General features: G+C 41.4%; 3 protein-coding genes, 1 long non-coding RNA gene and 2 other non-coding genes across 6 annotated transcripts; 4 read left to right on the top strand and 2 right to left on the bottom strand.

The window, feature by feature from the left end:
• Positions 1 to 41,675: 41,675 nt before the first annotated feature.
• Positions 41,676 to 46,137, top strand: Foxf2 (forkhead box F2). The gene is made up of 2 exons (XM_021181032.2): positions 41,676 to 42,852; positions 45,974 to 46,137. The coding sequence occupies exons 1-2, from the start codon at positions 41,676 to 41,678 to the stop codon at positions 46,135 to 46,137; spliced, it is 1,341 nt and encodes a 446-aa protein (XP_021036691.1).
• Positions 46,138 to 159,821: 113,684 nt separating this feature from the next.
• On the bottom strand, positions 159,822 to 159,929 carry LOC115029187 (U6 spliceosomal RNA). Its single transcript, XR_003834741.1, has one exon. It is a non-coding gene; the product is annotated as a U6 spliceosomal RNA (small nuclear RNA).
• Positions 159,930 to 198,186: 38,257 nt separating this feature from the next.
• On the top strand, positions 198,187 to 198,333 carry LOC115029128 (small nucleolar RNA SNORA48). The gene has a single exon (XR_003834699.1). It is a non-coding gene; the product is annotated as a small nucleolar RNA SNORA48 (small nucleolar RNA).
• Positions 198,334 to 226,891: 28,558 nt separating this feature from the next.
• On the top strand, positions 226,892 to 230,354 carry Foxc1 (forkhead box C1). The gene has a single exon (XM_021181014.3). It carries the CDS (start codon positions 227,506 to 227,508, stop codon positions 229,165 to 229,167), a length of 1,662 nt encoding a protein of 553 aa, XP_021036673.1. The 5' UTR covers positions 226,892 to 227,505; the 3' UTR covers positions 229,168 to 230,354.
• Positions 230,355 to 239,863: 9,509 nt separating this feature from the next.
• Positions 239,864 to 771,111, bottom strand: Gmds (GDP-mannose 4,6-dehydratase). The gene is made up of 11 exons (XM_021180416.3): positions 770,790 to 771,111; positions 660,009 to 660,053; positions 652,877 to 652,964; positions 650,880 to 650,989; positions 551,548 to 551,740; positions 550,656 to 550,760; positions 523,661 to 523,788; positions 362,737 to 362,855; positions 338,731 to 338,827; positions 240,415 to 240,483; positions 239,864 to 240,251 (listed from the first exon to the last, which is right to left on the bottom strand). Exons 1-11 carry the CDS (start codon positions 770,889 to 770,891, stop codon positions 240,189 to 240,191), a joined length of 1,119 nt encoding a protein of 372 aa, XP_021036075.1. The 5' UTR covers positions 770,892 to 771,111; the 3' UTR covers positions 239,864 to 240,188.
• A 102-nt stretch (positions 771,112 to 771,213) lies between these two features.
• LOC147001030 (uncharacterized) lies at positions 771,214 to 775,084 on the top strand. Its single transcript, XR_015045452.1, has 3 exons — positions 771,214 to 771,647; positions 772,519 to 772,742; positions 773,774 to 775,084. It is a non-coding gene; the product is annotated as an uncharacterized LOC147001030 (long non-coding RNA).
• Positions 775,085 to 1,153,433: the final 378,349 nt, after the last annotated feature.

Here is a 1,153,433-nt window from a genome sequence, read left to right as displayed (position 1 = left end):
TCTTCCTTTGCACCAAGAAACCATCACTTGCCAGTGTGCCACTTGGTGAAAAGGGAGCGACTCCACGTTAAGGAGCAGCAAGCGCCTTAGCACATGAAACTCACTTCTGCGTGTTTTACTAGATAACATCAGGGAGGCGCCACAAAGGCAGAGTCAACGTTTCAATATACCTTCAAGTAGACCTAAGAATCTCCACAGAAAGGGAGACAAGAGTACTTAAATGGCAGGGGAATCCAGTGGATGAATCAGCTACGTCTCTAAGGTGCCAGTGAATGACCAGTGTCAACCTTTAGGGAGAGGTCCAGTAACTGATCAAAGAATTATTTTCCACTGTAGTTCCCAGTGAATTATTATACAGAGGCATCTCTACTCATACAGCACTTCTTACCAGGTGATGGTGAAGATGATGATGACGGTGGCGGTGATTTGTTCTTTAGGGGGTGGTTTTGGGAGGTGGGGACTTTTGCCATCTACTCTAAAATTGTCAAAGTCTCTTCACTTTCTGCCCTACTCCACTGGTTTACTTTTCTCCTTGGCACTTGGAAACTTTGATGCCACACACATTACTGCTATCTCTGCCTGGCATCTGTGTATGCACTTATGAAGATTCTAGGAAGACAAGGTTTTTATTATTATTATTATTCATTGCTATATTCGCAGCACCAAGGCCCCTACCTGGCACATCCAAGGGCACCCAGTGAATCTTAGTCACTGAAAGGGCAGGTGGATAGAAACAAGGCACTCACCAACATAAAGACAAAGGAAACCTGAGAGGCCGGGGTATACACTAGGTGACAAAGTCAACAACTGAAGTTATCGTGATAGCTAGTAGCAATAGTCTAAAGCTTACAGGATAGGATTTAACAGGCTCTGTAAATCAATCCTACAGTTAAGAGTTCAGAAAAACAATTGCATAAGAACAAGATAAGAAAGATTATACGGCTAAATAACGGCATGTGCAGAAATGACAGGGTCTTGGGTGACTGCCAGCTCAATCTGAATCCAGAGAAATCAGCCTCTCATGAGTGTGTAACTCTGGGTGTCATCACTAATGAAAGCAATCACAGCTTCAGTGTGCAAGTGTGCTCGGATGCAAGCCCTCTCTGGAACGCGTATCTTTGCATGCAGCAAGGTCGTCCTCTGTGGCCTGCACAGTGGAGGAGCAGAGATGAGAAATCCTATAAATGTCCATTAACAAGAAACAGATTGGATCCATGACAAAATCTCAGGGTGGGATCCACTCTCCCTGGAGAACTGGGGACTCTTACTGATTTATTGATTTAGAGTGACTGGGGTCGGAGGGACCTAACAAAAAAGGACAGACATGCCAAGCTTCCTTCTCACATTCAGTTTTGCTCTTAAGGGGACCTTTGTCCACTAGTGTGGACATTCCTGGAAACTTGTGAGAAACTCAAAGAAGGATTCTCCATCAGGACCCACAAGCCCACTCCCGAAGAATTGACTGCAGGATGAGGCTCTCAAGTGACTCCCACATACATTAAGATCTGAAAAGTACTGTTTTATTTTCCTGTTCATAAGTATTCCTATTATAATAACTGCCCCTAGAATACGATTTATCACTTTAACACAAAGTCCCACTACTAACCAAAAAAGGGAAAAAAATCTATTTTCTTCAATAGAGTGTTATGGGGTATTTTAACCACACTCCAGGGCAGGCCCCTTGCCCGGGAGTAAATTCCAACACAAAACAGACCTCATAATTTTTTGTGTGGGCTTTCTGGCTTTTTCTGGAGGGCAGTAATTTTTGTCTTCTTGTGGTTTTTGTTCTTTGTTTTTACTTTTGTTTTTATGATATTTTTGAGAGAGAATATTATGTTGGCTGGGTAGGTAGGTGGAAAGGGTTGGGGAAGGAAAAAGAATATGATCAAAATATATCGTATGAAAATAAATTTTAAAAATGAAAATGTACTACTTTAACCTTTGTTAGGGGCACAGCTTAGCAGCACTTATTACATTCCCTATGCTATATAGCATCGCTACTATTCATTTCTATTTTTACTTATCGGGGTAACTTATTTTTACTATCGGGGTAACAATACCTGCTAATGCTTTAAAACAGCTAACTTACGGTTGTATCTCTCTCATCTACAACACAACTCTGATCTGTTTGCTCACACATTTACCTGGTACAAAGCTGTTGCACGTTTACGATCCTGAAGGTTGTCTCAGGCATAGAGGTCTATGCTGGTCACTAGGACAACGGGAAGTTTATAGCCAATGAGATGGCAGGCATTGCTCACTCATCAACTTTTTCCTGATTTACTTAAGTATATTTAAAGGAAGATGTAAAGTCATTATAAAAAACAATATGGAGATTTTAAAAAAATCACGTGACCAAAATATCCTACTCGTGAGTATATATGTTAGAAATAAATCAATATGGCAAAAAGAGATCGTCATGCCTGTGTTTCCTGAACCACTGTTAACAATATTTAAGATATGGAAAGAATCTGAGGGCGCATTAACTGATGAATGGATTAAGAAAACTTAGAATATATGTTCAGTAGAGTAATATGTATTCTTTAAAGGGAAGGAGACCTTGCCATTAGCAACAGTATGGGTGAGCCTGGAAGATACCGTATTAAGTGAGATAGGTCAGGCATAAAAAGACACAGTAAGGAGCAATGTCAATGAGCTGGTCCAGAGACAAAGTGGGGTGGACAGGCCTAAAGCGAGGAGCAGGGAGGGTGTCTGAGAGTAAGATGGCAGATCTGAGAGCACGTGGCTACACGTAGGGCCGCACCAGCAGCCACAGGAGCAGAAGCAAGGCCACACCATGTCCAAAAAAAAAAGATGTCAGCTAAATTGAAACTATCACTTAAATGCATTTCCTTGGCATAGCAGAAGAATTCATTTTAAAGACAGAAATTTCTCAACAACTTATAAAAGAAAATCCCCCAAAGATAAAGAACAGATTAACCTTTAACAGAATGGAAGAAAAAGAGTCCTGTGGGGGGCGAAGTTGCTGAACATATTTAACACTACAAGTAAAATGTTCAATATGGTAAATTTTATGCTTATGTGTGTTTTACCACAATTAAACAAATTAAAAAATCAAATTTGTTTATATCCAAGTTATTCTCAGAAGAAACCCCAGTTGATGATACGGTACTTCAAGGTAGAGCATTTAGGAGCTATGATGGCCAACTGTGATAGTCAACTGAACTGAATCTGGAACCACCAAAGAGGTGGAACTAAATGGGAACATCTTACCCTGAATGTGGGCACACAATCTCATGTACTGGCTGAATTCAAAAGGGAAGAAATGACCTTGTAAACTGAGTACTGGTGACCCGCCCCCATCTCTCCCTGACTGTAGATAGCATTATCACCAGCCTCCTCACTCTCTGGCTGCCATGATTTCTCCACCATGATCAGGGGCATCCTCCCAGACTGTGAACCATAAAGAAATCCTTCCTTCCCTTTGACTTTCTTTCACCAGGTGATTGTCACAGAAAAAAGAAAAGTAACTGGTACAGAGATTTCGCTATGGGGAGTAGTGTGGTTGCTGTGATAAACCTGGCCATGTGCTTCATGGGTCTTCGGAATTTGTTTGTAGGAGGAATGTAGACGAGTTTGTAATTTTAGGCTACAGAAGATCTAAACTGCTATAAACCAAGCTTGATGGATGGTATTGGTGAAAGTTTGAAATAACAATACCAAAAGAAATGTGGGTAGTGCAGTCCCAGATCATGAAGGTTTGGAAGAGAATGATTCACATGCAGCAACTAATTAGAGTAGTTTATGCAGTGCTCCCAACAACAGTCCCAGATCCCACCTCAGAGGGTGTCTTCGCTAGCCATACCTCTGGTGATCAACTACATTCTCCAGTCGTCAGCTACAATATGCCCACAACCACCAGGTGACTATGGGCTGAGCCATTTCCAAATAGACATGTGACATTTGCCATCTGCTAGTTCTGCACACATGGGTTCTACCAAGTGTGGATTGAAAAGTATTAGGGAAATTTTTGGTCTGTGCTCAGTGTCTACAGATCTTGTCACTGTTCTCTAAGCAGTATGCATAACAACCACTTTTACTACATTTGCATTATATTAGATACTCTTAAGTATCCAGAGAGGAGATACAGTACACAAGAAAATTATACAGATTCTATGTAATATTATGCCATTTGCATAAGGTATTTGAACATCCATGTGTTTTAACTCTCCACTTGGTCCTTAAACCAATACACCTAGATAATGAGGGTGACTTGCACTTGCACGCTCTCTCTCTCTCTCTCTCTCTATATATATATATATATATATATATATATATATATATATACATATATTATATGGGTGATGTTTCCAGAGCAGTCTGGACTTGGATGTGGTCTCCTGCTATACCAATACATTCACTGTACCCACAGCCCATATCTGTTCCTCCTCTTCCCACATATCACAAAGGTTGGCAACAGGGAACATGTCCTAGGCAACACAAGAGTGGCTGCATTATCTCAGTAAGGTGTCCTTTAAATTGCACATTTGCTATAACTAAAAGAGAAAGAAAGGTGAGCCCGAAGAGAAAGGAGACCATGAAAGGTGGCAAGAGAAGTGACACGGGAGAGCGATAGCATACTCATGACCCCAGACACTAGTGTCATGCCATTGTTTGCCATACAACTGTTGTTGGAGAGCCCTGCTTTCCCAGGACACTGGTGACACCCCCAGTGCACATCCATGAAATAGTGATGCTTTAGAAACAAAGAAGAGGGAAAATATTTTTGATCTTACTTCTCAGGGAACCATAGAAAAGAGAAACTGGTCAAGGGGCAGCCCAGAAACTCTGGCAGACTTTCTAGGAAGCCCATCCCTTCTGTACCAGGCTGCCAGCACTGTTCCCTCAGGCACACACTGTGCCTTCCAAGCTAGAATCAGGTGGAAAATAACTTGGAATCTCTCTTGCAACAACTTTTTCTCTCTCAGAACTAAACAACATCTCTTCATTTTTTCTTAATAAAGAGTTTTTTTCATATAATATATTCTGACTATAGTTCCCTTGCCACAACTCATCCCAGACCTTACCCACCCACACCAACTGCATTCTCCTCTCTCTCTCTATCTCTCTCTCTTTTGAAAAGAAATAGGCAGACAAACAAACAAACAAAAGCAGACTTTTTAAAGAAAGAAAAAAACAAGAAACACACCTGTAAAACAAGAGGCACAAAAAATAGAAACCATACCTTACAAGCAAAAGACCAGTAAGACAAAAAAGGAAAGAAAAAAGTGCCCAAGCAAAGCATTATGAGACAAAAGGTCTACAAAGGCGCTATTGAGTTTATTTTGTGTTGGACACCTACTGATGGAGATGAGGTACCCTTAAGTGTGGTTAAAATACTCAGTGAGACTCCACTGGAGAAAATGCGTTTTTCCTAAATGAGCAGAGGCCCACTGCAGATAGCTTCTTGGCTAGGGTAGGAACCCCATCCACTTCCCCTCTCAACACCCGTGACACAACTGGTTTAAACTTGTGCAAGTGTAAAGGGAATCTCTCCAGTTTGGGGTGTTGAGAAGCTTTAAAGAGATCACTTAAAGTCTAAGTGCACAAGACAAAAGGTCTCATGAGACCAAGTCAAGCTTGCCTGAAATGCTGCTTTTCTCTCATCACCTTCTAAGATCCTCGAGTGGTTGGCAGGAAGCAATGGCTGCAGAAGTCCTAGCCAGGAACTTCTGCCATCATTGATTGATCGGAAGAACAGCTACACATTCTGGTATCTGTAAAACACCCATCTCTCCTGAGTCTGAATTTAATCCCACCAAGTAGTATGCAGTATTTAACTTTAAATGGTAACGCATTTAGATGTCCATGCAAAATAATTCAAATGTATGTTGTGAATATGAAAAGGCATAGACTATGGCTATGGAAGGCAGAGAAAACAAAAACATCTTTAAATCTGAAATCCTTTTGATTTTAGAAGGATGGATAGTTTTTTTTTCCATAAATACCTCTTAAGGTGATATCATCTTCAGAAATGATCAATATGGGGTTGGGGATTGACTCAGTGGTAGAGCGCTTGCCTAGCAAAGGCAAGGCTCTGGGTTTGGTCCTTGGCTGAAAAAAAAAAAAAAAAGAAAAGAAAAAAAGAAAAAGACAAAATTACAAAAAATATTTCCCCCAACAAAAATCCAAAGAAACAGAAATAACAAGTGTAACATAGCCTTCCTGTTTCAGAAATAATACAAAAGAAAGACAAAGCTAAGAGGCTATCAGGCCCTATATCTACTTCTTCCACAAATCCTTGTGTGCCTGCCTCAAAGTAGATACAGGGGCAAGGATCATCCTCAGAGCATAAGGGAGCTTGCTTTAAATCCATGAACCTGAGTTTGATCTCTGAATCCCATATGGTGGAGGAGAGAACTGAGTCCCACAGTTTCTCCTTTGACCTCCATGGGCAAACCGTGGCATGGGGTTTAGGCTCACTCACACATATAAGAACATAAAGCTCTCTCTCTCTATCTCTCTCTCTCTCTCTCTCTCTCTCTCTCTCTCAACTTTTCTCACTCAAAGATTATGGTCACTAGGCATGGTGGTGGACAGTTGAAATCTCAGCACTTGGGAGGCAGAAGAACTGGATCACTTGTTCCAGGCCATGCTGGGTACAGCAAGACCTTGTCTCAAAGAAGTCATATTACAGATACCCCTCCACATCAAGAGACATAGCAGAGAGTGATTCCTCTAGGAAGCTGCACGATATTCTATGGATGTTCCATGGCATGTTCAATTCTTGTTGATGGACCATCAAGTTATCAAGCTGTTTTCAGGCTTTTGCTGAGAAGCATCATTGTGAATGACAGATACATGAGCTCTGCTTTCTCTAATAGCAACAAACACTGCTGCAGTCAACACTCTTGACCTCTGGAAGTTAGCCAAGACTTGCAACACCCCAGAGACCCTTGATGCAAGTACAGCAGCTGAATCCCTACAAGAACAGAAAGTCGTGGCATTGAACTCTCTCGGTTCCCACCTCCTTCTCAGCCCCTGGAGCTCTGAAAAGCAGCAGCTGTCTCAGCCAGCAGAGCGGGGAAAAGAGTGGAAGCCCTTCAAAGCCCCATTCCCAGAGAATGATCACTATGGGAGTTCTCAGAAGACCAACCCTAAGGTTTATCTTCATCTGACCTGTCTCAAATAAAGGGCATCGGTGTAAAGGCCTTCTAGGGGGATGGGGCCTGGTTGCAAAATGACAGCTTAGAATACGTGACACCATAAATTCAATCTCCAGTACCAGAAAAAAAAAAGTATGAATGCTACTTCCCAAAGAAGTTCAATCCAATGGTATTACAAGGAATCCATTTTCGGAAGAGCTATCATTTAAAAGTGAATGAGAAAAAAAATTTAAAAGTCTTTATAACATGCCTACCCTGAAACAAATAGGAAGGGCAAAAATTAAATACACTGGACAATAAAAACCTATGTAAACCATGAGCACAGGTAAAACCCTGAAGAGGGAAATGTGAAAGAGTGTTTTCCTCTATAACTGTTTTCTGACTATCTAATTTAAAAGACCCTCCATAAAGCAGTGGCTACAGATCTGAGCTAACAGGTGTGAACAATACCCACTCGTGCAGATACAGTTTGCATGGTAACAACAGGGAAGAGAAGACAGAGAGATGTAAGCAACATTTTCTATATGCTATTGCTATTATTTGATATTAACCTGAAGTGGATTGTCATTTGGGATACTGTTATCCCCAGGACAGCCACTAAAAAAATGAAATCCACCAAAAACGCAACCTAAAGGCTGGGGTGATGTTGAGGGCACCAGTGGCTTCTCCAGAGAATCTCAATTCAATTCCTAACACCCACATGTCAGCTCAAAGCCACCCATAACTCCAGAACAAGGGTATCCGACACCCTCTGTAGGTTTGCAAATGGTGTGCAGAGATACATAAAGGCAAAACACTTACATTTTTTAATGCAGCTTTAACATGACAGAAATTTAAGTGGTACAGTAGAAAAATCTATGTAATACAGCATGTCTTACATAATAGATGAATAAAGAGGCACAGGACATATAGAAAATACCAAAATGGTGAATAGGAATGCTAGCTCACTGCTAATTTAGTGCAAATAAATAATCCAACAAAATATCCAACGAAAGGGTGGACAGGCTTTCAAAATATAATACAAGTAAATATATGTTGTCTAAAGTTGACATATTTCATACTCAAAACCACATATCCTAAATAAACATAGAAGAAGATACAAGGTTAAGAGCATGGTCTGGCTGCTCTACCAAAGGTCCTGAGTTCAATTCCCATCAACCACATGGTGGCTCATAACCATCTATAATGGGATTCTGGCGCCCTCTTTAGGTATGTTGGTGTACATAAAGATAAAGCATTCAAATACATTAAATAAGTAATGGGGATAACCAAGAAAAGAATGCTCAATCTCCCTAGCCATCAGAAAAACATTTCTCAAAACGACACCTCGTATTAGATCAGAAAGAAATATATATCCAAGATTAATGGAGGAGTGAAGGAGTTGGGCCCTGCATATGCTGCCTGCGAGGATGGAGAATGATGCAGCCGCTATGCAAAACTGCTTGCACAATTCCTTACAACTCTCAAGGCAGAGTTACTTTGCTGCTGCACAGCTTCCTGTGATTGAGCAGTTCTGCTCCTTGGTGTGTACCCACGAGGACTGAAAGAACGTGTCCACACGCAAACCTGTGCACAAGTGTCCGTGCGAGCATTGTTGGTAAGTGGAAACAATCCAAACAGCTATCAACTGAAAAACAGACTTTAAAAATGGGCTGGTGAGATGGCTCAGTAGGTAAGAGCACCTGACTGCTCTTCCGAAGGTCCGAAGTTCAAATCCCAGCAACCACATGGTGGCTCACAACCACCCGTAATGAGATCTGATGCCCTCTTCTGGTACATCTGAAGACAGCTACAGTGTACTTAGATATAATAAATAAAATAAATCTTTAAAAAAAAATTAAAAATGTAATAACTCCATAAAAATGTAATTTTATTTGGCCATAAAAGGCAGAATAGTGACATGTCGCACAGTACAGATGAGCCATGTGCATGGTGCTAACTGAAAGAAGCCAGACATGAAGTCACATAGTGTTTGCTTCTGTTTATAGGAAGAGTTTAGTGTAAGCCAATTCACAGAGACAGATTAGTGGTCTCTGGAGACTGGAGGGGGAAGGAGGAAGAAATAGCCGCTAATGCTAAGGCTAACGCTAATACTAACGGGCTTTGTTGTCTCTGCTTCTCTTGCTAGCATGCCTGGAAATTTTAGAGTCAAGATGGTTGCACAACTTTGAGAATAAAATAAAGCCCGCTGAAATGAACTTTAAATGTCTGGATTTTATGAATGTGCATCTCTATAAAAATTAGAGTCCCATAGTAAACACTTTTATACATGTATTCTTACACACTGGGGTTCTGTCTCCCATATATCAGATGGCTGAATCAAAGGAACATCGTTGCTCCCCCCCCCCCCGCCCCCAATTTTACACATGGCCAGGTTATGTTCCAAAAGTAGTAGATGAGCCGGGCGTGGTGGCGCACGCCTTTAATCCCAGCACTCGGGAGGCAGAGGCAGGCGGATTTCTGAGTTCGAGGCCAGCCTGGTCTACAAAGTGAGTTCCAGGACAGCCAGAGCTATACAGAGAAACCCTGTCTTGAAAAACCAAAAAAAAAAGTAGTAGATGAAGCTGGGTGTGGTGGCGCATGCCTTTAATCCCAGCACATGGGAGGCAGAGGCAATCAGATTTCTTTGAGTTCAAGGTTAGCCTGGCCTACATAGTTTGTTCCAGGACAGCCAGAGATACATAGGAAGACCCTGTCTCAAAAAGCAAGCAAACAAAGAAGTAGTGCACGGATTTAGACCACAACGAAACTGTTAAAAAGGGTTTCCATTCTGAGCTGTGCGTGTCTTAATCCTGTTAATTTTTGCCAGGTTGAAGGGTTTAAAAAAAAAAAAGTACTGAAATTCTAACTGCCTTCCTTTCCTATCAACCTTGCTTTCATTTATGTGGTATTTGGAATTCTCGGACAAGGAATTGCCAAACTGCATTCACTGCCTGGCATTCTACTATTTTATTCATGGTTTCCTAAGAGTTTGTGAAACTTCTTCACATATTAAATATGCTCACCTTCTATCCTGTGTATTACATACAGACCCGGCTCCCTTTTGTAAATGGTGCCTGTATCTCCAAATACTCACTGAAATGGACACAGCTGGAATGACTGAATGTCGAGGGATAACAAGGATTACTTTATACGGTCTCTTTCTTTAAACCTCTACCCCGGTTCCCAACCCAGCTTGTTAGTCAGCTGATAAATAGGAGCCCTTCCCTTCAATAAAGAAGTTCTCCGGCCAGCATACACACTGGCTAGCCTGCATCTGTAACCCCACCAGCTGCCTGCAAAATTCCCCAAGCGTTCACTTAGGAGAGTTAGCCCCTGGGCATCACTGCATCCCACTAAACTCAAACCTCTTGCTTTGTGTCATTAGCCCAGTCGCTAAGGTTAGAAGTAAGAGGTGTCAAAAACGCTGGCTGTATTGATTTGACAAATTTAAATAGAGATTGGAATCTGTGACTATTAAATGAAAGGGGCCAAACGGTACTTGCTATGGTCACACTTGAGAGCACAACTTCCTCACCTTAAAACAAAAACAAAAAGCCTCAAACTAAGGACAGCAGAGAGGTTTTAAGTGGCTAGTTTATATGTTGCCATTTTTACTGTATTAGAAATCAAACAAACTTTTGAGTTATTCACTTACTTTAAAAGATTAACAATAAGTGTGCTTAATATTAATATGAATAAAATATTATATAGAAAATAACTATTATCTAAAGTGAAATGTTAGTGAGGCAGGTGCCATTGTCCTACATTTTCACAAATTCCTTCACTTCTGATTTGATAAAAGACAGTTGGAATTTCATAATAGTCAATTAATTTATTTAATTTATTGCAAGATGGTTTTTTTTTCCTTGAAATTCATGAAAATTATCCAGTCTCACACAGCCTGCTGGTACAGGGCAGCACTCAGGTGAGTGCTTTTATATAATTGGGAGTATTTATCTTTGGTATATATCAAAACTTGAAAAATAACAGTTTCTTGAAGATCTGTTACAATATGGAATCTGCAGCCACGCCAACAAACTAGTTAACACTGACACATAAGAATCCATGGGTCTGAGCTGGAGAGATGGATTCATTAATCAAAGCACTGGCTGTTCCAGAGGATCTGACACTCTCACACAAAACACCAGCACTCATGAAATAAAAATAAATCATTAAGAAGAAGATGACAATGAAGGAGGAAGAGGGGGAGGAGGAGTTATGGGTCAGCATCTTCTAGTTTTACAAGATGCAAACACCAGTTGTTTAAAACTGTGGGTTCACCAAAGCATACAGATTTTTTTATATTTACTACATTTCATGATACAATTTTAACAATAAAACTTGTTAATATCATTTATTCAGCTGAGAATTAGTTAACTTTTACAATTGTAAAAGCAAGCTGACACCGGTAAACACACATTTTCCAAAATTCTAGTTCATATTAGAAAGTCAAAATTTAGCCATTGGAAACAAAATGTAAAAGAAAGCCAAATTTTAGCCATTATTGTTTCCCTTGGACCGATGAGCTCACTGCTGAGATTTAAGGAAAATTCTGCCAAATCATAAGTTAGAATAACCAGAATATTTTGCCCACTGTGCCAGGTAAAAGTGTGCCCTGTGAAAACAGCCGGTGCTTCAGCCACCAACTGAAGCCACGTCACTCCAGCTTCCATTGGGATGAGCAAATAGCTCAACTCACAGGAAGGAAGGACAGAGAGAGACTTTCCACTCTATCAGCGAGCATGCAAAAATGCATAGATCCAAGAGCTGGATTTCAAAACTAAAGCAACTTTCATTGCATTTCCAAGACAAAAAAAAAAAAAAAAAAAAAGCTGGCTTAAATGTCTTGTCTTACTCTTCTTTTTGTTGTGAACATACGTGTAGTTGCAAAGAATCCAGTGTGGACTTGCTGGTAGGGTGTGTGGGAAGGTGCCTCCGGCAGCTTGACCCTGCCTTTCTTCTGCACCCTCAGCACAGATGTCAGCACAGCCCATCCGGAATAAACTGAGACTGAGAAAAGCTGTGCATGTATTTGAATATTGCAGTACTATATGTTCCTCAAAAGTTCCAGAAAAGAAACTTCCTCTACTGCGTCATCAGTTTGGTACTAGGTACATGCAAACAAAACAGTCACTCCCGACTCCACTTATAAGCTAACACTGCATTTTTTTTTCAGACTGACTGTTAACTCAGACATTCCATTTTTGGCTGGAGCACTCGTCACATGGGTCCTGGCACTGATGAAAAAGAGCAGTGCCCCATCCTGAATGACTTTCCCACCCATAGACACGTGCCAGCTTCACTCTTTTCTAGGCTGCTGTATCCCCTTACCCAGCCCAAGCGACCCAGGGACTTGCCTGTACAGTGCTCCTCGTGGTCTTCCAGTGTGGTCTGTAAACAGATCAACAGGGAGGAGAGAATAAAAGGATTCATCCTGTCTATATTCCAAGTACTATATTCCTTTTTGCTTTAAACTAACTATTTGGTCCAAAACTAAAATCATGGTTCAACTATAATCCTCTACAATTTAATTTTATTTTCTGTTGACATAAGACACAAAAAGGTAAAAATTTAAGATCTGTAAACCTGAATGGAGAGCAGTTTTGAGAATATTTTTTCATTCCTTATTGGTGGTTTGACCAGGCCTCTTCGGACAGAGTATGTGCCCTCATGGGTGACAGAATTCTCTGGTACATGAACTTCATCCTTTTCAGTATCATTTTAAAAATATTTATTTACCTTTATTTCATGCCTAAGAGTGTTTGTCCACTTGTATGTATACACACTGCATACATGCCCAAGTCCCATGAAGACGACAAGGGTCAGATCTTCTAAAGAATCGTATGAGCCTCCTCATGGGTGCTTGGTACCAAACACTGGTCCTCTACCAGAGCAACAAGTGTCCTACCTACTGGGCCATCTCTACAGACCCTGTTTTCAACATCCTTGCATACAATCTAAGAAAGAAAATCTTGTATACCCCTTTTAAAAGCCAATCACACATCAATAAATATTTCAGAAATATGTTGTGAACCTCATTTTATTTTAGAAAAAATGCTAGATTTTAAAATGCTAAGTTTCAGAAGTAATTGTCAAACTTACAAAAGTTCTTTAGTAAAAACAGAATATCAAAGCAAAAGTGTATTTATATTTTGTATTCTGTATCAGTGTAAGAAAACTATTGGGATTTATAAAAGCTTTGGTGGGCAAAGGTAAGATGCTAGGAAGAACAGGTAAATGTTGAGAACAGACTGAGTTCATCTCACAGAGCGTATGCATGTGCATCTCGACTCCTACTAACCTGGAAAGTTCTGGAGAATGTAAGAGTGCTCATGTCGAAAAGCTCTTCACTAACCCTACATCCAACAGAGGGCTAATATCCAAAATATATAAAGAACTCAAGAAGTTAGACACCAACAAACCAAATAACCCAATTAAAAATGGGGTACAGAGCTAAACAGAAAATTCTCAACAGAGGAACCTCTAATGACCAACCAACATACAAACATATGTTCAACATCCTTAGTCATAAGAGAAATGCAAATCAAAATGACTCTGAGCTTCCACTTTACAGCCATCAGACTGGCTAAACTAAAAAACTCAACCAACATCACATCATGGCAAGGATGTGAAGAAAGAGGAACACTTTTCCATTGTTGGTGGGAGTGCAAAATTGTATAACCACTTTGGAAATCAATTTGCTGACTACTCAGAAAATTGGGAGTAGTTCTATCTCAACACCCAGCTATACTACTCTTAGGCAAATACCCAAAAGATGCTCAACCATACCACATGTGCTCCATTATGTTTATAGCAGCTTTATTTGTAATAGCCAGAAACTTGAAACAACCCAGATGTCCCTCAACTGAAGAAAGAAAATGTGGTTTGTTTACACAATGGAATACTACTCAGCTATTAAAAACAAGGACATCATGAAAATCGCAAGCAAATTGATAGAACTAGAAAATATTCATCCTGAGCGAGGTAACATAGGCCCAAAAGAACATGCATGGTATATACTCACTTATGAGTGGATATTAGCCATAAAGTACAATCCACAGACCCAAAGAAGCTAAAGAACAAGGAGGGCCCAAGGGAGGATGCCGGAATCTCACTGAGAAAGGGAAATGAAACAGTCATCAGAGGTGGGTGGGGGGAGGGAACTAGGAGGGAGAAGGGATGGGGAAGGGAATCAGGTGCAGAGAGAGCCAGAGGCAAGAGAGTGGATGGAAATCAGTGGGGTGGGGGCTGCATCTCCAGGTGTCAAAGACCTGGGATGGGGGAAACTTCAAGGAGTCTGAGGGTGACTCTAGCTGAGACTCATAGCAATGGGGAACATGGAATTTGAAGTAGCCAGGGAAAACTCCCAGTAGAGTTTTCCCACAAAACCTTCAATCCCAAATTTGTCCTGTCTACAAGGAAGTGTAGGGACAAAGATAGAGCAGAGACTGAGGGAATGGCCCACCAATGACTGGCCTAACTTGAGACCCATCCCGTGGGTAAGAACCAATCTCTGACACTATTGATGATACTCTGTTATACTTGCAGATAGGAGCCTAGTGTAACTGTCCTATGAGAAGCTCCACCCAGCAGATAATGGAAAATGATGCAGAGACTCACGCTCAAACTTTTGTGGATCTGGGGTTTTGGGGTGGTCATGTGGAAGACTTGGAGAAAGGACTGAGGGACCCGGAGGGTACAAGGACTCCACAAGAAGACCAACAGAGTCAACTAACCTGTACCCTTGGGGGCTCCTGGAGACTGAACTACCAATGAAAAAGCATACATGGGCTGGACCTAGCTCTCCCCTGCACATATGTAGAATATTGCAGCTTAGTCTTCATGTGGGTTCCCCAACAACTGGAGCAGGAGCTATCCCCTGACTCTGTTGCCTGTCTGTGGATCCTGTTTCTCTAACTGAACTGCCTTGTCTGCCCTCCATGATAGTGGATATGCTTAGGCCTGCAGTGACTTGATATGCTGGGGTGCCCCCTCTTCTCAGAAGAGAAGGGGAGAGGGTAATTGTGGCGGGGGCACTGGGAGGAGGGGTCTGTGATCAGGATGTAAAGTGATTTTGTTTAGAAAAGGGTCTATAATGATCTATTAGCCATCAGAGGAATGATACTGCCATGTGCCACATAGCTTCTGGAAACCTCTACTACGCTGTCGTCTCTATATTTCTATGAAAATAGTACCAATCTCAGGCTCTCTGAAAGCGCCAGAGAAGACCCAGACATCCTCAGGCTATATGGTGAGAATCACTTGCTCACTCGCTTGGGTAATTTTCCTTCAGTCTAGCAGCCCTGAATTAAAATAGCCTTGAAGGCAAGATCCAGAAAAAGAAGAAAGAAAATGTTGGGAGGGATGTGGGTTTTCCTGCAGCCTTTGAGGCTTCTAAGCAGCCTTCAGGAGCTTTGATTCTTTGAACAGGAAAAGTCTGTAAACACGCATGTGCTGTTGGGCCTTCTCCAGTGGCCCCGGGGCTTAAAAGACAGTCAACAACAGCCCTCCCTTCCTTCTTGCTTCTCTTCGGCTTGTCCCTCCACTCCTAGGGATGTGTGCAAACTGCACCATCAACCTCTCACATGTGCACACCATTCTGGAGATGGGTCATAAACACTTGAACTGTCTTGGCTCAATAATGGGGACATTTTGGCTCCAGACTCTGCTGAACTTTGCCCATTCCAGAAATAACCCGTAAGACATTCCCAAGGCACCGAGTGATGCAAACCACATTTATCCACTTACCATGGACAGAACAGTGAGTGCAAAGCAGCTCACCCCAGATAGAGGGGATATGATCAGTGCTCATGACACCAAACCCTCTCCTTGCTCTTAAGGAATTGCTCTGCAGTTCATGGCAGAGCCTTTCCATTTCAGAAAAACTCTTGTTTAGCATGGGCATCAAGTGCTCCTCTTTGTTTCTCCCTAAAATGTGGAGCTATGGGTAAGGTCTAGCAGATGGCTATTTGCATCCTTCAGGAGTTCTGCTAATAACAACTGAAAGTAGTAACCATGGGTCCACCTCATTTGCTGTAGGTGTAGCTGTCAAACATTTGCATTTGTTTTGTATGTACTTTTTAAATTGCTTTTAAATTGCTGTCTTATTCAAGCCTAAAACAAGGTGACAGTGTCTGTGACTGACCTGGCAGCCCTGAGTGCTGCCCCTCTCCCTTTCCTGCTCACAGGAGTTTCCAATCCTGATCAGTTAGCTCTCCATGCTGTAAAAATAGAGCACAGACTGAAGTTGCAACATTTATTTTTATTTAGTCCAAGATCAAGGCACAGGCAGAGTTCTCTCCTTAGCTTTTGGATGAAGTCTTCCTCTGTGTTCTCAAATTGTGTCCCTCTGTCTGGATCTCATCTCTTCTTCCAAGAACATCAGTCGCACACAGGTAGGAAACACTCCATTTTGTCCTAATAGCCTCTTACAAACACAATGACCAGATTTAGATTCTGAAGTGCTGGCTGTTACAGCTTCAGATTTGGGGGGCTCAATTCAGGCCCCAGAACTAGCTAGTCTGCCATTGTTTGGAGTTCTCATAAATAATTCTAGTGTGTACCAGGCAGCAGAGCAGTTCAGCAAGTTAACCTTACCATTGATTGTATGTGGCAAAGGTGCTGGCATACCACAGTGGTCCTGGAAATACTTTTTAAAAATATGAAAATTACATAAGCTGTACACCAATCTGTACGGCAAAGTTGAAAAACATTTTAAGTTAAAGACCTCATTCTGTCGTGATCAACTCTAAAATTAATTTCTTAATAACAAATAATCAAAGAGTAAACTCAAAATGTTATGCTTAAGCCTTCAATCGATCGCTTCCTGCATGGTAACTGAAAACAACTGTAAGAATCATCCACTTAATGTCTTCACCCTTATTTAAAGTGAATAGAGCTGAATGAACTTTCGAAATATCCTTTTCAGGGGGAGTCTTTAGAATCACTCACCATGTCTCAGAGAAGAGTTTATCTTGGACTATGTTGTGCGTGGACTAACTTCTTCCATGTTGATAAGTTAGTCTGCATGTGAACACAAACTCTCACAAGCCACAGCATGTGCAGATTAAAGAAGAATGTTGCTTTGGTCAAATTTTCCCAACATATGCTATCACTGTCCAATTTCATATGCAAACGAGCTCCTTTAAAGTACGAATGTTTAAGGCAGGAAATTGAGCAAATCTGAGTCCATGAGGGTTTCTCTCTCTCTCTCTCTCCTCTCTAAATAAAAGAATGGATGTTTCCCAAGGCACACAGGAAAGTGGGGACATTTATATCCTCGATTCTGTGAACTCATACACATCTGTGTTTGCATCTGGCATTATATGGCCTGAATATCTACACCAAGAGTCACACCCCCATCCTCTATCTAAAACTGTTCACCAGAAGGAAGAGTGTTTTCAAAACGTAGCCTGGTAAAGGTCACAGAAAAATTCAGGGCGGGTTGGGGGTGGATTTGATTCTCTCTGAGATCCGCCAAACAGACTGGAAAATTCCCAAGTCCAGGATTTGTTTCTTCCAGTTTTCATTCTTAAACAGCAGAGCCCTGAAACGCCTTCCCTGGGGGCAACAGAAAGAGACAGAAATCGGGGTAGTGTGTGTTCGCCTCAGTAGGCCATCCTTTCTATACAGTGCAAGCAATCTCTCCAGACACATCTAGGGAAAAAGCACAATTTTAGGAAATCCAAACAACCTGTGAGCCCACTGACCTCCAGATAACCTTGTCAGCAACAATAAGGCTTGAAAGAGATTTCAGCTGGAGGGGAACAAAAGAAAAAAACATAGAAAAGGGAAGAAGGGAGAGCTTCCCCATTTTAGGAGGTCTGGGTTTTCATATTCCCACCATGATGGGTCTGGGCTGGCTCTGAAGCCTGTGTGTGACCCCAAAATGCAGGACTTAGTATTTACTACATGATAGACACACAATGGTAATCTACAGCATGATAGCACTGGATCAAATCCCATCTCCAAGGCTCAAGGGAGTACCTTTAAGATGTCCCATGGGCCTTTCTGAGCTAAGATGTCTTCTCTGGGATACAAGGCACAATAACTCTTGTGTATGGGATCTCAAGGGTGAAGATCCAGGTAGAAGTTCACACTGTAGGAAATGTTAATGAACAGCCCTCCTTCCAACTCTGTGAAGAAGACCCCATGATGGTTCACCTCCATTCCACTCATAACAAAAAGCACTGGAAACACTTGTATGTTCCATTTCCATATTCAAATTGTAGATGAAGTCTTTGCCAATTTTTTGGTGTGGCAGCTGGGTTCTACTTTTGTTTTGGTCCCTGAGACAGAAAAAAAAAACAAAAAACAAAAACAAAAACAAAAAAACCACCAATCAACAAAAGGAAACAACAACCACCATCAAATGTGGGGAATTTAGCAAACTTTCACCAGAATATCAAAAATCCAGTGAAGAAGGTTGCAATCACCACCCTGAACTGCTTGGTTCCAATCAAAATGGGAAAGCAGCGGTTTTGTAATTCAGTCTTTTTACGTAGAAGCCATTGGTGGCAAAAGAACACAGAAGACCCTGGGAAACCAATCGTTGATGGTGTCAACTAAAACCAACCAGCAGAGTAAGAGAATGTGGGTCCCTGCAGGTTGCCCCTCCGTGCCCGCTCCACCCTCTCTTCTTGGTTCTATCTTTTATGGGACCAGGTGAAAGAGTGACTTAGTCCAGGACAACCACGGAATAGCCCCATCCACAGGGGCCAGTGCTGACCAAGGACCTCAGAACTAAAAGGGTATACCCTTCCTCTTACATGGAGCTAGAAGAGAGCCCTGGGCTGGCCAGCCATCTCTCCACATCTCAAGATACTTCCAGATTTCAGTTCCTAAAAGATGGTCTGTTAGGCAGACATTTTATATTTTATGACAAAAAGACCATTTGTAATCTTAGAATTGCAAAACACAGACCTGGATAACATTTTAAATAAGGAACACTGTTGAGCTGGGCTGAAGAAAGGAGGAGATCCTGGGTCCACTCATTCCACAGTTAACCAGTGTTTATATGCTGACTAGTTTGTCTGCGGTCCTTGGACATTTTGTGACCGACAGCCCACCCTGTGAAGTAAGATCATAAAACAATTCCCTCAATCCCCCCCTTAAATTATACAAATTAAACCAGATGGCTCTTAATGCCAACATGACTCGTTTCCATGAACTCTGATCCATTGTTCCCGTTGTCTTCTTCTGTGTGCCAGAGACATTCAGCATAGAAAGGAAACCCAAAGTAAAAGGTAGAGAGACTCAGCAACATGCCTGCTCTCCACCTTCAACACCACTGCACTAAGAGTGGTGTTGCTTCCCTCCACTCGTGGGACATGGAACGCTCTCTCCTCTCTCCCTCCTCCTCTCTCAGCTTTTTCCCCTTTCTCTTTCTCTCTCCCTCTCACCTTGTGGACACTAAGCATGTGTGCTACCACAGAGTGGCAGCCGCAGCTTCCTCTGTCCCATTCTCTTTGAAACCTTTTCAACTTTGCCCCTGAAAAAGACACACAAAGACCAAGACCTGACACTTGACTGCATCCTAAGCCATCTCCCTCCATTCTTGTTGAAAATTACATTCTTTCAGTCATCCACCAATAACTTCCAAATGTATTAGGATTTCCAAAAATTTCAAATTAGGACTAAATCCCAAGAGAGAAGGTGGACACTACCACTGTCAAAGAGAAGCAAGAAATAACTCTGGTTCAGTCACCCTCTTGGATTAGGACTACATGGTTGTCCCTCAAAAACTCCATTCTACAGCCAGAATTGAAGACATGTGTGTGACTCAGGGCTTGTGCAATGGGACTACACTGCATTCTTGCAGTCTGCAAGGAAGCATGGCAGAGGAAATTGCTTGACCATGAAAAGTGACCTCACTGAAAACAGAGAGAAAATGGGGATGGATTTATAATAAGGTTTATAATAGGACGTCCAAGTAGGGCTAAGCCCCGTTGCTCAGCTTTGGGGTATGTGGCTAATAAAAGCAAGTACTGGCTGGCCTGCTGTTTCTAAGTGCCACGGCCCTATGATGTCAGAATTCATTATGCTCACAGGGGCTATTTGCTGCCTTATAAACTTGTAGACAAGGAAATTGTTAGCGTAGAGAAGGCAGGGAGGGTTCCAAATCTGAAACGCAATCACTCATTCAGCAGTTTTCCCCCAAGGACCACCAATCCATTGTTGAGGACTTCTCTGGCCAAAAGCAAAGGCCGATGTCCAGAGTAATGAACCTTGATGCCCTTGCTCTATTTTGAAAACTTACATGGTGTTGTAGACAGGCTTGGATTAGGGTAAAGAATTTTCCATGTGTATCTCTGTTTCTCTATCTGGCTAAGGTGGGAAAGGGGAAGGAAGGAAGGAAGGAAGGAAGGAAGGAAGGAAGGAAGGAAGGAAGGAAGGAAGGAAGGAAGGAAGGAAGGGAGGAATCAAGAGACAGAAATCTCAATATGATTGGTGGTGGTTTGGGTGGGAGGATGCAGGCAGCCTTGTCTTAAGACTATTCTTTTCTTTGTAATAATTTTTATTACATTTTATTTGTTTTGTTTTGAGAGGACAGAGCACATGTGTCATGACACACATGACAAGGTCAGAAAACAACTTTCAGGAGTCAGTTCTCCCCTTCTGCCATGTGGTTCTCTGAGACTGAACCCAGGTCAGGGTTCCCAGCAAGTGCCTTTATCCAGAGTCATCTCACTGGCCTGAGGCTAACTCTTTAAAACTTGAGTTAGACTGGTAATTATTAGGTACCATCATGTACTAAATGCTATTCAAGACATGAAACCCAAAATAGAGAAGACAAGTCAAGTACAACCAACCTGTCTGGAAGAAAACACATGGCTGTCCCACCCACTTCAGGAGCAGTCATCTTTCAAGAACCTTAGAACGTGCCCCTAAGCATCAGAGACACTGTCCAGGGGCTGAGCACAACTCAGTGGTAGAACATTCACCTAATATGCAAAGGCTTGTATTCAAAAGTGTGTGTTCCACAAATGTATGGGGTGTGTGTGTGTGTGTGTGTGTGTGCATGTGGGGTGTGTGTGTGTGTGTGCATGTGGGGTGTGTGTGTGTGTGCATGTGGGGTGTGTGTGTGTGTGTGTGTGTGTGACATGCCTATCTAATGTCCATTTATGTGGTTCACAGCATACAGTTACATCTTCACCTCTCCCTTGCTTGAGAAGCGGGTGCCTTATACCCAACACTCAATACTGGTTCTTTAAGTCAAAAAGTAAGAAACAAAGGATTTTTATTTAAGATAATAAATGGTATCTGAATCTGTCTTAAACTCACGCTCAACATAATAGTTAATGATGAAATGCTAGGAACCGTCTCATTAAACCAGGGGAATGATAAAATATCCACTATCACCAATATCATTTACTGCTGTCTAGACATTCTATCCAATGCAATAAAACATGAAACAAAAAAACCAGAGGCGCAGCACTTGGCAGTGCTTCCCAAGGCTTATCCTTTGGAACAGCTTTTCTGGAATGCTAAAGAGAACCAAACAGTTTCTTTCCCTTAAGACATCCCAAAGACACGAATATACGATATTTGTTGTGATTCTCAAAGAAAGGAAATATTACCAGACATTTTTAAATATTGAATTGATGGAAGTTTTTGAAATTCTCATGTTCTGCTGAACCTGGAGATGCAGGTCTGTAATTCTAGCTACTTGGAAAACTGAGGCAGGAGGATTGTAAGTTGAAGTTCTGCCTGGGCTAAAGTTAATTCAGGGAATTACACAATTTTTGGCATTTTAATTTATTGTCTCAATAAGTTCCTCTGTCTTCCATACTCTGGATCAGTTGCTATAGGAATTTGGAATCAGAAAGTCTGGGGGCAAATTCCCCATTCCTGCTAAGGGAATTAGAGGTGGTTATTTTGTCTTCCTAAAACTCCAGTCTTCTCATGGGTGAAATGGAGGTTTACTTTTGCAATGTATTATAAATATTCATTAGCTAATGCACGGAAATTGCTTAATGTCTGGCGTTTACCTCTTTAGAGGAGGCAGGACCTGGGAGAATAGAACCAATGAATGAGGCAGACTTAAGGCCCATGCAAGAGGAAGCTTTGTTCTGAGTGTTACACTCTGAGGGTTAAGAAGAATCAAATGAGTGAAGTTCTCACAAGGTCAACTGTATACAATCACAAGGACAAGCCCACATGTGGCAAAACCATGTTTTTCCATAGAGGCATATATGTAAATTAATTTACACCTGGGAGAAACACACACACACACACACACACACACACACATTCAAAGAACAATTTTATGTTTTGAAAAAACTGAGGTCACCAGACTCTAGTCTTGCCTTCTTGAAGTTTGCTCACAAGCCCTCAGAATCCTCTCCATTCTTAGACCATGTTCTTACAATTGGTCACTTTAAAAAATTCAAATTTGAGTAATCATGAAATACCGATTTTGCTGTGAAATAAAGAGGGGAAAGATGTCGTAAAATAGGTTCCTCATTAACCATGGCTGGTGAAGTTGTAGACTCTTAGAACCAAGTTTGTTGGTTGTGGAAAGAAGTGGTTAGATCATTTAATAAAAATAAAATAATTCCTATCTCATAGTGCAACAGTTTTATGTCTAGGAAACAAAGGCATGATAAAGATGCTTATTAGAACTGACTTATAGTCACTAAATACTGGACCAAATATAACTCCCATCAAATAAGAGTCCAGTGATAACTCAAATTCCCGGGTGTTGGATGTGTCTATTTGGGATTCCCTTTGGGGCCACTTCCCACTGTGTAAGGTCTTGGGAGTTAGTGCTTGCAAAGCACCGATTGAGATGGGTGTAGGGCTACCTTTGGCAAATTCACCCTGTCACTGTTTGTTTCCATCGTAGCATGTTTTGACTTGAGCAAATTAAAGAATCAGTGGTTTATAAGCTAAATCATTGGAGGGCTGGAGAGTTAGCTCTGCAGTTAAGAGTACTTGCTGCTCTTGCAGAGAACCTGAGTTCTCTTCTCGGCACCCACATGGTTCATAACTGCCTAGAAGTGCAGCTCCAAGGTACTGGTGAGGCGAGGAAATTCTCACTAAACCAGGGGGACAATAAAATATCCACTATCACCAGCATCATTTACTGCCATCTGGATATCCCGGTCAGTGCAAAAAAAACATTACCTGCATGGGTACTGCACTAAGGTGTGCACCCTGTGCCCTGGACTATTCGCCACAGCAAGCTCTCTGAACACTTGCTGCAAGCTCCTTTAATACCCTCCACCCATACCCTGTTGGTTCCAAGAAAGCATTTCTTCTAAATAGCAGTTTCCAATTTCCTGCATTGTCAGTATTTCAACCCTTGGCCTCTCAAGTAGTCCTCCATTAGGTCCTCCTGCAGGAGATGCTTTTGTGACTGCTCAGCTCCCAGCGGTTCAGCATTTACATGGAAGCGGCTCCACTGTTCCTGCTACAAAGGTGTATATAGCTACACAAAGACGTGTATGTAGGCATACACATAATTGAAAATAAGTATTTTTAAAGTTAAATTTAAGGGACTGAGGACAACGTGGTAGTAGATTATATGCTTAGCATGCATTAAGTCCCAAAATATCGTGATGTGTCTATCTGTGTGTATAACATCAATGGTTTTCTCAATCTCAAGTCTATCTTTTTACACTTTTCAAAGAAAGCCTGTTTCTGTAAGTGACCTGATGCTGCAGAACAGGGTCTGCCATTGTCTCCCTCATCTCCTTCCCTTCTCACTGTGAATGGCATTTCTCATGCAGCCCTGCTCACCCCTATGTCCAGGGGGTACACAGTGAGCTCTGCCTCCCGAGGTAGAACTCACTTTTCCAGCCTCCTGCTGATTGAGGTTTCACAAGCAACCAGACTCCGCCCACCAGACCAAGTCCCAAGAGAATCTATTTGGTGAGCGCAGCAAGGGGGAACCACATTTCCTTTTTGTCTGGGGTGATCCCAGGACATTAGCACAGCCTGTCAAGTAGTGCCCAGCAGTGGTAGCAGGGTGGAAGGCTCTCTCTGTCTGAGGCATAGATGAGATATCTGTTGTTCCTGATGTTGCCGACTCTTCAAAATCTGACTGCTGGGCCCTCTCAAGGATTCAGAAAAAAAATCTAAAAACGTCTTATTAGAGAGTGTCATTTCTCCACAGTCTAGACTCGTGGTTCTCAACCTTCTTAAACCCATGATGCTTTAATACAATTCTCATGTTGTGGTGACTCTTAACCATTAAAAATTATTTTCAATGCTACTTCTTAACTATAATTTCTCTACTGTTATGAATCATAATATAAATATCTGATAAACAGGATATCTGATATGTGATCCCTATGAAAGGGTCCTCCCACCCCAAAGGGGACACAATCCACATGTTGAGAACCACGGGATTAGATTAATTGTAAACTAACTTCCCTTGAATACTAACACTAGTCCAGAGAGAAGAGCAGATCAAAACCCTTCCCACCCACTAAAATGAAGATGATCGCCTTTCCACTGTTAGGAAACAGAATCTCCCCCTCCTATTCTTATCTTCTTAGTACAAGCAGGGTGACACAGCTCTCTCTGGTGCTGTCCTCTTGCAGAGGAGACAGGTTTATTCCCAGCCCCCAATTGAGTTCCAGGGAATTCCACATCCTCTTCTAGTCTCCACATGCATCAGGCATGCAGATAAAGCATGCATATATAATAAAATAAATATAAGAAATGTAAAATATTGCAGGAGGCCTAGGTCCAGCCCATCTAGGCTCTTTTCTTGGTGGTTCAGTCTCTAGGAGCCCCCAAGGGTCCAGGTTAGTTGACTCTGTTGGCCTTAGTGTGGAGTTCCTGTGCCCTCTGGGTTCCTCAGTCCTTCCCCCGAAGACTCTCGAAGCTCAGTCTAATGTTTGGCTGTGGATCTCTGCATCTGTTTCAGTCAGCTGCTGAGTGGAGCCTCTCAGAGGACAGTTATGCTAGGTTCCTGTCCATAAGCATAATAAAGTATCATTAATAGTGTCAGGATTGGTTCTTGCCCATGGATGGGTCTCAGTTTTGGCCAGTCATTGGTTGGCCATTCCTTCAGTCTTTGTTCTACCTTTGTCCCTGCACTTTCTTGTAGGCAGGACACATTCTGGTGTCCTTAACCCTCCATGGGAAGTCTTGCCTAGGGGAGATGGGGGAGGGGCTAAGGGAGATGGGACTCTGTGGAGTGCAATCTAGATGTAAGGTGAATGAATAAATTAATTACAAAAGTAATGAAAATATAAAATAATATATTAGATTTTTGGAACACAGTTTCTAGACTGGAGTGGGTTCTGTGTCCAACAAGGAAAAGCAGAAAGAATATGGATCCTTGCTGTCATCACTGAGCTGTTAGCTCAGCATTCTCAGTGATGTAAGCTGCATTCCCATTGTTTATAGCATGAATCACATCCATGAAGACATCCTTGGACTTTGTTTCATTTGGGAGTTGAAATTTGACATACCATTTTGATTTGGGAAGGTATGACTTTATAATCTACTTAAGGCCACAATAAAATCCCACATTTTTGTGTGGCATGGTCTCACTGGGTACCTCTGGGTAGCCTGGAACTCACTGTCTAGACCAGGTTAGCACCAAACTTGCAGCGACTTGGCTACCTCTACCTCCCAAGTCCTGGGTTTGAAAGCATGTACCACCATGCCTAACCTACAATCTCTCTTTAGTCTTCAATACCCTTGCTCTTCTTTCTCTTTAATCGGAGTTGTGAGCCTACTCCAGGCCTTCCGCAGTATCCTGAGCTCCGAGGCTGGGTATACAGATCAGCATAGTTTAAATAGTGCTGACCTCAAGGTCTTCATTGTACTAATCCTGAGGGTTGGCCTCAGTGCCTCCATAGTGTAGGAATGAAGTGAGTGCGACTGAATTAGAGAAAAGCAATTCTCACACAACACATGCCTAAAAATGGGCTACCTCACACAAAAGGCAATGGGAGAGTCACGTGATCATCCAAGGACTTTAACCTGCTCTGCCTGTGTTGACGAAGTCAGTATCACATGCTTTTCATAAGAAGGCTGGCTAAATAGAAAGAGAAAAAAAAAAAAAAACCCAGTCAGCCCCTCTCCTTGTTTATCAACACTTTCCAAAGGGCATCTAGAAAGGAGAAAGACAGCCCAGGCTCCCTCTCTCTTGTGACATTATTTGAACAATCAACCCAAGGTCATTTGTTGGGACCTCTGGATATCTTGGCTCCATTTGCACCATGTCTTCCCATAGCTGGGCCTCTTAGTCCTCCACCCTCTCCTCATATCAACATGACCTGAGAGCCAAGATGACTGCCAGCCTCTGTCTAGCATACAGCCCTCCTGTACCACCGCCATCGTATGTAGCCTCTGTTCTGGAGCCATTTTGTCTCTAAAAGGTTGTATAGATTTCCTTGTGGACCCTCATCTTTCAAATTTAAGCTTTGAAGACAGAGTCCTTGACAACTCCCATGAGTATTTCCCCCACACCTAAAACTCTGCCTATCTCAGGACAGGCACTTAGAATGCATTTGTGGAACCAAAGAGCTGGTGATTAACGAGGATACACAATACACATACACACACACAATTTGTGCGCATGCACTGGCCTCATTCTTTTCTGTTACGCAAGGCTTCCTACCTCTGAAAAGCCAGAAAAGTCACATGATGACCATCAAAAATACTCTTAATGCCTGTGTTTCAGAAAAGAAAGGCCGAGGATGACCCTCCCCTACTGGCTTTGCTAACAAGCCCAGAAAATTCCTCTGGATGGTGAATGCTAATCTGTGTCTTTACTCGACCAGCCACTAAGGTAGTAGAGCAGTCAGGGGTTACATGACCACCTCCCATCTCACAGCTGGGTGATTACATGCAAAGCAGGATGGAATTCTCCTTATGGGTATGGAAATGGTGTTGCCTGCAGAAGAAAGAAATACCATGCAAACCCAAGGAGCATGGCTTCTGTCTCTGAGGGTTTCAGATCCTCAGACTTAACCAAATTTGACTGCTAAACACTCAGAAAATGTAACTACCTCTACACTGAACATGTTCACACATCTTTCTCACCTTTATTCCTAAATAATATGTGGTAGCAATGATTTACACTGTGTTGTGTATTAGGTTCTATGAAGTATCTAGAGGTGTGCATAGGCTAAGTGCAAATACTGCGTTTTCTTATGCATCCTTCACAATTATACATACTTACAGTGCCATGTTACACTGCAGTATGTGAATGCACTATGTGATGATCAAGCTAAGATAAGATTTCCATCCCCTCCTATTTTTATCATTTCTTTGTAGAGAAACCATATAAAAGTTTGTCTTCTTCAGTCATGATAGTTGGCCCATACCTTTAACCCCCAGCACTCAGGAGAAAGAAAGAGCCTGGTGGATCTGACTTTGAGGCCAGGCTGCTTTACAGATCCAGGATAGCCAGGGCTTCACGGAGAAACCCTGTCTCAATCCAAGAAAGAAAGAAAGAAAGAAAGAAAGAAAGAAAGAAAGAAAGAAAGAAAGAAAGAAAGAAAGAAAGAAAGAGAGAAAGAAAGAGAGAAAGAAAGAGAGAAAAAGAAAGAAAGAAAGAAAAAAGAAAGAAAGAAAAAAGAAAGAAAGAAAGAAAGAAGAAAGAAAGAAAGAAAGAAAGAAAGAAAGAAAGAAAGAAAGAAAGAGAGAAAGAAGAAAAAAGGAGAAAAGAAAGAAGGGGGAGAAAAGGAAGGAGGAAAGGAGGGAGGAGAGAGGGAGGAAAGAAGAAAGGGGAGAGGGAGAGAGAACCAAAACCCTTCTAGCTGTTTTAAAGTATAGGCTACATTACTGTTCTCTGCAGTCACTTTACCAAGGATAGGTCACCAGAACGTATTTCTTTTATCCAACCAGGACTTGGCATCTATTCCCTCTTCCTCTCTCCACCCACGGTCTCCATAGCAATCGCTGTCTCACTCTTCACTCCTGTGAGGAGTAATAGTACCCCAGGGCACATTTGCATTTATCCTTTTGTCCAATGTTATGCACTTCCATTTATGTCAGTTCTACATCTTAGCCTGTATGAATACTCCTGCAGGGAATGTGGGGATACAGATGACCTCGTCCACATACCAGGTTTACTTCCTTTGGGAAATACCTACTAGTGCGATTATGTGTGTTTTATGGAAGCAACGATTTTCAGAGGTTTTGTTTTGTTTTTTTTTGTTTTTGTTTTGTTTTATTTTGTTTTGTTTTGTTTCTGAAACAAGTTTTTCCTGTCTCAGCCCTGGCTTTCCTGGAACTCACTCAGTAGACCAGGCTGGCCTCGAACTCAGAAATCTGCCTGCCTCTGCCTCCCGAGTGCTGGGATTAAAGGAACACACCACTACTTCCCCACTGCCCTTTTAACAGAACTATTTATCTTGGTTTTGTTACTCCTGTCAGTGTTGCTTTCCTGTTGAGTCTCTTGTGTTCCTTAACAGATAGTATAGTTTGCAAATGTTGTCTCCCATTCTGCAAGCTGCCTCTTTGCCCCTGTGGTTATTTACTTTTTATTACCAAAATTTTTACCTTGATATGATCCTAGCAGTCCAGCTCTGCTCTTGCTGCCTGTTTCTTGAGGTATGTTTTATATTAGACTTGAGCAGCTAAGGATCTATGATTCTTTAGGAAGTCCTGGGATCCTGCTGGATACCAGCCTGTTTATAAGATTCTCCAGGTGGGAAAGACTGGTGACATTTTATCCTATCTTCCTGCTCTCTGCAAATTAATAATAGCAGTGTCAAGCTCTAGTAGCCTCAAGGTTTACTTTGAATCCTCTTATGATCCCATTTTTTCCCTAGTTTCAGAGGCAACAAAGATATGGCCCTCTCCCCCTTTAAGAGATTAGTGTGGAAGCTAACAGATCTCACAAGTCCTTCCAGTTCCCCAGACAAGAGAGACTGAGTCCCATCCTGAGAGAAGACACGCAGGTTCCCACCGAAAATCAACAATGAACTTCAGAGTATCTTAAGCTCATCTGCATTTTCAGAGTAAAATCTGTCAGGTAATGTTTAAGGACAATGTGAGTTAGCTTACCTGGAAGGTAGAGTCACTGGCGCACATGAGCTTCGTGTACTGTGTGAACAACACAGTTTCCTCCACTCCCATCAAATGTAATTCCACATCAACCCAAGGCATGAAAGCCTTTTCACAACACTACAACCCCACAAATAGCGAGCTGTAAAACTGAGTCTGACAATACACAGAATAACTGCTTCTTCTCTACCCATTTACTTTACGTTCCTTCTGCTTGTGAAATCTACACCTTACATTGTACCTGGGAAATAGGCTGCTCCCGGGATCTTTAAGAGCACCCCACTTACAGAAAGGTTTCCCACAGGGGAGGGTCCAGGCAGAAACCACAGAAGTTCACTGTCCCAGCTGACCCATCGAGGCAGACTCCCCCAGCCTGCTGCCAGAGCTCTACCACAGACAAAGAGCCTTTGGCTGGAAGTAGGTAAGGTGTTGGATCTTCAACCTGTGCCATGTAGAAAGCTCTCCAGAACACTATCTAGCCTTTCTGCCGCTGCCTTTACTTCTCTTTCTGACTCTAGGAAGAACCCCAATTCATTCTCTCTCCCCCCACACTCTCTTCTGTCCATGCCTCTGCCCAACTGCACCGCTTACAGTGGCTACACTCCTGCCCAGTGCAGGTTGAATGCACAGGTAGGTTGTTTTCAGGTTGTCAGACAGGATTTCTTTTCTGGAAGGAGGAGGTACCCCTCTCCTTCCTGAATGAAAAGATGGCATATGGAAAGGGTTGGTTTTGTTTGTTTGTTTGTTTGTTGGGGGGGGGGGTGTCGAGAACTAACTCTGTAGACCAGGCTGGCCTCGAACTCAGAAATCTGCCTGCCTCTGCCTCCCAAGTGCGGGGGATCAAAGGCGTGTGCTACCACTGCCCAGCGTTTCCGATTCTTAACGTACTTTGAATCCAAAGACTGAGCAGTGAAGACTTTAGCCTCCATCCTCAAGAGGAAACCCAAGCTTGCACAGCCAGCTAAAAAATGGAGGAAAGGAGCGTAGATAAAGAAAGGCGATCCCAAGCAAGGGTTTATGTGGATGGTTTATGTAAGTGGCTATTAAAGGGAAAGGTGTTTATATATGTAAAATATGCATATGAGAGGAAGTCCCTGTGATAGGTTAAGCCTCCCGGGGAGAATCCAGCGGTTGGCCTACCGCAGAGAAGGCTGCAAACCTGGGGGGAAAGGGGGTGGGGGCGGGGCTGGACGGCTTAAAAGGCCATTCAAACCTCAGCTCCCCAGTCCTAGGCTCTTTAGCCTTTCTTTCAAAACAAAAACTAAAAACCAAAAAAATAAAAAATAAAAATAAACAAATGAAAAATTTTAAAAAAAACTAAAAACAAACAAACAAAAACCTTCTGGTAGGCTCTGCCTGTTCGGAATCAAGAGGTATCGACCCCTTCCCCTCCTCCACTGTCCCTGGACTGGGCAGCGCCGGCTGAGGTTCCCTTCTGGCACCTAGTGAGTCCTGTGACCGCCCCAGAAGCTTGTCTCACTGGGGGCCACTACCCTTCTCAGCGCCGACGTGCAGCCGCTCCATCTCCAGCAAGGCCAAGGAGCAGCGGTTTACTGTCGGTCTCGTCCCCGCTGTGCTGGGCAGCCACAGATCCAAGCCTGGGAGGAAAGGCTGGCAGAGAGGGAACTACCGTCCATTTCTACCTTTTAGGTTGTAGCCTTCGATGACCCTTGAAATTTCGATCCCGCTGTGTCCAACAAGGTCACTCTCCTATGAAGAGTGTCTCTTATCCATCGCTGTCTGTAGCCACAAGTATGTGGGCATTGAGCAGGAAGCTCTCAAAAGGCACAGGACCGCTGCAGGCCACCAGGTCCCTTGTCCAAGAACTGGCCCAGCTGCGCACCTGCTTCAGCTCAGCGCCTGCCGGCCTTAGCTTCCTGCTCAAGTCTACTTCTTACATCCTAAAACAAAGTGAGGCACCAGCGGCAGAACCCAGTTCTTCCCCAAGCACTGCGGGCTTCGAGGCTTCGGGACTTCGGGGAATCCGCGCGTGGAAAGCCGCGTCGACGGAAATCTGCCCGGATTGGGAGGAATCTGCTCCCTGGGTTTCAGGGCCGACCTTCACCCCTTCGCCGAGCACTGCCCACCGGCCGCGGGTGAAAGGAAGCGCTCAGCTTACACGAATTCGTTGAAAGATTTTACAATAACCCTATCAGTACATATAGAAAAAAATAACTATATATATATATATATATATATATATATATATATATATATATATATATATACACACACACCCAAGGGCAAGCAACTAGCGAAATGTCGGGGTGCCCGGAAGGGGGAAAGGGAGTCACAAAAACAAAACCTGTTTACCTGTACCGTTAAGTCTACAATGCTGCAGATCCTAGAGACTATTAGCCTAGGGGTAAGGTGGGTTCGGTAGGGGTGCTAACAGAAGTCCTTTTATATCCAGGCTGGGGCTGGAAACCCATTCGCCAGATTGCTTATAGCGGGGAAACTTCCGCCTTGAACAAATTCAAGAGACTGTTTTGCAAGTGCCTGAAGCCAGCCAGCAACCCCGCAGGGTTCCTGGAGGGTCTCCCACTCCTGAAGCATTCGTTGTAGGCTTTTTCTTTCCGCCTTGCTTTCGTGCTTTCCGGAATGGAGCACTCAAGCAAAGGACTCCTATAATGCAGGCCGGCTGTTCGTGGCTCCTCCCGCGTGAGCCATCCCAGGACCCTCGGACCAGACCAAGATAGGGCAAGAGCCAGCACAACCCAAATTGGAGCGCACTTCTCTGGCCCAGGAATTTTTGCTTTGGAGCTTGCAACCTTCTGTTGTCTTATTTCAACCCGCACAGTTGACACACCCACCATCAATCCCGCACCACCATATTCTCCCCTATCCCACGTGAGTGCACACGCACACGCACACTCCAGGGCACCGTCTTGTTGAACAATGCTAGGACACACCACCTGTGTGAGGGCGGGAATCTCTCCCCAGGTGCAATGAAGGTGTAAATCCTTCCGAGGGCTTCCTGATCCTACACAGAATAATACCCATCTTTCCTCTCCATTTTTGATCTGGGCAATTGGAGTCCCAGCTATAGCCTAGAAACTTCATTCTAGAAGGAGCGGACCCCCACCCACCCCACCCTCGCCTGCAGCGCCACCAGGCCAGGCTAGAAGTGGGCTTAAGCACACCGATTTGCATGAGAGAAGTTACTTAGAGTGCTGAAGGGGAAACAATCCCATGTGGAATGAAACAGGGTGACTTAAAATAAACAGAACTTTTACTTGCTTGGGCCAAAAGTAACAAGATGGCTGTGTGTATCTTTTTACACCATTGATTCTTGTTTTACAGTCACCATGGGAGAGCGTATGGTCATTGTCTCTTAATTTTTAGTATTTATATTTTACGGAAAAATATGTAAACACAGAAGTTTGAGCATACTTAGCAATGGATCTGAAATCACTCCGACCAAGTGTAACTCGGCAAGCTGTAAATTTAGGGCTACCGTCACCCTTCAGGAGTGATCTATCCTAGCCACTAAGGTTTCATTGAACAGGAAAGAACAGAACATGTGCCCTCAAGGACACAGAAAAAAATGAGTAAATCAACAAATATTTAATAAATGTACATAGAGTCTTGACATTAGTCAAGGGTTCAAGGGCCAAGGCTAATAAATGTCTTTGCCAGCACTCTGCAGCTCTCCTTAGCCCCCCTGGCCAATCTAACATTTTCCTGCAGGCACTTTCAAACTATGAGAAAAGCTCTTCCCACAAATAGCCTCTGCCTAGAAATGTATTTGAAAATGCTGTACAGCCACAAGGATAATCTCATACATACATACATACATACATACATACATAGATCATACAAACACACACACACACACACACACACACCTACCCACAGATGTGTTCTCTAGAACTGATATGGGCTGTGCTAAAGAAAGCAATGTAGAATTGACTCTGGTGACAAGGGAGGATCATGATGATAAGCACACACTGGACTTTCAGTGAAGAAAGCAGCCAGGGCAAAGCCAAAACTTGGGCTTAAAGTCCCTCTGGGGGAGAGGGAGCATCACATTGGAAAATTCTGTTTGTGAAAAATGTGCAGAGCAGTGTCCTGCCCTGATTCTGAGTGTCCTGGTGGTGGTGGTGGTGGTGGTGTGTGTGTGTGGGGGGGCTGCTTCTTTATCCAAAAAATGAAAGACTTGGGGGGGGTGTTAAAGGGAGCAAAAATGTGCATTTTCAAAAACATGACTTCTAGAGGTGCTTAAAATATTTCAGCCAGAAATGAAAATTGAGAAAATAATTAAGGCAATCGAGATAATAAACTTGATACTTAGTTGTCAGGAGAGTGGGGGAGAGGGGGACTCTGCATATTCCCTATCCGTCACTGTACTGTGAATCTCTTCTTAATATCAAATACAAAACACCAAACTAAAACTTCACAAAAGGATTTACTGTTTGCACCAATAACTTATTTGCACTCGGTTTAAGGGATTTTCTCTTTTCTTTTCTTTTTTTTTTTTTTTTCATTGATGATGGAGAGCAGCCAGTTCAACTCCAGCCTGCTGCCAGAGCCTACTCCCACCTGCCTGGAGCGTCCACTTTCAGTCCAGCCTGTCCCTCACGGACCCTTCAGGTTCCGTTTCACTTTGCAGGATTTCACCAGGACAATTTTAAGGAGCCACATGGGCTTTCCTCTGTAACTAAAAGAATGAGAACAAAAGCAACCCCTAGTATTGCCGCCACTGAAGACAACCGGAGACCAAATGGCTGAGGTCCAGAAAGAAAAAAAAGGCTGAAAATCGCTGCGGAACCCCGACACAACAACAAGCCTGGGGGTTGGTTGGCGCATTCTTGGTTGGTTGGTTCCCTTATTTGTTTTCGGTTCACTCATTTGTTTACAAGACCAGCGTAAAGTTCCAGGAGCTCCCTATGTAATTGAAAACTAAGACATAATGCCCTTAACTCCTACCCGCTCCACCACTACCACCACCACCGCTCACACCGCCTCTGAGAACCAAAAACTAAAGGAACTGACTGAACTCTTCACCTGAACCTAGCTCTTTTTCCTTTGAAAACGGAACTGGAGAATGTGCCTCTAAGAGGGACCAACCTAGGACGAGGACGTGATAAGCCAGTATTTGAAGGCATCTGTCCATCAAGCGCAACACTGATAGGCCTCAACCAGTTGCGGGGGTGAGGAGTGGGTGTGTGCTGCCCACCCCCATCCCCACCCCCACCCCCACCTGGCTCCAGCGCCCGCAGGTGAAACCGAGCCTTTGAGGGTGGACCGCTGCAGGCTGGCCCAGGGGCTGCTATTTCCAAGAGCCTGGCGCCACCCAGCGGACTCGAGAGGAACACTGGGCGCGTCTCAGCTCCCCCAAGTCGCCAGAGCAGACACAAAAGCAAACCCAAAAGTCCACACCCAGGCTTTGCAGCTCGCTCCCTCTCAAGCAGCAAAGACTTTTCGAGCAAACCCCACAACTATGTCATCCTAGACATACTATCTTCTTTGAACCTCAGGAAGCAAAGTGTGTCCTCCCAAAAACACAAACCAAGAAGTATTGCGAGTTGGCATTACTCAGAGCGAGGATGTAGGTTGGCCGAGTCCTGGAAAAGGTGGGAAAGAGGACGAGGGGGTCCGTAAATCATTTGGAGGGATTTTTGGCCCTGGTCCTTGTTTCTGAAAGCGTTCGGAGCTTCTCTGACGCTGGTTACATAGTTACTCTCTTTTCAAGCGCACGCCCACTGCAGACTTTCTGGTGTCCAAGGATTGTGTTTGAAAGGGAGGAAGCATTCTTGAAGTGGTGGGTGACGGATTGTCTAAACCCTTCTAAGATATTCTGCACGGGAGATTTTTGAGGCAGCTCAGCCATGAAGATCCCTGGAGGAAAGGGGTAAGCGAATAGCGCCCACACGCAGCCCAATCTCGAGCCAGACCCACACAAGAATATTGGAGTTAGACTGAGACTGTCAGGAGGGGGAATGCCCAGGACAGATGGAAACCTCTGTCCTGCATCCATGAACCCCACTCTTTCAGGCTCACCTCATAGGTGCACGTGGAGGGGGGAGGACTTGGTGGGGAGAGGAGACACCCAACACCCCAGCTTCGGGAGAGAGAAGAGAAGGGGTGTGGAGTTGTGGAACACACCCTCAACCCACCTTCTTTCGGGTCTTGCTGGTTTCTCTGCCACTTTTGCTGCCTGCGGTTTGCCTTACTGTTGAGCTGTTTTCTAATCCCAGTGGAAACCCTAACTGACCTAGAAGGTGTTCCTATGAGGCGAACAAGCTTAAGGTTGACTAAACCCATGCCAACACGTGAGTTTGGCAGGCTGCTGCACAGGCTCCTCGCTGACTCTGGGTGAGCAGTAGCAGCCTTAGGAATACCCAAGGGGTATTCTCGGCCTGATGTGGAGCCTTCCAGGGTCCTCCTGGAACTACTGAAACCGGAGGCCATGAGGCACCAGAAGCCCCCTCCTGGAAGGGTTAGGTGCACACCCTCTGTGGACTGGAAAATTGGGAGCTTGCTGGGCGGTGAAAGGGGCTGCTCAGGCCCTGCTCTCTGGGACTTCTTCTTTTCCCAGCACCCCCTGGGCCAGCCCCATAAGCCATTCGCCCTCTAAGACACCAGGGACCAAGGGGCAAGCTGAAGGGGTCCAAGGCCCCCTAAGAGTGGCAAACGAGGAGGGAGACTCCCCAAGAAGCAGCACTTCAGAGGCGGCGTCTGGGCGCCCCGAGGTCCCTAGTCGGCCTCTGGGCGCCGAGCACGTTTTATTTATCCCTACAGAGGATGCTGGAGGACAAAAGAAATATTTGGACGTCAGAACTGATTTATATTTTTGGAAGAGCTACGTTTCCTTTTCTGAAGAGAGGCGAGCGCGCCCCATATCCTGAGCTCGGCGGGAGGACTGCAGCGAGTCTTGATGCGCCAGGAAGTTCATCTGCGCGGAGGCGCGGGGCCCAGCGCCCCGCCGAGATCGCTGCCCTCCTAGATATTTATTTATTTATTTGGGGGGGAAGGGAAGGCAGAGGGTGAGGAGACCCTGCCAAACTAGAGAAGAAAACCCGGCCACTGGGTTGGGACCTCCAGGGCGCTTCCGTGAAAGCCTGCCCGCAGCCAGCCGGCTTTCCCGCTCCATCGGGGAGGTCTGGGGCCAGCCTTGCAACCTCCCGGTGTTGGTGGGTGTTTTCTGTAGCATCCCTGTGTGCATGCCCAGTGCCCTCCTGGAGTGACCTCTTCGGGCTCTGCAGTGCTTCCCGGTGAGCCCGAGTGGCGACCCATCATAGCCACCTCCAAGGCGGAAGAAAGGAGGGGGCTGAGAAAACTCAAAGAGGGAGAGAGGGGGTAGGGCGAGAGGTAGGTGGGAAGGAAGGGGTGTGCATGCGAATTCCCAAGAGAAGAGACAACCAGGGACAGGCAGGGTGGCCATTCCTGATTGTACTGTGCTGTCTGCTATACTGTCAGGGCCATGCAGCCACCAGACTCCCACCGGTTTCTAGATAATCTCAAAGCTAGAACCAGTGCCCTAAAGCCAGAAGATATTTTCCCCTAGCTGTACAAAAGGCCTCAGAATCAACGTGCCTAGGAGGCATCTGCACTCACACTCTCTTCCCAGATGCGAAGTGCAGGTCTCCCAACTTCTTCATCTTCCTTTGAGGGGGACCCTGGCCTGTGCCCCTGGCACTGCCACCCCTAAACATAGCAGGCTGTAGAAACCTAAATGGCACTTATTCCTGCCCGCAGGGGTGGGGTGAGAGTGGGTACTATGGAGACAGGTTCCTCGTGGAACTCTCATTATGGCCATCTAGAAATGGATAGAAAGAGGCCTAGGGGTTTTTTTTTGTTGTTGTTGTTTTGTTGTGTTGTTTTGTTTTGTTTTGTTTTGAAAGGAGGGGGGGTCTGGTAGATTAGCCCTTTGTCCTCCCATTCCAAGCACCGCTATGACCTGGCTAACTGGGTCACACAGTCTTGCCTATAGCCAGACCTCCTGAGCTGTGGCACTGATCTTTGAGGAAAGTGGCTTTAAGAGTCCTGCCCTGAACACATGCACTTGGAGTGCTGATGGATGGATGCAAATAAAAACTGGCTCTTGCCTTTCTCAATAAGGAGTATAGAAGTTCTTGGCCAAGGAAAGAGAGCAGACTGTAAAAAGAGGTTTAAAATTATTAACTATGCCTTCCAGATTAAGTTCCTCTCTCCAATTCCTGCTGGTGGAGCAATCACCTACCACCACAACGCTCAACGTTGCCGCTGGCCAATTCTGAAAGGTCTGGCCTGTGGCAGCAACAGGCAAAGACTACCCAAGGAAACCCAGACCCTGTGCCACAAGCAATTATTGAAAGGCATCGTGGGCGCTCAAAAACCTAAGCAAGGATCTAAACACGGGGTAAAAATGATGAGTTCTTCCGACCCAGGCTCAGCCTAAAGGAAGAGAAAGGTACAGAGCATGCCAGCTCACCCAAGACCCGTCCTGAATACCCTTAAATATGCCTAGTGTAGATGGGCCTCTGCCATCCTTACTGGTTTAGTCTAAGCCAATTCATGTAAAACCCACGAAACAAAGGAAACATGCTAAGAAAAGATTTAAACCACAACAATGAAGCGATTTCCTAGAATAAAGTATGGACTGCAGAACAAAATCAGGGCAATCCAATTTTTGCTAGTTTACATTCCCTTGCTCAGGGGTAGGGGTGGTACTCTATGGGTTTGGAGGAGGAAGGGTGCCCACAGCCCAGATGGAGACAGTTGACCAACCCAATATCAACGGAATGAGAACAGTTCTGAGCTGTGTGGTTTTTCTCTTCTTTTTCTTTTTTCTTTTTTTCTTTTTCTTTCTTTACTTTTTCTTTATCTTTTTTTGTTATTGTTAAACAAGCCTGTAAGCTGATCTAGAATCATTTAATGAACCATACATGTACTTCTTCATTTAAAAAAAAAATCAAGTTCTTTTGTTGTTGTTGTTTGTAGGGACTAAAATCAGTAGGAGAGGGCTCACACCAGAAGAAGGGACCTCCTAGAAAGTGGGACCAATCTAAACAAATCAGCAAGGAGACTTCCATTTTAACCATGGCTGGGAGGGGGCTGGGACTCAGGTAGAGAGTCTCCCTTGTTTGTCTCAATCTGCATCACAACACAAGTATACAAATAAGCAAAAGCCTGCCCACCAGAAATGGATACTCTTGCCGGGAGTAAGAATTTGACCTAATTCGCAATCAGCTGTGTCCTTTCCGGACATATTTGGACACATCTATGACTAAATGTTATGCTGCAATAAAGAGAAAAGAACATTGGATTTGGAGTCCTAGCCCCATTCCCATTCCTAAGCTAGCTAGATCACTGGCCCCTGAACATGGGATCCCCAAGAACAAGAACAAGTGTTGGAGATCTCTTCCTGCCCAAGAGCTCACCACCAAGCTCCCTGTCTTTCTGGAGTTGGGACAGGTGTGGGGATTGGGGGTGGAGGTGGTGGGGACTGGTATACTAGACCAAAATAGGCTTCAAGTTTGCATACTTTGCTTTGTCTACTGCAGACTACAAGAGTCATTTCTTACAAATTTAGAGAATCTTAGTAACATGTGATCAGTACCTGGATGATAAAAGGACTCGTTTAAAACCTTTTATAACAGAGACTAAAAATACATAAAGAATTTAAAAAAAAAGATAACACTTGTAAAAATCTCAGGTACCCCTAAAAAAGAACTCAGTGGCTCCCAAACTGAGAGCTAATGATGTGGAAGGTTAGCAAACCTTGCCTTGGTTTTAAAAGGCTTAGTGCCTTCATTCTCTTCAGACCTAAAACTTTTAAGGCCAGTTTTTAAAAGCAAGTACCATGCGGGAGTGAGAGTCATAGAGTCCCCGGGTGCAGGAAACAGAACAGGTGGAAAGCTGACTGACCACAATACTGACTTCATACAAGTTTCTCAAACATGTAGCCTGCCTACAAAACACCATCCCTCCCCTCCTCCCCGCTCTTCTTCCTGAACCAATGTTTTCCCCACTTCCATACACACTCACTTGAAAACACTTTTATCAACACTGAAGTCTGCCCACAAAGCTCCTTTGGGCCATTTCCATCCTCACCCAAGTTCCACCTCATCTAAGCAATTCTTTTCAGACACGTAGAACTTTGGTTTATTAAGCACATATTTGCTTCCATATTAAGTCTCATCAAAAAAAAAATTAGACCAGGCAAAATGACAAAGGGAAAGCGGGCGATCAGCATAAAATAAATGGGGACTTGTCCCCCAAATGTTCACTAGTCAGTCAAAAAGAAATTCTTAGAAAGTGAAACATCAACCCCCCCACCCCAACCCAAGCAAAACATCCCTTCCGGAAAAGAGCGACTTGTTCCTTTTTTTCTTTTTTCTTTTCCTCTCTTGCAAATGAGCGGTCCACTCAGTTCTGCTCAGCCGTGTTTTCTTAGCTGACTCTGGGCTACAATCGGGCCATTTTCGGACACATTCCCATGTAGGTACCAGGGGTGCTCTGGAGGAAGCTGTCGACGCCTGTTCAGCTAATTTAGGTTTTCTTTGTCTAATTACTGTGGAGCTTAGGGAAAAGGAGCCGGGCTCAGGGCAGTAAACTGACACTCGGGCTCTGTGTGTGGTATCCAGGCAGGGTTTGATGGAAAAAGCCTGCTTCCACTCAACTCCAGGTCACTGTCTGGGGCCAGCCCCCTCCCCCCCCCCCCGCCCCCGCCCCCGCCCTTTCCTCTGTTCCTCAGATCCACCAACAGTCTCCATCAGGGGCAGTCCCCATGCACTAGGGCACAGAGCTGGTGCAGGCTCCCCCACCCCAAAGAGGCCAGACCCCGCTTGCTCAACCAGGCTCTTTGTAGCATCTTTACTGGGCCCTGCACTCTCCTGCCTTGTCTCCCATCTTCCCAGGCTTTCTGCGAACACAACACAAATCCAGTCCTCTCAGGGCTGGCGCAGTGCTGTGCCTATCATTTGCTACTCTGGTGGGCATCTCCTTCCCTCTGGGCCAGGCCACCAGCCCTGGTGTGGTCAGGCCTCCTTCAGCTTGCAGCTCTCTTTGCAGCCCCTGTCCGGGGTCAGACTACATTTCCCCGCACGTGTAATCCAATAACTAACTGTCGGGTCTCATTGGACTGATTTCTCCCGAGGGCCATCTCTCTCTGAGCCGACTCTTACTAAGAGGAATAAGCCACAACTGGAGGAGTGTTCTCGAATGAAGGGAGCTGGGCCATGGTGCATGGGGAGTGCGGGGGGGGTGCACCGGAAGACAGACGCTGTAAACCCACCGGCAGCTGTGCAGACCTTCCTTGTTGATAAATGCAACTATCTCCTCACTCAGGGTCTCTCTTGCTCTCTCTCAGCGTGAAGTGGAAATGACAAGTCAGTGGAAAATGGAAGCAAATAAAAAAACCGAATCCATTCGACTCAAAAGAGTCCCGAGTGTCTAAGAGGTGGCCCCAGGTTTCTCCACTCAAACCCCTTGCTCAGCTGACAATCTGTTCATAACTGCCCTGGGCACAGCTCAAGGACGCTCAGGGTTTGCCCTCTGCCGTGACCGACCTCTCAGAAGCCTGCATGTCCAGCCAGAGAGAGAGAGAGAGAGAGAGAGAGAGAGAGAGAGAGAGAGAGAGAGAGAGAGAGAGAGAGAGAGAGAGACCCGGAGTTGGCACGTTACCTTGGGACGTCTGGCACCCTGGCGTGTGGCTGAGGGCGGCACTGTCTAAATGAAGTTGACAGATGGTGTCAGTTCGGGCACTGGGGACCGTGGCTAAGGAAGCTCTTCCAGGGCACAGTCTCCCTAAGACTCAGCCCCCACAGGGGCCGGCCAGGGTGGAGGAGGGGCAGGGTGTGTCCAGGCACGGATCGCTAGGTTGGGGGCACTTCTGGGATGGGATAAGGGCTGCTGGAAGGGACCAGAGAATGAATTGCTGAAGTTAGGAGTAGTCGAGTCTGGCCATGATTGGGAGTTCTCCCAGCTGAATGCGGGTGTATCTGCGGCTTTGAAGAGGGCAGACTGGGAAAGGGAAAGAGCCCCAAGAGGAATTAGTAGTGCCAGCAGGACCCCGGAGAGTCCGGGAGGCGATAAGAGCAGGAGCCCGCCGCCAGGTCCAGAGGGGGAGGAGTGACAGTGAGCCCTGTGCGCCCTCCCCGTGGCTGGCGGCGCGGAGCAAGGAGGGGGCAGGGCGGGGTGGGGTGGAGGGAGGGAGGGAGCGAGGGAGGGAGGGAGCGAAGCTGCCGCGGGGAGGGCGCGCCAGGGAGGAAGTCCAAGAGACAGAGAGAGGAGCACTCCTGAAAGAAGACGACGGGCTAGTCCCCGGGGTCCGCGCTGAGGTCTTGGCTCTAGAGCGCAGCTGTCCGGCTCTGGGCAGCGTCGCCTCGGTGGCTTAGGAGACGGTTGCGCAAGGAGCGGGCCGGAGGCTCGGAAGAGGGATGCGCGGGGCGTTGCCTCCGACCGGTCGCCGCCGCCGCCGCCCGAAGCCCCAAAGGAGCTGAGGGAGGCGACGCCGAAGCGCTGGCCCGCAGTGGCCCGGGCTGCAGCGCGGCCGGCGCAGTAGGGCATTCGCCCGGTTTGTGGACCGACCCGGCTCCGGCGCCGCCGATCCCGGTCCGGGGTCCGCCCCCCAGGCCCGGCCTCGTTCCTGGTTCCCAGATGAGCACCGAGGGCGGGCCTCCGCCACCCCCGCCGCGCCCGCCGCCTGCCCCACTCCGCCGCGCGTGCAGCCCGGCGCCCGGCGCGCTCCAGGCCGCCTTGATGAGCCCGCCACCCGCCGCCACCCTGGAGTCCACTTCGTCGTCGTCATCATCATCCTCTGCCTCCTGTGCCTCGTCCTCTTCTAACTCCGTCAGCGCCTCGGCCGGTGCTTGCAAGAGTGCAGCTAGCAGCGGCGGCGCGGGCGCCGGGAGTGGGGGCACCAAGAAGGCGACCTCGGGGCTGCGGCGGCCGGAGAAGCCTCCTTACTCGTACATCGCTCTCATTGTCATGGCCATCCAGAGCTCGCCCAGCAAGCGCCTGACGCTCAGTGAGATCTACCAGTTCCTTCAGGCGCGCTTCCCCTTTTTCCGTGGCGCCTACCAGGGCTGGAAGAACTCCGTGCGCCACAACCTCTCGCTCAACGAGTGCTTCATCAAGCTGCCCAAGGGCCTTGGGCGACCTGGCAAGGGCCACTACTGGACCATCGACCCGGCCAGCGAATTCATGTTTGAGGAGGGTTCGTTCCGCCGCCGGCCGCGCGGCTTCAGGCGGAAGTGCCAGGCTCTCAAACCCATGTACCATCGCGTGGTGAGCGGCTTGGGCTTCGGGGCCTCGCTGCTGCCCCAGGGCTTCGACTTCCAAGCACCCCCGTCGGCGCCTCTGGGTTGCCACGGTCAGGGCGGCTATGGTGGCCTTGACATGATGCCCACGGGCTATGATACAGGGGCAGGTGCTCCGGGCCACGCGCATCCACACCACCTCCACCACCACCACGTCCCCCACATGTCGCCCAACCCGGGCTCCACCTATATGGCCAGCTGCCCGGTGCCCGCAGGTCCTGCGGGCGTCGGTGCGGCAGCGGGTGGCGGTGGTGGCGGCGGGGACTATGGGCCGGACAGCAGCAGCAGCCCTGTGCCCTCATCCCCGGCTATGGCAAGCGCCATCGAGTGTCACTCGCCCTACACTAGCCCTGCGGCACATTGGAGCTCGCCTGGCGCTTCACCTTACCTCAAGCAGCCGCCTGCCCTGACGCCAAGCAGTAATCCCGCGGCCTCTGCTGGTCTGCACCCCAGCATGTCTTCCTACTCGTTGGAGCAGACCTACTTGCACCAGAACGCCCGCGAGGATCTCTCAGGTAATTAAGAGCGCCAAGGCTGGCTGCAAGCGGAGCCTCTGAGAGCCTCTGAGGGCCAGGGCTACTGCACCCTCGGTCCTCAATGCTGGGTGGATGGGCGGGGAATTCGGTTCCCTATTTCTGAGTGAGAGAAGGGGATTTGATCTTGTACCCTTCTCTGACGCTCTGGGCCTGTTGGTGGACCCCAGAATTCCCAAATTGAAGAAGGGTGGTGCCAAGTCCTAACTCTCTTGGCCTTCATTAGGACACTGTGGACTTGCTCCCACTTAGGTCAGACTCAGCTCTGAAAGAAGGCCTGTGACCTTTGGAGACCTTGGTCGAGGAATTGGGTCTGGATCATTTCGTTTCCCCCTACTCTTTTCAAAGTCCATTTTGCTTGGCGTTAGTTCCTATAGGAGATGACAGAAAGGGAGTTCTGTATGAAGCAGAGCAAGGGAGAAAGAGTTCTTACCTGAGCAGGTAATGACAGGAGATGGTAGGGAAGAGGAGAGAGAAAAGCAGAGCAGAATTCCAAGGGCGTTGCTAGCGATAGGAGGAACCAAGGTGTTGAGGAATCTTGGACACACACAGACACACACACACACACACACACACACACGCGCGCGCGCGCGCGCGCGCGCGAATGTACTGTAGATCTAAGAAATTGACTCAAGTTTGTCCTGGGCATCAGGGCATAGGTACCCTGGTGTGATCCCCCCTCCCCCAGGAAATGTGTCCAGAGGCCACTTGCAGTGTGGTTGGTTTATATTGTGTGGGTTGCAGATTATGAAAATTTATTGACTTGTGAAAAGTGGTTGGCTGGTGTAGGGAGAGGAGGGGAGTGCAGGAGAGAATTTTGTGTTTGTATGGCTTTATCTACAGGATAAAGATAAATCCTGATTAATCGCCCCCCACCCCCGCCCCAGGCTCCCATAGGGATGCAGATTGAAATTTGGGAGCCTGTCTGTCAAGGGCAAAGCCCAAAGGTGCCCTCTCCCACGTCCATTTGCCTCCCCATCAGAAAATGCACAGGCTGATGCATGCCTTCGTGTGTGTGTGTGTGTGTGTGTGTGTGTGTGTGTGTGTGTGTGCGCGCGCGCGCGCGCGCGCGCGCCACAGGAGCTGGGGGGGGATAGAGAAGCCAAGAAACAGCACAAGATCTTGGAGAAATTTCCCAAATAAGCCTTTTAACTGGGGGTCTCAGAGGTTAACCAAACAAAGACAGTCTAGGCAGGACCACACGGGAGAGGATTTTAGGCTGACTTAACCCACAGAGAACAGAGTCTCCTTCAATTTTATGGGAATTTCAACAAGTAACCAATACAGATGACCCTCTCTCTTATTCCCCACCCCACCCCCACCTCCTGCCCTACGGGCTAGCTGTCAGTCTCCCTCCTACACACTGAACTGCATCCTATGCCTTCCCCCTCCTTCTCTAGGCCTACCGCTCTGGCCCTGTCCTCTGTCTTTCCCTTTGGATACCTTGAGCCCAGGCTTTCCAACTGCCAGGAAACTATATTCTAGGAGAAACAAACAAGCAAACAACAAGCAGCAAAGACGTTTCTGACCTTTTTATTAGGTTCATGTCCCATCCCACACACTCTAAGCCATACGTGAAAACCCCCAAACTCCGTGGCTATGATAGCCAAGGCAGGCCTCCGATCTCATGTTCTCCTGCCCATCAGGATGAGCCTTCCTCACAAGCAATAGCTTAGTCCAACTTGGTCACGGTGCCATGTAATCCTCCCTTCCTAGAATATTATTCCGGTTTTGTCACCTCCAGTAAAGACCTTGTCAAGGGGCTTACAAAGAGCACTGCGTTGTACACGGGGACCCTGCAGGGCCTGGTTCCGAGTGCTGCCCACACGACTGAGGCCCACTGAAACTGGAAGGTCCTTGGAGCCCTGGCATGGCTGAAGCCACGGCCCAAGGACAACTGAACAAAGCTCCCAGAACACACATCGCCATGCACACAGCACGACCCCTCCTCCCGCCACACACTCGCACGCGCCGGGCCCCCCACTTTCTAACAGGATAACGGAGGTGGCACCGCAGGGCGGCAGCGGCTATGCGCTCATCTCAAAGCCCTGTGGGCTTCTCTAGCCAGCTGTCTGTGCTCCCTCGCGCCTCAATAGGGAGCAGGCAACTGCCTGGGACCAGGGAGGCGCGAGTTCTGATATTCTCTGGTGGCTTCGTTGGCAGTGAAGGATCTGATCGATTGTCCCACGCGTTCACCTGGGTCGCTTCTCCAGAGCCGAAACGCCCCGAATGGTCCCACTTTGCCACAGAGGCGGAGTCACACCCGCTGCTGAGCGGCCTAGTAGCTCGATGGGTGTCCGCCGAAGGGCTTACACGTCGCCGGTCGCACATAAGCTTTTCTTCAGGTTACAGTAGTCTCACTGAGGGCGACACAGGCGTGCGTCTGGTGCGGGTCACGCCAACCGGGTGCGTAGAGGAAGTCTTGGTAAAGCCTGCCCCTGTGGCAGAGATGCGCACTGATCGCACGAGCCGACTGCTCCTCCTCGGAGCGGAGAAAGCAAAAGCAAAAGTGGTTCGCAGGTTGACACTGAGAAGGACCGGCTCAGGTCGTGGACAACCGCTAGACACAAGCTTTCCCCGGGAGCCACCAATTCCCTCGGGTACTCCTTGTACGGCTAGATACCGCGGCTAAAGAGCACCTCTTGTCCCATCCAAGGCAAAGGGTTTGAAATCTAGAAGATGCCTGCTGCCTGTGGTTGGGAGGGGGCTGCCCTCTTCTCTCCCCCTTCTCAGGCCCTTTCTTCTCTAAGGTATTTTCTTTGTCATCCTCTGTGGACGAAGGGGGTAGCACCCCCCCCTTCCCGGCTTCTTGAGACAGAAAAATTAGGTACAAAAACCAGAGGCAATGGCGCCAAGTGTCAGCGTGCGGGTGCCGAGTGCAGCCTGGATCCAGGCCTGGCAGAGAGGTCTCCCAGCACAAGAGAGGGATGTGGGAATTCACGAACAGATTACCTCTCAAGGCCATACACCCTAAGGCCACCAGCTGCCTTTACACCCTCAGTCAAAAATAACACAAATTAATGGAAAATTTCAAAGTAATACTAATACTCCCCACCATCAGCTGGGTGACTTTCACTGAAAAGATTTTTTTTTCTTCTTTCAGTCGGGCTGCCTCGTTACCAGCATCACTCCACTCCAGTGTGCGACAGAAAAGATTTCGTCCTCAATTTCAATGGCATTTCTTCTTTCCACCCTTCCGCTAGTGGCTCTTATTATCACCATCATCACCAGAGCGTGTGCCAAGATATTAAGCCCTGTGTTATGTGAATGGACAGAGGCCTTGAAGGCCACTCTGCTCTCCCTCTTCAGCCTTCTCCTCCTCTCCCCTCCGAGAGGGGCAGCCAGGAACTGCAAGGGACTCACACTGTGCACGCTGGATAGCGAATAGCAGTAAGTAGCACACCCATCACTTAGACAAATACCCAAGGGAGTCCTGCTCACCGATATTTGCCCCGGCCCCTGGAAGAGGAAACCTTTCGAAAGGCAATATACCAGAAGAGCGACAGACAGAGGAGGTTACTACATGGAAGACATATGTTACTGTGTGGAGGACATAAAACTTTTCAGTTCTGGGGTGGCCATTGCATTCACTAATCAGGGTCTGAAAAGGGAGGGGTGTGTGTGTGTGTGTGTGTGTGCGCGCGCGCGCGCGCTTGTGCTTTTCAAAATTGCAGTGCTAAAAGCACACAATTTCAAGAAAGCCTTCTCTAGTTCCCTGGCTCAGTAGGACATTTCTCCCACCCACCCCCCAGTCCCCCAACACTCCCTTCTTCGGATACAGGTGCCAAAGAACATTGTGAAGAAATGAAGAACCGATAGTCTAGTTTAAGAGAGTGGCTCTCAGTATTGCGACAGTACATTTTTACAAGGTTGTTTTTCTACCACCGTATTTTTAAACTATTTTTATGATCTTCGTATACTCACACTTCGCTTGTATTGTAAAAGGAGGGTATATTTGCACTTATGTATACTTTTACAGTTTGCCAAGATATTTTGATGTAAGTTTTTTTTTTTCAATAAAATGTGTATAACAAGTAGTTGTTCTAGGGACCCTTTCCTCTGCAGGCACCCTGTCGTGGCCACACCCCACAGCGACAGTTGCATCTCTAGGCTGCCCATCCCCAGGTTGTATAATTGATATGATGTGATGTCTCTGTTTTGAATGAGCCAGTCCAGTCCTGATGGTGGGTCTTCTCAGTAGAGAGGGCACTTTTTTTTTATTTATTTATTTCTCTAGTTCACTCTCACTTTTTCTAGCCAAACAAAAACCAGAAGGTGAAAGGAACTTAAAAAACACAACACCAAAGAAATAAAAATAAATAAATAAAAACAACAAAAGCAGGCAAGATACAGAAAGCCAAGGGGTTTGATCTGAGGAAGCTTAAGTTCTGCCCCCTCTTTGTTTCCTTTCCTGTGCCCAAGAGCTCTGCCCTTTTGCTCCTTCCTCTCTCCCACCAGTACCAGGTGCTAGGGCAGAGTAAAGAACCACCTCCCAGAGCCTCCACATCCCATCTAGGCTGCAGGCTGCTTTGGGTGATGGTCAGATCAAAGGGGATTTAAATTGCCCCCAACACACACACACACACACACACACACACACACACACACACACACCTCCCATGGGATTGCACAACTTCTTGCCAGGTTTTCTAACCCTGAATGCTACCCACAGAACTTGTAGGACATGGGATTGAAATGGGAAAATAGTCCAACCAGGCGGCGGAATTATTTCCCACTCAGAACACCCATGCGTTGGGGGCAGAGCAATAGTCACTTTTAATCATGTTGCAGTAATTTTCGTCTCTGCTCAGGGATGGATTTTTGTTTTTGTTTTTGTTAAACTCTCTTCCCTTCCAATCCACCACCAGGCACTTACTGTTAACTCGGGAGATGGATATTTTCCCCCCTATCTCAATGAATCTTGATTCTGAGGTGTTCTCCTGAATAAAACATCTAGTTTCAAAACTCTTAGCTATATTCCTAACCCTTATGCTCTCTTCTGTATTTTTTTAAGTACGGAATTAAACACTTTTGTTTCTGCATTATCATATTTGCATTTACATAGTTTTTTTTCTACCACCCCCCCCCCATCCTTTTTGTCTTTTATTCTGAGTTACTCAGGGGGGCCTGCTATAAATTATGAAGTCAGTCGCAGAGTTTGCTCCGACCACAGTGCTGTGTTTACATTCCTTCCAAGGCAGCCGGCATGGTCGTAATTTATATCCTAAACACTTGAACGTAACTTGTTTATACAGAGAATGACGGGACCTCAAACTCCAGGCCGATCTGGCCAACCGCATCCGGAGGACCAGCGCGCCCCCTGGTGGAGCAGGAGACATGTGCATGAGGACCTGGGCTTAAAAAGCACTAAGAATACAAAATGTTGGTGCTAATCAGTACAGACATTTAGAACAACTCTGTCGGGAATTAATGCTTTCTGCTTTTAGAAAGCACTTCGAATTTTCTCCATCTTATTATTTCCATCTACAATTTCATCCTCAGGCTGATGAAGACTGGTCACCCCTCCTCCCGATCTTATTTACTAAGATCTTGATACCTTTAAGCTTCTAGAGTTCTCAACTAAAGTCACTGTTTCCTTCTGGGTCACAAATGCTTCTCTCTTAACTGCCCCTCCATCCAAGACAGGCACTCAGACATGTTAATAGTCATTTTTTTCTTTTATTTTTTATCGTCATCGGTATTTTGACTGCAAATTGACAAAGTATAATTCTTAGTTTTAACTTTCTGAAATATTGATAAGACATTCTAAAACAAGTGCTACCGTGCTTTTAGAAATGAAGATGATTAAGTAATTCAGTGTGTGTGGGGGGGTGTTTCCGAATCACTTAACTATTTCTATATCTTGGGGACTGAACCCACAAGCGAATCACTTACTCTGCCACCGAGTTTTGAATTTACCAACCCACGTATTTCAAGTCCCCGGTCTTCAGAACTTCTGCTCATTGGTAGAATAAAATGATATGCAAAAGGATAGCTAAATATTTTGCAAAAGAGTGACTGGCCTTTTTGTGTCTGCTTTTAGTTAGAACTATGTAAACCAAGAAGGAAGGCAACAGGTGACCAGGCCCGTGGCTCATGCCCGGCCTGGGCAGTGGTTGTCTTAGTAAGCCCTACACAGTTACCTAGTTAATCCTTTCTGTTTCCCCATGCTGGGGGGGGGGGGGGACGAGAACAGTGTGTTTCCACTAGCACAGCAAATACCAGAGATGAGCAGCTCACAGAGAGCAGAGGGTGGATGGGTGGGGACACAGATTTTTAGGCCTGGATGGTAGAGCACACTGTGGTGGAAATGTATCATAGAGCAAACGATTCCCCTTAGATCTGGGGGATTAGAAAGAGAAGAGATGCAGCCCTACGCCTACCTAGTCAAGCGCCACCCCCCCCCCCGCCCCCAGTGATATGAAAACCTCTCACCTAGGCCCCTCCACCTTAAAGGCTCTACACCTCTACTAACATCACAGAAGACAGTACATGGGCCTAGAGGGGCCATTCCAGATGCTAATAGAGCGTGAAGACCTTGATCCTATTTACATATCACCCTTAGGTCATGTGTTTCAGGGGTCTGGCTCACCCCCATGTATTTCCAGACAGGTCTAGGAAAGCTCTTTCATCTGCCACTGCAGACACAGGCAAGGTGCTGGGCTTCTTCCGGAGCAGTGGCTTTCAGACACTATGGTACCCCAGAATGACCAGTAGTGTTTGTTAAGAAGGGGCTACTGGGGTTCAGTGAGTCTAGGGAGAATTCAAGAATTGATACTTCTAATAAGCTCTCAAAGATGCTGAAGATGTTGTCCAGGGACCACACTCTGAAGACCATGGCTCTAGAAAGACACTGAGTAAGATTTTTTTTTTTTTTAATATTAAGACTAACCTGTTAATGAGTGATCTAAAAAGCTGTTGGGTTTTGGTTTATTATTAATATTAATATTATTATTATTTGTCCTTAATCACTTTACATCCTTCTCACTGCCCACTTCCTGGTCATCCCTCCCACCCGAGTGGATGGGGGCCCCTGGGTATCTCCCCACCCTGGCACATCAAGTTTCTGTGAGGCTAGGCGCTTCCTCTCCCACTGAGGCCAGACAAGGCAACCCAGCTAGAAGAACTTATCCCACGGACAGGCAACAGCTTTGGGATGGCCCCTTCCCCTCCAGTTGTTTGGGACCCACATGAAGATTAAGTTGCACATCTGCTACATATGTGCCGGGAGGTCTAGGTCTAGTTCATGTATGTCCTTTGGTTGGTGCTTCAGTCTCCGAGAGCCCCAATGGTCCAGGTTAATTGATTCTGTTGGGATTCCTTTCCTGCTAGGAGCTGTTGGACACTTGAAAAATAGTTTTTCTACCTCAGATGTCTCACTGATTACTAGAAAACACAAGGTCAAATTTTGAAATCTGTACCAAAAATAAATAGGATCTTATTTTATTCAAATATATAAGAGTAGTAATTTTTTAGTCTAGCAAATGTTGCAAAAGCAGTCATGTGACATCACTCAATCCCCCTACCTTGGGACAGCAAATCTTAGTACTTAACACACAGCACCATATTGGAACAGCAAATCTTAGTGCTTAACACACAGCACCATGTTGGAACAGTAAATCTTAGTACTTAACACAAGCACCATGTTGGACAGACTTCTCCAAACAAAACTAAGAACGTGGCTCAGAAAAGAAATCCCTCTGTTTTCTGTACAAGGATCTTCTAGGCATGGAACAGAGCAAGGCAAGGCAAGCCATACTCTCCGAGGAGAGGCAGTGATGACCCATGAATACAAAGGGATCAGGCAAGAACATGGGTGGGTGAGACGAGAAGGAAGTAGGAAGAGAGAAGAGAAGAGAGAGAGGAGGGAAGGAGGGGAGAAAAAGAAAGGGGAAGGAGAGGGGTAGAAAAAGAAGGAGAAAGGGAGAACTAAGTAAGGAAGGAGGGAAGGCAAGTTAGAACAACAGGAAGAAGGAAAGAGAAAGGAAGGGAGAGAGAATAGAGACAGGGGGAGAGGGGGACAGAGATAGAGCAAAGGAGAGAGGAGAAAGGAGGGAAGGGAAGAGGAGGAGAGGGGAGGGGAAGGGATGGGAGGAGAGAGGGAGGGGAGGGGATCAGAGGAGAGGGGTGGGAAGGGGAGGGGAGGGGATCAGAGGAGAGGGGTGGGGAGGAAAAAGCAAGTTCGGGAGGAACTGGGAATATATTTCCAGCTCCTATCCATAGGAACAGCAGCCTGGAGTCCTGACTCTTGTCCCATGAGGCCACTGCTATGTCTGATCTCCAGCACCAACCCTTTGGCTGAATGGCCAGCACACTTGTTCCTGTGGCCTTGTGCCTGGATTCCCGGGAGGGAGTTTTCTATCTGGGCATGCTCAGATTCTCTGAACAGCTGCAGCAAGTTCTAGAAATGTAAGAACACTCCCTTTAGGAAGTAGGGGTCTGGTTTCCGGGGAGACTGGGCTAACAGGGACACAAGACTGTGTGGCATAAGACAAAGTAGTAAGCTTTCTCGAAAGAAGATCAGTGGATTCAGGGATCCTTGATTACTGTGCATCATGGGGATTGATTCAGAAAGGCACCAGTTTATTTAGGGTGGAAATATATATATATATATATATATATATATATATATATATGTATATATGTATATATATATGTATATGTGTGTATATGTATATGTGTATATGCATATATGTATATGTGTATATATGTATATATATACACACACATAATCAGAAAAGAAATGCAGTTTACCCAACCTTGTGAAATACAATCTTAGCAAAGGAAAATACCACAGATGTAGACACAGAGCTAAGAAGGGCCTCAGCATGCAGACTGCAAGATCACTTGGGGGGAGGGGGTTGGGGAAGGCCTAAAAGACCTGGAAGTCCCTTTGGAGTTCAGAGTGCTCCAAGGCCACAGCAAGCCAACTAACAAATATTCTCTAGAGGCCTTGTGTGGTCGATGCATGTTATAGACCCTGTCCACCCAGGGCTAGATAACCGTGTCCCTTGCCATAAATATTCGTGAGACAACAGTTGAGTTCTGAGGGGCATTTGAGAGCTAATGCCCTGGACTTCTTCCATAAAGGCCTACCACAAGTTTAAAACTGCTTCTAAATGGACCAAGTCTGGCCAGAATGTAGGTAGGGTGAAGAACAGTAGCCTCCTCTCCCTCTCCCCACTTTCTCTCTCCCCAAGCATGCTGGGCTCATCAGGAGGCAGTGCGGATGGACCATCTGAGCCAGGGAACCCAGTGGTGGTCAATCCACACAGCCGCTCTTCCCAACAAAGGCAAGCAGAGTATGGCTCCAAGAACAGAACTGCTCCATAGGGTTGAAGCACGAGCTATCCAAGTTACTCAGATTCCAAAGACGCCAGCAGACACTCACTCTTGGGGATAGCAGCATCCTGATGATACATCTGTGTTCACAGATAGCTGGCAGGCTGTGTAAGCTGCAAGAAACTGGAAGCAGGAAAATGGTACCCACAGCTGCGGCCCATTTGGTCATCTTATCTGGTGGGGACTGGCCTCCATTTTTTTAAACTCCTTGGGATGATCAAGATCTTGTTGATATTTTTCTAAGTCCTTCAAGGACAGATGAGTCTCAGGAAGTCTCCTGGTCATGAGATAGCTGTGCATGCATGTGTATCTTATCCTGCCCACCAAGATCTTTGACAGTCAGAGACTCAAGGACACCCAACCCATAGCCGTCAGTGATGCCAAGGCTGAGATTGGCTTCTTCACAGCAGCACCCAGCAACCCATGAAGTTTTTGTCATTGTTGTGAATGCTTTAGAGTAAATTCTGCAGAGAAGGAAGGACCATCTCAGCAGTCCACTAGCCGAGATAGTCCTTAATACATTACTAAGACTTTGGAATGGCCTTGTTGGACCAAGAAGCTACACCGATTTGTATCAGGCCATAGGATAGTTGGTTAATAGGCTCAATGACCTGGCCTCACCTTCTCCTGGACCTGCCAGGTGTCAATATGCCAACTGCTATGAAGACTGTAGAGACATGGGTACTTAGAACTGAATGCTGGCTCTCTGTAAAAGCAGCAAGCACTTTCCGCCACTCAGCTATCTCTAGCCTCCACTGGTCACTGTGGCTCCAAGACTTTCAGCTTTTACGGATCAGTATTGACTGTTTTCCCCAGTTGTGGAATGCCTGACTCGCCAGCAAGAAAGACACCACAATAGGATCCTTCTGCACACGTTTATTGGGCTGCACATTGATGTGTAGGCGAAAGACCCTGAGCCCTGGGCCTCTCACTCTTATATACTATCAATTCCCATCCACTCACAGCAGGCCACATCGCCTCACCAGGTATGCAGCTTCATCTAATCAGGGCAGCAGGGGCATATCTCCACCAAAATGGCTTCGCCAGTAACCTGGTACACCTGCGCAGCTCTCACGATGTTTGTGGTTTATATGAGGAAGTCAGGTGCAAGTCATACGACTTAGCTGCAGTCCCTGGCGCCTTTGGGACTGCCGCCATACCCGCTCCCCACACCCAGTTCTTTAGTGTCCATTCATAAAGTATACAACATATAAAGTCTACAACCTCAGTTTGCTAAGATATACCATGTCTGCCCTGGGGACCAAGGACAACAAAGCCAACCAGGAAGGCATGTCAGACCAAGGCATGCCAAAGCTACCACTAAGAGAATATGCACCCATGCAGGCACACATGCACATACTCACACACAAATATAGACACACCTGGATTCTCACACGCATACAAACACACCCATACATACACTCATATGCAGACATATACACACAGAGAGACACACAGACACTTGTATATACACAAAGATACACGCACTCTTATAGACATACCTGGACATGTGTATATAGAGAGATACAAACTCACACACATACCTGGACACTTACAGGCATACACACAGAGACATGCCCATATATATACTCACACAGAGACATACAACATACATACCTGGGCATTTGTAGATATGGTTATGTATAAACAACCATGCATATTTGCACAAAGAGGCACAGGCATAGCTAGGCACTTGTGTCCATTCAGAATCATAACCATATATACACCCACGCCTGGACAGTTGTGCACACACAGACACACTCACACTTACACAGACACATTAGAACATTTATGTACATACAGAGTCACATACACAAATATACACTCACAGGAAAACATACAGATATGCCTTTTCTCTGGTTCTTGCCCCGCCCCCACACACAATTGACCGAATCCTTTGAAACTGTGTGCCAATAAGTAAATAAGTAAATGAATGAAGCCCCTTCTCCCATTCAAAATAAAATAGCCAAGAATTTGCTGGAGACAAGTCCTAAACCAGGTTCAGCGGGGACATTCCATCTCGGGGCTGAAGGGAAGGGAGAGGTCATCCGCTCCCTAGGCCTTCTCATGACCTTGTGATCTGCATGCTTCTTCTATGTCTAAATGTTCCCATTTTGCAAGAGACCAATCGTATTAAATTGGGGCCTGCCTGAAGGACCTCATTTTACATTGGTTGCTTCAGTAGAGATGTAGTCTCCACATGAGCTCACTGGTGGTTTGGACTCTGTTAGAGTTCTTTAGAAGAACAGAACCATGGGAAATGGACTTACCCAAAGACTGGATAGTGCTACAATGGGTGGACACTGAATAACTGGGGAAGACAGTCAATACTGAGCCCTAAAAGCTGAAAGTCTTGGAGCCAGAGTGACCAGTGGGGGCTAGAGATAGCTGAGTGGCTGAAAGTGCTTGCTGCTCGTACAGAAAACCAGCGTTCAGTTCTAAGTACCCATGTCAGTTTACAACTGCTGGTAACTCCAACTCCAGTGATCTGCTGACTTCTTCTGGCTCCCAAGGGTACCCACACCCACCTGTATGTGCACACACACAAATAATCACACACACACATACATAAAATTTTACAAATTTCTTAAAAATAAATCTTTGGGAAAAAAAAGATAGACCTATAATATGGGCCCAGTTGGAGGCTGAAGACCTGAAACCCAATGGGAAAGTTGCTGTGGGAGCCCATTCTTAAAGGCTATGGAGCCTAGAGCTTGCTACCCACCATTGATGAGAGTAGGGTTGAAGGAGCTCTCACCTGGAGTTCAGAGCATGCATCTGCAAGCTTCCCTTCTAAACTTTTGTCCACTGGCCCACTGAGTATGGGAAGGCGCTGCCCACCCTGTGAGGGGATGTTCAGTCCCCTGGCTCACATGCCAGCCATCTCCAGAAGTGTTCTCACAGATGCATCCAATAGTACTTCATAGGTGTCTCTCAATCCAGTCAAGTTGACAGTTAAATTAATCATCAAAGACTGCAGCTTACTATTACTATTTTTGGAAGTATGTGGGGGAGATGAACTCAGTTCGACCCATAACCACTAGAAATCAGGTCTGCCACACATCAGAGATATGTCTAATCTCCATGTGGCTTTACTGCTATACACTTGTTTCTGGTGAAGCAAGCCTGAAGAAAAACAGGGAGGGAATGCGTGAGGGAATGATCCTCCTTTCATCTCTTTCCCCTGAACCTTTAGTGTTGCATGGTAGATTCTACTTTCTTTGAGGCAAAAAGCTCTCTAATACAAGCAGTGGCTTCAGGACCCTCTAAGGTGCACTCTTTCGGGGAGAAGGCTGTAGTTCCTTTCTACACAGTGCTGGAAGGGGCCAGGCTGTCTGCAGCATTGAGGACCTTAGCTCCAAAGGAGAAGGACATGGGGTAACGATGTTCTGTTTTCTGAACCTGAGAAACTCCATGGACGTCGTGGGGAGTGAGGCTGCTCCCACTAGCTCTCCCCAATACTCCTGTAGTGTAAGGAGCCGCCTTCACATTCGCCATTACAAGATGGCACTGATGGCACTGTCACCCGTGTTCTAAGTAGTAAACAAGCAAGCTGCGCATGTGCCGGGGTAGCTTTCCACGCCATGTGCTCTGCCTTCCCCGTGACGACAACTCCGGCCGATGGGCTGCAGCCAATCAGGGAGCTACACGTCCGAGGTGGAGGACAGTCCTCCATAAAAGGGACGGGTTTCCGCCATTCTATGAATCTCTCTATCTCTCTCTCTGGCTCTCTTCTCCACTGGTTCCTGAAGGGATAAGCAATAAAGCTTGTGCCGCAGAAGATTCCGGTTGCCCTGAGCGTGTTCTTACCAGGGGGAACAAAAGCGCGGGCAATACTGTAGCATTGTGGAGATCATAAAAGAGAGGCCCTGAGAACCAGGCTCTCAAACTAGCCCTGTGCTACACCCTGGGTCAGTCCTTATGTCTGATAAGGTAGATCTCACCAGGCCATTTTCTACATAAGCCAACTTGATGATGAGCACAATTCAGGTGGGGCTTCTGAAACGCCAACCTGAATCCCCACACACCTGAGGCAAGCAACTTGTGGAAGTGAACAGCATGGTAGTCACCACGTGCAGAGTGTGGAGGCTTTTAGTGGCTTTTTAACGACAGTTTGTCGTTTTCCTCTTACCCAGCTAACTCCCAATAATTGAGATTGGACCATTGTATTTATTTATCATGCTTTAAAGGCACAACAACTGAACGGTATCACTCTATTTTACTCTAAACTAACCTGGTACCTCCCAGCCAAAATAGTTGCATGTTATGGCTTTCTCTGCTCCAAACGTTTTTCTAATGGTGTCTTCTGGACTCTCTCCCCATGGCTAACCCCCTTACTTCTACCCTTTCTCATTCCACTGGCAGGAAGTCCCACCCTCTTCTCTCCCCCGATCAGCTCTCTTTATTGACACTTCAGGGGACAAATAGGATGCTGGTGTTTATACAAGATTGAGACAGGAGATTTTCTGAATAAGGCTAACAACCAGATCCAGGAGATAGAAATCAGTATTTGAATCTTCACACAGCACACAATAACAGGATGCCTACAGGAAGCTACTTTAGAAAGACACGTATTCACCCTGGCAGTTCTAGGATGCACTGAGTTTGTGTCAGGGTGTTAGTGGCATAGGCCCATTATAGTCTGTATCACAGTGAACGATGCTACCCTAACCCATAGGAATAGAAGGGACCCCAGCAAAGAGTGTGCTTGCTTCCAGGATTTCTATGCTTTCTCCTGAGAGAGTTAGCTTCTCCAAGCTCCGTCAAGTTGTGCTATCAGCTCCCCACCTGCATGGTAGCAAAACATATCCAGGCCTGGGATGGCTAGTTTTATTATCAACTTGACATAAACTATAGTCATCTGAGAGAAAGGAACCACAATGGGGAAACGTCTCCCATGAGAGTGTCTATAGACAAGCCTGTAGAAGGTTTTCTTAATTAGTGGTTGATGTGGAAGGGCCCAGTCCATCGTGTGCAGTGCCACCCTGGGCAGGTGGTCCTGGGCTCTATAAGAAAGCAGGCTGAGCAAGCGGTGGGGAACAAACCAGTAAGCAGCCCCTCTCCATGGCTCTGCCATCAGCTCCGGCCTCCAGTTTGCATTCTTGTCTTGGCTTCCTTCAGTGGATTATGACTCTGGCTATGTAAGCCAAACACCCACCCCTCCAAGTTGCTTTTGATCATAGCATTCCATCACAGCCATAGGAACCATACCTAAGACAAGGCTCTAGACTTTGCTCCTACAGTAGAGGGAGAAGCTAGTAGGCTGGAAGCTCTTAGTGAGCAGAGGCCGACTTTACAAAGTCATGGCACAGGCCAGGACAACCTGGGGCAAGCAGAAGATCTGACTTGGCCTGGAGGGCTCCCCATGGAAATAGATTCCTCGGTGTGGGGGACAGGGGCAGAAGCTGAGCATAGACCTGCGACCTGCATCCAGCCTGAGAGCATGCCACACTCCTGCATCCCTGAGACTCCTTCCTGGATCTGATGATTAAGTCCCACAGACCTCTTGCTCTCCAACATCTTTGTTTCTTAAATCAGAGCAGAGGCTGAGTCACTGAGGGGTTTTAATTTGGAAAACAAGGTCACATAAGAAAGAAAGAAACCACAATTCTATTAACAATTATGCAAACAGCTAGGGCACAGTTACAACTTTCCTTTTTTTTTTTTCCTTCCCCCAAATTCTGAGCTGGCATTAGAGGGGCCTTCTTCAAAATTTCTGTGCAGGCTCAAGTCTCCTGGAATAAACACAGGGTCACTTTGGAGATGGGGAGCGGGGAGGAGAAAAGGGGAGAGCACAGATAGTTTGAATCTAGTTTTCTATCTGTGGCCGTCAGACCCCTGAAGAAAACATTAAACCTGACTGAACTTAGCAAGTTTTTTAGGATGAGCCAGGGTACAAAGACACTGGGAAACCGCCGATAAGAACCAGAATCAAGCACCTCACAGGAAACAACAGATAGGATGAAGTCCTCACAGCCAACCAGGGCTGTTACTTTGTATCCTAAGAAAACAGGAACCAGAGGTCAGGGCCCTCATAGAAGGGTGACTTGAAGACCACCCTGCATCCTTGACTTTGCAGTTTTGAAAATTATCCCCTGAAGCGCCGAGGAGCTGGGCAGTTCTCTTTGCTTTCCTGGACCCTCTGACTTCATGGCAGGTCTGCACTGTTGCTGCTGTCCGATTTGATGCTGGCAGGCAGCAGCCCACAGGGCAGAGGTGGGAGGTCCTGCTTCATTTGTAGCCTTGTGAATGTCTGCCATGTTTCATTGTCTCTAGAAGTGTGGGCCTGTGGGAGACAGACTAACAGTGCAGCCACAGCCCCATAGGGTCCCTTGCTCTACTGCAACCACTTCCCTGGGATCCAGTCCTGCTCCCCATCCTATTCCCACCCTCAGCATTGAGAAAAGCTCTCAAGGAGCCCAGACATCCCTTCATGCACCTCACCTACAAGCCTGTGACTCTACTCAGCCTTGGTTTGTCAGCAATCGTCTGAGATTACCAGAAGCCTCCCCTGTCCCTGGAAAAATCACCAGCACGTTATTAACTTCCGAGGCCAGACACATGTTTTCCATAGATTTCTTTAAGTGCTAGTGGCCACCGCAGAGGAACACGGCCTTTGAGGGTGAAGAGCGTATAATTAAAACATAATCTCTTCTGCTTTGTAATATATGAAGCGGTAAATGGCTTCTTCTGCTTCCCCCGTACTGAAATACCCACAAGCTGCACACCTTCGCCTCAGGCTTGCTTCGAAGGTTGTTGCAACCTTGCAACAAGGAGCAGCTGCAGACACACACACACACACACACACACACACACACACACACACACACCTTCTGGGTCTTCGCATTTGGTGTTGGTTGAGGGAGATTTACAGCGAGGCCCACCCGGGAGCACAGCTGCACTGACAGCAGGCGCAGGGCAAAGCAGCCCACAATGCTCCTTGGCTGATAACAAGGGGGGTTTGCTTTGACTGGGGTAAGGGCTGGTGGTCAGAGAGTTTCGATTGTGTAACTGTACTGCTCTCCATCAGAGCTTCCCGCATCAGGTGTAAGCGTGACGAAGACCACCATGTGACATCTTCATCTTTTCAGAGCTCTGCCTTTGACAGGTCAAAAACCCTAACCTTCTCGGATCTTTCCGGGGGAGAGAAGCCCCCAAAATTTACATTTGTCTGTGCTGAGTTGACAAGGGCTGTGGCTAACCATCCAACACTATGGGCTGTGATCAATGTCTAAGAATACGCATTTGCATATCTTTGGCAATTTAGAGTCTCTGTGTCGAGATTCTTGCTAGATAACGCAACCTTAAACTCTACTGCAAAACCACTTTTAAAAAACGTTTAAATTGCCCTGTTTTTACGATGAGTCTTACTATGTTAGTCAGGCTGGCCTTAAACTCTGGGCCCAAGCAATCCTCATGCTTCAGGCTCCCTACTGGGTGAGGCTGAGTCTAGGAAATGTCTGAGGCTAATGTCTCGGAGAGAAAGAGTGTCACACCCCCAAGACATGCAATCTATCCACTCTATCCAAAATGCTTCGTTCATTCAACGGATGGGGAACAGATACCTGAGAGGGATAGCTTGGCACAGAGCTGCCATTCTGAGCGGGACATGGACAGGAATCGGAGGCCACCATGAGGGGACATTATACAGGACAGTAATTGGATGCTCACTGTTCTGTGTAAGTGAAGCTCAAATGGAAGAGGCTTCATCCAGTCATACTCTGGTTCACTGATAGCATAACTCAGGTACCAGCTGCCTTCTGACTGATGGGAGTTCAAGTCAGGTAAGTCATCATGGCATGTCACTCATAGCAGTGATCGAAGGCATTCTGAACTGAGTTCCCTCCAGTCCAGCTCCAGGAACTAGAAACACAATGTGTTTTTACATCTCGTGTCCTACTTTCCTTTGTCTCCCCTGGCACCCACTTCCATTTGGCTGTGAAATGCTTCTCTGTAGTCACCTCAACCTCCCTTCCTTTCCCTTTATCTTCAGTGTTGATCTTTAGATTTTTAAATTTGTCATTTTGTTGGTGGTGGGGTATCAGGGTGGGGTAACATGTATGTACCCATGTGAACTTAAGTGTGGAGGCCAGATGTCAACATCAATGTCCCCCTGGACTGCTGTCCACTTTATTTTTTGAGACTGGGCATCTTATTGAACCTGGATTCAATAATTGCAATTCTGCTAGGCTGGCAGGCTGGCACGTGCCAGGACTTGTGCCTCCCCAGCACTGGGGTTACAGGGGTTACTACAAGAGCAAAAATGACTCAAAGGCAGCTGCCTAGCCTTTTTATGTAGGTGTTAAGGATCTGAACACAGGTTTTCATGCTTGCAAAGCCAAGTACCTTATCAATGGGCCCCTTTGAACTTTCAATGGACACATGCACACTGTAGGTATATAATGTCTCTGACACACAAATACATGTGAAATTAAGTAAGCTTATCATCTCCCACCATCCTTTCCCTTACAAAATGATCCTCTCTCTCTCTCTCTCTCTCTCTCTCTCTCTCTCTCTCTCTCTCTCTCTCTCTCTCTCTGTGTGTGTGTGTGTGTGTGTGTGTGTGTGTGTGTGTGCATGTATTGCATTTCTTTTGGAGATAGTCTGTGTGTTGACCAACATTTACATGTGCTCCTAGGCTCACAGCTGGGTTGCAGCCTTGCAGAATCATCACAAGTTACAAAAGTTGAAAACACATTTTTAGCCCACCCAATCACTGCAGATCTTAGCTAAACAGCACAGCTGCAGTGGAGAGTTGGTTTTCTCTCCAGATCCTGGGTCCAACCGGAAGCTGTCGCTCACTGCCATGGCCTGGCATTAAGAGAGAGACAAATTCAAACCTACACCTATGGTGTCTACTGAATGCGTAGCATTTATTCCATGGTGAAGTCAGAGAACAGAAGGCCCAAGCACTGTTAAGTGTGAATCATCTACAAATAAATAAACTTACCTTTTTGATGTGTTATAATTTCAACATGAGCTAAAATAAAGTCTACCTCCCTCCAGCTTTCCAGTTGACTTTCTTGATTCTCTTGCAGCTGCTGGTAAGACCTTGAGGACCTTGTTGAATAAAGGTGTGATGTTGCACTTGTGACCTATACATGTGTTGTGACACTATTCCTAGAGAGGTGTACACAATATCTACTTGCCACAGAAGAGGAAGCCACAACTGACCAAAGCAAGGATTCATAAAAATTCAACTCACTTGGTAAACCAATGAATTTTATCAGAATTACTTACAGAAGCATGGCAAGGAGTTGCTTACAGGAGCAAAAACCACTCCAAGACAGCTGTGACAACAAAGCCTACTCAGGCATGGGTCACAGCTCATGAAAACTGGAAACCCAGAACACAGTGCACAGCCTACAGCAGAGCCGGGGGTTGGAGGGTGTCTCCTCTTCCAGAAAGCTCCTCCTGGGTTTGAGCCTCCTCTAGGTAGCTCAGGTAGTCTAGGTGTGTCTCTTTGGTGTTCTTATAGCTTATATATGCTTGAGCAGGGAGGGGCCTAGCAGCTCTGGTCAGTTTCAGGGACTTCCTGCAGCTATAGAGTTGTGTACTTCCTGAGCTCAATGAGCATCCTAGCAGGAATGAACCTTTCACCTTCCCAAGAACATCCTGTGCCATAAGGAGCTAAACTCCAAGGTGGAAGTTTTTAGACAAGATTGCATCATAATAACACTAAGGGACAAAGGAACAGGAATAAAAGAAAGTTGGGTGCCAGGGATCTTACTCCCTCTAAAAGCTTGGCTGGCTTTTCAGAGTGGAGGAAGTCAGTACATAGACCCTCACAGCCTGTCTTGTTCCTCCCCTGAAAGCCTTTGGACTCCCTAGACCAAGCAGAGCAGAACAGTGTGTTGTGAAGCCTCTGTGACCTGTGGTGGAAGGGGAGTGTACACTGAAGGGAAACCTCAAGCCATGGGTTAGAGCTTCAAACACAGTTCTGTGGCTTTGGGTTTTCTTACAAGAATCAGGGAAAAAATACACTTCATTTATGTGTACATGCAGAAACCATTGCATTTCTGTATAAAACGGGAATCCTGGGAAGGTCAGACAACAAACTCCGTGTATGACCAGCAGTTGAGCCCTGAATCATGGTGGCACCATTCAGGTACCATTCAGATAGACAAGGGTACATCTCTGGCTTTGCCCTTCTGAAGGTTGAAAGAACAAGGAATTCAGGCCTCCTTGTCTGAGTGCCCAGCATCCAAGGCCCTGGGCCAGTTGGCTGCCTGGAAGTGGAGACAGAAATGTGCTAACACAATCTGACCCGTGTTTACCTTACCACAGACCCTTCATGGGCAGGAGCTGACTGGGCTGTGAGAAGGGAACAGCAAGAAGAACCCAGGGCCACTAGCGCAACAGCCTATCCATGGGTGTGATTTCACACCGGTTTCCCTTAACTTCAGCAGAGAGGCATTTTTGTAGAAAGAAAGGAGAGAGTAGAGGCTGAGAAAAATGAAGAGGCTTACCTAGCCATAGACAATCAAAGAGACACAAAAAGTCAGAGCTTACATATCCGTGGTTTAGATTTCCAAAGTGAATCTATTCCCTTCAGGGATCCAGTGAGGAGCAACGTTTTCCTAGTTTCTAAGTTCCGTTTGAAATCTAATGAGCCATCATTCTAAGCAAAGTCAAAAGATCTCAGAAAGGGCTTAGGAGATGGCTTAGTACATAAAGTATTCTTTTCTTATAACCACAATGACAAAGTTCTATCCCCAGACCTTGTGTTCAAAAAACAAATCAAACAGGCATGGCAGTGTGTGCTTGAAATCCCAGCCTCGGGGGAGACAGAGATGGATCCCTGGGATGTGCTGGGTACCCAGGCCCAAGTATAGCCTACTTGTGAAGTTCCAGTGTAGTGAGAGACCCTTTAAAAAACACATGATGGTCTACAAACACACACACACACACACACACACACACACACACACACACACACACATACCACCCCCTCAGAAAACCAAGTGGTCCCCAGTCAGGAACAATGTTGTATGCACAGAGTATTTGTCAGGGTTGAGAAGGTTTTGGTTGTAACAAAGGATATTAAAGTCCAGGGAGGTCCCCAGTACATCAGGCGGCTTTCCACAAGAAAGGCTCACTTGTCCCCAAGTACCTTTTGATAAAAGCTGACCTTTTTAGTCTATTCAGATAAAACAAGCAAACCTTATAACTGCTTTTAAGAGGTGTAATAAGGTGGCGCACACCTTTAATCCCAGCACTTGGGAGGCAGAGGCAGGTGGATTTCTGAGTTCGAGGCCAGCCTGGTCTACAGAGTGAGTTCCAGACTAGCTAAGACTGTAAATATTATAGCTTTAAGGGGAAAGTTTTCCCCAATGCAAGTGTTGTAGCTCTCAAGGGAAAAGGGTCCTGGCAGTCAGGAGACAAGGAATACCACAAAGTCACACTGTACAGTAAACCTCACACAAGAGCCTTGCTGGAAAAGACACAAAAGGGTGGCAGCAAAGAAGAGGCAGGCTTTACATAAGGTTTCTTGGGGTGGAGTTTGCCAGGGTGGAGACTTCAAGGCTGGGGACTGGTGGTATTTCAGGTCCTAAATTTGGGGCAAGTCCAGAGATTGGAGGGATTTAGAGCTCAGGGATTGGTGAGTTTTCAAAACCTGGACATGAGCTAGGACTTTCTTTACAAAGACATAGTAAAAACCCTGCCTCAAAACAAACAAAAAAATGTCAAATATCTTTAAGGGAACCCTGGCTTCTGGAGCCACATCATGTCCTTCGGATGAAGCCACCTGTTCCTCTTGGGAAAAGGTGTACTGTAGTTGGTGACCATATTGCCTAAATACGTGTGCTCTGGCTCCTCAGTCCAGGCCTTTGCTTTCCATGGTTTCAGTTATCCACAGTCAACCACAATCTGAAAATACTAGATGGAAAATTCCAGAAATAAATAATTCATGTTTTCAATGGTACAGCATTTCTGAATAGCAGGAGAAAAATCTCCCAGAGCCCTCTTCCCCACTGTCTGGAATTTGAATGACCCCTTTGTTCATCATGCTGTGGACAGTAACCACCTGGTAGTCACTTAACATCTCAGCTACCAGATGGGCTGTGGTGGCTCAACAGGGACTCTATGCAAGCAACTTCAACTTATGTAACGGCAAAAGTGAAGGCGTCGTGGCACTGGCAACATTATCACAACACATTTTCCCAATGGTTCCATTTTATTAGTGATCATTGTTTTTAACCTTTTAGTGTACCTAGTTGATACACTTACTTTTGTGTACCTTATCTTAAATGTGCACATAGGAAAAATTATATTTAATATTCAGTACCATCTGTACCACTGGATACTCTTCCCCTGAGAATGGAGGATAGATACTCAATAACCGGTCCTTAAAACATCCCTTGTGTCACTACAAGTTGGTTCACTACAACCTGAACTATCTTATAAATGCAAAGCAAGACTCCTCACGGTTCAACAAGAGAAAAGATGGGACACACGTACAGGGCACTTCCTGTGCCCTGAGCACAAGGATGTTGAAAACAACCTGCAGTGGCAGCATTTGTTTGTGGCCCCTGATGAAGTGATGTTCCCAGAGTTCCCTAGGTTTATGATGGGATGTTAACATCCTTTCTCAGTGGCAGCTAGTTCATCATCATTCCATACCATCCTGGATGGAGGCAGCTCTAGCTGCAAGCCCGTGGGGAACTCAAGAGTAGTCCCAGCCCAGGGACAGCTCATCCTCCTCCAGATGAAAAAGGAGATGTTTTTGACGTGGCTGTTTCGAGTTCCACTGCTCTGGGGCATTCCTGCATCTGGCAATACTAGAAACCACAAGCCAAACACAGAATAATTCAAGTCCTAACAAAGGAATAGTCCAGAAGGCCTCCAGCCCGTGAACCTACTATCATTATATTTCTCTTCCAGGGACTATCCCCTTCTAAAATCTTCAATTATGGAAGTACAATTTAACTATCAAACATATAGGCACATTAATCCCTTATACCAACAGGTTAAGTTTCTCCATAGCTATTTTTCGCTGTTAAGCAAAATTTTGAAACCTCAATGACAATTTGAAAAGAACAAAAACAAAAACCAAGCAGAAAACAGATTAACCACAATGCCACACTTCCAGGAGTCTGAACAACAGACACAGAGGTACGCTGAGCCCACAAGTCTACCAGGCTCAGCTGATAAAAGCCGCAGTCACAGCAGCTGGGCATATGCAAGTAGACATCTGCCCATGAACCCAGACTTCATGTAGAATCTCCTGATTTCTATAAATATTGGTTCAGAAGCTTTGCACTGGCTACATAAAACACATCTGCCAGTTAAGTGCAAACAGCAGGCTACCGCTTTGAGAATTGGGCTATGGAGTTTAGCCTCAGACCAAAATGCATGGGAGAAACTGCCACAGGTCTAAATGTTTTATACTTTGAATAATCTGAACACATTGAACGGAGTGTCCTTAACACTACTGATTACTGGTCCCGTCTCTGAACTTACTAAGAGAACAACAAAAGGTGAATGTCACTGAAGAAATGATGTCAGCGAATCAAAACTTCTCATTGTACACTTCACCGAGAAGCGATGCATGCATATAATTTAAACCTTTAATGAGAGAATCTGAAGATTAGAAGATTCTCAGGCAAGCAATGATGTCACTAATCTGCCATGGGGCCAGGACTTCTGATGTCAACACAAGTGGAAGGAACATCTTGGAAAGATTAGTGAATATTAAGAATAGAAAATGCGGGCTGGTGAGATGGCTCAATGGGTAAGAGCACCCGACTGCTCTTTCGAAGGTCCAGAGTTCAAATCCCAGCAACCACATGGTGGCTCACAACCATCCGTAACGAGATCTGGCGCCCTCTTCTGGAGTGTCTGAAGACAGCTACAGTGTACTTACATATAATAAATAAATAAATCTTAAAAAAAAAAAAGAATAGAAAATGCTCTTCTCAATGCGCATACTATAGGACTTGGAATTTCCCTTTTCGGAGATGTCTGTTGGGTAGCTACCTCTGCACACCGCCATTCTGCAAAGAACCTCGTGGCTTCACTAGAGTACACCTCCTGTAACATGGGGTTCCACACTTCAGTGCTCATAAACCAAGCTCACTCATGGGCTAAAGTTTATCTGTTCCTTTTTCTTTCTCCATAGAGTCTCTCTGTGAAGACCAGGCTGGCTTTGAACTCATAACCCTACTGTGATAGCCTACTAAGTGCTGAGATCATACCCTTGGTCACATGCCCAGTTAGTGTATCTGCTTTCTACTTTTGGCATGTATGTCACAGACCCCTGGAATATAGGGATGAGCCTAGCATTCACTGGCTGTATGGATTCCTGGGGGAAACGGTGGCACTAATGCGGGTATCTAAAGATCCATGGGACTGAGAAGCAGAAAGGAGTGTAGTGAAGGTCCCAAGTAGCCTGTGCCTTGGCATGCAGGGGGGGCGGGGCGGGGCGGGGCGGGGGCGGGGTGAGGGAGGAGTCAAGATACTCAACTGTTGGAACTGTGAGAGTGGGAGAGCATTGATTCCTCAAGTAGACTTCTCACAGGCCAAGGTGCAGCAGCAGCAGCATGAGCTACCAAAAGTTGTACCCCTGAAAATAGTCACCTGTTTCCACACTGAGGGAGGTTTAGGAGACCCAACCCGGAGGATATCAGGGACAGACACTTTTCCCATTAAGGACAGACTGAGGATGAGTTGGGAGAATGACTGCCACTTGTGGTGCTGGCCTGGTGAGCCCTATGGAAGACTGGTAATTTATAACCAATCGCTAGTCCTGAAGGGGACCTGGGAGATCTCATCCCCTACCTCCAGTTTTTAGGATGGCCCCCTTATCAAGCTGATGTCTCCCCAGTACTTCTCCCAAAGCTTTCCGTAACTTCCCTGTGTTCTCTTTACGAACTAGGGAAAGAGCTGTGCAGGTGAGTGAGACCTTTCAGAAACAGGTAGCTGCTGTTTGTGTCCAGGGTTTATTTGCCAGTCACAACCCAACCTGGCAGGACTGCCAGGAGACACACAGATGACAAATCTAGAGCCTGGTTCATACCCCCACAACTGTCACCAGCAGCCCAGACCATGGATGGGAACGTTCAGTTACCTGCTGGGGGAGGGGGTTGGGGGGAGGGGGTTGGGGGAGGGGGCTGGGTCCTCACCACTTTCTGAAGTTTCTGTGTACTTGTACCTCCGTGAGGTTGGCTAGAAGCAGCATCAAGATGGGGACCAGCAAGCCCATGGGGACACTTCAGTGAGAAGTATCACTCAAGCCAAGTGCTCTCTTCCTACCACAGGGCAAGTGTTCAATGCGTTTTCACAGTCAAAACTGTGATTGGCTGCTGAGCACGGGTGCCTAGTCACGTTCCCATTCTGATTCGTCATCAAAAGCGAAGAGTGGTCATGTCACTTTGCTATGTCCTCCTGGCTGCCAAACTCTGCAGAGCAGAGATCACTTCTTTCAGAGAAGTCTCTTTGGTTAAGGATAGGGATGGGACTAGAGGTTAGCTCAGGCTCGGGGTGTTTGCCTTTCTCAGGTAAAGGCCTGGATTCCATACAGTTCCCAACACTGTAGAAAGAAAGACAGCAAGTGGGGAGGGAGAGAAGCAAGGGAGAAGGTGGGGATGGAAGAGTGGCAATGGTAGGGAAGATAGGAGGGGAGGAAAGGAGAGGGGAAGGGAGAGGAGAAAGGAAATGATAACGTCTCGTCTCAACTCTCTGTTAGACTCTCAGGCCCAGGATAAAGTGCTGTGTGATTAAAAGTCTCATTTGATGGGGAGATTTGAGGCTGCTCCAGATTCACCGGGATCCTTGGCAAACGTGCACTGCAGAAAGCACCATCCACCCATCCCACATTCACTTTGGCTCCTGCCACAGATATGTCAATAACCTAACCTGTTAGACAGTAACAGTCAGCAAATGTTTGTACTGCTAGACAATTTAGTGGAGACCCCCCCCCCGACTTAACCTCTCTCCAGTTATTACCAGGTAGGTTTTCATAGAAAAAGGAAGCAAGGTTTAGAAAATCAAGTAAGAATGTAAGCCCAGGGTCATAGACGTATTTCCACACCAAGTGGCTGATCAGACTACACCAAGGAGTCCAGGTCTGTGAAGCTCAGTCCACCTGTGCCTCGCCTTGCTGTTCGTCGAATGCTCGTGGAATAGGGACTTTTCATCGTAGTGCATACAACAAGCTGCATAGCCACTTTGCTGGCTCAGAGTTGGTGAGGGTCGGGAGCCATACCCCACAGGGTGCGTGGGCGCGCCTCTGGATTCCTGCCTCCCTCCCAGAGAGGTAGCCAGGTCAGTGGACCGCAGCCTCCAGGGGTAACCAAAGAGGCCCTAGATGTTGAGTGTACCGTGAAGAAAAGCCACTCTCCAATTTCTGCTCAGTGTGGCTTTTCCTGCTTGGAAAAACCAAGGCTGCTGGTGTCACCCGCTGCCAAAGAGCAGAGAAGGAGCCCTGGGGGGTGGGACCACCCGCAGGAGGCCTAATCAGCGGCAGGCTTCCCAGCAATGAGGACAAGGGGGCACCATGATGAGACAGTCACCACCGTGAAATGCCTCCTGCCCTCCTCAAGGAGACCACAAGAGCAGCGGAGGGGCCGAGGCAGATTCCGCGGCTGCAGAGGTAACTCCAAGAGGCCTGGTTCTCCATTAGGAGGCCTGGGTCTGGAATCCTCTTAGAGAGCCCAGCTGGTGCCTCTGCTAGCCACACATACAGACTCCAGGTTTCCCCATAAAGCTGAAGGTCACTCTTCTAGAATCACATCAAGGGCCAAGCCTTTCCAAGCACCTACCCTTTAGGAGTAGCCTCTGGCTACTTTTTACATGGAAAATACCAAAGGCTCCAAGAAGGGGCGAATGTGTCTATGCCACAGAGCAGAACTCTGATAGAATTCTGGTCCCGTCCCACACAGGGACAGATAGCAACAGGTAGAGAACTACATTGTAAAGGAAAAGGACCGCTGGGGTATCGCTCAGTGGTATATGCCTGTTTGGGGAATGTGCCTCAGGTCATCACAGACAAAATCAGGCCAACTCAACTGCGGGGACATGCTGCGGGCTTGGTTGGCGCTCAGCACAACCCTGGGCATTCAGCATTGGAGGGGATGGGAGTCTGGGCATCTGAAGGGACTTGTGTTTTAGAATCTTTGTCTTGGTCCTTGCCTCCTGATACCAACTCCGGTCCTATAGAAAAACCCACTCTCCATGATGAGAAATTCACATGTGAGTCCTTTCTTGGGTATGCTGAACCTGGACTGGTCTTTCCAGGGGGTGTCCCTGCACCAGAGCTCTGCAGCCTGGATACTGTCCTGTGTCGTCAGAGGTGTGAAGAGCTCTCAGTGACTTGTGTACATGTGGCCTCTGCTGGGCCAGAAAATCTTTACAGTCCAGACTGCAGGAAGGCATAGGACACTTGAAAGTTCCCACCCAGTGCTGAAGGGCCAATAGTACGATAGGTGCTGGAGTCGAACTACCAAAGTTAGTCCCCCACATAAACATTTTTAAACGAAATCTTTCTTCATTTGCTTCAGTGTGATGAGCTCCCCCCCCCCCGCCCCCTGTAGGCTGAGAGGCTGAGGAGGGGCCAGGTGGAGGCATGTCAGCTCTGGGAAGAGGCACAGGAAGCAGAAGCCTCTATAAGGATGCAGAGCCATCTAGAAAACCCAGAGGCTATCTGGCCCACAGTGATCTCAAAGGCCTTTCCTGCTCTTGAAAGACCCTACACTCTGACACATACCTTGGGCATCCTTCATGTAAACCAGGGACACTATTTTCTTTTCTTTTTTCATTAATTAATTTATTCACTTTACATCCCAATATCAGCTTCTCTCTCTTCCCAGTCCCTTCCTCAAAATTCTTCCCCATTCCCCTTCTCCTCTGAGAAGTAGGAGCCCCCCCCACACACACTGGGTATAACCCCCTCAACACACACACACACACACACACACACACACACCAAGTCACTGCAGGACTAGGCACATTCTCTCTCATTGAGGCCTGACAAGGTGGCCCAATTAGGGGAACATCATCCACAGGTAGGTAGCAGATTCAGGCATAGCCACCATTCCAGTTGTTGAGGGACCTGCATAAAGACCAAGCTGCACATCTGCTTACATGTGTACAGGGGAGGGGCTGCGGTGTCTAGGTCCAGCCATGCCTGCTCTTTGGTTGGTGGTTCAGTCTCTGGGAGCCCGCAAGGGTCTAGGTAGTTGACTCTGTTGGTCTTCCTGTGGAGAGGTACTCTGTTTTCAACATTCTCTACTGCTAAATAATAATCCCTCGCACGCAGTTTTAGATGAGGGTGTCTGGAGGCCTTGTCCTGCAAGGATTGGCCAACCTTTCCTTTGTAGCAGTGGATGGTAAATAGTTTGACATCGCCAAAAGTAGTCTTAGACAATGTATAAATAAATGGCCTGGTTGTGTTCCAGGGAAATTATGTTTACAACTGTGGGCTGGCCAACCCCTGCTCTAGGGTGTTGATTTTTTGATTGGATCCTTCGAGTCAACCAGAGAAAATTGCTGGCTAGAGGGCTTTTGATGCCCCGAGGGTGTCGTTTTTGGGTACACACATCTGCATATTAAAGTGTAAATGCTGCGGTATCTGATGCAAACAACAGGTAACATAACAGTGACGCTATGCTTTCAGCTGGTAGCATTTATTGAGCACTTACTGAATGCTGGGTGCTATAGTTTGAACGTCCCTTCCTCCTTCCTCCTCCCCAACCGAGCGAGTTCTTAGACAATCTCATCAGTACTGAGTTGAGAGGTGGGGGCCTTTAAGAAATGGTTAGGCTATGAGGGGTCTGAGCTCATAAATTAACTAGTGACCCCCACCCAACCCAACTTCTGCCTCGCATCCTGACTCTCCTTCTTTCCCTCTCTGCTTGCCATGATGTCTTCTGCCGTCTTCTGAGCCAGATGCAGCCCCTGGACTTCTGCAGCTTCTGTAACTGTGAACCCAGTGAAGTTCTACCCTCCCCACATCAAGTACAGTGCTATAGCATCTCAAAAACGAACACACTCTAGAAAAGGACTCAGGAGGAAGGTTGCCCTTTAACCTGCACACGCCCCCCCCGCCCCCTTGAAATGTCCCAAAGTAGCCATCATTGCAGTCACAGACAAAACTGGAATTCAAGAGAGGACAGCTTGGGGAGGGGGATGCGACTCAGTTGGTAGAAGGCCTTCTCAGCCCGCTGGAGGCCCTGGCTTCAATCCTTGGCACCCAATAAACCAGGTATGGCAGTTCAGGCCCATTACCCCAGCACTCACGAGGTAGAGGTGGAGAGATCATTTCTTATTCTAAGGTTTAAGGTCATTTTAGGCTATGGAGTTTGAAGCCAACCTAAACTAGAGATCCTGTCCTAAACAACAACAACAACAACAACAGAAAGAAGGTGTGGGGAGAGACACATAAAACAAAAGAAAAAGATGAAGCTGTCTTGTCCAGAGTAAGGAGTGGTGCCTGCAGGCAGATTGACAGCAGTGCTCACCTTTAGGCTGTCTCGAGTGTCGGGGACCTTAGAGCATCTCTAGGTGCCTTACAGTACCTACTGCCAAGGAAATTCTTTCACCATCGGCTTTAGAGATAACAAGATAAACATCTCTGCATGTTTAGTTTTGGAATATTTTTGATAAGATGCTGGCTAACTTTGGGAGTTTGAGGTTCACTGACGCTGGCTGACCTGGGATGTGGGAGACATCCTTGTTCACAGTTCTGGAGGTTTCCAGGAATGTGCCAGGGAGTATAGGTCAGTTGGCAGAAGGCTGAGACAGCCTGTGGAGGGGGGTCGTCGTCTTTCTTCCAATCCTAGAGTCACTTGGCATGAGATCTTACAAAGACAGAGGGAGAGATGGAAGTTCAAGGCACTCAGGACCCAGACTTTGAAACTGGCCTGATTCTACTCATACTACAACTTACAAATGAAGCGAGGCTGCAGGGCACCATGGCCAGGGTCAGTCTACAGCATGAGGCTGACACTTGGAAGGAGTGGAATGACTGCTAAGAAATCTTCACTCATTGCAAATATGTTCTGCCTATGTGACCCCCCAGCCCAGTCTGCTACTCTCTCTGCTTAGCATCTACTGGTTGCCCCATGCCTTCTCACAGTGAATGCTGCCCCGGCCATTGCTCAGGCTTTATCCAATCAAAGATGTTCTCTTTGGCCAGACATCCAGAGGGCTGTTGTTTTTAAAATGATTACTTGAGAGGTTTTGGCAGCTTGCGTTTAGCTGTTTTTGTTTGTTTGTTTGTTTGTTTGTTTTTGGTGGGGGTGTTGTTGTGACTTGCAGTGTACCACGGAGGTCTGTGGACAGTTGTATTATCTGGTGAGTTCCCACTGTGTAGGTAAACTTAGGTGCGGATTTCTGAAGCCTCTTCAGATTCACAGAAAACTTTGGCTCCTCTCTCAGCCAGCAGAAGAAAAACAGGCCAGGTATCTTCGCTGCCCTCTAGTGACGACGTTGTTGTTTAGCAAGAGTCAACTTAAATGAGGATGGTCAAATTAGAATAGGGAAATTCATTTAGAATTTTAAATTAATTTTCATTTGGAAGCACTACAGAATAGAGGTTAATATCCCACATTTTTTTTCTTTTTGGGGGTAGTGGTGGGATGGTTTGAGACAGGGTCTCATGTAGATGGACTGAACTCATATTCACAAAAACCCTCTTGCTCTACCTCCCAAGAGGTAGGATCACAGGTGTACAGCACTCCAACAGTGCCTGACCTATATCACTAGCTGCTCTTCCAGAGGATCTGGGTTTAATTTGCAGCACCCACATTGTGTCTTACAACTGTCTACAGCACCAGTTCCATGGAGTCTGATGCCCTCTTCTGCCCTCCATGGGCACCAGGCACCGAGTAGTGCACAGACATATATGCACTCATACAAATACTAATGAAATACAATATAAATAAGTTAGTCCTTTATTTCACTTAGAGTCCAACTACTAATTTTGGACCCTAGTGCTGTCACCTAAGAGCTGTGTAATCTTGGGAGTGCTGCCTACCCTCACTGAACTGGGTCAGGAATACTTGCTTTGTAAGTCATCTGTACATATTAATGAACATATTAATGTCCTGACTGTACTGTATGGAAGCATCCAAGACATTGTGCAGAGTTTTAATATCAATGCCATCCTTAGGACAAGTTTTCCTTCGAAAGATTATACCTCTCTTCTCTTGGGCCAGAGCATTGGTTCTGCTCCACAGTGGAAGACAGATTGAACTCTTTGACATGGCCCCCCAACAGCTGTCCCAGCTCTGAGTCACTCTCTGTACTTGGGATGCTTTCTGGAAGAGCCTGTCTGATATGGTCACTTAACAGGTCTTCATGTCTGTTTCATTTTTGTTTTTTCTTAACCTGTGTACATTGGTGTGAAGTTCACCAGAACATTTTGTGTATGTTTTGCACGAATAAGACTTTCTTTAAAATGACAGACCTTAAGCTGGGGTGTTTAAAACCCAGGGCTTAGCACTGTTACAGACGAAACAAACAGAGCTTATGCCAGCACAGATTTTTCCTTTAAACCAGTGCTTCTCACCTTTCCTAATGCTACAACCCTTTAGTACAGTCCTCATGTGGTGACCCCCTCAACCATAAAATTATTTGGTTGCTGCTTAACTGTAGTTTTGCTACTGTTATGAATTGTATTATAAGTATCTGATATGTAGGATATCTGGTATATGACCCCCCAAAGGAGTCATGACCCAGAGGTTGAGAACCAGTGCTATAAAGTGAGTCTTATCACCTCATACTGACTCTAAGTGTGCACACATAGAGAACTGGGTTCCAGAAGACAGAATCCTCTGAGAATGGGTGACAGTGCCTTGGGCAGGTGTGTGGAACAGTAGCTCAAATCACACCCTGACAAGCCAATATCGATGCAGTGCTGTTGGTCACCCAAATGAACCTTATGATGAACAGCTGAACAGCTTGTCTGCTGACCATAGTACAAAAATTTTATTTCACTGATAAAATGCCTAAACGTGATAAAACTCTTACAACAGAAAAAAAGAACCCTCTGTGGACCTCAGAAAGATGTAAAGGACTTAGTGACTTCCTCTGACTCAAGTCGGCTCCTAAGAAAAGACATGGATGCTTGGGGTAAAGTTCTGCATGTTAGCTTTGGCCCAGGAAACCATACATGGGTTGCAGTTGCTTGGCCCCACTTTTAAGCCCTGTCCAAGATCTGGCTGTGGGGACTCATGTGTGAGCCCCCCTGACATCCTTCTCTATACCCAATGACCCGAAACTGGCATGCTCACACCCCCACTTTGCCCAGAAAAGCCATCAAAAAAGTGCCTTCAGTTACCCCCTTCAGACTTCCTCAGCCACTGTGCACCCTAGGGACTGCTGGAACTGTAAACTCCTGCAGTTACTGTGGCAAGCATGATGGCCCCTCAAAAGGTTAAACACAGAATCACCACGTGATCCAGCAGTTCAGCTTTGGGTACTCACAGAAGATGATTGAAAGCAGAAATGCAAAGATGTGCCTACACATCCAGCTAAGGGGTAGAAACAATGCAAAGGCTCGTTTCCGGATGGTTGTTAACACACAGGTGTGGGTATATTGCAACAGAATGGTGAAACAGAACTTGGTGCTAAAAATGGAAGGGAGATTTAAAAAGGTGCCACATGGTAAACCTTGAGGTTTGGTAAACTGGAGAGATACAAAGGACAATACTCTATGTTCCACTTAATAGAGGTAAAACTCATATAGACAGAAGTAGGGGGATAGGCCGTGGCTGGATGAGGAGGGGCAGGGGAGTCAGCGTTCAGTGAGTAGACTTGGCTTGGGAAAATGAAACAATGCCAGAGGTGGGTGGTAGGAATGGCAGCATTATTACAGAGCTGTGCACTCGATGGGCTAAGATGGCAGACATCATACCTACTGGAGGTCTGCGCTGAAGGACAGTCCTTTCTCACTCAGTTGGGGTACGGTGAGCCCAGTAGTTCAGGGGAGTCTGCTATTCCTTGTTTCCTTGCAGTAACTGAGTTGTTTTCTAGGAGGCTAATAGACTGGGTTGACCAGAGGAACCATAGTCACAGATATGACACTGAAAAGAAAATGGTGGTAACACACAGGGCAAACTAGATCCAAGAGCTCATACACAGCGAAAGGAATCCCAGAGCTGCTAAAAGTTTGAGCTTAGGAATCTGTGAACATACCTCCCAGTTTTGTGGGAAGTTGGTGGTGAGCTGGGATGGGCAGAACAATCTTTTTTAGAAAGTTGTTCCCAAGTTTTGCAGAGCAAGAGTAGTTGGAAATGATTTTCCTTTTGTGGCACAACATCGCCACCTGATGGGAAAAGTTCATATGACACAAAGTTCTTCTGGACTGCAGGGAGCCCTTAACTCCCTGCCTCAAATGGCATTTCTTTTCAGAAAATCCATACAGGCAGTCTTATATTTGCAGAATAAATATTTGGGGCAAAACCAGAGTCTCATGTTGTCTTGATTTCCCTCAAGACTGGAACATCTTTTCTAGCACTTGAATATCCGGATAGGGTTTGGGTATCATTTTGTGCGATTGTTTTTTTTTTTTTAACTGTGTGGTTTTTCTTCATAATCTTTCATTCTCAGCATATAATTTCTTTTTTTTGATTTTTAATATTTTTATTACATATTTTCCTCAATTACATTTCCAATGCTATCCCAAAAGTCCCCCATAGCGCCCCCCACTTCCCTACCCACCCATTCCCATTCTTTTGGCCCTGGCATTCCCCTATATTGAGGCATATAAAGTTTGCAAGTCCAATGGGCCTCTCTTTCCATTGATGGCCGACTAGGCCATCTTTCCATACATATGCAGCTAGAGACAAGAAGTCCGGGGTTCTGATTAGTACATTATGTTGTTCCAACAATAGGGTTGCAGATCCCTTTAGCTCCTTGGGTACTTTCTCTAGCTTCTCCATTGGGAGCCCTGTGATACATCCAATAGCTGACTGTGAACATCCACTCCTGTGTTTGCTAGGCCCCGGCATCGTCTCACAAGAGACAGCTATATTTGGGTCCTTTCAGCAAAATCTTGCTAGTGTATGCAATGGTGTCAGCGTTTAGAAGCTGATTATGGGATGGATCCCTGGATACGGCAGTCTCTAGATGGTCCATCCTTTCATCACAGCTACGAACTTTGTCTCTGTAACTCCTTCCCTGGGTGTTTTGTTCCCAATTCTAAGAAGGTGCACAGTGTCCACACTTTGGTCTTCATTCTTCTTGAGTTTCATGCGTTTATCAAATTGTATCTTATATCTTGGGTATCCTAAGTTTTGGGCTAATATCCACTTATCAGTGAATACATATTGTGTGAGTTCTTTTGTGATTGTGTTACTTCACTCAAGATGATGCCCTCCAGGTCCATCCATTTGGCTAGGAATTTCATAAATTCATTCTTTTTAATAGCTGAGTAGTACTCCATTGTGTAAATGTACCATAATTTCTGTATCCATTCCTCTGTTGAGGGACATCTGGGTTCTTTCCAGCTTCTGGCTATTATAAATAGGGCTGCTATGAACATAGTGGAGCATGTGTCCTTTTTACCGGTTGGGACATCTTCTGGATATATGCCCAGGAGAGGTATTGCTGGATCCTCCGGTAGTACTATGTCCAATTTTCTGAGGAACCGCCAGACTGATTTCCAGAGTGGTTGTACAAGCTTGCAATCCCACCAACAATGGAGGAGTGTTCCTCTTTCTCCACATCCTCGCCAGCATCTGCTGTCACCTGAATTTTTGATCTTAGCCATTCTGACTGGTGTGAGGTGGAATCTCAGGGTTGTTTTGATTTGCATTTCCCTGATGATTAAGGATGTTGAACATTTTTTCAGGTGTTTCTCTGCCATTCGGTATTCCTCAGGTGAGAATTCTTTGTTCAGTTCTGAGCCCCATTTTTTAATGGGGTTATCTGACTTTCTGGAGTCCACCTTCTTGAGTTCTTTATATATATTGGATATTAGTCCCTTATCTGATTTAGGATAGGTGAAGATCCTTTCCCAATCTGTTGGTGGTTTTTTTGTCTTATTGATGGTGTCTTTAGCCTTGAAGAAGCTTTGTAGTTTCATGAGGTCCCACTTGTCAATTCTCGATCTTACAGCACAAGCCATTACTGTTCTGTTCAGGAATTTTTCCCCTGTGCCCATATCTTCAAGGCTTTTCCCCACTTTCTCCTCTATAAGTTTCAGTGTCTCTGGTTTTATGTGAAGTTCCTTAATCCACTTAGACTTGACCTTAGTACAAGGAGATAGGAATGGATCGATTCGCATTCTTCTACATGTTAACAACCAGTTGTGCCAGCACCATTTGTTGAAAATGCTGTCTTTCTTCCACTGGATGTTTTTAGCTCCCTTGTCGAAGATCAAGTGACCATAGGTGTGTGGGTTCATTTCTGGGTCTTCAATTCTATTCCATTGGTCTATTTGTCTGTCACTATACCAGTACCATGCAGTTTTTATCACAATTGCTCTGTAGTAGAGTTTTAGGTCCGGCATGGTGATTCCACCAGAGGTTCTTTTATCCTTGAGAAGAGTTTTTGCTATCCTAGGTTTTTTGTTATTCCAGATGAATTTGCAGATTGCACTTTCTAATTCGTTGAAGAATTGATTTGGAATTTTGATGGGGATTGCATTGAATCTGTAGATTGCTTTTGGCAAGATAGCCATTTTTACAATGTTGATCCTGCCAATCCATGAGCATGGGAGATCTTTCCATCTTCTGAGATCTTCTATAATTTCTTTCTTCAGAGACTTGAAGTTTTTATTATACAGATCTTTCACTGCCTTAGTTAGAGTCACGCCAAGATATTTAATATTATTTGTGACTATTGAGAAGGGTGTTGTTTCCCTAATTTCTTTCTCAGCCTGTTTATTCTTTGTGTAGAGAAAGGCCATTGATTTGTTTGAGTTAATTTTATATCCAGCTACTTCACCGAAGCTGTTTATCAGGCTTAGGAGTTCTCTGGTGGAATTTTTAGGGTCACTTATATATACTATCATATCATCTGCAAAAAGTGATATTTTGACTTCATCTTTTCCAATTTGTATCCCTTTGATCTCCTTTTGTTGTCGAATTGCTCTGGCTAGGACTTCAAGTACAATGTTGAATAGGTATGGAGAAAGTGGACAGCCTTGTCTAGTCCCTGATTTTAGAGGGATTGCTTCAAGCTTCTCACCATTTACTTTGATGTTGGCTACTGGTTTGCTGTAGATTGCTTTTATCATGTTTAGGTATGGGCCTTGAATTCCTGATCTTTCCAAGACTTTTATCATGAATGGGTGTTGGATCTTGTCAAATGCTTTTTCCGCATCTAAGGAAATGACCATGTGGTTTTTGTCTTTGAGTTTGTTTATATACTGGATTACGTTGATGGATTTCCGTATATTGAACCATCCCTGCATCCCTGGGATGAAACCTACTTGGTCAGGATGGATGATTGTTTTGATGTGTTCTTGGATTCGGTTAGCAAGAACTTTATTGAGGATTTTTGCATCAATATTCATAAGGGATATTGGTCTGAAGTTTTCTATCTTTGTTGGGTCTTTTTGTGGTTTAGGTATCAGAGTAATTGTGGCTTCATAGAATGAGTTGGGTAGAGTACCTTCTGTTTCTATTTTGTGGAATAGTTTGTGAAGAACTGGGATTAGATCTTCTTTGAAGGTCTGATGGAACTCTGCACTAAACCCATCTGGTCCTGGGCTTTTTTTAGTTGGGAGACTATTAATGACTGCTTCTATATCTTTGGGGGATATAGGGCTGTTTAGATCATTAACCTGATCTTGATTCAACTTTGGTACCTGGTATCTGTCTAGGAAATTCTCCATTCCATCCAGGTTCTCCAGTTTTGTTGAGTATAGCCTTTGGTAGAAGGATCTGATGGTGTTTTGGATGTCTTCAGGATCTGTTGTTATGTCTCCTTTTTCATTTCTGATTTTGATAATTAGAATGCTTTCCCTGTGCCCTCTAGTGAGTCTGGCTAAGGGTTTATCTATCTTGTTGATTTTCTCAAAGAACCAGCTCCTTGATTGGTTGATTCTTTGAATAGTTCTTCTTGTTTCCACTTGGTTGATTTCGCCCCTGAGTTTGATTATTTCCTGCCATCTACTCCTCTTGGGTGAATTTGCTTCCTTTTGTTCTAGTGCTTTTAGGTGTGTTGTCAAGCTGCTAATGTGTGCTCTCTCTAGTTTCCTTTTGGAGGCACTCAGAGCTATGAGTTTTCCTCTTAGAAATGCTTTCATTGCGTCCCATAAGTTTGGGTATGTTGTGGCTTCATTTTCATTGAACTCTAAAAAGTCCTTAATTTCTTTCTTTATTCCTTCCTTGACCAAGGTATCATTGAGAAGAGTGTTGTTCAGTTTCCACGTGAAGGTTGGCTTTCTATTATTTATTTTGTTATTGAAGATCAGCTTTAGTCCATGGTGATCTGATAGGATGCATGGGACAATTTCAATATTTTTGTATCTGTTGAGGCCTGTTTTGTGACCAATTATGTGGTCAATTTTGGAGAAGGTGCCATGAGGTGCTGAGAAGAAGGTATATCCTTTTGTTTTAGGATAGAATGTTCTGTAGATATCTGCCAGATCCATTTGATTCATAATTTCTCTTAGTTTCTCTGTGTCCCTGTTTAGTTTCTGTTTCCATGATCTGTCCATTGGTGTGTTGAAAGTGGTGTGTTGAAGTCTCCCACTATTATTGTATGAGGAGCAATGTGTGCTTTGAGATTTACTAAAGTTTCTTTAATGAATGTGGCTGCCTTTGTATTTGGAGCATAGATATTCAGGATTGATAGTTCCTCTTGGAGGATTTTACCTTTGATGAGTATGAAGTGTCCCTCCCTGTCTTTTTTAATGACTTTGGGTTGGAAGTCAATCTTATCAGATATTAGAATGGCTACTCCAGCTTGTTTCTTCCTACCATTTGCTTGGAAAATTGTTTTCCAGCCTTTCATTCTGAGGTAGTGTCTATCTTTTTCTCTGAGATGAGTTTCCTGTAAGCAGCAAAATGTTGGGTCTTGTTTGTGTAGCCAGTTTGTTAGTCTATGTCTTTTTATCGGGGAGTTGAGTCCATTGATATTAAGAGATATTAAGGAAAAGTAATTGTTGTTTCCTGTTATTTTTGTTGTTAAAGTTGGCATTCTGTTCTTGTGGCTGTCTTCTTTTAGGTTTGTTGAGGGATTACCTTCTTGTTGTTTCTAGGGCGTGGTTCCTGTCCTTGTATTGGTTTTTTTCTGTTATTATCCTTTGAAGGGCTGGATTCGTGGTGAGATAATGTGTGAATTTGGTTTTGTCGTGGAATACTTTGGTTTCTCCATCTATGTTAATTGAGAGTTTGGCTGGGTATAGTAGCCTGGGCTGGAATTTGTGTTCTTTTAGTGTCTGTATAACATCCGTCCAGGATCTTCTGGCTTTCATAGTCTCTGGTGAAAAATCTGGTGTAATTCTGATAGGCTTGCCTTTATATGTTACTTGGCCTTTTTCTCTTACTGCTTTTAGTATTCTATCTTTATTTAGAGCATTTGTTGTTCTGATTATTATGTGTCGGGAGGTATTTCTTTTCTGGTCCAGTCTATTTGGAGTTCTGTAGGCTTCTTGTATGTTCATGGGCATCTCTTTCTTTAGATTTGGGAAGTTTTCTTCTATAATTTTCTTGAAGATGTTTGCTGGTCCTTTGAGTTGAAAATCTTCATTCTCATCCACTCCTATTATCCGTAGGTTTGGTCTTCTCATTGTGTCCTGTATTTCTTGGATGTTTTGAGTTAGGATCTTTTTGCATTTTACATTTTCCTTGATTGTTGTGCCGATGTTCTCTATGGAATCTTCTGCACCTGAGATTCTCTCTTCCATCTCTTGTATTCTGTTGCTGATGCTCGTATCTATGGTTCCAGATTTCTTTCCTAGGGTTTCTATCTCCAGTGTTGCCTCATTTTGGGTTTTCTTTATTGTGTCTACTTCCCTTTTTAGGTCTAGTATGGTTTTGTTCATTTCCATCATCTGTTTGGATGTGTTTTCCTGTTTTTCTTTAAGGACTTCTACCTGTTTGATTGTGTTATCCTGTTTTTCTTTAAGGACTTGTAACTCTTTAGCCATGTTCTCCTGTAATTCTTTAAGTGAGTTATTAAAGTCCTTCTTGATGTCCTCTACCATCATCATGAGATATGCTTTTAGATCCGTGTCTAGCTTTTCCGGTGTGTTGGGGTGCCCTGGACTGGGCGAAGTGGGGGTGCTGGGTTCTGATGATGGTGAGTGGTCTTGGTTTCTGTTAGTAAGATTATTACGTTTACCTTACGCCATCTGGTAATCTCTGGGGTTAGTTGTTATCGTTGTCACTGTTTAAAGGTTGGAGCAGAAGCTGTGTTCCACTCACCAGCAGTCTCAAAATCCTGTGGCGGGGGTCGTGGGTAGCTGGCGGTACCCCGGTGCTGGTCCAGCTGGAAGAGGCCTGTGGCCCTACTCAGGCCGGTTTTCTGCTTCCCTAACTAATGCAGTCTCAGGTCCCGCGCGCAATTGGATTGGAGCAGAAGCTGTGTTCCACTCACCAGAAGTGTTAAGATCCTGTGGCGGGAGGCAGAGGCAGGCGGATTTCTGAGTTCGAGGCCAGCCTGGTCTACAAAGTGAGTTCCAGGACAGCCAGGGCTACACAGAGAAACCCTGTCTCGAAAAACCAAAAAAAAAAAAAAAAAAAAAAGATCCTGTGGCGGGGGTCGTGGGTAGCTGGCGGGTGTCAGTCGACCCTGCGCTCAAGCTACCCCGGCGCTGATCCAGCTGGATGAGGCCTGTGGCCCTACTCAGGCAGGTTTCTGCTTCCCTAACTAATGCAGTCTCAGGTCCCGCGCGCACAATTGGATTGGAGCAGAAGCTGTGTTCCACTCACCAGAAGTCTTAAGGTCCTGTGGCGGGTGTTGTGGGTAGCTGGCGAGTGTCAGCCGACCCTGCGCCCTAGCTGCCCCGGTGCTTTTCTGACCGGAAGAGGCTTGTGGCCCTATGTAGGCCGGCTTTCTCTCTCCCCAACCAGAGCAGTCTCAGGTCCCGCATGATTGGACTGGAGCAGAAGCTGTGTTCCACTCACCAGCAGTCCCAAAATCCTGTGGCGGGGGTAGTGGGTAGGTGGCGGGTGTCAGGCCACCCTGCGCTCAAGCTACCCCTGTGCTGATTGGCCGGATGAGGCCTGTGGCCCTTGTGCGATTGTTTTATCTAAAACAAAAGTGGGGGTAAAAAGGATAGGAAGACAGGGAGAAAGATGGGGAGGGGAGAAGGAACAAGGGGCCACAGCTGTCTTCCTACCCCAGCTTCCGTGTCAGTTCCTGCCTATGTCACCTCTACAGCAGATGTTCAGGAGGGCTATTAGGGTCTCAGTGACCACATCTCTCTAGGATTCACTCTTTCTACCCAAGCATCATGGTGCTGGCTTCATCCTTGGAAGGGGGGGGGCATCTTGCTTCTTGTCTTGCCTGAAGCAGCTCACCAGCCACTACTTTCTGCAACCCTAGCCTCCCTGTCTTCAGCTGCCCTCCTTTCCTGCTCCCTTACACCCCTTTTGGTCCTCATACCTCTAGGCTCCTCTGTTGTTTTGACTTTCCAGTTACCCAGGCTTGGGCAGCACCCAGGGTCAGGTTCCATCCCAGCATGGAGCTGAGGTCTTCTCGGGCTCTTGCCTTAAAATGCAGGGGGACATTAATGATTCCCTGACTTGTAGCTCTCAAAGCTGCCATGTGGATGTCTCTGCTTTAATAGACAGCCCCCACACACACACACAAGCAAACACCCCAAACCTAACTCCCACAGTCCCAAGAAGCTTGATATCCCACAAGCAGCTTTCCTGCTAGCACGGTCAAGCTGCTTCTTGCCTTGATATTTTCTCTTCTCTCACTCCTTCTTTGCCCCCACCCCATCTATCCCACCAGAAAATTCTCTCAGGTGTATTTTTAAAATTGATCTGGGTCCCACTTTGTTTTGCCGTTCTGTGGTGATGACCGTCCAAGCTGCTGCTTCACCTGAGTGGCTCACAGAGCTCCCTTTGGGTGTCCAGTCTCTTCTCAGCCTGGCCCCTGAAACGTATCACATCCCCGCACAGTGCCTCCGGGGACTTCCCTCCCACTGGGCAGATCCAGGTCTTTATTTTACCTGTGGGAGCCAATGCAGCTTTTTCCCTAGCAATGGGTCCCAGACCCTATCCCCTCAAGCTGCTATGGACTCCCTTGTCTCTCTTACCTCGGTCACAGAACCACTGTCCCTGCACACCCCACTTGCCATACCCCTTTCTACCTTTGCTTTTATTATAGCACCTCATTGATCATATTTCTGGGGTGATACAGGCTCCTTCCCTCAGTCCAGAGCCACTCTGTTTCTAGGATGGTGACACATTGGCTTGGTTTTGCTTTCTGCTGCAGCTTTAGAGACTGGCACATGGCGGGGGCGGTGGGGGGGGGGGCTCCATCAGCAGCTGGCAAGTCTGTGGGCACAGTTGGTTGAAGGAAAACATGTGGTATGTAGAGCTAAGGTGTAGGTTTGAGTCCCTAGTCTATTTTTACTAGCTAAAGGTCTTGGGGACACAGCACCCAAAGCAGAAGAGATCTGGATCCATCATTCAGAGTTTATCAAAATTAAAAGTATCTGCTTTTTCAAAGAGCACTGGTTAAGGATTTGTATCTGGTCCATATAAGGGATTCTCGGGACTGGCTCTGGTTTTATACATCTTAGAAAATAAAAATAAAAACATTCAGGGAAAATTGCCTGATGTTAAGAAGAGTGTTACCAAAAGTTACCAAAAGCGTGAGGAAGTTTTGGGGGTGAACTTACTTATCTCAGCAACTTTGGGTTCAAGATCCTTATCTGTGGCCAAGACCTTTAAGCTGCTCCCTCTCCAGCTCTTCCCCCTAGAATGGCCGTTCCTGCAATCCCACATCAGCCTATGGGTTCACCCTGGTGGTGGCATTCTCTCTGGTCACTGTGGATGTATGGTCATCTGCAGTTTGCTAGTGACCCAAGCCGTTGAACAGCTTCTCATTATTTAAGCTTTTATTCTTTCTTTGGGGGGGGGGAGCTTACAATTTTCATGATGCTTTAGGCACGAACAAGCCAGCCCGTCTTCTAGTTTGGGCAGGTTTGGACTTAGCCATGTTCTACAGATCACACACATTCTGAGCACAGCTGGTTTCATAGGCGCCCCTCCCCCACTGTGGCACAGGGGCCTGAGCACCCTTTGATGGCCTACTGCCCTCCTCTGAGAATCCTTAAGTTATTTGTGAGGACCCCATGCTTTCACGTGACACTAATTATGTCACCATGCCTGCCTCAGACTTTGCATCACAGACTTCACTTATTAATGCACGTTCATGTATGTTAATTAGAAGAAGGAAGCCATGGGCAACTTTGGAGTTAAAGCAAGTTGAATAATTTCCGACTTGTCAGGAGATCTACGGTCCTGGTTCAGGTGAGGAGCTGATGCTCCTTCCTGCTGGTAGCAAGTCCTTGCCACCCCCACAGGGGCCTCTGTGTGCTGGAGCTCAACCTGTGTCTATAAAATATGCCTCTCACACTTGGACGTCCCTACCCCACAGGGTTTGCTTTAGGACAGGCCTCAGGTCTTTCCAAGGCTGTTGGTAGCAACAGGTCTGAGAGTAGCAACATTCTGAGATACAGCTGTTTACATATTTACAGATGTGTGTGAGCTTCAGCAGAGGGCAGGTTCTAGCTCTGCCGTTCACATGTGCCTGCCTTCTCTCACTCTCTGAGCCTTGCATTCTTCAGGGTGGCAGGGTAACTTTTCCTAGGGCAGTGTATTAGTCATACTTCTCCAGAGGAACAGAACTGAGTATATAAAATCAATATCTAGCTATCTATTATACATATATACACACATATATATGTATATATATACATACATACACACACATATATATATATATATATATATATATATATATATGATCAGTTCTGCTCCTCTAGATAACCCTGACTAATATATACATAAATATACATGTGTATATCTTTATGCATACATTCACACATACATACAGACATCCACACACACATAAAAAGGGTATTTATTAGAATGGCTTACAGACTGTGGTCCAACTAGTCCAGCAATGGCTCTCTACTAACAGAAGGTCTAAATATCTAGTAGTTGTTCAGTCCACAAGGCTGGATATCTCAGCTGCTCTTCAGTATACATTGGAATTCCAAACAAGCAGGCTCTAATGGCAGTGAAGGAATGGATTTGACAGCAAGAGGGAGGGCAAGCAGGCCAAGAAAGCAAGCCTCTGTCTGCCAAATCCTTTATATAGGCTGCCAGCAGAAGGCGTGCCTCAGATTAAAGGTAGATCTTCCCACTTTAAATCATTTTATTAAGAGAAAAAATTCCTCACAGACGTACCTATTGCTTGGGTTTTAGTTAATTCCATATGTAGTCAAGTTGGCAACCAAGAATAGCTATCCAAACTCGATTCCTTGTCAGCTTAGCATACAATTGTATTTCCTTATGCCATGCTTAATTTCCAAATGAAAACAATAGCCAGGCTATCATTATGCCTATATAACTACCCTTCATATAAATTTTAGAATAGGTGGCAACATCCCTTGAGAGACATTCTTTTGGTATCTCAAAATTTAAATATGATAACCACTGATATTCTCTTAATTGCTGTTTCATTACATGATTAAGAAATCGGGGGAAACCACAAGTATCTATACACACACATTCTTAAGAAAATATGACAGAAATGGTCATGTCAACTATAATCCTCGTTTCTGCAGCTGGCCATATAGCTACTTTTCTCTAGCACCCGTTCTGCCTGTGACTGCACACCTGATGCTTGTCTGCCACCAGACTGGTTTATGAGCAGTTTTGCTTTTCAATGAAGTGTGGACTTACAGCATCTGATCCTTTCCCTCTGCTCAGAGGTGGGCTATCCTCCATCAGCAGGGTTATGCTCATTGTGTGCAGAATCTATACATAGCAGAAACAGCACAAAAAAGTGCCAGGAATCTACACCTCATAGAGATTGAGCCACTATTCCAGACACCTCTGTACGACTGAAGGTGACCCGTTTTAGAGGAACATAATCTGGATGCATGCTCCTGGAGAGATAATTCTCCATTTATCCACCCGGATGTTTCAGACAACATTGTCATTTCATAGGCCCCAAAAGAAGTTCTGATAGTACAAACATCTCGCAAGCATCCTCTGGGGAGTGTGCGGCTTTGCTTGTACTGGTGTTTCCTTAGGGGACATGGGGTACCACAGTGCAGTACACAGGCGCTATGCAACTTTTCACCCCACTGATTTCTCACCAGCTCCCATTTCCTAGGCTGAGGAGCCAGTGGATTTGATGTCCTGTTGTCTTTTGTCAGTCTGATGCGCCAACAAAACAGACTGTGATTTCCTTCTCTGTTCTTAATGAGCCGTCTGCTGGGCAATTTGTTATTTGCCTGTTCAACACATTTTCTACATTTTCATTTCCATTTCCTTTTTCCCCATTTCTTTAGTGATTTGTTTTCTTCACAGTAAAGTTACTCCACTGCCATGTGAGTTACAGATATTTTTCATCCATTTAGTTTTCAGCATGCTTACTTATAAAGTCGTGTTTCTTTTGTACATCCTCAAATCGAGGGAATCAGGGGGTTTTGACCTCCTTCAGCCAAGATTATGAACTTATTCACTCACATCTCCTTACAATATTTTAGTTTGTGTAGTTATGATGTTCAGTAAAAGTGATGGGCAGCCAATGAGCTGAACCAGGCTCTTGCGTTGGGCTCAACTGACCAGATAAGACCGAACCAAAATGGAGTCTACCATGTCACTGATCACAGAATAAAACTAAACAGCGAGCAGGTAGGCAGATCCCCACACAAACCATCCCCAGCATGAGAGTCTAGTTTCTTAAGCTAGGACAGGCAAACCCTCTCTACATGCACCTCTGTGAGTGGCCTGAGCTGGGGGTGGGGGCAGGGCTCCAATGCCACCACATCCGTGTTCACACTGTCCTTCCAGTGATCAGAAGAACGTCCCATTGGGCTACATAGAAACACAGATAAAAGCCATTTAGATCTACAACTCAGGGTGTTATAATATTGACTTAAGCCATAATTCAATTCAGCCCTCGACTCAACTGGATTTTACTTTTACATGAGGTCTAAAGTAGCCTTCTACCACACTGAAAGTTGGATAATTGTTTTCTTAACTCAAACGGGATATAATATATTTAAATTTTTTGTTATATTTAAATATTAAATTAAATAAAACTGACTTTAAGTGTATTCAGGCTTGCTTTGTTTTTGTGGTGCTGGGGATGGAACCCAGGGTTCTAGTCATGCCATGAAAGTGCTCCACCAGTGGCCTGCATCTCCAGATCCATCAGCTAGCTAGGTTCTTAAGTGACTATCATCACAAAGCTGAAATAAACTGAAATCGTTTAAGCTAAAACAAACCCTTTCCTTCCCAAGTTGCTTTTGGTCATGGTGTTTAATCAAAACAATAGGAACCCTAACTAAGACAACAATTTTGGTGGTTCTACCCCAAATTGGGTGACCCAGCACTTCTCTAGCGGGGATATAGGATGGAAATGTTGGGACAAGAGTATAGCAGAACAAAACACATTGTGGCCAGAAGATAGAAAAAGAGAATAGACACAGGGTCCCATAGTTCCCTCAAGAGCACAATCTTTGGAGGTTCTCACAACCACTGCATGGGCAAGAAAGAAAGAGAGGGAGAAGGAGAAGGGTGAGGGAGGTGGAGGGATGGGGAGAGAGTTTAACTATCCTCGATGGGTGGTACCACTTCCCAAAGTGACTCTCTGGGGACCAAGTCATTAGTATATGGGCCTCTGGAGACATTCTCTGTCTAACCTACAGCAGCTTCCATCACTGGGCATTAGTAGGAGATACAGCTATGCTGCCGTTGGGCTTCTCCAGCCTGTCATGGTTCAGTAAGATTGTAATGTAGCATGTTTTCTCCCTTCATACACCAGTTGAAGGGCATGTGAGACATTTTTTCTCATTACAAGCAGAGTTGCTGTGGACTTCTGCCTACAGATTATTATTATTATTATTATTATTATTATTACTATTACTACTACTATTATCAGAGCATGTGTTTTCCTCTTTTTTGGACGTGCGCCTGGAGAGGGGGACATCACTGGTTTATATCACAGAGGAGGCTGCCTCTGGAAGAGGCAAAGTGCTCCAGTCACTAGAGTTGGCGGTTGGTTTTCTGTTGCTGCACGGTTCTGAGTTTTTCTTAATTTATTCAAGCAGCCACAGTGTTTCACTTTGGCCATCATTTGCATTTCCCTAGTGGCTTACAGTATTGATGATCCTTTCATGTGTTTATCCGCAGCTTGTTAGATCTTTGGTATCCCCCTTCCAATCTACGCCAAAACTCATTAGTTTTTTTTCCCCCTTTCCTTTTTTTTTTTTTTTTTTTTTTTTTTTTTTTTTTTTGAGTAGAGAGAGTGTTTTTCTATGCACAGTGAGATCTGGGAGACTCTATTTCTGGATTTTCTGTTCCTGCCCATGAATCCAGTTGTCTGTCCCTGGGCCAGGACCACACTGTTTTTTATTGCTATGGCTGTTTTAGTATCATAAGAGCATATTTCATTTGTGTAAGACAAGTCTCCCCTTCTTTTTCAAGATGGTGCTCAGTTATTTTCAAATATTTATTTTTCTAGCTCAACATTAACACAATTTTTATTAAGTTCTCCCAGAATACCAGTGGGACATTGACCTGAAGTGCTACTAAATTCATTTAGGGTTAACGATCTTTATGGTCCTAGAACCCTTCTAGCATAAGAACAGACATAGCATACCTCTTATTAATTATTAGTCTGCATTTGTGTTGGATGGCTTGCATCCTCTCCTTGTTCATACACTCACGGGAGTCCTCAGAAGTGAGAGCACGGCACACTGGCAGGACTTGGTGAAGCCAGGAGCTAAGAGGGCTAGAGACTGCGTTGTTGGTGATGGTTTGTGTATCTGCTTGTTTCAGCTATTGGCTCTTACAGCGTTAAATTTGAGGATTAGAACAGCAGAAGGCTCCCATACAGTTATGGCGCCACCTCTGGATGCAGCCCATAACTCTTGGAAATGAATGGAGTTCCTTTCAGCTCATTTTTCACCAAGGGAGAGCTGACCGCTAGCAGAAGGCTCCCCCTCCCTTACAGCTTTGCCGTCCTTCAGGAGTCTCACTTGTTCATGTGGTCTCACTGTGAGCCCATGTGACATGACAGCCATTGGGGATGAACAGACATGCATTATTTCATACCTTCTAAAGCTCAGGAATCTAGACCTGGCAGAACTGAGTCCCACCGGCTCCAGGTCCCTTAGGAACTTTCAGAGACCCTGTCAGGGCGAATCATTCTCATCTGAAGCTTTCCCTGGGGAAGGACAGGATGAGGTTAATGCAGGGCCCACAACAGAGAGCCCTAGCCCCTCCTGACTGTGGGACAGAGGCTGTCTTCAGTCTACATAAGCATAGACAGGCTTGCAGACTAGCAATAGACTTTCCAGAAAAGAAGCAAGCAAACAAGATGGAAGACACAGCCTTTGATAATCTAACCCTGGAAGGGACACTTTTCCCCCATCTGAGGCAGGATACAGTGAAGACATGTCCAGTTTCTTTGGGCCAACTTGTTTTTCCTCATATTAAGAAAAAGAAAACGGGAAAGGAACCATACTGATGTGTGGCACAGAAGGCTGCCACAATAAACCCAGTTACACAGCCATTTCCAAACTGCAAGGGATACTAAGGAAACATCCCTTGCCCTGTACATACCTATTCACCCAGCTAAAGATGCTCTGAGATTCTGAGGAAGAGAGAGATGCGAAGGGGGGAGTGGCAGTTCTATTTACCCAGAGACATTTATAGGCTGGGCTACACGGTAAAAAGGCAACAGAAGAACCTCCAGCTCTCAATGGCAGACTGAATGAAAGTGAGCACTTACAGAGGTACTGCCACATTAGACGCCCCTCATTCTACTCCCTCCTCAGATAGCTTGGGATATTTCAGGTGCTTCATGTAGATTAACAGCACACTGTTTTGGGTGCTTTATCCCCACCAATAGGGAAGATGTACCAGCACTGGCTCCTGAATGCTCCTACCCAGAAATGGTCTCCAGTGTTTCTGTTCCTATTTCACTGGCCAGAATGAATGGCATGCCACACCTAACTACATTCAATGGATACTGCATACTCCCACCCTTAAACTTAGAAGAAAAAGAGGGCACAAGAATGGCATATAACAGAGTATGACACTATGTTGAGCTTAAGCAAACCCCTGTTGCAAAACGACATTCTTGAGGTGTTGGAGAAACACTTGGCACTCACAGTGGCCCCAGACCTGGGCTCTCATCCCAGCTTGAATGCTGGCTGATGCTACACCACTGGGGGGGGGGGTGTCCCAGATTTGGATTCAAGAAGAGTTTTCATTCATTTATAGCCAAGCTCAGTTTTCAGTCTGAATGAGTTTGTGAATTTGGAACTCATCCCAAAGCAGGAACTAAAAGGACCACAGATAAATTATGTTGTTTACCCATCAAGATAGACCACCCACTTCTTAATTACTCGGGGGCTTTGGTGACTTATTAAGTAACTTACTCAGAAAACCTTACACACAGTGCACTTCGCATAAAAAGTCCTGGCCGGGGAGGGCGGGGGGGGGGCAATATAAACACCAACTTTTTTTTTTTTTTTTTTGTATTTTCTGCCACAGCTGTTGTTTATCAGCATGGGACCCAATCATTTTTTTTTTCCTAAACCAGAATCATTCACTCAAAGTTTCAGTCCCAGAGCGTGATATCTTTCTTGTAGCATCAGGAGGTTTAAACACTCCCTCCTCCCCCCCACCCATTTCCAAAAGGACACCCCACAATCAATGCACTATCTCCTTTCACCTGCCTTATCATCCTGCAGTGATCTGATGGACTTGCTCCTCCCCCAGGTGTGGCCACCTGTCAAGTCTATCTTGAGGGTGTCTCTATTTGGGGGGGGGGAATCAATTTTAGCTGATTGACCCATCTTAAAGTCTGGACTGCTTCACATTTTATGGGTTTATGACATTTTCTCAAAACCCCAAATGGATTTTTCTGATTGCTATCAGTAGCAGGCTCCCACCCAAAGGGTGATTTTGAGATTCGGGCTAATAGAAGATTGATCATCTTTTCTATGCTTCCAAGTTTCTCTTAAGCACCTACCTTACACCCAGCAAAGAGAGAAAGAGAACAGAGGGAGTGTGTCCAGTACACGTGTCTGTGCTGGCTGCTCTAACAAACAATGCAAATTTAAGTAACAGATGGTTCCTTGTAAGCCAGAGGCTTGAAGCTCACATCAAGATACAGCCATTGCTAATTTCTTCAGCATCTTCCCATCATAGCGTCTAGACAGTCATCTTCTGTCTCTTTATATATTCTCTCTCTCTCTCTCTCTCTCTCTCTCTCTCTCTCTCTCTCTCTCTCTCTCTCTCCTCTATTCCTCCCTTCCTCCCTCCTTCACCCCCCTACTCACTCTGTATTGGTGTCCTAACATAATCTTCATATGCGGAACCTTGTTGAATTATATTAGGTCAGTCTGCAATGACCTCATTTAACCTCACTGAACCTTAACCTCCAAAGGCTGTAGCTTCACACACAGTAGCTGCTAAGATATTGGGGGGCTAACTGCAACATATGAATTGAGGGGTACACAACCACACAACACAACGTTATATCAAGAAGTAGTAGCCACTGTGGCCAGCACTGGCCATGTAGCCCCACTTAGATGCAAGGGGAGCTGGAAGACACTCATGGCCGACAGAGACTTCAGCCAGCCACTCTCCCTCCTCTGTGACTGCTGGCCATCAGCCAGAGCAGAAGATCTTTCTCCCAAGCCCACCTCTTGCAAGCAGATTGTCCAGTGGAGAGAATTTAAGACTGCACAAGACTTCCATACATTACGGCCTCAAGTCAGTTCTCAAGAACTTTCCTATTGGTATTACATGATAGACTATGCTAGCAAGTTTTTGTCAGCTTGTCACAACCTAGGCTCACCTGGGAAGAGGAGACTCTCAACTGAAGAATTGCCAACTGAAGATTGGCCTAAGGGCATGACTATGGGGCATTGTCTTAATTGAGAACTGATATAGGAGGGCCCAGCCCAGTGCAAATGGTGCAGTCCTTAGGCAGGTGGGCCAGAGCTGTGTAAGAAAGTCACCTGAGCAAGCCAGAAGCAGCATCCCTTCATGGTCTCTGCTTCTATTCCTGCCTCCAGGTTCCTGCCTTGAGTTCCTGCCCTAGTTTCCCTTGATGATAGTCTATATTCTGTAATCCAAATAAATCCTTTTCTCCCTAAGGTAACTTGAGGTCACGATGTTTTTATCACACCAGTAGAAAGCAAACCAGGAGGAAGCCCATATACAAATGTCTTGACTTTTTCATTCTGTGCTTAATGCAAACTGGACTTGCTTTTAGCTATGTCCTGGGTTATCAACCTATGTTCTCAGTGTCTTCACAAACAAACAAACAAAAATGTAAATGCTGGAGATACTGGGATGGGGAGAACAACATCTATTTAATCCTACATAACAGCTAGGAAAGAATGTTTCAGATACCTGCCACAATCCTCATACTTACATTACAACCTCACAAAAGCTCCAGCCCAACAGGCAGTGGGCGTTGGGGACTGGTTTTAATGCTTTGATTTAATCGGAAATCTGTGTCTCTAAACTCTGAAGGTCCTTGTCCCCAATTGGTTTTTGAATGATCAATAAAGATGCCAGCAGCCAATGGCTAGGAAAAGGGAGACAGGACAGGACCCTTAGATTTGCACTGGCTAGGACAAGGGAGAAAGGAGGAGAGATGGGGAATCACCATGTTTTGGAGGGAGATGGATCAGATTCAAGCTGCAGAAGAAAAATCATTCGAAATGTAGGTGAGAAGGAATGTGGCCTCCAAAAGGAACAGGACAACAAAGATGGATCATAGATTTAGAGGGTGTTTAGTCAGGTGTACCAGAGGGAAATCTACGATAGCTGGGTAGAGGATTAAAACTGCACAGCCTTTGAGCTAGTCAAGGTATTTCAAAAATAAACTTATGTATGTCTGCCTTTCATTCTCAAATCTAGAGTTCCTGGTTGGGTGGCTGGAAGCGTGCCACCTGCCAGGAGCACAGAGCGGTGTAGTCAAACTCAGTGCTACAAGTGGGACCTTTCAGATGCCTATAGTATCCTAGCTATCTATCCCATTATGAACCTCAGCTTGAACGCCAGCAAGAGCTTGAGCAAGGTGCACAAGCTCCTATTTTAACAGCCAAGAAACAGGGAACAACTCCTACCAAAGTCACCAGGGTGAGTGAAAATCGCAAATCCTAACAATTTGTTTGCAAATCACATTGAAACTGTAACAAAATGGTCCCAGCAAGAACGCGGTATCAGTCAAAAAGGATGGCATCAGCAAATGATTCGCTGATCTGTAGGTTTCTTCTCAAGTTATACACAGGGTTTTGTTGTTGTTGTTGTTGTTGTTTGTTTGTTTTAAGGAACTAGATTTAGATTCATTTTGAATGTATTTTTCTATAGTAAGCCTTTTTGACTATAACTGGTTTATTGAATATCTTGCCACCTTTCAGAGCCTAAGGCCTCTTTAATTTGTATGGCAGATACATGGATGGATGGAAATTGATGGTCTTTTTACATAACTGGAGTTGTCTTATAAATATTAAGTTTCAGTCTGCTTCCTTTCTGTTTATCCCACTGCCTGATTGTTCTCTGTGACACCTCCTCTTTTCCCCTACTGCAGGTGAGGACCTGGCACATGTGCGTAGAACTCCATCCATGTCTGTCTAATGAGCTGGGTCTACACACTGTCTCACATAGACATATGCAGAGGCATCTTGCTGCTTGTCTCTTAAGTGTAAAGTCCCAGTACTCACTTCCCTGTGCCTCACCCCTCCCACTCATACACACAGAAACCCAGCAGGTCGGTTGCCAGGGCAACTGTCATTCATCCCTACTAGCTGTGTAAAACTCCACAGTGTGGATGGATCACAATTTATCTGCCAAAAGGCATTTACTTCACAATGCTCTACAATTTTCTGGAAGAAGTTAATTATTGGAAATTTCAAAATGCATGCAAATGTATACAAGTAAGGCACCAACTTCATTAGCTAGGCAAACATTTTTCTTATTGTGGGCATTCCAGGCACTGCTTACTTATACTGGTTCATAATAAACTACCTGATGTTGTCTTTGAGGAAAGAGCTGCCCTTCTACTATCACTTGGATGTTATCAATGTTACCCTGTTTGGGACTACACACTTCCAGCAAGTGGAACTGTGTGTCACCAGACAAAAACTGAGACGGTTGAGCGGATTCGGAAACCCAATCTGAGAATTTGAGAACGGTAGGAGTTTCATTTACTCCCGACCCGATTCCTGTCCCGGAATATGTGACCACAAACCCCACGTGAGGGTAGTGATCACAACTCAGGTAGCACAGAGTTCTCCACACCAGTAAGGCATCTAGATGGGCCTGCCTCTGGCCACATCCCCTAACTGGGTCTGAGATAGCAGGGGAAGAATTAGGAGTGGCCAGTCATTGAGTTAGCAAAGATCTTTTAAGAATAATTGGTGTGTGTGTGTGTGTGTGTTTTCTATTCGTGGATCCGAGATATCACCTGGGGGACAAATGTAACTGCTAATTATCTGAAAGCTCCCCTTGCTAGATTCTATCTTTCCAATTATTAGCACTTCTTTGGGTAAGGCTGTGCTTCAGAGGGTTTTCCTCTTCAGGTGTTTCCTGCTCCTTGAGTTTGCAGTGCCTCCTTTGTGTGCTTCCCTTCCTCTTTCCAGGCCCAGGGGGATTTTATCTGCATTTCAGTCGGGTCTGAGGCAATGGTTCTGGAGACAAAAACAAAACAAACTAGACAGAAGAGGAAAGGGAAAAAGGAAAACAGAGTGGGGAAGAGGGGGAGGGGGAAAGAAAGGGAAGGAGGGATTAAGAGAGAGAGAGAGAGAACCTCTGTTTATTAACTCTGTCATTGCACCTTAGGAATTGTGTCATTAAGTAGAAAAGGGAAAAAATGCCTTCCAACATCTTTTTAAGGAGTCAGTATTGCCCTGATACCAAAAACAGACAAAGAGAGAACAACAATAAAAAAAGAAAATTGCAGAATGATCTTCCACTGAATATAGATGCGAAACTTCTCAATAAAAACCTAACAAACCGTCCAGAATCATACGATAAAGCTCAATCCTCAGGACCAAGTTGGCTTCACTCCAGAGAGTCAAGGATGACTCAACATCTACAAATCAATACATGTTACCCATCACAGAGACGTAAGGAAGACATCGCATGATCATCTCATTCGATACAGAAAAGGCTTTGACTAAATCTGATATTCCTTCATGATAGAAGTTGTAGAGAAGCGAGGAATGGAGGGAACATACCTGAACATACAAAAGGCTACATACAACAAGCCTATAGCCAGCATCGTGGTGAATGGAGAAAAACTCCAAGGGCTCCCATTAAGACAAGAAATGAAATCAGTGTCCACTATGTCCTCATATTTAGTACAGTACTTGAAATCTTCGCTAGAGCAATACGACAAGAAATGGAAATCAAAAGGACACACATAGGGAAAGAAGTCAAAGTAACCCTACTTGAAAATGACATGATTCTATATATGAACAATCCAAACGATACACACACACACACACACACACACACACACACACACTCTTAGAGCAGATGAATACTTTAAACACAGTGTCAGGATACAAAAACAAAACAACAAAAAAATTAAGTAGCTTTCTTATATAACAATGATCAACATACTGAAAGAGAAGTCGCAAAAACAAACTAAAAAATATTTGAGAATAAATATAGCCAAGGAAACAGAAGACCTTTGCAATGAAAGAAGAAAAATTTGAAAAAAAATTGAAGACAGAAAGATGGAAATATCTCCTATGCTCATGGTTTAGCAAGATTAATATTATACAATGGCTATCCTACCTAAAACAATCCACAGATTTAATGCAATCTCAATCAAAATACCAAAATCTTTCCTCCCAGACACAGAAAAACCTATCTTAAATTTTATATGGAGGAACAAAAATACCCCACAGATAGTCAAAATAATCCTGAACAAAAATAACACTGCTGTAGATATCACCATCCTTAATTTCAAATTATTCCCAGGATCTATAGTAATGAAAACATCACGGTACCAGCCCCAAACAGAGATCAGTGGAGTAGGCTTAAGGACCCAATGTAATTCTCCTTAACTACAGCCACCTCATCTTTGACAGGTTATGGTTTAGCAGTGATATGTTTATGTATCAGATTGATAATGAATAGACTTGTGGTACTATCTATGGTTGCCATGGTAACACACCTGGGAAGAGCAAACTTTATGGAAGAGTTGCCTTTGTCAGATTGGCCTCTGAGCACATATGTGGGGCATTTTATTGATTGCTAATTGATGTAGGAGGACCCAGCTCATCAGACATTGATACATCTCTAGTGAAGTGGGACTATTTTGTAGACATGAAAGATAGCTGAATGCAAGTCAGAGCAAGCCAATAAGCAGTATCCCTCCATGGGCTCTGTATCCATTCCTGCCTCTGGGTTCCCCCTTAAGCTCCTGCCTGAAGTGTTCTTGATAATAAGACTTTAACCTATAGGAAAAACTAAACCCTTTTCTCTCCTAAGTTCTGTTTGTTAGTGGTGTTTTATCACAGCAACAGCGATGCAGAATAATGTGGTAATTCTTATAATTAATTTTTATAAAGATTTATTTTTATGCGTATCCATGTCTGTGCCTATTTGATTTTTTTTTATGTTGACCTAATGTATACAGATCCCTGAAGAGTCCAGAAGAGGTTGTGAGATTCCCTGGAATTGTATTTACAACCAGTTGCAAGCTACCCAGTGTGGGTCCTTGTAAAGTGAACCCAGGTCTTCTATAAGAGCAATACATATTTGTTGTGGGTTAAAATAGTGACACGCATCCGGCCCGCCACAGGTCGCTCATGGAGGCAGACACGGGAAGTTTGACTCCATAAGGCGGGCTGTGAGAAGCTTCAGGACTCCACTCCGTGGGTGGGGAAGCGCAGTCTGAGGCCCCCCGCACACCTACCAGAATTGGCTTGGGTAGATTCTCACTCTTGGACACCGCAGACTCCACTGAGTGCTGTGGAAGAGCTGAGAATGGAGTGGGGACTGGCAGGGCTGGCTCTGGCCCCTGCCGAAGGGAAGAGGGCAAGGAGTGGGAGACCTTGGTGACTTTGGCTGAGAACACAGAGAGGCCTCCCTCAGGAGATTAGACATGGCTCTGTAGAGGAAGTGTCCCTCCTAGAAGTAAGTGGTGTTCAGCCTCCACACCAACAGAAATAAGAAGGACTCAGGGGGTGAGAAGAGAAAGCAGGCACCATGGAAAAGAAATGTGGAAATGGGGGTATAGGGCTGCATGTATGCGTGGGTGTATCATGTGCCTGTGCGTGTGCATGTGTGTAGTGGTAATGAGGGAGGATATTGCTGCTCTTGGAATTTCCAGTTATTTATTTTCTCCAGAGATGGCTCCTGTAGAGCCTAGTGCTATCTTGCACTAGTTCAAGATTCCAGGTACAGTGTCTTGAATTTAATTCAGTTTTGTTTCAATCTGTGGAACGTTCTCATCCCCCCTCCCTTCTCTCAAAGGAGACTAGGAATGGGACAGTAGAATATATGTGGCGTGCCACCACAGAGAACATTGCTGAACTCAGAGCTTCAGAGTCATGCAGAAATGACTGGGAACTCTGTCTATAATACTAGCCATAGAACCAGGACCGTGTAAAGCCAGCTATCTGAGCTAGGGTGTTAGAAAAGTTACCGCCATAGTTCTTCAGCACCTTGTATGTGTCAGCCAGCTGCTGGACAAGCTTTTACTCAGCTCGGGGTTTTTAAAGAACATTAAATAAGTTTACAAATCTTAATAATTGCCTGCCATGGTGGGACTCGGTGGAGCACACCTATAATCCTAGAATTTTTGGAAACGCAGAGGCAGGTGGATCTCTGTGAGTTTGTAGCCAGCCTGGTCTGCATATCAAGTTTCAAGATGGTCAAGTTTCAGGTCTATATAAACAGACTCTGTCTCAAAAAAATAATCTGGCAAAAACCATGCCTACCAGAACACCTATACCAGGAAAGAGGTTAGAGCTAGGAGTGTATTTCACTGTTAGCTCATTTACACACCATTCATGAGGACCTGGGTCCTATATCCTGGTTATCAGAATAGCAAAGCGAGAAAAAGAAACATATCTGAGAAGGTACGGGGATCTCTGAGAGCAGCACCAGGTGCCCATTTTCACAACCTGAAATAAAGTTAAGTTGGATGTGAAATTTCCTTGTCATTAAATGTGTTCTTTACTGGGAATCAATCATGCTTGCTAAAAATTTAACCAAAATTCCCATGTCTTTGACTTCTGAAAGTATTCAAAAGTGAAAGAAGAAAGCCTTGGGTCAGCAGAGAAAGCACAGAGCCATTTCCATCCATCACTGAGAATGGCACATCAGGCAACCTGAAGACCAAGGGCACAGCTCCATAGAAGTGCAGAGAGCCTCAGCAGAAAGTAACTGGAAACATAACGTTCATCAGGGGAGGGTTTGGCTGAACCGCAACTGGGACCTGACTCAGATGTATAATCCACAACAGGAGAAAGTCTTGTTTGGAAGGATTTCATTACTAATGCTGCTAAATTGGGGGTTTAAATCTTCTTCTGAAGATTGTTCAATATAAACCCAAGGTGGCTAAGAGCAGCTAACATTTTGTTCAAACATTTAGATTCAGATATATTCCTTTAACTCTTGATGGTGGTCTTGGTGATGGTGGTGGTGGTGTTGGTGATGGAAGTAGTGATGGTGCTGGTGGTGACAATGGTGGTGGCAGGTGATAGTGGTGATGGTGATGATGACTGTAGTTGTGGTGGTGGTGATAGTGGTGGTAATGACCGAGGAAATGTGCTGGTGATGACTGAGATATTGATAATACAAACTTATGTGGTAGCATTGTTAGTAGTAGCTGACATTAGAATGAGACACAATGACATACTCACCTCTCTTTTCAAAGGTTCCCAGTAGGGCTGTATGTCATGACACACACCTTTAATCTGAGCATAGATTTCTGTGAGTTTAAAGCCAGCTTGGCCCACAACAGGAGTTCCATCATAAGACCCTGTCTCAGGAAAAGGGGAGCTCCCAAGAGACCATTGCAGAGTTAAATATCAGATTGTACAGACAGAGCCTGGAGATTTCCCATCAGACTCTTCCCTCCCCTTTCCAACCCCTCCCTCTCTTCCCTGGAGTTCGATAACCTCTTTGGATCACCACATTTAATTTTTCATTTTCAGCCAGCATACATTCTCAGGACATCGGTGGCCAACTTGGTTTGGCTTTGGTTGCTGCCCAACCTAGAGTGAAGTTAGATAAATGGCACTGTCACAGAGGGTTTTGTGTTCTGGGTGATATGTCCCTTTGCCCTACAGAAGAGCCTATGTGGTCTTTTGGGAGAACATTTGAAATCAGACACATCTGTTTGAAGTTATTCTGAACATAGAGATTCCAAGCCTAAGGAAAATGGAAAAACGATTTTGTGTGGTTTTCAAAGCAAGTTAAGGAGCCAAAATCACTTATGGTTCTTAATCCTCTGAACAGCCACTAGGGCCTCCAATCTTCCATCTGAGTCTTTTCCAAATCACTTACTTCCATCATTTGATCTCTTTAATCTTTTCTCTCAGCTTTTCCCTCCACATAGCTGTAACGTGTGTGGATACAACGCAGATCTCTGATCCCAACCAAACTTACTGGCAAGAGCTTTCCAATTTGTTTTAAAATTTACATTTCAGGCTCTTGGATTCAAAGAGAAAATACCTGGAGATGGGCACAGCTTAGAAATTCAACGACCAGCTTGAAACAATTTAAATGAACTTCATTCTGTGCTGAAGTTTGTGTTCATTCTCAAAAAGAAAAAAAAAAAGGCAGTTCAGAATGCAACACATTAAGGTCTCCATAGGGAATACTTAAAATAAACTATGGCTACAATTACCTTCCCCTCTCCACTTTGAGAAAATTTGGGGAGAGAAAAAGAGGAGAAGGAGGAGGGAGAAGAGGAAGAGGAGGGGAAAGAGGAGGAGGAGAAAAATTAATGTTGGAAATTTTGTCAAGGGAAATTTCTGGGATCTGTGCATGGTAAGTCCAATCTCCTGGACCACCTGCTCCTTCGTCCTCAGGCCTTTAGACAATGACTGCTGTCTTAGAGCTGTAACTGTCAAAATAAAATGAAAAGCCCTTCCACTAGGGGTAGAGACAGTGGTGCACACGTATGGTCTCCACACTTGGGAGGCTACGGCAGGCAGGGGGATAGCAAGTTTGAAGCCATCATAGGCTTCAAGACCCTGTCTCAAAAAAAAAATGCTCTCCCTTTAGGAGAATACAGTCTGTGGCTCTGCAGGAAGCCCATCTCATTCATTCACACATAATGATTGCATGCAGATAATGTAGGCCCACAGTAAAGGTTTGGGGCAAAGTGCTTTTCTTTGGGGAGGAGACTCCTAAAGATGTTTTCTAGGTTTTCTTCCACCTTGAAGCACAGTGCAATTCTTTACTGGGCAATTCTTTTTTAAAATTTTTAATATTTTTATTACGTATTTTCCTCAATTACATTTCCAATGCTATCCCAAAAGTCCCCCCCCTCCCCCCCCCCACTTCCCTACCCACCCATTCCCATTTTTTTGGCCCTGGCGTTCCCCTGTACTGGGGCATATAAAGTTTGCAAGTCCAATGGGCCTCTCTTTCCAGTGATGGCCGACTAGGCCATCTTTCGATACATATGCAGCTAGAGTCAAGAGCTCCGGGGTATTGGTTAGTTCATAATGTTGTTCCACCTATAGGGTTGCAGATCCCTTTAGCTCCTTGGGTACTTTCTCTAGCTCCTCCATTGGGAGCCCTGTGATCCATCCACTAGCTGACTGTGAGCATCCACTTCTGTGTTTGCTAGGCCCCGGCATTGTCTCACAAGAGACAGCTATATCTGGGTCCTTTCAGCAAAATCTTGCTAGTGTATGCAATGGTGTCAGCGTTTGGAAGCTGATTATGGGGTGGATCCCTGGATATGGCAGTCTCTAGATGGTCCATCCTTTCGTCACAGCTCCAAACTGTGTCTCTGTAACTCCTTCCATGGGTGTTTTGTTCCCAATTCTAAGAAGGGGCACAGTGTCTACACTTTGGTCTTCGTTCTTCTTGAGTTTCATGCGTTTAGCAAATTGTATCTTATATCTTGGGTCTCCTAAGTTTTAGGCTAATATCCACTTATCAGTGAGTACATATTGTGTGAGTTCCTTTGTGATTGTGTTACCTCACTCAGGATGATGCCCTCCAGGTCCATCCATTTGCCTAGGAATTTCATAAATTCATTATTTTAATAGCTGAGTAGTACTCCATTGTGTAAATGTACCACATTTTGGACGCAGTGAAACTAACAGAAGTTATGAAACAAATGGACTTAACAGATATCTACTGGGCAATTCTATCTAGATGCCAACTCCACACAGAAATCACTCCCTCTAGCTGCAGTCTGAATAAAGTCCCACCCACCCCACCCCATCCCCCAGTGGCACATGTGCTGGAGGCTTGGTCCCCAGGGTGGCACTGTGAGGTAGTGGGGCCCAGTGAGGTGGGATTTAGTCATGGGCTCTGATCTCCTGCGTGGATTCCAAGTTTTGTAACTAATTTGGTTCCCGTGAAAACCTGTTGCTCTAATTAAGTTCATCTTTCAACCTCAGCCTCTTTCCGTTTCTGCTTCTCCATCATGCTATGACACACCAGGAAGGCTGTGACACCAATGTCATATTGTTAGGGCTTTCCAGCCAGTAGATTTATAAGCCAAAGATATAATTCTTCTTCATGAAATATAATACCCAGCCTCACGTCCAGGTCACAGTTCGCTAGCATGGATAATATCTATAAAGATCATTTGCAATTAAGGCCAATATCATTTATTCTGAATTGTTTAGGTTTCTAAGAGTATTAATCCGAAATTCAAGAAATTAATTTATCTATTATTTTGGAATTTCCCTAACTTTCCTAAAATACTTTGCCTTTTCACCCATTTATGTATTTTCCAGCAAATCTCTTACAATTTAATTTGCTGTTTTCTGATAATCTTCAGGTATCATTGATAGCCTTGGCTATGGGTTTTATTTTCCTGCTTTGATTGTATAGTAGATGCTGCAAATGATTAAGAGTATCTACAGTAGATTATATGCTTGTGAAAAGTGCTGATCCTTATTTAAATAGACAATTAATTCCTGTGTAATTTCCTCAAGAGAGACCCTCCTCACCTTGACCTTCAGACTCTGTGGCACTCCAAACTATGATCCCTGACACTCTATCTCAGTGAGCGTTCTCCCTTAGTTATTGAGCACGCTCAGCCCTGTAGACGGAGGAGTATCCTGAGGGGAAATCTGCATAAATTATATGACTAGTTTTTTTCTCCAGCTGTGTTCTGCCTTTGATTCAAAATTAGCTAATTTTCAGAAACTCCGAGAGTGGAAGAATTATATAAAAAAGACAGTACCTAGATGGTTAGTAGCAGTTAGAGATGGCCTTATTTTGGGTGTTTCACATCGGCAGTTTGTTCTGGATACTAGCATCTCACTAAAAGGCAACTGGCAGTGATTTCCCCACTCTCTAGGCTGTGTATGTCATTGCTGATAGCTTCCTTTGCTGTATTGTTGGTTTTTAATCTCATGTCATCCAACCTGTCAGTCCTTGAGGTTATTTCTGAGTTCTTAAAGTCCTCTTCAGAAACTTTTTGAGTATGCCTACATCTTGAAGTGCTTCTCTGAAACAAAAACCATGAAATTCTATAATTTCAAGAAAATCTTTCTTTCCATGAGCTAGGCAACTCTTCTTTCAATATGACATCAAACATTCAAGCAAAGCTAGCATGCTAATTTAGGCCTGTGATCCTAGCAATAAGAGGCAAGAGGATTATCATAAGTTTGGTGCCAACGTGTGTGGGCTACATAGTGAGTTCCAGGCCAATTTGAACTCTGTCAAAAAAGTTCAATTAAAAAAATGTTGGACTATATCAAAATTGATGACTTTTTGCTCTTTATAAGACACATAAAGAAAATAGGATAATAAGCCATAGGTTATGGGAAATAAGGGAAAAATATTTCTAATAAAACATTTCTGCCAACATATGGCTGATCAGCCAGTGACTGAGCAGGGGAGAGAATAGGGCTGGACTTCCTCACAGCCTGGGGAGTAGAGGGACAGAAAGGAGAGAGGGTCCAGGAGAAACCATAAGAAAACAGCTGGAGCAGAGAAAACCATAAAATGCAAATATCGTAGAGCTTTTGTCTGGGAGGCAGACAGAGTTAGTTTAGAGGATTAAAATAGATGAATACTGTGCTCAGTTGTTGTGCCTTAAAGTTGTTAAGTAAATACAATAGGCCTGCCTCAATTATTCGGGAGCTAGGGGGGTTAAGAGAAAACCGCAACACTTACAAGATAACATTAACAATAGTTCTTCTGGGAGCTGGTGGTGCATTTATGAGGTTGGACCTACTGGAAGGTCTTCAGTCACTGTGGAAATGACACTATGGACTTCCTCTTCCCATCCATGGTGTGATGAGCAAAATCATTCCTACCATAATGTGCTACCTCAGCCAAGGCAATGGAGCCCACTGATCATGGGCTGGAACATCTAGAGCTGTGACCCAAAATAAAACTTTCCTTGGTCAGTTATCCCAAGACAGAAAGATCACTAGCACACATTGTACATGTGAAGTGCCCAGAGTGCAAGTCTATGGAGCCAGGAAGATAACCAACCGCATAGGGATGGCATAGGAGTGAGAAGCAAGGTGCAAATTAGGCGCTGGCAACTTCTCAAAGATGGGTGGCAGGGAGAGTTACATAACTGTGAATTTATTTAAGATATCATTGAATTATACCCTTATAATTGGGGCATTATATTTTATAAATCTCTCTGTTAAATATAAAGAAGTGTTCATGTGTGCATGTTATAATCTAAGTTGGACAGCTCATATTAAATGTGCATACTGGGGTTGGAGAGATGCCTCGGCATTTAAGAGCACACAGGACACAAGTTCAGTTCTCAGTATCCACGTTAGGTGGCTCAGAATTGTCTAACTCAAGCACTAGGGAGGTCCAAGACCTCTAGCCACCACAGGATCTTGTATTCATATGTACATACTCCAACACACACATATATCACATATACTTTAAAGAAAGTATACAAAAAGAGTTTTCACCCAATATAGATGTCAGCAATGATGATAATGGTAGGTGGCAGTGATGATGATGGTGGTGGTGATGATGATGATGATGGTGATAGTAGTGATTATAGTCACAGGGAGATATTGTGTTTGTAGAAATATAAACAGAGCATGTATTATTTAAGTAAGGTGCACTTGGAGGAAACTGGGTTAAATATAAAATAAGACGTAAATCTTTTCTCTATAAAATCATTGTTAAACTCCACAGAGTTAAGAATCATCTCAGTTGCTGTATATCCTATTCTTGAAGTTGATTGACATTTTATCCTGAATTCTTAGCTTACAGGGAGGTGAAAAAAAATTGTTTTTTTTTTCCTTTTACTGTTCTCTTAATTTGTGGCCTGAGGATCCTCAACCATCCTCAGAAACATTTCGCTATTAGATGGCATTGGATATTTATCAGTTTTATCATCCATGATTCATTTCACTCATCTTTGTGTTTAATTTCTATTTTTTAAGAACAGCTGTGCCTCAAGTGGTATTCGGTATATTTTACACATATCTACCCTTTGCACTTACTGCAAGCTCATCTGGTGTCCAACCAAAAGAAAGAATCAATCCCTCAGGAGGGTGATGGATATTCAGGAATGCACAAGGACATCATTCTGGGAAAGGAGAGTCTTGAGATTTCCAGGCCCAAGTCCCAGATAAAGACCTTGGACCTCACCACCCCCCTTCCCAGCAGGTTACCTCCCATTCTCTTGTTTGCATCCTTGTTTTTCCAGAACCAACCCCTTATTCTTAAGGCCTGACTCTTCCTTCCCTAGAGGACTGGTTTATTTAATCAAGACTTTCCCCCTTGTTCATAGTGTTTGGACCAACTCAATGATGAATGACAAGGAGCTCTTCCAAAAATGAAACAAGCATCAAAGGACAAGAAAGGAGAATGATGGTGGAATAAACCACTTAAAAATGAAAATAGAAGAGTTTATGGTTCCAACACTATGATGTTCTGCAACAGATGAAACTATGCTGGTGTTAAAGGCTCAGTGGTTGACAGGGATTCAAGGGGAAGGACAGAGGAGTAGGCAGGTCATGGGGGAAATGCTTTGGTGTGACACTATAAATGTAGACATATGTCATTATACATTTTGCCCAGACCTATAGAATTTCTTTCCAACAAGAATATGCCCTAATGTAATAATCTCTGGATTGAGAGACCTGTAGAAGAGTATTAATGAGGCCATATCCAGAAATGAGTAGATCACGAGGGTTCAGACTTAACATGAATGAATTAATCCCTTGGTGGAGAATTCAGAATACAATGGCATTCTTGAAAAGCAAGAGGATGTGCTGGTAGCTGAGGAAGGTCTGACTAAATGTGTAAGGAGTGGGCAGAATCCTGAATAGATGTGTATTCTTGGCATGGGCATAGCTGTGTCAAAGACCCAGATGTCTCAGACCCATGGAAGCAACAAAGCCTTCCCTAGAGATGAGGCACAGAGGGAGGACAAAGCCCGCCTCTGAGCCAAACATAAATGTTTAGGAACGATTGGGCAGTGTATGCAAAAGTTAGCACCTGCAGCTTCTTCCTCCCAGATGACTGTAACCTGAGACTGCTTTCCTACAGAGACCTCCTTAAGGGATTAGTGCACCCTCTCTTCTGTTCTGTACTTAAGAAATGTCCTGAGGTTTCTGCTTATGGTGCAGTTGGTGCTGCACCCTTGGAGTGAGCATGGCCCACCTGATGCCAGCTTTTCTGTCTGTGTGTCTGTCCTTTCTTCATTCCCTCATTGCTCCAGTCTGATTTCCAGGACCAAGCTGGGAGCTTGAGGTGAGTGGGGTTTTGCTGAAGTGACAGTGCTATACAGTCCTCAAAGTAGTGAACACCCGGACTATTCATTGATCAGATGAGGGAACACTACAGAGAGAAGTAAAAAAAAAAAAAATTAGTCCCCTATCTGATTTAGGATAGGTAAAGATCCTTTCCCAATCTGTTGGTGGTCTTTTTGTCTTATTGACGGTGTCTTTTGCCTTGCAGAAGCTTTGCAACCAGTCAGAATGGCTAAGATCAAAAATTCAGGTGACAGCAGATGCTGGCGAGGATGTGGAGAAAGAGGAACACTCCTCCATTGTTGGTGGGATTGCAAGCTTGTACAACCACTCTGGAAGTCAGTCTGGCGATTCCTCAGAAAATTGGAGATAGTACTACCAGAGGATCCAGCAATACCTCTCCTGGGCATATATCCAGAAGATTTCCCAACTGGTAAGAAAGACACATGCTCCACTATGTTCATAGCAGCCTTATTTATAATAGCCAGAAGCTGGAAAGAACCCAGATGCCCCTCAACAGAGGAATGGATACCGAAAATGTGGTACATTTACACAATGGAGTACTACTCAGCTATTAAAAAGAATGAATTTATGAAATTCCTAGGCAAATGGATGGACCTGGAGGGCATCATCCTGAGTGAGGTAACACAATCACAAAGGAACTCACACAATATGTACTCACTGATAAGTGGATATTAGCCCAAAACTTAGGATACCCAAGATATAAGATACAATTTGCTAAACGCATGAAACTCAAGAAGAATGAAGACCAAAGTGTGGACACTGTGCTCCTTCTTAGAACTGGGAACAAAACACCCATGGAAGGAGCTACAGAGACAAAGTTTGGAGCTGTGACGAAAGGATGGACCATCTAGAGACTGCCATATCCAGGGATCCATCCCATAATCAGCTTCCAAACGCTGACACCATTGCATACACTAGCAAGATTTTGCTGAAAGGACCCAGATATAGCTGTCTCTTGTGAGACAATGCCGGGGCCTAGCAAACACAGAAGTGGATGCTCACAGTCAGCTATTGGATGGATCACAGGGCCCCCAATGGAGGAGCTAGAGAAAGTACCCAAGGAGCTAAAGGGAGCTGCAACCCTATAGGTGGAACAACATTATAAACTAACCAGTACCCCAGAGCTCTTGACTCTAGCTGCATATGTATCAAAAGATGGCCTAGTCAGCCATCACTGGAAAGAGAGGCCCATTGGACTTGCAAACTTTATATGCCCCAGTACAGGGGAACGCCAGGGCCAAAAAGTGGAAGTGGGTGGGTGGGAGGATATGGGGGACTTTTGGGATAGCATTGGAAATGTAAATGAGGAAAATACCTAATAAAAAATATAAAAATAATTAGTGTAACAAGAAAGATAAAAATAGGGGCTGGAGAGATGGCTCAGCCGTTAAGAGCACTAACTGCTCTTCCCAAGGTCCTGAGTTCAAATCCCAGCAACCACATGGTGGCTCACAGCCATCCGTAATGATATCTGACACATTTTCTGGTGTATCTGAAGACAGCTACAGTGTACCTAGATATAATAATAAATAAATCTTTTTTTAAAAAAAGAAATAAAAATAAGGGAAAGAGAGGGAGCACAATTGTAAGTGTGAGGTACTTAACTGTCAACAGGGAAATGCTGTTTTGCTTGCTTGTTTATGAAATTGCTGCATTTGACATTAGAATTCCTACTTGGCTCACCAGCAGTTTTAAAATCAGATATGCACTGTAAGCAAACCACGAAACCCACGGGGAGCCCATATCTCAGAGATGCAAGACGTTACCTCAAGATAACCCCTCTTGGTCTTACCCACTTGATTCATTCAAAGACCACATTATCACAGTGATGTACTGTACCCAGAGAGTACCCAGAGAGGGGACAGGATCCTGAGCACTGAGAAGGTATCAAAGACTGTGAGGTACCCCCTGGTGCCATGCTTTTTGATGGGGGACACAGACTCATGTTTTGTATGATACTCCTGATGACACCAGGCCTCAGAGCTCATGGTCTGCACCCTTAGAGAGATGTCCTTAGTTGTGACCAACATGGTTTTGTAACCCAAAATTGATGTTGATTTAGAAGGACTTTGGGTACCAGACAGAAGAGTCTCCTTAATGCAGCTGCACTCTGAACAACCTTGATTTTGCACCTTGATTTTTGACTTTTGCACGTTGATTAAGATGCAATGGGCCTATTACAAAAACAAATGCAGGATGTAATAAATTTTGACAAAATATAGAGAAATAGTGGAGCCTGCGTGTATTGCTGGTAGGGAAATACAATGTTCCAGTCATTATGGAAAAGTACACGGAGATTCCTTAAAAAGTTAAATATACAGTACAATATATGGCAGCAGTTAAATTTCTGGGCTTGTTATACACAAGGAGTAAAAGCAGGTGGTCAAATAGATGTTTGTACTTAGCGGAAATGTTTGTAACAGACAAATGGAAGATGCAACTTGTGCCTATCTATGGATTAATGGACAAAACAAAATGAGGCATATAAAAAAAGAATATTATTTATCCTGAAAAAGAAGATTTTTATGTATTCTACAGCATTGTGAGGATGTGAATATGAAGTGCCCACCTCCAAAGGCTTATGTGTTGAAGGATTGGTCAGTAGTGATAGATCCAGTCATTGAGAAGTAACTGCATTCTGTAAGTTCTGACCTAATCAGTAGATTTATGCCATGATGACGATAATGATGATGATGATGATGATAAAATGATGGATGTCATTGCTTGAAGAAAGGTCACTGGAGATATGTTGTGGGAAGATGCACCTTGTCTGGGCCCTCCCTGTCTCTCTCTGTCTGCATCCTGGCCACCATGAGATGGGTGACTTTGTTCCTCCAGCTCCATCTGCCACAAAGCTCTGCCTCTCCACAGCCTAGGAGAAACAAAGCCAGCCATAGCCTTAAACCTTTGAAACTTTAAGCCAACAAAACATCCCTCCCTGAAGTCATCTCTTTCAGGTATTTATTACACAAACAAAAAGTTAACGATCACAAACATGAATGACCATCGAGACATTACACTAAGCGAAATGAGCGAGTCATCAAAGGACACATGTGAGATGCATGAAGTACCCACAATGCATAGAGACAAGCGTTCCCACGGGTAAGAAGGACTTGGGAGTTAGTGTCTGGTACAAATTCTCAGTTTTACAAGATATGAAGAATGAGGAGGATGGAGGCGGACCGTGTTTGTACACCATTGTGCATATATTTAATACAACTGAACTGAAGACTTACAGTGATTCTACACAATTTGAGAGAGAGAGAGAGAGAGAGAGAGAGAGAGAGAGAGAGAGAGAGAGAGAGAGAGAAAGAGAGACCTGGTTGTAGTTCCCCTGCTGAGTGAGATGAATTTCCTTCCCATTCTAAGCATGAGGCCTGAGAAATAGATTTGATTCGATTTTTAAAAAGCAAAACAAAACAACATTTCTTTCCTATTTGAGTTTGTGTGATCAGGTTGAGACTTGCTGAGGCCTGGTTCCCAGTGGCCAGTGCTGTGTACTTTCTGCCCAGGCCACTACCTCATGCCCCTTCTCATCCGCAGCCCTGGAGGAGGCTAATTGGGTGACAGGCAAGCAAGAAGAAGGAATACTTCTTACATTCATGCATTTTAATTAATTAACTAACTAACTAATTAATTAATTAATGTATTTGTTTATTTTTAGTGGTTGGGGTCAAAATTGGAGACTCATATGCTAAGTGTAGGTTGTACAACCCAAGATAATTTCTTACACTTTATGCATTTATGTGTACATAGTAGTGTGTATGACTATTGGGGTGTGCGCGCATGTGTGCCCATGTATGAGGAGGCCAGAGTTCTGTGTGAAGTGTCTTCTTCTATCACTCTCTACATTATATTTTTTAAGTAGGATCTCTCACTGAACTGGGAGCTCATGATTAATTAACTAGAATTGCTGGCTGTTGGGCCCTGGAGATCTGTCCATCTCTGCCCCATGTCCCAGTGCTAGTTTACAGATGCATGTTGCTGCTCCACCTGACTCTTGCATGGATCCTGGGGAATCCACACTCAGATCTTCATGCTTGCCTGTCAGGCACTTTACTGATGGAGCCATCTGGTTTCCAAGATAAGCTCAGAACACCCCCCGTTCATTACTTTAACTGATCGGTGGGATCAGGGTTTCATCTTAGAGTGCATTAGTTGTTAGGGCTACCAAACATATTATCAAAATCCAGTGACTCACACAGCTGACATTTAGGCACCTAAAGTGCCCAAAATTACTAGAAACAGGATGTAAAATGTCGAGTTGCCAGGTACCTGGGGAAAAAGGAATAGGGAGTTGCTGTTGAATGAGTATGGTTCTGAAGGCTGGGGTCCAGGATCAAGGCTTGGGCAGGACTGGCATCCCCTAATCCTGAGATAGCATATTCTCTTTATGGCCTTACATGATCTCTGTGTGTGTGTGTGTGTGTGTGTGTGTAGGGTTTGTGTGTATGTCTGGTGGAGGAATATTGTGTGTTTGTGTACATGTGTGTGTATCTGGTGTGTGGGGTGGTATGTGTGTGTGTGCATGTGTGTGTATATGTGGTGTATGTGTGGTATGGTATCTCTGGTTTGTGTGTGTGGTACGTGTGTGTGATGTATGTGTGGTGTGATGTCTGTGATTTGTGTGTGGGGGTATACAGTGTCTGTGGTGTATGTGGTATGTGTGCGGTAAGTGGTATATTTGGTGTGTGTGTGAGTGTGATGTGTATGTGGGGTGTGTGTGTGTGTTTTCCATGTCTCTTTTCAAAGGCCATCAGTCAGATTGGATCAGGATCCACCCATCAGTCACAGATAACCTTAATTACCTCTTTTAGGGTAGTGGCCTCCCCAGTCCAGTCACATTCTGAGCTATTAAGGTTGGCATATCCACAGTATCTGGCTTCAGGAGACACAACTGAGCCCATAACATGGAACTGAGCCCATAACATGGATCAAGGACCCTGAAAGTCTGTCTGTTCATGTAAATCTAGATCTACCCAGATCCACACCAACATCTCGCACAGTATTAGACTCCTAAAGTTATGCATCCCTTTGAGTATTGAGGACTTTCTAAGTCTGTCTATCTGAGAATCCTCATGGACAGACAATGGCAGAGCCTCTTCAAGCCTTATCAAGTCGAAACCCTCTTTTGCTTTTGCAGTCAGATCTAAGGTTGATCTTATCTCCCGGCTTTGTGGGCACAGAGCCTTCAGATTACCCAGGGCTCTTGAGAAAGCTGTGTGGTGTCCAGAAGAGGCTGGGCTCCAGCCTCCTTTTAGTAACCAGATTGACACTCGATACTCTTCATCATCTTGCTTTTCAGCTTCAGTCCTATATTCCCCAAGTCCCTGGCTGAATAAATGCATTGCATTAAGGATGGGGGGGTTCCATTTGCATACCATTGGCCCTCCCCTGGGAAACGAGAGAGACCTTTGTCTAAGACCTAAACCAGTGGTTCTTGCTGGGCATATTGGGTTTGAATTCTCAAATTAATCTTCTTAGTTTGATAAAGGGCCAAGAAGTGCGGACTCGAATCTGCAATGACCATTTCTTAGCAAAATGTTGGCAAAGCCAACTATCTGTGGACATGGGAAAGGGCCCTTGCTTCTATTTCTGTGCTCTCCCCAAGGATAAAGAGTTCCTTTCATGTACACTTTGATGTAGAAATAAAGGGGCGCTTATACATCACGGAGCTTTAGAATGTACATTGTATAGGGGACTCTGTCCACGTGGTCCCAAGTTTTAGTGGCACGGCAAGGTAAGGGAAGAGTGACAAGCTTGAGTCAGGTATGGAGCACAGTTGAGAATCAAGCCCAACTCTTCCCCACCCCATGTCTCTAGACCACCCCACCAGCCCAGAGGCTCAGCAGTCTCACCACAGATAAAACGAACTCCCTGGCTACCCCAGGCCCCTTCCCCAGGAGGCTGGTATAAAAACTATCTGAGGCAAAATTTTCAGGAAAACAGGAAGTCCTTCCTGTGAACTACAGGGCTGAGGGTCCTCTCCAGTGTATTTTTGTGAAAGCCAGGCCTTGAGGGAAAGAAAAGAAAAACTGCTTGGGCCAAGGGCCAAGATGGAGTGAGAAGGAACTGGTTTGTGCAAGCAAGTAGAGCCTGTGTGCAGACTGGCATGGACAGATCTAAGATTGCCTACTCAGGCTGTCCCAAATGGGCTTCATTATTGCCAACTCCAAACTGGAAGCAAAGGCCAGGGACAGCAGAGTCAGGTCATGGGCATAAAGACCTAGAAAGCCCCACCCTTCCTGGGGTCTCCGAACCAAGCAATCACCTTCCTCAGGTGCTTCTCATTTCTTGGGATCAGCCTCGGCTCCTACACACTAGCGGGGCCCATGTCCTGAGATCTCAGCTCAGATCTTACCCCTGCCATTGGCTAGCTATGGGATTCTGAGCAATGTAGTTGCCTTGTGGTTTCCTCATGGGTCCTCAAGTCTACAACCTACACGTGTCCCTTCTTATAGACTTTCAGTCATCTAGATACCACATGACACAGTACAATGCAAAATCCAAGTAAATAGTTGTTATATAGGGTTGTTTAGAAACCAGAGAAGTCTGTTCATGTTCATTACAGATATACCATTTAAAAAAAAAATATTTTCTACCCATCACTGGTTGAATTCAAAGCAGAATCCATGAATGTGAATGCCTGACTGCAGTCACTAATTTAATTAAATTTGGGCTCATTACCCCTTCCTTAGGATGTTGTATGCATTGGATATAGAGTGCTGACCAAGCCCAATGTTATGGTCATTTATGCTTCCTGAGGATATAGGTTCCTAGAAGAACCAGAACCTTCTAGCACAGCTGTTCTTGGATGGTCTCCACAGCAAACAATGTGCTGCTGCCCCCAGTGGTCATGTTTTACATTACATCATGCTCAGAGGCCTCTGGCTCCTTCCCAGTCATAGAAGGAACTACCAAGTAGGCATTGACCTCTGAGATAGTGTTCTAGTAAACAAAGAGTGGTCATCTCTTCTTGACCATGCTATGCCTTAAAGCGTAGAGAAGGACACTGGGGTCTTGAGTGAGATAGCTCCATATGAATATTGTTTTAGTCTAATGGGAATTACTATAACAGAATTCCTGAGACTGTTTAAGTTATAGAGCAGAGGTTTACTTTTTACAGTCCTGAAGACTATCAAATCAAAGACCAAGGGCCAAGTCTAGCAAAGGGCTCCTTACTATATCACACAATGGAGGAAGGTGTCACGTAACTCATACCTCCCAATATGGTCACATGGGAGCTAAGACTTCCAGAACATGGACCCTGGGGGACACATTCAAGACATAGAAGATTTGCTTCATTTTATGAAAATGCAGGCACATCTAACAGGATGATAGTTTGCTAAAATTTCTCCTCCATATTCTATGAATGAAGTTCAAGTTTCCAAAATTCAGTGCCCAGGGAATGCTGAGTAAAAAACATGAACTTGAATTGGTTCCCATCTCTCAGACTGGGAGATCCATGAGAAGAGGCTTGGTCTGTCATAAACTTCTGTATCCATAGGATAGCAGCATCGGGCACACAGTAATGGCATGATAATAACTGAATGAATGAATGCATATGAGCATATGTATGTATATATGAATGTAAATGTCTCAGCTTCTTGAATCTCGTTTCTCTAAGTAATGATGAGCAACTTGACAATTTTTCAAAGTCTTGATTTTCCCATCTATACAATGGTGCTAAACCATGCCTAAATTTTAGAGTTGATTTCAGAATTTCAAACTGAAGATCGTATTGCACTTGTGTACCACAAAATTAATTTAGTTGGTGTGGTGGTTTGAATGAGAATGGCTCCCATACATAGACTAACATATTTGAATTTTTTGGTCTGTAGTTGGTGCAACTGCTTTGGGAAGGATTAGAAGATATGACATTGTTGAACGTATGTCACTAGGGACAGGTTCTGAGGTTTCAAAACTCCACACCAGGCCCCCCACCTCTCTTTGCCTCCAGCTTGTGGACCAGATGTAAACATTTTTACTGCTCCAGGGCCATGCCTGCCTGTGACCATACTCCCTACTATGAAGGTCATGAACTCACCCACTGAAACTGTAAGCAAGCCCCTAATTAAATGCTTTCTCTTATATATTACCTTTGTCATGGTGTCTCTTCATAGCAATAGAAACATAGCTAAGGCTGTATGCTTGGGTTAGCTTTTTCTAATGAGATAAAAAAAAATAGGGTGGAAAATGTGATTAGATCCACAGGACATTAGAGCTGAAGTAAAATGCTATTCAGTGAGATGCTTGCTCTGGTAACAGATAGGATTTGTACTAAATTCTAATAAAGTCTTCCAAGGCTGAGGGAACCTATAACCTCAAGAACAGTAGACCGTGATCCACCACTGAGCCATACCCCAACTCCTAAACAGTATTTCTTGACATCCATTGTGGGAAAGGGACTGAAAATCAGGATCCCAGAGAAGCTCTGACTGGATGGAGCACAGTGAGGCCTGCGGAGCCCATTCGTACCTTGTAATTAAGGAATTTTTCTAAGCCCTGTGGATGGCAGATGCTGTGTGGCTACCCCCTACCCTGGTGTATTTGCTTTATCACATGGTAAAGATTTAGCCTAAAAAAAAAAGAAAGAAAGAAAACAATTTTCCAGGTGAAAAGCCAAGGTGCATGGGAGTCTGACACTTACTACCAGAAGGTAGAAAACCATAATTAGAGGTAATTTGCCCTCTTCCCAGGAGATGCATAAACACATACCCCAGAATGTTCTGGAAGGAATTACAGGCATGCTCTGTTGCTCCCCTGAGAAGATCTTTAATCTCAAAGTTTATCTGAAGAAAAGCTAAAGTTTGGAACGGCCTCACGGTGGATGCTCGAAGATAGAAAGGGCCTAGAAGTCAAATTGCAGCCATCTTCCAGCATGCTGGAGCAGTAGTCTTCCACCTCTCCTGAAACCCATCTAAGGAAGCCATGGTTTGATTTTTTTAATTTTTAAAGATTTATTTATTTTAAGTGGGAGAGTTCTTTGCCTGCATGTATGTCTGTGCACCACATGTATGTTTGTTATCCAGGAGATGATGTCAGGTCCCTGAGAAATGGAGTTATGAATCGTTGTGAGGCTCCATTTGGGGGCTGGAAACTGAGCCCAGGTCCTTTATAAGAGCAACAAGTGCTCTTAACTGCAGAGCCAATATATCATTCAAATGTTTCAACAACTGCTCTGATATTCTCTCTCTCTCCTCTCTCTCTCTCTCTCTCTCTCTTTCTCTCTCTCTCTCTCTCTCTCTCTCCCTCTCCCTCTCTCTGCCATGAATGGAGGGAACTGATGGAGGCAACCCATTTAAGACTGAGTGTTCCAAGGCCTCTCACTCTCTGCACATTGTCTAGTTGTGGATCTCTGTGTTTGATCCCATCTACTGCAAGAGGAAGCTCCTCTGATGATGGCTGAGCAAGACACTGATCTATGAGCATAGCACAATGTCATTAGGAGACATTTGTTGCTACATTCATTTAGTAGAACAGTAGTATTTGGTTTTTGTCTAGGCTTCTCTAGTCTCAGGTTCTTGGCCACTTGAGCAGTGTTACAGATGGGTTCCATCTCATAGGTCTTACATTCAATCAGATGTTGGTTGGTTACTCCCACAAGCCTTGTTTTACGATTGCACTGGCACATCTTGCATGCAGATCTCCGTTGTAAATGGTGGCCTGGTGTGGCTGTTGACAGATTGGGAAATATGAAATAAATGGACAGATTTCTAGGCTCATAATATTTGTACACCAGGATGACCTTGGAACTCAGAGATCTGTCTTCCTCTGCTGTCCAAGTGCTGGGATGAAAGATATGCACCACCACTTCCTGGCCTATTTTCATATTTTTTAAAAATGTGGGTTTTTTGTCATTTATTTGTTTCCTTTTTTAATTTAATGTTATCACACAAAGTAATGACTTTCCTTATGGCATTCTCAAGCTATGTCACAGTCTTTCTTCTAGTTGAACTACCTTCCCCAGTTGTCCTCTTTCATCCCTTCCCCCAATCTTGTTAGTCCTTATTTTCCTCACAAACAGACCTTGCTTTTTACTTCCCATCATAAGTATTATTCCACAATCCTCCTATTTCCTAAGAGCTCTTTCTCCTCTATCATTGTTGCCTTTCTAGTTTCATCATACATGTGCACACAGACAAACACACATGCATACATGCATTTATATACACACACATGAAAGCACACATACACAAACACTCATAAGCAAACATAGAAACACACATGAACATGGATGCACATACATGCAAATACAAGTGCACATACAACACACATGTATGCACAAACACTGGTGGAGACATATATGCATAGAAACATACACAAATATATACACATACATCCACAACACACAAATGCACAAAAACATACACACATAAATGCACACATACACAAATGCATACAAGCACATATACAGAGACACACAAATGCACAAATGTACATATACAAACACATACACACAAATGTACATATAACATACATGTACACACATAGGCACACACATAAACATACACACAAATATCCAAGCACATGAACACACACACTCAAGCATGCATGCATAAACACAAACACACATGCAAACAATATGCACAACAAACATACAATGCACTCACAAACATTTACACAATCATTCACTTTCTCGTGACTGTGCTGGTTTCCATTCCCTCAATAATTATAAAAGTGTCTTTTCCAGGGAAAACCATTGCTACAAGTGCCTGTGTTAAAAAAAAAAATCAGAAAAACCTTGGCTTTGAAAGAATAAGAATGAGACAAACCCAAAAGCAGTATACAGATAGATCAGACCAGAAGTTAATGAAATGAAAATGAAAAAATAATCAATCTTTGGGAAGACAAACAGGATTGATGAATCCTTAGCTACCTGACCAAAAGGAAGTGAAAGCAGACGCCGATTAACAGAAAGTAGAGATGAAAGAGGAGGTGCTCTAACAGACACAGTGATTCAGAAAGTAATTAAGAAAATTACTTATCAGTGAGTGCATATCAAGTGACTTCTTTTGTGATTGGGTTACCTCACTCAGGATGATATCCTCCAGATACATCCATTTGCCCAAGAATTTCATAAATTCGTTGTTTTTAATAGCTGAGTAGTACTCCATTGTGTAAATGTACCACATTTTCTGTATCCATTCCTCTGTTGAGGGACATCTGGGTTCTTTCCAGATTCTGGCTATTATAAATAAGGCTGCTATGAACATAGTGGAGCATGTGTCCTTATTACCAGTTGGAACATCTTCTGTGTATATGCTCAGGAGAGGTATTGCTGGATCTTCCAGTAGTACTATGTCCAATTTTCTGAGGAACTGCCAGACTGATTTCCAGAGTGGTTGTACAAGCTTGCAATCCCACCAGCAATGGAGGAGTGTTCCTCTTTCTCCACATCCTCGCTAGCATCTGCTGTCACCTGAATTTTTGATCTTAGCCATTCTGACTGGTGTGAGGTGGAATCTCAGGGTTGTTTTGATTTGCATTTCCCTGGTGATTAAGGATGTTGAACATCCTTTCAAGTGCTTCTCAGCCCTTCGGTATTCCTCAGTTGAAAATTCTTTGTTTAGCTCTGTACCCCATTTTTAATGGGATTATTTGAATTTCTGGAGTCCAGCTTCTTGAGCTCTTTGTATATATTGGATATTAGTCCCCTTGCAGATTTAAGATTGGTAAAAATCCTTTCCCAATCTGTTGGTGGCCTTTTTGTCTTATTGACAGTATCTTTTGCCCCACAGAAGCTTTGCAATTTTATGAAGTCCCATTTGTCAATTCTTGATCTTACAGCACAAGCCATTGTGGTTCTGTTCAGGAATTTTTCCCCTGTACCCATATCTTTGAGGATTTTCCCCACTTTCTCCTCTTCACTTGATATGCACTCACTGATAAGTGGATATTAGCCCAGAAACTTAGAATACACAAGATACAATTTGCAAAACACAAGAAAATCAAGAAGAAGGAAGACCAACATGTGGATACTTCAGTCCTCCTTAGAATAGGGAACAAAATACCCATGAAAGGAGTTACAGAGACAAAGTTTGGAGCTAAGACCAAAGGATGGATCATCCAGAGACTGCCCCACCTGGGGATCCATCCCATAATCAGCCACCAAACCCAGACACTATTGCATATGCCAGCAAGATTTTGCTGAAAGGACCCTGATATAGCTGTCTCTTGTGAGGCGATGCCAGTGCCTGGCAAATACAGAAGTGGATGCTCACATTCATCTATTGGATGGACCACAGGGCCCCCAATGGAGGAGCTAGAGAAAGTACCCAAGGAGCTAAAGGGGTCTGCAACCCTATAGTTGGAACAACAATATGAACTAACCAGTACCCCCAGAGCTCATGTCTCTAGCTGCATATGTAGCAGAAGATGGCCTAGTCAGCCATTATTGGGAAGAGAGGCCCCTTGGTCTTGCAAACTTTATATGCCCCAATACAGGGGAAAGCCAGGGCCAAGAAGTGAGAGTGGGTGGGTAGGGGAGCAGGGCAGGGGGAGGGTATAGGGACTTTCGGGATAGAATTTGAAATGTAAATGAAGAAAATATCTAATAATAAAATGAAAAAAAAAAGAAAATTACTAAAATAAACATTCCAGCAAGATTGGAAAATATAAAATTTGTGGACAAATTTCTAGACTCATATTCATCCAAAATAAAGTCAAGATGAGATAAGCAATTTATACAGATCAATAGCAAGCAAGGAGACTGATACAGCAATTATAAATCAAAACAAAATCTTCCAGCTAAAAATTGGGCAGCAAAATGAACTCACTGCTGAATATTCCAGAACTTTCAAACATAATAAGTACCAGTATTCACCAAACTATTTCATAAAATAAGGAGGATGCTACCAAACTCTTTTTATAGAGCCAGTATTATACTTATATCCAACACACACACACACACACACACACACAAGTATAGGCCAAGCTTCCCAATGAACATAGACTCAAAACATCACAATAAAATACTGGCAAGCCAAATTCAAGAGCATATAAAAAAACATTCATTTATTATGATCAGGGTGACTTCATTCTAGAGATTCAGGGATCATTTGCCAAATGAAAATAAGTAAATATAACGTATAGCATAAATTGATTCAAGAACAGAATCATGTGATCATATCTATAGTGGCAGAAAACTCCTTGGATAAAAGCCAACCTTGCTGAAGAGATAGAAATGTGTGGACCAAATCATAAGTCAGCCAAAGCAATCCTGAGCAAAAGCACAGGGCTAGAGGAACATTACCCTTGACTGGAGTTACACTACAGAGCAAGTTCAATAGAAACACTGGTCAGTGGGATTGAATAGAACCCTCAGATAAGAGCCTATGCAGCTACAGCATGATACAAAGATGCCAAGCGTGCACTTTGTAAGAAAGACAAAGCATCAAAGGCTTTGATGGAAGATCTGAAACTGACCCCAGGAAAAAGCAGGGTGATCACATCAAGATACAGGCATAAGCGAGAACCTTCGCAACAGGATTTCAGTTCCGCAGGAAACTAGGCCAACAGTTGACAAATTGGACCTGATGCAATTAAAAAGCTTCTTTACAGCTAAGGAAACAATTAATCAGTGATGAGACAGCTTACAGAATGGGAGGAAATCATTGCTAGTGTTAACCAAAATTCCTGGGAAGAAGCAGCAACAAGGCTGAGTGACCGGAACATCAATAATTGTGGAGAAGCCAGAACAATGAGGCGCAAAGCCAAACTATTTTGGGCCATCTTTCTCAGCCTACACATGTATTGCCCACCTCTGTGTATGGCATAACATCCTTTGTGAAAAGCAAAGACTTATGTTAGATAGCACCCAAAGCCTGTGGTGTTTCCCGGGCTTGCTCTAGCCTACCTACCTGATGGACCCACAGCTGTGTTTGACAAGTATGTTATTTATGGCTTTCTTTTTGTTGTTGTCTTTCATTGTAAAGCCTCATTGGAACATGGTATTTGAGGCAACATGACTCAACCTGATTGAGCTATGTGGGATAGGTAAGAGCTTGGCTGTTTGTCTTTGCTCTTCCTGAGGTATGTGTCACCACCAGCAACTCATAGTATGTTGAGTCAGCACGCTTTAGGGGTCATGGGAGCAATTTGGGTCCTGATGCTTCTCTATGAAGATAGTAAGGCTGAAACATAGGCAATGGACAGATCTGACTTTCAAAATTACTTCAGTTAATACATGCTTTATAAAATAATAAAAAAAAATCTTCTGTCTCCCCTAATCTTTTCTCAGAAACAAGAAGCAAGAAAATCTTCATCAGCAAAGACCACCCTCAACAGTACATTTACTGCACAGGCAGCTTGCTGGAGCCTCAGATTCAGTGAACCATACATCAAAGAAGCGACCATAAACGCTGAAAATAGAACTACCACATGACACAGCTATCCCACTCTCGGGTGTATACCCGAAGGACTCTTAAGTCAACATGCTACAGACACCCTTGTACCCCCAAGTTTCTCTCTGTTCACAGGAGCCAGGAAATGGGACCAGCTTAAATGTCCATCAACAGGTAAATGGGTAAAGAAAATGTGGAGCATAAACACGTTGGAATTTTATGTGACCATAAAGAAAAACAAAGTCATGGTATTTATGAGAAAATGGCTGCTACTGGAACCCATTTGCGAAGAGAAGTAAGCTTTGCCAGAAGGACAGATTCTTGTGTTTTCTCACATGTGGAACCTAGCTTTAGAGCTATGCATTTTTCTCAAAAAGACATACACTGCATGTTTTCTCTTATCTATAGATCCTAGTTCCTAATCTTTTGATTTGAGCCTATAATCTGGAGTAACCTCAGAAACAAGAAAAGTAATGGGTGAACCCGTGTGGGGAGTGAGAGGAAGCTCTAGGGAAGGGGATAGTATGACACAGGTGCTATGAAGGGAGAAGTGGGGAAGGGGGTGTAACTAGGAAAGGGGGAAGGCCATACAGAAGAATAGGAGAATATTTGAAAAAGTCATAGAAAAACATGTTTCTTAATGTATGCTTGAAACATGCATTGTGTGTGTGGTGTGTTTGTGTGTTTGTGTTTGTGTGTGAGTGTGTGAGTTGTATGTTTGTGTGGTGTGTGTGTGTGTGTGTGTGTGTGTGTGTGTGTGTGTGTGTGAACGTGTGTGTGTTTATCCCACTTGAAGTAAAAATGCTCCCTGCAAGAGCAGTAGATGATTTCTCAAAACCTCCAGTAGCAGGCATGAGAAACCTCTCTTTGAGTTGTTAGTCAGGAGCGTCAAATGGGCTCCCTACATCACAGCAACTGTTGCTGCCCATGCCCTTGGTTGCCCCCCAGAGCTTAAGTGTAAGACCCTACTTCTGAAGACACCATGAACCTTGGACACAGGATTAGGAGGAATAAAACTGGAACTGACCCGAAAGCCTCCTCCCTCCCTGAGGACTGGCTCTCAGAGTATCCAAAGGTGCTTCACAAACCACCAAGGGAGAAAAACAGTCAATAATCCTACCAGTTACAACAGCCATAAACCACAATAACAGAGAGTATGCCAAGATAGCCCCAAGGAGGTAACAGTGGCATTGATTTCTTGGGGGTAGCAAACAGCTGTCTAATGGATTGAAGACCTACTCGATAGGAGGGAATTCACTCCTGGAACTGTAAATCCAGTTATCCAGGGAGGGGGAGGTTGTGACCCTAAAGGTGTGTCCACGATACTGCCATGTTCCTACATCAGGATTTAACTGCATTCACACTCATCCTTGTACCCATGGATACATGTAGCTCCCACCCCCATCAAAGAAGATTCTCTGTGTGTGTGTGTGTCCAGTTAACACATTCTTGAAAAACTACATGCATATGTGAGTTTTTAACATATACAATTGTCCTTCACATTTCAATATTTACTCTGTATTTTTGTAACTTCATTTATCCTGAGACATACTTCTTGTTAATGAAATTTTTCACTATCAAAATACACTTATTGGCTTCCCCTAAACTTCAGAATGATGGCCATCTGCCCAACATTTATACTCTAGTAGGTGAAGCTGGGCACCTGGAGATGGTCTACAGTAGGGTCTATGCAAACACTTGGCCATTGGATAGAATCGACTTGAACATCTCTGGATTTGGTGTCCGTGGGGGAAGGGTGGTATTAGAATAACTCTCTGTGGATACAAAGTGTCACTGTGTTGCTAGTGCTAAAATAATCAAGTCAGCAGCTCACATCTGCATGTTGCTCTCAAGGGCTCTCTCTTATTGAGTTCTACATTTTCCTGGATTTAGCAGCACAAGGCCTTGGCAGTTACACAAGAGGGAAGGAAGCCTGTGGGATAGGCAGATGCTCCTGTTGAAAGAAAATGAGCTAACTCAAGCACAAGAAAAATAATACTCAAGTTTTAAAAATGGGTGCTGCTAGAATTTACACTTTTCAATGTTCCACAACTTAATTTTTCAATTCGATCCTAAACTTATTGTCACTGTTGTTTTTAAACACAGAAACACCGGAGATATTTAATGTATTTAACTATTTATGATGTACTAGCATCACCATGAGACTTTTTAAACAGCTAGTATGTAGAAGATGTGGATTTATGGTTCTATAAATGTCTTCTGGGAAGAGGTGGAAGACTTAGCACTACTGGAAACCTAGCTGACAACTTCAAGCCACGTTTACACAGCCAGCCAGTTTTTTGTTTGGTTGGTTTTGATTTTTTTTGTTGTTGTTGTTGTTGGTTTTTTTGTTTTATACCAAAAAGCAATGTTTTTTGTCTTCACTGACTTAAGACAGTACATTTGACCATTACACAAAAAAAGCTTGATAGCTTTACAAATACACAGTGCTTTTTTTTGGGGGGGGGGGGTCATGTTCTCTAAATGGAAGAAAACAGTTTCCTTCATACGTGTTTGTATGGTCCAAAGAATGACCTAAATTGCCATACATTCCTGGATTTTAATGAGTGAGCTTATTCATAGTATAGCAGACAAAAGCAAACAATAAATAGCAAGTAGCAGTTAGAAGCAGCAGATAGACAGCAAAGGTCATGTCAATTTTATAATATCTAGCCAACACTATTGCTAACAAAGGTGATGTCATCCAGTGTAGGGTTTACAAAACCCAACATAAATTGGCTGGGGAAGCTGAGGCAGTTAGCTGGATTTCCCAACCAAGCTTCTCTCTATAGATGAGCTTCCAGCTGCCCTTTCCCATCATGTTTATACCATGGTGTCAGCCACATGGTACTGGGTCTGCAGGCATGAACAGTGCACAGTTGGAGGAGTCATGTAAGAGCTGCAAGGACAAGCACTTGGAGGGTCGGAGTCCCTGCAAAGAGGCCCCACGCGACCATTGTTTGAAGCTGTGAAAGGGGAGCCTTGGCTCCAATGGAGATCCTAAGATCTTGAGATGCCAGACTCATAAGATATCCACCAAAGAGAGCCATGAGCATGGAGTAGAGCTGACCTAGAAGAGACTCTGTGTGGGCTGAAGAGCGCATAGCTGTCACAGGGACATTTGGGGACAGAACTGTTTGCTCTGTGCCATTATTTCTTAGAGGTGTATAATGTGCTTTTGTTTGTTTGTTTGCTTGCTTGCTTGCTTTTCTGTCTTTTGTGGGTTTTTGTTTGTTTGTTTTGTTTTTTACAAAATGAATCTCATAGTTAAGAGACTTGGGACTATTTAAAGTGCTGGAATTGTTAAAGACTGTAGGGACTTCTAAAGTAGGACTGAATCCATGTACATTATAACATGGTCAGGTGTCTACAGGGACAAGACATGGAAGACTATGGCTTAAAAGTGATGTGGTTTGGTGTTAGACTGACAAGGAGTAGGTCATGATGGTTAGTGTCAGCTTGACCTCTGGGCGCGCCTTTGGGGAAATTTGTTGATAATGTTAGATGGTGTGAGAAAACCCTTCTTCCTTGTGGGAGGCACCATTCCCAAGGCAGGGAACCCTGAACAATAAAATGAAGAGAACAAGCTGAGCATAGGCATGCACAACTTTGTCACTCTCTACTTCTTACCTGCGAAGGCAATGTGACCAGTTCCCCCAAGCTTCCGTCACTGCAGCTTCTCCAGATGACGAGTTGGAACCTCAAACCTGGAGCTCTGAATTGAAATGAACCCTCTCCTCTTACACTGCTCTTGCCAAGTTATTTTTATCATAGCAACGGAAAAGAAAACGGGAACAACATAAGCCATTTCTATTGATAGTAATTCCCTCCTTTTAATTCTCATGATAAGATTGTCACGTGTCAGCATTAGGACAAGCTGGGTAACAGGTGGGCCAGTGTTTTTGTTTTGCTTTTGAAACTGTTCTACAGGTCTAAAATTACTTTTAAAATGGAAATCATAGGCTGGAGGAATAGCTCAATGGTTGGGAGCATTTGCTGTCCTTGCAGAGAACCAGGGTTTGGTATTCAGATCCCACATGGTGGATCACATCTGTAACTCTATCTAGTTCCAGGGGGTTCAATACTCTCATATATTGCACATCTGTGGTACACAGGCATGCATGCAGGCAAGACACTTATACACATCTAATTTAAAACATCACTTCATGCTCCCAATTCAAAGAAATGGGTAAAACCCTTTTAGAAGGTAATTAACCAAGACTTGAAACTCTCATAGCCCGCCTCAGAATCTGTATTTTTCAAAAACATTTCCGAAGGGTTCCCTTTTGTGGGAGAATGTGTGTAGCCCTGTAGCTAACATAGGCGAGGATAACTTCATGGTGGTGGCATCACTGCAAATCTTCGCAGTGCTTCAACAGTTCTGTTTCGTTTGCCATTCTCCTCTGGTTTTTCTGCACTTTTGCACAGCTAGGAACCTCAATTGAGCCCAAGGTGATGAGAATATTGCAGCCACTGATCTCCCACTACTAAGTGAACTAGCTTCACTGGCTCCTAAAAATAAAATTGTGTCTTCTTAAATTTTTGTTTAAAATTTACTCTCTATCATGTGTGCATTTGTTGTGGTCATGGTGGTGGTGGTGGTGGTGGTGGTGGTGGTGTGTGTGTGTGTGTGTTTGCGCAGTGTGAATGTGTTGCATGTTATTTTAAATGCTACTGCCTTTTCCCAGGATTGGTCCTCACTCTGGCCCCCTCCCATCTTTCTTTTGCTTTACTAGCTATAGGAGGTTTCTGCACCACCAGTTCCCACCTAAGACCCTTGAATCTGAGGATAAAAGACACACACACACACACACACACACACACACACACATACACACACACACACACACACACACAGGTTGTTACTTTACAACATACCTCCTAGGCACAATTGCTGGGCACAGATATCTCTCACCTGGAAAATTGTGCCCTTACCAATTTATTATCTCCGTCTCTCCATGTGCCCTAAGCTTAGGACCTAGTCCCACCAAGGCCCTGCCAAACATCCTTGGCCACCTGCCTGTGGCCTCCAACACAGGCCCAAGCTCTCCCTGAGACGTCACATGATTTCTGCATTCTTCCTCCAAAGCATGGCAGAAAGTGTTCTCTCCTTCTCTGCATCAACCTTTTCCTCCTGGGACCCTGAAGTCCTACCTGTCCCTTCTGCCCAACAATTGGCCCCTGACCTTCTTTACTGACAAATCAAGAACCTACTGGGGAATAGGACGTTAGTATCAGAGCTTCCCCTACATAGGGTGTGTGTGTGTGTGTGTGTGTGTGTGTGTGTGTGTGTGTGTGATTGCTTTTTGAGTATCAGTCTCTTTGCTCCACTTCTCCATTTCCTTTCTCCAGTCACAAGTTCTCTGACTGATCATTTACATAGGCCATCTCAGCTCCCAAAGATGATGTGAGTGTACTCACTGCTACCACGTAACACCCATCTCTGCACCACTGATTGATGCAGGGAAAACATGCTATTAAAACAACACATGGTGAGCCAAACACAGGGTTGCCTCTTGTCATAGCAAAAACAATGAAGTCTTACTGTATCACCAGGAAACACTTGCTCTCCTGTCCCAGCTCATTCTATTATTTGTACATGTACTAAGTGTTAGGAGGGAAAGAGTTTGCCAAAATCAGCAAACACTATTTTAAAAAAAGAAAAGTTTTTCTATTTGGCTCTGCAAAGCTTCTCTGGCCAGATTCTGAAAGTATTTTTCTCAGCTCAAGATCTGCCTGGTAATCACAGGGCACCTAGACTACAGCTAGGGGTCTAGTAATCCCAGAAAGAGCTATGGCAGATAGACTCATGGATGCCCAAAGCAACATGGAGAGCCCTTTTCCAATTTCCCAATGTAAGCGCATCTCAACAGTAGAGATGTCTCTCAACTCTCAGATACAACAACATGAATTCCACAGGAAAACGTATTATCCAGAATAGCCTTGATCAAACAAAAATGATGTCATTAAGCAAGCACAGGCTCATCCACCTAACGGACAATTTGCCCAAAGAAACCACCAGAGAAGTACGGTTCCAACCATAATACAGCAGAGAAAGAGACCAGATGGTTGAGGATTGTGAATGTGTGGAGGCCCTGCTGCCTGGGAGCCTGCCTTTCGAGTCGACCTTTTCCAGTCCTTCAGCTGAAGGACATAGTATGCATGGACCGGCATGTCCCAGGCAGAGCTGAGGATGGTATCTGAGGAGGATCTCAACCGACCTGTTAATGAGGATGAGTAGTTTTCTTCACTCCCCTTCCACCACCAAACTCTCCATTTTCTTTTTAGCAGAACGTGTTGGTGCCTCAAGTTTCACAGGGCAGCCAGGGTGGTCCAATCCTGTCCAGGCCCCCAGAAACATCCAATTATTTTTTTCTCTGAGGCTTATGAGAGAAACCCCTCATCAGGACCACTGCAACACCCCTCCACCAACAGGCAAGTATTGAAGGAAGAGTTGTTAAATGCAATGGGAGCATTCTTAAGCATGGAGACATTGGGAGCGTTAATAATCCATGTGTGCTTGCCTGAAAGAATTTTAGTTCTGCTGCCTGTCCACCTGAGTGAAACTGCACCACGTGTCAAAAGCATCAGCTCAACCCAGACAGCCAGAAAATTTAAAATAGGATGCTAACTACTGTGCCTTCCTGAGCATCCAGCCTCGCTGAATCGGAAAGCACTAAGGTTCTGTGGCTTCTAGGGATTAGACTTGAAACCCTAAGAACTACAAGGCCCAGGCAGAGCTAGGACAGCAGGGGGCAACATTAGCCCATGCTGGTGGACTGCCCCACACCTGCAGTGCATGAGGGAGCTCTATGTCTGGTGACAGCCTTGAGCAGAAAGAACAGAGCAGTCACAGAAAGTCCTTTTGTCCTTATAGAAACATGGTGAAATGTCTCCTGAGCTTCCTAGTGAAGATCAAGTACAGGAACAAGGCTGGGCACACACTAGAACATACCCAGTTTCCCTGATCAGTCTGCTGTCACTCAGATTGAACAAAGAGATGCAAGGAACTGTTGTCCAGGACTTACTTGCCCAGGCCTCTGCAAGCCACAGTCGATCAGCAGTATCAGAATGGCCAGGAACATGAGACACCTCCCTCTCCAGATATGTCCCTGGCTTTGTTTTTAAGTACAGTCTTGTTCCTCAGGTGTCTTCTATTTTAGTGGTTTCTCTCGGGTCTGCTCTGTGGGATGAGACTTCAGAGGACACACTTCAGTGTCTGAGAAGAGTGTCCGGTGTCTCTGCTGTTGGACTCAGCCAATCCATTTAAATCCCATCTGGTCTACCTTCAAAGTGGTCCACATGCTGCTACCACCTTGGGGCAGCTTTTGTCTCCTCTGTCCTAAACCATTGCAGAAGTCTTCCAGATGGTCTGCCTGGCTCTGTCTGAATTCCCTTCAATCTAAGCTCCACACAGCCACCGTCTGATAAGATGGCTAATGAGATCATGTCATTGCACAACCCAGGCTTACAATGGCTTCTCACCATCCACACTACAAAAGCTAAACACCACCTTATGATAGCCTACAAATCCTTATGGTTTGCTCCTGGGACCTCTCCAACATCCTCTCTTACTGGGGTTCTCCCTCTGTCTTCCCAGGTATTCTTCTCTCTTCTTGTCTCTTCTCATACTTTCCAGGCATGGTCCCTCTTCAGAGCCTTTACAGATCCTGTTCCCACTGCCTTTGAGGCTCTTCTCTCAGGTACTACTTTGCTCATTCCCCACCTCCCAGAGCTATGCTCAAAGACACCCTCATCTCCTTTATTTTGCCTGCTACCATGCATCAGTATATAACAGACATGGATTTCACTTATTTCTCTTCTTTAATATCTGGTTCTCTTGACCAGAACGTGAGGTCAGAGAGTGAGGATACTGTTTGTTTGTTTGTTTGTTTGTTTGTTTGTTTTGTTCACTGATATACCCTAAGAGCCTAGAAAGGTGCGTGTGTGTGTGTGTGTGTGTGTGTGTGTGTGTGTGTGTGTGATATGTCCAGACAGTGCTTAGAAACTCATTGATTCCTTTGTTAGTAGAGTAAATGAATCTAGAATGGATCGTGCCTATCAGGATATGCATAGCAAGATAAAAGTGGGTCAAAGGAGGAGGCCAAGAGTGTTAGCCAAGCCAAGACATGCTTGATCTTTCCTGCTCACTCCTCTCTCCTCCCTTCTTCCTCCCTCATTCCTCTGTCCCTCCCTTCCTTTCTTCTCAGCACTGGGAATTGAACCTAGAACCTCACAGATACTAAGCTATATTGCCAGCTCCATTTTTGCTTTGTATCAGTCTCATTAAATTGTCCAATAAGTTGTCTAGAGAAAAGTTAGGATTGCAGGCCTACACTGCCAGACCCAGGCAGCTTAAGCTCTCAGCCATTTTCATTTTCTCTGGTTGACATGGGGTTTGTGGTCATGCCCTGTCTTCCACAATAATAAGCACCTTCCCCGGTTGTCCTGCACAAAAAGGTGTATCCTGGCTGTTGTGTTGCCAGGCAACTAAGAGTGACTTTCTACACCTGACCTTCTTGAGTTGTCCTTGGTTTCCTCTGGGTCAGAGTAATTTTATTTAGCTTGCATTCAGTCAGAGTCTGTGCATAACCCCCTTGAACATTCCTGGGTCCTCTTGTGGGCTGATCCCACATCCTGGGGTGATGCCCCATAGGTACAGAAGGGATGATGTCTGACCTGCTAGCTTGTCCTTTCTATTTGGAATTCTGCCCTACCAACAAATAAGAACAGGACAATTGGTCTCAGTATTCTTGTTCTGTTGTCCTGTGGCCTGTTCAATGACAGGCTCATGAGAGGCTTTTTGGGGAAAAGAGACTCAAACTTCTAGATCAGAATTTGAGGTTATTTGTTTTTCCAGCTTGGAGCTAGAGGCAGAGGCTCAGAACCTGCCGTAGCCACAATACCAAGTCCTGCCCTTGTTCCCGCATCTTCATAGATCTTCTTGAATAATAGCTCTTCCTTTGCTGTGTGCTCTTGCGAACATTCGTGAAGAGTTCCTAAAGCAATTCATAGTCACTTTACTCATGGATAGAGGGCAGAGTGTGAGCGTGGGGTCCAGGCCCCCGTCACACATCCATTGCAAGCCCTCATCACACCTCTCAGTTGGCAGGCTTAATAGTCACACTGCTTAATCCCTATAAATATGAATCAAATTGACGTGGTCTGTCTATGCTTGCCCTGCCATGCCATAGAAAGTAGACTTCTCTCCTTCAATCCACATGTTAGGTTTTCCAGCCTTCACTCTTCTTCTCTCCCACCTACTCTGCCTCTAATGAGCTCTACCCTCTTCTTTCAATAGAACCTTTAGAGGCTGTAGAGGACAAATGTGGACATTCCAGAAGACAGGAAGACTTCAAGTTCAAGGCTAGCTTGGGTGTTTCAGTAAGACAGTACCTTAAAGAAATGTGGTCATCATGTTGCATTTTTTCTTTAAAACTAATTTCTGCTACCTACGTGGCTCTTTTGCTGATAACTGGATCTTCTTGGTTCCTCATTCTGTCTTTGACCCAGGGTCTTCTGTGTCATTCACACCGAGTCTTTTCTGAGAGTAAATCTCTGAGTGGAATTCTAGAAAGCGATATTCTACCTTTCCGTAGGTACCTGTGCTGTGGGACTCTACTGCCTAAAATGTCTTGGCTTGATGCAGTGAGGGCCTAGAGGGGTGAGACAGAATAGACGTGCAGATACCCTCCCCTGTCCCAGACAGCAAACATGCTATGGGAAGGTCTCTTCTCATCCATCTCCCATAGATGTGAGGACTGAGGGGAGTTTGTTTGTGATGTCCAGTGGATCTTTGTTTATTTTGTTCAATGCTGGGTCAGAGCAGTGCCTGATACACAGCCAGGTATGAACTAATCGTGGGGCTGACAGCTACTTCTGCAGCCCTTAGTGATCTGGAGGCACCAGGGCCATACTACCAGGACTCTTCAAGGAGAGCTTCCTCACGCAGATGCCTGTTCCAGGATGCCATGCATTGCCACATCTCACCTATGGCTGCAACCCCGAGGCTTGAGGGTGTTCTTGTGTCTCAACAAAACTGATAGCAGAGCCACTGCTTGGGGGCAATGCTTCCTCTCTCCTAAACATATATAGATACCTTGAAGAAAGGTTCTGTCTCCACCCAGGAGATGAGGAGAAAGAAAGGAACCACTGTGCCGTTTAAAATAGTCATTGACAGGACTAGGGACAAGGTCCAGCAGAGGACCCCATTTTAGTTACCAACACCAAAATTACCTGTAACTTCAGCTACAGGGGACATACTTCCATCATCTGGCCTCTGAGGGCACATGCACAACACACACACACACATACACACACACACAGAGAGAGAGAGAGAGAGAGAGAGAGGGAGACGGAGAGGGAGAGAGAGAGAGAATGGATGAATGGATGAATGGATGAATGGATGGATAGATAGATAAATAAATAAATAAATAAATAAATAAATAAATAAATAAATAGTTCTTCCAGAGGACCTGGGTTCAGTTCCCAACACTCACATGGTGACTCACAACCATCTGTGACTCCCGTTCCAGAGGATCTAGTGCCTTCTTCTGGCCTCCACAGGCCCCAGGCATGTGAATGGTGCACAGATTTATATGTAGGGAAAACATCTATACATACAAAGAAAAGTTAAAATAAAACTTATGTTAAATTAAAATATAAACATGTTAAATCATTGGCAGATACATTTTGTTCCTCGGGTGTTGAGTGACTTGAGGGAAGGTTCTGTGTGTTAGCTCATCGAAGCCCTGCCAAGCAAGGAAGAGCAGTGACTTTTGTAGCTGAGGGAATGAGGATTGCAGAGGAAATTATCCTAACATCTCTTAACCAGCAGGTTTAGCAGGTACAGGACTCCTATCTGGTATATTTGCCTTCAAACCGTCTGTTCTTACTACTGTACATCCTTCAACTTCCAGTAAGAAGAACACTCACTTAGAGGGTCCTAAGAAATCCTTGTGGGTGTGAAGAACAGTCTATGGAATACAAGCAGAAGTGTCTCCATGTTGACATTCAACTATGTAGCCTTCCTTTTAAACAAGCTTGAGAATCAATTGTCGAAAAGTAATTATCTAGTGCATGATCTAAGGTGGTCATGATGGGTTGTGATTTGCTATTATCGATCCTCTGACTCAGCTCCAGCCCCCCCTGGAATCACCACATAGTCTGTAACTATCTAGTTTTTTTTTTTTTTGGTTGGTTGGTTTGTTTGCTTGTTTTAACAAGCATATAACACCTTCCCCTGGTCGTGCTTTAAAAGAGGTCATCTGAAGCCACCAGCCTTCATCGTTGTCATTTATTGATACCTCTCGAGAAGTCAGAAGCTGTGGTTGGTAATTGAACAGACTGGGATCTGAATAGCATGGTTTGCTCTGCTCAAAACTTCATGGGAACTAAGAGCATGCAAGTCAAGTGAGCATTTTAAGTTTCCAAACTCCAACTTTGAAATGCTTCAAAATCCCCAAGTCTGAATGCTGAAATGACAGTCCAAGTGGAAAATTCCACATCATAAGACTTCGTTTCATGCACAGAATTATTTAAAACATTGTATAAACTTACCTGCAGGCTATGTCTACAAGATATATATAAAACATAAATGAATTTTGGGTTTAAACTTGGTTCTTGTTGCCAACATATTACACTGTGTGCCTGCAAATTATCCCAAAATCTGAAGACAAAAAAAAAAAAGTCCAAATCAAAAGCACTCTGGTCCCCAGCATGTGGGATAAGGATTATTCAATCTATTTTATATAGTATTTCTAACCGACTACTGAACTGTCATTTTCCTTATGAAAGGCAGCTTTTCTTTGTTTCTTAATTTTAATTCTATTATATGTCTAAACCACAACTGGTTGAAAACAAGCTCTCCAGTAGCCCCTGAGCTCCAGGTTTTGACTGCACAGCAGAATCTCTCCAATGACATCGCAGCTTTTCCATGACCCTAGAGAAGACTTCTTTAGCTTGGCCAAGAAACTCTCCTGTGCCTTTGTACAAGGGGCTCACCATCCAGAGCACGTGGTCACACTCAGGTCTGGAGCTCTGGCCAGAAGCAAAGGCTGCCAATTGTACTGTGTCGAACTTAATTAAGTAATAGTTTTATGAGGTGGGCAGCAATACCGTAGGGAACAACTTAAGGCCACAGGATTTATTGAGCTCTAGCTGCAAGCTGACAGTCTCCAGCACGCACACAAGAGAGCCTGTGTTACCAGAAAGTTACTGTTGTGAGAGAATTCTCTCGAAGTAAAGTGAGGTGCCACTCTCTAACTGAGGCCTCTGCTCCACAAAGCAGGAGAACATCCAACAGATTCTTAAGTGGGGACACACACACACACACACACACACACACACACACGGACAATGAGGAGACAGGATTCAAGTCCTTCCTTGAGAATACCAAGAGCACGCACAGTGAAAACATGGTGTTATTCTTATAGAGAACCCAGGTTCAGTTCCCAGTCCCCATGTCAGGCAGCTTAGAAAAGTCTGTAACTCCAGCTCCAGGGAATTGATGCCCTCTTCTGGCCTCATAGGCATCTATACTTATGTAGTATGCAGATATACAGACAGATATGCACACAGACACACACACACACACAGAGATATACACACATAGACACACACTGACACAGACACACACATACACAAACACACACCTTTTTAAATAAAAATATAAAATAAACCTTTTTTAAAATAAAAGAATACTAGGAGCAGTAGCATTTTAGGTGCAGGGGTTGCAGGGAGACCAGGGACAAGATCAGCTAGGCAGGGGTGAGCAAATAAAGTCTGGCTTCATCAACAGAAGGACCAGAATAAAAGCTACCCACTGCTGAGCATCAGTGCAGCACAAATCCCCCACCAGCTAGATAAAAGGGAGGAGGCAGAAAGGGCTCATTTTTGATTCTTGATTTTTAAGACAACACAAGATGCTCTGCCACAATTCCAAGGAGGATGTTTTCAGACCAAAACCCTAAAAGTCACAGCCCCTGCATAGGACAAATCTATTAGGATTCAGGATCAGCCTCTGCTACCTTGTGCTTCCTTTCCAGTGCCATTCCACTAGGTGGGTGGATCCTTCTTCAAGAATCCAGGAGGAAGGTAAATGGTTAAAGTTTGGCAGATGGTTCTGTTCCAGGCAGTGCTTCAAGGCCCCAGGCTGAAAGCATCTCTATCGTTTATGACCCATGACTTATAAAGTTGCATTTGTTTCCATGCAACTTGTGTGAAAAATTAAGGCTTTGTGTATTCTTTTTATTAAGCAATAGCATCAGTAGAGACATATGAAAACACATGGGCCATATGTGGAGGGAAAGATGCTTGTTGCAGAGAATCCTTAGAGACACTAAGTGTCAGCCAGTGTTAGCTGAGGATGCTTTGGGCCTTTGTAGGAGTGGATGAGTGTGAAGCAGAATCCACTCCTCTCAGTTTTCCCAGGACTGCATTGCTCTTTCCTGCTGTTCCAGGATTCATTGATAATCTCATTTCATTTTGAAAGGTGTCCCAGTTTGGACATTAAATTACTTGGTGACCTAGAACTGGAAACTAGTCCTCTAATGAAAGCTTGGACATCTACCAAGGCCTTTCAAATTGGAGAATGATTAGAAGTCCCAGGGACACCTGAGGGCCAGAGTCACCACAACCACAATGCTCACCTAGAACAGTGTGTCTGTCTGGTACTGATGGCCAGGGTCACCATGTGGTTTTTCTGCCATCCACCTCCTAGCTCATCTCTGGTCGGAGGGGTTAACCTGAACACAGGAGGCATTTTCCAAGGCTATGACTTGACATTTAAGACTTTGTTCTCCAAAGCCAGCTCAAGAAGCCTTTTTAAATCTGCCCACTTGGTGACTGTGGAGAACAGCATTCTGGATTCCTATCTGGACCCCATAAGAGATACCGTAAGGATAGATCTGGAGAGCTGTTTCCCAGATAGCCTCAAGAACTGGGCAGGACTCTCATGGAAGATGAATGAGCTCGGTATATGAGACAGTTGAAGGACACACACTTGGGGTTCGAGCATGGAACAGAACCCTATTTTGTGGCTTCTAGGAAGACCTCACCTTCCCTGAAGTTGCTGGTGCTACCTTGGAGTATGACTCACACAAACTTAACTCAGCTTTGTTGTAGGCCTGTAATTCCAGCTGCTCAGTGGGCAGAGAAGGCAAAATCACAAGTTTAAGGCCTGCCTCAGCTACAGAGCAAGTTCAAAGCCAGCCTAATCTACTTAGCAAGATCATCTCTTTAAAGCAAAACAAACAAAAGTAAAGGGCCAGGATACAGATAAATGGTAGAGAATAACCCTCAGTCCCTTACACACACATTTCTCTCTCTCTCAGTAAATAAATAACATAAAATAAAGTATTTAATGATGGCTTATGAAAAACCCAGGAATGCCACTCTGACATTCTAAATCTGAAGTTGGCTGTAACTCAGCCCCAAAGCAAAGAGTGAAGGGCAGAGCCCCAGAAACCTAGTGCTGAGCATTATCCAGCTAAAGATCTTTGCAGCTGCACTAGAACAACAGCACCTAGCCATTCCTTGCTGCCAGCCAGCTAGCCACCAGATGGTCTGCACAGTAATGGTGGGGGTGGGGTGGGGATGGCAGTGGAGGGGCTAGCAGTTTAAAACCAAGGTGGCCAGGGTACAGCATAGAGGAATCCTCACGAATATTAGTGGATGAAACAGTTACAAAGGGATCCATTGGTAAGGCTTGTATATGGTTAACTGTGGTCAGGGCAGCATTAACATAATAAAACAGGCCAGGTGGCTTGTAAATAGTAAAAGGTTGTCTCATAAAGGTGCAGCTTGTGGCTTCTGGAGGCTGGAAGTCCAAGGCAAAGTCACTGACAGTGGTGAGAGTCCTATTCCTGGTTTGAAGATGGCTGCCTTTTCATTGTAGCCTCACATAGCAGAAGGGACAGTGGGTGTGTCTCTTCTATAAGGGCACTAATCAGTGCTACGGTTCTGTATTGCCTACTGTTGTGTTTTATAAAAGGATAAGGAGAGAAGGAATATGTTCGGAGGAGGTGCAGTCCAGTGTACAGAAAAGGGTGGCTCTATGGGCCCATGCTGAGGCATCCCTTCCCCTTGAGGGACCAGACACACAAAGGTATAGCATAGGATAGAGTTTATTCAGGGAGGGGAGTTAAGAGGATAGTAGAGGAAGAGAAAGCAGAGAGGGGGTGGGGTGGGGAGAGTGTGTAGAGGAGTAGAAGCCAGCCATGAGCAGAGAGAGGGGGGAAGGGAATGGGGAGCGAGGGGGAGCAGGAGCAAGAGGACAGAGCAAGAGAGCAAGAGAGCAGAGGGGGCAGGCAGTCCCTCTTATAGTGAGTCAGGCACACCTAATTGTTGCCAGGTAACTGTGGGGCGGAGCCTAGACTAAATGCCAACAGTTACTGTTCTGTTGCTGAACCAAAGCATGACCACCATGACCAAAGCAACTTATAGAAGGGAGGATATACTTGGTATAGAGTAGCTCGGAGCAGGGAATCATGGCAGCAGGCAGCAGCCAGCAGGCCTCAGGAGCAGGAAGCTGAGAGCTCCCATAGAGAACAGAGCAGAGAGCGCGAACTGGAAAAGACAGGTCTTTAAGCTCTCCAAGCTTGCTTCCAGGGGCATGCTTCTCCCAACAGTGTCAGCAGCTGGGGGTATCGAGTGCTTAAACACACGAGCCTAGGGGGAAACGTCATCATTCAAACCACCACAGCCCCTAATAACCTTCCCAAATTCAGAGTCCCACCTCTGAGGATCCATCACCTTGGCTGTTAGGACCTCAAAGCAGGGGCCTTCAGGCCATTTCATGGCTGTCACCCAACTCAGAGAAAGCAGAATGGTGGGCACCAGGGACTGGGTGGAGGGCACTGGGAGTCTCTTCCGTTCTGAAGATGGAATTGCTTTGGAGATGGGTGGACGTGATGGAGACACTACATTGTGAAATTTCTAATGTCGTTTTTCTGAAAACACTTAAGATGGAAAATGTTTATATTATGCATTATATCATTTTAGCATGAAAGAGTCAAAGATAGCTAATTCTTACCTGTCCCAGTTTTGGAGAAATATATTGGCAAAGGTAGAGTAAAATCTATACCCTCAGCCCTTCTATAGTGCATGCTACCCAAGTTCTAGGGTGTATGCTGCTCCTCCTGTCTCAGGGCTCTTCCCCCAGAGAGCATTGGCCCCTTGACCTGCACAGCACTTCTGGTCCTGCCAGGACTGTGATCTCAGGGGCTGATGGGTAGGGAGTCTGCCCTGGGTAGGCAGAAGGCTGCATGGGCTTTACCCTTTGCCTTCTCGTCATCACTCAGCATTGCCAAGGTAAAGAGAGTGTCCCAAGCTTCAGAAGTCACATACTTCGGAGGTGTCAGAGAATTCCTTAAACTTCAGAACTGCCCTGACCTTAAGACCTGTGTGAGAAGCAGAAGAAAGTTCTACAGTTTGAAGACACTTGGCTCCTGGGCCTGCTCTCTGGTCCCTGGGAGTTCTGCAAATGATCACAGCCTTGTGTCCCTGGTTGGAACAATGAATGGACTGAAATCACAGCACTGGGAAGGCTTAGTCAAGAGGGTTGCTGTATGCAGACAGCCTGGGCTACATAGTGCATTCTGGGTCAGCCTGGGCTACACAGTAAAAAAAAAAAAATCCCTTTTCTCATTTAAAAAAAATGGTGCTAGTATTGATCAGGGGCACCCCTGAGCTTCCCACAGGAAGGGCTCTGTCTGCCCAGTTCCTGCAGATTCCCTGGGTGTGTATTTAAGTAAGCCATGCCTGTACCAGTTGGCTTGCTCCCAGGCTCCTGTCACTGCAAAGTGGAAGAGAGACTCAAGCCTGCGCTGCCTGAAGATCACTCAGAGTGAGCCTCTGGCTCCCAGATCTACCGTCTTCTTTTCAGATAGACAGAATGGCCCAGCAGGCCCCCTCTCCAGCCTGCCTGGATCAGCACTGCTGTTAATTAGGCAGTGGTTTTATGAGGTGGATGAAGTCCTCCAGGCTGAGGTTCGAATGGTAGATTTATGGAGATTTCTCCTTGGCCCAGGGTCTCCTAGGGGCAGCGTCATAGGAGGCAGACACCTCATGGCCTTTCCTCTCAGAGGTGTCATGTCGAATGTACATTGAGATAAGCTCAGAGTGGGAAGAGTGAACCATAAGGATGGCATCAGCCTGTGTTTGGCCTCTGAAATCCAGCCTTCTCAGATGGGATGCTGAGAAATGCAAGCTGGAAGGGTCGCACAATGGTCAGCACTTTCCTGGCAAGCCTGAAAACCCAGGTGTGGTCAGAAGTGGAAAAAAAGGAGGAAGGAAGGAAGGAAGGAAGGAAGGAAGGAAGGAAGGAAGGAAGGAAGGAAGGAAGGGAGGGAGGGAGGGAGGGAGGGAGGGAGGGAGGGGGGGAGGGAGGGAGGGGGGGAGGGAGGGAGGGGGGGAGGGAGGGAGGGAGGAAGGAAGGAAGGAAGGAAGGAAGGAAGGAAGGAAGGAAGGAAGGAAGGAAGGAAGGAAGGAAGGAAGGAAGGAAGGAAGGAAGGGGAAGGGATGGGAAGGGAAGGGATGGAAGGAAAGGAAAGAGGGAGGGCAAGAGAGTCAGAGGAAGGGAGGAAGGGTTGGAGGGAGGGAGGGAGGGAGGGAGGGAGGGAGGGAGGGAGGGAGGGAGGGAGGGAGGATCGGTAGGTTGGACAAGAGTAGTTCTGCCTCAGGCTAGGCTCACCCAGTCTTCATTTACCAACAAGATAAAAGGAAAAGAGAGCTTGTCACCCTACCTTGGCGCAGCCTGCTCTGTGGCTGTCAAGGCAGCCTCTGCCCACAGCACCACAGATCAATTACAACCATGGGACGCTCTAAACAGAGGAAAGCTCAGGTATACATTTATGCTATTGTCAATGTGTGTGTGTGTGTGTGTTTACTTGTGCACACATGTGAAAAGCTTCTAGAGGTAGTAGACACTCCCATGTGGGGGATGTAAATGCCATTGCATTGGTCGCCTGTTTTGTGTGATAGTGAAGTGTATCTTTGAATGTGTGCACAGTTTTAAATGTTATTGGGCCACTTGGGCTTTTTGGAAGCAGTCTGACTCAGGGCCAGTCTGCAAGTGTCTGCCCTGAAGAGGATCATTCATTCCTCCTCCCCATTCCTGCCCTGCCCCCTCCATGCACCCACCCTCCTCCAGTGAAACCTGAGTGCTTCCTTTCCCCTGAAGGTTTCCCAGTTCACCTCCCAGCCAAGCCCTGGCTCAAGCAGGCCCACATGACTCCTGAATGGCAGACCCAGGTCCCAAGGTGGGAAACCATTTCAACAGCTCCTACCTCTATTTATGACCCCAGCTGGTCTCTGGCTATAGCCCTATTGTTTAAACCAGGGGTCATACAGAAAACGTCCAGGACTTTGAGGTTTCACCCTTGCAAAGGTCTCTGAAGTTTTTCATCTGCCCAAAGGTCATTGTGATTTATGGATTCTGTTTAGGCAGCACCCACATTCTCTCCACATACAAAACCTCTCTCCTTAAACACAAGGGTCACAACATTTTCTTTTCTTTGACACATTTTGCTCTTAGCTAGAGAGACCCCTTTAGGGCTAGACACTCTCTCGACTTTTCCCACTAGGCATCATGGTTGTGTTTCCTACAATACAAAGTAGACCCTCCAGATCTGCAAGGGCTTTGCCCCAGGATGCCAGAATCATCAAGCAGTTCACGTGCTTTATAGAATTGCACAGTGCTTACATAGAGCATGCACACATCCACCCGTTGACTTTAAATCATCTTCAGATGGCTTGTAAGACTTAGCACAGTGTAAATGTTAAATATGTGGCTGTTGATATTGTACCATTTAGAAATGATGATAAGATATGTCCTGGTTAGGTTTTGTTGTTGCTGTTGCTGCAGCAGCAGCAGTAGTTATCAACTTGACACAAGTTAGTGTTATCTGAGGAGAGAGAATCTCAATTTGAGAAAATGTCTCTAGTAGATTGCCTTGCAGGCAAGATGGTGGAGCATTCTCTTGATTAATGATTGGTGTAGGAGGGCCTGGGATATTGGGGGTGTATGCCCACCGCTGGGCATACAAAAGCAGACTGACCAGGCTGTGAGGAGCAAGTCAATGGGCAGTCAACATTCTTCTGGAGCCTCTGCTTCAGTTCCTGCCTCCAGGTTCCTGCCCTGGGTTCCTGCTTTAGCTTCTTCTCTCCATGATGGATTATAAATTGTAGGCTGAGATAAACCCTTTCCTTCCTGAGTTGCTTTTGCTGGTTTATCCTAGCAGTAAAATCCCAAGTAAGACAGAAGTTGGTAGAGATTTGTAGAGTACTTTTGTAACTGACCTGACAGTGCTCTTTTTGAAGAAGATTATGGAAGGGGTCTGCAGCCTTAGGGTTGGAAAGGCCATTGAGTTCTTAGAGCTTCATGAGCTGTTCTGGGAACCTGGGGATAATACTGAAAAAAGGAAAGATAATGATTGCATGGCTTATGCAATTTCAAAGGGAAGAAGAGATTCCTAAAGACTCTCTTTGGGCACGTTTTGTGGTGTGTTTGAAATAAGATTCTATAGTGTCTGTTCACCTGGAGATAAAGAATCAGCTGTGAGCAACAAGAGACAGAGCCACAAAGTAGAACATATGCTTTCCTGGATCAATTGATGCTGGAGGTGAGAATTTAGCTGTGTTTAAGAAGAAATCAAAATCACTGAGGTGAAATTTTCTAGAAGCATTTTCTTCAGGATCGGGGCAAAGAAGCTGTCTGTGGACCTGAGGAAGGTGCAGTTGCAGCACGTGCTAGCAGCTGAACTTGATAATGTGTAAGAATTACCCACGTGGTTCTGGTTTTGAAGGCATGCAGGGTTGTGGGGAGCAGCTAAGTCTTGGCACTGTGTGACAGGGCTGGAACCCCTGAAGAAAGACTAAGAGAAACCATTGATGAGGTAATAGTATGACAGGAAGACCACCAAGGACATCAATAGCTGTAGAGCAGAGCTGATCTGAGTCCTTGAGATGAGCTACAGGACTGTGGATAGCACAGCTGGAGAAGTGGAGGTGCCCAAGCCCTTTTGAGCCCTGAAGTTCATGAGTCTCAGGCATTAGACATTGAGTTATTTACACTTTGACAATGACTTGGGTTTTATTTTGATTGTAACTATGTCCTGATTCTTCCAATTGGAATATACACTATGAAACTTATTTTGATTTTACAGGAGCCTACAGTTAAGAGACTTTGAATCTTAAAGAGACTGAACTTTTAAAGTGTTTGAGTTTTTGAAGACTGTGGAACTCTTAAAGTTGGAAGGTTTTTTATAATGTGATATTAATATTAATATGAGCTCTTGGGGATAAGCAAGAAAGGAAAGATGATGGTTTAATAGTAATTGTGTGACAAGTTGATGTGTTCAGTTGTCCTGAGTAGTGTTTTTGTCAACTTGATACAAACTGGAGTTATATGAAGAGGAACTTCAACTGAGAAAAAAAAAATTCCCATTATTTTGGTCTGTAGGCAAGCCTCTCTGGTCATTTTCTTTTTCTTTTCCTTTTTTTTAATTTTTAATATTTTTTATTACATATTTTCCTCAATGACATTTCCAATGCAATCCCAAAAGTCCCCCATACCCCCCCCCTCACTTCCCTACCCACCCATTCCCATTCTTTTGGCCCTGGCATTCCCCTATATTGAGGCATATAAAGTTTGCAAGTCCAATGGGCCTCTCTTTCCAGTGATGGCCAACTAGGCCATCTTTCGATACATATGCAGCTAGAGACAAGAGCTCCGGGGTACTGGTTAGTTCATCATGTTGTTCCAACTATAGGGTTGCAGATCCCTTTAGCTCCTTGGGTACTTTCTCTAGCTTCTCCATTGGGAGCCCTGTGATACATTCAATAGCTGACTGTGAGCATCCACTCCTGTGTTTGCTAGGCCCTGGCATAGATTGGTCATTTTCTTAATGACTGATGTTGGGGTTAGATAGCCCACTGTTGGCGGTGCCACCATGGCACAAGTATAAGCATGAGTGGTATAAGAAAGCAGACTGGGCCAGCCATGAGAAGAAGTATTTCCCCATGGCCTCTGCTTTGGTTCCTACCTCCGATTTCTTGCCTTTGCTTCCCCTCTGATGACACGGACTCAACCCTTAACGTGTGAGCCAAATATTAATAATTTCTAAATAATAGTATTGCGTACAGACTAAAAGGTCTGAGTGGGAAGAGTAAGAGTAAAAACAGACAATTTGGGGTGGGGTAGAATTTGTTAGCAGAATTATTAGTGCTGTAGACATTTGGACAGCCAAATAATAATGGTTGAGGACGTGAGAAGAACTCAGGTCCTAGCACAAGAGACAGAAAGCAGGGCAGGAGCACTGAAGAAAAGAACCAGAGTACACGAGGCAGAAGTGAGTCTCTTCTTATACCTTTCTGAGTATGAAGGTGGTTTTATAATATTAGTCTATAGCCAGGCTTTCTGGTTTGCAGAAAGGACCCAGGGAAGTGGGGGCAAAGGACAGGAAGTACAGTCATCAATACCCACTTTGATGTCAACTCACTTTCCCAGGTGAGAGATGCTTCACCCAGGAAGCCGGCCAGCTAGGGACTCAAAGACAATATATCAGTTGGGTACCTGTCTGGGAGGGGAAAGGCTGGGGTGTGTAGCATGGCCTAAGCAGTGGCTGGATTCTAACATTACACTCTTACACTTATGTTACATATTACACACATTATTACATATTACATACATGCCTTATTTAAAGCCATCTCCAATTGCATTCTGCTCACTTTCAGGTCTCACTCTCCCAGCCGCATTCAGAAAACAGGACGAACAGTGAGGGCTTTGTTTTGTGCCGGGCCTTGGGAGGTTTTGTTTTGCTTTATTTTTGTTTCCTCCTAAACTCCATGCATTTTTAATGTAGTCTCTGGCTGGGCCTTCATCTTACCTCCCCAGTTCTGGCTTCAAAGCCAAGAATGCCTGAGGGTGAGAGAGTCTACAGACTGGCTTTCATGGATAAGCTGTGTGCTTATCTCACTCCAGCTTTCTGAGGCAATGAAAGATTGTGTGCAGCAAGGGAGGTGAGGTACAGGCAGTTTTCAACTTAGAATACATGAGGCTCTGAGTTCAAAAGCTAGTGCCACACACACAAAGAAGAGGTAAAGAAGTGCAGGGCAGAGGTCACAGGAGGAGCATGTGCCACACACCCCGGGCTTGGGCATCTGTGGAGATTCCTTCTTGTAAGTTCTTGATCCAGATATGCTAATTCAGACACGAAATGGCTCTTTCTGAAAAAGATACTGCATTCCTCCGAGTATGCATTTCTACCTGTGGATCGTCAGCATGGCCCTAGGACAGTCTCATTTCTGAGCTCCTAGAAGTTCCTTCCTGTTCAGGGCCAGGCATGTCTCTCTGCACAACCATCACCCACATTGCTTATTTCTGCCCACCCATGTTTCTCTCATTAAACCAATTCCTGAAGAAAGGAGCCATTCTCACCTATTATCTCCAGAGCAGGGCACCGGTGGCTGGAGTGTTGGGTGAATGGCTGGCTTTGGATTTACAGAGGCAAACACTGGCTCTTCTTGGGGCAGTAGCAGATAGAGACAGCAGTTGGAACACAAATAATAAAGCTCTGGGTTTTTTTTTTTTCTCACTATCGACTGGAAACAGCCTCTGGGCCAGCAGGACATTCACACCATCCCAGATGGCCCTCCCGGGGTCAACCATTTGTGACAACCTGCTAATAAAGCTACTGGACCCAAGCAGTAGCCAACTTCTGTGGATATCTTGGCCCCGTCCTTCAATCTGAGTGTCATAAAGAGCAATCTTTTCTACTTAGTTTGAACTTATAGAAATATGAATTTGCTGGTGTTTTGCTGTAGTTTCCGGATTACATACTCCCACTGCATGTTCCCCATACTTTGTAAAAGTAATCTTTATTAGCCTGATGCAATTGTCATCTCGGAGGCTTAATGCCAGTGTCTGCTAATATAGGCCTTGCGTGTTTTTAACCTATGAGACTTGCTGCTGAATAAACTCACCCCTCTTTTGCTCTTTCGGAACTCTGGCTAGCTGATTCAACTCTGGAGTGTTCTGTCTCAAATTCCTCTCCAAGCTGACTGACTGAATCTAGGTTCTCTCTGTCTCTGACTTTGTACCATGTTTGGCCTCAAACTAACTCTGGCAATCTGTTCTAATCTTCTGGCTCCTTCTCATTCTCTGGCTCATTCTGTCTTCACCTGTGTCTAGATTCTTCTCTCTTCAACCTGTCTCAGTATCTCTGCCAATAAAACTTGCCTCCTTCTTCCCTCTCTTTGCGTGGCTCTCTCTTAAGCAGCTTCTCTTTTCTCTCTGTTCTAGGTGAGAGTTGAGCATATCCTATTCTGTCAAATCTTTCTCTGATTTGTCACTTTGTCTACCACTCAATTAGATATCACTTTCAAACATGGCTGCTTCCTTTTTACAAACTCACTTTATCTTCATCATTTAGAATTAAAGGTGTGTACTAAGGGCATGTCTGTATTCCTTCCAGAGGTATTAAATGTGTGTGTTAAGGCTGAGCCACCCAACTAAAACCAGCTTTTTCCAGTTAACAGTATAATCTGAGGGCTCACAATGTGACCAAATATCCTGCAACAATATTCTTCATAGTTTTTAAAGGGCATACGTGGGGAAAGAGAGAAGGAAAGAGAGAAGTAAGGAGAGAGGAAGGAAGGGAAAGAGAAGAATGAGAGGTTGTGGTATAAATGTCCCCATTTGCTCATGCGTTTGAATAGCCCCAGTGCTGTTCTGAAAGGTTGTGGACAGGAGGCATGGCTGATAGAGGTAACTCCCTGGCCACGAATCACTTGGTTATAATTTGGTCTTCTTTCCAGCCCAAGCACTCTGCTTGTCAGGCTGCCACAGGGTGCACCCCTCACAGTCAGAAGCTAGTCTTGATGCCATAGCTGTATTCTCTACACTATGAGCCAATATCAAGCTTTTCTTCCTTAAGTTGTTTCTCCTCTGAGGAAAGGAGCCAATACAGAAAGGTGGCATCAAGAAGTGAGGCTGTTGCTGAGATGAACTGGACCATGTGACTCATAGGCCTTTAGAAATGGTTTGTAAGAAGAAGGTGGAAGAATTTGGACACGTAGGCCACAGAAACCTTAGCATACTGTAAGGAGAGACTAATGGGTTATTTAAGTGAGAGTTTAGAAGACTGGAATGCCAATAGAAATATGGACAGCTCGTGAGGTTTCAGAGAGGACTAAGTAACCTAGTAAGGATTGGAATAGAAGTCATCCATGCAATATTCTGGCAAAGACTCTAGCTACATTCCACTCAGGCCTCAAATTTTGAGTAAGGATGAAATAAAAAGTGATGAACAAACTTGATGATAATGGACTGAACCTCTGAATCTGTAAGCCAGCTCTTTACCTATCGAAACTAGCAGATCTCTGTGTGGTGTGAGTTCAAGGGCCTTCTCCACTTGTCTTTTGCTTGTGGTTTGTAGGTATTTGAGAGCCTTTCTTGTTTGCAGAAAGGTTTTGTTTTTCTTTTATACAGTTGCTTCATTTTCAATATTTTTTTTCTGATTTTTTTGGGGGGGAAGGTTTTTACTCCAGTGTTTTTTTTTAATAACACTTACTCAATTTTAACACTGAAAATAGCTTTTATAAGTATTTAATTTTAATATTTAATCAATTAAAATTTTATTTTCATGTAAATGTATACCTTAGAACCTAACTCATTTTCTCTAGGCACCACATTTTCTGCTAATTAGAAATTCCACTTTCATCTGATTTACCTAATCCTGCTATGTAACTGGATGACTCAAAACTTTCTAGATTGTCTATTAAATCGCACAACAGTCCATATTCACACAGTCCCACATGCACTTGACATTGACACAGAAAACTCCACTCGCCTCTGTTATTTCTTTTATTCTAAAACTTTCTATACATATTTATTTCCTTTTTCTTTCCATGTGAACTTTAGCATTAATCCTCAACAATAGCAAAGTATTTGGCCTTTTTGTTTTGGAATTTTTTTGTTTGGTTGGTTGGTTTTATTTCTCATTATCTGGTTTTAGTTAAATCCTCTTTGACTCCTTCAATAAAATTTTAGTGTATTTTTATACAGTTCTTGTCCATTTCGTTTCTTTTAAAGCAAAACTACTTTATTGAAATTTCAATCAAATATATAAAATCTTAAGCTAGCATCAGGAAACATTCTCTGTAAAAGAATAAATGTTTCATATTTTAAGGTTAACTGGCAAGGAGCCTCTACTGTATTCTTTTGATGATAGCAGGCATAAAACATTTGCAAATCTACATATTTGTAAAAAAAAATCTATGTAAATTTGCAAAAAAACATTTGCATATCTACATAGATATGTCCCAATAAAATTTGCTTTCCACCACTGACATTTGAACTTCACATCATTTTCATGTCTTGTGAAATACTAATACTGACACTTTACTCAAACATTAAAAAATATAAGATCTATTTTATTTATTTTTCCATTAATTAATTTATTTACTTTACATGTTTATTGCAGTTTCCCCTCCCTCCTCTCCTTCTAATCCTTCCCCTTCCTTCCTCTCTTCACCTCTATCCACTCCTCTACTCCTCTCTTTTTCTTCAGAGAAAGGCAGGCCTCCCATGGATGTCAATCCACCTTGGCATATCAAGTAAGCCTGGGCGCATCTTCTATTGAACCAAGGCAGCCCAGTTAGTGGTGAAAGCCTCCAAAGGTAGGCAACAGAGAAAACCCTGGTCCAGTTGTTAGGGGACCCACATGAAGACTATGCTACACATCAGTTACATATGTGTAGGGGGCTTAAGTCTGTCACATACATGCTCTTTTGTAGGTGGTTCTGTCTCTGTGAACCCCTGTGGGCCCAGGTTAGTTGATTCTGTAGGTTTTCTTGTGGTATCCTTGACCTCTCTGGCTCCTTTAATCTTTTCTTCCTTTCTTCTACAAGATTCCCCAAGCTCCACCCAATGTTTGGCTATGGCTCTCTGCATTTGTTTCATTGGCTGCTAGATGAAGCCTGTCAGAGGACAGTTATGATAGGCTTCTGTCTGCAATCATAGCAGAGGATCATTAACAGTGTCAGAGGTTGAGTCTCTCCCATGATCCAGATGGGTCTCAAGTTGGGCCAGTCATTGGTTGGCCACTCCCTCCATTTCTGCTCCATCTTTATCCCTGCATACCTTGTTGGTAGGAAAAATTGGGGGTAGAAGGTTTTGTGGGTGGTATGGTATCCCCCGTCTTCCATTGGAAGTCTTACCTGGTTACAGGAGGTGACCATTCAGGTTCTATATCTCCTGTTGCTAGGAGTCTTAGCTAGTGTTAGTCTCATAGCTTCCTGGGAGTTCCCTTTTGTCCTAGCTTTCTGGCTCATCCAGAGCTGCTCTCACACCCCCTGTTTTTAATCCATCTCTGATTTTATTTCTAACAAGTTTTCTTCTGCAGAAATTTTGAGTCCAGCTACCTTACCAAAGTAGTCTATTGTCTACAGTTCCCTAGACAACCCCAGAAAATCTTCTAGGAAGAGAAGAGGTAGCAGAAGGTGCAAATGACTACTTTGCCCTGTTAATATTCTCTACTGCATTTCTTTCTCATTGTTGTAGTGACTTTTGTCTAGACCAGTTGTGCCAAGCAGCTTTTTGTTACTGTGACAGAATGCTTAAGGTAAGCAAATTAAAGGAATAAAGGTCTATTTTGGTTCACAGTCTTGGAGATTTCAGTCTGTGGTCCCTTGAACCTGTACTTTTGGACCTATGTCAACACAGTTTAGACAGGAGGGAGTACCTGCCCAAGAAGACCTGTTTATGCCATGCTGTGATAGGCAAAGAGAGAAGGAACCAGGGCTCAAAAAGTCCTTAAAGGACACACCAGAAATGACCTAACTTCCTGCTACTAGACGCAAGTCATTAGCATGTAAGGAACACTTCAGTTAAAAACCTAAATAGCAGCATCACATGTTATTTATGAAAGCATATCTGTTTTGCTCCCTTCTTTGAAAGAAATACCTTATGTATTTCTTTGTTTGTGTCCATTAGCCAGCTGTTGGGACTGAAACATGCTTTCACGTCACTTTTAGGGAGTATCTATAGTTTAAGAGAACTTCTGAAAGATTTATTTTGTTTTTTCATTAGGTGTATATGGTGTGTGTGTGTGTGTGTGTGTGTGTGTGTGTGTATTTACATGTGTCTGTCTATGGAGTCCAAAAGATAAAGAATAGTTTCCTTTCCTAATTGTTGAGCTGCCTTTCTGGTTAAAAAGGATTCTTTTAACCAAAGTAAATGCTACTAATAAATTAACAGAGCTAAGGTTTATTTATTTATTTATTTATTTATTTATTTATTATTCTTTTTTAATGCCTGCAAATTCTCAAACATGGACTCAATCTGGTGAAGAAAAACACACACCTGGAAAGTCGTTTGCCTAGAAACACAGAGGTGAGCTGGTCACTAGTAGTACACACCTTTAATCTCAGTACTTGGGAGGCAGAGGCAAGCTGATCTTTATGAGTTCAAGGCCATCCTAGTCGACAGAGTAAACTCCAGGCCAGCTAGGGCTACAAAGAGAAACCCTGGCTTGAAAAAAAAAACAAAAGAAGAAGGAAAAGGAAGAGGAGGGAGAGGAAGAGGAGGAAGAATGAAAGGAAGGAGAGAGAGACACACACACAGAGGAAGAGAGAGAGGGAGGGAGGGAGGGAGGGAGGGAGGGAGGAAGGGAGGGAGGGAGGGAGGGAGGGAGAAAGAGAGAGAGAGAGAGAGAGAGAATCTGATCTCACGTCTTGGCCTCATGAGAAACGGAGCATCCTTAATATGAAAACCATGCATTTGAATTCCTCACAAATCCAAAACATTTTGAATGACATGATACCACCAAGGGAACATCTAGCCCGGACTTTTTGTAACAGGTCACTATCAAAGCACAGTATTCTATAAATTACCTCCAGGTGGTATGGCTAAGGTGCTTTTGAAACCTACTAGATTTTCCCAATTATACCAGATCCTAACCCCAAGACATCTCACAGTGCATATGTAAATAAAATACAAATTCAGAGACACTTTTGTCCCCAAGCATTTTGAATAAGGAATCCTCAACCTACACTGACATACAGAAATACAGGACAGAGAGATCGTTTACCAACATAACCAACTGAGGTTCCAGGATAGCTATGTATGAAAACCAACACATTTGGAGATGACAGCACATATTACAGTGTCAAGGGGCTGGATACTCCTTGCACCTTTTCTCAGGGAAACACTTAGCAAGACCCAAGGTTTGGGATGGTGCAGAGCGTACAACCAGGTTCCATAATAAGTAAATTCCAATGTAGTAAAGAGAAAGAACTTGGGAAGACACCTCAGCTCATTGCAAGGTTTGGGATTATTTAGATGCTGATTCTTTACTTGATTTCAGTGACTACCCGTGATATTCGATGTATAGTGGATATTTGATGACTAGAAGGACGTACAGACAGCTCCTACTTACTGATACACAGATAAGATGCATTCAGTAGAAAGTCACCTTTAACTGTGAATTGTACCTTTTCTGGGGCTAGTGATGTGGTTCAATCCTGTCTTACCATGTTAGGCTGGCATTGCTCCCAGTGATCCTATGATGGTGTGGGGATAAGATTACTACTCCATAATGTTCTGTGGCTAAGGCGTGAGCTACACAAGATGGGTGTGATGAATGCATTTCTAACTTAGCACAGGTTTGCCCAGAGCTAGCCTCACTATAAAAACAGGAGTATCTGGAAATTGGTGTGATAACAGCATTATGCTTATTCCACAAAATCCTCATCGTCAAGAGATGTGTATGAAAGTATTTATGGATGAAATGGTTTGATGTCTGAGATTTGATAGAAGTCTCAGGCAGGAAGAAAGGCATGGGCGGGTATACGAGCATGAACATGGCCACCATGAAGCTATAGAGTAGAAATAGCATTCCATTATACCATCTGTTGGTTCTTGTGCTTGTTTGAAATCTCTTGTCTAGAATTATGAGGTACAATGTGATAGTTTAACACATAAATATAATGCATGATGATCCCCTCAGACTAGTCAGCATTTCTGCTTCCTTGAATATTTTCTGATTTGATTCACACATAAGTATACATATCTGTGTATGTGGTATGTCAGTGCACGTATACAATGTGTGCTGATTGAAGCATACTAATGAATGCTTCTGTCTTACCATTACTTCTGTTCAAAGTCCTGTTGTTCTTCATATGTTGCACATAATGGGTTATTGCACAGCATTGTAGACACTGGAGCTGATTCCTTCTGGGTGATTCTTTTGGGATTTGTCATGCATCCCCCCTCTGTCCTTTCTTACCCTCTCCAACTGCTGGTACATACTGCTGTGCATTCAGATGGACTTTATCCATGGATGAAACGGAACATGCAGTGTTTGTCTTCCTGTGCCTGATTTCTTTCACTTATGTGAACAGTTCCAGGCTGAAGAACACATTTCACAACCTTACTTTTAGAAACTGTTCAACAACCAAACTATTTTTTTCTTATGTTTTACTAATATGTAGATGACCTATTAGTGACCTCTCCTTGCTTTCCTGGAAAATATCTATTTCATCCCAGTCCATGTTAGTCATAACGAGTTACCAAGTTCTCTTGACCGATATTTTAATGAGGACTTTGGGGCAAAGTCTCACGATGTGTCCTAGGCTGACCTCAAACTTTCAATCCTCCTGCCTCAACTTTTCAAATGCTAGAATTTTGGGTGTGCACCTGTTTTCACTTGTAAAGGTCTTGCTTTTAGAGGAGATCCAAGTGTTTAAGGTAACTGGGGTCCTTGTAGTTATAATGGCACCAATAAATACCAGTTATCTTGTACTTGACCACTTAACTGGTCCCACTCTATCTTATTTGTCCCCAAGAACAACGTTCACCTGTGATCCCATCTTAGGATTACTGGGGTCAATCTACTAGAATATCTTGAGACTTTTGTTTCCAGGTACCTCTGTGGCCTCTCATGGAAATGTAACTTCATGAATGTAACTAACAATATAATTCATGCATTTAATTAACATAAATATAATACATTGACTATGGTAGTTAAGCAGAGAGGACATTGAATGATATGAAAACAAGTCTTGAGAGATGGATGGCTCAGTGGGTAAAGAGGCTTGCTGCCAAGCCTGACCATCTGAGTTTGATCCTCAGAACCTACATGGTTGAAGGTAAGCCCTGGCTCTACAGCTTGTCCTCTGACCTCCAAGTGCTTGTCATGGCATATGTATGTATACACACACACACACCACAAATATGAATTCAGATCTGTACAGTATCATTTCTACCTCCTTAAACATTTTCTGATAGCCACAGCTATTAGCTTGGCTACTGGGGTGGTTCTCCAGTGATGGGAAACATCTTGGATGTTTCTTCCATAACAATCTATGTCTGGAGGCCCTGTGGTCCTTCTGCAGATTTGACTTCTCTGGTCATTTTGGTTTGAAATAGGTAGCGCATAGGTAATGTAGCTGATGTTTTGAGGTGACAGGCTCTATGGTCCTTCACAGTCCGTGTGTGTACTGGTTAATGACCAGTGCACATTCTTTTCCTTGGTCATTATGTCAGATTGAGGGAGAAGACACACACAGGCTGTAGGGCTGTAACCACTCCATTTATAGATTTACAGGACCACAGCCACATGGGCAGCATTAATAGTGGAAAAAATGGAAAAGAAAAATACTAAACCACAAACAATGACTCTGTTGTGTAATCTGGGGGCTGGAAAGAAGAGACATGGGTTGTGTTTGTTTGCTTTTTTGTTTTTGGTGGTTTTGTTTACAAATACAGTGAATGTATCTGAAATTTTAAAAGTCACCGTTTCAAATAACATATTAGACAGACAAAGGCCAACAGCTATTCCTGCTTGTCAGACAATTATCCTATTTACTTAGATTCCTAGAAATCTTGGCCCTGCATTATTTACTGCCACGCACTCTGGTTGAGTCAGCTTGACAGGCCGAGAGGCCTAAAAGCCACTTATGAGACAGAGAGTTTCACAGAAACTCACTCCTGGAGTCTGGCGTTCTCTTTAACCTATATACTCATATTCTATTCCCGAATTAGTCTGGTGTATGGATCCACGTGCTCTCTTTTAGTATTATCCTATTATAAATGCCTTTTAAGATTGAATTCTGACATGGCTAAGCCTTCACCAGTGTTCCAATGTCCTAGAAAATCCTTGAGCTGACCATGGGCTTGGAATTCAGGAAGAATGTTGCCTATTCAATGACATTCAGAATTGCCTCTGGTATTACACTATCACTTTGAATAAAAGCTAAGTCACTGCCCTACACAGGAATTTACCATCATCTAGGAAGAAGGAAGTTTGAGACCTAAGGAGAAACCAGGATAGATACTTAGAACTATAGATAGCTGAGTTACACCCATACACACGTATTTATGACCTAGGGGAAAGGTGGACTATACAATAGACTAAAATAGGAACTATGGCAAGGGCACGAAGTCCTTGACCCTGGCTTCTAAGATTAAGTGGACCTTAGGTGGAGCTCTTTTTGATCCCAGTTGTTAACAATGAATTCTATCCCAGGTGGTTCCTGTTAGACCTTCTGTGTTTGCATTCCTCTGTTTTGTGTAAGAATCCAGTAACCTCTTTGTACCTTGCTAGTGTGTCACCCAACTTGCCTATTTTCTTCTGTATAAAACGTTTGATGCTCAATTTGACAAATTACATTCAGATTCTACACAACCTCTCCTGTGCATCTGTCTGTCATTCCATCCTACACTTTGCCCACCCGCGACTAGAGACCCGTTCCATGCAGACAAAGGGGCCCAGAGGGTCTGTGGCAATTTACATTTTTTTTCTTCGATATTTCTGCTCTTTCTACTGCTCATTGCGAGACACTATCAAAACCTCCTTTTAAATTAAAACAAAACAAAATGATGTAAGGAAGCTAAGAGCAGCCAGGAACTAACCATCAGGATGGCTGTTAACCCTCAAGGTCAGTTTCCACCTGACATCCCGGCAGCCCCTGCAGCCCCTGCAGCCCCTGCAGCCCCTGCAGCCCCTGCAGCCCCTGCAGCCCCTGCAGCCCCTGCAGCCCCGGCAGCATGTGTTCTCTGTGCTGACTTTTCCTGGCTCTGCTCCTTTCCCCCTCCGTATTGAGGGCTGAACTGGGCCTTCCACATATGAGGCAAACACTCTACTACAAAGCAGTATCCTCAACCCTTATTTTAAACCTTTCATTTTAAACAAGGTCTCACTGAGTTGCTCACTCTGTAGTACAGGCTGGCTTGGAACTTCTCTAGCTTCAGTTTTGAGAGTAGCTGGAATTTCAGGTCTGTGTCACTAGGCTGGCAAAGGCCCTATTCGTGTAATCCCATGGACCCATCATTCTAGCCTTCTACTGGGCCAGTGCCTACATATACATAGAAACCACACAAAGACTGGCTGCTTTTTGGAAACTGCAAAATTCTCCAGCATTGGGCTCTTGAAATTCCTTTGCCTCCCTCAACAACATAAATCATAAACACAGTAGTACCCTGAGTTTTCAGGTGCCTCATTTGAAGGGAAACCAACTCTCTCCACCCTTCAGGGAGCCCAATATGCAAGCCACAGGAAGAGCCCAGAGGCTGATTTCCTGTTAGCTTTTATGAAAGTTGGGGTTTCTGCTTGTCAAAGACACCTCAAGTCAACTGGCATGCTGTAATGTCAGAAATAGTGAGGTCAGAGGTGAAGCCCAAAACCAAAGGAGTCCATACCTTCAAGATTGGGGGCATAGCAGGGCGGTCTGGAAAACTAACTCACACATCACTTAAAACCAGACATACTCAGGTACAGCTGACTACCAAATAAAGGACTGTCTTTTAAAGAACAGTTTCTGAGGGGGCTGGCAATAAAACTCAGTGATATAAAGAACCTTCTGGGTACTTGGGAGGCTCTGCGTTCAGTCTCCAGTATTACCCTTTCCTCCAAGAGATAGGTAGGTAGATAGAGATAGATAGATAGATAGATAGATAGATAGATAGATAGAGAAATGAGAGACGCCATCTAGTCTGGAAGAAATGAAGGTTCACCTATAAAAGGAAGAAATAAAGTAATTTGGCTCTCCTCTTAGTACCAACAGTGCCATTTACAAAAATAACAGAGACCTCAAAATTCTCCCAAGCCATCCCTTTGGGTTGCCAAGGCAGGGTTCCAGGCGCTTGGGTGGTCAGTGAGTTGAGGCAGAGGCAAGCAGCCCAGGAAATTGTGGAAAGAAGTATTTCTTCAGACAGAACACTGCTGGGTAATGTTACTGAGAGTTGTGACACAATGGCTGCATTTAACCTGGGGCCAAGGTGGAGGAACCCCGGAGACACTGGTAAGTTCTCAGAATGGAGCCAGTGTGGAGACTTACTAGACAGTAGGCGTAGTGGGTCTCCATGCAAATACCTGCTTTTATTTGCTCAGTTCACAATTACCTGTACATCTGGACAAACTCAATTTTGAGGTCTAATACACCCAAAATGGCAGTGGGTTAGGATTAAGGTCTTAGTCACCACCAAGTTTTATTTTGTGTGTTTGTTTTTTAAATTATACTCTATGGTCCCAGCTTTAGAGAACTGACTTTTTTCCCTCTATGATAGAGCAAGAAATCTGCAACCAAATAAATAAATACCTCAGTGGTTATCTTAATTTATGAATGCAATAAGCAGGCACAGGTAAAAGAAAACCCTAGGCGTTTGACTTTCCTGTATACAAACTGGCCTCTGGGCCCAACTAGCCCTGACAGCAGGATGTATCCTCTGGCCTGTGGCTCTGGGATATGAAGAAGTCTGAAACCAGAGAAAGCAGGAGGGAGGCCTATTAAAAGCCCACGACTATAGTTCTGGGGATCATTTCCTTTTGTTTGTGAAACACCTCACCATCTCCATCAGCCACATCCACAGCAATAGACAAACTAGTCTGAACAAGCTGTCAGGCTTACAGCATCATCCACAAGCCTCCCGCTCACAGGCACTGCCCCCTCCTAAGACAGGAAGGCTAAACTTTCCAGAGTTGGTGTTGCCAGGTTCAGCTGAGTTCACCATCCAGGAATCTGGGGTCTCTCACTGAGATGTGCAAATGCTCCCTTCGGGAAGTGAGCAGACGTAGAGACTCTGGGGGGAGAAAGCAGGGAAAGATGACTGCACTGCAGCCGTAATAGTACATTTCCTGGACATCAAGGCGAGCCTTCAGATCCTTTGAGCAGACTCACTTACCTGTCTTCATTACTTAGGAGTTCCTGAGTGAAATTCTTGTAAGCCACAATCTCTGGTGCATGATTTAAGGGAGTTTGGCCAACAGTTACTTTGCCTGTTGCTTTGGGTCTACAACAATGCAGTGTATCATGGCAGAAATGTGTGGCACAGTGAGCTGAGCTCCTGTGCCCCCATCAAAGCACACTCTCAATGCACTAACATCATCCCAGTAGGCTCCACTTCCCAATAGCACAGGAAAATGGAGACCATGCTTTCAACACAGAGAATTTGGGGGGACATTCAAGATATAGACTATAGCTGCTTTTACCATAGAACACACAAGAGTTCAAAGCTCTCTTCTGCTTTGCCATAAAAAGTAGTATGTTAATTTATATTCTTACTGTGGCAATATATGTGTATGCATATGTATATGTGTGTGTATGTACGTGTGTGTATGTGTATGCATATATGTATGTGTGTGTGTGTGTGTGTGTGTGTGTGTGTGTGTGTGTGTAAATTTTTGCTATGTAGCACTCACCGTTTCCCCTTTTCTTAAACCCTGGTTAGCACTCCTCTGTTTTCTATCCAAGAGTTGCCTTCCTTACCTTTTCATGTAGGAAAGCCTGAGTTACTGCTAAACAGGCACAGGTCCCACCTTCCTCTGTACAAGACTCAGTCTGGAGAGTGAGGCTGCTTTGCGAAGCTGTTCTTGATGGGTGGTGCTGGAGTGTTCAGATGGAAGGTAGAGTCTAGTGGCGACTTTTAATATCTTTACTCATACTCTTCATCTCTCTGATGGATTGTGACCTGCAAAGTCAGAGCCTGAAGATGCTGGAAGCCGGAAAGGAGAAGGCAGCAGGCGTGGGCACTCCTACAAGGTCGGAAGACAGCATCTGACCGCAGCAGGGAACATTCTGTTTCCGAGTTCTCCATCTTATGATCACAACTTCCCAGATGGATCAGGTTGCTTAGAAAGTTCAGCAGTAGTCTAAAGAAATGGAAAACCTGGTCCAGTCCCCAAAACCTCACAGTATTTTATTTCCGATTCTGTCCTTGGGGCGGGGACACACTGAGAACCCCTCTGTAGGGCACTGCAGCCCACAAGAACATGAAGAAGTTAATTCCACAGAGTTCCAGGCACTTGGGGGCTATCATTCCCAGAGAAGCAAAGAACATATTAATAAAACAAATTACTGGGGAAAATAAGTTTAAAATCATTGCATCCTCTTTCTTAATTCCATCACTGACCGGCACTGATAGGTCATGATTTTAGAAGTTGAGAGAACACCCTTCTGAAATGCTGGGTTATAACAATCAACTGCTTGACAACAGTTCCTCTCTTAAAATCTGGGGTGTTTTTTTGAACTGATGATGTATCAGTGTATGTAGTGGTAACTTAGGGTGAGTCATAGCTCATTCGTGAATTGCTGTGATAAGTGGCTGTCTCCTAAACCATGGGTATTAAAAGTAGTGTGGTAAATGCACTTGGTTGCCTTCTACTGTCTCTTTTTCTATCTCTTGAAAGGTCCCTGCTTTTATTTGAAGAGAGCAACATCCCCAACCAATAAGTGCCTTTCCTAACTGTTTACTGCCTAGCTACTTACTGCCAAGAACTGCATTCTAAGCACTGAGAGGGTCCAGGTAGGACTTCCTGGAAATGTTCTCAATGAAGTGTAACAAATCCATTTGGCCTTTGCTTGGCTTCTATTTTTCTTTTCTGGAAACCATACTCACTGACAGGAGCTCAATGCAGCTGCCCTGAGAGTGGAAGCAATGCGCTGAGGTGTGAGATCAGTGAAGCAGAAGGTTTGGGTTCTCTACAACTGACAGAAGAAGTTGGCCACACCAGTCTGCAATGCCTATAATGGCCAAAGGAACACGAATGCGTCAAGCTGATTTTACTGAGGATTTTCTTTCAATTCGCCAGAGCTCACTGTTAACCAAAGAAATTAGAGAAGCCACTTGAGAGAGTTTATTGACACTTCTCATGTCAGGGATCTGGCTAGCTTTCCAATAACCTTCCATGGTCCCAGCGGCCACCTCAAGTGAGACATGCTCAATTACCCGATAAGAACAGCAAAACTCTCTTCTGCCTAGGGATTCCTCTTCACCCCAGATGTAGCCTGTGGCCCTTTGTCCTTTCTGCAGGATGGACCTATGCCTTCCTGGACAGAGTCCTTACAGAGCTACAGCCCTGAGTTCCCACAAGTCTTTGCTTTCACGATGAGTGTTCCTCCCGTAAATCTTAATCTCGTTTACTTGTGTGTCCCCCCTTTTGGATGGAGCCTCTCGCCACAAGGTTGCCATGTCACTTGGCGGTGATGTTTTCTGCAGGTTTCTGCCACTTTCTCTCCATTTGTCAGGAATAGAGTTTCCAGTAAGAGGAAGTTTCTTTTTGATGCAGTAAATTGATGTAAAATGGGGAACAAACAACTTTGGTTGAGACAGACCTGCCTAGATTCCTTTTCCAGCTGTCTGACCCAAATCCAAGAGCTTGTTATTTCTCTCTGTGCATAAAATACAGATGAAGGAAAGCCTGACATAGAAAGAATGGGTTTTTCAGAGTAGAAATGTTTAGTTCTTTGTCTCGGCAATAATGGCAGCTGAGGAAAAAGTCTCTGGCAAAATGTGACATGTACGCCAATGTGTGTGTGTGTGTGTGTGTGTGCTTGTGTGGACGTATGTGTGCAGGTGTGCATGTGTGTGTGTGTATAAAGGGTCAGTTTGGGGTACTTCCTTTATATCTCTCCACATTTTTTAACTATGCTGGCTGGCCAGTGAGCTACAGGAATATCCTGTGCTGTTATGCCCTCACTCAGTGTTGGGTTTATAATCATGTGTCACTACACTCAGCACTTACATTGGTGCCGTGGATCCAAACTCAGGTCTTGGCACTTCCATGGCAAGCATTTTCCTGACTGTCATCTCCACAGCCTCTACTGTCTACTCTTGGACATTTATATACAGTAGGGAGTGAAACATTAGAGTTAGATTTTATAGACATTACAATATGGTTCCTAGAGGTGGATAGATGACTAGAGACTGATAGATAATTAGAGAGAGAGAGAGAGAGAGAGAGAGAGAGAGAGAGAGAGAGAGAGAGAGAGAGGAGGGTAGATGGGTGGATGAGCGGACAGACAGGTGGGAGGAAATGGTGAAATATTAAATCAGAAGCTGAAAGAAAATCTAGTTCAATTTCCTGCCCCCATTATGAGAAAGTGGAAGCTAAGAGGCCATGTGTGCCCTTCCCTCAGCAACACCTGAAGTCTAGTTCAGAGGTCTACAGTTGGTCCTATACCCTACCTTCAATAAACTTAGCTAACATATTCTACAATAGGAAGCAATCCCCAAATCTTCATAATTCAAAATAACAGTTAATATTCATGTGTATATCAATAAAATGGGAGGGGGGCTTGTTTATCTTAGCTGTCAGCCTCAGGAGTATGACATCTTCCATTTAAGGTTGCAACCATCCTTACCCCTGTTTCCACATAAGTCTTCAATTTTATACGGCCAAGAAAAAATCATCCTGTCTTTCAACAGCTCCTTGGTGTCCTCTGAGAAGTGAACTGCCACAGCTATTAGCCTCTAAAAGAAGATAGTCTTCTTGTGTGTTCTAGAAGAGGAGAGAGAAATATTGGGGGCTCCAGCTGTGTCTTCTTCCTTAGAGCATTAAGCAGACTCTACCTAGTAACCTACAGAACTGTCCACACAAACCATGTCACAGAAAGCTGGGGTGGGATGAGGAACAAAAAGCTAGGTTCACCTAGTGAAGCCTTGACCTTTTCTTCAGCTGGCGTAGGATTGATCATTCCCAAGGCTAAGAAAATCCCAGCCTAAAGCCATAGAGACCCTTGACACTTCTGATTCTGATTCTTTGTGACCAATTCTGAAATAGTGGTATTAAGAGTTCATAAATGATACAGTGGCTATGCAGGGAGCAGGCTTCAGAGCCTGCTGCATTTCTAAGCTCAGTGGTCTTCAGAAAGTGCTCAACCCATGATGGGTTGTTCCCCTCCATTTCCTGTCACCAACCCCATTCACCTGACAAGAAGAGTTGACTGCCATAATTTATGGGCGGTGAATCCAAGATATAGAAGACTAAGAAGAGTTGGCCAAGTTCATCACCAAGATAACCTGGGCAACCCAGGGCACCAAAAATAAAAATTGCACTCCCACTGTCTGGGCAAGCTTGGGTACACTCCTGCCCACACTGTATCTACCCTCGGTTAGATTTCTTCTCTATGAAAGATTTCTTTTCTATGCCATCACTTGGATTCTGAGATGATGATCGTGTTCTTATGGCCACAGCATCAGGAGCACGCATTCTTTTTGGCCATCACAACAGGGAGAGAAACAGATACCAGTACCAACATGCCCTCGTCTGAACAAGACACTAGTCATTTCTTTTTTTTTTATTAGATATATTCTTCATTTACATTTCAAATGCTATCCCTAAAGCCTCCTATACCCTCCTCCCACCCTGCTCCCCAACCCACCCACTCCCACTTCCTGGCTCTGGCATTCCCCTGTACTGGGGCATATGATCTTCAAAAGACCAAGGGCCTCTCCTCCCATTGATGGCCCACTAGGCCATTTTCTGCTACATATGTAACTAGAGACACTGCTCTGCGGGGTACTGGTTAGTTCATATTGTTGTTCCTCCTATAGGGTTGCAGACCCCTTTAGCTCCTTGGGTACTTTCTCTAGCTCCTTCATTAGGGACCCTGTGTTCCATCCAATAGATGACTGTGAGCATCCACTTCTGTATTTGCCAGGCACTGACATAGCCTCACAAGAGAAAGCTATATCAGGGCCCTGTCAGCAAAATCTTGCTGGCATATGCAATAGTGTCTGGGTTTGATGGTTGTATATGAGATGGATTCCTGGGTGGGGCAGTCTCTGGATGGTCCTTCCTTCTTTCTCAGCTCCAAACTTTGTCTCTGTAACTTCTTCCATGGGTATTTTGTTCCCCATTCTAAGAAGGAGCAAAGTATCCACACTTTGGCCTTCCTTCTTCTTGAGTTTCATGTGTTATGCAAATAAAAATATGGAACACTTCACGAATTTGCATGTCATTCTTGTGCAGGGGGCCATGATAATCTGCTCTGTGTTGTTCCAATTTTAGTATATGTGCTGCTGAAACTAGCATGACACTAGTCATTTCTACTCCCAGAACTTATACCAAATCAATCACATAGATTCAGCCCCCAGCAGTGCTAGAAAGTAGAGGATCCTGTGTGCATGCGATAGGTAAGTACTGTCATCTGTACCAAGCCAGCCTACTCCAGATGGGGTGTGGTTCAATACCCAAGAACCCTGTGTTTCTTAGGGTCAACGTGGTACTGAGTAAGCTGTAGTCTAATTCAGTGGCCTTGGGTGAGCTGTTTCATGTTGAGGCAGGGTGTAAATATCTTTGTAGATAACAGTAGCTTTCAAGGGTCGTTTCATTTTACCTGAGACCACTGACATTAAACCCTTACTGCAGTATCTCACACAAAGTGATCCTCACAGAACAGCAATGGAAGTTGCCATTTTAAAGTCAAATGGCACCTCAAGGCTATCACATTTGTGTCTGAAGTAGATGGTGGAGTATTTTTAAGGTGATGTACACACTGATCTCTTCAATCTTGGATTTGTCCAAAAAAAAAAACAAAACCCCACCCATCAGAGCCAGACATGGTGGGTCGCATTCCCAGTGATCTCAGGACTCAGGAGGCCAATGAAGGAGTGCTTTGAGTTATGAGGTATCATGAGAAATTCTCTTAATTTTTTTCTTGCCATTGTGATAAAAGTGACATAAGGGGACAAGGTTTATTCTGCATCACAGTTCAGGTTACAGTACACCATGGCAGGCAAATCACAGCAGCAAGATCCTGAAGGAGTTGGTCACATTGTATCTGAAATTAGAAGCAGGGTGATGAATGTCTGAGTGTTTGTGTTCACTTTATACACTTCTTCTACTATATACATCCAGTATCCTCTGACTAGGGAGTGGTGACACCCACAATGGATAGGCCTTCTTAAATCAATTAGTATGACCCCTTATAGGCATACCCAGAAGATTCTAGACCCTGTTGAATTGATGGTTAATACTAGCCATTAAAACTCCACCCCCTGTTAACTTGACACCAAAATACATCACTTTTGAGCCACAACCTTCCACCTCTTGTCCACATTGACTCATAACTATGTTACAATGTAAATACATTCTGATCAACTTTAAAAGTCTCTGTAGTCTTTAACAATTCCAACACTTTAAATATTCCCAAGCCTATTACTATGAGCTCCTATAAAATAAAATAAAAAAAATTTTAAAAAAGTTGCATACTTGTGGCACAGGGTAAGCATTCTTCTTCCAAAAGGGAAGAGTTGGGGCACTAAACAATCACACAAAGCTTACCCAAAATCCAGCTGGGCAAACACACATCCTGCAGCTCCACATCAGTTATCCTGGGCTCCTGATGAACTCTGGCCATGCTCCAAAGGGCTTGGGTAGCCCCACATCCCTCTAGATCTACAGCCTTCAACACACATAACTTATTTCCTGGACTGCTTCTATTCCATGCTTATGGTTCTCCTTAGCATACATGGTCCAGGAATCTGGGTATCCTGTTCTTTGCACTGACAGCATGCTAGGTTGGCAACCTATCACTCAGCTGTTAAACACCATAGATAGACCATTAAGTCTTCTGTTACAAGCTCATAATTTTTATCACCGAATTCTTCCTTCCATATATGCAAGCCTGACTGCCCATAGTAACTGTGTCAGTTGCTTTCCCTAAAGATAGCATGGCTGAGTAGTAGCTGCTGCCCACTGGCTGTTTGGCATCACCATAAGGAATCAGACCACATATAGCTAGTCCAAGAAGAGCCAATTTTTAGTATGAGTGCTTCTGGGTGTGCCTTGATTTCATACCACCACCAAGCTGAAATGTCCTAGGTTGAGCCACTGTAAAGTGAAAACAGTGTTTATTAAGCACTTCCTGTGTCTTGAGTACAATTCTCTACACTTGTGTGATAGAAAACTTGCTAAAACCCTGCCCAGTGGTGCTGACAGCCTTTGAGGAGGTGTGAGGTTACCCAGAAGATCCTTTTGAATTGTGAAGGGATGAGAACACACATTTGAAGTGACCTGGAAGCTGTCTAGCAAACATTGAGGTTCTGTTCTGTGTCTCTCCAGAGCCCAGCTCTGTCCACAGAGACACAAAGTCTTTTCAGTAAGTGAAGGTGCTCACCCTGAACCCGAGTGGCTAGCTTACTGCTGAGTCCCTGAAGAATTGCCTTCCTTCCTCTATCAGAATGAGCTTTCCCAAAAAGCCACAGCAAGACAGGCGACATTCACCCTCCTAGGTTCTTTTTTCTACCTTACTATGCTCCGCTAGCTCAGGTAAGCCTTAGGACCCTCTCAGAAGCCTTGAGAAAATATGGTCTCATACCTGCTGGGTGACCCTCCATCTGGGTGTTAGACAGGATATGGGGCATTCCATATCTGTCAATCTGTTTATAGTGTGCCTATTTTGCACAAGGGCCAGCAATAGAAATACCATCTGGCTGGTAGTGACAGCACCATGGGCTGAAGTCACATTATAAAACAACTTTCCAAATGGCCAGGTGGCTCTCTAACCAGAGGAGAGCCTCATGCTCCACCTACGTGGGACTCTTAGCATATCTTAGAGGAAGTAGGAAGCAATCACTTGCTCACTTTCTGCAGCATGTCCCCGGAACCTCATAACACCCTATAGCAAATTCCTTCCTGCTCCAGCTACCAAGAGTGGACTCTGTCCAGTAGGTGAACCCTGAAAAATACCAGACTGACATTGGGAAGACCAGCAGGCAGACCTAAGGGACAGAAAGCTAAGATCTACTAACTCAGGGACTCCCAAACTCCTGCATCCAAGTGTTGCATAGATAATTGCAAAGAAGTCTGTCCTCTCACCTGTGCATGCTTGCCTCAAGGATGTGCTTTAATGTGCACTCTACAAAATAAAGGAACAGTTCAGGCTTCCCAGACTTTCTCAGTGGCTCAGGAATATTCAAAGGCCCACAATAGCTACCACCAGAGCCATACACCCTGGCACTGTCCATCTGCTTAGCCTTGTACCTCTCTGTTAAGGAAAACTTGCTTGCTTTAGGAAGCACTATGTTTGGGTTGACAAATTCTAAATTCAAGGAAAGGAGAGACGATAAGGAGCAGTCAGTGTTAATAGCGTCATCCTTGGTGTCCTATTACTGCAGCCTTGGGAGGGAAGTCCAAGGCAAGTTTGGATATGGAATGCTATGTATTACACATACAAATTTTCTTCTGTGTCAGGAGCACATCAATATCTTATTGATGTTGATAGCTTTGATGTGGCTTGCATTAAGTTGTACTTGACAGTAATCAATGCAATCATGATTCAAGCTAGAAAATATGTTATTCTTCTAAAGCCTTTAGTCACAGGAAATAAAAAACTGAAATAAACATGTTAATTTATATTCATGTTTGAGTTACAAGAAGGGAAGAATGATAAATTTTTGAAGCATCAATAAAAGCTGGACCTTGGAAATGCTGCACTAATGGAAGTCCAACTGGCATAGGTGACCGTGTATTGCAAGCCTCCAGGAGAGCAACTCCACAGAACAAGAAATAGATACATGAATGCCTGACCCAGGGACCTGATAAGCATTGGCTGTCCCAGTAAAACAAAGGTTCATTTTCATGATGCTGATCTCTTGTTAATCATAGCTATTTCTTTAATCCCAGATCACCAGAAACCACGGATCATTGATTCAGTTATCACACAAACAGTCCCAAGAGTCATTGCCTGCCTGTAAAACTTAACAAATCAAGCCTCCATCCCTGTACCTCTCAACATTATTGTCCAAGTTCACACATTATTGTCCAATTCAATAAGCTCCAAGCACTCAAAAGCTTTTCTAGCCCCAAGTTCCAAACAGTTCTATGATTCTCCCCAAACAATGTGGCCAGGTCACACTCACATCAATACCCTACTCCTGGTACCAGATTCTGTCTTAATTTGCTTTCTATTGATGTGATAACCACCATGGCTAAACCAACTTGAAGAGGAAGAGATTATTTTATCTTACTAACTACAGTCCATCACTGAAAGAAACCAAAGGCAAAGCTCAAGGCAGGAACTGGGAGGCAGGAACTGAAGCAAAGACTCAGAGGAACTCTGCTTCCTGACTTGTTCTCCATGGATCACTTACTTTGCCTTTTATACAATCAAGGACCTCCTGGCCAAGCGTAGAACCACTTATGGTGGGGCTGGACCCTCCCACATCAATCATTAATGAATAAAATGCCTCCACAGACTTGTCTACAACCCAATCAGATAGTAGCACTTTCTCAATTATGGTATCCACTTTTCGAATGCATCTAGGTTGTTTCAAGTTGACAAAAACCTAAGCAGCACAAAGAGGATTAAGCTTTCTTTCTGATAAGCTTAAAGTATGCTTGTCTCCTTGTCATCCAAAGATGGGACACTGATGTTCCACACTCTAAAGTGACACAACAGTTATTTGAACTCTGCCTTCTAGAATTGGAGTCATGGGAGCCAAGTGATAAACAGAGTTTTGAACTCAAGTCCTCCTGATGAAGTCTGTAAGTTTACAAATGTGCTCCACAATTCTAAGTGCAGAGTGCTTTCTATCTACTTAGCTTTCTGATCTTAAAGAAATATCTCAAGTACAGAATACTCATACTCATCACTTGCCTGAGAAGTGAGACCTACTAAGGCAAGTGGGAAGACTTCACTCTGTAGACTTATTCTAAAGCAATGTCACAAAGACCAGTGCTCTTAACTGCTGAGCCATCTCTCCACCTCAAATACTACAGTTTTTATTGAATTCAGTTCATGTGTAGTCTTAATTTCTAAGTTCCTGAAGAGCTCTTTAGAGATAGATGTTGCAGAAAGTTTACACAGAGGGAGTGAATTCTGTATCATCTTTTATTTCAGCATGTTGACAGTTTATTTCATGACAGTTTTATTCCTATTTTTTAGAGGTTGATTCAAATCAGAAGGATAGTGCTAATTCATCAGCCTTTGACATTCCCTTTTTTTCTTTTTTTATTAGATATTTACTTTATTTACATCTCAAATGTTATCCCCTTTTTGGTTTCTCCTCCACTAACCCTATACCCCCTGCCCCCTGCTCACCAACTCACCCACTCCCACTTCCTGGGCCTGGCATTCCCCTACACTGGGGCACAGAACCTTCACAGGACCAAAGGCCTCTACTCCCACTGATGGCTGACAAGGCCATCCTCTGCTACATATGCAGCTGGAGTGATGAGTCCCACCATGTGTACTCTTTGGTTGGTGGTTTAGTCCCTGGGAGCTCTGGGGGGGGAGGGGGTACTGGTTGGTTCATAATGTTGTTCCTCCTATAAGGCTGAACATCCCTTCAGTTCCTTGGGCCCTTTCTCTAACTCCTCCATTGGGGACCCTGTGCTCAGTCCAATGGTTGGCTGAGAGCATCTGCCTCTATATTTGTCAGGCACTGATAGAGCCTCTCAGGAGACAGCTGTATCAAGCTTCTGTCAGCAAGCACTTGTTGGCATCCACAATAGTGTCTGGGTTTGGTGATGTATATGGGGTGGATCCCCAGGTGGGACAGCCTCTGGATGGGCTTTCGTTCAGACTCTGCTCCACACTTTGTCTCTGTAACTCCTTCCATGGGTATTTTGTTCCCCCTTCAAAGAGGGTCTGAAGTATCCACACTTTGGTCTTCCTTCTTTTTGAGCTTCATGTGGTCTGTGAATATAGCAGCCTTATTTATAACAGCCAGAAGCTGAAAAGAACCCAGATGTCCATCAACAGAGGAATGGATACAGAAAATGTGGTACATTTACACAATGGAATACTACTCAGCTATTAAAAACAATGAATTCATAAAATTCTTAGGCAAATGGATAGATCTGGAGGACGTCATCCTGAGTGAGGTAACCCAATCACAAAAGAACACACATGGTAAGCTATTGATATTCTTAAAAGGCAACCACATGATAGTGAATCACCAGGGTTCGAGCACCAGACAGATCTGGACTGGATCCTTTTATGGCTTTGCTTTCTTTGGTGCCTTTTCTGTTGTCTTTAATCCCAAGAAGGGATTTCAAAATCCCTTCCTGTATGTACATATGCTCTTTAGGTACCGCCCATGCATGTTATGCTTGTCACGTCATTTAATTTTCAGTTGAGGACTGTAGCTTACTTGCATGTATGTGCGTGTGTATGGTCCCATGCTTTTCAATGGGGGAAGGAACCCAGGGCTTTACACACATTGAGCATGAACTCTGCTGGAGCTGGGCCCCCAGCCTCTTTTTTTCCCCTTTTCAAAACAGGATGTTAGAAATGTATCTTAACCTTTCCTTTAAGTCAGCACAAAGGAGGACCGCCTGGGTGGCATGTGAATTTTGCATATTCATGCCTTCCAAACACTGGGTTTTCAGGGTTTGTCTTTGCTAACTGAAGATGAAATAGTAGCCGGAGTGGGAAACTGCTGGCTTTCTGACACCCACCATTTGTTTTTACAATGTCATTTAGGAGACTACACTTCAGGATGCTTGGTTCCTTTGATGTACCAAGTTTATGGGCTTTGCCAGATTTTGTGTCTAGTAGGGGGCTTTTCTTGAGAATTCTCAAATGAAGATGCTCTGGGGCCCTACAGTGCCTCCGTGTTGACAATATGACAGAGAGCCAGTAACAAAATGCTTGGCATGCTACAAAATGAAGCCTCTGCAATGAATGGCCCAAATGTTTAGCTGATTCCGTGTGTGTGTGTGTGTGTGTGTGTGTGTTTAGTAAAAGCAGAAATCGTTGTTTGGGTTAAGTGTTTCCAGCCTGGTTCCCAGCAGATGCTGCTAATGGGAGGTGGAGCCTGCTTAAAGAAGTGATGTCATTGGGTATGGGATGTCTTGAATGGGATGCTGGGTCCCACCCCTTCCCCACATTCTCTGTTTGCCCACCATGAGGGGAACACTTTTTATTATCACCATGATAAGACATTCTACCACAGGCTCCAAAAAATGATGTGTTCGTTTCAAATCTTAAAGATTTACTTAGGGACATTGTGGTGGTTTGAATAAATGTAGCCCCCATAGACTCATGTGTTTGAATGCTTGGTTCATAAGGAGTGGCACTATTAGGAGGTGTGGCCTTGTTGGAGGAAGTATGTCACTGTGGAGGTAGGTTTTGAGGTCTCCTATGCTCAAGCTACACCCAGTGTGACACATAGTCTCCTTCTGCTGCCCTCAGACCAAGATGTAGAACTCTCAGTATTCCTTCAGCACTGTGCCTGCCTGGATGCTGCCATGCTTCCCACTGTGATGATAATGGACTAGACCTCTGAAACTGTGCACCAGCTCCAATGACTTCCTTTATAAGAGTTCCCATGGTTGTGATGTATCTTCACAGCAATAAAAGTTAACTAAGACAGACATCTTACATAAATTGCTAGAAAAGTTGACTTTATCATTTAACGAATATTGAGTTTTGGAACTGACATATGACCACCTAGTCTGGCTTTTTTTTTTTTTTTTATTTTTTAGTTTTACAAAATCTGAATGTAGATTGTGTTTTTAATTGCCAATTATTATCTTCTTAAAATTTTATGAATTGTTGGTGCTGCTAAGAAAAATGATATCAATCACTAAAGAGTAGAAGCCCCACTTCTGGGCAAGGTGGCAATTGATTTATTTAAATGAGAATCTTGAAAAGAAACAGCAGATAGAAGGAAACACAGTTACACCATTCAGAAACTTCTATGACTCGTCTATTTAAGGAATTCCATATGATTCTTGTTTGAATGAGCGTTGTACATTTGATTGTCCCTTACAAAAACTACACACACAGAGAGAGAGACAGAGACAGAGAGAGAGACAGAGAGAGAGACAGAGAGAGAGACAGAGAGAGACAGAGACAGAGACAGAGAGACAGAGAGAGACAGAGAGAGACAGAGAGAGACAGAGAGAGACAGAGAGAGACAGAGAGAGACAGAGAGAAACCTTGCAAAGTGATCGTGAGTTTGTTTCTTTGTTTTTATATCCAGAAGCACAGTCTATGCCTGAGAAATGTTTCAAAGATACCAATAGCATCCCAAGAACAGTGCCAGCACTCAGCCACAGGAGTGCTATGTGCCACCTGCAGGGCCTCTGGCACCTCTGGACTCTTGGAAACCTGTACACTGGAGAGGATTCAGCACCCTGTAGGCGGAGGCCTCCTAAAGGGAGGAGATGTTTTGCCCACGGATTTGGATATCTGAGTGATTCTTCTCATTGATGTGATAGACTACTATCTCATTCTGCTGCCAAGGGCTTAGGCACAGTGCAAAAGAGGAAAAAAAAGATGAAAGAAGTTGTCTTAAAGACTAGGAAAATTCATATTCATGTCTGTCACCATCCTGGCCTTAAACTTGTATTTTTATGTCTTTGTCTGCCTGGCAGAGGTCAAAACTTAGCTTCCTGGGGGGAGATGTCTGCATCCAGTTCTGAAGCTAATTAATGTTCTCAGAGCCCAGAACTGCTGCTAAAGGTCTAGGCTGCAGCTTCAGAGGAAATGTGATGCTTTTTTTTTTTTTTTTTGAGCCATCTAAATGGCTTCGTGGAGGGTGAGTCTCACATTGGTTTTCGAAGAAGGCAAAGTCTGTGGCTTGGCAATGAGGAATGGATAATCTATTCTACATCCATGAGTAGTATCTTTGGTTTGTGGGCAGAGAAATATATGTGAGGACTGAGACAATGAGAAGGATTGTGTGGTCTGTTGCTCGGGTTTGTCTGCAAAGAACAGAAGTCAGGAGGGTTAGTTTTAGCAGACAGGGATTTGTGGCAGGATGCAAAATGGTTTTCAGACACTGGGAAACACTGAAGGGTCAGATTCCATACTGATCCTTTAAAAACACCACCCAACACTGACCTGAAGAATTCACCATGCCGTTGTCTCTTCTCTAACTCAGCAGGCATCAACCAAGTGGGCCACAATGCTGGCCACCACATCTAGACCCAGAACCATAACATTTGCCAGAATGAAGCACCTGGTAGAACGTGACGTCATGCTGAAACCTCCATGCGCAGAAAGCGACTGCTGGTGTGTTGATGCTCCAAATCCTGCCCTGCCTGATGGTTGTTGCATCACCAAGCAAATGACCTCTCAGGCTGTGCTTTCAATGCCCCATGAAGCCAGCTAACAGATACAGTCACCACAGCATGCCTCAAGCTCTCCTGAAAGAGCCAGATGCCAAGCTGGTGGTGCTCATCAGCTGACATTCACTTCCCTGCTCTTGCCATAGTGGGACCACAGCTTGCCTTTCAATGGCCGAGTCAAAGGCTCACGTGGGTTTTTGTTTGCTTGCTTGCTTTTTAAAAGCCTTTGCCTAAATCTTGATGCTATTGGGAGGATGTGGAAATTTAAGTAGAAGGGGTTTATGGGGTGGTCATTAGAGGAATGCCCATGAAGCAGGATCCTATCCCATCCTCTCTTTCTCATGTTCCAGTCAAGAGGAGCTCTTTTCCCACACATCCCTCTGTGATACACTACCATACTACAGGCCAATCCACCATCTCCTGAAAACTCCCATTGAATATATTCATTATCTCTGGTGTGTATTATAGTGCAAGAGACTGACTAATGCAATTGAGAAATGGGACCAAATCACCAGGGGACCCTAGGAACAAGGAACATGGGGAAGTGTTGCAAGAACACTCTGGTGTTCTAACCCCTCAGTGAATGAAGGCACACTAGAAGGGTGTTGTCATGGACGCTGATTTATTCAAACTGGTCACATCAGCGTTTTCCCTTGGTATCTGTGACAGCTAATCTTGGTTGTCAACGGGACTGGATCTGGAATCAACAAACTCCTGGGTACTCCTCTGAGGGATATCCTTGATCAGGTTATGAAGCAAGAAAACCCATCTTAAATAGGCAGCACTGTCTAGTGAGAGTCCAGATAAAAAACACTGAAGAGGGAAATTGGTTTTTGCCACTTTGCCCTCTCCTCCGCTGGCAAGTCCGTCTGTCCTGTTGCTGAGGCCTTCGTTTATCGATATTAGAATAAGCTCCTTCAGGATTCCAGCACAGACTGAAAACCAGCAGCTCTCCAGGAATTCTCTAGGCTTCCAGCAGCAGACAGGGATTGCTGAGATATCCAACCTCATGGACTGAACAACTACTGGATTCTTGTCCTCTCCAGTGTGAGACAGCCACTGTTGGACTCACAGACTGAATCCTATAAAGTGCTCTAATAAAATCCCTCTTAATGTTTAATAAGTACACATTTTAATGAATGTATTCATCCTATCAGGTTTGTTCCTTTAGAGAACCCTTACATAGTATTTTTAAACATGCGAACATTAATTATTACTTACTTAATAAAAATTGGTGTCAGGCAGTGATGATGCACACCTTTAGTCCCAGCACTTGGTAGGCAGAGGTAGGAGGATCTCTGAATTTGAGGCCAGCCCGGTCTACAGAGTGAGTTCTAGACAGCCAGAGCTACAAAGAGAAACCCTGTCTCAACCTCAAACCCCAAGAGTGGTGCTTGTGGTGGTTTGACTAAAAATGGCCCCCACAGGTCCATAGGGAGTGGCATTACTAGGAGGTGTGGCCTTGTTGCAGGAAGTATGTCACTGGGTATGGGCTTTAAGATTTGAGATGCTCAAGCCAGGCCAGTATCTCACTGTCCCTTCTTGCTGCTTGTGGATCCAGACATAGAGCAATCAGCTACCTTTCCAGTACCATGTCTGCCTACATGCTGCCATGCTTCCCACCATGATGACAATGGACTAAACCTCTGAACTGTAAGGCAGCCACAGTGAAATGTTTTCCTTTATAAGAGTTGCTGTGGTCATGGTGTCTCTTCACAGCAATGAAACCCTGACTAAGACAATGCTTATTTCTTACTTGGAGACCAAAGTTCCACAGTCCATTGTGTCATTTTTCTTGGAAGTTGTCCATTGTAGTCTATGTTCTGTGTTCCTAGTTCATCTATAATCCTACCTCCATATGTTATAGATGAACCCAGATCTCTGCTCTTCTTTCTGCAAAGCACAAATCCTATCTTGAGCACTTCCCACATGACTCCATCTAACCCTGCACAGATGTCTTGTGTTCACATAAACTTGAGGGTTACATTTCTAGCATTTGAACTTGGGGTAGGACACATTCAAATCACATCAGTTCTAGTCTAGAACTTGTTTCCTTCTCTTATGTATCTTTATCAGTAGGTGGAAATTATGAGAACACTATGCAATGCTAGAAGATCCAGGACCACTTGCCACCATTCTGGGAGTCTCCAGCCCAGTATTAGGTCAGTTAGAGCACTTACCCATGTGACCTCAGGCTTTGCCTGATTGACAGTTCTAATATCTATAGCTACCAAAAGAAGGCCCGATGAGGTAGAGGGCTGAGGCATCTCACAAAGTATCATTTACCTGGTTGTGTTATCATAGTCAGATGTGGTACCCAGCCTCAAAGCTCATAAACCTTCCTGGATCAACAGTTACAGAATCAGCGAAGGAATGAGCAACATGAATGGTGTACCATGTGTACCATGAAGTCATGTGTCCACTGACAACAGAATCACCACACCACACATGTCCTCTCTCACATGTCAGGATGGAACGGTATTGAAGATAAGTTATAGCTGAGTTTTATAAACAAAGGGTTAAAACGAAGGATATTGTTTTTAACACACAGGGCTGGCGTAAAGCTCAGTAGTAAAGTGCTTACTTAGTAGATCTGAGTCTCTGGGTTCCCCATCCAACATTGCAGCGACAGCAACAACAACAACAACAAATATCGTACCGAGGGCTAGATTCAAACAAGTGCATAGACTCAGCTCACAGAGGTAAAGGTGGGCAGGGCAGGCATTGTACCTGCTGGTGCTCATGCCCACTTCCTGTCTGATGGTATCTGCAAATGTATAGATCCCTCTCCCAGGCTAGACGGGGCTTCCCACAGTGCCTGTCACAGGGCATGCAGGTGCAGTGTTGTCTGATATTCTGAGTTTTGGAACAGAAGCTAGAAACTCGAGTCCTGGGTTTTTAAAGTAATGACTCAGAATGTTTGGAAATACTAAGCGGATCCAACTAAACATGTCTGCAAAAAGAATCTGACCCGCAAGGCTGCCAGGATGTAACCTCTGGGTGAAAAGCCAGTCTCCTCACAGGGCAAGGCAGGACCATGCCTGCTCATGGAAAGCCCCTAGCTGGCTTCATAGGGAAACTCCCACTCCATATAGGGTGGGAGCTTTACACCAGCTCTATCCTCAAAACCTCAGCCTTAGGACTCACGACAAGCAGGCATATTTCTTTGTAAGGTTGTATCTGCTATTTCTGGTGTAGATGTGGCCGGAAATATATGAGGCAGGGAGCAAGCACACAGCTCAGTGTTCCTCCACACTGACAGATGCCCCACTCCATACAGACTGCCAATAGCAAGGAGCTGCAGAACTCTGAGACCCACAGGGGCAGATGGGAGCCATTGCCAATATCTGCAGCCTGTCTCTATTACGTTCCTCTCAATGCTTCAAGACAAGGCAAAAGAAAGTGTTAACATTATCCCAACTGTACATGGGTACTTTCCCAAATGCCCAGTGAATCCTGGAAACTACAGATACAGCTGAGCTCTGTGGGAAGTGTTTTCCATCTGTGTATACATCTATGATGAAGCTTAATAGCAATAACATACTAAATAAGAGTTACAACAATGGCCTATGATTTAAAGGAACTATTTGAATATAAGTGATCTCTCAATATCTCTTTGCACTTTGAACTTTTATAGTTAAGGAAAAGCCCTGGCTTCTCTTTGGCAGCTGTGACTTGCCCAGATCAGTACCCTTGTGCCTTGGGATCTCCATCATAGAAATAAGTTATTGGTTTGATGAAGACATGCTATTTAGCAACATGTGCTCCAAAGTTCCTCAAGGCTTGGAGAACTCAGGAGAAGAGGAGATAGAAAGACTATAAGAGCCAAAGGTGACTGATGACTTCCAGGAAACGGTGTTTTTCATATACAACAGGACTGGTGTACATATGAACTCACGGAGGGGCATGGCTACGTGTGTATTCCCTGAACAGGTTCAAGCCAGATGGGCTCCTAGTACTGAGATAGGGAACTAAACACAGGGTAATCCAGAAACTATTTATAACTGATACCCATTGCCAAAGGGAAAATCAGTTTTCTCCAATAGAGTGTCAATGGGTGTTTCAACCATACGCCCATTCCCAAGAGTAGTTTTTGTTGGCTTTTGAATTTTGTTTTGTTGACTTTTATTTTCTGATAGGAAGCTGAGAGAGAGAGAGAGAGAGAGAGAGAGAGAGAGAGAGTGCAATTTGAATAAGGAGAAAGACATGATCAATATATATTGTATGGGGCTGGAGAGATGGACCAACAGTAAAGAGCACTGACTGCTTTTCCAGAGGTCCTGAGTTCAAATCCCAGCAACCACATGGTGGCTCACAACCATTTGTAATGGGATCTGATGCCCTCTTCTGGTGTGTCTGAAAAGAGTGACAGTGTACTCATATACATAAGATAAATATTAAAAAATAAAGTAAAAATGTGTTGTATGAAAAATTAAATGAATATATATAAAGAAAAATAAATTATTGGAACATGATCAATATGACACCTCAACAATATGGCTAACAGCCAAAATAGGTAATTGTATAGACTGAGGACAAGACTGTTCCAAGAAATGGCTGAAGGGAAGATTGTTATTGGAGATCTAAGGGAAAGAACAGCCAGGGGCACCTGTATGAGTCCAGAACAGAAATCCAAAGTAGTAAACTGAACATGGCTAGAAGACTGGACCAGTCCAGGAGAGGAGGGATGTGGGAGGAGCAAGAGAGTAAGAGAGAGAAAGTGAGGACAAAAGGAGACTCAGAGAGAAGGACAAGGGAGAAGGGGCCAAGAAAGGAAGACAAGAGAAAGGTCACATAGCTGAATGACAGTGTTATGGGGGACTGAGAAACTGGAGTAGGGAAGCTGAGATGAAGGAATTTAGGATAGGGGGCGGGGTGAGAAGGCCTCAGGTAGCTACTGAGAGAGCCAAGGCCAGCACGTGCTTTGCTATTGGTCCCTCTGAGAGTGATGAGGAAATATTTTTTTTTTTGGTAGAGGGGAGCAGACACCAGAATTTAGGGGAATGGTGATGTCTTTTGGGTCTGACATGCCAGCCTTTTGGTGCGAAGGGGCAACGTCATCTCTTCTATAACTGCTTCCTTGCTGAAATTCGCTGTTACTGTCAGGGCCTAGACAGCTGGAATGCCAGCCAAAGGCCAGGAGCGTGGAGAAGAGTACAGGCTGGGGACATCAGTTTTGGTCACTACCTATGGACCACTTTGGGGCAGGCTGGAATGCTGGTCCAAAGCAGAGCCTAGGGGAGGCTGGAAGTTCATCAAAAGCACCTGGTCTAGACTGGCTCTCAGCAAGCTCATGGCTTTCTGGGTCTGAAGGGCCACAGGAGGCTGGCGGGTTGCAGGCTGTTTCTAGAGTTTTTGTAGTCTAGAACGATTGGAAATCTGCTGGACCAGATATAGACTAGGGAGAGAGGGTAAATTTAAGGAGCTTATGGGGAAATCTTTATCTTGGGTGTATACTTGAAACTTCCAGGCCTGGGGTCCCAGTAGCTGCAAGGAGGGGAGGAATCCCAAAAACTAGAGGAAACAGAGAGATAGCTCACTTGCAGGCTGGGAAGCTTAAGGTGTCTACTGACTGGAGTATTTGTCTGGAGTCTACTTGACCTGGGACTGATAGCTTCTAGTCGTGAGTCCTTAAAACTTGCATTTCTTTTAAGTTTATAAGAAGAGATAAAAGTTCTGGATATATTAACATTACCACTGTTTGTAATACACACTGAAATCCTTGTTATAGAAAAAGCAATTAACAAATGTCTGTAAGCTGGAGTAGACTCATGTGGACACAAACATAATGAATCTGGGTTAAAAGCGTGGACACTCTTTCTTCTGTCAGTGTTCTGCTGGTGCTAGATTAACAACGTATCATAATTTCCATTGATTAATGTTAAAACTCTGAATATTTGAAGTCTTAATACAACAATAGCATGACAGTACAAACCCAAAACATTTCTCGTTTTCACATGTTGCCTCAGTTAGGGTTTCTATTGCTGTGATGAGACAACATGGCCAAAAAGCAAGTTGGAGAGGAAAGAGTTTATTTGGCTCTCATTTCCATATTACTGTTCATCTTCGAAGGAAGTCAGGACAGGAACTCAAGCAGGGCGGGAACCTGGAGACAGGCACTGATGCAGAAGCTGTGGAGGGGTGTGGTTCACTGGCTTGCTCAGCCTGCTTTCTTATAGAAGCCAGAGCTACCAGCCCAGGGATGGACCCACGCACAATGGGCTGGCCTCTCCTCCATAGGTCTCTAACTAAGAAAAAGCCCTACAGGCTTGCCTCCAGCTGGATATCATGGAGGTGTTTTCTCAATTGAGGTTCCTTCTTCTAGGATGACTCTAGCTTGTGTAAACTGACACAACTAGGCAGTACACAAACCTTAGATCACCTTCTCCGACCTTTACAACTTGCATTTATGTATATTCAATTACTTTCTTATATAAACCTGCACAATTTATATAAATGTTAAAACTTTTTCTTCCTACCCAGTCATTTACTGTGAAACACGGGTGGTTGATTACTGTGAGCAGTCATTGAAAAGCAATTTCTTTTAAATGAAGAAACAGGGCCCGGTGAGGTGGCTCAGCAGTTAAGGACACTGCAGTTCTCTTCCAGAGTTTCTGGAAGCACCTACATGGTGGCTCACAGCCATCTGTAATGGGATCTGATTCCCTCTTCTGGTGTGTGTGAAGATAGAACACTCATATATAGTAAATAAATAAACAAACATTTTAGAAATGAATAAATAAAGGAATAGTAAAGAGTTACATTGAAACCTGTTTTGTGAGTTTATCGGTGTGAAGCCCTCCGGCAAGGAAAACTGAGTCTGCATAAAAATTAACAAGCAAACAAGCAGGAGACCTCTATGGACTGACCAGGTAGTGGCAGCCATGGGGCGAGGAGCTGTGTGCTCCTTGCTGTTAACCTGATAAAGCTACATTGAGGCATAAACACCATCAGAGATCTGAGAAGGATAAATATGTGCAGGAAGTATAATCCAAATGGCCTCTGTAGCAGTGGAAATGACAGAGACTCAGCTGCAACCTGAACAGTTAGCCTAGGCTACTCCACCATGGTGATCTTGATGGTTTGGGGGCAGAGGTTATTGGTCCTCCGCTGTCACACAGGACAGTACTAAATCTTGAGTTTCTGCAGCAGAACAGCACTGGCCTTTGGCTGCCGGACCCATAACGTCTGGGAGATTTTTCCTGTGAAAGAGGAACTTGGGAAAACTGACAGTGTAGGGTAGCCAACCCAAAACTGTCCACAGTTTGGGAAGGCAGCAGACAAGGTATAGGGCAATTCGTTGGCCAGTGGCCAGCTTTGCCACATTTGAAACAAGCTCTTCATGTGTGCCCCCTCGTGCAGAGACCCTACAGTCACTGCTAGGATCTGACATTTCTGTTTGGTATTTTCTTTTTTTCATATATATTTTGTTGGATATTTTATTTATTTACATTTTAAATATTATCCCCTTTCCTGGTTTCCCCTCCGGAAAGCCCTTATCCTATCCTTCCTCCCCCTGCTTCTATGAGGGTGATCCCAAACCCATCCATCCCCTCCTCCCTCCCCACCTTGGCATTCCCCTACACTGTGGCATTGAGCCTTTACAGGACCAAGGCCCTCTCCTCCCACTGGTGTCCAACAAGGCCATCCTCTGCTACATATGAGGCTGGAGCCATAGGTTCCTCTATGTGTACTCTTTGATTGGTGGTTTAGTCCTAGGGAGCTCTGGGGGGGGTCTGGTTCATTGATATTGTTGTTCTTCAGTAGCCAGAAGCTTGAAATAACCCAGATGTCCTTCAACAGAGGAATGGATACAGAAAATGTCTTACATTTACACAATAGAGTTCTACTCAGCTATTAAAACAATGAATTCATGAAATTCTTAGGCAAATGGATGGAATTAGAAAATATCATCCTGAGTGAGGTAACCAAGTCACAAAAGAACACACATGGTATGCACTCACTGATAAGTGGATATTAGCCCAAAAGCTCTGAATACCCAAGATACAATTCACAGACCACATGAAGCTCAAGAAAGAAGACCAAAGTGTAGATACTTCAGTCATTCTTAGAAGAGGGAACAAAATACTCAAGGGAGGAAATATGGAGACAAAGTGTGGAGCAGAGACTGAAGGAAAGACCATCCAGAGACTGCCCCACCTGGGGATCCATCCCATATACATTCACCAAACCCAGACACTATTGTGGATGCCAACAAGTGCTTGCTGACAGGAGCCTGATATAGCTGTCTCCTGAGAGGCTCTACCAGTGCCTGACAAATAGAGGTGGATGCTCTCAGCCAACCATTGGACTGAGCATGGGGTCCCCAATGGAGGAGTTAGAGAAAGTACCCAAGGAGCTGAAGGAACTGGGATTTTTGTCTATCATGGGAAGCTTTTTCATTAGACATTTAACTGCCATATTGAGCATCTCTCCCAGGAGTTTTAAAGGGTATCTATGAAGTACACCTGACTGTAAACAACTTTATTGTTTTTAGTTACTTCAGGCTTAAGCTTGAGGACACATATGGGAAGCTAAATCATGTTTTCCTCTGTAAATGAATTACATTTGTACTTAAAATGCCATGGGCGTAGTTCTGAGCACATTAATGATTTTGATCATTTATAAGGTGACTGACCATTAATTTGCATGTCTTATTTTTAACAGTTTACAGTAAGTTAGTAGCTTTTATACAATTAGGATTTTGCAGTTGTATGTGTTAAGTTTGAATGTTACAAATTTGAGTTGAAGATTAAATTAAAATACCTTTTTGCACCAAAATAAAAGTTTAAACCATAAGTACAACCCATGAATCCTTTTCTGACCCTTTCTTTCACAGAGCACCATTGCAGAATATCTGTTTCCTGTATGACTCAGTTTAGTCAAACATCTAAAGCCTAACAAAGCTAACAAAGACAAAGAGGCTAGACGTATACTGTCAAGTCAGTTACCGTTAGCCTGAGTACATCTTAGAAACTTACAAACCTTATTCATCTAGCATATGTTGTTTCTTATCTGACGTGTTTAGAAGCCTGGTGTTGGACACAGCTAGCAAAGGCACAAGTGGTCAATGCACCTCTGGGTCACTTTCTGTTCACCTCAAGGTACTCTGATAACCTCGGGAAATTATAAATCTTATTTATCAGATATGCCTTATTAATCAAACATATACTGTTCCTTATCTAAAATGTTTACTCCCAGGACAAATATCACCATAAAAAAAAATCCCAATCCAAAATACCTTGGAGAACTGCTGTTGTCTCCTGAGTCTAAAAAGAGGCACACGGATGAACAGAGAGCCCAGCAGGGTTAAGAAAGTTCATGGGCGCTGCCTTAGATGGTTTATACCTCGTGGTCATTTTAATCAAGATGGCGCTGAAGATACTTGGTGTGTGCTCTCTTTAACCTTAGTAAAGATGCTTCTAGCCACATGCTGCCTCCATTAGCCAAGATGGAGGCAACCTGCATGATTGCTATTTACTCCTAGGTAAGCCACAGGCACACAAAACTTCTTTTTTTCTTAAACAAGAGTTGAATCCAAGTTACATACACAGTATGCTGTAGCAGATCTATTTTTCTAAACAAGAGTTGAATTACATATACAGTATACTATAACAAATTAAGATGACCTATGTATAGATTTTTAAACTATCAACATTTTGTGACAAGTTTTAAGCTAAGTTTTTTTGTTACAGATTTTAACCATACCCAGTGAACTCACACATTCTTAAGTAAAGAGAGTTTACACAATAGCGCTTAAGAGATTGTTTTTGAGAGCAAATAAATCATAGAGGTAAAAGATTAGTAAGAGTGGAATGTAGAAAAAACATGGCGAAAAGGAGTTGGGAATCCTGTGCTTGCACTGTGGCAAAAGTTGTTAGAATCTTCAAGAATTTGAAAATCATGAGCTCCACTTTTGTGGCTATTGAGCTGTAGTAAGGCCAAGACTTTATTGAAATCTCTGAGAATGAAAAGGAAAAGAGAAAGGGCTACAAACAAGAACTCCTCCAGAGGAAAGGTTCCAGTAAGCTCCAGAAGGGAGCTGAGAGGCAGGGAGATGAGGGTCACAAACAGAGATTCTGTCAGCAGGAGGACTCCAGCATATAAGAGGCTCGAAAGGGCATTAGGAAGCTTTGGAACTTAAACAGCAGGCTCTAGGGAGCCAAAGGGACAGAGTAGGCCAACTCCTGAGGGAGCTGAGGATGTGGGGAGAGAGAGAAGCAGGCAGAGAGAACGGGTAAGCGTTGGGGAGAGTAGGTAGAAGAAGAGACAGTGACAGGCTCCCAGGAGGTCATAGCAACTTTCAGGAGCCACAGAAACCAAGAGTTGCCCTGAATCGCAGTGGAGAAGCATAGCAGGTGGAGGGAAAAAGCAGCCAAAATTTAGAATTTGGAGTCAAATATGGTAGGTGCAGAAACAAACAATCCACACTTACCATAGAATCCGCAGCCTGAGTGTATTAGGAGAGGCCAGGCCCCTTGGAAAGGAGGCCATTTATGCTCGCTCTGGGACGTTTCTGTGCCAGATGTATGAACTGAGGACATAGCCATTCTAAGGTATGGTCGGGAAGGGGGGGAGAGATTTTTATGTAGATATGAGGGAAAGAACAGACAGAGGCGTCTGGAAAAGTCCAGAGCAGGGAGGGAAAGTAGCACACTGACTATGGCCAGCTGACTGTATGTGGCCATGGGGCAGTATTGGGGGGGGGAGTGAGGGCAAAGGAAAACAAGCGAGGGGGGCAAGAGAGGAAGACAAGAGGGAGAGCACATAACCGAAATAACGGTGTTACAAGGAACTGAGAAGCTGGAGGAGGGAAGCCCAGGAGATGACGGAGTTTAGAATGGGGGCAGGGTGAGAAGAGCCTCAGGTAGCCACTGAGTGAGCCAAGGCCAGCGTGTGACTTGCTCTGCTCATAAGCACCACAGATAGCCACTTGTCCCTCTGTCTGTAGTGAGGAAATGGCTTCTTTGGTAGAGGGGAACAGACACCAGAATATGTGTGGGAGGTGGGGGTCGGGGGAGGGGTAGAATTTCTCTGGACCTGACAGTAAGCTATACTAGTGCCATAGTATAGGTTAGACATAGTCTAGTATCGACATGCTGGACAAAAGCTGGACTGAGGGGTTAGGTAAACGGTAAATGAGGTTAGGCTATTAACTCTTTTTTCAGAGGAGGCAGGTTCCTGGCACTCCCTCCTGTAACCCCAGCTCCGGGGAATCCTTCTGCCTCTCCTGGCCTCCGTGGGCACTGGCACACATGCAGTCCACATGTCTATGTGCAGGAAGCACGTTATACATAAACTAAAATTTAATTTGTCAAAAAAAAAGATCGATGAGGTCCTAGGAGGGAGGAAGCCAATGGACAAGACTTTATCACAACATTTAGAACAACATGCCATTTATGACTTGTTTATTTCTGGAAGTTTCCATGCGATATTCTTGGACCTCTGTGGAATACAGTCAACCCAGTCCCCTTTCCATAGCCAAGGGGTTCCTCGGCTGTCCCAGTTCTAGCCCATCCTCAGTCTTGAGTAAGTCTTAGTGAACAAACCTTACTCAGATGTTTCTTTGTCATTGCAGAGGGTGGGCCTCTCATCGCTGACCCCCACCCCCCTGCACCCACCTCCCTCCCTGGGCGTCCAGGTTAAACTGGATGATCTCTCTGCCTTAAACCTGGGGGCTCTGCATCTGGCCAGCAGCCCCAGTAGATGAACTAAGCCTATTTTTTCCATTGTGGCCAAATGGCCAGTGTCAACAGTCTGTGAAAGTTTTCACTTGGAACAAATGGGTTCTTCTATCGGATCAAGATTGAATTTGGGGATTCAGAAAAGCAATTTCATGGAGAAAAAAAAAAAGCAAGAACTTGGAGCCCAGACCCAGCCTCACCAGTTTCCTAAGCAAAGCATGAACCCTCCTGCTGCCCCTGGTTTCTTAGAGATAGTTCTTGCCTAGCAAAAGCCCCAGGTTCCATCACAGCAACCCCACCCCCACCCCACCCCCCCCCAAAAGATATAAGCTGCCTTCCCCACAGCACTGGCTGCTGCTTGGGGTCTTTTGAGTATCTGGAAACTGCAAGAGTCTGTCTCCCATTTGCACTCAGTGGGTCCCTCTCTCCTGCACACTGAAGTGTTAATCGTGGTCCCAGGTCAGCAGCTCAATAAACCAATAAACGCCCCCTTCCTCCTAGTTCTCCCTCCTAGATTGCTTCTCCACATGACACCCCCCCCTCCTCCTCCCTCCAGCTTCTCAGGGCAGATCTGTGTTACTGCCCTGTGCTTGCCCTGAGGTTGGCCGACCACACAGGAGCCTGGAGCCAGGAATGGCCTCTGGGGCTGCGACCCCTTCTGGGCCTTCCCTCCCACCCGCTCTGTAGGTGTGTGTGGGTAGGTGTGGGAACCCAGGCCCTTAATAGCCCTAGAGGGCTTTGCTGAGGGAGTAGAGTTGGGACAATAAAACTTACAGCCTCCCAGTTCCCAGGCTCTTTGTCAACCACCCAGCCATGTCACCTGACAGCTAATGTAGACTGTGGCTCTTTGCTCCCCTGAGAAGGGTTTAAAAGCACAAGTCTGGTTTGTAGAAAATCCAGAGGTTGACAGCTCTTGGCAGTTCCAAGCTGTGAGCTGCAAACAGGAAGAAAGGAGGAGGAGTCGCTAGTGGGATTCACAAGAGACACCATTTCTACCTGGGAAAGAAGAGTCAGGCAATATCTTCCTCCACCCAAAGAAAGCCAAAACCCGAAGCATGCATCCTCCCACCAGGAACCAGCCACACTGGGCCAGTGCTCGGTCCTAACACACCCACTGCCCACCAAGCCACAGTGTGAGGGTTTCGGTCTCCACTGGCTGCATTGCACAAAACAAGGATTCCAGAAAGTTCTCCTTCCCAAGACAGTAAACCTAGATGCTCTCTATTTCGGTTTCCTAACACACAGACCTCAGCCAGTGTGTGGGGCAGAGCCTGTACTGTCTGTAGTCAGCCCCACTGGGAAAAGAAAGACTGCTCTTGTTTAGCTGGGAAAGTGGCTGTGTGGCTCCCCACAGGAGAGGCCCTGTGATGATGAAATGCATTTCAACAGGCTTTGTGACAAGCCTTCCGGGTGGGAGGTGGGCGAGGTCCCCCAGTGGGCGCCTGCCAGCCCTGCTTTCTCTGAACTTCTGGCTCCAGTGGGAAAGGAAATTCAAACTTTGCTTTTGATTTTTTGGTATGACCCATTGTGCTCGAGGGGTCAAGACCTGGGGTTTCAGGAACTTAAGGGTGCTGCGAAAAGGATCCTGAAATGTGTGTTGCAGGTTAGTTCTGGAGCCAAGTTTCCCCTCTATCACAGAAGAATCAAAGGCACAACCAAAAGTAGTGACATCATCACTGTGCCAGACAGAGATCTCTGCACTTAGAAAGTAAGATGAATATTCCTTAAGTAATGAATGTCAATAGATTCTTACACTGGGAACTTCTGTAATGATCTCTGCAGCCCTGGCCTGTACTGGATGGAGAGGAGTTGGAGAAGATCAGAACACATACATACACAATTAGTATCATGATACAGTTGCTCACGGAGCTCAGTACAGTAACGTGTATTTAGGTTCATAGCCAGCAAGTGATGGCCTGGCTGTGCTCAGATGCCCCTGAGAGTTTGTGTAAGTGCACTCTGGTGCTGGCACAAGGAAAACTCATGACCACAGCATTCTTGGAACACAACCTACCACTAAGCAACCTCATGATTGTACGTGATTGCTAGGGATTTACCTAATGAGAACTACAATGTGATTGCACTTGGAATTTCCTTCTCTCTTGATGGACTCCCAGTTCTTAGATTCTAACATGCTGTCATTGTAAAAGCGAGCAGGGGGCTTTTAATGCCTATTTCATCAAGATCGCACTGTGCAGCAGCTTCCAGAACAACCTGTCCTGGAAATAAAAAGAAGTTGGCGAGAAAGACTGCCACTTCTCAGACTCAGTCACGGCTCAGTGGGCTGCTGAGTGCCGTGGATGACTCAATTCTCAGTTACTTGGGACAGAGGTATAGTGCAGCATTTTCCTAGCATGTTTGAGTCCTGTGTTCCATCCCCATCACCACATCCAAACAACAACAACAAAAGTACTCTCCTTGTAACATAGGAAGAACGGCTGATGTAGTGTCTGTTGTTGGCACCAGGGAGGCATTCAAGAGAAAACTATGGGGAAGCAAGCAGACCCCAGACCTCAGATGGTTTCATTGGCTTTTGTTATTGTTGTTCCTGGTTCTTGTAGGACCTTACCATACCAGGGGAGTGGTTTGCTCCTGGGTAATGTCACCCACCTGGTTTATAGTGTGTTTGTTTGTTTGTTTGTTTGTTTATTTTTATCTTGTTTTGTTTCTGAAAGGTCTTGAATAGGCAGTTCAAGAGGAACACTGGGACAAGCTGTCATTGGAATAAAGTTTATTTTAAAGTTTATTAGTGTTATAGACAGACAACAATGTGGCAGGGGCTCAGGAGAGTTCAGGTCCCACACCAGAGATGGACAGCATGGCAGCAAACACCCTGAGAGGACAGAAAATCCTGGCCCATGTGGTCACAAAGGTATAAGAAGTTGGAAGGCTCCATAGCACAAGCACATAGCCAGGTTCTCTGATTCCCAGGCAGGACTCAGAAAGGAAGGTGGGGATCAGGACAGGTGGCCACCAATATCTGCTCCGATGTAGTCATTTCTCCAGGTGATGCGTCCTGGTACCTGGGATTGGCAGCAATGTCCCCATAGAGCACCTGTGTGTGTCTGTGAATGTGGGAATGCTGGGGCAGGTGTTGCAGCTTACTCAGCAGCTACAGTCCGTCATTATATTTTATCTTTTTTTTTTTTTTTCTGGAGAAAGAGAATTAGTAGCCACTATCCAGTGTCTTTACTCAGTTTCGTTTTCTGTTCCTACCCAGCCATCTGCAGCTAAGGCTGAACTGGACTGACATCCCATATGGCAACCATCTCCTGAGTCTGTGGGGCCTGCCATCTAGTTGAGGGTCCCCACCACTCACTTCATAGACAAAAGCAAGCCTCTAGTAGCTTCTGGGCTTCAAGCCCTGTCCTGGACAAGTGGAACACATTTACACTTGATTCAAAGCAACTGAAATGCAAAATTTTAAAAGGGTGTCACAATCCTCAGAGAATGCCATTTAAAACAAATTCTTAGCATGCACCAAAAGAAAAAAGGAAAAAAGAAGAAGAAAAGAAAAGAGAAGAAGAGAAAGGAAAAGAAAAGAAGAGAAGAGAAGAGAAGAGAAGAGAAGAGAAGAGAAGAGAAGAGAAGAGAAGAGAAGAGAAAAATAGACTAAGAGTGAGTGGAAGACCACAGAGCCTGCACAGGGCTCTCCAATAGCATCCACATCCTATAACCCTCACCAACCTGGATCCCCCTCTGGCTTCTTCAGCAAACTCAATCTAGTGAACAGAGGGTACTCATTCTTCTTCCAAGATACTCACTGTTCAGACCTATAGGCTCACAGCCAGAGCTCTGAGGGGAAGCAGTGCATGGATGGTGTCCGTGGTTCTCCCAGTTGGTGAAGCCCCACCTCTTGCTGGCCAGTAAGAGCCTGGATGGCTGTTTATATCCATTACAGGTAACAATGCAGCCTTGGCCAGTGTAGCAAAGCTGCCTGCCCTGCCTGTGTCAGCGGCACAAAGCAATTCCCTCACCCAGGACCAAGTCCTAGCAAGCCTGGGCCTTGCAAGGATCTAGTGATGGGTCACAAGTCCCAAATAAGGGAGAATATCTGAAAATGGTTACCAAAAAGAGAGGAACATTTGGTCATAAAATTGAGTTTCCCTGAGAGACATTTGGAAATATTAACAAGACCCGATGTTATGTTTTCACGCCATGGTCTTTAAAGTGTAAGAAATAACTATGTGAAGGACGAAGAGAACCTTGGGTTCTGCTCATGTCCCTAGAAAAAAGGAACAAGGAGTCTTGAAGAAAGAGGAATAAACACAAAGAACATCTTGCCCAGAGCTGGCATCAACAGCACTGCTCACTGACTGGGTGCAGAACATCCTGTCTTTAAAGTCTCTTGGTGGCATTTGACACTCAGGTTTTATTGTGTACATAGAAAAACTCAAACAAAGGAACCTCATGGTAAAACTAATGAAACAAGGGGAAAGTTTGGGGATGGGACACTATAGGACAAGTGAAAGAAGATTCTACCATTCAGCTTTCTTTATTTTTTGCTAGAATTTATAACCCATCCAAGAATAACAGACCATGGAGTAGGGTATCCCACCATCTCTCCAAAAACAATAATGCTACATGTCCAACATTTCACAGTTGCAAAAGCTCTGAATCCAGAAACTTGTGGAGGTCCTCCTCACCCCATCCCATGGTAACCATCTCATACCAAATAAATCCTGCTGTTGTCGCAAGCTGGTCGTAATTCTTTCCATTTCTTACATGGACTCTGCACAGACCATAAATTCATTGATGAGTGAGTCAGATTTTGACCACAATCCTTTCCACAAAGGCTGGGCTAGGTATGATGAATTTAAGCTTCGTGGCCATCTACAGGAAAAACCATATGAATTCGCTCTCCATAAAGTCCATAAATTGAGGGTGAGACATTGAAAGAGGATGTCTGGTGGGCTCACTAATATCCAGATTCACTCAAGCTTTAATAGCTGTTTGGACAAACAACCATGAATGCTTGTCCTGGTCTAGTGCAGGAGCCACTAACCATGACCGTGGCCAGCTCATACCTCTTCTGACCTTAGAGGCTAAGGTTGGTCTCACATGTACACACACTAGGCTTCTAGCTCTAAGACAGTTTGATTTTTTTTTTTTATCTTAAAACTTTCAAGAGGGAGGAAAATGGCCAGATAATATCTTGGAGAAATGAACAGAAAAGATTGAAGAGAAATTGAAAATGGCTAGAGCAGGCAGCCCAGACCCAAGAAAGAGGTGGCGGGAGCAGAGGGGGGAGTGGGGAAGGTGGCAAGGATGGGGAAAGTCCTGAGGTGGGGAAGAGAGAGAGAGAGTCCTGAAAGTATTATTCAGGCTGATATTGGGTAGTGCCAGAAGATGAAGAAATCTTGGCCTGAAGTATATCAGCCCCAGTTGAAAACTGACCAGCTTAAGACATGGTGATGCAGAAAGAACTTGAGCCTAACACATCAAAGCTCCACAAGAGGAGAGAGTCCAGAGAGTTACTGGTTAATTTGTATAGCAGGGAAACAATGGGAAAGTGATGAAGGGCCATCATGTCTAGGGGAAAGGTCTAGGTGTATCAGTGAGCAGCCAGTCCCTCTAAATACATGATATCATACAGCAACTAACAGGACTTGAGGGGAAAATGACACACAGCTCATTCAAAGAAGCAAAACACTGTGGCCTGAGAGGGAACAAGGCTTTCTTTATTCTGCTGATCATAACCTTGGTTCAGCCCCATAAGAAGACCGCAGACAGTGTGGAGCACCCCAAGTTCAGAGGAACATTGACACCCTGGAAACAGTCCAGAAGGGAACCACAAAACTGAGTTACAGGCTGTGAAGACTGGAGCTGTGGAGAGGTCACTGACATTAAGTCCTGAGTGAGGGCAGCAGCTGTAAGTCACTGGGGCCAGAGGACCTAAAATGAATGACAAGATCCCCCACCCCAGGAAGAAGGAGTGGGACTTCAGCAGCTACCAAAGCTCTTGGCCAAAAAGTAACAAATACATTTAGCCTGAAGTTGCCAGGGCCCATGGTTGGTAGCCTCCCTGTACCAGAATTAGCTAAGTCATCTGTCAGAGCCGTGGTGCTATTATGTAGAGGACAGCACACACAGACAGACCAATGCAGTCTCTAGGACAGGGAAGAGAGGCCAGGAAGGACTATCAGATGGCCTTAGCCCTCCCTTGATCCCATCTCTCCTTTTCTCTCTCATGTCCTCTTCCCCTCCTTTCTCGTGTGCTGTAATTCCCCATGACCTCTTACATCAGCCTCTATAGTCCAAGGGGAAGCCGGGATGAAGAATGTTGGACCTGAGGTATGGATGGCTCCTCAGAAGAGACATAAAACCCGGAGAATCCACAGAAGCTGTGGACGTCACTCCAGACCTAGTTTACCTTGACCTACCCCACCCAAAGCTTCCTCATAGCCTGTTGGAACAAGGACAACACAGATCTAAAATTGAAAATCAAACAAAAAGAGGTACAGAAAGATAGTGATGATGTCTTGCCATTTTCTTGAGCCTATCTCCATGGGGAGGAGGGAGTGGCTTTTAGGTACAGTTGGAACAGTTTAAATATTCATAATTCATCTTCGGATGAGGCAATCTCTAGGTAATCTTTGTTTGTTGTCTGATAATATTGGACTGTAGTCACAGTTTCCTCATCTGAAGATTCTACCAAGTGACAATGAAATCAACCACAGAATGAAAATATAAGGGAAACATATTACAACCTTCATGCATTTTTTTCATTAGCCCTAAACAATATGGCTTTCCACATGATGGTTACATTGTGGTAGGTATTATAAGTCAACTAGACATGAAGCAGACAGGAGGATATATGTGGCTTATTTACAAATACTATAACATTCCCAATCCAATCCCCAGCAGACCCCAAGGATTAACTGGACCATTATCTTGGTTAGGGTTTTCATTGCTATAAAGAGGCACCATGACCAAGGCTACTCTTATAAAGGATGGCATTTAATTGGTGTTGGCTTACAGGTTCAGAGGTTGAGTCCATTATCATCATGGTGGGAAACATGGCAATGTCCAGGCAGGCATGATACTGGAGGAGTTGAGGTTCTACATCTTGTTCCAAAAGCAAACAGGAGAAGACTGACTTCCAGGCAGCTAGGAGAGGGGTCTCAAAGCCCACACCACAGTGACATACTTCTGCCAACAAGGCTACATCTACTCCAACAAGGCCACACCTCCTAATAGTACCACTCTGTGGGCTGAACATATTCAAACCACTACAATCATACAGACAAAAGCAAGCTCTGCTTCTGTGTTGAGATAAAACCAGTGTGAAGAAAATCTTCCAGTCACAGAGCTAGAGGAAGAAATGCTTAGTGATGTCATAGAAATGGGGACATACCCTGTTGTGATCCTTCCCAAGTTCACTAGTAAAACTGAGGATCACTAAAGGGACATCACACTGTAGGCAGCCATGATTCTTAAAATCTTCTAAACCTGTGCTCACATCCCAGCTTTAGATGTTCGTCTTTATAAACTTCACAATTGCCTGTTGTACTGGCTAGTTTTGTGCCAACTTGACACAGCTGGAGTTATCACAGAGAAAGGAGCTTCAGTTGAGGAAATGCCTCCATGAGATACAACTGTAAGGCATTTTCTCAATTAGTGATCAAGGGGAAAGGCCCCTTGTGGGTGGGACCATCTCTGGGCTGGTAGTCTTGGGTTCTATAAGAGAGCAGGCTGAGCAAGCCAGTAAAGAACATCCCTTCATGGCCTCTGCATCAGCTCCTGCTCCCTGACCTGCTTGAGTTCCAGTCCTGACTTCTTTCAGTGATGAACAGCAATGTGGAAATGTAAGCTGAATAAACCCTTTCTTCCCCAACTGCTTCTTGGTCATGATGTTTGTGCAGGAATAGAAACCCTGACTAAGACACCTGTCAATCAATTGCCTGAGATGTTATCATGACACACTCTCAGTCATAATATTGAGACTCAGAATAGAACCTCTGATGACCAGCTCTCAATGGAGACAGGTAGAGGGGCCAGCAAGGTGCCAGGGAACAGTACAGTACACACACACACACACACACACACATAATATCTCAGAGGGAAATAAGACCCTATCACAAACCAATATGATACACTCTGGCGAATAGCTGAGCTCTATCTTTTCTATGTACTGAGATTTTGGGTGAAGCTGAATTTAAAACCACTGGACTCAGTTGTTTGGCAAAGAAGTTTCAACACGGCACAATAGCCAAGATGTAGCATGGTTACAAGTCACTGCTCTGAGCCAAGTCTACAATGGAAGAGAGCAGAAATTAGCGAAAAAATGTGCCATTTGTCAAGTAAAAGAAGCCAAGCACAAGCTTAAAAATTCAGATAATGCTGGTGTGTGCAGAGAAAGCTCTTGAAATTGTTAAGAAATTCGTGCCATCACGGAGAATCCTAGCACTTGTGTGTGTTGGCTCTCTCCTTTAATCCCAGTACTCAGGAAACAGAACCAAGCTGATTGCCGTGAGTTCCAGGACTGCACAGAGAAACTCTGTCTCAAAGAAAGAAAAAAACAAAACAAAACAAAACAAAACAAAAAAACCTCTGCACTGGAATAGTAGGAACAGCCCTGAGGGCAAGACCTCCTCCATCAAACGTTCCAACTTGTGAGGATACAAATGTATTTAAAGAAGAAAGCTGGAGTTAAGAAGGCCACTGTAAGGGTTCCTTCCAAAAAAAAAAAAAAAAAGCCACACCTTAGGAAATGTTTCTCAGACTCAACAATGAAGGTACCAGAGACAATTACAGGTCTTGTAGAAAAAGATCAGATTCCAACATCCTGTCCTGCCTGCAAAGTGTGATGCAGAAATGAGGGCTCAGAACTTGTGGGAGTGGCCAACCAATGACTAGTCTTACTTGCAACCCATGCCAGAAGGAGGAGATCACGCCTGACACTGCTTGGATGGCCAAGAACCAGACGCTGGATTGCCTAGAGACCTAGGATAGAACCAAACATGACTGACAAACAACAACAACAACACGTCAATAATGATCTTCTGCTACATTGGTAGAACAGTGCCTAGACCAAAGGTCTAGAGAGGTTTCCTCTAGCAGCTGATGGGAGCAGATGCAGAAACCCACAAACATTAGGCAGAGCGTGGGGAACCCCTTATAGGAGGTGAGCGAAGGATTATGTGAACCAGTGGGATCAAGGACACCTCAAGACCACACAATCAGCTAAGCATGGATAGTAAAGCTCACAGAGACTGAAATGGCAATCACCAAGCCTGCATGAGTCTGTGCTAGGTCCTCTGCGTATGTTATGGTTGCTTAGCTTGCAGTTTTTTTGAGGAGTGGGAGTGAGTTTGTTCCTGACTCTTTTGCCTGCTCTTGGGCTCTTTTTCCTCCTCGTGGGCTGCCTCCTCCAGCTTTGCTTAGGAAGGTTTGTGCCTAGTCTTATTGTAATCTGTTATGCTGTGTTGAGTTGGTGTCACTGGGAAGCCTGTTCTTTTCTAAAGGGAAACAGAGGAGCAGTGGATCTGGGCAAGAGGAGAAGTGAAGGAGACTGGGGGTAGGGTAGAGGCAGGGAAAGCTGCAGTCAGGGTGTACTGTGCGAGAGAAGAATAAATAGAAAGAAAAGAAAAGAAGTCAGATTAAATCTCAAGCTGGCAGGAAATCCTGGCAGCATTTACCCCCTGATGCAAAAGGCAAAAGTTGAGGAATTGTGGAGGCTTCCATTAAGACATCCAGACTGCCATGAGACCAGACAATGTGTGTCGGACCATTGAGAGAAGCTGTGAAGGTAAAACATGAGATGCATGGAGACACTAGGATACTGAAACTACCAAAACCATGGAGTTTCCAACAAGAAAAAGCAGGGACTAAATGGAGCCAGCCTGAGAGAGAAGCTCTACATGTGCTGGAGCTGTGAGGCTGCCAAAGCCCTTTCAGATTCCAGGTGATGACCTTTAAAAGAAATAAAGAAAAATTTTAAGAAGGACATTCTGGCACATGAATGACATGGACTAATCCACAATGAAAACAAGGATCTATATACCACCTTCACCATTGCCTAACGCAGTAGTGAATGTGCCAGCCCACTGGTTTGACCTTGGATGGGTAAAAATCAAAGGGGAGACGAAGCTCTAAAGAGACAGATGTAGAAATCAGCGCCTGCCTGCCTTTACCATGCCTTTGCTCAATGTCACCAGTGTCCCAACTAAAGACATTCCCTCATGTTGATGTCCACAGATCTGTGGACATGGCTGTGGAGATGCAGGCTGAACTCTAGCTCCACCCCCTTCAGCCAGAGGTCCTGTGCAGTGATGATGTAGACACATCATCATCTCAGCATCTCAGTTAGGAGATACAAATTAAATATAGAAATCCATAGCTTCGTATACACTGTGAGGACAGAGGAAACGTGGTAAGAATCAAAGCAGAGAGGTGCCGTGCTGCTAAGACAGCAACCAAAGAGCAAACAGAGGGCGATAAAGAATGCTCATGAATTACTGCCTGTTAAGTAGCTGTCACATGAGGCTGCCAGATTTTTACCTGGCACAGAGGCCACCACAGCCTCATTATTAATCCTTGTGACCAAAGATTATTGTTTCAAAGCACCTGGTGTGATCTTCCTCTTCTTGCCTCCTTAAAATGCAGACTTTAATCTGCTGTAAGTGTCTCTACTGCATAGCTCTTTCGTTTCCAAATAAATGCAACAATTTGTAGAAGCTCCCTCTGTTTCTAGGGTTTTTTGGTTTGTCTGTTTGTTTGTTTTACGTTGACTGCATAAACAACACTCTTTCAAAGGGCCTTGTGAAAAACTGTGGCAAGGTGAGGTGTGAGTCTGTGGGTTCCAAATGATTTGCCTGGGAGGACAACTTTGTATTGTTTTTGTCTGGAAGACACAAAGTCAAAAGATGCCAAGTAAGTTCGCTGAATTAAGCAGTTTCTCCACTTAAGATTTTAAAAGCTTTTCTAGAGTGCGACAATTCTAAAATGTATATGAAAAAAATGGAGGGCCAGCCCATAGACTACTGAAAAACAAATGACCAGCCCAAAGATGTTTCAGGTATCCTGGAAATATTCAGCTAAAGCTGAAAGTCAGAACCCCTGAAAACAGGGCGAGAAAAGCCCAAAAATAGTCAAATAGGTACCTGGGCTGAGCAAGCTGGATATAGCCGTCCATGCCTTTAATACCGGCACTTATGAAGCAGATGCTGTCAGATCTCTGTAAATTCCAGGCACACTTGATCTACATAGAGTTTCAGGGCAGCCAGGAGGACAGAGTGAGACTGTCTCAAAACAACAATAAAACAAAACAAAACAAAGGCGAAAACAAGCAAACAAAACACAAAAAATGAACAGGGGATATGTCTCAGGGTAAGAGCACTGCCAGTTTTCCAGGGGACATGGATACAATTCCCAGCACCACTTAGTAGCTCACAACCATCTCTAACTCCAGTTCCAAGGGATCCGACTGCCTCCTCTGACATCTGTAGGCACCTAGCATACAGATACACATGCAGGCAAAATACCCATTACATATAGAATAAAATAAAATAATTTCAGGAAAAGAGAAAAGCGGGGGAGAGAGAGATGAGAATAGTAACCCATAGTAACCCATACATCCTAAATCCGTGCAGTCATGATGCCCCACTGAAGCCCTCTGACTTCTCACTGACACAATAATTGTGCATATTTGGGAACCCAATAATAATTTGATCATTGTACATGCCAAAATGAACTCCAAAGGTAGCACACAGATTTAAGTGTAAGAAAATGAAGGCATAGAAAACTCCAAAAAATTTCAAGAGATTATTTTTCTATAACCCGGAATCTTAATCAATATTCTATTGCTGTGAAGAGGCCACAGCAGCTTACATTTCGAGGTTGAGTCCATTGTCCTCATGGTGGGAAACATGGCGACAGGCAAGCAGACAAGGTGCTTAGGAAGGAAACTGAGAGTTCTGCTTCCAGATTGGCAGGCAGAAGAAAGAGAATAAGACACTGGTCTTGGTTTGAGCTTCTGAAAGTTCAAAGCCCACTCTCCAGGGACACATTTCTGCTAAGAAGGCCACACCTACTTCACCAAGGTCACCACCTCCTCAGACTGTCACTCCCTGGTGACCAAGCATTCAAATATAAGAGCCGATGAGAGCCATTCTCATTCAAACCACCACACTCAGATTGGGAGGACAGTAAACTCTGGCACAAAAAGATTGGTAGCCGATAACAACCGCTGCCACCACCACCGCGACACACCCCAGAACAACAACACAAATACACAGAACAATAACCAACACCCCCCAAGAACAACCACAATCACAATAACAACGACACACATACCCCAGAACAACAACAACACATACACACATCCCAGAACAATAGAAACACACCACAGGACAATGCATGTGATTGTGCTTGTGTGTGTGTGTGTGAGCGTGCACGTACATGTGAACACAGCTCTTTATAATGGCTTACTTTTTCATATAGAAAATTGAAAAATACACCATCAACAAAAGTAAACAACAACAAATGATAGACTGATTATTTTTTAAAGAGGAACTCAGCCAGGCAGTGGTGGTGCACGCCTTTAATCCCAGCACAGAGGCGGGAGGCAGAGGCAAGCTGTTCTCTGAGTTTGTGGCTAGCCTGGTCTACAGAATGAGTTCCAGGGCAACCAGAGAAACACAAAGAAACCCTGTCTCAAAAAAACAAAACAAACAAAACAAAACAAATATAAAAGAATTGGAACTCAGAACACAGACTTCCTAATACATCAATACAAGATGAACTTTTACTGATCCCAAAGCAAACATCCAATGTGTTGGTGGGAGAGTGAGCAAAGGAAGGGATAGCACACAGAAAGTGTGCAGTGTCATTCAGAAGAAATGCTTGTTATGCTGCCACACCACAGGAGCTACAATTCTCACTTATCAGATTGAAAAAAATATATCCCAAACCGTGTCAGCACAAAGCTGACAAGGCTGTGGAGTCTCAGACAGCCTTACATTGTTATTAATCCTGATAGAATGCCAAAGTGGTAACTCTGATCATCGCCATGCAGAGGGATCTTACAACTGTCACAATCAGTGCATTTACCCTTTGACCCAATCGTCTTGTTTCTGGGAATTTCTCCTGGGTTTAATGGCATATGTGCAGCATGGTCTGCTCTGGTAGTCTGAATGAGAATGGCCCCCACGGGCTCAGATGTTTGAGTACTTGGTCCCAGTTGCTGGAACTGTGGAGGAAGGGTTAGGGGGCAGAACCTTATTGGAGAAGAAATGTCACTGGGAGTGGAATTTGAGGTTTCAAAAGCCTGTGATCTTCCCAGTTATCTCTTTCTCTGCTTCATGCTGTGGACCAAATACTTCCCAGGTGCCCTTCCTACCTGCTTGCTCCAGGCTCCACACACCATGGCGTTCCTGTCCTCTAACCCCTGAAAGCGTAAGCCTCAATTAAGCCATTTCTTCCATGTGTTGCCTCACCTTGACCATGGTGTCATATCACAGCAAGAGAAAGTAACTAAGATATCTATTGAGTCATTGTTTACAGAAAAACAGGCCACGATGAAAGAATCGGTCTATTGCAGCAGTTCGCAGCAACCTTAAGGTCTCCATCTCCTGGGGTCACATTTCAGGTATTTACATTATGATTAGCTACAGTAACAAAATTAGAGTTACTAAGTAGCAACGAAATAATTTTATGGTTAGGGGTCACCACAACACAAGGAACTGTATCACAGGGTTGTAGCATTACAAAGGGCGAGCACCATTGGTTTAAAGGGAACTCTGTAAATCAGCCTTGGTGTTTCCACCCGGTGGAATCCTGGCAGCTTTAAAAGTGCGGTTCCTATGTACAAAGAGGACATCAAGAGGTTTCAATTTTAAATGAAAAACCAAGGCTGGTTGAATCAATTGTGAAAAGAAGCAATTTCAGAATTTTTATTATTTACTTTTAATGATTTCATTCATTCTCTGAAGCATTCATATCTGTATACAAAAAAATGAAAGATCTTTAGTGTTTATTTCTGTAATGGAAGCATGGGCTTCACTACTGATCAAAATCTTTTACTAAGGGTGAGGTTGGACTTTGATAAAGTCATCTTATTGTCTACCTTATTTTCTCTTTTTCCTATTTAAATCATGTGGTTTACCTCTTTAGATAAGAAAATATAATTTTAAAAAGTCCTTAAGAGTGTTTTCTGACTTTTAAATAAAGGGGGAATTGCTACCACCACCACCACTACTACAGTTTGGAATATTTTTGAGACAGGGTTTCTCTGTGTAGCCCTAGATATCCTGGAACTCTGTAGATAAGACTGGCCCTGAGCTCACAGAGATCCACCTATCCCTGCCTCCCAGGCTTTGGGAACAAAGGTGTGTGCTACCACTCCCTGGTAGGATTTATTAAATGCTAATGATGCTTACCTTGGAGGTTATTTTATTGGTTGTGTGAGCAAAAAGTTGATTTTTCACCATCCTATAAGCCATCCTTTCAATTTTGCATGACAATGAGCCACCTGGTCCAGGGGAAGAGCTGTGCTCAGAAATTCAGGGCTGGAAACGCAGGCTTTTCTTCAAGGTATCCCACTGGCTTTGTCGTTTGAGTTTGCTTGTGGGAAACAGCACCGCTCTCCTTCCTGAAGCCTCTGAGCAATCCTCATCTCAGACAAACGGAATCACCTTCCCAGATCATTCATAAACAAAAACAGAGGGGAGAGAACCCACAACGCAGGAGGGCTGGCTTTGGTCCAGTAAGGGGGGAGGGGAGCATTGCTCCATTCGAGACACACCCGAAACACATCCACGCCCTCCGAGCCACCCACATGCAGACAGCCACACGAGTTCTGTTGTTGAGAAAGCAGTTTCTGTGTCTCTCCAGTGCCTACAAGGTATGTGGTGGAGCTCCAGCATCAGCTGGAAACCCACTGCCATCTCCCAGGTTCTACAGAACCCAATTGACCATCCAGACAGTATCTCTGCACTGCTCTCCTTCCATACAGGTGACATTTTAGTGAGGGAAGCTGGGATAAGCTGTTAGTGACTCCTCACATGGGGACCTCTTGCTGTGTGCTTACATGCTTATAGTAAGATACAAGCATGGGACTTTAGAGAGAATAAAAAAATGCAATGCATTCTCCACACAAGGGGCAGTTCATAGACAGAAGGTGCATTTTTCAGGGGGTCACAACCTGGCTATAGGAGAAGGCACCATTGTAGATATGTGGTGGAGTTAGCCTCATACACTTGACCATTCACACCGGGCTGTGGCTGGCTGGATGCCTAGCAGAGCCCTATAAGAATGTGGTTGTGAGAAATCCCCAGGACTGGCTCTTCCTTGTTCTGCCCTAGGTTAAGTCATTCTGTACATTCTCCATTCCCAGTGAGAGTTCAAATCAATCAGCCTGACTCCCCAGAACCAGAGCCCTTGATAACTTAGTTCATCCACGCAGCACCCTGTTTTCCAGGAGACTGGAGACTGGCAGCTATTCTCAGACACACACTGCTCAGAGACAACTCCTGTGGCCTTAAAGGTATGGGGTGGTGGAGGTGACAGAGGGCAGTTGCTGCTTGCATGAGCATTTGCTCCAATGTTGTATGCCTTCTTCCTTCATTTTGCCTTCAAGGCTCACTGGTCCCCACCAGAATGAAACACAGGTCCCTGGTAATGAGACACGGGCACCCTCACTCTGGGTCCACCTCTTCCAGTAACAACAGAGTTGTGGAATGGAGCCCACACCACCACTGTGTCCTTCCAGCTCCTTCTCCCGCTCTGACTTGGCATCCCTCCCTGTCAGAACCTGGAAGAATGGTGTCTTTGTTGGTGTGAAAAAATTACTACCGGCTGTGAAGCTCTGCCCCTCAGACTTCCTCCCTCCTGCTATATAGAACCACACAGCCATCATCTGTTGCGCATGGAAGAATGAACCTTCACCACAGTTTGCGTGGCCAAACTGAGAAGTGTGTCCATATGTGAGAGTGTGTGGAGGTGAGGCGGGTTAGGAATGGGCGTGTGTGTGTGTGTGTGTGTGTGTGTGTGTTAGGTGAGTTTGTATGAGCATGTAAGTGAGCCTGTGGAAACTGTATGATTGTGTATGAGAGAGTGTGTATATGAGGGGGGGGAGAAAGAGAGAGACTGTGAGGGAGGAAATCTTCATTAATTAGTCAGACTTTGAATTCATGATCATCTGAAGCCACCAATTTAAATGAATACTATTTTTCCTCAGTTCAAGAAAGACTTTATAACTCTGGTCGAAAGTCTACAGGAACATTTACCGTTAGGCAGACATGACTTAGCACCAGACAAGAAAGGTTTCAACAGCAACATCAACAACAACAACAAAACCAGGGAATTATGAGCAAGTGAAGAAATTATCTGGGGATCGAAGCTCCCCAGTTTCTTGCTCAGGACCTGGTTGCTCCGTTCATGGTGGCCACGAAGATTCCTGTGTTCACTCAGGCTTAGTCCCCTGCAGTCAGTGAACTTGGCCCATCTGGCTTGGTGGCTGTAACATTATGTCCCATTGACGATGTATGTGAGCTCATGTGAAGTGACCTTTGTGCAAATGCAATGTAAACCAAGCTGTACAGGAAACGCTGTAGACACCAGTCCTTTCCACACAGGTTCCCCTGAAGTCGTTCTTCCTACAAAATGCAAACATAGTTAGGAGTGTGGTTCATGTGAAGTCCCAGAGCATTTCCAAGACTGAAGTGGGGGAACTGCAGACTTTCTAGGTATTCCATGATGCCACACTGTGTGTGAGTGTGTAAACAAAGCCAGAAGGCGCTGGCCACAGACTGGATCGTTTCTCTTCACTTTTCATGCGTCACCACTTCCCCAGTGACAGAAGTGACTCCAAGCGCACTCTGTTTCACCAAGGAGGTGACTGCCCTTTACTCGTTTAGCTCTTCATCATTTGCTTAATAAACATCTACCATCTGTTCTGAGCTCAGAAGGACAGTGATGAGTCAGAAAGAGATGCAGGGCTGGAGAGATGGCTCAGGGTTTGAGAACCCTTGCTTCTCTTGCACAGGACCAGGTTCAGTTTCCAGCACCCACATGGAGATTCCCAAATGCCTGTAAGTCCAGGGATGCCTTTCTTGACCGACCCCCAAGGTCACCAAGCACTCACATGGTGCACATGAATACACGGAAGGCAAAATACTCAAATACATTAAAGTGTGATACTAAGACTCAGATGTCTGACTTATGAATATGTGAGCTGGATTTCCCAGACCACTGCTGTGGGCTGACACTGCAATGGGGCTACAGTTTCATTTAATCCCCAGCAATTATAGCCAATTCTTTAAAATTAAATAAATAAAAAAACTCTCTGTTCCAAAGACTTCTTGAAAATCAGTTATTGTGCTCAGAGTCTGGCACAGGGTGGGAATGGAGAAACAGCAGCCATCATTGACACTACTAAGTGCGAACCCTTTGTTTCAATGTGGGCAGAAAGGAAATCTCGTTCATCTCGTTCACAAGGCCCCCGAGTCCTCAGCAGAGTGCCTGGCATGCACTGGACATTTGATAACAACACTATCATAGGTTTTCATGCACAGAGATGACTGATACCAAGTGTCAAACCTAACAAACTATAAGAGGGACATTAAGAATCTGTAACTCCTTGCCCTCAGCAATGGGCAAAGAGACACCTTGGTGGTGGTGGTAGTGTTCTTATATCAGTCGGGGGCAGAGCAGATGGCAGACCTTTGCTCATTCTAACTTGACACCTGCCTTGGTGGCCAAAGCTGTTTTATGCCTAGGATACTTAGAACACAAGAGAAGAGGAGCAGCCTGAGTGTTATGAAGAGAGATGGAACTGGGCCCTTGAGGTGGAAAGGAGCAGCCTATAATGAGTGGCTATCCCCACAACTTGGGGCTATGGTGAGGTCCCAACCTGAGTTGCCACTGAGAGCCAAGTCTGGGGCTATGCAGTGTCAGGGCTCAGTGCCGATGTCTGTGGTCACTGGACACTGGAGAACATGGTGATGTCCCTGGTCAGGGCAGTCAGAGAAACCCTGTCTCAAAGAAGAAAGGAAGGAAGGAAGGAAGGAAGGAAGGAAGGAAGGAAGGAAGGAAGGAAGGAAGGAAGGGAGGGAGGGAGGGAGGGAGGGAGGGAGGGAGGGAGGGAGGGAGGGAGGGAGGGAGGGAGGGAGGGACCCTCTCCCACTTTCCTTTAAGTGTGTGGGAGGGAGGGAGGGAGGGAGGGGGGAGGGGGGAAGGAGGCAGGGGGGAGGGAGGGAGAGGGAAGGGAGGGGGAGGGAGGAAGGAAGGAAGGAAGGAAGGAAGGAAGGAAGGAAGGAAGGAAGGAAGGAAGGAAGGAAGGAAGGAAAAAGAAAAGAGAAGGGAAAAGAAAAGAAAAAAACAAAACAAGCCAGGACCAGTCAAGCATGGAGGGGAACGTTCAAAACCATGAGGCAAAATAATCTTTCATTGCATGTGAGGGTGTGTCTCTCTGTCTGTGAGGTATGTATGTAAGATTTCCATGCATGTGAGCATGTGTCTCTCTGTCCATGTGGTATGTATGTAAGATTTCCGTGCATGTCAGGGGATATGCATGCACATAGTTGCATATAGATGCCAGGGGAGGGCTTTGGATATCTGATTTGATCACTCTCTACCTTGTTCTTTGGATCTGGAACAAAGCTGGCAGCAGTCCTCCTGTCTCAAACCCCCATAGTTCTAGGGTTACATGCACATGTACACACATGACCATGCCTAACTTTTCATGTGGGTTCTAAAGATTTAAACCCATGGAGACATCTCCCTATGTATATATGCAAGTGTGCATGTGCACATGTGTATGTGTACATGTGTGTATGCGTGTGCATGCATGTGTGTATGTGTATATGTATGTGTGTGCATGTTTGTGTGTGTGAAGAAAGGCTCTCACTGTGTAGATCAGACTCATCTTCAGCTTGTGCTCATCCTGCCTCAGCTTCCTGGGTACTGTGAGTGCCAGCTTGTGCCACTGTGTAGACTCAGCTTCTTCTTTCGATGATGATTCTCTTGAGTGTTAATTATAGAAAGGCAAGTTTATTAATGCACCTTATGTATACTGTACCAGACAATCCCTAACAGGGGGTTCCTAAAAAGGGACCCTCTCCCACTTTCCTTTAAGTGTGTGACTCTCTAGTAGGTCTATCATGCTTCAGGGTAGACCCTACATCCAAGGGTATTTGGGCAGCACAAACAGGAATTGATGGGTTCAAAACAAAAAGGACAGGGATGCTGGTGGGTAAGGGTGTGGGGATCGATCTGGGAGGAGCAGGAGTGATTATACTGAAGCACATCGTAGGAAGTTCACAAGTAATTAATTAAAATATTTGTCTTTTAAAAGGGAATTCCCCCTCGTGAAAGGCCGCTTTTGAGCAGTTCTTAAGGATGTCATCATATGTTCTTTCTGCATGCTATGCTGTCTATTCAAGGAAAGTAAAAGAAGGGAGAGTGAGGTGGGCAGCTACTAACCTCGTATCTATGCCCCTTTGGCTCAACGGGGTTCAAAGACAGGTGAATTTCAGCCAAGGTACCTCTCCAAATATTTGCTTTTGGTAACTGAAGTTTAGATGATTATCGATGCCATGAAAAACAAAATCAAAGGGAAGTTACCGTGAGTCCCGAATGTGGCAGCTCAGCAGCTCTGCTCTTGGCATGACCCCGACCGACCGATCACAGCTCTGCTCAGTGGCGGTTCTGCATGAGCCTCTTGTGAAATCGCCTGTGAGAGAGCAACAGCGGCCATTTCAGAACCTCAGAACCAGGAAGCCATTCCCTGGAAGAACAGAGGGAGTCTCAGTGCAGTTGCCCCAGATGAGGGGAGAGAAGTTTCCAGTTTCCAAAGAACTGTTGCCCTGCCCCGCCCTCTGCATCTCTCTGTGGGAGCCACGACCCAGTCCACACCCCACAGGCAGTGCCTCAGCACAGACAGTTCTTGTGTTCGGTCTCAAATGACCTCAAAGGCTCACGTGGTCTTCAGATGGCACGCTCTCAAAGAGGATATCGGGAACCTAGGTCTCCTCCTCCTCCGGCTCCCCCTCCCCCTTCCTCTTCCTCTGTTTATTCTCTTTGTTCCACCACCACAGTTCCAGAGGTAGCAGGGGCGACCAGCAGTGGACTGGAATTTCCAATAACTTAAACTAAAATAAACTCCATCCCCTTAGGTTGCCCATCATCTTAGGTAGCAGCTACGGACACATAAAGCTCACTAAAACCCACTGTGCACACTGTACCTTGCCACTCCTCGTCACAAGGATTCCCTAAAGGAGTCCGGAGAACACTGACACCCGATGTCATCCCATGGCTCCGTCTGTGTGGGACTAAGTGAGCTTTAATACGTGTTTCTGCTCAGGGCTATGTCATAGCAGAGGGTTCACTTTACTCTGCAGAGCTCCACATTTAAGCTCCCAGAGAACTCTTCTTTCCGGGATTTTACGGAAATCTTTCTAGGTGATGGTGCCATAGACTGGGAGCTTTACAGCCTCGAGGCTAAAATTCTCAATAAAATTTCCTTAATACAAAAATATGAAAAAGATGCCTGAAAGTTCTTTTACTTAAAATCTCTGAGCAGTATATCTCAAGGGACAGAAATACTTGCAGCTACTTATTCCTAGTACATTGGATATACTCACCTTCATAATTCATTGATGATGAAATTCTCTTCCTGAGGACATCCCTAAACCCTGTCATTGTGACTGGTTAAAGACCAGTCATGCCTAGACTCGCAGAAGGTTTTAACTGTGTGGGAAGCTAAAGCCAGGGAGAAACACCACTGTTCAAGGATGAGATGGGACAAGAGCTGTTTCAAAACCACTTGTTTATTGGAAATAAAACTATGGAAATGCAGTTAATTTTAAAAAATGTTTCATGCTGGATAGGATATAACATTAAATGGCAGGCAGATTCCCTACTGTCCGTAGCCAACCAGCCTTCAAAATGCAGGCTGGCATTAGCGATATGTTGTGAGTTAATTTATGCTGGCATTACCAATGTGAGTTTTCATCACTCATTGGGTTTTGTTGTTTTGTTGGGGTTTTTTTGTTTGTTTTTTACAGGTACCTTATTCACTCAGATTTATTTCTTACTCCGAAATAGAAGTTTATTCTGTATTCACAGTTGGTTATGGACTCATGGCAGGACAGTGAAAATCTGCAGAGTGTGGCCCCAACGGAACCCACCCACACCCTGCCGTCTTTCAGCTCTCAGACAGTCTCTAGCTCGGGTCCTTTTCACTCAATAAACCACTGGTTCAGCTTTCACTGTTTCAGCAGCCCCCACGTGTCCCCCCTGAAGCCCCTCTAATGTTTGTGAGCGTGTGGGAGGAGCCTATGGAAAGACTAGTTTGTTATAGAAGCTATATCAAGAGGGCCAGAGCAGCCCAGCAGTTAAAACAAAACAACAACAACAACAACAACGACGAACCCCTTTGCTTACCATCAGCAGTGCCTTGTGTTCTATCCCAAGCTTGACAAAAGAGAATGACCGTCATCCTGTCATGGCTTACAGACTTGCAGCTATGAGCTCATGTCTGTGGGCAAACAGCACATGGCAAAGAAGAAGTCTTCAAATGACACCGCACAGGACAAGGTCACACTCTGATTGGTTGATGACAGTGTGAGCATGTGCTTGAAGGAGCCTAACACTGTACCTCTCCTCAGAACAACCATTCTGTGAGGAGGTCTCTTTCATCCCCAGAGGTGAACCCCAAATTCCCCCAGATCCCAGAAAGTTCAGCTAGCACCAAACTGTGTATGTGGCAATGGCCTGACACTTAAGAGAAAGCTTAACTTGCAAATTATATCTGGTAAGAAAGAAGGCCAATAATACAACAGACTGATTATAAGAACATAGCATAACAAATGTCATTAAAACCTTATGAAGTGCTACTTTCTGGAAATTTCTATGTGATTTTTTTTCCCCAGAGCATCATTTTCCTAGGGATACTGAGGCAGTGGAAATCGAGGCCCTGGATCAGGGAGGGGCGTGGCCTATCTTTGATACTTCAGGTTCAGTTTGTAACTGATGATTAAGGTCTAAACTGAGAGTTTCCAGGTTCTTGGCATCTTATTCAAGTGAAATAAGTCTACAAATAGTGCAAAATAGAAAAGAAAAAAAGAAAGAAAAACTTTATTTTAAAAGTAACAGTAGCACAGATCAGAGAGAAGCCATTGTGAGTGGTAGCAGACCTCGGGGATGAGAGTACTCAAAGGCCCTGATTTGTGCTTCTTCATGTGGTTTCGTTAAAAGAGAGAGAAGTTTGGTTGCTACAGGCGTAGTGTGGGTGGTTCTCTTACTGTGATTGATAGGTTTGGATCATGTAAGTAAGCCTTGTCTCTCTGCACATGTCCCTTCCAATCATGTATCTGACTTTAATCATATTAATCCCAATTATGCATAGGCATAAGGTGGTAAGATAGGGAACTCTCCCTAAAAGTTCACTCTGAGGACAGTGTGTCTTATTGCATATGCACCCAAAACCAGTCTAAGTCTAATGGCCCTCCTGCCTCCCATACCCAGCTGTGTTCTGAAATACATTTGAATAGAAACTATTATGAAAAGAGAGTTTTTAAACAGTGATTAGGAAGAAAGATTTGTCCCACTTTTCTGAGGGGGATGTGTGTGCAGCCCAGTGAAGATGGGATGCTGGGTTGCTAAGTGTGCTGTCAGGGGGATGTATGTGCAGACTGTTGCTAAGTGTGCTGTCAGGGGGATGTATGTGCAGACTGTTGCTAAGTGTGCTGTCAGGGGGATGTATGTGCAGACTGTTGCTAAGTGTGCTGTCAGGGGGATGTATGTGCAGACTGTTGCTAAGTGTGCTGTCAGGGGGATGTATGTGCAGACTGTTGCTGTCAGAAGTTGTGTCCTGCTTAGTGGTTTGTCAACTTGGGACAAAGTAGCTGACTGAGAAGAGGAACCTTAGTTAAGACAATGACTCCATTGCTAGTAGGTAAGTCTGTAGTGCACTTTCTTGATTAATGATTGATATGGGAGGGCCCAGGCCATCGTGGGCAGTGCCATCTCTGGGCAGGTGGTCTTGGGATATATTAGAAAGCAAACAATGCCCAGCACTTGTGAGGCAGGGGCAGGTGGATCTCTGTGAGTCCCAGGCCAGTCTGGTCTATATAATGAGTTCCAGGACAGCCAGGACCACATAGTGAGACACTGTCTGAAAAGAACACAAAAACAAAGAAGGAAGCAAAGAAAAGAAAGAAAGAGAGAGAGAGAAGAAGAAGAAGAAGAAGAAGAAGAAGAAGGAGGAGGAGGAGGAGGAGGAGGAGGAGGAGGAGGAGGAGGAGGAGGAGGAGGAGGAGGAGGAGGAAGGAAAGAAGGAAGGAAGGAAGGAAGGAAGGAAGGAAGGAAGGAAGGAAGGAAGGAAGGAAGGAAGGAAGGAAGGACTGGAGATGGAGAGATGACTCAATGGTTAAGAGCACTGGCTGCTCTTCCAGACGTCCTGAGTTCAATTCTCATCACCCACACAGTGGATCCGATGCCCTTTTCTGACATGCAGGTGTGCATGCAGCTAGAAGCACTCATATACATAAAAATAAATAAATAAATTTTAAGAAAATAAAACAATCCCCGAATGCCAGCCAGGGAGCAACACTCCTCTGTGGCCTTTACTTCAGTTCCTGCTGCCAAGTTTCTGCCTTGAGTTCCTGCCCTGACTTCCTTCATATGGGTTTTTATGAGTTTGTGTTTTCCCTCCATATATGTCTGTGTACAACATGCATGTGCGATGTCTGCAGAGGCCAGAAGAGGGTATCAGCTCCCTGCAGCTGGAGTCACAGGTAGTTGGTTGTGAGCCAAAGCCATCTGGAGACTTCTAGAGACTCAAACCCGAGTCCTCTAGAAAAGAAGTCAGTGGTCTTAACCACAGAGCTGCCTCTCCAGCACCTAGTTCATAAATTTTAAATAAAAATTTTATAAACTTCTGGTTGGTTGGTTGGTTGGTTGGTTTTGTTTTTTAAAGAGAAGGTTTCTCTGTGTAGCCTTGGATGTCCTAGAACTTGTTCTGTAGACCAGGCTGGTCTCCACCTCAAAAGTCTGGCTGTCTCTACTTCCTAAGTCCTGGGATTAAAACCATGAGCCTTTACGTTGTATACATTATGTATTATATTAATGTTATATGTTCTATTAGAGATGCATGTGGTTGTAATTGTTCTATTGATGATCCAGTGCTGTTGTTCAGTTATAATTTGTGGTACTTATCATTAGAATGCACACACAGGAGGAAACTGCAGAGGTGGGTTTAGTTTACCTTAATTTCCAGTATTCTTGGCTTGGAGTATGTCCCTTCTAGAGAGAAGAGAGGAGGGCTATACAGGTGGAATTTCAAACAACTGCACCAAATGTTTTCACCTTGTAACTTCGCTCATTGTTCTAGTGACTATGGTGGCTTATATGTATAGTCTCAAAACTTAGGTGGTAGGGGCAGGAGGATCAGGCGTTCAAAGTTCTCCTCAGCTACATAGAAAGTTCAAGACTAGCCTGAGCTACATGTATCTCTCTCTAGTACTATCTAAGTAACCAACTAGATAAAATTACTCTAGCTCAGTGGTTTTCAGTCTATGGGTTGCAACCACATCAGGGTCACATATCAGATATCCTGCATATCAGATATTTACATTATGAATCATAACAGTAGGAGAATTACAATTATGAAGTAGCAACAAAGTAATTTTATGATTGGGGCTCATCATAATATAAGGGACTGTATTAAAGGATAACAGCGTTAGGAAAGTTGAGAACCACTGATCTAGCTGGTCATGAGATTCACATCCATATGCCATGGATTGTCTCAGCTGTGTCCCCCACAGATATTGGTTGAGCATGGCTTTGGTGGACTTCAAAGAGATCTCTCTAAGACAAGGGTGTTGCCTAATCACAATGATGCCTCCTCCTACTGCCATTTGGCCATCTTAGAATTCCACAGGTACCAAAGTGGCCCATGGTTAAGGAAAAAAAAAATTACTCCCATGGTGCCAGCATGATTCCCTGTCCCTGCACGCAGGGAGTCAAAAATAAAACACCCCAGCGACATTGATCTGATGCCATCTTTTAAAGAAGAAAGAAAAGAAGCCTGCGTCTAGACTTAGCCTGAAAACACAAGGGTACGGCCAAGTCAGCATGATTATTAAGTATACACACTGGAAAATCCATAACACACACAGAGAGAGAGAGAGAGAGAGAGAGAGAGAGAGCACCTAAAGTTCCCACCCCCAGCCCCCAGGTGCAGCATGCATATTACATGACGTGATAACTCTGCAGCTCTAGAGAGATACATTTGTAGATTGAAATAACACATTTTTCCTTTGAACTGATGAAAAGAACCCTGGGCGATTTTGAAGGCTGGGCTGGGTGTTTGGAAGAGTGAAGTAATTCACAAGAGGTTTCGCTAGGCTTGTGCAAATACACCATGGCTGGCCAGAGACGAAAACAGATGCAAAACCAGGCTCCTTGGCTTCGTGGGCTTAAGGAGGAGCTTTTGGTCCTTGGGTGAGTTGTCTGGAAGCCCTGCAGAGGCTGTGTCCACCCACAGATGCTCCATGGTCACCGGGCAGCTGGGCTCACCAGGCCTGTTTGTGAAGTACATATGCCAAACCAAAGAAACTCCGGAGCCTGCTGCCTGTGGAACAGAGTCACAGGTAAGTGCTTGGAGCCTGTCCTCACCACTCCTGACAGCTGCAGGGCAGAGCTGGGAGCAACTTCTGCTCAGCAGAGAAAGGAGAGGCGCAAGGACTGTGGCGGGGTGTCCTTTGGAGTTTTAACAATAGCAGATCTCTAGGACTAGATTGTCAGAAAAGTAAGACTCCCCTGATTTCATTGGTCTTTTTCCCCTATCCTTGTCCTTTACCTCTGCAGCAGAGGGTTGTATACAATGTTTGAAGGACTCTTGGAAGTGGATGCAGATTGTACCTCGTGTGTGTGTGTGTGTGTGTGTGTGTGCGTTCACGCTTTTTAAAGTTCTTTTTTATTTTATTGTCTTTGAAAAATAGCTGGGGGTGGAGAGAGGTTAACTCGGGGCGGGGGGGCAGGTTAAGAGCACTTGATGCTCTCACAGAGGGACCCAGGTTAGAGTCCCAGCACCCACGAGGTGGTTCATAACCAACCACCTGTGACTCCAGATCCATGGGATCTGACACCTTATGGTCTCCCCAGGCACCTGCATGTATGCTGTGCACTTACAGACATATAAACTCAAACTCGAGAAAGGAACATTTCACTCAGGATGTGCACGTTGCATTATGAATTAAATAGCAGGGCTCAAGGGTGAGGGAAGGGGCTGTGCTGTGGCTAAGACACAGCACTCACCCAGTTGTACCAGGCCCTGGGTTCCAGCTCCTCCAGGAAAAGGTAGTCTTCGATAATTTCCCTTCCTAAAAATGACAGGAAGGAAAGCTTCCCGCTTCCTCTTTCAGAAAGGCACCTCCCTCATGAAAGCTGGAGGAATGCCCTTTGTGGCTGGGGCCCCTAGCGTTCCTGACAGACTGTGCTGTGAGGAGCCACAACCCCAGGGAGAGAGTGTGTTCTCCGTGCTCACACAGTTCGAAGCCCACCACGGCCTTTAGGAAACCCCTGGCACCTTGTTGTGACACCTGCCTCCCAGGTGAAGAGCGATTTCAGCCCTGGCCACATTTTATCAGGCCGGGTCTCATGTTCTGCAGGCTCACCTAGCTGCATCCTACCTACCTATCTCCATCTGCAATTCAGAGTTTTCCAATACCCTGACCAACTACCAAGACAACCAAGGTAAAACCTTGTATCCAGAACCCGGAAATCAACTAAATTCTGGTCCTCTAGGCTGGGTGTAACTCAGTGATAGCATCTTTGTGTCCATGGGGCCCTGGATCCTGGAATGAATAGGAGGAGGGACAGAAACTAGGGAGGGAGGAAGTCAGCCTTCTCACAGGAGGGACTAAATTAGGTATGTTTGTCTAGCCCCCCCAACCAATGCAACAGTTTCCAAAGCCACAGCCAACCCAAGGTCTCACTGCCCAATACCTGTCCACTTAGGCAGCAGTGGCCTTCCTGTCCAGTGTTGTGTGTCTTATGGCAATGTTGGGGACAAAAGGGACGACCTCTGGTTGAATACTCCCTAACACCCAACAGTAGGGATGCTCAGGAAGTGTTCTTGGGGACTTGGGGTGAAGAGGCCTGTGATGGTTTGTACATGCTTGGCTCAGGGATTGGCACTTTTAAGAGGTGTGGCCTTGTTGGAGTAGGCATGGCACTATGGGAGTGGGCTTTAAGACCCTCATCCTATCTGCTTGGAAGCCAGTCTTCTCCTAGCAGCCTTCAGATGGAGATGTAGAACTCTCAGCTTCTCCTACACCATGCCTACCTGGATGCTGTCTTGATGATAATGGACTGAACCTCTGAACCTATAAGCCAGCCCCAAGTAAATGGTGTCCTTTATAAGAGTTGCCTTGGTCATGGTGTCTGTTCACAGCAGTAAAACCCTAACTAAGGCAGTATCAGGGACTGGGGTGTTGCTGTGATAGGCCTAACCATATTTTTGTTTGGAAGAATGTGGATTTGGGGACTTTGAATTTGCAAACTCATGGAATGCTGTAAGTGGGGGTTAATGAGCCATCCTAGAGGGAATATGGAAGACAGTGGTGCTGAGGGTGATTTGACCTGTGTAGGCCTGTTGGCCCAAGCTGTTTCAATGGAGAAGAATGCTAGTGTGTGGCCTAGAGACTGTTTTGTGATATTTTGGTGGAAAAAAAAAAAAGGCGCCTTTCCCCACTGCTCCAAGAGTCTGCCTGAGGCTAAGGCGAAGAGATTTAGATTAACTGATTTGAAAGACAGTCTGGTATGAATTCTGTTGTGTCGTTACTAAAGTTCACTCTTCTCCTTTTTATTTTTTTAAGATTTATTTATTTTATGTATGTGAGTATACTATAGCCGTCTTCAGACACACCAGAAGAGAGCATCAGATCCCATGACAGATGGTGTGAGCCACCATGTGATTGATGGTTGTGAGCCACAATGGTTGCTGGGAGATGAACTCAGGACCTCTGGAAGAACAGTCAGTGCTCTTAATTACTGAGCCATCTCTCCAGCCCCTAAAGTTCACTCTTATGAAGAGTGTTTTAATGAAAAGGAAGAAGCTAAGAAAAGGAAAATATGAAATATATAGCTCAAGTATTAAGGGAGCACCAGGAAGTAGAATCCTACTTTTTAGGAGTAAACAGATTACAGGAGAAGGCATGGTGGTACACACCTTTAATCCCAATAGACAGAATTATGCAGATCTCTGAGTTCAAGGTCAATCTGCAGAGCAAATTCTAGGAGAGCCAAGCTTAGGCAATGAGGGAGTTGGAAAACAGAATGCTGGTAATAGAAAAAGGGGATCCATGCTCCAGCTCCAGAAAGCAGCAGAGCAACTTTGGCCACATGGCTCTGGCTTTGGAGTCCAGAAAAGAAGGGACTACTGAGATAATTGATGCTGGTTAGCTGGAGCTAAGAAATTAGTGGTAATTAAGAAGAGACCAGGGCTGGTGAGATGGCTCAGTGGGTAAGAGCACCTGACTGCTCTTCCAAAGGTCCAGAGTTCCAGAGTTCAAATCCCAGCAACCACATGGTGGCTCACAACCATCCGTATCGAGATCTGGCGCCCTCTTCTGGAGTGTCTGAAGACAGCTACAGTGTACTTACATATAATAAATAAATCTTTAAAAAAAAAAAAAAGAAGAGACCAGCATCACTAAGGTGAAATCTGGGAATTGTTTTCTGAGAGCACAAAGAAGCTGTGTTCCAGAGATAGCCAAGGTTGTACCTTGTACTGCAGCTGGACTTGGTAATCTGTAAGAATCACCCAGATGGTACTGGTTTTGAAGTCATGAAGGGGTTATGGAGAGCAGCTGAGACTTGGCACTGTGAGAGGCCATGGAAGACCATTGGTGAAGGTGCAGCCTCAGTTGCAGTTGACAGATAGCCCAGGACTGAAGGGGTCGTGCAAAGAAATTGAGGCTTGGCACCATGAAGAGAGCCTATGAGAGGCTATTGGTGAAGCCTAGTTGCAGCAGAAGACCCCAGTGTATTGGAGATGCCAGTACCATGGGATGATCACCAAGAAGAGAAACAGCAGCAGCAGCTGAGTAGAGTCAACCAGAGACTAGAGTGCTACAGAGGGCAGAGCTGGAAAAGTGAGGCCAGCCCAGAATATCAGGTGTGGATCCCAGACATTGGAACAAGAAGCTGTGAAGTTGAAGTTGACTAAAAAACTCCAAGATGTTAAAGATGCCAAAGCTGTGGGATCCCTGTCAAGGAAAGCTGCTAACGGGGAGTGGAACCAAGCTCAAGAGAAAGAAGTTTGCAGTCAACAAAGATGAAAAAGGAGTTGGAGATTTGAAGACTGCTCTGATACCAGACAAAGAGAGGCAGAGTTTGGAGTTTGCCCTGCTGGTGGTCTGTCTTATTTTGGGGATCACAGTTAAGTGATTGGATGAATCTCAGAAGAGACTTTGAACTTTTAACAGTGTTGAGACTGCTATATACTATGGGGATTTTGGAAGTTGGAATAAATTTAATTTTCTATTATGCTATGTCTAGGTGTGACTCCCATAGACTCATGTATTTAAATAAGCCTATTGAGGGGACAGGGAGTGGAATGTGATGGTTTGTATATGCTTGGGACAGGTGTGGCCTTGTAGGTGTGCCACTATGGGCATGGGTTTTAAGACCCTAGTCCTAGCTGCCTGGAAGCCAGTCTTCTCCTAGCTGCCTTCGGAACAAGAGGTGGAACTCTCATTTCTTCCAGCCCCCTGCCTGCCTGGACCTTGCAATGCTCCCACCTTGATGATAGTGGACTAAAACCCTGAAACTGTAAACCAGCCCCAATTAAACGTTATTCATAAGAGTTGCCTTGGTCATGGTGTCTGTTCACAGCAGTAAAACCCTGACTAAGGCTCCAGGGAGATGAGCTCACAGGCCTTCCCATAGTTCTGGGCACCGGTTTTTTTCTGGGTGTTCATATGCCCTATTTCAGTCTTCTGTTGCTGTGATAAGATGCTGACCAAAAACAACTTAGGAGAGGAAAAGCTGTATTTCATCTTAGAATTCCCAGGTCATCATCCACCACTGACCTGATGTCAGGGCTGGAACCTAGAGGCAGGAACTCAAGCAGAGACCATGGAAGAATGCTGCTTGCTGAGTTGGTCTCCATAGCTTGCTCAGCTTGCTTTCTTAGATAACCCTGGGGCCACCAGCCCGGGGGTGGCACTTCTAGGCTGAGCTGGGCCCTCCAACATAAATTATTAATTAAGAAAAAAACCCTACAGGCCAGTTTGATGGAGGTATTGATTTCAATTGAGATTCCTTCTTCCCCAATAACCTTAGCTGGGTCAAGTTGGTGAAAAACTAGCCAGCCGGGTGGCCACTCATGGTCCTCGGGGGAATAACAGTAGTCGCTCTACTGGTCTGTGTAAATCTACAGCTGCCAGGAAGCTCAGAAAACATCGGCCAGCTAAAGTGAAATTGGCAGAAGGGTGCCTAGCTACGTTATAGCCTGGTCAGGGTGAACTACCCTCTGCGCCCACTTCCTCTGTCCAGGCACCTGGGTCAAATGAAAACGGCTCCATCCTCTCACAGACTCCTCCCTGAGAATGCATGCATGCACACATGTGGAGTTCATGCGATCCACACAGCAGGTGCCTGGGTAAGGGTAGTTTTGGAGAACACTAGTAGAGACTCCCCTGAGATTCATGTACCTGAAGTCGCTCTTTGGACTTCCTCTCCACTCCGGGGCTTGAGCCAGCCCGTGGTGTTTTGTTTTGTTTTGTTTTGTTTTGTTTTGTTTTGTTTTGTTTTGTTTTGTTTGTGTTTTGTTTGTGTTTTGTTTTGTTTTGTTTGTGTTTTGTTTTGTTTTGTTTTGTTTTTCTGAACACAGGGACAGCTCTGCCCACCCACATTCCATCTCGTTCCACATACTGACACCAAAGGGACAGCCTGCTGTGGTGATGGGCTATATATTAATGTAGGAAATGTGATGTCCTGATGGGACGTACGGCGGCAGACTGGTCCAAGGGCCCTGATATAGCAAGCGTAACTTTGCACCCGTCCAAGCCGCTGATGATTCTCGTGGAAACAGAAGTTCAGAACCAAGGGATGGGATTTCTTTTTTTTTTTCTTTTTTATTAGATATTTTCTTTATACACATTTCAAATGCTATCCTGAAAGTTCCCTATACCCTCCCTTCGCCCTGCTCCCCTACCCACCCACTCCCGCTTCTTGGCCCTGGCATTCCCCTGTACTGGGGCATATAAAGTTTGCAATACCAAGGAGCCTCTCTTCCTAGTGATAGCTGACTAGGCCATCTTCTGCTACATATGCAGCTAGAGTCACGGTTAGTTCATGGGGGTACTGGTTAGTTCATATTGTTGTTCCACCTATAGGGTTGCAGATTTCTTCAGCTCCTTGGGTGCTTTGTCTAGCTTCTCCATTGGGGGCCCTGTGTTCCATCTTATAGATGACTGTGAGCATCCACTTTTGTATTTGCCAGGCTCTGGCATAGCCTTATACGAGACAGCTATAACAGGGTCCCTTCAGCAAAATCTTTCTGACATATGCAATAGTGTCTGGGTTTGGTGGCTGATTATGGGATGGGTCCCTGGGTGGGGTATTCTCTGGATAGTCCATCCTTAGCTCCAAACTTTGTCTCTGTAACTCCTTTCATGGGTATTTTGTTCCCTATTCTAAGGAGGAATGAAGTATCCACCCATTGATCTTCCCTCTTCTTGATTTTCTTGTGCTTTGCAAATTGTATCTTGGGTGTTCTATGTTTCTGGGCTAATATCCACTTATCAGTGAGTGCATATCTAATGACTTCTTTTGTGATTGGGTTACCTCACTAAGGATGATATCCTCCAGATACATCTATTTGTCCAAGAATTTCATAAATCCATTTTTAATAGCTGAGTAGTACTCCATTGTGTAAATGTACCACATTTTCTGTATCCATTCTTCTGTTGAGGAACATCTGGGTTCTTTCCAACTTCTCAGAGAAAATTAATAGAGGAGAAAGTGGGGGAAAGCCTCGAAGATATGGGCACAGTGGGAAAATTCCTAAACAGAAGAGCAATGGCTTGTGCTGTAAGATCAAGAATTAACAAATGGGACCTCATAAAATTGCAAAGCTTCTGTAAGGCAAAAAACACTGTCAATAAGACAAAAGGCCACCAACAAATTGGGAAAGGATTTTTACCAATCCTAAATCTGATAGGGGACTAATATCCAATATATACAAAGAGCTCAAGAAGCTGGACTCCAGAAATTCAAATAACCCCGTTAAAAAATGGGGTTCAGGGGCTGGTGAGATGGCTCAGTGGGTAAGAGCACCAGACTGCTCTTCCGAAGGTCCAGAGTTCAAATCCCAGCAACCACATGGTGGCTCACAACCATCCGCAACGAGATCTGGCGCCCTCTTCTGGAATGTCTGAAGACAGCTACAGTGTACTTACATATAATAAATAAATCTAAAAAAAAAAAAAAATGGGGTTCAGAGCTAAAAAAATAGAATTCTCAACTGAGGAATACCGAATGGCTGAGAAGCACCTGAAAAAAATGTTCAACATCCTTAATCATCAGGGAAATGCAAATCAAAACAACCCTGAGATTCCACCTCACACCAGTCGGAATGGCTAAGATCAAAAAATTCATGTGACAGCAGATGCTGGCGAGGATGTGGAGAAAGAGGAACACTCCTCCATTGTTGGTGGGATTGCAAGCTTGTACAACCACTCTGGAAATCAGTCTGGCGGTTCCTCAGAAAATTGGACATAGTACTACCGGAGGATCCAGCAATACCTCTCCTGGGCATGTACCCAGAAGATGTCCCAACCGGTAAGAAGGACACATGCTCCACTATGTTCATAGCAGCCTTATTTATAATACCCAGAAGCTGGGATGGGATTTCTATTGTATGATACTGTTTTTGCCCACTTTGGAGAAACAAGCCACTAATGTAGACCTCAATTAGAGACTATGGTGTTCAGTTACCTTGATGGCTAGACTCTCTCCGAGGGTTCAAGCTTAAGCCCAAGACGCGTGTTGCCACTCTAGACTTAGCAGGAAAACTTGGCTTGCTAATGCCATGCAGCACCGCCAGGGATTTGCCCAGCCAGCCCCTAGTGTGAAAGAAACTGGACTTTTTCCGAGTCTCCCATGTGCACAGCTCCTTCGTTGCCACTAGATGACGCCAGAGCTCCACCCCATTTCCCGTAGTTGGTCCGTGAAAAGGGGCCTGCCGCTTGGATTCCTGGAGGCCGGGTCGGGGGTAGGGGGCAAAAAGGAAGATGGAAAGGTGGGAAATAATAACTTCCGTGGAGGTATATATAAGAGCACAGGCTCCTGTCTTTTCATACTGAGCTCCGATTATAGTTTACTTTCAAGTATAAGCAGACACATGGGTAGAAAACCTGACAATACAATTTACAGCAACTGCGCATGCGACATGAAATCCTAACTAAACAGCACTCTTCACATACTGTGCGCCGAAAATTGGGTGCAACGGATTTTTTTTTTTTTTTTTTGGAACGACTTTTTCCCTGTAAATGATAAAGGGTTAAAGAAATCGTGTTGGCTGCACTGAACAGAGCAAATTTGTCGATTCTTCATTCTTTCCCTGGTCTTAGAACAATTCTTCTATTTAAGGTTGACATATATAAGAAGCGTGGCTCTTCCTTCTCATGTAACGTCACTGCAAAGCTCCAACAGTCAGCTTGCCAAAGGATAAGACCTCATGAAAATTCTCCTACGGAGGAAGCCAGAGTCACCTCTGCTACAGACTCATGGACACACACTCACACCTACCCAGAAAAACCAGAAGAACAGCCTAGACAACCAGTCTCCCTAGGCCGGGCCCCCTCTTCCACCACAGCACCAACCCCCCTTCCTGCTGCCATGCTTCCCAACAGATAATATTCCTGCAAATGACAGGAGAAGCCTATATTCCCTGCAGCTTGGCCTGAGCCCCTCTCACATTAGGTTAATTCACCGCACCTTCATTGTGTGAATCAGCAAATGTTATATAAACGATTTACCCGTTTTCAAGCTGTGATAACATCAGACCCCAGGGAGATAAAAGGCTTTATGTGAAACCCAATGCCCGGTGTTGGGAGTAAGCAAGGCTTCCCTTTTCGCTCTGGGAGCTTTAGGCTTGGTTATCTCTTCCCCCTCACCACATTACTTCAGGCCGTTCACACCTCTCCTTCCCCCACCAACACTGGCTTCTTTCTCTTTCCAGCCTTGTCTATGGGGACTTTCTGGAAGGATCTAGATGGGATCTTGTGTCTCAGGTTGCAGTCAGTCTCCAAATTCCATCTGCCTACACTGCAATCAACAGCTAACACCAACTCTCAGCTAAGCAGTGATTCCAGAGGCAAAAGCCTCATGCCTCTACCGGGAGGATTGCTGAAATTTGCATTTTGACTTTTTTTTTTCCTAAATGAACCTTGCAGTAGCCCAGAATCCACACTGGAGAAAGTGTTCATCCTCTGTTCTGCCAACCCCAGAAAGCTAATGTTTTTGTTAATGCACATGCAGTTGACTTCAAACTTTGTTTTGTTAATGAGGGGGGAAAATGTCTCAAATGTATGACTGCGAGATAGTTCTGGAACCCAGTACTTGTCCAGTGTGCTTGGGTTCCACTCCACAACATTGCAAGAAAGGTGGGAAAAAAATCTCTCTGTTGCGAGCCATCCAGCTCACACTAAGGCAGATGAGGATAACATGTGTATTCTTGGTAACTTATGTGCACTTGTGGATCTAAGTAGCCCCCGAACTATGTAAAGGACTGTGTTCCCAGCCTTCCACAGACACTCTGCTTCCGGTAAACCTCAGTGTCTAGTTGGAAAGCCATAGAACCATTTCTCGTTCATCATAATCTTCGTTTTAAAGTTTCCTATCTTGGAAATTTCTCTTTTCGGGGATATTTTTGAAGGTTCCCCGCCAAGACTGTATTGTGCATTCCCTTCTTTATTATTTCAATAAGACACACCTATCAATGTAAATGGGGGCACAGCTAAGCACGTCATGCCGGGCCTTGTGGAAGAAAGAATAATGTTTTGCTCACCCATTGTAGCCTGAGCTCCTGGGACACCTCCCTGCCACTGTCACTGCCACTTTAATTGGGGAAGGGTGCATTTCCTGTCAGATTGGACTCACCCGCCTACCACTCAGTTCCACTGAGATTACTGGGGCAAGCTGGTGTCCCCACAGGTGTCCTGCCTGTGGTCTGTTGTGTGTGCTGCTCTGGATCGGCTTCAAGAAAGAAAATGGCCTCACATAGTATGTGCTGTCTGTAGGCAGAATTTTGGATCAGGATCTTAGAGCTTCATGCCCAGATGGAAACTATTCATAAAGAACACCCACACTTTCCCCAAGAGGGGGTGAGGGCCCTCAGAATGGAGCTTCTAAGTTGTGGCAACAAATTGTTACCCCTACACTTGCTGGATGAGTGGACCATGGGCTCCTACATCATGCAGAATGTTGCTGTTACGGTTTCTCCTTCCCAGCAGCAAAAAAAACCGTTCCAGATGTTTCTCGAATTCTGCCAGGTGTGGGCCTGAGTTCCAAAGGCAACTAGGGACCACACTGCCCAGTGTACCCCAGGTTCCTGATGGCAAGGGTTACACTAAACCCCGCGCTCAGGTTACAGCTGCAGAGACAGTTTTTCTGCAAGCAGGATCCGCTGGCCACAGAAAGGATGGGAAGGGTGGCTACTCCCCTCCCCTCTCCTTCCTTCCTAGAGCCCGGAGTCTCTGATGAAGAAAGAAAGTCAAAACAACAAGCACTGATAGTCCAGAGACAATGTGTAGCTTTTGAAAACGGAACAAAAGCAGCCGGGGGTGTGTTCCAGGGACAGAGCCTGGGGCCCTGGATTCGATTCTCAACCCCTCAAAAGCAGAGGCTGATGAGGGCCATGCTTGAACGGTCACCACCACCCTCCATTACCCCAGGAAAGTAATTCAGAAAACCAGGAGCACCCTGTATTCTTCTGTGCCCAATCCTAAGGAGACCCTAAACCAGGTCTTCCAGAGTTTACTAACAAACCATGCAGAATGTGAGAGAATTCCCAGTCTTCCCATTCTGTTTGAGACAAACACCGGGCCAGCAAGATGGTGCGTCTCCTAAAGGTGCCTGTGGCCAAGCCTGATGACCTGAGGGCATCCTCGGGGCCCACATGAGAGGACAAAACCAACTCCACAGTGTTGGTGTCTGACCTCCACAGAATCACCAGTTGATGAAAAAAATGAAAATGTACCCCTCGTGTTTCCTTCAGAAATGTGGATCTCACGTTGTTCTGTTTTATTCAATGGGACGCATGAAACCCCTAGCACTCCCTGTATTGGTGAATTTCAAAAGGCATTTTGATGCCTGTACACAGCGTTAGAACCACCCTTGACCCTTCTAGCCCCATCTTCCTTCTTACCTTCTGCAGCTCCACATCTGCTTAGCAGAATGTTTAATGGCAGCAAATAGTCAGAGATGGGGCCCATGGGGGATGGCTACTAAGACCTATCAAGATGTGTATTCGGGTGAATGACTCAAAACTCCATAAAGTTTCCTGGGAGAACATTACTCACCCAACATTCTTCTCCCCAAATATAGACACGATATTTGTTTGATGGGTAGATGGGAAAGCACCGCCAAGCACTTCTGAAGCCAGCGCTTGACTTGTGTCTCACACCGCTTGGATCTGCTGCAGGATGCTTGCTGGGTTCTAACTACTTTGTCGGAATATGTCTGGCAGAGCCGCAAAATGAGCTCCAACTCTTCTTTTATGAGATTTACAACAGACTGTCGACACCGTCTGATAACTGATCCTCCTGGAAATCGGCAGGGCTACATAGATATCGTATGTGCGCGCGCGCACACACACACACATACACACACACACCTCCACCACTGAAGTGCATTCAGCCCAAATCTTGTATAAAAAATTAAAAATAAAAATAACAACAACAAAAACAAACAAACAAACAACAACAAACTGAAAATGAGTGAACATGGCAATGGGGAACCTGACTGAGTCTATGAGGACATTAGAAAGAAAGAAAGAAAAAAAAGGCAGCTGGCATGAATGGCAGTCGTGTTTACTAGAAAACTAGCTCGCTCCCAGCACACAGTAGACAATGTACTGATACTAAACAAAATGTGTGCGAATGCTGGCCTCGCTGTCAGGAGGGCTGGCTCCACAGGCCTTCCCTGCCCACTGCCAAAACATTTCCCAGCGCCGCGTCAGCCTGCCTTTGGACACGTTCCTTACTAAAACAAATAGGTCTAACAAATCATCTTTGATAGCAAATACTCATAAAGACAAACAATGAAAACTACTATGTTGTGTGTCTTAGGGCAGCCGGCACTGTGTAGAATTGCCACACACAGAAGCAAAACAATCGGGCTTGCCAGGCCAGCTCCCAGAAGTCAGCGGCTCATGGCAACGTGCTTCTTTTGGGTGAGTAATTTTTCGGGCTTTGGGCAACGGTGGGCTTCTCCCTCCGCAGTCACAGACTGCCTCTGTGCTGTCTATTTGTGAAAGGGGATAATCTCCTGAAAACAAATTGAGTTGTAGTGTGCACTCGGGCAAATTGAAGGAGCCCGTCCCGTGGGCCATCCTGGCACCTTATGAAAGCACGTTTAGCGTTATCTAATCTGGTGCCTGTTTCATCACAGGGGGAGGCAATAATGTAAACCTTTGTGTTGAAGGAAGGAGGGAGAGAGCACCCAGCAGGCCTGGCCGCTCCCTGGCGACCCAGCCCCCAACTTGCCCAATAGTTAGGCAGGAGTTTGCCATCCTGTGACTTTAAGTGAGAAAATGATGGATGAGCAGGGGTGTACTGCGAGGCAGAAATGGCTAAGAGACTCGTTTCCTTTTCCCAGCTGTTCAGGAAGGACGTCAGTGAGGTAGACTAAACATAGGGTCCTGCTCAGGGTTCTGAGTGCGTGCCTGTGGCCTGTGTGAACACAGCAGCCGTCTGCTAAGGGACCTTCCTCCAAGCCGTGGCAGACAAAGGCAGTCAGATACCAGCCTGCTGGGCTTGAAGAGAAGCAGGGCAGTCCTAGACTGTCACAGCAGTCAGCAAGGACCTGGGGCTGTGCTCGGGAGTCTGGCATTGTAGTGGCCACACTTTGTATTGGCCAACAGTGAAGAAATACACTGGATCCGAACTGGGGCTCACAGGCCCTTTTATATCTGGGCACCACTATAGTGGTCCCTACACCCCCTGACACATACATTCGCCCACAGGAAAGCAGAGCCGCTGCTGTTCTTTTGGATATGATGGGCAAGCACCTGCACTTCAGCATTGCACTGGGGCATGGACCTAGGTGAGGTCTAGGAGACCATCTTTCCCTGATGCCTTCACCCCACTGTTGGCCTCTGGCACAGTCTTCCAGACCCAGACTCAGACGCAGACCAAACCCTAGTTGAGCGGTAGAGGATTTCCGAGGAAGAGCCCCTCGGCTCCCCCTTTCTCCGTCCTATCCTTCTCCATTTTTGTACTCTGCTTCTACTCTCTTCCCTAGGTAACCTAAGGTCTTCACCTGCACCAGACCCTAGAGCCTTGGTGGGACTTAGGACTGAGGAGCTGATATGCTGTGGCAAGGCTAAACTAGGCTTTGCCAGTACTCAGTAGGCTCCCACGTTGTTATGGGCCAGCTTACTCTTCCAAGCCTCAGTTTCCCTCCTGGTGATGTTAACGGTCTTACTTTGATGATTTTGGCGGCAGGGGCGGCGGTGCACGGGGGGGTTGGGGAGCAGTCTTGGCTCGAGGTCCTGAGGTCCTAGAAATAGCTACAGCTTTTGCAGGACAAGCTTTGCCAAGCCTCTTGGCCTGAATTTTATAGTAAGGACTGAGAAGAATGCTCCCAACCTTGCCTTTAGGGTCTGCAGCTTCCTAGTTGCAAGGTCCTGTCTGATTGGTCCCTGAGAACAGTGGCTAAGAGACAGCATAGAGCTGGAAGCAGGGCACAGGGGTGCTTCCCTATTCTTCATTTGCTGTGCTCGTTGGAAACAACCTTGAAGCAACTAAATAAAGAGAGTCACCAAATAGCTTCCAAAGAGTGAGAAAATACAACTGCTCATTTACCTATCCAGGCTCAGGAGGCTGAGGCAGGAGCATCTTGAACTCAAAGATCGCCTGGACAACTTCGTGATAGGACACTTGCCTAATGTGTGTGGTCCTGAGTAAACAAGTCCTGCCCAAGTCCCGTACACTTCACAGACACGACACGTTAAGTATGGATCTGTGTGTAGGAATTCTTCCCATAGTTATTCAGATACAGCCTCACAGAAAGGTCTCATAAAGGGCAGCTGTTATGTGCCCAGCTGCTAGAACCGTGCTACAGGAAAAAAAAAAAAATCATGATTCACATCCATGTTGTTTAGTAAAGGGATCAGTGACCTGAAATGTCCTTAAAAGTTGGCATGTGAGATAAAGGTAGAAATTTGTCATTTGTGACGGTCACTAATTTAAATTTCCCCCTCTTGTTTGCACATAAACTATGTATTTACAAGCGGCACGTTAAGGTCCTCCAGACTCAATGAGTCAGTCTGGGAGGCTATATATCCTGTTGGCAGGTTATTTATTCTCCTTAAGCTTCCCTTCTCTCACGTGCAAGATGCAGATAATAGCATCCATGTCAGGGTCCTTGTGAGGGTTATTTGTAGCATTTGGCAGGATGACAACGTAAGTGCCCCAGGCATCTTAAGTATTCTTATTAGTGTGTTTATTAGTGTCTGTGCTTCAAGAGAGACACAGCCTATCAAACGGATTCACCTTTCATTGGCATTAGAGTGCTACCCTTAACCAAGCTTAGGGGAGGAAAAAATAGCTGCTTCCCTGGTTGGATGGAGAGAGATTTTAAAATTCCAGCTGCGGTCTTTGTGACCTCAAACAAAAGGAAACCTTTCCTAAAAGTAATTGGGGGTGTGAGCCATGATTACATCTAGGGCTCAGCAAGCCGGAAGCCCAGAATTCAATGCCACACACCACACACACACACACACACACACACACACACACACACACACACACACACGAGAGAGAGAGAGAGAGAGAGAGAGAGAGAGAGAGAGAGAGAGAGAGAGAGAGATATTCTGGATACATTGCCGTATTTTGTAGCTTAAACCTAGTCAATTGTTGGTGTTAAAGAAAAGGGATTGTGAAAGACATAGCTAAATACTATGGTTCAAGCGTCTCCTTTCTTTACACACGTTTATTTCTATCTACTATTCTGTGGCCACTTGCTTCTGTATTTGTCTTTTCTTACAGCTTCACTTCCAAACTAAACAGCACTCAGTAATCCCAATGCATACCTCCTCAGGTGCCAGCGCTGAGCCTGTGTCTATGTCTGCAGCGTATGTAAATACTGGCGCACCTCCGCATTGGTAAAGCCGTAGGTGTGCATGGTCTGTTCTCACGCGGTGAGTTGGGGTGTGTAAATGCATGCGGGGGTGTGGGACTTCACCAGCAGCCACCATCACTGCCGCTCACTAGTCCTGTTCTTTAAACCGGTTCTTTGGAGGTTCAGTTTTTGGTAATTAAGACTAAGGAGTGTTTTAAAAACAGAAGTACATTTTCCTGGAAACCAGCAGTCTTCATTTGCAACTTTTATTGGCAGACCTGGCGGCCAGTAAATGCATTCCTTGGCATCTCTCAGAAAGTAATTCACTCGGTGAAGTGGCTTTGCTTTTTCTGTAATGTGTACATCAATTTAAAGGGGCCTTCTGGAAGGAATGTGTCGCCGGTGGCTGAGAGAGCCCCAATCTCGGGTCACTTCCGGCTCTAGGAAGAACATCCCAGATCTATGCCTGCGGGGATGCTCACCGGGATAGGACTAGTCTCTCCCGGTCTCTGGGGAAGTGAAAGTTGCCGCCCGAGAAAATAAGGAGCTTCTTTCCAGCCGCAGGGTCCTCGGCTAACCTGTCCCCCACCCCCCACCCCCCACTCCCGAGAGGCTCCAGAAGGGAAGGGACCGTCCTTCGCCGGCCTCTGGAACCAGAGCTACCGCCGAGGCAATGCGGAGGTGAAGCAGCGGGCGGCAGGGGGCGCTCGGAGCACGCGCAGTGTTGGGGTCCCGCTCTTGCAGTTCCGGAGGAGCAAGACTGGCTCAGAGCACCTAACCGCGGGGAGCTGGGCTCGAAGCTGCCCAGTGGTCCGAGGTTTCTATGTATCCCCTCCTTTCTTGCCTTTGTCTCCTGGGTAGTAGAAAGCTGCAGAGTCGGAAAGAGGCTACAGGTCCCCTTGCCACCCCCTGCATCTCCAATCGCCTGGGAGCCTCAGACTTCGAGCAAGGCTCGCTGCGCAGAATCAAGTGCTAACGTTTTGTATCGTACCTTAAGACCTGCAAACGCCCAGCTTTAGCCCAGGGCACCGCGGGTGCCCCCACACACACACACACGTCCCCGAAAATGAGAACTGTGATACCGACTGCTTCTTGTGCACTCTAGGTCTCCACATTTGCTGACCCAGAGTACAGTGAGGTGCACTATGGGGTGCGTCCCAGAGTTGGGGCCAGCTGGGATTGCAGGCTGCAGACTAGGGGTCTCTAGGAAGGACGCCCTGGAAGTCAGGAAGAACGACCCACTGTAGCACTGTGGTGCCTGAGTTCTTGGCAGGAGACACCGGACCAGCCCTCGGTCTGCAAGGTGCAGCCATCTCCACTGGCCCGGGCATCCCGAATCGTTTTGAGGGTCTGTCCCTCCGAGCACAGCGTTTCTCCCAACACCTATGGCCCAGGGGTGTGGGTGCTAAAGGTCAAAGTTTTCTCTGCAGCCGGGGTGGGGGGGGGGGGCGGGGGGGGGGGGAAGGAGCTGCCCGACGGTCTGCGCCAGCCCGCACCTGGTAGTTTCTGGCAGTGCAAGTCTCCCCGGTCTGGGGACCTGCTTGTATTTTACAGGTCACCCGCGATGTGAGGAGGCTGGGAAATGAAGGTGCCTCTGCCTTCCCAGGCCCTAAAATTGGCTGCCACCATGAGTCTGTTGGGAATCTGGATCCTGAGGATCCAAGGCGCGGGCTTAAGCCGGCATACAGGACCCATTCTTTCCCATCGTCTGCCCCTTTTCAAATTTTCTTCCTCTTCCTCTTCCTCTTCCTCTTCCTCTTCCTCTTCCTCTTCCTCTTCCTCTTCCTCTTCCTCCTCCTCCTCCTCCTCCTCCTCCTCCTCCTCCTCCTCCTCCTCTTCTTCTTCTTCTTCTTCTTCTTCTTCTTCTTCTTCTTCGAAGGGGCAGTTTGGCTCTTCACCTACCTCTTCCTAGACAAAGAAAGGCTCAAGTCTTTGGTGAGCAGGCTCCAAAGTTAAAGATTCATTTCTCCTATGCTTTGTGGCCTCTTTATGGCTCAACTCCACTCTGAACCGGGACTGGCTGTGGAAGCCTGGAGCTTTCTTGTAAAGGGCTGACAAATGGATCCACCCCAGGGGTTAAAGAGCAGGTGTTGTCTCTCTGTCCCTGTAAGCAATTAGAGAGGCCAAGAAGACTAACTTTGAGTACTTGGGAGATAACTTTAAATTATCTCATGCAAACTTCCCGCGGAGGGCCATGTCTAAATGGGCGACTATCTGATTAATTCAATCATACAAATAAGCAGTGTAATCATTTTGTGTTCGAAGTAATCAAAAGACAAACACCTTTTTTCGTTTTTTGTTTTTGTTTTCTTTTTGGTTTTTTGGGTTTTTTTGTTTTGTTTTGTTTTGGTAGAAGTCGTTCAAAGGAAGGGGTTGAATTAGAGGAATCCGGTTATGAACGTTCTGCTGTCAAGCCTCCGAAGGAGGAAGTCGATTCACAGGAACTCGCAGCCACCCAGGTGTTTGCCCACCCACCCCCATCCCCACCGCGCGCCTCCTCCCTCTGGTGAAAAGTCACACGGATGACAAAACCTATGTGCCACCTGATGGTTTGATAACAAATAACGGGCTTTGACCTTAGGACATCCTCCCCTCCCACGGACTTCGGGAGAGGAAAAAGGCCAAATGGAGAACTAAGGGAATTCTCTAAATAATTGAAAGACACCTCCAAACGGACTTTGCCCTACTTGTCTGTCGTGGTAGCCTCGTGGGAAGTTTCCCATACACACTGCTGGGACAGTTGTCAACGGCCCAGGCCCACTTCATCTTCCAGCAGGGAAAGCCACCTCTACTGACTCCCCAGCCCCTGGGGAGCCGTGGAGGGTTGTACCATCTCGGGTACAACTAGTCCTGACCCTCAATGCACACACAGGGGCTTCCAAAGGCTAAACATCGAATCAAGAGAATAAAACTACCGCAAATGGGCAGAGGAATCTTAGGCCTGGACTGAGTGGGGTCTGGGGGTGGGTACCGCATAGGGAAGACAAGTCGATCTGCTTCACACCCTGCGGGAGTGAATTTCTGAAAGCGTCTCTCCATCCAATCTTTACTTCTTTAACTAGAAGTCGGAAAATAGCTTTTCCAGGTTCTGGTGACCAGCCTCGGTGTTGCTGGCCCTTGGCCCCACTCCCCATTCCTGTGGTGTCACCACGTCCCCAATCCGGGCATTCCAGAAGCTCTCGGCCACATCCCGCTTCCCGGTGCTTTTGTGCAGGAGGGGCCCACAGAGGCCTTTTTTTTTTTTTTTTTTTTTTTAACCGTTACCGTGATGTCATACCTCTTTCTCAAAGCTAAGATCCCTTCCTTGGGCCTGGGGAATTGTAACCTCTCCAGGAGGGTCAAAGAGGGGAACGAAGGTCGGCTGCGCCTCAGCCACCATTTCACCAAACATTCATTACCGCTGTCGCCTGCGGGGACTTTCAAGCTGCAAGTACCCAAGGTGTCAAAAAAGATGCCCAAGGGGTCCTGCGGTATTTCTCCCAATCAAGTCACGGGTTGTAGGGGAGGCGGCAAAGTGATTGCCCGAGGGGCAACAGAAAGAGGGCATCCAAAACTTCAACACAAAAATTAAAACTTTAGCTGTACCCCCCAAAGACTGCATCTTCACGTTCAAACAACAGCCAGTAACAACAATAATAAAACACCAAGCGCTTGAAATACAATCAAACCGTTCACTGGAGGCTTGCTTCCGAGTAAGCATATAAAAACCAAATGCAAATATCTTTTCCTGGCGATTATCCAGAGCCAAACCATGGAAAGTTGATCTTTGTAAAACTGAACACCGCCCCCCCCCTCCAGTGCCAAATACGAATTTCACAATGGCAAATTTTATATCCAAAGCTGGGAGGGCAACAGAAAACACCACTGCTGTTTGATTTGTTGTTTACAGAACAAACTGTTTACACTTCTAAGGAATGGGGGTTGGGGAGCAATTGGGGACTGGAGGAGGGCAGAGCAACACATTGTCTCTTGCAGAACCCAGCCCGCTGGAATGTGGAAACCCCACAATCAGAAAACAAACAAGTTGCTAAAAGCTGCGAAGTTGCTAAAAGCTGCGATCATCCTACCACACAGCTGGTTGTGCACACACAGCTTAAGAACCAAATGCCAAGGTGTAGGGGACGATCACTTTCCAATTGTACTCCAGCTAGGGCCAGACCCAGGACTTAAAGCCACAGCGTCAGGAGCTGGTGAGGCCATTGGTGTGCTGGGCTAGAAGGAGACATGAATTTATATTTTAAGACGTGTAGCTTATACTCTCACCACATTCAAGAATCTTTAGGAACAACTGCTGACTCTGGTACTTCTCCCAGTCCAACAGTGTCCTTAGTCTTGCAAACATCTGGGAATAGAGGATCAAGTGAGCCCACATTGTGCTAGACCAGGATGCAAACTGCTTGCTTCCCTTTGAGTGTGTGTGTGTGTGCATGTGTGTTGTGTTTGTGTGTGAATTCTAGAAACATGGGTCTTCTTTCCTTGATATAAATGCCCATTTTGAAATTACACATATGTATGTATGTACTATAAGCATATGTTCAAGCAAAACAGAGCTGTGCCTACTGCATAAATCAGCATCCTCGTCTACTAAGGGAGAGGTGGTGGTGGTGGGGGTGGTGGTGGTGGTGTGTGTGTGTGTTAGTGAGGGAAAGAAGGTTCAAGTCTGTAAACCAAAAGGGACTCCCAGCAAGTCCTAGCGTTAAAGATTACCAGAAATCGGAGGAACCAAGGAGAAAAATATTCACAAACACTTTTTCACAGTGTTTCTCTCAAACCTATCTTCTAGTAAACGACCTGGTGCCCACTCTGTCAGAATTTTTTTTTCTGGACCAGTTGCTGAAATGCAGGGTTGTTTTGCAGTCAGAGGGAGGCCTATCCTCTCAGATCCTCCAATACACCCCCCCGCCCCCCATCTCTACCCATCCTGTTCTAGTCACCCAGAGGCTGCAGCCTTGAGGTTTAATCACCGAATATCTAGGATCATTCGGGGCTTATCTCTTCAAAATCTTTAGGCCGCCTTGTAGGTGCAATTCTGAACGCTTCCTCCAACTCAGACTCTGAGGCAGCTGCCCTGGAATGGGTAGAGGCGGAGAGTGGCTGGGGGAAGCCTTAAGCTCTTGGGGATATTTACTTGACTCTTTGCTTCATCACAATGTCACCGAGTCCTTTTTGAACTTAACTGCCCCTACGAGCCAAAATGTACTGGTCAGGACAGAGGGGCAACGCGTGGTTTGTCGAGGAAACTTCTGGAGTCCTCTTAGTCCGAACTCTCTAGCTCTTTTAAGCCCTGGAACGCCTGTGAACCCCGTGCTCCTCAATGTGGCCTACACATTCTATCAGCTTAACAAAGTTAAGTTCCAGGTTTCTATCCCCTCCGCTTGCTGCTAGCAGGGAGTGGGGCGAGGCACCGAAACACCATCTTCTTCCTCACTGGAACCCGGGCCGCTGTAACAGCTTTGGTAACCTAAAGTCGGACTGGAGAACCTGCCTGTGGAGAGCAAATGTGATGTTGGTGTGACCGGTGATAGCAGGGAGAGGGATATTCGGAAAGGAGAGGACAAGGGATAGGCGGAGGGCTGGAAAGGTCGGAGAAACTCCCGGCGTTGGAGACAGCACGGTAGAGTAAGGATCAAGGCAGATCCTGTGTGACTCGAGGGCTCTGTAGAGGCCTGGGAACAGTGGACCAGGAAGGGTCTCCGGGCCGGTGAGGACTTCGAAAGTCCGCAGTCCGGGAGAACCGCAGTGTCTGGGAGTGAGTGGATGGGTGCGGTGGGAGGACCGAGCGCGGGCTGCGGGCAGGGGCGCGGGCGCCGGGCCCGGGCAGCCGGCGCGCGTGTGGTCAGCCCCGCGGTCCTCCAGCCGCCAGGAGCGGGCCGGCAGAGCTCGGCCGCTGGCTCATTCACAGGCGTCTCTCGCCTCCCATTGGCTGCCGCCTCCGTAGTGGGGCGGGGCTCCACTGCCCGGAAAAAAATGTAACTGCGTAAAAAAGTCCTCGCCTGGGTGACGGATGCTCAAAAGTTCAGAAGTTTTCCCAATGCTTCCTTAAGCGGCCGGCGCAAGAGACTGAGAAAAGGTGACGCGGGGGCCCGGGAAGGCGGCCGGCGCGCTGCCCCCGCCCCTGGTTATTTGGCCGCCTTAGCCAGCAGCCCCGAGCAGTGTCTCCTGGAAGGCGCAGGCAGTGGCGAGCAGGGCGCCTTCTTATTTTTTTTGTTTTGTTTTGTTTTGTTTTTGGGTTTTTTTTTTTAATTTTTTTTTTTTAACTTTTGTCTCTTTTTTTGCCCCGACTGCGCCTGGAAGTTGTTCCGAACGTTCCTCCGAGGAGGCTTGCAGCGTCCTGGTCTGGCCCTCTCGGGGTGCAGCGACCCTCCCTCGCCGCCCGCGCGGGAACTGAGTGGGCTGAGACGCGCCAGGCGAGCGCAGGGAGAGGCCGAGCGGCCCAGGGCGCAAGGAGGCGGCCGCGGCCGGGACAGACGCAGCGCGGAGGGGCCCGCAGCAGCTCGGCGCGGCCCGGACTCGGACTCGGCGGCCGGTGCGGCGCGGCCCGGCCCGAGCGAGGGTGGGGGGCGGAGGGCTGCGCCTGGCGGCGGCGAGCCGGGGCCATGCAGGCGCGCTACTCGGTGTCCAGCCCCAACTCCCTGGGAGTGGTGCCCTACCTCGGCGGCGAGCAGAGCTACTATCGCGCTGCCGCGGCGGCGGCCGGGGGCGGCTACACCGCCATGCCGGCCCCTATGAGCGTGTACTCGCACCCTGCTCACGCCGAGCAGTACCCGGGCAGCATGGCGCGCGCCTACGGGCCTTACACGCCGCAGCCGCAGCCCAAGGACATGGTAAAGCCGCCCTACAGCTACATCGCTCTTATCACCATGGCCATCCAGAATGCCCCGGACAAGAAGATCACCCTGAATGGCATCTACCAGTTCATCATGGACCGCTTCCCCTTCTATCGGGACAATAAGCAGGGCTGGCAGAACAGCATACGGCACAACCTCTCGCTCAACGAGTGCTTCGTCAAGGTGCCCCGCGACGACAAGAAGCCAGGCAAGGGCAGCTACTGGACGCTCGACCCGGACTCCTACAACATGTTCGAGAACGGCAGCTTCCTGCGGCGGCGGCGGCGCTTCAAGAAGAAGGACGCGGTGAAGGACAAGGAGGAGAAGGGCCGGCTGCACCTCCAAGAACCGCCGCCGCCGCAGGCCGGCCGCCAGCCCGCGCCCGCGCCCCCGGAGCAGGGCGAGGGCTCCGCTCCCGGGCCACAGCCGCCGCCCGTGCGCATCCAGGACATCAAGACGGAGAACGGTACGTGTCCCTCGCCTCCCCAGCCCCTGTCCCCGGCTGCCGCCCTAGGCAGCGGCAGCGCCGCCACAGTGCCCAAAATCGAGAGCCCCGACAGCAGCAGCAGCAGCTTGTCGAGCGGGAGCAGCCCCCCGGGCAGCCTGCCGTCGGCGCGGCCGCTCAGCCTGGACGCTGCAGAACCCGCGCCGCCGCCACAGCCTGCGCCGCCGCCGCATCACAGCCAGGGCTTCAGCGTGGACAACATCATGACGTCGCTGCGGGGGTCGCCGCAGGGTTCGGCCGCCGAGCTCGGCTCCGGCCTCCTGGCCTCGGCGGCTGCGTCCTCGCGCGCGGGCATCGCGCCCCCGCTGGCGCTGGGCGCCTACTCGCCGGGTCAGAGCTCCCTCTACAGCTCCCCCTGCAGCCAGAGCTCCAGTGCGGGCAGTTCGGGCGGCGGGGGTGGCGGCGGCGGCGGAGGCGGCGGCAGCAGCAGCGCTGCGGGTACGGGGGGCGCCGCCACCTACCACTGCAACCTGCAGGCTATGAGCCTGTACGCGGCGGGCGAGCGTGGCGGCCACTTGCAGGGTCCGGCGGGAGGCGCGGGCAGCGCGGCGGTAGACGACCCCCTGCCCGACTACTCGCTGCCTCCAGCGACCAGCAGCAGCTCTTCGTCCCTGAGTCACGGCGGGGGCGGCCAGGAGGCCAGCCACCACCCTGCATCCCACCAAGGCCGACTCACCTCGTGGTACCTGAACCAGGCAGGTGGAGACCTGGGCCACTTGGCGAGCGCGGCGGCGGCGGCGGCGGCCGCAGGCTACCCTGGCCAGCAGCAGAACTTCCACTCGGTGCGGGAAATGTTCGAGTCTCAGCGGATCGGCTTGAACAACTCCCCGGTGAATGGGAATAGTAGCTGTCAGATGGCTTTCCCGGCCAGCCAGTCTCTGTACCGCACGTCGGGGGCTTTCGTCTATGACTGTAGCAAATTCTGACCCTATTCCCGGCACTCTTAGAGCCAAATGGAATGGAACCCCAGAGCAGGAACAGTAAAAGAACCCAGCAATGCAAAATCGAAACTAAAAACATACAAATTTTAAAACTTGAGAAGATTTACCACACCAGCGAACAGAATCTCTCCCGAAATTCAGCTCACCAGCATCAGTTCAAAGAAAACCTATTTTTCTTAAAAGATTAATGCAGAAGCTCCTCCATTTTTGCCTTATCTAAGTAAGCAAAACCGTAAACTATTTTGTACAGACAACAAAATCATGGTTTATTAAAGGACAGTTTACTCCAGATACCACGTAAGTTTCTTGCGTTCAGAGACTCGCTTTCCTGCTCATTCGTCTTGCCCCTCTGCCTCTGCCTTGCCTCTCACCTGTAAGATATTTTATCCTATGTCGAAAGAACGGGGAAAGTCCCTGTTTATGAAAATCGCTTTCTTTTTATTCATGGACTTGTTTTTAAATGTAAATTGCAACATAGTAATTTATTTTTAATTTGTAGTTGGATGTTACGGACCAAACACCAGAAAGTGTTCCAAAAGCTTTTCAAGTTAAATTGCCTGAAACTTTTAAAATGTGCCTTTTCTCTCATTATAAAAAGGGAAACTGTATTAATCTCCTTCTATCATCATTTTCTTTTTGTTGATCATATCCATTGTTTGTTTATTAATAAATTGCCATTCAGTTTGAATAAGACCTATATGTCTGAATACTTTAATACAGCTTTAATAGAAAGAAAAGATTTCAGAGCGGAAATTGTAGGAGTTCCCTAGTCTCTGTCAGATTTTTTTTAAATGTGGAGAAAACTTCTAGGTGATGTCAAATTTCGCTAAACTCCGTTTTTTAAATTGTTAAGTAGATTTTTTTTCCCCTACAGCGTTTTCTGCAAAACATACTATCTAGTCAACTTGCTTTGTGGCTATTAAAAAGATAATTTCCTAAGTAGATCTGAGTTGGCACATGAACAAATACTTTTCTTCAGTAACTACAGAACATGATTTGGCAATTTTTAAGTCCATGAATCAGCATCAGTGTTACCACAGTGGTGCCTGTATGCAGAGAAGCAAATGTACCTGGAGATCCTAACAGATGGAGCTCAGCCTTCGTGTCCCACATAGATTGCAATGAGTATTATACGTACCTGTGAGCCAGATGCCAAATAGTTTTTTTTTCTATTAATTTCATTCCTTTCTTAGAGGAGAAGTAAACTAGTTTTAAAATGTATGTATATAACTCACTCACAGTTACAATTCTTTATGCATTACACAGAAGGATTAAATTTTTTAAAATATAAATATACTGTGGGTTGGAAATAGATATTTAATCTTGGGGAAACTTTTAGAAGATATATTTGTAGAACAATTTGTTTTTGAAGATTTACAGCAATAACCAGAAGGAAGAGTAAGAAGGAAGAAAAAACATTAGTCTGGGGTGGTTTCTTTTCAAACCAATTTTTCTTGTTAATTTACAGTTAAACCTAGGGGGCAATCCGGATTGGCCCTCCCCCTTTTGTAAATAACCCAGGAAATGTAATAAATTCATTATCTTAGGGTGATCTGCCCTGTCAATCAGACTTGGGGAGATGGCGGTTTGATTACAGATATTCAGGCCTTCAGTTTGTTTTCGAGATAAAGCAGGTTCCTATCTGCCGCTCCTATCTAGAGGCAACACTTAAGCAGTAATTGCTGTTGCTTGTTGTCAAAATTTGATCATTGTTAAAGGATTGCTGCAAATAAATACACTCTAATTTCAGTCAAAAACTGCCTTACGTGGCCTCTGATTCGCTCGGTTCCCGCCGCTCAGAGCGGTAACATAATAGCCAGGGAAGCTCGCGGTGGCGCTGGCAGGGCGTCTCCTCCGGGCAAGCCGGCTGGGGCTGGCCTCACTGTGGCTTTAAGGGTTTTCTGGGTTGCCCTAGCCAAGAGTGCCTCCTCAGGTTACCCCTTGCAAGGGATGGGGTGGGAAGGGGGAGAAGGTAATGTCTATTTACAAATCTCTAGGAGTTGTAGCCCAACTCTACTTTGGGGAGTCATAGTGTGGCGCTGGGATTTGTGCACCCAGTGTGGTGTCCCAAGCTGGGTTATCTAGGCCTGCGAGAGATCTGAGCAGGTGACCGATGGCCCTGTCCCCTCCGACGGAATTGACCGACCCAAGGCCGGAACGGAGGAGGCTGGACGGTTCTCAGGTTTTCAACTGTTTGGACAGGGGGTGGCGAGTGGAGACCCGCGGCTGGCCTCGGGCTTTCCAGGGGGGGCCCTTCAGGCGGCCATGCATTTCGGAGTGGCGTCCAGCTCGGACGCCGGCTTCCAGGACGCCGCTCCGGGCTGGGAAGGCTCCTGAGCTAATGAGCTGTAATTACCCGCTGCGGCGGGCGGCCGCCGGCCGGCTTCTGTTTGCGTTCGCAGCGGCTTCCTCCTCCCCCGCGCGCCCCCGCCCCGCGGCCGCCCTCCGGGTTCCCGCTCGCGGCTCCGCAGCGGCCTCTTTCCCGAAAGGAGTTGTCTGTGGAGCAAATGAAATGGCGTCCAAAGGAGACGACCCTCCTCCCATCCCGCTTGAGTTGGATGGGTTCCTCCGAGTAGGGTCGGGGTGCCCAAAAGACTGCGCCGAGGCAAGAAGGGCAGGGACCGAGGCGCGAGCGCGGGGTTCCCGGGGTCGCGGCGTCCGCAGCAGCGCCTCGAGGGCCTCGGGCGCCCGGGCCCCAGCACCGCTCCCATCCTGGCCCCGCGGCGGTGGCTGGCGCGCGCGGCCTCGCCGCTCGCTCCTCTTTCCTCCTCGCTCGCCGCCTTTGTTTTGGAGACACACGTGTGCTTAGGAGCCCAGCCCGGGTGGAAAGGTCACAGGCACTTCATTGCTCACGGGTGACAGCGGGTCCCGCAGCCTCGGTGGGCGAACGGAGCCCAGGCGTGCTGGCCAGCCTCAGTCGGGCCGCACCGGCCGGCCTGCTCCAGGCGGCCTGGTCCGCAATCTGCGACCTGGAGATTTGTGTGACAGGGACACGAGTTACTTGGGCCATGAACGCCAGCTTTGAGGCTGGAGGGTGTACGGAGTTCGGCAGGTTCTCTTCTAAGTGCCTGCGACCCACCGGGTCTACTCCTCCTAGGCCTTGCGGCCCTGAGAACGCCTAGGCCGCAGCCAGCCCTGGGTCCAGTTCCAGGCGACCCAGGGGAACCTAGCTGTCCTCGAGTCCTGTTGCCTTGTGGTGCTGGGTGCAGCTAAGGAAAGAATGTCCTGGCTCCTAGAGGTGGTGTTCTGTGGGTGTCCCTTGCTTTTCCTTTTCTGGGCCAGGCAGCTAGCGAAGCAGGTTTCTAGTGTGAGCTTGTGGCTCCCGAGAAGCCCCTCGTAGCTCTGTCCTGTCTGTCGGGAGGAAAGCTTCTTTTTATGTTTGCGGGTTTGAAAAATTAAGAATGGAACATGTGTGTGTCTAGGAAGGTGTTGGTATTAAACACACCTTGTTATTTCTGCAAGAGTTGCCTCTGTAGTAGTTCTGAGTCATGTGGGAGTTGATAGATTTAAAAAACAAAACACGCATGTGTAATGTTTTCTATTGTCTATACATTTGCTTTTGAACACCCATATCTAATTTAAGAGAAAGAAACTATTTCTGCCATTCTTTTTTGACTTGGAATGACTTATTCCTTAGTGGCGTTGTATGGTTGATCTGCAGTTTTTCTGTAGCATTTTGTAAGAAAAACTGCTTGATAGTTAATTGATGGACATCACATTTGGAAATTAGCCTCCTGGTGAATATGCAGGATTCAGGTGAGGAGGCCACTCATTTTGTAAATTGTCTCTGTAGAAATCGTTAGGATAGTATTTTGTCCCAAAAGGAGAAGCAGAGCACATTTATTTTCTTAGTAATTCATAGGCAAATGCCAGTGTGGTATGTGCCATGTAAAATCTTGCATTTGGCATGTTCCACATGTGGTAGGAACACGTGCTGTTTTCTGGGGTAGTGTAGTTAGCAAGCCCTCTTCAACAGGCTGCCTGCAAACAACCATGTATTTTGCAATTTATCATTCCATGCAGTTTGTGTCATTAATAATAGATACTTGCAGAGTGGTAATAAGGCTCAGTTGTTCTGGTTCTCTGGAAGCTGCTGGCTGCTTTCTGCCGCCAGAGTGTCTTACAGCCCTTTTGGGCTTCCCTTAACTTTGAAAGGTGAAGAACATGGCACCTTTTTCCTCCCACCCTGGTTACTAGGGTGCTGGGAGATTCTGTCTTTAAGGCAGAGGGCCATTTGTTTTGTTCAAAGTGGTATAAAACCCTTGAGACCCCTAACTCTTCTGGTTCAGGCCACCTGGCCAAGAGACAACCTTACTCACCAGGCTGTAGGTACCCACACCATGTCCTCCGAGCTGCCAGTGGCACCGAAGATAGAATAGTTGGATAGACTAGGTTCCCTTCCCTACACTGAGAAGAGCCTTTTGGATATTGAGTGGTGTTATAGGGCCTTCATATTTGACTCCTGTCCCTCCTTTTATGACTGGTTCATGAAGCCATTAGCTTTTCCCACCAGCGCATAAACAAATATCCTGTTAGAGGTAAGATTGATGATAGCTAAGTAACAACGCTGGCTAGGCAGAGCAGACTTATGATGTGGTGGGGGCTGTCGGGGAGGAAGAAACCAAGGAACATGCTAGAGGCTTTATCCCACTTCTTTGAGGACCAGGGGCAGAGAAAGGGGTTCCAAAAGCTGGGGAGTTCTAAGTAAGTGAAATCTGATGTGTTCAGAGATTCGGCAGGAAGAGAAACCCACAGAAATTTGACAAACGGATCCATTGCCAGTTTCAGAAATTCTACTGCCCTGGATTCGCCTTTCTGAATTGACAATATGGACCATAGCTCCCCCTGCCACCCTCCCCTCTATCTTTCTTGCTATTTGGGCTCTGCAATCACAGCTGGAACTTCTCTTGGCTGAATCCCTCACCCTTTTATTCCAGCACCATCTTTTCTATGCATCATTTGACTCCATGTATTTATATGTCAGTATCCTCTAGTCTTCCTGGCCAGGTTCCCCCATCCTTCCTCTTTCCCCAAAGAACATTTTGGGATCCCCAGAGAGTCTCTGGATGGATGCCCCTACTCCCAGCCGGCACCATCTCTGGTGGCTCCTTTGCTCACCTCCACTATGACTTGGGGTGGGGGTGTGGAGATATGATCCTAGTTAGTGCACAGGTATGGGAAAGAGCAGGATAGGCAGGTGCTGCATCCAAGTCAGGTCAGAAAGAAACAATACCCAATTAAATGAGTTCCAGCTCTGAAACCCATTCAAGGCTCTCAACGTGATTAGGGGTGGAAAATTGAGCAAAATGTACCATGTCCGTCTTATTGGAAACCAAAATAAGGCACAGAGAGCTCAACTTCAGACCTTTGTTGCCTCCTCTTCTATCTTACCTTGCCTCTGAAGAAACTCTGTTTTATATTAGTTTTGTGTTATTTACTTGATTTTTTCCTTCACTGGTTTTAAATTTGTAGCATATTGAGCATATTATAGGCAGTGCAGTAGGACCTGGAATTTCCTTCCACATACATACATGAGGGCTGGAGCTGTCCCTGAGAGGAGAGGTTTGCCTCCATGACTTAGGTCTGGCCTTGTTTCCAGCTCAGAATCTCTGGGCCTGCATGTGAGTGAGAGTGCCTCAAAAAGTCACTGGGGCCCTTGTGTAGATTCTGTGCTCTCAGGACAGCCTCTTCCTGTCTTCCTGAAAGGAGTATCTTTTTGTTGTACACTGCCCAAGGGCCTTTGTGCCTGCAGATCGTCTCCTAGTGCTGCCTTTGGACTAGTCTTTCCAACTTCTTCTTCCAGTTGCCCTCCTGAGAAAGGGGATTGTCCTTTGCCCTTAATTGAACACAGCTTTGCCTATATGAGTGAGTGTGGAAGAGAAATTCATGAGCTCAAGGCCGGCTTCACTGTGGAGACCTGGTGTTTCACCCTAAAGGGGCATAAAAGACTGAAGGGAAGGTCTTGGTTCGAGAATTCTTTGGGAATGATTTAAAGGAGAGAAGAGAGACCCCTCCTGTTTTCTACCCTAGGGTAAATGCAGGAAAACCAACACATTTAGCACCTTTAAATCTCAAGGCCTCTGAATTTCCGTCATTATCAAAAACCAGGTCATTGTTCCCCTGCTGTGCAGGGATCCTTAATGGCTACAGGCCTCCAAGCCATACCATACGGGTTTAAGTGTGGTGATCACATTCTTTTTTTTTTTTTTTTAAATCTGCTGGTAGAGGAGCTATGAAAACTGACCTCTGAGTTAGGCAAACTCAGCACAGGCTCCAAAGGAGTCGCTCAGAGGAGCCTTGGCAGGCCTGCCCAGGGACGCCAGTGTGCGCAGCAGTTCCCAAAGTTAGTTCTCAGGGTCCGGGAGATTTTTCTGGAGTCTCAGAAGCCACAGGGCAGCAGCGTCCCAGGAACCAGAGGTTCCTTCCAGGCTCACTTTGTTAAGATGACTTTCTCATACTACCTTGGAAAGTCGCACTAGTCATGGCAAGAGAAGAGCATGGAAAAAAAAGTTCCCTTGTAAGTGTTCTGCAGAGAGCCTTGGGGAGAAGCCATTCTTGCAACAGGCAGGCTGGTTGCTAGATTGTTCTGAGAAAACTAGGTCCGACATTGAAAGCCCCTGAACCTCAAGGGGCTTTCTGTGCCTTCTCTTTGACCCACACTCACGATCAGCATTCAGACTATCTGGGAGGTGCAGGAAAATAATTTACAGCAAATGTACGTGGTGACAGTGGGAGAATGTGGCATTTCCTGTATTTGTCCGCTGGTTCCAGGGTAGGCCCTACCCGCCCACCAAACACGGTCACTACTACCCTGAGCGGTCCAGGTCTTCGATGCAGGGAAAAGGCCTCCCCCAACCCCCACCCCGGGGCAAGCATGCTCCCCAAGCTACGCTGCCAGGAGGGATGGGGGCAGGGGGATAAAGTGGCACAACAGGAAAGCCAGAAGGCCCTTCCCAGTCAGCTTCCTCGCCATAAAAAGCCAGACTCCAGCCGAGGTCCTGACCCCTTCCAAATATACATTCCCTTGCCCGTGGCCCGCCACTGCAGTCGGACCTCGGACTGCTCTGCTTCCTCTCTGGCCAGTCTGAGTCCAGTGCCTCCTTTGGAGCAGTCTGGTTGGTGGAGCCTGGGTTTACAGTTGACTTCCCCAGCCTCCCAGCTTTTGTGATTCTCTCAGATGCCTGGGACAGGGTACATTTTAGCAGTCAGGACTCCTTCTTTTGAAGGACAGCTCTTTCGCGCTGCATTTTCCTCTGCTGGGCTTTAGGGCTGTAGAGCTGGAGGCTGGGTGGTGGGTGAGGCTGGACAGGTGCATCCACAGGAGCTGAGGCGATTGGTAGTGATGGATAGGAGTTGGGGAATCTTTTGGCATCAGCTGGTCGCAGTTCCTCACCAGCAAATAAACGGGTGTATATCAGCAGTGCACACTCTAGCAAGTACCTTGGCTCAGGAATTCAGAGAGGCAGCTGAGAATGCATCGGCTGGCAGTGTATGATCCCTTGACATGGAAGATGGACAGGGACTGGGGCTTAGGCCACAGGGCAAGGGGTCAGCCCCAGAGATCGGTTGTCTGCTCAGAGCAGACCTCTTGGTGATGGGAAGTTAAGGACTTGAATGAGGGTGGGGTGGGACCTTGGAAAGTTCCTATGTCTTTAGGAGAGTCCCCCCCTGAATACATTTGGAGGGATGAAACTGTAGGGGTGGGGTGGGGAAAGAAGGGCACAGCATCACCCTGTAAGAACAGCAGAAGGCCTCAGGTCCAGTGGCTATAGCCAGGCCCACTCCCTGAATGCTTGTTCCATGTAGCCCAGAGGAGCATATGGGAGGCTTAGGGGAGCACAGACCTCAAGGAAGAAGGCAGCCTGGCTACCTCCTACTCCCAGAATAGGCTCAGTGTCTAGTGCTCTCAGAAAACACTGTGGAGCATGGGAAGGCAGGGCTGTGGAGGTGGCCTAGCTTCCAGAACTGTAATGTGTCTCAGGAGTTATTGTTACTTGTGAAAGTTTTCAGTACTCTCTATGGGGAAAACCTCCAATTTTGGGAGAGGTAAGGATGTCATGTTGGGACATGTTGATCTTGTAAGACACGAGTACAGGAACACACAACCTTTGTGTGGAACCTGGGTGGAAGCTGTCCCTACCCATGCTGTCTGCTGAGCAGTTAAGGCTACAGAAAGACCCTGGATGAAATGAAAGAAGTAATGCTGAACTCACTGGGACACAACTAAATAGATTGCTGAGTTTTAATTCCCAAGTACGAGGAAGGTGCCTGTGTGCTTCCCTTCCCACCTATGGTGGGACCTAAAGGTCGTTTTTAAATGGTGTGTTTGCGGTCCTTTATTTATTTAGTGGAGTTTTGTATGAATTCACAGTCTATCTATTAGGCAAGTCTTCTACCTTGAGATATATTCCCAGCACCCGGGGAATTATTCTAAAATGAAAATGTAAAGTGCTACTTCCTGCTTCTAGCATGGACGATACTGGAAAGAGGGCGTTTGTGTCTGAGACGCCCATCTGACAGGCTTCTGTGGGGTTCTGAGACTGGCTTTGGTGATTATAGAAAATAAAAAGAAGCCTAAAGCAATTCTGCTTCTGGATCATTCTATGGAAACGGTTCTCCCAACCTTCCCTTTGGATTGGCATTCCCGTCTCAGAGCCTATTCCTTATACAGCTGCAGGGGTAGACAGTCCTACCTCACTGTTCCAGAACTAAAGACAAAGGGCAGCAGATGTGGACAGACAAGTTTGAAGGGTACCAAGCCAGTGGTGCCCCTAGTACCCAAGCATTTGAACTTTCTCTGACAAACTAATGCTGGCTTACCTCTGACATAACTGAGAATACTAATGGCTTAACTCTCTCAGTCTTTACAATACCAGGCCAGGAGAGGTGTTAACAATCTCTTAAGTATATACCCAATGTTTTCAGGACAGAAAAAGAAGTGTGAGGGACACATAAAAATCACTGAAATTAAGATGAGATTTATGAAGAAACCCTTCAATTGGGTCTTGAGGGGGGGCGCATAAAATTCAGCACAGCTAGGTTAAATTCTGGGGTGCATCTGCTGTTTTTCTCCTTTTAATACATGCCATCAAGAACCCAGAAGAGCCCAGACTGCGATGGGAGAGCATGCATAGTGACAAGGTTGTGATTAGAAAGTTCTCCCATCAGAAACGCACACAGAACCCCTGCCCAGGATTTCTCCTGCTCCTCCTTAAGGAGCTCATCATGGCTTTGGGCTAGAAAGTCACAAAACATTGAGTTAAACAGCCTGTGCACACCTGCAGGTCTTTGGCATGGCTTTTCCTGGGTGTTGAATGAAGGACTTAGGTGGTCAGAGGAGAAGGAGGGCTTGTTCAGTGGGGTCAAGGCCAAGGAGCATGTGGTTAGCTACAAGATTTGAGAGTATGTGTGAAGGGACAGTAGACTTTTGAGTGTTGCCTGTAGGAATGCGTGTGATAGCGTGTAAGAGGGAATGTTGGGGGAGTGAATTTGTATATGATGTGTGTTTGAGGTCATGGGTGACAGTGTATGCCCGAGTGACAGAGCATCTGTGTATGCCCCCAGCCCGCCAAGTCCTACAAGCCCCACCTCCCAGAGACCATCTGCTTCCAATTAGCAGCATCCCATTTGGGAACAGAAACAGCAGGCTCCTCTTGGGGTGGCTTCTGAGAACCGGGTGGGCCAGCCTGGCTACCCTAGTTCTGTTCCATGGGGGCCGAGGCTGCCCTGGCCAGCATGCTCTCACGGGATAGAAAGCACCAGCCCTAGTCCTCCCCCAGATCATAAACCTGCCTGTGAAGACATTCAGAAACAGTTCACTCCCAGTCTCATGCATGTGCAAAGACTGGAATGCCATTCGCTTAAGCTTTATTTTATTTTGCTTGGAAGGGGAGTGGAGGGGAGAAGAGTCCTGACCTAATTTGCTCTAGGCCAGAACACTATTTCATGCAAGATTGTATACCTGCAGGCAGATCCTTGCTTGCTCCGGGGAGGGGTTCTGTCCACTTATGTATCACCTGTAGCTACACAGCCCACAGCTCAGGAACACAGGTCCATGGCTATAATTCTAGCACATAAATGAGAAACTCAGTGGTACTGGAGCCTCTGTTCTAAGTCTCGTTATCATAATTTCTAATTAGTATTGATGAGTCTGAAGGATCAGCATGATGTCTGGTATACATTAGGTACTGGATGTAAGCAGATTGAACTGAGGAGTCAAAATTCAGTTTAAAAAGTGACCTAGTACTGAAGGTTAGATGTTGGAAGTAAATATTGTGTGAAAGACTCTAGCACATAGAAGAGGCATTGGGGGCTTTTGGGCAGCCCAGGGCTTTCACATACAATGTTCTAGCAATATTTACTTACCATCAAAGTTTCTTCTTTTAGCCCATGTTTCATGAGCTTTTTTTGAGAGGGTAAAAGCTAGGTGGTTCTAATTAAACTCAGCAGAGACAAGACCGGATAGGAATGTTTCAGTTCAGCAGGGGATAGGTGTGTCCTAAGGCAGAGACTTAGCTGGGTGCTCTGCCAGCTCAGGTTAGGGTCTTTTCAACAGGGGCTCTCCCAAAGGAACTAAGGACTGTTCCATCCCCAGCTGTGGGTGTGGGTGTGGTCTGGGGCCATAAACTGCCTACATTATAACCTGGAGAAAACATACACAGGAAACTCTGTTAGTGCTGGTTTATAGAAAGATTATTTAATAAGAAAAGAGAAAAACAATCTCAAGACTCCAAAATATAAGTTGTCTAGTGACATAATTTCAAGTAAAATGAATATGTGAATCAAACTTTTTGATTTCTGAAACCAATCAGAGGAGGAGAGTTTGACAAAAGCAATGTGGCCTTAGCTCTGGTGTGTCCTGTCCCAGGGTCTACAAACCTCTGTGGCCCAGCTTTGGATGCAGGGACAGCACAGGAGGTCGAGGGTCCATGGTTGGCAGGAGTTACTGGACTCTGGTTCCCTGGCTCTGCACTGTCGCCATGCCCCTTGAGTCTCTGCAGAGGGGCTCAAGCATTGGGGTTGGTCCTCATGAGCTCCACGTCGGCCTGCACCATCTCCCTCACCAGCTCCTGCAACCCAAGATTCAGAGTGGACTGTAAGGGTGGAGTTTCTGCCACCTTCTCCTATAACACCTCCTCACAGGGCCCTGAAAGGTCTCCTGTTTGACAACAGCCCTGCAGCAAGAGCTCACAGCTAGCAGCTCTGAGAATATGCACTGGAGACAAAACTTACGTCAAAGGCAACTCGGGGCTTCCAGTTTAGCTTCTGCTGAGCCTTGGAGCAATCTCCCTGCAGAAAGTCCTGTGGAGAGATGGTAGATGAGCTGTGCACGCATGGGCTTGTCATACCCCTTTCCCAATCTGTCTCATCATGAGGTACTTACCATCAGGTCAGCTAGGACCTTGCAAGTAAGCTATCTCCAACTGCCCACATTTCCTGCCCCACCTCATTCTCGTGACTCCGATGGCTTTTTTTCTTTCTTTCTTTCTTTCTTTCTTTCTTTCTTTCTTTCTTTCTTTCTTTCTCTCTCTCTCTCTCTCTCTCTCTCTCTCTCTCTCTCTCTCTCTCTCTCTAATAGATATTAAGTTGTCAGGAGAACTACTGTAAGAACTGTTTCGAGTTACTGCACTTCTCGGCAAGGCCAGGGGTAAATCATGCCGGCACGGAGTTCCACTGCAGAACAGTAATTCCAGATCCTTGACCGGCAGAACCCTGACTCATCTGCTAGGTCCCTAGAAACTATACTTCTTCAAGTCCCGCTACCTATCATCAGTTCTATAGCCCTTGCCCTGTCCCTGGCGCCTGGCCGCCTGGATTCGTAGTAGCGGATCTGATCCCTACCTCCGGTCTCCAGCTTTTGGGACAGCCCAGGCGGGCAGGCAATTGCAGGCGATCGGCACCACCACAGTGTGGTCAGCCGAGAGAGCAGAGCTTGCAGTAGCAGGGGCTGAGCCCTGGCTCTGCTAGGGTGGAGATAGTTCTCTCTGCCAGTCAGCAAGGAACCCACAAGCTCCTAAACCAAAACCTCCTTTGTGCAGCCACAGTAAAGGGTCTGTCCTACTCTTATCTTTCTTCCTTAGAATATGGGGATTTTTTTTTCTCCACTCATGGGACAAATTTGCAAATCTCAGTTTGAAACTCTACATCGGAGGCCATGTACCTCTGTCCGTCTAGACCTTTTCTCTAGCTTTTCACCTCTCTTTGCCTGCTCCTTACAGGTCGACTTTCAGAGAAGACTGCTGACGACCACTGACAGGGCCCAGGAGTGGGCCTTAACAACATAAAGCACAGAGCCAAGCCTAATCGGCTTGCTCAGCTCTGACTTTACCGGGGGAAACACATGTGGATTCTGGAGAATTCTAGCAAGAGAAGTTCACAATTATCCATTTAAGAGGTTTCCTTGGAAGGAAGACTGGCAACAAACAAGAAACAGAAGAGAAGAAAATCCTCTATCTTAGCCCTCACTCATAGTTCTTTATTTCAGGTCTCAAGACTAGTAGGAATTTCAAGATGAGATGAAAGGGAAGAGAGGAAAGGAAGGAAAAAGCAGGGAACTCCAGTTAGGTCTATTCATATGAGGGTATCCATGTGAATATGCCAAGACTCAAAATAACCAGGGACTAGGCAGGAAGGAGGGGGAGGTGATCTTTATAGTGATAAGTATTACATTAAGACACTTTATTTTAGCAGTACACTATTGGACAAGTGAACCATCGCTCTGAGTGACAGCCACTGATGATCATAACCATGCTGCAGTAAAAGGCTTCTCCTGATCTCAGTCTCCTGAACTTGGCAGGCAAAGGCATTTTATTCTGGATTTCAGATGAGTAGGCCGGGGTTAGGTATAAGCTATCTGTGTTTGCACACAGTGTGCTCACCTGGGCCTTCCAAGAAGAGGCGGTTTGGATTCCCTTTCCCAGCCTGAATCTTACTCAAGCAGAGGACATTCAGGGACTCTTGTTCTCAATCATCCAGCATTGCTTTTTAGGCTTGAATAAATCAAATTCCCAAAGGCTTTGCATTTCACAATATGCTGAAGTACCCACTTCCTCCCCAGAGTGTTCACCAGAGTGAAGCAAGTTATTTCTGCTGGCCTAAAAGCCCATTTCCAGACTCCCCAGGAAAGGTAGGATACAAGAATTAGTAATTAGCGTTTACAGCACAGTGCTACCTGGAACTGCCAGTGTAGGTGAAAAAAACAAACCAAGTAATTTATTTCTCTTTACTCTCCCTAAATAAACTTGTATATCCTTTTACAATGCTGCTTTTTTAGTGTAAAAGTCACACAAAGCTATTCCTTCTTTTTCCCCAGAGGAAGGAAGCTGTGTAGCTTGGAGTCGTGAAGCACTGTCCTCCTGCCCCGCCCTCGCCCCTCCTACAGAGCTTCAGGGGAGCATGGTTACTGTAGAATCACACAGCAGGGGCTGTAAATTAACCAACTCAGCATGGATGCAATTCATGGCTGTGAACATACAGCTAAAAGAGCCTTAAAACCCTGTCTGGTTTCAAATGATCTCAGTAGGCTTGGGAAAGGGAAGGTTGTATTGTAATTATGTTTCCTGTATTTTTCTACAAGTAGCTCATAATATAAAAACAACCAGGCAACTACAATTAAGGAAAAAGAAAAATGGTTTTCAAAAGCTTAGCAACAGACACTACTAACATGTACTGTAAAAGTATTTCATTGAAACCAGAGACAGGCCCAGCTAAACTGCACAATTCAGTTTTGAGCTCAGCTCTTAAGACTGAAGCTTCCTAGCTTCCTTAGCCTTTTGCCAAAGCACTGTCTCCCTGAAATTTAAGTAGAGCAAGAAGCCTTGGGAAGGAAGAGCATGAGGTGCTGGCTGTCAGAACCAAACAGTGGCTCTTGTTGCCAGTTGCCACTGAGTTGATACATGGGTCAGTGGAGAGACTTCTGTCCCACTAACTGTCTTTCACCTGCCCCTGCCTAGGAGCGGAGCTCTCCTTTGTCTCCATCAATTCAGCCTGCTGTGTGCTTTACTGTCCTAAGGAAATGGCTTCCTAAGCCTGGGGTGGGGGGAGGGTGAGCAGGTGGGGGTGCACACCTTCAATCCCAGCAATCAGGAGGCAGTGGCAGGCAGAAGATCTCTGAGATCAAGGCCAGTCTGATTTACACAGTTATTAGCCAGCCCAGGCTACACAGAAAAACCCTGTCAAAACAACAAACAAACGAAACCAAGAAAGAAGGAAAGAAGGAAAGAGGGAAAGAGGGAAAGAGGGAAAGAGGGAAAGGGGGAAAGAGGGAAAGAAAGAAAGAAAGAAAGAAAGAAAGAAAGAAAGAAAGAAAGAAAGAAAGAAAGAGAAAGCAAGAAAGCAAATGAACAAAAAAAGAAAGAGAAAAGGAAAGACCTATCTACTGTTGGATCTAGTCAATGGTTCATTTCATTTGCAAGTCTGCTCAGGCAGACTTCAGGGGTGGCATGACAAGGCCAGTGTGTGAAGGCATATAGTGCTGGACAGGAGGGCAGACAGGAAATGCTCCCTTAAAGATCATTTCCTCTGACTTGCAGAGAAGTCGGGGTTGGGAGCTGGACTCCTCCAGGGAAGCCAGGCTGTGCTGTGCTCTCACACGATATGGATAGGGACAAAGGCCATATGCACTTCTTTCATATTTAAGACTTTTGAACTTGCACAAATGACTCCAGCAGGGCCAAGCACCTCCTAATGACTAATGAGAAGAATGAGTTTATCTATACTGCTCTACAGTTGAATTACTCAGTTCTTCATAGGCTTATAGTCACCATATGACAACAGAGGCAAAACTGGAATTAAAGTGATGATTTATGTAGTGTTTCTAGAGAGAGCTTCATGAACTGGGTGGTCTGGAGTTTTTTTTGGGAGAACAACAAAACCCAAAAAACCAGGCAACAAAACAAGGAGGAAAATTTAAAGCATTTAAATGTGAATATGACATTTCCTAAAGCTGGCTCCTGGTGTCTTTACCATTTGCACTACTATCCCTTAGGTGAACTATACAGTTTCAATGTGTAATTTATTATTGTCAAATTCAATTAGGCCTAACTAAGCATTTTACAACAGCTAAACAGCACGAGGAACAGGGAAAGTCTACAGACCCACCCACTCTCTCCAGCAGACCTGGCTTGTTTGCCCCTAAGGAGCTGTGCTGCATCTGGAGCATTCAGGCACGATGGCTTTCATGGCAATGGGGCTGCAAACATTAGCTTCAGAGAAGGGCATATTTAGTTGCAAAGAAATCACAGGCTTTTCTGGCCCTCAGCCTTGTTACAGTGGATAGATAGATAAAGTACCAGACCAAGTCCTGGGGAAGTCATTAGGCCAGTTCCTGAGCCCGCAGCAAAGGAGGGCTCACCCTGCCATTATTGTCTCCTTTAATTAGAGGCCCCTTTTTTGAAGATCTCTGCCTGTACATTGCTGCCAAGATAACAAGACACCTTTCGGCCACATAGGTGACTTTTCTTCCCCTAATGTGATTTTGATTGTTCTTATACAAATTAAGTCCCTTCAGTAAGCCCTCACCTACTTTCCTTAAACATTCCAGTAGGGAAGGAAGCTAGGGGCTAACCTGGATCACGTGGGGGAACTCCAACTCACACTCTCATTTCTTTTTCTTCCTTTCCTCTAAGTTTGATTTGCAAAAATTATAACATTTAGATTGAATTACAAGTGGGGTTGGGGTTCCTCAGCAGGTTTGTGGTATGGTTTGCAGGAACATCTGGTAGGGCAGAGAGACTTTAGGAGTGTACGAGCTCTTGGCAGGATGTTGTTAAATTTCTAATGTACATATTGGAAGAAATTGACTTTTGAGTGCCATAAGCAAGAAGGTGCACAGACAGGGATGTGACTGAGGAAATCCTAGCCCTATGGAAACCTTGGCCAAACATCTTCTGGAATGTAAGACATGGAGCTGTGAGTGGCACAAAAATACTGACTTTCCCCTCATGCCTTCCTTAGAAAAGTGAAATTGAAGACCAGCTCAGGTTCCAAGGGAATAGAAGAATGCCAATGAGTTAGGTCTTGATCTGACTTTATGCTAATGAGTGAGGAGACAGGCTTCCCTCCTAGGGTAAAGCTTCTCTTGGGAAATGCAGAACTGCTTAAAACAAAACAAAACAAAACAACAGAACTTCAGGGAAGCCTTTGAAGTTGCACTGCATATCCCAGTCAAGATTCTAGACAGACAGGGAGGGCAGCATGGAGGAAAAGTGAGAAAGAAGCCTAAAGAGCTCCCCACTCTCCACTCTGTAGCCTGCAATGCTTTTTGAGGACCTGTGTAGTTTTTTGCCCTCATATGCAGGAACTTAATTGTGGCTTAATCCTCCTCCAGGAGAGAGCTAACCTCAGAGCACTGCAAAGAGGAAGAGGTTGGGCGATTCCCTCTCCTACCCTAGATGGCTTTAGAATGGCAAAAACTGAAGTCCACATCAGGGCTCTTCTTGAATGGCAAGAGGTGATAAGGGAGTAGGAGAAAGCTGCAGGTTGTCTCATCTGTTCAGGAAGCAGGCTCAGGGGACTGCTCATCCAGCAGGGCCGGCAGAATGCTTCAGAACTAAACTGATACCATGCTTGGGCAGCTTCACCAAGCACCATTCCAGAGTGTAGCCCGGCATAAGACATGAAGCAGAGAAGTGGCCTATAAAAGCCGATCCTAGCCTATGGCCAAAGCCCACTCTAAGCCCATTGGCTCTGGGCAGTCTAGACTGTCTACCCACCATATCATGACATACACACACCCTTTTCATTATAATTTAAAAAAAAAAGTATAGTTAGCATAAGTAGAGAAATACAGTTAGGCAGCAAAGGCTCTACAAGTTATACAGTCAACATATTTCCTGGGGGGTGGGGGGTGTCCTACAAATCGGTGGACTTTGCATACATAGTCTCAAGCAGCCATTGATCAAAGATAACCAAAAAAAAAAAAAAAAGAAAGAAAGAAAAAAGAAAAAAGTAAAAAGAAAAAGACACCTGTACTGCAGTTGTGTAGATCATGCTTGTCACTGCAGCACTGTAATCATAGCACCTGCTAACAGCAGCTGTACTGTGTTAGACACTAAGTTTCCTAGGAAGATTTACTGAGTGCAGGAAGACATGCATAGGCCTGCAAATCATCTTATACAGGGTCTCTGAGGAGTTCAGTGTCAGAGGGGGATCTGGGAACTAGATGCTGAGGGATGGCAGTATTGTGAGGAGATATGGGTTCTCAGACAATTATTAATTTCCCTTTAGAGTGTTAATGAGTCTTAAAGTTCTCTCAGGCCAACATACATGAGACATGGGCAGAGGTCCATTCTCCTCTGGGGACTGGATAACACACACCATATGCAACATTCCAACCAACCAACCAAACTGTAGCTTCTCCCTTAGCAGCTTGAGAACACCTTAGTAGTAGCATTACTGCCTATCTGCCCTTTACCCATCACCCACCCACTGCAGGGCTTTGACTGGGGCACTGAAATGGCAACCAACCTAGGAACACTCTTTCCGGCTTGTATAGCCTTGTGGGACCCAGGCTAGGTCCATTCCATCAGGCCCACTCTGAATAAGTAAGCAAAGGAAAGCATATCTTAGGAGCAGTGTCTAGTAGCCTGCTCACAGGTAGTTGTCTAACAGGTTGCCAATGAGACTTTGAGGAGGTCACCTTGCAACATACAGATTTATGACACCTCTGTACCAATCCTGGGTCTATAGTTGTAATTATGGAATTAACTTTTTTCTGGTAGCACGGAGTTTTGAAGCCTTGTGCCCACAGTAGTATCAACACAAGGAAAGTGAATTGAATGACTTACTATAACTGGAGCCTGCTGCTCCTAATTCCTTCACTAACCATTCTAACCAGCTGATGTGGGGTGGTGGTGGTGGTGACTCACACTTATAATGTAAGGGCCACTTAATGACAGGGAGATAAGATTGTTAGTGACCTCAGCATTCCAGGCTTCAAAGTCAGCACCATCTTCTTTGAAAATTACTGGCTACTGTTAATAACTGGATCTGGGGTGTAAAGATTTGCCCATGCTAGAAGGAGGTGGCATAAACCCCGAGGAAAGGAGATAAAGCACCTTTAAGTGGACCGATTAGGGACTGTTGTGACATAATTGGCAAGTGGCGTTCTGGACATAAGATGCAGGCTGCATTTCTTTTGCCACTTAGCACTTTCTGCCCTGAAAGCACTTTGCAGAGTTCAGCTAATTAAGCATAAAGACAGCCACACTCAAGATGCAACTCAGGAGATTCTGTATCGGCTTCAGAGGCCTCTTTCCTAGAGATGAAAGTTCTTTACAAAGTGTCTCAGAGCTAAAAGCCAAACTGTTATCCTGCTTATCTTGAGTCTGTGCCCTCTTATCCAGGAAGGCGACTTAGGCCATGGGGCATCCCGGATTGCACAAGACAAAGGCAATTTTCCTTAAGCTTGCTTCCTTCTTGTTTGTTAGGCAATCTACCATTATTGTGGGCAAGGAATCTACTGTTATTTTGAACACTGACACAAAAGAACATTGTAACTAATACAGATCTCCTTACAGTATAAACGTTGTAGTTTTCCTTTGGGTGTTTCCCAACGCATATTCAGGTCTTCTAATTCAAGACCTCTCTCTTTAATAATGTACCTGTCCACCCGTGCTTTGCCTCCTTCCCTCTCTTTTCCTATGGCTTAACAGAGCCACATCCTCTTCCCTAGAGACTCCTGTGACAGGTCTGGCTGCGTAGATGAGGGCACAGCGTATGCCACATAACACTGCAACACCAGACCCTGCATTGTGTGTGCTTCTTACAGGAACTGCTTGAGAAAAAACCTAAGACAACACCTGGCTTTTGTGAGTTTCTTGAGGGGCACAGAAGAAAGATGAACATTAATATGGACCCTTATGTTTTTCATAGTTTGATGATTTCCTCTTTGGTTCTTTCCCTACCATCATGGCTAAGAAAAATTTAGCTGGCTGGGGGGATCTGTACATGGTTACCTGTTCTTTTATTTTTCCACGAGAAGAACAGAATCCCTATGTCTATCTGTAAAGACATTTCAGCCAGATGTCATGAAGCCATCTAGTGGCAGGGGCTTGGACTAGAAGGCAGCATTTCTGATTCTTAGTCTAGTAGTCATACCAAGCCCTCCAAGGGAAACTTATGCCACATTAACCTGACAGGCAGTGGCTTCTCAATAATGTGTCAGCATATGAGGATATCAATACAGGCCAATGCTGGATAGAGGTTGACACAGAAATGCAGCCACTCCATAACTCAATATATTGCTCTAAAACAAATTCAGCCATTGTGATAGAAACATGAATATTAGCCAAAGGGAGGATACTGAGCAGCAAGGTGCACAAGGAGACAGTGGGGAAGATTGTGAACAGAGCATGGTACAGGAGCCCATGCACTTGTCAGAACCAATACAACTGCAGTTAGCATCTGTACATCACTATAAATTTAACTTCAACAGAACACTTTTAGACATTACTAAGAACCCAGAGATATCACTGGAGGGAACTGGACTCCTATCTAGGGCCCAGTTAACTCAGCTATTTCTGAATATTAGTTTTCTAAATCTATAAAACAGATAAACACTGTCTATCATACTGTATGGTTGTAAGAGTTCAAGGCTGTATACAAATAGCTGCTGGTGCCAGATTTCTTCCTGTGAAGCACTAGAGAGCAAACCCAGGGCCTCATTCAGGCCAGGGAAGCAGGCATTCTATCTTCGAGACACTCAGTCCTGTTTCATTTTTAGGCTTGTGTTTGCTGAACAGTTCTACCCAGGATTTTACATTCTGCTTTTCTCCAAGTATTGCACACATGTTGCAACCTTGTGAACTGTTGCCAGACACTGATTCTATCAGGCATTAAGGAAGTGACTTTGAATAAGGCAAGGTTTTGGCTATCATGGCAGCTGTGCTGGGTTGGAGAAATGATGGCAAAAAGTGCACAGACATATGAAGAAGCTATCAGCTAATGGGGAACATGGGGACAAGGCTGTAGAGGTTGGGATGTGACAAGAGTGGGACCATCCTCATGGCTAAGGGACAGTCTAAAGAGTGCTATTTGATTACAGACCTGAATGGTAAGAAGAAACTTATCACATAAAGATCTGGGCAAGAAGATCTCTTTGGGGATATGACTGATAGAAAGTACTTTAAGGAGTACTTTAAGAAAAGGCACCCCATGGTAAGGCCAGAGAAGGTTAAACAGGCGTCTCATGGACCCCAGGCCTTGTTCTACAGAAGCCATGTTATATCAAGGCTTTATTCCCTGAATTGTACATCCGTGTCCCTTAGGCCACAGTTAGAAAGTAGGCTGACTTAAATGATTTACGCAGAAGCCTGAATTGGGGAGGGGGGAGGATGGGGAGCAACATGATTTTAAAAGTATGACACTGATTTCTAGTTGTTCACCCTGATTTATGGAAGCATTTATTTTTCTCTTTGTACTACACTTTTATGCATTACCTGCTGCCTCTTGTAGTCAGCTACTCTTTGATGTCTGGGATATATGACCTGAGTACTCTGTAGTGGTCAGGTCTGGGCTACTGCATTGAAGATTCAGCATGACACACATATGGCTCTGGGAGGCTAGGCACCTACCTCTCTGTGTGCTCAGATACTCACCAGAGTGTACATTACCAAGGCTGCCCTGCCCCTCTTCTGGCCAAATGAGGACATCAAGAGCTTCTGAAGGCTGAGATGCCTCCACCCTTCCTTTCTGGCTAGTGCAAAGCTGGAGCCCTGAACACCCTAGCTGGCTGGGGAGCCATCTTCCTGACAAGCTCTTAGGGTGGGTTCCATCACTGGAACCCACTTTCCTTTAGTGGGTTCTCACCATGCTGTGTATGTGTTTGTGTGAGTGTGTGTGTATCTGAAAGGCCAGAGAAGCTGTCCTTTGCCATCCCAGCACTCAGAGCAGTGATTCTAGGCTTTGTTCTGGGTCCTGGAGAGTTTAAGCACTAGAAATTTTCAGAGACATCTGTGTATGTTGTCCCAGATCAGAGAGGTCAAAAACAGAAGAGAAGACCAGGTAAGATGTCCAGGACACATTGAGGGAAAGATGGGGATTCCTAGACAACAGTGGCAGTAGACTTGTGGTCATGGAATGATAATTGGGGAAGTAGAACACAGAAAGATTTATAGATTGATGGGATGTGGATGTGGGGAACAAGGTTCCTGGGTCTTGGCTTAAATGAGAAATTTCCCATTCTCTCAAAGGCATTTAAGAATTTATAATGCAGTTCCTCAGAAAATTGGACATAGTACTACCGGAGGATCCTGAAATGCCTCTCCTGGGCATATATCCAGATGTTCCAACCGGTAAGAAGGACACATGCTCCACTATGTTCATAGCAGCCTTATTTGTAATAGCCAGAAGCTGGAAAGAACCCAGATGCCCCTCAACAGAGGAATGGATACAGAAAATGTGGTACATTTACACAATGGAGTACTACTCAGCTATTAAAAAGAATGAATTTATGAAATTCCTAGGCAAATGGATGGACCTGGAGGGCATCATCCTGAGTGAGGTAACCCAATCACAAAAGAACTCACATGATATGTACTCACCGATAAGTGGATATTAGCCCAGAAACTTAGAATACCCAAGGTACAAGATACAATTTGCAAAACACATGAAACTCAAGAAGAACAAAGACCAAAGTGTGGACACTTGGCTCCTTCTTAGAATTGGGAACAAAACACCCATGGAAGGAGTTACAGAGACAAAGATTGGAGCTGAGATGAAAGGATGGACCATCTAGAGACTGCCATACCCGGGGATCCATGCCATAATAAGCCTCCAACCGCTGACACCATTGCACACACTAGCAAGATTTTGCTGAAAGGACCCTGATATAGCTGTCTCTTGCGAGGCTATGCCGGGGCCTAGCAAACACAGGAGTGGGTGCTCAGAGTCAGCTTTTGGATGGATCACAGGGCCCCCAATGGAGGAGCTAGAGAAAGTACCCAAGGAGCTAAAGGGGTCTGCAACCCTATAGGAGGAACAACAATATGAACTAACCAGTACCCCCCGGAGCTCGTGTCTCTAGCTGAATATGTATCAGAAGATGACCTAGTCAGCCATCAGTGGAAAGAGAGGCCCATTGGTTTTGTAAACTTTATATGCCTCAGTACAGGGGAACGCCAGGGCCAAGAAGTGGGAGTGGGGGGAGGGGAGTCAGGGGAGGGTTTGGGGGACTTTTGGGGTAGCATTGGAAATGTAAATGAAGAAAATACCTAATTAAAAACATAATAAAAAATAATTTATAATGCTATGAGAAATTTCATTATAGCCTCACTAGCTTTGTAAGTTTCTCTGCTTCAAGGCACCTTCTTATTGCCAACATCATAAACCAAGGCTCTTTAGAGTAGCCTTTAGAGGCTACTTTTGTTAAATTACTGATAACCCTTTCTGTCACACTCCATGGGAGGCACCTGATGTGACACCAATGCTGTTGACTCTACTTATCACCTGGAGAGCAACTCTGCCTCCATGAATCCTGGCTAGGCATGTGAAAAGAAGACTCCCCTTCTTCTGTGACCCGAGCTGGTGGACAAGTGAGGAAAGGGTTAAGCTAAGCTGTGTCTACTGTGCTCTACCAACACGTCCTACTTTTATTCTCCACTTGCGGCCAGAGGAAGTCCGAGAGGTGGCCTTTCACATGACATCATAAAAGCCTGATTTATCGCCAGCCACCAAACATCTAGAAAATCATAACATCCTTTCAGGAAAATGCAGTGGAAAATAATCAGGCTGGCTTTGATGAAAGCTTTGGTGGGGACTCCAAGTGTGACACCCTGCACAGTCGCCCTTGGCAGGTGCTTTGTTTGCCCTCAGTGCTGGCCTTGCTGACAAGGCTGAGGGTCTGATCTAAGAGACGGCCTGTGATGGAGTGCAGCTTCCTGTCCACAGACCAAATAAGTTGGGATCATAGTCTGCCAGCTTGACAAAAACAGCACTTCAGTGTATGTGAATTTGCTTTGGAAATGACAGCTTGGTCCAGATGTGAAAAATTATTGACTATGAGAGTATAAAAAAAATCATGCCTTGTTACATAATCCATTGCCAACTCTGAGGAGCATGGCTGCCACATATCCTGTATTGTACCAATAATCTGTCCTCTGCCTCTGTCTTTACTGATTGATTTAATTAATTATGATTATTATTTCCCACTGTGCTAGGGATGATGCATTCCATGCAAACGTTCTACTGTAGAGACTCTAAGCTCTGAGCCTGTCTTTAGGAAGCAACTCCTCAGCTCTACCTTTTCATCTCAAGACACTCTATTACCTATAGAGTATTTCTAGAACAGTGTGCCACTGCATCACTATCCCAGTGACAAAGGGGCTAAGAGGTGATAAAGCAGAGATCTCTCCTTGCTAAATGTTTAGAGGACATAAAGAGACAAATGAGCTCCTCAAGGTACAAGCTCTATATCTAAGGAAGGGCTACCTCCATAGTGATTCTCTTGCTTAGTTAGCTGGCAAAACTACCAAGCAAGAGTCTTTTGTCTCATACACAGGGTGTGCTCTGCAAATAAACCCAGAAAAAAAGGTCAGGGTAGCTGAGAACCTAGCATGGTTCTTGAATTCTGGCCATATCCATTTTTCAGAGGCCTGCTGGAAAAAGTTGGCCTATCTACACAGAGCAAAGTAAGCTATGGAAGTCTTGGGATCTTGAATTTTGGGAAGGAAAGCTGTTGATTTGGAATTTTATAGCTGTTGCTTTCAGTGCTAAGTCAGTAAGTGCTGTGACATAAAGACCATGCCCAGATTTAAGGACTCAGAGGAACATCTCTCTGGCCACCCTGAACATCCCTGAAAGGCTGGTATTGTGGGTCCTTGAAAGGGATGAGGTCCCTGTGGGTGGGGTGCTGAGACCAGCCACACAAGTAATGGAAACACAGGGGGCCTCAGTGCCCATTACGACACCTTTGCTAGTTAAGTTTTCTTAACTGCTCCATCAAGCCTACAAGTGGGCTTTCCCAGACTATCCACACCTACTCAAGGCCACATACGGCATAGTAATGACCCTCAACTGCATACTCTTAGCTGCTTTCCACACACAACCTGCTCCCAGAGGCTGCTCCCATACATGGGGCTGGTGCTGATCCTCATTCTCTGTTGTCTGTCGTGATCCCATAGTGGCTGTGGCAGTCATGCACAAGGCCTTGTTTTCTTCCATCTGGGATGGACTAGTCAATTTCCAGCACTGAGTCTGAATCCAGCAGGGTGATCAGGGAAGCTGTCCATAAGAAGATGGTGGTGGTGGCTCAAGATGGGCTCTCACCTGCTTTAGTTAGGAAAGCAGGGACCATTCAGAGTCAGCACTGATTTACTGGGCTTCTTCTTGGTCCAACCCATTGTACACTCTATGTTGTTTATCCCTGCTAATAGTCCTATATGGTAGGCAAGGATACATAGGCCCAGCAATTACATAACTTGTTCTTTGCCAGTTGGAATGGGACCTAGGCTCAAATCCAGGCCCGAATAACTGCAAGGGTTGTGTCTGCTAGCCTGTATCACATCTTTGAGCAATCTTCTCTTAGTTGGATAGCTAAGAACATTATACAAAGTCATGTATTCACCCCCACATAGAGGCTGTGAGGACAAGTTGGGTACCCAGGAAAAGAACTTACTAAAGACCCAGACAGGGCTGCTGTAGGGATATATACCTATAATCCCAGCACTTGGAAGGTAAAGGTAGCAATACCATAAGAGTTTGGTGTTAAAATGGGTTATATAGAGATTTCTAGGTAAGCTTGGGCCATACACTAAGACTTTGTCTCAGAAAATTAAGGTCTGAGGATATAGCCCAGGGGATAGAGAGCTTGCTTAGGAAGTAGATGTGTAAATTCTCATCACTAAAAACAAAAAGACAAAAAAGTCAAACGAATATGTTTTTAGTCCACAGAGGTCCAGAAAAAGCATGGCTGCTAGTAGCCCACTTGTATCAGTTAGGATAGGCTCCATACGGATGTGGGATCTAAGGGCAAGAAAGCAAGGCTTGCTATTAAGACATACAGGGCTGAAATCAATGCCCTGCAGAAAGAAGAACGTGAGGTAAGTTTGGAACCTCAAAGCAGAAATAATCTTTCTTTCTTTCTTTCTTTCTTTCTTTCTTTCTTTCTTTCTTTCTTTCTTTCTTTCTTTCTTTCTCTCTCTCTCTCTCTCTCTCTCTCTCTCTCTCTCTCTCTCTCTCTTTCTTTCTTTCTTTCAATAGGCAGAGATGAATGGCTTTGTAGAGGTAGAAGAGAAAACATCTGGATTATTATAGATTCCTTAGACACCCCCAGGAATGGTTCTGGTCTTGAACTTTGTATTTAAAGTAAACAAAGACTAAGACATTTTCCCATGGAAGGGTATTTCTCTCCCTAGCAGCCTCCAGTGCTCTAAGATGCTCTCAGTAGACTTTTTCTCTCCCTAGCAGCCTCCAGTGCTCTCAGTAGACTTTTTTCAGTAGTATTCTGGAGACAGATTCTTCAAGGACATGCTTGCTTTCTAGGACTACAAAGCGTCCTAAAATCTGCTTGTTATGAGAACTTGAAGGGCTTAGAAAATGCCTGGAATCTGACTCCACCATGAATGGTTACGATCCTGACTCATGACAATCTCAGCAGAAGTGTATTGCTCATGAGGATGCAGGCTTCTACAGAATGAAGGACTGCATTGTCAGGGTCTGTGTACCTGTGGCAGCAGAGCAAGTCTGCAGAATGCAAGATAGGTGAAGGTGTCAGCCAAAGAAACTTGGTTTTCGAGCCTGGCTGCTTAGAGTTCAGATTCAGCAAGAAAGGGTTGCCTCAAATTATCACTACCCTATAGTAGTAGCAACAGTTACCACAAAGGACCTCCCAATCTATTGTCTCATTCAATCCTGGTGACGTTCATGACATGCGGTCGATGGCCAAGATGTGAACCCAAGGAACTCAAAATCAATGATGGAGACCAACAAGCACGTGTTAATAAGCTACATGCATCTTGCTTGAGGCAGGGGGAAGAGCTGGGTGACAAGGCCACCAGACGAACTCTAGCATGCAGACCAAGGCTGCAACTTGAAGTGGGTATATGAGGTATAAGGAAAATGGCCGTGGTAGCTAACAATAATGAGATTAAGAAGCACATGTAAAATTAAAAAAGGGGTTAACATGTCGAGAACTCCCCCTGGGAAACAGAGAGTTCTCTGGGTACACAGACTAAGGGTGCACAGTGAGGGGACACAGAAAACATTTCCTGGGTCTCAAGAGGGTAGTGAGCACTGTGCATGAATTAGGAGAACAAGGAGCAAAGATGAGTTATGTAAGTACAGAAAGGGGATTTGAGGCCTGAGGAGGGTCTGAGAACCTTTTAAGTGCTATAAGGACTAGGGGTGGCATGGGATAGAATGGAGCTCTCCACTCTTGTTGGGGGTGAGTCTCAGATGCACAAAAATAAGCAGTAGCTCAGCAGGAGATCTGCTGCCAGATCTTTCTATGCAGAATTCCAGTTCTTTCTAGTATTTTCTGGATGACATGATCCTCAATGGGCCTATAATACAATAGCTGCTGCTGATAAAGGGGCAAGATAACACAAATGGCTGATGTGAACAGATCCTCAAACAGCAGCTACTGTATACATATATCTTTATGACTTTACTAGAGCCAAGAGAATCAAACTAACTCCCTTGGAAAGACAGCAGGCTTTCCACGCTGGTTCTGTGATGTTGGCTTCAAATGTCTCTCTATGTAAGCACTGCAATTCTAGCAAGCTGCAGTCCCCTCTTTCTCTTCACATACAGAGGATTCCCTATAAGCTGGTACCTTCCTCTTCCTACTCATATCTTAACACCATTAAAGCCTGCTGAATTTGGGGTCAAAGAGACTTTAGCTGAAATTCTAGATTCACACTTCACTGTAGATTTAACTATCTGATTCATGGCATAGATATGTCTTGTTGTGTACTTTCCAGTGTGAGGCCACAGTGACATCCCCATCCCCATGTTTCTATTACAGCCTCAGCCATCCCCCATGCCTACACCCACTCCCACCTCCTTCCCTGGTACATACCCCAAGTAGGAAGCCAAGTCAGACAGGGCAAAGCCTGTGGGCAACTATGTAGTCAGCATAATTGTTAAGAGCTGTAGGGTGGGCTGCCTCAGGGTTTGGTGTAGTCTACTAGTGTAGTCTATTACTACAACAGCAAACCATGGCACTAAGCCACTTAGCCAGCAGATGGCTCATGCCCCTTAGAGCAGTAGTGTTACTCTACAAGCAAAAAGAAATTAGGCAGGACTAAGTGCTGGAAGGAAAACTAAATGGTGGTCAGGAATGCTGCCAACGTGATGAGGAGCAAAGTCTTGCCTGACAGGACTGCAGAACTGCAGTGGAAGAACTGCAGACATGCACCTAGGGAGGGGCCCCTTAGGTGAGGCCCAAGGGTAAGGACTGGTGATCAGAAGCCTTGAGTTTCAGTGCTGAGACTCTGATGAAGAAGCTGTAGTGGGTGATGTTGACTCCAGGGTAAGGTATGATTTATGGCTTTGCCAAGAAAGCTCTGTGAGCTGCTGTGGTACTACAAGCTTGCCACCCCAACACTCAGGAGGCAGAGGCAGGAAGATGGTGAGCTCGATGTCAACCTAGTCTACAGAGCAGGGGCAGCCTGAGCCACACAGGGAGACTGTCTCAGAAACAACAACAACAACAAACTGAATGAAAACACAGGCGGAGGAGATGGTTCAATTGGAAAAGTTCTTGGTACACGAGATTGAGGACCTGAGTTCAGATCACCTGATAGTTGGAAAAGCCATGACAGCAGGTGAGTTCCAGGTTCAGTGAGAGACTGTCTCAAAAAGAAAGTGGAGAGCAATAGAGGAAGATACCTGATAACAACTTCTGGCCTACACATACATATAAATGGGTAAGCAAACACACACACACACACACAAATAAACTTTTCTCCCAAAAGACCTTGGAATAAATCTTTCTCCAGACACTGGTCATATTCTGCCTGCAGTTGTCTTGGAGGAGAGGGAAGGGTTGGCAATCAGAGGAATGCTTGTAGTTGGTATCATTTTAGGAGGCCCTGGGCCCCAAGACAGTATTCTTTGTGTTAGGAGTTCCAAATCTGGAAGAACTGAGGAGTCATAGCCCTCAACCAACTCACTCATTTCTGTGTATTCCACAGTTCCTTAGGGGCACAAGTCAGGACAACCCATTCCACGTCGCTAGCAAAGGAAAATGAAGGGAATATGCTCAGCTAAACTGATGGCATGCATAAAGTGCCATGGGAGACCACACCCAGGTCACTGATGGAGCAGTTCTTTCAGAAAAAAGATTTATCTTTTGTTATAGGAAGGAAATACCTCTTAGAAGGTCAGAGGTGTCTGGCACAGAAAGGACCTGCTGGACCCTGGCACTGGCAGAACCTGAAGATCCACTTTGATCCTTAACAGATGACTCGACTTCCAATGGGTCAAGATGGAGCTTTGAAGTAGGTACAGAAGGTGAGCATGAGAACTGTCACTAAGCCTTCCAGGTGGGTGAGCAGCCCTGAGCAGCCAATAGCGCATGGTTTGCCTCTCTCAGACACTTTTCCTCTGTCTCCTATATCCCCTTTGCTATTTAAGTTTTCATTAAAAAAATTATTAAAAATTCTTAAGTTTTTTTAAACTTCATTATAAAAAACCTTGCAGATAAATAAAAACACTTATTCTAAATGTATAAATGTTTACTAAGTTATGTAGGTTTTATGTCTGGTTAATTTTGGTATGATTTTTTGAAAAAAAATATAATATGGATTATTTACAATTTATTTAAATCCGCACTCAAAGTATTAGGTTTCATTATGTTTTTTTTTTCTTTTTTTCTGAGAGAAGGTGTGATTGTTTGTTTATGCTTGGCTCAGGGAATGGCACTATTAGGAAGTGTAGCCTTATTGGAGTAGGTGTATTATTTTGGATGTGGGCTTTAATACCCTTGTCCTAGCTGCCTGGAAGTCAGTCTTCTTCTAGTAGCCTCCAGATGAAGATGTAGAACTCTCAGCTCCTCCTGCATCATGTCTGCCTGGACACTGCCATGCTCCCACCTTGATGATAATGAACTGAACCTGTAAGCCAGCCCCAATTAAATGTTATCTTTATAAGAGTTGCCTTGGCCATGGTGTCTATTTACAGCAGTAAAATCCTAACTAAGACAGAAAGTCTCACTATGTAGCTCTCACTGGTCTGAAACTTGCTATATATACCAGGCTGGTCTCCAACTCACAGAGATCTACAAACCTCTACCTCCCAAGTGCTGAGATTAAAGGCAGGTATCACTACACTTAGCTCTTTCTGTTATGGTTTTTTAAAAAAAAAATTGTCTTTGTTGACTCCCCTCTTTTCCACTCCCCCCCGATTTCCCTGTATTCCCTTATATCTTCTACCCCATACTTTTTTTGCTCTCATGTCTCATGAAACCCTTCCTCAACATCTTTTCTCCTCTCATGGTTTCCTTTCTAGCTTCATAGCCTATACAGAACATATACTGGAAAAAAGGCAGTATAGTCGAGAAAAAAATTGCTAGCAAAACTAGGTATACACCTGCAGAAGAATGAAATTAAACTCATCTCTCTCACACTGCACAATAATCAACTCAAAGAAGAGATCTTAATTTCAAACCTGAAATACTAGTCAGATATGGTGGCATACACCTTTAACTCCAACACTCTGAGGAGGAGGCAGGAATGTCTCTGTGAATTCAAGGCTAGCCTGATCTGTATAGTGAGTTCCATGCCAGCCAGGGATGCATAGTCAGACTCTTTCTCAAAGAACAAAACAAAATAACAATATCCAGAAATACTGTTACTTCTAGAGGGAAACAGGAAATATAATACAGGCAAGAACATTCCAAATGGAACCCGAGTAGCAAAGGATATAGCCCCAAAACTTAACAGGCTCTGCGCAGCAGAAAAAAATGACCACTAGAGTTAACAGGCAGACTACAGAAAATCTTTGCAAGTTATACTCTAGTTAGGGAGTTAATATCTACAATAGGTAAAGATGTGCAAAAACTAGATACCAAAAACCCCCAAACTGCTAACCATCAAAAAGGCTAATGAAATGGAACAGCTATCCAAAGAAGAAAAGGAAATGGCCAATAAATATTTTAAAAGGTGTTCACGATCCAATCCTTAACTATCATGAGAATATAAATTAAAGAACTCTAAATTTTCATTTCATCCAGCCATAATGGCTAGCACTAAGAAATAAGCAACTGCTGGTGAGCAGGTGGGAAAAAATAATCCTTACTGACTGCTAGTGGAGGTGCAAGCTAGCAGAGCCCTTATGGAAGCCAGCAGGCTCTCAGAAATTAAAGACAGCACTACCATTTGACCCAGCTCTTCCATTTGCTTTTGCAGGACTCAGTTTACAGGGAAAGCGATTACTCACTGGCCAGACTGCTGACTGCCAACTGTTCTGTGTACTCCTGGAGGCTCTACCTTATATGGCGGGCCCACTCTCACGCAAGGGGAGTGGGAATGCAGCAACTGCTTTCCCCCTCACAGTGGGAGGCTTCAGGTGCCTCTTCCTATATCTCTTCTATGGGGGTGTCCCTGGCCTTTCCTGTTCCCCACATTTTGTACATTTCCTTTCTGTTTAAGAATTATACCTCAGACATTGGTGGATAGGACAAACTTTATTTCAGGTGAAGCCTGGCTTATCTCTGAGGTCTCATGGTAACCATGATCCACATATAATATCACATGATATGATATATGATATGATATGATCTATACCAAGGAAGCCTGGTAGCTGCTAGCAGTGGGGGTGGAGCCAGTCTGAATGAATCAGGGTCTCTGAGGGCCTTAGGAGGAGCATTCTTAGGCTAGCTGCTTTATGAGGGCAAGATAGTACCTTACTCAGCTTTGAGCCTAATTTGGGATACACGTATGTGTTATAGGGAAAACAGGCCCCTCTTTAAAATGAAATCCCGTGCTCAGCGTTGAGAGCACTGGCTGTTCTTTCATAGTACTTGAGGTTCAATTCTTAGCACATATACAGTGGCTCATGGACATTTAATTTCAGTTCCAGAGGATCTGGCTCTCTCTCTGGCCTACTTGGACACCAGGTATGCTCATTATACACAGATATAAAACACATAAAATAAAATAAAAATTAAAATGAAATCCATGTGTCCCAATGTAAATGGAGACCTTACCACAGCTAAGTTCCTCCCTCACATCAAAGCCTCTTGTTCAGTAGTCCCTACTTCCAGGGACTTCTACATTGCTCACTCCTCTGTTGGTCTCCTTGACATAAATGAAGAAAATTGGGCTTTCAAACTTCTTTTAAAATATTAACTGGAGGTAAGAACAGAAACACTGGCAGAAAGTACTCTTGGGAGATGGAGCTCCAAGGACCAGCTCTCCCCAGGCTCTTACCCAAGGAGCCTCTGAGGCTCATCCCTGGGGTACGATCAGGTTTCCTGTTCCTCCAGCCCAGCTCCTGTGTCTGGATGCAGTCTCTAGTCAGTTATTATTTCTAAGGAGCTGCCAGGAAGGTCCCTATCACACCTGAAAGAATAGGTAGACTGGCTATATGGCCTGTGGCCATTTGGTTCTGGTAGCCACCACTGTGCTTTGCCTGCATGCCTGTGAGCAGCTGCTCCCTTGGTGCCTCCGCCTGCATCCAGACCTGCTCCTTCATGGCCCCAGCCTTGCAAACAGGACTGATACACACCACAGGGCAGCTAAGCTAGGTGGGCTTGGGGACACTGCCACTACTTGCCCTTTGCACTTGCCTTTCTCACCATCTTGCATTTTACCCTGTTTTCCAGGTTCCTGTTTACACTCTCCCCCTCCTAGGAGGCAAGGTTCGTGCTGGAATCAATCCTGAGAATCTCCTGTGTGGTCACAGGCACTGGATCCTTCTGTCCATTACTACTTTACCCCATTGTCCCAGTTAGGAGTTCTGAGGCTCCATGTCCCCTGACGGGGAGCAATCCTGGGAGCTACAGCATTTGCTGACATCCACAGATTGAAGGCTGAAGGCCACCAAAGCTGTCTTTCTGTGAAACTCTCCCAGGCCCCTCTACATAGTTCCACTACTGTATTTCCATGCCTGTATCCTATGCTCTGTGTCTTGGCTGCAGCTGATTCTTTCAACTGTCGGAGACACTGGCTGTTAGCTCATTGCTGCAGATGAGGGAGGTGATGCCTTGTTCTGTTACAGCTTGAGTGGGGACAAACAGTGACATAATATTCCACTACCCTCTCCTGTCTTGGCCCTGTTTCCTCAAAGTGGCAGGGAGCTCAGGAGGGCAGAATGTACAGTTGAGTTTCTAGGTGGTGTCTGTCTCCACATCCTGTAAACAGCAGTTCTAGAAGTCACTGAGCAAGCTTCAGGCACTCTACAAATGGGCACCTTCTTGCTCCTTGTTCAAGCTTCTGTGCCTGGTGTCCAGGATCCCAGGTGGCCTGTGATCCCTACCTAAGCGTTCTGACTTCCCAGGATGTCTTGAGCTGCTCTGACTGGTGCCCCCAGCTTTCTCACAGCTCCCCTGTTCACTTATTCTCCAAGCCCACCGCTTTGTTACTGGCTGTTGGTCAGTCTCCTGGGGCTTCAGCTGTTCCATCTCTGGGAACATCACCATCTCTACCTGCAGCCTTATTTCTCCCAGTGCCAGGTCTGCATTCTTCTCTTGCTTCCAAGTTGCATCCAAAGACATGGTATGGAATGTCCCAGTGTCTGCAGTGGCCTTCCACCAGTCTCCCAGTGGCCCCTCATCTCCCTCATGCTGGAATCATTTTGCTTACTTACGTGCTGCTTTGTCATTGGCCAGCCCAGATTGTAAATTCTGTGAAGCCACAGTTGTCATGTTTTGTGCCCCTCTATTCTTAGGCAGGGCCTTATGCACAGCAGGCACTTAACTGAGATTTGCTAACTACATACAGGAATGACAGTATTAAAACTGATGACAGTGTTTCCTCTAACCAAACACACCGGCTCTTCTCCCTAATGCTTTGTTACCACTTATGCCCACACCCAACACCTAGTTTTAAAACCAGCTTTAGCTCCTCTTGTGTCTTATTATCATCCTTTCTCAGCATCTTTTGCACTCAGACATGTCCTTGTTGTCATGGTGGCCCAAGCCTTCAGGTGCTCACCCCGCAATACTATGTCCTCTTTCATACCCACACCCCTGCTTGAGGTCCTGACTGTCTGAGATCTTGTCTATCTCTTAGTCTTTCTGATTCCCTACTCAGGAACTTTGACTTCCCAGAAAATACAACCCAGACTCTTAACCCTGACTTTAATATTTCTGACGACTTGATCCCAAACTTTCCCAGATTTATTTTCAGCTCCTTTCACACCATATCCTGCATTTCTGAGGAGGTGGGTTAATCAGGAGCTAGCATCTGCTGTGGCCTCCAACCTCTGCATGCTTAGACACCCACTGGAGCAGCATTAATACCCACTGCAATCCGGGTTATAGGAGCTCAACACACCTAGCCAACTGTAGTGGGGGCAGTGTGGAGAGATTTGTTAAAACAGGATCTGAGAAGCCTTTTGGTCTCAGTTGTAGGAGGCACAGAGCAAGGGCAGGACATGAGGGGAGTCAGGCAATTCTCAGGTTCTGGAAAGACATGCATTTATAGAAGCATGTGAAGACAGGAATTCAAGCAGCATTTCATCCAAACTTCAGGAACAACAATCTAAAAATAAACTTCAGAAAACAGTGTTCTAAGCAGGCTGAAGGCTGAGAAGCATCAAGAACAATATTTCCAGATGTGCAGAGCAGGAAACAGACACATGTCAACCACAACAGTGCAGTGCAATGAGATGCTGATGAGAGGTGACTGAAGAGACTGAGGGGGCAGCACAGAGCAGAGGGAGTGTGCTGCCGGGGACAGGTATCCTTACAGAGGGGTTATTTTGGCCAAGTGCAAATAAGATCTGGAAACTTTCTAAGGCCATGATCGATAGGGATGTACTCCTAGACCCTCTCCATCTACACCTACCCCAACGGCTCTGTCTCTCCAGGGGCAGCCTGATGCTACCATCTTCTAGGGTATCGCAGCCTATGTGACTTGGGTTCCCATGCCTGGCTTTCCTTGTTACCTTCATAGAGTAGGTGGTCTAAACTGCAGGAGTTCCAGTGATAGAAGCCCTCTGCTGTATCTATTACACATTCAGAGACAGGCCTGTGCTTCCTAGGGGGGGCCTATTCATATTCTTTTCTCGTGGCTATGTGGCCTATGGTTCTATGATTTGGGCAATGGTTTATTGCACCTTCTTTTCAAGATCTCCCACTGTTCTTGGAAAGAACAACTTAAGTATTGTGATGCTCTGTGTGACATTCAACACTGACCTCAAGAGGAAGGAACCTTTTCTAGTGTTCTGCAATCTTAGTTGTCCACTTATTTGGACTGGAGTATTTCTACATGGCTTCTAGTGCAATCCCATGAGGCATGGCTTAATTCCACAACTAGCATCAGTGTCATACAACCTGTGTGTGAAGGACCAACATAGCAGAGTTCTGCCAATAAGAGTGTGTGCTTTGCTTTCACTGTAAGGCATAGCCTTGAACACATGGTAGAAATTAACATCCGTAAACAAGGAAAAGCATAGTTTATTCCACCCAAATAAAACACAAAGTAGTTTTGCCCAGAGAACTGTCAGATGGGTTAAGCTTCATAATATTTCAACTCATAGGTCAGTTACCTAATTGCAACTCCCAAATAATAAAATGTAACTATGAACAATTTTAAATCAAATCCTTTTTATAAAATAGCTGTATTTTACTGGTCTCAGTGTAAAGCCAACATGGTCCCGAGCCTGCACAGTGCTTACTGGCTTTTCTGTTGGATATTGTAGAGTGCTTATTGACAACGAGTCTAAAAAGCAGCAAGTCTCTAACTCCTATCATAATTTTTACTGCCCTTTATTTCATGATATGGTAGCTGTGAATGTGATACTACACAGAACCGGAAGGAACAGCATCAAATTATTATTAAGAAAAAATTAAAACTATGAACTTACACATTTAAAATTTTTACTTTAAAGAGGGTGGCTATGATAGTTTCCACAAAATACTCTTCACATGTGAGGTTTCAGGTTCAGACTATGACAGCAAACAGCTGTCATAGTCTGGGTTCATGGGTGTGTGCCACATTAACTCTTTCCAACCCTTTTGAGCAGTTTTGCTGTGTACTCTCAGAAGTAAACAAGAAACATTTCTTCTTAGGGAACAAGAAGAAATGAGATGACTCTTGTTAGAGGGTTCTAGATAGCTTTGCTACAACTCATCAAAGCACATTTCATGTCACCTTAGAAACTTTCAAACATATGGGACAAGCCCATAGATACCTGTGTTTTGAATCCAGGAGGTCAGAATATATAGCAACTACTCTAAATTTATTATATTTTATGCATGCTAAGAGAATTAAAAGTGTGGGTCTAGCCTTCTCAGAGGACATTCAGTCACAAGCTGTAGATTTTCTAGTTACATACACATGAAACTTGGTTTCTGCAGAATCTAATGCATTCACTGTACCTTCTACTAGAAAGCATGTCACAGGAGATGTAAGTGCCTGGGTCCAAATGTCCCTGCCCTAATGACTGTGTCTTTCTTCCAGGCCCCTCTGTCCTCGTGCCACATTCCCACTCATTCTCACTCCCAAAGCCAGTTCCCTAGGTTGTTTCAAAATGGTATCAAAACAGTTTTATTGTACTTCAAAGATGTCTCCCAGATTTCATGTTCCCAAAAGCCCTTTAACAAAGTTTAACATGTTTTGTTTCTTTGTATGGGTGTTTGGTACTGAAGGACACAGAATCTTCTAAATCTCCTTGACAGACCACCCTGAATGCAGCAGAATAGAACTTTACAGCAAGTCTCCTGGATGATGAATCTATTCTTCCCTTTCTGAAAGTAATGTCTTGAGTGACCACATATCTGGCCAACTGTGGACGAGTCACAGACTCTCTGGGTCTCATTTGCTTCATCTGGAAAGTTTAATACCTGAGGCCTCTCCTAACAATGCTGCTCTGAGATGAGATCCCTTTCCTCCTCCTCTGCCTCTGTAGCCTGTTCTCAAAAATGGCAGCAACTATTGATAGCCATAAGCCTGGCAAATGTAGGAGGCACCTACTCTTCACAGAGTTCCATCAGACCTTCCTTGACCTGGATATGTGCCAAGAGAGCCAGCCAGGACTTCTATGCCAACTCATTTCTTTAAATTTCTTTATCAGGTGGCCTGTTAGAGTGGTAACATTTAAAACGAGGCATGAGGCATGCCATAGCCCATTAGTAACCAGGCAGCACTAGCAGTGCCCCAAGATTTTCTCATCAGTTCCTTTTCCAATGTGACCAGCAAGCACACAGAAAACAAACAAACAACCCAAAAAAACTTGTTTTACTGTGTCTTGATAAAAAGCATTGAATAACAATGGCAGTTCTTATTAGATAAAACCACAGAGGAATGGATGGACGAATTGGAGTAATATCTGTAATACTTCTGTGGCCTGAGGGAATCCTGGTCAGTTATAAGATGAAGACTTCTGGTGGTTTTCTTGGACCCTTCATGAGATGAAAACTAGACTTGGCACTTAGCAGGTACACCATCCCCCTTTAAGAGCAATTCCGGTCTTGTTGTTTGTTTTGCAGTGTTCTGGATCCAACCCAGGAATCTGGACATACTTAGTGATTTTACTATTGAACTTGACTGCTAGCCTTCGAGCAATATATGTGAATGGTGACAATTATCTGGATCTCTTGGCCATTATAAGTAGTGTCATACAGAGGCCCATGCAGACTGAATGTGCAAGACAGGGTAAATACTACATTTTTTATTTTACATGACGAATGATGGCGCTAAACCATATGAAAGAGAAAAACATAAGTGCTAAGACATCATGTGTTTATGGATAAAAAGGCTTACTACTGTTGGAAGTAGGATGATCACACCCTAGGTGATCTATGGATTTAGCACATCCCTATCAAAAACCCTGGAAATAAATAAAATCCATCTAAGTTTTATGTCTAATCCCAAATCCAAACAGAGAATGAAGAGGGGAATGTGCATGTGTGTGTGGGTGTTCAGGATCAGGTGTGAAAAGAGACAGGAAAGATGGCCAGATGACCTTGAGAATGAATGGAAATCTGTAACTGGTGGGGTGGGTACATCTCAAGGATGTGCCAGAGACCTGGGATAGGGGAGGCTCCTAAGAATAAATGGGGGTGACTTTAATTGAGACTCACAGCAGTAGGGATATAGAACCTGAAGGGGCCACTTCCAGTAGCCAGGCAGGAAGCCCAGTAGAGTGATAAGGATACCAACATACCCACAAATCTTTCGACCCCAAATATATCCTGTTCACAAGAAATGCAGATATGGGTGGATGGAGCAGAGACTGAGGGAATGGCCAAAAAATAACCAGTCCAACTACAGACCCATCCTATGGGCAAGCATTAATCCATGACACTATTATGATACTCTGTTATGCTTACAGACAGGAGTCTAGCATGGCTGTCCTTTAAAAAGCTCCACCCAGCAGCTGACTCAGATGGATGCAGAGACCCACAGCCAAACATTGGGTGGAGCTTGGGGACTCTTATAGAAGGTTTGGGGAAAGGGTTTCGGGCCCCTGAAGGGGATAGAAACTTCACAGGAAGAAGTCAACTAACCTGGACTTTTGGGGCTCTCAGAGACTGAACCACAAATAAAAGAGTATATATGGGCTGGACCTAGGCCCCCTTGCACATATGTAGCAGATGTGCAGCTTAGTCTTCAAGTGGATCCCTCAACAACTGGAGCAGGGGCTATTCCTAAAGCTGTTGCCTGTCTTTGGAATATATTCTTTTAGCTGAGATCTCTTGTCTGGCCTCAGTGGGAAAGGATGCACCTAGTCCTGAAGAGACTTGATGAGCCAGGGTGAGGGGATACCCCAGGGTTGGGGGTGGGAGGGAATATCCACCCTCTCAGAGGAGAAGCGGGGAGGGAAGAGGGCAGCAATCAGGATGGAAAGTGAATGAATGAATGAATGAATGAATGAATGAATAAAGGAAAAAAGAACAAAGTTGAAGGCCTCAAACATCCTGATTTCAAAGACAATGCAATAGAAAGAGAGCTGCACTGGCCAAAAGACAGACAGACATAGAATAGGGAGTTGGATGAAACCTCACAAATGGAGCCACTGGCTTAGATAAAGGCACAGGACCATTCAGTGGGGGGAAAGGACAGCATTTCTAACAAATGATGCTGGAATATCTATCTGCATAAGGATGAAGTTGGACACTTCCTTACACCAGCTGTAAAGTCAAAGAGGATCAACGATCTAAATATAAGACTTCAAATTATATAGACTTTAAAAGTAATCATGACAAGGAAGCTTCATAAAACTGATCTTAGCAATGATTTCTTAGATATACCTTCAAGAGTCTGTGGACAACAAAAGTTAAATACATATTTTGGACTATGTCAGAATAGTTGGTAGAATGAAAGAGAAACCTAGAGGATGAAAGAAAACCTTCAAAAAGGATGTCTTCAATTATTAAGAATCCCTACAATTGATAGTAATAAAGAGCAAGCCAAGGAAAAAAAGACAAAGGCTTTGAACAGGCATTTCTCTAGAGATACACAGCTGACAAAAAAAGACAAGAAGACATAATAATGTTGCTACTTGTTAGGGAAACCCAAACACCACAGTGAGATGGCATTTTATAGGCATCTCACATTAGGACAGCTACCATCTAAACAGCAACAACAACAACTACAGCAGCAGCAGCAGCAGCAGCAACAACAACAAGAAGCAGAGCTGGCAATGATATGGGGAAATAGAAATCTTTGTGCTGCTGTTGGGGATGAAAGTTGCAATAGTCACTATACCCAATAATATGGCAGTTCTTCAAGAAATGGAAGAGAAAAACAAAACAAAATCCTCCACTCTTGCATTTATAACTCAAAGAATTAAAAGCAGAGTCCAAAGCAGATATTTGTGAGCCACCATGTAGTCATTGGGAATTGAACTCAGGGCCTCTGGAAGAGCACTCACTGCTCTTAACCACTGAGTCATCTTTCCAGACCCAAAGCCGATGTTTGTAACCATTATTTATAGTCATATAAATATTTGTACTTAAAAGTTTTATTCAAATAGACTGAATATGAAGACAACCCATACGTCCATCAATGACTTAATGGGTAAAGAGAACATATTACAAATATTCAACTGAACAAAAGCCAGATTAAAAACTGACAGAGAATTCTGGCACAGGTCATATGGATGAACCTTGGGAAGGTTATAATAAATGAGATAAGCCAGTCATAAATGGACTCAACTCCTATGACATCCCTAGAAAACCCAGGTTCATAGAGACAAGAATAGGATGACAGGGTGGGGGGGGGTTCAGAGTGTGAGAAAAGGGGACAGGGAGTTAATGTTTTTATAGGCATATTGTTCCACTTCTGTAAGACAGTGATGGTTATATCGAGGGAACTTGATAAGCTGAATTTTAAAAGAGCATGCCCATAGAAATGAATACTCAGATTCTGGCAATTTAAAAAAATTATTTTATTTTTAAAGTGTGTGCGCACATGTGTGTAGGAAGGGGGTGCATGTGCCTATGAGTGTAGGCATTTGCAAAGGCCAGAAGAGAGCAGCAGTAGTTGTATGAGGTTGTGAGCTGCCCAATGTGGATGTTAGACACCAAACTTGGGTTCTGTGTAAGAGCAGTGCATGCTTTCAACTGCTGCGATACTTCTCCAGCCTATTCTGACTATTTTTTTCTTAAAGTTATAAGGCTACTCAAATGCATATCCTCCCTTTTTATTGCTTATTTAATATATTTACATTCTGGCATAGGTTGAAATCCTTTAATTTTAATTAAGATTTTCTATTTTATCTTTTAATTATATCTGTTACCACTTGTTATCCTGGTGCCCAGGGAGATGAGAAGATGGCATTAGATCTCCTGGGACTGGAATACAGAGATCTGTGTGCTGCCATGCGATTACTGGGAACTGAACGCAGAGTCTTCGGAAGAGTAGTCAGTACTCTTCAGTACTGAGTCATCTCTTTAGCTCTGAAATCATACACACACACACACACACACACATATATATGTATGTATATTTATTTTGTATAAAACAAGAAGGAGCATTATTATCTCTGCATACATTCTCAGATGTAAGCAGCCAGTTTTTGTTTTTTGTTTTTTTTTTTAATGTCCGTAGTGTCACAGGTATGTCAATGTCAGTGCTCTTAGAGGCAGGGTCACATTGTAATGGTATGTCCATTGTTCTCCCATGGTGTTGATCCAAGTTACAGAGACGGTAGATAGAGGGGCTGGCTAGACCCTCTGAGTTCTATGACAATGTCACTGACTTTGGATATTGAATCTCTTCCTTTTCACTTATTTATGCAGTTAGTTTCTGTCCTTAGTAAAATTATTCTTCCAGACTACTGAGCTGTTTCTAGTTGAGGTAGAAATACATATTTGGAGGTTTGTGGTCCTCGGCACTCTGGAAGAGTAGTTATATTATCTCTAGGAATTTAGTTTTGCTCTTGTGCCTTGGCTTTGGAGGTAAGCACCAAGACAAGCATGGGTCACTAGCAAAGGAACTAGATAACTGTACAACTCAGAGGAGAGTTGTGAGGGCTAGAATCATTTACTATATCACCTGCTAAATTATGCCTTAACTCTCTCTCCTCCCTAATTTATTCATTATGAAAAATGTTTAAAGTACTACCATTTTCTTTTTCTTTACTCGTCAGTTTGATTTACCTTCACAAATCACAAACTCAGACTCAAAAGGGGTGTCATTTGCAAATAGCTTTGCAGATAGTGAGCAATTACAGGTTGTAAGAAGGAATGATTTAATGATTGGAAGTACAGGTTTACTCTTCCAGATCTAGATTGGGTTTCCATATACACACTGAATAAATGAGATATTCTATGAGGATAAGGACTGAATGCACACCCTATACATTGTGTTGGAGTAGGGCTGAAAAGGCCTCTAAGGAAGCAATATTTACAGTGATCTACAGAAGTCACAAGGAGAGACTGAAGTGTGGTTTCCCACTGGCCCATGCTGGACCTTCCCCCCACCCCGTGTGTGTGTGTGTGTGTGTGTAACAGGAGGAACAGATGCAGCGCCCCCAAAGCCCCAGCCCCCTTCTGCTGCAGAGGGGCCCTCAGTGGGATACCTAAGAAGGTTTGCTTTCAATAGGATGGATGTCAGTTAGCTGGGAGTCTGGGTCTCTTGAGTGATTTATGGCTTCTGACCAGGAACAGAGATCTTAGAAGCCACCAGATTTCTGATGAGCATGAAGCCCATCATACTGGGTCTCAAGGGTAGAGCTGAATATCTGCTTCATGGATGTTTCCTAAAGGTGAGAGTGAGAAGGCTATAGTGCAGGTGTATGTGTGTGTGTGTGTGTACACTGAGTGTGGTGCTTATACACTTAGGCAGGTGCTGAAATGAGAAGCTGAGCTTGTGGATGGAATGGCTGGTGGAATCTGCACGACAGCTACCTCAGGGATCATAAAAACCAGACGAGCTAGTAGATAACTGCTGTACAGTGACTTACACAACAATAAAGATGTCAGTTTTCTCCATTATTTTATAACATTGACTAGCTTAGGAATGCTTTCAAGCAGGACACTGATATCCTCCACTGTTAAAAACAGACTTAGGCATTTATTAACTGGTATTCACACGGCTTTTCACTGCCCAGGTTTGTGAAGCGAGACCAGATTTCCTGTCCTCAGAATTCCTTCAGCACATGGTGAGGGAGGTAAGGCATTTCCATCCCAAATGACAGCCGGGCAGGCTGCACTCACACATTCCTATCCCTCCCTCTGTCTTTCTCCTGGGAGAGCTAAGAAAATTCTTGTCCATTAATTTTATTCATTATGTCTAAAGAAAGAAATCCCTGTAACAAAAGGAGTTCTAGATCCTTTCTCAAATCCCCAACACAGCTTTTTTAGTTAGTGGTGAGTCCTGGGGACAGCAGAGTTAAAAAGGTTGGGCTTCTGCTCTGTCAGGCCTCACTCACCCTTTCAGGGGGCAGCAGTTTTGGAGCATTCTCACAGAGTGACTCAGGGTGAGGACTTTGAGGGCTGTGTGTGTGGATAAATTTCAGAATGATTATCTAGGAAACGTGCCCCTGAATCCTAAACGAAAAGACTCTGAGAGTTATTTGCTTCTCTTCTGTTTGTTCAGTCCATCTCGAACTAACTTTATACACACTATGATCCTTCCTGATGAAAATGCATACGGTGCTATTTCCTTGTAGGGGTTTGAGTGAAATACCAATTTTTATCTGGCAGTTGCTTCTTTAATGACAGCCCTTTAATGACATTGTTTCCAAGATGAAACTAACATATGTCAAGTCGCATTTCACCCACTGTTCACTAAAGCTCAAAGTCTCATCAAATGCTGGCCACTGAACCTCATCTCTGCCCAGCAGAGCCCAGACACACAGATGCCTGCAAAAAGGGAAGACATGGCATCATGGGACAGGTGGGTGGTGAGCACCGTGTTTTGATCCAATACCTGTTCATGTTATACTCATCCAGACGACAGCTACTGAGTGTGAAGAACAATAGCAACTTCTCTTTAAGAATTTTTTTTTAAGGCCTGGGGATAAATTTTAGTGGCAGAATATGTGTTTAGCATGCACGAGGCTAGGTTCACCTTCTAGCACCATATACGAACACAAATGCGAAACCAAACTGCTCAGCTTTCCTCAAAGACATGAGGTACCCAAGGCGCCAGGCTTGGAGTGTCTTGAGGCATGGAAACTCTGTTTGCATAAATTGTCACTAACTAAGCTACTGGTTAAAAGCACCCAAGGAAGCTGAGCAGTGGTGGCACATGACTTTAATCCCAGCACTGGGGAGGTAGAGGCAGGTGGATCTCTGAGTTTGAGGCCAGCCTGGGTTACAGAGTGAGTTCCAGGACAGCCAGGGTTACAAAGAGAAATCCTATCTTGAAAACAAACAAACAAACAATAACAAAACCCCAAACAAAACCAGAACAGAATAAAACAACCAAGGAACAGGGAGGTATAGGTTTGTTTAGAGACTCGGTCCCCAGGTAGGTTAGGTAAGGGAGAGGCAATGGGCTAGCTAAATGCAGAGAGTACGAGACATTTTAGTTTAATAGAAAGCCCAAGTAGACTCTAAAAACAGCTGTTTGAGGGTGTAAAGGGTCACCTGGTGAGCTAATAAGGAATTCCTCACTCCTGGGAGCAAATCAGACCCTAGTTGTAGAGATGTGTGAGCATCTTTTGTCAGTGGAGGGGTCTGGGAATAGTCCCTGCTGCATTGGAAGGACTGGAAATGATTCTACCCCAACTTCATTGTTGAATGTTTTATATATTATATAGTCAGTTTTATATATTATATAGCTCATATAGTCAGCCATGCAATTTAATAGTCTTTGGTAATTTTTGTGCAGTCATTGTAAGTTAATTTTAAAACACCCTTCTAAAATATTTAGTAAGTTAATTTTAGAACATCCACAACAATAAGATCCTTGAACAAATAACTCTTGGGCCATGGCTTCCTTGTGAGGGGTCAACTCCTGAGGATCAAGTTGACAATCCTTTCCATTGCAGACTGGTACCTGGCTCTAAATGTGATTAGGTCTTGTACCCATGAACATTCAGTGTGTCTGCTGAGACAGAGAAGGGGAACATAGGGGTAGATTCAGAGAACAAGAAAATGGGAACAAGATGGCTGAAGCCAAGGGGTGGTCAAATGGGAGGTGCTCCTAGTGACAAGAGTGGGTTTCTCTCCCCTGACTCCCTTCAATCCCACGAAAGTTCATCTACTCCCAACAAACAGATATAAGGTGTAGACATATTTTACTCCCCACAGTTATTACAATAAAACTCCAGGTTATCTTAAAACAAACAAACAGAAAACTTGCAAAAAACCTTCAGCTTCTAGCAAAAAGATCATAATAATTTTTATACAACCTGTATTTTCATTAAAATATATAACACACACTTAAAACCAGCTTATTTTCCTAACAAGTTACCATGTTGCCCAGAAAAGGAAGTCTTTAAACTGGGTGCTCTGTGGTATTCTATGAGAGGGAGTCTGTCTGGCTCGGGCCAATTCCGAGTGATTAGCTTAGTTGCAAGCTCTGTATGTACATCAATTACTCCCCATCTCAAAGGACTTGCCGTGCTCAAAGCAGGTACCAAGGCACCTTGAAGAAAATGATGTGTCTGCCCTGACTGATTCATGCACATCTTCCTTGCTGGAGAGTGCTGGGAAAACAAGGCTCTGCTAATCACTTCTGGAGGAGAAGCTGGAACAGGCCTCCACCAGCCACCCAGGCATGTGCTGATTACACCCCAAAAGCTCCTACTGGGACCAGAGAAGCCTTTTAAGGCAAAACCAGGACTAGAGCAGCTGCTATAGGAGTCTATTTTAGGACTAAGTTTTTTCATTTTAATTATTTATTTCAAAATCTTGTGTGTTTGTGTGTAGTCCAGAGGACAACTTTATGAAGTTGGTTGCCTTTTTCTGGGTTCTGAGACAAGCAACTTTGCCCACTGAACCATCCGGTAGTCCCTACTGATAAGATAATTCTTGGTATAAAACCTTCGTGAATAGAGTTCATAACATCATTAGGTTTAAAACATCAGATGTCCAAGAGCTTCTAAAGTACCAAGAACTGGAGAAACCATTTTAGCTTTATGAAACGGGAAAACATTTTCAATACACATTTCTCCAGAGAGGCAAGAGGAAAAGAAAGGAGGGGATCTCCTTCAGTTAAGTAAATACTTAAATTCTGATGGCTCTGCATCTCTAAACCCCTTTACAAACATTAACTAATACACACACCACCCATAGCCCTGCAGAATAGAAATGAAAACTTTGCCACTGAGAAGAATGTCTGAGGACCATGCCTTTGGTTAGGTTCAGAGGACAAAGTATGATCAAATGTGCCAATGTGGGGGAGGCTTTTGATTTTGATCCCTTCCTAGACCATGAGTAATATCCCAAACTCTAAGAACATTTGGGAATGGGTACTTTTTTTACAAAAAGATTTATTTATTTATTATATGTAAGTACACTGCAGCTATCTTCAGACACCCTGGAAGCTGGCATCAGATCTCATTACAGATGGTTGTGAGACACCATGTGGTTGCTGGGATTTGAACTCAGGACCTTCAGAAGAGCAGTCAGTGCTCTTAGCCACTGAGCCATCTCTCCAACCTCGGGAATGGATACTTTTTATTCTGGTCATTAGCTATCTAGTACCTGAATCCAAACCATTTACTTTCATTGTGAAATACAGGCAGAATGACATTATAGAGGATGTTGCTGTACATCTAAAATCCAAACCAAACGCTGCTGCTCTCAAGGCTTCTGAAGACAGATGTGGCCACACAGGAGGAGTGGTCAAGAATATTCACACTCAGCACCTGGAATCTTTCAGAGAGCTGCCTAGAAGACAAGCACATTAAGGACTTTCATTCTTTCTAGCAGATTTCATGTATTTGTATATAAATCAGTGCTGGTCACACCATATGGCCTCCATTTTCCTCCACTGTGACCTTGAGATATGGCCTGAGGAGACCACAAGTCCCAGCAAGCAGTTTTCAATCTCTATCTTAGTAGCACCACATAAAAGATGAAAGCAATTACAGCGAGCACCATTTACAGCCAATGCCTCTATGCAGTCCTCCTGGCTTCTGGAAAATTGCTAGCAAGCCCCATAACTGGCTCAGAGTTTGGGCACAGGCTGAACAACATCTTTTTCAAATTATAAATCCATTTAGGTTCAACTCTCAGGGGTAATGCTGTAGAGCCCTGCGTGGATTGCACAGCAGGTGCTATTAGATCCTGGTTGTAATCAGTGAGTGATGGTCCAGGAACCTGGGAAGGCTCTAATCATAAGCAAGGACTATCATCAGAATACTTAAACACTTAGGCAGCTCCGCGTCTTCAAAGCCCTTTACAAACATTAATTAATTAATAAACACTACACCCCTGTGATGTCGTTAAGTATTATTATCTCTATTTGACATATAAGGAAGCAGACAGGTTAAGTGGCTTGCTTGAGGCCACACAACAAACCCAGAGTGGGTCTGGGAATGTAAATTAGAAGCACCTGATCCACTGCATGCAGGGTTGTGTGATGGTCAGGTCAGCAGGCTCACTTGCTCAGCTACCCAGAACAGGTGAGCCTGTGGCTGCAGGCAGGACACTCACTGGCATGCTGTGGGAGGGGTAAGTCCCCGGGTGCTGGCAGGCCTTGTCCCACTGCACCTTAGTCTTATTTCAACCTGGAAAAACTGGCATGAGGATCATGAGAGACAGCACCCGTGTCAGCAAAGTACCCTCTACATCCAAGCTATGAAGTGAGTGTTTGTACCCCAGCATTTCTTCTGGAAACCCAAAGTCACATGTTAATGGTATTTAGAGATAGGACCTTTCGGAGGCGACTGAGTAATGCAGAATACTTATAAGTAGATAGCTCCAGTCATAGATTAATGTACTGATCAGCAGTCCAGGGACTGGCTGTTACAGCACGAGCTTGCTAAGAACACTTGCTATCTTTAGATTGTGCAGAGCTTCCCCACAAGAAGACACTCACAGGGGCCTCCTCAAAAACTTGGACTTCCCACCTCTGGCCATGTAAGGAGTAAAACCCTATTCTTTATATAAGGTCAAGGCTCAGGCAGTCTGTTACAGAGGTGAAAGCATACTAAGATGACTTGCCTCTCATGGCAGAGAGACTCAGACTGATTGTTGGCATTGCTTGAGCCTGGAGTCATTATGGCTGGCTAGAAGAAAAGACCCAAACAGGTCCAGCAGCTGGTTTACCAGATATTAGGGCTAAAGCGAGTGAGGAAAGAGAAAATGGAGGAAAGGAGGAAACATGGGCCAGGGAAGTTCATTATCTGAGAGTCATCAAAGCCAAAGCAAACCACATCAAAACCACCAGAAACCCACACTGAGGAACTGAAGACAATACCGAGAGGGGGTCTCAACGGAGTATAAATATTTTCCCTGGAAACTTGGGTACTGGGTGTGGAGGTGGTGACCCAGGGAAGCTGGAAGGGACCTGGGAGAGCAGGAGAAGGAAAGGAGAGAAGTAATAGCTTGGGGGCTTTCTGTGTAGCAGGCACTCGACAAGTGCTCCACTGGAGAATGTCACTATAGATTTGTCTTAGACTTGAGAAGCAGTGGTGGCCAGTGCTAACATAGCATTAGAATCAAGTCTGGGTGTCATGGCTCATTCTCCTAGAGACAGGGAGGGAGAATAGGGAAGTGTGGTGGACTTAGGAGCAGCTGAAAGAATGGCTGTGGGTGACTGGCAAGCTGGCATTCAGGGTTTAAAACTCCCTTTAAAATCACCACGGTTGGTCTGAGAACAGAGTTGGGGTGGGGTGGGGCGGGGCTGTGGGAGGGATAAGAGTATCTGTATCTGGCGGGTTTATTCTTGGTTAAACGCTCTCAGCATAACTCAATGAAACATTCAAGGAGTAGTGACATGGACAGTGACGTCACAACAACTAGTTTACACTAATGTATCCAGACTGTCCCAATCAGGGAAAATGCCTAGACTTTTTATCCCAGTGTTCCACCACTGGTCACACTGGGAACAGGGACAGGGAGCCACAGGGTTTGTTCGTATCAACACATACTCTGACCAGGTTTGAGGGTCACAGGCTGCTCATGAGAGAGTTTCTTTTCTTTTCTTTTCTTTTCTTTTCTTTCTCTTCTTTCTTTCTTTCTTTCATTCATTCATTCATTCATTCATTTCTTTCTTTCTTTTGTGGAATTCAGGTTTGAAGCTTGTATAAATTCCTCTGAAGAAACTGTCAAAAAGAGGATACTGGTTTCCATTTTTTTTTTTAACTAAAATCTTCCTTTTGACCCTTTTTCCTGGATAATGTAAGAAAGCTTTAATGTCTTCTTTTAAAAAATTGGCCTTTCTCTGATGTCCTTTAGGAAGATGTCACACTAAAGAATTTGTATTCATAGAGTTTATTGCTCAGGGCTGGGCATGGGGGCATAAGCCTTTGATCCCAGCACAGGCTGGTACATTTCTGAATTCGAGGCCAGAGGTCTACAGAGAGTTATGGCTATGAAGAAACCTTGTCGTGACAAACAACAACAACAACAACAACAACAAAGAAATTACTGCTTACATAGGGAATCTGAGATCAGAGTGCAGTTTGACTTAACATCTCACAGAAAGGAAGGGAGAGAATTTCAACTTCAACAATTTTGAAATATTTGCTGGGGTTTCTGGGAATTCTACAGCTGGAGCACTAGGAAGTGGGCTGAGGGTGCTGGCTCCAGAGGCGGTTGCTGCTTCCCTTGATGGGTCTGCTTGAGCCTAAACTGTGGGGCCTCTTCATGTTAACATCTCCCCCACCCTGCTGCCTGCTGTTTAACTGACTCAAGGGAAGTTTCCCAAAGTACCCTCGGGAGAAGCTGAACTATCATCTCCTCACTGCCAAGCCAGCTCCTCTCCTTCCTGTACTTCCTAAGGAGGCACTCCCATGACAGCAACATTACTCCGAATCTACACACATTCTGGGTTTTAGGGCCATAGCCACTGTTTAAAAACGGCAAATATGTATCCTTCTCTATCACATTGCCTGTCACATCAACAATATGTGACCACCAGTGAGAGGAAGGGAAGTCCTGCACACTGCAAAGTGTCCTTAAACACTTTGTCAAACTCTGTCCTATACTCATTATTACCAATAAGGAATCTTGGCGAATACTTAATAATGTCACTTAAGCCTGTGTTGGCTGGTACACTAACAAAGAAGGACTGTCTCTACTCTTAAATGAATGTTTTACTCTTATTTTCAGTGTTACCTAAAGTCATAGTGGTTATTCATTTTGTGCCATTTAACACACACAGAACCTCATGCAAAAGTCAAAGATAAACTGCCAGCTGCCTGTTTCATGAATCAGGCCCGTCCAAGGGTGTTAGAAACGTGCAAAGCCAACTGTGTGTACAGAGGGATATATAGATATTTACATAGCACATGGGTCATGGGCACAGGATTGTGATGCATTTTACTTCAGTAAAATGTGCTAATTCCATATTCAGGATAATTCTAACTTCAGTTTAAAAATGTTTTTACTGTCTTATGCCCTTGCTATCAAAGAGGTCATGAAAATCTCTTCCTCCCTGTGAAGTCTTTATTGCTATAAAATAACTAGGATCTTCCAAATTAAATATTATGCTTAAACATTAGATATTAGCATCCCCCAACCCAATAGTGAGCCTGAAACCACAGTAGCAAAGGGAGTAATTTACACAAGGCTCAAATGCTCCAATATGGCAGAGCCTGGAAGTAGATCACTATTTTTATTATTTATTATTTTATATGTGTGGAGGAGGTGGGGGTGGGCACAGATGTGTAAGTCAGAAGACAACTTGCAGGAGTCTGCTCTCTCATTTTTCCCACGTGAGCCCTAGCGATCATCAAGCTTGGCAGCAAGCACCTAACCTGCCGAGCCATCTCGCCTGCCTGCTGATTCCTTCTTATTGAGCAGGCTGAAGCTGTAGTGGGTGTCTCACTTACAGACATAGTCACTCCTATCATTCATCTCAGTTTTCATGGAAGTGAATGTCATGTAAGACCCCCAGTCCCATGTTTGGCCACACAGGACAGTAAGATCAAAGGGGAGCAAGTGGTTGAAATAGGAGGGTCAAGGAAACCCATGATGATCAAAAATCTCATGGCCAAGCCAATGCAGTCTTTATTGGTTTTCCCTGAGTAGATTCTTATCCTGTCAAAATTTCTGAAGATCCTTTAAGCTGTTTTTGGGGAAAAAGAATAGGTAACATTTCATAATTGATTTTATAAGTCACCTATGTAAAATTAACTGAGTTACTTTCTTTTCTTTTTTTGGTATATAAAACACTGGGTTCCATTATGACACTTCCATACATGTAACTGTGCTTTGTTCAGGCTTGCCCCGACTACTTTCCCCTTTCCTTTCTCATCCCTCCCCACAAATCTCTATTTTTATGATGGATAGATAGATAGATGGATAGACAGACAGATAGGATAAATGGTGATATTTTATCATTCTTGCCTCTGTGAAAAAGTTCCTACTTTCTAAATAGCATCTTAGACAATGGCTATACAGCCCCAAATATGCCTCATCTAAATAGCTTGGTATACTTGGGTTTAGTATGTCCAGTTAATTTGAGGCCCACAATAGGGGAAATGTTTCTGTGTGGAGACGTTTACAACTCTGCTTGCTTGGAGGCGTTAATGATCAATGATATGCTAACAGTCACACGGACAATCAATGGAGCAGCGTACTGACACTATGCAGGCAGGGCATCAAACCTATGGAAGGCTTTCACATATACCATGATCACTATTGTCTCTCCTACCCACAGGGATGAGTATATAGTTGGCATACAGACTGAGCATCTGCCTGCTGTAATAGGTATAAGAACAAATGCCCTCTGACTCCTCAAGGGACAGAAAGTTGTTAGGTACTAGAAAGGACAAACAATGTCTATCTCAAGGTTCCCACAACCTCAGTACAATACCCTCTGTCCCTCTCCTCTGCATCATTTTTATTTCACATGAAGCTCAGGCAGGTTGGCCTCCTCTTCTGTCTGGAGAAGATATGATACACACTCAGAATTAGTGAATGGTTTCAATTTTGCATGCTGTTATGGTTTGAATCTGAAGTCTCTCACAGGCTCACGTTTTAAATGCATGTTCCCTAGTTAGTGGTGCTTTTTTGAGATGCATGGAGGAGCCTTTAGGAGGTGAGGACTAGCTGGCAGTGATAAACACTAAAAGCAGGGCTTTGACATGAACAGTTTCCATCACATGCCCGACTTCATGAACTGAACTGCTCTGTTCTATTTTACCAGCCTTGAACTGAAACTCTGAAACTGTGAACCCAAATAAATCTTTCTTCCTTCAAGTTACTTCTGTTGGGTATTGTGGTCACAGTGACAAAAACATTAACTAATATGTTTGTCTATTTCCTTATTTTACAAGAATGTTCTTGCAGACTTAAAAAGTTATGCAGACACTCAATGACTCAAAGGTAAAGTAAAGAAGTCTTTAAACATCTAGAGAAGATTTATGGCATACTTATTCATGGCATTAGTTCTTGAGACCACAGTATCCTTGTATTCCTGGCTGTAAGCAAACTAATGAGAAAGGCAGTTGAGTTTGGGAGCTAACATCTAAGCTTCTTTTCCTTGACAACATGAACATATAGATACTACCTATTCATCTTCTGTCCGGCATTCTAGGTAATCAACTCTTCCTGTTGGTCAGGGATATTTATAGAGCATCCTAAGGAGCCAGGCTGTGACTTCTACTGAGCGTGCATAACCTTAGAGTCCCTAAAGAGCCATGAGGCAAAGCTCAGCAACACACTGTCATGAAGAAGGAGTTTGAGTAGGATAGTAAGAGTGGAATGGCAGTTATACCCACACCAGCCCTGCCCCTGTCCTGGCAGGGATGCTGGCTGTCTTCAAGGAAGAAGGTAGAGCTGGAAGAAACAAATCTCATCAACAAACTGCTCTATGGCCAGACTTGGGTGGATCAAAGTCTTCTGTTTTGCCTTTTCTACCTGGAACCATAACTCAAGAATAAAATTGCCTTGGCTTTCCCCCTCCTCACCATTAAATTCCCTTCAATCATGGCAGGCAAAACACCGTCAAACTCAAGCAGCCAGATGTTATCATTACAGACCTCTCCCTATAAACCCATGCCGAAACTTGAGTGGTTGATGAGACCAGCTAAGCAGTTGTACCTTTGACCCAATTGCATTAAACTTGCCCTATCAATTTGAGCTTAGTATAAACACCATTTCCCAGAGCCCCTCATGTAGTCAGCAGCAAGAAGAAGCTGACTAAGCCTAAACATTTTTTAACAGCAATCTTGTCTTACAACACCAAGGGGATTTGCTGGGCATCTGGGGCTTTATAAAACCATATGAACATGCTGAAAGAATTAGAATCCTTTAAAAATGAAAAATTGATGGTGACAGTTCTTTCTGGGGACTAGTTGGTGTAATGGCAACCTACAAGTGGGTAGAAGGTGGTCTGAAATACTTTTTCATTTTTAAAAATACATTTTAAATTATTTTCTTTTTTCTCTAATGTGTACTCTAAGGTAGCTATTAAAAATGTAATTGGGACACGTAGAGGAATGAAAACTATTTATTCCTTGTTAAGCTTCTTTGTAATGAAGACTGAACTCTTCTCTTATTTATGTGGTTTAGGTAAAGCCACCATACTTTTTCCCACAGCATAGGACTAACTATAGTATCTGGTCTATACATATACTCTGGGATAGATGAAGGCAGTGAGTGATTGGTTATTTATTTGCTAATATTTATCTTTTTTTTCTCTTTGGTAATGGGCACCAAATTCAGAGCCTGATGCATGCTAGGTTGGCATTTTACCACAGAGCTGTACTCCTAGCCCACAGAACTGTTTAAGTAAAAAGAAACTTAGATGTTCTGCTATTTTTTAAGAATATATTAATGATGTAAAAATTAATATACCTCAATGGGGAGCTGGGTCAGTACTTTATCAAGTACTTGATGCAAAAGCATTATGACCTAAATTTAAATCCCAAGCACCCATAAAAAGCTGGGCATGGCCTTGAATGCTTATAATTCCAGAATTGGAAGGCAAAGACAGGATCCCAGAGGCACACAGCCCAGAGAGTCAAACAAATCCATAAACTCACGGTTCAGTAAGAGACCCCATTGCACATAACAAGGTAGAAACAACTATTCATAATGCAGAGAACGAGTTAATTGTAGGGTGCCCAGCCCCAAAATGGACAATCATAACACAATACCTATACCTAAGACTTAGGGAATACTAGAAGATGGACTCTCAGAAGTATGACTGCCAGCAAAGACTACAAGGCTCCACATTTAGATGAGGAGCTACAGACAGCCAATGGTGGTTGAGGGAGGGGAGCCAGTTTTCCTTCCTTCCTTTCTTTTTTTTCCTTCAGGGATGAAATCCCAATTCTAAGAGGTCAGTTATAAATTCATCTAAATAAAAACAATACATTTCGTATGTTTGTTTATTATGAAAATAAATATAGGTGGTGACACATGTCTTTTATCCCAGCACTCAGGACGCAGAGCCTTGAATCTCTTAGAGTTCAAGGCCAGCCTGATTTACAAAGTGAATGCCAGGACTATACTGTGAGATCCTGTCTCAAAATCTCCCAGGTGGGGGTGGGAGGAAGGAATCCAGAAAAACAAAGCCAGTGAGTTGCCAAGAGGGATACTGTCAAACCTTAGTCACACTGGAATCAGTAAGAATCACAGACTTGAGAGAGAGATAATTCTAATTCAAGTCCATCTTGTTCTAATTTGTGAATAACTTTCTACACCTTAACATGGTACACTGAGGTCTAAGGAGCTGTCAGTGTCTTGCTGCCCTGCTAGAAATATTGTAAATTAGGTATAGTTGCACTAGCAGCACTTGTGGGGCTGAGGTAGGCTCAAGGACCACCTGGGCTACCTAAGTGATATCTTGTTTCAAAAAACAAACCAGTTATTCTCATCTCTGAGGAGGGAGGAGATATCTATTTCAGCCTGGTCAAATGAGAGTTGGGCTCTAGGCATGGCTACCAGGGTTTGTGGAGATCTTGGCACCTCTCTGGAGTGAGGCCTCCTTACCTCTGTGAATTTAGAGGAGAAAATATCCTAGGCTCTTTCAGGCTTGCAGTTCTGATTCCATGACACCATTATACAAATCTCTCTTGATGGACTTTACAACTGATAATTTTATGGCTCTGACTCTGATAGACTCTAATAAGCATCTGAACCATTTGTTTAGAGGAAAGTGTATTTTGTGAATAATACAAAGAAACACACACACACACACACACGTTCATGAGTACTGAGAATGAGTCCTGGCATTTTACAGCACATTTTAGGCTCTCTAACGCCTTCATGTGGATCTGAAGATATGCCCTCAAGAACTGCTGACTGCTCCACAGTGGCTGTGTGGTGTAAATGCACAGGGAGGCCTCCCAGGGATTGAAGATGGTAGGCTAGGAGCTGGTGGGCTTCAGAAATACGGCTTTGGTGTCAAAAAGAGGTGATCTTGAGTGATATCCCTGTCTCCCGGAAGAATCAAGTAAGAGCTGTGCTAAATGTTTCATCTCAGGATCAGACTGGGCAGTCTAATGTGGCCCAGGGAAGGATGGGATCTCTTTGCTGGCATAATTGGGTGTTGTTGACATGAGGAAAGAAAGGATTCCCTGACCATAGGCACTTCACACACCTTTCAAGAATAATAAATGAACAGTATTTTTCTTGTCTTGATTTGAAAGGGCTATTTTAAAATTAAGTATTTTTATTTGACACATGATCTTGCTGTGTAGCCTAGGCTGGCCTGGTACCTGAGATCCCCCTGAATGTTTATATTCTAGGCATATACAGTACCTATCTGAAAAATAGTGTTTCAATTTGTTTTATGTAGTCTAACATTGAGAAGGCTGCAATACAGACTTCTGCTAAGAAGATAAAGCTTTTCTAAGAAGAGTAATTCAACCTGGAATATGGGTTTGTATTTTCAAGGCATAGCAATAAAGGCCTTTGTTTCCTTTTGGGTAGTGTTGGGAACGGAACCCAGGGCTTTGCACATGATAGGCAAATGATCTACCCTAAACAATACCCTCAAGCTTAGTCTCCTTTCCTTTTCTCTTCTCTTCCGTCCTCTCCCCCCCCCCCTCTTTCTTCCTTTTTTTGTGTATTTATGTTTGTGCATATGTATGCATGAGCACATATAAGCATAACAAGTTTGCACTTACAAATATGTAAGCTTGTGCATTGTAGAGGCCAGAGGTCGTCATTCCTCAGGTGTCTTCCTCTTTGTTTTTTGAAACAAGGTCTTTCACTTGGCTTGGAATTTATCCATCAGACTAGGCTCCCTGGACAGTGACCCTCAGGGACCTGCCTGTCTCTGCCTTACCAGTGCTGTGCCTACAAAGGTGTCCCACCATGCCTGGATTTTTTTACATGGGTTTTGAGGTTGGAATCCAGTTCCTCATCATCCCAGTCCAAGGATGTTTTCAATGAACACTTTTAAATGAAGTCAGTTTCTTTATACTGGAATAAGGGAGGGAAATTATATTAACATAAAAATTTAGACTATCTTCTAGGTGGTATGATAAGGAAGACAGGCATAATAAGGAAGAGCTAATAAAGCTATCCTGCAAGCATAGTTTTCTCTGGGGAATAACAGTTCACTAGTACTGGAGATAACCATCTCTCGTGTCTTTTGTCTACAGCTATATTTTTAGTTTTCATTCTACATTCCACAATTCCAAAAGCTGAAGTCATCTGCAGGTCACGCCAATGCCTGGGGTAAGTACCTAGTACATCTTAAAACAATGCATCTTCACTCTGAAAACATGAAGACTCTTGCTCTGAGGCAGGATACAATAAGCCACGCCTCTTACAAGTTGTTCATCTTTCCCTCTTGCTGCCTGCCGGGGCGGGCTCTTGCTCAGAGCTCTGCTGTCACCACATAGCTCCAGGGCTTTTTGAAATTCTAGTCGATGCAGCTCATTTCCGTGTTGCTCACCTCTTAGCAGTGGTGGAACATGAGAGAGAGAGAGAGAGAGAGAGAGAGAGAGAGAGAGAGAGAGAGAGAGAGAGAGAGAGAGAGGCTTCATAAGGCAAAGATCTGCTCTCCTACGAACCAGAGGAACCCCTGAAGATACCCGAAGCATCAAAACTGCTCCAAGGTGTCAATCAGCCACCCTGAGCTTGCCTTTCTTAGCAACCTGTGACCAACAGACCTGCCAGCCGGCCCGAGCCTGATGGCAGGTAGGCTTGTCACTCTATATGGAGGTTACAGATATATGCATGTTGGCACATGTGTTTAAAAGGCTGATTTTACTCATGCACTGTTTGGAGTAAGCAAGCAAGTGCAGACAGCTTTCCTCTGGGGCCAGCCATCTATTTGAAGTACCACAATGACCAGAAAGTGAATGCCTTCCCTGTGGAATCAGGCCTGGAACAGTAGCACCACCCACCAACCTACTACCAGAGGGTACTGATGAAGGCCACATTATCACAAATATATGTAAGTGTAACCCACCAGAAAATATATGAAAGCACTGATTTACTGTTGTCAAGCATCAGGGCAACTCGTAAATATGAATATGAGAAATGAACACAATTGACAAGGTCACAGCTCTAACATCATAGACTCCTCTTTGTTTTTCTACAGAAACAAAAGTTTTTTTTTCCTACATCAGAGCCCTCCATATAACCATGCTGTGTCTTGACAATTATGTGTATGGGCTAATTTGCATAGCTAACTCAACGCCACTGTTATACTAGGTTTTCCTAGATAATAAATGGGACCAGTGGCCAAATTGTGATGCATGAACAACAAGTAGATAGGACAACAAAAGATAGGGGAGAGCTGGGAGGCAAAGGAGGGGGAACTGAGGGAAGAAAATGGAGTGGAAATGAAGGGAAAGTGGCAAAGGTGGGTGACTGCAACAGATGGCAGTTTGTGAGTAGCTTATAAAGGTGTGGGCAGGCATGTGGAAATATAAGCAGTGTTCTGTGTAGTTTCTGCAGCAGTGGTAATTTTAATTCCACGGCAGACATTTTCGGCCACAATATCCATCCTACAGGTAAAGTGTAAAAGGAGTCATTTCATAATGGCTGGCGAGGAGAGGAGAGGAGAATACATTGACCCTGATTTGGGTGTATATAATAGCTTTGACCCCAGTTACTCCACTTTAAGAGTAAGTGCCAAGAAAGAATGCTGCATCTAGTTTACTCAAGTAAACAACCACCATCTGTCAGCACAACAGGAGGCACACACTGATTTCTTGTGTAAAGTCACACCTATGACTATATCAAGTCATATTAAAAGCATGATTGTATCGATCATACCAGCTGTAACACTCTCACCTGGGATTATAAACAAACATACATCAAGACAGATGTGGCAAGCACACTGACCTGCCACCTGGTCACGTATCATGAGTCTTCATCAGCAAAATTGCCACACTGAAGGACCTGTGCCTTTGTCTCTAGTCTCTAGCTTGTGAACAGTTTCTCACACCTATGATACTCATCTTACTTCAGATCAACACTTAAAACTGCTTGCCATACAATCAACTGCACATGACAACTCTGTCTTGAATAGCTTTGTGCCTATGGTTTGTAAACCCTATAACCCTAGCAAGTGTACTTCTGACTTCAAGACAGCCCAACTAAACTTTGAAGCCTCTCTAATTCTTCCTTCGCTATTCTGTAAAAAAAGACACACACACACACACACACACACACTCAGAGACACATACACTGTGCAAATGTAATGTATGACCTGAGAATATTAGTAATTAAGACTGAAATGAAAGAAAACTTGGTGATTTACAGTCAATGAATTTGATGATGTATGTTTATTGTTATTGTTATAAAGTCTGACATTGTATAAAATTGTCTGCCTACCATTTCTGACATAGTACATTCATGCTCTCCTTAGTCAGTGAAATCTGAGGCTGGGAGATAAGGACCCCTAAAATGAGATCAGTGAGGGAACTTAAGGTTAGAGAGGAAGGAATTCACTGACAGCCTGTGTGGCAGCATAGGCCTAGAAGACAGGGCCCCTTCTACTAAAATGGCACCTCTAGAGCACCTAAACACTGGTGCCACACATCTTGGGCCTGCATTTTTAGTTTATGTGGCTTGTTTCATATTGCCCTCTTATTGATCCCTTTTAGGGAAACTGTCCCATGATGCTTTCTGAGCCATGTTGTATAGAAGGTGGAGTTGCCACTAGGTTGCAGAGGATTCCTTCTATCCATTCTGCATGCATAAGGAAAGATAACCTTGCCTGCTCTGCTTACCTAGTAACCCCATTTCAGTGGAGATCCTTAAGTACCACCCAGTTCTTCAGTCCATGTTTTTACATGCAGCACAGAATAAGCCATTCATCAGCCAACTGCAGCTGGCAGAAGATCAAGCAGACCTACCACCGGCTTGAACTTCGGAGAAAACAAATGAAATTGAGGATTCAGCAAGGAGGGGACTCTCCTGTTTCACTAACACTGATTCTAGTCTGCTAACCCTTGGCATAATGAGGCCTCTACAGACTTATGCCTACTGAATCCCCAGAAAGGATGATGCCAGGTGGTCTCATAAGACCCACTTTCCCCTTTCCACTACTTCATCAACAGGACGATTCTTTCTCCTTGTAATCTCTCTTCATCTATCTTATCACAGTGATTAATCATTTTTAAAATCATACCTAAATCTTGAGCTTTACCATAGAGACTAGAGGGCTAGCAAGACGATTCAGTGAAGGTGCTTGCCATGTAAGCCTATCAACCTGAGTTTGATACCCAGATTCTCTTCAAGGTGGTGGAAGAGGACTGACTCTACAAAGCTGTCCCTCATCTCCACATAGGTGCTGTGACACCCCCCCACACACCCAAGGCACACCTCCACACGCTAGAGATACAATTTTAAAACAACTACACCAAAAGCACACTTCTTGTAATTCCTTCCTCCTTGCCCCTGCACAATTCCTAGCATAATGAACATCTTGAATGGTAGCATGTTTGTTACAATTGCTGAGCTAAGGTTGATGCATCCTTTTAACTAAGTTCACGGTTTATATGGGTTCACTCTTTATTGCACGATTCTGAGAGTTTTGATATATGATGTCATATCTCGCACAGAAAAGTGCCCCTGCCTCAAATAGCCCTGTGCTGCTTGTTCATCTTGCCCTTCCTCCCCTGGATCTGGGCAACCACTAGTTTTTAATTTTCTCTTGTTTGCCTTGTCATACAGTCAGCGTCATACAGCATATAACCTTCTTAGACCCGTTTCTCTCAGTAATAGTAATTCTCTTAGTAATGTTCTAAAACATCTAACAACTCAATCAATTAATGTAGGTTATCACATTAGTAGCGTAAAGAATTATGTGAACAAACAATGTACACAAAGCATTTGACAAAAACTCACTTGTAATCTTTAAAATATTCTTATGAATATGTTGATGGTTGAAAACCATCAACAAAACAGTTTCAGCTAATATTATACTTAATAATACTAAGGAACTAGATTTTGTTTGTTTGTTTGTTTGTTTGTTTGAGACAGGGTATTACCATGTAGCCCACGCTGGCTTCAAACTTGTGATGCTTCTGTCTCTGTCTCCAGTGTGCTGGGATCACATGCTGGGAAGTGCTGCCATGCCTTGCCTTGATCTTACTTGCTTATCAATGAATTGCATTCCCTTTTAGGAACATAGTTTATCCACTTAGTCATAGAAGGTGACCCTCAAGTGCATTTACCAGTACTTGTCAATTTTAAATAAAGTTGCTATAAAGGTCATGTATAGGTTTTTACATGGAGATTAGTTTTAATATAATTGGGCATCTATCTGCCTATCAGCACAATTGTGTTTTGGAAGATAAAGCTTTTAGCTTTTTAACAAAGTGGCTGCATCATTTTGCATTGGTCAGCAGTAGTGGATGAGGGTTCTATTGTCCCACAGCTCACCCCAAAATTTGGTGGTATTAAGTATTGTGGCCTTTTAAACTCACTGACTTTCCATTTCTCACCCTTTCTTCCAGGAACAGTGCTGTTTTTGTGTTGTAAATTTCACCACCAAAACCCAGGCCCCAAGATTTTGCTCCTGTATTACCTACCTCCTAGAAGCTTCTTAGCTGCTGTATTTAGTCCTATGATACACTTTCAGTTTGTTTCATAAACAACATAAGGACTGTGTTTGTATTCATCATTTGCATGTGAATGTCCAACTGGTCTAGTACAACTCATTCAAATGATCACCCACTCTTTTCCTATTCAGTGACCTTTTCTCCTATGTCCAAGTTCAGCTGAGTGGATGTGTATGAATCTTTGTTTTTTTTTTTACTCTTTATTTGTGCTTTTACCAGTACCAACTTGTCCTGATCATCTTAGTTTTATAAGTCTTAAAGTCTCTTAGCTCAAGTTTCTGATTTTGCTACCTAGTACTGTGCTAATTATTTTGGGACTTAAGATTTTCTATGTAAACTGTTATCAGTTATTAAAATCCATAAATTATTCTCATGATTTTGGTTGGTATTTAATTAAATCTATAGCTCAAGTTTGGAAAAGTCTCAATAATATGTTATACTGAGTTTTTCTATCATTATTATGGAATTTCCCTCCTTTTATTTAGACCATTTTAAACTCTATTAGAGCACTGTATATTTCCTTATATATTCCTTATACATATGTCAACTTAAGATATAACTATTTCTCCACTTATAGTGTTAATGTAAATTATGTTTTAAATTTTAAGTTGCACTTGTTTGTTACTGGAATACAGGAAAATAAATGATGTTTATATATTAACCCTGCATCCTGAAACTTTGTTAAAATTCCCTATGAATTCCAAGAATTCTTTAAGATTTTCTATAGAGACCATTGTGCCATAGGTGAACAAAGACAGTGTTATTTCTTTCTGTATGATGTTTATTCCTTTTTCTTTTGCTACTGTATTGCCAATGGTGTCTGCTGCAATGTTGAATACTAGTGGTGAAAATGGATACCCTTGCCTGTTCTTCATCTTTTCACATTTATGTTTAATTTTTCTATATTACTGTGTATGCACATGGGCATGCAAGGGGAGGTCAGAGGACAACTTGTGGGAGTCTGTTCTCTTCTCCCACCAAATGCATTCTGGAAACTGAACTCAGGCTGTGAGGCTTGGCTGCAAGTGTTAGTTGTATTTTTGTAGATACATTGATAGAATGTTAAGGGAAGTATCCTATATTCCTAACTCATTGAGACTTAAAAGATTATCATTAGATATTTCACTTAGTCAAATGTTTTACATATTCTCTTTGCATATGATTTTTCTTCTTTAACCTACTGACCTATTTTCCAATGAGGGCCTATATAACTAGAAACCCTGCTATGTTATGGTATATAATATTTTAGTTATATATAGTTGTATTAATTTGCTAAATTTGACTTGAAAATTTTATACCTACGTTTTTGCTAGATATTGCTAAAATTTCCTTTCTTTCTTTGGTTTAGTACTAGGTTACAATGACTTAGAAAGTTTCCAACCATTTCTATTTTCTGACAGAGATGGTGGAAAGTGTGTACAACTTCTTCAAAGACCTGGCAGAATTCAGCAGTGAAGTCATTTAGCCTACTGCCTTCTGTGTTAGAAGGTTATTCATTCTCAGTTCAGTGTTTTTTATAAATACAGGCTCATTCAAATGATCTATTTCATATATGACTTTTGACAGAGCATGGTCTGTTGCTTTCGTGGTATCCCATACATTTTGATTAGTTTAAAATATTGTAGAAATCAATCTCTCTTGATACTCCTCTGATCATGTTAATCAACAATCTTTTTAAAGTGTTCAGCTATATTTCTTTTATTGATTTGTAGTTTTATTCCATTGTTGTCTGATAGCATAGATCAGCTGATTTCTAGTCTTTTACATTTCTTAGGGTCATCTATCCTGGTGGAAATGTCATGTGAGCTTGAAGAGAATCTACTTTTCACTTTGTTGATGGAACTATTCTACAAATGTCACATAGCATGCATGTGTCACACCTCTTGTAAGTCCTCTACTCTCTTGGATTTTTGTTGTTGCTGTTCTCTCCCTTATTCTGTTTGCTTTGAAATACTAGAAGTTTCTTCTCACAAGCCTTCAGTTTCCACCTTTTTGGCAGTGCGTGGTGTCCTCATGAGCCCACCTAGGGCATTTTTCACTTTTTTTGCAATGTTCATTATTTGTAATACTACCTTCTGAGTTCCCACTTTTCTGCTTACTTACCCACCTGTTCTTACACACTGTCCCCACCTCCTTCACAGAGCTTATTATATAATCATAGTAACAATTCTAAAGTCCAGGTTTGGTAGTTCTTTTACAGGTTGCGTCTGTTTGCCTCTTCACATTGTGTTTACTGCCTTTTAGCATGTCCCATAGTCAGAAGTCAGAGGGATGGATTTGGATTGAGACACTGAGGCAAAGAGGTGGGTTCCTGTGAGGTCCAGGAGTTAGGCTGTGTTTACTGCTGGATGCAGCCCTGACAGAGGTTACACTTTCCTACAGTGTCTTTGTGTTTGTTTCCCCCCTTTTATTTGATTTCCCTTTTTTCAACAGTCAGGAATAAGGCTGAAGCTGACGTTTGCCTTTCTTCAGGTCAGCTGGGCTGTGGTAGATCTCTCCTTTAGGGAATGCTGTTGTTAAGGAGTTCTGCTGTCTATGTAGAAATGATTACTTTCCTTCTCTTCTTGCCACAAGCATGAGAAGTTTTTTTTTTCCCTACTGATCTTTACCTTGAGAAAGTGGTAGGAAGTAAAGCAGGTGCAGTGAAGGCCAACCTGGAGAGAGCTCTACTTTGTTAGTCCACAGCCACTGGCCTTCCAGGGCTCCTGCTGCCTTCAGGAGCTGCTTCTGCCTTGGGTAAGATCTAACTCTGGGCCATGCACATCTCCAGCTGGGGCAGTGGTTTGCTGTGCAACCTTGATTTTCTAGTGTTTCTTGGAAGGGCTGTGACTTTCAGTTGTTTCTCTTTCTTCTTTTGCTGAGGAGGAAAGTGTTGCTTCCATGTATGTTGGACTGAAGCCTGATCTGAAGCATACTGAGGACTTTTGGTATCATTTTGTCCTTATCATAATGCAACTTGGACAAATACATGTACATACAGAGCATGTCCTCTCTAACACACTGTGCTGATAAAGGAAGGCACCAGTTTGCTGCGAATCAACAGTAACACACAAGACAGGGATGGGACAGAAAACAGGCAAAGTTTATACATTTTAACTTCAGTTTCAGTTAAAGATGAAGAACTAAAATGAGTTTTCTAGTTATTTTTCCATATGATTCTATCATAATTTCTATAAAAAGAAATTTTCCTGTGTCAAAATATTTTTCCAGGTATTTCTTCTGATTCTGTAGAGCCTATCATTAACAATCCTAGACAGGGGCTGGATAGATGGCTGAGCAGGTGAAGGTGCTTGCTGCTAACCATGACATCTTGAGCTCTATCACTAGACCCTGTGCATTGGAAGGACAGAACTGACACCCACAATTGTCCTCCAAACTAGAGAGATACACGCACACCACAAACAAGCCCCTAAGTCCTTTTATTTATACACAAATGGAACATAGCACAGCTGTGCAGGTAACACTGAACTCAGGCGTTATCTTTTAAGGAAAGTATGCACCATGACACATTCAGATACCTGGATATGATATCAATGAAAAACACTGATGAAATACATGCCATTTGCTAAAATGACCCTCACTGAAAACTGCTTCTCAGAAGATTTGTGTGACATAATGCACACATCCACACGTACATATACAAATTATTCTCTTTCTAACACACTGTGCTGATAAAGAAAGGCACCATTTTGCTGAGACTCTAATGTGAAAAGCTTGAGATGGTAGTTCCCAAACACTCTGTCCTGAGAGCACTATACCACAGAGCTTGTGTGAGCCCCACTATAGCTCTGGCTCTAAACTGGTGAGTACAGGCTTCTGACACCTGTTCTACTGTGGTACCTGAACTGTTCCAGGCTGTGGGGGTGGATGGGAAAGAGTTTTAAAATATAAATAGAGAGGACAATGACTATATTTATTTAGAGGTGACAACATCATTAAATAATTTAGGTCAGCTGATGCAAGAGAAGCCAAACCTTTAGAACAACTGGCATGGAACTCTCTCATAATTATCAGGCTAGGTAAGTGTGCCCTGGCTAAGGCCACTTTTCAGATTTGTTCTCTGCTCCCATACTGGCTGGTACTGACCTTGGGCAGATCCATGAAAGGCTCCCAGTGAGGATTATACTCTAAATGAGCAGGGAGAAATGCTTCTCTCTCTGTGGTAGACACCTCCAAAGAGAATTCAGTCACTGTGAGTGGCTGCAGTTCAATGTGCACCACATTTTGATAATACAGAGAGTGTTTTATTGCAGTCAAATAATATTTTGAGCTCTCACAACAGCAAACTGCAGGGACTTCAAAGGGATTCCAGTCCAACTGGAACCGTCATTACAAAACAAATTTTAGCTTTATTGTCAGCCAGACCACAAAGGGGCACAAACTGTGCCAAAGTAAATGCTCTTGAAATCTCTGTATATTACCTTTGAACAATTAATTGGTCTCCTGGAGACAAGAGAGGAAAAAAAAAGAAAGAAAACAAAATAAAAGATTGACAATAGAATATATTGTTCTTAGATGACACAGCATGGACAACCCATAGCCATATTGCACAAAATCCTGCTACACTGATCATTAATTTCAACTGGTCTATAATTTCACACATTAGGCTCAGTATGCTGAAATTATGCCTACCCTCGTAGATTATGTTTTTGGTTAATCACAAAGAAAAGATTCTGCTGCCTTGGACAATATGCTATATTTAACATCAAGGGCCCACCATCACCAGGCCTCAGAGGCAACTTCCACTGATTCTCAGAAGCTATCAACCATCTTTGCATCTTTTATCAATCTGCCTTTTGGTATCTTCCATAAAAAAGTTAAGACTCGGTTCTGATAGTACAGTTAGTGGGCAGAATAGGTGGGCAGGTTTCAGTGAGTATGGTCAGAAGTGTACCAGGAGCTAAATGTCCTAAAGCCCCAACCACAGCTAGCAGCACCCCTGTGCCTGGATGACTATGTTCCCTCACAGATCTGCCACCTTTTCAGTACTGTAGGACCTAAGCTGCGGGTTGGAGATCATTTCTGACCCTGTCCTGTGCCAGATGCGTTTTGCTCTACCTCTCTTGGAAGGTGGCTCAGCTGTTGCACTGATCAGGTGTGACTCTTATATTAAATAAAGGGGCTCTAGGGGCAAGGTGTCAATGATGTCACACATTCATATGGCAGAGCCACACAATGGCTTCTCTAGCAACTATTTATTTCTTAGGATATCAGGCAAATTTCAGAAAGCCTCTTGCTTTTAGCACTGATGGAATGACCCCCTGAACAGCATTCATGCTATGAACAATTACCCTGGATAATGTTCCCTAAAGAAAAGTCACATGTGGAATTCATAGATAATCTAATTCTTGGTTTGTTCTGGAATTCAATACATCTTCATGTCCTTAGAATGAGAAGAAATACACATACTCATATACATATAGACTTACCCACATGTACACAGTTTTCACACATATGTATACAATGGGCATGAGTGTGTCTGTGCAGGAGGGAATGTGTCTGAGCATCTGCCTCTTGGCAGTTTCCTGCCACCCAGACATGCTGGTACCTGTTAGACTGGCAAAAGCTTCTGCCTGACTGGATTGTGTGACATCACACTGCAAATCCTGTCACATGGCTGGGTAACTTTTCAATCTGCTGTTTTTGCACACATAGATCCAAAAGTGCCACAGGAATAAAGCAGCCTTCAGGGTTTAGAACTGAAGTTATTATAAATGATGGAACATTCAGGACAAAGCGGGAAAACAGTGTGTGTCAGGCGAGAGGCCCAGGTGGCAGCAGGGGCACACACAGGAAGGTCTGTCATTACCAGAGAGGCAGTGAGCAGACAATGGGTGGTATCAAGTCCTCTAGCAAACCAGAGTATAGAAGGAACATCAAATCCTACCAAGCTTTCTGATCTGAACCATCACAATAAAGCTCTTAAAGGTAACTATAGAAGATGTGGTGAATTTTTAAAAACAAACATACTAACCTACAACCACTCAACCAACCGGTCATTCAGTTAACATGTCTGTGTGGAAACATTATGGAGCTGTCTGTCACTGGTCATTCAGTTAGAACGTCTGTGTGGAAACATTATGGGGCTGTTTGTCACCAAGCCATGGCTCTTTCACCTACACGCTTCTCAGCTTTTGGATTTTGTTCATTCATGTTTAAGTTCTTTCTTCCAAATCTTTCACATTTGCTAAAAATGTATGTCTTAACTTAGACGCAACTGTAATTTGGTGAGACTCATTAATTTTAGTTTATAATTTATTCCTTTTCTTAATTGCTACTTTATATGGGTTTTAAAAATTTGTATTTATTGTGTGTGTGTGTGTGTGTGTGTGCGCGCGCGCGCGCATGTGTGTGAGCATACAGGCAGATAACAGCTTGCTGGAGTCAGTCAGTTTTTTTTCCTTTCACTGTGTACTATGTGGGTCCCAGGGATTAAACTCAGTTCGTCAGGCCAAGTGCCTTTACTGGCTAAGTCATCTCCCTGGCCCTAGTCTACAATTTTATTCTAAGACAAACATGAAGCAAAGAGGACAAGGAGCTTGTCCCAACAGACCTTCTCACTCTCTGCACCATGGCACACCTTTATAGAATGATGGCAGTACTTAGAGCCAAGCGATTACCTTTCCCCTTCCCCATCCTCCACCCCACTTAGCTTCGGCTCACTGCTGGCACTACTGGTCAGGCATACAAACACTGACGAGATTCTGCTGCGTGGCCTTTAGCTGTTCTAGTCACTTTGCCAGCTGTCAATCTACTCTGACCTAGGCCAGTCAGCAGACAACTCAACCAGGAAATATGGGCCCAGTGTTGAAAGGCTTGTTTCACAGAAACAAAATCTGAATAATGGAGTGTGTGTCAAATTTGTAGGCACTTAAATTTAATTAAAGGAAGCTCTTCTATTGTCCAAGTTGGTCCTGGAACTCCTCAAGAGGGGGCTCTGCATGGACCCCCAAAAGGAGGAAACACCCACATGACCCCATTGAAGTGACCATGCCTGGAGCTGCCTGTATCAGTTTCCTGGGCTTCTAAACTGGCTCCCATAGCACACATCTGTCACACTGAAGTCAAGGCTTAAGGATCTGGGCCTTAAGCCCCCTTCATACTAGAGCTCAATTCAGTAACTTTGTTGATTTCAGAAGCTCAGGTCAGGGCTCTGGTGCTGGATTTTCTCCTAAATTTAGCAATGGAAATGTGGTTGTTTGCTTTAATTGCTTTTAAGGAGGACGGCTGTGATCATTTGGAAATGGCATGATGCACTGATTCACGGAATAAAGCCTGAAGATAGGAGAGGCTATTTTCTCTCCCCTGTCTTTTTTTTTTTTTTTTTGGTTTTTCGAGACAGGGTTTCTCTGTATCGCCCTGGCTGTCCTGGACCTCACTTTGTAGACCAGCTGGGATTAAAGGTGCGCACCACCACGCCTGGTTTCTCTCCCCTGTCTTACCTCTAAACTTACTTTTTGGTTCCTTTGTGCACGTGCAGATTTATGAGATGAGGTTAGTAGTTTCTTGGTTTTTTACATGTAACCAATCAAGTTATGTCTAAAATCTTCTGGATTATTGATAAAACTGTTCTATACTGAAGTGTAGTAATTTTGGTCCTCAAAATAGTGGGGTTTTGCCGTTAGAAAAACTGACTTTACCATCTTTTAGGTCGGTATTTCACATTAGTCACTGATTCTTTAATTTCCTCTTCTGCAAAATGGGAACCCTAACAACAGGACTAAACTTAGTGCTGCTATGAGGACACCTGAATGACATGTAAATACTAGGTTGTGGGCAGCTGAGAACCCCATGTTGCTGGTGGCAGTGGGAAAGGGCAGAGGCAATTTGGGAAATGTCTTGGCAGACTCTTCCTACCAAGTTACAAATATCCATCCTCAACAAGCAATCCCATACCCAAGTATCCACAGCAGAGGAATGAAAACACATTTAGCACAAGCTTTGCATGTAAATATCCACAGCACCAATGCTCAGATCCCAAAAGGAAACAACCTCCCCCCAAACCTTCAGGTTGTGATTGTGCAAACAGCATTTAACTACACCATGAAAATGCAAGGTGACTCTCAAAGACAGGAGACATAGACAAAAGATATTCTCAGGTGGTTGAACTGGGGAGACACTTCTGTAGGGGGAAAAAGGACTTTCTGTTAGAAACGCTCTGCTTCATGGTGGTGAGGACAGGAAGGGGTGTGCAGTGAGGTTAGGCAAATATAACATTGCCAAAATCCAGAACTATGCCCAGAAACTGGGTAATTTTAAGTTAGTTACATTGTAAGAGCTGGGGGCTTAAATCATCTTTGTACCTGGTACCAAGTGAATATACTTGGTAACCTGCCAATCATCCTCTAGCTGGTGGTCATGACATCACAGCCCTGTTAAAACCACCTGTTACTGAAGCCACACTGCTCTTATGTCTGTATGTTGCTTATGTTCTGTAAGCACTTGACACAAAACTGCCCTAAAAGTTATTTACCTTAAAACAAAAATAACCTCCACCCAAATCAGGATGATGTAGCCCTGGACGTTCCACCTCAGACACTTAGATAAAGGGAGATAATAGGAATGCTAAGTTTTGCTATTACTCTTTGGTTTCAGTTATATAAACAATGTGGTTCTTGGTTTGCTAAGTAATTTTAATAAAGCAAAGCAATGTTCTCATTATTAAGATATATTAAAATACTACTTGATAGTATATTCTTTATCTCCTTTGTATTGACATTACAAGGCTGTTGACATTTCTAGACTTAAATGGAGTCTGTAGACTGAGATATTATCCGCTCATATTTGTGTGTGTTTGTATGTTCATGCCATGGTACACAGATAACCACACTTTGGCCTGCAGAGGCAGTGGGACTGAGGTGTGACATTTACCTTGGTGAACTGTATAAAGTACGTGGAAAGCAACTGGAAAGGCCAGGTGGCAATTTCAGACACTAAATCTCAAGAGGAAAGAATATAGCCATTCCACTCAACACTTCTTGGCTCTGGTAATTTCTATAATGCTAAGAAACAATGATAGTCTGCTTAAGTCTTCAGCACATTGCTGAATACCACATACTGAAGTCATTCTTTTGGCACAGGGATAGAAATGAACCTAGATTTCTCATGCCCAGTGACAATGCCTTAAGGCAGAGGACATAGTCATTTTTAATCCACAAAGCCAATCTATACTGGAAACTCTCTGGAGGGTTCTGGCCTGCTTTGGTGTTGTGTGGAGGTGGTGGGGGAAGAGGCATCAGTCACTCTTATTACCAAGCCTTTCCTGTCTGTAGCCAGGAGCTGCAGGCTGAGGGCTGAGTTGAGTTTCTCAAGCTCTGCACTCTGAAACCTGAGATGACAAGGCCTCCTTCCTGCACAACAGTGTAGAGTGCTCATGGCGTTATGACTTGTCTAGTTCCCACAGAGGGAGGAATCATGCCAAATATTTGTAATCTGCGCTTAAGTATGCAATCAGGGAAGCCACACCCAGAAGCAAGTGTGTGGCTGCATAATTACAATGCTCTTGTTGGAAGGTCAGCTGGGAAGGCTCTTAGAGTAGAGGCTGATGAATGAGTGTCAACAGGCTCCGTGACACTCTGCCTCTTTTTCTCTGCAAAATGTTTTTCTCTAGACTCTGGTAGACACAAAACTTCCTCCTGCCCCACTGATGAGACACTACCTCTATGTGTACATGCAGCTACTTACTAAGGTTTTTGTACATAAAGGCTGTAGATAAACAGACCCTCCACAGTGCTTTGTATTTGTGTTATAAATCGAATGGATGGACTAGTGCCAATGACACCCTCTCCCTGTAAGGAAAGCACCTTGGCATGTTTGCTATGGCAGTACCAGGAAAGACCACACAACATGCTGACAAAGGTTGCTCAAATATCAATTTGACCAATGTTTCCAGATTGGCACTGCTAGGGTCATCCTGAGGTGCTTGAAAAGTAAAGGAATGAATAAATGAGTGTTATCATCCCAGAATGCATTAAACACTTTTAAAAAATGATATGATAAGCTGAGCATGGCGGCCTGTAATCTCACCTTTAATCTTAGCACTTGGGAGGCAGAAGTAGGAGGTCTCTGTGAGCTTGAGGCCAGCCTGGTCTATGTAGTAAGTTCCAGGACAGTCAAGGCTATGTAGAGAGACATATAAGACATTTTTGTCTTAAAACAAAACAAAAAATTAACTATTATGTTGTATGCATAAGTGAATTTTTTAAAGAGTTAATAAAATTATATTTTATATAACAGAAAAACATTGTATTTTCAGATTACTGAAATTTGCAGTATTTAAACTTTGTTTTAGAGCTATGGGCACTGCAAACTGTTGAATATTAAGACATTTCATTTTCGCAAATATTTAAGTAAAGGGAGATTAAAAGTTGGAATCACAGGTAGGACAGGAACTATGTCTCCAGTTTTAGCAGCTTAACTACAGCACTCTATAGAAAGGAGGCTGCCCCACTTGCAGGCTCCAGAGGCACCTGTGTGCCCTTAATTTTCTTACAGGCAGGAAATTCCTCCAGTAACAGAAAACTAAACAGCTCATGCTATCATGTCCTACCTCATCCCCAAGTTAACAACTAGTTAGCATATGGCACAGACTCTCCTGCCTTTTATAGATCAATGCATTTCTGTGCTATCTTTAGAGAAGGAGAACAAGTCTACTGACTAGGTCTTGGTGTTGTCTAAGATCAGGCAGGTGTTAAGTATCAAGGTCAGGGCTTGGATTCAACCACAGGTGTTGTGAATTTCAGCCCTGAACCTTCCCACTGAATCCCAGGCCTATTTCCCAGTAGTGTGTAGTGTCAATGTTAACCCTGACAGGGTGAAGCACCACTGTATCCTGGAAACCAACCCAGTCCTTAGGAGCACAGTAGGCAGGATGCTGACTGTAGCAGATACCCTCCTAGAAAGGAGATGCCCATGGGAGATGCAGGTGAGACACAGGGAGGCTGTCCCACTGAGGCTCTGACAGACTGAGGTGTGAGAGCAGCAGCTTGTTTTCTGGAGGAAAACTATGTCAGTACCCTGAGGCAAGTGGATGGATGGGTCAGAGTAGGTGGAGAGAGGCCAATTGTGTGAGAAAATAGGAGCTAGGCTCAGTCCTGGGGGCTAGGTAGCCTTAGCAACACTCTATGCAATTCTTTTCTGGGAGAGATAGGAAGCCACAAGAAGGTGTGCAGCGAGAGGCTCTAAAGCTGTAGCCTTAAGAATGAGCTGTTACAAGGCAGGATGAAAGTGAGGATGCTTCGAGGTCAGGCAGATGGGATGGCAGCTCCATCTGGCAAGGCTGGAGGAGGAATGAGAAGCCTGGGTTCTGGATTTGTTTCTACAGGAGAGAGGGGAGAGTTTGCTGATGGATAACTTAAGAGTGTTAAAGAGAGAATGTGGATTTAAATGGACTCTGGTTCAATAGAAGACAATCAAACGGTCTGGGAACTTGCTCCTACTCAGCTCTATCACCTCTAATAGTCTCAGGAACTCTGGAAGGTTTGTCTTACCACATAGCACAGATATGATCTTACACAGGCCTGTTTACAAAGCTCTCGAACTCTGTCACACTTGGACACGTCTGTAGCAATTCCATACATGAGTTTCCTGTACCATCTAGGTTTATGTTTCTCATGGCACCATGTGAACCCTTACTGAAACCTACCTTACTCAAAGCACCCATGGGGCTGCTGGGCTACAAGTCCATAGAGCCTGATGACCATCTCCTAAACATAGGCTGCCATGGGACTTTACACTTCATTACAGCTTAGTGACCTCCCTGGCACACTATTAGGAATAAAGATATGAAAAAGTGAAACTTGTATAAACATAGCCACTAATACTTTTAGGATATGTGTAGATTTCTGAAGTGGCACCGTTGGCAGCATATGGCTTTTTTCCCCCCAAGTAGTAGAGTTTTTCAGAAAAATAAATCATCTATCCTCATATTCAGACATGTTTTGGAAGGAAGGGAATGAATGACAAGAAGCTAAAATACTGTCATTTACCTGAGAGACAGCATGAATCCTATGAGAGAATGTGCATTCATGTGTGTATGCACTGTATCTTGCTAGAAGGGTTGCACTTATAACTTTCATATCCATTGGCTCCAACAGCGTACTGTGTGGACAGGAAGATTTTTTGTCTTTGTCAGCACTCATCATATGAACTGTGATAAGGAGGAGGACTCTTCAAAGCAGTGGCTCTCAATCTTCCTAATGCCTCGACTCTTTAATACAGCTCATCATGTTGTCAGGATTCTCAACCATAAAATCACTTTTGTTGTTACTTCATAATTTTAATTTTGTTGCTGTTATGTGTATGTATATCTGTGTTTTCTGATAGTGTTAGGTGACCTCCAAAGGGGTTGTAAGCCAGAGACTGAGAACACTGCTTTAAAGCATGTAACAGTATCTCCTTGTACTGCTGATGAGCAGAACAAATGTAAAAGTACTGTGACTATGCCATCTAAACTCATGTGTGTGTGTGTTTTGTGGGAAGTTGGTAGGATGCATCCAGTGCCTTGCATGAACCAAGCAAGTGCTACTGAGCTATTATTGTGGCAGACACATTTTTAGCCTGTGGAGAGAGAGGAGGCATGGCTGGTGAAGCAGCCCGTATTTCATTCCTCATTGGACATGATCAAGGAAAGACTCATGACCACTTGATCTTCATCAGCTCACTTTGTCCACACCCAGTACTACAAACTAAGCCAAGAGTGCTCATAAAATTCCTTAAGTGCAGGCCTTTAAAACTACCTCCCAATGCACACCTAAAGCTTTCACTAGCTATTATAAAGTAACTTTATTTTCTGAATGATGTACCTTATGACTAATACCATCTAGCAATGGAGCAATTGAAGGATACTCCCCCTGAATTACAACCCAGGCAGAATTGAAATGCAACTGGGTAGTCAAGGTGCATATGTTCTGGGCATCCCTGAACAGTGAACCCTAAGCTCCCTGGGTGCAGTCATCACTTGACACAAGTCTTTCCCATCTGCTTTTGCATCCTCTATGGTTTCCCTTCCCAGGGTTTTGGCCTGAGTTACCATTCTGTCATTCATAAATCTGACCCAATTATCTAACAGCTGCATCTTCCAGAGGACAGTTCAACTATATAGTAAATTAAAGAAGTAGGCTCTTCATAAATGTTACTAACAAATTCTAATCAGGAAGAAGCATGATTTTCTTGAGTCAAATGAACTATATACTTGGTTTAATCTTAAATGAATATCCAAATGAGCTTTCATTAGAATAGACACCAAGTTGAAATACTTGTAGGTATAATCAAAGTCTGACCACAAATAATAAGACTGTTCTTGTTACAGAAAATAAAACTGGGCACATATTTACACATACAAATGAACTGTGAAATCATCTTGGAAGTCTAAGATTATACCAGTCTTGGTTCCAGATATTTCTGGACTGTGTCCATGGCAACTGCTTTAACCGTGAGTCTATAAGTCACACTGAAAATCAGGTTTAGAAACTGGGGTGTATCTTAGTGTAGTTTACTTGGCTCATGCAAGGCCCTAGGTTTATCCTAGTTTACCCTAAACACAAAAACAGTTTACATAGTTACATAGAGTGATTTTAAGTTTGTTCTGCTTATCAACTTTACTCTGGTGTATTGTTACATGCATTAAGGAATCCTCTTTCTTACTGTAGTTTGAATGTTGAATACTGGATCTTTTTAATCTAGTTGCCTTTAGTATTTCTCTCTTTATTTTTGTTTAATCACAACGCAGTTTTCCTCATGTTGCTTGGGCTTAAGTTTGTTTGGTTTTCTCTCCTTTTTCTTCTTGGATCTTCCTGTCTATACGTTCCATAAAATTTGAAAAACCTTAGTCATTATTTCTTAAAATATCTTACATTGTCTCTCATCATGTTTAGGTACTGTAATTATCTGTGCATTAAAGGTACCAGAAGCTATTCCCCAGAACTCATTCTGCCACCAATTCATTACTGTCTTCTTTGCACTGTTTAATATGCCCTGACTACCACCTTACAGAGTTTTTGTCAGTTCATTCTCCATTGTATTGACTTTAACATATACACTAGGGCTCCAGAAAACTGGTTCAAAACCACTGCAGGTCATTCTAACATCTGTGTCAGTTCTAGGTTAATGTTGATTGGTCCCTTTCCCATTATTAAAGAATATATTTCCTACATTTTGTTTTGTTTTCTCAGACAGGGTGTCACTGTATAGCCCTGGCTATCCTGGAACTCATTATGTATGCCAGGCTGGCCTGGAACATATAGTAAGCCTTTGCCTCTGCCCCTAATGTGCTGGGATTACAACCACCTTCTACCATATCTGACTACACAGAGTGGTTTTGGTCAGATATTATAAATTATAAACTTTGTCATAAAGTGTGTTACACATTTTTACATTCCTATATTCTTGAACTTTGTTGTGGGAAATAGTGATGTTATTAGAAGGTAGGTCCTTTTGATGCTTCTTTTCATGATTTGTTAAGAAAATATAGAGCTGTGCCCAGCCTTAGTTATAAATCTTCACTATGGAGTAGAGATCCTATCTATCCTTCTCTCCATCTGCAAGACCCTAGCTTTCCCAGTCTGGTTGGTAGGATCAGATTGCATTCCCAGCCCCACGTGAACACTCAGTGCCCTGTGGGTGTTTCTCCTCAGCCCCAGACTGGATCAGCAAACGCTGTAGAAGTGAGGTGTCTGCAGAGTTTAGCAGTGGTTCACAGCAAAGCCCTTTTATTCCTATTTGTCCTATGTCTCTCCTCCTTGTTCTCCTTCCTGAACTTTTCTGCTGCCCTTTCAATTTAAGATATCTGCTGACACTGTCTGATGATGATACATCTGAGAACTCTCCCACAGTGGGGCTAGGGTAAAAGAAGCACTCACCTAATTTGTTCCACATTTCTTTAGAGAACCTATGCTCTGAAGTGTAACATATAATATAAAGAAGCCAACTATTTCATATATTTTGTATGGTTTGCTCTTTTTCTTCAAGCAGTAGATAAACCCAGTTCCCATTACCCATCTTAGTGTAACCATGGCTAACACTCAATAGGATCATCAATTTGGCAAGTGTTGACTTTGGATTACGTCTGTTTCTTTCAGGAAAATTAAATTAAAATAAATGGCAAAGGATACTTCTCTGCTCCTCTCAAGCATGTTTACTAGATGTGCTCCTCTGACTTACTGAGCATGAGCTACCTACCGCCTTTCAATGGTGCTGTTTTACATATGCTATGTCAGTTTGTCAGAACAATTTTTTAAAGCAAATACTTATAAGGACATGTAACTTGATCAAAATTATAAACCTAGTATCAGGATTGAGAGGAAAAACTTGGTTTGTCATATTCCAAAGCCTGTGTTCCTATTTCCTATACCTTTTACTGCATGAAAGAAAGCATCTTGGGTGCACATGTACAAATTTACACGCGCATGTGCACACACATGCGTGCACGCACACACACACACACACACACACACACACACACACACACACACACAGTTATTAGACAAACAGCACATCATCATCAGCATCACTTGATTGTTTGCTACCTTCTTAAATGACAAGACAGAATAGTGATCTCTACTTATTCAACTCTTGGTCGCCACTGACTTTCACAGGTACTATTATTTTATTAATTACCCTGAATGTGGGGGAAACCTGTTCATTAAACTATGATACAACACTGTCAACCTTTATAAGGATCTCAATTTTAGGGTTGTTAAAAAGAAGAGATTTCCACATTAATAAACATCTGTACCAAGAGTTTGATGTAGCATATTAACCTCTGTGTGGACACAAGTAAGTATGAGTGCACACATGTGCTTCAGAGAGTGTCCTAAGAGTTGGGAATGCGCCTCTTCCTGTAAGCAGCCAGAGGTGACCTGTGAAGATGGTTCGCTACTCTCTTGACCCAGAAAACCCCACAAAATCATGCAAGTCAAGAGGTTCAAACCTTCATGTTCACTTTAAGAACACCTGGGAAACTGCCTAGGCCATCAAGGGTATGCATATCCACAAAGCCACCAAGTATCTGAAGGATGTCACTTTAAAGAAGCAATGTGTTGCATTCCGGTGGGATAATGGTGGAGTCAGTAGGTGCGCCCAGGCCAAACAGTGGGGCTGGACACAGGGACGGTAGCCAAAGAAGAGTGCTGAATTTTTGCTGCCCATGTTTAAAAATGCAGAGAGCAATGCTGAACTGAGGGTTTAGACGTAGATTCTCTAGTCATTGAATACATCCTGGTGAACAAGGCACCTAAGGTGCGCCGACGAACCTACAGAGCTCATGGCCGGATTAACCCATACATGAGTCCCCCTGCCACATTGAGATGATCCTCCCTGAGAAGCAACAGATTGTTCCAGAGCCAGAAGAGGAAGCTGCACAGAAGAAAAATATATCCCAGGAGAAACTGAAGAAACAAAAACTCATGACACAGGAATAAATTCAGCATAAAATAAATGCAGATAAAGTAAAAAAAAAAGTTAGGAATGCTGGATATTGCTGAACATAATTTCTCTTTTGCCTCTGATCTAGTGAATGAACATCATGCCATGAGTATTATCTGAACTTGCACAAATGTTATAATATCTTTTAAAAACTGGGTCTATTTTATTTTTAAAAGATGTATTTAGTTTTATGTGTATGAGTGTTTTTGTTTTCATGTATGTTTGTGTATTATGTGCATGCTTGGAGCCATCAAAAGTCAGAAGCGGGCATCAGATTAGCTGGAACTGGAGTTGAGTGCTTGTGAGCTTCTAGGTGGGTGCTGGGAACTAAACCTGGGTCTTCTGCAAGAGTTGTATACGCTTTTAACTTTTTAATTTTTAACTACTGCTCTTCTAGATGCCTACTTAGGTTAAGTATGTAGGACAGGTCTGCTTCATAGGTACAATTAATGCTTCTGCAATATAGAATGTCTCCATAGCACTATGGAAGAAGATGCTGCTTCAAGTAGAATTTCTTTTTATCTTTTGTGGTTCATAAATATTCTGTCCCTTACATATAAAGTATGAATGGATTCATAGTTTTTCAGTGAGCCAATTTTTAAAACTCAAACTTTCCTTGGAGATCATTCCCAGGGATTAAAGACAATGAAGCTTCGGGATCAGCTCGTCACCCAGTGTCCTAAGGGAGGCGATGTGGAAGACTGACTACTATTTGTGGCCTTGACTTCTGAGAAAGATTGTAAATTTCCAAGAGTTCATATATACATATCTGACCCTTCTGTAAAATTTCTGAGCAAACAAACAGCTCTGAAATAGTAGATGAAATGTTAGTCCATTGGTAATTTTGCTCTGTAGAGTGACAGATGTCTTAATGCAAAGTGTGCTGTGACCAGGTCTAGCAAGGCACTATAATGAACACGAATGCTTTGCTTATGTAGTTTGTTTCAGAAGAGTAAGTGGTTACAGGGATGGCTGTGACATACAGAGAACATGTTCAGAAGGCTAGCTGTTGTTAATTATAGAAGGCCCTCTTACACACTGGTAGATAATGCCCAACAGATCTTTCTTGCCATGAGCATCCACTTATGTGCCCATGACAAACGGAGGGGAGTAGCTCTTAGGAGAATCATCTGAGGACTTTTTCTGTTGCACCTCACACCCTGGGACCCACATTTGCTCTGGTTCATCTTTAGAGCCTTATTGTGGCAACACACAATGCTGAGGCAGCCTATGGCCTGGAAGCAGGCTGAATGTGACTGTGAGATAAAACATACTTTCCAAGCTGAAGCTTTTTTGAGAAAAGCAGTGCTAAGTGGGAGCAGGGGTGTGTTTAATGTGGGTGCAGGCTGCTAAGACAATACCCACAGAGAAAAGAGAAGACAGAAAAGCTGGAGAGGCAGAAAGAAAATAAATCATGCAGGAAGGCAGCTTTGTCCTGTGGTCTTAGTCTGGTGTTCTAGGGTTCCCAATGTTTTTTATCATAAAAGGAAATGAGTGTTAACAAATGTGTAAAGACTTTTGTTTCCAAGGAAGCACATGCTTTGCTGTTCCTACATATCTCTAACCTACAAGCTATAAGAGAACACTGCAAAGCTAGCCACTCTCACTGTAAAGTTGAGCCTGACCTAACGTGTATTTGAGGATATATAAAGTAACTTTTATTTGCCTGATCTAATTGTCTCTGAGACTTACTGCCTGCCCTCAGTCTGCTAACCTGGGCATAGTCCTGGAAGCTTCTAGCTTTCTGTACAATCTTATCCAGGCCTAGAAGGTTTTCAGACTCTGAGACTTACAGCAGAATAAGCTTACCTTTTCTTGTTCTTTCTGAGCTCAGGAGAGCTGGCTCAAACTCATCTCCAAGCTGATTGATTGAATCTTGCTTCTTTCTTTCTCAGCCTCTGGCTAAATTGCTCTACTTGTCTTTAAACTAACTCTTGACAATCTAATCTCATGGCTCCTTCTCATTCTCTGGCTTGTTCTGTCTTCATCTGTGTCTAGTTTGTTCTCTCTTTCACCTGTCTTTGTAAACTGCCTCCTTCTTCCCTCCCTCTGCTATGCTCCCTCTTATGTTGTTGCTCTTTCCTCTCCTAGTGAAAGGTGGGCATAGCCTATTCTGTCAAATCTTTCTCTGATTTGTCACTTTGTCTGCTACTCAATTAGAAATCATGTTCAGGCATGAGTGCTTCCTTCTACAAACTAACCTTACCTTCATCATTTGGGATTAAAGGTGTGTACTAAGGGTGTATCTGTATTCCTTCTAGAGAATTAAAAGTATGTACTAAGGGCTGAATCACACAACTAGAAACATGTTTTTCCAGTAAACAACACGATCTCAAGGTTCACGTGTGGTCAAATATCTTGCAACAGGGATGGGTCACATGAGTTCTGGATTTTTTTTAAACTAGAAATCCAGTACCACTTAAAAAAATATTTATTTATTTATTTTATGTATATGAGTACACTGTAGCTGTACAGATGGTTGTGAGCCTTCATATGGTTGTTGGGAATTGAATTTAGGACCTCTGCTCACTCAGGTCCATTCTGCTCATGCTGGTCAACTCCACTCGGTCAGGTGAACTCTGTTCATTCAGTCCCTGCTTGCTCTGGCCCAAAGATTTATTTATTTATTATAAATAAGCACACTGTAGCTGTCTTCAAATGCACCAGAAGAGGGCATCAGATATCATTATGGGTGGTTGTGAGCCACCATGTGGTTGCTGGGATTTGAACTCAAGACCTTTGGAAGAGTAGTCAGTGCTTTTACTCACTGAGCCGTCTCACTGGCCCAAGTGCTGGATTCTTTTTTTTTTTTTTTTTTTATTAGATATTTTCTTAAAGGGCCATCTCTCTCCTTTAGAAGTTTCTTCTGTTCTTTCATAATTTTGGGTACTTTAGGTATGTTTTGCCTGAGAACTTTACATGCCTCACTTCCATTCTCCCATAAGATGAGTGAAGGCAAAAGGAGTTTCTGTGCTCAATTCACAGATAAGGAAAGTAAGCACGGAAGTAAAAGGTGGTTCAGGTAGAGCGCAGTGGCACAATACATAATTAGCATCTCCAAGCTGTTGTTCAAATTCCAGTTCATATGGAAAGGTGGCTCATGTACATTAGACAGTTAGCAGCTGGAAGTAGCAGGACCAAAGCCCAGGCATGCTGATGCTAAGTCGGCTACATTCTGCCCCAGAATGCCTTTCTGTCCATTAAAGAATGGGAGTGGGTTGAAGAACAAGCATTTAAAAATATAAATATATAAAGATTTAGATTAGGACCAAGTTTTTCTTAATATAGAAAAAGTGCAAAACCCTTGTATTTTTGTACCCCACATTTTTAAACTTGTGGTTTTAAATGTGGTCACCAGCCCTGTCAACTGCAGAAGCATCACCTAAAATCATAAGGAAAATGAGAGTTGGGGAGCTTCATGAAGCAAAGGCTGTGGGTATGTGGGCTGTTCAAGTTCAGAAGTGCTGATGTGGAGTAGAAGTAGAAATCAGAATAGCTGCCAAGTAGAATGGAATCCATAGTCACTGATAAGGACAGTTCTTTCTCTACCCATGTTCATGGTTTCTAGTTATGATAGCTCAGACCCACGTGTAGCAAACAACCAGCATATTCTGGCCCCCTTCTTCCCTAGAAATCCAGTACGACTTAGGAAGTATCAAATGTAAAATATCTACAGGAAGTAACATACCAATAATAAAGGCATTTTAAGGAGGGCAATTCATGACTGTTATATTGTCTGTGGCCACATGTGAACATTATTTATGTATGTAATCTAAGAGGGGAGACAGAAAGGGAAGAGAGGCTTCTCCTAGCCTGACACAGAATTGGGGTTCCTCTCTTCAGCTGGTGCTTAGCTTGCTCCCTGCTGGGGAGATTAAAGCTTTGGCAAGTGGTTTATCTTGGCTAATGTATACTTTAGTTCTGTGTATATAGAGACACATATATACACACTGCAGTGTTTATATAGGCTATGCATGTGAAATATTCCTGAAGATGAGGCCTAGAATGGTCAGTGACACTAGGAAGTTAAAACCCAAATCTTGTAACTGCAAGCTGGTTTCTCTGAAGGGCCCTGCCTCTGTGCATTAAAAACACACAGGCAGGGACATGAGCAATGGCTTCTCCTTCACTGCATGTAAGTTTAGCAGGGTCTGTCTTCTGTTTCCAGGAGGAATGGAACATTTTGTGGTGGCATCCTTTCATCTCTGGGGACTTTAAGAACATGAATATAGATATGAGGAATTCTGGGCATAGTTTACTCAGGCTTCTGATCTAAATCAAGTCCAGAGAATTGAGATGGAAGAGAAAAGCACGTGGTGCCAGGAGTCTTGAAACAAGACAGGTGGGAGTGGAGCCATGCTTTGTGTATGCATGACCCCATAATTCAGACATAGGTCAGCAGTGGCTGGACATGCCTGCTAGGATACCCTGGGTCTGGTTTCTTCCTCCCTGCTTTCCTCCCTTTTCTTTCTCTTTGTTGGTAGAGACAAGTATTTCCTTGGGAAGGAACAGATAATTGTTTTTTAGGATCATAAATATCAAAGGAGATTCTTTTTGTTTTTCAATTGTTCTAACATTTAGTTTTTATCTAAGTGCCCCATTCACATGTATATTTCTAGACTTTTTATTATTATTATTTTATTTTTTTCTTTAAAAATTTTTATTGGATATTTTCTTTATTTACATTTCAAATGTTATTCCCTTTCCTGGTCCACCCCAACCCTCCTACTCCATCTCCCCTCTCCTGCTTCTATGAGGGTGTTCCACCACCCACCCACCCACCCACTCACCCACCCCGCCTCCCCACCCTCAAATTGCCCTACACTGGGGCATTGAGTCTTCATAGGACCAAGGGTCTCTCCTCCCATTGATGCCCGACAAGGCAATCCTCTACTACATATGTGGCTGGAGCCAAGGGTCATTCCATGTGTACTCCTTGGTTGGTGGTTTAGATCCTGGGAGCTCTAGAGGGTTTAGTTGATTGATATTATTGTTCTTCCTATGGGGTTGCAAAACCCTTTAGCTCCTTCAGTCCTTTCTCTAACTCCTCCATTGGGGACCCTGTGCTCTGTCCAATGGTTGTCTGCGAGCATCTGTCTCTGTATTTGTCAGGCACTGGCAGAGCCTCTCAGGAGACAGCTATATCAGGCTTCTGTCAGCAAGCACTTGTTGGCATCCACAATAGTGTCTGGGTTTGGTGATGTATATGGGGTGGATCCCCAGGTGGTGCAGTTGCCAAAGGAGATTCTAAAAGTATTCTGGACATGTAGCCATAAAGGTTCTCTCTCTATATATGTTCATAACAACACATAACAACAGTATCCTGAAGATAACTTACATGGAAATAAAAAAAGTGGCTCAGCTATTATAAATGTTACAAAATGTTACAGCTCAGTTAGTGAAATGCTTGGCACACCAGCATGAAGAACTGAGTTTGGATCTCCAGCATCCATGTTTAAAACAACCAAAACTTTGCATAGTGGCACATCCTTGTAATCCCAGCACTAGAGAATCAGGGAAGGATGGATCCCTAGAACTTACCAGCTGGTGAGTCCAGCCTAAGCAGCAAGATGCAAGTCTCAGTGTGTCTGTGTCTGTTTCTCTGTCTGTCTTACTCTCTCCCTCTCCCTCTCCCCCGCCTCTCTCTCTCTGTTACAAAGGTAGAAATATGGGATAGGGTTTGGCTGTATGTTTGACATGATCTACTAGTCTGTGTACAGATTAAACAGTATGTGGTTAGACTGGTTAAATAGTTAAATGGTTAAGTGTGGTATTCCAAACAGCTCTTATACCTAGTAACTTGTCAGAGAAGGAAAAGGTGAGAGGAAGAAGACAGTGTCTCGGCCTGTAAAATGAGCTGAGAGAAGATAAGAACATCAAAGAGGAGCTGGAGAGATGGTTCAGTGGGTACCAGCACTGGGTGCTTGTGTAGAAGACAGGATCTTGGTTCTTAGCACCCACATCAGGTGATTGTAGGCTTATATTTTTCAATGCTTATTTTTAATAAGGGTTTTTAAATGTTTTAACCTCTCTTTTAGCTCACCACATATCAGAGGGAGTAGAAAAGAAAGGTTAATAGGGCAAAGGAGGATGTTGATCTATTTAGAAATAGTTTTTTGGAGCAAATTCAATCTGCATTGTTAGGCTATCAGCAGTTCAGTTTACACAAATCAGCAACAAAAGTTTGATCAGAAGCAACCACAAATCTATCTGAGTCTGTGGATATGGCAAGACGCTGCAGGAACACCACTAGAAGTTCTTTGATGGTGTTTCTCTCTAGAAAGTCCTGACCAATAGTGACCAGTGTTAGCAAAGCCCTATGATGACCAGCAAAGAATGGCAAGGCGAACCAATACCATACAGCCTTGTTCACTGTCTGTTGGGTTATATTTATATTCTTTCCAAACATCACATGTTCTCCCAGGCAAACACTCTGGCCAAACATAACATGCCCCTTTTCTAGGCTACTTCCCGAAAAACACCATGTGTCTGCTTCAGCAAAAACATCCTCCCATAAGACAAAGTAGAGAGAGAAAAAAGCATCAAGAGTCTTAGCAGAGGCTAGGCTGGGGCAGCCAGAGGCATGTACTGGACTGAGCTAGCAGCAATGCTGGCAGGGAATGGACAGGGAATATCTTACCAGGCTGCCAGCCCTAACAGATTACTGAGACTGTGGGCTCCTATGACTAGCCATGGGTGTGGGCAGGCCTGGCTTGAAGAGAGCTCTAGGAGACTGTTTTCTCATATCTTTCATGAGGCTGCCTGTTTCATAGCCCCTCTTCATGTCACAGGGACACCTGCTTCTGACCTCCTGCCTTCTCTGACTTGACTCTCTTGGCTGTTTCATAAAAGGTTCCCATAGTTGCTGATGTACCCTTCCCCACAAGTTTAAAGGCCTCCATGGGTGGTAGAAATGGTGGATGGAATTGAGCCCTATGCTTTCTAAGCTTTTCCTACTCATGTGTCTCTGTGACAAAGCTTGTTTTCATTTTCATTTTATTTTTTGAGGCATGGTATCAGCTTATGCCATCCTCAAGCTTGTGATCTTCCTGCCTCTAACTCTGGGATGCTGGAATTACACCTGCCAAGGAGAACAACAACCTAATGTAGCTAACAACCTACTATACCTGATATGTGGGTTATTCCTCTAACTTTCCATTGAATAATTTTGGATTATGGGTAACCAAAAGCAGGGGAAGTGTAAGTAGAGAAAAGGTTGGGGCTGCATTATAGCTAGGGCCACCTGACTATCCAGAACCATTTCCTGTCCTGAGAGCCTTCATAAGATCCCATGCAGAAGCCGTCTACTGTCTGCCATGCAAGGCAGCATCATAGCTCTCAGATTAGGGTGGAGATGACTGTAGGGTGGGGATACTGGACTGTTCACCACAGAGACCTGGTGTGGCACCTAATAGGTACACAGTTCCCTCTCTAGTGTGGCTCTAGAGCATATTCATGTCTTTATGCACAGAGGTAGCAGGTCTGAGGCCACCAGGTACATATGCTTTTGTAAGAAATCTATGAAAGTCAGTCCTATGGGGACCCTCTCCCTAAAGACATGAGCTCCCAGAAACTTGAAGCAGCCCCAACTTGCTCATTTTTTCCTTTATCATACTCTCAGAGATAAGCTCTTGTTTCTTTGAATACTGCATAATTATTTATGACAGAACCACCAAGAAAAGAAGCAGTTCTTAAATGTAAACTCTGAAAACTCTAACTTACTTGTATAAGAAAAAATTTTAAAAATATTGTTTTAAAATTTTCTCATTTGTATATTAAACTACTTTTTCAGGAGGTTCTATTTTTGTTCCAAATTATATTATTCTCTTTGGTGGAAAAAAAATCCTGCAGTGCCTTAATTCCATTTTTATAGTCACAAAATGCATCACAAGAAACTGATTTTAGGCTTAACTCAAATGACCTCCTTATACCCTTTTAAGGAAGAGGGAAATGGAGAGCCTGTAGTAAGCTTCATGGACTCCAAATCATGAATTTACCCTTGGTGAGCAGCAAAGCTACAATTTTTGAATCCTGGTGACTCTGAGCAGAGTCAGAAGCCACGGTGGTGGTGGCGGAGTTTATTCTGCACTTTAAATACTTGTGGTTGGCTAACAGAGGATGGGACTAGAGATGACCTGTGTGGGTATGGGGGACCAGACTGAGGGGAAGATGAGTGCCTAGGACAATAGTGCATGCTTCTGATTTGCTGCAGATTTGAGTTGGGTTACAGTGTGATGCAGGCATCACACATAGGGTGGACACAGATGGCTGGGATTGGGAGGGAGGCAAAGGAGCCACACATTGTGAGTTTCCTTATCTCTCCTGGGGATACAATGCCAACCTGCGTAATACTTGGTCAGGCACAGAAATGGAAGATTCAAAGATCCATCTCAGATTACTTTCTGGAAACCTGAGACCCTGACTATACTTGGAACGATAATTGATGGAAGGTAGAAGGAGTCAAGAGGGGTCAGTGGTAATTTACCCCATTCATAAATCAGAATAGCAAAGTGTATAAAACCTTAGCTCAAGCTGAGGCCAGTGCTATATAGCCAAGACCTGGTACTCATCAGAAGTCTGCTGAAGAAGCATCAGTAATCCCCTGCCAAAGGCTGGAGGTCTGTCTGTACCACGAACACCATCCTATCCCTGCTAGATCTTCTCCCTCCTCTTCTCTGTTTCTGCCATCCCTTATCTCTAAAGGAAGACACCCTATTCTCAAAGGTGCAAACTGGGCTTGTGGTGGGCTTGGTTTATAATTAATCAATTGGTTTTTATCTGTCATATAATGTATATTTATAATTAAAAATACAGCTGCATTTCTTGACTGTTTCACTGTATATACACAATATTCTCTTCTCAAAGCAAATGGAATGGAAACCACATAATCTCTGTCCTTTCCTGGTGTTTATCTCTCTCATCTTCCTTTATGGCCTGGTTACACACTTCCAGGATAGAAGATCCACCTGTTTTAACAGCCTCTCTCATCTATCCAAAGACTTAAATGCAAATTCAAATACAAGTCTGCACAATTTTACAGGAGATATATCCTTATTGCTGATAAATAACTATTTTTGTTGAACATAGAATTAAAAATGAATTAATTAGTTGTATTTTACTTTGTCATATTAAGGCATCAAACCTAAGGCTCCTAGAGTTGTTATTTTCATATTACGTATAAATAAAGAGGAACAGATTTTCCAATGTGACTACAAGCTGACTCATGACAGGCAGACTGAATTTAGATATATTACACATTCACGTTCTCTGAGCAGAGTCATGGGAAGACCTGAATCCCCAACGACACTTCAGAGCAGATTCTGAAGCAAGCAGCCACAGCAGCACATGGTCAAACTGGCCAACGTCTAAGCAAAACCCCATACAACCTGACTTTGATAAGAGTAGCATAAGACTGACTTTCTGTAAATCAGGTGCTACTCACTCCGTACTCATTGGAGAATAAAAAGAAGTCTTGTGAGCAACAGGGACTCTTCAGCATGGCATAGTTTTAGAGTCAGAGTAAGGCTTAAAGAAACACAGCAACATTGGCAGAGCCAATACTGTTATTAGAGTATCTGCTCTTCTATATCATACTTGATTAAAAACTCTCTGCCTACTTAAGAGCCTAATATATTATACTTGCACCTGGGTATGCTGGTGAATACTAAGGAACCTTAAACTTTTCTGGAGTAAAGTTTTTACAGTCATTTAAGTGCTTAAGGGGCTTTGGGCATCAACACTGAGGTCCAGAGAACTAGTTTCTCTCCTGCCTGGGGAATTGGCTTTATCTCGGAGAACAACTCTGCCCTAGTCCACACTAAGAAAAGAGACAATTCATTGTATTGATTTATGACTGCAGGTTTTTGTGCTCCAGATTACTATCCAAGGGAGATTTCATAATGTGGTTGGATCTAAGCCCATACATGCAAGGAGGAGTACAAGGGCCAACTGACACCCTCATGGAGATGCAGCCACAAACCTTAGGTGAGGATGCTGAACTCTCTCTTAAGCTCAAGGTGGTTGGTGTAATGTAGTGGGTTCCCTAGTTGGGGAAATGCCCTATGAAATGACAGAGCTGGGGTGAGCACACAGGCATAGGAAGGTTCACTTTACACCCTTTCTCTACTTGGCTGCCTCTGTTTCACTTGCTTCTGGGAAAGCAATGCTTTAGTTGTTACTTTGTAAATATTCTTACTGAGTTAATCTTTTAAATCTTTACCAGCTCTCCTGAATATAACACAGTATATCCAGACATTCCCCAATCACTCCAAAGAAACTGGCAGCTAGTATAGAGATTTTCATTGAAGAAAAGAAAGAAAGAAAAAAAGAAAGAAAGGAAAGAGGGAGAGAGGGAGGGAGGGAGGGAGGGAGGGAGGGAGGGAGGGAGGGAGGGAGGGAAGGAGGGAAGGAAGGAAGGAAGGAAGGAAGGAAGGAAGGAAGGAAGGGAGGGAGGGAGGAAGGAAAGAAGGAAGGAAGCAAGGAAGGAAGGAATGAGGGAAGGGAGGAAGGAAGGAAAGAAGGAAGGAAGGAAGGAAGGAAGGAAGGAAGGAAGGAAGGAAGGAAGGAAGACTAATTAAAAGTTATTTCTGGGAACTGCCTTTTCTGTTTTGAGTGTAATTTGATTAAAAACTATTTTTTTAATAGGTATTTTCTTCATTTACATTTCCAATGTTATCCCAAAAGTCCCCTATACCGCCCCCCCACTCCCCTACCTACCCACTCCCACTTCTTGGCCCTGGCATTCCCCTGTACTGAGGTATATAAAGTTTGCAAGACCGACGGGCCTCTCTTTCCAATGATGGCTGACTAGGCCATCTTCTGATACATATGCAGCTAAAAACACGAGCTCCAGAGGGGTACTGGTTAGTTCATATTGTTGTTCCACCTATAGGGTTGCAGACCCCTTTAGCTCCTTGGGTACTTTCTCTAACTCCTCCATTGGGGGCCCTGTGATCCATCCAATAGCTGACTATGGGCATCCACTTCTGTGTTTGCTAGGCCCTGGCATAGCCTCACAAGAGACAGCTATATCTGGGTCCTTTTAGCAAAATCTTGCTAGTGTATGCAATGGTGTCAGTGTTTGGAGGCTGATTATGGGATGGATCCCCGGGTATGGCAGTCTCTAGATGGTCCATCCTTTCATCTCAGCTCCAAACTTTGTCTCTGTAACTACTTCCATGGGTGTTTTGTTCCCAATTCTAAGAAGGGACAAAGTGTCCACATTTTGGTCTTCATTCTTCTTGAGTTTCATGTGTTTTGCAGATTGTATCTTGTATCTTGGGTATTCTAAGTTTCTGGGCTAATATCCACTTATCAGTGAGTACATATCATGTGAGTTCTTTTGTGATTGAGTTACCTCACTCAGGATGATGCCCTCCAGGTCCATCCATTTGCCTAGGAATTTCATAATTCATACTTTTTAATAGCTGAGTAGTACTCCATTGTGTAAATGTACCACATTTTCTGTATCCATTCCTCTGTTGAGGGACATCTGGGTTCTTTCCAGCTTCTGGCTATTATAAATAAGGCTGCTATGAACATAGTGGAGCATGTATCCTTCTTACCAGTTGGAACATCTTCTGGATATATGGCCCTTGTAGCACACATCTATAACTCCAGGCCAGGAGGTGGAGATAAGCAGAGCCTAGGAACCCACTGGCAGCTAGTCTACCAGAAATGGTGAACTCTACCTTCTTGAGTGAAAACATTAAGATGGAAATCAACAGAAAACCCAAAGTTGACCTCTACACACAGGTGAGTGCATCTACACACACACACACACACACAGAGAGAGAGAGAGAGAGAGAGAGAGAGAGAGAGAGAGAGAGAGAGAGAGAGAGTTAGCTAGCTATGAAGTGAGCTAACAGTGCCTAGGATGCAATATATGCTCAGTAAAAGCAGTATATGGACTTGCAATAGTTATTTCCAATGTCTGAAAAGAAAAGTGAACAAGCAGGAAGTAATTAACTTTAGCATAGTCCCTGCCTGTTGGGGCTTGCTTTGGGATTAACATTCTGGATGCCTGATTATGACAGCTCTTGTTCTACTGATTATGGAGATGGGCAATTGTACCTTTGTCTGACCTAAAGGGTCCTTTTAGAACTAGATCATGAAGTAGCTTTAGGATCTATAAAAGTTAGGTGGTTCTTCCTCACAGTTCCATGCTTCCAGAAATAAGAGTCAGACTCACATTTTATTTACAAATACCTTGGCCATACAGTAGGCTTTTCTCTGACTAGATCATAACTAAAAATGATTTCTGGAACATTAGAAACTGTAGTGCTGTGGCTGCACAAAGCTCTGATGGTCAGGGAAGTCAGTGCAGGAGAATGTGCCCACGTGCACAGACATTCTTGGCCTACACTTGCCTATATTTGACTTGGTCCCCTTTTCACTCTCAGTATCTAGGTGGTTAATTTGGTTTTATGTGAATCCTAAGCCACCAGTACCTTAGTGAAATGGAAAATCAATATATTATCTATTTATTATAAGTCTTTCAGCAAGATATATGCATACTTAACATGAAAAGGTAAAAGGATAGCTGCTAGGAGTGATGGCATGCACCTTTAATTCCAGCACTTGGGGAGCAGCGTGACATCGAGGCAGAGGGGCAGAGGGGCAGAGGCATATATATCTCTTATGAGTTTGAGACCAGCCTGGTCTATATATTGGGTTTAAACTACAAAGGGATACTCTGTCTCAATGAAACACAATCACAAAACCAGGCAACAAATAGTCCAGTGTTAGATGTTTTATAGTCAAATGAGCTATGAGAGAATATTTGTTACTTTTAAGTACCTTGGAATTATGGTCAAGGGATACAGAAGGCATGAAACTGTATACATACGTCTCATGAGACCAAACTGTTTATTTCACTCCTGGAAGTTGCAAGGAAATTCTATAGAGGGGCTAGAATAAGGAAGATAGAAATGGTGATGAAATTGAGGTCTCTGGATGTAGTGGGCATTACCAGATCATCCATGGCTGGATGCAACAGTGATAGAACGCAGGGCACAACTGTGGGTGTTGGGCAATGGAAAACAGGGTCAGATTCAGGGTGATGAGTCTGAGAAGCAAATGGGGCAGAGGCCAAGTCAGAGTTGGAGGCTGGTAGAAAAATGAGAGTCAAGGGCAATGAGTCTGATTGACAAGTAGGCAAAAGATCCAGGTTCAGGTTAGAGGAAGGAATGCTGAAGGGAAGGCAAGGCAAGTGATGCACTCAGGATTTCCAGCCTGATTGTTCTAACCTGGACCTTGTTAAAGGTAGAATAACAAACTGATAAGAACAGCAGCATAAGATTTCACTGTTTTGAAAGTCATTTGCATCCACCAGCAACATATGGAGAACACAGAAGGACAGGAGGCCTGTCTTCTTTTTTTTGTTTTTTGTTTTTGTTCAAGACAGGGTTTCTCTGTATAGCCCTGACTGTCCTGGAACTCACTTTGTAGACCAGGCTGGCCTCGAACTCAGAAATCTGCCTGCCTCTGCCTCCCAAGTGCTGGGATTAAAGGTGTGCACCAGCACTGCCCGGTGAGGTCTGCCTTCTAAACACCACAGACACTTGATGGTTGTGCAGGAACAGAGCTCCTCCTGTAGGGATACTGAGGGGTGGGCATGACCATGATGCCCCACCTGTACACAGGATTTCTCACACAGTTTTGGCCATATTACTGCATATCTGTTATACTTCCTTTTTCACCCAGCACATTAGCACAAAAAGGGAAGCATTATGCTTAATGATCTCTGTGGCTGGACATCATGTCGTCCAACAGATCTCAAAAATCAAAGGAAATCACTCTAAAGGCAAAACCACATGCCAATACTTTAGGGGAAGGCGAGGAAACATTTGGCATCTCTTACTGGTTCCTAGCTTGTAACTTTCCACATTCGCTTGCTGTCAACAGAACTGGGCATGGAACCACTTACAACTAGTGGTTTGTGGATAACAGAGTAGTATTTTAGCATTTAAGTGGATCTTGGGTTTCAGTACCTCTCAAATGTTGTTTACTCAAAATTTCAATATTATTATTGGTTGGGAATAGAAGGAATTAAAATTATATCTCACGGTACCCACCAGAACCATGTCTCTGCTAACCATACTTGTGTGACTTTAAAGAAACAAAATCAAGTTGTAAGGTTTTAAGGTGAAAAGATTCTGATTTTTTAAAAAATTATCTGTTTATGCACCTATTTACACATAACATAAACATACTTCTTGGTAGGGAAAGACTTAATAGCAGACTGAAGAGACACAAAACGAGAGGAGGACAGTTGTGTCAAAGGCCCTGCTCTAGAGCTTTGTCTCATTCTGCTGTGTCTGGGGAAGGCTCTGGAAAGATGTACCTTTGTCTCCCAGGACAGGTCTTATATTATACACCATCTTCTGGACTCCTGTCCTCTCTGTCTCTACTCTTCCTGAGAGACACATGCCATCAGTATTCAGATATGGAATTCAGAACAAATATGAAAAATAATATCACATACAGTAACTAAATGTAGCTAAAATATCCTTGATCTTATTTTAGATATGTTATGAGACAAACAGATTTTCATTGAGAGTGCTGTGGTACTAATATCATTAAAACAATGTTTTCAAGTTCAAAATTTGTTCTTGAACTAGACTTCCCTCACTGGCCATATGGAAAATTAAATGCTCTTAAACATCTAAAAATAAACAATATAAGTGATATGCAAATAAAAAGGGTATAAACAAATGCACTACTTGTTCAACTTTAATGGCATAGAGACAAGGCACCTTGAGGAATCAGGAGACCATCCATACTCCACTAGCAACAGAAGGACAAGGACAGAGCCATTTATTAACCATTTTTAGAAATGATGTGGAACACAACATGGCATCTTTATGTATCTCAAAGCTAGAGAGAGAAACATCAAGAAGTTTTTAACTTTCCTGACACTTGAGGTATCACCCCACTTCAAGGCAGCATTCCCTTTAAGCAGCGAGGCGTGCTCAGAGAAACTAAAGGGCAATGGAGGGTGAAGGGAGGAGCAGTGTAGTGGGCTTGCGGTCAGAACCCTCCTGAGGTCCTGTCAGGACTCCCAGATGAACATACCACGGGAGTGGGCCTCATTCTCCTCTGCACACAGATGAGCAAGTCACTGTGCCACAGAAGAGGCTATTAACAACAAACAGTTTAGCTGAAGGCAGCACTTGAGACAAGACCATAACCTAGGATCACAGTGGGCTGACGATTCAGAACATGGGAAAGTGTGCTTGGGTTTTCTTCAGTGTCTTCTGTGACCTCACTACATGAGTGCTCCTTTTACTCCATTTTGGTTTTTTGGCACTGGCAGTGATTAGCCCAGAGCTGCAAGAATGCTGGGTAAGTGCTCTTTCATTGAACCTTAGAATATCCCCAGCCCTAGAATAGACTTTTAAATCGAAAGCTCAGATCTATGTTAGAAATCCCAAGGACACCTTAAAGAAAGATAGTGACAATAGGTGGGCCTTGATTACACCTTTTGGGCACTGGAATCTCAAAGGACTAATATGTGTAGTGGTCACATAGTCACAGTCTATGTCCTGCAGAGCTGTTGGGTTTTGCTTTTTTCTATTGTCTGGTCTTTTTTTCACATTTATTTATTTATTTATTTATTTATTTATTTATTTATTTATTTATGTGTGTGTGCACCTGTGCACGCACGCATATGCGTACATATAACACACACACACACACACATACACACATACACACACCATGGCCACATATGGAGGTCAGAAGTTGGTGGACTTGGTGGCAATCACCTTTATCTACTGAGCCATCTCACTGGCCCTGGGCTTTCCTTTAATGCAGCTCAGAAGTAGCTCTGCTCTGAAAGAGAATGTGTCAATTACACACAGAAAGGACAAAGAGCCATTGTTGGGCCTTGACACTTCCCACTCTCAGAACATTCTTCAGAGGCTCCATCCAGGCTCGGTGCCTGCACTGTTGGCAGAAAACACATAGCCAGCTGGGATCTCCAGCTCCACAGGTAGTCTTGACAAGTTAGGTTTGAATATGGTTTGTAGTTTCAGCCTACTAAGGAGGTGCCCAGAGGCTGAGCAAGACAGGACAGTCCTTAGCGAAGTGGGAAGGCAGCACCCATCTCCATAGTGCTGTGAGGTCCTAGGCAGAAGAACTGAGAGAGGGAGTGGTGGCAGGGACAGGGTATCTCTGAAGGCCTAAAGGGTAGAGGAACTAAGATTATTAGGCAGCCAGAATAACATAGTCCTGGAAAAAGGAAAGGATGGGGAAGGATAGCCTGGCAAATGCCAGTGTCACACAGTGCATCCTCGGGGAAGTCCTTTGGTCCTTTGTTGGGCTAGTTTCCTCCTCTGCAATGAGGACAGTAAAGGCAGTGCTCCTAGGTCAGAGTAGGACATCATACGGAGGATCCATGCTTCTGAAGATGGGGAAGAGAAGCCACACCCTCAAACCATGGCACACGTCCCAGCTCCACAAGGGTCGTCACTGTCTGTTCTCAGGAACCAGGGAGAAGTTTCAATTCACTTATATTTTTAGCTGATCATCATGAAGAGAAATGACAACTGACATGGCCAAGGCACTTCTCTATTTTCTAACACAAGAACTTGATTAGCTGGACACGCTCACACAGTTAGTAAGTCACTGCTTGTTCACCTTAGAGAACAAAAGGAAATGACCATGGAAAAATGCTCTAAATGGGATTTAGAGTTGGAACTGAGAGATATGTTTCAAAACAGGAGCTTGAGGGGCTGGAGAGATGGCTTAGTGACTAAGAGGACTTTCAGAGGACCCAAATTCTACTCCCAGCACCCACATGGTGGCTCACAACCGATTGCAACTCTAGTTCTAGGGGATCCGACCTCCACGGGCACTAGGTATACATTCATATGGTGCACAAACATAAGCCCAGGCCAAACACTCATATACACAGATTAACAAATCTTTAAAAATACATCCAAATAGGCACTTGAGATCTGAGGGAGGGAGGGGTGGATGGAGGGAGGGAGGGAGGGAGAGAGGGAGAGAGGGAGAGGGAGAGGGAGAGGGAGAGGGAGAGAGAGAGAGAGAGAGAGAGAGAGAGAGAGAGAGAGAGAGAGAGAGAGAGAGAGAGAGAGTGCTTTGTTTGGCTGTGACTCTGCCTGGCTCAGCTGAGGTGAAGCCTAAGAATCTAGTCAACATAGCTTGTGCAAGCCAGCACCTTGTGAGCAGCTCTGGCTTAACTGCATATTCATTTCTGGAAATGGTCAATAAAAATTACACCTATATTTAAAAAGATTGCATGAAACCCCAAAGTATATTGCATGTAAATTATTTCTGATCTAAAAATTCCCCTTACTCTGCCCGAGTCTCTGAAGCTAGGGCTCCTGTTAAAGCTGGATGTATCCCAAGAATCACAGTTCATCAGCCCTCTTGCAGGAGGGCTGCTCACCTGCACGCTGTGTGTCACTTTGCCTATGTTCCAGAATGCCCAGCTTCTATTCTACTATCTACTGAATGGGAGGAGCCTGAGCACAGATTCAAGACACTTTACCACAGGCTGCCCAAAGGACTTACTGGCTGGCTAAAGAGTTCATCTGTCTCATAGATAAGTAGCCTGCTGATTCTTGATTTTCTTTTCTATGCGTATCTATGGCATTCATTTAGATTCATGTAGAGTATTTAACTACAAATTTAAGAAGGGCTGGCCACAGACCAGAAGCGATACAGGTATAAGTTAGATCAGTAAAAATATATTTACAAAGATGTAAATCTACATAAGGGTATTCTTAGACAAAGATAAAAACCTCTGGCAGGGAGAAGAGAAGGGGTGTACATGGCCCTGTAATCTAACTAAGCATGGGGACTGGAAGGAATGAAGCCCCCTACCATTAGACACACAAGGCTAAACTGAGCATTTTCCCAGACACAATCAGATTTCATCATGTTTAAACAAAGTTAATGAAACTGAAAAGTTCAAGGACAACCAAGCTATCTCCATTGCTCTTAATGCAGATTGCTCAAGAGCCAATGCTTGGATAGCCTTGAAGCTGGCTGTTCAGATTCTTGTTAATTTGAATTGCCAAAGTTACTGCCTTAGTGGTAGGAGGACAAATCTCTTAACAGCTTTCAGCCTAAGTCTGAAAGACCACCCTAAGAACTATGGACTAAGGTGGTGACCTTTTACAAAATATGGCAGTAATTCTACTTAAATTGGTAATATTGCCCAAGGAGAAAGGGGTTCTGGGTAATTTTCTAAGAACTCATGGGAAACACTATATTCACAGTTGTTCTAAGTTTAACTCACAATGAAATACTCTGGTGGGAAATAAAAGAGAAACCCATCTTGGTCCTGTTTATACTGAACCTGTGTGTATTTGGCCTGTGGTGTTGAGGTGTCCCTTTGCATTCTTCACACTCTCTTTGCTTATCTCTACACTATCAGTTTATCTGCCTCTGAGGCACTAAACTGCTTGCTACTCCCTTTCTTGCATTGGAAGTGACTTGGGAGGGCCATCTTTTCAGCCAGTTTCGGGAAGTGTAGATCAAAGTCTCTGTTGGCTACATGGGATGAGCTAGGTAAAAGGTCAAATTTTTCTGGCATGGAAAATATGACTGTGAGCATTTGGGGCTAACATAACATGCTGGCTATCTGATACCTGCTTTGCTGCATAGTCAATTGAACACACCCTACAAACCTTGTCTAAGTCCTAACCTGAGCTTTAACTAATGCCTGACACATTTCTATTTATGATTCCATAAAAGTGGCCTCCTCTTTAGCCCTCCCGAACACTTGGAAACAGACTCGAGGCTCAAGAGAGAAAAAGAGATTAGAAGTCTGAAGCTTCCTGATAGATAGAGAAGATGATGGATAATTTAGGTAGATGAATTCAGACTCCTTTGAGGTGTTCTTTTCTTTGAGAGCAATCATATCACTTCTCGATAGTATCCTTGATCATATAATTTCAACACATTTCACAAACACTAGTTTAATCTCCTACTGTTTTTCTGAAGTTTAGAATCATCATTCTTAACTTAAATGCTGGCAAAACTGAGATAATGTACAAAGGTGAAGATACAGGTAACCAAATAAAGAACTTTGCAATGCTGCCTTCCACCTCAACCCCTAATTATTTTGACCGAAATATTTTTCATTGTTTCCTTTACAGGAATAAACCAACATTATTGTCAATGGTTCACATAAATAAGTAAATACATAAAATATAATCTTAGTATACTTTCCTAGGTGAGTTGTGGTGCAAACTGTCACTCAAACATACAACAGGCAGAATAAATAAATGGTGACTTATCGTCAATGTATGGTGACCTCAAAGGGTCCAAAAATAAAGTTACCCTGGCTGATAAAATATAAAGATTAAGAAAGAGCTGTTTTAGAAAAATAGTCCGTCCCCCCCCCCCCCCCACACACACACACAGAGGCAGTAAAGGAGAGGAGACTATTTCTAGTAAGCAAATGTTTCTGTTGAATTTAGATTTTGACAGAGTTTGGTAGCTGAACAATATAAATATTATTTAGTTGGGGGAGGGGCAAAAGAAGGTAAGATGAAACAGAATGTCTGACAAATGTTCAGCAGTGAATGGGGACAAAGAACAGATATGTAAGGCTGTTTGAAAACTGCAGCATTGAATCTGTGCTTCTAAAAAGCATAATTCTGTAAAGATAGACTACACAGAGCCATCGATTGACAGGAGGCTGAGGAGTTGGAAGAACCATGGTAAACTCATTGGGAGAACTCGGAACAGATTAGCAACTAACTCTATGTTATGTTTTACAGATAAACCTGAACAATGGGGTAGGCATTAGTCTTTTCCTAGATGAGTTACATGAGACCACGATTAAAAACACTCCCTTAGCCACTGCTCTCTGCATGGGATGAAATGCCCTTATTCTCCAGTGAATTCCTATGTTATCTTTTCACCTCCTTTCTGGAATCACTTAGTGATTGCTCAGCATCACATGTGACAACTGGGCACAAACTCTGGTTGCTCCCAGCACCCACTACCCACCCACACTGGGATCCAGGGCTTGGGTTGTTTGTTCAGAGTCTCCTCCCTGTGGCTGCCTCCCACTCCCCTCCTCACCAGCTGAATGAGAAGACAATGCATTGGCATAAGCAACCATCCTACCTTTAAGACAAGTGGGAGGTGCTGATTCACCAAGACAGTATTTCATCTCACCAACAGTAAAACAGGATTGGATCAACGGACTTCCCTATGCCCCATACTCACTCCCTAACCCATGTTATGTAAAACAAACAGGCATGCCTGACAGCATGAAGCATAAGGAACCAAAAGAAAAATTAACTGTTTTGACCCATATCCCCTCCATTCATCTGACTAGTAGATCCAGCAGGGTTATTTCTTAATGCTTTTACTATAAATGAACATTTTTAGCAAAAAACTTTCTTTAGATAGAAATCACATAAGGTACCTTTTGTACCTATTGGTACAGTACCCTTAATCTTCAAAGATGTGGCCAGACTGTTCACAGAGTGTCCCCATACAGTGGGTACAGTGGTACCCTGCTTTGATGAAATTATAGAATAGGGTGGAAGAACTGAGAATCAATCCGGCTTTGTTGAGCTTGTGTGAGATGAATAGAATAAATTAAAGAGAAAATTGCAAGGCTGAGTATAGGAAAGCTAATGAAGCCATAATTTTAGAATATATGAAGAAAAATCAAGGGAACTTCTTCTGTAAAAATGCTAAAAGGTGAGGGTCACAAAGTAAAAGAACTACCAGGGAAAAATATAAGGAAAAGATAAAGATAGATAGAATCAGGATATTTTAAAGGCTGGAAAGAATTTCGGCAGTCATTTTAATAAAGAATTTAAAGAAGAAAACCAGGAGAAATTTCTCCTTACTTCTACTATTTGAAGTTTTATTATAATTTAATATACTATTCGGAGTAACTTTCGTGGTGCTGGAGCTGACTGGAAAGCATGAGGGTGGCTCTGCTGCTGAGTACACATCCTTTCATCAAGGCCACCACTATCACTCTCCTCCCAGGCAAAACTTACACACTCTACTACAGTGGAGCAAGTGCTTCAGCAGGAGGTCAGCTGACTCAGCCTGAGGAAGGGATAGCTTCACCTAGGGGCTGATGATAGTGCAATACTTCAAAACTAAGAATCCACCCATTTCTACAAGGTGTCCATTGAGATGGCTGGAGTATTCCCATTGTTATGTCATAGGAGGAAGATAGGATTAAATGGAGATCAGGAGCTTTTAGGAGATTGACTAAAGTATGGATATTGAGAAAAAGGTGCTGAGACATGCATTAGAGATTTATAATGTAAGTAATAAGGTATATCCAAATTATCACTATATTTTCTTTCCAATATAATTCCAGTAAGGGATTATTGCACTTCCTCATAATCTAAAATGAAGACTCATTCAGAAACAAGTAACTTTCCAGGCATGGTGGTGCACGCCTTTAATCCCAGCACTCAGGAGGCAGAGGCAGGTGGATTTCTGAGTTCGAGGCCAGCCTGGTCTGCAGAGTGAGTTCCAGGACAGTCAGGGCTACACAGAGAAACCCTGTCTTGAAAAAAAAGAAAAGGAAAAAAGAAAAAAAGAAACAAGAAACTCTTATTAAATTGTCTCAGAGAAAACTTACATATACCCCACATTCCAACAGACAACGATGCTATGAACACCTTTTTCTCGCCTATTTTTAAAATGCAGTGGAAACAACCTGACTTTAAATGTAAGAAGCACACCTGGAGTCAGACTTATTCTCAACAAAATCTCTGGAAGAGAGGGAAACTTTTATTATGACATTGAGAAATATAGAAAAGAGAAAATTTAGAGTCTTTAGCATGATTTTATCGAAAAGACTATTAAGGACTCATGCTTTTGATATAAACAGTTCTCCCATGCAAAGAGGGTTCTCTCCACTCTGCCTTTGAATTTCTAGAACAGCTGGGAACTGTTTAAGAATCTGTCTTAAACACAAAAGTGTTTAACTGACTTAATGGGACAAGTTAGGGGCCATTCTCTGGGATTTGCGTGTACCAGGGTCTGATGCCAGTTATCTAGACAGGCTGCTGGTCTCAGAAGCAGCTCTGCCATGTGCCGTACAAGATGGCTGCTTAAGATTCAGCATGAACCCAAGAGAAGGGCAGAACAAAAGGAGGCTAAGACTGAAAGAAGCCATAGGAAGTAGGAAGGTACGAATGAAAGGGAGGGACATTTAGAAGGCCATACAGGCCAGAGATCCAGACAGAAGGACTTGCTTCAGGCCATGTAGGAGGTTAGGCAAGGGTGGGTGGGGAGACGTGGTGATCAGCCTCCTTTGTTAGGGTTCCTGGCAGTCTGCATCTAACTGCTGATGTATAATAGTGGTACCTCCGATCCAATTGGAAGCAATCTTCCTTTCCCTTACTGACTTCCAACTCTCTTTAGATAGAAAACTCACCAAACCTACTTTCAAATTCTCTTTCCTTAGAAAATTAGTCCGGGGGCTTTGAGGAAATCTTTCTCTGACTTTATGAAGGTTTGTTACCATTTGTATGGTGTGAAAGTGGATATTATGAATCAATCAACGGACAATGAGCCAGGTTCAATGTCCTTCTTTCCTCCTCAAAGTGATTTCTGACAGGCTTTCTGAACGACAAATGAGTGTCCTAGTAATGAACTTGTTCATTTTTGAAACTGAAACCTTCCAGTGAGCTTCTAGAAGGAATGTGTCCCTGCTAAGTTTGACCTTAGACAAGTTATGGATTTCTGACCCCACTTCTGTAAAAATGATAGGAATTCTTGGTAATTAGAAATAGTAGCAATAGGAAACTAAACATAGATTTTATATTATTGAAAGGACATCATTAAGGTACAAGCAACAAGCACAGACATGTTTTTAGAACATTGATGAGCTGTAGGTGAAAGGGGTATTGTAAGTTAAACACTGGAAGTGGATGCTGGTTAACTGTCCTGGGTGAATGCTTTCCCTGATGGCGATGTTAAGGCTATTCTAGCAGTGTCAGAATGTAATCTTATCACCATTCACTCACAGAGTCCAGGAAGATACAGCTTAGGTAGAATCTGAGGAGGGTTAACAGCCCAACATGTTCCTACCTTTTACCATGATCTTCTTACCCCAGATTCAAGAAGCAGAGATCTGTCAGTACTGAGTAGCCATTTTTTTTTCTGTATTATGCTATCTACGTACAAAACAAATATTTAGAGGAAAATCTCAGGAGTTGAATCTCAAGTTCTAGAGGGTGTCTTTTGATAACTACTGACCTCACAAGAGTAAATGCTGATAAGGAGGATAATTATTAACAAGTATACTAATGAAAAAGATAACACAGAGCACAAGAAAATAATATTTATATAGCTCTTTTATTTTCAGAACTTTAAAACGTTCTCAACCCAACTTCTAGGTCAGGTATAATAATAGTAGGGCACCTGCTTACCTCTGGAAGTTCATTTGCTTGAGATGGGTTGTCCCTATCTACTAATAGAAACCCTTTGCTTTGTCCTTGAGCCAGAAGACAGAAGGGGAGGTAGGAGATAGTTTTGTTTGGGCCAGTGGACCTAGGGTACAAATGCCTCTCTCTCTCTCTCTCTCTCTCTCTCTCTCTCTCTCTGTGTGTGTGTGTGTGTGTGTGAATGTCTTTCTACATGGCCCTTGCCATCCTGGAACTCACTAAATAGACCAGGCTGGCCTCAAACTCAGAGAGATCCACCTGCCTCCACTTCTTGAGTGCTTGGATTAAAAGTGTGCACCACCAAGCCTGGCCTAAATCTAAGAATTCTTAAGCCATGTTTTCTCAGACTCACCTCCTGGACTTCAGGTCTGCCTGGATTTGAGACTAACTCTCTGTACTCTTTTTCCCCCATCTTCCAGAAATGTGCTTCTGGGGAGTTCATCTTAATGGCTTCCACTTCTGCCTCTTGTATGTCTATCCCTAGTTTTGACCTCCTTCCCTTGCTGAAGGCTTCCAGCCCAGTCTGCCTCCTTGTTCTTGCCACATGGATATCTCCAAGGCACTGAGGCGAATGTGACAAAGCCACTCCTCCTGTACATCAGTCTTCTCTTTGACCTTTTATCTGGGCTGGCCCCCACTCCCCCATTCTCTGGTACTGGTGACTCTCTCTGCTCAGGCTGCTTTCCCACATGCTGCTGTTCTGTGTAATCTCTAATCTCATAGCCTTATCTTTCCAATGGCCTGCTTTTCTCACCTCTACTGCTTTATGTTAGTGATTTATCTTCCCTTGCAGTTCTGTAGACTCTGCTGTTTGGCTTCAGGATGTTACTAATTGGAAATAGTTTCCATGAAAGGTATTCAACAAACACTCTTTCCACCGGATCTCTAAGACCTCAATTATATACAGCATATTGTATTTTTAAATATTGAGAAAGTGAAGATGAATTGGAATGGTGTTTAAAATATCAACAGGGACTTTAGAGAGATGCTCAATGATTGCTGAGTGCTGATTATTCCTCCAGCATACCAAGTTTTGATTCCTGGCACCCAAATGGCAACTCCTAGCCACTTATAACTCTAGCTCCATGGGACCCAATGCCCTCTGCTGGCCTCTGAGGGCACTGAGCACATATAGAGGCAAACATCCATATACTACAGGATTCCTTTGTGGCCACTAAAGCCTAGATTTTAACGTGTACTTCAATCATGTTTAGTCTAGGCTAGGCTTTTAGTCCAACATTTTCAAACCAGTTTTCATGAAGCAGGGAACACCTGACTCAGCCAGGAAACCAGCCCTTTATCTCTGCATGACAAAACACACACACTCAATTTGCTATCAAGGACAATGCTTTTCCCTGAATAAAGGTCAAAGGAACCACATGTTGAACACTTTTGTCTAGGAAGTAGACCAGAGCTATATCAAAGAATAATCATTTGTGGATGCTTCATATTGGAGCTTTATGACAAATTAGTCAGATGGCATCTCAACTCTGCTAGTAGAGGTAACAGCAAATGAAGAAACCAGACTGTCCTGAGACAACAGTGCAAGAAGATGAGAGAAAGCATCAGAATAACAGCAGGGTAGAGCCCAAAGGAGATACACAGGCTATAGTTAGTAGACTCAGGGTAGTTGGTACCTAGACAGTAAAACTATTTACAAAGTGGGCCTGGATAGATGGCTCAGGAGATAAGAGCATTGGCTGATCTTCCAGAGGCACTGAGTTCAATTCTCAGCACCCACTTGGCAGCTAACAATCATCTGTAACTGTAGTCCACGGGATCTCATGCATTCTTTTGGTGTGCAGACACACATGCAAACAAAACATACATATACATAAACAAATGAATTATTAAATAAAACTGTTTCTAGAGGAATATGCTGTGCAGAAACTACATCTGGTAAAGAATAACCTTAGCCAGGGTGGGTTTAATCCCAGCACTTGGGAGGCAGAGACAGATGTTTCTCTGAGTTCAAGGCCAGCATGGTGTACAGAGTGAGTTCCAGGACAGCCAGGGCTACACAGAGAAATTCTGTCCCTCAAAACAACAAACAAACAAGCAAGAAAAAGAAGAAAAGAAAATTTACCTTATTGGAACCATAAGGCAGATAGAAAAGGAGAAGGCTATTGCAGTACTGCAGACAATAATTCTTTTTTATTTTTTAATTAGATAGTTTCTTTATTTACATTTCAAATGTTATCCCCTTTCCTAATTTTCCCTCCCAAAATCCCCTATCCCCTCCCCACTCCCCCTGTTTCCCAACCCACCCACTCCCATTCCTGGCCCTGTCATTCCCCTATACTGGGGCACAGGGCCTTCACAGGACCTAGGGCCTCTCCTCCCATTGATGACCGACTAGGCCATCTGCTATGTATGCAGCTGGAGCCATGAGTCCCACCATGTGTTTTCTTTGATTGGTGGTTTAGTCCTAAGGAGCTCTGGGGGTACTGCTTAAGCCTCTATCGACAGAGGTTTTTCTTTTTTCTTTTATTATTAGTTATTTTAGATGGTATTATTAGTTATTTCATATGGCTTGGTAGAACAGAAAGAACGTATTTGATTTTAAAGACCAGCCAATGGTGTTTTAGATTTCAGAATAATTGCTGGGATGAGAAAGATGGCCACACCTGGCCACAGACGGATCTCCCATAGGAAACTGCAGCGCTCTAGGTGATGCATATGCTTTGGTCGGTGTGTGACGTGTCCTTCAAAAGGCTTTTGCTGCAAGACATGGTACGTCATTGGGAGCTGATTGGATCTGGAGGCCTCCCATGTAATCAACTGATTATTTCACGGATAGATTCGTGGCATTATTGGGAGGTGGGGCTAGTTAGGGGAAGCTGGTCACATGTGATACAGCTTGCCCCCTCTGTTTCTGCCCTCTCTTATTCCTTTCCTTTTCCCTCTCTGCCTGGCTGTCATTCAGAGGTCTACTCTAGGTCACCCTTTACCATGGTGCTTTGCTTCACCACAAACCCAGAAACAGCAGGGTGAGCCAGTCATGGACTGAAACCATGAGACAGAATAAATTCCTCCGACTTTAAACCGTTTCTCACAGGAGTTTGCCCCAGTAACAGAGAGGCTAATAGTACATTAGAGCTAGCTGAAGCTTGAGTCAAGCTTAGGCTAACTATTCTCCCCGCAGTTAATAGGCACATGCTAAAGCACATTTTGGAAATTACTTTTTAGGTGTGAAGCAGTTAGTATTAGGATTATAAATGAAGATTTTTTTGTTTGTTTTTGTTCTACTGGAAAAAGGGACAGCAATTCTCTACTGATGTAAGTTATGAAAGTACTGGCAATAAGGATACCAGCTAAGCTTAAGAATAAATCAAAAACAAAAGTTTAGGTAATGGAATGTATATATCTGTATAGACAGATTTTTGAGTCCTTACTGACATTATAAGAAAAATATACAAGAGGCAGGAGAAAAGCTGAGGACACTATACTCTGTACACAATTATAATTGCTATTTCATTAGATATGAACTGCTCTCAAGGGGGCCAGCTGCCAGGGAATGATCACAAGCTTTAGCAGGAAAGGTATATGCCCAGAGGGGTTTCAATGCGAGTTTATGAAGTATAGAAAACACACAGTGGAATATTTGAGAATCAACTGAAGAGATTGAAATTTAAAGCTCCTTCTAAGTCCAAGGAAGGAAAGGGGCAGGAAAGGGCAATGTGATTAAGGAAGGATATAAAGATTAGGATGAGGAGCCTAAGAGGGAGGCTTAAAAAAAATAAACAGTGATTTAGAGATATAAACTATTTATAAAATCAAGTAGTGGGAAGGCCAGAGAATAATTCAGAAGAGGAAGCATTATAATCGGGCACTACTGAGTATTTCAACCACCATGGTCATGTAGTTGTGAAAACATTATGTGGCAGGATGTTAAAATTGCAAAGGACCTTCCAGAACCAGCAGCCTAACTTCTTTTACAGGGTCAGCAGTGCCGGAAGAGATGAGCTAGCCCATAATCAGGTCTCTATGCCTTCCCTGACCCCAGTTCTACCAGTCAAAGGAAGGAACAAAAGCAAGCAGGAGTGGAGGGGGCCTGAGAACTTTAAGGTCACAGGATCAGGACCTCAGCCATGGGCTGACCACCACCAGGGCTGGGGTGAGGCATAGCACAGAGGGATCTCATTTCCTGCCCTAAGAGGCAAGTGTGAGAAGGTGGTGAGAACAGCAGTATAGGGAAGGGGAGTTTCAGGACAAAAGGCCAGCACACAAGAGCTTTACCCAGGTACTTAGAGACAGAGTGGAGGGACGCTCTGACTGCTACTTACACAAGTCCTCCGATGACAGATCAGATTCCTGAGGTCTGGAAAGTGTTACATACCATTATTCTAAACAAGCCTACGAGATAGAGCAAGCAATTATAGGCCATTTAGCTTAACATCATTTACAGAAAAATATTAGGAAAAGTTTATGGGGGGCAGAGGGGACAACTCGACAAGCATATGGTAATTTGATTAGGAACAGGCCACATGCTGTCACTGGAGAAAAGTTTTAGCTGGCTTGCTGGGCTTCTTTGAAGTTATTGCCTTCTCAGTTCTATATATTAATCCATGTATTTTCCCCTCTCAATATATATAGTCATTAGAGATGAATTTAAGATGTCTAAATAAAACAAAACCAATCATACTCAAGGACATGAAAACACAATGGGAGGAAAAATGAGTGTTAAAGAGTAATGATATCGTGAGAGAAAAATGCTAATAAATGGCAGAGAGCAAAGTTTAAACCATTTTGTTTTTTAAAGAAAAATACTTTAATTTTGGTCCTTCTCTTCATTTCCTAAATTTCTCTGAAGGAAAAAAAAAGGAAAAAGAAAAACATACTTTAGTTTGTGTGAAACTGAAAACAAAGCAAAATACATTTTGTGTGTGTGCGCACGCGCACAAGCGCACACCGATACAGTTAAAAAGTGGCACAAGAGGAGGGATGCTAGATTAATCTCTCCTTTTGGAATTTTTCAGCTTAAAAGTTTTCAAAAAAGACATCTTTATGGTTCTATAAGTATTAGGCTAATATCAATACTCATATTTCTCTGATATGTCTCCACCACTGAACAGCTACTGAACGTTAAGAAAAAATGAAAACCAAAAAAGAACAAAATATATACACTTTATATAACTTAACAGATCCACATGTGCACATGAGCACACACACACACACACACACAGACACACACACACACACACACACACACACACACAGTTTTGGGGTTGTGACAGGCTACTTTCTTCAAGTCTGGATTCTAGAGATTGACCGAGGCTGCACATCTACTACATTTATTGGGGGCAGGTCAGTCTCATTTACCATCGCATTATCAGGGTCTAAAAGCACGGCATAAATTTTAGGGAATGAATTAATAAGAAATGAATGTAGGCATGGTATTAGATATTTATTGTTTGTCAGATTCTATAAATGACTCCTTTCATCCTCAAATAATTCTTTGAAAGGAATTCTCTAATCAATCCTATTTTCAACAGTGAGGAAACAGAAGCATTGAGAAATTAAGTAAGGAACTTGCCTAAGGTTATATATACATCTTATAACTGACAGGTACTAAATGGAGACACTCTAACTTAAAGCCCACATTTAAATACAATAATACTTTTTCCCAGAAATAAACACACTGGGACTACAGAGATGGTTCTGTGGTTAGCAATACTTATTATTCTTCCAAAAGAATCTGGGTTTGACTCCTAGGACCCACACTGTAGCTCCTAAGTGAGTGTAATTCCTATTCCAGGGGACTCTTCTTTGCCTTCTGACTCTCATGGACATCTTGGGGTATATGTACATTCAAACAAAACACCCAGATATAAAAAGTAAAAATAGTAAAGACAGAAATGAGAGTATTATGAAATAAATCTGTATATTACTAAGTACATGTAAAGAAATTATACATAAGGCAGTAATGTTTTATTTTATTTTACATGTCTATGGATGGAAAATGACGCATTGCACATATAGACAAAGGCTTTACCACTGAGCTATGATCCAGCTTAAAGCAGGAGTCTCAAGTGTCACACAAGTCAGGTTTCAATATTGTCATCACCAAATTCTCTGGAGCTCAGGGGCAATGGGAAGTGGACAGCTTAATTTCTCAGGAAGCAAAACTCCTCAGCACCCAAAGGAGTCATAAAGAGTCATAGGCAGAGCATAAAAGATATGGTGCCATTCAGCTCTAATCACAAATTGGAGTCCTTGATACAGAAGAAAAACCTTCTATACCCTTCATGCTAATACAAAAGCAAGGTTTAAGGTTTCGTGGTATTGCAGTCTATGAGGAGAATAACCATTGGCACACGTGGATCTATCTGTGTCCTATAGGTTCATCAGAGGCCTCTTAGGTTAATATCTACCTTTGCTGAGGAAAAGGCCTTGTCAGATAAGACCACAGCTAATTTAGAAAAACAACAACAGAAAACTCTATTTTCTGTTTGTCTTGCTCTAAGATATCATTGTTTTAAAATATATGATGTGTATGTATGTCTTTATTACTTCTTGTTTTAAATTTTTTCTTTATGTTATTTTTTGTTGTTGTGTGTTTTTTTTTTTTTTTTTTTTTTTCCGAGACGGGGTTTCTCTGTGTAGCCCTGGTTGTCCTGGAACTCACTTTGTAGACCAGGCTGGCCTTGAACTCAGAAATTCGCCTGCCTCTGCCTCCCAAGTGCTGGGATTAAAGGTGTGCGCCACCACGCCCGGCTCTTTATGTTATTTTTTTCTCTTTGATCATTCTAGAACCAATTCCATAGACGATATAGTTTATGCTTTTAAAAATAGAATGAAGGGCTGGTGAGATGGCTCAGTGGGTAAGAGCACCCGACTGCTCTTCTGAAGGACTGGAGTTCAAATTCCAGCAACCACATGGTGGCTCACAACCATCCATAACGAGATCTGACTCCCTCTTCTGGAGTGTCTGAAGACAGCTACAGTGTACTTACATATAATAAATAAATAAATAAATCTTTAAAAAAATAGAATGAATACATTAGAACATTAGTTAATTATTTGGGAGTGTAGTGATTGAACCTAGGGCCTTATGACAAGATTTATAGTGACAATGCTAGACAAGATTTATAGTGAGGCTGCACTATACCCTCAGCCCTGGGTTATGCTTTGGCTTTGAGTACCTGTATATGATGGAGATCTTGAAGGACAGATGATCAAATCTGATAAAAACAAACTTTTACAAGTTTGCTAACTTGTGAAAAGAATCCCAAGAAACCTAACAAGAAGCCTTTGGGACATGGATAGATGGAACTCTGAGAAGAAAGGACTATGTTTGGATAGAAGAAGCAATATTCTTCCTTTTTTTCTCAGAGTATGCTCATTTCATATGTGTCCACTGGGTCTAGCTGCCAGCCTTTGAGGGACCTAGTGTTTCTCAAGGTTCAGAGGAAATGACTTCTATGGCTGACAGGGCTCCCATTTGGAAAAAGCTTGTTTATAATGTAGTCACCTTTCAACTGGAAGAACACTGTCACCCTCGAGGCAACTCCACAGAAAGCCTGTCACTTCAGGTTGATCCAAGTTTCAGAGAACTTGCTTTGAGGAATGGGGTTAAAAGTTTAGTTTCACTACGCAAGGAAAGCATGCCCAACTGAAGGTGAAGTGTGGGGAATGAAGCAAATGCAGCCTAGAGGCTTGAAAAGACGAAACACAGAGCAGGATCTATAATCTGGTAGTGATGGGAATCTGTGGGGAGAGCCAGCCAAGGGAAAGGGGGCAGCAAGCGTGCATATGAAACCTGACACCACTCTACATTCACACTATGCTGGTGTCAACAGAGTTGCAGAACAGGTATGATGATAGCATTTGAATGAACAAAGGATGGGATGGGAGGGATGCAGTGGGGCACGGAAGGAATTGGTGGGGATTCAAGAACAGTCTTGTTAGAGGGTCCTCTTCCTTTTCTCTGCCTTCTTTTGTTCTGGTCCTGATTTATCAATGCCACATCTTGCCTAAATTAGAATGACAGACACGCCATTCTTAATGACTTGCTCTTAAAATTATTCTGGTATCAGAGACAGAGGCATGCTTAAGCTGTTGTAAGAATACAAGCTTTAGCTGGCATGGTAAAGTTTTTTACTTTGAAACCATCTTTAATAGTAAGAACAGAAATTTTTACTTTGAAACCATCTTTAATAGTAAGAACAGAAATTTGTCCGTGTATATGACTTGTAAAGAAATTGAGAGAAATGAGGCCCTTGCAGCCCTTGGTCATGCCAGGGGAGTGAGTGCAGAGGGCTGGGAGTCTAGAGGAGGTCCTTGCTGTGTCAGCAGCAGCATGGCTAGTCTCTTCCTTCCCCAGGGACAGGCACATCCTCTCATAGGCACACCCACTCACCATTAGCTAAGAACAATCACTCTCTGTGTCACAGCCTGGCCACGCCCGTGGGGGGTTGCAATGCAGGACTGAACGGCCTACCTCTCCCAAGCCACAGTTCACTTCCTTTGTGTGGACTCTTTCTCTGTGTTAGAGGCAAACTTGAGTATGGCCTTCGTGGGTGGGGCGGGGGGGGGGGGAGAGGGTAGCAGGGAGGGGCACAGAACATCACATTTCGAAGGATGGCTAATGAGCGTACATTTTACTTTCAATCTGTCTTCACTGCCTTTTCCCAGAGAAAACAGGTTCTAAAGGTGCCATTCCACAGCCACTCACTGGACACACCTTGACCCTTTCTCTCTGAAGACACCTTGTGCCATTATCTTTAATACTCCATTTTAAACACCTTTAGTTTTGTCATCATGAATATGGATCATGTCAAAGCAGTGCTATCAAATTAGAAAAGGAAAATGTTTCCTACTAACAGTATACAGCACTGACATTAACAATCTACTTCTCTTGTAAAGAATGATTGCATATGCGTGTATGCACGTTGCCTGGCACGTGCCTGCGGAAGGCCGAGGGCGGCTTCTAGAAGTGGGTTCTCTCTTCTTCCCTTTGGATCGTGGGGGTAAAATTCAGGTCATCAGCATTGGCAGCAAGTACCTTTACCCACTGGGCCACTTTCCTGGCTTCTAAATTAGTTCTTAGTATTGAAACTTATGTATTTAGAAATTTCTCTGTCTACTGATCAGTCAATCACGATTAAACAACCATCTTGTTCTTCCTTTGTCTTTTTCCTCCTCCCCAAAGTTCCTATCCTCAAAGAAGTTAGAATCTGGTAAAGGAAGGAAAACACAAAAACAAATGATTCTAACAGGTCTTACAGCAGTGGTTCTCAAACTGTGGGTCATGACCCCTTTTGGGGTCAAATGACCCTTTCATAGGGGTCACCTAGGACCATAGTCAAACACACATTTTTATATTACAATTCATCACAGTAGCAAAATTATGGTTATGAAGTAGCAACAAAAATAATTCCAGGATTGGCGGTCACTACAATGTGAGGAGATGCACCAAAGAGTCCCAGCTTTAGGGAGACTGAGAGCCGATGTCCTAGAGTGTTCAGGGTAATGACAAAGACAGGAGAAATGTTAGTGGCAGTAGAACATTGGTTAGAAAAGGATCCATGAAGAGGATGCTGTCTGAGCTGAGCCTTACAGGGTAGGGGAGCACTTTCATGAGTCGTGTGACTCATGTGACTGTATATGAGCAGGCTAGTCGGCATATGTGGGAGAGTATGCACACACAGTGAACAAGAGACAGGAGGCTGGGAAAAATGGCCTCTGGCTCTAGAATACATACAGGTCTAGGGATTGGGAAAGCAGACATCTTATGGGTATCAAGGATTATTCTGCAAGCCAGACCAATGAGATAGATTTATCCAAGCTATGATCTCCATTTCTAGAATCAGTATTTTCCTGGGTGTATTTTATTCTTGTTTTTCTTTATATAGCAATAGATTTTTGTGGTGAGAATGGTATCTCAAACTTAATTCTCTGTATTCTCACTTGGGAAGTGCCCTGTGGAGTATGCCAGAGAGGTGTATTAGAGAGCTTTGAAGGTTGGCAGCAGGCATTCCAGGAGGGAATTTTCCCAGCCAGCTGGCCAAGGGTGGCCACACTTTGGGTGGTGAGGAGTCCTTACCACTTCAGTCGGTCGGTAGTATTTCAGATCCACAGTCACGTGAACTTTGCCGGTCTCTTTACATCTGCCCACTTCATTTTCATTCTTTCCTTCCCACCTGCAACGAAGACAAACAATCAATTCTTAATTGCTTAGTAGCATGTGGCCATACTGTGATGCTCAGGATGGCTTGCCAGTCTTCTCCCAGCAGGAGGGCATAAGCACATTAACAGAAGGGGCAGGCCCGCCCTCAACCTTGTTATTAGAGCAATTGTGGCTTTCAAAACTTTCTGTATTTGTTTGAAAGGAAGTTTAACCCCCCACCCTGCTTCCATTTAAAGAATATCAAGATGAATTCAAAACTGAGACTTTAGACATAAATAGATTGTGGGGGGAACTGAATAACTTTTAGGGATCTCAAAGAATTTTTATACTTTAAAAGATTCTTTTTAGACATTTATTATGAATTAATTATTGTCATTTATCCACCCCTTTCTTTCATATGTTAGTTAGTATGAGTCCATGGCACCCCATTCCGTGATAAGTTCTGTACCTTGCTGGCTCTATAGTTCATCCCTGCATTATGTCCTTGTGAAGGAGGCCTTACCACCTCGCCACAGATGATGAAGCCTCCCCAAAGCATACAACTAATTGTTCATTTCCTGTCCTCTAGCAAGATTTCCCCTGACTCAGCTGGGATGTTCCTAGACTGGAGCTTGCCTCAGTAAATATCTGCAGTTGACCACAATCAGGAGCCACTATGACCCTCCAGGGGTACACTGAGTGGGCTGCATAAGAGGCTCCTAGGCTTCCAGAGCTTCTCGTGGGAAACTCTACTAATCTGCTTTATGTTTTCATTTTTCACTAAATGGAACAACTAGATTGGGGCCTGGTGGTGCACATCTGTAATTTTAGTTATTTTGGAGGCTGGGGCCTGAATCAGGAGGGTCTTAAATTCAAGGGCAATATAGTGACCTCTCCATCTCTGAAGAAAGAAGACAAGAGAAAGTTCCTGATTTACTGTTGACCTTGGGATTTCTATAATCTAATATCCCAATAAAAGAATATATTATGTGGTTTAAGCTATTTTCATAAAAAATATTTCTTTGGCAAGGAAAGAAAAGAAATGAAAACTCTGGCTAATGTTTGGCTTCGGTGCTGATCCTTAGAATGAGTTTGCTATCAGCTGGGACTCAACGCAGGGCAATTTTGTGTGCTCCTCACATCACTGACCGAAAGGATCAAAGGGAAGAAAAGAACAGTCAATGGTTACTTGACTATGTCACAAATTACTCTGAAAAATGAACATTAAATACTGAAGAATGTTATATATCAAGACAGGTTGAATACAGTCTAGGCTCAAAAACTTTATTTTTGATGAAGTATATGAATATTTTGTCAAGTCACCTCTGCCAAAAGATAAACTTGGCAGCAGAGGGGAACTATTTGTCTCTTGAGGAAACACTCAGTCTGCTGGTTTGTTATTTTCCTAGTGGACTCAAGGCAGATATGAAAATAGTAATAGGACACTATGTTGAACTATATAAATTATATAAGCAGTCATGTCCCATGAATTTTATCTTGATCAACTAAAACAGAAGCATTTGGTAATCTACTAATTAGGCCTAACGTTTTAATGCTGAGTAGATAGTCAGACAAGTAACACAAAGCAGACAATTTCAAAGCATCTTTTTGTCTACATTTCATACTGTTCTAACTGTCCTAGATACCTCTACGACAGGATCTCCAGCTGAGCCAAAGGGTTAACAGAAACGTTTTCTTTTCCCTTTGTAGCTAAGCATTTAATATATGACAAGCAAACTGACTTACTATATACACACAGATTTCACACACTGTACACACACACACTGTACACACACACACACACACACACAGATACATATAAACACCCTCATACTCAATACCCCCTGCTCCATACCACACACACAAAATACAAATACACACAACACACTAACTACATAAATACATGCACACTTAAAAAGATCCCCCCACTGCCCTCTCCCTACCTTTAAACTCATAAATCCTTGGTAAGGCCTCCAGACAGATTGCCATTTGGTCACAGAAAGAAATGAGGGCAGACAAAAAGCTTCAGCCCGATGGACTGCAAACTTGTTTGTAAGAACCCAGAGTGTAAACACTCTGAGCCCTGTACTTTACATACACTATGCTCCATATCCTTCCTTTCTACTCTTCCTTCTTCTACATATCTTCCCCTGTTTCTTCCACATCACCATCTTTTCTTCCAAACCACCCTTTCATTCTGTAAAACCTTTTCTCAAGGGCAGAAAAAGCAGCCAAGGTCAGAGTTGTTCCTGTGATTCAGTGGATCTGGCCATGACCATCTTTTACAGTCACGAAAGAAAACATTTTTATTCCTCTTACATTTATTTACTTACCGTGTGTGTATCTATATCTGTGTGTGGCACTCTTGCGAAATTTTGAGTTTATTCTCTGTTTCCACCATGTGGATTCTAGGGATCAAACTCAGGCCATTAGGTTTGGAGGCAAGCACCTTTCCTGGATGATCCACCTTGTTGGCCAGCATTTCATTCTTATTTATACTTGATTGTTGTAAACAAGAATTTAGAATTGACTACTGTTTCTCATGGTTGGTTTGCTATCACAGCAAATAGTTGAGATGTGTAACACTAGCTAAAAGGGGAAGGCCCCTCCCCACGGCAGGGGCTTCTTATTAAATGCAAAGGCAGATTTAGGGTTACAATGTGTTTGGCACATGTGGTCCAAGGACCTAAGAAGCCTATTTTTTTTTTTTTTGTGGCTATCTGAGCACTATCTTCTGGTCTTCCATCTTGTAAACTGTTTATTACAGTCAAATAGAGTATTTTGCCCTCTATAATTGATTCAGCCATACTGAAGAAGCAAATAGAGCCATGAAATGGATCACAGCAGAACAAGTTCAAAGAAACCACCTTCTCACCTGCACTAGATCTTCATGAGGGCAGTAAGCAAAAGTTTCAGCCAAGGGCCAAAATCATTCAGTTACAATACAAGAAACACTTGTGTTAATATGTGAACCGTCATTGCTACCTTGTCGTACCAAGTGAAGTTGTAACTCAAAGCAGACTTCAGTGTCAATAAAATGACCATGTCTTAACAGGGACTACAGGATTCAGCTAGTTAACAGGAATTACTACTTACTAATTTAGATTGGCAGTTCTTTAGGCACAGATCCTGTATAATTCAATTCTAAAACTTACTTTTTGTAGGAACAACACAATCACTCCAACGAATGAAGTCCTATTAATCTATTAAATGAATATTTTCTTCAGTGGTAAAGCCACTGGCAAGGTACTCATTCTCCTGTAAGCAAATCGTTACCCATGTTCCAGTAAGTGGCCCTAGTGAAAACTAGTGAGCCTCCTCCCCTCTCTGATACACAGCCACACAGCCACACACACACAGCAACACACACACACACACACACACACACACACACACACACACACACACACACGACAAATAGGAGAGACTAGATAGGAAAAGGAAGGGGGTCAGTAGGAGTGTCAGAGGAACAAGAAAAAGTAATGAGGCTGAATATAATAAAAAATTACACAGTCCAAGTATATAAAAATGCCACAATGAAGCCTATAATTATACATATAATTATGTATAATAGGTGCTAAAACCAAACATTAAAAAACTACTAACTTATGAGGCTAGGAATTTCGTGTGGCTCAGGGTACAGCACTTGCATTTCATGTTCAAGGTTCTGGCTTTCATCCCCAGCACAATAAGAGAAGAAATCTAGTCATCCAAAAGTCCTGTTGAGGTAACAAGAGCAAGGCCAACCAAGAAATTCAATTTCAGGACAATTGCACCTGATGACTTGAGAGGCAACACTTTTCTTAGTAACTGAAATGTCCCAGAAACTCAATATTTATTCCTCAGACATGAAGGAGGAGTCAGTGCCTAGTTTAGGAAATGATACAAGAGGGGGTCCTGGAAGACTGGCCAGCATCTGAAGAGGAACAATAACATGTATACTTCACTTGGTCCTCAGCTTCCTTTCAAAATTAACAAATTCACAAGTACTGAAAGAACAGGGAAGAGACTAGAAGACTCAAATTTCAGAAGCTAGAAGACATGAGGATGAGTGTTGAAGACTCAGTAGAAGCCACAGGTGGCTACCTGAGAATGGACCTGTTTGCATTTCAGAAACCCCAGCATGCTCAGGGAGAGCAGCTAGCCCCTCATCTCCTCATGTTTTCCCACTGGGCAACCGCTTCACCCAGCTGGATAAAGGAGGTCACTGGCCTGAAGGTCACAGGTCCAGGAAAGGGAAGGGTCTAGACACTGAAAATGGAAAAAATTTAGTGAATGCTGAGGACTGAGATTCTTGTCCATATTCCAGCAGATGGCAGTCAGGTCTACTTCCTTCCATGGAGTAGACTAAGAGGGCATCAAACTTTATACCTCAATGGCCATGTCAGGCCACCTCATAGTGACATACACAACTATAGGTAAGTTCTAACTATGTCTTCAAAATTCCCATTTAGCTTCTTAATCCTCATTTTCAAATGTAACAGAAAGTCAAGGATTACTAGACCAGGTATGTGAGAAAAGCCACATATTTTGAGGAAGGCTGAACAACAAAACAAAAGAAAAAACTACGACAAAGCCAGCAAGAAAATAAACAAAAAACACTTGGAGGAAATAGAATGAGCAGAAAAGAATTAAGAAAAAACTAAACTAGCCGGGCGTGATGGCGCACGCCTTTAATCCCAGCACTCGGGAGGCAGAGGCAGGTGGATTTCTGAGTTCGAGGCCAGCCTGGTCTACAAAGTGAGTTCCAGGACAGCCAGGGCTATCCAGAGAAACCCTGTCTCGAAAAACCAAAAAAAAAAAAAAAAAAAAAAAAAAAAAAAAAAAAAAGAAAAAAAAAAAAAGAAAAAACTAAACTAAACCTTCACACATACTACCATTCATATACTCAGGGACATAGTAAAGCTAGCAAACACAGTAAAAACTACTATATTTAAAAAAATATATAGGGCTGAAGAGATGGCTCAGCGGTTAAGAGCACTGACTGCTCTTCCTGAGGTCATGAGTTCAATTCCCAGAAACCACATGGTGGCTCATAACCACCTGTGATGGGATCTAATGCCCTCTTTGGTGTGTCTGAAGATAGCAATGGTATACTCATATACATAAAATAGTTAAATCTTTAAAAGAAAAAGTACAAAATTTCTTGAAACACAAGAAATTTTAAAACTTGAATAAGAAAACAAGGAACTCAAAATTGAAGATCTCTCCTAAAAAATAGTACAAAAATGTATAGACATAAGAAAAGAAATTCAACAGAAGCCAGTATAATAAATTTCCAGTTCGATAGTGCATAAGAAATGGAACATGCTAAATTATCATAGGGAAGAAGGAAGTTAAGAGAATTTCAAAACTGTATAGGGGAGTAGTATAATAGGATTTCTGGGAAGAAAATATAGAAAATCAGAACAAAGTGAATTATCTTAAAATAAATTGATCAGAGCAGAAGCACATGCATTTGTAGACAGAGAGTGACCACATCATAGGCGGGTCTAGACCCCGCCTGACATGAACTTTCACATTTCTGAATGAAGAAACAAAGCCAGGAGTCAGACTGCTCCTGGAGGCTCAGCTTAACACTGCAAATACAAGGGTAATAGAGGAGTGCTTCCAAAGTTCTGAACTAAAATTATTCCGACTCTGGAAGCAGTGAGTGTATGATGCTAATTCTGAGACACACTAGAGGATATTTTGATATATTCCTGGAGTTTTGTCAGCAAATAGGGGTTCCAACTTAAGAGAAAAGCTGTGAGCTTATTAGATGTGTGTGGAGAAGTCTATGAATGTTGATCTTCTTGCCAGTCCAGACTGAGTCAGACCAAGTTTCTGTTTGACAAAAACATGGCAAACAGGCTAACATGTGTGATCTGAAAACCTTAATAGGTAATTTAGAAAGTGAGTACAATGTTTAGGGTGAAGTTAGTGATAAATACATAGAAAATGAACCAAAAGGATAAAATACATCTAAGATGGGTATGATAAACAAATGATAATTGGTCATAAAAGCAAAACTGGTCATATTTTTCTGAAGGTTTAGTCATGAAAAGAGAGTATTGAGTTAACAAAAAATTAAACAATAATAATAGAGTAGTAAGAAAATGAAGGTTTGGGGCATATGTAGGAAGAGAGAACAATGCTGTCATGTTGGACAAGAAAAGTCAACAGATAAATGCCTAAAAGGGGAAAACCAAGACCCTGAACCACATCATTTAGAAGCACAAGTGTAAATGGCAAGATATTTCATATGAGAAAGAAAGAAAAGTAGAATGGAGTAAATAATTAAATCAAGACTATTTACCAGAGTAGAACAAGACACATTTCCAACACAAAATGCTAAGAGTTCCTAATAACACAAGAGGCTGGCTAAGAAGATGGAGGGGGGGGTATGAATTGTGACAATTTTTGGAGAAAGAATGGAGATTAAATTATGTGCTTAAAACAACAACAACAAAAACAACTAACAGTTTGTAAGTTGAAGTAAGAAATGGAGTAAGAAAATCATAAATAATGAGCTTGACAAGGCTTGGGCCATGATAGGCCAGCTCTTCCTGGCAGTCCTTTTCCATGGCATATGAAGACATTCTGAAATGATCTATGAGGGACTTCATCCTGCCTAGTCAGAAATTTTCTCCAGGTATAGGCTTTCTGACTCCTCCTAGGTCTTCTGAAATTTTGCCTTTGACAAGGGGTAGGCTAATGCCTTTGGAGGCATCAACATGCTGGCAGCTATAGCACCTGAGGAAACATCTTGTAGGCAGGAGGCTGAGTTTGTAAGAAGCCTGGGGAGGAGCTGCCTGTAAGAGGCAGGCCAATGGTACAGTGTGACCTTAGAGATCTAGTAGCAATATCCCATGTCAATGGCCAGAAATGAAGGAGAATGAGGGACTAATAGAAAAGTTGTTGGCACAGGATGCTGAAGCTTTGAAATGAAGTAGAAAAGGGACTCTGGGCTGCCTATTGTCAAAGTAGAGGGCAAGGGGAGGAAGAACAGTGTGGGTTAGAGGGGTTCAGGCCCAGTATCCTGGGGATGGCAGGGGGAGGGCAGAAGGAGAGCTTGATTCCAGAGAGAAGAGAGGGGAGTAACCAGACCTAGCTGTAGCCTGCCCTGATGTTAGAAGACAGTACTTGTCTACTTGGCCCTTTGTAGATACTGGTTTATCAGCCACATACACTCTTTCTCATTGATGCTGAAATAGAGAACAGCCTTCCTTATCCCTCCTCAGAATTCTCCTATGACATTAAAGACAATAATCTCTCATAAGGGGTTCTGGCAGCAAGAAGTCCAGCTGTTTATGTTGTGATTAGTGAACAATAACGACAAAATGTAAAATTTAAATCAGCCTGAATATACAAGGTGCTCCCTAACTGTTAACAGTTATCCTGCTATTGTATTAGGCCCTTAAGAATGTTAACTGTTAAGTTCTGCCACCTATCAGACACCTGAACTTAAACTTTGTGTTAAACAGCACAAAGAAGTTCTGAGGGCTGAATGATGTATGGGAGCCACAAGGACAAGGGGCACTGAAACCAAGACAGCAAGGCCAGGGCTTGGGGTGGGGCATCAGCTTGGACTCAGGTGCCTTTCCTCCTGTGGCTAGCATGAGATGGTGGGGCTAGTGCCCTATGAGAAGGGCACTACATTTGTGTGTGTGTGTGAGAATAGGTCATGTCTAACATTTTTAATAAAGATGTTCCATTCTTTCCTCATCCTCTATCAGTATGACTGAGACACTGCTGAAGAGGGAAACTGCACTTTCAAATCACCTTTTCTTATGCTTTATCTCCAGGAAATACATCAGACTGATTTGTATAAAAAGATGTGGGTGCCTATAGAGCGAATGGCAAGAGATGAAAAGAACAAGAGGGCAGGGATGATTCTCCTCAGCTGAAACTTGCAGGCAGAGACTTCTAAGTGCTTCTGCCCTGAGATGACAGGACTGCTGACCATACTCTGTGGTTTGCTTTACTTATTTTCTTTTATTTGGTTGGGGTGTCACTACACACACCAAAGGGTACAGGTGGAATTGTTATGCTTCACAAGAAGCAGAATGTTAATCTTCCTACAGGTCTGGGGGAGGAATGCCTCTCACCCCAGCACTGGCCTGTAGTGACCTCTATACACATTTGCCTTCCTCTCATCTCTACAAATCTGTGCTCCAGTCACTCTGTTAAGCCAGGTACTAGATCTGAGATCTGTCTTTCAGGAGCTTAGAGCTTACTGCCACACAATCCCCTGAGTGAATGATGGCTGGAGACAGACAGGATACTGTTAAGGCCCAGAAGAGGCAGAGCTGCTGAGGTGAGGGTGTTGGCAAAGGAAAATGTCTGAGCTAAGAGCTGAGAGCTGAGTGGGCAGTAGTTGGGGAAAAGAGGGGATTGTAGGAGTCATAGCTCTTTGTGTGCCCACGTGGTCAAGCTGGTCCACCCAGCTCACCAGCTTACTTGGCAAACACAGTTTATTGGCATATGTTGTGGTGCATTTCTCATGGGACCCACCCACCTAGGCTGCTTTCCCTCCTCTCAACTCCTCTCATCCACATCTCCCATTTGGGTATGAGTTGGATTCAGTCTGTCCTTCTGCACACATCTATCTCATCTTGATCATGCTGCTATGACTTCAGGATTGATGTCATTTGCAAAAGGCCACATCAGTATGTTCATATTTATAAATTATGTGTTCGTATTAACTGTTACCCAATCATAAGGACAAAAAATATCTTCTGATTCTCTATGCTGAGCTTGTCTTTGAAAAAAAAATGAGGAGAGCAAAGACATAGTCACTGAGCATCTACATGTGGTAAGTATGTGCTGGGAGTCAGGTGCATAACAGCTACTTCAGGACCTACTAGATTCTAGGTTAAAAGCCAGAAGCAATCTGCTACCTACTGATCTGAAGCAACTGTAAAGGGACTAGAATTAGGGTTGCCTATGCAGAGCACCTATCACATACAGCTCAAACCAGACCTTAGATACAACAGTGGTCCAAAGACTGTATCACATTTTAATGGATTAAAACTCCAAGAATCTTAGAAGTTCTTAGAACTAAGTAACAACAGCACTTAGACTCTTTGGGGAGGAGATAGGACACGGGGAGTAGGGAAGTGGCACGGGGGAAGCAAAAGAGGAGAGAGAAAGGTGAAAGGAAGGGGATGGGATGGGAACTGTCTTAAATGAGAGCTTGGAGGTTAAGTGAACGTTAAATAGAGTAGACACATTTGGAGGCACGCATCTCTGTAGACTCTAGAATGTTCAGAACTGGCAGTTCTACCTAGGGATAATTCCTAGTTCTAACAGCAGCTTCTGAGTCACCGGGATGAGTGAGAGGGACTAGATTTTTGCATTGGAGGCCCACACTCAACTCGATTAGATAGTACACAGCAAAGGTTTGGCAAGCTGCTGAAGTGGGATCCAAGCTCCCAGAGAGCTCCGAGCCGGATGGTCTAAAAGGCACCTTTGAAGGCACCCAGGGAAATGCAGAGCCACAGGGATTCTCCCATATTCCCTAAGCAGAGAGCCCTTGAAAGCCACTGTTCATCAATAACTAATGGCTGAAAGGGTTGTTCTTTAAAATGCAAATGAACAGTCACAGGCCTAGTAAACTTAAGGAATAGTTCATAGTAGCAACCTGGACATGGGGCACTAGACTTGCAACTCGGAACTTTCATGCATTGGCCTGCTTCCTTTATACATCCTTACACAACCCCAGGGCCATTCTCTATAGGATAGTGTCTAGAACTTCTGTCTACAAGGAACACTGTCTCACATGTGTAAGCACACAATAGAACTTCTTAACTTAGGAGGGTATGAGAAATGGATTATTTTTTAATTATACAATGATTTTTTTCCCTGTTGCTCTCTACTGGCAATCTAAATTGAACACATCTTTATTCCCAACAGCAGATGTAGATTTTCGCACACTACCGTTATCCTTACGATTTTTTCCAGAACAAAAACAAACAAACAACCCCCTCCACACACACACACACACACACACACACACACAAATTAACGAGAAAACTAGGCAGGTATTTGCTTTTTATCCTATCATTTCAGCTGCAGGAGAGAAGTGTCTCCTTTCCCTGTTACTTAGTAATAGATAGACATGAAAGTAAACAAAACAAAACAAAAACAAAAAACCATAGTAAACAGAGCCCCTATTATGCAACCATCCTCCTGTAATACTCCTAGAAGAAGATAGGTCCTTCCATAAGGTTCCCAATACAAATGTCTACATAAAAATATAAGCATCATAAATTTTATCAGGATATGCTATAGTAACTTAAGCTCGAATTACTGTCATGTTTTCTAATAGGTTCAAAGCAAAAATTACTCATATGGTAATATGCATGTAATTCTAGTATATGGACAGTGGTATGGCTTGAATCATACCTCCTCCTCAAGTTTACTTTTTCAATGCTTGCTTACCAGCTGTAAGCATTATCTTGGGAGGTTCAAGAAATTTAGGGAGGTTGGGTCTACATGGAGGATGTAGGTTACTGATGGTAGGATCTGTGGTACGTTATTTATCCCTGGTCACATCCTGTTTTGTTTTCTGCTTTCAGGCTCACCATTAAATTAACGGCTATCTTCTGTCACATTCTCCTGCTATTATAATGTTCTGATCAAATACATGGCCCAAGAGGGCATGGCTGGAACCCTTTGAAACTATGAACCCAAATAAATCCTTCCTTCTTTATTTCCATCAGGTAATTTATCACAGCAATGAAATAAGTAATTAATACAGAGCACTTATTTGCAAATCCTTTTCAGTGAACATTAGCATGTATGCTTTCTATTTTTTTTTTTTTTCGAGACAGGGTTTCTCTGTATAGCCCTGTCTGTCCTGGAACTCATCTGTAGATCAGGTTGGCCTCGAACTCAGAAATCTGCCTGCCTCTGCCTCCCAAGTGCTGGGATCAAAGGTGTGCGCCACCACCGCCCAGCTTGTATGCTTTCATAAACAGTAGAACAACTGGGAAGAGACAACAGATCTCAAAACAGTTAAATAAGAATGTTCCAGATACTGATTGCTGTACCTGATAAGGAATAGTCATGTACGATCAGATTGCAGAAAGATTCAAGACTCTAAGGAAACTAAGCATGGGAGGCACAGAAGGCAAATACTCTTGACACAGGCTTTTCAGCTGAGGGTAGCACTGCAGAAGCTAGAACCTTTGGCTATTATCCTATGTCTGATCGAACCCTGCTGATTCTGTCTTTTGAGTCAATCCCATTCCTCTTTCTCCATGCCTGAAGCTGAATCCAAATTCTTATCTCCCCTTTTTTTCAGTAGAGCAGCTTGCACGCCTCTAGGGAGGTAGCATTATGGCTGCCTGCAAGCTCAACACTATGCCTGGGTGAATCATGCTAATCATGAGCATAGAGAAATCAGAGTAATGCTGAGCAAGGCTGGAAGGACCTCTGGCCCAGGCTGGCTTTGGGGAACACCCATTTGTACTCAACTGAATATTTATAGAATGCCTACCGTGGCAGCTGTTGTGAGCACTGAGGTTATGAGACAGATGCTGGTACTGTGCAGTTCCTCCCACCTGCAGACCCAAGAGGGCAAGGAGGAGCTGAGCCACTTTGGAGAGGTGTTGAGGTTTAGGAGACTTGCCTCTAGTAAGTCTAGAAGCACTTAGAGCACTTCTCAAGCACTTAAGATTAAACTACTCAAGGAAAACTGCCCTCCCAAAGCCTTTTAGGTCTTACTTTACCAGAATTCCAGTTCTTGAAAGCCCTCAAAGCAAGTGTAGCTTCTTTGTTCTCTCATATTCAGCTGGTGCTGTCTTAGATGTGTGTAAGCCCAGCACTGCTGCCTTGTCTGTCAGTAACATGGCTAAGTCTTTCACAAACTCTGATGCACTCTACAAAATTATAAAAGAATATGTCAGGAAGAATGGGAAATGCAAGTAACTCGGAGTGTCTCTGTGGTGGCTGTATGTGTGCATGCATGTGTGTGAGTGAATGTGTATATATGTGTGGATATGTGGTATATTATGTTTGTGTATGTGTGCATATGTATGTGTGCATATGTGTATATATGTGTATGTGCAAGCATGTGTTTATATATTTGTGTATGAATGTGTGATGTACATGTGTATATGTGCATGAGTGTGGTATATGTGTGTGTGTGTATATATATATATATATATATATATATATATATGTGTGTGTGTGTGTGTGTGTGTTTGTAAGCATAGCATGTGCATATGTATGTAATGTGTATATGTCTATGTGTGTGTGTGTTTGTAAGCATAGCATGTGCATATGTATGTAATGTGTATATGTCTATGTGTGTGTGTGTTTGTAAGCATAGCATGTGCATATGTATGTAATGTGTATATGTCTATGTGTGTGTGTGTGTGTTTGTGTAAGTAGTGCTAAGTATCTAACTTAGGGCTTTAAAGCCTAGAAAAGCACTTTACCTACCAGTGCTTAGCAATAGCCCATTAAGGGTGCCACTTGAACCAGAAATTGTACAGTTGGGTCCCAGCTCTTCCACTTTTAGTGAGAAGGACACTGAACCTCTTGCCTAGTTTTTCTCCTCATTTAAACAGTTAGTTCTGGAACTAACCTGTATACACATGCAGCTTTTGTCTACCTAACACCTTTCTTTAGAAACAGCACCCTGCTACTGGCAACGATTCTGTTCCCCTCCCATCTAACTATTTACTCTCCATGGTGCTGTCCATCACAGACTTCCTTCCCTGACCACAGGATGAAGCCTGGGATCCAGCCTCACAGTTCGGCTATGGAGAGCAGTGTGCTGATGATCACAAGACACAACTATCCTTTTCAGTCATCATTCCAGTCATTAACAGCAGATTCTGTAATAGAGCTTAAGCTTGGTTGGGCACTGATAGATACTATTAGCCTTTACCTCTCTTTACCTCACCTCTGTGGTAGACCCTTAGTAACACCCTGTTGTAGCTGGGAAAACAGACAGGGAGGAAAAAATAGCTGCCCTAGAAAGTCATCAATCTGGGATTCCATCCCAGGAAAGTGACACTGAGCCTGGCCTGCAACCATAGTGTTTCAGCACATGTGTGCAGATAGGGATGAGTGCTTTTAAATGGAACTGCTTAGGCCATGAGATAAACTAAGTATCCTTGGGAGAAAGAAATGCATATAGCAGTCTCCCTAACCCTTCACACCCTAAGTCTACTGAAAAGCCTGCAGTCAGAGTGCACTGAACTCAGAATACTCTTTTGTCCTACACACACGCACACACACACACACACACCCCTATGATAAGGTTTGAAAGCTGCAACAAGAGATTGACAAGTATTGAATGAAACAGAACACGTATAATATATAACAACATTACCTGCATTACCACTCGAGTTTAAGAGCCATTATTAAGTAAAAAAAGGATAACTTGAGCCTGACAGTTAATCAGAAAATCAGTTGTGGCTACTACTCAACTACATGGTAGGGAGCAGAGACAGTTCAGGTACACTGGACAAAGTGATGATCTTTATCTTGGCAAGATACACATTGAGTGAATTTCATATTGCTACTTACACTTCTGAATTGTCTATCTGTGGAAAGTTTCACTCAATACTAATAAAATTCAGAAATTGACACTGCAGATATGGGGGAATGACTACATGCCTGAAGTCCTTAAAAGCATGTTTCTCACATCATGAAAAACAGCCATCTAAGATTTCTCTAGGCCTAGTGTGCCTTCTTTATCTAGTTTTGTCGATCTTTTTTACTATATGGATATTATTTCCAAGAAAGGCTCACTGCCCCTTTAAAAGCTCACAGCTATGGCTCACAGCAGGCTGGATTCAAACAGATGGCATTGCCTCTGTTTTCCCTGAGATTGGTATGCTGATGTATGGGGCTGAAAAAACAAACAGTGAAAAATAAGTTGTAGATAGTATGGTTTTATTAGGTGGGTGGGAGGAATAAGTTTATATAATTTGGGCAAACTATAGGTTGACTATCACTTTATCTGAAATGTCTCAGACTAGAATTTTGAGCACTTCTTTGGAGGGATTCTAGAGTATTTACACTTACATAAAGTAAGATATGTACCTGAATAAATTAAGTAAATTAAAAGTTCATTTATCTTTCACACACATCATATGTGCATAGCCTGGCAGAAAATTTATTATGTATATTTGCAAAGTCAGATGACACTTTTCAGATGTTTTTCCTTCTATCACAGAAGTCCTCAGGAACTGAAATCAGGTAGTCAAGCTTGGCCATGTGCCTTACCTGTTAAGTCATCTCAGCAGTGATGGTAATTTTAAACAGTGTTTTTAGGATAGCCGTGTTTAATATGACTACTCATGTGAGGTCAAATGTGAGATTTTCCTCCTGCCTGAAGAACATCCGTTGGGAGAATGTGGTTCTAGGCTCTCAACTCCAAGGATAAAACAGAAAACTTGAAACAGACACAAGATAATTAGGCAAATATCAAGAGTCACCAGTGTAAATGGCTGCAACTCTGAGGGCCCATCTTACAGAGACACCTCATATGCATCCCCCCTTCCAAAAAAGGGTGATAAAGCTTTGAATTCTACCAGAGTTATAGACAATTAAAGTCAATGTTTAGCATACCATTAAAAGTTGTTATATTTTATTCTATCATCTCAAGCACCAGAAAATGGTGGTTGGCAACACTTTCAGAAGAGCTCAGTGCCAAGAATTTCTATCAGAGTCTAGGGACACTGACTATGCTACCTTACTAGGCTTTCTCTGCAGAGGAGAAGCCAGGATTGGCAAGGCGGTTGGTAAGGAGTCATATGAACTACAGGAGGGAGGCCAGGTCCCAGTGGATACTTTCTCTTGTGTAGGATTTTAATATAAATCTGAAGATTATGCTTGGGAGGAGAGTGTGTATATTGCATATGAAAGACGCTTGGTCAGTCCTCTATCCAAGACTAAAAACTAAAACTAAAAAAAATATACATAAAAATCAAGCTTACAAGATTTTGGGTAAAACAAAGTTAAACAGTTTTTTGACTTTTGATTATGTTTTGGTAGCTCTCTCTGAGTGGATTGCCACACAGTATTTTCTAAATGAACTAGACCTTAGAATAGCATCCTATTTTGGGAAAGACAACAAGATGTCAAGAAATAAGAACTGAGCCTCATGTCTGCAGGACAGAAGACCAGTGATGACTGTGTCAGGTGTCATTTCCAGGGAAGAAAGGAAGCTGTCCTGCATTTTCCAGGAAAGTGACTTCATTGGAGATACATTCATAAGCCTGTCCTCAATTTTTAAAAAATGTGCTTGAAATGATTTTTTTTTTACTATAAAAGCATTCATGCTAATTTGGGAAATAGATGGTGGTAGAGAGTGGGGGAGGTTTGGAGAGATAGCATTTGATGCTCTTATAGAAGATTGGGGTTTGATACCCAGCATCCATATGGTGGTTTCAACCACCTATAACTCCAGTTCCAGGGGATCCAACAATCTCTTCTGACCTCTTCAGGTACTGTGCAAATAAGTGTACATATACACAAGCAGGCAAAACACCATACACATAAAATAAAATAAATCTAAGAAAAAATTTCAAAGAAGAAAAGTATAGGGCAGAAAGCTAAAGTCAACAGAGACTTCCATAAAACCTGGCATGTTTTCTTGTGGTCTGTCACATGCACGTTTGCAGAGCAGTCAAACCATGTCTACACCTGTGTTCTGCTTACTTTTTCATTCAATGTCACTATAACCATGGTTTATTGTATTTGTGTTCCCATGGCACTATTTTCCATAGTTACATAATAAATTAACTTACACACTTCCATGATGATGTCTTAGACATTCCTCACTTTCTATTTGTACAAAATCCATTAGATTGAGGTACAATCCACAAGCTGAAAATGTGTAACAGATACGTAGTGTGGTGAGTTCTGAAACACTCGGGTACTCCTGTAACCACCACCACAATCAAGCTCAAAATTCCTGCCATCCAGAACATCCCCAGCCACTCATGTCAGATTTAGGTATGTGTTTCTTATGTTGTGATTTGGTGTGGGAGATGGCTATTTACCCAGAAGTCATTTTTGGACAAACATTGATTGGTTTTATGGCTTACCAGTTCATCTTTGTTTAAACAGTATTTAAATCACACAGTCCTAATTAAATCATACAGCTTGTACTTCCTTGTGTCTTATTATTTCATTTAGGCATAATTAAGATTTTAATGATTCATTGATATTGTTACACATATCAATAATTTATGCTTTTTCTTCACTGAGTAATGTTACATTTGATTAAATATTGGGGGAGATGATGTGTAATTAGAAATAACTTAGTTATGCATATTCACAAGCTGCAAAGTATATGTTTTCAATATTCCCCAGTAAAAGTCAAGGATTGTTGGTGGCATAGTAAATATTGGTTAGATTTTAAAAGAAAGCAAAACTATTTTTCAAATTGCACACTATCATTGATTTCACTATTCTCATATCTTAATTAATATTTAGCATAGTTATAGATGGTTTTTGTATTCTGGCCATTCTAACAGGAGAATGTTGGTATTGATTTATAGTTTCCATGTACTTTACTCAAATATCCAATTATACTGACCCTATTTTTCTTGCACAGATATTTATACAAAACTTTGCTCATTTTTTTTTAAGTACACTCTTTTTTTCTTTTGAGACAAAGTCTTGACCTTGTTCTTTTGCCTTGACCTTCTTAATTCTGGAGCTACAGCTATGTACAACAATGTTGGACTTGAGTTATCTTCTTATTGTTGAATTATTGGAGTTAAAAATTTCAATTTAATTATTTCATTACACACACACACACACACACACACACACACACACACACATCCATCCCTTTTCTTTCAGACCATGGCCTCAAGTTTTTATTTTGTTACAGGTCACATTCAAAGAACAGAGATTTTTAAAGTCATATTCCTAATTTTATAAAACTACCATTTTCTCTTTCAGTCCTGGTCTCACACAAGGCTGGCAGGCACTAACTCTGACCTAACACCACAAATCACCATTTAAAAATGTCTCTTGCCTTTCCTGGCATAGGAAATCTTTACCTTTATTCCATATTGACCTATATGTTCAACAAGAACATGTACACAACATAAATGCTAAAAAAAGTGATAAATTAAACCATAAAATATAAAGTATTTGCTATTTGGAAAAGTACCATAACAAAATTGGAGAGGTAATGCAACAGATTAGGATACTATATATATCAAACATGAGAACTCATTAACCAGAACTGGAGAGAAGGCTCAGTGGTTAAGACCATGTTCAATTCTTGCAGAGGACCTGAGTCTGGTTCCCAGCACCCACAACTGCTTATAATTCCAGCTCCAGGAGATCCAATGGTCTTTTCTAGACTCTGAGTTCATCTGCAGTCACAGGCATAACTCGTACACAAACACATAATTAAAAAAGTAAAATTAAAAACGTCAAAAATTCAAATTACTAACAAAACCATTAAAAAAGCTACCAAAATAATGAACCTTTTTTTAAAACTATATTTTCACCTAGATGGCTTTTAGTTTTGTGTCTTAACACTCAGATCTGTGATCCATTTTCTATGATATGAAATGTCTGCTAAGTCCCACCTCCTCCCACCATTTCTGCAGTGTTGAGCACCATCTGCTGAAAAGACAATCTACTTCCAACTAAATCACGTTGACATCTTTGCAAGAATCCAGTTGACCACATAAACATGGATCTCCTTATGCAATTTTTATTGCATTCTGTTGGTCTGTGAGTGCGGCTACATGACAACACCATACAGCTCAAGTTTTAAAGGAATCTTAAAATGTAGCAGTAAGTATTCCCCAGTTGTGTTCTTTTCTAAAACAACTCTGCATTTCCATGTGAAATTTATGTGCCTCCCATTCCCTTCTCTTTCATCTGAAGATCTTGCTTGCTGTGTAGCTCAGGCTGGCCTCACTTTTACAACCCTCTTGCTTCAGCTTCCCTGGTGGCAGGAATACAGATGTGATCTACCAGGCCAGAATCAGCTTGTTAATTTCTACTTTTAAAAACACCACATGGCTTTGACTGGATTGCATGAAATCTATTGATTCATTTGAAAACAGCAATCAACAATGAGTTCTTCAAGCCAAAACCATGATGCTTCTGTAGCCTTGTCTTTTGGCTGCATTGTGGGTTCTTTTTTTTCCCACCCTTTCAACCTCCTAACACAAGATAGGAGAGAAAAAGTGGATAGAAAGTAAAGTGACATTATCGTTAGACTGCTTCCTGCTGATTAGGGTCATTGAGTTCCTTGGGGCAAGTTTGATCTTCCCTGTCATGATACCTGCATTTTTCTTTTTCTTTGACAATGACTACTTAGCAAACTAGCACCAACCAACAACCCACCCTGGCTCTTGGGGCCCTAACATTTATATACGCTCTGAAAGTTCCCAGAATTCTGAAAGTCATACAACCACAGAAACTATCTGCAGCTGGCAAAATCATGCCCATGCTAGAGCACAAGGCAAATCATAGTCAGCTGTTGTGGACAATCTGAAGCAGTCTCATATTCCATACTTGGGATTAAAATGATAACATATTCTTATAATACTTCTGTGTTAAAAGAAGCTAAAATGCCAAAATTGTCACTATATATTTCTCATTATTCAGGGTTTTGACAAAGTCTTCTAAAATTTGATGACACAAATGTTTCACGTGTTGTTAAATTCACCACTGAAAGTGTCATGTTTTCTAATGTCCTGTGAGTGGCATTTTTATTTCAGTTATAATTGTCTGCTGTTTTTATACTTAAATATAATTGAGTTTTTATATATGGACCTCCATCTTATGAGTGTGTTAAACAACATACACAGGACCCTTGGCTTGATCTCTAGCACAGCACACCTCTGTAACCCTAGGACTCTGGAGGGAGAGGTGACAGAATTTAAGTTCTAGGTTATCCTCCATTTCTTAGAGAGCTGGAGACTTGCCTGGGCTACATACCTGTCTCAGGAAAACAAAGCAATACAGCAAACAAAAAAAGCAAGCCTTTCTTTTTAGCATGTCTTTCCCTGGTTTTGACATAGTGCACTGATACTTCCTCGTATATACTCTGCTTGGGATTTACTATGAGTCCCAGACTAACACTTTCATTCAGTCGGGGAAAATGATTCTTAATTCTTTTTGTGCAAACCCCAAGAGCCCGTGACTTCAGTGACACCCCACCCCACCCCATTTCTTGGTAATTGCCCCACATGAAACTTCTTTTCCCTCCTAACTATTCTTTCCCTTGTATGCTTCTTTTGGATCATTTCTACCACTGTGTCTACACATTCTCTGTGTTGTTTCCAGTATGTAATTTGCTCAATGTCAATAGTAAAATTGTTATTACAGATGCTTAGTGCTTTATCTCTATAAGTTTCACCTATTTTTAAATATATGTTCTCTCTGAGATGCGTATGTCTTTCTGAAAATAAACAAACACAGTTTTAACAGGTTTCTTAATGTCTTTGTGTGTTTACATCCTTCTCATTAGTCCTTAGTCTGATTTTATTGTTTGCTATTCTGGCTGTGAATTATGTGGTTATGTTTTCTTGCTTTCTGACATACTACTAAAACCTGAATATAATGAATTCATTGTAGTCCAGTGTCAAGATTTTACCATTTCCTTTGATGATTGCTAGGTTTCACAATGCCCAAATGCTGTTATTTGTATTCTATTAGATCCTCTGCAAACCTCTATTGAAACTCTGTTTGTCTGTTCTAGCATTTCCTGTTAAGGTTATCTTATCTTTAAGACATAGTCTTCTGAAATCTTGATTGTACCCAGTTCTCCTCAGAATGGTTCATACAGATGCCTGAATCTAGTGTTGGGTGAATCTGAGGAAGCAGACAGACCTCTGTGCAGATCTCTCTCTCTCTCTCTCTCTCTCTCTCTCTCTCTCTCTCTGCGTGTGTATTCCATCTTTCTAAAGCTCTGCACCACAAAGTCTAGGTCCTTCAGACTTTTAGGGAACTTTTTATCTTGGGGGGACCCTTTCTAAACTCACAATTCACTACAACCACAGGAAGGGGCTCAGAGAAATTCAGAATTCAACCCTGATATTCTACTAGGGACCATAGTCCTGTATTGTCTCTGTCCAATACTAAAATAACTGTTTCATGTATTTTATCTAGTTTACCAGTTAAAAGGTTAAGTGTAGCAGGCATTGGGATGCATGCTTTTACTTTCAACACACTGGGAGGTGGAGGCAGGGGCGGAGGCAGAGGCAGAGGCAGAGGCAAGAGAATCTCTGTGGATTCAAGGATAATCTAGTCCACACAGAGTTCCAGGACTGCCAAGGTTCTGTAGAGAGACCACATCTCAAAAAGACTGCCAGGGTTCTGTAGAGAGACCACGTCTCAAAAAACCAACCATAAGTAAATAAAAATAAAAGCTGTAGTCTAGTTTCCTATATTTCAACATGGATAGATACCATAATTCTTTTATATGTTTTAAAAAAAATCTTGGAAAAATAGTTTGTCTGCACTTTAAAAAATTAAATGTATTACCACATCACACACAAACTCTACACCCAAATATAACACATAAAAGAACTGAAGGCAGGACCAACACAGACATTTGTGAATTAATATTTACATTAATATTGTTGGCCATACAACCTCAGGAGATAGGAGGTTGGAGGGACCCTCCAGAATGTACCAGCGACCTGGTAGGTGAGAGACTCTCAGGACTCAAAAGAAGGGATCTTAGATGAAATGCCAGACAGTAGGGAGAGGGTACTTATAGAGTCCACCTCCAGCAGGAAGACAGGGCATCAAATGAGAGAGAGGGGGCCCATCCCATAGTCACAACTCATAATTGCTCATGTATGGAAGAATTACAGGGATGGAAATGGAGAGGAGCCTGAGGAAAAGAAGGTCCAGGGACAGGCCCAAAGTGGGATCCAGCTCAAGGGGAGGTCCCAAGGCATAACACTATTACTGAGGCTATGGAGCACTCACAAAAAGGGACCTAGCATGACTGCACTCAGGAAGACCCAACAAGCAGCTGAAAAAGTCAGATGCAGATATTTGCACACAACCAATGGACAGAAGCAGCTGACCCCTGTTGTTGAATTAGGGAAGGCTGAAAGAAGATTAAGAGAAGGGTGATCCTGTAGGAGGACCAGCAGTCTCAACTAATCTGGACTCCTGAGATCTCTCAAACACTGGACCACCAAACAGGCAGCATACAAAAGCTGATATGAGGCTCCCAACACACATACAATAGAGGACTGCTGGGTCTGTGTTCATTCAGAGATGGTGCACCTAACCCTCAAGGGACTGATGGCCTCAGGAAGTTTAGGTGTCAGGAGGGTGGTAAGTGGGGACATCCACGTGGAGACAGAGGGTGGGGAGGAGGTATGGGATGTGGAATAGTTGTAGGGTGGATGGGGGGATAAAATATGGAGTGTAAAAAATAAATTAATTAATTTAAAAATATTGTTGATAATATGAACTAACCAGTACCCCCAGAGCTCCCAGAGACTAAAGAGTACCAACCAAAGAGTACACAAAGAGCTCATGGCTCCAGCTACATATGCAGCAATGGATGGCCTAGTCAGTTATCCGTGGGAGGAGAGGCCCTTGGTCATGTGAAGGCTCTATGCCCGAGTGTAGGGGAATGCCAGAGCCAAGAGGTGGGAGTGGGTGGGTTGGTGAGCATGGGGAGAGGGAGGGAATAAGGGGAGAGGGTTTTTGGAGGGAGACCAGGAAAGGGGATAACATTGGAAATGTAAATAAAGAAAATATCCAATAAAATAAAATATTGTTGGCCATAGCTTGCAAGGTAAAAGAAATCAGGGGTCCATCAACAGAGGAATGGATAACAAAATATTACCTATAACCACAATAGAATAGTATTCAGTCATTTTGTCTTTAAGAAAAAAGATCTTGCTAGATATGTAGTTCAGACTGGCTTGTACCCCTAGTATTCCTGGTATCTCCTGCAGTTGAGGGGTTACAGGCTTATACTACACCTAGCTATTTGTCAGTCTTTAAAAAAGAAAGAAACAGAAAGAAAATGAAACACTACCACATAGATGAATTTTTAAAGCATTATGATAAGAGCAAAAGGACAAATTGAAGGATTACACTGCCAGGAGCTGTTTATAACAAGCAAATTCACAGAGATGGACAGTAGAATAGAAATTACTAGGTAGCAGGAGAAAGGAGAATAAAAAGGAAATATTGTTTTTATTGTTTAATGTAAATGAAAAGTTTGGAAAATGGATAGTGGTGATGGTCATAAAATATTGTAAATGTAATAAATGTCACTAAACTGTAAAGTAATTCTCTGTAGGGATTTATCACATTGCTTGCTTATTCTAAAAAACATTGTGCAATGCTTCAAGCATGAGTGGTCCATCGTGCTTCTCTAGGTGAGACTGTATGAAGGACAGCATAGCAACCCCTAGGACACAGATGGAATTGGGAGGCTAGATGGAAGCAGTATATTAGTCTGGGGTTCCAGGAATTGATAGATTATCACGTTTGTGTTTATGTGTCATTACTTGTAGCAAATACACACAAATACAGGATGACGGAGTATTAAGTCATAGCTATTCCTAATGGTCCAGGGAAAAGAAAAGTATGACGCATATGAAACTTTCCTGTGGAATTTTAATGGTTAGAGATTATTAAAATATAAAATAAAAGCTGGTAGTGGTGGCGCACACCTTTAATCTCAGCACACAGGAGGCAAAGGCAGATAGGAGGATCTCTTGAGTTTGAGGACAGCATATTCTACCAGAAAAGTTCCAAGACAACCAGTGCTACACAGAGAAATGCTGTGTGGAAATGCCAACTATAGAGCTATCCTGCCTCTTGTATGCTGTGGGGTGACCTGGGTGAGGGAGGGGTACACTCCTTCCTCTCCTCTCCAGTTGTGGCAGGCAGCTGAGATGACTCCAGGTCATGAAAACTGGAGAGTAGACCTTGTCCCTCACTGGCTGTAGCACTCAGAATAACAGACTCTGCACCTTTCCTGGGCATCACAGTAGAGCTGGCTCTGGTGGCAGAGGTGTAGACAAGCCATCCCCAAGGACATGATAGCAGAAGAGATGAACGTGCCCTTTGCCAACTTCAGCATTCGGTGAGCTAGACAGGGCAGTGCTGAAGGGCTCACCTTGATGGTGCAGGTGCAGGAAAGCTAGCGGGTTATCTAACTCATCTACTTCCTGAGGCCAGATCCAGGGCTTTGGGTTGGCCCACCCCAACATCTACCCCATCTATGACCTGCTGGAGCCCATGAAAGAGCGGGTCCTGCATATCCAAAGTTGCTGGATCTCTATGACACAGGGCAACAGCAGGATATCTGAGAGGAGTCCTCCCGAGGATCCAGTATAGATTATGTAGCAGAAGACAGAAGGTTAGAAATAGATTGATGACTCTTTCCAATAAACATAATGCAAGTAAAAATGTGTAGAAAAAAGGGTGTTAGCCACTGTCACATATTACAGCTTCCATGACAAGAATTTTTTGATTTTATTCTATTTTCTTTTCTTATCTTTTGTGGAGGAGGTTGCAAGGGCAGAGGATGATATGAAAGGACAAGAAGGTGAATGCCATTGGGTGCTTGATGTGAAGCTCACAAAGAATTAAAGAAAAGTTAAAAAAATCTTTGAAGAAACAAACAAACAAAAAAACCAATACACATACACATATGAAAGTACTGCAAAATACTGTGTACATCTTCACATTAGTCTCCTAAAAGGATACAACTAGCTGTAGTAAAGTCATATGACACAGAATTTACCTTATCATAAAGTTTGAATTGAAGTAAATCTTGAGAAGACTAGGTTTAGAAAGTGATAAAGATTTGACACACTAACTGGAGTTGGATATGAGACTCATAAGGGCTTCTTGCATCACCTTATAAGAGGCTGAGAGAAGGTGATGGGAAGCAGAATCAAGTAGAAGAGCATGAACAATAAATACCTGGAGAGCAAGCAGTAAGCAACCAGCGGGCGTACTTACACAATGGTTTTTCCGATGTGCATGAATGATTTTTCAACAAATTCACGGACACTGTGAACTTCCCCAGTAGCTATGACAAAGTCCTCTGGCTCATCATTCTGCAACATGAGCCACATTGCCTAGAGAGAAAGAAGTAAAGTCATGTGAGAGTTGCACTTAGTGATCTCTGTGGAAATGTAACATTATCAAAGCACATAACTGAATAGGGAAGTATATAGTTTGACAATGAGTGTTAACTTAATGTTAACTACTTGAGTAGTATTCTAACTACTCAAGATGGTTCTTATAATTTAATTACACTAGAAAAACCTGAGAAACATCTTGGTGTGAATACTTGGCCCCAATCACAGAATCTAGGGAATTTTCTTTTCAGTAGATCAGGAGATTGCTATACAACAGGCTAAGAGGAAATGTTGATCAATAGCCAGTGAATAACCTTTGTCTAGAATATTATGCAAGAATAATCCCAGAATGTTTAATTGTTCTTCATGGCAGGCAAGAAAAAGTTTTTCAAATTTTAGAAGTAAAATTCCACTTTTTAACACTGAGGTTGAAAACTCAGCAGTAAAAACAAACAAACAAACAAGAAACAAAAATCACTAACAGAGAAACAGTCACATAATAGGAACGACTAGCATTTTAACAGGTTGTCAGTGTCAGAGTCCAACCTTCATACTGTGACAGAAATGGACATCTTGAGAATTAGAGAAGATGGTTGGCACAAATGAAGCAACATTTTGAACCACAGACTAAGAGAAACCACTACATTGTGACTCTATTTGCTTAGAAAAACATTGATCAGTAGCATGTAGGTGTATAGCTTCCATAGGTTTATATATCAATTATATAGGATGTATGTATGTATGTCTGTATGTGTCTGTCTGTCTGTCTACGATACAGACTATGGGGCTAGAGATGGGGCTTAGTGCTGCCGACTACTTGCTGCTCTCCCAGAATACTGGGATTTGGCTCGCAGAACTCACATCAGGCAGTGCTAATTCCCTGCTCCAGTGCTTCAGGGATCTGAGCTCTCTATCATCCATGGGCAGCTATACTCATGTACACACACACACAAACACACCTAAAAATAGTCCTTAAAAAATAGGTGTTGAAGAACTCTGCTATTAAGCTCACAGTCCAGCCTGTCTAGAAACCTCTCTCATCTCGGTGCAAATTGGAGAATTCCATTTTTCAGTGGGGCGTCCCTTTCTTTTCCTGGCCTTGGTTGAGAGTATCTCTGAGCATATATGCTTGACCTTATTTGGAGGATGACCCTGTGCAGAACTCTCAATAAGCACTGTGTAACTCAGCACATGAGTTCCATTCTACCTTCTTATCATATGATAATTAGTTACTGAGTTATGGCAAATCAGCCCTCTCTACCTGTACCCCTAAGAGTCCTTATATTATATACCCTTATATATCCTACCCATGAAACAATAAAGTAGATCTGTCTCTCTGAAGCTGCCTCCAGAAGTAATTTAGTCATCACAGCCACCCAAACCTTGCTTGCCATTTGTCCACCCACCATCATGGACCAGTGGCCAACAACCTCCAAGAATAAGGGAGACCCACATAGCTGGACTCTGAAAAGAACATGTTCATATTTCTTTAGGAAAGATCCCAGCAATGCTGGAGATATAGTTCCTGAAGCAGTTCATGCTCTGGGTTTCATCTCTAGTAAATGTGCTCCCACCCCAAATCTCAAGAAAAAAAAAAAAAGAAAAGTTTTGTTTTCGTTATTATTACCTATTTCTCAGAGTAAAAATAAGCAAAAAAGCATCTGCATTTCAGTATGACACAACCACAGAGATCTGCTTACATAGCACTTGTGCTAATTCAGAGAGAACAACTTCAGGGAGCTTCTCCTGTCAACTGCTGTAAGAGTAGAAACCAGTTTCTCAAACCAGTGAGCTAGCCCAGTTTCTCTTATAAAATGTCACTACAAGTTTAATTCCTATTCATTCATTCATTCATTCATGCACAACCTTTTAACAAAAAAATTTATATATTCTTTCCTTTGAAGTTTTTTATATGGGTAATGCCTTTGGTTCACTACTGTTTTACATCATATTTGTGATCTGAGGAGAACAAAAATTCAGATAAATTTCCATGCCTTGCAGCACATTTGGGTAGAACAATGGAAATGTCCTTGATTTTGAGTCAGTAAAATACTATAAAGACACTGGCAGAACAAACTGTCTTGTGAGGAAATACAACACATAGCAGACTATGTTATCCTCAAATTTGTGATCCTCCTGCCTCAGCCCAGTCCTAAGCTCTGGGACATATCACTATGCCTAGCTGAACAGTCAGTTTTATTCGTGTGTATGAAATAGCTATAGTTTCATTTTATATTAAATGATCACGGTAAATAAAGTCAGTCAGAATACTTTTTGTTATACTACAGTTACCATGACTACACACTGTCATTTAGTGCCTATCCCAATTAAGGCAACCCTTTACTTCTCTTGACTGGGTGAAACCCCTCAGTATGCCAAGGCACAGACATGTATGCATAGAAATGTGAGCACATACATAGACTCATAAAAAGACAGACATACACACACAGACACATAAAGAGACAGAAACACACACTAAAAACCAAATTTCTTGATAGACATTTCAGGACATTTCAGGACCACTCAGTTGATTTTTTTCTTCAAATATCCTGTGGGTTGTTTTTTGTTTTTTTGTTTTTTTTTTCATGTGGAAGGAAACGAAAACTTAGTAGAAATGAAAGGACAAGTGTGGCCTCTGGTCACTGTAGGTCTGTCTACATGAGGCCAGGCTAGGTGGGACTTGTATATTCCTGGCAGGAATGGAGATCAGTAGGAGCCTCCTGCTTGCATGAGAACCAGAGCCAAGAGTCTGCTGCTTTCTTTCCATCAGACTATCTGGGGCCTTTGACCTATCAATTTCTAGGCATTTCCTCTACAGCTCATACTGTGCCAGACTCCAGTCTGGGAATGGGAGGGAAAGGATATACAATTCCAGATCTATTTGTTATTGCTAAAGAGTTTACTGGTTTTAACGGAGGGAAAGGGCTTTGTTTAAATTTCCACAGAGCATAATTAATGATTATTGACTAGTAAATGAAGAACAGGTGACATTCTGGATTAGAAGATAAACGATTCTGTGTTCTGGTGTGATAATGGGTTAGTAATTTGCCACCAAGCCGAGGCCCAGTGCATCCCCTCCTAATGCCAGATCATGTCCAGAAAACAAAGGCCCCAGTGTGAGGAGGACACAGCCCTCACCTCCGTGTTCAGCTGCACACATTGATCTGCTCCATTTGTTTTCTGATGAATGGCACAACCAAGGCAAGAGTTCACCCATTCTCACCTTCCTGTTCACATGTGGGACCATACGACCCATGACAGGATGGGCCACAGGCTGTGAGCAAATTGCCACATAGCTTTGGCTTCTGAAGGCAGAAGCAGTCTTAAGGTTATATGTTTTGGAGGCTAGTGTTCTCTTCTGTCTTTCAAAGGTCAAAGAGCAAAAGAAGGAATCATTCTGAGTTCTGTGATGCTCTTCAAGGATGTGGCTGACTTAGCCACCCGTCTCGACCTGAATATAAGCCCAAACACAGACAGACAGTCTCTTTCTGTCTCTCTGTCTGTCTGTCTGTCTGTACCTCCCTCCTGGTTTTTCATCTATCCCACAGGGAGGAAAGCAACTCACTTAAGGGATGTACCTTCTTCTCCAAGAAAATGTCCTTCAGTGGAAGAAAACAGATCAGTTTTCAACTCACACCTCAAATTTATTTTTCATTAAAGGCCTATGAGGTCAAGGGAAATCTAACGTGTGGCCTACAAGTTAAGATGGGTGTAGATATTATATTTGTAATATGCTTATAACTATATAGTTAACTTGTATGCTTTAAAAATCTAATTTAGAGTAATATAAAACTTTACATTTGAAAGTAAACATGAATATAAGATGCTCTGGAGGCCTTGGTGAGAGGCCAGTCTTCCTTGCTCAGTAAGTTACCAACTCTAGCGGCTGATCACGGTGGCCCAGTGAAGGAGAACACCCTAAGTACATCACCACAGACGACTGACTACACTGATTCCATGCATGCCTTTGGGGGTATGATGTGTGTTTGTCTTAAAAATCTGGATTCTACAATTGCTTCCACTTTGCCATTAATCTCCAGCTCAGTATCCAGGCCACAAACACTTATTAACTGGGTTGGCACCCATGAATAACAGGATTGGTTAATCAGGGTGATGTTTAACTATGTGTATTTATTTGACTACAGCTTTTTTTTTTTTTTAAAGCTTGGCATTTTCATGCTTATGTGCTACTTTTATTTACTATGTGTGCATATATATATATATGTATGTGCCAAATATCATACAATGTGTACATGTATACATTCACATAATACAGAGGAAAAAATTTAGGTAACAATTCTAATAGAGATCATCAAAGCTGATGATATGGCTCCGTCTAAAGCATTCACACACCACATACAAAACCATGGATTTAATCTTTAGTAAGGAAAAAAGAAATCAATCCAAACCAATGGACTAACTTACCAAACAACTGAACAAAAATCTGTAATAGAACAATGATTTTTAAAATGTGAATTGTTTTGAATAGTGGTGATTTACACCTTTAATCCCAGCCCTTGGGAGGCAGAGGCAGGTGAATCTCTTGCTAGCCAGCCTGGTCTACAGAAGGAGTTCTAGGACAACTAGGTCTATACAAAGAAACTCTGTCTTGAACAACAAACAAACAAACAAACAAACAACACCCCCCCCCAAAAAAGAAAAAGGATAAATTTGAACAAAAAATAAAGTTTGAAGCACAAGGTGCTACATGGAACTCCTCTTGTGTACACTTTATAGTTAGACTTTACTTCATGCAAGTTTTTGTTGTTTGTTTGTTTGTTTTCTTTAATGAGAGCCTGGTAGTCAGTTTGGGTTGGCATCTCAATGGATGTAAAGATAGGCCAAGCCTTATGTTAGATGTTAGGTGAGCTTCAGAATTAGCCTAGGAGGATCCCTCTACTACAACTTACTATTTGTTTTTGTATCACGATAGGCACTCATGAAGTTCAGGCTACCATCAACCATACTAAGTAGCTGAAGATGACCATGAACTCTTGATTCTCCTTGCCTCTACTCCCAAGTGCTGGAATTGCAGGTATGTGCAATTATGCCTAGCACTTCGACATTTCTGGGAAATATAAATCCAATAACCCAATTAAGACAAATAAAAACCATATTAACAAAAGGAAGTAGCATAAAACATGCCTAGTATGATGACCCTCTCCATTTATTCATGGGCAAAACTAGTGGCATAAGACAAACTCCATTGAGAAAGGGTCCTTTAGATATTTTAAAGATACAGTTACTGAACAAGAAGAAGTAATAGATAAGAAATTAAGATCAACAATTAATAAGTGGGACCTTATGAAATTGAAAAACTTCTGTAAGGCAAAGAACAATGACATTTGGACAAAGCAGCAGTGTACAGAACAGGAAAAGATTTTGACCAACTCCACATGTAGTAGAAGACTGACATCCAAAATACATAAAGAACTCAAAAAGCTAGATACAAAAAAAAGAAAGAAATATCAACCCAAATAATTGAATTGAAAAATGGAGTATAGATCTAAACAGAGAACTCTCAATGCAGGAAACTCAAATGGCTGAGAATCCTTTAAGAAATGTTCAACATTCTTCTTCATCGGGAATTGCAAATCAAAATGACTGAGATTTCCACTTACATCTGTCAGAATGGCGAAGATCAATAACACAAGTAACAGCTCAAGCTGGTGAGGGTATGGAATAAGAATACTCATCCATTGTTGGGGAAATTATAAACTTACACACCACTATGGAAATCAGTGTGGTGTTCTTCAGAAAGATCTTTGATCTACTTAAAGTCCAACTATACCACTGTGGTAGTTTGAATGAAAATGATCCCATAGACTTATAGGAACTGGCACTACTAGAAGGCGTTGCCTTGGTGGAGTAGGTGTGGCGTTTTTGGAGAAAGTGTGTGACTGGGAGGGAGGTGCTTTGAGGTCTCAGATGCTCAAGCCTCTCCAATGTGTCACAATTTCTTCTTACTCCCCTGATCCAAATATAAAACTCTCAGCTCCTTCTCCAGCCAGCCATAATGCTATTGGACTAAACCTCTAAAACTGTGAGCCATCTCTATTTAACCATGCTGTGGTCATGGTGTCTTTTCACAGCAACAGAAACCTTAAATCAGACAACCACACTTGGGCATATACCTGAAAGATGCTTCACCATACCACAAAGGACACTCGCTCAGCCATCTTCATTGCTATCTAGTCACAATAGCAGTTTTAAAAAATCACCAATCAAAGAAAGCACATGGTGGGACTTGTGGCTCTAGCTGTATATGTAGTAGAGGATGGCCTAGTCCGTCATTAATAGGAGGAGAGGCCCTAGGTCCTGTGAAGGTTCTTTGTCAAAGTATAGGGGAATGCCAGGACTGGGAATGGGAGTGGGTGGGTTGTGGAATAGGGGGAGTGGGGTGGGGGAAGGGGATTTTTGGAAGGGAAACTAGGAAAGGGGATAACATTGAAATGTAGAAAAAGAAAATATCTAATAAAAAATATATCATCATGAAATTTTCAGGTAAATGAATGGAACTAGAAAAAATCATGCCAAGTGAGGTAACACAGACCCAGAAAGATATACATGACCTTTATTGTAATAAATTATAAATAAATATTAGTCATTAAGTAAATGATAACCAAGCTCTGTAGACCAGAGAGGTTAGGTATAAAGGAAGGGCCTGGGGGGGTGTGGCACATGGATCTCCATGGAAGGGGAAAACAGAATAGATTTTATTGGTGGATTGAGAGTAGGGATAACTGGAAAATGAGGATCAGGTGGTTTAGGAAATGCAGGGAATGACAGCTAGAACTGAGAGTCATTTCAGGAATGTATGAAAACCTAGTGTAATGATAATTTCCTAAAATATATGAAGGTGACCCTAATGAAGTCTCCTAAATAGCAAGCAGGCTATTTCTTGTCAACAAATGAAGCTCTCAGTATAGGGACTGGGTTACATTCAATTGAGAATAACTGGGGCCCATTCCCCCAAAACTCACTTGCTGCCAAGAGAGTGGGCTTGTCTCTACAAACTGACAGCAAGGCCCCATTGCTGAAGACAACACCCACATAACTTATTGAATGTGGAGAGGTTGAGCTGGTTCCTACATAGAGCCTTCATCCGTGCATTCTAGTGTCTTTGGTATGAGAAGGTATTCTGCAAGCAACCGAAAGAGAAACGTATACACCAACCCAACTACTACTTTTGACCTAAAATGTTATCTTGCCTGCAAAATATTCTAGGGCAATTTTGGCACAGAGCTTGTGGGCATAACCAGACAATGATGAGATGCAATCCATACCCAACATTTCTTGGTGACCAAGAACCAAAGACTAGATAACTCAGACACCTAAGATAAAACCAATTAGGACTGGCTAAGAAAGGAGTGATGGAATGACTCTTAGTGACATTCTGCTGTACTCACAGATCAGAACCCTTTCCAGCCACCACCATAGAAGCTTCTTCCTTCAACAGATAGGAACAAATACAGAGAGAGACCATAGTCAAACATCACACACACACACACACACACACCTCTTAGAACACTCAGTTCTAAATGGGGTGTCTTCATCAATTCCCTCCCCCCAGAGCTCAGAGGACCCCAAGGAAGAAGAGGCAGAAAGAGTGGAGGAGCCAGAGGGGATGGAGGATACCAGGAGAACAAGGCCCTCTGAGTCAACTGAGCAAAGTTCATGTGAACTCATAGAGACTGAAGCAGCGAGCTCATGGCCTACAGGCATCTGCACTAGGCTGTCTACATATATATTATGGCTTCCGGTTGTGTGGTTTTATGGGATTTCTGAATGTGTGAACAAGTGGGTCTCTGACTCAGATGCCTTCTCTTGGTTCTTTTTATTCTGAAAGTTTGCCTTATGCGACTTTGGTGTTACCGTTTTGTTTTATAATACTATATTTTAATTTTTGTTATCTCCTAGAAGCCTGTTGTGGTCTAAAGAGACTCAGAAAAGGAGATCTGGAAGGGTCAAGGTAGGGAGGGACTGGGAAGGGAGAACTATAACAGGATATAGTGTATGAGAAAAGACTCTATTTTCAAGAAAGAAGGAAAATTAATACATACTAATTAACAAAAACAAAACAAGCGACAACTAAAAAGATATTCTGAAACATCCCCAAGCAATAGAGCACAATTTAGCCTTGTACACTTCCCCCTTCCCACCCCCCCCATTTTTGTGTACCTTTCATTAACAATATATATTCTGAAAGAAAGTGGCTACCATCCTGCCTTATTCTAGCAAATTCCAAGATTTTAATGAATCTTTATTTCTCCCACCTATAACATAAAACCGGTAAGAGCCTCATGTGTGTTGATCATTCTGAGTAAGTTTCCCTAGGATATATGCACTTCCATCAGGTAAGCAGATACCAGTTATTCTAGCAAATAGAACAGTGCATACTTAACTAAAAGCATACGCCCACTCAACTCTGAATATATTTGGCCTCTTCTGCTTGTTCCATTTCTTTTCTAGACATACCTACTCTGCACACGTTGTATACTCTTTTTGTTCTCCCTCCCATATGTAGCTTCTCCTATCTAATCAGCCTTTGCTTGCTTCCTCTTTTCATTTCATCTGAGTTCCTCAACCTGTTCACTTGATTGTTTCAGTGATATTTCAATTTTCTTGTGAATGTGACTTCAATTTCGTTCTTGATTTTTCTTTTTTATCTTCCATAGCATCCCTGATTAATACCAGCTTGTTTTTTTAAATATTGTTTTGTTTATTAAAAATATTTTCTATTGAAACACAGAACTTAGTGGACAGACTACCTCTGTCTGTCTCTGTCTCTTTGTGTGAGTGTGTGTGTTTCCCACTAAATTTAATGACATCTGCCCCACATTCAGTTGTATCTTGTAATTCAAGTTATGGCCAATTTCACTGTTATAATACTGCTAGTTTACCTTTTCTTAACATAGCTTATGTTGTTTGTTTTAGAATGTTTCAAGGAAAGAATACTGAATTCAAATAATGCTTCAAATTTGGTTCAAAAATTGTGGCAGTGGTTTTATTCTCGCTCAGTGTAATTAACAATTTTTAAAAAAACACTTTTGGTTTACCGTCAATAGACAGGCTTTCAATATAAAGATAATTGAGATAATACTTAACACATGTATGGTTGAATCTGTGAATAATTTCCATGGTGTTTCTAAGTAAAACTTCCAGGTTTAAAAAAGTGATATGTAAATCCCAGCACTCGGGAGGCAGAGGCAGGCGGATTTCTGAGTTCGAGGCCAGCCTGGTCTACAAAGTGAGTTCCAGGACAGCCGAGGCTACACAGAGAAACCCTGCCTCGAAAAACCAAAAAAAAAAAAAAAAAAAAAAAAAAAAAGTGATATGTAAAAGAACCTGAGTGAAAAATAAACATGAAAATAAATGTTAAACTGATCAATTATGGCTGCATAAAAGCATTCCAAAACATAGTGACCTGTGGCTTTTGTTTGTTTTGTTTTGTTTCCCAGAACTTCTGGAGGGCTCAGAGTACATAGCTCACCTTGATTCCTGGTGATATTGAGTAGGTGGATTAGGATCTGTGTGCTTAGTATTACTTTCATCAGGACTCCTCATGGCCATTCTTCACTGACATGGTCTCCCATCATTTATCAGCATAGCCCAAGTTTCTTTTACATGGTTACTGTTCCCAGGAAGGTAAACAGAGCTGACAGCCTTCCTTTAAAGGGCTTGTCCTGGAAGCTGCTATCACTTTCTATGTAAGCTTTTGGCTATAGTCAGTCAGTTCACTATCAAATATAATATAGGGTTTCTCTTTTTAATGGATATAAAGTCATTCTGCAAAAAGATGTGCAGGATGGATGGAGTTATTACATCTATTTCTAGAAAAATCTACCACGAAAGAGTACTGTGTGAGGGTTGTAATGCTGGAGCAATGTTTAGGTATTGCAGCAAAATCCTATAGCTATGTGTATTTGTTTGAGATAGAGTCTTAGGATGGCCCAGAACTCTTCATGTAGCCCAGGATGTCCTGGTACTGGAATGAGTCCTGCCGTGCCTCCTTGTGACATTACAGGAATGAATTGTCAATCTTGCCTCTGCACTTTCAGTTTCTATGCAAAGTTTCACATATATCCTTAAACTGCCCAATCTTTGGTTTAGATGATGGAAAAATAATTCAAAGACTGGAACCTGGGATGTACAAGCAAACTTTCAGGTCACTATAATTTGACAAATGTTCTACCTTGGCCCTAACATCACCACTGTCACAATTATCTTCCCAGAAGTAGTTGTTTCCTGGAGCACACCCAACCACCTACCTCAACCAGGTGCTTCCAATTACCTGCTCCCACTCAGATACTCAGATAAAACATTCTAGAATTAGTATCTGGCTCAGGACTGATGATATAGAAGCCCTAAGAACTTTCTTTACACTTATGAGGACCTGATCAACGGCCTCCCCACTCTTAGCTCCTAGCTGTGCTATGTAAATATCTTCTAACCCCTTTGCCTTTCAATGACCATTCTCATCACGTTTGTCCAAACCCCCCGAATCTGACCTAGATACTAAAACTTCTGGGTTGATTCTACATTTCTTTTAATAAGTTCTGGTGCTGCCATAGGCCTCTCCTTTCCAGTAAACAAACAAACAAACAAACAGCAACAACAAAACACAAAAAACTATTCCATGTGCTAATACACAGAGAGAGATCAGCTTAACCATAAAGGGAATAAATTTTTCTATCTGTAACAATACAAAGTTAAGAGAAGAAGCTAGCTTTAATTGTTTTATTTAACTCAAAATAATACTTTATTCTGATATAAACATTATCCAGGTATTTCACATACCTTTATTATTTTCTAAATCTTTGCATTTATAGCATAGCTCAAATCAGAAGATCTCAGTGGTCACATGTCATGCTGAGCAGTGCAAAGCAAAGAACAGGATTCAGATGAAAGAAAGATGTTAGCCTACTATATGACACACTACCCTCATCCTGCCTGCTTATCCTGCTGAGAGACTACAGGGCTTTGTGGAGGAAGAGCACATCTGGAGAGATAATCCTGCCTTTCCTCTATGTTCACTGACTGTGTCCACTCTCTGATGAATCCATTTCATCAGTCATGTCAACCTAGGAAAGCAAATGAGCTTGAAAAACAGTATATCTAGGTTCTCCTTTGTTGGCAGTGGTATCTGAGTGCCTGCTTCAATTACCCTAAAAGAGGCAAGGATAGCATATAACCTATTTCCTACCAGAATACCTGTGATAATCACCTAAAGAACATTTATGGTTTGGGTGAAATGTGATAAAGATGGCAGGAATTCTAAAATTTTGGCATGCTTCAAAATCATCTGGAAGACCAAAACAAATTGTTGGCTCTCTTTAGCCCAGGAGAGTCTAACTGAAAGGCCTGGATGGCTCCAGAGAGCATGCCTTTGAAACAAGGTCACAGGGATGCTGAAGTGCTGCTCTGAATATACCCAGAACTCTACTGGGGCAGGTTTGGTACCAGACCACACAGGATTCAATTCCAGTCTGTTGCTTACAGGTAACTGATGGCAAGCTAATCTGACACTCAGTTAAACAATATTTTTTATGAGGTTGTTGTAAGAATTAAATAAGCTAACATCAGAAGTGCACTTGTGCCCAGGACATAGGAAGTGTTCAAAACCGATTATTTATTATCAGGAGAAGGGTGATGACAGTGATTATGCAGCTTGGGAGAATGACTATTCCACCCCCCATGACAAAACTCTTGTACCCATAAATGGCAAAGGGAAGGTCAGACTATTGGGTGGGGTGAGTTAAAACCCCAGTCAGTTAGTCAGAGCCACAGAATTGTATAGCTGGAAGGGGCCTCAGAGATGCTCTCATTCAATTCAACTCATTCTAAAGATGAAGCAACTGAAACCAGGGAGATTAAGTGTCTCGCCTACTGTCACACACCTACTTCAGAGCAGAGCTGGGGCTGGCGCTTTCTGTTGCTCTATGCTAAAGCATTTCCTCGGGAAAATGTCAGAAGGGCAGGTGAGGAACTGTAGCAGGCAGACTATGTAGTTAAGACATTTATGGACTTCCTATTAGATGGTAGGCTCTGGAGATGTCCCAGAAAGGAAGAGAGTAGATGCTGTGCCTGGGTTAGAGACTTTCAACACAGAGAAGACATAAACTCTTGATGGTGTCTAAGCCAGCAGTTCTAGCTCCTTTCTATAGCATCCTCCCAATAAGGAAGACTGGCCCCACCCACCACTCCAGCTGAAGGTGAATCAAAGGCAGCTGTCACTGAACTAGGTGACCTGTCACTGTGCTTCCTGACCAACCAACCTACTTATAATGGATGCTAACCTCACAAATCTAGATCAATCAGTTTCAAAGATGCCTGCATCAGACACAGTCACTGAGCCAAGTCAACAGGAAGTGTTCACTGAGGCTGCTGAAACCTGGCACCTACTGATACAGAGGGAATGCTTGCCAGGGGAAGAAAGCCCAGCACAAGGAGAAAACTTGTAAAAAGTAGAGGAGTCAACGGAGAGCGACATAAGAAGATATGGCTATTGAGCAAAGTAGTTCTTACTTTCTGTGCCTGAGAAGTATCTCAAGGCTTCTATGTCAATCTCTTTCTACTTTATTGAGTTGGTTTCTGTTCTGTGTGCCAACAAACTCAGATGAAGACAGCTAGAGGCTGTCTTTATGAGTTATAGACTTGTGAGTCAAGGGACAAGGCACATATCTTCTCTGAGGAGTGAATGGAGGATTCAGTGGGTAAGCACCATGTACCTAGTGGGAACCCAATTATATCCTGCCATGGAGGAGGTACTAGCATGAGAGCAGGGATGTCGTTCTTCAGTGTGTTACTGTCTGTGACCATCCTTCAGATCCTGAGTAACAGTAACAGCAATAGTGAGCAAGGTTGGCCACCATTTTATAATTGAAAATCTAGTGTCCCATTTGCCTTACTCACTGAAACGCTTCAAATATGTATCTAGAGAGAATTCAAGTACAAAAGTCACAAAATCCAGTTGAAAGTTATTCTTCTGCTCTCAAAAATACTCTTGTATGGAATAGCTGTGATCATTCTTCCTTTAATTTTATTTGCTAAATTTGGAAATACCCACTATAATCAGTAGGTAAGCTCTGTAAATATGGGTGGTCAAACTGCTCTATCTACTTTGGAATAGCTTGTGCTCCTCATCAGAACAATTCTGTGTGAGGACATTGACCCTGGAGAAATTACCCATCATTCAACACCCACCCCCCCAACACACATGGCTCCTTCCTCATTTATGGGCAAATTCATACAAAACAAATCAAAACTAAAAAACAAAAGAGTCCATTTTGTTCTTTGATATTTAAAATACAAATGAAAGGTATGTTCTATAAATACAATTTTTAAAAGATACACAGAGTCAGAGGAGACTTTAAAGAATTTTAAGCATATATAACTACATAAAATCTAGAACACCAAGCCTATGATAAATTAGCATTATAAAAATATGCTCTTGAGTATTTGAAAACCTTGAGATAGCAAAAATATTTTTAAGTAATCTTTAGAGAAATCTACAATTTATTAGGTCCTAGGAGATTACTATATAGTTTTGGCAACTAAAATTTCAATAGTTTGGCCAGTATCAATGATTGTTCAATGCTATTAAATATATAAAATTTATATAACACATAACCTAGGGAAATGTTAAAGATTATGATCTTAGAGGACTCTCTTTTTGTTAATATAACAAACTTTTAACATTTATTTCATGTGAATGAACAAACAGTATTTTCATTGTTTTTGAATACTATCTGAGTGTTGTACTTTTTCTGTTTCTGTGAATGAGTGTTTAAAATATTGTTCCTTTTAATGTATAAAAGTATCCTCATAGAGCTTTATTACTGATTATCAGATGTTGGCTGGAGGCAAATGCCACAGAGAAGCTCCAGGCAGGAAGTCTCACAGTAATGAAAAGCAAGAGTCTTTAACACATTCAGTTTTCCTGACAGTTTTTTTCCCTTTAAGTACACAATGATTTATTTACCCCACAAATGCTGGGGTGAGGGGTGTACAGAAAACTAAAAAGGATAAAACTAAAATCGTTTTTTTTTTTTAAATGAAACAGGAAGTCAGGAAAAGGAATGCAAAAACTCCTAAGATGAAGCTCGAAGATCCTGACAGAAAACAAGAGCAACACAGTGGAAATCAATTCCAGAAAAGTCACACAAAAATGTAAATCTGTCTTTTAGCAGCAACAGAGACACACTGGTAGTCTCTCTAAAGTTAGTGTGTCTGCACTGTCACGCACTTACTGCTTGCTGTTCTATTTATCTCAGTTGCCAAAGGGGAAATGTCCGCAAGCAGGTACTGGGAGTAGTTTCTAGTCACTTTTTTCTCTTCCCTAATACTAATTATCTTGTCATTTGGTACTAACTGAAAAGACAAAATGCCCATTCTTTCACCAAGGAAGGCTCTGGCTGATGGGTTACTCACGATGAAACTGAGGGCTGTACCCAGGCTGCGGTTGGGACAGCACAGCTCAGAGCTGGCTGCCAGGCAGGCTAGTGAAGGCCACGCTCAAATAGCGAGCAGCCAGACCAGCCTTTCAAGTCAAGTGTTGGCTTGTAGACACATCAGTTAATCAGCTATGAAATCACCACCACAATGTACTTATTGATCACACAGGGCTAATGACGCAACTCTTGGCCTGGAGAGGATGTGTGCTTCATTCTCTCAGCCTCCAACCTTCAGAGAAAGAGCACTTTGAGTAGTGTTTACGAAAGGCAGATACTAACTGTGATCTGAACCTTCCTGTGGAGCTGGGCAGTAGACAGCCTTCCCGTGGCAGTGCATTCACACTCACTGCACTCAAAGAACTAGATGGTATTAGCACTACATTGCACTTTGGAGGAATGTTTTCAGAATGTCTCAAACTGTCAGGATTCAAACTAAGTTTTAGTTCAATTTCTCTAGATTTGAGTATATCTTTGAGATCCTAGGGAATGCTATGATTCATTTTATGAATGAATGTCATCATAGAGAATCTACTTGCTATTCTAGAAAACTAAAAATTAAGTATTTTTAAGAGCAGGCAATTTTGTAGTAGTCTACATGCCTCCCCAGACCATTGGCACACTTTTACTGCTCCTTCGAGTGAGGTGGCCGATACGCGTGGTAATCACACCACACACCCTGCCGTTTCTATAGACTTCCTTCTAAGGCTGGGAAGGAATAGAAAGGTAGGTGAGTGTGATGAAAGGTTACCAGCCCTGCTCTGGGATGCTCCAAGGTAGGCCATGGGACATGAGAGCATAAACCAGGTTGTCCCTTCCCGACTGACCAGCTCCAAATTCTGTACCCTAGAATGTATCTGCTAAGCTACAAAAACAAAGAACAAACTTGGTTCTGAGTGGAGGAGGTGGGTGGTGTGTAAGCTGAAGAGTAGGTGAATTAAGTCTTACATATAAACGTCCAGTAAATCAGTTCTTCAAAGATACAGACAGAACGCTCCAGAGTCTCCTGAGAGTAAGTACTCCGCCTGCCTAGTGAGAAACACTCCCTTCAGGGTACTCTCCTTGCTATCAGGCTGAGCTGCAGACTGTGTGCACAGATCTTAGAGAGTGGGGTCAGTGTGAGAGCACGCAAACTTGATTAAGTGACAGCACATGATTGTTCCTTCCTTTTTATTTTCTTTCACATAGATTGTCCTGTGTGTAACAGATTCCAGGAAAAACAGAAATTAAAAAAAAAAAAGAAGTAAAAGAAAGCCTAAGTATTGTATTCCTATCAGTACAATAGACTGCGTGTTTGTTTAGGGGTACATAGTGGGGACAACAGGACATCCCAGTTGGCATCATGGTGGCTCCAAGATCTGTAAGGCAGTGGGAACCCGTTTTTGTTTGCAGGACACATTACTTTTCCCACTCAGTGTTATACTAGAACTTTGCTAGAACTATTATGGAAAGGGCTTGGGGTTGACCATTTGCTTCAAACTATGTACATTGCCCATTACTACAGGGCTTAGAGAGATGCACACCAGGAGGAGACGGCGCCACCTGCTGGTGGTGCCCCTGCAACCCTCTGCCAATCAGAGGATCTCTCAGAGGCAACAAGAAAGGACAACATTCTAGTCCTAACTATTCCCTCACTCTACTTCTTGGAGCATAACCGCTAGGACCAGAGTTTAAGAGTTAAGAAATGCTGTGTTTATTTGTTTTAAATAATCTGATTCTCAACAATGAAAGCAGTGTAGGCCACTTAGGAAGCTTTTCTGCAATCACACATGTACTTTTGTACATGATAGGTGGTAGTCTTTATACCTGTAAACTGTCTTGGGAGAGGAAATGTGAGAACATGAACTCAAAACAAAACCGTGAGTCTTGGAAGATGGCTTATTTGGTAAAGTAGTAACCGTGCAGGCACGAGCACCTGAGTCCTTTTTCTGGTACCAACAAGAAAAGTCAGAAATAGTGGCATGTGCTTGTAATGGAAATGCTAGGGGTGGGAGCAGAGACTGCAGGATCCCCAAGGTTCACTGGTAGGTAACCTAGCAGAACAGTGAGCTCTAGGTTCAGGGAGAGACTGCCTCAGAAAGACAGTCCCCAAACAAAGCCACCCAATGTTGACCTTGGTCTCTACATACATGCACTTGTATGTACATGTGTACTTAACAACCCCCGGGGAAAAAAGAACCCAAAACTTGTAGAAGAGGTGTGAGCTGAGATGTTCATTTATCCAAACACAGTGAAAGGACAGTCTCCTCATTGTTGTAGGAAGGACTTGGCTACGATTGTCATTGGGCAGGCTGGTTATTTTCACTTCAAGTCTGATTTTCTTACACAGGTTAGAGGGTTTTAGATACCCAATCCAATAATATATGGAGAGTACTTTGTGATCTACCACATGTTATTGCTACTATAAATGATAATATTATTGGAGAGAATTCCTGGGTTATTATCTAAGAGATCAGTATTCCATAATGATCCTCAAGATACGATGTGATAATTTCCTGGGATGTTATCAAACCAAACATAGAAACACAGTATTTTTCAGAGCGCTAATTCTTTTAAAATACATTGTAGAACAGAATCTGGACCTTCAACATCTCATCCTTAGGAATTTCTGACTCTTTGCCCAAACTTGGTAAGGTAGCAACAGGCCTTGAAAAAAAATTCACAAACTCCTGGCGCTCTCTCTCTCTCTCTCTCTCTCTCTCTCTCTCTCTCTCTCTCTCTCTCTGTATGTGTGTATGTATGTATATGTTATGTCTCTTATATGTAGGTTTCTTCTGTTCAAAAAAATAAATTTATATTATACAGGGAAACAATCCTAAGGGGATGGCCATGTTTTCTTTTTTTTTTTTTTTTTTTGGTTTTTTCGAGACAGGGTTTCTCTGTGTAGCCCTGGCTGTCCTGGCACTCACTTTGTAGACCAGGCTGGCCTCGAACTCAGAAATCCGCCTGCCTCTGCCTCCCGAGTGCTGGGATTAAAGGCGTGCGCCACCACGCCCGGCTGGCCATGTTTTCTTAATGGTGAGCTGTGTTACTCATTGATAAACGACTTTCCTTTGCTAAAAACCATGTCTAAATAGTAATCTAGATTTTAACGAAAATATTTTTGCACCTTGACTTCTCAGCGAGGAAGAAAGACGTATAAGTAGCATCTAAACATAAGGTTGGGCAAAAGATTTAAACAAATCAAATCCTTTAAAAGGTAGACAACCAATTAAACCAAACCAAAATAAGCCAAACAAACAAACAAACAAACAAACCAACAGCAAAACCTTTTAAAACTGATCCCAAGGTGCAGACTGTGCTGTGTGGAAGCAGACTGCAACGTAATCATACCAGAACCCAATGCCAGCCTTTATTCAACATCATTTTCCTAATCATCTGGGCCTAAGTGCTTCCAAGCTTTACTGTTTACTTTGGCAAAAGGCCTCTTAGCTCCTCTTCTCTCTTCCTAGAGCTGGGATGGTGTTAACAAGGTTAGGTAGGAATACAACCCATTAATAGGCCTTGAGAGCTGTGGCTGAAATCCTTTCAAACAGATAAGAGGGCAAGTGGGCAGCATGAACCTAGGGGAGAGCAGGGCTAAGCTTCCTAAGTGTTCATTTGGCTGTAGCTTGGCTGAGAATCATCAGGAGGTTTTCCCCAACACTTTTTGTAAGAAAATCAAGTAAGGTTCATTCCATTGTTTAAGTTTACAGATGGAGAAACTGAGCCATGCTTAGAAGTCTGACCTGCAACAGGGTCACAGAGAGACTGAGTAGGAACACAAGGCAAATTTCCTGCTCCCTCGCCAGTTTTCCACCCTTTCTACCCGTTGAAACGAAACAGCAGAAGCTTAGTTTTTGATAAGCAGTTGCATGAAAACACATTCTGTGCCAGATTCTCTCTGGTGCCCAAAGACACTCCCTGATGAGGGTGAGGGCTCACTGAGCCCGTTAACTCCTTCACACCCTGGATGCAGGGTCTGGAGATAGCAGGAGATCTAGAAGTATTGGGAAGCCTTCTCTAAGATTCCATACAGAGCCCTTCTTTCTTCCTGACCCATACTGGCTCCTTTGAAAAAAGCCCAGTCCCCTGCTGAGCTTTGTGACTCCTGCCCCAAGCTGCACACTTCCTCTCTCACTGTGGTTAGATGGCTATCCTTTTTGAAAGTTATGTGGAATGGGAGGTAAGTGTCTGCAGCAAAGAACGATTTTTGTCTTTTCCAAAAAATAAAGGTGCTTGATTTTGTGATGGCGATGATTACTGTGATGGTTCGCTCTCTTCCTTTTCCCTTCCCTTCCTCCAGCCCCTTCTTTGGACAGAGAAAGTAGATAGTAGGAGCTTAGGCTAATGGCTCAGTATTGCAGAAGAACTTGTAAGAACTGGAGGGTTTGTTTGGACTCTAGCAGTTAGGAAAGTGGGCCTCCAAGAGGAGTTCTTTCCAGCTGGGGCCATGCTCAGCGTCAGAACCCACACCTGTCTTGGGAGCCAAGTCTCCTAGGTCACATGGTGAAAAAGAATACCTTCAGAGTTACAATGGAAAGCAGCGAAGAAATGGGGCGGTATAGTTAAGTCTCAAACTCTCCTGAACAAACTGCCTTGCTTTGGAAAGTGACTTCTCACTTTTGCACAGAACCAGACAAAGGATATGAGATGGGTCCAGCTACCCCTGAGGTGGATCCCTTCCTGAGATGTAATCAGCTAGACTTTCCAGAAGATTGTTCCCATAAAGGGAGTTGAATCAGCCTCACCAGAACTTTTGGTTAATGTGGCATGTGCTGCCTTCTATCTTGCTTTAAAAAGAAAAACAACAACAACAACAACCCCCCAAAAAACCAACAAGGTTATATTAGAAATAAATTTAAAACCGTAACAATTGGTTGATGCCCTGACGACCCTGAAAGGTGAGATCTGGGGCATTTCAGCAATCTGGCCTTGTAGGAGGAATTCCCTGAGAAGTTATTTCCTCTAAGGAATCTGACTGAGATGTAAAGTTGAGCAGGGACCACACCAACTTCTTATACCGTCAATTCAGTGAGCACAGAACTTCATCCAGCTTAGTAGAGAATTAAATGAACAGTGATAAAGTATTGATTTTTAGTTGTACTTATAGTAGGACTATATATTTAATAATAGCTATTTTCCTACTTTTCTAAAAGGATGTAAATACCATAAATGGGAATATGATTTTAGAACTGGAAACATTTCCCAGACCCCTTTCCCATTTTGTTAGATGCATAAGAGAAAACATTCTTTGCAGCGTACATAATTATGAAGCAATTGGTCATAGATGTCTTATGAAATACAAACAACAAGTACTGTTAAGTTCTAGCTTTGAAGAATAAAGGAGCTTCCTATCTGAGAAGCTTAAACTCTAGTTCTTCTAAAGTCAGTTCAGAGTGTTTTAAAGAACAAAAGACCTAACTCTACTTGGCCCATCTTTTTAAACACTTCAGATAACAGCAAAAGACAGAGACAGCATGTGCCTCAGCTGGACCTCCCTTGAATTCTTCTCTGAGCTGCCACTTCTTCCTAGTCCCCGGGCTGACCCCGGAGTCAAGCCAGATGGGACTGAGAGAGACGTCAAGTAAGTGCTGAAAAGGTGACTTGAGGCTCTGGCAGCCGAGTCTGGAGCTAGTTTCTTTGCAAACTCTCTGGGGGTTGCTGCTTTCCAATTTCTGAGGAATGTTTAATTCTCCTCATCCCTTCACTGCATCTCCTCTGGAGAGGTCAGGGAAGCCTGTGACATCCCCGGAGGGCACTGCCTAACTAAATTAGCATGAGATAACTTTGGACTTTTTCCCAAACATGAAAATACAAGGGAGGGAATTTCATTAAAAGCAGAAGACTAGGTGATCCAAGCTAATCCCAGCTTTAAGCTGCTGTAGCAATGCTGGGTGTTTATATTTTGACTTTCCTGTGACAGTTCATTGATTGCAATGCCATCCATGTGATGTATGTATTGACCATTGGTGGCAAAACCATCAGTGCAATAGAGGTATAAAGTGAATATATTAGTGCTAAAATAGGCATATGGGCTATTTGTTCATTACTTTATCGTGTTACTTTATGATGCAGAAGATCCAAAGGTCAAAAAATAAATATTTCAATACTTTGGTTTAAATATCTTTAAAATTACAAAACACGAAAGAAACATAGGTTATAGTCATTAATCATATGTATGTGTGCAAACATAAAGTATCTATTGTCAACTTAGTAAGGCATAAAATAACATGGGGTAATCCTTCCTGTTAAATCCAGGAATATTTGAAAGAATACATTGTAAATACTTAAAATGACAATACAATGAGATATGTATAAACCTAGTGATTTTATCACTTGCTTCTAAAATTTAAAAAATTATATTAAACAATTTGAGATAATTATATCATTTTCTCCTTCTTTTCCTCTAAACCTTCCCATATACCCTTTCTTGTTTTCTTTCAAAGTCATGACCTCCTTTTCTTAAATTGCTGTTTTATATGTGTATGTGTGTACATTCCAAAATACACAAATACAACCTGTTCAGTCCATATGATGTTAGTTGTGTGTGTGTGCTCTTAGGGCCGATCACTTGGTATTGGATAACCAGCTGGTATGCTCTTCTGCCAGAGAAGATTGTTTCTCCTGCTCTCAGCATTTTTAGTTGTCTGTAGTTCTTTGTCTAGGGTTGAGGCCTCAAGTGTTTTGCCTTTCTGCATTTGTTATGTCTATTGGTATCAATCTTGTTCAACGCATGCTTAGACAGTCAGTTTGGTTTGGCTTCATAGGTGTAGCTACTGACATTTCTAGGAGACACAATCTCACAGTCAACTTACTATTCCTCCACTTCTTCTAATCTTTCCATGCCTCTTCTGAAATGATCCCTGAGCATTAGGTGCAGGAGTTGTGCTGTAGGCGGATCTGCTGGGACTGGCTTTCGTAATTCTGCATTCTAATAATTTTACTTTCAGAAGTAGCAGTTGTCCACAAGAGCTGAGATTCCACATTTGTATGTGTTTCTTGGATTTTTATCTACTAAGGAAATACATTGCATACTAATTTTTTAGTGAAGGGATGTTCTTTATTAGCTACTGTCTCACTGTATGTTTTGCTTAGCTTTCCAGTAAGCTAACCACAGTCTGAAGAGCCACCCCACAGCTGTGAGTATATGGGCAGCACAGACTGGAAGCAAGGGCCTATGGAAAAGGAAGAGGACAGCAAGGTGGGAGGGGTGGAGCTGAGAGGGGTGGAGTGAAATTGATCAGAGTATGTTATATGCAATATGAAATTCTCAAAAATTAATAAAAGTATTACATTAAAAACTGTGAAGACTATAAATTATTGAATTGGATGAAAAACTTTTCCATGCTATTCAAAAACATCTTTTGTTCCTTTTGAATATTTGTAATTTGTGAAAACTGAATTATAACTATTATTTACCTACTGACAATTTATAGACTAAAAGAAATGTGCTTGGGTTTTTCAATTTTGTAAAGTTTTAGATATTTTCCACTTAATCCATATGTGTGTGTGTGTGTGTTTGTAAGTGGGCATGTGCATATGAGTGTGGGTATCCATGGAGGCCAGAAAAGTACATGGATCCTCTGGAATTGGTGTTATAAATGGCTGTGACCCATCTGACATGGGAGCAGACATCTGAGGCCAGCATCAGACACTCTTCATTGCTAAGTCACCCCTCTAGCTCCAACAGTTCCATTTTGGATTCATTTCATTAGTGCTTGATGACTGTAGGAGATAAAATGCAGTATGTGTAGGTGGAGGGAAGTGGCATATTCTGGTTGTTTTATATTCTGTAGGCAGCAAATGTATAGTGATAAAAAATTTGCTACTTTAAGTTATGTTAACTTCTAGTTAGCTACTACTGGTATAATCAGTTCCTAGTTAACTACTACTGGTACAATCAGTTCCTAGTTAGCTACTACTGGTATAATTAGTTCCTAGTTAGCTACTACTGTTAGCACAGATAACAGTCAAGTTAAATCTAAATTCCTGATGATGTCATTTTTATTAAGAACACTAAGTAAAATCTTTAAGAATTTCATAGTTACCTCTATAGTTTTTAAAAGTGCTTATGAACTTGACTTCTGTCCTGGATCCTCTGATTCAAGGAGAAAGCGAAAATCCCCTCTTTCATGAAAAGATGGGTGTGTCCCTATGTCAGGTTTCATGGGAATGACTGACTTTTTAGGCCCTGGGTTATACGTTTTTGAATTTTAGAAATAAAACCATGATTTCTACTAGACTTGCTGAAGACCAACTTTAAGTTACTAAAAGCTATAAGGATTCAATGGATTATAAGAGATATCTTGTCAGCGGAGGAGACTTGACTACAAGACTTGACTAAAACTGGCAACATCATCCACAGGACTGCCCAGTGTGGTTGTGGAATGGCAGCTTCCTCCTCACAGATCTGGAGGCTGTGACATGACCTCCAGCACAGGGAAGAGACAGTGTGTGGAACAGTGCTTGCTTTGTCAGGGGAAGCCACTGTATAAATGTTAGTTGTTGATTTTATGAACTCAAACTTGGCTTCCTGTTTTGAGAGCCAACTATTGAATAGTACAACAAAAATGTCTATTAGAAAAGTGAAAGCAAGCCATCAGACTCGTAACTGGAATCATTAAATGTGTCTTCTTGATGAGCACAGAAGATCATTTAGTCAGCCTAAGCAAGAGCCACCAATCAACTGTTCGGATAATGCTTCTTTACAACTGGGATCTAGTGAGAAACAGCACTGCCTGCTAGCTGCGTGGGTCTTCCTGAGAACTTGGCCTGCTGTTCAACTTGTTATTTGATATAAAATTTGACATGGTCTTTCCTCCTCATTTTCAGACAATATAAGGCATGTTCGATCTGTGAAAAATGTTACTCAAGTATCCTTTATTAGTTTCATGTACTATACAAATTAAAATGATGTAAAAGTGACTTTTATAAAACAAAGACATTTTAAAAATGCAATTATATTTTATATGCTAAAAACTTCCTGCATCTTCCCCAAACATTATCATCTTTTGGAACTGAGACCTCTGAGCCCAAAGTACAATTCCTCTGTAGCACAGCAGCTGCCAGATCTGTCCTGACCTGTCTGGTTCCGTCCTAACCTTCCTAATGCTGCAGGTCCTTTAGTACAGTTCCTCCTGTTGTAGAATAAATTTAAAATTGTGGAATAAAAGAAGAATATTTTTGTTGCTACTTCATAACTGTAATTTTGCTACTGTTATTAATCGTAATGTAAATATCTGGTATGTAACCCAGAGGGTCTATGACCCACAGGTTGAGAACCACTGTACTAGACAGTCAAAGATACCATGTTCACTTTCAATTATACCCATTGAGGATGGCTGTGCTGGGATCTGGTGTCTGCTCTTCCTAAAAGGACTGGAGAGACTCAGGAAGGTCAAAGATGTGGCCAAACCCAAATTTGGATCCCAGCTTTGTTACTTCATGATGAGGATGCTGGCCAAGTCATCCTACTTGTAAAGGAGGGGTAGTAATGCCTCCCTTGTGATTTTCTTTTTGAAAAATAAAATGAAAACCGAATGTAAAGTTTCTATAATGATGGATGGCATGTAGTAGCAAATCAAGGAAACTAGTTACTACAGCTTGCAGTTGATGCTGTTCTCCTACCAAACTTCATCAAATATCCAACAGTCACAGTACACTGCTCTCTTAGACTCTACAGAACCACATGCTACTTTTAATTAGACCCACGAGGAAAATGAAGCAAAAGAAGACAATAAAGAGAATAAAGACTCTTTATGATTAGGAAGATACTCTGATGTACATAACTTCCTGGGGTGTTCTTCCAAGCTCCAGTAAAAAAATGAGACAGATCATGGTTTGACTCTATATGCAAAAAAGACACGTGTAAGTATAACAGGAGCCCTCAGAGAATTCCAGCCTGTAAGGTCAGAAGTGCCCCCAAGAAACAGAGAGACACTTTATAAATCACACTTAGTTGTAGACTGAAAGGAGAAGAGCCTGTGTGGACAAGAACATCATTCTGAGTGCTGAGCCTCTAATGTCATGCACTGTGCTGTCTAGTCTGCAGCAGGGCACTTTATAAACATGGCCACAGTCAGAGTTTGTGGAGAAGACAAGATAGGAGGGCAGTTTAGCAAATCTATGACATCACTGAAGGCCTGAGCAGTCTTGGTTTTGTCGGTGCTCTTGTGCAGGTTCTAACAGCTGCTTTCTGGAAAAGGGAGGGGGTGTCTTATTGAGCACATTATCTGTACACTCCAATCTGATATTTCTCATCAAGCAGGGATACAATTTCACAGAGAAATAGAAGGTGAAAAACCACACAGGGAGTTTTTAACAGTCTCAAGCTGGGACACACTGAAAAGTAGCATTCCTCTTCCTTTGTAAATGGTGATGCCTGAAAGCTCTGAACCACAGAGGAAACAGTGTGGATATGCAGAAGACACTCTATGTGTGTTCAGGGAAGTCAGAGAACTCAGGTCATGTGATAAATAAAGGAAAGGTTAACCAGGTGAGGGAGATAGCTCATCAATCTGGATTAACCTTGGGCTTCTCAACAGTTATGATATTCTTGGAAAGCATTAACATTGCTGCAAGTAAAGCTCCGGGCTGTGGACAACTTTATTAACCAAAGCGAAGGATACACAGATTCAGTGCTATCAAAGGGCTAGGCACCAAGGATGTATTTGCATTAAAATACTGCATGAAAGAGTTTCAGTATCTGGAGACAATAAGATACAAATAGAGAAGGGGACCACCTCTTGGGCAGGTGTATGTGTGTACAGGGAAATCTTAACACATAGATTATGCCAGTTTTACCATGTGGCAACAAGGGTATCTCACAGCCAGATAACAAATGGACATGTATTAGGCAGTCTGGCAGCTCCTGTAGGGACAGCTCAGTCCTCCTCAAGCAGCATTTGTCCTGAGTTCTAACTACTGCATTCCTGTTAAAAGAATGTAGGGATAGCCAAAAATCCAGTCTCCTTATGAAGCAGTCTCCTTATGAAGCATCACAGGATGCAGGCACATCCTTTAGGCTCACAAGATCCCTTCATTTATGAGCACAGACTTTAAATATTTACCACTAGCTCAAAAACTCAACTAATTCAATATTATACATTTTTGGGAACACAGGAAAAAAAACTGAATAGTAGCTCCAATTTAGAGCACAGAAATTACAAAACTATGAAATCAGTATTAGAACAACATGGGAAAAAAGGAAGTAAAGGAAATCTTGATAGGGAAAATGCCATAGCCACTGTTGTTTTCTTCAAAATTCTTAACGAACACCGTCTACACAGGAAAGATCTTTTAACAGATGAGTCAAAACCTGAAGATTTCCACATCCTTTAGCTCTTCTCTTAGCTGTCTCACTAATACAAATACAGTTGCAGAATGAAGGACAGTATATTATCTGGTGAGGAGAGATATACTGTCTTTCCAACTCACTTGTGCCTCATCACTCAGATGTCACAGGGTTTAACCTCCCCCGCTGTGGAAATGACATGCTTGTTTTACAGCATCTATCATGTGATCTCCCTGCATCAGTGAGTTGATATGAGATATGGAATATATCCCACAAGTAAGAGAGGCAGTCTCTTGGACGAATTATGTGGGTTATCCCTTCACAGCTGTGGATAGTTTTCATATTTTGTAAAACAAAGCATGATGCAATCTCTCACTACATTATTAAAGTGGATTAGGGCCTATCAGCATGCTCAGATGATGACTTTGTGTAAATGTGCAGACACAGACAAGTGTGTGCACCACTGCATCCACTCTGCCCTTCTCTCTAACCATTAGCTAGGAAAGATGTTTCAGGCCATGGCCACATTGAAAACATATGTGCAGCAAGTTCCTGTTCACAGACTCACATCAGGGTAAACATGACTTGACCCAAAGAGAAAAAGGATCAGATTCTCTCCTCAGATTCTCCTTTGTGCTTGTTAAGCAGCAAAATTGGAGTGGGTGGGAGGTTAGCTCAGTGATACACCACCACTTGCTAAGCTACTGTGTACGATTCTGAGTGCTTGAAAAACGCGGCCAAGAAAGAAGTCCCTTCTGTTCTGCAGTTACCTTTGTCTACCCAGGGATGCAGAGCCTTCAACTATAAGGAACACAGGGCTTTCCAGGAAGGGATAAGTCACTTGCCTTCTTCACATTTCACAGCTCCACAGAGAGGGTGTAACAAGGGCCTATCTCTTTTCTGTCCCTTGGTTGCTAGACTGAGGCATCAGATCATCTGTGAATGGCTCCATGTGCATAGGCTTCAAAGGGATGTGCCTGGATCCCCACTAAGTGGTCCAGAAGATTTTATTGCTTTTGATATATTGTCTCACAAGCATTTTTTTTTTTTAACTGAGGTTGTCTTCTCAGTTGGCCCCAGCTTGGATTCAGGAAAAAAAAAACAATAAAACAAAACAAAAACAAAAACAAAAAAACAACCAAACACAAAAAACAAAACAAACACACATAAACAAACATACAATAACAAAAATCTAACCAGCACAGGCTTTCCCCAAACATCAAGTGTATTAGAGATAACAATTTAGTTAAAACACATAATAATTTATCAAGGACATTGAGAAAAGTAGTAATAAGTTCCAGGAGCCTAGGGGATTCCTCACATTTATTCATAGAATAGTTTGAGCGTATTCTGCTTGTGTGTGTATGTGTGTGTAAGTTTTAAAAATATAGTTTTAAGATTATTTATTTTACGTAGTGAATATTTGCCTCCATGTTTGTATGTGCACCATGTGCACACCGGGTCCCTGAGAAGGCCAAGAGAATGCTAGGTCCTCTGATGCTTGAGTTAAAAAGGATTGTGAGTTGCTGGGCAGCTGTAGGTGCTGGGAACCAAACCCTGGTTATCTTTAAGAACAGCAAGTAAGTGCTCTTAGCCACTAAATTATCTCTTCGGCTTCCTTGTGGGGAGTTTTATGAGTAACTCCAGTGAGATCTCCTGAGTTTTCTTTATTCTCAACTCAATCTCATGTTTATCAGCATAGTCTTTGGAGGCAGAGGAAAGGCCAGGACTAGGGCAGTGTCCATGCTAACCCTCTTACAAGCATCACCTTTACAGTGGATGGTGACTATCAAAAAAGAGATGCTTGCTTGCATCAGAGAAAAGGGAATTTTCCTTTTACTCTGTTGAAACTTATGAGTATGGTGACTTATAATACGACAATTCTGCTACTTGCTAGAAAAGTATCTCAAGTATACAAACTGATTTGTCTGTAAGACTAACATCTATACTAGACATGTTCAGCTTCCCTGGTCTTATACCTAGCAGAGTCTAAACAGTATTGAAGCCTGTGTGTATATACAGGTACTTACAAACATACACACTAAACAAATAAGTGAATGCATAACACTGGCCCTAGGGAAGAGCCAAGGGGTTGGTTATCTAGTGCTTGCATGGTATACAAGGTCCTGGGGTAGATCTCCAGGATGAAGAAATCATCCTCTGATTTTAAAAAAAGTAATGAGCAATAGAGGGTTTTAAGGTATGTCTTCTGGGTGTTACACTGCCTATCTTTTCACCTGCCTTTCTGTGCTTGCTGAGCATCTCCATAGTTACCACCCTGGACTAATGTGGACAGGCTGGGCTATGGTCCTTTATTCCTTGCTACACTGAAAACTATGACCACTGAAAGCCTGGAACTGACCATTTTCTAGGGACACAGGACACAGACCTGTCTTAACACATTCTGGGAGAGCAATAAACAATTTCCTGATCTTTATTTCTTGTCAGGTTGGAAAGTATGATGCAGCTGCTGTTTTTCTTTAAATAAATTACAGTAAAATACAAAGAATTGCAATTTAACCCAAAGCACTTCTGCTATTATGCCACTGCTCACAAAATCTATAGAATCTTAGAATGTTGGTTTGGAGTGCAGTACTGTTGCCACCCAAATGTCAAACACTAGCATCTCAAGCTCAGGGCCTTGTACATGCTCACCTTCACTGAGCTAGGCAACAAAGGAGTGCTTTATGCCTATCTCCCTGGATCTTAACAAGTCCTCCAGAAAAAAAAAGACTGTGAACCCAGGAAGCCCTGAGATAGGTAGGTGGCTGAAGAATAACATGCTTCCCTCCAAGTCCTGGAAGACATGGTTCCAAGCTCAGCAACAGCAGAAATTATTCGTACATAAGAGGACGGTACATTATTGATGGGTCATGGGTCATATTATTGGTACACAAGAGAATGGCACTCTAGTGATGGGTCATAGGTGATATTACTGATCCATAAGAGGTCACTACTCTAGTGATGGGTCACAGGTGACAAGGTTTCACACAGCCACCAGTATGAAAAGGAATGGCTTAAGAAATGAGGTATGAGTCTACTGCTGGATGGATGCCAATCAGGTGTCAGGTATCATACATCTTGCCCAAACATCCAAGTGCCCACACTACTACTGAAGACATAGCACTGTTCCTCTGTGATGCAGGAGAATCAGAGGCCAGATGCATTGCTGTGCTAATATCACAGGGCAGCTTCTATCCAACCTAGGGGTTTGACTCCTACCCATGGCACTCCATTAGCACATGTTACTTCCTTAGAGCACATGCTGTCATGGGGAAGGTGTGGATTTTTTGTTTTTTAATGAGGAAAATTCTACAAGGAGAGCTGGTCATGCTTTTATCTTATAACATTTCTGCATTCCTTCCTGGTGCACTTCCATTTCATTTTTGAAAGCCAAGGGCTTTATTTTGAGAAATTCAAGTATGTGCACACCACTCTGTCTGAGTACTTCTACTTCAGTGGTGATCCCACCACCAAGCTCAGAGGTTTCTCGACTCAGATATCAAATCAGGGACACCGAAAGTTGTAGGAAATGGGGGCATTGATATTTCTAGGAAATGAGGAATGATGTAGAGCATGCCGTTCCTCCTGAAGGGCAACCAGGTACACTCAGCAGCAGCCACAGGAAGCGGACAGAACTTAAGTTTAATTCAGTGTTCTCTGGGCCAAGCTCACATTTGTGGGACATTCTTCTTTGAAGGATGTTGGAGGGATAACAAGAGGGCCTAACATGCCTTCCCTGTTACAAGCTGCAATCTGTTCTCTTCAGCCTGCACACTGGGAATAACGAACCTGGGAATTAAAAGTGCTAACCCTGTTAAAGAAGCAATATTAAGCTTGGCATAAATATAGCTGAAATAATCCAGACAGTTTTATGACCTTACACCCCAAATAAAGGTGAAATGTTGAATTCTTTCCCTAGAAATAGAGGTAAACACAGCTAACAGATGGAAGAGCTGAATGGAAATTTCAATAAAGAGGACCACAAAGAAGCATTTGTAAGCACAGAGGTGCATGCATTAAAAAAAGAAGCTGAAAAATGGAACTTTGTTTTATTTTGATAGAGTGCCAAAACAGCGCTGCATTCCTTAAAGAGTGGGATAAAGGATCGAGTTAGACTGGCCTTCTCAACACCTCCTGAAAAGCCCCCTTGGGTCTCATTTTGCTGGGATGACTATTTATATGACAGGTAAGGGAATAATTTTGCGGGATTCTGTTACACTAGGGCCCCTGTGACCCCTGGGTCAAAAGAGCAAATGCAAAAGTGACAATGTGGGTAATTGCCTGTTTAGGATAATGGAATACTGATTGAAGTCAATGATTATAACACCTGAAAGATAAATGAGCTGATGTGAAAGGTTCAGGGGAGATGGCTGTGGAGTGAACCGGCAGGCAGCACACACAGGGTGGCTGAGCAACTGTGGAATGCAAGAGGGGGCAGGCTTCCTGACCTAGAGCTCACTCCAGCCTGGAGTAGGCCAAGATCTAAAGCAGGTTAGTTTGTAAAACATGCAGTAAAACAGAAATTCAGCCCAATGCCCCAAACTGCAGGATTAGAGTAACATTAGTTAATGTGGCCCTCCATTAATTTTCACTATAACCTCTGAAGGCCTAGACTTGCCCCAAATCCATTAGTTTTGTCTGTCACTGAAGGGAACTTTTCCTTCTTGACAGCCAGGAAAAAGCCTGCTGACATAGGCAGCCCAGACCATTGTGGGCCTAGGCTCTACCATTTCCACACTAGAACTCTGCTATTTGAGTTTTCTTTTCTGTCTTTCTTTCTTTTTCTTTTTTTCCTTCTCACAGCAGAAAGAAAATCACAAATGTTTTTCCAACCTCAGTACCCCTGTTGCCATCCCAGTTCTGGTTACTTATTGTCAGCCTGGCCCTTCAAAAGCCTGCCAGTCACCTCAGAGAACTGGCACTGTCCCCCTGGTCTGGTGAGGTGAGAGAGTGAGGAGAGGTGCTCATTAGATCTTAGAATCTGTTTCCAAATGAGAGCAGAGGTGGTCACTGCTCTCTACCCTACAACCTGGTTGCAGGGCAACCTTTCTAACAGGTTTTCTATTTCCACAGGTTTTCTATTTAGAACCCAAGATGCTCTTTGCTGGGAAAACGTCAGATGCAAGTGTCTAAGCCCTAGAAGTTTTCTCTGAGGCCTGGAGACCTAAGCCTTTTAACCAATCCTGAATGCTGATTAAGGACAATCAGCCTGCTTATGGAGTTGCAATTGTCCTCATGGCTTCCAGATGACCTCCTTCAGACTAGAGTTCCCTCTTGGGGAGTTAAAAAGCCTTGGATTCAGCTGAGCCTCTTTTTCCAGCTCTTCTTCTAAACTGACCACAGATAAAGGTAACTTTTTGGTTAACTGGGACTGTGAGTGACTTGAGAAGTTTCTAGAAATTAAGACTTAGGTCTTGACCTAGTGTACAGTTTCCCAGGGAGAGATGATATACCTGACTTTCGCTGACACTCTCATCTCATACACACATCTGTGTAAAAAGAAATGTCTCTGACAGGATATTCCCAGAAAATGCTCGTTTGCTGTCTGCCCCCAGATGAACAGTATCTATGGAGGGACTGAGCAAATTCACAAATCTTCCTCTAAGAGACATATAATGAAAACACTAGTCAAATTAAATTTCTTCTTTAATTTGTAAAGGGCCACAGATTTAATTAAATTTACTCTCTTATTTTCATTGCTTGAAACTACAGAGGAGTCAGACCTGGAACATCAACAGACACATCAGCTGGGTATCAGAGTTGCTGAAAAAATTACCCTTTCTCAGAGTTCTCATGGCTTCTTCAAGTCCATCCTGTGTGGAGTAACTCCAATTTTCACTTTAGTATAGAAGCCTCAACAATTTCTGTAGGCCAGGGGCCATAGAGAAAGAAGTGCATGCATGTGCACATACACAGAGATAATCATTTATTTATTTTTATTCTATATGTATGGGTGTTTTGCTTGAATGTATATCTGCATATTTGTGTTTCTGGTGCTCTTGGAGGCTGGAGGTCAGAAGGTGTTAGGTTCCCAAGAACTGCAGTTATGGATGGCTGTTAGCCACTATGTGGGTGCTGTGAATTGAACTCAGGTGTGTTGGAAGAACAGCCGGTGCTCTTTTACAGCAAGCCATCTCTCCATCCCAAGAAAGAAGCATATCTTTGGGAGAGGTAGGGATAGGGGACAAATGTTAAAAAAAAAAAGTATGTTTAATATACTCCCCCGTTGTTGGCCTATTGCTGGAATGGAAGAAAGATTATTATTTTTTGAAACTTCATCTGTGAATACAAACATATAAAGCTCTGTTTTCTACATAATGATTTCTAATCCTTTGGACACATTTAAATTTTGGCAAATTGCTTACTTCTTTGTATGCTGGTCTCCTCACCAGTAAAAACGGGGAAGCAGTGCCTCAGATTATTATTACAATTAAGTTACACTGTTAAACATGGTAGGAAATACAGAATGCACTCAATAAATAGCAACAACTCCTGAGACCATGAACACGCCTGAGAGGCAGAGGTAGTGCTAAGGTTTCTGGGAAATATCCCTACTGGCTTGTGAGTGGGAGAGCCAGAGAAGTCCTCTTCTGCCTGGGGATTGCCAGTAATATTTGGTTTATTCACCACACCCAGGAGCTTTGACTGTCAGTGGGAAACTATTTCCTCCCTGCTCCTAAGAACTGGAGAGTCTTAGTATGGAGCCTCCCTGTTATCAGCCTGACAAGGCCAGAAGTCTGCTCCTTGCCTCCCCCTCCCCCGCATATATGTTGGACCAGTTCATCATTTCCACCACCTGCTTGTTGTATGTATGCCTGACAGTGGTTCAGGTATTGATAGGATGATAGACCAGAGAAGGGCTTGTCATGTCACAATGCATTAGCATTTGCTCAGGTGAAATATTTAATTTTAGACCCTAAATAAACCTGAGACATCTTTTACATGTACAGTCAGAAAGAGGTTAAAGGGGCTCTGCACATTTAGATGTCTGATTTACCCCTGTGTTTTGTTTGTCATATATGAGTTTCACAAGAAATCCAAGGTCAAATCAAATCAAATCAAAACAAACAAGCAAAAAGCAAAGCAAAGCAAAACAAAACAAAACAAAACAAAAAAATCAACAAACCATGTAGAAGCAGGTCCATTTTCCTCTTTACATTGTAACTGGAACATTTTGTGGAAAGTGAATTGCAGGTAGAAGAACACTGCTCAGCATTGTAAAATCCTCCTGTTGACAAACACTGTCACAGTGGTAAATCACAGGCTGGCAAGAGGCAGGAATCTGAGAGGGAACACAAAAATCTACTGCTGGGAAAAGCTTTCTGCCTAGGTATTGTGGTGCAGGCCTTTAATTCCAGTACTCTGGAGGCAGAGGCAGGTAGATTTTTGTGTTTGAGGCCAGCCTGGTCTATAGAGTGAGTTCTAGGACAGCTAAGTGTACATAGACAGACCCTGTCTCAAAACAAAACAAAGCCAAAACCCAAACCGAAACAAACAAGCAAAAGAGCTAACCAATGATAAGCAAGTGGGTTCCTGCTTGGGTTTGGGATTATGGTTGGGTCTCCCACAGTGGATTCTCTGGCCCTGCCTGGCACTCTAGTTTCAAGTCCTTCCTTCGGTGGCTTGTGCTGATTCAGATTCTGGGTCAAGTGACAAAGCTCAGTGTGGGCTCGGTTGCTGCAGATAGCCCTTCCTACTTGTTTGTTCTCTCTAGACTGAGGCCCTGGAAGAGCTACCCTGTTCTGTACTATGGGCTGCTTTTGTCCGTCCTTCCTCCCACCTATTCCCTAGAGGTCCTGCCCAGTGGGTCTGGTGCTGGGGCTAGAGGCCAACTCTAGGACAGGCTTCCTCTACTGTTTCAGGCCAACTTTCATCCTAGGATAATGTCCCCTGGTCCCCTCATGTAAATCACTTGGTGGCTCTTCCACAAGGATTTCAGCCTACTGAATTGTCAGGGAATAACATCCTGCTGTGACCCTCCTCAGGAATGAACCCTGCTGGGTAGAACTTCCTTTCCTTTCAACTTAGTACTGGAAGATGAGTCACCAGATTCAAATATTCTTAATGGTCCTGGGGCCTTTTTTATAATTTTAGGTTGTAGGAATAATAATTTAAGAGGGGCACAATCCTTTCAAGCTAACTTACCCCCTCCAAAGTTGATTCTCAGAGAATCCCAGCTGTCCTGAAATACTGATGACCACGGTGTAATAGGCTAACTTCAAACAGGAATCCCAGGCCCTGAGCTTAGCTGCCAAGTTCAACAGACTGCACAGCAACAGGCTGTTGTGCTTGGATCAAGAGGATCTGAGTCTTGAGGCAGCCTTGAAACACCATGGATTTTATTATGAGTAAAATTAATTCAATGGAATTCTATTGAAACTTCAAGGGTCAGGAGAGAACTCAGTCTCTTTAGCCCACGCACAGGATTTGACCTGATTCTCTCATTAACTTCCCCAACTCCAGTTTAGCCCCAAAGACTTATTTAATTTTAAAGCAAGATGAGAAAATAAAGCACCGAAGGCTCCACACCTAACCTAGGTGAATATTGAGAAACATTTTCCCTAGCTCTTAGTAAAACTCAAACTTTGAGAACATTAATTTTTTCCTTTACAGCAAACTTATTTACTATTTCATCAGAGGCCACCAAAAGCCCCAGAACCTTAATCTCCTAATAGTTTCTTTTAAGTTCCTGACTTTTATTGGTCCTAACAATTATTCTAAATTTAGGTTTTTATTGGCTAGGACCAATAAAAATCCACATTTAGAGTAAATGGGACCACATCAAACACAATTTTTGCATCACCCACAGGGGGATGAAAGGTCTTCACCAGGAGACTCTGGACAGAAACGCTTCAAGGTTCCACGTCTGAGTCTTAGACCTTGCTCAGTCTAAATCCTGGCAAAAGCAAATATTAGAAATTATTAGGAAGGGATAAAAAAGGGTGAGACGACAACTTAGGTCATAATAAAATGAATACTTATGGAACACTTTTTACTAAATTCCCACAGTGTGGCTGGTGGATCCCCACACACAAGGTATTTTACTGTCTTTAGTGCAAGCCTGTGATAGGGAGTATTATGTCTGTCAGAAAGAACAAAACGGAAATGACTGGGAAGCTGAATTCTAAACAGCTTACAAGAGGACTTTTCTGTGTGAGGTCTTTCTCCTGAGTGTGCATGGGGCTGGAAATGCTGATGTTTTGGTTGTCTACACACCTAGGTCTACCTCAGAGACTGAACATTCCCCGAGGATGATTAAATGCTCTGTCTCCCTGATGCTCAACTCAATGAATACCAGATGAACACTAAATCTGGAAGTCAAAGATGCCAAAGGAGGGGATGGTGCTCTTATTTTCTATACTATAAAATCTGAATAAAATAACAAAATGCATATTGCATTTACTCACTATCCCTATTCCTTGGAAAGAGCTGTTTTACATAAAAAAATGACCATGATTCTCAGTAGGCATGTGGCAGCCCATAAACATCTGTAACTCCAGCTCCAGGGTATTCCAGGCCCTTTTCTGGCTTCCATGGGCAACAGGCTTGCAAACGGTACACAAACACACATGCAGGCAAAAATTCATATACATAAGATAAAAACAAGTCTTTTTTTTTTTTTTTGGTTTTTCGAGACAGGGTTTCTCTGTGTAGCCCTGGCTGTCCTGGCACTCACTTTGTAGACCAGGCTGGCCTCGAACTCAGAAATCCACCTGCCTCTGCCTCCCGAGTGCTGAGATTAAAGGCGTGTGCCACCACGCCTGGCCTTTTTTTTTTTTTTTTTTTTTTTTTTTTTTTTAAAAAGCAGGCAACTTATAGAGAGCAAACTAGAGAGAATTTGAAAATATTGGGTATTGGCTATCTGACAATGCAATTTACTTCAACCTACCAATGAGCTCAGATTCATATCTTAAAAGGCCACAGGCTCTTTGGTGATTTGAGAGATAGGTTAAGGATTTAGAAACCTTTAATCCCAGCACTTGGGAGGCATTAGTAGGTGGATCTCTTGAGTTTGAGGCTAGTTTATTCCATAGAGTTCCAGGATAGCTGGAGCTACGTAGACCCACCCCTGCCCCTCCTTCTCAAAAAACGAACAGACAAAAAACAAAATCAAAAAAACAAACCCAAAATAAAAACAAAAAACAAAGAAAAACCCCCAAAAAATCAACAAAAACAAAAACCAAAACAACATACAAAAACCCCAAACAAACAAACAACAACAAGAAACAAGATCAAAATCCAAACAACTACAAGATAAATCTATTGTACTAAAAGGCAGATTTTTCTTCTTTTTTCTTTCCTTTTTTGGTTTTGGTGGTGCTAGGGATCAAATACAGGACACTGACTCCAAAGAGAAAGCTTAAAAAATTAAAATATGAGAGGCTTCTCAGGAGGTAGAGTGCTGAAGAGAAACTCTTGGATATAAGGCTCTATCCTGTGACTGGTACCCTCTGTCACTTATTCTAGAGAACACAGAATAAAATGACTCAATGCTCCCACAGAATTAGGCTCAGGCCTCTTTTAGATGAGATCTTGACTAAGACAGACATGGGGCAGCTGAGCGCTCTTGCACTACATATAACACTGACTGATTTTATGCTTTGACTTGCTACAAATACATCTTTGCAGATGTAGGCGATGAACCAACACTACTTTAAACTGAAACCCTCTTTGGACATTGCTATGCAGAAGAGATTGGGCGCGTTCAGGGCGGTGAGGCAGCAGAACATCACTACTCAAAAAGCAGTAAGAGAGGAAAGGCTTCCACAGTATGCTGGGTATGAAAATACTCTGTATTTTACCAATAATTTCTCTCTTCAAAAGAAAAAGAAAGGCACAAAGGATGACTTTGCAGTTTCACAGTGCAAGGATAGGAATGAAAATACGCTAGATAAAAGTTGCAGTGGCATCTCTTAAGTCCTAAAACATCGCCCTTTGTTTCCTAGCAGGGAGCTATATTAGACAAGAAGGATTAAGGATATAATTCATGAAGCTCCTTGCTTGGCTATAACAAATCCAGATGGTTTATAATTGAAAAATAAGATTGAATGATGTTTTTATTTGTACTCTTAATAAATCTTGAGCATGAAATTAAAAAGAAAGAAACCCAGAACTATACTTAGTGAGCTAAGAAAAATGCTGACAAGTAGTAAGAAAAAATACTTTTATCAGATGAGTCATAAGTTACATACGAGTGGATACCATTATGTTATCCACTATGTACAGTTTTCTTCCTGAACAACAGCACAAGAAAGCTATGCTAAGATACACTATAGACAACAATTTATCCTGGAAAAGTGGATTTTTAAGACAATGTCTTGGTATTGTTATAGAGCAGCTTTTAAAATTGTAGACCGTGACTCCATGAGCAGTTGTGTGATGAATGTGGAGGTCAGAAAATTTTAAGCAATATCAGAAAATTTCTGAACAACCAACAAGAAATACCAAATTAACCCAAGAATCAAATGTGCAGTGAATCCCAGGTGTCTCTGGCGATGCTCACCAGGGATGTGTTATGCAGCTTCTCCGGAGCAGTTGGCACTCTGCACGCCATCATGCCACTTAGTGCCAATGAGCACTTCCTGGGATGGCTCAGCTCAGATTTGTACACTTTATAGAAAGGCTTCATGAAAATCAAAGGTCTGTATTATTTTCTTACTCTCATTCTTCAGATTAAAGTCTGAAGTCAGCACACCTTTAGACTGCACTGTTAGAATGTTTAACTTATTGATTTGACTTTTATAAAAAGTTATTACATAAATTTGGCTTGGGATTATGACAAAATTTCAAGTAATGCTAAAATGCTCTCAAATATATTTCTGACCTTTAATAATATGGCTTTATAGGAAGCAGTACTTTCAGTCCTGATCATTATAAAATCAGAATACTAATCAACTCTGAAGAGCATGGACTATACTGTGTCCTACAGTGTCAAATATTCAGCCAAAATTTACTTCTTGTTGTTGTTGTTTTGTTTTGTTTTTCAAGATAGGGTTTCTCTGTGTAATTTTGAAATTGTAGATTATGGTTGTCCTGTATACACTTTGTAGACCAGGCTGGCCTTGAACTCACAGATCCCCATCTCTGCTGAGCACTAGGATTAAACTCATGTGCCACCAAGGCCAGATTCAAGATTTAATTCTTTATGTAAAATATATCTCACATCTGTGTCAGTATTACGCAAATTTGAACTTTAATATGTAGTAAAAGTATATGTATACCAAGAAACCATTTTAAAATTAATTTCTATATGAATTAATATCAATATCTGATTTGTGTACTTATTTCATATTCCTATATAACAGGACCATAAGTATGTTCCTTGGGCAAGAAGAGATCACATTTAGAAAAGCATAAGAAACCATGATCTAGAAGAACTGGTCAGTGAGATCATACAACAATGAACCAATTCATTTGCTCAGATTATATTTTGCTAGAACAGAGAAACCCTAAAATCTCTTCTTTAACATTGCACTGTCTAATAGAGATCCTATATATGTGACATTAGTGTTAATTAGTGACATTTCTGTAAAAAAGAAAAGAAAGAAAGAAGTGGGTGAGATGAGTTCAATGTTATTTAAACTAATATGTCTAAAATATTTTCATTTCAATTTGTAATTCATGTAATTGTAAGATATTTTTGGTTGTCTTTGCAGTCCAATCCAATGTGTATTTTACATGTCATCAGACTGTGTCAGACTGGCCTTATTTCAAGTGCTCAACAGTCATAGGGGGCTATAGTTACAGAGCTGGAGCTGGAAGGCAATCTCACAATGGATTCTCCATTTTTGATCTTGGTTCAGGTTGGAGTTACAGATGACTGTAAGCAACCATGTGGGTGCCAGGAACCAAACCCAAGTTCTCTGCAAGAGCAGCAAGTACCTTTAGATATTTAAAGAGTATTCCTTGTGCAGAGTCAGAGGCCAGGCTCCTTTCAACCTGTGACTTTTCATATTCCTAGGGTCTCAGAGACTTCCATTTCCAGTCAATGAACAGGAAATAAGAGAGAGAATAAAGACTAAAAGTGACCAATACCATTTTGTTCTAAATATGCACCAGAAAATACTTCTGAGGAAACACAACAAAGGAACATAGGTCTTAGAAAGTAGAGCCCACAATAGCTACTCTTGTTATCACTTGACACATCTGGGAAGACTGACCCTCAACTGAAGCTCTGCTTCCAACAAGACTGTCCTGTGAGCATATCAAACTGTTCTGAGAGCACGTTTTGGGGGTTTTTTCTTGATTGTTAATTGATATTGGAGGGCCCAGCCCACTCTGAGCCATCCCATCCCTAGGCAGGTAAACCTATGCTATAATTATGAAAGGTAGCAGAATGTAGTTCAGGGGTAAGCCTGGAAGTACCTTTCCTCCATAGTTCCTGCTGATGTTCCTACTTGAGTTCCTACCCTGACTCTTTCAGTGATGGATTGTGAGCTGGAAGTGTGATGAAACAAACCATTTCCATCCCAAGACAGGAGGGCTGAAGGCCATACATCCTTCACAGAATGATGGTATTTTAGTAGAAAACCAAAATGTTCAACAATGTAGTAAAACTAAAGTTCACCTTAGTTTACCAATGTTAAAGTCACAGTCATTATAAAGTCAGATACTGCTATCTGGAAGAATGGAAGTGGCAATGTTCACCACATCAGGTCAACATGCATAGTCTAGACAGATTGCAGGAGGGCAAGTCCACTGTGGGCCAATACCTGTGAGAAATCTGTGCCAAAAGGCTAGGGTAAGAACAGGGCTCCATCTCTGGGAATGGCTTGCCCAATTACATGCCCATGCTAGGGGGTCACACTGGCAAAGTTTCCTGGGCAGTAAGACCTCAGCATCCCAGGCTCATGAGCCATCTACTGGGATGATCAACCTGAATTCTGACCTTTACCTCTGGACAAGTGTTCTATACCCAGGTATTGCCTAGGTTTGAGCTTCCTATGGACTGAGATCAGCAGGAGATCAAAATGGCACTCACAAACCCTGTTTTCTGTTTCTATTGTGACAGCAGGACTGACATTCCAAATGAGACATTACACTGTGGAATTATTACAATCAGGACACTATGTCAATAATTTGTGCATCTATTATTTTTAATAATTTAAAAATAATTTTACTGTAAAATAATAAGGAAAGAATGACTATTGATTCTCCAGAAAAAGAGATCTAATCAAGGAGTAGGCCAACTGCAGTCCCCTCTTCACTCCACTACTCACTCACAGTGATGGATCCACTCGTAAATACAATCCTGCAGTTACTCACGACTCCACACTCACTTGGGCAAAACAAAATGGAAGTTTCCCACTTAATAAAAACAAAAGGCTAATAGACTTGAACATTTACTGCATTTTTGGGGGCATGCCTTAGTCTCCCCTGGCCAAGTTGCCATCATATAAATCAGACCCTTAAGTTATCATTGTTATAGTAGCAATAAAAATAATAATAAAAGTACTGTGAGGTCAGGAAATGTCAAGAACAGACAGAAAAATGGGAAAGGCATAAAACAAAGTAGCAAAGAGCAGTGAGGCTTGTGAGAGCTCAGGTACTGTACTTCCACGGGACTCAGCAGGAGGGAGCCACCACTGCTGTTTTATTTAATGAGCCTCCATGTAAATCCCAGCTGCTAACCATGCGATAAGTCCATCCTGGAGCATGAGAGGCCCCTTCTCATTGCTACTCTGACCTGGCGGCATAAATGGGAAGTCCTCTTAAAATAAGGGGGAAAACAGGCTTTAGAATAGTCATCTGGCTTTAAGTTGCCTGCTTTTATATCTGTATTAGTTGATTTGACTTTTTTTTTTTTTTTTGCACAACAATTAACATGTAAAGTCTCTAGCTACAGATGTATGAAAATGGAAGAACAAACCCTAGACACCTGAACATTCTTAATTGGGGGATGGGAGTCCAAAGATACTTTCCCAGATACCAAAGAGAGAATTTAGACCTATAAGAGAAATAAAACCCAAAACTGTTCAAACTGATTGAGTAGAGGAAAGAGAATGTTACTAGAAATGTCTTTCTTGTGGTAACCAAGCTTATAAACCCCTTTACTTAAGGTCTTGGTGGCTGCCATGGTTTTCAAAGCAGAACATTATGGAGGATTGAAATGCAGATACTTATTGGTCAGTGACAGTACAGAGGAGGAGGAAAAGGTGACCTTGGGGCAGAGGCTCAGTTCTGACCCACACTCTCCATCTACCCTTGTCAGAATGCTTACTTCCTCTCCCTCCTAGAAACGAGGAAAGAGGCCAAATGATGATGATGATGTCAACAAGAACAGCAACAGTAATTCTTCCTTTTTTGAGACAGAATTTTGTCATTTTCAAGGAAGCTTCCAGCATGTGAGTATTTTGGGCATGGGCTGAAAAAACTCAGCATTATAGAAACTCTTAAATTATGTTTTACAAATTAGCAGAGAGGGATTTATAGAGGTGGAGGAACCCATGCAAACCAATGCAGACCAATGGTAGAGCTTGTGCTCACACTTAGTTGTTTGATGTAGCACCTAAATTTTTTATCACCATTTGACTGTCTACTTGTTTGAAAAGAGACAATTTTATCAGTCATATTTTCTATGAAGTTCCCAAAACAAAGTACATAAAATTTCAATACTAGTTATAGCTAAGATTAAATCTGAGTTTTGGGCACATTCACAGATAGCATGGAATTTATAGCATAGTGTGGAATTGTCATCTATGCACAACAGTCCTAGCAGAGGTCCTACTGCTGCTCCCCCCACCTCTTGAGGCAGGATGAATACCACCCCCTTCAACTGCTCTGCACTTTAGTCTCAAACTAAAGAGAATGCTACTTCACATGGCTAAAGACCATTGTCCAAGTGAGGAAAGGTTTTGAGTAGGAGAGATGAACCTAGAGATGAACCTTTTCTCAGAAGGCCTACTATCTCCCAGAGCTGTAAGAAAGTTGGGAGGATCACTGGGGCAGAAAAGGCGAAGTGATTACTGAAGCAGAGGGTGAAGGATGTACCATGAAGGATGCTGGAAAAGACAAGGAAACAGAGTCGTCCTTAGAACCTACAGAGTTCATTCAGAACTGCTTCAGAGCTTGGTGTAAGCTTTCACACCAATCTCAATTGCAAGCTGATGAGTTTGTCTGTGTGTAAGGATGGGTACTGAATCTGGTGCTGCTAGGGATCAAACCCTGGACATAATGTGGTAGGCATGTATTCTACTACTGGGCCATATTTCTAGCTCAGTGTTTCTCTTAGTCTGCCTGTGTTGCCCAAACAAGATAGGTTATATTGCTTGGCTCCGTAGAAGGTATGCAAAAAGTAGTTTTTCACTGCTTCACAAGCTAACATTCCAAGATCACATTGCTAGCTAGCACAGTTGATTTCCAGTAAAATCCCTCTTTTTTGGTAGTGACCCTTCTTTATGTCCTCCTATGGTATGTCTTTGAGTATCTCTAAAGGCTTTTGGCAAAGCCATTAATTTCATGATGAAGGCTTCATCTTCATGAACTTATTTAAATATACTGATCTTCTACAGGCCCCATTTCCAAAAAAAAAAGGTTTGTCTGGGAGTTAGGTCTTTACTACAGGAGTCTGGGAGAGAAATACAACCTAATTCACAACAACGTTATTTCAAATCACTAAGTTTATGGTAATTAATTACAGCAGTAATGAGCAGTTAATGTACTTCTTCCTTTTTATAAAATAATTATTCCTAGAATAAAATGTACATCTTAGTGTTTTAGTGAAGGTGAAGGTTGACCTTTTTTTTTTTTTTACTGCTGCCTATGTCATTGCATTATATTAATTTAGAATTGCAGTGCACTTAATAATAATATAGTATATGCTATCATAGTCTAGTTATATTTGTTTTAAAATAAAATTTTAACCTAACTAAAACATTCCATGTACATACCACAAAGCCAACAGTACTAAGCCTTAATAAAAACCAGAAATCCCCCTCTTTTTGTTTTTCCTATCTTTACTGTTTATGTGGGGTTTGCAGATTAAACACAAGACTTGCCTAGCAGATATCTTTACCCAGGGTGTCCCTTTTATTTATTATTGTTGTCATGCTCTCATATAGCCCAGGCTGGCCTTGAACTCCTTTATGTAGCAAAGAAGACCCTCAATTCCTTACTCTCCGGCCTCTACCTAAGTTCAGGGTCTTCAGGTATGCATCAACATGCTCAGATCTCTCAAGAAATTCTTGTTAGATGCTTTTGTCCTCAACATTTTCTGTAGCTCTCATATCTTTAGTCTTCAGGCCTTTTATTATGCCTTTCATGGGTACAGCCTCATGACTTCCTGAGGTCTCTTGAAAGCACTGTGGGAAATTTTCTAGAAATTATCAGGTATCTCATGATTTATATTAGTCTAAACAATCTCTATTAAATGATGTATTTATCTACTTCAAGATGGTTTTAGGAAACATGAGACAATTCAAGGGACACAGACATGGGTAAGCCTGAATCTAAGAGTTCTGGCTAAATTCAGGTAAAGTTGTAAGTTCCCATTTAAGTAAATGTGAACCAGAATAGGAAAGTATAAATACTTCCTTGACATTAATTCATGAGATAAAAATCCAACTTAAGACCTTAAGATATCTATGAACTTGAGAAACCTAATCTGTGTAAAGTGAATAGCATCTACTTCAGGATACCCTTATGCCCTTGAGTCATCCCAGAAAATATTTGGGTTGCCTTTTGTGCAGAGAGATGCTTCTCACTTTAAAACTGTATAGTTACCAAAAATTTCCTCCATATTCTACAATTTTATGGCCACTTGGAATTTTAGGTATATTTTCTGTAGTGTTCCTGAATCCATACATACTCTCAGCACAGCTCATCTTTCAGAGCTTCTCTCAAATGTTCATGCCTTAAAATGTTTAAAAAAAAAAAAAGACAGTTGGGTAACCCAAATGAACTGGTATTGTTATTTAGCTAAAGGCAAGATACCTGGGTCTAGAAAAATGAGGAGCTTCCAAAAGATGGAAGGTGAATGGATGGAAAGGGCTTTGTGGGCTCATGTGTGAATAATTTAGTTCTTAATGGAAAAAAAGAATGGTACTACATTCTTCTAAAGAAAGGACGGGGCTCCAGCAGGACACAGGTGCCCATACTTTTCATTCTACTACTTAGGAGGCAGAGGCAGGTAGATCTCTCTGAGTTCTGAGACTTCAGGCCTGCCATGACTATGTCTCACATTAAAAAACAACACAAAGAAAGCAAACAAAAAACATCAACAACAAAAAACTCCAAGTAAGCAGACAGGCGGAAAAGTATATGCTTTTCACACAAGTGCAAATTCTATCAGAAGAAAAGCACCAACCACTCTCTTTTCCAAGCTGTACCCACAGAGTGTGTTCTGTTCTGTTTCTTGATAATATCACACAAACTTTCACAGTTAAAACAACATATTCCCAATATTGTGCTTGGTCACACTTAAAGCTATGCCATTGAGGAGTTCTCAGGCTAAAATGTTCTCTAAAACCACTTCATTGAGACAAACCCTGGAACAGCAATACCATACAAACTGAAGTGACACAGAGTATTTAAATAAAAAGGGACACTTGCATCTGGGATTTTATGAATGCCCCCTTTCTTTCTTTCATTTTGGGGTGGAATGGAGACCAGACCAGGCATGCCTGTTGAGCAAGTAGTCAATCACTGAGATGCACCCCACCTCTTCTATAAATACTCTTAGCAATCAAGCTATTTTAGGGTTTCACCTTTGATGCATTCTTGGAAAGTTGCCCCTCAAATCACAACCCTCAAATTTATTTCAATTGTGGAATATTAAATTCCTGCATATATTTGCTCCATGGTGACATAATAATTAATTGATTGCCATCTTACTTCAATTAAAATAGCTAATGTATAATATTAATTTAGTGCATTTTTCCATCCAAAAGCCGTCTTTGTTTTAGAACCAGAAAACTTGGAAGCGGAGAGCCCGGTTTCCCTTTCCCCTTCCCCATTTCCTCAGATCTGTTCCCTCCAACTGTAGTTTATTTGATATGTTCATTGGGATTTTTCAAACTTTCTCTAATAACAAGTCAGAAAAAAGTTTCTTGCCTCTGGTGAGAAGTGTTTATTCAAATTGTGCAAGAATTTACGAAGGATAAATGCTAGTCTATATACAACAGAGGATATGATTAATGTTTACAGCTACACAAGAAAAATCCAGGTAATTCACAATGAAGAAAAGACTTCAAGAATGCTCTCCTGAGTTTTGGCTACAGACACGATCATAGGCTTGACTCTGCTTACACAGGGATATCCTGATCTGTCTGGTACAAACATGGTGGCAGGTTAAGTTAGTGCAGTCACCATGTCTTCATCTGGCCACTAACATTATCAGCACTATTATATCCAGTAGTTCATATTGTGCATTAGTGTGTTACTCCGTACTGTGGTCCTGTGGTGAGGGGAAAAGAACTACTATCTCACTTTACAAATGGAGAAACAGAGGCACAAACAACTTAGACCTACCTGGCATATCACAGCTAGGAAATGCAGAGCCAGTACTTGGGAAGTCTGGTTCCCAGGTTTATGCTCTAAAGGACACTAACTCCAAAGAATACCAGGGAAGGCTACAGTGGGGACTTCTCCATGATTAGAAGATCATGCCTCAGCACGTAACTGGACAGATTTGCTAACAGACCAGGGATCTTATGTTTTGGTGACTGGCACGACATTGGTGTTTTCTGTTTCAATTTTGTCTCTAACTTATTTTTCTGGTTCTAATGCTAGGAATGTCACAGTTATTCCCTGGTTTTACACATTCATAAGTCCTTCTGGAATCAGGTAGCTTTTGAACAAAGTAGCTAAAGAAGGCCATATTGCCACATTTCAGCTCTGGTTCCTCTCTGTCTCTACTACCTTCAGACAAATATTCATTCTGTAGTTCCAGAAACTTCAAAAAGTGTGATTGCATAGTGATGGAGCTTAGCCTTGCCTAAATTTTGATTTCCTGTTTTATTTCTAATTGCATAACACTCTCTCTCTCTCTCTCTTTCTTTCTTTCTTTCTCTCTCTCTCTCTTTCTTTCTCTCTCTCTCTCTCTCTCTCTCTCTCTCTCTCTCTCACACACACACACACACATATCTTCAGGGAAAGGCTTTAGCATTGTAGACATTTCATGGAAGAATTTCACTTCTACATGGTAAGTGACTATCATGGGCAGTTATAAAAGCATCCATATTTTATAAGAAATACAAAGAGAATCTTCTTGCTCTTTGTTCATATGCAAGACCCAAGTCTGCAAAAACAGAAGTCTTGTGTGGGCCTCTGGATACTGTGAGGCCTGGCCATACTGGAGTTGGAATGTGGTGAGGAGTGTAGAGACCTCTTATTAGCAGCAGCAGCAGCAGCAGAACATGCCTCCTTCTAGCCTCCATATCTCATACTCCCTTTCTTTGAGTGTGTTGTGCATTTGGGATCCTCCAAATGAATGCTCTGTAAATGTCAGACAGAAGAGGGCATTAAAACGTTCTGTTTGTTAGCACAGTCTTTGCAATAGGGGCCCCTTTAAAATTTTTTTTTCTTTTTTGACAACTGATGCCCCTAGGGAGTAAGCAACAGTTCTGTTGACACCCATACATTGAGTGTGAACTATAGGCTATGACACATCAATAGCAACAAAACCTGCATTTTGCTTGCTTCAAAGCATGCTTCTTAAGGAAGCAGTCACATGAATTTTGTCAGACAGAAAGCAGAACCAGGTTAGAACACCCTTATTTACTTCTGTCATACATATAGTATTCTGGCTGGTAATACTCCATGAGCCATCAGAGATTCTTTAGTGGCCACTACTTCTAAATTGAAATCTCTACACCTTCCCTCCTGCCAACCCCTGAAATAGCTTTGGGGAGCTGTGGTGGTGAGCAGGGAGGAGAGTGGGCAGACAGGCCCAGTATTTGGCAGATAGGACTATGTCACCCTTTCCATGTACAGATGGCTAAAAACAGGCTTCCTTTAAAATGTTGGACTTAGTATGTACTTAATCCCTGATGATAAATGTGAGTGCTTAGATACAGAGCTGGCTGTGGGCAGCTATGAAGCCCATGCTTTAGTGTGAAGTTCTTTAAAAGAAAGTGAGGCACATTAAGGTCTCAGCCCTAAAGCACTTATGCCAGCTAACTAAGATCTGCTTTTGCCCTGAAACTGTGATAACTTTGATTAGAAATCTCAAAAAACTTAGTTATTTATATATTTATTTTATTTATTATAGGTAGGTATGTATGTACATACGTATGTATTTGTACATATGCCACAGCATGTTTGTAGAAATTATAGGACAACTTGCAGGACTCAGTTCTCTAATTCCATTATGCGGGTCCCAAGGATTAATCTCGGGTCATCAGGCTTGATAGCAGTGCCTTTATTTGCTGAGCCAAATTGTTTTTGTTTTGTTTTGTTTTGTTTTTTTTTAAAGTAGGCAACATATTAGTCACTTTCCTATGGCTCTGATAAAACACCATAACCAAGGCAACTTATAAAAGAGTTTAATTGGACTTAGAGTTCCAGCGGACTAGTCTGTGATGTCACGCTGAAGGCATGGCAGCAGGTGGCCTGAAGACTAGCTGAGAGCTCACATCTTGATCTTCAAGGAGGAGGCAGAGACAGAGCATACTGGGGATGGTTTGAGTATTTTTGTACTCTCATTATTTTCCTGATTACATTTTAGGCATGCAGTATATTTTGATTATGTTTCTCTCCCTCCCCAACTCTTTCCAGAGCCTTTTCAGCTCCCTATGTACCCAACTTTGTTCTTTCCCCACCTCTCTCAAAAACAAACATACAAAACCCCAATAAATAAAAAAATAAAAACAAACAAGCAAAAGACATTATGACAAAAAAAATACCAAAACAAAATGAATGAAAGAGAAGAATACACAAAACACCATGGAGGTTGTTTTGTGTTGGCCACTGTTCCTCAGCATGACACTTGCTCTGGAGTACTGCTGATAGAACCAGTGATGCTCCATTGGAGAAAAGACACATTTTCTTTGCCAATGGGTATCAATTTCAAAAAGCTTCTTGTTTAGAGGTGGGAACCCATGTCCACTTCCCTGTCTTAGTGCATGCAGCGAGCTAACTGGCTTGACCCTGTACAGGTTTTGTGCATGCTACATAGTCTCTGTGAGTTCATATGTACATCAGTCCCGTTGTTTCAGGATGACACTGTCTTTGGAGTTGTCTACCAACTTCTGCCTTTAAAATCCTGCCACCTCTTCTTTCACATAGATCCCTAGCCTTGAGGAGAGGGATTGGAGGAAGACATCCCAAGGCTGCGGGCTCCAAAGGCTCTCACCCACTGCCTGTTGTCCAGTTGTAAGTCTCTGTTAATTTTCATCTATTGTAAGCAGCAGCTTCTCTGATGTGAACTGGGCAAGGCATTGATCTATGGGTACAGCAATATGTCATTAGATGTCATTTTGTTGTTGTTTCTTTAGCAGGATAATATCATAAGGTTTTCCCATTGGCCCAATGACAAATCTAGTCTCAGGTTCTTAATCACTTTAGCAATAACAGGTGTGGGTTCTATCTAACAGAAAGGACCTTAAATCCAATTTTTAAAAGTTGATGGTTACTCCTATAACATTTGTGCCATTATTGTATCAGTATCTTGCAGAGTTTGTAGCTGGGTGATATGAAAGATGGGAGAGTATGTTTTGTTTTTTTTTTTCCAGCAGCCTGCAGAATACTTTCCAGCACCATGAATACTAGCCAGTAGTGGTGAAATTTCTAGATAAGAACCACTTAAGCTTCTCTGTATTTTGTACATTGTTTGAAACCTCAAAGCCTGTCCCCTATGGCACACCTCCTCCAATAAGGTCTCACCTTCAGATCCTAAAACATTTTCAACAATTGTGGACCAACTTTCAAACACAAGAGTCTATAGGGTATATTCTCATTTGAATCAACACAGTAGGAAAATTATTATCCAGCCACACTTTCATTTTTCTTTCTTTCTTTTGTGGATGTGTGTGTGTGTGTGTTTATGTGCATTCACCTGGCACACAGAGCACATGCGTATTTAGTAGTCAGAGGACAACAGATGGATTTACTTATCGCTTTCCACCATGTGCCTTCTGGGGAGAGAACTTGGCTCTTCAGGCCTGGTGGCAGATACTTTTAACTGCTTTGGTATTTCACTGACCCCACGACCCAAGATCATAAAAAGCAGATGAAGATAACTGACAAGGTGTAAGGGAGAAGAGGATTAAGCCCAGAGGAAGACTCTAGAAAGAAGGTTTTCTAGAACTCACTTGTTTTTAAAAATAGGACTTAACACCTTGATGAGATTCCCAGGTTAGCTCTGAAAGAAAAAAAGACCAGGAGAATTACCATGGAGTCAGCTTCTTGGAGGTGCCTTCACCTTCTCCTTTCCTCTCATTTAGTGGCTGTTCTTGTAATCCATTCCATCTGAACATCAAGGCCTTCATCATCAAAGTAAAATGGGTCTAGTTTAAGTAATGTGATACCCAGAAATAATGAATCTTTTGGTTCTGGGTACTCTATCTGTTAATTCCAACAACCCCAGGTTTGTATTCATAATGTAGATTATGACAATACTGGCCCTTTCCCAAAGCTTCTAAGTCTGAGTTTACTTATCTGCAAAAGTGATAACAACAGCAATTTTTCTCAGGAGTGCTACTATGAGGTCCAAAAGAGGTACCACTCACAAGCAAATGGCACAACACTCTACAGCTCTTACTATCATTATTTTCTTCAGGGTGCTGCATTAAAACCAGCTCTTCTGGAGGGGTAAACACACAGCCACTTCACAGCAATGAAATAAATGGATGTAATTCTGAATCTGAATGCAGTCACAGGCTTGGGCATCTAAGGGCAAAGCCCCACCAAAGGACATCCTGTTATTGAGGCAACTCTTGGAAAGAATAGAAGAAGAGAGCTCTGGCTCTGTAAATTCTCAAGTGGATGTCTGGGCTTACTTCTACAGAGGTGACAGATCTCAGCAGCCAGCAGCTGTTGTTGTTCCACCCTTGCTCCTGAAAGTGACACTCTGATGACACAATCTGCTTCCTTGTGCTCCTGGAATGGTTCAATATTGCCCAGTGGTAAGAGCAATGTTCACTACATCAGAAACAAGTGTTTGCTGTAACACAATCTCATTCTTTGAGATTTATGTTGAAATTACTTTCCAAGAATGGAGACATATTCTCTGTGAGGTAGCAATGCAAGACAGGCTTTGGGCTGAATCCAATAGCTTTTTAAAAAGTTTATAAAGGTAACCTTTTCTCTGAGAATAAGGATGCTGTCTTATTGGATAGTGCTCAGTACATACATTTGGTTGTTGCTCTTGTCCAACTTGCTGATCTTGGTAGCTGTTCAGTAGATAATTGGTAGCAGTTTTGTTGGACCATGAGTATCAGAGATTCATACCCTTCGAACAGAACTTAATGCAGCAATAAAGGTTTATAGCTGTATAAAGCTGTCCAGCTGGAGTGGAGGCAACCCACAATATTTTCCATACAAAACCTACTCAAATGATGCTCTTCTGGTCCCACTCCACTCTCACCAGCAGACAAGGCAAACGAAGCAGATGTCTGCATGGGAATTTTCTCAGGGCTCAATTCAAGAAGCTAAACAACCACCACACCTGAGTAGAGGGAGCAGACTCCATGTCAACCTCCTGCAGAAGGACCATGCTCCGCTGATATGTGGTAGGTGCTCAAAGAAAGTCACAGAAAGTCGGAAAGAAGACTCTTCTACCTTCACTGGCAAAACTCCATCTACTTTCTAGAGCATCGCTATTAGCTTAGAGAAGACCATGGAGAAAGTCAAGATTTCTGAGCATAAAATTCTACATCCAGTGTGTTCATACTCATCACAGAGCGAGGTCCTAGTCTATTATTAAGGGCACTGGGTCCTATAATGCTGAGATGTGTACTGACCTTTAAAGGCAGTGTCTAAGCCACTTCCAGCAACAAACTTTGGAACTGGGTATTTACAGAAAATTTTGTTAAATAGAGGCTGTATTTGCTTAAATAATAATAAAAAAACTGATACAGAACCACAAAAGGAAAGAGAAACAAGAAAATGTTGAACAAGTTTCCGTAGCTTAGTCTAATGCAAAATAAAATCTTCTTAGAAAAAAATTTGAAACACAAGTCTTCACTCAGGAATGTGAATGAACTGCACATAAATTAACACTGTTGTATTTAGTGTACAAAAATGCAGTTGCCACTTAGTCTTAGTATACAGTTGGTACTCAATAAATGTTATCTGAAGTGAAGGACAAGACAGAATTCCATGAGATCAAAAGGACAGAAGAAAGTTCCTACAAAGCAGGCATTATCTGTAATAGGCATATCTCAAACTAATAGGCAGGAAGTATATTTAAAAAATGTTTTTGCTTTAGGTCTAAAAGATTTTCTTTTCCAACTATAAAACAGCTGAAATCATGTATCCTCAGCCCAACATAATTTCACGCCTAATTTATGGAAATAGAATACCAAAGGCCTCTAAGAGGGAGAGGGCAGACAGGAGGGAGAGGATAGTGTGACATTAAGGCAGGGACCTGCTCACTGTTGTTTGGCAGTGTCAGGCAGTGCAGAGGCTGCCCTACAGGGCGGCATAGTGAGAGTCCAGCACAAACATGTGTAGTGTGAGGAGGAGGGGCCATCTGAATGAACTCACTGTTACCTTTCCCCTCTCACATAAGTCTTCTTTTTCCTGATACTGTCTGAATCTGAAACATCTAATTTAATCCGTTGGAGGGCCAGTCTTCCTTTTATTTCCTGTCTGTACTGTGCAGTCGCCTGTTTCAATTATGACTTTCTCCAGCTCCTCCATTTCTCGTGCTCCAGCTGGCTCAGAGTGCACTTCCTTGGAAGGTAAAATGCACTAACTGTGCTGATCGGAGACTGATAGCGGGAGAGCCACAATATTTAATAGCTGTACTGATAAGGAGGTTTAAAAAAATCCATTTTTAAGCCTAAACAAAAGGATATTATGTAGCTGTACGTTCAATTAAGAACTAGTTAACTTCTCTTTTCCCGTTATGTGGAACCTCACGCAGGCAGCCGACATAACTCATAGTGTTATGGCAAATTTCATCAGCACTGTGCATTTGAGCAATGTTTCTCTCCTGCCTTGCAGTCAGTTACTGCTGATTTGGGACCAGCTTGGTGCAATTATTTCAAAGCACAGAACTGTGGGACTGATACGGCATTCTTGAAAAACCTTGGCTGGTTAAAAATAAGACTGTTTTGTAGTCAAGAAGGGGGGAAAAGTTTCTCGGCTGTAAACACCAGTCAATGTACTTCTTTTCTGCTTTATGAAACCCCCCAATTTTTTTCCTTCTTTTTTCCAACTCTCCTTTATTCATAGTGTAGTTTAATTATAGTTTAATCTCTTTCAGTGAGTAGCCCTGGAGACCTTATTGTTCAGCAAAAGTGTTATCAAGGCTACAGCTACAATTTATGGGAAGAAGTAGAGGTTCCTTTTAGAAAAACCAAAATGCTTCCTCCCCCACAAATAAATAAATATAATAGTCACTTTATTACTAACCCTCACTGCAAATTTTTATTAGGCCCCAGAGATGCCAGTCCAATAATTAAAGAAATACCTGTGAGGTGTTGATCAACACTTACTCTGTTTAACTCTACTGGGTCAATAAATCTGCAGGAAAACTTTTAAGTTAACAAGATTGTTTGGGCCTCCAGTTGCTGGGTGGATTTGGTTACATAGAAGGGAAATGATGTGGGAGAGAGTGGAGGGGCATTCATAAGCAAAACCCAACCCTGCACACACGAGCCACAGGGTACAGAGGCTGTGCTGCTAGTGACAGAGTGAATTCAACAGTATATTATTTTTGCTGTTTTCAGCTCACAAGTATCACTTAGTGTCTCTGAGTGTGAGTGAACACTTTTAAAAACTTGTCAAAATCCTAGGGGTTTTAGTGAAAGGGCAGGTAAAATGTGGCTGTTCATCAGAATTTAGATTCCCAAGTACAGACCACTATTAGGCTGGAAAGAACTTGTTACGTTTTTGTTCTTGTTGTTGTTGTTTCTTTTATAGTCTTCATTATGTAACTGCTTTATGGTCAATTTGATTCAGAATGCATTTGCTCTCAAGAAGCAGGAACAATAAAACTCTTTTTGTAGCTTGCTAGTGCTTATAGCTCCTTGGAGGGCTTAACCCGATCACACCCTGACATGATTCTAACGGAAGCTTTCGTGATGCCCTGCACTGACCTTCACAGCCAACCAGTGGCCTCAGGCCCTGGCACACCAGGACTACTGTGGCCTACTCTGAAGTTTGGCATCACCATGGAAATTGGTCTCAACACTCCTACTTCCCTTGCTACTCTCTGCTCTTCTATTAGATACTTCTAGGATTGTATGTGGAAACCATAGCCATTTTTTGCCTTTTGCTAGTGAATCATATCTTCAGAGCACACTATTCTTCTAAGCTCTTCCCAGCAGGCTGCCAGGCACTCCTTCTACCACACCACCAAACCTTTTTTATTTCCATATATGCTTTCAAAGTATGGAATTTCATTTTTACATGCCAAGGGCATGCTTATCTGTCTTCTGTTTTGAAATTTTAACAATGCTTACTGTCATCTGCTTATTTCCAATGATAGCTGAAATATCAGAATATTTTTATTTAAAATTTTTATGTTTTAAATGTGTAAGAGAAAGAGAGGTGGGGGGAGACACACACACACACACACACATGCCACAGCACAGAGGATAACTTGCAGGAGTAGGCCCTCACTTTCTCTGTGTGTAACCTTGAGATCTAACGCAGGTTGTCAGGTTTTCTTCATGAACCATCTTCCTATCCCTCCTTAACATTGTCTAGGCTGAGACATTCTTTGCCAAACTTTAAGTCACAGAACTTTAGTAAGTCAGTAGAATAGTTTTCCAAGTGCTTCAACAATATCAAGGCCTTTGTTTGAGAGAAAACACTAGGCTAGATTTCAGTTACGCTGTAGTCAACCTTCTAAATAGGTTAAATGGCTTTGTATTTCCAATAAAATGAAAATAGGTATCTTAGTGGCTATCAGCAAGGAACAGTTAGCCCCCATTTCATCTTATTTGTGAAGTGATAGGTCTGTCTTCAATTGAATAAAACTTATAACTCTATCTTTATATTGTCTTTTTAATGTAATCTTTCCTTGAGTTTTTCATATCTGAGTACTCTATTTACAGCAAGTCTATGCTCTTCTTCCCCTACAACTCTCACTATCCCCCCTCTTAAATACATGTCATCTCTTCTTTAATTATTGCTACAGAGAAAGAGATGTGCATGCGTGCGCACGAGAGCGCGCGTGCACACACACACACACACACACACACACACACACACACACACCTGCTGAGTGAATTTCATTCTGCTCATTTATGGACTTGCTTAGACTGGATAATCTGTCAGCGGTCTTGTCCCTGGAGAAGACTGACGAACTGTTCTTCATCTAGGGGTAAGGCCTTGTGAGATTTCCCTCACCCACACTAGCATGTCTACTGACATTGCTACTGTGTCAGCCTTGTTTAGGTGACTATTTTTGGAATGTAATGTGTGTAATTTCCCTGGCATATGTAGACGACAGTGTCTAACAGCAGATGTCCTGGTCCTCTGGCCCACATGCTCATCCCACCCACTCTTCTGTAATGTCCCTGAGCCTTAGGTGTAGGTGTGTGTTGCAAGTGTATCAGTTTTCCCTGCACCTTGACCAGTTGTCTTGATAACAAGTTCTATAAGAAACTTATTTGTTGAGCTCTTTCAGATGTTCAATGTTCTATAAATTAGTTTTATTATATATTGACGTCTGTGAATTAGTATTTGTGTACTATTTTTCCCACTGTGTATTTTCTATGCATTTAAATGTTTTAAGATATGCTGACTGCTTTCTGAGTAGGATAAGCATATATTAAAAATCAAAAATATTAAAAATTTTGGTGTGTTGTCAGTCTCTACATATGTGGTGTTTTTACAAGGTCATAGGTATCATGTCCAAATGCTATATGTACTTCCCATAGGCATTCTGAAAGCACCAGGTAGCGCTCCTCATAGTGTGACCCTGGGGCTTCTGGAGTCAGGACTGCTTTTTATCTACTCTATAATGAAAAATGTTTTGCAAAATGGGTCTAGGACTGCATTTCTAATGCACAGGCAGTCTCTTGATCACACTTGTGAAGCTCAGACTCAGTATTGTGTCAGAAAAGGAATCCAAAGCCTTCTATCAATCGTGCCTGTAAGAAGACTTTCATTAGAAAGTCCCGAAACAATGCTACTCTTCTTCTTGTGATATGTACATGTTCCGAAATTAAGATTTTAAATGTTATGCATAGGAATGTACTATGCACTAACACAATAATATCTTTTAAGGTTGTTTATTTATTTACTAGTATGGCTGAAAGAATAATATACAGAAACCAAAGTGCCTCGTGCTCCATTCTATTTTAGAGTAGGAAGGGATTCTGAGACAACTAGTTAAGTTAGTTTGACTTAACTTTGTACAGAGCCTGAAGGCTGGGTCTAATTTTGGGCTATTCTACAATATAGTTTTAATTTACATAAAAATGCAGATGATATGACTGCAAAATGTATGTTAAATGCATCTGGGTAAAAAATTTTACTTTAAGTAAAAGTATATCATACACTGGGGGAAGTATGTAGTATGTTAAAAAGTAGTTGTACAGATTTGAAAGAAAGGTATTCCTACTGTTTTTTTGTTGTCTGTTTAAATACTGAACATTACTAATAGTTCTTAGAAACTCAACTTTGGGCTACCATAGATAGGAATTATGTTCACAATGTAAATCAAAGACCAGATTTTGGTCCAGGTGTTCTATCCATTGTCAAGAAAGACCTTCTCCACATGGTACAAACATGTTCATGCAGATACACACAAATATACACACAAATACATGTATACAGCTCCTCGGCCCCCAGTTCTTAACTGACGCTTGAGTTGGGTAGGTTCATTTGTAATTTGACAAATTATATTCAATACTACCTATTTTGCGTTGGAACTAAAGCTTTCTGTTAGTGTAGCCACTAATATTTGTTAGTAACAGAATGAATTGACAATCATTTTTCAATGATTACAAATAGGAAAAGGGCTTTTCTGTTGTTATACTGACACCTACTATCATGACATAGTGTTTGATTTAATCAGCTGATTGTTCAGAAATGGAAGCATATTTTCCTGCCACCTGAGGAACCAGCAAACAGTTCTTTCACCTGGCTGGTGCCCTCTGTTCAGCCTGTATACATGCTTTCAGTCCCTGTGAATTGCTGATATATACTATCTCAATGATACAAAGATAACCTAAATGTTCATATGATTATTTGGCTCATGATATCTCATTATGCAGAGCTATGGAGGTATAAGTACTTGGTAAGTAAGTGCTTTTTCAGTATTATTATTGCTTTGCTTTAGACACAATATTTATTTCTTCAAATAGCAAGAACAGATCAAAAGCAGTGAAATTTACTGACTGGAGTTTTATACCTACAATGTCAGATTCTTATTCTCCTATACAATTCCCTCCCTGCTTCAGCCTTAAACATAGTTTCAAGTATTGTATAATTCACAAAGGATGGTATCTTTTTTGTACTTCTTTTTGAAAATTTATTATAGTACACTGTAAGATATCATTCATTAATAAAGAGCCTTAAAAGTAACTATTCTAGTTTTTCTTTTTTAGATATGGGGTCTCACGTAGCTCAAGTCTATAACTCACATCCCTCCAGCTTCAGCCTGCAAGTGTTATGTTGACAGGTGTATAACAGCATGGTTGGCATGTCTGTATTTATTCTCATTTTTAACTGAGCAAAGGGGTCCAAGTCATTCACTGGTGAAAGAGAAAACATTTCTAGTCAGGTTCTAGAGCAGCAAGATAGAAAGAATGCTGACCCACTTACCATGCATAAAATTAACTTGGGGTAGATCAAGACATACATGGCAATGGTAGAACTATAGCTTCTCAAGGAAACAGAGTAGCTTCTCATGATTGTAAGCCAAGCCAGAATTTCTTAAGAAGGACCATAAAGAAAAGAATGAAAAACTAGCTTTCTGACACTAAAAACTGTTCATTAGAAGAAAACACAAAGAAATTCAGTAGACAGATATTGCCACAACTAGTAGAGAACATTGTTTTCTAGAGTAGGTGTCAAGTAAATAAATAAATTAATGAAAAAACAAACAAACAAACAAACCCCTAGGTGTCATTAAGGAAAAGCTAAATGACGACTACTATTTGTCCTAAAAAGTGTTAGTAGCACAGTAACTTGTGCATTTGCTCAGGAATGTTCCTGGAACCTGCCTCTGCTAAAGAAACACACACACACACACACACACAGACACACACACACACACACACACACACAGACAGAGCTGTTATACATGAGGTCGTCACTGAGGAGAGAAGGGAAAACCCTGGCCTAACTTCTTGAGAGTTTTTCTAACTGGTAAGTTTTAAATAACTGATCATCTCCAATGCTCAGTGCTCGCAGATGTTCTGAAGGATAATTGTTCCAAAGCAGATGAATTTCTAGCTTTAAAATTATGAAAACTAGTAAGTGCTGCCCAACATTACTATTTAGAAAAAGATTAACTTTCTTTGTTAAGAATTTTAACATTTCCTTTTCTCCATACAAACTAAAAGTAAGGATAGCTCCAGTGTCATCAATTATTAAGCTGAAGTGGAGCTTACAACATTGTGATTGAGATGAAAGTTTCAAGTAAAATTCTAGGTCTTCTTATTCATAATTGTACGGGTGCCTGCAACCTCTTGTCTAAGTAACCACACACAAACTACATATCCCTGCCTCTCTGTGTTCACTGCGTCTCTCTGTGGCGTGAGCTAACAGCTTTAGACCCTTGTCCTTTTCTTTCTCTGACAAGCCTTTTTGCTAGTGTTTTCCACAAACACACCTGGTATTTCTTTATAGCTACATGTCATATCTAAGAAAGAGGGATTGATGGTTTTTTAAAATATGTATTAATTTCATTTTCTTCAGGCTCCTCCCTTACTACTCAAAGTTGATGACATCTTAAATGAAAATGGTTGGTTAGAATCCAATCAAGAATATAAAGGCAACTGAACAAATAAAACCATGAAGTAAGTGTAAAATATTAGTGTCCAGACATCTGAGCTGTATGTGACTACTATGAAACTTCTACAGCTGTTCCGGCCTCGAGCTCACATGCTCCCCAAGACTTAACAGAACCCATTACCAGTACAACTTTTATTTGCTTAATAAATTACATTCTAAAGCACAATAGCCTAGGTTCATAGCTGTAAAATTGCCAAATATTGTCAATGACCACTCTCTCGTCATAAATAACAAAATAATCTATGACTCACTGGATTCTGATTCCCAGGGCAGTTTTTTCTTGCCATTACTCAAAAAGTAAAAAACTGCCTCTTTGTGAATTTTATAGAGGTTATAAATTACTCAAAGGAGATGACATAGGACAGATTTGTAGGCCAAGTAACAGGAACCAGCCAAGCACATGTGTAAATGACAGACATAGCTAGGAAGGAGACTAGTGAAGAATACCAAGCCTTAAGAAGAGTGATATTTTTGAAGGAAGGAAAGTGATGGGACAACCATGCAGAGAAGACATATGTCAGTTGGTGAGATTGTATTACAATGACTGAACTCACCTGGTAGCCTGAAAGTGGGGAATTTGGGCCCACACTTGAAATAAGCCCAGCAGCTAGAATATTCACAGAAAATGTCATAGAGGAAACACCAGGTATCTCACTGTCCCAAAAAATATGGCATTGTAATGCTTTTTAAATGCAATCAGGAATTTTTCCTCTTATGGGCATATGGAGCAATTGGTATATGCCAGCAATAGGTCAGGGCAGTGTGGAAAATTAAGAGGGCATAACCAGTGGAGGGTGTTGCATTCTGAAGAGAGAACTGGTTGTAACAGCTTATGAAGATGTGTCCCATGTACTCTTAAAGGATAGGTCCTGGAACCATGCAAGCAGCATCTAAGATATCAGCAGAAAACAGGTGGGCAAGACAATGTGGGAGAAATGGGCCAATGCAGGTAGAATGTGTTGGGTGAAAGTGGGGTAAAGAGCCTGAGCAGACTAGACAGGAAGGGGAAGCAGGAAGAAGTTTGATCAATGCTACAAACATTTGCATGCATGCTATGGCAGCACAGTGAAGGGGAGGGTCAGTTTTGAATGGTATAAAAGGTAACATTTTAACTGAGGAACTACAGAATGAAGAGTGATTCCCAAGCAGAGAGAGGTTGTAGAACACAGGCAAGAGAATGATGGAAAGATCTCAGAAGAGGATTAGAGTTGACATATCAGAAAAAAATGATGAGACAGGGGGTTCTGGACCTTCTGTAGCTGAAGGAATCCTTAGAAAAAGAGAAAAGTTGAGGTTTGCAACGTTGGTGGCTGTGAAATTGTTATGGAAGTCCAGGAATAAAATATGAGGGCAATATGAAAAGGCAGCTGAAAGAAGTAGAAGATGAGCAGAGGAAGCCTGGGGCAGGTTGAGGTACAGTAACCCAGAGGATGGGAATGGAGGACAGATGAGTGCAACCCCACCCCACCCTCCGGCCCAGGAGCTTACATGAAGTCTACATGCCAGCACAAGGAAAGGAAAGGAAAGGAAAGGAAAGGAAAGGAAAGGAAAGGAAAGGAAAGGAAAGGAAAGGAAAGGAAAGGAAAGGAAAGGAAAGAAGAAGCACACTGGGAACACAACTCTATTTTGCTAGAGTGTTCCTGCATTTATCTTTTATATTAAGTCTTTGCAACTATGCTTCAGCAATGAGATTAAAAATAAGTTTAAGAATCTTGAAAAAAGTAATGGCTAGCTCTTCTAAAGGCTAATCATTGTGCAGGTTCTTAGACAAGGGTCAGAATTGAAATGGGAACTCAATAGCCAGAAGCAGCTACTGAGGAAACTGTTACCCCTCTGCCATCTCTAACTTCATTTGAGAAGCAGTATAGGCTGGCTTCTGCTTCCCTTTTGCTTTGAAAACTTTACACGGTGTTCCAGGAGACAGTGAGAATCATAGAATGCCTAAAGCCGAGCCTTGGGAGTTATTAGCTCTTGATAGCTAATAATGTTATGGCCGAGAATGCAGAGAATACTCCAGAGATTTTAAAAAGAGCATCTTTCCAAAGATTACAACATCCCCAGGACTCACTGCCAATCCTCCAGAGAGAGAAGAAACAATCTGCCTTTCCGGTAGCGATCAAGGCTCTACTCATTTGTGCTCTGCATGTATGCTTTAACAAACCTTCCTCACCCCTAGAGTTTTCTTATCACAAGTCAACCAGATACAGAGTCTTTCATTCTGCTGTTCCTCCCAATGAGTTATTGGAAATCACAGAATGGTACACACTGCTTAACACTAACAGCAATGTTTGTTTTCACAGAAGGAAATAAATGCAAATTATAAAATTGAGTATGATGGAAGCAGCATTGTAATCCCAGAATGAAGCAGAGCTCCAAGGCAACGTGAAGCCTACTTAGCCTTTCTGTTTCCATTTCCATCTTAGCAGATTCTGACATGTTAACTAGAGAAACCAAGATTGATGGTGTGATTTGAAGCCATATCAGTGTCGATTCTAGCCTAAGAGCTCGAGTACAGTTGGAGTGTCTAAAGAAGACTTCCAGTGAGCAGAGCTGGGAAACACTCTTCCTCCTGCAGCGAGGCAGGGACCTCTGCAACAGGAAGAAACATCCCACAGCCCAGGGGCCATGGCTACAAGATCTGCCTCCTACTTCCTGAAGGACATGCACATTTTGGGACCTGAAAGTCTTTTGGGACCTTATGTGAAGTCTAACAATGTTTTCAACATTTAATGCCCAAGATAAGAGTACCCCAGAAGGGAAAAAAGAGTACAGCTGGTTTTGGAGCACTTGGGACCACCCAAGCTGTCTCCTCTGTGTTTGTGGATGTGCCATGAGGTGAAAGAGCAATTTAAACATGTGTGGGATATTATAAAGACTTAAATAACGAAGACAATATGAGGAAGCTATGTATGTGGTTCAAAAGGACTATGGGGTAGAAAAACAAATTTCATGTGAAGGTACTTTATGCTTTTATTGAGTTACAGAACATGAGTGTGATATGCATATTAGGTTTATGATAATTTAAAGTTACACATTCACATTTAATTAAATTCTACTAGATTTGAGGGTCACCAAAACTATTTTCCACAAAATTTACTTGCACAAACCAACTGTTTTAACATTTGTTATAGAAAACCAAATAAACTACTGTTATTTCTTTCATGATTTTTAAAAAATATTCTAATATCTTTCCCAATTACAAATAGAATGAAAGATTCTGAATTCAACTTATTTGTACTAAGAAAAGAAAATGTTTACATTAAATTGAATGTAGGAAAACCAAAATAAAAACACCAGGTAATATTTGGAGACAATATAGGTATGCAATAGAAACCACAAGTTAAAAGACAAAATACATCTTTATAAAGTACCCCTTTCTACATATGTGCTACAATTGCAAAAATAACCCCTTTTAATGTGAAATAAAAATCTGTTTTATTAAATTCCTCATGAAGATACTTTATCACTTTTACACAGAAACCAGGCCACTCCTTTGTATGTGGAAATACTAGACCATGTGCCATAAAACAAAACAAAACAAATTCAAATAAAACAAAACAAAAACCAATTCATCTGCTGGCAAAGTGCACCAATTTACTACCTACATGAGACTATATGTCACCTTTTGCTTCAATGGGGCATTAAGCACAAATGAAACAGCACAGGTGATGTGTCCACAAAGCAAAACATAAAGTAGCTCGTTTACTTCTGCAGAAGAAGAGCTGTGGTAGATAATATCAGGGCTTCACTTTTTCTCCCACTTCTAACAAAAAGCAGTTCATGGTTCTATTCTCTGACCACATGTGACTGATACCTGCACAAAGACAATGGCTCTATGTACATGGTGATCGAGAGTATGGAATAATCCATCTCTTTGGAAAACCAAAAGGAAAATAATTTGGACTGTATTTGTTTTTCTTTGTGACAAATCACATACTTTCAAACATGTTATTAAAAAGTATGGGTGCTCAATTAAAAATTTTAAAGTAAACTGATTCCTAGTCACATAGAATGAGCCTTCCAACTCCCTGTTTTTTCCTCTTCCTTTTTAACTCTAAATAGAAAAGAACTGCAGTAGTAGGTGAAGGAAGCTATGTCCTACAATGGCTGGCTGTGCTGAGGCCAGCCCCCTTGATGGCCATGGCCTATCATAGACAGTCTCTTGGTTTCTAGCTTTGTTTTCATTTTTCCCATTTGTTCTACAAGAAAACTTGGGCTAATGAAAGATCACAGAGCAAAGAGGAAACACAAGAAGTTTGGTTGAAAAAATAATCTCCCATGTGATACCAAATATATTTCTCACTTCTGATAAGCCATGTTTGCTAATAGTCATTACTGTTAACAATAAGAAATATGTGAGTCTCAGAAGCTAGGATGAGAGTCTATGTTAGGCTACATCCTTAACGTGTATGTAAACTCTGGGTTAAAGTACCAAAGGGAAGGAGGCTGGCAAGAAGAGGAGGAGGGAGGAAGGGAGGTTAAGATTTTTCATCATGATATATCCAAGGGAGCTGAGGGCTGTGGTTGGGGTTTGTGTTCTTGGCTCTGCTCTGGTAGGATGACTGGGAAGGAAAGGGAGTGAGAGGAACAGCAATCATCCATCTATCCATCTATTCAACCTTCCATCCATCTATCCATCTATTCAACCATCCATCCATCCATCTATCCATCTATTCAACCATCCATCCATCTATCCATCTATTCAACCATCCATCCATCTATCCATCTATTCAACCATCCATCCATCCATCCATCCATCCATCCATCCATCCATCCATCCATCTATCCACTCACCTATCCATCCATGCATCTGCCCACCCACCCATCTGCTCATTATTCAGAAGAACCTTGTTCTTAGGAAAGTTCTGGGTGACATTGAGTGACGTCGGCCATGCACCAGGAGCAGTGGCTGTCTCTTTTCATCACTGTAACATCTCAGGCAATAGTTTTATGTCTTACTTATCTTAGATCATGTCAAACAAGAAATAGACTCCAATTCTGTCTCATTCCAAATCTCAGCACTCAATGATCACTGCAACATGATGGCCCCACAAAGCAGCACAGTTAATATATATCTGCACTAAATTATAGCATTTGTTTCTTTTTAACAAATTTCTTTTAAATAATTTTTTTTATTATCTGAGAATTTTATCTCTAAATACCATGTTTTATAATCCCATCAACTTCCCTCCCGAAAACTCCTCCTGGACTCTTATCTCAACAACTCCTTCTAACTTTAAGTACTTTAAATTTGTTCTTTAAACCCAGAAAGCCTAGTTAGAGCTACATATATGGGCATTGAAATGGGTGTGGGACTATCTATCAGAGTATGGGCAATTTGGCAGAGGCCACAGTCCTAAAGCAAAAATACTCAAATCTTTTTCTTAGTAGCCATCAACTGAAAATAGCTCCTCGTTCACTGGTGGGGTCTGGAACAAAACTCTCTTCTAAAACACAAGAGATGTAAAATGGTAAGCTGTTAGTGATAATTCAGAATATACTGTAAACCATTTTGGTATGTATTATATTTTTATAATTTTACTATGATTAACTCTTTAATATTCTTATTGTAATCAACCAAAGGTTAAAGAATTATATTAAGAGTTAAGGGCCTACTCTACCTGTTTTAACTGATGTTGAGTTCACCTAAATCATGTCTGAACTCTACACATTTCTTTTATCCCTTTCTATCTGCTACAAACAGATAAACAGATTTTTTTAGTTGTTGTTTATTTGTTTTATGTTTAAGTGGTGGAAGTGTGTGTGTGTGTGTGTGTGTGTGTGTGTGTGTGTGTGTACTGACCATAAGGCATTCTTTGATGGTTTCAAAGGAGAGATAGCGATAGAGGTTTGGAAAACTGGAGAACCTGCCAGAGGGAAACAAGCCTGGAGACAGGGGTTATAAGAGTTTAACAGTTCATTAAAAAACAAAACAAAACAAAACAAAAAAACCAAAAACAAAAACCCAAAAATACTTTTTCTTTCTTCTGAAGCAGGTTCTAGAAAATTAGTAATTAGTGAATTAGTAGTGACCACATCTAAGAAAATCAGCATGGCTCTGTATAAGCTGGCATGTATGTGTGTGGACACTTAGTCCATTACACACTTTCCTATGCCTCCCACCCCCAACACATGATGTTACTGACAGATTGCAATCTAGAACATGCTTTCCTGTTCTAATACAAATGGGTCTACATTTTCTTTTAACTTGGCAAGGTTAAAAAACAGACTCGTCATAAGTGTGTAATGTCTTGAACCAAAATAGACTTCCTTAATGATTTGTTTTCTCCAATTTCACCACAAAATGTAATACAGCCAACAAAGAGCTATTCTTCCCTCTCATATAATAACATGTTATTCAACAATCATGTAAGAAAACCTATACATAAGACTGCCAAGAGTATGAAATTGAGTTTCTAACTGAAATGTTTGGGAAGAAATCTTTCTTCTTTCCCCTAAAGTTTTACTCTGAGAGCTTGAGTGAAATGATATAAATATCTAGGAATATACAGTTTTGCTTTCCTACTGTAATATGCTTATAGAAGTAGTTACAGTTTACTTTATAACACGGGTCACTGAAAACATTAACCATAAAAACATATGAAAATACAAACAAGTGCTCTGCGTGCTCTTTCTTCTGCAGCAAATCAAAAAGGAAAAAAGACTTAGTTGCTTCAGTCCTTGTGAGGTCAAACAGCTCCTAATGTGGCTAGGGTAAGGGCACCTTGTGTCTGTGGGGAGCTTTTTCTCTCTGCTTCTCCCTAAGTACCAAGTTAAAATCGTACCTCAGGAAGAAGGACAAGTATTGTTGGCAGGACAAACAGAAAGGCTACCTTCTACAGGAAGTTAAAATAGATGGATGAACTCAGTCTGTTTCTTTTGTTTTTAAAACAAAAACTGCAAATAAGACACTGCAATGCTATGAGTCCAAAAGCAAACAAACAAACAACCCCCCCCAAACAAAACCATAACTGAATGCACCAGTGTTTGCAGTGCAGTGTTAGCCTTAAGAAGACAGCTCACCATTATAGAACAACAGAGATCTACAGAGTAAAGAGTGTAACTGTCACCTGAATGCACGTTGATACATGTCTACTTGTGGGATAAATATGGCAATAAGTGTTCACAATACCAAACATACAACTACCTTCTAGACGTGCTACATTTCTTCAGAACCTAAGTTTCAAAGATGTAAAAAGTTAGAATATCAATGACAGATTGCTTGAATGACTCAAAGTCAGTTTTTCTTAAAGTTAAGAATTTTTTTTTCCTGCAGAAAGACAAGGGAAGAAATGCTGGCTATTTGTAGTAAAAACCACTGATGCACATACCTATATAAATGTATTATAAACATATACATATACACAAATGGTATTAAGTAAGTGGAGTGTTTTTTGTTTGTTTTTGTTTTGTTTTCCATTTTGGAGTTAGGTGGAAAACCTGGGCTTAAATCTTGTATCAATGATTTATTACTTACATGACCTTACATGAGTCACTTTATCCCTCTATGCCTCAAATTAGGGCTCAGACCACCTATCTTACAGAGCTACTAAGAAACAGTCAGCATAGGAAAGACTCAGTATTCTACAGTGCAACTGTTAGTACCTATTCTATGCATAAAGTAAGCTGAAACTATTCAGTGCATTTCCCATGATTTGTGAAAAGTCTCTGGCTGTAACTTGCCATATCAAGATGGTAAAGCTGAAGAGATTTCTTGTTAAAAGAACATTTCTTCATGTCTATTCACACATCTTTACTTGGGACTAGGCTTCTTATCAAGTCACACAGTGAGAAAGGAATGCAGTAGGGATAATACTATCATCACTGGAGAAAATTAGGGAGGGCAAATATAGATCCGGATGCTTCATGCTAAGCAGAAATTAGTACTATAAACTTGAATATTTATTTTAGTAATCTGTGAAACAATAAATATATGCATTACATAAAAACTTCTGTCTGGAACAGATTATGAAAGCTCTCTTTGATCACAAAACCATTATTTTATTAGTACATATTTCTAATGATTAAAGTACATAAGCTCTGTATCTTTGACTAAGCATTAACAAAATAAAACTCAAAGTCTTAAAATATATTTAGCAGAAATTATAAATGGAGAAAGTATTTAGAGTAGCTATCTGTCATGTTTTATTAAAAGAAAAGACATAACTTTTATTAGGAAAAAGAAAAATATGAATAAAAAAGTCTTTTGGTAATAAAATCATGCACACAAAAAGCATTGAATTTCACAATCAAAATCCAGTGAGAATTTTACATTTTGGCAGTCAAATAAAAATTCCAGGAAAATAGTTTAAATTCTGCTTACAAAATTCAAGGGTAGCTAGTAGACATTATTTGCAACTATAAGAAATAAAATTGTGTGGATATCATCAATGGCTGTTTATATAACCCCACAAAGCTTAAACATATTTTTATTTAATATATTCAATATGTAATTATTGATTGTTGCAGGATCCCAAGATTCATCTACTTCATGCAATTTCACATATAAGAAATTTCATACAGCTGTAGTGTATTTCTAAGGCTCCTACATTTATTTAAAATTTAAAGTTAAAAAAAATTATCTGCAGGGATACACAATGTTCCTGGTGTTTCCAGGAGAAAGGAATGTTTACAGGTAGGCAACTAATCTGTGCCTACTGGAGAATAAAAACTTCATTTAGTTTCTAAAACTCTAATAAGTAACAGTTTACACAATGTTCTGCAACTATGATGAAGAAATGTACCCTCCTAAAATTCACCAATATAAATTACCAGTTAAAGACATCTCTGCTTACACACCATCCTTCCTCAGTGGCTCTGTACACTTGGTTGTAAATGGACTTAAGCTCAGACCCATCTGCCTTTAACTTGTTGGGCAACACAGGAAAGTTGCAGAGCCCATATATTTCATATAAGAAATTAAAACAAAACAATATTTGTGAAAAGTGTTTATAAAAAGTTACCCAGTATGGCTTACATTTGTAGGACACACACACACACACACACTTCCCAATTATTGCTATCTCAGAAAGCAAGGCTATCTTGAGGGAAAATAATTACTTCAGCAAACAGCATAGAAACATTCCTTTTCATTGCTGGGTGAACAGAGGGAACATTTGTTTCTTGTCCCCTGGCAAAACTGAAAGAAAAAAATGAACTAGCATGTCAAAAAACAGTAGGCCTTCCCGGCGGCTCAGGAAGAAAAATAATTCTAAACTCTATTTCCCCCAGCATCCCCACCCCAGCGCTCCTTCAGAGTGAGGAAGACAGTTGTAGCACAAGCAAGTCCGGGGCTCTGGCAGAGCGGCTGCTGCTGCTGGCTTCAGGCATCAGGCCCTAGCCGGCCAAGATGGACAGAAGTGAGGAGGAAACTGGCGTTTCTTTGGTAATGAAAACTTGGTATATATAAACTATCGGAAACTCAATGAAAAAGTAAAAGAATTGATTGTCCACATTCTAAATGTCTTAATGTATAAACTGTGTTACTATCATTTACAGACCGGCTGTGAACAATTTTGTTCTTTCTTTCCTTTTAAAAATCATGCTGAAGATAGAGGTGTTTCTCTAGTAAATGGCACTCAAAACTGTCGGAACATAACTATGACATAATACAATTTTCCTTAAGAAAGCTTGAAAGCTTGTAGTCTGAAATTTTAAGGAAGCATTGGTTCATTCCTCAATTAGGAAGGACAGCTTTTCAGACTTTACTACAACAGCAAGCTCAGTCTTGGAGGGGAAAAAGAGGCCAGTTCTGTATGCACATCTGTTTCCAGTGTGATGCTGGTATGCAAACTATTGTCTATTGGAAGTGTGTTGTGGTAACGTTTGCCAGGGTTAAAGGCTGGGTCAATTTGATCAAGAAGCTAAAATTAGCTTCTGTGTGTTTTCCTGAAAAGAAAAAAAAAATACTGTAAAGCTCTTTGTTTTCCTTCAAGTGCCGTTCTCAGATTTCAGCTTCTGGTGTGTAAACTACCAGGAAACAGACGGCCATGACAACTGACTGCTTGTTCACCGAGTCCTGTGTAATAAAATGGTGCCACTCTCAACAGAGCAGGATGGATTCAGAAAAGACAAGCTTTTGACCTAACTCACACTTTTCCATTCAAAATATCCATATTATATAATTATTTAACACAGATGTATTCTAGATACATTCTAAAATGTGTGATGGCTTGGCAAAGCCCAAAGACAGTAAGAAACTCATTCTGAGAAGCCCCCAGAGTAAGGGTTAGGTCACATATCCCTAGTAGTTTTGACAGTGTCTGATTATTTTCACAGGAAGTAAGTTGCTTAAGATGAAAATGAGGGGGAAATAAACTTTAAAATACCCCAAAATAACTAGTAATTTTACAAATTTATGAAGAAAGGAATTGTGGAAAGATAAGTTTTATTTGACAATTTATTTTGTGTCATTAAGATATATCAAAATATTTCTAGCATGCAAGATTACTTAAAAAAAAACCTCTTAGTATTTAAAGTTCCAACAGGCAGAAGACAGGAAAGAGAGAGAGTATCTGATAAAATGTCATGATGGATACATAAATTGAAAATAGAAGCATGTTTGAATGTATATATTTTTATATATAATCTAGGATGACTTCTGGTTCAGACACTCTGAACCTCAGGCTGGCCTTAGACTTGCAATGCTTTGTGCCCCAGTTTCCCATGTGCTGGAGTCACCAGCTTGTGCAACTACCTGGCTCATTGTGAAGTATATTTACGTCCTCACAGACTTGCTTTTTTCGTGCATAAAGTCAGATTACTCTATCTATTCAGACTTTAGTAAAAGGAATTTTAAATATTTCAACCTCTTAAGTATTACTATTTAAAAAATAGTCTACAGTATAAAATTATCTTAAATACAAAAAATATTACATGTATTTTATGCCAAAAATATTGTCCCTACAAAGAGAATCCTGGGAGGAGATGTTCGGGCTTCTTTTTTTTGCTGTTGTTTTAATTATAAAATGTCGGTGAATGTAATTCAACCTAGTTCTCTCACAGTGAAAATACTACAGTGTGCTCATTTATAATTTAGGATTTCCACTTTTCTCAATATCGTCTTATCCTCTCAATTTCAGCAACCTTTTGTGCCTTTTAAATTTAAAACTCATTAAAAAGTTTTAGGACAGATATAGAAATGTGTAAAATACTTTGAGAAGCTTATTTACAAACAAAATCTATCTACTTGATAAAGCTGCATTACACTACCTAACTCTAGAATCTCATCAGGATGGTAGAAAACCATTAATAGTTGATCTTTCCCTTGGGTGAGAGATTATTATAAAGAACTAGACACTATATTAGATTTTGATAAAAATCTAATAACATCCCTTATTTCTCTTGTTTTTTTTTTTTTAACCAATTCTTCAATTTAAAACGTGGCAACATTTTGTATAGCTTTGTGTAGAAATGGAAAATGGAAAAATATGAACAGACTCATCAGGTCTACAGCTCTTCACAAGCCATCTTCTTGAAGTCATAGCTGATCGCAGTCTTGTTGGCTAAGAGCCTGGTCTCTAAGGCCCTGCCCCACTGAGGAGACACCATCTCTTTCCTGGCACCTAGCATTTCAACTCTCTAAACCTGTGGCCCCATTGCTCTTCCTTTCCTTTCACATGCTGTTCTCTGGTAAATTTACCAACTATTATGTCTATATTTGTGTTTCTACATGGTTTTTTCTTGCTCATTTGAAACAGAGTTTCACTCTGTAGGTCAGGCTAGTCTAGAGCAGGTGAGCCTCCTGCCTCAGGTTTCTAAGAACTTAGATTACAAGTGTGTGCCACCACTCCCAGTTTGTCTCAACAGTGTTTAACTCAGACACAGGCACTACACAGAAACACTTCAAGAAGCCCATTTTAATTCTTGCAATCGTTCAAAAATTTATTGGTAGATGTACATTTTTAATTCTGAACCTAAAAATTCCATTGAAAGTTGCTTGCCTCATAAAACAAAACACCACTACCATTCTTTCTCCCTTCCCATTCTTTCTCCCCTCCCACACCAAAATGGCATTTCTTTAAAAAAAAAAAAAAGGATTTATTCTTATTTTTAGTGATGTGCGTGTGTGTCTGTGTCATGTGCATTTGAGTGCATGTGCACTTGGAAGCCAGAAAAGGGCATCAGATCTCCTAGAGCAAGAATTATAGACAGCTGTGAGCTGCCATATTGGTGCTGGGAATCAAAGTTGGGTCCTCTTCAAGGGCAGCATGTGGTGGTTAACTGAGCCATCCTTCTTGCCCCAGAATGGCAGCTCTAATAGCCAAATCAAAACATATTCACTTGAGTGTTCTGAGCACCAACAGTACTTCAAGTGCATGCTTAGATTCTATTGTCTGTCTGTCTGTCTGTCTGTGTTTCTGAGAAAACCACCTCTGCAGTGTCTCACGTTGGAAGTTACCATGTGATTCTCCTGTCTTTCCTTCATCTAATACTCCCATGATACACTACTCTCATCTGCTTTCATTTCTACTTCTTTAGTTTGGACCCTTGGACTTTTCTATGTGGAGTTTCCCCTCCAAACTCACTATCCAGGGAAGTCACTAATGCCCTACTCTGCAAATGTAATACATCTCTATGTTACTAGACTGACGTGCTGGGGCTGTGTGCACAGCTGAGGCATTCATGTATAGTCCTCTGCTCTGTACAACAGCATTCTCACTTCTATCTGTGGCCTGATTGTCAGCCTGCAGCAATCAACTATTATTTATGCCTGCATATACCCACACCTTTAAAAGTGCTGTCATTCCACAATTCCTGCTGTGTATCAGAAAAGTAACCATACTCTCACATTTCATATCCCTATATTCTTGTTTGTCTCTCCTGTGAGGCTCTCAGGATGGCAAAGTGCTTGAAGTAAGAATGGGTATAAAAGTAAGATCAGACTCCTGATCTGGTTTGAAATACCTAAAGAACCATTTGTAAATTACTTAAATTGCCAACAACCAAGGCTTCCCTTCCAATTTAGATCAGCTTAAGAGTAAGGATGGGGTGATTAACTGGGATAAAGCATGTGAAGCTTTAAATACACTGTTGTGGAAAATACTAAAAAAAGAACTGGCAAGTTCCTGTGCTTGTGCCAGCAACTCTCTGCCCTGGTTACCTGGCTGGACATGCACTGGTGGGCAATGGCTGACCTGTTATAATCCTGTGGAGACTCTCTGGCCTGGAGCTCCCTGAAACATCTCTACTTGCTAGGTTCCCACTGGTGGGTTACTACTATGCCAGCCCCATGCTTCAAACTGCCATGACCTTTGTGGTGCACAACAGGCAAACCCATGCTTTGTGTACCTTTCTCTTTTGAACCCAGAGGAGCCACTGTGTGAAGGAAAATGCAACACAAACTTAGTTCAGAAACAATGGCAACTCAATCGCTGGGCGCAACAACTAAAATCCTAATTTGTAAGCCTTATTAAGTCTAAATCCGCTGGTGGCAAATCTTGAAGGATCCGCCATTGAAAACGGATCTTGTAATTACATCTTGTCCTCACACTTTCCCTGTCCAAAAGGACCTAACTCTCTCCAGCTTCCTCTCTTCCCCTCTCCAACCAGGAACTCCTGCCTACTAGCTCAGTGACTGGTTCCTATATTCATTAGGGGATTGGTTTACATTAAGTCACCTGAGTATGACTCACTCCTTGTCTGCAGCCCGTCAGGAGAGCAGAATTAGCATCAACACACAAACAGCACCAGGCCTATCCTCAACAATACTCAATACAGTTTAACATACTCATTCTCACTAATGATTTGACTCTATCCTCTGAATTGAATGGAGTACTGGACTTTTCCTGCTTTTCATCTCTCAGATATGATTTCAGATGTCAGTGTATATGTCATGACATAAAAAACTTCCTTTAGCATTATATACATAGTTGGTACTTAGGAAATATGTGGTTGCCTCTTCTAAAATTACACATTTTTGGGTTACAATTCATTAAAGGATAATGGGGTAAAGAGTGAGAAAGATGCCACATAAGAGCTTTTAAAGCTTCTTTTTCCCCATCTAAATCCTTTACTTGCAAATAAGGAAATCTGTTCTCGAGAGCAGTCACCATTTCAGAGTTGCAAATTGAACATGCCTGGGGTCTTCTTTCCATATACTAAAGCAAAGCATTAGCTGAAAATATTCCTGATGAAGTTTAGCTTGTATGCTATCTTTCAAAATGTACTCTGAATTTTTCAAGCACACATTCAGAGGGTATTCAGCATTTTTCAATTTTATTAAAAAATACATTCTCTTAACTTTGTGAGCGGGTAGCAAACCAAATGTAGTATAAAACTTCATTTTTAAATAAGCAGACATATACATTAAAAATTGGCCTTATTAAGCTATTCTGCATAAGGATTCAGTTTAACTGGCAAGCTCCTTAGAATATCTGTTAAAAGAGGGGCAAGAGCTTCTGTTGTGGGGCTGTGGGATGCATATTCATGCATAAGTAGAGCATTTACATTAGCAAACAGTTTCTATGCAAATGGGAGCTTCTAAGATTACCAGAGTGCCTAACTGTGTTGTGGGAAGGTATCCCTGTGCATTACTAAATTGTGAACATCATCAGCAAATTGCTAGAAGCTTCCTTAAAGATAGGTATTTTTCAACTCCAATTAGGCAGTTAAACCAGCCTAACTTTATATTAAACATAATACTTGATGGCATTTTCAATTCCGAAGTCCTATTGTGGATGATCAGAGCCTTACAGAAGCTTCAAATTGCTCTGTGAGTTTTCTAGCCTATGATGATAAAGCTCTAACCTTCACTCACAGCTATAAGGCTTGGGTTTCTCTTCCTGGACCCTATGTTGTACCATTCCTGCATCTTACATCTTTGTTACACTTTCAGAGGCATATCTTAACACCAATGTTGACATTCTTACTATACCAACAGTATGGCTAGATTATATATTAATCACATATAATTTTTATATGTGGATAAAGTTTTAGTTTTTCTTTCAGAATTCTAAAGGTCTTGTTCAACTCATTAACTTCTGTTGTTGGTGACAGGAAGCATCCATATTAGTCTGTTTGTTTGGGTGGGGATGGCCTGTGTTTATCTTCCTGGCCATTCTGTTATACTTGGTGGCTGAGTGTATGGAAGGACTGGCTTCATTGATCTTCATCAGATTTCACAGGCCCTTCCACAGGTTTGTGGGGTTTTGTCCTCCTACGACTCTTAGTGAGAGATTTGAGCCACCTTAATTTATCTGCATGTACTTATCTTTACCCTCAATTTCTTATGTATCTTTGTTTGTTTATTTTATGTCTTTGTATAGTTTTAGCTCTCATGTTTTTATGGAAGTGTTTATTTTAGCAATTATATGTTTTACTACTCAAGTATTCTTACTTGTCCCTTGATTATTGCTTTTATAGCATCTAATTCTGTGTAATAAAGATTATGTTCTGTTGAATCTCTCTATGGAGGGGGCAAGCCAAGCTGCAGACCTCTGTATGAGTTGTACTCTGACAATGTGAGTAGGGCTCAGCTGTTAAATTGAGGATCTCCAAAGGCAAGACCAACCATTTAGTGTTAGGAGTACACCATGCATGTTTTACCCTCTGTGTTCTGGAATCTTCTATCCTCCTGTCTTTGTCCTTTATGATACTCAAGATATGGCCTACAAACAGCACCATATGTATCAACCATTAACTTCCTCAGCACAGAAAATCCCAGTGCTGCCTGAACTGCTACTATGATGTGTGAAAGCTTGAAAAATACTGTTTTAAATCTCAGCTTACATTTTCTTTACTCCACTAAGATGACTGAATTGCACCGGATGGTGGTGGTGCACGCCTTTAATCCCAGCACTTGGGAGGCAGAGGCAGGCGAATTTCTGAGTTCGAGGCCAGCCTGGTCTACAAAGTGAGTTCCAGGACAGCCAGGGCTATACAGAGAAACCCTGTCTTGAAAAACCAAAAAAAAAAAAAAAAAAAAAAAAAGACTGAATTGCTCTTTTTTGAACAAATGGACAAAATCCCTGGCCCATTCTTCTCTTTAAAGGTGTAAGTATAGACATCTTTTATTCTTTTACTGTGTTTTGAATGGACCCTATGGAGTTAGAAACCAATGCATGTGTTCATCCAACTTTTTGAACTGGAATCCTAATCTCATTACAAAAGACCTTTTATATTTTCTTAATTATTTCATTTGGAACACCCAGGTGTTTTTGTTTGTTTGTTTGTTTGTTTGTTTTGTTCTTTGTTTTTTTTAATGGAACATTTAGGCAACTGAAAAGAAAACTTTTTGAATGTTAATTTTAAATGCCAGTGTATAAGTGAGTCATACAACTTGTAACAAAGGAGGCTAAGAAATTTATCAAAAGATGTAGTACAAACTTCAAAGATCTTATAGTGCTGATACTAAATGGTGTAACGTCTCTTAAAGATAAGGTTAAAATGCAATGAATATGGAGAACAAAAAAAAGTACCTACATCAATGTTATATAAGATGGTTTACACTGTAGAACAAAGACTCCAAGATTCCATTCTATACAAGGGCAAGTTTAAAACTTGTGCTTTTCAAGTAACTTAAATGGGTTTAGAAGATACAGTCCTGCAAAGCCTGCAGGTAACATCAGGGGACAAATGGTGGCAACAGGCGACAACAGAGAACTAGGGAGAAACTGCTTCAGAAACTAAAAAATGAAAAAGTATAATATACCTATTTCTCTAGGACTATATATACAACCATGCATATGTGTGTCTACTTGTGTGATTTTAAATGTCTATATAACAATGTTGAAAATACATCATGAGTAGACACTTCTCCAAATGGTTACTTACCAATGTTGCCTTTTCACTCTATTTTCCAATTGTACTTTTGTGTACACTTGTATGTGGTCGCATATACATGTTGAAATCAGAGGACAAACGTGGATATCATTTTTCAAGAACTATTAATCTATCCTGGTGGATTTTTGGTTTTGTTTTGAGACAGGGTCTCTCACTAGACGGAACTGACTGAACTGGCTATGTTAGCTGGCCAGTGAGACTCAAGGATCCACTGGTCCTCAGCATCCTAATGCTAGGAAGACAGCATGTACCACTCACTGTGCCTGGACTTTTAAGTAGGTTCTGGGGATCAAACTCAGGTTTTCATACTAGTGTGGCAAGCGATTGACTAACTGAAATATTTCCCCAATGCCATATAATTTTATAATTTAATGAATGGATATTCTCTCCAGAAAAGTGAGGGGACTGTGTCACATCATATTCGAAGTCACTTTAGATAGAGGTGTAAATGATGCTTAATGCTTCATTAGTACCCCCCCAAGGGAAAATCATGTAATTATATTATAATCTTAAAATATAAAACTTTTATAAAAGAACCATAACCTGTATATTGTTTCTGAAATACTTTTCTCAGCCCTAACTCAGGTTGCTTGGTTTGATTCTGTGTCTCTGCCTCTTCTCTCTGTGCATGTGCACACACATGCATAGTACTGTATCTTCCTCCTCGCCTTTGGATTTAAGAATTATTTCCCAGGGAACAGTGTTCTTGATCCATTACTCTTTCCTATGAATTAGTACTGTCCAACATGGTATCTATTTAGTATTTTTTAAAATTTCTATCTCGTTTAAAATTTAAAACTACATTAATTAAAATAAAGTTAAGGAACCAATTATTTAGTTACAATAACCCTATATGAAGTGATTAAATTCTTCAAGTGACACATTATGCACCATCTGAAAACAGTATAAATTCAGAAGAATATGCATTGTCTAGTTAAATTCCATTAAGTGCATTTGTTGTAGATCAGGGGTTGCAACCTTAATTCTACTAGAATTGTCTATCAAATCACTGTTACCCCTAATCTTCAGCTTATGAATTTCAGATGTTTTAGTAGCCTCTACCCTTTACAGGTAAAGTGGCTCTCCCCATTAATAACAACAAAGATATCTGCATACATTGCACCCCATTCAAAGCCACTGCACCAAACATGTAGAAATGTGTGCGCTTAGGTATGTGTCCACATATTCCATCACTCTGATTATAATCAGTTGCAATTCCTGGCATACCACAGAGAATCAATATATAATTAGGACTGAGAAACAAGTGATGGGTAGGGAAAAAAAGAAATTGGTATTTTCCAAAAAAAAGAAAACTAAAAAAAAATTTCTTGTTAAGAAAAGAACAACCAGATAACAGAGATTCTTTGATATAGTCATTTTTGCCTAAGACAGAGAGCATTATAAAATACACTTGGCATCTTTTCAGAAATCCATACTTGACAATTATTAGCCATATGCTAATATTGTCTGACATTGATATAGAATTAAGTACCAGGATATCTCTGAGATAAGGAACGCAAAAGTGCTGTGGCAACTGATAATAGATGTAGCTTGCCCTGATATAAGGGAATTTTCACAAATACTTCAGAAAAAAGTACCTCCTCTTCATTCAGATCTAGAAAATGACAGGGTACTACGGTTTGTTTTAAGTTGTTCCTTGAAAGCAACTCCACAAACACAAACATAATCCCATTGTGGAACAGGTTTAATATTTCCAAAGTAACCTAGCAGTTACTCTGAGGCCATTTGTAAACTGTATCCTGATAGGCTACCAAGGCCATATCATCATTATAGGATTAGAAGAAGTTAATGGCTTTCTTCCCTCCAAATCATATCACTGGCCACACTGGCCTCCTGACAACGAGCTTGATGCTCCAGCATGAACACATTTCTTCATGTTGTACCTCTGGAGCCAAAGGACAAATCATTGGCTGAGTGCTCTTTTTACTTGATTGGGTGATACTATCATGAAAGTCTTGGCCTTAGACAATTACTGTGATGCATAGCAATAGGTCATTTCTTAAGTCTCTCTGGAAAAATGAGGACTCAAATAGTAATTCCTCCTTGTACAGTTGGCATTAAGAGCTGTGGAATCCCAAACAGAGGCTAGTTTTAATGTCAGTGTGCTTGGTATGATTATGAAGTACTCAGCTGAAGGATTATGGGAGATGGAAAAGTCCCAGAGGCAGCATTTAGGGCAAACACCACTTAATAAACTAAAAACCACCTTTATAGAATGTCATGCCAGTCAAGGTAGTAAACAGTCCTTTATTCTAGCCTGCTGAGGACTCCTTGGTGTAAAAATGACCAGGGCCTGGCAGCACACTCCAAAGCCACGTGTCCTGTCTGTGGCAGACTAGTTCTCGTATACACTAGGATCTATGTGGTCAGTGCAAAAGGCTTTGGGGTAGTTATAGCAACTTTCTGCTTCATTTCTATCTCTTCATGAATTTTAAAAATGATCCTAGGGCATGGTTTCTTCTTGGTCACAGCTCATATGTCCCACAACAAATTAACAGAAACAGGGAAGCTGGGAATTTTGATAAATGAATGGTGACTAGTACTTACACAACTGAGCTAGAACTACATGAGAGTCAGAGATTCCACTGAGTTTCATCTTGTCTTTTTCTGTCTTAGGGAGAAGCAGACATGCAGCAGCCACTTGTGGAATAGCTTCTGAATAGGCATTACTACACAGCAACACTAGCCTGCTAACTGCATACTCAGGATGAAAAAGCAAAAAGGAAAAGGTGAAGATAGAGAGAGCCAAAGACTAGCAGGGCTTAAAAATCATCTGGTGTCTGATGGTTGGCTTGGATGTTGGGGTGTGTGGTAAGCATGGGAGCATACTACATTTACAGAAAACACATTTACAGAGAACCTTTTACTTAAAAGTGAACTTTTCACTCTCTCCCTTTGAGCAAAGCTTGGCCTGCTACAGACCAGGAGGTGTGAAGCATACAATGAACTTTATCAGACTGTCTCTGTGGCAACTTTCCAAATCACACATTTCCCTAGCAGAACATTCAGGCTTCAGGAGGAAGGAAGTCTTCTGCTACTGAAGATCATTAGCAGTGCTGAGTGCAACCACTGTCAGTTGCTTTGGGGTTGGCCTCTGATCACTCATACAAAGGACGGAAAATTGCTGGCGCCGCTGGCCCTGTGCCCAGCCTGTTGGACAGCAGAGCCTATGAAAGCCACTTTTTTTTTTTAAATAGCCAACACACTGGAAGGGGGCAAAGGGTGGCTGGCGTACACCCTTAGGCACATTAATCAGCAAGGAATTGATCAAATGTCACTACCAAAACTCCATGCAAAGGAGACTCCTAGAAAAGGGGAGGCCCCAGAATAACACTGCATGCATAAAATGTCCTCCCTTCCTTCATATGGAAAGCTCATCTCTGAGGTGTCAGGATAAAACATGAGAACAGCATCTGTCCTTGGAGACCAGCAGGAGTGATTCACTATTTCATGGCACAGAGAAGGGAGGAGGACACTGTAATAAAAGTTTATAAGGTGAAATCTAAATCCTGAATGTCCTGCACCTTAAAAAAACTTTCTTCTTTGTTTTGTTTTGTTTTTTTCTTTCTTTCTCTTCCCCTCCCCTTCCTGAGAGAACATAACACAATGTAATTAAATGGCAAATTACTCAAGAAAGAAATGTCTAGACTCATGAAAAAAAATCTTTGTGCAGAAACAAAACTTTATACACCTCACGTATTTTTGATAGCCTAGTTCTTCCAGCAAAGTTTAACGCTATAACCATGATTGCTTAAAGAATAATTTTCATCAGATGAAAGGGTAGTGAAGTGAAAAAATTCACAATTCTAGGGTAAGATAATCTGTGGATGAAGGAATTAATTGCTCCTGAAGTAAACAAAGTAAAATTTGAGGCCATGAGTGAGTTTTTCTCTATTTCTAGTCAGTCTCTAACAGGAAATGTGTTGCCCTGAGAGTCACAATGCATACATTCTCCCAAATCCTGAGAACAGCCCCACTATTCCTCCTATTCATTCGTAAAGGAAGATGTCTGCATACCAACAACTGAATCCATAAGTGAAGTTTAGATCTTGGCTAAAATTTACAATATATAAATAGATTTTATTTAACTAAATTTAGAAAACTTATGAAGGATTAGTATTTTAAAATACAGTGGCTGAAGCTGGGCCTATGGTACATACCTTTGACCCCAACACTGAGACATAGGCAGCACAATCTCTAAATTCAAGGCTAACCTGGTATACATAGTAAGTTCCAGGCCATACAGCAGAATAGTTTGTCCTCGTGTGTGTGTGTGTGTGTGTGTGTGTGCGTGCGTGTGCGTGTGCGTGTGCGTGTGTGTGTGTGTGTGTGTGTAGCTAAAATGGAAATTAGGAAAGTTACAGATTTAAAGGTCAAAATGTTTGACATAGTTAGAAATTGAACTACTTTGTAGGAATTTCATCAATTAACACAAAATTTCAAGATATTGTACAAGGTTTCATTAAGGGACTACTGAAGGTATAATGCAATTAGATGTAAAAGAGACTCTATTTAAAATGCTCCATGTAGACAGGCTGTGCTATTTTAAGGTGCTAATTTCCATCTGGCAGAGCAGAACCAGACCTACAATGCTGTGCTTCAGAGCAATTGCTCTTAGGTCCCAGGGTGCCGTGGGGTTACTGAGTGTCACAGGCACCATGATACATCTTCTGTACAGTGGCTCCAGTTGGGATCCATCTCTTTTTAGTGCATGACATCTATGTGAGAGGCAGCAGCTTCCTCTCTCATTATGGAACAAAACACAACAAAACCCTTCATTTGCTGTGCTTTTGTAAGATTTAGTTTAGGTTGAAGCAACAGTATACTTTTGATATGAACATAGAACACTATTCTTAAAGCACACTAATTGAAGAGCAATTAATTAAATTATATCACACGCAATAACTCCTAAGAACTACTTTTTAAAAGCCAGATGTTGCATTCATATAGTTAAAACTTCAAAAGCTAACAAGGCATGTCCTTGCAATCTCCCCTAATTAACATCTCTTCCTTCTGCAATCAAGCAGCCACAGTTTAATTCCCATTTTACTCCCCATTTGCATCACAATCTGCATACTATCCCAACCATGCCACTTCAGTTTATCATCTCTGAAAGGAGTTTGTTTCATGGATATCCTTTTACGTTTTGACAGATGTAAGAAACCACATCATAAATATGTCATCATTTAAATTGTTGAATTTAGTCATTAGCTTTCTATTGATGGGGATGGGCTTTCCTCTTGGCTAAAAAAAGGGGGGGGGCGGGGGACAAAAAAATCTAAGGGAAAGGCCTTGAATTTTTAAATCTTCCTATGATTCTGTTCTGCAGCTGTAGAACTATGCACTATTTGGGACTTTAAGTTTGCCATCTATCTCTATCACAAACATTGCTTCACCCTATTTTGAACTTTTATACCTTCTAACAAGTAGCTTTTAGTAGTCCTCTTGGTTCTAAGTAGAGATGATAAGACAGTAACCACCACTATCCCCTAAGAGGTTTCAATGCTTTATAAGCAGTAATATCTTGAGGGTCAAATAAAAGCTGCTCGAGCTCAGATGCCCTACAGTAAACTATAAAAACATTTCTTTTCTTTTCTTTTCTTTTTTTTTTTTTTTAGGTATTCTCTTCATTTACATTTCCAGTGCTATCCCAAAAGTCCCCCCCCCCACCCCCACTCCCACTTCTTGGCCCTTGCGTTCCCCTGTACTGAGGCATATGAAGGGCAATGGGCCTCTCTTTCCACTGATGGCCAACTAGGCCATCTTCTGATACATATGCAGCTAGAGACACAAGCTCCAGAGGGTACTGGTTAGTTCATATTGTTGTTCCTCCTATAGGGTTGCAGACCCCTTTAGCTCCTTGGGTACTTTCTCTAGCTCCTCCATTGGGGGCCCTGTGATCCATCCAATAGCTGACTGTGAGCATCCACTTCTGTGTTCTATAAAAACATTTCTAAGCTGTTTAAGATATCAGCTGTTTAAGATATTAGTTAGAAGTACTGAATTCAAATACAGAACTTGCTAATTGCTGGCTGTATTTTTTTTTTTTTGGCAACTCCTTTTAATCTCTTCAGCCCTCAGTTTCATACATATGAAGAAGACCCCTACATAGGTCTGCTCTGAGAGGATAAGACAACACACAACTTTGCAAGAGGTAATGGCTTCCAAAACTCTTGAGAGTATGTATGTATGTATGTATGCATGCATGCATGCATGCATGCATGCATGTATGTATTATCTATCTTTCTATCTGTCTATTCATTATTTTATTTTGAGACAGGGTCTTACCATGTGACTCTGGCTGACCTAGAACTCTATCTATAGACCATATAGATCAGGCTGGTCTGGAACTTGTAGCGATCTGCCTGCCTCTATATACCTCCTGAGTCCCAAAGACATCCTCTAAAACATCATCACCACACCGACTAAAAGCATGTATCTTTTACTTAACAGAGGACTGGGAAAGTGAGGGAAGGGGTGGGGATATCAGACCAGGGCTAAGTGTTCTCATGGGCTAACATCTTGAGGACATGAGTTTACACTGTCTCCAGAACATGAAGAGTCAGCTAGATCAAGAACACAAAGGGACATAGATGGCCTAGGACGGGGCAGAGATGGTTATGGCTAAGGACAAATCCAGGGCAATAATCTCCATTTTCCATTTTTGGAGCAGTAGAAGGAAACCCATAACTTTTGGGGAGTGGGTATGTAAAATTTTGCTTTGTTTTTATAGGAAATAATGTGAAACAAAGTTGAAATATGGAGATACATCAGGAAAACATGATAGTTCATGCCTGTAATCACAGTACTTAGAAGGCTGAGACAAGAAAGACTGCCATGAATTCTATGCTAATCTGGTTACACGTAATGAGTTCCAGGCCAGTCTGAGCTACAGGTAAGATCCTCTCTTAATATGCAAATGAACAAACAAACAAATAAAGAGCAGCAGCAACCATCAGAAATAGCCAAAGATATGATAGTGCGAGCTAGTAAAAAAGCCTACTAATAATCACATTTGCATTGCTAAATAGGCTTGTTTCTGTTTAGTCTAGATAACCTATTTTTATAAATTTTTAGATGTAAAAAGTATTTCTTATTTAAATAATAACTACAGGTTAGTGGCAGAAATATATAAATAGTTAATGACGAAGCCTCATGAATAAAATTTTAATAAATCTGTCTTTGAATGTTGCAATACTTTAAAGCAGCAGTTGGGGGTAAAAATGTATTGTATCCAGGAAGATATGTTCAAGAAGGCCAGGGTTTTTCAACTTTTTTAACATGTATTTTAAAAAACAATTTCAATGCCTTATCAGGCTGAACACATTCAAATCTTTTTCCCCAGTGGTTTTGTTATGTTGTTGAAAACAACATAACATAATGTTTAAGCCTGGACTCTGATTTGACATATAAAGGGCAGGAGAGGCCTCAGAAGTGCTTGCCTGAGGTCCACGTGTGCTATATCACCATCAGCTTTACCACTGCTGCGTGTGTCACTAAACTGGGAGGCCTCCACGTTGCTCCTTCTAATTCTTATCTGCAGTTCTTGCTAGGCATCTGGTGCAGTATTTCTATTGTGTTACTAGGTAAAGGATTTTAGAGTTTCACTGAATCTGCAAAATACTCGGGAAGTGCTGCTGTGTCAGCTTATGAATAAGAGCTCCATCTTTAATCAGAAATGCAGTAGAAATGCAATCAACGAGTTATTTCAGTTTGCAGAGGAACAGTCTCAGTTTGAAAGTTGCCTGGAAGGGAGGCTGGATGAAAGTAGTTGATGGAATGGTCCCATTGATTTTTGCTTTTCCCCTGAAGTCTTTATAGAATTCCCCTTTGCTTTTTTACAAAATTTTCTGGTCTCTTGCAAATCCCTCGTTCTTTTGAGCCAAGCTCTCTTTCAGAATTGAGGACACCTGAATTACATAAATCTCTATCACAAAGTTACATTTTCTGTGCAGACCAAGAGCTGTCAGGAGGAAGGTAATGAAGAAGAATAGCTTGACAGGGGGATTTAATGGAATCCAGCTGCAACTCTATGCTACTTACTGATAAGGCTTTGTCTTAAGTTTACAATAGAGAAAGTTTTGAGAAAAAGCCTAAAAATTCATATAGAGGAAGTGAAGGTCTTCATATTTTATTTGTTCAATTTCCTCTAACCCTTGCAATTATGTTCATAACAGGTTCAACTTTTAGAATGTTCTACTGTGATATTTTAAGTCTTTTAAAAATAATTTTTAAATAACATTAAAATGTGTAGAAATAGTGCATCTTAGGGAAAAGACATTTTGTTTATTTAGGCTCACCACGTGTTCAGATTAAGCTAAACCTGGAAAACGGAAGATCATCAAATGTTTATTATATTTGTCTATTCAATGTAGGGGTAGAAAAAGACCTTTTATAATGGAAGGGCAGTACCGAGTTCTCCACAGCATACTGTTACCATAAAATTAGATAAATACCAAATGGAAAACTCCAAATATTGCATTTTATTCAAGATTCAGATCCCAGAACAGTGCAATGCTTCAGCTTCTTAGTCTGTTATTTGTTTAATACTATTACTCAAAATGGAAACCCGTGTGGGACTCCTTGGACACAAACCTGGCTTTTCTAAACACAAGAATGCATCAGGATTAACCTCTGTCTGGTAGAGAAAGATAGGAGGAAATTCTCAGTAGGAGTCAAGCAGTAAAGACTAAGGGAAGGACTTCAACTTTTAACAGCAAATACTCAGACCCCATCAGTGGATTACTCCAGAGGAGCCAAAGAGTTAAAGCTAAGGCTGAACTCCATGTTTTCAGGCTAATGAGGCCTTCATGGCCAGAGCTCCTTCCCCAGTGATGGGGAGAGGCCCAGAATACTTGCACACAGGAGCTTTGCATTTTCTCACAACCCTTCACAGGGCCTGCAAGTCTGGGTGCACTGCTCAGAGGACATTCAGGCCTCACAAAGAGCAGGTAGGAGGCCTGAGAGCCCCAGGCTCAGTTGCCCAGGTTCTCTTCAGGGACTGATACACACAAACCCTGCAGAGTGAGTAAGGCTTAGGGGCAGGTGTCAGTCTGCAGGTATTATGTGCAAACCTCCCACCGCTGAACTTAACAGGAATGTTTAGTCCTTGTAAGAAGCCTCTACACTCAGGAAAAGGTAATAAAATGAAAAGGGAGGAGGCTCTGCTCTCCTTTCCAGCAAGGCTCCTCCAACATCTCATGTTACAAATTTGCAAACTAATTACTTAGAGCCAGACATATTAAAAAAAAAATTTCCCCTTTGCAGCTAAGTGAACACAGATAGACAGACTTGAAACAGAGTAGTCGGCTCCAGGCTTAGATAAAGTTCTGAATTTAAAAGTTTAATTAAGGGGAATCCTATTTGCCATGTCGTTCTTTCAAACACTAGTATTATTGGAATTATTTCTAACAACTTAATTGATTTAGTGAATACCTCAAATAATGATTATGCAGCAATTAGTTCAACCACCCCCTTTCCCATAAATTTACCTCTGTGAATTCAGAGCTTGACAGGTTTTCTTTAAAGAAATAAAGTATCAAAAGCAGCCGAGATGCTCATTTACCTAGGATCATTTCTGCATTGAAGCTGGGAGAGGAAGTAAGGAATTCTTTCCTTTTCTTTCTGTCCTCAGGAAAGAGGAAGGGGGCAAGGACAGCCTTCAGTGACTCATGCTTTGGAACAGCATTCCAAGTGTGATTTATTTAATATAGCCCCATAAATCACCTAATGCAGCAATAATCTCAAGATCTGCATGTAAACACAGCTATTAAAATATTACAATTACTCTGTTTACTTAGTGCTCATAAGGTATATCTCATCATAGCTTCTTCCCTGAGGTGGGGCATCCAAAGTAGCGTCCAAATTACATATGCCTCTAGGAATGCTGAGCCTACATAAATGCTGTAGTCCCTACACATAATGACACAGTGTGACTAGGAAAGAGATGCCTAGATTGTTTTAAAGCTATTTTTCTGCTACATCAAGCTGCTGCACTGGTTTGTAAGTCTAATTCATTTAAAATCAAACTTGGCTATGGCTCCATATTATTAATTACTGCATTTTCAGTTTTTTTTTTTAAGTGGATATATCCTTTGATTACATTTCTTTCTGAGATTTGGTCTGTAACAGCCACAAGGCATTTATTTTTAAACAAAAAGTGAGCCAGGGAACTGGCTATATATGCCTTTTGGTAACACTTTTGGCTTACAAGACTTAACTTTGTATAGCCTGGTAATCTGTAACTGTAAGCAATCATCCTTTCGATTAGTAGCGGGTTAAACACCGAGACCCACCTACAATTACTAGCATGATCCCTAACCTCTATAAGGTGGTAATCCAGTATTGGTTGTTAGCTGTCAAATTTATTTCCCTTTGGTGAAATATACCCTGTATTTAATTAGCAGTCATTCTTGATACTTTATGGAGCTGAGCCCAAGTGCAGTGGCTTTAACATTTAACCCCTGACCCTTAAATATTTACCAGCTTTTAAAATGGTTGTGTACAATTATCCCTTCAAGTATATCCCAGATCCATCATTCTGCCCACTCTGGCCAACTCAAAGTCATATGCACTACACTGACTAATGCTGGAACTGGACAGTGAGGCAAAGCTGAAAGCACTGGCTGGCTGTGTACATGCCACCCATGGAAGAAAGGGCTAGCTGTAAGGGACAGTTGAAGAGCCTACAGCACAGGAGGGGTGGAACAGATTTGCAGATTTGGGGGCTCTGGGAAGCCCACTGAGCCTGGTGGGGAACCTCTGATTCCTCACACCTCAACTTAGGCATGAAAGGATGCTTTTGGAAAACTGAAATTATTTTTTTCTTGTTTAAGAGGCATAGTTTTTAAATTGTCTAGCATTTTCCCGTGCATCAGGATGCCCCCATTAAAAACATTTTCAGGAAGGAACTGTTTATTTCTACCCTCCTGTCAAACTCCTGCAATATCTATACATAAAGTAGTCTGCTTTACCTGCTAGAATTTTAGAATGATTTTTAATTAAAACAGAGGGAGGTAGGAATGGAAAGGCCCTAGTTAAAAATATATAGTTCAAAGGTAAATGGATGCTGGCTGTTGTTTTGATGATGTGTAGCTAGGCATCACACTTGGAAACCACCCTAGATCATTACTTGTATTATAAATGCTATTGCTCTAGATAATTTCAAAATTAACATTTTAAATAGGTCTGAAATAAGCACAGGAGCTATAAAACAGCTTTAAAATGACAAAAACACCAACAAGAAAGGCCAATTAGGTTTTTGTAAGTAGAAAGAAGTGAGAGAATTAGAGTAAGAAAAATAGAAGCTATATCCTGAAAACCCTCTACAACCCCAACCTGGTGCAAGGATGGGAAAAGGAGGAGATGTGTGCACTCCTAAATGAGGGGCCACAGCTGAATCGAAATTGAAGCCAGATGGTAGTCTTCTGCTACTTTAAAACTCAGCTGGGTCAGAGGCACTTCTACCAAGAACACACAAAAGGAGGCTCTAGGTGCTGATGGTCAGTTGACCCAGAAGCCCACCTCCTGAAGGGAGCCTAAACCTGTATGCGAGTCAACTAGACTTTTAAAAGGAAACAGAAACCTGTAAACTAGTGGCACCATGTGTGTGGTCCTGACTGGAACCTCAGTGAGTTATTTGGGTTGGTAAAATAATTCTCTAGCTGTCTGGTGCCTCCTAAATGTGTTGATTGCTTTTTGTCAATGTGACATAAACCTAGACATATTTGGGAAGAGGGAAACTTAAATGAGAAAATGCTACCACAAGACAGGTCTGTAGGCAAGCCCCTGTGTTTTCTAAATTAGTGATTGACAAGGGACAGCCCAGCCCATTTTGGTTTGTGCCACCCCTGCAGGTGGTTCAGGATGCATGTGAGAGCAGCCTGAGCAAGCCATAAGCACAAGCCAGTAATCATCATTCCTCTATGGCTTTTGCTTTAGTTCCTGCCTTCAGATTCCTGCTATGAATTCCTGCCTTGACTTCTCTCCGTGATAGAGTGTCCTCTGAGAGTTGCAATAAACTCCTCTCCAAGTTGCTTTTGGTCGTGGTGTTTCATCATAGCAATAAAAACACTGTGACTTGATGTGGCTGCCAGTTATTCTTTGGTGTGGTGGACTACTGTATCATCATAACACACATTTGAATGGATAGTTCAACAAACTAGCATGGATAAAATTTATGAATCAAATTTCTTTCATGTTTCCCCAAGAAATACTGGAAAACAGAGCACAAGATTTAGATATCAGAAACTCAACAATGATACATTTAAAACTCTCTGGGATCCTTTGTCACGTGTTAATGAGTAAGTAAGGTCTTAGTGATGGGAAAAAACCCTATGTAGTAAAAAGACAAGGCTGCTAAGTCACAGCATTTGTCTCTGGGAAGTGCTAATGTGTTCAAAATGCTAAAAAGAAATGGGATTCGTTCTCCTATAATCCCCTGCTTTCAGAACATCCTTAAATATTTCAAGGCATTCCTTGCCTGGGCTTAGTTCAAAGGTGAACTTCATGCTGGCAGGAGGCTAAGTATATTTCAGTCATTTTAAGAAGCACAATACTGGAAAAGAGTATGCTTTCTTTAAAATTCAAATTGAAAACAAAACTTAGCGGGGGGCCCAAAAACTAAGAGTAGTTGATAACCAAATGCTGATGTTTCTGAAAAGACAGATTTTTACGTAAAAATCAGTTACAGTGATTACAAGTAATATTAGTGTTAATTAAAAATCACCAGATTGTGTTTTTTTAATGAGCTGCCTTTTACATCTCCAAACGAGTTCTATTGGTCATTAAACACATTTCCATGAACATGGAAGGGTAAAGCTATAAGAAAATAAATTAAAGTTTAATATTTTGCACATGTCTCTGCTTTCTCTGAAATGCCATTACCATAGGATTTTCTCCATGACCATGCAGGTACAGAAATATGTACCTGCATAAGGTACAGAGAAAAAGGGAGGGAAACCTGAGATAAAACCTGACTCAGGTGCTTTCATTGGCCTGAGGACTAGGGAATGATTGTAAGCTATCATTTGCCTCTTCTCCACCCTAGCTCTTATCCCACTGCCCAGGAAGTCCTGCAGCTACCTAACAGGATTGCTGGAAATGCCACTTCCTCCATTTTCCATTGTGCTAATTCAGGAACTTCCTCCTATCTGGTCTGAATACTCCCAAGAGTGGTGTTCACACTTGGGTGTGACACACACAGGCCCTTTTCTCAGGCTTATCTGCCATTCTAACATTCTCTATAGCACATACTTACTTTTCTAAAGATCTATTTCAAACTTTGGAACTTTCTGTACAATAGGTTTAAGGTTGCTTCCTTTCCTGCTCCAATTTTTGAAAAGGTGACATGCAAACTTCTCAGAAGTCTTTTGTAGTCAATGTTAAGGTGGCCTGAGTATATTCTTAGAGAAAACACAGGCTGAGTGTTCATTCTTATCCTAAGGCCTCTCAGGGACTGCTCACAGCTCCAGTCTAGGAACATGGGAACAATCCCATTCCTCTAAGTAGTAAGTGACCCATCTCTAGCCAGAGAGATCGAAGAACAGGTTTGTAGGGACTGCGGGGGAAAGCTAGGCCAGACCTTCCTGCTCTTTAGAGGAAGAGTATGACTCTCACTGTTCCTGCCAGCTGGCCTGTGGTCACAACAAGGACAACAATGCAAATAGTAGAGTACACCATGGGTACTACATAGCTCTAGATCAGCCAGTAGGAAGACAAGTCCAACCCCAGGTGTCATATGAGGATATATATGTATTTGTATATATTCATAGGTATGTATATATACATATACATATGTATATGTCACACACACACACACACACACACACACACACACACACACACAATTAAGGTTAAAGTTCTGGCCTTAATATGTCCTTATACTTGAAGGAAGCTAAATATACCCTAACTTCTAAGGGGAACCTAAGCTTTGCTGTTCTAAGGCTGCAATGAGCTACAGAGGCTCACACTGCATGGGTTTAACAAAAGAGCTAATCATCTTGTATGGCTGAGGTCTGCCTCACTAGTGGAAGAGATGTCATAAGGATCCCATGCTCAAGGGGATCCTCAAAGTTGCAGGAGATGCTAGCTTCCAGTAGGTCAACAGAGACAGTTGTCAACCCAGCCATGAGTATGTGGACTTCTAGGATAGAATGAATGAATCCTAGAGGGAAAGCTATAGTACCACAGACTAGGCTGTACAGGGACTCTCTCTAATGCAAATGGTTTGCTGGCTAAAGTCAACCTGTCTAAGAATCTGTTGTTTCATACCAACATTTCTGATTCTTTCAGAAAAGGGAGAGGAGAGAGAATGTCATGTGTACATAATCTGCAGGGAGCTGTGGTGTCAGCTTGTTAGACACAGTCTTCAATTATCTTAAGTAGCCTTGTTTCTTACTCTGTTAATAAGCTTTATCTTCAGTATGAGTGTATAGATATTCATGGCAGCAAGAACTATAAATCCAGTGGGAAAGCCATTGCCCATGTTTTCTTTGATAACAGAAGATGGACAATCAGAGTATATTCCAAACACTATGATTTATGTCACATCCAAGCCAAAGAAAGAAAACTATACCAACAGACATAACTTACTGTAAAATTTTGAACATTTCTCTTTGTAGAGAAAAGAGGGGCAAACTAAGTTAAAAGTAACAGGGGAATGGTTTAGGAAGCAGAGGTTCTCTACACACTCTAAAATGCACCACTGCAAACTTTCATCTCCCTGGTGAATAAAAAATGAAACGTGTGCTGGGCATGGCAGCACACAACTTTAATCCCTTCACTCAGGAGGCAGAGGTCAGTGGATCTCTGAGTTTCAGGACAGTCTGATATCCAAAGTGAGTTCCAAGACAGCCAGGATTACACATGAAAACCTGTCTTGAGACAAAAATAAATGCAAAAAGAAAAAAAAAAAGACTTATAGTTAAAAAACATGCAACTTGTAATAAGGATGGAGGACTTGGCTAGGCCACGCAGGAGAAGATGTTCTGGATGGAGAGCGAAGCTGGAGGTGTGTGTGGAACCAAGAGCACCCCATCATACAGTATGACTGTATACAGTTTCAAACACTTGGGACTTTCACAACTATCTTCCAAGGTGTATCAAAGTTCATCAGACTGGACTCTATCAAAGCAAAAGGGCAGACAGCGGCAAAACAATGCAAGTGAAAAGGACTCTCGCTAACAACAGATACAGAAGAAAAGCAGATACATTCTTTCTGATACATTGGGAATACATATTAGAGCATCATCATGCATTCATTGGAGAGAGGGTAAAATGGTTTTTGAGGCATTTAGAAAATGGCAAAAAATGGGACAGGGCTGTGGTGAAATCTCAACTGTTTGAAACATTCAATAGATTAAGACAGCAGAAGCCCATAGAGCTGTGTGTGTGTGTGTAGGTTTTAAAAGTTTAAATTTCTTATTATTTTAATTTTGTATATGTGTACATGAGTACAGGTGTCCCTGGAGGTCAGGGGTATTGAATCCTTCTGGAGCTAGAGTTACAGGCTGTTGTTAGCCACCTGGTGCAGATACCGTGACCTTCTGTAAGAGCACATGTCCTTAACCACTGAGGCATTTCTCCAGCACCACTGTGGTTTTAAACATTACTTTAGGTAACTCTCACATTCTAAATCCTTCCCCACATTTTCCACCCTTATTATCTCTCTCCACATAATCCCAATCAACATGTCAACTTCAGCATACCCAGTATAGAATATGACCTCTTTTATTTTGAATATATGTTAACCCATGTATTTCTTGGACAAGAATATTCCAAATGTACCACCTGCCTCTTGTAAGTATAGCTTCCAATCCTAGAGCCACTGTCAATGCATCCCTTTTGCCCTGCACTAATTATTACTTGATATATTTTATGCAATATCTCTATCAACTCAGGCTGAGTTTCTAGTTTGTGCTGCTTGCTGTTTAGACAGATATGGACCCTGTTTCAAAAGTATACAGTTGTATGAGAAGGTCATTCCCTTAGAAGAAGGAAACTGAGACAAGACTTATGGATGAGACATAAACAAATAACAATAGGCAGAGAAGGCACCACCACACCTTGTGCTGGGAAAGCTTCTCTAAGGAAGTGCCACTGAAATGAGTCCCTAGGCTGAGAGTTGGAAGGACGTGGGAGGTGAGGGAGCAGGCCTGGCACTGCTGTTGGTTTAATATTCTTAAGTATACTGCAAGTCATGTCAATGTTGAATCTTCATGGCCCCTTGATCAATGTCGAATCTTCATGGCCCCTTGATCAATGTCGAATCTTCATGGCCCCTTGATGCCTGCGGAGTGACATGTGGACTTCTTACCACTGCTTCAGTTCTCTGAATCGAGCACCAGTATCTCTTCTCATTTCATCATTCATGCTGACTGTTCCCAGGAAGGGCATAAGGCTTGAAGGTAAGTTCCATCTTGCACTGTTTACAGCCCTCCTGCTCTCTCTGCCTCTTTCCATCAGTTCTAAATTGGGAATCATGTTATTCTGACTTTGATAACTTATATGCTGCTCCTGACACTGACTACTCTCCACTTTTGGTCATTTATTTATGCAGGTTAAGAAAGTGCTCTAGCGCCGGGCGGTGGTGGTACATGCCTTTGATCCCAGCACTGGGGAGGCAGAGGCAGGTGGATTTCTGAGTTCGAGGCCAGCCTGGTCTACAAAGTGAGTTCCAGGACAGCCAGGACTACACAGAGAAACCCTGTCTCGAAAAACAAAACAAAACAAAACAAAACAAAACAAAACAAAACAAACAAAAGAAAGTGCTCTAGTTCTCTTGCTATCCTGTGCATCCATCCATGTGCTTGGCCTGGATTTTTATGTTAGGGTAAAGCATAGCTCTTTATTTATATGATCTGCTTACCTTTTTATCGAATTGTTAACAAATACTCAGTGAACATTTGCTATCAGGTACACTGAAGGTCTTCTGTTTGATTCTTAATACTTAGTAAACAAATGAAAAAATGGTGAATTTCAGAAAATAAATCCTCTACTCCAAACCCTGCTGCTCATAAAGGAATATGACCCATGTAAGTATATAGGCTATATGGTTTTATAGTCACAAGCTCTGTGTGTCTCCAAGCTATGTGTGTCACTGTGCAGACAACATATGAAAGAGCAACTTAAAGATTTCATGTCTATATCAACCTTTCATTTAGGATGTAACACAGGATAAAGAATGAAACAATATTATTATTTCTTCTATTCTCTAGACTCAGAAATTTGTACAGAATTACATGAAGTCTCCTTATTTGCAACCAGTTTCTGAATCTTCAATAAATGTCTCAAGTTAAATAGAAAAGACAGCCATTGAAAGCATAAACCCTAGAAATATTGTTGCTATTTTCCATTGAATTTCATTTTCCTAACCTTTCCTGCTCATTCTATGGACTATGCTACAAGAATTACCCCTATGATATGAAGAGAGACAATAGAGGAGATGGAAGTTGTTTGCTGTATTATATAACCACACCTTGAGATTATTATAGCAAGGTTTTGCAATCTCTTCTCTTTGGCTAACAAAGATCTTTTCAAAACCTTTTCATAGAGCTAGAATTGCTCAGAAAAGTAGGTGTTCTTTGCAAAATGTGAGTTCATTTTTCATAAGAAGGAAGTTAAGCATTAAAGAGCTTTTGTGCCCAAAGATTTTTTGCCTGCATATAAGACACCGTTTGTTTCCCCATATGTGACCCTCTGTGTTCCTGTTTGGAATGTCAGACCCATCCTCTTCCTCTCTGTGCTGTTCCTCTTCTTGTAGGTCCTGGGCCTCCTGGGGACTAATTCCAAATAGAGGTATGGGCTGGAAGCAAGCAGATGGCAGCTTTCTGAATAGTTCTTCCTGTGCCAAGCAGCTATTGGATATAAGTATGTTCCCAGACAGTGTCTATTACCCTAGTTATGTTCATTACAAACTCATTACCATGGACATAAGTGTCAAAATACCTGTGGCAGTGAAGCTCTGTGGGTGCATGGTAAAACTTCATCTCAGCCACCAAATACTGCCTTTTATCTTTCCAAGTTTTCAATTAATTTACAATGCTGGCCTGTTTATCAGAACTGGAAATGGGCCAGGCCCTGGAGGCATTTGATGAGTTTTACAATAACCCTGAATGCACCTGTTAATTTTGCCTCTGGGTAAACAGTTGAAAACTCCTCAGCTATTTCCTCAAATTGGGTGGAAACAAAGAAACATGAGATTTTTTTTTTTAAGGCTAGATTAGGGAATTGGAGATGCATTAATTCAAAAAGTGAACAAGGTCAAACGAGGGCTAGGAGGCTAATAAGCACAGAGCACACAGCAGAAAGCTCCCAGCAGGGTAAGAGTTCACTCAATTTATCCAGCGATCTATTCCAGACACAGTCAATGATACATTATTGGATCCAGACCTGCAACTGCTTCCTAAGACAAACCCTTCTGGTGTCACTGCCCTCCCTTTGAGAAATATTGCTGTTCCCCAAACCTGTGCACAGGCAGGGCGGGCTGGCTAGGCTGGCAACCCGCTGACTTTTGTGCTCCGTGATGCGATGCTCCCTCGCACTCCCCTCTCTGCTGTGGGAATTAGGCAGAACCACCACCATGCAAACCACAGAACACCCAAGTTGATCCTACTTGACGAGATTTTTAGTACTTTATTACATGGAAAGCCAATCCCAGGGATAACAGACTATAAACAACAGCAAATGCTCTATCCAGCAGGCTGCACAAGGTTAAGGACTTTGTGAGATTAACTGGAAGAGTCGTGGACAGGGATGTCCCATCAATCACCCTTTCTTACACGTCAGAAAAACATAAAAAAAAAAAAAGGAAAGAAACGGAACATAAGAAAGACATTTTGTTAAGATATTTTGAAAACTTGCATGTCCATTCTAAACAGTAAGAAGAAGGCTGAGTGAGTAACTGTAGTTAAGGCTGTCTCCCGACCTCTCACTCACAATGTGGATGGCTGTGAACACAAGAAAACAGGTCTTCTATTGCAACAAAAAGAAAGTTTTAGATTTTGCTGATATCATTTCAACATGAAATAGTATTTCTGGTTTTGCTTTTTTTTTTTTCTTCTTGTTTGAAAAAACTGAAAAGGTGAGTAATGTTGGCCCAGGGGAGTAACTCAAGGGCAGAGTGTTTGCTTACTGTGCATGGAGGCCTCAGCCGACCTGTAGGATTGCTGAACCAGCTCCCTACCGCTCACTGCCCCCAAAAGAACAGAAAACAACAAGAAGAAACCTCATAACTAGGAAGCAGGTCATAGAACATGACATGCTTTTATGTCCATAATACCTTCTTATTTGGGAAGAGTCATGCTTTCGAATGAGCAAACAACAGGCTACTAAACAGACCCCACACCTCCAGCCATACAAGTCCTCCAGCCTGGGCAGTTTCTAAGCCAAGGCAGCACTGCAAGTAACAAATCCTAAATCAACAGTTCATCTCAAGGGCACCAGAGACGGGTGTGAGGGATATGCCTTATTGGCTAGCACCTTTTTACTTTGCTCTGGGCTATATGCATCTTTCCCTTATAATTATTGATACCACAGCTCTAGAGGAGGTTGAACTCAGAGTCACATATCTATATTTCTTATGCAGTATTTCTCTGGAAGCTAAAGCTTCAAGAGCTTACAAAATGTCATTTGAATAAAGTCGATGCGAGTATATAGTATGCATCAGAGAACTTAGGAACAAATACAAACTTCCCAGTGTTTCCTTTCAGTCAAGATTCTTAGAATGCTTTTTTCACAACAATAAGAGGCTCTCTTGATAAGGAGCAAACTCAAGAATGGGGGGGGGGTGTTTGTTTTGTTTATTTACTTTGTTTTGTTTTAAAAGCAGCATCTCAAGAAGATCACACTAGCCTCAGTAGAACAGGACTTGAGCTTCTGATTTGGGGATTACAGGTCAGTATAGTCAGTTAATATGAAGAGGCATGGGATTAGACCCTTGTACATGCTGGGCAAGTTCTCCACCAACTGAGCTATATCCCTCAGGGTCAAGATGCACAGGAAACTTTGACCTTCTTTTCATCCTACACAGTGAAACACTTTCTGGCCTATGCCAGAGAGCAAACCAATTTAAAAGAACGATTTCACTAATTTTCTACAGCCTTTTCCTTTTACTAAAAGGTATAGTTTTCAGGATTGGAGAGATGGCTTAGGCATTATGAGCGCCAGTTGCTCTTCTAGAGGACCCAGATTGGATTGCCAGCACCCACAGCAGCTTATAACTACCCATAAGTCCAGTTCCAAGAAATCCAACACCCTCTCACAGCCACTGTTGGCACTGCACACGTGTCCTGCATAGACTTAAAGCAGATGAAACAGCCACACACATAAAATTATTGAAGAATACATTTTTAAAAGAGATATAGTCAGGCAGCCTCCCTCTGTCCTGCTCTCCTTCCCACTGCTACCTCCTCCTTCTTCCCTTCCAGGGACCAACCACTGGGCTCTACACCATTCTACCATATTACTACTTAGATTCCTAAAGCTCCTTCCACATTGGTCTGGCTTTGATAATTTAGTACTTTATTTTCTTCATTACTTTCACTCAAATTTGTAACTAGCTACCCTGTTAGTTGTTGTTTCCTTGTTGCTAGGAATGGTAGAAAGGCAGTGAGCAATTGAAACAGTAGGAAAGTCTGGTTATCACTTAGAGAATTTTGGTTTCATTGAAAGTTAGGAGAAATGTAGGTGCCTTGTGAAAATCCCTTTCACTTTCATTCCTCCTATGAAGTGTGACTAGGAAACTTGAAGTGCCTGAGATGCCAAGCACAAAGAACTGGGCCTTTTTGTAAAAGTTTGGCCCAAGATTATGTGGTGTGTGTGTGTGTGTGTGTATGTGCACGCGTTTCATGCACTTTCATTTGGAACAGACAGAAAACATGATTTCAACCTTTCCAGATTACCCATTTAGAGATATGGAACCTACCCAAATTTCAAAGATTGGACAAAGTAGTGATTAGTGTACTAAACAGAGTATTCATAACTGCCAATAGGGTGAAAGCAGTTCAAATTTGGTTAATTGAAGCATGTACCTAAATGGCATTATTATCAGCTTGATTTACGCATAGGTGGTAAAACAAGTCCCATGTGGATCAAACCTACTTATTCCTTTTAGAAAAATCCCTTGAGTTGAATGAATGAGTCATGCATGTAAGGTGTATTTTTTTTTTTAAAGTTATTTCCCCTACTCTGATATCAGTGCCAAAATTTTTCACCACCTCAGTCCTTTAGCACTATTCAGAGGCAGACAATGCCACCTCTGTTCTTCGAGCATGGACACGGTCAAGAGAGGAATAATATAATGATGCCATTTGGAGTAGGGCCGCTAAAGTTCTGTCAGCATTTCCATTATAACAAACCTCCTTTCAAGGATTAATATCTCAGTTGTAAAACTTCACACCCAGGAAAATTTGGTGGCAGAAATTATTTCAGTGTGTAAAACTAGAAAATGTGTTCTTCTTAAAAGTCTTATTTATGATGTAAGTCATTTCAAAGTTAAAAGAATGATGATTTTGTGTGTGTGTGTGTGTGCGTACGCGTGTAGTATGTGTGTGTGTGTATGCACCCACCAAATTGAGACTATCTTAGTGGCATTATTTTACATGAATCAAGGGCAAACTACCATTCACCAAATCAGAATTTCAGACTTAAATTTCCTGATTTTGTGGCTATGAACACCCAAATACAACAGACTAGTGACAAAAATGTATTCTCTTTCAGCTTTAATCTCTCCATGTTCATCCGTTCTCAGCTGTAGTTCTCAACTAGGAGAGTCTTTCTCCAGAGGGACACCTTATCTAGAGACATTTGTAGTGCAGATGGGCTCTGTGGTGCTGAAGTAGGTGCTATAATCCACACTCAAATTGCCCCCACCTGCAGTCTGTTTCCCTTTCTGTTTATGTTATGTAGAGGAGACTTGGAAGCCTCATGTTAGGTTATTTCTGAATATTTCTATTGCTATAATTTCTTACCAAGGGCGATTTCTTTTAAAGCACAGAGATGGCTAGAAAAAGGAAAGAAAAGATGAGCAATAATGGCTGTATGTGGTGGTTATTTTTTGATTTTCTTAGAGAAAAGGAGGGAAGGGTTGAGAGGCCAGAATGTTGAGGTGTTAGGAAAGGTTGAAGGCTCATTCACAGAGGATACCCATTTGCCTTTTAAACACCTTCAGTTCCTTTGGTTCATGTATGCCAGGCTCTCGGGGAATTCCATGTTTTACGTTATGTTCAAGCAATCAGGTGCTGCTCTACTTTGTGCCAGGCAAGATCTTGGGTGGTTCTATGCACCTTAATAATCTACCGTAGAAAAGGCACAGGACATGCACAGGTGAAAATGTTAAAGCAAAGTCCCCATTTTGTTCCTGGATGTAAGAGCCAATATTGTTCAAACCATGAATCAAGGAGCAAGTCTCAGTCACAAGGACAGTTACAGGAAAGAAAGACCTCCATAGTAAAGAAAAGGTGTAGAGTAAGAAGCTGGAGGCTAGCAAGGTTTGCTCATCTGAGGTAAACAGGATGCACTCTATTCTAGTGACTTTGAAGCACAGGGTTCACAGAAAGCTGACTTCCTATACCAGGAAGGGTTAACAGATTTGTCATCTACAAAGTCAAAGATTTAAATGGAATAAAAACATTACTTTTGTTGAACAAAATATAGTCTGACTAAGAAGGGAATGACTAGAAAATGGATATGTAAACAAGAACACATTAAATTTAGTCTTCCAGAAATAGGAATATTTGAAAATTGATTTAAAATTCAGACTTTAAATAGATTTTAGGTACAGTATTCCTTTTTTTTTTTTCATCCTTGTAGACTACTATAACACATCCAAGTAAACACATGTGTGCATGGATTTGAGATATGGGGTACTGCATTAATAAACACCTACTAATACCTACATTGTATGTCTGTATATCTAGTTTCCCAATTGCAAAGTATTCCCAGAATCATGTCAATACCCTCTGGATTTCTACATGGCTGAACAATGATTATCTTAACATTTTTGGACATCTCAATTTCTCTGTAATTGGAAGACTGTCTCAGGGAGTTAGTTTTATATTTCACAGCTAGTATTATCATGAACCAAATGTAGTGGGTGACATGATGATGCTGAACATGTGTTTAAAGTGTCTTAAGTGTTTTACCCACTGATGCTGGTGAATCCAGCTGTTGAATGAAAACCTTTATACTTCACTTAGGCCAGTGCTGCAGCCCATGCATATTCAACCTGCATGTAGACAGACTAGATACTTGGCCCTTGGCTGATATGCCCTGGGATTTCCTAGAAATTCTGACTCCATTACTCCCTTAGAAAGTCTGATGGGAACAGGTTGTTAGATACAGCACAAAGGGAACATTTGCCTAATCTTACCTGAGTGCAACCTCAACCTACTAGGTCTTCTATTTTTGCATTTTGAAAATGAGATGGTCTCTAAGCTGAGTTTAGGTCAGGTCATCAAAAGAGAAGCACAGAATTGTTCAGGCAGTATTTTCCAGTACAGGGGTATAAGAGAATAGACTCTGTTTTGCTTACAGAGGCCTGGGCTGATAGTAGATGCCTATTCCAGCAACCTCAGCTCTTTGGATCTTGGAAATTATAACTCTGCCTAATGGCTGGCTGATTTTAAGGTCACAGTTTGAGCTAATTTTCAAAGGTCTCCTAAGTTTTTTTTCTATGAGGATGCATCTTGAGGTTAAAAATGTATTCCGTTGAATGGATTTGAGAGCTTGAATAAGAACTGAAATTATCCAGACACCTCAAGAATGGATATCTCTGCCTTTTTTCATTTTTATTGTGTTACAATGGATAAGACATATTTCTGTTATTAATTACATTTTATAGCAAGACTCAGCCATGTCCCACGTTCTAACTCCTTGTCTTTATTAATTAAAGCCATAAATACAGTTGCAACCATTTTGACAGTTTAGTAGCTACCACTGCTGTTAGAACTATATTTCTGTGACTTCAACCAAATACACTTAGGTCTTAATGCTCATCCTGAGGGGTTCTCAAACCAAGCCTGAGGAGAAACACTTCCATACCAACCATCCACTCCTGCTTACAGCCTGGGAGCACACCATGTAAAAACCTAGGGTACAGTTTATAAAGATCATTGTCATCCTTTAGAAGAACAAAAGACCTACTATATTTATGATGATCTATGTCATGCTGTATAGTAGAAAAGTTATGGAGCTGAGCACTGGTAGTTTTATATCCAATTACCATATAACTTCCAAAATTCTGAATATAAAAATAGGACAAAAAAAAAAAGAAAAGAAAAAAAATAACATCTCTAAAAAAAAAATAATAAAATCTAGAAAAAAGAACTGAAATGTTACCCCTCATTTCTTACAAAGTAAGCTCACATATAAGTTCAGATGGACTGGGTTAACAATCACTATTTTTAATGTTAAAATGCCCCAGGGAAGTTATAAACGCACCAAATATGTTGTTAACCTGACTTTATATTGTGTGCAGCTGTATGGCTTTCTCCCAGAGGCCACGCTTCCTAACTGGGCCAGCAAAGTGAAAGAGGCTTTTTCCCCAAACCCTTTCAGTAACAATGCTTTGCTTGTCATTACATTTCCATTTTTTTCTACAACTTCACACTAGTATTTGGTTAAGGTTTTACTTATTTCCAGTCATTTAGTTTAGTTTCTTTTTTGCTAAGAAGAGCAGTGTATGGTACTAAAAAGTGATAAAGGAGCGAAGAGTTTTATAGTTCAAAATGTTTATTTCAGAATTCTGACACCTGGGGACAATGGATATGGAGTTCCCACCACCATCATCTGGGCAAATGAAGGAGAGCCAGGGCTATACCACAGATTTTTGGGACCATGGACACTAAGAATCACCGGAATCATCAGCTGATTTCAGGAGAACTCAACAAAGGTGGCCTTTTGTTTTTTCTTACTGGCTATATGAGAAGTTAAAACTTATCTATGATTCTTTAATGATGTGTTTGATTTTGACAGTGTGTGTGTGTGTGTTTTCTTTATGAACAAAGGGTCTGTTCTGTAGCCCAGGCTGGCCTTGAGCTTTTTTTTTTTTTTTTTTTTTTTTTTGAAAGCTTTTGCTTTAGCCTCTTAATGCTGAGATTATAGATATCATCCACAAGAAATGGCTCCTATTTTTGATTCTTTAAGTTGAAGAGAAATTTCCTTAAAGCCATTCTTTCTAAATGGCCCATCAAAATGCAAAAGCTTTATGAAGGAGCCGGCAAGCATCTGAAGTCAGTGAGACAGACTCGGGTATAAGCCACTAAGCCGTTGGCTTGCTCAAGTGATTTCTGCAGAGTCATGACTGTCATAGTTGATAACACTAGAGTATTTACAAAAATAAACATACTGAGTTTTAATTTATTTTTAGTATGATTTAACTACTAAATGTCTTCAAATATATTTCATCTTTTAAATTTTACTTTATCTTATTTGTAGTACTTGAGAGGGAACCCAGGACCTTATAGACACTAAACACATTCTTTACCACTGAGCTATAACCCTAGATCCCTAATTCAGGACTTACCAATATATATAAAGAACTCAAGAAGGTGGACTCCAGAAAGTCAAATAACCCCATTAAAAAATGGGGCTCAGAACTGAACAAAGAATTCTCACCTGAGGAATACCGAATGGCAGAGAAACACCTGAAAAAATGTTCAACATCCTTAATCATCAGGGAAATGCAAATCAAAACAACCCTGAGATTCCACCTCACACCAGTCAGAATGGATAAGATCAAAAATTCAGGTGACAGCAGATGCTGGCGAGGATGTGGAGAAAGAGGAACACTCCTCCATTGTTGGTGGGATTGCAAGCTTGTACAACCACTCTGGAAATCAGTCTGGCGGTTCCTCAGAAAATTGGACATAGTACTACCGGAGGATCCAGCAATACCTCTCCTGGGCATATATCCAGAAGATGTCCCAACCGGTAAAAAGGACACATGCTCCACTATGTTCATAGCAGCCCTATTTATAATAGCCAGAAGCTGGAAAGAACCCAGATGTCCCTCAACAGAGGAATGGATACAGAAATTATGGTACATTTACACAATGGAGTACTACTCAGCTATTAAAAAGAATGAATTTATGAAATTCCTAGCCAAATGGATGGACCTGGAGGGCATCATCTTGAGTGAAGTAACACAATCACAAAAGAACTCACACAATATGTATTCACTGATAAGTGGATATTAGCCCAAAACTTAGGATACCCAAGATATAAGATACAATTTACTAAACGCATGAAACTCAAGAAGAATGAAGACCAAAGTGTGGACACTGTGCACCTTCTTAGAATTGGGAACAAAACACCCAGGGAAGGAGTTACAGAGACAAAGTTCGTAGCTGTGATGAAAGGATGGACCATTTAGAGACTGCCGTATCCAGGGATCCATCCCATAATCAGCTTCTAAACGCTGACACCATTGCATACACTAGCAAGATTTTGCTGAAAGGACCCAAATATAACTGTCTCTTGTGAGACGATGCCAGGGCCTAGCAAACACAGGAGTGGATGTTCACAGTCAGCTATTGGATGTATCACAGGGCTCCCAATGGAGAAGCTAGAGAAAGTACCCAAGGAGCTAAAGGGATCTGCAACCCTATTGTTGGAACAACATGATGTACTAACCAGAACCCCGGAGCTCTTGTCTCTAGCTGCATATGTATCGAAAGATGGCCTAGTCGGCCATCAATGGAAAGAGAGGCCCATTGGACTTGCAAACTTTATATGCCCCAATATAGGGGAATGCCAGGGCCAAAAGAATGAGAATGGGTGGGTAGGGAAGTGGGGGGCGCTATGGGGGACTTTTGGGATAGCATTGGAAATGTAATTGAGGAAAATATGTAATAAAAATATTAAAAAAAAAAGAAATGGTGGGTAAGTGTGCATAAAAAAAAAGATAATAATGCTTATGTAAAGTTTTTAATTTTTATTAGATATTTTCCTCATTTACATTTCAAATGCTATCCCAAAAGTCCTCTATACCCTCCCTCTGCCCTGCTCCCCTACCCACTTACTCCCATTTCTTGGCTCTGGTATTCCCCTGTACTGGGGCATATAAAGTTTGTAAGACCAAGGGACCTCTCTTCCCAGTGATGGCCCACTAGGCCATCTTCTGCTACATATGCACCTAGAGACACGAGCTCTAGGGGTACTGGTTAGTTCATATTGTTGTTCCACCTATAGGGTTGCAGACCCCTTCAGCTCCTTGGGCACTTTTTCTAGCTCCTCCATTGGCGGCCCTGTGTTCCATCCTATAGATGACTGTGAGCATCCATTTCTGTATTTGCCAGGCACTGGCATAGCCTCACAAGAAACAGCTATATCTGGGTCCTTTCAGCAAACTCTTGCTGATATATGCAATAGTGTCTAGGTTTGGTGGTTGATTATGGGATGGACCCCCAGGTGGGGCAGTCTCTGGATAGTCCATCCTTTTGTCTTAGCACCGAACTTTGTCTCTGTAACTCCTTCCGTGGGTATTTTATTCCCTATTCTAGGGAGGAATGAAGTATCCACATGTTGGTCTTCCTTCTTGTTGATTGTCTTGTTTTGCAAATTGTAAAGTTGTTAAAGGAGAAGCAGATCCTATTTTAATCAGACTGGATGAGAAGCTTACAATCCAGAAAGATCCTCTACTTTGGCCTGAAGACTGTTCTAGGCTTCTATTTGCAGTGAAAAAAAAAAAAAAACTTTGAAAACAGAAGATAAAACAACAAGCCTAAATAACAATAGTGGTAAGAGAAGGGACACAAGGCCAAAATCAACCAATGCAACATAGATTTTGACTATTTATATTTGAAATTGTTGGGATAACATTTAAATGTGAAATATGGTACAGTATCACATGTAGAAAAGTGAACAAGAAGGACTAGGGGATGAGGAAGGGCTAAATGCAGGTTGGAATACAAGTGATGAAAAAGGACACAATGCTAATTGTTTTCTAGTTCTGACTCTGTCACAGACTTTTCATTCTTCGTGGTGGATAAGTGCATATAATTATGAATGAGAGTAGAAATATGAAATCTTTCGTGAAGCTACACAACTCCATTCTGAATGCCTACCCAATCTGTATAGAAGCTCACTGAGTTGTGTAGTCTTTGGGTCTGCTTAATTTCTTTCTATGGGTTTTTTGTTTGGCAAGTTATTTATTTTAATTTGCAACTTAAAAAATAATGAACTTAAAACAAATTAAAATAAAATGGAAACAAAACATATAAAACTACTGGCTCAAAAGGGTGAATTTAACTGCATATGGGTCACATCTCAATAAATGTGACCTTACACAGAAAAGAGCTGAGAGTTTTCACTAATATATGTGTGATGCCAACATAGCGATGGAAAGAAAGTCTCATCCTGTTAACTATGAAGAAGAAGAGGTATTGATCCTTAGGGTTTGGATTTTGTAACTTGATGGGGAAGGCAAAATCCAAAGGTAACTTTAGAAGCTTGAGAAGTTCTCCAACAAGCTGAGTTGTCCAGCAACCAATCACAGCGGGAATAAAAGATAAGAATCTGAGCATTTCTGCTTTTTCTGTCATTACTGAACAAGGCAAAGTGCCTTTCCTCATCCTATGCTGCTAGCTGTCAGTCAGTTAGCAGTAGGCTCACTTGTACACATTTTGGCCCAGAGCCCATTCACAAGGCAGTGAAATATCATGCTTCCCAATTCAAGATTATGATTTACAGAAACAAGATCTGCCTTTGTTCTGCCTTCTCGTTACTGTACTGTTAAACCAAATAAGACGTCTGCCTCTGAGCTATGTCAGTAGAGGAAAGTTTTATGAATTATCTGGAGGGAGAAAAGCATATAAAATGAAGATAACCTCAGAATGAACAGGCGATAGAAACTAGATGCCTCTGAGCTTCTGGCTCACGTTTATGTAACAAGCGGCCATTGTAGGAAGACCCACATGCACTCTCACAGAGAGAGATGCCATGTGTTTAAACAGAACAAAAGGGTCCACACAATGAGCAAATGGTATGAGGAGCTCAGGGTCTGAAGAACCAGAAGGTCTACTCTGGTGTCACACATCTGAGCTTTTATAAGACTACACAGCTGGGGTGGGAGTGTCATAGCTTCTGCATTTTGGAGGAAAAACTGTTCCCCAGGAATTCTATGACAATGCTGACAGAATTCCTCGGATTTCAAGGCATGAAGCATAAATGCCAGTGACTAAAGGTCATCGTTGCTTTCTTCCTGTTTAAAAAAAGAAAGAAAGAAAAAGAGAAAGGAAAAAGAAAAGAAAGGGGGAAAGTATCTCTAGATTCAGAAAGAAATTGGCTGGCTGGCTGACTAGAAGATGTCTTGCCTTCCCTCAAATCCCCAACTTACTGATTTGCCCTCTTTTGTATATTATAGTTTGAACCCATTACACCAGTTTCCAAGGGTAAGTGAACCAAGGGTCTTATAAACACACTCTCCTTCTTTATATCTGAAAAAAAAAAAACCCAGCTAAGATTACAAAGACATATCTTATCATATTATATTGTTTCATTATTATACATTACACCAAGAATTATCTTTGCTAAAACAAGAGCTGCAGGGCTGGGCAGACAGCCCTGTGTATAAGTAACTTGCTGCACAAGCATAAGGACCTGAATTCAGACCCCAGCAATCATGTAAAAAGCCTGTAATTCTCAAGAACTGTGGAGTAAGACAGCAGTTGTTGACTTCAAGCCTCCATGCACACACATATCTTTCCTCTTCTCCTACCCCTCAGAGCTGCAGGAAGAAGAGTTAGATCGCTTACCTTCCTAAACACCTCTATTTTAGTTAGACTAAATTTTTGAGCACTTAAGGGAATTTACAGAGAATAATTTGAACAAAGAGATGGATGATAATGAAAGAATAGATACAACAGCACTATGAGTCCATAGGGCTTATTCTCCATAAGACATACCAACAATAACAACATTTTATGTGATGCCTTCATTCTTTCAGAGGTTACAAGTGATCCATCAGTACCAGAATAAAAATTATTTTAAAAACTCTTTAAATCTAAAATAATGATTCTCCCTTTACATAAACACACCTTTAACAACAGGCGGTGAAGACAGAGGCCCTGCTGGCATAAATGTGGCTCCAGTGCAGCAACACCACCAGATCAGACAACAGACTACAGCATCAGTATTCCAAGCTATCTTCAGAATTCTTTGAATTAGTTACAATAAAGTTAGCAAACATTAAAGTCTGCCATGACAAACTTCAGCAACTGGTAAGCTTCCATAGCTTGCTAGAGCTTGCACTGACTACTCTCTGCCAAATAATCTCCCAGATGCATGCAGTGATACCCAGGATTGACAACCCTGTCAAATTAACTTGAAATCACCTAGCATTCTACTCATATAATAGTTCCCTAGGTGAAAATTCTGGATTTACTGTAATTTTGTCCCAGTGAGGTATACTCATCTTTGGGATAAAATAATAGCTATAACATGAAAACGTTCAGGTGGAGAGCAAGTTATAAATCTTAGACACATGTTTATAATACACTGTTGAGAGTCTCTCCAGGCAGCTATCTCTTCCAAGTGCAATGCCTGTGTAAACAATTTACACAGGGAGCAAACTCCCTGTAGCTAGAAAGGCAGACTACTGCAGGTACATATAATTCACTAGAGGTGGTAACTACTCAGAAGCCAAATTAGCTATATTATTTTATTGTTAATATGTTACTCATACTGGGAAGAGGCAGTTTTGGGAAGTTCTTCCTGCATACTTGTCTCCTGCTTTGAGGGCCTTGAGGGTCTTGAGTAACTGTAGGAAAGTTCTGAGATCTTCACCAGGTGAACACACAATAGCTCAGGGGGTTGTTACATTCATATAGAACCTATATTTTGTTTTTCTTTAACATGTAGAGGGAAATTCACCATAAGAAAAATTCCAACAGGTAAGAAAGAAAATGTTTTCAAGCTTTGCTTTAAAGGGTATATTTCCCGGACTAAGTCACTTCAATGTTTAAGAGGAGTGGGATTGGAAATGGTTCCAGCTGAAAAATTAATAGACGATATAACATGCCCACATAGTATTTCCTCACATGTTATTTTTAAACCTGGGATCACACTGTGTGTGTGTGTGTGTGTGTGTGTGTGAGAGAGAGAGAGAGAGAGAGAGAGAGAGAGAGAGAGAGAGAGAGAGACAGAGAGAGACAGAGAATGTATACATCACAATTCTAGTGGAAATAGGATACAAAATAGTTTTCTAGTAAGTTTATTATTGGTTTGTTTATTTTGATTTTGATTTTTTTGAGACAGGGTTTTTCCCTGTAGCCCAGGCTATCCTAGAACATACCCTGTAGACCAGACTGGTCTCAAACTCACAGAGACCAACCTGCCTCTGTCTTCAGAGTGCTGAGATTAAGGGCATGCAACACCACCACCTGGCATGAAGCAGCTGTCCTTTCTGTGTGTCTGCCTTTCTGTCTGTCTATTTGGGTTTTTTGTTTTTTTGTTTTTTTTTTTAATGGCACATGAATGAGGTATTTCATTACTGATAATTTGAATATTCTGATATCTCTCAAGTGAATCTTTTATTCTAATAAAATGATATTTAAACACTACAGAACTAGAGATTGATGTCTTCAGAGATGGTCTAATCAGTGTAATAAATAATCTATAAATCACTACACCTTTGCCACCATTATGAACATGTACCTTATCAATAAATTTAAGAATTGTACATGCTTTTATATAAATTCCTCAATATCTTTATACTTTAGTATTATTGTACGTCACTAAACTTTAAAGTTATTACCTCTATCTTAAAATTTTCTAAACTGTATTTTCTATTCTGTGCCATTTAATAGACACTAATCAATTCTGAACACATTACCAATGAACCAGCAGGAGTGGGAAAGCTGGCCACTTTCAACTGAAACAAGCTACCTAAGAGGGGTAGGTCATAACATTTTATTCATAAAAATATCAAGCCACCTTTTTTGCAAATTAAGAAATGCATTTTCTAGTTTGTTATCAGTTCAAGATGCAATCTCAAAGAGATAAACTATAACATATTTCTGGAGGGCTTTTATCATTATTTACTGGTATTACTTTATAAGAATGATACTTGGATCAACTGTTTCAAAGCATGTATTTGGGAAGCTATTATTGATGCTTATCTTAGAAAACAAGATAGGGATTTTATTCTTACCAAATGTTAGTGATGACTGTAGTTCTCAGAAGTATGTTTTAAAACAGATGTAAATTAGAATAAACACGATGAAAGGAAAATAAACTACAAAGCACTCAATTACTAATTCCAAAACTTAAAATTATTTGTAGTTTTACTATAATAAGAAATGTTAAGCTGAGCCGTGCTGGTCCAATCTCTAATCCTAGCACTCAGTAGGTAGAGGTAGGCAGATCCCAGGGTTGTAAGCCAGCCTGGTCTACAGAGAGAATTCCAGAAAAGGCAGGGATACACAGAGAACCCTGTCTCTAAAAATCAACAATACCAACAAGGAAAACAAACTAACAAACAAAATAGAAGTGTTAATTGGACATCTCAATTATTACATAACTGAAACGGTGGCACAGAGCTTAAAATGATGGAAATTTTCTTGTTAGCAGTAGTAGGTGCAGTTCCTATGCAGAGTTAAGTACTTGTGCTACAAATTTCTGGTTTTCGTTCATTTAATGGGGCAAAGGTAGATTTGCTGGTGATGAACTCAGGATAAAATGGGAAAAATGTGAACCCTGACCTTTTTAACACCACTTAAAAATCAGAACCAGATCTGTCAGTGTACCACTGCAGTGCCTTTAGCTTAACAAATTGGAAACCTGATCTCCCCTCATCCAAGAAGAACAGAGCTTGTCAAAGGCTAAGCTGCTACAGACTTGGATGCTGCTGGGTCACTCGATCCCTACAGACCAGATGCACAAAAAGACATTCAGCATGGTCCACTTGTATCTCGGGTTTGTAGTGTTGTGGAATAAAAGGCAGGTTTACGATTGATTCCTTTTACATTTATATGGAAAACATAGTAGAGAGAATATAACGTGACTAAACAAGAATTATTTTTACTGTTGAGTCATGGGCATTCCACCATCCATACTCTAGGCTTGCTTTCCTCAGCCTTCTTATGCTAAATTGACCAAAATCGTCCATCTTAAGTCAGTTGGCTCCATGAGCCCACGTACAATGCTTTTGGAAAGAAGTGCTTCCAATGAGGATTTTTTTTTTTTTTCAGAATCACCTCTCCCTCACTATGTCGCAGACCAGGGAGTTTTTCATTTTACATTTGTATCTCCAACCTGGTGAATTTTCAAAAGCTGCAAAAACACAAGGGAAAGGACACTACTGTATATGATATCTAATACAATAAAGATTACTGAAAACATCTGTTGGTCTCTGTTTTTCCAAATGAGAAAACCTGGGGTAAAATTTTACAACAAATTAAGCCAGGGTGATGAACTCCATGGTGAAGAAGAGGAGGAGAGTAAAGGACATTAAAACATATCCAAGTCTTCATTTGGCTAACTTTAATCTAATTATAGAGAGTTACTAGTCAGCTTTCTATAAACAAGAGACTTGAAAAGGCTGAAGGGAAAAAGGAAGGAAAGAAAGAAGGAAGGAAAAGAGGGAGGAAAGGGAGTAAGGAGTGAGAGAGAAGGGTAAGAACACAGGAAAAAAGAGAAGTTAGAGAAGAAAATAAAACAGAGTTAAAGCACTTGGAGGCCAATGGCTTTGAACCTGGGCTCCCCCCGCCATCCCACCCTGAGAGGCCCTCTGCAGTGACTGGGGTCTTGTTCACAGAGCCGTCATTGTTCTCAAAGGCAGGTAGAGAAATGCTGCATTTTATCTCCTCACACCACACACTCCGTGCACAGCCCCAGGAAAGGGTGGCTGAGAATGTGATCCACAGGAAGAGAAAAGTCACAGGGCTGTATACACAACCCCTATCCCACCTACCTCACCCCAAACCAACTCAGAAAAACATAGTTTTCTGGTACAAACTACCCCAAACTCAATTCCTGGCTGGCAAGCTGTGGTAAAGGATGTTATGGTGGTGCATAATTTATAACTGGAAATTTCTGATTCATGTGGGATTTGGGGCTTTCTTTGCCCTTTATCCACTGCCAGTGCAGGGAGGTGAAAGCTGTCAGGCAGAGGCCTATGCCATCAGGCATGCAGGAGATAAACACAGCAGTTTTGAGGGTGCAGTCATTCCACACCTGTTTAAAATGTTTATATAGTAATTAGAGATTAATGCTTCTTCCAGACCAGATAAATATTAGACTGTGTGTGTGTGTGTGTGTGTGTACACATGAATCTGCAACGCTGCAGAGAACAAAGATGGTATTGTATCAAACTTACTTAGTGAAGGGCATTCACTTTTAAAAGGCCTGAGTTTCACAGAGTTTACATTTCAGAGGGGGAAAAGGCTTAGAAATGTTAAGTGGTTGGAGCTACTGAGTGCTATACAGAGAGCAGGTAGTCAGAAGTATGAGCTAACTACAGCTAATCATTTGGCTTTCCATGTGTAAAGGGGGAAGGTCTCAGATCTGAAGAGCCAGTTGAAGTTCAACAACTAAACCCACTGAGACCAAAAAAAAAAGAAAATAGTGAGGCTTTAAAAATTATAATTGCATATATTTTTGCTTTGCTTTTAGTTTCAGTAAAGGGAATACAAGCAAACATGTGTATTAGGTTGAAATGTTTAAGAGAGTGGAGCCATGCTAGCACAGCTTTATCCTAGGAAGTTGCAAGCCTGCCACACGCAGAAGCTTTGGAGCCTACAGGACACACAGCCATGGCTTGTTTGTGGCCTCTCCAGGATGAACATCACCCAACTCACATCACAGTCACTGAATCACAACTTAAGACATACTTCTTGCTTTCTAATGTGCTAACTGTTCTATTTAGTTTGCAGTGAACAAAAAATAAATGAACCAGTATTTTCATATTTATGCAAATTAGGCTCCTGCCAAATTGAATGAATCTATGTAGCCACATTTACAAATTTAGTTATGATAATCCCCAGAGATTCTTCCCATTTTCAGACATTAATTCTGGTGAGTTCTTCAATAAATGCAGAAATACCTTTGAATTTAAAATGGTTGTAAGTTCTAACAATGTCTAATGTTAAAAATGTTTACCTAACTGCATTTTCTTTTATTTTAAATATTTATTTTTATTTTACATGCATGTAAAAGACATTTATTTTACATTTTGCCTAAACATATGTCTATGAATCATGTGTGTACAGTGACCACATAGGCCAAAAAAGGATGTGGGAGGCCCTGGATTTAGAGTTACAAATGGCTGAGTAATTATGTGGTGCTTGGTACAAAACTCAAGTCCTCTTAAGAACAACACGTGCTCTTTACTGCTAAACTACCTCTCCAGCAACAACTACATTTTCTTAAGGAATAGTCTAATTTGATTAAATAAGGGTGATCTTAGAAATTGTTTTTCTATAAAGAGAAAGGCCATTTTTGTTTTGGAAATTATAATCAAAACATTTATACTACTACAAGGTACTATAAGCATGATCTTGAAAAGGTACTAATTAGGTTGTTTCTGACAAACTTGATATTGTTTGTAGGCAAATATACACAGAAATCCTAAGCATCAACTGGAATTCATCCATCTATGGACATGGTGACACCAAAACACATTTGCATCCAGCGCCCAGAGCCTGGAGATCTCTGGGTACATCACATGAGGAGATGAACTACAGATATCCATAGATCACAGTTCTTTGAGTAATTCTGAGTTATTCGTAAGCATGAGTAGGATGACGGATGAATACCAGTCCACAAATCAGAAGCTGAGAAAAGTGAGACTAGAAATTACACAAGGCTAAGAAGTACACTAGGAAACACACACTGGGAATACTAATCCTAAAGCACAGGTGTTTTAGGGGTGTAAAACAACAATACCTCATAACCTGCTGGTATCCCTGTCATCTGCAGAAGGGCCAGAGGTGAGAGGGGCCTTGAATATACTACCCTCCCAGCAGCTGTTCAGCTTTCAGTAGATGTTCAGCCCTGGCCAATCAGGGACACTGCAAAGTTTTTCTCCACTGAGAGAGTAAATACGGGACAATTCTCCATGCTCAAGACGACAGCTGTGACTTGTGTGGAGTGTGCCTAGTTTCCTCATTTAATTATAATTTATGGAGCATTTTACTCAACTGAGAGCGAGGATTAATGGAAGGCCATTGAAAGCCACCATTTTGAGAACACAAAGGTGACATTTTTAATTTCTTAATTCTATTTAATGATTATTAAAATTATTTTTTAAATTTTATTGATTCTTTGTGAATTTCAAATCATCTCCCCATTCCCTCATATCCACACTTTGCCCTTGCGACCTCCAATCATGATAAAATACACATACATACATACATACATACATACACACACACAAAGCACAGAAAACATCTCTTTGTGGAAGCTGTAGTATGTCACAGTGTATCCCACAATATATAACTCTGTCTACACATCTTCACTTGCAAATGTTCATTACAATGAGTTGTTAGTCTGGTTCAAGGTCTCTGTCTTCTGTGACAACATCAATATTGGATCCTCATTTGGACTCCCGGTTATCCTGTTGTTGCCCTGTGTCATGAAGACCTGCAGCGCTGGGACCGCAGGACTGGCCCCTCAACATATCCCAACCAATAGAAGATGATAGATTTTGGGGTGGGCCAATTCAGAGCCCTGAATCTGGGCCTGGGTCATAGCTGAGCTGATCAGACCACCAACTCTCTCGGGATTTTTAACATTCTTTGAAATTTTATAGACGAAAACTTTGTGTCTGTGGTATCAAAAGTATCAGAGTGAAGATTCACTTTGAAATTCCTAAATTCAAGTTTACACACCCTTACAGAATGTATACTGTGAAAATTACAATAAATATTTGGCCTCTCAAGATGTAAAACAAGACTAAAAATTCAGAGGCTCAATATTCATTTAAAGTGCAACAACTTGGAATCTTAGAAAGAAAAATTTGAATATTAACCTGAAATCAAAAGTAGAGTCTATATGACCATTTAGAATTCATAGCTACTTTCTATCTAAAAATCTTACCTCAAAAGAAAGGCTAAAATGCAAAGAGAATATAAAAATAGGGACTTGAGTATACTGTGGTAGTGAAGAAGAATGTCCCAGATTTGAGAGTCTTTTGGTTGGAGCTGTTGAGTGAAGTCTCTTTGAGCCTCTGAGAAGGTGGGGCAAGCAAAGCACAGCCTGCTGGGTTAAGGAGCACACACTGATAGGCTAAAGAGCAATACTAGTTCTTCATGAATGCCTTTCTCTGACACAAAGTATGTGAACTTCTACAGGGACAGTGACTAACACACTGTGACATTCCCCCAAAATGTGCTCCTAGGTACTAAATTATTCATCTGATGTGTTTCTGAAATGACATTCCTCAGTCAGAGGCACAGCATACAGTCCAGTCCAGGGCATGCTCTCTGGCACAAGGAAGAATCTCTATGGGGATCCTATTAAGAGGCAGAATTGGGATTTAGAAAGCAGTGGACTGCCACTGTGGCATCTTCACAGCAGTAACAGCAAATATCTTTGGGAACAAGCTGAAGAGTGTCAGTCCCTGCTCCTTGACAAAGGTCTAGGCTATATGGAGGTTCAGAGAGTAACTGACTTAGTTGGGGACAGCATAATGTGACAGCAGAGGGAAGGAGAGTGAAATAGCAAAAGTGCTTACATAGGAAACTATTTTCAATGTTAAAATATAAGAATTAAAAGGCTATAGATCTATAGAAAACAAATACTAATTAAGTAATCCTTTTGGAAAGAAACATGTAGTGGGCGCCTTCCCTCTGACATTGTTGAACACATAAGACTCGAGAATTCTATTGCTCTCCAATCTGTTTGGGATGTTTTTGTCACAAGTGCATGAAAGCACCCTGTGGATGGGAGCAGCTGTGTATCCTAAAGCGCAACTTTCCTCCATAATAAGGGTCTGGGTTATAGTACACATACCAAAGGACTACTGTCTGCTTTTCTATGTAGAGCAGAAAATGAGGCCACACCATGCAGACATGATGGTGATACTGCAGACACCATCCTGTATTAGTTACTTTTCTGTTGCTGTGATAAAAAACCATGACCAACCAAGGGGACATAAGGAAGAATGCTTATTTCGGCTTATGGTTCTAGAGGACTAAGTGTCCATAATTGGAGCATGGTGGATAGGCCAGGAAGCTGAGAGCCCACACTTTCAAACTGCAAGTATGAAGCAGAGGTAGGGAGACAACAGGGGGGCAAGGGAGGAGGAGGGAGGGGGAGGTAGAGACAGAGAGAAAGAGACACAGACAGACAGAGGGAAGGAGGGGAAACAGACTAAAAATGCTGAGAGACTTGGAAACCTCAAAGCCCACCCTTCCAGTGAAGCAAGACCACATCACCTAAATCTTCCCAAACAGTACTACTGATTGGTGATCACATGTTCAAATGCCAGAGCCTATGGGCTATATCCCTCACTCTAAGTACTATACAGCCTTTAGTACTGGTGTGTAGAGTTTCAAACTGTACTTTAATTCAGTAGCTAACTAGAGCAGTTTTCCTTTCAGAAGAAGCAATAACCCCCACCTGATTTCTTCAAATCTCTCCTTGCTCCTTAGAGCTGGGTGACTAGTAAGAAAACTCAGAGATAGTCTTCTAGCTCTTTCAGAAAGACAAGTCAAAAATGGGCATTTCACATAGCTCCAATCTTCTACAAACTCTATACACGCAGTCCTTAGAGGCAGCACATACCCCTGTCCAGTCAATTCACAATCCCAGTTCCACTCCTCAAATGTATTCTGTCCCTCAGCTGCAGTGCATCTCAAGATAAACTACCACAGAAGTTTGTTCCGGGTGATCTGAAAATCCCAGGCTCCACTGTTTGTCATTTGACGGAAGGAAATCATTCTGTGCCAACTGCCTTCAGATATGTATTCCTAAATATACTTTTCCTTACATGTATTTCTGTAGTAGAGTTAATTCTTTTCTTTACACTCAAAATACAGATATACATTTATGAGGTCATTTAGGAATTGCATTAAAACACCTGCAAAATACACATTAGTGATATAATTCAGAATAAGAAAATAGATTTTTTAAAAACCTATCACTTTTTAGAGAAGGCAGAATGATATACTTTTATAATTAATTTAAAAGCAGAAATAAAGATAATAGCAACCAGAGAACTAACAATGTCACCTTTCCCATAAGGTGGAGGAAGTCTGGGCTGCTGCAAATTTTCGCTATGGTGTATCTGACACAGTTCAGTTTGGGTGGTTTCCTTAACTAGAAAGCAGATGAGTAAATACTACTTTCTCACAGGACTAATACACCCCTAGCCCTGTCCCTATTCCCATGTAAACCAGTATCTAATCAGCAACAGCATCCATGGGGAAGTCGGTTGAACAAGGCTTAAAAGGCTGGCCAAGAAAAGGAGGAGTGGGCAGACTGGTTTGGGTCCTTCCAGCTGGGACATGTTTGTGACTTCTGGGGCCTCACTGAGGCTTTATGGCATTTTTATTGCCTGTTGTCTCCGAGATAATGTGCAAGCATAGTTATATATTAAACCCTAAGTAAAGATATTCAAAGAATAGGTCATTAGAGAAAATAGAAAAATAATTATTAATTTTAAGGCTCTATGTACAGAAATTGTAGTATTTTAATTTTTAAAGAAAGTATCAGGTGCAGTGACTATAGTTTCAATTGAGTACTTTGGAAATAATGATCAAATAGTTATAAAATGAAAAGCCAGAGGAACATTTGGTAAGCTGCATATTGCCTTTCTCTATGTTACAGAAATCTACTTTATGAAATTGTAAAAGGTTCATTCAACAGTTTCTAAAAGAAAATCCTAGTTAACTGTGCAGTAGACAGACTTCTCCCATGCTGAACACAAAGCAATCGCTGTTCTTTCTGTTGCTGATAATGAAATCAATTATGTATCTTTGCATGTGAATGTAGTCAGAGATGAACAACACAGCAAGATAGCTCTTTTCTTTCTTTTTCCTCCCTTCCTTCTTTCCTTCCTTCCTTCCTTCCTTCCTTCCTTCCTTCCTTCCTTCCTTCCTTCCTTCCTTCCTTCCCCTTTCTCTCCCCTTCCCTTCTTCCTTCCTTTCTCTGAGTGAGACAGCATCACCCTACTGACACTGACATCAGTGGCCCAGAGATGCTCTGCTCTATCTAGATTTGTGCTCTATCTAGACTAGGACTTCCTGATGAAAGAAACATATTTCTAGGTGCTTCAAGCCAAGCAGTCTTTCTTTTAGGATTAGGTAGTCACCTTCTCCAGGCCTTCCCTTAAAATTACCAGCCCCTTCCATTATCAACTTCCCTCTTCTACTTGTAGAACATGCCTTCACAAGACATGAATGAAGACCTAAGTGCAGACGTGGGCTAACATGGCACATCCCCTAGGCTGGATGGTAGGGACAGCTTCTTTTCCACAAGGGAAATAGATAATATTTTAATATTTTGACTATAACACAGTCCATGTTATATGTAAGAATGCAATACTTATCTGTCTTTGCCTATGACTTGCATGATATGTGATATTTGCCCACTATTAGGGGAAATGATGATTAATGTTTTATGGAAAAGTTGAAGAAGTGAATATATTTGCTTGTGGTTAGACTCCTTTTAAAAATTTCTTCCCCCATTGCTCCTTCAATTTTACTCTTTTTTTTTTTTAAAGGGATGTGATAGTTCTGTGGATAAAATAGCCCACATTTGCTTGCTACGTGTGACAACATCCAAGAGGGGTACAATATATCACTAAAACAGCTCACAAACTGGCTAGTCACATTATTTATTACGAGCCACACATGTGACAAATTATTTAACTCAGTTGATCCTAATAAGTCAAAGAGCAAGCAATTAGCTAACTCAGTCAGAGGGCTGTTTGTGGCAATTTATAGATGCGCTCAAGCTGTCCAGGCACTTCAAAGCCCCATTAAGGCGAAACCTTTTAATGACTCGCTTGAGATGACAAGCATTACACAGCACATATGGCAGTCAAGAATTTGGCAGCCTATTCTGTTACACTCGCCTCTGCCACCCCTAACAGCTGTTTACGTGTTTTCAGACTATGCTTTGCTGCTGTAAGCAGCCTCAGGACTGCAGAGCCAGGATGCTCCAAGAGCAACAAGTGGTGTGGAATTATTGCATCACAGAGGTTTCTGACTTTAGTGGTACTCTTTGAGTTTCATAGGAGAAGAAAGAGATACCAGGACAGTGAGGGCAAAGTCATCTACTTCACTATCTTACAGGCAGAGTCTGTGACTGTCTTTATAGGCAAAGCGAAGGCAATAAAAAAATCTACCTCACAGGGCTTCATAATTAAGAAACCGAATGTTAGGAACAAGCTTTGAAGATCAAAGGGTGGCTGTGCAAGTCCTAAGGGTCATGACTACCGAAACACTAACTCTGCATATCACAGGATAAATGCATTTAGACCACCCCCTACACTTTCTCTAAAGACAATTTTCACTTGAGATGGGCCCACATTCACATCCTTCATTCCACCACCAACCAAACCAAGAACTATATAGAACTACCTTCCCCTGGAACCAGAGTATATACCACAAGTGTAGACGGGGAGAAATAAAATACCACAACTGTTTGTGGACTTTCTCGTTGCCTACGACACCCAGGAAGCACTGAAGAAGGCAGCACTAAGAGAGGAGGACAGAGAAGGACTTAGTTTTCTAAGTAGAAAGGAATCGCACACTTTCGTGGTTAAAACCTATTGTGCATGTGTGGCTCCAAGTATCTCAGTAAGGCTTGTGGTGTGAGAAGAGTAGCTTAATGGATAGAAGCTGGAGACAGCAGGAAAGCCCAATACCCTACCTTGTTTAGATGAGACCATGATTTGCTGAGTATCAACCTAATCCACAGTTGTAGCAACCAGAGCACATTAAGGCAACATTACAGTGTATGTCAAATTCAGTCACAAGAAGTTACTCGTGGCTGTTCTCTCATGGTCCAGAACTTACTGCAGTCACACTGTAATTACAGTTTGCAGGAAAAAGGTGACCACTGCCCATAATATGGTGGTAGCCTGAGAGAGTATGTTCAGAGGTGTGACACCCCAAATGGTCTCCACTGCCAGGAGTTAAATTTTCACCTTAGCTTAATGCAATTTCAGGCTTGTTAGTTTGTTGACATTAAAAATAAAATGGCAACTGTGCAAACCAACATGTGTTACTGAAAGAGAACAGTGGAGAGGTGGATGTTTTCTTTCAGTTGTGATTTAGATTTGTACACCTCCAGCTCAACTCTTTTTGGCAGAAAGAGAGTCTCCCTAAAATCTGTACTTACAACAGCCTCAGTACAATGAGCATTCTCCTTTACACCAAACAACTTGGCACCATGTTAGGACCATGGACTGATAGCATGCCCTTTGAAATAACACAAATTTATTCATTTTATGCTTTAAGGGTCCTTTAAGAGAAAACTGAAAAGAACCCAATGTTTATCTGCAATATTATAAGCATAAATTCCCAAGTTTAAAAGCAGGATATATGGAGGTTTGGTCTCTCACTTCTGTGATTCCAATACTAGAGAGTCTGAAGGAGCAAAACCATTGCAAGTGTTAAGAGTAGCCTGGGATACACAATAGGGCCCTATCTCTATACTCCTCTGGCCCCTCCAAAAAGGTAGATGTCATTAACCCCTTAAAAGAGCAATGTATTAAGGGTCTAGGTGGGTGTGGCCATATCTATCCAGGAGCAGAACTGGTGGTACAGCTCAATAGCAAAGTCCTTTAATTTGACCCCCAGTATTGGAAACAAAATACAAACTAATTGACTTATAAAACAGTGTAAGGATTTCAGTAAAGTTCTGTTTACAGAACTTCTTTGAAGTTAGTACATTTAATTCATTTAATAGAAAAATTAATCTTAGTGTTTGTAATTAAAACTTTATTGAAAATATTTAAATAAGCTTGATATAACCAAATCCACTTTATAGTGCTATATTTTTTGACTTATACACACAAAGACCAAAAAATATATATACAAACATAATCTTTGAATAATGAATTAGAAAGCTTTAAAATGTATGTAAATGTTGAATTATAGAAAACTTTTAGTTGCTTAATTACATCATGCACAACAACAACAACAACACTTATTCTTTACTTATGCATCAGAGCTTCACAAGCAGGGCTAAACCTAAGAAAGCATATTCTAGCATTCTTGCTTTCATCTGTCCTGAAAACCACTATACACGGTGGCAAGCAGTTTGCTGTATTTATTTCTTACAGTGTTGACAAGTGTTTAAACAACTTCTATTGGTTGAAGAGTATGTTAAAGTGAACTTACAAAGTAAAATTTGTTCAAAACAAGAGTAACACACTATGACATACTCATGGTGGCAACTGGTGAAGAACAGGAGACCAGGACAAGTCTTCTGGATAAGCAGGGTAGATGTGGTGCACAGGTTTTCCTAAGGGTTTATAAACATTGAGTGGGAGTCTATGCTATCCTCACCTCGTGAGTGGCAAGCAGGTCCAAATTCAGTGTTTATGCTAAAGATTATTTTAAATCTAATGATGCTGAATTCATCTGCCAGCAGGTTTAAATAAAAAAACATCAAGTAAATAAAAGAGAATAGCATATAATTATGTTTTAATATATGTAGGAATCCATACTTTTTTTACTCTTTAAAAACGGTTTTTATTATTTTAACATTATGTATGTATGTGGAAGTCCGGGAATACATATGTGCATGTGAATGTATGTCATCACCAAGGCAGGAGGCATCAGGTTCCCTTGGATCTGAACTTATGAGCAGCTGTACTCATAAACCTGATGTGGGTACTGGAAATACAACTCTGGTCCTCTGAGGAGAATTGTATATTCTTCATCAGGGAGCCATGTCCAACTCCATGTCTTCATATTTTTAAAAAGAAAAAGAATCTAGCCGGGCGTGGTGGCACACTCCTTTAGTCCCAGCACTCAGGAGGCAGAGGCAGGAGGATTTCTGAGTTTGAGGCCAACCTGGTCTACAAAGTGAGCTCCAGGACAGCCAGGGCTTTACAGAGAAACCCTGTCTCGAAATGTCCAAAAAACCCAAAAAAACCCCAAAAACAAACAAACAAACAAAAAAAAAAAAGAAAGAAAAAAAGGAAAGGAAAAGAAAAAGAAAAAGAAGGAGAAAAAGAAGAAAAAGAACCTGCACTAGCATGTTCAGGAAAAAGTCAAGCTATAGTGTCTGTTAAGTTCAGAGCTGAAGGTAGTTCAGAAGAAGGTGGTCTCACAATGAAACATAAAAGGGGTGTTTTGCTAATTTACACATTCTTTTTATCTGAGGATGTAATTTTCAGCACAGATGGAAATCTATGAGGCAATCAATATATTAGAGAAACAAATTTGCCTCAGTTTGTTGGGGGTGGTGGTGGGGGGGGTGCTGGGATGCAGAGGAGGCTGAAGGAGACCTGGAAATCAAGGTCAAGCCTGGCTCTCAATGCTGAGCTTCTGTGCTTTCTGTCTTTCTGCCTTTCTCTCTTACCACTGAGTATATAAAACCACCAGTGTCATTCTGAGGAATGAAGGAAATGCTTTCTGGAAATCAACTTACAACACAATGCTAGCATTCCCAAAGGTATCTTGGCTTACTCACTCAACATTATTTTTGGGGGGTGAAAATATTGCAAGGACAAACAAACAAACCAATAGCAAAGATGATTACTTCTCTGATGCAAAGAGGTCTGTGATCAGCTTCACATGCTCCCAGGGTGGGCAAACCAGACACAAAGTCTTGGCAGGAAAGATGTGCTGGTGGTATCTATGGCCGGAGGCCTCAGTGTCACAATGTACTTCTAACAATTTTCATAGCCGTGGTCCTTAGAATAACAGCGGAGTGTTAGATCTGGGGTAGGTTTCTCACAAGCTGAAGGACACAGGGCCAGTTTTCAATCCCTTGCATGTCCTTAAGGGAAGTCATCCTGCTGGGGCTGACGATCAAGGCCACCTGCGGGGAGGTCTGACTTTGCAGAATTTTGAAGTCTCACAGCCAGAGGCACAAAAATGTGGTCTCACTTTACAATAGAATCCCAGATGTGTCCAGTTGAACTACCGTGGGAAAAATAAAGGAGGCTTGATAAAAAACAGAAAGACTAAAAGGTATGTCTTTTCTAATCAAAACCCTTACATTCCTATTGAGCCCATAAAGCTCACTGGGATCGGACCACAAGTAAGACACACCTAGCATAGGTCATGTGTAATACACACAGAACAAAATAGACTGAAATGTTTGGCAACTGCATTGCTGGCTTGCACATCCATTCTGAAGCATCATTATTATGAATATTCTGGAATGTGGTGGGTTTAGGGTCTTCACATATTATGAGTGATACTTTATTTGGGCAGTGCAACTGCATGAACTGGAAGATTTTTAAGCTACAATTAGGTAAACAGCCATCTACTCACTCCAGCTCTCATGGTCATGTGACTGGCCACCTTCTGGTTCCCAGCAGCTGAGACACACAACTGTTTGTAAGAACACCATCTCTTTGAAAAATCCTAAAACTTGCCTTGCAAGGCAACGAGAACTTACCTATTCCCTAGGCATGTGGCTCCCATTTTCACTCCAACAAATTTCTCAGTGATTATGTGCTATGTTAACCTTCAGAAACAGAAGTAGCAGGAATGAAGGAATTCTTGGCTCTTTGTACAAATTTGTCCCAAGAGGTGCAGAGACACAGACCTGTGACATTTAGTTCTGTGTGGCTAGGCTGTAGCATTTCTATTGGCTGTATGGAACTCCACTTGTGGGAAAATGGAAAGCTACATATGTAAAGCTCTAAGATGCATATGTTAATGCTTTAAACAGATATCATTTAATCCCCAGAAATAAGAATTGAGGCATTTACAATGTATATTTTCTGGAGAACACTGTGAAAAACTAGGTAAAATGATCAGGAATATGAAAATAGCACTATGAACAAAATTTTCCAAGCCTGAAAGGGAGGATGCTTTCCCACTGGTTCTAGAGTGTACAAAGAAGAGAACGGGCTCACATAAGTGGTTTTCTCGGTAGAGCTGGGTTTCAGTTATCAGTTCACCAGTGCACACAGCAGGCATCTGTGAGCACACTTCTTTGTTACTCATTGTGCTCCGCACAGGCGCAGGTCAGAGCCTTTTTAGTGCTCCTTTTACCTTTTAATCTTTCTCTTGTGCAAAATGGGAAAATCTTAACAAATAGCAAGTATTTAAGAAATATCTGCTAAATAAACAAGTATAAAAAGTGTGAACAATCAAAAAGAAGAAAAAATCCCTTAAGGATTGTTTCTAACATTTCACTATAGACCCAGAAAATATTTAACTAGTTATTTTTACTTAAATGAAAATTAGGTACAAAAAACTTTTAAAAAGTTAGATATATAAAAAAGTTAGATATAAGTTAGAAGGACTTATTGACTATTAAAAATGCAAAGGTGGCCCAAAGAAGGGCCATGGGAATTCTCAGAATTCTAATTAACTTTAAAACGAAGAACAGAGAGGTGGCACTGGCCTGTGAAGGTCACAGTTGACTTCAAGTGACTTCACAAAATAAGCCAGAATAAGCCAAAATGACCATTGTGATAATACAAAACCCCGAGGCCAGTGTGGCAGTGTGTGTCTCTAAGTCCAGCACTTAATTTCCAAATCTGCTTGACTGAGATCTGGAGCAGTATCACTTATTCCTACCTATGTGGGAGTAACTATTCATTTTCATGTGGAAACTGAAATAAATAATTATATATCATTAGGTAAAGGTATATGCTTAAAAAACTTAAACTAGAGAAAAGATATAAAACTATTGATAAAATATGGGATAAGAAATCAAGGGCAAAGTTACAAAAGAGAGAGAGGGAAAGAGAGAGAGAGAGAGAGAGAGAAAGAGAGAGAGAGAGAGAGAGAGAGAGAGAGAGAGAGAGAGAGAGAGAGAGAGAGGAAGGATGAATGAACATTCTTTTACCTGAAAAATTAGACCACAAAAAAGAAAAGTAATTCTTGAAGTACATCTCAGGGATAGAATAATGGGAAATTTTAGAAGTGTATGTCTTTCGGTTTGGCAAATTGGTGAGTTAAAACCAGGTAGGAGGAAAGAATGAGGGCATCAAGAAATAATAAAGCTTTTATTAGGAAAGCTGCCTCTTCCTAATAAAGAGAACTAGCAACAAAATCAAATGGGGACACACACTAGAACACGCAAGAATCAAAGAAACAAATGAAATGAGAAAGTACACAATTTCACTGTCTTGACCCACATACAACCAGACTCCTGTCTTGAAAATAAGCAAGAAAAATAAAAGGAAGGGGAGGACAAATAAAAGCAGAGGGGAGGAGGGAGGAAGAAGAAAATCCAAAGCCTAAGGAAAAGCTGGGATGGTGAGGAGCATCCTCAATCCTGGTCCATGAGGGCAAAAGGGAGACAGAGAGACAGAGAGAGGAGAAGTCTTAGACACTTGGAGGCCAGCTAATCTGACATGTGAAAAACAGAGTCCCTGCTCCAAGTAAAGTAAAAGGTGAATGAAACCTGAGGTGAGGTTTTGAGTAGTTGTACTCATAGAAAGGACACACACACACACACACACACCACAAATGAAAAAGGAATATTGAAAATTAAAATGACTTGTTTTCTAGGGAAAAAATGACTTGAACAACTGCTTAAGGTACACTCTGCTTTGCAGCCTTGCAAGGCAATGCTGATAGTCAAATAAATGTCTCCGAAGGAATAATGGTTTCTACTTAAAACTTCAAAAATGTGATTATAGTGAAAGCCAGGTAAACAAGACAGATGAATCTATCAAAACTGCTTGTTATGTTTTCAGCAAAGCTCTCATCTCACATCCCAGTTTTTGAGCAGACTTAGAAATCATCTCAGAAGTCCTACTGAGTTGACTGGAAATAACAGGATTCAGATTACTGAAATGATCAAGAGTGATGGCTTTTCTGCAAGATGCACAGCAGGACGAAACAAAAGACATCACTCAAGATCTGGCAAGTTGGCCAACAGTCAGAGCAGGATCTGGTAAGAATTACTGGTAGAAGAAAGTAGACAAAACCTCCCAGAACCACAGACAGGAGGGCAACTCCAAATCTTGCAAGTCACTGAAAAGGTTAAAGCTTCTATGCCAGTGAGCATAGAAAAGGTTAAAGCTTCCATGCCAGTGAGCCTTTGTGGACAAAAGATAATAAAGAATGATTATTTTTGAATATACATACAAGTAGGTTTATTTCAGGTTGAGTGTTTTATTTTTAGAACTACTTTTCTAAGTCAACCAAGGAAGGTATTTGGCTTAAATACATGGTGTGGCATTTTCAAGCTGGAACATACAGTTTATGCTGTCTAAATTGGGCAATATTTGCAGGCAGCAAGGGGCTGAGAGTTCTTCGTAGCCTTTGGTCCCTCAGTGGTTATGTTTTCATTTAATATTTTCCAAGAAGCTCTTACGCTACAGCTTAAACATACACCTGGAACCTGTGATTATCTTACCTCTGCCTCTTTTTATCCTTTTGAACCAAACACAGAAAGAACTCATGCACAGGTGCTTCTGACACAGGTTCAATAGTGATTTTTAACTACTTTTTAAAAATTGGAAATAAAAGCATATTTCTTAATAATAGCAACATTGGTAATATTTAGTATATACAAGGATATATAAACATGTTCATACACACTTTAAGTACTTAATATACATTCAAGTATGAGGAAAAGACTGAAAATTAAAAATAAAGTCCCTGCCATCAGAGGTGATCTTAGGAATAACAAGACAATTAAATATTTTTACAAGTAGAATGAATATTACAAAGAATCCATTAAAAATAAGAGAACCGTGAAATGATGGACTTCATACACAAACTTATGAGGAGAACTAAAAGTTATGTCCTAAGAAGCGTAGATCCATTAGAAACACTTAGCAGAGAGCTATGACCACGTGCCAGCATGATTCAAATCTTCCTTATTCTCCCTTCCTCTTTTATTTCTTTACCCTCTTGTTTGGAGCAACATTCAAATCACAGCATGTTTAACCAGCTAATTATGGACCAGGTTGGACTATAAAGGTTGGACTGAGTTTACCAAATAGACATAGGTATACATAGCCTGAACACTGGTAGAATCATGTCTACCAACTGTCATTTATTAGGTCCCAAAGTAGATCCACAATATCCTTTAAGCTAACAAGTTCTTAATCCAGGTTCATAAGCACTACTTTAACCCAAAGCAAATTTAAATTCTCTCTGGCATTTTCTTAAAGATTTAAGAAATGAATTCATAAGGCTATAGCAACAGGATAAAACAGAAAAATCACAGGTCACCCACACTTTCTATCTTTTTGGCTTAGCTCCTGTTTTTCCTACATATAAATCTAAGTTTATGAATGTCTATCATGACAGACAGGTAAGGATTTGATGGTCTTTAAGGGTCCAAAAGTAGCTATTCTCTTGGAAGGAAGATAAATCACAACTAGAGAAAAAGAATACGTGTTATACATATGCAGCATGCAAAGCTGAACATGTGTACGTATTTAAGATCTTAGTTTCTCATTACAACTGTATGCTTTGCTTTAATTTTTTTCATCTCTCAGGGTCAAACCAAGGGTTTCATGCATGCTAGGCAAATTCTCTACTATTTAGCTGTAGTCTAAGCCTATACTTGCTCATTGATCTAAGTTATTTTTATACATAAATCCATGAAGGTTAAAAGCTGCTATTAAGGGAAATATTAAGTATTTTGGGGACTCAGTTAAATAGAAATGAATTTCATCACACAGATATCTGAAAACTGTAGGGCTGGGATGAGACATAGAAAACCTTGTTCACTGAGTGAACTCAGGTGTGCCATTACTTTCACGAAGATGGTTAAGAAGCAGATTCGAGTTTGCAAGTCAGAGACTTTGACACCCAAAGACTGTTTCCTGGGTTAAAAAGCATATGATTATTTTTGATAGCGATCCAAGTGATTTTCAAAATTCATCATTAAAATATCAATGTTGAAATTTTAATGTTGGTTTGCTATAAATATAAAATGCTTAGAAGTGGTAACTATATATATTTTCTATTATAAATTATTAAATACTTAGTTTAAATTTTATTATCATTTTATTTTATTTTTTAATTAATTTATTTTTCTACACTCCATTATCCCCCACCCCCTGTTTACCCTCCGACTGAATGGGATGTGGAATATTTTTATCATTTTAAAATATAGGGATGTGTCTGTGTCTGGGTATGTACACATGTGAGCAGGTGCCCACAAAGGCCAGGGGCATTAGAAATCCTTGGAACTGGCTTGACAGGGGGTTGTGAACTACCTGATGTAGGTGCTGGGGTCTTCAGAAGAGCAGCATGTATGCTTAATCATTGAGCCATTTCTCCAGCCTACTTCATTCTATATTATTGACCAAATAAATTTAGAAGAGTTAAATAGAGTATTATATGTTTACATAATAAAAGTATTCTTCAATTATTACTTAGTTTTAAGGAGTAATCACTCAGAATTAATGAAATACAGTCACTTTTATAATATTTAATCTTCACTTTTTTGCTAACAGATTTTTATTTAATGGATTACAGAGTCCCAATTGAATGAAAAAGCACTCTGATCAGGTATAAATAACATTTCTTTTATTGTTACATAGATGAATATGTAATATCCTATATATGCAGTTAAATACTCAATCACCTTCCTTCTACTCCAGGTGCCTCACCTTCCTCACTAACGTGTCCAAGCATCAAGGCAAATGTTTATGTGAGAAGCTACTGACTAATATAACTATTCATGGAAGTTACAATGTTCAGAATGTCCCTTGGGAGAGTGACCCACAGACCAAAACATAACCAATAAGGAAAGGCATCATATGGGAGATTTTATATATATCTCACAACATTTTAAAAAGTTCAAATCCCACAGATCTGGGGGCAATAAATGCTGCAGTGTCACCCAGGGATGGTCTACAAATAAGACTTGTGTCAGTGATGTCTTAACCCAACTGGCATTTTTACCAGGAAGGCTCTTGGCTGCCCCTAAGGGGCCAAGCTAGCTCAATTTACCAAATATGGTAGGGAATGTGACAACATTACAGACATTAGCATTTATTTTTGAGGTTAACATAATACACTCCACAGGCCTGCCACCAGAACCCATAGCTAGTGATAACTGACTTAGTGGAATACAAATAGCTCATTGGTTGATGTTAGTGTCACGTACTTTTGTGAATGTTCACAATCACCCTCAGGCCCTGAAGGCATTTCACTCGCTTTTCAGAGGGCATAATCTGCAGATAGTATATCTTGAAAGGAGATAAATTATGAGTGTTCTACTTAGTAAGGATTTACTCATTAAACAGTGTGTTCACTGATGGTGCCCTAAGCTGCGGGACCACAGAGCTACTAATCACTTCTACATTGCTTGAAGAGAAGAAAGTCATTTACCAGCAGTTTCTCAAATTTTATCTAAGTCACAAAGTTGTAGCCCTCATCCATCAGCTCACTGCCCAATGTTAAATTCTGAAACGCTGACTTAACTACTGGAGGAATCCACACCGAATTGACTGAAAAGTGGATGCACTATTATGATAAAACATGAACCTGTTTAAGCAATCTGGCACCTTTTGCTGAGAAGTTAAAAGGATGTTTCAAATAATTTATGGATTTGGGGGGTACAGTCCTTGCTGTAAAGAAGTAGGGTCAAAAGGCTCAGAGCACTCAAGACGCCATGCTGGACTTCTGGTTCTTGAAAGTGTAAAACTAAAATTTATTAAAAAGACCTACATGAAAATTAATTTACAGTCCAGTTATCACCAGGCTACAGAGATAAATATAATTATTTCTCATTTGAAGTTGAAAAAGGAAAGCTATCTTAAAATAAGTGGATTCTCCCACTCACTCTCTAGTTCTGCTATTTATCTTTGCCATATATCAAATAAATGTGTCTGTGAATCCAAAGAAAGAAGCAAAGTGCTTAATCTGGAGCTTATGTCACTTTTCATGCCAAGGAGAGTAGGAGAAATGGTGGAATATATCTAAACTGACATTGTCTGGAGACTACAAAGGCAACGGGACAGAGCAGTGTTTTCACAGTGTGGAAGCATATAGGTTTAGTGTGTAAAGATCGTATTGTTAGTCTGAGGTCATGTCCCCATGGCCTTGGGGCTGGTGAAGTTCTCTGTGTCCTAGGACAAGTAAACACTGTGAGTCCACGTCTGCTGGCTCTCCTGAAATGGCTTCATCCTTTCTGTTATGTTTTACTACCTTCCTGCCATTCCTCATGCAGCCTTGCCCCCTCCATGGGTCTGGAAAGAGACCACTGTTAGGTAGGGGTCTGTCTGAGGCACAAGAACAAACCCACTACAGGAGAAGAGGGGGCAGAGTCACCTTTTCTCGTGCCCTATGACTCCAAATAAAGGAGACTTTTGGACTTTGGACGGCACTGGCACAGACCATGAGTGGTTCCCATGTTGCTCTCATTACTGCTGTCTACAGAAACACCAAGGGCACACTGAAACTAAGTCACTGGGCTGGGAATCACAGCATGCTATTGGAACTGAACATTTCTGTAATTTATATTAAAAAAAATTCTACTTGGTCATTTGTCTGAGAAAAGAAGAAAAGTCATTCCTTCTCTCCCCCTCTAAAACAGTAACAGCAATGCCAAGAATGTCCCCTAAAAATATAACATTAATTTCCAACTTCGAGAACTTAGCATACTGCCATCAAGTTCAATCTCCATCAGAAATCCATTAGGGTATACACTTTTAGGACCTATCAAATCATTCTTTCTCAGTTGTGTAATTCTGTTGGAATTTTACTGTAACAAGCACTAAAATATCAATGAAAAAATGATAATGACCAGAATTGGCACAGATTTTATTCTGCAATAAATCAAGTAACTTCATCATGTATCAGAGATGGAAAGGTAAATACAAATTAGAAACCCATCTCGGTGAATACAAAGAGGCTTTGTCGTAAGACATTTCACTTATAGAAGCCTATAAATCAGATACTTTCTTCATTAGTATTATCCTAAATTAAAAAATACATGATTAGATTACTTTTTAGGGTATTTAACAGCCCACAAAAGCTTGTAGTATACAGCAACTTCTTACTTCATTTTATTTATACTTAAAAAAAAAAGTCAAGATGGGAAGCTGTGCTTAATTTATTTATCAATGATAGTGAGTAAAGAAGAGTGGAGTCTCCACGCCAGAGGCCACACTGCACAGCCACTGTAGTAACAAATGAGACGTGTTTCTTACAAGCTGTAAGCGCATCACAACATACCCAGGCTTTCCTTCCTGTCAATAATGAATTCAGGAACATTTATTCTGTTTTTTTAATTAGGTATTTTCTTCATTTACATTTCCAATGCTATCCCAAAAGTCCCCCATACCCTTCCCCCCACTCCCCCACCCACCCACTCCCACTCCTTGGCCCTGTTGTTCCCCTGTACTGAGGCATATAAAGTTTGCAAGACCGATGAGCCTCTTTCCAATGATGGCCAACTAGGCCATCTTCGGATACATATGCAGCTAGAAACACGAGCTCGGGGGGGGGGGGTACTGGTTAGTTCATATTGTTGTTCCACCTATAGGATTGCAGATCCCTTTAGCTCCTTGGGTACTTTCTCTAGCTCCTCCATTGGGGGCCCTGTGATCCATCCAATAGCTGACTGTGAGCACCCACTTCTGTGTTTGCTAGGCCCCTGCATAGCCTCACAAGAGACAGCTATATCTGGGTCCTATCAGCACAATCTTACTAGTGTATGCAATGGTGTCAGCGTTTGGAGGCTGATTATGGGATGGATCCCCGGGTATGGCAGTCTCTAGATGGTCCATCCTTTCATCTCAGCTCCAAACTTTGTCTCTGTAATTCCTTCCATGGGTATTTTGTTCCCAATTCTAAGAAGGAGCAAAGTGTCCACATTTTGGTCTTCGTTATTCTTGAGTTTTATGTGTTTTGCAGACTGTATCTTGTATCTTGGGTATTCTTAGTTTCTGGGCTAATATCCACTTATCAGTGAGTACATATCATGTGAGTTCTTTTGTGATTGGGTTACCTCACTCAGGATGATGCCTTCCAGGTCCATCCATTTGCCTAGGAATTTCATAAATTCATTCTTTTTAATAGCTGAGTAGTACTCCATTGGGTAAATGTACCACGTTTTCTGTATCCATTCCTCTGTTGAGGGACATTTGGGTTCTTTCCAGCTTCAGCTATTATAAATAAGGCTACTTTGAACATAGTGGAGCATGTGTCTTTCTTACCAGTTGGAACATTTTCTGGATATATGCCCAGGAAAGGTATTGCTGGATCCTCTGGTAGTACTATGTCCAATTTTCTGAGGGACCACCAGACTGATTTCCAGACTGGTAGTACAAGCTTGCAATCCCACCAACAATGGAGGAGTGTTCCTTTTTCTCCACATCCTCACCAGCATCTGCTGTCACCTGAATTTTTTATCTTAGCCATTCTGACTGGTGTGAGGTGGAATCTCAGGGTTGCTTTGATTTGCATTTCCCTGATGATTAAGGATGCTGAACATTTTTTCAGGTGCTTCTCAGCCATTCGATATTCCTCAGGTGAGAATTCTTTGTTTAGCTCTGAGCCCCATTTTTTAACGGGGTTATTTGATTTTCTGGAGTCTACCTTCTTGAGTTCTTTATATATATTGGATATTAGTCCCCTATCTGATTTAGGAGCATTTATTCTTATTGGAAGTTCTCATCTACAGCTGGCAGAAATCTTTCCTTTCCTCCACTTCTACTGTTAGCATTCTTACTCTCAATAATAATGGTAGCAGCTGCTGTTAATTTATATTACTACAAGAATTTAGAGGACAAGACAATTTTATCCATGTGAATAGGTACTTGAGGTCTCTATCTTACTCATTCCTGAGTAAACAGACACAGCAAGGGAAGACAATGGCCCTGGGATGACATTCAGGAAAGAGTTCATTCTAAGGCCTTATTATTTACCAAGTACTCAATGGATGTGTTATTCAAATATTCTTGATAGTGATCCTAGCATCTACTTCACAAGTAGATGTTTGAGAAGTGAGCTGCACGTCTGTAGAAATCCACAGTGATGGCAAAGAGAGGCTGTGCTACACCGTGAGCTCGGCAGTCTATGGGAAACCCCAGGTGCCAGCAGCCCTCAAACACTGGGCATTTCATACAATTATAAGTTATCAACATATATGACCATATCTTTCATTAGCAAAGGCAACACAAGTTTACATTACATATTTTTCAGCCTCCACAAACAAACAAACAAACAAATGGGGCTGGGTGAGTCTTAGACAGTACATACAGGGCACTAAATGTTCCTAGCACGTGGAGTCATAGTTTCATTTTGTATCTCCTTATTCTCTGCCTTTGCTTTCAATCATCACTCTGCTGCTGGCTTTACCCTTCTCTAAATCTCAATGTTTGTCCTTCCTATATAACATATCAACAATTTAAAACTTCTTCAACTTTCAACAACTTTTCCTTTTCAGTTAAACTCTGAAAAACTATGCAAATCTCCCTAGGCCTTCACTCATGCTGCACACAATCACTAAAACTTAAGTGTCAAACTCCCAAACATTCCTCAATGGAGTGGCACCACTGTGGCTCCAGGCTGCTCTTCAAGCCTGTGCTCTCTATCAGTCTGCCTCTCCTTCACTTCCACAGTTTTGTGCCATCTTGGCTCCCTCCTTACTCTGAGAGAAGTGTGCATTTGAGTTATTCCTGGTCCTTTAAAGAAAAGAGTTGTACTTCCAGGATTACATTAAAATAACTTTAGTTCTCTATGTTCCTCATGGGCATACCATTCACTTCTGCAGCCTGACTTCTGGCAGAAACCGAGCCACACATGCTTCCTGACTTCCAAACATACACTAGATTTCACCTTCTACAGAATATTGTTACTTAAGATTCATATGTATAATACTTTCTAAAGTCATCTTTATAGACATGTAACTTACAGACCATAAATATTCCCTCATTTAATTGCATATAATTCAGTAGTTGTTGAAAAAGTCATAATAGTACAATCATGATAATTCAATCTTGGCACATCTCATCATTTAAAAGGAAACTTTACACTTACTAACAGCTATTTTCTATCCCTGGTCCTACATCTTTTGTAGCTATCCATTTGCTTTTTGTAGAAATATATAGATTTTACAATTCTGGGCATTTAACATAAATAGAATGATATATCGTGCTGATTTGGGGTCAATCTTCTTTTATATAGGATGTTTCTGAGTCTCATCCATGCTGCAGCATGCATCAGGGCCTCACTGTTTTCTTGGCTGAATAACATGCCATTGTATGTATAAATGTATGCACTGACTGGTTTTGTGTGTCAACTCAACACAAGCTGGAGTTATCAGAGCAAAGAGCCTCCTTCAGGAAATGCCTTCTGAGATCCAGCGGTAAGGCATTTTCTCAATTAGTGATCAAGAGTAGGAGAGCCCACGGCGGATGGTACCATCTCTGGGCTGGTCGTCCTGAGTTCTATTAAGAAAGCAAGCTGGGTAAGCCATGGGAAGCAATCCAGTAAGCAGTACCTCTCCAACAGCCCTGCCTCCAAGTTCCTACCCTGTGCTAGTACTTGTCCTGACTTCCTTTGGTCATGAGCAGCAGTGTGGAAGTGTAAGCTAAATAAACCCTTTCCCCTCCAACTGGCTTCTTGGTCGTGATGTTTCCTGCAGGAATACAAATCCTGACTAAGACAATGTTATGTATATAGTACATTTGTTTATCTATTTAGGAGTTGATAGATATTATGCCAACCAACTCTCTACTTCTGAATCATTGAAGATAATGTTGCTAAAAACATCACTACACAAATTTTTTTTGTACATATGAGTTTTCTTTTCTCTTAATTATAGTACCTATAACAAGTATTTGTAAAATGTACTAAGCGATTTTCCAGAATGGCTGGACTGTTTTGCTTGCCCAGTGTATGCTCCTAGTTATTCTAGTGATTGTAAAGGGTACTTGATCATGGTTTTGATTTTCATTCCTTACCACTAATGATGCATATCTTTTTCGTGTGCATAATAGTTGTGTAAATGTCTCCCTGAATACCCAATCATGTAGAAGAAGTGTTGATGCTGTCAGGTAATCTTCTCACCCTGGTAACTCGCCTAAACCTACGCTCTTGATGCCCTTACTGTCCTTTCCCACTGCGAGTTAAAACACTGCTTTTAGTGCTCAGTCCATGTTTCCTCTTGTGGTAAGTTTGAGTGGGATCCAAGAGTTTGTATTCATATCAAGTTCCCTTGCAGTGTGGTTGCAGCTTCTTTACTGCCTCATTTTGAGGACTACGGTTCTAACTCATCTTCAGTCTGACTCATAATCAGAAAGAAGCAAGAAAGTTTCAAAAATCAGCCTTTGCTAAATTAGAGGCTCAAGCATCTCCCTAAAGTGGACAACCTCCCAGGCCCTTCTGTTCAGGCCTTTTCATCACTATGTGCACATTTTGCAAAAAATTTTCTCCCACTCTGCTGGTTACCTTTTTGCTTTCTTGATACTATCCCATGAGATTCAGCATCTTTAAATCTTGATGGTGTACAATACACCTACCATTTCTTTTGTTGCATGGGGTATAAGGATGGGCACTGCCACAGGATGACTCTCTCCTGTGTTCTCTTCTAGGAATAGCAGAGGCTTCGTTCTTTTATTTAGGAGATGCTTTGCACACAGAGTTAAGTTTTTGAGTACTGTATGAGGTTCTTTCCCCCATGGCTTGGATTACCTTGATATCTTTGTAGAAAATTAATCAATCATACATAAGTTCATTACAGTTTTAACATATTATGATTAATATGTTAAAATCAAATATTACTATTTCCTACAAAGCCAAACTTTACATTTCTTTAACAGTATTCCTCCCCATTTTCTTGGTCTTATATATGAAGTTATCTGTAATCCTTCCCTTCTCTTCCCTCCTCTCCCCACCCTCTCCTCTTTTTCCTTTTCTTCCCTTGTGAAAGCACTTGTCAAAGCATATGGTTTCCATTCTACTGGTTGGTTCATGTGTCCTTTCCACTCTCAGTTCCACTTCACTAAATCAAATTCTTACTCATGCATTGTTAGGAGAGCTGAGAAACAGCCCTGTTGTCTAATCTGGTCTCCTAAGCTGTCAGGAACTACAGGAGTAGGCATGAGGGATGCTAGACAAACTGCTGCTACAGATGTCGGGTGTTATCTGTTATTTTAAACCAATTGTCCACTTTCTGGAGACACTTGAGTCTCTAATTTAGCCGAGGCTGAGTTATGCAACTTTGTTGCCTCTCCCAGATTGTGGGTCAAACTGAGCACAAGCTAGAACTATAGTCTTGAAAATGAGGCAAATCAAGAGGCAGCAACTACATACCTGAGAACTTGTTATGAATGCAAATTCTTGGGTCCCACTTCACCTACCACATGAGAAAACCCGGGCCGAGGAGCAGAGACAGAGTTTTAATGCAGTGTCCAAGTCACTGCTATGCACACCAGAAGTTCGAGAAGCAGTAGACAAGATGGGTGGAGGCCAGCAAGAGCCAAGCCATCATCAGAGCTTGTAGCTTCCTTGGCATTGCCAGCACTCCTTCTCTGTGCTCTAGAAACTCAGATTATTACCAACACTCAGGACTCACTCCTTAGGAACAGAGCTGAGCATGGTGTCCTATTGTCAGCAAGTTCCTTCAGAAGTTACTAGACTTTTAAAATTATTCATATTTAGCATTTTCTGAAGGAATAGTTGCTAATTCTAATACTACAAATCCTGTAAAATAGAAGCAATGTAGTTTAAATACAAGAAGGTTACTAAAGTGTACTTGTATTTAAATACAGCATATTTTTTTCTCTTAAAAGAACAGTATACATCCAGAGAACAAAGTCATAGTACCCAGACAACGTTTATTTCATCTATCTAGAAAATAGTTTTCTTCCTGAGACTAGAAAACAGTTTGCTGTGGGAATCAAGAATCTACTGGTATCCACTTCGAGAATTTATCTTTACCAAAGTCTACAATAAATATGCCTTTAATTAGACTTTTAGTACCCCATGTAAATCATTTAAAATAGCCTTTAGATCCAACAGACAGCCTCAAATTTAGGAGGTTAGCTGTGGGCTCAATGGAGTATGTCAAAGGAAGTATTGCTATTTCTTACTGCACATAGAGGACCTGGGCCCACTTTGGTCAGCTGCTTGCTCAGAGTGACAGTCCCTCAATCACAGCTCCAGCTGCCCAACCTCTGCTTCCTGTAGGCTCCTAAATAAAAGTCTGCAACTTTACTCCTGTACTGAGCTTCATCCTGACACTGGGGCTCCTTCCCTTCCAGCTGCCTGGTTCCACATTAGCCCCTTGTTTCTACAGTCCTGGGATACAAACAGAACTTCTAAATCCCAGGACGGGGAATGAAAATACAAAGCCAAACACTGCTTCTGACTCTAGTACCCTTCTCCCCACCAACCTACCTGGTCTGGAGAGAATGCAGAAGGCCAGTGAGGAAAAGAAAAGATACAGCAGGAAGAGACCCATGGAGTTCCTTATCTCTTCTCTGACAGCCTCCCTTCTTAACCCGTTCCATCCTTTCTCATTCTCAGTTGCCATGTTAGGTTTTCTTCACAAATTGAATCCTGTTTTCCAAATTGGCCAGGGAAAAGATTTTGCCATGCTGAAATCATTCCCAGAGCTAAATCAGGAAACCTGAGGCAGTCCGGCAACCTTACAGCTGGCGGGAATGCAGCTTGCAATAAAAGGCACTGTGAATAAGGTGTATTGAAAGTAAATTGGATTCGTGTGAAGGACCATTTATTCAGAGGGGGGCGGAGGGAGGAGGAGAGAAATTAATGAACATAAGAAATTAAATTATCTCAGCCAAGCCCTTAAAAAAATACTGAAAAATGCATAACCTGCCACGAACCTTTTTATAAAACAGACCTTTGGGTTTATTTCTGGCCCAAAGGAAGCTCCTGGAAGGAGGTGCTTCTGAGTCAGGTAAGACTGGGCAGGAAAGGGATTCTCACACTGCATTCAGATGGGCAGAAGGCATAACTGGGAAAGTCTATATGTACAGAGAGACAAGAAGTCTCCAGAACTGATAAAAATACGCAGTTAACTAATCATAAGATACCTGATAAGATTAAACATGACTTTGTATTTTTGCCGTCTCATTTTAATCTGATAAATTGAAGATAAATTGTGACCTACCATGCTCTTGAAAAATTATTGATCAGGTTAAGAAGGTAATTCTTTAAGCAACTCATACTTATATTTCTAATTTGGTTCTCCTGACAAAGAAAAGCCCAAAGGGAATTATATTGTAGTTAGAAACAAAGTTTTTTGGTTTTGTATTTTATAGGGTAGACAATCTTATTTTGTGTTGGGTATTTTTTATTGCATTACTAGCATACTGTTGTATTAAAATAATCTGGAGCTGGGCATGGTGGTGCATGGAGGCCTTTAATCCAAGCAGGTGTATTGCTGTGAGTTCAAGGCTAGCCTGGTCTAAATAGTGAGATTTACAACAGCCAGGGCTGTATAGAAAGACCCTGTCTCAAAAATTAAAATGAGATAATCTGGTTGTAAAATATGTTTTCTTCCTTATGTAATCATCTATTTTTTTTAATTAAAACATTTAGTAACAGTAAAACAGTGCTGGAAGAAAGTAGGAATGATGAAGTGTGCTCTCTCTCTTTCTCCCTCCCTTCCTCCCTCCCTCCCTCCCTCCCTCCCTCTCTCTGCTTCCTAGTCTCATTCACATTTGAGACAGATTTTCTGTGTTGGCCTTGAACTTGCAGCAGTCTTAACTCAGACTCTACTTCTGGGGTTAAATTGTGCACCATCATATCTGCTTTCTTAATAGGTTCAGAGTACTAATATTTATTTTCACTAAATATTTATTATCACATAGAAAGCAAGATTAAAACCTCAGTTTTACTTCTAATCTGATAAACAGAAATATACCCATACCACAGGATAGTTTCCCAAAAGTATTAGAGATAAAGAAGATAGGAACGACAATTTTGTATTTGAAAATCTCATACTTTACACAAAATTTCTGAGCTCCATTAAGTCTGAGGTCTATTTAGTAGTCTACTTGTTTTAGGGGCATACTAACCTCCATTCAGCACCACTAGACACAAAAATAGTTACAGTTCTGACCTAAAATCACATCTTATGCCACCCATTTTTTCTTCATCTGTTGTACTAAGGTACAGTCCTGTGCAATACAATGATCTTTCAGTCATTAGGCTGCATACAAGATGTGACAATTATCTTAGATTGTGAATGTGTAAATATTTTCAAGGGCAAAACCACTGAATGACACATTTCTCAAAAAATGAGGCACAACTGTGATAGCTTTTGTTAAGCCATAATTCAGGCTCTAAGACTAACAGATGATTTAATTATGGCTTCTAACATGAAGTAACCAAGCCTAGAGGGCTAGGGGAGAGTAAACTGTGTATCAGAAAGGGATGTCCCCAGAGCCACACTAAGGCACAGCAGAGCTGTGGTGGAACAGGGCTTGGGTTAACAGACTCTAAGTATCAGAAGTTAAGGATAATCTCTTAGGTTCAGAGATGGCCCACTCTTTGGTGTCCTATGATTAGAGGATGGTTAGAAGAATCGCTGGCCTCTATTGACTAGATAGTCCCAGACACTGCACGCCTCCAATCAAAAATGAAGAGCAAGCATGTCTCCTGACATCGATGGACGTCCCCAGAAGTAAGAATTACTCCCTTTGGAGGAGAAAGGTCATTACTGAAAACTCAGCTGAGAGGATAACCAGAGAGTGGCCTGAGTTCCCACACTTTAAAGCTTAGTGTGTGTAAGGGAAACAAGACTGGAGAGACAGGATGAAGGAGGTGTCTCCAAACTGGGGGCACCATGCAGAACTGACAGAAGTCTACAAACCCTCTAAACTTTCAGCATGGTGAGTACATTTGTGCTGTGAAGAAAGAAGGCATAAGGGATGAGGAGAAAGAGGCAAAACTGAGGCCCAAAGGAACCTGTATGATACCTGGTGCCATCCAAACTAGGCAGCAATGTGAAAAATCTGAAATGGGGGTTAAAGGACCAGGGTTACACTTAAGATGATGGCTTGGGTTTTGTGTCATCAAAAGTGTCCTTATTATCATCACAACCATCAAACAGGAAAGAAAGCCATTTCCCAGCCATAGATGATGGTCACAGGGTTGAACAGGAAGGTGGGACTTGAGTGTCTGTGGAAGTGGAACTCTGGTGTTCTGAATGAGAAATGTCCTCCATAGGCCCAACTCCTTGAACACTGAGAAACTATTGGAGGAGGTTATGGAGCCTTTAAGGGATGCAGCCTTGCCAGAGCACCCCCTAGACTTGGCTCCTAAGGGCTTATCACCTTATCGCTCTTCTGTTCTCCCCATAGCCCCCGCATTCTTCATGTAGTTGTGATGTGATCTCTCAGTTTCCTGTCCCAGCACCATAGACTTTTTCTATAGTATTCTCAGTCCAGAACAGTGTTATGGCTCAGCACGAGTGACTCCACAATTCTTTCAGGTTTTGCAAGTGTGATTAAAATGTTCAGAGTGAAAGTACAAATACAGACTAAAAGGCGTTTACAGTTTTCAGAATACAATGGAAAAAAGTAATCATTAAAAAAAAAATACCAGATACCAGCATAAAAGGGGGGAGGGAGCTTTGGAAAAAACCAAACTTTCAACCACTCAACTGTCAATAAAAAACTGAAATATATAAAATGTAATTATAAGTGAATCAATTATTTTTATAATAAGTATGTATGTGTGGACTTCTAATTTTTAATGATGGCATTTTACCCAAATCTCTCCTTTAACAATTATATAGGTTCAATCTAAGTTGACTGCTGTGAAATCTGTTTTTACATAACACCAAGCTTATGAACACCAGCTAAAACTACAGCTTCATGAAGATAAATACAAGCTTTCCTCTGCTTCTCCTTGGATCTCCCTCTCTTCAGAGTTCTTCTGCACAACCCTCTGTGTAGTGAGCTGTAAACAGGCCAGACGCACAGCAAACAGTCATTGCTAATGTTTTTATTCTCTGAGCTGTAGTTTTCCTTAGTGTGTTGTGTCATATTGAAATGATAATCATGCCTTTTGCCTTTGGAATGGCTTAGTTCCATACAGATGTGGTGGCATACTTAGTAGCATTTAACTTTGTGATTAGGAGAAAACTTAGCAGCACCAACATTCTGGCTGTGCAGGGAGGAAGTCCAGCAAGCTGTGATCCCAACACTCAAGTTCAGTAAATAGAGGTGATCCACCAGGTTAAGGAATACCTCTACTAAAAAGGCGGGCAGGTCACCAAGAAGCAAGCTAAAGCTCCACTGAACCACAAGAGAACACACTTAGGCCATTTCAGGAAATGATGGAAGAAAACAGAACTTTAACAAGTTTACTATAAAATATATCACATTTCAAAGCCTAGACTCAAACTCCTCACAGCGCAATGGAACCGCAACTCACACTGCTCTGTAAGCATGACCTCATCCTGTTAACGACAGCATCACTTGTAGCTGGCAGTAAAGAAGGGGTGAGAGCACAGCCACTCCTCTAGAGCCGCTAGGAAACCCCCTCAGGTGCTCTCTGGTCCGTAGCAGAAGGTCCCCACCCATCTACAAATTTGCAACTGGAAATGGGAAATGACTCTGTTCTCTACATATAGAGTTGTCTTCTAGAAAGGACAACTTTGAGGAACAGGGAGCCATATTGAGCCAGTAAATAAAGAGAAAGCCTGGAGGTGTGGGCAGTCTCCTCAGGGTCCCAACACAAGGTAGATGGCCACCCAAGAACAGGCAGTTAAGCAGATACTGAAATAATTTAACAGAGACCACCATGTAAAGTCTATTTCAAACACCATCAAAAATAGTCTATGAAGGAAAAAATCGCTGATATTACAGTGGCAATCATGTGTAATATCCACCTCCTCTATTTTAAGAAGAAGGCATTTATGATGATGAAGAAGATGATGATGGTGGTGGTGATGATGATGTGTGTGAGAGATAATGATGATGATGAAGAAGAAGAGAAGTGTGTGTTATAAAGAAGTCAGTCTGGTTAATATGTCAAGTTTCATAAATCATTGAATTTCCAAGTTGTCACACTGAAGTATAATACAAATAAGATAGTCATCTCATGAGCATATGATGATGCATTTTCAGAAACTAAGGCCAACTTCTACTAGTTTTTTTCAGCTAATATGATGATAATGGAGTTTGGAATAGGAGAAGAGATCAATATATAGCCAGGAGAACAAAAGGTCCTTTTGTCAGTTCTGGATGTGTAACTAAACAAATCTTTACCTTTTTGGTCTTTTTTCCCATATGTCGCCAGAGTAAAAGTTTCTGGTTGTACTTCTCTGTGCAAATGGAAATGTAGGGTGTCGCCTGCAGAGAGCTTAGATATGCGGCTGTATCAGAACCTATACTAACCCAATAGTTAGTCAGTGGGTTAGACAGTCAGTTTGTTCCTTCAAAATGTGACTGCCAACAGAAATGTTTCTTCAGTATACATCAAAAAGAGAAAGAAGGGCTGGGGAAATGGACCAAGAGGTGAGAGAATTTGCCATGTAAGCATGAAGTCTAGAGTTCAAATCCCCAGTGTCCCTGCAAAAGCCACCGAGGACTGAACAAGCAAGGACATTTAAAACAAAGAATGCGTAAAAAATAAAAGTAATTAAAAACAGCTTATTTCTCTAAAATTTCCAACTCCTAAAATGTAGTCTTCACTCTGCTATAGGCTTTTCAACTTCACTTAAGTTAAAATATAGATTAAAAGTCATTGGTAATCATAAGTTATTTATTGACTAAGCAATAAGGCATGGAATGGTAACCCTGAAATTATTAATATCTAGAAGAGTTGAAATACACATTTATAGTAAGTTGTTTGTCTAGATAATTAACTAAAATAAGAGCTTGAAGAGACTTTAGAAAAAATAACATGCCTTTTGGATCCTTAAAAATCTCAAATGATCTGCCAGTCTTACGTAATAAGAAGAGGAATATGTAGAATATTTGGAAGAATGCTGAAAGTATTATCTCTGAGTCAACTTCAATATGTAAGTGACTGAGAAAAAAACCACCTAGATACTATATATAGTCACTTGTGACTAGTAAAGTCTAAAAGACTAACAAATCCTTAAACAATGGGCTTCAGATCAACCAAAGAGCACACATGGGCTGGTCTGTGGTCTCCTGCTACATATGAAGCAGAGAACTGCCTTGTCTGGTCTCAGTGGAGGGGGTGCAGTTGATCCTGTGGAAGCTTAATGCCCCAGAGAAGGAGGATGCTAGAGGGTTGAGGTGGAAGTGGGTGGGTGGGTAGGGGAGCACCCTCTTAGAGGTGAAGGGTAGGGGACATGGGGTAGAGTGCTAGTGGAGGAGGGACTGGGAAAGAGGACAACATTTGGAATGTAAATGCATAAATTACTTTTCATTTCCGTATTAATGCAGTACTGTATAATGTGGAGAATGGGCTCAGACTTAACATGTATCTTCATTTTAACTCAGCCAATAGGAACTTAATGCAGTGCCTTTTGTGGATGGTTATGTGGAATGATGCAGGCCTGGGAAGCACAGGGAGGAAACCCCCGGAACCCCCCTCATCAGAGTGAGCTTCCTGTGAAAACAACAGAAACAAATGAAAAAGCTCCACCCACAGCGTCCTGTCAGTGAAATGCACAGCAGAGCAAATCACACATCAATCATAGAACATTGATTTTACATCAATGAAACATTTATTTGGTTCGTGTCCTTCAGTCTTCTTGATTAAAACAAATTTAGGATATATAATACTCTCCTTCAGTTAAGAACTGAGTATACACAGCCTGAAAGTTTTATTTTATTAATTTATTTTCCTTCGTTGGAAAGTCCTATTTTCTGCATACTAGATAAAGTCCATCCAAATGCGCTGATGGGTGCCTCCCTTTTTATACCCTCCCAATCCTGAATGCCTTTCTCTCTGCCTCCTCCATATTCTTGGGTGGGCAGGAACCTGGGAGACATGGCCACCAGGCAGCCGGCTGCTCTCCTGCAGCACATCTGGGCTTTATATCAGGCCTTTAATTAATCCTCAGTGAAAGCCACAGTATGACATTTTGACTGGGCAGGCTCCAGCTCTGGACAGGTCTTGATTTATTACGACTGAGTCTCAACCAACTTTGATTTATTTCAGCTTTGGGGAGGAGGGCAGGCTCAGAACAGAAAAGCCCTGTTGATTGTCGAGCACGTGATGTCAGGACAAGACCTCCAGACTTCCTAGGGCTGTAGGGCACTAGGAGTGGGGGAAAATGGCCTCAGAAAAAGCTGTTTTTAAAAACCTAACATTCAAATAACATGAACATACACAAAATAGAATAAATGTAATCAGTGGGAAGAAAATAAAGTACCTGCATTTGCTGGGTGACAGGTACAGTATAGGATGCCCTGTCTTACTCTGGAAAAAATGACTGCCCTGAAGTAAATCAGACCCCTCATTTGCACCCTGCAAGGCTGGGTGGGCCCTCCTTGCTGAGAGCTGAGGAGATTTACCATCTTCAGAAAGAGGAAGGCTTCTGGGTTGTTACCTTAGATATCCTTTCCTCAGGCAGCCAATATAAGTAAAAAGAAAAGAGGGTTATTTGATTAAACAAAAACAAAAACTTATTTGACTTGATTAATGAATTAGTCCTGGACAATCAGGATGAATTTCCTGGCTGAGGCCTTGACAAGGACCTGTGCCCACTGCCTTATCCTTGAACAAGGCCTACCAAAATGGTGACACCTCTTCACTCATAATCAGCCCATAGGTTCGCAGACCTGTTGATGGTTCTCTACAGCTTTCCCAGGACCTAGATCATGCCTGGTGTCCTTCAGTGTTCTTTGATAGAGGATCTTTGCTAAAATAGCTCCACCTCTTCCCTGGCAGATGGTGTAAATAGAATGGGCCTATCTCCATTGTTGCAAAGAGCATATAGCTAATGGAGGACACTGCCAAGCATCTTTAGAAGCCAAGTTAAGTTCCCTGAAAGTGAGAAAATGTTGTGGAAAATGGTCATAAGAGAAAAAAGGAAGTAGAAGAGGATATGGAGACAGAAGAAATGGAGGAGGCAGTATGGCTCAGCTCACAGCATAAAGGAAAGCCGTATAGATAGTATAGGTAAGTATACTCATGGGAACCACATGTGTCCTACGTAGTTTATTTAACCAAGATGAGTCTCTGATACTTCAGGAACAAAGTGGGAATCAAATACATATTCTGCAGGAAAGGCTTGTAAAGCCTTTTCTACCCTTCACACGGGGCTCTGCCAGTGCCAAGGAACCAGGCTGTCACATTTGGAGGACCTCAAAGTACTCATGTACCTGATCCAGTGCCAATACCTAAGCCTGAGGTATGCGTGCTGGTGTCTGAGGATGACGCCACGGCATATCTATGAAAAGGGAAAGGTGTCTCTGGGAAGAAATTTGGATGCTGAAGTGAAGTCTTAGTCCCCAGACAAGTATAATAAGTCTCTAGCACACTTTCCTTTATCTATGAGACTGCTCTTTGCTGGAATCCCCCAGTTCCTACTGGTCTGCAGACAGGAGGATGAGGGCGAAGGACAGTGATTCCCATGCTTGTGTCTGCAAGCACACACTCTGACATCAGTTTCCTGTGGGTATGTTCTTTATTTGGTTACAGGTTTGTTTTGAGAATCAAGGTGCTCCACCGGTGTGTGTGTGTGTGTGTGTGTGTGTGTGTGTGTGTGTGTGAGACTCACAAATACATATAAATTCCTAAAAATACTTTAAAGGGAGATTTAAGTAATTAAAAAAATGCATCACCGGCATAGGTGTATAAGCCAAGAAATGTGTCATAAATACTCTTAGAATTGTCCCACCTCAATGAGATCTTTAAAACATATAAATACTTCCTCTTGGACACACTCGCTGGGACTCAGAAAGGAAACCTCCATGTCCAATGCTTTGGACTTCCACCTGAGATTGTCTTAGAGCAGCAAATACAAGAAAGATATGATTTTTCTCAGAAAGGTTTTCCTTGTCTACTACCCATCAGACACTCTGAGTAACAAGCGAGAAATCAAACATCACACCAGAGCCCAGGACAGCTTTCTTCCAGGTCTTTGCTTTTCCCCAGACTCACTACTCAATTTCTCTAACACCATATGCCCCATTTCATAGTACCTACAAAGTCCTCTTCTTCCTCTACTGTTTAACCATCCGGAGTCCCTGAGTTGCATGCTTTATATGGCTTCTATGCATATTAATAAATTTGGCTAGCTTTTCTCCTATTAGCCTATTGTCTCTTTATTTCAGCAAACTCAATTATTAGAAATGTTCAGAGGAAAAGCTTGAACTCTCCCCTACTGTGCCTTTATTTCCCCAGGTGAACAGACCAGTTGCTCCATAAAGCAAATGGCAGTGATTTGCTGAGTATTAGTAAACAAGTCAATTATGGTATTATCATGAGAGATGCCTCTGGGCCTCCAGGAAGCTAGCATACATTTACAAAAGTACAAGTCAAGTTATAAGGTCAAATGGGGTTATAAAGAGCAAGATATATATCTACATGTAAAACAACTGCCAAGTAAGTTGTGTGTGTGTGCTTGCATGGGTGTGTTTGTATGTGTGTGTTGTGTAAGAATTATAGGACCCAGGACCTCTGACCCAAGCCTTATATCATTTTTATACATATCTCACATTTTTTCCACTTAAATGTTTAGCCTAAGGTAATTTAAAAATGTAGAGTTTTGTTCTAGAATCCTTGTCTCAAGACTCCTGATATTCTAGAGAAGCATAGACTTCATGATTCTTGGCCACATACAGCTAGGCACCTAAGAATATCTGTCATACTGTTATTCAAAATTTTATGTAACTGAACATTACAGCAGAAATTAGGTATCCTGGCCTAAAACCCTTAGCTTTAGCTCAGATGTAGGCATAGCAATGAAGGGAAGGCATGTTAGACCATAGCGGTGATAGCATGCTTCTCTCTGTGATAGAAATGTGCCAGGAAAGCATCTCAAGGATGAGGCTGATGAACTGGAAAAGACATCTGAACTACACTGAAAACTGAGATGTGTGCCACGCCAGTAATGTTATACATGCTTGTAAACATGTCATTAGCAACAAAATGAATGTAAGTCTTGGCCAAGTTCCTTTGCACCAAAGAGGGCTTCTGCAAGCCTGTGGTGTGGCAGTCTTCAAATGGAGTAAAATAAATTAGAGAGGCAGGTGCTGCATAAAAGCTTCCAAGCCTCAGTCTACTTGACAACTGAGGTTCTGAGCTTTCTGATTAACCACTAGAAAGAACAGTCCGAAGACTCAAACATATAGATTGTTCTTATAATTGCTTCTATGTCAGAACTGTATGTTTTGCTAGGTCCTTTACTAACCTCAGGGTTGAAGAGATGACTCTGTAGTTAAGAAAGCTTTTCTGCTCTTGCAGTGGACGTGAGTTTGGTTGCCAGCACCCACACAGCGTGGCGTGCAAATTCCTATAACCCCAGCTCTCAGGAGTCTAACTCACTTCCCTGGTCCCCAAAGATACCTGTTCTCAGGTATTATATATCTACATCTACATATACACATACATATATACATTCATACACACACACACACACACATATATAATTAAGAATAAAATAAAATCTGTTAAAATTGTAAGCTACTCATTTTTTTAAATTTTTAATATTTTTATTACATATTTTCCTCAATTACATTTCCAATGTTATCCCAAAAGTCCCCCATAGCACCCCCCACTTCCCTACCCACCCATTCCCATTCTTTTGGCCCTGGCATTCCCCTATATTGGGGCATATAAAGTTTGCAAGTCCAATGGGCCTCTCTTTCCATTGATGGCCGACTAGACCATCTTTCGATACATATGCAGCTAGAGACAAGAGCTCCGGGGTTCTGGTTAGTACATCATGTTGTTCCAACAATAGGGTTGCAGATCCCTTTAGCTCCTTGGGTACTTTCTCTAGCTTCTCCATTGGGAGCCCTGTGATACATCCAATAGCTGACTGTGAACATCCACTCCTGTGTAAGCTACTCATAAACTCCCAAGGACTTTCTATGAATGTAGCTGCTCAGTTATGGACTATTATCCAGCAGTCCCTCGATAAGATTCCATCCTGACTGCTTTTATCCACAGATAATCTTCTATAAGGCTGATGCTTTGACTGCATGTGGCATTGCCTATAGTCATTTCTAAACTTCCCTAAGCATTTTCCTTGAGGAGACTGGAAGAATTTCAATGCTCCACTGGGGATATAGTTAGTATGGCTGGGGCCCATCAGCTGCTCAGTGGAGAGAGGTAAGAATCACTGAGACATCCGTGAGGTGAACAACCACAGAGAAATGTGCACAATGTAGTCCTTGACCTATCAGAAAACAAACCCTAAACAAATAACCAGCATTCATGATGGCAGGTACTGTCTCACAATGCACCCTAAGTATGTTGATTTCTGGTGGAAATACAATGTGCTAAATTTCACTGAAGTTTCCAAGACTTAAAATGAAGAAATATTAACTTTCTTGATAATTTAAAAATATCTTTTACTTATGTAAATAACATTGGAGGCTGGTTGAGTTAAATATAGTAGTAGCATTATTATTTTTTAAATGTTTGTTATTATTTATAAACGTGTGTGCACAAAAATGCCTGAGGAGATCAGAGGCATGTTAGGTCCCCTGGAGCTGTAGTTACAGGCAGTTGGGAGCTGACTGATACAAATGCTGGAACTCAGTCCCAGCTCCTCTGCAAGCACTGCACATGCTTTTGACCACTGAGCCATTTTTCCAGCCCATTTTATTATTTAGTATTTTAGTGTGGTTGTCAGAAGGTTTCTTATTTAGTATTAATAATACTTATTACTATTGCTGGAGACTAAACCCAGACTGTGAAAAGGCTAAGTATGCATTCTTGCACTGAGTTGTCCCCAGACAGAAAATGTAGCATTACACAAAATAATGTACCTTACTTATGTAGCTTAAATTGTATTTCTATCAGAACATACTTTAATTAGCTTCTTTCATCCAGTGTTGTAGACAGAAATAGATGGCAGCTTTCTGTAGCCCAGAATAACTGGTGAAAGTTGTGGGGGTAGAGGAGGAGAGATGGTATCAGGCTATATAAATTCTTTGTCACTCAGGAAATGCACAATGTTAGAATACAAAAATATACTCTGTAGCATAGAATACTACATTCTATAATTGGTGTTTAAAAACATCACTAATTTTATGATCCCTACATGGATGGTGTGTCTCTTAATAAAATCACATTCTTAGACTACAAATCTAAAATCACACAGAAGTCTAGTGCCTTATTCTGAAGAGGGTAAAATCAAAGTGGTCCCCCTGTTCTGAGATAGAAAAAGTGGTAGCAGAAAGCTTAGGACCCCAAATCCCACTGAAGGAGCACTCCTCACCAAAGCACACAAGCAGCTGGAATTAGCCCATAGACTCAGTGGTATCTCCATAGTTACAGTTCAAGAAGAGAGTAGGAACTATAGTGGAAGGTTGAGGTTCCATGCAGAGATAGTCTGTGGAGGCATGTGTTTATTCACTCACCTAAACACTGAAAACAATGAAGCAACCACATAATGAGGCTGATACCTGCTGGAAAAAGTATGTTTTTATCTAGAACAATTAAGTATTTAAAAATTTTTGCTATAGAAAAGATGATTTAATTATTTCAAGAAAAATCACAGATGGCTAGAAATGTAATTTAATGGTATATATAGTATTTGCTTCTCATACAGGAGGCCCTGGGTTTCTTCTCTAGTATCCCCCTATCTCAACCCCCAAAGGGGTGGGGATTATCAACTGATGAAGTAAAAAAGACACTTTTTTTTAGTTCTATTCCCTAGAAATGGCTTATGACCCTTCTGTGTTACATGTAGCTGATCTGATTTACTTCTGTATCTCAGTCACTGAAGTACCTGTCTAAAGCTTTCTGCTATGAAATACTTTTCCATAGAGGTCATTAGAGGCTATAAGAGGTAAAGGGAGGTCTGGGACAGTTTTTGAGCAAGGGAATTAGCAAGAATGGCACATCTATACTTGATGTGGGCCAAAGACAGGGCTACAGGAGAGTAGCAGTTCTAAAAGGAGTCATCTCTAGAAGCATGTTGACATCTTGCAGAGAACAGCAGGTAAAGCTTGAGCTGTTCTATCTTTGGACCATTAACACAGGATGCTGAGTCAGGCTATCCCCCCAAACACCTACAACTAAAAAGAAATGCTCAAATGAAAACTGGCATATTAAGTATACTCTGTGGGTTTGAAGAATGTTTCCCATCCCAAAATAAAAACTTAAACACTAAGAGACAGAAGTGGTCACTTAGCTGATAACTATGTTTTATAACCTGGTCTGTGTTATAGCTGGGAAATGGCAGAGTAAACAGACTTTTCTATTTTAATTCCCTTTTGCCAGTTCCTTTCTCCTTTTTTTTTTTAAAAAAATGTGGAATCTGTCAGAAAAATGGCCAGAACCATGAGCACATGATATACCTCTACGCCACACTGGCTTACTTTCAAGGGAAAAGAATTTACCCAAGGAGGATGTTGCCACACACATATAATAGTGGCAAGCACCATTCTGACTTTCAACATGAACTGAAGCATTAAAAGGATTCAAATGTTCCTCATTAACTTTTATTAGCCTCAATTTTTAACTTTCTTCCTCCCTCTTAAAATTAAATCTGAATGCCCTCTCTGACTCTGCACAACTCCAAGCAGCACCAGGGTTGAGTGTGTCTTCACAGGACCATAGACCAGTCAGGCTACAGAGGAAGTAATATCTCAAAGAATTAGATCCGCTGTTACAGAATTGTTTTCAAAGCCTCAAACCCCTAGTACTTTCTCTATGCGCACATGTAAGGTTATATTTAAACATTTTAAATAGCATCTTTGGTAGAATAAGAGCCTCCAAATCACTTTGGCACTTGCCACTTATGTTGTTAATACCAAGGATCTACTTAGAGGATGTGCAAGGCTCCATTTTGTAGGTCTTCCTACGTGACAGGCACTAGGGCAAACACTGTCCATTCATTATCTTGCCTAGTTTCAAGTACAAACAGCTGTGAAACACCTTCTTCCCTGGGGCTTTAGCTTGGAGGTAGCACACTTGGTCTAGTGTGCCTAGGATCCTGGGTTCCATTCCCAACAGCAGCAGCAGCCTCAAAACTCCACCAAATAATGATCCAGATGTGAACTCTAGAGAGGGTTTGTCATGAAACAGGGAGGCAAGGGAGAGAGGAAAGAGACAAAATCTTTGATGGTTGTTTGTAAGACAAAGATGCTATATTAAAACATAGCATCTCATAAAATGGAAGCCAAGGGTCAGAAAAAAATTCAATATTGTGGGTTATCACAGTATAAAATTACAGACTTGTAAACTGTGGTTACATTTCTGTGGAAATAGGTCAAATGATCAATTGATAATTTTTGTGAAGATTTAAGCACCAAAGTAGAATTAAAAATGCTTTATAAAAAGATTTATATGTATGTGTCTGCATGTGAATAAGCACACATGTGTAGGTACCTTCAGATCCCAGAAGAAGGTATAAGATAATATGGTTAGACAGTTGTGAGGTACCTAACATGGTTGCTGGGACTCAAATTCCATTCCTGTAGAACAACACTGAGCACTCTTAATGGCTAAGCTATCTCTATAGCTCTACAAACTGAACTAGAAAATTAGATTTAACTCACATCTGCCAGACAAAATGTGGACTCTGCACAATTCTTTCATTATATAATTTGCACATTTTTTATTATTTTATTTCTTATTATTAATTTTAATATTCATTATTAATTCCAGCCTTTATTGTTAATGGGCCTTAGTTCTTTCTCCTCCTGGTACTCACTCCAGGTAGCTTACAATAATCTATAACTCCAGCTTCTCAGGTATCCCATATCTCTGGTCTCTGTAGACATCTGCACACATGTGCACATACCCACAGACAGACAGACACACAACATACACACATGTAAAACTAGAATATAAAAATTAAATAAGTTTAACAGAAATCTCTTCCCTTAAAGAACAGAAGAGCAGTTTAATTCTTTTTGAAAAGACAGTATTCTAGCTACAGGGGAAAAACAAACTAGAGAGTACTATGTGAAGAATGACAACATGCAATCTTCCACCTTGGAGACATCATACTTGTAAAAAGCCCAGAGAATCTAAGTCTGTAAATTCCCATCACTGGGGTTGAGCTGAAGACCACCAGTGTAACACCGCCTCTCAGAAAGCCGCAGGGTGGCCTTGCAAAATTACATAGGACAGCAGAGAAACAGGAAATGAAGCCAGATGGTTCTGCTGAGAGAGATTTTTTCCCCCTGTATGAATCCAAAAAAGTACTAATAGGTCAAATGCAAAGATGCATAAAGAATAAAATGGAAATCTAGCAGGAGATGTATGTAAATGAAGCAAGTCAGTTTTGTATTTTGTTCCAATTACATTAGTAAATACATGCTAAGAGAAGTTATACAGTAGATTAATCCCATAGGTCTGTGGTCTGTGGTTTTCTTGAAGGAAAAAGGGCACTGAGGATGCTGTGGGGGTACTGCTACAATGAAATGAAGCTAATAGCATCAGAAACAATATTTTAGGTGAACCTTTAAAGATTTATTTTTATTACTTTAAATTAAATATACGTATCTGTCTGTGGGTTTATGCTTGTGGGTTCAGGTGTCCTCAAACCAGAGGCTAGAATTGTAGGTGGTTGTTAGCCACCTGACATGAGTGCTGAGAACTGAACTTGGAACCTCTGCAAAAGCAGTAGACACACTTAGCTGCTGAACCAACTCTCCAGCCCCCTCTCCTTTTCAAAGAAGATTTTTTCATTATTTAAAAATTATGTTTTAGTGTGTGATACTATTAAAGTGGGTATGTGCACAAGTGTACTGTTGTCTCCACAGGCCACAGGCATTGACTTTTCTGAAACTGGAGTTACAAATGAACCTGCTGGATGTGAATACTGGGAATAGGACTGGAAACTGAGTCTTCTGCAAGGTAAACCATTAAATATAGTCTAAAATAACTAAAGTGTGTACTATGGATTCTTATATGCCTTGTAAAGACTGATTATTTCTAGCTCATAAAAAGTCTACAGGCAGGATGACACCTGACATAGAAATCTAAGCTGGCTTCTTGGGTGGAAAAGCATATGTGCAAGGCTCTGCTAGTCTATACCTGTGCCACAATATACACTTGAAATTGAGCAAGTATCTGCTAGGGCCCCTGGCTTTGTTTGAACAAACACTATCTCCAGGAGAGTACTTAGCCCATGTCTTCAATTAGAATTTGTACAGCACAACACTTGGATGCTTAGATGTCTCTCCAGCAAATTGGGATGAGACATACATGGGGCTAACGAAATTCTTGAGCAGGAAGTTGGAGCTCTATGTTGTTCTTTGTCCTGACTATGGCCACATCTGACTACATGGCCCAGATGGAAGGACATAGGACAACAAGAGTTACTGTCTACTTGTAATCACAGAGGGCTTGGAAGGATCCTAAACACCCTGTTCTGGCATCTGTGAGACATGTGTTGGCCACTAATTGCCAATACATATGAACATATGAAGCAATTTCAACAACCAGTCTGAATGGACATTGGGATCATCAGATTGTAAAACTATTTTATAAGAAACCAACAGTAAAATATTGAATAATGAAAATTTTTATTGTAATGGAGGAGATTGGGAGACAATACACAAGGCTTCTTCAGTGTCTGAATTGGACACACGTATGAGACTGACCTGGAAGGGATTTGTTGACTCAATTTAGTTACTAATAAATGAGCAGAGTAGCGGGTGCTATGGGGTATTGGGAAGATACAAATGAAGATTAGCCAGAGGGCCAATGAGGAAAAGGTAAATTCCTTTGGTAAATTAAGAGAACAAGAAGAAAAGAGGTCTGTCCTTAAGAAAGATGTTTAAGAGGCAACTCAGGGCTGATCCTGACATCCTAGATCCTTAAGAAAACATCAGTAGTGGGGCACAGTAACAGCCCAAGGAGTTCATGGAGCCCATGTCCACAGCCCCACTCATGGAAGCAGAAAACTGGGGTAGCAGGAACAGAACTCCAAGCAAGGCACAGTTCCCTGAACACCACTAATCCTTCCACATTTTAGAAAGATGACATAGCCCCTGGTGTGAGAACACAAGGTAAAGGGCAGGCAAGGGGGCCTACCTGGTGACTTATGTTCCGGGTTTTAGATTTGTGCTTGAGTGAGAAAGAAGGACAGGACCTTACTAGACTTTTGTGAGAATAAAATGAAAATTGTAAAGTACTTTAAGTGTTTTACACAGTAAACAGTAATTAGTAACATTTTCAAGGACATGAAGAGGCTAAGTGAAAATTTTAAGTTAATAGTATTTCAGATCTGGGAAAGGTGTTTTCACTCTTCCTCAAAACACACACTCTAGACCTGATGAGGAAACCCAGGGCTTTGAGATTTTAGGTAAGCTTTCTACCACTGAGACAAAAACCCCAACACCAAACAGTATTTTCTTAAAAAGAAATATTCAAAAGGAGCTCTCAGAATTGTTGGCAAACACAGGAGTGGGAAAGACTTCTTTGCTACTCAGAATTAGCTGCCCAGCTACTTGGGCTGTGCTGAAAACCTCGGGGTTCCTACCTGAGTGAAAACTGTCAGAAAACATTTTGTTGTTGTTGTTTGTTTGTTTGTTTTTGCTTGTTTTTATTTTCAAGTAGGCTGTCAACTATCTAAGTCTGACTTACATAGTTTAGCCTATTATTCTCATGTGTACTTTTATTCCATTCTACATGGAAAGCACAGCTTCAGAAGAACCAGTAAGTGAGTGTCTATGTACAATACAATTCTTTGTATGCTTCTTATGATCTGCTAATGCACAAAGATATCGAGTAGGGGAGCTTACATTCAAACTACTGTCTGCCCTGTCACAGATATTCTGCTGGGTGAGCAGGTCCCAATCTGACACTCAGGAGAGAGGGAAGGAGGAAAAAAAACAAGGAAAGAAGGGGATGAAAAGAGGGGAAAAGAGAAAATAACTGAGAATCAGGAAAGATAAAGCAGCTAAGGACAGAGAGTCAGGGTCTAGGAAGTTAGAATAGATCACCTTGAAGTATCTAAGCAACTCTACTTTCTTTGAGCCTTATAGACTCTGAAGATCTCAGGGTCCTATGCTATACACACTTAAGCAAGCAAACCTGCAATTCATCAGGGATAAATTTAATAGATGACTTGCTTGTCCAAGCCAGTCTAGGATGCTGTTTCCCAAAAGCCCTGACAGTAACCACAATGAAACTTTCAGCTCTACTGACAATAGGCAATGGTATTTAAACCACCCGCCCCTTCTTGAATGTTCTTTGGCTGTGTTTTGTTTTCTTTTGTATTTAAAGATAAGGATCAAATGAAATGAGTTCTGTAAAACTTGTCTTTCCTGTACAGAGGTGATATCGCCTTCAAATTACATGATTGTACAACTATTAAGTTAATATTGAAGAGGAAGCTTGCTGCTTAGCATGTAGGACTCTTGCCTTTGTAACTTCTGGCTCTTCAAATATTTCACAGTGGTTTTCATTCCACTTCTCCTGCTGGTGGTAGATACGGGGAGAATTAGAAGGCCAGTGGAAAAACAGGACTTTAAAAATAGTATTATTATTATTTGTAGCATCAAGTGAAAAGTGCATGGCCATGCAATGGTCACCATTTAAAGTCAGCAGAGTAAGCTGGAGATATAGCTAAGGGGTTAAGAGACGTTGCTGCTCTTGCAAAGGACTTAAGTTTAGCTCCCAGCAACCAAATGGCTCACAGTCATCTGGAACTGGAGTTCTAGGGAAGTTGACATCTGGTCATCACAGGCACCAGCCATACATGTGCTACATATATCCATGCAGGTAAATATCCATACACATACAAATAAAGTAATGTTTAAGTTAGTAAGAAAGGGCTTTGAAATCGTACCAGACACCAAAACCAGACCCAAATCTAGAACTAAAGAGTCAGCAACAACAGGACTGAACCCCTGCACAGCACGAAGCAAGGACTTTGTGGAGGGAAGAGCAGCTTCTGGTGCCAGCATTTTCTTATGGCTGTCAGCCAGGGACAAAGGTTTTGTGGGAGAAATCAAATGCAAAGATGCAAATCACAGGATATTGAAATCCAAAAGTACAATACTCTTTATGGGTTTAAGTAAAGATCTGGTGAGAACTTCCTATATTTATGCTCAAACTCAAAATTTAAAGATACAGTTACAACCATCAAGTCATTTTGACATAAAGGAGATACCATGTGATGAAAAAGAACCACGAAAGTACTGGGATCCTAATGTTTGCCTTTTCCTGGAGAATAGAAGGTAATATTCTGGTGCAATGAGCTTGGTGGCTTGAGGTGGGAGGCCACAGTCATCTGCCTGGAATGCCTCCTGTCTAATCTAACACAGGTGCCCAGCCACCATCATTATGTCCTATGAGTCAGAGGCTTCCAGACAGGCTGAGAAACTAGGACTTATCTTTTTAACATGAAGGAGTCATGTGTGGATGCTTCAGTCCTCCTTAAAAGGGGAACAAAATACGGAAGGAAATATAGAGACTAAGTGTGGAGCAGAAACTGAAGGAAAGGCCATCCAGAGACTGCCCCACCTGGGGATCCATCCCATATAATCACCAATCCCAGACACTATTGTGGATTCCAAGAAGTACTTGCTGACAGGAGCCTGATATCATTGTCTCCTGAGAGGTTTTGCCAGAGCTTAACAAATACAGAGGTAGATGCTCACAGCCAACAATTGGACTGAGTGCAGGATCCCCAATGGAGGAGTTAGAGAAAGGACAGAAGAAGCTGAAGAGGTTTGCAACCCCTTAGGAAGAACAATATCAACCAGAACCCCTAGAGCTCCCAGTGACTAAACCACCAACCAAAAAGTACACATGGAGGGATCCATGGTTCCAACCACATATGTAACAGAAGATGGCCTTGTTGGGGATCAATGGGAGAAGAGGCCCTTGGTCCTGTGAATGCCCCAGTGTAGGGGAATGCCAGGGTGGGAAGGTGGGAATGGGTGAGTGGGTGGGGGAGCACCCTCATAGAAGCAGTGGGAGGGGAGGTAGGATAGAGGGTTTCTGTGGAGGAAAACCAGGAAAGGGGATGACACTTGAAATTTAAATAAATAAAAGATCCAATAAAATGATTTTACCTCTTCCTTTTCAAAAAACAAAAACAAACAAAAAAACCCATGAAGGAGTCAAGCAACCAGCACAAAATGAAGTCACATCCACCAAAAACCTCATCTAACAGCTCCTTTCTTCTTCCTGTATAACCTGCTTTGATTTTTACCCTTCCTGTGAGGTTATTGTTAATAGGAAGCTTTAAGGTTACATGGATGTAGCTCCAAGTTCTAGGACATACTTAAGCAAAGCAGAGCCCTGGCTTCCATCCCAAGCACCTCACACACAAAGAATCTGTAAGTAAAATGTTAATTATATTGAAAACATAGACCCATATTAGAAGGTAACCTACTCCCTAACTTTGAATGTTGGAGTTAAAAAAAATGAGAGGGGAAGAAATGTAAAATCTGAAAGATTTTCAGTGACTACAGCACCTACAATAGAAATCTAGGTCTACTTAGAGGAACTGTCCAGTAAATGAGATCCCAGGAAGCTGGGCTAACCCATCAGCAAAAACGTTTCCAAACTGCCTCAGGCCACATTATCAGACACAGGAGACACTGGGCTTCTTAGTGCTGTTTTGGTAATTTTAATTATTTTTGTAAATCAGGGCCACTGAAGCTTGCATGTAACATTTTTTTCTGTTAACTCAGGTACCATATTAAAGAATAAAGTCTAATAGTTGAATCTAAATTCTAATTTTCTGCTGTTAGACGAAGCTGGCATAGCATAAGATTACACAGATATGCCTGTGCTTTCTTTACAGCAGGTCCTTGCTGGAATCCTGGAAATCCATCATACATCAACAAAAATGTGGTAACCATGTTCAGTAAGTAAGAAATACCTTAGTGTAACCAAATATCCACAATAGCACATATCTCATATGTATGCCTCATTTTATATTTTAAAAGGGTGCCAGTTTACAAAGAAATGGTCATACATTCACTCACACTCATTCTGTACAAGGCCCTAAATTAAGGCTTTACTGAGTCATAGTCTGAAATATAGTCCCAGGCCTATGGAAGACCACTGCGACCTCAAGCAAACTTGTAGGAAGAATACATTACTGACCATCTTATGCCTATGCATAATTGGGCATTAAAATGATTAAAGCCAGTTTCATTATGCAGAAAAAATGTGCACAGTAAGCAAAGAACTACATGATCTACACCTATCAGCCCAAACAAAGAATCACTTGAGTTATGTCCTTAGTAACAACTACTTTCTCTCTCTCTCTCTCTCTCTCTCTCTCTCTCTCTCTCTCTCTCTCTCTCTCTCTCTCTCTCTCTCTCCCTCTCTCTCTCTCTCTCCCTCTTCCTCTCCCTCTCCCTCTCTTCTCCCCCTCTCCCTCTCATCTCTCTCTCAAAAAAAGTCCCAAGCAATAATCAGGATCCTAGACTGCCTCTCTTCACTCTTGAGGCCCTGACTTCTTGAAGTGTAATCTGACATTGCATTCTACAGCTTTGTTTTGGATAAAGTCTCCCCGTTACTCTGCAGTCTGTGTGAGCTTTTACTGAAAATTGGGTGAGCCTTTATTTCAATTCTATAAAGGACAGACCCAGGAACCTGCAACGCTTGCCCAGACCCCAAAGACCAGTCACAATGTTGTTGCTAGATTCCACTGGAGAGAATAAGCAGAAGAGACATTTCTTAGTGTGGAGTAAATAGGGGCAGAGAGTAAAGTATGTTTCATTACTTAAGAGAATGTTCATCTTAGAACATTTTGGTTTTGTGGCTTTGGATAAAAAGGCACAATTAAATGTTTGTATTAAAGGGTCCCCCGAGGCTAAGCCCAGGAACCTGGGCTCAGTGTGGGTACCCTTGTGGTCCAGCTGCTCTGCCAGGTTCCATGAGAGTACACCATGTAATTTAGGTAAATGCTTTCCTGCAGTAAAAGTGATCATAAGTAGGACACAGCCAAACTATGCCCGATAATGAATGTAAAACAGGGATTTTGCCTTTAGTATTTTGTTTGTTTGTTTTTGTTTTTTAGTTTGTTTTTGTTTTTTTTTTGCGGGGGGTGGGGGTAGAGGCAGAGAATAAAAAGAGTGCAGAAGAGATAAACAAAAAGGAAATGGGAAAGAAAATGAAAGAGAGAAGAGAAGAGAAATTTAGAAAGATATATTTGTAGTATTTGTGTGTGTATATAGCACATGAATATAAAAGACAGTATTGACTGCAAATACATTTTTTACTTTCCAAAATGCACTGGTGTATAAGTGAAGTGCTGGATGCTAATATTTGGTTATTTTCATACAAAAACCTATGTGTGAGCTTAGATGATATCTTATGTGATGGAAATATTCTATCTGCATTGGACAAGTAAGCTTGCTATTGAAATTACAGAGTTTGCATTCATTCATGGGAGGAAGTAGACATCAGGTGGGCAAAGCTGGACGCAGGGAACCTTGTAGAGCACTGGAGGTCTACATACAAAAATGGAGGTGGTAGCCAAGTATATGGGGAGAGGAGATGGAAAAATCTTCAGTACAGGGGATGTGACTGAATCATCTAAGCGTGACAAGAACTTTTAACTCTTTCTGGAGATTAATCTTGGGGACTAGAACCACAATCTTTTTCAGTGTGCATGGCCAGACCCATGTGTAATCATTGAAAACTTGTCTCCTCCATGGGAGTGGTTAGGGGACAGAAAAGAAGTGACTGATTAACTGCTACTCATGAGAACCTTAAATGTGATTTACAATTTCCTAACCCATGCACTAGGCTCTCTACCTATATAATATGCAACTCCATTCTATATGCTTTTCTATCCCCTTAAATCTGATATCATATGTATATACAGGTACACTCAGATACTTCATAAGCTGCTTTTAAAAAGTTTTAATGCATCTCTACTTGCATATATCTGTGTGTGTTGAATGTGTATATAAATGGTCAAATGTGTCTACATATGTGTGCAGATGTATGTGGAAGCCAAATGTTGATATCAGGTATTTAATTTAACAGATAGGCAGGTGCCAATCCAGCCCAACTTTTGTGTTGATGTTGGGGTTCTGAATTGTGGTTCTCATGCTGCATAGCAAACACGGTATCTTGAGTCCTGGTTTTTAAATCTATTGCCATGTGCTTCATTTTATATGTTTAAAATCAGACTAACTGTGTGATCTAAAATACATTCACACTCATGGTCAAAAAGTGAATAATTCAGGTGAGAAATACAGACAGGACAGGCGTCTTTGACCAAGACTGTGACTGAGATGAGCCCATACTAGTTTGGGAGCATAGGCAATGATAGGCCATTATTTCTAAGCTATAAAGATCTGATCATACGAAACATAGACTGATGACTTCATATTTTTCTTGACTTGAAAAAACCAACAGACTGAAAATGTTGAAGCTTTTTCACATAGGGTAAGATGTACACTAGCACATCAGGTACAAAGTTCCATTCCAACACCACACACAACTTCACAAACATAGTGCACACAAACACACATACACATTTGGGTGTGAGTGTGTGTACACCATAATTACACATATATACCATATATATATATATATATATATATATATATATATAAATGATACATACTCTATATATACTTTGTTCTGTAGACAGATACTATATATGTGTGCATGTATATACATATCTATCTATATAATACTTTGTATATATATACACATCGCACATACACATACTATACATACTATATAAACTATACTCTGTATACTACCACACAGACGAACATACATGTTCCATTAGAAATGAAATCTGCTAACCTTAAAGGGAAGTATTAAAAACAATTTTTTAAAAATACTGTCATTTCTATGTTGTTCTAGCAAACTAAACATTTCTAGAAAGACAACTTGAAAAACAAAAGCAGCTTTATTTAGAGAGATAACACATGTAACAAAATTTCTACATTTTTGAAATGTAAAATGTAAAATATCTAGACGTCGTAACTCTCCCCATTTTGAAAAAGATGTAGTATTCACACTCACAGGAAGTAAACACACATTTCCCTGACTTGAATTTAGAGAATTATACACAATAAATTTGACATGCCATCTCCAGTGTTGACTGTCTTTTGTCATCACTGTGTTGTAAAGCAAACATTTGCATGTCTTTACAGATATATACACCAGATTATGATGCAAGCATTAAATTTCTCTTAAATTAGATGACAGGACATTTATCAGAGATCTCTGACTTTTGGGGGTATGAAATGCTAGCAGCAGCCTGACAGAGAAGAAGTGGTTGTAAGGTGAAGAAGTCAGTTTTCTCCAGCTCTGTAAGTCTACTCCATTGCAGAACTTCCTAGCATTTACTATAAATGCTAAGGATTGGAACTCTCATGCAGTCCATAGGAGGAAAATGTGTGAGGGGAGTGAAAATTACATGCTCCTCCGAGACTTAGCTTCTGCATTTTGCCTGATACAGCTAGGAGGATAGCTCTATCAAGACTTGAGAATTATCCCTGCTAGAATACTATCCTACAGACTTCTGTTATTCTTCAGCCTTACACAGCAAGAACTAAAAAAAAGGAGAGAAGCCTGGGCTTTCATCTCCACGGAAACAGAATATTATACAGATGCTTCTGCTAATGTACCTATTCCCTTTAGCAACATAAACCAGTGAGAATAGTGGCATAGGCACAAAGCTTGGGCTGGAAGTCTTGTTCCGGTCCAGTGCAAAACACTATGCCCTAGTCCCCTTAGATCCGTTATCTGTACAGAATGTGATGCCCATTGTTCAGGAATGTTGTGCACATTATACAAGATGATGTATAGAAAATCCTCAGTCAAATTTCAAGCACTTCATAAATGACTATACTTCACATAGTTTTTATTTCTACCATTACCATTGATGTTATTCAGCAAGTGCTCCTAAACAACACCAAAACATTGTTCAGTAAACTTGAATATTACCTGATTTGTCTCTGGACAGTAGAACTCCCCAGTGACATCAGCTTTGGATATGAAAACCTGTTAAGGATTCACACATTTTTTTTCAGGTTCTTAAAAGGTGGTACCTTTCAAGGGAGATGAATCCTCTTGTACTAACAGCATACCTCTGAATAGCTCCTGCCAATTAGCTTATCCAATATCTTTTGGATAGAATTATACTCCAGAAAATTCTATCAACATGGACTACAGCCAGAGCTTGTTAATTAAACTGTTATCAGCATTTTATTTAAGCATATGGCACCACTTTATAGAATGTTATTAAGTATTTGTGCTTGTTTTTGTTGAAAAGGTTCGTAGTCATGAAAGCTTGGGTCCCTATCTCAATCTAATCTGGCCACATAGCACAGTCAGATGTCATATGTCTGAGGCAGTCATTCATATATATTTTTTAAAAAATCATTTATCTTTGTGTATTATATCTTTCTTTTCACTCTTATGTGGCTTTAAATAAAGTATCCATGATTGTTGTTAGTAGCAATTAGAACTGTGACCAGAGAATTTCTCATCTGAGTCCATGTTAAAGGAAATTAATTCAAAGGCTCCTTCTCTGACTATATTCCATCTTTGCTACAGCACTGACAATGACAGTTGGCTTGAATAGAGCATCTGTGACACAGCACACTGCCACACTCACTCAGGGCTCCTTCAGTGTTCATGAGGGTAGAGTAGCTCCTTTACTATCAAGATTTAATAAATTTCTGAGTTGTAACACAGTCTCTTTCTTTGTTCAAATAATAAAATATAATAAAATAATTGAAAGTAACTCAGTCTATTTTATTCTTGAAGCAAATAAGTTTAGAGAGAGTGTTCTCGGCATTTCTAAGCATATGCAGATGTATAACAGAAGGCAAAGCACCAATGAATACTACTGAGAAAATAACATGCTTATGTTATAATATTTCTCTTCATTTAAGGTCAGCTTCTCATATCCACATCTCATTCTCTGCTTTCTTATCTTTTGTAAAAGTTTGAATAGTTTTGATATAGTAATCTCATATCTAAGGATACCTACTATAAATGTTTCTTTGTAATTAAAGCTTAGAAGGCTACCTTTAAAAAAAGCAAATATTACAGTATTCTAATTTTTAAATCATAATTTATGTGCATAAAATAAACTAGTACTTCCTGCTCAAGTTCATGCATAAGTTTAGTTGTTACAATCAAGAATGGAAAAACAGGTGAAGCTAACCTTTGTGTTAACAGTGAACTGCAATCTACTGCCTTTTGTAAATGTTCTCTTTTGGATTAAATCACTGCACATGGATGCTGGGTCCAATTTCTAGAAAAAATTCCTTTAAGACAGAGTCTAATGTGAGCACAGGAATATGTGAACAGCTGTGCAATGACAGGGAACTGATGACATTGCTTCCAAGCTAGTTTATGTCTACTTATCAGCCAAACCAGCCACAAACCTGACATGGATATTTAAGAGCATGGTAGCCAGAGCAAAGAAAAATTGATTTAAAAGAAAAAGAAAACTACACTCTTTGCACATAGCTCAGTAAACAAAGATAAGGTAAGCTTATCTTGATAAGAATTCTAAGAGTGGAAAGCTTTAACTATACCAGAGTTAACTTTCTATTTAGCTATAACATATTACCTCGCAATAACAGAATGGGTAGAGCTCAGTGGGATGCAATGACAAGAAGTATGACGCTTGCTTACAACCTTAGTACAGAACCGAAAGCTCCCTAACACCAGGACTTGAAGAGGATTGGAGAGACTCCATATCTAAAGGTCTTAGATTAAGTAAACCAAGATTGGATATTATTTGTTGAAGATTTCATAACTAGTAGTTTTGTGAATGTTGTGGCAAAGAAGGAAATATGAACTAAGTCAGGTAGGGTGAAAACTTTAGAAAATGCATGATACCTTCCAATACTATAAACATCAACATACACATCTATCATTCAAAGCACTGGCCAGCACTTTCATTTTGGTCAAAAATAGAAAATTTGAGAAAGAGTTCCTTGATAAGTAATATTCGCCAGTGTACACTTCTGAGCCCCAGAACTGAAACAGTTTATGGCAGTTAGCCGCCATATTTGTGTCAGCAGAAGCTTCTTTCTGACCACTTCTAGGTCAAGTTTCTCACTGCCGGCCTCACATTTAAAGTATAAACTAATGCAGGCAGCTTTAATGTAATGAGTCAGTTCCTACCTCTACATAGTCCTTGGCATGGCCCCAGTCTCGTTTGGCATCCAGATTTCCCAAACTGAAACATTCCAGTTGTCCAAGGTAAATCTTAGCTACTGACCGGCTAATTTTTCGAGTAACAAAATTAGCTCCTAAAAGAGAGACAAAAGATGTATTATCAGTAGAGTACATTTGACATTTCACAGTATCAGCCTCTGAGCATTTCTTTCATCCCATTACCTCCCCCTAAAATAACAATATAAAAAGAAGAACGATCATTAGCTGTCATTTGGACAAGTTAAGAAGGTCTAATTCTAAGTGTCATATCAGCTCTACTTTCATAACAAACATTTCTTCTTTGGAGGATGTCTTAACATTCCTAATTTGCTGTTTCAATGTGTAACCCAGGCTTTAGGCCAAAGAAAAGCTATTGGAATGCCAGTTTTTAAACAGAAAATTCTAAAGGGTTGTATAAAGGGAAATGCCAGAATGGAAGACAGACATCTAAGACCACCCTGATTTTTTTTAAACACAAACATCATATATTTCTATTAATAAGGCTATTTTAGGGCCCATGGGAAGAGAGAGGAAAGTAACCGTTCACAGGGTAAAACTAGTTACAGGAAAGCCAACAGGATTTTCTTTGGGCTGCCTTTCTCTTAACAAAATAAGTGGTGCTCACTCTCATCCAGAAACCTGCACATCCATCCAAATATAAAGAGTCATACAGTTCTAAGTCAAGAGTTTCTCTGTACCACACTTACTATAAGGTCACTTTCCAATTTCATGTAAATGTCATCTACAAAAATTCGCTTCTGAATTTTGTACAAATATTTTGAATAAACCACAATTTTAAAAAGTACTGATTAATGACCATCAATCTTTACTTTTATTCTTTCTTCTTTACCCATTCCTTAAGATATGTAGTCTCACATTGGATATGGTGTTATAGACCTGTAATATCACTATTAGGGAGATTTGAAACAGGGGATCATGAATTCCAGGCTACCCTGGGCTACATAGTTAAGAATTTATCTCAAAGCTAGGCGGTGGTGGCACATGCCTTTAATCCCAGCACTCGGGAGGGAGGCAGAGGCAGGCAGATTTCTGAGTTTGAGGCCAGCCTGGTCTACAGAGTGAGTTCTAGGACAGCCAGGCTACACAGAGAAACCCTGTCTGGAAAAACCAAAAACCAAAAAAAAAAAAAAAAAAAGAAAGAAAGAAAAGAAAAAAGAATTTATCTCAAAACATTAATATATATATATATATATATATATATATATATATATATATATATATATATATATATTTGTTAAATAAAAACAAAAATATATCTACCCATATATACAGTTATATGGGAGACAGGAAATAAGGAAGAGGGAAGGAGGGAGACGAGCATAGAGGAAAGGATGGAGGGAGAAAGAGAGAAACATTGAGGAGAGGCAACATTTGTTGACCAGACTGGTCCTATGATCTGTCCGCAAGAGATTCTGTGTCACAGTCCTGAATAGCTGCAATAGTGCATGCCAGATTTCTACCTATCATAAAGGAGGATAAACTTAAAAGGAACCTCTGGGATGATTTTATTTAAGTCTCTGTATCTAGATATAATGTCAGAAAACACCACTTACTGGCTTTCTACATTTTAGATACATGGCTTCCAACATCATGTGATGGTGAACTTTGTCTCTGCTCCTTGTGTAGGCAGAAGATGGAGGCAAACATGACAAAGGTTTGGATTTATGAAGAAACTGGCATAGGAATGTGGAGTATACTTCTAAATAGATTTTCTAAACACAGGCAAGGACATAGACTACAAGTTCAAACACAAGCTCTACACATTCACAGCATGTTGTAGCATTAAAAACACAGTAAGAAGGGCATGGGAAACCAATTGCTTAAATACCCAAACACATCATTGGGCCAAAGTGGTACACAGCTAAAATCTCAGCACTTCAGAGTCGGGGGGAGAACTAGAATCTGAAGTCAGCTTGAACTCACAAAGACCTTGTCTCAAAGTTACCAACAGCAAGAAAGGAAATCAAACTTCCAGCTTTCCATGGTAACTGACAAAACACAGAGGTCCATCAAGGAAGAGCCTTTTCAAACTAAGAAGCACTTAGCGGACATAGTTTTGAATTTTTTAAATATTCTACAGATTTTCCATATATTTAAGTTTTTAGTTAAATCCAGGTTAATGTTTGTCTTTACTGTAGGGACTGTTATCATCTCAAAGCAAAGGAGTATAACTAATGATACCTACTTATGAGAATGTGTTCCCAATAAGAATTAGTGAGCTTTTTTCCACCACACTAATATTTTTCAGATTCCAAAGGAACATATGACTTCATCTGATTCACCTTCCACCCAGGAAAACCTCAGCATGAGCACCGAATGGGGCATAAGGCACTGGAAAGAAATAGGCCTGGCCTACTGTCAGGAAGTACAGAGGAGTGCACCAAAGCACCAGAGGTGAAGCACTTATCTTTAAATTTGCTTAATCTAGACACTTCATATAATTCTGCTGTGATTATTTCTTTCATTTAGAATAACATAGTAAGGGTGATACACATAGTACTTGAATCAGGACATTACAAAAACTATAGCTAATGTTCTTTTGTAGAAAAACAATACATTTTATTTGCTCAGCCATCAGCAGGTACACACTGAGTTGCTTCCATTGTTTAGCTATTGTGAATAAAGCCACTATAGATGTTGATATATAAGTCTTTGTACGGACATATGTTTATTTCTTTTGGCAATATCCCTAGGGGCAGAACTGCTGGGTCACATAGTTACTATACATTGTCTACAAGAAACAGTAAACCATGTTTCAAAGTGGCTGAAGTGCTTTACATTTTCACTGCTGTGAAACAGGATTTTGATTCCTCTGGGTTCTCCCCAACACTAGTTCTTTACTATAGTCACCTCAGTAGGTATGGATTGACTCTGACATGTCTTTCCCTAAAAGCTAATGAAACCAACAATCCATTTTCATATGCTTTTCAACAAAGAAATTTCATAGGCTTATTGGATATCATCTTTATTTATGTTTACTGGGTATCTTATTGGATATTTCTTTATAAGCTTACTGGATATCTTCTATAGAAAAGGTTATAGCTAGGTTATTGATCTTTGAACTACAGACTCCCAAGTAGGCCCTAAGCCTATTCATATAAAATATCTGCTCACTGTGTACACTATCTTCACACTTGCAGTGGTGCTCCCTGAAGCTCACGTTTGCTGTTGCTGGGTTTTGTTTTGATGGAGTCCAGTTTGTCTATTTTAGCTTCATTTTATGTGACACTGTGATACTACTTAAAGTTGGGTTTTATATAGGTAATAAAATTAGTAAATAATACGTGTTAATCATCACCATAATTATTACAATAAATGGTAACAGTATCAATGGTAACAATTAAGTTTCTTCTTTCATGACTTTCTAATCAGTGTGATTCTGGAAGTCTTGGATTGAGAATAGGTGTAAATGAGCAGTAATTGGTAACAGCTTATGTGAACTCATACAAGAAGCCTTAATAAGCATGTTTCAAATCACATCAGGTTACCTCTTCAATATGAAGCCACTAATGTAGAAGAAAAGAGTACCAAGTAAATGCATAATCACAAGAGCAGAATGAAACAAGGCTTGAGATCACGAGTTTTGCTAGCACTGACAATAGAGAGAATTTCTGTTCAGCAGCTATGAAAACTGCCACACTGAAAACACAAACACATTATATGTAAAATATAATGACTTATTTTTTTTTTAACCAAAAGCAGAAAACTGGGTATGGTGGTGCACATTTGTGTTACCAGCACATGGGGTGTTGAGGCTCCGAATCCTCAATTCCAGGCTAGCACAGGTCACATGAGAGGAAGAAGTAGGATATGGGGAAGTAGAAGAATTTGATGGATCTCTAAGACATAAAAAAGAAATGTACAGGTAACTGATAGATGCCAAATGCATAATGACTCTGTGGTGTTTCTGATATTACATCTTGCATTGTATCACATATTCATTGCAGACTTAGTTTTGAACACATGATACTCACTTTCTGCTCCAGATACAGTGTTACTCCATGCTATGCCAGCAAATGCTACATGCAATCCTTGAATTTAGACCTGTGACTGTACTGTGATGAGCTGCCATGTTTTTATAATATAGCTGAAGTTTTCTGCTCCTGGAGAAACTGAATAACTTAATTACAGAAAAGATGGAGTTTTGGCATTTTCTAGCACCATTCCTCAGAATTTATTAAATTAGTCTATATCTTATTGTTGCATTTTATAAGGATGACTATAAAAATCAAGTTTGAGCACTATAACCATTCACACTTATGGACAGCACTGATTAGACTCAGGAGGAAAAGGAGGAGGAGGGAGAGGACAAAAAGAAAAGAGGAGGAAGAAGAAGAAGAAGAAGGAGAAAAGAAGAAGAGGAGGAAAAGGAAGAAGAAGAAGCATTAGTAGAAGGAACAGGAGTAGGGGCTAGAAGTAGGAGGAACAAGAGAACAAGAACATGAAGCTCAGAAGGGAATACAGAGATTGGGGAGAAGTTGAAGGGAGAAGAATGAATGTAATAAAAAAAATACATTGTAATGCATTAAATTCTTAAAGATAAATAAAAATATTAAATAAGAAAAGTAAAAGTAATGAAATAGTACTATTTGAGTAGCTGAATTTTCATTAAAATGAACACAGGCTGAGTATTAAGACAGAATTTCCAATAACTTATGAGATAACCTTTCTGACATTTTTTACTACATATATATGTGGGATGGCATTCTCAGCACTAACAAGTTTACCATTAATACACTGATCAACTCTGAAAATCACTGAAGATGCTTTTATTCAAATATCTGGAGAGATCTTGCATTATCAGATTTAAGTCAAGATTTATTTATTTAGTAAAAATGAAAAAAAAAGACACTCATATCATTAGTATGCAAACTTTCAAGAATCTTTAGTAGACAATGTGGTAAATCTGAATAGGTTTGGCACCCATAGACTCATGTCTGACCCACAAGGGGTGACACTATTAAGAGGTCTGGCCTTATTAGAATATGTGTGGACTTGTTAGAGGAAGTATGTCACTGTGGGAGTGGACGTTGAGGCTCCAGTGATCAGGCTCTGGCCAGTATGGAAGGCAGCCTTCACATCAGGATAAAGAACTCTCAACTCCTCTTCCACCACCATGCTTCCATGCTTCTTGACATGATGACAATGGACTGAGCCTCTGAAACCATAAGCCAGCCCCAATTAAATGTTTGCCTTTATAAGAGTTGTTGTGGTCATGGTGTTTTTTCATAGCAATGAAACCAAACTAAGACAAATAGTAAATTTGTGCAACACAGAACTGGTTTAAAATAATTGTAACTTATCATTAGTAAACAATTTATTTAACATTTATTTCATTATGATTGTAAGTTTTGATTATTGCCCATGTGTTGAATTTCTATAAAAATGTCTCTGGTGTGAGCTGGGTGTGGTAGTACACATCTTTTTAATCTTTGAACTTGGATCTCTGTTTCAGGCCAGCCTTGTCTATAAAAAGCTCCTTATCTTAAAAGTAAAACTCTCTAATGAAATGGGTCAAGAGTGAAGAAATGTTCTAAGCAGCTATGCTCTAAGCACTCAGTGAAATTTCTCACCTGTCTTACCTGAAAGCTGGGATCATAACTTGGGACCAAGGAAGAGTTTACATGTCAAAGGTCTCATCTATGAAAAGGTCTTCTGTTAGTTATAATGCTTGATGGTTAGTACAATAAATCTTTTAACGAGGTAGGTCTTTACTTTCTTGTTCACCTATCTTTATACAACCTCCACAGCAGTGGACTAAAGATGAAGTTTTTGGAGTTTCCATCAATGCTTTTAGGATCAAATCACTTCAGATAAAACAGTAAATTAAGAAGAATTAAGGAGGGCTGGAGAGATGGCTCAGTGGTTAAGAGTGCTGACTGCTCTCCCGCAGGTGGTGAGTTCAAATCCCAGCTACCACATGATAGCTCACAACCATCGGTAATGAGATCTGATGCTCTCTTCTGGGGTGTCCGAAGACAGCTATAGTGTACTTACATATAATAAATAAATAAATCTTTAAAAAAAAGAATTAAGGAATCCTACGAGGAAGACCATCATCCTGCTTAGAAGTAGGGTCTGGAGATCTCTTTGGCGTAGGATGACAAAATTTTAGCACTTCAAGCTATTCTCAACTGATTTGTTACTGTTGCTGAGCTTGACTAACAGTGGACTGCAGCCTTATGCCTTCAGCGGGAGTTACTGTCTAATAACTGTAAAGGACATGTAAAGATCATTTAACTGCAAAGGCCAGAGAAAGTTAGGTGAATGATTATTCTTTCTATGAGACTCAGTGTTCATTTTTCAAGGGACCCAGGAGACACTAATGCATGGGATCTCATCCCCTTCATTAATTAAGAAACAGGGTTCTAGTCTTTTACCCCCTGCCATACATGAGCATTCCTCAAGGATGACCACCATGTATAGCAGTAAGAGTATGAAAAGAGGCCCCTGCCTGCAGTAAAAAGGGAATGTCACGAAGACAGATGTCCAGAAAAATAATCTGTCCTGTAGTTCTGGGTGGTTTAAGAATGCCATGCCACCTCTGATTGATTGATTGATTGATTGATTGATTGATTGACTGCTTTCTCTCTCATTTTAGAGGTTTAGAAAACTGTTTTCTATATTTTTAAATGTAGGTAGATATACAAATACATAAAATCCACATATAAAGCTAAACTTTGTTTCACTTTTTCTTGTCCATACCTATTCTCAAACTCTAATGCAACTACTTAGAGTTTCTGCACATTTTCAGGCAACTATACTTTTATTTTCTTATGAGGTTATGAGCTAAACATCATATTGCCTGTGGTTCTATCCTGGACTCTGTCTCATTTGTAAGACAACAGATGACCAGAGAGGGCTGTGAGGCTAAGCTGGCACCAATGCATCAGAAAGTGGATCAAATCAGAGCCACAGAAAACTCCTAGTGTCCTTGCTTTGTTCCTATGTCTGATCTTGACATCAATGTATATTAACGTGCAAGTGTATATACATATGTACATACTCCTCATAAATCACTCCTCAGTGATTTAAACTTTCTATGGTAATGTCATTGGGTACATCAACATAATATCCTTGTAATCACACACCTTTTAAAAGAAAACCTGAAGAAAAAGACCAGTGTAAGACCAAAGACATAGATTGCCCTTAATGTATGAATCGTATACATACTGAAATTGATGAATTTGATATTCCATATATATACAAACAATTCCATATATATAAATATAAACAATTGTGCATGTAGAGCATGAAGAAATGAGTACAAGACAGGCTAAATACAAGGGCATAGGAAAGAGAAAATGCAGCTAGTAGACACAAGTTAGGAAAGTGTTATCATATGCTATGACATAAGGCTAATTGCTCTTATGACCAATTTGTCAAGGATTATTTTTGGGTTTGGTGGATAAGTACATAAAAGATACTGGATACTAAATGTCTAAAACTGATAATGAAGTTTCACAGCTTCTGTTCTGAATGCCAATTCTAACTGCAACAATTCATTACACGCTATACAGTTGGCGTCCCATTCATTTTGATGTGTGATGCTTATATTTCCATTGATGTTTTTAAAATAACAAAGTTTATAAAATATTATCAGCTGTTAAGTCTCAGTGTGTTTAAAACATTGTACTTCCATAGAGACTTATTTTTTTAAATAATCATTTTATTGGTTTACACTTCAAATGATATCCTCCTTCCTGGTTACCCTTCTACAACTCCCCCATTCTCTGCCCCCTCTCCTCTCCCATTTGTTTCAATGAGGGTGCTCTTCCATCCAAACACCCATTTCTGCCTCAACCTTCTTTTTTTTTTTGTGCTTGTCTTTTTTAAAAAATTTTTAATATTTTTTATTACGTATTTTCCTCAATTACATTTCCAATGCTATCCCAAATGTCCCCCATACCCCCCCCCCCCCCCGCCACTTCCCTACCCATCCATTCCCATTCTTTTGGCCCTGGCATTCCACTGTATTGGGGCATATAAAGTTTGCAAGTCCAATGGGCCTCTCTTTCCAGTGATGGCTGACTAGGCCATCTTTCGATACATATGCAGCTAGAGACAAGAGCTCCGGGGTACTGGTTAGTTCATCATGTTGTTCCCCCTATAGGGTTGCAGATCCCTTTAACTCCTTGGGTACTTTCTCTAGCTTCTCCATTGGGAGCCCTGTGATCTATCCAATAGCTGACTGTGAGCATCCACTTCTGTGTTTGCTAGGCCCCGGCATAGTCTCACAAGAGACAGCTATATCTGGGTCCTTTCAGCAAAATCTTCCTAGTGTATGCAATGGTGTCAGCGTTTGGAAGCTGATTATGGGATGGATCCCTGGATATGGCAGTCTCTAGATGGTCCATCCTTTCATCACAACTCCAAACTTTGTCTCTGTAACTCCTTCCATGGGTGTTTTGTTCCCAATTCTAAGAAGGGGCATAGTGTCCACACTTTGGTCTTCATTCTTCTTGAGTTTCATGTGTTTAGCAAATTGTATCTTATACCTTGGGTATCCTAAGTTTTGGGCTAATATCCACTTATCAGTGAATACATATTGTGTGAGTTCCTTTGTGATTGTGTTACCTCACTCAAGATGATGCCCTCCAGGTCCATCTATTTGGCTAGGAATTTCATAAATTCATTCTTTTTAATAGCTGAGTAGTACTCCATTGTGTAAATGTACCATAATTTCTGTATCCATTCCTCTGTTGAGGGGCATCTGGGTTCTTTCCAGCTTCGGCTATTATAAATAAGGTTGCAATGAACATAGTGGAGCATGTGTACTTCTTACCGGTTGGGACATCTTCTGGATATATGCCCACGAGAGGTATTGCTGGATCCTCCGGTAGTACTATGTCCAATTTTCTGAGGAACCGCCAGACTGATTTTCAGAGTGGTTGTACAAGCTTGCAATCCCACCAACAATGGAGGAGTGTTCCTCTTTCTCCACATCCTCGCCAGCATCTGCTGTCACCTGAATTTTTGATCTTAGCCATTCTGACTGCTGTGAGGTGGAATCTCAGGGTTGTTTTTATTTGCGAATCCAGCCCTGCCTCAACCTTCTAGTATCCCCGTAAGCTGGGGCATCACGCCTCCCTCCCCTCCCATTGATGTCAGATAAGGCCATCCTCTGCTAAATATGTTTCTGGAATCCTAGCTCCCTCCGTGTATACTCTTTGGTTGGTGGTTTAGTATTATTCTAAAGATTAGACTGTGAAAAGAGACTTTTGATACTGACTCCCTAAAAGTAGCAGAGAAAATGTGCTAATTTTTATGCTTAACATGCAAATCAAATCCATTGCATTTCAAAGGTCTGCATTCCACAGTCCTAAAATTGGCTAAGTCAACTTCTAAGAATGATCACAATTGAGATTGTTTTATTTTTGCTATGTGAATATGAATATATTCACAAGATTTTATTTGCACATGGGTATGTGTGTGTGTGTATATATATATATATATATATTCAAATTTCTATCTGTGAACATTCAAATAGCATTTGAGGAAACAGTAGTTTCTCTCATAAAAAAATCTATTTCATTGCCCAATAGTTCATTTTAAAGATTCTCAAGTTATATAAAGTAAAAAGTTTGCAAATATGAAGTCATTCCAATTCATCCTGAACCCCACGTGAACCTCTCTAGTTGGGGCCCTGAGATTCCCCTGTGGTAATCTCTGGCCATCCCACTGAGAACTGCCTGGGCTATGGCTTGGTGTAGACAGGGTGTAGAAAGAAGAGACACTGAGAAGGTCATGGCTGACTGAGCATACTACTGAGATCAGAGAGACCATACCTCATTTCAGTCACCAAGCCTTGCCAAGAGCAACACTATTTAGCTGCAGGTACTCTCAATTCAGCGGGCATGTTTAAAGGAACCCCAGGCTTGAAAGAGGACAACTCACAATGTGCATTCTTCAGGAGAGTTACTATTTTTTGGCAAGTACTTATAAATATGTGCTTAGAGTGCTGTGCAAAGAATTTTGCTACTTTCAGCAAATAGTGCATTTCCACAGATAGATAACTTAAATTCATACACTTTTGTTTAAGAGTTTCTGAACTTTGGCACTGTTAACCTTGGGGGCAGATAATTCCTTTTGGGGCACAATCCTCTGTATCCCTTAGCTTTTATGTCCTCAGCCGAGACAAACAAGGATTCTGAAAAGTTGCCAGCCTAAGGAGACAAAATCTCTGCCTTATTCAAACAGAAGACCCCCTAACAAATATATTCCAAGCAATCAAAGCAAATTTACAGATAAACCAAACTCACCCACAGATAAGTTCTCATTTCAAGTCTTTCCATTCATTTTATGTACTAATCAAGCTTTCAGAGAGCTGATGACTATGAAATCTTTAAATTATGACTATGCATGGGCGAATTTTCATCCCTAAGTTAGTGTGACTCAGTCTGGCCATGTGGGGAGGTGGTAGTAGCTGAAAGCACACATTTGGGAACCATCCATTTCAAGTCTGGGACACTGGCTGAGACCACCAAGAGGGAAGCGAACAATAAAACAAATGGTCCACAAACCAAGTTCACTGACACTGACCCATATAGGGTCAAACAGAGGAGAAGGAAAGTCCAGGCAGTGCCCAAGAAGCTGCTATGTAATGAAAGAAACAGATGGAGAAGTGACCACAGGAACGCCAGCCCAAAGGTGACTCCCAAATCAAACAGCTTCTGAGTTGTTTGGAAAAACTCCTGCTGATGATAGGGCTTAAGACAGGATGATGAGGTCTGGAATGTGACTGGTGGATTCTGTTTAGTATGTTCAAGGTCCTAGTTTCCATCCCCAGTACCACAGTGTAGGGATAGAGAAAGAACAGCAGTCTAGAATAGAAATCTCACATAGACAATTGACACAGTAATGACACTTTCCTGGAAGCTTTTGCTGCAAGGCTAAAAGGTGGGTGATGATTTTCAGGACTGGACAGAAAGTAGCATATTTGCACACCGCGAGGAAAGATCTAGTGTTGGGGGAGAAACTGAACTAGGAGAATTAAAAACTCTTGGCATCAGACTGTCAAGGAGGGGGATGGGAGTGGAGGAAGGCCCCGTGGACAGTTCCATTAGGGGTACCTGACAAGGCAGGGAGAGCATACACCCACAGCTGAATTGTGCACCAATGTTGACTGAAGGCTTCTATTTGCTCTTGAAGTCTAAAGCACCCCGTATCCCTATTATACCATTTCTCTGCATTGGAACTGCTGCCCTTCTCAGGGGCTCTTCATTAAGCAGTTTTTCTATACACCTGCTGGCAAGCCACACTCAAGAGTAGTTAACAGTTTACAGATCACACCACAGGGCATTACTGCACTTTTTTCCTTTTTGCCAAGCACTAGTGGCCTGACTCTACCAATCTGATTGCACCAAATTGTATTTCAGGGGGACAGCCCTTGTGTTGACCCAAAGAATCCATTCTTGTGTTATGTGGCTGAGAGTGCAACCACAGCCAAGGAAGAGCCTGGATGAACTTTCCCTGGGTCTTTTTCAAAGAGCATTAAAAGAAATCCATTTCCTTCTGCAGTGGAGAATATGAAGGTGTTGGTGACCCTAGCTTTGGCTTCACAGAAGCAGATAGCTTAGAAAAATTGAGAACAAGCTTAACAACAAACACTAGTACACACATACATATATACAGACAGACACACAGACACACAGAGACAGAGAGACAAAGAGAGAGAAGACAAAGAGTAAACACACAACAAAAAACAACCAAGTTTCCGCCATTGTTATACGTGAAGAACATCCATATGAACATGCTTGCCTATATTTAATTAGTAATATTGCATGAATGTAATAGGAGCTTTTGCATTTCTAAAGCCAGTCTTAAAAAGAACAGTGATCCAAACTTGAGCAATTCCACCTGGCCCAGGTCCTGAACATTTTCTTTTCAGAATTCCTGTACTGCTACTGACATTTTTGTTCCTGCATCTCTTTCTTCTAACTCTTAACAGAAATCCATATTTTCTCAATATAAATCCAACCACAATACTCTTTCTTGAGTGGTCACAAAGGCTAGCCTATTTCGATGTGATCTGTCACTTCCCCACTGTCTCCTCCTTTCCATGTGCCCTTTAACAGTTGTGACAAGTGCATAGATACTCTTGTCATATTGTTTGCTGACCCTGAGCAAGAAAAATCTCTCCTCTTCTAGACATGCTCTGTACTCACCAGGAAAATCTGTGTCCACACTGGGCCCCTTACTGCTGGACACTTAAGTTACCATCTCTATAGGTATCTGAACTCTCCACAAGGGGAGGAGCTGCTCTTCTGCTGTCCTCCTCAATCAGCCCTTGCAAAGACTACATGCTCTTATATTACATTGAGAGTTACTTTCCTTGTCCTACATGCAAGTTTTTAAGGACAAGCATTGTATCTGTCACTTTCAACAGTGGCTGGCTTGGTACCTAACAGATGACAGATGTTCAGTCACCCCTTTCTTAGCAAGGAAAGAAAAAAGTCAGAGCTATTCAGTGGTTTAAATTGCAAGAAAACTCTTCATAGAGCATATAGTGACCCTTGTTATTTCTTCTGTGATAGTCTAAATTATCAGGCATGCATAAACTCTGAATGAGATATGCTTGTTTCTCAAGCCCATGCACACTTCAATATCAGGAAAGGGCCACTGATGTCAGGAAAAGACAAAGAAATTACCTGGATATGGCAGGCACCTGGTGTCCCTTCTGAACATATGTAAATTTACTCTCTGCCTTCCTATGTGTGGAGATCTCTACACAGGACTTTGCCCTCCACTAGAAGAACTTGATGTAAATACAAACAAGAATTTCTTTATGAGCACATTCAGTATACCTAAGAATTGAAAGTTCCTGGGATTAATACAGAGATACAAATATCATCTTGTGAAATCAAGTCCTTGTTTTTAGGAATGACATTAGCATTAAACAAATGATTTACCACAAATCACTTTATATTTGTGGTTTATTTTAGAATTTATACAGCTATTTCACAGAATGACGTGTTTATACATTTAGTTGACAGGCTCAAACTTAAACCTCCTTGACTAAAATTTCATTTCAGCCTCCATCCCAGCTCAGAAGTGTAGTGACATTTAAGAAGTTAAAGCAGGGTCACTTTCTGTGAATTTCATGTTCAAAGTAACTCTACAGAAACAGTGTTGGCTTACAGCCATCCCAACATGAAGACTGTAACCAATGTAAGAAAATCTTCAAAAGGCCTTTGATTCAAATTCTTCATCTGATAGAAAATTAGGACAAATGTCTATAAAATGAGCAACTGTGTCTCCTTCCATAATAACCTTACTTCGTTCTTTTGATATGGTTTTATTGTTTCTTCCTGTCACAGAGAGCAAATGCATGCAGAATCCTAAAGACAAAGGAGTACAGAGGGCATTTATTCACCCACGGAAAGCAAGCAGCATTGCATCCTCTGCAGTCACTGTTGCTAGGAACTTGGAACTTTGAGTTGCTTTAAAGAAGGGTTTGATTCTAAGAACAAGAATAACTAGAAATAAAGGCTGACCACTAAATACAGTGTCAGTCAATAAATGGTTGATATGGGGTGCATGCACATATGTGTGCATGCAAGAGTGAATGCATGTGTGAATGATCTGAGAGCAAAACCACAAGGAAGGGGATTTCTGACATTCCTACTTGTTTTATAGTCTTTTTTCTTACAACATCATTTACCCCTTCTTGAGGTATCCACAGCTTTGGGCTTCCTGTTCAAGGGCATACGGAGAGAGGAATGTACAGAAGGCTTCACATGGGTTTGCAGAAGCAATAATGGGGCTGTAACAAGTGAGCAAAAGGAAAGCTTTTTTTTTTCTAGAAAAAAATATTGAAGGTGTGAACACAACTAACAACATAAAACAATAACACCCGTGATTGCTTTTAGGACATGCTACCATTATGGACTGTAATGGTTTGATACAAAACCACCCCACATAGCCTCATGTGTTGAACACTTGTTTCCCAGCTAGTGATGATATTTTGGGAGGTGGTGGGAACATTGGGAGAAGAGGATTGGCTGGAAGTAGTAAGTTACTAGGGCTGTGTACCTAGAAGTTGTGTCTTGCCCTGCCCACTTCCTATGCATCCATTCTACTGTCTACTCCTCCCTCCACATACATAGGCCCGAAGCTAAAACACACATGGACAAGCCACCATGAACCATAATAAATCCTCCACTTTAAATTGTTTGCTCCGGTATTTCGGTCATAGAAACAAGAAGGCTAACTAATACAGAATATAATACCAAAGAAAACAAGTGTCCTCTCTCCTTCCCTCCTTCCTACCCATTCTACAAGCCTACCACTTCAGTTTAGTCTGTAACACAACTCTTCCCCTGTACTGACTTGCATGAAAACACTGCCTATGATTTGCTATTCATCAAAGCAGAATAAATACGTGTAAGAAAAAGCACAGAAAACAGATTGAGAAATTATATAAATTTATGAGTTAAAGAGTTCTAGAAGATGAAAATATCTGTTTATCAGCATATAATTGAGAAGTAATCAATGGTTTCTATAAACCAAGCATCTTGAGGCAAAGCTTTTGACTAACAGACAGACCCAGTTCTAGGATAGCTTAAATCCCAGTTTCTCTGTTAACTATATAACAAAATTGAGGTGAAAGATTTGATTTCATAGTTCTGTCCATAGCATGATATCCATTCACGACTTTCTCACATCTTAACTATTTAATTACCAGTAAAGAAGCTCCAGAAGCTTCGTTCTTTGCCCAGGCAAACAAGTTCAATGAATTATGAATTCCTTTATTGATTTCCTATTTATTATTCCTAGTTAATAGTCTGTGTTTAATTTATTTTTGTGGTGCTAATAATGAAAGCAAGGGCTTTGAATATGCTACACAAGTAGATACCAGAGCACTGTATTCCAACCTATATTACACTGCTTTATTACTGTCATATTTAAAGATGTGAAGAGACACAAACTGAATCTATTTCTCTATGTGAAAAATTTGTAGTGATCATGGCAGTAATGATAATGTGCTACTAGCTTCACTTACACTTTTCTTTTAATGCCATAACAACCAAGTGAAGTTTATTACCATCCAGTTTCACAGATGAGTAACCCATGGCTCACAGAGGCTGAGAAATGAATTTAAAGTCCCTCCTTTAATACGTGGGAGGGCCTGACTGAATCTGAGCAGGTGAATAGGCCTGTGTCTCCACCTGAGGCAATTGTAAGGAGGAACGGCAATGGGTGTGGATCAGTAACAGAGCAAGCACTAGGATACTTGAAGTCCTAATACTCTCAGCATCCAAGAAATGGTTGGCAAAGATCATGTTCCATATCAAACACTAAAAAGGAAAAGTCAGACTCAAACTAAACTTTAAAAAGAAAATCCAGTATGACATTTTGATTCAAAAGACAATGTAGAATAACAAGGTACAAGTGACACAGGCTATGAGTAAAGCAGGGATGCAGAAGTCTCCTTTTGGTGGAAAAGGAGAAACATACTGAAGAAGGCAGGAGGGTTAATGAATAGTAAGGACTTCGAAAAAGGCTTAAGGAATCATAATATTAACTATCTACACATATATACGGTTTTTCCATTTAGGCTGACTGCTTTCCCCAAAAGAGGAATAGACCATATAACAAAAACCAGCACCAGGCATGAGAAGTCCTCTTTTGAGTTGTTTGTAAGCCCAAGAGACCCCCAGACATTATCCACTACTGCTACTGCCTTGGTTGCCCCATGACGTCCCTGTTGCTTAAGACATCATGAACTACAGACACAGAGCCCAGAGGCACCTGAGCTGGAACTGACCTACATACCACCTCCCTTAGGACAGGCATTCATAGTACCAGAAGGTATTATGTACACTTCCAAAGAAAGAAAACAATCAATAGCCCCACACAGCTATGACAACTATGAACCACAATAATGACTAGCACGGCAAGATAACCTTAAAGGAGAAGTAGTGGCAAGCACACCTTGACAGTAAGCAACAGCTCTCTAACTGAACTAAAGACCCTACAATAAGACAGAACTTATGACGAGTACTGAAAACCAGCCAACTACCCAGGGCTAGTGAAGTCATACATAGTAGAGGAAAACCGACAAGCACCACTTTACTCAACATCAATAATATCAAACTATATTCTATATATTTGTACTTAAACGTTCAGATAAGTCTAGAGCTCACCCCTCAACAAGGAAACTTCTCATTGCAAGGAATGGAGATTGATAATGAAAATGACAACCAATCAAAATACAGAGTTGTGGGACCCAGTCCCAGTTGGTATATATGCAATCCAACGTTTGCACTAAAGGCTCTGGGATTATTAAAGAAGAGAGAACAAAAAAGATTAGATGAGCCAGAGGAACAAGAAGTTTCCTGTGCGATTGTGTCTCCAAAAAATATCAAATGCTACACCTATGAAGTCTCACCAACATGGCTCTCTAAATATGAGTAGAACAAAACAATACCAACAGAGATAACTTACATGGAAGAAAGCCGACAAGGCCTCACCCCTACACAAAGAACTACAAACAACTAAGAATTGCTGAGCATTTAAGAAAGTCATCCTCTAGGAAGACATACCAATAGGGTGTCCAAAACCAGACAGTCAATCTTAAAAACATGGACAAATAACATTATATGGACTAAGCAGGTTATATTTATATATTCAGGGATATATACACATAGTCAACAACAATTGAAGAAAAAGAGGCCATAGTTTTGAAAAATAAAGAGAGGGGAAGTGTATAATGATATAATTTCTTACAATCAATTTTTACAAGTCAAATTAGCATGTAATTTAAATCATAACCAAGGGCCTGAGACACAGTTCCATGGTGGTGTTTCCATTTTCATGTGTGAGGCCCTGGATTCCATAACCAACACTGCAAAAACAAACAAATCTGTGTCTATATGATTCTCAATGGTATATCCAAAAGGCAAAATGGTTTTTGGCTGTTTTTTTCTGGATGGTTATTTTTTTTTCTGGATCGTATTTGTTTCTTATAAAGCCTTATGTTTTTCACAGATGACTTGCACAGGCATCATTAATGGAATATACAAATGGTTCTAAACAATATTTATGAATTTCCATAATGAGCTTTCATAGACAGCTTTGATATCTGCCCACTATTCTCTAATTCTGTTTTGTTTGGTTTTCTGCTTTCCTAGTTCAAATAGATTTGATTTACTTGCCAGAATCTCTGTACACATGACTTTTCTCACGATGAAAGCATTCTCCAACACCACGTCCATTTTATCTCTTTGGAATTTATGTCTCCTGACTATACTAGCTCAGTAAATCCCATAGTTGTCGATTTTGCTGCCTTCATTCCTTAACTGTCCCACCCTTACTCAATAGTAACTAAAGTCCCACTGCAGAGCTGATCCCAACAGGGTTTTACCTTGAAAGTAGAGCAGAACAGAAACTAATACTCTGCAAGTCATTGCTGAACATAGTAGAAAAGAAAAGAGAAGAAAAGAAAAGGTGAAAACAAGCAAAGCATGCTGAAACCCACAAGGCCCAGTGTTAAGCTTTTTCGTATATTCTCCCTTAGTACCTGTCCTTCGAAGGCAGATGACACTTAAATGTCCCTGTCAGCCATGGTCATCCTTTCCATGTGCAAATGAGGAGTCTGAGGACTGAATGAGTAACTTCTCAGAGACATGGAACTTTCAAGTAGCTACCACCCTAAGCATACTGCCTAGCTATGCAACAGGGAGCCATGACATTAGTTAGCAGTTTGGTTTCAAACATAAATGTTACGTAAAAATTATGAAACATTATAGAGAAAAACACTTTTAATTCAATTAAACAATCTCATAAGTATCATCTTACTCAGTGGGAGGGAATAGTTGGTTTGATGGTAAGAACCACTTCCAGTAAAACAAGGATAATTTCAAAAGCCTTGCATGGCTGAGCAATTATACTCCATCTATCCACAGAGAATAAGATGGGCCAGACAGCACTATAATCCCCAAAGGTGCATGTCATCTGTGGTCTATCTGAGTCTACACAGACAATGGCAAATGAGATGATATCACTTTGTACTCCAACCAGAAAGACAAGATTAGGAGCCAGCAATTAACCACTTGTGAACAGGCAAACGGTTGTTAAAATCTATTATGGCCTCATGGAACTCCAGTAGAAGATTACTTCATCCCTGATTTCACAAGTAGCAATTGTTGTCCCTTCCCCCACTAGTGACTTAAGGTTCTGATATTCTTCCTAAGAAGAAATCACAAAGCACCTTTGATAAAAATATAAATAAAATATGCAGCTGGTGACACTGGTTTCTTGTGTATTACTTGTTTCTTGATATTACCACACCAGTAGACCTGAATCTGTAAGTCATAATTCTGTGGAGTATTCTATGGACACATTATTCATATGGGGAGACTGGGTGCTAGCCAATATTAATACACTGTATTATCTCCTAAAGCACAATATTGTCTATGAATTCTAAAATTTTTGAAGGTAAACACTGACACTTTAATGCTATAATTCTGTGTAGGAAAAGATTACTTGAAACCTGTTTTAATGTGTTTAAGAACAAAAGCAGAGAGGGTTTTTTTTTTTCTTGTTGGAGGTAACAACTGAAGATGGATCAGAAGGTAGCTAAATTGGGAGCTCAATCTTGCGGGAGAGTCCTAAAATTACAATGCTGCTAACTGCTTTCCTGATCTGGGTTTGCCATTTATGACTCCATGGCCCACGGCTGGAACAGTCTCATGACGCTAGAGAAACAAGAAAGTTGTATACTTGCTAAAGTGCCATAAAAGATTCCTCCATAGTGAAAAGAGTATTTTTTTTTATATTTTTTATTACATATTTTCCTCAATTACATTTCCAATGCTATCCCAAAAGTCCCCCATACCCCCCCACTTCCCTACCCACCCATTCCCATTCTTTTGGCCCTGACATTCCCCTATATTGGGGCATATAAAGTTTGCAAGTCCAATGGGCCTCTCTTTCCAGTGATGGCCGACTAGGCCATCTTTCGATACATTACCACACATCTTTCGATACATATGCAGCTAGAGACAAGAGCTCCGGGGTACTGGTTAGTTCATCATGTTGTTCCAACTATAGGGTTGCAGATCCCTTTGGCTCCTTGGGTACTTTATCTAGCTCCTCCATTGGGGGCCCTGTGATCCATCCAATGGCTGACTGTGAGCATCCACTTCTGTGTTTGCTAGGCCCCAGCATAGTCTCACAAGAGACAGCTATATTTGGGTCCTTTCAGCAAAATCTTGCTAGTGTATGCAATGGTGTCAGCGTTTGGAAGCTGATTATGGGATGGATCCCTGGATATGGCAGGAAAAGAGTATTTTTTTAAAGTATCTTTTTTGTTTATTTATTTTTGTTTTTTGAGACAGGTTCTTGCTATGCATCTCTGCCTGGTCTGGAACTCACTATGTAGATCAAGTAGTCCTTGAACTCATAGAGATCTGCCTACCTTTGCCTTCTGAGTGCTGGAATTAAAGGCATCCATCACCCTTTCCAACTCCAATATCTACTTTTATAAACATATAAACAATAGTTTTATTGATTTCACATTCTGCACCCCAATCCCACTCATCTTCCTATCTTTACATACCTGTCTTCTTCCCTTGTGATCTCCTTCCCCAAAAGAAAACAACAACAAAAACCTCGCTGTGGAAGCCACAATGTGTCACACAGTATATCCTTTTGTCCAAAGAGCTTCACTAGCAACTGTTCATTGCAGTGAGTCACTGGTCAGGTTCCAGGCCTCTCTGGCTTCTGTTATGCTATCAATACTTGATCCTCACTGGGATTCTTCTCAGTATCCTGTTGTTGTCTTATGTCATGGAGATCCTGCAGCTTGGCATCTGTAGGACCAGCCCTTTCATGTGCTTTAGTGCTTCATAGATGGGATAGGTGTTCGTCCAACAAGATTTTTAAGTGAGGCTGTAGGACGTGGGTTTTTTTTTGTTTGTTTGTTTTGTTTTGTTTTGTTTTTTTACATTCAACACCACTGCTATTTTGTTGGGTGGTTTTGCTGCTGTTTCCTTATATACTATAAAATGTTCAGCAGAGTCTTCAGCATCTATCTATTTAGCAAATATCAGGCAGCTGTGACAAGTATCTTCAAACACTGCCATATGTTCCCTGAAGGACAAAGTCACTCTTCCAATCTCTACTCCCCTAGCTCCATTAAATCTGAACTTTAAAGCAATAAATAAATAAATAAATAAAATAAAAAATAAATAAAAAATGACTAATACACTTTAGTAAAAACAAAGAGGAAGTTATTTTGAGATTTATTATAACGTATGCAATTAATTTTGTATAGGGTAGGAATGTCAGCTTAACAATTCTCAAGATTAATTTATGATAATAGACATTTTACAAAACAGATATTTGCCAACTAAACAAATGCTCAAGACTGCCACTGAAAACCAAAAGTTCATGAACTTCACAATGTCACCAAGGTGAATACAGTGTTTAGACAGATATATATGATTTCTTATGAAGCCCATATTTAGAGGAATGTGCTATATCATCTAAAAATGGCTCAAAATCCAAACAGTGGCAGCACACCATCCATTTGTGGCTAGTCCCAAACCGTTAATTATCTTAAGTACTTTATAAACTGGGCATTGCCTCATGATTCTTAATTCATTTTATTAGTTTTACTTGTTTTACTGATAGCTTATTGATACTCAAGTCTGAAACAAAAGGTGGAAAGTGCTTGAGGATAAACAACTGCAACTATACTTTGTATAACTTCCACACATGTGCCAGGCACACACATATCCTATCCCACATATATACTCCTGTATGCATGCACACATACCTTCACACAGATTTTTAAAATTCTAACACATACAGATCCCATAAATGACCATATGGCTCCCCTCCCCCAGCATCATTTTATCATCAGTAGATGTGTTAGTTTAATAACATTACTTCTTTAATTGTTGAAAAACAGGTTGAATTATTTGTAAATTTCTCTCTCTCATAAACTGAGAATATTTTTGGAGAGTTGCCTATTTCCTAGTTCTTTCATCTGCCCATATATGTTAAGAAAACATGTTAAAAAAGCAACCAAAATTTCCGCAAAAGAACCTTCTGAGTGTTAAACCAACAAGTTCATTATTATTGGTCAACTAGTGGGTACAGTATTCCACTATTATAATGCTTGCAGACAAATATGATGATGGAAACCAAACTACTGATTCCCTAGTTCAGTAAAACTAAGTGAGGAAATACATAGTAAGATGAGCTTAGGTGGCATTCACTAGGCTTGAGCAGTCTAGGGAAATTCTAGGACAAACAATGAATTCTAGGGAAGACAAGATTGATTATCATCTTTAAAGCCTACAATCAGATAAAGAACTGTGTTACTGTCATCCCTACAAGTCTAACAGACATGGAAGGGCAATGAAAAACCAGATACTTTCTGAGAAGACACACCATTGTACCTACTGAGCAAGAGTCCTATTTTGGGTTTCTGTAAAACTAGAACCCAAGACCTTATGCACGCCAGCTGGACAAGTGCTGTGCCACTGAGCTACACCCTAACTCCAAGTGCTCTATTCTTAAAGAAAAGAGGGGGAAGAGAGGAGAAAAGGCATGCTATCTACGTGAAACTTAATTCTTACTCAGGCCAAGGACGTCTGGGGATGAAGTTAGTCACCATATGCTACTCACCATTGACTAACTAGCAGCCATGGAGGCAGGTACACTTACTCAAACTTCCCTCCTCAGTCTACTGTCTACTCTACAAGTAGCTGTCAGGACAGCACCCAGACTTTCCCAAGGGTAACGACTGAGGAGAGTCAGCATGAGAAACACATTCCCATCAAGCAGCTGGACTGAAACATACTTCTTACATCTTACAGAGCTGGTGTCTTCAGAGAGGGAGGCGAGTCTAGCCATAATGGGCAGTGAGAAGTGTTCACTAGTCATACTCCTGGCCTAACCATGCTTTTCCCAGATTGGACCCTGGCCAGTCTTACTGAAGACTCAGCCACTCCTTAGCTGCAGGAAATCCAAGCCTCTAATTCACACTGAAAACAAAACCAAGAGCATTCAATAGCACATTAATTTCACCCTTTAATTATGATGGCATCATCACCAAAGTCAGGAAATCCAGTTTAACTTAATCACTTAATTTTTTTAACCTTTTGAACTTGGACATAGGATATATCTGGTCTTGCTTTCTCCCTAATTGTTAATATAAATACATTTTATTTTATTTGGAAAAAATTTCTGTCAATATTATGTATAAATCAACAAATCTATAATCATGCCATGCAAAGTATTCTGCAGATGTTTTACATAAGATTCAGTGGACTGACATAGGTGACAGTTTTATTTTACCTTCTAATGTAATAAACAATAAAATTAAAAATATTATTATTGATAGATTTACAGAAGAATTTGTTATAATGTTCTAATTAAGGGAATAATCTCAAATATGAGTAATTTTGCAAATATGGTGGCACACGCCTGTAATTGCAGCACTTGGAAGGCTGAGGCAGGAAGATTTCGAATTTGAGATCACTCTGGGACATATGGTAAAATGAGACTAGATAGGGATTGGAGGGTAGAGTCAATTATTGGTAAACAATGCATTTGAAAAAAAAATTATTTATGAGATACTTTAATGAAACAAAGAACCTTTTCATATTTTCTCATGCTTTAACCAATATCATTAATATCCTCATGACACCACAGTTTTACTAATTTAACTTTTCAAAGAAACCTAAAAATGAAGGCAAAATGTATATATCAATTTTTATAGAAATTAGATACCTTAGGTAATAAACATAATTTTTTCTCCTAATGAATAAGTAAATCTGCATATCTAGAAAAATGATATCATGCCAACCACACCCATGACAGAGAGTGTTCTGCATTAAATAATTATAAAACATGTAGATGGCTATTTCCACTGTAAGCAAAAGCCAGATACATGATTTCAAGTATGTGAGAGGATAAAGTTTTTCAAATATATGAGCACATTTGTACAACTCATTCACGCAATAAAGGTTAAAGCGTTTACTTATTAAATTAAAATAGTTGATTTATTTTAAAAATTGGATACATATTAATAAAATACCCCATTAATAGTTATATTAGTATATAACAAGTAGTAATAATAACTCACAGAACATGCTAATACATTTTCATGCCTATGTACCTACAGTGCTACGATCATGCCCATTTCTCACTAACTTGTAGTAGGTGCTGGCTGCTAAAGTCCCACATTTTATATGAACAACATAAACACACTTTCTCCTAATGGAAAGAGATGCTGAATCACTGGGTTGTTTCCTAGCAATTATTTCCAATTACTTATCTTATACAATCAACAGTGATTCCATAAATATATACACACACATATATATGTACATATATGTATACATATGCACACATATACATATACACACATATACAAATATAATTTATATATATTTTATTATATATTATTTTATATATCTTTTATATCTTTGTGTTTTTTATATAAATATACAAAATAAAGTTTTAATGGAACGAATGTCTTTTTAAATAAAGTCCTCAAAACGGAAGAAAAAGGAACTTGGAATGAAGTAAACATCTATAGTGACATAGAATGGGACAGTAAGAAAACCTAGGAGTAGGGGCTGTTGTGAGCAGGTCTTTGGTCAGCTACAAACTTGGTGCCTTACACTAACGATGATCATCTTTCCTTTCGTGCATGAGGCTTCTTTGTACAGCAGGAGAGGACTCAGAGTTCCAACCAGGAATGACCTCTCCAGCACAGCAGGGCTACCCTACATTACTGACTAGTGTACACTATTTCCTAGATCAATTTGCTACTTGGGAGAAACCCACTATGCCAAAGTCTGGTCTAGAAAACTTTTATATTAAAAAATAGTACTCCCACACCTTTTCTAGACATAAATTACCATAAAATAATATATATTTATGCACTCAAAAGACTGATAGCTACTTTCAGTAGAAGAAAGTTTATTTCTCCCCCAAAATACACCAGTCTGAGATCTGCTAACTATGCTTTTTGCCGTGCCTTGGATTAGACTGATGTTTCCCGAGCTCCATCCAGTAAACGAGCTTGTTCCCTGTGGGAATCGGTGCAACACTAAGATGACATCACATTCACTGCCATCCTAAGCTTTTCTTACATGTATTAAAAGTTTAAAATGTATATAATGCTCATTAAGGTATGTCAATCAGAGTGAATCAGTACTACAAATAGTTTGGTAGTTTTTATTATACATATATATATAGAACCAATAAAACAATATTCATTAAAAACTCTCCTATAAATTTTTACTGTTTTCTAATTCTGACATCCTAAATTTAAGTCATTAAACTTTTATTGAAATGGGGATACTCATTCTTTATTTAAAAATATTTACCAAATACCTATTAGCACAATGGCATGTCTTCAGACGTTAGAGACATAAAATCATAGTGTTGTCCTCCTAAGAGTCTCAGTCTCTACAAATGTCTCCTCAGAAAACAATGCTTAATCTTAAAAAATTACTTTCATATATTTTAGTTTTCAAGTTTTAAAATGCTGTATATATTAAATTTTAGACATTTATCAAAGCTAGTATTAATACGTTTCATATTTCTACCTATGTTTTATTTGGTAATATAAATGAAGTTTAAAAAAATGGAACATCCCTGAATTCTATGTATGTGTATACACACACACACACACACACACACATACACACACACACATATTATAAAACAATAAAATGGCTAAAAATCCCAAGATGAAGTTTTATTTCACTTAATAATCTCAATGTGGTAATTTATATTTTAGTCAGTGTGTCTGAGTGTATATCCATGTGTGTATATGTGTGTGTTTGTGTCTGTCTGTCTGTGTCTCTATCCGTGAGTGTATCTGTGTCTGTGTATACGTATGCATATGTGTAAGTACACTACCGAAGTCATAGAAGACAACTTTTACACTTAGTTCTCCCCGTCTACTATGGATTCTGGAGATCAAGCTATGTTGATGGTCTAAGATCATTTCTTACAAATGTTAAGTGAACATCCAGTTCATGAAGGGCATTGCTGGGCATGATAATAGTTACACTGTGATGGGAAACTTAGTATGAATGAGGGAAACAATATTTTCTTTTTCTCTAACATCATTTAAAACTTTCCTTGAAATTTGTAAGTGTTACCTTTTAAAATTTAGAAAATAATATTAATGAGAAAGGATTCATTTACAAGTATAAATAAAGGACTGGCAGAGACATTATATTTAAATTATCTTTTCATTGTACAACCTAAGAATGCTTTTACCTCTTCTAACTTGTCTAATGGAAAGTAACATTTATCTTTTTTGTGGGGGAATGAGAAATAGGTCACGTGAAAGAAAAAAGTATAGAAACCCAATAATACATACAAGCATGTATGTGAGAAAAGAGAAAGCATTATCATTACTGAGCAGATTCCTAATGCCCCCACACTCCAACACTCCACACATTCCAGATGCTGCAAGAAGGGAAAAAGAAAGCCCATCTTTCGTGGCATTTTCCCTTACCAACAATACCCAGAACCACAAAACTAATTAAAGCGGGGGGGGGGGGGACCAAGAGAGGGGAGTGGGAGAAGACAGAGAGAGGGACACACACACACACACACACACACACACACACACACACACACACAGAGAGAGAGAGAGAGAGAGAGAGAGAGATCAGAGAAGACAGATTGGCGTCCTTGCCTTCACAACCATTATGAACCATCATGGGAATTGTTAACTTAAGCAATTACAAAATCAAAACATGTGATGCTTAAGACACCTTTATAAATCAGTCACTTTAATCTTTCTGTATGACTTGTTGACTTAATTAGATAAGTATATAGTTACATAAATTTTCACTGAAATAGTTAGACATACTATTAGTTATTGGGCAAGACACAAGTTTTAATATTGGGTAATTCTCACACTCTAAGACTAAATGGCCATGGAATTTAATAATATGCCTTTGATTTAAATTATACAGATAATTTTTACTTTAATGAATGATATTGTGGGTTCCATTCTCAGCATAACCCATTTGGCTTGGTTAACATTTCCCATATTTCACTAAATCAGAAATATCAGTGGGAGAATACATTTTCTTACATAAAATTTAATGTTGAACCAGACCCCTGAGATCTCTCAGACACTTAGCCACCAACCAGGCAGCATATACTAGCTGGTATGAGGCCCCCAACACATATACAGCAGAGGATTGCCTGGTCTGGTCTCAGTGAAAGAAGATGTGCATAACGCTTAAGAGACTTGAGATCCCAGAAAGTGGCAGGGGTAGGGTGGGGTGGGGAGGTGGGGACATCCTCTTGGAGACAAGGGAGAAGGAATGGGATGTAGAACTGTGGGAGGGCAGACTGGGAGGTGGGTAATGACTGGACTGTAAAAATAAAGTAGTAATAATAATAAAAAGAACTATAAAAATTTTAATGTTGAAAACAAAGAGACTATATTGCTAATAGTCTCCATGATAATTAAGCCCATGCAAGAAAATGAAGTTTTCTAGAAAACAAATAAAACCACACCCAATAATGCTTAAGAAATGATTTCAAACTGATTTTCGAATACATTCTAGAAATAATAATTTCTGCTGTCTCTCTAATGGAATGTAAAAGAAGAGCCTGACTTTCCAACTGGATGAGTGTGGGTGAAGAGTGATGAATGGACAAGACCATCAGTAGCTTATCCTTCATGCACACACACACTTCCCAATACTCCTGAGTTGAAAACTAATAACATGAGAGAAGTTGGCAAACAGTCCGGATTTTCACAATGAGTATTTGAAATTTCTTACAAATTAAGATTTCATTCTTAATTCATCACAGTCACTTATACTAGAAATGTATGTAAAATATTTTCATTCTATATAACACGAGCAGAATATACATACAACCTTTTCTGTTGCTAAAGTAAAAAAATTTCCTTTGAAGTAATGTATTCACTCACCTCGTCTGGGACTCTCATGATTGAAGAGAATTCCATTCACTGCAAAGAGATTATAAGCTTCACGGAAATTTACCACGATCCAATAGGCATAGAGTTTGGCTGCTCCTGTTGGAATACAGATTTTTAGATAAAGTTTACTCTAAAGGATCACGATTTTCATTCACCTTAAACAATAATAATAATTCACCTTAAATTAAAATATTATCAATCCATCAAAATAGCAAATCACAAGGCAAAAACCAAACATTGTGTGCTAATTAATCATGCTTATTAAGAAATATAATTACCTGCTTTGTAACATTCGTAATTAATTCTTTTGCCATCTTACTTATTCAACTATACTATGTAAAATCTATCAAGTTCAAATTTCTCATTTCTCTCTCTCTCTCTCTCTCTCTCACACACACACACACACACACACACATACACACACACACACAAACTCACTCACACACACACACTTTTAGATGAGAAAGAAAATATTTGCTATCTTAACATTCAAACTGTTTAAAAATGTTATTATGTACAAGTCTGTTTTTTCCTGCTAGGTTTGAGCTCAGAGAAATTTTCATGGGGAAAATTACAAAACAAACAAATAAAACATCTCATTGCTTCAGCATAATCTCTAAACAGCTAAGGAAATAAGTCATATTTGGGCTAAATTTCCATGTAAAGTGATCTATGTAGAAAGGTTGGAGGACCAGGGCTGGTGAGTGAGGTGGTAATTTTACCTGGAGTCAATGATAATAACCCATACGTTGTTTATCACTTTAGTCTCAGTGTCAATCTCAGACTCAAAAGACTTCAGCTATGACCCATGTGAGGAACGACAGCAAAAACATACCCACACCTACAGAGAACATTAGAGACAGCTGGGCACATGTGTCCTTACCATAGGGTGACCTCGGATAGAAAGGTGTGGTCTCCTTCTGGGGTATTTCCTGCACTTTTCCATAAAGTTCACTTGTTGAGGCCTGGTAGAACTTCACAGAATTTATAAGGCCACAAGTTTTAATTGCATCCAGAAGCCGCAAAGTGCCAACGCCATCAACATCTGCGGTGTACTCAGCTAAGTCAAAGGAGATCTGGGAAGAGGAGGCAGAGATGAGTAGCATCAAAGGCTATCGGTGAGAGATGCTAGCAAGGTAATCAGCCCAGCAGTTTCACGACCTGTGGCTTTATGCTGGTAAGAAAACAGCAAGTGTTATTTCCTAACAGAATTTCCAATGTGGATATCGTCTACTTCTAACGTGTAATATCAGAAGACTACATCAGTATCCATTCAGCACTTTTAACAACACTTTAACACTCTGCATTTCCTCCTTATTCTAGCTGCATCCTTGGGAAGCTTTGCATGATGGGGCAATGCTTTGTTCTTTAGAAGGTAGTAATTAAAAATTCACTTTGAACCAAACTTTTGGAGGTCTAGAAAAATACATGGTTTATATGAACTCAAGAGATGCCTGTTTACTGAAGACAAAGAACATGGACTATATACAACAGTTAACTTTTAAAAGGACAGTTTTACTTTTTTTAAAAGGGGCAGCAATAACTGTAGTATCTATAAAGAATGTAAGTTTATTAAATGGCACAGTGAATGCAGCAAAATGCTAATGTGTATATAAACTGATTTCTATGACATTACTAAGATGTAATTCAACATATTCCAGTTTTGCAAAATGATTTTCTTTTAAAAGAAACAAGCATGTTCTTGGGTAGGTGTCTATTTCTGTGATACAGACCATAACTGAAAGCAATCTGGGAAGACAAGTTTATTTGCTGCATACACCCCAATCACAGTCCATCATAGTGGGAAGTGAGGCTAGAGCTCAAAGGCACAGAGAAGAGCTGTTTACAAATCATGGCTTATTTAGCCTGCTTTCTATTGAAGCAAGGTTCAATAGACCAGGGTTGGTACTGGCCACAGTGGGCTAGGCTCACCTACATTAATCATTAATCAAGTAAATGGCACTACAGACTTGTCTATAACCAATCTGGCTGAGGCATATTCTCAATTTAGGGTCTTTTTCTCAGATAACTGTAGTTTGTGTCAAGTTGACAAAAAAAACTACCCAGAACCATATGATTTTTAGGCTTATTTCTTAAATAACTTCTACACATGATAAGTAAATGAACCTTATTTTAAATATCTTAAAACAATGAGGCTGAAAACTTTACAACTGGTAAATCTATTTTAGTATGAACTATCTCAATCTTCATGTGGGAAAACCTCTTAATAAGGTAAGGCCATTGGTTTTCATTATTTCCTGGCCACTCAGTATCCCCTGGACAGAAGTCATGGCTCTATCCATGTGTAGATAGCACTGTCAGAAGTTGGTCAACTGCACATAAAAGACTCCACCTACTATATCATCTGCAGCCATATGTAGAGATTAGGAGCTATCTATGAAATTAAAAAGAAAATTTGTATATTTCCATCACAATCTTGTAAAAAGCCATAAAAGTAAATTTGAGGTCATTTTATTCCTCTGTGTGTGTGTGTGTGTGTTTGTGTGTGTGTTTTGTATAAACACATGTATGGGTATAGACACCATGCAGAGGACTAAGTAGGATGCTATTTGTCTTCCTCTAGGTTATCCATCTTATTTCTGAGATGAGTACACTTGAAACTCACATTTTAAGCTAGGCTAACTGGCTAGCAAGTTCTCCAAATCTGCTGATCCTTATTCCCCATTACAGCCATACCAAGCTTTTGTGCAGGTGCAGAAGATTTGAATGCAGATCCTCTTGCTTGCACAGCAGGTACTCTTACAAACTAAGTCATTTCCCAGTGTTTTACTCTATTTTATTGTGATGGTGTCTCCATAACAGCCTTGGCTGACCCGGATTACTATAGGTAGATCAGGCTAGCCCTAAATTCACCGAAATCCACCTGCCCCTGCCTCCAAGTTATAAGTATGCACCAACATGCCCAGTCTATTTTATCCTTTTTAAATAATACTTTATAGAGATACATAAAATGAGCTATAAAATAGTTTATAGAGATACTATAAAACTTGCCAGTTTAAAGTTTACAATTTAATGGTTTTCATAATTCACAGCATTATGCAATCGTCATTACCATCTTACTTCAGAACATTTTTATCACTCCCAAAACACTGCAGCTATCAGCAGTTATTCCCCAGCCCCCAGCTCCCACTTGCACCTGCACAGCCACTGATTAGTCATGTTTTTCCTTTATACATTTACCTACTGTAAACATTTCTTAAGAATGAAATCACATAGTATATGGGCTTCTAAACTAGCTTCCTTCTCTTACTGTTGTCATCGCTCTTAGATAGTTTTCAAGGTATATGGGTGCTGGGGCATGTGGTTAACACCATGTTTCATGTTACATAGAATGGCTGATCTATTTTTCCAAAGTTGCCTTGCTCGTTCACAATCTCATATAGGTAAGGGTTCTGATCTCTCCTTATTCTAACCAACAATTCTTGCAGTCTTTGGTTATAGTCATGCTTATGGTTTAAAGTGCTCTCTCACTGCTGTCTGGATGTGTATTTTTTTGGGACATTGAGGATATTCTCATGCACATAATACCATCGTATATTAAATTCTTTGCCCATTTTTATTTGCTCTGTTCTTTATTATTTTATAATTATTTACATAAGTTGTCCCCTTCCCAGTCCCTCATTCCCAAGTTCTTCACCCCATCCCTCTCTGCCTCTAGGGGGGTGCTTCTCCCACTCACCCACCACCTTTTTAAGCTGGGCTCTTCCTCAGTTCCTCACTGAGCTGACCTGGCCTCCTCTACATTCTGATGTAAGTCCTCTGCTAGATACATAACTTGAAATCTCTTCATATCAGGAGGACTATCCTCTCATAATTTTAAACAGTAGCTTATGAGCAAAAATGTCTAATGTATCTGTTTACTTTGTTATATACGCTTTGTGTTATAGCTAGGAATAATTTGCAGAAACTAAGAAAATGAATGTATACTTATCTTCATTTAGTCCTGTGACTGTGGCATGAGAACAACATTGGACATGTAAGCAGGGAATGTGGCTGTGTCTTATCAAAATTGATTCCATAATGGGAAGCTGGAAGTGCTGTGTTCCATGTTTGTAAACTAGTCCTTTTCATTTATTTCCATGATCATTTTAATTAATTTTGTATATAATTCGGGGTCAAAATTCATTATTTGCAGATGAAGATCCAATTGTCTCAGTCCCATATTTTAAAAGGCTATTATATATCAGCTGACTGGTCTGGACACAGAAGGTTTTGTTCTTCAGAAAAGCCTCAGTTCTATGTTGATAGGAACATACACGGAAAAAGCCTCATGACAGAGGTGTAAACAACTCTATTAAAACAACAGCAGTGCTATATAGGTCCTCAGTGTGGGGCAGACATCATTCTAAGTAGGTGAATGAACACATAACTCAGAGAGAATAGGTACACAGTTAATCTGAAAGAGAAAGGGAAAACAAGCACAGAGTGGCATGGTAAATGTAACAGAGAGCACGCACATGGGCTGTTTTCAGTGAACCCAGTGTCCCTGCAGACTTTGGAGTACAGGAAGGAAACTGCTTTACTTGACATAAGCAATGGGCCTCCATTCAGAGGACAGACCATGGAAAAGTACCAACCACAGTTAGGCTGACAGTAGCAGAGACAGCAGGGGATGATGGGGAGGATGGTTGCCTGTCAGCAATTTAAAAACAGTTTTTCACCATTGTTATATAACTCCATGAAAAAGAATGCATGTTTGATAGTCAAAATTTTATAGAATAAGATTGTTTTAGAAAAAAATAATTATTTAAAAAGTACTTTTTAGCATAAAGTAATAAATTAAATGTCTACACCAGTCAAAACAGTACTTTATAGCTTCAACTTTCAAAAGTTAAAAGTATGATTTGCAAACACCAGAGGTCTGGAGAGTTACAGTCCATGGGCCAAACCTGGCCAGCTTCCCACTATGGAATACAGTTTTATAGGACACAGCCACATTCACTTTCTTACATGTTTTCCACAGTTGTTTTCATGCTACAATCACTGGGCTGAGTGAATTTGTTTTAAAGAATGTAATCCTCACAAAGCTGAAAGTATTATCTGGTCCACTATAGAAATAGCTTTCTGACATCTGAATTAAAACTATAGTTACATTTAATAGCCATGGGAAGTCCCAATGATCATAGTCCCCAAAACATACTATCAGTCAGAAGTGCACATAATCTGCTTCACCTACAGCACACTCCAGTGCAGCAAACAGATTCCACTGGAGACTCTAGGGCTGCCTGGGAGCTGCCTGTGCTTGGGACACAGAATGTGGGCTCAATCCTATCAATCAAAATTTAAGCTCAGCTTCACTCTAAAGTAAATATATTACTTCTAAATTTTGGAAAGAAAATACTTGGGGAAAATCCTGAGTCTACCAAAGCTGTCCTAACTCTCTCTCCAGAACACCTGCTTCTGGATCTCATGCTCCTCCAGATCTCTTCATGCTCTACTGGTAGCAACCATATCAGTCTGAGATGCTGTTCTATCAGGCCTAGAACATTCAAGTTTCAAGCTTAGCATGCATATGTGCAGAGGAGTGGGATTTTTCCTTCTACCCCACATCCTAGGCATGTGACTAAGCCAAGTTACTGTCTCCATATCACTATACACATGACTCGAAAGTCCCCAAATTCCTTTGCTTTTTTCTGCCAAATACTACCTTATTTAAACTCCATTCAAGACATTCTTCACAAAGCTCTCCTTCTCTTTATCCCTCCATCTACATAAACAGCATCTATGTAAAACAAAGCTTAGGACTAACCCATCTGTTCCTTCCCTTCATAGCTCAGGGATACAAGCCTTCTGACAACTTCACCCTATCCCGCAATGATCCCTTGATGGAAACTGACAGACTGGTTCTCAAGTACTTTAGATGATTCTCCATACTCGCCTCAGACACTCCTCTACCCTCCCTTCTCTCCTCAGTTGCCCTTTGTGGCCACTGCTCTAACCCTAAGATTAGTCTGTTCTTAAAGTCTTTCCTCTGCCATCGCTACAACGAATGGAGGCACCCACTTTACTGCACCCCTTCCTGTCACTAATATTGGGGACTCTTGTACCTCTGAAACAGTAGTTTTCAAATCCTAATGCTGCAACACTTGAATACAGTTCCTCATGGAGGTAACCCCCAACAAGAAAATTATTTCATGGCTAACTCATAACTGTAATTTTGCTACTGTTATGAATCATAATGTAGATATCTTATATTTGGGGTATGTGATATATGACCACCAAAAGGGGGTTGCAACCTATAGAATGAGCAACTTCCCTAAAGGAAGTCACACTAATGCCTTCTATATTTATCCACTTTATCATTTCTTCTTCCTTGAAATCTTTTATCTGTTAGCTTTTTTATTACCTAGATGTTTACATGTAAGCTCCATTGTGATAGACTTGTGTCTTATCTACAATAGCTCATATATGTACCTAGTATTGAAGAGAGTATGTAAATTAATGACATTAAATATCAAATTTACAAATATAAAAATAAAGCCACAAAAACTAGTAGAAAAGAAAATCAAGCAAGTTCAATATGAAGAAGTTTCAATGGAAGCAAGAAAGAACGATGTAAAAAAAAAAAATGATGAACAAGGACTAACTTCTTTCAAGTCCCTCAATCAAAAGATAGCATCTGGCACTGTAGATGGACACATGTGTTGTTTGCCTCCTCAGGCCCTTATAAGCCATGGCTTCCTTGCACGATTCCCTCTGACTTACCTAGAGGTATTTCAGGGTCAGTATGATCTATGCTCTCTGCTCAGTCCTCTTTTCTTGCCTTCCCAGATCCCTTTCTCCGTCTGGTCACCTGGAAGAGCTAGATTCACCCCACCAACCCCAGGGCACTCTGCCTCGGGGGCATCACTACACTGGAACCTTGACCTCCTTCAGCAAACTAGCCTGCAAGCATCCTTGAAGCTCTGCTGCTTTTTCTTTGTCTTGTTCTTACTACACAGAAGAGTATTTGTCACATAAAGGGTGCTAAGAAAACTCACTAGGATGAATAAGAAGTTTTTAAGCCTTAAGTTTAGTACTTGACCCTAAATGTAACCATCATATACCATAACAACAACAAACCACATGTGGAGCAAATTCCATTTTCAAAGTCTCAATGGGGAAGTGGCTCCATGGGTAAGGTGTTTGCTGTGCAAGCATAAAAACCTGAGTTCTAGCTCCAGCACCCATATAAACATTCTGGGTGCAGTCGGCTTGTCCTGTGGTCCTGTGATACTGGCACTAGAGAGGTATAGAGAGGGGATTCTTCAGGTCTGCTGGCCAGCAGTCCAGCAGAATCAGTGAGCTCCAGGATCATGGAGAAACTTCCCATCAAACATAAGGCGGAGAGCGTCTGAGGATACCACAGTGCACATATGGACACACACATCTCAGTGAACTACTTGAAATTTCCTGATTCCACATCTTCTCAGTGAAAGTGATTTCTCTGTGAAAGAACTAAATTTAGTAAAACAAGGCCAAAAGATAAGAAAACTGCTATCTCTAACAAAAGTTGCAAGAGACTCTCCTAATGCCTTGTGTGGAAAATGCCTCAGACCACACAAGTAGTCAGTCACAGTGTACACTGTTTACAGTCCCTCTGCCAGAGCAAGTTATGAATCAATGACAGCAACAATAAAACACTGCTTTCCAACTTGAATTAGAAGTTCCTAGTTAGCAGGAGTCATTAGGGCTAGCTAGCCTTTACTTAATAGCTGGGGCCACATATAATCTTTGCCAGGGCTGGTAGAATCAAGCAGGTATGGGTCTGACTGTGGGGAATAAGGTCTGGCTGTAGAAATGCAGAGTGGGAAAACAGAACCCTGCCTCCTGTGTCTGCTTGTTCTTTCATGCATGTAGATGAGTAAAAGGCAGGAAAAGGATGCTGCAGGACTCAGAGGTGAGAGAGAGGCTTACAAAGTGTAACCATGCACTCTAAGACTTGAAAAAAATTCAAAGAAAAACTCCTGGAAAAGACAGGCACATGAGGAAATGGATATGAGGTACAAGCTGTTCTAGAGGTAACAATGCTGTGTGGGGTGGGGGATGGAAACAGAATGAGTAGGAGGACAAGCACGCTGGCCACGTATGTTTCAGCAGTGGCTACGTCTCAGGAGCAAGGAGTCCTTGGTTTACATATGTAAAAGTACATGCTATTCTGGAACACTTTTTTTATGTGTCTGCAGCTTAAGAAGGGCCTCTGTGGGGATAGTCATGGCTGTGGCTGAGCATAAGACAGAATTAGTTGAGCATGGCTAACTTATTGTGTCGTGCTGTGAACCTACATCAGACTTTTCCCAGCATCCAGCTCAAGGCCTGCATCCATACACAACTTTATGTATTTTCTATATTCAGTTTTGTTTTAAAACATTTATACTTACAGGCTGGAAACACATTCATATGTTAATCAACCAGTTAAAAAGTAGTGAAATCTTTGTTAACCTTTATAAACACAAAGGCGGATTAAGATGTCCATCAATTAAGGGTTTTCATGGGGATTATACAAGACAAGGCAAAAACCCCTCCAGTGCATGATGCTCCAAAAACTGTATGAGACAGTATCCTACAATGCCTATGCCTACCTGTCCCATTCACCACATTGTGCAGTGCTTAGTAAATGAGACATTTGCCATGCACTCTGGTCGAGTCAGCTTAAGCCAAAAGGCTTGAAAGTCACTCATGAGGCAAAGAGCTTCAAGGAAGTTCTCCTCCTGGAGTCTGGCGTTCCCTCTAACCCATACATTAATTTTCCATTCCCGCGATAGTCTAGTGGATGGATCCACGTGCTCTATTATAAATGCCTTTTAAGATTAAATTCTGACATAGCTAAAGCCTTCCGCCAGTGTTCCAACAGTCCTAGAACGTCCTTGAGCTAGACAGTGACATTCAGAATAGCCTTTGGTATTACACTATCAATAAAAGCCAAGTCGCTCCCATATACAGGAATTTACAATGGTTTAGGAAGTAGATCAGGCTGTGGTTTTAGAGTATTGCATTATTCATGAGATGGTTAGCTAGAACGGAACTCCCTAGTTAGAACCATGACTTGGGTGTGAAAGCCCTTGACCTAGGAGTGAAAGGTTCTCACACCTGGCTTCTAAGACTATAGCTGACCTTAGATAGGGCTGACTTTGTCTCAGTTATTTTATTGCCCAGTTCCTGCCAGTCTTTGCGTTTCCATTCCTCTGTTCTGTGTAAGAGTCATTAAGCATCTGGTTACCTCATTTGTACCTTGCGGGTATGTCACCCAACTTCCTTATTGTCTTCTATATAAAAAGTCTGATGCTCAATTTGACATTACATTCAGATTCCACACCACCTCTCCTGTGTGCGTCTGTTTGTCATTCAACCGATGCTTTGCCTGCGGCAGACATTAACTTATCTGTTCAATAAACTATGTTGTTCTCATGAATTTACACTTTTGCTAATAAACACATTAACAAGTAGAACCAAGAGTCAAAGGTCATAGGGGGCTGTACTTTTATTACACTGGAAAGTTTGTCCATTCTATGAGGGTTCACCTGCTCTGGACGCCAACCTCATTGTGACCACTTTCCAAATCTGTTGGCTCTTATTACTAACATAAGGAATATCAGTGGACCCATGGGCTGATGTTTGGTAGTCTCCATTTCTAAAATATTATATGTCCTTTCCTATGTCAATGTAAATGCTTGTTTCATATGTATATACTACCTTTTACTCTCCAATAATCTTAAAATCTGTCCTGAATTACTTCTGCAAGCAAAACATAACTAGGCTTCAAATCATTTGTTGTAATTAAATTAATGTAAAACAAATACTACACTAAAACACTATTTTGTGTGACAGGTGTGGCAGTACATACCTGTAATCACAATACTCAGTTGGCTATGGCAGGAGGGGCAAGAGCTTGATGCTGGCCAGAACTACATAGAAAGATTTTTTTTTTCATTTTCACTAAGTCCTATATAAAACTTGAGAATTTCCTTCTACTGAAAATGCATGCCACACTTCTCAATAGCTTGAGTGCTTCCTGAGAGCCACTGAAGGTGACGGGACCATTGCTACAAGTGTCGTGAGTATCACCCATGGCATGACTTGCTTTGAAGCTCCAGTGGGGACTAAGTCCAGTGCTGGGCTTGTTCTATACCATGTCATAGCACATGACATGACTGCATCCTTACCTTGATTTTTAAAAATGAACTATTAACATGTTTAATGATAACAGTCATTTTCCTATTTTTCACTTTGTACCATAATAAACATTGTAAAAATAAAACTGTGCCTCACCATATTTCTAGAGTCTATAGGAAGGAACCTTGTTGTCTCTTGAGTGGGAAAATTGAGTTTTAGTATTTTACAAGGTCCTTAAAGAAAGCAAGCTGTAGATTGTACCTCCACCATCATCCACTGGCACAACAACTTATACTCATAAACTCTCAACACTACCATGAATTCCAACCACAAAAATCTAAGTGTATTATTGCTCCTTCTGGAAGGCATACCCTTCCACCTACCCTAAACTTTTCCAACCCAGGTTCTGAGCTGCCCTTCCCTCAGCTACCCTTCTCCATATAATCCATCCATCTTGGTTACCCCGACTTTTGGTTTACCCCTTGCCCTTCTGGCCTCTTGGTCTCCTGGTTGTCCTGCCATCACCTCTCCCTATCTCTCCTCACCTCACATGGCCAAGCTCTGGGACACACTCACTCTGGATTCTCCCAGATGTCTCTGGCTCTGACTATTGTCTCCCTTTTATCTACAATAAACTTTCTCCTCTACCATATCCAGGAGCAGTCATGTTCTTCTTTTTTTTTTTTTCTTTGTTCATTCTTTTAATTCACCTGGGAATTCTAAATAACATATTTTCTGAAGACACAAAGCTTTGATTTGACACTGAAAGGGCAAGGAGACAAGGAGGCTTGCCAAGAGGACCAGTGTACAGAGAAGAGAAAACAGGATCCCTTTGCAGGCTGCACTTTGAAAGTCATCTGGAGATCCAAGAGTAATCAGGACAGAAGGAAAATGTTCAAGAAAACAGATGGCTACTCTCATATGATTTATGAAATCTGATGCAGGAAGTGAGTATAATACAATTTTGTAAAATAAAAAATAGTATAAAGCTCCTATATCAACTCACTGGGTCCTGATGTCTACACCAATGGCAGACAATCAGTTTAATTAAATACTGAATTAATAAGATAGTGTGAGTTAGCTGAATGATACTCTGATTTGAAAGCAGTTGAATATAAAAAAAGACATACGTGTTATAGGCAAAGTTGTTGTCTCCTATAGTGTTCATCTGCTGGTACCAACCCCAATGCCTAGTTTGTAGATGCAGCCTGCAAAATTTCTTAGGTGAAAGATTACATAACAACAGTGTAATTCAGAAAATACAGCTCCCTCTGCTCTTCTATCTTTCTGAGTTTTGCTTTGAGTTCTAATGAAGAATTGTCTCCACAACAGTGATGTGACAAACATGACGTAAACACACAAGAAGGTAATTGAGCATGAAGAGAAAAACACTATTAATAATATGATTATTAATGCTTTTGTATAAATGCTTATTAAATCCTATCTTTTTATAACAACAAAGTGATACAAGAAGGGAATTTTCTACAGTTCCAAGATGGAAAAAAGGTAAATTATATATATATATATATATATATATATATATATATATATATATATATATATGTTCGTGCTCTTGCTGTTTATTATATATATAGTCTAGGCTGTCTTTAAGGAGGCTAGGAAACTCCATCTGCCTCAGGCTCCCAAATGTTGAGATTATAGACCTATGTGATCACTAGAAAACTGAGCCCCATGTTATAATTGAATTGTTCTGTTTTTTGTTGTGCCCCTACACGGGAACTGATAAGTAACCCAGACTTTAAATTTAATGGGAGAACAGGTCAAACTGAACAAGACAAGTCTTACATTCTTTTGCATATTGTTTGTGATTATAACTCAAAGGTTGGCCAATATCTACAGTCTTCACATCTGCAAGCTGATGTGATACAAACAGACTCCTGGGGATAAGAGGGTAGAAGAGAATGCTTTTTATACTTACATTATAGTAGGCAAATAGGGAATAGAAGAAAAAATAATTGCAAAGGAAGAAAGGAAAATAGTCACTAAGTTAAAGTTTCACAAGACAATGGAAAACAAAACAACAAAATGTCCTACAAAGCATTAGTAACTGGAACTTCTTATGAGCAAAAAACTCATTGGCTGTGCAGTAACTACTTTGAGTATAGGAAAAGATGCTTGTGTGTGTGGCTGATGAATGTAAAATGAAAAGAAAATTAAAAAGTTGCTTATCTCTGGTAACTAAACTTTTAGGGCTCTGCTTCTCATTTTCGTAATCTTGAATCCAAGGCTTACCTGACAGATAGTCATTCTTATTAAGCCCCAATTTCCCTTTTCCAAATTAGTAAAGTCTTCTCCAGCCCTAATTTTTCTATACCATTGAAAATACCAGGAAAGTTTCTAGCCAATGTTTATTTGAGGATTGTGAGAGATACAGTCAATTAACCTTTGATATGCAAAATGACCAGTAACTGAAGCAAAAAGAGCAAGACCCCTACCCTGAGGGTCTAGAGAGTATCTTCAGTCATCACCACAGATTGCTCAGGCTTCTGTAGCTGCTCCTAAGACATTAATATCCTGCACCCATTCACCCATTCCACATTGTTTATAACTCACTGCCCACTTTCCCAATAGCAGAAAGTTGTCTGACATCTGCTTGGCCTTTCAATAATCCATCACCCCTAATACTTGAAACGGGATTCTAAATTCTAAAATCTCACTGAATCCCACTTTTCTAAAAAATGTCTGGGTCCCTCAGGGCTTCCATATAAAGTTCAAACACCTCATTTTAAGAAACTGAAGTCAACACAAGAAATATATGGCCATAACTCCCCAACACTACCATTATAAGCACAGCAGTGATGACATTTAAATGGAGAAAGTTAAAGGAAATGGGTGTGTAGGCCTGCCCACAAATAGCAGAAGCTAGGGAAATATAAAGCTATAAACATGCCGGAATCTGGACAGTGGTTAGACAAGGCAGGTAGCAGAATATCAAGGCTCAAAGTGCCAGGAGTGATGCTGCCATCAGGGCTGAAGCAGACCTTCCTTCCATTGCACAAAGGAAGAGTAGCTGCGAGTGCTTTGATTTATTTACTTATTGGTGAAAAGGGAGTCTAGTGATACTGCCCAGGCAGTCTTGGACAAAGTGGGTGTTGGCCCAGACTTTCCTAGAGGCTAAGTTCAGCATTAAAATCTTCAGAGCCAGTGACAATATAGGTGGAATGAAATGGAGGTAGGGATGCTGTTGGATGCAGACTCATAATTTGATTTTCTTTTCTTTTTGCTGATGACATTCTAAACCAAAACTTCATTCTTGTTCCCAGCACACTAGTCTTAAAAAGTGAGTATCAATGTAAAGAACCATTATTAGGAAGATCTATAATTAACAATTGATCTAGAAGAGATAAAAAATAAGACAGTAGTCTGGTAAATGACTTTAAAGTTAGACTTGCTATGTAGATCAGCTGGTCTAAATCTCACGGAGATCTGCCAACCTCGGCCTTCCAGGTGAAGAAATGCTCCATGACTGACTAGGAAAAAAAAATGCTTTAAAACAGGACAAAATGGGGCAGGGGAGAACACATTTCTCAAGGAATCAAAACAATTATTAGAAACAAAATGTATGGTCAACAAGGTACATGACTCTACAAAATAGACCCAGTAGCCTTGCGACAAGAAAAGATGTCAAAGACTCCTGTCCTCTCTGACCCATAGCTTCCTGTGCAGCAGGTACACAACCCAAAACTTACAAGTTTGTTGAGGAGGGAACACAGAGAGAAAGCGTGATTGGTCCTCAAAGAGAGACAGGCCACCCAACTTGGGGTTTTTGAGAAAGGCAGCAGAAACTTAGCAGTCTTGAAACCTGCTGTGAAGAAGGTTAGGCAAGTTAGAATTTGCACCTGGTTTCAAGTGCTCTCTTGGCATTTGAGAAATGGGCACATTTCCACATTCTAAATGGAATCACTTTGTTCTTCCAGGACTTCATGGTGATCTGCCTGGTACAGTGGCATATTTATGACAGCATGAAAAATGATCCTAGAAAATGAGCAATTGCCTAGAATTTCAAGTTCCAACATTTCTTTTACTAATAAGAACCCTGTTTTCCTTCAAGATTTATTACAATGAGTTGAGATCTTAAAGCACAAGCAATCTGTGACCATTCCTCATGACTGAGAAAATGACCTTCCCTGGGAGTTTACAAAGGTCAAGTCAGAGTTTACAACCCTGTTTCCCTAGTATAAGATACTCTTGGTTTCTTCTTTTCCAATATTAACTATCCAGGCAAGTTGCACTGCAGTCTGACAAGTATACAATGTGCATGGTATGCGAGCATGCAGACACACTCACACACACACACACACACACACACACACAGAGAGGGGGGGAGAGAGTCATATTTAGCAAAGACAAACTGAAGAAACTTCTAGCTTGCCATTAACAAAGATGCAGAATTTATCTTATATATTTTCAACCACTTACTTTATTTTTTTCTGTGAATTTTAAAGTCTCTTCTGTGCCCCTCAACTGCTAAGCACCAGCAGAGCTTCTGACACTGCCAGACCTTCCTGTGTGAGCAGAGCACTAAGCAGGCCATGCCACCAAAGAGAGCACAGGCACAGCTCTACACAGCAAAGCTGTCTGGACACTAATGGGTGCTTTGCTATAATGTTCCACTGTGAGATAAGAACAGTGCTGGGGTAACTCCTTTGAAGAGTGGCTGTCTTGTGTATTCACATTCTTAAACTGCCTCCTCCCTTATTCTTAAAGCTAAAAACATGTTTGGATATTAATTTGGGCCTGCTCCTTATAGCTTTGTACAACTGTCTGTGACCACTATATAGACCATTAAATTAGTAACAATGACTGGGGAAATAAACAAAACTAGAAGCAAGATTCAAGTTTGGGGATAGAGATTTACTTAATACATCATTTTGATTGTGGTTGCCTTGTATCACTTCTGCAGTATTCACTCTCAATGTCATGACATTATTCTAAGCATCAAGGCACATCTAGAGGCAGAAAGCAGAAATCGTGGTCCTCTAGAGATACATTCTCCAGTGCTTACACACTTTCCACCATTCAGCCATACAGTGAGAAGAAAATGACCACTACAAAGATAAGAACTCATAGTAAAATTGGCAATAATGTGCAGCATCTAGAAAAATAAGGCAAGAAAATAGGGCAAGGAATTTAAGGTTATCCTTGAGAGGGAAGTGAAAATGCACTATTTAAAGAAATTAAACATAATAATACAACTGTGTGAAATCCAGAAATCACAGTTGTAGTAGAAGCCAGAGTCACTGTGAGTACTCGGCAGCGGGCTGGGCACCGGGCCACATGCTTCACAAACATTCTACCACTTCAGGACTACTATTGTACCCATTCTACAGCTGTAAAAACTAGAGCTTAAAGCAAGTAAGAAGCTTGCCTTTGCTCACCTTTGATAGGTAGTAAAGCTGGAATTACCTTTAGGGAAAAAAAACAAACAACAAAATCTGCCAATTTACACACTCCAGAATGCATCCTTTCCATTAACATTTTCTACAACACACACTTCCTAAAATGAGCTAGACATAGGTAACTGGCTGCCTAGGTTTTCTGTGAGATTAGATATAAGAAGTATGCAAGAGAAATAATAATTCAGGGGCAAAACACAGCACACAACAGAAGAAAGCTCTGAAGTAGAGCCTCACATCCTCCCCTTGAGAAGAACAAAGCTGAAAGGATTGGCCACAGCAGCAGCCTAGGGAGCTCAGAGTTAACTAAGGGGAACTTACAAGGTCAGTGACTAGTCAGATAGTCAGTCATATTGTGAGTAGAGAGGACTAAGTTCTGATTTTTTTTATATTAGTATTCCTGGGACTAAAGATAGGAAAAGTTTAGGAACCTTTACTTTACATGAATTTGCATGGTATAAGTCTAAGGGCATATGGGAGCTTATGGAAATTCAATTAGTTACACTACAGTGTAACTTTGTAACTAAAGAGGAAAAGAAGTAGATGGAGCTGGATAGCTAGGACTCCGGAGCTACAGAACCTGTGGGGTTTATGGAGTGTGAGGCAGAGTGAAGGCAGTGGGTAAAAGGCTGTGCAAGCTCCAACACAGAATGCACAGGCTGTTGAGGGGTCAGCATACAGAGAAAAATAGAGACCCAAGATTCCTCTGGATTAAAGACGGGGGCAGAGATCCCCAAAGAATAAAGGCTTTGTGTTTCTACACTCATACTTTATCTTTAAATCAAAGTGAAAGGAAATCATTGTAAACAGGTAAGAACCTAGAAGACACACTCTGTGTGCCCTAAAACAGTGTGGTATCTCTTCTCCCGGAGTTTTTCACACAGAACCGGACAGGAAGAATGGGAGACAGAGAGCAAAGCCACTGGCTTTAACAGCAAAAAAAGAGGTTCGGGTAGACGCAGTGGGTAATGGCTACTCACCAAGCTCAGGGGTCCCTCTTTGTCTCCCAGACCTGACCTTCACTATATAGTCAGCTACTTAAGCTCTCCAGGAACTAAGAAGACTTATTTCAATAGGAAAAGTCCTCGCTGAGGAATTGAATTGATTTTCCAGATATTTGAAGGTCATAATATTAACATCTTTTTATGTTTGTATTTCTCAAATTCTCAGTACTATCACCACTAAAACAGCAGAAAGAGCATACCATGATGATTCTTGTCATGCCAAGGCTATGGCTGTAAACATCAATAACTAACTCTGAGACAACAGAAAGATTTAAGAGCTTTCTCCCTTATTGAGTGTAGGCCAAGCTCTGTGTTGAACCATGACACAGTGCATACAGACCTAGTGGCTCCCTGTGTACTCCTGTCTGGCAAGGCTAAGTTTGCCCTGAAGCTGAGATCTGTCGCACAGCAACAGCATGCTCTGCTCAGGCCTCAGCATATCCCCAAAGCCTCTTAAGCAGGGGAAAAGGTTAAATATACAGAAAAATGCTTATTGATTAAGTAAAAGATAAAGAAAGCTCTTTGTGGTAAACACGACACTAAAACAAACATTATTATTATTTTTTAGAGGAAAAAAAAAGATCTGAGATCAAAATAATCTGTGGGAGCACCAGTGAAGAATTGTAACCATGAAGTTTACAATGTATACCCGTGTGGACATTCAAGCACAGGGAATGTTGTTTAGAATGACTTGGGTAGACCAAACAAGGAAGCAAGATAGAGCAATCCCAAACATGGCAGTACATTTAAGGTTAATTCTTCCAAATATATATAAATGAAGCAGCAAAAACCAAAGAATTTAGAATTCTAATGTATATAATTAGTGATTTCTTTTCTTTCAGATTAAACTATAACAACAAAGGAGTCAAAATCTTGTATATAATACGTGTGGTTTTCTATTATGTTCAGTCTTAAGCTAAAAGTGGGAGAAAATATCTAAGAAATCAATGGCTCATTTGTAGCCTCTTATCTTCTCATATATGCACAGACCTAAAGGATACATTAGGAAACCCCATTTCTTTCCCTTTAGTCAGACCACTATTCATATACTAGCATTATCAAATGTTTTGAAAAGAATAATCTCAGGCTGCAGAGATGGCTCAGCTCAGTTGAGAGTAGTTCTGCTCTTCTAAAGAACCCAAATTCAGATTCCAACACCCAAACTGGGTGGCTTCCAACTACCTATAACTCGAGTTCCAGAAAATCTGCCACCTGTTTTGGCCTCTGAAGACACCTGCAGTCATGTGAATATTTCCCAACAAAGGCACTCATAAATACATATAATTGAAAACAATAAAATATGAACTGGAAAGATGTTCAGTGGTTAAGAGTGTGTTGTGTTCTTCCAAAGATCTCAGTTCAATGTGAACTTGGGGACTGTAAAGAAAAAAAAAAAAAAAAGAAAACAAAGTAAAATAGTTTCCAGAGATTCAGAATAAAGATAATTAGAAAATTAATCAGAACTTAAGAATAATGGTATTTAAAGATTTCTACCTAAAGCTTCATCCAAAAGACGAACATCCAAAATAATCAAAAGTAAGCAGGTGGGCCAAAACAGGGGAGGCAGGAGGTAGGTCTGATAACTATACAGACTCAGGGCTGGTTCTGACTTCCTCACTTTTGGATGGGGTAGATATTCTGCAGATCAAAAATGACAAGAAAAGGAGACAAGCAAGCAAGGTCCCAGTTACAGAAGGGAAGGCAAGATAGCTGTATACAAGTCATGAACAGTGAGTTAAAGAGGAACAAAGAGGAAAGAGGAGACCAATTCTCTGGGGCACTGTAAGCTATACCTTGATGTCTCCAAGACAGGAAAGGAGCAGGTAACAAGGAGCTGAACAAACCCTATGAGGGCCTGCACAAGCAGGGCCTGATGCAAGGTGACAAAAGGGGAAGGAAATGCATGCTGAGCAGCCTCTAGCTGGATACCCCTCTGTTTTCAGCTCAAGTATCAAGTATCTATCAGCTTGGGGAACAACAAAAGATGTTCCACACACAGCCCAGAAGACAGCACTTAGGAAAAGCAGCAGAAAGCTCACGTCCTCAGTTAGGATCTACAGTTTGAATTACAGGACAAAACCAGCTGTGGACAGAGTTCATTTGGAATATTGTCTACCTGTAGGGTAGATCCCTAGCATTATATAAAACTTGCATAGTGGTGCACACCTATAATCGCAGCACTCTGAAGGAGAGGCAAAAGGACCAGAAGCTCAGGGTCTCCTTGGAAATATAAAGTTCAAAGCCAGTCTGGAATTTGTCTAAAAAATAAAGAACAAAATTATTAAGAAGGGAAAAACAACTGCGCTTTTTGTTTATATACACAAAAGGTTGAAGTTAAAATGTGCATTAACATTTTTGTAAATAGCTGTCTGTTACAAAATGCCTACCCTTTTAAATATATAATTTCTTTTTCCAGTATACATATAATTTGCTTCACTCACTAAAATGATCTTCAAAAGAGATAAGACTCTGTTAAACAAAGGAAAAAAAAACAAATAAAAATGACACCTAACCATATCAGTAATGCCAGAGGCCTAAAGTCAGGAAAAGAACTGTGATGACAGCTTTGCTTCCTGACTGGGCTAACTCTTTAGCTACCAACAGTGCATGTGGCCATCTCAGAAGGCTCTTGCACTGCTTCTAATAAGCCATGGTTGCTGTATCACTCTGTCCTCAAACTGGCTGCAGGGATACATGCAAAGACAGAAATGGAAATGCCAGGGACTGAGATAATGAGCAGTACCCATCTCTCCTCAGGACTGACAGGCCTCAAGCCCCATTAAAGCACCTATAATAATCCACTTACTAGTACTTCGCAATAGCCCTAAGTTACTTTCATTTTATAACCCACAAAGAAACCCTGCTTCTATAAGCAGTTATTCCCCATAAACTCCCATCCCCCTGCCAATCCTAACCACTTGACTACTTTCTGCCTCTACTACCTATACTGGACATAGCATATGCCCTTTTGTGATTTCAAGCTTTATTAGCACTGTTGCATAAAATAGTACTTCATTCCTTTAGAGAAGGCTAGGCTGACCCCATGACAACCTTCAAATTGATAGTTAAGGAGACTAGGGGAATGGAATGTCCATAAAGATGGACCCAACAGATTAACATAGATTCACCTACCCTGGAATTCCCTGATGTGCTTTAAATCAGGTCTGCAAGCTCACTTGGTTGTCTCTCTGCCTTGGTAATGGGAGACCCCAGTGTGTTGGACTTCTGCAGAATAAAACACTCTTTGCATTAACATACTATTTGAATCTGGAGTATAATTAGTGGGTGAATCATGAGTCCTTACAATTTCTAAGGACAACAAAATAATCTATTATATACCAATACATAACCCATTTGTTTAAACATACACCAGCTAAAGAACATTTGGGTCATTTCTTTCTTTTAATTGCTAAATATTTTTGTTCAAGGTCATGGAAGGGTTTATACTTCCACTTTTTCTCATAGATACCTAAGAGTGCAACTATTAAACCATAGGATAGCTTTGTATTAAATGACTTGATAAACTGCTGTTTCCATGTTTCCATGGTTTCACATTCAAAGCAGCAGAATAAGAAGGTTCCCACTCTACAGTTTACCAACTTTGTGGTTTTCAGACTTCTAAATCTAGCTCTACCATAGTGAACCTGAAGTGGTTTCCCATCACCAGTTTAAAGCAAGTACTTCAGACAGCTTTCTACCTCATGAAAACAAGGAGTTTACCTCCAGATAGATAGTTCATTCAATATTACTACTATTTATGCCTTCACCTGAAAATAACTTAGTTTAAAAACCCAAACCCCTACTAATTTCAAATACTTGAAGAAGGTCCTGGCTGTGCAGCTTTATAAATAGCCTGATTCCCAAATCAATAAGAAGCTTTTTAACTATTTACAAAAATTATGAACACCATGCTTAAAAAAGAAAATTGAACATAACATGTGTTTGATAGCTAGTTCTTTCAAAGAACTATGCCTAAAATGGATCTCAAACACAATACAGTGTTTTGTTTTTCACAAATTGATACTTTGAAATAATGCCCGAAAATGTATTGCTCTCACCAGCATATAGGAAAGTTCTTGGTTATTTTGCAGAGTTGAAATTTCCTGGAATGGATGTTATACCTACCCAAAGTAAGTAAGTGGGGAGGGCAGGAATACATTTAAACTCATAATCGTTATTTGGTCATGTAGAAGAACTCTGGCCAATCATGAAACTATCTTCTACAAGAGTATATGACAATACACTAAATGTTCCCCAAGTTAACATGCTTATAGAGGAACCTCAGAGTAAAAAGTACCAGTCTAACCTGGGAAGGCTTATTCTGTATCTGGGTCTAGAATAACTCAAGAACAGTGATATTAATGAATGCCAATGACACTTATAAGCATAAAGCATGACTAAGCCACAGCTGACATGTTAACACCCTTAACATGCCTCTGAGGTAAGGGGATACTATATAAAATTCAATTTTGCAAACTGGGAAGCCATAAAGAAAATAATTTCCTTAAAATGTCAACAGATCAAAACCATTCAGAGTTCAATGACAAGGTAAGCATTCTGGTCATTAAACAGGAAATTCAGAATGCACTTGTTAGGTAAATGACACCCCAAAGAATATTAAGCAGCATATTCCAAAGACACTTGATAAGCAAGACTTCTAGAAATAAGAAGCTGCAGCAAGGAGCACTCCTGCTCCTTAGCTTAAAGTATTTTCTTTATAGGCAGAATGGAGAACAACAGGATTTAACAAGGTACTGCAGATCCTAATTTGACTTGTGATGTGTGTTTTGGTTCATTTTTGGCCAACTTAATACACGTTAGAGTCATATGAGAAAAGGGAACCTTAATTGAGAAAATGCCTCTCAGATTAGCATGCAGATAAGCCCGTAGGACATTTTGCTGAATGATGATTGATGTGGGAGGAACCAGCCTATGAGCAGTGTCACCCATGGTCAGGTAGCCCTGGATTGTATAAGAAAGCAGACTGAATAAAACAAGCTAGTAAGCGGCATTCCTCCATGGCCTCTGAATCAGTTCCTGTCTCCAAGTTCCTGCCTTGGCTTCCTCAATAATGGAATGTGACCTGAAATGTCTAAGCCAAATAAGCCTTTCTCTCTCGAGTTCCATTTGATCATAGTATTTTATCATAGCAATGGAAAACTAAGACAACTGGAAAGATAAGTGAAGGTCAAGGACAATCAATACTTTTCAAAGCGTTATTGTACTCAAATGCTATTTATTATTATGCCCTCATAAATACTGAAAATTTTAAACTGAATTCAAGATTTTTAAAGTTTCCTATAGGAGCTAAACTTCCAGAGGAGATAAAAGCATGTATTGTGCTTTGGCATTTAGACTCCTACACCACTTGTTAAGTTATGACATGCTGGAGGGAAGGGGTTCTATCCTAGTGTAGAACACTAGACTAGCATGCCCACTGCCTGGGAACAATCTCCAGCATAGAAAAGAAGGTGAGAGACAAGGAGACAAAGATGTTGATGTGGGGAGAGACAAAGGGAAGTGGAGAAAGGGGGGAAGGGAGAAATGGCCAGTGTATATTATTCCTACTCAAAAACTATACACCCAGGTATACTTGAAATCAACTCAGAATTTGAGAATTCAGCAATTTTTAACTTTTGTAGTTTGCTAAACACAAACTTTCAAACTTCATGTCTTATGTCCTTCTTTAGAATCCCAGATGTTATATGCCAAGGCTGTCTAACAGACACAGATGACCTGATATAGATTTTTATCATCTAGCGGTAAGTCCTAAATTACTATTTACTAAAGCTTTCTGGACTGTAAGATATACCATTCTACATGTCTGATACAATTATCCAGAAACCTTTAAAGAATTCTTGGATATTTCTCTCACTGGCTTTCCTAAAACTGTGTGGCCAGAGAAGAGATAGGAATAAAGTCAGCAGGATAGAGTAGCAAATGGTCAAGCAGTCCCTCCTCTCAGGCAAGTTTTTAGTGGGTTTCTTGTGTCTAAATTTAATGCTGCTCTTGAGAAAAAATTATATGAGCTAATGTTTGATATTAGCTGATGAAACTGTCTATAAAACACAGAAACTAGAATTAAGTTAATAAAACGTTATGTATTATCAATCCATACAGTTCATAACTGGATAAGTGAGGTTTGTAATGAATCCCCAGTTCATAAGTAAGTGAGCATTCTCTAGTGCTTAAGAAGCACTTAAGGGTACTTATCAGCAAACTCCTGTGTTAAGTAGTTTGAACACTCTCCTTAAAATCTTGTTTGCCCTATTAGTTTTCTTAGTGAAACTTTTTTCAGACACTGTGATGCTGAGTTCTAAGAAAGAGTGTGTCTGGAGTAGCTCAAATCCTGACTCAATGGGGCTAGGATTAATAAGGTTTTAAATTACCTCACAACACAAGGTCTCATGCAAGATATTAGGTACCTCTAGGATTCAGGGAATTCATCTGTACAGCCTAAGCTAGAGGTAAGAACATTTTTGTCAGGGCCAGTCTATAATGGCCACTTACTTGTCATAAAACAACTGCCTCTTTATGATTTCAACTCTGTAAGGGAAAAAGCAGAGACAAATTTATGTGTCCTGGTACAGACAGAGACTGGAGCTACATCCTAAATCACCTGGCATTTTGACATATGAATGCTGGTTTAACAGTTTTAGTTTCTGTTGGCTTCTTTTCCATCAGAAATCTAGATTTAAAAAAAAAAAAAAACCACAGCCTACATGCATGGTATGCCACAGTTCTTGCTCTATCAGGACTATTTCACCTCATGGTCTCATGCCAATCCAGCTTAAACCTGGTCATTTGTCTTCTCCACTCCCAAGCACAATGTTCAACAGCATGGAAAATCAGGGAAACCCCACTCACTGGCCAGCACTTTTAGTTCAGGGTTTCAGAACTGGATCCCTAATATCACAGGGTGCTTCCTTGGGATACATTTAACCCCTCACAGCAGAACCTCACCTTCTGTTGGTTTCTAGATACAAATCAAGATGTCTTCTACTCTTAACTCTTGCTAGCCTCACAGACTGCATCTTCTATCATAGAGTTTGTGACATGGCTATCACTGAACATATACGCTAGCAACCTCTTGATGCACTTCTCTAGCAAACTATCACCACTGACGTAGGCAGGCTATCTGCATATCTCCATTTACCCAGTTGCCCGGGCAGAAATACAGAAATATGGAACCCATGAAGCCAACTGTTTTCAGGAGTAAAAACAAAAAAAGTAAGGTTGAAAATTTCTGCTTGTAGTAGCAGACTTGACAACTACATTACAAAATAGGAACTGTATGTATGACATGAAAACCTAAACACAAATACTTAATAATTTTCTATTATTTCATATATATATATATATATATATATATATATATATATATACATATATATATATATATATATATTGCTTAAATAAAAGTCTTTTCACATTATTTTATATTGGTCTACCTTCAATAATTTCTGCTATCTTTTTCTATCATTTAACCCCCACATAGAGTGTTTTGAGTATTATACAGAAATACATTCTATAAAGGACAAAAATAGTAACCTATTATATAGTCACTCATCTTACAATTTCTGCTGAGTTAAGAAAAAGTAGTACAGGACAGGACCTGTAAGGAAAAAAAGAAAAAGAAGGCCCTGACTCACATTATGAGACAAAGAACATCCACATATGTCCCACTGTATGGTTTCTAGATTTATGTTTTTATGGGACTCCTGTGTATGTGAATATGTGCCTCTTGCCTATATAACTTTCTTGTACTTTGTCTTTTGCTCTTTTGCCTTTTTTGTTTGTCCTATTCCAATTTTTTTGTTATTGTATTATCATATTCTATTTTTTTATTACTCATTAGATGCCTCTTTGCTTTTGTCTGTTTAATAGAAAAGAAAGGTTGTGGATCCAGATGGGAAGAGTAGTGGGAGGGGAAACCCAAATCAGAATGTAGTGAATGAAAAAAAATCCATTTTCAATAGGGGGAGGAGGAGGGGGAGGAGGAGAGGATGAGGAGGAGGATGAGAAGGTTATCGTTCAAAGGAAAAGGTTAAAAAGAAAAGTGGCATATAAGAAAATTTCACACACAGTACTCCACTTTCCCCTAAAACACAATAGAAAATATCACATGCCTTGAAAACTCCCAGTGTGATCTGAGCAGGCTGACAGGGTAGAGTGATTTCATAAAACTATCTTGCTTTAATAATTATGAGGCATGAAGTATAGAGTAGTGTCTCACTACCATGAAACCACACCCTGGAGAGCTTGCTTGTTTTCTGCCTTGGAAGACTTGGGCCATTGGCTGTGTTGAGGACTATAAAGTGCCCTGCTGAGTGATCAAACAACTAAAGCAAGTAGCAAGCCTGACACACTGTGAGCTTGACAGTAATTAAAAGATAACATTATTGTACAGTTCTAACTACAGAAATCTCTAGAGAGCATTCTTTCTCTGGTCATTTGCATTGAAATATCTATTTAAAATTCAAGCCTTTAGGTTCAAGGATTTCCTCTTAGTGTGGCAGGCTAGTAAAATACAGAAAAGGAACATAAACATTAACATGTGAAAGAATTACACTCGCAAAATAGACTGAAGACCCTTCCTAATCCAGGGCTGCATGTGAGGAACATGAAATACTAAATATGCAAATTCTGGAGGTGACTCAGTAAAAGGTGCCTCACTCTCAGAGTCCAAGCTTATTTGAGTTTCTACCTCAATAGCTTTCCTTGCTTTCTACCCACTTCCTTGGAATTAATTGTCTCTATTTCTATCATTATCCACATGTTCTTGGTCCAATTCTTTGTTTTACTTCTTATAACTATTTAAATATGGTGGGCATCATTATCCTATATTAGAGGAGAAAAATGGTTAAGTGTGTATGTAGTGGGTTCATTTTCTTGGATGGCCAGTTACATTTGTAAATCTATATATTTTCAGATCATCCCTAAAGAAAAACCTCATACTTCCTGAGGACTCTATACCCTGTATTTCCTCACTAACATTCAATGAAATCATGGGCAGAAAAGTGATGGGCCAACTCTCAATAGCCCAAGAATATTTCTTAAAGAATTTTTCTGTCCAGTTTCCCAAGACTCACATGAAAGCATACAATGAAGTGGAAGTCATGAAAACATTATCTCCAAACATAGGGCCACATTTAACAACCAATGGATTCAAATCTCAAAGATCTTAGGTCTTGTTGTTTTGATAGTTTTCAAGGCCACTGATGATAACTATATATATGTGTACATACATACATATATACATAACTATGTACATTCATATATACATACATACATGAATACATACACCTACCTACCTACCTTCTACCTACCTACCTACCTCTAGCCCTGAATGTAAAAATGAAATTCTCTTCTGTTTCAAAGATTAGAACATTATATACCATTGTCTCCTTCCTTAAGAGTTAATCCAGCTGGGTCTGCAGTCACCTGACCAAAATACCACCCCCAAATGGCTGTTTCACACAAAGTCATACTAAAAAGATGGGAGAAATAATTCTCCTCTCAGTGAGATAATATACTTCTCCTTCCCAGAAAACCTTCTTAAACAGCAGTGGAAATGCAGCTCTCTTAAGCCTACGTATTTTTCTTTTTCATTTCTTTCTTTCAAATATTTTCTAGTACTTTAGGCTTTCTCATTGTTCATCTGAAGCTACCTATGTAGTTACTTGCTACCATGGGGCTGCTTGATGAACTCCTCTGCAACCATGCAAGCCTAGCAAAGAGCTATGACTTTCTCTTTTCTGCTCCTTCACGTTCCTCCTCTTCCAGGTGGCTGCTGAGATCTAGAGCTTAACTGTCCTCTTCTTTTCTCTTAAACTGTGTGTCCAATTCATTCCTGATTTAAAATTATTTTATTAATATGACTGAAAAATCAAGATGGCTTCCCTGAATTTCAGAGAACATTGTGACCAAGGGCTGATGAAACCAGACAAGAACTAAGACATCTGTACCTTCCTATAAGACATGCTTTTAAAGGGGCAGGGGAATCTGTTCTATGATAGTTTTAGACTTGAGCACAAAGGCCAATCAATCCTGTATTTTCTAGTAAATCCCTGTGTGTAGCTATGACTATATAAATATATAAACTAGATAACAACATCATTTCTCCCTGTCAAATGTCTACATTTCCAAAATTCATCTGTTTTCTACTCTTTAACTTTAAAAAAGAAAAAATATCCTAACTCAAAACATCCAGGAAATCCAGGACACAATGAGAAGACCAAACCTACGGATAATAGGAGTAGATGAGAATGAAGATATACACCTCAAAGGACCAGCAAATATCTTCAACAAAATTATAGAAGAAAACTTCCCAAACCTAAAGAAAGAGATGCCCATGAACATACAAGAAGCCTACAGAATGGACCAGAAAAGAAATTCCTCCCAACACATAATAATCAGAACAACAAATGCACTAAATAAAGATAGAATACTAAAAGCAGTAAGGGAAAAAGTCAAGTAACATATGAAGGCAAGCCTATGAGAATTACACCAGATTTTTCACCAGAGACTACGAAAGCCAGAAGGACCTGGACAGATGTTATGCAGACACTAAGAGAACACAAATGCCAGCCCAGGCTACTATACCCAGCCAAACTCTGAATTACCATAGACGGAGAAAACAAAGTATTCCACGACAAAACCAAATTCACACATTATCTTTCCACGAATCCAGCCCTTCAAAGGATGATAACAGAAAAAAACCAATACAAGGATGAAAATCACGTCCTAGAAAAAGCAAGAAAGTAATACCTCAACAAACCAAAAAGAAGACAGCCACAAGAACAGAATGCCAACTCTAACAACAAAAATAAAAGGAAGCAACAATTACTTTTCCTTAATATCTCTTAATATCAATGGACTCAATTCCCCAATAAAAAGACATAGACTAACAGACTGGCTACACAAACAGGATGAAACATTTTGCTGCTTACAGTAAACTCATCTCAGAGAAAAAGATAGACACTACCTCAGAAGGAAAGGCTGAAAAACAATTTTCCAAGCAAATGGTAGAAAAAACAAGCTGGAGTAGCCATTCTAATATCAAATAAAATCAACTTCCAACCCAAAGTTATCAAAAAAGACAAGGAGGGACACTTCATACTCATACAAGGTAAAATCCTCCAAGAGGAACTTTCAATTCTGAATATCTATGCTCCAAATACAAGGGCAGCCACATTCATTAAAGACACTTTAGTAAAGCTCAAAGCACACATTGCACCTCACACAATAATAGTGGGAAACTTCAACACACCACTTTCACCAATGGACAGAACATGGAAACAGAAACTAAACAGGGACACAGTGAAACTAACAGAAGTTATGAAACAAATGGATCTGACAGATATCTACACAACATTTAATACTAAAACAAAAGGATATACCTTCTTCTCAGCATTTCATGGTACCTTCTCCAAAATTGACCATATAATTGGTCACAAAACAAGCCTCAACATATACAAAAATATTGAAATTGTCCCATGCATCCTATTAGGTCACCATGTACTAAGGCTGATCTTCAATAACAATATAAATAATAGAAAGCTAACATTCACATGGAAACTGAACAACACTCTTCTCAATGATACCTTGGTCAAGGAAGGAATAAAGAAAGAAATTAAGGACTTTTTAGAGTTTAATGAAAATGAAGCCACAACATACCCAAATTTATGGGACACAATGAAAGCATTTCTAAGGGGAAAACTCATAGCTCTGAGTGCCTCCAAAAAGAAACTACAGAGAGCACACATTAGCAGCTTGACAACACACCTAAAAGCTCTAGAAAAAAAAGGAAGCAAATTCACCCAAGAGGAGTAGAAGGCAGGAAATAATCAAACTCAGGGGCAAAATCAACCAAGTGGAAACACGAAGAACTATTCAAAGAATCAACCAATCAAGGAGCTGGTTCTTTGAGAAAATCAACAAGATAGATAAACCCTTAGCCAGACTCACTAGAGGCCACAGGGAAAGCATCCTAATTAACAAAATCAGAAATGAAAAGGGAGACATAACAACAGATCCTGAAGAAATCCAAAACACCACCAGATCCTTCTACAAAAGTATGTACTCAACAAAACTGGAGAACCTGGATGAAATGGACAAGTTTCTAGACAGATACCAGGTACCAAAGTTAAATAAAGATCAGGTTAATGATCTAAACAGTCCTATATCCCCTAAAGAAATAGAAGCAGTCATTAATAGTCTCCCACCCCAAAAAAGCCCAGGACCAGATGGGTTTAGTGCAGAGTTCTATCAGACCTTCAAAGACGATCTAATCCCAGTTCTTCACAAACTATTTAACAAAATAGAAACAGAACGTACTCTACCCAATTCATTCTATGAAGCCACAATTACTCTGATACCTAAACCACAAAAAGACCCAACAAAGATAGAGAACTTCAGACCAATTTCCCTTATGAATATCGATGCAAAAATCCTCAATAAAGTTCTCCCTAACTGAATCTAAGAACACTTCAAAACAATCATCCATCCTGACCAAGTAGGTTTCATTGCAGGGATGCAAGGATGGTTCAATATATGGAAATCCATCAACGTAAACCATTATGTAAACAAACTCAAAGACAAAAACCACATGATCATCTCGTTAGATGCGGAGAAAGCATTTGACAAAATCCAACACCCATTTATGATAAAAGTCTTGGAAAGATCAGGAATTCAAGGCCCATACCTAACCATGATAAAAGCAATCTACAGCAAACCAGTAGCCAACATCAAAGTAAATGGTGAGAAGCTGGAAGCCATCCCACTAAAATCAGGGACTAGACAATGCTGTCTACTCTCTCCCTACCTATTCAACATTGTACTTAAAGTCCTAGCCAGAGCCATTCGACAACAAAAGGAGATCAAGGGGATACAAATTGAAAAGGAAGAAATGAAACTATCACTTTTTGCAGATGATGATAGTATATATAAGTGACCCTAAAAATTCCACCAGAGAACTCAGAAGCCTGATAAACAGCTTCGGTGAAGTAGCTGGATATAAAATTAACTCAAACAAGTCAATGGCCTTTCTCTACACAAAGGATAAACAGGCTGAGAAAGAAATTAGGGAAACAACACCCTTCTCAATAGTCACAAACAATATAAAATACCTTGGCATGACTCTAAGGAAGTGAAAGATCTGTATGATAAGAACTTCAAGACTCTGAAGAAAGAAATTATAGAAGATCTCAGAAGATGGAAAGATCTCCCATGCTCATAGATTGGCAGGATTAATATAGTAAAAATGGCTATCTTGCCAAAAGCAATCTACAGATTCAATGCAATCCCCATTAAAATTCCAATGCAATTCTTCAACAAATTAGAAAGGGCATTCTCCAAATTCATCTGGAATAACAAAAAACCTAGGATAGCAAACTCTTCTCAAGGATAAAAGAACCTCTGGTGGAATCACCATGCCTGACCTAAAGCAGTACTACAGAGCAATTGTGATAAAAACTGCATGGTACTGGTATAGTGACAGACAAGTAGAACAATGGAACAGAATTGAAGACCCAGAGATGAACCCACACACCTATGGTCACTTGATCTTTGACAAAGGAGCTAAAACCATCCAGTGGAAAAAAGACAGCATTTTCAACAAATGGTGCTGGCACAACTGGCAGTTATCATGTAGAAGAATGCAAATTGATCCATTCCTATCCCCTTGTACTAAGGTCAAATCTAAGTGGATTAAGGAACTCCACATAAAACCAGAGACACTGAAACTTATAGAGGAGAAAGTAGGAAAAATCCTCGAAGATATGGGTACAGGGGAAAAGTTCCTGAATAGAACAGCAATGGCTTGTGCAGTAAGATCGAGAATCGATAAATGTGACCTCATAAAGTTGTAAAGCTTCTGCCAGACAAAAGACACCATCAACAAGACAAAAAGACCACCAACAGATTGGGAAAGAATCTTTACCTATCCTAAATCAGATAGGGGACTAATATCCAATAAATATATAGAACTCAAGAAGGTGGACTCCAGATAATCAAATAACCCCATTAAAAAATGGGGATCAGAGCTGAACAAAGAATTCTCACCTGAGGAATACCGAATGGCTGAGAAGCATCTGAAAAAATGTTCAGCATCCTTAATCATCAGGGAAATGCAAATCAAAACAACCCTGACATTCTACCTCACACCAGCCAGAATGGCTAAGATCAAAAATTCAGGTGACACCAGATGCTAGCGATGATGTGGAGAAAGAGGAACACTTCTCCATTGTTGGTGGGATTGCAAGCTTGTACAACCACTCTGCAAATCAGTCTGGCGGTTCCTTAGAAAATTGGACATAGTACTACCGGAGGACCCCGCAATACCTCTCCTGGGCATATATCTAGAAGATGTCCCAACCAGTAAGAAGGACACATGCTCCACTATGTCCATAGCAGTCTTACTTATAATAGCCAGAAGCTGAAAAGAACCCAGATGCCCCTCAACAGAGGAATGGATACAGAAAATGTAGTACATTTCCACAATGGAGTACTATTCAGCTATTAAAAAGAATGAATTTATGAAATTCCTAGGCAAATGGATGGACCTGGAGGGCATCATCCTGAGTGAGGTAACACAATCACAAAGGAACTCACACTATATCTACTCACTGATAAGTGGATATTAGCCCAGAAACTTAGGATATCCAAGATATAAGATACAATTTGCTAAGTGCATGAAACCCAAGAAGAACGAAGACCAAAGTGTGGATACTTTGCCCCTTCTTAGAATTGGGAACAAAACACCTAAGGAAGGAGTTACAGAGACAAAGTTTGGAGCTGTGACGAAAGGATGGACCATCTAGAGACTGCCATATCCGGGGTTCCATCCCATAATCAGCTTCCAAATGCTGACACCATTGCACACACTAGCAAGATTTTGCTGAAAGGACCCAGATATAGCTCTCTCTTGTGAGACTATGCCTGGGCCTAGCAAACACAGAAGTGGATGCTCACAGTCAGCTATTGGATGGATCACAGGGCCCCCAATGGAGGAGCTAGAGAAAGTACCCAAGGAGCTAAAGGGATCTGCAGCCCTATAGGTGGAACAACATTATGAACTAACCAGTAACCAGAGCTCTTGACTCTAGCTGCATATGTATCAAAAGATGGCCTAGTTGGCCATCACTGGAAAGAGAGGCCCATTGGACTTGCAAACTTTTTATGCCCTAGTACAGGGGAACGCCAGGGCCAAAATTGGGAGTGGGTGGGTAGGGGAGTGGGGGGGGGGAGGGTATGGGGGACTTTTGGGATAGCATTGGAAATGTAAATGAGGAAAATACCTAATAAAAATATTTTAAAAAATATTATATGAATTAAAAAATGTACATAAATCATGTAAAATACTGTAGTTACCTTATGTCATTGCTGTTGCTACTTTGATTAGAACTCATAGCTATTTTTATAAATGTTCCTGGTTTCTCATTGTTTCACTCACTCCTGCCAGGATTATTATATGTAAATATTCTCAAATGGAGCAATCAAGGAGATTGCAATTTCTTAAAAAAAAAGTACAGATATGAAACTAGAAAACAAAAAAGAATAATTAAGTACATAAAAAAAATGAGGATTAAAAGACAATATGCAATACATACACATAAAGCTCAAAGTTAACAGTAAATATGTAATATATAGGTATGAATCAATTTTCAAATAAAAATCACACACATAAAAAAACTAAATAGATATAGGAATTAGTATAAAATTATTCAAACTTTTTAATACTTCCTCAGAACTACTGTTTCAATTAGGGTAAGTGAAATGCTTCCATTTAAAAACCAAAAACATCTTTTTAGGGAAGCAGAGCTTTTGCTGTGACAAAATTATAAAAGTGTTAAAATAACAACAGCATTTTCACAATGCTTTACTGCAGTGTGGGAAAACACCACAAAGACTCCAGATGTTTAAAAAAAATCATAATCAGGGAGCCCATACTAGCAAAAAAATATAGAAGTTTAAAGGGGAAAACTATTAATATTTAATAAAAGCCAAGAGAGTGGTTGTTTTAAAAGTTTCAATAAATGCCTAAAGAGACAATTGAGTAAAATTAGGATAATAAAACATTATCCAAAAATAACACATCTACAGGAAGAAATTTTGCTTAAACCATACATCAATAGATTTATTGTTTTCCTTAAATAGTACATGTTGTGTTGCTTTGAGAAAAAAGCCACCTTAACCCTGGGACTGAATATGTGCTTATCTACTGAGAATATCTGGAAAATAAAACACATGTAGAAAGTATTTTTAAAGTCATTTTCCTCTGACTTTCTGTGGCTGTTCTGCCCCCAGCTGAGATGGTCCTGAGCTTCCTCCTGCTGCAGCTGCTCCTCCTCCATTTGGCTTTAATCAGGTGCAGAGCAGGAACTCTGCATCCTGTTGCTTCACTCTGATTAGGAGGAGTCAAATTCTACAAATCGGCATGTTTCTGCTTGCAGTGATTCTATTTGATGAATCATTTGCTTTTAAGTATTTGAAAAAAGGCCATTAGTGAAACAGCAGCCCAGCTTGTTGCTGGTTTCTGGTCTATTTATAATCGGTCACTCCAAAGAGCCAAATGTTGGAACCTCTTCATCTACTGAGCATAAAATCTAGACACTCAACAGAAAAGAATGGATATATAGGCCCTCTAAAATAGAAACAGGAGTCACCGATAACTGAAACCTATATTTAAGTGGTTTAACACTATTAAAATAGAAAATTAATAAACCAATTTACTTACCTTTTCCCTACTAAGAAACATGAAATAAATATCTAAATGCTTAGTCCAAAGCAAACTGAATCAACCATAAATATAGGATTAAAGATAAAAGTAAAAAACAGTTAAAAAAAAAAGTATGATCAAGCAAAATATGGTTTTCTTCATCTTTGGTCTTCTCTCTTTTTTGGGGGGGGTTGGTTTTTTTCGAGACAGGGTTTCTCTGTGTAGCCCTGGCTGTCCTGGAACTCACTCTGTAGACCAGGTTGGCCTCAAACTCATAAATCCACCTGCCTCTGCCTCCCAAGTGCACCACCACGCCCGGCTCTTTTTTTTTTTTTTTTTTTTTTTTTTGTGATCTTCTCTTTACCTCAATTTATAAAAGTAAATTTCCCAGCTAAAGATAAGCTAGTTTCCAATTCATGTAGATTATTTGCTTGTTCGTTTGCCAAGATAGGATTTTCTGTGTAACTGCCCTGGCTGTCCTAGAACCCATTTTGTAAACTGGGCTAACCTTGAAATCATAAAGATCTACCTGCCTCTGCCTCCAACATGCTGGGATCAAAGGCATGCACCAGCAGGCCTGTCTTGTAGATTATGATCTTTAAAACCATACATCTGGATTCATTGGACATTGCAGCTATATCCATTAATTACACTGTCCCACGCAAGCTCCCATCTTCACTACCCACAGAAATGATGCTCCACAATACTGCAGAACCTTTAGTGCTCTAACCACCAGACGAGGTGACAATTACACATGCCTCCAGCTGAAAGCCAGACTTCCTTAGAGGCCAGTCTAGATTAAAATAATATCAGGATTTAATAGTTTTTCAGCGATTTATTTTTATTTTATATGTATCACTGTTTGTCTGCATATATATGAACACCATTAAGAGTGCAATGACTATGGAGGCCATAACAGAGTATCAGATCCCTTGGAGCTGGAGTTACAGACAGTTATGAGCCTCCATGTGAATGTTGGAAATGGAACCTCGGTCCTCTGCAAAAGCATCAAATGCTCTTTTAAACACTCAACCATCTCCTCAGCCTCAGGGGTAGTAATTTTTTAGAATGTAATAGTGCAGCAGACAGGAGCTACTGCAGAGAGCCACAGCTGGTGAAAACACAGGGAATAAGTGACTGTGAGGTACCCAGCTCTAACTGATACATCTACAAGCCCGGCTGTATTTCTAAAACTCAGGGAATATCATGAAAGAAGAGATAGAAAGAGTCTAAGAGGCAGAGATGTCTGCTCTAAGCTCCCTCTAGACCTTAGAGGGATGCTATATCCATGAAATCTCAATGATATGGTTACTATTAAGATAAGACAATGCCGGCTCACATGCCAATATGGATAGGGGAAATTTCACAAGAATCCACTGCTAGAGGAAGAGCTACAGGCAATCAATGGCTGCTGTGAAAGGGAAAGTCAGTTTTCTTGAGGGACAAGCTAATTAATAGTTTAACCAAACCCAAGTAGTCAGCCCCAGACATGACTATCATATCTACAAAGGGCAACCACAACACTAAATGAGTTCAGTGAAAGTGGGGGATGGAAACAATATAAGTACAAGATTTGTATAAAACTTTTTTTTCCAAAAAAAAAAAAAACATTTTTAAAGGAAAGAAGGAAAACTCACAAATAAAACTCATTTATCAAATCTACTAGTAATAATAGATACTATAAAGTAAAACTTACTACCTACTTAACAGTATAAAATTGAACTTCTTAGCTACCCAATGTTTATAAAGTATTTTTCTATATCACAGAGAAAGAAATTTAAACTAAAAGATGCATTTTACCATTTCATTCTATTAACTGTATCTGACTAAATTGAAGATCTGTCATTCCAAGAAGACACTAAAATCTTACTATGGCATCTTAACTATGAAACATTAAAATTTTAGAGCACACAAAAAGACAAACCCCAAATTCTAGCAAGTTGAACCCATAAAACTATTTAGAGCAATAGTTCTCTACCTGTGGGTAGAATGATGCTGTCACAGGATTTGCCTATCAGATATCTTGAATATCAGATAATTACATTACCATTCATAACAGTACCAAAATACAGTAATAAAGTAGCAATAAAAATAATGTCATGGTTGGGAGTCACCACAACACGAGGAACTGTATTAAAGGGTTACAGTATTAGGAAGGTTGAGAACACTGACTTTGAGACTTTAAAAACTATATGGGTGATTGCTGTTGCCCTTGGCTACCCATATATAAAACACTATTGATGACAGATACATAATTTGATTAAGTTGCAGTATTTAGAGAAATCACTTAGAACTGATCTGGAAGCAAGCTGGAAATGTCCTTCTTGCTGGCTAGCTTTAACATTACTAGAAGCTGCTTTACAGGCTACTTAAGGAAGAATTATCATCAACAATCATAACTCAGCTATGGACCCTGGGTGCTACGTTAACATCCTTCCAAGCAAGATATGCCCACAAACTCAATATCAGCATTAAAATTTTAGGAGTAACCAACAATTCTTTAGATCTTATTTGAGGACTACTCACTAGAGGAAATTTTGGCGGGCACTGTAAAAAATATTCAAGTATTCATGGCTAGAGAGATCAGGCCCTAGAGCAGGGTTACTACTGTTGTTTTGCTAAACTGGACAAGGAGTCAAACTATCTTTTCCTAACTATCACAAAATATTTATGCTCATACCCATACACACGTTCTGCTCTCAGTCTTGATGGGAGAAGCTTCCTTTTGTAGTGTAGGTAGTGCATACAGAGAATCATGTGCTCAAGATACTGAGAATAAGTGATAAATGCTCAGTCCAAAATAGGACATCTATACCACTCCTAAGCAACAGAGGATGCTGCAAGGGATGGTAGAAAGAAGGTAAGTGTTTGAGTATAGTTTATACTGAGCCTGCACAAAGCTGAATCTATCAACAGGGGACCAAGTGGCTACTAATAGATTCTGAGGAAGGGCGACTTACTGCCTTTAGTTTAGATACTGGTTGGTCTACCATGCTCTGGTGGATAGTTGCACATCCATGTTCACATGAACAGCCCTTGTCAAAACTCAATAGACTACAAAACAAAAAGACAGGAATGTAGGGAAGGAACTTGTAGGAAGGAGAGGGGAGTGAAGAATAATCAGAGAGCATTATGCATATGTATAAAATTGTCAAAGAATAAACTTAATAAAAACTATATAACCTAATATCATATGGTTAAAATGATTCTTAAAACCATTTACAATTGTTTCCTATAATCCATTTCCTCTAATATACAGATCCTGAGTATCACTATTGAGAAAAGCCAGACATTTGAGTGAGGGTCATATCATCTCAGTAATAGGTTAACAAGCTGTGCCTAGAGGTGTTTGGGACACTTATTAAATACCTGATTTGGGTTTCTCTCAAGACCATACTAAAAACTATTCTCAACTCACAAGCAAATTACACAACCACAAATACACACTTATTCGCTTAGATTTTTAAAACGTAAGAAAAAGTCTTAAAAGGAAAAGGGACTATTTATAAAGAATAAAAATTATACCAGTAGCCAAAAAATTAATAATACAAAAAAACAAGAGATAGAATATTTTCATTTGCTTAAAAAATTAACAATTTAAAAATTTTCAACTAGCAACTAGTATACTTTCAAGATTATAGAGACATAAAAATATTGTCAGATAAAAGCAGAGCCTATAATTCAGATAATCAAAGAAATCATCATAAGGAAAAAAATGTGAATAGAAGAGATCCTAACTAAAAAGGAACAACTGGACAGAAGAAAAAATGGTGATAAAATGGGTGACCACATGCAGTCATGGTAACTATTGGCCATGCTGACACTGAGACAAGGCAAAAGCACAATGAACCTGGCAGCCAGGCACATGGAGGAACAGCATTGCTGGAGAGCAACTGAGACATGAATGGCTGATCAGAGGACAAGCAGTATGAGTAGAAAACTATAAATTTGATTTAAACTTCATGATGTATTTTAAAATTAAGCATAAAAACAAAAGGAATATATACACTATAAATTCTGCAATAGAATCTGAGGGACAAGGTATAAAATTCAAAGTAGCTATAGACAAGAAACATGAAAAAGATGAAAAGAAAAAGCAAAAATATGAACTACCAATATTGAAATAAGCAGATCAGATGTAAAAACCAATAAACACAAATAAACTAATTCATTATAAAAATTAAAGATAAAACTGAGCTTGAAATAAATTATTAGAATAATCATAAATATTTAAAATTATTAAAATAAAAGCTTATTTGAGATAACTGTTTTTTGAGTGTGCAGTAAAAGCACTAGTGCTGAATAACTGATGAGGTGAAATTTATAAACAAATATAAGCTAACCTTAAGCAACCATTTAGAAGCTGACTTTACAATACCAATGTGCTTTTGGGTTAACATAAAGATGCAATCTGGCTTTCTGACATACACCTCTAATCCCAGCACATGAGGTGTAGGAAGAGAATTTCAGTATTTGAGTCCATTTTGGCTACAGAAGAGTTCCAGAGCAGCCTGGGCTACAGGCTCTCAAACAATCAAATGTTCCTGTATTGACAACAACAACAAAAATACCAAATCCTAGAAAGAAAGAAAAAAAAAACACCCAGCAAAAGATGTGGTAATCACATGAGAAAATAAATAAGCTCACAAAGATAGTGAGAAAATTTAATGTTCTGAGAGAATATGATCTTCAATGTAGTTATTCAGAAACATACTAAAGTAAGTGATTATAGCATTCTGGAAACAAAAATAGAATAAAACAGCCAAAGGAAAATAGAAGATACTAAAATTAATATTAAGATCTTAGTACATTTTGATCAAATCCACAGTTTATTATATTTTAAACATGAAAGGCTTAACTTTCATGGCTGCCCACTAAAAACTGTTCAAAAAGCAAAGAAAGTCAAAGAGCTGCCACCCAGTTCTGGGCCACTGACACCTTGGGGTTGATGACCAAGTGGCTCTCTTTATCTCAAGGTGTAGAAAGTGTCCCATGGTTTCTCACTTCACACCCAAAAGGCTCCACAGGGCCCTAGTTCCCAGACATTCAACCTCACTTCCCACCCTGGCCCCATCTGTTCTGCTTCTCAGCCCTATACTAATACCTTCAGTGTGTGCCATGAATTAATGAAGTAGAAAATGAGGATAAGAATGATCTTTTCAAACATAAAAGTCAAGTAAAAAGGCCTTTGCAATTTATAAGCAAGACAAAATTTATTCCACAGATCTTTTTTTCTTAGCAGACATAATTTCAAAGCCCTCAGCATCTGAGAGGTCAGTTTTATTTTCTCTCACTGACAAGAGATGCAAACTTATTGCGAGTATCATTTTTATCTTTGTACAATTTGTATACCTCATCAGCAAAACATGTAATTTTAGCATTAATGTTTTCTTCACTACTCATAATTTCACATTCAATATTTTCTAGGAATTTTCCCCAGTGACTAGTTTGAAAGTATGGCTGAATGAGCTTCACAGAAGTAAATGGTGTAGTGACTATTGGCCACATCTAAATTAGTTGCTGTGCAACACAACTGGCATGTTTTAGTTGCTTTATTGAATACTGCCTATGTGAAAAGCTTTACACGAATTCTGAGATGTTATTAGGAAACAGGACCGTGACAACTGCCAATATAGCTCATCTCAGGCTTGAGGACCTGAGCTCAATCCCAGGAAGCCATGTCAGAGGAGGAGACAAAGGGCTCTACAAAGTTCTTTTCTGAAATATAGAAATAAACTTTAAGATATATAAGACATACGATAATACTAAAATCAAAGAAAACATATCTAAAATATCCCTAGTTTTCTAGAGTACATATTAAAAACATAAGTAGAACTACAATGATAAATTAAGAGGTACAACAGATTATAACATTGAAACTAGAAGCTGGTTTAAAATGGATTCCTGAGGAAGGTGTGCTACATCAGTGCACAGGGTGAAGGGTGAGGTCTTCCCATCAGTGGAGAGCAGCAAGGTGCACAGCAAGAACAGACTGAATCGCCAGCAATCGCCTTGCAGCTTGGCTTCGGACTCTTAATGGAAGGACACAGGCGGGGAGGAGGAGCAAGCCAAATATGGAGAAAGCCTTCACCAGCCAAAAAGCTCTGAAGTCCAGGGTCTAATTACTTTTCCTTTTCATTTACTATTTCCTTGGTAGCCTTGAAAGGGACTGGAAAAGACTATTTTCACTGTTTAAGATACAAAGAAATGGGAAAAAAAAACACTTACAAGAATATATAAATCCTGGGAAAAATGAGAAAGAGGAATTCTAACATCACAGTAGGCAATTTATATTTGACTAAGTATGGACAATAACAAAATATACTGGTCTCTGAACACAGAAATTAAAAAGTGAGGATTCTCTAGAAACAAAAGTAAGGGGACAGGAAAGAAAGGAGAGTACACGGCAGGCACTGGAAAATAGTGTATGAGGCTATTGACTATGCTTCATACATTTACAAATAAAGTTTTCTCATTAAAGACAGACTTAAAATGAAAAGTACAAAGTTCAGAAATTGAGAAATAGAGACGTGTAGAAAATTAAAATTCTGTAGCAGCAATCACATGGCTTTCTCTCCAAAAGGGCACATAAGACTATCACTAGGATCCTTTTCTACATGTGTATCACACCAAAAGCCTAATATCTGTGATTCTCTGTTCACAGGTTATAAAAAGCTTCAAATCACTACAGAAATACAAAGTTCTAGAAAAGAGCATGCTTAAAGGCAGCTATTACAAATGGTCTAATCAAAAAAGTCTAACTTATAAGAAACCATCTTAAGTAGTTCAATACATTTTGGTCTTGATTTTTAATTTTAGAAACTTTTAAGTATAAAGATGCTTCCATCCAGGTCAATAGTCTGTCTGTTTAGAACAATTACTGAAGAATAGCTTGCTTAGCATCCTGATGTGGATATAGAACACCCTTCAAGAGGAAAAGATCACTTAATTGAAGTTAAACATGTTTAGGGTTTTTGAGTGGAGAAATGGTAAACATAGTTTTATATCCCAAATCATTTACCCCTATGATTATCTCAACTACCAGAACACCAAAATCAATTTCACTGTACTTTCATTTATGCTTTATAATGGGAAAAAATGACACATTTCCAAATTTAATTAACCAAAACAAAAATTCCTAGGATACCCCATGTAATTCTGAGTGGACTAAACAATACATCTTAGCCACTTAGGACAAAAGGTCATTTGGAAGGGATGTGCCTTTAAGAGCTTACAAAGGCTTCGTCTCCAGCACTGTAATGAAAAAGGAAGCACATCTCAGTGGAGGAAGGATGCCCACTTTAAATAAGGAAATGGGTCTGCAGGATGCACACACACTGCTTTCTGTCAATGATAAGCACAGTCCGCAAGCCCAGCCCCAGACGGCTTGAGCTTTCATGCAGAAGACCCGCAGAGCACGCCTAAAGTAAACAAAAGACAAGCAATGTGTCCACTCACCGTTTTATTAAATGATTTATGTCTTCATAACAGGGGCTAGTAAATACTGAGGACTGTGTTCCAGCTAAGAGCTGTAATTACTTGTGTGATGACTGTATACCAGATCAACGCCAATAATGTTTTGGAGAGAAGCATACTTTAAAGTTTATGAGGATAATTATGCAAGATAAATGGCTTTACTGTGCTTTTTTTTTTATACCAGGGAAACAAGAAAGCAGAGATTCCCTAATACTTTTACCCTAACTTAAGAAACTAGCCTATGAACTGTAAAGCATTTTATTAAAGTTAAAGCATTTTATTAAAGTTTAAGACAGAATAAATCTGATATTTGAAAAAATACTCCTTTTGTTTAATTTTGGCAATCATCTTTTGTTCTTCCTCCACCTGTGTGTATCTCTATCACTTCCTCTTGTATACAAACACATAAATTCCTCAGATGTTTTTCACCTACAATAAATTCTAATCACTTTTTAATTGCTTGATGACGACTGTTCAATCTGTCAAGCCCCTTGACTCTGAGTCACTACATTTCCACTCAGTCCAAAGTGAATTACCATACAACCAAAGAGACACTGGAACAGGTACACTGTGGTCCTGGAAAAACCCACTAGAATGTGGGCAAAGTACTGACATTTCCTAAAAATTGCATTTGTGACAAAAAGAGGCATGATTCATGAAATTATCTATCAAACTTGTCAGTGTCCATGGCAAACATTATAATTCTGAAAGACTACTCATTCTGAAAGATTTATATCAAGTACGGCTCTCACTATGAAATAATTTTAATTGTCTTTTAGGGAACTCTATGACCAACTTGGGTTGGTTTACAAAATACCTGTATATACACTGTCTTGGGTTTCTAAAGTTAGAAAGTTTTTCTAAAAAGACAACAGAGGCAAAAGTTAATATGGTGCTCTTAAGCCCCTGAAGAGTTTCTTAGTTTTGCATCAGAGAATGTATAGGGAGAGAGGGGATACACAATTTCAAATGGTCCATTTTCTATTTTTCATAGACCTTGATCCATATATAAAAATGAACATAAGATGGCTTTATTATTTTAAGTTTCCCAAGAATTTCTAGCAAACAATTTGTACAGCTGACTTGACCACTGTAAGTCTTGGGGCCTAACTCCTCTCTGGGGATCAATGACATGTCTACCAAAAAGAATTTATAAGATTCACTACAACAATTCCTTTGCAATTGTTATTTTTGATGGTGAAGGATATATATATATATATATATATATATATATATATATATAAAATACATGTGCCAAAATATGTATTAGCTGCAAACAAGACCATGTGTACTAGACAAACATAGGAAAATTGCTATAAAGTGGTTCACTAAAATGTGAGTATACTTTAGGTTGAAGCACATTGCTGAGAGATGTGGTGGCATACATCCCACTTTTCACTAAAATGGGAAAGGGCAAAGACATGAGTATTACAGTTAGGATGCAACTTGAAGACAATAACAGAGTTTCTCCAATTACTTTATTATAAACAAAATCAATTATTACTGTGTCAACTCTCTCACACATAAAAATGATCATATTACTCTCTATGCCAGGGTTGAAATTCAAATGCCTTTGGGGCCAAGCATGTAATATAAGTAAGGGAAACAGGCCAGGTGCAGGCTATGCTAAACTCCATGTTCTCTGCTCTAATGTGCATAAAAGGGACCTCCTGTTAAAATGCATCTCCTGAGAGCAGATGTTGGTGAGGCCTACAATTCTGAATTTCTGAGAAGCTCCACAAAGCTACAGAGAACTAGAAAGGTTCCCTATCTCCATTGGGGCTGGACCTCAATAAGGTCATGAGCTCCACATACGACACTCACTCACTCAGTCCATTTCTCAACCTTTCTGTGTTGATGTTTCTCTGTATGATGTTATTGAAGGAAACTAACAGATAAAAATACCCACCTTACTAGGATTAGCAAAAGGGAAAGCAATCGCTAGGACAAGCAAATGAAGAGTTTAACCAAATACTGATTATCGAAAAAAAAAATCATGAGGCAGAAGTGTGTGTTAAAATGAAAAATGAAATAAATTTAGGTGGGTGCCACAAGAACGTCATCCTGAGAAGGCAAGACTTGACTGCCTGGACAATGATAAGGAAGAAAGCAATTAGGCTGTGTGGGTAAAGAACAAAGAAAGTGAGGCTGGAAGTGTTCATGGACTGGCAAAAAACCCATGGGAATAAGCATCAGTAAGCAAGTAGAGTTTAGCACATACCACACAGTGCTCTGATGATTTTTGGCCATAGTCGCCTCTGTAGAGTTCATAAATAAATTAGGATATTGGTGAAGTGGTTTATGAATTAACCATTAGCCACTTTAATCACTGCTTAATTTTTTTAAACATTTGAAGTACCTAATTTCAGGTCTGGGGAATAATAGCAGTGTATATGTTTAGTAAATGCAAGACCTTCAAATGGAGGAGGGAGAAAAAAATATTAACAGAAGAAGAAGGCATTCACTAGGAAAAAGAAATAAATAGATTAACCTAGTACTGAGTATCTGAAAACAATCAAGTGGAAGTGTGTGTTAGAATGAAAGATGGGAAAAATTTAGATGGGATGCCATGAGAAAGTCCATGAATATAATCAGAATATTTACTGAAATGTACATAATTAAAGATCCATAAAGAGTGAGTTAAGATAACAGATGGGAGGGTCTCTAAAGAACCAAATGTGGAATACAATCTCAGCAAAGATAATTCAGTTCCCTTTCATCTCTAACTTGGTGCTACTAGGTCATCACCTACAAGACATAACCAGTGAACTGTTTTCTGGGGCTGCTGGTGTCCAGGACACATGGTATTGCCTCTATCTCCCAATCACCTTTGTAAAGCATTGGAGGCAGTAACCTAATTTTCTTTTTACATTTCTGATATGGAGTTCTACCTAGCTGGAAATTGGTGGGCCAAATCTTCACTCCTCTCCAGGTGTCCACAAAATTCCATGGAAGTCATCTTTACAAACCTTATTATTAGCACCATCTTATTTTACTACCTATACCTTCCCACTGTCTTTGCTTACTGCACAAGCACTAAGGCATCTTGATCATTTTTAAAATATTGCTTGAAATCCATTCATTAATTAAAAATTTACTGTATGCATACCAGGTACTATTTTCAGTTATTAGATATATACATAACGAATGAGCAAATAATTTCTTCCCTAACAAACTTATGAAAATATACAAACATGGGAAAAGGAAAAAACCAGGGACTTGCTCACAAGGCATCTGACTTATCTAACAATGTAAATAGCACTTAAATGTCTTCACTAACTGACATAAAACCAATTCACAGTTAGCTGGTGTATCTTCCATAAATTTATGGTAAAACTCAATACAAGCCATATTTCTAGATAGTTCTAGAAATATGATAGATAATATAGTTCTCTTACTGATTTCCTATCAATCTACTGTTTCTTATAACACAGTGACACTGTGAAAAATTTAACACCAATTTGGGACTTTTTCAGTTTTAAGATGCATTATTTCATTAAAAAGAGTTTATTAAGCAAAGACGCCAGGTATACAGAAAGGCAGCTTTAAACACAAAATGAGGCTGGTAATCATATTCTACTGTGGAATGTTTATGATGTATATGCTTTGGTGTTAAGCTTAAATTATTTAACTATTCAGGCTAAAGTCTGAGTTTCACACCAGACCTGTAGATATAAGGCATTCATCTAATTTTAAGATTGGTAATGGCAATGTCAAGTTGTTTGTATTTGTGAGAACAAGATTCACTCTTAAAAAAATGTTAATCAACAAAACAGTAACCTTTCAAAGGTCTTCTTGTCACCCCATGTTTGTACATTTGTAATCTGAGTTTATTGCCAATTCCTCTCCAGGTGGCCTCATCCTCTAGTCCCAGTGGTTCAGCACTGACCTAGGTCCCTGTGTATCTCATCCACCTCCTTTATCTCAGCCTTCTCACTTTTGCTGATCTCTTCCTTGTAGCAATAAACTGCACAATCCCAGTGATGACTGTGTAATGTCATCATCACAGTAATGGTAAGGATGCCAGCTGTTAGACCCTGCAATCTCATTTTTAAGAATTCTCAATTAGCTCTTTAAGCTTTCACCTTTCTTACTCTCCTCTCTAGCCCTCTTTTTCTCTCTCTCTCCCTTCCCCCCTCTCTCCACATGGCCATGGCTGGCCTCTCTCTTTCTGACTGCCTTTCTACAATATAGCTCTAAGACCATTTAAAAAGAAGAATTCTGAATTTAAAAAATCATAACTTATTGAAATAAAACCCATGTTTAAACAAAATTGCAGGTATTTATTCAATGATACATGTATATTAAATCATTTGACCAGATGAAAGAATTATTCAGGAAAAGACTGAGGTCAGTAGAATTTCACTATTTTTAGATCCTGGGTTAAGTTGATATTTACTTCCTTAACTTGTAGTTTAAACCAGTTTTATGACCAATGTAGTGACAATTACATAAATATCAAATCAAGAATTTGCTTTCTCATTGATCAACAAATAATAACTTGAATAATAACCACAAACTCAAGCATAGTCATAAATAATATGGTTCCTAAGGTAACAGTCATACTATATTTAAACTAATTAGCAGGAGTGTCAATACCCTCAACAACTATAAAATTATTTGAGGGAAGTTACTAATTTTTTTATTCTAGAGCCCAAGAAAAACTTTGCAGATATTCTGGAAAAGGGAAACACTTAATGCCATATGGTATAGAGCAATTTTTTCATTTTAGCACGAATTAACATTCTCTATTCCTTAATGGTTGCATTTTTCAAAACAAAAGGTAGCTCCATTGACATATAAGAATATAAACCCAAAAGGATGTCCTTGGGATAAAAACTCTCCTGAAAGTATTTCTTTGGAAATAAATCATTAGGGTTTGTAGCTATAGCTTTTATTGCATCATTTATGCCATGATGTGCTTAGATTTGATGCTTCGGAGGCATATGTACCAAGGGGTGCCACCTAAACCAAGTCACATGTCAGGATCTCTAGGTGGATTTACTCACATACAGATTCTTGGACTCGGCTGCTAATGAGTCTCTTTAACGAGCCCAGAAACTGAGAAGGGTGTTGTTGTTTTTGTTTTTGTTTGTTTGTTTCATTCATTTGTTTTTTGTTTTTGTTTCACAAATGCCAAGATGAATCTAATACAATGTATCTGCTAACAAATGTGTTACTGTCATTAATCTGAAGCAAAATGAATGTCATAAAACTTTTTTCTTTTTACCAATTCCACTTTACTTCTGGAGTTTAACAGTGTACACAATATATCCAAATCTCTGTCTACTCATATACATGTGTATAAGAATACATTGCTCAAAAAAAAATCTACTACCCTGGAAAGAATACATTGCTCAAAAGCACATTCTATCCCTGTGTGATGATTCAAACCTAAAATTCTAGCACTCAGGAGGGTGATGCAATTGAAGTGTCATGAATATAAGGCTTAGTTGTCTGGACTATGTAATGAGTTCCAGGCCAATCTAGGCTACAGAGTGACAACTTATCTCAAAACACCATCCCAAAATATGTAAAGAAAAGAAAAAAATAAATAAAAGCATGAACTTTTGAAAAAGCTATTGTAAAGCATATCATTTAATGTTTCCTTAAATACATGGTTTTTGCCCACTTATTACAGACTGGAGTCATCTGGGAAGAGGGAACATTAAACAAGGAAAAGCTTCCAACACACTGGCCTGTAGGCAAGTATGTGAGGCATTCTCTGGATTAATGATTGATGTGGGAGGATGAAGCTCACTTTGGGTAGTGTCACCCCTGAGCACGTAGCCCTTGGTTGTATAAAAAAAAAAATTAAGCTAAATGAACCATGAGAACAAGCTAGTAAGCAGCATTCCACCACAGTCTCTGCCTAAATTCCCGCCTGAGTGCCTGCCCTGATTTCCCTCAATGATGGACTATAACATAGAAGTGTTAGAAAAAGCAAATTGTATTTGGTCACAGTATAAAGCAAACTAGGACAATAAACAATATATAGGCATGTAAACTGGAACAACCACTTTGGAAATCAATCTGGAGGTTCCTCAAAAAATTGGAAATAGATCTACCTGAAGACCCAGATATACCACTCTTGAGAATATACCCAAAAGAGGCCCCACTATGCCACAGGGACACGTGTTCCACTATGCTTATAGCGGCCTTATTTGTGAAGGCCAGAAGCTGGAAACAACGTAGATGTTCCACGAGGACATCTAGGGTCACAAGTCCCTTCTGGTCTGTGCCAGCACCGGGGCACCATGAGCTCAGAGTCTGCGGAAACCCCCCAAGGTCCCCACAGGACTCTCCAAGGGGTTTTAGGACCTCTGGTAAGTGGAACACAACTTCTGCCAGGAGGCAGGTTTGAACACCAGATATCTGGACACCTTCCCTGCAAGAGGAGAGCTTGCCTGCAGAGAGTACTAGGACCACTGAAACTCAGGAGAGAGCTAGTCTCCCACGTCTTCTGATAGAGGCTAATATAATCATCCGAGGAACAAGCTCTAACCAGAGACAACTATAACAACTAACTCCAGAAATTACCAGATGGCGAAAGACAAACGTAAGAATCATACTAACAGAAACCAAGACCACTCAACATCATCAGAACGCAGCACTCCCACCCCACCCAGTCCTGGGCACCCCAACACACCCAAAAAGATAGACCCGGATCTAAAAGCATATCTCATGATGATGGTAGAGGACATCAAGAAGGACTTTAATAACTCACTTAAAGAAATACAGGAGAACACTGCTAAATAGGTAGAAGACTTTAAAGAGGAAGCATAAAAATCCCTTAAAGAATTGCAGGAAAACACGACCAAACAGATGATGGAATTGAATAAAACCATCCAAGACGTAAAAAGGGAAGTAGACACAATAAAGAAAACCCAAAGTGAGGCAACGCTGGAGATAGAAACACTAGGAAAGAAATCTGGAACCATAGATGCGAGCATCAGCAACAGAATACAAAAGATGGAAGAGAGAATCTCAGGTGCAGAAGATTCCATAGAGAACATCAGCACAACAATCAAAGAAAATACAAAACGCAAAAAGATTCTAATTCAAAACATCCAGGAAATCCAGGACATAACGAGAAGACCAAACCTAAGGATAATAGGAGCTGATGAGAATGAAGATTTTCAACATAAAGGGCCAGCAAATATCTTCAACAAAATTATAGAACAAAACCTCCCAAACATAAGGAAAGACATGCCCATGAACATACAAGAAGCCTACAGAACTCCAAATAGACTGGACTAGAAAAGAAATTCCTCCCGACACGTAATAATCAGAACAACAAATGCATTAAGTAAGATAGAATATTAAAAACACTAAGGGAAAAAGGTCAAGTAACATATAAAGGCAGGCCTATCAGAATTACACCAGACTTTTCACCATAGACTATGAAAGCCAGAAGATCCTGGGCAGATGTTATACAGACCCTAAGAGAACACAAATGCCAGCCCAGGCTACTATACCCAGCCAAACTCTCAATTACCATAGATGGAAAAACCAATGTATTCCATGACAAAACCAAATTCACACATTATATTTCCATGAATCCAGCCCTTCAAAGGACAATAACAGAATAAAAACCAATACAAGGACGGAAACCACTTCCTAGAAAAAGCAAGAAAGTAATCCCTCAACAAACCTAAAAGAAGACAGCCACAAGAACAGAATGCCAACTCTAACAACAAAAATAATAGGAAGCAACAATTAGTTTTTCTTAGTATCTCTTAGTATCAATGGACTCAATTCCCCAATAAAAAGGCATAGACTAACAGACTGGCTACACAAACAGGACCCAACATTCTGCTGCTTACAGGAAACCCATCTCAGGGAAAAAGACAGACACTACCTCAGAGTGAAAGGCTAGAAAACAATTTTCCAAGCAAATGGTAGGAAGAAACAAGCTGGAGTAGCCATTCTAATATCAAATAAAATCAACTTCCAACCCAAAGTTATCAAAAAAGACAAGGAGGGACACTTCATACTCATACAAGGTAAAATCCTCCAAGAGGAACTCTCAATTCTGAATATCTATGCTCCAAATGCAAAGGCAGCCATATTCATTAAAGAGACTTTAGTAAAGTGCAAAGCACACATTGCACCTCACACAATAATAGTGGGAGACTTCAACACACCACTTTCATCAATGGTCAGATCATGCAAACAGAAACTAAACAGGGACACAATGAAACTAATAGAAGTGATGAAACAAATGGACTTAACAGATATCTACAGAACATTTTATCCTAAAACAAAAGGATATACCTTCTTCTCAGCACCTCATGGTACCTTCTCCAAAATTGACCATATAATTAGTCACAAAACAGGCCTCAACAGATATAAAAATACTGAAATTGTCCTATGCATCCTATCAGACCACCATGGACTAAGGCTGATCTTCAATAACAACATAAATAATGGAAAGCCAACATTCATGTGGAAAAAGAACAACACTCTTCTCAATGATACCTTGGTCAAGGAAGGAATAAAGAAAGAAATTTACGACTTTTTAGAGTTTAAAGAAAATGAAGAAACAACATACCCAAACTTATGGGACACAATGAAAGCATTTCTAAGAGGGAAACTCATAGCTCTGAGTGCCTCCAAAAAGAACCTAGAGAGAGCATACACTAGCAGCTTGACAACACACCTAAAAGCTCTAGAAAAAAAAGGAAGCAAATTCACCCAAGAGGAGTAGAAGGCAGGAAATAATCAAACTCAGGGGCGAAATCAACCAAGTGGAAACAAGAAGAACTATTCAAAGAATCAACCAAATGAGGAGCTGGTTCTTTGAGAAAATCAACAAGATAGATAAACCCTTAGCCAGACTCACTAGAGGGCACAGGGACAACATCCTAATTAACAAAATCAGAAATGAAAAGGGAGACATAACAACAGATCTTGAAGAAATCCAAAACACCATCAGATCCTTCTACAAAAGGCTATACTCAATAAAACTAGAAAGTCTGGATGAAATGGACAAATTTCTAGACAGATGCCAGGTACCAAAGTTAAACCAGGATCAAGTTAACGATCTAAACAGTCCCATATCCCCTAAAGAAATAGAAGAAGTCATTAATAGTCTTCCACCCAAAAAAAAAAAAAAAAAAAAAAAAAGCCCAGGACCAGATGGGTTTAGTGCAGAGTTCTATCAGACCTTCAAGGAGGATCTAATTCCAGTTATGCACAAACTATTCCACAAAATAGAAGTAGAAGGTACTCTATGCAACTCATTCTATGAAGCCACAATTACTCTGATACCTAAACCACAGAAAGATCCAACAAGGATAGAGAACTCCAGACCAGTTTCCGTTATGAATATCGATTCAAAAATCCTCTTCTTGCTAACCTAATCCAAGAACACATTAAAACAATCATCCATCCTGACCAAGTAGGTTTTATTCCAGGGATGCAAAGATGGTTTAATATATGGAAATCCGTCAACATAATCCATTATATAAACAAACTCAAAGACAAAACCTACATGATCATCTCTTCAGATGCTGAGAAAGCATTTGACAAAATCCAACACCCATTCATGATAAAAGTCTTGGAAAGATCAGGAATTCAAGGCCCATACCTAACCATGATAAAAGCAATCTACAGCAAACCAGTAGCCAACATCAAAGTAAATGGTGAGAAGCTGGAAGCAATCTCACTAAAATCAGGGACTAGACAAGGCTGCCCACTTTTTCCCTACCTATTCAACATTGTACTTGAAGTCCTAGCCAGAGCAATTCGACAACAAAAGGAGATTAAGGGGATACAAATTGGAAAGGAAGAAGTCAAAATATCACTTTTTGCAGATGATATGACAGTATATATAAGTGACGCTAAAAATTCCACCACAGAACTCCTACACATAATAAACAGCCTTGGTGAAGTAGCTGGATATAAAATTAACTCAAACAAGTCAATGGCTTTTCTCTAAAAAAAGAATAAACAGGCTGAGAAAGAAATTAGGGAAACAACACCCTTCTCAATAGTCACAAATAATATAAAATACCTTGGTGTGATTCTAACTAAGGAAGTGAAAGATCTATATGATAAGAACTTCAAGTCTCTGAAGAAAGAAATTAAAGAAGATCTCAGAAGATGGAAAGACCTCCCATGCTCATGGATTGGCAGGATCAACATTATACAAATGGCTATCTTGCCAAAAGCAATCTACAGATTCAATGCAATCCCCATTAAAATTCCAACGCAATTCTTCAACGAATCAGAAAGAGCAATCTGCAAATTCATCTCGAATAACAAAAAACCTAGGATAGCAAAAACTCTTCTCAGGGATATAAGAACCTCTGGGGGAATCACCATGCCTGACCTAAAGCTGTACTACAGAGCAATTGTGATAAAAACTGCATGGTATAGCGACAGACAAGTAGACCAATGGAATAGAATTGATGACCCAGAAATGAACGCATACACCTATGGTCACTTTATCTTTGACAAGGGAGCTAAAACCATCCAGTGGAAAAAAGAGCATTTTCAACAAATGGTGCTGGCACAACTGGTGGTTATCATGTAGAAGAATGCAAATTGATCCATTCCTATCTCCTTGTACGAAGGTCAAATTTAAGTGGATCAAGGAACTCCACATAAAACCAGAGACATTGAAACTCATAGAGGAGAAAGTTGGGAAACGCCTCAAAGGATATGGGCACAGGGGGAAAATTCCTGAATAAAACAGCAATGGCTTGTGCTGTAAGTCGGCCATCACTGGAAAGAGAGGCCCACTGGTCCTGCAAACGTTATATGCCCCAGTACATGGGAACGCCAGGGCCAAAAAGTGGGAGTGGGTGGGTAGGGGTCTGGGGGGGAGGGTATGGGGGACTTTTGGGATAGCATTGGAAATGTAAATGAGAAAAATACCTAATAAAAAATAAAAAATAAAAAGAAAGAATGAGGACATCCTGAGTTTTGCAGGCAAATGGATGGAACTAGAAAATACCATCCTGAGTGAGGTAACTCAGACCTAAAAGGACATGCAGGGTATGTACTCACTAATAAGTGGATATTAGCAAAAAAAAAAAAAAAAAAAAAAAAAAAAAAAAAAAAAACAACAACAACAACAAAAAAAAAACAAAAACAAAAAACATACAAAAAGGTACAGAATAGCCAAGATACAATCCACAGAACTCAAAAAGGTCAACAAGCTGAAGTATCCAAGTGAGGAAGCCTCAGTCCCACTTGGGAGTGAGAAGAAAGCAATCATAAGTAGGGGGGGGAGGGAGGGAACGAGGAGGGAAAGTGGCAGGGAAGGGGTTGTGGATGAGAGGGGAATCTGATCAGATATTAGGTGAGGGAAAAGGACTGAAGCCCCGAGGGCCAGCAGAAAGAATGGGAGCAGGCAACCGCAGGAGATAGTAGGTTGGGGGGACCCTCCAGACTTTACCAGAGAACTGGGAGGTGAGAGACTCTCAGGACTCAAAGAGGGACCTTAGATGAAATGCCCTACAGTAGAAAGAAGGAACTTATAGAGCCCACCTCCAGCAGGAAGACAGGGCATCAAGTGAAGGTTGAGGTTGCCATCCCACAGTCACAACTCTGACCCATAATTGTTCCTGTCTGAAAGAGTTGCAGGGATGGAAATGAAGAGAAGCCTGAGGAAAAGAAGGTCTAGAGACAGGCCCATGGTGGGATCCACCTCAAGGGGAGATCCCAAGACCTGACACTATTACTGAGGCTATGGAGTTTTCATAAAAAGGGATCTATCATGACTGCCCTCTGAAAGACCCAAAAAGCAGCTGAAAGAGTCAGATGCAGATATTTGCACCCAACCAATGAACAGAAGCAGCTGAACCCTGTTGTTGAATTAGGGAAAGCTGATAGAAGCTGAGGAGAAAGGCGACCATGTAGGAGGACCAGCAGTCTCAATTAATCTGGACCCCAGAGATCTCTGAAACACTGGACCACCAAACAGACAGCATACACCAACTGATATGAGGCCCCCAACACACATAAAGTAGAGGACTTCTGGGTCTGTGTTTATTCAGAGATGATGTAACTAACCCTCAAGAGACTGGAGGCCCCAGGGAGTTTTAGAGGTCAGGTGGGGTGGGGTGGCATCTATGTGGAGACAGGGGCGTGGGGAAGAGGCATGGGATGTAGAACAGTTGGAGGGTGAATGGGGCGGAAAAATATGGTGTGTAAAAAATAAATTAATTTAAAAACAAATTTTTTTTAAAAAAAAAAGCTCTCAGGGAGGCTGGAAAGTAAAGAACATTGTCACACAATATAAAGGCATAATTCATCTTTTGAGCAAATGATAGGGCTGTCACATATTCTCTACCACCAAGATAGAGATGTAGGCCCAGTGTGTGCCCTTTTCATCTTTAAATTCTCACATGTATATAGTAGAACTTTTCATAACCAACATGATTTATGATATTAAAGAGGCCAAATTGACCAATCTCTCCTCTTGACTGGAAGCTAACCATGGTGTTGATGTACCCACTTTGACTATATGAGGGTAAGAGTATGTGGGCTGAAGATGGGTAAGTGAAAAGCAACCCTTGAAAACTTTGTGAGGTCAACTGCCAACTTCACAATGTCTCTCTCTAGACTTGGTGCTAGAACTACACTGTGATCAGGAGCTTGTGACATATAGCTGAATAAAATCTCTTACTCATATAGCACCAAATCACCCCAGAATTCATATGCAGAACACTGCTGCAAATGACATCCATTCTCAGGTGTCCTCATGCAGACTGCAGGACATGGGGGCTTCATGCGGGCCACAGGTCAGCAAAGGCTCTGTCCTCCAGTATCTAGTCTTCTCAGCCTGATCATACTATTTTGCAAATCTCAAAACTTACCCATTCTTTCTGCCCTACCCAGCTAAGGGGAGGTCCACATATACCTTCCTTTATCTGCAAAGAAATCACCTACTGTTCTTTTTCACACATTTCTATTTCACATATTTATGGCTTCAGTAGTTCCAGTAAAATATCTTATTTATATCTGTATCCCCATCACATTCATTAAACCACCTTACACTAAGTAAAAGCTCCCACTTCTGTCAGCAACACAACTACAAGTTTACATAATTGGGTTCTTTAAAAAGAAATAGCACAGAATGGTATAATAAAAGAGTATCTCAACCTCTTCTCTAGGAATCATCCCATCTCTGACAAAGTTGGCCTGTGGTCTGTCTCAGCCCTCAGTTTACTGTGTCATGAAGGCTTAGATGACAGTATTCTTTCCTGAGTTTAATAGTTAAGAAATTGAATGCCTAATGAAAATTAAGTCAACCTTGAACGCCCTTTTAAAGTCAATGAAGGAAACGAGGGAGACTTAATTAAGTGGCAAAATAAAGTCCCTTTAAGGAGGATTTATGGCCCTGCTAAGTAAAGTATTTAAGATAACAAGGTGTTGATAAATTATGTCTTAGCTGGATAACCATCTAAGTACATCAACACAAGACCATGAATCTGTGTTCATAAATGCACATCCCAGGAATGAGCTAGTCTATTGATTTTTTTCTGAAAACAAAACTGAAAACAAAAACAGTCTTTTCCAAAACCTTACTACCTATTTGTACTAAGAAATTTAAGCCATGTCTGACCTCCCTTATTGGAAGGCCTTCTAGAATTAGACATTAGCCATCCCTTAGAGGTAACCTATCATACATAGTACTTCTTCATTCCAAAAGTCTTATATCAGGCAAAATGCCAAAGAAATGTTAAACAATAATAGGACTACATACACTCATTAATTATTATTCTCATCTTATAAATGTCAGGAAATATATAGATATAGATATACTAAAGGTAAGCAGCTATCCATGTCTTTAGAATTCTATGGGAATAATAAATTGTAGACAAGGAAGGGGGTGGAGGAAGCTGATTTCTTGAAAGACTTCAGAGCCATCTGCACCCTAATTTTACAGTGAAAGTTGCATATAAGCAGTATACCCTAAATTGATACAGCCCATCTCACAGTACATATCTTGATCCAGTAAGTACCCACCAGTTGACTCAGTTTCTATTTATCCTTCATGGACTTGTTTTCTGGAGATAACCAGACACTGCAGTATGAGCAACCTGAACTTTGATAGCTACACTGTGGATCCAAATGACTTTTCTAGCAAGGCACCCCAACTGTCAGAGCTACAAAATGAGCCAATGCTTTAAAAAGCTTTGTGCTGTGGTGTAAACTTTCTCAGGCCACTTCACTTTAAACTCATTAAGTCCGTTCAGCTTATGCTTTCTGAACATTGATTTTTTTTTAATATAATGAAAAGGTAGGAAAGAGATGAAATCCTAGCAGACAATGATAAACAGCCCAATAAAAAGGCACAGTAGACTGATCTGCTCTGTGTCTTTAGCCAAAAGCTTCTATGCTATGTAACACACTTTATGTAAAACTTGCCCTTTCAAACATGCTGTCTCAAGCTGTATATCCCTCCATAGCCAGCTGAGCATAGAATTCTGTTCATTCTGCCCCAGGAACATACAGGTGGCATCCCGACTTGACATCTAGCCATGCTTGAGCAGGAAATAAGGCATGGTGTGGGTAAATTCCAATCTGAGATAGAATCCTACCTTGCACCCTGAGGGGAAAACTGTGAATCCATGACAACATCAGTGTCTACTGCATCATTCAATTACATTGTTTGTTCTGTTTCTAGAAAATCCTACAAATTAGTGACTTAACGGAGAATGGATGTATTGATTAGGACCAGTCCTGTGGGTCTTGTGAACTTACAGACACTAAAACTATACTTTCTTTACCACTAACATCTAAAAGTAGTTGGCAACATACACACCATTTCTAAGTAGACTGAAGGGAAGATAGAAAGATAGTAAAAGACAGAAGATAGCACATGAAAACAAGAGAACTGAGGAATGAGAAGAAAGGCAGAAGTGACAGGAAGAAGTCAGGCAGCACAGCCATAGCTTTAGAGATAAAGTTGTACCACTCCTCCCACAATATATCTACAGTCTACCTGTCTCAGTAAGCCATGCTTTTAAAGTTAACCTTGAACCTTGAAATAAAAAGGAGGGTATGCTCAGCTCACCAAAGAACTTTTATAAATTAAAGCTTGAAGTTGGGCTTAGCCACTTTTCATTGAAGGTCGGCTCCTTCCTGCCCCCTTCCTGACACAAAGCTGGCTTTGTCCCCAGCCAGGCATCAGCTGCACAGTACAGGGCGTACATGTTGAAAAGCAGCTGTTTGCTGACAGATTGTGAGCTGGGAAGCTAAAGCTAAGTGAAGTGGTTAACCCACATCCCTTCCCCACTGATAAAGTGCTTTGATAAGCAAGCTATACTGGCAAAAGCTGGAAAGGCTGCCAGAAGGACCCACTCCCAGGAATGAATGTTGGTTTGTTTGGGAGTCTGTGCTTTCACTTCGGGCTGATTTGGCATTCACTCCTGGTCCTGAGTCTCCAGTGGACCTGCCTGCTTCAGTGTTCTTTCAGTTAGCAGCAAGTCTAATTCTTTGATATGTCAAAGCAATATCCTGCTCATATAAAATATATATATTAAAACTACACATAACCTTTTTTTTAAAATATATGTTCTGTCTCAAAAGGATTCTTCCCAATTCAAACTCCTCCTAGACAAAAGAACTAAAGCAAACACTATCCCAGAAAATGCTCAGCTGATTACTGGCTTCAGAGTAACACAAAGACAAAAAGTTTTCTCCAAATTTTTTTAACAAAATGAAACTTGAATTCAGAAAACTGGTTAATTTGAAATTTCAACTACTTGGGCACCATCATTGTACATTAACTTTAATGTTTTCCTTTAAAAATGTGCTCCTCTGTTGTAGAGGGCTCAAATTCTAACAAATTTTCTATGAATACAATGTCTCCTGCTATGGTTTGAAGTTCACCTAGAATATTCATGTTGAAATTTAGTTGCCACTAGAAATTGGGACCTTGAGAAATAAAGAAAAGTGAATGAGTTAACAAACTGGATTAACATCCCCTTAATGCTAGTTCAGTTAGCAAAACAGTACTTTGTTACCAACACACAGGCTCTCAGACATTCTAGTTAATTCCTTTTAGAACCATATTAAACTACACGAAATCTTTTTTATATGTTCTTCCTCAAAAGCATTCTCCCCAATTCAAACTGCTAGACAAAAGTACTAAAGAAAATACTATCCCAGAAAACAGAGCAAAAGGTCCTTCTCAGATGCAGCTCCTGAATCCTAGATTTTTCAGTCCCTCAAACCAGGAGCTGAATAAACTTCTTTTGTGTGTGATTTGTATGAGCAGTAGGATTCTGTTATAGCAGCACAACACAGAGTAATGCACATAACCATCGACATAACATTGCAGAGATGAGGGAAGGCAGGCAGGCAGGTAGCCATAGCCACAGAAATACCCCTGAGATTGCGTTATTTGCTGAAAGAAAAAGAAAAAAGCTGTTTCTGATTATGTGGTTTAGTCCTTACCACACTTTTAAGCACCTTGGCTGGAATACAGACATACCCTTAGTACACATCTTTAATCCTAAACGAGGGGATTAAGGTAAATTTAATTTGTAAAAGGAACCACCCATGTTTAAAGTGGTATCTAATTGAGTGGCAGACAAAGTGAGGAATCAGAGAAAGATTTGACAGAATAGGATACGCCCAACTTTCACAAGAACAGGAAGGAAAGGGAAGTACTTAAGGAGCTGAGGTAAGAAGACAGGATGCAGTTTTACCAGGACAGTTTGACAGAGGCAGGTTGCAGGGAGAGAACAAGCTAGACACCGGTGAAGATAGAATGAGCCAGAGAATGAAAAAGAGCCAAAATATTAGAACAGATTGCCAAAGTTAGTGTGAGGCCAAGCAGAGCAATTTGGGAAAGACAGAGAGAGACAGGGGTGGGGGTTGGGACTTGAGGGTGGGGAGAGGCAGAGACAGACAGAGAGACAGAGCAGATAGAGAGAGAGACACACACACACACACAGAGGCAGAGAGACACACAGAGAAAGACAAAGAGACACAGAGAGACACAGAGACATACAGAAACAGAGAGACAGGCCAGATTGAATCCATCAGCTTAGAGAAGAGTTTGAGTCAGAACAGCTGAGTTGAACCAGCCAATAAGAGATTAGAAAGAACAAGACAGGGTGAACTTATTCAACAATAAGTTTCAGAGGCTGAAAACATTGTAGACCTAGATAAGATTGTATAGAGACTAAAAGCTTCCAAGACTAGGCCTAGTTTAGCAGACTGAGGCACTAAGCCTCAGAGACAATTACATCAGGCAAATGAAAGTTGGCTTAACAAAACTCAGAATTAAAAAAAAAAAAATCACCAGATGTTCTTTCTTTACTATCTCTTTTCAAGAACTTTCATGTCACATAAAACTTGTATAAAATAAAACTGTATAACTTTCCTCTTGTTCATTTATGCATAACTACAAGGGCCTCAGCCATGAGTTTTTCCTTCCAAATGAAGAAGCTTTTCTTGCAGAATTTTTGCTCTGTGATCCTAAGCAGAAAAATTTTTAAAGTTACTGCACTGTATACAAATTCATGCACCATAATTATAAAAATGAACATATGTATATGTGCCCATATACAAAATTTCTATTTAATGCAAAGCCTTCTTTAGAATGTGGAAAAGATTACAGTTAAAAATGTGTGTATGTGTATTTGTCTGTATGTCTGTGTGTATGCATTTGTGTGTGTGCATTTTTTTAAGCAGAGATCACATCATTCTCTCTGTGCCCATTCTCTTTCATGGTAAACAAACCCATGCATTAGATAGCATTCTACTTTCCCAAGGCAGTCACTTTAATGGATAGAATATGTCTTCTTACTTTTCTGTTGCTATAATAACATATTATGGAAAATTCAATTTAAGGGACATGTGCCTTAGCAAGGCCGATTGTCCCAAGGTCAGGAGAAAAGTCAGTATGAGCCAACATGACATGAACCTTATGATGGAAAGGGAAGGGGTGGGAAGTAAGAGTGCAGCCAGGCCCTGTGGACTTTGACAGAATAATTGACAAGATTCTTATCTTATTACTTGCTCTATTCACCCTTCATTCCCTTCATCTCATACAACTGAAACTCAAGCCTCTGAAACAAGAAACTAGAAGTCTGAAAGATATTTTGGAAATAAAGAAAAACATTTTTTCTTTCTGTAGATTAGTTGTCTCTCCCAAATGCATCTTTAAGCACAATATGCTATTCTGGAGAGTGAAGATGACATTATATACTAATCGAAACAAAATATTTAAAGTAATGACTTGAAATTGCTTGTTCATTTTGGGAATTCCAAATCCTTATTATAAGGCCAAATAAGAAAGAGAGAAGAGAACAGATGAAGAAAGGCTGTGTGCTGACTTAAACTATTCCATCAGTCATTCTTCATCTTTATAATACATTAAAAGCTTTTCAGACGCTTTTATAGCTATGAGTTCTGACTTTAAACCTGAAATCTTAAACCATTGCAAGGTTGTTGGCTTGGGTTATTTTCTATTGGTAGAAGTTTGGCAGCTGAGTAAAATTGAGAACTATATGTTAATCATTCTTGACCACAGTTATGCACAGATCAGCATAAGAAACCAAGGCAAGTACCACCAGCAATATTCCCTTCACTGGCCTTGTAGCAATTTCCCATCTGTGGTTAGAGGAGGGGGCCTGAGAGAAGAATCTTCCTCATGCCCTAGAGGGGGCATTGAGGAGGCCCACATAGCAACAAAAAGCACAGCAGCTCCTTTCTGGGTCACTTTCTCTCCTCAAAAAGAATCAAAACTCTTAACTGTAAGTTTTTTTATATAAAAAATGTAGAACTTACAAATGACCTATACACACCCAACTGTATAATACTTTAAGAAGTCATCTTTTATCAGAAAGTGGGGTCTCCCCCCAAAAAACACTCTAGTCTCAGTTGAACCTATGATGGTATATCTTGTCATGCGCTCACTGTTATAGCTACCAGGTTCTCAGCACAGGAAGAATGCTAATGGATATACCCACACTAGAATCCTGTATAAAACATGTTTGAGTACTGTGAAAGATAGCCAGCAAGGAGGAAGCATCTTGACCAGTACCAATTATGTCTTCATGCCCAGTGACTACAGTATAACTGCTGGAAAAGCAAAGGCAATGGCAATAGCCTGTATTGTGTACAGGTCTCCAAGACACCCCTGACTAACAATTGAGGTAAACTATCACATGCTTGGCACTAATTAAATTAATAGCCCACTCCACCATAGAAAACATATGCTTGGTACTGTAAATCTGGTAAGAAATCCATGATTGGGAGGTCAAAGGTGCCATGGGTAAACTTACTAATATTATTTTGTTAAATAGACAGTATCAAACTAGCCTCTAAATTCTTATCTACTTATTCATATGTTACTTTAGCTCTCAGATCTCTTCAGAGAAGTTTATTTGTGCAGAGAAAATAAAAATGGTAAAAATATAGAGAAGTGTCAGTGATTTACACAACCACAAATGGGTTTTTAAAACCCATCCCTTGCCCCGAAGGCTCAGGGCCCATCTCAGAAGAAGATGCAGAAAAGGTTTAAGAGCCATCTGTCAAGGAGGACTAGAGAAAATCAGTATCTTTTAGGCATCCCAGGACCACTACACTCCTGAACTCACAGCAGATGTTACTGCAACAAGACCTATACTAAAAGAAGCCAATCAACAGTCCAGCAACAGAGGGGCAAGTGGCTTAAAAGCATCACCCCTAGCTAAGGAGCTACTGACAACTGATGGCTTCTGGGAAAGAAAGAATCAGTTTTCTTTAAAGGTGTGGCCTCTTCAAGGTGGTCTATTTGCCAGTGGATGGCCCCACACCTGTGAATATTTTGGCACCATAAATTAGACTTGACAGGTAAGGTGGACCATGAAGAACAAAAAGTTGGGAATTATGGAGGAGCAGATCTGGGAGGATTTACAGGAAGGCAGGTGGTAGCAAATGATCAAAATACACTGTGTATGTGTATGTAATTCTTTTTAAAAAATAATATGGTAGTTCTAATTTATTTATTTACTAATCATTCCATTTGTTTACATCTCAAATGATATCCCTCTTGCCAGTTACCCCTCCAAAAAAATCCCATCCCATATTCTCCCTCTCTCCCTCCCCTGTGCCTCTATGGGGGTGCTCCCCCATCCACCCACCGCCTCCCACCCCACCACTCCAGCATCCCCCTATACTGGGAATCAAACCTCCACAGGACAAGGGCCTCCCATCCCATTGATGTCAAACAGGACCATCCTCTGCTATGTATGTATCTGGAGCCATGGCCCTCCCTGTACACTCCTTGGTTGGTGGTAAAATCTTAAATAAAGTAATCTGTAAAAACTCCTCAAGAGGGCTGAAGAGATAATTCTGTTAAGAGCCCTTACTGTTCTTGCAGAAGACCCAAGCTTGTTTCCCAGCACCCAGGTGGATGCTTATAATCACCTGTAACTCCAGTTCCTGGGGATATGATGCCCTGTTCTGGCCTCAACAGGCACATGCACACAGGTGATGCATACCAAGTCACAGATACATGTAACTAATCTCTAGGTTATATATAGTACCCAATGCAATACAAACACAGATGCATGTTACAGTGCACAGTACTGACTAAGGATGAATGACAAGAAAATGCAACTTCTCTTTTTATTTCAACTATTTTTCATCTCTGGTTGAATCAAGAAATGCAGACCTCACAGAATCAGAGGACCAACTCATCCATACACTAGGAAATTCCACAAGTAGATCTATTTCAAAAATATTATAGGTATATTAGGTATTATTAAATTATTGACTACAATATTTGCTTGATTATGATGAAAATTAAAAAAAGAGTTCTGTATACTTGGAAACATGGAGACCAAATACTTATTTCTGAAAATGTTAAGAATTAATGACATATATTACTATTTTGCACTAAAATAAAAATCTGGTTTTAGATTATGTGTGCATAGATCACATTATAATTATCTGATGTAAAATTTCAAGGCTAATCATGCTTCTTTAGTTGTTTAATTTTAAAACTAAGAATGAAATTACAACAATAATAAATTTCTTTGTTGAACAACCAACCAGAGTACTAAATTTGGAATTATGCTTACTCCTAAGAAGTTAACAATATGGGTCTAAAACCTGTACTGAGAGATGAGTTGTAAAAGAAAGAACTGTGGAATTTTTTAATTCTTAGCAAAAATTTGAAACAAATTCAATACTTTTCTAAGTCTTAGATTCATGTACTAACAGTTTCTTCTCACTTAAAGAATTACAGGTGCCATAAACAGAATATTTAACATTCAATAAAAGTATCACTATCTCTCTGCCTTTGACCTTGTTGCTGTTGCTCACCTCCTACAAACATGGCATTTGCCTATAAGCCAAAAGCAAAAGCTGTAACAGCCAAGCACAGGAGAACAGAGGCTCTGCATGACAGCTGTCCCTCCTATTCCTGCCATAGTCCTTGCAATTTAAAAGGTATTAAATAAGTATGTTTTCATCTGTAAAGAAAAAAGGTGAATCTCTCTCCATGTGGAATATTTTAATATGTCTCAAGTTGAGATTAGTCTAGTTTTTGTGGCATTTCTTGCTCCAACAGATTATTCGATTACTTATATTAATTATACATCATGAGGAAAATCTTTAATTTTTTCCTACAGTTCATTTACTTACAGTAATAGAGTTTGTTATACGGTTTAGTTTGCAAATAAGGTTAAAAATAAATTCCATTTTAAACCTAAAAAGACCAAGAATAAAACTCCACAAACATTAATTACCATAAACACAGTTGTTATACTTCTTATAATGTGATACTATGTATATATACAAATCAAACAAAACAACAGTAAAAGCTAACAATAAAACCAATAGTATAATCAACTAAAAAACAGGATATATGAAATGATTAAGATATTGGTAACTCTGAAGTTACACTTTATTAAGACCATGCACTTGCAAACATATTCCACACTCAATATGGGAGGCCAATATGGCAATCGTCGTCTGAAACATGAAAGTCAAAACAATTTGGAGGAACAAAGCACTCAAGGTACTCAATGTCTCAACAGCACTAAATAAAATCTCACCTGACATTATGTCAAGCAATTTGGCCTACTTCCATAACAAAAGTCACTTTTGTTGTGGGTCAGATGTGCTTACAGAAGGCTATTTGAAGGTTAGAAATAGGCCAAGTGGTTAAAAAGAGCAGCAATAAATAAAACTTGTTATTGCCTCTGATGTTACTGGTCAAAAGTAGTGATGAATTAACACATGTGTTAGTTTACTGCACACACAGGTGACAGACAAGTTATATAAACACCTGATACACAAATAAAGATATGAGGAATGAATAATTAATTATAGGCCATGTGAAAAAAATCTGCAAATTTAAAACATCAACAGATAGCACTTAATAAAGCGATTTTAAAAATACAAAGAATATTCCCATCACCCAAAAAGCAGATCCTATAATAAATTATGTTTTGTAGCAAATTGATTCTAAAAGGTTTTGCCTTTGGGATTATTTTGCTATACTAGATTTTTTTAAACCTATGTGTCAAAGTCTAATAAAGTATATTTGAAATGAAAATAAGAAAATCGAGAAAAGTTTAAAAGAAGCCCAAATTGGGAGGGGCAGAGTAAAAACAAAGGGAGGAAAGGGAAGAAAGGTCTATCCTAAGCAACCATACTTACACATTTGAAACGTATTCTCTGCTAAACTTTTTTTCCAGGTATTAGCTGACAATTTGTTCATATGACATTTTTGGCAATCTAGGAAGGCTATGTGTAAGGTTTCTCAGAGTAGAATCTGTTGTTCAAAATATAAAATAAATAGCATGAAATTACAAATGTAATCTATTCTATTTAAAAAACTATCAAATAAGTTCATGATATATATATATATATATATATATATATATATATATTAAGATATATATAACAATTTAATATAAGAAGAGATTGAGCTAAGACCAGGACAGTAATCAAATATACCAACAGAAACCACTTTTAGTTTGTTTACAGACAGCATCAATAACTAGTGCTACCATGGAATGAAAGGCACATGATCTCAAAACTAGGCTCTAGAAATAGAATTAATGGGATTCTCTAATATGCAGCTGTTAACCCTTGCCCTCAGCAACATGTTAAAGCCCAGACCTATTCAGTCTTGGATCCTGAGATGATATAATTACCTGCTTTTCCATCATCCTCTCTTACCATGCCTATTCTGCTTTCTCTGAAGTCCTGATTTCTGAATACAGGTGTGTCCAAGGAATTCCTAGCAGCTAATGCACAACATAACAGCATTTCATGCAACACTATCAGTTAGCTCTTGACTGGCTCAACTGCCACTATCTCCATTAGCACATAACAAAGTTACTACTCTTAGGTATTGCTTCCTCATTCTTGCTTATCCATGGAAGCCAGGGCCCTACTCCAGAACAACCAAACAGATCACGCTAAAGTCAAGCCAAGTACAGAACCCTGTATTTTTATGCAATGCCTTGCTTTGTCCACAGTCCAATTATTCACAGCTGCTCAGAAAAATCTGACTTTCCAAGTGGGTGTACCACACCAATCCCACACCCCAGAAGTTAATTGGGTCAAACCAGAATTATAAGCTGCCAACCCTAAATTCCTATTTTAACTGGATAGTAGCTATTAGAATCTTCTAGGCTATACTGAATAGAAACACCAGGTGTCTTATTTACTTTTTTTTCTACACAGACCTTTTTAGGTGCCTTCTTGGGTGCATTGACCTTAACTAACAAATTTTAAGAACAAATTTTAAGGACCGTTTTATTTATAAGCACAACAAAGACCAGAATGAACACTTAATATTTTCTCTCTTTGAATTCACCTGCCCTGAGTAGGTAATGATTTTTTTGTTTTGTTTTGTTTTGTTTTGTGGTTTTTGTTTGTTTTTTGTTTTTTTTCCAGACAGGGTTTCTCTTTATAGCCCTGGCTGTCCTGGAACTCACTTTATAGACCAGGCTGGCCTTGAACTCAGAAATCCGCCTGCCTCTGCCTCCCAAGTGCTGGGATTAAAGGCGTGCGCCACCATCACCCGGCTGGTAATGAATTTATTGAGAACAAAAACAATGTTATACCCATGTGCATAACCCACATGACTACTTCGTATGTAAGCAGGCTCAATTAAGGAACAACGAAATAAACACAGGACACTAATGATGTAGTAGAGCAAATAATGACACCCCAAGTTCCTCAATTAAACTGAAATGTTTATGAAAAAATGATGAATGAGATATCACTGCATAAAAATAAAGACCCTAGGCCACTAAGCATTTGAGCAGCAAAGTGAAAAGCAATGGTAAAAACTAAATGACATATAACTGTTTTTCACCTTCAGTGAGACACCCTAGCGTGATAGTGAGCAGTGAGCAGCACATACCCAGGCCTCATTTTCATTTCTAAAATGCAAATACTACCATTAAGGCCACAAAGAAGAAAAATAGGCGCAAGGGATAGCAAAGCCTACTGCTGATTGTAGAACTCTTTAATGATGAAGAAATCAACAAATGAATCAGAAGATTCATACCCAGCAGGAAGCTATGTGTTCAGTGTGTATGTGTGTGTGCTTGGCTATGAATACAAATCATGTTTAAGACATAGGGCTTCTCCTTCACTTATGCCACAGAAAACAGTGACTGTCAAGATATTATTTAAACTAATAATTTATCTTAAAGCAATTTAAATAGTCCTTAAAACTTAGATCTCCTAAAATACTCAAGATCTAAAAACATGCAGGAGACACATATTCAGCAACAGTGGTGGCTTAAATAAAAACAGCTCCCATAGGCTCATATATTTGGATGCTTAGTCAGCAGGGAGTGGTATTATTTTAAAGAATTAGGACATGTGGCCTTGTTGGAGGAAGTGTGTCACTGGGGGTGGGCTCTAAGGGTTCCGAAGCCCATGCCAAGCCCAGTATCTCTCTGTCTCTCTGTCTCTCTGTGTGTCTCTGTGTCTGTCTCTGTCTTTCTTTCTCTGTCTTTGGATATCTTCTCTCTCTCTCCCTCCCCTATACTCCTCCAAACCCCCCGTGCCTATGTTTCAAGATGTAGCTCTCAGGTATAGCTCCAACACCTGCCTGCATACCTCCATACTGTCTGCCATGATGCTAATAGACTAAAACTCTGAAACTGTAAGCAAGACCCCAATGTAAGGCTTTGGTGTATAAGATCTGCCTTGGTAATGGCGTCTCTTCACAGCATTAGAAACTTCAGTTCTTCAAGGTTTCATGAGCCATTTCTCATGACTCATCTGGAGGAATGTCCCCACACAGCATTGTGGTTCCTAAGGCAGGCGACGTATCCATTTGTTTAAATAAAACTTGTCAAACAAAGAAATAATATTGTTGTCTAAAACATGTTGAAATTTCCAATTCTGTTCAAGATCTAGGAACAGATCAGCCTGTAAGTTCTGGTTTCATAGCAGCAGGGAATAGATTGTGAAGCTGTGTTTTGTATTTGAGTAACTAATTTCTGGAGACTGAAGTTTAATGAAATATACTGGAAGTCATCCAAAACCAATCTTCTCTCAATTTCATCATTTTAGGACAAGCAATAGATCCTTCACACTATATGGAATGGAATCAATAAATGCCAAGAACAACAAGCATCATTCTTTTAAAGATCATTGCAATGGACTGTAGCAGAGGCAAATACAATGAAGTGTCTGTCATTGCTAGGACAATACGTTTACTTTGCTATCCACCATGCTCTAATATGAGTCTTATTTTCTTGTTCTGTATGTCATTTCAATAAATATTTGAAATTTCTATAGTTTGTCAAAACTAGATACATTTGTGATCGGCTTTCTGATGAAATTAGCTGAGGGTGACCTTTTGACTCAGGTTTAGATAGCCTGGAAAAAATACAGTAATGGCTTTGTTTTCAACACTAAAATGTTTAACTTACACATGCAATACACAGGGAACATTACTATAAACCCCATCTACCACCTCTCACGCTAACTTCTATAATCAGCACTCCAGGCAAAGTGCTGGGGGTTGGAACGGACAAGTACTGCAAACATAGCTAGTAACCACTCTTCACTGGAAGGATGCTGGAGCTCAGAGAGACTCCTCTGGTTTTAAAACTTCCTTCTAAAGTAAGGTAAACATAATGGTAGAATGAGGGTTTCTGGGGAAACCAGAAATGAAAACTACAGACAAGAATATTCCTAAAACAAAGCTTTGGGCATCGTGCATGCCGTAAGAACTCTAGACAAGGAAACTCTCATCTTCACTGCGTAGTTCAGCAGAATGAACATCAATTACCCTGACTGCCCAAGTCACACAAGAGGGACTTTACAGGGCTACGTGTGGCATGAACACCTCTATTCTAGATCCTTCCAACATACCTGGAAGCTGCTTGTCCCAGAGGCCTCTGTTCCCCTATTGCCTGGACTCCACAGCTTCTCTTTTCTTGTGTGTCAGAAAGGCTGCTGTTTGTCTGCCTCTTCCCTGTAAGACCATCTGTGCTTTCCCAAGGCACATGCTACCAGGGTCAACAATGAGCATTTCAGGAGAGGCCTCTGCCTTTTCTGGGATGTTTAGAACAAAAACTTCCCATAATTTCTCTCTTCAGTGAGTTCTCTGAAGTTTGAAATTAATATTCATGTCCCTCAGAAGTTTCCTCTTTTGCATCAAACAAAATGGCATCACATACCCACAAAGAGGCTTCACAGAGCAGCTCATTTTATACATGTATAACTACCAGAAAAAAAAAATAGACGTCAAAAGCCAGCAATAAAATTATCCCAGCATTCTGTTCAACCTCACCCCAGTCATAGATACAGGAGACAGAAGCACAGGGAAACAACCTCATGTCTAATATGACAGAAACCTGAATGCTCTTTCCCACCGCCAAAGCAGCCAATATAGAAACAATAGTATAAAACAATAAACAATTGATTAAAGTAATGAAATAAATGAACATGATAGGTACTCCATACACATGCATGCACAAGCAAACAGAAAATGTGTGTAATTCCAAGGACTATTCCTCTGGTTAGCATTAGTGGTTGGTTGGAAATAACAACTTTCCCTGACACTCCTCAAATTCTTTCCACAATCAGGAAAAGACTTGTAGCATACACTGAATACCACATCTCTCTCCCTTTTCCTGGTCAATCTGTATTCCACTCTTGCTGAGTTTTGATAAATTCAACTCCAAAGCAACGAGAGCCTACCAGGGCAAAGGACAACCAGCTGAGGAAGATAGGAATCTGTCACTGCCTGCTATATACTACTCAGGCTTAGCATTACAGGGATCACAGCAGTCCCTTTTTCAGCTCTCCCATTTATCCCAGTACACAGGACTTCATGTCTCACTTTTAAGAGGTTTACAGCTCATCAAAGCCCATGGGCTGAAAAGCATTATAAAATATATACCCTGTGACCACAATGGGAGCAGAGGGGAGAAATTACTTTTTTTTTTTAAGTTTGAAAACACTGATTTTATTCAACATGCCAATTTGACAAGTTATAATACTAAGGCTAACAGGACATGGTAGTACACATCTGCAATCCACACATTAAATACAGTGAAGTAGGAGAATCTAGAATTACAGGTAATCCAGGGATGTATAGCATCAGACTTTGTCAAATGCACACACACACAAAAAGCTTCAATGTAGTCAAAGACACAACTGTCCAATATGTTTCTTGGTAAAGACTTCAAACATGACTATTCTTTATAACAAGGTATCTATTTTAAAGGCAAAATTATTTTCCAACAATTACTACTAGCCATCATTCATCATTAACAAAGCAAAGTAGATCTTCTCCAGATCACCTGGCAAATCCAAGCTCTAAGGGAGTGGAGTTAGAAACCAGGAACTGTGTTTTTCATTAATACAAAATGAGATGTCTCAAAAAGCATAAAGACTTCAGCACAATGTCAGGCACTTAATAAATGCTAATATCTTCCATAATCACTCTTCCTTACAATCTTATCCATATGGCTTCATCCTAAATCAAGACCAGATCCTCTAGGACAACAGAAAAATCTACTATCAAAGTTAACTGGCAAAAATAGGCTCTAGACTAAATAATCTGTAATTCTTCAAGTATTTATGACATTTCAAAGAAAGTTTAAATCCTAAAACAACCTGAATTGTTCTGATTTACATTGTAGAATTAAACAAGAGAAAAGACCAAAATCAACTACTTAAAAGAATCATATCAAATTAATTAAAATTAAAATACGTCTTCAGAGTATCAACTGATTAGTTCTTCTGACATATTGGTTAGTTCTGAGTGTTTTGAAAACCTGAGCTAGACACCTTCCAAATGGATAGGAGTTGAAGGCCAGGCCTGTGGCTTCAAAAATCAAATTTTATGCCTTAATTTTACATAAAGTCTTCAGGACATTTATATATTCTTAAAATAACAAAAGTTTTATAGGCAAGTCTATCAAATAATTTTAAAATTATAATATATTTTTTCATTTGGTATTGATTTCTGACAGGCATACTCAAGTGGAAGTATATTATTATTAAAACATACAAGTCAATTGGAGATAAGTATTTCAAATATTCCACATTAATAGAAATGATTCTTGATGTTAACAGAAAAAATAAGAAAGCTAAAAATAAACAATATTCAAAATATAATAAATTATAAGTCACCCAACATAATGGTATATCTCCAGAAGAGTTCTGGGTAGAAAAAAAAAAAAACAAGGTAACAACTATTTCATCAAGAATTTTATCGAGCAAAGGATGAAGTAGAGTCTATTTTACATAAAGCAGATAAACGTTTCCTGCTTGCAATCCTTAGTCAAATTCTAAATGCTACATTTGATTACATGTGTAACTTAGCCTTTCCTTTCTCCCTCATACATAGTTTCCTTACATGATTTTCCTTTCCAAGCACCAAAATCTACAATGGAGACAGTAAAATTCTGGATTTGACAAATTTGAGGAAGGGAAACAAATGATTGTCTAAGTCATAAAGATCATAAGCCAATGATCACAAACAATCCCAAAAACAGACCCTTTCACAGCAATTGGTTGGGCTCACATCTGAGAATTTGCTTATTTATTCAAGTGGCAGATGTAGATCCAATTTTCCAATCTCTAAGATCGCTCCCAGACCCTAGATTAGTCAATTACCCTTCACTTTTCAAATAGCAACTGTAATAAACTAATCCAAATAAAATTCCTCAATTCAAATTTCTAATGAGGGTTGTTTTATGTATAGTTTGAGAAATGAAAAAGGGCTATTCCCTGCATCAGAGACTTTTGAACATTACAAAAGAATTACCCTTGTAATTAGTCATACAAACCTACACACAAATTCAGCAGTCAATAAAAAGTAAATCAGCCACTCTTATTTTTTTCAATGTTATCCTTACTTTTATAGGAAAGTAAATGAAGGCTGGGAAAACCACCTAAGCACAACAATGCTTTGAAGCATTCCGTTTCAGTAAGTAGCCAATGCTCTGAGTCTGTAAAGCATAGCCTGGAAATATCTAAACACCAGGTACATTCTCATGACTCCTTCTTCTCTTTCTGGCTCCTTCTTCAGCATCCACTGCATGGTCATATTTTTTCATAACTTGCAGTTTTGTTTTTCTGAACTACCTAGAATTTTCTAGAATAGCAAAATAATAAAATGTTTTTTACTTAGTTATGTAATTATGATAATAACATTTCATCTTTAATTAAGAATATTTTTCCTCAACTTACCTTACCTAAAAACATTCCAATGGTCACACACCCTATTTTAACTTCTTACTTATTCAGCAATCTTGTCAGAAGAACAATCTAACGCGCGTGCGCGCGCGCACACACACACACACATACACACACACACACACACAAATCTTTGGGGTCAAATAGTGACATATTCAAATTCAAGCTCTCTTGTTCATTTATCTTCTAGTCCAAAAATGAAAAAGCTCTCTGAGCTTGTCTCCTCACCAATAAAATATTCATGTACTTCAGCACAGAGAATGAATCTAAGCAGAGGGCTCAATGATATGATATTGCTCCTTTCTTCCCTGTTTGATGGTCTCGGTACATGAACACTGGCACACATGCCTTTGCCTCTTACTACAAACCCTAGAAGTACATACTCACTAACCAAGTGTAGGGCTACCTCAAGTCTCCTCTGTATCACCATTGTGCATCTTGAGTCAGGGAGTTTTTCTGGATGTACTCTGATGCTCTCATGAGCAGGCAGGATCTATGAAAACCCTACACAAGTGACCTTTCCACTTTTTATCCTTCTACAAACAGTAAATCTTCTTTTATTCTAAGATGCAACTCAAAGATGATGGCCCACATATCTTGGATTCTCGTCATTTTTTTTAATTTTTAATATTTTTTATTACGTATTTTCCTCAATTACATTTCCAATGCTATCCCAAAAGTCCCCCATACCCTCTCTCCCACTTCCCTACCCACCCATTCCCATTTTTTTGGCCCTGGCATTCCCCTGTACTGGGGCATATAAAGTTTGTGTGTCCAATGGGCCTCTCTTTCCAGTGATGGCCAACTAGGCCATCTTTTGATACATATGCGGCTAGAGTCAAGAGCTCCGGGGTACTGGTTAGTTCATAATGTTGTTCCACCTATAGGGTTGCAGATCCCTTTAGCTCCTTGGCTACTATCTCTAGCTCCTCCATTGGGAGCCCTGTGATCCATCCAATAGCTGACTGTGAGCATCCACTTCTGTGTTTGCTAGGCCCCGGCATAGTCTCACAAGAGACAGCTATATCTGGGTCCTTTCAGCAAAATCTTGATAGTGTATGCAATGGTGTCAGCGTTTGGAAGCTGATTATGGGGTGGATCCCTGGGTATGGCAGTCTCTAGATGGTCCATCCTTTCGTCACAGCTCCAAACTTTGTCTCTGTAACTCCTTCCATGGGTGTTTTGTTCCCAATTCTAAGAAGGGGCACAGTGTCCACACTTTGGTCTTCATTCTTCTTGAGTTTCATGAGTTTAGCAAATTGTATCTTATATCTTGGGTATCCTAAGTTTTGGGCTAATATCCACTTATCAGTGAGTACATATTGTATGAGTTCCTTTGTGATTGTGTTACCTCACTCAGGATGATGCCCTCCAGGTCCATCCATTTGGCTAGGAATTTCATAAATTCATTCTTTTTAATAGCTGAGTAGTACTCCATTGTGTAAATGTACAACATTTTCTGTATCCATTCCTCTGTTGAGGAGCATCTGGGTTCCTTCCAGCTTCTGGCTATTATAAATAAGGCTGCTATGAGCATGGTGGAGCATGCGTCCTTCTTACCAGTTGGGACATCATCTGGATACATGCCCAGGAGAGGTATTGCTGGAACCTCCGGTAGTACTATGTCCAATTTTCTAAGGAACCGCCAGATTGAGATTTCCAGAGTGGTTGTACAAGCTTGCAATCCCACCAACAATACAGTGTAAATAAATACATGGCTGTGACCCATACCTTTCAAAACTCACTAGCAAGGTGGTGTATCCACTGGAGTCAGGAGGGAAAAGATTATCAAAAGTCACTAGCATGTTGCTACTCCTCTCTAAAACTGCAACTTGGTGGTTATCAAAGGGGCTGTGAAACCTCTTTTATTAGTAGAAAGTGCTGTTCAGAACCTCTGTCTAGTTTGATTCAAATAGAAGACATTTTACAAAAGGTTGTTGGCATACTTCATTGTGTCTGTGTACATCAGTTAAATGGGTTTTATTTCCTTTCTGGACTATGTGCTGGCAAAAAAATGACATAATGAAGATGTGGCGATATATTCTTTCAAGGCCTTAAAGGCACAACTATTAACAAGGGGGCTTTGAAAGAATATATTAAGGTAAACCACAATGGTTTTCTAATATATTATTATTGCCATGTGTTTGCTATCTTGTGTAATTAATAATGACAATCAAAAAAGTCTCTGATATATCTATGTACTTTATTCTTAAAAGTTTCCATAAGAGAAATTACTTTGAAAATCACAACACTGCTCCAAATAAAATAGTAACATAAAAAACTTGTTGAAATGTTTAACTAAAATACTAAAGAATTATAACCACAGATGGAATTTATGAGGGTCTGAGTTCATAGAAGCTTTTCCAGTCCCACTATAGAAACATGAATTAAATTATTTTTCTTACAAAACCTTTGTTGCTGTGACTGATTTGGGGACCCTTAGAAATTCTGGCAGGACAGATCATAAGGACAATAAGAAAACATCTCATTCGGTTAAAAAGAGCACTCATTGCACTTCCAGAGGTCCTGAGTTCAAATCCCAGAAACCACAAGGTGGCTCACAACAATCTGCAATGCCCTCATCTGGTGTGTCTGAAGAGAGTGACAGTAGTAAATAAAATAAACAAATCTTTAAAAATTTCTGCTTGAAAAAAATAAAATCACTACTTTTCTGAACAAAAATGTAGGTGTTTTCTTTTCTTCTCAACATAGTAATTGTAGATTTATTTCTTAAGTTGTAGAATTTGCCCTTCAAATGTAAGAAGTTACCAGTAATGTTATTAATCTGTAGGGCAGGAAGTTTTTCTATCATTAATAGAATAAATGGTGTTTGGGCATCTATGAATTACTTTCTGGGCAAAAAATTAATTCTAACTGAGAATCTCCTCCTCTAAGAGAGGCTGACTATGTTTGTGGGCACATCACTGCTTCTGTCTTCTCATATTTAATGACAGCCCTGCACATCCTCACTCTTCTGGGAAGAACAGCAGGTACTTCATAAATATTTTGTAGGTTTAACTTTAGGCATTAGCACTTGGTCATAACGAAAACTAAGATCCCCTTGGGATCATCTTTTTCCTGCCAAAATAAGTACTAGATTATTGGTTATTTTAAACCCAACACACTATGCCTATTTGTTCACAAGCTGTATCATCATCAAAGAAGTCTTTTTTTACCAAAATATTATATAAAATGGAGTATTTACAATCAAGGTTGACTATTTAAAACACTGCAATTTTGTGTGTGTGTGTGTGTGTATGTGTGTGTGCGCACATATGTGTTCATGGGTGCGTTAAGAGGCCAGAGATCTATGTCAGATGTCTTCTTCGATCACTCTCTGCCTAACTTTGTTGAAGGAGGAATTCTTACTGAGCCTGAAGGTCACTGATTCGATTAGATTGGCTAGCTGTACTAGGGGCTCTCCTATCCCCACTTCCCAAGACACACACCTTAGTGCTGGACTTTGGGGTTGAATTTGGGTCCTCATACCTATGCAGAAAGCATTTTGCCAGCTGAACCCAGCCCTGTGCTAACTTCCTTCTTGAGAGATATTACTTTCTTTCATGTCTGTAGTCACCAGCCACCAGACTACACACATCTAAAATCACTCTAAAAATACTCTATTTTTAGAATAGTGCTAGACCCTATATGTACTGCGAACGTATATAAATAAAGACATCCTCACAGACATCTAAGAAGTGGGTTCATGAGATTAACACCAAACAACATTATGAAAGCTATTAATACTAAATGAAAACACTGCAATTTTAACATCCTTGGATTCTTTTTATTAGATAAACTGTATTAACCTGTTTACTTACAGTTAAGTAAAGATTTTGTTTTTATTAACTTCACAGGAATTAAATGCCTTTGGACCTAGAAATTAATTCTGGAGAAGGGTATTGCATCACATAATTATATCCCAGCAAGAAGGAACAAGTGAGTTAAGGCCATCCTGGACTACATGAGACACTATGCAAAAAAAGAAAAAAAGAAACCTTAAGTAAAATAAAATAATGAGACATATAAAATAAAATAAGTTAGGCACTTGGTGGACAGTTGGTTGGGACTTTAATGGTACAGCAACCTATGAATCACTCATGCTTCCCTAACACTAATAACTCATCTAAGGAGAAAGATTCATTCATTCATTCATTCATTCATCCAAATATCATCCATTCTACTTCTCTGCTAAGAAATACAATCTTCCCACAGACTGAATAAGTAGTGGCTACAAAGCAGATTCAGTGAGAAGTAAACAACAACAATAAAATATCACATCATCAAGTATGGATCTGTATATGAGGACACCACAGAGAAGGTCATTGCCATACTAAGGGTATATGACTTCAGCATTCAACAGAATGTTTTTAAATGCAGGACTGATGAGACTATAGGGGTAACAGAGATTGTAATTGCTCAAAGCATGAAAAGTGACCTAAGTAATGTTTACAAAACCACGCCAGACTAGTCATCATAATGCCTATAAAATGGCAATGATAGGAATATATTTTGCTTATAGTATAGTCTAAAAGGCTGAAACAACTTACATAGTACCCTTACTGATTTACTAACAAATTTAGGAAGAAAAAATTAGGAATTAAAATAAAACCTAAATTCAACCAGAAAGTCCAAATAACAAATATGCAAAATTATGAAGGAGATAACCATATGAGCACTGAAAAGTAAAATGATTTTCAATGAAACTACCCAGAACAGCTATTAACTGAAGAAGGGTGAGCAGGTAAAGAGGAAAGAGAAAGAGAAAAGCTAAGAGCAGAAAGAAGATATAAAACAAGAGTTCTCACTAGAAACTACCTTTTCCTGAGTGCCTTGTTGGTTTTTGCTGTATACTACTCATGGCCTTTTAAAAATTAGCCCTGGGTCTAATTGGTGGCAATTCTCTCCAGAGAGAAAATTTGTTAGCTTCTGTCAGAACCAAGGGGTTCTACAAATTCCTCAAGGTCTGTAACTAAATCCTAGGCTTAAGGGTTTACAACTCCCAAGGAAAGGGTGTTTAGCTCTCAGTAGGCTGAAGGCTTATGCCTAGTCACTCCATCTCAGAAACCCCCTTCATCTCAACTCTGCCAGCACAAAAGCAAGTGCCTCTGTGGATCCCAAGGGAGGACAAGAGGGTTTAAATCAAATTTACCCCAAAACTTGGTTTTGTTTTCCCCTTTCATCACATAAGTCTGCCAAAAATAAAGTTCCATTTGCCCAAATGGGACAAATGCCCTGAGACTTAATCTACAGCAGGTGACTTATCTATCTACTTACAATTCCATTAGCATTTGTAGATAACAGTGCTCTATCTCCTTAGTTCTCAGTTATTTGTTATGGTTTTTGTTTTGTTTTGCTTGAGACAGGGTTTTGCTATGTAACTCATAACAAATATGTGCCCACCTTAGTTCTTTAATTATCTTAGAGTGATTGTAAACAAACAAACAAACAAAAAACTCATAACCTACATTGTTTTCAAAGGATGGATTGATCCAAACAATCTTTTCAAATAATATTGAAAAATATTATAATGAAAACTATAAAACAAAATAATACATTTACATTTATATGCACAAAACTACTGTAGTCAAATAAGGAAATACCCAATATTCAAATGGAAAATAAGTACTGAACAAGTACAAGAAATTCTGATACTTAAATAATATCTATATGTATATGTATATGTATATGTATATGTATATGTATATGTATATGTATATCTATATCTATATCTATATCTATATCTATATCTATATCTGTGTGTCTGTGTGTGTGTGTGTGTGTGTGTGTGTAGAACTGAGACTAGCATATTCCCTTGGTAGTTGTAAACCAATTTCACCACTGAGAACTCTTCTACTACTACACAAGCAAGCAAACAGAAAACTCATCATGATGCACATTCTCAACGTCAACATATCTCTTAATTTCCAAAGTAACATTCAATTTGAATAAACAGAAGCAGATTTTTTAAAGTTAAAATCAAAGTGAACCACTCTCATTGCTTTCTAGGATTCCAATTACAAGCTAGAACAACAAAAACAACCTTTGTTTCTCAGACTTAATCATGGTAGCATGAAACCCTAGGTTTTAGAATGGCACTTTGATTTATTCTGATACCTCTTCAAATTAAAACAAATATTTTAAAACATTTGAGCCCTTACTATGTTTATAATACCATAAAATAATTTGAACAACTCCTCATAGCCAAAGTATAATACATGTTTTAGAGTTTCAAAGGATTTAGCTGAAGTTTCAAGGTCTCATCACTTATTAGTTCAAACTATCAGAACTAAAGAGAAAATGACACTATATTCATTATGGGATTTGAGTATAAAATGCTGCCATGATAAATATTTGGAATTCTAAGCTTTTATAAAAGCACGCTTTATGTACAGTATCAGCATTCATCCCCACAGGGTGTACAACGTGGACAGCCTCTAGGGGGAATTTATCTCATTTCATTTTCATTCTACATTCCGCTTTTGCACTGCCAACTAAATTGCTCCTTGGTTTATAGTATAGAAGGCTTCATAATGTTTAGCTGAATTGCTTACTTTTAAAGCATGCTGATAGAAAACCCAACGTGGTCTAAAATATCCACACCAGATGTTTGGATGGATGTGAAACCAACACATATCAAAAGGAGATCCAAAATACCATTAGCTATATAAAACACAGGCTCATGCATTTAACAAGTTCAATAGATCAAAACACAGTAAAACTCCAAGGGAAATGAATTTGGTTCTTGCATTTTCCATTATAAGGTACTCGAATTCTCTCCAGTTTTCTTTGGACTCCCAGAAATTCATTAAATGTTAAGTAACAACAGGATACAAGTACATCTTAAGTCCATTTAATGTGACTAGACATACAAGAGGGTAGTTTGGAATGGTCACTGAAACAGAACAAGGCTTCACCATCATAGTCTGAAAGAAAATACTTTGATAAAAAGAACAAAGAAAATGATACTCTTGTTTGCATGTTAGTCAGGATACATCTCATATAAAAAGCTTCACTCTGAGACAGACAAGAACTGGGAGACTACCGGTCCATAAATCTGTAACAATAAAAACAGGCGCAGGCATACGTAGCAGAAGATGGCCTAATCGGCCATCATTGCGAGGAGAGGCCCTTGGTCTTGCAAAGATTATATGCCCTTATACAGGGTATACCACAGGGAGTGGGTGGGTTGGAGAACAGGGTGGGGGAAGGGTATAAGGGACTTTTGGGATAGCATTTGAATTGTAAATGAAGAAAATATCTAATAAAAATTGAAAAAAATAAAAATAAAAACATAAAAAATGAACAGGCCCAGAAAGTAGGACTTTATGACTTTGAGCAGAAATGGTCAGGCAGCACCAGTTGTGGAACAGTCTGTCTTCATAGGAGCAACTGCCCTTTCCAAATATTTGAAGAGCAGAAATTTAACAGTGAAATTAAATTAAATTCATGTTTCCCATGAATTTCCAAAGCAGGTAAGGTGGGGAAGGGGACAGAAATAAGAATAGCTAACATACTGAAGAGGAGAGGGGGAGGGGGAGAGGAGATATTTTCATCCAGGTTTGTTTAGGAGATTAGATTGCTGTGATGAGTGGTCAGAGTGCATCTAAGTAAATTCTCAGGGTATTCTTGCTAATCCTCATGAAGTACCTACATAACATCGAGCAATCCTACCTCAGACAGGTCATTCCCTCTGTTCCTCTCTCCTTTGTTGACCCTCTGGCAAAAATAACTTCAATCATTCTAGCTAAAACAGAGTCATGTCTGCAAAGGTCCCTGACAATTTCCCATTTCCCATCTCGCTCTCATCCTTAGAATTAATCTCACTGCTTACCACACAGTACTTTGTTTTCTCCTGCTACACTGATGGCCTGCATTAAAGTGTGATAATGAAAGACAAAGGCCATTACAATCTTCACATTCTTAGCATCAATGCAGATCCTAGTATAGGCTTAGTGCCTGTCAAGTCACAATCACTTATCCCGAAAGGCAAGTATTCAAGCATCAGATGCAGAATCAGGCTTGTAAACATTTGTCAAACACTGATGTCCTATAGCAGTAGCAGGTACAAAAAATAGTATCCCTTAAAATGTACTTGAACATTTTCTTAGAAACAGAAAAAAACTCAAATCCAAGCATTACTCTCCAACATAAAACAAAATTTCATCCATCAGAGGTTGGGTACCTCCAACCAAACAGAAGTATGAATAATAATCTAAACAAGAAAAACTGGTATATGAGGAAAGATAATTTGAAATTACCTAAATTACCAGAAAAGTTGAGAAAGCATGGGTATAAAGCTGATAGTTATGACTATGAATTTATAAATTAGAAAAAGTCCCTAACCTATCGTTGAAACGATATAGAAGGCAGAACAAAACCTGCAGTGCCTCCAACTAACTTAAATACTTTTGGTATGACCAGTCTTTGGATTTATAACTAAATGAGAATTAAGGGCAAATAAACTCAGTCTCTACCATTACTATTGGGCTTTTAAATTTTTCTCATTAAAAAAGGCCATAACACATTTTTTTTCATGTTTAAAACAGCACAGAGAAATATTAGAAAATATTATAAATAGGCCAAATTTTTCTGCAACATTGTTCTACTTTCTCTAAAATAAGGAACAAATATTTTAAGAAAACAAAAGCAAGGGAATCTCTTTTTAAAAAATAGACAAAGCATTCCATATGGCAGCACAGACACAAGATAGTGGGTCTCTGAAACTAGCAGAACTAGTTAACCCCCTTTAACTGCAGCTATTACAGATGATCATGGAGAAGAAATAGAATAAAGAATAATCCTTAAGAAAGCATTTTAATTATAATGCTCAGTATAAACAAAGTTAAAAATCATTATTCTGCTTGATTCTCCAAAGTGGCTGACTCATGTAAAATTATGTAAGCAATAAAATGCGATTTATCGTAAAGCTGCTAATAAAATCTCAATTCTTGGGAAACAACTGCTAATATTTCATTTATTTAAAAAATACTAAAAATAAAAACAGCAAAAAAAAAAAAAAACCACCTCACCAGCTCACCAGGAAGACATTGGTTCTACCATTAAGATTGTAGGTAACTTCTCCCCCAAAATATGTGATATCATTTCTGTGTTTCAGGAACAAATTTTCATTTAACTTTTTTAGAAAGATATGATACAAAGAGAAAAAAAAATGAGAAATCAGTTTCTAAGAACCATTTTTTGTTGTTTTTATTTATTTGTGTCTTCATTCTATCCTTGGAGGTACCACAAGGAGGCCACAATAGCAGACTAATAGAGCTTTTAATTTTATTTCAATGGACCAAAAATAAAATTAAAGTTACAACTGCAAAATGGTAACAACAAAAAAATTGTTTGCCTGGTGCCATAAGGCATACTATACAACACATTCTACTTCACCTGTACACTCCACTATTGGAGAAAGAAGAATAGATTTTAGGATATTATATATATATAAATTATACACACACATACATACATATTAGAAATATCTGTGCTAGGGACAGGAACAGGCCCAGGTGTGGTATAGGCCAGGAGGCAGGGAGATCCGGAATCAGTAGTAAAGAGATTAGAAAGAAGCATACCAATCAGCTCCATATACAAACAGCCTGCCTGGCAAGAAAGTAACCCAACAGACAGGGACGATGAACAAAGGCCATCAGCCTCAAAGGTAGATGAGCCCACACAACAGGAACTGACATCTCAAAGATGTCAGCAGTTCTACCGAAGACTCTTACTACACAAAGGGGAAGGGCCGAATGCCTGGGAAATGTTTCTGACTGCTAAAGTCCAGCAGCCAACAATGTATAATATGGGAGGAACAGACCTACCACAAGGGATAAAAGCAGATTCCATGCAGCATTTTCTCAGTACAAAGCAAACAAGTGCCTTTAGTGATGGAGAAGACATGGAACATGTGGTATTGTCCTCCAAACAACAAGCGTATGTGTCTTGACCACCAAGACAATGTAGGAGGTCATGATCTCAGTGAAGGAGGGAGGCTTTCCCCAATGTTGACATATCTGAAACCATGTTGTATCTTACTGTCATTGTTACTCAAGTGGCAGTGTTTCCACAGATGTCACTGCCTAACACTTTCCACATCTGAATCGCTGCTGTTCAGGCTGCTGTTACTTTAGTATAATAGCACATCTTGTATCAAGTATCTCACACTTATTGGCATTACAATTCCATGTTAGCATATAAAGTAAGGACAAAATAAAATAAGGGTAAATTTAATTTGTCACTAGAAGAATGCCTACAATTGCATACTTGCTTGTATTAAAAACATGCACGAGCTGGAGATTCAGCTTTGTGGGAGTGTTTGTGCTTTGTAAACATAAAGCCCTAAATTAAATCACCATTGCCAAATTAATAAACAAAAAAATTATTTTGCTCATCTTTAGAGGTACACACAAGAATCATGCTATAATCAGTATTTTCATAGATCTATATGAACCCATCAGTAAGAAAAAAAATGAAGGCATCAAAGTGATATGAAAGAACTTTATTATGCTTTCATCAGAAACACTGTCAAACAATGATACAACTGAGAATCAATGATGTGAGGGTGTGCTGTTGACAAATGTGGTATTTTATACTACATGGGACAGTATCTTCAATCTATCTGTAATAAAGTAGACTAAGAATTACAGATTTACAGGAACCTTAGATGGTAACTTAGACTAATTCAATTTAGTGTATGTATCTTTTCAATATTATGTTGAAAGTGCCAGATGACAATTTTTTACAACATTGAAACGTTCCCAGCATTGTGAAAAGCTTGCTATACAAGAGGATTTCTCAAACACATCACAGATAGCCCCATAAAAGGGGAGTTGACTTCAGTAAAACTCAAGATTTATGTTGTGTGAACGATACCACAAAGCTAACAGAACTGGCAAAGTGAAAGAATGTACTTACAACACAGACAACTGATAAAAGATTAATAAGGATTCCTACAAATCAGCAAGTTAAAGAGGCTGAAAAACTGAACAGACAGAGGCTAGAGAAACGCATGTCACAGAAAGGAACATACAAAAACTAGTAATCTGTAAGGTAATTTCAATCCTACTATTACTCAGAGACATACTGAGGAGAATCATACACTGTTCTTCAAGTTCAATGATAAAGGCTAATATTGAAGTGACATAGAAAGTTTATTTAAAGTAATGCTGAAATCAATAAAATAGTCATTCTTTAGCTAAAAATAATTATTCTCAGTTGTCCTCTAAGTTAAGGTATTTACACATCCAGTTATCACAAAGTAGGGACTATCCATACAGAGAAATAAAATACATTTTATAATTTCTAGATAAATATACATAGTCATTTTATCTCTAGAATTTCATTTTGTTCAAGAAAAAAACATATTTATAAATCTGAGCACTGTTTAAGCACAACCCAGGAAGAAAAACATTCATGGTGTACTTCAGAAGAAATTTGTTGTTCACTGATGTAATAGAAACAGCTACAGCAAAAGTTTGCCATGTTCAGGAAAATGACAAGTTGAGTAATGGCTGTTAGTAGGTGAAATCACAGTCATGAAGAGCAATACAAGGTTACTTATGAAAAGCATTTCCATAGTTTGTCTCGACGTAAATTTACATATTACTTGTAATACTAGTACTAATGTAGAGTATGAGGGACACACAAACACACGCACTTGCACGCACATAGAAATTAGCCTGCAAACAATGAAAACCTACCTGACCTTTTAAAAACATGGAGGGGTTCCCAGTTCAAACAGAGAGGCAGTAGTAAAGCATGTATCTGCCTCACCAAATCCCAACAAATCATGTCATAAGAATCTGGTATCAACTTTGTATCATAACTATCTCTCTTTCTCTCTCTCTCTCTCCCTCTCCCTCTCCCTCTCCCTCTCCCTCTCCCTCTCCCTCTCCCTCTCCCTCTCCCTCTCCCTCTCCCTCTCCCTCTCCCTCTCCCTCTCCCTCTCCGTGGATGTGTGTACATCTAGAGCCTATTTAAGTTAGCATTTGTCAATTGTAAAAGAAATATACATATACTTAAGAGTCAAGCAAGTTGTATTTTCAAAACATAGTTACTAAACACAGATATATATTTTATGTATTAATAGACTAAATTTAAGTTGCACCTTAGTAATATTATAGTTTGAAAAAAAACAAAGAAAATAATTTTATCTGAAAAAAAGAAAAACAAGCCAAAATGTTTGCAAGTTATAGGCAATAAGTCGAAGCAATTTAAAAAAGGAGTAAGATTACACAAAATACAAATATCAGAGACTGATACAGAATACCAGATATTTGGGAATCTCAAAACAATGTGTCAATATTCTACAATTACAAACAATTGTATACATGAGCTCCTATGGAGGAGTGCCTAGGTCACTGTTCCTAGGGAGAGCAGAACAGATGGTTCCAGTCAAAGCCCTCTAAAGACTCAGCTACCACCTATCTGCTGGGGAGGTGCCCCAGGTCAGACACAGCAGGATGAATGCTGCTGTGAGAAGAGAAAGGGGCAGCAGCTTAAATCACAGACAGACAGGTGACTGGATGAGAGGGTGAAACTACATGTAAATTATGTTTGGTTTTAAATATAAGGGTTTTAATGTTTTATTAGTAATAAATCTACCTCTCCCCCCTTAAACTGCTGTCACAACATGTATTAGTGGCCCCTGACAAATGCTTGAAATTGTTGCCATCATTATTACACAGGAAAGGCTCTGAAAGAATTCCAAGCAATCCATCCATGTCATACTCTGACAAAGCAAGTGAGAAGCCATGAGTAGAGAAGATTTAGTTCTGAGTGGAAAGTAAGAAATCAAGCCTTCACACTGACCACAGTGCTACTCCACCTAACCAGGCCGTTTGACCTAGGGACATGTAAAGGGAGGGACTTAATATCCTTGAACTTGAGTCACCTAGTTTTCAAACTGAAGGAGTTAGACTAGGATATTCCAGTTGTCAGAATGTAGTCACCGGAATAGGGTAATGACAAAAGAAGTATGCCAAATAAATAAACTATTGGCATTAATTGAAGCTAATGAGTATTTTCAGGTCGTATGTAATACTCAGCCTTTTAAATAAAAACAAAACAATGAAAATATTAAAAGCTCACAGAAGAGATAAGTAAATACCTTTGTATTTTTATTTTTAAAAAGCTAAACTATAATAGAAATTATATAAATTATTTATGGTTTATTTTTATACTTGCTCTTTAATATGAAATTCCAGTGATAAAGAAAGTAATCTAATTAAGGTTGTTTAAGCTTTTGTTGTAGTCAGCAATGAACAAAGACAAGACAGAAAAATCTGTATATAATTTAAGCTTTAGTTTAAAACATTTTAACTCCTTAAGACAATTTCAGAAAAGACACGGGAGGGAAGTGTCTAATTTTTATTCAAGTTTTACTTAAAGCAATCCTTACACAAACGTTTAAAAATTTCCACAAGACTTGTAAGGAAACTTAAAGTGTACAGAAGCAAATATCTTAAGAATGCCTTAGTTAGAGCCAAGACTACTTAAAGTATAATATTGATAATAAGCTTGTAAAAACTTAAGGGCAAGTTTGCCATCTTAACTACATGAAATGTTACAAAGTTAGAAACAGAATTTTTATAACAAAATAATTTATCGATGGAGTTATAATGTTGAAACTTTTATTTGGAAAAACAAAGCTTAAAAAGAAAGATAGTAAGAAAGAAACTAAGTATTATTAATCTGATGTATCTTCATCTATTTATAGTTCTCATTTTTTAAAAAAATTCAATGAGTTGGAGTGTGCCTTGTGGGTAGAGAGCTTGGTGCAAGACCCTACATTTGATCCTCAGTATCATAAGCCAATCAACCAGCCCAAACTAATGTAATTGAAATTTCAATACTTAGCATCTTTGGAAGGGGGTGATTTTTTTTATTTAGTTTTTCTAGATGATGAATACATACTCTGCTGAGAATCATAAAACTACCTTAACATTTCTAATTTTTGCTGTTTGTTCCCTAAGAGCATCACCTATAATCAACTAATACACTTTACATTATAAACTCTCAATGAACATACCCGCTAAGGCTGCCTTATGATCCTATAAATCAAAAATCTACTCATAAGTAACTACGTCTTCACACTAACTTCTTTTTTCCATAAAAATCATTAATAATTCATTAAACAGGAACTTCTGGAAAACTGTACTGGAATAAAACTTATCAACAATATTTGATATGTAGACTTTGTTCCTATAACCACAACCTCCTTAATCAGATCATAGAAATAGTTTATTTATTTGCTTCCGGTTTTCCCTTTTGATCAAAGTTGGGACACAATACATTCTCTCTGCAATAGTCTCCATTTTTTAAGAATGACATAGTGAGATATTAAAGTTAAATATAGAAACAAATTAACACTGGAATTTAAGTTTACTCATATGACTAAATAAATTTATGGAGAATGCACATCTGCTTATTTTCTTAAAGAAAAACCAGCACTTAGCATTCAAATTGATAGTTTGTAGATAATAATTTTTTTCTAGAAAGATATTTCAATGATAAATTACTACCATAGCTCATAGAACATTCTCCTTTAATTTGTGCTTTCTAAAAAAAAATGAAGCATAATGCCTTTTCTATCCTATTGTGTCCAGTATTCTTCATTACATGTTTAAAAAGGTATAGGCCTACTTTAAAAAACGAAATTAAATATTTCTAGAGAAAACTACTTTATACAAAAGTTTATAAAGTTATCAGATTCTTTCTCCAAAAAATAGTTTTTAAGAGATTGAATCTTAAACCTTATGGTTTATTTGTTCGTAGTTTTGATTAGACATTATAATAATTTATACTCTTAAAAAACACTCCATTTTAAAGATAATAACAAACGATATTGATATTGACAGGTTCTGAGATTGAAACAAAGCTGGTAGAGCATGTGATGAAAATTCTGTCCACTTCCCAAAGCCTCACACCCATTCCACAGATGAGGAAAGTGAAGGCTGGCAAAGCTGTGTGTTTTATTCTGTCTTACTTTACATTATATAAAAATTCACAAGTACAGTTTTCTTGCTTTTATCCACAAACATACTCTTGAACACATGAATGCACAAATACCCTATTCTAAAATTTAGAAACCTTTGTATTTCAGTATATCAATGACAGCTGTATGTCAGTAAGTCCTAAACTAAGAATTTTATAACTAAACCCTGGTTTTAAAGAGTCTATAAATTGTTCTAACAATGAAACTATTAGTTCATGTTTCAATCTTGGATTTATCTTGGAGATTTCGGATAAATTTCAAAGAGATAACTGAATTTTCAGAAGTTAGTCATGTTTAGTTACTGTAAAGTTCTAAATGTTATAATCAATATTTTTCCATATACTGATGTTTCACTAAGATATGTGTATATGCAGCAAATTATTTTATTTCATTTTATAAAGCTCTATTTGTAAAGGCCTACAGTCAGTAGAATTTAAATAAACTACAGATTATCCAGTAAGAGATTTGATATGTAGCAGCAAACATATGTCTTTAGTTTAAGTTTTACTAAAGCAGATGGAAGAGTGGAGGAAAAAAGCTAGGCGGAAGTACGTGACAGCCACCAAGTCTGCATCACTGAGAAGTCAAAGAGCTCTGTGTAGCTTTTGGTCCACGGAGCTAGAGCAGGACGACACACAGAGCATCACGTCGTAAGCTGGGCTCCAGACTCCTTCAGTAAGCAAAAGAAACATCCTGAGAAGTGGCATCCTGAGAAGTGGCACATCAAAGCATGGGAGCTCGGCCTTGCCTCACACAGAAGTAAAGAAGTGTAAGGCTTACCCAACAGTTAACTTTACTAAAAGAAAAAAGATCAATGTGCTAGTATCTTTTATATAAATGAAAGAAAATTAAACAGATGAGTTAAAACCATCTGTAAACTTCCTTTTATTATGAATGAGAATAAAAATAATATAAACTATTTCTATTAAATCTAAATGAGTATGTCAGCTAAATTGAGTTCTTTGAAAAAGTGATTGTTTAAATTTTACTGGAAAGATTTTACTAAAAGTAAGTATTTAGAATTTGATTGATGCTACATTATAAAGAGTAATATTTTTTACTAGTTTCTGATAAAAATCACTAATCACATTCAGTAATTATCTAGGATTATTATGTTGTCCATTAACATACACCTTTTCCATGATGATATACCTATAAATACTTTCTAAATATGCTTTACAGTCAGCAACTTTTATAAAGAAAATCTATGAAAGCCTGGCTAAAGAATAAAAATTACAAACTGCATTTCACACTTTGTAGACATGTATCTGTCTTAAGGATTAGTCTCTGAATCTTGGGGCAATAAAGTTGTACCATCAAAACTCACAATAATATGAGATGCATTGACCTGGTAGAATCCTCATTAAGAAACTGAGAGGGAAGGCAGGAGAGTATGTGCTAAGGTATGGAAGAACTCTCATATAAAGAAAAAACACATTCTTTGTGAAATCTCTCCAAAAAGAATAGAAATACACTTGTAGGTATTTGCTACCCTGGACCCTATAAAAAAAATAATAAAAGGAAATATAGTTTGGCCCCAAATTGAACACTATATCATTCATATTTTCATTTCCCACTGCTCATTAGTACTTGATGAAAGATTATCAACACTTGAAAAGAAATAATTTATGATTACAATCCCATTCTATCAATTTACTTTTAAAAGTATTTACCATTTTAAATTAATTTTTTCAGGTAACAGAACACATTTGGAGTAAAAAAAAAAAAAAAACCAGAAAACCTTAAGAATACTACTTAAATCTTCTGGTAGCATCACTCAAACAACAGAGTGCCTCCGCTTTCCTATGACTGTAACACCACTTCTTTAAGAACATTAATGTTGACATAATTTGAAAAATCAAGTAAGACAAATATTACTTAAGCTATAATGTTATAAAACGTTTTTAAATATCTAAACTATAGTAATGTCTACTCAAGTAAACAAATATAAAGTGATCATAAATTAAAGTTTGTTGTAAGATGCCAATAAAACATAGAAATCTTCCTCTATGTTTCATATAAATTCCATTTTAGTTTGGGGAAAAAGCTGCCCTTTTTAAAAGTACATTTAAGAGATTATGAGAAAATCAAAAGTATTTTATTATTTATTCAACATCTAAATGTTTGTATAAAATATAAAATAATATCAAGGAAAGTTAATATACCATTGATAACATTAATAAAATCAGCAGTTTGTTTTTAAGCAGAGAACAATGTTCTTCTGTTAGTAAGCAATACAAATCGCTCATATTTGGCTGTGTGCAACATGATTCTTTTGAAACTAAAGAGTTTGAGGAAGTGATGTTGCAACCCTGTCCTTTTTATGAAAACCATGGCAAAGAAAAGGTCAAATAAATACTACGTATGATACCATCCTATTAAGAAAAAGCACATAGTCTTAATCTAACGTCTGCCAAATGAGCTAAACATACAAAAGGAAGGCAGTTATCTAAAAAATACAATATTCTAGTTAAAAATTATTTTTCAAGTAGTATATACTATTCTATACCATATTAACAATAACGTACAAAAGAATTTGTATTTAATAACCTATACTTAGATTTTTTTAAACATGTGGGATGATAAAAGTTCACCTTATTAAATTTTACTAAATTAATTAAAATTGTCAAATAATTACATGTATACAAATCAAAATTTGTATAGTTTTTATGTTCACGTAGCAATGCTAAAAACATAAAAAGAGTTAACACAGACCTTCCTGTGCATACAAATTAAAGCTAACACAGTAGATAGTTTAAGAGAGAAAAACTACCTAAGTACATATCTTTTCTTACCAATATGTGGCAGAGCAAACTCATTTAATCATTAATAAGTAACAAGAAACAGCCAAAATATGTTTTATGCATCATTAAAACCCCATTGAGGCCATTACAGTCCCCAGCAAAGTGATGCTGGAAACCACCTTTACCCTGGCCACCACATTCCCTCCTGACCTCACTCGGCTGAGGCAGCTAGAGGGTGAACGGCAAGACTCTCAAGTAAGCCTTTATTAACTATGAGAAATAAATTACATTAAGTGTTACTTTTTGAACTCAGAAATGAGGGAAGGGGTTGTTAAGATATCAAATTTACTAGGAAAATAATTATGTGAGAAATACGTTGCTGTCACATGAGAGACTTGCCAGATACTGTATTTAAGCAAGTTGTTATACACACCTTTAGAATCAATTTTGTGACAGAGAGATTAGTCTATGATACTAAATTGCCTGAAGAGAATTAAAAAAAAAAAATGGTGGGGGAAATGTTTGGTGAACAACACTGCCAGTTCTTTAGGAGTGTTTGTAAGCAGTAAGAGACCACTGTGATTCAGTTGTTACATTGTTACAAAATGCCCTTCTACCAAACTTGCAGATTGCGGGCTCTAATAAGTGCACTTCTATTTCCTTAGCTCCTCCTTTCTGTGATTTTTACCAAATACAATTCTAAAACGTGAAAATTACCTAGAAGTTTGTGAGAACACACAGAAAGGTCGTCAGAGCCAGACACATATTAAATATTAATTATGATGATGACTGTCATCTTCTACAGTGATTATGTCATTATATAGGAATGCTAATTAAGGCATAAAATGACTTGTTAATTGAGAACTTGTTCTGAACAAACACATTTGTACTTGTGTATTTAATAAAAAATCCAGCCTGGAGACTGGGCCATAAAAGACTGCAGTTCTATTTTTTAAAATGCTGACATTTGAGCAAATGTTCCCATGGAATGTTTGCCTGATTCGTGGACTGACATTTCCTCTTTGTAACTTGCTTAACTAAAAAGGAGCCATGCAGGCCAAACCCCACAGTACACACAGGCAGTAGGCCATTTCTCGACACTGAAACTTTCGTAAGGTTTCTCTTTTCCTTCCCTCTTCCCTTACCACCACTCTGTCCTCACTGTCTTTTTATTTTGACACACACAATATCATAGCTGCTTTTAGTCATCTTACAATAGAAGACGTACCTGAAAAGATTAAGATTTCCCACCTGGGATTTGTCCAGAAATTCAGTGTATCATAGTCCCCCACAGCTTCTTCCATCCTGCTATACTTGTGTGTGATCAATAGTAGCTTTCTTTCTTATTTTAGATTTACTTACACTAAAACCCAGGGAACCAAGCTGATGGAAATCAGTGTGTATTGTCACTCATCTTTCATTCTAAAATCAAGGCTGACCTCCATGTCTGTGACACTCTGCTGCCATCTATGTGTATAAAGAAGCATAACAATCATCCTCCTGGCAGAAACTTTTCCTGGGTCCCTAAAGGAATAATCCTGTCTCTCATCTAGATCAAGGGTAGCCTTCCTACCCAAGAGCAGAAACTTGCTGGAAACTTCTAGGACTTCCTCTGTGAAGCAACGTCATTAACAGTGACTTCCAAAGGCGCATTATTTAAGGCATCTAGTTTTTATCGGAGCCAATAGTTTTTTACCCAATACAGATATTAATAAAATATTTTTAGCATAGTCAATACTTATCCCATTACAGATACTAATAATTCTTAATTAATATAATAACTTTTAAAGAGTTAACTATTGAAAAAATAAAAGTAAAAACTGAGATACTTAAGAAACTTAAGTAAATAAATTCAATAAAATAAGTTGATTTTAATCAAAATTGCCATTTAAATATCTTGCCAGGATAAATGACCACTTAGCCAAAAAAAAAACTTATAATATTTAATATAAGGTAAAAACAAAAGTAGTATTTGCTCTTGTGATGTAAAAACAAATACTATGGTGTAATAACCATTCTCCTCTAATCAACACTGAAATGCTTCTTTCCAGAAAAGACAAGCAGAGTCTACCAGAGTAGGCCAGAGCCTCTCAGCCTGGCTGTGACCGATCTTAACCCATGCACAACAGACTCCCTTTCCAGAGTGAGTTCTATGGGAGTAGGAACACAAAGAAAAGTAGCCTCTCTTCGAGTCATAGGGAAGAAGGGTGACTGACAGTCAGGACGAGGGGCTGCTAAAGAGTTGGAGGTCAGGTTTGTTGATATTATTCATTTCTAAAAGAGAAAAGCAACAGAGAGAAGAGTGCTGGCCCTGAGTCACCAAACAATGAGAAGCCCTGATTACGCTACTTCCACTCTATTCACCCATTCTTCACAACTTCCCAACACCATCTCTGTAAAATTCCATTTTACTCATTAATACTATGACCATATATAACTTAGCTCATATTTCAAATGCACCATTTTCCAAAGAGTTCTCCAAGTCCTACTGATGAATTTAGCCATTATCAGAGACCAAGCAACACTTCATGCAGTCTTATGAATAAAACTATTCTTGCCGGGTGTGGTGGCTCACACCTTCAATCCCATCACTCGGGGGGCAGAGGCAGGTGGATTTCTGAGTTTGAGGCCAGCTTGGTCTACAAAGTGAGTTCCAGGACAGTCAGGGCTACACAGAGAAACTCTGTCTCAGAAAAACAAACAAACAAAAAAACTATTCTAACATATTACAAAATAAACATGTAAAAGATACATAGGTTGTTACGATTTAATAACAATTATGTCTATTAATCATTGATATTAATATTTTAAAAGTACACACCACATAGTACATAAAATTTTCTTGTGGCTGGTACTGATAAAGTATCAATTAATGATTAAGATAGAAACCAAAATAAAATTTAATGCTTATGCATTAAATTTCTTTGAGTTAAAAAAGGTCTCACTTATCTTTTTGTTCCAATTTTAAGGACTACTTAAAAAAATAAATTTATAAACAAAATACATACTAAAATGATAAAGTGAGATTTGTGCCTAAAACCAGGATCTATTAAGTCTCTTAAAGGGGAGCTTAATTCTTCAAATACAGACACCAATCTGAGAGAAGGCAATGTATATCTGCCTTCAAATATTAAATAGACCTATTATTTATACACTCACTTAATAAGGAATTCTAAAATCTGTTTGCATTCATCACAAAAAGAAAAGAAAAGGTTGTTTCACTCCCAGTACATTTACTAATGAGAACATTTCTTCCCGTTAGTATTTACAAAATCATCTTGGACATGAACATTAAGACACACATGAACATTTAGTGATTTGATTAATTTTAGCTTAATATGCATAAATTGTTCCAAGAGTGAAATACTTTTGATTTTATTTAGTTAAAAAAAAAAGCTACTACTGTAAATAGATTAAGGTTGGAAAAGCTAACAAACACACCTTTGTGTGGTCCATTAATTCTATACAAAATTCCAAGCATTATTAGCTGTTATCAAAATTATAATACCACCTAGATCTAATAAAACAGAACAATCTGTCTGAACAGGGAATGGAGAACTTTCATAGAGTGTTCTCTCCCATAAAAATTCTTAATGGACTATAAAGGACTTTTTAAGTGGTTTTAGATTTGAATTCAATTGCTTAAATCTATAATAGGCTTCCAAGAAGAATGTGAGCCAGATGACAAGCAGAGACCCCCACCAGCAGTGTACACACCTACCTATCCTCATGAATACGGGAGTTTTAAAAGAGCACATTTCATCCTAGAGATCATGAACTGTTTCTTTGCAATGAGGTATAAAGGACTGTATCTGTACAGAAGAGGACAGCAAGTAATCAGAATGAAGAGAGGCCTACAGAGCAAGAACACACAAAAGGCAACTGTCTTCCGTCATAGCTGAGGTTTGTCACCTACCTACAGACATTGTTCATGTCACCTTACATCCTCTGTAAAGGGGTCACATTTTTGAGAAACAGATCCATGCAAACTCAAACATGCGTGGACCCATGTTTGCATAGCAGTCTAGATATAAAACAACATAAACCCTTATGTTCTCAAGGCTGCAAAGATGGCTCTCTCTCAAAATACAGCTGTTTGCTCCTCAGGCCTACGAGGTATTTCAATATTAACAATGTGCTAACAAACTAGAGGATTTATGTTGCTTTGATCACATTCAGGAACTGAATATGATAATGTAACAATTTCTTTAAATGTTGATCAATTCAGGTATCTATTAAGAAAAATAAGTTATCTTCAGCGCCTCAACAGTCACAATTCATACAGGTTAGTGTTATTATTATATGTTAACACATAATTTGTTCAAAATGTGGTCATTTCAGATGAGTTAATTCTATACATTCCTACTTTCCCTGTGTATTAATTTATCATGCTGTATCATGCATTGTATTCAGAGCTTCCTAGTTATAAAAATACCACTCATATGGGATTAATTCTAACCAGTTCCCTCCAGCAAGGAAAACGTCTTAATTCAACCCACTACATTCAAACTTCACTTTTTGTAGTAAATGATAGGAATGACAACAGAGGTAAGACTTCTGTCACAGTTCAATGGTTCCCCTGCCCTATCCCCATTTTGGGTCATCTCCGCTCAGTAGCACAGATGACAAACTGGAATCAGCCCTAGGTTCAAGGCTACACAGAGCTTGGCTGCCCATCAACTGGCAATCTCAGGCAGGTACTTGTGAAACAAAGGCATGACTTGGGTTACTGCCAAGAGCTCTGACACCTCAGAATTCTATGGCCCATGTAATAAAAAAACAAAGGGCCCCATGCATCATTTCCCCTTTTAGACTATACCACACAATCTAATGTTTCAGCAGAGCAACTATAAGCCTTGACCAAGGAAAGCAGTCTTGCCTAGCATTTCAAGGCACAGCTAAAGCAAACGGCGACCTTCATCCTCAGCAGAAGCAGCACTGACTAGCATGTTGACCACGGAACTTTTAGCTCCATCTACTTCCAATAATCTGCCTCATGTTAGTCCAAACTATGAACAAAGAGCACAGGAAGCTTGGAGGTGGGAAGGTGACAGAATAGGCAATCTGCACTTCCTTACCTTCTCACCCACAGCATTCATTTCTGATCTACTCCCTAAGGATGATGGTGTATTCTGCAAACAAGAAGAGCAGGGCTCTTGGCATCAAAATGAGCTTTCAATAAAAGCTGGTATTGTCAAAAGACTAAGGCAGATGGTATTTAAGGAGTGTTACAGTCCACTGCAAGAACATGGGCCCACAGAAGAACACTGGTAGAAGACACTACAACCTAAGGTATGCAGCTTACTGGAGAAAACAAGCCTTAGGAGGCTCAGTCAGTTCATGATATAACCAGAATTTGAAATAATGGAAAACCTCAAATGTAAGTCTTGTGAGAGACAGGGCAGGCTACTGGATGTGCAGTTTCAGAATGTGTCCAAGGAACTCTAATGTACACCCCTAAATTAAGATCCCTTTTCCGTGCCCAGTTCTCATGAGGACAGTCCCAAAAGTGAAAGTCATATTTAATTGCTATCCTAATACTGATTACAAATGCCCACCGCCACAGTGCATTCTGCACTGGGTCTAGCAAAAGGCAGCGGCTTATGAAGAGATGTAGATGACCGTGCTCATCAATGGAAAATTAATGAACTCTACCATGAGAGTGTACAGGGCCAGGCCCTGACTCATATTTGAGGATGTCCCTTCTAACTGCAATAGCAATGTTCCCCGTCTATTCATTTTCTTGCTCACACCTCCCTGCTAGGTCTCCAGCATCCAAAATAAATAGATCAATGAGTAACAACACAGAAAAACAGTCCTTCTCTGATGCTGGTTGTGGACTTTTAATAGGCTACCCCCTGCTCTGTTATAACTGTACAATTAAGGGCCATGTTGCTGCAGTTTGTTTTGTGTTATAACTAGGTCAGTGATATACTAGCCAGATATAAAGTCAACCTGCCTTTCTCACCATAATGAATGCTCTTAGTGCAACATGCCACTTGCCCCTTCTCCCAAGAGATTCACGCTTTCTGGAGTAAATATTGGATTTAGTTATCAATCTGTAAATTGCAACTCAGAACCTCCAGGAAATAGATGACAATTATTTTGCTTGGTGAATTAAATTTGCTTGGTCTCTTTCCCAGGGTCTACCCATGTAATTTCTATGCCTGTTTTTATTCCCAGTTTCATTTGCTGGACTTGCTTTTCTAGCTTCTCTCCCTGATTCTGACTTAGTGACTGCATGATCACTACAACAACAACTAGCCCCTTGTTCACAAGCAATTCTGCTTCATGGTCAGCTTCCTGAGCTTACACAGCCTCCTTCCCTTTGGGCTTCTCCAATCAGAATCTACCAGCTGGTGTGCTCAATAATGGAAAGGGGATCACAGCTCACTTACCTACCTCCTTCAACCAAATACTCAGGCCTCCTTACTGTCACAGAAAAAAAAGTGAAGCAAGTAACTTAGAGAATCACAAGAGAAAGTAGTAAGGATGGCTGAAGACGAGACGAGGAATACAAACTATGGAGTTAAGATGTCCAATAAGAGAAAGTTTGAAGGAAATATAATAATGGTCTTCATCACTGATAGGTGATTTGAAACTCTCTTCTCAAAACTAAAATGAGACTACACTGCAGGCATGGGAGAGAAAGTGAGTACAAGAAGAAATACTGCAATGTGGGAAAAGATGTTACTTTATGAACACTACCTTATTTTGTCACTGGTAAGGATAATTTTCTTTATTGGCCTTTAAAATAAATTATATAATATGAAGACCTGAATTCCCATTCTGGATTAGGCAGTTATCAAATGGATTTTAGTGGATGACTTCATTTACAAAAGTGAAAGTCATATTAAATTATTTCTCATTCATGACTGGCTTATGACTAAATAATTTTCATATGTTTAAAAAATTCAAAGCAATTCCATCATAATATTGTGAGGCAAATGCAATCAACACTGGACCAGGTTCACAGTGGGAAGATTCTCACAGTACTGTGACTGTAGAATGACCTAAGGTCATCAAAGAAGCTGGGGGAAAAAAAGTAGACAAATTCCAAAAGCACAACGATAACGAATGCTGAGCACATAAGAAACAAATGTATATTCACGGGAATTTTTTTTAATTTTTCCTAAAACATTTTTTTCACTCCCAAGATGGGCAGGACTACAAAACTGTATCATTTGTTCCTACTGAGATGATGTCATATGCTAGGTTTAACTGCTTTTAATAACTGGTACATTGCAGTCATCCCTCACTTTCTCCCACATAAGATCCAATCAGCCTTTCAATGAACTACTTCATGAGTCATAATTTTACTGTTTATGATTCAGAAAAATGTCTTCAGTCAGTATTTCCCAGACTGCTATGGGCTCATTCCAAGAAGCAATTTCATCTTCATTGGCTTCCTACAGGAAGCCAGACCAGCTTCCTATTATTTTATTTTCCTTACTTTTAGCAATACCAAGGCCCACATCAGATTAACTGGAAGTGTGAGTGATAGAGAGTTTATTCTGCACAACATGAGGCCAACACAAACAAAGCCCAGTCTCAAAGTCAAGAATTCAAAATTAAACACAAAATGTGCTAATATTAGACCATCTTTCAAAATATTACAAAATAGCATGTTATTTTATGTTGATCTTACTGAACATATTACACCAGTCAGAAACAAATTTTTATTTAATTTTTGTATGAACAGAGTAAATTCCTTAAAGATATTAACATTTAGAACTAATATTTTAATCCCTTGATAATATCAAAACAGACCAAAATCTGAAGCCATAACTACAGCTTAGAGTGATCAGAGGACTGTAAACTCACTGTCTGGCAGTAAGCCAGGAGAGCTGTGAGGACACTACAGCCCCGGCCAATCCCCTTCTTGGTGTCTACTACCCACATCTAAGCATCAACTTGTCTTTAGCTTACTGCACAGAGATATGAAAAGTTGTGTGTTTTAAAAGACACGTATCGTACTCATGCTTTGTCTTGAGACATTAGGATTTTTTTCTTAAGGTATCAATTCTCATAGGCTACACACTACCTGACAAAAGAGTAGGGTGTGAAGAAGTGAGGTATACAAGACTCACTCCAGACTTTCTCCACTCTCACAATTCTTGGTTACAGGTGTCTTTTGTGATTTAAAATCTCACACTGCCATGAACTGGTGATTAGGAGGACTAATTTTTACCTGACTCAGAAGCTGGTACATTGAAAGGACAAGGCTTAAGATTAATGCATTTAAAGTGACTGTATGAATGAACCAAGACAACCTGAAATGCTAGAGAAATGTTTCCCAAAATGTGGCTACCAGACTAAGCTTAAGGACCAACTGGAAACTTCCTAAAAATCAAAGTTCTCACCCTTACCCTGGACTTGAGAAATCAGAGTCTGGGAAAGAGGCCTAGCAATTTTGAGGGGACACTGATCTAAGCTTTACTATGTTGTTCTCTCTTCCTTCCAACAGGAAATTCCTTGAAAAGAATTCACTCATTTTACATCCCCTTTTCACTCAACTACTAAAACCCCTGTGCTGAATCTGGTCAGTTCCATTACATCTATTTCAGATACTCTTATTTAAAAGTCCTTAGCCAGATACAGGGTATGGTCCAGTGACAGAACACACATCTACTATGCATGAGACCCTGGTTCCCAACCCCAGCAATGCAAAAGCAAACAGAAATATTACAAGTAGATCTTCAGTCTTACTGCTAAGGCCATTGACCTTGTCCTGGTTGCCTATGCCCTTCTTCCTAGAAAGGCCTACTTTCTTAATTTCCAACACATAAGTCCACCCACTGCCTCTTTTCTCCTTGGTTCCTGCTATCCTTATTTGCTCCCCCATACCCTTTACAAGGCAACTTCCCTGCAGTTTTCTATCTCCCTTTCTCCAGCTACCACCTTAAGGATTCTGAAAACTGAATTTACAACCCAACAGATTTCAGGCCCCACAATGTATTTCAAAGTAGGTCAAAACATGCTGTCATCTGAGTGTTCTTCAAGTACTGGGAATAAAATCTTTCCTAGTTCTTGAATCAACTGTCTGGTCTCTGAGCACTAGGATTTCCCTCCTCCTCCAGAGACCACAGAAGGATCCACTCATCTCACCAGGTGATCTAATCTATCCTCATCTGCTTTACAAAGCCACCACACTCACATAACACCTACATCTGTGCAACCTCACCTGTAGATCCTGGCCTCTAGTATTCATGTCTAAATAAGCTTCTTTCTGGTCAATACGTACAGAAGCTGCCTGGCTTAGCCGAGCTCCCTACCTCGTCCACTTTCACATTGCTCCTCAGTATTCTTTGCACTCTGCTGAATGCTATTCACACTGCAAATGTGGCCAAAATTTCCTCACTTTTGACTCTCAGCTTTATGTTACTACCTCCATTTCAACTGTGCACTTCCTACTACATCTGTAAACACCACCCTTGTATCTTAAGAGCACAGCCAGTGCTCGCCCTCTCCCACTTGATGGCACCTAGTCCCTCAGATTGAGTACCCTTTAACCCTCCACTACACACTCAAAAACTCTTCAAATCTGTGACACTTGCACCAATCATACTACAAGGGAAGGAGGGCAGGAAGCACCCTGAGTGGATTTCACACATATCTCTGTTTGCCACTGTACCATATTTTGTAAGAAGTACATGTTCCACAAATATTTGTTAAAAGATTAAATTATTTTAAAATCCAAAATTCTAAGGCCCGAAATGCATCAGTGGGTAAAAGCACTTGCTGGCAAGCCTGTTAACATGAGTTTGAGCCTCAGAGTCCATGTTAGCAGGAGAAATGAAACAACTGCACATTTTCTGCTGTCCTCCACACAGGCACGGTTATACACAAGTCCATACAACATATACATGTATACACCACAATAAATAAAAAAGCGTTTAAAGAATCTTAATTAAGCACCACTCCTGGCAATGAACTGACTCTATAAGAAAAGCAGCTAAAATACCATAAAAACAAATAATTCATAAATGTACTAAGTTAGAACCAATCGATCAGACTGTTTCTGTTTCCTATTTTTTAGAGTACAATCACTCCAGAATGAAACTACTACTCCTGTGCTCACTACAACTCAAGATCTATAACATGTTGTAGAACTGTAAGATATTCTGGAGAAAGGAAAAGACAAGCACATTAGATACTTATTAGAAAAGAAGGGTTGTTTATAAATAAATGTAAAATTGCTCCATCTTTTTGTCATGCCAGCTTACAGCTTCTAGAGGTTATAAACCATCTACAATCAAAAAAGAAAAAATTGAAAATTATAAAAATAGAAAAGTGAAACGGTCATTTCCACATACCCCATTTTTGTCTCTTGGGGTTGGTCAGAACATGAAAAGAATTCGGATGAGTCAGAGAATGGAAGATAAGCTAACTGCTTCAATTGGAAACAGCCCTTATTCCTGGAATGACAGAACTGATACTTCTCTGTATAGACCGAATAATCTCTGAAACACAAAGTCTTAAGTCATGTCTTCATCATGAGGAAAAACTCAAAATCCCTAGGAAAACAGCCCCAACTGCAGAATATAAACCTCACACTGAGAATAGATTTCTAAACCCACATATAACATATACTAACCAAAAGATTAAGAAACCAAGAGGGATAAGATGAGCTCTGGCATGTGTTTAGCAAATATGAGGGACTGCTCAACACCCAAAAGGCAGAAATAAAGGGAAAAGTAATGAGAAAGATAGGGGAATTGGCGGTGTTGTTATTGTTGCTGTTTTCTAAAGAGCATCTACACAGATAAAGGATACTTTTGTAAATCTTCAGGTCTGTCTTAAAATAAAAATGAGCTAATCTCAAATTTAGTAGTAATGCAGGCAATTACTTGTCTTTTCTATTAAGATTTATTTCAAGTGTATGAGGTTTTTGCCTGTGTATGTTATGAGTGTTCCTGGTGCCTCCCTGAGACTGAAGTCATAAGTGCTTGTGAGTTACCATGTGAGTGCTGGGTGCCACGTCCAAGTCCTCTTCCAAAGCAGTCAGCGCTCTTACCTGCTAAGTACAAAAGCCTGCAACCCAAAGGCGGGCCCTCAATTTCCAAAATTTGCTGTTTTGTGACTAGGCTTATTCCATTGCTTATTAGACTTGGGTCCTAATTCCTGCCTTAAGCAGCAGAGGTGTGAATAGTAGGCATAATGCCCACATTCTATACAAAACTGAAAAATGTGGAGGAACATGAAAACACTTCAAATATTCCAATAAAAGTACTGTATTTGTTCTTTAAACAGAGAAAAGAAACATGGATAGATATTTCTGAATTTTTTTTTTAGCTTAAAGCCATCTGTTTTGATTTCTAAGCTCTACTAACCACTTGATTGAATAGGTACCTAAATAAAACAAAATAGCCCTGGTTTCAAATTTCATTCACCCAAGAAAACATCAGGATAGAGCCACAGAAACCTGAGTCAAGCAGAAGCTGGAAGTCTGGGAAGAGCTGTTCACGTTTAGGGTACTGATTCCAGACAGACCAACTAAAGAAGGCTGGGAAGAGCTGCTTCAGTTTAGGGTACTGATTCCAGACAGACCAACTAAAGAAGGCTGGGAAGAGCTGCTCGAGGTTATGGGAAGGAATCAACACTGAGTCTCACAAGAAAGAGGGAATGGCTAAAAACAGATTCACAAGTCACAAAAAAAAGTTAATTCAGCTAACTTTAACATGTGATTGCAACCCAAAGAATATCATTTCAACAATATATTGCAACCTGAGAATATCCAGGAATATCCAGTCATATAGCCACTACCAAAAATTTACATTAGAATAAAGGTTTCTAAAATTTAAAAAAATTCTTCTCTCACAGATTGATATGAAATGTCAAAACAGAGGCTCACAACCTAAAATAAATACAAACTGCTACTTCAATGTTAGTTGAAATTTTTCATTATACTGTTCAGTAACAGAAACCTCAGCTTAAAAATGGAAAGCATTTTATTAGGATGAATTGCTTAAGTAATACTGATGACTAAACATGTTAAGGACTGGTAGTTGTTTTGTGCTGAGAAGCAGTACACATGAGAGAACACTACAATGAAGTCACAGCAATGGGAAGGTCTCACCTTGACATGGCTCTGGGCGCCAAGATTATAGATCTCTGTAGGCTTGACTTCATTGATGATTTTCACTAGGCAGGTGCTGTCAGTGAGGTCACCATAGTGCAACTTCATGTCTTTAAGATTTAGAAAAAAAAATCAGAAACAACAAAAACAAAACCCATATTATTCAAGTATGAAAATGAAGAACAAACTGGAAATGTTCCCAGACGTGATTCCCCATCCCTGAAAACTAAGTATTTAACCTGAACAACTTAGCAAGATCCTGCCTTGTGTACCAACTCCTTCCAACAAGATGAAAACTGAAACAACATATTTGATCACTGAGTACCAGAATATGACTTTTATCTTTAAGAAACATATAATATAGAAAGATTAGTCTGTGTGGATTTATATTACCAGGAAACTCAAATACACTTGTTCAAAAATTATAATATCCTGAGGATGTTAGACAATTATCACAGGGCTGTAAGTAGTTAAAAGATGTACTATTTAAAAGTGAGATGCAGACAAATATGACCCTGGAATAATGTACAATACTCTTGAGAGAGTATTGTACACAGCACACTCATGATAGAAAGGATAGTCCTTTTTGGGAAACTTTGTCCATAAACCATCATGTGGTTTTTAAGTGCCTTACAGAATAAGTCCTTAAGCTGGCTATAAAACGACTATGGTAGTAACATAACTGCTCAAGGCACAACCAATCTAGCCAAACTACTGTGCTGAGGCTGACTTGCACTGACTTCATTAGTCTAATAATGTGACCGGTTTGCTAGCTTAGTCTACACCTAGATCCAATGGTGGTATCATTTTATACAAAAATAAAAATATTATATATTGAGCACTTCTAATCTGAAATTACATGTGATATGATTCAAAATCTTTGAAGTACTCATAATATAATGCTAAAAATGAAAAAAATCCATACCATGAAAATGGTTTGTGTACAAAATTATTTAATATATATGAAACATTATAAATTCTAAGTGATTATCTGATCTTTTTTAATATAGTAACTTCTAAAAAGATATTCTGTGTAACTTAAACATTAGGTGAAAAACCTTTTCTGTGGATAGCTGGGTCACCTTCCTGATGATATCAATACCTAACAGTAACCTAACCTTTGTCTCTTCTTAGACATCTAAATCACTTTGGGGTAACAATCTCACTGTATCACCCTTGCTAGCCAGAAACACTAAGCAACACATAGATTGAAAAGCCTTGTGCCTGAGGCTGAGCTCTGTCCTTATCATGGCATCTGATAATGTAAGTCACAATATTTCTGTGTCTCCATATCCTCATGTACAAAATATTCTCTTTAACCACCAGAGTAAGGAGATCAAATGAGAAAATAGTGTAGCATGCTAAGTGATACTGTTCTGCACAAACAAACAAATTAATAGCAACAAAAGTAAGAAAGCCACTAAATGCTGATATTGACCTCTAAAGCAATGTTGGTATCATTTGAGTTATCATCGAGATTTAAAAGTATCTTCAAGAATTATTTAAAAAATTAAATGTATATAAAGTTATGTCAGTAGAGAGGCGGAGAGGACCTGGGAGAAGGGTAATATTTTTAAATTTTAATTTTAAAAAAATCTTTAAAACTCTTAGAATAAACCATATGAATAAATCTTCAAAAAAAAAAAAAAAACAATGTACAAAGATCCAAACTGAACCAAATATAGAAACAAAAAAGTGCTATTTTAATACAGAACTGCTGTTACTTGAAGGAGCAGGGACATCTGACCTGAAGAACGCTAATGAGAGTGATGCTGTCCACTGGTCTCTGACAGTTGTCTACACAATGCTACCGTAATAACCAACCAAGATGGCACTAAGCTGAGGGCAGCTATAGGACAGGTATCCACTGCTCAGTTCAGCTGCAGTCATTCCTGGGTGAATAACTGTGACCAGATGGGCTGAGAGTACTGAGATTTGAAATTATCTTAACTAAAAATAGGAAGCAACAGAAAAAAATTAGAAAAAAAATTACTTACTTCCTTCAATATGAGCCTGAGGATTCTTATATAAATGTTCAATTCGACCTGTATTAAATGAACTAGATCGCCGTACTATTCCATGGACCTGAGTTTTAAGTATAAAAAGAAAAAAAGAAAATTATAAATATAAAATGAGGATTAACAAACAACTCAGAAGTTCATTTGCTAATAAAAAGTTCTAGAAAAACTATAAACAGTAGTACTTTTACATGAAATTTGTAAATTATGAGAAAGAGTTCCAGAGTTTAGTTTCTGCCCAGCCACTGCCTGTGTGCTAGGAGCACACTGCTTCTGACTTCATCCAGGGTTTCTCCTGTCAATCTAAATGTAAGCAACTAGACAACTACAAGGCTTCATGCAGTTACAAATACTCAGGTTTGACTTCTAAGCATACTCGGTCATACTGATGGCAAGCCTATTTCTGATTTGAAAATGAAGACAAACTTGAGGCTGCAGCTGTAAAACTGCTTTTTTAAAAACTGTTTAACAGAGAGCATAAAGCTTCCACAGTTTCCCCAAGTTCTCAGTGCTACGTCAAATTATATCACTTTCTGGAAGTATAGATAAAATCAGAGAGCAACTGCTGTTGTGCAGCTGTATGGAAAAGTTAGAAAGACAGACTATAAAGATGAAGGAGGAGATTTTTATATTACTAAATTTAAGACGCAAAAGATTCAAAGGTTAAAAAAAACTTAAAAAATAAAATCTTGACATGGCCTTGGTCAGTGTGAAGGGATAAAGTCACTGTACAGCAAGGCATACCTGCCTGATACTAAAGAAAAGACTACTGTGTGTGTCTGACACATGAGAGAAATTGCTCCACACTTGGTCCCACTTCCTCCTTGTGTCAAGATTTCTCCCTCTGTGCTGCCAATGCTAACATCAGCTTATGTCACCAACTGCCCAGGTTCCAGTTGCACTGGTGGCAGTTTTAATCCTTGACTTATTTTAGAAGTGTTCCTTCTAATGTTGGGTAGATTTGTTTGCAGCTGAATACACTTCTATATTTTAACTCAATCGTTTTCTGTCTATTTTAACCCAAAATTAATCCCTGGCATGACTCAAACATTCCAAGTGCAAAGGGGAATTATAAGCACATAAGGCCTTCTTTCAAACAGGAAGAAATGTCATCGCTGTTTCATATGGCATACACAAGAAACTGACTTCTGCTAAAGACACAGCATACCCACAATTAATACTTCAGCTAGTTAGCTGTTTTTGCCAACAGAAAAGCATGTAACACCATTTTCCAAAAAAACAAAACTCAAGAAAAGTTGGTAAATAAGAAAATACCTTAGGAAAGAAATGTTGCAAACTTCACTGTCATTTTAGGAGGCAAACATAAAACTGAAGAAGCATTAAATTAAAATGCATTATTAAACTTATAATGAACTGCAAGTTACACCAATCCATAATATTAATGAATATTATTAAATAAGGGACAATTTCACATTTTACTAAGGCATAGGAAACTTGGTATTAAATCAAAGTTACTTCTAATATACAGATTTCTCCAATATAAGTGTTCTACTGTATTCAGTAAACATTTTATTTTGATCTAAAATTGTAACTTATGTGAAAATTAAAATATAGTTATTATTTGGGCAGCCTTCTCTTGATTACTGAATTCTAGAAAAATCACATATTCCAATAGACAAAAGCACACAGAGAAATGCCCTAAATAAAACAACTTGAAAGGTTTTGATAAAGAATACTGTACAATCTTAACAGACTTGGACACCAAGTTCAATCAAATATAAGCACATATTTACTGTCACATCTACGAAGACAGCCAATAAGCACTACTTTTTGTTTTGTTTTTCTGTAGAGAAAAAAAAATGTTTTAATTTCCACTCACTCCCAACTTTTGGCATGTGTATAGAAGGGAAGAAAGACTTGCCAAATACTTAATCCATGACAGCAGGTATTATTCTAAGAACTAATGAAAGCTGAGTCTGTCTGCTTCTAAGGCAGGTGAAATACAAACATTAAGACAAGCCAAAATGTGTGCAAACTTCATAATCTAGTTAAGAATTTAAGATTAGCAGCTTTTTCTTTACAGAAAGAAAATAGGTAAGTCCTTTTTCATGACTGGGGAAGAAAAGAGGATGTGAATTAGGAAAGCAAACTGAGAAAATAAATAAGCCAAGTGACCTTTATATAAACTTAATCAGACTTGTAATTAATTATTCTAGCTCAGGACATCTAAGTACTTACGTGGAAGAGGATGATTTAACATACAAAGCTCATGCCTCAGTCAAAATTTCAAGTTTTCCCAATATCAAAGCAAAGATGGTTTGACTTCAAAATGTTGAATTCAAATTACGTGCTAAAACATGGAAATGTGGGGTTTTTTATTTCATTTTTTTATTAAGAAGATAGGTGATCCACACCACTGGATTTCAAATTCTCCAGTATCTACATTGTTTTTGGAGGAGGATGGCCTCCCAAGGATGGTTAGTGCCATTCATCTTTGGAAAGTATGGATCACTTAGATTGTATCAACAGCTGACATTTACCTGGCAATGACTACATACTAGACACTGGTCTTTATGACACAGAATGGCCACAAACCAACAACTGGTCTTTACTGGTGGTAAGTACAGCAGATCTTTACAATCACCATACCACAAATGAGAGCACTGTCTGACAATGCATAACTCATACAGCTAAAGGGCACACTGGTTTTATCCTGACAGTACACTGCACAGTTTAAAGATTAAATCTATATGAAGATTGGCCTTTTTTCTAATCAAAGTACCAAGCTCCTAAAACAGCAAACAATTTTGAAGAAAAATATCTCAAAACGCCTCACATACAAAGGAAGAGGAAGAAGTCCACATTCTAAAACACACCTCTCACATAACATCAGACTGAATTGAGTCTCTTTTCTGCTTTGACACTCCATCTTAGGGAGGTGGTCACGGTTTCTTTACTAGAAGGGAAACCCAAATGAACTTGTTCTTGACATTAAATTCTGATACTCTGTGTTGGTGTTGTTTGTTTATTAAAAAACCGATTATCTTCTTATAATCACAGATAACGTTAGCTTTTGCAGAGTTCAACTTGTTTTTTGTTTGTTTGTTTGTTTGTTTGTTTTGTTGGTTGGTTGGTTGGTTTGGTTTGGTTTGGTTTGGGGTTTGTTTGGTTTTTTTTTTTTCAGTATTAGACTGTATTTCTCACATTTTTTTTCTCTGTGAAAAATGAGCAGACATTGTAGTGGTCACCATGCTGCCTGTCAGCTATCTAAACTCGTGGTGCTGAGAAGGCAGGCACACTAGAATGTACTTCCATAGCAGGTTTCCACTACTGTTGACCTTCCTTTCTCCCTGGGAATATGAGGGAATGTCTAAGGTCTAGAATCTTAGGCAAGAAAACATGCCTGCTTTCATATTGCAAGTCATGAGTTAGACTATAGTATCTTCTACAGTTATATGCCCCTGCTTGTCCCCACTCACTCTCTCTGCCACTCTAATATCAAGGGGCACCTTGTATCTCACAGAGCTCCCCTGACTGTTTCACAAATGCTCTCTCATCCAATCTTCTCAGGAATCTTGGACAATAGACAGATGTGCCCATCATCCCTACTTTACAGACAAAACAAACAAACAAACAAAAAATAACCAAGAAATCTAGAAAACAAAGTTTTAGATGGGTCAAGAAATTTGACTAAGGATACAGAGCTAAGCAAGAACAGAGAATTTGTATACAATAAGCCAACCAGTACCCAAGCCCCAAGGCTGACTGCTATGAGGACTAGACCACTTATTTACCTTCTTATTCTAAGCTATATAAATAAAAGAGATATGGACACTAAGCTTTAGCAAGGTACAGAATACACATACTACATACATATAGGATATATAAGGTGTCCCCAGGGTGACTGTCCATAACACCTGACAATTCTTGATTTTCCTCACTATGAAGACATCTGCAGATACTAAAAAATGAACAAGCAGTCAGACATGCTGACACACGCCTGTAATCCCAGAACATGGTAGAACTGGGGCAGAGATGAAGCATATATATATATATATATATATATATATATATATATATATGTAAAACCTTAAACTTTGAATATCCATAGACTCTAAAACTATGGAGACAACAATCTGCAGCCTGTCTATCTGTTGTGAACAAGGACAGACTTTTCTGTATTCCCTAATTAATACAGCTAGTTATGTAATATTTGCATTATTCTGGGTATAATAACTATCTTAGTGATGATTTCATATACATAAAATATGTATAAGCAATATACTAATAATATTTTATATAGGTAACTTAAGTGTCCTCAGACTTTGATATATGCATAAGCTCCTGGAACCAATCCCTTGCAGATTATCAAAAGATAACTAACTGTATTTCACTTCTTTATTTTTGAAGGCCCATGGAGAGTGTGTTCATATGCAGAGGTTTCAGTGACCACATTAAACAGCCATGGTCCAAGCTTCATAAATCTAAAGGTACATGGATAAAGGATGCTATTGCTTTGCTTACATGTTGCTCCATGATAAAAGTTTTCTATGCCTGTTTTCTTGTTGTTGTTGTTGTTTCTTAAGTACAGATGGAACAAAGGGACTTATTTAACTGTGTTATTTTCCCCACTGATTTAGCTCTGATCTTCTACAGGCATGCTTCACCATACTAGGCTCCCTGTATCACTGACAGCAAATCCAAGTCTGCCTCTTCTATTCCAAGAACACAGCAGCTTCACCGTGGTGCCCCTCAGTGCTCATCTAGTCCTGGCCCACACTTTGCTACCAAACCTATGTTGCTTCTAGTTATTTGTAAGCTTCCTACTTCTGAATAGAAACTGAATTTGAAAACAGTCAAAGTAGGTCAGAGGTAAGGGCAGCAAGGTAGCTTAGCACATAAAAGTATATGCTGTCAAGCCTGATGACCTGAGTTCAATCCTCCCAGAAAACAGAACTAGCTGCCACAAGTTCTCTTCTGACCTTTACACACACATGCTGCAGCACAAACACATATGCACATGAAGTAAAAATGTTTGGTGTAATAAAAAATACTTAAACAGTTCAGAAGTAAGGTCCAACTGGTTCACCCAGTCTAGTCATTCACTACCGTTCTTCTCATCCTTTACACAGTAGAACCCTATCTGTTCACAAGAAGGCAGCATCAGCAGCTCCCAGGGACATGTAAGAAAGGTCAATCACAAGCTTCTGAAGCAGCCTGTGTGTGTCAGCACTAAAGGCTGAGAGTGCACTGAGGTAGAAGTTTGCATTCATCCAAAATTGCTGTCACTGACTCTGGACCCAGCTGTGGTCGGCCATGTTTCCAGTCATTCAATTACACACAGTCTAACTCTACCCTGCTCATGATGAGATCTTGAATAACCAAGAACCGCAGCTGATAATCCTGGAAATTTTCCAATGCTGTCTATTTTTTATCACCCTAATGTTTACTTGTGACCAAAAGCATAAAAAGATAAAGCCTATTTCACTGTAAATCAATTAACTGTGATTTGAGAAGTAAGTCTTCTGCTGTCTTTCTGTAACAGAATAAAATGTACTCTTTTAACTTCAAATGCTAATAGAATTCAAACATTTGCAGCTCACCAGGCATTCCTATTTGCAAATCTTGCATCCTGCCTGTCTTTTGAAGCCTGTTATTTCCTCAATGAGACACCAGAATAGAGCTTTACAGGACAGTCTTCTCTGCCTTCTCCAGCAGCATTCAAAGCAACACATATGCAACTCTCCTGCTTGCAAATGACAACACCTACACAGCATGACTAGTCCCAAGGCCTGCCCACCCACTAGTCCACTCATTAGAAAAGCATAGAGCCACACACTTCCTTGTCTACAGACTACATTCAGTCACTGCCTATTACTTCTAACTTCATTTCTACTCACAGTCCCACAGGTCCACCTCTAAGTACAGCACAACACATCTCCATCTTCAATACTACAATAACTGGGCTTACCCAGCTCCTTATCCTAATTCTCTGGCAACTCACTCCCATCACTGGCAACCATACACCTTGTAGCAGCAGGTCATACATATCTGAAAGAGCACTTCAGATGTATCCCTACCATATTCTCCTGATACTTACTAACATATACCTGAACAGCTTAACTAAACAACTTCTTCCTAAAACCAATACTCATTATTACCTGCTGTAAATCACTTTGCTTTTGTTCATTAGTCTCAATTACTACAGCAATCTATTCCTATAGATGTGTACAAAGATACTCCCATAATTACACGTGTCTTACTTTCATATTGAAGATATAAAACTACTATAGAACAGAGGTTCCAAACACTGCTATGACTTCTGATACTCATAGCTATCAGAAAATGCTGAGTTGTAATAAAATAAAAAAAAAAACTAATCCCATTTTCCTTCAAATCCTGTTAGCAAGCCAAATTATTGCAGTTCTTTTCCATTTGTCCAACTGAACATTTTTATACAACACTGCTACAATTAATGGTAGAAAAGAGAAAATATAAAACTATTAACACAAACATTTCCAAAGCAGGTCAGAATATGTGTAAGCCTATAAGTTTTTATTCTGTATAGATCATGAATTTATTATACATAAGTACCTGCAGAAAATGTTCTTTAAAAGTAAGGAATATTCACTAAACTACATGAGATGCAATACAAATCATTTCTAATGTTGAAGAAGAAAACACAGTGATAATAGCAGCAACAATGGATCTGACAGATTCTTCTTCAACAAAATATACAGCTGCCTATTAGAAAGCAAACACCTCCAGGCGTAAATCTTTCACGCAAGCTTGCCAAAGATCAGCTTCTACTTTATTGCTCTGTGCAATTTCCAAATTAAGTGACTTTACCATGAGTGGAACTTTTTAATGTAGCACATTACATCATAAATTAACCCTAACACTCTTACAGTCAGGCTCACGCAGGCTGCTGCTTTATCAGGGAACAAGGGAGACGTGCAGAAGAGCTGAAGCCCATGTGCTCACCACAAGATAGACAGCACAATGAGCTGGCAGCATCACCGGCGCCATGGCAGAGCCATGCTTGGATTCTGATTTGTTATCAGAGTTTCCGTGGAAAGCACACACAGAGGAAACAAGGCAGCTGCATCCTAGCAATCCCGGGCAACCCCAGCAGCACCGAGTCACTCACCTCGTATCCTTTCTCCAACAGGAATTCTGCCAAGTATGAACCATCCTGGAAGAGAGGGAAAATTGAGAAGAGTTACACGGATGGTGACAGGTACAGAATGATGATCTACTCTAAGAGTTTGGAGACCATCATTTGAAAGGAAATTTAAATAGAATAAAAATCATAGCAACCAAAATAAAAACAAAACTGCTAGTGGCAACAGACAATGAATGCTTTTCCACTATTCACGGAGCAGAGAGTAGCCCATGTAAGCATCACGGATTAGAGCAACAGAGAGAGGACAGCGTTTCAGAATCACATGGATTTGGGTTCAGGTTTTGTTACTTACAGGCTATATGAAATATGCAACTATGTTAGAGAAGTAAATTGCCTTGGTGCCATAGGAATACAATATTCTAGTGGGGACACTATTTAATAAAGAAACTCTGGAAGTTCAAGGGGATATAGAGAGCACAAGGTGTTGACATTGCTGACAGTATCTCCAAGAAGGTCTCAGGGACCAAGGTTAGTAGCTAAGCCCTAGGGCTGTAGAAAGTGGGTGAGTTTAGAGGGGTCAGAGGAGTAGAGGATTCAGAGGGTTTACAGGACGGGGTACAATGAAAACTGCTTGATCCTATATATGTGCATATATACAAACTTCTTTTTTTTTTTTCCTTTGGTTTTTCGAGACAGGGTTTCTCTGTATAGCTCTGGATGTCCTGGAACTCACTTTGTAGACCAGGCTGGCCTTAAACTCAAAAATCTGCCTGCCTCTGCCTCCCAAGTGCTGGGATAAAAGGTGTGTGCCACCACACCTGGCACAAACTTCTAAAGAGGAAACTGTTGCTATTTGATGATATAATAAATACAGGAGTTAATCTTACAACATGCAGTAACTCCTACCTTAAAGTTATCTGAATAAGCACGGAGAGTCTCAGCTGATAATAATTAGTTTAGAAATTTCTAGATAGGAGTTTCTATTTAAATAATTTCATGTCACTTTAAGAGGAAAAATGTGGTATATCTAATTAAACTACTCTGAGGTCAAAAGTTGAACTATTATTATTCAAGGAGTATTAGCTTCCCTCAGAAAGGGAGATGGTCTTGCACTTTTGCGTAACTGCTCTTCAGCTTTCTGATCCAATGGGGAGTCCCTTCTAAACTCAGACTTAAATGTAAAACTAAGGGTACAATTAATACAAATATATGTTCTGAAAAGTAGCTTGAGAATTTGGATTTTCTTGGGTTTCATAAGTTTAGAAAAGATTAAAATATCTTTTTGAAGTACAGAAATCCCTACCAAATATTCCAGGAAAAAGAAAAGTGAAGCACATCTCAGTATTACCATGATCCCACCTAAAGCTGGACCTGGAGACATCCTATGGGCTCTGAAGATGACAGGGCTGCCAAGTGAGCGTTGACAAAATTGGTGTAGAAGTCCTACATGAACTCACACAGAATGTCAAGGCCAGGGATACAAAGGACACATTCTGTGGTTCATTAAAAACTCCAGCAGACTTTCTTCTGGATTCTTGATATATATATTCTGGTTTATAGGCTCATGTGGAGAAGAGAGTTTGGCCTTTTCATTTCAGTCTCACAATGTATGTAGGCTTTTACATACATTTAGATGCTGGTTAAAATAAGTAACAAGGCTGACTGATTCAAGCCAAGCCAAGCCGAGCTGGCCTATAGGATCACTGTTTCCTTTAGTGGGTAGTGGGGTAGTCCTTCATTAATAAGAACAAATTATTAAAGAAATAGCTGCAATGATAGTAATTTGACTCTAGTCTCTAAAGTCCTAGAAAGCAGACTTGCTTTTGTTAGTCTTGTTACCGTGAAGCTGCCAACAGGACACTTTCTATTCTTTACCCACTTGGGATAAAACAGAATGATTTATGTGCTAGCACACTCACAGAGAATGGGGGCAGCGGGAGTGGGGGCTCATGGTAACTCTGCCGGGCCTCCCTGGGTAGGGAGAGCTGTGATTATCCAGAAAGCTGATGTGAAACAGGCCTGACTAGGACTGAACTCTGTCAATAAGGTCTTGTTCTTCTCACCCAGGCTGCTCCTCAAACTTTCCAACCACACTGGAACATTCTGAACCAGCAGTGGCACTCACTTCCTCCTCATTTCCTTGCCAGGCCCCTCCAGTGATAGGGCCCAGGCTGCACAATGAGTGGGAAACCAGCCGAGCAAGGGCTCTTGGTCTCAGGCCCAGGGAGCTCAGCTGGCCTTTCCCCCTCATCCTCTCTACTGGCCCTGGGGGACTGCTGGGAGACATGGTATCTGAGCAGGCCGCCAAACCAGCAGGATAGCTGATAGAGAATGCTCCAATCAAACTAATGACTGAAACGTCGCACCAAGAACGAGTAAGTAATATTAAGTTATTACAGTTGACTCTGGAAAACAAAGAAAATTGGCTACATCTACCCATTTGCTAGGACCCAGTATTAATTCCAGTCAGGTTCAAATTTTGTTACTAAAAACTTTTTAATCGGAGAGATAATGTCTCAACTGTGACCTTTTTAAATTTAACTCTTCGTATGGTTATTAGAGGTATCTATTTTATATGAAATTCCACACAGTTTGAGATAATCACTATGGCTTCACTACTTTCGAAACAGAAACTTTCTCTTTTTCTCTCACACAAGAACTTGGTAAGAAGAGTTAAACAATCTTTTGTCATCTCAGATAACTGAGATGTAGTTTAACATCTCAGTTATAGTTATAGTATAGTCACACAACTAGTTATAGTTGAAACTAATACTAGAATCCAACTCTTTCATTATCTGAACTAAAAAATAATCGCCCTCAACTATGCTCCTGGGAGCTACCAAAACATGACAAACCTCAACAAAGTAATGCAAGACCATTAAAGTATTCATTTTCAAATTAACTTGATTTGGCCCTTTCCCATTACAGGGTGTTTTGTGGATTAAACAGTGCTTCCAGTTTCAATCAAGCAACCCAAACACAAAGAAATCCTGTAATTGTAGAATACTCTAGAAGAGAAGAGAAAGAAAGCATGAGTGCCTGGGATTTCTCAGGGCGTGGATCTGGGCATGTGCACCCCCATGAGGCAACACAGTGCTATGTGGAGGGAGTGTTGCTTTGGTGGTACATACATGTCGAGAGATGATGCCCCTTTACAGGACCTAAAAATACAAGTTTCCATGTGGCTGATATCTATCATGTATGTATAGATTGATAAGTTTTCATGGGCAGTAAGAAATATTCCACAAAGAGCCACATATAATTTAAGCATTATTCTAGAAGGCTCATATTTCAACTACTAATGAGCACTATGTAAAACTCTGGATCTACAAACACAGAAAAGTTATCCCTTTCTATCAAAAGCCATAGATGGGAATTGAAGGTAAAAGGTACAACCGGACTTCAAACTCAATGGGCAGACAAATAAACAGGTGTTATCATCCTATAACCAATACTAGTTAGTGTTTCTATTCTGTTTTCTATCAATGTACTTGTAGCCAATGTGAAGAAATGAAAAGGGAGAAAGGATACTGCTGACATGTGCAGGAGAGTTGAGCCTGTCTGGAAGGCATGCTTCCATTTAGGCACCATTTGGGAGCCCCTTTGAAAGGATGAGATGGAAGAAACCATGCCACTGAAACAGAGCAGTCTTACTAGCAGGTCCCATCTGAATAACTCTGAATGTGGCATAAAACAAAGTAAAAATGGTTTAAATTTCATGATATATATTTTGGGGATTTTTTTGTAATTGAATTAAAAATAGTTCTTAATCATGAACTCCGTGCATGCAAAGATACAGTATCAAAGGTTGGACATGCCTGGCAGGAGACAGAATACAACATCTGCATGAAGAGAAAGGGCTTATTTATAGTGACTTCCACATTCTTTCCCTATATATATTTTAATTCCTCTAAAAAGGACTGCCAACAGTTTGAAGCCAGCCTGAGGTACAGAGTTAGTTACATAACAGTCTGGGCTACACTGAGAGACTGTCTCAAGCAATAAAAAAATAATAAACATACCCCCAAAAGCATCTTTTCAGCTAATCACTACTACAATATCAAAGTATTCTGTACTTCTAATAAGGACTATATCACCTCAATAAATACAGAAGGATGCTGTTTTAAATCAGATTGAAATTTTCTAGTAATTTGATCAGTGAACTATGAATTATTCAGGAATAGAATGTATTTAACAAGGATTGACACCTGGTTCATGTTTGTAGCAAATCACTGGACAATACCTATGTCAAACTTAGGATTCAAAAGACCATGGGCACCAAATGCTCTAATGCTCTTGTTTTACAGATCTGGAAATTGAGATTCAAAGAAATTAAGTGTTTAGTGTAAAGTTACACACTGGGAGAGTAGAACCTGCATGCCCTCGTAGTAGTAGTAGTAGTAGTAGTAGCAGCAGTAGCAGTAGCAGTAGCAGTAGCAGTAGCAGTAGCAGTAGCAGTAGTGGCAGCAGCAGCAGCAGCAAAGTCTATAGAATCCCAAAGCTTAGAATTCTGCACTAAAATCTAAACAATTCATCATGAAGGTGTGCACCTGTCATCCCAGCACTAAGAAGGGTCAGCAAAAGGATTAAAAGAGAGGCCCCTTGGTCTTGCAAACTTTATATGCCTCAGTACAGGGGAACGCCAGGGCCAAGAAGTGGGAGTGGGTGGGTAGGGGAGTGGGGGGGGATGCAGACTTTTGAGATAGCATTGGAAATGTAAATGAAGAAAATACCTAATTTTTTAAAAAAGAGAGAGAGCCTGGACTACACATAAAGCTATGGCTCAGAAGCACAAAACTCAAACTACTGGGTACAGCTAAGTATGTAAGATGCTTAGTCTAATGCATTACTATATGAAGGACAGGAACAAAATCAATCATGATGAATCAACAATAAGAAACTAAATAGTAAGAAGGTATTTCAAACATGTATTCCCACCTTGTAATCTTTAGAATTCAAAATTATTTCCCCATACAAGTTGCTATCACCAAAGAATAGACTTTCACTTCCACTTACTTCCCTGTAGAGGTGATCATAGCAATTCAATATGATGGTCAACCACTTCAGGACAAAAGAACTGTCTATGTCCAGCCAAGACCCTCTATAGCCACCTTTCTCTCTCTACCAGGAAAAGGGCCTTCTAAGCAGGTCTCCTTGTCTCATACATGATGAGAAGGAAGAATGGCTCTGCAGCCAAGTTCTGACTGCCCAGTTACGGTTGGTATTAATACATAGGTTCCAGAAAGAGGCAATTCAACTCTAGTCATCCTACACATCTATCATAACCCAATAACCAAAATTGGAAGGGAAGCCCAATTATACCTAACATTTCAATCTACCAAATAGCAAACATCTTACTAAAAAGTAATCCTTTATGTCATTTTCCATATGTGGGGTGTGTGTATGTGTCTGTGTGTGTGTGTGTGTGTGTGTGTGTGTGTGTGAGTGTGGACATATGTGTTTTGTGTGGGGATACACGCATGCATACACAACACAGGACACAAACTTCAACCTCACAACTTTTTGAAACAGTGTGTGTTGGGGGAGATAAAACACTGTAAAAGTCAGAAGATCAAGATGTCTGCTGGGAGATATCTCCCAAGAATGACAGAGACATTACAATCAAGATATGGCATCAGTAGAACTGCATAAGCAAGACCATTACAATGATGACACAATAAGCGTGGTACAGAGAAACTCAAAGGACCCTATGCCTAGACAAAGAACAATAGGTAATTAATGACTATTGAGAGAAGGAGAATCTGTCTTTCCCAGAAATACCAACGGTCAGCCTTGAAATCATATACATACAAGCAACACTAAATTGTTGCTTCTAAAGGGCTGCAATCTAAAGGGTTGTATTTGTATATTTATGTTATACATACATATATATGTACATACATAATGTGTGTGTTAACAATAATCATCTAGTCAAAGAAAAAAAGGCCATGAATTTGAAAGGGGGAAAAGAACAGGTGGATTAGGAGGAAAGGAAAGGGAAGGAGAAAATGATGTAATTACATTTTAATGAATTTTTTTTTAAAAAACACTATTAAGAAAGAAATGACACGTGCCATCAAAGCAGCATGAAGAAACTTCTAAGGTGATCAGATTACTAATGAGGCATGCTTTGATTCTAGTGGTGTCCATGCTATATGCTGCCTGCACTTGGTTACTTAACACCTAAAATATGGCAAGATAGCCCTTTGTAAGCTTCCCAAAATCAGCTATGGACTCCCAACCAATAATGCTTGTAAAATATTTACACATGTATGCACATAGTTAAGAAAATGGCTTAGAATCAAAGCTCTATCATAAATTAATGATTGCTGACCCAGGGGGCAAGATCATGAGTTGTTCCTTTTGTCTCTCTTCTCTACTTTCCAATCACTACATCAGACTATTATAGAAAGGAACATCAAATATTTATACAAAATTTTATAGTAATTAAAAATATTACATGCTTTTTTTTGGCATTTAAGGCACTGCATAGTAGTTTTATTTCCAAGATTTAATAATAAAAATTTAATAAATAATAAAAGCATGTACAAGAGAAATTTGCTATGAACGGAATACAATGTTTTTAATAATTAATATGTCAATTTTTAAAATGTGGTCAATTTTTTGTTTTGTTTTTTGAGGTTTTTTGTTGTTGTTGTTTTTCTTTTTTTTTTTTTTTTTTTTAAGAAGCTCCAATGAGGTTTATTGGAATAAGAAAACTACAAAGGCATGATTGGTTCTTGGGGTGGTGAGAAAAGTATTAGAAAAAAAAACACAATATATGGAGATCTATACATGGGGATTTTCTTTTTATTTATTTTTTTGGGGGATTTTATACTTTCTTTTTTTTTAATATTTTTATTACATATTTTCCTCAATTACATTTCCAATACTATCCCAAAAGTCCCCCATAGCGCCCCCCACTTCCCTACCCACCCATTCCCATTCTTTTGGCCCTGGCATTCCCCTATATTGGGGCATATAAAGTTTGCAAGTCCAAAGGGCCTCTCTTTCCAGTGATGGCCGACTAGGCCATCTTTCGATACATACGCAGCTAGAGACAAGAGCTCCAGGGTTCTGGTTAGTACATCATGTTGTTCCAACAATAGGGTTGCAGATCCCTTTAGCTCCTTGGGTACTTTCTCTAGCTTCTCCATTGGGAGCCCTGTGATACATCCAATAGCTGACTGTGAACATCCACTCCTGTGTTTGCTAGGCCCCGGCATCGTCTCACAAGAGACAGCTATATTTGGGTCCTTTCAGCAAAATCTTGCTAGTGTATGCAATGGTGTCAGCGTTTAGAAGCTGATTATGGGACGGATCCCTGGATACAGCAGTCTCTAAATGGTCCATCCTTTCATCACAGCTACGAACTTTGTCTCTGTAACTCCTTCCCTGGGTGTTTTGTTCCTAATTCTAAGAAGGTGCACAGTGTCCACACTTTGGTCTTCATTCTTCTTGAGTTTCATGCGTTTATCAAATTGTATCTTATATCTTGGGTATCCTAAGTTTTGGGCTAATATCCACTTATCAATGAATACATATTGTGTGAGTTCTTTTGTGATTGTGTTACTTCACTCAAGATGATGCCCTCCAGGTCCATCCATTTGGCTAGGAATTTCATAAATTCATTCTTTTTAATAGCTGAGTAGTACTCCATTGTGTAAATGTACCATAATTTCTGTATCCATTCCTCTGTTGAGGGACATCTGGGTTCTTTCCAGCTTCTGGCTATTATAAATAGGGCTGCTATGAACATAGTGGAGCATGTGTCCTTTTTACTGGTTGGGACATCTTCTGGATATATGCCCAGGAGAGGTATTGCTGGATCCTCCGGTAGTACTATGTCCAATTTTCTGAGGAACCGCCAGACTGATTTCCAGAGTGGTTGTACAAGCTTGCAATCCCACCAACAATGGAGGAGTGTTCCTCTTTCTCCACATCCTCGCCAGCATCTGCTGTCACCTGAATTTTTGATCTTAGCCATTCTGACTGGTGTGAGGTGGAATCTCAGGGTTGTTTTGATTTGCATTTCCCTGATGATTAAGGATGTTGAACATTTTTTCAGGTGCTTCTCTGCCATTCGGTATTCCTCAGGTGAGAATTCTTTGTTCAGTTCTGAGCCCCATTTTTTAATGGGGTTATTTGACTTTCTGGAGTCCACCTTCTTGAGTTCTTTATATATATTGGATATTAGTCCCTTATCTGATTTAGGATAGGTGAAGATCCTTTCCCAATCTGTTGGTGGTTTTTTTGTCTTATTGATGGTGTCTTTAGCCTTGCAGAAGCTTTGTAGTTTCATGAGGTCCCACTTGTCAATTCTCGATCTTACAGCACAAGCCATTACTGTTCTATTCAGGAATTTTTCCCCTGTGCCCATATCTTCAAGGCTTTTCCCCACTTTCTCCTCTATAAGTTTCAGTGTCTCTGGTTTTATGTGAAGTTCCTTGATCCACTTAGACTTGACCTTAGTACAAAGAGATAGGAATGGATCGATTCGCATTCTTCTACATGTTAACAACCAGTTGTGCCAACACCATTTGTTGAAAATGCTGTCTTTCTTCCACTGGATGTTTTTAGCTCCCTTGTCGAAGATCAAGTGACCATAGGTGTGTGGGTTCATTTCTGGGTCTTCAATTCTATTCCATTGGTCTATTTGTCTGTCACTATACCAGTACCATGCAGTTTTTATCACAATTGCTCTGTAGTAGAGCTTTAGGTCCGGCATGGTGATTCCACCAGAGGTTCTTTTATCCTTGAGAAGAGTTTTTGCTATCCTAGGTTTTTTGTTATTCCAGATGAATTTGCAGATTGCACTTTCTAATTCGTTGAAGAATTGAGTTGGAATTTTGATGGGGATTGCATTGAATCTGTAGATTGCTTTTGGCAAGATAGCCATTTTTACAATGTTGATCCTGCCAATCCATGAGCATGGGAGATCTTTCCATCTTCTGAGATCTTCTATAATTTCTTTCTTCAGAGACTTGAAGTTTTTATTATACAGATCTTTCACTTCCTTAGTTAGAGTCACGCCAAGATATTTTATATTATTTGTGACTATTGAGAAGGGTGTTGTTTCCCTAATTTCTTTCTCAGCCTGTTTATTCTTTGTGTAGAGAAAGGCCATTGATTTGTTTGAGTTAATTTTATATCCAGCTACTTCACCGAAGCTGTTTATCAGGCTTAGGAGTTCTCTGGTGGAATTTTTAGGGTCACTTATATATACTATCATATCATCTGCAAAAAGTGATATTTTGACTTCATCTTTTCCAATTTGTATCCCTTTGATCTCCTTTTGTTGTCGAATTGCTCTGGCTAGGACTTCAAGTACAATGTTGAATAGGTATGGAGAAAGTGGACAGCCTTGTCTAGTCCCTGATTTTAGAGGGATTGCTTCAAGCTTCTCACCATTTACTTTGATGTTGGCTACTGGTTTGCTGTAGATTGCTTTTATCATGTTAAGGTATGGGCCTTGAATTCCTGATCTTTCCAAGACTTTTATCATGAATGGGTGTTGGATCTTGTCAAATGCTTTTTCCGCATCTAAGGAGATGACCATGTGGTTTTTGTCTTTGAGTTTGTTTATATACTGGATTACGTTGATGGATTTCCGTATATTGAACTATCCCTGCATCCCTGGGATGAAACCTACTTGGTCAGGATGGATGATTGTTTTGATGTGTTCTTGGATTCGGTTAGCAAGAACTTTATTGAGGATTTTTGCATCAATATTCATAAGGGATATTGGTCTGAAGTTTTCTATCTTTGTTGGGTCTTTTTGTGGTTTAGGTATCAGAGTAATTGTGGCTTCATAGAATGAGTTGGGTAGAGTACCTTCTGTTTCTATTTTGTGGAATAGTTTGTGAAGAACTGGGATTAGATCTTCTTTGAAGGTCTGATAGAACTCTGCACTAAACCCATCTGGTCCTGGGCTTTTTTTAGTTGGGAGACTATTAATGACTGCTTCTATTTCTTTGGGGGATATAGGGCTGTTTAGATCATTAACCTGATCTTGATTCAACTTTGGTACCTGGTATCTGTCTAGGAACTTCTCCATTTCATCCAGGTTCTCCAGTTTTGTTGAGTATAGCCTTTGGTAGAAGGATCTGATGGTGTTTTGGATGTCTTCAGGATCTGTTGTTATGTCTCCTTTTTCATTTCTGATTTTGTTAATTAGGATGCTTTCCCTGTGCCCTCTAGTGAGTCTGGCTAAGGGTTTATCTATCTTGTTGATTTTCTCAAAGAACCAGCTCCTTGATTGGTTGATTCTTTGAATAGTTTTTCTTGTTTCCACTTGGTTGATTTCACCCCTGAGTTTGATTATTTCCTGCCATCTACTCCTCTTGGGTGAATTTGCTTCCTTTTGTTCTAGTGCTTTTAGGTGTGTTGTCAAGCTGCTAATGTGTGCTCTCTCTAGTTTCCTTTTAGAGGCACTCAGAGCTATGAGTTTTCCTCTTAGAAATGCTTTCATTGCGTCCCATAAGTTTGGGTATGTTGTGGCTTCATTTTCATTGAACTCTAAAAAGTCCTTAATTTCTTTCTTTATTCCTTCCTTGACCAAGGTATCATTGAGAAGAGTGTTGTTCAGTTTCCACGTGAAGGTTGGCTTTCTATTATTTATTTTGTTATTGAAGATCAGCCTTAGGCCATGGTGATCTGATAGGATGCATGGGACAATTTCAATATTTTTATATCTGTTGAGGCCTGCTTTGTGACCAATTATGTGGTCAATTTTGGAGAAGGTACCATGAGGTGCTGAGAAGAAGGTATATCCTTTTGTTTTAGGATAGAATGTTCTGTAGATATCTGCCAGATCCATTTGATTCATAATTTCTCTTAGTTTCACTGTGTCCCTGTTTAGTTTCTGTTTCCATGATCTGTCCATTGGTGAAAGTGGTGTGTTGAAGTCTCCCACTATTATTGTATGAGGTGCAATGTGTGCTTTGAGATTTACTAAAGTTTCTTTAATGAATGTGGCTGCCTTTGTATTTGGAGCATAGATATTCAGGATTGATAGTTCCTCTTGGAGGATTTTACCTTTGATGAGTATGAAGTGTCCCTCCCTGTCTTTTTTAATGACTTTGGGTTGGAAGTCAGTCTTATCAGATATTAGAATGGCTACTCCAGCTTGTTTCTTCATGCCATTTGCTTGGAAAATTGTTTTCCAGCCTTTCATTCTGACGTAGTGTCTATCCTTTTCTCTGAGATGAGTTTCCGGTAAGCAGCAAAATGTTGGGTCTTGTTTGTGTAGCCAGTTTGTTAGTCTATGTCTTTTTATCGGGGAGTTGAGTCCATTGATATTAAGAGATATTAAGGAAAAGTAATTGTTGTTTCCTGTTATTTTTGTTGTTAAAGTTGGCATTTTGTTCTTGTGGCTGTCTTCTTTTAGGTTTGTTGAGGGATTACCTTCTTGTTGTTTCTAGGGCGTGGTTCCTGTCCTTGTATTGGTTTTTTTCTGTTATTATCCTTCGAAGGGCTGGATTCGTGGAGAGATAATGTGTGAATTTGGTTTTGTCGTGGAATACTTTGGTTTCTCCTTCTATGTTAATTGAGAGTTTGGCTGGGTATAGTAGCCTGGGCTGGAATTTGTGTTCTTTTAGTGTCTGTATAACATCCGTCCAGGATCTTCTGGCTTTCATAGTCTCTGGTGAAAAATCTGGTGTAATTCTGATAGGCTTGCCTTTATATGTTACTTGGCCTTTTTCTCTTACTGCTTTTAGTATTCTATCTTTATTTAGAGCATTTGTTGCTCTGATTATTATGTGTCGGGAGGTATTTCTTTTCTGGTCCAGTCTATTTGGAGTTCTGTAGGCTTCTTGTATGTTCATGGGCATCTCTTTCTTTAGATTTGGGAAGTTTTCTTCTATAATTTTGTTGAAGATGTTTGCTGGTCCTTTGAGTTGAAAATCTTCATTCTCATCCACTCCTATTATCCGTAGGTTTGGTCTTCTCATTGTGTCCTGTATTTCTTGGATGTTTTGAGTTAGGATCTTTTTGCATTTTACATTTTCCTTGATTGTTGTGCCGATGTTCTCTATGGAATCTTCTGCACCTGAGATTCTCTCTTCCATCTCTTGTATTCTGTTGCTGATGCTCGTATCTATGGTTCCAGATTTCTTTCCTAGGGTTTCTATCTCCAGTGTTGCCTCATTTTGGGTTTTCTTTATTGTGTCTACTTCCCTTTTTAGGTCTAGTATGGTTTTGTTCATTTCCATCATCTGTTTGGATGTGTTTTCCTGTTTTTCTGTAAGGACTTCTACCTGTTTGATTATGTTATCATGTTTTTCTTTAAGGATTTGTAACTCTTTAGCAGTGTTCTCCTGCAATTCTTTAAGGGATTTTTGTGCTTCCTCTTTATTGTCTTCTGCCTGTTTAGCAGTGTTCTCCTGCATTTCTTTAAGTGTGTTATTAAAGTCCTTCTTGAAGTCCTCTATCATCATCAGGAGATATGCTTTTAAATCCGTGTCTAGCTTTTCCGGTGTGTTGGGGTGCCCTGGACTGGGCGAAGTGGGGGTGCTGGGTTCTGAATGGTGAGTGGTCTTGGTTTCTGTTAGTAAGATTATTACGTTTACCTTTCGCCATCTGGTAATCTCTGGGGTTAGTTGTTATCGTTGTCACTGTTTAAAGATTGGAGCAGAAGCTGTGTTCCACTCACCAGCAGTCTCTAAATCCTGCGGCGGGGGTCGTGGGTAGCTGATGGTACCCTGGTGCTGGTCCAGCCGGAAGAGGCCTGTGGTCCTACTCAGGCCGTTTTTCTGCTTCCCTAACTAATGCAGTCTCTGGTCCTGGGTGCAATTGGATTGGAGCAGAAGCTGTGTTCCACTCTCCAGAAGTCTTAAGATCCTGTGGTGGGTGTTGTGGGTAGCTGGTGAGTGTCAGCTGACCCTGCGCCCCAGCTGCCCTGGTGCTTTTCTGACCGGAAGAGGGTTGTGGCCCTATGTAGGCCGGATTTCTCTCTCCCCAACCAGAGCAGTCTCAGGTCCCGCGTGATTGGACTGGAGCAGAAGCTGTGTTCCACTCACCAGCAGTCCCAAAATCCTGCGGTGGGGGTCATGGGTAGCTGGCGGGTGTCAGGCAACCCTGCGCTCCTGCTACCCCGGCGCTGGATGAGGCCTGTGGCCCTACTCAGGCCGGTTTCTGCTTCCCTAACTAATGCAGTCTCAGGTCCTGCGCAATTGGATTGGAGCAGAAGCTGTGTTCCACTCACCAGCATTCCCAAAATCCTGTGGTGGGGGTCGTGGGTAGCTGGCGGGTGTCAGGCAACCCTGCGCTCCCGCTACCCTGGTGCTGATCTGGCCGGATGAGGCCTGTGGCCCTACTCAGGCCAGTTTCTGCTTCCCTAACTAATGCAGTCTCAGGTCCCGAGCAATTGGATTGGAGCAGAAGCTGTGTTCCACTCACCAGCAGTCCCAAAATCCTGTGGTGGGGGTCGTGGGTAGCTGGCGGGTGTCAGGCAACCCTGCGCTCCAGCTACCCTGGCGCTGATCCAGCCGAATGAGGCCTGTGGTCCTACTCAGGCCGGTTTCTGCTTCCCTAACTAATGCAGTCTCAGGTCCCGCGCAATTGGATTGGAGCAGAAGCTGTGCTCCACTCACCAGAAGTCTTAAGATCCTGTCATATTACATGCTTTTAAGAGTGTAAAATGTACAGGACAATCTGGATCTAAGAACATTAAAATAACAATGACATTTAAGAAAAACGGAAGGGTTTTTTTGTTTGTGATGTTGCATATCATTCATCTGGCAACTCTTGATTATCCTCTCTCTCACCTATTTTCCTAACAATTTCTATCCATTTTATCGATCAGTGTAATTTGAAAATATCTAGAAAACAGGAAACTACCTAATTTTTATTTTCCACAAAAGCTAGTCACAAACTGATTCAACAAGGTTTTGGTCAGTAAAGACCCAGTGATGTAGTTTGAAATCTATGTTCCTTCTAAACTGCAAATGTTTGTTGTGCATCCTTAGTTCAGAGAGTCAATAAGAAATGGGTAGTTCAGCTTTCACTGCCAGAATCCTATCCACTGTTGTTCCTTTATATGTAAGCTCCTTCACTCAAACCTATTCTTCTTTCCTATTTCTCTGAGTCTCTATTGAGCCACCTCTCTGACTCTGCAAACAGCAATAGACTTAACAGTGAACATTTACACAGGTCTTGAAATATATATGTCATGTGTGCTTGAGGTGATCTTCATCTAGTCACTGTGTATATCCACACCAAGTGTCTATGAGGTGCCACTCTGATTGCCTCCACTTAGAGGGAGAAACGCAAGGCAAATTCGGACTAATCTGTTCAAGGACTATTATTGTGATGGCCAATCTTGATTGTCACCCTGACACACCCAGGAAGAGGAAACCTTAAACTGAAAAATTGCCTCCATTAGATTGGCATGAGGGAATATCTGTTGTGTATTTTCTTTATTGCTACTTAATGTAGGTGGGCCCAGCACTCTGTAGGTAGAGCCATCCACAGGCAGTTCAGGACCTACAGATATTTTACTATAGAATGGCCTTCTGTAGACTATTAATAATAGAAAGGAAGCAGAATTAATGGCTATCAAACACCTACTTGAGGCTATGAGTATAAGGAAATGGAGAAGGACAGGAAGGAAATAGGAGATTCAATTCCTGCTCTATTGCTCTATGAAGTATCTGGGCAGCCAGGCATTTCCTGGCCTAGATGGCACAATGTGTCAGTACTGGCTGGGTCCTCCAGCTTTCACATGCATCATCACACTCACACGTGGACAGAATGAAAACAATAAGCAGTAACCTGCCGAGCTATCTCAGAATTGCGGTAGCTGCATGAGTCATCGACAGGGAGTGGAAAAGCTTTGTGGATAAAAGAAAAGCTATCTTCTACACTGGATGGCACAGTGCCCTGAAGAAATAAATCACCGCACCTGAGCATGAACTCAGGGGCAACAGGAAAGAAGGAGGGAATACTAGAAGCATATCCGCCTCACAGGCTACTCAGTGCTGGTGTGAATACCTTCTTTCAAGTTTGGAACAATATAGCTCCTGAAAGTTTTTTTTATATATATCAGCACTCCAGATATATTGATAAGGGCTTTTACAGAGTTACAGAAATGCCAATAATAAATTACCAGTAAGCATTATGTACAGCTATAAAGTACACAGCTGTATCTATATAAGAACTCAAACTACAAATTTTAAAAAATGAATTCTTTTCCCTATCCTTTCGCTTTCCTCACCGTCTCAAAGCGAGTGCCCATGCAATGCTCACTGTTTCCTCAGCACTAATCAGCCAGGTGCTTTCCAGAAGAGCTGAGCTTTTGCAGGACCTCTAAGGAAAGCAGAACGGCCTCTGCCCAGTGCCCCAGGCCATGAAGAGTGAAAAACCTGGAAACTAGGAAGAAAAGACATTTTATATCGAAAAGATTAAAATTATAAAATAATTTAGTATTTACTTGGTGTATTAATTTCTTACTATGTGTTCCTTTTGATAATTTATATTATAGCTTTGGAAGAAAAGCAAAACAAATGTTTGTGGCATCTAAAAGGTCACTAGAGTAACACATAATAAGACACCAATGATTATTTTTTTCTATTTTACTGCACATCTGTTTAAAAGGTTATTACTAAAATCTCACTATTGCTTCCAATAAATTCCAACTAATTTTTGAGCATTCCTGCTTTTTTTAAAAATTATTTCTTTGAGTTCTATAATTAATTGGCTTAATCCTCTTAAGATAGCTCTTAAACTATGTACAGAACATGACATAAATGTCAGTTTCTGGCTCCCTAATATACTTCAGATCTTCTCTATACCTATGAATTGTCTGCTACGTAAAAAACAAAATAAAGAAAGAAAGACATAAGTTAACAATTGTGATTAGTAGAGTTGAAGTCATAGCTCAGCCATAGCACATGCTTAATGGCATATGGAAAACTCCAGACTCAAAACCAACAAAAAGACAGATTATGCTTTGAGCAAATAAAAATCACTTAAAGACAAGTGACATTAAATTATATATATGTACATGCAATGCAGAAATGCATTAGGATCCCACCAGAAAGCTTCAGGTGATAAAACTAATGCTAACCCTGCTGACCCCTGTGGTTGAATTACAGAAAAGCTGAAAGAAGCTGAAGAGGAAGGAGACCCTGTAGGAGGACCAGCAGTCTCAATTAACCTGGACCCCCGAGGTCTCTCAGACACTGGACCACCAACCAGGCAGCAAACACCAGCTGATATGAGGCCCCTAACACATATATAGCAGAGAACTGCCAAATCTGGGTTCAGTCAGAGAAGATGCACCTAACCCTCAAGAGACTGGAGGCCCCAGGGAATGGGGAGGTCTGGTGAGGTAGGGGTGGGGGACATCTTTGTGGAGTAGGGGGGGTATGGGGAGGGGAGGAAGTATGGGGTGTGGAACAGTCAGAGGGTAGACTGGGAGGGGGATAAAATTTGAAGTGTAAAAAAAGATTATATGAAACTAAAAAAGAAAAAACGAAACACACAACACACACAAATCTAATGCTAACAAAAACAGATGGAGTGTTCTACATCAAGGCTACAAACAAATCTAAGAACAAAGAAAGCTGATTTCTTTGAAAGCAGAGTTCTAGGATAGGTTCCAATGGTAAAATTTAATTTTGGTATTCATATATTAGTTTGAAATACATTATACCACACATTTTGAAAAAGGAGGGATGGGGCTCTTCAGGGGGAAAATAGTTTCCAACAGGGATTGAACTCACATGTTGATCTCAGTAGCACGGAGCTCTAAATTTCCCAGCAAGTCAGAGTCTTGAGTTGAAATGGAAGACTTTAATTAACATCAATGTGAAAGCAAAAAAGCAGGACCCTCTGGCTGATACATACCTTTTTGTCTAATCTTGTAATAGTTAAACATCTAGACATTGTTTCTGTTTCCCAGCTAAACTCTCTCCGGGGACTTAGAAGATATTTGGGATGTGATTACATTTTATAAGTTTAGGTCACACATGTAAGCTATCTGGCCTTATATGTATGATTCACTTACCTTCACATTACGGGATATATTTTTATTATTTAGTATTGTAACATTTATTATACAATATTATATTATTTATTATTTCTACATAAACAAGACCTTCTAAAATATTATAAGTACTACAAGTTGCTAAGTGCTCTGTAATTTTCTAACGTATATTTAACAAACTCTTTGTGAATCGTTGAGAGATCCTCATTTTTCCAGATTGGAAACTAAAATCTGGGCCAATCATAGAGCTCAGCTGTTAAAGGCACTTGCTTCAAAACTTAAACCCTGAGTTTGATTCCTAGAACCCACATAGTGTTAGTGGAGAACCAGCTCCTGCAAATTGTCCTCTGAGCTCTCCCTTACCTACACACAGATATACAATGAATATATGTAATTTAAGAAAAGGGTTTCAAAACAATTTAAAGTTCATAAAAAAATAAAGCCCTTTTTCATGTTCATAGAGGAAAAGAACTTAGCAAAATACAAACGTTGTTATCCAGTCCTAACTATAATATAACTTCCACACATTTGCCTTATCCAAAATCAAAATATTTCAACTAAAATGTCATACCACTGTAAGCCTCCTAATCAATGAGTAAATTTATAAGAAAACACATACACACAAAAGTGTACATCAAAAAGTAATTTTCCTTTAAGTGGATGGTTTGCTGGGTTTTGTTTTGTTTTGTTTTGATTTTAGTTTGTTTTGTTTTGTTTCATTTTTAAATAGCTGATTTGACTTTGATGTAAAAGCATTCACTTTCAAAACTACATTTGTTGGGGATTTAAAGACTGCTCTAAGAACACTAGCAGCTCTTCAACAGGACCTGGGTTCAGTTGCCAGCAGTCACATGACTGCTCATAACCATCTGTAACTCCAGTCCCAAGGTATCTGGAACCTTCTTTTGGCCTCAGCAATAACTGTACCCACAGAATGAACAAATATACATGTTGATGCAAATTTAATAGTTTTTGTGCGAGGTTTGAATTAACGGCAAATTAAAATTACATTTACATAAGTTGGAAAGCAATCCCAAATGTATCAGTACTGATAGTGTTTTTTAAAATCTTTCTAGGTTCTGCAGTCAAATGATAGAACAGTTTTTAAAAATAGATGTATCAGAACAATAGAAACATGTATAAATATCACAATGTTAGCTTCTACCATGAAAAGCGTTAATTTAAGCATAAATCTTCATACTTATGACATAACAAGGTCACAAATTAGCTTTTCTTTTCTCATGATTTTCAAACTTAGCTCATTGAAACCAGTGGATTCTGAGTGAAACCCACAGAACTACACAGCCATGTTTCCTCTGAAAGCACTGAGTATCTGGCACACACATTTCTTTCAAAACAAAAACAAAAAGAGCCTGTATTGGAGCACATATTGCACTACAAGTTGTAACTCATCCTATTCCTTTAAACAGACTTACAAAATGTCAATAACGTATGGATTGGCATGAAGGCTGAACAATTTTCCTGTATCTAAGTGAGGTTTCACTATACTTTACTATTGAAAATAATGAGATACATCAATGAAAAAAATCTCTAAAATTTCTAATTTTAATATTTTCATTCTTAAAATATTAAGTGTTTAACCTAATGTGGCTAAACTACTGATGTGACAAAATGTTGTCATATCCTTCTGATATTCTTTGAAATATGCGTATTCAGATTATCTATGCTACAAATCTGATATACTGAGAGACAAGTTCACATTTATGGATGAATTTTAAGTCCTATAAAGTACAGTATCTTCTCAACTATTCACTTATAGTAAATGATAAGAATCAACTACTCTAAAGCTGAAATACACTGTTCAAATATCAAATAACTTATATTTATACTGTAAGTAGGCTTTTATTGTCCAGTTTTGCTAGTAATTTCATTCAAGATATTTAAATTTTTAAGTAGTGAAAGTTTGCCTTTTCTTATAATTTTCTATTAAAATTTCACAAAAATATTATTCCATTTTTCCACCTAAAAATAATTTCCTCTTTTGTATGTAAGTCCGACATCGTCTGTAGGTGGGTAGAGTTATAGGCTGGCTTAAAGTTTTCTGGGCTTGGAGGTTGTTTAGGAGGTGGACCCCCAGGGCGGGGCAGTCTCTGGATGGCCCTTCCTTCTGTCTCAGCTCCGAACTTTGTCTCTGTAACTCCTTCCATGGGTATTTTGTTCCCCATTCTAAGGAGCAGTGAAGTATCCACAATTTGGTCTTCCTTCTTGAGTTTCATGTGCTTTGCAAATTATATATTGGGTATTCTAAGTTTCTGGGCTGATATCCACTTATCAGTGAGTGCATATCATGTGTTCTTTTGTGATTGGGTTACCTCACTCAGGATGATATCCTCCAGACACATCCATTTGCCTAAGAATTTCATAAGTTCATTGGTTTTAATTGCTGAGTAGTACTCCATTATGTAAATGTACCACATTTTCTGTATTCATTCTTCTGTTGAGGGGCATCTGGGTTCTTTCCAGCTTCTGGCTATTATAAATAAGGCTGCTATGAACATAGTGGAGCATGTGTCCTTCTTACCAGTTGGAACATCTTCTGGATATATGCCCAGAAGAGGTATTGCTGGATCCTCCGGTAGTACTATTGTCCAATTTTCTGAGGAACCGCCAGACTGATTTCCAGAGTGGTTGTACAAGCTTGCAATCTCACCAGCAGTGGAGGAGTGTCCCTCTTTCTCCACATCCTCGCCAGCATCTGCTGTCACCTGAATTTTTGATCTTAGCCATTCTGACTGGTGTGAGGTGGAATCTCAGGGTTGTTTTGATTTGCATTTTCCTGATGATTAAAGATGTTGAACATTTTTTCAGGTGCTTCTCAGCCATTCCCTATTCCTCAGTTGAGAATTCTTTGTTTAGCTCTGTACCCCAATTTTTAATAGGGTTATTTGACTTTCTGGAGCCCATCTTCTTGAGTTCTTTGTATATATTGGATATTAGTCCCCTATCAGATTTAGGATTGGTAAAGATCTTTTCCCAATCTGTTGGTTGCCATGTTGTCTTACTGACAGTGTCCTTTGCCTTACAGAAGTTTTGCGATTTTATGAGGTCCCATTTATCGATTCTTGGTCTTACAGCACAAGAATTACCATTGATGTTCTGTTCAGGAATTTTCCCCCTCTGCCCATATCTTCAAGGCTTGAAACTCTTTTTCTTCTCCCCTACTCTGGTGATAATACTGATTATTTGTACTCATTTTGAAGCAGTGATGATGTGCCTACACTTCAAACCTAGAAATCTGCACTTCATTCTTTTAGCTAAGAATAACTTATTAATAATTATTAAAATTATATATATGTAAATTTTAATTTATTATTAGTGTGTGTGTGTGTGTGTGCATATGGGCTTGTGTATGATGGAGGCAGCACATGTACCATGGTGTGTGTGTGTGTGTGTGTGTATGTGTGTGTGTGTGCATATGGGCATGTGTATGATGGAGGCAGCACATGTACCATGGTGTGTGTGTGTGTGTGTGTGTGTGTGTGTGTGCATATGGGCATGTGTATGATGGAGGCAGCACATGTACCATGGTGTGTGTGTATGTGTGTGCATATGGGCATGTGTATGATGGAGGCAGCACATGTACCATGGTGTGTGTGTGTGTGTGTGTGTGTGTGTGTGTAGATCACAGGATAATTCTAGAGATGGTTCGCTTCTTCCACCTTTATGTAAAATCCAGGGATTCAGCTGAAGTCCCAGGCATGTGTGACTCATGTTTGCCCACTGAGTCATCTTACCAGTCCTAAATATCTGAATTTAATCAAGTGATGATGTTCACGTTCATTGTAAGTCAACATACATTAAATATGCAAATAAACACACTAAATTTTATAATATAAAAAATCAAATTAATTAATGTCAACACAAATATATTAGTTAACATATATAAAACTAATTAGTCAATACCATGATCAGCATGGTAGTGTTTGTCAAATATATTAAATAGCAACTAGCCATTACAAAACAGGAAAGCTGTTCCTTTAGCAAAAATATATTTGGCATTACTCCCATTTTAAAACTTTATTTCCTCAGTGTTTTAGCCAAATGTTATTTAGTACGTGGGTCCTGGCTATCATTTAGCTGTTAGCATCATGATAAAGACTCAGACATTTACACGAATTAACATAATTTACCCACTATTACTTTAGTGTAATTATCTCTATTGCCTTAGTCAAATTATCTCATATCACAAATAAAGTGAGGCAGGAGCAAGGGCATGCTTACCCTAACTCATCAACCACTAAAGGCAAAACCAGGACAGATGTGCAGATGCTGAACCTTCAAAGCATCAACGGAGTTAGTGACAGACAGACAGCAAATGAGGCACAGGGATTCTCTGAGCATTATTCAAATTCTCCACCTATACTTCTAAAAATTATTTAGCAATAGAATCTCTACTACCTGGAATGAAAGGGGAGAAGGTAAAGGCTATCACCTATTAGTTTCTAATACTCCTCTTGACAACTTTTGAAAATGTTGCAAGAAGGTGCTTAGAAGATGAGTGTAGTAAGAATTTTGGTTTCTTTTGAAACATAGAAATGTTATATGAAAATGTTTTTATTTCAACCCAGGTGTGGGATATGGGGCTGCTTCAGATTATCCATACCAGCTATGATTTGTCTCGTGCTCTGGCTGTGGCCTGCTTCTGTCAGCTGAAGATAATGTACATTTGGAATTCTGTGGCCTCTTCAAAGAACGCCAGAGCCCCAGGAGAGGAAGGGGCTGCTGCTCCCCCTGCTGCTGAAGTGGATCCTGTTGCTGTGGTTTGTCAGGTAGTCCTGAGCAAAGACACTGAGAAGAAGAAATTGGATATCCTGACTATGAAGATTGGACTTGCCCCAAGGAACTCGACACCCCTAATCAGCAGGAAGTGTTTAAAGAGACCTATGTGCCCTTTCTCCTCTAACCTTCTGTCCCACCTAGTGTCGGAGGCCCGGAAAGGATTGCGGTGGAGAAGCGTGGTAGATAAAAGAACCAATAAAGTAACCAAAAAGTATGGTTACAGAAGAGGAGACTCTGTCCCTTTGACTCTGGATCTGGGTTGCTCCAAGAAGAGCTGCTTTGGGAAATAAAACTTGGAAGCAGCTGAGCAGGAACCCAGACAACAGCAAGCCCTGTCTGGGCCCTAAAGAAACACCTCTTGAGAGGAGTGTTCTTTCCAACAAGCTAAAGAGGCTTCCTTCACATGATAACAACTAAGAAATGACAGTGTACTATTTCTATAGAAAAAAAAAATTTGAATATCAGGCAAAATGCCAGTAGGTTCAAGTAAGTGAAGTGCTACCATATAACTGAGAAATTGAATCCCAAAAGAGTCAAGAGAAGCCAAACTTGAAACAGTCAAGGGGAGTGGAATACACCAATGTGAAGTGACAGCAAAGCCTTGTCAATCTGAATGACTCTTGTGGAAACTGACAGGCAAGCTGCTAGTGTTGTAAAAGAAAAGAATCCACACCAGATAGGAAAAGGTCCTAACAACTGGTGCACTTCCTCCTCTGAATCTAAGATCCCGCTCTCCAAACTGGCCACAGACCTGCTTGTCGTGACCACATGCAAACTAGAACACTACCGAATAAAACAATACTGTTTTACACTAGGGGTGAATTCATAACGCTTACGAATCTGTACAACTCAGGCACAGATTCTTCAGAATTGTTGCCAGCATGCTTGCTACTCAGGGCATCTATCAGCTGAACCAGAACCTTCCTAAAACTGTTAACACTTACCTGGAAGGGAATATACCTTCTAAGCAGGCTGGACTACAGAGAAAAGGAGAAAAGTAGTCCCATGTAAAATGTGTATTTGAATAAACAATAGGTTCCCCAGCCTAGGTAAACACAGGATGGAAGCAAGACCAACACAGCAGGCTGGAAGCCACTCTCTAAATTAAATACTATGCTTCTGGACACAGATGGCCAAAAGCCACACACTGTCACACCAAAATCTCTAAGACTGAGGCTTCACCTCTTCCTGCAAACAATAATTACATGCCAGGAAATCGTCTTTGTTTGGGATATATGAGTGTGTGTGTGTGTGTGTGTGTGTGTGTGTGTGTGTGTGTGTGTGTATACACATTCATTCTCACTTTCTATCCCCCTCCCTCTACCTATAGCCTCCCCCCCCCCCGCCCCCAATTCTCTGCTCTCTTCTCTCCTTTCCCCCTTCTCCCCTCGCCTACTCTTTCAGTGTAGTCTTGGTCCCACTCATTTTCAGGCTAACCACATTCATTTAGGGGCAACCACCTTAGAGGTTAATTCCCAAAATAAGCACTTGTAAATAAGTTGAAGATGAACTATAGTACTTCAGCAAAGACATTTTATCTAAGGTTGACTTCATGTTTACTACAAGCCCACTTCAAATTTGCTTTTACCCTGACCCTTAAAACAAATGAAAGTAAGTTCACTTGGAAACACGTTCCTATTGGAAAGAAAAGAAAGAGGGGAGAGGAGAGAAAGAAGAGAAGAGACACCCACTCTGAAGTAGTAACTGAAATAGTTTGATTTTTTTTCTTCCCTAGGTTCACATGTTTAAGATTCTAACCCATCAATATCTCAGAATTTGACTGTACCTGGAAATTAGTCCAATGTAAATTAAGGTGGTTAGGATGAAATCATACTAGCGAAGAGTTAATGAAGTCTCTAATTCAATATGACTGGTCTGCTTATAAAATGGAGAAATCTGGATACATATAGGAAGACTCCATTTGAAGATAAAGGCAGAGGTCATGGTAATTGCTCAAGCCAAAATGCCACAGATGGCCAGCACTGCCCAAGGCTAGAAAGGGGTAGAACACATCCTCCCACATAATCTTCAGAAGCCCACGCTGATAACACCTTAACCAGGAGACCAGGCATTAACTCTCTTCCAGCCTTCAGACAGACAATAATTGTGTTAACCATCCTGTCTACAGAGCTTTGAAGGCAGCCCTAGCAAACTAACAAAGGCTCTAAAAGAATAAGAAGAGTGGCCAGGTAAGATGGGAGGTAGGGCAGTTGAAAGAAAAGTATGAACTACTCTATGAACTACTTGTCAGTCACTGTCAGGAACCACAGGGGCTGACAGGCTTCTCTGTATTCTCCTGCCTACCATAACCAGTCTTCTTTGGGGGTCTCCAGTCTGTGGCTGCTAAGAGTCATACAGGCTGTTCTTCATTCTCAGATTTTCTGGCTGCACAGTCCTCGGTTGGTTCCATCTTTGCCTCTTCAAGAATCCCTCCCTTCTGCTTCAGCCATGTCATATCCCAGTTTTGAGAAACCTGCAAACATACTGTACTTTTCCCACAACCACTATCATAATAGATTATGTTTTAAACTATGTTTTAACATAGACTATCTGCTTTACCTGATAAGTTGTAGGATTCACAGAGATAGCACCATAACTATTGTATCCATTATAACTTTGCACACTGATGTGTCACAGGCTTACAATCCATCACTGCTCAGAACTAAAATTCAATGTCTCAACACTTCCAACTCATAAGTCTTAGATCTCCAAGCATATACGACAATGGCCTAATGATATCTGAAACTTAAATATCAAACTGTATTATCAATAACTTGGCCTCCTTGTCTTCAAATATGAGAACTCACATTCTTATCTCTAGCTCTGATGGTGAACAACACGGCAGTCCTTAATCTGCAGGTCTGTACAGGCTAAACCTGCTTGTAAGTACTCTCATACTCAATGCTGTTTCTCCCTCATTCATATTAGCCAGGGAAAAACCCTGGCCCTTCCTGCTTCTAACATTCAGCTGCAGCAGCCTCATTACTCCTTACTAACAAGCTATCTGATTTCTCTCACGTCTATCAAAGGTTTTCTTTTCTTCTTTCTTTTCCTCATTTTGTTGGATTTTGTTTCCTTCTGACTAAATGCCCTTTCCAATGATACTTACATAGGAGTCAAATGTATGCTGGAAGTATAACTCAGTGTTAGACATGTACAAAAACAGGTTTCAACACCAGCAAAAGACAGAAACAAAAGAAATGAGGAAAAGGAGGGAGGGAGGAAAAGGAAATACCCAATAAATCCAAGTGCTAAGCATATAATAGTCTAGTTGCCAGGTTGGGGAGCTAGGCTTATCAAACGACAGTGTTGGGACCATTGGCTCATGTGAAGAGATCACAATTCTCTACAGTAAAGGGATTACAGAGTTATAGTTCTCAATTAACTACTTCTTCATTCTCAAAAGCCTAACCCAATGAAAACAATCATTTTAATATGGGTATTTCAGATTCTGGCTCTATTCTTCCTTGTCATGCTTATTTTTCTGCTCACTCATGTGTCATGCATCTGCTGATGTCTCAACAAGTATTCTGGATGCAAAGCAAAAGATGAGAGCAATTCTGTCAATAGATGCAGCTGTCAACAGTAATCTGAACTGAATAGGCAATATTTACCATGGGCAGGAAGCTAGGAGCAGTTTCTAAGTATTAGCCCTCTGAACAACTTAATGGGTCCCATGATTATTCCAATTTTAAGGATGAAGATGTGAGGCTACAAAGAGGTGACATAAATGTCTAAAACCAAACAGTCTGTTTTCTTTTGATGCAGCCACAAGAAGAAATGCATGAGAAGACAAAGTTTACTGTCCTCAAAGGTACCACACAGCAGGCACAGTGGGCACCATTCAGGGCCAAATGAAAAAGTATTAGAATAGTCAGAAGCAAAAAGGACAGGAGTAAGAGTCTATGCCTTTTCTGGATTTCCAGGAGAAGCAAGGAAAGCAGGATGAGCAGCACATGCTGGTTAGTATAAGAAATTTAGTGGGCTCTGAGCCATGGGAATGTTATCTAGCTTGCCTGGCACTGGGCCCTGGAAAGGTTGATGAGAGAAAGGATGTTCCAGAACAGTTAGGTCCACATTAAGGACATTTTCTCAGTTGATCCCTCGCTGTCCCTGTCCTGCTAGACCTGGGAGAAACAGTCTGTCTCCCACCAGAAGCATTTATAAGGTATCAAAATTTCATGAGAATTGAAAAACACAAATAACGCAGACTACCTGACTTCAAACCTTCAACCACCATGCCTGTTCCTCCAACAGTGTCAGTACGGTACAAGACCAGGCCCTTAAGTATGCTATGATGGACACTGTGAATGTACCTGGAAGAGTAGAACGACCCACAAGGAAGGCAGCAATTTAGATGCATGCTAAGAGAAAAATGGCACTCCAGAAGAGGATAAACTGGAAGAAAGGCTTCCAGGAAGACAAGCTGACCCATAGGAAAGAACCCTGGTTGGCCTTGGAGCAGCAAGTACTCCATGTTACTGGAGTCACATGTTGTCTAGGTACACCCATAACGGGAACATTCCATGTCCTGAATTGCTAATGAGTCCTAAATATCAATTTTTAAAAGATTAAACAAATGAAAACTGTTTTCAAATCCACAAGTAAATATATAATAGGAGATCAACCACAGATGTCTCGTAATCCTATGAAAGCTATTCAGTGCTATTCTTTGGGTGTGGCTTAGATACAAATGTGTCACCAACAGTTCATGTGATGGAAGCTTTGACCTCAGAATATCAATGGTGAGAGGTTTAAAGCTGGGGGTCTCGGAAGAGCAGCTAAAAGAATACCTTGGAAAAGAATAACGGGGATTCCACAGAATAACCAGGCTCCTTCCAGAAGAGGTTGTTAGAAAGCAAGGCTATAGCATATGCTTGGCCATTCACTCCTGCTCACAAACTGCTCTCTTTCCACTTCTCAGCAATGCAGCGCCACAGCCAGAGGACACATGAGGCCACTCAATTCTTTAGCTTCCAAAACTAGGAGCTAAATGAGTTCTCTTTATAAGCACAACTTTCAGGGTTTTTTTGTTTTTTGTTTTTTGGGTTTTTTTGGTAGCAACAGAAAATAAACTACTACCCTTATCTTCTTGAGCAATCATGGAAATAAAAATTACATTTTATACTCACTAGATCAGCCAATATGTAAAGCATCTACCAACCTCAACTATTAGCAAAGATGTGTTTTTATGAAAACTCAGTATGGGGAACATATTCTTGTGTATATAAATTAGCAAAAACATGCTGAAAGAAAACAATTATTTATTTCCCAGTACTGATGTTGTTCACATCTTAAGATATAGACAGGGTATATGCCTGCGAGACATGAAGGTGGTTAATTCCTACACAAAGATGTTAACAATAAAAAATATATGAAACATGCAAAACTGTCAAAATTAGCAGGTAACCTCTGGTTATGTAAGGCTAGACTTGAATTAAGTTAAACAGTTTATAGGTCTAAAGCACTGCAATATATCGAAAAGTCCACGTCCCTGGTTTCTTCCGTTAATCAAGTAGAATGTAATTCTTCTCTTAAAAACAATCATTTATGCTAGGCAGTGGTGGCACACGCCTTTAATCCCAGCACTTGGGAGGCAGAGGCAGGAAGATCTCCGAGTTCAAGGCCAGCCTGGTCTACAGAGTGAGTTCCAGGACATCCAGGGCTACACAGAGAAAACCTGTCTCGAAACAAAACAAAACAAAAAATTATTTATAACTCCTTTCCCAAATTTCTTTCTAATACAAATATCAGTTTTTTCTTGATTTTTAACTATATAATTGGTTCCTCCATAAGTAAAACAAGTGTCTTTATTCAGAGAATACCTTCTAAACTTAGTATGGTTTTCGTGCAAAGAAAACCTCATTTCTCCTTAAACAGAAAGCAGAAAAAGACTTAGCTATTTGGAAAAATATGCCAAAAGTAACAGTAACGGTAACCACTCTGAAAGATGATGAACTCATCTTCTGTAGATGAAAAGGAGCTTAGTTAACAGAACAGAGGAAGGATACAGACTTGGTAGAAAGAATGTGTACTCCAGGATAGGAAGACTTGAAAGCAAAAGCTGCTGACAGAGGTGGTATAGTGTAAACTAGCACTGGAGAACTGAAAGCAAAAGAAAATGGGATCCTATTTGATTTGTTCTTCCCAAGTGCATCACCTGCCCCAAGACAAAAACAGAATTACTTGGAAAACTGCTTGGTTTTGATGAAGCCTAAAGAAAAAGTAGCCATCTGGCCAAAATGTGAACGTCATGGTCTGAAAAAAAATCATGAAGACAATCAAAACGGTAATCACTGAAACCTCTGACATGGCAGTGCTGCCAAGAGTGGAAAAGCAATACCCACCTCCCTCACTCTCACACACATGCTGAGAGTCCCTAATGTCAGTGGTACGTGATACTGGTTGCCAGCCCAAAAGAGATGCATGAGACTCCGAACATTAAGTTTCCAGTTACTTGTTCCAAAAGGATATTTTGATAATATTCCAAATAGGGAAGAAAAACGTACAGACATCAGATTGCTATAATTTTGGAACTTTGACATTAATTATCTCTAGTCTGGCGTGAAGGCACTGGAAACCTCTGCATCATTCCGAGATCATCATGCTGCATCCACTTCATTTATCATCCCTACCCATATGCCAACATCACCCATCAAGAGAATGGCAATAATCTTGTTCGTTTCACAGAGTTTCATTTCTTAATGAGATCCTTAAAAAACATATCATACTGAAAATACAGAATTTTTCTCTATGGTGCTCAAAAAATATATATATAAATGTATCCAAGTAAATGCTGTAAGTTTAAAATAATTCCCATGATACTAGATAATTCAGCAACTTAGAAACTAAAAGTAGCCATGTTTTTTACACATAATGGAACACATGTGCTGCTGACAGTTTCTCTTTTTTAAACAAAAGTATTTAAATACAAATGCAATTTGAAATATGCTAGAAGTACCTAATGTAAAATAATCATGTGTGCAACCCCATGTAAAGGCTGCTGTATGCTAGACATTCTCAACTGGGGCACCAGTACCATAGAATTAAATTCCTGTCTCAACCCAGTGTTCAGAAACACACTTTTACTATTCCTGGAAGCATTTTCACATTTTTGTCAGAATGTTGAGTGAGCAAGAGAGTAAATAACTTTCAAAAGCATTTTTGGAGTAGTAAAACCTTAAGTTCCTTGCTAGAGGGACTGATCCAAAATAAATTAAATACTGGTGTGACTAAGCCGAGTGTGGTAAATACAGATTTGTAGTGTGAAAACCTCCAGTTAATGGGTCTTTCAGTGTCTCAACATGTACTTCGAAGTCCTAAGTAGGGCAGCAAAGTATAAACACAAGACTCAAAAGCCTCCTCCGGCTTTGGGTTTGGGCTCACAACTAAGAAAGTTAATAGTACTGACAACATAGATTCACTAATACATCGCATCCTAGTGTGGTTTGCTCAACTGTGTGAAAAGAAGTATCATTTAGGGAGAAAAATCCCAAAGTCTGAGGAAGCCCATAGAAGCACCATGTATGACTAAGCAGAAATTCTGTAGACTGCACAGAGGTGAATAACTGACTACCCTTCTGCACAGCACATCCCTGGCCCAGATGCCACTGCACTATCAATCCACAATTAGGAATCACAAAAGGATACTGGAAAAACTCTAAAGGTCAACTCAATGTCATTATTTCACCAGTAAGAAAACAAAAACCTCAGCAATATACAAACACAGGGAAAAAACCAAAAAAACCAAAAAAAAAAAAAAAAAAAAAAAGCACTACAGTTTTTTTACTTGCCTAAGGCTACCTTAGACAGTTTATATATGAATAAAAAAGAAAAGGTAGATAGTTCCTCATAAATACAATGGCAATGATCTATATATAATCAGTAGACAAATGCCTGCTCAACGTGCACAAGGTCCAGGTTCCACTGCCAATCATGCAAACAGAAAGAATTTGAAATTTTAGAAACAGGGCAAAGAGAACAAGATGTATTTTTAAAAGAACAGCTCAAACCACTAGCAAATGTTGGTTCATTTATATGCATTTCCTCTTATTTAAAACCTGATTGGTAGATAATTTAACCACAACAGGCACACAATAAACATGCACATAAGAATTGTGTAAAACTCAGCCAGAGAAAGCTGTTCTAGCCCCCTGAACTCAGGGCTTTTAAAGGCAACAGGGCAGTGCACAAGTGGAGCAGCTGTCCCAACACAAGCAGAAACTGAGCTCAAAATATTCCCACGCCAGTTCTCCTGAATGCAGCCTATTTTATGCTTTTGCGTAGATTCAAGGAAACAGAACTACTATTTAAAAGTGCATTTACAAAGAAGCCTTTTAAAAGCGTCAAAATAAATTACTTTGAAGTATGTTTCACCAACACACCTCCAGCTTTCCTTATTTGTTGGTCGACAGAACCCAACTGTGACTATTTTTAGCCACCTTTACAAGCTGTGGGAAGACTCAGGACATGGCAGATCCCAACTAGAACTGTGGGCATTAACTAAGTCCCAAGGCTTAGGGCCATAAGAATTTCTTTTACCTTTTCTTCTGTCTTTCAATCTATCTTTAAATTACCTTACATACTGGAAGTGGAAGAAAAATGTTTTTAAGACTATCTTCATGTAGTGTGCATGCGAGACACAAAGTCTATCACAGTAATAGCAATGTACTCAAGAAAAATATTTAGAGACCACAGTATTCTTACAGTTTGTAATTTATCATTTCTTTCAAAATTTTTTCTATATAATATGCTTTCGGAGATGATAATGATTTGCCAAATAATTTCCATTTAGAAACATGCACTTAGAGATCAGTGCCATTGAGACAAGGACAGCAACAAACTGAATAACTTCCAATCAAGATCGAAATATGCTTAAAATTTTCAGTGAGTGTTTCGTTTCTGGCTCTTAAGTCCACTTCTCAAACTTCTACAAAACTGTCTCCACAGTTTCAAGAGTGGAAAGTCCAACATCAGATTAGATATTACCTTTTACTGCATTGTCCTGGGGGGAGGGGCATCTTTTGATGTCCATTTAAATGTGCAAATTTAGGGCATCAAATTCTAAGCTGGTCAATGAAATTATTTCCACCTATCATAAACAAGCAATTACTCTGGATTAAGAGTTGGTGATAACTGAAGCTACAGAATATTCCAAAGATTGGATGTTTGTGCAACTTTGTAGATATTAACTATAAACTAAGTCCTAATTCTAACTACTAAATAAATTGGAAACGTTCTTTTGGTTGACTAAACTTTCTAAGTATTATCATTACCTCTATCATTATGCAATACTTAATATAGGCTATCTCTTTCAAGTCCACAAAAATGTACAGAGACAACACTAGGTTCATAGCTCCTAAGTAGTTTGAAAAGGTTGAATATGAATATGATTGGACTGCACCACATTTGCAAAATTCATGTAGCGATGTCTCAACTGCTAAGGCATTCTCAAAGGTACTGAAGCAATACATTTGTATATATTTGTCTAAGTATAACAAAGGTAAAGTTATTTAATTTGGGGAGCTAGAAAGACAGTTCAATGGTTAAGAGCTCTTACAGCTCTTGCAGGATTCAAGCTTGGTTGCCAGGACCCATGAAGAACAGCTTGCAGCCTCCTTAGCTCTAGCTCCAGTGGATCTGACACCCTCTTCTGGCCTTCGAAAGCACCTGTACTCATATGTTCATACACAAACATGTACACACATAGTTAAAAATAATAAAAAATAAGTATCTTTTTAAAAGACAGTAATTCTGAGCCTGAAACACTGCTCAGTAGGTACCTAAGTTTAAGTTTGATTTCCAGGTCCCATGGCACAAAAGAATGTGCTCCCAAGAAGTAATGTGTGCATGTGTGTGCACAATTACACACACAAATACATAATTTGAAATACATATCTACTGAATATTACTTAACTGAAGATCCCCAAAGGCAAGTATTATGGTCACATGTTCTCTATAAACATGAATCAGAGTGAATTTTAAGTGTATGTTTTCAATAAATTTGTTAGAAAGCCAACTGGTAGAATACTAACTACATAATCAGATATAACTACATAATTTATTCAAGACAGTAGAAATAAATAATCCATATAGTTAAATAATCAGGCAACAAGCAGATGTTCTTAGTATAATTGCTTATTCATAACAATCTTCAAGTAGTGTATTATTATTTTCTAAGCACTGCTTCTAAGGAATCACACAAAAACTGCTCTTGAACTCTAAATGTATGTGTGTGTGTGTATACCTACATGTGTGTAGGTTTTCCATATTTAAAGTAATTTACGATTTTTAGAAATTTTTATATTTTTTAAACTTTTCTTTAATAAATTTAACTTCATTTTAAGTTAAATTCAACTTTGAGTGCAGGATATAAATGGAGTAAACAAAATTTTGCTAAGATAAATTGAAATAAATATATAACTAGCAATTTATATATGTGCTGTTAAATGTCATAGGACTGTACAAAAATTTTGATAAACACTAATTTAAATAGATATTTATTTAAATATAATGTCTTCAAGCTAAAGTTTATATCTTCTAGAAGAAACCTTGTCATAATTAAATGTCAGAAGCTTATAAATTAATATCATAAACATTTCTTTGAATTGAAAGCATTAATATAATGCAAATGCCAAAGTCCATAATTTTTTTACTTGGTTAAAATGTGCCTACTTCAAATGCGTTTGTTTTTTAAAAAGTAAAGGTAGGAGTAACTTTCTAGAAAGGCAGTTTCAATCCAACTAAGCTCAGTCAAGGCTTGAACAACCTGTAAGGTATTTAAGAGGACAGAATTAGTTACTCCCAAATACTTACGAGAAGTTATGTAATCTCAGGAGCCTCTTGTAGCCAATAGGAAAAACTAGATTATTCAACAAATGACACTGAAATGTATTTTTATAAATATAACAAGTCCATTCTTCACATCAAAATAAATCTCAGATGCAATGCAAATTTTACAATTGTATCAATGGCTAGAGAAATGTCTCAGCACTTAAGAGCACTTGCTGTTCTTCTAGAGGACAGGATTTGGTTCCCAGCACCCATATCAGATAGCTCACAACTGCCTATATCCAGCTCCAGGGGATCTGACTCCCCTCTGGCCACCCCTGTCACCTGTACACATGTAACATAAAAATAAAAACTCTTTTTACAAGAAAAATACTTAAGAAACTAGAAACAAATAGATAAATGAACTAATAACCACAAAGCAGAAAATATTTTAATCAGATCTCAAAATCCAGATATCAGGAAAGAAAAAGAGTGACAGAACAACTAAAAATGTCTGTACAGTCAAACGCAAACAAGAGATGCCCAAAAACTAAGTTTTTTTTTTACAAATGGACACAGTTTAATGACTATTTTTATCTATATGATACACATATAAAACCAGTATATGTTTAATCAAGCAATAGTTACATGCAAAATTCTTTTCGTTTTAATTCATTAAAACATTCCAGCCATGAATAACTTTTTTAAAGCAAGTCACAATTAGGAAAATTAATGTCCACCTAAACAAGAAGCATATCACCAAAAAAATAAACGAGGCAAATGGCAGTTATAAGTTAATAGCTTATATAGAAGCCTATACAGAAATGGACTTATAAATAGATATAAAGATCTAACTTCTACTTAAAATGAAATAAATATAAATCAAAATGAGAGCTTACTGTTTACGCAATGACAAAAAGCTTTTTGGTGGTTTTTGCTTTGTTTTGTTTTGTTTGTTTTGCTATAGAAACCCATTGTAAGGTAAAGTTGAGGAGAGGAACCTCCCTCTGCTGACAGTAAGGAGAGATGTGAAGTAGTTTTGCATGTAAAATAACCCAAGCAGATCTTGAACCCACAGCCTGTTTTCACTCCCTATGTGCTAGGATCACAGGCATGTATCATCACACCTCAGTTCATGAAAGAGATTTTCAATTTGTATCTATTTGGTCTTATACTTTTATGTAAAATGTAAGAAAAATGTATTAAGGTGACTTTTAATGTTCACATACATAAGTATCCCTAATTATTTTTCCCAGCTGTGTATATAATCCCAAGTTACAACCATATTCTTGAATTTTTAATTAGAAGATTTTGATGTTTCATGGTAGGCTTTATTCACAAATGTAGAAAAAGAGTAGTGAGAAAAAATTTAGGAAAACAATGTTAAGCTGTTGGCCTAGTAAACAATTTTATGGAACTAAAAGGAAAATAGCTTATGAATACATAAAATAATTCTACTTGGGGATTCTTTTACCTCCAAAATTCTACTCAGTATCAAAATAACATACTAAATTCTTTTCTATTCAGATTGTTGTTAATAATTTATGCTTATACACAAAAATTAGCATTTAAAAGGCACTCATATTCAAAATTAAATTAAGATAATGGGAAGTGGTTAAGATCTCTAATTCAGATGTTGGCACATAAATTAGGAAAGAAAGGCAATGACCACAAATATGCACCAACGCTTTTCCAACTCAAATTCAGTAAAAGATTTTTCCACCTTCGCTTATACCACTTGCTTCCAGACAGTCAATGTCTGGTGCCGCCCAAAACTTGTACTAATAAGTTTACTTTTCAGAGTGTGAGAACATTAGTTATACCAATATTTATGCATAAAATACAGTTAAATAAACGACCAAGTAAAGCTGGATGCTTTTCAAAGCATTGACCATCTAGGACCTGAGCTGCTGACTTAGCACAATGCTCTGCTCTACTCTATCTGGCTAGAGGTAAGTTCAGTAGAAGCCTCTTACTGAGAACAAGGACAACAACTAAGATATATCTTAGACTAGTATATTAAAAAACTTAACCACATGAAATTCCCAAAGTTCAAAAACATATTTCATATAGAGCTAAAAGTTGTAGGAATGACAGGAAATCAAACATTACACAAGACTTCCTCATGTTTGACTTATAATGCATACAGTCATTCTTTTTAATGTTTTCCTTTATGTGCATGGGTGTGCCCCATGTGTGTGGTACCTGCAGAAGTCAGAAGACAACCCTAATCAAGGTTAACCAAGGTAAGCCTTTTCTGTGAAGGGTGCTTTCCTTCCCTTCATGCATAAGCTCTGGAAAAGGGGCAACAAAGAAAGATGCTAACTTCTTTCAATGAGCCTTTGCATACCCAGTGCCACACAGCACAACATGATCACAATAAGGATGTCTGCTCTTACTAATCAACTGTCGATTACTTACTGCAATGGTTCTCAACCTTCCTTATGTTGTGACCCTTTAATACAGTTTCTTATGTTGTGGTTACCCACAATCATAAAATTATTTCATTGATACTTTATAACTGTAACTTTGCTACTGTTATGCATACCAATGTAAATACCCCTTTTACCAATGGTCTGAGATGAACTGTGTGAAAGAGTCATTTGACCCCTGAGGGGTCACAACCACTGGTTTAAGAACCACTGACCAACAGCCAAGTTTCTCTTTCCTTCTTTATTGTTTTCCGTTAACTATATTTAATAGACAAAATACCACAGGAACTGACTTGCCAAAAGGACACTTATTTTTTTCTTCATAATCAATAGATAACAAAGGAATCAAAAAGCTAAGCAGTTTTCAAAACCGAAGTGGATCCATAGCCTGACATGAAAGGTAATTTGATCTGTCTCACAAATTCATTCTCTTTCCTCCCCCCTCTCTCTACCCCTCCCCCCTCCTTCCCTCCCTCTCTCCCTCTCTCCCAGAGGTATGTTCTCAGCAAACAAATGATAAACTAATGAAGATGCACTCTACACAGTCATAGCCCTGCACATGATCAGTGAATAAGAAATGAGACGCGTCAGTAAACAAATGAGACTCAAAGCAAAAGCAGTCACTTACTTTAACAAGAAACTCAAAACTGACTTTTAAATTTTAGCCATAGAATGTTTCTTTGGTAAATATGAAAATAAGATGCATTAGTACTTCAGTTTTATTTTAAAGTTCAGTATTTTAAATTTTTATTATTTAGCCTATAAATTTTCTTTAGATTCCAGCATCACTGAGAACAAATACTATGAGTCGAATTTATCACTATTAATATGCAAATATATAGATATTATTTGGAATAAATACTATTTTTGTCTCTCAGCTTGAGAGCTTTTCAATTTCTTCTCAATATTTTTTATTTTCTTTACACACACTAAATAGCCCATGCTTCCTTCAATATACTGTTAAAATAAAAAGTCAATCAGGATTTTACATAAAAGAAACAAATGCCATGAACATAGTGGAGCATGTGTCCTTCTTACTGGTTGAAACATCTTCTGGATATATGCCCAGGAGAGGTATTGCGGGAAAGAACCCAGATGCCCCTCAATAGAGGAATGGATACAGAAAATGTGGTACATTTACACAATGGAGTACTACTCAGCTATTAAAAAGAATGAATTTATGAAATTCCTAGGAAAATGGATGGACCTGGAGGGCATCATCCTGAGTGAGGTAACCCAATCACAAAGGAACTCACACAATATGTACTCACTGATAAGTGAATATTAGCCCAAAAACTTAGAATACCCAAGATATAAGATACAATTTGCTAAACGCATGAAACTCAAGAAGAATGAAGACCAAAGTGTGGACACTTTGCCCCTTCTTAGAATTGGGAACAAAACACCCATGGAAGGAGTTACAGAGACAAAGTTTGGAGCTGAGACGAAAGAATGGATCTAGAGACTGCCATATCCAGGGATCTATCCCATAATCAGCCTCCAAACGCTGACACCACTGCATACACTAGCAAGATTTTGCTGAAAGGACCCAGATATAGCTGTCTCTTGTGAGACTATGCCAGGGCCTAGCAAACACAGAAGTGGATGCTCACATTCAGCTATTGGATGGACCACAGGGCCCCCAATGGAGGAGCTAGAGAAAGTACCCAAGAAGCTAAAGGGATCTGCAACCCTATAGGTGGAACAACAATATGAACTAACCAGTACCCCCCCACACACACACACACACACCGGGAGCTCGTGTCTCTAGCTGCATATGAATCAGAAGATGGCCTAGTCGGCCATCAGTGGAAAGAGAGGCCCATTGGTCATGCAAACTTTATATGCCTCAGTACAGGGGAATGACAGGGCCAAGAAGTGGGAGTGGGTGGGTGGGGGAGTGGGTGGGGGAGCGTGTGGGGGACTTTTGGGATAGCATTGGAAATGTAAATGAAATAAATACCCAATTAAAAAAAGAGAGAAAGACAAATGCCATGGGTTTTCTCTACTAATGTTATAGAAAATAAAGAGAGACCACCAAATGTCTATCAAAAAAAATATATATATATATGCAAGAACCAGTCAGACTGCTTCACTCCAGCTATGCAGATAATAAACTTTTGCCCTTTCCACTGCAAGGTAGTTCCGCTGTGGTGAAGGCTGCTGCGAGACTAGCAGACACACTAAACCTCCACTGGCAACCACAGGTCAGCTCCTTTACAATGTCAATACTTTCTAGAGCTCAGGACCAGGCTCGAACAGAGATTCTGTGTCTCACTGGCTCTCAGGAGATATTGTTCATCTACTAGACAGCAAGGTCCAGAAAACACTCTTCACAAACATGCAAATGTTTTCAGATTCCTTGACTTGATGAGTGTGGCCATGGTGCTGTAATTTCTAGGGTAGAATAAAAACTGCCAGATTCAGATGGATTCTATATGATCCTAGACATAAGCAAGCATTCAGAAATCTATAGCTCATCTCAGTGACCAGTGGCAGCTATTCTGCTGACCTGTATATAAAAGATTATCTCACTTGTGGCTAATCCATCAGCATGCAGATGCTGCCTCCACCATCCAGGAATGCCAGTGCTAATCATGGCATGTGAGTAAACATTTTTGCTGCCAAAAGGAAAATCTACACAGAGAGAAAAGAGTTGCCAAAGAAATTAGGGCTTTGGTAATTATGAAACCACAAGGCACTAGGATTCTTACATCAGTCAGAGATGAATGAGAACACTTGCAAAAGTATTTCACCATTAGTCTGATTTGTGAAAGAAAGCCACAGGAAAAACAACAGGAATTTTTAAATTCCTTTATTACCCAATACAATTATATGTTTCAGCCTAAACTAATGCTGGCAGTGCTCCAGGGGATTCTTTCATTCCTCAAGGGTAAAATGAGAAGCAGAACAAATATGGGCAGTCTATGTTAGCCTTTCCCTGTGTATCTTAGAGAGACATCTCTGTTTGGAAATGGGTATTAAAACCTGCCTGCTGATACAGTTTTGATTCACTATTGTCACAAAGATAGTGGCTGAATCAAAAACAAACCCCAGGCCCCCAAAACCACATCAATATCTCTCTCCTTATGAAAGCACCATTCTTTCATGTTCAACTCCCACAGTGCCCTTTCCATCACCTTCCTGCTTCCAACTTCTATTTTCCCTTCATATGTTAGCTATGTAACACACACACACACACACACACCCCAGTCGCCAAAATTCCAGCTCAGTTTACATCCAACTCCCCCATCAGACAGGTAATGGTTCTTTAATTTAGAATAAGAAAACACTTTCTGGAAAACGGTAAAATTATAATGCAAAAGTAAAATATAAGTATGTCCTGTGGTATTTAGTTTCACCTGAAAAATAAAAAATGAAAAAGAAAAATGTCAACCAAAATTTCCCAATAACTCAAACAACTACCATCTAGACGTCAAAATAAAATGGTGCACCTCTCAATTATACAAATGTGATAATATCCAGAAAACCATTGTACAGGAACTTCCAAATCTCAGTAAGAGGCATGAATGCAAACTGTTTGCATAGCATAAACTGCTCAGGAAACTCGGTGACCATTTGATTACTACTAAGTTGTTATGACTTCCCTCAGTGTTAGGGGAGAAACTTGATAAATTCTGTGACTCGTAGCTCTCACTCCTGGGACCTTCACACAGGCCTCCTTTGCTCAAGCCAACACACCCAGCCAGGCTGCAGCTTTGTCTCTCTCAGCTGGCATAAATGAGGTGTCTAATTCATTCCTGACAGGACCAGAGATGATGACAATTAGAGCCTTTAGCTACTCTTCACAAACGTGCCTGCTTACACTGGGAATCATGAAACTTAGTCTTTTAAGAGGACAGAGATCACAGAAAGAAAGATCAGAAGAAAGGAAGGAAGAAGGAATAATTACGAGCTATAAAAGACAAAAGATTCAAATGAGGTCTGACACCTTCTCCTACCATATTCTTTCATAAAATTTAATTCTACAAAAAACTTTTTTTTTAAAAACACAGAGAAAAAGTACCAAAAATGTAATTCAGTTGCAGCTACTGGAATAATCATATGAAGAACTTAACATAGCACTGGCCAAACTCAGATTACAAAATCAAAAAAAAAAAAAATACAAATACAAATAACTTCTCCAAATATACACTTCTGTTAATCATGTAATCTGAGTTTTTAAAGAAGTCTCTCTTTGAAACATTTTAAATTAATATTGTCAAAAGTATTATGCTAAATTAACTTTGAAGAATGCCTGTCATTTCATTCTACATATGCGTTAGCCTCACTGATGAACACGGCCACAAAGTGATGTGCAAAGCAGCACCAGCAAGACCTCCATATACGGCAGGAGGCGGATTTCCAAGCAAGCTTCCAAGTAGTTTGGGGGTTGCTTGGTTGCTTGGTTGGTTGGTTTTGGATTTTTTCCTCTTAGGATGGCCTTGAGAATCTGGAAACACAACGTCAACTGTTGCTCTCCATCACACCCCTCAGACCAAGTTCTAGGATAGAAGGAGAACTCGTACTGGAGACACAAAACAAGATCTTTATCATTCTATAGAAAAACCAAACACTCCTGTCTTGGGCAGAGTTACCATTTCCTAAAGTGTCCCTGAAATAAAAATAAGAGCTAAAAGGTTGGCTTCGGAGGACTTCCTGACTATGACTCAGGCTGCTAAAAGTCAGAATAAAAGGAGAGAAAGCCAAGACCTCATCCAAGCAAGTCACTAACTACAGGAGTGGCTGTCAGTAAACTCAAAAACAAGATCTGCAACAGATAAATGACAATACAGCTAATTCACTCAGAAAAAAAAATCTGGCTCTGTGCATGTTTTATACCATGATATGTTCACCAAGAAAAATAATATTCTGCCAAGGAACATCTTAATAACACAGGAAATTGTCTATGCCTGATAAGGTCACTGTGTTCATAAACAAAATCTCTTGAGACTAAACTGGCTCCTGAGCCATGCAAGGATATACATTACAGAAGCTATTTAAGAAATATAAACAATTAGGTCAATTTTCTAAGGAACAGAAAGACTACCTGACCACGGTGTGACTACTCGAGGTCCAGTCCTGTGTATGCCCCCAACTGCATGTCTCTGGAATCCTAAATCAGCCACAGTATAGGAGGCCACTTTTGCATTAGTGGAAAGGTACTGACTTGGCAGGTTCATTGGTTTTTAAACTCTCCTCCCATGGCACTAGGGTGCCATAAATCAAGACTGTGGTTTTCTATAGCTAAAATCAAACAGTAGGTATCTGTCCTCAGTGTTTTTTCCCATCATTTTTTTTTTCTTATACATTTGGAACTTGAAACTACTAGTCTGGTTAGAAAAGCAGAAATTTATTACTAACATAAAAGAGCACATTTGGGTCTTTATTTTTCCAGTTTCATGTGTTCAAGGTTGGAATTTCAAACTTCATACCTAAAATAGTCATAGTACTACTAAAATTATTGCCGGTTCAAGTAACAGAATCAAGCATACCAGGTTTTCATAACATTCCAACAAATAAAAAGTAAACATATCCTCTATACATCTCTCTTGTAGCTGACTACACAATCTGATTTGGGACCCACAAATTTCAGAACTTCTAAGAGAAGGTGCTGGTTACAGGAAGTAACAGCTCAATCCACACTGCTCCCCTCCTGATCTCCAGGAGCCACGGCTGCTTCCCTTCCTCTTCCCATCCTGTATGCCAGCACCACTCCTTTCTAACACCTTCTCTGCTCTATCGCAACCTCAAAATGGCTGCTCTTGATGATGAGCAGCAGCCTCCTGTATCTCTAACTGTATCACTGATGCCAGCATTACTCTACAGATGTGAAGGAATCCAATGAAAAGTTTGAGCAACCTCTTCAGATGTCAAATTAAGAATGGTTACATCTATCTTAGAACCTAGTGTAAAATACTGGATGATGGTATAAGGGCCAGTGCCAATAATGATCCTAATGGTGAACAAGTACCATTAAAATTACCTACAAGCTGAAATCATGTGGCTACTTCAAATTTCCATCAAGAGGCCTTCACTAAGCTGGTCAGCCTAGAGGGTACAGTCCATGTTCCTCCTCTGAGCTTCCTGTAGCAACTCTATCACCTTGTTCCCACCACAAGCTGCATATACTCTGACTGCTGTGACATCCAACCATACTAAGTTGTACAAACTGATCTTTTCACAAAGCCTTTACTACCTTGAGAATTATATTTTGCCTTTTTCTCCTTGTTTCTTCATCCACATTGTGGACAGCTGTCAAGTACTTTTTAAGTTGGCAAATGAATAACTGGAAGTCTAAGGAACTTTGTTTAGAATATAATGTCACATTAAGTTAAAAATATATAGCTAAGGTAAATGTGAGCAATCTTGAAGCAAGTGACCAAATAAAGCTGGGGCTCTTTTTCAAGGCACACCTCATGTCTCCAAAGAGTAAACGGTGATCTGCCTCAATCTTCCATCTTTTTCCCTCTACATTTCTCTTCTCTTTTTCTTCCTTTCTTAAAAGATAAGATTTATGAGTAATAGTCATGTTTCAATTCTTTCCAATTACCCCTCTTTAGCTGTCTGAGTTTCTACAAACTGCACAAAGTAGATATGTAATATAAGTTATTCACCATAAAAAGTATCCATGACCAAACCTGCCTTTATTCCTGGCCCCTATCCCTATATCATTCAAATCTAAGATCTACTGGGAAGTGAAACAAAGACCACTTAACTAAACAATAGAAAATGTGAGCCTCAGTTTGAAACAGGAAATTCTATATAATTTAAACATCAAACCTCAAATGGAATTACAAATAAGTATTAATTAACTAGTACAATGCCTTTATATGCTGATTTCACAGATGATATTCTAGAAAAAAAACTATTAACTATGCTTTTATCATAGAAATCACAAAATTAAATTTCTACTATGCTTCTTCATTTCATTGGTGTAGTTTAAATTGAAGAAATCCATTGCATTCTTCAAATACTAGCCAAAGTACATCAATTGCTTATTTTACAAGAAACTTAAAAAGTAAGATAAAGCAAAGAAAACATATGGTGGGACTCGTGGCTCTAGCTGCATATGTAGCACAGGATGGCCTACTTGGCCATCAATGGGAGGAGAGGCCCTTGGTCTTGTGAAGATTCTATGCCCCAGTATAGGGGAATGCCAGGGCCAAGAAGCAAGAGTGGGTAAGTGGAGGAACAGGAGGAGAGGGTTAGGGAAAGGGGATTTTCAGAGAGGAAACTAGGAAAGGAGATAGCATTTGAAATGTATTTGAAGAAAATATCTAATAAAAAATATATTAAAAAAGTAACATAAAGACTCAATGTCTAAGTTTAGTACATGCATTGAAAATTAAAATTAGCCGGGCGTGGTGGCGCACGCCTTTAATCCCAGCACTCGGGAGGCAGAGGCAGGTGGATTTCTGAGTTTGAGGCCAACCTGGTCTACAAAGTGAGTTCCAGGACAGCCAGGGCTACACAGAGAAACCCTGTCTCGAAAAACCAAAAATAAAATAAAATAAATAAATAAATAAATAAAATTAAAATTAAAATTATTAAAAGGAAATCTACTGAATATTTACAGGGAAAAAGGGGTTGTTCTCAATTTTTCTATATCCCTAAGCATTTATATTTAAGAAAAAGATAAAAGTATTCATTTCTATTTTAAATTTGATCTGGATACATTATATTGACAAGATATAATGAACATAATGAGGATTATAGACAAACGCTAAAACTGTAAAACATTGAAAGAATAACTGAAAAAGCATTCTGAGAATCAGATAGATCCTTAGACTTTATCCTTCACAAACTATATAGTCTCTGAAGATAAAAGTAGACTTTACTCACTACTTCATATCTGGGACCTCAAATAAAAATAGTGTTGAACCTAACCAACATACACAAAGGCCAAATTAAAAGCGAAAGAACTTGTTGGAAAGAGTTACTACAGATATAAGGAAATCAAAAGTTAACATGAATAGAGAAGTGGCTCTGTAGCTCAGAGCACTTGGTATTCTCTCAGGGATCCAAGTTCGGTTCCCAGTAAGGCATACCCAGGCAACTCACCATATGGAATGCCAGCTCCGAAGGATCCAGTGCCCTCTGCTGGCCTCGGCAGGCGCCAGCACATGCACAGCATTCACTTACACACATGTATACACTGATATATGAATAAAATTAATAGCTAATAAACCATGTAAAAAGTTAACAAGTCAATTGAAAAGCATCCTTTAAAAAAGACTAAGAAAGAGCTGATTCAACAACTTTATAATGCCTTAATCACCTACAACAACTTTATAATGCCTTAAATCAACCACAGGACACACATGGTAATGGGAACACAATTTCTGTCTTCTTGAAAAGCAGAAGTGATTAAGAGTAACATCTTTCTCCCTTTACTTTCCTAGAAGACTTTCAACGATCTCACACCATTAACTCACATAGCCTTTCTAGCAGAACATAACCACCACATAAAGATTCATGAAACAGATGCCCAGGAACGAGCAGTCATATGTCACAGGACTCCAGCTGCGGCTTGTAGTATCCTGGGCTGCTGCAGGATATGCTGCTCTCTGACAACATCACTAAAAAAGAATCATTCCTTCTCCATAAAATTTTAGGGAAATATTGTTCCTTTCTGATTATTTTAGGTTCAGTTCTCCTATTGTATATATTCTCTAAACTAATTAAAACATAATTGTATTTGAGGCTCACCATCTGTACAGTTAGCTTTTTCAGTAGTCAAAATTCTAACGTATTTTTGCAAACTGAAAAAAAAATTACTAACAAACAGCTGAAAATCTAAATCCAAGTACTAAAATTGGAAAATATACATCAGTCAGTAAATTCAGAAATAAACCTGTAAGATTAACTAAGGAGTCCATAGGTTTTTAATCAGAGAAGTAAGGCACAAAAAAATGGCCATACACGTTTAAAAGGGTTTCAGGCACGCAGTCAAACACACATGCACACACACACAGGAACTAATAAAAGGAGAAGAATAGATTACATTAAATATTGTACAGCCCCAGCCCTTCACCAACTGCAGCACTCAGAGCAGCCTGCATCTCCCCTGAGCAGCACAGTAGAACTGGCCCTGGTTGGGGAAACAATCTGTTGTTGAACGTGAGCAAGCCCCAAAGGCATGAGTACTGAAGAGCTAGTCCCACCCCTTGCCTGCATAAAGTGGAAGAGCTCACCTTGGTGGCACAGGCACAGGAGAGCTGGTGAGCTGACCACATGGGCCAGATCCAGGGCCCTGAGTTGGCCCACTCCATCTACCCCATCTATGAACTGCTGGAGCATGTGAAAGGGTCAGTCCTGCAGCTCCAACGCTGCAGGATCTCCATGACACAGGACAATAAGATTTATGGGAGGAGTGCCTGTGAAGATCCAGTATTAATAGTGTACCAGAAGCCAGAGGCCTCCAACCAGACCAATAAGTCATTGCCATGAGCATTTGCAAGTAAACCTGTTTGGGCAAAAGGGTATACTGTGTGACATAACACACCACAGATTTCACAGTGAGATGGTTGGTTGGTTGGTTTGTTTGTTTGTTTGTTTAGGGGGTGAGGTTTTTGTTTTGTTTTTGTTTGTGGGGAAGAATGCAAGGATAGAGGCAGATATGAAGGGACAGGGAAATGAGTAGGAATGGGATGCATGAAATTCATAAAGAATAAAAAAAAAAAAAAAGCCAATCGCCACAACTAGCTTGTAGAGGTAACAATAGAAACACCTGCGCATGATTCTAGAGCAAGAGATGATTTCATGATAAAAATGTGCTAAGTTGTTGCCATTTTTTTAACCTAGGAATTCTGAGTGCCTTTTCACATAAAGTGACTTTACCTTCTTAAGAGGCATGCTTCAAACAGGCAAATGATACTAAATTAGCCTACTTAAAAAAAAAAAAAACCTGCATAGCATAGTCTCCAATCCATTTAGGATGCTGTAACAAAGTAACACACACTGAGTAAGTATCTAGTAAGTCTCTTATATCTGTTGGCTAAAAAGCCCAAAGATGAAGAAGGCACTGGAAAATTTAGGGTCTAGTTAAGTCCAGCTTTCTGGATTGCAGAAGAGGACTTCTGCTTGTATACTTAAGCAGTAGAAGAAACAAAGCAGATCTATAGAGCCTTTTAATAAAGGCAATAACTACATTAATGACTGTAAGATCTGTTCCCCAAAAAACTCATCTTATCATCATGCCAGTAAAAAAGTATCCAAATATGAATTTTCATGAAACACAATATTCAGCTAATAGCAATCTTTGGCGAGAGAAAATAAAAGCAATCACAAGCACTAACTAACCAGCTATAGGGAAAGTAAGAAAGAAGGGAAGGGAGGCACATGTTTAGCTACCTGACAAAACTTAAAATATAAAACAAACATTCCTTAATTAAAAAGGTTTTTAAAACTCACTTTAATTCAACAATCTAAATTTAAAAATAAAATAATGGTGAATATATGTGTCAGAAACAGAGACACACACCCAAGAGTCCTGTAAATTAAAATGGCAAAATGAAAATGTCATTATGAAACTAACCACAGTGTCCATGTAACAGAGACAAGGACACAAGGATAGACAGAGAGATAAGAGACAATGCATGGCAAGACAAAGGCAATGGTTCTAAGCTAAGGGGGCAATGAACAAACAGCCCTGGCTGAAAATATCAGAAGACAGATAACCAGATATCATGTAACTACTTACAGAGGAATAAAACACTCTGACATAGAGCTAGAGAGAAGGCTCAGCAGTTAAGAACCCATGCTATCATTGCAGAGAACTAGAATTCTGTTCCCAGCACCCCCAAGTGGCCTCATAACCACCTTAACTTCAGCTCCAGGGCATCTGCTGCCCACTCTGCTCTCTGCAATAATGTGGTGGAAACACATACACATATACACACATAAGCAAAATATTTTTTTAAAAAATTCAAGTATCACTCTCAAGTATAAGAACATAGACTATGAAATCAAAAAGTTTCAAATCATAAAACAGCAATGTGGAGAATTAGTTCAGACAAACAGATCTGATACATTTAACAACAATAATTTTGAAGAAACAGAACAAGTAAAAAAGTAAAGAAACCTATTTCAGCACGCTTTCCTAAGCTCCAATGCAAATAAACTGTGAAACAGAAATAACCAGAGAAATGTATTAGATATATATAATATGATTAGATATTATATAATACATCAGACTAACCATATTTTGACACAATAAATAAAATTTCTTTTTTATAGTCCTTATTTATTAAAAGAACATGTTGTAATATATTTGTAATATTTATAAGTAAAATACTTTATCTTAGAGCTTCAAATTAAGCAAGAGTGCAAAATTATTAGTCGGGCATAACAGATGACTGCTCTGAGGATTCACTATATTATTCTATTTTTATATTTATATCAAAAAAATTAAATCTTTAAAATACTAGATAAACACAGTCTAGTTTACCCTAACTCTTCTGATTCACTATTTTTGGTAGCAATCTGATTTTAGCCATGTAGCCTAGTCCTTCTAAAACAGGTGTACAGGAACGTAAGATAAGATGTCCCAGATCTAAAAAGCAAATCAGCTTCAGTGCTACAAAATGCAAACCCCAAAGTACACTCTTTGGTGGCACAAGAAGGGTGAGGCATTAGTGCTACCTCTTGGCAACTCACACATAGAAGGATTACCACAACAAGATGCAGCTGAGATTATTCCACGGGTTTCCAGTCCCATCAAGTTACTTTACATCAGGTTTCCTACAAAGGCAGCTCCCAGGATATCCTCTAAGAAACAGCCTAATTCATACCATACTCTAAAAATAAATACAGTCAAATTTATGAAAAGAAGATAAAACTAACAAAATATTGTTCTTCTAGGTGGATGGCTATCACAGGGAAAGGAAACATCATGATCATACTAAAGACAAAAATTTTCCATTATCTAAAACAATACACATATAATATAGATAGTGTGATGGTAATGCCTTTAATCACAGCACTCAGGAGGCAGAAACAAGATGATGTCTGTGAGTTCAAGGCCAGACTGATCTATAGTGACTTCCAGGACAGCCAGGAATAAATACAGACCTGGTTTCAAAAGACAAAACAAACAAACAAAAAAAAAAGTAGTAATAACAAAAATATAATATAGGAGACAGAAGCAAGTATCACAAAACTATACTATTCTCACTTGAATGCACAAGGAATTATAACAAATAAATAAATAAAAAATACAAATAACCACGCCAAAAGAATTCGGGTTAAAAAAATGGGAGAAATAAAAATTTAAAAATGAACATGATAGAAACTAACAGTGCAGAAAGAAATTTCAAATCCAGACAGAACAACGGACAAAACCCATGCAAGTAATAGTCAGAGAAACAATCTATGTGACAGACAAAGCTGATATGCACTCTCAGATTACAGAACAAGAAGTAAATGCTCCACAAATAATGCGGAAGACATCACAAAAATGAAAACATATAACCTAAAAACAGGCCTTCCAACCCCTATGCTCATCAAGAACACATTAAAAGCAAAAGTAAAATGACAGAAATCTGTCTAAACCTATCTGTAATGATGGTCATTAAAATATTTAGCTCTTCATTAAAGACACGCCCCTAAAACTGAGAGGAAAGTGTAAGATACCGTCTCTGAAAATAGCCACAACAGGTATCTACAAAAAAATAATGACAACAAGAAGGAGTGGCAATATTACATAACACACAGTAGAAGGCAAAGCAAAATTATTATATGTAATGATAATTAAGACATAATAATTACAAATTTCTGTGTGAAATATCAGTATACTGAAAGACATAAAAGTATAAAAAGCAAAGCTAATTAGACAAATATGAAAGCCTCCCAAATCTACTAGATTTAGAAAAGTGCACATTTGGAGTTTTATACATTCCATGGGGGAAAACTTACATATCAGAGAGAACTGTAATTCACATGCATGCACACCGCACACACATGCGCACATGCACACATACATGCACACACACAGTACACAAGGCCATATTCTCAATTGCAAAAACAGTAAAATTAATAACTAATTTTAAATGAAATATTAGAAATATCATAATGCTAGCATAAAATGAAAATACAAAATTGTATGTTATTTCCAAAACTAAACTGCCGTTTAGCAATACTTAAGAAATATAATCAATAAGAAGATGGAAAGATCTCCCATGCGCATGGATTAGCAGGATTAATATAGTAAAAATGGCTATCCTACCAAAAGCAATCTACATATTCAATGCAACCCCCATCAAAGTTCCAACTCGATTCCTCACTGAGATAGAAAAGGCAATTTGCAAATTCATCTGGAATAATAAAAAACCTAGGATAGCAAAAACTATTCTCAACAATAAAAGAACCTCTGGTGGAATCACCATGCCTGACATTAAGCTGTATTACAGAGCAATGTGATAAAAACTGCATGGTACTGGTACAGTGACAAATCGGTAGATCAATGGAATAGAATTGAAGACTCAGAAATGAATGCACACACCTATGGTCACTTGATCTTTGACAAGGGAGCTAAAATCATCCAGTGGAAAAAAAAGACAGCATTTTCAACAAATGGTGCTGGCTGGCACACTGGCAGTTATCATGTAGAAGAATGCAAATTGATCCATTCGTATCTCCTTGTACAAAGCTCAAGTCAAAGTGGACCAAAGACCTCCACATAAGACCAGAGACACTGAAATTAATAGAGGAGAAAGTAGGGAAAAGCCTCGAAGATATGGACACAGGGGAAAAATTCCTAAACAGAACAGCAATGGCTTGTGCTGTAAGACCAAGAATCGACAAATGGGACCTCATAAAATTGCAAAGCTTCTGTAAGGCAAAAGATACTGTCAATAAGACAAAAAGGCCACCAACAGATTGGGAAAGGATCTTTACCTATCCTAAATTAGATAGGGGACTAATATCCAATATATATAAAGACTCAAGAAGGTCGACTCCAGAAAATCAAATAACCCCATTTAAAATGGGGCTCAGAGCTAAACAAAGAATTCTCAACTGAGGAATACTGAATGGCTGAGAAACACCCGAAAAAATGTTCAACATCCTTAATCATCAGGGAAATGCAAATCAAAACAACCCTGAGATTCCACCTCACACCAGTCAGAATGGCTAAGATCAAAAATTCAGGTGACAGCAGATGCTAGCTTGGATGTGGAGAAAGAGGAACACTCCTCCATTGTTGGTGGGATTGCAAGCTGGTACAACCACTCTGGAAATCAGTCTGGCGGCTCCTCAGAAAATTGGACATAGTACTACTGGAGGATCCAGCAATACCTCTCCTGGGCATATATCCAGAAGATGTTCCAACCGGTAAGAAGGACACATGCTCCACTATGTTCATAGCAGCCTTATTTATAATAGCCAGAAGCTGGAAAGAACCCAGATGCCCCTCAACAGAAGAATGGATACAGAAAATGTAGTACATTTACACAATGGAGTACTACTCAGCTATTAAAAAGAATGAATTTATGAAATTCCTAGGAAAACGGATGGACCTGGAGTGCATCATCCTGAGTGAGGTAACTCAACCACAAAAGAACTCACATGATATGTACTCACTGATAAGTGGATATTAGCCCAGAAACTTAGAATACCCAAGATATAAGATACAATTTGCGAAACACATAAAGCTCGGGAAGAACAAAGATCAAGGTGTGGATATTTGCCCCTTCTTGGAATTGGGAGCAAGGCACCCATGGAAGGAGCTACAGAGACAGAGTTTGGAGCTGAGACAAAAGGATGGACCATCTAGAGACTGCCATACCCGGGGATCCATTCCATAATCAGCCTCCAAACGCTGACACCATTGCATACACTAGCAAGATTTTGCTGAAAGAACCCTGATATAGCTGTCTCTTGTGAGACATGCTGGGGCCTAGCAAACACAGAAGTGGATGCTCATAGTCAGCTATTGGATGGATCACAGGGCCCCCAATGGAGGAGCTGGAGGAAGTACCCAGGGAGCTGGGGGGATCTGCAATCCTATAGGTGGAACAACAATATGAACTAACCAGTAACCCCACAGAGCTCGTGTCTCTAGCTGCATATTTATTAGAAGATGGCCTGGTTGGCCATCAGCGGAAAGAGAGGCCCATTGGTCGTGCAGACTTTATATGCCTTAGTACAAGGGGAACGCCAGGGTCAAGAGGTGGGAGTGGGGGAGGGGGGAGTTGGTGTGGGAGGGTATGGGCGACTTTTGGGTTAGCATTGGAAATGTAAATGAAATAAATACCCAATAATAAAAAAAAGTATTAAAATTTTCAAATAAAAAAAATTACACAAAGAAAAGAACTATAATCAAATCCAGACAAGAGAAAACAAAGCTTTCAAGCTGTTCTTACTAGACAAAAAAAAAAAAAATCTTCCTGCCTACCTCCACACCAATAATCTTTTATTTTTTTCCAAAAGAAGAGAGGAGGGAATGATTCACAGGAAGATATTAAGGGAGTTAAGGCACAAATCCAGAGTTCATGACAAGATGCTTTGAATAAAAATAAGACGGAAGGGCTGAAAATGTTAATCAAAAGATGATCCCTATTTCAGAAGGACCAGTTTTCAGGCACCTGCACCCAGATGGTGAACTGATAACATTAACTAATACCAGATGCTTCCATGTTTTTATAGGGCATTGAGGGGAAGAGGGCAGGCAAGAACACAAAGCCAGGAATTTAGAAGGGTTCAAAAAGTAGGCACTGGAGACACATAAGACAGTTTAAATATATCCCTTTTTTTTTTAAAGATAATTTAATTTTAACTGACTGGACAGTTTTAAAATTACAAAGTAAATGACAAAGGATTCTACTTTATATACAATAAAGGAAGAGATCCTAGCTAGCAATTCTGATAATCAAGAATAAAGGAAACATCTAAGTGACTATCTTAGATGCTTTTCTTGTTATGATAAAGTTTGCTGACAAAAGCAACTTAAGGGAGAAAGGGTTTATTCTGAATCACTGTGTGAGGTTAGAGTCATCGTGGCAGGGGACCCACAGCAGCAGGAACCAGAAGCAACCAGTCCCAATCTATCCACATTCAAGAAGCAGAAAGCAGTGAAAGCAGTGAATGTGTGTGCTTAGCTCCCATTCTTATTTATACAGTCCAGAATCCCAGCCTAAGATTTAGTGCCACCTACTCTGGGGGGGAGTCTTCTGACCTCAATTAACCTTATCAAGATCATCTGCCAGAGACATGCCCCCAAAGCCCATTGCCCAGGTTAAGTCTACATCTCATCAGTTAGCAAGTGATATATTTATTTAGCCACCACAGTGACCTACTACAGTGACATTCTGCAAGAGGAAATAAGTCATAGATGTTGGTATTACAAAACAGGTACATTCTACAATGAGTGGTATGGGACATTTCATTATATTATTTTCAGGAGTTATGAAGCTCAAGCACAAGAAAGCATTTTCTTTCCATTGCCCACTTCCTTCCTAACCTGGCGTCAAGAACTAACATATTCCCCCATGGAGGAAGAGAAGGGTGATATTGCCAAGAGTGGGTACACCGCTTATAGAGCTAGCCAAATTAGGATTGCAACCTCAGCTCCCAATAAATTATGGTTGGTAGGAACCAACCTTAGTTCTAGATTATAAAATAGATAATTATAGGCTCCAAAATAATGTTAACTAGTCTCATGGCATTGGGCAGTTTCCTTTATTCAGTAATTATACCTCCTCTTTAATCATCTGCTGTATGATTAAATATCAGAAGCTCAGAGTACTCGAGTTTTAACAAAATATGAACTAACATATCACTAACTATCACTTCAAAAGATTTGGAAAGTAACATGAGTGTTTGTAAATGTGCTTTTTAAGAAACAAAAACTGAGCCCGGCGTGGTGACGCACGCCTTTAATCCAAGCACTAGGGAGGCATAGGCAGGCGGATTTCTGAGTTCAAGGCCAGCTAGAGCTACACAGAGAAACCCTGTCTCAAAAAAACCAAAAAAAAAACAAAAAAAAAAAACAAAAAAAGAAAGAAAAGAAACAAAAACTGAAAGGCTAAGGAATATGGATCACTAATTCAACACCATCCAGAGACGTATAACATGTTTCAGGAGAGTACTATCCTGTTGCATAAGAGAAGGAAAAGAGAGGTATAAAGGAAAGGTATAGAGAGGGGAAGAAGAGGGGGAGGGAGACAGGGAGGTGTGAAGGGAGAAATGGGAGAGAGGAGGAAGGAAGGAAAAAACAAAAAGAAATCATGGGATTTACTGAATTTCATTCTTTCATATTAAGATAGCTTCATGTCTTGCACAAAGAAATTTATAACTAAAAATTCAATGCTTAGAAAAATGCATCAGTGCTTGCCTCAAAACTATGTGGACTTGAGTTCAGATCCCAAATACTATTGTAATCCCAGTGATAGGAGGCAGAGACAAGAGAATCTCAGGGGCTAGCTGAAGCAAGTGGTGAGTTCCAAGTTCAGTAGAAACTTGGTTTCAAAAAAATAAGGCTGAGAACAGTAGAGAAAGACAATCTGACATCAAATCCTGGCCTACACACACATTTGCACACACTACATACAACAAAGTCACTAGTTTGAACTGTTTTCAACTATGGCTACAAATACTTTATTTACATTTGCAGGATAAAGAATATTATTCTGAGAGCTAGAGACATAACTGAGAGATAGAGAAATTATCCAATGTGAAGGACCCAGGGCTCAATTTTCTGAGGTAGTAAGTCCCTTTTAATGGCACAGCCACCCTAAAATTTAAAGTTTTGGTTTTCCTCTTAAGTACTTTTCATATTGTCAAAGAATTCCTTAAAAAGCAGGAAATAGAATTTAATGATACCATTGGTCTGAAGCCTCAACCTATGTGTCATGGCCCCTTTGGGAGCAGAATGACCCTTTCATAGGAGTTATCATCATAAAACACAGATATTTGTGTTACAATTCATAACAGTAGCAAAATTACAGTTATGAAGTAACAATGAAAATGATTTTATGGTTGGAGAACAGCACAACATGAGGAACTGTATTAAAGGGTCATAGCATTAGAAGGTTGAGAACCAGTGTTTGAAAAGCTAAATAAATAAATAACACCTGCCCTTACTGTCACAGCAACATAAATAGAATCTGCCAAAAACCAATCAATTAAATCATCATCATTTAGAAACAGCAATAAGATTTAAGGTAAGTCCTCCATCTTACACACTAACCCTAAAAAAAAGATGTAATAACCCAATTTCTTGAAAAGGACCAACATGGAGAAATAAATGAGCTTCTATTGGGTTAATCATGCAGTTCTTCTGGTCTATGATCTGGACAGGTGACTGCTCAGGGACACAGGACTGAACCCAACAGCTGGACTGGCAAAAGTAGCTACTAGCACAGACAAGACATGCCAGAGATGGTACAAAATTAAAACATACTTAAAAATACCAAAGGCATCTTCTTAATAAAATGAGAATGTTGGGACATCACCCTACATAGCCCACACCAAGTCAAACACTGGAATCTTTCCTGAGAGACTAACACTACAAAGAAGGGAACCACCAGAATGAATATTTTCTCAGCTGTACCCCTGACTGAAAGGTAAGCCCATTGTGGTAATTACATTTTTTTTGATAAATTTTGATCTTTTCTTCTTTTGCATTAACTAATACAAAAAAGGAAAAATTTAGAAAACAAAGATGGCTTGAAAAATAAAGATTTATAAAATAAAAATTTGAATTTTTCAATTTTCTCTTATTAAAAAAAATCATGATAAATGAGCCGGGCAATGGTGGCACACGCCTTTAATCTCAGCACTTGGGAGGCAGAGGCAGGCAGATTTCTGAGTTCAAGGCCATCCTGGTCTACAAAGTGAGTTCCAGGACAGCCAGGGCTATACAGAGAAACCCTGTCTCAAACAAATAAAAACAAAACCAAAACAAAAAACAAACAAACTTAATAAAGCTGAATTATAACATTAGCCCAATGTTTACTGATACATTACTTTAGTAATTTGTTCTTTTGTGAAATGAATTGAGACATAAGCAAGGTCACTTGGAACAAACATCTAAAATGAGCAAACCCTTATATTAATTCCAAAAATGTTACTACTGAGAATTTCTAAAATAACAAATAAACAAGATTTCCTTTTCCAAGAATTTTAAGCCACTGTAACTGGAGACCATCAGAAAGCATATTTCACTATGGACTTCCTCTCCAAGTCATACTTTAAATCACCCTTGGATCTACATCAAAATGCTCTCTGTAAAAACATAAAGTACATAATGCTTACTTCTAAATGCTCGATGATCCCTCTCTCTTTCCTCAAAAGCACTTTATTTCCCTCGGAAATTGGCATCTCCCTTTATCCAAATGACAAAAGCATTAACTATTGATTCATTCTCGATTCCTTAATTATTTTAATTGTGGAGATACAACCCATTAGCAAATCCTCAATTTCTTTTCAGTTTGTTTGGTTGGTTGGTTGTTGTTGTTGTTTTTTTGTTTTTTCGTTTGGTTTTTGTTTTTTTTTTTTGGTTTTTCGTGACAGGGTTTCTCTGTAGCCCTGGCTGTCCTGGAACTCACTTTGTAGACCAGGCTGGCCTTGAACTCAGAAATCCACCTGCCTCTGCCTCCTGAGTGCTGGGATTAAAGGTGTGCGCCACCACGCCCGGCTAAATCCTCAATTTCTTATTTTTATGGTCCATGGATGCCTTTATTGTTCATTAATCTGTCAAGGTTGGAAGAGACTCTGCTATTGTTCATACATCTTTCTCTTTTTTTTTTTTCTTTCCAGGGAGCTGGGGGGGATCTGCAACCCTCCAGGTGGAACAACAATATGAACTAACCAGTACCCCACCCCCACCCCCAGAGCTCCCGTCTCTAGCTGCATATGTATCAGAAGACGGCCTGGTAGGCCATCAGTGGAAAAGTCATGCAGACTTTATATGCTTCAGTACAGGGGAATGCCAGGGCCAAGAGGTGGGAGTGAGGGGTGGGGGGAATGGGGGTGGGAGGGTGTGGGGGACTTTAGGGATAGCATTGGAAATGTAAATGAAATAAATACCCAATAATAAAAAAAATCCTCAATTTCTAAACAATACAAATCAGCATAAATGTTTCCATCTCCTCTGCCCCATCATTTTTCCTAGACTACTATAAAAATCTTAACTTTAATTCAGAAAATAAGCTTGGAGCCATTTATGTTATATTTAGGCAAAGAATTTGGCAACAGTCTTCCCCAAGCTTCAAGAACTTAAGTGATAAATGCATAAAATATATTTGATACCAAAACTGTACATTTTAATGTGAAGCCTCACAACTTCCATTCTGAATGTTTATTCTAACCATTTAGAAATTCACTGAGTTATATAAAATTTGGGGCCTGGTTAATTTTGGTGTGTGATGTTTTCATTTATTTGTAAGTTTTTTTATACAATAAAGTTTATTAAAAAATTTTTTAAAGAATTTGATTTTAAAAAAAAAAAAGAGTCTGTGAGAAGAGAGGGAAGAAATGATATAATTATATTATAATCCCCAAAAATGAAAGAAATACTTTTTTAAAAATTTGAGTGAGATTAAATTTGAAAGCTGTGGACAAATTTGGTTTTTTTGGAAGACACTGTAAAACAGAATAGCCCTGGAGCTGAGTCCACTGCTCTCATGCAGATCTACAGTGAGAGAGTAAAAAGCAGAGTAGAAAGGTAAAAACAAACAAACAAGTAAACATGGAGTTAAGTGAGGACAGTGTACACATGTGTCAAGATTTTTTTTTTCTGCATTTCTTTTTTTTTTTTTAATATTTTTATTACATATTTTCCTCAATTACATTTCCAATACTATCCCAAAAGTCCCCCATAGCGCCCCCCACTTCCCTACCCACCCATTCCCATTCTTTTGGCCCTGGCATTCCCCTATATTGGGGCATATAAAGTTTGCAAGTCCAATGGGCCTCTCTTTCCATTGATGGCCGACTAGGCCATCTTTCGATACATATGCAGCTAGAGACAAGAGCTCCAGGGTTCTGGTTAGTACATCATGTTGTTCCAACAATAGGGTTGCAGATCCCTTTAGCTCCTTGGGTACTTTCTCTAGCTTCTCCATTGGGAGCCCTGTGATACATCCAATAGCTGACTGTGAACATCCACTCCTGTGTTTGCTAGGCCCCGGCATCGTCTCACAAGAGACAGCTATATTTGGGTCCTTTCAGCAAAATCTTGCTAGTGTATGCAATGGTGTCAGCGTTTAGAAGCTGATTATGGGACGGATCCCTGGATACAGCAGTCTCTAAATGGTCCATCCTTTCATCACAGCTACGAACTTTGTCTCTGTAACTCCTTCCCTGGGTGTTTTGTTCCCAATTCTAAGAAGGTGCACAGTGTCCACACTTTGGTCTTCATTCTTCTTGAGTTTCATGCGTTTATCAAATTGTATCTTATATCTTGGGTATCCTAAGTTTTGGGCTAATATCCACTTATCAATGAATACATATTGTGTGAGTTCTTTTGTGATTGTGTTACTTCACTCAAGATGATGCCCTCCAGGTCCATCCATTTGGCTAGGAATTTCATAAATTCATTCTTTTTAATAGCTGAGTAGTACTCCATTGTGTAAATGTACAACATTTTCTGTATCCATTCCTCTGTTGAGGGACATCTGGGTTCTTTCCGGCTTCTGGCTATTATAAATAGGGCTGCTATGAACATAGTGGAGCATGTGTCCTTTTTACCGGTTGGGACATCTTCTGGATATATGCCCAGGAGAGGTATTGCTGGATCCTCCGGTAGTACTATGTCCAATTTTCTGAGGAACCGCCAGACTGATTTCCAGAGTGGTTGTACAAGCTTGCAATCCCACCAACAATGGAGGAGTGTTCCTCTTTCTCCACATCCTCGCCAGCATCTGCTGTCACCTGAATTTTTGATCTTAGCCATTCTGACTGGTGTGAGGTGGAATCTCAGGGTTGTTTTGATTTGCATTTCCCTGATGATTAAGGATGTTGAACATTTTTTCAGGTGCTTCTCTGCCATTCGGTATTCCTCAGGTGAGAATTCTTTGTTCAGTTCTGAGCCCCATTTTTTAATGGGGTTATTTGACTTTCTGGAGTCCACCTTCTTGAGTTCTTTATATATATTGGATATTAGTCCCTTATCTGATTTAGGATAGGTGAAGATCCTTTCCCAATCTGTTGGTGGTTTTTTTGTCTTATTGATGGTGTCTTTAGCCTTGCAGAAGCTTTGCAGTTTCATGAGGTCCCACTTGTCAATTCTCGATCTTACAGCACAAGCCATTACTGTTCTATTCAGGAATTTTTCCCCTGTGCCCATGTCTTCAAGGCTTTTCCCCACTTTCTCCTCTATAAGTTTCAGTGCCTCTGGTTTTATGTGAAGTTCCTTGATCCACTTAGACTTGACCTTAGTACAAGGAGATAGGAATGGATCGATTCGCATTCTTCTACATGTGTCAAGATTTTAGAGTACAGATAACTAAACGTCTATTCTTGTTAAAAAGTTCAATGCCATTGAAGAGATACCAGGTGAGACCACTATGGGAAAGATCCTACAACTCATGCATAAAAAAAATGTAAAAATAAAAGAGAAAGCATAAACTGAGATGTGCTGAAAGAGTTTCCTTTTCAAATATAGACCTGGGAAAGTGTTTCTTCAAGGTTAGCACACAAAGACCAAAGCAACTGTGGTCCAAGAAGACAAGGCTCCATCCTAAGCTGATAACAAAACTTAGCAGTGTTTATATGGTGCTGATTTGTAGGTATTAATGATATCTGCAAAGAATTGAAGATACCATAGAATCTTATAACAAAACTCCAAAGAGCCATAGAAGCCAGGCAGTGTGTAGCACAGGTGGTGGCCCTACAATGAGGCCCCTGAAGGCAACTCCATGGATCTGAGAAAATAAAGCCTAAGTTGCAGTGGAGACCCCAAAATGATGGAGGTACTGGAACAATGGATATATGCTGTGAAAAGCAGTTGGCATAGAATGGTATCAATCCAAGAAAGAGGTTATTTGTGCTTTAGGCAGAAGAGCTGGAGGGCTACACAAGCCCTTCAGAGCCCAGATACTTCCATCATTAGCACCAGGTTCCAGATATGAAGCTACAAGATACGGTGTTTGCCTTATTGAGTTTCAGTCTTACTTTGATCTCATCTTACCTTGCTATGGCTCCATTCTTTCTTGAGTCACTAATTGCCTTGAGACTCAGAAAAGATTTAGACTTCCAAATTTTGAACAGTGCTAGAATTCCTAGAGATGATAAGGACTTTTGAAGTTGGACTGGATGTATGCATATTGCACTATGAAATGGCCATGAGCCTATAGAGACAACAGATAGGAGGTTATGGATTAAACAAGAGGTGTTTAAGTATCAAGTTGACAGAAAAAATGGGGCTTTTATATTTATTCTTGATTGGCAACTAAAAATCATCACAGAAACAAATCTCTAAGCACATCTGTGAATATCTAGATTAGATCAACTATGGTAGGAAGATCCATCCTAAATATGTGCAATAAACTTTGCCCTATAAAATTAAGTGTGGGATCTGGGGAGATAAAGTACTTACCACAAAAGCATGAGGAAGAGAGTTCCTCAGCACCCACATAGATGTCATATAGGTGGGAGAGCTCACTTAATCCTACCACCAAGAAGCAGAGAAATGATCCACGGGTCAAGCAAACTAGTTACGACTAGCCAAATCACTGAGTTCAGGGTTCAAGTAACTCTGCCTCAATACATAAGGTGGAGAGCAATCAAAGAAGGCACATTACCTCAACTGGTGCTCTCCTTGTGCACACGCACCCACACACATGAACACTTATACACCATGCATGCACAGCAAACAGGAAAATATAACAAATGTGTGTATAGACAGAAATAAAAAAATGTAGAAAAAACAGCTGATTTTTAAACTGAGAACTATTGCTATGTTTTAAAGTATAATGTTATTAGAATATTGTTTATATAACAATTCAAGAACTACTAGAGATGTTTAAGTTATTGCAACCCAAGAGCAAGCCCATACTTTAGAAGCAGCAAGAACACCAATTAACAGAACCTGGCATAAGTCTACCTATTCACTTTAGCCAAAATAAGGCCAAGGGCATTGTTTAGAGATTTCCATTAAAACACCTGAATATCTGAAACACCCTGTATAGGGTGGAATCTGTAACAAGCCTCTACAATTACTTATGCAGAAACAATGTGCTAGCTCGTCTTCTCATAATAAATTAAACATGCTACAAGAATTTCAGCTTTATGTTTGGTGTTCTTTCCAGCTACCTTTAAGCATTTGCTCTAATACACACTGAAGACCATTGTTGAAGTTTGTTTTTATTAATTGTTTTGTTTTGTTTTGTTTTGTTTTTCTAGACAGGGATTCTCTGTGTAGTTCTGGCTATCCTGAAACTCACTGTGTAGACCAGTCTGGCCTCAAACTCAGAAATCCACCTGCCTCTTCTTCCCAAGTGCTGATATTAAAGGCATGCGCCACCTCTACCCAGCTAATTTAATTATTTTTAAAGATCCATTTTGTCAGGCAAGAATGTAAAATCAGGCAACCACCTACCTAGGTTCATTATCAAGATGCAACTATTAAGATGAAGGCCTAAAATTACTGACTGGGTATATACAAAGACTCTCTAGTAGGTGCTTTAAACTAAATTTGTCCTTCTGTAGCTATCACCACCTTTCACACCCACACCCACAAATGAATATATATATAATGTAAATACATATACACATATACCATTTATATATGTATACATGTGTACAATTATGTATATAATTATATAATTATGACATATGCAACTGATTATGTAATAGATTTAATAGTTTTAACTAAGTGAAATCTACCTTTAAATATTAATGCTATCTCATACATGGAAACAGTACCTCCTCTACATTTTTTGCCAGTTTATTAAAACATCTTAACAGACTTCTACCTTCTAAATATCCATGTGTTTATACTTTATCCAGTATCATTTCTGATTTATAGTCTTTACAATGTCATTTCTTATTATCAGAGGTCTTCCTTCACCAGCCACATTCATAAAAATAACATATTAACAAATTGGTTTCAGGGGGTTGTCTATGAGCAGTGAAACAAGAAGGAAGATTCAACTGGCCAGTTGGTAAAGCATTCCTGACTCAAATCAAGAAGAGGCCTCTTCATGTCATCAAATTCTGCTTCATCTGTAGTCTATTTATCTGGGTGGATTCTAAGTAACCATGAAGACCCAAGACTTGCTTGAGAAACAAGCTTTATACTCTTTTCAATCATTTATAGTTCTATGTATTTAACTTACCTGTGGCCCTCGTCAGTCACAGTCACAGGCTTGACTCCACCCCCCACCCCCAAGTAAGCATGAGCTGCTCCTTGAAAAGTATCAAGTCATTACACAAATTGTAATTACACAAACTAGAAGCAGCAGCACCAACAAGAGGACAAAGAAGAGGAGGGGGAGCAGAAACAAGCAGAAAAAAAGCCTCTGTGTTTCAAGTTGAAAGTAGTGTCGACTCACATTTCACAACTGGGACGTCTACCATAGTTCAGACTGATGTTCACAGGGAAGGCAAGGAGGCTCTGTCTAAGATGACGTGACCAACTCTTAGAGTAAAAATATTTAAACCCCAGGCTATATCTGCTTCTATTTTTTTTATGAAAGACATTATATAATGCTATCAACATTAGAATGACTGAGCAATGGCTCTTCAAGCTGACATTGTTTCATTCAAAGAAATGCTGTATCAAGACATGGTAATTTATGCTTTTTTAATGCTAGCACTAATGCGGCTAAGGTGGAAGGATTTGATGACCAGCTGGACTATACAGCAAGACCCCAGCTCAAACAAAGAAACAAGAAATTGCTATCAAAGGGGTTTTCAACACATGTATTAGTTACTTTTTTATTGCTTTAATTAACACGTCATGCCCAGGCAACTTATAGAAGGAAGACTTTGTTGGGGGTAATAATGTCACAGGATGAGTGAGTCTATACCCTTCATGGCAGGGAACATGACAGCCAGCAGACGGACATGGCACTGGTATCATTAGTTGAGAGTGCAAACCTTTTTTTTTGTTTTGTTTTGTTTTGTTTTGTTTTATCGAGGCAGGGTGTCTCTGTGTAGTCTGGCTATCCTGGAACTCACTCTGTAGACCAGGCTAGCCTCGAACTCAGAAATTTGCCTGCCCCTGCCTTCCAAGTGCTGGGACTAAAGGCATGCACCACCACGCCCAGCTCAGATTTTTTTTAATTGGATATTTTATTTATTTACATTTCAAATGTTATCCCCTTTTCTGGTTTCCCCTCTGCAGACCCCCTTCCTATCCCCCCTTACCCTTCTTCTATGAGGGTACTCCCCCTCCCACTCATGTCTCACCTCTCTAGCATTCCTCTGTGCTGGAGCATCGAGCCTTCATAGGACCCTGAAAGCTCAAATCTTGATCCACAAGCATGAGGCAGAAAGAGTGAGTGGGAATTATGTAGGCTTTTGAACCCTCAAAGCCACCCACAACCCTGTGACATATCTCCCCCCAACAAGGCCATAGTTCCTAGTCCTTCCCAAACAGTTCCACCAACTGTGGACTGAAGTAGAACCAATTTAAATTTATCCTTGTCTAGTTTACAAATGAATGAGACTTAGACTATGGTTGTTTTGTTTGGCTTTAATAATTACTGGAGGGTAACCCCTAATCTACTTTTCTGACTGATAGCCTGGCTCCTTCCCCAGTGGTATACCCCAAATACTTGAAGTTTCTCCTGCCCATGTGCTCAAGGTCCATCTCCTCTCATGGCAGCCTCCTCTTCTCTCCTCTCTCCAGGAACCAGGTAACTCAAAACCCACCTACCTCTAGTCCCTCCAGTAATTGGCTGTAGCCATTTTTATTTACCCACTAGTTTTAAAATTACGGAACAAGTATGCACAACAAAAGCTAGTAAATGTGAGAATTCACTCCTAGGCAACTAGAAACTTCAGGTACAGGATCTAGCATTACAATATATAGTAAGAGACCAAACTTCAACAGGGGACCAAGTATTCAAATATATGAGTCTATAAAGGCTGTTCTCATTCAAACCATGACAAGTACTAAATGGCAGAAGATTCTGGATTAAACTCAGCACTCTCATTTGTAATTCACTTCTACTCTTGTCTCTAGGTCCTAGAAAACAATATCTACACGAAATTTGTCCATGATAATGGGCTCCCTGCAGAGCATCTAGCTTAGTGTATAAATAACTGGCATCTAGTCAAGATGCACTGGTATGCAAGAAATCAGATCCTTAGCTACTCAAGATGGATCTCTCCTCAGTCCTACAACTTTCTTACTGGAAAAAAATCCCACAAGAGAGGAAGAATTTAAAATGAGAGACACTAGTGGCAAAGGCTCCAAGACTAGAGACAACTTGAGCAGAGATCTAACTATTCAGAATGCTCTCTTCAGACAAGAAGTCCAACTTAGTGGTCTCATTTTTTCTATTTCACATCTTACTTCCAAAACCAAATGTAATTTAAAGTTGTCAATAAAATCTAGCCAAGCAGTGGTGGCATGCAGCTTTAATACCAGCACTTTGCAGAGTCCACACTTGCGGCAAAATTCACAGGCAAAAATCTCAGCCAGCCTGGTCTCAGAGCCAGTTCCAGGATGTCAAGACTACACAGAGAGACCCTGTCTCAAAAACAGAACTAATTGAAAGTCAACTCTTATATTTTAGTTTCTTTAGCTGCCTCATCTGAGAAATCTGAAGCCACTCTATATTGGTCACATAGCTTCTATCCTGTAATGAAAAGTGTTATTGTGACATGGAGGGGTTAATTCTCAAGGCAGGAAGAAAAAAAGAGGATGTTTATCCTTATTCTTTTCAACAACAGAATTCAACAATGATTGTTCCATCTACAATGGCCAGACTTAACTCAGTGCTGCAGAGGTACCAAGTCCAGTTATCCTGGAGTTGTTTTATCGAGAGAGAGGGGGCAGGGGGTATGAGTATGTTTGTATTTGTGTGAGGATCTGCACATCTGTGTCATTGAGAGTCAGAATCCAACCCTGTGTGCTAATCCTTGCTTCCACCTTATTTGAGGGAGGGGCTCTGTACTGCTCACTGCTTTGCAAGCCTTGTCTTTGATCCTGTGAGCTTCTGTGTAGTCTCCTTGCTTTGACTCCTACCTCCACTTAAGAGTTATAGAATTAATGTACATGAACTACTGAGCCTTGCTTTTATGTAGGATCTTGGGTTTCAAACTCAGGCTCTCTCACACTTACACAGCAAAGACTTCACCCACTGAGCCATCCTCAGCTCATTTTAGGACATTAGCATCCAGTCACAAGACTAAACTAATAACCATTAATTTCAACCCTTGACAAAGTACTGAAGTAGACAAACACACATACAGCCAAGAAGAGAAGGGCACTGATGCCTTCCTTGAGGACAAAAATTGAACTGAATTATAAAGAACAGCAGAGTAAGAGAATAAAAGGCCAGGCCTTAGGAGAAAGGATAGCATCCATAAGCAACAATGTGCTACACTTGGGAAAATTAAGGTAGGCAAAAAGACAGTAAATTGTTCTTTATGTCCAAAGCTTGACATAGATACATGGCCAAGGAAGAACTGGAATGACAGTGTGGTTGCAGACAAAAGGAGCAGAATGAATGAGGCAAAGGGAAGAGCTAGAACCCAGGTAAATGGCTATTAAGAGGGGGAAAGCAACAGAAAGCTATTCAAGGGAACTGACATTTGTGGCCTGCTTAACAAGAACTGAAATAAAGCAAGTAACAGAACTGGGAGTGGAGGAAGAGTGGGTGCTTAGGATTGTGGGTATTACATTTTACTATCATTTGAGATTTAGAAAGGGCACTCCAAGTAGAGATACAAAGTAGACAATTAGAAATGCAGGAGACCTTATACTTGAAGCGTAAGTTTTCTGATCCATAATGATAATTCCTAAATCCACATGATTATCATAACCAACAGAAGAATCTATTCACGACAAAGATCCCCCAGGTACTACCCTAACCTAAGTAGATCTGCGTGGAGCCCAGGGAGTGAAGAAAGGGAGCCACTGCACTTCCTGCCTGCTCATACTGAAGTTGGCAATATGTAGCCTTTGCCATCAAAATACACTTACAAAGCATATTCACTTTGATGGCATTTACAGAATGTGAAACTACACCTCTCTTTGGAGTCCTGGAAACATACTTCACATTTTAAAACAATTGCTTCTCAGTCTATATTACACTGGTTGTAAGAAATAGCTTTGATATGCCTCTAAATTATCGATGGCTGAGGTTTACAACTACTACAACACAGAAATCAGTTCTGCTTGAACCCTTTTATAACCAGGATAACTCATTATTCCCAAATGACTAGGCTGCTTACAGTAGCCAGCAAGCAGTTTTTTGGATGAAAATAGTGATGCTCAGCCAGCAATGGTTTGTGGTATCAAATGGGAATGCTTTACAGATACCAGTAACTTCTGTCTGCACTCAAGTCAGCTCCTGGTTCCCAGCCCCTTCCCCATCACTCCTCTCTCTTCTTCCTCAGGGAGGTGAGGGCATAAAAGCCAGGAAGGCCAATGTAAACATTCATCCTGCTTTCATTACAACTATAAAATGCTTTAATTCATTTATTTCATTACAACTAAAAAATGCTTTATTTCTGAAGAAGAAGAAATAGGAAGAAAAAGCATGAAATGAAAATCTGGGATTGTGGACTACAAGAATTCTTGGGGGAGGGAGTTCTAGACTTTTCTCATCAAAGAGCAAAGATAGAATAGTTAACAGAGGAACCTTAACCCTATCTGCTGCTTGTCTGGTTTTCTTTTGTTAAAGAAGGGTGGGTATACTCAAATTATTCTCCAACCCACCATAGAAAGGAAGGAAGGAAGGAAGGAAGGAAGGAAGGAAGGAAGGAAGGAAGGAAGGAAGGAAGGAAGGAAGGAAGGGAGGGAGAGAGGGGGAAGGGGGAGGGGGAGAGAGAGACAGAGACAGAGTGAGGGAGGGACGGAGGGAGGGAGGGAGAGAGAGGGGAGAGAGAGGGGGAAGACAGAGACAGAGACAGAGGGAGGGATGGAGGGAGGGACGGAGGGAAGGAGGGAGGGAGGGACTCCTACCTCTGACACAAACTCATTTCTCAGTTGTGTGTTGTTTCTTCAGCCTCATTTTCAGAGATGAGCACACCCTGGATTAGGAAGCTATATTTCTGCTCAAGGTTTCCCTTGTCACAAGAGTCAAGGTAGAATTCCTACCCAGTGCTTCCTGAGGTCAATGTCCTCTTGGCCAAGACTCCAAAGGGCTGCCAAATGCAGGGAGAATATAAAGACAAGTGGGAAATGGGCCATGTGTAAATGACAGGAGATTATGTTTTCCTGAATCCCACTTGGGCCCAGGTGACCTTGCTGCTGCTGACCTGCAGCACGTGCTGCTGCTTTCTCACACAGGGATGATGTTCACAGAGAAGAAACATGTGTGCCTGGCTCCTCCCACTGCAGCCCCAGGGAAAGCTCTTCACTTGCTGCTGAAAGGAGCTCAGCTGAGTAATGCCCTTGGGTTTAACCACCAGATCTCAAAGCCTTCATTCCCAACACTGAAAGGGGGAATCTAGGGATTTGTGGAACCATTTTGGCTGTCACATCACTGGAATACTAATAGTACTGGAGGATGGAAATCAGGAATGATATAGGTCTCATGACATCCAGGACAGCCTAAGGCTATCCTGAATTCATTATGACTAGAAGTCTTTCTGAAAAGTCATGTGAGTAAAAGAATCTATTGTCTGAGAATAGACACTAACTTGGTTTTACATAGACATGAAATATGAAGTGCAAAGTGTGTGACTTTAAAGGAAAAGGTAAGAAATATTTTATTACAAATTTGACCATCTCAAAAATGATGACACAGGCTGGAGAAATGACCCAGCAGTTAAGAACATGTGTTTCTCTTGCAAAGAACTTGGGTTAATTCCCAGTACCCACATGGTGGCTTACCTCATCAGTAATTCCAACTCCAGGGAATCTAACACACTCTTCTAGCCTCTGTAGGCACCAGGAAGGCACATAGTGCACATACATCCATTCAGGCAAAGCATTCATACACATAAAAGTATGTTTTTGAGATAAGTTATGACACCACCGACATGCCACTACTGCTAGAAGAAGAGCCAGCAGCCTTCAAGCACATTACCAAATGTCCCAGTGGCAGCACACTGCCCTCAGTGCATGAACTGCAAGTGCTCCAGACCAAGAAATTTGTTTCTCTTTTTGTTGTTAATAGAAATATTTAAAAGGCTTTTTAAAAAGTAATGTGCAGCTAAAGGAAATTATCTAGGGGTTTGGGGTTCAGCTCAGTGGTAGAGCACTTGCCTAGAGAGTACAAGGCCCTGAATTCAATCCACAGCTCAGAAAAGAAATTATTACACGCTACAAATTTCACTCCCTAACCAGAAAAGTGGCAAATTCCCACAAAATGGCCCCATGAACACCAGAATGGAAGCTTAGTTTAAGTTCGGGGAGGGGCGGGGATCATTATAAATATCACCTGTCTTTCTTAATTTGTCATGATACAAATCAAGTTACTTGGTTCCCATGTCCCAGGAAATCCTGACCTAATCAGTGCTGTCAGCAGTTTGGACTGAAGAGGAGGAGGAGGATCTGCCGATCAAGGCCCCTCTATATACTACACATTTCAATTCTCTTTTAGTTAAAATATTACATTTTAAATTCACAGTAATCTCTGAAGCAACATACCAACAAAAACTATAAAGAATTTTAATACAAGAAATGACATTAAAATGCAAAAAAAACCCTTTACATATGTGAGACTTTTAAGTTATGGAAAACAACCTCATCATTCTTAAAGATCCAAATTAATTCCTAATACAGCACTGTCACTGTTGCCATCTGTCTAGTGGGATCAGACCCAGCACCTCTCACACACTATGGAAGAACTGTGCCACTGAGCTACACCACACTCTGAACAGTTTAATAAAACACACACAAACTTGCAGTTTAAACCTGATAAACAAACATAATAACAATAAATTGTACCTTAAACCATTTTCTATGATTTTTATTCTCCTCTTTATTAATCAACATTCTGCAGCCTAATCCCTTTATCACTATAGCAAAACGGTTCCATATGCAAGCCAACCCGCGGTCCCTAGGTTTGAAAAGAGCTACCACAAATATACGTTTTGGTTGTGTTTTCCTAATCATGAAGAAAAGGGAAAATTCAAACAGCTTCCTTTATACAGTTTGAACAGAGGAGTTCTTTAAAACCACATTAATTCCCCTGGCAAATATAAAGACCTTAACAAAGATCCATTGTTTCAGTTTCTTAGTTAGTACTTGACTAACCATGCATAAAAGAGAGACATTAGCATAGTTAACTGAATATATAAAGACGTTCAGACTCAGTAACACTATTTCTGCCAAGCACAGTAGCAATGTTTAATAAACATCATGCTGTTAGCCACAGTCACTTCTTAAACTGTCATTGGAATTATCAACTTTTACCATAAAGCAAAAGAAAACATTATTTTTAATAACATCAGTAAAGACCTTGGTTTCTTTTCTAAGATAAATGTACGTATATGAAATTGATAGGAAAGACCTTTCTGAAAAAAAAAAACCCTATATTTTATACAAAGAAAACAGACTTTTCCTATTCTGTAACAGAAGTGATAAAGCCTAATGACTCTGCCTAAAAATTGTGACCTAAATGAACAGGAAAGTGGACATTAAACTTTTGAGGTATGTTACTTTCCAATACGCTTTAAGTTTACCAAAAGAAAATTTAATTCCAGGGATTCTGAAGTTAAGAAATAAAAAGTATTAAAACTAAAATTATGATGTCTAGGACTGCTAAGGAGAATGGGTAGCATATTTGAACTTTAATGTATACATATGCTAAAACAGAGTAAAAACATACTTTCAGACTTTCTCCTGACATAAGTGGAAAGCTATATAGAAACTTTCCATGGCATAAATAACTACTTGATTTTTAAGAGAGAATATTAAATCTATAAAACTGACGTGTTAACTTCCTAGCTATAGTGTACCTTCTTTATTTTCTAAAGAAGGCACGTAGAGAAATAATACAATATAAACCACCTCATAATTTGCATTGAAAAGGCACACCTAGGGCTAGAGATGTAGCTCAATGAGACAGTGCTTGCCCATATCATGCACATGAGGCTCTAGGAGCAAACCCCAATACTACAAAAAGAAGTAAAAGGAAAAATATATATTTATTTGTTTTATCTGCAAATGTGGAAATTAAAGGTCAAAATAAGTCATAAATATGTTAACCGTCAGGACATTCCAAGATGATTATTATTTATCTCAGCCAAAAAAAAAAAAAGTCAGTCTGCTGTATTATTCTCACAGAGGTGTCTGTGTCGAAACCTTGTAAAAGTCAGTGATAACTCAAAGCTGTAGTGATGATTCTGCTGCAGCATTCTAAGAATACGTGGAAATGCAAATAAACTCCGACGATGGCTCATATCATATCAACTGCCCTATCTGAAGCACAGCAACTGCAAAACTTAATGAGGACTAAACACAGCAGACACTATATACTGGAGCCACCTGGTGGCCTGTTTTCCTATAACACTGGTAAACACTGGGTCCTGTGCATACAGCATGACGCCTTCAGTGCCTACCACACAAGGAAGATTGTTACCAAAAGTCAGTGAGGATGAGCACCAACAACATGCAGAAGTACTAAAAGTGCAGCACTAAGTAGGAAACCCATTCCCCCCAAACCCACTCTAGGCATCTCCAAGTTGTGTTATATTTTCTCAACATAAATCCAAACCAACTCAGTAAGTGTTTTAGAAAAACTTAATAAAAATATAAGTAACAGCTTATGATTTCCTGTGGAATTTGCTTCTTGCCTAGTTCCAGGAAGTTCAGGAAAAGGCTAATTTAACTTCTAAACGATTATGGTCCTGTCAGCAACACAAAAGTAGATAGTGCACTGATCTTTCATTGTGGGGCACAGGGACATTTGCCTGTGGCCACAACTACTACAGGCAAAGGCAGGAAGATTACCTGAGTCCAAAAGCTAAAGACTTGTCTAGGTAGTATAGTAAGAATCAATTTCTCTCCCTCCCCCTCCCCCTCCCCCTCCCCCTCCCCCTCCCCCTCCCCTCTCACACACACACAACACAGAAACAAATACACAACATAAAATAAGGTAGATAACTAGGAAAAGGAATAGACTAGGAATAGGAAAGGAGACATGATAATGGGTCAATATGATTGACATACATTATGTACATTATGAAAATGCCATAATGAAGCCTACTAGTGCATATAATTAATATATGCTCAAAACAATCTTTAAAAAGGCAAGGATAAGGTAAGCCTTTGAACTATTAATTAGGTGAAGTCTATAGCAGTCTATAGCCTCCTACAACTCCCTCATTCCTCTTCAGTGTAGAATCAATAAACTCCACATTAAAGAAATGCAATTAGGAAGCTCACATAACCATTATAAGCTCTACTCCCACCTCTGGATGTACTGGGATGTGTACCAGACACAGATGCCAAAGGCTTCCCTCCAGGCTCCTCTCAAAGCATGCCACATTCCTGACTCATCCCAGAGATTCAAAGACCACATAGCTCATTGAGTGGAAATGCTGAATGGAAAGAAGGCTTCAAAGGATGCCTCTCTATTCATACCCTAGCCCAGGTCCTCAGTGCAGGGTAGACTGCTATTAAAAGACTCGTTTCCTGAGGAAAGTAGACAGTTTCAGGGAAAGACCATTTGGCTGGTAGGAGGGGGCTTTGTTGCCAGCTGTTCTCGCAGCCCTACTCCCTGTGTGGTCTCCAAAGTTGCTAAACCTGACCACTTCAGGGGCCAGGTCTATAAAAATGAAGACATTTCCAGTGAAAGACCTGCTTGGCTCTACCCTGCTCCACTTCACAAGGGAACACTGTTGCGAGAGAAGCTCTGGCTTTGGTGTAGGCATATCAAATGTGTGATGGACACTTGACATTTACCCCAGGGAAAATCTAAGTATCCTACTTCCTGGAAGCACTCTAAACAGGATGGCATGGCTGTATTTTTGTCGAATTTCCTAATTGCAGGTGCCCCTTGACCCAGCCAGCATTAGGAGATCAATGGCAGAGCTGTTGTAAAGTCTAGAAGACAGTATGAATAGCCAAGTATTGTCACCTATAAAGATGGAAGGTACTTTCTCCTCAAGGTGTGATCCAAAAACAACACAAATACTGGTGGAAGATAATACACACCAGAATCAGAAAGCCTGGGTTCAAATGAAAACAGTGCCATTTATCAGAGAAATGCTGCACAGAGTTAACCTTTCTAGCCATTCTTGCCCCTGTCTATAACCTCATATCTGGGACTACATAAAAATAACAGGGGCAGAAAGGGGAAGTAATAAATTCAGGCTTGATAATGGTTTTGCTTTCCCTACAAAGATCCATACACTGGTGAGAAGCCAGTATCCTTATTCACAAAGCTGAATCTCTTCATATCTTTAAAGCTCTTGGTTTTCTATACATCTTCCATGTGTGTGTGTGTGTGTGTGTGTGTGTGTGTGTGTGTGTGTGTGTGAGAGAGAGAGAGAGAGAGAGAGAGAGAGAGAGAGAGAGAGAGAGAGAGAGAATAACTTGCATGGAGAAGCCAGGTTCTCTGCTTTCACCACTTAATCCAGGGATTAAATTTGGGTCATCATTCTTGGCAGCAAATTCTTTACCCTCTGAGCCACCTTACCAGCCCTGCATCTCTAATTTCAAGCCATCTATTCACCTCCCTACTCTATAATATTTGAAAATTTAATGTCCTTCTCCATAAAGACTATATAATACAGCACCGTTCATTTCTTATTGAACATAATGGCAAAAAATTTAGACTCTGTGTTTTAACTATTATGTCTACAATACATACTGTTTATTCAACATTCAACATTTTCCTAAAAGCTATTCAATAAAAAATATATTTTAGTTTCATGAATGACAATAAAAACTAAGTATTATACTAAAAAGTATTGTATCTTAACAGGAATCCAAAGCAAATTTATTCTCTAACCCAACTCCCAGGGAGCCAGACATCTCTATAAAATGTAAACAAAATGTTAAAAAGTAAATAATAATATTGCTTACATCACCCACCGTAAAATGGCTTCTGCTTACTTTCTCCCTTCAATTCTCATTCTCTCTCTCTCTCTCTCTCTCTCTCTCTCTCTCTCTCTCTCTCTCTCTCTCTCCCCTCCCTCCCTTCCTCCCTACCTCCCTTCTTCCCTCCTTCCCTCGTTTCCTCCTATATACAGTGCAGCACTGTGAGCCTTCCGAACACAACCTACTGCCTGTTATGCCTCCTTTAGACTGCTATCTCCTGTCCTCACTTTCATGTCCTATGACACCACTTCAAAAAAAAAAAAAAAAAAAAGAATTGTTTGGGAGCTAGAGAGATGGCTAGGTAGTTAAAACCACTTATTACATTTCCAGAGGGCCTGGGGTTCAATTCCCAGCACCCAAATGGTAATCCACAGCCAAATGTAACTCCAGTTCCAAGGCATCTGCTGCCCACTGTGGCCTCTGAGGGCACCAGGAATTTAAGTGCTACACAGACATGTATGCAGTTAAACCAGTCACACACTTTACCTCAAATCTTCTTCCAAATTACCTAATACAACACCCTGGTTCCAAGCTAATTCAATTTCTATTCAGGAAATTCTTTTTGTACATTTATCATTTAGCATTGTGTTCTGCCATAATCACCAAAAACAGCGTTCGAGATGCAATGCAAACACTGAAGAGCATGGCTAATTAATATTTGAAAAGATTTCCAAACCAAGAATATCACTAGGGATTAAAATATACAGAATTTCAAATAGATAAGAAAGTGACATCATCAAAAAGACTTTTCCTAAAGAAGTATTACATATAATGGCAGACCGTCAAATACAACAAACGATAAAATAGGGAGGGGCATAGATTTTTGCAACAAATATATGTGCCCATGAGGAAAAGGGCGCTTCCTGGTGATTCCCATAGGCAACCACAGAGCACGCCAGTTAGCGCAGCAGCCTTGAGGCAAGAACTCCAAAATCACAATATATGCCAATAGCCATAGCTCAAGAGTCTGATGCTGTGGATGGATTCCTGGATCAATAGTCCTAAACTCCTAAAATGAATGCTCTAACCTTGTCATCAGGCTAGTAGCCTGGCCACAGAATACTTAATTAAAACTGGGCAAATTAATTAGCACACAATTGAACATGTAGCAATTACCTGTCTGAACTCAAGATCAAATGTACAAACACTGTCAATCTTATGGAGCTACAATGTTAAATATGGGGAGTTCATATGGTTTTAATCTATTTACATGTTGTAAAGAATAACATACAAAAAATATGTTAGTGGTAATTGTATTTTTCGTAAATTGATTTTCAGAGTTTATTCCTAAAGTCCAGCATAACAGAGGTATTTCCAACAGACTCGTCTTCCCTCATACAATCACACATGAACAGCCTCTCCCAGTTTCAACAATAATTTCATTTTAGCATTAACAGGCTCTTAAATTTTTCTGCCTAATTTCTGGTGTACCAATTAAGCAATACTGATTTTTATATAACTATCCCTGAAATACTTCAAGCAAAATGTTATATGAACTAATGGAAGAGATAAGTGTACCTATAAGGGAGAGTGCAAAGCCCTTCAGGGCTTCTCCAGTGCCTCCCGGAGCCAAAGGCTAAAATGTCTTTAGGTTTACGTGATACATGTGCTAGGACCAAGTTCTTCTCTTGAATCAACTGTCCAATTCAAAGTAATGACATACAGTGCTGTAATGAGGCTAAGTGAGATGAGACTACACAGATGATAAAGTATTTTAAGAATGAAAAGAGTTAAAAATATTATGAAGCTTACAGAAACAAATTTTAGAGGGAAAAAAACTATTTGTTTATACCCAACTTAACATTTTTCCAGTGCTACCTCATTCAACTATCATTACTGTTTATGTATATAACCTTCTAATAAACAGTCAATTATGAAAAAGTAAGACTTGCAGCTAGCTGACTGGCGCTGCGTAATTTAGAAGTGACCTTAAGAATCATGTAATGCTACTGCCAAGTTCCTCCTCCTCTCCCTCCCTGCCTCCCAACAAACAATCTTCTCTAACACTTGTATACCTGAATGTTCCGTCTCAGCTCAAACATTTCTTCTACAACTTCTGCATACCTGTTTACCTTAGCCTGGGAATCCAGGAACTGGTATCCAGGAACAGCTACAGAAGTGGCAGGCTCTGAGACTGGCCTTGTAGCTTATATTCTGGTATATTCTGACATGGGGTCCAAGAAGAGATGACCCTGAATAAAACAGGCACCGTCTGCTCTGAAACCCCTCCTAATCTAAGACAAGATATGTCCTTCAATCCATAGTGGGGTTGAGCTAAGTTGCTATAGCCAAGATGAAAATAAAGTACTACCCACTGAGATGATAGGAAAGCAAGTCCGGCCACTGACACTTGACAGGGTCTGGATAAAGTCACCCTGAGTAAAGTAAGGACGGTATTGGCGCTTGAATGAGGGCTGACTGAGCACCACATTTACCTTGAGAGTTGGACTCTAATTTCACCTGAAAGGTTTTGTATACTGTTCTTGTGTGTCTTGAATAGTTCATACTTGTTAACTTTATAGGAATGTGTGTTCATGGGAAGCCTGTTAATCAAATTGCCAACATAAATTACTTTCTCTCATTTTTTGGAAGACCTGTCCAATTAATAAAAGACTGATGCTTATGTAATAGAGCTATTTTAGGCCACCAGGGGGGCTGGTAGAAACTGAACATTTATTGATTCAATATAGTTTTTCCTGTCACTATGAAGACATTTTTTCAATATTAAGATGAAAAATGATGGTAAAATTGGGGGAAAATATATAAGAAAAGAAAGTTATGAAAACCAATTCTCCAACTTGAGAACAACCCTGCCTTCCCTGTCAGGCCCGCAGCCAGCTGTTATTTAAACTTGCACCTAGTGAGAATCCGCAGCTGAGAAGCATGCGCTTGCAGGAAGCCAGGCATTTACGATTGAGTTCCTGTTATTGACTTACTCTTACACAAAATGCCAAGTTCTTTAGGATGGGACAGTAGCCCACTGTGAAAAATCAGTGTGACACTGCTGTGACATTTACACTACAGTTTTTGTTTTCTATGTCAAGACTTCTAAAGGGTTTTAAAACAATGTCTCCTATAATGATATGGAGAGTGGTTAACGTTTAAAAGAATTGTGCTTTTAAAATAGCTTCTAATTTGTATAGTACAGAACTGTAAACGGCTGAAGTTGACTCCAGTGGCTTTGTCGTATTTTCTTAGTAGATAGGTGTACTTCAACATAAAGCCATGTATAGTAAGGCAGACGATTGGGAGGTAGGAGGGTCATGGGAAAAAAATCTTCACAACAGAAGAAACAAAATAACTTTAAGTGATCACATAACTTTCTAAGAAGGTAAATATTTTTAGGAAAATAAAAATTATTACTAAGATAAAACTATGGTAAATAAATCTAGACCTGTGTCTTGCCTTTTTCTTAGAAGTAAGAAGAGAAGGAGGTACAATTTGCCTTGAGAACTGTTGAGGTAACCTTTCTTCATATTGTGTGAAGGTGTTTCTCTGTCTCTGTAGTTTCCATTGTTAATACTATACCAACAGAGAGCTAAGTGCTGGCAGGATTCTGGTACTGTCATTTCTATTGTCCATCACTGTAAGTATTTGTCCTTCACCACCTGCCTAAAGACATTCTAGAAATGTATCAGAGGTTGTCCCTCTACTAGTTGGTTGTAATAAAGATCTGATAGCCAACTGCTCTGACATGAAAGAAAGGGGTAGAACTTCCAGGCAGAGAGTGACTCAAGGGAAAGAAAGCAGGAGAGAATTGAAAGCAGATACAAAGGGGAACAGACACAGACCAGACCAGAGAGAGAGAGAGAAATAGAGAGACAGAGACAGAGACAGAGAGACAGAGAGAACCACATTGTGGGTCTTAGGGGAAACTGCCCCAGCAAAAGGCCTAAGTTTTAAACTTTATTAGCAGCCTTCATGTCTTACTTATACTGCTGGTGAGTACCAGGAAGTCCTGCTGTAGAGAATAAGTATCTTTGTACAATCTGACTGTCAAATCCTTCTTCGTCTAAATACCTTTCCTAAGGAAGTACATACCAACCAGCTACAAAACTAGGGTCTCAGATATTTGAATAGGTTTATTCTTCACAGCATTCTACAAGTTCTTGGATACAGCATGTACTAGTTTCCCCATCACGCATCAAACATCCATCTTGGCTACCATTAGGCTTCTGCCTCAGAGGAGTTTACCGAATTAGACCCAATCTCACCATGCCCCCAGGTACAAGTTATCAAAGCATTCTAAAAGCATCTGTCCGCTGTTGCCCTCTACAGCCCACCAACCACACAGCAACTGAGTGTTACTGAGTCATGAATCAGGCTATAAATCTCTTCTTAACTTGTGCTTGTTTCTACTTAACTAGAATAATGCCCAAACAGCTCACCAAATTCTCATGGATCCTTGATGATGTGATATCTAAACATTGACACCTTATCAAGCAGGATTTTAGGCTGGTACCTTTACACCTGCTACTCTCAACTCTGCATCTGATTCCTTTGTCATTGTTCAGTAGAAGCCTTGAAGCATTAGCTTGCTTTTTGTCCACTAAGGTTTTCTGTATGTGTGAGACATGTTTTTAATGACATCAATTTCTTTAATAGATGCACTATAGCATATATGATCTATTTCTTATGAATCAATTTGGGCAAGCGGTCTTTTCAAGCAATTTGTCCTTTTTAGTTGAAATGGTTTTGCAGTTATACCAAGGAACACTAAAACCAGAAATAAATATGGTATCAGATTTTCTTCTTGAAGCAAAGTGTACATTCCTTTGATGCTACATGGTACTGGGTTTTCATCTCCATGGATACATTAACTGACAAACTTAAGGGTGCCTCAGAAGATCCTATGAGACACTGCAAGGTATTGCCACTGCCTGGCAAGTATGCTTCTCTCTTGCATGAATTTTTCTGTTTTCTGAAGTGCTCATTCGTCTGTTTAGTAATAAATATGGAGAAACAAATTGAACTCAGTTGAGAAGTCATTATTCTCAGCACCTTCAAACTGACCCAACCACTGTTCCCTAGCCACGTGCATATCACATTCTCTGACTGTAGAAGATCAAATAGCAATGCTTTCTTTTTGTTGTGAAGAGGTGGTAGTGGTGATAATGGATTTATTTTTTTCTTTGTTGCTTGTTTTGCAATGCTATGAATTGAGCCTTCTACATGCTAGGTAAACAAATGCTCTACCAAAATCTACATCTCTGCACCATAACAGTGGTCATTAAACTTTAGCCAACATCCAAATTACTCATTAAGACACAAATTGTGTTCACCACTCTGAGTTATAATGCATTATGTCTGAAGATCAGCCTTGAAATTCCTAAGAAATCCCTCGTTTTTGGCCAGTGCTGCTGATCTGGAGAGTACAGCTTAGACTCCACTGTATAATGTTTCCTAGCATGTTTGTTTAGGAGCAGTCCAGCTGACAATCATCATTAGTCTGAGCATCTCCTTACTTGCCATCTGAAATGATACTACCAAACCATCAAAATCATAAGGAGAGAACAGTACATTAAAAACACTCCCAGAATCAGCTAACTGAAAATATTCAATCATGCTTTGAGGTTAGATAGAACCGTGAAAATAGGGCACATGCCTTTAATAACAGCACTTGAGAGGCAGAGGCAGGTAGATCTCTTGAGGCCAGCCTGGTCTACATAGTGAGTACCAAAACTGCTAGGGCTACACAGAGAAAAGCTGTCCCAAAACAAAAATAAAAACAAACAAGCAAAAACAAAAAACCCACAAAATAAAAGGAAGGGAAGAAGGGAAGGAGGGAAAGGGAGGGAATGGGGAAAGGAAGAAGGGAGGAAGAGAAGAAAAGAAAATAGAGGCTTGCTCTTGCAAAATTAGGTAGTTTTATATGAGAACTCAACCGGAGCCATATAAAGAAATCTGTAATTGGCCAGCACAGAGCTATTGATCCATGGGTCAAAAATTACCAGTGACTATCTTTCTATTTCTAGACTCTTAGTACCTAATCCTGTGCTCCAGAAATCCCAACCATATACCTGGTAGCAAGAGAAGAAGATTTTTAAAAAATGGCAGATCTCCTAACATCCTTTTCCAGAAGTCCTACAAAATACTTTCTTTTATAATCATTAGCCCAAATTCAGTATAGAATAACAATAGCTACTGAAGAAACTGAAAATGTCATCTTTTAACCAAGTATGATCAGATCTCCAAATAATAATGATTGATGATGATATGATAAAAGTAATAATATAGTAATTGTGCTTACAGTGAAGAAAAGATAAACAGTAAGTGTGATGGACAACTTGACATAAGCTGAAGTCACCTCAGCTGAGAGGGAAAAAAGCCTCAATTAAGAAAATGCCTCCATAATTTCTGGCTGTATGCAAGCCTGCAGAGCATTTTCTTTTTTCTTTTTTGGTTTTTTGAGACAGGGTTTCTCTGTATAGCCCTGACTGTCCTGGAACTCACTTTGTAGACCAGGCTGGCCTTGAACTCAGAAATCCACCTGCCTCTGCCTCCCAAGTGCTGGGATTAAAGGCGTTCGCCACCATGCCCAGCTAGAGCATTTTCTTAATTAGTGATCAGTGGGGGAGGGCCCAGCCCATAGTGGATGGTAACATCCCTGGACTGGTGGTCCTGGATTCTACAAGAAAGTAGGCTGAGCAAGCCATGTAAAGCAAGCCAGTAAGCAGCACCCCTCCATGGCCTCTGTATCAGCTCCTGCCTCCAGGTTCCTGCCCTGGGTGAGTTCCTGCCCTCACTGCTTTTGGTGATGAACTATTTATGGAACTACAAGAGAAATAAACCCTTTTTTTGGTCATGGTGTTTCAGCACAGGAATAGTAATGCTAACCAGAACAGTAAACGACTCACTGGTTGTCCATGCCACAGGAAAATAAAATACTGAGCTAAAACTTACAAATTTTATTTTACATTTAAACTATCCCTTGATTTGATACCATTATTCCTGGAACCATTTCTAGCATCTAGCAAATGCCCAATAAATATTTGTTGGAGGAATAAATATATCCTCAAGAGCCTTTAATATATCATCATAGTATAAAATAAAACCAAGTCCCACATACAAACCTGTTTCCCCTCTAAAGAGAAGTCCTACCCATTGGAAGGCTCTTCTGGAAAGACTATAAGATAAAGGCAATTTTCTAAGTACTACAAAGGGTGTTGTTACACCAATAAATTCCTCAAGGGAGATAAAAAATGGAACTATTTTTTTTAAAAATAGGATTTCAAGGGCTGTAAAGATAGATCAGTGGTTAGGAGTGCTTGCTATTCTCCCAAATGACCTGGCACCTAGTTTGGGTACCTCAAACTGCCTATAACTCCAGCTCTGGGGGGCCCAGCACCCTCTTCTAGCATCATACATGTTCATCCACTCATAACCAGCACACAGACACATAGACACACATACCTATGCATAAATATAATATTTAAATAATTAACTAAATAGGATCTGAATAACCAGGAAGTTGAATACACATGTGCTTGTCTATGTTATGAGGCAGGACTAGTCCAGGCATGCAAAATGTTTGGGCAGGAGAGGTGAGGCAAGAAAGACAGACACTCCCTTCTCCAGATCATTAAGGACTCCATTTTCAGGAAATCAGTTCTGTCTCCAGGGCATCACAAATTAGTAACAGGGTTAGCTTAACAGCTATCAGTAGCCCAGATCTCAGAGATGACAAAACTGTCACAAAGAAAGGTTAAATAACTCAATCAAAAATAATTACCAAATCAGTGGCCAAGCTTTAAATACAAGCTACTATTCCCAATGCACACACTTAACAGTCGTTCTAGCCATAGAGTACCATGCATGGTGTCTATACGGCTTTCCTATGACCTTACAGGACAACACAGAGGTGATAATGGTGATTTTCGGCCCTTGGATTTTTGGTCCTTGGATGCTTAGAAGGAGCTCTCTACATATTTATCAAAATATTCTGGCATGAATTTATGGGAACAAAATTGATACAGCTCTGCTGCCCAAAGGGAAATGAAAAACATACTAGAAAACAGTATTCCAAGATGTGGAAACACAAAAGCTCTAATTCTAGACCATGCTTCACAATTCTTTAAGTAAAACCTGCACACTGATGTTAAATCTCACTGAATCCTTAAACCTGGACTACAGTAAGAAAATTATAAAACACGTATCAGAAAACTCACTACCCCCTTCCTAATTTAAGGAGAAATGGAGGTATAAGTATCGTGGTGAGACTGTCTGCTGTTGTTAATGACCCAGCAACTGGCTGCTAGCAACAGTGCTTACCTGAGCCAGCAGCCAAGGCAAGAGTGGGAATCTTACTCATCTTTATCCTAAGCTTACTGAAGAAGCCACTGCTATTGCTCCGAGATCACTATTTTAGACTTTCATCTCCAAAACTATTAATAGTGTCCCTCTTTCTCCAACTGATTACCAGTTCATTATAGAAAATATTTTAAAAATAATACAACTCAATATTCATATCTTGTATGATTTTCTAGTCTTGATATTTGTTCTAATTTTCACTTTGCATTTTAAATGACAGCAGACATCTAGAGCACGTATATGACAGGAAGGCTTCTGGTTTTTTTCTTTTTGTAACCATAAAGGAACACTGGTAGCCACACAGTGAGCCAGGGGGCTACATGAAAGAAGATGCTACAAGTAAAGGAAATCAAAACTCGGAGCCACAGAACAAGACATGATGGTTTGTTTCCACCTATTTTTGACTAACTGTCTGGCTTGCACATCTTCCCCCTCTAGGGGGAGCAGTCCTACACAGCAGAGAGCTGTCCATTAGTCATCTGTTTCACAACTGTTGGTGTCAACACATAAGCTGCAGGTACTAAGGAACAGAATAAAAGACATGATTCTCATCCGGTATCTAATACATACTTCACACACACAATATTATCACATGATTAAAAGATTAAATTTATGAAAAACTTCATTAGGCATGGCAAATGGAGTCAGAAGAGAACCAGAACTGGCTCCTGAAGGTTGTCCTGTGGCCTGTGCACAAGTTGTGTGGTATCACAGAACATATACATACTACATACAAGTGCACGTGTGCATGTGTTTGCACACACACACAGAAGGAGAAAGAAAGAATAAATACAATTTTTATAAAAGAAAGAAAAAAAACAATTTAGAAATATGAAGCATGCATTTACTAAAACTTCTAAAAACAGGATAGGTGGGTTTTTTGTTGTTGTTTTGTTTTTGTTTTTTGTTTTTGTTTTTTGTTTTTGTTTTTTTAAGAACACAGTAAATTAAAAGTCTGGGAAAAGTCGGGCATGGTGGCGCATGCCTTTAATCCTAGCACTTGGGAGGCAGAGGCAGGCGGATTTCTTAGTTCGAGGCCAGACTGGTCTACAAAAAATGAGTTCCAGGACAGCCAGGGCTATACAGAGAAACCCTGTCTCGAAAAAAAAAAAAAATTCTGGGAAAAACCCCATCTTGAACATCACATTATTTACACAATTATCACAGTATTTAATGCACTTCAAGTGACTTCAGAGAAAACAAGTGATCACAGATCTCAGAGCTTCAGTCCATGCTACCAGCATAAGCCATACTCATGAAGTCAAAACACAAAAGCCCAATAACCCAGTAACACAAGAAAACATAACATTATAGCCAAGTATGTCATATAATCAGTGAAAAAGGCAATCACTCTTGTATACTATAAAGTAACAGGAGTTTCATATAACTGAGTTTTCTACCTACTAATTTAGCATCCTTGCTATTTTCTATGGGCTGCATTTTGGGGATATAAACAAGCTCAGGGTTGGAATCCTAGGTCTGTGGTTCAAAGCTAGTCAAATTCACTTCTACTCGCCTGTTTCTGTACCTACCCTAGTACTGTAGGGAAAAGATTAAATGAAGTTTACTCTAACAAGGAACTTAGAATGCAGCCTGACACAGGGAACATGCTTAAGAAATACAGTTATTGTTACACAAACTCTTAGCCAGGGTTTGTGACTGTGAGGCTGTCCAACAAATCCCCACTGTTTAGCCACTCTTCCCCAGTCCAGCTCCCAGCTCCCGCCAAGGAGTGACTGAAATGGATGTGTTAGGAAAGGCCAAGTTGTTCAGTATGTACTACTGAAATAAGAAAGGAAGTCACCGAAGGATATTCGAGAGAGGTTTTATCATTCCAAAGAGAGATAGAAAGCAACATGATTATGCCATGATACAGCATTGGTGGCTTTCTCCTGGGTCCACAGATTAAGGTTTAATATAAAATGTCCCCCATAAGCTCATAATTTGAATACCTGATTCCCCAGTTGGGTACTTTCATTTGCATTTTAATTTTAAACAAGGTCAATTCAATAGTAATTATCTGTCTGGTATGTTTTTCAAATATACATATATTATTTAATATAATAATATATATCATATATATATATGCTCAAATAAACAACTCTATCCTCTCTAGTGAGACCCACCACCACTAAAACTGTAATGGAAATGGTTGTAAAGCTCCCAAGAGACACGACAGACTGGAAAGGAAAAGTGCTTTCATGTTAGCATCCCACAATAATCCATGCTGTAGAATAAGAGAATTAGTCAAGTCCCAGGAAATATTTATTCTATTTTTTTAAAGGGGGCTACCAGGTTCATGACTTCATTTAGGTAACCCAAAGGGAACTAAACCACAATTAAGTTCTCCTGTAAACGCTAATACATAGACATTCAAAAACTGTAACTTCCCTGTCACTTTTCCCAGTAAAATCACCTAAAATTTAACTGATGTTTCAACAATGGGAATAATTTAACCCATCCCTTTTGAATTATAATGTAGCGAATTCTATTAAATAAGTATAGTGAAGCTATGTGGAGGTTAATGTTATAGTGCCTACTTAGTTTTCATTGAGAACCTGTGTTGCCATTTTCTGTAATTCAATTGATTAAAAAGCCAACTAGAGGTGACATTTTCTGAGTGATAAAGAAAAGGCCTGCCAGCCCAAGCTCGGCTTCTCAAAGCATATGGATTCAATTATATAGCAATACCTCAACTACTGACATCTTATATGGCTCTAGTTTTAGTTATTTTCTGCTTGGAAAAGTTGCAGTTCAAGGCCTTCCTCCAGGATTTAAATAGGAATGCATGTGAACATTTGCATGTTGACAATTTACCATCCTCCCAAACTTTGGTGACACATGGATCCGAACAGAGAGCATTGAAATGAAGACCACCTCAAAGCATTTACATACTCTTTGAAAACTGCATGCCCCCCAAATTTATGTTTGACAAGGAAATAAAAGCTGTGAAATCACCATAAAGATTGTGATTTCTGGGGGTGAGGAGACATACCTCAGTAGAAGAGCACATGCTTAGCATGTGTGAAGCCCTGAGTGCAATTCACTAAAGGAACTCAGGAGACTGATTTACAAACGTCTAAATATATACGTATATACGTAACAATTAGAGACTACAGATCTGTGAACTTGAGGAATAGGAAGGATACAGAATTTGGAATTGAAAGAAGGAGAAAAGAAGATGGGAATGATGTAAACATAGTATTCACATTTAAAATTCTCAGAAATTAAATGAAATAAAATTAAACTGTATCTAAAATGTTTTTTCAGAAACACAATTGGTGAACTGTAAAGTATGAGAGGAAAAAAAAAGAAACTTTTTCACATTATGGAAATGCTAAATAAGCAAAACAAACTACTTTCTTATAGTGCCATGCAGAATGAAAAGAAACTTCAAACTGTAGTCGCTATCATGAAAGCATAGGGGAATCTGGGGCTGCCACTTTAAAAGGCAGCTCCTTAATTAAGGACAAACCAAAAAAGTGAAAGCTGAAGAGTTGTCACAGGGCCAGCTCGTGGCCATGCAAAAATCATAGGCTCCCATGGAACCTACAGCTCACTCTGTGCCTTACCTCCAAGATGACTTCAAAAACCCCTGCCTTCCTCCTCCACAGCTTCCATTCAGGCCCTGCCTCAGGCCTTTTGGACCTTGCATCCCACTCACTCACTCACTCACTCACTCACTTATTACACAAGCATCAGGCACTCCACTCTGCTTACTGCATGGTGACTGTAAACAACAGAAGATTTGCCCTTGTGGCAGATGTAACGTGACGAACTACAGGCAAGGAAACAATGATTACAGCAAGGTAACTATAATACAGGTAACTTCCAGTCAAGTAGAACAGAAAAAGGAAATGCTCTACTACCTGAAAAGATCAAGGCAGGCAAAGATAAGCAACAGGTTTTCAGGTGACCAGAGGATACCACAGTAGTTCTCAGGGCAACTTGGCCAGAAATAAGACCATGAGCAAAGTGGAGGACAACACTGAACTGTTAACTTTGCGTGTCAACTTAGCTAGGCTATTATACCCGAACCTTTGGGTCAACACCAGCCTAGATGGTGCTGAGAAGGTTTATCTTTACATTAGCAGACTGCCTCAAGTGAGAGGCTTTAACTGTAGAGGCAAGGTTTCCAGAGAGACAGAGGGCTGCCCCATCAACTCCTCCCTGGGTGTACAGCTTGCCAACCATCCCCTCTCCACACTGCCCCCACCTCTACTGCAGAAGCCAACTCCTCAAAATAACCCTGTCTCTTTCTGGATGTATACAGTCTACTGGTTCTGTTTCTCTGCACCTCTGATACTCTGAGTTCAAGAAAGTGTCAGCAGTACAAAATGACTAGATTCCAGAGCACTCACATAAACAAAGGACCTGAGCTTCCCTCTGCAGTAAGGAGCAACCATCCAAGCATTAGGCAAAGGAGTTGCATCAGTAGATGGTCATTTCAGCTAGAATTCTGATGGCAAATGAATAGAGAGAAAGGTAGAGAAAAGGGTAGAAGAGAGAGAAAGGTAGAGAGACTGGGTAGAAGGTTATTGTAATATTGGGATAAGATATGAAAGTTGTTTTGGACTGAAGCAGCTGCCAGAGCAACATCAGTGGGATAAAACAAATAGGACTTGTTGATGAAGACACAACAGGGAGACTTTTTACTCTGACTTGAGAATGGTGCTACTCTGCATTAGGATAGGGAAAGAGAATAGGGAATGAAAGGACTAGTTTATCTTTGGATTTGTGCGGAGGAAATACCTTCACAAATATATTGAGGAATTTCAATTAAGGGTCTTGAACGTAGAAACAAACTTAGGCTATGGGCTGTGCTGAAGAATTCACAAGACAGGCAGACTGCAGCTACACACACGCAGAACATGGAGCTAGGAATAGGAAACTGAAGTGTACCCACCTTCAAACGCAAGGAGAAAACAGACAATGAGATAGAGGGAAGCCCAGTCAGGAATGAACAATCAAGGGGGGAAAATATCAAGCATTGACTAGAGGTATCACCAAAGCAAGTAAAATACAAGTTAGCACTGCTTCAGCATGAAGTGTAACTGATAATCCTGTATGATAACACTGTAGGGTGTGATGGGAAATGTAATCAAATACAGTAAGATATAAGGAAGTAGTCACTGTGATTAAAGACAGTAGGTTGTAAAATAAAAGCTGGTGATAGACTTGGGTAAATATGACCCCAGCAATCATATTGACACAAATGCTAGAACCCTGAACTCTATTTTAGCTCCACTTTTAGAATAGAGATATCTAAATTACAACACTAACCATCAGTGCAACACTGACCTCTGGGCATCAGACATAGACAACTCAGCATTTTCATTTATGATGTTGGGAATCCTATCAAAACCTAAAGACTCAGTAAATGTTCTTTTAAAAGAAAAAAAATTGTTTGTTTTTGTTTTTTGTTTTTTGAGACAGGGTTTCTCTGTATATCCCTGGCTGTCCTGGAACTCATTTTGTAGACCAGGCTGGCCTCGAACTCAGAAATCCACCTGCCTCTGCCTCCCAAGTGCTGGGATTAAAGGCGTGCCCATTCTCAAAAGAATCTGTTATCTAGTTTTTAACTATTTTAGGTATAAGTTTATAGTTATTGTGAAGGTTTGTATATTCTTGAGCCAAAGAGAGGCACCATTTGAAGGTGTGGCCTTGTTGGAATAGGTGTGACCTGGTTGGAGTAGGTGTGTCACTGTGGTTGTGGGCATAAGATCCTCACCCTAGTTGCCAGGAAGTCAGTCTTCCACTAGCAGCCTTTGGATGAAGACATAGAACTCTCAGCTCTGACTGTGCCATGCCTGCCTGGATACTGCCATGCTCCCACCTTGATGATAACGGACTGAAACTATGAACCTGTAAGCCAGCCCCAATTAAATGTTGTCCTTTATAAGACTTGCCTTGGTCATGGTGTCTGTTCACAGCAGTAAAACCGTAACTAAGACAGTTATGAAGCAAAGGAATTAACAGTGAGAACTATTCCATATACGGTTTTGGTACTATGTCACATAAGAAATGGTGAAAAAAAATAAATCTGTAGTATAGCATTTGACGACTACCATCGTACCTGAATAAAAGCATGCTTAGCTAGGCCTGCAGAGAAAAGATAGTCAAATCTTCCTCTCAAATTATAGCCACATCTTCAGGAAGAGAACTCTGGGTCAGGGTAAATTAACATGCAGAATAATTCAAAGTGAAACATCATTAAATATTATATATCAAATTGTGACCTTTAACTCCTGCCATAAAATAGATTTATTAAAAAAGGAAAACTTAAGACAGGAGAGTTGACAATTTCCTCAAGTTCTCAGGTCTAAGAATTGCCATAGCAAAGATTTCCATGCACATGCACCTGTATTTCAAACCTGGGGTTAAGGACTAGCCCTTGTCCTACTGGTTCTGTTTAAAACAGGCACAGAGCACCTGCCATTACAACTTGCACCTTCACAACAGCCCTCTTGTGACGTTCATTTTAATGCGCATTATGCTGCCTTGTGCAAACGATGACTCACCCGCTAACCTTTAGATTTCCAGCTTGTATCCAGATCAGTGTTTGCCATAAGCCAACACTGATAATCAATAACATAGCACAAAGGAGTTATAAAAGCACCTACAATTGTACAGGAAACTGGAAGCAGAAGGAAACGGCCACAAAACCCTAATGCAGAACAGAACAAGGAAATGATTCAAAGGTGATATGAAAGTGCCAGTTTCCATCTGGACCCTGTCCTACAAGCACCACAGATGTTACTTCCAGGGCTAGTAAAACAAAATTCCAATGTTTGTTGCATGAACTTTTCTGAAGCATGATGACAACCCACAGGCAATCACACCTGGACCACAGGAAGGCAGGATTGCCACTACAGCCTTCTGATCACTGCTACTTCTTAGCATGTAAATCCCCCCACCCCACGTCCGCCAGATGATAAACTGTCCCCACTTCAACTGATGAAGGTCTAACAGGATGGACAGAAGATATAAGAGACTGAAAGGGAGAAATGGCAAAGCGGGGATGACAAAAAGAAGAAAGACAGATAATTAGTAAGGGAGAGAAACACAGTGCCCAGCGAGTAATGGGAGTACAATACTGAACAGGTCAGTGGCACATGCTTTATACTGTTACCCTTCACCAAAGCTTTCCAAAGTAAAGTTTTTCAAGAACAGAAAAATCAACAGCAAAGTCCAGATAGAACCTTGTCCCTTGACCATGAGTCTCTCCCTCTTCAACCCTCCTGGGATAAAGGGCCCCTGTTTTACAACATGTAGGTACTAGTCAAATACATATAGCATCCTTTGTTATCCACAAGCGATTTGTTTCAAGACACTCCATAGACACACACATGTGCGAGAGCACATACACACACACATGTACTAAATTAAGCCCCTTATATAAAATGATATCATATCTGCATAGGCTGAGCAAATCTTCCTATGTATTTTAAATCTAGCTTCAGCTTATTTACAATGTCTACTGCAAAGCAAATGCTGTCTCAGTAGTTGTGTTGCCTTGTGTAGCTGACAAGGTAAAAGTGTCCATGTTCAGTGCAGATATTATTTTTTCTAAGTACTTTTGTTCATTCCATGGTTAACTGACTAGACAGATGTAGAAGTCACAGGTAGAGAAACCTACTTCTATTTGATTTTATATCAAACTAAGCTTAGATACAGAATCCTGGTTTCTAGGGAAGTCTAGGATTTCCTCTCCAGCTAATTTGAAGGTGATGAAGTAGGCCATGTGAGATTCTGTCTCAGGAAAAGAGGGAGAGAGACAATCTGTCAGAACTACAGGAACTATAAAATCATGATTAGTATGTGGACATGAGAATCAAAATGTAACCTATTGCTGTCTATAAGCTGCTACAACCACTCGGGAAATCAGTGTTGGTGGTTCCTCAGAAAATTGGACATAGTACTACGGGAAGATCCAGCAGCACCTCTCCTGGGCATATACCCAGATGTTCCAACTTGTAATAAGGACCCATGCTCCACTATGTTCATAGCAGCCTTATTTATAATAGCCAGAAGCTGGAAAGAACCTAGATGTCTCTCAACAGACGAATGGATACAGATAAGGTGGTACATTTACACAATGGAGTACTACTCAGCTATTAAAAACAATGAATTTATGAAATTCTTAGGCAAATGGATGGATCTGGAGGATACATTCCTGAGTGAGATAACCCAATCACAAAAGAACACACATGAAATGCACTCACTGATAAGTGGATATTAGCCCAGAAATTTAGAATACCCAAGATACATTTGCAAAACACATGAAATTCAAGAAAAGGGAAGACCAAAGTGTGGATACTTCGTTCATTCTTAGAATGGGAAACAAAATACCCATGGAAGGAGTTACAGAGACAAACTTTGAAGCTGAGGCAGAAAGAAGGACCATCCAGAAACTTCCCCACCTGGAGATCCATCTCATAAACAACCACCAAATCCAGACACTATTGCATATGCCAGCAAGAGTTTGCTGACAGTACCCTGATATAGCTGTCTCTTGTGAGGCTATGCCAGTGCCTGGCAAATAGAGAAATGGATGCTCACAGTCATCTATTGGATGGAACACAGGGCCCCCAATGAAGGATCTAGAGAGAGAAAGAACCCAAGGAGCTGAAGGGGTCTGCAACCCTATAGGAGGAACAATATGAACTATTCAGTGTCCATAGAACTTGTGTCTCTAGCTGCATATGTAGCAGAGGATGACCTAGTCGGCCATCAATGGAAGGAGAGGCCCCTGGTCTTGCAAAGATTATATACCCCAGTACAAGGGAATTCCAGGGCCAGGGAGCAGGAGTGGGTGGGTTGGGGAGTGGGGCAGGGGGAGGGTATAGGGGACTTTAGGAGAGGAAACTAGAAAAGGGGATAGCATTTGAAATGTAAATGAATAAAATATCTAATAAAAAAAGAATAAAAAAATACAATGCAGCTAAAATCTGGCATTACTATATAATTAAATTTACTCGACCAAATTAAGACAGTAATTTTAATAACCAAATCAGAGAACTATGCCAGAACAATATTCCCAACAACAAAGGTATCATAATTTCTGCACCAAAGCAATGGAGGTACAGACTATGCACGTCTGGAAATGTGGTCTTCAGGAAACTGCTTTCAAGTATTTGAATATAAAAAACTAATGAACCATTTATTTTCCTACATCATCTCACTTGAATTAACATAAGCTATTAAAAACAAGTAACATTTGAATTCAGCTACATGAGGTAGTGTTAGGAGCAAAGGCCCGGCTTGGGGAAAGCTCTCTGGGTGGGGTTTCCCTGTCTCCTAGGCCCTGATGCATTCAGTGCCCTGTGGTCTCTTGCTTTCATCAGTACTTGCTGACTCTAGAAGAAGCACTTGGGAAAAATTCCAGATCTACTTCAAAACATATATCCAATTCTAGGCCAGTAGTACCTACTTCTTCAGCAAAGAGTGACTTTTCTTTTCTCTGGAAAAGCCAAATTGCCAAAAAAGAAAAGCAAGGTTTTCTTTAGGAACGAGTTACAAATCTCGAGAAACAGCTGATTCTGGTGAGCACTTCAGCTATCTCCAAAGGAAAAATGAGGGGTACTCCAGCTCAGCAGACAAGGCCCAGCCATCATGGGACCAAACGGAAAGAGCATTACCCACACTGGGGCTGAAAGACTGAGGCCAACAGGGAAGGACTATGGCCTTGGAATTTCATGGCCCTTTGGGTCACAATGAATCTTATTGTTTGCATAAGCAAGGAAAAAGACAAGGCCAGATCCCCTTAGGCCACACACACCACACACACACACACACACACCCTGTTGCAAAGAACACTAGGCCACTATCTGACACAGGCCTCCCAAGTTTTCATTTTCTCAGTTCTGTGCTGCATTCGTAGGCAGATGGGAAGTGGACATACACCCATCAGAATCAAGACACAGCAGCACAAAGCCTTTGTCAACACTTGGCCCAGGCCTGTGCAGAGTCCATATTATGACATAAAAGGAAAACAGGTAATTCCTCAGATCTCTCGTTCAGTGCAAAACCTGGAGGAAATGTGTGTACCAACTCCAGAGACAGAAGTACAATTTACCTTCATTAAGTTTTTCTAAAGAAACAAGGATGGCAGATACTGGCCTAAGAATTCTTGGCTTTACTTTGAAATAAGCAGCAAGACCATGCCAACATAAATGTCATACAACTTCACACTAGAGATTTCCTGCCTCAGCACCCTAAGTGCTGGAACTACCAGGTATTCACCACTATGCCCAGTAAGGTGATCCCTTCATTAAATGGGCAAAATGGTTCCAAAGAAAAAGCAGAAGTGGCTCATGGTTAAGATCACTTCTTGTTTGGTTCCTAGTATCCAAGGTCAGTTTGAGATAAAATCAAATACAAGTATCAAACTAGCTATGACTTCTACATCTGTGTATCCTACTAACCATAGAACAAAAATACTTAGAAAGAAAATTGTGAACTGCAGAGTAAAGGAAATGTCAGGGGTAGGACATAGCTAGCATAAAGCTCAGTATACTAGAAAATCCACAATGAGAGATGCTAGTGTTCCATTTTCTAATTACAATTACATGTGGCCCTTTTACTCCTAGTACAGCTAAGGTTTTATTAACTTTCTGGTACAAGTAAAGGATGGCATACAGAGAGTTAGAAGTTTGTTTAAGGTACTCAGAAAATACTGAGGTCAAAGATCATATATTCATCTAGTTCTCTTATGATCTCTCTTTGGACAGGGGTTCAAACACCAGAAAGAGATCCTTTGTCTATTATCTCACCCAATTTTCTTATAATTAAATACAACACAAAAAGTGTTAAATTATAAACCTGAAAAGATGACTCAGCATACACACGCATGCACACAGAGTTTTAAAACAGCAGCTGAGTTAAAGTTTAAGAGGTGCCGCAGCAGTTAGAGCTCTGCTGGTCTCCTAGAAGACCTGAGTTCCATCCCCAATTACTGACATCATGCAACTCACAACTCCAGCTCCCAGGAATCCAACGCCCTTTTCTGGCATCCACAAGTACCAGCATATACTCATATGGACACATAAACACAAATAAAAATAAATCTTAAAAAGAAAAAAAAATCTCACATAACAAAGATAACCTTTCAAAGCATACTTGGCTGTTCTTCCTGGAGAGAACTTCACAGCACCCCTGTGGTTCTGCGTAGACCTCCACTCTGTAAACCTCAAGGCTTATACCATCCTACATTCCCTGATAGGCAACCTCTGTCCATGAATTTCCAGCTGCTTCTCCCATAACAGCTTTCATCTGCCTCCTTAGCAGAGCCAACAACTCATTTCTTCTTCATGGTCCATCAGAAGAGTCATCCTAAAATCTCTCCCAAACCAAAGTATTAACTATGTTCCACATCACTCAATGTCCTACTAAATTTTAGATTATATTATACATACTATAAATTTTAACCCTAAAAACCTAAAAGAAAATTAGCTGTCTTTATTCCCTATATATATTTACATTTATTTCCTGAAATGTATAGAGATGATGTGGAAACATAACTCTCATAAAGACTAAGTGATCTACACTTTTCAAAGAGCTAAACAGCAATTTCACATTTCTTAGACCTACCCTTAAGCCCCTGCCTAGCCACTGTGTCCTACACAGTAAGCCTCCTAAGGTTTCTGCTGGGCTTCCAATCATTTCCCTGGTCGAGATTTAAGAATTTCTTTTAAAATATTATGTAGTTCACAATAATTAAAGCAAAATTCTCTTAAGCCTGGAAAAAGTACAAAGTTGTGATTATGCTTAAAGAGGTTTGAAAACTACACGTACAGTATCACTAAAGATTGAAAATCAACTCAATGTACATAGAGCTCTATACAAGTTAAGATAACTCAAAATTCCCTAAACTAGCCAAAATAGATAGATGAGAAAAAGAAATTTTAAACTATAATCTATTAAAAAGCTGAAAGAAGAAAAGGGATTCTAATACTTGCCCTATTCCATTTTGAAACATATTTAAAGCTAGACACAGAAAGCATACAACCACGGGTTACTATGCAATAAAATCAACTAGCTGTCTAAATCAATATCATAAAAAAAAAGGTAGTAGGGGGAGGGAAAAAAGCCTATGGTCAAAATTACAAAATTTGCCCTTTCCTTGAAGCACCCTAAAACTTTATTTCAGTTTCATGATACTTACAACATCACAATGGTTTGAATTGTCCTTCCGTGCATATTCATATTCTCAGAATGGCTGCAGAATCAAAACTAGAAGGATTCAATGGGGCTCCTGACTCTACTAGTTTTATGGCCTTCTTTATAAGACATGATCATGTGGTGTATGCCCAGCATGACAGAGGGGAAAAAAAAATGAAACCCAAGCAATCAGCTACATAATGCTTCCCAAGCACCTTGTAAGGTGCTCAATATCAAATGGTCTCGGGAAGGATAAAGGTTTATATAGTACACACAGTGCCCTTACAGACAGCCCCAGTACCTAGTGCTGAACCCTACTGTATATCATATACTCATACGCTGATGTGTTTTGTGTATTATTATAATCTAAAACAATGTCACCAGAGATTTAAGACAAGATCCTTACATCTAGGACATCTTCACTAGGGTTCCGAGACTCCACCAAGTAATTCTTTTTCTTAGTTTTTATTCTCAGTAAAAAAGCCATGAGATGATTCCCAATGTACTCTACAGACTAATGGAGAATCCATGACATATTTTAATCCATTCTTTGACAAAATGCCAGAAAAAGATATTAAAGCAATTTACATAGTTAAAAGTATAACCTAGTGGTCAAATACGTCTTTATTACATTTTGGTGAATAAAATATTCTTTTAAGCAAACGGCTGATACCAGATAATAATATGTCCTTCATAAAGTTCTTATTTTCAATTATTTCGAACTTGGCCACTATACATCAAACTCAAGTTTTTATAGATCTCGCCTATATAAAAATTTGAAGCTACTGACATTCAGGTTTCCTATTCATTCACTCCCATTTTCTCAGATGCAAAAGGCAATGTCTCAAGAAATATCTTATCCCAATCCTACAGATCACTTCTGAAACATCAGACCCCAATACCATCAGCACTACATATCTATGAAGTTTCCTGCCCTAATCAAACCACAACCCCTGTGTGATCTAGTCCAGATCCATGTGCTCTTGAAGGACCTGGAAGCAGTTTCTGATCCTTCTCGACAGTCAGCCGCCATTATATCCTATCACTTTTTACCCTAGTTCAGTCAAAGAACTTACTGGGAAGCAATGGAAACCACTCTGCTGCAAAATGAACTGGCAAAAAGATCCATAAAGCCAACATGCAGACTGAAGAGCTGCCTGAGAGTCTGCATAACCAGAGAGAGTACTCACAAGCTCATGGCAGAGCAAACCAAAGAACAGCACTAACGCAGCAAGACCAATCCTCCAGACCGCCAGCACCCTTTCCTCCTCTTGTTTCTGTCACTGCAAAGAAACTGTTTCCTCCTATCACCTAGCACATACTGAGGAAAGTTAGGAGAAGGAGAACTCAAAATCAGTCAGGGCTACACACAAAGACCCCACTAAAAGGAGAACTATCCTTTGGTAGACTTCAATGCCCTCAACAGAAAAAAAAAAAAAATGCCCTCCACTCTCAGTCAAACTTTACAAGTAGAGCTAAGGCCTGCTTGTACTAATTAACTCTACTGTGGCTGCTGTTCTTTTAACTCCCTGAAATCCCCAAATAACTCCCTGCACATCAAATCAAAAGGTGCTTTTCACAGGTAATTGAATAGACAAAGCATGGCATGTCTACCCATACAGAGGAATATTATTTAGCCATAAAAACAAATGAAGTTCTGACCTGTGCCACAGCATAAAAACATAACTGCTATTTTTCTTTGCCACTCAATACCATGTTGGAGCCTAATTCTTCAATGTGGCAGTATGGGAAGTAGAGTTGAGTAGGCAATGTCTGGGTCAGGGGACTAAACTAGTTACTACAAGAGCAAGATCCCATATCAATAACAACCATAGTAATTTTGTGGTGCAAAACCAAAGAACAGCACCTTTCAAGTCAGCTCAGCATGCCACCATAAGAACCTTGGGAGTAAAGGAGGAGAATATTGCGAAAGCAATTGCACAGATATGCATACTGCCTGGAGAGCAGTAAGAAGTAATGTCATTTGTCCCTGACCCTGATGTCTTCCTCCACTATGCATAGAACTGTAAGTTATCTTGCTAGTCTCCAAGTGTGGAGAAATACCAGAATTCCCACAACTCTTGACAATCAAGGCTCCTGTTACCTTTCTTCTTTGAATAACTGATTCAAGCAGAAGCTATTTGCATTTTGACCACAGGTCTTTTCCAAGCACGACTGCACTTTGAAAGAATCCACTGTAAGTCTACAAAGAGATCTACATCTATGATCACTGAAAAATTGGACTGGCATTTGAATATACCTACAAATTTCCAAAGTATAGAGAAGTGTATAAATATTGGGCTGGTTAAGGTGGTTCCGTGGGTAAGTGTGCTTGTCACCAAGTGTGTCAACCTGAGTTCAACCCCTAGGTCCCACAGGGCAGGAGAAAAGATCCTACTCCTCCAAGTTGTCCTCTGACGTCTATAAATGAGCCATGACTTACATGACATCCCCACCTATACAGTCATAATAAAACAAATGTTTAAAAAGTGAATAAATGTAGGTTTAAAAAACTCTTTTATGAGAGTCTAGTCAACCTAAGGGTGCATCCAAGAAACACAGAAAATTGTGTCTTAATTTAAAAAGAAAAATGATGTGGCAAATTAGAGACTTTTCACTCTGCATTAAGGAACACGTTTCTGTTAAACAGAATCAAGCACTTCACTCACACTGCAATCAACCCAAATGCACAAGCATTTGTGTCACATTTCGGGGGGGAGGGGTAAATGTTCTATAGTTTGTGGATATAAATATTTTCTTAAGATATCTTTTTCAGCTTAAAGTCAAAACAATGAATATGGAAGTCAGAGAAAAGACTCCTCCAAAATTCAGAGATTGCCCCACCTGGGGATCCATCCCATAAACAACCACCAAACCCAGACACTATTGCAGATGCCAACAAGATTTTGCTGACAGGGGCCTGATATAGCTGTCTCCTAAGAGGCTCTGCCAGTGCCTTGCAAATACATAAGTGATGCTCACAGTCATCTATTAGACGGAGCACAGGGTCCCCAATTGAAGGAGCTAGAGAAAGGACCCAAGGAGCTGAAGGGGTTTGCAGCCCCACAGGAGGAACAACAATATGAACTAACCAGTACCCCCAAGAGCTCCCAGGGACTAAACCACCAATCAAAGAAAACACCTGGTGGGACTCGTGGCTCTAGCTGCATATGTAGCAGAGGATGGCCTAGTCAGTTATCAATGGGAGGAGAGGCCCTTGGTCTTATGAAGGTTCTGTGCCCCAGTATAGGGGAATGCCAGGGCCAGGAAGCAGGAGTGGGTGGGTTGGGGAGCAGGGGGAGGGGGAAGGAGATAGGAGATTTTCAGAGAGGAAACTAGGAAAGGGGATAACATTTGAAATGTAAATACAGAAAATATCCAATTAAAAAAAAACTATCATCTGATCAGTCCAGAGGAAAAAATGAAGTAAACACCTTTCAGCAAAGAAAGTCTCTGTATATAAAATCATCTAACTCTATTCTGCATGACACCTTCTATACAACTGAACACCAAAGTGGTGTTCTAGAAAGCATCATTTCAACAAGCAGATTTACATGAGCAGTTGAGCTACTTAAGGTTAGTCACAGATTTGGTACCAGAAGACTGTTTATCAGTTTCACAGTAACAAAGTCTGACACACACACACAGCCAAGAACATTAAACTTTGGCTTTCAGCTCTCCAGGATTATCTTCAAGAACGCCTCACTAATTTGTTTTACATGTGTTACACTCACAGGAGTTAAGCAAATTGCTTCCTTAAATGCCTCAGGGAAAGAAGGAAAAGGCGACCATCTGAAAGCTGAAGAGGACTTGGGTGAAGCTGTGGCATTAGGAAAACATAAATAAGAAACAAAGCAGGGAAAGAAGACAGGAGAGGAAATTGATGTGTACTGTCAAATCTTAAAGAAAAACGCTCGTCAGATGCTAGACAAGTAGGAACCAGAGAACATTCTGGAAGGTAAAGAGGATGCTGCTATTACCTTTAGTTGTCAACTTGGCAGCCTGAAGTTACCTGAGAATGTGTCAACTCAAGGACTACCTCAATCAAGCATGTCTGTGTGTGGGGGGGTTGTTTTGTTTTGTTTGCTGGCTGATGTGGCAGAGCCCAGCCCCGATGTGGGGAGGGCCATCCCTAGGCAGGTGAGCCTTGGCTGAATAAGAAAAGTAACTGTGAACCTGGGAACAAGCCAATAAGCAGTGTTCTCCCATGGTTTCTGCTTCAGTGCCTTCTTGAGCTCCTGACCTGAATTCCCCCAATGATGGATTATAATCAGAAAGTATAACCAAATACACCATTTCCTTCACAAGTTGCTTTTAATTGTGGTTTTGAACATTAAAACACACACACACACACACACACACACCCCAAAAAGCATTCTGGACAGAGGCCAAGAGAAGAGCAAGCCAAACTTCGGCACTCTTAAGACGTCCATCTCTGACTGCTATGCTGCTGATATTGTTATAAGAAAAGGGACCATGATTCTTTCTTTTTTTTTTGGTTTTTTCCGAGACAGGGTTTCTCTGTGTAGCCTTGGCTGTCCTGGAACTCACTCTGTAGACCAGGCTAGCCTCGAACTCAGAAATCCGCCTGCCTCTGCCTCCCGAGTGCTGGGATTAAAGGCGTGCGCCACCACGCCTGGCTCCCATGATTCTTTCTTACCATCATCACAAGAATGTATTTTAATACCTTACAGGTTATTTGAACTTAAACAGTTATGTTCTCACCTCAAATCCAAGGGAACACAGTAATTCAACTATCCTCACAAGATCTAAGACTAAGATTAAAATTATCATTCCCCCCAATGGCTGCATCTCTGATCATGGCAATGCCATCCACCTAAGTCTCCACAACTGTATTGAAGTCAATAATCCTCCATTTCTATAGTTCCTGCATGCCGCTCACCACAAAGCATTGCTACACCCCATTCCCTTTCCTTTACAACTAGGAATGTTCTCAATAACTCATAATTCAAGAGCTGGCTTGCCTGCCTCCATCCTTTTATTATTTTCAAAGCTATCTTGCAAACTACATTCTCATATGCATTTCCATCCTCTCAATCCTCCCTATCTTGGGAATTATAAAATGGTAAAATTTACCATTCTATAACATTTCTGTACTGTATATATTATCATTATAATCAACATTTCTAATTTGTAATCAGTTTATGATATATGTACAATTTAATGCCATCTTAAAAATGAGGAAATGAAGAATCAAGGAGACCAACTAGATTGCCTAGGAGCACTAGGGAGGTGGTATACTTTCTTCATTGAACTTATTTTTTCAAAGAAGGATTTGAGTTTAGATTTCAGCCAGAACCAGGACTCAGTTCTATTTGCTGTATGTATCTCTGACAGGCTATTTCTTATGCCATTACGTTAAGCCCTTCTATCTATCTGCCTTTCTAGGCCTCACGACAACAACAAAATTAGTCTTGGCCCATCAATAAATGTGGCCTTTAAACTATGTAATCACCAGATGGCAAAGTCACCAATGTTAAAAATGGGAAATAAAATGAGAATAAAAATAGCAATATCTTTAACTGTCTCCTTTTCTATGAATATTACCTCTTTTTCTATGAATATTAAAATTATATAAACATTTGTTTGAACCTCAGGTTCATATAGTTGAAAGGTTGTTTTGTTGGTTTTTATTTTCTTTTTGAGACAGGGTTTCTCTGTGTATCCCTGGCTGTCTAGTTGAAAGATTTATTTTGGTAAATATTTATGGAAATGTCCTATGTGCAAAATATTCCTGACTCATTCTAAAAAGAAAAATAAAGCAGCATGCAGGCAATGCCTCAGTGGCACATCACTCGGTACCAAGTTCCTGTAATTCATGTACTCTTGAGGCACAAAACCACCTGTGCCCAGAAGTTCAAAACCACCTGGGCAAACTCAGTAAGAGCCCATCTTTACTTGTTGTGTAATTATGTGTATATATGTGTGTCTATAGGGAGGTTTGTGCATTCAAGTGACCCTCAGAGTCAAGACAAAAAAAATGCCAAATGCCCTGGAGGCAAGAGTCACAGGTATCTGTGAGCTTCCTGACATGGGTGCTGGGAACCAAACTCAGGTCCCATGCAAGAGCAGTACAGGCTCTAACAGCCCCCTTGACACCCATCCCCATAACCCTTCATAATTAATTCTTTCTCAAACATGGCATTTATAATCAGAAACTTCCTTGGTGAAAGATGTTCAATTCAGCCAAGCCTGCTGATAAAAGTCTATGATCCCAGTCACTTGGGATGAAGAGGTGGCACAAAGATAGCAAGTTCAAGGTCTACCTGAGCCAAAGGCAACTTAGTGAGATCTGTCTTTTAAAAAAGAAAAAGGGAAATGGACTTTCAGTGGGTCACCTCAGTGGAAATGATCAGTTAACCTGTTGCATTAATGATATTTTACATGATTTTTAAGGGCAAATCTTCTTGTAATAGTAATTGATTTATCATTAGCACAGCAATAAAATTATTTATCTCACAGCTAACCTATTAGTCTATCAACTCTTTGAGGATAAAATCACATTTATTTTGTCCATTGCCACATCCCCATCACCAAGCTCTGCACACAGTACAAATCCACAAATATTTACTAAAACAAAACTCTCAACTAGACAGCCAGGGATACAGAGAATCTCTGTCTCAAAAAGAAAACAAACAAAAACAAACAACAGAAAAGCCTTTCAACTACATAAACCTGAGGTCCAAACAAGTGTTTATATACTTTTAATATTCATAAAAAGAGAAGTAACAGGAATTTTGAAAATTCTTCTTCACCATCCCCAACAAAAACAAACAACAACAAAAACCCACACACTTCCTTGATTTGGTACAGTCTTCAGAGATGATAGACACTCAGATTTTTCACCCTAGCCCCACTGACAAATTCTAGCTAAATACAATTCTTATGTGATTTCTTCATAGCTTACACACTTACTTACGTATAAATACAGTAAATCGTTCACTGGTTCCATTTTTAAAATTCTCCTGCTGGCCTTTTCTTTGAAAATGATATTAAATGATTCCACTGTTAAATATAATAATACCTGTTTATTTTTTAATTTTACACAAAACTATATTCAGCATTTAATGGTATAGTCACAACACTATATACTTAAAACAAACTAAAATCACACGGTAACCTTTCACCTTGCAAGCTAAGAACCTAAATCAGGAAATGGTAAGGCAGCACAATTAACTGGAGCTAAAACCCAGCCTCTGACCCTCCAAACACAGCATGTCAATTCATTACATGTAATGTAAAGATACACAACGGTCTGACAAATGCAGGACAATGTTCAAGACATCTCCAATTGTGACAAACCTTTCATCCAAGGACTGCAAATCCCAGCAAGGAAGCTTTAGATTGGAAGTTACTGTTTACAATTCTCTTCTAAGAAGATAAGACAAGATCTGCTTTGCACATTCAGTCCACAAGACACACTGGACCCAATCGGCTGGCCTAGCAGAACTCTGTATTCTTGTATTTGGTTCAAACACCACAAACGTTTCCCTCCTGGCTATGCATCCCTCATGAAAAGCAAGAGTCACTGTCAATACCTTTCCATTCAGCTTCCTTTGCCAAAGTACAACAAAACCATTATTGTTACCTCCCACGGGAAGATTCATTCTCAGAGTAAAGAAAGACTCCTACTATGTAGCAAACTGGCTGAAAGTCATGTGATCTAGAAGTCGCTACACAGCCATCCAAGCCCAAGTTGGTCTAGAATCCTAACTCATTCTGCTCCACTCTGCAACAGTCTTAGTCAATTTTCATAGTTTATTATCAACATGTTCACTCCAAAGAACTAGCTGACATGGCTCAAATATCTGTACAATAAATGATCCTACAAATAAAATTAAATGGAGACATATAATTCAATAAATGATTTTGTTTAATTAGTAACTATAATCCACCAATCTGTAAGTAATAAAGACTCTTGGAAGTTGGGACTGTAACTCAGTGCATAAGAACGCTTGCCCAGAATGCACAGAATACTCACTCGGTGTGACCACTAGTACCACATAAGCCATAGAGAAGGTATGCAATGCATGCCTAAAATGCTAGCACCGGGAAAGAGAAGTGGAAGTAGAGGCAGGAGGATCAGAAATTCTAGTTCATCCATGGTTACATAATGAGTTCAGGCCAGCCTGGACTACACAAAACCCAATCTCAAAATAAAGACATAAAATATTCTAATTTGATGGTTAATTTTACAGCTTGGTTATCTACCCTTAGAATTTATTTACTAATTCTAAACCTAGTAGAAGGAAGAATTATTGAGATTTATACTTAAAATATGACTTTGCAAACTGATTTAATATTCTTAACCTTTGTGCCCCTTAGGGTTAATAAGTAATTACTTCAATGAGTAATGCATTTTAAACAAAAAGTAAAGCACTTTGAACAGTGTCTGCCATAAAGTAAAGGTCCAACACATGTTTATTACTATAATCATATTTATTATCATCACTACTACTAAATCAATATCATAAATGGTAGCTGTAAACTGTTATAGCCGCAGTACCTGACACATAGTTAACAGTTGTATGTAGGATGAATTAATCATTATTACTAACACTTCTATAATTAAGCATAGGCTATCTGCAATCCCTTCTATAAGAAATGATAAATTAATCAAGGAAGGAACCCTAAATTGATGCTTGGCCATTCATTTAAGAGAAAGAAGAAATACTACACTGTGAATAGGCCGGATGCAAAACTTAAAAACAAGTGTGTTGCATGGGGACTGCAACACTCCCATCATTAGACAAGTGGAAGCAAGGTGGCTGGGAACAACTTGTAATGAGCACGCAATCGATCCTCTTCCCTCCACCACACGGAATGCTGACATGAACACACAACCTCAGATCACAGCATGCTCCAGGTGTAAATTTCCTCCAATAATGTACTTCCAAGGCACAGCGCAGACATTAACTACCTTGGAGAATCACATGAATCAGCTACTTCCAACCTCACTTCTGGTATAACTCTTCCACCCCCAAAATAATAATAATGGATTTCATTATTGGCTACTGCTCTTGAGGGTCAGTACGAAGAAGTTTATAGGGAGGGAAAGGCGTCTCATCACTATTTTTACCCCTTTACCTTTAGAGCCCTCAGGGAAAAACTGAGGAAAATAGGTAGAGCTTCAGCATGCCTGTCAGGAGTCACAGTATTCCACTTCTCTGGCCTCCTTAAACTGTAGCTCTCTGTACTAGCTGATCATGGTACCCAATGAGCATAAAAAGCACTTCTCAGATTTATAGCCACTTTTAAAACCAAACTACGAACACATGTAATCACAGCTGTAGTGGGTTGGTCTGATGCTGCTTGTATTTCTAATGCTAAATACTGGTTCCTTAAGATGTGGTTGCCCACAATGAGCAGATTCTCACATACTCAAGTGATGCCATGTGAACCTTCTCCCCAGTTTAACCAGTCAATAAAAGATTAGAGCCTGTGACTGGGCAATAGAGGGAGAAAGGACTGGAGGTTTGAGAGGAGGGGGTTGTAGGTAGAGAGAGAGGAGAAAGAGGAAGACGGAGGAGGAGGAAGCCACCATGGATCAGAATGGCATGGCCTGGAGAAACAGCAAGTAACAAGGGGCATTATAGCTGGGAAATAAGTTAGTATAGCCCTAGATCTGCCCAATCTAGGCATAGACTTATAAATAAAATATCTGGATTGTGTATCTTTTATACAGGTTTATTAGGATTGTAAATTTATACTACACACAGCACTCAGGTAGCCGAAGCAGGAAGTTTTCTATGAATTTGAGGCCAGTCTAGGCTACAAAGTGAATTACAGGTCTGCCTGCACTGCATAGTGAACACTGTCATTTAAAGAGATTTCTTGAGACCAGCAAACATAGTTTCTAAAATTAGGTACCATCTGGGGTCACGTGAGACAAACTATATAAAGTGTTAGTCTTCCATAATCATTCTAAAGTTCACGACTCCTGAACCCTGGCCCAAATAATTAACTACCAAGCATCCAGAATGCTGACAGGTAAATGGTATGCCTCACTCCTTATATCAGACTCCTGCCAAGGAATCACAGCCAAATAATCTTGGTTTGCCTACACACCTAGTAATGGTTTTTGTCTAGCAAAAGATTTATAAGAGCCTGTTTCAAAGGATAGGCAAGGACCAGAAAGAACCATAACAAACTGAGAAAGCTCTATCCCCAGCACTCCTTCCTCAATACTAAAATACACTCAACTCCAGGAGCACATTAGATAGGCATATGTAGACTCTATAACACAAAGAAAGCCACTCAGGATCACAAGGACAGGTAAGATACTGTGGTGGTCTGAGTTACAATGGCCCCTGTAGGCTTATATATCTGAATGCTTAGTAGTCACAGAGTGGTACTATTTGAGAAGAATTAAGACATATAACCTTCTAGAAGACAGTGTTTCACTACGATCTCTCTCTCTCTCTGTGTCTCTGTCTCTGCCTATGGATCAAGATGTGGCCACTTCCCTAACACCACAACTGCCTACTGCCATGCTCCCTGCCATGATGATATTACAGTCCTCAGGTCATACCCCATCACTGAAGGAAGTCAGGGCAGGAACTAGAGACAAAAACTCAACAGAAACCATGGAGAAATGCTTAGCCTGCTTTCTTATATATCTCCAGACCACCTGTCTCAGGGGTCCCTATCAGTCCCACTATGAGTTGGGCCTACCCATATCAATTATTAATCAAGAAAAAGCCTTACAGACTTGCCTACAAGCATTCTAATCCTGGAGGCATTTTCCTCAGCTGAGGTTTCTCTTCCCAAATAACCCTAACTTATGTCAAGTTGGCAAAAACACAAGGGAATATTCACTCATACTGTAATTTCCCTAACAGTCTTGAGTAATACTATTCTACAGGTGCTGTCTTTTCATATGCATTGTCTTCAGCTCCTCAAAGATCTTGTAGGGACAGGATATATATTATATAGCTTGTACCAGCAGCAGCTTCAAAAGGCCTGCACACTACAGATGCACATTAAAAATGCATTCTGGAGAAAAAGCACCTGAGCAGCTGGGGCGCAGGGTCTGCTGACACTCGCCAACTGCCCACAACACCCGCCACAGGATCTTAAGACTTCTGGTGAGGGGAGCACAGCTTCTGCTCCCATCCAATTGCGCGGGACCTGAGACTGCATTAGTTAAGGAAGCAGAAACCGGCCTGAGTAGGACCACAGGCCTCATCCGGCTGGATCAGCGCCAGGGTAGCGGGAGCGCAGGGTTGCCTGACACCCGCCAGCTACCCACGACCCCCGCCGCAGGATTTTGGGACTGCTGGTGAGTGGAACACAGCTTCTGCTCCAGTCCAATCACGCGGGACCTGAGACTGCTCTGGTTGGGGAGAGAGAAATCCGGCCCACACAGGGCCACAAGCCTCTTCCGGTCAGAAAAGCACCTGAGCAGCTGGGGCGCAGGGTCTGCTGACACTCGCCAACTGCCCACAACACCCGCCACAGGATCTTAAGACTTCTGGTGAGGGGAGCACAGCTTCTGCTCCAATCCAATTGCGCGGGACCTGAGACTGCATTAGTTAGGGAAGCAGAAACCGGCCTGAGTAGGGCCACAGGCCTCACCCGGCCGGATCAGCGCCAGGGTAGCGGGAGCGCAGGGTTGCCTGACACCCGCCAGCTACCCACGACCCCCGCCGCAGGATTTTGGGACTGCTGGTGAGTGGAACACAGCTTCTGCTCCAATCTTTAAATAGTGACAACGATAACAACTAACCCCAGAGATTACCAGATGGCGAAAGGTAAACGTAATAATCTTACTAACAGAAACCAAGACCACTCACCATCATCAGAACCCAGCACCCCCACTTCACCCAGTCCAGGGCACCCCAACACACCGGAAAAGCTAGACACGGATTTAAAAGCATATCTCCTGATGATGATAGAGGACTTCAAGAAGGACGTTAATAACACACTTAAAGAAATGCAGGAGAACACTGCTAAAAAGGAAGAAGACAATAAAGAGGAAGCACAAAAATCCCTTAAAGAATTGCAGGAGAACACTGCTAAAGAGTTACAAATCCTTAAAGAAAAACATGATAACATAATCAAACAGGTAGAAGTCCTTACAGAAAAACAGGAAAACACATCCAAACAGATGATGGAAATGAACAAAACCATACTAGACCTAAAAAGGGAAGTAGACACAATAAAGAAAACCCAAAATGAGGCAACACTGGAGATAGAAACCCTAGGAAAGAAATCTGGAACCATAGATGCAAGCATCAGCAACAGAATACAAGAGATGGAAGAGAGAATCTCAGGTGCAGAAGATTCCATAGAGAACATCGGCACAACAATCAAGGAAAATGTAAAATGCAAAAAGATCCTAACTCAAAACATCCAAGAAATCCAGGACGCAATGAGAAGACCAAACCTACGGATAATAGGAGTGGATGAGAATGAAGATTTTCAACTCAAAGGACCAGCGAACATCTTCAACAAAATTATAGAAGAAAACTTCCCAAATCTAAAGAAAGAGATGCCCATGAACATACAAGAAGCCTACAGAACTCCAAATAGACTGGATCAGAAAAGAAATACCTCCCGACACATAATAATCAGAGCAACAAATGCTCTAAATAAAGATAGAATACTAAAAGCAGTAAGAGAAAAAGGCCAAGTAACATATAAAGGCAAGCCTATCAGAATTACACCAGATTTTTCACCAGAGACTATGAAAGCCAGAAGATCCTGGACAGATGTTATACAGACACTAAAAGAACACAAATTCCAGCCCAGGCTACTATACCCAGCCAAACTCTCAATTAACATAGATGGAGAAACCAAAGTATTCCACGACAAAACCAAATTCACACATTATCTCTCCACGAATCCAGCCCTTCAAAGGATAATAACAGAAAAAAACCAATACAAGGACAGGAACCACGCCCTAGAAACAACAAGAAGGTAATCCCTCAACAAACCTAAAAGAAGACAGCCACAAGAACAAAATGCCAACTTTAACATCAAAAATAACAGGAAACACCAATTTCTTTTCCTTAATATCTCTTAATATCAATGGACTCAACTCCCCGATAAAAAGACATAGACTAACAAACTGGCTACACAAACAAGACCCAACATTTTGCTGCTTACAGGAAACTCATCTCAGAGAAAAGGATAGACACTACCTCAGAATGAAAGGCTGGAAAACAATTCTCCAAGCAAATGGCATGAAGAAACAAGCTGGAGTAGCCATTCTAATATCTGATAAGATTGACTTCCAACCCAAAGTCATTAAAAAAGACAGGGAGGGACACTTCATACTCATCAAAGGTAAAATCCTCCAAGAGGAACTATCAATCCTGAATATCTATGCTGCAAATACAAAGGCAGCCACATTCATTAAAGAAACTTTAGTAAATCTCAAAGCACACATTGCACCTCATACAATAATAGTGGGAGACTTCAACACACCACTTTCACCAATGGACAGATCATGGAAACAGAAACTAAACAGGGACACAGTGAAACTAAGAGAAATTATGAATCAAATGGATCTGGCAGATATCTACAGAACATTCTATCCTAAAACAAAAGGATATACCTTCTTCTCAGCACCTCATGGTACCTTCTCCAAAATTGACCACATAATTGGTCACAAAACAGGCCTCAACAGATATAAAAATATTGAAATTGTCCCATGCATCCTATCAGATCACCATGGACTAAGGCTGATCTTCAATAACAAAATAAATAATAGAAAGCCCACCTTCACGTGGAAACTGAACAACACTCTTCTCAATGATACCTTGGTCAAGGAAGGAATAAGGAAAGAAATTAAGGACTTTTTAGAGTTCAATGAAAATGAAGCCACAACATACCCAAACTTATGGGACGCAATGAAAGCATTTTTAAGAGGAAAACTCATAGCTCTGAGTGCCTCCAAAAGGAAACTAGAGAGAGCACACATTAGCAGCTTGACAACACACCTAAAAGCACTAGAACAAAAGGAAGCAAATTCACCCAAGAGGAGTAGACGGCAGGAAATAATCAAACTCAGGGGTGAAATCAACCAAGTGGAAACAAGAAAAACTATTCAAAGAATCAACCAATCAAGGAGCTGGTTCTTTGAGAAAATCAACAAGATAGATAAACCCTTAGCCAGACTCACTAGAGGGCACAGGGAAAGCATCCTAATTAACAAAATCAGAAATGAAAAAGGAGACATAACAACAGATCCTGAAGACATCCAAAACACCATCAGATCCTTCTACCAAAGGCTATACTCAACAAAACTGGAGAACCTGGATGAAATGGAGAAGTTCCTAGACAGATACCAGGTACCAAAGTTGAATCAAGATCAGGTTAATGATCTAAACAGCCCTATATCCCCCAAAGAAATAGAAGCAGTCATTAATAGTCTCCCAACTAAAAAAAGCCCAGGACCAGATGGGTTTAGTGCAGAGTTCTATCAGACCTTCAAAGAAGATCTAATCCCAGTTCTTCACAAACTATTCCACAAAATAGAAACAGAAGGTACTCTACCCAACTCATTCTATGAAGCCACAATTACTCTGATACCTAAACCACAAAAAGACCCAACAAAGATAGAAAACTTCAGACCAATATCCCTTATGAATATTGATGCAAAAATCCTCAATAAAGTTCTTGCTAACCGAATCCAAGAACACATCAAAACAATCATCCATCCTGACCAAGTAGGTTTCATCCCAGGGATGCAGGGATGGTTCAATATACGGAAATCCATCAACGTAATCCAGTATATAAACAAACTCAAAGATAAAAACCACATGGTCATCTCCTTAGATGCGGAAAAAGCATTTGACAAGATCCAACACCCATTCATGATAAAAGTCTTGGAAAGATCAGGAATTCAAGGCCTATACCTAAACATGATAAAAGCAATCTACAGCAAACCAGTAGCCAACATCAAAGTAAATGGTGAGAAGCTTGAAGCAATCCCTCTAAAATCAGGGACTAGACAAGGCTGTCCACTTTCTCCATACCTATTCAACATTGTACTTGAAGTCCTAGCCAGAGCAATTCGACAACAAAAAGAGATCAAAGGGATACAAATTGGAAAAGAGGAAGTCAAAATATCACTTTTTGCAGATGATATGATAGTATATATAAGTGACCCTAAAAATTCCACCAGAGAACTCCTAAGCCTGATAAACAGCTTCGGTGAAGTAGCTGGATATAAAATTAACTCAAACAAATCAATGGCCTTTCTCTACACAAAGAATAAACAGGCTGAGAAAGAAATTAGGGAAACAACACCCTTCTCAATAGTCACAAATAATATAAAATATCTTGGCGTGACTCTAACTAAGGAAGTGAAAGATCTGTATAATAAAAACTTCAAGTCTCTGAAGAAAGAAATTATAGAAGATCTCAGAAGATGGAAAGATCTCCCATGCTCATGGATTGGCAGGATCAACATTGTAAAAATGGCTATCTTGCCAAAAGCAATCTACAGATTCAATGCAATCCCCATCAAAATTCCAAATCAATTCTTCAACGAATTAGAAAGTGCAATCTGCAAATTCATCTGGAATAACAAAAAACCTAGGATAGCAAAAACTCTTCTCAAGGATAAAAGAACCTCTGGTGGAATCACCATGCCGGACCTAAAGCTCTACTACAGAGCAATTGTGATAAAAACTGCATGGTACTGGTATAGTGACAGACAAATAGACCAATGGAATAGAATTGAAGACCCAGAAATGAACCCACACACCTATGGTCACTTGATCTTCGACAAGGGAGCTAAAAACATCCAGTGGAAGAAAGACAGCATTTTCAACAAATGGTGCTGGCACAACTGGTTGTTAACATGTAGAAGAATGCGAATAGATCCATTCCTATCTCCTTGTACTAAGGTCAAGTCTAAGTGGATCAAGGAACTTCACATAAAACCAGAGACACTGAAACTTATAGAGGAGAAAGTGGGGAAAAGCCTTGAAGATATGGGCACAGGGGAAAAATTCCTGAATAGAACAGTAATGGCTTGTGCTGTAAGATCGAGAATTGACAAGTGGGACCTCATGAAACTACAAAGCTTCTGCAAGGCTAAAGACACCATCAATAAGACAAAAAAACCACCAACAGATTGGGAAAGGATCTTCACCTATCCTAAATCAGATAAGGGACTAATATCCAATATATATAAAGAACTCAAGAAGGTGGACTCCAGAAAGTCAAATAACCCCATTAAAAAATGGGGCTCAGAACTGAACAAAGAATTCTCACCTGAGGAATACCGAATGGCAGAGAAGCACCTGAAAAAATGTTCAACATCCTTAATCATCAGGGAAATGCAAATCAAAACAACCCTGAGATTCCACCTCACACCAGTCAGAATGGCTAAGATCAAAAATTCAGGTGACAGCAGATGCTGGCGAGGATGTGGAGAAAGAGGAACACTCCTCCATTGTTGGTGGGATTGCAAGCTTGTACAACCACTCTGGAAATCAGTCTGGCGGTTCCTCAGAAAATTGGACATAGTACTACCGGAGGATCCAGCAATACCTCTCCTGGGCATATATCCAGAAGATGTCCCAACCGGTAAAAAGGACACATGCTCCACTATGTTCATAGCAGCCCTATTTATAATAGCCAGAAGCTGGAAAGAACCCAGATGTCCCTCAACAGAGGAATGGATACAGAAATTATGGTACATTTACACAATGGAGTACTACTCAGCTATTAAAAAGAATGAATTTATGAAATTCCTAGCCAAATGGATGGACCTGGAGGGCATCATCCTGAGTGAAGTAACACAATCACAAAAGAACTCACACAATATGTATTCATTGATAAGTGGATATTAGCCCAAAACTTAGGATACCCAAGATATAAGATACAATTTGCTAAACGCATGAAACTCAAGAAGAATGAAGACCAAAGTGTGGACACTGTGCACCTTCTTAGAATTGGGAACAAAACACCCAGGGAAGGAGCTACAGAGACAAAGTTCGTAGCTGTGATGAAAGGATGGACCATTTAGAGACTGCTGTATCCAGGGATCCGTCCCATAATCAGCTTCTAAACGCTGACACCATTGCATACACTAGCAAGATCTTGCTGAAAGGACCCAAATATAGCTGTCTCTTGTGAGACGATGCCGGGGCCTAGCAAACACAGGAGTGGATGTTCACAGTCAGCTATTGGATGTATCACAGGGCTCCCAATGGAGAAGCTAGAGAAAGTACCCAAGGAGCTAAAGGGACCTGCAACCCTATTGTTGGAACAACATGATGTACTAACCGGAACCCTGGAGCTCTTGTCTCTAGCTGCATATGTATCGAAAGATGGCCTAGTCGGCCATCAATGGAAAGAGAGGCCCATTGGACTTGCAAACTTTATATGCCCCAATATAGGGGAATGCCAGGGCCAAAAGAATGGGAATGGGTGGGTAGGGAAGTGGGGGGCGCTATGGGGGACTTTTGGGATAGTATTGGAAATGTAATTGAGGAAATTATGTAATAAAAATATTAAAAAAAAAAAAAAATGCATTCTGTTCATGGGGAAAGTCAGTCAACATTTTTCAAGGCCCACTACCTAAAGCCGTGTGGGAGGAACTAGGATGAAAATGAGAAAATCTTATCTTAAAGCTGTTGACAAACCTGGTCAACTCAAGCAAGCAAGGAAAAAATACAGAGGAGTGTCAAGGAAGTGATGTGTCAGGGAGGTGATGGATAGTAGGGCAGAGCTCAAAGGGATCTAAGTTTTCAAACCTGAAAGCACAGCAGGTGTTTGGAGTCTGAAATGAAATGAGAAACCCAAAACTCCTGATCAGGAAGTGGTATTTTCGAGTATAGATAGTACTTCAGGAGAATGCTTGCTGGGGGTAGGAGTGGCGGGCACTTCCAAGGCTTCCTTCCCATGAAGTATCTACCAAACAATAGTTTTCAACTATTTAATGAGATTCCACTTCTAAGCTGCACTGATATAAAATGCTGGCCACTTACATTGCTATAAGCCATACTAATATGGCACACAACGTCTTAACTCAATTTCTTGATAATACTAAGTGAAAGTTTACTTTAGAGAGTATGTGAATGCAGTTAACATCTGGGCATAAGAACCAGTCTGAAAACTTGGGGAAAGAGAATCATCTGCAAGAGATCTCTAGCATTAGAAAAGAGAGGTGACATGGGGTGGGGGGCGGGGCGGGAGGCAAAGTTCAGTGGTAGAGCACCTCTGAGGAGTCCCTGACTTGATGTTTTCATCCTCAACCCTGGACCCTTTTCCTACCCTTTCTATCTTACTAGTTGGTAAACATTTATTTATCGAAAGTACCTTAAATAAGATGCAATGATAACTGAAAGAATGATCAGTAGCTAGTAACTGAAATAGTCTAATGTCTGGGAACTGTGTATCTGCTCTTTGGTAAAACGAGAGAACTTTAAGACCACTTTCAATCCCAACAATACACTTCCTACCTGTTGGGCTTCAGGTAATTCAAACTCATTTTCCTCAATCTTAAACTGGAAATAAGGACTCTGTTGTGGAAGCTAACTAGTCAGTATTAACCAAGTAACTCCGATATGGTAAGTATGCTTGGTGTGGGCCATATTAGCTTTATTATCATCTTTACCATTCTCGCTTTAGCATTGACCACCATCAGATGTCCTGGGATACACACAAAACAGATGTCCTACAGCAAGTAATAAGGACATTACTTCAACACCCCTGAATCTCACTCTACACAACTTGACAAGGCAGAGGTTAGCCTTATCTGTTGCCATACCTCTTTGAGATGACTGTCATAAAGTCATGCCCAGCATAGGACATGGGGTCCCAACATTCAAGACAGCACAGCCTAATGACCTCACCCAAGGAGTTCATGCCTTTGGAATTAGAAAAGTCGGTCTCACTTTGGGACTCCACATACTGACATATCCTTCGCCCCTTTTCTTCCCTGCACCAGGATCTACAAAGTACGAAAGTCCTTCCAAGAGCTCACTTGGGCTCCAGGAAAGAAACTATAGTCACCCAGGGGACAGGTGGAGCAGAGTGGTCCGGTTGCTTAGCACCAGCTCACACCCCCTGAAGGATCAGAGCCACGCTGCTGGGGCTGAAGCTGTCCCATCCCGCAGCCGCTCACACCTTCCGGGACTCGTGGAGCGCAGTTCCCGGTGGCACAGCGGCCCTGCGCGGGGAGGCGGCCCACGTGCCCCCGGGCTACAGGCCGTTCGTCCCCGCCCCGCACTCACCTGTCCGGTGATGCCAGTGATGAGAGCCACCTTCCTGAGCTTGCCCACCTCGCCATCCCCGGAGCCCGGGTAGCTCGGGCACTTAGCGGGAGCTTGAGCCATGTCGCCTCAGGCGGGTGAGCGTGCGGCCGAGAGGAAGGCGGAGTGGAACGAGCCGCGGGCCGGCAGGGACCAGAGTGCGCGCGCCAGTCGTTTCACCGAGCTGCAGCGGCCGCCACGGTCTGACAGGGCGCGCGGGAGGCCGGGCGTGGAGCGAGGGGCGGGCCAGCTTAGCCGGGGCGGGCGGCGCGAGCCGGGCTGCGGCCTGGCTGGCGCCGCGTCACTCGCCCAAGCAGCGACGCGTCAGCAGCGCCCCCGACAGCCCCGCCCCTGCCGGGGTCTCCGCGCTGAGCCACGCCTCTCTGTGGGCGGGGCCTGAGGACGCCGGGCCCCTGGAAGAGGAAGGATGTAAGTCTGCGGTCAGGGAGGAGGATATGGCCTGCATGGGCCTCGGTCTCCCGGAATCCTAATATCGCCCCATGATGCCAGGAGGAATGAGGAGCTGACCTTCTCGGTAGGAAAGAGCTCTGAAATCCAAATCTAGGTATCCAAGGCTGGAGTCATCGACCTTATTAAATTTCTAGAAATCTGCTTCAGTGTCTTTGTGAGCAGGTCAGTTTTAACATTTCTCGAAGGTACTAGAGTTTCAAGGCTACTCTAACCTGTGAATCTTCTGTGAACATTAACAGTTTGCTAATGTTTGAACTAGTTTGGGGGTTCCCGGTAATTCCGTTCAAGGAACAGTATTTACTTCGAGGGCTGGAAGTTTCTGGCCCCGCCCCCATGCTGCATAAGGAAACAATTGACAAAAATCCACAGGTCAGTAAAACCTGTACAAATTTCATGAGGTGGGGTTGTTGCAGTGTCTTTTGAATTTGTTTCTATTTAGTGCATGCACACTGACAGATTCACTGACTGAGAAAGGCTGGCAAAGGACTCAGACATAGGGACAAGGGTGTGGGGAAGAAACACACACACACAAAGAAACACACACACATACATACATACACACATGCTGTCCTGCTTATCTCTCCAATAAACATCCTCAAACCGTCTTTCCCTTTGCAAACTGAGCTACTAGGACAGGGCCCAATCGAACCTGCTAGATATGATACAAACCTGTAGTTCCAAAACCAGAGTGCCTAAACTCCTCAGAAACATTCCAAACTTTATACATAGGCTTGTCTGGTTTAATGTTTTTACCTTTCCTCTAGCGCATTCTCTATGGAAAATGAGGCCTAGAAGTTAGGGAAATATATTCCTTAAGGCAAGAAATGTCTAAAATCTAGATGATCTTTAACTATTGATTTAGTTTTATGTAAATATGTTGTAATGCAAGGATAAATAGTTCAGGAAAAAAATGAATACTTAGGAGAGATATGTCCCATTTGTTCTGTAGGCCTGACACCTATCATACTAATGAATAATAGGAATTTATCTGTCTAGTAAAAAATGTAACAGAAAAAAATCATAAAAATCAAATATGTATTGGATGTGCTGAGCTATGGCTTGGTGGTAAAGCACTTGCCTAATGGGTTTGATGCCCAATAATACAAAAGTAAACAAAGAAAACCTATATTTTTCAGGACCTGAAAATGCAAAAATAATAAAGAAAATATTGCAAACTGTCAGAAATAAAAAACTGTGTAGCTTAAACATCCAAACAATATTTCCTATATTACCATCCTAGAATCTGGATATTCAAGAACCGGGCTTGACTTCCTCTGAGGCCTGTCTCCTGGCTTGTAGATGTCACCTTGCATCTGGTCATGACACACTTTCTCTCCGTGTGCTTGTGTTCCAATTTCCTACTGTAAGGACAGTGACTCCCTTTCATCAGGGACCACCCTAAGGACCCCACATTACCTTAATTTCCATTTAAAGACCATAGCTCCCAGCCAGCCAGATGGCCTGGTAAGTAAAGGCACTTGCCACCAAGCTTGCCATCCTGAATCTAATACCTATACCCACATACTGGGAGGAGAGAATGAAGTCCTGCAAGCTCTCCTTGGCCACACATTTAAAAGAAAAAAATAGTAAACAAAGTAATTAAAAATAAAAGGTATCCAATTACCAATTACTTTTTGTTTTAATTATTTTTATAAAGCTTTTTGTTTTGTGGTTTTGGTTATTTATTTATTTATTTATTTATTTATTGTTTCATTTGGTTTTATTTTTAGACAGGGTCTCATGTAGCCCAGGGCTGCTAGCCTGCAATTCATTATATAGCCAAGAATGACTTTAAGTTTCTTTCCCCCTGCCCTTACCTCTTGCTTACACAAATTATATGCATGGACCACTACACCATGCTTATGTGGTTCCAGGGATCAAACCAAGGATATTGTATATACTAAACAAATACTGTGCCAACTAAACTATAGCCCCTCCCCCACCCATTGCCTTTTTTTAAAGACTCAGTCTTGAGGTGATGAAGTCTTACACTTCAATATACGAAATAATAGAAAGACACAATACATCTCCTTACAGACAAAGGGGAAAGACTTTTCTTGTTGGTTTGGTTTGGAAGCATGGAAGACAGTTGGTAGTGGGCATCATTGTAATTCCTCAGTAACCTTAGGGGAATGTGCCCAGTCAGCATAGGGACCGGACAACATGAGATTTCTATTAGCCAGAGGGAGAGTGCTAGTGTAGCATAGTAATTCTCAACTGTAGGAGACTTCGTAACCTAGAAGACTTTTGACACTTTTTACTGTAACCGTTAGAATTGCACTATTGATATTTAATGATTAAAGAGTGAATGGGTCTGTTGCTGAGCATCCTATGATTACCAGCCCAGCTGACTCATGGTATCAATACAGTCCGTTCTCTATATCCTTTTAACTTGCATCTAATCAACCAAATTTGCATTGTTTACCATGAAGTTAGCACTACAGTGCTTGTGGTGGTCAGTCTTGTTTTAATTACATATTTTTATTTTTGTGTAGGGTAGGAGTGCCTGGAACACAGGGTGCTCCTGTAGAGGTCAGAGGACAAGGTCAGCTCTTTTCTTCTACCATGTGAGGTCCAGGGATTGAACTCGGGTTGTCAGGCTTGGCAGTGAATGTCTTCGTTAAACCAACTGGCCAGTCCTATGATGATTGATCTTGTCACCTCGATTAGATCTGAAATCACTCTGAAAAATTTGCTTCTAGGCAGGTCTATGAGGGCATTTCCAGGAAAGGTCAGTTGAAGAGAGAAGACCCTCCCCCATAGTGTGCGGCACCTTTCAGCCACCATCCAGATGGAAAGAACTCCACAGAAAAAAGCAGTGCCACTTTGCCTGACACCTTAGGTGGGAATTACTGAGGCATCCAGCTTCATGGACTGAACTGTTAGCAGGTTCTCACCCCATCCAGCATGCAGATGACCATTGTAAGACTGCCTAGCCCCTATCACGTATGCCTATCTAATAAAATTATTTCTATCATATACATCCATTCTGTTCCTCTAGAAATTGCTGACTAATGAAATGCTTGTGTCTGTAAAGAACATATATGGGCAATTCTCCTTTCATTATCCCCTAAATAACATATTGTACCAACTACTTACACAGTGTTTATGTTGTTTTAGGCATTATAAGTCATCTAAAGATGATGGAAATGATACAGGAGGAGATGCATAGGTTCTAAGCAGACACTGCACTACTTTATACAAAAGAGTTGAACATCTGTGAATTTTGACATTCAGAGGGAACTAATAGGGATGTAAGGGTATTCTGGAACCAGTCACCCTCTGATGGTAAGAACCCAGTTTTGCATGTGTGCAGTGGGATATGAGATACTAAACAGTTCCATCCCCCAATCAATGCCTTCTGCTAAACTTTCATGACCACAGCACTTCCTCCCACCCCATCTCTAACTCATAAGCTACTCACCTGTTCTCCATTTCTAAAAATTTATTATTAGCAGAGTATTTATTATAAATGAATCTTTGGGGTTGACTTTTTCACTCAGGGTTCCCTGTTATGTTTATTAGTAGTTTTTGTAGAACTTTGTGTAGAAAGAGACCCTGACAAGATTGTCCATTAATATTCCCTAATAAAGAGGAGGGAAAACTCACATGTCCAAGCACAAGGGACTAATGAGGCAGCACACTAGACACTTAAGTCTCCAACCTTCCTCAAAATATATAAGCCATTAATTACTGTAGGAGTGGGGTGGTAGCTTTTCTTCTGTAATGTAGCTGCCTATAAGTTGCCTTGTTCCTGTAAGTAATCTTTTACCCGTGCTGCTGTAAGTAACTTTAAATAAATTCATACTTGGATGGAATAATATTTTGGTCTGTTGTTATGTTTTGTCTGAAATGAATAAATATTTATTCACATCTTCGCAGGAAAAGTCAATGCCACAGTAGCTCATTTGTTCGTATTGTAGAGTAGCATTGATTCTATCCTATGGACACACCACAGTGTGTCTAACTACTCATCTACGGAATTAATCTCTCCACATTTGGAGTTGTTATAAATGAAGCTACTATGACCATGCAGGTATTGCTTATTGTATGAAAATGAGGTCATTTCACACAGAGTTAATTACTAGATACCATGGTAATTACATTTCCTTATTTTTAAAACTTACAATCTGTTTTCTTGTAAGGATTTTGTAACTACAAAATATACTGTATTAAATCCCTGTCATGGTTTAATCTTGCCAACCTAATAGGATTTGAATCAGATAAGATACTCAGATTTGAGAGCTCATTTCTAAGAAGGATTAACAGAGAAGACAGTGCCCTGTGGTGGATGATGTCACTCAAGCACAAGAAGTCTATGGAAAATTCTGTGCTGCCTGTCTGCCTTTGCTTCTTGCTGGTGAATGTGTCTACCCCGTTGTTGCAGTTGCTGATACTGTTGTCTTCTGGTGCTCCAGCCAGGATATAGCTTTTCCAGGAATCTTCCAGGAAAGCATGTTTAAGCTACTACTGAGGCATTTAGCATCGTAGACTGAACAGCTACTGGCTTCTTGACCTCTGTGGTGTACAGACAGGTATTATTAAGACTATGCAGCTACTATCATTTATAAGCCATTTATTAATAAATCTAATTAATTAAGATCTAATTAATATTTAGATAGAGAGGCCATTACTAATATAATCTCTTTCTGCTTTAAATACCTATATCTATAGCACTCTATATGCCAGGCTTTGACTCCTGACTGATGTTGTAGCACAAAAGGTTTAAACTCTAAACTTGATTTGTCAAAGTAGCTTTTATTCACCCGATGTAATTGTCATCTCAGAGGCTTTCTGTTGAAGAAGCTCACCCTTTCTAGTTCTTTCTGAACTCTGGCTGGCAGCTTCAATTCAGCTGTTCCAGCTCAAACTCCTTTCCAGGCTAACTGATTCAAACTGGCCTTTCTCGGCTTTTCACTGAATTGCTCTGCTTGACCTCAAACTAACGCTGACAATTTGTTCTAATCTTCTGGCTCCTTCTTATTTTCTGGCTTCAACTGTCTCTGCTGACCTGCATTACACGAACTGCACAGAACTCACAGGCTCAACTGAACTCAACTGCACAGCATAACCTGCACTGGCTGAACTGACTTACCTAGCTCAGCTCCACTGCGCTGACTCTGAATGGACTCAACTGAACAGAACCAATGCAACTGAATTGCACCAAATACAACTGAACTAACTCAACTGCATTCCCTGAACTCAACTGAACTGCACGCACTGAACTCCCCTTCCTCTGCACTGCTCTTAAGTGGCTTCTCTTTTTTGTCTATTCCCATGAGAGCTGAGCATAGCCTATCTCTGACTCATTCTTTCAAGTCTTTCTCAGACTTGTTACTTTACCTGTTCCTCAATTAGCCATCACTTTCATACATGGCTGCTTCCTTCTACAAACTAACCTTCATTGTTAGGGATTAAGGTGTGTACTAAGGGCATGCCTGTGTCCCAGACAGCTCATACTGTCCCATCCAGGACATATCTGCATTCCAGCTGGATCACATATGCCTAGAAGGTCTTTGGATGTGATCCCTTAACTGAGCAGCCATGTTGCTGAATTAAGATACCTCTACATGACTGTCTTAACTATGACTAGAAGATCAATGTAATGGTCATATGATGTGTGAATTCCATTGAGACAGAAGAGTTAGAGCAATAGAAAGCCTACAGGGGATAAGCTAATACCATTTTTATTTGCCTTCTTTCCCCTTCAGATTTTATACCAGTTTTCTGGCTTGGACACGAAGCCGGATATAAGCATTAGAATAAAAAATCATCTAAGATCAACCTCTGCTGGGCATGAGACAATAAAGTTCCTGTTCTTCTACTTGAATAAAACGATATCCCACACCTTTAATCCCAGCACTTGGGAGGCAGAGGCAGGCGGATTTCTGAGTTTGAGGCCAGCCTGGTCTACAGAGTGAGTTCCAGGACAGCCAGGGCTACACAGAGAAACCCTGTTTCAGAAAAAAGAAAAGAAAAAAGAAAACAATATCCAATCAATGTAGAGAACTTAGGAGAAACATCAGGTTACAAGCAGAACAGGAAGGCAGTGAGAGAGACATGAAATTTCTAGGGACTTCCTAAGATTCATCATCTTGACTTAGGAATATACAAGTCTACTAGTAGACTCATGCAATTATAGTAAGTGTTTTCATACTGAGTTTGTTTTCAATTCATTTTTACTTTTTCAATGGGATCTCTTTATGTTACCCAGCCTTGTCTAAAACTCCTGAACACAAGTGATCCTCCTGTCTCAGCCTCCCAAGCTTCTTGGACTTTTAGCACGTGCCATCACACATTCAGGTGTTAATAAAAAGGGGTGGAGTATTCAAAAAGAATTGAAGACCTTTATCTACCTTACACGAATCATTCCTATAGCTTTTCATTAAGTAGAACTGTAACTTGAGGCAAATGGGTATTCAAAGTACAAGACCCACACCATATGGCTCTCTGTGTGTCTATCTCCTAAGAGGTATGTGTTCTATACCTAAATTCATTTCTCTCCTGCCTCTTCTTCCTCTGACAACCTCTGTTTCTCGATGCATAGAAACTTATGAGAAGCACCTTGGAATCATTGCTGCACTGTTCAATTTTAATCTGCTCTGGCGAAGCTCAGCCTCATTTTTCTGTCCGTGGCAGAAAACCCAGAGGAGAAAATCCTATGATGTGTTAAGACCTTTTTTGGCTGCTATTTTCAACATTCTCCTTGAATACGTTTAAGAATGTATTCATATCTATGCCTCCCTTTGTGCCATTAATTAAAGCAGCCCTGCCCAATAAAAGTGGATCTCCAATAACATAAAACACTAGAGATGAAGTAATACATTGTTCTTTAAATTGGATGAGGTAATAAAGATCCTAGACTGCTCGTGGAAAGTTGCCAGTACCTGGCTACTAGTCTGATCCCTATAATATGTCAAAACTGCCTCAAGGTTAAGATATTGGTCTCTTTTTAAATTCTGAGTCTTGGCCTATCAAAGAGACTTCACTCTTTTGTACTAACATGCTTAACAGGTTCAAGATGCTGCAATAAATCTCAAGCTCTTTCCGTTGTGGTGCTATGCATCAGGTAATGATGTCTACACTTCCTTCATACATTTGATGCCCAGTAAAAGTATTTAAAGGGGTCCTGATCTGAAGCTAGAATCAGAAAGGAAAACACCTTGAATCCTATGCACTACAGAATCTGTAGACCTCAGGAAATGATCAGTAAAGAATGTTTCAATCCTTATGATTTTTAAACGTTTCATATCATTATTTTGTATGAAGATTTGTTTGTTTGTTCATTAAATAGGCATGTGTCCTTGCCTTCCTAAGTTTATTTGTATATATTATCTTCAGGTGTGAAGTATATATCTTCACCTTTTGTTTTCAGGACAAATTTGTGAAAGGGCAGTTTCTCCACATCACAAAAGGCCATTGGTTTTGCCTGAGTAAATGAACCTCCTGCTCTCTTTAGGTGAGGGTGTTATGAACCACTCATCAGGTCACTTCTAAAGGGAGTTATTGACAAGGAACCATAATACAGGCAACAGGGGTTGGGGATCCTGGGAAATTAAAGAAGATTTGTGGAACCATTGGCACATGCAGTATGCTTTATTCATTCCAGGCAAAGGTCTCAGGGACATTTCAACAGAAGTCACACAACAGTAACACCATGCAATAACTGGCTATATAATGAGTTACATCACATCATGTTTATTCCTTACTATAGTCTCCCAGATGTGTCATCTTAACTAAGTCATTCTGAATAGCCACACCTATGACATTTTGTCTAAACCTTTATCCAGGCCTCACAGCCTCTATTTCCTTTCATCTACCCCTTTTAGACAGGAGACACTTTATTAGAAAGGGCCCAAAGGGATATTCTTTTGACCCATAATAAACAACAATAGTACAGGGAAGAACAACATATAACAAAGAATTGAGTTATACTCCTAAGGTTGGGATGGTTCGCTTTAGCCTAGTGAGAATGAGGCTCTAATATTGTTCTAGGAGGTCTCTAATCAACTGCTGGATCATCTGTACCTCACTGTCCATATGACACAACTACATTAACAACATAAAATGTTTTACATCCATACAAGATTTATTCTTGGGGCCTCTCTAAGGATACCTATTGTTTTCCTTTGGTCTGTTTTGTTGGGTACTTTGAGTCCTATAAAGTGATCATATCAATGGTTGGTCCCTTCCTAAAGATCTTCCTTGTTGAACACCAAGAAAGCAGTGTACAAAAGTTGAGTCTATAGGGTATGAGGTAGTACTGAAAATTCTTGAAGAAGAATAGCCACTTGGGTTAATGAGTTTTAGAAAAAGTTTAGGAGTCATAAAAAGAAAATAGAATAGTAACTTGGACATTTCCATCTTGAGGTAGCCAAGAAAGCTACAAAGCAAAGAGTTTCTTTTAACTTATGGTAAGCTCCAGTTCACAATAAATGACCCCATCTTCCACAAGCTTTTGTGGGGCCCATACATCTCACAGATTAAATTACTCCCTTTCTAAAAAAATAATAATAAAGAAAATTACACAGAGTTATGCGGGTGTGTGGGAGATGAGAAAGTCATAGTTATCCAAATAGTGTTTTCACAGAAACGTGGCTAGATTCCTCTTTAAGTTTGCTTTGCCATTAGGCGCCACAGAACAGGAAGAACCTGTTGACTTTGCCCGTCCTTCTAATCCTTTCACATGGTGTTTTAAATTCTAAAGAGAAGCATCTAGAATACCTACTCCTTTCCTCTGCACACTTGAATTGACTTGTAGAAAAGTAATGTGTTTGGAAGAAAAATGCAGGTGTTGTTCAAGGAGGCTCCAGGTTCAGGGGACCTTTGAGAAAGAAATGGTTGATAAAGCCTCTCTGCCCACAAGACTGACTATCGTGGCTTTTTCACAGTCCTTGTCTTTTATTTTTTTAAATTAGTTTACATTTCATTTGTCCCTCTAGAAACCCCTAATCCTAACCCCCCACACCCACTCCCACCTCACTGCCCTAGCACTCCCCAACATTGGGTCATCGAGCCTTCACAGAACCAAGGGCCTCTCCTCCTATTGATGCCCAACAAGGCCATCCTCTGCTACATATATGGCTCGTTGGTTGGTGGTTTAGTCCATTGGAGCTCTAGGGGGTCTGGTTGGTTGAAACTGTTGTTCTTCCTATGGGATTGCAAACCCCTTCAGCTCCTTCAGTCCTTTCTCTAACTCCTCCATTGGGTCCTCTTGCTCAGTCCAATGGTTAGCCGTAAGCATCCACCTCTGTATTGGTCAGGCTCTGGCAGAGCCTCTCAGGAGACAGCTATATCAGGTTCCTGTCAGCAAGCACTTCTTGGCATCCACAATAGTATCTGGGTTTGGTGTCTATATATGGGATGGATCCCCAGGTGGAGCAGTCTCTGGATGGACTTTTCTTCAGTCTCTGCTCCACACTTTGTCTCTGTATCTCCTCCCGTGAGTATTTTGTTCCCCCTTCTAAGAAGGACTGAAGCATCCACACTTTGGTCTCTTCCTTCTTCTTGAGCTTCATGTGGTCTGTGAATTGTATCTTGGGTATTCAGAACTTTTGGGCTAATATCCACTTATCACTGAGTGTATACCTTGTGTGTTCTTTTGTGACTGGGTTACATCACTCAGGATGATATTTTCAAGTTCCATCCATTTGCCTGAGAATTTCATGAATTCATTGTTTTTAATAGCTGAGTAGTACTCCACTGTGTAAATGTACCACATTTTCTGTATCCATTCCTCTGTTGAAGGACATCTGGGTTCTTTCCAGCTTCTGGCTATTATAAATAAGTGAACATAATGGAGCATGTATCCTTATTATATGTTGGAGCATCTTTTGGGTATATGCCCAGGAATGGTATAGCTCTGTCCCCCTTTCAAGCTGGCAATTTGATTGGCTTGATTCCGTGCTCTGATTCAACACAAGGGCAAACAAACAAAAAGATGAACTGATATCAGCATTACAAAGACAAGACAGCTTTAACTAGCTTATCAAGCCAGAGAGAACTTTAAGGAATACATAAGGAACAGATTTGTAAGAACAAATAAATACTTTTGATTTTTGTTTTCAGCAGCAATAAATAGGAAAGTTCAGAAAAAATTCTTATAAATGAGAAATAATTTAAAAATACATAAAAAGTAAAAACGAAAAAGAAAATAAGTATTAAACAGACTGGAAACAATTTTATAAATATTAATATAAACATGTTATATTGTCTCACTAGATTGATTTTATTCTTACTATAAAGAAATTCCGATGTAATGAGTTTAATGTGATTCTGTTTTCCTTTTCTTTCCATTTTTATGGGGGGGGGGCAGGTAGGGAAGGGCACTTGGATGGCGGGGGGGGGGGGGCAGGGAGAAGGCAGAGGGAGGGGGTGGCAAGGGATTGAACCTTGAATATATTGGGCAAATGCAGAACTGTTAAGCTATACTTTAGTCTAAATTCTGATATTTTTAGGAAAAGAAAAATGCATACTAGAAAATAAAATTTGAAAACTAATAGAGCTATTAAGAAATACTGTAGCAAATAATAAGTTCTTGATGCAGCTTTTATTTTAAACTTGGTATTGAGGAAAAGTCTCATATAGAATTCATATATAAATTGCAATTTAAGATTTGAGATCTTTGTCCATTTAAAACATTATTATGTTTTATATAAAAAATACAAGCACAAAGATTGTAGACAATTGTTTAATCTTCTTTGGCAATACATTTTTAAGCAAGTTACTAGAAAGGAAACAAACAGATATACAACTTAGTGGGAAGAAATGTTTGTAACAGAAAATGACACCTATCATACTTAAAGCACGTTAAATGTTACTAACATGCTATAAAAAAATCAAGCTACCCAATAGAAAAATAGGCCAAAGGTATAAGGCCATCGAGAGAGAAGGAAATAAAATTGGAAAGATAGCCATGAGGACACCCTCAATTTCACCAGTCATCAGAAACAAGCAGAGTTAAATGAACCACCACTCTTAGCCAGCTGGCCCTGAAAAAGTTCAGCAGGATCTAATACATCATGTACTTTTATACTAGGTCACTGGGAGATGTATCTGGAGGTTACGCTCTGTCCATTTTCTTCCTTTTCTTTTTTTTTTATTGGATATTTTTTTATTTATATTTCAAATGTTATCCCCTTTCCCAATTTACCCCCCAGAAACCTCCATCCCATCCACCTTCTTCCTGCTTCTGTGATGGTGTGCCCCCAGCCACCTACCCACTCCTACCTCCTGTCCCCTACACAAGGGCCTCTTCTCCGATTGATGCCCAACACGGCCATCCTCTGCTACATATATGGCTGGAGCCATGGGTCTCTCCATGTGTACTCCTTGGTTGGTGGTTTAGACCCTGGGAACTCCGGTTGGTTGATACTGTTGTTTTTCCTATGGGATTGCAAACCCCTTCAGCTCCTTCAGTCCTTTCTCTAAGTCCTCCTTTAGGACCCCGTGATCTGTCCCACTTTCAACCAAAATGCTCTGACACCTGGTTTTCTGAGATCTGAGTTATTCAAACTGTTTGCTCTGGGTGGAAATGCAGGCCACAAGTACTTTAGTTTAAGGGAGTTGGCAGAATTTAGCCTGACATGTCTTAGGATTGGAAACCCAGTATATGCCAAACATACCATAATTATTTGTTAACTTTATGTAGGTTTACTCTGTAAATGACAAGGCATGGTTTTATTGTAAAATAGACATGGGTTGGGTTCTATCCTTGGCACTGCACTTTATTTGCTAAGTAACCTTTAAACAAGTGACTTAACTTTCCTGTGTTCAAACATCCTTATCTAGAAAATGGAGATACTTCCTATTTCTTAAGGCTTGAGGATACTGAACAATACATGAAGTGTTCTGCCCAGTGCACTATTAGTGCTCAATTTAGTCATTTTTATTCTCCCCAAATGATTTTCTTGGCAGTTTGAGAAATTTTTCATTTCCTCAGAAAGCCATACCAAGTTTTTTTTAAGCGTTTTTTTCTTTTTTCTTTTTTTTTTTCAGTCAACAAATTTTTATTGAGTCCCCATTGGATTGGAGTAATGTACAGTGATGATGTATTCAATAGTGTTAGATGTGTGCAGCAAAGATTAGACATGAGCTCGACCCCCAAGGCTGTAGAAGTCATTAGAGGAGACAAACGGACACATATCATCAGCTGAAATGTAACCATATGACTTAACTCCCAAGGCATGAAGGCATAATGGCTGAGCCGGAATTGTTTTGGTTTGGATAGGCTGGGTAGATGTGGGAAACTTCCATACTATAGGTGTCTGGGTTGGCTTGAGGGAAGTCAGTTGCTTGACAGATGAGGAAATCATTTTAATTAGTGACTTCAGTATAACTTAGAGAAGGCTGAAAACAAGGGTAGTCTGTAGGTATCTAGAGCAAGATAGAGAAAACTATAGGGAAGATGTATAATGGATGGATGGATATGAAACCATTGGCTGACACTGAATTAAATTGAGTAGTATTACACATGTGGATCTCTACTTTTAGTTTTGTTGAGGTATGATGGTTGACTAGGAAGCTGTGGTTTGCTTAAGTGAGCATTGGTATAAAAACATACATGTTCAATATATACTTCATGTTGGGTTTTGGACATATGCATATCAGACTGTCATACCGTCACCTCAACTTAACAGTAAACATTAAATGCCACCTCCAAACTTTCCTGTGCCCCTTTTGACCCCTTTCCTTTATATTTTCATGGGATAAGAGGACAGGGATAACATGAAGTCATTCCCTTTAACACTTTAAGGCACACAATACCATATAATTAACTATAGATTCCATCTGGTATAGCAGATCTCTAGAAGTGTTTTATTTCATAAGGGATTCTGTATATTGCTGGAATGTAGCCAGATTGCTGGAGCATAATCCTCCACTCCACCATGCCATTGGCCAGTTTCTAAACCAGTGCTCTCTGTTGAAGCAATCTCATGGGTCCCCACCAGCCACCACCATTCTGCACCGTATGGAAATAATTCTTTTCGTTGTTGGTCCTTAGAAAAGGTAAACACTCTCACCATATAGGAATATTAAGTTAGGTTCTAATTTTCTGCCATTTACACTTGTATATTTTAAGGACACAGATAGCCTTAGTTAAGATTTTCTAACTTGTTTAATGAATGAGCATATCCAGTCCTGTGAATAATTAGACTTCCCAGAACAGTTTATGGTAGACTCCATCCTCTTCTCTAGATGTTACATTTGCTTTCTTTTTTTTTATTACATATTTTCCTCAATTACATTTCCAATGCTATCCCAAAAGTCCCCCATACCCCCTCCCCAATTCCATACCCACCCATTCCCATTCTTTTGGCCCTGGCAATCCCCTGTATTGGGGCATATAAAGTTTGCAAGTCCAATGGGCCTCTCTTTCCAGTGATGGCCGATTAGGCCATCTTTTGATACATATGCAGCTAGAGACAAGAACTCCAGGGTACTGGTTAGTTCATCATGTTGTTCCAACTATAGGGTTGCAGATCCCTTTAGCTCCTTGGGTACTTTCTCTAGCTTCTCCATTGGGAGCCCTGTGATCCATCCAATAGCTGACAGTGAGCATCCACTTCTGTGTTTGTTTGGCCCCGGCATAGTTTCAAAAGAGAGAGCTATATCTGGGTCCTTTCAGCAAAATCTTGCTAGTGTATGCAATGGAGTCAGCGTTTGGAAGCTGATTATGGGATGGATCCCTGGATATGGCAGTCTCTAGATGGTCCATCCTTTCATCACAGCTCCAAACTTTGTCTCTGTAACTCCTTCCATGGGTGTTTTGTTCCCAATTCTAAGAAGAGGCACAATGTCCACACTTTGGTCTTCATTCTTCTTGAGTTTCATGCATTTAGCAAATTGTATCTTATATCTTGGGTATCTTAAGTTTTGGGCTAATATCCACTTATCAGTGAATACATATTGTGTGAGTTCTTTTGTGATTGTGTTACTTCACTCAAGATGATGCCCTCCAGGTCCATCCATTTGGCAAGGAATTTCATAAATTCATTTTTTTAATAGCTGAGTGGTAAACCATTGTGTAAATGCACCATATTTTCTGTATCCATTCCTCTGTTGAGGGGCATCTGGGTTCTTTCCAGCTTCTGGCTATTATAAATAAGGCTGCTATGAACATAGTGGAACATGTGTCCTTCTTACCGGTTGGGACATCTTCTGGATATATGCCCAGGGGAGGTATTGCTGGATCCTCCAGTAGTACTATGTCCAATTTTCTGAGGAACAGCCAGACTGATTTCCAGAGTGGTTGTACAAGCTTGCAATCCCACCAACAATGGAGGAGTGTTCCTCTTTCTCCACATCCTCGCCAGCATCTGCTGTCACCTGAATTTTTGATCTTAGCCATTCTGACTGGTGTGAGGTGGAATCTCAGGGTTGTTTTGATTTGCATTTCCCTGATGATTAAGGATGTTGAACATTTTTTCAGGTGCTTCTCTGCCATTCGGTATTCCTCAGGTGAGAATTCTTTGTTCAGTTCTGAGCCCCATTTTTTAATGGGGTTATTTGATTTTCTGGAGTCCACCTTCTTGAGTTCTTTATATATATTGGATATTAGTCCCTTATCTGATTTAGAATAGGTAAAGATCCTTTCCCAATCTGTTGGTGGTCTTTTTGTCTTATTGATGGTGTCTTTGGCATTGCAGAAGCTTTGCAGTTTCATGAGGTCCCACTTGTCAATTCTCAATCTTACAGCACAAGCCATTGCTGTTCTATTCAAGAATTTTTCCCCTGTGCCCATATCTTCAAGGTTTTTCCCCACTTTCTCCTCTATAAGTTTCAGTGTCTCTGGTTTTATGTGAAGTTCCTTGATCCACTTAGATTTGACCTTAGTACAAGAAGATAGGAATGGATCAATTCGCATTCTTCTACATGATAACAACCAGTTGTGGAAGCACCATTTGTTGAAAATGCTGTCTTTCTTCCACTGGATGGTTTTAGCTTCCTTGTCGAAGATCAAGTGACCATAGGTATATGGCTTCATTTCTGGGTCTTCAATTCTATGCCATTGGTCTACTTGTCTGTCACTATACCAGTACCATGCAGTTTTTATCACAATTGCTCTGTAGTAGAGCTTTAGGTCAGGCATGGTGATTCCACCAGAGGTTCTTTTATCCTTGAGAAGAGTTTTTGCTATCCTAGGTTTTTTGTTATTCCAGATGAATTTGCAGATTGCACTTTCTAATTCGTTGAAGAATTGAGTTGGAATTTTGATGGGGATAACATTGAATCTGTAGATTGCTTTTGGCAAGATAGCCATTTTTACTATATTGATCCTGCCAATCTATGAGCATGGGAGATCTTTCCATCTTCTGAGATCTTCTTTAATTTCTTCCTTCAGAGACCTGAAGTTTTTATTATACAGATATTTCACTTCCTTAGTTAGAGTCATGCCAAGATATTTTATATTATTTGTGACTATTGAGAAGGGTGTTGTTTCCCTAATTTCTTTCTCAGCCTGTTTATTCTTTGTGTAGAGAAAGGCCATTGACTTGTTTGAGTTAATTTTATATCCAACTACTTCACCGAAGCTGTTTATCAGGTTTAGGAGTTCTCTGGTGGAATTTTTAGGGTCACTTATATATACTATCATATCATCTGCAAAAAGTGATATTTTGACTTCATCTTTTCCAATTTGTATCCCTTTGATCTCCTTTTGTTGTCGAATTGCTCTGGCTAGGACTTCAAGTACAATGTTGAATAGGTATGGAGAGAGTGGACAGCCTTGTCTAGTCCCTGATTTTAGTGGGATTGCTTCAAACTTCTCACCATTTACTTTGATGTTGGCTACTGGTTTGCTGTAGATTGCTTTTATCATGTTTAGGTATGGGCCTTGAATTCCTGATCTTTCCAAGACTTTTATTATGAATGGGTGTTGGATCTTGTCAAATGAATTTTCCGCATCTAACGAGATGACCATGTGGTTTTTGTCTTTGAGTTTGTTTATATACTGGATTACGTTGATGGATTTCCGTATATTGAACCATCCCTGCATCCCTGGGATGAAACCGACTTGGTCTGGATGGATGATTGTTTTGATGTGTTCTTGGATTCGGTTAGCAAGAACTTTATTGAAGATTTTTGCATCAATATTCATAAGGGATATTGGTCTGAAGTTTTCTATCTTTGTTGGGTCTTTTTGTGGTTTAGGTATCAGAGTAATTGTGGCTTCATAGAATGAGTTGGGTAGAGTACCTTCTGTTTCTATTTTGTGGAATAGTTTGTGAAGAACTGGGATTAGATCTTCTTTGAAGGTCTGATAGAACTCTGCACTAAACCCATCTGGTCCTGGGCTTTTTTTGGTTGGGAGACTATTAATGACTGCTTCTATTTCTTTGGGGGATATAGGGCTGTTTAGATCATTAACCTGATCTTGATTCAACTTTGGTACCTGGTATCTGTCTAGGAACTTCTCCATTTCATCCAGGTTCTCCAGTTTTGTTGAGTATAGCCTTTGGTAGAAGGATCTGATGGTGTTTTGGATGTCTTCAGGATCTGTTGTTATGTCTCCTTTTTCATTTCTGATTTTGTTAATTAGGATGCTTTCCCTGTGCCCGATAGTGAGTCTGGGTAAGAGTTTATCTATCTTGTTGATTTTCTCAAAGAACCAGCTCCTTGATTGGTTGATTCTTTGAATAGTTCTTCTTGTTTCCACTTGATTGATTTTGCCCCTGAGTTTGATTATTTCCTGCCGTCTACTCCTCTTGGGTGAATTTGCTTCCTTTTGTTCTAGTGCTTTTAGGTGTGTTGTCAAGCTGCTAATGTGTGCTCTCTCTAGTTTCTTTTTGGAGGCACTCAGAGCTATGAGTTTTCCTCTTAGAAATGCTTTCATTGCGTCCCATAAGTTTGGGTATGTTGTGGCTTCATTTTCATTGAACTCTAAAAAGTCCTTAATTTCTTTCTTTATTCCTTCCTTGACCAAGGTATCATTGAGAAGAGTGTTGTTCAGTTTCCACGTGAAGGTTGGCTTTCTATTATTTATTTTGTTATTGAAGATCAGCCTTAGTCCATGGTGATCTGATAGGATGCATGGGACAATTTTAATATTTTTGTATCTGTTGAGGCTTGTTTTGTGACCAATTATGTGGTCAATTTTGGAGAAGATACCATGAGGTGCTGAGAAGAAGCTATATCCTTTTGTTTTAGGATAGAATGTTCTGTAGATATCTGCCAGATCCGTTTGATTCATAATTTCTGTTAGTTTCACTGTGTCCCTGTTTAGTTTCTGTTTCCATGATCTGTCCATTGGTGACAGTGGTGTGTTGAAGTCTCCCACTATTATTGTGTGAGGTGCAATGTGTGCTTTGAGCTTTACTAAAGTTTCTTTAGTGAATGTGGCTGCCTTTGTATTTGGAGCATAGATATTCAGAATTGATAGTTCCTCTTGGAGGATTTTACCTTTGATGAGTATGAAGTGCCCCTCCCTGTCTTTTTTGATGACTTTGGGTTGGAAGTCAATCTTATCAGATATTAGAATGGCTACTCCAGCTTGTTTCTTCCTACCATTTGCTTGGAAAATTGTTTTGTAGCCTTTCATTCTGAGGTAGTGTCTATCTTTTTCTCTGAGATGAGTTTCCTGTAAGCAGCAAAATGTTGGGTCTTGTTTGTGTAGCCAGTTTGTTAGTCTATGTCTTTTTATCGGGGAGTTGAGTCCATTGATATTAAGAGATATTATGGAAAAGTAATTGTTCCTTCCTGTTATTTTTGTCGTTAAAGTTGGCATTCTGTTCTTGTGGCTGTCTTCTTTTAGGTTTGTTGAGGGATTACCTTCTTGTTTTTTGTAGGGCGTGGTTCCCGTCCTTGTATTTTTTTTTTTCTGTTATTATCCTTTGAAGGGCTGAATTCGTGGAAAGATAATGTGTGAATTTGGTTTTGTCGTGGAATACTTTGGTTTCTCCATCTATGTTAATTGAGAGTTTGGCTGGGTATAGTAGCCTGGGCTGGAATTTGTGTTCTTTTAGTGTCTGTATAACATCTGTCCAGGATCTTCTCGCTTTCATATTCTCTGGTGAAAAATCTGGTGTAATTCTGATAGGCTTGCCTTTATATGTTACTTGGCCTTTTTCTCTTACTGCTTTTAGTATTCTATCTTTATTTAGTGCATTTGTTGTTCTGATTATTATGTGTCGGGAGGTATTTCTTTTCTGGTCCAGTCTATTTGGAGTTCTGTAGGCTTCTTGTATGTTCATGGGCATCTCTTTCTTTAGATTTGGGAAGTTTTCTTCTATAATTTTGTTGAAGATATTTGCTGGTCCTTTGAGTTGAAAATCTTCATTCTCATCCACTCCTATTATCCGTAGGTTTGGTCTTCTCATTGTGTCCTGAATTTCCTGGATGTTTTGAGTTAGGATCTTTTTGCATTTTCCATTTTCTTTGATTGTTGTGCCGATGTTCTCTATGGAATCTTCTGCACCTGAGATTCTCTCTTCCATCTATTGTATTCTGTTGCTGATGCTTGCATCTATGGTTCCAGATTTCTTTCCTAGGGTTTCTATCTCCAGTGTTGCCTCATTTTGGGTTTTCTTTATTGTGTCTACTTCCCTTTTTAGGTCTAGTATGGTTTTGTTCATTTCCATCACCTGTTTGGATGTGTTTTCCTGTTTTTCTTTAAGGACTTCTACCTGTTTGGTTGTCTTTTCCTGTTTTTCTTTAAGGACTTCTACCTGTTTGATTGTGTTATCCTGTTTTTCTTTAAGGACTTGTAACTCTTTAGCAATGTTCTCCTGTAATTCTTTAAGTTAGTTATTATAGTCCTTCTTGATGTTCTCTCCCATCATCATGAGATATGCTTTTAAATCCAGGTCTAGCTTTTCGGGTGTGATGGGGTGCCCTGGACTGGGCGAAGTGGGAGTGCTGGGTTCTGATGATGGTGAGTGGTCTTGGTTTCTGTTAGTAAGATTCTTACGTTTATCTTTTGCCATCTGGTAATCTCTGGAGTTAGTTGTTATAGTTGTCTCTGTTTAGAGGTTGTTCTTCTGGTGATTCTGATTACTGTCTATCAGCAGACCTGGGAGACAGGCTCTCTCCTCTGAGTTTAAGTGGTTAGAGCACTCTCTGCTGGCAAGCTCTCCTCTTACAGGGAAGGTGCACAGATATCTGGTGTTTGGACCTCCTCCTGGCCGAAGAAGAAGGCCCAAAACAGGACCTTTCCCAGATGCTGTGTTGCTTTGGCAGGTCACAGAAGCTGTCAGCTTCTTTGGTGCATGCTCTCACCTGTGCAGACTAAGTTCCTAAGTTCGGTGGAGTCCCGGGACCAAGATGGCGCTCCCTGCTCCTGAGGCAGAGGGCTCCCATGCCGGGCTGACTCTTGTCCTTCCCGGCTGGGAGGGTGGCCGAATGTCTGCGGCCCGAAAAGGGTGCTGCCTCAGTGGCTCTGTGGCTCCCGCCTGTCCCAGAAGCTGTCTGCTTCTGTGGTGCACACTCTCACCTGTGCAGACTAAGTTCCTAAGTTCGGTGGAGTCCCGGAACCAAGATGGCGCTCCCTGCTCCTGAGGCAGAGGGCTCCTGTGTCGGGCGGACTCCTGTCCTCCCCGGCTGGGAGGGTGGCCGGATGTCTGTGGCCCGAAAAGGGTGCTGCCTCAGCGGCTCTGTGGCTCCCACCTGTCCCAGGAGCTGTCTGCTTCTGTCGTGTTTTTTTCAATATCATCTGAACTCTTTGGTATTTAAATCTGGCCTTCCTAGATCTGCCTGTGGGCTCTTCTTTCTTACCTTGTCAACAGTTCATTAGAATCTTCTAAAAGAAGTTGGTGTCCATTACTGTATCAATCCTTTGATGAACTTGCCATTTGTGAATTAAACTAAATGACCAAAGGATACATTCAAGTCTCCAGCTAATGGTACCCATAAATGACTTTATTTCGAAATTGAATCTATATAGATATAATGAAGTTTAGATGAGGTCATAATAGATTACCAGAGACCCCAAAACTGGTTTGAATAGTGTCCTTATTTATACAAAGTTTATACAACTGGGAATTTAAAATATGTATATATATCACCTTGTGGTGTCAAAGGCAAAGAATGGGGTCAAATGTTTAACAAGCCAAGTGAACCAAGGTTACCTGCAGGAACCAAATGCTAGGAAAACACTAGGAGACTTCATTAGAGTCTGCAGGGAGACCACTACCCTGTGGCACCTTAATTTTGGACTTCTAGTTCATACTTTCCTCTTTTAATTCAACAAATTTTGTTATAGCATCCAATGAGATTGATTTTTTTGAAGTACAAACGGTCATTTGACTTTAATTTGGGATTTGTCAATGATTTGTTAAGTAGAAAATATTGTTTGGACCCCAAGTGTCCTCCACATGCTCATATGCTTGAACACTTCTTCCTCAGCATTAGAAGGAAGGGCTTAGCTCTGAACGCTGATCTCTGAACTCTCTGGCGCCTGGTCTCCTGAGATATGAGTTGTTGCAGCTCTGAACTTCACAGTGCCTTTGCTTTCAGGATAGACTGGATTCTTTCAAATTCTGAGCCCAAGTGAAGCCCCTCCCATAGCCACTGCAGTCCCCATCCCTACCCCTGCTGCCACTTAAGTTGCTCTATAGGGTATTTGGTCACATTGAAATGTAACTAATACAGATAGAGACAACACTAGGTTTTGGATACTTATAAATGAATTCATAACTAGATAAAATAGAATATTGATTTTTGCCCACTTCAAACTATATCTAGAAAGGGAGAGAATATAGAAACATCTGCCTTTGGAAGGTCATCTACCATGAGGGAAGTCTAAAGTCCATGAGACTCCTATTCTGTGACAAAGCCCAGGAGACCCATGTGGAGAGGCTTCATGAAGAGAGAAATACCCATCCATGGTAAAAACAGGAAACTTTCTCCCTCAACTCTATATGTTGGAAAGGGGCTAGGTGTAGTACAGACCTTCCAAGGATACAATAGGCTACAATAACACAAGTTTGCAATCCCATAGGAAGAACAACAATAACAACCAACCAGACCCCTCAAAACTCCCAGGGACTAAACCACCAACCAAAAAGTACACATGGAGCAACCCATGGCTCCAGCCGCATATAGTCGAATATAGAAATAGACTGCCTGTCTTCTTAAAGTCCTATAACGATACTAAGATCACATAAAGAGAGAACTCATAGATATAAAAGGTGAAATGTCAGGCAGTAGTGGAACAGAACTTTAATCCCAGCACTTGGGAGGCAGAGGCAGATGGATCTCTGTGAGTTCAAGGTCAGCCTGGTCTACAGAGTGAGTTCTAGGACGACTAGGGCTACACAGGAAAACTCTGTCTTGAAAATATAACAAACAAACAAACAAATGTATGTGATGAAAATATTCAAAGAAGAGAAGTTACAAAGCATTATTTGCAACAGTATACACTATACTTGCCTACCCTGGACACCTGTATAAAGTTTATATGAACATCTCTAGGATCCAGTGTAAACCCTAAAGTGTTTAAGGGAAAAAGGAAAAAAAAATGGAAATAGGAAATTAGGGAGGGCAGAACTGGGCAGCTTTGGCCATGTGTCTCTGGCTTTATAGTCAAGAGGAGAAGGAGATTACTGGAATAATTAAGAAGAGACCAGCATCACTGAGTTGAAATCTTCTGGGAAGTGTTTTCTCAGAGCACAAAGAAACTGTGTTCCAGAGATAGTCAAAGTTGTACCTTGTGCTGCAGCTGGACTTGGTAATGTATAAGAGTTACCCAGGTGGTACTGGTTTTGAAGGAATGAAAGGGATCATGAAGAGCAGCTGGCGCTTGGCACTTTGAGAGGCCATGGAAGACCATTGGGAAATGTGCAGCTTCAGTTGTAGTTGATGGTCCAGGACTGAGGGGGTCATACAAAGGAGCTGAGGCTTGACATCATGAAGAGAGCCTATGAGAGGCTATTGGCTAAGCCTAGTTGCAACGGAAGACCCCAGCATATTGGAGATGTCAGTACCACTGGATAACCACCAAGAAGAACAGTGGCAGTGGAGTGGATCAACCTGAGCCACAGAGGGCAGAGCTGAAGAAGTGACGCAGCCCTTTGGAGGAGCCCAGATGATCATGTGTGGAGCCCAGGCACTGAAACAAGAAGCTGTAAAATTGAAGTTGCCTTAGAGACACCAAGATGTTGGAGATGCCAGAGCTGTGGGGTATCTGCTGAGAAAAACTGCTAGCAAGGAGTGAAAGCAGCACTGGAGAAAGAAATTTGTTGTAGTCAAAAGAAGATGAAAAAGGAGTTGGGGACCTGAAGACCACTTTGACATGGAGATACAGAGTTTGGAGTTTGCCCAGCTGGTTTCCTGTCTTGCTTTGAAGATTACAGTTAAGGTTTCAGAAGAGACCTTGAACTTTGGACTTTTAACACTATTGAGACTGCTATAGACCTCAGGGACATTTGCAGTTGGATTAAATGTATTTTGCATTATGTTATGTTTAAGTATGGCCCCCAAAGACTCCTGTTTGAACAAGCCTATGGGAGCCAAGGAGTGGAATGTGATGGTTTGTATATGCTTAGCCCAGGGAGTGGCACACTATTAGAAGGTATGGCCCTATTAGAGTAGTTATGGCCTTGTTGGAGTAGGTGTGTCATTGTGGGTGTGGGCTTAAGACCCTCACCCTGGCTGCCTGAAAGCCAGTATTCTGCTAGCAGCCTTCAGATGAAGATGTAGAACTCTTAGCTCCTCCTGCACCATGCCTGCCTAGGTGTTTCCATGTTCCTGCCTTGATGATAATGGACTGAACCTCTGAACCTATAAGCCAGCCCCAACTAAATATTGTCCTTATAAGAAAAGAAACAGAGAGAGAGAGAGAGAGAGAGAGAGAGAGAGAGAGAGAGAGAGAGAGAGAATTTGGGAGAAGTCAAAGTGAATGGAAAGTCTCAGTTGTTTAGGAAAAAAGTCACACCTCCTTAACTGCCTTTCTTCTTCTCTTGATTCAAACTCTTAGGCAAGTAAACACCAAAAAGTATGTCTGCCACAGAGTGCTCTGATCAGCAAAACAGAGGCATGACTCTGAACTGCTAAAGAAAGTAAGGCGCCTGGGCTTCCAGCTTTTGAGAAGGGCTGACTACCTTGAGTCTCACACATGCCCAGGACACATCCATAGATGCTGAGCTAATGCTTGCTGAATTGAAACTTGATGGGAAACAGATAGTGCAGTTCTCCTACTAGTTGTATTTTGTGAGGGTAGCTTAACAATTAATCCATTTGGACTATGACATTCAAGGTCAGGAATGTTCTTCCTCACTCCATTTTCCTGGAAGCCCTTCTCAAAGTATTGTATTCAGTTTTCTTTTCTGGGTATAATTCAGAGACTAGCAAAAATAAAAAAATAAAACAGATTCCAGGGCTAAGGATGATAGAATGGGTTGTCTCGCATGTGCAAAGCCCTGGGAACAATCCCTAGCAGGATATAAACCAGGTGTAATGGTAATACACTTAATGTCAGTTCTGAGGTTGAGGCCAGTTTGGGATACAGGAGACCTTATCTCAGACAGATAGGGCAATGGGAGTGGAGAGGTGGCAGAGACAGAGAAACAGAGAGACAGAGACAGACAGAGAAAGAGAGAGAATCAAAAATAAAAATAAATAAGCAAAAAACATAAACAATAGAATGAGTTTTTTTTTACTGTTCTCTTAAAAGTTATGTCAGATTTTATGAAAAATAATGAACTTTTTTATTTTTGCTGAAGTTCAAGAATAACAAAAGATTGACTAAAGATTTTATCAATCCAGCCTTCACTCAGGAGACTTCAGTGCTGATCAAGTACTCTTGCAGCTAGGTAATGCTGATTGTTAGATTCCGTACACCAGAAAACACAACTCAGAAAATCTGGACAGAACACCCCAAAATAGACCCTTTGGCATACTACTTATTTAAACTTATTTAATCTGAGTAACTTTGGATATAACTCTGGAAAGCTAACTTTTGTACAAGTAATTTTTTATCTAAATAAAATTTTCACTAGTGAAGATTTCTCTGGGAAAGAGGGCTGATCCCACAGAACTCATCACCTGAGAGATGTTTTGTTTTTCCCCCAGTGCTAGGATTCAGGCTCAAGGTCTCATGAATCTAAGCATACATTGTCCCATTGGCCTACACCCCTCCCCTGAAGCCAATTGTCTACATAACAAGAAAACTTCATTGAAGAATAATTCTTTCTCTGTTGTGGATTTGGTTTACTGCTTGTGTTATGTTAATTGGGTTCCTAAAATTGCACAAGAATCTCACATCTAAGATGCAGAGGACCAAAAGAAGAAGAATCACCATGCCGGGAAAGGAAAAATACCCAGGTTTGAGAGCTTCAGGAAAGAGATGTCAATCATGTAAGATCCAGAGAAGAGTGCCCCCCCCCAAAAAAAACACACACACAATTGGGTCTAGGGTAGCAAAGATGGAATGTAGATTTTAGTTTTGGAGGGAACTGAAGTTTCAGTGTGTGTTAGCAGTGTTGGAAGTTTGGGAGTGATCTAGCCAGCTGTTTAAGGCATATTTAAATATAAGGCTGTGTGTGTGTGTGTGTGTGTGTGTGTGTGTGTGTGTGTTTCATGAGGAAATCCAGAGCATTGGGGTGGGTAGCAAGGGACTTGGGATGGACCTAAGTCAGGATCTGTAGCTCGCTCTTGACAAGCCTTGCACTGGCCTGTGCTCCATTCCCCCAAACTCCATCCTGAAAGTCTGGTGAGCCTATTAAAGGCAACATAGATCTAGCCCTAGAGTCCCTTCTCTCTTTCTCTAGTCACAAGCCCAAGGCCCATCCTTTATGTCATCTAGACTGTAAAGGAATGCACATCTGCACAGTCCCACGGAAAACCTCTCTGGATTTCAGAAGGGCTGAGATAATCTTAGCCCTGCATTTCCACATGGAGACAGCATGGTACTCACATCACATTAGCAATTCTCTCCAAACAAACTTTCAAAGTACCCTGCAGCTTCCACTTCTAGTTGGTCCCCTTTGGCCTTTGCCATAGGTCCTGTCCCTCCTGAGTCAAACACTACCCCTGACATCAAGTGTATATACAGTACAAGTGTCTCATGCTTTTAACTGAACATTCTCTTGGAACATTCCATTCTCTTTTAACATTTAGTGTGTGTGTGCGTGTGTATGTGTGTGTGTGTGTGTCTGTGTCTGTGTGTATACACTGTGATATGCAAGTGAATATCAGAGAACAACTTACAGTAGTCAGTTCTCCTCTTCTACCATGTAGGTCCAAGTAATGGAACACCTCTTTTTATTTTTGTGGGGTTTGGGGGGAGTATCACCTGCTGAGCCATCTTACCAGCCTGAAAATAATTTTTTCTTCCAAGACTGTAACAGATTAATGAGGCTTTTGAGGAAAATGGCCATAAATAATAGGAAAAATGAGAACATACTTACTACGCAAGTGTGTGGCCCTACTGTTCAGGATTGCCCTGCTAGCCTACCCGGAGGCCCGACTTACAACAGTGCACCCATTCCCTTTAACCCTGCCATCACCAGCTTGGCAAACCCAGCTTCTCTATCACTTACTGTAGCTCTTCCCCTTCTTTGTGAGGTCATTTCTACTTTTCTTAGTTTTCAGACAGGAGAGAAGGGCCAGGGGTGGTTCCCACAACACCAGCCTAAGATCCCTGCAGAGCTAAGGGAAGGAGAAGCCAGGCTACCACAATAGACAGCAAATGCCAGCTAAATGAATAGACATCTGAAATAGACAGCTAAACGGAAAGGGCAAAATGCAATCAGGGTCTCTGAAATCTAAGATGTCAAGAGGGGTTCTGGGTTGTAACTCTCCACTGTACACAAAGCCCTGTGGTGGATCCCTAGCCCTGTAAAAGGAAACCAAGTAAGATAAAATAAAATTCCAAGATGGAATACTGCCAGGTTACTAGGACATGGTAACCAGAGGTGGGCCCTGGAGGGGAAAGCCAAGCCAAGCCGTGATTTTTAAAAAGGAACATTTATTTGTATAGCTTGTGGCAATTTTCAAAAATGTATTTGTATTCATTATCTAAACATCCAAAATGAAATTATCTTGTTTCATCTTATATTTTTATCATGTCAGCCATATTCCCATAAGTAATTTGGGCTTTGGTTGGCATTATTACCATTAATTTTCTCTTGCTCCAGTTGACCATCTCTGTGGATCATACTATTTCAGACTGTGAGAGGGCCCCCCCCATAGGACATGAGGTACTGATTAGGGTCTAAGCAGAGTCTCTAAGATATGGATATATTCACTTCTAATTATTTTGATACAGAAATGTATAGACATTTCAGATCAGATATGTCTCCTAGAGCTCTCATTCACCAAACTGTAAGAATCCTATAATTATTGGTTGCTTGCTTGTTATTTATTCATGGTTCTTGAGCTCAAACACAGGGCTTTGCACATGCTAAACTCCACCCCAGCCCTCCATCATGGCATCTCTATGTCACTTGTCATGGCCCATGACTCTCCAGGAATCTGATCTACATTGTCCCTCCCACAGCTTTTAATCTGACTTCCTTTGTTCTTCTTTAGTATTTAGTCTGCCTAATTTCAGGATAGTAAAACCAATTTTTGGTAGTTTGGGGTCTAAATTATGTAAATTAAAAGCCTGTTGTAAAAGGAAATTACATAAAAATCCAAACAAGGAAAAAGCATTCATTAAATGAAATGGAGTGACTAACTCCAGGAAGGGTCAGGCTGAGGCACAGTGATTGCGTTAATAACTCTTTTAGTAAACCCCATACTCCCACAGTTCACCTCAGTGTTCTTCCTGAATGCCTGAGACCTTCCACTCTCTGGTCTTTGGACATGCAAAACTGATGTGACCCTGGATGTAACTAAGGAGGGCAAGAGCCCTTCACACAGGAAAAACAAACACTGCTAAACACAAAGATCTCCCCATGCTCCTGTGGTCTCACTATGTAGTCCAGTTGGCATGAAACTTGCCATCCTTGGGTCTTGGCATTCCAAACACAGGAATTACAGGCTCATGCCCAGATTCAATTTTCTCATTAAAACTTTGATCATCGTCCATACAAGTGCCCTACACTGTCTCCTCCAGTTTGCCTAATGTATGGGAAAACTCAGTAAACTTAGTTTGGGTTCCACATCAACAGCCTCAACTAATAAGGACTGCAGAATATTTGAGAAAAAAATATCTTTAACTAAGATAAATGTTCTTCTTGTTCTTCTATAAACAATGCAATGAATTTATAATTATTTGCACATGTATTTCCTATCAGGCACTGTGATTGCTCTGATCTCTAAGAGAACTTCACAGGAAGATGAGTTTGGATTCTATCAGTCCTGTACCATTTCAAACTAGGAACTTGAATATCTATGAGCTCTGGTATCTGAGGGTTCTGAATGCAACTGTCTCCCAAACCCCATTGATACCAAGGGCTGATTATTCCACTACTACCATGAGTGGAATAGTTTGGGGAGCCCTGGTTTGTTTTGATTGATTTCCTCAAATCCTTTATATTTAAGAAGCACACATTGGTTATCTTCAGCTCAGATATTTTTAGAAGTTTGGTGGTCATTTTTGCCTGAGGAGTGCCTACTATTAGCTGCCAAGATTTGGGACAGTATGATGCAACAGGATTTACAGGAGCCTCTTGTTGCTGTGTTTCAGTTAGCTGCCTATCCACCCCTCTTCTGGCTCTGAGGATAAGGACTCCACTTTGCAAGAACCTGTGACTGTTGCCAATATCCTTGCCTGCGTGGTGCCACATGCCATTCACTGCCAGGAGCGGTAAAAATGAACTCCCCCCTTTGGCTAGGAATCTTCATTTTCCTTCCCTGCTTGGTCTCTGGAGGGTAGGCAGGGGTAATAAACTTGCTTGTGCACTTATCACAGCTATGAGGTTGGGTCTCCCATCTGTATAAAGAATCATTTCTCTAGCAGTGATGACAACACATTCAAGCCATCTGGGAAACTTTTAAAAGTACATCAAATGCCTGGGCTGGGCCAGATAAATGGATCCGGATCCGGAACCACTGGGTCTGGTCTGGGCACCAGCAAGTTGTTAAAGCTCCTAGAGGCTTTCATACATGGCTGAGGTTGAGTTCCACTACACTCAGCTGGTTTTGCAACTGGAAAATTAGTTGTTGATTCAGCAAAGAAAATATTTAAATCTTACTGTCCCTGGCATAAAATTATCCTTTATAATCCTAATTTTAAAATGTCAAGGACCGTCTTCTTCTTGCCCACCAAGTGTTTATTTTTTGCCTCCTCCTGATCCCTAAATCTTATGCCATCCTCAGGGAAATGGCTGCATGACTACCTCATCACATTCTTATGAGACAGACGTGGTGAGTATGACTAATCCACTCTCAGGCCACAGCAGTGCCAGAGTCAGAGACTCATTCTTTCCCTTTTAGCATTTCTCATCACCTCCCTCCACGGATACTGATGGGCTGCCAATGAGGTGCAAGGAGAGGCATACTCTTGCATACAGAGCTCATAAAAGATTCTTGGAGCACTGCTCTGACGTTCAAGGTGTCTGTACTCCAGTCTTCCTGAACTAACTAGACCCAAGACAGTGTGTAGTGCCTTGAGAGAGGTTTAGAGTTTTACACTTCAGGATGGTGGAGACACTTAGGAAACATTTTAGGGCCAAGGGCATAGTTCAGTAGAAAAGCACTTGCCTTATATATGCAAAGCCCTCCGTCCATCTGGAACACCAAACAAATGGAAAAGTCTTAAATACTGGTACCTTGGACTCATAAGCAGGTGGTGTTTGTGAAATATGACAGGTGGCATAGCAAAGCCATATGTTAGATTATTTTAGTGTCTGGATGAGGGGTAAATTATTACAGGTGAAGTATAACTCTAGTTAAGGCAGGGTATTCTGTGAGAAGACTAATTAATAGTTATTAATAAGAGCCTGAAAAAACTATTGATGGTAGAAAGAAATTAGAACAATGGTTACTTTGGGTAGAAAAGGTGGAGAAAGCGGAGATGAGACCAGTTCAGGACAGTGGTAATATATTCTTGCCTTTAATTTTTTTAATTTATATTTTAGTGGTGCTGGGAATCTAAACCAGGGCCACACACACACTAAACATGTGTTCTACCTCTGTGTTACACCATCAGGCCCATGTACTTGGTAAGGATTTGGAGCCTCGGAGCTTGTCTATAAACATCAGTGAATGTATATATAAGATTTGTATTATACTAAATATAAATGTAATATAACAGAAACACTACAAACGAATACAAAACTCAGTTGAAAATCTGCAATTTGAAGAGTTGAGAGGGAAGTGCTTGCCTCAGTGCCTGAAATCTACTTTGAAACCTGAGGATGGACATAAGGATGAAGAACTGGGAAAAAGAACTTGGGTACATGACTCAGTGAGTAAAGCATTTGTGGTATGAGTGTTAGGACCAGAGTTTTAGTACCTAGCACCCACCCAAATATCAGGTGACCGTGAACAACACCATACACACACACTCATGTGCACATACCTGCTAACACATACAGATGTATATACACATGCACATACACCACACACACACACAAACACACATGAAACAGAGAGAGAGAGAGAGAGAGAGAGAGAGAGAGAGAGTGCAGGGGTAGCAGTACAATTGTAGCAGAGCCCAGGTACTGGCTGTACTTGCAATGTTTTCTTTTCTAATCACAAAAAGTGTGAGACTAGGAGTCACAAGCAAGGAATGAGGCCACTAGGAGCTTATCCTTTGAGTTGGTGACTGTATGGCATAAGGAGTACGGGCAGGCATCCCTGAATGCAGGGAAGGAGGGACACAGAGCAATGGAAGCTAATGGGAACTTCAGTGATCAGACCACCAGGAAATTATGTGCAGGTGGCATTGACCGACTCACACTATGCACCAGAACCTGCCCTGGGTGTTTCATGTAGCTTCTTGTTCTCACAGTAAGCATGCAAGGGAAATCCTATCAGATCCGTTTTACAAGGGAGGCACAAAAGTGCAGCCTGATTAACAGTAAAAGGATTAAGGAAGTAGGGTGAGGTTAGGAGGAAAACAAAGCACATGGAGATAATAAATTCTAAATTTCCTGTACTTAAGGTACAAAGGGCAGAATTTCCAGGAACTCTATGGATGCTTTCTACATGCAGTCAAATTAATTCATCCTTTAAAAAATTACTGATTATTAATTACAAGTAATTAATAATTACTCCTCCATGTGGAGGCCAGAGGACAACTTTGTGGAGTCCGTTCTTTCCTTTCATCTTTATACGGGTCCCAGGGATTGAACTTGGGATGCAAGGCTTGCAGAGCAAATGTCTTTGCCCACTGAGCCATCTCACCAGTCCCAACGTGTCCTTTTGCTCCCATCATTTCCTACCATACCCTCTCGTTTGTAGAGCAAGTGCCGAGGTGAGATCTGCTCTCTTAGCAGTTTCCAGTGTAGAATACGTGCAATATTGTTCTCTGTGTTGACTGTACTGTGGTCAGAACACCCATTTCCTCCAGTTCTGCCTCTGCTGAGTACCACTCAACCCTCTGTTTATATGTATTCGTCTGTAGCTTATTAATCTCACAGCTCTGGGGGTTAGACAATGTATCTTTTAAAATTCTGAGAATTCTAATTCAGGTCCTCACAAATTAGGAGGATTCACTCTTAGCCACTTCTCTATCTCCCTGAGCTGCCCCCATTCAGTGGTTTTCAGGAGCACACTTCTGTGAGACCATGTACTAATTCCCTAAGTTCTCTATATGTCCCTTGCTTATTGCCCTACAATTGTTCACCTACATTATCACAATTGACAAGGTGACCTCTCGTAAGGTTGAATCATACTTTTCATTATATACATACCTACACTGCGTTTGCTCTGTCTATCCACTGAAGGATGAGATGGCTTCAGTGTCTTTGTTTGTTGTGAATAAAGCTGCAGTGAGCATGAGAGTCCAGCCATCTCTTTTAAATAATGAGTTGGGGGCTGGGAGAGGCTCAGTGGTTTAGAAAAGTTGCTGTGCTTACTTATGAAAGATCTGAATTGGGTTGCCAGCTCCCATGTCAGGTGGCTCCTCAGAACTGCCTCTCACTCCAGCTCTAAGGAATCTGACACCCTCACCATCTTCTGAGCTCTGAGAGCAGACATACACAGGACACTCACACACACACACACACACACACACACACACACACACACACACACACACAATTAAAAAGAAAACATTTTTAAAGATACTGATTTAACTTCCTAGGGCATGTATCTAGAAATGTCATGGCTGGATCACATGGCAGTTTCAAAATTTCCTTCATTAGTTTATTTATTCACTTTATATCCTGATCCCAGTACCCTCTCTCCTCCCAGTCCCACCTGCACAAGCCCCTCTCCCACAAACACTTTCCTTCTCCTAAGAAAAAGGGAAGCTCCCCACCCCCTCAACCCCCACCTCCATAGGGACCAGCCTGCCCAGAGACTTCGAGTTTGCAGCAGGAATAAACACAGGTCTCCCACTGAGGCCAGACAAGGCAGCCCACCTAGGGGAAGGGGATCCAATCGCAGGCAACAGAGTCAGAGACAGCCCCGCCTGCCCGCTACAATTGTTAGGGGACCCACATGAAGACCAAGCTGCATATCTGCTACATGTGTGCACGGAGCCTAGGTCCAGTTCCTGCATGCTCTTTGGTTGGTGGCTGAGTCTCTCTGAGCCCCCATGGGCCCAGGTTAGTTGACTCTCTAGGTCTTCTTGGGGTGTCCTTGACCCCTCCAGGTCCCTCAATGTATCCCACATTCTTCTATAAGTCTCACAGAGCTCCGCCTGATACTTGGTGATGGGTCTCTGCATTGGTTTCCATTTGCTCACTGCTGGATAAAACTGCTCAGAAGACAGTTATGTTAGGCTCCTGTCTGCAAGCACAGAAAGTACTATTAATAGTGACAGGGGTTGGCTCTCTCCCATGGGATGGGTCTCAAGTCGGATCAGTCATTGATTGCCTGTTCCTTTAATCTCTGCTGCATCTTTATCCCTGTACATCTTGTAGGCAGAACAAATTTTGGGTCAAAGATTTGGTGGAAGGGTTGATGTGCTTCTCCTTCCACTGAAAGTCCCACCTGGCTACAGGAGGTGGCCACTTTAGTCTCCATAACCCCAGCTGCTAGGAGTCTCAGCTAGGGTCACCCACATAGATTCCTGGGAGCCTCCCTTGTCCCAGGTCTCCATGGCTCCCACTGATTTCCATTCTCTCTCTCTCTCTCTGAGTCCTCTCCCACCCCTCCCCATACCTGATCCCCATCTCTGTAATTCTCCTTACCTCCTCTCTCACCCATCCAAGGTGAGTAGATAGACATCTGAGTGACATTCAAGCATCCTCTCTTGAGCTCTCCTTATTACTTAGTTTCTTTGGGTCTGTAGATTGTAGCATGGCTATCCTGTACTTTATAGTGAAGGTCCACTTATAAGTGAGTATATACCATGTGTGTCTTTCTGAGTCTGGGTTACCTCACTCAGGATGATATTTTCTTGTTCCATCCATTTGCCTGCAAATTTCATGATCTCTTTGTTTTTAATAGCTGAATAATAGTATCCCATTGTATAAATGTATCACATTTTCTTTATCCATTCTTTAGGTGAAGGACATCTAGGTTGTTTCCAGTTTCTGGCTATTACAATAATTTCTGGCTATTATTATAATGCTGCTATGAACATACTTGAGCAAGTGTCCCTGTGATATAGTGAGGCATGTTTTGGGTATATGCCCAGGAGTGGTATAGCTGGGTCTTGGGGTAGAACTACTTCTAATTTTCTAAGAAACTGACAAATTTATTTCCAAAGTGGTTGTACAAGTTTATCCTCCCACCAGCAATGAAGAAGTGTCCCCCTTGTGCCACATCCTGCCAGCAGGTACTGTCACTTGAGTTTTTTTTGTTTTTGTTTGTTTGTTTGTTTATTTATTTGGTTTTTCGAGACAGAGTTTCTCTGTGTTGCCCTGGCTGTCCTGGAACTCACTTTGTAGACCAGGCTGGCCTTGAACTCAGAAATCCGCCTGCCTCTGCCTCCCTAGTGCTGGGATTAAAGGCGTGCGCCACCACGCCTGGCTGTCACTTGAGTTTTTGATCTTAGCCATTCTGATGGGTGTAAGATGGAATTTCTGAGTCATTTTTATTTGCAATTCTCTGATCACTAGGGATGTTGAATGTTAGGAGTGACCCTGTTTGAATGTTAACTACCTTGTCAGCTATAAGTGAAGTGCTTACTTACAAAGCCTTGGCCTGAGTGGGAAAGTACTAGTTTAGTTGAGATTTCTGTGGGAAAAGTTGAGGCCTCTGTAGGAAAGTACTACGCCCAGTTAAGAACAAATAGCTATAGATCTTGTGGACAGGTACCTAGCAACCCATTCTGTTTTGTTCCTCCTGCTGAACTTTTTACCTAGCCAATATCCTGCTTTTGGGAACAGGTGAGTTTTCCCAGAAACAAAACAATTCTGCTTCATCCCCCTCACCATATCCTGCTTCTATGGGTATAAAACCTGCCTGGGAAAAGTAAAATTTGTCAGCTTGACCAATCAGACTTGCTGTCCGTTCTTTGTGTTTTTTGCCCCCCACTCTCTCCACAGGTGGTTCCTCAGACCCTCTTCAACTGCCTAGTGGATCAGGATAGTTGAACATTTCTTTAAGTGCTTCTCTGCCATTAGAAATTCCTCTGTTGAGAATACTCTGTTTAGCTCTGTACCCCACTTTTATCAGACAACCATGGATTTAAGCTAGAATTCAACAACAGAAACAACAGAAAACCTACAAACTCATGAAAACTGAACAACTCAATACTGAATGACCAGTGGGTCAGTGAAGAAATGAAGAAAGACATTAAAGACATCCTAGAATTCAATGAAAATGAAGGCGTAACATACCTAAATGTATAGGACAGAACGAAAGCAGTGCTAAGAGGAAAGTTCATAGTACTAAGTGGCTTCACAAAGAAATTGGAGAGATCTCATACGGGCAACTTAAAAGCACACCTGAAAGCTCTAGAACAAAAAGAAGCAAACACACTGAAGAGGAGCAGTTTACCTTTTAATTACAAGTCCTCAGGAGGCTCTGAGCTCTGTCATGGAACCTAGCTCATAGTCTTCCCAGCAGTGGTGTGGTGTGATTGACTCTCTTTCATTTTCTGTGTTCTTCCTATACTTGCTATCTTGTGGCTTCTACAAAGTCATCCTGATAGATCTGAACTACCTAGTAGTAAATTTGATTTGCATCTCCTGTTGACTGGTGAAGCTGAACATCCTTTTACATGTCTCTGACATATTTGTATTCTTTTCTTATCTTCCCTTCCCTCCTGTCTTTCTTTCTTCCTTTTTCTTTCTTTCTTTCTTTCTTTCTTTCTTTCTTTCTTTCTTTCTTTCTTTCTTTCTTTCTTTCTTTCTTCCTTCCTTCCTTCCTTTCCTTTCTTTCTTTTTCTTTCTTTCTTCCTTTCTTTCTTTCTTTCTTACTTATTTATTCATTTATTTATTTGAAACAGGGTCTTACTATGTATCCCTGGCCTAGAACTGGCTTTGTAGACCAGGCTGGCCCCAAACTCTACAGACCTACCTGCTTCCAGCTGTTTCCCCCTGCCCCTGCCTCAGCATTTTATTCTTTTCTATTTTCTAGGTCAGTTTTTCTACCAGAGTGCCATACTATTTTAACTACAATAGTTTTCTGATATAATTTGAAATCAGGAAGTGAGAGGCTTCCAGATCTGTTCTCCTTCAAGATTGCTTTAGTTATTTGGAATGTTTATAGTCTTCTATGAATTTTAGGGCTTCCCCCCACAACTTTGTAAAAAATACCATTGGCATTTTGGTGGTGGTGGTAGTGGTATAAGTCTGTAGATTGCTTGGACATAATTTTAACATTAATTATTCTAATTAATGTTTGTATTATACACCAATTAACCTAAGTATAATGTTTATAGAAAAAAAGTTGAGCTGTGTGCTTTGATTTTGTAGTCTTCAATCTCTGAATTTGTCTGTTGGATCTAACATCTATTTTATGAAGTCTTTCTTTTTTTTTTTTAACAGATAATGTCATTTAGAAATGGGAAATGTTTTGCTGTTTTCTTCCTTTGGAATACCTTTAGTCCCCCTCACTCACTTTGCTTTGGCTAGTATTATATTGACTAGAAATAACAAGAATGGCTTTGAGAGCATGTTGGCTTTCTCCCATTAAATATGTTGTTATCTGTTCTCTTTTCATAAATATCTTTTGTTGTATTGGGGAATTTGCTTCTATCACTAGTGTATTGATAGCATATGTTTTTTCATGACTATTTGACTTTGTCTCATGTGTTCTGTTCCTGGTGAGTTACCCCATGGCTTTCATCTTACATTCTCTCTCAGTGATGCCTCACACTGATGGATCTGCTTAGGCAGAATCACATCATATTCCAGGGCAAGTTGCACTTGGTCTAATCTTGATGTCCTGCTGAATTCAGTTTGAATAGTATTTTACAATGATCTTAGTGAGATGTTGATATTCAGCAGGACTGGGGATGTGTGGCCTTTTGAAAATACAAGGCTAAGGCTAGAGACCCAGATTTAGTGATTTGGTAGACTTGGGGTCTGAGGGGCAGCAAAAATGAGAATATATATATATATATCCATTCATATGTGGTCTTATAAATAGAAGAAGTAGGGAATGGAATAGAATTAGCTGAGGTATTGTTATAGGCTGAAGGAAGTAATTTGGAAAAAAGAGTCCAGCCTTGCTTCTCTGGGGAAGGCAGAGGCATTGAACTATGCTAAGAACTTTGAAGAGAAATGAGGCAAATGCAGAGATGGCTCAGAGGTTAAGAATCCTGGCTGCTCTTCCAGAGGACTCAAGTTCAATTCCCAGCACCCACATGGCACAGCTCACAACCATCTGTAACTCCAGTTCCAGGAGATCCTCTAGAAGTCTTCTGGCCTCCATGGACACCAGGCTTGGAAGTGGCACACAGACATATATGCAGGCAGAACAGCCATAGGTGTTAGTTTGTTCTTCTTTTAAAAAAGAACTTTGACGATTGCCTCTTTCTATTGCCTGTCTAGGTAGCAAACATTGCTATATAAATGCTCATGAATCTCCCAGCTTACCTTTTGCAGTCTGCTAAGGGAATAAGTAGCATACAAATGATTTTAAAACAAGTTATTCAATGAAAAGTAGTGTCGGGTATTTTGAGAGCATTGTGTTGGCAATGTCAGAAAGGTACCTGCCAAAAGTAGGATAGAAACACAGGTGGTAAGGAATTTGAAATGATTAATGTAGGGCTGTAGACTTTTGCCAAAGTTTGGGTATAAAAAGAAAAAAAATGATAGATGTCAGACAGGGAAAAGATCAAGGTAAACACTTGGTATCTGAAGGCAGGAAAATTGCAAATTGAGGTTAGCCTGAGCTACACAGAGAGAACCTATCTCAAAACAAACCCTCAAACTAAAACAGTAAGAGCTTTAAGTTTAAAAACTTAAAGTGAGAAATCCTGATAGAGCTTGTTAAATGCTGAGCATCACACTGGACATTGAGAATGTAAGCTAACAATACTATACTCTTCACTTTCAAGTATCTTAGACTCTATTTGGAAGCATTTATGCATTAGCCCGTATTATAACAAAAACTTTATTAAAATAACAGCATTAATATGTGTTATAAAGGAGGAAATGGTGCTGGAGAGATGACTCAGTAGCTAACCATACATGCTGCTCTTCCAGGGGTCCAGAATTCAGCTCCAGCATCCAAGTGAGGTAGCTCACAGCTGCCTGTTACTCCACTTCTAGGGGATCGAGCACCCACTTCTGGGGACACAAACACTCAGATCATCATCATCATTATTATTTTACAAAGGAAGGAGTATATTGTTTGTCTTGGGACTTTGACAAAAGCATCATGGAAGAAAAGGCAGTTACGATGAGTCTAATGGGCAGCAGTAATCTTGTCATAGGGCCCCAGACCTTAGTAAGCCCCTACTGACTCCATGATGGAAGTACTATACAAGTCATAAAATGTAGCACGTAGACAGCACCACCTGCCAAAATGAAAACAAAGACCTAATCCATCAAAAGACTAGGAAAGTAAATGGACTAACTTTGCTTTTTGGCTTCTGTAGTTCTGTTTCTGGATAACTGTTCTTAAAGTATCCAAACTCAGGATATGGGTTTTGTTCTTAAAACTTAACCTCAAGAAGGGCTTGATACATTGGACTCCTGAACATCCAGTGTAGCCACCATCCAGCTAATAAATAGTGACTTTCTATTGTCTTAAACCTGTGTCCAAGCAGTCTTCTCTGCTGGATAGTCTACAACAACCTGAGGAGAGAAGAAAAGAAAACAGTTCCTAGCAATATACACACATGCTAAAAGAAGTATAGGGCAGAATTCTGCAGATAGAAGTTAAACAGTTCCATACAGAAGCATGGGAACAGGAAAATAATCAAGAGAAACAAATGAGAATCATGCTGGAGTAAATGTACAAGAGCTTACCCGTTTTAGGACTGAAGGACAATTATAGACTGAATGAGACAATATCAGAATATGAGGCTACACGGATACGCTAGTATCAGATGGGTAAAGGGAAACGAACTTAACATGGAATCGAGATATTAATTTGTAAGCAATAAGAAACTCAAGCTGTGTAGAAAATATTAAAATGCTTCTTTTAAAAAGGTAACTGGTTTCCAGGTTGTGATAGAATAACATGGTCTGAACAGTATTTCTTCTGATAAAAGCTAACCTATGTTAAGTGTATCTAGGGTTTAAGTAAAAGTTCTATATAAAATACATACAAACATTTATGTTTGTGTATATTTTTTCCAAAGGCATCAAAGAACTGATGATTTAAACAGAATTAGAAGGAAAAAGAGAATCATACAGACAACTGAGCCGACATTATATAGCTAATTTTTCCTCCTCAGGACATTTAAAATTTTGTGTATTGAGAAAGAAAAGAAGACTTCAGGCAGAAGACTTGAAGAGAAAATTAGTACTAAGAAATGAAAAGGCTAGCTGAGCTTAGTGACTTAGTGGCACATGCCTTGAAATTCAGCACTTGGGAGAGAGAGGCCAGTAGATCTCTATGAGTTCAGCCTGGTCTACATAGTGAGTTACAGGACAGTCAGAGCTATATAGGGAGGACTTGTCTTGAAAAAACAAATGAACAAACAAACAAATGAGCAAACGTAGAAAAGCTGCCGTAGCTACCTTTATATCACAAAATGACAGGGTAGATGCTTATAGGAAAAGAGAGGTGGGGACAGAACTCAATATGCTTGGACTTTTCTCAAGGCAGATACTGAATTCCCAGATTCTCTTTCGATAGTGGCTAGTAGCCCTGTGGCTTTTTAATATTCCCTTAATTTGGTTAACTTTCCTCCTTTGCTCCTGCCTCATCTATTCACCATCTATCTCTACTTGAACCTATCATCACTACTTTTCTGCTTCGGCTTCCTGAGTACCAGGGTTATAAGGTGTGTACCATCATGCTTGCTATATATATAATATATATATATAGTATTCATATGAAAAATAATTTTGTTAACCCCAAACCGATCTGATTAATGTAAGGCACACCTTCCTTTTGTTGTTCACATGCCAAGTCCTTGTTTTTCTCTTTTCTTAAAATCTCTCCAGAGAATTCACACTGCATTCCCTAGGATGAAGTCTTTGCTAAAATCTCAAAGACTATGTCTCATCTTCAAAAGCACAGAATTGGGTTTATTATGTTTGCTTTGTATATTAAATCATAATAAATGGCATGGGTAGCATTCTCCAGTAGCAATGACATTTAATCTTTTAAATACTATATTTGTTTAAGTATATGATATAAATTATTAGTGGATTATCTCGGGTATAGGATGCAGACTAGTGCAACTGGACATGAATTTCTAGAACTTCAGTGGAAAAAGTAATGAGCTGCTAACTCAAAATCAAGCTGAGAAAGAATCAATTGTCTGCAACTACATGACTTTACACAAATGACTTTTTTTGAAGCACTAGTGTCTCTTGAATGCTTTGTTCTTGATTCAAAGAACAATGTTTTTTTCTTGATTCGAAGAAATCTTTTTTTTTTTTTTTCCTGGAGCTATTTAACCTATTTAGTCCAGATTGGCTTCTAACTTGCAATCTTTCTGTTTGCTTCCTGAGTCCTGAGATTACAACCTATGCCAGGCCAATCAGGTCACATTTAACAGAACTAGATCAGCTTTGCAAACAAGTAAGTCTTACTCTGATTGTAAATGGAGTTTTGTGGTAAGTTTTGGCAGCCTCAGCTGGCTAGGATTGGCCACCCATACCAATTTGGTAATTAAGACGAGATGAATAACGGTGAAGAGCTGAAAGAGAAGGTTTAGGCAATGCACACAGAGAAGAGACAAAAGGGTCTTGTGACCCCAAGTTTGTCTTTAGGGAGCTGATATGAACTGTAAGCTTAGAGGTGGGGGGGGGATGGGGCAAGGAGGAAGAGGTGTGTATAATTAAACAAACCTGGTCAAGGTGCATAGATCATCATGTCAGCTCTGATTCCACTAGGTGATTTGGGGGGCGGGCAGTCTTATTGCTCTTAAGGGAGGCATCAGTCTGCTTCTGAGAGCACAAGGGGTCCAGGGTGCAGCCTCTCCCTCATGGATAAGGCTCCTCACATAAGGGTGGAGTTGTGCCCTGCAAAGTTCTGCTGTTCCTGGAATCCAAGGTGACTGCAGGGGATTCAGGAGCACAGTGTCTTTTGTGTCTCCAGCTGCAAGAAGGATAAGCTTGGTTATGTAGCCACACTCTGAGTGATGAGCAGGAGGAGTCCTAGCAAAGGCGGTTTCTAAGTGGCTGTATCAAGGTTACCTTTGCTGGAACCAAGGGTAATCATGACTATATACGGTAAAATGATACTTTAGCAGAGACCTATAGAGAACCTCTCATTAGATTCTAATGCTGTTCACTGTCAAGGTGGGACTTGTTATCTAGCTACCAGGTGGACTGAATCTTGCTTGAATTTCAGTTTTCAAATATCTGACTACAACTTTCCAGGCTGACGTTTCCAGTTTTTCTCTTCCCTTGTTTTCTTTTTATCACTGAAACCTCAAATTATCCCCTTTCTGAAGTCCTACAAGCTGCTGCTAGAAACCGTGATAAACCTTAAAGAAATTACCCTAAGCTCTCCTGTCTGGAGAGCTGTTGTGCCTGCTGCCCGTGAGCCTCTCAGGCAGTTCACCAAAACAGCCAACACTACCTATCACCAAAGATACTGAAACCACAAACCAGGAAAGTAGAAGACAATTGCCATCTTTGTTCTGCCCCCAAAGCGTGAACTGGCTGTGGAATGGACTCAGGGGCTGGGTTTTAAAACACTAATCTTTGCTTATCTTCTTGAGTTCATGTAAATCTCTGCCATTAAGTGCTTACCCACTGCTGTAATCTGGCTATTTTGTGTTTTTGTCCCCTTAGCTGAGTAGACTGAGCTGTCTCCGGGAGTTCTGTGTAGATTTAATAAAGGACCAGTGTTAATGATTGGTGATGGCAAAAAGTTGGGTGGTTTTGTAAGAAAGAGATTAAGTTTTGCTTCTAGATACTTTGGGGGGTTCTTTGTTCAGATCATTATAGGTGAACAGAATTAAAGGGCCCACGCAAATCTAGGAGCAGGAAAATCTGCAGTTTAAAAACTCAGATGTGGACCTGTTTGCCATCTGAGTGACAATGGCCTCCCAACCATGCATTTGGTGTTCTTTATCCCCACCCCAAACCTGCTCCATTTTCTTGTTAGTCTTGATTATCAGCTTGATAGGAGTAAAAGCTCTCTAGGACTACCAACCCTGCTGTGTGCCTGTAGGGGCATTTCTAGGGAAGATTGACACAATATCACACCACAAAAGAAAACAGCTCTTCCTGTCTGGATTCCCCATTGCCTATCTCAAGACTTGGAGCCAAACAGGTACTCATTAAATGTCACCTAAGTGGATTGATCAGCACCAGCCAATCAGGTTTTATTAACGTCCCACAACAAGCCTCAAAACTGATTTAGAAAAAAGTTCTTGAAAGGCAAAGCACAGGATTAGAAAACAAACAAACCCACAAAACAAACAAACAAACAAACAAACACCAGAGCTGCTCACTTACTGTATTTTAGCCTGAATAAGTTGATTTTATATCTTTAGATATACATATGTAGCTGTTCCTGTCCCTCTCCCCACCATGTCTCAGAGGTTCAAGTCATTGGAGAAATAGGTTAGCAAGGTCAGAGCTCAGTTTGTTAACTTGACAATATATGTATCTATCTCTCTCTCTCTCTCTCTCTCTCTCTCTATATATATATATATATATATATATATATTAAAAGGAAGAAAGACAAAACTAACTTACACATGCACATAAATAGCCAGAGAGGAGTCTTGATAAAGAGAGTGTGTGTGGGTGGGGGGTGGGGGTGGGGGGGTGGGGTGGGGGGGATTGGAAGAGTAGTTTCAACCAGAAAGCACAGAAAGTGCTATTGGCTTTTTTATGCTAATTGCATGGACAATCTTTCTTGGTGGCTGATTTCTCAGGGAATTCCTTCCGGATGGGATTAATAGTGGCAGTGTTTTTCAGGTCTGCTGAAGTTGGCAAAGCAGGGTTCAGATAAGATCCGTTGTGCATTTTTGTGGCTCTATATATTTTCACCTTACAATAATTTTTAGAGTAAGCGTGAAGATCAGAATGGTTCTCCAGAGAAGTACGACTTAGATGGTAGAGATCTGTAAACTCAAGGTTTTAAGGAAACAACAGGACTTAGTGACTCTAAAAATGCAAAACAAATCAGTCACTGTCAGCTAAAGGAGTTCTCCTGAGCCTGAGATTTGTAGACCAACCTGGGAAGCTCAGTGAGACCTTGGTTCCTAAACACAAAATAAGACATAGTCTCTAGAACTAAGACATAATTTTCTATTTCTCAAAAGCTTTTTATTCAAATGTAAACTTTCAAAATCTGGATATCCCATCTTGCCCAGAATAATGAGGTATGCATGTCAAATGGACTGGGATGTTCCTTCCTCTTCCCCTTCCCTCTTTTTTTTTTTTTGTTTGTTTGTTTTTTGCTTTTTGTTTTTCCAAACAGGGTTTCTCTGTATAACTCTGGTTGTCCTGGAACTCACTCTGTAGACCAGACTGGCCTCAAACTCAGAAATCCACCTCCCTCTGCCTCCCAAGTGCTGGTATTAAAGGCGTGTGCCACCACTGCCCATCCCCCTTCCCTCTTCCTTCCTTTTTTCTTTCCTCTCTTCCCTTCCCTTTCCTATTCCTAATATCCTATCCATCACCAAGTTGTTGAAGTTGTTGATGGCAGAGAATCAGGCCTGGCTCAGGGGCCAGGCTGTCCATAATAACCTAATTAGCAGCCTGTCCAGAACACTGACTTTACTCGGGGTTGGGGTGGGGGTGGGGGTGGGGAGTAGAGTTGGGGGGAGTGTAGAAATCTCCACTGTAAACCTAGTTGTGTGCACATTTTAAAGAAAAAAAATTCTCTTTGTTAAATATCCATCTTAATACTTGCGAGACAGGATATTGTTCCAGGGGCATTCAAAAAATTTGCCCTTAGTTTTACTAGTTGAAAAGATTTATTGAGTGCTATAGAACAGATGCCTTTGGAGAGGTCTGATTACCGAAAGAGCCTCAGGACTGAGTACTTCATTTTCCAAAAGCAAAAGAAATGCAGGGATGGCGAGAATCCATAGAAAGCACACATGACTTTGTACACAAGCAGCCTGGTTCTATTTCACCTGCAACATGGTAGTCCTTGAAGCATCCATCCTATGGACAGCTCAGAAAAAAAAAATGCCATGTGTCTTTAGCCCTTGAAATGTTAGCTTTACTGTTTCCTTTCTATTTCTTATGCTGGAGTTCTTTAGTTCATATACCAGTTTTAGATCAGTTTTGAAGTTTTATGGGATAGGCTTGCTTGCCATTTTCCACCCCAGAAGTTACGTTATTTGAATACCAGGGTGTGTTTCTGCTTGCATGCTGGCAAAGACTATTGGAAAAATAAAAGTGTGAAATTCAATTTTATTGCTACCAGAAAATATTAGCCATAGGGTGGAAATGTGAGAAACCTCCCACTTTGCAAGAGGAAGCCAGGATATCACCCAACTTCCCAATGAACATTGATTCCTTCTATTGGGCAGAGATAACACATGGAGCTGTAACACTGGCTGTTGTCAAAAGCTGGGGGAATGCTGATATCTAGGCTGATCTAGAAGCTACAGTGCTAGTGGCTGCTATAGACTAAGGAATCTCAATCTTCTAGGCCTATACAGAGCTGTAGTTCTTACAGAGCATAAGGGCCCTGAGACTGAATGAGGACTGTAACATTAGGGACCACAACTTGCCATTGGTCTTACTTACTGTGTCTTCGTTGGGGTTTCCATTGCTATGAAGAGACACCTTGTCCAACTCTTACAAAGGAAAACATTTAATTGGGACTGGCTTACAGTTTCAGAAGTTTAATCCATTATGGCAGGAAGCATGGCAGCATGCAGGCAGACATGGTGCTGTAGAAGGAGCTGAGAGTTCTGCATCTTGATTCAAAGGCAACCAGGAGAGTCTGGCATCCTAAGGCAGCTAAGAGGAAGCTCTCTTCTGCAATGGGAGGAGTCTGAGCACAAGAGGAGACCTCCAAAGCTCACCCCTACAGAGTCATACTCCTTCAACAAGGCCACACTTCCTAATAGTACCACTCCCTATGGGCCAATCATATTCAAACTACCACACCTGCCTTTTCTGCCCTCTGCTGTTCACTACGGAGGGATACAGAAGCTGCTAAGGAACCATTCTGCCTCCTCGTGACTTTTTCTGGGTGGAGTCACAGGATCCCAGACAGAGCATCAGTAACAGATAAATCCAGAACTTCATTTGTTATGTTTTATTTTTCACATATAGAGATTTTTGGAAATATTCTTTTTCATTAAAAGTCGTGATCCAAACTCAAATATATTATACAGCTTATAATAAAAAATATATGACTATGTGAGGTTACATGATAAAGTTGTATATAATTATAGGTGGAATTACAGTTGCTAATCATCTGACTTTACAATGGGGAGAGTGTCTCTGATTACCCAAGTTGTTCCAATGTCCTCCCTAAAAAGTGACATTGGACAACAGGAGAGAACATACCAGAAAGATGGTAGAGAAGGGTTTCACCAACTGGTGCTAGCCTTGAAGAAGAGCTATGAGCTAGGGGAAGTGGGCAGATGGTGGAAGCTGAGAAAGGCAAGAAAGGATATTCTATATTCTGCTGAAACCTTGATTTTAGCCTAGTAAGTTCCTTTGGATTCCTGAACTGCAAGATGTGTTTTTAAAACCACTAAGCTTGTGGTAACTTGTTACAGTGTACTGGCTAGTTTTGTGTCAACTTGACACAGCTGGAGTTATCACAGAAAAAGGAGCTTCAGTTGAGGAAATGCCTCCATGAGATCCAACTAGGGGGAAAGGCCCTTGTGGGTGGGGACCACCTCTGGGCTGCTAATCTTGGTTCTATAAGAAAGCAGGCTGAGCAAGCTAGGGGAAGCAAGCCAGTAAGGAACATTCCTCCATGTCCTCTGCATCAGCTCCTGCTTCCTGACCTGCTTGAGTTCCAGTCCTGACTTCCTTGGTGATGAACAGCAGTATGGAAGTGTAAGCTGAATAAACCCTTTCCTCCCCAACTTGCTTCTTGGTCATGATGTTTGTGCAGGAATAGAAACCCTGACTAAGACATACAGCAATAGTAAATTGATAGAAAGCTATGTTGAACATTTTTTTCTTTTTTTTTATTAGATATTTTCTTTATTTACATTTCAAATGTTAATCCCTTTCCTAGGTTCCCCTCTGAAAATCCCCTATCCCCTCCCCCTCTCTCTGCTCCCTAACCCACCCACTCCTGCTTCCTGGCCCAGGCATTCCCCTATACTGGGGCATAGAACCTTCACAGGACCAAGGGCCTCTCCTGCCATTGATGACCTACTAGGCCATCCTCTGCTACATATGCAGCTAGAGCCTTGAGTCCCACCATGTGTTTTCTCTGGTGGTTTAGTCCCAGGGAGCTCTGAGGTTAGTGGTGAGTTCATATTGTTGTTCCTCCTAGGGGGCTGCAAACACCTCTAGCTCCTTGAGTACTTTCTCCAACTCCTTTATTGGGGACCCTGTGTTCCGTCTAATGAATGGCTGTGAGCATCCACTTCTGTATTTTCCAGGCATTGGCAGAGCCTCTCAGGAGACAGCTATATCAGGTTCCTGTTAGCAAGCTCTTGTTGGTATCTACAATCGTGTCTGGATTTGGTGGTTGTTTATGAGATGGATCTCCAGGTGGGGCAGTTTCTGGATGGTCCTTCCTACAGTCTCTGCTCCGAACTTTGTCACTGTAAATCCTTCCATGGGTATTTTGTTCCCCCTTCTAAGAAGGATAGAAGTAGGAACACTTTGGTCCTCCTACTTGAGTTTCATGTTTTACAAATTGTATTTTGGGTATTCTGAGCTTCTGGGCTAATAACCACTTATCAGTGAGTACATATCATGTGTGTTCTTTTGTGATTGGGTTACCTCACTTAGGATGATATCCTCCAGATACATCCATTTGCCTAAGAATTTCATGAATTTATTGTTTTTAATAGCTGAGTAGTACTCCATTGTGTAAATGTACCACATTTTCTGTATCCATTCCTCTGTTGAGGGACATCTGGGTTCTTTCCAGCTTCTGGCTATTATAAATAAGGCTGCTATGAACATAGTAGAGCATGTGTCCTTATTACAAGTTGGAGCATCTGGTATATGCCCAGGAGTGGTATTGCTGAATCTTCTGGTAGTACTATGTCCAATTTTCTGAGGAACCGCCAAACTGATTTCCAGAAGAGTTGTACCAGCTTGCAATCCCACCAACAATGGAGGAGTGTTTCTCTTTCTCCACATCCTCACCAGCATCTGCTGTCACCTGAATTTTTGATCTTAGCCATTCTGACTGGTGTGAGGTGGAATCTCAGGGTTGTTTTGATTTGCATTTTCCTGATGGTTAAGGATGTTGAACATTATTTTAGGTGCTTCTCAGCTATTTGATATTCCTCCGCTGAGAATTCTTTGTTTAGCTCTGAACCCCATTTTTTAACGGGGTTATTTGGTTTTCTGGAGTCCACCTTCTTGAGTTCTTTATATATATTGGATATTAGCCCCCTATCAGATTTAGGATTGGTAAAGATCTTTTCCCAATCTGTTGGTTGCCATTTTGTCTTATTGACAGTGTCCTTTACCTTACAGAACCTTTGCAATTTTATGAGGTCCCATTTGTCGATTCTTGATCTTACATCTGTTCAGGAATTTTTTCCCTGTGCTCTTTGAGGCTCTTCCCTACTTTCTCCTCTCTAAGTTTCAGTATCTCTGGTTTTATGTGGAGTTCCTTGATCCACTTAGACTTGAGCTTTGTGCAAGATGTGTTTTTCAAACCACTAAGTTTGTGGTAAATTTTTACAGCAATAGTAAATTGATAGAAAGCTATGTTGAACATTTTTCTATGTCTTCTGTAGTATTTTTTCTTCTTAAAAATAACTTCAAAATTTATTGTTTATCATTAATATTTTTCAATGAATATACATATACATTTCCCTCATGTCTAGATAAATGACAGCATATGCTACCTACTAGGAAGTTCATAGTCTTTGGAGAAAGAGAACGAGTAGAATGTATGTACGTAAAGAGGGTGCATGAGAGGACTATCTCACACAATTGCAGAGGCTGAAAACCTCCACAATATGCTGTCTGCAAACTAGAGAGCCAGGGAAGCCAATAAAAACTCAGTCTAACAAGATGGAAGCCTTAGAACTAGAGAGACTGGTGATGATCACTAGTCTCATGCCGAGGCTCGATAGTTCATGGAGAACCTCTAGTTGCACTCACAGATTCCAAAGCCTTGAAGATCATGGAGTCTGATATCTAATGTCAGCACCAGAAGAATCCTTTCCCATTTTCCTCTTCCAACTGGGTATGCTGCTAAGTTATTATCTTGATTAGGTTTATTGAAATAGGAAGATATGGCTACTGTGGGTAGCACCATTCCCTAGGCTGGCTTTCAAAACTGTATCAAAAGAGAAGGTAAACTGACTATGAGTGTTCCTTGTTCCTGTTTTATGTTTGTTTGTTTGTTTGGTTGGTTGGTTGTTTTTTTTTTTTTTTTTTTTGACTATGGACACAATGTAATGAGCTTCCTCAAGTTCCTGCTGCCATGACTTCCTGGGATACTACAAAGGACTCTATCCTGGAGTATGCGCTGAACGAAAACTCTCCTTTAAGCTGATTTTTGTCAGGGTATCTTCTCACAGCAACAGAAGTGTAACTAAGACAGACTGCTATAACAAAATACTGTAGCATATTAGCTTACACAGTAAACATTTGTTTCTCATAGTTCAGAAGCTACAGGCCAAGATCAAGGCCAAGGTGGCTGGTTCAGTTTTTGCGAAGGTTCACTTCCAGTCTTATAGAGAATATTGTGAGGTATCATCTGGCTGTATCTTCATACAGTAGGGACAAAGAAATTGATTTCTAGTCCTCTTTTTATTAGGATATTTTTCCCACATGGGGACCTCCTCTGTTCCACCTCACAATATCATTATTTCAGCAGTTCAAGCTTTGACACACATTTGGATAAAACACAGATTTTTTCAGTTCCCAGCCACCCTGCTGCTTCTAGTTCATTTTGAGCACCACATACATAGAACTTCATTATGTTTCATTTACAGTTTTACAACATTCCAACATGGAATCATTTTGAGCAATGTCTTTTTATTCTATGCTAATATATCACTAGGATAGACCCTAGAGGTAGAGCTGCTGGCCCCAAAGGCTTTGATGTAGGAGTGTGTATGAGATATTGCCAAATATCTACCAAAAACTTCCTTTGCCTTACAGCAATGCATAAATTGCTTTTCCTCATATAGTTCTTGGCCTTTTGAGTGATTGCTAATAGTAACAATTATTTTTTTCTTGTTATACAAGACATATAATATGAAATCCACCTGCAGTAAACTTTTATGTGTCTACTATATTATTAACTGTTTATACTGTACAATAACTATTTATTGTATAGTAGATATCTAGGGAATTTTCATCTTGGATGAATGAAATTCTATATTTATAGAATAATAACTCCCTATTTCCTATTTCTTCCATCCCTTGGCAACTATCACTCTACCTTTTACACCTACGGGCTCGACCACTAGAAACTTTATAACAAGTTATATGGTATTAGTCTTACGGTGACTAGCTTATTTCATTTACCATACTATACTATATTTCATCTGTGCTGTACCATATGTCAGGACTTCCCTGTTTTCAGGTCTGAATATTAGTCTACTGTATAGACCCAGTATACTGCATTTTCCTTATCCAGTCATCCTTCCATGGACATTTAGGTCACTTCTATGTCTTGGTCATTGTGACTAATGCTTGAGTGAATATGGAGCTACTGATGCATCTTCGAGGTTTTATCTTAAATTCTTTTGAATAGATACCCAGAAATGGGTTGTTGGGTTGTATGATAGTTCTGTGTTTATTTGTTTTGAGGAACTTCCATACAAATGTTCATAGCAGTCATGTTGTATTCTATCCTAGCACTTGTACATGTGTTCCAGTTTCTCCCTTTCCCATAAAAACACTCCCTTCCTTCTATCCTTCAATTTCATCACAGAAATGCTGGGATTACAGATGCATACTACCATATCTGGATTGATGTGGCTTCTGGAAGCCTGAACTTGCTTGCATGGCAAATGCTTTGCCCATCGACTCATTGTTCCCACTCCATGTTTGGCATCTTACATGTGCCCGTTGGCTACTTGTGTCTTCTTTAGATACTTTTTTTTTTTTTCAAATTCTTTGCTTAATTTCTTAATATGTGGTGTTTTTCCACTATGATTTGTAGGAATTTCTCATATGTTTTGATTATCAATCCTTTGTCAAACATGTGACTGCAAATGCTTTCTTGCAGTTCCATCGTGTCATGTATTGCATTTGCCATGTGAAATATATTTTTCATTGTCTAGGTCAATGTCATGACGCTTTTCCTTTGTGTTTTTATATGGAAATATGTCCATTTCAGGTGTTTGGCAAACTTTGAGGTTGGTCTTAGGAATCACATTTACTATTCTGCAGGTGGACAGTCGATTTCGTCATCACAATTTGCTGAAGAGACTATAGATTCCTCATTAAATGAGCGATGTCTCACTCTGACCTCCACTTTACAGGATGTTCTTCCTGTGCCCTTTGTCTTTACATTTTCTCTTTTGTGGTACACTGGTAATTTAGATTAAGGACCTACCCTATGTCATCATGACTTTATCTTAGTCATGTCTTAAAGGAATCTCTTTCTAAAGAAGACCATATTTGGGGGGTACGGGAGCTTAGAACTGATTTTACTTCCAATAACTAGTCTGTTCTCACATCTACTAACTTGGGGGTCCCCCTCCCTGTCCTCACCCAACCTCACATTTCAGGACACAGATCATAGCTTCCTCTCGTAGAAGAAACAGGGAAAATACTTCTCATAGTTTTCCACAGTGACTTTGTAGGAAAACAAGACACAGATTATTTTTAGAAAAATTCAAAGATAACCACTATTAGATTCTTTTTATCAATTTGGAAACATCTATATTTTTTTGTGGAATGTGTACCCATTATAATCATTCAAGCAATTTAGAAACTCGGGTAGACTATAAAGCAGATACAGCAGAGGAAGTGAAAGAAAAGAATATGTTGTTGATTCAGATTAGGTTATTGGAACCAACTTTCTTCTGAAAACAATGAAAACTCAGGACCAAATGTAAAAATATAAAACATCTACACTCTGTTAAGGTCTAAGACATCGCCTGTTCATAATCTAGGGAGGAATGAAACCCAGGGAACAGGAAGCAGCATACAGCATTGTCTAATAGCATCTGCTGATCTGATAAACCAAATCTTTTGGTTTTGATGGTCTTAGAAGTTGACAGAAAGAAAATCTCATGGTCTACCCATGAAGGGGAGACTTCCCCCACACTAAGGTAGGACTGAGTACTAGAGACCTGTGGTTTGAATAGGAACGGCCTTTTTAAGATCATAGATTTGGATGCTTAAGGAAAGCATTAGTATGTATGGCCTTGTTGACCTAGTTATGGACTTGTTGGAAGAAGTGTGTCACTGAGGGGTGGGCTTTGGAGAGTCAGTCCCAATGCTCTGCCTCTTTCTGCTGCCTGTGGATCTGAATGTAGAACTCTCAGCTCTCATGTCTACCTGTGCCCTGCCATGTTTCCTGGCACGCTGATAATGGAATAAACCTCTGAAACTGCAAGAAAACTTCAATTAAGTGTTTTTCTTTTTAAGAGCTTCCTTTGTCTTGGTGCCTCTTCATAGCAATAGAACTGAGACTAAGACAAGACCCACCCGTAAGGGAAAAGTCAACCTGCAGCAGATTCTTACCAGGCCTCTGTATGAAAATCTGTCCTGAAGTAGAATACATGTCCTGTGTCAGAGAGGGCAGTATGAGCAAAAAACGAAAACTCCTTGTTCTCAGACCTGCAGCTACATCTCAAGTGTATCAGCAGTCTAGAGTTGATTAACATATACTATCTTGAGATTAGGTGTCCAGTTCTGTGTTTGATCTTATCAACTTGGGAGGCTGAGGTAGGAAGATTCATTGAGCCCTGGCATTTGAAGTCAGCCTGACAAAACACTGTGGAATCATAATTCTCAATAAACAAACAAACAAACAAACAAACACTCTACATACACAAACTGTCCACACACACCAACAAAATAATTCAACAACAACCCCCCCCCCCAACAGTAATCTTGGTATAATTACTTGGAAGACACTCTGGATGTTTCTTATAAAGCTAATACCATACCTTTAATACTAAAACTTAATACTGGCACAGCAATTCTATGCCTGGGAGAAACAAAAGTAGGGTTGGGGTATAGCTTAGTGGTAGACATTTGCTTAGCAAGGCTCTGGGTTTGATTCTCAGCATGGAAAGAAAAGAGGCAGACAGACAGAAAGAAAAGATATGTTTTCAAAGCATCGTCATTTATATGAATAATGTTGTTCACAAATAGCAGGCTCATTCGTAATTACCAATCCCTAGAAATCAAGTATTTGTGAACTGCTGAATGAATGGATAAATTCTTGTATGTTTATATCATGAATTAGTTCTCAAGAGGAAGATGAACAAATCACTGTTATATATAAGAACTTAGCTGTATCTCATAAAATATACCACGTGTGTGTAAGCAGACACAGTACAAGTCACATAATTCTACTTTTGCACTTCTAGACCATTCTAAATTCATCCATGATGTCAGAAAGCAGGCTAGAATCTTTGTTTTTTTTTTAAGATTATATATATGTATGTATGTATGTATATATATTTATATATGTATATATGTGTGTATATATATGTATATATATATATATCATTGCTCTCTTTAGACACACCAGAAGAGGGCATCAGATTTCATTACAGATCTTTGTGACCACATGTGGTTACTTGGAATTGAGCTCAGGACCTCTGAAAGAGCAGTCAATGCTCTTAACCACTGAGCTATCTCTCCAACCCAGGCTAGGGGTTGTGTGTGTGTGTGTGTGAGACTGAAGGCTGAGGAACAAACACAGAAGAGATTTCTAAGAGAAAAATGTTGTATATGAGGTAGTGATGGTTCCACAGTGGTGAGCATTTGCCAAAAGTCACTGATCTACATAACGAGAGCATCCACATTTCATTGCATGCAAGTTACAATTTGATAACATTCTTTCATGAGTGCCTTAGACTTTAGAACCACTGGGGATCTGGCACTGGGTGGAGATCTCTTTGTTTTAGCTCTTAAAAGGTCTCCACACATTATTTTCATGAATAATCTTTAGCACATCCCTTAAAAATTGTCAGCCATAGCAATGTATGCCACCTTCTGGGGAAGGTGAGACAGGATGATTGTTGCTCAGGGCTTTGAGACTATCCTGGAAAGCAGAGTGAAAAATGCCACAAACAAACAAACAAACAAAAAACAAAATCATGCATACAGTATGAGTGATGGCTATTCTTGGTTGTCAACTTCACTACATCTAACTCAGATCTTTGAGGTAGGGAAACACACTTTAAATCCAGATCTTTTGAGATGGAAAAAGACGCACCTGTAATCTGGATCTTGAGGAGAGAAGACACGCCTTTGTTGGAAATCTTTAATCCAGATCTAACCTGGCCAAACCTTCTGATGACATCCTATATAAGAACCTATAAGAAGGAAGATTTTGCTCTTTACCTGCTTGCTCGCATCTTGCTAACAAGTTCTTTCCTTCACTAGCATTAGAGCCTACTTCTTCAGAGTTCCAGTAAATACTGAAGACCAGCTGAGACATCCAGCCTTGTGGACTGAGCAATTACTAGATTCTTGGATTTTTTTTTTCATAGCCAACCATTGTTCCAGCTAGACTGAAGCCTGTAAGTAAGTCATTCTTATAAATCCCATGTGAGTATGTGTATGTGTGTGTGTTTTCCCATCTCAAAGACCTGGGTTAGATGTAGTCTCTCTCTCTCTCTCTCTCTCTCTCTCTCTCTCTCTCTCTCTCTCTCTCTCTCTCTCTCACACACACACACACACACACACACACACACACACGTAGAGAGAAAGAGAGGAATCTCTCTATAAGTTTCATTGCTTTAGAGAACCCTGACTAATACAGTGAGTGTGTCATTTGCAGAAGTGGAACAGACACAAATGGACATGTAAAACTTTTAAATGGGAAAATAATCAGGTATAGACTGTATAATAACCATAGGCACAGGTCTTTATTTTAAAAATAATTTATTTATTTTCATTTTATGCACACTGATGATTTGACTACATGTTTGTCTGTATGAGGGTGTCATATCCCCTGGAACAGGGGTTACAGACAGTTGTAAGCTGCCATGTGGGTGCTAGAACTGAACCTGGATCTTTTGGAAGAGCAGCTAGTGCTCTTGTCATCTCTCCAGCCCCTGGGCATAGGCTTTTTATTTTGTTTTGTTTTGTTTTGTTTTGTTTTTGTTTTTTTGTTTTTGTTTTCCGAGAAAGGGTTTCTCTGTATAGCCCTGGCTGTCCTGAAACTTACTTTGTAGGCCAGGCTGGCCTTGAACTCAGAAATCCTCCTGCCTCTGCCTCCCAAGCGCTGGGATTAAAGGTGTGAGCCACCACGCCTGGCTCAGGCATAGGCTTTTAAAAGGAGAATTACCAATGCAGAGAAATGAAACCCATAAAAAGTGACCAAGTAAACATTACAAGAAGCACCAAAATAGAACAAGAAATGTCAAGTGTGTATGCAGTTCACAGATATACACAATGCAAAACACCCATACACATACTTTTAAAAAATATTAATAAAAGACAATTGACTAGCGGTTGGGTGACAGGAGAAAGTGCTTGATGATATTAATAGGAGGAATATTAGGAACAGCAGAAATGAGGATGAGGGAATTTTGGCTAGAAGTGGACTAGAGGGAGGACTACCATACAACAGAGGACAGTCCCATTTCCCGGGAGGCTGAGGCACAGGTGCCCTCCAAATCAGGCCAGACTTTTCTTTTGGAGGAAAAAAAAATCAAAAAAGAATGAGGGTTTGGGGCTACAACATAGGGTGTTTGGATGATGGTCCTCTTAGCCAAAAAGCTGCCATGTTGTGGTTTCTGATGCATCCTTTGCAAAATGATTATCCTATCTGGGATTGTTAATTGTTACCATCCAGTCATGGAGGAATGAAGAGGGTTGCCAGATCTTTACCAAAGCAGCTGGTCTCTTCCTACCTACCACCTGTTGTAAGCAACACAACTCTGCCTTATTTGTATGAACCTTAGGGAGGGGTTAAATTTATTGGTGAGGTTGGGGGTAACTAAAAGCTAGAGGCAACATCTATGCCTCTACATGTCCTGATCCCTGTTTGGTAAAGGCTTTTTAGGTGGGATCCATTGGCATGTGTGCAGTGGTGGTAGAATCTACATCCCTGTACGTAGCATTTTATTTGTGGCTTGTAAGGGAGTCCAAAAAGCCACTTGGTTCTTCAGAGTGAACTTCAGTGGAATTGTGCCCTGGCTTGTTATTGAAACCTTAGGAAAAGGGGTAGATATTAATTACATCTCCCCCTGGAGGGAAGTTGTAGGCTTAGATTTTTTTAAAACCCATGTTATTTAGGGTTCTAGAATGCTTCAACCTCCCTTCTAGCCCACCATACCAATGCAAGAGCATCATCATTGAAGACCAGCAAAGCATTGCAAGGGGAACCAATGCAAGAGCATAGCTCACTGTCTGTTGGATTCTACTTATACTCTTTCCAAACATCACACATCCTCTCAAGTGTCTGCCACAGCAAAACATCCTCTCATAAGACAGCTTCCAAAAAATATCACATGACACAACTGGGTCTCAAAAAAAAATCCTCAGGAATTTCTGCTTCAGCAAGTTTAGCAAATTAGGGCAAGATGGCCTGCTAAAGTGACCTTGGGCATTAAACATGGATAGGATAGATACAGAAGAAAAAAGAAATGGGCTGAGTGTTGGGGAATCATGGGAGATATAGGCTATGAAAACAAACAGGCCTATTTGTTGGTTTTAAAATGGGTGAGATTCTCTTGTGTTCCTTTTCTGTCCCTTGAAGAGGTCTTCTGAACGTGGCAATTCTGTTCTTTCCCCCAAGTCTTTCTTTGGACACATGGATTACAGATTTTTTTTTTCCAGTCCAGTGACTGTGCTTCTCAGGTAGAGTCTAGACAAATCTAGATCTGGTCATTCCTCTTCAAGTTGTTTTAGGGCTCTGGCTGTGCATACTGCCTTTGCCCCTGTGCAGCTCTTGCCAATGTCCTCTGTGCTACTTGGAGTCTGTGTGAAAACTCAGTGTGTACTTCAGGTCCATCAGATTTTTGGCGTGCAGAATGCTATTTAGGTATAATTTAGTTTCTCTTCTACAGTCTCATAGTGTTTTGTTTATCAGATATCCACATTCCACTTTGTCTGAGTTTCCCAAAAATGAGGTATGCAGATGGTCTTGGGCTTCTGAGCTTCAGTGAGAGGTCTTTTTGAAATGATGTCTTGTGCCTGCTCTGTCAGTTGCCAGTGCTGTGCACTGAGTGCCAAGGAGAGCGTGGGGTAGGGGCAGGATGTTTGTGGTTTCTTTCTGCGATTGCTGCTGTTGCTCTGGGAATGGCCTTTCCCCCCAGCTGTTCCGAGTCTCTGTTCCTTTTCTGAGAGCTATTTTTTCAGCTTTCTCAAAATGATTCCCTGCAGGCTCTAACTGACTGACTTAGTCAGGATTTCTATTCCTGCACAAACATCATGACCAAGAAGCACTTGGGGAGGAAAGGGTTTATTCAGCTTACATTTCCACATTGCTGTTCATCACCAAGGAAGTCAGGACTGGAACTCAAACAGGTCAGGAAGCAGGAGCTGATGCAGAGGCCATGGAGAGATGTTCCTTACTGGCTTGCTTCCACTGGCTTGCTCAGCCTGCTTTCTTATAGAACCCAAGATTAGCAGCCCAGAGATGGTCCCACCCACAAGGGGCCTTTCCCCCTTGATCACTAATTGAGAAAATGGCTTACAGTTGGATCTCATGGAGGCATTTCCTCAACTGAAGCTCCTTTCTCTGTGATAACTCCAGCTGTGTCAAGTTGACACAAAACTAGCCAGTATACTGACCTTGTCTTGGTGTCAGCACCATGTCTTCTTACAGTCCCAGGCTGCATATTTCTTTGGAAGAAGTTATCATGTTAAGGATGGGAGGATTCAGATCTTGGTAAGACAGGGTGAAGGCCCCGTATGTGTCCATTCATGAAAAGTCTGTTTCAGGCTTTCCTTAAAACACAATTTAAATATCTTGTTATTTAAAGAGCTTATGTCTAGGTATGTCCAGGCCTTAGATGGTTTCAAATTTTGTCAGGACAGCAGTAAATGGAAAGTGAGTTGCAGAGCTGAGGGCCTGCCCAGGCTACTGGAGTGAGGAGGGTGAAAATGATGGAACATGTCAGACACATTTGATACAGAAAACACACATACACACATGCACACACGAACAAATATACACCTCCCAAGGGTTGAATTCAAAAGGAGAAGCAGGGATAAGAGTAAATACTGTTACATAGGGAATTGGATTAACATAACTAAAATTTTTAAAAGATTTATTTATTTTATGTATAGGAGTACACTGTCACTGTCTTCAGACACACCATAAGAAGGCATCAGATCCCATTACAGATGGTTGTCAGCAACCATGTGGTTGTTGGAAATTGAATTCAGGACCTCTGGAAGACCAGTCAGTGCTCGTAAAACCCCTGAGTCATCTCTCCAGCCCTAAAATAACTAATGTTAAAGATAATCTTTTATATATCTGAGCCTTATGAATCTCTACCTAATTTTTACTTAATAGCATTTTAAAAAATAGAGCAAATATTTGGGTTCTTATATTTTCATAGATTCAATAGGCAAAATAAACACGGATGCAGGGGAGGTGGGTAGTATACACCGGGAGTGAACACTCTGGTGTGTGATCACTCAGGCATGATAAAACAAATTTTGTCATTCAATAATTTCTTATTTAGTATACCTTGGTTTTATAGGAGAAATTAATTTGCATGCATTGTGAAATAAAATAGGTTTCTACTTTTTGTGACTCAGTCATTGCCTCCCCCGCCCCCATTCGCCTATCAACATGGCAAAACTCTCCTCACTTCAGTTCAGTAGCTTGGGCAGGCCCTTGGCTGTGCATTTTTTCATTTTACATTTTCACAGACCAGTGTCAGCTTTCTGATCTGTGGTGAGCACAGCGATTCTTCTCTATTGCTATTGCTGTGGTAAAACGGATACAATAAAAGTATGCCAGTTAAACAATTTTAAATGTGTAATTCAGTAGGATTGAGCAGATTTACAATGCTGGTTACTTCTGCGGTTCTGACAACATTAAATCTTTCTGTCTATGAACAGGGAGGTCCTTCTATGTATTTGTCTTCTTCTGTAGTGTTCTGTGGGTTTTAGTATAGCAGTTTCCTACTTCTGTGACTAATTTCCAACTTTTAAATTCTTTTAGATGCTGTTATAAACAGAATCGTTTTCTTGATTTCCTTTTCAGATTGTTCATTGCCAATGTTCCTAAATGCAGCACATTTTGGTGTGTTAATTTTTATATTCTATAACTTGACTTCATTCATTCATTCTCTTAGAATTATTTTAAAGCAAATTTTATATCTACTGCACACCCGTACACTTGTGTGTGTATGTATATGTGTGTGCATGTGTGTGTATGTGTGTGTATTGTGTATGTGTGTATATGTGTGTGTACATGTGTGTGAATATGTGTGTTTGTGTGTGTGTGTATACACATATGCTTTGGGACATTGACAAACTGTGGCATGCATGTAGAGTTCAGTAGACAGCATGCAGGAGTCAGTCCTCTCCTTCCACCATGTGGACTCTGACATCAAGCTCCTGCTGTCAGGCTTGCCAGCAAACACCTTTATAAACTAAGCTATCACACTGGCTTTTTTTTTTTTTTGTATGTGTGTGTAATCTTTGGAGAATTTTCATTAAAAATGTATATGTAGCATTTATTAAAAATGATTATATAAAGGCCACAATGATAGTCTTATAATAAAATTTTGAGACAGAGAGAGGGGGCAGAGAGAGAAAACAAGAGGGGATATTCTATTACGTGGATTGGATTTACAAGGATATTCTAAAATGGCTATTCCTGTTGCCAGTGCTGAGCACTAGGGGCCAAGAGGAGAATTTTCCCTACCTCTGGCTTCTGCTATACATTAGTCACTTAGAAATGTAGATACTAGATATCAAGACATATGCAGCTCAACTGTAAACAAGGTCATAGCCTTTGTCATCCCATCCCGTTGAAAATAATAAAAGCAATGGCTGACATGGGGTCTATACTATGTGATAGTGAGGGTTTAACCAGAGGTAGATGACAGTCAAAGGATCTAAAGTGACCTCTTATTATTCTCATTTTATCAAGAAGGCCTATGTGATGGTTTGTACATGCTTGGTCCAGGGAGTAGCACTATTAGGAGGTATGGCCTTGTTGGAGTACGTGTGTCACTGTGGGCATGGTCTTTAATACCCTCGTCCTAGCTGTCTGGAAGCCTGACTTACAGCTGCCATCAGGTGAAGATGTAGAAATTTCAGCTTCTCCTGCACCATGCCTTCCTAGATGCTGCCATGTTGCTGCCTTGATGATAATGAACTGAATCTCTGAATCTGTAAGCCAGCCTGAATTAAATGTTGTTGTTATAAGAGTTGTCTTGGTCATGGTGTCTGTTCACAGCAGTAAACCCTAACTAAGACAGCCTACATATCCATGATGTTTGTGGGGTGGTGTTTTTAATGTCTCTGGAACAGTTGAACAGTTGACTTAAGAACCATTGGCTCAGGGTCTGTGAGAACCTTTATGTATACAATAACCAAGTATGTGGCCTGTGTGAGATGGACATAAATGAATACAGTAGCAACACCTGCCAATGTGAGGGAATGGAGGTGCTGAGCTGTTCTCAGAAGATCTATATGGGCGCATTGCTGGCCTGCCTTTCTCCTTCCATTATGTTGAAGCCTTAGGCTGTGTTTCTGCCAGCCTGGATTCACAGACAGAAGCCTAGCATAACTGTCCTCTGAGAGGCTCTACCCAGCAGCTTACCAAAACAGACGCAAAGACCCACATCCAAGTATTAGTGCTCTCAGGAAGTCTTGTGGAAGAGTTGTGGAAAGGGTTGGAGAACCTGGAGAAGGTAGGGAGTGTATAAGAGTCAACTAACCTGGACCCTTAGGAACTCCCAGAGACTACGGCACCAACCAAAGAGCATACAAGGGCTGGACCTTGGCCTCCCCACACATATGTAGCAGATGTGCAACTTGGTCTCCATTAGGGTCTTCCAACAACTGGAGTGGGGGGGAGGGGGCTTACTCTGACTCTGTTGCCTGCCTATGGATCCTGCTTCCCTAACTGGGCTGCCTTGTCTGGCCTCAGTGGGAGAGTCTATACCTACTCCTACAATGACTTGAGGTGCTAGAGAGTGTTGGTTCCTTGGGAGGGACCTCCCCCTTCTCAGAGGTGAAGAAAGGGGGGGGGGTATGGTGGGAGGGGCTGTGTGAGGAGGAGACAGGAAGGAGAGAGGGGGGTTGATCAGGATGTAAGGTGAATAAATTAATGGTAAAATAAAGCGTGTGTCTTTGTTGGGGGGGTATGTTGTTAGGGGTAGGTTTTGAGGTTTAAAAGTCTGTACCAGACACAGTCTGTCTGTCCATCTGTCTGTCTGTCTCTGCCTGCTGCTTGTGCATCAGGATGCAATTCTCCACTAGTTCTCCAGCACTATGCCTGCCTGTGTGCTGCCATGCTTCCTGCCATGATAATGGACTAAACCCTCTGAATCTGCAATCAAGCCCTCGGTTAAATGCTTTCCTTTGTAAGAGTTGCCTCAGTCATGGTGTTACTCCACAGTCATAGAACAGTGACTAAGGCACCAGGTTTCCTGTTCATCTTGATTTTGTGTTTAAAAAGCTTAGATTTGATGTCTCCCAAAAAGCATTCTCCGTGTGTGTGTGTGTGTGTGTGTGAGAGAGAGAGAGGGAGAGAGAGAGAGAAAGAGAGAGATTCCCCCAACCCTTGCACCCATGGTTACAGATTGCCAAATCTGCTTTTAGAGGTGGCCAGTAATCAGGTTTGGGGTCTAGGACACAGGTGTTCAACCATTGCCTTCCTGCCAAATATATATATATCAGGATCGTTGGGCTAGACAGCAAGTACCTTTACTCACTGATCCAGCACATCAGCTCCTGCCTATCATCTTAAGTGGCTTAGTTTCACACTAATTTGGACATTCAGTAGATATCCTGAGGGATATTTTATTGGAAAAGAGTTGTTCATCTGAGAAGAAGGGGATGATATGGGCCCAGTGGGCAGTAGTTTTTGATTAGCATGCTTAGGCCTCAAAACAGAATCCTAATTCAAAAATCACTGCAATAAAAAATTCTTTGGCTGAAAGTAATGAGCAATTTGACAAATGCTAGCAAGAAAAAAAACCTAGATACTTTACTGAAGGAAATCAGTCCCCAATGCCTTCTCCAGTTGCCTTCTATATCCAGTTCCTTGTCCCTCATATCCTTGTGCGTATTCTCCCTCACCATCCCCCAGCCTCAAAGTACCACTTGCCTAAAGCTCTATCTCTCTCACGAGCCAGGATGCAGGCAACTATAACATTTAAATGCTGGGTCTGGCTGGGAGGGTTGCTCAGTAGAGTGTTTACCTAACACATGGCAGGCTATGTTTGTTCCCACAAAAATGAAAACCTGGGACCTGAGCTGACTTAAACGCTATAATTTACCGACCCCCACTAAATGACTAGTGCATAGTGTAGGTGGATTTAAAATTCTTTAGAGGCATAGAATCCAGGGTTAACTGACTCATGCATGTATTGAACACACATTAGTTGGAATCTCAGGTATTCAGTTCTGATGACAGAGGTTGTCCTAGTCAGGGTTACTTTTGCTGTGGTAAAACCCCATGACCAAAAGCAAGTTGGGGGAGGAAAGGATTTATCTGACTTACTATTCCATATTATAGTCCACCAATGAAGGAAGTCAGGTCAGGAACTCAAACAGGGTGGGAACCTGGAGGCGGGAGCTGAGGCAGAGGCCATAGAGGGGTGCTGCTTACTAGCTTGCTCTTCCTGGCTTGTTTAGCTGCTTCTTTATAGAGCCCAGGACACTAGCCTAGGGATGGCACTACCTACAATGGGCTGGGGCTCTCCTCCATCAATCACTAATTAAGAAAATGCCTTACAAGTTTGCCTATAGCTTAATCTCATTGTTTCTGTTTTCTCAGTTAGGGTTCCCTTCTCTCAGATGACTCAGTTTGACATAAACTAGCAAGAGTGGAGGCCAAATGGACAGACAAAGAAAGAAGCCCGAAGTATCTATTTTTCCACAGTAGACCTAAGGGTACATCAAACCCTGCAAATGGAAGTCAAAACCCTTCTACTATTGATCAGGAAAACAAACAAACAAACAGATGAGAGGAGGTCTTTGGTGAGTACTGAGATTTATCTGGACAATGTAGCCAATTAAAGGTGTGGCAGCAGCCCTTACATCTCATTTTGTCAATGGAGTTGAACTTGGACACCTGAGACCTAATTTGAAAACAGAAAGTGGAACTGGAGCAAGCCCTGTTAGCTTAACTCTAACCCTGGCTGAGGCAGTGGCATGTTGAAAGAGCTTTCGAACAAAAATAAGTCTAGATCCAAAGTAAACTATGGAACTGCCGACAAACTGCTAAGGCCTATGGATGAAAACACTTGTAGATATCTTAAACTGGAAATGAGACTGCCCCAACATCAGAAACACACACATACACACATACATGCATGCACGTACATACGCACATATGCTTGCACACACATACATATTCATGCATATATGTGATGGGGTAAGAATAACAAAATAAAAATGAAGATGATTGAAGGCTTCAAGGGAAGGTGCAAGACCTCACTATCTGCCATACCATTTTCTTTAAGAGCATATATTCTTTGCAGAAAATACTGACTTCCTTTGTGATGTTTTCAGGAGTGCCTATCATGTGCTTTGCTACCATTCATCTGTCATCCTCTGTTGTGTTCCCTCCTTCTCCTTTTGGTCCCCATCTTTGCCATGCATAGTTCCCTACCTACCTGCATGTCTTCTTTATTTTGTTTTGTTTGTGAAACAAGATTTCATACTGTACCCTACAAATGGGTTGAAACTTTCTACATAGCCTATATTAGCCTTCAGCTTGCAATAATTCTTTTGCCTCAACCAACCCAAAATGATTATAGATGTGAGCCGCTACACCAAGCAGTGTGTGTGTGTGTGTGTGTGTGTGAAATAAGTAGACAAATAATGATTTAAGATCAAGTTTAAAATCTGTGTATAAAAGAAGCTATTTGGTTTTCTTAACCTGGCTTATTTTTCTTAAACATAATGATCTCTAATTCTGTTCATTTTCCAGAAAAGGACATAATTTTGTTTTTCTTCAGCTCTGAGTAAAACACCATTTTGTGCATATACACGTTTTCTCCAACCGTTTATCTGCTGATGAGCATCCAGACTGTGTGTGCAAGTGCAGAACCTTTGCGTGTGCTGACTTAGATCCTGTCAGGTGTGTGCCCTCAAGCTGTACAGTTAGATTTTTTCCCGAGGGGCTCCTGTGCTGGTTTCCACAGTGGTTGCACTAATTTACATTGTCCTCATGGGTTCTCTTGTCTCTGCCTTGTCCCTACCTGTCTGTCCTGTTCCACACACCCTCCATCTTGGGTCAGAGCCATTTAGAACATTTAACTCTGCTTCTTAAAAATGCTATGGCCAAAAGGAGACAGCTAAAGACTTTGCTGTACAGGATCTGATTGGCTCTGCCTCTGGTTTGGTCACATGGCTTAAAGGACCATTTCCCAAAATCTGTGCAGTGCTATTTTCTGAGTGCAAAATAATGGAGATCTTTAGCACAGGACCCACAACCGGCCAATTTGCAGAGTGAGCAACTTTAGAGTGTTCAGTCCTAACTGGGGTGTCTTCATCAAACCCCTCCCCACAGGGCTCAGGGATCTATGTGGAGAAAATTGGAAGACTGTAAAAGCCAGAGTAATGAATGACTCCAAGGAAACAGTATCTTCCATACATAACAGGACTGATGCACACATGAACTCAGAGATTTCCAGCACACATACGACCTGCACAGGTTCGAGATAGATGGAGTCCCACTACTGAGAGGGAGAAGGGGACACAGGTCCAACAAAGTCCAAACCCTAACCAAAAAGCTTTTCGTAATGGATACCCACTGGGAAATGGAAAAATCAGCTTTCTCTAATGGAGTGTCACTGGGTACATCCAACACATTTTGGGTCCAACATGAAACATGAAACAATCTCTGTGTGTGTGTGTGTGTGTGTGTGTGTGTATAACTCAGTGTGTATCTCAGTGTCTGTGTGTATCTCAGAGTGTCTCTGTGTGTTTATATGTATGTGTCTCTGTGTGTGTGCATAACTATGCATCTATGTATATTTCTGTGTCTCTGTGTGTATGTATGTATGTATGTGTGTGTTTATCTATTTCTTTCTGTGTGTATGTACTTCTTTTTTTTATTTTGGCATTTTGTATTATTTAATTTTGTTTGTTTTTTGTGGTTTCCTTTTCGAGAAAGAGGAGAGCACGTAACATTGGGTGGGAAGGGAGGTTGAGAAGATCTGGGACGAGCTAGGGGAAGAGAAACACGATCCAAGTATACTGTATGAAAAAAATCAATAAAAAATGTCATAGAAATCACTTCTAAGTGGTCAGTGGTGACTTCATGTGGCGGCATGTAATTACCCATTGCTGAGTAAAACAGGTTTGTCTTCGAGAAGTCAGCTTGCATATTGCTTTAGGCAAAATTTTGGGGTTTGCTTTCATATAGAGGGAAACTTAGATAGTATAAAATAAGGAAATCAATGTTCATATCTTTCAGGAATACGTAGGTATCGATGGACAGACAAACTGAATGGTAGATAGTACGGTCATGGGTCATGCATGAGGTGTCATGAGTTATGCCAGCAACCTTGAGTCCAGACCCTCTCAGACCATTGTGACAGGACCCAACAGTAATGTATTTCAGCAGCTTGAAACTCCATGAGCAAGTCCCACTTTGGGGTAAAATTTTGTTTTATGAGCTACAGGGTATCCCTAAATTTTAAAAAAACACTGGATGCTGTGACTCAGTGGTCCTACAGCATTTTGCTGTCTGTCTATAAAGTGTGAGAGGCCTCAGGCTTTGCCAGTTCAAGGGACTGGACTCATGTTGGCATTTGGATGGAAGCCAGGCTCGAAATACCTGAGTTCCCCTGATATCTCTATTATTTTAGTTGATAGTCTATCAGTTATTTGTTTTGGTGTTATGATGGAACCTATGTCTTGTGCTCACTCATCAGTTACTCTGCCAGGAGGTTGTAGCCCTGAGCCTGATGCTCCATTTTAACTGTGTGCAGCTGTCTGATTTGACGTCTCCCTAGCTTCCTTTGCTCTCTTGTGCTTGAACTTGGGCTTCCCACATGCTAGGCAATTGGTCAATCAGTGAGTCACATCCCCAGCCCGAGTTGTGTTTTATTGTTATTGTTATTATTATTATTTTACATTTATCTATTTATTTTGTATGTGCAGGCATGAGTGTGTCATGGCACACATGTGGGGGTCTCTTCTTATACCCTGTGAGTTTTGGAGATTGAAATCAGTACATAGACCCAGATGGCCTTGAACTTTCTGTGAAACCTAGGCTGGCCTCAAACTCACTGCCCTCATGTCCCAAGATACAGCCTCTGTCCATCTTCATTGCTTAACAGCAAGCGTTTGAGAATATTCTTTGCTGATCATTCTCTGCTGCTGCTGGCAGGAAGGTGGGACCTGTGAGACCTCAATGTACACTATGGTCTGGCTTAGCACAGGTTCCTTACTCTCTCTAGTTACCAGGGGCAAGGGACAGCAGCACAGTGGCCGCAGTGCTCCTATATCCGGGCTTCACACAGTTCATACAACCCAGTTCTGCAAGATTGTGAGGCCTCTTCTGGGAGCCCACTGTGCTCGAAACACAAAAGGGAAAAGGTGTCTGCACAAACACAAAGGCTTGGGTCATTAACACTAAGTTTTAAAAAATATTGTGAGACAGCCAGGCAGTGATGGCTTTTAGTCCCAGCTTCTTGGGAGGAACAGGCACAGGCAGATCTCTGAGTTCGAGGCCAGCCTGGTTTACAGAGTGAGCTCCAAGACAGCCAAGGATCCACAGAGAAACCGCATCTTGGAAAACAAAAACAAACAAACAAAAATGTTGTGAGGCATTTCGTGAAGGTGTCTACTGGGCATTCTTTCCAGGTGTGTCTCTGGCTCTCACTTTTCCAGTCATTCCTGTCCCCTGCCCATTATAAGGCACCACCAGGTCTAACATGGACCAGTCTGATTTAGGGTCTAGGAATTCTCTTTCTTTTAAAGCAGTTAACATTTTTATTTAATTTTTTTTTAAATTTTCATTTTAAATTCTTTTAAATTCACTAAGATTTAAATTAAAATTTATTTTTAAGTTCTCACATAAAATGTATGTATCTATTCCATAATATTCAATCAGATAAACATCTCCATCTCTTCCATAGCTGATCATTTCTTTAGGTAAAAAAGCATTGAAACTCCTTTCTTCTGTGTCTCATAGCACCCTGAGTTTACTTCCTTTCTTTAACTACAGCTTCCATCTCTCCACGCCCTTCCATCTCTCCATGCCCTTCTGCCCTTTCCCTTTCTCCTCCATCCCGACCAACTTCTGTGAAATCAATCCCTTCAGAAGTTGCACACATAGGTCAGATCATACGACATTTCCCCCGGTGCCTGCTTATTTGTTTGTGTATGTGTGCATGTGTGTGTGTGTGTATACGTGGAGGTCAGAGGTCAACATGGGTGTCTTCCTCAGTCATTTTCCACCCAGCTTTCTGAGACCAGGTCTTTCAGAGAACTCAGAGTTCACTGACTCCCCTAGACTGTCTGGCTAAGCACCAGTCCTGGTGCTGGGATCGTAGATGTACATCACCGTGCACAGTTTTTACAAAAGAACTCTGCCTTTGTGTTCCTTAATGAAAATATGGGAGCTTGATTGACCCCCATACACCGTGATAGGTCATGTGTTTAGCATGAATGAGGCCCTGAATTCAATCCCCAGCACACATACATACAGAACATGTATGCTTATATATCTATATATAAATAATGTAGGTCTCAAAAAATCAGTATCAAATTCTGCTATGTAACTCTCTTTCCTGTCAAGTATTTTTTAACACTTCTTCACGCCTGTGTCTGTGTGCACATGTGGAGGTCAGAGGACAATTTCCAGGGGTCAGTTCTCTCCTCCTACCACGGAGATTCTGAAGGTCAGATTTAGATCACCAGGCCTGGGGGCAAGAAGTACGCTTGGCCCCTGAGTCCTCTTGCTGGATATGCTCTGCAGCTTGAAACAGGAAATGTCTTAAGTGGGAAGAGAGTTTCAGTCTGCTGCAATATAGGGCCTCACTGTTGGGAGTTGGGAGTGATTTGTAGCAGGGTTGCTCCTCTGCTGCAATCTATTGAAAGTCAACATGTAACAAGGGAGTGTGTGTGTGTGTGTGTGTGTGTGTGTAGCCTTGTCTTTCTCAGTCTTTATGTTTGATGGAAACAATAAGATGTTCAATTCATGATGGGATTAGATCCTATTATGTACTGTTAAATACAAGGCATATAGAATATTCTCAATTTACCAGGCATAAAACTCATCTTTCCTCACTTGAAGTGTGGCCATAGTTAGACAAATTTACCTAACTCAAGGCCTGTGTAATAATTTCATGTAACTCACTAAGCGCAAAACCAAGATGGCTGTTTGGTACAGTTTGCAGTGCAATAAAACTGGCGGGGGGAGGGGAACCCTTCAGTTGAAGAAAATGAGGAGCTGTCTATCTGGGCTCCTCATAGCAACTTATTTTCTTTAAGTCAGTTGCAAACCTTTCCCCTGGAGACTGCCTCTGGGTGTTACATTGTTCACATGCTCACAATGGTTTTCCCATCCATGAGTGGAAGCATCTACTCTGCTTCCTGGGCCCCCAAGCCTAAAATGTTTACTATCTAACCCATTAAGAAAAGTTTGTAAACTGACTGCTCAAGAGGAGGTGAGTAACTGAGCAAGGCCTTTTGAGGGGATTGGCGAAGCAAAGTGAAACTCTGGTGGAGAAAAAGAACGAGTAAGCTTATCTCTGTGATAAAGCGGGATTTACATTTACATGTGTCTTTGACGGTTATGATGGGCAGTGGGTTATCTTGTGGGTGAGATTCAAAGTCGTGATGTCTGAAATTGTTTCAATTAGTTAGCAAAGAAAACAAAGCAAAGTGAAGTACAGATAAAGACCCATTAAATGAAAATACAGATGATAGAAAAGTCCGGGGATGGGGTGGGGGGCGGTGGGAGATCCGATTTGAATCACAGTAATGGGTATGTCGTGTACATGATTCCGGAGCCACAGGGTCTGTTTCAACCGGTCCAGGTCCAAATGGGAGTGTGCTTCACATCCACATGTTGTTCAGTGTCTCGCTTTTAGAAAGTTCCCATGCAGTTCAGAGGCCCTGTCCTGTGCAAGGTAAACAGTGGTGCTTTGCTAACTGTGGAACAGATAAAGTGTCTATCCATTTAACTAGCGCTTGGAAACCAAACACGTCCCATCAATTCAATGCCATGCTCAGAGCCAAGAGAAATAGACGGATCATCAGGCTTTACAAAGGGAGTTCACAGTAGTCTCTGATATGATGGAACAATATCTTTGAAAGTTTCAAAACACAGATAAGATGAACTCATTTGTATTTCTTGGGAATTACTCTTTTGAAACAGTATGTTCCAGCCAGATGTAGGGTGTTCTGGTACGCAGTCAATACTGCCACCTGCTGGCTAGATCGAGGAAGGCTACTTTGTCAATGTCACAGAAATGTGATGGAACTGAGTTAACTTGGCAAGATGGCATTAGCTGACATTCTGACATTTAAACTCTCTTATTTTCTTTGCCAGTAGTGTTCGTGGAGTTATAGCCTATTTTAGATTGTTTTTTCACAGTAGTGAATGCGTGTTTACAGCACACACCCACAGAATGATTCTGGTGTGCTTAGGTATAAATTTTCTGGTTATGAAAATTTGTGGTGCTGCCGCTGCTGTAATTTTTCTTCCATTTCCTTCTTCTACTCCCTAACCTCCTCCCGTCTTGTTTAAAGAAACAAGGTTCAGTTTTGTGGTTTTATCTGTGTGTACTCTTTTTTAAAAGATTTATTTATTTTATGTATACACCATCACTGTCTTCAGACACACCGGAAGAGGATATTGGATCCCATTACAGATGGTTGTGAGTCATTGTATGGGTTACTGGGAATTGAATTCAGGACCTCTGGAAGATCAGTCAGTGCTCTTAACAGCTGAGCCATCTCTCCAATCCCCCTGTGTATACTCTTTAAGAACATTTCTTCTCACAGATACACTTGAGTTTCATTTGATTCTGAATAGACAGTTGAACGAAATGTTTTCCCTGCTCTTTCTGGAGTGTGGCTGTACTTCACATTAGCTCTCATATTTGAATGGAGTGCTTGTGAACGACAGAAGCTGCCCAGGAAAAGGCGAGCAAGCAGCTGCACAACTGCAAAGGGCGTTTACAGCCTTGAAGAAGTAATGGGAGGCTGGGGGTAGATCACTCGTCTAACATCTATCAGGCTCTCGATTCTGTCCTCAGCATCACTGCCCATAGACACACACCAAAGAAACTCAGACTGGAAGGCAAACATCACAGTGGCAATAGAATTGTTGACTTAGACAGGTGTGTATGTGTGTGTGTGTTTGTGTGTGTGAGAACTACACCTCTAGGCTTCCTTATAAACAACACAGGTAAGTCCCTCAGAGTACAGAACTTGAAGTACAGCATATTCACCCCAAAGACACTGGAACTTTTACACAGAGACAGAAATTCAGAATTTCAAGTTTTAAAAAGAATGAAACAATCTCCACTTGAGTAATGGTTATAACACCTTAAAAGCAATATAGCATAAAACCCCTATTAATTATAGGTTCAGACTTCAAAGTGACTTTTATAATACTGAAGGCTGAATGTCAATAACTGTTTGGGTGTCCTTATAGCACACAGAATGTTATATTTTGGTTAAATCTTTGCATACCTATTCCCAAGGCAGCACAAGTCAGCAGCTTTGTCTTTCTGACTGTGAGTTGTGAGGCCCGTGGAGAGCTGCCAGGCTCTCTCTGTAGATAAGCTGGACGCTCCTTTACCCATTGCTTCTAGACTTCCACCAACTAGAAGATGGTGCTGGGTTTCTGAGATGGCAGATACCATAATGGCAACCCAGTCTACCTCCTATTTTGTCATAGAGGCAAAGGAGGCCTGCCGGGCTGAGGAAGTGGGCTCCAGCTTAAAGTTTGTTTATAGGAGGTAAAACTAGGATGATTTAAATCAGCAAAGGATGCTTGAACTTCATGTCCTTATGGGATGGATATTCTTATTTGGGACGTATTGAAATATTTTAATTTTTATCTTTAATGCTAATATATTTGTCTACTTTGCTGGCACCATATTCTTTTTATTAACCTTTTAGATTTTTAAAAATTAAAACATAATCCCATCATTTTCCTCTTCCCTTTCTTCCCTCTAATCCCTTTGATACCCACCTACCTTTAGAAAATATGACTTCTTTTTCTTTAATTGATTGCTTCACACACACACACACACACAGACACAGACACACACACACACACACACATAAATACAATATGTTTTTCCACTTAGCGTTACTTGCATGTATATGATTTCAGGGCTCAGCACTTGGTGTTTATCTTAGTTAGGGTTTCATTGCTGTGAAGAGACACCATGACTACAGCAGCTCTTATAAAAGAAAACATTTAATTGTTGCTGCTTACAGTTTCATCTGGTGGGACGCATAGCATCATGCAGGCAGACATGGTGCCAGAGGAGAATTCTACGTCTTAATCTACAGGCAGCAAAAGGAGATTGTATTCTACACTGGGCATAGCTTGAGCATAGGAGACCTCAAACCTACTCCACAGTGATATCCTTCCTCAAACAAAGCTGCACATACTTCAACAAGGCCATGCCTCCTAATAGTGCCACTCCCTTCCCTATGGGCCAAGCATTCAACACATGAGTCTTTGGGGACCAAACGTATTCAAACCACCACAGTATTCAACAACCAATCAGGGAACTCATCATTAGGGAGGGCTTTCTCCCCACTCTCAGCATTCTGTGGCTGCCCATAAGATTTCCCCTGACTCTGTTAGCATGGCCACTGGTGGGGTACTTCTTCAGATCTTGTTTAGGCAGCCATTTTGTTGAAGCATCATGGGTGAAGCTTTCGTGTCATTTTAAGAAGGCACAGTCTCAAAGCATATTTTCTGGTCCTCTGGCTTGTACAACCTTCCTTCCGTCTCCCTCTTCCTTGAGGTTTTCTGACCCTCAGGTGCAGGACTTGTGCTGCTGTGTATTATCAGTTGAGGTTGGGCACTGCACGATCAACGTTTGACTGGTTGTGATTTTCTGCTGCAAAGAGAGGTTTCTTTGATGAGCACTAAGAGCTACACTTATTGGTGTGTATAAGGATAAATATTTAGAGTTATGGCATGTTAGGAATTATGCTGGCTTAGTCAAGGTCATAGTAGATTCAGCTCCAAGATGTATGACCTCACCAGCCTGAGGTAGTTGGCTAGATTCCCAGCACCAAGTGTGATTCCCCTCCTGTTGAGTGTCGAGTGTGACTAGAGAGCCATTGGTTACCACTAAGATGTGATTGTCTTTCTTGCTGTCTTAGTTAGGGTTTTACTGCTGTGAACAGAAACCATGACCAAGGCAACTCTTATAAGGGCAACATTTAATTGGGGCTAGCATATAGATTCCGAGGTTCAGTCCATTATCATCAAGGCAGGAACATGACAGCGGCCAGGCAGGCATGGCACAGGAGGAGCTAAGAATTCTACATCTTCATTTGAAGGCTGCTAGCAGAATACTGACTTCCAGGTAGCTAGGGTGAGCATCTTAAGCCCACACTCACATTGACACACCTACTTCAACAAGACCACACCCACTCCAATAGGGCCACACCTTCTAATAGTGCCACTCCTGGGACGGAGCATATACAAACCATCACACTTAGACCTTTAGGGTTATTGTGCCATACTAATCCTTGCTGTGGTTTAGCTGTGTTGTGTTGGAGCTGGGTGGGACTGTTGGTTGTTTTTGTCTCTTGGCAGTTTGGATAGCTTGCATACCTTTCAGGTACTATGAAGGTTGTCTCAAAGGAAAGGCTCCTTACTTAGGTCCTCCAGGCCTTGTATTTGAGAGGCGTGCTACCATATTTTAAAGATCTATTGTGAACTTTGTTATAAGAATGTTATAACAAACAAACAAATGATACAACACAACCACACATTTAACCAGACCCAAGACTCCACAGCTCAGTGAACTTCTGTACAATTAGAGTAACTATTTGAAACTGAAGCTATGGAGCTTCACGCTGGACTTCCTCCTTTGAATGTATTTTTTATAACTTATTGACCATCAAAATAAAAAAGTCACGACAGAGTTAGAACTAGAAAAGCAATTATCATCATATCACCTTTTATAGCTCATTTTCTTCGCCTGTTTTCAGTCCTTTCTTCACTTAGCTATTGTGATGGAGTTTCACTATATAGCCCAGGGTGGCCACTCCTGAGTTCATTCTGCTTCAGCCTGGTGAGTAGCTAGGAACTCAGATGTGCATTTCCTAAGCATCGCATAGTATTGTAAAACAAACCTTTACGTATATATACTTTAAGAGTTATACTGCTATCATTGTAAAAATTTATATTGCATGCTAATACATAAAATATACAAAATGATTCAACAATATGTGTGATTTCAAAATAGGGTCTTCATCAGAAGTTGAATTTGTGCTTAGATATGAGCGCTGCCTATAGCTGCTAGATCTGAAGGTGGTCAAGGGTTGTGCAGCTGCTGATAGGAGAGGGAGAGGGGGCAAATTAGTAAAAGCTCAGACTCCTGAATAAAGCCTCATGTTTTCAACCATTTACTTATTGATGTTGCCAAGGGGAGCAAGGACCTCATGCATGTAAAGCCAGCTATGACAACCACTTTACCCTCTGTTGACAACCCTTTTCAGAATGACCCCATGGTGAATCCTCTTAACTGTTTAGTTTTTGACTCATTCAGTCATTCAACCACTGACTTATTCAGTGGCTAGCTATTCTGTATCTTCTGTGCTTGTCACAAATCTTTATTATGGCAAAATATGTTAAATATGTGGAAATAGAAGAACGAACTGATGTATTTTTTCTCTTTTTGTTTGCTTTTTTTTTGATATTCTGAGATAGAGTCTTGAGATACACACACACATGTGGAAAGCCGTGCAGCGTGCAGCGTGCAGCGTGCAGCGAGCAATCGCTGTGGAGAGCCGTGCGCGTGCCGCGAGCAATCACCATTATAAGATGGCGCTGGCCTCCGCTGTGACAAACTAGTAAACAAGCCTTGTGCGCAAGTGCGAGAGTGAACTCACTCCTAGTCACTGCCCATTCTCGGGGTGTAATAGTGGTGTGATGAGCGAGCAACGAATCAAGAGCTGTCACGCCACATCAGGTGCTGAAACGTCATGGCTGAGTGCTATATAAGGGACTCCATTTTCTGGGGTCGAGATCTTCCTGAGAAGTAAGCAATAAAGCTTTGCTGCAGAAGATTCCGGTTGTCCTGAGTGTGTTCTTGCCGGCGGGGACAAAAGCTCGGGATAAGTGGCGCCGAAGACCCGGGAACTACCATCACACCGGCGCAAGGAAGATCCCTCGTTCGCGGGGCGGAATCAGAACTGCGGGACACTACAGCTCTGCAAGGTAAGTATTGTCTTGAAATTTCTCCAGAGTTAGATGCCCTTATGATTGTTTGCACGGCGATCGCACTTTCCCTTTCAGTTTCGTTTTGTTTCCACCGCTGGAACTGCTGACTGGTTCCCAGTCGCAGTCAGGCTCGGACAGCACCTGGACAGTGCCTGGACAGTGATTAGTTTCAGTCACGGTCAGGACTGGATAGCGGCAGAATGGGAATTTCTCACTCTGTAGTAGTGGCGTTAAGGTCAGTCCTGAAGCAGTGTGGCCTAAAAATCGCCACTAAGAGTATAGAGGCATTTGTCAGGGAGGTAGACCGTGTGGCACCATGGTATGCTTGCTCAGGTTCGTTAACTGTCACTTCTTGGGATAAACTGAAAGGAGATCTAGTTAGGGAACAGAAGAACGGCAAACTTAAAGCAGGGGTCATGCCGTTATGGAAATTGGTGAGATCGTGCTTAACAGATGAGGATTGTGAGCAGATGGTAGAAGCAGGGCAGAAGATTTTGGACGAAATTCAAGACAGTCTATCAGAGGCAGAGTGGGGAGAGAGATTGAAAGTTGGGACGAAACAAGGTGCACCGAAGAATTTAGGCCTTTCCACGGGCCTTGAGCCCGAGGAAAAGAGATACAAAGGAAAGAATGCCTTGGGAGAGATTAGAAAAAGGGATGTAAAGGGAGAGAAGAAGAGAGAAAGAACTGGAGAGGCACATAAGGAAAGGAGCCTCTACCCGCCATTAGATGAGTTTAAGGCACTAGCTGTCAGTAGCTCAGAATTGGATAAGGAACTTAGCTCCTCTGAGGAGACAGACTTAGAGGAAGAAAGATACCAGCCAGATGAAAGACGAGCTAATCAGTTACAGAATAACATAAAGAAAGCAAAAGTAGCTAGAGACAAATGTCAAATCACTATGCGATCTTCAGATCCGCAACCTCTGGGTCCTAGTACACCTCCGCCCTACGTGCAGAGGTATCAATCAGACTCATTCATTTCAAAAGAGGAACAGAGAAAAGTGCAGCAAGCGTTCCCAGTCTTCGAAGGCGCAGAGGGTGGACGCGTTCATGCCCCAGTGGAGTATATACAGATTAAAGAATTAGCAGAGTCAGTTCGTAACTATGGAGTCAATGCCAACTTTACTGTAGCCCAAGTCGAAAGGCTTGCTACTCTGGCAATGACCCCTGGCGATTGGATGACTGTAGTAAAAGCCGCATCTCCTAACATGGGAATGTATTTAGAATGGAAAGCTTTGTGGCAAGACTCCTGCCAAGCACAGGCAAGGGCCAATGCCAATGTTGAAGGGGACCAAGGAACATGGACTTTTGAGTTGCTTACAGGTCAGGGACAACACGCTAATAACCAGACAAATTACCATTGGGGAGCTTATGCTCAGATCTCAGCTGCTGCAGTTAAGGCATGGAAGGCACTCTCTAAGAAGGGAGAGGCAAGTGGGCATTTGACCAAGATTACCCAGGGTGCACAGGAGTCATTCTCAGATTTTGTGGCTAGAATGACAGAAGCGGCAGGGAGAATTTTTGGGGATCCAGAAACAGCTATGCCTTTAATTGAACAGTTGATCTATGAACAGGCTACCCAGGAATGCAGGGCGGCTATTACACCTAGAAAGAGCAAGGGACTGCAGGATTGGTTGAAGGTTTGCCGTGAGCTTGGAGGGCCACTCACTAATGCAGGTTTAGCAGCTGCCATTCTACAAGGGCAAAAACGCCCTGACATGGCTGAGCTCAAACTCTGCTATAATTGTGGCAAACCAGGACACTTAAAAAAGGACTGTAGAGCCCTTGTCAAAAGGAGAGCACCAGGACTGTGTACTAAGTGTGGAAAAGGATATCATTGGGCTAGAGATTGTCGTTCAGTCAGGGACATTCGAGGCAGGCCCCTGCAGCCAGGATTCCCTCAAGCAGTAGATAATGAGACCATTCCAAAAAACCAGTACAGGGCCCTCAGGTCTCAGGGCCCGAAAACATATGGGACCTCGACAGGCAAAAGGTGGACCCCACAGTCCGCAGGGCAACAGAAGGATCAGCTGGGTTGGACCTCCGTACCACCACCCGATTCATGCTAATGCCCCAAATGGGGGTACAGCCTATTCCTACTGATTATAAAGGACCTCTGCCATCCGGGAGTGTTGGCCTAATATTGGGCCGGGCCTCCCTTACCTTACAAGGTCTTATTGTTCACCCTGGAGTCGTAGATCAAGACTATGAAGGGGAACTTCAAGTTCTCTGTTCCTGTCCTCAGGGTGTCTTTTCTATTTCACAAGGGGATAGAATAGCTCAGTTAATAATTTTGCCAAGCCTACATGGCTGTTTTCCTTCCTCTGGTGTCCCTCGAGCTACCAGAGGGATTGGATCTACTGGAAATGATTCTGCTTACTTAGTGATGCCTCTTGACTCCAGGCCATTCTTAGAATTAGTTATAGAAGGAAAACAATTTAAAGGGATTTTAGACACAGGAGCAGATAAAAGTATCCTGTCTTCCCAATGGTGGCCAAAAACTTGGCCCGTTACTCAGTCATCACGTTCTTTGCAAGGTTTAGGTTATCAGTCCTGTCCCACTATTAGTTCCCGTTCTTTGAGCTGGACAGCTCCTGAAGGTCAAACAGGACGATTCACTCCCTATGTTTTACCACTCCCAGTAAATCTCTGGGGGAGAGACATTTTACAGGCACTAGGACTGACCTTGACTAATGAATACTCGCCACAAGCTGTTCAAATAATGAAGAAAATGGGCTATAAAGAAGGAAGGGGATTAGGGAAAGGAGAGCAGGGTAAACTTGAACCTATCCCTCAAAAAGGTAATAATGGGAGACAAGGTTTGGGTTTTTTCTAGGGGCCTTTGAGGGCTCCATGCCCATACCATGGCTTACAGAGGAAGTTGTATGGGTTCCTCAATGGCCTCTCTCCTCTGAAAAGTTAGAAGCAGCTACAAAACTAATTTCTGAACAGCTACGCTTGGGTCATTTAGAGCCCTCTACCTCACCCTGGAATACACCTATTTTCGTAATTAAGAAAAAATCTGGCAAATGGCGCTTATTACATGATCTTAGAGCTATTAATGCACAAATGCGTCTATTTGGACCAGTTCAGCGAGGGCTACCATTGCTTTCTGCCTTACCCAAAAATTGGGAAATTATAATTATAGATATTAAAGATTGCTTTTTCTCTATACCTTTATGCCCTCAAGATAGGCAAAGATTTGCAATTACCATCCCAGCCATTAATCATTTAGAACCGGATCAAAGATACCAATGGAAGGTCCTACCTCAGGGGATGGCGAATAGCCCCACCATGTGTCAACTGTATGTGCAATTGGCACTTAAGTCAGTTAGAGAGCATTTTCCATCATTACAGGTGATAATTTATATGGATGACATTTTGATTTGCCATAAAAATTCACAATTATTACAAGATGCATACCCTATATTAATAAAAACGTTAGGGCAATGGGGATTGCAGGTGGCCACTGAAAAGGTGCAAGTTGCTCGAATGGGAGCCTTCCTAGGGTCACTCATTTATCCTGACAAAATTGTTCCTCAAAAATTAGAGATTCGCAAAGATCAACTACATACCTTGAATGATTTCCAAAAATTGCTAGGAGATATTAATTGGCTAAGACCATTTTTGAAAATTCCATCAGCAGAATTAAAGCCCTTATTTGACATATTAGAGGGAGATACCCACATCTCCTCCCACAGAGCACTTACCCCAGCTGCATGTCAAGCTTTACAAACGATAGAAAAGGCCTTACAAGATGCTCAATTACAACGCATTGAGGAGTCAAAGTCATTTGAATTGTGCATATTAAAAACTGCACAGTTACCAACAGCAGTCTTATGGCAAAAAGGACCCTTATTGTGGGTCCATCCTAATGCTTCCCCTGCAAAAATCATTGAGTGGTATCCTAATGCAATTGCTCAACTTGCACTTAGGGGGATAAAAGCAGCTATTACTTATTTTGGGAAAGAACCTCATATGCTAATCGTACCTTATACTTCTGCTCAAGTTCAAACCCTGGCAGCAACAACTAACGATTGGGCAGTCTTGGTTGCCTCTTATTCAGGACAAATTGATAATCATTATCCAAAACATCCAATTTTACAATTTGCCTTAAGCCAAGCCATAGAGTTTCCAGTAATAACAGCCAAACACCCACTTCCGGATGGGGTAGTAGTGTATACAGATGGATCCAAATCTGGCATAGGTGCATATGTAGTAAATGGCCAAGTAACATCTAAACAATATAATGAGACATCACCCCAGATTGTAGAGTGTTTGATAGTTCTAGAAGTCCTTGAAACTTTTCCGGGACCACTCAATATTGTATCTGACTCTTCATATGTGGTCAATGCAGTTAATATGCTTGAAGTTGCTGGCTTAATTAGACCCTCTAGCAAGCTTGCTCACATTTTTCAGCAAATTCAGTCAGCCTTGTTACATAGAAGACATCTTGTGTATATTACTCATGTTAGGGCTCATTCTGGCCTTCCTGGCCCCATGTCTCATGGAAATGACTTGGCAGACAAAGCTACTAGAATAGTGGCTGCTGCTCTGTCCTTGCAGTCAGAGGCTGCAAGGGAGTTTCATAAACGCTTCCACGTGACGGCTGAAACATTACGCCGCCGTTTCACTTTAACTAGGAAAGAAGCTCGTGACATTGTCACCCAATGTCAAAACTGTTGTCAATTTCTGCCTACTCCTCATGTAGGGGTAAACCCCCGAGGCATCAGACCATTACAGGTCTGGCAAATGGATGTCACTCATATTTCCTCCTTTGGAAGAAATCAATATTTACATGTTTCCATTGACACCTGCTCTGGTGTTATGTTTGCTACACCTTTAACAGGTGAGAAAGCCTCTCATGTTATACAGCACTGTTTAGAAGCATGGAGTGCTTGGGGCAAGCCCACAATTCTTAAAACTGATAATGGGCCAGCATATACCTCTACTAAATTTCAGCAATTTTGTCATCAAATGGATGTCACTCACTTGACTGGCCTTCCTTATAATCCTCAAGGACAAGGCATTGTGGAACGTGCTCACCGTACACTTAAGTCTTATCTCATAAAACAAAAAAGGGGAGTTGATGAGACTCTGCCCTCAGTGCCAAGAGTAGCTGTATCTATGGCACTCTTTACACTCAATTTTTTGAATCTTGACGAGCAAGGTCGCTCTGCATCTGATCGACATAGCTCAGACCCTGATAGACCAAAAGAAATGGTCAAATGGAAGGATGTCTTAACTGGTCTGTGGAAAGGCCCGGATCCTATTTTGATAAGATCCAGGGGAGCTGTTTGTGTTTTTCCACAGAGTGAAGACAACCCATTTTGGCTGCCGGAACGACTCACCCGCAAGATATTCATCAAGGATGGTGCAGAAGATGCAGACCTCCCGAGGACTGCTCCTGATCCTGACAATGCTGAACTTGTCTCAGGTTCCTAGTATGAGGGGCGAACAGAGATGGGCCACTAAACTCGACTTTCCCTAAACCAATGCCAGTTCGCCATAATGCTATAGTTTTTCCAAAATTCTTTACTACTAATAAAACATTAGATTTGCCATATCTACCCTATGATCCCACCCGAGCACCATTAGGGGAAAATCGCTCTTTATTAGAACAGGGTTCTTTATGTTTTCAAATGAATGGACCAGGAAAATGTATCAACCTCACAGCTCGAGCTTTGGGGAAGTTTAATGAGCACCGAGGAGGTTGGGTAAGCACAACCCAAGATACTTCCAATGCAGATATAACCTTTACAAATCGGACCTTTTGGCAGGAGGCAATTTGGGTTAATGGTACATTTCTACCACCTAACTTTTCAGACAAAGAACGTCCCCACCAACCAAAAATAGCCCCTCATTGTAGCTTGGAAGATGAAGGGCTGATATTGCCTTGGTCTGATTGTCAATCCTCCATCACTCGTTGGGCAGATCAGAGTAAAACCTTTTCCTTTTCTCCCAACATGATAGATGATCCAGAGAAGGAATTTGTTATGAAAAAGGGACTTTTCATACAGGACTTTAGAATGCATCCCTTTCACAAGTGGGTGCTTTGTGGAGTCAATGGCAGTTGTACAGAACTCAATCCTTTGATCTTTATCCAGGGAGGAGCAGTTGGAAAGGCTTCTTTTAATGGCATCTCAAGATTTGCTCAGTATTGGGGAATACATGCTGCCTCCCAGGATTCTTATGGATATACTAATACCAGTGTAGAGATCACTGGGTTCAATAAAACTTTGGTAAACCAGATTAATTATCCATCTACCCCAGTCTGTGTTTACCCCCCTTTCTTGTTTATTCTTTCAAATGATTCATTTGAAGTCTGTTCCAATGATTCTTCTTGGATTTCTCAATGTTGGGACATAACAAAGAACACCCGTGCCATGGTAGCACGGATCCCACGTTGGATCCCGGTTCCGGTGGAAACACCCTCCACCTTATCCCTGTTTCGACAAAAAAGAGATTTTGGAATTACTGCTGCCGTGATCATAGCAATTTCAGCCAGTGCAGCTGCTGCTACAGCTGCAGGGTATGCTATGGTTAGTACGGTTCAATCAGGCACAAAATTAAATCAGCTTTCAGCAGATCTGGCTGATGCCATCACTGTCCAAACTTCTGCTAGTACCAAGTTAAAGGGAGGGCTGATGATATTGAATCAGTGCCTTGACCTGGCAGAAGAACAGATAGGATTTCTATACCAGATGGCCCAGTTGGGTTGTGAAAGAAAACTGGAAGCCCTGTGTATTACCAGTGTCCAATATGAAAATTTTACTTATGCAGCTAATCTGTCTAGACAGCTTTCCTTGTATCTTGCAGGAAATTGGTCTGAGGGATTCGATGAGACTCTTGAGGCCCTGAAGGTGGCAGTTTTAAAGATCAACTCAACGCGAGTGGACCTGTCATTGACAGAGGGCCTCTCCTCCTGGATTTCATCTGCATTTTCTTATTTTAAGGAATGGGTGGGGGTGGGTTTATTTGGCGTTGCCACCTGCTGTGGACTTGTGTTCATGCTCTGGTTGGTTTGCAAGCTCAGAACCCAACAAACACGTGACAAGCTTGTGATAGCTCAAGCACTTGCTGCCATTGAGCAAGGCGCCTCCCCCGAAATCTGGCTATCTATGCTCAAAAATTAGTTGACATTGGTGGCTGGCCTCTTTTGTAGAGTTCGCCCTAGGTCATTTAGTAGTTACTGTCACATAGCACTGCGGTATCCAGGGACGGGCAACTTTCCTCATGCACAGATCATCCTAAGACACGGGGCCCAGTGGCGATAGGGTTACCCTATGACAGGAAAAGGCTGTGACATTGGAGGAACGACCTAAGACAGGAGCCACAGCGGATGGGCATAATTACACAGACCTAGTCCAGCCTCAATTTAATAAAATAAAAAGGGGGAGATGTGGAAAGCCGTGCAGCGTGCAGCGTGCAGCGAGCAATCGCTGTGGAGAGCCGTGCGCGTGCCGCGAGCAATCACCATTATAAGATGGCGCTGGCCTCCGCTGTGACAAACTAGTAAACAAGCCTTGTGCGCAAGTGCGAGAGTGAACTCACTCCTAGTCACTGCCCATTCTCGGGGTGTAATAGTGGTGTGATGAGCGAGCAACGAATCAAGAGCTGTCACGCCACATCAGGTGCTGAAACGTCATGGCTGAGTGCTATATAAGGGACTCCATTTTCTGGGGTCGAGATCTTCCTGAGAAGTAAGCAATAAAGCTTTGCTGCAGAAGATTCCGGTTGTCCTGAGTGTGTTCTTGCCGGCGGGGACAAAAGCTCGGGATACACACACACACACACACAATCAGGCTATTCTAGAACTTGATGTATGAGTGTATATCTTGCCTCTTTCTCCCTAGTGCTGGAATATAGCTATGCATTCAGCTTCTTGTGAATATTTTGAGCCCTCTTTAGAGAACAGACTGAAGTTTCCTCACCTTTGCTTTCTTTGGGGGGAGGGCACTGCCCGGGGCTTCTTTTGGTGTGGAGAAATACCATGCTTTGTTATAAGGATTCCTGGGTTATCCTAAGGCAATCTCAGAGAATTTGGGCTACAGTATTTTCGTAGTAAGTTCACATGGATGAACTGATAGGTAGCCAGCTGTGTTTCTAACCCAACCTCTTCAGTGCACATCGAGCACACTCAAATTGCTGGGTGAGGCACATACACCCCACTTTAGGGCTTTTACTTTTTTCCAAGTCAAAACTTCACACCTCCGGTACTCAAACTGCCCAGTCCCCTTCCTCAGTCTGCAGAAACCACTGCGCCGTTTCCAGTCAGCGAAAGTTTCCTACTCTACATACCTCACAGAGGTAGAACAGGACAGTATGTGTCCCCTGTGGTTAGCTTCTTTCCTTTAGCATAATAACTGCAAAGCCCATGTTGCCGCGTGAGGCAGAGCATCATTTCTAAGGGTGGCTGAGTTATTCCACAGGTGTCACATTCTGCTTGCTCATCTGTGGATGGACAGGAATTGCTTCCACTTCTTTGCCTGTTATGACTAATAGTGCTGTGGCTGTGGGTGTACACTTGTCTGCTTGAATGTCTGCTTGAATGTCTGCTTGAATGTCTGCTTTCAATTATTTGCCAGATTGTGCAGTTATTCTGTGGGTAGCCTTTTGGGGAAATCACCAAATTATACCCATGCCCTGTAGTGGCAACTGCAACATCTCATGCTGGTACCAGCACTGCCCAAGCTCTTCATTTCTCCACATCCCTATAACATATGCTAGTATCTCCTACCCAGTGTGTGTGTGTGTGTGTGTGTGTGTCTGTGTGTGTCTGTGTGTGTCTGTGTGTGTGTGTGTGTGTCTGTGTGTGTCTGTGTGTGTCTGTGTGTGTCTGTGTGTGTCTGTGTGTGTCTGTGTGTGTCTGTGTGTGTCTGTGTGCATATTGTCCGGGGAGAAAGCCTAGGGCTTTGTGCTAAGGCCATACTCAACTATGGAGTTACCTTCCCAGCCTGTTCTAATCAGGGTTCTTTCGAAGAACATAACTGATAAGATGATTATCTATCTATCTATCTATCTATCTACTGAAAGGAAATCTATTAGAGTGGCTTATAGGTTGTAGTCCTGCTGGTATTAAAATGGCTGTCTACCAACGGAAGGTCCAAGAATCTAGTAGTTGTTCAGTCCAGGAAGCTAGATGTCTCATCTGGTCTTCAGTATATACTAGAATTCCCATGGAGGAGACTCGAGTGCCAGTGAAGGAATGAACTTGTCAGTTAGAGCAAGGGCAAGCAGTAAAGAAAGAAACCTGGCTTCTTCAATGTTCTATGTATAGGCTATTGTCAGAAGGTGTGGGCCAGATTTTTAAGAGTGAATCTCCCAATCTCAAACAATCCAGATTAAAGGAGGTTCTTTGTACTTCAAATGATTTAATTAAGGAAAATCCTTCGTAGATAGACACAGCTCCCTGGGTTAACTCCAGATGTAGCCAAGAATAGCCATCTGATATCCACATACATCCTTTTGGATAATGCCATCCTGGTGGCCAGGAAGAGGTATGCCATCGTGACTTTGGTTTGAAAATTCCTAGTGATACTTATGGTAAGCTTTGTGGCATGCGCTTCATAGCTAATTTTGTGCTTTTGGAGAACGGTTGTCGAGTTTTGGAAGATAAACACATGCATTTTTACTGATTTGTTTTCTTGACTTTTAAGATGTGCTTCTAAATGGCACTTGTAAGTTACAAAAAAAAAAGTCAAGATTTAGTCCATGTATATGATGCCAAATTGGATATTCATATTGTTGGTTTTATTTTACAAATACATAGGGAACTGATGAATAATTTAATTTTGCTTGATCCAACTGTACTCTGTAATATGCTCTCTGTAATACCAGGTTTGTCCTGTTCCTGGAAACACTCGAATTGATTGAATGTCTAAGCCTCTGGGCTTCTGATAGCTACCATATATCAGGCCAGATCTTAGGATGTCTCCAAAGAGAATCTTTGCACTTTGCAAGGATGTTCACTAGCTGTGCTTTCAATAATGTCAGAATTCTATCACCCAATTTTCTTCTCTTTCCCAATCCCATGCATCACTTTTACTATCCGTTTTTGTACATGAAATTGATTCATTCTTTCTATGAAATATGAGAAAGCACTTAATAAAATGTTCCACTTAATTCTCTCTTATGAAATTGGAGGGGTAATGACTGACTTAGTGAGTCACAGGAGCATGTTCCTTGTCCTTCCCTTGGCTTCAGAGTCTACTTTGGTTGCTGCCATCTCTGGGTTTGCTTTATTGGCATGGCATGTAGAGTGGGTGCCCTACTCCATTGCTACTGTCACTCCATGGCTCTGAGCTCCCACCTTTGCCAACAGAGAAAGGCAGAGGGAAGTCAAAGCTGATGAAACCCAAGCCAGTGCCTTTTCCAATAAGCTGCTGGATTGGATGTTTATCTGCCGGCCTGTTCTCCATCTGTGCAGGATAGAGGCTCACTGGTTGAATGATATACTTCTGCTCTTTCTCCCCATCAAAGGCTGGGTTGTGGTAGCCTGCCAAATCCATATGTGGTCATATTTGGAGACAGGATCTTTACAGAGAAAACCAAACTATGATGAAGCTGTGAGAATGGGCCCTAATCCAATAGGATTTTTGTTCTTATATGAAGAGGAGACAGCCCTTAGTCACAGGCAGAGGGAAGACCATGTGAGGGTATGGAGAGAATACCGTTTGCAAGCAAAGGAGCTGGCACAGAATTCAAGGTAGATTTATTCTTCTGCTTACAGGGAGAGTTACAAGTCTCTGCCATGTTTCCCATTAATGAACTTGGAGCTTGGAGGATGGGTAGAAACTCAGGATAACAAGCAGTGGGTACTATTATGTCCCTAAGGTGCAACTACTAGATTAGGCTGGGTAGCTCTGTTTGGCTGCCTGTGACTCTATAAACTCTAGTCTATGAAGCTGCCATCCATATCCTCCTGCAACATGGCAAAGGGCTGCACATTGGGATGGGGAATCTTTGTTCTTGGTTATCAGAAAATAGAACATGGTTCCTACACCTTGACCTCTGGGCATGTCTATAACATGATAGCACTTTAAAGTTTTGTTCATGGATTTCGTATATTGAACCATCCCTGCATCCCTGGGATGAAACCTACTTGGTCAAGTTGGATGATTGTTTTGATGTGTCCTTGGATTCGGTTAGCGAGAACTTTATTGAGGATTTTTGCATCAATATTCATAAGGGAAATTGGTCTGAAGTTCTCTATCTTTGTTGGGTCTTTTTGTGGTTTAGGTATCAGAGTAATTGTGGCTTCATAGAATGAGTAGGGTAGAGTACCTTCTGCTTCTATTTTGTGGAATAGTTTGTGAAGAACTGGGATTAGATCTTCTTTGAAGGTCTGATAGAACTCTGCACTAAACTCATCTGGTCCTGGGCTTTTTTTGGTTGGGAGACTATTAATGACTGCTTCTATTTCTTTAGGGGATATAGGACTGTTTAGATCATTAACCTGATCTTGATTTAACTTTGGTACCTAGTATCTGTCTAGAAACTTCTCCATTTCATCCAGGTTCTCCAGTTTTGTTGAGTATAGCCTTTTGTAGAAGGATCTGATGGTGTTTTGGATTTCTTCAGGATCTGTTGTTATGTCTCCCTTTTCATTTCTGATTTTGTTAATTAGGATGCTTTCCCTGTGCCCTCTGGTAAGTCTGGCTAAGGGTTTATCTATCTTGTTGACTTTCTCAAAGAACCAGCTCCTCATTTGGTTGAATCTTTGAATAGTTCTTCTTGTTTCCACTTGGTTGATTTCGCCCCTGAGTTTAATTATTTCCTGCCTTCTACTCCTCTTGGGTGAATTTGCTTCCTTTTGTTCTAGAGCTTTTAGGTATGTTGTCAAGCTGCTAGTGTGTACTCTCTGTAGTTTCTTTTTGGAGGCACTCAGAGCTATGAGTTTTCCTCTTAGAAATGCTTTCATTGTGTCTCATAAGTTTGGGTAATGTTGTGGCTTCATTTTCATTAAACTCTAAAACGTCCTTAATTTCTTTCTTTATTCCTTCCTTGACCAAGGTATCATTGAGAAGCGTGTTGAGTTTTGTTCATTTTGTTTCTAGAGACCTTGTCCATCTGCATGTAGAATACGGCCTGATACTCCATAAATGACAACATAAGTGTGGGATGGAAAAGGTATAGTATATGGATAATTTAAACAATTAGTTCAATTGAGATTGTGCCTGAATTCAGTGCAAGTTCATGCTCATGTTGTTGTCCCCAATCCTGCCCATCTGCAGCACAAACTTCAGTGTGTACTTCCCCCAACCCACAGGAGGAAACAAGACTTGCCATGGTTCCCACAATGAGGCTATTAGGGCCAACTGGATGAAGAAGCATTTTAAGGGTTTTAAAAGAAATGATAGTTGGGGGGTGAATAATTTATCTTTCACTATCCTTAGCATGTTCCACATAGGTATTATAGCTGGAGGGTTCATGAAAGCTTAGAACTCTCTAGTTATTATAAACTAGGGAGTTCAAAAACAGCAGAAGGCTATTTTCCATGATTTGGGGGAAGTCAGGGAACAGAGCTCCAACGTGGTTAGATTCTGGCATGGGTTGTCTTCTTGGTTTACAGATAGTTCTCTTGTGCCTTCACAGCGGGAGTACATCTTGTTCAGTAAATAAAGCCAGTACCTTCATCATGGGATCCCCCTCATGGCTGATTGCCCCCTGAAGACCGATCCTCTAGGACCATTGTTTTGGTTGCGATTGCACTACAGGAGTTATGATAGGACAATTTGTGACCAAGACAGATTATAGATGACATGATCTCAGTGTCACCAGTTTTCTGGGGATTATAGTCATGGATTCCACTTCCTGCCCATCTGAATAGCACCATTTAGAGGGACAGCTGACTCAAGAGGTGGCAAAGATGTGTAGAGTCAGGGGACTGCTCATAGGTCTGAACCCTGGCAGTCATTCTGGTAACTCATCCATTTCTTTGTGCAATGTGTGTGCATCTGTCCTCTGACCCAGGATTCCTTGTCTTGAAGTTGTGCAATGTACAGCTTTCACAACAGCAAGTGGTGGCCCAGGTTCAAGACCACAAAATGAGCTGCTGGAACATCTGGGAAAAGGACCTTCTGCTGCCAGGTAGTTCACAGACCAGGGTTTGTCACGGCAGCAGTTCATGGAAAACAGAAAACATAAAGCCTTTGTATGTCGGGGGCTAAAAAGGAAAATTAACTATTCCACTGGAGAAGCCCTCGGGTCTGGGAGGAGGACGGGTCATTGTGATTCCATGAAGGCGCCAGGGCTGTGCCTGGAGGAAGTGAAACACTGGAAGAGCACGCGGAAAGGGAGTCTGGAAGGACTGAGTTTGTTAAGCCACAGCTCAGGGAGGCTGGTGATGAATGGGGACCCATGTGGCAGGGGACAGAGGAGCATAGAAACCTGCAGTGGAGACCAGCTGACAAGGACTCCCTGCCTGCTTCAGCATGGATTAACTGAAACCAGATCAGACCAGAAGACCACAAGCCTGTCTGTTCCTCCCTGGGAAGAGACCACAAGGCTGTCCCTCCCTGGGAGTGAAGGCTCCAGGACCCCTAGATAATTTAGGAGGACAAGAAGGTGCATGTTTATGATCTGGAATTCCTGCCAGTCTGCAGGTGAAGGCTTGAGCAGGGACTGATTCCATCTGGAAACTGAAGCAGTTCTTGCCTGCTGTGTTCGTTGTCTCATCCATTTCTTCACCGCAGCGTGACTCCTTCCAAAACAGGGCCCAGGTTTGTGGCTGCTTTGGATGGCTGTGACCTGGCAAAGGGTCTGGTACACTGGCTGTTCTTAGTAAACATTGGCGGACAGTGCCAATAGGGGAAGGCACAGAGGGTTTGTGAAGTTAGAAAGAGGCAGAGGGGAACAATGTCTGTACTCCAATGGGAACTCCTCCTCCACCCTCCAAAAGCAAATTCCTCAGATGATCAGCTCCAAATATCTTACTAAGGATACAAATTCTGGGGCAGGCTACTGAATGATCATAGATAATTATTCTGCAACAATAGTTTGTACACTTCACAAACCTTGGAAAATCATGAGTCTCAAACTGCACTTCTGACTCGGGTTTCACACTGATTACTAAATAGCAAGCATTCTTGGATAATGATTGGATGGGAAACAAATTGGTCACCTTCTCAAGCAGTTGTACACAGTAAGGGCATAATTATTTTTTTATTGGCTATTTTCTTTATTTACATTTCAAATGTTATCCCCTTCCCTGTTTCCCCCTCCCAGAAACCTCCTATCCCATCCACCCTCCCCCTGCTTCTATGAGGGTGTTCCTCCATCCCTCCACCTACTCCTACCTTCCTGCCCTCAATTCCCCTGCACTGGGGCATTTATTGAGCCTTCATAAGACCAAGGACCTCTGCTTCATTGATGCCTGACAAGGCCATCCTCTGCTACATATGTGGCTAGAGCCATGTGTACTCTTTGGCTGATGGCTTAGTCCCTAGGAGCTCTGGGAGGAGTCTGGTTGGTTGATATTGTTGTTCTTCCTATGGGGTTGCAAACCCCTTCAACTCCTTCAGAAGAGGAAGAACCCATATTTAAACTGAATAAGGGCTGGAGAGATGGCTCAGCAGTTAAGAGCACTGACTGTTCTTCTGAAAGTCCTGAGTTCAAATCCCAGCAACCACATGGTAGCTCACAACCATCTGTAATGAGATCTGATTCCCTCTTCTGGTGCATCTGAAGACAGCTACAGTATACTTAGATACAATAATAAATAAATCTTTAGGCTGGAGCGAGCAACCTTCATTCCAAGCAACCACATGATGGCTCACAACCATCAGTATAATTACAGTGTACCCATATACATAAAATAAATAAATAAATCTTAAAAAGTCAAATAAAACTGGGTTCTTGCCTCAAATATTGGCTCCATCTAGCTTGTAAATCAACACAAATATTTAATGTAAATGACAAAAGCAGAAATCAATACTGTATGAGAACAGAGAAGAGTTCAAAAAATATTATTGGGGGAGGGTAGAGAGATGGCTCAGTTGTTAAGAGTACTTGTTCTTGCAGAGGACCAGGGTTCAAGTCTTAGCACACATATTGCTGCTCACAACCATCCAAAACTCTAGTTCTAGGGTGTTTGAACTTCTACGCACATGGCACACAGACAGACATTTAAGCAAAACACACATACATGTACAGTAGAAGAATGTCTTTTAAAAAAATCTTTAAAAAATTGGAGTAGGAAATGTCTTTCTAGTTATGATTAAAAATTTATCAAAGTATAACATAAAAGTGATTCAGAAAGCTCAAAAGGCAAATGGCCAACTAGGAAATTACTTAGAAATTCTTTCATAAGCAAACGTCTAATCTCTTTAGCATATAAACACATCATTTGGAATCAAAAGGAAAGTATCAACAACAAAGTAAAAAATGGAGAGAGGCTAACTACACAGGATCCAGCAAGGTAAAAATCAAAGACCAAGCATCTTACCTTAAAAAACTTTAAAGCTATGCTAAAAATAGACTGTCACAATGAACGTCCTCATCTGTATCCATCATGCAGCTTCAACAGTTTCCACTCATGACTGATCTTGCTTTATCCATTCTGCTTCCCTTTATATTTCCCTCAGAAGCATCTGTTCCATGCTCACAGAGACAAAGGATTATAGGGTGTGAAGATGGCTCAGCAGTAAAGTGTAAGCAAAGTGACCCAAGTTCAGCTCTCTAGAGCACACAAAAAACACTGACCCAGTGGCACTAGGACAAAGATGAAGATGGCCAGGTCCTGTCTGCTCACTGCTCAGTCAACCTGACTGACATCATGAGTGCTACATTCAGTGAAAGACCATGTTATCAGAGCAAAGTCAGAGTATGGAGAGATGGCTCATCAGTTAAGATCTGTTACTGCTTTTGCAGAGGACTGGGGTTCCATTCCTAGCACCCATATGGTAGCTCACAGTCATCTGTGAATCCAGTTCTAAGAGAACCTCCATGAGCTCCTGAATGTACATGGAATACACGCACGCACACACACACACACACACACACACACACACACACACACACACACACACACACACACACATTCTGGCACACAAGCATATATAAAATTAAATCAGTAAATTTTTTAAAAGAGGAAAGCAAAGGACAATAGAAAACACTTAATAGCAACCTCTGACTGCCACACACAACTGGACATAGTTTTCCGGAGAAGAAGTAAAACCACAGGAAATCTCTTATATTGTTGGACAGGATATAAATCAGTAAATCAGTTATAGTCACCAGAGGGGACAATTGCTTCTTATCCATCAATATTATAAGCTCTTTGACCCATAAATTCCACCTCAGGGATGTTTAGCATGGCTATGTTCATACATGTGAAAGCATATTTACAAAGTTTGTAATAGCCAATGACTGGACATATCTTATATGTTACTATTTTGTAGCTATGACAAATTGGGTGTAATTGCTGATATGGGGTGTTCTCTAAAGTATATTCAGAAGTGCAGAGCATTTAAAACTGTTTTGTACCTGGGTTAAACACTATACAATGCAAACATGTGTCAAACCATCACAAGATAACACACACATGTACAATTTAATACTTTTCAAATAGCAGGTAAAACAAATTTAATTGAAGATGTTCTATGAGATAAAGGGCATCATGCATGCACTGGTGTCTCTTAAGATAAAGCAGTTATCAACTTGGGCTTTCCAGAGGGCATTTGACAATGTTTAGAGACGTTTTTGGTTGTCACAGCTGATGAGAGGATGCTGCAGGTGTCTGTGAGAAGAGGCTTGAGTATCTTTCAATATCCTGCAGAGTGAAGGAACATGCATAGTAATGATCTGAGTATCAGCAGAGCTGACTTCAAGATGCTGATGTAAATGACAGTGGCAGCTGTGGGCCTCATATCTGACGAAGGGAGAAAGGAATTCTTTCAGAAAGCAGGGAGTATTTCCCTCCTAAAGTCTCAGCAAATAGCTGTCCAGACTTGCTAGCTTCAGATGGAGGTCTTAACCATTCGTTTCTAGAGTGGAATCCACTGATAATTTTTCTTCAATATTGACAGCCTCCAGAGTTGGAGAACAGACTACAAGAAAAGTAAAAACAGTATTTGGAGTATTGCTCAGTGGTGGGGCACATGTTAGCCATGCTTAAGGCACTGAGTTTCATTCCTGTCACAACAGAAAAACTTTCTTCCTTTGACAATGAATATCTTAAAGATGCTACAGTACCAAGTATCACATCTCCAAGACTGATAAGTCTAAGGGGAAGTTGAAGTCAACAACTATATTCCAAACATACTACAAAAGCTAGTTTACTTGTGTTGCATGCATATATACTCTAGCTCAGAAATCTATAATGCTTTTCTCTCTAAGACATCCCTGGAGACAGGATGTGTCAATTAAAATATGGAAATTGGTGAAACAAACAATAGAAGAAGAAGAAGAAGAAGAAGAAGAAGAAGAAGAAGAAGAAGAAGAAGAAGAAGAAGAAGAAGAAGAAGAAGAAGAAGAAGGCGGAGAAGAGGGGGAAGGGGAAGGGGGAGGAAGAAGAAGAGAAAGAAGAGGAAGAGGAAGAAGAAAAGGAGGAAGAGGAGGAATAGGAAGAGGAGGAGGAAGGAGAGGAAGAAGAGGAGGAAGAGGAAGAAGGAGGAGAAGGAGGAGGAGGAAGAAGGAGGAGAAGGAGGAGGAGGTGGAAGAGGAGGAGGAGAAGGAGAGGAGGAGAGGAGAAAGAAAAGGAGGAGGAGGAAGAGGAGGAAGAGGAAGAAGAGAAGGAGAAGGAGAAGAAATTGGAAGTTTGGTTTTGATGGTGGGAAGTACTGGAGTTGAATCATAGCTTTGGTTATGTCAGGCAATAATTAGCATTAGTCTGTGTTCACAAGCCCACTTTTTTTTTAATATTTTTTTATTACGTATTTTCCTCAATTAAATTTCCAATGCTATCCCAAAAGTCCCCCATACCCCCCCAAACTTCCCTATCCACCCATTCCCATTCTTTTGGCCCTGGCATTCCCCTGTATTGGGGCATATAAAGTTTGCAAGTCCAATGGGCCTCTCTTTCCGACTAGGCCATCTTTCGATACATATGCAGCTAGAGACAAGAGCTCCGGGTTACTGGTTAGTTCATCATGTTGTTCCCCCTATAGGGTTGCATATCCCTTTAACTCCTTGGGTACTTTCTCTAGCTTCTCCATTGGGAGCCCTGTGATACATCCAATAGCTAACTGTGAGCATCCACTTCTGTGTTTGCTAGGCCCTGGCATGGTCTCACAAGAGACAGCTATATCTGGGTCCTTTCAGCAAAATCTTGCTAGTGTATGCAATGGTGTCAGCGTTTGGAAGCTGATTATGGGATGGATCCCTGGATATTGCAGTCTCTAGATGGTCCATCCTTTCATCACAGCTCCAAACTTTGTCTGTGTAACTCCTTCCCTGGGTGTTTTGTTCCCAATTCTAAGAAGGGGCATAGTGTCCACACTTTGGTCTTCATTCTTCTTGAGTTTCATGCGTTTAGCAAATTGTATCTTATATCTTGGGTATCCTAAGTTTTGGGCTAATATCCACTTATCAGTGAATACATATTGTGTGAGTTCCTTTGTGATTGTGTTACCTCACTCAAGATGATGGCCTCCAGGTCCATCCATTTGGCTAGGAATTTCATAAATTCATTCTTTTTAATAGCTGAGTAGTACTCCATTGTGTAAATGTACCATAATTTCTGTATCCATTCCTCTGTTGAGGGGCATCTGGGTTCTTTCCAGCTTCTGGCTATTATAAATAAGGCTGCTATGAACAGAGTGGAGCATGTGTCCTTTTTACCGGTTGGGACATCTTCTGGATATATGCCCAGGAGAGGTATTGCTGGATCCTCTGGTAGTACTATGTCCAATTTTCTGAGGAACCGCCAGACTGATTTACAGAGTGGTTGTACAAGCTTGCAATCCCACCAACAATGGAGGAGTGTTCCTCTTTCTCCACATCCTCGCCAGCATCTGCTGTCACCTGAATTTTTGATCTTAGCCATTCTGACTGGTGTGAGGTGGAATCTCAGGGTTGTTTTAATTTGCATTTCCCTGATGATTAAGGATGTTGAACATTTTTTCAGGTGCTTCTCTGCCATTCGGTATTCCTCAGGTGAGAATTCTTTCTTCAGTTCTGAGCCCCATTTTTTAATGGGGTTATTTGACTTTCTGGAGTCCACCTTCTTGAGTTCTTTATATATTTTGGATATTAGTCCCTTATCTGATTTAGGATAGGTGAAGATCCTTTCCCAATCTGTTGGTGTATTTTTTGTCTTATTGATGGTGTCTTTGGCCTTGCAGAAGCTTTGCAGTTTCATGAGGTCCCACTTGTCAATTCTCAATCTTACAGCACAAGTCATTGCTGTTCTATTCAAGAATTTTTCCCCTGTGCCCATATCTTCAAGGCTTTTCCCCACTTTCTCCTCTATAAGTTTCAGTGTCTCTGGTTTTATGTGAAGTTCCTTGATCCACTTAGACTTGACCTTAGTACAAGGAGATAGGAATGGATCGATTCACATTCTTCTACATGATAACAACCAGTTGTACCAGCACCATTTGTTGAAAATGCTGTCTTTCTTCCACTGGATGTTTTTAGCTCCCTTGTCGAAGATCAAGTGACCTTAGGTGTGTGGGTTCATTTCTGGGTCTTCAATTCTATTCCATTGATCTATTTGTCTGTCACTATACCAGTACCACGCAGTTTTTATCACAATTGCTCTGTAGTAAAGCTTTAGTTCCGGCATGGTGATTCCACCAGAGGTTCTTTTATCCTTGAGAAGAGTTTTTGCTATCCTAGGTTTTTTGTTATTCCAGATGAATTTGCAGATTGCACTTTCTAATTCGTTGAAGAATTGAGTTGGAATTTTGATGGGGATTGCATTGAATTTGTAGATTGCTTTTGGCAAGATAGCCATTTTTACAATGTTGATCCTGCCAATCCATGAGCATGGGAGATCTTTCCATCTTCTGAGATCTTCTATAATTTCTTTCTTCATAGACTTGAAGTTTTTATTATATAGATCTTTCACTTCCTTAGTTAGAGTCACGCCAAGATATTTTATATTATTTGTGACTATTGAGAAGGGTGTTGTTTCCCTAATTTCTTTCTCAGCCTGTTTATTCTTTGTGTAGAGAAAGGCCATTGACTTGTTTGAGTTAATTTTATACCCAGCTACTTCACCGAAGCTGTTTATCAGGTTTAGGAGTTCTCTGGTGGAATTTTTAGGGTCACTTATATATACTATCATATCATCTGCAAAAAGTGATATTTTGACTTCATCTTTTCCAATTTGTATCCCTTTGACCTCCTTTTGTTGTCGAATTGCTCTGGCTAGGACTTCAAGTACGATGTTGAATAGGTGTGGAGAAAGTGGACAGCCTTGTCTAGCCCCTGATTTTAGAAGGATTGCTTCAAGCTTCTCACCATTTACTTTGATGTTGGCTACTGTTTTGCTGTAGATTGTTTTTATCATGTTTAGGTATGGGCCTTGAATTCCTGATCTTTCCAAGACTTTTATCATGAATGGGTGTTGGATCTTGTCAAATGTTTTCTCCGCATCTAACTAGATGATCATGTGGTTTGTTTTTTTTTTTCCTAAGATGACTTTCCTTTTATTCTTTTTTTTAATTTTTAATATTTTTATTACATATTTTCCTCAATTACATTTCCAATGCTATTCCAAAAGTCCCCCATAGCGCCCCCCACTTCCCTACCCACCCATTCCCATTCTTTTGGCCCTGGCATTCCCCTGTATTGGGGCATATAAAGTTTGCAAGTCCAATGGGCCTCTCTTTCCAGTGATGGCCGACTAGGCCATCTTTCGATACATATGCAGCTGGAGACAAGAGCTCCGGGTTACTGGTTAGTTCATCATGTTGTTCCCCCTATAGGGTTGCATATCCCTTTAACTCCTTGGGTACTTTCTCTAGCTTCTCCATTGGGAGCCCTGTGATACATCCAATAGCTAACTGTGAGCATCCACTTCTGTGTTTGCTAGGCCCTGGCATAGTCTCACAAGAGACAGCTATATTTAGGTCCTTTCAGCAAAATCTTGCTAGTGTATGCAATGGTGTCAGCGTTTAGAAGCTGATTATGGGATGGATCCCTGGATACGGCAGTCTCTAAATGGTCCATCCTTTCATCACAGCTACGAACTTTGTCTCTGTAACTCCTTCCATGGGTGTTTTGTTCCCAATTCTAAGAAGGGGCATAGTGTCCACACTTTGGTCTTCATTCTTCTTGAGTTTCATGCGTTTAGCAAATTGTATCTTATATCTTGGGTATCCTAAGTTTTGGGCTAATATCCACTTATCAGTGAATACATATTGTGTGAGTTCTTTTGTGATTGTGTTACCTCACTCAAGATGATGGCCTCCAGGTCCATCCATTTGGCTAGGAATTTCATAAATTCATTCTTTTTAATAGCTGAGTAGTACTCCATTGTGTAAATGTACCATAATTTCTGTATCTATTTCTCTGTTGAGGGACATCTGGGTTCTTTCCAGCTTCTGGCTATTATAAATAAGGCTGCTATGAACATAGTGGAACATGTGTCCTTTTTAACGGTTGGGACATCTTCTGGATATATGCCCAGGAGAGGTATTGCTGGATCCTCTGGTAGTACTATGTCCAATTTTCTGAGGAACCGCCAGACTGATTTACAGAGTGGTTGTACAAGCTTGCAATCCCACCAACAATGGAAGAGTGTTCCTCTTTCTCCACATCCTCGCCAGCATCTGCTGTCACCTGAATTTTTGATCTTAGCCATTCTGACTGGTGTGAGGTGGAATCTCAGGGTTGTTTTGATATGCATTTCCCTGATGATTAAGGATGTTGAACATTTTTTCAGGTGCTTCTCTGCCATTCGGTATTCCTCAGGTGAGAATTCTTTGTTCAGTTCTGAGCCCCATTTTTTAATGGGGTTATTTGACTTTCTGGAGTCCACCTTCTTGAGTTCTTTATATATTTTGGATATTAGTCCCTTATCTGATTTAGGATAGGTGAAGATCCTTTCCCAATCTGTTGGTGTTTTTTTTTGTCTTATTGATGGTGTCTTTAGCCTTGCAGAAGCTTTGTAGTTTCATGAGGTCCCACTTGTCAATTCTCGATCTTACAGCACAAGCCATTACTATTCTATTCAGGAATTTTTCCCCTGTGCCCATATCTTCAAGGCTTTTCCCCACTTTCTCCTCTATAAGTTTCAGTGTCTCTGGTTTTATGTGAAGTTCCTTGATCCACTTAGATTTGACCTTAGTACAAGGAGATAGGAATGGATCGATTCACATTCTTCTACATGATAACAACCAGTTGTACCAGCACCATTTGTTGAAAATGCTGTCTTTCTTCCACTGGATATTTTTAGCTCCCTTGTCGAAGATCAAGTGACCTTAGATGTGTGGGTTCATTTCTGGGTCTTCAATTCTATTCCATTGGTCTATTTGTCTGTCACTATACCAGTACCATGCAGTTTTTATCACAATTGCTCTGTAGTAAAGCTTTAGGTCCGGCATGGTGATTCCACCAGAGGTTCTTTTATCCTTGAGAAGAGTTTTTGCTATCCTAGGTTTTTTGTTATTCCAGATGAATTTGCAGATTGCACTTTCTAATTCGTTGAAGAATTGAGTTGGAATTTTGATGGGGATTGCATTGAATCTGTAGATTGCTTTTGGCAAGATAGCCATTTTTACAATGTTGATCCTGCCAATCCATGAGCATGGGAGATCTTTCCATCTTCTGAGATCTTCTATAATTTCTTTCTTCATAGACTTGAAGTTTTTATTATATAGATCTTTCACTTCCTTAGTTAGAGTCATGCCAAGATATTTTATATTATTTGTGACTATTGAGAAAGGTGTTGTTTCCCTAATTTCTTTCTCAGCCTGTTTATTCTTTGTGTAGAGAAAGGCCATTGATTTGTTTGAGTTAATTTTATACCCAGCTACTTCACCGAAGCTGTTTATCAGGTTTAGGAGTTCTCTGGTGGAATTTTTAGGGTCACTTATATATACTATCATATCATCTGCAAAAAGTGATATTTTGACTTCATCTTTTCCAATTTGTATCCCTTTGACCTCCTTTTGTTGTCGAATTGCTCTGGCTAGGACTTCAAGTACGATGTTGAATAGGTATGGAGAAAGTGGACAGCCTTGTCTAGTCCCTGATTTTAGAGGGATTGCTTCAAGCTTCTCACCATTTACTTTGATGTTGGCTACTGTTTTGCTGTAGATTGCTTTTATCATGTTTAGGTATGGGCCTTGAATTCCTGATCTTTCCAAGACTTTTATCATGAATGGGTGTTGGATCTTGTCAAATGCTTTTTCCGCATCTAAGGAGATGACCATGTGGTTCTTGTCTTTTAGTTTGTTTATATACTGGATTATGTTGATGGATTTCCGTATATTGAACCATTCCTGCATCCCTGGGATGAAACCTACTTGGTCAGGATGGATGATTGTTTTGATGTGTTCTTGGATTCGGTTATTGAGGATTTTTGCATCGATATTCATAAGGGATATTGGTCTGACCTTTAATATCTTTGTTGGGTCTTTTTGTGGTTTAGGTATCAGAGTAATTGTGGCTTCATAGAATGAGTTGGGTAGAGTACCTTCTGTTTCTATTTTGTGGAATAGTTTGTGAAGAACTGGGATTAGATCTTCTTTGAAGGTCTGATAGAACTCTGCACTAAACCCATCTGGTCCTGGGCTTTTTTTGGTTGGGAGACTATTAATGACTGCTTCTATTTCTTTGGGGGATATAGGGCTGTTTAGATCATTAACCTGATCTTGGTTCAACTTTGGTACCTGGTATCTGTCTAGGAACTTCTCCATTTCATCCAGGTTCTCCAGTTTTGTTGAGTATAGCCTTTGGTAGAAGGATCTGATGGTGTTTTGGATGTCTTCAGGATCTGTTGTTATGTCTCCTTTTTCATTTCTGATTTTGTTAATTAGAATGCTTTCCCTGTGCCCTCTAGTGAGTCTGGGTAAGGGTTTATCTATCTTGTTGATTTTCTCAAAGAACCAGCTCCTTGATTGGTTGATTCTTTGAATAGTTCTTCTTGTTTCCACTTGATTGATTTCGCCCCTGTGTTTGATTATTTCCTGCCGTCTACTCCTCTTGGGTGAATTTGCTTTTTTTTGTTCTAGTGCTTTTAGGTGTGTTGTCAAGCTGATAATGTGTGCTCTCTCTAGTTTCCTTTTGGAGGCACTCAGAGCTATGAGTTTTCCTCTTAGAAATGCTTTCATTGCGTCCCATAAGTTTGGGTATGTTGTGGCTTCATTTTCATTGAACTCTAAAAAGTCCTTAATTTCTTTCTTTATTCCTTCCTTGACCAAGGTATCATTGAGAAGAGTGTTGTTCAGTTTCCATGTGAATGTTGGCTTTCTATTATTTATTTTGTTATTGAAGATCAGCCTTATTCCATGGTGATCTGATAGGATGCATGGGACAATTTTGATATTGTTGTATCTGTTGAGGCCTGTTTTGTGACCAATTATGTGGTCAATTTTGGAGAAGGTACCATGAGGTGCTGAGAAGAAGGTATATCCTTTTGTTTTAGGATAGAATGTTCTTTAGATATCTGCCAGATCCGTTTGATTCATAACTTCTGTTAGTTTCACTGTGTCCCTGTTTAGTTTCTGTTTCCATGATCTGTCCATTGGTGAAAGTGGTGTGTTGAAGTCTCCCACTATTATTGTGTGAGGTGCAATGTGTGCTTTGAGATTTACTAAAGTTTCTTTAATGAATGTGGCTGCCTTTGTATTTGGAGCATAGATATTCAGAATTGATAGTTCCTCTTCGAGGATTTTACCTTTGATGAGTACGAAGTGCCCCTCCCTGTCTTTTTTGATGACTTTGGGTTGGAAGTCAATCTTATCAGATATTAGAATGGCTACTCCAGCTTGTTTCTTCAAAGCATTTGCTTGGAAAATTTTTTTTCCAGCCTTTCATTCCGAGGTAGTGTCTATCTTTTTCTCTGAGATGAGTTTCCTGTAAGCAGCAAAATGTTGGGTCTTGTTTGTGTAGCCAGTTTGTTAGTCTATGTCTTTTTATTGGGGAGTTAAGTCCATTAATATTAAGAGATATTAAGGAAAAGTAATTATTGCTTCCTGTTATTTTTGTTGTTAAAGTTGGCATTCTGTTCTTGTGGCTGTCTTCTTTTTTGGTTTGTTGAGGGATTACCTTCTTGTTTTTTCTAGGGTGTGGTTCCCGTCCTTGTATTGGTTTTTTTTCTGTTATTATCCTTTGAAGGGCTGGATTCGTGGAGAGATAATGTGTGAATTTGGTTTTGTCGTGGAATACTTTGGTTTCTCCATCTATGTTAATTGAGAGTTTGGCTGGGTATAGTAGCCTGGGCTGGAATTTGTGTTCTTTTAGTGTCTGTATAACATCTGTTCAGGATCTTCTGGCTTTCATAGTCTCTGGTGAAAAATCTGGTGTAGTTCTGATAGGCTTGCCTTTATATGTTACTTGGCCTTTTTTTCTTACTGCTTTTAGTATTCTATCTTTATTTAGTGCATTTGTTGTTCTGATTATTATGTGTCGGGAGGTATTTCTTTTCTGGTCCAGTCTATTTGGAGTTCTGTAGGCTTCTTGTATGTTCATGGGCATCTCTTTCTTTAGATTTGGGAAGTTTTCTTCCATAATTTTGTTGAAGATGTTTGCTGGTCCTTTGAGTTGAAAATCTTCATTCTCATCCACTCCTATTATCTGTAGGTTTGGTCTTCTCATTGTGTCCTGGATTTCCTGGATGTTTTGAGTTAGGATCTTTTTGCATTTTCCATTTTCTTTGATTGTTGTGCCGATGTTCTCTATGGAATCTTCTGCACCTGAGATTCTCTCTTCCATCTCTTGTATTCTGTTGCTGATGCTCGTATCTATGGTTCCAGATTTCTTTCCTAGGGTTTCTATCTCCAGTGTTTCCTCATTTTGGGTTTTCTTTATTGTGCCTACTTCCTTTTTAGGTCTAGTATGGTTTTGTTCATTTCCATCATATGTTTGGATGTGTTTTCCTGTTTTTCTTTAAGGACTTCTACCTGTTTGGTTGTCTTTTCCTGTTTTTCTTTAAGGACTTCTACCTGTTTGATTGTGTTATCCTGTTTTTCTTTAAGGACTTGTAACTCTTTAGCAATGTTCTCCTGTAATTCTTTAAGTGAGTTATTAAAGTCCTTCTTGATGTTCTCTACCATCATCATGAGATATGCTTTTAAATCCTGGTCTAGCTTTTCAGGTGTGTTGGGGTGCCCTGGACTGGGCGAAGTGGGAGTGCTGGGTTCTGATGATGGTGAGTGGTCTTGGTTTCTGTTAGTAAGATTCTTACGTTTGCCTTTCGCCATCTGGTAATCTCTGGAGTCGTTATAGTTGTCTCTGTTTAGAGGTTGTTCTTCTGGTGATTCTGATTACTGTCTATCAGCAGACCTGGGAGACAGGCTCTCTCCTCTGAGTTTCAGTGGTTAGAGCCCTCTCTGCTGACAAGCTCTTCTCTTACAGGGAAGGTGCACAGATATCTGGTGTTTGGACCTCCTCCTGGCCGAAGAAGAAGGCCCAAAACAGGACCTTTCCCAGATGCTGTGTTGCTTTGGCAGGTCACAGAAGCTGTCAACTTCTGTGGTGCACACTCTCACCTGTGCAGACTAAGTTCCTAAGTTCGGAGTAGTCCCGGATCCAAGATGGCTCTCCCTGCTCCTGAGGCAGAGGGCTCCCGTGCAGGGCAGACCACTGTCCTCCAGCTGGGAGGGTGCTGGATGTCTGCGGCCCCAAAAGGGTGCTGCCTCAGCGGCTCTGTGGCTCCCGCCAGTCCCAGAAGCTGTCTGCCTCTGTGGTGCACACTCTCACCTGTGCAGACTAAGTTCCTAAGTTCCTAAGTTCTGGAGTCCCAGAACCAAGATGGTGCTCCCTTCTGGGATTGAAATTCTTGATGAGGAATTCTTTTTTTTTTCGAAACAGGAACATGCATAGTAATGGTCTGAGTATCAGCAGAACTGACTTCGAGATGCTGATGTAAATGACAGTGGCAGCTGTGGGCCTCATATCTGATGAAGGGAGAAAGGAATTCTTTCAGAAAGCAGGGAGTATTTCCCTCTTTCTCTGTGTAGCCCTAGCTGTCCTGGAACTCACTCAGTAGACCAGGCTGGCCTCGAACTCAGAAATCTGCCCCCCTCTGTCTCCCAAGTGCTGGAATTAAAGGCATGCGCCACCACTGCCAGGCTTGATGAGGAATTCTTAAGTGTAAAGTTCCTGTAAATAGTCCCAAAGCCCCCTAATCCCCAAATTTGTAGCCTCCAGTCTTCTGCTTCAGAGATGAAATATTTAAACTGGAGTTTGGATGTGCCCTCTGACCTGAAATGGACATGCCCATCACTATCTATCTGACAAATACAGGCTGAATATTTTCCATGTGTTGAGTCTTGCACCATGAGCACGGGTGTGGTGGGGACAGTTGTGAACAGGACAGACCTGCTTTCCACCCTCCTGTAAGCCCAGCAGGGTGAATGGCTTTCCACAGTGTGCTGGGCTATCAGGGACACCACGAGAGCATCCTTACAGGAAGCCTCGGGCCTTCTCAGAAAGGGACCATATTTAGAAAGTGTGATGGTTAACTTTCATTGTTAATTTGACTGAAAATCACCTAGAAAATAGTTAGACACACCCTTGACTGTGTCTAGGAGGGTGTTTTTAGAAGGGATTTATAGAGCAGGAGAGACACTCCCTGTCTGTGGGTGGCATTATCCAATGGGCTGGAGGCCCAGATAGGATGGAAGAGGGAAAGGAGAAAGCTGCCAGAGAACCAGTACTCTCTCTGCTTCTTGATCCACGAAGACAAGAGCAAGAGCCCCATGCCTCTGCCTCTGTGGCTTCCCGGCCACGACTGAGTGTGCCCTTCAGAATGTCAGCCAGAATAATTCTTTCCTGTTTCAAGTTGCTCATTGAATCTGAGTTGTGACTGTTAGCATGAGGGTGGTAGGGATTTCCAGGCAGGATCCAGTGTTCAAGCACATTACCAAAACCTCTGGTGATGAGAAAAAAAGGAAAGACTACAGATATTTTGGCCATAAACATGTGAGTGACCTGCAAACTTCATTTCAGCCTTGGGTTCAGGTTGGATTGTCTGGATATCATCTCTGCGTCGTCCTTGCTTGTGGTACAGTGACACTCAATTCTATGACACCTTTGCAGTGAGGATAGGAAGAAGTCATTTCCCCATCCAGTTTGTTCCCACACAATCTCAAAAAGTAACAGAGTAGACAAGGCAGTCTGCACCAACCAAACGTTCTTATGCTGAAAGTGTGTGATATATTGGCCTATTTCACCTTACCCGCAAAGAAGGAGCCTTTGCTCTCATTTCTGGGCAAAACAAACTCACACACATGCATTCCACAGGAGTTTCAAACCACCTAACTTCAGATTCCAGAATGTTCCCTAATGATGCTTCCCCTCTTTTATGCGTCAATCCCAGTCAGACGCTGATGGCCTCAGATGGATGTGGAAAAGAGTATGCTCTTCTGAAGAGGGTTTATTTTCAAGGCAATGCATTATGAATAAGTCCCTCTTGGGCAAACATTGGTTAGCAGCCTTGGGCATCTTTGCTCAAGACAAACCAAGAAGCCTCTTTCCCAGAATTGGCACAAGGATGTGTTGGGAGTAGGTGTTTGCAAACTGGTCCACTTCGAATTCGCTCATTAGTCAGTGTTAAACGCCTTCCTACCAAAAGACAATCCTGAGCCAGCTGGCATTTAGCCCCTCGGCATTCTCATTCTGGATAGGTTCTGGGGAGGCTGGGTGCAGAAGACACAATTCTGTTTCAAGTCAGTTCTCTGTAACACGCCGAGGCCCCAGACAGGTCACTTCATGAACTGGGGCCTGAGGTGTTTGCAGCAGACAATCACTAAGATCCTGGTACTTGAAGCAATTTGTGAATGAGTCTTTTGAACAAGTTCACAACCCTTAGACAAATGGAACACAGGTTAGAAGTTTATTTAGTGCGGCTTTTTATGGGGAAAGCAGCTGAACTGTTAAAGTCTCCCAGTTGCCTGCTACTGTTATTTATACCATTGGGCTGTTTGGCAATAATAATCACTTGATTTGGCTCATCCCGAGAAAAACAGGTTACGGGGAGGTTTAAAATAGGTTAGAGGAAGGTTTGGGTGCAGGTCTGGAGGACTGCATCTGGTGGTTGTGTTTCTGCCTCCTCCACATGCGTATCTGAGAGACCACTGTTCCAGAACACCTGGAGCTTCCTTCCATGAATATTATGTTATTCTCATTAAGCCTAAGAACATGCAACAATTGTGTAGAAGTGTGCATGTGGGGAACATTCAACACGCCCCACGAGGGAATAGGCATACAAAGCTGGCTTTGAACTTGAAAACCTGAGCCAGCCAGCATGTCACAGGTGAGAACGTGTGAGTGAGGGGGCGGTGACAGTTCTGGAACCGTTCATTCACGTATCCTGAGGTACACTCGGGCAATTGTTCTCTGTTTCCGGGAGGGTGGAGGGTGTGGGTCCTTGGCAGCACGTGCCAGATGCACAATGGCAGCCAAGAAATGCCTGCTCAGCCCTCTCCTCGCCCCTGTCTCATGCCTCATCACTGCTTCCCTTTCTACCTGATATCCCTCGTTTCCTTGCAGGGTTCCCCTTACATCATGGCGACAAAAGTACCTGTCAGGAAGGATGTCAGGTAAGGAGGTTTGACATTAGCTCAGGTCTTCAGCGTATTCAGTCCATCATGGTGGGGAGAACATAGTGGAGTTCAGGGTTTGGGAACAGCAGGCATGGGAGCATGGAACTGCGTCTATTCACATTATGAGGGAAAGAGAGCTGCTGGAGTCTGGCTAAGTTATAGACCTTTAAAGACTCACACATAAGCCCAGCTTCCAAAAGGTCCCACTCTCCCAAAACAACACCTCTTTCTAGAAAAAGATGAACAGAAGCTTAGAGAGGACATTGCAGATCCAAACCCTAACACTCGCCTCCTTTTCTGGACATTTTCTCCTGGGTCCTTAGGTGATGAACATGAACAAGATGGACAGAAGTAGTAGAAACATGAATGTTACAGTCACAGTCATGGAAAGCTCAGGCACCATAGTTGGCAACATCCAGTTGACATATGTATATTATTGTCCTTCAGATATGGGCCATTAGCTGGGTGGCTGGCCTGCTCTGAGGTGTGTATAAGTGTAACATTTTGACTCAGACAGTGATTGTAGAAGGGAATAGAAGGATTTGCTGGTTGGAGATAGCAATCCTTCCTATCTAGCTAGGATCTTGGACATACACACACACACACACACACACACACACACACACACACACACACACGGGGACAGCCAGGTTCCAGGCCCTGGAGACTTTTGCACTGACAAGAAGAATGCCTGAAATCTTTTGTGTAATTCATATGCCTCATGATCCTAAAATAAAGAAAATGGAAATCTAAACCACCCCCTACATTCAGCAATGGCGGCTGGCCACCGGACTGCTAGACACAGGCTTTAGAGTTTACAACTATCAAACAAGGAGGATTTCTTCATGCAACCTCTGAATGGAGAAGGTCTTTCACCACCAAATAGTCTTCTGGTCCAACCAGTAAAGAAGCGAGAAGCCATTGTGAGAATACCGACCTTTTTGACAAAGGCCAAAAACTAGTTCACGGAAATCTTTTCCCACCCCAAGGGCCAGTGTGTGTAAAGAGTTTCCATGGCAACAGTATTTTATGAGCATGACTCACTTTTCTGTTTTTCAGAGAGCCTTTCACGCTGCCCATCTCTTTTAGTACATTTCCATTTGGTGTGGTTTGGCCTGTAGCAGGATGCAGCAGTGAGCTGCTTGAAGCCAGACTCCCCGACCCTGGCGTACCTGAAGACCACATGTATGGCTGTAATTGCAAACAGCTGCCCACCACCCACAGAACAGTGTGCAAGGCCATTTTTTAAAACAGTAAAAATAGCATGCCCCAGGGGCAGCCAGTTCATTTGTTGATTCAAAAAATATTTGCCACCAAGAAGAGTTGTTCTGAATACATACCCTAGTCAGTGTTTCAAAGAAGCCTCAAATGGTTAACCTTAGCAATTAGCAACAACAACAACAACAACAATCCAGTGACCATATGCATATTTATTGAGCACTTACTCTGGGCCTGGTACTGATCTGAGTACTTTGAGTGCACTGACTAGGTGAATCTTCTCCTGCCTCCAGGTCATTCTGTCACTGGAGAAGACAGATGCTGGCACAGGGATTTCCAAGGTGTCAGGAAGGCTTTGCTTGGTCAAGAGAGCTTCTCATTGTGTTTCACAATTTACATATGGATAACTTTCAGTCTTGGGAAATGAGACCAGAAATTCTCTCTGTCTTTCTGTCTGTCTGTCTGTTTCTGTCTGTCTGTCTTTCTGTCTGTCTGTCTGTCTCTCTCTCTCTTTAACTCTCGACCGCCTTGTTTGGTCTTGTGACAGTGTTATCCTATATACTCCAGGCTGCTATCAAACTCCAGAGCTAAAGTGAATGCCCTGCCTCAGCCTGATAAGCAGCTGGAAGTTCAAGTACCTGGCTGTTCTCCTTTTTAACAAACACATAATAACCACATATGTTTCTAAAGTACAATGTGTGTTCTACTACACATCTCCATATGGGCCAAGCAGTCAAACACAAGAGTCTATGGGGCCATACCTATTCTAACCACCATAGTTACTATGGGTCTTTTCAAGGTCGTTACTCTGTATTAAAATAGATCAATTTAGGTAGCACTTCTCAACCTGGACCTCAGATCTATTCTTTCCACTACTGCTCTTAATAATCTGATACTACAGTTGTCCCTGTGTAATGTTCTCATGGAGAAGACAATGTTCTTAACAGGTCTGCACCAACCGATTCCCTTAACACTTTTCTGGATGGTGGTATGAAATGAGGTATCTAAGCAACATTGTCCACTATTTTTGCAATGTATATTGCACCTACTCTATGTTAGGAGACTTGGAGAAGGCATGGTTAAGAGAAGCTAGTGAACTTGTCGAGGTGATTAAAGATGGGCAGAGTCACGACAAAGGACTCTGTCAGGGCCTTCCTGAATTCTAGTGGATTTTTATAGACACATGCAAACCAACTAACAGGTTTCTAAGCCATAAATCTTTGTCAGCCCTTAAGTCTGGTTGCCACCGTGATACAGGGAAGAAGAGGAGATATAAGCGATCTGTGTTGAATGTGCTTCTGCAGAAATTATCAGACTCGTTACACATTGACAATGATTATGATGAATAAAAACAAATAAACAATAAACATGCAATTTTATTAAATTTCTCCAGTCAATCTCTGTAGTAGGAGTAGTTTTTAATCTTGGTTTTCAACGTGACTACTAGATAGACTTAGAAGGCAAGCATCTGAGCATGGTCTGTGGGATTTTCTTGGTTGGATTATTTGAGGCAGGAAGACCCATCCAAAATCTGGGCCATACCTGCTTGTGGAACCCCATATAAAAGGACTTGCAAGAAGGAAGGTTTTGCTTCTTGCCTGCTGTCCCTCACTAGCACTGGCAAGTTCATCTCTGACATTGCTGGGACATTCCTTTGCTGGGATTAGAACCTATTCTTTCAAGGTTCCAACTTAGACAACAGATCAGTAGCTCTCTAGGAATCCCCAGAGAATCTACCCCCAAACTGGGATTGCTGAGCCATGCAATCTCTTGGACTGGTCAACTACTGGATTCTTGGCTTTCCTGTTTGGCAACAACCATTATTAGACTACCAGGGCTATAGTTTGTAAGACACTCTGATTCAGTGGTTCTCAACCTGTGGGTCATAACCCCCTTGGATATCAGATATCCTACATATCAGATATTTCCATTATGATTCATAACAGTAGCAAAATTAGAGTTATGAAATAGCAATGAAATAATTTTATGGTTGGGGGTCACTACAACATGAGGAACTGTTTTCAAGGGTTGCAGAATTAGGGAAGCTGAGAACCAGTGCTCTAATAAATCGTGTATGTGTATGTGTGTGTCCGTGTGTGTCCGTGTGTGTGTGTGTTCATTCAGTCAGTTCTGTTTCTTTAGAGAACCCCAACCGATACACTAATACGGGTGATAAAGCTACTTAAGTAACCTTCTCAAAGTTATTTATGTTAAGAATTCTCAGAATACAGCCTGGAAGAGGTGCACAGAAGCTCCATTTGTTCACTCTACTGGCCTGTGTGTGAGAGTCCTAGCATCCGCCATGCTAACACTGCCTTTTTTAGCGCAGTGTTCATCTGTATATGCCAGTTGGGTGAAAGGTTTTATGGTCAGACCTTGGCTGTCCCTCTTTATTGACTTTGGTTTAACTGGATCCTTCACTTCAGTGTTAGAATTTAATATAACTCTCAGCTCCACCTACACATTTGGGAGTGGTTTTCAGAAACAAAACAAACAACAGAATAGCCTACAGGGCAGCAAGATGTCATGGTGACTTAAATACTCACTTCACAAAACAAAAGGCATCTTCATGTTACAAGCTTTTAACCAAGAAATTAAGACCATGAGGATAGAACGATGCACGTCTCAGGTACCAAGCTGAGGGAGGATGGAGTGAGCTAAGGAGGGATGGAGTGAGCTGGGGAGGGATGGAGTGATCTGGGAAGGGATGGAGTGAGCTGGGGAGAGATGGAGTGAGGGGGGAACTGCTGAAGGGAGAAAGTCAAGGGTAGTAGTACCTGCAGCTGCCTCCTCAGGCCTCTCACTGTGTGGCCTGGAATGGCCTCAAATTCACTTTTCTTCTCAGCCTCCTTAGTACTGGGATTACAGGCATGTGTCTAGGCCCAGCTTGACAATTATTGCTTCCTATTGCCATGTAAAACACTGACCAAAAGCAACTAGGGGAGGAAGGTTTATGTCAGATTCCAGGTTACAGTCTGTCATCCGAGTTACAGTCTGTCATCCGAGTTATAGTGTGTCATTCAAGTTATAGTCAGTCATCCGGGTTATAGTCTGTCATCCGGGTTATAGTCTGTCATCCGGGTTACAGTCTGTCATCCAGGTTATAGTCTGTCATCCGGGTTACAGTCTGTCATCCAGGTTATAGTCTGTCATCCGGGTTACAGTCTGTCATCCAGGTTATAGTCTGTCATCCGGGTTATAGTCTGTCATCCAGGTTATAGTCGTCTGTCATCCAGGTTACAGTCTGTCATCCAGGTTACAGTCTGTCATCCGGGTTACAGTCTGTCATCTAGGTTACAGTCTGTCATCCGGGTTACAGTCTGTCATCCGGGTTACAGTCTGTCATCTAGGTTACAGTCTGTCATCCGGGTTACAGTCTGTCATCCGGGTGACAGTCTGTCATCCAGGTTACAGTCTGTCATCCAGGTTACAGTCTGTCATCCAGGTTATAGTCTGTCATCAGGGTTATAGTCTGTCATCCAGATTATAGTCTGTCATCCAGGTTATAGTCTGTCATCCAGGTTATAGTCTGTCATCCAGGTTATAGTCTGTCATCTAGGTTATAGTCTGTCATCCAGGTTACAGTCATCTGTCATCCAGGTTACAGTCTGTCATCCAGGTTACAGTCTGTCATCCAGGTTACAGTCTGTCATCCAGGTTATAGTCTGTCATCCAGGTTACAGTCTGTCATCCAGGTTATAGTCTGTCATCTAGGAAGTCAAGGCAGGAACTCAAAGGAGGTACCTGGAGGCAGGAACTGAAGCAGAGGCCATGGGACAGTGCTGTTTACTGACTTGCTCCTCACAGTTTGCTCAGCCTGCTTTCTTGTACCATATAGGATCATTTTCCCAGGATGGCACTGCCCGCAGTGATCTGCTCCCGCCCCCCGCCCCATCAGTCATCAATCAAGAAAAAATGTCCAACAGACTTACCTACAGGCCAATTCTTTGGAAAATCATTTTTATGATTAATATTCCTTATTCCCAGATGACTGTAGTTTGTGTCAGGTTGACATAAAAACTGGTCAGCACAACTATGTTATGTAGGACCCCAGCATACCAGTGGATGTACAGCAATATTTGGTGTAGCTTGTTAATGTCCATGAACAGAGTCTGTTAGAGATGTAAGAGAAATGGCTCTGCAGGAAAGCTTAATAAAAATCTAACGAACTTGGGTTCTGTTTCAAATACCAACATGGTAGGAGGAAAGAACTCCTTGCTACAAACTCTCTTCTGACCTCCACAGATGCACAGTGTTACTCATAAGCCCTCCCTATGCATGCAAATAACAATAATTAAAAGAACAAAACAAGGGCTGGTGAGATGGCTCAGTGGTTAAGAGCGCCGACTGCTCTTCCAATGGTCCCGAGTTCAAATCCCAGCAACAACATGGTGGCTCACAACCATCCGTAATGAAATCTGATGCCCTCTTCTGAAGTGTCTAAAGACAGCTACAGTGTACTTACATATAATCAATAAATCTTAAAAAAAAAAAAAGAACAAAACAAAATTTAAAAACTAGGAGATTGGTTAAGTTGTGGTTTGTTCATCATATAGAATAACTGTTTTATGGCTCTGATTGAATCAGATCTGTTACGTAGATACAGATAACACACTATCCATGGATAAGATGGTAGAACTATGTACGCACATTAGATTAAGGGTGTAGGACTGAGGGTATAGTGAGTTCAGTATATACAAGATCCTGGGTTCAATTCAAAACCATGTGAAGGCACTGTGAGAAACAAAACCAAATAGGGAGAGGTGAAGGTAAATGGGTAGCGATGAACTCACCTGTGATGGTATAGACAGATAGGAAGTATGTGCTCATGGAGGGCACATAATCAGCAATATAAACTTCAAATTTACATTCCAATGCCTGCACTTTAACATGTGTGTTCAAGTTTAGCTTGCTCAAGTTCATCTTACTAGAGCAGGAAATGTACGCATGCACAGTGGAATACTATTTAGCCACAAAAAGGGATGGAACCCTGCCATTTGTGGCAATGTGGGTGGAGCTAGAGAGCTTCTATTACAAGAAGTAAGTCGGGCACTTAAAGGCAAGCATCACATGATGTTATTCATAAAACAGTGGATCTCACAGCTAAGGCTAGAATGGTGGCTACCAGATGCTGGGTACAGGAGGGAGGGGGACAGGGAGATGTTGACCAAGGGTACTGAGTTGTAAAGGAGAAATGGACCTGACATTTCACTAAAGAGCAGAGTAGTGCCAGATGATAATGTATATTTGAACATGTCAAATGATAAGCATTTGAGGCACTAGATATGCACACTTTGATTCGGGCATTTTACAATGTGCATGCGTATTGTGATCTCACATGACAATCCTTAATGTGTCTAGTTTTTAAGCATCAATTTAAACAAGGATACAAAAGGGAAGTCACTCTAATACAATGCAGCAAGCAATGCAAACAGCATTAGAGGAGAGGAAAAGTTGTCACTCAACAACCCCTGGCTGTATAGATCTGAACCTGTCACCCCACTTTGAAATGACCATTTCCTTGCCTAGATAATAGGACATGCAGGGGAGATGTTGAGATGGCTCAATGGATAAGGGTGCTTTGCTGCCAATCACGATGACCTTCGTTCAGATCCCAGGTCTGACCTGGTGAGTAGAGACAACAGAAATCCACCAGTTGTCCTCTGACCTCCATGTGTGTACTGTGGTGTGTGTGTAACACACACACACACACACACACACACACACACACACAGATAGATAGATAGATAGAGAATAAATTTTTAAAAAGGAAAATAACCCAAGTATGTCCACCTCATGGGATACTGTGAAGATCCCAATAGTTAGTGTCCTGCTCTGTTTCAAAGAAATGAAACAAACTGTATAAAGAGACTGCCTCCTTATAAGGCTTTGCTTTGAAGCCTTAAGATTCTGTGGCTATGCAAAGCATTATTACTAATTATGTCAGCAAAAGGACTGACTTCTAAATACCGCCAGAGTTTAATACCTCAGAACCAGAAGCAATGATTCTTAAGTGCTGAACTTCTTAAGTACTTCAGCAACTTAGAGTATTTTGCATCTCAATTGCCGGGGGTGGGGGGTGGGGGTGGGGGTGGGGGGTGGAGGTCAGGACGTTCGTTGCACCAGGTAAGAAAGAGCTTTGAGAAACACAGTATGTAATTCTCCTAGTGTTTGTTCTCTGTGGGTCGAATGCTAACTTACCAATTAGGTGATGGTTATACTTTTTAGTGCCTGTCTCCCATACTGAACTGTTGGTGTCACCAAGGCAGGGGCCATGCTCATTTTATTCCCTTGCTATGACTCGACTGCTGTATCATAAGCACTCTGTACTCCGTGCTACTTGAATAAAGGAATAGATGGTGCAGAGATGAGCCAATCTTCTCTCTTGCTGCTGTTTCTCCTCCCCCTCCTCCTCTTCTTGGTAGCAGTAGGAGTTGTGCCAGGGCCTTGCCCATGCTAGGAGAGGGAACTCCATTAAACTATACCTCAGTACTGGTGCAAGGCAGGCATTCAGGCAGTCAGGCAAGCAGACAGCATCATGAAAAAGCTAACTAGGATCAAAGTAACAGAGGAGGAGGTCCAGAAAAGGACCCAGGCAGTTAAAGCATGTGCAGGCACCTCCCTGGCCAGGTGCCATTCTGCACTCTGGGTAATTTGTGTCTGTTCTGGCCATGCTCTGTTGAAATGGAATCATAGTATCTTATTCCCCTCTCCAAACACAGAGCTGGTGTGAATGGCTTTCCCAGTAGAGGTAACCAGCAGAAAGAACGAAAAGAATGAAGAACGTGATGCAGCTTCAGGCTGGTGAGCCTTCAGGATAAGCAAATGCATTAGAACTCAGATTATGCATGCACTGTGACATCACATGTGTACATGTAGACGTGCATACCATGCACCTATGTGTATAGAGAGCATGCTTGAACCACATTTTAAAAACTTTGTCAAGGGCACAGATGATAAAGAAAGGCATTTTTAAAAACATGCATATACTTCACACGTGCATACAGGCATGGCCAGGAAGGTGGTAGGAGATGAGATGTAAGAAGCACACACTCATTCAGACTGGAGAGGTGATGTATATGGCATATGAAAGAAATGAGTGCTGGAGGGAAACACAGATGATCCTCTGTGAGTTAGAAAAGACCCAGACCTCACTGCTTTGTACAGCATCATTAATAGTAATTATCCGCGAGTCGATGCCGGTCTGATTTGGTAGGAAAAGTTTCCTTGGTTTGAAATAAAGTTCTTTTCTTTTCTTTTCTTTTCTTTTCTTTTCTTTTCTTTTCTTTTCTTTTCTTTTCTTTTCTTTTCTTTTCTCTTCTCTTCTCTTCTCTTCTCTTCTCTTCTCTTCTCTTCTCTTCTCTTCTCTTCTCTTCTCTTCTTCCTTTCTTTCTTTTTCTTTTTCCTTTTTCTTTTCTTTCTTTCTTTCTTTCTTTCTTTCTTTCTTTCTTTCTTTCTTTCTTTCTTTCTTTTTTTTTTGACAAAATGACCATGATCTGGGCATTGTGGTTTCTAAGAGTAGGATGTAAACATCACTAAGGAAAGTAACCCAATAGGATGAATAAAGTGGTCGCTACCTCCTCTTTAACAGTGACGGTTAGGGGAACATTAATCTTTAGATGACGATCTTAAGCTTGACAGCCTGTCCCATTCAAGTCCTCGGCTCACTGCCTGGTTTCTCCCATATAATTCCTTCTTTTAGAAACGAAACCACATATCCACCAAATGAGTGCATAACACTGAAATTAGCCAGGCAAAAAGACGGTTCCGAACGCACAGGATATTGCTTTGTGTTAAAAGGAGAAACCTTTTATGTGTGCCTTTGTTAACATGAAGTAAGAGTCAAGGGACTGTTGAATATCATCCCGTAAACAAAAGGCAATTCTGGGATCATATCGATGTTTAGGAATGCCTCATTGCAGACAAATGTCAGCTGTCAGAAATTAAGATAAATGGTATGTGTGGTTCAGGAAACCAGCCAACAGCAGACTGATGCGAGACAAAGTTAGAGGCTCTCATATGATGCGTTTACTTTTTTCTACCATGGTTCTGACTTTGGTGCCTTGAGAGATGTGTTTAGCCTGAGGTCACTCTCTGGTTTAGGTTCTGGCTTCCTAATCTCCTATTACCCTATTCCTGACACATCCTAATCACTAACGTCACTCCACAGGCATCAAGGACAGACAATCGCTGCTCATGAGCTCCTGTCTCCTTCATACTGTTCCTCTTTGGTCTTTGGCAAACCAAAGGTCCAGGCAATGCTGAAGTAGGGAGTGACTAGCTGCCACGTCTGAATGACCGTGGGCAAGCTTTGCAAGACTGTCCTGTTCCAGGAATGAGGCAGACGATGACCACGAAATGGGGAAAATTGGTCGGCAACACTTGAGGCGTTCTCTGGCTGTGGGGGCGGGGCACGAAGTCCTACTTCTGAGGGTCTACTCAGGTACGTGCTCATCGGAATCCACGCGCGCGTGACTGGTGGTGTAATTTCTGTACTTATTTCAGGGACGCAGGCTTGAAAAGAAAACTGCATAAAAATTACTTTGTACATTTTGTGGTTGGAGTAGTTTCTGTGCTGTGAGACTTCGGGGGAAGAAAAGATGATCGACAAATATAAACTTTGCACAGAGAATTTGATTTCTGTGTCCAGAAGGAAGGATTTCCTTTTATTTCTTAGTAATTTTGTTTTTATCATTATTAAATTTGCTTTTAGTGTGGACAAATGGCATTGTGGATTCTAGGATAAAGAAGTTTTTGCTTAAAATTATAAAACTTCTTAAGATCACTTTTTCCATACCAGCTAGATTTTGTTTGAATTCACTCCTGATGTTTCTAGCCAGGGTGCTTCCCTAGCCATCCCTTTCCGGTCAGTGTCTATAGGTACTGGCTTATCTGGGATCACCAAAGACCTTTCAAAGTTATTTGTCTGCTGCTGTTGCTCTGAGTTCATGCAACACTTTAATGATACAAAATAAAATGTACATATTCTTGATAATTCTCTCTCTCTCCCTCTTTCTCTCCCCCCCCATACACACATCTCTCTCTCTTCCTCTTGCTTGTTAAGCAAGTTATCTACCATTGAACTAAATCCCCAGCCTGCCTTCTTAATTTATTAATTCATTTATTTTTTCCAACATAAAGGGTTTATCCTTTTAAAGATTTATTTCATTTTATTTGTGTGCAAATATCTGAAGAAGGTATTAGAACCTCTGAAACTGGAGTTATAGAAGGTTGAAAGTCACTCAGTATAGCTACTGGAAACTGAACTCAGGTCCTCTGGAAGAACAGCAAGTGCTACTAACTACTGGTCCATCCCTATAGCCCCAAGACTTATCTTTTATGGGAATATCACCAAATAAACTAACTTTTCATTATGTTTCCTGTTTATTATAAAATTGTTATTATGGTTTTATTTATTGTTGATGCTCAAATAAACAGAATGGACAAATACTAGGTTATAGGTGGTGTATGGACTAGGTAGGCTGTGTGGTAATCTTCATATTATCTGTAAACAGTCTTCAGGGGTGTCCTCTGTAATATATTGGTCATAGAAGCAATGTAAAGAGACCCAGGAATGGAGTATATAGCTCAGAGGTTGATCTCTTGCTAGCTTGTGAGGATCTGGGTTCCAGTTCTAGCAGAGGAGATAGATAGATAGATAGATAGATAGATAGATAGATAGATAGGAAGAAGAATGCACCAATAATCATTTTACAGTTTAAGGATAAAAGGCTTAAAATGCATTTATGTCTCATGCACTCATACAGTGGATCTTCATTGTGCTTCATGTTTGCAAAGTTGCTCACTTGATTTTTTTTTTTTTTTTTTTTTTGTAAAAAGAAGGAATATCAAGTCAATACCTGCAACAGCACCTTGAAACTTACTCAGCAGCACATGACCATGTATAGAGTAAGTGAGGTTGGCCAGGACCCTGCTCTGTTTTGTGCTGTGCCCAAGTGGCCTTTTCTCTCCTTCCTTCCTTCCTTCCTTCCTTCCTTCCTTCCTTCCTTCCTTCCTTCCTTCCCCTGCCCCCCCACCACATATGGTGGTTTTGCTGTGAAACGTGACCCATGAGCACCATGCTGACACGTGATCTTGTTTCTCAATGTTAGAGTTAGTGTCGTCCCTGATGGAGGAGTGCTGTGTGCTAGAGAAACTCTGCACAGACATGAGTTGAGATGCTATTGGCTGTGAGTTCAACGTTAACAGATCAGTACATATGAAAGAAGGCATCTTTAAATAGTAAACAAGGCAGTGTGTTAGCTTATAAACATGTGGCCAGAGGAATGTAGGAACCCAACCTTGTATCTGAAGATTCCACATTTGTGTATCTAACCAAGCATGGGTGGAACTATTTGGAAAAAAATATGCTGAAATGTGGAAATTTCTTTATCTTGTTATTATTCCATGAACAATGTAACACAGAAACCATTTACACCGTGCTTCTATTGTATTAGGTATTTTAAACCTTCTAGAGATGTCTAAAAACCCAAGGAAAGATGTGTATAGGTTACAACCATGTCATTTTATAGACAGGACTTGAGCTTCAGATTTTCATATGAGCCAGGGATTCTGGTTATTTTCCCTTTAGGGGCAATGGTTCAAATAAATTCAACGTACCTTGAATAATAAGAACCATTATAAATTGCATATAAATATGTCTCATCTGAATCTAAGTAGCACTGGGGCAGTTTTGATGATGCTTGCACACAGCATGTGAGCTCAGCTGCAAACAGTGCTTCTGCTCACTGGAATATAATTCCAATCCAATAAAAACCAAATGGCATGACTGTTTGCAACGTTCTCCAAATCTTATTGTTTTTTCTTTGTCTTTTGGTGATTGACATTTGTATTCTCCATGGTAAAGAGATTCTGTTTAAAATGATCATTAGGAAGACACAAGCGTTATACGAACATTACAGCAAACCCTGGTTGAATTTCTAAGTTGACTTTGTTATGGGTTCTAGAAGTAGACAAAAATGGATCAGAAAGCTGTCTTTCACCACATGAGCACCTATTTATAGCCGGAGAAAATGGAAGTGAGACACAGGGAGCCAAAGTGCTTAAAGCCCATGCAAACCCTGTTTGAACATAACTTAAACAGTTGTTTGCTTGCAGTTGAGACTCAGCTACTTAAGAGTAAGTTACAGTTCTATTTACATGACAGGTTAGCTTTCAGTTCATCATACATGTAGGCAGCCTTAGGCCAAACATAGTTAATCTGAACAATGGTCATTATCCCTACGCAGATTTCAGTATCAGAAAGCATCTGGACTATTACAACGTCAATACCAGGCAAGACCAGAAAGTCTAAGACCTCGTTAACTGGGAAGATCTCACCTAGTACCTGGCACCTAGTAAGTACCAAATTAGTGACTGAGTAGAGTAGTAGTTAAATGTAGAGCCATAAAACCTATTACATTAAACCATCTTATGAAGTAAGTAGTAATTAAGGTTAATATGACAGCTGAGAAATAGTGCCTTCAGGGCAGATACTGCTTCAGAAATTTAGAGACGTCGTATCATTTACAAAACCTATAAAGTGCATAGAAAAGTACCATATATGTCCATAAAGCCACACTGTTTTCTTGTGATAAGTGGGAGAGTTCATGTATTTTACTGACTCAACAACTGACTGCCATAACTGTAAATAAACAGCTGAAGTAACCCTTATTAGCTAAACATAAAATCATAAAAGTAGTGCCCAGGGGACAGACAAACAATTTAAATGCTGATATCTTGGCTTGGGAATTATTTCACAATTAAAGTAACTTCTGTCAAGAGAACAATATTTTTCAGCTGTTTTCTGAAAATTTTACTATTTATATTGTGCTTTATATTTTTGCTCAGTAATAGAAGCAATTTAGCATTATAGTTTATTCTGCATTTGGGCATCATGATTTTGTGGAATGGAGTTTTTTTTTTTCCAAGCAGTTGAAAAGGATATAAATGCTATTTTACTAATAGGAACTGAAAATTTAATAATATGTTATTAAACTATAAATGAATGACAGTAGTTCTAGCTCACTTTATTTCCTGCACAATTCTGGCCTATTAATAGAACTTTTAGTCTCGGGAATGTTTCATTATGGTATTTTTTTAAGCAAAAAGTATTTCAGCAGAAACACAAAGGAGAAGAATAAAGAGAAATGTTGAGACACTAAACAGTTTCTTACGGCAAAAATCTTTTCTTTGTATCATAGTCAGGAACTATCCAGAGAGGTATGGGATATGGAACATTTTCTTGCTTTTTAATGTGGAACTATGTGAGGCCTTAACATGCCCATGCATATTTGAGCGTGTGTTTGCGTGTGGTGTGTGCGCACACACACACACCACACGCAAACACAAGCACACACTTACACAGAGATGTGGATGTGAGTATTAAATAAAAAATGTGTAATACATTTTAGGAAAACCCAAAACATTTGTATAACATGAAAAAAATAAAATAAAACGGGAATGCGTCCTACCAAGCAGACACAAGCCTGATGCCAAAACTATCCCGAAGACACTAGATGCGGGCTGTGGAAGGTTGGCTTCTGTCAAAGGGCCAAGCATGTTCCATGCAACGTGGCTAAACAGATGTTGTACAGTGGCTGAATTAATTCCTTGTAAAAATAAAAATGGTAGTTTCTCTCTTGAATTTTGGCACACTGATGGGTATGTGGCTGGCTGGTGGCAATATGTAAACAGGGACTATTTGCTGTCTTATAGGCTGAATCACAGATTTTTTTGCCAAAAGGAAGAAAACTATGATGTTACAAATGAGAGATGTTCAACTGATTAAAATGAGGAACATGCTTGCTAGACCTAACTACTGAAGAGTTAAATATCTGCCTGTTATAAACTTAAAAAACCAACAATTTTCCTTTCTTGCTTTCCGCCATTTCACATTCTCCTCTCTCTTCGGGGCAAGGTACAGTGTGTGCCAACTGGGTCACTATTTAATCTAGATGCAGATACCCATCCTGACAGACCTGGAAGGCAAAGAGAGCCAACAAACGCTTGCTCAGATATTTGCATTTGGGAAATTAAGCAGGAAAGGAATCTTCTGTTTTCCCTCCTTCCTGGTGCACGCAGTCTTTCCTTTATGGAACTCTCTCAACAATGAGGGATGCAAGATTAAAGAAAGGGGGATATTTGTTCAAAATATTGCCTTTTCCACAGGCATACTTTGTGTCAGGAGCCACGTGCACTTGAGGATGTGGGCACGGTGACTGACTATTTCTTGGCAGAAAAAAACCATTTTAAGCAAGCACTCTCTGCACGTCCACGTGAGCGGGTTCTGGAGCGCCAGCTGCTTCCAGGCGATGGGGTCTTTGTGTACCTACGCCCGTGGAAGGCCATGGGGAGCTGCATACAATACGGTTATTATAGGACTGGCCTTCTTAAAATGCGGCCCGGGGGGCTCATGATGTGAATTATAGGGTGTCTTACTGAAGTTCTGGCATCTGGTTTGGCAATTATCTTTTTACAAATGTAGTCTTTCGTAAGCTTGTGACCCGACATGATATGGTAAAATGAACACAAGTGACTCACAGGTGCTTAAGTTGCAATAGTGACAAAAGTAAGGGGAAAGAAAAGTAAAACTGGACACTAGGTGAAATTTAATAAAATATAATATATATACAGAAGGCCTATCTATTATTGTTTGTCTATCTGGAATGGACTGAATGGTGATTCCTCCCCACCACTGAAAAAAAGAAAAAAAAGATAAGTCCTCGATCCTTGGAGACTGTAAATGTGACCAAAGAGTCTTTGCAGGTATAATCAAGAGGCACGTCTGGAGATGAGATCATTCTGGATGAAGTGGATAAACCTTAAGTCTAATGACAAATGTCCTTGAAAGAGGTATGCAGAGAAGGGACAGACAGAAACAGGAGGCCACATGACCACCACAGGCAGGTGGGAGTGGTGTAGCCCCAAGCCAAGAAACACCTGGAGCTCAAAACACCCTAAGTGGGAAAGGACGGCTTTCCCTAGGGCTTCTGAGGAGCAAGACTCTGTTGGTGAGTTGACTTCTGATTCATGAGCTCTGAGACGAAGGTTTCTGCTGTGTGAAATGAGTATTTATTTTGTTATGGTGGCGGTGTTAACCTCACTGCATTGCAACAATTCCTGACTATTAAAGGGAGAAAGAATTCACTTTGGTTCCTAGCTTTAAAGGGTTCAGTCTGTGTTGTGTGGTTCCATGTGCCTGGGAAGGATGTTGTGTGGTGGAGCATGTGGAAGAGGATAGATAATCATTTCATGGTGACAGGAAGCACAGTGTGCTGCACAAAGAAGCCAAGGAAAATAGCCCCCAAGGACATGGTACCAGTGACCTACTTCCTGCAGCTAGGCCCCACCTACTAAAGTTTCCTCAGTCTCCTAAAACCGTCCTATCACCTGGGGAACAAGTATTTAAATTGTGAGCCTATAAGGGATGATTTATATTCACACTATCATAGTGGCCTATAGGAAGCTTATCTATCATCTATACATATGTCTATATATGTCTACGTATGTATACATTTATCATCTATCATCTACATCTATCCTCTACCTTTCTATCGTCTATTTTTGATCTATCGACCCATTTCTATATTCTATCTTAATTGATTCTATCGTCACTGATTGTATACTTTCACTGTAGTTCTGCTCTTTAAAACTCACTCTTATTTCTTTAATTATAGGTATTTGCTAGTCATGGTGGCTCACGCTTGTAACCCCAACACTCAAGAGGCAGAAACAGGCACATCTCTGTGAGTTTAATGCCAGTCTGTTCCAGGCCAGCCAGGGATATATAGTGAGACCATATTTCAAAAAAGTTTTTTAAAAAAGCATATTTATCCTACATACTCTGAAAAACTTTACTAACTGAGAAAGAAAAAAAGAAAGAAAAGACAACCTCAGTAAATTCTAGCCAATCTCAATGTGAGGTATCTCATTTGTATATATATCTATATATTAAAATATAGACATATTAAAGATAAGCCTTGCTGTGTGTGCGCATCATCTCTCAGTACTCTTCAATGCTGTCTGTATCAGCAGTGAAATCTGTGTCTCCTCAAAGGAGAGGTAATGGTGCGAGTCAGCTCCATTTATTGCTCCTCTGATGACACCGTTTATTGATCATTATTTTCAGTGTCCTTATGACCTAAAAGTAAACAAGACAGTAACAGAATCAGAAAAGCAAAAGCTTCACAATGCCATCTGTTTTCTATTTTATTACTTCTTATTTCAATGAAGATTCAGAAGCCACCTCAAGTCCCCTAAGGCAGCACTCTGGGGTACTACTGGTCATCTCTCACCTGAGCTCTTTGCCCTCTTCTTCCTCAATTTGACACCTCAAATGTCCTCCTGGGTTTAGTTTATCACAGAGAAATTCATGCTTGTCTTGCGTATGCATTGTGATGTGACTAAGATGACAAGTCTTTGAAGGAATTCATGAAGGACAAGGCACATAGTAGGTGATCAAAGGAAGTAGACACATTTCTCGCTTGCTCCCTCTAGCTGTTGAGTGTTATTGTGGCCCTTACGATGATGCATGGTTTCACGGAATAATCATTCTCTAGAATTTCCAGCCACAGACTGAGGGAAGCCAGGATGACAGCATCAGGGCTCTTACCCAGCCCTTGCCACACACTTTTAACGTGGTCACTCCACTGTGTCTGTTCTCCAGGAGGGATGAGCTCATGTCAACGATGAGGGCACTGCCCAGTCCTTTGCTTTGGACTGGAAAAGAGGATGCCCAGAAGGGAGGAGGGAGCTAAATGAGAGAAGAAATGCCAGGAAGGGCTGTGTTCGTGTCTGGCCAGGCCCAGGCACACTTTTTTGTTTCTGAATTGCATCTGATTTTGTGGTAGGAGGTGGTTTGAGAGGCTGGAGCTCTGTGTACCGGGGGCTATCTCTGCAGAGCTCTTCCTTGTTCTGCCCTTACTCTTAAAAACCACGTGGGATGCCCCCAGTGAAAAGGGAACTTATCTTCCATGAAGTGTCCTCAAATGGTCCCAGAAGGGAGGAAGTGCCACAGACTGAGAAATGAGCACCACTCCCAAAGAAGAGTCTTGAGCCAAAAAGCCCATTTTAGGCTCTCTTAGATGGCCTGGAGTGACCTTCAGATATCTTTAGAGGCAGCTTTCTCTCATTCACAGTGTATATGGCAAGATATTACATGCTTTTGTACTGGAACAAGGAAGTTGGCCTCTTCTTATTTTTTGGGGGGTGGGGAGCTGGGTTTTTTGTTTTGTTTTGTTTTGTTTTTTAAAATTTGTTTATATTGGGTTTTTCGATTTTGTTTTTGTGTTTTAATGGAAAAATCAGGTCAGTCTGCTGAGGCAGACTTCTGAAGAGATTCAGGAAAGATAAAAGATAAATATGGGTGTAGTAGAGCACTTTGAACCCACTGTTGGACAGTAGCCATAGAGATGATAACCACTTCCCTTTGTTATTCTTCTCAGTCTTGGCACCTAAGCCCAGGCCATGTTCTTAATAGGAAAGATGTGAGAAGTTCAGACAACACTGGAGATGAGTATAGACAGCACCAAGCAGACGTCAGGCCTTTGTGTTGTCCTGACTACCTCACTATCTGTGCCGGCTAGTAGCTTGTCAACTTGACACAAACTGGAGTCCTCTTAGAAGAGGGAATCTTAATTGAGAGATGTCTCTATCAGACTGGGCAAGTCTATGGAAGTATTTTCTTAATTGATTGACAGGAGGGCTGAGCCCACAGTGAGCAGTGCCATCTCTAGGTAAGCCGTCCTGGGTTAGATGAAAGAAGCAAATCAAGCAAGTCATAGAAACCAGGCCAGTGAGCAGCCATTCTTCATGGCTTCTGCCTTTGCTTCTGCTCAAGGTCTTGCCTTGTTAGGTCTCTTCACTCAATGATGGACTACGTGACATAGAAGTGGAAGCCAAATGAACCCTTTCCTCTCCAAGATGCTTTTAGTTGTATTTATCATAGCAACAGAAGGCAAACCAAGATGCTAACTCAAAGACCTTGACGTAGTGGGTAGAGGTGAGTAACAGCTCACTTTTATTATTTTATTAATGTTTTATTTTATTAATAGTATTATTTCTCTACTACTGAAGGAACTAATGAATTGTCAACTTGTAAATGCAGTAGGTTTTTAAACACAACAGTTATGGTTCTAAATTTTAGACACTCTGAATGAATGTCTCCTGGAATAAAATCCTGCCCTGGGTGTGTATTGAGGCTGCTGATACTCTGTGGACTAGTCCCAGGACTGGGGTGAAGTGGATGCGACAGGGCTTCAGAGTCCCTTGGAAGTGTCCTTGGTGGTGAATCAGGTACTAGGAGGATTCTAGTTTAGCTGCAGAACTGGCAAATGGTTATAAGAAGCTGCACATGGCAGAGAGTTAAAGCACTAGCTCAGGGCCGTGCCTGGCACCTCTATGAAGCCCCTATCAACCAAGTTTATAATTTTCACTCTGCATTGTTAGGTCTCTTTGCTTGAAGAAAAATTTATCTTTTCTGAAGGTTTTGGCATTCAACTTTGAGGTCATAGTAAATAAATTATGTTTTCAATATTGATTGGCCCACCAGGGCCAATTCAAGGATGAGAACATAGATCAATTGGTCAGAGATAATTTTTCTTCATGGGAATCTTCATGTTTGATTCAGAAGTGAAGAACTCCAAGGTTATTTCATGAATTTGCATGGTGGTAACTACTCAGTTATTCTTGAGCAAAGTCAACCATCCAAAATTTTGGCTGACTATCAGGAGCAATGTCAGAAAAGTCTAAACAAAATATTTATGAGCTTCTTCATGTGCCCTGAGTTATTCCAGATAGCCAGGCCACACTGACACACTGACACAGTGCCCAGTGGTGCCATCCTTTAGCTCCAGTGAGCCTTGTGTTGATAATCATCATTTGGAGGACCACTCCCCTAGTTTCATGTCAGGTCAGGCTTATTATCTACTGATGAATATTGCATCTGTGACTGCCATATGGATTGTGTGCTATTGGGAAATCATTCGAATTTTTCAGATGCTCTGGGAGCCTGGAGCCATTTCTCAGATAATTAAATCCATAAAAAGCTTTCATTTTCCCCTCAATGATTGGAGTGCTCCAAGTGAGCCTAGTCTCTTTGGCCAAAACTATTATGATTGCACTGTGTCTCTACTTCTCTGGTCATATATCAAAAGAGACTTCCTTACTCATGTACATGGAGGTGACTATCGGCATTGAAGCTTTTTACATTGTAGGTTGTGACCTGACATTGGGTTGCAACCAAATGTGGGGGTTGCAAGAAATCTGGCAACAGTAAAAGGCTCTGATCATGCAACGATCTGAAATGAATCCGAGGTGTTTCTGGCCGTGCTCGCCCATGTTGCCATGTATGACGTCCCTGTAGCCTTGGTTCAGGACAGACAGCACACACATTTTGTTTTGCACACGCTGCCACACCACACAACTCCAAAGAACATGTCTTGGAACACTTTGGCTCAGATTTTTCAATTCTATACTATGAATTGCAGTGTTTGTATAATACATACAAAGTTTCCTGCTCTTATAGACACACAGCAGCTTAGTTTCTGAAAACAAAGCCTTTAACAGTTCCAAACATCATTTCTCAGCATGTGAGTATAAAATTATTATATCTTTTTGGGTTGTACTGTGTTGGAAATTTGATTTTAAAAATTGTTTGATTTGCTGGCTTAAGTTTATTTTAAAAAACTGATAAATTAATTTTGGCTCAGGATTAAGACAGAATTCTTGCAATTTCTAAAATGGCCCTAAACATATTTCATATTTATTTAATATTATATATTTAAGTGAAACAGCATCTTCTCAGCACTGATGATTATAAAATCCAAGTTTGATCAATCATTAAAACCTGTTAGAGATACTCTGAATCTTACCTCATCATATTAAAGCAACAGCTAATTTTTTATATAAAAAGAAACAACACCTATCTCCTGCATATGAAAAATTGCTTTCATCTTTAATAGGTGGTAAAATCACATATATAGCAAAATTATTTTAGTTTCTTATTTATTATTTTATTTCATCTTATTATTAGTTTCTTTAGTGATTTATTGTTAGTAAATGTTTGATTTATATAATTACTTATTTCAAATACCTCTCTACCAGGGGGTCCTATACAATTCTCAGGTGAAACATAGTGGGGAATAGCTGGAATTTGAGGTTCACACTATGAAGCCTCCAGAGTCTCACCCATGGCAGTTTTTCTTGCTTTTCTTCATGCAAACTTGAAACTCTACTGTTGTAAGTTAGAAAGCAATTACTCCAAGGTGGAGCTCACAGAAATGCCTACTTCATGACTTCTTTTTCATAGAGAGAAGTTCAAATTTTGGAGGATTTGGAAAAATGGCTGTCAGAGAATAATAGCTACTAACTTTATTGCAAATATAAGATATATATTGAATGTGTCAAGTCGTTTTCATTTAAACCTTTTGGCAACCTAACATCCATAGCATGAGAGTTTGGAGAATTTAATTTCCTTGCTCAGAGTTTTATAACCAGAACATGATGGAGTCTGAGTTTTAATCTGTAGCTAGAGGATGCTTGAGCATTCCTTGGTGTCTTTTCAATAAGCGATGATCAACATTACTGAAAATATGTCATTAGAGCATGCCAGCCATAAGAGGCTGGAAACAGCAAGGCTACAGTCCTGAGACCTACTCTCTGTACTGGAAAGAAGGAAGGAAAAGTGTTGCTCAGTGGTAGAGAACTTGCTTAGCATACAGGAAGACTTGAATTCTGTCACTGGCTGGTGGTGGGGATCTGAAAAGTCATCATGTCGATGTTATTTCAATCTATCAACTGACTTCTTAATTCTCTTCCCCTCTGTCTCCCCACTTTTCTTTGCCCTATTCTAGAATAATGCAACCTCTTTTAGGAGCCTTGTTGAAAAGTCACAAACATTTCACAACTTTCAATGAACTAGGCATGGTTTCTTTTAAACGATATTCTTGGGTAACTGGGTTCTGGGTAGCTTCAACAACTCTTTAATTTTTGCCAATGGACTGAAGAGAGGAAACTCAAGTCATTGGAGACACAGGGGCAAAGTCGAAGGCTTGGGGCTGGCTCTGGTTGACAGTATAGTCTTGCTCCAAGGACCTTAATTGGCTGATAGAATGATTGCTTTGGCCAAGGGTCCAATTAATACCCAAGATTGAGGATTGGTTTTCCAACCTCGGTTGGATGAGTTTCCTGGCAAGAAAAGGCTACCACTGTAAATTCAATTCACGTCCTTAACTCCGCACCCACTCTATAATGTAAGGAGATCACTGTCTGGTTAATTCCAGACAAGGCTCTGTGAGTAGATGGGAATTGGGTTTTTCAAATTTGAAAAAAATAAAAAAATAAAAAGGGATAAGTGAGTGTGAGTTTTATGTAGTTACCTTGATGCTCCATCTCGTGGAAAATGTACTAAATCCCAACAGCACAGAAAGCAGGATGGCGAACTGAAGCACAGTTAGGCTGGAGGTTTCCTCTTGCTGGGAATGATCCAATCCATGGCTTACTGTGACTGCCATCCAGTGGGCCCAGTGGAATCACAGTTGGAGCTAGAAACCAAAGTCACTCAGCCCTGTGTGAAAGTGGCGCAAGATGGCGATGTGTTGGTGGAACCAGAGGCAATGTGGATCTATAGAGGAGAGGGTGGGGCCACAGGTTTGGTCTTTAGCTTTGAAATGTACTCCCTACACAGCTAGGACTTAATCCTAATGCATGAAGTTGACATGACAATATCTCCTTAGAACTCTGCCACAAAGATCCCATTAATGAATATATAAATATATATGTATATATTTACATATATGTGTGTATATGTATATACATATATATGTGTGTATATGTATATACATATATATGTGTGTGTGATTATGTGTATATGTGTCTATATATGCATATATATGTGTATATATATACATTTAACTACTGTTAGAGCCTTTTGCTTACCCAGGAACAGCTGCTGCCAATTGGTCTGACACTATGCACTTTGGTAACGAGCCTGTATTGGAGAAGCACAGACAGCCTCTTGCTTTGCTTCCAAATAACAGCAAATTCCCTGGGCAACAAACTTAAGAGCGTGGCGTAGTTTCCCACTCTGCTTAGCACCTCTGCAGACGAGCTGTCTCAGAGGCTGACTTGCTATGTACTCCCCCTGAATGGACTGCGGGCTGCCCATTCAAGCCCAGCTCCTGTTTCTAAGGCTTCCTCATTTCCTTGCCCTTTTTCTGGTTTACCAGATGGGATGGATGAAGTCTTCTTATTACAACATCTTTCCCTTCTACTTACTTTGACCTGATTTAAAAGTAGCAAGTCACTTTATTTGGGCTGCAGGAAAGAGCACTAAACCAGATGTTGGGTGACTGAGATTTCTGGAAGACATTCCTCCCCTTGTGTTCAACCAGACACGTGATACATGAAGTAGGAGCCCCTGGCATCCAGCCACAGGCCCCTGCTACAGCATGTGTACTCACTCATGCCTCCAATCACTGTCCAGAGGGCCAGCTGCTTCAGCATCTGCCTGCTAATCATTCTCTGGTGTGTTACCCAGCCTTCCTGACTACTCCGTGTCTGCAGGTGGGTCATGCAGTAGCTGAGAGCAGCCGCTTTGCCGGGGAGAATCTGTTGATCCTGGAGTTTGTCAACTTCCAATCCTGTCCTAGTCTGTCATATTGTTTCCAAAAGAAAGCAAGTAAGTTCAAGACTTGGTACTTTTATCTTCGATTTCTTAAACAATGTAGAAAGACAGCAGGATGTTCTTTATAAGCTATTGCTGGCCCTGGACTTTGCAAAGGCCAGACGTCTCAAATGCTACAGAACATTGATTGTCAGCTACCTCTCAGTGTCATCCCTAGAGCTTGTTCATCCCTAAGCAGTCCTAGTCCTGTCTTCCCCATCACTGGCTCATTAGCTGAGCATACTATACCATGCACATATTTTGCTTTGCTTTGGAGAAATTGGAGTATAAGATAGACATTTATCTGCCTGTTTGTTCATTTAACCAATGGGTACTGAGTATATATTATGTGATAGGAACCATCATGGAGACTATGGAGAGAAGATTGAGTAAGAACAACTATGAGCATATGCACCTTGATGCTTACTGGTGGGACATTCAGAGAGGAAGCCAGGGTAAACATCAGGCACAAAAACAGCTCCCTGAAGTCTGCAGAACTTTCTGTGACAAAGATGAGAAAGAGCTGGTGGTGTGGTTGTTATGGTTTGAATATGGAATATTCCCTATAGGCTCAGATATTTGAATATGGGGTCCCCAATTGGTGTTGCTATTTTGGGAGATGGTAGATGCTATTTTGGACATAGGATCTAGCTGGCCAGATGTAGGCTACTAAGGGGGAGTATAAATTGTCCCTGACCCGTTGAAATATGAACAAATTGCATCACAAGATGAGCTGCCAAAAACAAACCTACCTAGCCACCACAGTTGACTGTGTTCCCTCCAACTGTGAGCCAAAATGAACCTTTCCTTAAGTTGCTTCTGTGTGGATTTGTAAAGATACTCAGGGAGGAAGGGAGTAGAGACATGAACTCTAGGTAGACCTGAAAGAATCCAGTCCTATAATGGTGGTAGGCTTTGAGGAGACTGAGACATATTTAGGTTTCTCTGGGGATCCACTAGGGATTGTCAGGATCCTGACTGATGAAGGCCTCTCAGGTTAGACGAGGCCTTGTGTAGACATTTTCTCATTTATGGAGTTGTATTGCCTCCCCCATATCTCCAGATCCTTGACTGCTGGGTGGAATTTCCTGGATGGGTCTAGCTTCTAGATCAGGGTCTGTTCCATTTTTTTTTTTAATATTTTTATTACATATTTTCCTCAATTACATTTCCAATGCTATCCCAAAAGTCCCCCATAGCGCCCCCCACTTCCCTACCCACCCATTCCCATTCTTTTGGCCCTGGCATTCCCCTATATTGGGGCATATAAAGTTTGCAAGTCCAATGGGCCTCTCTTTCCATTGATGGCCGACTAGGCCATCTTTCGATACATATGCAGCTAGAGACAAGAGCTCCGGGGTTCTGGTTAGTACATCATGTTGTTCCAACAATAGGGTTGCAGATCCCTTTAGCTCCTTGGGTACTTTCTCTAGCTTCTCCATTGGGAGCCCTGTGATATATCCAATAGCTGACTGTGAACATCCACTCCTGTGTTTGCTAGGCCCCGGCATCGTCTCACAAGAGACAGCTATATTTGGGTCCTTTCAGCAAAATCTTGCTAGTGTATGCAATGGTGTCAGCGTTTAGAAGCTGCTTATGGGATGGATCCCTGGATACGGCAGTCTCTAAATGGTCCATCCTTTCATCACAGCTACGAACTTTGTCTCTGTAACTCCTTCCCTGGGTGTTTTGTTCCCAATTCTAAGAAGGGGCACAGTGTCCACACTTTGGTCTTCATTCTTCTTGAGTTTCATGCGTTTAGCAAATTGTATCTCATATCTTGGGTATCCTAAGTTTTGGGCTAATATCCACTTATCAGTGAATATATATTGTGTGAGTTCTTTTGTGATTGTGTTACTTCACTCAAGATGATGCCCTCCAGGTCCATCCATTTGGCTAGGAATTTCATAAATTCATTCTTTTTAATAGCTGAGTAGTACTCCATTGTGTAAATGTACCATAATTTCTGTATCCATTCCTCTGTTGAGGGACATCTGGGTTCTTTCCAGCTTCTGGCTATTATAAATAGGGCTGCTATGAACATAGTGGAGCATGTGTCCTTTTTACCGGTTGGGACATCTTCTGGATATATGCCCAGGAGAGGTATTGCTGGATCCTCCGGTAGTATTATGTCCAATTTTCTGAGGAACCGCCAAACTGATTTCCAGAGTGGTTGTACAAGCTTGCAATCCCACCAACAATGGAGGAGTGTTCCTCTTTCTCCACATCCTCGCCAGCATCTGCTGTCACCTGAATTTTTGATCTTAGCCATTCTGACTGGTGTGAGGTGGAATCTCAGGGTTGTTTTGATTTGCATTTCCCTGATGATTAAGGATGTTGAACATTTTTTCAGGTGCTTCTCTGCCATTCGGTATTCCTCAGGTGAGAATTCTTTGTTCAGTTCTGAGCCCCATTTTTTAATGGGGTTATTTGATTTTCTGGAGTCCACCTTCTTGAGTTCTTTATATATATTGGATATTAGTCCCTTATCTGATTTAGGATAGGTGAAGATCCTTTCCCAATCTGTTGGTGGTTTTTTTGTCTTATTGATGGTGTCTTTAGCCTTGCAGAAGCTTTGCAGTTTCATGAGGTCCCACTTGTCAATTCTCGATCTTACAGCACAAGCCATTACTGTTCTATTCAGGAATTTTTCCCCTGTGCCCATATCTTCAAGGCTTTTCCCCACTTTCTCCTCTATAAGTTTCAGTGTCTCTGGTTTTATGTGAAGTTCCTTGATCCACTTAGATTTGACCTTAGTACAAGGAGATAGGAATGGATCGATTCGCATTCTTCTACATGTTAACAACCAGTTGTGCCAGCACCATTTGTTGAAAATGCTGTCTTTCTTCCACTGGATGTTTTTAGCTCCCTTGTCGAAGATCAAGTGACCGTAGGTGTGTGGGTTCATTTCTGGGTCTTCAATTCTATTCCATTGGTCTATTTGTCTGTCACTATACCAGTACCATGCAGTTTTTATCACAATTGCTCTGTAGTAGAGCTTTAGGTCCGGCATGGTGATTCCACTCAGAGGTTCTTTTATCCTTGAGAAGAGTTTTTGCTATCCTAGGTTTTTTGTTATTCCAGATGAATTTGCAGATTGCACTTTCTAATTCGTTGAAGAATTGAGTTGGAATTTTGATGGGGATTGCATTGAATCTGTAGATTGCTTTTGGCAAGATAGCCATTTTTACAATGTTGATCCTGCCAATCCATGAGCATGGGAGATCTTTCCATCTTCTGAGATCTTCTATAATTTCTTTCTTCAGAGATTTGAAGTTTTTATTATACAGATCTTTCACTTCCTTAGTTAGAGTCACGCCAAGATATTTTATATTATTTGTGACTATTGAGAAGGGTGTTGTTTCCCTAATTTCTTTCTCAGCCTGTTTATTCTTTGTGTAGAGAAAGGCCATTGATTTGTTTGAGTTAATTTTATATCCAGCTACTTCACCGAAGCTGTTTATCAGGCTTAGGAGTTCTCTGGTGGAATTTTTAGGGTCACTTATATATACTATCATATCATCTGCAAAAAGTGATATTTTGACTTCATCTTTTCCAATTTGTATCCCTTTGATCTCCTTTTGTTGTCGAATTGCTCTGGCTAGGACTTCAAGTACAATGTTGAATAGGTATGGAGAAAGTGGACAGCCTTGTCTAGTCCCTGATTTTAGAGGGATTGCTTCAAGCTTCTCACCATTTACTTTGATGTTGGCTACTGTTTTGCTGTAGATTGTTTTTATCATGTTTTGGTATGGGCCTTGAATTCCTGATCTTTCCAAGACTTTTATCATGAATGGGTGTTGGATCTTGTCAAATGCTTTTTCCACATCTAACGAGATGACCATGTGGTTTTTGTCTTTGAGTTTGTTTATATACTGGATTACGTTGATGGATTTCCATATATTGAACCATCCCTGCATCCCTGGGATGAAACCTACTTGGTCAGGATGGATGATTGTTTTGATGTGTTCTTGGATTCGGTTAGCAAGAACTTTATTGAGGATTTTTGCATCAATATTCATAAGGGATATTGGTCTGAAGTTTTCTATCTTTGTTGGGTCTTTTTGTGGTTTAGGTATCAGAGTAATTGTGGCTTCATAGAATGAGTTGGGTAGAGTACCTTCTGTTTCTATTTTGTGGAATAGTTTGTGAAGAACTGGGATTAGATCTTCTTTGAAGGTCTGATAGAACTCTGCACTAAACCCATCTGGTCCTGGGCTTTTTTTAGTTGGGAGACTATTAATGACTGCTTCTATTTCTTTGGGGGATATAGGGCTGTTTAGATCATTAACCTGATCTTGATTCAACTTTGGTACCTGGTATCTGTCTAGGAACTTCTCCATTTCATCCAGGTTCTCCAGTTTTGTTGAGTATAGCCTTTGGTAGAAGGATCTGATGGTGTTTTGGATGTCTTCAGGATCTGTTGTTATGTCTCCTTTTTCATTTCTGATTTTGTTAATTAGGATGCTTTCCCTGTGCCCTCTAGTGAGTCTGGCTAAGGGTTTATCTATCTTGTTGATTTTCTCAAAGAACCAGCTCCTTGATTGGTTGATTCTTTGAATAGTTCTTCTTGTTTCCACTTGGTTGATTTCGCCCCTGAGTTTGATTATTTCCTGCCGTCTACTCTTCTTGGGTGAATTTGCTTCCTTTTGTTCTAGTGCTTTTAGGTATGTTGTCAAGCTGCTAATGTGTGCTCTCTCTAGTTTCCTTTTGGAGGCACTCAGAGCTATGAGTTTTCCTCTTAGAAATGCTTTCATTGCGTCCCATAAGTTTGGGTATGTTGTGGCTTCATTTTCATTGAACTCTAAAAAGTCCTTAATTTCTTTCTTTATTCCTTCCTTGACCAAGGTATCATTGAGAAGAGTGTTGTTCAGTTTCCACGTGAAGGTTGGCTTTCTATTATTTATTTTGTTATTGAAGATCAGCCTTAGTCCATGGTGATCTGATAGGATGCATGGGACAATTTCAATATTTTTGTATCTGTTGAGGCCTGTTTTGTGACCAATTATGTGGTCAATTTTGGAGAAAGTACCATGAGGTGCTGAGAAGAAGGTATATCCTTTTGTTTTAGGATAGAATGTTCTGTAGATATCTGCCAGATCCATTTGATTCATAACTTCTGTTAGTTTCACTGTGTCCCTGTTTAGTTTCTGTTTCCACGATCTGTCCATTGGTGAAAGTGGTGTGTTGAAGTCTCCCACTATTATTGTATGAGGTGCAATGTGTGCTTTGAGATTTACTAAAGTTTCTTTAATGAATGTGGCTGCCTTTGTATTTGGAGCATAGATATTCAGGATTGATAGTTCCTCTTGGAGGATTTTACCTTTGATGAGTATGAAGTGTCCCTCCCTGTCTTTTTTAATGACTTTGGGTTGGAAGTCAATCTTATCAGATATTAGAATGGCTACTCCAGCTTGTTTCTTCATACCATTTGCTTGGAAAATTGTTTTCCAGCCTTTCATTCTGAGGTAGTGTCTATCTTTTTCTCTGAGATGAGTTTCCTGTAAGCAGCAAAATGTTGGGTCTTGTTTGTGTAGCCAGTTTGTTAGTCTATGTCTTTTTATCAGGGAGTTGAGTCCATTGATATTAAGAGATATTAAGGAAAAGTAATTGTTGTTTCCTGTTATTTTTGTTGTTAAAGTTGGCATTCTGTTCTTGTGGCTGTCTTCTTTTAGGTTTGTTGAGGGATTACCTTCTTGTAGTTTCTAGGGCGTGGTTCCTGTCCTTGTATTGTTTTTTTCCTGTTATTATCCTTTGAAGGGCTGGATTCGTGGAGAGATAATATGTGAATTTGGTTTTGTTGTGGAATACTTTGGTTTCTCCATCTATGTTAATTGAGAGTTTGGCTGGGTATAGTAGCCTGGGCTGGAATTTGTGTTCCTTTAGTGTCTGTATAACATCCGTCCAGGATCTTCTGGCTTTCATAGTCTCTGGTGAAAAATCTGGTGTAATTCTGATAGGCTTGCCTTTATATGTTACTTGGCCTTTTTCTCTTACTGCTTTTAGTATTCTATCTTTATTTAGAGCATTTGTTGTTCTGATTATTATGTGTCAGGACGTATTTCTTTTCTGGTCCAGTCTATTTGGAGTTCTGTAGGCTTCTTGTATGTTCATGGGCATCTCTTTCTTTAGATTTGGGAAGTTTTCTTCTATAATTTTGTTGAAGATGTTTGCTGGTCCTTTGAGTTGAAAATCTTCATTCTCATCCACTCCTATTATCCGTAGGTTTGGTCTTCTCATTGTGTCCTGTATTTCTTGGATGTTTTGAGTTAGGATCTTTTTGCATTTTACATTTTCCTTGATTGTTGTGCCGATGTTCTCTATGGAATCTTCTGCACCTGAGATTCTCTCTTCCATCTCTTGTATTCTGTTGCTGATGCTCGTATCTATGGTTCCAGATTTCTTTCCTAGGGTTTCTATCTCCAGTGTTGCCTCATTTTGGGTTTTCTTTATTGTGTCTACTTCCCTTTTTAGGTCTAGTATGGTTTTGTTCATTTCCATCATCTGTTTGGATGTGTTTTCCTGTTTTTCTGTAAGGACTTCTACCTGTTTGATTAGGTTATCCTGTTTTTCTTTAAGGATTTGTAACTCTTTAGCAGTGTTCTCCTGCAATTCTTTAAGGGATTTTTGTGCTTCCTCTTTACTGTCTTCTGCCTGTTTAGCATTGTTCTCCTGTATTTCTTTAAGTGTGTTATTAAAGTCCTTCTTGAAGTCCTCTACCATCATCAGGAGATATGCTTTTAGATCCGTGTCTAGCTTTTCCGGTGTGTTGGAGTGCCCTGGACTGGGCGAAGTGGGGGTGCTGGGTTCTGATGATGGTGAGTGGTCTTGGTTTCTGTTAGTAAGATTATTACGTTTACCTTTCGCCATCTGGTAATCTCTGGGGTTAGTTGTTATGGTTGTCACTGTTTAAAGATTGGAGCAGAAGCTGTGTTCCACTGCCCAGCAGTCCCAAAATCCTGCGGCGGGGTCGTGGGTAGCTGGCGGTTGTCAGGCAACCCTGCGCTCCAGCTACCCTTGGGCTGATCCGGCCGGATGAGGCCTGTGGCCCTACTCAGGCCGGTTTCTGCTTCCCTAACTAATGCAGTCTCAGGTCCCGCGCGCAATTGGATTGGAGCAGAAGCTGTGTTCCACTCTCCAGAAGTCTTAAGATCCTGTTGCGGGTGTTGTGGGTAGCTGGTGAGTGTCAGCCGACCCTGCGCCCCAGCTGCACCGGTGCTTTTCTGACCGGAAGAGGCTTGTGGCCCTATGTAGGCCGGATTTCTCTCTCCCCAACCAGAGCAGTCTCAGGTCCCGTGTGATTGGACTGGAGCAGAAGCTGTGTTCCACTCACCAGCAGTCCCAAAATCCTGAGGCGGGGGTCGTGGGTAGCTGGCGGGTGTCAGGTAACCCTGCACTCCAGCTACCCCAGCACTGATCCGGCCGGATGAGGCCTGTGGCCCTACTCAGGCCAGTTTCTGCTTCCCTAACTAATGCAGTCTCAGGTCCCGCGCGCAATTGGATTGGAGCAGAAGCTGTGTTCCACTCACTAGAAGTCTTAAGATCCTGTGGCGGGTGTTGTGGGTAGCTGGCGAGTGTCAGCCGACCCTGTGCCCCAGCTGTCCCGGTGCTTTTCTGACCAGATGAGGCTTGTGGCCCTATGTAGGCCGGATTTCCCTGTTCCATTTTTTAAGGAAAAACGGCCATATGCAGGCCTGGCATGGCCATCGTGTGGCCCTATAGTAGAGCCAGAAGAGCTCCCCAGCAGACTGGAAGTTTCTGAGGTCTTGGAGGGTGTCTGGGAAACAAGATAACTATCTGGGAATTGGACTCTAGAGATATGGCAAAGAGATCCTGCAGCCTGTATCTCTGAATGTCAGGTACGTGTGTAGGTTAGGTCCACCTGGAACTCAGATTTTTTTGTTTTCCTATATGCCACTGATATTGATCAGTTTCACCTAATTTTAAACAAATTTGATGATGACTGTCATCGTCTGCATGGGATGGAGACAGTCCCTAGATGTTGAACTTTCAATGCTACAAGTAAGAAAGTTCTGTGTAAAGAGGAATGCATCAGCCACTCCAGATGTGCCACACGTTTCTGTTTTGTATGGTTACATTTCCTGAAGTGACACATTGAAGTAGACACTATTATTTCTATTTTAAAAAATTAAAAATTAAGAGATCAGATATGTTTCCAAAGGTCTGGGTTGAAGTTTGACTGTTTGATTTAAAGTCAATACATTAGTTATTCATTGTTATATTGATTATTTTAAAGCTTGGTGGCCTAAATCAATGACCAACACTTTTGCTTTTTTAAGATGTATTTAGTTTTTTTATATGTGGATGGGTGCTTTGTCTGCATGTACGTTTGTACTGTGGGCATACACTGCCCTTGGAAGTCCATAAAAGAGTGCCCGAAAACTCTCTAACTGGAGTTACAAACAGTTGTAAACCACCATTTGGGTGCTAGGAACTGAACCCAGGTCCTCTGGAAGAACACCCAGTCTTAGCTGCTAAACCATCTCTAGACCCAACAATGAATACATATTAATTTGGCTTCTGTGAATCAGGAAAGAAGAGCTGTGATCATTTGCTGACTGGACAAGAGCTGGAGGGTCTCCACTGAAGATGGTGCTCTTTGCTTTTCTCCATATCACACTGTCTTTGGGACTTTGTGAGTGTCTTCCCAGCATGGTGCTGATTTCATTTCCAGTGAGCTGTCCAAAAGAGACCAAGGAAGACACATCATGCTCTTGTTATATGGCCCTGGGAATTCTGCATTTCCGGAACATTCTGTCACTCATACAGGTCAGCCATGCTCAATGTGGCAGAAACTATACAAAAGGGTGAGTCATGGAGACAAGCATGGCTCGGGATGTCTCAGAGAATAGCTACCAGCGTCACTGTGCATTTTACAACACCATAGCTACTTCCTAGGGCTCCACCCAAGAATTAAGGGGAGTGGCACCACTGCCCAGCCTGTTTATTCTGATTATAAAATAATGTATGTGTTCGTATAATAAAATTAGAAAAATTAAGAACCAGTTATCATCCATAATAAGAATACCAACAAAAATATTTGGTGCTATAGAAACACCATTCGGAGAAATATAATAGCCTACCAAGATGACAATTTTCTTAAAAGAAGAATCATTTGAGTATATGAGCAACATCACTTTCAAGTATGGCAAGTACTTATGTATAGCTATGTATATATTTTATATTTATAAAGTAACTATATTTAATTAAAATATGTATATGTTTTAAACCAGACTCACCCAGACACTCCCCTTAATTCTAACTCTCTCTCTCTCTCTCTCTCTCTCTCTCTCTCTCTCTTTCTCTCTCTCTCTTGTCTCTCTCTCTCTGTATCTTTTGTCAAGATACAGTCTCTCTGTGTAGCCCTGGCTGTCCTGGAACTCTCTCTGTAGAACAGACTGGCCTTGAACTCACAGAGATCAGCCTGCCTCTGCCTCTGGAGTGCTGGGTGGGGTTAAAGGTATGTTCCATAGAATACTTAGAAATATACTTGGAAAATTCTTTGGGGTATGTGTGTGTGTGGTATACATGCAGGTGTGTGTTTGTGTTTGCATGTGTGGGAGCATGGGGGTGTACAGGTGCGTGTGCAGTTATATGCATCTGTGTATGGAAGATAACCTCTACTGCTTCCTTTAATTGCTCTCCTCCACCTTATAGATGGAGGCAAAGTCTCAACTTGAAACCAGAGCTCCCAACTTGGCTAGTTTGGGCAGCCTGTTCTGTGATTTGGTCTCCACTTTCCAAATCCTGAGATTACACATAGGATGCTATGATAGCTTGAACATTTATGTGGGTGCCAGGGATCTGAACACCAGTTCTCGTGCTTGTCGAGCCATCACCCCAGCCCTCAAAATGATTTCAAGGGCGCACATGACCATACTTAGATGGTGGTTGCTTGGAACTCCACCTAGGAATCTATGGAAAAACAGCCTGTGTGTTCAGATGTTTCACCAGCTGAAATGTATACTGTTAATAATAGACACAATTACATATAGAATGATACATTACATTGTATGTGCAAATGTATGAGCCATTTCCTGGAACTAACAGAGGGGAGGGAAATTAGAGAGGTTGGGAAACCAGAGATGCCAACAGTAAGGAGTAAGATGTTGGAGAGAAGACGAATGGAAAATACTTGGGGTGAATTTTACCCAGTCCTAGTGCAGTGTTGTTGGGTGGTCCATGTTAATTGAATGGGACTGGAATGGAGCACCCACTAGAATTTCTGGATCTTAGCTACCACATTTGTAAAATAGGGGCCACAGGGTCACTTGCGCTTACCCTATGGTGCTAATGGAAAAAGCAAAAGGGAAAATGCTTGAGGAAGTGCAAAGACCTAAGCCAGAGGAAAGTATGCTTGTCCATGATTTTCACTGCTGGCTCCAGAGAGACACCTGGGGGTGGTGCCGCTGCTACAAGACCACATAGGCCTGCTGCTTCATAGCCCTGGGGGCCATACGTCTTGCTCCTGTTGTCGAACCCCTTGGCCACTGTATTTTCTTAAACTTTGCTCCCATGCGCTTGTGAAAGCTCGTGGAAGGCTGCTGGGAGAGCGTTTTACTTGTGTCTGCTTGCTTATGCCTGGGTGGAAGGTCAGGCGGGGCTAGGTGTGCACGAGGCTTGCCACCTGGTGCTGGTGTGCAGGCAGGACTGGCACCAGGCCACAGGGCTCCCCGAGATTCAAGTGCAAACGGTTCCAAAGGCAGTAAATGAAACTTGTACGTAAACCTATAACACTTTTTCAAATTCCCATCACATCACCAAGGTCCCAAACAGGAGGAGGACTGAGTTTCTTCGACAAATATTTCTTCTTCTTCTTCTTCTTCTTCTTTTTTTTTTTTACTTCTTTCCTAATAAAAGTATTCCCAACCTGTTCTAAGAGTCTGGCATCCATTCACGTGTCAATAAGAGGCAGCTTTATGGGGTGGGCATGAGCAAACTCTGTGCTAAGACTTTCAGCTCTATGTGAAAAATGAGTTGCTGCTTAATGAAGCACAGCTGAGAACCTGCAGCTGCTGCCCAGCGACACCCAAACCTGTATCTCTGCTTCCAGAGTGCTGTGCTGGTCAGCAGGTAGCAAAACACCCTGCAGAGTGGGGAGGGAGTCACACCTCCATGAATTGTCTCATTTTCAAATTTCATGGTGTAAATAAACAATCTCCCCACGATATCAGTGGACTCAGGTGATACCTGGTGTACAGAATTAGACAGAGAGTAGTCAACTGGACCAGAGAATCAGCATAAGCCAGAGCTGCCACTGAATCCATACTTACTCATCAAACACTCCCTAATACAAGCATCTAAATAGCCAATTAGCATCTTGGAATCAACACCTCTCAAACTGAACTCAGCCATCTTTGTCTTCTTCCACTGCTTCTCATCTTACTGGTTGGAAACAACACAACTGCCTATACAAGCCAGACCCCAGACACTAGTAGAGTATTTCTTTAAATTTTCTTCCCTCACTATTATGAACAAACTCCCAAGGTCAGAAAACTTAATGTTCTGAATATGTATAGTCAGTTCACTCCCATGTAGACTGTGCCACCATTACTAATGCCTTGAATTATTAAAAAATGGCTGAAAGTAGTTTTCCTATGTTTATTCTTGTATGTGCACACACATACACATGCAGACACATAGACATATACACATATACCACACACATATGAACACGTGCATATTCACACACACATGTACATGCACACACATATACATATACACACACATGTACATACACACCAAACATGTGTGCATGTGTCTGTACAACTCATTTTCCTACTGCTGACCACAGTGGTCTTTGGAAAATGCAACTATGATGGTGTCATTTCTTTCAATGGCTTCTCATTGGTTTGGAGATCATTACAACAATTTGTAGAACAATCTGAAAAAGTCATGACTGACTTGCCTCTTTAGCCTAAACGACCCTGTGCTGTTCTGGCTATGTGCTCCTTACTCCTTGTGCCCCAGTCACAATGGCTGACTTTCAATCCCTCAGACATGCCAAACCATTTACCATTTCTTTTTCTTCACAAATTGCTCTCTTCCTAGAATTCTTTGGTGTTACCAATACCATCTCAGTTTTCAACCTCAGCTAACGTTTTTTGACGAAGATTGTCTCAACCTTCCCAACCTGAAATGATTCCTTCATTCCCATCTACTGCATCCCATCCTGTTCGTAGCTCACGCTCCCTACGACAGTGTGTAATTACACTTGTACATTTCCAAAACACTAAGTAAGAATAGAAGATTTTGTTAAGTTTGATTTTGTGTCCTTTCTTGTGATTTAAGACTTAAAATCTTTGCTTCCTTTCTCTTCCAGTTAAAGTTGTTGATCTTAGCAAACATCTGACATCCCAAGGTTTGGTCTTTTGACTCCTTCCAGTAGAGTCAGCCTACAATGTGTGTGTCTACAAGAAGGTGTGGTATATGTGTACTCTGCTAATTCTTATGAGACTATTAAAATTAAAATTTCTAGGGATTGTGGAGATAGCTTAGTGGGTAAAGTGAGTGTGAAGATCATGCATGATCCAGACCCTCAGCACCCACTGTAACAGCCACTGTAATCCCAGCACTTGGGAGGCAGAGACAGGATTCCCGAGAGGAAGACAGCTAGCTAAACCAGCCGAGTGGTGAGCTCTGGCTTCAAGTAAGAGACCCTGCCTCAAAATATAAGGTGACGAGTTATTGAGGAAGACACCTAATGTCGGTCTCCGGCCTCTACACAGATGTGCATAAACACACACACATACACACACACACATATACACCATCCACATAAAATTAAAAAATTCAAATTTAGTAGAATTTATTCATTCAAGGAAGTGCATTATGAATCCAGCAGTTCAGATTGAAAATAGTTCAGAATGTTCCACTTCACTCTATGTACAGGCATAGCCAAGGAAAAAGAAATATATACAGAAACGATCTGATTGGCCACAGTTAGCATTTGTTGTATATGGTAGCTATCAGATTGTGATTGGCTAGGAGTTCAGATGCTCTGATTGGCTGGGACTCAACTGCTTCTACTTCCAGTTAGGGTACAGTCCTCTTACTCTTTAATGTAAATTCATTACATGCTAGGTTACAGTGCAGGATGCACAGAGAAACCTTTAGGCTAAAATTAAAATATAGGTGGAAGTGGCTTTAAGCCAAACTTAATTCAATTTAACAGTACCTCACTCCCTTCTGTGTTTATGTTCCTTGAAACGTTGTTAGGAATTTTTTTTTTTTGAGACTTGTATTGAAATTGGGTTCTTTTTGAGCTTATATGAGATTTTTTTTCGGGGTGGGGGAGGGTTTACCAGTTGCCTAGGGGCCTGGTGGATTTAAGGGCATATTGAGTTAAAATTGTCTGTCTTCAAAATATTGAGGCATCTGTGTATGGGGTGGGGGATTGTAGTTAAGACAGGCATGCTTTTAACTTTCCCTCTCTTTGCTGGGCTTTCTTCCTGGTCTCAGCGTATAAAGCCATGGCCTTCCAGACCCCACTCCATGTGTCAGTCTCTTCACCTTGGGTGGGCTCAAGGCTTAATTTCCTGTTTCTCATGTCACTGTGAAGCCCTCGGATGGAAAGGAAAGGTCATTGGAGTTCAGTACATAGCTTCAGATGAAGGGTTGGATCTTGGTTTCTTTCCGTGGTTCCCAGGCTCTGTGTCTTACTTTGAAACTGGAAACTCCGGGATAGTTCCAAGTTTGAAAGTGAGATATGCCCCTCACTTTATTGCCAGCACATTGATTCATTAAAGTGCTATTTACTTTTGGTTTATATTTATCCAGCCTTCATTTATTTTCCTTTTCTGAATGGGGGCTGGGTCATTTAGGGTTTCTAAGACCTCCATACAGATGGAGATAAATGTCTAAGTCCTAATGAAGTGGACTTTACATGAGAGGACTCCTGCTGCGAGGGAGACCCCAGCAGAGAGACAAGACAATCTCTGATGGTCACAACATCAGAAATACAAAGTGACTAGAGGAAGCAGTGAGAGGCACAGAGCTGTAGGACCAGCACCCACAGACAGACACCACAAAACACCATCAGTTTTGCATGCCCAAAGACCAGAGGCTGAATGGTCTGCTGGGCATCTAAGAGAAACACTGAGATGAATTGCTGAGATATGAGGCTTATTAAAGGAGTTATTAATGCCACGAAGAGACAAAAAAGAAATATCAAGACAGGGTATGAGAAGAGTTCATGCCCCAGCACCAGAGATAGCACGATGGGGATTGCAAAGGCAGGAAATTGGGGGACCATATGGCTGAAGTGGGAGTCTCTTCTTATCCATTTCTGAGGATGGGAGTGGTTTCATAGTGGGGGTTCACTGATTCCTGGGAGGAATTTCTGCCAGAGGCAAAAAAAAAAAAAAAAAAAAAAAAAAAAAAAGGATGGGGGCAGGATGTATGCTTTCTTTAATGTAAATTCATTCCTCCTGAGAAACCCTGGCACCTGGAAGTCTGTTGGTTAGAGATTTACAGGCAATGTCTTAGTACGTGCCTTTCAGGCTCTGTAAAGGGGAAGGCCTGCGCAGCAGCTGAATTCTAACATTACAATTTTATGCAGACCACAGTGGTCTTCCCTCATCCATGGTTTTATCCTTTGTAGCTCCAGCAACCCACGGCTAACTGTGTTCCAAAAAGATTAAGATTTGCCTTAACTCTTCATGTAATTATAATTGTTCTATTTGATGATATTGCTGCTTATGTTTTTCTATACTCCTGTTCTCTCCTTGCACATTTATGTGAGTTACAGGAATTAAACTGAGGTTGCAAGGTTGTATGGCCCATGCCTTCACTCACTGGGCTACCTTGACATCTATCCACCTTATTTTTTGAGACAGTGTCTCTCGATAAATCAGGAACTTACTGATTTAGCTAGAAGAGCTAGCCAATAAGCTGGAGATTCTCCTGTTTCTGTCTCTCCGACCCTGCTGCTACAGGTGTATATCATCACTGCAGTAGCTTTTACATAGGTGTTGAGATTTTTTTTGTTTTTTTTTGTTGTTGTTGTTTGTTTTTTGTTTTTTGAGGCAGGGTTTCTCTGAATGGTCCTGGCTGTCCTAGAACTCACTCTGTAGACCAGGCTGGCCTTGAACTCAGAAATCTGCCTGCTTCTGCCTCCCAAGTGCTGGGATTAAAGGCGTGTGCCACCACCGTCTGTTGGTGTTGAGAATATTAACTCAGATCCTTATCTTGAGCATCAGGCACATCACCAACTGAGCCATCTCCCAGGTCCCAGGAGTTGGAATTTTTTTCCCGAGTAAGCTGACCATGAACATCCGTTACTCTTTGCATCCTGGTTATGAATGCGGTATGAGCAGCCTCCTCAAGTTCCAGCCACCGTGGCTTCCCCACCATGATGAACTGTACCATTAGTCTGCGAGCTGAAATAAATGCCTTTCCCCTTAAGTTGCTTCTGTCAGGGGTGTTATTGTCACAGCAACAGGAAAACTAATATAGTCCTTTACCACTTCTTTGAAGAATGCCTGTGTGCTTACTTCCATGTTGCACTTATTTAATGAAGTTTTCCTGCTAAGAGGAAGATAGAGGGAACACGTGATCTGGATTTTAAAGGTGTGAGGGGCTCACTGAGTTGTGCCTCGAAAGAAGATGAAAAATAGCTGCTGGTTTTTTGTTGGTGTCTTTATGTCAGCATTATAGATTTTAATAGTTGCTGAAAAAGAAATATAATTTTCAGTAACCCTATAAGCCAAAACTTTAAATGTAGACATTTTAGACTAGGGTGTGTGTATATTAGAAACTGAGAAATGAACTTGTGTCAGTCAGAACCTTTCTACCACGATAATGAAAATTACTCAAGGTAGCTGACTCAGAAAGTGGGGAGCTTTGTTTTATCTCATTCTCTGGATCTCTCAGTCTATGATGGAGTAGTCCCTTTGATTTGGGCCTTTGCTGAGGTGACATCATGGCAACCGTGAGAGACAGAGTAAACTAAGCCACTCATACACTAGGAAATATGGAGAGACTAGGAATTTGTAATTCCTTTCATAGGCATAGCCCAATGACCTAAACACCTGACTTGAGGCCTTTCGTGTGGAAAGCCACACGCAGTACTGTTAGCTGCTTCCTGCAAGGCTCTGTCCCAGGAATGTGAGGAAGATGGTAAGGGAATGAAGAAAGGACATGCACCCAAGTTTGGGAGCATTTACTGAATTCAAACTAGAGCAGACCTTGTATTGGATAGTCAATTAAAAATGCTAACTAATCATTGTTTTGGTATTGATAAAAAGATGATTGTGATCATAAATAGTCAAAATGCAGTTCAGTTTTCAAAAGAAAGACAGGCACGGGTATAGAAAAGCTGGGATCCAGAGGTCTGTACTCACTCTGATGGAGGAAACCAACTGTTACAACAATCTAGAACCTTGTTTACTCCTTATATCTGAATGGAGGAGGCAGATTTATGGCATGCAGCTGAATGAAAGAGGCAGCTTTAGCCAGTCTTCCTAGGGGAATCTCTATAGGAGGTCACTCTCTGGTGGCAGTCATCCCAGAGGAGGAAGCTGTGGTTGATGGTTCCTCCACACAATGGCAACATTTGTACTTGGACCAGAGGAAAGCTTTGCAATCCATCTCTCTGAGCCTTTCCTGGGGTGTTCCGTGGGTCAGAAGAATTTGGGTCCTTGATGTGGCTGTGCCAATATCAAGAACATACATACACTCTATTCTTCAAAACTTTCTAATGGCTCTTCACTGGAAACCAAGCCTTTAACACCTGGACCCAAATTTGGGAGCATTTACTGAATTCAAACTAGAGCAGACCTTGTATTGGCTAGTCAATTAAAAATACTAATCGTTGTTTTGGTATTGATAAAAAGATGATTGTGATCATAAATAGTCAAAATGCAGCTCAGTTTTCAAAACCAATTGAAGGGGAAAATTACTATATTAATGGATTAAGTAAAGAGGCCTCAAAAGATCTAAAGAGATGACTTGGCAACAATTTTCTTGAAAATTGCTGAATTTTATTTTTGGTCTTAAAACTCAGATCTACAATTATATCTAATCTAAGACAGCCTGACTTTCTTGTTAACATAAGTATAATTTGTACTCTGGGAAGAAATTAGAATACAAACAAGAATAATTGGGCAACAAACTTAAGCCAAAGAATTAGTTTTTAGTGGTTTAGTTAATATATAAGTATACGGATGCAACTTTTATGCCTATTAAATCTTTGGAACATTCGTTTTATTTTTAACTTTGTATTGATACTTTGTGAGTTTCACACCATACACCCCAGTCCCACTCATCTCCCTGTCCCCTCATATTTTCTCTTTGCCCTTATAATCCAACCAAAATAAAACAACACACACACACACATACACACACAGCAGCGGTAACAATGAAAAATCAAAACATAATAAACATCTCATCACGGAAGTTGTGGTATGTCACAATGTGTCCCACATCTTTCTCTGTCGAAACATCTTCACTTGCAGATGTTCATTGCAATGAGTCATTGGTCTGGTTCAACATCACTGGCTTCTGTGACACCATCAATATTGGATCCTCATCAAGATTCCTCAGAGTTATCCTGCTGTCCCCCTGTGTCATGTAGATCCTGTAGCTTTAGATCAGCAGAACTCACCTGTTCGTGGGTGCCAACTGTTCACAGATGATATAGATTTGGGGGTAGGTCAATTCATAGCCTTGGATCTGAGCTTGGGTGGTAGTAATGCTGGTCAACTCAATGGCTCTTGTATCCACCCTACCACAGTGAGCTCTCCAGCACTGATCTGGCCAGACTGTTCAGTGCCACCATCAGGAGAAGCCAGGGTTAGCTATCCTGTTCTTCCCCCAGGCTGGCTCATTGGCATCTATGCCTCCTGAGCCAGCTCCAAGTCAAGGCACTGGCCCATTCTCCCAAGTATAGCCTGTAAGAGCCTAGGCTAGCTCTCTGGTTCTCACACCCTTGGGGCTGTCTCACCCTTGCCTTCTCCATCAGGGACAGCTCCACTGGGTTGCCCAGGTGAGGTGCTGGGCCCGCTCTCCCAAGTACTGCAGCCTGTGATGGGCAGAGCCAGCTCTGGCCTTATGACACTGTGGATAGCTTTCCTGACTGCCAGAGGTGGTGAAGGGTGTGGGTTAGTGGCTGGGCATCACCTCTGCACCCATGCCTCCCAACAGCAGATGAGTGGCGGGATCAGCTCTTCCATAATAATGCCCTTGGAGGCCAGCTCACCCAAGCCCCTGCTATCAAAGTCATCTCTGTTGTGCTGCCCATGTGAGGCTTAGGGCTTGCTCTCCTGAATGCTGCCAGTGGTGAGAGATGGGGCCAGCTCTCCAGAGGGCTACATCCGGTGAGGGGCAGGGTCAGTTCTGCACAGCCCCTGGACATCCACGTAGTCTCCAGAAGCTGCCCTGACCAGGGAATCCCCATGTTCTCTAGTGGTAATATGAGCCATGGACATAGACTCTTACCCCTGCCACTGTGTAGCTACAAACCAAGACAAATCCCTCAGCATTTAATTTAAAAATATAAATTAACGTTTAGAAACACATTAAATTCAAAGTTTTTAATTTCATAACTTTTGTTACTATTTCCAGCCCAGGGTTGGGATACGGCAGGGAGGTGCTCTACCATTGAGCTCTACTCCACATTATTTAATCATTCTCCTTTAACACTAAGGTTTAAGAAAACTGCATAAATATTCAGAGACACTTGTGTCTTTTTAAATTAATGATCAGTAAAATGTAGAGACCATGGTAAGCATATTCCCTCTGTGCATGTGGTAATAACACTGAAGATTCAGCATGGTACAGACGGGCCAGGTGAGGGTTTATCTGATCTCTCCTACAGAGACAAGTACGTCTTATACAAGAACAAACATTATTGAACATTGGGATGTATTTTCCTTGAGAGATTCCTGTTTGCATTGACAATCTTCAGCTTCTGTTATTTCCATGACGATTGTGCTGGCTCCTCTCTGAAGCTGTAATTCTTGTTCACTTATAAAAAAGACATGATTACGTATTACCTGTGACCATTCTTCAATTCCACAAGAGAACAAATGAACTGTGCATTCACTACAGTCTTGTAAACCTATTTGGCCAGGAGGAGGCTTCTTGACTGTGTGCCAGAAACTGGCTTTAGGGACCTTGTTTAGATAATTTACTCAATTTTAAAGACTTGGCTTGGACTGGAGAGATGACTCGGGGTTAAGAGCACTTGCTGCTCTTTCAGGGGATCCTGGTTAAGTTCCCAGTATTTATATTGGGAAATTCCAGTTTCAGGGAATCCAATTCCCCTTTTCTGGTCTCTGCAGGCACCAGGCAGCACCCGGTGCACATATAGTCATATAAATACCCAGACACATAAAACAAAAGCAAATTTTTTAAATTGGATTAAGGTCTAGTCCTAGGATAAAGTTTATGAAAAGCATTGAGCATCACGAGGAAGGACCAGGATCCCTGAGAGTCTATGGTGTGAATAAAGAAGAAAAAAGGCCTGTTTTGTCCATTTACTAATCTGATCAACTGTATCAAGCTTCTAAATTGACAGTCATCTTGGGAAGCCACTTGGCAGGCAAATCTGGAAGCTCCTGGTGCAGAAATCCAGCAGGTAGGTGGCTGTTCTAGCGGGTTTTATTTCCCCCTCCTTCTTTTTCTCCCCTCCCTTGCCCACTTTCATTTTTGGCTATTGAAGATTTATGCCGTTCAGCACTCAGAGGATGTTTTCATAGGCTCTAATGAGGTCCCAGCAGTTTTTAACAATAACAGGACATTACTGTTCCTAAGATATATTATGTGTTTTCCCTCATCTTTCTCCCTTGAATGAAATGTAGAGAAGTATGCTAACTCCCAATTCCCATTCCTTTACTATGACAAATGGTTCAGTGACCTAATAGGGCTAACTACCTTGCTGCGATTTTTAATATGGTCATTTAAATAAGATCTCAAGAAGAGCATAGTTTCCACATATTTTCTGTTAGATTACTGGAGTTTACATGAACAGCTGTTTATGAGTGGCTGTAGAAGTCGTCCATAATGCTATCCTTGCTACTTCTGCATCCTGGGGATGTCTTGTGCAGAATTTGCCGGTCCTTTTGAGAGCTGCCCCTGAGAACGCTCAATATCTTGGTCCATTTTGTTCTCTTATTACAAAACACCCGAGACTGAACAGTTAATTAGGAAAAGAGGTCTCACTGGCTCACTGTTCAGGAAAGTCTAAAAGCAAGAGGTGAGGGTGCCCTGGATGTGCTACCACACAGTGGCTAACCATGTATGTGCAGAAGACATATGCATATCAGAAAACAAGAAATTCAAGGAAGCCAAACTTGACTTTTACCATGCCTTTCACCCTGCCCTGAAATTGACATGTTATAAATGGACAGGTTGCATCTCCCATACGGCAAAGGAGCAAGCTTGAAAAAAATCATTCTGGGAAATGTGAATTGGTGAAATCACCCGGTCCCACAAGACCTAACGCACTCCCTTGAAAGCTTTGATCCTTTCCCAAAGTGGGGGTCCCACCATGAAGCCACCTTCAGAACCCGTCAATAGCACTGACAATTCCAATTCAGTCTTCTAGCACACCAGCTCCTAGTGGACAAAATATAACCGAACCACAGTACCAATGTCCTTCCACTTCTTGGGGTTGGAGGGCAGTCTACAGTGACATCATAGCTTCAACACCATGGGACAGTATATACTTGCAACAGGTGCTCACTCCCTTCTCTGAGCTGTCTGGGAAAGCCAGCCTCCGCTAGTTGACTGTGATGCAAGCCAGGACTGTAGAGGGGACTTAATGGGAAGAACAATTTCAACAAGAGAGTACCTCAGCCTTGAGTGACTTAGCTTGGGCACTCCCAGCATTTGTTCTTCTGTGGTGACTGCTTTTGGAGCCAAGTCTAGAGGTATTTTTTTTTTCTTTCATCTTAAAGGTCAGACAGATTAAACACAAGCAAAAAAAAAAAAAAAAAGAGGAACCAAGATGTGGTCCACAATGTAACATGAAGAAATTCCAACAAAATCAGACATTTTCCTCTAAGGAACAAAGATGAAGGGGGAAGGCTTTACAGCAGTGGGTTGAAGCAGGGGTGATGGGGGCAGGGGGAGACTCCAAGCAGGAAGGCTCACAACCTGCATTAATGTGTTCTATTTTGGTTCTGGGCTGCTTTGGAGCGTTAAATCTGTGGCTTTCACCCTGCCCTGAAATTAACATGTTATAAATGGACGGGTTGCATCGCCCATCCAGCAAAGGAACAAGCTTGAAAAATCATTCTGGGAAATGTGCTGAATCATTGTTCCAGGCACAGAAAGTCACTGTGCCCCGAAAAACAGACTGTTGGGAAAGGCTCTGGGACAAACACCCCCAGCCACCCCCAGTCTATGTATGGCTGTCACTTTGCTGCTCCTGTTATTTGGGTTTGGTTTTTACTAATAAAGTCTCTTGAGAGACTATTCGGAGGCAGATTTTAAAAAGCCTTCCCTTTCTGAATACCTTTGAGATGGAAACCACAGAGCTATTTGATCTGGCTATGATAGCTCCGTTCTGCATTACATTTTCTAGACAACTGCTTTTACTTCTTGCACATGTGAATGTATACACACATATACACACATACACACATACACACACACATACATACATACATACACACACACACACACACACACATACATACATACACACACACACACACACACACACACACACACACACACACACTGGATGCTGATGAGTTCCAGGTCAGAGCTGGCACTTATTGCAGGTTGTACGCTCTGTGCAGGTCTGAGGTGAGTTCTGTGCACTAGGTACTTTTTGCGCAGCTTTGCAGTCTGGTTCTGGAGTCCTATTCTAGATGTGGCCTCTTCTACCTTCAGGTGGGATGGCTGTGCTGATGAGGTTGTGGTCAGCTCCAAGTCCCAGGTGCTCTCCTTCATTCAGTGTCCTTTCACTTTTTCCAAAGAAACAGTCTGTCCAAAAAAGGGATCAAATGGAAAAGTTTATAAATACTCTAAATGATGGAAACAGGAAGCAGAATAAAAATGATGTAGCTATTCACAGAAAGCATACCGTCATTTTTTTTCTCTCTGTAAATATATACTCTTCATTCTCAAAGGGCCTTGCCTAAAGAAGGAAAGTCACACAGTGACTTGGCTGATATTGGTCACTGTGCAGGAAAGTCAGTCGCCTTGCATGAGATGGACTCCTCATGGAGGTGTGGTTGGGAGAGGACTGCAGGACCATGGAAACTTTTGGAGGAAAAAAACAGTTTGATTTCCCACATTAGGTATACAACCTGATGCCTTGTGGAGTCCATTGTCTGTGGCTACAACAAAATGCTCTAGACCAGTTCTTTCTAAAGAATGACAATTTATATATGTTATTGTTCTGTGGACGATGAAGTCCAAGACTGGATGGCCACATCTGGTGAGTGCCTCCAGCTGCAGTTGTGCACCCATGCATGCAGTGCATGGCAACTCTGCATTGCAGCAACCACTTCCACCCGAGGCATCCGCACACCAAAGATCCACACCTTCCGGCCTCCCACTTTCCTGAGTGTTTCTCAAAGGTCCACCTCTCAAACCTCTCAATCCTGTCACAAAGGCCACCAGCTTTGAACAGAGTTTCCAGGGGCAAGCCATTTTCAGATCACGGCAGCTACCAGTTTCCAGTGTCTTGTGCTCTACTGAACAGCTAAAGGGCTTCGTCTCTGACAACTCTTATTTATTTGATCACATAATTAGAACTGCATTTGCACCCAGAGTGGAGACTCTGAAAGGGGAGATTAAATTAGCAATTGCCAAGCTTCTGATTTCAGCACATTTCCCTATTCCAACACATGACCGATGACCTCCTCCAAACCTGTTTTTATGTCCACTGCTCTGATGAATATTCGCCATAAAATGAACCAAAACCAGGCAAATTTTTAAAGTATTTCATTCATGGAAAAAGTAACAGTATCAGTTCATATAAACTGAGCCTATTGCAGGTTGACATGTTTAATGAAAAGAGACTATATTCTAAAACATGCCCCTTCTAAGTTGACTGGTTAACTGACTAATGTTAACAACCCCTCCTCCCCAGATCTCTACTATTTCTGGTTTAACAGAAGATAGTTGGATTCTTACATCTACTTGGTATTCAAGTCTATTGTAAATATTCTGCTTGACGTATACATAAAGAAAAGTTGGCTCTATACAGATACTTAGTTACAAAAGGGAGTATCTAAAGTCATTTGTATGGTCATTGTTGGGTCTTTGACAGAACATAATTTCAGAAAAACTTTGAACAGAAATATCATGGATGGTAGATCTGAAGATTCCAGAACTCATAGGTTGTTGAAAGAAAATCCAAGCTTCAGGGGTGGGATACCAAGAGGCCTTCTCACACCTTACAGATTATGACTATTGTCCTTGAATTCTCATCAAAACTGGATGGGAAGATCCTATTGCTGAATATACTATCATGTTAGTTGCAGAATATCAAGAAATCATTGTGGAACTAAACTGGAAGCATCCTCTATGCTGGCTATCCATTTATAGTCCTAGAAATCGCTGTGCAGGTAGCAAGGAGAGAAATGTCAGCCATCATTTTACCCAGCCTTAGTTAGACCTTGCATGCAAAAATACTAGATTGCCAGGCAAAATGTGCTTACGGTGCAACAATAGCATAACTGTCATGGAGGATAACTAACCGATCTGGTTGTGTGTAAGCTAGGATACTTGATACTGTGAATGTCATCAAATCCTGTGACTGAGAAAGGAGTTCCTGGGTAGTAGGGCTGATCATAATTTTCTTGTTTTGCTAAATTATATACATAAATAAAACTGTAGAGTAATAAATTTAGAAAATAAACAAATACTACTTTTTGTTTTGACACAGATATTATTCTATTCATTCCCAGGCCGGCCTCGAATTCCCAGCCATCCTCCTGTTTCTGTTTCCCAAGTACTAGGATCACAGCCATGTACCACCATGCCTAATACAAATGATAATTTTTAAAGGTTGCTTGTGAAGTTGAATCTGAAGCGGCATTTGGTATTTTGCTATATTGCTTTGGTCTGTGTGTCTGTTGGCTGTTAGCCACGTGGTAGTCAATACCATCACTTTCTGATCACGCTGAAAATGTTTCATGGTGGTTCTCACACATTCAAAATGCCGAATGTTTCCCTTACAGAACTGAAATTTCACCTTCCTCAGCATCGACACCAATCTCATTTTTTTATTTTAAATATTTTTTTATTATGTATTTTCCTCAATTACATTTCCAATGCTATCCCAAAAGTCCCCCGTACCCTCTCCCCCACTCCCCTACCCACCCATTCCCACTTTTTGGCCTTGGTGTTCCCCTGTACTGGGGCATATAAAGTTTCTGTGTCCAATGGGCCTCTCTTTCCAGTGATGGCCGACTAGGCCATCTTTTGATACATATGCAGCTAGAGTCAAGGGCTCCGGGGTACTGGTTAGTTCATAATGTTGTTGCACCTACAGGGTTGCAGATCTCTTTAGCTCCTTGGATACTTTCTCTAGCTCCTCCACAATCTCCTTTTTAAAAAACAGTCTCGCCGGGCGTGGTGGCACACGCCTTTAATCCCAGCACTCGGGAGGCAGAGGCAGGCAAATTTCTGAGTTCAAGGCCAGCCTGGTCTACAGAGTGAGTTCCAGGACAGCCAGGGCTACACAGAGAAACCCTGTCTCGAAAAACCAAAAACAAGAAAACAAAAAAACAAAACCAAAAAAACAGTCTCAGATTTTAGCAGGCTCTGGTCCTCATCCCCTGAGGCCCACTGCCCTCATTTCAAGGTAATTTCTGTCATGTAGCCAAGTCTCACAACCACGAGACACTGGGCACAATCCATCATTTCTCCACTTTGAAACTGGTTTGTTGTGTTTCACAGGGTTTGCTTACTCTCCTGGTTTACTTTTCCCGTACTGACTCCAGTTTTTTAGACCTTTGTTGGCTTCTTTCACACCTGTAGTGGGACATATTATGGTTGTGATCCTGGATCTTTGGTGTCTCTAGTACCCAATCTATGTAGGTGGTTGCATCCAGTTTTGTGCTTTGTAGACGTACCTGCTGCTGGATCTTTCTTTCTCAATCTTTCTCTTTCTCTCCCAATCTTCCTCTTTCTCTCAAATCTGTCTCCACTCAGTCAACAAACTCCCAACAACCTGGTGAATAGCACCATTTGGAAATCATACAATTGTTTTCCGTCAAAGGTGACTACAGCAGAATTCCTGATGACATTTCCCTGTCAGTTCCTCCCCAGTGTCAGTAAACGACACCAATATCACAGCTCAGAGTTTAAAGTAATTTTGTGTGTTGAATCTGTGTGTTGGTACATGCATGTGAGTGTGTGGGTATGTGAGCCCATGTGCACACAGTTGGAGACCAGAGCTTGACGTTTGGCATCTTCCTTTATCACTTTGGCCTTACTGTCTTGAGATAGGATTTCCATTTAACACGAACATCTCATTTTAGGCTAAGCTGGCAGACCAGAGGGCTCTTTGACTCTGTCTCTCTGTCCCACAGTCCCAGTGGTAGAATTACAGGTATGCCAAGCCACGCTCAGCTTTTTTGTGGGTGCTAGAGTTTAGAATTTGCACCCTCATGCTTGTAGAATATGCACTTACTTACAGAGCCATTTCCTCAGTGCACAAAATAATTAAAATGTTTACATTTCATACTCCATAACCAAAAGCAGCAGCAGGCACTACGTTCTAACGCCATCTTGAATCTCATCCCTGGTCATCATGCCCACAGCCCCTGTGCTTGACCAAGATGACCTCAGGAGAGAAGAATATTGGATGCTTAGTAGGCATAGGTATCCCTGCCATGAGCTTCTACAGTTATTCTACAACATGGTCCTTGGTGCTGTGCCATCAGCTTAGAAAGTCTTATAAAGGAAGTGCTTATAAAGCCTTTATTAGAAGTTGTGCTGACTGATCCTATGTCACCTGGACATACAAACTACAGTTGTCTGAAAGGAGGGAATCTCAACTGAGAAAATGTCTCCATGTGATCCAGCTGTAAGGCATTTTCTTAATTAGTGATTGGTCAGGGAGGGGCCAGCCCACTGTGGGTCATACTATCTCTGGTCTGGCGGTCCTGGGTTCTATAAGAAAGCAGGCTGAGCAACCCAGAGAAAGCAAGCCAGTAAGCAGCACCCAGGTTCCTGCCCAAATTGAGTTCCTGTCTTGACTTTCTTCGATGATGAACAGTTCTTTGGAGGTATAAGTCAAATAAACCGGTTCCTTTCCAACTTGCTCTTTGGTCATGGTGTTCTATTGCAGCAGTAGAAAATCTAAGTATGAGATATAAGTCCTGTAAACTTGAGACTGTCTGGGTAATGGCATTGTTCAATCACATGCTACAGTCTCCTCGAGGAATCTGAGAAGTTTCTGTTCAAGGTAATAGCAAGAGAGATTTGTACTTTGTCTGGGATTTGTTTGTCATGACTAGGGTAATCAAATAGTCTATCATCTAAAACAAGGCTGCTTCGGGGAGTGAAAGAGTAGTGCTCTCTCCATACTGGTGCAGTCTAAAGCAAACAAAGGTGTATGTTCATCTCAGCTATAATAGAGGAGTACGTTGTAGCTGAATATGTGGGAACGTGAGGGCCTTGCTAAAAGGACCAGGGTACCACAAGGGCAAAACTGCAGCTATAACTCAGCAAGCATTGGGTCTGGGAGCCAAGGGCTTCCTTTGTGTTCTTGCTGAGTTGGCTTCCTCCTTCCAGGCCAACTTTCCCTTTCACCAGTCCCTGTGGTTCTGTTCAGTTCCAGAGGTTACATCAGGTTAAACCAGACTACCACCCCCTTCATTTTATTAGCATTCTTTCCATTTTATAAGTTCACATTCACAACACTTAGTAAAACAGCATTGAGAGCCACTTGATGTTTTGATGACATATATCAGAAATCCAAGTCTGGATAGGCAGCTACATAAGCATCCACTTCAGACTATAAATTTGCCTTTTGGTTTGGTGGAACAGAATTAATGGGATTCTCATTAACACTAAGCATATCTAAGATCTGGGCCATGACTCACAATTTCAGTCATCAATGTAAAAACAGTATACACCTGAAAGAGGGGAAGAAACAGAGAGACTGGCCTGATACAGCTATTGTACAGGCCCCAAGCCCCATAAAAAACTAAACAGCATGAGTTTGTGACAGCCGTGGGTATCATTTTCCTTAGTAGCATTTGGCAGATTGAGGAAGTGTAAGTAGAGAAAAAGTGGTCAGAACTGGGATTAACATAGTAGAGGAGAGCAAAGCCATATGGCAAGAGGTTGTTGACCATTGACCAGAATGCTCAGAACACAGCAGGGACTGGTGTGGCTGGATGCAGGTGAGCAGGGAAGAAGGGAAAGTTGTTTACACACGACAACTTCAAAGGGAGGCTTCTGAAAGTCAGACAGTAGAATCTCATCTTACAAGGATATAATGAGGTAAGAATCAGTATTGCCAATAAAAGTTTCTTAAAGGACAAAGGTATGGAGTTGCCTTGTGGAGGCTAGCACTGTCCCTCTAGAGGCCACGTGTTGAGTCTGGGTTTAAAAAACTCATTATTCTGGTTCTCCTCCTCTCTCCTTTAAAATCAGTTTGTTTATGTTTAGCTGTTAGGAATTGAAGACAGAGTTCTGAAGCAAAAAACAAATTTGGGAACTGAAGTCTGCCTGTCTGCTGTGCTCCTGGGGATGCATTAGCTGCAGGGCTTCTTCACAGAGCAGCTTACTATCTATCTGTCCTTCTGGCCAGAGGGCCAGAGTCCACTTCCCTAACTGTGACATCAGAGTCTGCATTTTGACAAACACACTCAGAAAAGTAGTATTTGGAGAGCAGTTCCAAGCTCAAAGAGACAAAGACCCCCTGCCTTTTCAACCCATCTTCCAGAGAAAGAAGACAGGTGATTAACACAAGAAAGGAATCGCTTATGTGGTCTACTAGATGGTGAGGAGGGTTGTGAGGAAGGAGAAATAGACCAAGGCATGAGTGGTAGGCACATGGCCCACAAAGGCTGTACTATAAAAGTAAGAGGCCAGCATAAGCTTTGGTGCTTAGAGCCAAGTGGTGAGTTTTGGAAGCAGAGCCAACAGACTCCCATGGAGTATATAAGAGAAAGATGCAAACAACGCTAAAGACGGACACTATCAATGGAGGCAACAAGCTGATATTGGGAGAGGAAAGCCTAGGCCTCTGGTTTTAGAAACAGGGGAGTAGAGATGCTCATTAGACATCTATGGGGTCTGTGGGATTAGTTGCTGAGGGGCAGGTTAGAGATCCAGGGTAGAAGTACAGATCTGAGGGATGGCATGTGAAAGGACAGAGCTGTGACCTTGGGGTCACATGGGAGCTGTGATCATATGAGGTCAGAGAGTAGAGGGAGGTAAGCAGAGGAGACAGGAATGGGAGGGAGGGGAAGCAGGACAGAGAGGGTGGAGGGGAAGGGGATACAAGGGAAATGCAAGGGAAGAAAATAAAGCAAGGAGAAAAGAGCGGAGGGTGATGGATGGAGCTGCTTATAATCAGAAGACTGAAAATTGCCCATTGAATTTAGCCATCTGCAGAGCAACATTCAGTAGAGCAGTTCTGGCAGAGTGGCAGAGGACAAAGAGAACCAGGGTTGTCCCAGAGCAATAAAGGGAAAGTGGAAGTCAGAAGCAAGTGTTCAAGAATAAGGTTAATTCTTCAGAAACTAGACCTCAGACGTGTGACTGAGGGTCATAATAGCTTCACATACAAAATTATTTATTCATCGTCTACTCTTTAGCAGACTGTGTGCTTGCCTTTGGGGGGAATGTTGATGTGTTTGGACCTACACCTTCTATTTGTAGCCAAGCAATGAACAGTGAGTGGTCTATGGACTGTCTGAAATTCCAGGTGCACAGAGAAGGAGGATGGGGCTGGCAGTGGAGACGTGTGTGGAGTTTTATTTGGTGGGTAAACACTCCATAGACTTCTGTAGCCCTTCTTTGCAAGCTTAATTGTACAGGTTTATGCAAAGCTCCGAGTCATTGTGACCCTGACACATTTGAATAGTTTTACCAAGGCAAAGAAATGAGCACCTTAAAATCCAGCAGTGTTCAGTAAGAAAATACAACCACACTGATTAACATTTAATCCCATTGTGGTTCCCAGGAGAACCCAGCAGGAATGGTGTTCCTGGAGCTGTGAGCAGTGTCTTTGAGCCCTCATGTAATTTCTGGACTGTGAGAGAGGATTGCTTCAGAAAGCTGGTCTCTAACACCAGCAAGCTACCCGTCTACTCTGTCTGCTCTGAGTCTTCTGCTACAGGGACAGTGTTTTTGTTTCCCAGAATGCATTTTCCAGGCCATTTTCTTCTGAAGTCCTGGTATGTTATCAATGTGAGACTGCGGGGTAAATGAATGTGCTGTTGTGTTTAGCTAGCAGTGAATGAGAAGAGTTGGGTGTTGAGAAACACCTGCATCTGTTCTCTCTGGGGACAGACCCCCAGCCCACATGGCCTAACCTCTCTCTGTGCTGTCTTGTTTTCTTTCAACGTGTCCTCTATTTCTTACCCACATCTGCCAAGCCACCAAGGATGAATGACCCTGAATTCATCAGTACCCCATTGGGTAAATTATTTTCTCTAATTACTTTGTATCAACATTTTAAGCTAAATATTCAGGGGCTTACTTCCCCCCTTGGGAAGGTTTCCAAGGAGGCTGAACAGACTTAGAAAAACACCTATAAATCCCTCTGGATCAGCGCCGTGCCCCAGGGTGCTGGGCTGGGCAGGTGCAAGAACAGCAAGATGGGATGAAGGAAAAGGCTTGGATCCAAACCAGAAGTCACATTGTATGTAGTTCCTTTTATTCTTTCTTTCAGGTACATTTCACATCTTTTCTCACAAACCCAGGCCAAACTTGTGGTCAGAGTCTGTTCCTGAAAGAGAAAGGATGGAGTCGGGCAAGCATCAGCTAATGTCAATCCATGGTGTCTGTGCCCAGAGGAGACGGGCATCTCAGCTTTTCCTCATATTCCACCAGCATTTACTTCCAGCCAGTGAAAACTGGCGCAGCTATTCACAAGCAAAACAGAACCTGATGTCTTGATTGTCATGTTCCTCCTGGGGGCATTTGCTAACGGCTTGGCTTGGACGTGTTTTTGTGTGTGTGAAAGTCGTGGTATTAACCCAGATGTCCTTCCAGGGTGGGAATAGGAATCCCTTTTCTTCCCTGGCCTGCTCCATCTTCCTGCTGGTCATCCTGAGACTTTGAAAAGGAATTCTTCGTATTTGTGCTTTTCATTACAGGGGCTGGGTAGGGTATTTGTTGAGTGTGTGTGCATGCATTTGTGTGTGTTTGTGTGTGTGTGTTGACTATTTTACCCCAGTTGATAGTTCTGGTGGTCAAACTCAGGGTCTAGTAGATGCTAGGCCTGTGTTCCTCTACTAACCTATATTCCACCCCATTGTATTTTGATTTATTTAAAATTTGACCTATTTATTTTGAAATTTTGATACGATATTCAAGAAGCAATCCAAAAAACATTTGAAGGTGATACTACAAGACACAACTGGACATCACCATATCCTTCTCCAAGAGTAATGTTGGAAAATTGTTTACAATATTAAGGGCAATTATACCTATTAGATATGTAGTCAACTGGCCAGGATTTGTTGAGACTAAAAGATCCAAGATAGAATTAGGACTTCCCTTCCTGATCTTGCATTTCCACAATGAGTTCTATCTCTGCTAAAAATTAAAAAAAAAAAATGGACCAGAGTGGTAATAGCAATTGTTCTTCCTAGCCACATTCTATCTACAAAAGAAAGGGTACAAACAGTGACACTCAGTACACAGCAATGTGAAGGATGTGGTATGACAAATGTTGAGTGAAAGTTAATATCTAAAAAGGCTATAGATTCTATGATTCCATGTACGTAAATTTAAAACCAGAAAAGCCCAATCTACCATGATTGCCTAGTTCTGCCCTCCCCTGGCTCAGTAGCATTGAGCTCAAATTCATCTCTTCCACTAATTTCCATTCTCACTTGGAGTACTGCATACAACCATGCTAGCTATACACCACCATCTGGATGTCTTTCAGATGGCTCAAAAATGTAATATCTCTAGTCATATTGGCTAAGAAGGATCAGGGAAGGCATGTGGGGTCCTAGAAATGTGTTTGTCCAGACCTGGGTGAACCTCTGAAAATGAACAAATATGAAAAACTAGATTTGCATGGTGCATTTTGCTACTTTCCTTTCCCAGTAGCTTAAAGGAAAAAGAAGAACAATACAGAATTGTGACCTAGAGGAGCTCATAGCCAGTAAGAAAGGAAACTGTTCGAAGAAAATGTTTCCTTCAGTGTGGTAGATGCTCCCTCAAAGATAAACCATACCACGTGGGGTTCAAAGAGATACCCATGAGGCATGGAGAAGACAGAAGAGGAGAGAGAGAAGGATGAGAGGGAGGAGAGAAGAAGAGAGGGGGAGGGAAAGAGACTGTGGTCTTGGGAGAGGTAGGGAATTTCTGGAGGGTCACTGCTCCCTATATTCAGTGTAGGCTGTGGCATTTTCATGCTGAGGAAAGAAAACCTCTAACACTGGACACTAACACTCACTGTTCCTACTCTATGACCTTCCTGTGGTTCTTGATTTTGCCAATGAGTTTCATTTGTGGAATTTCTATATTTTCCTGTCTTCAGTGACAGTTCCTACTGACTTTCTTTCTCCTGCCCCCTCTCCCTCTGTTTCTTTATTATTTCCCTTCCTCTCCTCCCCTCCCCTCCCCTCCCCTCCCCTCCCCTCCCCTCCCCTCCCCTCCCCTCCCCTCCCCTCCCCTCCCCTCCCCTCCCCTCCCCTCCCCTCCCCTCCCCTCCCCTCCCCTCCCCTCCCCTCCCCTCCCCTCCCCTCCCCTCCCCTCCCCTCCCCTCCCCTTTTCTTTTCTTTTCTTTTCTTTTCTTTTCTTTTCTTTTCTTTTCTTTTCTTTTCTTTTCTTTTCTTTCCTGGAACCTTCTCTCCATTCTTGATCTCTAAATGTGCCTACCCTGCAAGGATATGCACTGTAGTCTTTCTCTCCAGTTCTTTCCTCTGGCTAACATCACCTGCATCTGGGAGTGGTCTTAGCTACCTGTTGCCCAAATAGCATTCATTCCAAGTTTGACATTCCCAACTTACATTTTTAGCCTTGCTCTTAGAGCAGAGTTTGTGCATGCCATCTAGACACTACCATTCAGATGATCATCACTTGGCTCAAATCTAACATTGCCCACCCTAAGCCCTCTTGTCCCCCTCTCCAAAGTCTTCTTATTCCTTCTTCTTAATTAATAATTGGTCTCTGGGCCTTTTCTTTTGAGTTCAGTTAAGTAGCCTTTCTCTAACCTTCTGCCATATTCTACATGTGTGTTGCCACAGCACAGTTCATGTTCTTCTGAAATCAGGAGCACACTGGAGGCTGCTATTGTGTCTTCACCTCTAAGTAGGGATCTCCTATGCAAGGTTGAGGATATCTTTAGCCAGAAAGCAGTCTCATTGGTGTTTGGTGGAATAAGGCTTAACATTTTCTATTGTTCTAAGAAGTTTTGAAATTGCTTCAGAAATGTCCTGTCCTTTTCCACAGATATGTGTGGATGTTAACATTATGACACCTTTATTAGCTTGGTCAAGTGAAAGAATGTTACTACTGAATAAAGAAAAGAAAAGAAAAGAAAAGAAGAGAAAAGAAGAGAAGAGAAGAGAAGAGAAGAGAAAAGAAAAGAAAAGAAAAGAAAAGAAAAGAAAAGAAAGAGATAAATTGACTCTGTTAAATGTTCTCCTGGGCACAGTGAATTCTGGGACTTTGTGTTTGTTTTCTCTGTCACTGTAACAAAATACTTGAGACTGAATGAGTAACAAAGAATAGAATTTTAGGGCTGGGGAGATGGCTCAGTCACAGTAAAGTATGAAGATCTGAGTTTGGATTCTGAGTTTGGATGCTGGGTATGGAGGTCCCTGTCTGTAGACCTACAGCCAGGGGGCTAGAGATAGGTAGATTCCTGGAGATTCATTGTTGAGCCAGCCTATCAGTGAGCTATAGTTTCAGTGAGAGACCTTGTCTCGAAAAATTCGATGGGGAATGATTGAGGAAGACAGCCAGCACAATGCCCTGGCTCCGCAAGCATGTGTGCACATCAACATGAACACACACACACACACACACACACACACACACACACACACACACACATACACATACACATACACTATACACATTCATGCATCTACATGAACATATACAATAGAATGGTTTTGTGGTCTGGAAATTTCAAGAGCATGGCAGCTGTATCTGCAAAAGCCTCATAAATAACGTGTGGGGGCATCCAATGGCCAGAGAGCAGATGTGCTAACACATTATTGCTAGATAAGGAGATAGACTGTCACTCATGGAAAGGCATCACTCCTCTCAGGCCCTGGATTTACTCTAGTCACCTTCCTAGGGTCCCAGCCTCTATATGTTACAAACACATACATTTAAAATTATGTTGGGAATTAAGTTTGCAACACACAAACATTTGAGAGACACCCTCGAACCATAATAGGCTTTAGTGAAGTCATTTATATATGCCCTCTCTCTTTTCTCTGCCCTCTGTACCTCAGTTTTGCCTTTGTACTTCTTGGCTTTATGCTTACATAGAGTGCTGTGGACTCATATTGCCTTCATGGCTGGTAGAAATTTCTTTCCAGTAAAATTTCCCAGGGAGAATCTCTTTGACTTGAGTTGGCCAGTTAACTCACCCTAAGCCCATCACTAAGGCCAGGCATTTAGAATGCTCTTGTGGTCCATTATGTGTTCCAAATCCAAAAAGCTGGGTATCCAACCAACCCTCAAAATACCTGGCCCTGGCGTTGGGAGCCCTCCACCCCCACCCCCAGGAGAAGTGAAGTACTGTTTGTAGAAGAAAGACTTGGCAGGGCAAAATAACACATGTCTATCATGAGTCCCATGGAAAGAGAAGTTAGGGATGCCACAGAGCTGGCAAATACACCATGGTCTCCTGGGCCTGCCCCTGGCTTCTAGATTGTGGTTTAGCCTTTGATTCACTCCATCTGTTAGCTCGTCTCTCCTGTCAGCTTCATACTTCCTAGTAAGCCAGTCACTGTCAGGGGATCAGGCACCAAAGAAAGGAACCATTGAACCTGTACTTTCAATTCACCCTCTGTCTTTACCTGTCATGCCCTGTCCTGTGTTGTGGGAATGAGGAAGAACAGTACAGCCAGCCAGCTCTGGCCAGTCTGTGTGAGTCACCTGTAAGTCATGCAGAACAATGCTACAGAGGGCTCAGGTTTCCAGGAACTTCAGCTCACATATCCGTCTTACTCCACATGGGATCTGACCTAGGCCTCTGGCTCCTATCTCCTGTCCTTCATTCCTCAACGTTGTTCAAACTTTATGGTGAAGGAATGCTTGGAGAAAAGAAAGGGTAGCTTCCCTTAGTCCAAAGCTTAGGTGAGATGTGGCAATGGCAGAACTCTTAAGGTGGCCAGGATGTCGCTCCTGTGTCAGTATTACTGGTGCTCCTTGGCAGTGCCTGGTGTTACTAAATACAGCCATATTTCCAGTCCTGGCTATGCTTCTACATGAAATTGCATGCTCATGTGTCTCTGGCCCCTGCCCAGGTTTTGGGTTTTCTAATCAGTACAATGAGAATCTGGGACAGAAACACCCTTTTAGTTGAAAGAGCATTTCCATGATTCCGAGAAATTTAGTTAGGGAGAAAACCACAACACACACGCACACATGAATACACAGATACACAGAAGATACACAGACAATACACAGGCAGACACACAGATAAGCAGATGGACAGACAGATGAACAGATAGACACATAGATACACACACACACACTCACACACACTGAAAACTGTTCTAGGGGTGTATTTAATAGAAAATAACCACCCACCCCCCATCTAAACCATCCACTAATTTCCTAGTAATATATTTCCTGAGAAGGAGATGGGAGGCCACAGTTTCTCTTTCCCACTGATTCATTATTCTCTAAAATAAAAATCAGCCTCTTTTAAAGGTGCTGAAAGTTTTATGTCATCTTAGCACACACCACACCTAACCCCAGCAGGACATTGTTTCCTTGTCAGGGGATGCCGAGCAGAGTGTGCCAAATAATGGCTCAGTTGTCCGATGTCTACTTACTGGATTAGCAGAGTTAACAAGTGATATCTTATTCCTGGCTCCTCCGTTGAAACATGATACTTCCAAAGGCGTAGATGCTGTTCCCACTTGGTGACCTTCCTCCTTTCATGGAATGAACATATTGACTTCTCTCAGCCCAGGCTTTTCTCCTCCCTGTAGGATAACCCAAAACATCTGGAGATGCTGTGGGGTCTCTCTCAAGATGAGTACGTGCTCCCTTCAGCTTCTACACTACAGGAGATGAATCCTGACAACTAGAAATTAGAAGCTAGTGTTATGGTGATGTGGGGCCAAGGAACATCTATCTCCCTGCCCTCCTGCATGTCAGCTCTCTCTCTTTTGCTCTCTTCCCTTCTTTCTTCTTTCCTTCCTTTATAAAGACTTTTTTGTTTTGGCCTTGGGGACGTAAGGCATAGAGGATCCCTTTCTCCATGAATCTAGCTCAGAAAGAGGCCATCTGGGATGGACACTATAGACCCTGAGTCTGCTTCTTCTGGGCTCTGCTTTCAGGCTGGGGGTATTGGTTAATGGGACAGTGTTTGCCTCTTCACTTGAGACCCCCAGAGGGCTGTCAAGCCTTGCCTCTGTGGAGTAAAAGCTGCTGCTGGAGGCCTTGGAGGAAATTAGAACTAGTCCTTTTACCACTCCTCTAATTAGTAAAGGTGTGGAGTTTCTGCATCTCAACTCTGTTGCCTTTATTCCAAGGTGTCCTTTCTATATCCAGCGAAACAGTAATCAGTATTTTCACACTTAAGCTCTGGGACCGCTCCCATCTGAGAGATGAGGAATCAGACCCAACAGTGGCAGGGCTTCTCCATTGCCCTTCAGTCTCTCCTTGAAAATCTCCAGCAAGGTTCCAGAAAGTTACCTTTCACTACTCCATCACAAAGAACGGGCAAAAATCCTCATTTGAGAGTCCATGGGCCTTCCACATTCCAACCACTGTATTGAGCCAGGGGGTAGGTACAATAGGACATCGTAAGGATGGCCTGCATTGGTAAGAGACATATTTTTCTTTGGGAGGTGGAAAGTAGGGGATGAGTTTATTAGAGGAGAAAAGAAAGCTGACGGAGTAACCAGGAGCTAGGTGGGAAGACACCCATGAAGGAGGTGGGGAAAGGTCCTAAGAGCCTCCCTGCTTTGGTGGCTTGTGCTGCGGGTGGGATGTGAAATATTAACTGTTTACAAGGCTCAAATTTCCATGTATGAAGAAAACAGAGGAAAGCCGAGCAGAGCAGGGACAATCAACCCAGCTTCCCTCTTAGTTCCAAACTACTTTAAAATGGATTGTCGGGTATTGGAGGAAGCTGTTTTCCACAAGCTCTGGTAGTCCTGGAACAGTGTGTGTCCCTCCAGCTGAGCAAACAAACCCATAAGAGAAAAGGCACTCAGGTTCACAGTCCCTAGACAAGAAGGCCTCCTTCCCAGCCCACCCCTCTGCCTCCCTCCCTCTCCCAGGGCTGGAACCCTGGCTTTGGCAGTGAAGTCTTTAGGCAGGGAAGGAGGACCTGCTGCCCTGGAGCTGCGTACAACATAAAGAGATTTACAGTCTTCTACTCCTGACTTTTATTTAATGAAAACCAGAGGTATAAAAATGAGGCAGCAGAAAACAGCATAACAGGAAATCAAGGGGTGGGGGGAGCGGGGGATTGGGCTTAGCACACAGCGCACATTTGCGCACAGGTGCTCACAACAGCAGCTTTTACCAGCCATGCTCCTGGAGGTAGCTTGAGAGTGGATGAATGGAATTGGTTGGTCCCTAGTTAGGTCCCTGGCTCTAGCACCCATTGAGAAAGTGACTAAGCTTTGATGAAAATCCTAAGGGCACTTTTCTTCTTTTGCTTGGACATCTTTGCATATCCAAAGACATATTGTTGTATCTGGGAAGTAGCTGAGTTTTAAAACAAATTGATGGTAAAACCCCCTTTATGGACCTCGTATATTGGGCTGCGTTTGTGTGGACAAGAGAAAATAGATATGCCTTCCCTTTCAAGGAGCTGGTAATTTAGCTAACCCTATTGTTGTAACCCCTCACCTGTAGTTTCCTAGATAATTTTTTTTTTTTTTTTTTGGACAACTCTAAAACCTTCGTAGTGACAGAATGAACACTGAATGGGATTCCTTTTACTAAAGAGTAAATCCAGACCTGCATGCCTTTCCTTTCAGTATTTGTACCTGGACTCTGATTCATCAGCTAAATTCCAGTGGAAGCTATCAGATACTTATAAAAATATTCTAAAGCCCCATCTAACCTTTAAGTGGGAAAGGTCTAGATGTTTCATTAAACATTTATCACTTTTTTTTTTTTGGAGAGGAAAATACTTTGTTTTCCTCTCTTGGGGAATTACCCAGAAGCAATAAAATGCTATTTTATAACTGAATATCCCAGTTTACATCACGTGGAACGAAGCAAAATAAATATAAACTCTGAAAATATGGTCATGGCCCATATATTTTAAAAAGTGTTGCCACCATGGGCCAATGCAGCTCAGATATGTTTCTTTCATGTTTAACCATCTGGGGTGGACAGACTTTCCTTCAATATCAGTTTTACTCCCCTAGGAACTGCTTGGTTTCTGCTGTATGTTGCCTCCAGTATAAAGGAAAAGAATGGAGTCCTCTGTCTTTCTTAAAGTGTAAAGTAAGATTCTGAGGATAACTCCTAGGAATGGATCAGGTTCCTCCTCGTCACCTGTTTACACTCCCTTCTGCACCTCCCATCGCTTTGCTTTCCCTTGGAGTAAGGACGGAGCCTTTTAGAGCAGATTCCACCCCTACCACCACCCCCACACATGCATAGTGCAGGGTTACAAAAGAAATGTTTCCAGATCCAAGTTTTGCTTCAAAACTATTTAGTGGAATGAGACAGTGGGTGGCCCTCAGAAGGGAAGGGTCTAGTCAGAACCAGCTTGGCCTCCAACTAATTATTATCGAAGCGTGTTGGGGGTTATTATGCCATGTTTTTGTTTGAATGATTGATGTTTTCTGTAAAAGGTGTCTTCTTCGGTTCTCTCCAGGATTAGAAGCTTTTTCTTTACCAGGTCCTGTCTGGCTTATTGATCCATAATTTGTCTCCTCTACATTTTCAGAGATCTCCCCCTCCACCCGAAATGGTCATCATTTTTTCCCTGTTAACTATCCCTGACAAAGAAAACTCAAAAGGATGCAACAATGTTCGTCATGCTCTGTGGAGCTTCAGATGGACTCCAGCTTCTTCAGACAATGGCATAGGCTGGCCTCACAAGGCTCTAGGCTGATGGGGGGGGGGCAGTAATGGGTTCTGCTGGATCATAATCTATTTTCTTTCCTTCTCTTCTAATTTCTTTTTTCTTTCTTTCTAGTTTTTTTTCTCTGGATGCCATTTGGCTCTCTATCTTATATCCTCCAGGAGAAGTTGTCCCCAAACTGTTTCTCAAACTCAACTCTAGGTTGGTGAGCTAGAACTGCAAACATCTGTCAGGTACTCACCTATTAAGCTTTGAAAAATTGTCTTATGCCCTTCACACATTGAAACACAGCCCACATTTGATAAGGAAGAGGAGACCTGAGAATTACATATGTTTGGGGAAAGAAGTAGGTTGAGGGAAGTTAGTATGCAGAGGGATGCTACCTTTTCAAAGTCTGTCTACTCCACAGCTCCCTGAAGAGTATCATAAAGCTGACTTCTACAAAAGACTTAGGTAGCCCATGAAGCACATGATAGTATCAGAATCCCCAGTGACATCAGTATGCACGAATGACCAACTACAGACAAAACTGAATATGGACAGTTCTAAATTCCTGTAAATGAGAGAAAATGACCAAATGCAGTGGTGTGATAAAGACCTGATATTCATATGTAAAATGCATGGGGTTTCTAAAACTTTAGTCCAAGTGAACAAGGAAATGTAGTTACAGATGAAACTAATACATGCTCAAGTTCTTTAATAGATTTATGTATCTAGGTGGAAGGAGACAATGGCCTTATACTATGAGCATTCAAATGTGCACAAAATCCAGAGGGATGAGAATTTGACCAAGAGGAGTCTAGAAAGGATAAGCTCTAAGAAAACATTAGAGAAAGTGGGGGTTTGCACGAACAGAATAGCTAGCAGCCTCATTCAGGAGGCCAGGAGATGACAGAGAACCCCATATCTAGACCAGTAGGCTCCTTCCTCTCCTCACTGAATGTGGCCATGGAGTCAGGACAGAGACATGAGGCTCCTCAAGGAGTCTTAAATGGGAAGTAAATCAGAGAAAAGGAGTGAACGTGGAGTGTGACTACCTTTTCTGTTTCTCTTTCACCTCTCTTCCCATTTGGTTCAGCGTGTGGGTGCAGCTCTGGAAGGGCTCAGCATGGTAACCGAAGTTCTAACGTCCCAGATGGATGATCAAAAAGCACAGCCCCAGAGATCTGGAGAAGACTCCAGACAGCATGGGGTGAGGAGTCTGGGAAAGCTACGCTGCTGTCAAGTTGTTTATGAATAAATTCTAAGTTTCGCTTCTGAGCTTTGCAAAATAGAATCAGATTCTAATCAGCACACAGGGTTTTGGGAATTGAAATTGCAGACCTTGGTTTAGGACAGAGGCTAGCTAGCCTCTGAAGAGCCACACAAGCAGGGCATAGCTTTGGAATATTGCATGGCATTGAAAACTGACCTGACCTCCAAGCCACAGACCAAAGACAGTGGTTTAGAACTTATGCATGCACCTACATAGCTTTGACTGTTTCCTAAAACAAGAACACCATGGTTTTCCATAGGAGTCAAGTAAGATCCCGAGTCTCATCCACAGCAGCCAAGGATGTCTGGGGACAACTCAGAGGCATAAGAAGAACAGGACAAAAGTCTCAAGTGTCTAAGGGTAAAGACACGAATGAAAGGATACAGATCCTGGATGGTGTGACAGACATGTTAGGAAAACCATTATTTAAATAATACAAAAAAGTAATTATGAACACAGGGTAAATATGAACAATTAGGCTGAAAAATATAACAAAAGGACACATTCCTGGGTAGGTGTAGTTTGTAGTTTTTGCTACCTTGCTTTAAGCTCCCAGTAGACCTCTCTACCAGCTCCACCCAGGTTTCCTTGGATCCGAGGATGAAACACACAAACACATTAATTTATTTTCAATCTGCCTTCTTAGCTCAATTGCTGGGCACTTCTAATCTCCTGCTGCTAGCGTGCCCTTACCAATACTCTTAGCTTAGCACCTCTTAATCTGCTCTCAGCTTCAGTTGCTCAGTTATCTTTAGTCCCAGATCAACACCCTAAATCTGTCCTCAACTTAGTTATGTTTCTAATCTCCTGCCTGGAGAAGAGGATTATGGCTGCCGCACCCAAGATCTTACATGGCTGGTCATCTTTCCTCCCTCCAAAGCAATGGTAAAATTCTCTCTTCCTCTCCTGTGTCCTTTAGCCTGCCTCTGGGACCCAGGAGTCTCACCTCTTTCCTTCCACCCAACAATTGACCCCTGGCATCTTTAGATCAAGACCTTATTGGGGAACATGACTTTAGCATCAGAACCGCCCTCTACAGATAGGTTTATTACTTGTTTGTAACATAGCCTAATTAACTATAAGTCTATATTATTTTTAATAATAGTTGCTTTTGAAAACTTATTTGTAAAATCCTGAAAATTGACCAATCAGCTATGAGGAAAGTAATTATGAACACAGGGTAAATATGAACAATTAGACTGAAAAATATAAGAACACATTACTGGGTAGGTGTAGCCCTTACAGATATGACATATACCACAAATAGTCCATCCTAAAGAATTGAAAAGCATCCCATGCCATAGGAACTTTGAGAGCTCAGTATCAAAATGTTTCATGATACATCACTTGAGATATGAATGTAGTTAACAGTTCAAGGAGTGATTTTGAGTACTGTTGAAGTAAACAAGTGACCTTGAGATGCTCTGACTTACAGGGATGCATGCAGACATCACAGGATGTCACCTAGGTCCCAGCCCTTCAGTTGTTCCTCCTTTCTTTGTCTCTTTTCTAATCCCTTCTTCTATAACTCGCCTTATAACATCAGACTTGCCCTTGTTATTATTTTCATAAACACAATAGCCAAGTTTAAAATCTAGACTTACAAACAGAGTTTACCACATTTTTTTTCCTTTCTTGTTCCACTGCTTGTATGTCCCAGACTTCTTACAATCCTTACACACATGTTTCAAAATTGTCTCCCACCATCTGTGCTCAGCAGCTAGTAAATCACAGAGGAGATGGGGACTGCCTTCTGTGTTTGGCAAGGCTAACCTCTGGAACAACGTTAGATATCAGCTCCCTTTGCGGGGTCAAAAGCATATAATCTTCCCCTTATATCTCCACCTGGGGGTGACCTTTCTCCTACTCCTGAGGCCAGAACCCAGGTACTCCTGTTAAAGGAGAGTGGGAACAGTTAGAAAGAGATGATGTGATTCCCCCTGCTTCATTCTCAGATGGGCCATAGATCACACACGTGCTATCGTTGGTATCCCTGGGTCCCATATGGGAAACACTACGTTTTATGACTTTAGAATACGGTATGTTTATGTCAGAGAAAGCCATCCTCAAGTACAGGAATTTGGTGCAATAGCTAATTTCTCTTAATTTGAACACATCTGTTTTACCTGTGCTGACATTTTTTTTTCCTGAAGAAAAATGTTGCCCCTTGTGGAATTGAAGCCTCTTTCAGCTTTGCCAGCATTTCAGAAATAAATGAAGTGCTAGTGCAAAGCCGCTTTCAGTGAGCCACGGCCTGCCAAAGCTGTGGGTCCTCCCACAGCCTCAGGGATGTGGAGGTGAACCATCCTAAGTGATGCCTGAGGTTAAAACTGGCTGGACAGGAAAACAAGAGGAGGCAACTGGCTTGGAAGACTGCAGCTGGGGCTGTCCCCATTTGGGAATTCATCTTTTAATTTAGAATGGTTGAAATTCTTAATTTAGTTCAAGGTAGAAGCTGACCTCAACCAAGACACCCTCAACCTCCACCTTTCCTGTGTGTCTACTCTAATGTGGTCATGTGTACTTTGGTTTTAAGGTAAATTTGTTAACCCACTTGAGGATGGCTGAGCTAGGTAGTTTGGTTTGCTTATCCACAGAGAGACTGTACCACACAGTGTGAAGCATTCAGAATCATTGTCCCTTGAAAATAAGTTTCTTTTTAGTGACATGATGGTCCCTGACATTTGATGGCTGAATTTATTGTTACTTTTAAATTAACAATAATGTTATAACAATAACATGTAATGGAAACCATCCTTTATAAAATTGACTTTGCCTCTTGTCCTGGGCTATGGAAACACCTTCTTAAGTTCTGTAGCTCCTGAGTCTTCACCACATGGTCAGTCACCCTGGCTCTACAATCTAGGTATTGTAAGATATGTAGAAGATATGCTCACTTCTTTAAACCACTTAGGACATTTGTGGTTTCTCTAATGGGTGGATAAGCTCAACTTGAGGACCATTTATTTCCAAATCTTTGCCTCCTAAGACAATGTTTGTTGGGAATGTAAGTCATCGAATATGAAAATGGTGAACAATAGAGCTATGTACCTAAGGTTCTCTTGGGACTATGGATTCAGGGTCAATAGTTTCTTTCAGTTTTAGTAATACCACCCTGATTGCAATTGGTATCTTTAAGAAGAAAAAAAATCAGCTCAGAATGGAAATGATGTCTTCCAAATACAGAAATGTGGATTTCTCATCATTTCTCTTTATTCTTTTGACACTGCTATAAGAGAAGCAGAATAAACTTCTTTCCATATAGAATTTTGGTAGTTACTGCCTTCCTTTACATTTTAAAACTCTCAAAATCAACAGGAGCAATGCTTTCTCCACAAGGCACAAAAGCTGATGCTTGAGGGTGGTGGTGAAATCTTTCCTCTTTCCTGTGTGTCACAGATGGACATGCAAGAAATCAGCATGATAGTGTGGTTTCAGAAATCTGGGGACAGGAATCTAGCAACAAACAAAAGGCTCTTTCCTCAAGAATAGCAATAGATAAGGGTTCCAAGTTGATATGTTTTTGATAATTTGCTCTATGTAACACTAGCCATAATTTCAAACTCTCTGACATCATTTAGTCTTGAAGAGATCCTGTGGTTTGGATAGGATTAGAATAAATGGTTTATTCAATATTCTTGTTTGTCAATCTTACATGGTTACTTAATTTGGGTCAAAGGAAGTCACTGAATATTGCTAATATTGATCATTATTCTATAATAATTATATTTAAATATTTTTATCTATGCAAATACAGAGTATTTGTACTATAATGAATAAAATAGATATAGTCTCTTTAAAGAATTTCAAAGTGTAGATTATCTTAATTTAGGTATGTTGGGCCCAATATACTCATAGGTGTTTTAATTGTGAACAGTTAAAGCTTAAGTTATCATTATTATACAAATATCCTGAACTATATTACTAAAATTCCAGGACAGATTGTATTGTTGCTGTTACTGTTAAGCTCTGAAGTGCTAAGGGGGCCAGGGGGAAAATTCCTTGTTATTTAGAAAGAACCTTATGCTTTAAAGTAAAAATCCATGATACCAGCCTGTGCCCCCAAACAGTTCTGTTTTCCATGGATGATCTAGGCCAGGCCTAAAACAAACAAACAGAAAATTCTATTAAAAAGAAAACATAAATCTGAGCTGTACACTTAAAACAAAAAACCGAGTTCTTCCCAGAGCAGATGAAAGAGTTGGTCTTTGTTTCTCAGAAAGGGACGTTTTTTAAAGCTAGCTCATGGGCGATTTCAAAGTCATGAGCACATCTGCTAGATAGTGATAGATTCAGTGTATATTTTATAGTAGTACGGAATTTAAAAAAATGGGAACGCCTACAATATTATTTCATCCAAAGCATAACAAATACAGAGAGCAGGGTCACTGGAGCTGATGATTTAAACAAATAGCGCCATTCAACAGGCACCCGACACTAGGAGGGAAAGGTTGAAAACAGCACTACTCAGCTTGGTCTTTAAAACATTCTTCCTTTGCGATTAACTCGAAGAACTAAGTAAGGCTGGTTTGCATTTTTCTTTTGGGTCAAAGGAAGTCACTGAGATATAGTTTCATGTCTGACTTTGAAAACTGGGGGGCTTGATGTTATCGTGACTTAGGCCATGTTTTTGATGGATTATCCTGGGAAAGAGGAGTTGCTACAGAGCTCCTACCATTTAATTCCTTAGGATAGTAAGCCTAAGCTATAGGTAAAGTCTAGGGGCAGCTTCTGAGTAGCAAGCTGGGGCTGGAAGCTGGGTTTGGGGTGTTGGTAGCATCCTGCTTCAGGGTAGGTAGGACACTGAGTTAAGTGAAGGAGGCAGATGGTGAACTCCTGGGAGAGAAACTGTCGCAAAGTTCCTCATTGGGAAGGGGAAGGTTCTAGTCAGAGGTCCAAGGAAGACAGCTTTATATCCTTCAGTTCTAATCATTGCTGAAGACTGAGGTGAAAAGCTTGAAGCATGTCTCAGTTTCTGTCTGTGTCAGACCCAATATTTTTGTTTGTCAATCTTAGTGGACAAAAATCCACTTAATTTCATCCAGCTTTAGAATTGCTAATAATTATCATGTTTCTATAGCACCTATATTTACACCAGTACTTATAGCTGTGAATAAAATACATTTATACTATAATAAATAAGATAGATAAAAGCTCTTTTGAAAAATGAAAGGATTATAGATTCAAGGCCACCAACCGGCATGATCCAAAAGGGCTTTACAGATGGCTCCATACATTTCAGACTTGTTTCCTTGTCAATCAATAGGGACATTAAAACCACTTTTGTATATGAAATGTCGGAAGAGCTTGGCATACAGTAAGTGTTCACTAAGTAGCAACTCTATCTGTGGGCTGCACTGAAACCAAAAGTTGCCATGTGAAGACAGATCTGGGTCTACCTACGTCAGGGTGACTAGACTTGTTTGTTCCAAAGAAATGGTACAAGACAGATAAGACTGAAATCAAAGCTTAATTTTCTTGTTTGCTTCAAGAAATTCCCCCAATCACATTTTAGAGAAAACAAAATCTGCTTTCCTGTGTAAAAAGCTTACTTATTAGGGTATCAAGTTTACTCATTGAAAACAATCATTCCATTGAGTCCACCACCCCCAAGTCATGATTCATATACCAGTGTGTTGCCCTGAAAGATCTGCCTTAAACAGCCTGTACCCAGAACTCAAAGCTTTATAAATGTCCAGCTCCTAACCTCACCCTCCCAAGACTGAAAAACTTCTGTGACAGCGTTAGTCTTTCTTATTGTTATGAATGCAGACACATCTGATTCGGCTTAATTTATAGTTAATTGGCCCGTGAAGGTTTGTGGTACTTGTTACTTCTGTTTCATGGGTTTTGTGCTCCTTGATTTACATGACATCTGTGTAAGGGCAATGACAACAATTTCAACAACAATGACAACGGCTTTCATAACGCAGAGGCCCTGGGTGACTCTGGTTCTATTTGGTTGAGAATCATTTTTATTTTTCAAAAAGAGGGCTGACATCATTATAGTGCAATGGTAAAGATTTTTCTTTTCTCTTTTCTTTTCTTTCCCTTTCTTTTCTTTTCTTTCTCTTTTTGATGCATATAATTTTCTGGGTATAATTCCCAAAACTGCAAAGAAACAAGAAAAATGATAAGGAAAGCCTAACATTTTTTTGTCTGTTTTCTTAATTAAAAAAAAAAAATCTAGAAAAAATTATTTTTCTAACAGTTTCAAGTGTTTTTAAATTTTTCACTTAAAATTCTTATCTTAAATGGACAAAATATAATTAGGCACACATACATATATTGTATAGGGTAAGGTATGTGATTAAGTAAAGACAAGACAATTAGCCTACTCTACTCACATACTCAGTAATTTGCAAGTACGTAGCATGTTATCATAACTATAACCATCATGGCTGACCACAGACCTCACCAATCTGTTCCTTTTGCCCGGCTGAAAATTGCCCTCCCTCCCGCTTCTTGCCTCTTTCATCCCTGGCAGTCACCACTATGCTCTCTGCCACGAGTTTGACTGTTTTGGTTCTCACATACAGTTGATATCAAACAATTGATCTCTTTTTGTATCTGGTTTATTTCAGTTAACATAATGTCCCCAGGTTAAGTGACAAAAATGTCTAAGGGTAATGGATAGTGATCCAATTATATATCGCATAATATAATATTTATATCTATCACATTTTCTTCATCTATCCACATGTCAACAGACACTTGGTTTCAGTTCCATCACTTGGCTACTTCAGACCATGCTGCAGTGAATACAGGAGCGAAGGAAGACAGCAGACATACCGACTACAGCGCCCTTGGATGCATACGTCAGAGTACTGCTGGACCACAGGGTTACTCTGCTCTTTAGTTCTTAGGAACCTTTAGGGTGAATAATAACCCATAATGGTTACTCCAGGTACAAGCACACCAAGAGTGTATAAGGGCTCCCTTCTCTCTGCTTTCACGCCATGAAGAAACATAAGCTGGGGATACCATGCTTGTCAGGTTGGCTTTTGTTTGTTGTCACCGCAAAGCCTCGGGGAACTTGCTTAAATGCTTCATTCACGTGACTGCTGGGAATAGGCTGGCTCTCTGTCCCCGTCACCACAGAAATGAAGCTCATGAGCAGCAGATACCACGGTAGATGTTAACTGAGGTGGGCTATTTGCTCTGCCCCCTGTGTTTGGAGGGAGGGTAGACCTGCTTTTTATTCTCATTCTATGTGGCTGAAACCCACGTGTTAGCTGCCAGCAGTAGTTCCTGTAGATGGGGTTCCCCAGTGGAGCTGCGCATTAAACAGAATGGTTAGTTACTTCAGCATTGTGATGACCACCACACCTGAGAGCAGTAATGGAAGGGATGAACGGTTTAATTTGGCTCATGGGTTTCAGTCAATTTAAGGCCGGGACGGGGAAGGTATGTGGAGCAGCTCGGCTCCTGGCCATGAGAGCTGCGGCAGAAGCTGATCATCACTGTAGTGAACCAGGAAGTAGACAATGAAGCAGACACTAGAGGCCAGGTAGAACGAGTCAAAGCCTACTTTGAGCTGCCTACTTTTGTTGGCTAGAACCCACCTCCTAAATATTCCACAGCCTCCCTAAATAGTACTGCCAGCAGGGGAACAAACATTCGAAACCTAGCCAATGGGGGCACATTTTACATTCAAACCATCACAAATATTAAATCAGCCAAATTGTCTCCACTGGGCTCTTGGCAGCTGTATACTCTCTGGATAACGAAGGGGGTGGGGGGAAAGACCTGTCTCCTATCTATCCCCAACCCCGAGCACCAAGGACTTTTTCAATGCATGTAAATTCATAGACTTCTCTTTTCATCTTTGCACACAGAGACTGAACTCAAAGCTCCACGGCGACTAGATAGAATAGTCCTGCTCGATGTGTGTACCCCTGCTATCTGAGAGTCCCCCTCCTTTCAGAGGAGGCACAACTAAATTTGAGTTCCAGATAAACACCAGATACTTCTAAAGTGTTAAGCGTGGCTCCCAGATTGCACGGGGATATACTTACACTAAAAATAATCTTATTTATCTGAAAACCAAATTGAAGCACTCGTCCTGTGCTCTGTCTGGCAACCCTCCTAGGAATTATGAAAGTGTGCTTGAATTAAAGCCAGCTTTCTCTGCTTGTTCTTCTAGAATATTCTGAGCATGCCATAAACTTGCCTGTGCTTCTTAAATTGATTTATTAAGTTACCTGTGTGGTGTGGAGCGGTATCCGACCAGACTAGTGAGGAACTACAAAGAAACCTCTGTTGAACAGGAGCAAGTTCGCTGTGGGAACGGAAAAGGCAGGAATTAAATTGGGTCTTCGGAGTTTAGGCTTCAGGGAGGGAAATGAAGAAGTGGCTAGCGAAGATCTTAAGTGTAGCAGTTTGAAAATAACATTCAGCTGTCAGAGCTCTCCGTTTAGAAGTCTATCTCTCTGTCATTCCTTGCCAGGTTTGTGCCCGGAGAAATGCAGTCATCGAGTCTCCTTTACAACGCCAGGCTGATGGTGGCCAGATGTCAATCTGGGTGTTTCTCTATTTTACTGCTGTTATATTATCTTTAAACGACTGAACAATGGTTTGTAATGAGACTCCTAATATACAGTAGTCAAAATCATCAAGTTACAGAGTCTGGAAAAGCCCATCTTGAAAGTATTTTCAATACTTTCTACCCTTTTCAGAAACCCATTCATTTATCTCAGTATCTCATAGTTATAGGGTCCTACGTTCACACTCTGAACAAATAAAAAGAACTTCTGGGGAAAATATGTTGGTGTAGTTATTGTTTTCATTATCGTACATCATGTTCATATTACTGTGGGAAAGAACCCTTTTCCCTTGGAAAGGAAGTTTCCTGAGAGGCTCATGTGTGGGAGCACACCGGTACAACATCGCCCTCCACTGTCTGCTCAAGGGAATGCATGCTTTCGTGGTCGGTGAAGAGAAAGCTGGAGCCAGGAGTTTTAAGTAGGTCTGTCATATTAAAGGTGGGTTCCCCGACTGTTGCAAGCACAGGTGTGAGGTTATCAACAGAAGTGATGGGTTGGGCTTGCACCATTAGCTTTTCTAAAAAGCAAAAACAATATGAAGTGTACTCCAATTCTGGGTGGGGATTAAGAAAGGGATTGAAAATCGTCTTCAGGGAGTTTTAGTAAGACATCGTCACGAAGAATGGAAGGCTCTTTATCTTGTTTGTTCTCTTCCCTTATATTGCAGCAGATCATGATGGACAAAAGGAAAGAAAGATCCCCTGCAGATCTCAGCAGCCAATCCAAGAGCTGGATGTGTGCTGACTCAGGTCCCACAGCATCTAAGCATTTGCTGTGCCTTTTACCCTGTCCATCTGGCAGGGCAGAGATGTCTGTTTATTTTAGAGTCACTGAAGTCTGGGAGCAATGCCTCCTCCCCAGGGTGACTACTACCACTTAGGCTGGCCTCTGGGGTCACCTCGTATTCCAACCGTGACTCTGAGTCAACACCAAGTGTTAGAGAAGTGTAGGTTTCATAAGCTTCTTGGTCCCACCATTGCGTTTTGCAGGTCTTAAGCCCGAAGCACTTGTCCTTTACTCTAGAGTCTGTTATTTCTCTTAGAGCAGTGCTGCTAGATGACATTTTAGTTAGTGTTGGTGGCAAAATGAGTTCTCAAAGTGTCCCATTGATGCCTCATTATAAGGAAGGATTTGGGAGGGTGGGCTACCTGTCGAAGTTTATCGTTCTCTAAGTCTGTTTTATTCAAGAACGTGTGTGAAGTCACATTCAAGAAAGACGAGCAGTTAGTTTTGGTCTGTTGGCAAATGATTCTTGCACCCCAGTGGCGTATGAAGTGTTAGGGGAGAATTATAAGTCGGGTGTATTTGGAAGGAGTTCAGATTCTTGGGCTCAGAGGACACTGTGGATCAAGCTAAGGTCACACTGCCAGATGAGTACACTGAATGAGAGGGGTGATGTTTTAGTGTGCTTCATAAAAGGAAGAAGCTGGTAGCATCTTAGTCGGTTTTAAAAAAGTCTTATAGACTCGATAATTCTGCTATGTCTCTTAAGTTTGATTCTTCCAAGCATTGACTTACAAGGAGAAGCAGCACCAGACAGAAGCCAAGCCAAGCAACAGCCCTCAGCGACTCTCCTCAAGTGAGGCTGTGTAACCAAACACTTTTGAAAACTGTGCTAAATAGAGTTAAAGAAACCAATACTTTGGGAGACATCAGATTTTTGAGAAATCCAGGTTAAAAATCCACTGCCAAGTGACTGTCTTTCACCTACACTTTTCGGCTTGTTTGTCACTGCAGGCCAGGGGCAATTCTGCCTCTGCCTCACTGAAGGTGCCACATACACTTCTGTGACCAATTTCCATAAAGTTCGCTTAACAGTTCAAACTTTATTAAGACTCTTGACAAAACAGCTGCTAGAATTGCAAAGGAATGTAATAAAAAAAAAAACACGCAGAGCCAGAAACAAGCAGTCTATAAAAGCAATATCCACAGAGGCCAACTCCCCCTGGGGTGCAAACTGATCCCAGAGTCTGTCCATACCATGCGGATCCCCAAATGGGCAGACAGCAGGACACCCTGACCCAGCGGAAGCTTCCTGCCTGAGGCTGTGGCCATCGCTCCACTGAACACCAAGCTGAGGTCAAGGCAGGATGCCAGATTAAAAAAAAAGAAAAAGGCCAAGAGAAGGAAGGCACGGTGGTTTTAAAGAATGGGGACACACTGGAGCAAGTTCATTTCATGCTGGTTTTATTACGCAATAAAAAATCGCCAACACATACTCATTTACTAAAGAGAAAACAAGAAATGTTTAGCTGACTGGAGTCTCCATATTATTTCTCACTGGAGAGGTGCACAATGAACTTAGTGGGTCCTGTGACTCCCTGGACAATCTTAGGGTAGATTTCAGATTAGAGTCCGACTTGGGTTAGTGTTGATGGCTCACTATTGTTAAGTTTCTTTGACTTGGGAAGCTGTCCGGTGTATAGTTGATATCCTCTTATAAGGACCTGTGATATTACAGGGAAAAGAACCACATTCACTGTGTCGCCTTCCACGTCCAACTGTAATATGTAGAAAATGGTAAATTAGAAAATGTGGTTTTCTCCCCGCTTGCTCCCCTTGCCTCCTTTCGTTCCTTGCTTCCTTCTTCCTTCATTATTATTATTGTTTTAAAATGTGAAACAAGGTCTCACTGTAACCCCAGACTGACGATCTTCCCCAGAACTGAGACTGCAGGCAGTGGGGTGGTATTCCACTATGCCTGGCATTTTACTTCTGTGGTTTGGATTGAAATCATAGATGAGGCATCTTGAAGAGGTTAGTGTGTTGAAGGAAGAAGAGAAATCAAAAGCTAGCTCTCTCTCTCTTTGCGCTGCCCACTCAACATACATGCACAGTGTGACAGAGAGACCATGTGGGAAGCCCGGGAGAACAGAATCTAATCTGTCACATGGGCGTGATGGAGTCTGGCCCCTGCTTATGCACAAAGAATTATCTGGGGGAACATGAAGGCATGTCTTTAGTGATGTGAAAGCTGAGAGAATCTGATGATGGGAGGCCATGTGGGGGCTGCCAAATGGGCAGAAACGTAAGGTGCTCTCATTCAGTGTCTTCTAGTTGTGCAGGTCCAGGGCTCACGTACATCATTTTCTAAGGGAAGTGCAGGGATGCCTATCTTCCTTCAGAGTGAGAGTTGTGCTTGGGTAGAACAAGGTTGTGGACCTGCTTTCTGTCTACCCATCATTCACTCATTCATCAAACACATGCAAGCTCATAATGTGCCAACTGCTGTTCCAAGCAATAACTCGATGGGCATGTGTCCCTGTCCTCCAGGCCTCCATAGAACAAAGAGAGTCACAAGAGTAGTGTGAGCTGTGTGGGAGGTGGGAGCTTAGGGGAATGTCAACTCACTGGGACTAGGACCTTGAAAGGATGAGGAAACTGTGGTTGCAACCTGAACCTAGCAAAGTTAGCAGGGTGGAAGACAGTTGTGGAATGTGCCTCTTTCTCATTGGGGAGGGCATCCACAGAGGTATTGTTGGAGTAGAACAGCTTCTGAGAGAAGAGGCTGGGGGTGGGGAGCAGCAGACCACAGTGGAAAGACAAGGTTGATCTTCACAGGACCCCGGCTTTTCCCCACACCAGTCTGTGTTATGCAAGAAGGATGAAAGCCTGTCTTCCCTAGAGCTATGCACTGTCCCCAGCAGTGCATCTTGTTTAACGATGAGTACACGGTTTCTTTGTTCAAATGCATCAGAATGAGAAGCAAACTGGTCTGTGTTGGCAAAGGGGCTAAGAAGGTCCAGAGCAGGGCTCTTCCCGCCAAGCAGGAGAGAAGTGAAGAAGTACTCTTGCCTCTGATCCTGACTCATCAACATGGCTGGACAGGGCACAGTGAACTTCACTCCCAGAGCATAGAGAAGTGGCAGCATGGAGTGGCTGAGGACCAGAGAGCACCACTGGGGCTCATGTAACACCGGGTGCCAGGTGACTTCATCCTTTCTTGAGTCACAGCCTTGAAAGGCACCAGGCTAGCAGCATATGCTTCTGTTGGTTTTAAAGTTTATAGCTTTATTGAGATATAAGTCACATCTTATAAAATTCACCTGCTTTCAAGTGTACAATATTTTTTTAAAAAATCTATATTTTGTAAATGTAGTAAAATATTTGTATGCTATTTTAACAATCTTATATAGTCCTGTAGCATTAGTTATATTTGCAGTGTTGTATAACCATCACCACTGTATCTATTTTTAGTAGATTTTCATAATCACAAACAGGCTCTGCTTAACCCTTCCCTAGCCCACTTGTAACCTTTACTTTCTATCTGCATGCTTTCCTATCTTAGTATTTCCTGGAGGAGGAGTCAGTTAACACTTGAATTTTTGTACATTTGGCTTCCTAGTTTAAGATTTTTCAAACTTCACCCACATCCATTGTTTCTAATGACCGAATAGTATTTCGCTGTGCATTCTGCATTTTGCTTATCCGTGTGTTTGTTGATGGACACATGGTGTCAAGACTGATGCCTAATTATTTTTTTCAAGCCTAGCTTTCAGACCCTCAGAGTTCACATGGTAACTCTATGTTTAGCTTTCCTGGGGAATTGCTATACTGTTCCCACAGCAGCTGTGCCATCCCAAGTTCCCCCCAGCCATGTAAGAGGGCTCTCATTTCTCCATATTCTCACCACTGCTTGTTTTCCATGTTAAAACAATATTGTTACAATCATCTCAGAGGACATAAAGCAATATGTCCCTGTGGCTTCCATTTGCATGTCCCTGGTGCTCAAGGATGCTGGCTGGCATCATTTCACTGGCAAAATGGGCACTTGTGTGTCTTCCTCAAAAAGACATGGGAATCCCTTTTCTGTCTCAGAATTCGATTGTGCTTTTTAATGTGGTGTAGGAATTCTTTGGATATTCTGGATATTGAACCTTAGCTGGAGATAAATATTGGAAATATTAAGCTTTAACTGGAACTCCTGTCCCAGATATTTCCTTCCACCCTGTAGACTTTCCCTCTCTTGGAAATTTCCCTTGATGCTTTCTTCAAAGTAGGTAAATGGATCCTTCCTCCCTTCTTGCCACAGCTCATCTCTATTCAGGTCCTGTGAGTGTGGGAAGGAAAGGACTTCACTGTGTCCAGACACCACAGAGCTTTCTCAACCAGCTCCTCTCACAGGGGCCCTCTCTTCCTGAGGGCATCACCCTGTAGAATTCTAAATTCCTCATGGTTGAATTAATCATTTCCCATCCACAGAGGCTACTTTTCAAAGTAAATATTCCACTCATCTGCTTACTCCTGGGCAAAGTCCCGGGCCCTGCTCAGTCACATCTGCTCCCAGAGTTGCGTGTCAGGTCACCGCATTCCAGACAGAATAACCCTGTGCATTTGCAGAGCCTGGCTGACCTAAAGTCTTCACATGGCCACCTCTTCACAACAGAGCAGAGATGTGTGCAGATGTTTAGAATTCAGTCAGGATGTAGAAATTTATCCTACCCAAAGACGACAGGAGTCTTTGAGCTGTCACTGCAAGGATGTCATTCACAGTTCCTCTTTGAGCTGTCACTGCAAGGATGTCATTCACAGTTCCTCAAAGTTCTAGCTTGGAACTTGGCCGAGCTGTCAGATAACATACCGGTGTCACCTAGACTCCCCATGTCCCTTCCCAGTTCTACTCAGCAAACCTATCACAAGCCCTCAGACTCCTCAAGTATCCTGAACTTAACAGGGCAAGAATTCAAGGTGGGGCCAGGCAAATGGCAAGAGACGAATGCTTTCTTTCTTTCTTTCTTTCTTTCTTTCTTTCTTTCTTTCTTTCTTTCTTTCTTTCTTTCTTTCTTTCTTTCTTTCTTTCTTTAATTTTGTTATGGAAAATTCCAAGACTATACAAAAGCAAAACTCCAGTGATCCTCCAGGTAGCCTCAAGGACCATTATCCACGCATTCATGATTAGGCCTGTTCCAGTTGCATTTCTACCCACTCTCCCCTGCCCAGTGCCATTTTGAAACAAATCCCAGGTTTTGTGTCATTTTCTTCATTATGGGTTCATTATGGGTTCATACTCTTTAAGATAGGGATTCATAAATACATGGACATGAGTCCATCATCGCATGACTTAACTTATTGACATCAGCATATCCCAATCTGGGCTCACATTTGCCATGGCCTCTGCATGTCCTTTTATTGTGCTACTGTGTTTTTTTCTTTTTTCTTTTTTCTTTTCTTTTCTTTCCTTTTCTTTTCTTTTCTTTTCTTTTCTCTTCTTTTTTTTATCAAGAAGGCACAGAAACTGCATTTGGTCAATATCCTTCTTTTAATTTATAACTTCGATGGCTTTTAAGTTAGCCACTTCTGGCCTGTAAAGGGAGGGCAGCACAATGTGTAATCCAAGAGGCTGGTCTTCAGAGAAGCTGTGTAGACAAATGGTTCTTAGGCAATGTGCCGGTTAGGAAATTGCGGAAAGCTTGGGTGGGCAGCTTCATAGCCTTTCCAGTTTTTATAATGTGAATATACACTATTGATGAAATGAAAAAGAGAGTTTAAAAGTAAGGAAAGAAATGAAGACAGCCAACCAGACAGCCTAGAATGCACATGGGGCTAGAGACAGGATAGAGGTATAAGACAATGTGGGACATAACGCCATGCTTCCCTTCAGGAGGCTGAGTGAGCAAGGCCGGGACATTTTTTGCTCCCTGAGCATGAAGCCCCTGTGCCTTTGTCATACTTCAGAACACACCATTCTTTGCACGTGGATTTCATGCAAAGAAATCCACTGTCCCAGTCTCTTGACATTTAGCAGAGCTAGGTTACAATTGAATTCATTACTGACTTCAGAGTGGGTAGGCAGAGCCCCCTGTTTCTCTTGAGGACAGTGATCACCTTCAAAGGTCTTTTCACATTTATAACATCCAAGTGACTTTGTCTCATGATCTCTAATCGTCATCTTGGCTTTTAGATTTAATGGCCATCCTTATTTGACTAGTTAGCTTTTCCTTACAGTTACTGTTTACTGAGTAATCACATGAAGTCACAAGTGAGCCCCAGTTTTCTGTTGCTAAAGGGGCATTTCATAGTGTATAGGAGATACCACATCTCTTAGACAAGTTTATACCTGTTCATTATGGCATGGTTTTAAGCTTTTAAACATTTAAGCTTTTAACATTTAAAATCTAGTGATTATACTAGATTTTTAAAATAAGCTTTTAGGGCGGTTGTAGGTTCACAGCAAACCTGAGTAGCAAGTGCAGAGTGTTTCCATGGCTCAATGTGCACAGCCTCTTTTTTGCCAGCCCCCCAACCAGGCCAGCGCATTCATTACCACTGATGACCCCAGGTTGACATGTCATTATCCCCTGGAGTCCACGTTTTGCATTAGGTTTCGCTTTTGATATTATACAGCCTATGGGTTTGGAACCATGTATAATGGCAGGTAGCCACCATTTCAGGATCCAGCAGAGTGGGTTTTGGCCCACTCATCTTTCCCATCTGCTAATCTCACCCATCAGCTTTCCAGGACTTTTAACTACTCTGTCCAGACTCGGGCATTTTTCATGTTTTCCAGACCACTGGGGCTCTTGAGTTTCTATCCTTAGACCATTTTAGACCTCTGAGAATTCTGATCCTGAAATCTTTTTGTGCCTTAGTCTCTGATTAGCCCCCCTCCCTTTTCTTTATCTCAGTGGATGCCATTGTAAGTTAACTTATTCATGTAAATGAAGGAATCCAAAAATGGAGACCTACAAATGGAGTAGAGCTCAGAGTACAGGGGCATATGGAAATCATATGGGAAGGGCGTGTCGATGCTTCAAAGGCATTATGGCTCTTGCCCCTCCCCCCAAGGTTGTGAACAAAGGCTGTTGATTTATGTGGATGGGCAGTACTCCTTGGAATAGAGCTCTTTAATATTATAATTTCAACTTCTAGAGCTAAATCATCTCACACACTAATAGAGTGGAATAACAATTAGTTCACTGAAATCCATGAGTGGTTTAAAGTTACCAGTTTAAAATTCAGTAAAACATACGAGGGATCTTTCTTACTTATACAAATTAAGACCAAAAGGTTATGTTGTCTTGGCCAAGAACCCCGTTGCAAAAGTTGAGGGTAATTCAACCTCACGTGATTCCCCATCTCATGCTGGGATGATAGATGTTCATGGCGCTTATTTTATGTTGATACAGAGTGATTAACCTAAGCACAAATGTTTGATAAAAACAGCGTCGAGAGCAGGCTTGGAAATAAGAGGCTTCTCCACTATCTTAGAGTTAACATTTATAGCAGAGAAAGCTGGGGTGGGAGGGAGAGAAGGAGGAACAGAAGGAGGAAGAAAAGGAAACATTTTTGGCATTCATTGTCCATCAACAGGCGATTTTCATTAAACTAGAGTTTGGATCAACGCAGGGAAAGCTTGATAAATCCCTGATAAGGTGCCAGATGTTCTAATGAACTTTCTTGGGGGTTTTGCCATTTCAAGTTGATGTGTTTTGCCCAAGGGCCAAGATTGGGATGGTCCTCACATCTGATGTTGATTCTTCAGCCCTCCCCCATGCCTCTGGACATTGAGTACCCACTGGAGAGACGGTAAATTGGACCAACCTAATAGAAACTCTAGTCAAGCCTGGAAGCAATATTCTGGCTCTTATTTCCAGAAAAAGTGTCCTGAGAAATAAAGGATTCTTGGGATCTTTTTACTGCAGAGCACTGGGGAATATGCATCTCAGATGGAATGTCAGCCACCTTCTAAGGCACTTTCACACTTTCAAGGCTGCTTCTTAGAGTAACAATTAATAGGACTAGTCACCCAGAAAGTACCAGCAGTTGATTGAGTGCTATCCCAGGATCCAGGACTTAGAGATGGAGCCAACAGAGTCTCTCTCCTCAGATCTTTTACCAGTGGAGTGAGATTCATGGAAAGTAGCAGGACCCATGATGTGCCAGGGGCAAAAAGCACATCTTGTACTTCTAAGGTTTGGAGACTCTCAGCCTAATGCTCCAAGTTAGATGCTTCTTGTCACTTGGGATTACCTTCTCCTTTCTGACATGTGAGTAGCTAGTAGAGTCATTTCACTGACTGATGAAATATTCTTTTTTGCTGTCCTCATCCTATAGCTCTGGATTTTAGAAGAAGAAAGATCTTGCATAATATGATCAGATATCCTCGCTTAAGCAAGGAAATGATCATTTACAGGAGGAATCTATGTCCCTCCCTTGGAGTGAAGACTGTTGCTTCAGGTCCCACCATGCCTGGTATGACACATCTTATTTGGGAACAAGTTCAAAGTATATGACTGAAGGAGACCTACTTTCCCGACTAAACAGAATGAAGTTTTATTACTGAGTTAGAGTTAGCTTACCAAAACGTTAAAGTAATTTGATCATTTCTTTCCCTCCCTTCCTTCCTTTCTTCCCTCCTTCTCCCCCTTTTGTTCTCCCCCTCCCCTCCTTTTGGAATCAAATCCTAGGCTTTATGCATGCAAAGCAAGTGCTCTCCATTGAGCTACATGTACCCATAGCCACCGGACTGGGAAGCATAAGGGAGGGTGGCCTAGAAGAAGTTCAGAAAGGGCCACTGAGAACCGAGGCGAGAAGCTGCTCCTGCTTCCTTTTAGGACTGTCAGACAACAGTTAGGAAAGATATCCATGCTATATTTCAATTAGACTATAAATGAGGATCATGAACTTCCCAATGCAACCGATGATTGGAAGGACAGAAATGCCTATTATCCAGCTTGATTATTATGAGTGGTATATATCCATTGAATAACCATAGTGTACTGCATAAAGTCTTATAACTAAAAAATGAGTTGGATTAGCCTTCACTTAATGTTAACAACAGAAAGATGGACAGATCATTTGGTCTGACACATCATTCCTTTTTCTTTTCTTTTCTTTTCTTTTCTTTTCTTTTCTTTTCTTTTCTTTTCTTTTCTTTTCTTTTCTTTTTTTTCTTTGTTTTTGTTTTTTCAAGACAGGGTTTCTCTGTGTAGCCCTTGGCTGTCCTGGAACTCACTCTGTAGACCAGGCTGGCCTCGAACTCAGAAATCTGCCTGCCGCTGCCTCCCGAGTGCTGGGATTAAAGGCGTACACCACTACCACCAAGCTAGATAAATCTCTCTCTCTCTCTCTCTCTCTCTCTCTCTCTCTCTCTCTCTCTCTCTCTCTCTTTGTCTCTCTGTGTGTGTGCGTGTGTGCACGTGTGAGTGAGTGACACCATTATTAATGTCATTATAATCCTCTAATGTAGTAATGTATTGTTAGATCTGGGAGGAAGATTTGTTTCAGGACTATATGCTTAGCATTAGCAAGAGTCACATCCTCAGTCTACAGAGGGTTGTTTTGTTTTTTTTTTTTTTGTTTTTGTTTTTTGTTTTTTTTTTAAGCTAAAGGTTGCCTGGTAGTGGCTGCTTACTGGCCCTGGGTTGAAAAGGATTCTGGATTCACATTGGATTTCACAAGAGGTAGATTAATGATGTCTCTAAGGACATAGAAGTAGGGAGAGATAGCATGCCACATATTGGCCATCTTTCATTTTTTATGAATAAAGAAGTGGACTGCCTATTCTCTATTAGTCTGTGCAAGGTCTGGGTTGTAGCTGGTTGAGCAGAGGTCTCAGCTCTGGAAATGGGGACTCCTTCAGTCAGCTGGAGAGAGCAATTGGTGGTAGGGTATACATGTGATCAACTCCTGGCACACTGTAGAACTGGACAGAGGTGGATGGCCCTAAATGAATATACTGTTCACTGGAGTCATTTCCTTAGAGGTGGGTGGGGCAGAACATCACTGAATAGAAAATGAGGGAGGGGGTTGCTTAAGAGAGAAGATGCCTCACAGGGGTGGCAGAGATTGGTTACATTTGGTTCCAACTCTTGTTCAAAGCCTGGCTTATCTTTAATACCCAGTCCACCTCAAGGTGAACAACATGAAAGAGAGAAAACCATTTTGGGGTTGTTTGAAGTACTTGTGTCATCGCTTGACCAGCAAATGCTTGCTGCTGTGGTATAGAAGGGGAGACAGGAGGCTGGTCTGCACTCCAGACCCCAACCCTTTAAGTGTTACTCTTCAGAATTTAGCAGTGATATTTCTTCCCAGTTCTTTCTCCTGCCATGTCTCCAAACCACACAGTTGTCTTCAGTATCCAGAAACATTCGGAGTTCTAATATCTGAACTCGTGGAGATATTAGAGAAGAAGCAACAGTTATTAGATATTTGAGAAGAAGAAACAGTTTCATGGTGAGGGTCTCCAAGCCACATAAGAAGCAACATTTGAGGCCCAGAATATTCAAAAGCAAAACAAACAAAAAAAATTATGTCACCATGATACATGAAACAAAAGACCAAGCTACATAAGAGCAGCCATGCAGGCATAAAGATACAGTTGTTAAGCTTAACTTATAGACTCTGTAATTTATGATGAGATCAAAATGAAATTTCTGAATCCTATCCTAAAATCTGGAGAGAAAGTTGTTCCTAGTATCTGGCTAACTGATCCCCGTGTGTGGTATTTCAGGTGTTGACCGTGACCCGAGCCCTGCTCTAATGCACACTCCCAACTCTTTCTTGCTCTCTGTGACCTTAGCTCACAATTACTTCTGAGTTGGGAATGCTTGGTCCCATGTGACCTCATTTTAGTCACCCCTCAGGACACTGGTAAAAGGCACTCCTTTAAAAATCCTGAACTCACCAGCCTCCTGCACAAGCTCTATTTCAAATCTCCAAACAGCCATTACATTTGCCTGACACTTGTAAAGACACTTGTGTGACATGGGCCTCTAGGCTACAGTTTGTGACGCAAGGGGCAGATTTGTCTGAAAGTGTTCAGAGAGCATCTTGCATTGCCTGGGTGGTGGCTTCTGCATGAGAGCTCAGGCTAGTTCACTTTCATGGCAGCTGATGGGATGGAATTTAACCTGATGTTGTATCTGATTCTTCCCACTTCTGTGTCTCCATGAGCTCCTGTCATTTTTGCCTCACCCGGTGAGAAAATGCTACAGCTTAGCACCTGTCCGGCACCAGACAGATGGGATATGTGTCCAGTTCACTCTTCTGCCCTCAGCATCCAGCCTCTGGCTGGTGGGTGAGAGCCCAAGCCCCCTTTGCTGAGTTGTAGTGAAGGGAGTGGCAGTTTGACAAGGGTTTCAGCTTGTTTGCTTGTTTTTCTGGACAGTCTTTTTGGTATTCCTCTCACCTCCAACTGTGCATCTCGGCTGCTCTCTGGGCTGTATAGCAAGTGAAAGGACACCCTGCTGAGGGACTGTCTTACTCCCAAAGAGTAGGTGCACTTATCACTCTCTGCCCATTCTGTGGCCTGGAAGTAAGTCCTCTCTTATCTGTGGGTTTGCTGTCCTTGGTTTCTGCATGATGAACAGCAGTTTGAAAAGAGAAAACAGAAAGATTTGGGAGTAAACAATTCATAGAATTTAAGTGATTTGCTACTCTTGAGAAGTGTTATAAAAATTTTACTTTGTTGTGTTCTGCCTTTGAACATGAGCACCCCTTGCCTGGTGTATCTATGCTATAGGTACCCTTCGTTCTTTAGTCACTTAATATCATCTTGAACATTTGATTGACTGTCGCAGTGTTGTACTGCTTGGGCATCCGTCATGGACCCAAAGTGTGAAAGTGGTTGTGCTGGCTCTGTGTATACCCCAAAGAGAAGCTGTAAGTATTTCTTATAGGTATAACCATGAAAGTCTATATTGACATTGTACAGAAAAACATCTGTCATTTTAGGAGTTTATTGTGGGTCTTGAACCACAACCCTCTTGGATAAGCAGGAATGACTATGTTGTCAGGAGGCAAGGCAGGCTCACCTGGCATAGGAATCTGGTCAAACTAAAATGGGAATGATTTCTTCTCTTGGGTGAGGCATTCTATTACCTCTCTTAAGCGGATTCTTCGTTCTATAACTTAAGTAGGCTTTAAATATTTTGCATTGTACAGAAGAGATATGTTCAGTGTAGACCTGCTAGGTTAGTAAATAAAATGGAGGAAAAATATTTAATATGCACGAATTCATCACCCAAAGGTAAGCATTGTCTACCCCGTTGTCAGTGTCTATCCCAGTGTCCAGAGAGTATTTTAGAGACCTGCACAGGCATTGGTGCCACAGGTTAGAGATCTGTGCTCTTAGGGTATCCCAGGCATTGTTGGCTAAAATGTGCATTTCTATTTGTCCCAACACAGTGACAAGTTCTTTTTTAAAAAAGATTTATTTATTATTATACATAAGCACACTGTAGCTGACTTCAAACACCCCAGAAGAAGGCATCAGATCTCATTACGGGTGGTTGTGAGTCACCATGTGGTTGCTGGGATTTGAATTCAGGACCTTCAGGAGAACAGTCCGTGCTCTTACCCACTGAGCCATCTCGCCATCCCAGTGACAAGTTCTTTACCTCTTTATTTGGGATTCTCTGTGTTACACCTGATTCTTTTATCTCTTTTTGTTTGCATACATGTAGTGCACAAGCACATATGTGTGTATGTGTTTTCATGTCTGTGGCTACAAGTGTGGGGGTACATGTATGTACACTGCCTGGGGAGGCAGGGGTTCATGTTGAATGTCTTCTTTCCTTACATCCTCTATCTTACACACTGATGCAGAGTCTCTCAGTGACTCGTGCTCACACTGGCTGCTCTGGCTAACCAGTTTGCTCAGGGAATTCTCCTCTGTTTCCCATGGATCTGCTGGGATTAGTAGGAGGGCCAATGTGGCCTTCCAACCTTCATGTGGTTCCTGGAAATACAAACTTCTGTCTTCGCCATTGCATAGTGAGTGCTTTAGCTGAAGAACCGTCTTCCCAGGCCCACAGGCCTGTAATCCCACCAGTCTATGAAGGCCGCTCTGTAGTAGCTTTTTAAACTAAACTTTTGTCCCAAATGACTATCTCAATTAACACATTATAGCAGCACTCCACATTCTACCTTACCATTGCTTTCTGAGTTTTCTGTTATTAACTGTGTTAACTTGGTCATCTCACCTCTCACTTTATCCATTGCAAAGTGTAGTAACATGTGTACACACATATACACACCATACTTTTGCCTGACAGCCTTACTAATATTCTCACAGAGATCTAGGAACAGCCCCTTTATCTAGAACAAGTTTTATATATATATATATATATATATATATATATATATATATATACACACACACACACATACATATACATATATATGTTATTTATATATATATGTGTGTGTGTGTGTGTACAAATTTAACATAAAACATTCAGAGTTGAGGATGCTATTTTTTAATATATAAAATAGCTCTCTATATTCTTTGAAGATGCCCTATTGTTCTTTCTCTCTTTCCTCTCCTCAGTTTGTTGGAAAGTATACTTGCTTTTCCTGAGAAGTGAATTCCTGGGTCATTGATGTGCATGGCTGAAAGCACCTGTGCTTTCAAATGTGAACTTTGTCATCACTCAAGGGCAGCAAAGCTACCAGCTCAGGAAATGATTGTCACTGACAGGTTATTGCTCTGAGTTCCTGAAATGGGGACACTGTATGACATAAGGGATCAGGGGAAGAACTGCCTCTCAGAAGGCAGAGGGAGCAATGGGAAGTTGAGCAAAGGACTGCTTCTATGGGAAGGAATAGTTGAGAAAAGGCTTGTGGGTCAGTTTGAGTGATTTGAGGCTCAGGGTCAAATGACTAGGACTAGTAGACAGAGGCTCAGGATGTGGCAACCAGTACAGAGTGTGTTTGGGATATGGGCTCTGGGTTAGTTGGTTGCATGTCAATGCCGGGGCTCTCTGGTCTCAGTGACTAACAGGTCAGAGTCGGCTAACAAGTTTGGGGAGAGAACACACCAGGGTTAACGAAGGCCTGTGTGTACAAGCATCAGAGTATGAAAGATAAAAGCGTACTAGATGCAGTGCAGGGCTTGGCTCCAAGACAGAATTTGTTGAGAGAGTGTGACTGAGCATGTGACATCTTCTAATGTCTTTTAGCTTCAGCCTTACCCCTGTCACCAAGGATGGTGGCTCAGGATCCCCTTTAGCACTTGCATCAGGGTGGGGCTGAGAGTTCATCCTGCCTTCTAACTCCAGGATCAATTAGCCATAGGCATGGGGAGACATAGAATTAAAGAAAAATATTGACAGCGTTACCCAACTCCCAGCTCCCACTTACCAGAAGAGTGCTTGGAATATCTTAAGATGGGAGGGGGGAGGTCTTGGTATTTAGAGTTCATTTTCCCTCACCACACATTCTATTTTTGAGGCTCTTCTTATACATTTTATGCAGCCGAGGCTCTTTGCCAAGGATTTTCCAGCCCCCCACCACACACCACCATTTAAGGATATGGGCTTAGTGTCTACAGTGTCTCTCCTGGGTTCACCCGCTCTATGAAGAACACAGCTAATTGATGGTGAATTTGACCACAGAAGCCTATTATTGGAAGTGATTGAATACAGCAGGATTTATGGACTAGATTTTTTTTTCTGCTTCAAGAATTATAAGCTAACCCCAAATTACAGCAGGAATTCTTAAAACTCAATAATTAAAAGCAAAACGGCAGTCCCTATGGAAAAGAACCGTGTGGTCTGGAAGCTATCTTTCAAATTGAAGTGGAGCGAGTAACTCCCAAGAATTATGGATACAAATTAGCTATATTTGATCACTGGATCTTATCTGTTCTAATTGTTCTCTGTTTTGCGGTTTCTGCTTGGTGAATAGGGCACTTGGGTTGGCAGCTCAGTGCTGGAGGGGCTGCACTCTAGTGGTGGTGAGGCTGAGCTTCAGGTGTGGGGAATGGGGAAGAAACCAGGGTGGGGGCAGGAGAGAGAGAGAGAGAGAGAGAGAGAGAGAGAGAGAGAGAGAGAGAGAGAGAGAGAGAGAGAGAGAGAGAGACAGACTTATGAAAATAATGTATTTCCACAGACAGAAGTCTTAGACATTCAGACCAAACACAACATACTCTTTTATGTGCAATGTTTTGATTGTCTGTGGGAATGATTGATGTGAACCTGAGAAGAATTTGACCTTGACCAGCAAACAGCCAGGAATGGTGACCTTATCTACTGTAGTCAAAACCCTCCAGACCACAGCAATTAGGAAATCGGTGGTGGTGGGGGGCATGATGGCAGGGGGTGGGTGGGGGGAGGTCTCTGGAGGAGAGGCTTTCCCACAAGAGTACTGATGTGCTGGAGTTCTCAATGGATGAGAAATATGGCAAGAATGCACATCACATTTAGTGTCTTCTGTCCTCTTCTCTGATTTGGAGTAAAAGTAGCAAACCAAGGGATATGAACCGCAAGTAAACAAGTGGTTCTCCAGGGAGAAGTGTGGAGCAGGGCCCACTGCCCTGGCTTGGGGAATGTTGAGCTGGTTCGCTGTTCCCAGCTGCCTCTTTCCCAGAACTTCAGCCTGAACTAGATGTGGCACTTATTATTACAGAGGACAGGGTGGCTTGGCACATGCTCTTGAATCCAGTTCTGACCTGATTCAGAAGGGAAAACAAGTCTTGCAGTCACAACCCAGTCCCCATGGGCATCTGTCACACTACCCTCTCACGGGTTTGCACACACAAACGCACAGCTATGACAAGTCATTGGCTTGCTCTGCTGAGATGCTCTCTGGGAGTTTCCTGAGCAACTCAGGAAAGTCCCAGGTGAGATATAAGAAGTGCTGGGGACAGGATGGAGCAGGAGAAGGGAGAACCCAAACCTTCCTTCACAAAAGTCACTCTCTGTTTTTTGGTTTGGAGGTAAGGGCTCACCACACAGCCCAGGCTGGATTTAAATTTATGTGTACTACAGTGTCTCTTCAGAAAGGAGCCCTCTGAGTTTGATTAGCCTCTTGCTTTATAGCTTCTCTCTACCCTGTGTGACAATATGCCTGGCCCCAGAGGAACAAATGCTATGAGATATGGAGGCTTCATATGAATTGCAACTCCCATCCATCAGAAGGGAGCCAGTATGCACGTGCATGCTTATGTGTGTGTATGTCTCTGTGTGTATATATGTGTGCAAGCACAGTGGGGCTAAAGTGCTCCTTGGTGAGGGATAACCTCATTAAGTTTCATAGCTTCCTGCATCTTTCTGACACACTTAAAAAGCTTGTATTAGATCAGATTTTCTCCCCCGTGTTCTCTGCCTGGGGAAACAAGTCTTTTTTTTGGTGGGGGAGGGCTATATCTCTAGACAGAGGATAGAGTGTCTAAAGCTCTTCACGTGTGGAGCTGGCCCCCAGCACAGGCATGCAGATCCAGCTCTTCTTGGGCTGTGCTGACAGAGGGCTGTGCTTGTGCCGTCTGCAGGTGAGGCTAGGGCAGACTTGTTCCAGTTACTTTCATAGCACAGGCAGCCTCAGACCAAGGGAAGGAAGGGAGAAAAGTTTTTGTAAGTAATCATTTTTCCCCTCTTTAAAACAAAACTCCACTTTGTAAGATGCAAGGAAGAATTGTATCTGTCTTGGTTTTCTTCACAATATAAGTGTGTTGTGCCTCCCAGACTTCTCTGGTTTTGGAGGCAAATTGTTTTGACCTTCGTAGGATGTTCACTGTTACCTTTACCAGAGGAAGAGACAAAGAGAAAGTGTGTCTGGGAGGAAGTAAACACGATTTACTGAAGCCGATTCAGAAATTGTTTTCTCATGGCTTCGGAGCAGGCAGAGAATTCTCTAAAGAGCACAAAGCTTGCCAAAGTCTTCTGTTTCCAGGCAGAATTTGTTTCAAGTTTAATGCTCTACTTTCAGATAGTTAGATTTTAAATAAAGGCCCGGGAGTGTGGCTTGGTAGTCTAGTATTTACCTAGTGCTCTCAGTGCCTTCAGGTTGATCCCCAGCACCTCACACATAGAAATGACCTTGTGCCAAGCATCCGTCCATCCATCCATCCATCCATCCATCCATCCATCCATCCATCCATCCATCCACTTATCTACCTACGTACCTACCTACCTATTCATCCAGCTATCTATCTTTGCTGCAAGTTTTTGTTAGATTTTCCGCACTCATCATAAGTTATCATTTATTTGGTATATGAACATATTTAGCATACACAAATTATATTTGTGTTTATTTTTAATACAGCCTGCTGTCTGGTAATAACAACAAATGCATACTCTCTCCAAATCTCCCATTATTTTTCCATTATTTCAAGCTATTGTGCTTATTTACTTCTTGTTTCTCTGCAACATGAGGGAACACATCCTTCTTTACTTCCCTCCTCCTCTAATGCCAAGAATCAAACCAAGGGCCAGGTACAGATTAGACCAACTCTCTACCACAGCTATAAAATAAATCTTAAGAGAAAATTTATCCCAGCCAGCCTGTAGATTTAGAGCATTCAAAAACCCAATGATTCCTTAAGCTTATCCATTTTATTTTTAGATGTGTTTCTACCACTCAGAAGCTCATTAAGTTCCTAACGTCGATGGATCTGGTCACACTTTTCCCATGACCGCATTAACTATGTGACTATTAACTGTGCATTAATGACACAAATACAATAAATACAGGACTTTGCGCTGTGACCTTATTCATCACCACATAGTTGGGAATATCTGCTTGAAAGAGTGATATTGTATCGAAATTAAATATCACTTTCATGACATGAATTGTGCATTTAATAGAAAGAAAAGGCCAATTAAAATTCATGGTGCAGCCAGCTGCAGACCCATCACCCCTCCACCCCATGAACTTATATCAGTGGACTGCAGTGGAGGTCCTAGATGCATGGTATCTCCATCAGGAGGGAGACCACAAGTGTCTCATAGCAAAATATCTCTGATCTGTGGAAAATCTAGGACTTAGGGAGGAAAAGTCCCTACATCCACACCTAGGAATGGTGTTGAAAGACTTCTAACAGGGTAGCAAACAGTGGAGATAGTCTGCAGTGGGCTCTCAGAAAGTTCTACAATGACATCCCCTCTTTCTCACTTACGGACTGATATGAGGAGCTCCCTGCAGGTCAGCTGTGATATCACCACAAAATTAGTGACAGATGCATGTTTGTTTGTTTGTTTTTGCTTTCTCCCCCCCCCCCCCGAATAATCTGATGTCTCTGCTTTTTCTCAAGTTTTACTTTCTGGATGTTTCTGTGATCTTGCCTTAGATGCCAATGTACTCAGCATGGACTTTGAACCCTGAGAATACTCAAGGCTGAAAGCAATGTGTTAGGGACAGCAGAGCCAGCAAGATTGGGGTTCAGCATGGCTTCAGGCCATACCTTCATGTAGCAGGAGCTGTATTTAAAAATACAAAAGAAATTCTTTCTGGTCTACATACAGTCCTTGCAGAAACAAACATGGTTTTAGGGGCCTCTTTTCTGGGTTATGAGGAGGCAAGCGTCCCCTCCTTGACCACTGGGGCTACCCTGACTTCACCTTATATATTATGAAGTATCCCATAAGGAAATTATGTCGTGCTTTGAATTGACTTGGACTGTAGATTTTTATTTTTAAAAAATATATTTATTCATTTGAGTTATTCATCAGAGCTAATTAAAGAATTTTGAAGTTTCTACTCGTAAGTAAATATTAAAGTATAACACTCAAAATCATAGCACAAATTTAGACATTTCTGAGTGTACAAACATTATGCTTCTTTGTTTTCTTGAGTTAGCAAACTAAGCTATCTTTGTTTTCTTTTTCTTCTTTTTGTGGTTGTTGTTTTTGATTTTTTTTTTTTTCTGTGCTAGGAGTAGAAATTAGGGCCCCATGCGAATAGGATAATAATGCACACAGTCAGTTGAGACTTATCTTCTCCTTCCTGGACTCAACAGTTGTCTAACTTCAAAATTTCATTTGATTTACTGAGAAGCGAAGGGGCTACATGGATATCACCAGGCCTCACGGTCTGCCAGCCTAGATCACAGTGATACTTGACAGAAGCTGAGTGAAGGCAGTTGACGATCCTAAGTTAGATGGACCATTCCAGGTCTGCAGGCGATTTCCAGTTAGACAGATATTTTGATAAAAAGAGAGAGGAACACCCTGAGAACATGAAAGAATATATAATCTCTATGGATAAGACTGTGTGTTTTTACAGATGTTCTATTCTCTTGGGTTGGGTCCAGAATTGAGTCATTAGCAACTGTTGATTAGCCACTAAAAATCAGGAAGTCCCTGTTTTGCCCTGGATACAGGGAGAGAATATGTGTTTAAGACCTTAACCAATGTTTCCTGAAGCTGGGCTGTATTCACTCTCTCCCCTCATCTCCTATCTTCTAATTAATAACAGTAGGGCTCCATGTATCACCAAAGGTCAAAAGTCCTCTCTTCTACCCCTGACTTACCTTCTGGTTCCAACTCAAGGCTCATTGCATTCATCTGGATTCTCATTTTAACAGCAAGAGTGACGTTACTGAACATCTACGTGGGAGAAACATTTGTTTGAGAGAGGGAATAATGTAAGAGCTATGTTAACATGAAAAATGTCTTCTACAAATTCATGTCCACTCATGGATAAAACTTTATTTGGAAATAAGGTCTTTTGCAATGCAATTACGTCTCAGTGAGGTCATGTGGGAGAAGGATGAAACCCAAGCACAACATAGCTGGTGTCCTTATGAATGGGGCACTTGGACACAGGCACACACACACAGGCAGAGTATCATGGCAAGAAGGGGTGAGATTAGCATCGCTTTCCTACTAGCCAAGTATAGTCAGGAATTGCTAGTAACTACAAGAAGCTTGGCAAAGGCCATAGAAATGATCATCACTGGAAGTTCCTGAAGGGACCAATCCACTCACCACCTGAATTCAGACTTAATGGCTATAAGAATGGCAAGAGAATAAATGGCCATTCTTTGAAACCACCCAGTTTGAGGTAATCTGATACTGTAGCCCATGGAAAGTAATACAAAGGTTTAGAGTTGTGGATAAGTGTGAAGGGACCTTATTAAGTATAGCATAGATATATGCTATAAAACCAAACACAGAGACTCCATACTAGTTGGATTCCAGTAGCATTTAATCATCTTGTTGAAAGTAGTGTGGGAGGGGATGGAGGGGCTCTACAGTTGTTTTAAATTTATCATTCTGTATCCAATAACATTTCCCTATACACCCATTCCAATAAGAACGAATGTGTCGTTGTTTTCCTTTCTGGCAGATGATGAAAGCAAAAGGCAGCTCATTCTGGAAGAATACCACACACCCACTTCTTACCCCAGCTGGACACTACAAAGAGCAGACAGTCTTAAGAGCTAGATTAATCTATTATTTCTTCAATTGTTTTCAAACTCATTCCCCAAAGTAGAAACCCAGCTTTGTTCTATGTTTCTTCTCTCCACCCATCAAAGCCTAGTCTATCCCCAAATAGTGGTCAGAGGGGAGCATGGGAACACAGAAAGCACGGGGAGCACGAGGAGCACAGGGAGCACGGGGAGCATGGGAGGTTGGGCTAGAAGGGGAAGGAGTGAAGAGTGACTGGTCCACTGCTCCAAGAGCATGATGGTTCCTCTGCCAAGTTTGAAAGCTTTCACCAGCATGCCTGGGGCCTGGAAAAGTCTTTCCATAACAGTCTTAAACAAGGCCTTTCTTTGGCCCAGAATCCTGAGACAAAAGGGATTTAACATATGCATATATTTAGGAAGTTACGAAAATAATAAGTCCACTCAGAGTGAAAAGTGCTACAGTCATTCAGTAAATTGTTGGGCTTTCCCAATGCCTGAGTTCCAATAGTCCAACACTTGCCCACAACAAAAATGCTTGAGACATTCAACAAAAGACACATCCAAGAACCCACAGCAACACCATTTTTCATAAATCCCAGCATACAAAGACCCGACATGTTCTAGACTATGATGTATAAGGATATTGTGGTTATGTTCATAAGATGGAACACTGCACAACTATGTTAGCCAGCAACATGGCACTATCAATGACTCCCACAATCACAGAGACAGTGGGGGGGCTAAAGTTGTACTTAAGGATGCAGTTGATAGTGGTGTTACTAGGGCCATGAGCAACTCAGAAGGAGTGAGTAATATCAGGTCTGGTGTTGACATAGTGAAATCCCTGTTTGAAAAATGTATACAGCTTCTCACTTGAGTATTAAGAATATGCATCATATCTTTGGGATCCTCTGGGACAGCCCACCTTCTTCTACCTCGCAGCCAGGTGTGGAACACGCAGTAAAGAAGTGTAGACACACAGGAACAGTGAGGTACACTGTCAAGGACTTGGACAAAAGCACCATAGAAAATCCCTTAGCTATATAGACATTTGATGGACCCACAGATCTTTTCTTTCTTGCTCCATAAACATCCTCCTGAGCCTTGGGGGAAATTCAGTCTGTAGGATGAGCTCCATCAGAGCTGCCTTTTGGACTCCATATCAAGTTAGGGTTGCCACAAGAAATTATGATGTGTAGCAACATTAATAATTTAATGAGAGTTTAATGATGTGGTTATTGATAGAGGTTGTACTAACATACAGGGAAGCAATGGCAAGAGATACTGTAGTAACAGCTGGCAGTACTGTATTCCTATACCTAATGGAATGAGGGTGGCTAGAGGTCACCTTGAGAAGAACTGTCATCTTAGTTCAAGGGGCCCATACCAATTTTTGTTACTATAATGAAATACCTGAAGCAGGCTCACTTTTTAAAGATAAGAAAGAGGTTTATTCAGGTCAGAGTTTTGAAGCTGAAAGCTCAATATTGGACAGCCTTATCGACAGGCTCTGGCAAGTTCCTAGCTACAGAGGGTAGCATCCTGCTGGGAGCTAGCATGAAAGGAAAGACCACACTGTCAAACAGAGTAAGAGAGTGATTCAGAAGTTGTGCTCGCTCTTGTGATAATTTACCCTAAGAAAGGCCATGAGTTTTATGGGGTCTACCTTAATCCTGTCCAAAGATGGCTGCCCCAAAACTTATGAGTTGAACCTTTTAAAGATTCTATACCATACCCAATGCCACTAGCCTGAGGACCAAGCTTGCAATCATGAACACTCAGAAGAGAAACCTCATCCAAGTCATGGAAGAGAGCTGCCCATCAAGCAGTTCTCAGGAAGGGAGTTGAGGATAAAAAGTCTAACTTCATCCTCCATACCAAATCCAACTGGAAGGCAGAGAATGGAGGAAGCCCACAGGTGAGGCCCAGGTGGACACTGTGAGGGGAGCAAACCAGATGTGCAGGAACCGGGACAGAAGGTATATGCAGACTCATCCTGCTAGCCTGGAACCCTGGGCTACCCTGGCTCAAGAGGATACAGAGTTCACTGCATCCTGACTTTGACTGGAGAACAAAATGGGGCTGAGCTTACCGAACTCTTTAGCTTTAGGTGCCGTCTTAGAAATGTTTTTGTCAGGTGCATGGTGGCACATACCTGTAATCCCATAATTTGAGAGGCCAAGGTTTAGGGATCACTAGTCCAAGGTCAGCCTGGGGTATAGTGAGATAATGCCTCAGAAAACAAAACACAACAAAAAATCAAGAAAAAGAAAAAAAGTCTTGTTTACTGACATCACAAAAAGATGTTCAGCAAAACGAAGAAAGAGAAAGAAGGCTGGGTGAGGCAGCATAAGGTTTAATCCCAGAAATCTGGAGGCAGAGGCAGGAGGATCTCTCTGAGTTTGAGGCCAGTCTGATCTGCATAATATGTTTTAGTGACGTTGCCTCAAAAACTCCAAACAACCAAAACACCAGAATTAGTTCCTTTGAAAGGCTAACCAAAAGGAAAAATATATAGCCATACAATTTGTTTTCCCTTGAAGTTTGCTAAGCACAAATGCAACAAAATTCAAAGTGGACAGAAACAGAAGTTGTGAACAGAGAGTGCGCAAAAAAGACCAGAGGAGACTCAGCAAGTGGATATGGGGTGTGTGTGTGTGTGTGTGTGTGTGTGTTGCCAGAGACTGAAGAACCCAAACTTAGGGCTTCACACATGCTCTACAGGTGCTGCACCAGTAAGACACCCCCCCCCACACACACACACATCCCCCCAGCCTCAGGAGCTGATAAGCGAGATAGAGACAGGAACTGGAAACTGCAAAGCAGGATGGGAGATGGGATTCCAACCCAGACTCTCCCTCACACCCTTTCTTTTCAATGTAACAAGATGCACCCGCAATGCCTACATCCCAAGGAGCATCGCAGGACCTGACATTTGCTTGCCTTGTATTGGTCTCAGCCTTAAAAAATGAGGAAGAGGCAGTGAGGGCACTTTCACGGTTATGGTTCATGTACGTGGAAAACAGGAATTATTCTCTTGGGGTATGAATTGCACTCAGAAATATGCCCACATAAGCAAACAGCTCAGTGAATTTTCACACTGTGGACATGCCTGAAGAGACAGAAACCAGGCTTTGACGTTGTCTAGAGTCTTGAAGGCACTCAGCCGACAAGCTAAGCACAGAACCGTGGGTGAGGTGGGGTGGGGGTAGAGAGGTTCATGGCAGCCATCGTGAGGGTAGAGAGGAATAAATCAGACAAGCCTTGTTTCTGGTGCTCTTGAAAAAATGATGGGTTTTTCTGGGGAGAAAAAAAACCCGACTACTAAAATACACTTGCATAGAAAGGAAAGAAAAACAAGATAGTTAACTGGTTTGGACTGAACCAAAGATTACCCAGGCCATATTTTATAAGGATAGTGGCATACCAGTCAGTTGTGTCTGATCTCCTTTATTTATCTGAATGAAGCAAGTGGCTTTAAAAATGTCACATGTAGACATGTTAGGCAGAAATGTTTAGCATTTTGGGTGGCTTCATGTGAAAGAGGATGTGTTTGCAGAAAGTGAATTGAAATCTTGAGGCTGACAATGGACTTAATAAAAGTGTCTAGCTTGATTTCCCCTACTTTATCACCTGAAATGTAGCAGAGTGAGTCAGAAGAAACGTAATGTAATACACATTGCCACTCCATCAAACTCACTGTCACAGTGTGCCATAGATTTAATGATACTGACCAGACTTTACAAGTATTGGGTTCTCTTGGCCCATTAATAATATTTAGGGTGTGTAGTAACCACAAATGAAGTTATGGTGGTAAGGACCATAATAACGAGCCCTCGGGTCGTGGGGCTTTTCCTACTTCTGGTTATGTTTTCCATATAGGATTACATAATTGGCTAGAGAATGTATAATGGTTTGGATGTAATAATGGCATAGTCTGACTTGCTAGTGGTCTCTCACTCCCTGAAAACCAGATTCATCCAAAAACTTTAAAAACCAAATAAATATTCCGTCAAGCGATTACTGTATTCCGGTTGTCATCTGGCTTGTAATGACTGCTTGTCAGGGTTCTGTGATGGCCCAAGCATAAAATAAATCTTGTCGCGATCCTCCGTGTCAGCACAGGCATTAAAGCCCATAAACCATCGTCTGCCTAGCCTGTCAGTCGCTCCAAAGCCCTCAGCCCTGTCTAACATAAACCTGCCGCTGGCCCCAGCAGTTGCCAGACACACATTTTATGCTTGCGTTTCCCTAAGCCAGATGAAAGTGATTATAAGCTACAAGGGCTCTTTTGATACAACTATTTAATAGCCATGTTGTTTTTGATGGGGATGGCAGGGAGTATTGCGCACAAGGTGGGCAAGAAATGGGCACTGTCTCCTGACCCTCCCAGGGGACACCTTGGGTCCTTTCCCTGTTCAGCTTGGGACCCGTCTCTGTCTCCCACACTTCTGTGTGCAGCCCTCCCTCCGTCCTTCCACTGGGAAAGAATGTTCGACATTCGAGCTATTCCAAGCAGCATCCTTGATGTCTCGTTTCATGGGTTCTCTTCACACCGCAGTGCGCTGGAGCTGTTAACTCTCATACCTCAGTTGTTTGTCTTGGCAGCTCCTCCTGTTTTGCTAACTTGGCAGAAACAGGCCAAAGCAGCCTCCCTAGCACACAAGGGGAGAGGTAACATCTGTCATCCTCTGACCAGTGGGGCACCCTGCTGAGGCCTCGGGCCAGGGCCATAGGGCATATATCCTTCGTCTTCTTTCTCTGAGCTGCAAAGAAAATGCTGAAGACTTTACACAAGCCCTTTGGAAAAACTTTGATGCAAAATACACAAGAGAGTTGGTAGGATGGAGTCACAGTGCGTGTGGGGGAACAAATGGGTGGTAAAGGACATTTAGGGCCCCCTTTTGCTCTTGGTCACCTCTGGGAGGCAGCTCTTAGCACACTACCTACATCACAAGAAAGGTGTCTGTGTGGGAGGCAGCATGATTTCCATTTGTCCATTTGCCATGGCCCCTGGTACTCACCCAGGAGAGATGGGTATTAGTTTGAGCAAACTGTGCTCATCAATTCAGAGCTGAAAGTTCATGAAAACAGATGAATATTAGGTGACACACCAACAGGGCAGCTCACAGCCATCTGTAACTCCAGTTCCAGAGGATCTGATACCTTCTTCTGGTCTCCACAAGCACCACACATGCCTGTGGTACCCATACATGCATACTTGAAGACAAAACACTCATAGTCATAAAATAAGATAAAATAAACAATTACAAAAGAACATGTGAGAGAGGAACCTTTTAAGTAAAGCTTTGCTGCTTAGACACGGAGAGGAGAGCAAGCGTTTGTTTTACTTTGCTGCATTACAATTTGACCATAGAAAACATCTCCTAAACTCAATTTTGGAACATCTTTGTTACAAATTCTTTTGAAAGAGCATCGATGACCATAAATAGACTTATTACCTCGTGTATAAGTGTTTCTCACTCACAGGGCAGTTCTAATTAACCACATGTATCACACAGTCATTCAAAGATTTCAGTCTAAACAAAAACTTCAGTGAACCCTGATACCGTTAAAAGCTGCCAAAATAAACAAACAAAAAACCAAAACCAATCAGGAAACATCAAATATCCAATTCTGTTTTTTTTTTTTTTTTTTTTTAAAGGTAGTCCTTTTAAAGTTTTACCAAGGGCTGGCCAACATTCTAACAAAGTATAATTGCCTTGAATATAAACATAAAAAATAACCTTACAAACACCATTTTGTTAAGGTCAACCTAATTACCCATAAATCTTTCCTTTTAAGATGCAGTTTTATAAGCCTCATATAAATTTATATCTATGCTCCAGACAAATTATGAATATCACTTAAGGACGTAATCACTGTGTATTCATTCATTAAAACAAAACATCTGAAAAGCAAGAAGAAAATAAAGATAAAAAATTTGAATGCCATTTTACTCTGTCACATATGTCCACATTTATCAGTATTTATACTGCATTATATTAATTTTCTTATACCTATAAGGAAATTTTCTGCTTCAAGCATAAATATTTAACAAACCTAAAGCTTCTAAATATAACTTTGCACTTCTGTGAACAAGAGTTTTAGCTTGATAATTTTATTATGTGTATACATACCAGATTGAATATTAATATATTTTATAGCAATTGTAACAAAATATATAACTAGCAGTGGATTGATGTTGAATGAAAACTTTGTGATTCTCATAGCAAAATTTACCCATCTCAACATTGATTAAAGTGTCTCTTCATATAGGCCAGCTCTGAAAAATCAATCCTTTATGTTTACATTTTAAATTTACCTAGCAAAAGAAGCAGTTTCAAATTTTTCTGAGAAAAAAAAGTTCTTGAGGATTTAGCAAATGTTCATCTTAACAGTTTAGTTATCTTTTAAGTACAAGGCAATAATAATCCTCATTTGTCTTTTGGGTAAAACGCCATAGCATGGTCCCTTTAGCTATTCTATTTGCAGTAATATAATAGGTCACTCAAATCCTAACGCTATTGTCTTTAGGAGCCATATCTCCTGTAGTTCTCATTATGACAAGGGATCTTTAACAAACATACTCACCCATAGTTTTAGAAGAATAATTTGTGTGTGTGTGTGTGTGTGTATGTGTGTGTGTGTGTATGTGTGTGTGTGTGTGTGTGTGTGTGTGTGTACAAGTCAGAGGAGAGGTGGCAACTTTTTGGAGATAAATTTCCCATTCATTGTGTGAGTTCTGAGGGTTGAATTCAGGCCAACTATGTCCAGGACAAGTGCCTTTACCTTCTGAACTATCTCATTGACCCCTAAATCCATCATTTTATATGCAAATAGTCATAATAAAAAAAAAACCTCATAAAAGCAATTGTACATGTGAGTACTCCTGGCAAATCTTCCCTAAAGGATGCATACATTTGATACCCCCTTCTCTAAAGCCTCAGGCATCATTGCTGCAGAAAGGATGGAAAGTGTAAGAGCTGGAGGTGGTGGATGACTACAAGGGAACAGGGTCTTGTGCACATAGTAGGGCAGTTTCCCATATGAGCTCACAGTAGTTGTGGCAGTATGTGGGACACCTGTGCAAGCCTAGACCAAATTCCTACATGAAGAGAATGACTGGGCAGGACGTTCCAGCCCCTAGTCTAGGAGTGATTGGGAATTGTTCTAAGAAAGGAAGGACCAGTTTTCTCTAAGAATGTAGCACCTATTATGTCACCCATCCTTTAGTGGAGGGCCATATATCCAAGAATTCTTAGTTAGCATTAATTGGGCTTTGTTGGGGGAGTGTGAGGAGGCTACAAAGCTGGGGTAAGGTGGTAAAGAGAATGGATCTGGGAAGAGTTGGAGGGAATGGAGGGTGCATACAATTAAAACTCATTGTACAATGAGAGAACTTTAAAAAAGGTATCCTGAAAAAACACCCATATCAGTAATCTAATAAAATAATTTTAGTTGTAGTATTTTGTTAACACAAAACACCTATATCCTCTATTTCTGTTACTCTTTATTATTAAAAATGAATACACTTAATATATTTCTAGAACCCATCTTGGAGGAAAATCTTCATCAAAATCTACATAGCCAACAGTAAATTTTGTAACGTAACAAAAAGTTATTTTGTAATTCAATGAATGCTGTTTTACAAGAAATAGATTGTTCTTTCAGTAGAGTATCTTAGATTGCCACTGTCTTTCTGAAAGGCTCTCTATAGAAGATCAGAGATCCTTTAATGCTGTGTTCAACATATCTTAATGATTTATGAAACATTAATAGATCCCCAAATACCACTTTAAAACATTTCAAGAAGTTAAGAGCTCTTCAGCTGTTATGGCGGGGTAGGTTTATCAGCTTTTGGAAACATTGGTAAACTCCAGCTGTACTGAGGACAAATTATGATCCTCTTCTTTCATTTTAGATATGTGTTGCAAATCATTTTTGTGTTTCCTCGCTTCTAGCAATGAATTTTTTTTCTTGTGAACCTCAGCTTCCAGTATTTATATTTGAATTCCCAAGATCCACCATGAAGCTCAAAATTAATATCTCAGCATCTGTAGTTTTAAGACCTTGAATAATCAGCTTTTCTTTCATCCTAAAGATAACTCTTTTTTTGTTGTCTTTTTACTTTTTGTTTTGTTTTTGATTTTTTAAGACAGGATCTCTCTATGCCACTCTGGCTGGCCTGGGGCTCCCTATATAGACAGCCAGGCTAGCCTCAAACTCTTAGAGTCCTGCCTACCTCTGCTGAGATTAAAGGCTACCACACATGTTGCTATCATAGTTAACTCTTACAGGCCTGCAATTCAGCTAACTGGTGTGTGTATATAGGGAGAAGTGGGACATCAGCTTTTGCATGTTAATACATTCCAAAACTCATCCCTCAAGCACTCATAATCCACAAAGTCTAACAATGCATCCAAGAAGTTTAGAAAACACAAAAAAATAAAACTGCCTTAGGCACATTAATCTGTTATTTTCAGGAATTCTGGGGGTTGATTGAAATTTGCCCTACACTATTTTAGACAGAAAATATCACATGATAATCCTCTTAATTCAGTATGCACAATCAGAGAGATTTTAAGTTTACACGTGATTATTTTGCTAGACTATTCATTGGAGACACCAGAACATTATAGACTTCACACTTTTCCTAGTTATACAAATTGCAGTAAAGATTGTCTCAGCAGTCCACTCTCTGTGTTCCTTTATCCCTTCCCTGTTAACTATTAGCAGAAACCAAGCTTTCCTGCCCTCTCTAGATGGCTGTTCCCAAATAGTTTACCAGAGTGTCAGATTTGCTCAATAGTTTGTAAAGGTAAGTCTTGTCACACAAGCAGTAGCAGTCCCCCAGATGTTGCAGTGGAACCTTAATGGTTCAGATGATCCACAAATGACAAGGAACCCAGACTTCCTGTCACAAATGGCAAATAGCAACATGACAAAGATTTTTTTTCAAAAGTATAGATTTTAAAAAATGCAAGCAGTGTTTTAAATTACACCAAATCTTGGCATGTTCTCAAGGTACGTCTCTACCTATTTTGGCTATGTTCTTTTTGGTCATCTCCTCTGCTTGGCACACAACAGTTGTTTAGTACATCTTCTTCAGAGAGAATAGAAACTCAGATATTCTTTTAGGGCAGTTGATATAAAATTAATTTTTGTTATTGAATATTTAGGAAAACTAACTCTTCTAGGTTTAAACTCAATTCTGGTTATTTACTCAACAGTTTGATACTGTTGTCAAAATTTTGGGAAACATCTGTCAAAAACTTTCATGTTAGTGAAATATATTTAGCCATTTTATTCTGCTGATGGCTTCTTATAAAAAAGTTTACAAGCTTTGCCCAAGACAAGCATTATAAACACGTAACAAGCTTAACTGGATTCATTCCCAACTCCAGAATCAAGAAAAGTTGGTTTACAAAATATATTCTGATATGGCCTGAGAGTTTGGTTGTCTAACCAGAGAAGTAGTGAAGGAAGCAGAGAAGTGTAACAAAAGAAAGACGTGTAGGTCATCTCAGTGCTTTCCTTGAAGGGCTGAGACCTGGAGACTCACTAACAGAAAATACTGGTTAGTTAACATCTGATAACATTAGGCTACTTCTCCAGTAGAAGGATTAAAGTGAGAGGACTTCATTCGCATGCTAATTGAAACTAGAATGCTTGGGAAATTTAGTTTTACCTATAATTCCTAGAATTTCAGATACACAGCTTTGTTTGAACTATGTGTCTGGAAACTTTATTAAGAATCTGTTTTAGCTGGGCATGGTGGCACACACCTTTATCCCAGCACTCAGGAGCAGAGGCAGGCAGATTTCTGAGTTCGAGGCCAGCCTGATCTACAAAGTGAGTTCCAGGACAGCCAGGGCTATACAGAGAAACCCTGTCTCAAAACAAACAAAAAACAAAACAAAAAAAAAACACAAAAAAACAACAACCAACCAACCAAACAAACAAAAAACAAAAAACCAAAACCAAAACCAAAAAACCCCCCCCCAAACCAAACAACCAAACAAAAAGAATCTGTTTTCTCTCTCTCTCTCTCTCTCTCTCTCTCTCTCTTCCTTCCTCTTTCTTTCTTTCTTTCTTTCTTTCTTTCTTTCTTTCTTTCTTTCTTTCTTTCTTTCTTTCTTTTTTTAATTTTTAATATTTTTATTACATATTTTCCTCAATTACATTTCCAATGTTATCCCAAAAGTCCCCCATAGCGCCCCCCACTTCCCTACCCGCCCATTCCCATTCTTTTGGCCCTGGCATTCCCCTATATTGGGGCATATAAAGTTTGCAAGTCCAATGGGCCTCTCTTTCCATTGATGGCCGACTAGACCATCCTTTCGATACATATGCAGCTAGAGACAAGAGCTCCGGGGTTCTGGTTAGTTCATCATGTTGTTCCAACAATAGGGTTGCAGATCCCTTTAGCTCCTTGGGTACTTTCTCTAGCTTCTCCATTGGGAGCCCTGTGATACATCCAATAGCTGACTGTGAACATCCACTCCTGTGTTTGCTAGGCCCCGGCATCGTCTCACAAGAGACAGCTATATTTGGGTCCTTTCAGCAAAATCTTGCTAGTGTATGCAATGGTGTCAGCGTTTAGAAGCTGCTTATGGGATGGATCCCTGGATACGGCAGTCTCTAAATGGTCCATCCTTTCATCACAGCTACGAACTTTGTCTCTGTAACTCCTTCCCTGGGTGTTTTGTTCCCAATTCTAAGAAGGGGCACAGTGTCCACACTTTGGTCTTCATTCTTCTTGAGTTTCATGCATTTAGCAAATTGTATCTCATATCTTGGGTATCCTAAGTTTTGGGCTAATATCCACTTATCAGTGAATACATATTGTGTGAGTTCTTTTGTGATTGTGTTACTTCACTCAAGATGATGCCCTCCAGGTCCATCCATTTGGCTAGGAATTTCATAAATTCATTCTTTTTAATAGCTGAGTAGTACTCCATTGTGTAAATGTACCATAATTTCTGTATCCATTCCTCTGTTGAGGGACATCTGGGTTCTTTCCAGCTTCTGGCTATTATAAATAGGGCTTCTATGAACATAGTGGAGCATGTGTCCTTTTTACCGGTTGGGACATCTTCTGGATATATGCCCAGGAGAGGTATTGCTGGATCCTCCGGTAGTATTATGTCCAATTTTCTGAGGAACCGCCAGACTGATTTCCAGAGTGGCTGTACAAGCTTGCAATCCCACCAACAATGGAGGAGTGTTCCTCTTTCTCCACATCCTCGCCAGCATCTGCTGTCACCTGAATTTTTGATCTTAGCCATTCTGACTGGTGTGAGGTGGAATCTCAGGGTTGTTTTGATTTGCATTTCCCTGATGATTAAGGATGTTGAACATTTTTTCAGGTGCTTCTCTGCCATTCGGTATTCCTCAGGTGAGAATTCTTTGTTCAGTTCTGAGCCCCATTTTTTAATGGGGTTATTTGACTTTCTGGAGTCCACCTTCTTGAGTTCTTTATATATATTGGATATTAGTCCCTTATCTGATTTAGGATAGGTGAAGATCCTTTCCCAATCTGTTGGTGGTTTTTTTGTCTTATTGATGGTGTCTTTAGCCTTGCAGAAGCTTTGCAGTTTCATGAAGTCCCACTTGTCAATTCTCGATCTTACAGCACAAGCCATTACTGTTCTATTCAGGAATTTTTCCCCTGTGCCCATATCTTCAAGGCTTTTCCCCACTTTCTCTTCTATAAGTTTCAGTGTCTCTGGTTTTATGTGAAGTTTCTTGATCCACTTAGACTTGACCTTAGTACAAGGAGATAGGAATGGATCGATTCGCATTCTTCTACATGTTAACAACCAGTTGTGCCAGCACCATTTGTTGAAAATGCTGTCTTTCTTCCACTGGATGTTTTTAGCTCCCTTGTCGAAGATCATGTGACCGTAGGTGTGTGGGTTCATTTCTGGGTCTTCAATTCTATTCCATTGGTCTATTTGTCTGTCACTATACCAGTACCATGCAGTTTTTATCACAATTGCTCTGTAGTAGAGCTTTAGGTCCGGCATGGTGATTCCACCAGAGGTTCTTTTATCCTTGAGAAGAGTTTTTGCTATCCTAGGTTTTTTGTTATTCCAGATGAATTTGCAGATTGCACTTTCTAACTCGTTGAAGAATTGAGTTGGAATTTTGATGGGGATTGCATTGAATCTGTAGATTGCTTTTGGCAAGATAGCCATTTTTACAATGTTGATCCTGCCAATCCATGAGCATGGGAGATCTTTCCATCTTCTGAGATCTTCTATAATTTCTTTCTTCAGAGATTTGAAGTTTTTATTATACAGATCTTTCACTTCCTTATTTAGAGTCACGCCAAGATATTTTATATTATTTGTGACTATTGAGAAGGGTGTTGTTTCCCTAATTTCTTTCTCAGCCTGTTTATTCTTTGTGTAGAGAAAGGCCATTGATTTGTTTGAGTTAATTTTATATCCAGCTACTTCACCGAAGCTGTTTATCAGGCTTAGGAGTTCTCTGGTGGAATTTTTAGGGTCACTTATATATACTATCATATCATCTGCAAAAAGTGATATTTTGACTTCATCTTTTCCAATTTGTATCCCTTTGATCTCCTTTTGTTGTCGAATTGCTCTGGCTAGGACTTCAAGTACAATGTTGAATAGGTAGGGAGAAAGTGGACAGCCTTGTCTAGTCCCTGATTTTAGTGGGATTGCTTTTAGCTTCTCACCATTTACTTTGATGTTGGCTACTGGTTTGCTGTAGATTGCTTTTATCATGTTTAGGTATGGGCCTTGAATTTCTGTTCTTTCCAAGAGTTTTATCATGAATGGGTTTTGGATTTTGTCAAATGGTTTCTCAGCATCTAACGAGATGATCATGTAGTTTTTGTCTTTGAGTTTGTTTGCATACTGGATTATGTTGATGGATTTCTGTATATTGAACCATCCCTGCATCCCTAGGATGAAACCTACCTGGTCATGATGGATGATTGTTTTGATGTGTTCTTGGATTCGGTTAGCAAGAACTTTATTGAGGATTTTTGCATCAATATTCATAAGGGATATTGGTCTGAAGTTTTCTATCTTTGTTGGGTCTTTTTGTGGTTTAGGTATCAGAGTAATTGTGGCTTCATAGAATGAGTCGGGTAGAGTACCTTCTGTTTCTATTTTGTGGAATAGTTTGTGAAGAACTGGGATTAGATCTTCTTTGAAGGTCTGATAGAACTCTGCACTAAACCCATCTGGTCCTGGGCTTTTTTTAGTTGGGAGACTATTAATGACTGCTTCTATTTCTTTGGGGGATATAGGGCTGTTTAGATCATTAACCTGATCTTGATTCAACTTTGGTACCTGGTATCTGTCTAGGAACTTCTCCATTTCATCCAGGTTCTCCAGTTTTGTTGAGTATAGCCTTTGGTAGAAGGATCTGATGGTGTTTTGGATGTCTTCAGGATCTGTTGTTATGTCTCCTTTTTCATTTCTGATTTTGTTAATTAGGATGCTTTCCCTGTGCCCTCTAGTGAGTCTGGCTAAGGGTTTATCTATCTTGTTGATTTTCTCAAAGAACCAGCTCCTTGATTGGTTGATTCTTTGAATAGTTCTTCTTGTTTCCACTTGGTTGATTTCGCCCCTGAGTTTGATTATTTCCTGCCGTCTACTCCTCTTGGGTGAATTTGCTTCCTTTTGTTCTAGTGCTTTTAGGTGTGTTGTCAAGCTGCTAATGTGTGCTCTCTCTAGTTTCCTTTTGGAGGCACTCAGAGCTATGAGTTTTCCTCTTAGAAATGCTTTCATTGTGTCCCATAAGTTTGGGTATGTTGTGGCTTCATTTTCATTGAACTCTAAAAAGTCCTTAATTTCTTTCTTTATTCCTTCCTTGACCAAGGTATCATTGAGAAGAGTGTTGTTCAGTTTCCACGTGAAGGTTGGCTTTCTATTATTTATTTTGTTATTGAAGATCAGCCTTAGTCCATGGTGATCTGATAGGATGCATGGGACAATTTCAATATTTTTGTATCTGTTGAGGCCTGTTTTGTGACCAATTATGTGGTCAATTTTGGAGAAAGTACCATGAGGTGCTGAGAAGAAGGTATATCCTTTTGTTTTAGGATAGAATGTTCTGTAGATATCTGCCAGATCCATTTGATTCATAACTTCTGTTAGTTTCACTGTGTCCCTGTTTAGTTTCTATTTCCACGATCTGTCCATTGGTGAAAGTGGTGTGTTGAAGTCTCCCACTATTATTGTATGAGGTGCAATGTGTGCTTTGAGATTTACTAAAGTTTCTTTAATGAATGTGGCTGCCTTTGTATTTGGAGCATAGATATTCAGGATTGATAGTTCCTCTTGGAGGATTTTACCTTTGATGAGTATGAAGTGTCCCTCCCTGTCTTTTTTAATGACTTTGGGTTGGAAGTCAATCTTATCAGATATTAGAATGGCTACTCCAGCTTGTTTCTTCATACCATTTGCTTGGAAAATTGTTTTCCAGCCTTTCATTCTGAGGTAGTGTCTATCTTTTTCTCTGAGATGAGTTTCCTGTAAGCAGCAAAATGTTGGGTCTTGTTTGTGTAGCCAGTTTGTTAGTCTATGTCTTTTTATCGGGGAGTTGAGTCCATTGATATTAAGAGATATTAAGGAAAAGTAATTGTTGTTTCCTGTTATTTTTGTTGTTAAAGTTGGCATTCTGTTCTTGTGGCTGTCTTCTTTTAGGTTTGTTGAGGGATTACCTTCTTGTAGCTTCTAGGGCGTGGTTCCTGTCCTTGTATTGGTTTTTTTCTGTTATTATCCTTTGAAGGGCTGGATTCGTGGAGAGATAATGTGTGAATTTGGTTTTGTCGTGGAATACTTTGGTTTCTCCATCTATGTTAATTGAGAGTTTGGCTGGGTATAGTAGCCTGGGCTGGAATTTGTGTTCTTTTAGTGTCTGTATAACATCCGTCCAGGATCTTCTGGCTTTCATATTCTCTGGTGAAAAATCTGGTGTAATTCTGATAGGCTTGCCTTTATATGTTACTTGGCCTTTTTCTCTTACTGCTTTTAGTATTCTATCTTTATTTAGAGCATTTGTTGTTCTGATTATTATGTGTCAGGAGGTATTTCTTTTCTGGTCCAGTCTATTTGGAGTTCTGTAGGCTTCTTGTATGTTCATGGGCATCTCTTTCTTTAGATTTGGGAAGTTTTCTTCTATAATTTTGTTGAAGATGTTTGCTGGTCCTTTGAGTTGAAAATCTTCATTCTCATCCACTCCTATTATCCGTAGGTTTGGTCTTCTCATTGTGTCCTGTATTTCTTGGATGTTTTGAGTTAGGATCTTTTTGCATTTTACATTTTCCTTGATTGTTGTGCCGATGTTCTCTATGGAATCTTCTGCACCTGAGATTCTCTCTTCCATCTCTTGTATTCTGTTGCTGATGCTGGTATCTATGGTTCCAGATTTCTTTCCTAGGGTTTCTATCTCCAGTGTTGCCTCAATTTGGGTTTTCTTTATTGTGTCTACTTCCCTTTTTAGGTCTAGTATGGTTTTGTTCATTTCCATCATCTGTTTGGATGTGTTTTCCTGTTTTTCATTAAGGACTTCTACCTGTTTGATTAGGTTATCCTGTTTTTCTTTAAGGATTTGTAACTCTTTAGCAGTGTTCTCCTGCAATTCTTTAAGCGATTTTTGTGCTTCCTCTTTATTGTCTTCTGCCTGTTTACCAGTGTTCCTTTGTATTTCTTTAAGTGTGTTATTAAAGTCCTTCTTGAAGTCCTCTACCATCATCAGGAGATATGCCTTTAGATCTTTGTCTAGCTTTTCCGGTGTGTTGGGGTGCCCTGGACTGGGCGAAGTGGGAGTGCTGGGTTCTGATGATGGTGTGTGGTCTTGGTTTCTGTTAGTAAGATTATTATGTTTACCTTTCGCCATCTGGTAATCTCTGGGGTTAGTTGTTGTCGTTGTCACTGTTTAAAGATTGGAGCAGAAGCTCTGTTCCACTCACCAGCAGTATCAAAATCCTGTGGCGGGGGTCGTGGGTAGCTGGCGGGTGTCAGCTGACCCTGAGCTCTAGCTACACTGGTGCTGTTCCGGCCGGATGAGGCCTGTGGCCCTACTCAGGCCGGTTTCTGCTTCCCTAACTAATGCAGTCTCAGATCCCGTGCGCAATTGGATTGGAGCAGAAGCTGTGTTCCACTCACCAGAAGTCTTAAGATCCTGTGGCGGGTGTTGTGGGTAGCTGGCGAGTGTCAGCCGACTCTGCGCCCTAGCTACCCACCCAGGTGCTTTTCTCTCTTTCTTTCTTTCTTTCTTTCTTTCTTTCTTTCTTTCTTTCTTTCTTTCTTTCTTTCTTTCTTTCTTTCCTTCTTTCCTTCTTTCCTTCTTTCCTTCTTTCCCTCTCTCTTTCTTTCTTCTCTTTCTTTCTTCCTTTCTTCTTTCTTTCTCATTTGTTTGTTTGTTTCTTTTTTTTTTTTTTTTTTTTTTTTTTTTGGTACTTTGAGACAGGGTTTCTCTGTATAGCCCTGGCTGTTCTGGAACTCACTTTGTAGACCAGGCTGGCCTCGAACTCAGAAATCTGTCTGCCTCTGCCTCCCAAGTGCTGGGATTAAAGGTGTGTGCCACCATGCCCACCTTGTTTGTTTGTTTCTAACACCCAGAAAGGAGTTTAAGTCTAAGAAAATGAGCTCCTATAACTCTTACTTAATACTTTGGTGCTATTTTCATTAATGTAGTTAATTTGTCTCAAATCAACAAGACAGAATGTGTGTACAATTTTTATGCCTTTGTTGGTTAAATTCCCACTGACCTGTTAAGTCAGAGTCTGTTCACTTTGGTGTCTGAATGTCTGATTATTCTTTGGTTAATATTCAAAAATAATCTGCATTCACTCTATCTTGTCTTGTCCATACTGGCTCTTAATTCCATTGCATGCAGGCTTGATAAAAGAAGATAGTTCATATTTATCCAAATCAATGCTTCACTTGTTTTATTTAAATGTTTACTTTTGGGGCTAGAGAAATGGCCCAATAGTTGTGCTTTCAGAGGACTCAAGTTTGTTTGCCAGCACCTATTTGGGATGACTCTCAACTGCCCTTAACTCCAGCTTCCATGGATCTGATTCTCTCTTTGACCTCTTCAGGTTTTTTTGTACTCATGTGCACCTCTCATCTCCCACCTCCACGTGTGTAGATAATTAAAATAAGTAAAACTTAAAAAAAATCTTAAATGTTCCCTCTTCTAACATTGTAAGTAAGAATGTATTCACATTTTATCAAATTGTGAATAAGAAAGAGGAAAGCACAGTGAACTTGTGTTGTGACAAGGTGCTAAGAAGGCTGTGTGTACAATTTGATGTAATCGATGTTTGGAGAAGCAGTCCTTCAACTAGGGTGTGGGTCTGTCTCCACCAGGCACAACTGAGTGATGCAATACTCACTTTCCTCTCTGCTCTTGCATCTTCAGGCATCTTGCTTGATGACTAGGCACAGTGTGCCATGGAATGTTCTGAGACACCATCCCTGCAGTAGGATAAGAAGCAATAATCACATAAATATGTCTATCCATGAGGGACAGTGTGCCTGTTCTTTCAAACTGGGTTCCAAGAGGCAGAAGCCACCTCCTCAGAGACCTCAATGTATTGGTGTTAAAGGATCTTGCTTTTATAATTTCTATAATATATGAACATATGGGCATGGTATTAATTAATTAATATAAGACCCCTTCAGTAATAAGCTCATGTGACCACTCTTACCTAGAGTCCAGCAGGACAAAGAAGGAAGTCTATGAGTTAAGGATCTGAAAATTGAGCCTTGCTATTTTTTTTAATTAGTATATCTATCTTTGGAAGCTACACATTATTTGATAATGATCCCTATTAGATTTTTGCTTTAATACTATATGAGCCAAGCAAAGGGAGATATCAAGAAAAATACACGCTTAAGAGGGGCTAAAACCAGCTCACAGAAGTCAGGCTCCATTCTTGGTATGGAGCACTGTGCTGGGGTAAGATGTCCCTGGGGCACCAAAATATTGTTGAGAAAGTAATGACTCAGATAAGGACAGCAAGCAGATTATTTCTAATTCTTCGCTTTTCATAAAATCTAATTAGTGTAGTGAAAATCTAGTTTGACAGGTGATGAATCATTAAGTAATTTCGATTATAGATCGTGAGGTAGTTTTTGGCATACAATCAGAATGTCAAAGAATTGAGTTGAAATGCTTCAGCAAATCTCACTTACTGTGAGTTGTTTATGGCAACGGGTTTCTTTAGTTCTCACTATTAAATAATTTTGGCTAAAGTTAATGGCATTCATTATGACATTTTCATACATACACAACATTGTATATTTCTCATTTTCACACCCTCATTAGCCTTCCTTGTACCCTCCCCTGGCACACTCCCATAACTTTTAAACTATATGAACTGGTAGATTGAAACATATATTTAAATAGAGTTCTACATATAGGATAAAAAGATGTAATATCTGTCTTTCTTCCCCCAACACCATCCCTTGCTCTTCCTCTTTCTTTAGACTTCTTCCCTAATACACACACACACACACACACACACACACACACACACACACATACACACACACACACACACACACACACACACACACACACAGGTATTGAGGATTTGTCTGTTAGTTTTTGAGACAGGGTCTTACTGTGTAGTTCTGGCTGACCTGGTACTCTATGGAGACCAGCCTCAAAAATGTGGGAATTCCCCTGACTGTCTCCCAAGTGCAAGAATGTCAGGTGTGTACTCCCATGCCTGGACTCTGTATGCATATTAAGTGTAGTTTTGTCATATGAGAAAACACAGGAGACACTTGTCCTTCTGAGGTGGGGTTATTTCTCTTGATTGATATAATAGCCTCCTATGCATTTTCTGGTGAAAGACATGATTCCATTCTTCTTTGTAGACATCTCTTTTTTACAGTTTTTGTATAAAATTAATTTTAAAATATTGTTAAGTTGGTTTTTTTTCTTGCTCCAACAATAAGCAACCTTTGTCCAGGGATACACAAATTCAATAAAAAATGACATGTGCACACAAAATGGAAAATTTTTAACAAGTTTGAAATAGGTAAACAAGATGCCCTTTACAAGGCGCCTTTTCAGATTGGCTCTGAGTTCCTCCATATTTGAACTAGTTTTAGGAGTCTCTAATTGAGCAAGTTGATAACAGTGTGAATAATTTTTGGTCATAGAACTGTTGATTATGTCTGGTAGTGTTAGATGTTGCTGTCCCTGCAGAAGTGGAAGATTTTGCATCTATTTGTGAATTTATTGAGTTCGTTGAGTGTTTTGAACTGGAATGTTGCTCCAATAAGTGACTATTCTGTTCTTCTCTTTTGTTTGCGTCATTAGGGCTGACAGCAAGGGACACGGAGTCTACTGGGAATTGTCCCACTTGAGAGACACTGCCATGCCTTCATCTCTCTTGTGCCTCCCTTCCCTCATCTACTTCCTTTGATCTCTTCCTTTTCTCTTTCCTTCTCTTTAAACTGTATTTGGAACAGCTGTAATTAGCATCCTACTGGTCACTGCACTGACTAAAGTTGTAAATAAAATCTATGGTGTGTTTATTTTGTGCAGGTTATGATGATTTTGTCATTTAAAAACATTATGATAGAGACTGAAGAGATGACTCAGTGGTTAAGAGCATGTGTTGCTCCTGCAGAGGACCTTGGTTCAGTTAATAACACCAGCTCAGGCAGCTCACGGTCACCTGTAATTCCAGTTTGAGGAAGTTTGACACCATCTTCTGGCCTCTGCAGGCAGGCACACACACACACACACACACACACACATGTAAAAATAAAATAGACCTTAAAATTGTAATCTGTGTTAGATTATATATTCTTGTGACAGAAAACGTGACTTGTACAATTTCTACTTTGGAATTTTTGAGATCTTTTGCCTACCAAATAACTGGCTTGGGTGTTTTTGTTTGTTTGTGTGTTTGTTGTTTTGTTTTGCTTTTTCTTGATGTACCTTGATGAATGACACTGGGTTATAAAATTGCATCCAACCAGATTCCCTCCTGATTGGACATTCGTAGGTTTGAGATTAACAGGAAGAGACAGTGGGCCTGAGGCCTTACTCTAGGAAAGGGTTTGAATGTAGTGTGAAGAGAGCCAGAGGGCAGTGTTGATGCTGAGTCAACTGTGTGCTTTGGGGAAGGACAGCAGAAAAGGAAAGAATACAGAGAATCCCTCAGCACTGCTGACCTCTGGGATCTGCCTTACTCAATGCCTAGATGCCTGGAGATCTCTTAGAGATCCCCTTGGCTAGGGATGTTCTATGGTGTTACAGCATCTATGTTTGCCAGAGCAATTCTTGCTCAGGAGCATCCTTCCCTGCCATGATATGAGGTTTACGTTACATCTCAGGGCTGCCATTGATGCCTGCCTGTGAGCACAAGGCCCAGTTCTGCCCCTTCCCGTGTTTTCCCCCAACCTGGCATCTTTTTATCTGCTTTCCACTCAGCACTGGAGATTTCCAGGTGTTAATTGCAAAGGCAGGGTGGGTTGGCATGAGACTCAGGTGGGGCATGCTGATCACAATCTGGTTGGCTAAAACACATGTTGGCAGTTTCTTTTTTAACTCCTCATGCCAATGGAAAACAAGCCCACTGCCAAGCACCATTCAGCAAGAAAGCACTAATGAACTTCAAGCAATCAGCCCATTTGTATTAGACATGTTACTTGGAGCCAAAGTTTGTTAGCTTTGATTTCTAGCCAGATTTCACACATGCACACTCATGCACCCTCTAAGTGTATCATACATCCTCCCACCACTACACACATGTACACATACATGCACAAGGGCGTGCATACATACTACATTCATGCACACTCACACCATGTAGATTGCCCACCATGTCACCTCCCTGCCACCCATTCACTAACCCACCTTCCCAACAACTTCTAGAAATCTTTACCTTGTCCTGAAAAATGCATTGTAGGATATAGTCTGGTAACAGAGAGGCAGACTGTAAAGTCTTCAATGAAAGCTACAGTTGGTGTGACATTTTCAGAACAGGAGTCTGCCACTTTATGTATAGAAAGTCTGTATATATCCAAGAAAAGAGAATATCAGGGGACATCAGCTGTACTCTGGGCATTTGTCTTCCCTTTGTGTTTACTAGTTCTTCAGGAGTAAAAAGCCCCAGTATGCAATGTTTGCCCATTTCTGTGGTATTAAACTCCCTCCACAGCTAATTTTAAGCCATCAATATAAAATTATGTAGTGTGGAGGTGTTAAAGAAGTAGGCAATTGCCTCTAAGGTCCATGATTCTGATGTGCATTGATCTGTAAGTACAAACTAATGTCATACAGAAATAACAGAGTTTACAAGGTAATTGGCATCAGACTATGAGACCAGCATGGAGGGCATCAGACCTGGGACCTGCAGGGGTCTGCTAGTGTTTTAACATCAGCATTTCTTTAAAACTATCTTTGGCAAATCAAGAGGATGCTCTGTTTACTTGCATAGGAATGATAAGCTGCTCACATCAGGCTGTGGCCCATCATGGAACCACTCATTTAGCAAAGTTGAATAAAAGTTTAAACTAAAAGATGCTAACTTGTGCTTTCTATGCACACACAAACATCAGGTAGTTACCGACCCATTTATAGTTTCTGCCTCAAGATTCTTCATATTATAGTAATGTAGTTGTGTAAAATTGCTTTGAATTTGGAAAAGATCTAATCAAGAGGTTGTAAACTTTTGTTAGACCTAAGGCTCTTCCCTATACACTGTGGCAATGAGATAGGAGCTGGTGACAAGGGTGTGTGTGATTAACTAGCTTGTACACATACACACCTTTAGGACCTTCACCACCACTACCACTACCTTTTGAAAACACCGAGAAATGGATAATGTAGCCTACCTGAAGACAGATTTAAAAAATCAACCTAATTATCAGTTATTGTACGTGAGACACTGAAGTCAGGTGGGTGTTTTGTTCAAAGTCATCTGGATTGCAACAGTGAGGAAAACAGCTGCACATGCAACAGCGGTGCAGTGCAGTCTGCCAAGCAGTTTTCCAAGAGTGCAATCACGTTGGGACCGATCCAGCAAGGAAAGAAGAAAGGTCCCCAGATGTCTAGATGTCTGCAGACTAAGCCAATGCTAAAGCAGTCAGTGCTTTCTCTAGTCCCCCCTTATCTTAAGGGATGTATTCCAAGAACTTCACTGAATGCTTAAAATGAAGAACAGTGCCCACACTATATATATATATATATATATGTGTGTGTGTGTATATATATATATATATATATATATATATAGTATTTCCCCATTACAGCATTTATTGCATACATTAGGAACATTAACTTTATAATAAGAATAATATATTGAAATGAAATTGTTCAAAACTTAAGAATTGTTTATTTTAAGAATTTTCCATTTAATATTCCCCACTGTGATTAATTTGGGCAACTAAAGACATAGAAAATTAAACCTCAGATATGGGGTTAGTATTGTATATGTATTGTATAGGGAATTAAATTCTAGACATGTACAAGATTATAATTAGGATTATCCATCAGAATTGTATTGTAGAATAGTCTAGAACCTTGTAGAATGTGCAATATTAGGTTTTTTGGGTAATAGCATTACATTTCATAAGATATATCCTTTCTATTTATTGTGAGGATCAAAAACATTTCCACTGTTCCTTGAGAGGCACAGATATAGTCTAATCCATATTTTGTAGAAGCAATCCTGGGCTCTGAATGTACTAAATTGTTTACAATGATAAACAATATTAAAGTCTGGTTCTGTCTAGTTTGAACAGCTTGATCATTTTTATGATCTCGTGGAACAGCAGCTCATTACTTTCACTGGAGACCCAGGGTACCCTCTGGTTTCTCCTGTCACACACTAACTGGCTGCATGGAGGCTGCATAGTCTCACACCCACCAGAGAGGGGATGCTTCCAAAAAATGAAGAGGATACCATAGAGACTTCCTTTCTCTGGACTCCTGCCATTTACCTGTGAACCAATTACCTCCTGGGAGAAACAGATGGACAGAATAGGTCAAATGAACCAGAATATATTTGCTGGGGAGCTGTAATGGTTTGAGTGAAGATGAACACTTGGTCCCCGGTTTGTGGTGTTGTTTGGCTAGGCTTAAGCAGTGTGACCTTGCTGGAGGAAGTGTGCCATTTCCAGTCTGCTTTTATACCACTTTAAATACATGCAAAATGATAAGATCAGTTCTGGGTCAAGGAACAAGCATGGCAATAAACAAAATCTCATAAACACCTTTCTAGGGGCTAATCAGGATGACCAAGACAAAAGGACTGCCACACACATGCCCCATCTTAGCCTGCTCTGAACTTTGCATTAACTCAAATGTAAATGTTCTTAATCTGAGCCTATTTCCCCAGTCATAGCCCAAAGTCAGATTCCTGCCCTAAACTTACTTCTTTGTCCTGTCCCAGTGTCAAATTCCCTCCAAGTTACTAGAAGTGGCCCTCAAAAGCTCTCCACACACAGTCTTTTCCATTGGCTAGTGTGAGTGGAGTTCGGTGAAGCTGAGCCAAGGTGTGAACAGTTCTAGGATGTGTCAGGGCATAGAGAAGAAAGCAGCAGCAGGAGATGAGCAGGAGATGATCTCATGATGCGGCGATCAACAGGAAAGGAAGCTTGAGCAAGGCAGGACCGTGGGAATGTCACTCTGTAGTCCCCAGCGCTTTTGGGTGGGGCTGTGGGCTGCCCACAGGATGAGGGATTGAGGCTTTACCAATTCTGGTGGAGTCTGGGGGGACATGGCAGCCCAGATGATCTAACATTATATACTCTTCACTCGACATTGTTCTGTCTAAAAGCAGAGACAGGAGATAAAGAACCTCAGATGCTCCCTCTGTGCCACTGTAGATGCAAACTAAGATATGATGAGCAACTGGCATCTCCGTTCACACCCATCCATGCGTTCACACCTTCCTTGGTATTCCAGTGCTGGTGACCTTGCCATGGTGCCAGGAATACAAAGACACATGAATTAGTGATCTCCTTAGAGGGCTTTTATAGAGGACTTCCACACCTCTTGCCTTCTCAGACATTTCTGTTATTATCTTTGCTCACAGACAATCTGTTTCTCATTGCCTATGACTGATGGGCCTGACCTGACCTTAATAGTCAGCAAGAAACAGCTGGGCTGAGATTCACAGCAGAAGCCGATGCAAGCCAGGCAGAGAAAGAATTGCCAGTGATACAAAGAGTAATAAGCTTAAAAAAAAAATCACCCTCACCCAGATCTACCTGTTTCCATTTCAGCAATGGTTAGCTCAGACTTGAGCTATCTCATAAAAGAGAAATCTAAAAACCGGTGTGGATGCGGGTCTGATGTGTCCTTTCTGACACATATCTGCATGCTGTCAAAAGACTCAATAATGCACATCACATTTCTGTTCTCCTAGGTAAGAATCTCTCTCTCTCTCTCTCTCCTTCTCTCTCTCTGTGTGTGTGTGTGCACATGAGTGTACACACGTGGTGTGGCTTATCTAACTTGTTTATTTTTTACTTATTTTCTAGTGAAAATCTTAGGTTTAATCTTTACTATGATTTAAGCATGAGCGATAATAACTAGAGTGAGAAACAGGTGTATGAAAAGTACAATTGTATTCTCCCAAAGGTAGATGTATGCTTTTCAAGGAACCTCTCTGCTGTATGATCAATGAGGATTTGGTGATGAGGGCGAATGCAAGATGCTTTTATAACATTTGTGGGATATATATATATATATATATATATATATAAAACAGAAGTCTTAATATTGACACACTACAACAGTAGTGAAGAGCACTGAGAATACTTAAGATTAAAAAATATGTATTTTGTGTGTATAGGTATCTTTTCTTCCATGTGTGTTCATTGCCTGAAGAGGCCACAAGTAGACATTGAATCCTCTAGAACTAGGGTTACGAATGGTTGACAGTTGTCAAATGGGTGCTGGGAATCAAACCTGGGTCTTCTGGAATAGCAGCCCATGGTGTGCTCTAAACTGCTGAGCCCTCAGTCCAGCCCCAGTATTTAAGAATTTCCCATCTTACAATGGTGCAAAAGCAAACTCATACAACCTTTGCTTTTCTCTTTCAGTACAGCAGTCAGTGAGTCATGTGTGATATGTGATACCTTGCTTTACAAAAGTGATTTTGTTTTTGCCAAGTATAACAAAATAAGCATTGTAAATATGTTTATTGCAGACTCCACTAAGCTGGGATGCTTGGTAGGTTGGATATACATGATCCGCTTTTTGACTGAACAGTGGTATTAACCTATATTTGTAATAAGAATTTTGGTTTCCGTCTTAGTCAGGGTGTCTATTCCTGCACAAAACATCAAGACCAAGAAGCAAATTGGGGAGGAAAGGGTTTATTCAGCTTACCCTTACACATTGTTGTTCATCTCCAAAGGAAGTCAGGACTGGAACTCACACAGGGCAGGAACCTGGAGCCAGGAGCTGATGCAGAGGCCATGGAGGGGTGCTGCTTACTGGATTGCTTCCCTGGCATGTTCAGCTTGCTTTCTTATAGAACCCAAGACCCAAGCCCAGGGATGACACCACCCACAGTGGGCTGGGTCCTTCCCCCTTGATCACTAATTGGAAAAATGCCTTACAGCTGGATCTCATGGACGCATTTCCTCAAGGGAGCCTCCTTTCTCTATGATAACTCCAATTTGTGTTACGTTGACACACAAAACCAGCCAGTACAGTTTCTTTGAAAACACAGAGAAAGATCATAAGAATGCGTTTTTGTTTTAATCTCAATTATGGGGTATGGGGTTGCTTCAGATTTGCCAAATCTGGTAGCAACTGACTATGATTTGCCTCATTCTCTAGCAGGGGTGTGATTTTGCCAGTTGAAGACAGTTTCTGCGCATCCATGACTTTTGGAATTTTGGGGACATTTCAGAGAATATATAAATGCTAGAACCCTGAAAGGTATGGCTAGTTGGGTACTATTGGTTGCTGCTGGTTGCAGTTTGTCAAGTAAACATGCACAAAGAAACAAAAAGAAGAAATTAGATATCCTGATGCCAAAGATCAAACTTGCCCCAAGGAACTTGATGTCCTCAATCAGCAGGAAGTAGTCTAATGATATCGCCCCCTTTCCTACCTCTGACTTTATTCATGGATTTCTTTCTCTCTCTCTTTCTCTCCCTTCTATCATTCTTTTCTCCTACCTAATGTTAGGGCTTTTAAAGGGAAGAAGGAAAGGGATGGAGAAGGGTGGAAGAAAGAACCCACAAAGTAAGCCGAAAGACCAGCTACATATATGGATTCAGCAGGACTTAACCCTATTGCTGAGTTCAAGGTACATAGGCTGCATAGTCTCTGTGTGTCTTGTTTCTCTCTTTTTTTTTTAATTTTAAAATTAATCATTTTATTCATTTACACTGCAAATGATATCCCTCTTCCTGGTTTCCCCTCCACAACGTCCCCATCCCATCCCCCCTCTCCTGCCTCCCCTTTGCTTATAGGAGAGTGTTCTTCCACCCACTCAGTGGCCTTGGTAATGTCCATTTCCCAGCAGGTGTCATGCTGGGAGCAGTGTGTGGTACAGGTAAGTACTCTCTGAACAATAGTACTGGGGACTATTTTCATTTAAGAGAACTGTATCTGAAAATGACTTTTTAATTTCTGACTCATGGAGTGGCATTATTCATTTGCCTCTGGGTCCAAGAGCAAAGTCCTCCCAGTTCAATTATTTCCTCATCACTCTGTATAATACTTAAATGCTGGCTGGTCTCTTGAGGCACAATCAAATGTTGCCCAGCAAAGCACAGAGTGTCCCTGAGAAATCATAGACCACTACAGCCCTCAAGGACCGTATGTGTCTCTGAGTTATGAGGTCTGCATTTGGATGAGTTCCTCACCTACTGGGTCTCAGTTTCCCACCTATCTAATAGGTATAGTTTCTTCTGCTATTGTCATTTATACACAAATATGAACGTACAAAAAAAAGGTGCATGGGTCACTCTTATTTAGTATTGTTCTGTTCAGGATTCAAGATTTTAGTCACACGAGAGAGACATGGCCATAATAATTTCTCCATAGTTGTCAAGTGTTTGACAGATGAAGGGTAACTTTCAGATGTAAGATACCCTGTTGTCTTTAGTGACTGACAGTGGTAAGCTGCCACCATTCAACAGCAGACAGTTTATCCTAGCCATGCCATTAGGAGTTGTGAAGCAGAGGGAAACTGAAAATCACTCCCCTTGGCTGGTATAATTTACATTCTTTCCCTGTAGTTTCCAGGATAAGTCCAGGGTGATCGAGAGGGATACTTAAGGAAGGCAGGACCCAAGACTAGTTTGTCCATAAAATATCCCCAGTGTAAAGTTAGCTGTATGTCTCTTGAACCAGTCACTTTGAATGACTCTGTCAGGAAAGAATTTAGTGGCCTAAAACTAATACAAGCTAATGGTTTCTGGAGGATTTCTGAGCTGCTCATAACAAGTTTAAGCAGCCTCCTGAGAAGTTTGAACAATGTTACAAGCTCTGAAGCCTCTGATAACAATGTGTCTGCAATCTCCAAGAAGTCCTGGGGACTGGACTTAATTACCGTTCTCTTGAAAATGCTAGCTCTACACCTTGAACAGGCACCTTCTCTTTTATTTCCTCTATTTCCATGAGTGATTCCTTCATTCTTATTTCACAATCTTCACCACAGGGAAGGTGTTGCATATATATTTCTACAAGGAAGAAGACAGAGATAAATCCATAGGAAGATTGCTTTTAATGGATACATGTACGTAACAGAAGCATGAACATCAAGTCAGAACACTGTGCCCCAAAATGTAGCAGGAATATTTTGGTGGGGATCTAAAATGTTTTTTTCCCCTTGATTCTTAAATGTTCTTCATTTGTGTTGTATATCAATAAAATAAAAAACTATAATCAGACATATTAACATACATAGCATAGTAGTTGTCATCTTAATCACTTTTACAGTTAATTGTAATAGGTCCTGAACAACACTAAGCATATTTATAATGTAGTATAAATACTTACACCATCATCTACCTTCACTAACTGGCATTCTGCACCCACTGAGCACCTCCCATTTTTATTAGAGAGTTGATAGATTGTTGAGGAAGAATGACATCCATGACACAGACGTGATACAGACAATCTCCTTGGAGGGACAATAATGTCAGTTCCATCTACACGAGGAGGTCAGTCATGGAGCAGGCCATGTGGGGGCCCAGGAAGAAAGATGGGAGCTTAGGGGAATGCCCCACCTGCCAGAAGAGGCTGGCTACCCTGCCTACATTTTCTTTGACTCTGAAGAACACGGTAAAGGAGAGATGACTAGTTATGTTTATGTAGCTATATGGTGTGTCTGTGTGAGAAGACAATTTAAAAGCCCTGCTTTTCCAGAGGATTCTGTCCATAGTCACTTGGCCTCATGTGGCCATGGCAGTGGAGCATATATTGGGGGCTACTCATCTCAGAGAAGGACAGGAGTCCATGTTTAACCTTTAGAGTCATGCCCCTGGTGATTAACTTCTTTCAATTAGGCTCTAAGTTGTGAAGTTTCTAGAACCTTCTTCAAATAATAAATTTTCACTGTATGAGCCTTCTGAAGGACACTTGGAATCCAAATCATAAAAAAGGACAATTCCATGTCCCTGACATCTTAACAACTTTCCTTTGTTCCTCTAAGTTGGCTATTAGATAGTGGTGCCGCATCTGCAGAGAGCTCTGGCTTTGGGTATCAACATTAGGGGACATCACACAGGCAGATGGAACAGACATGCAAGTAGAAGCTTATTTTCATGATAAAGTCACTGCCTTGATAATCCATCAACCTTTTAACCCACAAATAGATGAATCTGTTCATGAGGGCAAAAGACTTCTAGAACAAGTCACCCCACACATACCTTTAACATGTGAATTTGGGCATTAGGTACCAACATGTAAACTTTGGAAAACAACTGTAAGCCACCACTCATACCAATTCTGTGGGGACTAAGGAATGCACAACATAGCTCTTATGCAAGCTTCACACACTGACCCTTTGAAAAGAAAATCACCTAAATATTTGATTCTTGCCATATTGCCCCCAAAGAAGTGATCTTTGAGCAAAAGGAAAAGTATTTCTTATTCCTTGTGGAGTGACTTCTTTTCCAAAGCAAACATCATTGCCTTTCCAAAAATAACCATCCTGCCCATGGGTCTATGCCTATTTATGCTGGGTCAGAGTCATAAAGAGCTTGGCGATTAGCCAGGAACACTAAGGCTAGAGCATCCTTGGGGCAGGGAGTTCATTCTACCCTTTGGGCAGACTTTCAGAGAAGGGGCAGAGATGCTCAGAGAAGAGGGAGGAAGCAGGAGATAGAGCTTAAAGCAGGTTCAATGGAAGAACCAAGTGTCAGGGCTTTGGCTTGGATGCTAACGCCTGCTGTAGGCCTGGCATCAGGTGGCTCAGCAGGGCCAGCTGTGCATCTGCTGGCATCACAGAGAAGAAGGATGTGTGGCCAGGGTGCAGTGTTTCAGGGGAGTTAAAGACATTTAGAAATGATTTCTGAAAGCTAAGTCTAGTGTTTCATGTTTTTATGGTCTGGAATTGCCCAGGGAGCCTTGTGGGGATTATGAACTCTCTCAGGGTGTTGAGCACACTGTGTGTAGAAATTGTGGTCAGTAGTCAGGAACCCAAGAAGGCCAACACTTCTCAGGGTTCCCAACATTGAGAAACATCACACACACACACACACACACACACACACACACACACACACTGAAAGAAAACTGGGTGGGAACAGAGAAGGAGGAGGAGGAGAAGGAGAAGGAAGGACTAATGGAAAATGAACACTGCATGAGAGGTGTTTTGCTGAATTGTAAAGTCTTCTGGGGTTGGGTTATATTAAGGATGGTGTGAAGGAGGTTAGACCTTTATTCAAGGACACAATGGAGGGTATGTTTGACCACTGTTTCTATGACTTCAAAGGCCACAATCGTGTGTGTGTGTGTGTGTGTGTGTGTGTGTGTGTGTGTGTGTGTATACACACATGTAAGCGTGTGCTCACTGGGGATTCAAATTTAGGTCTTTATGCTTATACAGCAAACACTTAACCTACTGAGTAGCCTCCCTAGTCCAATTTAAAAACACAACAATTTATATCTATCTATCTATCTATCTATCTATCTATCTATCTATCTATCTATCTATCTATTTTATGAGGCAACAGTGGGGGTGTAGGTACCACAGTGTATCTGTACAAGCATGTGTGTATGTAGGGGAGAGGGTAATTTGCAGAGGCCCTTACTCTCTTTCTACTTCGTGAGTTTTGGGACTTGAACTCAGTGTTCAGGCTTGCTTTAGATGGTGACCCCTCTCACTGACCCCAAGCCTCAATCTTCTAATGCCATAGTGTTACAGGACAGCTCAAATTCTCTGGTCATCTTACAAGAAGAATGTAAACATTCAGGGTAACAGATCATTTCAAGAGAAACGGGTACTAAGAAAGCTACAAGAAAGGGTTTTTTGGGAGAACTGTATTAATAACAATGTTTTGCTTAATATGGCAGTAAAATAATAGGACTTTATGTGTAACTCTAGCAGATGGACATAAACATGAGATTTTTTAAAAATCCTGTCCTGTGGATGCAGATGTCATCATCTGTATTTTACAGAAGCAGAGACGGATGCTTAATGAGATTAAATGTGTGCTACCTGCCTACCACCCAAGCCACTTGAAAGGTGAGAATTTAGCAATGTCCTGTGGAAGTGATCAGCATAGTGTGATTCCCTCAACCTTAATTCTGGTTTCTAATCAGGAACAACTAAAAGATGTTTAAAGCCTGGGCAGATGGCTCAGTGGTTAAGTACTCTCCCAGAGGACCCTGGCTTTATTTTTAGCACCCATGTGGTAGCTCACAACCATCTGTAACTCCATTTCTAAGCAGGGCAATAACTTTTCTCCTGTCCCTGGGCACTAGACACTCAGAGATGGTGCATAGATATTCATGCAAGCAAAACATTCATGCACATAAAATAAAAATAATGAGTCTTCTTTTTAAGGGAGAACCTTTTAGTTTGCAGGCATTGTTAGATTTTTCCCAGCCATGGCCCTCAGGAGTCCTAATGACAGAATAGGCTGGAGGTATACTTTTGGCCTTAGGGAGTACTGTTACCCCTACTACACTCCATGTAGTGTGTGAGTGACTATCTATTGACAGAGATGCTAGGTGGCTCTGTCATTTCAGGCTTTGCTCCCACTTCCTTACTGCAGGCAGAAAGATTGGTAATCTGGCTTATAGCTGTGCTTTACCTCTGCAAGACCAGGACTTACTCCTGTATCCCTTGGCTTGGACCAGTACTCATTGAGACTCAGGACAATTAGTGCACATTTGAGATATTGTCGAGTGATATATTTCCGTGTGTGCATACTCTAGACAGCTCTTTTTAGGAACCCAGCATTTGCCGGGTTCATTGTCATAAAGAAGGATGTAGCTTGTATCCCATACAGGGTGGAGTCAGACATTTGACCCGTTTATCCTCCCTGCCTCTGTCCTCACCTCTCAATGCTTCTCCTCTATGCCTACTCTTCTTACCTCTATTCTTCTATCACCATTTGTTCACCTTCTTCCCTTCTCACCCCTCCCCTCCTATCCACACTTTACTCCTCCTCTGTTTATCTTTCCTCATCTTTCTAACTCTTTTCCAGCTCTTCCTCACCCGTCTATACCGCTAACCATTGCTCCTTCTCACACCTCCTCTATTCTCTGTCACCTTTCCTCATCTCTTCTTAACCCGACTTTACTCCTTCTTTGCCCCCTCCTACATTACCCTTTCATGTCCCTTCCCATCTCTCCTCTTGTACTCATCCTTGCTCCCTGCACCAACACCCCCATTCCTCCAGTCTAGAGTGTTGGGTCTCCTCACTCACTGTAATCAACTTCATTCTCTGTGTTTAAACTAGAGATTTTGGACAGTTCCAAAAGTGTTTCTACCCACAGCCAGACTGATCTTAGAACATGGCACTAGATGGTTATAGTTATTTCACAGTGTTTCTGTATATTGAAATATCACACTGTATGCTGTGTGCTTACTAATTGCTTTTCTGGGTGCTATGATAAAATACCTGGCATGGATAACCATGTTGACTAATGATTTCAGAGGATTCAGTTCCTGGTTGCTTTATTCCATGCACTTGGCAAGAATATCACAGCGACACCACATAAGCAATGGAGGAGAGTCTTAACATCACAGCGGACAGGAAACAGACAGAAAGAGGGACCTAGAAAAAGATGCAGTCCTTAAAACATGCCTGAAGTGACTTGCTTCTAGCTAGAACCTACTTGAGAAAGATTCCAGAATCTCACAAAAGAGTGCTACACTATTATTTTGCTTGAGTATCAGCAACACATAAGATATTTGGGGAAAACATCTTATACCCAAACTGTAATAACAGGCTTAAGCCATTTCTATTTGTAACAAATGTCTCAATAAAACAAATGCACACATGCATACTCAGAGCCATCGGTGCTACTCTCTTCTTTGTCCTTAGGAGAACATGGTGTTCCTGTGGCTTAAGACCCTGACATTCTTGCAGAGTCACCTCATACGTGTTTTAACCTTCCTAGTTGCATGCCAGATCCACCCCAGCCTCACCCTTTGACAAAGCCCTTCTCAAAGATTCCTCTGTGCCCGGACAGCAATTTCCTCCTAGTTTTACCTAATTGAATCCCATCCCCGCTCATTCCGCAGACTCATCAGGGGAGTCCATTCTTGATTTTTGCCAATGGGCCAAATTCCATGCTGGAAGACATCGATGCTCCTTGTTCTTCTTTGAAGCCCCTTTCACAACTGTAATTTGACTCCATTCCTGTCATATGGAGTAACTGTCTCCACCCTGGGACTGTAAATAAGTCGCACACAGGCACAGACAGTTCCTGGTCTTCGCACTCTGTATTTTCAGGTTGAAAGAGCAAATAATAAGTGAGATCACAGCCTCATAGGAAATTGCTAATGGCATCTTGTGACTGCTGTGCCTATGAAAAGACTGACTGACCATGTGGTCTCTGACCACACTTACCCATTATGGTTTGCCAAATTTAGAAAAGAAGAAACAAGGAAACAGTTGTACTAAGCACATCCTTGGAAACAAAAACCTAAATAAATCAATAAATATGCAGATTAAATACACATTTATTATAATATATTAAATATATTTTATTTATATGTGTTAATTATATATAAGATATGCAGCTAAAATATATATTAAAAAGTCACTAGCAAGTGAACCTGTAAAATCACTGATAGCATTTGATTCTGCTGATATTCACTTTGAACCTTTACCCAGTCCATTTAACTCTCCCTTCCCCCGCAATTTAATCATAAGACAAAGGCAGTCAGGCATGCATCCTGCATATAAGAATCATCTCCGACTGACTTTCTCTCTGACACTCTTCTGCCACTATTTCTATTTGTTTTCTTTTGGCTTTCTTGGTGCATTCGGACCTTACCTGAGATGGCGCTGAGAGAAAGCTGTCTCACGAGCATGGAGAACACCGGGTTTAAGCAAAATTTTCCACAAGACTCGGCTCTAAAATGTCTTGAAATTCAAGGTAATTTGCCTCACAGCCAGTTGGCTCCGTAAGATTTCTGTTGTTTTCCACCAATGTCATTCATACAACCCACCTGAAATTTCGGGAACAAATTTAGTAAAGGAAGCCAAGTTCATCATCCAGCGCCTGGTTCCCCCAGCTGGCTAGAGACGCAAGGCATTTCTATTTGGAGCTACTCACGGAGCAGGAGTTGGAGCTTGGGGCAGGGTTTGATTTGTGTTTGCTGGTGTTTGCTTCGTGGTCTACATCTGCATTAAAACTCTTAAGTTACACAAAATGTCCAAAGGCAGTGGGAACAAGAAGTGATTATGTATCCATGGGGACTTGGGTGATATTGTAAATCAGCCCCTCTGGCTCCAAGGACTGACCTGACAGATCCACTTTTACATTTTCGAACATAAGTCAGCTTCAGCCCTGGTTTCAGATGAGTCTTCTTCCCAGAAGACCATGGAGAACATCTTGAGAGCTTTTGGATTACTTTATTAAAATTCCTAAATCATCTCGCAAAGGCAATACAGCCTGAGAAAACCAAGTACAGGTTTTAAAACTCCAACCAGACCAAAGCCTGATTGTGAATCGGGCTGCAACAACTAACTCACTAACTAACTAACTAACCAACCAACTAAGGAGAGGATTGCCTCAAACTTCCATTGACTTTAAGTCTCATACTCGCCACCATATAATAAGTATATTGTACTTAAAAACGTGTCTGTACATTCTCCATGTAACATAATATCAAGAAACTTGAGGCCCACTTTCAACATCTGTAGCAGAAATGTCAGCAATTTCCCTGTGAATTAGAACCCATCTGAATTAGCAGCCTGGTTAGACAGCCAGTTTGGATAATTCAGACCCACAGTGGTATCTCAGGTCTGATTTATTTTCTTTGGCTGTCTAGATAATTCCAGTTTCACTAGACAATCACCCATGAATAACCACTCATGGGGAAGTGTGCTTCTCGTGCGAATGTGAATGTCTCCTTCCTAGCAAGTGTTTAAGTGAGAGCGTGAGGCACCCCGTTCCTGTGGTGCAATGAAGGCCTTCACATTTTCCTCCTCATTCTTGAAATCTAGACAGCACTGGGAACCTCATGAGCCCTGGAAAGCCCCTGGTGGCAATTGTGGGATGAAATGTCTTAATTGACGAAAGAGCCCCTTGGCTAAATTCTCATCTTTGTAGAACTTGTCACAAGTGTTCAGTTTCAAGCCAAAAACCTGCCAGAGTGAGGGCCAATCACTAATGACAGAAAGATTAGGAGGGCGTGGATCAGTTGGCTGCTGTACAGTATGTAATGAGACAAAATGCTGGCGAGTCAACTCAGGGCCATTGACCCCTGGCCAGAGTGTGAGAGGAGGGGACCCCAGTATCAAATGCCTACCACCTAACACTGGCATGCTTAGCACAGAGAGCAACAATTTGTCTGTCTCTTATGAAAATAAAAAGTGTGATTCTCCAGCGTATTTTTTTTTTTGCTGCATATCCACACTGTTCAGACATTGAGAAAGATGAGGAAGATGAAGACTAAAAATAAGCAGGTGACTTCACATTATCGATTTAAAAGACCCTGTGGAATAGGCCCTCTTTACATAAGCAGCATACGGATATACCCCAGCTGTAAATTGTCTTCAAGGAAAATCCTCATATCTCTGAATTATATGGGAGGCAATTATATGTAGCAAGTCATGTTTGTTAAACAGATGGACATTTTAACAAGGTAGAAGTGAGGCTCCAGGTAGACCTGATTGCCACTGTTGATGCTTCAGTCTGTGGCTCTATTTCGCTCCTGATGCAGAGGGTCATCATTCATAGCTTTGAGTTAGGAAGATAGAGGATATTTCCCACCTACTTCCCTGAAGCCATTCTGTGGGAAGAAATCAGGAGAGGAAGTTAGCAGAAGGAAGTGGATCCAGTCTATCAATCTTGCTCTATTCTTAGCCTAGAAAAGAAATTAGAATTTGGCTAAGGAAGCTGTTTGAGCATTTATATTTGAACATCTACATGTACAACTGTATCAGATAACCCAGGTGTGTAGGACAGAGGCTTTGTGTAAGCACACTGTGATATCTGCACATTTATCACAACAACACTTTGCTGCTTAGTGACCCAGATGAAATCTTTATCCTCTTCAACATAGATGTGATGAGAAAATCATTAATAAGTATTGGTACTTTCTTTCTGATTCCCACTCCCTGAGGGAGACTCTACCTTTTGAATATTTATCAGACCAAGATAAAATCATGGAAGGGTTATGGGGAACTGGTTGATATCTGTAGAGCTATAGGCAAAGAGAAAGAGAGAAATGGACCAGAGGAATTCATCAATTAATCAATAAATCATGATGGGGAATATTTTGGAGAGAACTAGGAGAGAAGCTATGGGGGAGACTGCTATCTGATTGGAACATTAAAAGGAATGGGATTGTGGGGAAGAATCTGAGTCTGTTGTGTATTTGTTCCACTTTGTAATTAACCAAACTCATTTTTGCATCTTAAGGCATTCTACCAAAACTCTTGTAATGTGTTTTCCTAATTTAAATAGTTTTTGTGTATATATTCTTGCCTCACTAAAATAGGCACGAAAGCAACAGAGTTGCTGTGGGTGATTTGGTAACAGTCAACATCTAAAGGATGCTGAACATCAGTGGAAAGCAAGCAATTGTGACTAAGACCTACGTGACCAGTTGACTAGAGTGTATTCAGTTTAGCTTCATACATTTGAATTGGAGGAAATTATTATGTAGACACCCAAGAATCTAAGCTCTGTGATCAATATGTTCCTAGAGTTAGAGCCCCAGTGTAATAGCTGGAATCGCTAAACTGAGGATAATATAGCCATGCATCACATAGTAATGGGATGTGCCCTGAAAAACTCTGTTGCTAAGAGACTGCTGTGGTGTAAATCATACTTACACAAACCTAGATGGTAGACTATCTAGGCTTTCATACCTAGGTTTCATACCTAGGCTTTATGAAACACCCCCCCCACACACATACACATGCACTCATGCACCCCCCTACACACACCTACAGCCTATTATTCTATGGTTATAATGAGCAAAACAGCATGCAATTAAATGAGGCACAGGAGGAAATAATGCAAAGAAGAGACAAAGCAGGCAAGATGGCTGAGGCAACTGCTGGTACCATCCAGATGGTTTTATAGTCATCTATCTTTCCAAGTAGAAGGGGCACACTCTAAAATCACGTGGGAAGTACAGTGCAGCAATCGCACAAACGGACAGTGTATTTGCTCATTATCAACAAGTATCACACTGTGTGCAATCCTATTGCTGTACTTTATAAGGCTGGATGTGCAGTGTGTTCACACCTGCATTATCACACACAAAAGGAACAAATTGAATCACAGTGCTATGAGAGCTCATTAGGTAACAGGAATTCCCAGTTTGGTTATATTTGTCTGTGGCTACCCATTGTGCATGCATCTGCTATGGACCGAAATGTCATTACATGGTACCTGACGATAATCAAGTGTTCCTTCCCATATCTGTCAAATATGCATAGTTATTGAAATAAAATGGCTTCTTATAAACCTTGGATGTAACTAAGGGAGCATAAGAATTTTAAACCCTATACAATGCAATTTTCTGTTGTTAAACAGCTGCTGTTTTCAAAACTAAAAGAGGTCAAGATAATTTGCCCAAAATGACACTGTTAGTGTTTGACAATTTTCCATTTATACAAAGCAATTTTCATGAATACTTAAAAAAAATCCCATCTAGGCATAAGACAGGCTTGGCCACCATGAACATATATAGCTTCTTGCTTGTGACCAGATGTGACTTCTAGATTCACGACCCCACAGGCCATGGCGGATCTCTACAATTACTTTCAACAAGTGCCCAGTGACTTTCTCCATGTGGATTCCGGGATGCCACCACTGCCTAGCATGTTCTGACCATGCCCCATTATTCACTGCCCACATCCTGCCAAGTGCTGCCACCTTTCTTGATGACAGCAATATCACAATGACACCATGCTTAATCTCAAGCTGCTGAAAGACTTGACTAAAGTGTCCTCCATAGCAGTGCTCAGTGAAGTCACCCCTCGTAAAAACATGGGCGGATCAGAGTTTTACATTTGCCGTGGGCAGGGAGCCAGCAGTTTCTGGAAAACCTGAAAGGTAAAGATCTCTATCTCTACTATTTTCATAGAGTGAGAACTCATTTCACTTAAATTATTACTTTTAAACCTAGTTGAAGAGCTTGGGTTTGGAAAGCAGCAGCAGCCATATCTGCAGACTCGCCTGCCTGTCCTCACTTGTCTCAAGCCCCAATAGGGCTTCACATCACTGTCACCAAAATATCAATGGGTACAGCATATGTTTACCTCCAGACTCTGTATGACTATTTCAGCTACCAAATGCATTCATCTACCGGGTATGGACAGTGGGGTTAGAACTTGGTATATATGAATTCCCCTTTAATTCCAGCACCCAGGAGGCAGAGCCAAAAGGATCTCTGTGAGTTCGAAGCCAGCCTAGTCTACAAGAGTAAGTTACAGGATAGCCAAGGCTCTGTTAAATAGAGAAACCTTGTCTTGAAACAAACAAACACACAAACACACACACACAAACAAACAAATAGACAGACAAACAAAGAATTCCCCATTGGGTTGGAGAGATGGCTTAGCAGGTAAGAGTATATACTATTGCTCCAGAGGGCCTGAATTTAATTCCCAACATCCACTGTGGGTAGCTCACAACTACTTATAATTATAATTTCAGGGGATCCAACAGCTCTGTTGTCTGTAGTCACCTGCACTCATGTGCACATACCCCCCACAAACACATATAATTTAAAATAATAAAAATACACCTTAGAAGAATCATCAAGATTCTTCATGTATATCCATATATACAAGTAGTAGAACCCTGGACTTAGCTATTTGCTAGTGGCTTTTCCTGTTCATTTCATGACTCCTGGCCACTTTCTGGGACGGCTTCCTTCCTTTTCAAGCCTGCCATTTATGTTCCTTTTAACAAGAGTTGATTAAAAAAATGATAAGCAAGTGTTAGGGTTTGAATCTGCAGTTTTCCCCTCACCCTCCTGTTTCAAGGCGTCCTTCTTTGCTTTTGATGCTATATTTTGGGAGGCTGTGGACCCTTCCAGAGTTGGAGCCTGGCTGGTAGAAGTAGGACCTCCACAGCAGGCCTTTGAGAGTTCTGTCTGTTCCTGGTTCCTGCTTTGTTCTTTGCTTCCTGATCCACAGTGATATGAACAGCCTCTACCACATGCTCCTGCTGCCATGAATTGAGTTGTCCCGTTTTGTCTTCTTCACGATGATGGACTGTGATCTGAGACTATGGGCCAGAATAAACCTTTTCTCCCTTAAGTTGCTTCTATCATGCATCTGTCACACTGATGAAAGGGAACAGGAGTGACAAGAGAAGCTGTAGGACATACATTTGTTTGCTTCAAGCATCTCCTCCCATGACCGACTGTTTTTGTTTATTTCTGTGGTATTCAATCTTTTCCCTTTCCTAGTCAAGCTTTCAATGCATGAATTGCATGAGTCAGGGACTTCCTGGGCATTTAAGCATTAGACATTCAATCATAGCTCATAGCCACTCTTTGTTCGTGCATTCTCTAGCTTCTATACTGGAGGAGGGAGTATCTGACATCATGAGCACTTTAAAAGTATTACTATATTGTTTCATGTACATTAGTGTTTTGTCTGAATGTCTGTCTGTATCTGTGAGGCAGGAAGAGGGAATCAGAGCTCCTAGAACTGGAGTTATAGATGGTCGTAAGCCATCCTGAGGGTACTGAGAGTGAAACCCAGGTCCTACAGAAGAGCAACAACCAGAGGTTTTTTTTTTTTTTTTTTTTTTTTTTTTTTTAACACTAAGGCATCTCTTCAGCCCGGTTTGGGTGGACTTCAATAGATACTTAGATAATGTAGAGGAAATGTGTATCTTAGCTTCCTAAGAGTGGCTTTAAGGGATTTTTTTTAAAAGGGTCAGGATTTCCCACATCTCAGATTGTGCTGTGTTCAGTTTGTCCTAGACATTCTGAGCTTAGGTTGTGGCCCTGGCCTGGTGGCTACGAGTGGTGCTCAGCTTCTAACTGTAAGTTCTCATTATGGGAAGTTTCACTTATCATGAAACTGTTGAAAGGGTTTAATAAAGAAGCGCATGTGTCCACTATTAACATTTTACTATTCATGCATTAATTATCTGATATCTCTCTGCCCCTTAAGCTGCCTTATTTCTGGGTACATTTCATAGTAAATTCAGATATCAATACCTTTTTCCTTCAGTGTATCATTAACTAGAGTTTTACAATGTTTCTCTTCTGGAGTAAAATTAACATAAATATAATGTACACCGTAAGTGTATATTTGCAGAATATTGAAAACTATGTAACCTAAATCCTTAAGAAGATATTAAAGATTATCATCTGCCATCCCAGAACACTCTGTGTGGTCTTTTCTTTTTCTACCCAGATCTACCTACTGTTAGGAACTTTTTTGTTTGTATTTTTTTTCAAATATAGATTATTTCATCTGTTCTAAAACTCTAAATATACTGAGTGGATACTCATTTGGGTGGTTACTCATTTGGACAGAACTCTTTATCTCAGTACACTTATTTTTGAAAATTATTTTTATTGTTTCATGTAACATGTAAAAACTTACTTTTAACTTTTTCTATAAGAATTAATGAACTATGAGCCTAATTGAATACAAGTAATTTGTTTTTGTGGTTGATTAATAAAACAAACAAACAAACAAACAAACAAACAAACAAATCCTCTTCAGGCCAGTAGGAATTCTGGTACATGTCTTTAATCTCAACACTCGGGAGGCAAAGACTGGTGGATCCCTGTGAGTTTGAGGCCAGTGTGTGCAAGTTCCAGACCAGCTAGGACTAGGTAGTAAGACCCAGTCTCAAAACCAAATCAAACAAAACCAAAAGCAAGCAAGCAAGCAAACAAACAAACAAACAAACAAACCAAAAGGTCTCTGGAGGTGACAAAGTCCTAAAACTCACAGCAATGCTGTTTTCCTCAGTGACAAAGTACCCAAGTCGTGAAAAAGATTTGGTTCTTGCTCTACAAATGGAGTTAGAGCTACTAAGTGTGCCATTGTAAATGTAATGTGTCTCTAAGAAAGATAAATCAACAGAAGCCGGGCACTAAAGCACCCTAGCCCCCATGCTTTGGCCTGTGAGCTGTAATTTCAAGTTTGTTTAGCTGCTTGGTTGGTGCTTAGCCACACTTGAGTTGTTAAATATTTTACAGTAACTAAATGTACTTGAGACCATGGGCACTGTTCCTGCCCTCTGACACATTTTTGTTCTAGGGACAAGGGGGATGACTGAGAACGCACACAAAAAATATTCCCAGTTAGCAGAAGTTGAAATGAATTAACGACATAAAGAACACACATGTTTGCATTTAGACATGGTATATGGCCAATTTTTTTTTCTCATGAAGAGAGCCTTATTACTTTTGCTCTAAGCAGTTTTCTAAATGTTTGACATTTGACAAGGGGAATTTCCCTTCCCTTCTCTCCTTTCCCTACAGTATATATTAAACTAATTGCTTTGTTTTAACAAGAGGGACCCTGTTTCCCTAACCATCCCCTCAACCCGCAGCTCGACCTCCAATTCATGGAGTTTTGCTGGGAGATAATTGGACCACAATGTGATTTAGTGCATGCTGGCTTCTGCGCATCAAGTCTTCTCTGTCTCAGGGACATTTGTAACTCTCAGAGGGTCAGGCTCCCATCATGGAGAGTCACATAAAACGTAAATTTGGCTCAGGGTGTCCTTATCATTTATAATTTCTATAATGCTCTCAAAGTCACAAAACTATCTCGTGTTTCAAGGATGAACAATTTACTGTGTTTCATGGATAAAATCTCTCTGAAGAGTAAGGTAAGGAGGGCCAGTAGGATTAAAACTGTCATGGGAAATTGTAAATAAAACCCATGCCACAGTCTACAGATGTACCTTCACAAGCATTCATTTCTTTAACTGCTTCTCAAGAGCTCTTCGAGTTTGAAGCAAACATGTGCTGGAAATTGGTGATGCAGGGAGGGGAATGGTCTTGCTGTTATGGATGGACAGGGAAGTACAGCCAAGGACCAAAACCTTTCCATCCTTCGGGCTCAGATTCCTCTCCCTGAACAACTCTCAAAGACAGAGCTGTTGCCAGGTCTAGGATATTCCAGACGGTCCGAGTGACTTGTGTGTTTTTGATATTTAGAGTGGGTTACTTTGACTCTCCAGCCCTTTGCTGTCCTTAAACAGACAGACCACAAGACATCTAAAAATATACACATATACAATGTTCATATTTATTATAAAGTATCTTTGTGTTTACAGTGCTTTATGAGCCTCAGAATTTGGGGACTGGGTTGGATGTTCAGCTCACTGAATTCACTCTGTGCTTCTATTTATTTATTTATCTTTTTTTGTTTTGTTTTGTTTTTCGAGACAGGGTTTCTCTGTATAGCCCTGGCTGTCCTGGAACTCACTTTGTAGACCAGGGTGGCCTTGAACTCAGAAATCTGCCTGCCTCTGCCTCCCGAGTACTGGGATTAAAGGTGTGCGCCACCATGCCCGGCTCCACTCTGTGCTTTTAATATGAGAAATCTCAGCATGTAACTATGGTCCTCAGCCCTCTTTGGCTTTAGTGAGTTAATATTAACATTGACTCTCCTCCCCTGCTGGCGGTCCTCTTTCATTGACTCATGTGAGGCTAGAAAACCCAAGAGTTAGTCTTGTCTTTGAATATCATAATGGAACAAGGCCATAGACTGGGCTTGCATTTCTGTTGCATTACCTCCATCCTATTGGCAAGTTACATATCCTATCTGGGCTTGTTTCATCATCTATGAAATGGGCACAGCACCATGAAAAAGCATGGAAATCAAAATTTGTAAAGTGCTTAGACCAGTATTTGGTTTGTGAAAAATACTTAAGGATGTGTGTGTGTGTGTGTTTAAATAAAAACAACTCAGAGCTTCTACCCACAGGAAGGAGCCATGCACACACCCCACACTTCAAATGCACGAGGAAGCAAGGTACAGAAATGACACTGTAAGAATGGGTGTGTCTCAGTGGGAATTGGCTAATGATGTGACTTTGGACCATCTTGCCTTTCAAAATATTTTCTCCTTGGCTCACTGAAGCCTGAAATCCCAATGACACTGACCCATGCCTTTGATGTCTGCAGCCAAGGACTTTGTCCTCCTGAGAGCCAGAACTCATTAAGCTTCTTTGGGCATTGCTGATCCTTCACTGAGAATGATTTTCATTGTGTGCGCTCATACAATGAGGCAAGAGAAGAGTTGGTTCCTACCATGTATATAGACAACAAGAAAGAACATGGACGATTGGGAGCTTTGCCTGGGAAGAGCGACATCCTGAGAGCAGGTGGAACAGTGTTGCCCTTTCTTTGGAAAGGGTCTTAGTCAAAGCGTTTCGAGGCCAGCTCCAGCATTTTTAGTTTGGTGCTCTTCACATTAAACTCCAGACTTCCAGCAGCCTGCAAACATGGATTATAATGTGTCCTTGTATTTGGTTATTCAAAATGCTTGCTGGTGCCTCTCTGTAGGATGTACGTAATACACTGTTCCCAGCACTGCTCACAGGAGGCGTTTAAGTCATCTCTGACCCTCAGAAGGCATTTGGCATTTAGGAAAAAGGCAACTTTAAAATAGTTCCATTACTTCAGAGTCTAGCGCTCCCAATGGAATTTTCTTAAGTGAAAAATAAAATTGATGAATCATCTGGGGTAGATATTTCCAAGGAAAATTGTGAGTGGCTCACAAGTTCACTTTAGGTAGCTCCCTAGCCAGCAGATCACTCAAATTCATGGTGTCTATCAACCCGGAACACTGTGATTCTGTCATTCTCTGGTATCAGAGGAAACTGAAAAACAGTGGCAGGTCTTGCCATCCAGCGACACTGAACATTCAGATGTCATAAGCGAAAGGTAATAAAGAGAATGGGTAGGCAGTGTCTACATACAAGACTCTCTAAGCCAGGGAGGGTCATACTCAACATGCTCACCATCTAGCTTCCATTTCCCCTTAAAGGACACAGCTGTTCTTTGAGGATAGGCATGTAGAAGTGCAGCTGTGCCCCCACCATTGTAATAAGAGTTCCAGCATGTGCCTGGACCATGGGTTGTAGAGAACCATGCAGAGACTGATGGGCTCATCTTTCCCTGACCCCTATATACAAACCTAAAGCTTACTTTGTAAATTGGTCATAGTAAGAGATTAACAGTAGTAACTAAGGATAAAAATGGTTACTATTATAACACAGAAGTGTTAATAAAATCTATTTAAGAGTTATAAATTATGTATGTGGGGAACTTTTTTCTATGTGGTATTTTTAAGCTGTGTTTGACCTCAGGTAACTGGAATGGAAGCCAAACCACAGACAAGCACGACTGACATAAATTCTAAGACTCACTCTTGTGGAATGCACTGGGTTCAGGCAGTGAATTTTCTATCTGGTGTGTGTCTGGGCAGCCTGGGATTCTGAAATCCTGAGGACTTTGCTTCTGAAGAGTTAGGCATGCCCTGGCTCCTCCACTTACCAGCTACAGCTTCTGGGTCAAGTCATTTTGCCTGCCTGGGCCTCAGTTATCTCATCTGTAAAGTGGAAATAAATGTTCTCTATAGCATTATAATAAGCCTGTGTAAGCCTTTCACATCTGTGAAATGCTAGAGACTAGGAATGTTAATAACCAGTGTATCTCCTTTTAGTTAAGGACCCAAGTCTTGTCAAGGTTCCCATGAGCCTTTTAGCTAAGAGTCATAAGGATAAAGATGGGAATGAAGTGCAGATTCTGTGGAGCAGAAATGAACTGGGGCTCAGGGCAATGATTTTCTTATCTCTTTGCTGTCATGGAGTTGGAAAGATGAGTTAGATCTGGGGCAGGACAGTGGTGTAGCTTCTCTGATGCTTGCCTGCAATGCTAGGACTCAGCTCACTTTACAGTAACCAAAGGCAGGGAGGTGAGTGTGCAAGGCTAGCCCTTCAGAACTTAGGCAGCAGAAGTCTTCCACAGAGCCCTTCAATGGAACCCACACTTCCCTCACACTTCCCTGAGGTAGGGCTTAGGGCTTACTGCAAATCCTGTGTGCCAGTCAAATCTTCCCCTTCCTTCTGATATTCTTTTGAGAAAGAATCCTTCCCCATTCCCATCAGAGATCATCCCTCTGTATCCATGGAGTGTGTTAAGCACATGTAGAGTACAAACATTGTCATCAGCACAGAGCTCTCACAGACTACATTTTCAGAACTATTGACCCATTAAGTGACTTTCCTCATGTCATGACTGAGATGGAAAAGGAAATGAGTGTCTTGTATCCTTCCTGCCTCATTATGCACGTGTACTGAGATGTTCCTTGTCAGCCTCCTTTCTTAGACATGGTGTTTGCTTTGCTCATTGTCCTCTCCTGTCCCTAATCATGACTTTTAGCTTCTAATCACAGGAGGGAAATGGCTTCTGGTTTTTATATTTTAATTTTTTTAATAGTCTTGGAGTTTTCATGCAGTGATGGACCACTTCCCACCCAGTTCTTTTGGTCATTCTTCATCTTTAATATTCCCCAATGATGAATTCCCTTCCTTTGTCTGTGACTTGTCCATGTGCCTAATGATGGTCTATTGATAAGTGCATAGGTTGGATGGCTTCTATTTCTTAATGATTCATTCAGATACAGTGTCTCAAAGATGTCTAGATATCTATTAGCCCAGCAGTATAGCAAGTATGCATCCAGAGTAAAGAGTGACTATTGGTAAGATCTGCACAAACCCTACATCAGCCTTGAAAATTTACTCTGAGGAAACCCTTCGGCTGTGCACATTCCTCAGCTCTTTTTTTTTTTTCTGTTTTTTTTTAATTTTTTTTTTATTTCGTATTTTCCTCAATTACATTTCCAATGCTATCCCAAAAGTCCCCCATACCCTCCCCCACCATTTCCCTACCCACCCATTCCCATTTTTTTGGCCCTGGCATTCCCCTGTACTGGGGCATATAAAGTTTGCATGTCCAATGGGCCTCTCTTTCCAGTGATGGCCGACTAGGCCATCTTTTGATACATATGCAGCTAGAGTCAAGAGCTCCGTGGTACTGGTTAGTTCATAATGTGGTTCCACCTATAGGGTTGCAGATCCCTTTAGCTCCTTGGGTACTTTCTCTAGCTTCTCCATTGGGAGCCCTGTGATCCATCCACTAGCTGATTGTGAGCATCCACTTCTGTGTTTGCTAGGCCCCGGCATAGTCAGATGCCCCTCAACAGAGGAATGGATACAGAAAATGTGGTACATTTACACAATGGAGTACTACTCAGCTATTAAAAAGAATGAATTTATGAAATTCCTAGCCAAATGGATGGATCTGGAGGGCATCATCCTGAGTGAGGTAACACAATCACAAAGGAACTCACACAATATGTATTCACTGCTAAGTGGATATTAGCCCAAAACTTAGGATACCCAAGATATAAGATACAATTTGCTAAACGCATGAAACTCAAGAAGAATGAAGACCAAAGTGTGGACACTGTGCCCCTTCTTAGAATTGGGAACAAAACACCCATGGAAGGAGTTACAGAGACAAAGTTTGGAGCTGTGATGAAAGGATGGACCATCTAGAGCCTGCCATATCCAGGGATCCATCCCATAATCAGCTTCCAAACGCTGACACCATTGCATACACTAGCAAGATTTTGCTGAAAGGACCCAGATATAGCTGTCTCTTTTTCTGTTTTAATTCTTTCTTTGTTCACTTGTGTTCACTTGTTTTTTGTTTGGGGGGTGGGTGGTGCAGAGGCTCTCCAGTTGCCTAGGCTGGCAATATTCCTGCCTCAGTTTTCTGAGTATCTCAGATTACAGGCACACACTGCTCTAGTATATTCTCAAAAGGCAAACCCCATTCCTGACTCCCCTTGTTTGACCCCTTTGCCTCCCACGTGCAGATATCCTTCTCCTGTCTTTCATATGTGAACTTGACTCGTCCTAGCTGAAGGTGTTGTTTTAGGGTCAGGCTTCTACTCAGCAACATTTACTTATTATTTTTCTGTAAAGGGGCAGACAATAACTATTTTCATCTTTAAGCCGCACACTTGGTATTGATGCCTCAACCCTGTGGCTACAGCTACAAATTGCAGCAGTCAATAGTAAATGCTTAGACCATGTTCCAGGGAAACCTTTGTTTATGGATACCAAAATTTGTATTTTGCATAATTTTTATGTCATGGATTATTATTTTTCGTTGAGTTAAAAATCTTTTCAAAATGGTGAGAATTATTTGAGTCACTGATGAGCTTTCTGGCCTCCAGTTGTACTGGAGTATAAATTCTCTCAGGCTGGACTTCTCATGCTGGGTAACTAGAGTCTTGTGCCATGATAGGTAATTGCTAAAAGCTTGTCTGGAAAGAGTATACATTAAATAATTCCTTTGGAATACAGAAGCGAATGAAATGATTTCTGTTTGCCTAGGATTTTTTTAGTCACTTTCACAAATGTGGTTTGATTCCATCCCTCTGCCTGTGGTCCAGCAGGACAGTTGTGATCCTGGATTACAGTGAGCTTGTCTTTGGAGTGCATTAGGCTTTGTGCTTTCAGGGCTGACTTCCATGGGAATCCAAGGAAAACTACCATAGAAAATGCCTGGACTATTTTCTTGAGTTTCTACTTATGTGGGGAATGATTGATGTGACTTTGCTCTCATAATTATACATTAGTCTTCTATAGCCCACTTCAACTCCTCAGGCTGTTCTGACCCATAAGAGAGAGAGAGAGAGTGTGTGTGTGTGTGTGTGTGTGTGTGTGTGTGTGAGAGAGAGAGAGAGAGAGAGAGAGAGAGAGAGAGAGAGAGAGAGAGAGAGAGAGAGAGTTCTGCCTATGATGTAAGTGTTGAGTGATTGAGGTACCCCTGTGGGGATGAGGAAAAGCTTTGTTAATGACCTTTCAAGATTTATTCCTCTTCCTTCTTATCTGTTCTGTGTCCTGGGGGTTGGAGTCCAGGTGAGTTTGAGGAATAGGAAGCTTCAGTGAAGAACAAAGGGTCATGGGAACTGAGACAGGATGCTCATCCTTCATGAGAAGTGAAGACCCTTGACATCTACTTGTTCTGGCTGTGCTGTAGCTGTGTCTCTGAAAAGGGGCATTTTTCTATCTGTGATGGGTGGGCTGTGGCTAGTTTCTTCATAGGGAACATTCTCTTGCCTGTACTGAGAATGCAGGTTCCTTATTCTTCATGCTGATTAGTCTCCTACTTTTCCCTAGTATAGAATGGTGGTATCATTTATAGGGAACCCCCCCCAGCCTTCCTGCACCTGATCTGGCTGTGCTGTGACTGTATTCTCCATGGAGAGTTCTTCATTGAGGAATAATGTCCTAGAGGTATTCTTAGGCTCCCAAGTCCAGGGTACTATGGGGCTCAGGTATGGCCTCTGTGACCTCACTGGGGACATGAAGAACTAACTATACAGGCTTTGGCAGCTCTGTACTTCTCATTCTCATAGCCCACATCCTAAGTTATGAACCACATTTAGGTTGGCTTGGGTTTGACTGTAATTCTAAGACTGGGGAAGTGAAGTCTGTGGTAGTAGCACTAGGCATAGAGGATCCTCTAAGACTTAACATTTCCATCTACCCAACTGCACATGGCCTTACTTGTGCAGAGATAAATATACTTGTCAATTCTTGAAAAAAAAATGGTGTAACCATGAATCACAGCTAACAGAACACTTCTGACAGGCTTATTATATTAGTTTATGGTGCAGGCAGCCAACAATCATATCTTGGTATGTATAATCCTGATGTGCATGAAATATGATTTATATTTTAAAAACTGTTGTTCCTGGGTTCACTATAGTTTTCACTTTCATTTTCTTATTTTATGTGAAATTGGACATCTCTTTTATATATTTAAGAACCATTTATACATATGCTTTCTGGTGGATTTTTTTTTCTTTTCCATTTTTATCTCTAGTTGTTACCTTTTCTTTGCTGGTTAGATCTTTGTATTATTGCTTTTTGGGAACTTTTTCTTGTTAAGGAAGTTATAAAAATGATTATTGAATGACTTGTGAGGCATTTCCTATATCATTGGTTTGCATTTTGATTTTGTTTGTAGAAGCCTTACCTGGGATGATTGAAAATATTTTTTATATAGTAAGATTCATTAATCTTTGATTTTTGTGGTTTCTGTATTGTGTGGTACAGAAAAAGGACTTTCTTCTTTTGAGATTTACTATAATGTGTTATCATAGGTTTGGGATTTTACCAATGCATTTCATTATCTATGGAGAGTATATAGCATTTTTCTGTAACATATCTATATTGCAAATAATACTACTTAAAGGGATCCCTAGCATTGAATCATCTTTGAAATCTTGGCATAAGTGCATATTATTCTTTCAGTATTTTTTCTGCACCCCATTCATTAATTGGCAAGTAAATGTTAATTGATTCAACTCTGAGCTGCTGAAATCTGGCCTCCAGAAATGGCACTGTTCCTCCACACTACATGGAAAGTGGCTTTGAGATAGTGTTTTAGACTCAGTTCTGACTAATGACAAAGTCTGAGCTCAATTTTCTCATCACAGTACTGTAGGTACTGATGTTTGTTAATCATTAATGCTGACATGACAAATTCTGCATGTTCTTATTTGGGTAAGTGTCCCTTAGAGGTGCATGTACTGAACACTGTGCACCATCCTGTGGTGCTATTGGAAGACCCTTTAAAAGATGGGAAGACAATTGAAAGGCATTAGGTCACTGGGCTATGCCCTTGAAGGGGTTATCTATACCTGTGTCAAACAGTAATGAGGAATATTTATTCTGGTTCCCAGTTACAGATGGCTTTAGTCTGTCATGGTGGGGAAAACATAAGAGGCTTCCTGAAAGACTGTGTTAAAGACAGTTCACATCACAGCAGATCAGGAGCAGAGATTGAGAGAAAATTAAAATTCAAGGTCCATGACTCATGTGGCTTGCTAGTTAGGAGGGCTTTTTGGGCCTAGAGCAAAGAACAAAGGCTGTAAAGTCATCCCAGGAACTGGCTAGCCATAAAGATAGGGAAGACAAACAAGAATGTCTGGACTGGCCTGGCACCTCCCTATCTCCCGCCCTTCTGACATGGGTTAAATGTTAACCAGATGTTCTGCTGTTACCTCCATCTGCACGTGCAGTTTGCTGATGTTTAAACTGTCCAATTGTGTGAAGCCGCACAAATTCTTCCCCTACCCCCACTCTTTTCCTATATAAACCCCTAACTTTTGAGCCTCGTGGTCGACACCTCTGTCTCCCCCGTGAGTTATGTGTCAGCCTGGAGCTCAGTCATTAAACTACCTCGTGTGTTTGCATCAAGACAGTCTCTCGTGATTCTTTGAGTGTGTGCTATCTCATGACTCGGGTGGGGGTATCCCCATGGAGGTCTTTCAAGATCAAGTCAGGATCCAGGTACTGGATCCAATTGTTAAAGGCCTGCTTCTAGTGACCTATTTTGGGCACCTATATCTGGTCTACCTTGTAAAGATTTGGCAAACCTCAAAATAGCACCCCAACTGGGGGAACAAGTATTGAAAATACTAGGTTGGGTGGAACATTTTGGATTCATAACTGGACCCTAGCACTTTCCCTCCCTGTCTGCTTCCTGACTGCCATGGGCTGAGCCCCTTTCCTATCATAAGCTCTTCCATGATGGGCTGCATCATCACAGGAGAAACAGGCCTCTGATGTATACTGAAATCTCCAAAACCGTGAGCCAACATCAACCTTCACACTTCTTACCCCACTTTTTCTTCAGTGTTGAAACATAGCTGAAACCCAGGTTTCGCTGTCCTGACTAGTATCGTATTTTTACCCATGAGCACATCAAGTGTTGGTCCCCCTTCAGCAATGTGGCATGTTGGCTCTTTTTCTATGCTTCTCAGGTCTCTTATCTGGCTCCCCCAGACTTCCCGTAACACCTTGAAAGTGTAGTCAATGACAAGAGCCCCCATGTTCTCACTCTCAGCTTTCCCAGTGCACACTGCTTCACACGAGTCTGGATCTTCACTTATACCACTGTATGTGTTTTCTCCACGATGATTCATAAATTAACTGGTGGCTTCTTTAATATGATTATTTTGGAGAACTTTGCTTATTGATGTTATGCTATGGGTATATAAAGAAGATGAATGTTCCAAAACATTGTAAATGGCATTTGAGTTTCCTATTCCTGAAAGTTTGTTAACAGTCTAGGGAACTAGCTTGGTGTTCATATATGATGCCAGCATTGCAAGTTTCAGATAGGAGGACTTTGACTATGAGACCAGTTTGAATTATGTAACAAGACAATGAAAAAACAAAACAAAACAAAACACCAAAACCATAGCCCTGTTAGGGTAGGGAAAATCTGCCCAGATTCAGGGCACTTTAAAAGGAATCAATCTGTAATAATTTTAATTCTTCTATGTAAATTGGTCTAAGTAAAATTTTCTGTTTGTTGGTCCATTTTGACAGTGAATCCAATTTATATGTATTAGTTAAAATAAATGTATATGAAGTTTTATCTCAAACTCTAATTGTCCTCTGTATTTGCACTATCGTTTCTAATATTTCATATTCGCATTTCCCTCTTCACTGATTTTAGAGCTTTTAATGTAAGTTTTAAAAAGATTAGCACTGATAATACTGATTTTTGTTTTGCATTTTAATCATTTAATCATTTATGGATTTACCCATAGAAACATCCTTTTTAAACTTCTTTAGGTCCATTCTGTTATTTTTCCTGGTGCTCAAGTACATGTGTAACTTTCTCAGCTTCTATACTTTATTTTTAACTATACAAACAGCAGAATCTATATTTTCCTTGAGCGCTGCTTTATGTCCCGAAAGTCATGACCCACCTTGTTTTCATTAACATTTAAAAAAAATTTAAACCTTAGTTTACATTTCTATATTGGTTGTTCTTATTGAAGATAATGAACAATTAAACTGAACACATAAATATTCATTAGCATGGTTTTCTATATATCCTATGATTTGGGACTTGATTTTTTTTAGTGGTTGAAGAATCTTAAAAAAAAAATCTTTAAAATAGTTCTAAATAGTAGGTTAGTTCCTAAACAGCAGTTTTTTAGTTTCTATTTTTATTATTGATGTCTAATTTTATTGCATGATGACCACAAAAAATACTTTCCATTTTGAATTATGAAAAAGGGCTTGGTACATAGCCATCAGAACAGTCTCCCTATTGGTTGCTTAGGTCTTCTGTACTATACTGTGTGCATGTACACACGAGGTGTGGCTATATAAGATTGAACATGTTATGAGTATCCTACTACCAGGTAACTTCTGCATATTGCTTCATACATTACCTGTGGTCTGTGTTTGTGCTGTGTTTTGTAGCATGTACTCACAACCACATATCAGCATTGGGGATAGAAACCTCCATCATTTTAAAGTGGATTCCTTTGTGAATTCTGTGGCTCCCCACTCTAAGCACATATGTTTTAAGGCACGTTTTTGTTTTACTCCACAGCTGTTCTAAAATCATCAGCCATGCAAGCCCAACACTGGTTCTGTCGTATCTATGGCGAAAGAACTAATCCCTGCTATACAGTATGTTTTCCCATACTGAGTTTCCTCTTCAATGCAGAGGCAACTAAAATTATATATGTTTTGATATTTTAAAATGAGATATTAACTATTGGAAATTCTATTTTTGATATTTAAAAAGATTTATTTTATTTTATATGCATACGTGTTTTGAGTGCATGTATGACTATGTATTTTGTGTTTCTAGTGCCCCCAAGGGTCAAAGATGACGTCTCAACTCCTATAACTGCACAGTTGTGTGCTGCCATCTGGGTGCTAAGAACCAATCCTGGTCCAGGAGCAGCAAGTGATCTTAACTGCTAAATCATTACTCCAGGGACTATATTTGGGGAATTTAGCAAGATACAAAATTAGGAAAGATGAACATTCTAATTATTGCAGATGCTGGTGATACAATTCCAGTTATTTTGCTATTGTTAACTCAGGGACCCTCACAACATCATAGTGGTACCAGACAGGACCGACAGAGGAATGTTTGGTTATTTGTTTAACCATGGTCAAGTATCAGGACACGATGTTTTGATCAGGAAAGGGCCACCAAATCTCCCTTATTTGACTAGGTTGGCTGGCAGCAAGCTCCAGGGATCTGCCTGTTTTCCTTCCCAGTGCCAGTCTTAGAGGTATGTACTCTTGTGGCCAGTCTTTTACATAGGTACTGGGGGGTCTTTCTTAAGATTTCTGTCACTGTAATAAAGCACCACATTTTAAAGCAATCCGGGGAGGAAACCATTTATTCCAGCTTAAAATTCTCAATAACACTTCCTTGTTGAAGGAAGTCGAGACAGGAACCTGGAGACAGGATTGAAGCAGAGGCCATGGAGGAACATTGCTTCTCATGGCTTTCTCAACTCTTCCTTCTTATATAACTCAGGACCATTCAGGAAAATGTCCTGCAGACTTGTCTACAGGCAATCTGATGAAAGCATTTTATCAATGGACCTCCTTTTCCTGTATAACTCCATCTTGTGCCATGTGGGAACAACAAGAAGTAGTGAACATACTTGACACTTCATGCTTGTGAAGCAAACATTTTACTGATTGCACCACCATTACATCCCCCAGAAATTGTATTCTAGGAGTAAAAGAGATTCTTTAATATATTTTAGTTTTTTTAACTTTTCATTAATGACACATTCCCATGGTTTTCAAGATCAAATAAAGATGTAAAAGTTATCAATAGCTATGTAAAAGCTCTCCTCCTACCTTTCTACGTATCATTCAGTCCCCATAGAACAGACATTTTCTGTGTCTTATCAAAGGTTTTAAAATATAAGTATCAGTGTTTTAGTTAGCTCTCTATTGCTGTGATAAAACAGCATGACCAAAAGCAACACAGGGAGGAAGAAGGCTTATACTTCACACTACAGTCATTGAAGGAAGTCAGAGCAAGAACTGGGGGTAGGAACCTGAGGCAGGAATTTGAGCAGAAGCCATAGAGGAGTGCTGCTTACTGGCTTACTCCTCTTAACTTGCTCAGTTGCTTTCTTACATACCCAAGAACTCAGAACTAACCACCCACAGTGGGCTGGGCCCTTTCACATCAATCATGGATCAAGACAATGCTCCACAGACTTGTCTATGGGCAAATATAATGGATGTACTTTCCTAAAATTAAAATTCCTTCTTCCAAGATGATCCTGGTTTATATCAAGTTAACAACAAAAACAACAAAATAACAAGCACAATCTGTAAACCGAAGTATGCATTCTTACCTCTTTTTTTTTTCAGTTTCACACAAAAAGAACAATATTATCATTTTTCCCATTTACTTTGCACTTTCTGCAAAATTGTGTGTCTGACAGTATTATCATATCCACAAATAAAGAGTCCGGCTGTTCAGATCATAAATGTTCTTCAAAGGTTCACATGTAAAGAAATGGTCCCTAATTGATGGCATTAGTAAGAGGAATTTATACCTTCACCAGATAGGGGCTAGTGATTAGGTCATTGGGGACATCCTTCTGGGAGGCCAGCCTCTCCTTCCCAGCTACCACACAATGAGCAGCATTGCTTCATACCCACTTACCTGGCAACTGGCTCCAAAACAAAGGAATTAACTAACCATAGACTGAACCTGCAAAACTATGAGTCAAAGCTTAAGTTGGTTACCTCTGGTACTTTGTCACAGCAGTGGGAAGCAGACTAACATAGAGCCTCTTCAATAAAATCAACAACAACAAAACAAAAATAACAACAACAAAACCAATCACAACAAACCAACATTTCGTATGAGTGGATATTTGGGTTGTTTTCAGTCTTTGTTATTATAATGTAACACCGAACTGTTCTACATTTTATTGTACACATATGCAAGTTTACCTGTAGTTAAAGTTACAGAGGGAGATAAAAAGATGACTTGTCCCATAAACCATCACTAGGGCTTTAGCCCCTGCATGCCTACCAATGGTGTTCATGGGTTTGTATTTTCCCAGTACAAAGTATGAACGGCTCAATAGCTTATGGGACTTAATCAACCTGATTTATGGAAAGTGAGACTCCAATCAAGGTTAACTTTGCATTTCTTTTATAATAGATGTGATTAACATTTTCAAGCTTTTCACATGTACTATTTTCCTTTCTCTATGAACTATCTGTTCATATCCTTAGCTATTGGAAGTTAATCTTGGTTTTGTATTTTTAACCCAACTGAGAAATGTTAAGCACTATAAATTATTTGGGGGTCTAAAATATTCCCAGTGCATTTTTAACGTTGTAAAACTTACAATAAGTCTGCCATTTTAATTCTTGTAAATATGTCTTGTTATACTACAAACTAGTCTTTGTTCAGGCTGGAATTAGAAAGTTCAAATATGTCTCATATGTATGTGTGAGCACATATAATGATGCCCTTCTTGTAAAGTCACATGTGGCCATAAAACTTGATGCCAAAAGGGGAAACCAAACTCAAATGAGCTCTCTAAGACACAGCTATTTTGGGGCTTAAATGTAAAGGCCTCGCCTAGCTGTGCCTTGTTCACTTACTTGGGATAAGATCTAATTATTTTAAACCCATTTGCTGAAGAGTTTACAGTCTCAATCATTAATCTCCAGCCAGATTTCCTCACTGGCTATTTGGTGCACAGAATGTTATAAATATAAATTAAGCTCCGTTTAATTAACAATTTTCAAATACATAATAAGCATCATAAGGTACGATGTCAGAGCTGAACAAACCCCATCATCTTGCTTTTTATAAGCTCTTCTATGGCTTTGGTTTTTACCTCTCCACCTTTAGTTTTTCTTGGACTTTTGGAAAGGTTTCAGTGTTTGTTATCACAACATATGGTCCACCCAGCTTCCATGCCATATATGCTAAGTTTTCCATGTCTGATTATTGTCTACTCCAAAAGTTAGTGGTCTTTAGAACACATTCTCTAAGATAGTAGAAATTCTTTTTATAAATGGTAGACTGTAGTTTTTTTTTCTTAGAAGTGGCCTAAAGTTCCCGAGATCCAACAATCTGTGGGTTCCTAAGAATACATATAAGTGGGATAATGAGGAGGGATCTCCTACCATCCCTGAGGAAAGGGCTGCTCTGCTTTGCAGCAAAGGTAATATTTCTGCATAGCTTTGCTACATCCTATTTCCTGAGGTCATAACAGTCTGGGTTCCAATTACATTGTTAGAATAACGAGCCTGCTATAGTAAATGAACATTTTCAAGTGCAATCAAATCTATTGAATGTGCTGGCACCTAATAATTCTCTCCTTGACAGGGTAGGGGGCACTTAGGATGATGAGATAGGGTTTGTGAGATGTAATAAAGTAAGGGTGAGAATATGAGGTGGCTCTCTCCCTATTTCAGGGCATTTATCTAATAAGGCATCTGGAAGATAAAGGTGATGGGTCCTTTCTGCAAATGGTGACTCTGAACTGCCTCAGGTGACCTCAGAGGTCGTTTGTTCTCGTCCTTCTCCGTTATAAAGTTGTAACTGATATCAGATGTCACTTGGGCATCATGACTCTTGGATTAGAATTATCATTACGAGTGGAATGGGATTGTGTAGCCTGGGATGAATGACTACATTTTAAGAAAAGATAGTTTTAAAATGTTAAAACTGTGGTTTACGACAAAATACACTTTATGCAGCAGAACTCCCTTTGGCTTTGTGGTATTTTCATATGGTTTTTATCAAGGCAACTTTGCAACTGGATATATACAGTCCAACTATTCTGCTAAAAAGGCAGAGAAAACTAGTTGGTGCCATCTGAGCAGCAAGACCTAATGGAGGAATCCCCTCAACAGAAACTGATGCCACCCTCCAGCCAATGAACAGAGATTTGATACTGGCTTCCAGCCAATGAACAGAGAACTGATGCCAGCTTCCAGCCAATGAACAGAGAACTAATGCCACCCTCCAGCCAATAAACAGAGAACCTACGCTGCCTTCCAGTCAAGGAAAAAAGAAAGGTAACTTTCTGTGTTACCATCCACAAGCAACTGTGAACGTTTCTGCACATAGTACTGAAAAAACATGTTCTTTTGGACTTGTAATTTTCCATGTAACCTTGCACACATTTCCTACTTCTGTGTTATGGAGACTCCCCAAGCTCAATGAAGTAGCAGCTTCATTTGAAAATGCTCTGCTGGGGTAGATATGATGCTGTAGCTGGGAGAGATGTATAAAGTCTCAGGTAGTTCATATTGAGTTGATAGGTTTTTTTTTCTTTCTATTTCCATTCAAAACAATAGACCAGAATCATTTGTGTATACATTTATAGTTTTAGTTACCTTCCTCTGTCATGCAAAGGGATTAAAGATACTGGATATCCTGAAAAATATTATACTGACTCATTCAGTGGATAGCTGCATGCTCTCTCTCAGGACAAGCAACTTAGAGGTGCATGTGCTGTGCTAGAAGATTCAATATATGTGATTTAAAGGTTAAAGACTAAATTACATAAAAATTCAAAATTGGCAGGTGAGTAAACTTGTGTAAGTCCAGGAGTCAGTAGGATGGCAAGATACCTTCTCCAAAGGGTCAGATAAGTGATTGCATCATGCATTCCGATGACAAAGGAGGGAACACATCATATGGTAAGCCCCTGAGTCTTTGGATAACAGAACACAATGAGATTAGGCTTTGGTATAGCATTGGCTAGCATGGAGGATTGGAAGGCTGCTAATTTTGAGAGGTGCCTTTAGTAAGACTAGACCATGGAGAAACCAGCCAGACATGGTGGTGTGTGAGAGTCAGTGAATGGGAACTTATCTTGAACTCCAGTAGAAAAATCAGAATGTGAATCATATTTGTAGCATGACATTGGACACCTGGGGAAAGATAGGTTTTAGCCATTAACTAGGACCTAGTAAAATTAAGATACTTTGCTGTGAGTGACTGGCCACCATCAATTATCATATGAACCAACTAGTAATGGTGTTGGACAGGTTTAGAGCAGCTCTCTAGCACTGGATAGGGATGGCACATCTGGGATCTAATGCTGAGCAGGATCAAATAACATGGAAAGTTGCATGAATAGGTACCCATATCCATGCATCACCAACCATAGCTGTCTAAACCATCTAACTCATCTTTATGCTCCTATCTGTAAGTGATGCATCTCCTCTGTGACCAAATGCATGGGGATCTTAGCTCAATTTCATATGTGATGGACAAGAAATCGACATGACTGCACTGCAGTTGCTTCAGTGATGGGACTAAAGTCAGTGCTGTCCCACAGCAGGTTGAATTGGAAGTGGCATCCCTGCTTATCTACTTTCTGTGGCCTGGAGTAAGAATGTATAGTGACAAATGGCTTTACTAGCTGGGTGAAAGCATGGAAAGAGAGGCCAGAGCAGAGATAATGATGTCTGACTCCAGCTATAGATACCAAGGTCAGACACAAACAAGGACAATTTTATGTCCTGTGTTGTTGTTCGTGATGAACCTTTCTCCAAAGAAGTAGCTAAGTTACTCATCCAGCAGAGGCTGGTCAGCCTTTGTTATTCATCTTCTTCAAGCACATAGATGGAGTAGCCATGGTAGCCATAAATGCTAATGCTTTCCTTTAACAAGAGCAGCCCAGCCACTGTGATCTCTTTATGTTCAATCTCAGCAACAGTGAGCTATTTAATGACCCCAATATGATTCCTTAACTCCAGGAGATCCTTCAGTGTCTTGATGGCAAGATCTGCATTGCAGCCAGTGGTGGGTAATCTTCATTGCCAACTTGACTAGATTTAGAGTCACTTAAGAGAGCCAGCGAGATGACTCGGTGGGTCTAAATGATTGCTACTAAGCCTGACAACCTGAACTCAATCCCCAGGACCCATGTGGTGGAAAGAGGAGACCACCTTCTTCAAGTTGTCCTTAACTTTCACACACAGGCTGGGCCATGTGTATGTGCACACAGATACACATAAACAGACAAATAAACAGTAATAAAATAGAATTACTTAAATAATATAGCTCTGTGCATGACCATGAGGACACTTCCAGAAAGGTTTGACTGATGATGGAAGACGCATTCTGGATGTGAGTGGTACCATACTGTGAACTTGGACTGAATGAAAAGGAAGAAGGAAACTTGGCACTAGCATCATTTTCTCTGTGTTTCATGACTATCGGCATATGACCTGTTGCTTCATGTTCTTTCTGCCATGCCTTCTACTATGTGGTGAGTGGCACTGTGTGAGCCAAATGGACCTCTTTCATCTTCGAGTTGTTTTTGTCAGGTATTTTCATCAGAGCAATGAGAAAATCAATACAGGCAGCTTGTCTCCTGGAAGAGGATGTAGTTTGTTTCTATAAGTGTGAGTGCCCCTTCTAGGCATGGGTTCCTTCCCCTACCTTCAGAATCTTAGAAGTGCCTTCTTTCAGGATACAGTGTAAGCACTCAGTAACTACTTTCTATGCATTGATTCTGAAATGTCTCCTAGAGGTTCATGTGTTGAATGCTTAGCAGTATTCAAGGAAAACTGTGGAACATTTAGAAGGGAGGACCTGGAGGCAGGCCTTTGAGGGTTGTACCTGTTCCTCATTCCAGCCTGCTTTGGCTTTCTGCTCTGCTCCAGGTGAACTGTCTCTGTTACATGCTCCTGTCATGGCATTTTGAGATGCTTTGTTCCTGCCTTCTCTGCTGTGATAGGCTGACACTTCTAAAATTATAGGCTAAAATAAGTACTTCTCTTAAGTTGTTTCTATGAGATATTGTGGCCACAGAAACACAGCTGTAGCTAATACATTCTCACATAATGCATTTCCCTTTTTCACCCCAAATTTGAATGTATTATATACATATTTGTGCATAAACAGTGTTTAAAACTGGTTCAATTTAGTGTTACTTAGATGTACACCTGTGTAGTATTGAAGAGTAGGTTTTTTTAAAAATTGGATATTTTCTTTTTTTTTTTCTTTTTTTTTTTTGGTTTTAAGGGGTTTGTTGTAGAAAGGCAGAGAGAGGGAGAAGAGTAGAGAAGTAGAGGCTGGCCATAACCATGTGGAGAGAGGGGGAAGGGAATGCATTGGGAGAGAGGGGACAAGCATGAAGCAAGAGTAAGAGAGACAAGAGGGTAAGAGCAGATATTTTCTTTATTTACATTTCAAATGTTTTCCCCTTTCTAGGTCTCCCCTATAGAAACCCCCTACCTTACCCCCTCCATAGAATACCTCTATGAGGGTATTCCCTAACCCACCCACTCACTTCTATCTTCTTGCCCTGGCATTCCCCTACACTGGGGCATCAAACACCCTCAGGCCCAAGGGCCTCTCCTTCCAGTGATACCAGCAAGACCATCCTCTGCCACATATGTGGCCAGAGCCATAGGTCCCTCCATGTGTGCCTTTTGGTTGGTGGTTCAGTCTCCAGGAGTTCCGGGGGTTCTGGCCAGTTGACATTGTTGCTCTCTCCATGGGGCTCAAACCCCCTCAGCTCCTTCAGTCCCTTCTCCAACTCCTCCATTGGAGACTCCACTCTCAGTCCAATGGTTGGCTGTGAGCATCTGCCAATGTCATTTCTAAAACATGATCAAAGGCTGCTGTTACACAGTGACGCCAGCAGGACTATGCACAGAGCTCAAGTGATCTAGTCAGGTATCCAAATGGAACTGGAAATGAAAATGTGGATGGTACTCAGAAGCCAAGCTTTGAGTCACATCAGCAGTCCACAAAGTCCACTGTGGCAACACGCATCTAAGATGGAGGAATATTGAATATAGGTAGAGCAGACACAGTGGGTATCAGTAGTCAGCAACTAACTGCATCACTCTGTCTTTCAGTCAGAGTTCTCCACAGAAGCAGGACCAGTGATTGGATAGATGATGTTTCAATAACTGTTTTGTTAATGGGATAAAACATTATGGCCAAGAGCAACTTGTAGAAGGAAGAACTTATTTTAGATTGATTCCAGAGAGACAGGGGTCCATCATGTTAGAAAAGCATGACAACTGGAGCAGGATGCTGAGAGATCATGTATGTAGTCACAAACACAAAGCAGAAAGCCAACACACATGGGGCCTGCCTATGAACCCTCAAAGACTAGCCCCAGTGATATATTTCATCTAGCAAGACTGTACCATCTCCCCAAACAGCACCACCAAATGGGGACCAAGTGCTTGAGCCTTGGGAGACAATTCTCTTTAAACTTCCACAGATGGATAGACAGACAGACAAACAAACAGGCAGACAGACAGGCAAATTCACAGAAAAATGGAAAGACAGGTAAAATAACAGGGTTGGCTTATGTAAGTATGGAGGCTGGGAAACCCAATAATCTTTTGCAAATGGAGATGGAGGTGAGATGTCCCAGCCCAAGAAGTGAGGCAGGACCAAAAAGAGAAAAAAAAAAAAGAGTAAATTCTTTCTCTTAACTCTTGCTCAACTCAAACCTTCAGCAACCATAAGGAGGTCAACCTACTGCTCTATTTACTTACTTACTTAAATACTAATACTGCAGGCACATAGAAATGTGTATTTAGATACTTGTGACCCTGTTAAGTCAACACAAAAAGTTAGGCATCATACCCCAATAGTCTCCATTCTCTAAATATCCTCTGAGGAAGAGCTCACAGGAACCCTGAGTAGATATTCCCCAGATGAGCATGCAGAAATGGATTATTGTAGCAGCCATGGTGAAGCAGTCCTTAGACGACGCCTTCCAGGAAATCTACTGTGGCAAACCTAACCTCAAGCCACAGCTCCTGTGGTCTCACCAAGATGCCATTGCCAAGCCTGTGTTTTCCCAAATCTGTGGCTTGAAAATTGACTAAGCATGGCTGGAGTTTTCAAGCTGGTCCAGAAGTGGGATGCTTCCAGTGAGGAATGTTAGTAAAAGATAGCTCATTGGCCTGCCTCAGATGTTTTGCTTCTCAAAGAAGTTGGAGTGCTGTGAGTTACAAATACCTGCAAAGACAAAAGACAGGTAGGAGAATCCAGACTTCATCTTTGGAGGTAAAGGTGCTGGTTTCTTGGTTCCTATGACATTTTCCATGTGCAGTGATCAGTTAGAGTCTTAGTGTCTGTGTATTTTTTTGGTTAAAAGTTTCTAGAACATTGGTTCTCAACGTTTCTAATGCTATGACTCTTTAATACAGTTAGTTCCTTATGTGGTGATATCCAACCATAAAATTATTTATGTTACTGCTATGAATTACAATGTAAATATCTGTTTTCTGATGACCCCCACAGACACCTGTGAACAGCTTGGTCAACTCCCAACACGGTCATGGTCTAAAAGTTGAAAACCACTCTTCTAGCCCCACCATCTTCCACCTGAAAGCAGTGGAGGCTGCCAAGGGCCCCAGAGTGCTCTCCACACTGCAGGACCTCGGGATCACCTCAAGATCACAGGCAAGTGGGGCGCAACATCAGCTCCAAAGAATCGAGGAGCATCTTGTGCCAGCAGGAACAGGGATAAAGGAATCTTGCCCGACCAGAGGCTTGGATTCTTTCTGGTTGGGGCCAGCCCCGCCATCTTCCACATGAACCAGGCCGAGGGCATCCAGGGCCCCAGAGGACTCTCCACAATGCAGGACCCCTAACACACCCATGACCTCATGATCACTGGAGAGCATGTGGGTGACAGAAGCAACAGAGCTTCTTGGTCAGGGTCCCCTCAGGTCTTCATCCTCAGCTAGAAGGTGGAGCTGAGACCCAGACCCCTGGGCACTTTCCTTGCCAGAGGAGAGTCAGCCTACAGGGAGGGCTCTGACATCAGGACTCAGGAGGTGGATCAGAGCTCCAGACTTCTGGACACCTGCCCTGCAAGAGGAGAGCTTGCCTGCAGAGAGTGCTCTGACCACTGGGACTCAGGTGAGAGTTGGACTCCCAGGAGTGCTGACAGAGGCTAACAGAATCACAGGAGGATCAAGCTCCAGCCAGAGACAACTATAACAACTAACACCAAAGATTACCAGATGGTAAAAGGCACACATAAGAATCTTACTAACAGAAACCAAGACCGCTCACCATCATCAGAACCCAGCACTCCCAACTCAGCCAGTCCTGGATACCCCAACACACATGAAAAGCAAGACTCGGATTTAAAATCATATCTCATGATAGGGGTAGAAGAAGGGCATTAACTTACTTTTAAGAAGGACATTAACTCACTTAAAGAAATACAGGAGAACACTGATAAACAGGTAGAAGGCCTTAAAGAATTACAGGAAAACACTGCTATACAGGTCAAAGTCCTTAAAGAGGAAACACAAAAATCCCTTAAAGAATTATAAGAAAAAACAACCAAACAGGTAATGGAATTGAACGAAACCATGCAAGATCTAAAAAGGGAAGTAGAAACAAACAAACAAACAAACAAACAAAAAACCAAAGGGAGACAACTCTGGAGATAGAAACCCTAGGAAAGGAATCAGGAACTATAGATGCAAGCATCAACAACAGAATACAAGAGATGGAAGAGAGAATCTCAGGTGCAGAAGATTCCATAGGGAACGTGGACACAACAATCAAAGAAAATGCAAAATGCAAAAAGATATTAATTCAAAACATCTAGGAAATCCAGGACACAATGAGAAGACCAAACCTACAGATAATAGGAGTAGATGAGAAGAATGAAGATTTTCAACTTAAAGGGCCAGCAAACATCTTCAACAAAATTATAGAAGAAAACTTCTCATACCTAAGGAAAGAGATGCCCATGAACATACAAGAAGCCTACAGAACTCCAAATAGACTGGACCAGAAAACAAATTCCTCCTGTCACATAATAATCAGAGCAACAAATGCACTAAATAAAGACAGAATATTAAAAGCAGCAAGGGAAAAAGGTCAAGTAACATATAAAGGCAGACCTATTAAAATTACTCCAGACTTCTCACCAGAGACTATGAAAGCCAGAAGATCCTGGACAGATGTTATACAGACACTAAGAGAACACAAATGCCAGCCCAGGCTACTAAACCCAGCAAAACTCTCAATTACCATAGATGGAGAAACCAAATTATTCCATGACAAAACCAAGTTCACATAATATCTTTCCACGAATCCAGCCCTTCAAAGGATAATAAAGGGAAAACACCAACACAAAGATGGAAATTACACCCTAGAAAAAGCAAGAAAGTAATCCTTCAACAAACCTAAAAGAAGACAGCCACAAGAACAGAATCCCAACTTTAACAGCAAAAATAACAGGAAGCAACAATTACTTTTCTTTATTTCTCTTAACATCAATGGACTCAATTCCCCAATAAAAACACATAGACTAATAGACTGGCTACACAAACAGGACCCAACATTTTGCTGCTTACAGGAATCCCACCTCAGGGAAAAAGACAGACACTACCTCAGAGTTAAAGGCTGGGAAACAAATTTCCAAGCAAATGGTCCAAAGAAACAAGCTGAAGTAGCCATTCTAGTATCAAATAAAATTGACTTCCAACCCAAAGTTATCAAAAAAGACAAGGAGGGGCACTTCATACTCATCAAAGGTAAAATCTACCAAGATGAACTCTCAATTCTAAATATCTATGCTCCAAATGCAAGGGCAGCCACATTCACTAAAGAAACTTTCGTAAGCTCAAAGCACACATTGCACCTCACACAATAATAGTGGGAAACTTCAACACCCCACTCTGACCAATGGACAGATCCTGGAAATAGAAACTAAACAGAGACACATGGACACTAACATAAGTTATGAAACAAATGGATTTAACAGATATCTACAAAACATTTTATCCTAAAACAAAAGGATATACCTTCTCAGCACCTCAGGGTACCTCCTCCAAAATTGACCATATAATCTGTCAGAAAACAGACCTCAACAGATATAAAAACATTGAAATTATCCCATGCATCCTATCAGATCACCACAGACTAAGGCTGATCTTCAATAACAGCATAAATAATAGAAAGCCAACATTCACATGGAAACTGAACAACAATCTACTCAATGATACCTTTGGTCAAGGAAGAAATAAAGAAGAAATTAAAGACTTTTTAGAGTTTAGTGAAAAAGAAGCCACAAAATACCCAAACATATGGGACACAATGAAAGCAGGCCTAAGAGGAAAACTCATAGCCCTGAGTGTCTCAAAAAAAAAAAAAAAAAAAAAAAAACCTAGAGAAAACATATGCTAGCAGACTGACAGCACACCTAGAAGCTCTAGAACTAAAGGAAGCAAATTCACCCAAGAGGAGTAGACAGCAGGAAGTAATCAAACTCAGGGGCGAAATCAACCAAGTAGAAACAAAATGAACTATTCAAAGAATCAACCAAAGCAGGAGCTGCTTCTTTGAGAAAATCAACAAGATAGATAAACCCTTAGCTAGACTAACTAGAGGGCACAGGGACAGTATCCTAATTAACAAAATCAGAAATGAAAAAGGAGACATAACGGAACCTGAGGAAATCCAAAACATCATCAGATCCTACTACTAAAGATTATACTCAACAAAACTGGAACACCTGGATGAAACGGACAACTTCCTAGACAGATACCAGGTACCAAAGTTAAATCAGGATCAGATTAATGTTCTTAACAGTCCCATTTCCCCTAAAGAAATAGAAGCAGTCATCAATAGTCTCCCGCCCAAAAAAAGCCCAGGACCAGATGGGTTTAGTGCAGAGTTCATCAGACCTTCAAAGAAGACCTAGTTCCAACTCTCCTCAAACTATTCCACAAAATAGAAACAGAAGGTACTCTACCCAATTCATTCTATGAAGCCACAATTACTCTGATACCTAAACCACAAAGATCCAACAAAGAAAGAGAACTTCAGACCAATTTCCCTAATGAATATCGATGCAAAAATACTCAATAAAATCTTCACAAACTGAATCCAAGAACACATCAAAACGATCATCCATTATGACCAAATAGGCTTCATCCCAGGGATGCAGGGATGGTTTAATATATGGATCAATGTAATCCACTATCTAAACAAACTCAAAGACAAAAACCACATGATCATCTCATTAGATGCTGAGAAAGCATTTGACAAAATCCAACACACCTTCATGATAAAAGTCATGAAAAGATCAGGAATTCAAAGCTCATACCTAAACAGAATAAAAGCAATCTACAGCAATCCAGTAGCTAACATCAAACTAAATGGAGAGAAACTCGAAGCAATCCCTCTAAAATCAGGGACTAGAAAAGGCTGCCCACTTTCTCCTTACCTATTCAATATAGTACTTGAAGTCCTAGCCAGAGCAATTCAACAATAAAAGGAGATCAAGGGGATACAAATTGGAAAGGAAGAAGTCAAAATATCACTATTTGCAGATGATATAATAGTATATATAAATGATACTAAAAGTTCCACCAGAGAACTCCTAAACCTGATAAACAGCTTCAGTGCAGTAGCTGGATATAAAATTAACTCCAACAAATCAGTGGCCTTTCTCTACACAAAGGATAAACACAATAAGAAAGAAATTATGGAAACTACACCTTTCACAATATTCACAAATAATAGAAAATACCTTGGTGTGACTCTAACTAAGGAAGTAAAAGATCTTTAAGACAAGAACTTCAAGTCTCTGAAGAAAGAAATTGAAAAAAGATCTCAGAAGATGGAAAGATCTCCCATGCTCATGGATTGGCAGGATTAATATAGTCAAAATGGCTATCCTCCTGAAAGCAATCTACAGATTCAATGCAACCCCCATCAAAATTCCAACTCAATTCTTCACTGAGTTAGAAAGGGCAATCTGCAAATTCATCTGGAATAACAAAAAACCTAGGATAGCAAAAACTCTTCTCAACAATAAAAGAACCTTTGGTGGAATCACCATGTCTGACCTAAAGCTGTACTACAGAGCAATTGTGATAAAAATTGCATGGTACTGGTACAGGGACAGACTGGTAGATCAATGGAATAGAGTTGAAAACCCAGAAATGAACCCACACACCTATGGTTACTTGATCTTTGACAAGGGAGCTAAAACCATCCAGTGGAAAAAAGACAGCATTTTCAACAAATGGTGCTGGCACAACTAGTGGTTATCGTGTAGAAGAATGTGAATTGATCTATTCTTATCTCCTTGTACAAAGCTCAAGTCTAAGTGGATCAAAGAACTCCACATAAAACCAGAGACACTGAAATTTATAGAGGAGAAAGTGGGGGAAAGCCTCGAAGATAAGGGCACAGGGGAAAAATTCCTAAACAGAACAGCAATGGCCTGTGCTGTAAGATCAAGAATGTACAAATGGGAACTCATAAACTTGCAAAGCTTCTGTAAGACAAAAGACACTGTCAATAACACAAAAAGGCCACCAACAGATTGGGAAAAGATTTTTACCAATCCTAAATCTAATATGGGACTAATATCCAATATATACAAATAGCTTAAGATGCTGGACTCTAGAAATTCAAATAACCCCATTAAAAAATGAGGTACAGAACTAAACAAAGAATTCTCAACTGAAGAACACTGAATGGCTAAGAAGCACCTGAAAAAATGTTCAGCATCTTTAATCATCAGGGAAATGTAAATCAAAACAACCCTGAGATTCCACCTCACACCAGTCAGAATGGCTAAGATAAAAAATTCAGGTGACAGCAGATGCTGGCAAGAATGTGGAGAAAGAGGAACACTCCTTCATTGCTGGTGGGATTGCACGCTTGTACAACCACTCTGGAAGTCAGTCTGGTGGTTCCTCAGAAAATTGGACATAGTACTACCGGAAGATCCAGCAATACCTCTCCTGGGCATATACTCAGAAGATGTTCCAACTTGTAATAAGGACACATGCTCTACCATTTTCATAGCAGCCTTATAATAGCCAGAAGCTGGAAAGAACCCAGATGTCCCTCAACAGAGGAATGGATACAGAAAATGTGGTACATTTACACAATGGAGTACTACTCAGCTATTAAAAACAAGGAATTTATGAAATTTTTTGGCAAACTGATGAATCTGGAGGATATCATCCTGAGTGAGGTAACCCAATCACAAAGAAGTCACTTGATATGTACTCACTGATAAGTGGATATTAGGCCAGAAACCTAGAACACCCAAGATACAATTTGCAAAACAAGAAAATCAAGAAGATGGAAGACCAACGTGTGCATACTTCATTCCTCCTTAGAATAGGGAACAAAATAACCATGGAAGGAGTTACACAGACAAAGTTTGGAGCTTAGACGAAAGGATGGACCATCCAGAGACTGCTCCACCAGGGGATCCATCCCATAATCAGCCACCAAACCCAGACACTATTGCATATGCCAGCAAGATTATGCTGAAAGGACCCTGATATAGCTGTCTCTTGTGAGGCTATGCCAGTGCCTGGCAAATACAGAAGTGGATGCTCACAGTCATCTATAGGATGGAACACAGGGCCCCCAATGGAGGAGCTAGAGAAAGTATCCAAGGAACTGAAGGGGCCTGCAACCCTATAGGTGGAACAACAATATGAAGTCACCAGTACCCCCAGAGCTCATGTCTCTAGCTGCATATGTAGCAGAAGATGGCCTAGTCTGCCATCATTGGGAAGAGAGGCCCCTTGGTCTTGAAAACTTTGTATGCCCTAGTACAGGGGAATGCCAGGGCCAAGAAGTGGGGGTGGGTGGGTAGGGGAGCAGGGTGTGGGGAGAGTATAGGGGACTTTCGGGATAGCATTTGAAATGTAAATGAAGGAAATATCTAATAAAAAATGAAAAAAAAAAAAAAGAAAACCACTCTTCTAGAGTCACACTACCCTAGGTTTGCTATTCACTGGCTTTGTGACTTAGGGCAAGCTGATTAACCCCTTCATACTTAGTTTTTGTATCTGAAAGGTAGTATATAAGCCAAAGTTTAGTCAGAAAGGAGCATAGAGGTATTGATGTAAATTTTCCCAGTGGTCTTTCCTCTTGAATATAGCTGGTCATGTTTATGTTTCTGTGAATAAAAAACTGCCTCTTTAGATCCTTTGCTCATTTAAATTGGATTATAAGGTTTCTGTTGAGTTATATGAGCACCTTATACATCCTGGATGATAATTTTGATTGGATAAATTACTTGTAAACATTTTCTCTTACTCTGTAGGCATCTTCTCCATTTTCCTTTGTTGTACAGAAACATTTTCTTAATAGGTTGATAATGTCATATTCATTTGTTTTACTTTTATTATCTTTGCTTTGGGTACCACACCCAAATTTTACCACCACAGCCAATGTTAGGAAGCTTTCTCCAACCCCAGAGTTTTTTTTTTAGATATTTTGTGGTTTCAAGTTTTATATGTAATTTTTAAATTCATTTTGAGTTTATATTGTGTATATTCTAAGATTAAGTGACTATAATGAATAACCATCAACTGTAAACTTAAAATTGAATACTATCGGCATATTAAGTGTTTGCCACATACACAAACATAATTAGGTGGCATGGAAGGTGTGTTAATTAGCTTGGTGGTGCAGCAAAACATCATTGTATACCTAAATCTTTGTAATTCTTTTGACAATCATACTTCAGTTGAACTAAAGAAAATTTCATAAAGAAGTTGGATAGAATTTATGATAAGGTACCTTCAACTTAGAGTATAAAGTTGTACACTAGGGAAATCCCTCCCCCAACAAAAAATCAAACGAAGAACAGTTAGATACTTCCCTATAAGAAAACTGTAGGAATTAGCTAGCATGCCCAGGACAGAGACTGAAGGTGAAAGATGGGGCTATGAAGTTTAGAGTTTGGAGAAGGGCCCCTCTGATAGTTACCTAGAACTGGATGCCTTGAGTAGCAGACTTAGGTTTTCACAGTTTCGGAAGCTGTATGGCCAAGGTCGGCAAGTCAGCCAGGCAGGCTTTTGAGAATATGACAGAGAAGCTGCTCTATGTCTTTTCCACAACTTCTAGTAGCTTGCTGTCCATTTTTTGTTTGTTTGTTTGTTTGTTTGTTTCCTGGGTTATAGCAATATAACCTTGGCTTCTGTCTTTAGCTCATGGATTTCTTCCTGTGTTCCTGTCTATCTTCATGGTCAAACTTCTCCAGTCAAAAGAAGCCAGTTGGTTTGGCTTGGGGTTCATCCTAATGACCACATCTTAGCTTAGCAATGAAATCTTCTAAATAAAGACCCATTTAGGGGCTGGAAGATTAGACTTCAAGCCACAACAGGTCACACAGAATCAAAAGAGACCACTGAGGGCGACATGCTACCTGATGATCTTACTATCTCTGATCTTAGAGGTCGCAGTACAGTCATCTGAGGAACAGACACCAGCTTAAAGGTGCTGCTGACTAGGAGGCTACGTTGCTAGAATTAGAAAGCTTTCAAACCAATTTACCTACAGAAGAAACTCCAGCTTCCAGATTGAGGAAGTATTGTTGTAGTGAAGCTCATAGGAACCGCTACCAGAGAGGAAGTCTTCAGGAACCAAATCCTCACCTGTCCCTCTCCAGACACTGCAGGAAGCAGAACCTAACAAGGAATGAGCTAGAAAAATCGGAACAGTGGCTTGCAGAGTCCCTGCCCCAGAATAACAAGAAAAGAATCTCCTCAAACAATATTATGGTTCAAACACTAAATATATAGAATCAAGAAAAGGTATTAAATGCTGCAAACAAGAAAGCCTGAATTATGCATAAAAGTAGGGCCACCAGAATAGCAGATGATTTCTCAATGGAAAATTTAACATCCAGAATAACTTGAAACAATGTACTTCAAGTACTAAAAGACCATTGATGCCAACCCAGACTACTATATTCAGCAAAACCCTTAGTCATAATGAAAGGAGAAATATGAATTTCCATGACAAAATAACTTGAAGCAATTTATAACCAATATCATACGTCAAAGGATACTGGAGAGAATACTTTGAATGGAAGAGAATGTTAAACACCCCCCCACACACACACACACTATAGAAAAGTAACAAGAGAAGGCATTAGTGAAACAAATTAAAACTAAGAAAAACACCAAACATTACAAAATCAACAAATGACAGGAGTTAAAACACACCATTCAAAATAACTCTGAGTATCAATCAATAATCATCTCTGAGTATTATTAGCCTTAAGTCACCAATCAAAGGGCACACAAATGGGTAGATTGGATCTGAAAATAAAAGCCCACGTTTTTGCTGCCTGCAGGAAACATACTTCAATACCATAGACACCATCTTGGCTTGAAGAGGGAGACAAAGATATTACAAGCAAACGGAACTAGGAAACAAACAGCAATCACCATTGTAATAACTGACAAAATAGACTTCAAACTGACATGTGTCAAAAAAAAAAAAGCTCATTTCATGCTGATTAAAATAACAAGACAAGATGAACCACCGTTCTAACTATATACATGCTGAACATAGGTGTACTCAATTTCATAACACAACAACTACTAGATATTAACTCACACATGAATGTCATCACAGTAATACTAGGTAACTTCAATATTCTCACTCTCTAATGAATAGTCATCCTGGTGAAAAATGGAGAGTGGAGATAAAAGGCACCATAGATCACAAGATCTAATTAATCTACAAAATGTTCAACCCAAATAGTACAGAATACTCATTCTTTTCAGCAGTCTATGGATAGACTCTAAATTTGATAAGATATTACTACACAAATCTACTCTTAACAAATACAAGAAAATTGAAGCAACTATCTAGTCTATCTGACTGCAATGGCACAAAGCCAGAAATCAACAGAGAAAGAAACCACAGAAAATACAAAAACTCATGAGGACTAAATAACACATTATTGTGCAGTGACTGGGTCACTGAAGAAGTCAAGAAAGAAATTTAGGTATTAATAGAATGAACAAAAATAGTTTTTTAAAAAATGTATCAAAGCCTAAGGAGCGCTCAGTGAAAGCAGTACTAAGAATAACTTTTTTAGTTTCAAGTGTCCATGTTACAAAATCAGAGTGATCTCAAATAAGTAATTGAATCTCATAGCCTTGGGAAAAGTTAAACCCTAAGTAGACAGAGGAAATAATTAATATCATGGAATAAACCAATTAAACATAATTACATGGTAATAAAATCAATAAAATAAAAAAATTGTTCTTTGAGGCAAAGAAACAAACAAGAATGATAAAGTCATTACCAAATTAACCAAAAGAAAAGACTTAAATTAATAAGATTAGATAATAAAGGGGAGAATTTACAACAGAAACTAATGAGTCCAGTGAATTTAAGGACATATTTGAATAGCCTATATTCCACCATATTGCAAAACTTAAAAGGGATGCGTGAATTTCTAAAAGCATTTGACCTACCAAAGTTAAGCCGAAATGAGATTTTAAAATGTAAATAGGGCTATCACAACCAATGATATTGAAATAGCAATAAAAATCATTTTGTTACACACACACACACACACACATGGCCCAGGTCCAAATAGATCTACTACAGAATTTTACCAGACTTTAAAGAACTAAAACTGATGCTTCTCAAATTATTCCATAAAATAGAAAATGTAGTGATGTTTCCAAGTGCTTTAAAAAAAAAAAGTCCACATTACGCTGACAGCTAAATCTGATAGAGACACAACTAAAATTATAGACCACTCTTACTGTTGAACATAGACCAGAAGTTTTCAACTGAGAGTTGCAATGATTAGTTTTAATTGTCAACTCAATCCAACATAGAATCATCTGAGAAGAGAGTTTCAATGAAAGATTGCTTATATTAGGTAGCCTGAGTCCATGCATGTCTGAGTGTGTGTGTCTTAAATGTGTTCGTTGATGTTGGAATATCTAGGCCACAGTTGGCGGCACCATTCCTTAGGCAGGAGATTCTGAATTCTTAAATGTAGGGAGGTGTGACTGAGCCCTTTTCAGAAGACCCCTGAAGCCTCCTTAACTAACACCAAATCCTAGGTGTCATGGAGTACTTGTGGTTTCTGTAAGGCAATTAGGGTTCATCCATTCACTGGAGTGAAACAGTCTATCTGCCCAGACACTGCAATCGTGACATCCATGCCTTCACTGACTATCACATCCAAGACTCCTTTGTTTGTTTGTTTGTTTATTTGTTTGTTTTTTGAGACTGGGTTTCTCAGTATAGCCATGGCTGTCCTGGAAATCATTCTGTAGACCAGGCTGGCCTCGAACTCAGAAATCCATCTGCCTCTGCCTCGAAAATGCTGGGATTAAAGGCATGTATCACCACTACCTGGCCCCAAGTCTCTTTTATGAATAAGAAATACAATGAAACTGTCATCCTACTGTTTGTTCAAATGAAAGGCACAAGCAGGGGATAGCATGACTCAAGCTAATAGGCTCATCCATCTGAAAGTGATACTTCACCATTCACCTAAGATCCTGCTACCTTCTCTCTGTCTGCAAGGAGGGGAAGCAAGCCTACCCTTCAGACATTACCATGTTCATCCTCAAAAGATCATATGCAGGAGGATGGCCACCAGGCAGCACAAGGGCCAAAAGAAGGGCCTCTTTACCTATTATTCATCTCTGTTGCCCAAAGAACAAATCTACTTTTGGCACATCCCTGCAACATATTATGACTGATCTCTACATCCTTTCAACAGGGAGGATCAGGAAGCATGCAGAGATCACCCAAAGCCTTTGCATGGGCAGCACAGAGGCTGGAAGAAGTGGCTTAGGAAGTTTAGTACTGTCTGTCAAGACTCTGCTTTTGCCTGCCTTCAAAATTTGCAAACTTCAAAGCAAAGTATGTCCAGTAAAAATGAGACAATGTCAAGATTCACAAAATACCCAGCTAGTGGCCATCCTTACAACCTGGAACTCTATGTATCCTGCAATTGTGATACTGGGTGTGGACTCCGAAAGCTTCAAGAGGAAGCCCATTATTTCTAGACCTGATTCTAGCCAAAGGGAGTTGGATAATGATGAAGGGTTCTACATGAGCAGCTCCAGCCAGTAAAGTCTCCAGACAGGAAACTTGAGTCAGTAGGGATTCTTTGCAGGAAAACCCTGCTGACATGGTCCTTATAATCATGGTTTTTATGATCCTGAAGATAGTTTCCTTCTACTATGGTTAATAAAACCTTGCATAAAATATTTGCATAAGTATATAAAGATACATGTAGCAGTGTGATAGTCAAAAAGACTGAATTAATCAACTTAAAAAGAGACATTTAGTTTTGAAGATATGGCTATGACTGATTGGACTGATTGACTCAATTGCCTCAGGCAGATTGCAGGGTAGCATCACATGGCAGAGTCTATTTACTTCAAGTCTGGGGTCAAAAGAGGGGGGAAAGACCAGCATTTCAGGATCCCCATTGAGAGTACATCCCACAATGACCTAACTTCCTTCCATTAGGCCCTACTCCTTAAAGATTCTTTCACCTCCCAGTAGGAGCAAGCAGAAGAACCATCCTTTAATGTATGGACTTTTGGGGAATAGAGCAAGCTGCTACTATCTTGATATCTGTAACTGATCAAAAAGCCATAATTGGTACATTTAAAGTGTACAGTTCAATCGTTCTTAGTATATTCACAGTCACACAACTATCACCACAACTATTTTAATCATTCCCAAAAGAAATCCTGAACCCACTACAAGTCACTACTCATTTCACCCTCTCCCAATCCCTGGCAACCACTAATCTATTCCTGTCTCCATAGATTTGCCTCTTTCTGACATTTCATACTCAGTATGAGTGCAGTCATGCAATACGTGATATTTTCTGACTAGCTTCAAGTACTTACTTTAACATGTCCAAGATTCTTGATGCTTTTCGGAGTTGATTTTATAATGGTTAACTGCCACAGTGGGTAATAACAACCACTTCCTATATCTGTTATGGAGTCTAAATGAGTTAGCACATTAAAAAATACATCATATATATGTTTATATATAAACAATGCTTGATGGCCATGGTTTAATAAATTATTAACTGTTTGGCTCAGTACAGAGGTACTTATAGAAATAAACAAGACTGAAAAAAATCTATGTTCTGGCCAAACTGAAAGACGAGCAGACATTCAAAAAAAGAAATATGAGCATTTGCCTACCAAGAAAGTGTTTATTAAGATGCTTGATGAGAATTAAAATTTCTCTTGGGTTTCTCTCTGTGTGAATCCCACATTTCTTTATGTTCTCTTCTAACAGATTCAGGGTAAGGTCAACAGGCAGCTGCTCCTCTCACTTCATTGTTGTAGCAAATATTCTCCCAAATATGCCCTGGCAATGAAAACACAACACAGTTAATATGATTACATGCTGCGTGCTTAGACCTACCGCTGTGGGCAGACCTACCGCTACTTTACCATCTTCCACATCTATGAGACCCCTTAGAACTTGCAGTTTCTCCAGGCCACGTGCTTCTGCTCAGCTTTTCTTCTTTCTCCTCATCCTCTGCATCCTCTCCCTCTTCCAATTTCCCCTTCTCCTCTCCTCTCCTCTCCTCTCCTCTCCTCTCCTCTCCTCTCCTCTCCTCTCCTCTCCTCTCCTCTCCTCTCCTCTCCTCTCCTCTCCTCTCCTCTCCTCTCCTTTCCTTTCCTTTCCTTTCTATACCTGCTTATAAGAAGCAGCTTGTCAAACCAGGATTTAAACCCAAAATCCCTGTGGAGCCCAAGTTAGACAGAATATGAGTATCCCGTAAGACTTATTAGGTGCTTTCTACCTTGAGCCACAGACATTTATTTAATTAATACCCATTATAATATCTATCTATTATGCTCTCTACCTGGGACCACAGACTTCTATTAATTAATACCTGTCCATAGCAGGTGATTATCACTGCTCTCTCTACTTGAGGTCAGTGACTAATATTCCCTATCTAGTTCTTTTTTTTTTTTTATGGTTTTAGAGCTTTATTGTAGGAAGGCAGGGGAAAAGAGAGAAGGTAGAAAGAGGAAGAGAGAGGTCAGCCATGGCCATGTGGAGAGAGGGGGAAAGGGAAAGAGAGAAGGAGGGCTAGAGAGAAGAGTAAGAAAGGTGGGAGCTTAAAGCTCCCTATCTAGTTCTGAATGTGAAATTTTTCATAATTAATAAGCTCTCTGCCTAGAGCAGCCATCCTGTCTGTTGTGCTCTCTACCTTGAGCCACAGACATTTATTTAATTAATACCTATTATAAATCTATCTGTTATGCTCTTTACCTAGAGCCACAGACTTCTATTAATTAATACCTGTCCATAGCAGGTGATTACTTGGAGTCAGTGACTAATATTCCCTATCTGGTTCTGAACCTCAGGTGAAATTTCCCATCTTTAGGTACTACACCTACTTATAAGAGGCAGCTTGTCGAACCTTGATGTAAACCCAAAATTCCCCTGGAGCACACATTAGACAGAATATGAGCATCCTGTAAGACTTATTAGAGCAAGATATCTTTATACCTTCTTCAAGTATCACAAGGTTATCTCCCTCTCTTTATAGAAATGAATTACCTGGACTGGAGTCCTTTGTACCTTTGTCTCCCAATTATTTATTCACAGGGAGAAGCTGAGTGTAAAAAGATCCAAATTGTCTGTGTCCCTGTTTGGAGATTGGGGAGGCAGGGTGGGGAGCAAAAGATACAGGGAAGCAAACACAGAAAGGCTCTCTCAGGCATAGATGCCTCTCTGCTGTTCTCTGTAGGCCCCTTAAATCTAGTCAGCTTCAAATCCATACTGCTACAGCCTAGGTCACTGCCCAAGCCCCATTCAGGGGTTGTGTGTGTTGGGGGGGGGCAGTGAATTTTTATCTCAGGTTAGTTGAATTCAAATCAATACATTTGGCATCATTTTGTTATTATAGGTTGTCTTCGATACTAAAAATTTTGAAGTACAGGGCTTCTTTCTATTGCTATTATTATAAACAGATCTGAGATGTTTAAGCCTGTGAGTTAAGGGCCAAATAGGAAATTTATGGCTCTGGGTTTATTGTTAGGGTGTTTTCAGTTATTTTAATTAAAAATGGCTGAAAGTAGTTAACAGACAACAGTCTAGATTACTTCACATAATAGTTGGCTTTCAAAAACATCAGAAGTCCACAGAATGTGACATTTAATGTTATTTTTCATTTGTTGTTGAGACCAATCTGCTCCTGACAGCTTTCCCTGTCTTGGATTCGAAGAAGAAACTGAACATCTTTGAGTTACTCCAGTTGTGGCAAAACAGCCACTAGGCAAGAATTGCCTCATTTCATCTACAGACATAATACTGTTCAAAGAAAGGATGCAATTACAGGTTAGGACAGCTTGATTCTGCTGAGACAGAATAGGCTAGTCCTTAATATTCCTGTTTCTCTAAGTCTGTAAGATGATCCTGGCCAGTAGGCTGAAGACCCATGCTCCAACATGTTGAAGTAAGGGACTGTCCAGGTGATCAGCGGTCTCTATGGATTGGCTAAGTTTTGGAAGCTGTTTTAGGCTTCCTATATATTTTCAGTTAATAACAGTCATTCTTGGATTTCTGATGGGTTTGAAAAACTACATAGTCTCCTAGCCAACCCAGGCTTTTTGAGAGGAACAGTTTTGAGAGGATGGTTTTCAGATGGCATTTAATCTAAAGACAAGACATAGTCAGATGTAAAATTATAAGTATTTTAAGTAAGGATAGATGACAGAGGTTCTGTTCAATTAAACATGATGGACTGGGTGTTACATCTCTTGTACTTTATAAATTACAAAATAGTAATAGTTATGTCTAGTTATATCTGAGATAAAATAGTCTTTTAATTGAACAGAAAGGGGGAATTGTGGATAGCCCTGGAGCTAATTATATTTGATGTTAATTCCTCTTCTCCTGTGAGTGGTTGTGAATAAGGAATGAGTCAGCACTCAGGTGATTCCTGTAAACCAGCTTTCCACCTTAATTTGTAAAATAAAGGAGAGCTGATGATTGGGCAGATAAAAGGGAAGGTGGAACAGAAGGGGGAAGGGAGAAGAAGGGGAAATGGAAGAGGGAGAGGACACAGAGGAAGAGGAAGAAAAAGAAAAAACAGAGCAGAAGCACATAGCCTGGAGAAACTGCAAGTTCTAAGGGGTCTCATAGATGTGGAAGATGGTAGTGTAGCGGTAGATCTGCCCAATCTAAGCACGCACCATGTAATCATATTAACTGTGTTGTGTTTTCATTGCTGGGGTATATTTGGGAGGAGATTTACTGCAACACTTCATAGTGGAAATTAAAAAAAAAAACACTTCAAGTTGTTGTATCTTATGTTTCAGTTCAATACAGAGACTCACGAAGTGTGTTCTATGTGTTGGAACCACAGCATATCTAATTTGTGTTTTCTTGCCTTATAGATTTTTATACTCAAATTAGCTCAATAAGGTCATATATTAATATTGTAGCATTGAGAGTAACTATCCTCATTGTAAAGTAAGTAGTACATACAGTCTTTCCACTGTCTGTACTCTACTTGCTTGCTCTCTCTCTCTCTCTCTCTCACACACACACACACACACACACACACACTCACACACACACACACACACTCACACACACACACTCACACACACACACACACACACACAGCACACACTTTTACACTTTTTAGCGGTAGGATTACAGGTGTACCCAGTTGAGACTTTATAACTCCTTTTAAAGTTTTCATTACATTTTATTTATTGTGTACACATACTTGAGGGTGGTGTGCGTGTGTGTTTCTGTGTAAGAACTCCTGCTTCTCCCCCATAGAAGAATGCCTCGAGATCAAATAAGTCTTTAGGAAGGCAGCTTAATTCTCTCAAGCAGGTCCCAGGTTAAAGCAAGGCAAAACCAAAACTGTGGCTCTTTGGGTCTTTGTGGGGCAAGTTGCACTGTGGCTGGCCACGTGAGACTGATGGCTGAGGCTCCACACTGTGTGGATGGTTATGTATAGGAATGGGTAGTTGGCTTAACTTGGCTCCAATTTGTTCTGCAAAACAATTTGTCTCTGGATGGCTAGGTTCCTGTGTCTTGTCCTTTGGATCTCTGGGGTTTCAACAGAGAATGGGGCTTTCTGTTTCTTTGTTTGTTTGTTTGTTCCTGGGAAGGAATGTGGCTACCTTCTATGACATTTCCTCTTATTTTAACTCATCATTCAGAAAGTGATTCCCCTTGTATATAATTTATTAAAATTTAAAACTTAAAAAATGTATTAACCACATTGTGAAACTGCCTTAATCTTGTCAAACATAATCCTGCCTTTAGAGTAACTGAGTACAGACAATGGACTTTGTTTCTGTACATGAGAAGTAACATATCAATGTATTTCAAGCAATTAAACTACAGAGAGTTAACTAGCCCTTGAAGGTGGGAAAGGACGGTGCGTTTTCCTCACCCTCACAATGTTCATGGCTGACATTCTTCAGAAAGAGATACTGACCTGAGAAAAGAATAATTCATTTTATTAATGTAAGTTTTATATGTGTAAGAATCTTCAGAAGTGAAAGCCCAAAGAACCAGGGCATTGCACTGTTATCAACTGCTCTAGGGCAGTTGTATGAATTAGGGGACAAAGGTGTGTGTACTACTGGCAGTAAACAGCCAGGCTTGTTCCTTAAGATTGTTCCTGCTATATCAGAGTGACAGCCATCCTTTTTTGTTTCTCCTTGAGACACAGTTTCTCTGTGTGTCCCGGCCTGTCTTAGACTCACTCTGAAGTCCAGGCTTGCCTGCAACTCTCCAGCCTCTGCCTCCAGAGTGCTGGGATTAAAGGCATGCTCCACTAGCTGGGTGGAGTCCTCTTTTCTTGTTAGGACATGACACCAGTCCCAGGGAGGACTTCAGGAGAGATGAAAGAGGGATTATCGAGTTAACCACCCAGGCTTCCTTGGACACTATGAGCTGCTTCAGGAGAAAGGACCTTCCAGCCTCTACAGTCTTCTCAACCACCTAGGTGCTGTATCTCAGGATAGCACGTCCTGAACTCCATCGTTATCTAAAGTAAAGCTCCACCAGAACTGATTCTATCTGCTGTAGCTCCCCAGTGTCAGCACTGAGTGCCCAGGTCTGTTTGGTGGCACCAAATCTCCCTACTTTATGGGATCATTCAGATCAGCTCACAAACAATGACTACTTCATGCCCCACCCCAAAAGCCATTCCAACTCTCATGGCTAGCCAGGGCCCCGTTTTCCTGTTGTCTGTTCAAGAAACCTCTCAAGTAGTGTGTACCGGCTGGTGTCAATTCTTATGCTCTTACTCCTCAGGCCTTCCAATTGAAGTTTTTATTACTGGACCAAACCTGCTCCCTCTCGGGTCATCTAGGAAGCCTGTGTGGCTACCTGCAGCTGCAAGTTCCTGAGTCTATAACTGGCTCCTCCCTTGACCAATTGACAACCTCCACATCTTGGACACACTCCCACCTCTGACTTCTAGAATGTTACAGGTTTTCCGCTTGCCTTAACTGGCTTCTGTTTTTCAATCTTTACTGCATATTCTTCTTTTCAGGACATGTAATATTCTAAGGACATGTAATTTGCTCTTTGGCCCTCTCTGCTGCAAATATGCTCACCTTGAATGAACTCCTAACTTCTGTCTATAGATCTTCAAGTGTGAGTCTCTTTGTCACGGTTTGAGGCTGCATAGTTCCCCCATAGGCTCATGATTTGAAGCTTGACCTCTGGCTTGTGGTGTTATTTTAAGGCTGTGGGGCCCAGTTAGTGGAAGTGGAAGTGGGTCACCAGGCACGGCCTTCAAAGGTTACACCTCCGCTGGTTCTACCTGTTCCTTCTGCCTTGGGCATCAGTCATGTGAACAGAATGCCCTTCCCCAACACTTCTTTTACCATAGGCCAAGCCATGACTGTCCCATCATAATTGAAACCCTGAGCCAAAATAAATCCTTCCTCCTGTAAGTTTCTATGAGGTCACAGTGATGATAAAGGTGACTAATAAAATGCCCTTGTCTCAGCTCCAGTATCTAACAACTACCCTGCTTAGGTTTCTAAAGACTAGCGCAGTTTAAGACAGTGAAAGCTGAACCCCACAAAGAGGTCCTCTCATCGAGTTAATTGGCAACAGCATCCTTACAGGTTCTCTGGCCAGGACATTTACGTGTTGCCCTCCACCCTCCAATCATACAATCTCATAAGAAATCCTGTTGGCTCTAACTTCTCTCCAAAACACATGACTCCACACCATGTGAATCACTGCTGGCTTTCTTTTCTGGGTCACTCCCACCACGGACTTCCCAAATGGTGTGTGTGCTGCCACCCTGGCTCCTGTGTTTTCTTACCATTTTATAGATCTCACAGTCCTACTGGAATGTAGCCCATAGTACTCTTCTTAAGCCCTGTACACAGGCCTGAAGAAGTACCTCAAAGCTCTACATAGTCTGACACATCCTTATTGCCTAACACTGTAGGCATCTTCTATCTCAGGGTTGCTGCCTGGAATATTCTTTGTCCAAGATCCACATCTAGAGCACCATTACCTCGGTGAAGATTGTTGGGATAGATATGGAGTCATTTGTGTCAAGCACTAATGAAAAACTAATGAAGCTTAAAAAAAAATCATGTTACAACACAAACCCGATAACAAGAGCTATTACAAATGACCCACCCCAACCTTGCACAAAACCACTTCTGTGAGGACTTCTGTGCAGCAACTACCAGTTCACCCTTGGCCTGGCTGGAGCCTTGGATGGTCTTGTAGCCAAGAGTAATTGACTCTAAATGGCTTGTAAAGTTGTCCTCATTCTGCCTCTAAAATCGTCGGCTTCTCTCACCACACTTGTGTGTGCTCACACACTACTGTGGTGTGATGTTCCACTGAGGCGTTAATTTCTTGGTCTTCAGAAACTTTCCCTCTTTGTCATAGGCTGACACTCCTGCCCAGGAATTAATAAGACTTCACCTCTAAAAGCCATGTGTCACATGTCACCCGCCTGCCCTATTTATGATTCTTCACACACTTTCCTATAGCTCTTACCAGGTGACTACTGTCTAACTATCTCCCACAGGAATGCAAGCTCCACGGCACATAGATTTTTATCTGTTTGGTGCACTGATGCTCCACGTGTGCTGAAATATGGCTTGAAACACAATAAACATTCCAAAAAGTGTTCGATAAGGAATGAGTGAATAAAAACAGTGCTATCAAAACTCTTGGACATTCTCATCTTTGTGCCATTTCATAAGCAGGTTTTACATGCAGATGTTCCTTGACTTACCATGAATGGGGTTGCATTCATAGATTTATAGTTCAATAAGCTCATCATAAGCTGAGAACACCATCGTTTGAAAACGCATTAAATAGGTGCTGTGGAAGTGGCTTAGTCACCAAAGTGCTTGCCCCACAAGTATGAAGACTGAAGTTCAAATCCCCAGGACTGCTGTGAAAGCTAAGTGAAGCAGTCAGCAATCCCAGCACTGGGCAAGCAGAGTCAGGGTTATCCCTGGGGGTGGGTTGAGAGCCAGTTTAATCAAATTGGCATACTCTGATGAGTTTGTTGAGTTTCAGTGAGAGGCCCTGTCTAAAACATAATAATGGTAAAAGTGGTAGATAGAGGGAGAGTCATGACACTAACTTGCAGTCTCCTCTACACACACACACACACACACACACACACACACACAGAGCTGAGTGAGAATGTATTAGATAAACCTAACATTCTTACCAGTTGTAGGAATAATTTCTAATATTCCTTATAGAAGCAGAAATAAAAACTTTCCATACTCGTGCCTAATAAGCCTATTGAATGCTTTATTGTGGCAGGAGAATTCCCTGTAGAGTGTCACTTGTTTGCCTTTGTACTCATTGGGCTGAGAGCCACTGGCTGACACTGGGAGACTTGAGCGACAGCAGTCACTTTAGAAATCTTGCTGGTGTATCTGTAGCATAGGGCTTGTGTACTGTGGGCTTATGTTTGTTTGTTGTTGTTTGGTTTTTACAGTGAAGTACTTGAGAACACAACTTTAGAACCACTCAATGCAGTATGAATTTGGACAAGCTGTTTCCCCAGCATCCTCATTTACTTAAACGTGCATTATAACATCATTTCTGGTGTGCCGTATTAGCTGCTGTGTTAATGCTAGAATGCAGGTAAAGTGCTCATCACAGAACTTAGAAACTTAGCCATCTGAGACGTAATCTGCTCTCTGAGTTATTTGATACCTACAAATAGACTTTCAAAATCACACTATTTGTTAACTCATTTGCCTCTTGAAACGTTCAGATTTAAGAAAAACCTTTTTTTTTTTTGTCAGTTTCAGATTGTTTTTCTCCTTTTCCAGTTACTCGTTGGGATTTTCTAGTTGGCTCTTCCTGATAATCAGGCTTCTGAGGGGGTTGATTATATTGGCATTTCCCCATTTCTTAAGTCTTGGGTTGCCCCTCCTGCAGGCTTTACTCAGAGGTCATGGACTGGGTAGCCCTGGCCACTCTTCCAGGTGAGGCAGACAATTTTAGTTGGGGTAAAAGACAGCTTTAGCCTTCTCAAAAAGCTTTGGCACCTCCCAGAGGAGGTGGTGGCTAAGTTGCGGAGCAAATGACATGAGGATCAGGACTAAAAAGACTCTTCTACAAAACAGGCTGGTGGTCAGGTTGGGATCTAGGCTGGGGGTTTCTAGGCGGTTGGCCTCTCTTATCAAAGAACTGAAATCATCTGGAAACTTTACTCAAATTTTACTCAAAGTGAAGTGATAGTACAGGTCTCATATACATCAAGAGCAACAAAAGGGCACACGAGGAAGGGGTCCCAAATACTGTTTAGGGCTTCCTTTTGTAGGCTTCAAAAGTTAGTTGTTAAGGGGTGAAGCCTGTTGGTTCTGTTTTGATTGACAGGCTTGGATTATGTAAGCCTTTGCTACCTTGTGTGTGTTCTTTCTCATGAGGCAATTGATTTTAATCATATACATGCCCAACTATGCACAGGCATAAGATGGTAAATAGGGATTTGTCTCTAGAAGCTCACACAGGGGACACTGTTTGTTTTATTGTACCCTAAACTTGTCTATGCCATATCAGCCTGTCTCCCTTGGTTTAAGCATAGGATTGCTAAAGGTAGTAACTTATTCCCACTGTGTAAAGCAGGCATATGTGAATCCTGATGTAGAAGAAGGGGATCCAGCTTACCAACAAATTATTTCTTCTATTATTTTTTCTTTTTTATTATTTTATTTATTTACACTTCAAATGTTATCCCCCTTCCCAGTCTCCCCTCCACAAGTCCCCATCCCCTCCTCCCTCCCACCTGCCTCCATGAGGGTGCTCCCCACCCATCCACCCACCCATTCCTGCCTCAGTGGCCTAGTGTTTCCCTATTCTGGGTCATCAAGCCTCCACAGGACCAAGGGGCTCCCCTCCCAGCGATGCCACATAAAGCAATCTGCTACATATCCAGCTGGAGTCATGGGTACACCATGGGGGTCCCTGCACTCAGTCCAATGTTTGGCTATGTACATCCGCAACTGTATTGATCTGGCTCTAGCAGAGCCTCTTAGGGAAGCTATACTGGGCACCTGTCAGTAAGCACTTCTTGGCATCAGCAATAGCGTCTGGGTTTGGTGTCAGCAAATGAGATGGATCCTTTGGTGGGGCAGTCTCTGGATTGCCTTTCCTTCAGTTTCTGTTCTATTTTTTTGTCCCTGCATTTCCTTTTAACAGGAAGAATTCTGGATTAATATTTTTTGAGGTGGGTAGATGGCCCCGTTCCTTAACTGTGGGTCGTACCTACCAACTGGATATGGTGTCTACAGGTTCTGTCTCCTCTTTGTTAGGTATATTTTGGCTAATGTTTTCCCTGTTGGGTCCTTGGGTCCCTGGCATCTGGGACTTTCTAGTGGCTAACGTCCCCTCCCCCTCTCCCACTGCTACACGCCTACTTTCAAATTCCTGACTCTCTGTACTCCTCCCCCATCTTCTTCCATATCTGAACTGGTCCTCTTTTCCCTCCCCCTCCTCTCTCCCTCCCAGATCCCTCTCTTCCTCTACTTCCAGAGATTATTCTCTTCCCTCTAATGAGTAGTAATATAGCATCCACACTTTGGTGTGATCTTCTTTCTCCTTGGGCTTCTTTCTCCTTGGGTTTCATATGGTCTGTGAGTTGTATCGTGGGTATTCTGAGCTTCTTTTTGGCTAATATCCGCCTATCAGTGAGTGCATACCAGGTGTGTTCTTTTGTGACTGGGTTGTGTCACTCAGGATGATATTTTCAAGTTCCATCCATTTGCCTGTGAATTTCATGAAATCCTTGTTTTTGATAACTCAGTAGTACTCCATTGTGTAAATGACTACATTTTCTGTATCCATTCCTCTGTTAAGGGACATCTGGGTTCTTTCCAGTGACATTGTTATATGTTGGAGCATCTTCTAAGTATATGCCCAGGAGTGGTATAGCTGGATCCTCAGGTAGAACTATTTCCAATTTTCTGAGGAGCTGCCAGACTGATTTCCAGAGAGGTTGTACCAGCTCGCAATCCCACCAGCAATGGAGGAGTGTTCTCACTTCTCTACATCCTAGACAGCATCTGCTGTCACCTGAGTTTTTGATCTTAGCCATTTTGACTGATGTGAAGTATAATCTCAGGGTTGTTTTGATTTGCATTTCCCTGATGACTAAGGAGCCAAAACCATCCAGTGGAAAAAAGACAGCATTTTCAACAAATGGTGCTGGTTCAACTGACAGTCAGCATGTAGAATGCAAATTGACCCATTCTTATCTCCTTGTACAAAGCTCAAGTCCAAGTGGATCAAGGATGTCTACATAATACCAGATACAATGAATCTAATAGAAGAAAAAGTGGGAAAGAACCTCGAAAACATTGGCACAGGTGAAAATTTCCTGAACACAATACCATTGGCTTATGGTGTAAGATCAAGAATTGACAAATGGGACCTCATAAAATTGAAAGGTTCAAGGTGAAGGACACCATCAATAGGACAAAATGGCAACCCACAGTTTGGAAAAAGATCTTTACCAACCTTACATCCAATAGAGGACTAATATCAAAAATATACAAAGAACTCAAGAAGTTAGACTCCAGAGACCCAAATAACCCTATTAAAAATGAGTTACAGAGCTAAACAGAGAATGCTCAACTGAGGAATCTCAAATGGCTGAGAAGTACATCTATTCTTAAGAAAGGGATGTTTGCTTACCCTGCATGCAAGTGAGGCTCATAGGTTGCCAAGTGCATTGTTAGAAGTTGGGTGTATGCATAGCACAAAGCCACATAGAGTCCCGGGATACTATGCTGCTCCTAAACTTGTGTGAGTCATTTCCAGAGAAAGAGAAAAAGATGCTCATTGGCAAGTGGTATGGGAGAAGTGAGCAAGTTTTTTTAGAGCCAGCCTCGCTGAGATTCACCTATCCCCATGCTCAACACCATAGCAGGCATCTGGATTTTACACCATTCCATGCTCCTGGTAAGTGATGGCTCTTGCAGAACTCCCCACCTCTATTTTATGGAACCTTTGGCTATGTTCTGGCCAGATCCTGACAAGCAGAGTTGTTCTGTACTGTGTAATTTTTCACATTTTAGTAGTGCCCCCTCCCAATCTTCATGCTATGTCTCTAACACTGGTTGGAAGTTAAAAGGTGCTCAGATCATATCTTAAAGGATCCAGACCTGTATACTTTGTAACTGAAAAAAAAAAATAGGAGATATCTTTGATAATTTTAGAGTCAGCCTCATTCTAATGTGAATTGATGTCCTTGTAAGAAAACACACACACACACACACACACACACACACGTGTGAAGGTCAAGGGAGAAGTTATCACCTGTAAGCCAATGTGGGAGGTCTCAATACAAACCATCCTGCCCACACCTTGATATTATGTTCTTATGTTTCCAGAACTGAAAGGAAGGCACGCCGTATTTGTGTTTAAGTCACCGGGTTGCTAGTATTCCACATTGGTTTGCCCCACAGACCTGCTGTTCTAGAGGTCTGTGACATGCGGGGAAAATCTATATAATTTATGCCACCCTTAGCCTCATATGACCAGGTATTGAGGAATTGAAATGTCACTAGAGCCCCTTGTGATTTGCTTGTTTATTTAATTTTATTCTTGTCATCCTAAGAATGAATCTAGGGGCCTGGCAGGTTGTAGTGAGTGCACTACCACTGAGCTACACTCCTGGTCCGACATGTGACTTTTACTAACTGAGTATAGAGTAGCCACACTAAGTCCATAGCCATGAGGCTTCATTACGTCTCTGACTCATTGCTCCTACAAAGGCAGGTCGAGGTCTCTTTAGACCATTACCACGTCTGGTGTGTTGCCTCTTGTAGGCATTCAAATACCAGTGAACAAATAGATTCAACTACTTTGAGTAGAGGTTGAGTTTATCTGAGTAGAGGTTGTATTTGAAATCAAAAGTGCTGTATAGAGAATGCTGTGGTCACCCCACCACCACCACCACCACCACCACCTCAGCAGTACATGCCCTGATGTGATCCTTTCCTTTCTTGGTCTTTATTAGCAGACAAATTTAGGTCAACGAGAAGGTTTGCCAGAGTTTTCTATACATACAGCATGATATCCCAAGTACCACTAATTCAGTAGTTTCACACATACCACGTTTTTTTAAAACAATGATGAAGTTAACAACTTGATAGAGGCCAAATGAAAAGTACAAAGGAATATGGTGTGGGCAGGAAGAACTCCCAAGAAGCTACAGACATTCCCACACAAACTGGCACACGCTTTTGGCTTGTATCAAAAGGGAATCAAATTAAAATATCAGAGAGCAAGACTGAGTTAATGGAGTGATACCGAGACGCTTCCAGTGACGAGCTTGCTCCAGCTAATGCAACATAATCCACCCAGAATTCAGAGCTTTCTTCCTGTGGAGACCCGACTATAATTATGGTTCTTGGATTCCACACAGGACACTCAGTTGAATCTGTATTTTGGACGAGGAACCTGGTCTGAAATTGAAACCTCGCTGCATTTCTTTCGTTTCCTTTTGCTCATTGGTTTTGCTGTTGTTGCTTGCTAAATCCTGTGGCCTATTTTAGAGCATGGAGGCTGGTAATCTTGGAAGATGAAAGGGGCCATCCTGGGTGTACAGGGTTAGCCTTGGAAGATGAAAGGGGCTAACCTAGATGTACACTTTAGAACTCAGACTTCAACACTAAGGAAGTGGCTGGAGATTTTTCTCTCTGGGATTCTCTGACTTCTATTTCGTTTTGTTTGCTCTTCTCAAACAGGTTCCCAACAGCTAGACTTTCAGACCTTTACATTTGTTGTACAGAATGACGTTTTCAGTCCTGAGAGAGTTCATGGACTTTTAAAGCAGCAGAAAGAAGGGCAATACTCATGGAGCTGTTAGGTCCTGGGGATGAAGCTCTATTATTTGTCCTAATAAATTTTACAGCTCTGGATCTACATAGACTATGGCTCAGAGCTGGTGACCAACTTAAGTTTGCCATTCCCCTGGCTATGTTGCCACTGAGCTTGTGTGAGAAATGGAGGTGTGGCTGTGTGTGACTCGTCTTTTTACTCTGGTTGTTTTTCGAAGCACTTCAGATATAAGAAGATGGCAATAAATGCCCTTGAAATAGAACCAATTGATTTAATAGCATGAGATTCCTTTCTATTAGGACAGACATATCTGGAGAAGGACTTTTCATTACTTTTCATCTCATGGAAATTTGGATTTGCTAAACACCTCATAACCATGATTATTATTTTATTGCTTTTCTATTCCTTTGGGCTTCCTGCTCATGGTACACAATGCTCTCCAGTGTGACAGATCTTGGCATTAGAAATTCCAAACCTCACCATGCTCTCATCATCTAAACCAGTACAATTACATGAGAACGTGTGATTCTGGCTGAGTCGGCAGAGTGGATGTAAATGAAGCAGACAAGGTAGAAATGAGCTGAACAACAGCTGGGCAGGACCATGGCCAGAACTCAAATCCAGCCTGGCTCTAGCTGACCTCCCTCTTCCACCGCCAGCCAGCTCCTCCACACCAGTGCCTGGTCGTTACAGGACAGCTCTCACGGCCTAGCTTGTGTCCCCATACAACCTTCACTCCTCCAGATAAGCAGCAGCAGGGCAGATTGCGGGTCATTTTTCCAAGCCTTGGGCTAAATTTGGGTCTGGCTTGTAACCCCTGAAAATGATCCTATGTGTAAACTCTTAAATAATCTTTAAAAGTCTCAGATTTCTTTGAATTTCCTACACAAAGTTCACATACAAGAATTCCAGCTTGGCCATGGTTGCCTTAATTAAATTAAAGGTAGAAGGAAAATGAGACTACTAGCCGTCCAGGTGGTAGAATGTTTGGGTTTAAGATATGCTCACTCTTTCCTGGACCTCTAAGATAGATTTTATGGTTTTAATCAAAAGTATAAGCTTTCAGGATAATGCTGAGAGATGGTCCATTGAACTACATTCTTAAACTATGAAAGACATCCAATCGCCCTACAATCCCTGTATTGTAAAATTTTATGTCTCAACTATATTTAATTTTCCATCACCCAAGCTCTTGGCTGGACTTCTACATTTTCTCAATAATGACTTTTACTTGGCAAGTCGTGTTAAATTTAGCAGAGGCTGGGATGCTGAGTACCTCTGCCCTGGGTCCCTTGATGGGGTCACTTCTGAGGCTGTCCTGGGGGTTCTTTCATTGTGTTTGCGTACACCCATCACTAATGCTCTGTGTTCATAGGAGATGGACTGTTTGAAAACCCACCCAAACAGCCCCATCAGGACTTTTATATCTATCACTCTATAGTCCAAACTAGTGTCTACACAAAAGTGGCCTTATTACAAATGCCCCAGTGCTGAGGAGTGGCGTGTGGTATCTATTAAAGCATTTGTTCCAATGTTTCATCCTACTTGGATGTTCTATGTCTTTTGTATTTATTATTTCTGGTGCTAGGGATTGAACTCAGGGCCTTGTTCATGCCAGCAGGAGCAATACCATCAAATCACAAACCCAGTTCTGGTAGGATGTTTTATAAGCTGAAAACAGAAAGAACCATTGTCTGCAGAGAGCCTGTGGTTTCAGTGTAGAGAAAGGTCAAATCTCCCTCTCTGTTCCACACCTGCCACAATCAGGTCTTTCTGTGTCTTGCACAATGATTACACTGAGGAGGAAGAAGTGAGGCAGAGGAAAAGTTTGAAGATTTTCAGGTTCTACCAGGAAACAAAACACAGAAGATTCTTGCAGGGTTGTTGTTCTAGCTGCAGGTGAATTCTGAAGCATGCCTTGAGCTCCCAGTGCATCCTTCATCCTGGGTCTGTCTCTGATTTTCTCCGTGTTGAACCACACAGGCTGTTCTGACCCACACTCAAAGCTGTATTCATCCCCAAAACACTCTCTTCTTGGGCCTTTAATACATTTTTTTCCTCTGATTAAACACTTTTGTTTCTCCGATGAATTGCCTGGCCTTATATTCCGTGTGTGTGTGTGTGTGTGTGTGTGTGTGTGTGTGTGTGTAATGTGTATATATAGAGACACATTACATACACACACATATATATTCCTTCAAGTCCCAGGGTGAGTGTCATGACCAAGAGAAGCTTTAATCTTCCAAACCTTGTGCTCTAGCCTTACCTAACTCTACTGTGGTATTTTATGGAAGTCTGTTCACCTCTAACCTGTGAACATGCTTCCTACTTACATGCATGGGCAGTCTCATGTATGTGCACCCACACCTGCAAATGCACACTAGGCACATGTACATTAGGACAGACATTACAATTTCAGTGCATGTTCACATGCCATTACAGATGTGCATATATACTCTGTACACTGCATGAGGTGAGACATTGGGTCTTTCACCTCCGTCACAAAGATCCTTGCGCATAGTAGGTGGTCAGTAACCAGCTATCAGATAGGCAGTAGATGAGGAGCAACATACTGAAGCACATACTCACCTTAGAGTCAGCTGCTATAAACATTAGATCAGAGCTTCTCTATTCATTTTGATTCTGGACAAGTCCACTGATAGCCATGTGGACTTGGAAGCTCCATTTCTTTTCTACAGCTCTCCTATCCAATCAGATAAAATACAAAGTTTCTGTCCAGAGTGAGGTAATCCCATCCCCCCAAAAGTTCCATCAGATACTCAAACAAATAAAAACAAACTTCCCACTCTCCAGCAAACACTGTTGCTATTGATAGTAGTCAACAAGCATGGAGAGAGATCAGTGTATACCACAAGTGGAAAGTTGTAGCCCTGCTCACCATCCAAGATCAACCCACAACACAGAACCAAAAGACTAAAATAAAACACTATGAGCCACACACAGCTATAAGGACCAAGAAATTTCAACCTCATGAAAACTAATGTAGACGAAAATACATGCATGCATGCATACATACTCACATGTCCCCATATACATAACTAAATAGATCATAACTAGGTAAACAGACATATGGATGATTAAGAAATTTAAATGGTGTGTGTGTGTGTGTGTGTGAGGGCAGACACTAGTCTGTCTATTTAAGACTGATGATAAATCTAGCAGTTCATTCATGCTCTGCTCGATGATAAGGAGGAAGTAAAAGCTTGTGTTGTAGCCAAAGCCTTTGCCACATTAAGCCCTTGGTAAAGATCTCCAGTGCCACCCAGTGTTTTCTAGAGTAGGAATAGATTGTCTTTTATTCTCACACCCACTAACACAGGATCCAGTACACTGCTGGGTAATGAGGATGATAATGCCATCTGACATTTATTTTGTACATTCCATATCTCAGTTGGTCCATGTGTTTGAAGGCATGTTACTTCCACACCCTACCTGCAAGGCTTTGAGCTTTGAGCCAAACCATCCTTTACTCACGGCAACTCCCAGTCCCAAGGGCCTCTGTAATGTGCTAGACTCACATGCACTGGAACAATGACTCAACCGTGCAGTCTTCCAAAGGCAAAATTCCCATGTGTGCCTCAGAGTATTCCCCGAGGCACATTTGCATGCTCTGAGGGAGAACATCTTTATTTTTGACAGCTTGGAACTTTCCTCCAGTGCTCTTAACTCTCTTTATGAAATTTATCTAAAGATCTTTGCTCCTAGAAATGCATCTCATGGGCCAGCAGTAACAGCAACGCCTGGGGTCTTGTTACACGGAAATATATAGGCATCTCGTCTCAGACCTTGGAGGCTCCCAGGGGCTTATGTACGTATAAAAGCTCGAGCAGCTATATTACAAGCAATTTATAATCATTGCACATATGCACATGTGTTTTGTATATTGACACATATAATATCGACATGCATCCATTGCACATGCATTTTGATATATACTATAGTGCTTTGTGCATTGTTATATATGTGAGTGTTATACTGAACACTCATTATAGATACATTTTTATGTGTAATGACTATATATAAAGATAGTTACATTGTGCCTACATGAAAAATGCTTAGCATACACAGGGAATTTAAAGAACATCTTCTTGATAAGTGTAGTATGTATTTACATATGTTTGAATACATATAGATTTTTGCTTGTTTTGCCAGGTTACTGAAAACACATAGAATTCTCAGGTACTTCCCCAGCACCATGCTTGCCTGACTGCCACCAGGATGAGAATGAGCTAAACTTCTGAAACTGTTAGCTAGCCCCAATTAAATGCTTCTGAAAAACACTAACTGATAGTTTATTGATCACTAGTTGAGAGTCTTTTAATCTGGTAATAAGTTGAGGAGAGGGCTTTGTTATTGCTATTACATTTTAAACACTATATAGGACATTAGTTCTGAACCTCAAAACCTGAGCCTCACAATATTATGAAATGGGAATATCAGGGGAAATTATAAGCTAATAGTCGTGTGCTATTTGGAGTAAATGCAATATTTAATTCCTGAGTGATCCAGCCTACCCTAGTGCTGATGTTTTATTAATAGAATAATATGTGCTGACTGGATTGTCCAAGTCGGTGTTCTATTGCTGTGAAGAGACAGCATGACCACAGTAACTCCTAAAAAAAGGAAGCATTTAATTGAGGTTGACCTACAGTTGCAGAGGTTTAGTTCATTTTCATCCTGGTGGCAGTGAGGCAGACATGGTGCTGGAGAAGTATCTGAGATTTCTATGTCTGAATCTAAAGGCAGTGGGAAGAGAGAGAGAGAGAGAGAGAGAGAGAGAGAGAGAGAGAGAGAGAGAGAGAGAGAGAGAGAGAGAGAGAGAGAGCGCGCCACTGGGACTACCTTGAACTTCTGAAACCTCAAAGCCCCCCCCCCCCCGCCCAGTCACACACTTCTTCCAACAAAGCCACACCTCCTAATGCCTCCAAAGTAGGACCACTCCCTGATGATCAAGTAACCAAATATGTGAGTCTAAGAGAGCCATTCTTTTTCAAACCATCATCATATGGACAGCTTTCTTTATATGTTAGAGAGGAGACGAGAGAAAGCAATGATCTCTTATCTCCTTGTGTGATGTACAAACAGAAGAGAGCTGTTGTATTTTATTGGGTAGGGAACATGTAAAGTTTACTTAAAACATTAGGAAAGGAGAGTGACAGATACAGAAATTCACAGTGGCAAGGCTGACAGAGAGGTAGTCATCCCTGGAATACCACCATCTTGCTCTGGAGTAGGACAATACCTTAGACTTCTTTTCCACAGCTGAGGTTCCCATCATGCTGTTTGACACAGAGCCCATGCTCAGTAACTATTCTGAGTTTAAGATCTCAACCTCATCAATCAAGAGTTGTGCTAGTGCAGAGCCTGGCACAGCACCTGTAGCTTCTGGTGGACTTGAAAGTGCTGGTAGCTCTCACTCTAGTCCACCTTCGAGGTGGCTGTCAAGCAGCAACAGAGTCAGGGAGCCTGGAGGCCTTGGCTTCAGGCCTGTGAAATCACTGCACGTCTTTCTTAGTGTAATCTTAAATTTTAATAAGAGAGGACATTGCCAGTGTTTATACCCCAAACCAAAAAGTAAAAAGGACAGGGACCATATTATTCCTTGAAAAAAAGTAATGTTTTTTTTATTAAAGTATATTTTTATTTTTTATAAAAAGTATATATTTTCTCTCATCCTATAAACCTGTAAGCATGAAACCTCTTCAAGATCATAAAGGATGCGCAATCCTTATGGAGAACTTTTGTATCTAGAGTTTGTTCTTAGAGACAGTAAAACAAGAATCATATTAAGAAATTGCTTTTAAAAAATGAATGCAATTCCACTGGGCCAAGGGCAAAAATCTTCTTTTTGGAAAAAGTTAGAAAAGTGCATCTTACCTTTATTAAATGAGATGGCTTAACCTCAATTTTGGTAAGAATGCATTTATTAAACATATGTCATTTATTCTTAAAAAATATGTCATATGTATATGCACATATAGTAACACGTAGAAAAATGCCTTTGTAATAGTTTGAAATTATGCAGAAGTGGGTAATAATTTGGATTTCACAAAACATTTTTCCAGTCTCCTTTTTTTTTTGATAGGCAGCACATTAACCATGCTATAGTATTCAGTTGTTGCTGAAAACCACAAGGCTTGGGTTGAGGAAGCCTTCCAGAGTCGTGATGTTAGTTTATTGGTTACTAACAGACTTTATTTGTGTCTCCTAAGGTCCCCTGTGAACTAGGCAACTAATGAATAAGCCTTGCTTTCTGTTGCATCTTAAAATGTATGGTTGTATCTCCCTCTGTAACCCCCCAAAGAGATATCACAGCAATAAATGAATCAGTTTTACAACTGAACTTGTGCAATCCCACACATGCATGGAAACATGTTCTGTTTATAAAAGGGATTAAGCTGATTGGCAATTGCATTAGAGATAAGACTTGTTTTTCTGCAATGGACAACAATAAATTCAGATTTAAAAATTAAAGTTACAGTGCCAACAAAATGGCTCAGCAACCAAGATGCTTGTGCCAAGCATGACAAGCTAGGTTTGATCCCTGAAACCTGCAAAATGTTGGAATGAGACCATTGACTCTACAGACTCACCATTTGACCACTATACAAAGACACTGCCAACACATGCAATAATAAATAAATATTTTTAAAAATTAAAATTATAGACTCTGTACTATTTATTTATTGCATTTTAAATGTTCAGATTCTGGCCTACGATTAAAATGGGCACATCTTTTCATCAACACGTCTTTCATAATAAAAAGGGATTGTATACAAAAGATAGCTTCCAACTTAGATGCCTAAGCTTCCAATGTAGCTAAGAAAATATATGTGAACTGCCAATAAAAGCTCCAATTTTTCTGAAGCCTAATTTTATATGTATCAAAAAGGCAAACATATTTCATATACAGGTAGATCATATGAGACATTTTGCTAAATTACTGCTGCAATTTCACCTATCAAAATCTCTAAAATATTTGGGAGCAAAACCACGCAGTGTGAACGATCTCTCAGCTGTAAAGGGCTGTGTAAAGGCTTCTTGCGCTACTGTGCCTCTGGGCTGCTGGCCCTACCTCAAACCCAGCCTCTCTGCAGTGAGCTGGGCCATTCAATCTTGCACACATCACACACAAAGGAAGTAGACATAAAATTATCTCTGACTAACAGATATCATCTCTCCAAACAACAACTGATATAAACGCTTCAAATGATTTGAAAACAGACTGGCTACTTGGTGTCCAGCCTGAAGCATACTTCTCTCTAATTCCCTGTGGCCCACACCAGGCCTGTTCCACTGACAGCTCGGGCAGAAGCTGCTCTCTTTGATTAAAAAAAAAATACATTGTATTGTTTATGTGTACAGTGTATCATACATGTTGTGATTTAGATAATTAGATGATAGATAGATAGAGATAATAATTAGTGGAGGAAAGCAATTAAAAACTTTATTATCTTTCATAGTTCATTGTCTTTTAATTTTCCTCTTTGTGTAGTAAGAGCCTCTAGAATCTTTTCTAAGTGTTTCTAGGGACTTCCAAAACTGGCTACTTCAGAAGTCTCATGGCAGTTTCTACCAACATTAGGACTCATGTTTCCATTGTTCGTAGCTTTCTAGATAAATCTTGGTCTGGCCTTCTTTAAAGGAATCTCCCTCCCACTCATCCTTTCTGTTTCTTTCAAAATACAAAGATAAGCTGCAGGAGTAATAGCCGACCTTGCTGCCTGCAACAGGATCACTGTTGCCCTCTGCAGCTAGAGTAGGGTGGTTACCAACACTGCCAATGTGTCCTAATTCAGTTACCCAGAAGCTTATTTTAATTTGTGCACATAATTATAGCCAACTAAATGTCTTTTTCAATAAAACACACAAACACACACACATGAAAGAGAGACAGAGAGAGACAGAGAGCAAATAAATGCTGTCAACACATAATTGTTCAAATAGGCTTTTGTTCACTGGGATCAGGGTTTCCTGGTCAGTTCTGAGATTTATCATCTTTTCTCTATCCTATGGCTGGTTCAATATGCATACCTGACAGACATATCATTCACAGGACCCCAGGATGTACAATAGGTCTTTACAGGTGGCTCAGTGGGATCAGGTGTAGTGGGGACTTTACCCAGGGCTCAGTACCATAACAAGATCTCTAATTTGATTATTTGAGTGGATCCCCTATTCTAAGGTTTTATTCTACTGTTGTGTTGGAATAGCCACAGTCAACAATTGTGGGTCCTTTCTTGCTTCCCATTTGCTCCCCATCTCACATTTTAACTCTTTATGCACACCAAGGCATACGTGCACACCACTGTGAGATTTTAGAGAAAGGACAGAAATGTATTCTAATCTAACAATGGGTTTTGAACCTCTGAACTGGAAACTCTTTGAGTTTGGACTCAACATATACTATGCTCACCTTTGTAGTTTGCCTAGGATGTGGATGTCCTTGGGGTACACCCTAGACCACTGGCAACACTGTCTCTCTGCTGTTCTCACCAACAAACCATCAGAGGTCTTTTGAAGCCAGGTTTTAGAGCTACTTACTGCTATGGGTCCATGCATATTCCTTCCTTGCCAGAACCCAGTCCTGTCTCTTTTTCTCATCTGATTTCAGATCACCATTGTCCAGGCATGTGACATGTCAGAGCATGCGTTCTGTTCCCAACACTCCGTGCCTTTTCCCTGATATTACTTGAAGTACTGGATGTATGTGAGAAGGTGGAGAATGGAGTGAGAATGTTCCTTCCTAATAGGCTCAGGTGTCTGGATACTGGGTTGTGTTGGTGGTGCTATTTCAGTCTGTGTAGGCCTTTCTGAAGGGCCACCTTCACTGGAGGTGGGCTTTGAGGTTTAAAAGCCTCTTGCTAGTCTCAGTTTGCTCTTTCCTGCTTGCATGCAGCTCATGACACGAGCTCTTGGTTTGCTGTCCCAGCCACCATGCCTGCTGCCACAGCCATCATGGACTCTAACTTTTGAGAACCGTAAGCCCAGGTGAAGCATTTGTTAGTTTCCTTGGTTATGGTGTTTTGCCACAGTGGAAACAAACAAACAAACAAACAAACCTAATATGAGTTGTGGGAGCCATTGTTTCAGAATCTACCTCCTCTCCTTCCTCACTGATGCAGTGATAGTTTCAACTTGTCCATATAGGTAAGCACCTGAAGTGTATGCGTATATGCAGGTATATGTAGTGTGTGTACACATGTGCATCTCTGCAGGTGTATCCACTTCCTAACACACGGCTGTTATTCTGGTATGACAAAGTCACACTAACTGCATCACAAAATAATAATAACAATAACAACAACAATAACAATAATAATAATAATAATAATAATTAGGGCAGCAAACATGGTTGCTGATCAGGTAGCTGTCTGCTATGACGACACCTGAGGGACACAGTGTGGGCAAGAGAAAGTTCCTCATCAGCTCCACCATCTGTATAGATAAGCACTTTCTATAAGTCTGCTCTTGTCATGTGAGTTCATATCATAAAAGCTCTCAGGAGAAGGGAAACAGTGCAACGGAAGCTCTAACAAAGCACTGGGAAAGAATACTTGCTAAAACAAGAGCCAGGTGCCGTAGAGAGCCAGAAAGTCCTTCCTAAGCATCTACATCTCCTGTTTTCCAGAACGCAGGGCCTCCTCTTGTATGCCCCTCAGGCTTACCACCCCTCTCAGTGGTCCTTTGGAGGTAGTGGCAACTGTGACAGCTCTCTTTCTGGGGCTGACTTAAACACTGCAAGGGATTCAATAAGGCTCTGAGGCAGAAGCCTAGTTTATTTCTGTTTCAATGCTGGTGAGACCTGACATTAGGCACAGTCCTCTGGAAGCCTTGTCTGCAGAGGGGACACTTGAATGCAGGCTTTCCCTTCTCATTCCAGATGGTGCAACATCTGCACTTCTGACACATCAGGGTAAGCAATGTGATGCACCGCCTTGATCTGAGGAAAGACAGAGAGAGCAAAACCCCACTCCAGTCTGTGTTTCTCTCTCTTCGGAAGTAAATCTCAGGGGCTGGGTTAGCCAGGATTTTCTGGCTGCAAGGGGTTGGCACCTATGCCCCTACCAGGTCTTCAGCCCAACACTCACTGGCCCTGAAGTCAGCAGGAACTGCACGGTTGCTTTTCATGTTGAGATCAAGGTCAGAGTTTGGGCAATGTGAGAAACACAGTTGCAAGTACTCGGGGCATGTAATCTGTGCGTGATTTATGCCTTGAGTACCCAAGTGCATGGCTTATACTTCGAGCAGATAAGGAAGCCAAGCCCTCCACATTCCTTGGGGCTTACTAGACTTTGGTTTTACACAGTGGAGATGGTTGGTGACTTACAGGGCTGCTTAGGGCTCTCCTGAGTCACTAGTGTGACACACAGGAGGAAGAAAGATCTATTTTGGTGATGCCCATGTGCTTAGGTCCCCAGATAAACCCTGCTTCTGAGAAAACACCCTATATATTTCCCTCTTCCCTCTCCAAATATGATTTTTGAGTCAAACTTCTAGACATTATGATCCTTTGTTTATAAGACCCCATTTCAGTGATCAGCTCAAAGCTTGCATTTTCCAGGCTTCATGTTGAAATTCTCACCTCCCTTGTTTGTGAAAAAGCAGAGTCTTATTTTTTAGCTTCCCTGGTAATTCCAGGCAAGGTTTGTAAGTGGGCTGTCCCCTCCTTCAAGAATCTCTGAGCTCAAGACAGTGTGTGGGTGGCAGATGGATCAGCTGACAGGAAGTGTGCGTGTGAAGGCGGCCACCCAAGACTTTGGGTCACCGCGGACTCCTGACTGATGGAGCTCAGATCTCAGAGCTGGGAGGGCACCTGCTTGCTCTGCCAAACCAAACCGGCCCCTGCATGGGGCAGATGGCAAAGGAAGTGGGGCTTTGCGCACAGGGGTTCCGTGTTTCACTTGAACAGTCTCAAATAACCAGTTTACAATGATGGGATGTTCTTAGGCACTGGGGGTAGTGGGAGGGCTGAGGTTCCGCTCCAGATCTACTGAACATTAATATGCATCGCGGCAGAGTTCTAGAAGCCAGCCAGCTGCATGTCTGGCCGGCCCTTGCTCTGGTGGTCCTCTGCCGACAGGACTATGAATTGCTATTTGTTATCTTTAGGCCTGAGAAGCCATCTGGTTTTGATTCAGGTGGCCTCAGGCTTGCCTCAGGGGTGAAAAGGGTGCACATTCAAATTGAATTTCTCACAATTTCCAAGTGAGAAGAATCCTAGTCTTCCCACATGGTGGGCAGCCCCTGGCCTCTGCAGCCTGGCATAAATCAATTTCACCTGTGTGGCTGAATGTGCACATGTTAACCTAATGGAGCCAACTGTGCAATCAGATAGCTTCTGCACGTGTTCTGGTGTGATGAGAAGAGGTGACCTCCAGTTGACCTCGTCTACCCTGTCTCCTGGGGTGGGGGCTGTGGTTCTGGGCACAGGTAGATTGGGTAGGGGTCCTTAGACCGGGGTCAGATTTGGCAGTAGTGGACATAGGACAAAGTCTTATATCACAACTGAGTATGTGAGGGAGAAGGGAGGCTTGCTTCTGTTTGGGTATCAAGCCTGACTGTGAACCATACAAACTGAGATGTCTCCTGACATCAAATGCTAAGTACTCACACGGTCTCATGTTTACTTTTGAGGTCAAAGCCTGAGCGAGCTCTCCCTATTGTGCTGAGCAGTGACTTGTGGAGGTTCAGTAGGGTGGGCTGGGCTGAAACACCTGCATGTTAGTAGAGAATATTCCCTTACATGTGAAAAATAAATATTAAAAATGTATGTATAGATGATACGATACATGAGCAATCTAGGGACTGTCATTTATCCTCATAGTTAGTTTTCCTTTATCAAAGTCATGAGGTTAAATAAACAAACAGAAGCTGAATCTGGGGCTGGAGGTATAACCCAGTGGTAGAAAGCCTGCTTCTCCAAGTTAAACCCCTCAGCACTAAGAATGAAAAGAAAAAGAAAATAGTTGGATCGAAAACAGGGATAAACAAACAACTGTTGGGCCAGATCTAGACTGCAGGTTGTTTTTATGTATAAAGTTTTATTGTAGTTTGGCCACACCTCTTGTTTAAACACTATTTTCTCACTGGTTAGTAGTTATAATAGACCTCTCTCTAGCTACCTAGTTATTCATAGAAAAAGTTTCCCATCCATGTTCTGACATACTGCAATTCCATTTTCATCCAATTGAAGGGACTATTAGCTTTCTTTTGTAAATAGTAATCAGTGTAGCCTGGGGCTAAAGATTGGTGATAGAACACCACACACCTAAGATATTGTCTATCCTGTTGGCCCTGCTTTTGATGCTTAACAGCACAGAAGATTAAAGGCACTAAAGACAATCAAAGTTCAGCAAAGGTAGCGAGTTCCACAGGCTGAGGATAGAGAGGCCCAGGGAGAGCTCTGGGTGAGGCTGCAGTTCACTTGTGTGTCGCAGTCTCCCCATGGATTGTTCTTGACCCCAAATGAAACTGAAGATGAGTGTCCTCTTCAGAAAAATATCAGTGATTCTGGAGCCGGCCACACAGACATCTGGAAAGGGCTCACCACAAGCCAAGATGTGAAAAGCTGTAGTACCCAATATGCTGAGTTTTTGTTTGTTTGTTGGTTTGTTTGGTTTGGTTTGGTTTGGTTTGGTTTGGTTGTTTTGCCAGCACCAGCAGCAGCATCTTGGCAGGGCAGCGCTGGTCTGGTAAAGGTTTCCAGTGTAAAAAAAGGTAGCTCCAGGAATGCTATCTCCACAGGAAAGGCCAATCTTGTAATAGAAACAGGTTCCGAGTCAGAATGGATGCTTGCTTGGTTCTTCTGTGCCTCAGCCCACATTTCCCTTTAAAAGGCAGAGTACAGCAGGATTCCTGATTCTGGACTCTTTCAGTGACAAACAGACCACACAAAACAAGGCTGGAGGTGCTGTGAACTAACAGTGCCACCCGTGGTCTGCTCTCCAGGGTACAATTTCAAGGAGTCAGTTAATGGCCTCAGTACAAAAGAGCCCCAGGGGTCCCCCAATCTTGACCCCCAAACTTGAACTCTACCTGAACTGATCTTTTTTTTTTTCATTTCTCTTCTTTTTTGAGGTTGGAAAACATTTAATCAACTCCCCTCCCAGGACATTTGATTTCTGTGCACTTTTGCACTCCTGGGCTCCATCTGGGAGAAGAAGTGCCAAAACCGCCATTCGAAAGACTGCCCTGGAGGTATTTTCAGTCGGACTAGAAGCAGCAGGTAACGGAAATCTTCTGAGACAGCTTGTTCTCTGGAGAGTTTCCTGTCCAGTTTTGCTGACTGAAGCATTCCCAGGGTTTGGATAAACTTTGGCTTAGCAAGTGCACTTTGATAGTTGCCTTGTGGTTCTAATTGCAATTAAAATGCTAGAAGCCCCGGCCCCAACTCTTGCCTTTGGCCATGCCTGGTTTTGCCCCATCGTATAAGAATATCCTGGATTCTTGAAAGCCTGTAACTTCCCTTGCAGAAACTCTGGGCTGTGGCTGCAGCACGGGCATCATATGTATCATCTAGTTTAGTCACTGTACATCCGTGGGGCATCAGCAACACTTCCATCCTGTGTTTTGGAGCAGGGGACAGAGCCTGACATCCCTGAATTATAGGGAATCAATTTGGCAGAAAAGGCAAATGGTCCTTCCACGGGTTGCAATTAATATTAACATCTCAAATTAAGCCCAGTGGAAATGAACTGAAATAGAAGACAGACAGGCACTAAGAATTTGGTGTTTTGTTTTGTTTAACCTAATGGATTACAAAGTTTGCTTCCCCAAAACTCACCATTTTAAGGAGTAATTGACTTTAATTACTCCAATGATTTAAGTAAATAGACTCATAAGCAGTGGCTAGGTTTCAATGCTGAGTTCACTTAATGGACTGATAATGTATCTCAAAGATGTCATGCTGAGGGTTCTGGAGCCCTGTTCAGTCTCACCAGGAAATAGTGCTGCAGTAAGGTGGTTGATGCCTTGTGTGGAGAGGCGAACAGTATGAATGCAAATCCCATAGAAGCCATAGCCCGAGAATGAGTCAATGCGGGTTTGAATCAAAGCTCAAAACAGACAAACAAGCCACAAGTGTGAATGTCAATGGAATCCCTTGGATGGAGCAGCCTTCTTACATCGAGTTGCATGAGCCATGGATCAAACGCTTATTCTCAAAATGTAAACACAATTTAGAAGCAAAGTCATAAATGGTAACAGATTAGAATATTGATTTGTATCCAGACACTCTAGTCTGTGATTTTTATGGAAGGTCTCAGCAGGGTTTAGAAACCACGTCCCGAATAACAGCAAAAAGAAAGCTGTGCATGACTTTGCTCTAAGTCTGCAGATGATCTGCTGTGTGCTGGGTAAAACCAGGCTATTACTCTCAAATTTGAGACCTGCCAAGACGAAGGGGGGTGGGGTGGGGCTTTGGAGTAGAACCATTGCATTGCCTAGAGTTGTGGCATAACCATGCTCATTGAGAAATGAAATTCCCAATTAATTTTGGAAGATTGAAAGGCCAGCCAGGACCATCCTGACAGCCAGTTACCAGGCGGCTGCTGGTGGTGACATACAAGAGTATATTTGTCATCCCCAGGGCTCCGAAGGGAAAGTGGGATTCCATGACTGGAGTGCTATAAAACTGTCTGGGTATTTTGCGTATTATTCTTATTAAGTTAGAGTCCTGTTAGAGGGAAACATGTTACTATTTAGATTTCTGTCTGCTTGGCAGCCTTTGCTTCATAAATCTCACAGAAGAAAATTGGCCCACTGGAATTGGACTTTGGATATACAGCATTTCTTCAACATCAAGAAAATGGCCACACATTTCTGTTTTGTTTTGTTTTTTTAAATTGTTTCCCTTGCAGATAATTTTTAAGCAGCCTTACAAAAATGTTTTCCTTGCTTCGCTCCCCAGTGAGTTAAAAATGCAAGCCACGGTTGCCAATTGGCAGAATGAAAATTGCCTGTGTGTCCAGCAGACAGCAATGGCGATGTATGAGGTGATTGTGGGGCAGACAGGCAACTGCTTTTCCTGGTGGGATGCAAAATGATCCTTTTTATTTTTAACTAATTCCCGAAGCAAAAGACCTTCCCACCCACATGCGTGGCCTCAATAAGAGACAGAGAAAATGAGTGGTGAGAGAAGCCACAGGCTCGCTGTTTGCTGCTTCCATTTTAGCAGTAATTAATATTAATATGGTTGTCAGTAAGCTGAAAGAGCAGAAGGGATTACATTATCTAGAGCTTTTACCTGGGCTTAAAGGGGATGTAGGGAAATGGCTCCGGGCCCTAGCAGCTACCTGCAGAAACTCCCGCACTTGCACATTTTGTATAAAGGATGATATATATCAATGTTGGTTTTGTGGTTCTGCAGTGACATACTTTTCAGCTCCTGTTACATGGTGCTGAATCAAATGTTTCAAGACACGTCCCCAAGTAGACCAGCAGTTGCACCAGAAAAAAAAAAGTAGGTGTGTTGAGGCTCTAGATAGAGTGGCTATGTGTAGATACGCAGGATGTTCCATATTTGAGTCTTAAAACAACTACAAACTCTAAATAAGGTGGAAATTTGATGACATATTCCTATGTTACTTACTTTCTGCTGCTGTGATAAAATTGTCAGACAATAGAAAGTTAGGAAGAACATAGTAACAGGAGCCTGAGGCTGGCCTCGCAGACAGAAGGCAGACTGATAACATTTCATCCTGATACTTGAAGCAAAGAGAAATGTAGGCACACGATGCTATAAATGCTCAAAGCCTGCCCTAGTGAGGTACTGCCTCAAGCAAGGCTCCATCCCCTAAACTCCATCCCCATAAGCTTCCCAAACAGTTCTGACAGCTAAAGACCAGGTGTCCACATACAAGTGTTTAAGAAGGACATTTCTTATGCACACCATGACTTCCATCTCTCTTGCATGTTCCTTTGTTTTGAAACTCTCTTTGCTTTTCCACACAATGAGAGTCATTTTTGTGCTCTTTTTGCTCTCACCTCAAAGGGTTATATGCTCTAATCAATGGGGACATAATCAGTCAGCTAAAATGTCACTGGGCAGGGATTGACCTTATTCATTGATTTATTCAGTGAACATTTGAGTGCCCATTGACTCTTGTGCTTTGTGCTGGGCATTGCTATGCATGGCATTGCAATGCTAAGTAAAATAGACATGGTCCCTGTCTTAGTCAGGGTTTCTATTCCTGCACAAACATCATGACCAAGAAGCAGTTGGGGAGGAAAGGGTTTATTCAGCTTACACTTTCCACATTGCTGTTAATCACCAAAGGAAGTCAGGACTGGAACTCAAGCAGGTCAGGAAGCAGGAGCTGATCCAGAGGCCACGGAGGGATGTTCTTTACTAGCTTGCTTCCCCTGGCTTGCTTAGCCTGCTCTCTTATAGAACCAAGACTACCAGCCCAGGGATGGCACCACCCACAATGGGCTCTCCCCCACTTGATCAGTAATTGAGAAAATGCCTTACAGCTGGATCTCATGGAGGCATTTCCTCAAGGGAGGCTCTGTGATAACTCCAGCCTGTGTCAAGTAGACACACAAAACCAGTGAGAACAGTCCTTGATCTGAAACATGCTGGAATCATATAATATATAATAAACACAACCATATACTAAGCACTAGAAGAATTGCTGCTCTCAGCCTTGAGAAGACCAAGAACATAGAAGGAAGACCACACTGACAGAAATGCAGGGGCAATGATCTCAGAGGGGTTCTTTAGAAACTTTTCTACAGCTTCCTGGGTTACTGCGCTGGATGTTAGGAACACTAGAGAGTCTTACATTACTAAAGTTTTGCCTCTTTTCTCAGCAGATAAAAAATATGAGATACCAACTAATATTTCAAAAGCAAAACAAACAAACAAACAACCCATAAATAACAGGCTTATCACATTACATATGCCCATGCCTAAGGCTGGGCAATCACAAGGGTCATATGTTCTTTAATTCTGAGCATCTAGAGAAGCAAACATCTGGCCATAGAATCAAGGATATGTGAATTTATTGAGAATAGGGATTATTTCTTACTTACCATAGTGTCTGAACTTGGACACAGGCTCAAAACGGAAGTTAGAAATATAATCTTATTTGCAGATCTTTAATATAAATACTGGCTCTTAAGAAAAGGGATAGCTTATTACTTATTACTTTAAAAATTAAATCAGTTTTTATTATAAAATAGACTTGAGTGGACAAGTCTGTAAGGCAGTGCAGAGACAAGATCATCTTAAATATTTCCTGCCCTAACTGTAAAGCCAGCTACCACTTCTCTAAGTATTGTAGGGTTCTCTAAGAGTGACATAGCCCATTTCTCTTTAAACCTATTTTTTAAAATTCATATTCATTAAGTTTCATTCTTTGTGCTAAGTGTACCACCATGGATTACTTCATTTACTAAAGGAAAAAAATCTCTGTCTGGTCTGGTAAGTTTTGACAAAGGCAAGATATTATCATTGTCTACTATAATAAACACATAACTCTGTTTGATCTGTTTCTACCTCTCTATACCCCCACACCATTGATTTCTTCATCACCTTTTTGATTTTATCTTTCCCAAAGTGTCATATAAATGGAAGCATAATAGGAAACCTTTTAAGATTGGCTTCTTTTACTTGTAAATCAGCATTTTAGGTTCCCCTTTCCCTTAAACTTCACTTTAATTGTTTTCATGTCTATCTCTGTCTGTCAGAGTGGATGCCTTCCATCTATGTGAAGGCTCCCGTGAAAGTCAGAAGATGGAGTCTGATCCCATTAGATCGGGAATTACAGGCAGTCATGAGCCACACAACATGGGTGCTAGGAACTGAATCTGGGTCTTCTGGAAGAAAGCAAGCGCTTCTGGCTGCTGATGCATCCTCCACCCCACCTCACCCTCTCTAATTCACCGAATAGTATCCCATGTACACAAGTGCTGGTTAGCTTTTGTGAACTTGACACAAACAAGAGACATCTGGAAAGAAGGAATCACAACTGAAGAACTGCCTATGGGTTTTGTCTATGGGAGACTTTCTTGACTGATAATTGATGCAAGAGAGTCTAGTATCCCACTATGGATAGTGTTATCCCTGAGCTATATGAGATAGGTAGGTGAGGAGCCAAGGAAAGGATGTAATTCCCTTGCATGGACTTCATTAAGTAAATATACTTTGGGCCAACACACACACACACACACACTCAAAAAAATTCTAAATGATTCTGTTGTTTGCAGCTGTTTTTTTGTCTGTTTTGTTTTGTTTTGTTTTGTTTTGTTTTGTTTTGTTTTTCATCCTTGGTAGCCATGACAACTAAAGCAGAAACACACAATACTAACTAGGTCGATAATAATGGGAATGAGCTATGGATACTCTCATTAAGGAGAGGCAGGAGACTCACCTTGGATTCCTATTCTTACTCATTCCTCTAAATGCAAGGAATCTTGGCAGACGCTGGAAGTGGAAGGTTAATTGAGAGTGGGACTCCACAAAGCTGCTTCCATGAGGTTATCCCAGATGGAGTAGGATGTTGTAGTGATGGAGCTGTTTGGAGGGTCACTCCTACTTCTGTAACTGCTCACGCTCTGCAGAGCTCATAAACTCACTGGTCTCACCAAGTTGGATTTTGGTAAAGTTATACTTATCTTGGTCTGTCAGCTGGTGTTCCTCTGTGGTGAACAGATGTTCGTTCAAGTCTCTTCAGGGAAAGTTAATGCAGGCTCCCTCTATCTAAAACCCTTCTTTTAATCACACATGACACATTTACTTTACTGCAGGATGGAATTTTTACAGGCTCCCAGAATTATGGGCTAGATTTTTAGAAGAACCTTAGTTAGTCTACCATTGCCTGCACATCAATCTAAAGAGAAGTGACATCTGAGTTACACTGATCCTTCTACTCTGCTAACACAGGGCTTGGGCCTCGAAGTCAGTCAGATTGCTTTAGATTTTTCTCATTATCAACTTGTAGTTTTCAACATGTAAGTTCTATAAAGTTTGTTAGATTTACATGGAAGTATTTCCATTTTTAGCAATTATAATTATGCTTTATTTTATATTTGTTTTTATATGTTCTCAGCGACTACATAGAAACTGAGTTGTTATAACTTTCATGACATTGCTGGATTTATTACTCTTAATATTATTAACGTAGGAGATTTTATAGAAGCCTTGGAATTTTTCACATAGATCATTGTATTGTCTGCAAACAGCAATACTTTTACTTCTTCCCCTGTGATCTGTACTCCTTATATATTGCTTTCTCAATTTATTTCCCTGGATAAAACTTCTAGTGCTAGGTTGGGGAAACATTGTCTTATGTCTGATGTTAGGATGGGAGCATGCAGTTTTTCTTTATTCAGTATACTGTGAACTAAAGGATTCATGTAGATTTCCTTTATTGACTTGAAGAAGTTCTCTGGACTGGAAAGATGGCTCAGCAATTAACAGCACTGGATGCTCTTCAAGGACATACATATGGTGGTTCATAACCAGTGTACCTGTAAGTTCTAGGGGATCCAACACCCTTTTCTGGCCTATGAGAACACCAGACATATATATGGTACTCAGATATACATGAAGGCAAACACCTATTCTCCAACTAACTTGATTATGTATTTTTAACACGTGTTGTTGGCATGTTTTTAGGCTACTTTATTGAGTTCTTATACCTCTACCTCCCTTCCAACCCTTTTCTACCCTAATCCCTTCCAAACCCCAGTAACAACTCAGGCTGGCATATCAAGTCTCACCAGGACTAAATGCAACCTATACCACTGAGGCCAAACAAAACAGCATAGCTAGGGGGAAGCGTCCAAGTAAGAGACAGCATCCCCAGCTCCAATTTGGGGGGGACCCACATGGAGACCAAGATTCAAATCAGCTATCTATGTGTAGGGGGCCTAAGTACAGTCCATGCATGCTCTTTGGTGATTCAGAGTCTGTGAGCCCTCATGGGAAAGACATTCATGGTATGTTCTCATTGATAAGTGGATATTAGCCATTCCTTCAATTGCTGCTCCATTTTTAACCTTGTACATCTTGAAGGCAGGACAAATTTGGGGTGGAAAGTTTTGTGGGAGGGTTGCTATCCTTTCCATCCACTGGAAGTGTTGTCTCGCTACAGGAGGTGGCCACTTCAGGCTCCATATCTCCTGCTGGGCCAATCAATCCTAGACCCAAGGGAGAGAACCAACCCCTGACACTATTAAAGATACTCTGCTATGCTTACAGATAGGAGTCTAGAATAAACTGTCTCCGGAGAGGTTTCATCCAACAGTAAATGGAAATAGATGCAGAATCCCACAGCCAATCATCAGGTAAAGCACGGGAAGTCCTGTAGAAAGATTGAGAAAACTGGAGGGGTCAAGGATACCACAAGAAGATCTACAGAGGCAAATCCAGTCTTCATCAGCATAATATTCAGCAGTCCAGCAAATCAGCAAACCAGTAATCCATCAGTGTGAATGCAGCAGCAGAAACTAACAGGAAGCTGAAGAGGGGGAGGTGCAGCAGGGAGAGTAGCAACCCTCTTCCTCCTCTTCCTCCTCCCCCTCTTCCTCCTCATCCTCCTCTTCCTCCTCTTCCTCCTCCTCCTCCTCCTTCTCCCACTTCTTCTCACCCATACTAGAGTAAGAGGTAAATCATAATCACCTGCTGTGAATCAGCCTCTTCTCCCACACCTGGGATTTAAAAAAAAATCCAAATTCACATAACATAACTGGATTTTTAAAGAAACCCGGGCCGGGCGGTGGTGGCGCATGCCTTTAATCCCAGCACTTGGGAGGCAGAGGCAGGCGGATTTCTGAGTTCGAGGCCAGCCTGGTCTACAAAGTGAGTTCCAGGACAGCCAGGGCTATACAGAGAAACCCTGTCTCGAAAAACCAAAAAAAAAAAAAAAAAAAAAAAAGAAACCCAAATTCTCACTACAGTGTGTTACTATGGTATATCATATTGATTCATTTTTTGAATAGGTAATAATATAAATCTTATTTGATCTTGATGAATATTTTAATGTGTCACCAAACTTTACTTGCTAATATTTAGTAATAAATTTGTATCTATATGGTCTTGTATTTTATTTTGTTTGTTTGTCCTTTGCTATCTCATCCTAATTTTGTGATCAGTGTAATATTACCTCTATAAAAATACTTGTGACAGTGGTATGTGGGGTGGTATGTGGGGTGGTATGTGGGGTGGTATGTGGGGTGGTATGTGGACGTAGCTGGGCAGTAGAATCCTTGCCTATCATAAACAAGAGCTGGGCCACACCCAGCCACCTATTAGATAAATATATGACCTAATTGGGAAAGTTTCTTTCATTTATATTTTTTTGGAAGGGACTGCATAGAATTAGTGTCAATCCTGTCTACATGTAGGAATTCCCTAAAACAAAACAAACAAACAAACAAACAAACAAAAAACCAGGTGGGTCTTGAGATTTAACTTGTGGGTCTTTAAAAGTTAGGTCCAGTTTTGCTACTGATTTGCCTGTTCAGATCATGTATTTTGTTTTTGGACGAGTTGTGGAAAGTTGTGGTTTTCATTTGGTCTATTTAAGTTGGCAAATTTTTGTGTTGTGTGGTATTGTTTCCTTGCACTACTGATATCTCCAGGATCTCCAGTGAGACCCCAGCCCATTCCTGGTATTCACAATTATTTTTATTTATTTATTTATTTAATTTAATTTATTTTTTATTAGATATTTTCTTTATATACATTTCAAATGCTATCCTGAAAGTTCCCTATACCCTCCCCCCACCCTGCTCCCCTACCCACCCACTCCTGATTCTTGACCATGGCGTTCCCCTGTACTCTTCCCACTGATGACAATTATGTCTTACTTCTTTTCCCCCGCCCCCCCCCACTCCCCCACTGATCTGCTCAGGCAGGCCAGTCAACTATGTTGATCTTTTCTGCCAAAGAATTATTTTTATTGATTAATTTTCTTTTCAGTTTTATTGCTTGATACACTTGCCTTTTTAATTTTTTCCTGATTTTATGCTTATTTTTTAATCTTCCTGATGCAGAAACTTATACTATCGATTCAAAGCCTTTCCTTACATTTCCATGTGAGCATTCAAGTATAGAAAATTTCCTGGCATCACAATTTTAGCACTCCCCTATGGATTTTGACGTGTTAAAATTTCATTTTTCATTCAGTTCGATGTATTTTTTCAATATCCTTGATATTTTCTCTTTAGCTTGCATGTTGTTTAAACATGTTTAGTTAGCAATTGCTTAGGTGTCTTTTTCCTCATTCTTCTGTCTGGCATTTATAGTTTGATTCCGCCATAGTCAGAAATGTACTCTGCATGACTGAAAGCACTTTCACAATTCCCGAGGCATTTTTTGATCAATGATGGGTTATACTTTTATGGATACTTCATTGCATTCTGTTACTCTGCTCATATCAGTTGGACCCTCTTGATTGGATACTGTCATGAAGGTTTTTTGCATCGACAATTTTTTGTTGGTTTGTTTTACCACTTATTAAAGGAAGCACTATTGACGTTTCTAGGTAGGATCATGAAGTTGTCTGCTTATCTTTTCTATTCTATCTATTTTTTCTTTACACAGCTTACAGCACTGTTGTTTGCTGCACACACTAGGATGCTATGTCCACTTGATGGGACTGGGCCTTCATATTCTTATGCAATGTTTTTCATAATGTTTTCTTGTTCTTGTTTATTTTTTAAAATGTAAGTTGATTTTTTTCACTATTTTTAAAAAATTTTGAGATCATAGTATAATTATATGATTTCACCCTTTCTTTTCCTCCTTCTAAATTCTCCTATATACCCTTCCTTGCTCTCTTTTTCCTTGCTCTTTTCATGGCTTCTTTTTAAATTAATTGTTGTTATAAACATACACATATATATGTATATATAAATATATGTATGTATATGTATAAATATGTAAGTACAACTCAGTCTGTATGTTTTCGCTGCTGATCATTAGATAACCGACTGGGGTGCTCTTCTCTGAGGGGAGACTATTTCTTCTGCTCTCAGCATTTATTAGTTGTTCCTGGTCCTTTGTGTAGGGTTGCGGCCTCGTGGTCTTATCCTTATCCACTTTAATATGTTTATTTCTGTTGTGCTTGTTCAGCTCATGTTTAGGAAGTCATGTTGATGAACCCTTAGGAGCATAGCTTCTGATGTTCCTAGGATGCATAGTCTCACAGTAAACACCCTGGTATTCTGGCTTTTATAGGTTTTCTGCCCACTCTTCCACAATGATTCCTGAGTCTTACATGTGGGAGTTTTATTTTTAAAAAATTTTTTTGGTTATTTTATTTATTTACATTTCAAATGTTATCACCTTCTCTCCCAACCCTCATTTACCCTGCTTCTATGAGGTACTACCCAACCCACCTACCCACTCCCTCCTTACCACCCTCGATTTCCCTATGGTGGAGCATCAAGCCTTCACAGGACCAAGGGTCTCCCCTCTCATTGATGCCAGGTAAGGCCATCCTCTGCTACATATGCAGCTGAAGCCATGGGTCTCTCCATGTGTATTCTTTGGTTGGTGGTTTAGTCCTTGGGAGCTCTGAGGCATCTGGTTGGTTGACATTGTTCTTCCTAAGGGGTTGCAAATCCCTTCAGATCCTTCAGTTCTTCTCCTAACTCCTCCATTGGGGTCCCTGTGCTCAGCCCAACGGTTGGATGTGAGCATCCCCGTCTGTATTGGTCAGGCTCTGGCAGAGCCTCTTAGGAGTCATCCCTATCAGGCTCCTGTTAGCAAGCACTTCTTGGCATCAGCATTGGTGTCTGCAGATGGGATGAATTCCCAGGTGGGGCAGTCTCTGGATGGCCTTTCCTTCAGTCTCTGCTCTACTCTTTGTCTCTGTATTTCCTTTAGTTGGGAGTTGTATAGTAGATAGATCCATTGGAACTAGGCTCTACTATTTTGCATTTTGATTGGTTGTGGTTTTATATAATAGTTTCCATCTGTAGCAAAAAGAAGCTTCCTTGACAAAGGATGAGGACTGCACGTATATATAAGTATAGGGACAATTGTTTAGAATGTAATTAGGAGCTATGAAGGATTAGTAAAGTGTATATTGTAGGCTTCCCTCCAAGATCCATTACTTTACTAGGCTTGGTTAGTTGGCTAGATTTCCAGTACCAGAAATGGTTTCACTCTTGTTGAGCAGTTCTGAAATCCAATTACAGAGCTTCTGGTTACTGTGATGGTATGTGTGTTAATGTTGCACCTTTAGAGTGATTGTGCCATATCGGTCACTGCTGTGGTTCATGGACAATACACCTGGGAAGAACTGTTGTTTTCCTCCCTTATTTGGAAGCTTGCATGCTACCTTCTGGTCTAGTCTTCAGAGAGAAGGCTTTCAGACCAAGTCCAGCTCAGAGGCCTCTCAAGCCCTGTGTCTGAAATTCATGGTAGCTTCTACAATAGACACTTACCTTCCATTTTGTGTGGCAGGGGTGGTTGGGTGGCAACCAAGGGCACTAGAAATAACCTATAATGTTTTGGAAGTCTCTTCGACTACTTTGAACAACAATTCAAAAAGGAGGGTTTCTTTTTTTTTTTTGGTTTTTCGAGACAGGGTTTCTCTGTGTAGTCCTGGCTGATCCTGGAACTCACTCTGTAGACCAGGCTGGCCTCGAACTCAGAAATCCACCTGCCTCTGCCTCCCGAGTGCTGGGATTAAAGGCGTGCGCCACCACACCCGGCTAAGGAGGGTTTCTTATGCCTAGCAGCAATGTGACAAGATATAGAATCTACTTGCACAAACCAACACCTTTTTTATACACCAACAACTAACACATGGAGACAGGCATACTCCTATTTGCTATAGCCTCAAAGGGGGAAAATATCTAGGAATAAATCTAACCAAAGAAATGAAGGACCTATACAATTAAAGCTTTAAGCATCTAAAAATAAGGAGAAAATACAAGATATACTGTGCTAATGGATTAGTAAATTTAATATTGTGAAAATGGCCATTTTACCAAAAGGCCATTTTACCAAACAGATTCAACATAATTCCCATCAAAAGTCTCAATCCATTCTTCAAGAAATAGAAAAAATATCCTAAAATTCATATGGAACCACAAAAGACCCTGGAAAGCCAAGACAATCCTGAGCAAAAAGTACAGTGCTGGAGAGATTACCATTCCGAATCCCAGGATGCATCACAGATCCATAGTGCATGCACAATATAGTATTAGCATGAAAAGAGACATGTAGACTAATGGAACAAATCATACACCCAAACACAAGTACATATATGGAAGCCATGTAATACTTGACAAGGATTCCAAAAATATGCTGGAGAAAAGAAATTCATCCAACAAAAGAGTTCTAGAAAAACTGGATGTCCATATGCATAAAAGTTAAATTAACTTGTGTCATCACTCTACACAGCAGTCAGAAGCAAACTCCTCTGCCTTTTGTGACCTATTGACCCCTTTCCCACATCCTTGAGGATTGGATGTGTACAGATCTCCAGGTTAGAGCTGAGCACTTCATAGTCTCTTATTCTCTGTGCATGGGCCAGTTATGAGTCTTTGTATTGACTGAAAGAGAAATTGGAGTCTGCTGTAGCATAGGATTGCAACAGCAGCAATAGCACTTTCACTCAGGGAAGAAGAGAAGAGAGGAGCAGGCATGTTGTCTTTTCCTATGGCCACTTCTTATTAGGACCACCACTTGAAAGAAGCTATCCACACCACAGTTGATCTCTCTTTCCCAGTAACTGTACACATGTAATTCTCTCTAGAACACATGGGCACTTTTTGCTAGCTCAAAATTTTCTGAATCCAATCAAGGTAACAACCAAGGCAATCATGGAGTCATTTTCTTTTCCAGTTTACTTTCTTTCTGATATTCAATTTGGTAAAATGCTGTTCAATCTTTAATTTAATTCTTTTTTATGGTTCCCTCCATTCTACTATTGTCTATTGAGCACCGGGATAAAGATGGAGCAGAGATTGAGGGAATGACCAACCAATGACTGGCCCAACTTAAGACCCATCCTATGGGAGAGAGCAAACCCCTAACACTATTGACCATATTCTGCTATGCTTGCATATAGGAACTTCATCCAGCAGCTGATGGAAACAGATTCAGAGACCCACAGCCAAATATCAGGCAGAACTGCTCAGGGAATCTAGTGGAACAGTAGGGGATAGGATTGAGGCAGCTGGAGGGGTCAAGGACACCACAAGAAGACATAGAGAGTCATCTAACCTGGGCCTATGGGGACTCCCAGAGACTGAACCACCAACTGAATTGCACACAGGGGCTGGACCTAGGCCCCTAACACATTTGTAGCAGATGTACAGCTCAATCATGTGGTCGCCCTAACAATTGTAGCGGCAGCTGTCTGTGACTCTGTTGCCTGCCATTGGATCCTCTTCCCCTAGCTGGACTGCTTGGTCGGACCTCAGTGGGAAAGGATGCAATTAGCCCTGCTGGAACTGGATATCACAGAGCAGGCTGGTACTCAAGGGAGGGTTCCCCTTCTCTGAAGAAGGGGACAGAGTGGCAAGGGGAGGGGCTTTGATAATGACTGCTTTAAAATTTTTATCAGACAATCCTAGCATCTTCATAATTTATGTGGGCATCTAGTAGTACTTTCTTCTATTCAAATTGTGGGTTTCCCTGGATCTTAGCATGATTTATTGGTATTATTATTTTTTCAAGATTGTACCCTTTGAGCATTGAGTTATAGGATCTTGCTTCTTACCTTCTGCTATAGCTGGCTTCTGCACTGCTTCATTTGGGGCAAAGAGGGCCAAAAGTCCAGGTCCCTGTAGGATGTTCGCTGTCACCTAGAAAGTGAAGGATAGAAAGCATTACCCTCTAGCATGGACGGAGAAGCAGCTTCCTACTCAGTACTTCTGGACATCACACCAGTGGAGAGTTGGGCTTCTAACTTCACAAGAGCGCAGGAATTCTGGGCTTCCTGATTGGGTGTTGTCTGGGTAGAGCCAATGATCCCTTCTGTAGTGTTTGACTGGAGTCAAGTGCTTATTGTAAAGCTCTTTCTGACCAATCTGTCCTTTCTCTTGTCCTTTGGATGGAGAGAGCAGAGGTTTATAGTGGTCCTGTCTTTTAATTTTGTAGCAACAGAGTGTATAATAAATATATGTATATTTTATTTGCACTTCAGATAATTTCTCTATGATAGATTTTTCTTTTCTTTTCTTTTGAATCCCAATGGACACTTGACCCATACAAGGTCAGAGCAGAGCTCAGAAACACTTGTTTCATCTGTGGACAATACACAACAGTCCTCATCCAGGACTTCTTCATTCTTTCTCCTTTCCTGGGAGCATCTCAGATTACACCATTTTCTACAACTGCATAGTATCCAGAAGGGTAGGGGAAGACTTGTTCAAAAGTTGGAGTCTTCTCAGAAAGCAGAGGAGAGTACAGTGATACTCACAGCTAGTGGAAACTTTGTTTTGGTTCAAAGTTACACTGAGGTGAGCTCACTTCTTTTGTTAGAGGTGCCAGTTTGGCCAGGAACTTTGCTCATGAATCCCTCTGTCTGGAATGTATTGGAACCATCTCTGATCTCACTGGCTTCTTCCAGAAAGTTGGAGATGACTGTAGAGAGAATCTCTTGCATACTGTATGGAAAGTATTACCTGTCAATAATATGCTGGTGGCCTATTAAGCTAACACAGGGAATAGGAGGTGAGAGTTCCAGTAGAGAGAGAGAGGAACTCTGGGAGAGACTCAGGCAGGGGAAGAGATTTGCTCCACCTCTGAGGAGAGAGAGAGAGACACACATGATCCTAAGGAGGCATAACCAGCCATGTGGCACTCATAGAATAGAATAAATAGGATAATTGAGTTGTAGGGTAGTTGAGAATTAGATAAAGCTTATGGCCTAGGAATTTATTCATAAATAATAAATCTTGGATCATTATTTTGGGAACTGGGATGCAGGTGGAAAAGGCTGCAGATACATGACTGTCTCAAAGTCAGTAAAGGACACAGGTGTCTGTGTGATTTCCTGGTTCACATCTGTGTTTGATGTCAGGTTTGTGGTCTGGTCAAGGTCAGTGATTGAATTTCTATTCATGCCAACCTCTAAACCAACCGTTAATGCCACATCATCAAAAGTCTCCTGATCAGCAGTCAATTTTTACTGTGCCAATATTTGATACTGGTGGGTCACTGGTTGTATTTAAATGGCCAGTGGTTGAGTCTAGAAGATCATCACTGGTTGAGTCTTGTAGTTCCTCCCTGATTGATTCTGGAAAGCCATTGGTTTAGTCTAATGGGCTGTAACTGGTTTGATGTAGAAGATAACAAGTTGATTCTAGCAGGATCTAACAGGTCAATAATGGACTCTTCATAAACCGGGGAAAGCCACAGGCAGTTTGCAAAAGACAGAGAACATCATGACCTTGTAAAGCATGGTGCTTCAATGAGGGTGGGGAGGCGAGTGAGCAAGTGGAAGGAGTTCAGGATAGATTCTTACAAGGTTACAATGGATGCACTACTTAATGTTTGTTTTTAAATTCACATTGCCTAGCGAGTTTCTAGAAAGTTCCAATAAACGTGCAGTTTATTAGATTTCAAAGACCTCCACTACCATTGCCAGCTCTGAACATTATCAAGTGTGCAGTCTGCTTTGATTAAGGCTCACTCAAGGCCCATTTTGTTCAAGGAATTATGTAATTTGAAATCTTGAGCTTTGAAGATCACCTCTTTAATATTGTGACAGGCAAGAAGAGAAGCAATGGGGAGGTTCATGTGAACAACACATTTTTTGCTTGCTTAAAGCCAGATCTGCCTCTTGAAGAGAAGTCATCGGCTATTCTTGGATCACCTTCTGAAATCAGGCTTAATAAGAATTTACAATGAAGAGTATTTGCCATTTATAATTAGTCCGGCAGGGAGCAGGCACAGAATTGTGAAGAGAGGAGATAGGCATGGCTATTTCATCAATGAACTGTAGGAGATAATTAGCCCCAATTCCATATTCTTATAAAGGGATTTATAAAAGGGGTAGGAAAAATGACTCCAGAGAAGGCCTAAGTGCTCTCTTTTGCTCTCCTTAAAACAGGACACAAAGCTTTTCTGTGTTTGAAATGCGTTCTGGATGAGGACAGAGAGATCTGCAGCAGATGACCTCTGGATGAGCTTCCAGATTCTCAGAGGCCCTGTTGTGCTTAGAGACATGTTACTTTGAGAACCATGTTGTCTCCATGAGTCTACCCAAAGGGTTAGTTCCCCTTCATCTCCAACTCCAGGTTGCCTCACACCACCTGTAAGTTGTCAAAGGTAACAAACAAACAGACAAACAAACAAATACCAAAAAGCAACAACTCCTAACAAACTTATTTTGTAAACCTAGTTGTTGTTTTAATTTTATATTTATGAATCATGGATGCTTCTATTTAAAACAAACAAACAAACAAACAAACAATTAGCAAATGTCCGAGTGCAAAGGCCAAATAATGGCTTTTGTGATTGGAGATTTGAAAACAGACACTAGAAACAGCCTGCTAGTGCATAACACCCGGTTATTTGGGGCTACTTTTTCACTGAGTTAAAACAGATCCATCTGCTTCCTTTACATTGCAGTTCAGTTACGTGGCATTTAAGAAGAGAGACTCCATTTTGGTTAGATCTTGCCTGCTGGGTCCAGTGCAGGAACCTAGCTGAAAACAATTGGCTCTCAGAATTTTTTATTAAACACCGTATTTTCCTAAGCCACGTCCAGAGCTGTAATCCAAGCCTTCCCGGCACTGGAGAGGTTGGTAGAAGACTCTGGAACAGAGGAAGTATAGTCTCAGCACTAAAAGATTTTCATGGAGTCTTCCTGGCCTCAAAGGAATGCAGGCTGAGGGGATGAAGTGTTGCTGACAGGGTCCATATTTCAGTCAGTGCATTTGCAGCTCCCATTGCCACTGGGCCTGGGTCCTAACCTCTGGCTAGCACAGGCCTCCATAGTCACACATTGTGGCTGTGTTTTCAGAGTGAGTTCACTGGTTCTGACAGGATACACATTTCCAGTCAGCACACACATGATATTATCTGTGAAGGAAAACTGTTGCTGTATGTGTCTGCCCTGATTTTGGCAGTCAGCCCTGCTGGGATAGTGCATCATCAGAGACTCACTGAAGTCAGAGTTCACTCTATGAAGATATCAGGGTTTCAGCAGACCACTGATAATGAGCCATACTCCCAGAGCACCAAGGGAGTCTGTGGCTGCTGAGGAGATAGATGGTTTGGCCAGGAATCAGAACTGATCTCCCAGGAGGGGAAATGTTGCCAGGCTTCTGATGGAGAAAGATGTAGAGGCAAGACTACAAGTGTCTGGAAGTTTCTAGAAAAATCTGGTAGCTATACATAAAGTGAGAGAATGTAGGAGGGCTAGTACAGAGCTTCTTGGAAATAGGAAGAAAATAACCCATCTATGTCTTCAGTATTAACAGCTCACCGCATCACCAGCTTATCTGGATGGTTTCCCCTGACTTTCTTGGTGTCCCATAGACTTAAATTATTCAAGAATGAGATCATCTTCCTCCAAATTGTCTTTTTCCCCCCTAATTCTGCCAGCAGGACCATACTTCCAGACACTCGGGGCAAAGCCTTTGACTTTTCCCCTTCTTCCAGTTGAATCTGTGTCTAGTCCTCTTGAAGATCATCAATCCCCTGATGTCTCTTTTGACTTCTGAGTCATGATCTCAAAGCTATTGCTCAGAAACATGACTAAAAATAAAGTTGGTGTAAAAGAAAAGGAATTTCAGAAAGAAAAAAAAACGTAGTAAACTGGGAGATTTCTCATATTCATGTGTAGGCACCAATCTCACCCAGGACTGTACCTGCCCAGGTCTGTGGGACCCCAGTCTTTGATAAGCCAGAGAACTTGGGTCCTGCAATCTGCCTTGGTAAGTTCCTGTGCCTAGACCCTATGAACTTGTTCCTGGCATGTGTTCTTCTTCATAACTTGTATGACCTATCTTTCTTCTGTGTCCTGAAATGGCCTGACTTGGTATCTCTGCTTTCTGATTATTTTTCACAGCCTGGATAGGCCATTATGAGTTATTCTCCCCTGTACCTATCAAACCTACAGCCACAAGCTGGCTGCATTTACCAGCTCGGATCCCAGAACCAGCTGCTATCAATCCGCAGGGACTATGCAATTTGGGTAAAATTATTTACAATTTCAGAGCCTTCACCATCTAACCTATGAAGCTCTTAACTTTAAAAAAAAAAGAAATATTTCTTGACTCTTACACACAATATGCTCAAGACAGTGACTGGCAACTAGCTGTTAATGTTCAACAAATACTCATCACTAGTGTTACAATTTTTCTTATTCTTTCATTTTAATTTTTAGTTCTTGTTTGATTTCTTTAATGTGGACATCTTGTCTACCCCACTAAATTATATGTTCTTGAAGGAAAAAAATAGAGATATCTTTCTATTGTGTCTTATTTTGGCTGGTACCTACTTTTTAAAAGAATTGGATATTTTCTTTATTTACATTTCAAATGTTATCCCCTTTCCTGGTCCCCTTCCCTGGAAACCCCTTATCCCTTTCCCCTGCTTCTATGAGGGTGTTCCCACACCCACCCACCCACTCACCCACCCACTCCTGCCTCCCCACCATTGCATTCCCCTATAGTGGGGCATTGAGCCTTCGCAGGCCCAAAGTCCTCTCCTCCCATTGATGCCTGACAAGGCCATCCTCTGTTACAAATGTGGCTGGAGCCCGAGGTCCCTCCTTGTGTACTCCTTGATTGGTGGTTTAGTCCCTGGGAGCTCTGTGTGTGTGTGTGTGGGGGGGTAATCTGGTTGGTTGATATTGTTGTTCTTTCTATAGGGTTGTGCACTGGCTGGTTTTGCATGTCAACTTGACACAAGATGGAGTTATCACAGAGAAAGGAGCCTTCATGAGATCCAGCTGTAAGGCATTTTTCTCAGTTAGTGATCAAGGTGGGAGGTCCTATTGTGGGTGGTGCCATCCCTGGTTGGTAGTCTTGGGTTCTATAAGAAAGCAAGCTGGGCAAGGTAGAGGAATCAAGCTAGTGAGAAACATCCCTCTATGGCTTCTGCATCAGCTCCTGTATCCTGACCTGCTTGAGTTCCAGTCCTGACCTCCATTGGTGATGAACAGCAATTTGGAAGTGTAAGCTAAATAAACCCTTTCCTCCCCAACTTGCTTCTTGGTCATGATGTTTTGTGCAGGAATAGAAACCCTGACTAATACAGGTTGCAAACCTCTTCAGCTCCGTCATTCCTTTCTCTAACTCCTCCATGGGGACCCTGTGCCCAGTCCAATGGTTGGCTGCAAGCATCTGTCTCTGTATTTGTAAGGCTCTGGCAGAGCCTCTCAGGAGACAACTATATCAGGCTCCTATCAGCAAGCAGTTCTTGGCATCCACAATAGTGTCTGGGTTTGGTGACTATATATGGGATGGATCCCCAGGTGGGGCAGTCTCTGGATGGCCTTTCCTTAAGTTTCTGCTCCACATTTTGTCTCTATATTTCCTCCCATGAGTATTTTGTTCCCCCTTCTAAGAAAAACCGAAGGACCCAAACTTTGGTTTTCCTTTTTCTTGAGTCTCATGTGGCCTATGAATTTTATCTTAGTTATTCCAAGCTTTTGGGATGATATCCATTTATCAGTGAGTGCATAACATGTGTGTTCTTTTGTGATTGGGTTAACTCACTCAAGATGATATTTTCTAGTTCCATCCATTTGCCTAAGAATTTCATGAAGTCATTGTTTTTAATAGCTGAGTAGTACTCCATTGTGTAAATATATCACATTTTCTGTATCCATTCCTGTTGAAGGACATATGGGTTCTTTCCATCTTCTGGCTATTATAAATAAGGCTGCTATGAACATAGTGGAGCATGTGTCCTTGTTATATGTTGGAGCATCTTCTGAGTATATGCCCAGGAGTGGTATAGCTGGGTCCTCAGGTAGTACTATGTCCAGTTTTCTGAGGAACCACCAGACTGATTTCCAGAGTAGTTGTACCAGCTTGCAATCCCACCAACAATGGAGGAGTTTTCCTCCTTCTCCACATCCTTGCCAGAATCGGCTTGAGTTTAGCCATTCTGACTGGTGTGAGGTGGAATCTCAAGGTTGTTTTGATTTGCATTTCCCTGATGACTAAGGATGTTGAAATTTTCTTTAGTGCTTCTTGGTCATTTGATATTCCTCAGTTGTCACTGGTACTTCTTAATTCTCTCTCTCTCTCTCTCTCTCTCTCTCTCTCTCTCTCTCTCTCTCTCCCTCTCTCTCTCTCTCTCTCTCTCTCTCTGACACACACACACACAAAGAGGAAAGAGAGAGAGAGAGAGAGAGAGAGAGAGAGAGAGAGAGAGAGAGAGAGAGAGAGAGAGAGAGAGAGAACAGGACACTTCTGGGAAATATTGGGAGTCAGAGTAAGTAGTTATAAATTATAAACATCTGATCACCCATGTACATGAAGGTGGGAGGAAGGAGAAGGAAGGGGAGTCTCATTATCTATAATGATGAACATGAGCCCTAAGAAATAGAGGATGAATTAACCTACCCAGAATGGAAGTGAAGAATCAAAGTTATTTAATCAAATGTGTCAGTTAAGGATAGGAAAAATGTGATTTTATTTCATGAAATTTATAAAATAGGAGACAGGGAAACTTACAGAGTAAAGACAGCTCCTAGCTTCATGATTTCAGACCCCACATGAGACAGGATTAAAGATGGCAGAGGAGACCCCAAACCACAGCACTTGGCAACAGCTGTCTCATGATTTTATTGGGTCCAGGAAGAAAACACATAAAGAATCTCTCCCATTTCTGATCTATAATTCCAAAACGACTTTTCATCAAACGAAACTAAACTAAAGGTATAAAGCTGAAGGAGAAACCAATAAAAGGGAATTAAGGACAGGAAAAGTGAACCAAAACACTGAGAGGCTCTTTTATCATGTTGTGCCTTAAAACAAAATTGAAAGACATGCAAACACAGCCCTCAAATCCCTCACTGCTTTCCCTGTCTGGGACTTACCAGAGAGTTCCTGCTTACCCTAGTGCTGGTTCAGTCAAACCCCCAGGCACTGATGCTATCTCTCCTGACTTATTCATTTCTTCTTTATTTTCCTATCTCTAAAATGTACCATTGTACAGAATCTGGGCACAGCTACAAAGATTACCCCACAATTCAACAATTATCTACACCAAATCCCTGTTCTGTCTCCTTCCAGTCTCCAGTGTAATGACAATGAACAAGCCTGAGACCCAGGCAGCAGTCCCCCTTTCCAGCTACTAGATGTAGGTCACTGGATTAGGCCCAAAGTGGGTCAAAAGAACAACAACAACAAAAACAAACAAACAAACAAACAAACAGAAAAAACTGAAGAAGGCCGAGAATTTAGGTCTGTTGGTGAAACACTTGCCTCGAAAACAGGAGGGCCCGATTTTAATGACAGGCATCTTAGTGCCCACTTAGGGCTTGCTGACTGGCCAGCCTAAACTACATAGTGATTTTTCTTCAGATAAGTGATAAACCCTGTCTGAAAAAAGAAAGAGGTAGATGGTACCTGAGGAATGGAACTGGAGTTTGTCTTCTGGCTTCCACATGTACACGAATACACGTGAACATGCACACATGGTCACAGACCCACTTGATGTCGTTGCCTTCATCCCTGAGGGTAATATTAGGACTGACACATTGGGTCATTAGTTTATTTTCTTATCTCTGGTCACTGGAGTCAGATCTGTCATGGTGAAACACGTGTAGAAGCCTCAGAAACTGCCCCTCTCCTCAAGAAGAAAAAGTCAGTAAAAAGTGATGTTGCATGCTATAAAATAGCAGCGATGAGGACCGTTCTTTAAAGCTTGAAGGGTGTAGGGTTAAGTAACCCATTCAAGTCTCCATTTCACCTACCAGTTTGCCTCTGAGCAGCACAGAGATCTTCCAAGAGTGACGTGCAAGATCATTGTCCCAATTGTAATTGCTCTGTCAGCTGTGACATTTTAAAAAAACAGGTGAACAATGTACTCACAATATGTATCCACTGATATGGATCTCTCTATAAAAAGGAAGAGAGCCATAGTTATCTTGAACAGTCAGCTCTGTCCAAAGCTATAATTCATCTGCTCTGCCTGGTATTATACAATCTGGGGAAAGCTGGGCTATGTGGATGCCTCTGGGATATAACATGGCCTACAGTTGACGATTCCCTGCTAATTAGAGCTTCTGAGCATCTATGGAGGAACTCTGGTCAGAGGCATACATGACAGCATGTGGGAGATAGGCTCCATGATGGTTTAGGCTCTACCAATATCACCAAAACGGCCTTAGCAATCTAGGGTTCTGGTGCCTGTGACACCCTTCCAGGGTGGAGGAAATGGTGATTCTTTTATTTCCTACTATGAAGAAGGAGGGATAATGTCTGAGAGATATTGGAGATAGCAGGTGCCATGCCTGGCCCATTTTCCAGATAGAGATGCTGCTAGACTGACTATCCTATGTATATGTATAGGTATAGGCATAGGCATAGGCATAGGCATAGGCATAGGCATAGGCATAGGCATAGGCATAGGCATAGGCATAGGCAAGGCATAGGCATAGGCATAGGCATAGGCATAGGCATAGGCATAGGCATAGGCATAGACATAGGCATAGGCAAGGCATAGGCATAGGCAAGGCATAGGCATAGGCATAGGCATATGTATATTTTTCACTTAGCACCATAGTTTACAACAGTACACTGTGGGTGGGGTGGCATCTTCCCACCACTGTGGGGCCAAGGGAGCTACCTCCTGGTCAGAAAGGACCATGCACTTGAAAAGGAGAAAAAAAAAATCAAGTCAGAAGCTCTGTTTCTGCTGAACGATCTTTGCACACTCATGAAGTTTAAAATGCATTGTTTTGGTGCCATCATAAGTTGGGGACTGTTTATATGTTATTTCCTGGCGCCACCAAAACAAATTGGTATTACCGGTTAAGTAGCCTAAAAACATGAACTCTTCATAACTCTTAGAGTTATGAAGGCCAGAAATCTCAATCCAGATGTTGGCTGCTAGGCCAGGTACCATCCAAAGGCTTAGGAAAACATCTTTTCTTTCACTGTCTGTGTCTCCTTGGCTTGTGGCAGCTCACTCCAACCTCTGCCTCTGCCTTCATGTGACAACTTTTACATATGCTGCTATATGTGTCACATCTTCTCCTTTGTCTAATGACATTTGCCATTGGATTCGAGACTCAGCTGTGATGGTTTGAATGATAATAGTCTCCATAGAATCATATATTTAAATACTCAATCCCCAGTTGGTGGAACTGTTTGGGAAGAATTAGGAAGCGTGGCCTTGTTGGAGAAGGTGTGTCACTGGGGGGTGGGCTTTGGGGTTTCAAAAGCCACGCACATGCCATAATTGTTATATGGTTTCCTGCTTCTTGCTCATGATGTGAGCTCTTTGCTACTGCTTCAGCTGCCAGCCACTTGCTACCTTTGCTCTACTGTCACAGACTCTAGCCCTCTGAAACTGTAAGCCCCAAATAAATCCTTTCTTCTGCAAGTTCCTTGATCATGGTGTCTTGTCACAGCAAGCAACTAATACAGCAGCACAAATACAAAACAAATACATTTTAAGATCCTCAGTTACAGCAAAATAAAGTCAGATACATAGGTGGCAGAAGTTAGGACTTAGACACAGCTTTCAGAGATGAGGTTCTCAACCTGAGGGTCCCGACCCCTTTGGGGGATGTCATAAATCTGATATATCAGATTACAATTCATAACAGTAGCAAAATTACAGTTATAAGGTAGCAATGAAATATTTTTATGGTTGAGGGAATCATGATACATGAGGAATTGTATTAAAGGGTCATAGTATTAGAAAGGTTGAGATCCACTGTTTTAGATTAATACAATTTAATCCACTACATCAAGTGCAATTAAACAGGCTGCCAGCCCGGAGTATTGTACAAAGCAGACTGTGGTGCAAGGTAGTGGTTTTGCTGCTGAGAATGCCAACTCTAGAATTCCATGGTCAAATACATGGTGGGATACATGTTCTGTAGATTGTGTGACAAGTCAAGGTAAGAAAACTGCTCTATACTTCCCAGGCCTTTGGATTGAGATCATCTGAAGAGAATTACAAACACCATGGAAAAAAACACCTCCTTGTAAACTACTAGTCCCTGGTAGAGAGAAAGTGCCAGGGTTGTGTCATGCAGTGACCTAAAATCTGAGTCCTATGTCAGTTCTATCAGATTCTCCTAGTTATTAAGTTGGATGAGCCTGGCTAACTTAGGCATTGTAACATGAGAAAGACAGCTTTGGGGTAAGATGTAAACAAGGCTACAGGGCACAGCAAGTCTCATAAGTGCCAGCCTGTTTCTAACCTCAGGGTTACAGCAGGGCTTCTCCCTCAGTCACTGCTGAAACACCATGGTGTATAGCATCTTCCCCCATCATGGTGAAAAGCATCTCCCATGCTTCTCAGCATCCCCTCATGATTTTCAGCATCCTTCCCATGCTGCTCAGCATCCCCCCAATGCTGCTCAGCATCCCCCATGCTGCTCAGCATCCCCCCATGATGTACAACATTCCCATCTGCAAATTCAGATTCTACTGAGATTTGTTCAAGGAAGAGGAGGTCAGTGTGTGGGTGGGAGTCAAAAGTAGACCACAGAGACATTAGAGCCCTACACGAGGCCTGGGATTGAGAGTCAGTGCTAATACATAGCATTAAGACCGACATGGGAATCTGGAATCAACGGAAATTGCTGTCTTCTGCCCTTTTGTAGCAGTCTGACTGTCATTTTTTTTCTACTCACTTCCTTTAATTGGTTTTAGGCAAGGAGGCCCACCAGTCCCGAGCAAAAGTTGTTCTTTCATCTTCTACATGAGAGGAAGTGAGACCTAGCCATGTAGGCTGGTCTGCTGGACTGAGTTACCTCAAGACCACACAGAGTCTGCAAGTTTAGATGATAGCTTTATGTCACTATAACTAAATAACTGATGTGATTCACGTATTTTGAAACTGTGAGAAATATCAGTTTTGAAGGCTACTGTCCACGATCAGGTGAGCATTGTCTCTTTGGGCCTGGGAGAAGGTAAAAGGCATCATGGCAGGAGTGTGGAGTATAACTCCTCGTTCACTTTTAGGAAGCCAAGGAAGAGAAAGAAAGGAGCTATGGCCCCAATACCCCCACAAAGACCCAACTTCCTTCCACTAGGGCCTATGTGTTAAAGGCCCCCACAACCCTGAGGACCAAGGCTTTAGCATATGGGCCTTTTGGAGGCATTTTAGATTCAATCCCTAACAGCACTTTTTCCTGGCTTTTGGGAACTTGCTTGCAGATAGTCAAATTTTTAGTTTCCCTGGGATTTGCCTTAGGTTGGGAATTCTCATCATATTCTGCTGGCATTTGGAGGATGTTTGTTTTGTGGTTTTGGAGGCCATTATTTATAGCATTCATAACAACCATAAGCTCTAACTATAAGATGCCCTCCTCTTGGCTGGAACAACCACAGTCATTTTCAAATGTCCTTCCGGGTCAAAAATCATCTTGGCTGGGAACCATACCCCATGTCAACAAGGCCATCTTGCCAAGACCATACTCCCTATCAGGAGTAGTCTCCATCATGGAGCTGACTTGTGCTAACTGAGGGTTGTATTGGCTTGAAATATATTGAAACCACTTTCTTGGTGACAGGTACATAACTCAAGGGTTCAGCCTCAAAGCCAGCTTTCTGAGAATCCAACCTGAAGTGGTGCTCACCTCCTTTCCTAGAATTCACATTGTTGAGATAACACTCTTAGCCCTATGGGTTTGCTGAATCATATCTAGATGACAACATCATCAGGAACTTTATTAACAGCCACAGTCAGCAGCAACTGAATCCAAGGGCTTGGAACATAGCAAAGAACTTAGCTGAGACTCAGGCCAGGGCTGGATACATAATTCATAGAGCCCCCTGTTTTAAAATGCTAATAATTTCAAGGCAATGCCAACAGATTTTAACCCAGAATGACTCTAGTTATTTTGTGGTTGTTGCTGCTACTGTAACAAAATACCTAAGGCAGAGAAAATTGAAGACAAGAAGGGTTTGCTTTCTCATAGTTAGAATAAGGTTCTAGTTCGTAAAGTCAAGGAAAGGAATACTGCAGTGCTCAATTCAGGATCCAAGGACACAGAATGGGGCTGCCCACGGTTGAGATGTTTTTTCCCATCTCAATAAACTTATTTTGAATATTTTCACAGGCATGCCCAAAATCTCCTAGAAGATTCCAGATATGGTCAAGCTGACAATCAAGATAAACCTTTGTCAAGATCATTCACCCATGAGGGTGCCTGCCATGATTTGTATGTTTGCTCCAAATTCCTGTTGACTTTCATTTGCCATGGTAACAGCATTAGGAGGTTAGGTTTTTCAAGACATTTAGGTCTTAAAGACCCTACCCTCATGGGTGAGATTCTGCTATAAAAAGTGGGTTGGTTCCCTTTGCCTCTTTGCCTTCCTGCCCTATGCTGTGGATGGATACGGCCCAGGTATTATCTAGATGGTAGTGACTGGATCTTAGACTGAGCCTATAGAAGCATGTGTGTGTGTGTGTGTGTGTGTGTTGGGGGGAGTGTTCATCATAAATTACCATGTCTTGGGTATTCTGTTACAGCAGCAGGAAACAGACTGAGACCCTGGCTCTGCTTTTTTAGATGACTCTATGACTGTGGCTATGTTGTTACAGTTGAATTACACAACAAATTAGCTCATTACAATTATGAGAAGTGTTAGTATGATGGACAGATGCAATCTCCTATGCAGCTTCCAATAGAGTAGGCCTTTCTGGGTAAGGGCTTGGTGGGGAGGGAGAAGGACTAGGGAACAACTAAACCCATAGCCCCCACCCCAGCTCCTCAGTGTGTGAAGCCGTTTTCTATTTGAAACTCTGCTACCAGTCAAAGAAAACAGGCCACAGACACATGGCTTCCTCCAAATACAAAACCACACTTCCTTCACATAGAAATAGCTCCAGAAAAAAAAATCATTAAGAGAAAAAAATGTTGTTAAAATAAAGTGAATGGAAACATAAGGAGGTCCTTTACAGGCTTAAGAAAATAAAGCAAAATCCAAAATATTCTAAGACACACATTAGAGAATTAGAGTGGATCAAAAAGTCCACAAAGGGGCCAGTTTTGTGTCAGGCTCAGAAACCAATTTCATTCTACACCAGCAAGAGCCTCGGTGCTATTCCCAGCATGCTCTGACTCAGAGAAACTCACCATGGCCTTCTGGTTTCTGTCAGAATAATGAAAAAATCTGTGGCTTTCTCAGTGTGGACAGAGATTCTTTCGGGATCCTTTGAGCTAGCTCTTTTGGAAACACAAACACTCCCATTACCCAATGGGAGATGCCCTAAGGTTAGAGGACACCACCCAGCCCACACACAGTGGTGGATACAGGCTCTATACATGGCTTCACTATGATAGACAACGGTTCACCAAATATTCAGAACCACCTAGGACCCTATCTTAGCAGGGCCTGTGTTCATGCCAGGTGGTTGGGAAAGGGCTGGTGTGTGTGTGTGTGTGTGTGTGTGTGTGTGTGTGTGTGCATCCTCCATAGAGAGGGGCTGATTTTCATGTCTACTTTTTCCTTTAATTAAATAGAAATGTTGCTAACCAATTATGCCCATCAAAAACAGACCAACTTTTTCACAGGTGCTCAGCCACACTGGCAAGCAGCACCAGTGTCTGGGTGAATGGTGTGTCCATGGGCATCATGGTGGTTCTGTGTAGCTTCCTTGCAGGGGACCTATCTCTGAGGCTGGCCTATTGCTGTTATAGCTACCCCATCTTTGATACTACCAATGTAATCACATTCATTGTCATATCCCTTCCTACATATGTATAATAAAAGTCAGAACATGGCAGGATCTTATAATTGTGGGGTCAGAAGTATTATAGTCTGGTGACATATTGCCATGTAGGAACAGGATCTAGGAGACAATGAATTCACTGAAGTTGGAACTAACACTGAAAGACTGTACAATATATTTATATATGTACTTACATTGTTTTGTTTTGCTAAGGTATATATATTTCCAGACAGATGGGTAGGTGTCTATGATTTTGAGACCAGTCTGGGGTATATAGCGAGTTTCTGCCCAGCCATGCTCTCTCTCTCTCTCTCTCTCTCTCTCTCTCTCTCTCTCTCTCTGTCTCTCTCCCTCTGTGTGTGTCTCTCTCTTACACATACACACACACACACACACACACACACACACACACACAGGTTTTCATATGGTTTTCTCAAATCTCCTTTTTTTGATTACATTCTTTTTATTAGATATTTTCTTCATTTACATTTCAAATGCTATCACAAAAGTCCCCTATGCCCTCCCCCCCACCCTGCTCCCCTACCCACTCACTCCCACCTCTTGGCCCTGGCATTCCCCTGTACTGAGGCATATAAAGTTTGTAAGACCAAGGGGCCTCTCTTTCCAATGATGGCCAACTAGGCCATCTTCTGCTACATATGCAGCTAGAGACACTAGCTCCGGGCATACTGATTAGTTCATATTGTTGTTCCACCTATAGGGTTGCAGACACCTTCGGCTCCTTGGGTATTTTCTCTAGCTCCTCCATTGGGGGCCCTGTGTTCCATCCTATAAATGACTGTGAGCATCCATTTCTGTATTTGCCAGGCACTGGCATAGCCTCACAAGAGACAGCTATATCTGGGTCCTTTCAGCAAAATCTTGCTGGCATATGCAATAGTGTCTGGGTTTGGTGGCTGATTATGGGATGGACCCCCAGGTGCGGCAGTCTCTGGATGGCCCATCTTTTCATCTTAGCTCCAAACTTTGTCTCTGTAACTACTTCCATGGGTATTTTATTTCTGATTCTAGGGAGGGATGAAGTATCCACGCATTGGTCTTCCTTCTTGATTTTCTTGTGTTTTGCAAATTGTATCTAGTGTATTCTAGGTTTCTGGACTAATATCCACTTATCAGTGAGTGCATATCAAGTAACTTCTTTTGTGATTGGGTTACCTCACTCAGGATGATATCCTCCAGATACATCCATTTGCCTAAGAATTTCATAAATTCATTATTTTTAATAGCTAAGTAGTACTCCATTGTGTAAATGTACCACATTTTCTGTATCCATTCCTCTGTTGAGGGGCATCTCTCCCCCAACCAACTCCTCTGCCCACCCTCCATCCCCCTCCCCTGGTAAGCCTTCCTTCCATCATCCTCTACTTCTCTTTATCATTACCTGAACTCTACTCTCTCCTCCACATGCACATTCACCCACACACCAATGGTCCATTTCTAGCTTTCTGGATTCTGCAGATCCTCCAAATGAAACACACTCATCCAAAGAGTAAACGGCTCTATGGTTCTATGTAAAATCAACAGGTACCTCTGAGAAGTTTAGAAAAGTAGGGCTGTGAAAGATTTCATTATGGTTTTGGTTCTTGAAAGGGAGGAAAGTTTCAGATCTGCACTTCTGTCATCAGATTCCTTGCTTTTTTTTTTTTCCTTGGGTTCCTCAATAAATGTTTCTAGCCCCTTTTCTTAGAGGACCTCGGTGAGAAAAAGAGTGTTAGTGGGGATTTTTGGTGGAGCAAGCCCGGCATGTTATATGGCTGGCTTAGGCAGGGATGTACCTCCTGGGTGCACAGACTCTGGACTGTGCTCATAAAGGAGTCTGAGCTGAACGTATGGAGGCTGTGAAGCCAGAGCTCTGTGTGCTGAAGCTTGGATCGCACCTCACAGCTAAAACACATATCCTGACACTTTGTTGTGAATGAAGCCCAAGATCACTAATAAAGGGTGTATGATAGACTCTCAGATTCTTTATTAAAACTCCATTTCTTTTTTCTTATTTTTTCTGAATGGTGAAAAGGTAGGTATTGAGACTCTCAGATGCCTCCATAGACATTTTGTGAAAAAAAAAAAAACTTGTCAAAAATAAATTATGAGTGCCAGCCAGTGGTGACGCATGCCTTTAGTTCCAGCACTGCAGAGGCAGAGGGGCAGAGGGGCAGAGGGGCAGAGGGGCAGAGGGGCAGAGGGGCAGAGGGGCAGAGGGGCAGAGGGGCAGAGGGGCAGAGGGGCAGAGGGGCAGAGGGGCAGAGGGGCAGAGGGGCAGAGGGGCAGAGGGGCAGAGGGGCAGAGAGGCAGGCAGATTTCTGTGAGTTTGAGGCAAACCTGGTCTATATAGCAAGTTCTAGGACAACCAGGGCCACACAAAGAAACCCTGTCTCAAAAAGCAAACAAACAGAAAAACCATACAAAAAAATGAATTATGTGGTCTGAGTTGTTCAGGTACTGAGATTTTACACACACACACACACACACACACTATATACTCTTGTAACGATGTTTCCTCATTCTTATATTTCTGCTCTAACTATCATTCTTTTTTTTTTTTTTTTTTTTTTTTTGGTTTTTTCGAGACAGGGTTTCTCTGTGTAGCCCTGGCTGTCCTGGCACTCACTTTGTAGACCAGGCTGGCCTCGAACTCAGAAATCCGCCTGCCTCTGCCTCCCGAGTGCTGGGATTAAAGGCGTGCGCCACCACGCCCGGCTCAATCATTCTTAAGTTAAACATGGCTGTTCTGTGTCCCCTTCTAGGCTAAGAGTCACCAAACTTCCTGGGACACAGAGTAAACATCTTGGTCTCTGCAGGACTAGATAATCTCTGTTGCAACTGTCCAATCTGTCATTTTAAAGTAGCTACAGACAACCCATCATCAATGGATTAGAGCATAGAGCTGGCACAGGGCACGGTTTGCCAATTCTTTTTGTAACAAAACTCCTAGGTTTTGTGTCCTGATCTACACTTAGTTCATCTCTTCCTGTTGCTTCTTCCAAGTTTCATAACATATCTGTAAGACAACGATAACAGAGTTGGCTTGGAACAGTTTTGTACCTGCTGTCGCTGAGAACACCCCTCTTCGTGTGTTCCTATTCCTAATGTGGCATACATAATAGCCATATCTTTAAAGGCTTCATTGCATTTTCTAGACTAGCATGAGCTGATTGGTGCTATTGAGTCAGGGTGCAGCCACCCATAATCCTCTCTGGCAAACCCTGCCTAAACTGAAGTCATGTATATGCATGCTGCTTTGGCCCTCCTGGAACTTGACCCTTATTGGACTGGATTGAAAAAAAAAATTGCTTAGGTGCAAATGTCTTTTTGAGTCTCTTTGCCACTTTCATATCATTATAATCACCCCTGCTGTGTTATCCTAGCTCTTCTTGCCCTTTTCCAGGGGAGATGCTAGACTCTAGATAGTTGGGGACGCTGTTTAGCAGATAACCATGGCTAACCCCTTCATGTGTCTGACCCCAAGAACCATGTTTTTTGTCATTATTAACTCAACTGTCAATCATTACTGTCATCCAGTAAGTATTAATGGAGATTGTCCAGTCTACAAGCAAACACAGTCCTGACCTCGGGAGCTCTTGGATGTTTACTAGCTATCCCTGTGACATGTGGTTCAAGGGGAAGCCCATGGAGACACATGTATAACCACAGGGGACTCATTACTTTGCCTTCATTCCCTTTGGTTATATATTTATTCAAGGCCAGAGATTGCTCTTGTACTATCTGCTTTTGTGTGTGGCCCTTCTAGCACTTACACTAGCAGATCTGTGCTTCCCTCTGCCAATGTATGAAGGGTTGGTAGTGGAACTGTGGCCTGTGAGCAGTGGCCATCTCCGCAGTCACTGGCAGACAGTGTGAGCTATGTGCACAGCAACATGGACAAACACTAGAAGCATAGTCTTGTGTGGAAAGAATAGAAAGTGGAATGATTTATATTGCAATGCCACCAACAAATGTTGGTACATATTCATTCAAAAATTATATATGAAAAGAATATATGATTATTTAATTTTTAAAGACTCTATAAAATGCCTTACACTGTGCCCATAGGTATGGATGGGGAAATAGCTGGGGAATGGGGGATAAAAGAAAAAAATAAATCAAGTAAAAAGACTAGTGCTGGCCAGACTGAGAAACATGATAAATTAAATCTCAGCCTGTGAGAAGTTTAAGATGAAGAACAGCCATCACAGAAAGCAGGCATCCTGGGCAGAGGAAGGTGATCTTTACATGAGTTCCTTGATGGGAAATAATTTGCATTAGTCAGTTTCCATCACTATGATAAAGTACCTGAGACAATCTACTTACAAAAGGAAAGGTTAATTTGAGGCTTTAGTCCACAATAGATCTGACTCATTGCTGTAGACCTGTGGTAGGTACATTATAGAGAGAGTATAAGTCAGGGCAACTGCTCACTTCATGACCAGAAAGCAAAGGAGAAAGTAAAGGGGTCCCATAGCCTCAAAGGCACACCCCCAGTGACACAAGGACGTCACCTTGGGCCATCTTGTAAAGGTTCCACAGTCTACCAGCAGCACCATCCTAGAAGCCAGGCCCTTAGTTTAGCCAGGCACCTATCCATGCCATAGCAAGATCCGGGAGAGACAGAAAGAGAGAAAAGGAAGGAGGGTGGGAAAGGAAGGCAGAAAAGAGTCAAAGCAAAGACCTTAGAGAGATGTAAATTTAACTGAATTTGAGAAAAATGAAACAAAACCAAGATCCTCCTCTCCCCTCCCTCCCCTCCCCTCAACCTGAAAAAGATGCTTGAATTGAGCAGCTGTCAGAACAAGAACATTCTGGCTTGCTTTGTGGTCAGGCAGTATTTATAGACAGAAAAAAATTGGAATTGGGACAAAAAGACAGTTTAATTGGTTGCAATGCCACAATCTTATTCGAATCAGCCAGTCCTTATAATTGACTAAGTCCCAGTTGCTGAAACTGCCAGAAACACTCCTGCAGGAATTTGTTTCATTCAAGTACAAACATCTCCTTATTGGTTTGGTCTGTTAGGTCCAGTACAGAAGCACCATCCAAGTCAGTGCCCTGCTACATATTTTATTTATCATTAGGAAAGCTGAGGGAACAGAACTCTAGGAGCAGGAGTGCATGCTGTTGGGTTCCCACAAACAGGTCCCTGTAAAGTAAACTGCTTTCAGGTAAGGGTCACAGCCTCATTATCTCCCCCAAAGCCTCCCCAGCTAAGAGGGAGGTACCTGGTATTCTAAAAGTTCTTCAAAGACAGTAGTAAGGATAGTGTGAGCTCCTCTAAGCCATCTGTCACCTCTGAAGTCCCCTCTGTAGCATGCAATGGAAGCCCCATTCTAGTAGCAATAGTCTCAGTAAGAGAGAGGTCTATTTGAGCAAGCCTGAGGTTGAGAAGAGAGATCTGTGACCCTGCAGAGTTGGAAGAGTCTGATGTCTGCTTCCTGAGCAGGCTGTTCCAAGAGAGGGAATGTCATTTCAGTTATTTGTAGTAATGAAACCAGTGCATTTGTTCGAGACACCATATACATCTTTCCACAATCCCTACCTCCCACCCTACCCAAGGTAATGAATATCGAACTTGGAAAGGAAAAGAATGAAGGCTCCCGCCCCCCAACCCCCACCGCAGAGTTAAGGGCCAAAGAAAATTAGGTTAAATTGTTTGTCTTGACTCCAAATAAAATCTTGGACAAGATGGCAGTTCCTTTTAGAAGGATCACGGAACTGTTTTTTATTTGCCTGCATTCCACTTAGAGAGCTGATTTGTAGGTTAAAAATATGCAGTGTGTAAAAGAGGGACCCATTTATTTCTTTCCTCTCTTGAATGACCTTGGGCCTTGATTTATCTCAAGACCAAGAGAATTTCCCTTTTGGTAAAGGAGGCTAATTCTTTCAGTTAGCCCTTGATAACTCGTGCCATCAAAAACAGTCCATATGCTGAATATACAAAAATACTCTGAAATGAAGACAGGTGATGTGTTCTGGGGAACAAAGCGGGAAAGGGGGCATGGAGTGAAAAGGGAACTTGGAAAATAGAGAAGTGCTATTTAACTAACTGTATACTTTTCAATATATTATAGAATGCTAAGCATTGGAAGATGGACAGATGTCATCCTTGTCACGTGAGGCATAGGTCTCTCTCTTCTCTCATTCATGGCAACTGTCCTGTCCCAGTACAGTCCTAGCTAAAGCTCTGGCTGACCTTCCTCTGACTCTGAGTAAAGGAATAGTAAGGCTCTGTGTCCTCCAAGCCAGGCCTTCCCCTGACCTCACGAACCTCTCAGCCCCTCTCCCACAATCCTCCAGCACAGCCTCGCCAGGGCTCTCCGTTTATTTTTTCAGGTGAGTAAACTCTGGATCGAATACTAGCCTCCCAGTTGCTTTTAATTAGGCTTCTGGGTTCCACTCTTTCATCTCGCTGAAGTGTGCGTCACTTTGCTCTGGCCAGTTCATGTTCCAAAGCCATGGGTTTGCTTTCATTCAGCTAATTGAAGGCACACAGGAGAGGAAAAACGGGATAATCCCGCTCATTGGCATTTTTCAGGGTTGTGATAAACCACACATTTTTAACAACAGAAAAGCATTCAAAACGTTAACCTTGTAACCTCTATCCTTGGGGATCAGAATGCTGGTCCACTAAGCCTCCATGGTTAAGGTCACTTGGGCTTGTCTGAGGTTCCCAGATGCAAGCGGAAAGCCTGGCTAAGGCAGATGTGGTAGGATTTGACATAGAGTTCCTCCCTAACTTTCCCTTTCTGGTGTCCAGAGACTAGGACCCTTGCTGTTGAGAGATGTGTGTAGAGTTCTGGATGGAGGCTCCCTCTGACACTGTTTAACCAAGACAACTTGGTGCAAAGTTGCTGGGGATGGCCCAGTAAGGCAATGTAGTCGCTTCTTGTCTTGCAGTGGGGGTTATACAAGAAACTAACTCATGGTGCACTGACATATTATAAACTGAAAACGCACTTACTCTATCTCGCCCACTGAGCATCCTGGCCCAGTGATGAATCAGTGTGTGTGGTAGTGGCTTCTGCTAGGGATTATGGGACTGATTGGAGGGTGTGGTTCACTGGAAGGGAGGATTGATTACATATCACTAACCCTATTTGTAAAGACTCAGATTCAAAATCCACAGCCCAGTTTATTACCTTGACACCACCATAAAATTAGAAATTTTTAGGTTGAATGAGTCCAAGTTGAAGGTCCTCCCTGTATGTTTTCAGTAAAGCTTTAATGAATTTTAATATCTTTGAACCAAAATATCATATTGAAATTATATTCATGAGTTATGAATCAACTGGTTTTGTGTGTCAGTATTCTTTAGTGAGAAAATTTCATATTTTGCCCGGGTGATAAGGATTGGTTTATGCAGAGAAAATGTTTAAATGTATCATTGTCATTTTATTTGAATGATTAGTAAAAAAGTTTACAGGTGTTACAGAGATTCTTCCAAGTTGGGGGGAATCTTTCTCATTTGTTACCAAAAGAAAGAATTAAACAACTCTACACACACACACACACACACACACACACACACACACACGACCAGCAGCAGCATATATGGAATCTGTGGTTCAGTTATAGCAGTCCCAGAACCTTGGAGGTACTGGGTAAGCAAGCTATCACTGAGCCTTGTGTTTATATTTATATATCAACATAAGTCAACCCAGAGGAAGAAAGAGTATAAGTCCCCAACTTCCAATCTACAGAACAGAATCCTAAGGTATATTCAAAATATGATCAGTTAAGGATAAATCCAAATCCAAGTTATAACAATCTCCATAACCAAATGGGGAAAGTCCTGGCAATTCATACAGCGTTGAGGGGATGATTTGCCTAATTCCCAACAGGTCCCACAAGTCAGGACAAAAAAAGACAAATTCTCAGCAGGTTACTGGGAGAATGACATGTTAAGCTGTCTTTTATCATCAACAAATATCTGCGATCAATCAACTTGAAAGGAGGAAATGTTTATCATAGCTCATAATTTCACAAGTCATGGACCATGCTCCCAGTTGACTTTAGTAATCCATTCAGGTTTCCCGGGAAGTCAAGTCATTGAGGCAGAAGCACATGGTGCCCAGGAAGAGAAGAAAGAAGTACAAAGGGCTGGAGTGCCAGTGTCCCATAATTAACACAGTCCAGTGACCCCGCTCCTGTCCACTGAGTGTCAGTCCCTAAAAGTTCTATCATCTCACCATGAACTTAGAATAAAATCTTTATCAGATGAGCTTTGGAGACACTATGAATCCAAACTATAGCAGCACTGTATAGACAAGAAAATTAAGTACATGATAAGATCAATTTCAGTTCCAATCATTAAAATGCAAATGAAACTATTCTTAAATTCTATTTTCCAGCTCCAACTTACTTTTAAAAAGATAACGTTATGATGGTAAAGTAGTAAGGCAGACAGTTACTTTTAAAATGTGATGGAAAATACCTTGAGTTCAACTTCTATAGGGAATTTATAAATATCTATTAAGGTTATAGGTATATATACATACCCTTTGGTCCCAAATAACTTTTTTTTTTTTTTTTTGGTTTTTTGAGACAGGGTTTCTCTGTATAGTCCTGGCTGTCCTGGAACTCACTTTGTAGACCAGGCTGGCCTCCAACTCAGAAATCTGCCTGCCTCTGCCTCCCGAGTGCTGGGATTAAAGGCGTGCGCCACCACGCCCGGCCCCAAATAACTTTTTAAATAAATTATTCTGCAAATATATCTACCTTGAGGAAAAGTTATTACTTTTCCCATCCCCATCCCAGTTTCTGTGCTTTTAGAAGTAGATTTTGAGCTATCTGAACCCAAATTTATTGTGGAGAATTAGGATCCCCCTCCTTTAGGACAGAGTATCTGTACAAATTATTTGGAATTTACTGCACAAAAGGTTTGTCTTTTTTATGGTTTATTTATTTAATCATTTGTATCAGTATGGTTTCATGGACAGTTACTTAACCTTTTGAGTTATAATATGGTGGTAATCTGTTTGTTGAGCTAAGTTTTTGATGGAATACAATTGCTTTGGCATCCTGTGCATATCAACTTAGAACCCAACTCTCATCACACAATTACGTGCCCTGATTGTCTCTTTTTGTGTGTATGTGCTTTGCATGATACCCATTGTTCCTAGTTGTCTTGGGGTTCATCTGTTGTGAGGAGACACCATAAAAAAGGCAACTCTTACAAGGACAACATTTAATTGAGGCTGGCTTACAGGTTCAGAGGTAAGTTTGCCATGCTCCCAGACATAGGCTCCTGACCCAAGGACCCAGGTCCATAATTTTGTGGCCAACGTAGGGGGTCCAGACTCTACCCCCACAGTTACCTGGCAATAGCCACTTATGCTCCTTCCTAGAGTTACCTGGCAACAGCAAGATAGCCCAGCCCACTATAATAGGGGTTGCTTGGCCCCTCCTCTCTCTTGCTTTTCTAGCTTTTCTCTCTAGCCCTTTTGCTCCCTCTCTCCCCTTCCTTTCTCCCCTCTCTCCACCTGGCCATGGCTGCCTTCTGCCTCTTTACAACTCTCTCTCTCTGCTTTTCTACAATAAAGCTCTAAAACCATGGACCATCTCTGTTCATCATGACCCACTGTGCTAGAGTAATGGAATAGGCCTTCCCCTAAAGAGCCTCATCTAATCTCCTGCAGGAAGGCCTCCCAGAGTTTCTAGCCACCAGACTGAACCAAAGACTCGTGTCTTTGTGGGAAGCACCCAGCACCTTCTCCCCTGCCCCTTCTCCCTTTGGCCCCCAGGGCTGACTGAGCTGCCCCTGGGGGCCCCATTTCATTCTCAGCTCTTCTGCGGTGTCCAGTGACGTCCTGAGATACCCAAGAGCTAGAACCTGTCCTCCTTGGACTCCATGAGGCCCAGGGACCCCAGACTGCTCCCTCTCCAGACCTCTGCAGACTGGGGTTCCGTGACTTCCCACAGCCAGATGCCCACCCGGCAGTAGCGTAGAGCGGCAGTCCCCAGCATCTGCCAGCCCGGTCTCTCTGAGCTATGGCTGGACGCTAATCATCTCTCCCACCCCTTTTATTTCCCCATGACAAGCACCCTGAATCTCCATAATAGTCAGTCATTGATTCCGCAGCTGTGTCATGAGCCTTTACTATAACAGGCACTGGTATAGTAGTGAGCAAATACACTATCGCCATGCCCTTTTCCATAGGGGTTGTCAATCTATAGTTTGAAGTATTGGTGGAGGACAAAGCATGACATGGGAAATCTGGAGCAACATGAGTTAATGCCATTCCCATTCTGTGTGCAGGGTGTGGGGCAGGGGAATAAAAACCAGACTCATGGGAGACCACAGAGGAAAGTAACTGTAGTCACCTTTATCCTTGAGGGCTTGGTCCAAGACCTCCAGAGATGCCAGTACAGAGACAGACTGTATCAAAGTATGTACAATGTTTGTTCTTGTTTATACAAACCTACCATAAATTATCCAGTTTTCACTCAAAAGGAACACATCCTACCTTCTCTTTGTTGTATGCAAACTGCTAGGCTCATCACTCTTATACTTCAAGGACATTCCTAAGTATGATAATGTTACTTTAACATAGCTCTGCAGCACCATGGTGTATGGTCTGAAAACTGAGCTGACTACTAGATCACTAAAAGATCACACAAAAATTAAGACATTTGACTTGTGTATTTCTGAATATTTCTATTTAATATCAGCCACAGTTGACCTAAACCATAGGAAATGAAACTGAATATTCAAAGCTATTCCAGTTGTAGGCTACAATACTAAAACCCACCTGGCTTTGAACAACAGTGTTAAAGACAATTTTCTTCAGATGGCACAGGAATATATTATCTTAGAAACATTTTGTTTAAACTTATATGAGACTGGAAACTGGGATAAGACACCATTTGGAAAGATACTGAGGTCAAATATAGGCTTATTTTTGGTAGTATTTTTAAAGACAGAATGATAAATTACCCATAAAACTGCGGAGGGGGCCAGCAAGATGGCTCAACAGGTAAAGGCACTTGCGGTGCAAAGCCCGTGATCTGAGCTTGATTCCTGGAATGCAATAAAGATGGAAGGAGAGGCCTGACTTCACAAAGTTATCCTCTAACATCTACATGAGTATTGTGATATGTGTAACCCATCAGAACACACACACACACACTCATGCACACACACTCATGCACACATGTGTCATAAATGCTATAGATAGGGGATTGCCCATACAACAGTTGGCATCCAGCATAGATCTACTTCATCAAAATTCAAAGCCCAAATCAGAATGAGACAGCCCCTGAGGCCACAGGAGGGGCTATGATGTTTAGCAATGTCGTAACTTCTGATTTAAGATTTCAGGAAGCAAACCTTTTATGAAAACACTTAAGGCTAATATATGCATGCATATATATATATATATATATATACACATATATATGTGTATGTGTGTGTGTGTATATATATATATATATACACACATACACACACACACACATACATACCTACACAGCAGACTCATGAAAGCCAAGAAAAAGAGTCAGAAGCTGATGGTTCTTTCTTGTGTCCCCATCACTGTAACAAAATACCTAACAAAAGGGGAAGGAAGAGGTTACTCTGGGCCGCGTTTTGGAACTTTCATTTCAGGCCATTGTAGCAGAAAAGAAATGAGACAGGCTAGAGACAGAGAGCCCAGGACAGAACCAGAAGAGTGGATAACCAGAAAAGATGCACCCACTGTGAGCTTTTGCCTCCCAAGCCCATCCCCTGAAGGCTCCGAAGGCTTCAAAATAACACTTCGAGCTGAGAGCCAAGTGTTCAAGGCCTGTGGGTTCAAACTATTACAACCCCCATCTATTGTGATTATAGTTCCACACTTCTTAAACTGTGGGTTACAATGCCATGTGGGGGGAGTTTGCATAACTGAATGCAGGGGGGGGGGGATCTTAGCAACAGTAAGGCTTCTGAACCCAGGACCAATAATTAATTAAAAAATCAAAAGGATAACAAGCCAAAGGTGTTTGATTCTGCACCATTTGCCTGTGTTACATCATGCCACATCATTGTAGCCTTGAATCTTAACATCTAGCATGCGCACACTGCGCTGCTCATGTGAGCACACCAGCAAGGCATTTGAAACACCTTGGCTCCGATTAAAGATTATTGTACATTATGAATCGTGGTGCTTTTACTATACATGTAGAGTTCTGCTCTTACAAAATCATGGTGTTTTAATTATGCAAAACAGATGCTGAGTAATTTTCTAACACTATTCTTCAGCTTGAAAGTATCCAATTAATTTGACCCGGTGTTATAAAATATCATTTTATAACATTTCAAGAAGTGAACAGTTCAACAGTGTATCATATTAGAACAGGATTATTATTTCTTTTGTATTTGTATGCATGCATGTGCTAGTATGTGCATATGTTTATTCACATGTGTGTGTGAGTATGCATATGTGAGTGTATGTTTGTGAACATGTGTATGTGTGTAGGAGGGTATGTGCATATAGGCTATAAGTTAACATTGGATATTGCTCCTCAGAATCTATCCACCTTGACTTTTCAAGACAGAGTCCCCAAGAGTATCTGAAGCATACTGATTAGGGTGGGAAAGTTATCAAGAGAACCCCAGTGATCTATCGCCCTGCCTGGCCTGGGATCACACTCATACAGTACCAGGCTCAGCACTTTTCTTATGGGTGTTTGGGTTTGAACTCAGATTTTCATGTCTTTTATGGCAAACACTAAACTGACTGAGCCATCTCTCCATCCCCTGAAATATTGGTTCTATAGCTACTCTGAGTGCTGAGCTTCAGACATCCACGTTCATTCATATCACACGCTGTAGGAGAAGTCTGTCATAATAAAGAGCTTTTCACACACCATGGACGATAACACTGGACTCTGGCAGGGATGCTGTGGGTGGAATCTACATTTAGTTGGCAAGGATTTTTCTTTCTTGGCTTTTTTTTCCCAATAGTATTATTGTGTTAGGATAGCTTTAAGAATTGCTGTTTGAATTGCTGAGTTTCTATAAAAAATAACAACAACAACAACAACGATGATTTTGGCATGAGATTAAGACAAAACGTTCAACAATTTAAAAGTGGCCCTCCATTTACTTCTGCTATTTCATACTATGTTTTTATTCAAAGAGATTTCTCAGTATTGACAATTGCAAAATCAAAATATTGATCAACTTTGAAAAAACCTGAAGATGATCTGTGTCCTGTAATATCAAGTATCAGCCAAGATTTAATTCTTTTGTGGCTATAAATAAACAATCTACCTCATTAGTATACAAATTGACTTTAATCTTTAAGTGTATAAAATTATGTGTATACCCCAAACTATTTAAATTTATTATTATTATTATTATTATTATTATTTATAGTAGTGCTATTAGGGGGCCCATGCTTAGGGAGATCAGAGGCCAACTTTGTGCAGTCAGTTCTGGGAGCTGAATTTGTCATATAGTCATTAGATCTGTATGACAACTACTTTTAGGCATTAAATCATTTTGACAGCCCCAAATAACTACTTTAAATATTTTTTATGATTTACTACCAGTTAAAGTTTGGTTTATGTACCTATTTTATATACTTATATGTAAAATACCTGTAAATGTATAAATTTTTAATGTATGTACCTATTTTATATACTTATATGTAAAATATCTGCAAATGTATAAATTCTGCATATGTAAAAAGTTTCTGAGTGTTCAAGCTGGAGTTTTCATTTCATTTTGCTCTGATTTTCTGTGCTGAGGCTGGAGCCCAGAGTTACACAGATGCTAAGAAGTCATCTGTCCCTGAGCTGCATGTCCAGTCCTCTACTGTGTATTAATATAGACCCCAGACGTTATCTCTAGAAATGATGTTTCAGAAATAATTTTTAAATGTAATTAAAATTCTTCGTCTGAAAAGACACTCTGGGATTTATTTTATAGTATATTTTATTTTAATCACAGAAATGTCCCTAGTTACTTTTCTACTGCTGTGATGAGATACCACGACCAAGAGCACTTATTAAAGAAAGCATTTAATTGGGGCCTTGATTATAGCTTCAGAGGGTGAGTGCATACCTATCGCGGCAGGGAGCATGGCAGCAAGCAAGCAGGAAGAACACAGGAGGAGGAGCTGAGCATTTACAGCTGATCCATAAGCACTTGGCAGAGAGAGATGGAGACTGGGCGTGGCACTTTCTTTTTAAAGACTCTAAGCCCACCCCCACTAACACACCTCCTCCAATAAGACCACATCTCCTAATCTGTCCTAACTAATCCACCAACTGGAAACCAAGTATTGAAATATATGAGGCCATGGGGGTCATTATCGCTCAACTACCACAAAAATACTATCAAGTCTTTTTCTTACAAGAAAATACTTGAGAATGGGCAAAGTCTCTGTCAATTCCTTGGTTTTTGCCTCTGTATAAAAGAGGCAGTAGGCATATGATGGCTTGGCAGATTGAGAGCCTGATGACCTGATTTCAATCCCTGCTGTCCACCCAGTGGAAGGAGAGAACTGACTCCAAGTTGTCCTCTGACTCCTAAAAGTGTGTGCATGTATGCACACACACATATATACGCACGCGCGCACACACACACACACACACACACACATGTTAAAACGTTTTTAAACATTTAAAGTCTCCTCATTCCCACCCTGCATTCACTGAGCATTGTGTTTCAGAGAACTACAGAAAGCTCTTCTTTGTGGCTGAAGCTTGTCTCCCTTCAGACTGCAGCAAATAAACTTGGACATCAGACTCTTGATGTTTTAGGGTATCTGTAAGAAACGATTTCATAGGCTGCTTCTTACCAATGCTTAGAAACTAAAGGTTCTGGGAAAAAGAAATGTGTGTATGCTGTGTGGTAGGTGTGTGTGTGTGTGTGTGTGTGTGTGTGTATGAGAGAGAGGGGTGTATATGTATGAGAGAGAAAGAGAGACAAAGACAGAGAGCACTCATCAGTTCATAAACTCTGTGACAACCGCTCTGCTGCTCTTTAAAACCCTCTGGGCAGATCTAGAGTTATTTGTGCTGCTTGTACACACTTCCTGTAATGATACAATTATTATTATTGCATACCCTTCTATAACTCTCTGTGTGTTGAGTGAGATGCTATTTTGACCTGCACACACACAGAAAAAAAGAGCATTTTTACTTAAGAAAAATTGGAACATATCAGCTTTGTGTTGCATGCCCTTAACTTTCATGAAGCAGACTTGCCATTGGGAGCCACTGGGATTTAACCACACCAGTGTGGTTTCCCTTCGGTAGCTAAGATGCCTGGGACTGGGGAGTTGGTTTTACAGTAATCGACTCCAGCTGAGTTAGGTGGAAGGCTGTTCCACAACAAAACCCTATCCAGAGACAGAACGGCAGTCTGTCCTCAAGAGTAGTTAGGGTATAGGTCAGTAAGTGTGGTAAAGCCGTCCTTCCGGGAAAGATCTGGAATCGAGACAAGTGGTAATCTGCCCCGACTTGCTATTTTCTGCCTAGAGTGGCTGGGGCCCAGAAGGCTCAGGTGACTGGCTGGAGCCACACTGTAGTTAGTGGCAGAGCCAGGATGTGCCTGGGACCAGTGACTCATGTCAGAGTTTCCCGGGCTCTGAATTCAGCAGAGGAAACGCTTTGTTTTCAAAGCTAGGTTCCTTTCCTTCTAAACTTCACTTCCTGCATCTAAAAGGGAAAAAATAACACTTTTTAGAGAACATGGTCAAAACAACAACAATAAAATGTGGTGATGTAAGCACCACATCACTGAAGAACTGTCAATGGTGTCAGGACAGTAATGGGAATTGAGAAGGAGTATTTTTTTTAAATGTAGAAAACATTCCAAATGAAAGTTAATGTTTGCATATACAGTACTGGGCTTTCTCAAGTTCATATCTAATGGCTAGGCCCTCTCCATCCTTGTCCCACTCCCTAACCACTGCTCTCCAAGCCCTCATCCCCATTTTTCCTGTCAAATCATAGGCACAAGCACGCCAAAAGTATCATACTCACAAAAATGTGCCACGATTTCAGTCCCCTTCCTCAACACACACATTACACGTACAGCTGTCGCTTTGTGTTTTTAAGGGGTCAGGGAATTGCTTCAGCATTCAAAATATCCAGATATGCTCATCCCAAACAAAAACTGCAACAGTGTCTGCATATAACCCTCCGTATATTCCTATATCTTTTCAATCATCTCCGGATGACTTGTAATAACTAACACATTGTGAGTACTGTGTGAGTACTTCTACCTCATTGTGTAAGGAAAGGTCTGGACATGTTCAACATAGATGCAGTGTCTGGCTGGGGAATATTTTGCATTCACATTGGTGCAGACCTAGAGATGTGAAGGACCAGCTATTCTCCACCATTCTTCATTGATTCATCCTACTATACTTGTTGAATATCAGTCCAAACTATCTCCTGGGCACATCGTTCCATGACCTAGAGGCAGAATTTATAAATCCCTGCTGTGTTGCTTTGTTGTACCCATGGTGACTTCCACTATAGCATTTGGAGCCTTTGATTACTGTTATTTGATTACCAATGTTCATCTTTCCTTATTTGATACAAGGATGGGATCAACGTCATGTCTGATTAAAACAAAACAAGCAAAACCAAACAAAACAACAAATGCGTAAAGGTCTCTGGCTTTAGCTTGGGGCAGAACCATTGTACACAGAAATACCTGTTAAACAAGCAGCCCTTGCAAAGGACAAGGTTCAATTTGAGGACCCTTGACATTTAAAAGGTATTGTACTCTGTTCAATCCTGGAGAATGCAGGCAGTCGAGGAGTTTAAAGGTAACCAAGGACACTGCCATCTCAGGCATTTTAAACTGGAACTGAAATCCTAAGGTGAGTCTGAGGACATCTCATGCTTTGTTCTTTCCAGATTGTTCATATCACTGTGTATCTCATGCAGCAAAAAAAAAATGTGCGAGTAACAGAACCTGGGAGCAAAATGGTCTATCAAGGTGTAGGGGGACTACGCCTGACATATGGTGGAGTTTGCTAGACTCCCACAGTGAACTGAAGACTGACCCATGCTTGGGGAATTCCTTGGCTCCATGTGAAGGCATGCAAAGTAATATTTCTTAGACACCATCGGTAAGAAGCTAAGTGGTTAAGTCCATAGACTCTGATCAAAGACTAACTTGGGTCCCAAGCCCAATACTGCCACCTGCTGATAGGTGACACGGTAAACTTCCATTTCTTCCCCTTACAAACTTCCTTCTCTTCTGCCACAAAGAAGAGGAAACGGATGTTAAATGCTCCACCTGTTACAGAAATAACCAAATGCTGAAAGCTTATGAGGGTGCTCTGGTAATACTCATGAAACTAAAATGTCCTATTTCTAGGAAAGTTCCTGGCTTGACCACTTATAGACAAATGTAGCATGTGCATGGCACACATAAAACCAAGATTACTGAAATACGAAGAAAATTAGCCATTTGTTACAAATGGAGATGTTTGTCTCAAATAATGAAAGTATATGTGTGGGATCCATTTGGTCACTGTTGTTATTGGAATATAAAACACTCCCTAGAGGCTCCTATGTTTGAACACTTGGTCCCTAACTGGTAGAGAAAGTATCACTGGAGGCAGGTTTTGAGGTTAGATAGCCTGTCCCCACTTCCTGTTCTCTCTCTCTCTCCCTCCCTCTCTTTCTCTCTCTCTCTCTCTCTCTCTCTCTCTCTCTCTCTCTCTCTCTCTCTCTCTCTCTCTCTCTCTCTCTCTGCTTCCTGAGTACAGATGAAACTTGATCAGCCAGCTTCCTGACTACCCTCCCTGCCTAACATTTCTGCTGCTGTATCTTCCCCATCATGATGGACTGTGCCCCCAGGGGAACTGTGAGCCACAATAAATCCTTTCTTCCTTAAGTTGCTTTGGTCAGGGTATTTTATCTCATCAGCAGAAAGGAAAATAATACAGTTACCTAAGTGACAGACAATAATTTTCTTATTATACCCAGCATTTGCTGGATAAATACTTCCCCCTCCCCAGACCTCAAAAGCAGGTGAAAGTTGCGAATCCAAAAATGCTCCACATGGTATGACCCCAGTGTGAAACCCTCTGGGAAACACACAAGTATAAAAGCAGAAAAATAAAAAGTCAGGGATGCCAAGGGTTGGGAGGAGGGGGGGAGGAGGCTATAAACACAGCAGATTTCCAGTAAACCTATGCTTTTAGATAATTTATGAGTACAAGACAATACACATTTATCAAAGTCTATGGAGTTACATCATGGAGAATAGAAACAAGGTGTAAATTCCAGAGCTCAGTTAACAATGATGTACCAATACCTGACCCTTGTGTTAGTTGGCTTCGCATTATTGTACTAATTAATTTGAGAAAAAAGTTCTTTTGGGGGGGTGGCTTAGAGTTTTATTTTTCTGTAACTTCGGGGTCCATGGCAGAGCAAAATACCATGGTTAGAGAATGCAGCAGAGCACCCTGCTTCCCTCTCAGCATCTGGGTAGAAAAGAGAGAGGGAAGAGAACAGAAGTATCGGTATCCATTTTAAGGCCACAAGCTTCAGTTACTTAAAGCCCCCTTAAAAGTCCCATAATGCCCCAGTTCTAAAGATAGTAATTTTTTTCCAACTACTCCAAATCTGATCAGATCTCAGAGCAAATACATTGCTCTCTGTGGTATAAAGAGTAGCAGAGCCCATAGCCTTCTTTAGCTGACAATAATCTGAGAACAATGACTATTTCAAAAGCAAATCCACAGGGCTGAGCGTGAAGGTTGGTAGTAAAGCATTTGCCTAGAACATGAAAAGCTCTGAGCTGAGTCCTTAGCACGTCACACACACACACACACACACACACACACACACACACACAGAGAGAGAGAGAGAGAGAGAGAGAGAGAGAGAGAGAGAGAGAGAGAGAGAAGCCACTATTCTTAAGCCTAAATGAGGAAGATTTCCCAAGACGCATTAGAAAATGTCTAAAGGAACACTTCAAAGACTCTAATTATAACCCAGTATTACGTCATATACAAACAACTGTTGGTGACAGGTTCTATGGATAGCATTTTGAGGGATTCTAACAAGTACTACAAATGACAGAGTGACCCTGACACAAGGATTCATTTCCAAAGGTCCTGCATTCCCTAGGGCAATGGAGCAGGAGTGCATGCTTTGTCCTCTGTGTGGCATGCCATTCTCTTACATGACAGTTTTACAAGGACTTTGCAGATCTCAAGTGGTAGGATTTGTCCCTGCAGATCCTGACACCGGTCATCTACAGTAGGCTTGGTGTGGGGGCTCTCTGTTGAAGGGGAAAGATAGGGAAACACACAGAGCCCACCATGGGGCCCATTTCTGAAGCCTTCACTCCATAGCAGGGGACAATTTCATCCACAAAAAGCTACTCCAGAGTCAAGAGGAAGAAGCCCACTTATTGGCACGATCGTGATAGGGAGGCGGCAGAAAGAACGTCATCTAGTAAGTAAAAAGTTGATGCTCAGTGCACAGACAACCCAGAAATGGCTTTTAATCATCCACAGCATTTTAGACAGACTATTCTGCTGTGTTTTTACAATTAGCCCAGCCTTTCTCCTCAGAGAACAAAAGCAAACTTTAGTTAATGCTCCTAACCCAAATCACAATTTTGGTAATCGACACACTTCCCTTTCTCTTTGTTCCATCCATTAGAAAGATAACTGGCTCTGAGCTGTATCTCAGAGCAATAATCGCTAGCAGCAAGATGTCGGTGTCTGTGTGTGTGTGTGTGTGTGTGTGTGTCAGGGGTGAGGGTGTCAAGCCCAAATGGCACTTGAAAGTGCCTAGGAAGGGTTCTGCCTCTAGAGCACACTTACTTAAGGCCCACAAATCATTTCCATCTGAGGAAGGGTGGGGATTGAGTGTGACAGGAGGGGAGGGGGGGTCAGCCAGTAATCTGATCTCAAAGAAAATTGTCACAATTACCACCTGTGCTGGTGGTCTTGGCCCAAGTTCACACTGCCTGGGAAGAGAGACAGACTCGACTCTACAGTTCTCCTTCTGGTCCTTGGAGGAGTAGCTATTGTGGCTTCAGGGCTGTCTGCGGTAGCAAAGCCTGAAGTTGAGTATGCCACCCATGTGAGGAAGAGCAAGCACAGGACAGGAAGAAAACTCCTCACCCAGTAGCCTCACACATGTCTCAGGCCAGTAGGGCAGGCAGAAGCCTGGCCCTAATGATGTGTGTTTGCTCTACACACACCTCCCTGCCACTCAGTTCATACTGATGGGAACAGCTTTTACAGATGTCATTAAATTCAGGATCAATTCATCTTAGAACAGAAAAAAATCACCTGTTCACGTGACTGAATTACCTGCATCCTTTGCATCTGGGTTCAGGAGATCCTCAACGAAGAGGCTCAAAGATGATGGTGCCAAAGGAAAACTCCTCTAATCCTTAGACGGGGCGAAGGCTCTGGAGATGCTTTAGAGGGAGAGGCAGTTGCCACAAAAGCATAAGGACTAGAGATAGAATCCCCAGAAAACATGTAACGAGCTGGTTGGCATGGTGGTCAGACTAGAACCTCAGCATATGGAAAGCAGAAGCTGTGAATCCTCAGAGCAAGCAAGCTGGTTAGCCAAAGTATGGTGAGCACCAGCATTAGGGAGAGGCTCTGCCTCATTGTTCTGTAACAGCAGAAAGGCACATGGCTCGACTCTTGCATGTGCACAAATGCACGTGTACATTACACTTGTGCAATTACACTCACACACATTCAAACACACACATCACACAATTCACACACACACACACACACACACACACACACAGAGAGAGAGAGAGAGAGAGAGAGAACACGAGGAAGGGGTTAAAAGAGATGAGCAGTCATGGTTTGAATCTGAAATATGTCCAGAGGTTGGGGTTTTAAATGCTTGTTCCCAGCTGGTCATGCTATTTGGGCAGACTGTGGAACCTAGAGAAGGTAGGGCCCCGAGGGTACAATTAGGTCACTTAGAGGTGATCCTTTGAAAGTGGTCCCCAGTCCCTGGTCCCGGAAACTCCCTGATCCCTAGCTCAGCTTGACTCGAGGGGCCTTTGCTGTGTGCTCCCACAATCGTGAACATGGCTTCCCACTATGAGCCCAGGTAAGCTTTCCTCCTGGAAGCTGTCTGCAGTTCACCACAGTGTCACAAAGGAACTAGAAGAGGCCACAGAGGAGCAATGTGGCCAAAGACTTAGTGGGGAAATGGGGCCTTCAGTTGTACAGCCTCAGGCACTGGGTTCTGCCCACAGTGGGCACAAGATGGAGAGAAAACAGTTCTCCAGGACCTTCAGAGGAGAACGCAGCACAGCTCGTATCCCCACTTCAGTTTTTACTCAGAGCAAAAGCCCAACCTTGCCGTGCTGTAGACTCTAAGCTGCAGACATCCAGTCCTGCACACATGTTGCTAGTGAGGCTGAGCCATCCATCACTCGACAGTAGATACTCATTAGTTGCTTTGTCTCCCTGCACTGTTAGCCCTCCTAACCGTCAGGTCCTAAATCCTCCACTTAGACCAAACAGCAATGCAAAACATTTGAAAAAAAAAAAACTTAGCTTTTTACTGAAAGTGTGAGGACATATCTCTATCATTCCTTAAATAATCCAGTATAACAAGATTAATGTTCCTGCTATTATGTATTGTAAATCAGCTGGATGAGATTTACAGTGCAAAAAAAGCTCCGGGTGGGTTCGAGGCAAACATTTCTTTATGTCACATACAGGACTTGAGTATGTGTGCACTTTGGTGTGCTGCTATGATCCTTGAACCAGTGTCCCTTGGACACCAGAGCCCGTTGTCCTTGTCCTTTTCTCTCATTTATTCTGATTCTATTTTTGATGTACATACAATAGAACATAGCAAGACATATAAGAATAGTTTGATTTCTCTAAATCTACAAAAAAAAGGAGAATACTTCACACATGTTTTAAGGTAAAATAATATTTGTTAACAAGTTTTTGGTGATAAGGCTTTGTGCCTTTAATAGCCAAACATCCTCGTGCCTGCATATAATAGAGATAGCGACTCTCAGAGATGTGGGTATCTCTCTCCCACAGCACCCACAGCATCTGATTCTGAGGCAGACGAGCAGGGCCAGAGCCAGGGCTAGAGGGAGGCAGGTGAGGCACCCACAGAGTTGAAGGGAACATGCAAAATTCAATCACCAAAATAAATGATAATACTTAATTACAGGGAAATGCACACTATAACATGTACTGAGTGCACAGTTCAGCAGTGGTCAGTACACTCCAATGTTGCACGGACACCACTACCTTCATGTCCTCAACCTCTGTGTCCATGAGGAGCAATCTTAGGATCAAAGAAATATTGAACAGAAGGTCTAAAAGTTTCCCATGCACCCCCCTTCCCCCATATTTAGTCATGCCCCTTATCAGCACCCCCCACCTGATGGTGCGTTTGTTAAAACGGATGAGTCTACAAAGACATCATCGTCACCAAGTTCACCAGAGTTTACATAAGCACTCACGCTGGGTGTTATAGGTGAGCAGGTTTAGACAGATGCATAATGGCGTGCCTACCACAACAATACCACACTGAGTAATTTTACTCTGAGTAATTGCCTAAGCCTCTCTGTCTTTCATTCATATATATATATATATATATATATAATATACTTTACTTTTCCTTATTTTCTTCATTTTTATCCTTTCCAGGGTGACATTTTGGAATTACATAATGTGGCTATATTCAGACTGACATCTTTCACTTAGCAACATGCATTTAAGTTTTCTAACACAACTTTGCTTGGTTTTCAGTATTGGCAACGAAATATGGGGCATTGCACAAGCTGGGCAAGTGCCTGACCAGTGAGCAATAAGTCCCTAATAACTGTTAAGGATCAGAACTGATACAAACGTATCTAAGAAAAATGACCAGGAAATATGTAAATACTGGATTCCTGAATGGCCACACACTTAACTCATTGTCTTCGATAAAGTCACATGTCAGGGGACCCTTTATTGGTTATTTGTTGCCAACATATTTTTCTTATTTTGAATAAGCTGTGACAGCCTGGGAATACTCTTAAGCTACATGAACACTGCCTAAGAGTGGGGTACATTCTTTCTCATTCCCACCCCTCCCCTGCTGGACACTTCTGGGAAGTTCCTAGGTGGTGGGTGGTGTAGATTACAGCTGAGAAATTAGTTCAGATCATGCAAATAAATAAGAGGAATAGGGAATCAGCATGGGGCTCTGTCCTGGCTTCCAGCACAAGCTCCCATCCCTGTTTCCAGAGCTTTTACTGGCATGACTTCAAATACCTTCGCCCTGGATCTCAGCAGTGAAGTGCCTGCAGAGATGAGAGAATTGCTTAGTGACTAGGGAAAAAGGCAGAGCCTGGCGCCTTCACCAGCTGGCTCTTCTTTCTGGTCTTCTCCCCACCCACAGGGTGCTGTGAAGCTGGGATCAAGTGGCCACGGGCACTGGCAGGTGCTGATTCCTTCCCATAACTAGGAACGACTCAGATAGTTGACACCTCTGGGAAGGCAGCCAGGGAGCCTCTTCTCTGGGTGCTGGGTGGGCAGTTTTGGTCTCCCATCTCAAATGAGCTGGTGTACGGGAAGAAAGGTACATTTGAAGCTGATTCAAGAAGGGTCCTCAGTCAATGTCACTCCAATCTTCCTCCAATGGAAGATGATTTCTAAAGGCTTCTTTAACATCAGGAATTAATCTGGTTGCTCTTTCAGGGTTGGTGATGGAAGGAAGAAATATGTCAGGACTCACAACAATTGTGGAAAGATAGAGGGAAGGCTAAGGGTAGAGGTGATGCAGGACCAGAGAACTTGAAAGCCCCTTGTAGGCACTGAAGTCAGGGGCTTGGATGTGGTACTTGGCAGAGTTTTTAGGTGCCATAAAATTCCTGGGCTCTGAAGAGATCAGAAAACTAGTTGCCATTCTCTTGGGGAGAGGATGGAATGTTCTGAATTAGATCAAGCATCGATTCATGAACGATGGTGAGAGACAAACACTCCTCCTTTCCTGTGTTGGTCCTCCCACATTTATCCGGGATGGGCCAGTTTAAAAGAGAACTTCACTGATTCTCATCATGGGTCTCCTGGAAAGTGCTCAGCTGACAGAGCAGGGATGGGTCTGTAAGGATCTTAGTGAGGTGGAAATAGATGGGGATCATGTAACCCCCCAGTACCCACCAACTGTCTATGAGCCTAGACTGACCGAGAACTGTCCCTGGACTTTATGTCTGGGCTTTATGTCTGCTGTGGAGAGTGGATAGCCCTTGAGCTCACTAACTAGAAAACTGGGCTCATTGCTCTCAGTCCCCTGCATAGTCAATAGGTGCAACTAGAGCTAGCCAGGTGTTTGTCCTGGACAACGCCTTCACTGGCTGACTGAGAATAGATGGATTTCCCAGAACTGACCAGGGTGCATGCTGTGGGGGAATCACAGGGCCTAAGTGCTTGATGAATAAAATCCAGTCCAGCAGTGCATGCAGCAGTCTCTGAAGGCTTTCTTTTGAGAAATGGAAGGCGGGTTGATAGGTCAGTTGTTTTTACCCAGGGCCTCACAAACATAAGCAAGTGCTCTAAGACTGAGCAGTATTCTCAGCCCTGGAATGTTGCCCATTGTGGATTTTGCAGTTTGTGTGGGATACAGTGAAAAGAAAAAGCTAGGCTTTGAGGATTTTTCCCCCTATAAATTGTTATTAAGAAGACTCTTGGGGGTCTAACTCCAGCTAGCTCCTCCTTGAAGGACAGTGCGAAACTGCAGTTTCACACCCCATGGTGTTCTGTGGCTTTGCCCTGCATGTGCCCGATGTCATGGGGCATGAGAATGAAACCCTATCCCCTTTGAAGCACATGGAGATGGTGTTGGCGGGAGTCATCAGGAACCCCCACTCCCCACTCCTTTCCCCAAACTTTAAACCAAGTTTTCTGACTGCATCATTACATCCCAGAATGTGCTACACGCCACAGTATCCATTTAGAGGGTGCGGAGTGGTTAATTACTGGAACCTGGGATGCCTGAGTTTCTGCACTCAAGGCCTAGCTCCCGAGAGATCAGCGTGCAGCTCCCCTCCTCTTGCCCAAAAGTTTGAATTGAGACTAGGGAATCTGAAGAGGTCTGTACGTACACCGGGAAGAGGTCTACACGCAAACACAAGGGAAATGCGATGCATCACACCCAGGCCCAAGAAATTCTATACATGTTGGTGTGCCCTAAATGAAAGCAACTCTGCTACCTCTTTGCTCGATTTACACACGCGCACACGCACACGCACACGCACACGCACACGCACACGCACACACACACACCAGATGTATACCCTGGGTCTATACAATCTGTTTTGCTTCGTAGCACTTCTCTGAAACCATCCATAGAATAGTTTATCAGTATCACCAAGAGTTCTGTTCCTGACTGAACTGCGAGGGACAGGAAAAGGAGAGGGGCAGACCTGCAGGTGTCGTCCCCCCTCCCCCGCCCCGTTTCCTCGAATTGCGCAGCCTCCACACAAAAACAAACAGCACAAAACACGGACGGACTCTCAGGAGCTGTGTTTGTCCCCATTTGTCACGGTCTGTGTGGGCCTTTTGCTATGTCTCTGCTGCATCCTAAGCCTTTAGTTGTACGTTTCCCTTTTCCTTGGGTTTTCTGTTCTTTTGAACTTAGGAAATGTCGGTGGGTTGTTTTTAAGTATCTTTGGGCAGGGACGAGACTATTTTATTTTATTTTATTTTATTTTATTTTTCTCTTTAGAATCAGAGCAGGAAAGGGGCACTCAGCTTATCTTGCTCACTTCCTGAAATCCAAACAACTCTCAGAAAACTGCCTCACACCCTATCCATTCAAATCTGTCTCTGCCCTTGGAAAGAGTCAGAGCCATTTCAACTTGACAAAACTGTTTGGAACTGGTTTGTAAAAGCCTCCACAGACTTAGAGAGATAACTTAGAATGTCTGAGACAAAAATTGGTGTGGTTAGTTTTCTTCTGTGGAAACGATTTAGAAAAAACTTACTTTATTCCGAGAACGGGACTCCAATTGGCCGCCCCAAGTTCCCCAGGGGACTGATGGCAGATATCTTAGAACTCTGCCCCAAGGTCTGTGTGCCCACTGAGCCGGGGACATCTGCTTATTCTCAGAGCCCCCCTTGTCCTGGCTGGAAAAATGTGCTTTGAGATCTGTGTGTGATGGAAATGACAGGCTTTGAGTAAATCGACTTGCCCTCAATCAGATCAAATGTATTTTGAAATCATTAAAAGAACATTAGGATTCTCAAGTATATAAAAAAAATACCAAAAAAATCTTTAAAAAAAAAAAAGGAAGAATTCTAATGCAAACCTTACTGTCTTTAAAAAAGAAAAAAAGAAAAACATCATTTGTACAAATCAAGTACATTTCCAAACACAGCGCATGTCTCAGACAATGATCTATGCCTCTTCTACAGCTCTCTTCCAGATTTCAGTGGGAACACAGAGCTCAGGGCCCAGGTTCAAGAAGTGACCTTGAGCAACTTTCTCACTTGACATGACTCTGAGATGTACCTGCACACTCCACGGTGTACCTAGTGTGGTCTTGGGAACTTGACTGTGGTGTGGGGTCACGTGAGCCTGTACCTAAGGTCTGATTATTATGACTGCTGTGACGTCTCTATAGTCATGCCTCTGAATCCTGAGGCTTTGCCTAGTCGGTGCCACAAGGAATCTGCTCATTGTTATCAACTGAGACAGCAGGCATATTCATCTGTCAGTCCTCACTGCTCATGTGGAAACCCTTGGCCAACACTCATCTGGAGCCAGCCTTAGAGTATGGGAAAGTTTCATTATCAAACCACTGGGTTTGTAGTCATAATTCATTGTCAGAGTTAAAAATAAAATCCAGCCACCCAAAATCATGACATCTCATTCTTTTTACTAGAATATGGTTACCTACTTTTTTTTTTTTTAATAAATTCTAATGGCATTTTACTTACTCGGTTGCTTTGATAAAGACTCAATGAGAGAGCCATCAAGGAGATTCTTTTTAACCCTTTAAGCAACTTGTTTATTTATTTACTTACTTTTACCTTAAGCCATGATGTTTTGTGTTTTGCTTTTTATTAAAAAAATAGATGTTTCTCATATCCTGATTACAGTTTTCCCTCGTTCGTCTCCTCTCAGTCCCTCCCCACGTCCCCTCGTATCCAGATCCACTTCCTTTCTGACTCTTATTAGAAGAAACAGGCTTCTGGGGTTATTAATAAAATAAACAAAATATAATAAGACGAAACAAAGACCATCATAGCATGGTTGGGGAAGACAATGAGAGGGAGAAGAACGTAAGAATCAGAGACACATTCACACACTCAGAAATCCCCAAAACCACCAAACTGGAGGCCATAATATATATATGCCCAGGACCTGGTGCAGACCCATGCAGGCCCTGAGCCTGATCCCCCAGTCCCTGAGAGTTCATATGCGCTTTGTCCATGATTTAGAAGGCCTGTTTTCTCGGTACCCTCCACCCTCTCTGTCTCTTATACTCCTTTTGCCTCCTCTTCCTCAGGGTTGCTTGAGCTGTGTAGGAAGGGATTTAATAGAGTCCTCTCATATAGGGCTGTGTGTCCCAAGGTCTTTCACTACCTTCACATTGTCCAGTAGTGAGTTTCTGTATTTCTTCCCATCCACAGAAGGGAACAAATCCCAGAAGGAGGAGGAAGCTTCTCTGAGGACGGTTGAGCAAGGCACTAATCTTTGAGTGTAGCAGATAGTCATTAGGAATCATTTTATTGCTGCTTTTATTTAGGACAGTGATATTTGATTTTACCCTAAGTCCCTGGACTATTTAGTGTCTAGTTTTTGTTTCCCCCAGGCAGTGTAGGGTATGGGTTTCATCTTGTGGAGTGGGCTTTATGTCAAATCAACTTCTGTTTAGTTACTTCTGCAAGCCTCTTGTAACCATTGCCCTGGTATATCTTGTAGGTAGGACACCATTGTAGATCTAAGAGTTTCTGGCTTCATTGGTGTTTACATTTCTCTTTTGGTAGCATGCAGAGTGCCTTCCTGTATCAAAGATGCTAGTATGCAGGGTGAAGGCTCCAGCTTGACCTCTCCATGTTCAATCTGCTCTATAGATAGGTGTTGTCTTCAGCAATAAGGACTTGTCAGTTTGTGGAGAGCAACCTATAGCCTTGGCAAGAGCCTGTGATGTTTGGGGGTTCCCATGGGACCTCTTTGGCCAAAAACTCAATGAGATGTAATCCAATCCTGGTACTGGCAGCTTAATTTGGTAGGAAAAAAAGTCACTTGGAACTCTGTCTCCCTCATTACTTGGCTATTTCATTTAGATAACCTTTGTGTATGTGTATATTTTAGGAAATGTCTACTGTATTATATTTCCATGCTACCCTTTAAATAATCCTTAATTTTTAGCTGTCTCTCCCCATATTCCCTCTCTCATCCTCCTGCCCTTGATCCTCCCATACCAGGCCCCCTCCTTCCATTCATAACTATAGATTCTATTTCCTTTTCCTAACAAGATCTGCCTGTACCCTCCAGTAGCTTACTCAGTACCTAACCTCTGTGATTCTATGGATTGTACTTTGGTCATCATTGATTGAACAGCTAATATCCTCCAATAAGTTAAAATATACTGCATTTGTCTTTCTGGGACTGCAATACCTCACTGACAAGGGCTCTGACCATAGATTATTTATTTATTTTTTCTTTTTTTGTGCTGGGGATTAAACTCAGTCTCATCAAAGCACATGCTCTCCCACTGACATACACCCCAAGCTCAGCACATTAATTTCTTATCTTAACCATTTCGGTCATATCTCTGCGCTCCTCCCCCTCCCAAATACATTGTGAAGCCTTCAATTCTTTTAGAAACTAAAGCTTTAAAATGATGATACAAATTCAAAACATCTGGACAGAATGATACATGTCTATAATCTCGGACAGTGAGAAGGCTAAAGCAGGGAGATAATAAAATAATTCTAGGGCATAGAAGCGTCATTCCTACTAGCTTACTGACATGGTTCTGGAAAGTACTATGGATGCTATTATAGACAAGTGACCAGCAGTCTGATCCAGCTACGAACAACATGAACTACAATAATGGTTGTCCTGGCAAGATACGCCCACTTGTGCAACAGTGGTACAACTGTTGTTAGAGCAACCAAACACTTTCTGATTGGACCTACAGCCTGCTTCACAAGATGGAACCCATACCTGGTACCGTCCTTGTAGTGGCCATGTAAGTAGTATGGGAGAATCAATTGCTATTATTCTACTACTTGGTTATAATATTAAACTGACTCCTAATGACCTGTTGTTGCATCCACATAGTAGTATATCTTCACATCAGAGAAGCCCCTTCTTGCAGTAAATGGCAATTAATATAGAGATATACAGTTAGTTAACATACAGAGAATAAGAGGCCACAGCGTGCTCAACCCTACGAGGAATAGCTATATCACATTTTTCTCCCTAAGAATCAAAAGAGAGCCTGGAAAGATTGTTAGAGCCAGAGGCAGTGGATGACTACAACAAACCTGTCTTCTGAACACTCCTGGGCAGTTGCACATGTGAACTCACTGCAGTTTCCACAGCATGCTCAAGACCTACACTACTAGTTCAAGCCAGTCAAAACCCCAGCATGGAGGAGAGGTAGACCCAGAATCACATCCTAGCTGAAGAGCCATTGGCAGTTGATATCGGTTGAGAGAAGGATAGTCAGTGTGCTCTAAGGTATGGCTCCTGGGAGGTCAACCAAGCTCCAGGGTGGAGATCACAGCCAGGAATATCTGGGTGGCACAAATGGACTCCACGTTTTTTAAAGAAATAAAAGAACATAAAATTGGATTGGTTGGTGAGGTTTGGGAGTGTGTCTAGGAGAAGAGGGGACGGGAATGAATGTGAGTAAAATATATTTATGAAATTTTCAAATAATTAATTAAAATATTTTTAAAAGAACTATAAAATTATAAATTACAAAAACAAAACAAAACAAATTAAAGAATCTCACATCAGGCAGGGGTACACAGTAAGTTCAAGGCCAACTTAGGAAACTTAGTGAGACTCTGACCTAAAATAAAAATAAAAACAATCTGGGAGATCTCAATGGTAGAGTTTGTACCTACCACACACAAGGCCCTAGATTCAATCCCCCACAATAAAAGGAAAAAAAAAGTCATGTTTATTTTTAATTCTGTAAGCCTGTGGCATGAAGAGCATTTGTGTGTTATTCCATGCGATTACCTGTGTGCATACGTGTATAGAGGGCAGAGGTCAATTTTGTGTGTCTTTTTCTATCTCCCTCCAGCTTGCGTTTTGAGAAATACTCTCCCACTGAACCTGATTTGGTCAGACTGGTTGTCCGGCAAGCACCCGTGATCCTGTCTTTACCTTCCCAGTGCTGAGATTGTAGGTGCACACTGCCAAGCCTGCCCTTTTACATGGGTCCTGGGAATCCAAACTCAGATTTTCATGCTTCATGTTTAAGTAGCAAGCACATTATCAACAGAGCCATCTCCCTAGCCTCATAAGGTACATTTATATTGTTGTCCAACCATTACACTATTCTTGAGTCAATTATATTTAATATACCTTAACCTCACCTTGATATAAGAGCTGATACATCTTAACATAGATTAACGTCTTGATAAGCCCTTGGTGTTGTTAATTGTGCCCCACACTTTGTTCTATTGTAATGCTTTTCAGGGGAGGAAGTGAAGTGTCTATGGATGTTTATCCTATATACTAAGGAACCTCAAGCTTTGAATACTTTTGACATCTTAAGATACTATAATTGTCTTAAGGCTCCTGGATTTTTATTACTCATCTTCTATCACAAGGGTGTAAACACTAATTTTTCCTGAATTCTCTACGTCCCCTGTTTCCTGAACTGCTACCTGGATGGCCAATAGCTAAACTTCAAGTCTGGCTGTGTAAAACTCTCTGTGAGTACAGTCACAAATTCTCTGTGAATGCACTCCATGGTGTGCATTGTGGTAACTGGAAAACACCCTTGCTTCTTACAGGATCTTTGCCTTACATTGCAGTGACTGACAGATACCTGACCTGTAAATAAAGGATGACTCTCATTCTTATTTATCTTGGTTGCCTTAAACTTCCCTTAACATCAAAAGGCAGAGTGCAATAATAACATCTGCTAGCTTAGTCCCCACTGTGAAAGCAAAGGAGAAAATTCAATTAAGGAGACAAAAAAATTTAAGCAATACTCCCTGTTAGGTTACTATCATTTCCTGCCATCAAAATAAAAGACAGATTCTTTCTGTATTTACTCTTGGTTTGTCTTGCTCATGAAGTTATTATTTCCCTCTACATATCAGGCAGAGAGCTCTGGCCGGAACCTAAACCTCTAGATTAACCAAAAGGCAAGCACTGTTGGAGAAGACGCCAGGTGCATGGGAATACTTTTAATGCTGTCTCCTCTCTCTCTGTATCTCTCTGTCTCTGTCTCTCTCTGTCTCTTAATATGTCCTCTCTCAACATGTCCTAGCCAGAGGAGAACTTTCTGGGAACAGCTGCCAGTGCTGTATTTTGGAGTTTCCATTCAGTCATTGGTTCTACTGTGGATGATTTGGCCAGCCAGGATATATTTGACAATGTCTGTAGACATATGTGATTGTCACACAAATAGGCGAGCACTCCTCCCTCCAGTGAGTAGAGACACTGATGCTGCAAACATCCTGCAGTGCATAGGTCAACCCTTTCACAAAGCTCCTCTGTCTCCAACTGCCAGGACCGCTTGGTGTTAGGATTGCAGAGAGCACTGCGGGGAAAGAAATGGAAGTGAAGGCAGGTAGTGGGGAGAGAGTGAGGGGCCAATCTCTAGGAGTAATAACAGAGATGGGGAAAGGTTTATGAAGTATCCATGGGTGGCAAGAGTTCCTTAAGATGGATTCAGGGGGCCAGAGAACTATTGTTTATTTGAGTTTGAGCCTGTGTGAATGAGCCTGTATGAAGTTGTGGCTGCAATGGTGAGCTGACTGGAGCACTTGGGGGTTATGTTTTTGTGTCTCCTCTAAATGTGTGACCAGCTTTCTTCCACCCTAACAAGGAGCTGAGAGGATGAACTAAATATGGTGAATGCTGTGTATAATGAAATAGTTATATATCTTTGAAAGAATGTCCTGCATTGGTTCATGGTTTTGAAACTGCAGTCCAAAGTCTATTGAGCCTACTCTTGATGCTTTTGGGATTGTGGGGAGTCAGCACACCAAGGTGGGGGAGGAGTGATTAAAGAATCAAAAGATAAAAGGGAAGGTACCAGGTCCTGATGTCCTCTTCAAGGCATACTCCCAATATGCTAGGTGCTCTTTTAAAGGCTCCACCACCTTTCAGTAACACCACAGGACCCGTTCAAGCCTTTGGGTCCCTGGGAGGATTCCAGATCTAAACCTTGGCATATGAGGGTGGGACAGACTTGTCTCTGATTGGAAGGCAGTTCTCATTCCTCCTCCCTTAGCTCTTCTCCTCTTTCTTCCCTCTCTCTCCTCTTTTCTTCCTTCTTTTCCCATCTATTTCTGTCCATTGGATAGAGGCAGATATCTTCAGTTCTCTAGATAGCCTGTCGATTCTGTTTCTCTGCAGAGCCCTAAGAGAGTCTGTTACAAAACAACATTGAAGATAACATCAATGGATCTGATAAATAGCACTTAGCATATGCATACGATAGAATTCAGAATATTCTTCTGTATGAATAATTAAGTTTAAATTATTAATAAATGAAAGAATAACAAACAAATACATTAAGTTTGTGATTTTCCATTTGAACAGTTTTTGCCAGAGAAAGGCTGGCTATACAATGGTCCTAAATGATTTATTCAACAAGATGCCAATTATGCAAATTTTTAAAAAGACAAAACATTCCTAAGCTTTAACTATAGAAAATATAAGTTGAGAAGAAAATGCAAGAGTGTGTGCTGGGAGGATGCATATCTAACTCAGGAGGGGCTGTGGTCTACTAGGAAGTATGCAAATAGATGGGACTAAGAAGGGACCCAAAGAAGGCTCCAATTTATCAGAAAAGCTTAGCTCTGCTGTGACAAATATCTGGACCACATATGACATGATGGTAACATTTGTCCTTCCCAAGTAATGTTTGTGTGGAATAACGCCTCTCTCCACCCAAAACATATGTCTACCTGCAATGCCTGTGAATGTGGTGTTGCTGGGAAGCAGAATCTTTGCAGATGTAACTAGGGTGCATCCTAAGTCCACTGGTGAGCTTTCCCAATGTAGAATTCAGTTCTGATTCTAAAATTCCAGAAATAATATCCCTCACAGTGCTGATAGACCCTAAAAAGACGGCAGGCCTCACTTAAGGTATGCATTGAAGTCTGGGTGGCACAACAGCCCCACTGAATCCTGCCCTCTAAGCTTCTCTTGGTGATCTTGAGAGCCGTATGTTCCAAATGTCAAGGGTGTAGGTAGATCTAGAGAGGGCAGTCTGATCTTGCCTTTAATGAGCAAGAAGTGCACTTTTAATTTTTAAAATTTATTTATTTTGGCTTATGGAGACAGAGCCTCCCAAAGCCTAGATTGGTCTTGAACTTGTTACATTCCTAGATGATGCTCAACATCCGATCCTTCTGCCTCCATTATGTCTGAATGCAGGAAGGGTAGGTGTTCATCACAGCAAGGACCCCTTTATTATATAAGTGAGACCTTAGGATGTGTTTGCTGTGCAGCAAGCTCTCATCATGACATGCAATGCCTAGAAGTCACTCTCTCATCTTTAATCTTCTGACCTCCCTGGATATCAATGTCTTCAGATCTTGCAACCCAAATTCTTCTTCTATTATCAGGGCTCTGTCAGTTCTCTTCAGGATTATTAAGCCATTAGTCAATGTGCATTAAAATCAAATCACAGTCTCTGCCACTGGGACCTCATGAATATTCCACAGCCAAGTCATAGTGCGAGTCTCTGCTCTGACTCAGAAAAGGAAATCAATCGGAACACAACAGATTTTGCTCAATAGTAAAAACAAAGCCATGCTCACTGAGGCTCTAGGTGCCAAGTACTGTAAAATCACTCAGCTCTGCCCTCAGATGCCTGGGGGGGTTGTTTACTGACGTTTCAGAAAGGAGAAGGGACACTTCAGATTGGCTGGGGCTGTGGAGCTGTTTGTTATTGTAACTGATGAAACTTTGCCTAGTCTTTTTATTTCTTCTTCTTATATTTGTGTCTTTCTGTCTTTCTTCCCATCTGTCTGCCTGTCTTCCCACCTACCTATCCATCCATCCATCCATCCATCCATCCATCCATCCATCCATCCATCCATCCATCCATCCATCCATCCATCCATCTACCCACCTACTCTATCTATCTATCTATCTATCTATCTATCTATCTATCTATCTATCTATCTATCTAGAGGCCAGAGCTTTCTTTGAACTCCCAATCTTCTACCCAAGTCTCCCAACTACTGGGATTACCAGCACAGTCATTCTTCATCCCTGAATAGCCCCAGAGGATGGCATTTGAGTTGTTACTTTATTTTATCAAACCTATGAAGTATTTTTTTAATAGGAAGAAAACATGAAAATAAGAGGGGAGGAACGGAAGGTTCTAAATCTGAAGTCTGACTTCAGATTCCAAAATTACCCCCATCAGCTGTGACCTGCATGAGTCAGAGAACTATTGAGGACCTCAGTTTCTACACCTACAGAATGGGTGCAATAGTACTTATCTCCTCTGATTATCTGAAATGTAAACTCAATGATTTATATTCCAGACATCTAGAAGCAGGCTCAGAAAGTGGTGAAGGCTTTAAACAAATTGCTTTCAAACACCCCAAGTCATCAGAGAGACTCACTTTCCACACACTTGCTCCTCTCAGGGTAGACAACCCCAGGAAAGTTTGGCACTACTTTCCAATGCTCTGACATGGGTTGCGAGGGCGTCAGGGAGGCTATGGGAACGGACAGAGAATGTTCTTGCCACACATCCAGGTTTTAGAATGTGCACCAACCTGAGTCACAAGTGCATACCCCCGCATGCCACTCCGGGCCATCTTTCCCTGCCAATGCCACCCACCAAGGCCAGAGCCAGGTGGTTGTGACTCAAACCTGTCTTCACTTTGACTTGGCACCACAGACCTTTTGAATGGAGTCCACAAATTCGTGAGACAAAAATAGGCTAGCTAGCCCTCACCAGGCCTTCATTGTTGAGGGATGATGGTTGGCTGGTGGTTACACAACCGAAACCTGGGCCCACCACGGAAACGCCAGCTCAGCCATACACGAGGCCGAGCTCTCTGCCCACGGCAAAGTCCTTTGTTCTTTTTTTTTTTTTTTTTTTTCTCTCTGACACACCCCTACCTTTCATTCTTCGGAATCCAATTGTTAGAAAGTTGACAGGCGAGCTGGTGACAGGTCTCCTTGGATAGCTTTCCTGTCTTCAGATAAAAGACCTGAGAGGAATGGGGAGCCTCAGCGGGGTGTCATCCATACCCAGACCCCAGTGAAGGAGAGCGATACACAGACACCCATTCTACACCCTCTGGCTAAACTTAGTTCTCTGGGGTCTCAGTTGTCCTTTCTGACATCACACCGTGGCAGGAACCCATTAGTGTTTTATTGTGCTGTCAACTATTCCTGGTCACCTTCCCCACCACCTCTTACAATTTTGTAGTAGAGAGAAATGTTTCAATACGCTTGTCTTGTTTTTAAATTTTAAGAGCACAAAAGTTTGAAGCCAGAAACAGGGCTGGACCGAATGCCAGGGCTGATTCTGGCTCAGAATGTCTTGGCTACCAAGGAGTGCATAGGTTGTTAATGTTCAACGTTGGTCTTTCCTCTTATGAAAATACGTTCGTGCAGGCACCCCACTAAACACAGTTATTTTTCCTGCTTGGTGAGGAAGACTCCATCCTCTGGTCAGGTCTTGTGCTTCCATGTTTTTTCCCTATATCCCTTTGAGCACACCCTTCAGTCCACCACCCTATCCTTTGAGTGGTTTGTACCTCTTTCTTGTGCTTACTTCTGCGAGGTTCTCTGAAGCAACTGGGAACAGGGAGGGGAAGAGGAATCTGCTGAGGAATAGCGCTTTTTAAATCAAAAAATAATAATGCGAAATACTATAAGCACTAGAGGCTGGAAAGAGCTTGTGAGTCCCATGGGGTGGGGCGCAGCGTGCTAGTGAATGACAACATTGCCCTCTGGTGGTCTACTTGAGTAAGACAGCCATAGGTTGCAGGCTGGGGGGGGGGGGGGGGGGGGGGCTCTCACTAAAGTTTCCCACTAATCCCAAAGAAACCATAATTGAACAATGTAAGGAATTCCCCATGAGGCCCTGAGGTTACAATGACTCAAAGAAGAAAAAACTCATGTAAATATTCAATTGTTTTAGAATGTGTTTCCTTTCCTTTATTTTATTACGTTTTTATGTCTAGTTTTCACATTGCGTACTCCATCTATAAACTCATAATTTAAGCTCTCCAGGAACCAGAAACCTGGCTTCACTACTCTCCCCTGTGAGAACCGTCAGTGGTGAGCAAATGTGTAAGTGTGATGAAGCCTCTTTTCCCAGGCTGGCCCTTTAAAGTTCCAATGGCTCGGTGTAAACTCCTCCAGTTTAGGGTGGGGAAAAACCTGCTGTGTGCTTGGGAATTGGGTGGAGGACTGGAGTCCAGAGCAGCATATTCCTTTTGTTGTTTTTTCACTCCAGGCAGTATAATCCTAGATACTTAACTCTCTGTCTTCATAAACTAACAGATTTCTGGTTCTCATTCTATCAGTTTTTCATGCAAAAGAAGGGCAGTGTTTTATTTTTTTTAAAGTGCTTGTAATTTCTTCCAAAGGAACAGCTTTGTGAGAACCAACTTCTGCAAATTAGAAAAAAAAATACTGTATATCAGTGACCAAGCACCAGAGCTAAGGCCATTGGCGAAGGCCTGTCCCACCAGCAATCTGAACATGGAAATCTGAGAACCCAGAGCTACACTGAGAGTTCAAGGCCAGTCTGCACAACATGAGGTCTGTCTCAAAACAAAACGAAAAACCCAGCAAGGCCTCATTATGGCTGGGCATTTTCTTGTGTGGGATATAGTTGCCCCATCAGTAGAAGAGTTGCTCTTGAAAGCAAGTGATGCTTCATTGCTGGTTAATTTTTAAAGATTTATTGTTTGTGTTTTATGGGCACAAGGGTTTTGTTTACATGTATAACTACGTACCACATGTGTGCCTGTTACTCAGGGAAACCAGGAGTTACAAACAGCTGGGAGCCACCACGTGGATGCTGGGGACTGAACAAGGGTCCTCTGCAAGAGCAGCAAGTGCTCTCAACCACTGAGTTATCTCTCCAGACGCAGGCAAGTGATGGTTTGGGATGAAATCACGAATAATGCAACCCAGAAAAGGAAATTCTTTTTTTTTATTATTATTAGGTATTTTCCTCAATTACATTTCCAATGCTATCCAAAAAGTCCCCAATACACTCCCACACTCCCCCCCCCCAGTCTCCCACCCACCCACCCCCACTCCTTGGCCCTGGCATTCCCCTGTACTGGGACATATAAAGTTGGCAAGTCCAATGGGCCTCTCTTTCCAGTGATGGCCGACTAGGCCATCTTTTGATACAAATGCAGCTAGAGTCAAGAGCTCCAGGGTACTGGTTAGTTCATATTGTTGTTCCACGGTTAGTTCATAATAATGATCCACCTATGGGGTTGCAGATCCCTTTAGCTCCTTGGGTACTTTCTCTAGCTCCTCCATTGGGGGCCCTGTGATCCATCCAATAGCTGATAGGCCCCGGCATAGTCTCACAAGAGACAGCTATATCTGGGTCCTTTCAGCAAAATCTTGCTAGTGTATGCAATGGTGTCAGCGTTTGGAAGCTGATTATGGGATGGATCCCTGGATATGGCAGTCTTTAGATGGTCCATCCTTTCGTCACAGCTCCAAACTTTATCTCTGTAACTCTTTCCATGGGTGTTTTGTTCCCAATTCCAAGAAGGGGCACAGTGTCCACACTTTGGTCTTCGTTCTTCTTGAGTTTCATGCGTTTAACAAATTGTATCTTATATCTTGGGTATCCTAAGTTTTTGGGCTAATATCCACTTATCAGTGAGTACATATTGTGTGAGTTCCTTTGTGAATATGTTACCTCACTCAGGATGATGCCCTCCAGATCCATCCATTTGCCTAGGAATTTCATAAATTCATTCCTTTTAAGAGCTGAGTAGTACTCCATTGTGTAAATGTACCACATTTTCTGTATCCATTCCTCTGTTGAGGGGCATCTGGGTTCTTTCCAGCTTCTGGCTATTATAAATAAGGCTGCTATGAACATAGTGGAGCATGTGTCCTTCTTACCGGTTGGAACATCTTCTGGATATATGCCCAGGAGAGGTATTGCTGGATCCTCTGGTAGTATTATGTCCAATTTTCTGAGGAACCGCCAAACTGATTTCCAGAGTGGTTGTACCAGCTTGCAATCCCACCAACAATGAAGGAGTGTTCCTCTTTCTCCACATCCTCGCCAGCATCTGCTGTCACCTGAATTTTTGATCTTAGCCATTCTGACTGGTGTGAGGTGGAATCTCAGGGTTGTTTTGAGTTGCATTTCCCTGATGATTAAGGATGTTGAACATTTTTTCAGGTGCTTCTCTGCCATTCGGTATTCCTCAGGTGAGAATTCTTTGTTCAGTTCTGAGCCCCATTTTTTAACAGGGTTATTTGATTTTCCGGAGTCCACCTTCTTGAGTTCCTTATATATATTGGATATTAGTCCCCTATCTGATTTAGGATAGGTAAAGATCCTTTCCCAATCTGTTGGTGGTCTTTTTGTCTTATTGATGGTGTCTTTTGCCTTGCAGAAGCTTTGCAACTTTATGAGGTCCCATTTATCGATTCTCGATCTTACAGCACAAGCCTTTGCTGTTTTATTCAGGAATTTTCCCCCTGTACCCATATCTTCGAGGCCAGAAAAGGAAATTCTAAATGAAAACAAGGAATGTGTGTGAATGCCACACTATGCTCTGCAATCTCAGCCCCTCCCCACTGTGGACCTGGCAAGTGATGGCCCAGAATAGGGGGTCCCTCGGGTGAAATGGACGGGGGTGGGGGGAGTGTGATTCCTCTACCATGGAAACAAGTGTTCACTGCTTTAACAGGCATCTTCTTTTTGTAATGGTAGCAAAAATGTATCTAATATAAAATTGCCCACCCACTTTTAGAGGCAGTCACCATCCAAATGAACATTCTTTTTTTATTATTATTGGATATTTTCTTTATTTACATTTCAAATGTTATCCCCTTTCCCAGTTTCCCCCATTCCTGGAAACCCCCTATCCCATCCTCCCTCTCCCTGCTTCTCTGAGGATGCTCCCCCACCCATCCACCCACTCCCGCCTCCCCTGCCCTCCATTCCCCTATACTGGGACACCAATCAAGCCTTCATAGGACCAAGGACCTCTCTTCCCATTGATGCATGCATGACAAGGCCATCCTCCGCTACATATGCAGCTGGAGCCATGACAGATAAACATTCCTACTCATGTGCAACCACCGCTGCTATCCAGCTCCTGGAAACCTCACGTGTTCTTCATCTAGCATTCTGCGTTCTGTCCTTGTGGATTTGACCACTCTGAAGTGGGGTGACAGCACTTGCCCTCACATGACTGGTGTATTTTGTGTAGCACTAAGTCATCAGCTTCTTCAAGATACCAAGCATCACAGTTTCTTTCCTACTTGAGACTGAATCATACCCCACTGATGCCTGTCCATTTACCTGTCAGTAGACACTTATGGCTCTCCTGCTTAAGCTAGTGTAAATAACTCTGTAATGGGGATAAGTAGAGATGTCTGTTCAAGACCCTACATCCCCAATTCTGTATCTCTTTAGTAGAACTGCCAGGCTGTTTCTCACATCAAAATTTGACCAAGCAGAGAACTCTGTATTCTCCTGACCTTGATCAAACTTGGGATTTTCTGTTTCTTGATCACAGCCACCTTGAGGTGGCTGCTTCTGACTGATGTGACACTCTTCCTAGGAGCTTTACAAAATGGCAGTGTCTCGTCGAGGTGCCTCAGAACAGAAGGCAATACCGTCGTCGTAGTGGGTGCAGTTAGTCATGATCTCCTGAAAGCCAGCTCACGGTGAGACACATCCTTCCCCAGAACTACCCATTCTTTCTGCTTCCCTCTACTGCTGCACCCCAGGCCTCACCACCTAAAAGTAGGCTGGGAGCAGACCACTCAGACTTTGGGGAACCTCGGAGTCCTTGTGACCTAGTGTCTGGGTGGCATCTGGAGGGTGAGCAGCAGCCAAGCTGGACCACACAACCCCAACATTGTAAAGTCACCCTCCTTGTGGCTAGAGCTGCCCATGGTCTGGTAGCCGTCCTGATTGGGTGGGGCACCAGGCTGATGGATGTCCAACCACACAGTGGTTTCCATGGAGCCTGGGAAAAGTGAGAAACCCTGGATTATGAGGGAACAAGACCCAAAGGACAAAAATGACTGAGTGGGAAGCCACTGTAGCCCTGGCCAGGTCTGGGAAGGAGACGGGATGGGAAGTCATCTAAATATAGCCTGTTTACGGCCAGTGATGGGCTCTCACAGACACTGTCTGTGTGCGAGTGGGTGACTGCCACTCCAGCAAATGACTAAACCAGCATTTTATCACCAGATTTTACTTGCATCTAAAGTAGTTTTATTGTACGTAGCAGAGGATGAAAACCCTAGACTTGCTGTGGGTGGAAGGTAGGCAGACTTTCCCATGGGAGCTTGCCATCTATGCTTGTTGGGTGTTTGGATATTTAAAACAATGTAGGTCTGAAGTAACCACTTGCCTTTCACATCCTAATATGCCTTTTAATTCCGGTTTCTGACTGAAAGGTTCCACATCCACTCTTCCTGGAGTCACCACCAGGTCACAACTTTGTAACAAGTTTTGTCAGTGAGCATTTCAGATGCTGAGGGGACTGGGGAAGGGCAGTCACGATTACCATGTTACTTGGGACAGTGTAGCTATCTGGATGCCTGATCTCTTGGCAGAAACCAACTTTGTTGGCAGTGAGTGCTGGTCCCTGGGTGAGACAAATCATTTTACATAGCTCTAAAGAGAAGCACAAAACCCATTGACACAGTTATGAAGGCCCAAACAGCAGAGTCCTCCTCACCCAAAGGCTTATTCCCTAAACATGCTGCCATCTTCTAAAGTGAGGCTTTAAGACAGGTAACTTCCTCAAAGAGGAAAGGACCAAGAAGAACCAAAGAGATGCCTCTTCTGGAATCTTCTCACTGATACCTCCACAGTCAGCACGTGGGAGTTTGAATATTGCTGGCTTAGGGAGTGGCACTATTAGGAGGTGTGGCCTTATTGGAGGAGGTATAGCCTTGTTAGAGAAAATGTATCACTGTGGGGGTGGGTCTTTGAGGTCTCATATATATGCTTAAGTCCAGCCAGCGTGAGCCAGAGTCTTCTCCTGGAAGCCTTTGGATCAAGATGGAGAACTCTCAAATCTTCCTTCACCATGCCTGCCTGGATGCTGCCATGCTCCCACATGATAATGGACTGAACCTCTGAACCTGTAAGCCAACCCCCAGTTAAATGTCATCCTTATAAGAGTTGCCTTCATCATGATGTCTCTTCACAGCAATGGAAACCTAAGACAACACAAATATCATTTATATATCACCCCTACACACACACACACACACACACATACACACACACACACACACACACACACACACACTCTATGTTCTATGTGCTCATGCACATGAATACATACACATGCATGCACATATGGAGATGCTCATTGTGTGTGTTCACACATGAGTGTGCTCATTCATACACATGCATACACAGACACATAGCTAGGGTAGAGCTCTTCTTTTCTATCAGACCATTGCTAAACCCAGAAAGTGAGGTTCCCCTTTGCCATTTGAAAACCTTTTCCCCTAAGACTTGTCAGTCCTCCAGTCCTCTCTTCTATACTTCCCCTAGATATATGTCTACCAGTCTTTTTTTTCCTCTCTAACTTTTGAGAGTGTATTTGAAAAAATACATGGAAATAGGCAAAATTACAAAATTGACAAACTTAGTTGATAATAATTCGGAAAGATGGAATCATTGTTCTTGTCCCCAACCAGGAATTGTACCATCCTGTCCCCCTGTTCATTTCCTGGAGGGCCCAAAAGATTCTGTATTGGATTTCACTCTACCTCATCGACCTGTCACGAGTGCATTCCAGCCCTATGCCCACCTCCTTCAGGATTCTGGTTCCCCTAAGAATCTCTTACATCTCTGCTTACAGGTCTGGGTAGACAGACACTTACCCCTATGCGAGTCTAAGAACAGCCTGACTGGGCAGAAAGCACCTGGGGCCTCAACGAATTGGCAAGGGAGAGCCAAGCAACATGGGGCCTTTTCATGTGGTGCTGGGTTCAGGTCAACATATTCCTACAAATCCCAATGGACCATATCAGTGAAGGGGAACTTTTCACAGCAAAGTAACTGTCAGCCTTGCTTATTAAGCATGTGACAATGCCATCTGTTGATTCTGGTAGAAACAGCAGAAGGCTTAGCGGACTCGAGGGGCAATGTCAGATAGTTGACTATTAACATCAAATGAGGACAAAATAAACAAGTCAGAACCTGCCACCAACCTGTCTCAGTTTGAGCTCACTGATAGTGTCTATCTTTGAGGCCCTTTAAGAACTTGGGAACAATGTATTGTTCCCAATTAAGACTTGATTAAGAATTGATTAAGACAATTCTTAATCCCAGTTCTGCGAAAAGCAATGCGGTTTTGTCATTGACCCATACTAAAGAGCTTAGATCTTTATCTGCAAGCTAGAGGGTAGTTAGATCCACCCTATAGGGGTGCATGCCTCCCATAAGGGGATTTTAGGATATTGTTTAGCAGCAATTTTAGATGAACTCAATGCATCAGAGAAACGCATATGTGAAGCGTGTAAACTCGGGGAGACAGCACTGCATGCCACCACAGGGCTGTGACTTTGATGGAGACGCCTACAGACTACTGACAGAAAAGTGCATTGGTACAAATACTTTGGAAGTACTTATGGCGATATGGCCAGAGCACAGACATAAGACCCCGCAGTCCACCTACATCTAGGTGATTTCCCAGAAGAAGCAGATTGCATGTCCTCACAGGCTCAAATGCCACTCTTCGTGGCCCTATGAGACAAACAATGAGTCAAGTGAGCGGTTGACTGAAAACCGAGTAGGCAGTGTAATGAGCAGGGTAAGTGTTGAGCACTGCCGAGCAATAAGAAGGCACAAGGATGTGGAGAGCCCATTCTGACAGGGTGAAGAAAATCTGGTGACGTGACACCCATTGCTCGGTGGAAGTCTAGGGAAGGCAAAGTTTCATGACTCAAGCTCATCACTGGTTTCCAGAGACTGATGGCAGGTGATCAGGAGAGAGGATCTCGTTCAAAGGGACTCTAGGAAATTTTAGAGTCACAGAAACATCCCATATCTTGGAAGTGTAGATGCTTGTATGAAATTATCAACCTCCATCACGCAGTGCCTATGGTATGTGATACACATAGAGTGTGTGTGCTTCAAATCTCTGAACTTTGATACATGAAAATAATGACTTAATAAAGCTAGAACAAACACTTCTCCCCATCCAACCTGGGACTTGTTTCCCCTGGGGCAGCAAGTCACAGTCTCTCTTTCTGGAATAACCAAATGAGCAGCAGTGAAGCCACTCTTTAGGACCTAGCTCAGAGAGCAGAAGCTGGGTACAAGGATGCTTATAAACACTGTTCTCAAGGAGCCCTGTTCACCAACTTGGTTGACTGCAGCTTTGAATAAACGAGTGGATCCTGAATACTGAGATTCCCAAGGTCTTGGATCCTGGGACTCCCTGACAGGGAAAACATAGGATCATCCATCCCATGAACTCATTAAAAATAAATAACTATGTGGGTTGGTATCCAAAGAACCATGTGTTCTCTATGTGTGTGGTAGAGGATGAGCTGAAGCGATTCTACCAGCAGGTCATTGGTACGGCAGTTACAGTTTCATCAAGTTGGTATCTCTCTGAGTTTGAGCTGTTCTGGAAGCAGAGTCTAGAGTATACATCTGATCAGGTGGTTTACTGGGAAAGGAATTCCAGAAAGCAAGGTAGAGACCTGAGACAGGAGACTGACTGATAAGAAAAGTCAGCAGAGACTGTGGCTGGGCTACAGTAGCAACTAGGCTGGCCCTCAAGTGACCTTCTGAGGAATGGTGAAAAACATACCTCAGAAACCGGGTCTATTCATGGAATGGATGCCTAAAATGATCACCTTGTGAGGAAAACATGGCTCACAGTTTTTGGAATGCCAGTCTATGGCCAGTTTGCCAGTTGCTCTCGAGCTGTGCAGAATCTGCACATCTCAGAGGGAACACAGGCAAGAACAACCATCTCACCTCATTGCAAAAGGAGAGAAATGAAATGAAAAATGAAAGGGGTTGGGTCTCATTAAACACTTCCAGGGCACACTTGCAATGATCAGAAGGCTCTGGGATCTGAGTTCAATTCCCAGCACCTACATGGCAGCTCACAGCTGTCCGTAATTCCAAAATCTGACACACTCACCCAGACATACATGAGGACAAAACACCAATGCACTATTTTTTTTTAAATGATAACGTTCTATCCCCTCACAATGACACCACACTGGGAACCCAGCCTCTAAGACAGGCCTTTGAGAGTCATTCCAGATCCAAACTGCAGCAATGTTTCCCCCCAAAAGTCAAGGAGTTTGCATTTCCTACTGGCTCCTAACTCCCTATAATGAAGGGTCTCTACTACTGGATTGTGTGTGCCTGGAAAAAGGTACTATCTGGAATTTAGAAAAAGTCCTGAGGCTGAAGGGAGACAGTGCAGAGCATCTACCTGAACATGTTCAGAGCTTCTTACTTCAACCATGCAGAAGCCAGGTGGGTGGAAATGTGGGCCATGTCTCAGCATCAGGGTCCAAAGGAAGGCAGCCATCAGTGGCAATCTTTCTTAATAAAGATACACAAATATGGGACTCGAGAAATGGCTCAGTGGTTAAGAACACTAACTGTTCTTTCAGAGGATCCAAGTTCAATTCCCAGCACCTACATAGTGGATCGCAATCATCTATAACTCCAGTTCCTGTGAACTGGATGCTCTCTTCTGGCCTCTGGTGGCACTTGAACTCACACATACACATAAATAAATAGTAAAATAAATCTTTATAAAAATACACTGATATATGAGCGTTAGAGAAGCTACAGGGCAAGGCAGTTCATCCTTAGCTACTTTGGAAGCCCCTTGGACACTACTAAGAGGCAGTAGGATGAACATGAACACTTTCATGGGTTGCTAGTGGCCTGTGTGGGCTTTGTGATGTTGATACAGTATCTAGGCTCCTCAACTCTAGAATAAATGGAGGCATTATAAAAGGAGGTATTACCATGTGCCTCTCAGCACAAGAGGCTCAGACCAAGTCTTGTCCCAAACAAGCAAGTGTAGACAGTTCAGTGACATAACTTCAACCTTGTCTAGGTCCTCCAGAGCACACTTCCTGCCCCCGTGCTGGCACCTGCAAGGAAGGTCCCAGATCTACTACTACAATCTACTACTGTAGTCTTCTCCTGGAGTCGTTCACAATCCACTGGCATGTAACCAGAGCTCCGAGGGTGACAAGACAGTTGCCAAAAGGCTTGAGGAGGAGTCCATCCGTACTCTTTACATTTTGAACATGGAGGGCTCAGCCTATTTCTGCTATGTCTCAAAATACCAGTTGAATGTGCCCCAATGCTCAGGAGACTCAAAACCCAGGCACATTCTAGAGGGGCAGTCACGGGGCAAAAGGGAGATAGTTAAGTAGGTTCCTATAGCAAAACCTTTTTCTCAATAGTGGTGCTTGTCTGTCTCAAAACAGGACCTGACTGAGCACCTTGGGTAAGTGTCTGGCCAGGGTCTTGATATAATATTCATTAAAAACCTGCACTAATTTGAATAGCTCCAGAATGGCTGACAAACAGGGCAAAAGCTTTTGACAAGGAGTCAAAGTATAGAAGCAATGGGACGAATTGACTTTAAACCTGGCAACAGATGCAAAGCATCTATCACAGAAAGCTCACAAGTGTGTTCACAACCAGTAGACATGGGGTAGACACGGCCTTACCTGGGAATGAGAGAGCCCCGACTTGGAACTTCCAACCAGGCCTTAGGGAAAGTCCCTGAGTCCCCATCCCTTGCCCAGCCAATTAATGTAAAGGTCACCAGGACCACCAATCATTAAGTGCCTAGTTGATATTGCTATAATCTGCCCTAAAAAATGTATAAAAAGCTTATGAAAGGAAGAGAAGGGGTTGCCTCTCCTCTGGGTGCAGGACAACCCCAGGGCACTGGAACAATAAACCTCTTGCTTTTGCATCTAATTCCGTTCTTGAGTTCCATTTGGGGGTCTCCAGGAAGCTAAGGCTCACTTTGAATCTTACTGGAAAGGGGCTGAGATACTTTCCCAAATGTGAGTCTTTGTCTTTCTACTTAGACTCATGGCATTCTATAACAAAGGCAAAGCTACAGTAGGCAGGATGCCCTTTCTTTCTGTCTCTCTATGTTTCTCTGTCTCTGTCTTTGTCTCTGTCTCTGTGTGTGTGTGCACGTTTCTGTGTGAGAGAGACAGAGAGACAGAGACAGGGACATAGAGAGACAGAGACAGAGGTGGGGGGTTCCTGAAGCCAGCATTACTGGACTGTGATGTTTCATGAGGCTGGTGTGTGTGAGTTTATGGAGAACAGAAACATGCTACCAGTTAACAGGAGTGCTGGCTGCCTTTATGACCATAGCATCTGCTGTTGCTGTTGCTATTGCTGCTGCCACTACGGCAGATAAACAAGTTCTCAGAAGTTCCTGAGAAGATTTTTCACAATGGGAAGTTGTTCGAACTTGATCAAAAGGATTCTTTCCTGAGTATCTCCTCTCTAATAGTGTTTCGATGCCATGCTTGCCAGGTCAGCTCCCATGTAATACTGCTTATTATGTGCCTGTGGATACTTTCTGGTGGCTGTGTAGTAGAATTTAGTTGGAAAAGCCAAGAGAGTGAATTTCAATTTGTTAATTTGATCACCTTCCTAACCAAATGACCTTCATGTCACCTTGCTATATAAGACTTAGTTTCCCTAGCCAAAAGCCAAAGATGGTTTATAGTAAGACCTGACACTGTATGGATGATTGTGAACACTGAATCAGATCATGATCTCAGCACAGTACCAGGCACAAAGTATATACTTAGTTGTGATAACTGTGACTGTTGGATATGAGTAGACTTTTCATGTAACTAAACAGGTCTCCATGCTTCCTGGCTTGTTCCTCACCTGCTTCTCTGAGTAGATACACTGAGATTTCACTTCAGCTTGGGACAGAAGAATATAAGCTCAATGACACTGATCTGCTACCAACTATAGCCAAAGAACCATAGATATGAAGGAGTTAACAAAGCCATAGTTTTTCCTGCAAAGATGCTGCATGGTAATGCATTGTATGTGTGCTGCCGTGAGAATTCTGCAGGCCTTTCTCATCCTGCGGCCTTGGTTGTTTCAGATCTGCATGGAGTTCCCTGTTAAAGCAAAACTTACAGAATTCACTAACACTTAAAAATCATATAAGAAAAGAAGAGCTATTTCAGAAGTATGGCCCAAACTTCCTGAAGAAATTAGAAAAGGATGCACAAACTCAGCCTTTGAGAAGGAATAAAGAAAAATGATGATGAAGATCAGAAATCCCCTACATATAAAACAAAAATTAACCAATAAAACAATTAAATGTAAGCTAGCTCTTTAAGGAGAGTATGAGAAGCCCTGAGTTTGATTCCCCAGGAACAATGCCAAAAATGAAAAAAATCATTTTCCAGAATTCTAGAAATTAATAAATGCTTATGAAAACTCATCTGTGACATTTTTACGTAGCCTTCTGAACACCTCTCTTTAGTCCTCGGTGGCGGTAATGGTTAATATTGATCCTATATGACAGGGTCTAGAATCACCAATGAGACAAGCCTCCAGGGATGCTGGGGATTATCCAAATTTGGTTGAAGTGGGAAGATGCACCTTAACTGTGGGTGGCACCATTCTATGGACTGGGATCCTGCGCTAAATTCAGTGCAAAGGGTGGCCTGAGCACAGGCTTCATGCTCTCTGCTTCCAGATTGCAGGTACAGTGTGTGCAGTGGCCTTAAGCTCCTGCTACTGTGACATCCACCCCTTCCCCCAGGGTAAACAGTGCCTCTAGTGTGAGCTAAGAATAACCCCCTCCCTCTCCAGGTTTTCTTCATGTCCAGAGCCTATAACAGCAATGAAAGAAGGAACTAATATAGTGCTCTTTGAATCCAGAAGCCTAGCAGGCTCCAGACAGGGTGCATGAGTGTGATAGTCCTTCAACTTTCATCCCGAGGGCACTGTCACCATCATATCTAACAGGTAGTTTCTTGGGGAAATTCCCCAAGAGTTTTTGTGGTGTGAGCCAACCTGAGAGCTCAGTGGAGGAAGAGGTAGTGAGCAGAGTCCTGTGCCTTAGTCCTTTACCCATAACAACCAGTGGTAATTGTTTGCCTGAGGTGGAGTTGCCAATTGGAGCTAAATAAGAGGCCATACAAAGCCATGAAGAAAAATCTACAAGAATAGATGTTTATAAGGGATTTTAAAAAGTACTGACATATACTGTGCCCATGTGCAGGCTGGAATACCTTAGGAATTGCCTAAGAAAGACAATATCTTACCTCTGGCTTTCAGCTTTATGAAAATGTGTAATAAGACTAAGCAGGATTCTGAATTACTGTTGTACTCAAGTTGTAGCCCAACCCACAGTAAACTCTTAACAAGGAGTAGACTTGCCTAAAAAATTAATTCTCTATCTAGAGATCACTATTTTTATAATATTTTAAATTATTCTTTTAAAAAGTCCTCAAATTTTTAAATTGACCACCAATTAGCTGAGCAGAGACTTAAAATGGCACATGTGATTGGGGATTTGAGCTTATCACACACAGGGCACATCTGATTTCAAAGCACTTGACAACGCGTGAGACTAAGGGCAATATCTGAAAAGTCATTTCAAGCATCATTCAAGCAAAGAAAAGAGTTGAAAAAACCCTGGATACAGAGGATGATGACTGAGCATCACAGCCACTCAGATGTGTAAGCTTCAGGCATGTTTCAAAGGGACTGTCTCTTCAGAAACTCCCTTTATGTGGCCCATAGTGTCCAGAGGTTATTTTTCTGTTTGTTCCACAGTAAATGGAAGTTAAGATGATGGGTAGTTAAGATGATGGGCAGTTGAGAATTGGTTTAAGGGTTTGGTTCTTTGTTTCAGGTTAATATTGATCAGATATGGTTAAATTTTGTGTTAATTTTATTGTTCTCCTTTGGCCTGTGAGAATGGACCATCGGCTCACAACTCTGAGGATGTGTGCGCTTGTGTGTAGGTGAATGTGTGAAATTAAGTGATTATTTTTAAAGTGAGAAAGTCTGTATGTCATATTCATCTGTTTGACTTGTATCCTCCTAGTTGGCTCTGTACTGCTGTATAGAATAACTACCAATAACAAACAAGAAAATCTGGTCATTATGTTTTACAAATTACTACATAGAGGATAAACACTGTTTGCTGTGAGCAGGTGAAAACCTCCATCCGCCAATATGAACATGGAACCCTCCTAGCCTGTCCTGTAAGGAGCAGTGTTTTGAGATTGGCAGGTCTGAACAGATCAGTCCAACAAGGAACAAAACATGGGGAGGGAGGAATCTGATCCTTATCTAATCTTTTCTTCCTTATGGCACAACCAAGGCTTCAATGGTGTCAAGTGCTTCAACCAAGCCATGTGGGTGTTAGTCACGTATGCACAACAACACACTCTGCAGTGAGAGACCACTAACTGGGCAGGCAGAAGGAAACTCAAAGCTGTCACAAGAAAACAGTGACCCACACTGGAACCTGGCTGGCATAAACTTGGCCGAGATAGGCTTGGCATGAGTATGTGTTTCACTATAGAAATTTGCGCACTGTTGCCCAAGAGGCCAGGTGCTGAGGTAATGATTGAATGATAAGATTTTGGACAAATACAAAGGTTTGGAGTGAAAGGATTTTTTTAAACAAGGTTTTGAAATGCATTCATAAATGCAGAACCATGTGCTATCTTTTGAAACCTTAGAGAAACATTTTTGGAAATATAAAGTACAATTTTATTAAACATATGGGTAATCTCAAAATTATCCAGAATAGTAAAAGTAATTTGAAAATAATTAAAATTCAGAAAAACTTCAGCTGTGTATCCAAGTTCTGAGCAGCTCTAATATGATGTAAAATGGCTGAGGAAATTTACAATGAACAGGTGTGTAAAGTAATTGAAGGGGAAAAGTTCAGACATTAATTAGCAAGAATTATGAAGATCTTTGTTGGATTGTTTTTCTCTTAAATTGACATATTTAAGCATATGTATAAAGAAATATTGAAATTATGAATACAGACCCTAATTCTTACTCATGGAAAGTAAACTTTATAATGGTTTATACTTTTACCATCAATCACTGAATGAAACATAGAAGGGAAACAAAATGGGGGCATAAAGCAAAAGAAAATACGGTTTTAAGTAATTTTGAAAATTTAACCAGTAAGTCTTATAGTAGTGCAAAATTGTCTTTCATCAAAATCCAGCCAAATAAGGACACATATGCTCAGAGATTAATCTCTGCTTAGAACTGGAGAAAAGGGTTAATAATGCCAAAAGTCAGACACTGATTCCTGTATGCGAAGGTTTTAAATATTGTGGAGAACTAAAAAGAAGGAAAAACTCAATACAGTTAGAAAACAATACTAACAACTACACAGACGATGTCATGTGACACCAGGACTGTGCCAGGAGTTGGGGCAGGATGGTGAATTTACATGTTTACCAGGTAGACAAGAGTAGTTTTATTTCCTTTTTAAAAGTTCATAAAAATTATTTAAAGAAAGAAAAGATGTAGAAAACTTCAGAATTACAAAGAAACCCACTGTACTAGTGTTAAGTATGTTCACTCAAGGTGTTGTGCTCAGCAGACCACTGTGCTCAGAGAAGTGAGTACTATGCACAGCTGAATACTGTGCATGTTAAGTACTCCATGACAAACCCCAACGGGGTGAAAGAGGCGTTGGTACCAGAGCCATGTAAAAAAGCTGAAAAGACTTTGGGAAGAGTATTTAGAGTTGGAAGAAACTAAAAGAACATCTCATGAAATCCTCAAAATGTAAGGCTGTGAACTGAGTATGTTAAGGACAGTGAAGAAAGCTCCCTTTGAAACTGGAGACAGAAGATCTCTTCTATAATCTGGCAGAAAGTCCATCAAGGAGAGGCTGTCTCTACAGTAATGTGGGCAGGAGACTATTGAACTATATGATCTAGCTGAGATTCCCAGATAACACAGAGATTTCCCTGATTTCTTCTTGGGGGGATATTTAAGAATTCCAACTTCTGCAGACATCAAATGATCCTAACACTCAGGAAAAGGCACTTCTCTAAAATCTAAAATACTGACACAGAGGTCTACTGTGTAAGATGGCAGACCAGAAACCTCACCACTGAAACTCAGTAAAAGAGATTAGTAAAGATAATATGGTCTTATGGTCCTATGCAAGAGACAAGGTCTGTAAAACAATTTATTAAGCTGGAGGGAGATCTCTGCAGGAAGCTGAGATTGGAGCCCGGGTAGACCACCTCTCCACACCTGCCTGTGGCTTACAGAATAAAGTTGCCCAGGTAACAGTGGTAGAAACTACAAGGAAAGGGTTGCTTTCTGTCTACACAAGATATGCAGGCCTAGCAAAGTTGCAGTGCAGGAGTCTGGGTAATTGTCACAAAGAGACTTGTAATCTCCCTTTCTCCACAGGACAGAACCCCAAGAACACTGAGGCTGCAGAGGTTAGTGGTTCCGACTCTGCCTACAGTACCATGAGGAACCTACTAGAAGCAGAGAGCTCTAAGAACTTCACCTTCCAGTGCGCCAGCAATTTCTTCCACACGTGTTCTTTATCTCTTGTATTTTCTACTATTTGATTTCTCCTCTGGCATAAATGTCTCATGGTGGTTTTGCTTTTGTTTGAACACTGTTCATTTAGGTTTTAGGGCTGTTGTTTGTATCTCTACTGAATTTACTACAGGGCATTCTTTTATACACTTCAGCCACACCCAATATGCTCTCCTCTTTTATTCCTGTTTCTTTTCTTCTTTCACTTGTATCCCCTCCACCTGTTACTTCTTAATTACAACCTTCCATCACTTTAACAAGTGCTAAAATCTGAGGACCCTAGCACTATTTTACGTACCCCCTCCTAGACACTTTATCCGACTTAGTTTTTTTCAAAGCCAATCTAATAATCCTTATCTTTATGCATATTATCTGCCCCCAGTCCTGATTTTATTAACTAAAACCAGGGTATACTCCAAACAACCCTGGGTTGTTTACACTGCAATGGTTACTGAAGACAAAGGATTCACTGTTGTCAATTGACTAATACAAAAATCACGTGGTGGTTAACATCAAGCATCTGTGGTTCCGCTCCCAATTAATATCCTACCCAGGGGATAGTGTATAGCTTACAGCAGGCACTTAAGGCTTCTAATCTAGGCAATTATTTTCTAAACTACAAGCAGTGCTACTACTTCCAAGTTCTACTTGAATATTGCAAATACTTCCATTGAAGGGATAATTTTAATTCAGTTGAAAGGATAATTTTTTAAAAATGAATCAAGCAAAGAAGTAATTCTAGGTGTGTAAATCCCAACACAGTAACATAAGAAACACATACAGGAAGAAAAGAAGAAGAAGAAGAAGAAGAAGAAAAGAAGAAGAAGAAGAAGAAAAGAAGAAGAAGAAGAAAAGAAGAAGAAGGAAGAAGAAGAAGAAGAAGAAGAAGAAGAAGAAGAAGAAGAAGAAGAAGAAGAAGAAGAAGAAGAAGAAGAAGAAGAAGAAGAAGAAGAAGAAGAAGAAGAAGAAGAAGAAGAAGAAGAAGAAGAAGAAGAAGAAGAAGGAGGAGGAGGAGGAGGAGGAGGAGAAGGAGGAGGAGGAGGAGGAGAAAGGGGAGGAGGTGGAAGAAGACGAACCAAGAAGAACAAGAACCTAATTCCTCCAAAAATTATTAACCCTACAACAATGACAACTAGTGAGAGTGAGTTAGATGAAATCCAAGATAATTCAAAATAGTGATTATAAGTATGTTCAATGATACAAACAGCTGAATGAAATAAGAATCATGATTGGTAATATGAACTAGGCACTCAACAAAGACAGAAATGCTAAAGGCAAACCAATCTAAATGTAGAAAGTAAAAGGCCCAGTCAGATATACGCTCTACAGAGTCTAAGCAATAGAGTGGGCCAAGAAGGGGGCACTGTATTTGACCTTGAAGGCAAGATAGAGGGACATGAACAATCCAACAAGGACAGAAGTAAACTAATAAGAAGGTACCAGTGGAAATTGTGACAAGACCAGATTTATACATTATGTGGATAGAAGAAGAAAGTATAGGAAAAGAATCATCACTGAAAAATTTCCAGAGTTAGGATACAAGATGTCAATTCAGTAGGAGATATTTGGTACACTAAATTGTCAAAACCAGAAGAAGGAAAAAAAACCTCTGTCATATTCCAATTAAAACACTAAATTTACACAACAGAAGAAGTATATTGGAAGTGGTAAAATAGAAACACTATGTCTTAGTAAAGGTGGACCCATCACAACAATGATCAGATTATTCAACTGAATACTAAAGTCCAATGAGCTTGGAATGGCATATATCAAGTTCTGAAAGATAATAACTGTTAACCCAGAATATTATACCCAGCAAATGTATCTGTCATAGTTGAAGGAATTTTTAAAAATATTTTAATGATAAGAATAAGCTAAAGGAATTTGTGAGTACTCAGCCAGCTTTGCAGAAGATTCTTGTAGGAGCTTTTCTAACTGAAGAGAAGAATAAATCCATCCATGAGGTCACAGAAAAGAATAACCCATGTTAGAATGAAAGCAAGCAAGAGAAAGAGAGAAGAAGGAAGGAAAGAAGAAAGGAAGGAGGGAAGGAAGAAAGGAAGAAGGAAAGAAAGAAAGGGATTTTGAGCAAAGATCAAATCCAAGCATTTTGCTGAAAAGATGAACTAAACAGGAAACCAGGAACTTAAAACTCTTTCCTAAGATCTCAGAAATGCCAAGGACAATGAATCAGAGACCCATTCTGTTAAGAGGCTCACCAAAAATCAAGATAGAGCAGGACTTATCTGGAAGGACTTTGGTCACAGTCTTCATCTAATGGAGTCAGTCTCAACGTTCATAGGAAATCTATACAATTTTTAGGAAATCCATACTGTCAGAAGCATCATCAGCTTAGACTGAAGTAGCTGAATATAACACAAAAGCGACAAGGCCTACCCCCCAGAGCTCGTGTCTCTAGGTGCATATGTATCAGAAGATGGCCTAGTCGGCCATCAGTGGAAAGAGAGGCCTGTTGGTCTTGCAAACTTTATATGCCTCAGTACAGGGGAATGCCAGGGCCAAGAAGTGGGAGTGGGTGGGTAGGGGAGTGGGTGGGAGGAGGGCATGGGGGACTTTTGGGATAGCATTGGAAATGTAAATGAAGAAAATACCTAATTAAAAAAATTAAGAACCCTGGGGGGGGGGGAGAAAAAAAAGAAAGCTATTATAAATGTTTATGTGCAGAAAAAAAAAAAGCGACATGGCCTCTGCACTCTCACACTGCTGAGGAACGGGACTAGGCTGAGAGACATGCATGATTGCACATGAGCACTTGCTTTCCTTGGAGTGAATGAGAATGATTCAGAAAATGAATCTAAAGCCTAGAAGGTGGGGCCAAGATCTACAGCACTCAACCGGGGACTGAGTGACCTCAAAGCCAAAATAACTGCACAGCTTTTTGGACCAATGAATCACCTGATTCCTTTTCTCTTCTGACTGTCTTAACCTGTTCGGTGTCTGACAGGTGTCTGTGCTGGGGAGGCATAACTTTCCTCTGAACGCAGAGAAACTATACTCTGAGAACTACCTTTAGTGAATGTTCAAGGAAAAAAGGAGAGGAGCCCAGGAGACCAGATATGAAACATGAGACCTCTACAGCGTGCTATCCTATGACAAAATTAAGGTGTAAAGGTGAGAGATGTGGATGTGGCAGAGGGAGGCAGATCATGACTTACAAAGGTAACTTTGACATTGCTAGTTCAACTTGTCACACAAATTGTAGGATTTACTCTAAAAGAAAATGAGAATCAGACAGGCCATGCTGCTGGGAGAGTAAAGGCCCCAGTGTCCTTGGGAGCAGTCTTCTTTTCCACACTGTGTCCACTCTGTGGCATTCCTCATTGGACTTAAGAGGACAAAATTCTGGTTTAACAGTCCAGTCCCCAGAAGGGATCCTAGGATGATATTCCTGGGCTATTGGATGGGTACTTCCTGATGTGTGCATTTTAGAGCAGAGACTGCCTTCAGGGGAATACAAAGAGAAGGTGAGTCGACTCCTAGGAACTTGTGTGTTCCTCAGCCAACTCAATGAGAAACTAAAGGAAGAAGCTAAAATCATGTTTTGTTTGGTTTTTTCCCCCAGGAAGGATTATGTGAGATTTTGTGGCCAAGAGGAGTGACTTTTATATGTGATTTCTTACAAAAGACCCATATGAGATAAGATCCAGAAAATACTGACTTAATCAGTTCTATACCCCAGAAGCTGGGAGGGCACACCTAAAACTTAGAATCCCTGTCTTCTTTCCCTATTTGTTCAAGACCAGAAGCTTTTTAATTAGCATAATGGATGTTACAGTTATTTCTACTTGGTAAAATGAATAGTGTCTAAATGATGTGGACTGGCTAGAAAAGCAGCACATATGTTTGCACCTTTCCATGAGGAATGAGTATAATACAGTAGGAATATAATTCACGGGCTTCTAGCTCAACTCCTAGGTTCATGCGCTTGATCATCTTGCCTCAACCTCTTAAGCAGCTGGGATTACAGGCATGTGCCATGCTACTCCATAATAATCTACTGCTATGTATAAAGAACTCAAAGGCCTAGGAGCCTAGGCCCTTAAGAGTGGCTCTCAGACCTTCTTATTCACCCCCTCACTGCCTATTGTCCAGCCATTCTTTGAGGATGCTGTCACCTGATCCAGCTAGACAGGTGAACCAAGGTTCAATCATCTTTGCAAGTTCACTTGAGGCAGATACTGTCATATCCATGTTGGGTGAACCCTCCATACAGGATCATCTGCATGTGCCTCATAATTCAGCCTATGCCCTGTTCTTGTATCAAATTCCACCCAGAAGGCAAGTTGTAGGAATTGAAGGGGAGATCTGTTTATTACCTTCACTGGCTTCTAACTACTGGAAGCTTTTAGTTGCTCCAGAGAAGATTGCAATGGTCATAATGTCCCCATTTCCCTTAGTTTTATTGAGCACAGGAAATGAGGCTAGTGCTACATGGCGACTGTTCTCAGCTCTTCTGCCCAACTGTGCTCATCACATTAGTGCTCCAGGACTCCCAGAAGGTTTCAGCACTGCCTCCTTGGCAGCTCTCTTCTGCAGGAGGGATGCTTGGTGGCAGTACCATTGGCTGATGTGACTGGGGGGTTGAAAGGTACAGAAGATCTGCAGGGAGGTGATTTACTGTGCTGTCCCACCACGGGAGTCCACTCTCCTAAACTTGTGTGAGAATATTTTGGAAGTTTCCAGAAATAATGGTGAGTGTTGAAAGACCTATGAGCCAGCTAAATACCAAGGACACTCTTGTATGAGACTGTATTTATACTTAGCAGGGTTCAGAGAAAATTGAAAATAAGTTATTGAAGAAACCTGAATTAGAAGGTATGGAAAGAAGTTACTTGGGGTCACAGGACTCCAAGGAACCATCTTCTTCAGACTAGGATCATTAGCCAGAATGGTGATGCACTTTCCTGGTAGGGACTAGAAAGGGATGTCAGAAGGGTCTGATAGCCTCCTTCTGTAGCATATTGAGGGAGACAACCCTGCCTACTCCAGTTCACCCTGGGAGAGAGACAAAAAAGACAGGAGAGGACTTGAATGGCCCTCAACCCCAACTGGCAGGTCCTTGAGATTGCGCACTAAGAACTTGTTCCTGATGAAGAATGGGTCCATGAACCCTGATGTGGTTGGTGAATGCAGCTTCCTCCTTGTGTGGAACAAGTCAGTTGACTCACCTAAAGGGCTAGGCCTGAGAGACTGGGTTCAAGAGGGACATGATATTACTCTAGTGAAAAAACATAAGCCTCTACCTCCACCTGTGATAAAGGAACCATAAAATGCATGCCCCTGGGTAGGGACTTCACAGCTTAAGGGCACAATGCTACAGATCTCAACCAGTTCTGAGGTTACTCCAACCATGCATGCACATTTGGGAGCTGAACACGCTTATCTTTAGAATAGACACTCAAGGCTAGAAGGCATCACCGCAGCCTATGGCAGGGTCGCTACTCTGTACTGAAATTCTACGCTGGGGAGTTGTCACTGGCAGATGCTTGGGGTCATGCAGCTGTGTTAGAGAGAGTGGAAAGCTCTACCCCATTCTCTGGCCCTAGACAATTTGCATATACATCTATGTGTTGTTCAATATTTTTGGATCAGTGGGAATAAGAGCTGAACTCCTACACTGGACCAACCATGCCTTCAAGTGGGACAGCCACTTTTCCCCTGTGGAATTCTCTGCTAGTCACATAGATGGTTCTGGAACCCTCATAAACATGAAGCTCCTTTAAGGTACCTTGGAGATCTTAGTGTCATGTACCACCAGATGGTCAAAAAGGAGGGGATCTGTGTTGTGTTAGCCAAGGCTTCTTTATTGAATAATTTAAATCATTAACAAACATAAATAACAACAAAGAAAATAAGATCGTTCTTTAATATAATACACATATATGACTTACAGTGCACGTTCATAAGGCAAAGAAGTAAAGCCAAATGTTCCTACTACATTCAGAAATAAAAATATACATGACAGTCATGACACAATCCACTTTTAGTTCTGATCTTCATGAATGAACCTCTTCAGAAGGACACACTGACTGCTGTCAGCTAGGGTGACAGCAAAATGCACACATGTCCAAATCCACACAGGGGTTAGGTATCTGCTGTTCTTTTGAATGTGCTTAAGCCTTCAATATATAAAGATCATTTATAGAGACACACTTCACCAGAATGGAGCAAAAAGATATGTAGGGCACTTCTAATTTGATAAACTGCAGACTTCAGGTTGCACAAGGACATGGTGTGAATCTTAAACCCAGTATCACCCATCCAGTGAATGCACTTTGCTGTTTGGAAAAGAAATTCTCATCTCAAAAAGGTCACAGTGGTATAACATGTGCTTAGTGTGTACAAGTTCCTGGGGTCCATTTCCAGCATAAAAAGAAAGAAGGAAGGAAGTAAAGAAGAAAGAAAGGATGGATGGATGGAAGGAAGGAAGCAAGGAAGCAAGGGAGGAAGGGAGGGAGGGAGGACAGAGGGGTTAGAGGAAGGGAAGGAGGGAGGAAGGAAGGAAAAAGGAAGACAGGCTGACTGACTCTTAGAGGAATATCATAATGAGGAAGATGAACTAAGTTCTAACTTAAAAAGAAATAAGTGAAGAAAAAATTAAAAACAAACACATTGTCTGAGCTCTGGAGATGCTGAACAGTGAGCTTCAGCCAGCATGGCCCACAGGGATGGCAGAGCTGAGCCTACCCACCACAGCCCACAGGCCCTGCCTTTCCTTATTTATACTTTTACAAATAAATTTTCCAAGCGAGCTGGCCTGGAGCCCAAACTAAACAAGAAAATGTATGCGCATTGCACCCCTTGCTCAGGCAAGGGAGTGACCAGGAGCACTCAGAGAAGAAGGAATGAATTAAGAGCGTAACCCTCATTTCCTTAGTATAAAATCCATATTTTGATTCCAAAACAAGAAAATTGACTATGCTAATTTCCATAACTATTCACATGTTCTTCAAAACACTAAAGTACACATGCCTATTTACATTTTAAAGAAAGAAAATAAATTAATATCAGTTGGGCAAAAAGCCACCAAAAAATAAACTCATGGGTCTCACCACATATGTGTTACCTAATTTAACCTGTAAAGCTTTGCCCTAAGCTATCTTAGAGCAGAAATTATTCCAATTTTTTTTTTTTAATGGGAGCATGAGCTCTTTCCTCCATGTTCTCTAACATCAACTGTTTCTGGGTAAGTGATAGCATCTTCCAAAGACACGGACAAGGACCCCCTTCCTTCTCAGCTATCTTCAGGCTCTTTCTTTCTAAACAGCACATGTGCTGTGTGCTTTGTTTCTTAGCTAAAGAAAGCAGTGGCTCCAAGCAGCTTTGGTGGAACTAAGAGACGCCTCTTGTGCCCAAAGAGCATGGAGAAGAAGACAGAACCCCAAATCCCGATGGCCTCTTGGAAAAGTAGATGACTGGGGCCACAGAACTGGCATCTGCATTGATTGGCCAGCTTTGCAAAGCCCCTTTCCCATTAGAGCCAACATCATAGGCTTTCACTGGAGCAGCCTCCCGTGGGTGTGGAGTGAAGGGATAGACAAAGTCAGACTGACCATCTCCTGCA

The sequence above is a fragment of the Mus caroli genome, unplaced genomic scaffold (genome assembly GCF_978045245.1).
Source record: "Mus caroli unplaced genomic scaffold, Mus_caroli_1 scaffold_15, whole genome shotgun sequence".
In the NCBI taxonomy this organism is placed as follows: Eukaryota; Metazoa; Chordata; class Mammalia; order Rodentia; family Muridae; genus Mus; species Mus caroli.
Note: the sequence above shows the minus strand (reverse complement) of the source record. Positions and strands in the feature narration are given on the sequence as shown.

Bases quoted from the DNA above. Each gene is read 5' to 3' on its own strand.
- Foxf2 (XM_021181032.2), top strand. From the start codon at position 41,676: ATGAGCACCGAGGGCGGGCCTCCGCCACCCCCGCCGCGCCCGCCGCCT. The intron at 42,853-45,973 runs GTAATTAAGAGC...TTCTTCTTTCAG, and splicing joins CGCCCGCGAGGATCTCTCAG to TCGGGCTGCCTCGTTACCAG.
- Foxc1 (XM_021181014.3), top strand. From the start codon at position 227,506: ATGCAGGCGCGCTACTCGGTGTCCAGCCCCAACTCCCTGGGAGTGGTG.
- Gmds (XM_021180416.3), bottom strand. From the start codon at position 770,891: ATGGCTCAAGCTCCCGCTAAGTGCCCGAGCTACCCGGGCTCCGGGGAT. The intron at 652,965-660,008 runs GTGAGTGACTCG...CTTAAAACTCAG, and splicing joins TGTTGGAGAAAGGATACGAG to GTCCATGGAATAGTACGGCG. The intron at 338,828-362,736 runs GTAAGTACGCCC...TCTTCGTTGCAG, and splicing joins CACATCGGAAAAACCATTGT to GTGGGAAGGAAAGAATGAAA.